The 1,153,433-nt window shown below is 50.7% G+C and overlaps 1 protein-coding gene across 2 annotated transcripts; it reads right to left on the bottom strand.

Moving 5' to 3' along the window:
• Positions 1-449,475: 449,475 nt before the first annotated feature.
• On the bottom strand, positions 449,476-991,255 carry MAN1A2 (mannosidase alpha class 1A member 2). 2 transcript variants are annotated; one of them, XM_085620701.1, is made up of 13 exons: positions 989,680-991,255; positions 834,786-835,038; positions 786,667-786,763; positions 738,589-738,707; positions 719,676-719,756; positions 660,519-660,613; positions 653,837-653,960; positions 606,832-606,925; positions 532,317-532,432; positions 502,394-502,613; positions 471,581-471,753; positions 458,117-458,232; positions 449,476-450,278 (listed from the first exon to the last, which is right to left on the bottom strand). In XM_085620701.1, exons 1-13 carry the CDS (start codon positions 989,985-989,987, stop codon positions 450,146-450,148), a joined length of 1,929 nt encoding a protein of 642 aa, XP_085476827.1. In that variant the 5' UTR covers positions 989,988-991,255; the 3' UTR covers positions 449,476-450,145. The 2 variants fall into 2 exon arrangements, with proteins under 2 accessions (XP_085476827.1, XP_085476826.1); XM_085620700.1 differs by lacking the exon at positions 989,680-991,255 and adding an exon at positions 890,281-890,600.
• Between the last annotated feature and the right edge of the window lie 162,178 nt (positions 991,256-1,153,433).

Here is a 1,153,433-nt window from a genome sequence, read left to right as displayed (position 1 = left end):
AGGTCTCAGTCGAGGACCGGCGCCACCCAGAAGGTCAGTTCGGAAGGGAAGGAAGAAACCTCGGGATGCCAGGACTAAAATGCCTCTGGCAGTGATCACATCCCCGGCCAAATTCCTCACCTTCGTCACGACCAGTCCTTCGAGCATCCGAGTCGCCGATGAGCCCCACGTGACGGGCGCCAATTGATGAATACAGGCCCCAGCTAGGCCCGCAGGACACAAGGGTTCGCTCTCCTGTAACGGAATCTACAAGGAAGTTGGCACGGAAACTGCAAAGTACAAAGACAAAGTTTATTAACCCTTAAGGGTGGTCCTACAATCCATACAACAGCCTTCAGTATTGCATAGAGTAGCACAAAGAACTTGCGTACACAGTCCCCTATTATACACAACAGAGGGGCTCATAAGTGGGTGGATGTAGGAGAGTAGGGTCTGCAATCCTATGATCACCCAGATTTTTTGCTTTTGCTTCATTGGTTTACGACTTTCCCTGGCTGTGGGCCTGCCAATCAGACCCACAGCCTAGCTGTTCTCTCTCGAAAATAACACACATGTACATTAGGTGCATCCACTAATTGGAACTGGGCCGCCTTGTCAGTCCCTGTCTCAGCATACCACAGGTATCCAGGGCAGCGGTGTACCCAGGGCCTACCAGGGGCTGCAGCATGTATTATGCCACCCCTGGATGGCCGCCCAAATCTGACACAACTGGCTGCACGACAGCTGGGGCAAAGTGGTGTAATCACCCGTTGCTGTAGGTGTAGTATTCCTATACCTAACCCTAAAATGGACACATGGATTCCTATCAGTCACTCCTATGGCAGGCCTTATCAATCCTGAAGGCAGAGTGCAGGGAATCATGTGGGACGGTGCTCTGGCGCGAGCTGAGCCCGTCGACGGCTTGCGGAACCAAGTCCTAATAGCCGTTCCATGGTGACGCGGGCCAACTACTTTAAAATGCATTATAATCCTTGCGCTTATTTGCTAACTTTGGCATCGCATCACCTACACATGTCGAGTAAGGTGTCATACGAATTGGAACACGAACCCCTCGCCAATTCTGGCGACGGGGTTAGCATTCCCCCCTTTTAGAGGGGCACGACATGGAAGTAACCTTGAACCCCGGTTAAAAGTTGACTCAAGCCTCAGCATCACAAAATGGATGCTGCCACCAGACACAAGTCTGACCTCCTGCTGCTGGGAGATCTTCCAGCGAGGGGAGCTTGGACAAAGGGTTTCCTGTCGAGGGCGGTGTTAGCACCATCCCAGACAGGAATTGTGTATCCCAGGTAGGCAGGGCTGAAAGGAAGGTGATTGCAAGTGGCACCCCGGTGCTCACTGTGCATAGCCCGGCTCAAACCAGTTTCGGGGGCAACCCTGCCCCTGGGCTGGAGCGAAGCCGGACAAAGGATAGGGGTGTAACCACCCCCCTCTTGGCCCCACCCATAGGTAGGACCTAGTCACGGGCCAGCCCCTTTTCTTAGAATAAAGGTAGGAGCGAGTCCCCTTCCCAAATTGGATAATTCTGAATCTTGAACTACTTTCCACGAAAGGAACTCTTGACTTTTCTGAAGACTCTCCCTTGTGGCTAAGGAGTAGCCACCCTGCACCAGCAGGCACCAACTAAGCGCTTGCGGTTTGCTGTACGTCTCTCCCACGGATCAAGACTGCCCAGCTCGACGAGACCCGGGTTCCCTGCCATCTCTGACCTCTACCTACATCATCAGCCCAGCTGAGATACGTAGGTGTGACGAGACCTGCGGGACCGGTCATCTTCAGAACCTGCACGACGCTTATCTAACACGCCCACCAAGGGACCCTCGAGTGAGTGTACCTAGGGTTTGAGAAGCCCTAACCCTGAGCGGCTCCAGCACCGAAGTCCGCCTCCCCAGCATCCACGAGATCTGCGTGGGGGCCCTTCTGCTCCTTGCTGTTCACCGCGTTGTCCGACCACTCGCCGACTGGCTTGTGGCCCTCTTCACGACGCACCACGATAGTTTGTTTTCATCACTGGTCTGGTTGCTCCAGACTGGCCCTTGCTCCCCTTCAACAGAGGAGTACCTCGGACCCTCCTGGTCCACTCCAGACGCCATCTTGACTCCACCGCGTGGGTTTGCCACTGCCAAGACCTGCTGCCCCACTCCTGGGCCCAGCATCATCGACAGCAGACACCTTCGTGGGACAGCTCGCCCTCCATCCTGGTCGCCGTCGCGCCTCCTGGTCCGAGGAACAGCCGAGTCCGACGTCATCCACTCACCTGGTCGAGGTGACTTCAGCCGGTACCTTCCTGGTACCCACACGATCGCTGGCTAGCAGTTGAGAACTGAGTCCCCTCTGCTTTCAGGTTTCCTTCAACACCGATCCAGGCTTGGATCTCGCTGAAACATCGACACTGGTCGCCTGCCAGCAACTTCTTCTTTCAGGCTCCTGAGACTACAACGAGGACTCCCGACATCTTGCCGAACCTCCCGCAGCCGCAGCCTCTGGGCTAGGTAACTCGAACATTTCGGTGCTCCATCGCAGGTCCGCTCTACAAGTGTCCAGTTCCTTTTTCGTTTAGTCCCACTGATCGGATCCCTCCGGAATCAGTAACTCCAGACTCAAACCACTCGCATTTCACTGTTAGCGTAGATGGTTTCTCGTGCCCTTCGGGCATTTGTGTAAATTGTGCAACTGAAGTATTTTCTAAGAGTTTTGTAGTGTGCTTAGCTCCCTGACTCATAAAGAGCCAGGGTAGTCTTGTTATAAATAAATATCCTTTATTTTCATAACAACTTGTGTGGTGTCCTTTCACTTGACGTTCAAGGGGTATATGTGATGGTAAACAGCTGGCTTAACACGCCCTCTAGAGTTTAGCCTAAAGACTGCTCGTATCCACGCTACTAGGATAGCTGGTCTAAAAGGTTGACTTACAACCAATCATCAATAAGGGTCGTTTGGAATGATACACAGTGATCACTAGAATAGTGAGCACTACATATCAGGCCAACTTCTCACAGTGGATACAACATGAAGCAAGGAGAATTACCTTTTATGGACATTTTCGATACAGAATCAATATGTGGGCGGAGTTAACACATCTCTAAGCCCGCGAAAACATGGTCAAGCGAGGACTAACTGATAACAGATGTGGTCAAGTCTGGGCATGCGCCAGACGGACAAAGGAGCTATTTATAGACTTTTACTAGGCAGATTACAAGAGCAACTAACGGGAGAGCGCGCGGCGCGGCGATTCAAGATGGCCGCCGGGTGAGGAGCTCCGCTCGAAATATGCCGACTCGAGTGTGAAGGCGCCTCATTAAGGCAACGGAGCTTCGCTCCAAGGATGGATTTGAGCATCGGAAACTGTGGAGACTATTTTGGCAGGTTTTTCTGATCAAAATGCTGTCTTTTTACCACTTTTATTGTGCAATTTCTGTTCTCCTCAGATGGCGGCCGCCATTTTGTTTTTCCTTCAACGTTTTTTTTCCTATTTTTGGATGCCACTGAGTTTACTGGTTAGTCCTATGCTGTTCTCTTATGGTATTACGGAGGTGGCTGCATTTGTATACCTTATGCCATCTTTTTGTGCCAGCAATTGCTAGTGGTTGGTCTCTTCTGCTGCTTTTGTGGTCCCTTCGGACTGCATCTCTTAGCAACCACATCAGAGGGAGCCAGCTGTGTTTCCGGAGACTCTGTACCTTTTGCTGTGTTGTTTTCGGTCACTTTCAATTTTTGCTACGCCTCCTCTTGTTCTTGCTACGCATTATCATCGCTGTCCTGCCTGCATTCTGCCACTGTGTTTTTCTGTCATACCTGTTTGCGACACCGTCAGCATGGAGGGCGCACATCCAACCAAACCTCATGGTGGCTCCGCTGGGGGAAGGAAGGACTCAAGTACTCCTTCTGTCAAACGCACCAAAAAAGATCCGCCTTCCCCATTTAAGTCTCCGCTGCCTCTCACCCTTGAGGATATTATGGAGGAGTTGCGCCTCATTCGTCCTTTTATGACAGACACTGCTGCCACGCTTCAGAGGTTAGACGACAAGTGGTCTAGTTTGGATACGAGACTTTCTGAGGTGGAGCAGAGGATCAGCGATGCACAGGATGTTGTTACTAAAGTTGACACTCTCACCAAGGAAGTCGACCAGCTTAAGAAGGTGGCGGAGGATTTGGAAAACCGCAATAGGCGCAACAACCTGCGCATTTATGGTATTCCGGAGGGTTCGGAGGGGTCTGATATGATTCAATTCCTTAAATCTCAAGTTCTTCAAATTGTTGGCCTCCCGAAATCCTCAGACTTTAACATACAGCGCGCTCATCGTTTGGGGCCTCGGAATGCATCTTCTGCATCTAAACCTCGTGGAATCATAGCATATTTCCTCCTCTACTCAGATCTTATGTCAATTCTCCAGGTCTCCAAGCAGCATAAGCAAATGATTTGGTCAGGGCACAAGATATTTTTCTCTCAGGATGTTTCCAAGCCTACGGCCTCTCGTCGAAAGGAATTTTTGGACCTTAGACCGGCCTTGAGATCTATGAATGCACGCTACGGTTTAATACACCCTTGTTTTTTCAAAGTGACCTATAAGGAGAGAACTTTTAGTTTTGATGATCCTGCTGACTTGCGGAAATTCATCCATACTCATAAGGGAGAGCTTATGGAACTGAGCAAACCCTAGTTGATTTTTTTTTTTCTCTTAAAGCCTAGAACTATTTTGTTCTTTGAAAATATTCTGTTCATTGCTGTATAATTCTTGTATTATTTTGTCTTTTCTTAGCTCACCCTTGTTTTTCCCTTGTTTTGCAGGATTCCCTTATGTGACGTTCTTGTCAAGGTCACCCTATGTCCCATCCTGCTGTTCTTGGTGTTTACCCTTTTCTGTTGCTGTGTCCTTCCCTAGATGTTTGGTAAGTTCCTTCACCTGTTATATTTGACTGTTATATTGTTCTAGTTTTCCAGTTTATAGTCTTTTGTCTTTTAGTTCTTTCGATCTCTGTGGTAGTCTGTTATCCTACATGCTCCTTTTAGTGCGGCTGTTTTGTTTTTCGTTGCCCCCCTCTCACAGTAATGTTTTTCGTTTATTTGCCTCCTGTGGCTAAAGCTTGTTGGCTTTTCGTCACCCTCCTTTGGATACCTTTTGGGCGTTTCTGTACCCCTGCATCCTCTTCTCTATTTTCCCCTTTCTCCTCTTCGCTTTTTCCCCCTTTTTGCTATGTGTCTTCCCCTTCCTCTTTCCTTTTCATCCCTGTCGTTTCTATGCTTTTGGCAACCTCTTTCGTATTTGACACACATCATATTTCCTTTTCTCTTTTTTCTGACTATGGTACCTCTCTGTTTTTATACTCTTTTACACTTTTACCACTGTATTTTTGGTGGTTGCCTACTTTATTCTCTCTGCCTTTTGCTATTTACTCTGTTTTCTACTTGGGTGTCTTCTATTTTCAGCTTATTTCTCCTTTTCTACGCTGTCTTAAACTTCATATCCCTTTCTGCTTATCTTTACCTCATTCTCGGGAATGAATGGTCTTCGTATTATCTCTTGGAATGTTAAGGGCGTTCGCAATCCTGTTAAAAAACAACGTGTTTTATCTCACTTAGCAAGGTTGAAATGTCATGTTGCACTGTTACAAGAAACTCACCTTAACTCTCAAGACTTGTCCTCGCTGCGTAGACAATGGGTGGGAGAGGCATTCTGTTCTCCAGCAGTAAATGGCAAAAATGGTGTTCTTATTTTGTTTCATAAGTCATTATCTGTTCAGCTGCACAATGAATTCCATGACACTTGTGGTAGGTGGCTATTTCTAGATGTCACTGTTAACAATTCACAATTTTCCTTCTGCAGTGTTTATGGCCCGAATGGTGTTGATTTATCTTTTTGGAGGGACTTTTCTAAGCTCCTTTCTTCTCATGCAAGTGATAATCTGGTGGTGGGTGGTGACTGCAACCAACTCATGGACCCATTTTTAGATCGTAAATCACATACCAGATATGTACCTAATAGAATGCAAAAGTCCTTTTTTAACGCCATCTCCTCTAGAGGTCTTATTGACTCATGGAGACTTTCTCATCCCGATACTTTAGAATTTTCTTTTTTCTCCCCAGTACACTCTTCACATTCCCGTATAGATTATATTTTTCTCACACAACACTCTTTCCAATTTATGACCAACTCAGAAATAGGCTCAATTCTCATATCTGACCATGCTCCGGTTATTACTGATCTAGACTTTCCCTCACCTGCCCCCACATCCAGGCGTTGGCGCTTTAATAATTCGCTCCTCCTTGACTCACAGTTTGTTGAGCAATTTATATCTTTTGCGCAGGAATTTTTTACAAATAATCTCCATTCTACCCCTCACTTTCACTCTATTTGGGATTCCTTCAAGGCTGCTGCCAGAGGCTTCATTATTGCTTTCGTCTCACGGAAAAGGAGAACTGCTCTATCAAAGTCGGCCCAAATTCTTAAGCAAATCAAGGACTTAGAGCACCTCTACTATACCACTAATTCTTCAGAAGTGCTCTCTTCCCTCATTAAGGCAAAGTTGCAATACAATAAACACTCTTGGGACTCTGCGAGTAATATTCTTCTCAATTTTCATTCTAAGATGCATGGGGGACGAAATAAGGCTGGTAAGTCTCTGGCTACTTATCTAAAAATTAAAAAACAAAAATCTAAAATAACAACTATTACTGATTCACACGGAAATCCTCAACATTCCGACGATAAAATTCTCGACTGTTTTGTCCAATATTACTCCACGCTTTACACGCCTGAATCCGTTCCCTCACCTTCTAAAATTGAATCCTTCTTTCAATCTCTCCCTAAGTCCTCGGATAGTCTTGTGGACCTCTCATTACTGGACGCCCCTCTCTCTGAAAAAGAATTACTTAGTGCTATTACTCTTCTTCCCAAAGACAAAACCCCGGGCCCTGATGGCTTCACGGTTCGGTTTTATCTCCACTTTAAAGATATTTTGTTACAACATTTATTGTCTTTGATTAACTCATTTGTTGCTCTAGGGAAGTCTCAAGGTTCTTTTACTCAGGCTATGCTATGCTTAATCCCTAAAAAAAATAAAGATCCCTCCCTCTGCAAAAATTATCGACCCATTTCTTTAATCAACACAGACTGTAAAATTTACGCTAAAGTTTTGGCATCTCGTATTAATAAAGTTATCCCTGATCTCACCAACATTTATCAATCTGGCTTTGTTAAAGGTAGATCCATTACTGATAACTCGAGAACCTTTCTTAATATTATTCATTTGGCCTCAAAGATGGACTCCCCTATCGCTGCTATTACCTTAGATGCTGAAAAGGCGTTTGACAGAGTTTGTTGGGACTTCATGGTGGCATGGATTTAGTCCCCCCTTCATCCATCTTGTTAAACTGTTATATTCTGCTCCCTCCACTTCTATTTGGGTTAATGGTTCTCAATCCTCTTATTTTTCTTTGCATAGAGGCACAAGACAAGGCTGCCCTCTCTCCCCTCTTCTTTTTATTCTTGCGTTAGAACCCTTTTTGGAAAAAATTCGTCGTTCATCATCCTATACTGGCTTCATATTTTGAAACATTGATATTAAGTTCACGGCCTATGCTGATGATATTCTGCTTTATATTTCTAGCCCGTCCACTTCTTTGCCCACGCTCTTTTCTCTGCTACAAGAATATTCTCTTGTTTCCGGGTACAAACTTAATATTGATAAATCTGAGGTTTTGCCACTTAACAAATTCTGCCTTCCTCATATGTTTCAGGGCTCAGGCTTTGAATGGAACTCAGGGAATATTAAATGTCTGGGTATCCTATATGCTAGCTCTATTAGAGAGACTGTTAAGCTTAATCAACAAGATATAGTTAAAAAGCTCTCTTCCCTTATAGAGCGTTGGTCCCCCCTTTTCCTATCCTGGTGGGGGAGGCTCGCCACTATTAAAATGATGCTTCTTCCGATTGTTAATTTTTATCTCTCAATGCTTCCAATCTCCCTTCCACTCCATTTCTTCAAAACTATAAACCGTATTTTCACTACTTTTTTATGGAATAAACGTAAGGCGAGGATTTCTCTTTCCCGTCTTCAACAACCTAAAGATCTAGGTGGTGTTAACTTTCCCAACATTGTTCGATTTCACTCGGCTTTTACACTAAAACAGATCTGGCCTTTCCTATCTGATCTGTCTGATCCCCCTTTGACAGCCTGGAGCGCTATAGAGCTTGCGCAGCTTTCGCCTTTCACATTTGCTACGGCTTCACGACTGTCTCATCCTCCACAACGCCTCCTTACTCCTATCTTTAGACACTCTAAGGCACTTGCTCTTTCTGTCTTTCGCTCTTCCCTCTCGCCGTTGAAGTTTCATTCCTCAATCCCAATTTGGTATAATAAATCCATTAAGATTAATCACAGAGCTCTTTTTTGGAAAGAATGGATAGATAAAGGTATTATCACCTTCGATTCCTTATTTAGCAATAATTCCTTGCGCGATTTCTCTGATATCCGTACCTCTTTCCATCTTTCCAATGCCCACTCCTCCCAATATCCCTTGCTCAAAAATTCTTTAGATCTCTTTATCTCTCAAGGCGCCTCACTCTCCAACACTGACTCAACCATTTTCCCGTTGCCGGACTTCTCTATCCCCCTTAAAGCTGCTGCTATTTACAAGCTACTTTCCTGTTCCCCTGTAGAGAGAACAAAGTCCAAACTTGAACTGTCCTGGGAAACGGATCTAGCCCAAGAGTTTCCCCTTCAAGTTTGGAATTCCTTATGGTCAAAGCTACACACTGCTTCACGTTCTGCTAGCACCACACAGACCTTGTATTTTTTTTATAATAAACTTTTTTTTACTCCCTCTGATCTTTATAGGTTCAAATTAATTGACTCTAAGAAATGTTGGTCTTGCCCCTCTGACAATAGCGACCTTTTTCATATGTTTTTCCACTGCCCGTTGGTTAAGTCCCTTTGGTCCCGTATTTGGTCTAAATTGAATGATATCTTAGCTACCGACCACACATTTGAGATTGTCCATATCTTTTTGGGTGGTATGGCTCCTATATGGAATGTTTCTACTAATGTACGTAAATTTATAGATTTGTATATAGCTATTTCTTTACAGATAATTACGTCCAACTGGAAAGATACCTCGAAGATCTCATATAATGCATGGTGGAATTTATTGTGCCACCACCATCGGCTGGATCGTGCTTTTGCTACCACTGTTCCTCTTCTGATCAAAAAAGATTTGTTATGGTTGCCATTAACTAATTTTCTTTCTCAACATGTCCCTTAATTTGCTGTTTTTATTGCTCTTTGTTCATGTTCTACATATAGTTCGATCGAATGTATTTGTTCATTTGCCAGCTTACGGTATTTATTTGATGCTTATTCTGTACAATGGTTGCATTTCCCCCTCCCTTCCCCCTCTTCTCCTCTTCTCTACCCTCCCTGCCCACTAATCAAAACCTTAAAATGCTTTTTCCCTAAGTATATGCCCTACCTTTTCATTGGCATCTTTTCAGAGTGTAATTGATTCTCCTCTATATATTGTTCCACCACATTGCCTTTGTCTTTTTTTTATATTCTCTGTACTGATGTTTTACTTTGATTATGCTATTTAATAAAGCTTTATAAACTGAAAAAAAAATGGGAAGGGGTTCCCAAGGGACCACTGCCTACTCTTAAAAAATGAAAAAAATGCTTTTAATTTTTCTTTTTGAAACACACCCTATTTCTGGGCTGCATTTAAAAAAAAAAAAAAAGATTGCTTTATTTAAAAGTAATCACAGACATGGTGGTCTGCTGACCCTGGCAGGCCACCATCCCTGTGATTTTTTTGATTTCCAGTGGGTCGCAAACAGAGACCTACCTCATTAATATACATGAGTTGGGTCTATTTGCGACCCACTAGGAATCACAAAATGTGTAAAACATATATTTGTTTATGGGTGTTTGCGATTGCCAAATAGCAAAAAACTAAATTTGCTATTTGAAAATTGCAAATGATTACCTACATACATCTGGCCCTTAGAGACTGACGTTTATGCAGGGATTGCAGAATCCCATGTATTACGGCTGAAGGGATGCCATGGAGGCGCACCACCTCCTGTACGAAGATCAGAGCCAGCTCCGCCGCCGTGGGTAACTTCGCCAAGGGCACGAAATGCGCCATTTTCGACAGGTGATCGACAATGGTGAGTACCGTGGTATGCCCTGTTTTGGTACGGGGTAGGTCCACCACGAAGTCCATAGAGATCGTGTGCCACGGGTATGGTGGCACAGGGATGGAACGCAGAAGACCAACCGGGGGTTCTGAACTATTTTTACTCAATAGACAAACGGTACAGTTCTTTACATGGTTCTTCGTGTCAGACACCATAGACGGCCACCAGAACTGCCGTCGCACAAGTTCAAGCGTTTTGTGGAAGCCGGGGTGGCCTGATAAGACATGATCGTGGCACAGGCTGACTGCCGTCCGCTGGCTGGTACACCCAGGAAGGTATAACCTGGCACCGTGGTACAGCAATCCGTCCACGCATGTTACCCCAGCGTTTTCCGCCACCAGAGCTCCCCGGTTTTCATGCTCCGTGTCCTTTTCCAATTGAGCCAGAAACTCCGAGGATGTCACAACTCCCTGGAAGCGATCCTCCGAGAGTATGGGACCCGGTTCGATGGGGTCGGGTTCCACGTCAGACTCCCCTAGGCGTGATAGGGCATCGGCCTTGGCGTTTTCCGTCCCGGGGCGAAACGTGATGACGAAGTCGTATTCGTTAAAGAATAAGGTCCACCGAAGCTGTCGGGCAGTGAGGGCACGTGCCGATCGTAGGAATTGAAGGTTCCTGTGGTCTGTGTAGATGGTAACCGTGTGCTTCGCGTCCTTCAGGAAATGGCGCCATTCTTCAAACGCGGTCTTGATAGCCAGAAGTTCCCGGTCGGACACCGTGTAGTTGCGTTCCGCTGGTTGGAGCTTCTTGGAATAAAAAGCCACCTGATGTAATAGTCCTGTGCTGGTCTTCCGTTGGGAGAGGACCCCTCCAAAGGCGTCTTTTGAGGCGTCAGCTTCCACCACGAAGGGCTGTTCGGTGTCGGGGTGCATCAGAACAGGGGCTAGGGTAAACCGTCTCTTCAGTTCCCGGAACGCGTGGTCCGCTTCCTGATTCCAACCAAACGGCACACCCTTGCGCAACAAGCGTGTAATCGGGGCTACCATCTCCGAGAAACCTGTGATAAACCTCCGGTAGTAGTTGGAGAAACCGAGGAACCGTTGAACCCCCTTTACGGATTCAGGAGGAGGCCACGATAGGATGGCGTCCACCTTCTTATCGTCCATCTGGATACCCGCAGGAGTGATGATGTGCCCCAGGAACTCAACAGAGGTGACATGAAAAGCGCTTTTTTCCAGTTTGACGTACAAACGGTGTTTCCTTAGTTGTTGAAGGACGGAACGGACATGCTGGACGTGTTCTGCGGAGGACTGGGAGAAAATCAGGATGTCGTCTATGTAGACAACACAGAAGATGTCTATGAATTTACTCAACACCTCGTCTATGAAGTACTGGAACGCTGCGGGGGCGTTACAGAGTCCGAAAGGCATGACCTGGTATTCGAACAGACCAAACTTCGTCCGAAAGGCGGTTTTCCATTAGTCACCCTTTCGGCCTCTGACAAGATGGTAAGCGCCCCGCAGGTCCAGCTTCGTGTAAATGGTGGCGTTTTTCACCTGTTCCAGTAGGTTGGTAATCAAGGGCAGCGGGTAACGGTTTTTCACAGTGATGGTGTTCATTGCCCGGAAGTCTATGCAGGTTCTTAAATCTCCCTCCTTCTTCGATACGAAGAAAAGAGGAGAGGAAACCGGGGACCTGGAATGGCGAATGAACCCGTTGTCCAGAAACTCGTCCAAGTACGACCTTAGGTGGAGATTCTCTTTCTCAGTAAGGGAATATATTCTGCTGCATGGCAGCGTAGAGCCGGGAATCAGGTCTATCCGGCAATCAAAGGACCGATGCGGTGGCAGAGTGTTGGCCCCTTTCTTGTCGAACACATCGGCTAGGTCCAGATATTCTTCTGGTATCGCTGCTTGGGACACCACCCCCATACCCTGAAACGGCAGTGAGCGTGCTTGTATGGAGCGATCTCCCAGGATGTTGTCCGTAGCGTAACAGGTTCCACAACAATGTTCGGAATCCAAACTTATCACTCTGGTCACCCAATCAATGCGGGGGTTGTGTTTCACCAACCATGGTAAACCCAATATCACCTTGAATTGAGGAGCATCAATGACGTCAAAGCTGATGAACTCAGCGTAGTGATTTGCAAAGGACATAGTCATGAGCTCGGTTTGATGTCTGATAGGGCCGGAGGTCAAGTCCGTTCCATCGACAGCCTTAACATTTTCGGGTTGGGCCTTCGACACCTTGTTCATGCCCAACGCCCTCGAGTAAACGGCATCAATGAAACAGCCCGTAGCACCGGAATCCACCATAGCAGTCACCTGCCAGGTTCTGCCCGCCTGATTCTGTAATGAAACTTCCACCCCTATGTGGTGGTTACCGTCGAAAACGGCAGGGATCGCTATGGAGCAATACCGAGAACCCAGAGGACGGATCCCTTTGTCTACTGGGTTACCTCGTTTCCCTTCTGGTCGACTTTGGTGATAGGCAGGGCAAAGGGCCTTCGACCCGAGGTTTTGATGGCTTTACGGGACATTCCCTGACGAAATGTCCGCTTTTGCCGCAGTATAGGCATTGGTCCTGCTTCCTCCTCCGTTCTCGTTCCTGACTGGTCAAGGGCCCTCTTACGCCCCCAATCTGCATGGGTTCCGCCACCTCTCCCTGGGGAATGGGCTCCTCTCTGGCTTTGTCTGTTCCTCTGTCTCCAAGGGCCAAAAACCGGTTGTCACCGCCCTTTCCTTTCTCGGATCTTCGTTCCTGGAGTCGGAAGTTCATTTTTACTACGAGATCGATGAAGGGGCCGATTTCGTCCGGTGAGTCGGGTAGTTGCGAGATGAGATCCTTCAGGTCATCGCGTAGTCCCCGATAAAACACCGATACCTTTTTGTCCTCAGGCCAGTGGGACTCAATCACTAGTCTACTGAACATGGTGATGTAGTGAAGCAAATCCTGGTTGCCTTGCTTTAGGTTCAGCAACTCATTGTCCGCTGCTTTCACGAAGGTGTGACGAGCGAACATGCGTCGCATGGCTTCCGTGAACGTTGGCAGATGGTGTAGCATGGGATCATCATGTTCAACCAGCGCTATGGACCATTGAGCAGCGTCTCCCCCATGTATGACAGGATGTAGGCTACCTTGGACGTGTCATCAGAAAAGGCTGAGTTTCTGACCATGAAATGCAGGTGGCATTGATGGATGAAGATACCATACTTGGTGCTGTCACCGTAGAAACGTTCGGGTGGTGCCAGCTGTACGGGATGAGGGGCGATGACTTGAATGGCATTGTTCGGGTTGGTGGTAGCGGTGGACCCCCCAAAGATGAATGTGGGCTGTCTTAACACGCCTTCTTGCACGGCCCTAGGACTAGGGGTAGTTCCCCACGGGTTGGTGGCCTCAGCTGCCACCTGGCTCTGTAGGGCTGTCATATCTTGACGTAAGGTATGGTTTTCTGCCTGCATAGCAGCTAGTATCACGGCTATGTCGTTTAACGTAACCTCCGGGTCGCCCATGTCATCCAGGCGGAATGGTAAACGTGGGCTTCGAATTCTGTCGTGTACCCCACAATGCTTACCTCGGCTTGTGGAGTGATTCCGCAGGGATGACAAGAGCGCCCGCCCCTGCACCCACCTACCCCTTAAGGACAGCAGAACCCAGCAGGGATGAGATGGAAGCAGGGAAGGGAGCCAGTGGGAAGGCAGGAGGCGGCGGGTTGGGTCGATGGACGGTGGCTGGAAGACAGGGAAAAAGACCTAGTTAGTAGGTAACCCCACTCTCTCTTGTTCCACCCCCGTAATCCACACACAAGAAGAACCTCGTTGTTTCCTCTAGCGAGGACTCACCAGTGTTGGACAGGCTACGGGCCTTAATCCTTATGCCGCTTCGGGCAAAGAAGGTGAGGGGCTGTAACGCTGATCAAATGCCCTCCAACTGTACCTCGCTTCTGAAGGCGCACGACGGCGCTTGGACAAAGTATGTACGGGCTCTTCCCCTTGGCTGATGGTGAAGCAAAATAAGTAAAACCCAGAAAGCGCTCCTGCGCGATGCTAACAAAATAACTACGAGGTGCTCCTGCGCGGTTCTAACAAAATAACTAAAAAGCGCTCCTGCGCGGTGAATAACAAAAACAAGCCCCGCAACACTCCTGTGTTTGCTAGGCTCCAGTTGTGGAGGAGAGGAATTACCTCGCCTCGATATTCGGCGTCGATTACCTCCCCTCGATGTTTGGCGTCGATCAGTCAGAAGGCTTCCCCAACGGTTCTTCAGATGAAAAGGGTCGGCTCTTGATCGGCGCGGCTGGGCTCCGGATACGATCTCCGCTCCTCGGGAATCAAGAAGGAATTCGAAGCGGTGAGTTGGCGGGAAGACGCGATGATATGCGTTCTTCCCGGAAGTGCTTCTCATGACCTCACGTCCGTGGTGAGGACTAGACCGGGAACCTGCTTTGGACCGGAAGTGAGTCTCCCGGTTCGTGTCTGTGTGTGTGGATGCGGGAGTGCCGGCAAATGCCGCGACCATGACAGCAATTAGCCTCACCATTCACGCACCGAGACTCTGAACAGAGCGTTTTTCCTTATCAGGTTAACTCTCTGTTAAGTCTTCTCCGCCGGCACTTTTGATGATATGTTCACATTGGGAAGCGCGTGTGCTACAATTTTACCCTGATCACGGCGCTTCACTACACAGCAGCATTGTTGTCCGACTTAAGCAATATTCTTTAACTTGGGGAGCGCCAGAGTAACGCTTTCATCTTTACCACGGCGCGACACATGCACCAAGATTCTGTTCACCCTGGACATAGATTCTTGTGTGCTTCGGGGTAGGCTCAGCCTTTAACCACCATGGGAACTTTCACCATTTACTTTTTAACTTGTTGCAGGGTCCGCAGCTTTGATTTTTAATCCTCCTCTTCTACGTTTAGATTCATTCCCCCACGAGGACTCAGCGGAGGCACAGCCCCGTTTTTTGTCCTGGCATAATTAATACCGACCACGGCTCCGCCAAGGCAGTTTTTGAATGACTTTGGGATTAAACGACAGAGGATTTGTTTCTCTTTGGCAGAGTAAGTTTTTTGCCATTTATTTATATTGGATTGATCTCTAAATTATGAGAGACTGTTTTCTAATGATTACCCTAATTTCTTTAGGTGGCCATCACTCTCTCCACTCGTACCGTGAGGAGGCTTTGCTACCCCTTTATCTTTGACGATATTCTGCGTCTTAGAACCCTGCCTTCTGGCAGATACGGTAATCTTTGGGCTTTTTTATTTTATTATTTCCCCAGATGAATTGAGATTAATTTAGCCTTACACTCGTTTTATTTGGGTTTTTCATAGGTGCCCTCCATCCTTCCACACGTACCCTAGTCCTGAGGAAGACCCCACTTTGTAAGGTCCTATTGAACACCTACACGAACCAAGGGGTCGAAACGTCGACATTACATCCTTGCCAGTATTATCACCAGTACATGATGCACTGTGATCTCCTTTATACATGGCTTTTTTCTAAATTGTTTGTACCGTACTTTATGATTGGATCTATGTATAACATGTGGCAGTAATTTAATAATGCCGATCAATTTGATTGTTGTTTAGTGTATTTACCTATGTCTTCACTTTCCCCTTAATTCCACACTCAATCACTGAACCCCCTCCCTTCCTTTTCCGGGGCACTTTCATTATTCAGTTGAAAAGATTTTGCCAAATCAGTTCAATCAAGTATATGTTTACTTTGGTTCAATGTGATTAAACAACACTTGAACTCTATTTCAGTTTGTTTCGCTTAAATGTTTATTGATGTTGTTTTGACATGATCTGTTTTTATGCTGGGACCAGTTTATCTATACTGGAGGACAGACAGGAAGCAAGGAAAGTAGCCACAGAACTATAAAAAATTAGATTAGCCATGGAAGAGAAGAGAATGGTATTAGATTACGAAATCAGAATGAAGGAGCTGGATCGAGAGAAAAGAATCAGCTCAGATGGTGGCAGCAACTCATCAAGATAGACAGACTGAATCGTACACATCCCTAAGAATGTGGGCAGAGAGTTCAAGAAGGGGGATGACATACAAAGGTGGTTTCAGGGTTACGAGGCAGCGATACACATGAATGGGGTCCCGGAGGAGAATTGGGGAGCAGGATTGTGGCCTCTGTTTCCAGAAGATGCAAGGGATACTTTAGTAACTTTGGGTAAGGGGTATAACCTCACCTATGCTGACATGAAGGAGGCCCTTCTCACTAGATATGGTCTCACTACTGAAAAATATAGGGATCAGTTCAGGTCCAGTAAGAAGTCTGATGCCAACACTTGGTTGGAGCGTGTAGATATGTTTTGCAGGTCACTGGATGGCTGGGTGAAGGGTAGTAATGTGACAGATTTTCAGGGGCTCTACAATTTGATTGGATGGGAGCACTTGTCTGGTCTATGTTTTGCAGATCTGTTCCAGCACCTTGTCGATAGTAAGCTGACTGACCCCAGGAAGCTTGGAATGGAGGCTGAGCGCTGGGTGCGTACCCAGGTCCACAAGAAAGCGTTTGGGGTAGACTCAGCCCAAGGTGGGCAGGGTCCCCAGCAGAAAAGTGGGGGGGACAAGGTTAAACCACAGGAGTTCTCTAAAGGGCCCCAAACTAACCCCAAGGTAAAGGTTCCTATCTCCCACGGAGATAAGAAGCAAGGGGTGTCTTCAGGAAAGCCTGCTGAGACCGGCCCCACAAGTGTTTTTCATGTGACCAGGTGGGCTACATGAAGGGGGACCAAGTGCCCTAAGGGGGCACAGCCACCCACCGGTGGGCAGTCCAAGGTGTTGGCTAGTGTAGCGCTTGGGGAGGAAGAGTACCCACAGGAGGGTGGGGATCCTGCAGAAATGACCCTTGTCTCACTAGGAGACAGTGAGATGGTCCCAGGAAACCAGGTGCCCCCTAACACAAAGAAATACAGCACCTGGGTGACCATCAATGGGAAAAGGGTAGAGGCTCTCAGAGATACTGAAGCCAGTGTGACCTCAGTCCGGTGTCACCTGGTCTCTGAGAAGCAGGTAGTCCCTGGGGCATTCCACCAAGTAATTGCTGTGGACAATTCAGAGCGCCAGTGTCTGGTGGCGCAGGTTCCCTTCGAGTGGGGGGGGAGTCTCAGGTCCCTTGAGGGTGGTTATGAGCCCTTCCATGCCTGTAGATTGTCTGCTCGGTAACGACCTGGAGCAGTCCTTGTGGAAGGATGTTGAGCTCAGGTCTCACTTGGAGATGCTTGGGTTGCCAGAGTGGGCATGCGTGTCTACTCGGTCAATGGCGGCCAGAGAGGATGATCAAGAGGACCTGGAGCCTGAAACAGTGGCCCAAGTCCCTGCCAAGAGAAAGGGCAGGGGGCGCGGGAAACCGGCCCCCGATGTTCCCACGGACCGGGAGTAGGCGGACCTCGAGGGGTACGCCCAGTGCCTACAGGGGAGCAGGTAGCCGAACAGGGAGACATCTCTGAGCTGACCCATTGGCAGCAAGAAGGGGGTCCCACCAGGGAGGAATTCTGAAAGGAGCAGAAAGGCTGCAGACCAGGCAGCTAGTGATCAGTCCGGATCACATTGGATGCTGGTGGTACCCCAGCGTTTCAGGACCTTCCTACTGAGTCTGGCTCATGACGTGCCTTTGGCAGGACATTTGGGGCAGGACAAGACCTTTGACAGGCTTGTTACCCACTTCTTCTGGCCCCAAATGCGAAGGCAGTCAGATGACATTGCAGGCAAGTGGTATGAGTGGGAGGAAGGTCAAAGCTCCAATCCAGCCTTTTCCAGTCGTTGGAACACCCTTTGAAAGGGTAGGGATGGACATTGTGGGGCCACTGGACAGCCATGGGCAACAGGTACATCCTGGTCTTGGTGGACCATGCCACCTGGTACCCAGAGGCAATCCCTCTCAGAACAACGACGACACCAGTGGTGGGTCGGGCGTTAATGGGGATATTTTCCTGCGTGGAGTTCCCCAGAGAGGTGGTTTCTAATAGAGAGACAAATTTCATATCCAAGTATATGTCATCTCTGTGGAAGGAGTGTGGTGTAACCTACAAGTTCACCACCCCTTACCACCCCCAAGGTAACGGTCTGGTTGAGAGATTCAACCAGACCTTGAAGGGCATGATTAAGGGTCTAACTGAACCCATGAGGCGTAAGTGGGACGTCCTCTTGCCATGCCTTCTCTTTGCATACAGGGAGGTGCCAAAGAAGTCTCTTGGGTTCAGTACCTCTGAGCTTCAGTATGGTCACCCTGTGAGAGATACTCTGAGTTTGGTGAAGGAAGGCTGGGAGGCAGCTCCCAGGAAAACTCCCCAGGATGTGATTAGTTACATGCTGGCCTTCAGAAACCAAACTGCCTGCTTCAGGAAACTCGCTCAGGTGAACCTAAAAGCCAGCCAGGAAGAAATGAAGAAGTGGTATGGCCTGTTTGATTTATGTGTCAGTCCCTAGTAAAGTGCACTGCATGTGCCAGGGCCTATGAATCAAATGCTGTTGGTGGGCTGCAGCACGGGATTGTGCCACCCACACGAATGGCCCGTAAAAGGTAATTCAGATCCACCATTGCGGAGTCTGCGCTCAATTTGTAACTGCCATGTCGACTTGGCCAGTGCACACACTTGCCAGTACCTCACCTTCCCTTTTCTTACGTGTCAGTCACCCCTAAGGTAAGCCCAAGGTACCCCTGTGGGTCGGGTGCAGTGTCTGTGAAAGGTAGGACATGCCCTTGTGTGTGTGGCATGTCATGATAGTGAACTACGGACAATTTTGTTTTTCGCTATTGGAAGGCTACCTGTTCATCATAGGAAAGAATGGAGAGTTTGTTTATAACATCTTATAAACATAACTGGCCTGGGGAATTAGGTAGGCAAATAAAGTTTAGAATGCCTGAATCTAAAGATGCATCTTTTAGGGATTTTTACATTCTGTGTTTGAAAATACCACTTTTAGAAAGTAGGTATTTTCTTGCTCAGTCATCCCGTGTGCCTCTGCTGGATTGTGAATTGCCTGTCTGGGTTTTGGATGACAGAAGTCTGGGGAGCAGGAGTGGCTCCAGATAGTCTAGGTGGGTCAGGAAAGGGCTGAATAGATCTGGGCTGCAATTGGGGAAGAGGGAGGAGATTTCCTTGTATCTCAAAGGGCCTAGTCTGCCTCTGACCACGCCGTCTCTACCTCCTGCCAGGAAGTCACACCAGAGAAGGCAGAACTGGTTCTGGCTTGGCACAGACACTCTCTGCTTAAGAGATCAAAGGATTTTGGGATATAAATATTGGGGCCCAGACCCCTGACTTTTAGAACTCTTTTGGATCAAGAAGACTGCCAAGAAGAAGAGCTGGAGAAGCTGTGAGGAGGAACCACCACTTTGCTGTGTGCATTGCTGCGTTGGCCTGCAGTGGCTGCTTCTGTCTGGGGCAGTGAAAGGACTGGACTGGACTTTCTGCAATCTACTTTTGTGAGTTTCTCCACGGGCTTGAGGTAGAGCTTGCCCCCTGTTCAAGAAGTCTCAGGAACAGCAAAGACTTCAAACTCTTCTGCCCTCAGCACTGGGGACTGTGTGTTTTGTGCTGCAACAGAGGGAAAAGTACCCCAACGCCGTCTACGATGCCGCTGCTGACTCAGTGTCCTGAAGGCACCGCAGAGGGCACCGCCGCAGTGTTGCACCGCGACCCTCGTCTCACTGATGACATGTGCTGATGCCACCACCGAGCCGCTGCTCACTCCGTGACCTGTGGGCACCACACTCCGCACCACCTTGCTTCACGAGGACGCCTTGGTATCCCCGATGACGATGCTCCACGCCGAAATCTATGCCGCTGCTTGCCCCGTGGTTCGAGGGCACCGCTCGTAAAGTTACGTGACGCACCGCCCTCATCCCGCACCGCAGCTGTGGCCTACCGATGCCGGCACCATCGACTCCAGTTCATCAGCCGACGACAGCACTTCAGCCACGACGACGCCGCTGCTTGCACCGTGACCTGCCAGCACCGCGACGAGCACCACCTTCCCCTCGCACTGCGACACTGGTCTCACTGACAACGCCATCTGATGCCGCCACCGTTCTGCTGCTCGCACCGCAACCTGAGGGCACCGCACGCCGCACCGTTGCACTTTGCACCGTAGCACCCGATGCCTGCCGACGCCAGTGCTCCTGACTTCAACAGAGGGGAGTTCGTCCTGCAACGCGTGTGACTTCAAGGGCCCCAATGGCTCCTGAACCGACTTCCGGAACCGATGCCTGCAGACGCCGTGCTCTCGGAAGCTCAACGAGAGGTCGCTGACGTCCTGCATTTCTATATGGTACTGTTTGTGGGTCTTTCCGACACAGTAGCTGGCCCACGACGCCGTGGTCAGCCAGAACTGTTTGGATTTGTTTGCTTACGACGCCGTGATAGCCCTGGATGGAGCTATTGACATCAAGAACAACTACATACAAACCTCGCACTCAACCCCCCGATGACAGAACAACTACATACAAACCTCGCACTCAACCCCCCGATGACCCCAACCAACCCAGATAAAGGGGCACTCGCCCTCGAACGCTGGATGAACGACTGCACCAACACCGTCGCTCCACTGAAAAACCCCACCAACACAGACACCAGCAGAAGAGTCAACTGGTTCACCCCGGAACTCCTCAACTCCAAACGCACATGCCGGAAACTAGAAAACATACGGCACAACGACAAGACGCCAGACAGCCGCACTGCCCACAGAGACGCCATCCGCAACCACCACCACCTCATCAGGACCGCCAAAAGAATCTCCTTCACAGACCGCCTTGACAACAATGCACACAACAGCAAGGAGCTCTTCACCATCGTGAAGAAACTCTTCAACCCCAGCTCCAACGCCAACGACATCCCATCCTCGCAAGCCCTGTGCGACTCCCTCGCCACCTTCTTTCACCGGAAAATCACCGACATCCATGACAGCTTCAAACCCCGGACGACCCCTGCCGACCACACCGCACCCATCCCACCGCACCCCACCGTCCACAACACCCTGACTTCCTGGGCCAACGTAAGCATCGAGGACACAATCAAGACCATGGGAACAATCCACTCCGGATCCCCATCCGACCCTCTCCCGCACCACATCTTCAACAAAGCCAGCAAGTCCACCGCTCCCCACCTGCACAGAATCATCGACCTGTCCTTCAAGACCGCCACCTTCCCTGAGATCTGGAAGCATGCAGAGATCAACGCCCTACTGAAGAAACCCAAGGCGGACCCAAGCGACCTCAAGAACTTCAGGCCCATCTCCTTGCTTCCATTCCCAGCTAAAGTCATCGAGAAGATAGTAATCACCCAGCTCACCCGACACCTCATAGACAACAACATCCTAGACCCGTCCCAATCAGGATTCCGCAGCAACCACAGCACCGAGACAGGCCTCATCGCCGCCACAGATGACATCAGGACTCTGCTGGACAAAGGCAAGACGGCTGCCCTCATCCTCCTGGACCTCTCCGCCGCCTTCGACACCGTCTGCCACCTCACACTACGCACACGCCTTCACGACGCAGGGATCCGTAACAAGGCCCTGGACTGGACCACCTCCTTCCTCTCCGGCAGAACGCAGAGAGTCCACCTCCCCCCGTTCCGATCAGAGGCATCCAAGATCATCTGTGGCATCCCTCAAGGATCCTCCCTCAGCCCAACCCTGTTCAACGTTTACATGGCACCACTAGCACGCATCGCCCGACAGCACAACCTCAACATAATCTCATACGCCGACGACACTCAGCTGATCCTCTCCCTCACAAAGGACCCCCACACCGCCAAATCCAACCTTCACCAGGGAATGAAGGCCGTCGCCGACTGGATGGAGGACAGCCGCCTCAAACTGAACACTGACAAGATGAAAATCCTCATCCTCGGACCCAACCCCTCCGCATGGAATGACTCCTGGTGGCCCACTTCACTGGGGTCCCCCCCGGCCCCCACCGACCACGCACGAAACCTGGGAGTTATCCTCGACTCGAAACTCTCCATGACCAAACAAGTCAACGCAGTCTCCTCCACCTGTTTCAACACCCTCCGCATGCTCCGCAAGATCTACAGATGGATTCCAACAAACACGAGGAAAACAGTCACCCAGGCCCTAGTCAGCAGCAGACTCGACTACGGAAACGCCCTCTACGCCGGAGCCCCGTCCAAGCTCATCAGCAGACTGCAGAGAATCCAGAATGCCTCCGCACGCCTGATCCTCGACGTCCCGCGCCGCGACCACATCACCCCCTACCTGAGGAACCTGCACTGGCTCCCCTGTCTTGTCATGGGTCATTAAGTGCATCGCTCGCGCCCATGTCACTTTACGGCCTATCTCAACAGTCGACTCTCCTTCTACGTACCCAACAGGAACCTCCGCTCCGCTGACCACGCCCTGGCCACGGTCCCACGCATCCGGAGAACCACTTCCAGAGGCAGGTCCTTCTCCCACCACGCCGCCAAGACCTGGAACACCCTCCCCCTCGACCTACGACAAACCGAAGACCTGCTGTCTTTCAGGCGACAACTCAAGATTTGGCTCTTCGACCAGTAACAGTAACTCTCCCCCCCCCCCTCCCCCTCCCAGCACCTTAAAACCCTCACGGGTATGTAGTGTGCTTTACAAATGATGTGATTGATTGATTGATTGATTTTTCAAGCATATTTTGATAACTGAAGGTTTTTAAGTACTGTTTTGTGAATTTTTATCGTTTTTGGTCTTGTCTTAAGGATATAAAAATATTGGATATTTTTCTAAACTGGTGTGGTGTCCTTTTGTAATGCTTGCACTGTGTTACTGTTGGTTATGTGCAAATGCTTTACACACTGCCTCTAAGATAAGCCTGACTACTCGTGCCAAGGTGGAGAGCAGGGGTGATTTTAGGAGTGTAACTCCCTTATCCTGACTAGAGTGGTGGTTTCTGTCTGGCTTTGGCACACGCCCTAGCCTACCAGAAATCCCATTTCTAACAGTGTGTATCTAGCCTACCCTGACTAGAAGGGTTGTTCCTACTAGGAGAGGTTGCATACCTCAGCCAACTAGAGACCCCATTTTTTAACAATCATGCACTTCATTAGCACATCTAGAAGCTTGTTGTATTAAATATTTCATTTCCTCTGTATTGTATGTAATAGCCTGTTCAAATCTACACTGCCCTGTAACATTTCACCAAATTCAGTCTTTAGAATTCCAACACTAAAGGCTTTAGGCGATAACTCAATTGACACAGGAGTGATTTGAGTCTGCATTTCTATTTGAACCTCTCCACTTGTGCCAGGAATCACTGGTGATACAGTCGCTTTTAGGGGTGCACTCGGTACAACTCCAGTAGTAGTCCTGCAGTAGCTGTCTCTGCAGGTCTGTCTGTATATAGTGGATGCCTTTAATTCTAAAGATCCCATATGAATTTCTCATCCTCATCGGTCTCCTCTGCTTGTCCATTATTTTGTTTTGCCTTATTTTTATTTTTATCCCCTTCGCCCTCCTTTGAAACAATAGCAGGGAACGTCTGTACACCTATCATCATATCCTCTATCCAACTCTTCTCTCTAGGATCTAGCGTATTCTTAAGCAAATGTCCAAATGAACTCTAGCGAAATCTTATTTCTCTCTTTAGGTCTCGCCTGAGCCAGTGCATGCGCTGCTCTGGCGAGACATTTCGTGAGTGGGCTTTAAAAAGCCGACCACAGCTTTTTGTGTGGCCTAGAGCGTTACGCGCACGGTTACGAGCACAGGCGCCATCTGGCTTTCCTGTCTTGTCATGGGTCATTAAGTGCATCGCTCGCGGGCACCCTTACAGCCCGCGATCGCGATCACTTTCACTTTCACTGCCACGCGCCTGTGTCACTTTTACGGCCGCGCGGCCAATGCTTGTTATTCATTTACTTTCATTTTTCACCCCATCATTGTAGGAGAGTAGGGTCTGCAATCCTATGATCACCCAGAATTTTGCTTTTGCTTCATTGGTTTACGACTTTCCCTGGCTGTGGGCCTGCCAATCAGACCCACAGCCTAGCTGTTCTCTCTCGAAATTAACACACATGTACGTTAGGTGCATCCACTAATTGGAACTGGGCCGCCTTGTCAGTCCCTGTCTCAGCATACCACAGGTATCCAGGGCATCGGTGTACCCAGGGCCTACCAGGGGCTGCAGCATGTATTATGCCACCCCTGGATGGCCGTCCAAATCTGACACAACTGGCTGCACGACAGCTGGGGCAAAGTGGTGTAATCACCCGTTGCTGTAGGTGTAGTATTCCTACACCTAACCCTAAAATGGGCACATGGATTCCTATCAGTCACTCCTATGGCAGGCCTTATCAATCCTGAAGGCAGAGTGCTGGGAATCATGTGGGACGGTGCTCTGGCGCGAGCTGAGCCCGTCGACGGCTTGCGGAACCAAGTCCTAATAGCCGTTCCATGGTGACGCGGGCCAACTACTTTAACATGCATTATAATCCTTGCGGTTATTTGCTAACTGTGGCATCGCATCACCCACACATGTCGAGTAAGGTGTCATACGAATTGGGATACGAACCCCTCGCCAATTCTGGCGACGAGGTTAGCATTCCCTCCTTTTAGAGGGGCACGACATGGACGTAACCTTGAACCCCGGTTAGAAGTTGACTCAAGCCTCAGCATCACAAAATGGATGCTGCCACCAGACACAAGTCTGACCTCCTGCTGCTGGGAGACCTTCCAGCGGAGGGAGCTTGGACAAAGGGTTTCCTGTCGGGGCGGTGTTAGCACCATCCCAGACAGGGTTTGTGTATCCCAGGTAGGCAGGGCTGAAAGGAAGGTGATTGCAAGTGGCACCCCGGTGCTCACTGTGCATAGCCCGGCTCAAACCAGTTTCGGGGGCAACCCTGTCCCTGAGCTGGGGCGAAGCCGGACAAAGGATAGGGGTGTAACCACCCCCCTCCTGGCCCCACCCATAGGTAGGACCTAGTCACGGGCCAGCCCCTTTTCTTAGAATAAAGGTAGGAGCGAGTCCCCTTCCCAAATTGGATAATTCTGAATCTTGAACTACTTTCCACAAAAGGAACTCTTGACTTTTCTGAAGACTCTCCCTTGTGGCTAAGGAGTAGCCACCCTGCACCAGCAGGCACCAACTAAGCGCTTGCGGTTTGCTGTACGTCTCTCCCACGGATCAAGACTGCCCAGCTCGACGAGACCCGGGTTCCCTGCCATCTCTGACCTCTACCTACATCATCAGCCCAGCTGAGATTCGTAGGTGTGACGAGACCTGCGGGACCGGCCATCTTCAGAACCTGCACGACGCTTATCTAGCACGCCCACCGAGGGACCCTCGAGTGAGTGCACCTAGGGTTTGAGAAGCCCTAACCCTGAGCAGCTCCAGCACCGAAGTCTGTCTCCCCAGCATCCACAGGATCTGCGTGGGGGCCCTTCTGCTCCTTACTGCTCACCGCGTTGTCCGACCACCCGCCGACCGGCTTGTGGCCCTCTTCACGACGCACCACGACAGACTTTCATCACTGGTCTGGTTGCTCCAGACTGGCTCTTGCTCCCCTTCAACAGAGGAGTACCCCGGACCCTCCTGGTCCACTCCAGACGTCATCTTGACTCCCCCACGTGGGCTTGCCACTGCCAAGACCTGCTGCCCCATTCCTGGGCCCAGCATCATCGACAGCAGACACCTTCGTGGGACAGCTCGCCCTCCCTCCGGGTCGCCGCCGCGCCTCCTGGTCCAAGGAACAGCCGAGTCCGACGTCATCCACCCACCTGGTCGAGGTGACTCCAGCCAGTACCTTCCTGGTACCCACACGATCGCTGGCTAGCGGTTGAGAACTGAGTCCCCTCTGCTTTCAGGTTTTCCTTCATCCCCGATCCAGGCTTGGATCTCGCTGAACATCGACACTGGTCGCCTGCCAGCAACTTCTTCTTTCAGGCTCCTGAGACTACAACGAGGACTCCCGACATCTTGCCGAACTTCACGCAGCCGCAGCCTCTGGGCTAGGTAACTCGAGCATTCCGGTGCTCCATCGCAGGTTCGCTCAACAAGTGTCCAGTTCCTTTTTCGTTTAGTCCCACTGATCGGATTCCTCCGGAATCAGTAACTTTAAACTATCCAACCTTTCCCATTCCACTTGCAGTGTAAATGGTTTCGTGCCCTTCGGGCCCTTGTGTAAATTGTGCAACCAGAAGTATTTTCCTAAGAGTTTTGTATTGTGCTTAGCTCCCTGACTCATAAAGAGCCAGGGTAGTCCTGTTATAAATAAATATCCTTTATTTTCATAACAACTTGTGTGGTGTCCTTTCACTCGGCGTTCAAGGGGTATAGGTGATGGTAAACAGCTGGCTTAACACGCCCTCTAGAGTTTAGCCTAAGACTGCTCGTATCCACGCTACTAGGATAGCTGGTCTATAAGGTTGACTTACAACCAATCATCAATAAGGGTCGTTTGGAATGATACACAGTGATCACTAGAATAGTGAGCACTACATATCAGGCCAACTTCTCACATTGGTGAGCAGCGGTTGGGATTTGAGCTTGCTGTTGTTTTACCACACACGTATCCTAAGAATATCGAAGTGAAAGATCACATAAGTACCCAGGTACATATAACTTAACTTAGAATACTCTGAGTTCTACTGAACCAGCTGTTGTAGTGTAACAGGGCTTAGCACACCCTGACTACAACTCTTAGCAAGGGATCAGTAGGTAAACAACTAGTGTAGGTAGGTGCATCACTTACACCTCACTAGAAGCATGTCGGTCCACGGAGAGTCTGCGGAGACTCCCTTAGTGGTCAGTGACCCTCCACAGGTCGTGTCACGATATGCAGCTCTTAGCTTCAAGGAGATGAGACAACTGTGTGCCTCCAGGAAGCTAAACCAGGGTTCTAACCCTACCATCGCATTTCTGATAGGTCTCTTAGAGACGTACGATGCTAGGAGGTCCTCTAACACAGGTCCCCCCAATGCTGATGGGGACATGCCTCCCTTAGAGGGAACCCTTGGTGACCCAGACCTCGACCTCCATACAGAGGAGGAGGACGAGGAGGAGTTATCAGGAGACGAGGCAAACAAAGGTCCAGTGGTAGTCGGCAGGCTTACGAGGACCAACTTAAGCAGGCATGAGAATGGAACCGGGGGAGCCCCGGCCCCACGCTCAAGCAGGCCTAACATTGGGAACGGACGAGCTAGGTCTCTCTCCAGAGGCTCTAACAGATCTGTTCGTACACATGTCTCTCAGGCATCTTCTCAGAGAGGAATGACGTCCCCTCAGAGAAGGGAGCATGAAGCGAGGATGAGGGAAGTCAATCTAAGGATCGAGCGGGAAGAACTTGCCCTCGCCAAAGAAAGACTTGCCTTAGCCCGAGAGCAGAAATTAAGTGGGTTAGATCCCACTGGTGGCAGCATTCTCATTAGAGAGAAAGACAGGGGTATAGATACTAGACACCTGAGTAAAATAGTGCCCCCCTTTAAACAAGGGGACGACATCCACAAGTGGATAACTGCCTTGGAGAGGGCCTGCACTGTCCAGTGCGTCCCCCCAAGTCAGTGGGCAGCTATACTGTGGCTCTCCTTTGAAGGTAAAGGGCGAGACAAGCTCCTCACTACTAGAGCTGAGGATGCGAACAACTACCAAGTCCTGAAGAACACCCTGATTGATGGGATCGGCTTAACCACGGAACAGTACAGGTTGCTGTTCCGGGACACCCAGAAAATTCAGTCTCAGGATTGGACTGACTTTGTCGATTGTGCCACTAAGGCTTTGGAAGGCTGGTTGCTGGGTAGCAAGGTTACTGATTACACAGGATTGTACAATCTTATCATGAGAGAACAGATTTTAAACAACTGTCAGAACCAATTGTTGCATCAGCACCTTGTCGACTCGGATCTGACCTCTCCCCAAGAATTGGGAAAGAAGGCAGACAGATGGGTCAGAACAAGGGTCAAGCAGAACCAGAATCAGAACCAGGGTGGTCAGAAGAAAGCAGACCAAAAGGGTAGTAACAAGAACGAACAAAATGACCAGAAGTCTTCGACAGGTCCCCAACAAACCAAAGAGGGTGGGGGTCAGGCTTCACAGAAGAAGAAGACTCAAGAAGGCCAGTCAAAAAGGTGGTGCCAATACTGTAAAAGTAAGACTCACTGGTTTAGTGAGTGCACCAAGAAAGGAGGGCAAACACCTGCCACTGCAGCCCCTAAGGCACCTGCACCCCCTAGTACAGTCAGCAGTGGTAGTGCGCCTCCCAAGGCATTAGTTGGGTTAACCTTGGGAACCGAGGGGAGTGACGACTTAGTCAGCACGCTCACTCAGGCCGTCCTTGTCTGTACAGGGGATATGGATATGTCCCCTGATGCCAGTCCCAATACTTTGGGCAAATACAGACAGACACCTTTGATCAATGGAAAAGTGGCTCAGGCCTACAGGGACACTTGTGCCAGTGTCACCATGGTGACGCCTAACTTTGTGGACCCTGGACAGATCATGCTAGGTACCGATTACCTAGTGACCAATGCCAGCAACGTCACTACCAATCACAGTATGGCAGTTGTTGATTTCTCCTGGGGAGGGGTAAGTGGCCCGAAAAAGGTTGTGGTTAGTTCAGACCTCCCCGTAGAATGTCTGTTGGGCAATGATTTGGAAACGTCACAATGGTCAGAAGTGGAGCAGAGGACTCACATGGAAATGTTAGGCTTGCCAGCACATGTCCTTGCTGTGACTAGGTCACAGGCCAAAAGATGCCCCACTGAACAGGTGCTGGATCCTGGAAGAACGGACCAGACACCTTCCAAGAAAAGGAGCAGTAAGGGTAAGGCTTCGCCTTCCCCCTTGCCCCAGGTCGTGGATCAAGTCTCTGAGGAGGCTGACCTTAAAGAACTGAGGGAAACTGAGCCGAAAGAGCTTGAACCTGGTCAAGTTGAGTTTCTGGGCTCAGGGGGACCCTCCAGGGAAGACCTGGGGAAGGCACAGTTAGACTGCCCCTCACTTGAACCCCTCAGACAGCAGTCTGCTGCTGAGGCTGCAGGGAACGCCACAGGTACCCACAAAGTGTACTGGGACGATGGACTCCTGTACTCCGAGGCAAGAGACCCCAAACCTGGCGCGACCAGGAGGCTGGTCATCCCCTTGTCTCTGAGAGGTTTCCTTCTTACCTTGGCCCACGAGATTCCCCTTGCAGGTCACTTAGGCCAGAATAAGACTTGGGACAGAATTGTTCCACACTTTCACTGGCCCCACATGTCCGAAGATACGAAGGAGTTTTGCCGCTCCTGTGTCACTTGCCAAGCCAGTGGTAAGTCAGGTGGCACGACAAAGGCCCCCCTCATACCACTACCGGTGGTGGGGGTACCCTTTGAACGAGTGGGGATCGACATTGTCGGACCAATGGAACCCCAGACAGCATCAGGGCACAAGTTTATACTGGTGGTGGTGGACCACGCCACCAGGTATCCTGAAGCTATTCCCCTTAGGACCACTACAGCACCTGTGGTGGCTCGGGCCCTAGTTGGAGTGTTCTCCAGAGTGGGCTTCCCTAAGGAGGTCGTCTCAGACAGAGGTGCAAACTTTATGTCGGGATATCTGACTGCAATGTGGAAGGAGTGTGGTGTCAACTACAAGTTCACCACACCCTATCACCCACAATGCAATGGGCTTGTTGAGAGACTCAACAGGACCCTAAAAGGGATGATTCACGGACTACCTGAAAAGCTTCGGCGGAGATGGGATGTCCTGATACCCTGCCTCTTGTTCGCCTACAGAGAAGTCCCGCAGAAAGGGGTTGGCTACAGCCCTTTTGAGCTTCTGTTCGGACATCCTGTAAGGGGACCCCTTTGTTTGGTAAAGGAAGGATGGGAGAGACCTCTCAGAAAGCCGGCATCAAACATTGTGGACTATGTGCTCGGTCTCCGCTCGCGGATGGCGGAGTACATGGAAAAGGCATCTAAAAACCTTGAGGCGAGCCAAGAATTACAAAAAGCTTGGCACGACCAAAAGGCTGTCCTGACTGTGTACCAGCCTGGACAGAAGGTGTGGGTGCTGGAGCCAGTGGCCCCAGCAGCACTCAAAGACAAATGGTCTGGGCCCCACACGATCATTGAGCAAAAGGGAGAGATCACCTACCTGGTAGACCTGGGAACTCCCCGGAGCCCCCACCGGGTGCTCCATGTAAACAGGCTCAAGGCATATGTCGACAGGGAGGGCATGGGCTTGCTCATGGCCACAGATGAGGGACAGGAGGAGGAGAGTGACCCTCTCCCAGACCTGCTCTCTCAGAACCCTGACGATGGGTCAGTAGATGGTGTTGTCTTTTGTGGCAGCCTCTCTGGACATCAACAAAAGGATTGTAAACAGGTTCTTCAATCCTTTCGACATATGTTCTCTCTGACACCCAGTCAGACCAATTGGTGTACCCATGAGGTCGACACTGGGGACAGTCTGCCCGTAAAGAGTAAAATCTATCGACAGCCTGATCATGTCAGAGACTGCATCAAGACAGAGGTGCAGAAAATGTTGGAGCTGGGAGTCATTGAACCCTCGCACAGCCCCTGGGCTAGTCCCGTAGTTCTCGTGCCGAAACCTCACACCCAGGGCGGTAAGAAAGAGATGAGGTTTTGCGTGGACTACAGAGGTCTCAATGCAGTCACTAAGACTGACGCCCACCCGATACCAAGAGCAGACGAACTTATCGACCGGTTGGCTTCGGCCAACAACTTAAGTACGTTTGACCTGACAGCTGGGTATTGGCAAATCAGGTTAGCTGAGGAGGCCAAGCCCAAAACAGCATTTTCTACCCCAGGTGGCCATTATCAGTTTGTGGAATGCCCTTTGGTTTGAAAAATGCACCTGCCACCTTCCAAAGGCTGGTGAATCGAGTTCTCACTGGGTTGGACGACTTCTGTGCGGCGTATCTGGACGATATCGCTGTCTTTAGCGCCACCTGGGAGGATCACCTGGTCCACCTGAGGAAAGTGTTAGAGGCCCTGCAAAAGGCAGGCCTCACTATCGAGGCCACTAAGTGCCAGATAGGGCAGACACAGGTTGTATACCTGGGCCACCTTGTAGGTGGAGGCCAGGTTCAGCCATTGGAGAGCAAAATACAGGCCATCCAGGACTGGACTCCTCCAACCACCCAGACTCAGGTTCGAGCTTTCTTGGGCCTGACTGGTTATTACCGGAAATTTGTCAGAAATTATGGATCCATTGTGACCCCGCTAAACGACCTGACAAGTAAAAAGATGCCAAAAAAAGTTCAGTGGACAGCAAGCTGTCAAAAGGCATTCGATGACCTAAAGCAGGCCATGTGCACAGCACCTATCCTAAAGAGTCCAGACTACTCCAAACCATTCATTGTCCAAACAGACGCTTCGGAGTTGGGTGTGGGAGCTGTTCTATCTCAACTGAATTTTGATGGTCATGACCAGCCCATAGCTTTTATTAGCAGGAGGCTGACCCCCAGAGAGAAGAATTGGTCAGCTCTTGAGAGGGAGGCCTTTGCTGTGGTTTGGGCCCTGAAGAAGTTGAGGCCATACTTGTTTGGCACTCACTTCAAGATTCAGACCGACCATAAGCCCCTCTTGTGGCTAAATCAAATGAAGGGTGAAAACCCCAAACTACTTAGGTGGTCCATTTCCCTACAGGGGATGGACTTCACAGTGGAGCATAGACCTGGCACTGATCATGGCAATGCAGATGGGCTCTCCAGGTATTTCCACTTAGAGCAAGAAGACTCACCTGGTCAAGGTTAGCTTATTGTCCCAAAGTTTGGGGGGGGGTCATGTAGGAGAGTAGGGTCTGCAATCCTATGATCACCCAGATTTTTGCTTTTGCTTCATTGGTTTACGACTTTCCCTGGCTGTGGGCCTGCCAATCAGACCCACAGCCTAGCTGTTCTCTCTCGAAATTAACACACATGTACGTTAGGTGCATCCACTAATTGGAACTGGGCCGCCTTGTCAGTCCCTGTCTCAGCATACCACAGGTATCCAGGGCATCGGTGTACCCAGGGCCTACCAGGGGCTGCAGCATGTATTATGCCACCCTTGGATGGCCGTCCAAATCTGACACAACTGGCTGCACGACAGCTGGGGCAAAGTGGTGTAATCACCCGTTGCTGTAGGTGTAGTATTCCTACACCTAACCCTAAAATGGGCACATGGATTCCTATCAGTCACTCCTATGGCAGGCCTTATCAATCCTGAAGGCAGAGTGCTGGGAATCATGTGGGACGGTGCTCTGGCGCGAGCTGAGCCCGTCGACGGCTTGCGGAACCAAGTCCTAATAGCCGTTCCATGGTGACGTGGGCCAACTACTTTAACATGCATTATAATCCTTGCGATTATTTGCTAACTTTGGCATCGCATCACCCACACATGTCGAGTAAGGTGTCATACGAATTGGGATACGAACCCCTCGCCAATTCTGGCGACGAGGTTAGCATTCCCTCCTTTTAGAGGGGCACGACATGGACGTAACCTTGAACCCCGGTTAGAAGTTGACTCAAGCCTCAGCATCACAAAATGGATGCTGCCACCAGACACAAGTCTGACCTCCTGCTGCTGGGAGACCTTCCAGCGGAGGGAGCTTGGACAAAGGGTTTCCTGTTGAGGGCGGTGTTAGCACCATCCCAGACAGGGTTTGTGTATCCCAGGTAGGCAGGGCTGAAAGGAAGGTGATTGCAAGTGGCACCCCGGTGCTCACTGTGCATAGCCCGGCTCAAACCAGTTTCGGGGGCAACCCTTCCCCTGAGCTGGGGCGAAGCCGGACAAAGGATAGGGGTGTAACCACCCCCCTCCTGGCCCCACCCATAGGTAGGACCTAGTCACGGGCCAGCCCCTTTTCTTAGAATAAAGGTAGGAGCGAGTCCCCTTCCCAAATTGGATAATTCTGAATCTTGAACTACTTTCCACGAAAGGAACTCTTGACTATTTCTGAAGACTCTCCCTTGTGGCTAAGGAGTAGCCACCCTGCACCAGCAGGCACCACCTAAGCGCTTGCGGTTTGCTGTACGTCTCTCCTACGAATCAAGACTGCCCAGCTCGACGAGACCCGAGTCCCTGCCATCTCTGACCTCTACCTACATCATCAGCCCAGCTGAGATTCGTAGGTGTGACGAGACCTGCGGGACCGGCCATCTTCAGAACCTGCACGACGCTTATCTAGCACGCCCACCAAGGGACCCTCGAGTGAGTGCACCTAGGGTTTGAGAAGCCCTAACCCTGAGCAGCTCCAGCACCGAAGTCTGTCTCCCCAGCATCCACAGGATCTGCGTGGGGGCCCTTCTGCTCCTTACTGCTCACCGTGTTGTCCGACCACTCGCCGACCGGCTTGTGGCCCTCTTCACGACGCACCACGACAGACTTTCATCACTGGTCTGGTTGCTCCAGACTGGCTCCTGCTCCCCTTCAACAGAGGAGTACCCCGGACCCTCCTGGTCCACTCCAGACGTCATCTTGACTCCCCCACGTGGGCTTGCCACTGCCAAGACCTGCTGCCCCATTCCTGGGCCCAGCATCATCGACAGCAGACACCTTCGTGGGACAGCTCGCCCTCCCTCCGGGTCGCCGCCGCGCCTCCTGGTCCAAGGAACAGCCGAGTCCGACGTCATCCACCCACCTGGTCAAGGTGACTCCAGCCGGTACCTTCCTGGTACCCACACGATCGCTGGCTAGCGGTTGAGAACTGAGTCCCCTCTGCTTTCAGGTTTTCCTTCATCCCCGATCCAGGCTTGGATCTCGCTGAACATCGACACTGGTCGCCTGCCAGCAACTTCTTCTTTCAGGCTCCTGAAACTACAACGAGGACTCCCAACATCTTGCCGAACTTCACGCAGCCGCAGCCTCTGGGCTAGGTAACTCGAGCATTCCGGTGCTCCATCGCAGGTTCGCTCAACAAGTGTCCAGTTCCTTTTTCGTTTAGTCCCACTGATCGGATTCCTCCGGAATCAGTAACTTTAAACTATCCAACCTTTCCCATTCCACTTGCAGTGTAAATGGTTTCGTGCCCTTCGGGCCCTTGTGTAAATTGTGCAACCAGAAGTATTTTCCTAAGAGTTTTGTATTGTGCTTAGCTCCCTGACTCATAAAGAGCCAGGGTAGTCTTGTTATAAATAAATATCCTTTATTTTCATAACAACTTGTGTGGTGTCCTTTCACGTGGTGTTCAAGGGGTAACTGTGGTGGTAAAACAGCTGGCTTAACACGCCCTCTAGAGTTTAGCCTAAGACTGCTCGTGTCCACGCTACTAGGATAGCTGGTCTATAAGGTTGACTTACAACCAATCATCAATAAGGGTCGTTTGGAATGATACACAGTGATCACTAGAATAGTGAGCACTACATATCAGGCCAACTTCTCACAATCATTTCCTGAGATTATTTCCAGCCAGCCTTCTTTAAAGCTTAGTTTACCATATCGCACACTAAAACGCTTAGAAGGGGCAATGCGGCAAGGTTTGGCATTATTTCAGTAAATACATATTAGCCATGGTTTAAGCGTCGTCCTTCATTTGCTCCCAGGCCGGTGCCTAGTTTCTAAATGAATAAGTGCCGGTGCTCAGTGGCGCACGGCCGGGGCTGTTGCTTGTGGGTACCAGACAGCCACTGCCCAGTTCCTATATCTCACTCTTGCAGGTTCCGAGTTTCTCCTCTTGTGACGGGTTTTCCATTGTTCTTTCCCCCCTGTTTGTTATTCCCTCTCTTGCTTTCCGGGAAATGTCGATGAGGGGAAAAAAGTGCCAGTCCTGAAAAATAGTCCCCACTGGCTCAAATTAAGCACCACTAGACCCAAAGAAAAGTTCTCTTGTCAACATTAAATGAGCGACGGGTGTATAAAAAAAAGCATTTGTGTAGCTCCTCGTCCTCAGATCTGCTGCCCAATCACTCGTATATGAGGGGAGCCCTGGTGTTCTAAATACTAGGGCTGTTAAAATAGTTATACCATTTTCCATAGTTTTTACAGCTTTGTTTTATAATAGTCCAAAAGGCTGTTAATTGAAATGTACCCACATAGTGATTGTTTTACCTTCTCCCCGTAAAACATTTCCACTATGTGCCTTTCTCGCTTCCTCGTCTCAGTACTATTGCAAGGTAAGAGAAGCCCGCTTCGAGTCATCAATCAATCAATCAATCAACAACATTTGTAAAGCGCGCTGCTCACCCGTGAGGGTCTCAAGGCGCTGGGTGGGTGCTGCTACTGCTCGAAGAGCCATGTCTTGAGCTGCTTCCTGAAGGAGAGATGGTCCTGGGTCATCCGTAGGTGGGTGGGGAGGGAGTTCCACGTCTTGGCCGCCAGGTAGGAGAAAGTCCTTCCCCCGGTGGTGGTTCTGCGAATCGATGGGACGGTGGCGAGGGCGAGACTGGCTGATCGGAGCTGGCAGGTGGGTGTGTAGAACGTGTGGCGGTTGTTGAGATACTTGGGGCCCATGTCGTGGAGGGCCTTGTGTGCGTGGGTAAGGAGCCTGAAGGTGATTCTCTTGCCGACGGGGAGCCAGTGAAGGCTTCTAAGGTGGGGAGTTATGTGGCTGTGGCGAGGGATGTCAAGGATGAGTCGTGCGGAGGCGTTCTGTATGCGCTGAAGTCGTTTCTGTAGTTTGGCTGTGGTTCCTGCGTAGAGGGCGTTCCCGTAGTCCAGTCGGCTGGTGACAAGGGCCTGGGTGACCGTCTTTCTGGTTTCAGCGGGGATCCACCGGAAGATCTTTCGTAGCATGTGTAGGGTGTTGAAGCATGAAGATGAGACGGCGTTGACTTGTTTGGTCATCGTGAGGGAGGAGTCCAGGATGAAGCCCAGGTTGTGTGTGTGGTCTGTGGGTATGGGGGCTGTGCCCAGTGCAGGGGGCCACCAGGAGTCGTCCCAGGCGGAGGGGGATGGTCCAAGGATGAGGACTTCCGTCTTGTCCGAGTTCAGCTTCAGGCGGCTGAGCTTCATTCATTCCGCAACGTCTTTCATTCCTTCCTGTAGGCTGGCTCTGGTGGTGGCGGGGTCATTGGTGAGGGAGAGGATCAGCTGGGTGTCTTCGGCGTAGGAGATGATGTTAAGGTTGTGTTGGCGCGGGATGGCTACGAGGGGGCTCATGTAGACGTTGAAGAGGGTGGGGCTGAGCGAGGAGCCTTGAGGAACACCGCAGATGATCTTGGTGGCTGCAGAGCGGAAGGGGGGGAGGCGGGCTCTCTGAGTTCTGTCTGAAAGGAAGGAGGTGATCCATTCCAGAGCTTTTCCTTGGATCCCGGCGTGGTGGAGGCAGGCTGTTAGGGTGCGGTGGCAGACTGTGTCAAAAGCTGCGGAGAGGTCGAGGAGGATGAGGGCGGCAGTTTCCCCATTGTCGAGTAGGGACCTGATGTCGTTGGTGGCTGCGATGAGGGCGGTCTCGGTGCTGTGGTTTGCTCGGAAGCCGGACTGTGATGAGTCGAGGGAGCCGTTTGTCTCGAGGAGGGTGGTCAGTTGTTTGTTGATGGTTTTCTCGATGACTTTGGCGGGAAACGGGAGGAGCTAGATGGGGCGGAAGTTCTTGAGGTCTGTGGGGTCCGCGGTGGGTTTCTTCAGGAGGGCGCTGATCTCCGCGTGCTTCCAGGTCTCTGGGAAGGTGGCAGGAGGCGAAGGAGTTGTTGATGATGTTCCGGAGTTGGGGTGCGATGATGGAGACGGCTTTGTTGAAAATGTGGTGTGGACAGGGGTCGGCTGGGGATCCGGAGTGAATGGTGTTCATCATGAGGGTGGTGTCTTCGGTGCTGACGGGGGTCCAGGTGCAGAGGGTGGTGGTGGGGAGTGTTGGATCTGTCGTCGTGTGCGTGGTTGGGTGTGTGGGGTGGGCGCCAAAGCTATTGTGTATGTCGGTGATCTTGTGGTGGAAGAACGATGGGATTGAGTCGCAGAGGTCTTGCGAGGGCGTGATGTCGTTGCTGCTGGCGCTGGGGTTGGCGAGCTCTTTGATGATGCTGAAGAGTTCCTTGCTGTTTTGGGTGTTGTGTCTAGGCGTTCTCTGAATGCTGTCCTTTTGGTGGAGCGGATTAGTTGGTGGTGTTTGCGGGTGGCGTTCTTGAGGGCTGTCATGTTTTCTGTTGACTGGTTGTGGGGCCAGGCTTTCTCGAGGGTGAGGCAGGATTTCTTGGAGTTTTTGAGGTCGTTGGTGAACCACGAGGCTTTCTTGCTGCCGGGTCTGTTTGGAGGATTCTTCAGTGGTATGAGGGTGTCTGCACAGTTGGTGAGCCACTGTGTGAGGTTGCGGGCTGCTTCATTGGGGTCCGTGGTGTTGGTGGGAGGGTTCTGGTTCAGTGAGATGGTGAGTTGGTCGGTGATGATCTTGCTCCAGCATCTTCGTGGTCCTTGTTGCGTGTGGTGGTAAGTCGTGGTTTTTCAGAAGTTGAAATGGACTCAGCTGTGATCTGTCCAGTGAAGTCCGGTGGAGTGGCTGAAGGCGATTTGGTCATGCGTGCAGGTGAGCACTGGAGGAAGAATGTTTGTGTGTCTATTGTAGTAAAGGGTCTCTGGCGATGGATTTGGGGCCCTTGGAAACTTTACACAACCCACTCAGGCTGGTTTTTTGTCACACGCTCCCTTTTGGCCTCCCGTCGCTTCCAGTTGGTTATTAAAGGCAGTCCCCTTTAAACAAGCAATGACTCCATCTGGGAGCCATACAGTAAACTCAGACACATTACTCTGCAGTCAAGTCTGCTCTGGTGGCGGCCCTAATGGAAGCGGCCGGGTGCTGATTGACAGGACATGGCGGGAGGAGATGGACTTGGTTCCTAATAGACAGCTTGTTCCATTACTGCCTCTTCACCGGCTCCCTAAGACTGCTGCCCATTGTCCTGGGGAGATATAGGGGTGATTGTACAGGCTCCAGTTTACCTTACCGGCCACTCACACGACTTTAAAGGATTAGTACACCCTGTGATGGAAGCCTTAGGAAGTTCATTCCAGTGTTGTAATGTTTCAAATATTAAGTGTATTTTGTCAGTCATCCAGTAGTAGTGTGGAATTCAAGCCAAATGAGCTAAGATCTCAGCACATTCCATGGGGCGACCCTTCATAAAGTAAATCGATTTAAGCAGTGAGTACGCATGTATTTGGTCGAAGACAAGAAATTAAGAAATGAAAATTTAGTTCAGAAAAATTAGCCATTGGTTTACCAAAAGGGTGAGTGGCATAGAAGTTTTTTAGTGGGCATAGCCAATAGGTCTCACCTTTGGGACTTTATAAGTGTTTTACCATGCAACAGTTGACGTTGTTGCACCAAGGATATTGTGCTGCATAACTAAATACTTATAAGGTCCCAAAGGCGTGACCTCTTGGCTATGCCAATGCTTGTTTTCTGTAGCTATTCAATCCCATTCACTGCACAGGCCTGGGCATGTTTTGCCTCTAGAAATCGAATTTCTGAACATTGAAGGTACCCGCCAATGCAAACTGTAAAACCTCCGCATGAGCTGTGTCTTTATTCCATTCAGAGATCCGGGTGCACTTATTATAGCAAATCTCAATCATCATGTCATATGGTGGCGCTCCTGTGGACGGTAATTTCACATGGTAGTTTCACATGGTGGCGTTCCTGCGGACGGTAATTTCACATGGCCGGACGGTAATTTCACATAGTGGCCTTCCTGCGGACGGTAATTTCACATGGTGGCATTCCTACGGATGGTAATTTCACATGGACGGACAGTAATTTCACATGGCGGCATTCCGGCGGATGGTAATTTCACATGGTGGCGTTCCTGCGGACAGTAATTTCACATGATGGCGTTCCTGCGGACGGTAATTTCACATGGTGGCCTTCCTGCAGACGGTAATTTCACATGGTGGCATTCCTTCGGACGGTAATTTCACATGGTGGCCTTTCTGCGGACGGTAATTTCACATGGTGGCGTTCCTGCAGATGGTAATTTCACATGGTGGCGTTCCTGCGGATGGTAATTTCACATGGTGGCGTTCCTTCGGACGGTAATTTCTGACCCTCTCTGAGCCCATCTACAGGTTTTGGTTTTGTCAGTAAACTTCACATTATCAACATTTCTGAATAGATTCTCTGAAGCTGAAAAATCTCATTGAAACCACAACAAACGAATTAGTGAACAGCAACTAATAGCAGCGCGGCTCTGTCAAGGGTCAACCTATGGCAGTGCATCTCAGTCAGTAATGAACCAATTGGAGCACTGCTTCGCAGTGACATCTCGCCAGTCCCAGCGCGGCTCCTGGCTAGACATATGCCAAGTGTGATAATTGCAACACATCTTTATTTTTTATATGTCACAAATTGTGTTTTCTTGTACTTTGCAAAATTATTTTTTTTATTATTTTATAATGGTCGTGTGAAAGGCAGCTATGTTTTATGTTGTGGCTGTAAGCAGTTTAGTAAATCAAATCCTGGCTAGACAACCAATCACAGCACAGCTTATCCCTGAATGGAAAACCATTACAAAACCATTTTCAAATCTCCAAAACGAAATAGACCTCTTGTCTATTCACCCTAGAAAGGAAAGAACAGCCAGAATGAAGCTGCCAGGGTGGGGAGTTCTTCCACCAGCAGCTCGGTGCAGAAGCAGAAATCCATTTCCCACCGTCTTGTCTCTACACACTGCGCACTTGGAACTCAATCCTCTCTCGTGGTTCATCCTTGCACTCCAGTCTTACTCAGGAATGTATGGCCAATCCGGCCAGCCACTCTTAGGCGAGTCCTGCACTGGGAAATCTGGCAAAAACCTAAACTCTACTGTACTCGGTCTTAGGAGGGAGGGCTCAATGTTCGCAGGAGATCTTTTTTAGGGCACCCCTTACAGAGGAGAAGCTCTAACTCTAACCACCCTCTGCTACAAAAATGTGTGGTGATGGACCCCAGTAATCAAGCGTACCCCAATTCTTTCGGACACTCCACATTTTACCTTGGCAGCTCGACGCTTTCACTTTTCCTGCTTGAGGTCTACCCTGTTCCAGGAAGATGGCGGTTTGCCACTGTGTTTACACCATTGCATGAAACAACGACGGTTGTATTTAATACACTTGCACAGCATGCCCTATGAACGCAGGACTGCCCCACAATATCTGATGAGTACCACACAATACTAAGGAAAGCGCCTGACCCTACAGGGACAAAGGTTGAGTGCTAGAACATGTTGTCAGACAAGAGAAGCAAGTTCTATTGGTCAATCCTCTTGTGGTACAGAAACACCAGTACACAACATTGTTAGTAAAACCCACAATTGTAAGTCTAACAGTTTGACAAAGGGAGAACATGAATGCCATTGTAAGGGACTTTACCTCACCCACGCTGGGGCGCCTGTGTCCAGGACACGGTACAATCAGTGAACGGGTGCACTTGGATGCTTCCCAGATGTGCAGTCTACAGATGAAGCGTACCACACACAATAGGTGAGGTTGCATCATCGTATTTGAGTAGATGACCATGATAGTTCCAAAAGAGGCTTGACTCCTTCATCCTGGAGTTTTGTACTTCTTATCTGTTCATGTACATTTGCAGAGGGCATACACGGCTCCTTTTACGACTCTCGCTCCTTTGATAGTGTGTTAGCTACCTTTGTGCTACATCTGCCCTGTACGTGCAAGAGAATGGTTCATTCAGACACCTCAGCCACATCCAACCGCCACTCCTTCTCTCCCCATCCTAAATTCCATTACCTCATTTACATTCTATACCTATTACCATGGTTACATATTACCACAATACACCACACTTCTCCCTTCCATCTGCAAAATCAAACGTAGCAATACCGCCCTCAAAGGTTACTTAAAGGGCCTTAAACAGACTTGGTTCCTTCTCCCCTCCTCCATCATGGATCTATCATGAAGAACTGCGTTTTATTCGGAATCCTGCCATCCTTTCTTTGGACAGTGTTGTTGAAATGTTTGGCAACTTTCAAATCCCTAGTGAGCTTGGACCAATCCGCTCGTCTAGTGCGTGCGTCTATTCTTGCGCAGTCACCCGCCTTAATTGCAACATTATTTACATTTTTCCACTGATCCTATTTCTCCTTCTTTGTTTTTTGTAAGTCAATCTCTTTCTGACTCCACTCACCGGTGACATTGCTAACACATCCATTACTCCATGTCACCCACCCTGGGCACATCTTTCTACATGGAATGCTTCCCATGAAGAGATCAAAAGACAATTTCCCTGTAGTGGAGTGAGGAGACATGTGATAGCTTACAATCCCTTGGGACAATTTGACTTTCAAATCTCAACTATTTACTCTGGCTAACTAAATGCTTTCCTTTAATGTCTTTATCACCCTCTCGATAGTACCGTTAGTTTGAGGATGATATAGAACTGATTTCTTGTGAATTATGCCACACCCCTTCAAATAACCTTCCATCTCCCTGCAGCAGACCTGCACTCCATTGTTCGTGAGTAAATACCTGGGATACCTTTCTCTCTTGACTAAGGGGCAGATTTATGTTTCCTGGCGCATCCCTGCAAATCAGCAGGGATGCGCCAGGAGAGATGTGTCACGCAAGTTTACCCTTGCGCCACCACAGATGCGCCGCATTTACAATGCAGCGCATCGTGGCGCAAGGATAAACAGATGCGTGACGCATCTGTTATGTTATGTTAGCCGGATTTATATAGCGCACAGCTGCCCCAGCAAAGGGGCGTCCCGGCGCTCCTTGAACAGGAAACCGGCACACAAGCAAACGAATGGACAAGCCATGACAGTTCTAGGCATCCAGGGGAAAAAGGAAGGTTTTAACAGCCTTCCCAAAAATCAGAAGTTCATCAATGGCGCGAATATGGGCAGGGAGTGAATTCCAGAGCTTGGCAGCAAGCACACTGAAAGAGCGGCCACCGACCCTAACCCTCTTAAAGCGAGGAACTGTAGCCAGATGAAGCCCTGAAGATCTTAAGGACCGCGATGGTACATGTGGCGAAATAAGATGTTCCAGAATCTGAGGGGAAGAGTGCTTGAGAATTTTAAACGAAAGGCAGAGAGACTTAAACTTAATCCTCTGAGAAACAGGGAGCCAGTGAAGTCCGTAGATGTTTTTTTTGGCCGAGCAAAATCTCGGCAGGCCCACTAGAGCCCTGGCGGCAGCGTTTTGAACGCGTTGGAGTCTAGAAAGTTCGGCCTGATTAGCTCCGAGCAAAAGAGAACTCGCATAATCCAACCGAGACAAGATAGTAGCTTGTACAATAAGCTGTCTGGTTGGGGCATCAAAGAATTTGAAAATAGGTCTAAGCCTACGAAGAATCCCAAAGCACATGGCAGCGATTTTCTTAGTATGAGAGACAACGCTAAGTTTGGAGTCTAGCCAAATCCCTAGATTTTTCACCTCGGTGGCAGGAAGAGGGGTAGGGCCAAGCTCAGGTGGCCACCAATGATCACCCCACAAACGGCTCTGCTTGCCAACAATAAGCACCTCGGTTTTTTTTGCATTCAGTTGCAAGCAATTATCTGTCATCCAACAGGCCACTGACCTGATTCCCTCACGGAACTTGGTGGCCTCTAGGTCAGACGCCCCACTTATTGCAACCGCCAGCTGCGTGTCGTCAGCATAAGACACCATAGTCAGATTACAGCGCTTGGCGACAGCAGCCAGCGGCTGCACATAGATATTGAAAAGTGTGGGGCTGAGAGCTGACCCCTGTGGAACACCCTGTGTGATAGAATAGGGTTTGGACTGGAAGGGAGGGGTGACAACCCTAAATGTACGGCCAGATAGGAACGATCGAAACTATTCGAGTGCCACGTGATCGACACCAGCCTCACCCAAACGCTGTAGTAAAATTGCGTGTGAGACGGTGTCGAACACGGCACTGAGATCTAGAAGCACTAAAGCCGCCGTTTGACCAGAGTCCACCAAAGTTCGTAGGTACTCAACCATAGAAAGAAGCGCGGTCTCAGTGCTATGGCCAGGTCGAAAACCATTCTGAGAAGGATCTAAGATATTGGCAGAGTGGAGATGCTTACATAGAATGGTATTAACATGGGCCTCGGTCAGTTTTGCCACCCAAGGAAGGAGGGAGATGGGACGATAGTTCTCAAATCTTAAAGGATCCAAAGCAGGTTTTTTTAAGATAGGCATCACCTGCGCTTATTTCCACCTGTCAGGAACAGAGCCTGACATCAGAGATAAATTGACAAGATTGCATAAAGGAGGAAAACAAAGTGTCTCAGATTCTCTGAATTGGGCAGGTCGTAGAGGATCCATAGGAGAACCTGATTTAACTTTTGCCGCGATTTTATTAAATTCTTCCATCGAAAGCTCAGGAAAAAAGCGCTAAGACATAGTTGTCTTCGGGCCGGAATCCAGCTCCTCCAAAGATGCAGATGGGCCAGGAAAAGAACGGTAAATGGCCTCCACCTTTTCCACAAAAAAGGCTGCCAGGCCGTCACAATGAGTGGCAGAGCAAATGTCAGCGACTGGAGCTCTACTGGCTGTGAGATCCTTAAGCACCTTAAATATTAATTTAGTAGGATTGGTGCTAATATTAATTTCACGAGAGAAGTAGGCGGCACAGGCTTTACAGACCGCTCTGTGATATGTTTTTATCCTGGCAAGATACAATAGTTTTTTATCAGATAAATATGACTTACGCCAGGCTCTTTCTGCTTGTTTACACGATTTCCTTAAGAGCCGAAGTGAGTCATCATACCAGGGACTGGGTCCAGCGCGACGGCGCTTACTCTTGGTCATTGGGATCAGGCAGTCCAAGGCTTTAGTCAGCCAGCTGCAGAAGAGATCATAGCCCGTCTCAGCATCGGTAAAGGGGCCCAGAGGATATGAACTAAGAAGCCGATGAAAGTCGGCTAACTTCAGTTTTTTCCATGGGCGTCTGAGGGACACAGGCGCGGCTGCTCTAAAAGGAGAGTCCTCGATCCAAAGGTGCAACTCTATGAGATGATGATCAGTCCAGGCCATAGGCCTGGGGAGGCAACACTTTCACCATAGTTAAATTGGTGAAAATAGGGTCTAGAATGTGCCCACCAATATGAGTGCAATGTTTAACCAGCTGGGGTAGCTGGAGAGCTTCCATATCGGCAAGGATGCTGCTTGCCGCAGGAGAAAGGGAAGCATCAAGGTGAAGATTTAAATCACCAATAATGCTAAAGTTAGCAGCCCTTAAAGCTAGAGCGCTGACAACTTCAGGAAGAGCAGATCTAAAAGCAGCATCCGGCCCCGGTGGCAGATAGATTAGTAGTCCAGAGAAGGTAAAATGCGGACTAACAGAGATACGAAAATGGGCACTTTCACAGCCAACTATATCCAAGACCGTCCATAGGCATGAGTAACAGGATTTGACAGCGGCAGCAATACCGCCACCTCGCGAGTTACGGTTATGTGTGTATATCGCATAGTCAGAGGGAAGAGCTAAGTTGACCGCAGACAAAGCTTCCTCATGCAGCCATGTCTCCTACATAAAAAGAATGTCAGGACTTTCCTCCATGAGTAGGGTGTGAATATCCAGATGATGTTTGACCAACGATCTCACATTAAGATGACACACCTTAAACTCATAAGGGGCCTGTAATTTTACTGGCGGTGGAACTAGACAGTCTAGGCACTCAGGAGGGGCTATCCTATGGGCAGGAATAAAAGCGGGAGATGTAAGCCCAAAAGCACACTCCTGGCATTGCAAAGGACCAGAGAGAGGGTGTAGCCGTGCCTGAGTACAGCGCGTAGACTCGCGATAGCTAAGCAGCTCCGTTCGCGAATACATTCATATTCACTCCTGTCACAGCACCAACGTAAACGAGTTCTGGGGCCCTGATCGAGCCCTGACTCGGCGCGGACGAGCGCAGACGGGCAGGACTCTGGCACGACTCAGGCGCAGGTAAGGCGCTCCCGCTGCGCGTCACCGCTGCGCGCTTGAGGGACTGGCTTAAATGGGGTGGCAGCGTATAGGCAGCACCGCTAGGACGCTAAAGATAGCGCCCAGAAAGCGTCACCACAGCTCCCAGTCCCAATATGGCCGCCAATTCTCCCCGGTTATCAAACCCCTAGGACAGGACCCGCTCTAACAGCGGTGAGACAACAGATTATAGTGCAGGTAAGAGGGCGACCCCCCAGCGATAAAAACAGGGGAAAATAAATAAAATAAACGCAAATGCAGAACGCGGGAAATTTAAAAATATAGTGTGGGCAGAGCGCGCCTTCAACAGCGCTAGACACGCAAGTCCAAATACGCGCTAATGAGCACAGAATACCTTGTCAAGGCTGACCCCCTTGAAGAACCGCCTTAAATAAGGTGGCAGTGTATAGACAGCACCGCTAGGACGCTAAAGATGGCGCCCAGAAGGCGTCACCACAGCTCCCAGTCCCAATATGGCCGCCAATTCTCCCCGGTTACCAAACCCCTAGGACAGGACCCGCTCTAACAGCGGCGAGACAACAGATTATAGTGCAGGTAAGAGGGCGTAAGGGCGGCGCATTGCTGGAGTCGTGTCGCAAGCACGACGCAATTCCAGCAATGTTTAGGGGCTGCCCATACCTAACATGCTGCGTCATGCCTTACGCCTGCTTCAAGCAGGCGCAGGGTTTTGACGCAGCAGCGTCGGAAAAGTGACTGAGTGAAATCTTGTAGATTTCACTGCATCACTTTTCCGAGGCTTTTTCCGATGGAACGCCCACCCTGCATACATTAAACCTGACGCAGGTTTAATGTAGCGCAAGTCTAACATAAATCTGCCCCTATGTTTTCTAGAAATCTAATCACAGCTGCTGAAGAAATATCCCTTATACAAGACACCTCTATCCATCTAAAGTACAAATCCATCAAGACAAGTACATATGGAGTTGCACGCTCCACTCTCAAATAGATCTCAAAGGATCAATTGTTTCTACCTCCCATGGGTAGGAAGGAAGTTTCCCACACACCATGGGTGTGTTTTTAACTTCCAAACCTTTATCACGTGTCATACATGCAGTACCGTCATGAATCATACACTCAACATCATGATCAAGTGCGGGCCACTAAAAATCCTAGCTGCCCTTTATGTGCTAACTGTTAGAACTGTGTCTGTTTGCCTTGTGGAGGTCCTAACCTTGTCATTTTCAAGAGAAAACCATTGTCAAACACAACTTCCTACCTCAACAGCCACCAATCTGTTCCACACTTCTTGAATTCTTTCTCATTCAAAGCTCCAGCAGAAAGCAGCTCTGGAACCTTCTTTAGTGCATCATCCTTATCTGTGTTTGTCTCCATTCTCCATTCTTTTATGGCTCCTTGAGTAACTTCTCAAACACTGATGTTTTCTTTTTCGCCCTCCTCATCACCCACCTCAAGTGCACAACGTGTGTCCACCAATCTTGTCAATCTGCAAAACAAAGTCCAGCATCAGGAATATAATGCACAATAAATTAATAATCTTGCAAACCTATCGTCCATCTACGTACGGGTGAAGAGATACAGTCCAGAACTGTTTCCCTTGAAAACCTCCATCAGTCAGTACTGTGCACTTCACACCCCACAAACGTGTTTCAAAAGTGTTACCGGCCCAGTACGCTGCTAGTGGCCCACATCCAATGACTGAGTAGCTGTATTCAGAATCTCTTCATTTCATTGACACACATGCAGTCAGTCTCGCCTCTCCATCCCTCTCTTGTATGAGAACTGCCCCCAAGCCCCTTGCACTGGGACCACAGAGAACCTTCTAGGATTAAATGCTTGAAGTCAGGATGCTGGACTTAGTTCTTTTTTATAACAATTCAACTCTTTCTCACAATCACTTCCCCAGACAAATCTTTCACAAATTTACTGTATGAATTGTACCAAGAAAGGACGACAGTTCCTCTTTCTTCATTGGTTCCTTCAAAGAAGTGATCATGTTAATTCTTTCTTAGGTGGTTTACCACCGCCTGATATTTCTTACCCCAAGTAGCTCACTTCGTTTGCCCCAAACACACATTTTCCACCTTTATGGTTAGACCTGACTTCTATCCTACCCAGTACCTCCGCTACTCTCTCATCATGTTATTCCCCAGTCGAGCCATGTATTAAATTATCATCCCGGTAACACTTGCCTCCATGAATGCCCTTCAATGTTGATAGACCTTTGAAGCACTGCTTCAGGTGAGAGTTTGGGTCTTTAGTGGTCTCCAGGACTCTCAGATAGGTGGGTTTGTGAATTTTGAGGGAGTGAGTGAGGAACTCCAAATTGGCTTTGGTTTGGTGGATAACCCTTGCAGTTTTTATTGTTAGGTGGGGGCAGCTCATCATAGTAACATAACCTGTATTTGTAAAGCGCACTTTCACCCGCAAAGGGGCATCTTGGTGCTGAATAACAGACCTCTATTGGTTACCCAACTCAATAGTACTCATTTTCTCGACCTCAGAAAGGCTGACTGAATATGACGGGATTTGGACTGATGACCATGAGGTCGGACACAGTCCCCTGGAGTGAGCACAAAAACACGTCAAACCCGAGATACATGGTGTGAGCTGAACAGAGTGCATGTGTGTACAGCACAGAGAAAGTGTACAACACAGAATATACACCACACATGGAGCACATGGCAATGTGTTGTAAAATATGTGCACAGCAGAGTTCACAGTAGGGCCCTGTTGTGGCAATACATACTTAGAGCTCAGTGCACGCAAAGCGCGGGGTAGAAAGGGTGCATGTAAAACACAGGTAAGAGGGCAGTAGATGTACAGCACCGAGACCACACAACAAGGCAGGCCACGAAACACAAGGTAGTAGTATATTGCACAGAAAACATGCCGAGCACAGAGCACGCGCACACAACAGCCACACAGCACAGAGTACACGCACAGCATGCAAGGTTGATATGGAAGTCATTCAGGGGGTGGTAGCACGGTTAAAAAGGGTGAAAAGACATAGAAATATCCGAGTACACGTAAATCAAGTACCAGTAGGAGAGAGTACGCATAGTACCCCCAGGGGCACCCCGCTTTCCCCCCTCCTCCAAATTAGGTTACCCAAAGAAGACACAAGAAACAGTTGTAACTGGGTAACAAATGCTGCAGGATTTATTACATAATTCCAGGATATGTAATAGGTGGGTTATCTTACGGGCGATCCAAGGGCAGGCGGCCATCTACTTCACCTGCCCCGCCTGATGAGCCGGGCAGCACGGGAACGACCCGCAAGTGCTGCCCCCCAAGTGATTCTTTTTTCGATCACGTGCCGTTGAGATTCTACTCACACCCCCCCTCTCGGGGCGGAGCGTCGCATAGCAAGCCCCCGGTTGTTCAGGCCCACAACCGCCCACAGGCCTAGCGGGGCGCCGACCGGCTTCCGGGACCTCTCTGGAGGCTCCTCGTTTTGGCTCAGGCACCACGTGGTGCCGCGCAGAGGTACCCTTTGTACCGGCCTGCTTCCAGATCGCCCTGTAACTCCGCCTGCAACGAAAAGAAAACATTAAAACGTTCAGCCAAAAACCCCACCCCACCACACCACGCCGGGTAAGCGGTAGGGAGGGTAAAAAGGCGAGGTGGGCGACAAAGAGGTCGCCAGTGAGGGTGGGGGAAGGCTAAATAGCCTTCCCCTCACACCTGGGCCCGGAAGTGACGCGCCTTTCGCGTCACTTCCGGCCCTCGACACGGAGGGGGGCAACAATCGGGATCCCCGCCCCCGCCCCCCCCCGAAGGAGGGAGTGGGGAGGGGTGACCGGGGCCCCGGGGCCACTAAGGCGCCGACCGCCGAGTGGCCCCCTGCGGGGGCCGCGGTCAGCGGCATAGTACCCCCAGGGGCACCCCGCTTTCCCCCCTCCCCCAAATTAGGTTACCCAAAGAAGACACAAGAAACAGTTGTAACTGGGTAACAAATGCTGCAGGATTTATTACATAATTCCAGGATATGTAATAGGTGGGTTATCTTACGGGCGATCCAAGGGCAGGCGGCCATCTACTTCACCTGCCCCGCCTGATGAGCCGGGCAGCACGGGAACGACCCGCAAGTGCTGCCCCCCAAGTGATTCTTTTTTCGATCACGTGCCGTTGAGATTCTACTCACACCCCCCCTCTCGGGGCGGAGCGTCGCATAGCAAGCCCCCGGTTGTTCAGGCCCACAACCGCCCACAGGCCTAGCGGGGCACCGACCGGCTTCCGGGACCTCTCTGGAGGCTCCTCGTTTTGGCTCAGGCACCACGTGGTGCCGCGCAGAGGTACCCTTTGTACCGGCCTGCTTCCAGATCGCCCTGTAACTCCGCCACAGCCCTGGAGGCGGCTAACCGTCGCAGCCAGGGCCCCCCACCAACCTAGCTCTTTACCTGCACCCTCTATTCACCAATGCTTCGCTTAAATCCAATAAAACAGGTCCATGCCTCTTTGGGAGAGGTGTACTCCATCCAAGTCGAAGTACCCCTTTACATTCCCCCGGATCATCTCATGGCGAATAAAGCCCAAACCCCTTTGGGCGGGACTCAAACCCTGTGAGATCCCTTATAACCACAGGCCCAAGACATACCAGTGAGCTATAGCTCCTGGATTGTAGATGGCCCCATCTATGTCCCCAATCCCTAGACGCTATCCCAATCGGATGGGGTCTGTTGAAATAGAGGGGCCTGTGAAGATGTGCGATAACTATTCGCCCCCCAGCGGGAAGGTTACACCTATTCACAATCCTGGGCCTGCCCGCTTTGACTATTATGACGAGAAGGGTTACTTAACATTTGTACAGTCCCCTCAGATAGTTAACCTGGGGCACAGGAGTGCACCTCACTGCCAGCGCGTGACCATGGGCAAGGGGCGACTCTTGCCCCTGCCCACCATCCCTTATACCTTATAGGAATTATGCCCCTACGGATCCCTCAGTGATGATCCCTTAGGCATACCAGCTTCGGGAATCTGTTTGGCTTAAGCGTTGCGCGCTGTCATAATGTCCCCTTGTATTTGCCCCGCTGACACCCCAGATATTGGGACAGCAGCACCAGTCTCCTGCAGCTGCCGTACGCGACCAGTGATTCCGGTGGGGGGTGCCACCAACCGCAATGGTCCTCCAAGCATTACGGAAAGCCCCTTTTACCTGGGCCTCTCTTCAATTGATGGTGATTACACCCAGCTGAAGGCCAGAGGCCCGCCTAAGGAGCCTATTCACTTGTTTTGCTACCCGGCTCCCTTGTGGGAGGGCCACAGAGTTAGGGCAACGCGTGTGCTCCCAGGGCACGGAGCTGCTGGAAAGCAGATATCTGATACTCACACGCTGGTATCTTATCTGTTGCTAAATGCCCTACTGCAGGAAGTTTCCCAAGAACCGTAGACTTCGCGGTCCCACCTAACTTGATCCCATCACCTGGGGGGAACCCAGTGGTGGCAGGACCTGCATGGTAACTCCATCCCGGCGTAGCTATCGCTTATTTGTGCCGCCGAAGCAGGCAATACCCCCTTAGTCTCAAGTTCTACCCCTAGAGGATAACCTTGGGAGCAGACAAGTCTGTGGGAACCAACCGGAGACTTTGGTGCAAATACCGGCCCTATTCTGAACGTAGCGAGTGCTGCACGGTCAATAATGCCCTGATGCCCTGGGGCTCTACGTGGTCTTTACCAAACTTTGAACGACCGCACACTTGCTATATAACAACCATACCACCCACCAGCCGGGTGGAAGGTCTTCATTGCGCAACCCGAAATCTGTCTTTGGTTGAAGGGGAATGCCCCCCAAAGTACATCTGGACCTATTCCTATATGGTTCCTTCAGCTAATCCTCCTGCAGGCCTAACTCTTGGTTATGGTGCCCAGCTCAGTGTTCTGCAGGCCAAACGGCTTAACCATGAACTATCGGTCGATTTGAGACAGAGGAAAACCACGGGTTGCAATCCGCTCGCGAGCGGCGCACCCGCAACCACTTGGACAATCACGCCGGTAACCTTGCCGTGATTTAGGCCCTAGTGATGCGCTATGTGGTGACCACTTATTCTTTTGCCGCTATGCCAGTGCGTCCCCGAATTCAATGGGATTGGGGCGCTGAGCTGCACCCATATCTACACCATCTAGTGGCTCAATCCAGACTTCCTTTAGCATTAGATAATAACTACCATTCTATCTCGGTTGCGTTGCCCTGCCCGACTAGGCACCCACCCGGGTGTCTAGGTTACAGTTAGATATGTGTGAGTTCCCCATATCAGTGACCGTTGAAGGCGGCCCACATAAGCAACCCGAACTCTGTCTTTGGTTGCAGTGGAATATGTGTCTGCATTATAGGAAATCAGCAATACATGCTGCATATTTATCTAGCGTGAACTCGACCCGAAGGTATCAGAGCAAAGACTTGTGAACGATGCCTGCACTTTTATCAAGTATCTGCCTTATAGCAAGCCAGCACATACCTGTTGCATATTGTATAGCGCGAACTCGCCGCCAAAGGTATTGCACCGCTTCACATGAGCACTGTATTTACGTTACACGTACAGGCACGGGGAGCGTGAGAAATTCGTACCACAGAACACGAAACCCATTCCAGGTCACGCGAACACCGCACCCGATTAACCCTTGCGGTGCGTGGAGGGATTAGTAAACCCGTAATCGCATGCTGTGAACAGTGCATGTACTGGTATCATGTATCTGCCTTATCGGAAGCCTGCAATTACATGGTGCATATTTATATAGTGCGAACTCGACCGGAAGGCATTTGGAGCACTTTACATGAGCACCGTATTTACAATACATCTTTACGCAAGGGGTGCTTAAGAAATTCGTACCATATTACCCGCTCCCCAACCGGATCACGCGAGCACCGCACCAGATTTTCATTGAGGTGCCGGGGGTTTATTAATGCCCATAATCGCGTATGTGAACAATGCACGCACTTGTGTCATTTAACTGCCCTATAGGAAATCAGCAATACATGTTGCAGAATTATATAGCGCGAACTCGACCTGAAGGTGTTGGAGCGCTTTACCTGAGCACCTTATTTACATTACACATTCAAGCGCGGGGGGCTTACCAGATTCGTGTCATACTAAACGATCCCCGAGCCAGGTCCATTACGCCTGCCGCACGCAGCCCACTGCATGCCCCCCCCACCCTCGACGGCAGCGTAGCCGACTGGAGGGGGGGCGATAACCTTAACCTTAACCAGGGAGAGCCACAGGGGTTGCACTTACCGCGATCAGCGGGGACCCAGGCAGCTCCCAGCCTTGCAGTGCTGGTGCCTTGGGGCTGTGAACCCACACTAGTCTCCTACCGGCTCCCACGGCACAGGGTATGCGGCTTCAAGCCGGCCGCACCCCCGTTAATTTACTTCGCTCGCGAGGGCGACCGCCATTGTGAAGTATGCCCCGCGGGCGATCACTAACCTGTGTGCTCTACCGGACCAAACGAAAGGTACGCCAACCGATACAGAATCAATGTAACCTGAACCTGTAACTTTGCGAGCAAGCGTCCCAAGGCAAAGGACCCACGCACGCTCATGCCCGCTCCCACCGTGCGCCGGGTGCGCGGGTTATTGGCTGTCCGCTCCCATACCAACTAACGTGCACGAGGTCCACCGCCAGCAAGCAATCTAGTCCCATTCCCTCATTCAAAACCGGCGATAAACACATCACAGGCAACGTGGGGAGAGCCCACCTAGTGTTCCAATTGTGCATGTTTCAACAGCGCAAGGTATCGGTAATTTGCCCCCTGCGCCACTTACACCCTTGTCCTGTCACCAGCGGGTTCCGTCGGTCAACCGGACACCAAGCACGATCTAGGAGAGAGAATTGAAAGGTGAGCGCAATTGAACAAGGTATAGGAGGCGCTCGACCAGGTTCTGTCAAGCATGTGACGTAATGTCCCGGGGACCAAATACGCCTTGTATGACAATGGCTATTTTGTACTTTTGCCCCCGCATCTTGGGGTCACTTGTATCATTGTCAGGGCCAAGCACCATTCAAGTGTTATTTATTTAATGTAGATTTATATAGCGCTAAGGTATTAGAGCGCTTTACATGAGCACCGCTTTCATTCAGGCACGGGGGGATTAAGTGATTCGCCCGGAATCCCAGGATGTGGCGTCGACCCCGAGACTCGAACCTTGCTTCCCTGCCCCTAAGTTGGAAATCTCTGCATATCTTCTTTATCCTGCGCGACTCGACCCGAAGGTATTGGAGCGTGAAGCACCGCATTTACATACATATTTAGGCACGGGGGCGTTAAGATTAAGTGATGTGCCCCGAATCACAGAATGCGGCCCCGAGACTCGAAACACCAACCAGATTGAGATTGATGACCTGAGCCTCGGTCCTTGTGTACGTTTCGCTCTTTATGCATATATCCCGTAGCACCGTATTTACATACACATTGAGGCACGGAGTGATTAAGTGATTAGCCCCGAATCACAGAATGTGGACGCGACCTCGCGGCTCGCCCCTGGTTAAGTACCCTGTATCGTTGTCAGGGCCAAGGGCCATTCGCTATTCAAATCACAACCCAACTATAGTTGTACATCGCGAAGGTCTGAAAGCGCTGTACCCGAGCACCGATGTAAAAGCCGACAAACGCATTTGCTCCCTACGAGTGGAATCAGGGAGGCCTATCGACTCGCGATGCGGACGCGGCTCCGAAGCTCTAAGACCTCGCACCCCCAGAGTCAGTGCGGCGGGGGTGAGGAGATGCCACGACAGGCGGACAAGGCCCCGTACAGGAGGACACACCATGGGACAGGGATGCTCCCACCGCTCCCGTCCATACGCCCGGCCTCAGAAACCGGCACCGCTCCCCACTCTCCCTTGGGCCATATCCGTTCGCTGGGGATGAAGGTGTCTGCCGAACCAGATTCGGACCTTGAAGCCATGAGGCGTGGTTCATGTCTCGATTATGCTTTTATGCATATTTTATGAATCGTCTCCGCATTCAATATAAAAGACAATACCGACTCTCGCACCCTGGTCCCCCGCTCCGAGGTTGCTTGTTTCTTGTTGGGCACGGGGAGATTAAGTGAATTGCCCCGAATCACGGGATGTTTTGCCGACGCCGAGGCTCGAACCTGGTTCCTATTTACAATGTCGGCAGCTCTGGCCGTTCCGCCACAACCTCTTTTCTCACGCTGATATTGGTGAAAAGACACCGTTTTAAAGATTAGGGTCCCGCACAGGAGGACACACCATGGGACTGGGATGCTCCCACCGCTCCCGTCCATTCTCCGAGCCTCAGTGAACTGGCACCGCTCCTAGCGGACCTTGAGGACATGAGCCTCGGTTCATGTATAGGTTACGCCTTTACGCGTATTGTAGATAGCGCGAGCTCGACCCGAAGGCATTGAAAATATTTGCCGAGTTTTATATAGCGCGAACTTGACCCGAAACCAATTAAGTATTACAGCGCCTTACATAGCCCCCGTTCCGTTACATGAGGACCCACATTCACGTTTTGTAAGGCACGGGGAGATCAAGTGTTTTGCCCCGAATCACAGGAAGTTCATCGGCATTACCGAGACTCGAACCTAGTTCTCGAGGTCCGAGGTCGAGCGCCCTGGCCGTTAGGCCACCTCATCGTAGCGAACGCTCTACATAGAACCATAATTAAATTCATGTTTACGTACATATAATTAGGCACGGGGAATTGAGTGAATTAGTGATTAAGTGACTCACAGAATGTGGATGCGACCTCGCGTCTCGCCCCCTCTGTATTACTGCACCAGAGGCGGCCGCGCAGCCGACGGACCACAACCCTTTCCCCTTTGTTTCCGGCAATACAGTCGTCGGTATCGCGAGCCTCAACAGCTCATTGGACGCCACCCCCACCGGTGGGCGGCGCCGCCCTCGCGAGGGCAGCCCTGCACTACTCGCCCCGTTTCCCCCGATGCAACGAAATGACGCGGCCCGAGGCCCGCCCCAGGCTCTTCAACGCCCGGGAGCAGGCAGGCTGCAGGGCACAACCATCGACACAAGGGGACGGGGCCGCAGCTCAATGGCATCAGCCATGCGTGGCCCGCACTCCCCAACTTCCGCAACGGTCACCTTTGCCCCAAGCTTTGAAAATCACAAGCACGCGCTCCACTTGAAGTCTATTCCACACGAGCTCATAAACAAACCAGATTTTACCAAGAATTGTATATGTCACTTTTACATAATTAATAGTATTACAGAAAACACGACCGGATCTCAGCATCACTTCCGGCTTCTATGTAAAACTTCTCTGGCTTGGAGGGGCCCTACGAAAGCCGAATTACTATTTAAATCACTAAACATGCTTAGAAAACAGTTCTCAAACAAGCTGCAGACATGTGTGTACCCTGGGTAAAACCAAGCTTACAAAATCTCGGCTGCGCCCCTCCTTTCACCCTTCCAAGTTTGATAAAAAATGAAAGCCACGGTGGTGGTTAATGGCGGAGCCTGTGATTTTAGAGCTACAAACACGCACTGCTGGGGCACTGGAAGCAAGCGCTACACACATCGCATCGGTATTCATAGCTCCATTTGACGGACTTTTCTGGCCCCACAGCTGAATTAAATCACCTTTATGGTAACTCCCTTACTCCTAGAGCGTAGACTTTCCCGTGATCAACACTGGGGGTATTCAGCCGACACGTGGATGGGCCGGAAGTGCTTCAAAAGCTAGTAAATCAGAGCTTAGTGGGCCGGATGCGGCCACCTGGCTTCGCACACCCATTTCTGCACTTCATCGCGCCTTCGGCACTTCCCTTCGGGCCACACAGGTTGTGGCCGTTACGCCACAACCTCTTTTCTCGCGCTGATATTGATGAAAAGACACCGTTTTAGAGATTAGGGTCGTTTTAATCTTTAATTAAAATAATGCTTACAATATGCAATATGAACGTCAGGAGAGCACAAGGTAAAGCCCCCTGACACAGCGGCCGCCCGGTATCAGAGGACCTGGACAAACAGGGCGAACTAGGCTGGCTCCCTCTCGCATACCTCTGCACGCATACCCGGTAAGCGCTGCCTGCCTCCCGGTTCTGTCGTGCACCACAATCACGCCCAGCGCGCTCAGCCCCCGTGGACCTCAGGCGAGCAGCCGAATTATGGCCGTGGAGGGAGGGGGGGGGGGATCTTGTTTTATGATGCAGGGTACCCCCAGAACGCCAACCCGTATCCGAGGTTCGAACCCGGTTCCCGAAGCTCCAAGGACGGGCGCAGATCCCCCACACCCCCCCCCCCCCACCAGCCGTGGGCACCAGGTGAGGCAGAGTGTCCGCGCGAAACCGCGCGTTAGCCGACAGCCTCCTAGATCCCACAATGGGCAGTGCAGCCATCCCGTCCACAGCGCATCGTGCGAGGGGTGGGGGGGGAGTTACGCGCACGCAACCGGACTTGCCACTCACACCGCATCCCTAACGACACCCCGCGCCCTCTTGGCCCAACTTGCGCCCTCCCCGCCCGTGGCCATCCGGGCCGCAGGGCCCCGTCACCCTGGTACTGCCCAGGGACGGGGCCGGGGCGGGAAGGGTAAAGCAAGACTCACCGTAGTGCAAACGCATGATGGCGATGGGGCCCGCGAGGCGATGACGACGGCAACGACCCCGAGACAGCGACCGAGAAAAAGGCGAGGTGGGCGACAAAGAGGTCGCCAGTGAGGGTGGGGGAAGGCTAAATAGCCTTCCCCTCACACCTGGGCCCGGAAGTGACGCGCCTTTCGCGTCACTTCCGGCCCTCGACACGGAGGGGGGCAACAATCGGGATCCCCGCCCCCGCCCCCCCCCGAAGGAGGGAGTGGGGAGGGGTGACCGGGGCCCCGGGGCCACTAAGGCGCCGACCGCCGAGTGGCCCCCTGCGGGGGCCGCGGTCAGCGGCAGAGTTAAGCACACAATACAAGGTAAACGTGGAGCACGTGCTACACGTACAACACCGAGGACACAGAATGGGTGAAGGAATGAGTGGGCGGGGAGTAAGTTAGTATGAGGGGGAGAAAGGGGAGTGGATCTTAGTGGAAGAGAGCTGGGGATGAACGAGGGCAAGAAGGGATGAGTGATGGCTGGTGGAACACGGAATAGAGAGTAAAGAGGGTGAAGGAATGGGCGTGGCTATGAAGGATGTGGGAGGTGGAAAAGGAGGAGATGAGGAACGAGGGGGCGAAGTAGGGCAGTGGGGGTAGTAAAAGGAGGGGGGTAAATGCATGAGGGGAGGGGCGTGGAAGTGAGATGGGGACCCAGTGAGGGTTGTAGAGGCAAGATAGGACTCAAGCAAAGAATTAGAGTGCCGGGGGCAAATGAGTACGGGAGGGCAGCGAAAGGAAGTGCGGCAGGGAATGTGTGGAAGGGAGTTAGAATACATTTTCAGTGGAAGGGGTAAAAGGGTAGTGCGGAGTGGTTCCGTAGAAGCAACGTGGGAGGGGAAGTTAGGGGATATGAAGTGGGCGAGGAAAGCATCTTTATTTATTTGTTTTATTTCTGTTTGTATAGCGCCAGAATCACCCCCGAAGGGGTATCTCTGCGCAGCGGAGCTGCGACATGAGCTGACACAATGTGACCCAGAATAGAATAGTTTTAAGAAGTTTTCTAAACTGACGGTGGTCAGAGCACTGCCTTATTGGTAGAGGGAGCTGATTCCAGTAGCAAGGGGCGAGATGAGAAAAGGCCTTCCCGCCCATCCTGGCTTTCCTGACCCGAGGGACCGTAAGCAAGGAATGGGTCCCTGAGCGCAGAACTCTGGTTGGAGTATACGAGATACATTTTTTAGCAAGGTATGAGGGACCATTCCCGAAGACAGCCTTATGAACGGTACAGCAGATTTTAAACCTAATGCGCTTGCGCACCGGAAGCCAATGTAGCTGATTTAAAAGTGGAAGAGATGCTGTTCTAAAAGGGGCATTCAACGTCAGCCAGGCTGCAGGGTTTTGAACAACCTGCAAGCAATTCAGAGAAGATTCAATTGCAGATAGTAGCAAAGCATTGCCAATAATCCAGTCTGTTCAGAACCAGAGCCTGGATTAAAGTTTTCCGTGTAAAATCCGGAAGGAAAGGAAAAACACTTCTAAGTAGACTGAGTATGTAAAGACAGGAGCTAGCGGTGTAGGTCAGATGTTCCTTCATAGTCAATGCCTGATCCAGGCGGACGCCTAGATTCTTGACTACAATCTTAGGTGCTGGGGGGACCCGAGATCCTCAGGCCACCAATCCGGAGACCACAATAGTGTAGTTTCTCCAAAGAGCATAATTTCTGTCTTGCCGACATTAAGTTGGAGAAAGTTAATCTGCATCCAGTTGGAGATTGCTATCCTGCCTGCGGCAAAAGTGGCGTGAGCAGAGAGGGATGATTTGGTGAATGAGAAGGTGAGCTGAGTGCCGTCAGCATATGAAATAGGAGTAAATCCTGATGACCTCAGAAGGCCGGCCAAAGGGGCGACAGAAATATTAAATGAGGTGGGACTTAGGCATGAGCCCTGCGGCGCACCCCTGGTCACCTCTATAGTTTTAGAACGGTAAGGCCCCAAGTGGACAGTCAGAGAATGATTGGAAAAAAATCTTTTCAGCCACTGCAAAGCAAGGCCTCCAATTCCGGCCTCCTCCAGTCTTCTAAGCAAAATCTGGTGGTCGACAGTGTTGAACGCGGCCGAGAGATCTAACAGCACAAGAAGAGTAGATTGGCCACTGTCTAGCCTCATCCTGATGTTATCGGTGACAGCCAGCAGGGCAGTCTCAGTGCTGTGCCTGGGCCGAAAGCCAGATTGTGAAATATCCAGACCACCTGACGATTCAATGTAGTCTGACATATGTTTGTTGATGTGTTTTTCCAGAATTTTGTTGAAAAGAGGTTACAGGGAGATGGGCCGTAAATTTGTGGGGGTGAGAGAGAACTTAGGGGGATAGAGGGATGCCAAGGGGGTGGCACGGCAAGGCCGAGATAGGAATTTGTGAGCGGAAGTAAAGACTGAGTTAACTTGAGTGGGCAGGTGGAATGAGGGTAAGGGGAAGGTGTATGAGGGGAAGGTGTATGGGGGCATTAATTGAAGATGTAAAGGGAAATGAAACCGAGAAAAGAGGTGGAAGTGAGAGAATGCGGATGTGAAACTGCTGGAGAAGGTCAAGTGGCTGCGGGGCAGAAGGAGAGGAGGGAAGCATGGTCAGAGAGGAGAGATGGGGAGTGACAAAAACAAGCGCGGCCGCTAAACTGAAAGCAACCACGCTGTGTTTAATGATCCATGACAAGGAATGCAGCTGGCACCCTACGCCCCGCTACTCGCTCCCGACAGCTGGAGGCTGTGGGAGTGAAAAAACAAGCGCGGCCACTAATCTGAAAGTGGCCAAGCTGTGTTTAATGATCCACGACAAGGAATGAAGCTGGCACTCTGCGCGCCGCCGCTCCCGACAGCTGGATGCCGTGAGAGTGAACATTTACAGAAAAGGTGGGACATGCACCTGCCTTTGGCCAATTGTGTGCTATCATTTTTTAAAGCTACACGCAAAGGCCAATAGAATGTGTGGAAGTTGGAAAACCAAGTGGACAAGTTTTGAGAAAGTCTGGAGTGATTCCAAGAGGCCTCCCCATAGGGCAGAGCATGCGCGCTGCACTAGGCTCGACCTAAAAATGGTCATGTGCACAGGCTTCTTTTTTCTGATGTACCTGTGTTTGAATCTATGTAAGGAAACATACGTAATCGTTCTCCTGTAATAAGAATAATAATTCTACATTTGTAAAGCACAAACTTATCACCCCTAGAGGTATCCAGGCGCTGAGAGGCCGTTAGGGAGATTAAGTGCATTATTGCCCAGAGTCACATGATGCAGAGCTAAGCTGCAGCCGGGGATCGAACTGTGAGCCCCATGCTCCGGAGTCAGACGATCTGGCCGCTCTGCCACACCTCTCCCCCACTTGTATGAAGTAGTAACTGCTTTCATGTAAAAATTATATAATTCTGCAAATAAATAAATGGTCTCCTTTGCTAAATCACCTTTGCAAAATCTAAATTGGTTCAATATACCTGTGCGCTTAAACAAACGGGAGATACTCAAAGGCTGAAGTAGCCTGACCCAAAGGCTGCTTGCGGTGTATTTTTTTTTGTGTTGATGAGAAGGTCTGGCAGACAAAACTGTGAGGAGCGACAGCTAAACATAGACTGCACCGACTCTTTCTTACACAACCATATTTTATAAGGCAGAATGTCAAATAAATGTAAGATGCTGTAACGGAATCCTGATTATATTATCTTATATGCACATTAAAGAGATGTGCTGTCTGAGGAGTCTGTGAAATCAAGTTTAAAGGTCCTCTTAAAACATTTCTTGATCAAATTGGGATGTATCTTGAAAATAGGCAAAGCATGCCGCAGCAAAGTCGGTCTGGCCGTAATGTGTTAACGCAGGTCAATAAATATAGCGCTTCACAAGTGTTGTTCGCAGATGTTGCCCAAGTGCACATTAAAGCCAGTTCTTTCAGCTTTGAAATGAATAGATTTCTACATACAGAATATAGAGGGCGATGTAAAATATCCCCTCATACGATAGAGGCACTTGCGAGAAAGAGGAAAGGTGCATGAAAACAGGAATAGGTTTGATGAGAAAGCAATACTCAGAGTGTAGCCAAAGTCAACTGTATATATATCATTTAATGATTTGGTAAAAAAAAGGATCGCAGACAGATGTGTTTTTAAGCATTTGCAAAGCCAGTAGGTCGCTCTGACATTTCAGTTTAGGCGACGCTTAATGCTGATGCCAATTACCATTATCAAGACATTTCGACACAAGTGTCACCGCCCAAGTATGTATAATGACTCTGCCGTGGACATATGGATTTATTTTTAATTTACTGAGCCAAGACGGCGGACACCAGTCATGGAGCAGTAAATTTGAAAATAAAATGTGTGCAAAAGCGTATAGTCAAGAAAGGAGCAGCCAATAGTAAAGTACAGGTTCCCGGCCCTCGCTAAAATCATAAATACAAACAAACTTAAAAAATGGACTTGAAGTAACTGAGCACCATGGAGCAGCAGTGAGAAGCTGGAGGGGCGGGGGGTGGACACTAAGAAGCAAGGAGAAAGCAGGGAAAACAGCAAGATGGGAGAGAGAGCAAGAAACACAAGGACTCTCATTGGGAGAAAGTCGTTTCCTGAATGTAAACCGTGGAATGCTAAACAAGTTATGTGCAGTGGAGGGGCATCAGAAGAAGTCAAACTATCAAAAAAGAAGCGAGCAAAGAAGATTGACAAGAAAGGCAAAGCGTGATAAACGACGGGCAAACGGAAAGCCCACCATAGTATTACTATTGCGCGCGGTTAGGAGTGAGAACATGCGCATGTCCTAGCAAAGGGTCAGATTCCTTAATATTTTTGCACACCCAGGTGCACATTTGAAGTTTAAACATACAAGATGCGATTTGAAATTTCGCATTATGAATCAAAAAGATCAGGGGGCAGATTTATGTTTCCTGGCGCATCCCTGCAAATCAGCAGGGATGCGCCAGGGAAGATGCGTCACGCAAGTTTACCCTTATGTGGTGCATTTACAATGCAGCGCATCATGGCGCAAGGATAAACAGATGTGTGACACATCTGATGGCATAAGGGCGGCGCATTGCTGGATTCGTGTCGCAAGCACGACGCAACTCCAGCAATGCTCAGGGGCTGCCCATATCGAACATGCTGCGTCATGCCTTACACCTGCTTCAAGCAGGCGCAGGGTTTTGACGCAGCAGCGTCGGAAAAGTGACTCAGTGAAATCTTGTAGATTTCACTGCGTCACTTTTCCGAGGCTTTTTCCGACAGAATGCCCTCCCTGCATACATTAAACCTGAACATAGGATGCCTATGCACACGTTAACAAGTGATGTTCATATAGGTATAAACAGTAGTGGAGAGAACACAAATTATCTAAAAACAGTCGATAATTCCAGTAGAGTGTATCTTTCTTGTTTTTAATGAGAATCCGTTGCCCAGCCAACACGTGTTTCGTCCGGGTATGAACCCACGACTTCTTCAGGGCTATCAGGCTAGCAGGGAAAGAACAAGTAATCTCTCCACCGGTTATACTTCCGTCCCGGCTGTACGGGAAAAGTGAGTAAATATACTCTGAATGTAGTTAACGAGTAATTACCCTTTGAGAAACGGGATCTCTACGGCGAGTGTGCCACGGAGCCAGTACGACGTGCATCACTGATACCCGTTAACTACATTCAGAGTATATTTACTCACTTTTCCCGTACAGCCGGGACAGAAGTATAACCGGTGGAGAGATTACTTGTTCTTTCCCTGCTAGCCTGATAGCCCAGAAGAAGTCGTGGGTTCATACCCGGACGAAACACGTGTTGGCTGGGCAACGGATTCTCATTAAAAACAAGAAAGATACACTCTACTGGAATTATCAACTGTTTTTATATAATTTGTGTTCTCTCCACTACTGTTTATACCTATATGAACATCACTTGTTAACGTGTGCATAGGCATCCTATGTTCAATTGTTTTAGACCTCGGTCTATGTAGGTGGTTGAGGGTTTCGTTCCCCCTGTCCTTTTGCACCGTTGGATATCAGAAATTTAGACTCCTACGCACACTCCAGTGGGCGCCATCACATACCGCAATCTTTAAACCCTTCTCTAGCATACATACATTAAACCTGACACAGGTTTAATGTAGCGCAGGGCTTTACAACGTGACGCATCTCCCTAGATGTGTCACGTTGTAAATAAGGCGCAACATGGCGCATGGTTTACGCCGCCGCTGCGTCACAGAAGTGATGCAACGGCGGCGTAAATGTCTCGCAAGGGGCTTGTAAATCTGCCCCCAGGAGTTTTGCACTTGCGATGCTACAGGATTTAGTTTACCATCGGCACACCAGCCTAAGACATACAACAATTACCCAGTGGCTACTGCACGACTTGTGCAACAGACCTAGCACAAATTTACTCAGCAGGATTAGTACGCCGTTCTGTGTGGAGGACGAAACCTTTCCGCCCTCTGCACTACCTCTACAATGCAGAGGACGTGAATGTCTCCTTCTTCCACTAAAGGGTGAGTACCGATCTAGTGCTTGCACCACATGAATTTCCTTTTTATCAATTTGAGCTGCAAGGCAAAAGCTTCAATCACAGCCTGAGATTTGTATTTTTTTTTTAAACAGTTACATGCAGCATGCCACGTGCACAGACACCACTGCTTTGAGTGTGATCAGCGCTTGGGGGCATAGTTCCGCCTCTCCCCAGCATCCTGGGCGACGCACTGCATTGGTATGAATCTCCGTTTGTAAAAGGTGGACCCTTGCTCAGAGATCACCATAGGAGGTAGTCCCCGAGAAGGTATTGTTTCAAAGAGTGGGAGCTCACCCCTCCCCCAGGAATCCCTGCCCACCACACCAAGGGTCCTAATAGTGTTCTTGCCTCATTGAGGACACACAGTGGGGGGTCTACCGCCAATATGTCCTCCCTGGTGGTGGAGGCAGGAATATCAGGTGGGTGGGAGGAGGGGGGGGAGAAAGCCCTCTACCTTTTGCTGATGCTATTTATCATTGTCGGAAGGGGCGGGGGACAACTACAAAAGGGACAATGATATGGCTACCATTGGTAGTCGGCGTGCCATTCTTTCTGTGCACGCATACGTAAGTAACCATGCTAACGCACACATACATAACCACACATGCGTGCTCCGGCAGAATGATGCATGCGCCATTTCATTTAACTTTTTATTGCCAAATTTAACATGGTGAATGCTGCTTAGATCAGTTATTTAAAAAATGCAACAAGGAGTACAGGGCCATGGAGAAGCACAAGAATGAGAACCAAATGAGGAAGAAAGCTGGAAAACACATGCACTCCTTTGGAGTGGTAAACCAGAAAGAAGTTCCAAAAAAGTTAGCAGTGTAAGAACATGAGTGAGGCTGTCAAAAGAATTGAAAAGAGGCTGTGCTCTAGGAGAGAGACAGGTGCAAGGAGAAGGAAAGCTTTTTGAATAAGAAGCAAGGAAATGAGAATGACAATCAGGAAAAACAACGGTAAGTGATGGCCAATCTCTATGTCCCGGTAAGATCTTGGTAAATTCATAAATGGTCTCCTGAAGCCAGACACCAGGTATAATTTGCAGTTTCTTTGTCAATGAACAAAAAGCCGGAAATCTACTGAAATATAGCTGGACATTTACAGAAGTAGATTGACTTGTGACTCGGGTTCCAGGAATTAATGCTCCCTGCGAGTTTACAACTGCAGAGATGAAGGGAAAGCTTCATGGGCACTTCTGCATTAACAATGGCTGCATGCCACGTGAACACTGAGCACAAAAAAAGTATTGTGGGATTATACATTTGAAGGCATCAAGTAAGCCTGGTCCACAACAGAGACATCCAAAGAAGGCGGGTGACATATGGCAAAACATGTCCTCTTCATGCTAAGAGTCTGTTTAAAACATAACCTGTCTTTGAACTCTGCCGCTCAGGAAGTTGAGTAACGAAGTCTAGACAAGACATTCATACAAGAATGGAAAAATAAAACAATGGCTGGGGCAGCGACAGACAAACGTGGGAAGTCGGATGTAAGGCTCTCCTAGGAGAAGTGAGGTTATCATAGGGTGCCAATGCTCCTTGTAAAGGAAAGGTGAGCAGATTTGTTAGAATCGCAGCGTTCAGTTGCTACTTATTTACTGTGCTCCTTGACATGTCACCTTGCAGTTCATTCACAGCGCTTGGTTACAGAGAAATAGAAGTCACACCAACTATCACGCCAAAACAACCCAACAAGGGCTACAGAAATGAAAGAGGACAAGGCTAAACCCCAATTAAGAAAAGTGTAACACAATAGAACTCTATGAAAACAACCCCTGTATTAGAAACCTAGGTCTTGAATGTACAGAGTAGGTACAGTACATTGGTGTCCAATGTTTTTTAACATAATTACTACACGACGTTGGATAATTGGTTGGAAGTTGTATTTATCCAAGTCAGTATTTCCAAAACTGCTTTAAAAGTAGTATGACCAAATGAATACTATGTGTACAGACACAAAAACAGATTCTGCTAGTTTCCCCAAATTAGTATAATATGTACCAATTTACAGTCGACTACCAACCAAAGTAATTCTTAATCGCAAAGAGAATTGCTGGTCTACTTAGTTTTCCAATGGTCTATAGATTTCGGTGTTAAAACTGTATTTAAAATTAAATCGCCATCTTGCCTTTCATCTTCTCCGACTGTCTTTTCCCTCAGCCCCTTTCCCGGCCACACACATTCACAATTATGGGAAGGCGAGCAGAAATTAAAAGTCTACACCACCGAAGAAGAGAAGGCAGAGTTCATGGCATTCACGTGGCTGCATGCGGCTCTTGCTCGGCTACTGGTGAGCATCTGAGGCAACAGTGAAGCTCACTGTGTACACGGACCTTCAAATTTCAGCATACAAAGACCTGCTCATTAGAACAAGCACAGTCCGCTTTCACTTTCGTCCGTTGTGAAAGCTTCCTTGTCTTTATGGGGCCATGTGTTTGAAACACATGGCCCCATAAAGATAAGAAAGCTTTCACGACGCTCGGAAGGCAGACGAGCCCGTCCAAATGGGACGGCTCAAAAAGCCAAACAAAAACATCACAAACAACTCTTTTCCAATGGCTGGCCACCGTTTACCATAAACGGTGACGCCAGCTAATGGAAAAGAGGGGTGGGGTTAATGCCCTTTACAGAAAATACCCACAATCATTAAATCTCGCCAGTGAGACTGCGCATGTGCGCAGCCCACGCCAGGCGATAACTAAAAACAAGCATTTGCAATGCAATAGGTCTCGCGTTTACGTGTGTTTGAAGTATTGGCATTGTCAATGACAATGGCTTTTAGTTTTGTTTTCATATTTATGTTTTAATAAGCAAAACAAAAATAAAAGGCATTGTTATTTGCAATGTCAATAGCTCAAACTCGCATAAATGCGAGACCTATTGCATTGCGTGCGGAAAGAAGGGGGGAATGGTGTGCTTTTGATGGAAGAGCTTTGTGCCGCAGCCCTGTTCATTTTGGGGACTTTTCTCGCAGCGCTGTTTGTTCTATTGAAGCAGATAATAAACAGACCAGTCGGCCGTCAGGTTCGCGGGGCTTCTCATCCAACATATATCTGTAGCAGGTTATGTGCTTCGTAAAGATTTCAACCTCATGCAGAGTTTAATGCGTCCCTGCTTTGACAATTTAAACAGTGTCTCAAACATTGTTTAACAAAATCAAGAGTGGTGCTTGGCAATTCATTTCTGCCGTCAATAGTGTTCTCAAACCGGCAACTCCCCTTGGAACCGGGGGGAGCCACAACAGAAGAAAAGGCGGCCTGTGCGCGCGAGTGAAAAGAGCAGAGACAATTCATTAGATGATTCTGCAGCAGCGAGAAGTGGCGGGGGATGTCAGGCCCTGCTCCCGCGCTTCAATACTTCCTTGCAATAAGACCCATGGCACACTGGCTACACCACTTAAGGAATGACAAAGCCGCCATTTATGTTTTCTTTGCAGTTCCAAGATGCTTCTTTGCCAATCTTGAAAGGGGTGAATAAAAAAATAGGTTAAATATGCGCGAATGATCCTTTTCAGAAATGAGTGACATAGCAGGAAATTGCAGTTGCTGGATAGGGACAATATTTTAAAAGGATATGATGGGAAAGGATGGGGAGCAATGTTAGTTTGGTCTGGGTGGGTGAAAGTAAACATTGCTGAGTGACGAGACTAACAGGTGGCAGGTGAGGTGATTTCAAGCGCTAGATCGAAGCGCTGTAGAAAAGTAATGTTGCCAGTTGTGGGTGTGCCGGCAGAGGAGGCTGGGTCTGCGCAGCAAAGCGGCCGAGCGGCCGCAAAAGTGAAAGTGATCGCGATCAAAGCGGCCATGCGGCCGCGAAAGTGAAAGTAAGTGCGGCGCGCGCGCCCGCGCACATGCACTGTAGCTCTAGGCTGGCCTGGTAGCACTTTTTGGAGCCCACATACATAATGTCTCTTCGAGCCAGCGCATGCGCTGGGCTCAGCGAGACTTAACAGTGAGGCACAGTGATTACAATAAAAGAAAAGAGGTGCAACCAGCGATAAAAGGTGCTGGAAAAGTGGGCAACAAGCAGGGCTAAGGACAGCAGGCAATCAGGGTGCAAAAAGGGGGAGGAAAAAAGGAGGAGAGTCACAGGAGGCAACCTGGGCTGGAATCCCGACCAGCCTGGCAGAGGCACAGCACAGGCAGACGGCAGACCGGAGCTACGGGGGGTGAGAGCAGGTCCCTGGCCGAGGTCAGAGGTCCTGCTCCCAACTCATACCTTTCAGAGAAGACTCCTGTGGCCAAGACTTACATCAACCCCTGCGTAACCTCAGTAGACACATTTATGAGGACAAACTGCTCAAGCTCAACACGGACTAAACCAAAGTGGTGATCTTCAGAAGAAAAACCTCCATGTGGGACTCCACCTGGTGACCAGCAGACCTCAGGCCCACCCCAATCATATAGAACACCACAGTAAGACTCATACACAACCTCCCTCAATACAATAACACCACTCCACACCTCAAGGAACTCCACTGGTTCCCCATACAGAACACACTCACTTCAAACTCTTCACACACGGCTCTACACAACAGAGGCCCCACCTACCTCAACACACGCATCCAGTTTGACCAACCCTCCAGGCTCATCCTGTCTCTCACTCGTACACATCCCCCGAAAAACACAAGAACAGAGCGGGAGGTTGCACCTTCTCACACATCGCCACAAATGCTTGAAACAAGCTCCCGCACCACAACAGGTCCACAAACTTTTAAAGAAACCCAGTAAAGGATACTCGATATATGATTTTTTAATGTTTAAAGTGAAAAGGGTGCTATAACGCATTAAGCTCCAATGCGGGTCAAATGATCATGGCAGACCAGGACCCAGGTGCGATTTCAAGCTGCTTTTGATGGAGCATGGTCCGGATACGCCAAACAGGTGTCACCCGGTCAGAGGTTTTACATTGGAACTTGGTCTCGAAATTGGAAGTCAAATTCATTCAGTGGGGCAAAGCAGAAGGATGTGTCCAAGGAGGGCTCCGCGACATTGGATTGGATTGGACAAGTTCTTGGTGAAGTCGTTGTTTTAGGCTAAAAACAATCAGAGAGGGAAAATGTTAAATTCCAACTCTCTCGCTGGATGAATGCTTTTGATGTCTTCATGCGGTCACAATTTATACGTTCAGAATTCATTTATTTTTCAGAAAGTGGGACAAGGTGCCGGGGTCCATCTGACGAGGGCTCCACTAGGTGGATACCTAGTTCTGCTGAATCAGATGTGCAGCTGCGGAGAAGCTTCAAGTGGGAGAAACCTGTTTCTTCAGCCCAGCAGCAATGCACCTTGAGTATATCATCTTAGCTGGTTGGTTCCGTTCCTCCGGAGGTCTTCAAGTCCAAAAGGTTTCTGTGTCTCAGGTTTTCCAGGTGGTAGGAGAAGTCCAGCCAGACACGGCCAAGGGTTCAAGGATCCGAACAACACAATTAAAGGGACAGGACACACTCAATCAGAGGCCACCAGTAGTGTCCAGGTCAAGTCCAGCTAGTACCAATCAGCTGGGAGTTGCAGGCAAAGGCTTCTTGCAGTTCTGTAGCTAAACAGGAGACCCGGCAGCTGACCCTTGGATTCCACTTCTTTGTCCTGGGTACAAGAGGGAGCAGGTTCCGTCCTTCAGGGCTTCTCTCAGGTCCAGTGTCTAGTGGTTCAGCCCTTTTCTGATCCTCGTCAGATCCAGAAAGTGCACAGTTACAGTCGAGCTACAATTGTTCGCCTTAAGCCATGTAGTGGATGGCACAGTAAGTACTGCAGTTCACAAGTGGCATTTCACTTCCAGGCCCTTACTACATTTTTTATCATATACTGTGGACTTATATAACAAGTTAAGTAGAGCAATGGGAGTTTGGCCGTTCAACCATGTTTAAATGGGGTGTACATAGCGGGTAATATGGTCCAATAATGCCATCAAGGAGTTCTGATGATATCTTCAACCATGAGGACAAAAGCTGGTTAGTTTGAAAGTGTCACCAAAACCATCAGATGGCGCTATGGGCTCATATTCCATCTGGCATTCATTATGGATTTTCATATTACATGTTTATTTGGCGGGGGGTGGAGGGGGGGGGGGAATAAAACATCAGTTTCTTCAAAGAGCAACTAACAATGGACCCTGAAGAAATGTGAATGTTTAGGCTTTGTTTACATTTCTTGAATACATTTCAATCCACAATGGTGAGAGTCTGTGCATTTAGGACAGTGTGTGGCACACTGTTTGCTGTATCATTATGAGTTTACTGCATGTGCCACATAAGTTGCAAAATGTGCAAAAATGAAACCAAAAGTGTTGTTTCTTTCTCAAATGGGTGCAATTAATATTGACAGAGAATGCGCCACATTCTTTGCATTTTTTGCTGCATATCTTAGCTAACCTTGTCACATAGTCCTGATAATGTTCAAGTTCTACAGAAGGGTTAGGGGCTGTCATTCTGATGTTGAAATCCGAATTTTACAGGTGTTAGAAGGCGACCTCAGAGGAGCCCGGAGGGGGCCCTGGCTATCCTGAGACCAACCCTCGGGCACTGGCGGGAGACTCCTCAGGGGAGGAATCTCGTATCTAGGATCGTACACTCGGCACCACACGACAAAGAGACACCACACGGGAGTTCTTAAGAGCAAATCTTTATCAGATCGGAGTTGTAAGATCTTTATGATCGGCAAGGCAAATATATACAAGTGGAGCGCGGGCTCACAGAGTCTTGGAGGGGGTAGGAGGTAGCGGGACAGGCTTTGGGGATATGGATCAAATGCAGGAGCGTACCCGGCGCACAGCTCACAATCCTCGAGCTGGGGGATACGCTGGTCGTCGTCGGGGTCCGGCGGGACCAAGAGAGTCTGTGGGAGCCGCGAGTCACTCAGCAGGGCTCAAGCACAAGTCGGAGGTCTTACGATCTTTCGGGGAGCCGCGAGTCACTCAGCAGGGCTCAAGCACAGGTTCGGAGGTCTTACGATCTTCGGGGAGCCGCGAGTCACTCAGCAGGGCTCAAGCACAAGTTCGGAGGTCTTACGATCTTCAGAGAGCCGCGAGTCACTCAGCAGGGCTCAGGTGGTTCCAAAGGCGAATCTGCCGAACAGTCCCAGAGCACCCCTTGTTATAGGACGACTCCTCTTTGATGTACGGAGTCTGTGCAGGCAGGGGTCTTGTCACCTGGGGGCCGCTTGTCGGGGTTTCCTGCCATTGTCTTTTGATCCTTTCAGGGCCGGGTCGGGAGGAGTCCCAGACACCCAGCAGGCGTGGAGCCAGCCCTCGGGGAGGCCGGCGGGCCGATCGAAACCCATCTTCCCAGGGGATCTCAGAGGTGCGATGGAAACTGCTCCTCCCTCTCTCATCCCAATGGGAGCGCGATGTCCCCCAGCCGGAGTGGCGCCTCTGGGCCAGGGTCGCGCTGGGGCCGGGCGGCCATCCTGGTGCATGAAGTGGGCACGCGGGCCCGGTGTGGCCGATAGGAGGAAGGCCACGGACGGGGGAGTCCGGGTCGGGTGTGTGTGTGTTCTGGTGGGAAGGATCGGCTAGGCCGTGGGCTCGGGGGCTGCGTGAGGTGCAGGGGTCAGGTTGTGTGGTGCGGGGATAGGGACGGCTATGTTCCGAGGGCCGGGTCTAACAACAGGCAACTGTGAAATATTTCCTTTATTCAAGGGTTCCCTGTGAAATACGGGGAGCGGGGAGGGGGGAGGTGTTCGCCCATACATATAAAATGTATAAACAGAACCAGGAGCGCCCACGTGGTCATGGTGGGTCAGACTTTACATTGAGACGGTATTTTTTGCTAATAACTTTGGGGTCGTTTAGCAACTTTGAATGAGACATCCCTCCGAAGAAAGTGCGTCCACATTGGGTTCTCCATGCAGATCTCTCTGGGGGGGCATGCTAAGGTCCATGCTGTCTGGGGGGGGCATACTAAGGTTCATGCAGATCTGTCTGGGGGGGCATGCTAAGGTTCATGCTGTCTGGTGGGGGGGCATACTAAGGTTCATGCAGATCTGTCTGGGGGAAGGGGGGGGGGCAATAAAGGAGGGTCCAAGGTGACATTTCACATTTTGACTCCCACACGATTCTCTGGTCCTCAAGTTCTCTCGATTTGTTTCCTGGATTCACGAAACATGAGGCAGGCACAGTATTCTCAAACTCTGCAATAAATATATTTCGATTCTATATTTATGGCCAGGGGACCCACTGGTCCCCTCCACATTGGTCTGAGGATCAGGGGAGGCTTGCCCTGCCACCTATGCCTTTTGTTTTTATTTTTCTCAGCACGATGTTCAATCCTCCTTGCCATGCTACGTTTCATGTCATTTTCTTCAGTTTTCTTTGCTGCAGCAACGAGTAAAGTTTCCTGTTGGAGTTAAAATGGAAAACGTAACTTTTGTTACCCGTTCTTCCCCCACCTTGACAGACCATTGAAGATCGCCATACTGAAGTAGAATTGGATAGACCGGTCCTAGGATGCTTGTTTCCAGTCCAGGGAGGACCTGGATTGGCAGTTCGGGCTGGACTGTTCCCATGAAGCACAGGGTCAAGACTGATTTGCATATGGCTGGATTCAAACTGGAATGGCATGGTGACCAAAAAAACGATGGATTTAGGCCCAGATCTTTGTACTGGGGTGAATGTATGACATTGTTCTGCATTCTGTCGATCAACTGTTGTTTTTGCATCTATGGTAAGTGTAGGCAGGATGGGCGTGATCAATTCACCCTCTTGTAGAGGTACTGTTCATGGGCAGTATCCTAGTTAATAGCAAGTCTACCGCACATGAAGAAGGGTACAGGGTTAACCCTTTGGTAGTGGAGTTCAGAATCAATCCCACTGCCCGCTGTCAATTGCTGGTGTAACTGTCAATGCAGCCAACCCGGTTGGTGTTCTTCGATCACGACCTTAGACTGAAAAATAAATGATCCTTGTAATTGGAAGATATGCATACTCGAACCCACGGCGTATATCCCTTGCCGATTAGAAACACGCCAAGATCAACCCTCTCCTGAAAAAACCCTTGGCGGACCCCGCCAACCTAAAACACATCAGACATATCTCCATGCTCCATTTGTGAGAAGTTGGCCTGATATGTAGTGCTCACTATTCTAGTGATCACTGTGTATCATTCCAAACGACCCTTATTGATGATTGGTTGTAAGTCAACCTTTTAGACCAGCTATCCTAGTAGCGTGGATACGAGCAGTCTTAGGCTAAACTCTAGAGGGCGTGTTAAGCCAGCTGTTTACCATCACATATACCCCTTGAACACCGAGTGAAAGGACACCACACAAGTTGTTATGAAAATAAAAGGATATTTATTTATAACAAGACTACCCTGGCTCTTTATGAGTCAGGGAGCTAAGCACACTACAAAACTCTTAGGAAAATACTTCAGTTGCACAATTTACACAAATGCCCGAGGGGCACGAGAAACCATCTACACTAACAATGAAATGCGAATGGTTAGAGTCTGGAGGTACTGATTCCGGAGTGATCCGATCAGTGGGACTAAACGAAAAAGGAACTGGACACTTGTAGAGCGAACCTGCGATGGAGCACCGAGATGCTCGAGTTACCTAGCCCGGAGGCTGCGGCTGCGTGAAGTTCGGCAAGATGTCGGGAGTCCTCGTGTAGTCTCAGGAGCCTGAAAGAAGAAGTTGCTGGCAGGCGACCAGTGACGATGTTCAGAGCGATCCAAGCCTGGATCGGTGATGAAGGAAACCTGAAAGCAGAGGGGACTCAGTTCCCAACCGCTAGCCAGCGATCGTGTGGGTACCAGGAGGGTACCGGCTGAAGTCACCTCGACCAGGTGAGTGGGTGACGTCGGACTCGGCTGTTCCTCGGACCAGGAGGCGCGGCGGCGACCAGGATGGAGGGCGAGCTGTCCCACGAAGGTGTCTGCTGTCGATGATGCTGGGCCCAGGAAGGGGCAGCGGATCTTGGCAGTGGCAACCCAAGCGGGGGAGTCAAGATGGCGTCGGGAGTGGACCAGGAGGGTCCGTGGTACTCCTCTGTTGAAGGGGAGCAAGAGCCAGTCTGGAGCAACCAGACTAGTGATGAAACAATCGTGGTGCGTCGTGAAGAGGGCCACAAGCCGGTCGGCAAGTGGTCGAACAACGCGGTGAACAACAAGGAGCGGAAGGGCCCCCACGCAGATCTCGTGGATGCTGGGGAGACAGACTTCGATGCTGGAGCTGCTCAGGGTTTAGGGCTTCTCAAACCCTAGGTGCACTCACTCGAGGGTCCCTCGGTGGGCGTGCTAGATAAGCGTCGTGCAGGTTCTGAAGATAGCCGGTCCCGCAGGTCTCGTCACACCTACGACTCTCAGCTGGGCTGATGAGGTAGGTAAAAGGTCAGAGATGGCAGGGAACTCGGGTCTCGTCGAGCTGGGCAGTCTTGATCCGTAGGAGACGTACAGCAAACCGCAAGCGCTTAGGTGGTGCCTGCTGGTGCAGGGTGGCTACTCCTTAGCCACAAGGGAGAGTCTTCAGAAGTAGTCAAGAGTTCCTTTCGTGGAAAGTGGTTCGTGATTCGGAGTTATCCGATTATCTGATTATCCAATTTGGGAAGGGGACTCGCTCCTACCTTTATTCTAAGAAAAAGGGGCTGGCCCGTGACTAGGTTCTACCTATGGGTGGAGCCAGGAGGGGGGTGGTTACACCCCTATCCTTTGTCCGGCTTCGCGCCAGCTCAGGGGCTGGTGTGCCCCCGAAACTGGTTTGAGCCGGGCTATGCACAGTGAGCACCGGGGTGCCACTTGCAATCACCTTCCTTTCAGCCCTGCCTACCTGGGATACACAAACCCTGTCTGGGATGGTGCTAACACCGCCCTCGACAGGAAACCCTTTGTCCAAGCTCCCCCTGCTGGAAGGTCCCCCAGCAGCAGGAGGTCAGACTGGTGTCTGGTGGCAGCATCCATTTTGTGATGCTGAGGCTTGAGTCAACTTTAACCGGGGTTCAAGGTTACTTCCATGTCGTGTCCCTCTAAAAGGGGGGAATGCTAACCCCGTCACCAGGGCTGGCGAGGGGTTCGTATTCCCATTCGTATGACACCTTACTCGACATGTATAGGTGAGGTGAGGCCAAAGTTAGCAATTGCATTAAAAGTAGTTGGCCCGCGTCACCATGGAACGGCTATTAGGACTTGGTTCCGCAAGCCGTCGACGGGCTCAGCTCGCGCCAGAGCACCGTCCCACATGATTCCCTGCACTCTGCCTTCAGGATTGATAAGGCCTGCTATAGGAGTGACTGATAGGAATCCATGTGTCCTTTTTAGGGTTTAGGTGTAGGAATACTACACCTACAGCAACGGGTGATTACACCACGTGGCCCCAGCTGTCGTGCAGCCAGTTGTGTCAGATTTGGGCGGCCATTCCAGGGGTGGCATAATACATGCTTCAGCCCCTGGTAGGCCCTGGGTACACCGATGCCCTGGATACCTGTGGTATGCTGAGACAGGGACTGACAAGGCGGCCCAGTTCCAATTAGTGGATGCACCTAATGTACATGTGTGTTAATTTCGAGAGAGAACAGCTAGGCTGTGGGTCTGATTGGCAGGCCCACAGCCGGAGAAAGTCGTAAACCAATGAAGCAAAAGCAAAAAATCTGGGTGATCATAGGATTGCAGACCCTACTCTCCTACATGACCCCCCCCCAAACTTTGGGACAATAAGCTAACCTTGACCAGGTGAGTCTTCTTGCTCTAAGTGGAAATACCTGGAGAGCCCATCTGCATTGCCATGATCAGTGCCAGGTCTATGCTCCACTGTGAAGTCCATCCCCTGTAGGGAAATGGACCACCTAAGTAGTTTGGGGTTTTCACCCTTCATTTGATTTAGCCACAAGAGGGGCTTATGGTCGGTCTGAATCTTGAAGTGAGTGCCAAACAAGTATGGCCTCAACTTCTTCAGGGCCCAAACCACAGCAAAGGCCTCCCTCTCAATAGCTGACCAATTCTTCTCTCTGGGGGTCAGCCTCCTGCTAATAAAAGCTATGGGCTGGTCATGACCATCAAAATTCAGTTGCGATAGAACAGCTCCCACACCCAGCTCCGAAGCGTCTGTTTGGACAATGAATGGTTTGGAGTAGTCTGGACTCTTTAGGATAGGTGCTGTGCACATGGCCTGCTTTAGGTCATCGAATGCCTTCTGACAGCTTGCTGTCCACTGAACTTTTTTTGGCATCTTTTTACTTGTCAGGTCGTTTAGCGGGGTCACAATGGATCCATAATTTCTGACAAATTTCCGGTAATAACCAGTCAGGCCCAAGAAAGCTCGAACCTGAGTCTGGGTGGTTGGAGGAGCCCAGTCCTGGATGGCCTGTATTTTGCTCTCCAATGGTTGAACCTGGCCTCCACCTACAAGGTGGCCCAGGTATACAACCTGTGTCTGCCCTATCTGGCACTTGGTGGCCTTGATAGTGAGGCCTGCCTTCTGCAGGGCCTCTAACACTTTCCTCAGGTGGACCAGGTGATCCTCCCAGGTGGAGCTAAAGACAGCGATATCGTCCAGATACGCCGCACAGAAGTCGTCCAACCCAGTGAGAACTCGATTCACCAGCCTTTGGAAGGTGGCAGGTGCATTTTTCAAACCAAAGGGCATTACCACGAACTGATAATGCCCACCCGGGGTAGAAAATGCTGTTTTGGGCTTGGCCTCCTCAGCTAACCTGATTTGCCAATACCCAGCTGTCAGGTCAAACGTACTTAAGTAGTTGGCCGAGGCCAACCGGTCGATAAGTTCGTCTGCTCTTGGTATCGGGTGGGCGTCAGTCTTAGTGACCGCATTGAGACCTCTGTAGTCCACGCAAAACCTCATCTCTTTCTTACCGCCCTGGGTGTGAGGTTTCGGCACGAGCACTACGGGACTAGCCCAGGGGCTGTCCGAGGGTTCAATGACTCCCAGCTCCAACATTTTCTGCACCTCCTTCTTGATGCAGTCTCTGACATGATCAGGTTGCCGATAGATTTTACTCTTTACGGGCAGACTGTCCCCAGTGTCGACCTCGTGGGTACACCACTTGGTCTGACTGGGTGTCAGAGAGAACATATGTCGAAAGGATTGAAGAACCTGTTTACAATCCTCTTGTTGATGTCCAGAGAGGCTGCCACAAAAGACAACACCATCTACTGATCCATCGTCAGGGTTCTGAGAGAGCAGGTCCGGGAGAGGGTCACTCTCCTCCTCCTGTCCCTCATCTGTGGCCATGAGCAAGCCCATGCCCTCCCTGTCGACATATGCCTTGAGCCTGTTTACATGGAGCACCCTGTGGGGGCTCCGGGGAGTTCCCAGGTCTACCAAGTAGGTGACCTCTCCCTTTTGCTCAATGATCGTGTGGGGCCCAGACCATTTGTCTTTGAGTGCTGCTGGGGCCACTGGCTCCAGCACCCACACCTTCTGTCCAGGCTGGTACACAGTCAGAACAGCCTTTTGGTCGTGCCAAGCTTTCTGTAATTCTTGGCTCGCCTCCAGGTTTTTAGACGCCTTTTCCATGTACTCCGCCATCCGCGAGCGGAGACCGAGCACATAGTCCACAATGTTTGATGCCGGCTTTCTGAGAGGTCTCTCCCATCCTTCCTTTACCAAACAAAGGGGTCCCCGTACAGGATGTCCGAACAGAAGCTCGAAAGGGCTGTAGCCAACCCCCTTCTGCGGGACCTCTCTGTAGGCGAACAAGAGGCAGGGTATCAGGACATCCCATCTCCGCCGAAGCTTTTCAGGTAGTCCGTGAATCATCCCTTTTAGGGTCCTGTTGAATCTCTCAACAAGCCCATTACATTGTGGGTGATAGGGTGTGGTGAACTTGTAGTTGACACCACATTCCTTCCACATAGCAGTCAGATATCCCGACATGAAGTTTGCACCTCTGTCTGAGACGACCTCCTTAGGGAAGCCCACTCTGGAGAACACTCCAAGTAGGGCCCGTGCCACCACAGGTGCTGTAGTGGTCCTAAGGGGAATAGCTTCAGGATACCTGGTGGCGTGGTCCACCACCACCAGTATAAACTTGTGCCCTGATGCTGTCAGGGGTTCCATTGGTCCGACAATGTCGATCCCCACTCGTTCAAAGGGTACCCCCACCACTGGTAGTGGTATGAGGGGGGCCTTTGTCGTGCCACCTGACTTACCACTGGCTTGGCAAGTGACACAGGAGCGGCAAAACTCCTTCGTATCTTCGGACATGTGGGGCCAGTGAAAGTGTGGAACAATTCTGTCCCAAGTCTTATTCTGGCCTAAGTGCCCTGCAAGGGGAATCTCGTGGGCCAAGGTGAGAAGGAAACCTCTCAGAGACAAGGGGATGACCAGCCTCCTGGTCGCACCAGGTTTGGGGTCTCTTGCCTCGGAGTACAGGAGTCCATCGTCCCAGTACACTTTGTGGGTACCTGTGGCGTTCCCTGCAGCCTCAGCAGCGGCCTGCTGTCTGAGGGGTTCAAGTGAGGGGCAGTCTAACTGTGCCTTCCCCAGGTCTTCCCTGGAGGGTCCCCCTGAGCCCAGAAACTCAACCTGACCAGGTTCAAGCTCTTGCGGCTCAGTTTCCCTCAGTTCTTTAAGGTCAGCCTCCTCGGAGACTTGATCCACGACCTGGGGCAAGGGGGAAGGCGAAGCCTTACCCTTACTGCTCCTTTTCTTGGAAGGTGTCTGGTCCGTTTTTCCAGGATCCAGCACCTGTTCAGTGGGGCATCTTTTGGCCTGTGACCTGGTCACAGCAAGGACATGTGCTGGCAAGCCTAACATCTCCATGTGAGTCCTCTGCTCCACTTCTGACCATTGTGACGTTTCCAAATCATTGCCCAACAGACATTCTACGGGGAGGTCTGAACTAACCACAACCTTTTTCGGGCCACTTACCCCTCCCCAGGAGAAATCAACAACTGCCATACTGTGATTGGTAGTGACGTTGCTGGCATTGGTCACTAGGTAACTGGTACCTAGCATGATCTGTCCCGGGTCCACGAAGTTAGGCGTCACCATGGTGACACTGGCACACGTGTCCCTGTAGGCCTGAGCCACTCTTCCATTTATCAAAGGTGTCTGCCTGTATTTGCCCAAAGTATTGGGACTGGCATCAGGGGACATACCCATATCCCCTGTACAGACAAGGACGGCCTGAGTGAGCGTGCCGACTAAGTCGTCATTCCCTTCGGTTCCCAAGGTTAACCCAACTAATGCCTTGGGAGGCGCACTACCACTGCTGACTGTACTAGGGGGCGCAGGTGCCTTAGGGGCTGCAGTGGTAGGAGTTTGCCCTCCTTTCTTGGTGCACTCACTAAACCAGTGAGTCTTACTTTTACAGTATTGGCACCACCTTTTTGACTGGCCTTCTTGAGTCTTCTTCTTCTGTGAAGCCTGACCCCCACCCTCTTTGGTTTGTTGGGGACCTGTCGAAGACTTCTGGTCATTTTGTTCGTTCTTGTTACCCTTTTGGTCTGCTTTCTTCTGACCACCCTGGTTCTGATTCTGGTTCTGCTTGACCCTTGTTCTGACCCATCTGTCTGCCTTCTTTCCCAATTCTTGGGGAGAGGTCAGATCCGAGTCGACAAGGTGCTGATGCAACAATTGGTTCTGACAGTTGTTTAAAATCTGTTCTCGCATGATAAGATTGTACAATCCTGTGTAATCAGTAACCTTGCTACCCAGCAACCAGCCTTCCAAAGCCTTAGTGGCACAATCGACAAAGTCAGCCCAATCCTGAGACTGAATTTTCTGGGTGTCCCGGAACAGCACCCGGTACTGTTCCGTGGTTAAGCCGAACCCATCAATCAGTGTGTTCTTCAGGACTTGGTAGTTGTTAGCATCCTCAGCTCTTGTAGTGAGGAGATTGTCCCTTCCTTTACCTTCAAAGGAAAGCCACAGTATAGCTGCCCACTGACTTGGGGGGACGCACTGGACAGTGCAGGCCCTCTCCAAGGCAGTTATCCACTTGTGGATGTCGTCCCCTTGTTTAAAGGGGGGCACTATTTTACTCAGGTGTCTAGTGTCTATACCCCTGTCTTTCTCTCTATGGAGAATGCTGCCACCAGTGGGATCTAACCCACTTAATTTCTGCTCTCGGGCCAAGGCAAGTCTTTCTTTGGCGAGGGCAAGTTCTTCCCGCTCGATCCTCAGATTGACCTCCCGCATCTTCGCTTCATGCTCCCTTCTCTGAGGGGACGTCATTCCTCTCTGAGAAGATGCCTGAGAGACATGTGTATGAACCGATCTGCCAGAGCCTCTGGAGAGAGACCTAGCTCGTCCGTTCCCAAGGTTAAGCCTGCTTGAGCGTGGGCCCGGGGCTCCCCCAGTTCCATTCTCATGCCTGCTTAAGTTGGTCCTTGTAAGCCTGCCGACTACCACTGGACCTTTGTCTGCCTCGTCTCCCGATAACTCGTCCTCGTCCTCCTCCTCTGTGTGGAGGTCGAGGTCCGGGTCACCGAGGGTTCCCTCTAAGGGCGGCATGTTCCCATCTGCACTGGGGGGACCTGTGTTAGAGGACCTCCTAGCATCGTACGCCTCTAAGAGACCTATCAGTATTGCGATGGTAGGGTTAGAACCCTGGTTTAGCTTCCTGGAGGCACACAGTTGTCTCATCTCCTTGAAGCTAAGAGTTGCATATCGTGACACGACCTGTGGAGGGTCACTGACCACTAAGGGAGTCTGCGAAGACTCTCCGTGGATCGACATGCTTTTCTAGTGAGGTGTAAGTGTTGCACCTACCTACACTATGGGTTTACCTACTGATCCCTTGCTAAGAGTTGTAGTCAGGGTGTGCTAAGCCCTGTTACACTACAACAGCCGGTTCAGTAGAACTCGGAGTATTCTAAGTTAAGTTATATGTACCTGGGTACTTATGTGATCTTTCACTGCGATATTCTTAGGATACGTGTGTGGTAAAACAACAGCAAGCTCAAATCCCAACCGCTGCTCACCAATGTGAGAAGTTGGCCTGATATGTAGTGCTCACTATTCTAGTGATCACTGTGTATCATTCCAAACGACCCTTATTGATGATTGGTTGTAAGTCAACCTTTTAGACCAGCTATCCTAGTAGCGTGGATACGAGCAGTCTTAGGCTAAACTCTAGAGGGCGTGTTAAGCCAGCTGTTTACCATCACATATACCCCTTGAACACCGAGTGAAAGGACACCACACAAGTTGTTATGAAAATAAAAGGATATTTATTTATAACAAGACTACCCTGGCTCTTTATGAGTCAGGGAGCTAAGCACACTACAAAACTCTTAGGAAAATACTTCAGTTGCACAATTTACACAAATGCCCGAGGGGCACGAGAAACCATCTACACTAACAATGAAATGCGAATGGTTAGAGTCTGGAGGTACTGATTCCGGAGTGATCCGATCAGTGGGACTAAACGAAAAAGGAACTGGACACTTGTAGAGCGAACCTGCGATGGAGCACCGAGATGCTCGAGTTACCTAGCCCGGAGGCTGCGGCTGCGTGAAGTTCGGCAAGATGTCGGGAGTCCTCGTGTAGTCTCAGGAGCCTGAAAGAAGAAGTTGCTGGCAGGCGACCAGTGACGATGTTCAGAGCGATCCAAGCCTGGATCGGTGATGAAGGAAACCTGAAAGCAGAGGGGACTCAGTTCCCAACCGCTAGCCAGCGATCGTGTGGGTACCAGGAGGGTACCGGCTGAAGTCACCTCGACCAGGTGAGTGGGTGACGTCGGACTCGGCTGTTCCTCGGACCAGGAGGCGCGGCGGCGACCAGGATGGAGGGCGAGCTGTCCCACGAAGGTGTCTGCTGTCGATGATGCTGGGCCCAGGAAGGGGCAGCGGATCTTGGCAGTGGCAACCCAAGCGGGGGAGTCAAGATGGCGTCGGGAGTGGACCAGGAGGGTCCGTGGTACTCCTCTGTTGAAGGGGAGCAAGAGCCAGTCTGGAGCAACCAGACTAGTGATGAAACAATCGTGGTGCGTCGTGAAGAGGGCCACAAGCCGGTCGGCAAGTGGTCGAACAACGCGGTGAACAACAAGGAGCGGAAGGGCCCCCACGCAGATCTCGTGGATGCTGGGGAGACAGACTTCGATGCTGGAGCTGCTCAGGGTTTAGGGCTTCTCAAACCCTAGGTGCACTCACTCGAGGGTCCCTCGGTGGGCGTGCTAGATAAGCGTCGTGCAGGTTCTGAAGATAGCCGGTCCCGCAGGTCTCGTCACACCTACAACTCTCAGCTGGGCTGATGAGGTAGGTAAAAGGTCAGAGATGGCAGGGAACTCGGGTCTCGTCGAGCTGGGCAGTCTTGATCCGTAGGAGACGTACAGCAAACCGCAAGCGCTTAGGTGGTGCCTGCTGGTGCAGGGTGGCTACTCCTTAGCCACAAGGGAGAGTCTTCAGAAGTAGTCAAGAGTTCCTTTCGTGGAAAGTGGTTCGTGATTCGGAGTTATCCGATTATCTGATTATCCAATTTGGGAAGGGGACTCGCTCCTACCTTTATTCTAAGAAAAAGGGGCTGGCCCGTGACTAGGTTCTACCTATGGGTGGAGCCAGGAGGGGGGTGGTTACACCCCTATCCTTTGTCCGGCTTCGCGCCAGCTCAGGGGCTGGTGTGCCCCCGAAACTGGTTTGAGCCGGGCTATGCACAGTGAGCACCGGGGTGCCACTTGCAATCACCTTCCTTTCAGCCCTGCCTACCTGGGATACACAAACCCTGTCTGGGATGGTGCTAACACCGCCCTCGACAGGAAACCCTTTGTCCAAGCTCCCCCTGCTGGAAGGTCCCCCAGCAGCAGGAGGTCAGACTGGTGTCTGGTGGCAGCATCCATTTTGTGATGCTGAGGCTTGAGTCAACTTTAACCGGGGTTCAAGGTTACTTCCATGTCGTGTCCCTCTAAAAGGGGGGAATGCTAACCCCGTCACCAGGGCTGGCGAGGGGTTCGTATTCCCATTCGTATGACACCTTACTCGACATGTATAGGTGAGGTGAGGCCAAAGTTAGCAATTGCATTAAAAGTAGTTGGCCCGCGTCACCATGGAACGGCTATTAGGACTTGGTTCCGCAAGCCGTCGACGGGCTCAGCTCGCGCCAGAGCACCGTCCCACATGATTCCCTGCACTCTGCCTTCAGGATTGATAAGGCCTGCTATAGGAGTGACTGATAGGAATCCATGTGTCCATTTTAGGGTTTAGGTGTAGGAATACTACACCTACAGCAACGGGTGATTACACCACGTGGCCCCAGCTGTCGTGCAGCCAGTTGTGTCAGATTTGGGCGGCCATTCCAGGGGTGGCATAATACATGCTTCAGCCCCTGGTAGGCCCTGGGTACACCGATGCCCTGGATACCTGTGGTATGCTGAGACAGGGACTGACAAGGCGGCCCAGTTCCAATTAGTGGATGCACCTAATGTACATGTGTGTTAATTTCGAGAGAGAACAGCTAGGCTGTGGGTCTGATTGGCAGGCCCACAGCCGGAGAAAGTCGTAAACCAATGAAGCAAAAGCAAAAAATCTGGGTGATCATAGGATTGCAGACCCTACTCTCCTACACCATTGTCCAGCGAAAATCGTGGAAAAGGCCACGAACAGTCAACTCGCCGCCTTCATAGAAGAAAACAACATCCTCGACTCCTCCCAATCAGGCTTCAGGAAGAACCACAGCGCTGAAACCTGTCTTCTTGCCACGACAGACGACTTCCACGCCCTCCTCGACAGAGGAGAAACTGTGGCCCTCATCTTTCAGTCTCTCATCACACCCTAGCCCGCATACTCCACGATGCGGGAATCCGGAACAAAGCCCTCGACTGGATCCACTCCTTCCTCTCCGGCAGAACATAATGGGTCAGGCTCCCTCCTTTCCTCTCGGAACCCACACCGAGCACCTGTGGAGTCCCCCAAGGTACCTCCATCAGTCTGACCCTGGTCAACGTCTACATGGCCCCCCTCGCATGTCAGATCACACAGACTCAACATCATATCGTACGAAGACGACACCCAACACATCCTCTCCCTGTCCAACGAACCCAACCTCTCCAAACGTAACCTTCAAGATGGAATGGATGCAGTCGGCAAGTGGATGAAGATTAGCTGCCTACACCTTCACATGGACAAGACCGAGGTGCTTATTATGGGCCCACACCCCGATGCCTGGAACAACACCTGGTGGCCCCTAGCCCTCGGGAACCCTCCCCCTCCCACAGACCACGCTCGCAACTTCGGGTTCATCCTGGACTCTGAACTCAAAATGGACCACCAGATCAACGCTGTCACCTCTTCCTGCTACCACACCCTCCGCCTACTTCGAAAGACCTTCAACTGGATTGCAATTGAACACAGGAAAACCATAACCCACGCACTCATCAGCAGCAAACTGGACTATGGAGACGCACTCTATGCCGGAATCAACAAGAATCTTACCCCCAAACTCCAGAACATCCAGAACCCCGCCCACCAGACTAGTCCTCAACCCACTGTGCTACTGCCACATCAGCCAACACCTTCAGACACTACACTGGCTCCCCGTCGAGAAGAGAATCACCTTCAAACTACTCACCCATACCCACAAAGCTCTCCACCGGACCTGCCTACATGAACCACCGCCTCACCACCACCTCACTTTCCATGCACCCCAAAAGTTCCTCCGCTCGGCCCAGCTCTCCTTTGCGATGGTACCACGCATCAAGAAGACCAGATCGGGAGGACGTTCCTTCTTCCTCCTCGCAGCCAAGGCATGGAACTACCTCCCCTCCACTTCCAACGGACACCAACACTCCCCAAATTCCTGAAGGACCTTAAGACCTGGCTCTTCGATGGAGCTCCGTGATCTTCCGGGAGCTGCACTGCCTCTTCTTCCCCCTCAGTGACTTGAGACCCCTCGGGTAAATATCTGCACTTTATAAACCTAATTGATTGATTGAGAGAATATTTCTTCAATGTCTTTCTAGGATTTGGATGCAAATCCCACAGTCATCTTATCACAACTATCTGTTTGTTTTAGCAAGAGTGCCACCCAAACCATTATTACTCACATCTACAGTGATAATATATTCCTTGGTGGGATCAAATGGTGCTAGTACCCCAGCTGACACAATTTCCTACTTTAGTGATACAAATTCATCTTGACAAATGTCATTCCATACAAACATTTTTTTCTTTTTGAGAAGCGTCCTCAAATTTACAGTCTTGGCTGAAATTGTTACAATAAACTTTGCATAGAACTCTATAATCCTAAGAAGGATGCAACCTGTTATTTGTTCTTTGGTACAGGAGCTTTTGTAATGGCTTCAACCAAACCTAGTTGAGGTTCAACCCCTTTTTCTGAGATGATATGATCTAAGTATTCTATACTGCTTTTCGCAAATTCACATTCTTTTAGATTAGCAACTATTCTAAATTTCTCTAACCTTTTCAGCATTATATGCATGAGTTTGTGGTGTCCCTCACCATCTTACCCTGTAACCAGGATGTGGTCCTGGAATGTCGCAACACCTTTGACACCTTAAAACACGTTTTCCAAAACACCCTGAAAAACTGAGGCGGCAGACGCCAATCCAAAAGGCATCCATCTCAATTGGAATGTGCCTAAAGGTGATACAAAGGCTGTCAGATTTTGGAGAATTTATTTAAATCGACTTGATGATAGGCAGATGCCTGATAAATCTTACTGAACATTCTGGCACCAGCAAACCTTGTAACCATGTTATCTCCACAGGGGAGCAGGGGAGCATCTACCCATATCACCTTGTTTAAACTCATACGGTCAACACAGACACTTAATTGTCCATTTTTTTTCTCACTATCACCAAAGGGCACAAACATAATGAAGAAACTATAGGTTCAATAACCCCATCTTCGCACATTTTCCTGAGAAAATCTGCCAGATCATCCCGAACACTTAATGGCACTTTACTTAACTTATGTTGGATGGGAGTCACTCCACTTTGCACTTTGATTTTATGTTTAAATCCCTTTTTCCTCCCTAATCCATCACTGAAAACAGACTTATACATTTTCATCAAGTTATTGTCTGGAATCTCCACCATTGGTGCTTGCCCGCAATCTGTAACTGACAACACCTGAATCTTCTTCCCTGGTCTTAAAGTCATACCAAACAGGCCTTGATGGTACCACCCTAGTCTAATCAAAACTTTCTTTTCTACATATACTTTTCCAAAAATCACTTTGGCTCTAAATTTCATGAGACACTTGAAATAACCCATCAACTCAATTTTCCTCCCATCATATGTCACTGGGTTTCTATCTGGCGGGAACATGAAACAACTCATCAGTGCTCATTGTCATCCTTGCTCCCAAATCAACTACAAGGTTCAACACTTCGCCATCAACCACAACATTTTCTTACAGGTCTATACAGTTGGAATCACCACAATGGACAACTAAAATAACCTCCCTTTCACAACTTTGTCCTCTGAGCCTGTCAGGCACTGTTTTCACTTTATCCTTTGTAGATTGACAAACCGTGACACAATGTCCCATCTTTCCACAAGTTCTATGTGAGAAGTTGGCCTGGTATTTGCTGTCCACTAGTTACAGTGGACACCTTGTACCAGTCCAAACAACCCTTATTGATGATAGGTTTAAAGACAACCTTTATTGAAAGCTATCCTAGTGGTAGCTATGGAGAGCAGCCTTCAGGCTAAGTCTTGAAGGAGTGTAAAGCAGCTTGGTTTACCAGATTATACCTCTTGAATAACTAAATGAAAGGAGAACCACACAAGGTATATATATAAAACATATGTATTTATTTCTAAACACTCTTTACTAACCTCTTTATGAAGTTAGAGAGCAAGGCACACAATATTACAGTTCTAAACCGAAAGTAAATAGCACAATATACAATGGGCCCCAGGGGGAGACCAAACCATATATTAACAAAGTGGTATAAGAACCACGACTTGACTAGCCAGCACCCACGTGAGCAATGGAGTACTCGTGTTACCTAACCAAGGGAAGCCGTGTGCATAGGTGTCAAATGGTATCTGGACTCTTCGGTGTCGTCAATGGAGAGTTGCTGCAAAGTGCTGCTGCCGTGGAAAGGAAAAGTGTCCGGTGTGATCCAAGCCTGCATTGAAGATGTGAAGAACCTGAAAGCAGAGGGGACAGTGAGGAACTTCGATTTTCGATTGTGATCGTATCGACCTGCCATTTTGTGCTCCGCCGCCATCTTGTGTTGCCCTCACTCAGGCAGCACGACGGTCCAAGTCTTTTTCTGCAAGCTTCGTGTCAAAATTAACCTTCTGCCTCTATTTGCAAAGCTGGTGTTAGGTTTGGCCGAGTACACTAATCCCTGTCTGGTTTTCCTAATCCCCGTCTCAACTATCTGTTGCTTCACACTATTCTCCTTTGACTTTATCTTATCGTCTGGCCTTCGCTGTCCTCTGCTAGCATTCTCTCGTTTCACAACTGTCCTCCAATACACACAAACGTATCTCGCCACCTGCAAGTTAGTTGTGGATCTGTTAATAAATTAGTTTGAATGAGGGGTGACAAACACAGTTGAAGGAAAGGCTTCTTCGAGTCATCTGATACTTTGTTTTTAACCTTTCCTATTGGTTCTGTCCTGTTTTCCAACTTTCCTTATTGGCTCTTTCTTATGTATTCTGGGTGTGTATTTGGCTAATGTATATCTTTCATATACGCTTTAAAAGGTTGTACGCCACGGAGTGAAGTGGCAGTCTCCTGAGAACCTACCTTGTGTACTTCTGGGACAACTGTACTAGCTGCAGCTAATAAATCTGATCTTTTACGCCGACAGAGTGTCCCCGTGTCTCTGTGTAGCTAAGCAGGAGAACCCAGGAGATTAAGGCGTACCCTGCACCGCCAGGTCCAAAAGGTTCTGGTTCTTCAACTGGCGCCCAACGTAGGGCGGCTTCAGTGGTACCGGTTCTGCCCGAAGGTCGTGAGAAACCCCGCAAGAAAATTCTGGAGGAATCGCGAGCCACATCAAGCGACCCCTGTATGTCGAAAGTGGTCCGAAGGTCTTTTGCAGCGCGGTTACTCCTTCCTGACGGCTACTAACGACTGCTGCCCTGACTGCCGCCCTGCCTTGGCCCTTCCTTTGATGATGTATGGTAAGGCGAGACGATAGACGGGCCTCTGTTGGTGTAAGAAGACGTCCTTAATTAAGTATTTCGTGGGTCGCGCCCACAATTTGTGTCCTTTGTTTCTTAGTATTTCTGGTTCTTAGATTCGACTATTGCAATAGCCGAAGCCGAGGGTAAGTGTATTTGTGCTGCGTAAACTGAGTTTTACCCCCTTGAAGTTTGTGAACAGTCAGGTGAAATCACGAGATGCCTGGTCTGACTAAGTTTGGAAAACTTTGTTGCTTAGGTTGTAATAGGGATTCCCGACTTGAGGACTCTTGTCCGATTCCTTCGGTTGGAACTCCCACATATGAGCTCTATTCAAAACATGGTGTTGGCCCCATTGCCTTATCGAGGCATGGACCCGATACACGAAGAAAGATGGTGTTTTAAAATGGCCAGAAAATGGTAGTTTCGATTCTGATGTGCTAGATAATTTGGAAGCAGTTCTATTCAAAAGAAAAGCCGGCCGGCAATGTTTGACTCTTTCCGCCTTTGGCGTAAGGAAGCCAAACAGAGACAAATTAAGCAAGCAAAACGAGATAGGAAAGCACAGGGTATGACAATTATACAGGCTGCCCAACAATTCAAAGATAATGAAATTAATAATGCGATGGAAATTTCAGAAAGACAGCATCGTATGGCGATAGATAAATGTTATCCGGTATTGCCTGTTTCCCCTTCCGATAACAAGAAAGATTTAGAAGAAGATCCCCTAATGTCCCATTTATTGAGGTTGCCTCCGCCCTATGTACAAGGTACTAATGCACCCCAGTTGTTACAGCCTGTTCAACTGCCAGTAGTACCTCCGCCTGTTCCGGCTGTTCCGCATTTGCCTCCTCCAATATTACCGCCTCTGCCAGTTTTGCCTTTAACTTCAACTTCTTTGCCCTCATCTTCCAATCTTCGATCTCCTTTGCCTTCTGCTCCTCCTGCAATTATCGGTTCTCCTTCCACTAGTTCGCCTAATACCTTGTCCCCTATTCTGATGTCTAATTCTCCGTCTGTGCGTAAACGTCTTGAGGAACTTCGATTTTCGATCACGATCGAATCGACCCGCCATTTTGTGACCCACCGCCATTTTGTGTTGCCATCACTCAGGCAGCACGGCGAACAAAGTCTATTCTGCTTTTTCTGTAGCCCGGTGTCAAAATACGTCCTCTGCCTTTATTTGCGAAGCTGGTGTTAGAACTAGCCGAGTACACTAATCCTTGTCTGGCTTTCCTAATCCCTGTTTCAACTATCTGTTGGCTCACACTATTCTTTCCTGATCATATCTTATCGACTGGCCTTCACTGTCTCCTGCTAGCATTCTCTCGTGTCACAACTGTACTCCAATACACACAAACGTATCTCACCACCTGCAAGTTAGTTATAATCTGTTAATGAATTAGTTTGAGGGTGGGGTGACAAACACAGTTGGAGGAGAGGTCTCTTCGAGTCATCTGATATTTCTGTTTTCGAACCTTTCTTATTGGTTCCGCTTTGTTTTCCAACCTTCCCTATTGGCTCTTTCCTTATATGCTTTGGGAGTGTATCTCGTTAATAATTATGTATTGTATAGTATTTAATCTGATGCGCCACAGAGTGAAGTGGCAGTCTCCTGAGAACCTACTTTGTGTACTTCTAGGATAACTGTACTAGCTGCAGCTAAATAAATCCAATCTTTTAACGCCGACAGAGTGTCCCGTGTCTCTGTGTAGCGAAGCAGGAGAACTCCGGAGACAGAGGGCGTACCCTGCGCCGCCAGGTCCAAAAGGTTCTGGTTCTTCAATTGGCGCCCAACGTTGGGCGGCTTCAGTGGTACCGGTTCTGCTCGAAGGTCGTAAGGAACACCGCAAGAAAATTCCGGAGGGTTCGCGAGCCACACTAAGCGACCCCTGTATGCTGAAAGTGGTCCGAAGGTCTTTTGCAGCGCGGTTACTCCTTCCTGACGGCTACTGACGACCGCTGCCCTGACTGCCGCCCTGCTTTGGCCCATTCCTTTGATGATGTATGGTAAGGCGAGACGATAGACGGGCCTCTGTTGGTGGAAGAAGACGCCCTTAGTTAAGTATTTTCGTGGGTCGTGCCCACAATTTGGTTCTTTGTTTGATGTCCTTAGGTTTCTTAGATTTAGCGTTTGCAAAGGCTAAAGCCGAGGGTAAGTGAATTTGTGCTGCGTAAACTGAGTTTTACTCCCTTGAAGTTTGTGAACAGTCCGGAGACATCTCGAGATGCCTGGTCTGATTAAGTTTGGAAGAATTTGTTGTCTTGGTTGTAATAGGGACTCCCGACTTGGGAACTCTTGTCCGATTCCTTCGGTTGGAACTCCCACATATGAGCTCTATTCGAAACATGGTATCGGCCCCATTGCCTTTAACGAGACATGGACTCGATACACGAAGAAAGATGGTGTTCTCAAATGGCCAGAAAACGGTAGTTTTGACCCTGATGTGCTAGACAATTTGGAGGCAGTTTTGTTCAAAAGAAAAGCCCGGCCGGCAATGTTTGACTCTTTCTGCCTTTGGCGTAAGGAAGCCAAACAGAAAGAAATTAAACAAGCAAAACGAGATAGGAAAGCACAGGGTATGACAATTATACAGGCTGCCCAACAGTTCAAAAATGATGAAATTGACAATGCCACTGAAATTTCAGAAAGACAACATCGTATGGCGATAGATTAATGCTATCCGGTGTTGCCTGTTTCTCCTTCTGATAATAAGAAAGATATAGAAGAGGATCCCCTAATGTCTCATTTATTAAGGTTGCCTCCACCCTATGCGCAAAATGCCAATGTACCTCAGCCGTTACAGCCTGCCCAGCTGCTAGTGGTACCTCCACTGATTCCGGCTCTTCAGCATTTGCCTCCTCCAGTATTACCGCCCTTGCCGGTTTTACCATTAGTCTCAACTTCTTTGCCTTCATCTCCTGATCTTAGCTCTCCTTTGCCTTCTGCTCCTCCTGCAATTTCCAGTTCTTCTCCTGTCAGTTCTCCTAATACTCTGTCTCCAGTCCTAATGTCTAATTCACCGTCTGTGCGTAAGCGTCTCACAGATTCTGTCACTAGTATTCTATCTCCTTTCTTTGGAGCTTTTAATGTGTCTCCGGCTTTTGCTCGAAGACAATCTCGTTGTCAGTTCCCAGATTTTGAGGAACGAGAGAAGCTAGACTCTCTTGCACGAAGATGGATCAAGAAGGGTCCACGATATAGTGTGCTCGATATTATGCCTACCTTTTTGCAATGGAATGCGCCTCTGTACTGAGGAAGAGACAAAAGGAAGAATTGATTTGAGAGACACACCGCTAGAGAATCCGGATGGGACTCTATGGGTAGATGGTTCTTGCTTTAAAATGCCTAATGGAGATACGGTTTCAGCCTATGCTGTAACTACCTTGCATACGATTGTGGAAACTGCACGTATTAGACACAATTCAGCGCAAGGAGCAGAGTTGATAGCACTGACGAGAGCTTGTGGATTATCGAAAGGGAAAAGAGTGAACGTGTACACTGACAGTCAGTATGCCTTTGGTGTGGCGTTCAGTTTTGGGCGTCTCTGGAAGGAAAGGGGATTCCTAACTTCACATGACACCAAAATACAGCATGGTCAGTTAGTGACTGATCTCCTTGAGTCACTTGCTTTGCCCATTCAAATAGCGATAGTGAAGTGTAGTGCACACAAGAAGATTACAGATGATGTTGGACGAGGAAATGCATTTGCTGATGAAATAGCAAAGAAAACAGCAAGAGATTCAACGAGTCGAATGTATGTGGCAGGTCCAGCGAATTGGGTCAGAGAGAGAGGAATGTGTGAGAATACAGTGGAAAGCGTGAAAGCGATTCAGAAAGAGGCTTCAGAAAGAGAGTTGAGCAAGTGGAAAGAAAGTACGGGAATGTTAGATGAGATGGGTTGTTGGGTAGAATTATCCGAACATCAACGTTGGTTGTTACCAGATGCTTATGTACTCCCAGTGGTTACTATGGCTCATGGTCCAGCTCACCTAAGTGCAAAAGGCATTTGTAAATTTTTGGCTCCAGTGTGGCAAAACGAAAATATCCCAAAATGTGCAGACAATGTAGTAAAGCATTGTATTGTTTGTCTGATGTACAATCCAGGAAAGGGAACCCCAACTCCAGCAGGTCACTTTGCTCCTCCGACATACCCATTTGAGGTGTTGCAAATCGATTACATTCATATGGATTGATGCAACAACCTCAAATGTGTTCTGGTGGTAATATGTGCTTTTTCGAGGTGGATAGAAGCATACCCTTTGAAAGATAATACAGCTTTATCTACAGCTAAAATCCTACTGAAAGAGTTCTTCCCCAGGTTTGGTTTGCCGCGCATTGTCTGGAGTGACAATGGGAGCGAATTTGTTGGCCAAGTCATGCAGAAAGTTTGTGCAGGTCTTGGAATCAAGCAAAAGTTCCACGCGGCAAATCATCCACAATCAGCGGGTTTAGTAGAATGTTACAATGGAACTTTGAAGTTGAAATTAGCAAAGGTTCAAGCAAGTACAGGACTCAATTGGCCTGATGCTTTGCCGTTAGCTCTGCTATCCACCAGAACTGCAGTACACTCTCATTTGGGACTTAGCCCTTACGAAGTGGTATTTGGCCGTCCGGCCAACGTATGGGGAATCCCTCGCCCTAAGAAATTCTCAGACTTGCCCTATCCAATGTTGATTGACTATCTGCATGAACTTACAACTAAATTGCGTGTTCTTCATCAACAGGTTCAGAGTGCTCTGCCGGAGGCCTCCACAGACCCAGGTCATTCCATCCGACCAGGTGACTGGGTCTGTGTGAAGAATTTTCAAAAGTCTAATAATCTGCAGCCCAGGTGGCGGGAGCCTCGAGTGGTGTTACTGACCACAGGAACAGCCGTCAAAGTTGAAGGAAAGAAGAATTGGATTCACGGTGTGCATTGCAAGAAAGTACCTTTGCCTTTGCCTTTTGATCAGTGGGTTCGTAGAGGGGTTGGTGACTGTGAAGGCGAAACAGTTCCACGATTTGTACCCTTTAGCGATGCACACCTGAATGGGACACTGTCTGAGAAAGAGGACGACGACATTTTACAAGAAGCAATTCCATCGCATCGTCGCTTAAATACGACTGAACCAAGAACATTGTTTCAGAATCAGAGTGTTCCGGGAAAGGATCACTATAATCTCAGGCCCAGACAAAAGAACATTTGAGACTTTCTTCTTCCTTGTGTAGTGTTCTGTTTCGGTTTCAGGGTCACGGTAGGAGTCTATATCACGACCTGAGTAGTGACAATAGGTCTGTAGGATCTCCAGTGTCATAGGACGGTAGAGCATCATGACTTCAGTGATTGAGGAAGATTGCCGTGAGCATCCACTAGTAAGATGGAAACTACACTAAATATTAAAGAAAGAAGAGATGGAGTGAAGAAAGCACCCTGTAATATAATGTACAGTCGTTTTAGTATAACTTTATGTGTTTTTATATCATTATGTATTGCTTTGGCGATTATTGGTTGGATAATTTATGTTTTGCAGCCAAGAAATACCTCCCCTTCTTCCTCTTTACCTTCTTCTACTATCTCTCCACACCTCTTTCATACTCTTCCTTCACATGAACTTGTCAGAAGAACCGAGTATTACAACAACTCCTTTATCCAACTATTACACCAGCATCAATTAGTGGTTAACACAACTGATTGTTGGGTATGTGGTCTTATGCCACATACCACCGAGAAAGGAATGCCATATCTAGTTCTCCCTTTTTCTTATGAGGGTTCTGCTTGGGCATTCTTCGTCATTTTCTCCAATGCTTATCAAAGCTAATTCAGACGGTCTGTTACTTCACAAATTAATTATCCGGATTTTAGTCATAGTTCCTTGATTAAGGGTATGGTAGTTATGGCTAAAATCATGGAGAACAGCAAAATTTCCATCGACAAAAGGAAAGCATACACCAATTGGAACGTCACCCAATATATGTCGAGTCTTAATAGTAAAGTGGGAAAGGGAAAGTCCTCGCCAATCTGGACTATACCGCATCAAGGTAACTTCTGTTTACAGATAAACGATCGCTCTTCTGACACTGCACAAAAGAGTAACTGCTCCTACACGTACATTTATTCCTCTCAAAACTCGCCTCCTCTAGTGCCGTCTCAAGGCACCTATTTCATTTTCTATGATAGAGCTTATACTTGGTTACCAACGGGTTTCTCTGGTACTTGCTATATAGCCTTTCTTCTTCCTCCTACTTACACTGCTTCTGACAATTATCACCGAACCCGTTTCGGCAGAGGAATTATTGATTCAAAAGACACAGCGGGACAAGAGGGGGGAGATTTCCTTAAAGGTTTTCTTCCCTTCTGGGGTCCAATGGCTAACAGCAGAAATATAAGGCAACTGGTCCGTGTCGTAGAGACTACAATAAACATCACTGTAGGAGCCTTAAGTAATATCACGGCAGAACTACAGGCGGATCGTCTTATGACCTTGCAAAATCGAGTTGCCTTAGACTTTATTCTTGCCGATCGTGGTGGAGTGTGTAAATTGATCGGGTCAAGCTGATGTATTTTCATTCCTAATGACGCTCCAACAGTATACCAAGCTATCTCCAAGTTGCACATAATCTCCGAGTCTATTCATCAGGACGAAGGAGATTGGTCTTTAACGGAATGGTTTTGGGGACTACTGTCCAAATGGGGTTGGAAAGCATTGACATTCCTTGGAATAATCTTGACCATTGTATTTTCTTGCTGCCTTTGTATGCACTGTGGTCTAAGGGTGGGCGTAGTTCACGAAGTAGCACTTCGCGAAGCTACGCAAAGTGAAGTTCGCACTACGCGAGCTACGCGTAGCACTTCGCGAACTGCGTAGTAACATGTTCGCACTGTGCAAGATGTTGTTTTCAATGATTGCACAGTGCGGACAAGCAACCGGCACTGTGCAATCATTGAAAATGGCATCTTGCACAGTGCGAGCTGTAGTTTTCTGCTGCTCGAGTAGATTTTTACTCGAGCGGCAGCTTTCTCAACGCGAACTGGTAGTTTCTCATCGCGAGCGGTCGCGAGCATACGCGACCCCTCGCAATGAGAAACCTGACCTCCTCGCGTTGGGAATCTCGCCGGGAGGTTTATTTTCCATGCTCGCGATCGCGAACAAGGAAAAAGTCTCGCCAGGATGTCATTTTGCTTGCTCGCGGTCGCCAACTTGACGTTGAGGACCGCGAGCAAGCAAAAAATGACCGCAGCACTACGCAAAACTACGCTACGCGTGTTCGCACTGTGCTACGTGCAGTTCGCGTAGTGCGAACTTCGCAAACTACGCGAGCGTAGCATAGTGCTTCGCCCAGGCCTACTGTGGTCCCGCTATCTGTGATCTTTGTGCTACTATGTGCATCCCAAAACCCAAGCCACAAGTAACGGAAAACATAAGAATGATGTTACAGCAACAGCTCGATGACCTCATGGCTATTGACGTGGACTCAGATTAACGTGAGTCTATCTTGCCTGAGTTCTGGCAAAAGGAGGGTCTGAGGAACTTCGATTTTCGATCACGATCGAATCAACCTGCCATTTTGTGACCCGCCGCCATTTTGTGTTGCCATCACTCAGGCAGCACAGCGAACAAAGTCTATTCTGCTTTTTCTGTAGCCCGGTGTCAAAATACGTCCTCGGCCTTTACTTGCGAAGCTGGTGTTAGAACTAGCCGAGTACACTAATCCTTGTCTGGCTTTCCTAATCCCTGTTTCAACTATCTGTTGGCTCACACTATTCTTTCCTGATCATATCTTATCGACTGGCCTTCACTGTCTCCTGCTAGCATTCTCTCGTGTCACAACTGTCCTCCAATACACACAAACGTATCTCACCACCTGCAAGTTAGTTATAATCTGTTAATGAATTAGTTTGAGGGTGGGGTGACAAACACAGTTGGAGGAGAGGTCTCTTCGAGTCATCTGATATTTCTGTTTTCGAACCTTTCTTATTGGTTCCGCTTTGTTTTCCAACCTTCCCTATTGGCTCTTTCCTTATATGCTTTGGGAGTGTATCTCGTTAATAATTATGTATTGTATAGTATTTAATCTGATGCGCCACAGAGTGAAGTAGCAGTCTCCTGAGAACCTACTTTGTGTACTTCTAGGATAACTGTACTAGCTGCAGCTAAATAAATCCAATCTTCTAACGCCGACAGAGTGTCCCGTGTCTCTGTGTAGCAAAGCAGACGAACTCCGGAGACAGAGGGCATACCCTGCGCCGCCAGGTCCAAAAGGTTCTGGTTCTACAGTATCACAGACACCGTCACTGGAATTCTATCTCCTTTCTTTGAAGCTTTAAATGTGTCTCCGGCTTTTGCTCGAAGACAATCTCGCAGTCAGTTCCCAGATTTTGAAGAACGAGAAAGGTTGGACTCTCTTGCACGTAAATGGATCAAGAAGGGTCCTCAGTATAGTGTACCTGACATTATGCCTACTTTCTCACAATGGAATGCGCCTACGCAAAGATATGTTTTTAATACAATGTGTGATACTCTCATTAAAGAATGGGAAGATGTGAATTCGAGTCCGATCCCACAAGATCTGTTAGATGTTCAGGCTGATTTTGATAAAGGACTTGTTGTGGGATCTAAGGTTGAGAAAGCTGTAAGGACACTTATTTCTTATAGATCCTTATTGTCCTCTCAGGCTTTCCTTGATTCCGATCCGTCGATTAGACTAACATTGAAAAACTATCCCATGAGAGAGGTTCCTCCAGTATGGAAGGAAGAGGTTGCGGGAGTAGGTGCTAATGCAGCTATTCCTGCTCATTTTCAGCGTATATGCGTATATGGGTACATGTTCCATGGAAACCATCTGAAGTTTTGGCTCTTAAGCAGACTCTACCAGATCCTCGTAAGAACCCTGCAGGTTATTATAAAGAATTATCACAGACAGTTGATGCTTGCATCATGAATCTAGCTAATATCGATATGTTGATGGGAAATGTAGTTCCATAGACAATATGGGCTAAGATTCGTAAAGAGAATCACGCACAGGAATTAGGTGCTAATTGGGATGTTATAACTGCCACAGATAGAGATCAAGTGGGTGCTGCAAAGCCTGACGCTTTGATTTCGGAACTCCCTGGTAGGATTATTACATTAATGAAAACGATGATGCCTGCATTGAGAGTTAACTGGGATAAATTAGCAGCATGCAAACAGAAGAAAGATGAGAGTGTCTCTGATTTTTTCACTCGTTTCGAGGAGACATTTATTGATCACAGTGGTCAAGATATGGCTACAGAGGGTGGTCAGCGATTATTTGTGGACAAATTTGTATTTAATTTACTTCCCGAGTTGTCACACAAATTGAAAGATTCTGAAAGTTCATGGGCTGTTTCTTCTTCTGCCCAGATATTGGCTACTGCACAATATTATGAAAACAGAGATAAAGAAGAAAAAGAAAAGCAAGAGAAAAAGACGAAAGAACTAAAAACAAAGGTTATGAAATAATTCTATGCTCTTTGAAATATCTATAGTCTCCATAAGGGTCGGTTTCTTCAGAGTCAGCAGTTTCTCTTGGACTTTCTTGTCCAAAGAATGCACCACTATCTGGTGTCGGAAGCGTTGAGAAGGGAAGTTTTCAAACCCACATTCTGTTGCAAGCCTGCGCAAAACTGCAACATAGCAATCAATTGATTCATCTTGATGTTGTTCCCTAGTAAAACAAGCATTTGCAATGCATTAGGTCTCACATTTAAAAAACTCTTGTAAATGTGACACCAATTGGATTGCAAATGCTTGTTTGTAAAAGCCCCCATGCTGCGGTTTCGCTGTAAGGAACAGAGTGCGGCCACCATTAAAGTGAAAGTGCCTCATGGGTATTTGGGTGCTGCAAATGAACCAGAGGCACGGCCTCCACTGTCGGAGCGTGCCATGCTATGAATGAATAAATATATAAGCAATGGAGAGAGAGAGAGTGTCCTGCCTGCAGTAGCAGGCTGGAGAAAACCATTTAAGCAAATAGTGCTTGGAGGCTGTATTTAAAGCCTACCGAGTAACAACACATGTAACCGATTAACAAGACATGTAACGGGGTTTCCTCATGGGAGGTTACAAAATGAGACAAGGCGGCACGAAGGAGGGACTATAAAGCCTATTGACCTGTAAAAATGCCAGTTTCCAAAGGACAGTGACACAAGCCAGTGAAAAATATGGGCGGAGAATGGGCAGAGCTTCAAGTTCATACCTTAATACAGCATGCCTTGCAGACCAGTGCATGCGCTGCCCAGGTGCGTCCTACAAAACAAAACAAGCATTGGCATAGCCAATAGGTCTCACCTTTGGAACCTTATACGTGTTTAGCCATGCAACAGCTGATGTTGTTGCACCAAGGATATTGTGCTGCATAACTAAATACTTATAAGGTCCCAAAAGCAAGACCTAGTGGCCTTGCCAATGCTTCTTTGTATTCTCACTGCAGCAGGCATTTTTATATGTTTAAAATCAGGACTCAATATGCAAGCCAGTCCTTTTGGCTTTGCCTGTGCTTGTTCGCTTTGGGAGTATATTCCACAGTTTGCTGAGAAGGAGCGCCCATCTGTTCAGTCTTTTTATAATGGGCACTTTTCAGGAGTGGAGCCATTCTCTATTTGAGTTTCTCTTTTGGCAGCTCGGTCTGAGTTTAGCATGCAGGGAGGCGGGTCTTGGACCTCCAGGTGTGCAGTGCATATCGCTCTGAGGGACGTTCTTCTTGGATGTTCTAACCAGTGCAGAGCTTTGCTAAAGAACTAAAGTTAAAGTTACCCCATCTACACAGGTTCATGGTAGCCGGTCTGAGGCACTCTGGACTTGTTAAAGTTGCCAATAAATTGTGTAAAGAGAGAAACGCAGCGCTCGTTGGCATAAACTAAGTATGACAGCACTAGAGTTTTTAATCCCTGAATCAAGTTAGAGAGGCCCAAGTAAGGGAAGGTATGGCACAGCCATCGTAGTGTGTAAATTAGTTTCTTGTCACCTTATTGATCAGGTTTTTGTATGAAAAAAATAGGCGCCATGGCACAAAGTGTTACTCCCTGGTTCACTACAGGTGGCACAATTCACATCACTTTAAACTGCAGGCTTGAGTTCGTTTTATCGTTTTTTTAAAGACACACTTTGGGGCATATTATCAAGGGGCGACGATAATATTATTGCATTATCATCAAAGGTACGCTAGCGCGTGATTCCTTGATGTATCGCCCCTTTTTCACACGCCTCGCCTCGCATCGATAATGAGATGCAAAAGAGGCGTGGCTGTGAAAAGCAACATGGGATAATATCGCGAAGGAAGCTTTGCGAGGTGGCATGTGACATGAATTATAGATGTGTTAGAGATAGGTTGTAGAATATGGAACACTTTCAGTGGGATGTGTAGAAATCTACATATTGCAAATTTTGTGTAAAAAGTATTTAATTTTTGACCTATTTACATTGTTTAATGGTGTGCCTTTTCACATTGATCCTGTGACAGCAATTATTCCCAATGATTTATTAATTCTGGAGTATTTAGAAAAACATTTTTAACTAATAAATGGAAGATTCCTAATGTTCTTGATCAATATGTATGCCTTTTATGTTTGTAATTTATTTCTAAATGTTATTTATTTTGTATTATATTTTGGTGTTAGGAATGCTCATTGACATATACCGAAGGAAGGATTATTATTACCAGTCCTGAAGAAGGTGGCTTTACCTTTTTTTTTTCACCGAAACGCGTCGACGCAAAGTCTTTGGTTGTATAATTTGTCTTGGGACTAGAATCATTAAAATCAGGGTGAATTGCTCCCGGTTTGTTCTGGTCCATAGGGGTTACAAATCAACATTGTTTAGGCACGATCTTGGTGCTCTTTTTCACATATTTTCCTTCCAATATGATGTTTACTCATTGTTTTTTATGAAATCTCGAATTAATGAAATTGTTTTACATTTGTATCTTATGTATGAACATTTACATGTTTTTTTTTGTTTTTTGTCCTCATTTGCCTGCCCCACAATCTCCAAGAGAAGCGCCACTCCCCTTAGATGTCGTCTGGAACTAGATACCATTCCATCCCAAACCCAGACATCAATAGAGTATAGACCGGCGAGAGACGTTCTCGAGAATGATGTTGTGGGAGGAGAGGGAAAAAGAATATGCGAGGGCTCACAACCCCTCAGAACTCCATCTCTAACCTGGAAGGCCTTTCGAAGGAAACCGCCGAGGCACCTGGAGTATGAAGGCATAATCATCGGACCCGGGGAAAAAGAAAAAAAAAAAAAAAAAACCCGGAGGCTCAACGGAGCCAATTATTTCCACTGGGCCAACAAGTTCCAAAAGGAGAGGTTGCGTTGCTGACATGTTCTGGCCATATCCACCTTTGATGTATCATATAAGGACTCTAGCCACCCTGCGTGTGACGGTGCCTTCTGATCTACCCAGAATTTACAAATCTGCCGTCTAGCCAGCAGAATTGCATAAAACAAAAAGCTCATTGCCTGGCCTGTGGTGTTGTCGTCCACCCCAAATATGATTAACGGCAGGGTAATAGGAATATTCTTCTTAAGGATAGAGTCCAAAGTAATCTTAACTTCCTCCCAAAAGGTGCTAATAAATGGACATTCCATGAACATGTGAACATCGGAGGCTGCAGGAAGATTACAGTTATTACATGATTTTCCGGGTTGGTATTTAGATAGCCTTTGAGGGGATAGGTAAGCTCGGTGGAGGGTAAACAGATGATTCCGCCTCAACCAGGCCGGCTTAACCAGTTTATACAGGAGAGTGAAAGATCGTATCCATATATCCTCACACTGCATCCCTGTGGGCCCTCCCCACTGTGCATCGGGTAGAGTGAAGTCCCCATCCACCTCCTCCAGAATGACCCAGTACCAAAAGGCTACCTCTTTCCCCCCCCCACTTGTCTCTCTACCAACTGTTCTTCCAGGAGGCAACTCCTCCCCAAGTGTGTCTCTTTCCTGATCAAATCCCGGGACCAGCTGGCTAACTGGATGTATTTAAATCTGGAAAGTGTTGGGCCAACCATCTCATATAGCTCGTCCCAACCCACCAAAGCCCCATCCACCAACAGCTGACCCCACCTTTCTATCCCAGCCTCTCTGATAGGTGTTGCAAGACTGTCCCTCAAACACAGAGGAAGCCCCGGTGAGTCCCAAATTGGAGCAAACCGAGAATAGTAAAGCAACCCCACCCTTTCTCTAATCGCTTTCCACACCTTGGCCAAGGATAATAGGATCTTTAACCTCACCTTCTTGAAAAATTTCCGGTCTCCAAATTTAAATAGAAAACCGTCAGGTGGCAAATCAGCCCCATTCAACATGGCCTTAAACATTTTACCAATCGGTGCACTTGATGGAGCCTTCAACAACATCCTAGAGTACGATAACTGAAAAGCCCAGGCGTAGTATTGTAAGTCTGGGAGTGGGAGCCCCCCCTTCTCCCTCCTCCTTCTCAATTTTTTCCAGCCTAGTCTGGAAGCTTTATAATTCCAAATGAAGGAATTTATGTCTTGTTGACATTTATAAATTTGTTTCTGATCAAAAGCTAGAGGGATGGTATTGAATATGAACGTGTACTTGGGAAGGATTTCCAAATGGTCTGTTCTCTCGCAGAGACCATCCACCTTCTTGCCGAGAGCCTCACAGACCGCCCTGATCTCATTCTGGCAAAACCGCATCTAATCTCCTCCCTCATAGTATTCAGGAGTGACTCCAAAGCACCACCGATCTCAACCCCTCTCCGGGGGGATCGCTGTTAGTTATATTAGTGGACCCTCCAACTTCCCCATTGTGGGCCGCGAGTGCTTTTTAATAAAGATATATATTTGGTCATTATATGTCCTTTTATGATTACTTATTGCTGTGAATTGGATCATTAATGTGATTTTACACTTTATTTTTTATGTAGTGTTAGGTTTCTCACATCTCATATTAAACTGTTCCCAGCATTTGATGCATTTGATTGAGTGATATACCTGAGTGTGTGGTGTCTCAGTATCGTTTCAAACAAAGTGTGTTTTCAGTACAAAGGGAATATTTCTAACTATACAGTTGATTTCGGTGCTCTGTCCCTTTGGGCTTTCATGAGCCCCTCTCCTTGCTTCAAGGTTACTGATATCAACACCGAGAAAGTTGCTTTCTGCGCAGTCGCTCAACAATTGTCAATTGATGGCACTTCCTATGATGTCACTTTCTGATCAAGAGCCTGCTGCTCTGTACTGTCCTCATCATGAGATCCATGGCTGTGGGACCCCGCAGTAGAGTGACTCAACAAGGGCTGAGAACATACAAGCCAGGAGCCCTCGGCTCTGTACTGTCCTGGTCATGAGATCCACGGTAGGGGCCCCCGCAGTAGGGTGACTCTACAAGGGCAGAGAACATTCAAGCCACAGCCCTCGGCTCTGTACTGTCCTCGTCATGGGGCCCATGGCTGGAGGCCCCGCAGTAGGGTGACTCTACCATTGATGAGAGCAGTGAAGCCAGGAGCCCTGGGCTCTGTGCTGTCCTCGTCATGGGGTCCATGGCTTGCTGCTGCGTGCTGTACCTTTGTCCTTGGCGGGGCGCCCACATCAGGGCTGAGGCTTAGTGGGGTCTCTGTTTGTCCCGACTCCACGGGACCTTCTGGGGTCGTTCTTGTCCCAGGCACGTGGTCTGTGTGGGGGTTCGGAAACTCCTGGTTGAGCCTCGTGCTCTGCGCTTTCTAGTTTCTGCCCCCCCCCCCCCAGTCCTGGTATCACTTCTACATCTCGGGGGAGCTGTGGTTTCACCCCCCAGGGGCCAGGACTCATCTCTCGCTCACAGAAGTGAGCATTTCCACACGTCATCCTCGACAGCTCGGTTTCCGCGGGGCCATCTGTGCAAAACAAATCCCTCCAGAGAGTTCTCTTTCGACTCGTGACAAAGAATTAGAATTGTTCTGTCTTCTTGTAAGTAACACAAACCATATAACATGAATAACAGAGACAAGACATAGGTACCAGATGCAGGAGAACCGTCAGATGTTTGTTGCATGCTGGGATTTAAGGGGCATCGGAAGTAGTGAAAAACAAAGCATCAAAAAGATGTAAAAATGCCAAAGTTTTTTAAGCATCAGAAGTGAAGAGTTGAAGGAAATGTTGACATCACTACGTCATCCATCCATTCATGCACCGCACAGAGGACAAGCCTGCGGCCTCTGATGAACAGCCGAGTGCCCCATGGCATGCCTCCGTGCCTCCCCGCCACCCTGCCTCCGTGCCTCCCCGCCACCCTGCCTCCGTGCCTCCCCGCCACCCTGCCTCCGTGCCTCCGTGCCTCCGTGCCTCCCTGCCTCCGTGCCTCAATGCCTCCCTGCCTTGTTGCCTCCCTACCTCCGTGCCTCCCTGCTTCTGTGCCTCCTTGTCTCCATGTCTCCCTGCCTCCGTACCTTTATGCATCCCTGTCTCCCTGCCATCGCACATTTTTGCATCCCTTTCTCTGCGCCTACCTGTCTCCATGCCTCTGTACCTCCCTGCCTCAGTTCCTCCCTTCCTCCGTGCCTCCCTCCTTCCGTGCCTCCCTGCCTCTCTGCCTCCATGTGCCTCCCTGTGCCCTGCCTCCATGTCTCTGTGTCTCCCTTCCTCCGTGCCTCCCTACCTCCGTGCCTCCCTCCTTCCGTGCCTCCCTGCCTCTCTGCCTCCATGTGCCTCCCTGTGCCCTGCCTCCATGTCTCTGTGTCTCCCTGCCTCGTGCCTCCCTGCCTCCCTGCCTCCCTCCCGCATCACCCAGGATAGCTTGACCCTGGTTGCCTGAGTGTCTGAATAGTCCATCATCTCCTTGTGTTTGCTTTGTTCGCCCTATGTTGGCAGGGTATGCCCAGAGGTGGGTCCCTTGCTCTCTTTGCCACTGGATTCAAGCAAGCCTGGCTGATGAGGGGTGAAACCCCGAAACCGGTCCTAGGAAGCTTGTTTCGAGTCCAGGGAGGGCCTAGCTTGGCAGTTTGGGCTGGACTGTTCCCATGAGGCACAGGGTCAGACGGATTTGCATATGGCTGTGTCCAACTGGGATGGGAAGTGGGCTAAAGAACAATAATGGATTCATCCCAGATCTGTGACTGGGGGTGAGTGTCTGAAAAGTCTCAGCCTCTGTCTATCATCTCCTTGTGTTTATTTTGTTCCAATAACTTCAAACTGGTCAGGGTGATACGGATCACACATCATGCCTAATTTGTATCAGTTCTTTCCAACCTGACAATAATCCTCCGCCAGGTAAATTTTTCCTGCAGCTGAATTTCCTTTAAACTCAATAGAAGCCTCACACCCCCCTATAGAGGTAGGTTCACTCCATGATAGCCTGCGGGGCTGACAGTGGACTGCAGTTTCATACCCGATCCTTTCCTGTAGGTACATTCATCAGCTAATGTGTGCGTGAACTTGAGCCGCCCACGCGTCAGCCCCCATTCCCACGATCTTGACTCTATATTGAGGAGAATTAATACAACTTATCAACGTTTGAAATACGGGCATCGTCCATACCAGCCTTCGAATAGGTTCAGTTTCCATCAGTTGAGATTCCCTCTCCACCAAAGGGTTCCATCATCTGAAGAATTCTCCGGAATCCTTTGTACAGTTTTTAATGTTTCCCATATTTCTTTTTCTCCGCCTCTGTACCAGATTTACATACTTTTGAAAAATGACCCAGCTTCAGGGACACTTAAGACATTTACTTTTAGGTTTTTTCATCTGATCCTCCAACTTTCTTTCCTTTTACAAACTCGTCCTATTTACATTTCCTTCGTGTGGTTTCGATGGATCACCCTCACTCTCTGATGGGGACCCTCCCTTTTTCTCAGGATTTAGAACTTTCCGAGCAGCCGCTCTTTCTGTTTTCTTCACAATAGGAATCTCTTCATCGAGTGTGCCCGGCACGCGCGGGTTCGAGTCCCATCCATGTCCCAGGTGAAGGGGCACCCCCAGAACTCTCCAAGTCGTTAATTGAAGTACATAACAAGGAGACAGTACAGGACCCCAAAAGAGCCTTCTTCCCCCAGGCACTCCTCCAAGGCATAACGCTCTGTTCCAGAATCCCCTCCTTCAATCTACTCTTGAAGGGACAGCGATTTCCATAGGATACAAGAAGGTCCCAGCCACCTGGCACTGGCCGAGGCTTGGGCCACTCTCTGCAGCCCCCTCCCCCCCAGAAGGAATCAAGACTGGCAGAGGAGGGGCACATCTGTCCAGGATCTCCACCGAGCGCTCTGTACACAACACGACAGTGAAGTGTGGCCACCTCGCCTGATTCTGTGGAAGGCCAGTGGAAGATTTAAGTTGCAGGAAGTGGCAGCCTGCGAGCATGGCAACCTCATCCCAGCCCCTCGCCTGGTGTGGGCACAGCCTGTATCAGAACCGGAGGTGCCCTCGCGTATCATCCAGCCGGGCCTTCTCCAGAGCACAAGGACCCCATGCATGCCCTGCTGTTCCAGAGTGTGTGGAACCCATGCATGCCCTGCTGTCCCGGACTGCAGGGACCCTATGCATGCCCCGCTGTTCGAGAGCGTGAGGACCCCATGCATACCTTGCAGTTCCAGAGCACGGGCACCCATGCATGCCCTGCAGTTCCACAGTGAGGGGACCCCATGAATGCCCTGCTGTTCCAGGGCATGGAGACCCCATGTGTGTCCTGCTATTCCAGAGCACGGGGACCCCATGCATGCCCTGCTGTTCCAGAGCCCGGCAACCCCATGCGTGCCCTGCTGTTCCAGAGCACAGGGACCCCATGAATGCCCTGCTGTTCCACAGTGAGGGGACCCCATGAATGCCTTGCTGTTCCAGGGCATGGAGACCCCATGTGTGTCCTGCTATTCCAGAGCACGGGGACCCCATGCATGCTCTGCTGTTCCAGAGCCCAGCGACCCCATGTGTGTCCTGCTATTCCAGAGCACGGGGACCCCATGCATGCCCTGTTGTTCCAGGGCACAGAGACCCCGAGCATGCCCTGCGGTTTCAGAGGGCGGGGACCCCATGCATGCCATGCTGTTCCAGAGCATGGTAACCCTATGTGTGCTCTGCTGTTCCAGAGCACGGGGAACCCATGCGTGTCGTGATGTTCCAGAGCATGGAGACCCCATGCATGCCCTGCTCTTCTAGAGCGTGGGGACAGCATGCATGCCCTGCTGTTCCAGAGCGCTGCTAACCCCAGCATGGCCTGCTGTTCCAAAGCGAGGGGACCCCATGCATACCTTGAAGTTGCAGAGCGCAAGGACCCCATGCATGACCTGCTGTTCCAGAGCGTGGGTACCCCGTCAATGACCCGCTGTTCCAGAGTGTGGGGAATGCCATGCATGCCCTGCTGTTCCAGAGCCCGGCAACCCGATGCATGCCCTGCTGTTCCACAGCATGGAGACCCCATGCATAACTGTTCCAGAACGCAGGGACCCCCATGCGTGTCCTGCTGTTCCAGATCGTGGGGACCCATGCACGCCCTGCTGTTCTACAGCAGGGGACCAAGTTCGAGACCCCATGCATGCCCTGCTGTTCTAGAGCGCGGGGACCCCAAGCATGCCCTGCTGTTCCAGATCGTGGGGACCCATGCACGCCCTGCTGTTCTACAGCAGGGGACCAAGTTCGAGACCCCATGCATGCCCTGCTGTTCCAGAGCACAGAGACCCCAAGCATGCCCTGCTGTTCCAGAGCACAGAGACCCCAAGCATTCCCTGCTGTTCTAGAGCGTGGGGACCCCAAGCATGCTGTGAGACCGGCCTTGTGGCGTGGACCCTCCCGACCAGCAAGCAACCCTGCAACCGCACCTGATCCCCGGTGTTACAGACTTCCGGCCACCATGACCCAACAAACCCGATGGCCGGCCGGGGCCCCAGCCGAACCCACGACACTACCACGCATGCCCGGCCGAGGGAGCGGGAAACCCCCAAGCAAGACCAGGAGACGCCGTCTCGGTCACACCTCTGATCTCCTCCCCAAGGAGGGTTTCGATCGGCCACCAGGCCCCCGGTGAGCGGGCACCTCGCATGCTGGGCGTCTGGAGTCCCTCCCAGACCCACCTGAATAGATCAAAGGGCCGAGAGCGGCCGGAAATCCCGACACACCGCCCCCAGGCACCAAGACCCCTCACCGCGAGGACTCCCGACTTCAAAGAGGAGGGGGTGCTGAAGGGACGGGAGGCAGAGAAGACCTGGACCTACGTGAGCCCTGCTGACGCTGTCGTGGCTCCCCGAACTCTGAACCATCTGAGCCCTGCTGACGCTGTCGCGGCTCCCCGAACTCTGAACCATCTGAGCCCTGCTGACGCTGTCGCGGCTCCCAGAACTCTGAACCATCTGAGCCCTGCTGACACTGTCGCGGCTGCCCGAACTCTGAACCATCTGAGCCCTGCTGACACTGTCGCGGCTCCCCGAACTCTGAACCATCTGAGCCCTGCTGACGACGTCGCGGCTCCCGAGAACCCGAAACCACCTGTGCCTGCTGAGAGACTCGCGGCGCTCCTATCCAGAAAGATCGGCGGAGATTGCTGAGTGAACCCAAATCCCCCAGCTCGAGGATTGAGAGCTGTGCGAAGGATACTCCGCAGAGACACTGAACTTAAAGACTGTCCCGCTACCCCAATACCTCCAGCCCGAGACCGCCGCCGCTTGCGGCATTGATCCAACGGCTGTATCACGGATCATAAAGATCCCTTGACCTTTCGATAAAGTATACTGTCTTACTAAGAACTACTGTGTGGTGTCCCGCTGTCAGAGAGTGTAAGTTCAGCGTGTACGATCCTAGGAACGAGACCCTTCCCGGAAGGGCCTCCCCGCAAGTGCTCGGCCTAACTCTGGGAGAGGTGGGTCAACGGGTGGTTAGGAACGTATTCCGAAGCCCCCCGGAGAACGCCCTTCCAACACATGCCCTGCTGTTCCAGAGCGCGGGGACCCCATGCATGTCCTGCTGTTCCAGAGCACAAAGACCCCAAGCATGCCCTGCTGTTCCAGAGCACAGAGACCCCAAGCATGCCCTGCTGTTCTAGAGCGCGGGGACCAAAAGCATGCCCTGCTGTTCCAGAGCACGGGGACCCCATGCATGTCCTGCTGTTCCAGAGCCCAAAGACCCCAAGCATGCCCTGCTGTTCCAGAGTGCGGGGACCCCATGCATGCCCTGCTGATCCAGAGCACAGAGCCCCATGCATGCCCTGCTGTTCCAGAGCACAGAGACCCCAAGCATGCCCTGCTGTTCCAGAGCGCGGGGACCCCATGCATGCCCTGCTGTTCCAGAGCACAGAGACCCCAAGCATGCCCTGCTGTTCCAGAGCACAGAGACCCCAAGCATGCCTTGCTGTTCCAGAGCGCGGGGACCCCATGCATGCCCTGCTGTTCCAGAGCGCGGGGACCCCATGCATGTCCTGCTGTTCCAGAGCACAAAGACCCCAAGCATGCCCTGCTGTTCCAGAGTGCAGGGACCCCATGCATGCCCTGCTGATCCAGAGCACAGAGCCCCATGCATTCCTGCCTGTTCCAGAGCGCAGGGACCCCATGCATTCCTGCCTGCTCCAGAGCGCAGGGACCCCATGCATGTCCTGCTGTACCAGATCGTGGGGACCCATGCAAGCTTTGCTGTTCCAGAGCAGGGGGACCGAGCATGGAGACCTCATGCTTGCCCTGCTGTAGCAGAGCACAGAGACCCCATGCATAACTATAATAAGCGTGTATAGCACCTCTAAGCAAAGTGTACTGCCTCAAGTCGCTTATGCTGTACTGAAAGAGTGGTTCACACCATTCGGAAAAGGGCATTTACCTGAGTTTCTCTGGAGGTGAGTTGGTGGAGATGTTGAGAGAGACATCGTCCCATGGCCAGGGGTCTTCCGGCTGCAAGATGCCTAAGTAGGTTGTGGGTAGCGCTGAGAAGCTCTCCATGGGTCCCAGAGCAGAACCCCATTCGCAAAATAACCAATCCAGGAGCTTAAATCATGACTCTTATATTAGAAAACAGCATGATGGATTGGCCGGAGCAGGTTCAGCGCTCCGAAAAGCACTGGAGGCCTGTGTCGCTCTCCAAGACAGCTGAGTTGGAGAGGTGAAACTTGTGCATGTCGGTTTGGCCTAGGCAAGGTCGCCGGCCAAACCGACATGTGCACTTCAAACTAAAGTGGGCACTCCCATTTGGTGCCAGTCAGCCGCAATGATGCACTGCCCCGCCCCCACATTCCTTTCGGCAGAGAGTAAAAAACAAGCATTTGCAATGCAATATGTCTCGCATATGCAAGATTTTGAGCTATTGACGTTGCAAGTGACAATGCCTTTTATTTATGTGTTTTGAAAACCTGCAAGCGTCGACTAGAAGTTCAAAGTGCACATAACTAAAAGGCATTGTCATTTACAATGCCAATAGGTCAAAGCTTAGAAAATGTGAGACCTATTGCATTGTGAAATGCTTGTTTATATCTTCTTGCACTGCAGAACCACAGACAAATCCCACTGCTGTCTCTACTGTGAAAGTGCTGGGCCATGTCTTGTTACAGCATGATCCATGTGAGGGCCTGACGGGCTGTTATTTACAATACCACAGGACACTGACAGGCAACGTGGTGCGCTGAAGAGAGAGGCCCGGGCTCCGCTTGATTGATGCCCCAGTCACGCTGGGGCCGATTCACAGAACTCACTTACGACAAAATCCTAAAATTATTACTTTTGGTATTCACAGAAGGCATTTGGTAGTCTTAAATTAGGATTTTGTCTTAAGTTAGGATTTTATCTTAAGTTAGGATTTTGTCTTAAATTAAACTTAAGTTTGTTTTAAGTTTAACTTAATACAAAATCCTAACTTAGTCCAAAATCCTAACTTAAGACAAAATCCTAATTTAGGACAAAACACTCACAATCGATTTCTTTGTGCCACCCATTCTGTATATAAAAATATTTTATTACCATATTTCTTTCTCTAAGAGTCTGAGAATGATCTCATATTTATTTATAAAAAGACCAGAAAAACTATACAGGCAAGTGTGCTAGACGCGTGATAAACGCGCTCTGCCCAAGTTGGTTTTTCAGAAACACCACAGGCCTGTTGGGAAACCGACAGATCTCCTGTACTGAGTCAGTCTGTCTTTGAACACAGCCTACCTTCACTCTGTACCCTGTGGGCCCTTCACTCTGTACCCTGTGGGCCCTTCACTCTGTACCCTGTGGGCCCTTCACTCTGTACCCTGTGTGCCCTTCACTCTGTCAGTCTGTCTTTGAACACAGCCTACCTTCACTCTGTGCCCTGTGTGCCCTTCACTCTGTACCCTGTGGGTCCTTCGCTCTGTACCCTGTGTGCCCTTCACTCTGTACCCTGTGTGCCCTTCACTCTGTACCCTGTGGGCCCTTCACTCTGTACCCTGTGTGCCCTTCACTCTGTCAGTCTGTCTTTGAACACAGCCTACCTTCACTCTGTGCCCTGTGTGCCCTTCACTCTGTACCCTGTGGGCCCTTCGCTCTGTACCCTGTGGGCCCTTCACTCTGTACCCTGTGTGCCCTTCACTCTGTCAGTCTGTCTGTGAACACAGCCTACCTTCACTCTGTACCCTGTGGGCCCTTCACTCTGTACCCTGTGGGCCCTTCACTCTGTACCCTGTGTGCCCTTCACTCTGTACCCGGTGTGCCCTTCACTCTGTACCCTGTGGGCCCTTCACTCTGTACCCTGTGGGCCCTTCACTCTGTACCCTGTGTGCCCTTCACTCTGTCAGTCTGTCTTTGAACACAGCCCACCTTTAAAAGGCTCGTCTGAGAAGATCCGGAGTGTTCACATTTTCTAAACCCCCTTTGGCTGAAGACAAAATAAGATGCCACAAAGTGACGGATTTTTGCCTTTTGACACTGGGCAACATGGGATAATATCCACGGACAGCTGTGAGACACCCTCTCGCCGTCTTCTGAGCAATCAATTGCTTTCTGCCACCAAAGAAGAAAACTAGGGAAGTGAAAGCGCACCATGCGCGTGTTGTGCTCCGCGAGCCGTACACGTGCACATCACCTGTCTGGGCGTGTGCACATCTCCTGTCCCTCTTCGCAAGCTAAATCGACAACAATAGATCTCGCAAGCGTGCAGCGCATGCGCTGCGTCGCAGGAGAGACCTAATAAAATGGCAATAAAACCATTGTATTACCGTTTTATTTTTCAAGTTTTCTGCAGCAGTGGGGGGCCGCGATCCTCTGCTCCTATGGAGGGACTGCCCCTGGATCAAAGACCACTCAATCACCTGGCCCCCACCCATGCCAATGCCCATCTCTCGCCCCCTCCGCGGCCTACCATGGCCACAGGGCGTTGGCCTGACAGGGGGTGAATGAAGCAAAGGGCATGCAAAGGGCCGGGTGAAAGAGCCCCTAAGAAAGGGTCCACAGTTCACCCTTAGGCACCAGCCCAATGCCCGACTGCCCCCAGATGAACATTCACTCTGTACCCTGTGTGCCCTTCACTCTGTACCCTGTGTGCCCCCAAATGAACATTCACTCTGTACCCTGTGTGCCCTTAAATGAACATTCACTCTGTATCCTGTGTGCCCTTAAATGAACATTCTCTCTGTACCCTGTGTGCCCTTCACTCTGTACCCTGTGTGCCCGCAAATGAACATTCACTCTGCACCCTGTGTGCCCTTCACTCTGTACCCTGTGTGCCATCAAATGAACATTCACTCTGTATCCTGTGTACCCTTCACTCTGTACCCTGTGTGCCCTTAAATGAACATTCACTCTGTACCCTGTGTGCCCTTAAATGAACATTCCCTCTGTACCCTGTGTGCCCTTCATTCTGTACCCTGTGTGCCCGCAAATGAACATTCACTATGCACCCTGTGTGCCCTTCACTCTGTACCCTGTGTGCCCTTCACTCTGTACCCTGTGAGCCCTCAAATGAACATTCACTCTGTACCCTGTGTGCCCTTCACTCTGTACCCTGTGTGCCCTCAAATGAACATTCACTCTGTACCCTGTGTGCCCTTAAATGAACATTCACTCTGTACCCTGTGTGCCCTTAAATAAACATTCTCTCTGTACCCTGTGTGCCCCCAAATGAATATTCACTCTGTACCCTGTGTGCCCTTAAATGAACATTCACTCTGTACCCTGTGTGCCCTTAAATGAACATTCACTCTGTACCCTGTGTGCCCGCAAATGAACATTCACTCTGCACCCTGTGTGCCCTTCACTCTGTACCCTGTGTGCCATCAAATGAACATTCACTCTGTATCCTGTGTGCCCTTCACTCTGTACCCTGTGTGCCCTTAAATGAACATTCACTCTGTACCCTGTGTGCCCTTCACTCTGTACCCTGTGTGCCCGCAAATGAACATTCACTCTGCACCCTGTGTGCCCTTCACTCTGTACCCTGTGTGCCCTTCACTCTGTACCCCGTGTGCCCTCAAATGAACATTCACTCTGTACCCTGTGTGCCCTTCACTCTGTACCCTGTGTGCCCTCAAATGAACATTCACTCTGTACCCTGTGTGCCCTTAAATGAACATTCTCTCTGTACCCTGTGTGCCCTTCACTCTGTACCATGTGTGCCCGCAAATGAACATTCACTCTGCACCCTGTGTGCCCTTCACTCTGTACCCTGTGTGCCCTTCACTCTGTACCCTGTGTGCCCTCAAATGAACATTCACTCTGTACCCTGTGTGCCCTTCACTCTGTACCCTGTGTGCCCTTAAATGAACGTTCACTCTGTACCCTGTGTGCCCTTAAATGAACATTCACTCTGTACCCTGTGTGCCCGCAAATGAACATTCACTCTGCACCCTGTGTGCCCTTCACTCTGTACCCTGTGTGCCATCAAATGAACATTCACTCTGTATCCTGTGTGCCCTTCACTCTGTACCCTGTGTGCCCTTAAATGAACGTTCACTCTGTACCCTGTGTGCCCTTAAATGAACATTCACTCTATACCCTGTGTGCCCGCAAATGAACATTCACTCTGCACCCTGTGTGCCCTTCACTCTGTACCCTGTGTGCCATCAAATGAACATTCACTCTGTATCCTGTGTGCCCTTCACTCTGTACCCTGTGTGCCCTAATTGAACATTCACTCTGTACCCTGTGTGCCCTTAAATGAACATTCTCTCTGTACCCTGTGTGCCCTTCACTCTGTACCCTGTGTGCCCGCAAATGAACATTCACTCTGCACCCTGTGTGCCCTTCACTCTGTACCCTGTGTGCCCTTCACTCTGTACCCTGTGTGCCCTCAAATGAACATTCACTCTGTACCCTGTGTGCCCTTCACTCTGTACCCTGTGTGCCCTCAAATGAACATTCACTCTGTACCCTGTGTGCCCTTAAATGAACATTCACTCTGTACCCTGTGTGCCCCCAAATGAACATTCACTCTGTACCCTGTGTGCCCTTCACTCTGTACCCTGTGTGCCCCCAAATGAACATTCACTCTGTACCCTGTGTGCCCTTAAATGAACATTCACTCTGTACCCTGTGTGCCCTTCACTCTGTACCCTGTGTGCCCGCAAATGAACATTCACTCTGCACCCTGTGTGCCCTTCACTCTGTACCCTGTGTGCCATCAAATGAACATTCACTCTGTATCCTGTGTGCCCTTCACTCTGTACCCTGTGTGCCCTTAAATGAACATTCACTCTGTACCCTGTGTGCCCTTAAATGAACATTCCCTCTGTACCCTGTGTGCCCTTCATTCTGTACCCTGTGTGCCCGCAAATGAACATTCACTATGCACCCTGTGTGCCCTTCACTCTGTACCCTGTGTGCCCTTCACTCTGTACCCTGTGAGCCCTCAAATGAACATTCACTCTGTACCCTGTGTGCCCTTCACTCTGTACCCTGTGTGCCCTCAAATGAACATTCACTCTGTACCCTGTGTGCCCTTAAATGAACATTCACTCTGTACCCTGTGTGCCCTTAAATAAACATTCTCTCTGTACCCTGTGTGCCCCCAAATGAATATTCACTCTGTACCCTGTGTGCCCTTAAATGAACATTCACTCTGTACCCTGTGTGCCCTTAAATGAACATTCACTCTGTACCCTGTGTGCCCGCAAATGAACATTCACTCTGCACCCTGTGTGCCCTTCACTCTGTACCCTGTGTGCCATCAAATGAACATTCACTCTGTATCCTGTGTGCCCTTCACTCTGTACCCTGTGTGCCCTTAAATGAACATTCACTCTGTACCCTGTGTGCCCTTCACTCTGTACCCTGTGTGCCCGCAAATGAACATTCACTCTGCACCCTGTGTGCCCTTCACTCTGTACCCTGTGTGCCCTTCACTCTGTACCCCGTGTGCCCTCAAATGAACATTCACTCTGTACCCTGTGTGCCCTTCACTCTGTACCCTGTGTGCCCTCAAATGAACATTCACTCTGTACCCTGTGTGCCCTTAAATGAACATTCTCTCTGTACCCTGTGTGCCCTTCACTCTGTACCATGTGTGCCCGCAAATGAACATTCACTCTGCACCCTGTGTGCCCTTCACTCTGTACCCTGTGTGCCCTTCACTCTGTACCCTGTGTGCCCTCAAATGAACATTCACTCTGTACCCTGTGTGCCCTTCACTCTGTACCCTGTGTGCCCTTAAATGAACGTTCACTCTGTACCCTGTGTGCCCTTAAATGAACATTCACTCTGTACCCTGTGTGCCCGCAAATGAACATTCACTCTGCACCCTGTGTGCCCTTCACTCTGTACCCTGTGTGCCATCAAATGAACATTCACTCTGTATCCTGTGTGCCCTTCACTCTGTACCCTGTGTGCCCTTAAATGAACGTTCACTCTGTACCCTGTGTGCCCTTAAATGAACATTCACTCTATACCCTGTGTGCCCGCAAATGAACATTCACTCTGCACCCTGTGTGCCCTTCACTCTGTACCCTGTGTGCCATCAAATGAACATTCACTCTGTATCCAGTGTGCCCTTCACTCTGTACCCTGTGTGCCCTAATTGAACATTCACTCTGTACCCTGTGTGCCCTTAAATGAACATTCTCTCTGTACCCTGTGTGCCCTTCACTCTGTACCCTGTGTGCCCGCAAATGAACATTCACTCTGCACCCTGTGTGCCCTTCACTCTGTACCCTGTGTGCCCTTCACTCTGTACCCTGTGTGCCCGCAAATGAACATTCACTCTGCACCCTGTGTGCCCTTCACTCTGTACCCTGTGTGCCCTTCACTCTGTACCCTGTGTGCCCTCAAATGAACATTCACTCTGTACCCTGTGTGCCCCCAAATGAACATTCACTCTGTACCCTGTGTGCCCTTCACTCTGTACCCTGTGTGCCCCCAAATGAACATTCACTCTGTACCCTGTGTGCCCTTAAATGAACATTCACTCTGTACCCTGTGTGCCCTTAAATGAACATTCTCTCTGTACCCTGTGTGCCCTTCATTCTGTACCCTGTGTGCCCGCAAATGAACATTCACTCTGCACCCTGTGTGCCCTTCACTCTGTACCCTGTGTGCCATCAAATGAACATTCACTCTGTATCCTGTATGCCCTTCACTCTGTACCCTGTGTGCCCTTAAATGAACATTCACTCTGTACCCTGTGTGCCCTTAAATGAACATTCTCTCTGTACCCTGTGTGCCCTTCACTCTGTACCCTGTGTGCCCGCAAATGAACATTCACTCTGCCCCCTGTGTGCCCTTCACTCTGTACCCTGTGTGCCATCAAATGAACATTCACTCTGTATCCTGTGTGCCCTTTACTCTGTACCCTGTGTGCTCTTAAATGAACATTCACTCTGTATCCTGTGTGCCCTCAAATGAACATTCACTCTGTACCCTGTGTGCCCTTCACTCTGTACCCTGTGTGCCCTTAAATGAACGTCCACTCTGTACCCTGTGTGCCCTTAAATGAACATTCACTCTGTACCCTGTGTGCCCGCAAATGAACATTCACTCTGCACCCTGTGTGCCCTTCACTCTGTACCCTGTGTGCCATCAAATGAACATTCACTCTGTATCCTGTGTGCCCTTCACTCTGTACCCTGTGTGCCCTTAAATGAACGTTCACTCTGTACCCTGTGTGCCCTTAAATGAACATTCACTCTATACCCTGTGTGCCCGCAAATGAACATTCACTCTGCACCCTGTGTGCCCTTCACTCTGTACCCTGTGTGCCATCAAATGAACATTCACTCTGTATCCTGTGTGCCCTTCACTCTGTACCCTGTGTGCCCTTAATTGAACATTCACTCTGTACCCTGTGTGCCCTTAAATGAACATTCTCTCTGTACCCTGTGTGCCCTTCACTCTGTACCCTGTGTGCCCGCAAATGAACATTCACTCTGCACCCTGTGTGCCCTTCACTCTGTACCCTGTGTGCCCTTCACTCTGTACCCTGTGTGACCTCAAATGAACATTCACTCTGTACCCTGTGTGCCCTTCACTCTGTACCCTGTGTGCCCTCAAATGAACATTCACTCTGTACCCTGTGTGCCCTTAAATGAACATTCACTCTGTACCCTGTGTGCCCTTAAATGAACATTCACTCTGTACCCTGTGTGCCCCCAAATGAACATTCACTCTGTACCCTGTGTGCCCTTCACTCTGTACCCTGTGTGCCCCCAAATGAACATTCACTCTGTACCCTGTGTGCCCTTAAATGAACATTCACTCTGTACCCTGTGTGCCCTTAAATGAACATTCTCTCTGTACCCTGTGTGCCCTTCATTCTGTACCCTGTGTGCCCGCAAATGAACATTCACTCTGCACCCTGTGTGCCCTTCACTCTGTACCCTGTGTGCCATCAAATGAACATTCACTCTGTATCCTGTATGCCCTTCACTCTGTACCCTGTGTGCCCTTAAATGAACATTCACTCTGTACCCTGTGTGCCCTTAAATGAACATTCTCTCTGTACCCTGTGTGCCCTTCACTCTGTACCCTGTGTGCCCGTAAATGAACATTCACTCTGCACCCTGTGTGCCCTTCACTCTGTACCCTGTGTGCCATCAAATGAACATTCACTCTGTATCCTGTGTGCCCTTTACTCTGTACCCTGTGTGCCCTTAAATGAACATTCACTCTGTATCCTGTGTGCCCTCAAATGAACATTCACTCTGTACCCTGTGTGCCCTTCACTCTGTACCCTGTGTGCCATCAAATGAACATTCACTCTGTACCCTGTGTGCCCTTCACTCTGTACCCTGTGTGCCCTTAAATGAACATTCACTCTGTACCCTGTGTGCCCTTAAATGAACATTCACTCTGTACCCTGTGTGCCCTTAAATGAACATTCCCTCTGTACCCTGTGAGCCCTCAAATGAACATTCTCTCTGTGCCCTGTGTGCCCTCATGTTGGAAGGCGTTCTCAGGGGGGACTTCGAAATACGTTCCTGACCACCCGTTGACCACCTCTCCCAGAGTTAGGCCGAGCAAGGGCAGGGAGGCCCTTCCTGGAAGGTTCTCGTACCTAGGATCGCACACACTGCGCTTGCACTCTCTGACAGAGGGACACCACACAGTAGTTCTTCGTAAGACAGTATACTTTATCGTAGACGTAAGGGACCTTTATGATCCGAAATGCAGGTACAGCGCCACAATCAGTGGCGATCTCGTCATGGGGGTATGGGGGTAGCGGGACAGTCTTTGGGTCAGTGTCTCTGCAGAGTATCCTGCGCACAGCTCTCAATCCTCGAGCTGGGGGGATGTTGCTTCTCTCGGCAATCTCTGCCGACTCCCTTGGAGGAGAGTGCCGCGAGTCACTCAGCAGGCACAGGTGGTTTGGAGTTCGGGGAGCCGCGACCGCGTCAGCAGGGCTCAGATGGTTCAGAGTTTGGGGAGCTGCGACAGCGTCAGCAGGGCTCAGGTGGTTCAGAGTTCGGGGAGCCGCGACAGCGTCAGCAGGGCTCAGATGGTTCAGAGTTCGGGGAGCCGCGACAGCGTCTGCAGGGCTCAGATGGTTCAGAGTTCGGGGAGCCGCGACAGCGTCAGCAGGGCTCAGGTGGTTCAGAGTTCGGGGAGCCGCGACAGCGTCAGCAGGGCTCAGGTGGTTCAGCGTTCGTGGAGCGTTCTTCGGTTTGGGGAGCGATCGAGCCGCGACCAGGTCAGCAGGCTCTCGTCAGTCCAGGTCTTCTCTGCCTCCCGTCCCTTCCGCACCCCTTGTTATACTCCCCCCTCCTCCTTGAAGCCCGGAGTCCTCGCCGAGAGGGGTCCTGGTGCCTGGGGGCGGTGTGTTGGGCCTTCCTGTCGCTCGGCCCTTTGATCTGTTCAGGTGGGTCCGGGAGGGACTCCAGACACCCAGCAGGCGAGGCGCCCGCTCACCGGGGGCCTGGTGGCCGATCGAAACCTTCCTTGGGGAAGAGACCAGAGGTGTGACAGGGACGGCGCCTCCCGGTCTGGCTTGGGGGGGTTCTCTCTCCCTCGGCCGGGCATGCATGTTGGGGTCTGGCCCGCCATCGGGATGTTGGGCCATGGTGGCCGGAAGTCTGTGACATCGGGGATGGGTGCGGTTGCAGGGTGGCTTGCTGGTCGGGAGGGCCCACGCCATGAGGCCGGTCTCACACGTGCCCCCCCCAGCTGAAAGGCGGGGAGAACTACCCATCCACTTGGAGGTTCTCCTTGCTGAAGCGGAAGAATCGGGACAGGCCGTCCGCGTTGGCGTGGTCCGTCCCAGGGCGATGCTCCACAGTGAAATCCATCCCCTGGAGGGAGATTGACCAGCGTAGCAGCTTGGGGTTTTCTCCTCGCATCTGCATCAACCACCGCAAGGGTCGGTGATCTGTTTGAACTCGGAAGTGTGTTCCGAACAAGTAGGGCCGTAGCTTTTTGAGGGCCCAGACTACTGCGAAGGTCTCTTTTCAATGGTGCTCCACCGCTGTTCTCGAGGTAGCAACCTTCGGCTGATGAAGGCTATGGGCTGATCCACGCCTTTGTCGTTGAACTGTGAGAGGACTGCCCCGATGCCGTGTTCCGAGGCGTCCGTCTGGACCACAAACTCCTGAGAGTAGTCGGGGGCTTTGAGTACCGGAGCAGTACATATAGCGGCTTTCAAGGCGTCGAACGCTTTTTGGCACGGGGGAGTCCATTGTATTTTCTTCGGGTGTTTCTTGGAGGTTAGCTCTGTGAGGGGGCCTGCGATGCTGCCATAGTTCTCAATAAACCTCCGGTAGTAACCGGTGAGGCCCAGGAAGGCCCGGACTTCCGTTTGGGTCGTTGGGGGTTCCCAGGACAGGATGGCGTCGATCTTCGGCTGGAGGGGGGTGACCTGCCCGCTTCCCACCTGGTGCCCCAGATAGATTACGGAGCCTTGTCCAATTTGACATTTGCTGGCTTTGATGGTGAGGCCGGCCTGGCGCAGAGCCAGCAGAACTTGTCGGAGGTGCTGGAGGTGCTCGGTCCGTTGGGAGCTGAATACTGCCATATCGTCGAGGTACGCTGCGCTGAACCCCTCTAGTCCGGACAGGACCCTGTTCACCAGTCGCTGGAAGGTGGCCGGGGCATTCTTCATTCCAAACGGCATCACCCTAAAGCGGTAGTGCCCATCCGGGGTGGAGAAGGCGGAGCGCTCCTTGGCTCCTCAGTGAGTGCAAACTGCCAGTATCCGCAGGTTAGGTCGAAGGTGCTGAGGTAGCGAGCGGCCCGAGGCGGTCGATGAGCTCGTCGGCGCGGGGGATGGGGTGAGCGTCCTCTCGGGTGACCGCATTGAGTCCCCGGTAGTCCACACAAAACCTCAGCTCGGGGGCGACACCAGGGGCAGCCGCTTTCGGGACCAGGACTACCGGGCTGGCCCAGGGGCTGTCGGAGGGTTCAATCACCCCGAGGGCCAACATCTTAGCTTCCTCGGTCTGGATGCAGGTTCGGACCCGATCAGGGAGCCAGTAGGCTCGGTGTCTCACTGGTGGGCTGTCGCCGGTGTTTACGTCGTGGACACACCAGTCGGTGACCCCAAGGGTTAGGGAGAAGAGGTCCGTGAACTGCCTTAGTAGCCGGCGGCAGTCGTCGGACTGTTGGGAGGTGAGGGCGGTTGACAGTCTCACCCCCTCCACGGAGCCATCGGTCTCTTTAGCCCCCAGGGGGTCTGGAAGGGGCTCGGTGTCTTCTTCAGTCCCATCGTCGGTGGCCAGGAGCAAACTCAACTCCGTCCTCACAAAGTGGGGTTTGAGGCGGTTCACGTGGAGGACCCGGAGGGGGTTCCGCGGGGACTGCACATCGACTAGATAGGTGACTTGGCTCTTCCGCTCGACCACCTTGAAGGGACCAGTCCATTTGTCTTGGAGGGCGCAGGGTTTCACCGGGGCCATGACCCAGACTTGTTGGCCCAGCTGAAACTCGACCAGCGTGGCATTCTGGTCATACCAGCGCTTCATCTCTTCCTGGCTAGCCTCGAGGTTTGTCTCTGCGAGTTCTCGGAATTTCCGGGTCTGGTTGCGGAGCGCCAGGATGTATCGGAACACATCCGGAGGGGTCCCTCGGAGAGTCGTTTCCCAACCCTCCTTGACCAGTCTCAGGGGTCCCCGGACGGGGTGCCCGTACAGTAGTTCGAACGGGCTGAACCCCAGAGATTTTTGGGGAACCTCTCGGTAGGCGAACAGGAGGCACGGGAGGAGGACGTCCCATCTCCGGCATAGGGGTTCTTCGAGGCCCATGATCATCCCTTTCAGGGTCCTGTTAAATCGCTCGACTAGGCCATTCCCTTGGGGGTGGTATGGGGTGGTGAACTTGTATGATACCCCGCACTGCTGCCATGGGGACCTCATGTATTTGGAGATAAAGTTCGTGCCACGATCACTCACGACTTCGCGAGGGAACCCCACGCGGGAGAAGATCCCCATCAAGGCCCGGCCTACCACAGGGGCAGTCACGGTGCGGAGGGGAATGGCTTCGGGGTAGCGGGTGGCATGGTCCACCAGGACGAGGATGAACCGGTGGCCCTGGGCGGTCTTGGGATCCAGGGGTCCCACAATGTCGATTCCCACCCGCTCAAAAGGGGTACTGACAACGGGGAAGGGTTGTAGCGGAGCCTTGCGCTTCCCCCCACTCTTTCCGCTGGCCTGGCACGTGAGGCATGACTTGCAGTGGGCCTCCACATTCGCTCGCCTCTTGGGCCAATAGAAGTGGGTAACGAGTCGCTGGTAGGTCTTATCTTGGCCTAAGTGTCCGGCCAGGGGTACATCATGGGCCAGGCCCAGGAGGAGACTTCGGAAGCGCAGGGGTACCACCAGTACTCGGGCCGATCCCAACTCGGCCGACTTCTGTTCGCTGTACAGGAGGCCGTTTTCCCAGTATACCCAGTGGGTTCCGGACTGGTCGCCGGCTGCTTGGGCCTCGGCCTGCTGTCGGGGTCCAATGAGAGAAGGGCAGGTGGCTTGTTCCTGGCAGAATTCTTCTCAGGAGGGACCTCCCTCGCAGTGCCACTGGGCCATCTCGGGCAGGTCCCCGAGCTCGGTCAGTGGTTCGGGATCTGGAGGCACCGACCCGTCATCGGGAATGGTTGCTTCTTCCGGAAGAGGGTCGTCGGGCTCGGGTAGTGCGTCCCGGACCTCGGGGACGGCGACTGTGTTCAGTGGAATGGCCTCACCTCCCTCGGAGGAAGGCAATCTGAGAGTCATAGAGCGCGTGGTGGCGCATACCCATTCGGGTAGGCCCATCATTTCTAGATGGGCTCTTCGTTCCACTTGTCCCCACGGGGAACTCTCAAGGTCGTTGCCCAGGAGGCAGTCTACGGGCTGGGAGGTTCGGACTGCCACCCTCAACTTGCCGGTGACTCCCCCCCATTCGAAGGGGACCAGGGCCATCCGGCATAGGCTCTCGGAATTGTCCGACGATATGACTGGACAAAAGGCGTCGGGCAGGATCTGGTCTTCGGAGACCAGGTGGCAGTGGACCGCTGTGACACTCGCCCCAGTGTCGCGGAGGCCCTCGACGCGGTGACTGTTGACCGTCACCTGCTGTCGGTACTTCTTCGTGTTGGCGGGCAGGGGTGTTCCGGGGACCATCTCTCGGTCCCCTAGGGAGACCAGGGCCATGGCGGCTGGCTCCCATTCTTCGGAGTCTTCCATCTCTTCTCCCAGAGCTACGGAGGCCATTTGTCGAGCCGGAGGGGTTGTCGTGGCGGGTCGTTGGTACATGGGACACTGAGGGTCACTGGCATAGTGTCCGGTCTGTTGGCAGCGGAAACAGGTGATCCTCACTCGGGGTCCCGACCTCCCCGGTGGCCCGGTGCTGGCCGGAGGTGGGGCTGGAAAGTGCGGAGGTTGTCCTCTGGGGGGACTGTGCTGGGAGCCCCCCGGGAATTCTCTTGGTCGGCCTTGATTCCCTCCGCCCCTCTGGCGGGGGGGGGTCCCTGACTGTGGCGACCGTAGTCTCCCACGGGACCACGTGAGGCCCGGGTGTTCACCCATCGGTCAGCCTCGACGGCCAGCTTTCGGGGGTCAGTGAGCTTGCTGTCCAGGAGGTGCTGGCGTAACTCCACAAAGCAATTGGCGGACAAGTGTTCCCACGTGATTAGGTCGAACAGCTCCTCAAAGGTGGAGACCTTGCTGCCCTTGATCCACCCATACAAGGCCCGGCTGTAAAAGTTCACGTACTCCACCCATGTGGTACCGGGTATCTTTTTGCAGTCTCGAAACCGTTGCCGGTACATTTCGGGGGTGAGCCCATATCTGGCTACTAGGGCTTCTTTCATGTGACTGTAGGAGTTCAGCACCGTGGAGGGTAGGTCTAGCAGGGTATCTCTCCCCTCGCTCAGGAACCGGCCCCACAACCCAGCCCCCCAGTCTTTCTGCGGGACTCGGTGGGAGGTCATGGCAACTTCGTAGGCCTTGAACCATTGCTGGATGTCGTCGTTCTTGTAATATTCTTTCACCACATCCTTGGGGATGTGGACCTTTGGTTCCACGACGGAGGAGAGGGGTTGAGTTCCCGAGGGTCGGGCCTCCTCACTTTTAGCCTTGAGCTCGATCTCTTTCAGGCTGCGTTCGTGTTCTAGTTGGAGTTTTCTTTCTCCGTGCTCTCTCTGTCGCTTCTTTTCCTCGAGTTCTCCTTGTAGGCGTAATTGCTCTACTGCCAGTTTTTTCTCGGCCAGTTTTAGCTCTCCCTCGATTTTCAGTTTCGATAGCTCTAGTTCGTGGTTGCGGACCCTTTCTCGGTCCGCTAGCTCCTCCGGGGATAGGCCCCCCTCTGGGGCGCTGCTCCTCCCCGGGATGCTTCGTGGTTCGTTTGGCGGCTCTCCTTCTGTTTGTGCCCGGGAAGCTCCTGCCTCGACCCAGGTTTTCAATGCTCCCTGGAAATCCTCTTTCGTGCTTAATCCGGTGGTAGCGATTCCAAGGTCTTTGCAGAATTGTTTTAGTTCTCGGTGCGTATAATATTCCAACTGGTCATCTCGGAATGTCGTGCTTGTGTTGGTACCTGCGGCACCTAGGGAGGTTTCTCCTTCCATTTCTTTCCGGTAGTGCATTAGTCGATTACTGCACGATCTCTAGGTGTCGGCTCGGATCCCGTCGTCTGCCACAAAATGTTGGAAGGCGTTCTCCGGGGGGACTTCGGAATACATTCCTGACCACCCGTTGACCCACCTCTCCCAGAGTTAGGCCGAGCAAGGGTGGGGAGGCTCTTCCTGGAAGGGTCTCGTACCTAGGATGGCACACACTTCGCTTGCACTCTCTGACAGAGGGACACCACACAGTAGTTCTTCGTAAGACAGTATACTTTACTGTAGACGTAAGGGACCTTTATGATCCGAAATGCAGGTACAGCGCCACAATCAGCGGCGATCTCGTGATGGGGGTATGGGGGTAGCGGGACAGTCTTTGAGTCAGTATCTCTGCGGAGTATCCTGCGCACAGCTCTCAATCCTCGAGCTGGGGGGATGTTGCTTCTCTCGGCAATCTCTGCCGACTCCCTTGGAGGAGAGTGCCGCGAGTCACTCAGCAGGCACAGGTGGTTCGGAGTTCGGGGAGCCGCGACCGCGTCAGCAGGCTCAGATGGTTCAGAGTTCGGGGAGCCGCGACAGCGTCAGCAGGGCGTCAGCAGGGCTCAGATGGTTCAGAGTTCGGGGAGCCGCGACAGCGTCAGCAGGGCTCAGAGGGTTCAGAGTTCGGGGAGCCGCGACAGCGTCAGCAGGGCTCAGATGGTTCAGGGTTCGGGGAGCCACGACGGCATCAGCAGGGCTCAGATGGTTCAGAGTTCGGGTAGCGTTCTTTGGTTCGGGGAGCGATCAAGCCGCGACCAGGTCAGCAGGCTCTCGTCAGTCCAGGTCTTCTCTGCCTCCCGTCCCTTCCGCACCCCTTGTTATACTCCCCCTCCTCCTTGAAGTCCGGAGTCCTCGCCGAGAGGGGTCCTGGTGCCTGGGGGCGGTGTGTCGGGCCTTCCTGTCGCTCGGCCCTTTGATCTGTTCAGGTGGGTCCAGGAGGGACTTCAGAGACCCAGCAGGCGAGGCGCCCGTTCACCGGGGGCCTGGTGGCCGATCGAAACCTTCCTTGGGGAAGAGACCAGAGGTGTGACAGGGACGGCGCCTCCCGGTCTGGCTTGGGGGGGTTCTCTCTCCCTCGGCCGGGCATGCGTGTTGGGGTCTGGCCGGCCATCGGGATGTTGGGCCACGGTGGCCGGAAGTCTGTGACATCGGGGATGGGTGCGGTTGCAGGGTGGCTTGCTGGTCGGGAGGGCCCACGCCACGAGGTCGGTCTCACACCTCAAATGAACATTCACTCTGTACCCTGTGTGCCCCCAAATGAACATTCACTCTGTACCCTGTGTGCCCTTCACTCTGTACCCTGTGTGCCCCCAAATGAACATTTTCTCTGTACGCTGTGTGCCCCCAAATGAACATTCACTCTGTACCCTGTGTGCCCTTCACTCTGTACCCTGTGTGCCCTCAAATGAACATTCACTCTGTACCCTGTGTGCCCTTCACTCTGTACCCTGTGTGCCCTCAAATGAACATTCACTCTGCACCCTGTGTGCCCTTCACTCTGTACCCTGTGTGCCCTCAAATGAACATTCTCTCTGTACCCTGTGTGCCCTCAAATGAACATTCACTCTGTACCCTGTGTGCCCTCAAATGAACATTCACTCTGTACCCTGTGTGCCCTCAAATGAACATTCACTCTGTACCCTGTGTGCCCTCAAATGAACATTCACTCTGTACCCTGTGTGCCCTTAAATGAACATTCACTCTGTACCCTGTGTGCCCTCAAATGAACATTCACTCTGTATCCTGTGTGCCCTCAAATGAACATTTACTCTGTACCCTGTGTGCCCTTCACTCTGTACCCTGTGTGCCCTCAAATGAACATTCACTCTGTACCCTGTGTGCCCTTCACTCTGTACCCTGTGTGCCCTTAAATGAACATTCACTCTTTACCCTGTGTGCCCTCAAATGAACATTCACTCTGTACCCTGTGTGCCCTTAAATGAACATTCACTCTGTACCCTGTGTGCCCTTAAACGAACATTCCCTCTGTACCCTGTGTGCCCTCAAATGAACATTCTCTCTGTGCCCTCAAATGAACATTCACTCTGTACCCTGTGTGCCCCCAAATGAACATTCACTCTGTACCCTGTGTGCCCTTCACTCTGTACCCTGTGTGCCATCAAATGAACATTCTCTCTGTACCCTGTGTGCCCTCAAATGAACATTCACTCTTTACTCTCTGTGCCCTCAAATGAACATTCACTCTGTACCCTGTGTGCCCTTCACTCTGCACCATGTGTGCCCTCAAATGAACATTCACCCTGTACCCTGTGTGCCATTCACTCTGTACCATGTGTTCCCTTCATTCTGTACCCTGTGTGCCCTCAAATGAACATTCACTCTGTACCCTGTGTGCCCTTCACTCTGTACCCTGTGGGCCCTTCACTCTGTGCCATGTGTGCCCTCAAATGAACATTCATTCTGTACCCTGTGTGCCCTTCACTCTGTACCCTGTGTGCCCTCAAATGAACATTCACTCTGTACCCCGTGTGCCCTTCACTCTGTACCCTGTGTGCCCCAAATGAACATTCACTCTGTACCCTGTGTGCCCATCACTCTGTACCCTGTGTGCCCTCAAATGAACATTCACTTGGTACCCTGTGTGCCCTTCACTCTGTACCCTGTGTGCCCTCAAATGAACATTCTCTCTGTACCCTGTGTGCCCCCAAATGCACATTCACTCTGTGCCCTGTGTGCCCTTCACTCTGTACCCTGTGTGCCCTTCACTCTGTACCCTGTGTGCCCTCAAATGAACATTCACTCTGTACCCTGTGTGCCCTTAAATGAATATTCACTCTGTACCCTGTGTGCCCTCAAATGAACATTTTTTCTGTACCCTATGTGCCCTTCACTCTGTACCCTGTGTGCCCTCAAATGAACATTCTCTCTGTACCCTGTGTGCCCTTCACTCTGTACCCTGTGTGCCCTCAAATGAACATTCACTCTGTATCCTGTGTACCCTTCACTCTGTACCCTGTGTGCCCTTAAATGAACATTCACTCTGTACCCTGTGTGCCCTTAAATGAACATTCACTCTGTACCCTCTGTGCCCTCAAATGAACATTCACTCTGTACCCTGTGTGCCCTCAAATGAACATTCACTCTGTACCCTGTGTGCCCTTAAATGAACATTCACTCTGTACCCTGTGTTCCCTCAAATGAACATTCACTCTGTACCCTGTGTGCCCTTAAATGAACATTCACTCTGTACCCTGTGTGCCCTCAAATGAACATTCTCTCTGTACCCTGTGTGCCCCCAAATGAACATTCACTCTGTACCCTGTGTGCCCTTCACTCTGTACCCTGTGTGCCAACAAATTAACATTCACTCTGTACCCTGTGTGCCCTTCACTCTGTACCCTGTGTGCCCTCAAATGAACATTCTCTCTGTACCCTGTGTGCCCCCAAATGAACATTCACTCTTGTTAGACGGACCGGGAGGGTCGGCCGAGGACAAGGGGAGAGGTCTCCGGGGAGAGCCGTCTCCAGCGATCGTACAGACGAGTAACTTCCCCCCCACAGATGTACACCACACAAAGATAAGGTTGAATGTTCTTTTTAAGCAATCTTTAGGTACGATAGAATGGTACAAGGAGGTCAGGACTCAGGGGTCCCCTCGATTCTAGTCTCTTGGTTGGGAAAGGGGGTAGCGGGACAGTCTTGTTACCAATCTGGTAGATGCGATGATATGATGGATAGCTCACAATCCTCGAGCTCGGTGTTCTAGCTGGACGGGCCGCGGCAGCGCCAGCAGGTCCCGGTGAAGGTGGTCGTTACACGGTCCGCGGCAGCGCCAGCAGGTCCCGATGGAGGTTGTGGTTACAACGGTCCGCGGCAGCGCCAGCAGGTCCCAATGAAGGTGGTAGTCACAACGGTCCGCGGCAGCGCCAGCAGGTCCCGACTAGGATGGAGGATGCAGAAGGCCGCGGCAGCGCCAGCAGGCAGGATGATAGTTCACAAGGCAGGGCTACGGCAGCGCCGGTAGTCCGTCAAGGAGGAGTTCTTCTCGGTGTCTCTCGACTCCAGGATACAACTGCCTTCCTGCTCTGGAGCTGCCCCAGTTATAGGTCTGGCGCCCTGTGATGCCCGGACCCTCGCACTTGGAGGTCGGGAGGTCCGGGATGAGGGAGTCCAGACACCCAGCAGGGGGGTGGAGCCAGCGCCCGGGGGTGCTGGGGGGCGATCGTCACCTGGCGGGGGAGAGCCATCGACACTTCTTTCTCCCATTGACCTGCCAAGTGGTCCGTTCACCTCCTGGGTGGATGGTGGTGCCGGGATGTCGGGGCCTGGCCAGGCCCAGGGTTAGGGTCGAGCTGAGGCCACGCGGCCTCGTGGTGCAGTGTCCAAGATGGCGGCCGGGCCGGGCGAGGGAGCCGGTAGTGGTTCGGCCCCATGATACAGAGATGTCCGGGGGCAGGAGTCCCGTCTGGAGACGGGGTGTGGGTTGTTTCCGTGGGTAACACCTGGAGGGCCGGGGCTCGGGCCCTGTCATGCGGGGAGGGAGCAAGCCCTTCATGTGGCCTGTCCAACATGCGTCCCCCCCAGCTGAAGGCGGGGAGAGTCACCCATCCTCTTGGGGACGCTCCTCGTCGAGGCGGAAAAAGCGTGACAGGCCATCTGCGTTGGCGTGGTCTTGGCCCGGTCGATGTTCCACCGTGAAGTCCATCCCCTGCAGGGAGATGGACCAACGCAATAGTTTGGGGTTTTCCCCCCGCATCTGCATTAGCCACTGCAGGGGTCGATGATCTGTTTGCACCCGGAAGTGGGTACCGAAGAGATAGGGCCGGAGCTTTTTGAGGGCCCACACCACTGCGAAGGCCTCCCTCTCGATGGTGCTCCAGCGCTGTTCTCGGGCCAGGAGGCGTCTGCTGATGAAGGCCACCGGTTGGTCAAGTCCCTCGGAGTTCAGCTGGGAGAGGACCGCCCCGATGCCGTGGTCGGAGGCATCTGTTTGTACGATGAATTCCCGACTGTAGTCGGGGGCCTGGAGCACAGGGGCAGTGCACATGGCGGCTTTCAGTTTCTCGAAGGCCGCTTGACAGTCTGGGGTCCAGTTGACCTTCTTCGGGTGGTTTTTGGATGTGAGTCCCGTGAGGGGCCCCACAATGCTGCCATAGTCCCTCACGAACCGCCGGTAGTAGCCGGTGAGCCCCAAGAAGGCTCGGACCTCGGTCTGCGTGACTGGAGGCTGCCAGGACTGGATGGCAGCGATTTTGAGTTGCAGAGGGGCCACCAGACCGCTTCCCACCTGGTGGCCGAGATAGGTCACGGACCCCTGACCAATTTGGCACTTGCTGGCCCTGATTGTGAGGCCGGCCCGTTGGAGGGCCTGCAGGACCTCTCGGAGGTGGTGGAGGTGGTCGGACCAGTGGCGGCTGTACACAGCGATATCGTCCAGGTAGGCGGCGCTGAACTCCTCGAGCCCCGCCAAGACCTGATTCACCAGTCGCTGAAAGGTAGCTGGGGCATTCTTCATGCCGAAGGGCATGACTTTGAAGTGGTAGTGGCCATCGGGGGTAGAAAAGGCGGATCGTTCTTGGGCCCGGGGTGTGAGACCGATCTGCCAGTAGCCCGCTGTCAGGTCGAAGATGCTGAGGTAGCGGGCAGCCCCCATGCAGTCGATCAGTTCATCCGCTCGGGGGATGGGATGAGCGTCGGTTCTGGTGACAGCATTCAAGCCCCGATAGTCGACGCAGAATCTGAGCTCAGGAGTGGTGCCGGGGGCAGCAGCTTTGGGGACCAGCACGACCGGGCTGGCCCAGGGGCTGGCTGAGGGCTCGATGACCCCGAGCGTGAGCATCTTTGATACCTCCTCTTGGATGCAGGCCCGTACCCGATCTGGTACGCGGTACGCCCGGTGTCTGATAGGGGGACTGTCCCCAGTGTCCACGTCGTGCAAGCACCAGGGGGTGACCCCTGGGGTGAGTGAAAACAAGGTGGCAAACTGCAGCAGGAGGTCCCGGCAGCCTTGGCGCTGTCCCGGGGTGAGGGCATCGGAGAGCCGGACCCCGTCCACTGAACCATCTTTCTCACGAGTCTTCAGGAGATCAGGGAGAGGCTCGGAGTCTTCTTCCGCTCCACTGTCTGTAGCCATCAGGAGGCTGAGCTCCGAGCGCACAAAGTGGGGTTTGAGTCTGTTGGTGTGGAGGACCCGGAGGGGGTTCCGGGGAGATTCCATATCGATGAGATAGGTGACGGGGCTCTTGCGTTCGACCACTTTGAAGTGCCCCGTCCACTTGTCCTGCAAGGCACATGGTTCGGTGGGGGACATCACCCACACTTGTTGGCCAGGTTCGAATTCGATGGAGGAGGCATTTTGATCGTACCATTTTTTCATGTCTTCCTGACTGGCCTCAAGGTTCGCTTTCGCCATTTCTCTGAATCGCCTGGTCTGATTGCGTAGGGTCAGGAGGTACTTGAAGACGTCTGGAGGGGTCTTTAGGGGGGCCATCTCCCAACCTTCTTTGACTAGGCTGAGGGGCCCTCGCACAGGGTGCCCGTACAAGAGTTCGAAAGGGCTAAAGCCGAGGGACTTCTGGGGAACCTCTCGATAGGCGAAGAGGAGGCACGGAAGCAGTACATCCCACTGGCGACGGAGGGGCTCTTCCAATCCCCCAATCATTCCCTTGAGCGTGCGGTTGAACCGCTCGACTAGTCCGTTTCCTTGACGGTGATAGGGGGTCGTGAACCGGTAGGTGACCCCGCACTGTTGCCAGAGGGACTTCATATATTTCGAAATAAAGTTTGTGCCTCTGTCGCTGACGACTTCTCGGGGGAAGCCCACCCGGGAGAAGATCCCCATTAAGGCCCGGCCGACCACCGGGGCTGTTACAGTTCGCAGGGGCACAGCCTCGGGGTAGCGGGTGGCGTGGTCCACCAGTACCAGGATGAACCGATGTCCTTGTGCTGTACGGGGGTCCAGGGGCCCCACAATGTCTATTCCCACCCTCTCGAACGGGGTGGTGACAACTGGGAAGGGTTGCAGAGGTGCTTTGAGTTTGCGGCCGCTCTTCCCGCTGGCCTGGCACGTGGGGCAGGACCGGCAGTGGTTGAGGACGTCGTTTCTCATCTTCGGCCAGAAAAAGTGGGTCACCAGGCGACTGTAGGTTTTGTCCTGGCCCAGGTGTCCAGCCAGAGGGACATCGTGGGCCAAATTTAACAGGAAGTCTCTAAAACGGAGGGGCACCACCAGCACTCGACTGGCCCCTAACTCCGCGATTCTCTGCTCACTGTACAATAGGTCGTTGTCCCAATAGATCCAATGGGCTCCGGTGGTGTCCCCTGCGCTCTGGGCGAGGGCTTGCTGGCGGAGTCCCTCGAGGGAGGGACAGGTCTTCTGTTCTTGACGGAACTGTTCCTGGGTGGGCCCCCCTTCTTGACGCCACTGAGCCAGGTTGGGAAGGTCCTGGGGCTGAGCGAGCCCTTCGGGGGTTTGCTCTGGGGGGTCGGTATGGTCGGTGTCCTCTACTGGAGCGATCGGGGGAGGAGGTGCTGGCCATTCTGGTTCTTCTGGTCGGGGGATGGCCCGGGCGGCCCTGGACCGGGTGGTTACGCACGCCCAGTCCGGGAGGCCCAACATCCCCAGGTGCTCTTTCCTTTCTACGGCGGCCCACGGGGAACTCTCAAGATCATTCCCCAGGAGACAGTCCACGGGGGCATCATCTCGGACCGTCACCTTCAACATGCCGGAGACTCCTCCCCATTCGAAGGGGACGCAGGCCATCCGACATAGACTCTCCGAATTGTCGGCTGAACGGACGGGGCAGAGAATGTTCGGCAGGATCTGCTCTGGTTTTACCAGGTGACAGCGCGAACGGCCGTCACACTGGCCCCCGTGTCACGTAGTGCTTCGGCCCGGCGTCCATTAATGTTCACCCACTGACTATATTTTCTGGTGTTGGCGGGTAGGGGAGCCCGCGGGACCATGTCTCTTCCCCCTAGGCACGCTAGAACCATGGCGGCCGGTTCCCACTCTTGTTGTTCCTGCTCATATTCTTCCTGTCCTTCGGAGATTTGTTCTCCCCCCAGGGCGGCGGCAGCTACCTGGCGGGGTCTCGGAGTTTGGTTCTGTGGACAGTTCGGGTCATTGGCATAGTGGCCGACTCGCTGGCATCGGTGACACGTGACATTGGCTCGGAACCCTGGCCGCATCGGGGGGTTGCCCCGGCTGGCCGGGGGCGGGGTGCTGGCAGCGGGAGCGGCCGGGACGGTGTCTCTTCCTCGTCCCTGGCCTCCTCCTCCTCCTCGGGGACGGTGCTGACCTTGGTTGTTCCGGTTCGGTTCGTGCGGCCCTCTCCGGCCCACTCGGGTGCTTTCCCACCGGTCAGCTTCGGCGGCGAGTTGCCGTGGGTCAGTCAATTTACTGTCGAGGAGGTGCTGCCTGAGTTCGACGAAGCAGTTGTTAGAGAGGTGCTCCCACACCATGAGATTAAAAAGTTGCTTGTAGGTCGTTACGTGGCTTCCCTTGATCCAACCCTCGAAGGCTCGGCTGAAATAGTTGACATATTCCACCCAAGTTGTACCCGGGATCCGGGTGCAGTCTCGGGACCTCTGGCGGTACATTTCGGGTGTGAGCCCATATCGGGTGAGGAGGGCAGCCTTCATGTGGTCATAGGATGACATCAGATGGTCTGGGAGCTGTAACAGGGCATCGCGGCCTTCATTGACGAACCTCCCCCATAGACCGGCTCCCCAGTCACTTCGATCGATCCGGTGGGAGGTCATGGCGATCTCGTAGGCCTTGAACCACTGTTGTATGTCGTCCTCTCGGACATACTCTCGAACGACATCCTTGGGGATGTGGACTTTTTTTTCTGTCGCTCCCGGGGTGCGCGGTCGCTCGGGCACCTCCAGTTCTTTGTTCTGCTTCCGTAGGTCTATTTCTGCCAGTTTGCGCTCGTGTTCGTACGCTAATCTCTTTTCTTCGAGCTCTCTCTGCCTCTGTTTTTCTTCCCGTTCTTCTCGGAGCCGCAGATGTTCTAGGTTCAGTTTTTGTTCGTCCATTTTGAGCCGTGCCATTTCTAGCTCATGTAGTCTGCTTTTTTCTCTCTCTTGGATCTCTTCCTGCGAGAGACCCGTTCTCCGATCCTCGGGAGCCGTGGTGTTCCTCTCTGATGCTGCAATGTTTTGGTCCGGGGATCTCGCGGCCCCGGTTTCTGCCCACGACTCAATGGCGTGCTTGAAATCGTCTTTGGTACTCAGGCCGGTGGTAGCAATGCCTAGTTCAATGCAGAATTGTTTCAATTCACGATGGCTGTACTCTTCCAATTTCTCCATCTGGAATTTCTCGGTGGATCCGCTCTCTTTGGTTGACATTGTGGTTTCGTTGTGGGGTGAGCTACTCTCTGTAAGATTACGCGTTGATTCGGATCGCGCCGCTGGCCACCAATGTTAGACGGACCGGGAGGGTCGGCCTAGGACAAGGGGAGAGGTCTCCGGGGAGAGCCGTCTCCAGCGATCGTACAGACGAGTAACTTCCCCCCCACAGATGTACACCACCAAAAGATAAGGTTGAATGTTCTTTATAAGCAATCTTTAGGTACGATAGAATGGTACAAGGAGGTCAGGACTCAGGGGTCCCCTCGATTCTAGTCTCTTGGTTGGGAAAGGGGGTAGCGGGACAGTCTTGTTACCAATCTGGTAGATGCGATGATATGATGGATAGCTCACAATCCTCGAGCTCGGTGTTCTAGCTGGACGGGCCGCGGCAGCGCCAGCAGGTCCCGGTGAAGGTGGTCGTTACACGGTCCGCGGCAGCGCCAGCAGGTCTCGATGGAGGTAGTGGTTACAACGGTCCGCGGCAGCGCCAGCAGGTCCCAATGAAGGTGGTAGTCACAACGGTCCGCGGCAGCGCCAGCAGGTCCCGACTAGGATGGAGGATGCAGAAGGCCGCGGCAGCGCCAGCAGGCAGGATGATAGTTCACAAGGCAGGGCTACGGCAGCGCCGGTAGTCCGTCAAGGAGGAGTTCTTCTCGGTGTCTCTCGACTCCAGGATACAACTGCCTTCCTGCTCTGGAGCTGCCCCAGTTATAGGTCTGGCACCCTGTGATGCCCGGACCCTCGCACTTGGAGGTCGGGAGGTCCGGGATGAGGGAGTCCAGACACCCAGCAGGGGGGTGGAGCCAGCACCCGGGGGAGCTGGGGGGCGATCGGCACCTGGCGGGGGAGAGCCATCGACACTTCTTTCTCCCATTGACCTGCCAAGTGGTCCGTTCACCTCCTGGGTGGATGGTGGTGCCGGTATGTCGGGGCCTGGCCAGGCCCAGGGTTAGGGTCGAGCTGAGGCCACGCGGCCTCGTGGTGCAGTGTCCAAGATGGCGGCCGGGCCGGGCGAGGGAGCCGGTAGTGGTTCGGCCCCATGATACAGAGATGTCCGGGGGCAGGAGTCCCATCTGGAGACGGGGTGTGGGTTGTTTCCGTGGGTAACACCTGGAGGGCCGGGGCTCGGGCCCTGTCATGCGGGGAGGGAGCAAGCCCTTCATGTGGCCTGTCCAACAACTCTGTACCCTGTGCCCTTCACACTGTACCCTGTGTGCCCTTCACTCTGTACCCTGTCTGCCCTCAAATGAACATTCTCTCTGTACGCTGTGTGCCCCCAAATGAACATTCACTCTGTACCCTGTGTGCCCTTCACTCTGTACCCTGTGTGCCATCAAATGAACATTCACTCTGTACCCTGTGTGCCCTTCACTCTGTACCCTGTGTGCCCTCAAATGAACATTCTCTCTGTACCCTGTGTGCCCCCAAATGAACATTCACTCTGTACCCTGTGTGCCCTTCACTCTGTACCATGTGTGCCCTCAAATGAACATTCACTCTGTACCCTGTGTGCCCTTCTCTCTGTACCCTGTGTGCCCCTAAATGACCTTTCACTCTGTACCCTGTGTGCCCTTCTCTCTGTACCCTGTGTGCCCTCAAATGAACATTCACTCTGTACCCTGCGTGCCCTTCACTCTGTACCCTGTGTGCCCCCAAATGAACATTCACTCTGTACCCTGTGTGCCCTTCTCTCTGTACCCTGTGTGCCCCCAAATGAACATTCACTCTGTACCCTGTGTGCCCTTCACTCTGTACCCTGTGTGCCCTCAAATGAACATTCTCTCTGTACCCTGTGTGCCCTTCTCTCTGTACCCTGTGTGCCCTCAAATGAACATTCACTCTGTACCCTGCGTGCCCTTCACTCTGTACCCTGTGTGCCCCCAAATGAACATTCACTCTGTACCCTGTGTGCCCTCATCGAACATTCACTCTGTACCCTGTGTGCCCTTCAGTCTGTACCCTGTGTGCCATCAAATGAACATTCACTCTGTAGCCTGCGTGCCCTTCACTCTGTACCCTGTGTGCCCCCAAATGAACATTATCTCTGTACCCTGTGTGCCATTATCGAACATTCACTCTGTACCCTGTGTGCCCTTCAGTCTGTACCCTGTGTGCCATCAAATGGACATTCACTCTGTACCCTGTGTGCCCTTCACTCTGTACCCTGTGTGCCAACAAATGAACATTCACTCTGTACCCTGTGTGCCCTTCACTCTGTACCCTGTGTGCCCTTGTTGGAGCCGGCCTCGTGGCGTGGTCCTGTTCCCCCTCGCTAAGCCGCACGAGGTCCCATGCACCTCGGGGCTCCTCCATTTTGGATTATACGTCACTCCACGTGACCACCTACGTGACCCCGCTCCACCCGGCCTCTGTCCCAGCGAGGCCCGACATCGAGGTGCCAACCCCTGGCCCGGGGGATACCACGTGAACCCTTCCCGCTCCCGGCGGAGGGCAGTATCGATGGGACCCCCAACCGTCCTTCCACACCTAGGTGCGATCGCCCCACAGCTCTCTGGGGCCTGGCACCTCTCCTGCTGGGCGTCTGGCCGCTCCCTACCCGGCCTCTCAGCCCCCTCCGGGCGCAAGGGTCCGGACATCAAAGGGCTCCAGTCCTATATCTGGGGCGACCCGACAACAGGACACCAGTTGTATCCTGGAGTCAAGAGCCCTGCTGATCGGATCGCGGCTGACCCTACGGAAGAAGACTCATACTGAACCCACACTCTGAGCCCTGCTGACGACGTCGCGGCTCCACCGTGCTTAAAGACCTTCACGAACCTCTGGGGCCCTGCTGATGCTGTCGCGGCCCGACCTTGTTGAACCTTACCATCAGAGCCCAGCTGACCTCGTCGCGGCTCGACCGAAGCGGACCTACCACCGGAGCCCTGCTGACTGTGTCGCGGCTCGACCCAAGCGGAACTACCACCCGAGCCCTGCAGACGCCGTCGCGGCTCCCCACGTCCGAGCCGCTCTGAGACCAGCACTCAAGGTCTGGCGCAGAGCCCTCCCGTACCTGGTTGGTACTAAGACTTAGAACTCACTCTACAGAGAAGAACTACCTAAACTAATTGATAACAGGTAACCATGATAGTGGAAAAGACACATATTGTTGTCCCTTACTATCGGAACCTAAAATGATTGTGAAAAGGAAAAAGCTATATTTTTATAATACTGCCCTCACACACTTTGCAGTGTCATGCTTCATCATTGGGCCGCGTCAAACGCCCCCGTGCAGACCAACACAGAGGTCGGAGCGCAATGTTTTTTTCAGAGATGAAGAAAGTAGTGGTGAGGTCACAGAAAGATGAAAGGTGATAACAAATACAAATCGTGACAACACACAAAATAAGGAACAGTATTCCCTCAAGAAGGGACCAGAAGGGTGCAGACATATATATTAAAACTACCTAGGAGGGGACTATTGCAATTTTATTCCTGTCACCTCCTGGCAGAATTTAAAAGTCAAAAGTTGGGATTCTTTGGGGAGGTAAAGGCCAGACACAAGAAAGCCAGAATGGGAGGAAAATCCTTTCGTATTTTGGCGGCACATAAATGGAACTCTCTCCCCCTGAGCTTAAGAGTGGAAACTTCGGAGCTCATCTTCCGGAGAAAGCTCAAAACATTCCTCTTCCCTAAAGACTAACCCGTCTTGTCTGACTGACGGAGTAGATGGCTCTTCTGACAGCGCGGGGACACACTGTAAGTGTAACCATGCGCTTTACAAATTCAGAAATAAATAAATAAATAAATCCCAGCTGCTTGTACCAACATGTTTCTGCCAACTCAAACGCTCACAAGAGTCGCACTGGCATTCATCAGGGTGTTGGTCCCTAAGGTTTTTTAGTCTAACCCCTATTTGAGGATTTTTTACCTTCAGACGACAGGCAGCCGCTTGTCGTTTTTTGTACTGTACTCTGAACAGTTTCCAAGAGTGAACAGTTTAAGGGTTTATTTAGAAAATCTCCAAACCCGGGACCGGCGAGGGACCGTGGTCCTGTAGTCACACTTACTCCAAGGACTCACGGGACTAGTCGCCCTCACCTCGGTCCTCCATCGATAGGTACTAAGACTGTCCCGCTACCCTATCCTTCTAAAAGACATTGAGACTCTTACTGGATCCCTCGATCCCACTGTAAATATTGAACGTACTACTGCTGATAAAGAACCAAGTCAAGCAACTGATATTGAGTCCTGTGTGGTGGTATTACTGGGCCTAGTACGATCATAGGAGAAAGACCTCCCCAAGGGGGCTTCTCAGCGGCGCTCGGCTATAACTTTGCGGTAGGAAGGCGCCCCGGAATAGTCTCCCCGACTCCCCGGTGGTCCTCCCTCCAACATTTGGTGGCCAGCGACGGGATCCGAGCCAGACGCAATCGTACAGGCAAGTAACGCACCCACTACCTAACCAGACGGAAGAAGAAAGGGAACCATGGATGGCCAAGAGGCAACCGTGGCCGCAGCCTTCCAGCCGGAAAGGTTGGAAGAATACACCCACAAAGAACTGAAACAATTCTGCAAGGACAAAGGGATCCCAACCACAGGATTGGGCACCAAGGAAGAAATGCAGAAAGCCCTGAAAGCCTGGGCAGAACCCGAGACCACTCCACCCCGAGCCGAAGGGACATCGGCCCGGGACGGAAACCTGCTGACCCCAACCCCGACAGATGGGGGGCGAAACGTCCCAGAAACCAGCCTTTCCCACGAAGAAATGCGAGAACGGGAGAGGGTCCGGACACACGAAATGGACCTCGCCCGACTCCGGCTGGACGGTGAGCTCCTACTGGCGGAGAAGAAAATAGCCTTGGAGCAACTATGGCTGCAAGAGGAAATCGAGGAAAAGAAACGTCATCGGGAACTAGAGGAGAGACGGCTAACCCTCGAGCACGAGAGGAGCCTCAAGGAACTTGAACTAAAATCTAAAACGGGGGAGACCAGCACCCCCGGAGCCCGGGACGCTCTGCCACTGACCGAGCCAAAGGTTCATATCCTCAAGGATGTCGTCAAGGAGTACTATAAAAATGACGACATCCAGCAATGGTTCCGAGCATACGAAGTGGCCATGACCTCCCATCGGGTACCCCGGAAGGATTGGGGTGCCGGCCTATGGGGGAGGTTCCTCAGCGAGGGCCGGGATACCGTGCTGCAACTCCCCAATGCGGTGATGACATCATACGACCACATGAAAGAAGCCCTACTCACACGCTACGGACTATCAGCCGAGATGTACCGGCAGCGCTTCCGGGACTGCAAGAAGCTCCCCGGTACCACGTGGGTCGAATACGTGGACTTCTTCAGCCGAGCCTTCGAAGGATGGATAAAAGGGAGCAAGGTCACCTCATACAATGAACTGTTCGACCTCATTGTCTGGGAGCACCTCGCCAACAACTGCTTTGTTGAATTAAGGCAACACCTCCTGGACAGTAAACTGACCGAGCCCCGGAAGCTCGCCGCCGAAGCAGACCAATGGGTCAACACCCGGGTCCCCCGGAACCCCGTGGGGGACTACCAACGGAGTACCACGGGACCTCCCCGCCAGCAAGGCGGAGGAGGGGGGTCCCACCGCAGTCGAGAATTCCCGGCCGGGCCGCCCAGAAGCCCGCCACGAGGCCAAGCCACCAACCACACGTCCCCGACCCTGGGCCGAAGGGGGACCCCTATCGCACGGCCTGGACCACGACCGACAGTGACCTGCTTCGGCTGCCAGCAGACCGGCCACTATGCGAGCGACCCGGCCTGCCCCGTGAACCGATGGAACGGGACCGCTGGGCCCCCTCCCCGGCAAATAGCCACCGCAGCCCTGGGGGAGGGAGAAGACGAGGAGGAAAACCACAACGGCGGGTCCCCCGAGTGGGAACCAGCTGCCATGTCGCTTGTATGCCTGGGCTCCCGAGAAATGGTGCCCCGAGCTGCCATCCCAAGCAACACCCAGAAGTACCAGCAGTGGGTCACCATCAATGGACGACGGGCCGAAGCCCTCCGGGACACTGGGGCCAGTGTGACCGCTGTCCGCTGCCACCTGGTGACCCCCGAACAAATCCTGCCACATGTCCTATGCCCTGTCTGGACCGCGGACAACACCGAGAGCATGTGCCGGATGGCCAGGATCCCCTTCGAGTGGGGAGGAGTGTCCGGCACCCTAAAAGTAACTGTCCGCGACGACGCCCCAGTGGACTGCCTCCTGGGGAATGACCTAGAGAGCTCCCCCTGGGCCCAGGTGGAACGCCGAGAGCATCTGGGGATGCTAGTACTGCCCGAGTGGGCCTGCGCCACCACCCGGTCCATGACCGACCAATCAGCCGCTGCCACGGCCCCCGACAAACCGACGGGCCCCGAACTACCACCCTCCTCCGGCACGGAGGAACCTGACGAGGAGGCCGGGCCATCCGAACTTTCTCCCGACGAGGCCGCCTTCCTCAGCGAGATCCCCGAGCTGGCCCAGTGGCGCCACGACGGGGGCCCCACCCGCGAACAATTCCAGCAAGAGCAGAAGGCCTGCCCGTCCCTCGAGGGGGCCCAACAGCAAGCGGCCACCCAGGCCGCGGGGGACCCCACGGGAACCCACTGTGTCTATTGGGACAATGACTTATTGTATAGCGAGCAGAAAGTCGCCGAACTAGGGGCAGGCCGGGTGTTGGTGGTCCCCCTCCGATTTCGAGAGTTCCTCCTGAACCTGGCGCATGACGTGCCCCTCGCCGGACACCTCGGGCGGGACAAAACTTACAGCCGCCTAGTGACCCATTTCTATTGGCCCCGAATGAGAAGAGACGTGGACCATCACTGCCGGTCCTGCCCGACCTGCCAGGCTAGTGGGAAGACTGGGGGTCAAGTGAAGGCCCCCCTACAACCATTTCCAGCCGTCCACACCCCGTTCGAACGAGTGGGGATCGACATCGTGGGGCCCCTCGACCCCCGAACCGCCCTGGGACACCGCTTTATCCTGGCACTGGTCGATGTTGGACAGGCCATATGAAGGGCTTGCTCCCTCCCCGCATGACAGGGCCCAAGCCCCGGACCCCCAGGTGTTACCCACAAAAGCAACCCGCACCCCGTCTCCCGACGGAACTCCTGCCCCCGGACATCCATGTATCATGGGGCCGAACCACTACCGGCTCCCCCGGCCGGATCGGCCGCCATCTTGGACACTGCACCACGAGGCCGCGTGGCCTCAGCTCGACCCTAACCCTGGGCCTGGCCAGGCCCCGACATCCCGGCACCACCATCCACCCAGGAGGTGAACGGACCACTTGGCAGGTCAAGGGGAGAAAGAACTGTCGATGGCTCTCCCCCGCCAGGTGCCGATCGCCCTCCAGCTCCCCCGGGCGCTGGCTCCACCCCCCTGCTGGGTGTCTGGACTCCCTCATCCCGGGCCTTCCGACCTCCAAGCGCGAGGGTCCGGACATCAAAGGGCGCCAGACCTATAACTAGGGCAGCTCCAGAGCAGGAAGGCAGTTGTATCCTGGAGTCGAGAGACACCGAGAGAACTCAGCCTTGACGGACTACCGGCGCTGCCGTAGCCCTGCCTTGTGAACTATCGTCCTGCCTGCTGGCGCTGCCGCGGCCTTCTACATCCTCCATCCTCGTCGGGACCTGCTGGCGCTGCCGCAGACCGTGTAACGACCACCTTCATCGGGACCTGCTGGCGCTGCCGCGGACCGCATAACGACCACCTTCATCGGGACCTGCTGGCGCTGCCGCGGACCGTGTAACGACCACCTTCACCGGGACCTGCTGGCGCTGCCGCGGCCCGTCCAAAGCCAGAACATCGAGCTCGAGGATTGTGAGCTATCCATCAGACCATCTCAGCTACCAGATTGGTAACCAGACTGTCCCGCTACCCCCCTTTCCCAAACCAAGAGACTAGAATCGAGGGGACCCCTGAGTCCAGACCTCCTTGTACCATTCCATCGTACCTTAAGAAATCGCTTATAAAGAACGTTAAATCCTATCCTTGTGTGGTGTATATCTGTGGGGGGGAAGTTACGCATCTGTACGATCGCTGGAGACGGCTCTCCCCGGAGACCTCTCCCCTTGTCCTCGGCTGACCCTCCCGGTCCGTCTAACATTGGTGGCCAGCGGCGCGATCCGAATCAACGCGTAATCGTACAGAGAGTAGCTCACCCCACGACAAAACCACGATGTCAACCAAAGAGAGCGGATCCACCGAGAAATTCCAGATGGATAAATTGGAAGAGTACAGCCATCGGGAATTGAAACAATTCTGCATGGAACTAGGCATGGCTACCACCGGCCTGAGTACCAAAGACGATTTTAAGCACGCCATTGAGTCGTGGGCAGAAACCGGGGTCGCCAGATCCCCAGACCGAAACGGTGCAGCATCGGAGAGGAACGCCACGGCTCCCGAGGAGCGAGGAACGGGCCTCTCGCAGGAAGAGATCCAAGAAAGAGAAAAAAACAGACTACATGAGTGTTGGAAGGCGGACCCCGAGGAGTCGGTGAGACCACCCAGGGGGGCCCTCGCACTGCACGAAGTAGCCGAGCGCTGCCGAGAAGTCTCCTGAGAGATCCTTCTCCTATCACGTACTAGCACAGTAACACCACCACACCGGACTCAAGGAGGTTGTCTCAAGACAAGCAATTCTTTATCATCAATAAAAGGTTACGAGTTCAATATTTACACGAAGGGATCGAGGGATCCACCAGAAGTCTCAATGTCTCTTTGGAAGGGTAGGGGTAGCGGGACAGTCTTTGGCAGGAATGTGGTACGAGGGTACCTGGGGCCCAGTTCTTATCCTCAAGCTGGAGGGCCTCCGATCTCGGAGGGGTCGAGCCGCGACGGCGTCAGCAGGGCTCTGGCGTACAGTTCGTGGAGAGCCGCGATTCAATCAGCAGGGCTCTCAAGATGGTTTCTGCTCAGCTCGAGCCGCGACGTCGTCAGCAGGGCTCCGAGGAAGGTCTCAGCGAGGTGGGGCCGCGACGGCGTCTGCAGGGCTCCGATGTTCCAGGTGGTTCAGGAAGGGTTCACAAGAGGGAGCCGCGACGCAGTCAGCAGGGCTCGTGATGGTTCCGACAAGAGTTCTTCTCCGTAGGGTCAGCCGCGATTCGGTCAGCAGGGCTCTTGACTCCGGGATACAACTGCCGAGCTGTGGTGGGGTCGCCCCAGATATAGGTCTGGAGCCCTTTGATGTCCGGACCCTTGCGCCCGAGGGGGCGGAGTGGCCGGGTGGAGGTGGCCAGACGCCCAGCAGGAGAGGCGCCAGGCCCATGGGAGTTTGCAGGGCGATCACACCTCGAGAGGGGAGGACAGTTGGGGGTCCCATCAATACCGTCCTCCGCCGGGGGCGATGAATGGTTCCTGCGGCACCCCCTGGCCAGTCCGTGGTGCCTCGAGGTCGGGGCTTCGCTGGGGTCGAGGCCGGGTCGAGCGGGGTCGCGCCGGCTGGTGCACGGGGTGACGTAGATGCCAACAAGATGGCGGAGCCATGAGGAGCATGCGACCACGTGCAGTTCCAGGTGAAGGGCCTTGGAGCAGTTCAGACGGGTGGCCCGTGAAGGCCGGGGCGGGGAACGGCCACAGTCCAGGGGGGTTAAGGACCACGCCACGAGGCCGGGTCCAACAGGCGTCCCCCCCAGCCGAAGGCATGGAGAGTCACCCATCTCCTTGGGGATTCTCCTCGTCAAGGCGGAAGAAGCGGGACAGGCCGTCGGCGTTGGCGTGGTCATTGCCGGGCCGGTGTTCGACGTCAAAGTCCATCCCTTGTAGCGAGATGGACCATCGCAGCAGTTTGGGGTTCTCGCCCCGCATTCGCATTAACCATTGCAAGGGCCGGTGGTCGGTCTGGACCCGGAAGTGGGCGCCAAAGAGGTAGGGCCGGAGCTTCTTGAGGGCCCACACCACAGCGAAGGCCTCGCGCTCAATAGTGCTCCAGCGTTGCTCCCGGGGCAGTAGTCGCCGGCTGATGAAGGCCACTGGTCGGTCGAGCCCCTTTTCGTCAGTTTGGGAGAGAACGGCCCCGATCCCATACTCGGAGGCGTCCGTCTGTACCACGAACTCCTTCTGGTAGTCCGGGGCCTGCAGCACCGGAGCAGTACACATGGCCGTTTTGAGGGTGTCGAAGGCTGTTTGGCAGCGGGGTGTCCAGTGTACCTTCTTGGGCTGCTTTTTGGACGTTAACTCTGTGAGGGGGCCGACAATGCTCCCATAGTCCCGGATAAACCGTCGGTAGTATCCGGTGAGGCCCAGGAAGGCCCGGACAGCGGTCTGGGTAGTGGGGGGTTCCCAGGTCTGGATGGCATCTATCTTTGCTTGGAGGGGGGCCACCTGCCCGCTCCCCACTTGATGGCCCAGGTAGGTCACGGATCCGTGGCCGATTTGGCATTTGCTGGCCTTGATTGTGAGCCCGGCCCGCTGGAGGGCGGCCAGGACGGCCTTTAGGTGGAGGAGGTGCTCGGCCCAGTGGTTGCTGTACACGGCAATGTCATCTAAGTAGGCCGCGCTGAAGGCCTCAAGCCCGGCCAAAACTTTGTTCACCAGTCGCTGGAAGGTGGCCGGGGCGTTCTTCATTCCGAAGGGCATCACCCGAAAGTGGTAATGCCCATCCGGAGTCGAAAAGGCGGATCTTTCTTGGGCGCCGGGGGTGAACTGGATTTGCCAGTACCCGGCGGTGAGGTCCAGCGTGCTCAGGTAGCGAGCGGCCCCTAGGCGGTCGATGAGTTCGTCGGCCCGGGGTATCGGGTGTGCGTCCGTCTTGGTTACTACATTCAGGGCTCGGTAGTCCACGCAGAATCGCAACTCCGGGGGGTGGCCGGGAGCTGCGGCCTTGGGCACCAGGACGACAGGGCTGGCCCACGGGCTGTCGGAAGGCTCGATGACCCCCAGGGCCAGCATCTTCGCTACTTCGGCCTGGATGCAGGCCCGCACTCGGTCAGGCACCCGGTAGGCTCTGTGTCGTATGGGGGGGTTCTCCCCGGTGTCGACGTCGTGGACGCACCAGTGGGTCACCCCCGGGGTGAGAGAGAAGAGGGCTGCGTAGTCCCGCAGTAATCGCTGGCAGTCGTTGCGCTGTTCCGGGGTCAGGGACGAGGCGAGTTGGACCCCTTCGATCGATCCATCGTGAATGTCGGATTGCAAGAGGTCGGGCAAGGGCTCGGAGTCGTCCTCGCCCCCCTCGTCGGTCGCCAGCAGCAGGCTCAGTTCGGTCCGGGCGAAGTGGGGTTTTAGCCTGTTAGCATGTAGGACCCGGAGGGGGTTCCGGGGGGACTCCAGATCGACCAAGTAGGTGACGGGACTTTTCTTCTCCACCACCTTGAAGGGCCCGGTCCACTTGTCCTGGAGGGCGCCGGGTTCGACCGGGGCCATGACCCATACTTTCTGACCTGGCTCGAATTCTACAGTAGAAGTGTTGCGATCGTACCACCGCTTCATGTCCTCCTGGCTGGCCTCGAGGTTGGCTTCGGCGATGGCTCGGAACTTGCGGGTCTGGTTTCGGAGGGTCAGGAGGTATCGGTAGACGTCAGGAGGGGCGCCTCGGGGCTTCATCTCCCAGCCCTCCTTGACCAGACTGAGCGGTCCGCGGACCGGGTGTCCATACAATAGTTCAAACGGGCTGAACCCCAGGGACTTCTGCGGGACCTCCCGATAGGCGAACAGGAGGCAGGGCAGCAGGACATCCCATTTCCGCCTGAGTGGTTCTTCCAGGCCCTGGATCATCCCTTTCAATGTTCGGTTGAATCGCTCAACCAGTCCGTTCCCCTGAGGGTGATATGGGGTCGTGAACTTGTATGTGACCCCGCACTGTTGCCACAGGGACCGCATGTACCTGGAGATAAAGTTTGTGCCGCGGTCGCTCACCACTTCGCTGGGGAATCCCACTCGGGAGAAGATCCCCATCAAGGCCCGGCCTACCACAGGGGCCGTTATGGTTCTGAGCGGGACCGCCTCCGGGTACCTGGTGGCGTGGTCCACGAGGACCAGGATGAAGCGGTGGCCCAGGGCGGTTTGGGGGTCCAGGGGTCCCACAATGTCGATTCCGACCCGTTCAAACGGGGTGCTGACGGCGGGAAAGGGCTGGAGGGGGGCCTTGACCCGACCCCCCGTCTTTCCGCTGGCTTGGCAGGTCTGGCAGGACCGGCAGTGGTTGTCCACATCTCTCCGCATCCGGGGCCAGTAGAAGTGGGTCACCAGACGACTGTACGTTTTGTCTTGCCCCAAGTGTCCGGCGAGGGGCACATCATGGGCCAGGTTGAGAAGAAACTCCCGGAAGCGGAGGGGGACCACCAACACGCGGCTGGCCCCGAGTTCTGCTACTTTCTGTTCACTGTACAACAGGCCCTCGGCCCAGTAGATCCAGTGGGTGCCGGTCTGGTCACCGTTGGCTTGCGCGGTCGCCTGCTGCCGGACCCCTTCGAGAGAGGGACAGGACTGTTGCTCTTGCTGGAACTGCTCTCGGGTGGGGCCCCCTTCGTGTTGCCATTGCGTCAGCTCTGGTAGGGCGCTCGGAGAAGTCATCTCTTCGGGGGAGGATTCGCTGGACCCAGGGTCGGTGTCCGCCTCCTCCTCGCTGCTGGCGGGAGGGGGTGTGAGCCCCTCGGGTCGGGCGGTCCCGGAGGTCGAGGATGAGCGGGGGGCCTGGGCGGTCATGGACCGGGTGATGGCGCAGGCCCAATCAGCCAGTCCCAACATTCGGAGGTGCTCTCGTCGTTCTACTTGAGCCCAGGGGGAACTCTCCAAGTCGTTCCCCAGGAGGCAGTCGACCGGGGCGTCGTCGCGCACTGTCACCTTCAGCAGGCCCGTCACCCCTCCCCACTCGAAGGGGACCAGGGCCATCTGGCATAGGCTTTCACTGTTGTCGGCCGTCCGTACAGGGCACAGCACATTCGGTAGAATCTGTTCAGGGGTCACCAGGTGGCAGCGGACAGCGGTGATACTGGCGCCGGTGTCGCGAAGGGCTTCGGCCCGTTGTCCGTTGACCGTGACCTGCTGCCGGTACTTCTGGGTGTTGGTTGGGATGGGGGTGCAGGGTACCATCTCCCGGCTACCCAGGCAGACCAGGGACATGGCTGTCGGCTCCCACTCAGTGTTTTCTCGGTCGAGGGCCTCTTCTTCCTCTTCTCCTCCCCCCAAGGCGGCGGCTGTCAGCTGCCGGGGCGGGGGCCCGCCGGCCCCGTTTCTTCGGTTCAGAGGGCAGGCCGGGTCGCTGGCAAAGTGTCCGGTTTGTTGGCAGCCATAGCAGGTCACTGGTGGCCGTGGTCCGGGTCGGGCCGGGCCCACCCTTCGTGCTAGGCTCGGGGAGAGATGTGGCTGCGGTGGCCCTCGAGGGGGGCTCCTGGGGGCCCCAGCGGGAGGGTCTCGGTTCCTGTTCGGCCCTCCCCCCCCACCGCGCTGGCGTGGGGGTCCGTTGGGGTTCCTCTGGTACTCCCCCATTGAGCTCCGGGGGACCCGGGAGTTGACCCATCGATCGGCCTCGACGGCCAGTTTCCGCGGGTCGGTCATTTTGCTGTCGAGGAGGTGCTGTCTCAGCTCCACGAAGCAATTGTTGGAAAGATGTTCCCACACGATGAGGTCGACCAGCTGCCCGTAGGTGGTTACTTTGCTGCCTTTGATCCACCCTTCTAGGGCCCGACTAAAAAAGTCCACATATTCCACCCATGTGGTACCCGGGATTTTCTTGCAGTCTCGGAACCGCTGGCGGTACATCTCCGCTGTTAGCCCGTAGCGGGTGAGCAGGGCCTCCTTCATGTGATCGTAGGAGGTCATCACTTCCTCCGGTAGCTGGAGCAGCGTGTCCCGCCCTTCACTCAGGAATCGCCCCCACAGGCCTGCGCCCCAGTCTTTTCGGGGCACTCGATGGGAGGTCATGGCCACCTCATAGGCCTTGAACCATTGTTGGATATCGTCATTCTTGTAATACTCCTTGACGACCTCCTTCGGGATATGTACTTTGGCCTCGGAAGGCGGTAGAGTGTCTCTAGTACTGGGGGTGTTGGTCCCTCCGTTCTTGGCCTTGATCTCGAGCTCCTTGAGGCTGCGCTCGTGCTCAAGGGTGAGCTTCTTTTCCTCCAACTCCCGGTGTCGTCTCTTCTCTTCTATCTCTTCTTGAAGGCGTAGCTGCTCGAGGGCCAGTTTCTTTTCTGCCAGCTGGAGTTCGCCGTCCAGTCGCAGTCGGGCGAGCTCTAGCTCGTGGCTCCGGACCTTTTCCCGCTCTCGTATTTCTTCTTCGGAGAGGCCGGTTTCTAGGCTCTTTCGTCCTCCGGTTGCCGGGGTCAGTGCGGTTGCTGTGGTCTCCGTCAGGGGCAAGGGCCCTTCTTCCTGGGAGGGGCCTGCCCCGGCCTCCAGCCATGTCCTCAGAGCTTTCTGCATCTCTTCCTTGGTACCGAGGCTGGTGGTTGCAATGCCTTTGTCTCTGCAGAACTGTTTTAATTCTTTGTGCGTATATTCTTCCAGCCGTTCGGGCTGGAACTCCATTGTCGCGTTGTTTTCCTGGCTGCTCATGATGCTATTCGTTTGGATGGGTAGCTAGTGGGTACTGGCTGGTACGTACTGCATTCGGCTCGGATCCCGTCGCTGGCCACCAAATGTTGGAAGGCGGACCCCGAGGAGTCGGTGAGACCACCCAGGGGGGCCCTCGCACTGCACGAAGTAGCCGAGCGCTGCCGAGAAGTCTCCTGAGAGATCCTTCTCCTATCACGTACTAGCACAGTAACACCACCACACCGGACTCAAGGAGGTTGTCTCAAGACAAGCAATTCTTTATCATCAATAAAAGGTTACGAGTTCAATATTTACACGAAGGGATCGAGGGATCCACCAGAAGTCTCAATGTCTCTTTGGAAGGGTAGGGGTAGCGGGACAGTCTTTGGCAGGAATGTGGTACGAGGGTACCTGGGGCCCAGTTCTTATCCTCAAGCTGGAGGGCCTCCGATCTCGGAGGGGTCGAGCCGCGACGGCGTCAGCAGGGCTCTGGCGTACAGTTCGTGGAGAGCCGCGATTCAATCAGCAGGGCTCTCAAGATGGTTTCTGCTCAGCTCGAGCCGCGACGTCGTCAGCAGGGCTCCGAGGAAGGTCTCAGCGAGGTGGGGCCGCGACGGCGTCTGCAGGGCTCCGATGTTCCAGGTGGTTCAGGAAGGGTTCACAAGAGGGAGCCGCGACGCAGTCAGCAGGGCTCGTGATGGTTCCGACAAGAGTTCTTCTCCGTAGGGTCAGCCGCGATTCGGTCAGCAGGGCTCTCGACTCCGGGATACAACTGCCGAGCTGTGGTGGGGTCGCCCCAGATATAGGTCTGGAGCCCTTTGATGTCCGGACCCTTGCGCCCGAGGGGGCGGAGTGGCCGGGTGGAGGTGGCCAGACGCCCAGCAGGAGAGGCGCCAGGCCCATGGGAGTTTGCAGGGCGATCACACCTCGAGAGGGGAGGACAGTTGGGGGTCCCATCGATACCGTCCTCCGCCGGGGGCGATGAATGGTTCCTGCGGCACCCCCTGGCCAGTCCGTGGTGCCTCGAGGTCGGGGCTTCGCTGGGGTCGAGGCCGGGTCGAGCGGGGTCGCGCCGGCTGGTGCACGGGGTGACGTAGATGCCAACAAGATGGCGGAGCCATGAGGAGCATGCGACCACGTGCAGTTCCAGGTGAAGGGCCTTGGAGCAGTTCAGACGGGTGGCCCGTGAAGGCCGGGGCGGGGAACGGCCACAGTCCAGGGGGGTTAAGGACCACGCCACGAGGCCGGGTCCAACAATGAGTTAGAAATGGCACGACTCAAAATGGACGGTGAACTAAAATTAGCCGAGCAAAAACTGAACCTAGAACATCTGCGGCTCCGAGAAGAACGGGAAGAAAAACAGAGGCAGAGAGAGCTCGAAGAAAAAAGATTAACATACGAACACGAGCGCAAACTGGCAGAAATAGAACTACGGAAGCAGAACAAAGAACCGGAGGTGCCCGAGCGACCGCGCACCCCGGGAGCGACAGAAAAGAAAGTCCACATCCCCAAGGATGTCGTCCGAGAGTATGTCCGAGAGGACGACATACAACAGTGGTTCAAGGCCTACGAGATCGCCATGACCTCCCACCGGATCGATCGAAGTGACTGGGGAGCCGGCCTATGGGGGAGGTTCGTCAACGAAGGCCGCGATGCCCTGCTACAGCTCCCAGACCATCAGATGTCATCCTATGACCACATGAAGGCTGCCCTCCTCACCCGATATGGGCTCACACCCGAAGTGTACCGCCAGAGGTTTCGGGACTGCACCCGGATCCCGGGTACAACTTGGGTGGAATATGTCAACTATTTCAGCCGAGCCTTCGAGGGTTGGATCAAGGGAAGCCACGTGACGACCTACGAGCAACTTTTTAATCTCATGGTGTGGGAGCACCTATCTAACAACTGCTTCGTCGAGCTCAGGCATCACCTCCTCGACAGTAAATTGACTGACCCACGGCAACTCGCCGCTGAAGCTGACCGGTGGGAAAGCACCCGAGTGGGCCGGAGAGGGCCACACGAGCAGAACCAGAACAACCAAGGTCAGCACCGTCCCCGAGGAGGAGGAGGAGGCCAGGGGCGAGGGAGAGACACCGTCCCGGCCGCTCCCACTGCCAGCACCCCGCCCCCGGCCAGCCGGGGGAACCCCCCGATGCGCCCGGGGTTCCGAGCCAACGTCACGTGTCACCGATGCCAGCGAGTCGGCCACTACGCCAATGACCCGAACTGTCCACAGAACCAAACTCCAAAACCCCGCCAGGTAGCGGCCGCCGCCCTGGGGGGAGAACAAATCTCCGAAGAACAAGAAGAATACGAGCAGGCACAACAAGAGTGGGAACCGGCCGCCATGGTTCTAGCGTGCCTAGGGGGAAAAGACATGGTCCCGCGGGCCCCCCTACCCGCCAACACCAGAAAATATAGCCAGTGGGTGAACATTAATGGGCGCCGGGCCGAAGCCCTATGTGACACAGGGGCCAGTGTGACGGCCGTCCGCTGTCACCTGGTAAAACCAGAACAGATCCTGCCGAACATTCTCTGCCCCGTCCGCTCAGCCGACAATTCCGAGAGTCTATGTCGGATGGCCTGCGTCCCCTTCGAATGGGGAGGGGTCTCCGGCATGTTGAAGGTGACGGTCCGGGATGATGCCCCCGTGGACTGTCTCCTGGGGAATGAACTTGAGAGTTCCCCATGGGCCGCCGTCGAAAGAAGAGAGCACCTGGGGATGTTGGGCCTCCCGGACTGGGCGTGCGTAACCACCCGGTCCATGGCCGCCCGTGCCATCCCCCAACCAGAAGAACCAGAATGGCCTGCACCTCCTCCCCCGATCGCTCCAGTAAAGGACACCGACTATACCGACCCCCCAGAGCAAACCCTCGAAGGGGTCGCCCAGCCCCAGGACCTTCCCGGCCTGGCTCAGTGGCGTCAAGAGGGGGGGCCCACCCAGGAACAGTTCCGCCAAGAGCAGAAGACCAGTCCCTCCCTCGAGGGACTCCACCAGCAAGCCGTCGCCCAGAGCGCAGGGGACACCACCGGAGCCCATTGGGTCTATTGGGATAACGACCTGCTATACAGTGAACAGAGAATCGCGGAGTTAGGGGCCAGTCGAGTGCTGGTGGTGCCCCTCCGTTTCAGAGACTTCCTGTTGAATTTGGCCCACGATGTCCCTCTGGCTGGACACCTGGGCCAGGACAAAACCTACAGTCGCCTGGTGACCCACTTTTTCTGGCCGAGGATGCGAAACGACGTCCTCAACCACTGCCGGTCCTGCCCCACGTGCCAGGCCAGCGGGAAGAGCGGCCGCAAGCTCAAAGCACCTCTGCAACCCTTCCCAGTTGTCACCACCCCGTTCGAGAGGGTGGGGATAGACATTGTGGGGCCCCTGGACCCCCGCACAGCACAAGGACATCGGTTCATCCTGGTGCTGGTGGACCACGCCACCCGCTACCCCGAGGCTGTGCCCCTGCGAACTGTAACAGCTCCGGTGGTCGGCCGGGCCTTAATGGGGATCTTCTCCCGGGTGGGCTTCCCCCGAGAAGTCGTCAGCGACCGAGGCACAAACTTTATTTCGAAATATATGAAGTCCCTCTGGCAACAGTGCGGGGTCACCTACCGATTCACGACCCCCTATCATCCTCAAGGAAACGGACTAGTTGAGCGATTCAACCGCACGCTCAAGGGAATGATTGGGGGATTGGAAGAGCCCCTCCGTCGCCAGTGGGATGTACTACTTCCGTGCCTCCTCTTCGCCTAGCGAGAAGTTCCCCAGAAGTCCCTCGGTTTTAGCCCTTTCGAACTCTTGTACGGGCACCCTGTGCGAGGGCCCCTCAGCCTAGTCAAAGAAGGTTGGGAGATGGCCCCCCTAAAGACCCCTCCAGACGTCTTCAAGTACCTCCTGGCACTACGCAATCAGACCCGGCGATTCAGGGAAATGGCAAAAGCGAATCTTGCGGCTAGTCAGGAGGACATGAAAAAATGGTACGATCAAAATGCCTCCTCCGTCGAATTCGAACCTGGTCAACAAGTGTGGGTGATGTCCCCCACCGAACCATGTGCCTTGCAGGACAAGTGGACGGGGCCCTTCAAAGTGGTCGAACGCAAGAGCCCCGTCACCTATCTCATCGATATGGAGTCTCCCCGGAACCCCCTCCGGGTCCTCCACACCAACAGACTCAAACCCCACTTTGTGCGCTCGGAACTCAGCCTCCTGATGGCTACAGACAGTGGGGCGGAAGAAGACTCCGAGCCTCTCCCTGATCTCCTGAAGACTCAGGAGAAAGATGGTTCCGTGGACGGGGTCCGGCTCTCCGAGGCCCTCACCCCAGAGCAGCGCCAAGGCTGCCGGGACCTCCTGCTGCAGTTTGCTACTTTGTTTTCCCTCACCCCAGGGGTCACCCCCTGGTGCTTGCACGACGTGGACACTGGGGACAGTCCCCCTATCAGACACCGGGCATACCGCGTACCAGATCGGGTGCGGGCCTGCATCCAAGAGGAAGTGTCCAAGATGCTCACGCTCGGGGACATCGAGCCCTCGGACAGCCCCTGGGCCAGCCCGGTCGTGCTGGTCCCAAAGCTGCTGCCCCCGGCACCACTCCTGAACTCCGATTCTGCGTCGACTATCGGGGCTTGAATGCTGTCACCAGGACCGACGCTCATCCCATCCCCCGGGCGGATGAATTGATCGACCGCATGGGGGCTGCCCGCTACCTCAGCATCTTCGACCTGACAGCGGGCTAATGGCAGATCGGTCTCACACCCCGAGCCCAAGAACGGTCCGCCTTTTCTACCCCCGATGGCCACTACCACTTCAAAGTCATGCCCTTCGGCATGAAGAATGCCCCAGCTACTTTTCAGCGACTAGTGAACCAGGTCTTGGCGGGGCTCGAAGAGTTCAGCGCCGCCTACCTGGACGATATCGCTGTGTACAGCCGCCACTGGTCCGACCACCTCCACCACCTCCGAAAGGTCCTGCAGGCCCTCCAGCGGGCCGGCCTCACCATCAAGGCCGGCAAGTGCCAAATTGGTCAGGGGTCCGTGACCTACCTCGGACACCAGGTGGGAAGCGGTCTGGTGGCCCCTCTGCAACTCAAAATCGCTGCCATCCAGTCCTGGCAACCCCCAGTCACGCAGACCGAGGTCCGAGCCTTCTTGGGACTCACCGGCTACTACCGGCGGTTCGTGAGGGACTATGGCAGCATTGTGGGGCCCCTCACGGGCCTCACGTCCAAAAACCACCCGAAGAGGATTAACTGGACCCCCGACTGTCAAGCGGCCTTCGAGAAGCTGAAAGCCGCCCTGTGCACTGCCCCTGTGCTCCAGGCCCCCGATTACAGTCGGGAATTCATTGTGCAAACGGACGCCTCCGACCACGGCATCGGGGCGGTTCTCTCCCAGCTGAACCCCGAGGGTCTTGACCAGCCGGTGGTCTTCATCAGCAGACGCCTCCTGGCCCGAGAAAAGCGCTGGAGCACAATCGAGAGGGAGGCCTTCGCAGTGGTGTGGGCCCTCAAAAAGCTCCGGCCCTATCTCTTCGGCACCCACTTCCGGGTGCAAACCGATCATCGACCCCTGCAGTGGCTAATGCAGATGCGGGGGGAAAACCCAAAACTATTGCGCTGGTCCATCTCCCTGCAGGGGATGGACTTCACTGTGGAACATCGACCGGGGCAAGACCACGCCAACGCAGATGGCCTGTCACGCTTTTTCCGCCTCGACGAGGAGAGTCCCCAAGAGGATGGGTGACTCTCCCCGCCTTCAGCTGGGGGGGACGCATGTTGGACAGGCCACATGAAGGGCTTGCTCCCTCCCCGCATGACAGGGCCCAAGCCCCGGACCCCCAGGTGTTACCCACAAAAGCAACCCGCACCCCGTCTCCCGACGAAACTCCTGCCCCCGGACATCCATGTATCATGGGGCCGAACCACTACCAGCTCCCCCGGCCGGATCGGCCGCCATCTTGGACACTGCACCACGAGGCCGCGTGGCTTCAGCTCGACCCTAACCCTGGGCCTGGCCAGGCCCCGACATCCTGGCACCACCATCCACCCAGGAGGTGAACGGACCACTTGGCAGGTCAAGGGGAGAAAGAACTGTCGATGGCTCTCCCCCGCCAGGTGCCGATCGCCCTCCAGCTCCCCCGGGCGCTGGCTCCACCCCCCTGCTGGGTGTCTGGACTCCCTCATCCCGGGCCTTCCGACCTCCAAGCGCGAGGGTCCGGACATCAAAGGGCGCCAGACCTATAACTAGGGCAGCTCCAGAGCAGGAAGGCAGTTGTATCCTGGAGTCGAGAGACACCGAGAGAACTCAGCCTTGACAGACTACCGGCGCTGCCGTAGCCCTGCCTTGTGAACTATCGTCCTGCCTGCTGGCGCTGCCGCGGCCTTCTACATCCTCCATCCTCGTCGGGACCTGCTGGCGCTGCCGCGGACCGTGTAACGACCACCTTCATCGGGACCTGCTGGCGCTGCCGCGGACCGTGTAACGACCACCTTCATCGGGACCTGCTGGCGCTGCCGCGGACCGTGTAACGACCACCTTCACCGGGACCTGCTGGCGCTGCCGCGGCCCATCCAAAGCTAGAACATCGAGCTCGAGGATTGTGAGCTATCCATCAGACCATCTCAGCTACCAGATTGGTAACCAGACTGTCCCGCTACCCCCCTTTCCCAAACCAAGAGACTAGAATCGAGGGGACCCCTGAGTCCAGACCTCCTTGTACCATTCCATCGTACCTTAAGAAATCGCTTATAAAGAACGTTAAATCCTATCCTTGTGTGGTTTATATCTGTGGGGGGGAAGTTACGCATCTGTACGATCGCTGGAGACGGCTCTCCCCGGAGACCTCTCCCCTTGTCCTCGGCCGACCCTCCCGGTCCGTCTAACAGTCGACCACGCCACCCGATACCCCGAGGCCATCCCACTCCGCACCGTGACAGCTCCAGTGGTGGGCCGGGCCCTGATGGACATCTTCTCCAGGGTGGGGTTCCCCCGAGAAGTGGTGAGCGACAGGGGTACGAACTTTATTTCAAAGTACATGAGATCCCTCTGGCAACAATGTGGGGTCACCTATAAATTCACCACCCCTTACCACCCCCAGGGGAACGGACTGGTCGAGCGGTTCAACAGAACCCTGAAGGGGATGATCAAGGGCCTGGAAGAGCCCCTGAGGAGGAGATGGGATGTCCTGCTGCCCTGCCTCCTGTTCGCCTATCGGGAGGTACCACAGAAAATCCCTGGGCTTCAGCCCCTTCGAACTATTGTATGGGCACCCCGTCCGAGGGCCCCTCAGCCTGGTCAAGGAGGGCTGGGAGGCGCAAGTCCAAGATGCCCCTCCCGACGTCTACCGGTACCTCCTGACCCTGCAGAACCAGACTCGGAAGTTCCGGGCCCTGGCAGAAGCCAACCTCGAAGCCAGCCAAGAAGACATGAAACGCTGGTATGACGAAAATGCCTCAACCATCGAGTTCGATCCGGGCCAGCAAGTCTGGGTCATGTCACCCGTGGACCCCTGCGCCCTGCAGGACAAGTGGACCGGGCCCTTCAAGGTAGTTGAGAGGAAGAGCCCCGTCACGTACCTGGTCGACATGGAGTCCCCGAGGAACCCCCTCCGGGTCCTGCACGCCAACCGGCTCAAGCCCCACTTTGCCCGAACTGAACTAAGCCTGCTGCTGGCTACCGACGATGGGGGCGAAAGTGACTCCGAGCCCCTACCAGACCTCCTGGGGTCCTCGGGCCAAGACGGCTCCTTGGAGGGCGTCCGCCTCTCCGCCACCCTGACACCAGAACAGCGCCATGACTGCCAGAAGCTGCTGCACCCCTTCGCTGCCCTCTTCTCTCTCACGCCCGGGGTGACCCCCTGGTGCATCCACGACGTGGATACTGGGGACAGCCCCCCGGTGCGACACCGCGCTTACAGAGTACCTGACCGAGTCCGAGCCTGCATACAGACCGAGGTCTCCAAGATGCTCGCCCTCGGAGTCATCGAGCCAGCCCGGTAGTCTTGGTACCGAAGGCCGCCGCCCCCGGCACTGCCCCGGAACTCAGATTTTGTGTCGACTACCGGGGCCTGAACGCAGTCACCAAGACCGATGCCCACCCCTTGCCACGAGCAGACGAGCTGATCGATCGCTTAGGGGCCACCCGCTACCTAAGCACCTTTGATCTCACCGCTGGGTACTGGCAGATCAAGCTCACTCCCGGCGCCCAAGAACAATCCGCCTTTTCCACCCCCGATGGGCACTACCACTTTCGGGTAATGCCCTTCGGTATGAAGAACGCCCCAGCGACCTTTCAGCGGCTAGTGAACAAGGTCCTGGCCGGACTAGAAGCCTTCAGCGCGGCCTACCTCGACGACATTGCAGTCTTCAGCGACCACTGGGCCGCGCACCTGGGACACCTCGGGGAAGTCCTGGCCGCTCTCCAAAGAGCCGGGCTCACAATTAAGGCCAGTAAATGCCAGATCGGTCAAGGATCTGTGACCTATCTGGGCCACCAGGTGGGGAGTGGCCAGGTGGCGCCCCTCCAGTTAAAGGTCGACGCCATCCAGGCATGGGAGCCCCCCGCACCCAAACCGCTGTCCGGGCCTTCTTAGGCCTCACAGGCTACTACCGACGATTCATTAAGGATTATGGCAGCATTGTGGGCCCCCTTACGGAGCTCACTTCCAAGAAACAGCCCAAGGCGGTGCACTGGACGCCCCGCTGTCAGACCGCTTTTGAGGCCCTCAAGGCGGCCATGTGCGCTGCCCCTGTGCTACAGGCCCCTGACTACAGCAAGGAATTTGTAGTCCAGACCGATGCCTCAGAGTACGGGGTCGGGCGGTCCTCTCCCAGATGGACGCCGAGGGCCTCGACCGACCTGTGGCCTTTATCAGCCTCCGACTGCTGCCCCGGGAACAGAGGTGGAGCACCATCGAGCGGGAGGCCTTCGCCGTGGTATGGGCTCACAAGAAGCTCCGGCCCTACCTTTTCGGCACCCACTTCAGGGTCCAAACTGACCACCAGCCCTTGCGGTGGCTCATGCAAATGCGGGGCGAGAACCCCAAGTTGTTGCGATGGTCCATCTCGCTGCAAGGGATGGACTTCACCGTGGAACACCGGCCCGGCAACGACCTCGCCAATGCTGACGGCCTGTCCAGATTCTTCCGCCTCGGCGAGGAGAACCCCCAAGGAGATGGGTGACTCTCCCTGCCATCAGCTGGGGGGGACGCGTGTTGGAGCCGGCCTCGTGGCGTGGTCCTGTTCCCCCTCGCTAAGCCGCACGAGGTCCCATGCACCTCGGGGCTCCTGCATTTTGGATTATACGTCAATCCACGTGACCACCTACGTGACCCCGCTCCACCCGGCCTCTGTCCCAGCGAGGCCCGACATCGAGGCGCCAACCCCTGGCCCGAGGGATACCACGTGAACCCTTCCCGCTCCCGGCGGAGGGCAGTATCGATGGGACCCCCAACCGTCCTTCCACACCTAGGTGCGATCGCCCCACAGCTCTCTGGGGCCTGGCGCCTCTCCTGCTGGGCGTCTGGCCGCTCCCTACCCGGCCTCTCCGCCCCCTCCGGGCGCAAGGGTCCGGACATCAAAGGGCTCCAGTCCTATATCTGGGGCGACCCGACAACAGGACAACAGTTGTATCCTGGAGTCAAGAGCCCTGCTGATCGGATTGCGGCTGACCCTACGGAAGAAGACTCATACTGAACCCACACTCTGAGCCCTGCTGACGACGTCGCGGCTCCACCATGCTTAAAGACCTTCACGAACCTTTGGGGCCCTGCTGACGCTGTCGCGGCCCGACCTTGTTGAACCTTACCATCAGAGCCCAGCTGACCTCGTCGCGGCTCGACCGAAGCGGACCTACCACCGGAGCCCTGCTGACTGTGTCGCGGCTCGACCCAAGCGGAACTACCACCCGAGCCCTGCAGACGCCGTCGCGGCTCCCCACGTCCGAGCCGCTCTGACACCAGCACTCAAGGTCTGGCGCAGAGCCCTCCCGTACCTGGTTGGTACTAAGACTGTCCCGCTACCCTATCCCTCTAAAAGACATTGAGACTCTTACTGGATCCCTTAATCCCACTGTAAATATTGAACGTACTACTGCTGATAAAGAACCAAGTCAAGCAACTGATATTGAGTCCTGTGTGGTGGTATTACTGGGCCTAGTACGATCATAGGAGAAAGACCTCCCCGAGGGGGCTTCTCAGCGGCGCTCGGCTATAACTTTGCGGTAGGAAGGCGCCCCGGAATAGTCTCCCCGACTCCCCGGTGGTCCTCCCTCCAACAGCCCTCAAATGAACATTCACTCTGTACCCTGTGTGCCCTTCACTCTGTACCCTGTGTGCCCTTCACTCTGTACCCTGTGTGACAACAAATGAACATTCACTCTGTACCCTGTGTGCCCTTCAGTCTGTACCCTGTGTGCCCCCAAATGAACATTCTCTCTGTACCCTGTGTTATTTATGCTTTAGCGCCTTAAGAGGGTAAGCGCTATACTTGTGTTTGAACGTAAGGATGTCCTTGCTTATTGTAACTGTCATCGTTTCCTACCTGTGAATAGAATATCTGTTCTGTTTTAAAGGTGTTTTTCGAACCTGTCATTATGTTTACTGAGCGCTGTCACTCTTGTCTCCCAAACCCTCGCCCCCCCGGAGTGAAGCGTGACTTCTGTCTCTCGCGACACTGTTCACACGTGCCCTCACTAGTGCTGCCCTCCCCGGAAAACCTGCCAACGGAAGAGACAACTCGGATTATGCTGGTTTGATGCGGCAGCCTTTCATTCACACAGCGCCGGCCAGGGATAAACTCACAGGCAAGCAGACATGGGTCCCACTAACAGAGGGCACGGTTTCAGGAACAGCGCCAAGATTGTACAAGCAAAATAACACGTCTCCCTTTCACCATCAGCACAGATCTCCGGAACCCACAGCGCCAGAGGCCCCCTTCCTTATATCACTCAGCCCCAGCCCCCTCCACCAAGGGCATCAGAGAGACTGAGAGATTATTGACAGCTCCCTCCTTCTCAGAGGGCTGGCAGTGCCCTGAATTCCATACCCAGGGCACCGCAGCGCGCTCCGTCCCTGGGGGCACCTATCACCAGGCGAAGCACATGTTCAACTCCAGGCATCATGGGTAGGGCAGGAAGGTCCGGGAGCACCAGCAGGTGCCACCCAGTGCCCACACCAACCCACGCCCCGCCAAGGGGGGAGTCAGTCCAGTAAATCAGTCCATATTTCTTGGGTACCCACCGTTTTTGCTGCTATAATTCCGCCACAGGGCGAGGAGTTCAATGACCCAGCCCTCTTCCCCTGCCCGGGCGCAACTGATGGCGCCACTTCCGCTATCTGCGGGGGGCGCCGGGCAAGGGCGCTGCGGAGCACAGGGCAGGACTGCTCCCATCAGGAAACTGTGCACGCACCTCTGAGTGGTGCACTAGTGCATCAATCACTGTACACAACCCCCTGTGCACACGTCACTGCCCTCTCTCTGCACACGTCACTGTCCTCTCTATGCACACGTCACTGCCCTCTCACTGCCCTCTCTCTGCACACGTTACAACAAACAAATGATGGACGGAATGCTGACAATGCAGACATTCTCCCCCAGTCAAGAGATCTGGGTTAAATCCATCGTTCTTTTGCCCACTACACCACCCCAGTTTAGACATGGCCATATGCAAATCAGTCTTGACCCTGTGCCTCATGGGAACAGTCCAGCCCGAACTGCCAAGCCATGTCTTCCCTGGACCGGAATCAAGCATCCTAGGACCGGTTTCTGGCTATCAGCCGTCATCAGCCAGGATAGCTTGACTCCAGTGGCGCAGTGAGCACGGGTCCCACGTCTGGGAATACCCATCCCACTTAGGGCGAAAAGCGTTACAACAAACAAATGATGGACGGAATGCTGACAATGCAGACATTCTCCCCCAGTCAAGAGATCTGGGTTAAATCCATCGTTCTTTTGCCCACTACACCACCCCAGTTTAGACATGGCCATATGCAAATCAGTCTTGACCCTGTGCCTCATGGGAACAGTCCAGCCCGAACTGCCAAGCCATGTCTTCCCTGGACCGGAATCAAGCATCCTAGGACCGGTTTCTGGCTATCAGCCGTCATCAGCCAGGATAGCTTGACTCCAGTGGCGTAGTGAGCACGGGTCCCACGTCTGGGAATACCCATCCCACTTAGGGCGAAAAGCGTTACAACAAACAAATGATGGACGGAATGCTGACAATGCAGACATTCTCCCCCAGTGGGACCCGTGCTCACAGGGCGCTGCGGAGCACAGGGCAGGACGGCTCCCATCAGGAAACTGCACGCACCTCTGAGTGGTGCACTAGTGCATCGATCACTGTACACAACCCCCTGTGCACACGTCACTGCCCTCTCTCTGCACACGTCACTGTCCTCTCTATGCACACGTCACTGCCCTCTCACTGCCCTCTCTCTGCACACGTCACTGCCCTCTCTCTGCACACGTCACTGTCCTCTCTATGCACACGTCACTGCCCTCTCACTGCCCTCTCTCTGCACACGTCACTGCCCTCTCTCTGCACACGTCACTGTCCTCTCTGTGCACCCGTCACTGCCCTCTCTCTGCACCCGTCACTGCCCTCTCTCTGCACACGTCACTGCCCTCTCTATGCGCGTCACTGCCATCTCTCTGCACACGTCACTCTCCTCAGTCTGCACACGTCACTGCCATCTCACTGGCCTCTCTCTGCACACGTCACTGTCCTCACTCTGCACACGTCACTCTCCTCACTCTGCACACGTCACTGCCCTCTCACTGCCCTCTCTCTGCACACGTCACTGCCCTCTCCCTGCACACGTCACTGCCCTCTCTCTGCACACGTCACCTGCCCTCTCTATGCTCGTCACTGCCCTCTCTCTCTACATTCACTGCCCTCTCTCTACAGTCACTGCCCTCTCGCTGCACAGATCACTGCCTTCTCTATGCTCGTTACTGCCCTATCTCTGAACATTTCACTGTCCTTTCTCTGCAGTCACTGACCGGTCTCTGCACACATCACTGCACTCTCTCTGCACACATCACTGACCTCTCTCTGCACACATCACTGACCTCTCTCTGCACACGTCACATACTTCTCTCTGCACACATCCCTGCTCTTTCTCTGTATGTCACTGCCCCCTCTGCATGTCACTGCCCTCTCTCTGCAGTCACTGCCCTCTCTCGGCACACGTCACTGCCCTCTCACTGCCCTCTCTCAGCACACATCACTGCCTTCTCTATGCTCATCACTGCCCTCTCACTGCCCTCTCTCTGTACACATCACTGCCTTCTCTTTGCAGTCACTGCCCTCTCTCTGCACATGTCACTGCCCTCTCTTTGCACACCCCACTGCCCACTTTCTGCACACGTCACTGCCTTCTCACTGTACCTGTCACTGCCTTCTCTCTGCACACATCACTGCCCTCTCTCTGCACATGTCACTGCCTTCTCTCTGCACACGTCACTGCTCTTTCTCTGGACATCACTGCACTCTCTCTGCAGTCACTGCCCTTTCTCAGCCCTCTCTCTGCACAGATCACTGCCTTCTCTATGCTCGTCACTGCCCTATCTCTGAACATTTCACTGTTCTTTCTCTGCACACATCACTGCACTCTCTCTGCACACATCACTGCCTTCTCACTGTACCCTTCACTGCCTTCTCTCTGCACACATCACTGCCCTCTCTCTGCACATGTCACTGCCCTATCTCTGCAGTCACTGCTCTCTCTCTCTGCACACGTCACATACTTCTCTCTGCACACGTCCCTGCTCTTTCTCTGGACGTCACAGCCCTCTCTCTGTATGTCACTGCCCCCTCTGCATGTCGCTGCCCTCTCTCTGCAGTCACTGCCCTCTCTCTGTACACATCACTGCCCTCTCTCTGCAGTCACTGCCTTCTCTTTGCAGTCACTGCCCTCTCTATGCACACGTCACTGCCCTCTCTCTGCACACATCACTGCCCTATCTCTGCAGTCACTGCTCTCTCTCTGCAGTCACTGCCCTCTCTCTGCACACATCACTGCCCTTTGCCTGCCCTCCCTCTGCACATGTCACTGCCCTCTCTTTGCACACGCTACTGCCCACTTTCTGCACACGTCACTGCCTTCTCACTGTACCTTTCACTGCCTTCTCTCTGCACACATCACTGCCATCTCTCTGCACATGTCACTGCCTTCTCTCTGCACACGTCACTGCTCTTTCTCTGCACGTCACTGCCCCCTCTGCATGTCACTGCACTCTCTCTGCAGTCACTGCCCTTTCTCAGCCTTCTCTCTGCACACGTCACTGCCCTCTCTATGCTCGTCACTGCCCTCTCACTGCCCTCTCTCTGTACACATCACTGCCCTCTCTCTGCAGTCACTGCCCCCTCTTTGCAGTCACTGCCCTCTCTATGCACACGTCACTGCCCTCTCTCTGCACACATCACTGCCCTATCTCTGCAGTCACTGCTCTCTCTCTCTGCAGTCACTGCCCTCTCTCTGCACACATCACTGCCCTTTGCCTGCCCTCCCTCTGCACACATTACTGAGCTTTTACTGCAGTCTCTTCACACGTCACTGCCCGATCCCTGCAGTCACTCCCCATCTTTGCCCTCTCACAGCCCTCTCACTGCCCTGCATGCCCTCTCACTTCCCTCTCGGCACACCTCACCGCCCTCTCACTGCCCTCCATGCCCTCTCACTGCCCTCTCTGTGAGTGCCCTGGTGTTGTGTCTACTCTGAGAGCGGCCAGAGGGCACACCAGCAGGGGCAGGGAGGAGACACCAATGGGCTCTGCACGTGTGGCATCATTGGCTGAGTAATACATCTTTCTAATCAACAGGCTGTCACCGTGTGTTACTGGGCAGGTGGGCATAGGGCTCGTGGAAACACCTGCCCTGATTACGCAACAAACGAGACTGTGAATATGCGTAAAAAGGAGATAAAAGCAGAAATGGAAAGATTGCGTCAGACGGCCCTTGAGGGAGGAGGGAAGCCCTCCCCTTGTGTGAGAGAGTCAGGTGCAGGACTGGAGATAGCAGAAGGGCGGGTTCATGGGGTGAGTGAGTGATTATGTCCTTGGCAGGAGGGTGAGATTCTGCCGGACTCTACCCTCCTGCACGTGCTGGAGGGTGAGATTCTGCAGGACTGTACCCCTACTGCACGTGCTGGAGGGTGAGATTCTGCACGACTGTACCCACCTGCCTGGTGCACGTGCTGGGGGCGGGGTCTCCTAAGGGGGCGTGGCTAAAGAAGCATATCTACCAATCCTTCATGAGCTCTCTGACTGGTGTAATTAAGGGCGTGGCCTAAAACAGACTACAATTCAGTATCAGGGTACTTCTATTAACATTTTCTTTTAGTCAATCGAAATCCATTGCGCTACAGCAAACACGTACACTGGCCACACACCAGACCTATTGTATTTGCCAGTGCTTGTTAGTAAGGATTTCTATTTAATGTAAGATAAACACCAGCTCCTGTTGTCCGGTTCATACCACTTTCTTCTGCATCAGCCATTACTCGCACTTTCTGCCCATTGCTTTGCAGTTCCTCCATCCATGTCCCACACTTGTTATGTTATGTTAAATGTTATGTTAAAAGTTTTTATAAAGCGCTCGCACACCAAAACGGTTTCATGGCGCTATAGGGAAAGATACAGCAGGAGGGAATTAACCAAGTAATTACAGATAAGCCTGTGTGAATAGAAGGGTTTTAAGAGAGGTTCTAAACTGAGAAAGAGAGGTTTCAAGTCTAAGCTGAAGGGGTAAAGAGTTCCAAAGCTGGGGAGCCAGGAAAGAAAAACTAAGACCACCGTGTGTTTTTCGTTTAAAGGGGGGAATGACGAGAAAGTTAGAATGAGAAGAACGGAGAGCACGTGAGGGTGTGTAGCGGAGAACCAAGGATGAAATAAAGGCAGGGCCAAGGCCAGCTAGAGCCTTGAAAATGGTGCAGCCGAGTTTGAAGATACAACGCTTGGCGACTGGGAGCCAATGAAGGCTCTTTAACAGGGGGCAGACGTGCTGATGTCTAGGTTGTTGGAAGATAAGTCTGGCTGCTTGGTTCTGGACCAATTGCAGGCGATGGAGCTGGTAGGCCGGGATGCCGGCATACAATGAGTTAGCGTAGTCTATACGGGAGATGACTAAAGCCGCGAGAACCAGAGTGAGAGCCTCGGTAGTTAAAAATCTCGAAATCTTACGAATTCTGCGAAGATGGAAAAAACAGGATGATACCACAGCGCTGATCTGAGCTTTCATGGTCAGGTCTTTACTGATTATAACTCCGAGGCTTTTCACAGAGTCAGCGGGTTGGGGAGGATTGCCTAACATAGGAGGCCAGAAATTGTTGTTCCAGGGATTGGAGGTGCCGCCAGTCAAAACCAACTCGGTTTTATCAGGATTGAGTTTAAGTTGACTGGCGTTCATCCAGTTACTGATAAAACATAAAGTAGCCTGGAACCTAGAAGCAGACGTGGTAGAAGAGTCAATTTTAAACACTAGTTGGAGATCATCCGCATAATTAAAAGTGGCCACTTCGAAATGATGAAGAGAGCGGATCAGAAGAAGCATATACAGATTAAAAAGAAGAGGGGAGAGAGAGGATCCTTGGGGAACTTCATCCCCCTCTCCATCACTCACCTTCACTTTCCCTTTCTGCCTTATTTACTTACTTACTTCCCGTAATGCCGACTTGCACGCAGGCCAGTAATGAAAGACCACCACATCTGTCTGTCTTGGCCAAGTTTCTGTGCGGTACCCCAGCTGTGGTTCATGGTCTTCATTTCTGTTTCCGCAGGTCGCCTCCAGATGTTCTTTGGCCTCTCTTCTGCTTGCCTTCTGGGGCACGTGGATAGCTGCTCTTGTGATGGAGTCTTGTACCCTTTCGATGGTGGGTCCTAGCCTCTGCCTCTCTTCCTTCTGGGGTCCAGTGGAGAGCTGCTCTTGTGATGGAGTCTTCTTCTCTTCTGATGGTGGGTCCTATCCTCTGCTTCTCTTCCTTCTGGGGTCCAGTGGAGAGCTGCTATTCTGATGGAGTCTTGTTCTCTTCCAATGGTGCCTCTCTTCCATCTGGGGTCTAGTGGAAAGCTTTTCTCCTCTGCCTCTCTTCCTTCTGGGGTCCAGCAGAGAGCTGCTCTTGCGATGGAGTCTTGTTCCCTTCCGATGGTGTGTCCTGTCCTCTGCCTCTCTTCCTTCCGGGGTCCGGTGGGGAGCTGCTCTTGCGATGGAGTCTTGTTAACCTCCGATGGTGCGTCCTGTCCTCTGCCTCTCTTTCTTCCGGGGTCCGGTGGAGAGCTGTTCTTGGGATGGAGTCTTGTTCTCTTCTGATGGTGCGTCCTGTCCTCTGCCTCTCTTTCTACTGTGGCCCAGTGGAGAGCTGCTCTTGCGATGGAGTCTTGTTCCCTTCCGATGGTGTGTCCTGTCCTCTGCCTCTCTTGCTTCCGGGGTCCGGTGGGGAGCTGCTCTTGCGATAGAGTCTTGTTCTCTTCCCATGATGCATCCTGTCCTCTGCCTCTCTTCCTTCCGGGGTCCGGTGGAGAGCTGCTCTTGCGATGGAGTCATGTTCCCATCCGATGGTGCGTCCTGTCCTCTCCCTCTCTCCCTTCCGGGGTCCGGTGGGGAGCTGCTCTTGCGATGGAGTCTTGTTACCCTCCGATGGTGCGTCCTGTCCTCTGCCTCTCTCCCTTCCGGGGTCCGGTGGGGAGCTGTTCTTGGGATGGAGTCTTGTTCTCTTCCGATGGTGCTTCCTATCCTCTGCCTCTCTTTCTTCTGGGGTCCAGTGGAGAGCTGTTCTTGTGATGGAGTCTTCTTCTCTTCCGATGGTGCATTCTATCCTCTGCCTCTCCTCCTTCTGGGGTCCAGCGAAGAGCTGCTCTTGTGATGGAGTCTTGTTCTTCTCTGATGGTGCGATCCTCTGCCTCTCTTCCTTCTGGGGTCCAACAAAGAGCTGCTCTTGTGATGGAGTCTTGTTCTTCTCCGATGGTGCTTCCTAGCCTCTGCCTCTCTTTCTTTCGGGGTCCCATTGAGAACTATTCTTGTGATGGGGTCTTTTTCTCTTCTGATGGTGTGTCCAATCCTCTGCCTCACTTCCTTCTGGTGTCCACTTGAGAGCTGTTCTTGTGATGGAATCTTGTTCTTCTCTGATGGTGTGTCCGAGCCTCTGCCTCTCTTCCTTCTGGGGTCCAACGAAGAGCTGCTCTTGCGAGGGAGTCTTGTCCCCCTCCGATGGTGCGTCCTGTCCTCTGCCTCTCTTCCTTCCGGGGTCCGGTGGGTAGCTGCTCTTGCGATGGAGTCTTGTTCTCTTCCCATGATGCGTCCTGTCCTCTGCCTCTCTTTCTACTGTGGCCCAGTGGAGAGCTGCTCTTGCGATGGAGTCTTGTTCCCTTCCGATGGTGTGTCCTGTCCTCTGCCTCTCTTGCTTCCGGGGTCCGGTGGGGAGCTGCTCTTGCGATAGAGTCTTGTTCTCTTCCCATGATGCATCCTGTCCTCTGCCTCTCTTCCTTCCGGGGTCCGGTGGAGAGCTGCTCTTGCGATGGAGTCATGTTCCCATCCGATGGTGCGTCCTGTCCTCTGCCTCTCTCCCTTCCGGGGTCCGGTGGGGAGCTGCTCTTGCGATGGAGTCTTGTTACCCTCCGATGGTGCGTCCTGTCCTCTGCCTCTCTTTCTTCCAGGGTCCGTGGAGAGCTGTTCTTGGGATGGAGTCTTGTTCTCTTCCGATGGTGCGTCCAGTCCTCTGCCTCTCTTTCTTCCGGGGATCCGGTGGAGAGCTGTTCTTGGGATGGAGTCTTGTTACCCTCCGATGGTGCGTCCTGTCCTCTGCCTCTCTTTCTTCCGGGGTCTGGTGGAGAGCTGTTCTTGGGATGGAGTCTTGTTCTCTTCCGATGGTGCTTCCTATCCTCTGCCTCTCTTTTTTCTGGGGTCCAGTGGAGAGCTGTTCTTGTGATGGAGTCTTCTTCTCTTCCGATGGTGCATTCTATCCTCTGCCTCTCCTCCTTCTGGGGTCCAGCGAAGAGCTGCTCTTGTGATGGAGTCTTGTTCTTCTCTGATGGTGTGTCCTAGCCTCTGCCTCTCTTCCATTTGGGATCAGGTGGATAGCTGCTCTTGTGATGGAGTCTTGTTCTTCTCTGATGGTGCGATCCTCTGCCTCTCTTCCTTCTGGGGTCCAGTGGAGAGCTGCTCCTGTGATGGAGTCTTGTTCTCTTCTGATGGTGTGTCCTGTCCTCTGCCTCTCTTCCTTCCGGGGTCCGGTGGGGAGCTGCTCTTGCGATGGAGTATTGTTCTCTTCCCATGATGCGTCCTGTCCTCTGCCTCTCTTCCTTCCGGGGCCCGGTGGAGAGCTGCTCTTGCGATGGAGTCTTCTTCCCTTCCGATGGTGCGTCCTGTCCTCTGCCTCTCTTCCTTCCGGGGTCCGGTGGGGAGCTGCTCTTGCGATGGAGTCTTGTTACCCTCCGATGGTGCGTCCTGTCCTCTGCCTCTCTTTCTTCCGGGGTCCGGTGGAGAGCTGTTCTTGGGATGGAATCTTGTTCTCTTCCGATGGTGCGTCCTGTCCTTTGCCTCTCTTCCTTCTGGGGTCAAGTGGAGAACTGTTCTTGGGATGGAGTCTTGTTCTCTTCCGATGGTGCTTCCTATCCTCTGCCTCTCTTCCTTCTGGGGTCCAGCGAAGAGCTGCTCTTGTGATGGAGTCTTGTTCTTCTCTGATGGTGCGATCCTCTGCCTCTCTTCCTTCAGGGGTCCAACAAAGAGCTGCTCTTGTGATGGAGTCTTGTTCTTCTCCGATGGTGCGTCCTATCCTCTGCCTCTCTTCCTTCCGGGGTCCAGTTGAGAACTATTCTTGTGATGGGGTCTTGTTCTCTTCTGATGGTGTGTCCAATCCTCTGCCTCACTTCCTTCTGGTGACCACTTTAGAGCTGTTCTTGTGATGGAGTCTTGTTCTTCTCTGATGGTGTGTCCTAGCCTCTGCCTCTCTTCCATTTGGGATCAGTTGGAGAGCTGCTCTTGTGATGGAGTCTTGTTCTTCTCTGATGGTGCGATCCTCTGCCTCTCTTCCTTCTGGGGTCCAGTGGAGAGCTGCTCCTGTGATGGAGTCTTGTTCTCTTCTGATGGTGCGTCCTGTCCTCTGCCTCTCTTCATTCTGGTGTCCAGTGGAGAGCTGCTCTTGCGATGGAGTCTTGTTCTCTTCCCATGATGCGTCCTGTCCTCTGCCTCTCTTCCTTCCGGGGTCCGGTGGAGAGCTGCTCTTGCGATGGAGTCTTGTTCCCTTCCGATGGTGCGTCCTGTCCTCTGCCTCTCTTCCTTCCGGGGTCCGGTGGGGAGCTGCTCTTGCGATGGAGTCTTGTTACCCTCCGATGGTGCGTCCTGTCCTCTGCCTCTCTTTCTTCCGGGGTCCGGTGGAGAGCTGTTCTTGGGATGGAGTCTTGTTCTCTTCCGATGGTGCTTCCTATCCTCTGCCTCTCTTCCTTCTGGGGTCCAGCGAAGAGCTGCTCTTGTGATGGAGTCTTGTTCTCTTCTGATGGTGTATCCTAGCCTCTGCCTCTCTTCCTTCTGGGGTCCAGCGGAGAGCTTTTCTTGTGATGGAGTCTTGTTCTTCTCTGATGGTGCTTCCTGTCCTCATCTTCTCTTCCATCAGGGGTCCAGTGGTGGGTCCTATCCTCTGCCTCTCTTCATTCTTGTGTCCAGTTGAGAGCTGCTCTTGTGATGGAGTCTTGTTCTTCTCCTATGGGGCATCCTATCCTCTGCCTCGCTTCCTTCCGAGGTCCAGTGTCGAACTATTCTTGTGATGGGGTCTTGTTCTCTTCTGATGGTGTGTCCTAGCCTCTGCCTCGCTTCCTTCGGGGGTCAAGTGGAGAGCTGCTCTTGCGATGGAGTCTTGTTCTCTTCCGATGGTGCCTCTCTTCCATCAGGGGTCTATTGGAAAGCTGTTCTCCTCTGCCTCTCTTCCTTCCGGGGTCCGGTGGGGAGCTGCTCTTGCGATGGAGTCTTGTTACCCTCCGATGGTGCGTCCTGTCCTCTGCCTCTCTTCCTTCTGGGGTCCAGCAGAGAGCTGTTATTGTGATGGAGTCTTGTTCTCCTCTGATGGTGCATACTATCCTCTGCCTCGCTTCCCTCTGCAGTCCAGTGGAGAACGGGTCTTGTGATGGAGTCTTGTTCTTCTCTGATGGTGGGTCCTAGCCTCTGCCTCGCTTCTTTCGGGGGTCAAGTGGAGAACTGATCTTGTGATGCAGTCTTGTTCTCTTCTAATGGTGCGTCCTGTCCTCTGCCTCTCTTTCTACTGGGGCCCAGTGGAGAGCTGCTCTTGTGATGAAGTCTTCTTCTCTTCCCATGGCGCGTCCTATCCTTCGCCTCGCTTCTTTCTGGGGTTCAGTGGGGAGCTGCTCTTGCGATGGAGTCTTGTTCCCTTCCGATGGTGTGTCCTGTCCTCTGCATCTCTTCCTTCCGGGGTCAGGTGGAGAGCTGCTCTTGCGATAGAGTCTTGTTCTCTTCCCATGGTGCGTCCTATACTCTGCCTCTCTTCCTTCTGGGGTCCGGTGGGGAGCTGCTCTTGTGATGAAGTCTTGTTCTCTTGCCATGATGTGTCCTGTCCTCTGCCTCTCTTCCTTCCTGGGTCCGGTGGAGAGCTGCTCTTGCGATAGAGTCTTGTTACCCTCCGATGGTGCGTCCTGTCCTCTGCCTCTCTTTCTTCCGGGGTCCGGTGGAGAACTGTTCTTGGGATGGAGTCTTGTTCTCTTCCGATGGTGCGTCCTGTCCTCTGCCTCTCTTCCTCTGGGGTCCGGTGGAGAGCTGTTCTTGGGATGGAGTCTTGTTCTCTTCCGATGGTGCTTCCTATCCTCTGCCTCTCTTTCTTCCGGGGTCCTGTGGAGAGCTGTTCTTGTGATGGAGTCTTGTTCTCTTCCGATGGAGCGTCCTGTCCTCTGCATCTCTTTCTTCCGGGGTCCGGTGGAGAACTATTCTTGTGATGGAGTCTTGTTCTCTTCTGATGGTGTATCCTAGCCTCTGCCTCTCTTCCTTCTGGGGTTCAGTGGAGAGCTGCTCTTGTGATGGAGTCTTGTTCTTCTCCGATGGTGCATCCTATCCTCTGCCTCTCTTCCTTTCGGGGTCCAGTGGAGAACTATTCTTGTGATGGGGTCTTGTTGTATTCTGATGGTGGGTCCTAGCCTCTGCCTCTCTTCCATCTGGGATCAGGTGGAGAGCTGCTCTTGTGATGGAGTCCTGTTCTTCTCTAATGGTGGGTCCTATTCTCTGCCTCTCTTCCATCTGGGATCCGGAGGAGAGCTGCTACAGCGATGGAGTCTTGTTCTCTTCCGATGGTGCCTCTCTTCCTTCTGAGGTCTAGTGGAGAGCTGGTCTCCTCTGCTTCTCTTCTTTCTAGGGTCCAACGGAGAGCTGTTCTTGTGATGGATTCTTGTTCTCCTCTGATGGTGGGTCCTATCCTCTACCTCTCTTCCATCTGGGATCCAGTGGAGAGCTGTTCTTGTGATGGAGTCTTGTTCTCTTCTGATGGTGGGTCCTATCCTCTGCCTCTCTTCCATCTGGGATCCGGTGGAGAGATGTTCTTGTGATGGAGTCTTGTTCTTTGCTGATGGTGGCTCCTGTCCTCTGCCTCCCATTCTTCTGGGGTCCTGTGGAGATCTGTTCTTGTGATGGAGTCTTGTTCTCTTCTGATGGTGCCTCTCTTCCTTCTAGGGCAGAGGTCTTCAATCTGTGGGGCACGACCCCCAGGGGGGCCCTGGAGTCCTGGCAAGGGGGTCGCGCATTCCCCAGCTTCACTTGGCCCTGCAATTCAAAACGTGTGCTTTCCTTTAGAAAAAAAGACAGCCCTTCTCCGACGGTTATTGAGCTTGTTATCAGCTGCTCTCTGAATGAAAGGCAAATGTAAAAGTGTAAAGGATGCTTGGGAGTAGTTCTGGCTTAATTCCTTTTTTTTTAATCTGTTACTTTATTTAAATCTATTTTCATTGATAAGCTCACATATCAGAGCACTAAGCGAAACATGAACAGTATACATAAGTTGACAACACTTACAGGATAAAAAGTACAATTACTTTAAATCGAAAAGAACGATTACATAAATTATAAACATCAATCATGAACCAAATTGCTCATCATAATATCACAGAGACATTCACATAGAAAAGTGTCTTTTTGGTGCCCAATGAAATGAAAACCACTCACATGGAAAAAGCAACATACAAAAGTGTCCAACACATACTATGCCCCTCAACAAACCGAAGACCTCCCTCCTCCAAGACGAAGAAATAAGCAGTTCATATGGGCTGGGGTATTCATCTGCAGCCCTCAAAAACGCCACCCGTATACAGCAGCCCACAGTCAGTGCGGGACCAGCCACCCCCAACTCACCCATCCACACCGACGCGCCTTGATCTCCCAAAAAGGGCTCTCTTTCATCAAGGTCCCCTCCAGGGCCAGCACCAGGATGTGTGAGACCACTACAGAAATACTATAAAATTACTATGGACACCATGGTGAAAGACACAGGGAAACAGGCCAATAGGCCTGAATGAGATGTCTGAAATGTGTAACATTTTGTCTGGCACAAGCCCAGAATAATGGAGAGTCATGAAATGTCCAAAAGAGACTGCCTTCCAGCCCAGCTGAATAACGCTACTGGGCAACGGTAGAGGAGAGAGTATTGGGAGTCCGTACTCCAGGACTAAAAAGGCAGGTTGAATCCTCCGAAAGGCCATAAAGAAGCTTACCAGGAGCCTGACTTCCAGTAACTAACAGGAAGATTGAATGCCCCACTACCGCATGTGCCTTCCAACTAACGCGGTACAGGAGCACGCTGAGACTCTTCCCCCCCCCCCCCCCCCCCCCCGGGCTAAAAGAGGAAGCCCTGCTGGCAATTAGACACAAGGACAGGCGGTGAGCCACACTAGATGGTAAGGAGTATATCAAATGAGTTGCCGCAAGAATTAATTCAGTAAGTTCTGGCTTTAATTAATCAAATCACTCCAAGCTTTGTGATAACAAAGATTTGGGTTTTTGAGTGGAAGTACAAAGCGTTAACAACTGGGCTGAGAAGTGCTTGCTTTTAATTTTAACTGCATTTAGACAGCCCTTAGTACCCCTAAAGAGGTGTTGAAGGGACAGCTATGGAAAAAAAATTGCATTACACACTCTGATATTACTAAAATCTAGGTTTTAAAAGCACCATTTTATCATAAAACTATTTCCACCTTTTGCAGCATTCTATCTTACACTGTGTAATGTAAGTATGAAATAATGACTTACATATTCAAGGTGCTTTCTGTCACAGGCACTAATAATACACATCACTAGTCACCACTGAACCAACCAAGATGTAATTCTGTGGCTCTCTGGTTACACGCAGTCCTCTGCAGTGCATTCACTAATAGAGGTTTCATAAAGTACTACAGTGCATTTCCCACTGAGTAACAACCTTTTAATTTATTTTTCATTCACGCTGCCCATTATTTTTTATGTAGATACCTGATGATAAAATACCTCAAAAACGTGCAGAGGGCCTCATTTATGAAAATTGCTGCGTCACTGCGACAAAACAGCGATGCAAAAGTTTTCACTGCGCCCTCCTTGTGACAATGGATGCGCAGCATTTAGTGTACGGCGCACCTGCATGGCTTTGCATGGCCTCTTAGATATGTAGTAAGACATAGCAGCACAAGTCACTGCTTTAAAATACTCTGCGTCAAGGAGGTGTTCCATGAGCTTTGTGTGGGGTTCCCATGCAACACTCATTGATTTTGATGCTCCCCAATATTTACAAAATCATGCAAACCTGGGGAGCTTAAAAACAGATGCCTCCCCAGTGGAGGTGTAACGTGGAGAGATGTTTTAATTTCTCCTAGTTCTTTCCTCTTTTCATGTGTGCCGCATTCTGCAGCTCACATAGAAAGAGAAAAACACCTCTCTAGATTGTTTTCGTGAAGGAAGGTGCCCCTTCTTGGTAAATTACAGCAGAGGGACCCTGAATATATTAATAAGTGAGGAAGAGCTCAGGGAAAGAGACTAATGAAAAACAAGACTTCCTACACTGTACCACTTAAATTGGAGGCAATATGTCCATGTAATAAAATAATACCCACAGTCAACGGTATATAAAACTATATTATTTCATTTATTAATTACTTTTGTCATTTTTTAAATCATTTTTTTAAACAATTTTCATACTGTGTTGTAATACATATAATATGATTCACATCAAACTATTGAAGCACAATTTATGATTAATTGTACAACCATAACAGAAATAGAAAAACATATATACCACATGTATGACACACAATTAAAGACAATAAATCTGCAACTCAAGAAAGCAACAATATATAGACAATTAAAATCATAGGTTGTATAGTTTAAACATAGGACCAACGCGGTGGAGAGCTGCTCTTGTGATGGAGTCTTGTTCCCTTCCGATGGTTTGTCCTGTCCTCTGTCTCTCTTCCTTTGGGGGTCCAGTGGAGAGCTGCTCTTGTGATGGAGTCTTGTTCTTCTCTGATGGTGGGTCCTATCCTCTGCCTCTCTTCCTTCTGGGGTCCAGAGGTGAGCTGCACTTGTGATGGAGTCTTGTTCTCTTCTGATGGTGCGTCCTATCCTCTGCCTCTCTTCCTTTTGGGGTCTGGTGGAGAGCTGCTCTTGTGATGGAGTCTTGTTATCTTTGGATGGTGCGTCCTATCCTCTGCCTCTCTTCCTTCTGGAGTCTGGTGGAGAGCTGCTCTTGTGATGGAGTCTTGTTATCTTCTGATGGTGCGTCCTATCCTCTGCCTCTCTTCCTTCTGGGGTCTGGTGGAGAGCTGCTCTTGTGATGGAGTCTTGTTATCTTTGGATGGTGCGTCCTATCCTCTGCCTCTCTTCCTTCTGGAGTCTGGTGGAGAGCTGCTCTTGTGATGGAGTCTTGTTCTCTTCTGATGGTGTGTCCTATCCTCTGCCTCTCTTCCTTCTGGGGTCTGGTGGAGAGCTGCTCTTGTGATGGAGTCTTGCTCTCTTCTGATGGTGTGTCCTATCCTCTGCCTCTCTTCCTTCTGGGGTCTGGTGGAGAGCTGCTCTTGTGATGGAGTCTTATTCTTTTCTGATGGTGCGTCCTATCCTCTGCCTCTAGTCCTTCTGGGATCCAGTGGAGAGCTGCTCTTGTGATGGAGTCTTGTTCTCTTCCGATGGTGTTCCCTGTCCTCTGCCTCTCTTCCATCTGGGGTCCAGCAGAGAGCTGCTCTTGTGATGGAGTCTTGTTCTCTTCCCATGGTGCGTCCTGTCCTCTGCCTCTCTTTCTTCTGGGGCCCAGTGTGAAGCTGTTCTTGTGATGGAGTCTTGTTCTCTTCTGACGGTGTGTCCTATCCTCTGCCTCTGTTCCTTCTGGTGTATTGTGAAAAGTTGTTCTTTTGATGGAGTCTTGTTCTCCTCCAACGGTGCGTCCTATTCTCTACCTCGCTTCACTCTGGGCTCCAGTGGAGAACTATTATTGTGATCAAGTCTTGTTCTTCTCTGATGGTGTTTCCTGTCCTCTGCCTCTCTTCTTTCTGGGGTCCAATGGGGAGCTGTTCATGTGATGGAGTCTTGTTCTCTTCCGATGGAGCGTCCTATTCTCTGCCTCTCTTCCTTCTGGGCTCCAGTGGAGAGCTGCTCTTGTGATGGAGTCTTGTTCCCTTCCGATGGTTTGTCCTGTCCTCTGTCTCTCTTCCTTTGGGGGTCCAGTGGAGAGCTGCTCTTGTGATGGAGTCTTGTTCTCTTCTGATGGTGCGTCCTATCCTCTGCCTCTCTTCCTTCTGGGGTCTGGTGGAGAGCTGCTCTTGTGATGGAGTCTTGTTCTCTTCTGATGGTACGTCCTGTCCTCTGCCTCTCTTTCTTCTGGGGTCCAGTGGAGAGCTGTTCTTGTGATGGAGTCTTATTCTCTTCTGATGGTGTTCCCTGTCCTCTGCCTCTCTTCCATCTGGGGTCCAGCAGAGAGCTGCTCTTGTGATGGAGTCTTGTTCTCTTCTGATGGTACGTCCTGTCCTCTGCCTCTCTTTCTTCTGGGGTCCAGTGGAGAGCTGTTCTTGTGATGGAGTCTTATTCTCTTCTGATGGTACGTCCTATCCTCTGCCTCTCTTCCTTCCGGGGTTCAGTGGGGAGCTGCTCTTGTGATGGAGTCTTGTTCTCTTCCCATGGTGCGTCCTGTCCTCTGCCTCTCTTCCTTCTGGGGTCTGGTGGAGAGCTGCTCTTGTGATGGAGTCTTGTTCTCCTCTGATGGTGTTCCCTGTCCTCTGCCTCTCTTCCATCTGGGATCCAGTGGAGAGCTGCTCTTGTGATGGAGTCTTGTTCTCTTCCGATGGTGTTCCCTGTCCTCTGCCTCTCTTCCATCTGGGGTCCAGCAGAGAGCTGCTCTTGTGATGGAGTCTTGTTCTCTTCTGATGGTACGTCCTGTCCTCTGCCTCTCTTTCTTCTGGGGTCCAGTGGAGAGCTGTTCTTGTGATGGAGTCTTATTCTCTTCTGATGGTACGTCCTATCCTCTGCCTCTCTTCCTTCCGGGGTTCAGTGGGGAGCTGCTCTTGTGATGGAGTCTTGTTCTCTTCCCATGGTGCGTCCTGTCCTCTGCCTCTCTTTCTTCTGGGGCCCAGTGTGAAGCTGTTCTTGTGATGGAGTCTTGTTCTCTTCTGACGGTGTGTCCTATCCTCTGCCTCTGTTCCTTCTGGTGTATTGTGAAAAGTTGTTCTTTTGATGGAGTCTTGTTCTCCTCCAACGGTGCGTCCTATTCTCTACCTCGCTTCACTCTGGGCTCCAGTGGAGAACTATTATTGTGATCAAGTCTTGTTCTTCTCTGATGGTGTTTCCTGTCCTCTGCCTCTCTTCTTTCTGGGGTCCAATGGGGAGCTGTTCATGTGATGGAGTCTTGTTCTCTTCCGATGGAGCGTCCTATTCTCTGCCTCTCTTCCTTCCGGGTCCAGTGGAGAGCTAATCTCCTCTGCCTCTCTTCCTTCTGGGCTCCAGTGAAGAGTTGATCTTGTGATGGAGTCTTGTTCTCTTCCGATGTTCTGCCTATGCTCTCCCTCTCTTCCTTCTAGTATCCTGTGGAGAGCTGTTCTTGCTAAGGAGTCTTGTTCTCTTCTGATGGTGCGTCCTAGCCTCTGCCTCGCTTCCTTCAGAGGTCAAGTGGAGAGCAGTTCTTATGATGGAGTCTTTGTGAGAAGTTGGCCTGGTATATGCTGGTCACTAGTTATAGTGGCCACCTTGCACCAGTACAATTCGACTCTTATGGTAGATAGGTTTAAGACAACCTTTTAAAGAAAGCTATCCTAGTGGTAGCTGTGGAGAGCAGCCTTCAGGCTAAGTCTTTAGAGGAATGTAAAGCAGCTTGTTTTACCTTATAATCTCTTGAAGTACTAAATGAAAGGACACCACACAGGTATATATATATAAAATATATATGTATTTATTACTAGCAACTCTCTTTATGAGATTAGAAGTCAGGAACATATGCACAAATCAACATTTCACAACAAGTTAAGCACAAATGTGGCTGGGGCCCTAGGGGCGTACCAGACCATATACTAAAAAAGAGACTTAAGAATAACGACTTGAGAAGGGACAAGGCCTAGGGCCTTCAGCAGTGCTGGGGCCTCACAAAACCACACAAGGCAGGTAAGTAAAGGACCCACGGGAGACGCATGCAGTGTGAGAACACAGCCGCGAATCCCTATTGACTTCAATTGAGCAAGTCGCAATTAGAAATGAAGAGTTTAAGGATACTTTGGGAGAGTCTATAAGCAAGTCACTTACAGGGTAAGTAGTTCTAGAGCGAACACCCACAGGAGCACCGTAGTGCTGGTTAACTCACCCAGGGAAGCCGGGTGCATAGGCGTCTTTTGGTGTCGGGTCGTGGCGTCGTTTTCAATGGGAGCCAATGAAGACTTGCTGCTTGTGAAGACAGGAGAAGTGTCTGGTGGAATCCAAGCCTGGATTCAGAAGAAGGAAGACCTGAAAGCAGAGGGGACAGTGTTCAAAGTCACTTGGCAGTGACCCGGGGCAAGGAAGATGGATGCCCACAGTCGTCGGGTGATTTCAGGCGATCCAGGGGTGTCTTGACTCTTCAGCCAAGAGGTCCAGGAGGCGTCGACGACAACCAGGAGCTGGATTCGGTGTGTGCCACAAAGTCTGCAGCTTACTGTGGTGTCACTGACCAGATTGGAGCCAACAAGCCTTGGTAACAGCAAGTCTTGTGGAAAGGATAAAAAGTCAGCGGTGCAGACCAGGAAGGTCTGAGGGACTCACCCAGCAAGGGTAAGTCAGGGCAGGCCTGGAGCAATCAGGGGAGCCCTTTGGAACTGTAGAAAAGTCTTCAGGGGACCCACAAGCCAACCGGCAAGGGATCGCAAAGACGCCTCAGGAGGATCCACTCAACAGGGGCCCACGGTCACTCGGGATGGGGTAGGCCTCTGATCTTCGGAGGGATTTGTGCTAGAGGCTTTGACCACACGTGGCCCTAAGCATAGGTTCGTAGAATGTCGTGAAGGGGTTGCACTTGAAAATAGTGCACGGTACCCAGGGATTGCGGTTCCTCGTCACTCGTGGGGTCCACTTGCCTCAGCGTCGCTGGGGACTCACAATGGCCTTGGAGAAGTCAGGAAATCCTCTTCCTGGGCTGCAGGGACTTCGGGCTCCGGCGGGAGCGATGGAGTTTGTGACCGTTGATTGCAAGATTTGGTGCCTGCCAAGCAGGGGAGTCACTCCTTGACACCAAGGGAGATTCTTCAGTCTTCCAGAGGTAGTGGAACGTCGAAGGTCCAGGATTCTTCTTCAGAGCATCGTCCAGGGATATCTAGTTTGCAAAGGGAAGGGTTCCCTAACTTATACTGCAAGGAAGGGCGGGACTAGCTCTATGACCCCACCTATGGGAGGGTCAGGGGAGTAGGTGGCTACACCCACTTCCCTTTGTCCAGTTTTGCGCCAGAGCAGGGGCAGGTAACCCCTGAGCCAGTTTGAACTGTTGTATGCACAGAGGAGCCTACTGCTCCCCCAGTGCAGGACTTCAAAGCACTCTAGGAGTGCACCCACCCAGCCCCAATACACTAAACCCTGTCTGGGAGGTGGTTACACCTCCCTGTGACAGGATGCCTATTGTTGGGCCTCCTCCACTGCGAGTTTCGGTCAGCAGCAGGAGGGCAGCCCAGTGTCTGTGACTGGTGGCATCCATTTTGTGATGCCAGGGCTCTTCAGGATTCTACAGTGTTTCCACAGTAGGTACATGTCTATCCCTCTAGAAGGGTGGGATCATACTCCCACACCAGTTATTGGTGTGGGGGTATGATTCCAAAGCGTTTGACACCAAACACGACATGTTTTGATACAGCCATTCCAAAGTTAGCATTTACCGCGAGGTTATAATGCATTTAAGAGTATATGGTTTGACCGCATTCACAAACAGCCCCAGAGAATGGATTCTGAGAGCTGCAGAGGGGCCCTGCTCAGGCAGAGGCACCCCCTTACATGGAAACCAAGCACCCTGCCCTCAGGATTGATAGAGCCTGCCTTAGGGGTGACTGATAGGTTTATATGTGTGTGCAGGTAGAGATATAGTGAACCTATATCTCAGTGAGGAGTGCTAACACTACCTCACCCAGGCTGCAGTAGCAGGCCTGTGGTGTCCGATTTAGTCTGCTTCCCAGGGGTGGCATAATACATGCTTCAGCCCCTGGTAGAACTGTGAAGTACCTATGCCCTTGGTACCTAAGGTACCATATACTATGGGCTCATAAGGTACCAAAGTATCCAATCACTAGTGCATCTAATATGCACTCCATGTTGTTTAGAGAGAACAGAGAGGCTGGGGCCCTGATTAGCAGTGTCCCAGCCAGACTATAGCCAGGAACCAGAACATCAGAAAAAAAGTGGGGGCAACATAAGAGGCAGATCCTACCCTCCTACACCCCCCCCCCAACCGCAGGGACACTAAACTAACCATGACCAGTTGAGTCTTCGTGTTCTAAGTGGAAATACCTTGAGAGTCCATCTGCATTGGCATGTTGGGTCCCAGGTCTATGTCCCACTGTATAGTCCATCCCCTGTAGGGAAATGGACCAACTTAAAAGTTTTGGGTTTTCACCTTTCATCTGTTTGAGCCATAGCAGGGGCTTGTGGTCAGTCTGAACTATGAAGTGAGTGCCAAACAAGTATGGCCTCAGCTTCTTCAGGGCCCACACCACAGCAAAGGCCTCTCTCTCTATAGCTGACAAACGTTTCTCTCTAGGGGTCAGCCTCCTGCTAATTAAAGCTACTGGCTGTTCATGAACTTCATCATTCAGTTGAGACAGTACAGCTCCCACACCCAGCTCAGAAGCATCTGTTTGGACAATGAACTTTTTGGTGTAGTCTGGACTCTGTAAGATGGGGGCAGTGCACATGGCCTGCTTTAGGTCTTCAAATGCCTTCTGACAGCTAGCTGTCCACTGAACCTTTTTTTGGCATTTTCTTTGAGGAAAGATCATTCAAGGGGGTCACTATAGATCCATATCCCTTCACAAACCTCCTATAATACCCAGTCAGGCCAAAAAAGGCTCTCACCTGTGTCTGGGTGGTTGGAGCAACCCATTCCATGATGGTTTGGATTTTGCTCTGTAAAGGCTGAACTTGTCCCCTACCTGCAAGGTGGCCCAGGTACACAACCTGACTCTGCCCTATCCGGCACTTAGTGGCCTTGATAGTGAGGCCTGCTTTTTGCAGGTCCTCCAAAACATTTCTGAGGTCGACCAGGTGATCCTGCCAGGAGGAACTAAAGACAGCAATATCATCTAGATAAGCTGAGCAATAAGTTTCCATCCCTGCCAGAACTTTGTTCACCAACCTCTGAAAAGTGGCAGGTGCATTTTTTAATCCAAAGGGCATCACCACAAAGTGGTAGTGCCCACTAGGGGTCGAAAATGCTGTTTTGGCTTTTGCATCATCAGCTAACCTGATCTGCCAGTAGCCAGCTGTTAGGTCAAATGTACTCAGATACTTGGCTGAGGCCAAAGTATCAATCAGCTCATCTGCCCTTGGTATTGGATAGGCATCAGTCCTGGTGACGTGACTGCATTGAGGCCTCTGTAGTCTACACAGAACCTCCTTTCTTTCTTACCACCCTGGGTATGAGGTGTGGGTACTAGGACTACTGGGCTAGCCCAAGGGCTATCTGAAGGCTCAATCACACCTAGCTCCAACATTTTCTGGACTTCAGTCCTGATACAGTCCCTGACATGGTCAGGTTGCCTGTAGATTTTACTCTTGACAGGCAGACTGTCCCCAGTGTCCACCTCATGGATGCACCAGGTAGTCTGACTAGGGGTCGGGCTAAACATTTGTCTATACTGTTGCAGAACTTGTCTGCATTCAGTTTGCTGATGGTCAGTGAGGCTGCTTGCCAATGCAACACCATCTACTGACCCAACATCAGGGTTCTGTGAGAGCAGGTCAGGGAGAGGGTCACTCTCCTCCTCCTGTTCCTCATCAGTTGCCATGAGCAAGCCCATGTCAGCCCTGTCAACATATGGTTTCAATCTGTTGACATGGAGCACCCTCAGGGGGCTCCTGGGATTTCCAAGATTCACCAGATAGGTGACTTCTCCCTTTTGCTCAACAATGGTATGGGGGCCACTCCACTTGTCTTGGAGGGCTGCTGGGGCCACAGGCTCCAGCAGCCACACTTTCTGTCCGGGCTGGTACACAGTCAGCACAGCCTTTTGGTCATGCCAAGTGTTTTGTAATTCTTGGCTGGCCTACAGGTTTTTAGTTGCCTTCTTCATGTATTCGGCCATCCTGGAGCGGAGAAAAAGTACATAGTCCATCGCATCCTGTTTAGGGGGTTTGAGAGGTAACTCCCAGCCCTCCTTCACCAAACATAATGGACCTCTTACAGGATGCCCAAACAGAAGTTCAAATGGGCTGTAACCAACCCCCTTCTGTGGAACCTCTCTGTATGCAAACAGAAGGCAGGGAAGAAGAAGAAGGTCCCATTTTCGCCTAAGCTTTTCTGGGAGGCCTTTAATCATTCCCTTTAGGGTTGTGTTGAAACGTTCAACCAACCCATTGCATTGTGGGTGATAGGGAGTAGTGAATTTATAAGCTACACTACACTCCTTCCACATTGCTTTCAGATATCCTGACATGAAGATGGGATCTCTGTCAGATATGACCTCCTTTTGGAAACCCACTCTGGAGAAAACTCCAATGAGGGCTCTTGTCACCACAGGGGCTGTGGTGGTCCTTAGGGGAATTGCCTCTGGGTACTGGGTGGCATGATCCACTACCACCAGGATAAATCTGTGCCCAGATGCAGTTGGAGGGTCAAGGGGTGTTAGGAAGTAACGTGCTCCTCAGGATCCGGGCGAAGACAATTAGGTCCACCTCCCGACCTCCCCGGACTCCAACCAAAGGTTACGGAGTCCAAAGGCGATCAGGCGGGGGGAAAAGGGAGATAGGGGAAGGGACAGCTGGGACAAGAACCTGAAAGACAAAACATGAGAGATTCATCAGTTTCTTTCACATATAACAGTCTACTCTCAAGAAGTCTCACTAGGAAATAGTAATACCCTTTGCACTGGTACGGCACAGCCACTCCACTATACAAGCGGTTCACCTTCCTTGGTAATCAGCAGTTTACGCCATACTAAGCAATGGTCCCTAGACTGTGAAGAAGAAAGACCCCTTCTCTTATTGTCAGAGTGAGGGCTGGTGATGAACAAGTGGATCCGGAGAGACAGTCTTCCCTCAGACTGTGTCTCCACTCCGTGGCGTGTATGCCACCAAGGAAAACAAAGGGAAACCAAGGTTAGGGGCTTCCACGGTGAGTACACCGCCACCCGCAGTCACCGAGATGTAGCGCTCCCTCACTCCTGTGAGTCTCAATAGCTAGTGTCCCCTATATGAGGAATCCCTGCTCCCCCTACTATGCGAGTCACGTGCTCCTCCGAGCACTGAAATCCAAAGGGCACCGCAGGTGCCGGGTTTCTTGCCTTGCTCGTCTGAGCCGTCTGAGGGGGTGCTCCGCCGAGCATCGAAGGTCGAAGGGCACCAAGACGTGCCGGAAATCCCAGCGCTGCTCCTTCGAGCAGGTTGGGGTGTGCTCCGCCGAGCATGGAAAGACAAAGGGCACCAAGACATGCCGGGATTCCCAGCTCTGCTCCTCCGAGGAGTCTGGGGTGTGCTTCGCCGAGCACGGAAAGGCAACGGGCACCAAGACGTGCCGGGATTCCCAGCGCTGCTCCTCCGTGCAGTCTGGGGTGTGCTCCGCTGAGTCCGGAAAGTCGAAAGGCACTCAGGCGTGCCGAGTGCGGAACGCTGCTCACTCGAGCAGTGAGGACGGGTCGTCTCACCTTCCCCGAGTCGTTCGTCCTCTCGGGTTTCCACCTAGGTTCTTTTACCCTCTGAAGAGAGTGACCCTCTGAGCTTCCTCGCCTCGTCTCCGGAACGAATAACGCACGCCCAAGCTTGGCGTGGCGACGTTAAGTAGGCGGTCACTTCCTGGTTCTGGGGCGGCTGGGAACGGTAGTTTCTAAGCGCTGGGTGGGCGCTTTGGGCCCTGGATCCTGACAAGGGGACCAACAATGTCAATACCTACCCTTTCAATGGGTATCCCCACCACAGGTAGTGGTATCAGGGGGGACTTTGTTGTGCCACCTGACTTGCCACTGGCTTGGCAAGTGACACAGGAGCGGCAAAACTCCTTGGTGTCCTCTGACATATGTGGCCAATGAAAATGTGGAACAAGCCTATCCCAGGTTTTGTTTTGGCCCAAGTGACCTGCTAAAGGGATGTCATGTGCTAGGGTCAAGAGGAACCCCCTAAACATCTGAGGTATTACCAACCTCTTGGTGGCTCCAGGGGTTGGATCTTTACCCTCAGAATATAGGAGTCCCTCATCCCAATACACTTTATGGGACCCACTAGCACTCCCAGCAGCCTCAGCAGCAGCCAGCTGTCTGAGGGGTTCAAGAGAGGGGCAGCACTGTTGCTCTTTACTCAGATCTTCCCTGGAAGGACCCCCTGCCCTCAAGAATTCAACCTGATCAGGCTCAAGTCCCTCTGGGGCAGTTCCTTCTTCAGGATCTGCTTCTCCTCCATCAAGAGGTGAATCTGTGATCTGAGACAGAGGGGAAGGCACTGCCTTAACCCTACTGCTCCTCTTCTTGGGAAGCACCTGGTCCATATTTTCAGGATCCAGAGCTGGTTCAGTGTTATGCATTTTGGCCTGTGACCTGGTCACAGCAAATACCTCTGCAGGGATGCCCAACATCTCAGCATGAGTCCATAACTCTACTTCAGACCAGGCTGAAGTCTCTAGATCATTGCCCAATAGACATTGTACAGGGAGGTCTGCACTGACTACTACCTTCCTGAGGCCAGTTACCCCTCCCCAGGGGAAATTCACAACTGCCAGACTATGGTTGGTCCTGACATTGCTTGCATTGGTCACCTAGTACATTTCACCCAGGATGATCTGCCCAGGGTCCACAAGATCCTCTGCCACCATGGTGACACTAGCACCTGTGTCCCTGAATGCCAAAGCCTGTTTGCCATTTATTACAGGCTGCTGTTTGTATTTGCCCAGATTACTGGGGCTCACTAGGAAGGACATATCCATGTCTCCATCACAAATCAGCAATGCCTGAGTGGGTACTCTGACTAGGCCAGAGTCCACTTCAGAACCCAGGGTCAACCCTACTACACCCTTATTCTGCGTACCACCTCCACCTGTAGCTGAACTAGGGGGAACAGTTGCCTTAGGGGCAGGAGTGGTGGTGGTTTGATCTTTGGACTTGTTACAATCAGAAGTCTAGTGCCCTTTCTGTTTACAGAATTTGCACCAGGGCTTCTTTTGGCCTTTTCCCTTGTTAGACTGTGAATCCCCACAAGATGCAGATTTTTGGGGCCCTTGTGAAGATTTCTGGTCTTTTGACTTATCCCCACCTTTCTCAGATCCCTTAGAATCCTGCTTCTTGGTGTCACCCCCTTGGTTCTAGGTTTTCTGCCTCACCCTGGTTCTGACCCATTTGTCTGCCTTCTTTCCCAATTCTTGGGGAGAGGTCAGATCAGAGTCCACCAGGTTTTGATGCAACAACTAGTTCTGGCAATTATTAAGGATCTGTTCTCTCATCATTAGATTATACAATCCCTTGAAATCAGTAACCCTACTGCCAACCAGCCAACCCTCCAGAGCCTTGGGTGCACAATCCAGTCCTGAGTGTGTGCCTTTTGGGTGTCTCTGAACTTCAACCTGTACTGCTCAGTGGTTAAGCCAAACCCATCTATCAGTGCACTATTCAGGACTTCATAGTCATCAGCATCCTCTTCTCTAACAGTGAGGAGCTTGTCTCTACCTTTATCTGAAAAGGAGAGCCACAAGATTGCTGCCCACTGCTTTTGGGGGACCTGTTGTACTCTACAGGCCCTTTCCACAGCAGTTATCCATTTATGGATATCATCCCCACTCTGGTAGGGAGGAACAACCTTGCTCAGGTTCCTATGGTCTGGAATATTTTCTCTACCTCTAGGGACACTGTTGCTGCCATCAGGGGTTTCTAACCCCTCTCTTCTAGAAGCTCTCTGGAGCTCAAAGGCTTCCCTATCTAATTCCAACTGCTTGGTTTTGAGGGCACATCTTGCTTCCTCATACTCCAGCAGTTTGTACATTCTTTCAGAGGAGGTCTGTCTTCTAGGAAAGTATGAGTTCCTCTGCTGGACAGATTACCTGCCAGAGTGATAGGAGTGGTCAGATTCCCTAGAAGGGGATCTAGGCCTTTCCTCCACTCTGTCAGTTCTCTTAGGGAGAATTCCTCTGTCCTTTTCAGACCATTGTGGGTCTGGCCCTTCAACCACAGAGTCCAGGTCATCTTGATTTTCATCATCTGACCCAGACACTGTAATTGACCCACCCCCTGATTCAGACCCATTAGCTCCTAGAGCTAATCTAAGATCATCTGCTGTCAGCAGATCTATCAGGTGTAGTGTGGAGGGACTCTGTCCTATCCTCAGGTGCCTTGCAGCACACATGGTTTTCAAGTCAAAGAAAGTCATGTCCTTATACTGAGGCTGGGTGGACCCACTGGTTCCAACCCTTAAGGACATTCTAGTGTTGTGCAGTGTTGTACTACCTACACTAGTTTGTGGTCTACTGATCCTAGCTTGAGCTGTAGCAAGGGTGTGCTATCCCTTCACAAACAGCTCTAAGTTCAGTAGAACTTGTTGATACTAAGCTTGACTTTATATGTACCTTGAGTACCTTTAGTGGTTTTCAGTTAGTAATTCAAATAGAGATTTTCTGGTAAAACAATGGCAAGCTGTAATCCCACACGCCGCCCACCAATGTGAGAAGTTGGGCTGGTATATGCTGGTCACTAGTTATAGTGGCCACCTTGCACCAGTCCAATTCGACTCTTATGGTAGATAGGTTTAAGACAACCTTTTAAAAAAAGCTATCCTAGTGGTAGCTTCAGGCTAAGTCTTTAGAGGAATGTAAGCAGCTTCTTTTACCTTATAATCTCTTGAATTACTAAATGAAAGGACACCACACAGGTATATATATAAAACATATATGTATTTATTACTAGACACACTCTACTAATCTCTTTATGAGATTAGGAGTCAGGAACATATACACAAATCAACATTTCACAACAAGTTAAGCACAAATATGGCTGGGGCCCTAGGAGCATACCAGACCATATACTAAAAAAGAGACTTAAGAATAACGACTTGAGAAGGGACAAGGCCTAGGGCCTTCAGAAGTGCTGGGGTCTCATGAAACCACCCAAGGCAGGTAAGTAAAGGACCCACTGGAGACGCATGCAGTGTGAGAACACAGCCGCGAATCCCTATTTACTTCAATGGAGCAAGTCGCGATTAGAAATTAAGAGTTTAAGGATACTTTGGGAGAGTCTAAATGCAAGTCACTTACAGGGTAAGTAGTTCTAGAGCCAACACCAACAGGAGCACCGTAGTGCTGGAGTTACCTCACCCAGGGAAGCCGGTGCATAGGTGTCTTTTGGTGTCGGGTCGCGGCGTCGTTTTCAATGGGAGCCAATGAAGACTTGCTGCTTGTGAAGACAGGAAAAGTGACCGGTGGAGTCCAAGCCTGGATTCAGAAGAAGGAAGACCTGAAAGCAGAGGGGACAGTGTTCAAAGTCACTTGGCTGTGAACCGGGGCAAGGAAGATGGATGCCCACAGTCGGCTGGTGATTTCAGGTGATCCACGGGTGTCTTGACTCTTCAGCCACGAGGTCCAGGAGGCGTCGACGATGACCAGGAGCTGGATTTGGTGTGTCCCACAAAGTCTGCAGCTTACTGCAGTGCCGCTGACCAGATTGGAACCAACAAGCCTTGGTAACAGCAAGTCTCATGGAAAGGATAAAAAGTCAGCGGTGCAGACCATCAAGGTCTGAGGGACTCACCCAGTGAGGGTAAGTCAGGGTAAGTCAGGGCAGGCCTGGAGCAATCAGGGGAGCCCTTTGGAACTGTAGAAAAGTCTTCAGTGGACCCACAAGCCAACCGGCAAGGGATCGCGAAGACGCCTCAGGAGGATCCACTCAACAGGGGCCCACGGTCACTCGGGATGGGGTAGGCCTCTGATCTTCGGAGGGATTTGTGCTAGAGGCTTTGACCACACGTGGCCCTAAGCATAGGTTCGTAGAATGTCGTGAAGGGGTTGCACTTGAAAATAGTGCACGGAACCCAGGGATTGCGGTTCCTCGTCACTCGTGGGGTCAATCAATCAATCAATCAATCAAGAAATTTGTATAGCGTGCTACTCACCCGGAGGGTCTCAAGGTGCTGGGGGGGGGGGGGGGGTCCGCTACTGCTCGAACAGCCAGGTCTTCAGTTGCCTCCTGAAGGAGAGGTGGTCTTGGGTGAGGCGGAGGTGGATGGGGAGGGAATTCCAGGTCTTGGCTGCCAGGTAGGAAAAGGATCTTCCTCCCATGGTGGTTCTTCGGATGCGTGGGACGGCGGCGAGGGAGTGGTTGGTCGATCGTAGTTGGCGGGTGGGAGTGTAGAAGGTCATGCGGTTGTTGAGGTACCTGGGGCCCAGGTCGTGGAGTGCTTTGTGTGCGTGGGTGAGGAGGCGGAACGTGATTCTTTTGCTGATGGGGAGCCAATGCAGGTCTCTCAGGTGTCTGGAGATGTGGTTGTGGTGGGGGATGTCCAGGATGAGTCGTGCGGAGGCGTTCTGGATGCGTTGGAGACTTTTCTGCAGTTTGGCTGTGGTTCCGGTGTAGAGGGTGTTTCCGTAGTCTAGTCGGCTGGTGACAAGTGCCTGGGTGACCGTCTTCCTGGTTTCGGTGGGGATCCATCTGAAGATCTTTCGGATCATGCGTAGGATGTTGAAGCATGAAGATGAGACGGCGTTGACTTGTCTGGTCATCGACAGGGAGGAGTCCAGGATGAAGCCCAAGTTGCGTGTCTGGTCCATTGGTTTGGGTGCGCAGCCTAGGGCCGGGGGCCACCAGGAGTCGTCCCAGGCAGATTATTGTTGACCCAAGGATGAGGACTTCCGTCTTGTCTGAGTTCAGTTTCAGGCGGCTGTTCTTCATCCACTCGGCTACTTCTTTCATCCCTTCGTGTAGGTTAGTTCTGGCGGTGGCGGGGTCGTTGGTGAGGGAGAGGATCAGCTGGGTGTTGTCGGAGTAGGAGATGATGTTGAGGCTGTGTCGGCGTGCGATGGCTGCGAGGGGGCTCATGTACACGTTGAAGAGGGTGGGGCTGAGTGATGAACCTTGTGGTACGCCGCAGATGACTTCAGTGGCCTCAGATCTGAACGGGGGGAGGCGGACTCTCTGGGTTCTTCCGGCGAGGAACGAGATGATCCACTCCAGAGCCTTCTCTTGGATTCCGACGTTGCTGAGGCGTTGAACTAGGGTGCGGTGGCAGACAGTATCGAACGCTGCGGATAGTGTCCAGGAGGATGAGGGCCGCTGTTTCCCCGTTGTCGAGCAGGGTTCGGATGTCGTCAGTGGCTGCGATGAGGGCGGTCTCGGTGCTGTGATTGGCCCGGAAGCCGGTCGAGGGATCCGTTCATCTCGAGGAAGGCGGCCAGCTGTTTGTTGACGGTCTTCTCGATGACTTTGGCGGGAAACGGGAGCAGCGAGATGGGGCGGTAGTTCTTGAGGTCGGTGGGGTCTGCCGATGGTTTCTTCAGGAGAGCGCTGAGCTCAACATGGGCCCACGGTCACTCTGGACGGGGTAGGCCTCTGATCTTCGGAGGGATTCCTGTTAGAGGCTTGGACTACACGTGGCCCAAACTACAGGTTCGTAGAACGTCGTGGAGGGGCTGCACTAAAAAATAGTGCACAGTACCCAGGGATTGCGGTTCCTCGTCACTCGTGGGGTCCACTTGCCTCAGAGTCGCTGGGGACTCACGATGGTCTTGGAGAAGTCAGGAAATCCTCTTCCTGGGCTGCAGGGACTTCGGGCTCCGGTGGAAGCGGTGGAGTTTGCGACCGTTGATTCAAAGATTTGGTGCCTGCCAAGCAGGGGAGTCACTCTTTGACTCCAAGGGAGATTCTTCAGTCTTCCAGAGGTAGTGGAACATCGAAGGTCCGGGATTCTTCTTCAGAACTTTGTCCAGGGATATCTCGTTTGCAATGGCAAGTCTTCAGTGGACCCACAAGCCAACCGGCAAGGGATCGCGAAGACGCCTCAGGAGGATCCACTCAATCAATCAATCAAGGATGAGGACTTCCGTCTTGTCTGAGTTCAGTTTCAGGCGGCTGTTCTTCATCCACTCGGCTACTTCTTTCATCCCTTCGTGTAGGTTAGTTCTGGCGGTGGCGGGGTCATTGGTGAGGGAGAGGATCAGCTGGGTGTTGTCGGCATAGGAGATGATGTTGAGGCTGTGTCGGCGTGCGATGGCTGCGAGGGGGCTCATGTACACGTTGAAGAGGGTGGGGCTGAGTGATGAACCTTGTGGTACGCCGCAGATGACTTCAGTGGCCTCAGATCTGAACGGGGGGAGGCGGACTCTCTGGGTTCTTCCGGCGAGGAACGAGATGATCCACTCCAGAGCCTTCTCTTGGATTCCGACGTTGCTGAGGCGTTGAACTAGGGTGCGGTGGCAGACAGTATCGAACGCTGCGGATAGTGTCCAGGAGGATGAGGGCCGCTGTTTCCCCGTTGTCGAGCAGGGTTCGGATGTCGTCAGTGGCTGCGATGAGGGCGGTCTCGGTGCTGTGATTGGCCCGGAAGCCGGTCGAGGGATCCGTTCATCTCGAGGAAGGCGGCCAGCTGTTTGTTGACGGTCTTCTCGATGACTTTGGCGGGAAACGGGAGCAGCGAGATGGGGCGGTAGTTCTTGAGGTCGGTGGGGTCTGCCGATGGTTTCTTCAGGAGAGCGCTGAGCTCAACATGGGCCCACGGTCACTCTGGACGGGGTAGGCCTCTGATCTTCGGAGGGATTCCTGTTAGAGGCTTGGACTACACGTGGCCCAAACTACAGGTTCGTAGAACGTCGTGGAGGGGCTGCACTAAAAAATAGTGCACAGTACCCAGGGATTGCGGTTCCTCGTCACTCGTGGGGTCCACTTGCCTCAGAGTCGCTGGGGACTCACGATGGTCTTGGAGAAGTCAGGAAATCCTCTTCCTGGGCTGCAGGGACTTCGGGCTCCGGTGGAAGCGGTGGAGTTTGCGACCGTTGATTGAAAGATTTGGTGCCTGCCAAGCAGGGGAGTCACTCTTTGACTCCAAGGGAGATTCTTCAGTCTTCCAGAGGTAGTGGAACATCGAAGGTCCAGGATTCTTCTTCAGAACTTCGTCCAGGGATATCTCGTTTGCAATGGCAAGGGTTCCCTAACTTATACTGCAAGGAAGGGAGGGACTAGCTCTATGACCCCACCTATGGGAGGGTCAGGGGAGTGGGTGGCTACACCCACTTCCCTTTGTCCAGTTTCACGCCAGAGCAGGGGCGCGTAGCCCCTGAGCCGGTTTGAACTGGTGTATGCACAGAGGAGCCTACTGCTCCCCCAAGTGCAGGACTTCAAAGCACTCTAGGAGTGCACCCACCCAGCCCCAATACACTAAACCCTGTCTGGGAGGTGGTTTCACCTCCCTGTGACAGGATGCCTATTGTTGGGCCTCCTCCACTGCGAGTTTCGGTCATCAGCAGGAGGGCAGCCCAGTGTCTGTGACTGGTGGCATCCATTTTGTGATGCCAGGGCTCTTCAGGATTCTACCGTGTTTCCACAGTAGGTACATGTCTATCCCTCTAGAAGGGTGGGATCATACTCCCACACCAGTTAGTGGGGGTATGATTCCAAAGCGTTTGACACCAAACACCACATGTTTTGATGCAGAGTGCAGCCATCCCAAAGTTAGCATTTACCCCGAGGTTATAATGCACTTAAGAGTATATGGTTTGACCGCATCCACAAACAGCCCCAGAGAATGGACTCTGAGAGCTGCAGAGTGGCCCTGCTCAGGCAGAGGCACCCCCTCACATGGAAACTGTGGGAGCCGGCCTCGTGGCGTGGTCCTATTCCCCCTCGCTAAGCCGCACGAGGTCCCATGCACCTCGGGGCTCCTCCATTTTGGATTATACGTCACTCCACGTGACCACCTGCGTGACCCTGATTAGCAGGGTCCCAGCCAGACTATAGACAGAAACCAGTGTTAACATCAGAAAACAAGCATTTGCAATGCAATAGGTCTGGCATTTACGCAAGTTTGAGCTATTGACATTGCAAATAACAAAGCCTTTTATTTTTGTTTTAGTTTTTAAAACAGAAATAAAAAGCATTGTCATTTACAATGCCAATAGCTTAAACTTGCGTAAATGCGAGACCTATTGCATTGCAAATGCTTGTTGTTATATGGGAGGGTGAAGGAGGTTGATGTGGCAGGGCACGGGGGCAGAAGTGCCTCCAACAACTATTAGCATAAAGCCTGGCTGCATCTCTCAGTGACTATGCACACTGTTGGGCAGTGAGGATGAGTGAGAGGTGAGCAAGTCAGTTAGCATGACTTCATTTTTCTATTTAATGTTTATTTAAGTGCTCTTTATTTATGTTTTAAAAACCCACACATAAATAAAAGGCATTGCCATTTACAGTGCCAATAGCTCAAACTCTTAACAACTGCGAGACCTATTGCATTGCAAATGCTTGTTTTATGTCTTCTTTTATCTGGACTGAGTTACCTCAAGACTGTATTGCAGTGAACTTGCAGGGTTTTGCTTTCATCAATACCTTCTGTAGTGTTATACCCTTAGCTTGACTAATCCTAACAAAAGGGGATCTAGGTGATACTTAAAAGCCTCCAGAGCATCTTGTTTGAGAATTGTATTTGGCTGTTGAGGACGCCTTGCTTGAGTGCGTTAATACTCTTGTTTATTTCTATCCCCTCAGTGCAACAGCAGTCAGGGTACCATATTAGGTCTTCGCTATGATTTCAAGGAATGAGATGACAGAATTAACCCATGCTTTCATCCAGCAGTGAATGAGCGAGAAAATCAGGTGTGATAAGTTAGGGGCATCCTATTTCAATCCCACCAGATCACATGCATAAATCACCTGTGCATCTCCTAGGCTACACAGCACTCAATAAAATCTACCTCAGACACAACCTCCAAAACCACGTTGAATCTACGCAAAACTCTATTTAATACAAATAAACGATGCCCAATACAATGCCCTAATAAGCTATTATCACTCTGTTAGAACGCAGAAGACTATGTGTTTCCTCAATGTCAATGGCTCTAAAGCAGCACGGATGTGCATCGAGTTAAAACAAAACATAGATCCACTCTCCTACCAGACACCCCCACACAGACTGCAACGGGATGGAATATGCTGTGTGCCGGGCACCTCCTTGCTGCACGTCAATGAAAGCCCTGTCAAATTAACCACTACAGATTGAACAAGGAGGGCTGGTTTCGAACCCATGACCTGCCGGCTGAACAGCGAGCGCAGCTGCAGAAGCTGAACGCACTGAGCGCTGCCAGCCTGTCCCCGGTATGAACTAGATGTTCAAGGCGCAACGCACAAAAAACACAAACGGCTGCAGAAAGAAAGCAAAACAAGCCCTTATGACGTAGCTCGTAAGGATCGAGTGCGCCCGCCGTAAGGCGTGCCTTGCTCAGCGTGCCTTGCTCAGCGTGTGGCGCATGCGTGGTATGGGTGTTTGGGTACGCAGCTGATAGCTGGGGCACGTTCAGAGACCCGACTATAGCGGACCTAACGCTAGGGTGCAGTCCGGAGCAGTGGAGAGGGCTTGGGAGCAGTACCGGGGCACGTCAGATCGCCGTATTGGATCGAAGGAGGTAGCACTTGGGAAGCCTTCACAGCAGCGAGAAAAAGCAGACGCACTACTGCCACCATGTACAGGCACTTGGGCCCGCAGCGCTCCCCGTCCCGAGATTTTAACAGCATCGTCCAGATCTGCAGCGCAAATGTTCAAAGGATCAGTGGCAACAGTGAGTATGATGGCACAAAATTGCTGACTTGCCTTGGAAGTGGAACACAAGATGTGCAGGTCGCGTGTCTGTCTGTACGTGCGTGAATTACAGGAGGCTGGTGAGGACGAAAGCGAAACTGCATGCTGGCTTGCGAGGGAAGGGGGACAGGAGATGTGCACGCCGCGTGGCTGTAGGCGCGTACACCAACTCAAATCCGCCAAAAGCCTGCGCGTGCACATCTCCTGTCCCCCTTCCAAGGCAAGTCAGCAACAGTAGATCTCGCCGAAAGCAGCGCTCCGCGCTGCGTTCGCAGGCGAGACCTGAAAAGTGGGGGCAACATAAGAGGCAGATCCTACTCTCCTACAGTCTTGTTCTTCTCTGATGGTGGGTCCTAGCCTCTGCCTCGCTTCTATAGGGGATCCGGTGGACAGCTGCTGTTGTGATGGAGTCTTGTTCTTCTCTGATGATGGGTCCTATTCTCTGCCACTCTTCCATCTGGGATCCGGTGGAGAGCTGCTCTTGTGATGGAGTCTTGTTCTCTTCCTTCTGGGGTCTAGTGTAAAGCTGTTCTCCTCTGCCTCTCTTCCTTCTGGGGTCCAGCGGAGAGCGGTTCTTGTGATGGAGTCTTGTTCTCCTCCGATGGTGCATCCTATCCTCTGCCTCTCTTCCTTCTGGGGTCACGTGGAGAACTATTCTTGTGATCAAGTCTTGTTCTCCTGTAATGGTGTTCCCTGTCCTCTGCCTTTCTTCCGTCTGGTGTCCGGTAGAAAGCCGTTCTTGTGATGGAGTCTTGTTCTCCTCCAATGGTGCATCCTATCCTCTGCCTTTCTTTCTCCTGGGGGCCAGTGGAGAGTTGTTCTTGCAATGGAGTCTTGTTCTCTTCCGATGGTATGTCCTATCCTCTGTCTCGCTTCCTTTGGGGGTCCAGTGGAGAGCTGCTCTTGTGATGGAGTTTTGTTCTTCTCTGACGGTGCGTCCTATCCCTCTTAATCTGTTTCTCATAATGATGGTGTCCATGCTCTCTTGCTTGCATCTGGAGAGCAGTTCCTGGTAGGAGATGGTTTGTAGTAAGAAAATGTGCAAGATTCTTCTCTGGTTACTGGTGTGGTTGATAGTTTGGTGATGTTAATGTTTCTCATCCACCAGCGTTCTGATCCATACAAGAGCGTTGACAGAATGCAGCTCTAGTAAAGCCTCACTGTGATGTTGCTGTTGTACTGACATGACCCACACTCACTGTTCAGCATCCTGAAGGTACTCCTGACCTGGTCTGCTCTTGATGTCACTGCCTGCCCCTCCATCATGGCTGACAGCACTGCCCCAGGAGGTGAGCACTTCAGTCATAGCCGGGTCCTCTCCACCTATCTTGATTGGTGAGGCTTTTGGGGTGTTGAGTGGCAGGAGTTCTAGTTTCTTCGAGTGATCTTCAGTCCCACTTGCTGTGCATGGATTCTGAGGCAGGCTGCCTTTTCCTGCACATGCTGGTGTGTATGAGAGAGCAAAGCCAGGTCATCTGAATCATCAGGATTCTCCACGGCAGAGAATAAGGTCTATCTGATGCCTCTGGCTTGGTCTTCAGTTGAGTGTCGCATCACCCAGTCGATGACTATGTTGAAGAGCACCACTGACATCACACATCATCATCTCACACTGCCCTTGACTTCGAAACTACACTCTATCTTCCATTTGCAGCAGAAAGTATCATAGAAGCTCTTGATGAAGCAAACTATCTGCTGTGGTATGCCAGAGGCTCTCAGTACAGGGCAGGGGCTCTCAGTACAGGGCAGGGGCTCTCAGTACACGCAAGAGGCTCTCATTACACACCAGAGGCTCTCAGTATATGCCAATGGCTCTCAGTACATACCAGAGGCTCTCAGTACAGAGCAGGGGCTCTCAGTACAGGGCAGGGGCCTGCAGGCCCATAGGAATGATTGGGAGATTGCATGCGCACTTTGCGAGTACCAATAGGTACTCGCAAATTACGCATGCAATTTCAAGGGTGCAAGGGTGTCAAAATGCCACCCTATTGCACCCCTGAAATAGTGATGTGCACCCATGTAGCGCACACACTTGCTCCAAGGCCAACATGAAACTTTGAAAAAGGCACTAAAGTGCATTATAAAAAGTTTTTGCAAATTACCATCAAGTTCAACTTCATGGTAATTTGCGCCCCCTATTAGCAAAATCACTATTTTAAAAGGCATCTTGCATTGCATTTAAGAAATCGCAATTTGCGATTCCTTAAATGCAATCACAATTTAAGAAATCGCAAATAATTCAGATTTTTTAAATTACGAGTGGGAAGTTGTTTCATGCATCGCAAAAGCTAATTGTGCGATCGCAAACAGCTGACTTTTGCGATTCGCACCGTTTGCGATCGCAAATTGCTTTGATGCATGTGCCTGATGATCCCTGCTCAAGTGGCACAATACCTGAGGCAAATTTTTGCTAACATGTTTGCAGAAGGGATTTTCCCCTTTCGCTGGAAACCTGCCGCGATTCTCCCCCTATTAAAATAAGACAATCTGAACACCCAGGACCCGAATAACCATCGTCCTATTTCAAGACTCCCTTTTGCCGCCAGGCTGGCAGAGAAAGTAATGAATCAGCAACTTTCAGAGTACTTAGAGGACACACAACACGGGTTCAGAAAAAACAACAGTACGGAGTATGCCCTGGTGGTAGAGACAGAGGACATATGAGAACTGCTTGCCAGGGGCAGGACGGCGGCTCTGATTCTGCTGGGTCTCTCTGCAGCCTTTGATACCTTTAGCCACGAGATCTTGCGCTGGATCTGCTGCAATCATTCATGGCAAAAAGACAACATAATGTGACGAGGGGCAAGTTTGTTTCTAGGTCTTTCTCCGTGCCCTGCGGAGTTCCCCAGGTCTTGGCATTGAGCCCAACTATGTTCAACCACTATGTTACGCAACTTGCGTCAATTATTAAAAATCTGGTGTCTCCTTTGCGTCTTACGCCGATGACACCCAATTGTGGTATCATGGGCAAATCCTGAAAGTTCTCTGGGTGCAGCCTCCAGCTCATGTACGAGTAAGGTGTGCAACTGGAGGGCCTGCCAAAAAAACTGAAGTCCTCATCTTTGGCAATAGTCCCTCTTTCTGGACACCGGACTGGTGGCCACCAGAGCTGGACTCACTGCCTGAACCCTCGAATAAAGTAAAACACCTAGGCTTCCTGGTAGATAGAGAACTGAAGTTGAAGGACTAAGTAAACAAAATCATATCTGCCTCTTTCTGCTCGTTAAGGCTTATAAAAAAGATCGAAAATGTTTTGCCCCCCGAACTTCTGAAAACAGTAACCATGGCATTAGTTCTCACAAGGATTGATTATTGGAATAGTCTCTATCTTACTCTTGCAACGGGTCTCGTGAAGAGGCTCCAGACACTGCAAAATGCGGCTGCTCGTTTCCTTTTTAAAATGACGAAATACGAGTCGGCCAGAGGAGCCAGGAAGTCACACTGGTTGCCAGTCAAGCAACGCGTATATTCAAGGCTCTCTGTCTGGCCTATAAATCACTGCATGGACTCGGGCCAGACCATTTTAAGAAGAAACTTAAATGGTACGTCCCATCAAGGACGCTTCGTTCAGGCTCTGCCAGGAACCTGAATGTCCCCCCATTTAGGAGGGCTACTTGGGGAGGAAAAAGGTTTTTTAGGACCACTGCTGTGCTTTGGAACAGTCTCCCATTGACACTAAAAGTTGCCCCCTCTTTACTTACCTTCAGAAAAGCTTAAAGACCTGGCTCTTCACAGAGGAGTAGAAGGTATTTGCGCACCTGCTTGATCCGTCACTGACATTGCTGCAGCCAAAATCAGGCTTCTATAGCGCCAAGACACCCTCTGGAATGAGTTTTGCACTTTATAAATCACATTTACATAACATTACACACCTGTGCCCTGCCCTATCTGGCACTTGACTTCCTTGCTAGTGAGGCCTGCACTCTAGAGAGCCCTCAAGACCTCTCAAAGGTGGATCAGGCGTTCCTTCCAGGTGGAACTAAAGACAGCAATGCTGTCAAGATAAGCTGCAAGGAAGGACTTCAGCCCCGCACGGACTTTGTTCACCAGCCGGTGGAAGCTAGCAGGGGCATTCATTCGCACAAAGGGCATCACTGTACACTGATAGTGCCTATTGGTGGTTGGGAATGCTGATTTTTCTTTGGCTCCAGGAGTCAGACCTACGTGCCAGTGCCCTGATGTGAGATCAATCAATCAATCAATCACTCAATCAGGGTTTGTAATGCGTGGCTACTCACCCATGAGGGTCTCAAGGCACTGTGGGTGGCACAGCGGATCAGACTAAGTGCTGATTTCATCCGAGAAGCCCGGTCTTGAGGTCCTTCCTGAATTGCGTCAGCGAGGGTGATTTGCTGATGTGCATGGGCAGGGTGTTCCATGTCTTGGAGGCGAGGTAGGAGAAAGACATTCCTCTGGTTTTGATCTTGTGGATTCGTGGGACGGTAGCCAGGGAAAGCTGGGTGGAGCGGAGGTGTCTGTTGGGTGTGTGGAATGTGAAGCGGTGATTCAGGTATGCGGGTCCAGCGTTGTAAAGGGCCTTGTATGCATGGCTGAGGAGTTTGAAAGTTTTCATTCTGTTTCTGAGACAGGTCGCAGAGGTGTTGAGTGGTGTGGCTGTGGCGGGTGATGTTGAGGATTAGTCTTGCGGACACGTTCTGGACATTCTGGAGTCTTTGGAGGAGTTTTTGGGTGACGCCGGCATAGAGTGTGTTGCCATAGTCGAGTCTGCTGCTGATGAGGGCATGGGTGACTATCTTCCTGGAGTTGGTGGGGATCCATCTGAAGGTCTTTCAAAGCAGGCAGAGTGTGTTGAAGTAGGCTGAAAAGACGGTGTTTATCTGGCGGTCCATTGTGAGCAAGGAGTCCAGTACGATGCTGAGGTTTTTTGCATGGTTCATGGGGGTAGGGGGACTTCCAAGAGCAGAGGGCCACCAGGAGTAATTCCAAGTGGAGGGGGAGGCTCCCAGGATGAGGACTTCTAACTGTCCAAGTTGAGTTCTGGCAGCTGTCCTTCATCCAGGAAGCGACGCCTTTCATTCCTTCATAGAAGTTGTCCCTGATGGCAGTGGGTTCTTTGGTGAGGGAGAGGATCAGCTGGGTATCGTCGGGGTAGTTGGAGATGTTGGGCCTGTGGATCCTGACGATGGCTGCGAGGGGACCATGTAGACGTTGAGGAGGGTATGACTGAGGGAGGAGCCCAGGGGTACTCCACGGCTGATCTCTGTCGCTTTCGAGAGGTGCAGTGGGAGTTTAACCCGTTGTGTTCTGCCAGTGAGGAAGAAGCAGATCCAGATGAGGGCCTTGTCTCGGATACCAGCGTTGTGGAGTCTTGTGGCTAGGGTGCGGTGGTAGACGGTGTCCCAGTCCTCCGAGAGCTCCAGTAGGATGAGGGCCATGGTTTCACCCTGGTCAAGGAGGGAGCGGATGTCATCGGTGGCAGCGAGGAGGGTGGTCTCGGTGCTATGATAGCTTTGGAATCCGGATTGGAAGCTGTCCAGGACTTGGATGGTTTCGATAAAGTAAGCAAGCTGGGCGTTGATGGCTTTTTCGATGACTTTGGTTGGGAAGAGTAGCAGTGCTAAGGTATGTGGCTGCCCCTAACCTGTCAATCAATTCATCGGCCATAGAAAATGGATGTGCATCAGTTTTTTTCACTGCATTGAGGCCCATGCAGCCCACACAAAACCTTTCTTTCTTGCCACCCAGGGAGTGAGGTTGGGGTACTAAAACAACAGGGCTGGCCCATGGACTCTCTGAGGGTTCAATGACACCCACATCTTGCTTACTTCAGCCTTGATGATCTCTATGACATGATCAGACTGCCTGTAGTTTTTATTTTTTGACAGAAAGGCTGCCACCAGTTAGTCTGACCAGGGGTCAAAGAGAAGAGCTGAGCAAACAGATTTAGGACTTGCCTGAAATCAGTCTGCTGGTAGGCAGTGAGGTTGTCTGACAAGACCAATCCGTCAACTGACCCATCTTTAGAGTTGTTTGAGAGAAGGTCAGGGAGAGGTTCACTCTCTACTTCCTGATCCTCATCTGTGACCATGGGAATGGTCAGTTCAGACATGTCATTATTGGGTTTGAGGCAGTTTACATGTATGACCCTCTTGGGGTTCATGTGTGTGCCAAGGTCCACTAAGTAAGGGACCCCGCCTTTTCTTTCAATAGGGTAGGACTCAGTCCATTTGCCCTGGAGGGCCCTAGAAGCCACAGGCTCCAAAATCCAAGGGGCATATTAACAAGCCCCTATCGCCACCACGTCACTTTTTTGTGACGTTGTGGTGGTGATAGGGTCAGCACCCTATTACCAAGGCAGCATTAAACCACATAACGTGGCTAAAAGCCACATTAAGTGGCTTAACGCTTCCTTGGTAATAGGGCACCTTTCACACTAATTTTAGCAAGAAAGGGGCATGCAGTGGGTGTTGCGGTGGGCGTTCCACCACAAAACCCATTCACTTCGACGCTGCCACCTATTATCAAGAGAGGGGAAAATAGGTGGCAGCGCCGAATTTAAGACCAGGAAAATCCTGTTTTTAAGGTGGCGAAACGAGGAGAAATGCTTAATTTCTCCTCGTTTTTGTTTTTTCCATGTGTGCTGCCTTGTGCAGCACACATGGAAAAAGCAAAATGCCAAGGTTTGTTTATGTACAGGAGGGTGTCCCTTCCTGTACATAAACAAACCTTTTTTTAAAATGCCATTTTGCAACTTACATGTGTGCTGCATGAAGCACCACACATGTACATTACAAAATGGCATTTTAGGTTTGTTTATGTACAGGAAGGCACACCTTCCTGGTGCGTTGGCGTTAGGTCGTGAGACTTAGCACCATTGCAGGGGGAAACTCCAGGCTTTACCATATCCTTTGTAATGTGGTGCAGCCTGGCGCCTCCGAAGTGGCGATGAGCGGAGCCTCTCACCGCCACTTCCTAGATAATATGCCCCCATATCTTCTGCCCGAGTTGGAACTCCACCATGGCAGCTTTTTGGTCATACCAGAGCTTCTGAAGCTCCTTGCTGGCCTCAAGGTATTTGCCTGCTCTTTACATGTACTGAGCCATCCTAGAACACAAGCTAAGCACATAGGGGCAGATTTACAAGCCCCCTGCGCCACCAGTACATCACTTTTTGTGACGTACTGGTGGCGTATCTTACTGCTGTATATTTACAAGGACAGGAAAAGCTACCCTGCTTGTAAATATGGCCCCTTTACACGCAGCCAAATGGCTTACGTTCCGCACTGAGTCACTTTCATTGTAAATCTGCCACATAATCCACAATATTCGGCTTTGGTTCTTTGAAAGGTCTCTCTCCTCCTTCCTTCACAAGACACAATGGTCCTCTTACAGGGTGTCCAAACAAAAGTTCAAAGGGGAAAAACATAACTCCCTTTCCTGACATCTCTGTAAGCAAAAAGCAGGCATGGTAGCAAGAATCCCATCTCCTTCTGAGCTTTTCAGGGCGTCCACTAATCATACCTTTTTAAATCTTTCAACAAGCCCATTTGTCTGTGGATGGCATTGGGTAGTGAACTCATAAGTCACTCCACACTCAGTCCCAATGTGTTTTAAGTATGTAGACCTGAAATTAGTATCTCTATCTGATATTACCTTATTTGGAAACCCAACCCAAGTAAAAATACCAAGGAGGGCTTTTGCCACTGCAGGAGTAGTGGAAGTTCTCAGGGGAATTGCCTCAGGATACCTTGTGGCACGATCCACTACCATCAGTATAAATTGGTTTTCTGATGCTGTTTGAGGGTCATGGAAACTAACAATGTCAATCTCAACCCTCTCAAAGGGTATCCCAACCACTGGAAGTGGTATTAATGGGGCCTTTCGGTGGCTACCTGTCTTGCCACTGGCTTGACAGGTAGGCACAGAAGTTACAAAACACCTTCACCTTCTGGGTCATTCCTGGCAAGGAGAAGTGGTTCACCAACTGACTCCAAGTTTTGGTCTGGCCAAGATGCCCGTCCAGGGAAATGTCATAGACCAATGTTAGGAGAAACTCTCTAAACTGTTGAGGCACTACTACTCAAATGGTGGCACCAGGTCTGGGGTCTCTGGCCTCAGTGTAAAGTAGTCCCTCCTCCTAATAGGTCCTGTGGGAAGCACTGACACTTCCCTTTTCTTGATCAGCAGCTTGATGCCTCAAGCTTCAGGATTGGGACAGATTCTCTGCCCCTGGCACAGATCTTCCCTAGAGGGTCTCCCTGGGCCCAAAAGCTCTACCGTGTAAGGCCCAAGCTCCAGGGGCTCAGTTCCCTCTGAGACTGAGTAGAGGGGACTTGATCTTGTGTCTGAATAGAAGTTGATTTCCCAAACGTCTTTCCATTTCTCTTGGTAGGTTGATCCGTAATTTCAGGTTCCAACACTTCCTTTTCACCCTGGGTTCTACACTGTAATCTTGTTTTTACACACACCCATGCAGGCCTTCCCAGCACTGCAGCGTGAGTTTGTTTTCGACCTCAGTTTATGCCAAGGACTCCATATCATTGCCAAGCAAACACTGGACAGGAATTGCAGAAGATACCACCACCCTTTTGTGACCAGTAACTCCACCCCTTTCTGTGGACACCACAGCCCTTGGATGTACCTTAGCTTGATCGTCAGCATTGAGGAACATGTAAGTCTCTCCAGGTAAGTACTGGCCTGATGACACCAGTTGCTCAGTCATCATGGGGACACTGGCACCAGTATCTCACAGAGCTTCAACCTTAACCATATTTATATGTGGCTGTTGTCTGTATTTTTCCAGATTACTGGGTCAGACAGACAGCGTTGCAATGTCCACTCCACCTTCTGTGACTAGTGTTGCCTCAGCAGGCTCTCTGACATAGTCATGGCCCACCTGTGATCCCATCTGCAGATTTAGCAATGCATTTTCTGCGGCTATACTAGTAACTTTCTTTTTGTTTTTACAGATAATGTATCAAGGTTGGCTTCCAAGAGCCTTAACCCCTTCCCTGCTCATGACGGAACCGTTCCGTCATGAGCCACGGTTGGCGTGTGCTCATGACGGAACGGTTCCGTCATGACAATCCTGTTGGCGGCCGCTCCGCCTGCGCGGCGCTGTTTCCCCGCCTGTGCGGGGGGACAACGCAAATGGGCGGAGTCATGACGGAACCGTTCCGTCATGAGCACAGCTCAACTGTGGCTCATGACGGAGCGGCTCCGTCATGAGCACAGGCCCACCGCGCTGCCCCCCTGCCCCCCCCAGCACTGCAGCAGAATGTCCGCAGCAGCGAAGGGGTTAAAGACCAAGGGGCAGATTTACAAGGCCCTTGCGCCACTTTTGCGTCATTTTTAACACTGGAAAAGTGGCGCAAATGTGGCGCAAGGGGCTTGTAAATCTGCCCCCAAGCATTTTTGGGATCCCAGTTTTTCTCCTGGTACCCACCTGGGCCCTCCCTCATGAGCGGGTTTTTGGAAGAGTCTTATTTTTTTTCTTTTTGGTCACTATATTTCCCTTAAGGGGTCTTTTTGGCCTCTTCCTTTTGGTCATCCCCACCAGTGGTAGTTTTGGTTAAACTTGTTTTTACCTAGTGATCTGCCTTCTTCCCCAACTCTTGAGGAGACAGTGGACCTGGGTCTTCCAGATGCTGATGTAACTTCTCATTGTAACAATTGCTCAAAAGGTTCTCTTTTATGAATAAATTGTATGGCCCAACATATTCATGCACATTGTTACCTGTTAACCAGCTCCCTCATTTGCCTGGACGCTACGCTGCCAAACGGGGGCAGGCTGCAGATTTCCATACCCACGGGACTGCGAGGACCACGGAGCACTGCGCTCCTTTGATTGTGCTCACCTGGCTCCTCTTCCCGCCTTGGTCTCCACCTCGCACGCAGCGCCTCGCGGCCCCCGCTGCGCGGGTGCCACTCGCCGGCCTCAACTCCATAAATCTTGGCTGGTGTATACTGTGTGTGCGACTCTTTGGTGCTCCCTCATTTGCCTGGACGCTACGCTGCTAAACGGGGGCAGGCTGCAGATTTCCATACCCACGGGACTGCGAGGACCACGGAGCACTGCGCTCCTTTGATTGTGCTCACCTGGCTCCTCTTCCTGCCTTGGTCTCCACCTCGCACGCAGCGCCTCACGGCCCCCGCTGCGCGGGAGCCGCTCGCCGGCCTCAACTCCATAAATCTTGGCTGGTGTATACTGTGTGTGCGACTCTTTGGTGCTCCCTCATTTGCCTGGACGCTACGCTGCTAAACGGGGGCAGGCTGCAGATTTCCATACCCACGGGACTGCGAGGACCACAGAGCACTGCGCTCCTTTGATTGTGCTCACCTGGCTCCTCTTCCCGCCTTGGTCTCCACCTCGCGCGCAGCGCCTCGTGGCCCCCGCTGCGCGGGTGCCACTCGCCGGCCTCAACTCCATAAATCTTGGCTGGTGTATACTGTGTGTGCGACTCTTTGGTGCTCCCTCATTTGCCTGGACGCTACGCTGCCAAACGGGGGCAGGCTGCAGATTTCCATACCCACGGGACTGCGAGGACCACGGAGCACTGTACTCCTTTGATTGTGCTCACCTGGCTCCTCTTCCCGCCTTGGTCTCCACCTCGCACGCAGCGCCTCGCGGCCCCCGCTGCGCGGGAGCCGCTCGCCGGCCTCAACTCCATAAATCTTGGCTGGTGTACACTGTGTGTGCGACTCTTTGGTGCTCCCTCATTTGCCTGGACGCTACGCTGCTAAACAGGGGCAGGCTGCAGATTTCCATACCCACGGGACTGCGAGGACCACGGAGCACTGCGCTCCTTTGATTGTGCTCACCTGGCTCCTCTTCCCGCCTTGGTCTCCACCTCGCACGCAGCACCTCGCGGCCCCCGCTGCACGGGGACCGCTCGCCGGCCTCAACTCCATAAATCTTGGCTGGTGTATACTGTGTGTGCGACTCTTTGGTGCTTCCTTATTTGCCTGGACGCTACGCTGCCAAACGGGGGCAGGCTGCAGATTTCCATACCCACGGGACTGCGAGGACCACGGAGCACTGCGCTCCATTGATTGTGCTGACCTGGCTCCTCTTCCCGCCTTGGTATCCACCTCGCACGCAGCTCCTCGCGGCCCCCGCTGCGCGGGAGCCGCGCGCCGGCCTCAACTCCATAAATCTTGGCTGGTGTATACTGTGTGTGCGACTCTTTGGTGCTCCCTCATTTGCCTGGACGCTATGCTGCCAAACGGGGGCAGGCTGCAGATTTCCATACCCACGGGACTGCGAGGACCACGGAGCACTGCGCTCCTTTGATTGTGCTCACCTGGCTCCTCTTCCCGCTCACGCCCCCGACTTCGCCCCGAGCTTAATGTTGCTCACGGCCAAGCGCGCTAGCGGTACGCGCGCGGTACGAAGCTCGGGGCGAAGACCGGGCTAAGAGCGGGCCGTTTGTGGCCGTTCGTGGACAGGCGAGGCCGGGATAGGCCAGTTTCCATATTGGAGCTACCGCCTGTGCAATACAAGTCTTAGTCCATTATTAGATCACCTTTCCCGGAATTGACATCCACATCTTGCTTCCTGAACTCAAGGATGTCGTCCCTGAGGTCAGGTAGGAAGATTGTGCGGGATAGTACTGGGGGTTGTGTTTCGGGGACTTTGGATAATTTTATTACTAGAGCAGCCCGGGTCCTTGAGCAGGAAATAGTTCTAACTGAAAAAAGATTGTCTATGGAACTTTCTGCCAAGAGATCATCTTTAGGCAATCTCATGACAATTTCGTCCCCTGATTTTAGGTTACCTCAATCGATTGCTACATACTCCTGAGGCGGAAGCCGGGAGGTTTTACTGCTAGATAAACAGAATAATTGTTATCTCTATCTTTTAAACGCACTGCACTTTATACCAGCACTAGCGCTTTTAAATTGTTATTATTACCGCTTTTACTGTGTACTTTTGTGAGCTGTGTTACCTTGTGGAATTCACCTGTCAAAAATCTCCCAAACGACCGCTTGTAAGCCGCTTTTACTGTACCTAAGAATTAAAAGGCACAAGCTATCTCGAGGCACCCGGTCTAACTAACAATCCCCTCGAGGCAAGGAATCCACGGCGCCATCTTGAATTGGGGCCTGGACAGCGCTCTAGTGGCTGGGCGATTTGGGCCCAATCCACTATAAAATGGAGCCTCCTCCCCGTCCGCGCAGCGGGCGGGCGCAGCGGGCGCGCCGATGGCGCGCCGGAGGCGCGCCAGAGGCAAGCCCGTCTGGGCCCGTCCGGGCCAGGCCGGGCACAGGGCCATCCACTATGCCCGTTTCACATAATCCCCGGGTCAGACACTCACGTGACTACCTCCTGCAATTCTGTACGACAGCTCCTTCCCCAGGATCCCAACTTGCTCCCAAGCCCCAAGAGGAGCCTGCAGGGAAATCCATCAACAAGTCCTCCAATGGTATTAGTCTAGCCCTGCTGAACTGCAGATCAGCCCCTAAACACGCCATAGAGATCAAAATACTGATCCAAGACTTAAAATTGGATATTCTTTTTCTCACAGAAACCTGGCTAACGTCCCACTCCGAAGCGGACATTGTCAACATGCTACCCCAGGACCACCTTATACAATATCAGAACAGAAGGGAGGGAAAAGGAGGTGGACTAGCGATTGTCTACAAAAATTCCTTTGTATGCAGGCTACAAGAAGGAGGTATCGAGGACTGCGAAAGCACCCACTTTTCCATTCAGATAACTCCTAATAAATCCCTTACGGGCACTCTAATATACCGTCCACCCAGCAGCCTAGGAAATTTTGTTAGCTCACTACTAGAGTCCACCATTTCCTCCTGCACCTCGACCCCTAACTTCATCGTACTCGGTGACTTAAACTTACATTTTGAGGACAAAACAGACAAAACTGCTGGGGACCTCACCTCAGAACTAAAAGCACTTGATCTTCATTTAATTAATTCAGAAGCCACTCACACAAAAGGCCATCTTTTGGACCCTCTCTTCACTAACCTGCCAAAACCGAGGTTCAACCTGTGATCCCTCTCCATTGGACTGATCACTTTCTCATCCCATTCACCTGGCAAACTCCAGTAAAAATGGCCCAAACACCAATCCCCAGAGTACACGATAGAATATGGTCTAGACTATCATTTGAGCGCTGGACACAGGAGCTAATCCGCTCCGCTCCTCAGCCACTCCCCGACCCGGTAAAAGCAGACGAGAACTTCACCAGTTGGGTCACTTCCACTCTGGATATAATCGCCCCTAAACAAGATCTAAAAAAGAAAAATAACTCCTTTAAATCTCCATGGTACTCACAAGAACTCAGGAACCTTCGAAAAATCTGCAAAATCCATGAGAGAAAGTGGAGGAAAAAGTGGGACCCCCTTATCAAGGAAGAGTATAAAACAGCAATGAGGACCTACAAAGCAGCGCGAAAATCAGCCCAAATCTCCTTCTTTGACAAAAAAATTAAAACTGCATCCAGCTCATCCCAAGAGACTTACAAAATAGTCAAAGAACTTTTCAAAATACCCAACCCCCCCTCTTTTCAACAACCCTCAGTTGCCAGATGCAACCAAACAGCGGGCTTTTTCCAGAACAAGATCACTAACATTCTGCAATCACTTCCGCCCAAAGCAGACAACAACCCCCCCTATTGCCCCCCCTCCCCCCACCCTGAGACCAACCCTGGACAGCTTCAATCAACTGTCCAATGAGGACTTCTTGAAAGCCCTCTCAGACCTGAAAAGTGGTTCCCCCAACGACCCTGCTCCTATTCGAATCCTAAAACAAGTTGGACCTACCATCTCTCACCTGGCCTCCAACCTTATTAACACATCGCTGCGCCAAGGAGTGGTCCCCCCCAGCTGGAAGCATGCCATGGTCAAGGCATTACAGAAAAAACCAGGCCACGACCCCTCAGATCTGGGGAACAACCTTTACAACGCAACTTTTACAACGCACTACCTTTACAACGCATTTTTTACAACGCATAATCCATTACAACGCATGACATTACAACGCATACCATTACAACGCATTTTTAAAAACTACCTTTACAACGCATTCCATTACAACGCATACTACCATTACAACGCATACCATTACAACGCATAATATTACACTACACTATCCAACACTTACCCTACTGTTGCACCCCCTGGAGTTAGAATAGTAATTTTTACCCCTATACTATCCAACACTTACCCTACTGATGCACCCCCTGGAGTTAGAATAGTAATTTTTACCCCTATACTATCCAACACTTACCCTACTGATGCACCCCCTGGAGTTAGAATAGTAATTTTTACCCCTATACTATCCAACACTTACCCTACTGATGCACCCCCTGGAGTTAGAATAGTAATTTTTACCCCTATACTATCCAACACTTACCCTACTGATGCACCCCCTGGAGTTAGAATAGTAATTTTTACCCCTATACTATCCAACACTTACCCTACTGATGCACCCCCTGGAGTTAGAATAGTAATTTTTACCCCTATACTATCCAACACTTACCCTACTGATGCACCCCCTGGAGTTAGAATAGTAATTTTTACCCCTATACTATCCAACACTTACCCTACTGATGCACCCCCTGGAGTTAGAATAGTAATTTTTACCCCTATACTATCCAACACTTACCCTACTGTTGCACCCCCTGGAGTTAGAATAGTAATTTTTACCCCTATACTATCCAACACTTACCCTACTGATGCACCCCCTGGAGTTAGAATAGTAATTTTTACCCCTATACTATCCAACACTTACCCTACTGTTGCACCCCCTGGAGTTAGAATAGTAATTTTTACCCCTATACTATCCAACACTTACCCTACTGTTGCACCCCCTGGAGTTAGAATAGTAATTTTTACCCCTACACTATCCAACACTTACCCTACTGTTGCACCCCCTGGAGTTAGAATAGTAATTTTTACCCCTATACTATCCAACACTTACCCTACTGATGCACCCCCTGGAGTTAGAATAGTAATTTTTACCCCTATACTATCCAACACTTAACCTACTGTTGCACCCCCTGGAGTTAGATTAGTAATTTTTACCCCTATACTATCTAATACTTACCTTAAATGTAATTTAATATTATGCGTTGTAATGGTATGCGTTGTAAAGGTAGTATGCGTTGTAATGGTAATGCGTTGTAAAGGTATTTTTTAAAAATGCGTTGTAGTGTCGTGCGTTGTAATGTCATGCGTTGTAATGGATTATGCGTTGTAAAAAATGCGTTGTAAGTGCATGCGTTGTAAAAGTGTGCGTTGTAACGTCATACATCCCTCAGATCTATCCAACCTCCGACCGATCTCCCTCTTGCCTGGCATGAGTAAGACCGCAGAGAAGGCAGTCAACCAGCAATTGTCAGCCTTCCTCGAATCCAATAATCTCCTTCGACCCTCACAAACAGGCTTCCGTCCAGGCCAGGGGACCGAGACAGCCCTCCTGAAAGTGGTAGAGGAGGCCAGATGCATCTTGGATTCAGGGGGATCGGTTTTACTGCTCCTCCTGGATCTAAGCGCTGCATTTGATACGGTGGACCACAAGATCCTTATCCAACGACTATCTGAGCTAGGAGTGAGAGGCACTGCACTCTGTTGGCTCTCATCTTTCCTAGAAAACCGTACCTTCCAGGTTTGTGAAGGGAACGTTCGATCAGATATTCTTTCCCTCCAGTGCGGGGTTCCACAGGGCTCTTCACTGAGCCCTACACTCTTTAACACATATATGGCCCCCCTGGAGGATGTGGTCACCCCATTTGGGATAAAAGCCGTCACGTACGCTGACGACACCCAAATGATCGTATCATTCTCACTTGAAGAAGAAAAAATCAAAAACCTCCATGACTGCCTAGAAGGCATATACGTTTGGATGTCCAATTCAAGGCTTAAGCTCAACGGCTCAAAGACCGAGCTTATGCTCCTGGGACAACAACTACCATCTCTCCCCATTGCGATGTGGCCTTCATGCCTAGGACCCCTCCCCCAGCCCAAGACTGAAATTAAAAGTCTAGGGTTCTGGCTGGAACAGAATCTCTCCATGACAACACAGTCAAAAAAAACAGCCGGCACCTGTGTTGGTCTACTTCGATCAACTAGGAAGATTCTTCCACTACTCCCCACAACCTCACAAAAAATGCTCATGCAAGGTCTAATACTGTCAAGATTAGACTACTGCAATGCCCTTTTTTTGGCCGCCCCTGAAGCTACGCTCAATGTCCTGCAGCGAACACAAAATGCCGCTGCAAGGATACTCACGGGAACATCCCGCAGAGTTTCAGCCAAACCTGCCCTAAAGGCATTGCACTGGCTGCCGATCCGAGAAAGGGTCAAATTTAAAACCTTATGTACCACCCACAGAGCCATGCAAAATCAAGGACCCCCAATGTTGAAATCTATGATCTGCCCATACTTACCTAATAGACCCTTACGATCAGCGCAGGGCAACTTGGCAAAGGTCCAACGAATCAAAAGAGCTCGAACCGGTGGACGCCGTTTTTCGGTGATCGCCGCAACCCTCTGGAATTCTCTTCCAATCCAACTCCGGTCTGAGCCTAATCACATGAGATTCCGAAAACTTCTCAAAACCCACCTCTTTCCGCAATAACCTCTCCCCGTCTGCTTCTACCCTCAGGTGTTTGTCTGCAATCTCAGCGCTGGGACGCTTCCGGGCAGCCATGCGCTATAGAAGTCCCAAAATTCATTCGTTCATTCAATCTATTCTTGACCAACCTGTCAGCACCGAGCTAGGTTCAGAGGTTTGCTTAGCACCTGGTTTACCGGATAATTCTCCAGTTACTACCAATAGCTCTGCTCTCCGTGGTTTGCCCTCAATTGTCATCGATACTCACCTACAGCCCCCCACTGATTTGACAGGTACTGTTAATTCGACACTGGGTGCCAAGTCACGGCTAACCCAGGGGAAGAACAAACGTAGGGGAGTGCACCCTAAGGGTGAACGAGTCAAAGATCCCAAAATGTCCAAAACCTTTAACCCCTGTCTAGCCTCCCATCCTCTTACGTTACATAGTGTCCCTGTTGTTGATGTGAGTCCCGTGTCAACCCCCTCCCCTGCTTCTTTGTCCATTCCATCTTCCCCGCCCGCTGATCACGTCGAGCCCTTGGAACAGTTTCTTAAGTCCTTTTTTCTACCATTATATGAGAGAGTCAACCGGCTCTCCCAATCACTCGAAAAATTAGAGGCTATGATGCATACCAACTTGGCTATAATAGAGAAGCACTCTGCGACTCTACCGACTTCCGGGATCACATTAATTCCTGATACAGCTGCAGAGGTGGAGGTCGCCCCCAATGGCACTACTTTAACGACTGGAGTTCCCTCTGATCAACCAGTCTCCAAAGCCCATACTACGAACACCCCTCACCAGCCACCTTGTTCCACCTCTCACCTTGCTTTAGACAGTAATGTAACTACCAATAGGAGTAATCCCACTATTAGATATTCCACCGTTGAGGGTGATGGTTCTCTACTAAAACTCCCTCGTATCAACCTCCCGCCAGAGTCTTATCCATATACTGTCATCCTGGTGGGTGTTCCAAGTCTTCCGCAGGACAAGACTGAGTCCCATAGTGAGCTAAAGAACAAGGTCATTTACTGGTTAAACCGTAATAGGCCACTGCCAGTCTCATCCTGCGTTGAAATATTGACCGTTCGCAGGGTGTGTTGGCTGGGTAACGGGGTTAAGAGAGTGGAAGGGGACTGTGTGCTTGTTAACTTCAGAGACCCTAGGGTGGTGAGTTACATATGTTCTCATCCCATTGAAGGCCACATCGGACGCCAATACACGTCCCATTGAGACTCTGTTGAGCTCGTATCCATTAACGGACAGCCATTGCAGCTGCCGTTCGCTGTTCCATTTGGACGTTCTCGCACTATCCCCCGCAGAGCCAACCCTAGCAGCTCTGTATACCTTAAACAAGACGCAGCAATTGTTGTTATCGCCAATTACTTACGCGGATGACCGCGTCCCATTAACTGCTCCATCGGAACATTATCCTTTTTGTTTAAACGCGTCCGCCTACTGCATTTGATCGCCCTGCCCAATCGAGCCCTGCTGCGAGGTCAGACTAACTTCTCTCGCCGATACTTTTAGGCATTGCCAATATATACCAGGCAACTCCTTCTCAAATTTTAGTCCTGATGATGATCCCACAGTATTAGGAGCTTGGGATCGAAACGTCGTCGACTTTCTATTACAGTACCACAATTTTATCCACTGTGAAAATGTTTTGTGGTTTCTGCTGGGTTGTGCTTACTTGAGTTGTTTATTGTTTTGTAAGCCCCTTTGTTTGCTCCAAAAAACCTTTTGCCTGTTATTTTCTTCTACTTAAATCTGACTTCCTTGTCTCCTCTTTTGAAAACTTGGTACAGGATTGTGCCCTTGTTTAATTACTCTTCATTTCCTTATCTCTATGAATACCTTAGAATAAATGTTCCTTTGTCCGGCTGGACTTAGGAAGAATACATATAGGTCTCATTGTAGTCTATGTTGCAACAGCTCTTTTCCAATTAAATTTAGGCTAAGGACCATTTTTCTCTAAATGATATGTTCTCATCCCAACACCTCGAGTGCCTCTGGAATTATTGCCACGGATTTGTCATACTTTTACCCCCCCGATCCAATTTCTTTGTTTAATACCTGGTCATCTGGTTGGGAGAGGGTAACTAGGGGACCTCGCAGAGTGCAGGGTTTGGACTTCCATCTTCCTCTATTTAATCCATACGCCCCACTGAGTAATTTGGATGGGGTTGATTGACCATTTTCCAATCCTCGTCGGGTGGGCCTCGTGTCAAGGGCCCTTGGTGGCCCTGTTCTTCACAGACCCACCGCTCGGGGTGAGCCTGGGAGTATTTACACGGACTTGGGTCCCTTACCCCCTAGCTTGTCTTGCGTCTCTCAACCTGTCCATCCTAATAAGCCCCACATCCCATCCGTAGTTTTGGAGAGTTTTCACACACCTCCGTTCTGTACTCCTACCAATACTAACCCTGTAAGCACTGTGTTGGTACTTGATGATGGTGAGTTGCCTATAGTTCCTCCTTTCTCCGCATGCATTGTCCCTTGCACCCCTGTGATTGAGACTGTGGTTCCTGATAGCGTTGAACCCTTTCCAGTGGTCTTGAGCCCTTTTTGTACTCTAACGCCCTTGGTTTCCCCATGTTCCCTTGTCCTTACTTTGGCTTCATGGAACATTGCTGGGCTCCGTAGTAAATTAACCAATGAGGATTGGTCAGCCTGGGTATCCTCCCATGATATCCTGGCTTTTCAGGAAACATGGGCTGTTGACCCTATTTACTATCCTGGGTATGTGAATTTTTACAAGGGGGCTACCAGTAACCAGAGGGGCCGCCCCTCCGGAGGTCTCTGCATTTGGGTAAGGCAAACTTTGAAGTATAGTTTAACAGAAACGGCCATTGATAACCCTGATCTTTTGATTATTTCCCTGCATTGTATTGACGAATCCTCAACTCTGATAATAAATGTATACAACAGGGGACTTCCTGGAGGTCGTGGAACTAATACTTTTCTACAACTGGATGAGTTTTTGGAGACCGTTGACCCCAGCACCAATGTCGTAATTGTAGGTGATTTTAATTGTTGTTTTGAGCCATTGTACCCCGAATGCGACTCCTTGACCATGGAAGTTGATATTATTTTGAATATTCCTCCCCTAGCCCTCCCACCTATCAAACGATGGAGCGAATCCGCTGTTCAGTGGACAAGTCTATGTATGGAACGTGGATTTAGGGCAGCTAATGGACGAACCCCTTCTGATATGTCTGGTAATGTGACATTCTCCGATGGTCGAGGCCGCAGCAGCAGAATTGATTACGCCCTAATAAAAGTGGAGTTTTGGCACACCTTGGGCGATATGATGGTCTGTGAGCGCACAGAGAGTGATCACAACCCTTTGGTTCTGACACTCCTGCTTTCTCCTCATCTCAGAAGCGCTCAATCTGAGATATCGACTGCTAATGTCCTCTTAACCAACAATCACCGGAGAGTGCGTTGGGAAAAGGTCGCCCTCGATAGTGCAACACTCTCCGTGATTAGTCTTAAAGTCTCCTCTGCGTTGGTAGACTTACAGTCCCTTTGGTTCGACAACGGTGACGTTGCCGAATCTACAAATATACACTTAAATCTATTCTCGGATCTTAAGTCCCTTTTTTCTAAACCTCTTAGGGCCATGACATCTATGATCCCCAAACAAAGCTTCTGGTATAATAAAAATTGCCGAGATTCTTATAACAATCTGAAAGTAGCTATTGTCACCAAGGATCAGGCCATTATTAGATCTGCGAGAAAAGTCTACACCAGGGCCAAAGTCCAGGCGAAGCGTGACTGGGATAACGACCACTGGAGTGACCTATTGGCAGCCAGCAAACTAAGGAATTTAACCTTGTTTTGGCACACCTTGAAGTGGGGTAACACTTCTTGTTCACAGGTCCCCTCTAATAATGTCTCTCCGGACAACTGGGTATCCCATTACGAATCCCAGTTTTCCGATGCTAACTTGGCTGTTATACCCACTTCCCCATCAAGTTGGGACCCGTCTACGCCTTCTAACCTCGAGTTTGACATCGATGAGGTTAAGATGGCATTATTGAAGGTACCTAGTGGTAAGGCACCAGGTATCGATTGTGTCCCCGCGGACCTCTTTAAATCCGATCCTGGTAACTGGGCCCCCTACATCGCCTTTTTGGCTAATGCCATAGTCAAAGGGGCTTCCATCCCCGACTCATGGAAGGGTGCCGAGATCCTGCCCATCTTTAAAAAAGGTGACCGCTCTTGCCCGGGCAATTATCGCCCCATTAGCCTTATTGACTCCGTCCAAAAAATTGTCGCAAGAATGATTTTGGCCAGGATCCAGTTATGGGCCGAACAGGATGATATTATCTCGCCTCTACAGGCAGGTTTTAGATCCTGCACTAGTACCATAGACCAGGCATTCAAATTCCAACTAATTGTCTGGAAAACGGTTAATCTTTGCGGTGGTACAATTTATGCAGCTTTCGTAGATCTTCGGTCTGCATTTGACCTAGTCAATAGGACTAAACTTTGGGGCGAATTAGCGGAGCTTGGGCTGCCCCCGGATCTCTTAAACATCATAATTAGTTTACATGAAAACAACTTCGCCCAAGTCCGATGGGGGAATCAAGGGCAGGTTACCGAAAAATTTAATGTTAACAGAGGTGTCAGACAAGGGTGCGTCCTCGCGCCTACTTTATTCCTATTATTTATCAATAGAGTTGTGCAATATTTCTCCAACACACCCACGGACGCCCCAATGTTGGGCGGTTCCAAAATACCGCTCCTTATGTTTGCGGATGACACCCTACTCCTTTCTCAAACTTTGTCCGGGTTGCAGTCGGCTCTGAATGTATTTTCTACTTTCTGTTCCGACTATGACCTGTTAGTTAACATCTCAAAAACCAAATATATGGTTTTTAACAAAGGGAAACCTGTGAAGGGCCAGGTGTCTATGAATAACGACATTTTGGAACGTACAAATGTTATGACCTACCTGGGGGTTGTATTCGAAAACAAGTTGAACTGGAGGCCTCAAATTGACGTTCTTTCTCTCAAATTTGCTCAACTTTCGGGCAGCTTGATCAAGGAACAAAAGCAATCCCAGACGAAAATGATAGGTCCCCCCATCAAAATCTTGATCACATCAGCGATCTTGTATGGCGCTGAACTCTGGGGTTTTGCTGATCTTTCCCCCTTGGTCAAAGCACAAAGCAAATTTCTTAGAAAGTTAACGGGACTTCCCTGCTCGACCCCAGTGAAACCGGAAACCGCTTTTGTTAGACCTTGGATGTCATTCTTTTGATGACATTGCTAGGTTTAAACCTCTGGCTTTCTGGAGGAGATTATGGACAGTACCAGAACTAGGTCCTTACGCCAAGGCATTTATGGATGTTCGCTGCATTATGGGGGCGGGTGACATCCCCTGGTGTAAGCATGTTAGATTACTACTGGAATCTATGGGTTTAGGTACACTGTGGACTGACCCAGTTAACAACTCTTTTCCACCCAAAAAGTACTTTAAAAACCTTTATTGGTCAACGATATCCCAAAAACATATCTCCTCTGTTTCCTCTGAGTCATTGTCTGGCAGGTTCTTTGGACATAAACTAGCCCCTGCATTAGAAGAATATTGGGACATCATTACCAGGCCTAGTGATAGGAAACTTTATCACCAATTCAGGGTCGGCTCCCTACCTACCAATTCATTTACAAAAAAATGGAAGGGTGGGTCATGCGACACCTGTAGTTGGTGTTCTGATTGTGTCGACTCAGTTGGACATATATTCTTTGTTTGCCCGGCTTACGCTGCACCTCGGGCCAAATGGCTTAAACCTTTATGTCGTAATATGGGCACCCGGCAGGGTTTTGTTGCCCTTAACATCTTGCGTTTTGACACTAGTGAAAGTGTTGTAATCGCTGCGGCTAAATTTCTAGGCTGGGTCTGGATCATTCGAAACAGGAATTAACAGTTTACTTGAGCGACGCTGTGATTGCCATCCCCACCTTTGTGTTTTAAAGTTTATGTTTCTTTTCTTCTGTTCTTTTTGAATTAGTATTATTATTATGGTTGTAAAACGTCTTTTATGATGAAATTTCAACGAAATGAAATGTTAACCAGCCACCAACTATGTTCACTGAAAAGTCTACAGGTTCAACACAGGACAGACTGTGTGTTTTTCATGTCTCCCTGAATTTAATCCTATATTCGTAAGTGGTGAGCCCAAAGCCCTTAATCAGAGTACCCTTCGTGAGGTCATAAGACTCATTCAATGTCAGGAGTCTGTCCCTGCATTTACCTGAGAAAAGTTCCCACAAGAGAGAGCCCAGTGTTTTTGGCTATCGTTCTGCTAATGCAGGCTCTCTCAAGAGTAGTAAACCATATATTGATGTCATCACCCTCTGCATATTTTGGGGAGTTAGGGTCAAAAGATTTCTCTCTCTCCCTAGTTATGATATTGCTGCCACCAGAGATAGGTCCTAGGGCCATCTCTTTTCTTTGCTTTTCTATGTTCAGAAGCTGAGCTTCTAAGTTCAACGTCCTGGCCAATCTTTCTAGGTCCAGCTCCTTCTCTGAGGGAGCTTCCTCTTCTGAGGCAAGGGTCTCCACCGCCGTCTCAGCATCTTTTTCTCCTGAGTTAAGAGTCTCTGGGGGCTGATCTTCATCTTCTGGATGATCTCTCTAATGTTCTTCCAAAAGCCTCACACACTTTTCTTTGATAGCTTGAGCTCCAGTTTTAACACCATGGCCCCTACAGAAGGACCATAGGTGGAAGTACGACAACTCCACGTCTGGTGTCAGGTTGAGCTCTTGAGCTTGCTCCTATGAGGTTTTCATTTTTAGGTCTCGCCTGAGCAGCACACATACGCTGCTCTGTGAGACTTATTGTAAGGGGCCATCAAAAAGCTGACCACACGCTTTTGCATGTGTGGCCTATTGCTTGCGGTTACACGCCTTGGTGCCATATGTTTTGAATTATTGTGCCCAGACACGGGCACGATAATTCAAAACATATGGCCTGGTGCTCGCTCTCACGCGCACCAGTTGCGGGACGCTGCAGCTGTTTTCACTTTTGCCGCCACGCGCGCCACTCGCAGGCTTGGGCAGGTTTAACTTAATTTTGCGCGGGCTTGAGCTTGTTTAAGTTAATTTTGCATGGGCTTGGGCTTGTTTAACTTAATTTTGACCGTAACATTAGCGCTTGTGTTTTAAGTCACTGCGTTCTTCACACGTGCGAGAGCATTTTTGCGTGCCTTGCATGCAGGAGCATAGACTATCTCAGGCAGCTCCTTCACGCTATTGCAAATTGATCAGCGCTGCATGCCATGATTCATTTTTTTTTAAATTTCCGTTTTGCTGTTTCTTGTAGGCACTTAATCCTTAACAATAGCTGCAACCTTTCTTTGGTTCATCAGAGCTCGGAAGCCCTCCTATTTACTTTGGCCACATACAAACGGACCACCGTTTTGCTCCCTCAACCAGGTCTTCTTGGGCTGCGGTACGTACAAGGGAAGGGGGCAGTGGACTGCATGTGAATTGATACTTCTGTCTTCGCAGATCGGTATTGTTTAATTCTATTTCTTCCGATCGCCATGTTTTTTGCTTGCATGCAGGACCATAGACCTTCTCAGGGGGCTCCTTCACTGCCATTGCAAAGGGATCAGCGCCGCACCGTAGAAGGGCATGGCTGCCCTGCCCCTTGCTATACTCGGCCAAAGCAAGCAGCTATATGTACAAGGTAACCACGTGGAAGATCCTTGTGACAAACATAGAAATTAATGAGCCGTTCTCAATTATATATGTATTTATAAGTGAGCTTTCGGCGCATCCTGTTGATTTAATGTGGAAATCGTTTTGGTTAGTCATCTAATTAAAATGCTTTAAAGTTCTAAGACGTTCTACAAATTGCAACTATGAAATAAAAAAGAAAACACGGCTCGGAGAAGCATGCGCAGGCCTCGTTTCATTTGCCAAGAGAGGAAAGTTAAACAATTAATCTATCAGAGAAAACGCTTTGCTCTGCCTCGCTCCGCCAATGCCACGCCGTTTGGTAAGACTGTTTTTAGTACGGACGCTAACATAGTCCTAATAATTTTAAGCATTTGGAAAGTGTGAATTTTTTAAACATCTAAAATGACCTCATGTATAAATAGCAGGAACGAGAGATTAACCCCTGCGTCACCTCTTCCTCCTCTCCGCTCCCCGTTCTGCACCACCGAGCGACCTTCCCACTTTTTTCTCAGCACTGCACTACCACTTGCTTTCCCTGCTGCCCACTCCAGTCCTGCCCATTGCCCCAGAACTCCTTCTCCGTCACGCTACTACTTAATTTCAGCTGCAGCGCTAACCAGCCATTAAGCAGAGACTACCTGGCCCTGCCTGTCCCACTTACCTGTGCAACATACTCCGACTATACCATGCAGACCCAGCTACAATACTGTTCCAGGCCCCCAGCCTCATGCACCTGCTTCCTACCTCCATTTAGCATATCTCTTTTACTCTCTTTAACTTCCTGTGACTCTTGCTCTCTCACTCTGCTCTACTTTTCGTTGTGCTCTGTGACTGCTTTTCTAACACTTTAGTATAACTTTTCAACATAGTGCACAGCAGCCACAATTCTCTACAACATAGTTTAAAAACATTGCTAAAGCCAATAGCTCTGGCTAAACACTTACAACGTCCCAAAGGCGAGACCTATTTGCTATGCTAATGCTTGTTTAACTAGCATTGGGACCCTTTTATAAAGTTAAAAAACCTTAACACTTCCCTTTTGCCCTAACTAAAGTAAGATTTTTAAATTCTAAAAACTGGGTACAAGGACTTAACCAAGGCCCTAACAGTGAATTAAAGAATTTAGCAAAACTAGATCAATCAACAAATTGAACTGGCTAAAGACAATTTTGGGATTTATTCGTGTGGTCACTTATTGGGAGAGTGGTATCAGCAGACCCAAAGTTGTGGACCCTACAGCGGAACCACCAATGTAAGACGCTGGAGCTCCATAGAGTGCGCTAAAATGAAGTTCACTGTGCAGAGTCCAGTGAGACCCAGATTGGAAGACAGGGCGAGGTTAGGCATGTCTCTGGTAGGTCTGGTGTCTCCACACTTAGAGGGGAGACAGATCTGACCGTCGGGTGCTGTGTCGAGGTCACCGGAAAACAACAAGTTGGTAAAACTGGATTCTGCGGTTCGGTGACTGTGGGCTGTAGGGGACGGTACCTCCACTCCAAGGGAGTTCCTTGGCGATTTGTAGAAGGCTGAAGGAGCTCCTGGGTTCTTGGAGGCCTCACAGTTGCAGGACAAGACAGCACACCTTGCAGACGTGTGGCGAGCAAACAACCCAACAGCTTCACAATTCACTTTCCATTCAGGGGCACACAGTAGCCAGTTACACATTGACAACATCTGACATTAGCAAACCAACTACAGCACTTTAGAGACATCCGGTATCTCGCTCGGGGAATATTAGATCACTCACCAATCTGGGTCACCAACACATGGGAAACAAAACCAATCCGGAAAACTATCACAATACACTGCGGGGGATTAAAACTTCCACACATACGCGATGACCTCATACAAACTACAGAGCATTATTTTAATGAAAAGGAAGGCTCCTTTACTTCCTCACGGGTCCTTCGGGAAGCATATAAAGTAGTAATTAAGGGTCAAGCACTCAACCTGATGACCCGACATAAAAAAGAGAGGAAAAGAGTGTTTACGGACTTAGAAAGTGAGATACTCGAGAAAGAAGCGCAGGTAATACAAACAGACAACGTAGCGGCTAAACATGTCCTAGATGACAAACGATAGGAGTATAAAAACTTAGCGATGGAAGAGGCACGAGGCATGGGACAATCGGTCCTTCACAAAATATACGAATCCAGAGACAAAGCGGGGAACCTCCTCGCATGGCTAGATAGGTGCGATCAGACAAAAAGATTTGTACCACATCTCAGAAATGACGAAGGGGAACTAATAAGAGAACTCCAGGAAATGGCGGAAATGTTCCCAATACATGTCAGGCACATATACACATCCTCCAACACAGCCACAGAGGAGGATTCGAGAGAATTACTGGCAGAATTGCACCTCCCCTCACTAACAAAAGATGACACCGATACACTAGACGGTGACAAAACAGACGAGGAAATAGTCTGTGCAATGAACAGTATACAATCCGGGAGAGCGATGGGACCCAACACTCTCCCAATCGAATTATATAAACTTGTAATTTCGAAAATGGCACCATATCTCCGGGCAAAGTACGAGGCGTGTAAACAGCTGGAATGCCTACCCCATGAGCAGAAACTGGTTTCCATTGTAGTCATTCATAAACAAGGTAAACCAATTGAACTCTGCGGCTCGTTTCATCCCATCTCACGCCTTAGCTCGGAGGTGAAAATATTTGCCAAACTACGAGCAAACAGGGTAATGACTGTATCACAGGCCTGGTACATCCAGACCAGTCTGGCTTCATGCCAGGTAGAAATACGGCCTTAAACCTACGATGCCGCCCTGGGGTACTGGGCAGGAGCGACACTATCAAAGAGGCAACAGCAATATTGTCCCCAGATGCCCGTATGGCATTCGAAACCATCGAATGACTGTATTTGTTCACAGTTCTGGAGCGTTTAGGATTTGGCCCAAAGTATATTGCGTGGATCAAGCTGCTATACGTGAGTCCAATGGCTCAGATAGTGGTAACCGGGCACACCTTGCGCCCCTTTTCCCTTAAATGAGGCACGCTCCAGGGGTGCCCACTTTCACCTCTGATCTTCGCACTAATGTTAGAACCACAGGCAACATGGATAAGAGGGGACCCATCGATCCGGAGATTACGATGGACAGAGGGATGGGAAGATAGAATCTCCCTATACGCGGATGATATCCTGCGATATATGACCTCACCTCGCTCCTCCATAGACAGGATCATGCAAGTATTCACTGACTTCCGGAAATATTCCGGATATGGCATCAACTGGACCAAGTCGGTCTTATTTATCCTCCAAGGAGCTAATCCTAAACTGCCAGCTGATTGCACCAGGACTATGACTGGGGAAGGATCCCGCTATCTAGGAGTCTATCCCACTTGGGACCCTCAACCTTTCTATACTAGAGCGCTTACAGAATGACATACAACACTGAAAACCTTACTGTTGTCTCTCCTGGGCAGAGCTGCCCTTTTCAACATGATGGCGCTGCCACAATTCCTGTATGCCCTACAAAATAGGCCCTTCCCCATCCAACAAACATACTTTTCGTGGGTGGAGAGCGAGCTGAGATCCTTGCTGTGGGACAATAAACCTCCACGGATCACTACAGAGAAACTGGTGAGGGGGTGGCACGGTGGTGGCATAGCCCCCCCAGACATAAGACTATATTATTGGGCAGCGCAGCTTGCAGTGAGTAACTAGTGGGTGTACGGCTCACAAACTGATCCAGCATATCAAAGGGATAGATTTCTCATGGGCCCCAGAGGTTACAAACAGGCCCTAGAGATGAGCAAACCACAGCAGCCATTGACATTCAGTACATCTCTGGCGTGCGGTGACAAAGTGGCTGGGATGGAGCAACAAAGTGACTCAGTCCACACAGTAATGGGATGCAGAAAGGTGGGGAACACTGATCAATCAGCCTGGGTTCGATAAGTGGGACGTGATCGGTAGCTCAAAAGTGGGCGCCTTGTGGGTGAAGGGTAGCAGGGCCGGACTGCCTACCGGGCGTTTTGGCATGCTGCCGAGCTGGGGGCTGATTTCGTGGATGTGGACCTGCGTGTGATGAACGAAATTCGTTTTGCTTTGTTTATTTCGAAGCACACGCAGGTCTCCATCAACGAAATTAGCCGCCATCGCAGTGACATCAGCCCCCAGCTCGGCAGCATGCCAAAACGCCCAGTAGCCAGTCCGGCCCAGAAGGGTAGGGTCAAAGCGTTCGAGGAGAAGAATATGAAATGGCAAATTCAGAGACGTATAGATCCCTACAAACCATACATGCTTTACAAGCGGCCATTCCATCTGGCTCAGACCTCCCAGAGTCGTCCCACTTACAGGACAGGCTTCTCAATGACCAAATAGATGCCAAACTGATATCTGTGACATATTAAAAGTTGCTCCATACTGTGCCCGGCCCGCCCATGCAGCTATGGGAATGGTAACAAAGTGACATGTGATGATAATAGTATATACAATATATTTCAAATGCGGTAAAAGTGAATAAGTAGAATAGAAAGGTACATTATTTCTTGATATGTCTTTCCACCAGACTGAGAGCTGACAAGACGTGCTGAACTACAGATCCCGTAAATGATGGGACTGGCTTAAAAGTAAAACCCCAAATTTAGTGAAGACATCATCCTTTTACCTCAAAAATCTTCAAGGCCTCCTCCTGTTTCACTAGGACTACAACTTTGACTGAGAAAACCTTCTCGCCCGCAGATATTAACCAAAATCTGCGCTTGGGCTGTATACCCATCTGCACTGTCCTGAGGAAAACCGCCGTGACGCTTATTATATTTTGCGCAGTACACGGGGTCGAAACGTCGACGCACCCTTATATGTCTACACAATGCTTCTGATCACAGATTAATTCACATAGGATCTTGTAGTATATGTGAAACACCATAAAGACATATCAAGAAATAATGTACCTTTCTATTCTACTTATTCACTTTTACCACATTTGAAATATATTGTATATACTATTTATCATCACATGTCACTTTATCACCACAAGTCACCAATATTTTGCTCTTTTGAACTTATGTATTACGACAGCCCATAATACTTATTCCCTTAAATTACCAAATTGCAAACTTTTCATTGGTGTGTGTTTTTTTTTTCCCCTCATTTATCTGATATCTGTTACATGTAATGAATATTTTTTGAACTTTCTAAAAGAAATTAGAAATTCCTGACAGAACCATTGTATTTATATAATACGCCCACCCAGGTTCTGAGGGACAACGGGTCACCCCTCGTGGGCTCTTCGTGTTTGGTGAGTGTGCTATGGTGTCCTCACCTGTGTACACGTGTATTCCATGTACAGGATCTGACCCTGTGCTCCTCGTGGGCTCTTCGTGTTTGGTGAGTGTGCTATGGTGTCCTCACCTGTGTATACGTGCATTCCTGGTACAGGGTCTGACCCTGTGCCCCTCGTGGGCTCTTCGTGTTTGGTGAGTGTGCTATGCTGTCCTCACCTGTGTACGTGTATTCCATGTACAGGATCTGACCCTCTGCTCCTCGTGGGCTCTTCGTGTTTGGTGAGTGTGCTATGCTGTCCTCACCTGTGTGTACGTGTATTCCATGTACAGGATCTGACCCTGTGCCCCTCGTGGGTTCTTCGTGTTTGGTGAGTGTGCTATGCTGTCCTCACCTGTGTGTACGTGTATTCCATGTACAGGATCTGACCCTGTGCCCCTCGTGGGTTCTTCGTGTTTGGTGAGTGTGCTATGTTGTCCTCACCTGTGTGTACGTGTATTCCATGTACAGGGTCTGGCCCTGTGCTCCTCGTGGGCTCTTCGTGTTTGGTGAGTGTGCTATGGTGTCCTCACCTGTGATACGTGTATTCCATGTACAGGATCTGACCCTGTGCCCCTCGTGGGCTCTTCGTGTTTGGTGAGTGTGCTATGGTGTCCTCACCTGTGTACGTGTATTCCATGTACAGGATCTGACCCTGTGCTCCTCGTGGGCTCTTCGTGTTTGGTGAGTGTGCTATGGTGTCCTCACCTGTGTACGTGTATTCCATGTACAGGATCTGACCCTGTGCCCCTCGTGGGCTCTTCGTGTTTGGTAAGTGTGCTATGGTGTCCTCACCTGTGATACGTGTATTCCATGTACAGGATCTGACCCTGTGCCCCTCGTGGGTTCTTCGTGTTTGGTGAGTGTGCTATGCTGTCCTCACCTGTGTACGTGTATTCCATGTACAGGATCTGACCCTGTGCCCCTCGTGGGCTCTTCGTGTTTGGTGAGTGTGCTATGGTGTCCTCACCTGTGATACGTGTATTCCATGTACAGGATCTGACCCTCTGCTCCTCTTGGGCTCTTCGTGTTTGGTGAGTGTGCTATGGTGTCCTCACCTGTGATACGTGTATTCCATGTACAGGATCTGACCCTCTGCTCTTCGTGGGCTCTTCGTGTTTGGTGAGTGTGCTATGCTGTCCTCACCTGTGTGTACGTGTATTCCATGTACAGAATCTGACCCTGTGCTCTTCGTGGGTTCTTCGTGTTTGGTGAGTGTGCTATGCTGTCCTCACCTGTGTGTACGTGTATTCCATGTACAGGATCTGACCCTGTGCCCCTCGTGGGTTCTTCGTGTTTGGTGAGTGTGCTATGCTGTCCTCACCTGTGTGTATGTGTATTCCATGTACAGGGTCTGGCCCTTTGCTCCTCGTGGGCTCTTCGTGTTTGGTGAGTGTGCTATGGTGTCCTCACCTGTGATACGTGTATTCCATGTACAGGATCTGACCCTGTGCCCCTCGTGGGCTCTTCGTGTTTGGTGAGTGTGCTATGGTGTCCTCACCTGTGTACGTGTATTCCATGTACAGGATCTGACCCTGTGCTCCTCGTGGGCTCTTCGTGTTTGGTGAGTGTGCTATGGTGTCCTCACCTGTGTACGTGTATTCCATGTACAGGATCTGACCCTGTGCCCCTCGTGGGCTCTTCGTGTTTGGTAAGTGTGCTATGGTGTCCTCACCTGTGATACGTGTATTCCATGTACAGGATCTGACCCTGTGCCCCTCGTGGGTTCTTCGTGTTTGGTGAGTGTGCTATGCTGTCCTCACCTGTGTACGTGTATTCCATGTACAGGATCTGACCCTGTGCCCCTCGTGGGCTCTTCATGTTTGGTGAGTGTGCTATGGTGTCCTCACCTGTGATACGTGTATTCCATGTACAGGATCTGACCCTCTGCTCCTCTTGGGCTCTTCGTGTTTGGTAAGTGTGCTATGGTGTCCTCACCTGTGATACGTGTATTCCATGTACAGGATCTGACCCTCTGCTCTTCGTGGGCTCTTCGTGTTTGGTGAGTGTGCTATGGTGTCCTCACCTGTGTGTACGTGTATTCCATGTACAGAATCTGACCCTGTGCTCTTCGTGGGTTCTTCGTGTTTGGTGAGTGTGCTATGCTGTCCTCACCTGTGTGTACGTGTATTCCATGTACAGGATCTGACCCTGTGCCCCTCGTGGGTTCTTCGTGTTTGGTGAGTGTGCTATGCTGTCCTCACCTGTATGTACGTGTATTCCATGTACAGGATCTGACCCTCTGCTCCTCTTGGGCTCTTCGTGTTTGGTGAGTGTGCTATGTTGTCCTCACCTGTGTGTACGTGTATTCCATGTACAGGGTCTGGCCCTGTGCTCCTCGTGGGCTCTTCTTGTTTGGTGAGTGTGCTATGGTGTCCTCACCTGTGATACGTGCATTCCATGTACAGGATCTGACCCTGTGCCCCTCGTGGGCTCTTCGTGTTTGGTGAGTGTGCTATGGTGTCCTCACCTGTGTACGTGTATTCCATGTACAGGATCTGACCCTGTGCTCCTCGTGGGCTCTTCGTGTTTGGTGAGTGTGCTATGGTGTCCTCACCTGTGTGTACGTGTATTCCATGTACAGGGTCTGACCCTCTGCTCCTCTTGGGCTCTTCGTGTTTGGTAAGTGTGCTATGGTGTCCTCACCTGTGTACGTGTATTCCATGTACAGGATCTGACCCTGTGCCCCTCGTGGGTTCTTCGTGTTTGGTGAGTGTGCTATGCTGTCCTCACCTGTGTACATGTATTCCATGTACAGGATCTGACCCTGTGCCCCTCGTGGGCTCTTCGTGTTTGGTGAGTGTGCTATGGTGTCCTCACCTGTGATACGTGTATTCCATGTACAGGATCTGACCCTCTTCTCCTCTTGGGCTCTTCGTGTTTGGTAAGTGTGCTATGGTGTCCTCACCTGTGATACGTGTATTCCATGTACAGGATCTGACCCTCTGCTCTTCGTGGGCTCTTCGTGTTTGGTGAGTGTACTATGGTGTCCTCACCTGTGTGTACGTGTATTCCATGTACAGGATCTGACCCTGTGCTCTTTGTGGGTTCTTCGTGTTTGGTGAGTGTGCTATGCTGTCCTCACCTGTGTGTACGTGTATTCCATGTACAGGATCTGACCCTCTGCTGTTCGTGGGGTCTTCGTGTTTGGTGAGTGTGCTATGCTGTCCTCACCTGTGTGTACGTGTATTCCATGTACAGGATCTGGCCCTCTGCTCCTCTTGGGCTCTTCGTGTTTGGTGAGTGTGCTATGGTGTCCTCACCTGTGTACGTGTATTCCATGTACAGGATCTGACCCTGTGCCCCTCGTGGGCTCTTCGTGTTTGGTGAGTGTGCTATGGTGTCCTCACCTGTGTACGTGTATTCCATGTACAGGATCTGACCCTGTGCTGTTCTTGGGCTCTTCGTGTTTGGTAAGTGTGCTATGGTGTTCTCACCTGTGTACGTGTATTCCATGTACAGGATCTGACCCTGTGCCCCTCGTGGGCTCTTCGTGTTTGGTAAGTGTGCTATGGTGTCCTCACCTGTGTACGTGTATTCCATGTACAGGATCTGACCATGTGCTCCTCGTGGGCTCTTCGTGTTTGGTGAGTGTGCTATGGTGTCCTCACCTGTGTACGTGTATTCCATGTACAGGATCTGACCCTGTGCCCCTCGTGGGCTCTTCGTGGTTGGTGAGTGTGCTATGGTGTCCTCACCTAAGTACACGTGTATTCCATGTACAGGATCTGACCCTCTGCTCCTCTTGGGCTCTTCGTGTTTGGTGAGTGTGCTATGTTGTCCTCACCTGTGTGTACGTGTATTCCATGTACAGGATCTGACCTTCTGCCCCTCGTGGGCTCTTCGTGTTTGGTGAGTGTGCTATGCTGTCCTCACCTGTGTGTACGTGTATTCCATGTACAGGATCTGACCCTGTGCTCCTCGTGGGCTCTTCGTGTTTGGTGAGTGTGCTATGGTGTCCTCACCTGTGTACGTGTATTCCATGTACAGGATCTGACCCTGTGCTCCTCGTGGGCTCTTCGTGTTTGGTGAGTGTGCTATGCTGTCCTCACCTGTGTGTACGTGTATTCCATGTACAGGATCTGGCCCTCTGCTCCTCTTGGGCTCTTCGTGTTTGGTGAGTGTGCTATGGTGTCCTTGATCCAGATCAGGGTATACAAATCCTCCTTACTTCCACAGATAGAGTGAATTCACAGTTACACGCACATACACTCACCATACACTTGGGCCCATTTCACTAACATACACTCACTTACTCTATTACCACTAAACCTGTTGAAAGAAACCCTTCTAAATACCCTGCATCTGCATCAAGGTCGAGAAGACCTAATTGGTACTGTCTTGAGTCATGATTTAGTCAACAATTTATACAACAATAATCAAATAGAGTACTCAATAATTGACAAGAAATAACCACCAACACTGTATTTTAAAATAATGGTACTTTATCTAAAAATTAGTTCAAATGGAAAATCAATTCAAAGTAAATCATTATTCTCATAATTACCTATTCTAGCTAAATGTCAAAATGGGTCAGGACAGGTCTCTCGATAGAAGTCTCTCAAGTCGCCGTCCTCACAGTATCGATCCTCACCAACGCAGGTTTGGGAAGAAGTGGCATAGATGGCAAAAATCCTCTCTAGGCTAACAATATTTATAATAAATCTAACAAAAGAAGGCAACATAAAAATGTTTAAAACGTTCGCTGAACCGCTGAGCAGAGCGAGAAGGAAAGGATGTAGCATCGCTACATTTGGAAAATCTCCGCTCAGAAAAATCACAAAAATAAAAAGACGGAAGAAGAGGACTCAAATTTGCAAATGTTTCTTTTTACATCCGCATTTCCTTGGAACCAGCATTGTGATCACAAAGTTCATTGTGGCTCCCTTGTCCTCCAAGGACACTCTGATGCACTTGGATGTTCGCCCAGAGCTGCTGTCCTCACGGAAAATTTCTAAACCAGGCAAAGACTGTGGTCAGATGACTCTCGACCAGGTTCAGCAAGGCCTTCTCATCAAAATGTCATCACTCGAATGTAGGCTTTAAACGGCAGCCATTTTTCAATAGGCCAAAACAGACCATCTTAATTAAAAGAGACAAAAACAACGTTACCACAGCATAGTGATTAAACAGTGTTCACCCCACTAATACCCTTATGTGTATGTAATTATCTAGCCTTTGCAACACAAGAAAAGCATTAATACACGACATTAAAAAACCGTTTTGTGCTTTAAAATAAACAGCACTCAGCAACATTTATTTAATAAACATGCACATTATTAATAAGCACACGAACGCATCCCCACGTGTAGTTTTCTCTTATTAGTACGTATTGGTTAATCAGAACATTTACACAAAACAAATAATTAGTAATTACAAATTAATAATTTTTAATTTTTTTCCGACAATAGGCAAACCAGAGCTTTAAAAACCCAATAGATTTTCAACAGAAAACTCTGCTCCAGCAATCCCCCCTTTGGTGATTTTATCACCAAATAAACAACCCAAAAAAAAAAATCTAGTCAAATTTAGTCCCAATTTTTAGGAGAAACTGGAAATGTCTTTTTCTTTTTCACAACACTAGACACCAGACTCCCTTTTATCATCCCTCTTTGTTTCCAAATAAACACTCGCCCTCAATTCTTCTAATTCTATTTCTTGTGGTTCTCTTTTCAACCTTTTATTTCTCTTTTCATTATTTCTTTTAATTAATTTCTTTTTCCCTCCCCTGTTTTTACAACACACACACACCAATCTTAGTATCAATAAAGCAACAATTATACAAGTCAAAGGAAACAATATCTTACCTATAATAGTACTACCTATTTTTGCAATAAAATTCTTAACAGCAACTATTTTATTAGCTATTTTAGTCCAAATACTCTCAGCTTCTAGTGGTACTAATTCTTCATGCAAATCAGTAATATTTTTGATATAGACCTTCAGGTCTTTGCTTTCATAAGGAATGTAAGTGCAACAATGTTGAACTTTCAGCATTCCACAAACTCCACCCTCCTTAGCTAATAGAATATCAAGGGCAAGTCGATTTTGCATAGACATGGCACGTACGGCAATCAATTCCGTATTCACCAAAAGAAACCCTCCAGCGGTATTTGTCGATAAGCGATCAACCACTGTTGACAGTTTCCGAATTCCATAAGCATTCAAAGAAATTCCCACTGCTGGAATTAAAGCTCCAAAAATGTCACCCACTATTTCTGACCAGGTTTCTCTCTTAAAACGTGTTAGTAAATTAATATGTTCTACATCCTCTATTCTATCTATATGAAAAATTTTTGGAAAGACCAGGCCCACATAACACGTGCCATACCAATGGTCAGGCAACTTGTAATAAGCCTTATTCCCACAAACATAATACACTCCTGGGAAAACTGGATCTTCTCCACCTCTGAAACCCCATCCTGTTGCAATGAAGTATGTATCATGACACTCACTAGTCCCAGCAAAATATGTATCATATTGAGATTTCCTTCTTGTAATGCACAGCTTACCCTTCTGTGGTGCATCTAAAGCTAAAGTTGGACTAGCTCCATTCCTCAATTCTTTCCCCATCTCAATGTCCCAAATTGTCTCACTCACTTTATATTTCCCTGCCTTTTCATGCATGCTCATTCTCCTTTCCTCTACCATGTTTAGGAAAGCCTTCTCCTCTTCTTTCAAACTGCAAGTCAAATTATTCTTAAAAATGTAATCTAATGTTAATTCTTCTTTCTCAATAAAAATCTCACCAAAAATGTTAGCTTCTTTAGCTGGATTCAGCTTTTTGTTCATAGGCAATTGCCCAAAAATACTATCTTTGTTAGACATCTCATAATCTATTTTCCCTAACAAGTAAAAAACACTACTCAATACACTACATGAAATTCCATACGTAGCTGGTAAATGGTGATAAGTAACACCCTCTGAAACGGATGCAGGTAACTGCATACATACGTAGCAATCCCTAACTTCCATTGTTTTCACATATTCATATAACAATTTTGAAAAAACATTACTAGAAAAATCATTAATTGACCTATCTTTATGTATGTAAGTATTACTAACTCTAGTTGGAACTACTTTTTGTGAAATTTTCCCTACATTAGTCTCATTCTCAGTATGTATTTCAAATGTACCTATTGTAACTCTAAAAGTAACTAATAAAGCTAATATACCCCATAACAGCATCAATAATGCAGTACAGCAACAGCACATTCTACACCATCTTTTCAAAAAGGCACATCTACTTTGGTTATTCTCTATGTTAGCCATTTTACTACTTTGACCTTGTCTTTTGACTTAGCCTCTACTACTCCACTACTGAAATTTCTTGAACTCTGGATTTTTCAACAATTAATTTTCAGGCTTTCTTCTTTTCACTTTTCTCCAAGTGAATTCTTCTGGTCACTCAATCCAAGTGAATTCTTCTGTTCACTCAATTTTGATACTTGTCATTCTTCACTTCAACTTCTTCAACATCAAATTGTATTAGATCTCCAACATCATCCTCAGTATCCGACTTTTCTCCAATGTCAGTCAAGATTACTTTCAGGATTTCACCTGTACCTTCCTCAACCACTTCACGTATGGCCTCCTCTGGATTTCCCTGACTTTCTGCCTCTTCACCTTCAGACAGTGCCACGTACGTCCATTCCGGCGACCTATACTTCTGGTTAGGTTTTCTTATCCTCTTGATCTCCTCTGGTTCTTTTGATTCTTTTCTCTTTTCACCTTTTGCTGGATTCTGACTCGATACCTCATTCACTTGTTCAGCTTTCGAGGTATTTGCTCTTATCAGTCTGTATCTCAGCTTCTTTATTCTGTTGTTAGGCCAAAGATCTCCTCTTATAACCTTTTTCGGCCTTAATTCTTTATTATTTCTTTCTCCAATCCAAGTTCTCTTTCTCAGAACTCGACCTTCTGATTTCTCATTTTCACTTTCATCTGATTCTGTTTCAAATGCCTCTTGTTCTTCAGCAGTTTTCTTTCGCTCCACAGTCTTTTTCACCACTATTTGAGACTTCCATATTTCTGTCCCTCCTCGGGTCTCCGACACGCAATCTTCTTGCTGTCTACTTGTCCCTTCACCTAACTTGTCAAGATTATGTTCCCTACACCTCCTCGGGGGTCTTCCGCAATCTGTCCCTCTCTATCTTCTTCTGACCCTACTTCTTCAGGTGTAATCTCAAGTGGTTCTTCAATCTCAATCTCCTCTTCTGATTCAGGAGTAGTCTCTGTGGAATTGCTCTTTTCTCTTCTTTTTCCTCCACTGCTTTTTGGAACTTCAGGCTCTCTTACAGAATCTGATCTCCCTTCTGAGACTCTCAATGGTTCTCTTGAAGCCTTTTCTGCTTCTTTTTCTGAACTCTGATTCTTTCTCACTGGTTCTGGGTCTTCATCATCACTGGAATCTGACTCTTCAAAATACTCTCTACCAGTCCCTTCTTTTGGGTTTGGAACTCTCAGAGTATGACTCGCATGTACCCAGTTTTTCACACCAGCACACTTCACTGCAGTTGTCGTAGTCAGAATGACTTGTCTCGGCCTTCCCCACCTTGGAACCAAGCAATTTCTTCTTCTGTGCACTTTAATCCTCACCCAGTCCCCTGGACTCAGATCATGAGCTTGCTTCTTCTCAAGTGTGGTAGCTTCTTCTCCAACCTGGTGAAACACAGAATGAACTGCGTCAGCCAGGCCTTTACAGTAATCCAAAATCATGTCATCAGTTATTGTCATCAACTTATTGACAGGTACAAATGCATGACGCATTGCACGTCCCATTAAGATTTCATGTGGACTTAAACCAGTAGTTCTATCTGGAGTAGATCTAATAGTCATTAGCACTAGAGGCAAGACATCGGGCCATTTCATTCCAGTGGCTAAACACATCTTACCAATCCTGTTCTTGATTGTGCCATTTATCTGCTCAACCACGCCAGAAGCCTCTGGCCTGTATGCACAATGTAGCTTTTGCTGTATGCCCAATGCTTCACAAATCAAACCCATGAGCTCATTATAGAAGTGTCCACCTCTATCAGACTCAATCGTTACTGGAAACCCGTACCTAGGAATCAGCTCCCTTAACAGTAACTTTGCCACTGTTATTCCATCATTTCTCCTAGTCGGATAAGCCTCCACCCATCTTGAAAACAAGCAGACTACCACTAGAACATACCTCAGTCTGTTCACTTGGGGCATTTCAATGAAATCAATCTGCATTCTCGTGAAAGGACCACCTTCTCTGCCTATCGTTCCCAGACTCACCACTGTCTTTCTCCCAGTGTTAAATTGCTGTCAAATCAAACATCTTTGACAGATGCTCTCTGCAATCAACCTGAACTTTGCATTATACCAGGTTTGTTTAAAAGACCTGATCATCGCATCCCTTCCCAAATGTCCCTGGCCATGATACATCCTTGCCATTGTCGACAGCATAGAGTTTGGCATGACTGGTCTACCATCTCTATAGACCCAAACATGGTCTGTTTCTCTTGGGGCACAACCTGCCTTGATCCAGTCTTTCTTTTCTTCCTATCCTGCCTCATCCTGCAACTGTTTCACTTCATCCCACGTTTCTAGGACATTAGTAAACATCACAGAACAAAAAGACATTTCCCCTTCTCGTTCCCGATTAATCGATTGGTTATTTTTCGCACAATACTGAGCAATGTCATTTGCATATCTGTTTCCAACAGTTACAAAATCATCTCCTTGTCCATGAGCAGCACATTTCACAACCGCTAATTCTTTAGGCAGCTGTATCGCCTCAAGTAATTTCTCAATCACTTCAGCATTCTTTATTGGAGTCCCACTCGACGTCAAGAAACCTCTCTGCAGCCAAAGCTGGCCAAAATCATGCACAACTCCAAATCCATACTGACTATCAGTTATCACAGTCACTCTCAAATCTTTCCCAATTTCACAAGCTTTTGTCAATGCCACCAATTCAGCAACTTATGCAGATTTCACTCCTTTCAATGATGAAGCTTCCATTACTTCTGAAACCTTGCACACTGCATATTCTGCACTCAGCACACCCTCATCATTCCTCAGACATGATCCATCCACAAACAACACATGATCACTCTCAAGCAAGGGAAGATCCCTTATGTCTGGTCTCGGTTTTGTACAGTAATCCAGCACATCTAAACAATTGTGATCATCTTCTGTCTTCACACCCACATTTTCAATATCTGGCAACAATGTCGCTGGATTCACATTCACACATCTCTCAAGAGTCACATTTGATGCTCCCAGAATGACTTTCTCATATTTAGTCTGCCGACTATGTGACATGTACTGAGTTCTGCTTCTTGTCAAAAGAATTGCCACATAATGAGGTACGAATACCCTTACAGGATATCCCATTATTATTCCCTCACTCTGTTCCAGACTCCTGCATGTTGCAGCCACAGATTTCAGACAACCTGGTAAACCCACAGCTACAGGGTCAAGTGTCGATGAGAAGTACGCAATAGGCCTTCTCAGTAGTCCATGTTTCTGGATTAACACTGAAAGTGCACAACCATTTCTCTCACTGCAGTACAACTCAAACTCTTTTTCATAGTCTGGCATACCCAAAGCAGGCGCTTCTGCTCTTCAGCTCCTCAAATGCTGCCATTTGTTCTCCATCTAGTTCCAATGGGTCTGTCATTTCACTTTTTGTCAGCTTAATCAGTGGCTTTGCTATCAGGGAGAAATTAATTATCCACTGACGACAATAACCCACCATACCCAGGAACATTCTCACTTCCCTCTGGGTCTTTGGGGCCTTCATTTTGTCTGATGATTTTGATCCTGTCATCAGTCACCTTTCTCAGACCTTTTTCAATATTGTGTCCAAGATAATGCACCTCTTTCTTGCAAAATTGCAATTTGGCTGGAGATACCTTTAACCCTCCATCTGCCAGATGATTCAGTAAAGCTATGGTATCTACTTCACAAGCTTCACGTGTCTTTGATGCCACAAGTAGGTCATCAATATACTGCACTAGTACTGAGTTTTCAGGCATGATCAAACTCTCCAATGACTTTTTCAATAACTGATTGAATATCGAAGGACTCTCTGTATACCCCTGTGGGATACGACACCATGCCAAAATCCGCTCTCCAAATCTAAAAGAAAATATTGGCTGGCTGTCATGATGCAATGGGATTGAAAATAAAGCATGACACAAATCAATCACTGTGTACCACTCAGCATCATGTGGAATCTGATACAAAATCACTGACGGATTTGGCACAATGGGACAACATGCCACCACAATTTTGTTAACTTTTCTCAAATCTTGTACAATCCTGAACTTCCGATTAGGCTTCTTTAGCCCCATTATCGGCGAATTACACGGACTACTCAGTAGTTCTCTCAAAACTCCTTGCTGAATCATTTTCTCAATAATAGGAGTTATTCCCTCAATTATTTCTGGTGTCATTTTGTACTGAGGAATGTTAGGATAAGTAATTCCCTCTTTCACTGAAATTTTCACAGGATCTACATTATTCATCAATCCCACATCCTCTCCAGTAAAATCCCAAACTGTTCTCTTTATTGTGTCTCTCAGCTCGTGAGGCAAATCCTCCGGATGAAACACAGCATATGCACCAACCATTTCACTCTCTCTATTTCCTAGAGTCATTCGTTACAAAACATCCTCATCTGGTGTTTCAAAAGCTATTCCATCCGGTGTACAAAAAATTGTACAGTTCATCTTACAAAGCAGATCCCTGCCTAACAAGTTCACTGGACTAGTGTCACAGACAATAAATCTGTGCATGTCTGAAAATTTCCCTATTTGTACTCTTACTGTTTCAGCAAGACGTGTCCTGATTTGTGTATTTGCTACACCAACTACTTGGATTGCTTCATCCGAGAGAGGAAGATTTCTAATATCTGCTGACCTGACAGTTGATCTTGTCGCACCTGTGTCTACTAAAAAAGTAACACTTTCTTCATTTATTTTCCCATCCACAAATGGTCCTGCCTGGTCTATTTCTAGAGTCGCACCAAGTATGCACTCTTCCTCCTCTCTTCGGCACCGTCAATAATCACCCTCAGACTCACTCCCTTCATTCTTTAACAAGTACTGTTGTACCTGGTTAGAACGTCTTTGTTTGTTAACCTGTTCATCATTGTAGAATCCTGAATCCTGATTGTACTTTTGTGACCCTCTATTCTGCGGCAAGGGCGGTTTTGGCTCTTGACTCTGCTGTCTCACAGCTTTCTGTTGTTGCTGCTGTTGATTATTTCCTTCGTTCTGCACCTGTTGATTTAAGGTTTTACCCTCATTATTCACTAATGGTGGATTTGTACATTCAGATCTCCAATGTCCCAGTTGGCCACAGTTGTGACAAGGGAACTTCTTTTTTGCTTCCTCAAGATTTCCCTTTCCTTTCCCTGCATACCTGGGCCTATTCCCTGTATTGTTTCCTGTATTATTTGCCTGTTCCACCAACTGTGCTTCTTGTCTTTCCGCAACTTTCACTTGTGCCCACATTGCTTTTTCTTTCAGCTTTCTCTGTTTTGCTTCAATTTCATCACTGAAGTATTTTGCATGTCTCAAAATCTCATCTATTTTCTTACTCTGCCAATCCACTGTATGCTCACGAATTCTCTCACCAATCTCAGGTCTCAGGCCATATACAAATCTGTATACAAAATGACTCAAATCTTTGTCACCCAGGTGTTCATCTCCACTGAATTGTTTAAAAGCCAGTATCAGCCTCTCATAAAAAGCATGAACTGATTCTTTTGCCTCCTGTTGTGTTCGATCTAGCTTTACCCAGTCTGTCTCTTTTGCAGGAACTTTACTCTTCAGGTATACCATCACCTGATCATACTTCCTCATCACTTCTGGATCTGGTGCCCCTGTTCTTGGGTCTCTTGGATATTCCTCAGTAGGCCAACTCACAACTATTTTACACTCAGTCCACAAGTCTGCTGGAACAATTATATCAAACAGACTATTCAGGTCAATCCACAGCACTTTTGACAATTTCACAAACCTGTCTACCTGCCTATACCACTCGACGGGCTTTTCTCTCAGTCGAGGGAAATCATTCGTAAATGATAAAATATCCTGTCTGGTCCATGGAACATGTACATATCCTCCTCCAGGTATTTCTCTCATAGGATAAGTATCCACTGTTTTCTCTTTTTCTCTCACAGGAAATGCTGAATAAGTCCTGTCTCCTGATTCTTCCCTTTTCTTGTACCACCTATCCTTCCACTTTTCTACATCACCCCATCTTCGCAACAATGCGACCATTTCCTTAATTTGTCCTGTTCTACCAGCACCATTCAGATTTTCAATGTCTTTATCCGTGAAATCCATCCTGTAAGACTTCTGCAAAGCTTTCACCTTATCAATGTCAACTCCCTGTTCATTCGCTGCTGCTCTTAACCTGTCATGTGTATTTCTAGCTGTCCAGGTGATATTCTTGCACATGAACAACAACTCACCATCATGATGATTTTTGAGAATTTCTGTAGGAATTGTCCCTACAACAAGTTCCTCTAATTCTACACGTAACCTAGCTACATCAATTGCCTGTGAATCTTTATCCCTCTTTTGAAGAACTTTCATCCATTCATTCAAATCTTCAGCTGTTATTTCAGTAGATTTTCTCACTGGAACCACTTTCTTCTGCGGTTCTAAAATCGGCATCCCTGAACAACTAGCTTCACTAGCATCCAATCTCAAATTAGACTGTACCTCTAATCCTTCATTACATGTGTCATGTCTGGATTGTCTCAAATCATCATTTTCTGTCATTTTCCCTGAATCTCCTGAGGGACCAGCCAAACTTGTTATTTTATTCCCAACATATGGAACCACCAAACCATTTTCACTCATCCTCTGCTTATCAAAAATAGGCATAACCGGACCTATGGTTACAGGTACCGTAACAGCTTCTAGATTCTTTGTCAGCTCTCTAATCTTTTCAGTCAGCTCAGATGTAGTTCTGGCTAATTCTCTCGTATTCTCGTCACCACATCTTTTCTCTCTCTCCTTTTCCCTGAAAGGATTACCACTTCTTAACTCAGGTGTCACAATTTCTGTCTCAATGATACGCAATGTATCTCTTATCGGAGAAACAACTGGTGTGCTCTCTTCTGGTTCTGGTCTATATGGAGGTGGTCTTTTGTAAATCATGTCATTCAAGACTTCATCCTCATACTCATTAACTCCATATCTTTTCACTTCTGCCTCAGGAACCCTTTCCTCAACTGTTCTCATAGGATATAATCCCTCTGACATACTAGCATCCCGCCATCTCTTCATTCGATCATGATGAGTTTCACGATCATGTCTCCTTCCAAACATGTATCTGTAGTTTCCCCCAGACCTCTGCTTTTCTCGCTCATGTACTTCCTCTTCCCATTCCACTAGAGCCTCAAACTGTGTCGGCCTTGGTCTTGGGTCAAGACACAACATCTTTTCCCGTAAATTTTTCAACACGGCCAGATTAAATGAACCATGTTCTGGGAATGCTAGGACACCATCTTCTTTAGTATACCTAACCCAATTCTCCAACCATATACAGGTATGATACCCATATTTCGCAGCCATGAAGGATGCAGGCGTTTTCGATGGAGGTAACAATTCACCCTCTCTTGTTTTAACATCTTTATCCTTGTCAAACCACTTTTTGATTTTTCCAAACAAGGATTTTTTCTTTTTCTCTTCTTGGTAATACATTTTAACGTTTACCAAAGCCTTCTAATCCCTTCCGTATTACAACTAACTAGTACGATGTTTTTTCCAATAACAGCGCGACTCACACTAACGCACCAATCCTGGAGCGTCTACGTCACCCTGTATCCCTTCCAATCCTTGCGCGGCTCACACTAACGCACCAATCCTAGCGCGAGCACTGTACTGATCCACTATCCAATCAGAGCGCGGTCTGTATGACGTCAGCAGTCGCTGCAGTCTCTCTTGCTCCTGTCTCCTGTCACTCGTCTACCCCTCCTTTACAAAACCTTCTCAGTAGACTTCGTGTCAAATTCTACAAAATCTATTAGTTACAACATATAAACATCTCCATTGTCTGTTTCGCTAACCATAGAATAGTAAAGAAAATCTATTTCTCAAGAATCCCGTCTTTCACTCACTTCTGTTTCAGTACGGAATTAATACTTTCGTTGACACAGTAGCACATCCCTCTACTCTGCCCTTCTAACATGTATTCATTAACTGTTTCCTCTAGGACTGCTCCAAAGAGTTTTACAGTCAACTAAATACTCATACATTCACGCACATTCATACAAGAAAATGTAGTACATACACACAGAATCCTGCTTTTTCCGAGAACAGCAAACAGTCTGCCCTACTACAGAATTATAACACACGTTAACCAAGCAGCTTACCTCTGCCCAGTCCTTCAAACAAGCTTAGAGAATACCTATTACTTCTCCCGCGATAAGCTTTAACAGTGAACCTTACGGATCCCTGGGACTTAAAACCAGAGTTTCACAGATAACCTTCGCTACCATACGCACTCCTTATATACCAGAAATATATCTAGCAGTAACACACAACGATGTCACTGATTCCGAACCAGACAATGTGACGCGCAACTTCAATTGTCACACGTTTTTCCTGCATACATACAGGACCAACAATCCCGTCTTTCCCGAGAGCAGTATATACTTCCCTCTGCCCTACTACGGAACTGCTACTAGCTCCCAAGTTCCAGAAGCACTACATAAAACTCAACATAACGACTCCAACATATAGTATTAGTACATATACCAACATCAATCAATAATCAATAATCAAAAAGCCAATATACAAGCAATCTAATCAAATCAAGACAATCTCCATAACCATCAAATTCTGCTACCAGGAAATTGATCCAGATCAGGGTATACAAATCCTCCTTACTTCCACAGATAGAGTAAATTCACAGTTACACGTACATACACTCACCATACACGTGGGCCCATGTCACTAACATACACTCAATTACTCTATTACCACTAAACCTGTTGAAAGAAACCCTTCTAAATACCCTGCATCTGCATCAAGGTCGATAAGACCTAATTGGTACTGTCTTGAGTCATGATTTAGTCAACAATTTATACAACAATAATCAAATAGAGTACTCAATAATTGACAAGAAATAGCCACCAACACTGTATTTTAAAATAATGGTACTTTATCTAAAAATCATTATTCTCATAATTACCTATTCTAGCTAAATGTCAAAATGGGTCAGGACAGGTCTCTCGATAGAAGTCTATCAAGTCGCCGTCCTCACAGTATCGATCCTCACCAACGCAGGTTTGGGAAGAAGTGGCATAGATGGCAAAAACCCTCCCAAGGCTAACAATATTTATAATAAATCTAACAAAAGAAGGCAACATAAAAATGTTTAAAACGTTCGCTGAACCGCTGAGCAGAGCGAGAAGGAAAGGATGTAGCATCGCTACATTTGGAAAATCTCCGCTCAGAAAAATCACAAAAATAAAAAGACGGAAGAAGAGGACTCAAATTTGCAAATGTTTCTTTTTACATCCGCATTTCCTTGGAACCAGCATTGTGATCACAAAGATCATTGTGGCTCCCTTGTCCTCCAAGGACACTCTGATGCACTTGGATGTTCGCCCAGAGCTGCTGTCCTCACGGAAAATTTCTAAACCAGGCAAAGACTGTGGTCAGATGACTCTCGACCAGGTTCAGCAAGGCCTTCTCATCAAAATTTCATCACTCGAATGTAGGCTTTAAACGGCAGCCATTTTTCAATAGGCCAAAACAGACCATCTTAATTAAAAGAGACAAAAACAACGTTACCACAGCATAGTGATTAAACAGTGTTAACCCCACTAATACCCTTATGTGTATGTAATTATCTAGCCTTTGCAACACAAGAAAAGCATTAATACACGACATTAAAAAAACGTTTTGTGCTTTAAAATAAACAGCACTCAGAAACATTTATTTAATAAACATGCACATTATTAATAAGCACACGAACGCATCCCCACGTGTAGTTTTCTCTTATTAGTACGTATTGGTTAATCAGAACATTTACACAAAACAAATAATTAGTAATTACAAATTAATAATTTTTTATTTTTTTCCGACAATAGACAAACCGGAGCTTTAAAAACCCAATAGATTTTCAACAGAAAACTCTGCTCCAGCATCCTCACCTGTGTACGTGTATTCCATGTACAGTATCTGACCCTGTGCCCCTCGTGGGCTCTTCGTGTTTGGTGAGTGTGCTATGGTGTCCTCACCTGTGTACGTGTATTCCATGTACAGGATCTGACCCTGTGCTCCTCGTGGGCTCTTCGTGTTTGGTGAGTGTGCTATTCTGTCCTCACCTGTGTACACGTGTATTCCATGTACAGGATCTGACCCTGTGCGCCTCGTGGGCTCTTCGTGTTTGGTGAGTGTGCTATGGTGTCCTCACCTGTGATACGTGTATTCCATGTACAGGATCTGACCCTGTGCTCCTCGTGGGCTCTTCGTGTTTGGTGAGTGTGCTATGGTGTCCTCACCTGTGTATACGTGCATTCCTGGTACAGGGTCTGACCCTGTGCCCCTCGTGGGCTCTTCGTGTTTGGTGAGTGTGCTATGCTGTCCTCACCTGTGTGTACGTGTATTCCATGTACAGGATCTGACCCTGTGCTCCTCGTGGGCTCTTCGTGTTTGGTGAGTGTGCTATGGTGTCCTCACCTGTGTACGTGCATTCCTGGTACAGGGTCTGCCCCTCGGTTTCTGGGGGGCACTTCCTGCCCCATCCCTTGTCGTGTGACGCATCTAGCCTTAAGTGCGGTAGTTGGGACAGTGTGACGTTGCTGGTTTCTCCAATGTGTTTCCAGCTGGACCCATGGGGGCTTGTCTCATGTATGTAATTAAGATCCATGTTTGTGTCCACGTGTTCAGATACAGAACCCCTTCTGCGGCCCCCTTTGGTTGTGGTTTTCAGTGTGACCAGCTGGAGGAACCATCTGCACCGGGTCCTGGAGCCTTACTACTGGTGTGCAAGTTCTGAGACTGCCCTGTGTACAGTCCTGGGGGTGTCTCGTTGTTTCTGTCTAGCTAGGGATTCCTTCTCTGGCTAGTAAACATTAAGGCTGCCTTGCCTCCTCTGTCCTTTTCCTGCCCCTACTCTTTCTGTGCCTCCTCTGTCCTTTTCCTACCCCCGCTCTGTTTGTGCCTCCTCTGTCCTTTTCCTGCCCCTACTCTTTCTGTGCCTCCTCTGTCCTTTTCCTGCCCCTTCTCTGTCTGTGCCTCCTCTGTCCTTTTCCTGCCCCCACTCTGTCTGTGCCTCCTCTGTCCTTTTCCTGCCCCTACTCTTTCTGTGCCTCCTCTGTCCTTTTCCTGCCCCTACTCTTTCTGTGCCTCCTCTGTCCTTTTCCTGCCCCTTCTCTGTCTGTGCCTCCTCTGTCCTTTTCCTGCCCCTTCTCTGTCTGTGCCTCCTCTGTCCTTTTCCTGCCCCTACTCTGTCTGTGCCTCCTCTGTCCTTTTCCTGCCCCTTCTCTGTCTGTGCCTCCTCTGTCCTTTTCCTGTCCCTTCTCTGGCTGTGCCTCCTCTGTCCTTTTCCTGCCCCTTCTCTGTCTGTGCCTCCTCTGTCCTTTTCCTGCCCCTTCTCTGTCTGTGCCTCCTCTGTCCTTTTCCTGCCCCTTCTCTGTCTGTGCCTCCTCTGTCCTTTTCCTGCCCCTTCTCTGTCTGTGCCTCCTCTGTCCTTTTCCTGCCCCCACTCTGTCTGTGCCTCCTCTGTCCTTTTCCTGCCCCTTCTCTGTCTGTGCCTCCTCTGTCCTTTTCCTGCCCCTTCTCTGTCTGTGCCTCCTCTGTCCTTTTCCTGCCCCTTCTCTGCCTGTGCCTCCTCTGTCCTTTTCCTGCCCCTTCTCTGTCTGTGCCTCCTCCGTCCTTTTCCTGCCCCCGCTCTGTCTGTGCCTCCTCTGTCCTTTTCCTGCCCCTTCTCTGTCTGTGCCTCCTCTGTCCTTTTCCTGCCCCTTCTCTGTCTGTGCCTCCTCTGTCCTTTTCCTGCCCCTTCTCTGCCTGTGCCTCCTCTGTCCTTTTCCTGCCCCTTCTCTGTCTGTGCCTCCTCCGTCCTTTTCCTGCCCCCGCTCTGTCTGTGCCTCCTCTGTCCTTTTCCTGCCCCTTCTCTGCCTGTGCCTCCTCTGTCCTTTTCCTGCCCCATCTCTGTCTGTGCCTCCTCTGTCCTTTTCCTGCCCCTTCTCTGCCTGTGCCTCCTCTGTCCTTTTCCTGCCCCATCTCTGTCTGTGCCTCCTCTGTCCTTTTCCTGCCCCTTCTCTGTCTGTGCCTCCTCTGTCCTTTTCCTGCCCCTTCTCTGTCTGTGCCTCCTCTGTCCTTTTCCTGCCCCTTCTCTGTCTGTGCCTCCTCTGTCCTTTTCCTGCCCCCACTCTGTCTGTGCCTCCTCTGTCCTTTTCCTGCCCCTTCTCTGTCTGTGCCTCCTCTGTCCTTTTCCTGCCCCTTCTCTGTCTGTGCCTCCTCTGTCCTTTTCCTGCCCCTTCTCTGCCTGTGCCTCCTCTGTCCTTTTCCTGCCCCTTCTCTGTCTGTGCCTCCTCCGTCCTTTTCCTGCCCCCGCTCTGTCTGTGCCTCCTCTGTCCTTTTCCTGCCCCTTCTCTGTCTGTGCCTCCTCTGTCCTTTTCCTGCCCCTTCTCTGTCTGTGCCTCCTCTGTCCTTTTCCTGCCCCTTCTCTGCCTGTGCCTCCTCTGTCCTTTTCCTGCCCCTTCTCTGTCTGTGCCTCCTCCGTCCTTTTCCTGCCCCCGCTCTGTCTGTGCCTCCTCTGTCCTTTTCCTGCCCCTTCTCTGCCTGTGCCTCCTCTGTCCTTTTCCTGCCCCATCTCTGTCTGTGCCTCCTCTGTCCTTTTCCTGCCCCTTCTCTGTCTGTGCCTCCTCTGTCCTTTTCCTGCCTGTTGGAAAGGCGTTCGCCGGAGGGGGGTTCGATGCCCGTCTTGCCCACCCCTTTGACCCACCTCTCCCACGTAGGCCGAACCAGGCGCGCACACCCTGAGCTAACACTACGAACAGAGTGACACCACACGTATTCTTTGTAGGACGATAGGTTCTTTTATCGATGATTTCAAGGGATCTTTATGATCCAAGGTGCAAGCAGTACAGCAGTGGCACAAGGTACCACAAATCGGTCGTGGGGAATGGGGGTAGCGGGACAGTCTTTCAAGATAGTGTCTCTGCGAAATACCCTGCGGATAGCTCACAATCCTCGAGCTGGAGGGTGTCGTGTCTCTGGGCGATCTCTTACCGAGTCGTCCTCAAGGGGAGCGCCGCGAGTCTCTCAGCAGGCATAGGTGGTCGGGGTTCGGGAGCCGCGATTCCGTCAGCAAGGCTCAGATGGTTCAATAGCGAGAGGCCGCGAGTCACTCAGCAGGCCCAGGTGGTTCAGTGTTCGGGAGCCGCGACCTCGTCAGCAGGGCTCAGATGGTTCAATAGCGAGAGGCCGCGAGTCACTCAGCAGGCCCAGGTGACTTCAGCGTTCAGGAGCCGCGACAGCGTCAGCAGGCTCGGATGGTTCCAGGTCTTCTCTGCATTTGTTCCTCCGGCACCCCTTGTTATACTCCGCTTGCTCTTTGAAGTCCGGAGTCCTCGCAGAGGGGGGACTGGGGTGACGGAGGGGGTTCGGCGGGATTTCCTGCCGCTCACTTCTTTGTTCTTTTCAGGTGGGTCTGGGAGGGACCCCAGACGCTCGGCAGGGGAGGCGCCTGCTCCCCAGGGGCCTGGTGGCCGATCGAGTCTTCCCGGGGAAGGCGACCCGAGGTGTGACTGGGCTGGCGCCTCTGGTTCTGGCTCGAGGGTTCCCGCTCCCTCGGTCGGACATGCGTGGTAGGGTGTCGAGTCTGTCAGGGCTCTGGCCGGCCCTCGGATCTGGGTGGCTGGGGCGGCCGGAGTCGGAGATGTCGTGTCTTGAGGGTGGTTGCAGGGTGGCTGGATGATTAGGAGGGCAACGCCGTGAGGCCGGTCTCACACGCCTACCCCCCAGCTGAAAGGCGTGGAGAACTACCCATCCGCTGGGGGGTTCTCCTCGCCGAAGCGGAAGAACCGGGACAGGCCGTCGGCGTTGGCATGATCCGTCCCGGGGCGATGTTCGACAGTGAAGTCCATCCCTTGGAGAGAGATGGACCATCGTAGTAGCTTGGGGTTCTCCCCCCTCATCTGCATTAGCCACCGCAAGGGCCGGTGGTCCGTCTGTACTCGGAAATGGGTTCCGAACAAGTAGGGCCATAGTTTCTTGAGGGCCCAGACTACGGCAAAGGTCTCTCGTTCTATGGTACTCCAACGCTGTTCTCGAGGCAGCAGCCTTCGGCTGATGAAGGCTATGGGCTGATCGATGCCCTTGTCGTCGAACTGCGAGAGGACGGCCCCGATGCCGTGTTCGGATGCGTCGGTCTGGACCACAAACTCTTGGGAGTAGTCGGGGGCCTTGAGTACGGGGGCGGTGCACATGGCGGTTTTCAAGGCGTCGAACGCCTGCTGGCACTGGGTGGTCCACTGCACCTTCTTCGGGAGCTTTTTGGAGGTCAACTCCGTGAGGGGCCCCGCGATACTACCATAGTTTTTAATGAACCTCCGGTAGTACCCTGTAAGGCCCAGGAAGGCCCGGACCTCCGTCTGCGTGTTGTGGGGCTCCCAAGACTTGATGGCGTCGATCTTCGGTTGGAGGGGGGCGACCTGGCCGCTGCCCACCTGATGCCCCAGGTAGACCACGGAGCCTTGCCCGAGCTGGCATTTGCTGGCCTTCACTGTTAGGCCGGCTTGGCGCAGGGCCATTAGTACTTGTCGGAGGTGCTGGAGATGCTCGTGCCATTGAGAGCTGAATACGGCGATGTCGTCAAGGTACGCTGCGCTGAACTCCTCGACTCCGGCCAGGACCTTGTTCACCAACCGCTGGAACGTGGCTGGGGCGTTCTTCATCCCGAACGGCATGACCCTGAAGCGGTAGTGTCCATCTGGTGTGGAGAAGGCAGAGCGTTCTTTCGCTCCCTCCGTGAGAGCAATCTGCCAGTATCCGCAGGTCAGGTCGAAAGTGCTGAGGAACCGGGCGGCCCCAAGGCGGTCGATGAGCTCGTCGGCGGGGGGAATAGGGTGTACGTCTGCTCGGGTGACCGCATTGAGCCCCCGGTAGTCCACACAGAATCTTAGTTCGGGGGCGACCCCAGGGGAAGCCGCCTTCGGGACCAGAACCACCGGGCTGGCCCAGGGGCTGTCGGAGGGTTCGATTACTCCAAGGGTGAGCATCTTCTGTACCTCGGTCTTGATGCAGGTGCGGACCCGGTCAGGCACCCGGTAGGCTCGGTGTCTCACAGGCGGGCTGTCGCCGGTATCCACGTCGTGGACACACCAGTCGGTGACCCTTGGAATGAGGGAGAAGAGGTCTGCGAATTGTCTGAGCAGCTGGCGGCAGTCGTCGGACTGTTGGGGAGTGAGGGTGGTTGAAAGTCTCACTCCCTCCACGGAACCATCCAGGTCTTTAGCGCACAGGGGGTCGGGCAGGGGTTCGGTGTCTTCTTCCGCCCCATCATCGGTGGCCAGTAGCAAACTTAATTCCGTTCTTACAAAGTGGGGCTTGAGACGGTTCACGTGGAGGACCCGGAGGGGGTTCTGTGGGGACTGTACATCGACCAGGTACGTGACCTGGCTCTTCCGCTCGATCACCTTGAAGGGACCAGTCCATTTGTCTTGTAGGGCGCAGGGCTTCACCGGGGCCATGACCCAAACCTGCTGGCCCAGCTGGAACTCGACCAGGGTTGCGTTCTGGTCATACCAGCGCTTCATTTCTTCTTGGCTGGCCTCGAGGTTAGCCTCTGCGAGTTCTCTGAACTTCCTCGTCTGGTTGCGGAGCGCCAGGATGTAGCGGAACACATCAGGGGGTGTCCCCCGGGGGCTTGTCTCCCAGCCCTCTTTGACCAGGCTCAGGGGCCCTCGGACGGGGTGTCCGTATAGCAGTTCGAAGGGGCTGAACCCCAGAGACTTTTGGGGAACTTCTCAGTACGCGAACAGGAGGCAAGGGAGGAGGACGTCCCATTTCCGGCGCAGGGGCTCTTCGAGGCCCAGGATCATTCCCTTCAGGGTTCGGTTGAAGCGTTCCACTAGGCCGTTGCCCTGGGGGTGGTAGGGGGTCGTGAACTTATATGTGACTCCGCACTGCTGCCACAGGGACTTCATGTAGCGGGATATGAAGTTAGTGCCGCGATCACTCACAACCTCGCGGGGAAATCCGACACGGGAGAAGATCCCCATGAGAGCCCGGCCCACCACGGGAGCCGTCACGGGGCGGAGGGGAATGGCCTCGGGGTAGCGGGTGGCATGGTCCACCAGGACAAGGATGAAGCGGTGGCCCTGGGCGGTCTTTGGATCCAGGGGTCCCACTATGTCGATGCCGACCCGCTCGAACGGGGTACTCACAACGGGGAACGGTTGTAAGGGAGCTTTGCGTTTTCCGCCACTCTTCCCACTGCCCTGGCACGTGAGGCAGGATTTGCAGTGTACTTCTACATTCGCTCGCATCTTGGGCCAATAGAAGTGGGTAACCAATTGCTGATATGTTTTGTCTTGGCCTAAGTGTCCTGCCAAGGGTACATCGTGGGCCAGGCCCAGGAGGAGGCTTCGGAAACGCAGGGGTACCACCAGTACTCGGGCTGCGCCTAGCTCGGCGGACTTTTGTTCACTGTATAGGAGGTCATTGTCCCAATAGATCCAATGGGTTCCGGTTCGGTCACCGGTGGCCTGGGCTTTGGCTTGTTGTCTGAGCCCCACGAGGGAGGGGCAGGTGGCCTGTTCCTGGCAGAACTCCTCACGGGAGGGCCCTCCCTCACAGCGCCATTGGGCCATCTCGGGCAGTTCTTCGAGCTCAGTCAGGGCCTCAGGGGCGGAAGGTTCCGGCCCTTCTCCCGGGTTAGTGTCTTCTTCTCCCGCCGAAGGAGGGTTGTCCGCTTCTGGTAGGGTGTCCCGGTTCTCGGGGACAGTGTTCGGTGGGAGGGCCTCACCGCCCTCGGAGAGAGGCAATCGCGCGGTCATGGAGCGCGTGGTGGCACAGACCCATTCGGGTAGACCCATCATCTCGAGATGGGCTCTTCGTTCTACTTGCCCCCACGGGGAACTCTCCAGGTCGTTGCCCAGGAGGCAGTCTACGAGCTGTGATGTTTGGACCACTACCTTCAATTCTCCGGAGACCCCTCCCCACTCGAAAGGCACCAGCGCCATCTGGCAGAGGCTCTCAGAATTGTCGGAGGATACGACCGGACAGAGGGCACCGGTCAGGATCTGGTCTTCTGAAATTAGGCTGCGGTGGACCGCGGTGACACTCGCCCCGGTGTCGCGGAGGCCCTCGACTCAGTGGCCGTTGATGGTCACCTGCTGTCGGTATTTCTTTGTGTTGGCGGGCAAGGGTGTCCCGGGGACCATTTCTCGATCACCAAGGGAGACCAGGGCCATGGCCGCTGGTTCCCATTCTTCGGAGTCCTCCATCTCTTCCCCCAGAGCCGCAGAGGCCATCTGCCGGGCCGGGGGATGGTCGTTGCGGTTCGCTGATACTGGGGACACTGGGGGTCATTGGCGTAGTGTCCGGGCTGTTGGCAGCGGAAGCAGGTGATCCTAGCTCGTGGACTTAGCCGTCCTGGGGCTCCGGTGCTTGCTGGGGACAGGGCTGAACCTGCCGCTGGTGGGCTGCTGGGGGGGCTGTTTGAGGACCCCCCGGGGAAGTCTCTTGGTCGGCCGTGGTTTCCTCCGCCCCTCTGGCAGGGGGGGGCCTTGACTGTGGCGGCCGTAGTCCCCCACGGGGCCCCGGGTGGCCCGGGTATTCACCCAACGTTCAGCCTCAGCGGCCAGCTTCCGAGGGTCGGTGAGTTTACTGTCCAGGAGATGTTGGCGCAGTTCTACAAAGCAATTGGCCGCTAAATGTTCCCAGGCAATCAGATCAAACAGTTCTTCGAAGGTGGAGACCTTGCTGCCCTTGATCCACCCGTCCAAGGCTCGGCTGTAAAAGTTCACGTATTCTACCCACGTGGTGCCCGGTATCTTCTTGCAATCTCGGAACCGTTGTCGGTACATTTCGGGGGTGAGTCCATACCGGCCCACGAGGGCTTCCTTCATGTGGCTGTAGGAGTTCATGACCGTGGAGGGCAGATCTAGCAGGGTGTCTCTTCCTTCGCTTAAGAACCGGCCCCATAGGCCAGCCCCCCAATCCTTCTGCGGGACTCGGTGAGAGGTCATGGCGACTTCGTAGGCCTTAAACCACTGCTGGATATTGTCGTTCTTGTAATACTCCTTTACCACATCCTTGGGGATGTGGACTTTGGTTTCCCCGGTGGGAGCGGACGGTGGATTCCCGGGCGGCTGTGACTTTTCGTTTTTAGCCCGCCACTCGATCTCCTTCAGGCTGCGTTCATGTTCTAGCTGGAGTTTTTTCTCGTCGTGCTCTCTTTGGCGTCTCTTCTCCTCGAGTTCCCCTTGTAGCCGTAACTGCTCGACGGCCAACTTTTTCTCTGCCAGTTTTATTTCTCCCTCGATTTTTAGCTTTGCCAGTTCAAGTTCGTGGTTGCGGCTTCTCTCTCGGTTCGCTAGCTCCTCGGGGGACAGGTTCCCCTCTGGCCCGTTGTTTCTCACCGGGATGCTTGGTGGTTCATGGGCAGAGTCTTCTTCCGTTTGGGTCGGCCCAGGTTTTCAGTACTTTCTGGAAGTCTTCCTTTGTGCTTAATCCGGTGGTAGCGATGCCAAGGTCCTTGCAAAACTGTTTTAATTCTCTATGCGTATAATAGTCCAATTGATCCTCTCGGAAAGGTGAGCTTATTTCGGTACCTGCGGTACCCAGGGAGGTTTCTCCTTCCATCTCTGTTTGGTAGTGTGTCAGTCGTTCACTGCACGCTCTCTTTCGGTGTCGGCTCGGATCCCGTCGTCTGCCACCAAATGTTGGAAAGGCGTTCGCCGGAGGGGGGTTCGATGCCCGTCTTGCCCACCCCTTTGACCCACCTCTCCCACGTAGGCCGAACCAGGCGCGCACACCACACATATTCTTTGTAGGACGATAGGTTCTTTTATCGATGATTTCAAGGGATCTTTATGATCCAAGGTGCAAGCAGTACAGCAGTGGCACAAGGTACCACAAATCGGTCGTGGGGAATGGGGGTAGCGGGACAGTCTTTCAAGATAGTGTCTCTGCGAAATACCCTGCGGATAGCTCACAATCCTCGAGCTGGAGGGTGTCGTGTTGTGGAAATTTAGCTTGTAACTGAACATTATCTGCGCCATCTTGCCTCTCCCCAGCGCCACGCACAGCGAACGCACGGCCGCCATTTTAGGCACCCCACTCTCTCTCCCCGCTCATTGTCGATCGCCAGCGCGTTTCCCTGGCGCTGCAAGCATCCCCCGCGCGCTGGCCACCCCCGCTCTCTCATACACGGGCCATAAACCCTCTTCTTCTGCGCGACCCTGCCATGGAACCGCATCCCACGCCTGACCAACCTCCCATACATGGTCATGCATCTCTTTGATAACCCCCTTCCTCTGCGCCCCATTGTCCGAACCGATCCCAGGCCATCACCTAGCCCTGCGGATGCAGTTTATTGTCCCTACTGTAAGGGAAACGCCCCACATCAAAGGGATTACAGTAGATCAAAGCCCCTACCCCCTGAGACCCGACCGGTTGCACACACCCACGGGAATTGGCGGAATGTCCAGCTGTGTGATAGCCATCTCCTACTGAGGGAGGGGTGGGGACTCCCACTGAAGATATGTGTGGGAACGAGCTCGAAGTGGGGATTCCAAGGAAGTTCTTTCTTGTATCAGGACAATCTCAAGAATGTGCCATGTGTGATAAACCTGCAATAAAGTCATAAACCTGTGTATAAGAGGCCAGGCCTCAGAGATGCAGTTAGAGCACCTCGTGACGATACCTTGCTGTCTGATCTGATGTGTTCTGCTCCGACGGAATAAAAACTTTGTTTCCTGCCTTCCAGTCTCCGGCGCCTGCCTCTTTCATTGGTAAATTATCGAATGGTATGAGAGGCGATTACCGCCGGGCAATACTTGAAAGGTTATCGACTGAAACTGCCGCTACCATTTAACAATTGGCGTCCCAAGCGTGGGGCCCATCAGCGACACGTGGATCCAGTGGGAGAGGTCCCGACGACAGAGTGAACGACTGCAACGATCGGGAGAGCTCCTGCCCGATAGACCCTCGTCTGGCAGCCGATCATCCGAACTTCACTGGTTCCGAGCAGACCTCTCTCGAGTGATCTACGGTCCTGACTGGGAACCATCAGGAGTGCCGCGGCAAATACGGAGAGTAGAGGACGATCGGGCGCTGGAGACGGAAGACGAGAAACTGTCCACGCGGTCTGGGTAAGGTCGTGAAACACGACAAATTGCGAAACGATTGATTGATTGATTGAAATACTAGTATTGCTTATTGATTGTTCTCTTTGAGATATTCGCTGTCTACAAACGGGGAGGAGTAGAAATACTCTCTCTCTCTCCCTTTGCAGATAGTGACGGGTAGGTAACGCAGACTTTTGTCCCCGTTGTAACCCGTTGTGCCTATCTTTATCTCCCCACTGATTGATTGTCCGAACATTGATTGTTTTGAAGAATAGTGCTCTTTGAGATATTCTCTGTTTGCAAATAACGTAGAATAGAAATATTCTGTCTAGTCTTTGCAAATAGTGAAGGGTAGGTAACGCAGACTTTTGTCCCCATTGTAACCCGTCGTGCCTATCTTTATCTCCCCATTGATTGATTGATTGTCCGAACACTAGTTGTTCGATATTGGTTCTTTGGAGGTATTCTCTGCTTACAAATAACGAGGAATAGAGATATTCTGTCTAGTCTTTGCAAGCAGTGAAAAGATAGGTAGTGCTGACTTTTGTCCCCGTTGTAACCCGTCATGCCTATCTTCTCCCCACTGATTGGTAGCTGGTTCTGCCCGGACCGCTTATTAGAGGTGAACCATCCGGCTCCTCTGGAAGGCACCCCTAATAAGGACATGTTCACTAAATATGGACTAATCGCCGTAGTTTATAGCAAGCTATGGCATAAAATATACAAAGGGGGACCCCGAGAGTCAGTGGCCACTGGTGGGATCCTTTTTGACCCTACAAAACTAAAGTAACGCTAGGAAATAGCCCTTTGTGGGATATATGGAACTAAGGGAAGGAGCCAAGCTCACGGTCGAGACGGCCACGAGGTAGCCCGGCTCCATCGCTCTCGCTGCCTAAACATGTCTGCCCTACCACCCACCCCGCCCAGTAAACACGACCGAAATCCCACACAACCGGAAGCCTGTTGATACCCACCATCGACGTCACCGAACTTGACTAGGATCACGCACAATTGGACAATGCCATTTTCCGATTACACTAACTAGATTGCAAATATATACAACACTCCAACAAAGTAGTATGATTAAACATTTTAATAACTTATAGGTATAACAAATACACCAACAGGGTAAACACATTAAAACACGTTTTAAAACAACTATTTACATGACAGTCCTCGCCCCTCCTTCTTCGAAATAGCAACATTGACCTGCTTTGGGCGGTCCTTTTAGTCGGCTTTGGGCTATAAAAGCCATGCAAAAATCCATTGACATCAGTGGCGGACAACTGTGCGAATAGTCCGGAAGCCACACGCGGCGCCAAGACCCTGGCAACGCCGAGGTGGGTCTGCCACGACGTGCGGATCTTCCCATTCTCTTCTTCTTCCTTCAATAACGGAGGGTGCCCTGGTGGGGGGAAGCGACGCGGACGGACCTCCCCCACCTCCCCAGGTGGAGGCTCGCCAGCAGACGAGGGCACCCCAACCGTCTCTTTCACCGACAAGCTGAGTAGGCGCCCCTGCACTCACCGACCAGCTGCAGCAAGACAGCCATTTACGTCTTGCCTGCCGGACAGCCGCCCAGGCGCGGGTTCCTTTCTGCACCAATATTGCCATTTACGTTCGACTCGAGAGGTGGGTCCCCGCAGCAGAATGATCGGGGGACCCACCCCGGTGGCTGTAACGAAGAGCTGCTGCTGCTGCTGCCTTTGGACTCTGGCGGTCGGTTCTTCGGATCCAGGCCTGGCCCACCGAAAGGCGGCTCTGGACTCGGAAGCTTGTCTGCTCGGGCGTGGGCCCCACCCTTGAAAAAACACCCTCTCAGCTTTGCAGATTCTGCGGGAGTCATTGACATTCGACTCCCGTGGGCTTCCGGTGGGGGCAACCACCGTTATTTGCTTGCTTATTCCACATTAACTTGTCTTTGCCCCGGGCGACAGCCATCTTGCCTCCGTTTGGTGCCGTAAAAGAAAGACTGATTCAAGGCGTAGGCGGAAGAACCCGCCTGCTGTCCCGCCCTGAGTATGGATCACGGCATCGCTGCGAGATCGTGGTGACGTCATGCTGACGCAAGCTGACGCTAACAAAAGTTCTCGAACTACCGAAAGGGATTCTGGTCCAGCAGCTAGTTAGTGGAAAGACTTAGACTGTGCACTGGACCCACCCGACCTCGCCCCAAAATGGCGCCAATGTAGGAGAGGCTTGCAGCTCCTTATGGCGTCCCGATTACTTGACATTTATGTTAAAAAAGAGATATGTATGCGATGTTTCCACACATGATGGTCGGGGGGACGGGGAGGGTACCGATTTTATGCTAAAGTAGTGTTGCTCATGATACTCGACGCCTCTCACGCCGTGGCCGGCCTATAGCGGTTGTAGGCCCGTATTTGTATACTGACATTGTTTTAAATAAAGGCCTTCTTAAAGGAATTACGGAATCAGTGTCATGACAAATCATCTAGGTTGGTAAAGGTTTTTCTTTTGAATAAATGATTGTTACTCCCAAGCAATAGAAAACAGATAATGCAGACCCCATTTGCCTGAATCTTTTTGATTAACGGAATTTGTACCCGTCACACCTGTCTTTTTCCAAGAGTTGTCAGAAAATGGTCAACTATAGCTTAAGGTATATGCCGAATGCAAGGTATGGTATCTTGCACCATAATACACGACCGATTGAGAAATGCATGTACGACCAGGGAACCCGAATTTAGGAGATGAATGAAATAGAGCATCTTTGTCTCGGAGGAAAAGAATAATAGGTCTGTGGTACTACCCACTCCTGCGGCTAGCCTGGTACGCGGTAAGTAGAACTTTTTCGTGTCTACGCGCGCTAATGTACTTTGAATACTGCACATCCCCTCCCCTCTTTTCCCTCTCTATAGGTCACGACGAAGTTCCGACTGAAGAATGGAGTGGACATGGACTGCACCGTGTTCAATATAGGGAAAAACATAGACAAACGTTGTGGGATAATGCGCAAAGTGCAGACCACCATTGGGAACATGAAAAACTGTATGGTATGATTGTGCGTGTGTGCTACGATTATGCGGTATGAATGTGTATGCATCTCATGCTTGGGTCGCTTGAAGAGAGCGTCATCGTATGATTGAAGTGCTCATCCATCGATCAAAGGAAGGGGAGTAAAAGGTCCGACACCCCCCCCCCAGATAAACTACAAAAATACTGAAAATACGCAGCATGCATAGGAAAGAGGACAGGAAAGGAGAGGTCCCCATACTCAACGTAGCCCTGAGTCTCCGTCTTTAGTTTCTGCGCTTGATGCATTTACTGTCACACCCTATCCGGTATTTGTGTATGCGTGATCACCGAATTTATGTCTTTCCCCCGCTTGTGTTTCCTTACATAGAACCGACCCATGCTACTCCATGTTGTGTGTGCACCAAGTAGCCTATTATCGTACACATGTCTCTCTCTCTCTCTCTCGTTTTGTGTCGTACATATGCCAAATAGCCTACTTGATGCGCACCTCTCTCTCTCTCTCTCTCTCTCTCTCTCTCTCTCTCTCTCTTTCTTTCTCTCTCTCTCTCTCTCTCTCTCTCTCTCTCTCTCTCTCCCTCGCTGAAGGCTTTCTAGCCCTCTTTCTTTTTGAATAAATTAACGACACATACCTCTTCGGTAAGTGTATAATTGGCCTGAAACACGGCGGTGTTCGAACAAATTGACAGAAACAAAAAACGACCGTACTTTACCACGTTACTACCTCTCCTTTCTGCAAATGTTGAACTTAATTGGCTGAGAAAGAAAGGACAGGTAAGACGACTGATGTCTCCCAATTTGGCCCTCATCACGGGGACTATATGTCAGTGGTTTTCGTTTCAGAGCTTTAACAACACCATCTACACCGCCCAGAATTGCCCCCGCCCAATTACCCCGAACTAGAATGTCTAAAGCACCCCGTTCTCCCAAAACAACTCCAGCCCTATACTAGCCGTCTCAGAGTATTTCGAACGAAACAGCTGATGACCTTATTCTCTAAAAATACATCGCCTAAACTGATAAGGGTTACCTATTGTCTCCAGCAAGAATAATGTTTGGCTTATGTCCCTCCCCGAAATAGATACCTGTGAACCCATGACAGTAGCACCTCGCACTTTTTCATAAACTTAGCAGTCCTCGGAGGAAAATGTGTATTAACAGAACCTGTGTTGAGATGAACGAGTCTCTACCGGAGAAGCCGGTTCGAATTTTTAATAGACCAGAAGGTTGACAGATGTCAGGCTTCCTGCAACGATTATAGGGCACAGGAATCGACACCTAGCAGGCCAGACGATGGACAGGAACACCCACAGAAACCTGCACCACCGCAATGATTAATAAACTAGTAACACACACTGACATAACAGTTAATAAACACCAATCATACAACAAACGATAAAAGCATTTCCCCAATTACTCGGTGGTTGGGAGAGAGGATGAAGTGTGTAAATGTCTTCCCTGCCAACTCTCTAAAATTTTGTTTCTTGTACCCGTTCAAAGATAACCTGCGGCCATCGGAAGAGAGGGGTCGGACGTGACGCACAGCCTGGCTGCGGACCATGGAACATCTATGGCATCGACCAAGGGGGAAGCAACGAAGCAAAAAGGGCGTGAGACGAGGCACCATTATCAGGATGATAAGCGATAGAACGAAGGGCTATATCGAGGCCCCCTGCTCACTGACCAGCGTGCCTGAAGTCCCATCCCGTCGGGCCCGATTGATGGGCCCAGTGCTGAAAGATTCTGCTCTCCTTGGTCCGCATTTTGATCCGATCCCACTCCACCCCCTCTTCCCTCGGCATCCCGAAGCACGTCACACCCTTCTCTCTCTCTCTCTCTCCCTCTTTTATATGGATTTTGAATTTGACTTAACTACAGAAGAACAAAAAGCGGGTACCCTGTCTCAAAGTACCTATGATGAACTGTGTTAGGGAACAGGACTGTGATCGGAGAACAGCGAATGGTCACACCCTGCCACGTGAGAAATTGGATTTGAGCTGGACCTTAGCTCCACCGCCGGTGCTCAACAGTGCCAACGAAAGAAGAACAACAATAAGAGCTTACCAGTGATGGCTCTTTATAATAGGACACTGGAAAGAAGAACTCATGTTAAGTCGAATTCATCTCCCAACCACCTTTTTATATTAACTATCTTCCTATTGAGTTTTCATGATGCTGCGTCAGTCACTTCCGACTGTACAATGAGAAGTTAAGAAAATCTAACTTTGTATAATGACATTCATACAACACCAGCCATGCACACGACTATACTGACTATTTTTGATCCACACGAAGTCTGGGCCTTAAGTAATGTACGAAATATCCCTTGTTTTGCCAGAAACATTTTTCTTTTTTTTGCTTTACAGTATCATGTTTGTGCTCAAACAAGCTCCCCTCCTCCTATCCCTGGGCCTGACATGCGGCACAGCTGATGTAATTTTGTATGTACTACCTCCTCGCCTACTTTATCAACTGTATGTAACTATGTACAAATGTGTCAGATTGCTCCTGCCTGTCCTAAAAACTCTGTATTTTTAAGGAATGCATGAAAAACATTCACGATATTATAGCTAAAGGCTTAACGAAGGTGAATGTCGGCCAGGCAAGCTGGCGAGATATGTTAAAAGGGAGGACTGTGGAAATTTAGCTTGTAACTGAACATTATCTGCGCCATCTTGCCTCTCCCCAGCGCCACGCACAGCGAACGCACGGCCGCCATTTTAGGCACCCCACTCTCTCTCCCCGCTCATTGTCGATCGCCAGCGCGTTCCCCTGGCGCTGCAAGCATCCCCCGCGCGCCGGCCACCCCCGCTCTCTCATACACGGGCCATAAACCCTCTCCTTCTGCGCGACCCTGCCATGGAACCGCATCCCACGCCTGACCGACATCCCATACATGGTCATGCATCTCTTTGATAACCCCCTTCCTCTGCGCCCCATTGTCCGAACCGATCCCAGGCCATCACCTAGCCCTGCGGATGCAGTTTATTGTCCCTACTGTAAGGGAAACGCCCCACATCAAAGGGATTACAGTAGATCAAAGCCCCTACCCCCTGAGACCCGACCGGTTGCACACACCCACGGGAATTGGCGGAATGTCCAGCTGTGTGATAGCCATCTCCTACTGTGGGAAGGGTGGGGACTCCCACTGAAGATATGTGTGGGAACGAGCTCGAAGTGGGGATTCCGAGGAAGTTCTTTCTTGTATCAAGACAATCTCAAGAATGTGCCATGTGTGATAAACCTGCAATAAAGTCATAAACCTGTGTATAAGAGGCCAGGCCTCAGAGATGCAGTTAGAGCACCTCGTGACGATACCTTGCTGTCTGATCTGATGTGTTCTGCTCCGACAGAATAAAAACTTTGTTTCCTGCCTTCCAGTCTACGGCGCATGCCTCTTTCATTGGTAAATTATCGAATGGTATGAGAGGCGATTACCGCCGGGCAATACTTGAAAGGTTATCGACTGAAACTGCCGCTACCATTTAACAGTGTCTCTGGGCGATCTCTTACCGAGTCGTCCTCAAGGGGAGCGCCGCGAGTCTCTCAGCAGGCACAGGTGGTCGGGGTTCGGGAGCCGCGATTCCGTCAGCAAGGCTCAGATGGTTCAATAGCTGGGGGCCGCGAGTCACTCAGCAGGCCCAGGTGGTTCAGTGTTCGGGAGCCGCGACCTCGTCAGCAGGGCTCAGATGGTTCAATAGCGAGAGGCCGCGAGTCACTCAGCAGGCCCAGGTGACTTCAGCGTTCAGGAGCCGCGACAGCGTCAGCAGGCTCGGATGGTTCCAGGTCTTCTCTGCATTCGTTCCTCCGGCACCCCTTGTTATACTCCGCTTGCTCTTTGAAGTCCGGAGTCCTCGCAGAGGGGGGACTGGGGTGACGGAGGGGGTTCGGCGGGATTTCCTGCCGCTCACTTCTTTGGTCTTTTCAGGTGGGTCTGGGAGGGACCCCAGACGCTCGGCAGGGGAGGCGCCTGCTCCCCAGGGGCCTGGTGGCCGATCGAGTCTTCCCGGGGAAGGCGACCCGAGGTGTGACTGGGCTGGCGCCTCTGGGTCTGGCTCGAGGGTTCCCGCTCCCTCGGTCGGACATGCGTGGTAGGGTTCGAGTCTGTCAGGGCTCTGGCCGGCCCTCGGATCTGGGTGGCTGGGGCGGCCGGAGTCGGAGATGTCGTGTCTTGAGGGTGGTTGCAGGGTGGCTGGATGATTGGGAGGGCAACGCCGTGAGGCCGGTCTCACACTGCCACTTCTCTGCCTGTGCCTCCTCTGTCCTTTTCCTGCCCCTTCTCTGTCTGTGCCTCCTCCGTCCTTTTCCTGCCCCCGCTCTGTCTGTGCCTCCTCTGTCCTTTTCCTGCCCCTTCTCTGTCTGTGCCTCCTCTGTCCTTTTCCTGCCCCTTCTCTGTCTGTGCCTCCTCTGTCCTTTCCTGCCCCTTCTCTGCCTGTGCCTCCTCTGTCCTTTTCCTGCCCCATCTCTGTCTGTGCCTCCTCCGTCCTTTTCCTGCCCCCGCTCTGTCTGTGCCTCCTCTGTCCTTTTCCTGCCCCTTCTCTGCCTGTGCCTCCTCTGTCCTTTTCCTGTCCCTTCTCTGTCTGTGCCTCCTCTGTCCTTTTCCTGCCCCTTCTCTGTCTGTGCCTCCTCTGTCCTTTTCCTGCCCCTTCTCTGCCTGTGCCTCCTCTGTCCTTTTCCTGCCCCTTCTCTGTCTGTGCCTCCTCTGTCCTTTTCCTGCCCCTTCTCTGTCTGTGCCTCCTCTGTCCTTTTCCTGCCCCTTCTCTGTCTGTGCCTCCTCTGTCCTTTTCCTGCCCCTTCTCTGTCTGTGCCTCCTCTGTCCTGTTCCTGCCCCTTCTCTGCCTGTGCCTCCTCTGTCCTTTTCCTGCCCCCGCTCTGTTTGTGCCTGCTCTGTCCTGGCGTGTGTCACTGCCCCCCCTCTGTATCTGTACACCAACTCCCTGTTCTGTAGTCTGATATTCAATGACCATCCCCCACCCTACTTAAAGCCCAGCATCAATATTCACCTTACATTCATTATTGAAATACCACACGTAGCCCATGATAGCTATAGTACGGCGGCAGAGAGAGTGTCACCAATAAACAGGGTGATGGCGGGTGTCTCTAACCCATCGTTTTCTTAGCGAGCCAAAGAGTGAAAGGGCTTCATGAGAGGCAAGGGCCGCACGTGACAACATCAACCAGAAAAGGATGTTGGCGTAAAAATATCCAGGAAAAAATATTCACAGGTAATAAAAGTCAATATTTTGGCTATTATATAAATGACAAATATATAAATTACAAACTTAACAGGGAAAAATATGGCAGGTATAAAAATATCTACAACACAATTATAATATTACAAAATAAAAAACGACTTTCACAAAATATCTACTTCAAAAATATAGAGTAGAAAACTCTTGAAATTAATTAGGTAAAAATACAAATATTACTTGTTTCTAAACCAACGTAAATATACTTATTTGTAACAAAAAGTTAACAATCAGAACGTTTTGTTAAAAAAGTAAATCCAGTTTGTTACTCAATTTTATGTTATCTTACAATCTATATTACATCTATTAATTTTTAGTAGATATAGCCTCAAATTCAAAAATATAATGGTATAAAACTGTATTCGTTTATTTTTAAATACAATTGCTCACAATGTTACAACATACAATTCATAATAAATATAATTATTCAAATTTCATATATAATTATATAAAAATTGAATATTCATTCACCCATTAAAATTAATCTAAACAGTAATTCAGTAAATAGCAAACCTACTTAGAATTATTTTAGAATTAACATAAACATCTATAAAAGAATTCTAAGATCCGAAGTACAACAACATAACCATTTCAATGAAATAAGATAAAGTGTTAAAATATACCTTATTAATTACAATACTATAAACATGAAAAATACATGCTTCTCCATGAGAGGTAAAATGTACTGTTATAACCACAGGGCAACAAACATTGGCAAAAACACATTATTCATGCAGGAGTCAAGTGTGTTATTCTAACTCTAATTTTACAATGCATACATTAAAGGGGTGAAATTAACTATTTTACCTCCAGCCTCACAAAATTGGGGGAAATGTATAAATGCATGGGGTGAAATGTACTATTTTATCTCTAATCTACCTAAACTTTGGCAATGTGCATAAATGAAAGAGGTGAGATTTATTATTCTAACCGCAGCCCAATAATAATTTAATAAAGTGCATACATTTAAGGTATGAGATTTACGGCTCTAACTCCAGTCTCGCAAGTCTAGGGAAAGTGCAGGAATCAGCGGGGAGAGAGTTAGGATTCTAGCTACAAAACAAGAAAGCTGTGGTAAGTGCATACATGACAGGAGGAGAGTTACTGTTCTAGTTCCAGCTCTACAAACATGGGTGAAAGGCATGCAAAGGGCGAGTGGGATTTAATATTCTAATTCCAATGCAAATCAACATGGAAAATGAATACATTAAAGATGGTGGGAAATACTAGCCTAACGCCAGCCTCAGAAACACTGGGGAACATTCGTGAACCACAGGGGTGGGATTCACTGCTCTGAATCCAAGCCAAATGAAATTGGGGAAAGTGCATAAGAAAAAGGGGTGAGATTTACTGTTCTAACTCCAGTCCAACAATAATTGGATAAAGTGCATACAGTGAAACGGTGAGGTTTACTATTCTGTCTCCAGCCCCACAAACATTCGGGAAGGTGCATAAATCAGAGGGTGAGATTTACTTCTCTTTCTCAAACCCACATAAAATTGTTGAAAGTGCGTAAATAAGGGACTGAGACCTTCTAACTTCAGTTGAACAATAATTAGAGAAAGTGCACATGCTAAAAGGGGTGATATTTACTATTGTTACCCTAGTCTCACAAACAGTGGGGAAAGTATATAAAACAATCAATCAATCCTTCACACATTTATAGAGCCTGGCAAATCACCCGAGAGGGTCTCACGGCGCTGGAGATGTTGACTGCTGCGTGATGGTTTGGTCATTCTAACAGCCAGATCTTGAGTTCTTTCCTGAACTGCTGAAGCAACGGTGCGGCCCGAGGTGCAGGCGGAGGTTGTTCCATGCTTGGCTGGTAAGTGCGAAAGGAGCAACATCCGCTATTGGTTCGGCGGATCCATGGTGTGTCTGCAAGGGAGGAGGTTCAAAAGTGTCTGGTCGGTTGGTGGAAGGTCAGGCGCCAGTTCATGTATGCTGGTCGCTCGTTGTACAGTGCCTTGAAGGCGTGGGTTAGCATCTTGAACTGTCTTCTCTTCAGATTTGGGGGCCAGTGTAGTGTTTGGGGATGGGGTGTGATGTGGGTCCTTCTGGGGAGGTCAAGGATAAGTCTTGCCGCTGAGGTTTGTATTATCTGGAGTCTCCTCAGGAGGTGTGCAGTGATTCCTACATAGCCTGTGTTTCCGTAGTCCAGTCTGCTGGTGATGAGTGCCTGCATGATGGTCCTTCTGTGGTTGACTGGTAGCCACCAGAAGATCCTGAGGAGCGGCGGATGAGTAAGCGAAGGGTGTGGAAGCAGGTGGATGAGACTGCGTTGACTTGTTTCTGCATGGAGAGCCATGTCGAGGTAGTGGATCTGGTCTGTCGGGCGGGTGAAGGGCGGAGTTCCGCAGGCCGCCAAGTGTCATTCCATGGCGAGGAGTTGTTCCAAAAGATAAGGACTTCCATCTTGTTTGTGCCGAGCTTGAGACAGTTGTCCTTCATCCAGTCCACGATGTTTATCATGCATCTGTGGAAGTAGGCTTAGGTAGTGATGGGGTCTTCGGACAGTGAGAGGATGAGTTGGGTGTTGAAACATATAGCCAAAGGTGGAAGGTGCACTCCTTGTGTTCGGACACATTAAATCAAATAGTCCAAACAGTATAAGTTCTCTCTTCTTTTAATTCTTGAGATTTTTTCACGCTCATTCAATCACGAACAAAGTACAGCCAACGCGTTTCGTTCCGTACAGGAACTTCATCAGGGCTGCAATAATTACAAACATAAAAAATAACACTTAAAAAACATCTATATACGACAAATATAAAAACAAACAAATACTGCTCGAATTTTAGAGAGGATGGCACACAAAAGGAAAAACGGGACATACATATAAACGACCCTAGGCATACAAATATCTACAAATACATAATATATGCACGTAAAAAGAATATTTTCATTGTAATGACACATACTAAAAAACTTATAATTTGAACAACACAACAATGTTCACCATTTGAGAACAAAATGAGTGTAAATAATGCACGTGACTTATATGACTTACAAAAAACGTATAATGAAGAAAAAGGCAGGAAGAGTAGAAGAAAGGTAAAAAGGAAGAAAGAAATTTAAATGCATTAAGGTATACAAATAAGATGAAACAAAGTAAATAAGAAATAACATTCAAATAATCCAAAGTAACAGAGTACAAACATATAATAGGAAAAGATATACATAGATTACTAAGTACTGTACCCATTAAATAGCAATTAATATTATGACCCTCATTGGAGCGCAATGAATAGTGCAGCGTCTCGGGTATCAAAGCGATAATTAATATCAAACCCAATCTACAACAAGTCGTCGTGGCATCTCACCTATTTCAAAAAGAGTAGAGTATAGATATGGTTGGATACTCCTAGGGCAGTATATGCTCCTGTGTGGCTCGTTACGTCGTAGACAGAATTAAAAGGACATATGAAAATTATTTCATTCCTATATAAAAATAAGACATATTATCAAAAGGTAGATAGATAAATAATCACAAGGCAATAGTAATCCCTAGATAAAAATATATACACAGACGCACAGATAAGCTCACCTTGTGTTTGGTCATCCCATGTATAAATTAATACAATTGGACCCTCATACGGTTTCAATAATGGGACGCATTCGGAGTAGGGAGATTCCTATAGGGAGTGCCATAAGAACCTATATCAACACAATCATTGGTATCAATATTCAAAAGATTATATAAATGATCACAGCATTAATAATGCCAATCATTCTATACCCCCAGTAATGCTCGTTAAGACACAAACAATCATAAGCCACATCGAATAATAAATTTATAAACAACTTTAAAAACCCCAACTTGGGTATGTGGGTCATATCTATAGTACCTTGATAATGGCAAATAATGCAAGAGGTTTGCGACGCTCCGTTAACCACAGTAAAAAACGGGCCCATATTCATAATTGCACAAATAAGTTAGACGAACCAACAAACGTAAAGAAGCTCTCCAAAGAAACACGCCCGTCCATAATTATATCTCCACCAACAATTAGTCCCCATATCAAGAAGCCACAGAGGAGCGTGAGCATATGCAGGGAACAAGACCTCCTACCTTGTCTCCAGCATTCCGAACCAGCAGGGTAGCTGTCAAGTATCAACTGGCCAAGTGGCAAGACTCGTAATTTAAAGTCCTCCTCCGGTCTCCCGCGTTCCAACTCCGAATACAATCACGTGATGAACGTGTCACGTGAATCGGCAAAATTGTGCTCATAATAAACGACGGGCATATGGTACTTAAATGGCGGCCATATTATAGTGGCTAATGGTCAATTGTTAAAGCCAGGGCTTATATATTATTAATAAGCCCGAGCAATCACCCGTACCTCAATTTATAAATAAAATCGATCATTATTAGAAAGTGTGCAGTCACAATAGGATTCCAGCTTTAACGATCGTTTTAAAAAACTGCCATATATCGCTGCTGATCAAAATCTAAAAAATGGACGAAGGGCATCTAATTTAACGGTGATACTGGGCATGTAAGATAATATTTGTAATTTAAGTCTAGACTGCGACGGATGGTTGAGTAATCCACCATAAATTACGAACACCTAAGATATAAGAAGTGCAGAAGGGGCGTAACTTATCTATGGCGGCCATCTTGTAGTGTTGATACTAACAAAGACGAGATAGTGATATCACAAACTCTACAAGCAATAATGGCCATTGTGATCCAAATACAATTAAGATAAAATAGTGGCGCATGAGGTCTCACCGGAATTGTAATATTGAGCATCACCACGTTATGTGGAACCCATTGGTGGCACTCAACCAGAGTGTTCCACATATTTTCCAATGGCGAAGTAGGATATGCGACCAGGGTACTCATGCGACGTATACACATATATTTCAGAGTAAAAGTCACATAGACATGAACCAGATAGTGTTATGTTTCATATTTTTTTGTTTCATATTTTTAGATAATAGATCAGAAAAAGAAGAGTGAGGAGATAAAAAGAGAAAGGTATGAAGATGTCAGAGAATGTTTATGACAGTATAAGAATGTTAGTAAATAGCATTTATCACACTGATTGAGTAACAACATGTCTTGTAATGACAGGCAAAATGATGGGGTGGGGAGACGATGACATCATATGTCTTTGGTCTGGAACCAAGGAACAGTTACAACAATATCTTCTCTATTTGAATTCTAACAACTTCAATGTTAAATTCACTATGGAATGTAACAAGGAGAAGATAAACTTTTTGGACATTCATTTTTATGTTCATGAACAGGTGGTGGAGAGTACCCTATACAGGAAAGAAACAGCCTGTAATGGGGTTCTTCATGCCACTAGTGCTCATTCCCGATCTGTCATTAATAACATCCCCTTTGGGGAAATGACCAGAATCCGTAGAAATTGCAGTCAAGATGATACATTCTACAGGAACCTTGATGAATGTGAGCAAAGGTTCCTCAAAAGGGGATATACACAGGGTGTTCTCTCTAAAGCCCTAAAGAAGGCTAATCGCCTAACGAGGGAAGAGACCTTAAAAGAGAGATTGGTGAAAAGGAAGGAAAATATCAGGGAAAGGCCAGTCAGCTTTATCACCAAATACAATATGAATAGTGGCAAAGTCAGAAACATCTAAAAAAAGAACTGGGACTTACTCTTGGAGGTACCTGGCTTAAGAAATAGCATTACTGACACTCCCGTGCTTACGTATCGCAAAGGAAGGACGTTACGGGAAGCATTATGTCCCAGCTATGTGAAGAATAAACAGGGAATTACAACCTGGCTGCCCTCAAGACCTATGGGCTTCTATACATGCGGCTCATGTAACATATGCCCCTTTGGACGAAATAAAACACGGACCTTCTCTTACAATGACTCCAAATCCTTTAAAATTGACCACTTTACAAACTGCAACACAACCCATGTTGTATATATTTTGGGGTGTGATTGTGGTCTAATTTATGTGGGCAGTACTGTCCGCCCCTTAAAGGTGCGATTGCAGGAACATAGGAGAGCCATTATCAATAATGATAGTCGTTATCCCCTCACCGATCATTACAGGGAGATACACCCAAAGAACAACGACTTCTGGTTCCATGGGATTGACCATGTTCCCTGTGGAGACAGGGGTGGGAATCGGGAGCTCTTGGTCAGACAACGTGAGGCTAAATGGATTTGTCGTCTCCAGGCAACTCTGAGGGGGCACAATACGGATAGGGAATTACACTATTTCCTATAACCATCCATGAGAGGTCTCCCCACCCCATCATTTTGCCTGTCATTACAAGACATGTTGTTACTCAATCAGTGTGATAAATGCTATTTACTAACATTCTTATACTGTCATAAACATTCTCTGACATCTTCATACCTTTCTCTTTTTATCTCCTCACTCTTCTTTTTCTGATCTATTATCTAAAAATATGAAACGAAAAAATATGAAACATAACACTATCTGGTTCATGTCTATGTGACTTTTACTCTGAAATATATGTGTATACGTCGCATGAGTACCCTGGTCGCATATCCTACTTCGCCATTGGAATATATGTGGAACACTCTGGTTGAGTGCCACCAATGGGTTCCACATAACGTGGTGATGCTCAATATTACAATTCCGGTGAGACCTCATGCGCCACTATTTTATCTTAATTGTATTTGGATCACAATGGCCATTATTGCTTGTAGAGTTTGTGATATCACTATCTCGTCTTTGTTAGTATCAACACTACAAGATGGCCGCCATAGTTAAGTTACGCCCCTTCTGCACTTCTTATATCTTAGGTGTTCGTAATTTATGGCGGATTACTCAACCATCCATCGCAGTCTAGACTTAAATTACAAATATTATCTTACATGCCCAGTATCACCGTTAAATTAGATGCCCTTCGTCCATTTTTTAGATTTTGATCAGCAGCGATATATGGCAGTTTTTTAAAACGATCGTTAAAGCTGGAATCCTATTGTGACTGCACACTTTCTAATAATGATCGATTTTATTTATAAATTGAGGTACGGGTGATTGCGCAGGCTTATTAATAATATATAAGCCCTGGCTTTAACAATTGACCATTAGCCACTATAATATGGCCGCCATTTAAGTACCATATGCCCGTCGTTTATTATGAGCACGATTTTGCCGATTCACGTGACACGTTCATCACGTGATTGTATTCGGAGTTGGAACGCGGGAGACCGGAGGAGGACTTTAAATTACGAGTCTTGCCACTTGGCCAGTTGATACTTGACAGCTACCCTGCTGGTTCGGAATGCTGGAGACAAGGTAGGAGGTCTTGTTCCCTGCATATGCTCACGCTCCTCTGTGGCTTCTTGATATGGGGACTAATTGTTGGTGGAGATATAATTATGGACGGGCGTGTTTCTTTGGAGAGCTTCTTTACGTTCGTTGGTTCGTCTAACTTATTTGTGCAATTATGAATATAGGCCCGTTTTTTACTGTGGTTAACGCAGCGTCGCAAACCTCTTGCATTATTTGCCATTATCAAGGTACTATAGATACGACCCACATACCCAAGTTGGGGTTTTTAAAGTTGTTTATAAATTTATTATTCGATGTGGCTTATGATTGTTTGTGTCTTAACGAGCATTACTGGGGGTATAGAATGATTGGCATTATTAATGCTGTGATCATTTATATAATCTTTTGAATATTGATACCAATGATTGTGTTGATATAGGTTCTTATGGCACTCCCTATAGGAATCTCCCTACTCCGAATGCGTCCCATTATTGAAACCGTATGAGGGTCCAATTGTATTAATTTATACATGGGATGACCAAACACAAGGTGAGCTTATCTGTGCGTCTGTGTATATATTTTTATCTAGGGATTACTATTGCCTTGTGATTATTTATCTATCTACCTTTTGATAATATGTCTTATTTTTATATAGGAATGAAATAATTTTCATATGTCCTTTTAATTCTGTCTACGACGTAACGAGCCACACAGGAGCATATACTGCCCTAGGAGTATCCAACCATATCTATACTCTACTCTTTTTGAAATAGGTGAGATGCCACGACGACTTGTTGTAGATTGGGTTTGATATTAATTATCGCTTTGATACCCGAGACGCTGCACTATTCATTGCGCTCCAATGAGGGTCATAATATTAATTGCTATTTAATGGGTACAGTACTTAGTAATCTATGTATATCTTTTCCTATTATATGTTTGTACTCTGTTACTTTGGATTATTTGAATGTTATTTCTTATTTACTTTGTTTCATCTTATTTGTATACCTTAATGCATTTAAATTTCTTTCTTCCTTTTTACCTTTCTTCTACTCTTCCTGCCTTTTTCTTCATTATACGTTTTTTGTAAGTCATATAAGTCACGTGCATTATTTACACTCATTTTGTTCTCAAAGGGTGAACATTGTTGTGTTGTTCAAATTATAAGTTTTTTAGTATGTGTCATTATAATGAAAATATTCTTTTTACGTGCATATATTATGTATTTGTAGATATTTGTATGCCTAGGGTCGTTTATATGTATGTCCCTTTTTTCCTTTTGTGTGCCATCCTCTCTAAAATTCGAGCAGTATTTGTTTGTTTTTATATTTGTCGTATATAGATGTTTTTTAAGTGTTATTTTTTATGTTTGTAATTATTGCAGCCCTGATGAAGTTCCTGTACGGAACGAAACGCGTTGGCTGTACTTTGTTCGTGATTGAATGAGCGTGAAAAAATCTCAAGAATTAAAAGAAGAGAGAACTTATACTGTTTGGACTATTTGATTTAATGTGTCCGAACACAAGGAGTGCACCTTCCACCTTTGGCTATATGTTTTGACTCATGTTACATCTCTGGATGACAGATGTAGGAAGTAGCTTTGCACCAATCTAACGGATTATCTTTACTTATTGTGTATTGGTTGAGCTGGACCTTGGTCGGTCATCCTTGTTGCTTCTGTTTTGTGAGTTGGGTGTTGAGTCTGTGTGTGTCAGCCGGGGGGCGGGGGGGGGGTCATGTAGGTTTGAAGAGGGTGGGGCTTGAAGAACCAGAACCTTTTGGGCCTGGCGGCGCAGGGTACGCCTTAATCTCCTGGGTTCTCCTGCTCAGCTACACAGAGACACGGGACACTCTGTTAGGCGTTAGAAGATCAGATTTATTAGCTGCAGCTAGTACAGTTATCCCAGAAGTACACAAGGTAGGTTCTTAGGAGACTGCCACTTCACTCCGTGGCGCACAAACTTTTATACCATATAGGTAACATATACATTAACCAAATACACACCCAGAATATACAAGAAAGAGCCAATAAGAAAAGTTGAAAAACAGGACAGAACCAATAGGAAAGGTTTGAAAACAAAGTGTCAGATGACTCGAAGAAACCTCTCCTCCAACTATGTTTGTCACCCCTCCCTCAAACTAATTCATTAACGGATTTGTAACTAACTTGCAGGTGGCGAGATACGTTTGTGTGTGTTGGAGGATAGTTGTGAAACGAGAGAATGCTAGCAGAGGACAGTGAAGGCCAGACGATAAGATAAAGTCAGAAAAGAATAGTGTGAACCAACAGATAGTTGAGACGGGGATTAGAAAAACCAGACAGGGATTAGTGTACTCGGCCAGTTCTAACACCAGCTTTGCAAATAGAGGCAGAAGGGTTATCCTGACACGAAGCTGCAGAAAAAACAGAATAGACCTTGTTCGCCGTGCTGCCTGAGTGATGGCAACACACAATGGCGGCGGAGCACAAAATGGCGAGTCGATTCGATTACGATCGGAAATCGAAGTTCCTCAGGCTGAGGGACGATCTTTGGTGGGCTCGCAGATGATCTTCTTGGGCTTTGAGGTGAATGGTGGGAGGCGGATCCTTTATGTTCTGCCAGCGACGTATGAGGCGATCCATTTGAGGGCGTCTCCCTGGATCCCAATGTGATGGAGCCTGTTCATCAGGATGGGATGGGAAACAGCGTCAAATGCGGCGGACAGGCACAAGAGGATTAAGGCTGCAGTTTCTCCATGGTCGAGGAGGGCTCTGATGTTGTCGGTGGCTGCAATCAGGGCTCTCTCAGTGCTGTGGTTAGCTTGAAATCCAGATAGGGAGGGGTCCAGGAGGTTGTGGTCTTCTAGGTATTGGGTGAGTTGCTGGTTGAGCGCTTTGTCTAGGACTTTAGCTGGATAGGGGAGCAGCGAGATGGGTGGGTAGTCCTGTGTCGACAGATTTGTTTTCTGGAGGGTCTCACTTCCGCATGTTTCCAGTCCTCTGGGAAGGAGGTGTTCAGGGCCTTCCTTAGCTTGTCACTGATTGTCTTGCATCAGAGGTTGAAGATGTGGTAGGGGCAGAGCCCATGGGGGCTCCCGAGTGCACTGAATTTATGACAGAGATGGTGCTTTGCATGGCGAGGAGGGCCCAGTGGGTGAGCAGGAGTTCGGGGTTTGTGTTCTTGGGTGTGAGATGGTTGATGCTGTCGGCGGTGGAGGGTTGGCATTGGAACATTTCATAGATGGCTGAAATCTTGTCGCGGAAATAGTCTGCAAGGTCGTTGCACAGTTCCTGGGAGGGTGTAATATCCTTCTTGGTGGCTGCAGGATTATAGTGGCAAAGAGTTCCTTGCTGTGGTTCGTGCTAGCTCTGATGCGGTCTTATAGGAGGCGGTGGTACTGGTTGAGAGCGATCCTGAAGGCGATGCGGTCTTCTGTCTGCTGATGCGACACTTCCTTTCTAGATCCCGGCAGTTGCTTTTGGTGGAGTGAAATTCCTCGGTGATCCAGCTTGCTCTTTTAATTGGTCCTTTGGCCTTGGCCAAAAACGTGAGACTTATTGTTCTGATTTCAATCAAAATAAAATTAGGGAAAGTTCATAAATATAAGGGTGATATTCACTGTCCTAACTCCAATTCAAAAATAATTGGTTAAAGTGCATACATTAAAGGGGATGAGATCTCATGTTGTAATGTTGTCTCACAAATATTAGGGAAAGCGCATCAGAGGCGTGAGGTTTACTCTTCTAACTCGAGGCCAAACAAAACTGGGGATATGCATACATGAAAGGGGTAAGCTCTACTATTCTAACTCTCGCTCGGCAAAGATATGGGGGTGGATGGGATTAAGTAATCCCAACCCGGTCCAAATCGAATGGTTTCTAAATGATAGAAAAGGTGGTGGGTGATGTTCGGATGAAGTAAATGTACTTTAAATCGTTTTTTAAAATATTTATGAGTCACATATAATATACCTTCAATTTAAAACAAACACCTTACCTATATTAAATAGTAAAGTAAATGAACCGCAAGCCAAAGTACACAGAATAATAGAAGGGGCGTATCTACAAGCCCCTTGGGCCTCCAGTGTGTCACTTTTTTTATGCACCGGCGACGCAATGGGCTGACTCATATTTACAAGGCCGCGTAAAGTCACCCCACGTGTTTTTTCATGGCCTTGTAAATATGGATCCCTTTCACGCATTACTCTGCGTGATAGGGGCGTTCCATGGGTGTTGCTGTGGGTGTTCATGCATCAGAATCCAACGCCTCACCATGGTAGGCGTAGGACTGGCGCAACGAGGAGAAATACTTTTATTTCTCCTTGTTTTTTCCTCTTTCTATGCGTGCTGCATTCTGAAAGAGGAAAATGCCATTAATGACTGTTTTTGTGCAGGAAGGTGTCCTTTCCTGCATAACAACAATCATCCCTGCAGCGCAGGCACCCGTGCAAAATGACGCAAGGTTGCCCGTGCTGGCGCATGGCAGTCACTTGTGCACCAGCGCAGGGAAAGCACATGGATGTGTTGCATTGCTGTTAATGCAACGTATCCCTGTGCTTTGAAATGACGCAGCACGGCGCAGCTAAATGGCCTGAGGCACCGCACTGCGTCAGTTTCTTGTAGATGAGGCACAAAATATTTAAGCAAATAAAATAATGTAGAAAATGTAAGTTATGATTACAAATAAAACCACAAAGACAATAACAAATTATATTGTAATAAAAATAAACAGTATCGCACTACTCCCCACTCCCTCGAAAGCCACTTAATCCATAGTTTAAATATGAAAAGAAAAATAAACAGCCCGACCTACACGCGCCCTTACATTTAAAGTCATACAAAGTTTTTTTTTAAATATCTCCAACTGCTGGCATCAATGGCGTCAGAGGTTTGCTGGGGCCTGGGGGCCAATTGAAGAGTTACTGTGATGACGGAGTGAGTGCATGAGCTCTGCAGCCAGCAGACATGCGCATTCTGTACTACATGCCCAACAGCTGTGCACACAGCAGAGAAGTGTCACTAGTTAACTAGCAGCGAGGTGAGTAACTAAGGGGCATATTATCAAGCAAGGCGTTAAAACTATCGCCACTTTAGCGGCAGAAAACTGCTGCTAAAACAGCGATAATGGACTTGATAATATGCCCGTAAGAATTCCAATAGAAGCCCATGTTGACACCAGGCGGTACAAAAGGGGGTGGTGATGGACGGAGCATCAGAACCAATCAAACACTCACACCCAGTCAACAGATCTGGGTTTGATCCTTCACCGTTCATTAGCCCACTCTGCCACCCCAGTTCAGACATGGCCATATGCAAATCAGTCTGACCCTGTGCCTCATGGGAACAGTCCAGTTGACACCAGAACATGGGTTTCTATTGGAATAGTCAAGGCCATATTATCAAGCCCATTATCGCCGTTTTAGCGGCAGTTTTCTGCCACTAAAGCGGCGATAATTTTAACGCCGTTTCTTGATAATATGCCCCTAAGAATCTGTAGTGTTTGCCCGTGAGCTGATAAGTAGCAGACATCTTGCACTGTCAAGCAAGTAGTGGATTCTACACAACTTAGCTACTACTGGTGGCTGAGTAAACACCAGAAACCTACACAATTTATCTGCTGGACCACAAAACAGCAGAGATTACGCACGCTGTCCACTGGCTAGAAACATAGGGCCTCATCTACAAGAAACTGTGTAAGCGCAGCGCCGCAAGCCATTTAGCTGCGCCGTGCTGCGTCATTTTCAAAGTACAGGAATGGGTGGTTTTAACAACAATATGACGCATCCGTGTGCTTTACCCTGCACTTGTGCACAACGGGCTACCATGCGCCAACGCAGGCACTCTTGCGCAAGGTGCAAGGGTGCCTGCGGTGCGGGGATGATTGTTGTTGTGCAGGAAGGGACATCTTCCTGCACAAAAACAATAATTAAAGGCATTTTCCTCTTTCTATGCATGCTGCAGAATGCATAAAAAGAGGAAAAACAAGGAGAAATAAGAGGATTTCTCCTCGTTGCGCCTCCCTATGCCTCCCCTGGGGAGGCGTAGGATTTCTCCTCGCTGCGCCTCCCTTATGCCTCCCCTAGGGAGGCGTAGGATTTCTCCTCGCGGCGCCACCCTTATGCCTCCTCTAGGGAGGCGTAGGATTTCTCCTCGTTGCGCCTCCCTATGCCTCCCCTGGGGAGGCGTAGGATTTCTCCTCGCTGCGCCTCCCTTATGCCTCCCCTAGGGAGGTGTAGGATTTCTCCTCGTTGCGCCTCCCTATGCCTCCCCTGGGGAGGCGCAGGATTCTGACGCATTCCCAGGTTTACAAACTGTTGTCAATCTGGGAATGCGTCAGGTTCCGTGGGTGTTATGTGGGAGCACCCACGGAATGCCCCTTCCACGTAGAGTAATGCATGAAAGGGGCCCATATTTACAAGGCCATGAAGAGTCACGCTGGTGACTGTAACCAGCCTGTAGATATGGGCACGTCCATTGCGCCGCGGTGCGTCAGTGATGCACTGGCAGCGCACGGGGCATTTAAATGAGCCCCTCAGTGGGCGCGTGGTGGATGGTTTATTGCTATGCAGTGTGTAATCTCTGCTCTTCGACTGGTCCAGTGACCAGATGACTAGCACAGAACCTGCTCCATTATTCGAGTATTTGGCTCAATGCAACCCCAGGTAAACAGTGTCTGCTTGCCTGGCTGCCAGCCAAAGAGTACACAATCTCTGTTTCTTCGTCGGTCATTGTGTAACTAGAGGCATTTCTCAGCTCTTTACCCAACTGCCAGCCAAACAGCACAAAATAGCTGCTTTTATGTTGGCTCCTGGATAGCCAGCAATACTTCTTTGCTATCTGCAGGGTCGTCAGTCGCATTGTGAACGATTTCTTCGACTTGCGCAGTGACCAGGTAACAGTAACGTTTCTTTGCTGTTGGCATCACCACCAGACACATCGTGCATAGTTTCTGCTATTTCGACAGCGGCCGGGTAAATAGTGAAGTTTCTTTGCTCTTTGCATTTCTGTGGCCAAATCCTACTTCATCTCTACTGTTTAGTTAGTGGATGGATAAATAGGTCATTTTCTTTGCTGTATGCACAGCTCTTGGCAAACAGTTCACAATCTACATTATTTAGATAGCTGTTGGGTAATTTGCCCCACCCACAGAGGTCAAAGGCCCTCCTATTTATCCCCGGCCAGGTACAAAGCAAGGAAATGTCACCATGTACCCAGAGGCTGGCTAAACAGCTAGCACCATTTAAAAAGTTAATATAGAGCCATGGACCACTGTCGACTGGACTCTGTGGCCTTTGCATCCCTGGGTTCTATTACCAGGGTTTTCACTGGACTCTGTGGCGTTTGCATCCCGGGGTTCTATTACGAGGGTTTTCACTGGACTCTGTGGCGTTTGCATCCCGGGGTTCTCTTACCAGGGTTTCCACTGGCCTCTGTGGCGTTTGCATCCCGGGGTTCTCTTACCAGGGTTTTCCACTGGCCTCTGTGGTGTTTGCATCCCGGGGTTCTCTTACCAGGGTTTCCACTGGACTCTGTGGCGTTTGCATCCCGGGGTTCTCTTACCAGGGTTTCCACTGGACTCTGTGGCGTTTGCATCCCTGGGTTCTCTTACCAGGGTTTCCACTGGCCTCTGTGGCGTTTGCATCCCGGGGTTCTCTTACCAGGGTTTTCCACTGGACTCTGTGGCGTTTGCATCCCGGGGTTCTCTTACCAGGGTTTCCACTGGCCTCTGTGGCGTTTGCATCCCTGGGTTCTATTACCAGGGTTTTCACTGGACTCTGTGGCGTTTGCATCCCTGGGTTCTCTTACCAGGTTTTCACTGGACTCTGTGGCGTTTGCATCCCGGGGTTCTCTTACCAGAGTTTTCCACTGGACTCTGTGGTGTTTGCATCCCGGGGTTCTCTTACCAGGGTTTTTCACTGGACTCTGTGGCGTTTGCATCCCTGGGTTCTCTTACTAGAGTTTTCCACTGGACTCTGTGGCGTTTGCATCCCGGGCTTCTCTTACCAGAGTTTTCCACTGGACTCTGTGGCGTTTGCATCCCTGGGTTCTATTACCAGGGTTTTCACTGGACTCTGTGGCGTTTGCATCCCGGGGTTCTCTTACCAGAGTTTTCCACTGGACTCTGTGGCGTTTGCATCCCGGGGTTCTCTTACCAGGGTTTTTCACTGGACTCTGTGGCGTTTGCATCCCGGGGTTCTCTTACCAGGGTTTCCACCGGCCTCTGTGGCGTTTGCATCCCGGGGTTCTATTACCAGGGTTTTCACTGGACTCTGTGGCGTTTGCATACCGGGGTTCTCTTACCAGGGTTTTTCACTGGACTCTGTGGCGTTTGCATCCCGGGGTTCTCTTACCAGGGTTTCCACTGGCCTCTGTGGCGTTTGCATCCCGGGGTTCTCTTACCAGGGTTTTCACTGGACTCTGTGGCGTTTGCATCCCTGGGTTCTATTACGAGGGTTTTCACTGGCTTCTGTGGCGTTTGCATCCCGGGGTTCTATTACAAGGGTTTTCACTGGCTTCTGTGGCGTTTGCATCCCTGGGTTCTATTACGAGGGTTTTCACTGGCTTCTGTGGCGTTTGCATCCCGGGGTTCTCTTACCAGGGTTTCCACCGGCCTCTGTGGCGTTTGCATCCCGGGGTTCTATTACCAGGGTTTTCACTGCACTCTGTGGCGTTTGCATCCCTGGGTTCTCTTACCAGGGTTTCACTGGACTCTGTGGCGTTTGCATCCCGGGTTTCTCTTACCAGAGTTTTCCACTGGACTCTGTGGCGTTTGCATCCCGGGGTTCTCTTACCAGGGTTTTCCACTGGACTCTGTGGCGTTTGCATCCCGGGGTTCTCTTACCAGAGTTTTCCACTGGACTCGGTGGCGTTTGCATCCCTGGGTTCTATTACCAGGGTTTTCCACTGGCCTCTGTGGCATTTGCATCCCGGGGTTCTCTTACCAGAGTTTTACACTGGATTCTGTGGCGTTTGCATCCCGGGGTTCTATTACCAGGGTTTTCACTGGACTCTGTGGCGTTTGCATCCCGGGGTTCTATTACCAGGGTTTCCACTGGACTCTGTGGCGTTTGCATCCCTGGGTTCTCTCACCAGGGTTCACTGGCCTCTGTGGCATTTGCATCCCGGGGTTCTCTTACCAGGGTTCACTGGCCTCTGTGGCGTTTGCATCCCGGGGTTCTATTACCAGGGTTTCACTGGCCTCTGTGGCGTTTGCATCTCTGGGTTCTATTACCGGGGTTTCCACTGGCCTCTGTGGCGTTTGCATCCCTGGGTTCTCTTACCAGGGTTTCCACTGGCCTCTGTGGCGTTTGCATACCGGGGTTCTCTTACCAGGGTTTTCCACTGGACTCTGTGGCGTTTGCATCCCTGGGTTCTATTACCGGGGTTTCCACTGGCCTCTGTGGCGTTTGCATCCCTGGGTTCTCTTACCAGGGTTTCCACTGGCCTCTGTGGCGTTTGCATACCGGGGTTCTCTTACCAGGGTTCACTGGCCTCTGTGGCATTTGCATCCCGGGGTTCTCTTACCAGAGTTTTACACTGGACTCTGTGGCGTTTGCATCCCGGGGTTCTCTTACCAGGGTTTCCACTGGCCTCCGTGGCGTTTGCATCCCGGGGTTCTCTTACCAGGGTTTCCACTGGCCTCTGTGGCGTTTGCATCCCGGGGTTCTCTTACCAGGGTTTTCCACTGGCCTCTGTGGCGTTTGCATCCCGGGGTTCTCTTACCAGGGTTTCCACTGGCCTCTGTGGCGTTTGCATCCCTGGGTTCTCTTACCAGGGTTTCCACTGGCCTCTGTGGCGTTTACATACCGGGGTTCTCTTACCAGGGTTTTCCACTGGACTCTGTGGCGTTTCCATCCTGGGGTTCTCTTACCAGAGTTTTCCACTGGACTCTGTGGCGTTTGCATCCCGGGGTTCTCTTACCAGGGTTTTCCACTGGCCTCTGTGGCGTTTGCATCCCGAGGTTCTCTTACCAGGGTTCACTGGCCTCTGTGGCATTTGCATCCCGGGGTTCTCTTACCAGGGTTTTTACTGAACACTGTGGCGTTTGCATCCCGGGGTTCTCTTACCAGGGTTTTCCACTGGACTCTGTGGCGTTTGCATCCCGGGGTTCTATTACCAGGGTTTTCACTGGACTCTGTGGCGTTTGCATCCCTGGGTTCTCTTACCAGGGTTTCACTGGACTCTGTGGCGTTTGCATCCCTGGGTTCTCTTACCAGGGTTTCACTGGACTCTGTGGCGTTTGCATCCCTGGGTTCTCTTACCAGGGTTTCACTGGACTCTGTGGCGTTTGCATCCCGGGGTTCTCTTACCAGAGTTTTCCACTGGACTCTGTGGCGTTTGCATCCTGGGGTTCTCTTACCAGAGTTTTCCACTGGCCTCTGTGGCGTTTGCATCCCGGGGTTCTCTTACCAGGGTTTCCACTGGACTCTGTGGCGTTTGCATCCCGGGGTTCTCTTACCAGGGTTTCCACTGGACTCTGTGGCATTTGCATCCCGGGGTTCTCTTACCAGGGTTTTTACTGAACACTGTGGCGTTTTCATCCCGGGGTTCTCTTACCAGGGTTTTCACTGGACTCTGTGGCGTTTGCATCCCTGGGTTCTCTTACCAGGGTTTTCACTGGCCTCTGTGGCGTTTGCATCCCGGGGTTCTCTTACCAGGGTTTTCACTGGACTCTGTGGCGTTTGCATCCCTGGGTTCTCTTACCAGGGTTTTCACTGGACTCTGTGGCGTTTGCATCCCGGGGTTCTCTTACCAGAGTTTTCCACTGGACTCGGTGGCGTTTGCATCCTGGGGTTCTATTAACAGGGTTTTCACTGGACTCTGTGGTGTTTGCATCCCGGGGTTCTATTACCAGGGTTTCCACTGGCCTCTGTGGCGTTTGCATCCCTGGGTTCTCTCACCAGGGTTCACTGGCCTCTGTGGCATTTGCATCCCGGGGTTCTCTTACCAGGGTTCACTGGCCTCTGTGGCGTTTGCATCCCTGGGTTCTATTACCAGGGTTTTTACTGAACACTGTGGCGTTTGCATCCCGGGGTTCTCTTACCAGGGTTTTCCACTGGACTCTGTGGCGTTTGCATCCCTGGGTTCTCTTACCAGAGTTTTCCACTGGACTCTGTGGCGTTTGCATCCCTGGGTTCTATTACCAGGGTTTTCACTGGACTCTGTGGCGTTTGCATCCCAGGGTTCTCTTACCAGAGTTTTCCACTGGACTCGGTGGCGTTTGCATCCTGGGGTTCTATTAACAGGGTTTTCACTGGACTCTGTGGCGTTTGCATCCCGGGGTTCTCTTACCAGAGTTTTCCACTGGCCTCTGTGGCGTTTGCATCCCGGGGTTCTCTTACCAGAGTTTTCCACTGGACTCTGTGGCGTTTGCATCCCGGGGTTCTCTTACCAGAGTTTTCCACTGGACTCTGTGGCGTTTGCATCCCGGGGTTCTCTTACCAGGGTTTTTCACTGGCCTCTGTGGCGTTTGCATCCCTGGGTTCTCTCACCAGGGTTCACTGGCCTCTGTGGCATTTGCATCCCGGGGTTCTCTTACCAGGGTTCACTGGCCTCTGTGGCATTTGCATCCCTGGGTTCTATTACCAGGGTTTTTACTGAACACTGTGGCGTTTGCATCCCGGGGTTCTCTTACCAGGGTTTCCCACTGGACTCTGTTGCGTTTGCATCCCTGGGTTCTCTTACCAGAGTTTTCCACTGGACTCTGTGGCGTTTGCATCCCTGGGTTCTATTACCAGGGTTTTCACTGGACTCTGTGGCGTTTGCATCCCGGGGTTCTCTTACCAGAGTTTTCCACTGGACTCTGTGGCGTTTGCATCCCGGGGTTCTCTTACCAGAGTTTTCCACTGGACTCGGTGGCGTTTGCATCCCTGGGTTCTATTACCAGAGTTTTCCACTGGACTCTGTGGCGTTTGCATCCTGGGGTTCTATTAACAGGGTTTTCACTGGACTCTGTGGCGTTTGCATCCCGGGGTTCTCTTACCAGAGTTTTCCACTGGACTCTGTGGCGTTTGCATCCCGGGGTTCTCTTACCAGAGTTTTCCACTGGACTCTGTGGCGTTTGCATCCTGGGGTTCTCTTACCAGAGTTTTCCACTGGACTCTGTGGCGTTTGCATCCCGGGGTTCTCTTACCAGAGTTTTCCACTGGACTCTGTGGCGTTTGCATCCCGGGGTTCTCTTACCAGAGTTTTCCACTGGACTCGGTGGCGTTTGCATCCCGGGGTTCTCTTACCAGGGTTTCCACTGGACTCTGTGGCGTTTGCATCCCGGGGTTCTCTTACCAGGGTTTTCCACTGGACTCGGTGGCGTTTGCATCCTGGGGTTCTATTAACAGGGTTTTCACTGGACTCTGTGGCGTTTGCATCCGGGTTTCTCTTACCAGAGTTTTCCACTGGCCTCTGTGGCGTTTGCATCCCGGGGTTCTCTTACCAGAGTTTTCCACTGGACTCTGTGGCGTTTGCATCCCGGGGTTCTCTTACCAGAGTTTTCCACTGGACTCTGTGGCGTTTGCATCCCGGGGTTCTCTTACCAGAGTTTTCCACTGGACTCTGTGGCGTTTGCATCCCGGGGTTCTCTTACCAGAGTTTTCCACTGGACTCTGTGGCGTTTGCATCCCGGGGTTCTCTTACCAGGGTTTCCACTGAACTCTGTGGCGTTTGCATCCCGGGGTTCTCTTACCAGAGTTTTCCACTGGACTCTGTGGCGTTTGCATCCCGGGGTTCTCTTACCAGAGTTTTCCACTGGACTCTGTGGCGTTTGCATCCCGGGGTTCTCTTACCAGAGTTTTCCACTGGACTCTGTGGCGTTTGCATCCCGGGGTTCTCTTACCAGAGTTTTACACTGGACTCGGTGGCGTTTGCATCCCGGGGTTCTCTTACCAGGGTTTTTCACTGGACTCGGTGGCGTTTGCATCCCGGGGTTCTCTTACCAGGGTTTTGCACTGGACTCTGTGGCGTTTGCATCCCGGGGTTCTCTTACCAGGGTTCACTGGCCTCTGTGGCATTTGCATCCCGGGGTTCTCTTACCAGGGTTTTTACTGAACACTGTGGCGTTTGCATCCCGGGGTTCTCTTACCAGAGTTTTACACTGGACTCGGTGGCGTTTGCATCCCGGGGTTCTCTTACCAGAGTTTTCCACTGGACTCTGTGGCGTTTGCATCCCGGGGTTCTCTTACCAGAGTTTTCCACTGGACTCTGTGGCGTTTGCATCCCGGGGTTCTCTTACCAGAGTTTTCCACTGGACTCGGTGGCGTTTGCATCCCGGGGTTCTCTTACCAGGGTTTTCCACTGGACTCGGTGGCGTTTGCATCCCGGGGTTCTCTTACCAGGGTTTTCCACTGGACTCGGTGGCGTTTGCATCCCGGGGTTCTCTTACCAGGGTTTTCCACTGGACTCTGTGGCGTTTGCATCCCGGGGTTCTCTTACCAGGGTTTTCCACTGGACTCTGTGGCGTTTGCATCCCGGGGTTCTCTTACCAGAGTTTTCCACTGGACTCTGTGGCGTTTGCATCCCGGGGTTCTCTTACCAGAGTTTTCCACTGGACTCGGTGGCGTTTGCATCCCGGGGTTCTCTTACCAGGGTTTTCCACTGGACTCGGTGGCGTTTGCATCCCGGGGTTCTCTTACCAGGGTTTTCCACTGGACTCGGTGGCGTTTGCATCCCGGGGTTCTCTTACCAGGGTTTTCCACTGGACTCTGTGGCGTTTGCATCCCGGGGTTCTCTTACCAGGGTTTTCCACTGGACTCTGTGGCGTTTGCATCCCGAGGTTCTCTTACCAGGGTTCACTGGCCTCTGTGGCATTTGCATCCCGGGGTTCTCTTACCAGGGTTTTTACTGAACACTGTGGCGTTTGCATCCCGGGGTTCTCTTACCAGGGTTTTACACTGGACTCGGTGGCGTTTGCATCCCGGGGTTCTCTTACCAGGGTTTCGTGTTTGCATCCCTGGGTTCTATTACCAGGGAGTTTACTGGACTCTGAGACATTTGCATCCGATTGTTCTCTTGTTTGTTTTTTTAAACATATTTGATCGGTTTTGTATGGTACCATCTGGGCTGCAGCCCTGCAGATACTTATTGAAACAAGGGGTAATTCAGGAGTTCCAGATGTATACATAAGTAGTAACAGTAACACGTATAACAATGAAAACTTTGCGCAGACAATCCCATTGCCCGTATGTGGCAGCAGGTAAAAGCAGCGCGGGACACCATATACCGTTAAAAGGGTGTTATTAACAGTCAGGATCTGAGGGCCGTCTTGTCTGGTTGTTCTTCGGTGAGGGGGAGGGTTTGAGGATAGCTTCGTCCTGACGTTCTGGGATCAAGCGTTCCTCAGGGAAGAAAAGAAAGAAGAGCCCCAGAAGAGCGTTGTCCTTTTTATCCGACAATCTAAGGGAATAGGGAGCGGAGGCAGGTATCACCCGAGCTCGCCAGCAGTGGTTGCCCACACGCTCTGCGCCCTAATACTCCTGACGCGCCCAACCAGTTACTCGGCCTGCTTGTGACCGTCAACCCCCCCTTCTCTGTCCGAGATGTACAACCATCCACGAATCCTTTCCCCCAAACACCCCTGGGGCGAGCACGTACCTCGGGAAGCCACGCTCCTCCGGGAGCATGGGGCCGCTTCATAGTCCCGGATGGGGTCCAGCGCCCTCTTTCTTCTGCTCCTGGAGGCTTCAATCTGGTTTCCGCTAGATCTGGGGATCTGGTCCTGGGCACCCGGTTTTCTTCTTCCTCGGTATCTGGGTTCTCCTGCTCCACAGCCGGCACTCCTCTCTCGAGTTCCGACTCGATGGCATTCTCAACAAGCATTGGCATAACCAATAGGTCTCGCTTTTGGGAGCTTATAAATATTTAGTTATGCAGCACAATATCCTTGGTACAACAACATCAACTGTTGCATGGCTAAATACTTATAAGGTCCCAAAGCCGAGACCTATTGGATAGGGGAATGGGTAGGTTTATAAAGGTTGAACTGGTGGTATAGCAGGGATGACCACATACATTTAAGACAGCGTGGAGTAGATGTATGGCCTTCTACAATCTACATGCGGAAGATTAAAGACAAATAGAGAAAGCCCCTAGGTGAACAATAAAAACATTGCACAAAGAGATTATTGTTCCAAATGGAAATATAGAAAATCTGAGAACTGTCAACACGCGAATGACTCTAGAACAAGAAAGACCGTAGACCAAAAACTTTGGCTGTAGCTTGTGAAGAGCAGAGAGCACTCACGTTCTTTCAGTCAGACTCGCTCTCACATTCGGGCCGGCGGTGACAGCAAACCACGGAAGCTATGCTGGAGCATGGCAAGACGGGCTCTTTCTCAACATGAAGCCCACATAGAATGAGGGAATTGAATGCTGTTGTATCATTGCCCACACCCACGCGTCAACGCATTCGTTCTCATCAAGCACCACTCTCAAAACTTAGTTTGTATTGTAGTCTAGTCTTGCCTGGTCTTGCCTCGAGACGGATTGAGCTATAGGGCCGTTCCATTCTTATGTGCCGCTCCATTCTTATACGGTACAAAAGGGGGTGGTGATGGACGGAGCATCAGAACCAATCAAACACTCACACCCAGTCAACAGATCTGGGTTTGATCCATCACCGTTCTTTAGCCCACTCTGCCACCCCAGTTCAGACATGGCCATATGCAAATCAGTCTGACCCTGTGCCTCATGGGAACAGTCCAGCCCGAACTGCCAAGCCATGCCTTCCCTGGACCGGAAACAAGCTTCTTAGGACCGGTTTCTGGCATTTCAGCCGTCTTCAGCCAGGCTTGCTTGAATCCAGTGGCAAACTGAGCAAGGGACTCACGTCTGAGCATACCCTTATGTGTCATTCCATTCTTATGTGCCATTCCATTCTTATAGTGCCATTCCATTCTTATGTGTCATTCCATTCTTATAGTGCCATTCCATTCTTATGTGCCATTCCATTCTTATAGTGCCATTCCATTCTTATGTGCCATTCCATTCTTATGTGTCATTCCATTCTTATAGTGCCATTCCATTCTTATAGTGCCATTCCATTCTTATGTGCCATTCCATTCTTATGTGCCATTCCATTCTTATGTGTCATTCCATTCTTATAGTGCCATTCCATTCTTATGTGCCATTCCATTCTTATAGTGCCGTTCCATTCTTATAGTGCCATTCCATTCTTATGTGCCATTCCATTCTTATGTGCCATTCCATTCTTATGTGCCATTCCATTCTTATGTGCCATTCCATTCTTATAGTGCCATTCCATTCTTATAGTGCCATTCCAGTCTTATGTGCCATTCCATTCTTATGTGTCATTCCATTCTTATAGTGCCATTCCATTCTTATGTGTCATTCCATTCTTATGTGCCATTCCATTCTTATGTGCCATTCCATTCTCATAGTGCCATTCCATTCTTATGTGTCATTCCATTCTTATGTGCCATTCCATTCTTATGTGTCATTCCATTCTTATGTGTCATTCCATTTGTATAGTGCCATTCCATACCTATAGTGCCATTCCATTCTTATGTGCCATTCCATTCTTATGTGTCATTCCATTCTTATGTGCCATTCCATTCTTATGTGCCATTCCATTCTTATAGTTCCATTCCATTCTTATAGTGCCATTCCATTCTTATGTGTCATTCCATTCTTATGTGCCATTCCATTCTTATAGTGCCATTCCATTCTTATGTGTCATTCCATTCTTATAGTGCCATTCCATTCTTATGTGTCATTCCATTCTTATGTGCCATTCCATTCTTATGTGCCATTCCATTCTTATGTGTCATTCCATTCTTATGTGCCATTCCATTCCTATAGTGCCATTCCATTCTCATAGTGCCATTCCATTCTCATAGTGCCATTCCATTCTTATAGTGCCATTCCATTCTTATGTGTCATTCCATTCTTATAGTGCCATTCCATTCTTATGTGCCATTCCATTCTTATAGTGCCATTCCATTCTTATGTGCCATTCCATTCTTATAGTGCCATTCCATTCTTATGTGCCATTCCATTCTTATGTGTCATTCCATTCTTATAGTGCCATTCCATTCTTATAGTGCCATTCCACTCTTATGTGCCATTCCATTCTTATGTGTCATTCCATTCTTATAGTGCCATTCCATTCTTATGTGCCATTCCATTCTTATAGTGCCGTTCCATTCTTATAGTGCCATTCCATTCTTATGTGCCATTCCATTCTTATGTGCCATTCCATTCTTATAGTGCCATTCCATTCTTATAGTGCCATTCCATTCTTATGTGCCATTCCATTCTTATGTGTCATTCCATTCTTATAGTGCCATTCCATTCTTATGTGTCATTCCATTCTTATGTGCCATTCCATTCTTATGTGTCATTCCATTCTCATAGTGCCATTCCATTCTTATGTGTCATTCCATTCTTATGTGTCATTCCATTCTTATGTGTCATTCCATTCTTATGTGCCATTCCATTCTTATGTGCCATTCCATTCTTATGTGTCATTCCATTCTTATGTGTCATTCCATTCTTATGTGCCATTCCATTCTTATAGTGCCATTCCATTCTTATGTGCCATTCCATTCTTATGTGCCATTCCATTCTTATGTGTCATTCCATTCTTATGTGCCATTCCATTCCTATAGTGCCATTCCATTCTCATAGTGCCATTCCATTCTCATAGTGCCATTCCATTCTTATAGTGCCATTCCATTCTTATGTGTCATTCCATTCTTATAGTGCCATTCCATTCTTATGTGCCATTCCATTCTTATAGTGCCATTCCATTCTTATGTGCCATTCCATTCTTATAGTGCCATTCCATTCTTATGTGCCATTCCATTCTTATGTGTCATTCCATTCTTATAGTGCCATTCCATTCTTATAGTGCCATTCCATTCTTATAGTGCCATTCCATTCTCATAGTGCCATTCCATTCTTATGTGTCATTCCATTCTTATAGTGCCATTCCATTCTTATGTGCCATTCCATTCTTATAGTGCCATTCCATTCTTATGTGCCATTCCATTCTTATGTGTCATTCCATTCTTATGTGCCATTCCATTCTTATGTGTCATTCCATTCTTATAGTGCCATTCCATTCTTATGTGCCATTCCATTCTTATAGTGCCATTCCATTCTTATAGTGCCATTCCATTCTTATGTGCCATTCCATTCTTATGTGTCATTCCATTCTTATGTGCCATTCCATTCTTATGTGTCATTCCATTCTTATAGTGCCATTCCATTCTTATGTGCCATTCCATTCTTATGTGCCATTCCATTCTTATGTGTCATTCCATTCTTATGTGCCATTCCATTCTTATGTGTCATTCCATTCTTATAGTGCCATTCCATTCTTATGTGCCATTCCATTCTTATAGTGCCATTCCATTCTTATAGTGCCATTCCATTCTTATGTGCCATTCCATTCTTATGTGCCATTCCATTCTTATAGTGCCATTCCATTCTTATAGTGCCATTCCATTCTTATGTGCCATTCCATTCTTATAGTGCCGTTCCATTCTTATAGTGCCATTCCATTCTTATGTGTCATTCCATTCTTATAGTGCCATTCCATTCTTATGTGCCATTCCATTCTTATGTGCCATTCCATTCTTATGTGCCATTCCATTCTTATAGTGCCATTCCATTCTTATAGTGCCATTCCATTCTTATGTGCCATTCCATTCTTATAGTGCCGTTCCATTCTTATAGTGCCATTCCATTCTTATGTGTCATTCCATTCTTATAGTGCCATTCCATTCTCATAGTGCCATTCCATTCTTATGTGTCATTCCATTCTTATAGTGCCATTCCATTCTTATGTGCCATTCCATTCTTATAGTGCCATTCCATTCTTATGTGCCATTCCATTCTTATGTGTCATTCCATTCTTATAGTGCCATTCCATTCTTATGTGCCATTCCATTCTTATGTGTCATTCCATTCTTATAGTGCCATTCCATTCTTATGTGCCATTCCATTCTTATGTGCCATTCCATTCTTATAGTGCCATTCCATTCTTATAGTGCCATTCCATTCTTATGTGCCATTCCATTCTTATGTGCCATTCCATTCTTATGTGTCATTCCATTCTTATAGTGCCATTCCATTCTTATGTGTCATTCCATTCCTATAGTGCCATTCCATTCTTATGTGTCATTCCATTCTTATGTGTCATTCCATTCTTATGTGTCATTCCATTCTTATAGTGCCATTCCATTCTTATGTGCCATTCCATTCTTATGTGTCATTCCATTCTTATGTGCCATTCCATTCTTATGTGCCATTCCATTCTTATGTGTCATTCCATTCTTGTGCCATTCCATTCCTATAGTGCCATTGCATTCTTATGTGCCATTCCATTCTTATATTTTACACAGAATGTATAATAAAAATCTGAACCAGTATACAGACATACGTACAGGAGCTTTTGATCATCCATTGGTCAATGCCGGCGTCACTCACATTTCGCTTCTTCCATCCACGCAGCATCACAAGACCTGGTGTCATGAGGGAAACAGCCGCACCCGGCTCGACAACTGCGGGTGAGGGTTGATAGGAAATGCAGAGAACTCAAAAACCTATACTAAACAGGTACAGCGAGCATTTATGTTCTTGGAATGTCTGAAGGTTTATTTCATGCCGTAAAAGCGAAAATAATTAAATCAAAAATAACTGTTAAATCTTTATTAAAATATGATGAAAATGAACTTCACTAGAAAGTTAAAAGATATAAATGATGGGTTAAATTTAAAGTCGGAATACAAGGAAAGAAGCCGGAGCCCACGAGAGTGATGGCACCACGGGTGGGAGACGGATGGAGCAGCCCCCCCCCAGAGAGGGTTCTCTGGAGTCATGGACAGAGGAAGGACAGTGCTGAGCCGTCGTGGCCGTCGTTTCTAAGCCCATGCTGCTCCCCTCTGGTTGGATCTGCGCCTGTCGGTTGCCCCGTGTGATTTCAGGTATCACAGAGCGTTGGCAGGAGTTTCCACGTGAGAGGTTCCGTGTGCGGCTCCTGTCCGCGCTGCACCGCACCCGGGGCACAGGGGGCAGCCGTGCTGTCCTAAGGGGTCATACGGAGTGGCTCCCGTCAGTGATCGCGCGGTCCGGCTGTCCTGAGACCTGTCCTTCTCTCCAGGCCGTGATGGGTAAATGCCAACTTTGGTCCATACATCACTCGAGGGTGCTGGTACCAACGAGCGGCTGGTTCCAGGTCCCCTCTCGGGGTGGATGGAGGGCAGCATGAACGTACAGTAAGCGTCTCGGTAACTCCTCAGCTCGGGGTTCTGATGAACAAATAGTTTATATTTGCAAACACATACTTTAGATGCGTATGTGCGCAAGTCCAAATGTGTTCAAACACACATGAAAGAGTCTAACTCACAAAGCGTTTCTATGGATGTGCGTCAGAGCTCCCTGGATGTGTCCTAGTGCGCCTTTGCCCTCGCAGGGCATTTTCCAAGTGTGTGGTGTGCTTTAATGCCAAGTCTAACAGAGTTACAACCATCGCACGACACACAGCCTCCTCTGTAAACTAGGCACACGCGCACAATATGTGATTTTGACGCAGGTAGTGTAAGGAAAGGCACTACACTTGTCTTGGTGCGTGGATAAGTGTATCAGTTAAACTGCATGAGTAAGCCTCACCCACATTTAGTGGCACGATCTCACCGCACCCTGTGGGGAACCTATCCAACCACCAAGATAGAATGTGTGCCTTTCCTGGGCCCTACGTGCATCACCGTCGCCTCCTGTGTGTCTGTGGTCTAACGACAGCCTATGTGCCATTCGTGTAAGGATGTGCCACCATTGTGCCCCTTTGTGCGGGCATTCCTCTGCACTGCCGATTGAGCAAGAACCTTTCTATGCTGTGCAGCCCGATGTAAACAGATGTGTGCGCTGCACGAGCGCTTCTGTTCCCTTTAACCCGGATAGAAGTCACATTCCTCTTTGTGGAGGATGCTGGGTAATGGAGTGCGTGGCGAGAGGCACCCAGCATATTAGGGAGTCAGAGAACAGGGTCTTTTTGCATCTCTCTCTTCAGTGGACAGCAGGGCTGCTAAGGGAAGTTGGGGCACAGTGGAGGAAGGTGGGTGCCCCCCACCCATAGCACCAAGACAGAGCTACCACAGACCCCACGTGTGCCCCGGCTTCTCCTCCTCAGACAATGGGGCAAGCAAGGCTCCCACAAACGCTCTGTTTCCGGGCCGCGCGATCTTCCCTTGTGCGGAACGACCTGGTACCTTAGTAGCCCCACCCAATCCCCGCGAGGAGCCGACACTTGGAAATACTGCGGCGGGTGCAGTCCAAACTGGGCTGAAGCGGCCCTTCATTATCCCCCCATCCTGCAAGGAGGCCAGGCTGTTTGTCAGCATTTGAAGAATAGCCGTTCCATTCCCCCTTCATTTATTTTTAAAGAAACGTTGTATTTCTCTCTGCTAAAGGCTGGCTGCATGTTGAGGCCGGCTGGCCCCTGATGGTATGTCGGTGCCGCTCCGGATCCATACATATGTACCTCTATCTGCCATCGGGGCAGCGCCCGCCCCGATGGCAGATAGTCATCAGAGGTACATATGTATGGATCAGGAGTGGCGCGGTTCGTTTACTCAGAGGTTGAGGTCCATAAACAAATAAGAATGGGAAATATGAGTGCATTTTGGGGGCACGTGGGGTTAAGCGAATTTGGGGGGAAGCCAACAAGAAGCATGGGAACTGTTAGTGTAAAATTAACCAAGCCCTCGAGTGGAGCGCGCGAGCAGCCCACCTCGCTAGTGTCGTCATTGGCATCCATTGTACACCCCTCCCAAATTATATATACATTTCCCAATAATAAGCACGCAACACAGTTTGTTAGATTGGGTACAAATGCCGCAGGTTTATTACATACCCCGTTATGTAATGGTGGGTTATCTTACGGGCGATCCAAGGGCAGGCAACCAACTGGGCCGCCTGCCCGCCTGATGAGCCGGGCAGCACTGGAGTGAAACCAGCCTCTGCTGCCATACCCATGATTCTCTTACAGGATCACGTGACCGTTGGTAACTTCTTACTCACGCCCCTTCCAGGGCGGAGTGTCGCATAGCAACTCCCAGGTTGTTCAGGCCCACAACCGCCCAAAGGACTAGCGGGGCGCCGACATGGCATCCAGGACCCTCCCATGAGGCTCCGCGGATTTGGCTCAGGCACCCCCTATGGTGCCGCGCAGAGGTACCCTTTGTAGATCCTTCCAGATCGCCCTGTAACTCCGCCTGCAACAAAAAAGGAAAACATTAAAATATTCACTACCACCCCCCCTGCCACCACCACGCCGGGTAAGCGGAAGGGAGGGATGCGGCGAGCGTGGCAAAGAGGGCGACCTCATGGCGGGGGAGGGCTATATAGCCTCACCTTGAGCCACGATGCACCCCGGAAGTGACGCCTATCGCGTCACACCCAGGGAGGAAGTGGGGGGACTCACCGGAGTCCCTGCCCCACCCCGAGGGGGGGCGGGGAGAGGCTCTGGTGCCCAGCCGACACTAGAGTGCCAACCGCTCTATTGGCCCCCTGCGGGAGCCGCGGTCAGCGGCATTTCCTTCTTTCATTGAGTTGCTTCCCTGTGAAATGGATCCAACAATGAGAGAAGCTGAGGAGGAGGGAGTGTGAGAAGGGAGGGGGTAGGGTAGGGGATTCACGCGCTGTAAGGCTCAATGAGCCATTACAGAAAGCTGATGGCCTGTGCACGTCCACCCGCTCCTGAACGCACGCTGGAGGCCACCAAAAGCCTTTGGGTAGGACTTTTCAAAGCCCACTACTAAATATCTCGCAGAGTGAACAGCGCATGCGCTGGCTTAGCGAGACCTAAAAAGCAAGGTAGTCTGTCTTTCATACCTGGACCTCAAATAGTGACACAAAGATGTGCACAACAGTGACAGCCATCAGTGACAATGAAAGTGTCACAAGGACCATTCCTTGGGATCAGGGGACAGAAACGAAGAGGGCTACCAAGAATTCAAAACCAGCCCTTTTCCAATAGAAAACCCACAAGATGTGACCCACGCACCATGAGAAGAGATGAGCGCTCAAAGAACGGCGTGGGGATCGCAGGAGGACTGGCGCTTTCAGCGGTATCTGCTTGTCTGCCAGCTTCATCAATGTAGAGTCGAGGAACCCTACATGTGCTTTGGCAAACTCAAGATAGCACTGCCATCTGCAAACTCACTCTCGGAAGGAAGGAGGAAGTCGAGAGGGGCGGATCAACCTTTTATTTATTTGTCCACCTCCTGTAAATAATGTATATGTAATCCTAGTAAATCCTTTTATTCTATGACCTTTTCCTTACCACGTTTGTAATACCTCCTGTAAACGACGTATATGTAATCCTTCTAAAGTGCTCTGATGCCCTCGGGTCAAGTGTACGCTATATACAAATCAAAAAATAAATAATTCAATAAAAGAAACAAATGTTTGTTCAGCACATGCAAAGAAATGCAGTTCTTGGGAGCGCATAACGTGTGCCTGACAGCCTCTGCACAGTGCTAGAAGAAACGGAAGTTCTCCATGCAAAGGATAGTGCTCACACCGGCACGGAGGTGGCCTAATCTTAATCGATGATATGCTTTGCACAATAAAATATTTTAGTGTGGCATATACAAGAGCACACCACATGTGTGTGACGGATAGGTAACAAATGGCTGGGTCAGAAATTGACAGGCTGGGTAGATCCACGGGCCCTGCTCTAGCCCCACACAGACGGTGGGTACATCGTGCCATGTTATCATGGATACTGGTTCCATTCCTGGGCTTTCAGGTAACAAACCAATGCATTCTGGGTGTTGTGGTCTTGCCTGCTTTCAATGAACTATTTAAAAGAACACACTTAATAACAAGCCTTGCGCGAGCAAGATGCCATATGTGGTGGGGGAGGGGGAGAAGCGGGAGTTGTGTGCGCGCACGGCCAAAGCTTAGAAAACAAGCACTGGCCGCGCGACGCGGGCAGAAAAAGTGAAAGCTCCAGATGGCGCCTCAGGCGCTGAAAGCTGCCGGCTGCGCGCGTGCACGCTCGCGTGAACGCAAGCAGTAGGCCGTGTGGCAGCACTTTCAAAACCCGTACACTAAATGTCTCGGCCAGCCCAGCGCATGCGCTGGATCAGGCGAGACCTAAAAAGGGGAGAGCCGTAGTTCAAGGCTTCCGCGTTGTCAATGACGGCCCTCATTGCTGCATGTGACCACGTCACCTGGGTAGGTAGAGTGTCCTGGATTTTGACAGTCTTGAAGGCGCTGTGTAGGTTTTGTGTGTGGGACTCCGTTGGGGACTGAAAACAGAGGAGAGGAGATATATAAGGGGGGGAACATGTCTACCTCATCCTCTTCATTCAGGGATTGATTCGACACTTCGTGACACCGTATAATTTAGTATGTTTGAGTATTCGCACCACCGGTGATATGGTATTGAGCTAGGCGTGTTGTGGTCCAAGACGTATGGGAAAACTCATGCATCAGGGGGTCTGGGAGGGAAGGGGGTAAGATCTATACATTGGTATGTTGTCCATCGGGACCATATTTTTTTGTGTTTCAGGGGACAACCTCTTGCCTGGAAGACTGCAATCTCTGCTCCCATGCATCTATCTAGCTATGTTCGCCATTTCCCTAACGTGGGGGGGAGTTCCCTTCCATAACTGTGTGATATCACGCTTAGCAATAGTGAGGGCCAGGAATAGCAGGTGTTGTTTATACTGATTTCCCCCTATCCCATCAGTGCTGTGTAATAAAAATAATTTGGAGTCGTATGGGAGATCCCAGGATAGAACCCTACCCAGACAGGCCGAGACCTTGCACCAGAAGGGCTCTATTGCAGTACAATCCCAGACCGTGTGCATAAATGTTCCCTCATCCCTACAGCAACGAAGACATTGCGGAGAATGAATAACCCCCATCTTCCAGAGTCGGGTATTGTACACTCGGTGTATGTATTTAAATTGGATGAGGCGAGATCGAGAGGACACGGCTGCACCCTAAGGACTAGCCACCGCCTTGGCCCAGTCTTCGTCAGTGAAGTCCAGAATATCTGCCTTATGTAGGGTCATTCTGACGTGTGCCATCAGGGTCTGGTATATCTGTCTGATTTTATGATATTCTAGATCCCCCCATTGGAAGGCGGCCCTCCAGGGGGTGAAACTCTGGAAGGGTGTCCTGGGTGAGAATTTTAGGAGAGAAAGTGTGGCGTAATTGAAGATACTTGTAGAATTGTGTATTATGTAATTGGAATTCCGTCTGTAACTGTTGGAAGGACTTCAGAGTGGTGCCCTTCATTACATTACCAAGGGTGGAAATACCTACCAGGTCCCATTTGTGAAATCCCGTTAAAGCCACTACCTGGTGCAGTTGGGTGCCGTGCCATAGGTGGGTCGCCTGAGTCAAGCGCCCTCACCACTCCATCTGCCCGACAGTATACCTCCAGAGCGGAATCGCTGTTCTGCTGCCATGTGGAGGGAAGTTGAGATTCTGATTACTGTATAATAATCGAAGAAGGGGGACCCCCTCCATCGCCGTTCGTTCCAGAGCGAACGCCGAATTTGATGTTGTACTGTACCACAATTTGTTAATGATTAAGGTGAGAGGCTGCGTAATAGGTGTAGACGTCCTCCACTGCAATGCCGCCGCAATACGTAGATTGTGCACAAGTTTGTAGCACCACCCGAACTGCCCCTCCGTTCCATAGGAACTTATTATGGAGAGCATTGATTTGCGCAAACCATGACCGCGCTATATGGTATGGAAAATTCTGTAACCGATATAATATTCTAGGGAGGGAGACCATCTTAAAGATCGCTGAGTGCCCAGATAACGCGAGAGGGGAAGGGATGACCATATAGTTGTCTCATCATGGAGGCCAGCCAAAAGTGGGTTTATGTTATGCATCCATGAGGTCTTTAGGCCTCGAGACATGAAAATACCCAGGTATTTAAAGCCCTCTGTCACGTGCGTCAACTGCGCCGCCCATGTACTTCTCTTCTGGTTACAGCAAACCGGGAACAATCAAGATTTGGAGGGGTTGGTATGGAACCCCGAGGTTTGGCCAAATACCCGGAGGATCTGTAGGATCCGTGGCCCCGAAATCCATGGGTCCATCATAAAGAAAAGGACGTCCTCCGCATATACTGTGATCCGATTAGGTTGCGACCGAGGCCACTCGAATCCCCGGAGCACAGGATCTCTACGTACTCAAACCGCCACGGGTTCGATTGCTAAGGCAAATAAAAGAGGATACAGGGGGCAGCCTTGTCTCTGGCCACGACAGACCGGAAAGGGGGCCGAACGATGCCCCGCAATGCGCACTGAAGCGGCTGGTTCTGTATATAGTAAGCGGGTATATGCTAGAAAACGTGGGCCGAGATTGACTGCCTCGAGGAGTTGAAAAAGACACTCTCAACTAAGGGAGTCAAATGCCTTGTCTATATCGGCAAGTAGTATGGCTGCGGGGCGTCCCAGCTTTGGGGCCAAAGCCATAGCGTTCTGGACCCGGCGAATGTTGTGGCGGGTAGCCCGGTATGGCATAAAACCAGATTGATCTAAATGGAACAGGTCTTGTATACAGGCTCATAGATGATTGGCTAAAACCTTGCCCAGAAGCTTGGGTTCAAAATTATTCAGAGAGATGGGGCGATAAGAGGAGTGGCCTTCTGGTGGGCGGCGCGGTTGTAAGAAGAGGACAATCACCACTCGCCGTCAATCCTGAGGCAGTATGTGCCATTCGAGCGCGTCCTGAATGGCCTCTAACAGGTACGGGCCCAATGGAACTTCTTCGATCACATATGACGAATATGTGACATTACAATGTGATGATTTACATCGCGGTACGTTACATCGCAGTTATTACAACACAAGTTGTTACAACGACTTGCGCTGGATGGCGCTCTACACTAAGGAATAGTATGATTTACTATTCCAACTCCAGCCTACGTAACAGTAGGGAAGGTGTTGGAATAGTAAATCATACTATTCCTTAGTGTAGAGCGCCATCCAGCGCAAGTCGTCGTAACAACTTATGTTGTAATGACTGCGATGTGAATGTATCGCGGTGTAACAAACGCTTTGTAAAGGTCGTTCACCCATATGACACATATGATATGTGATCGAAGAAATTCCATTGGGGAATCCATTAGGGCCCGGGGCCCTTCCCGAATGCATTGCTACCAGTGCTGCATTTAATTCGTCCAATGTGATGGGGGCATCGAGTTGGTCTCTCATCTGATCGGTTAGTCTAGGGGGGGGATTTCCCGAAGGAACTCTGCAATAAGAGTCTCCGAGAGTCGATCTTGCCGCACATATAAGGCGGAGAATTAGTGCGCAAATTTTTGCGGCCCCAGGAGAGCAGTGTAAAGCACCGTCTGACCCACGGATAATCGGAATAGCAGCCGGAGAGAGCTCACCCTGACAGAGCCTATGTAGCATTTTGATTGATTTGTCCCCCCATTGATAAATCCGGTGTTGTGACGCCAATCAGATTTCTTTAGCCCCATCCATGAAATGTTGCAGTATCTGCTGTTTGGCTTGAAGTAGGTTACGCCCAAGGGAAGGGCTGGGGTCGCTTATATATTGTGTCTCTAGGGATGTGTGATGGGCCTCTAGCTCAGCTCGGTGGGTGGAATGTTTGCGTTTCTTATTTGTACAACAGCTGATGTCGACCCCCCGGAGTGTGGGTTTCAAGGCTTCCCAGAGGGTTATTTTGGATGGGGCAGAGGCAACGTTTATATCTATGTATTCTTGGATTAGTCGAGCAAGTGTCTCTTGATAGTCAAAGTCCCGGAGATGCCATGGGGACATTTGCCACTTAAAGGGGGGCTTTTGAAAACGCATATGAAATTTAACACTGACTGGGGAGTGGTCCGACAGCCCCTTGGGGAGGTGAGAGGCCTGGGAAAATGTGTGAATGTACCTACGTGGTGCAAACACATAGTCCATCCACATAGTCCATCCGGGAGAGAGAGCCATGAACGGTGGACATATAGGTGTAGCCCCCCTCTGCTGGATGATATTCCCGCCATATTTCTGACCATGCCACTGTGCTAGCAAGCTGAGACAATTTTGAGGCATCTGTTATGGGTCCTGAGCCAGACGTGCGCCTTCTATCCAGTGGTGACATAACATCGTTCCAGTCATCACCCAGCAGGATTAAACCATCCGGAAGTTCACTCTACAGATGAGTGATTGTGTCAACGAAAGTAGAGCCGGGAGGGGGGGGGGGGTGAGGGGGGCATAGATACTACCGATGCTAATGTGTTTCCCGTATATTGTGACTGATATCATGATATATCCCCCCCAGGATCTGCCTAATGTTTCTTATTAATGAAAGGAACACGACGGTGAATAAGTATAGCTGTCCCCCGAGAGCCCCTCGTAAACCCAGCGTGATATATCAAATGGTATCCAAACCTCACCAGGCAGGGCGCCTTGGCGCACAACAGATGAGTCTCCTGCAGGAGGAGATGGCGGCCTCATATCGCTGGGCCTGGCGAAGAATGGCACCCCACTTGATTTTATTAAATAATCCCCTGACGTTCCATGACACCACTGTCAAGTCTCCCCAAGGGGGAGTATTAACTGGAATGGTCATCTATTGCGTGTGTATGTATAGCGAGTGTCTTGCAAACGGGGATTGGATTGTCTGTCTGCATGAGTGTAAGAACTAAGATTAATATAAACAAAAACCGTATAGCCCCCACCCACCCTCCACCCCCCCCCCCCCCAATACTGCCAAGAAAAATGAGTATCTGTCACGGCGGAGGGCACACCCAGCCTCCAACAGTGGAGCCGAGAGTCCCCCTTCTGATGGTTCCCAACCTTTCCCCTGAACTTGAACATGGGGTACACATGTCTGGGGCTGGACAGTCATGGAGCGTATTGTCCACGCTTACTCAGTGCACTAAATGAAACATGCTTAAATGTCAAACAGTTGGTGGGGACTGAAACCCAAAAAGTCCAGCAATAGCTCAGCTCAGGATGCCTGCTCCGGGCTGGAGGAGCATCGGTCGGATCCAGATCTATACCGCCTCTTCGATTTTGTCCTTCTAGATCGATTTTGCTGTGAACCACGGGATGAATCTGACTCCAGCGGCAACGGAGATCGAGGTTTCAGGTGAGTACGTTCATCAGTCCAAGCAATCATAGCTTCAGGCGTATCAAAAAAGTGAGACTTGGAATTACAGACAAAACGTAGCCTGGCGGGATACAGGAGCTTCTATTGAATGTGAAGATCTAGCAACTGTCGCTTTGCTGCCATGAATGATTGGCGCTGCTGCTGCACCAGGTGGGTATAGTCTGGAAATATCATTATTGATCTATATTCAAAGACGAGTTTGTCCTTATGTAGTCTGGCATATTGCAATACAGTGTCTCTGTCAGCATAGTTAAGCAATTTGGCCATGGCTGGCCGTGGGTTTTCCCCAGGGGGAGGTTTCTTCATAAGTGCCCAGTGGGCTCTCTCAACCACAATGCAAGAAGATATCATTTCACCTGATAGGAGATCTCCGAGCCACTGGGTGAGGAAACAGTTCATGGAGGTACCCTCACAGCCCTCCGGGAAGCCCACAAAGTGAAGATTGTTGCGGCTGGCGCGGCCTCAGTGTCCTCGACCCGGGATGCCAGTTCCTGCAAAATTACCGTCAGTTTATTGACACGCTGCTGCAAATTGGTCACAGTATCTTTGACTGACGGGACCCGTGTTTCCGCTTCAGTTATGTGATCCACTGCTTTCCTTAGATCGTGGCGGAAAAAGGAGACCTCAGAAACTACGGCACCAATTTTCGCATCTAGTGTGTCCCTGGCTTCTTTGATGGCTGCTAAAAGCGCTGCGTTATCGGGAATGGTGCCACTCGTGGTTCCCCCGCCCATCGTTGTGGTATATTGATCAAGGGTTCCCTGTTTTGTAACTGCTCCGCAAGGCTTGTCTTTCCCTATAATTGAACCAAAAGGTGGTTATCCCGGGTATCCAAGGGGGGCACAGCGGGGGCACTGTATATTCCAGCAAGAGTTACACAGGACCGTGGCGCGTCGTGGGTCTATTGTCCAGGGACCCGCAGGGGGAGGTGCCGCGGGCCGGTCTGGCTGTCCCTGAGCGGCAAGCCGCACCGAGTCTAGCTCGCCCGCTTCTGCAGCCCACGACGACCAGCCAAGTAGGCCTCCCTACTGGGACCAGATTCGCCGGACAACCAGCCCGCCGCGTGCCCCACCCCGCCGTACAGCCCCCAGGCTGTGTTCTTGAGTCCAATCACTGCATATGACACCCCCAGTGACCGCAGCACAATGCCGTGGTTCGTATGGGCTTCAAATGCGGCCTGTGGTAATGGCCTCTTGAGGGAACAAGGAACAGTTCTAAATTGGTTGTCATCCTTTCTACATGGCCGTAACCAACAGGTCCTGACTCACCCCTTTACCTCGCCCTCAAAACCTCTTAAATGGGGAGTACCTCAGAGTTCGGCCCTGAGCCCGCTCCTCTTTAATGTTTATTTAACACCTTTGGCGGAGCTTATCACCAAAATGGGGATTAAGGGAACATCATACGCTGACGAAACTCAGTTACTGTTCACTTTAAGTGGAGTGTCAGATTCCACCTTTGACCCGCTAAAAGAATGCCTCAAAAACTTGCCGACTGGATGAACCGCAATTTCTTAAAACTTAACGCGGACAAGACTGTGGTCCTGTTTTTTTACCAACCCACCCCTCTCCCGTCCAGTGTATGGTGGCCTTCAGAATTGGGCAATGCACCCACTCCTAAGGACTCGGTCAGAAATCTGGGTGTGAGGTGGGACAAAGATTTGGCCCTCTCGACCCATATTCAATCAGTCTCGGTGGTTTGTTTTGGCAAAATTAAAACTATTAGGAAATGTATAACTTCCTGCCTGATGCAACCCGCAAAACCGTGGTCCCTGCTCTAATCCCCTCCCACCTTGATTATGCGAATGGCCTGTATATGGGCCTGCCGCTAGGTTTGATCCATAGACTCCAGATCATTCAAAATGCTGCAGCCCGACTGGTCTGCGGTGTCCCGCTTCGACACCGCATCTCTCCTTACCTCAGGCAACTGCACTGGCTGCCAATAGCCAAATGGATTGAATTCAAGGCCCTGTGGTTTGCCTTTTGAGCAGACAAAGGGAGAGGGCCGAACTATCCGAGGAGGAGACTCCGCCCTTATCAACAAGCCAGACCTACAACAACAAACACTTTCTCTCCATACCACGTTTTGCGAAAGCTAGACTGCGAGGCAGAACATTTGAGGTGGGTACTACCAAATGCTGGAGCAACCTCCCCCCCCCATTTACGCATGATGCAGTCCGAACAGGAACTCAGATAGGCCTTGAAAATGTGGCTTTTTAGTCAGAATGGCTAGTTTTGTGCTGTCCTCTACCTTGTTCACTGTCTGTTATAGCGCCAGGACACCCCATTTGGGGTAGCTGTGCGCTCTACAAATGCCTTTTATTATTATTATTATTAGGAGACAAAAAGGAGGAGGGGAGCGGCCGCTGCCCGTGACACCCCTGCACGTGGCTCTGCAATGTGTGCTAGGGTCCAACAAGCATCGATCGGAGCGGAGGAGTGCCCGGCCTATTTAAAGGTCTTGTGGCCCATGAGACGCTGCATCCAACGGAAAGCGTGCTCTGTTGGGTCTGGCCAGGTTTGTACTATTCTGCCCTCAGTTCACGGATCCAACCCAGCTGTATCCCCCGGGCGAGGGGAATCCCTCGTAGAGATGATGGAAGGGGGGGGCGTCCCACGGGGCAGGCATATAGCGCAACCCGCTGTTCGGATGGCGCAGCAGGAGTCCAACACTATCAGGAACGCCCAACTATGAACAGGGATCACAACCAAAAACCAAGAGGCCGGCCCCGGCCAGGAGCTGACCCACACTCGCGGTCACCACCAGGCCCAGAGTTGGCCACCAAGCCACGAGTTTGCAGGGGGGCTCGGTGGGGGAACACCGTTGGCAATCGCGTCCAGTGACCCTGACGTCGGATATCGCTCCTCAGCTTTGGGGCCCAATCCGACCCCACGGCCCTCTGCTACGCTTCGTCCAGGGCCCGAGAGCAAGGTGGAAGTGGCCGGCCCGCCCACCTCAGGTACCGGGAGGCCCCGGCCACGATGCATGGCTCGCTGCCGGGGCCTCGGTCTCCCCACACCCAAAAAGCTGCACTGGGTAGGATATTTAGACAGGATTAGGCAGGATTTTGAGCGTGGACGCGGTGAGCTCGGTTAATCAGCCTCCGCCATGTTGGCTGTCCAAGCCACGCCCCCCCTCGAGTGCCTCCGATGGATCTCTTAACGGGGGTTTCACTTACTCTCTGGCATCTGCTTCCCAGGGTTCTCTTCCAAGGTTTTCCACTGAGCTCGGTGGTGTCGGCGTTCCTGGGTTCTCTTACCTTGATTTTCACTGGGCTCTGTGGTGTTTACTTTCTTCTCTTACCAGAGTTTTTACTGAGCTCTGTGGCGTTTGCTTCGTGGGGTTCCGTTACCCCGGTTTTAATTGACTCTGTGGTGTTGGCATCCCAGCGTTCTCCTATCAGGATTTTTACTGGACCCTGTGGATTTTTCACCCAAGTGTTCTCGTACCAGGGTTTTCACTGGGTTTGCACCCAATGGTTCACTTCCAAGTATTTTCACTGGACTCTGGCATTTCTTCCCAGGGTTCTCTTCCCAGAGTTTTCTCTGGCCTCTTCGGTGTTTCCATCCTGGGGTCTCTTATGGGGGTTTTCACTGAGCTCTGTGGGGTTTGCACCCCATGGTTTTCTTCCCAGGGTTTTTTTTTGTCTGGCCTCTTCGGTGTTTGCATCCTGGGGTTTTCGCTGAAGTCTGTGGTGTTTGCACCGCAGGGTCTCTTACCGGGGTTTTTATTTGCTTGCCTCAGATCTCTTTAAATGCCCATTTCTTCTGACCCTTCGGTCCTGCCGGATGCAGCTGAGGGCGAACAGGGCCTGGGGAGCGGTGGCATCCTGTGGGTACACACAGGTGGTGGCTCTGTGCCCTCTCTCGTCCCTGTAGAGGTGAGAGCCTCGCAGGCACATTTCCACCTGGCACCGCCTGCGTCCCCACACTGGATTCCTCGGTGGAAACGAGGACAGTGTTGGTGACACAGGCCGGATGTACAGGCCTCGCCAAGAGTAAGAAAGTAAACAGGTACCGGCAGTGCTTTAACTGGGAAAAAAAGTGCAGGCACTCATCAAATTGAGCTGTGACCTGGGGGCGTGACAAGAAGGCGGGACAATGGGCGGGGCTAATGACACTTTCAAGGGCGCAAGAATTTGGGGTGCGAATAATGACAAATTGCTTCAATCTGTAATATATTGTTGATACCCTTGCATGTATGAAAGATACTTTTAACATTCTTTCAAATGTTGCATATGAAGTTGCCGGTGCAGAAATGGCACCTGAATCACATTTATTATGCACAGATTCAGCGACAATCACCATTGAGTATCCAACTAAAAAGGAGAAGCGGTGGACAAAGGTATTAATTTAAAGGGCACACAGATGAAACCAGGGTGGAGTGGGGCGTGGCGGACTGGTCGAAGAGGCCAATCCCAATAAACCCCATTCCTTGCACTATAGCAAATGGTCTCTCTCTCTCTCTCTCTCTCTCTCTCTCTCTCTCTCTCTCACTCTCTCTTATTAGTAAAGTGTACATTTATCCCTTGAGGTATTTTGGTGCTTTCTGAAAAATGTATATTACCCAAGTTAATGTTACTCATTTATCGACTTCAGAAGGATGAAAGGCTGAGTGAACCTCCTATGATTTAAAGCTGAGACCAAGAGGTCAAACACACATTTTTTAAGTGGCTGCATTAGGCCACTGAGTAACCACAACACTAACTCCCGCCCTACTCCTTGAACATCTGCCAAGCACCAGCTAAACCTGGGGCAGGCCGGCTTCATTGCTCTGCCTTGCGTCTAACAGTGCTGCTCTAACAGCCACAGTTGCCCATTCGGGTGGTGGGGGCGGGTAGTAGAGGAGAATCAGTGTAGCTACGAAGCACATCTAACCCACTGGTTTGACCCTGACTGTCTCTGCCCCCATCAGTGTCTTTCCTGAGTCCCAACACGAGAAGCACCCCTGTGAAAAGAGTCTGCTGCCTGCACAGCTCCGACAGTGTGAGGAGAGGCAAGGGCCTACGGCACATGACTGACCGCAAACGAGTTTGCTGTAGGCTAAACATTCCGGGGCAGATTTATGAGCCCCTTGCGCCACTTTTGCGTCACTTTTAACATGGGAAAAGTGACGCAAAAGTGGCGCAAGGGGCTCATAAATCTGCCCCTCCATGTTTAGGGCCACCCGAATCACCGTCTTTAGTGTGCTTTATCTTTCCGGTTATGGGCTAACAGAATGCTGCACAGCACTGACCTTGACGTGCGGCCCCAGATCAACAGCAGCACTAGGCTGCACCCTACTCGACTAAGAACTGACATCAAGAAGAAGTCAAATAAACATGCAAGCATTTATTTAAAGGTTAAGTGAAGTTAAAGAAAGAAAGTAACTAGGGTGTCCTGTATTAACTTTACCAACACTCATTTTTAAACACATCTTGCAGCAAAAGTGTAAACAATATATAAAGTCTCTCCTCAATTTAAAAAGTGTTATTTTATCAACATGCAGAACCGATTATCCTTAGTACAGCAGATTATACCAGTGCGTCGATGAGCATTTTTTCGTTTAAAGTGATAGTTTTCAAACGTGAATTTAAAAACATGAATTCTTCCCTGCACCCTGACAACAGTGCCAATATTGAACTTATGTTCATCCTCTTGAGCGGCCTGGGTTCCTATTATACATGATCACTATAATTTATCCACCAAACAAAGGGGAGGATTTTGTAAAGTGCATATCCTGAAGTAATATTGCGAGGTTCTCCTATATGTGATAATGAAGTAAAAGGAGGGAAATTATAAACAGTTGCCTAAGATCACACAATTTGTTAAAGTGGGGAAGCCAGGATTAAGCCCAGATTTTCTGATTTCTGGTCAACTGCACAATGTGAAACCAGAAAACCTGGGATTAAGCCTGGCTTCCCCACTTTACCAAATTGTGTGATCCTAGGCAAACAAAAATGTTGGTGAGAACCCATGATATTCACTAATCCGCTTGTTAGGTACAAATCTAAATACCACTTCTGGTGTAAATTGGAGAGTTGTATAAAAGACAACAGCCATAAAAATGTCAAAATACTGAAGACCAAAACAGTGTATAGAACTCCAGGGACCACTGAAAAGGAACACTCCACGTCTGTGATTTTTATAAGGCCTGCTAGCCCAGATACCAGTCGCTGCTGCCCAAACATTTTAATTGTACTAACTAACTGGCCTAAATAAATGCCATAGAACCGCACCAACTACAAAGTATAATTGGGTTGGGGGGGTCACCCCAAACAAACCCACCTGAAGATCCGGCCTTAGAGAGAGGAGCCGGGCCAGCAGAGGCAGAAACAGCAGGAAAGGAAATTATTAGATTCCTTTCGCTTTGTTCCTGCCTCTGCTGGAGCGCAGGATTGGATGGGCCCCTTGGAGAGATGTAATGCAGGGCAGCGGGGTGAAGTGCAGCAGCCGCCCCTGCATTACACAGGCACACTTATTTGTTAGTGTGCTTGTGTAATGCAGGGGCGGCTGCTGCACTTCACCCCACTGCCCTGCATTACATCTCTCCAAGGGGCCCTTCCAATCCTGCGTTCCAGCAGAGGCAGGAGCAATACAAAAGGCGCGAAGAGTTGATGAAGAGGGTTCCTCGTTGGGTCTGACTGGTGATGGCAAATCCTTTCACGATAGTCCTTGGCAAGTGGCGATCCCGTGGCTCTGCTTTCCGTCTTGCGCTGGGAAACCGAAACGGGAAAACCAGCCTAAACGGGCCTTTTCAAAGGGCTTCCTAACCTTCCAGCCTAACAACTACCTGGCGGGCGAGGTCAGATGTTGCTTGGCTGTGCCACGTCACTACCAGTGTGAAACCGGTGTGAAATGGCCATCGTGTGAGCATGTGTCACCGTGTAAAAATGTGACGCATGCTCACTAGACCTGAAATGCCGGCCTGCTTGAATGAGTACCGGTACTCTCCTTTGTAAGGAAAAAGTGATGGTACTCTTGGAGGGAAAAAAAAGAAGTGCAAGTTCTCAGTACCGGTGAGTACCGGCCCATTTAAAGCACTGCACTGGGTACCGGAAGCCCTTCTTAGGGTCTCACCCAGGTGCGTGTGTGTGCGTGTGCGTGTGGTGGTATCTCACCTGCGTCTGGCTTCGCACCTCGGTTCGGCACCTGCACCCGAGCATCAGAGTCAGTCCCAGCAGCGTGCACTACAGCGCCTGGGGCGGAGCCCGCACCACCTGCAAGCTTTGTGTAACTTACGATATTTACATTGTTCATCTCACCTTTGACCTTTTTTAAGAAACTCTGGCCTCCAATAGAAGAGTATAGTAGTGGAAGAGGATACCATGGATGGATGGATGGGTGGATGGATGGATGGATGGATGGATGGATGGATGGGTGGGTGGGTGGGCGGGTGGATGGATGGGTAGAAGTAGGGATGGATAGATGGATGAGTGTATGGATGGGTGGGTGGGTGGATGGATGGAAGGGTGGGTGGATAGATGGATGGAGGGAGGAGGGATGGGTGGATGAACGTATAGGCAGATGGATGGAAGGGAGGAAGGAATAGATGGATGAATGGAATGATGGAACAATGGATGGATGGGTGGGTGATTGGATGGATGAATGGATGGATTCATGGGTGGGTGGATGGAAGGGATGGATGGGTGAATGGGTGGAACTGTGGAACAATGGATGGGTGGGTGGATGGGCAGGTGATTGGATGGATGGATGGATGGATGAATGAATGGATGGGACGGTGGCTGGATGGATGGATCATTGGATGGATGGATGGATGGAATGGATGGATGGATGGATGGGTGGATGGGATGGACGGGATGGATGGGTGGGTGAGCGGATGAATGAATGGATGGATGGGTGTATGGATGATGGGAGGTATGGATGGATGGATGGGAGAGAGGGAGGGATGGATGGATGGATGGATGGGCAGATGGATGGATGGATGGAACCATGGAACAATGGCTGGGTGGAGGGGTGGATGATTGGATGGATGAATGGATGGATGATGAGAGGGTGGATGGATTAATGGATGGGTCGTTGGGTGGATGGATGGGCGGATGGGTGGATGGATGGATTGATGGTTGGATGGAGGGGTGGAGAGATGGGGTGGGTGGATGGATGGGTGGATGGATGGATGAATGGATAGATGGGTGGATGGAGGGATGGGGTGATTGGGTGGGTGGATGGATGGGTGGGTGGATGGATGGGTGGGTGGATGGATGGGTGAGTGGATGGGTGGGTGGATGGATGGGTAGATGGGTGGGTGGATGGGTGGGTAGATGGATGAATGGATAGGTGGGTGGATGCATGGATGGATCGGTGGGTGGATGGATGGATGAATGGATAGATGGGTGGATGGAGGGATGGGGTGATTGGGTGGGTGGATGGATGGGTGGGTGGATGGATGGGTGGGTGGATGGATGGGTGAGTGGATGGGTGGGTGGATGGATGGGTAGATGGGTGGGTGGATGGGTGGGTAGATGGATGAATGGATAGGTGGGTGGATGCATGGATGGATCGGTGGGTGGATGAATGGATGGATGGATGGGGTGGATGGAGGGATGGATGGATCCATTCATGGATGGATGGAGGGAGGGAGGGATGAAGGGAGGGAGGGATGGGTTCATGGATGGATGGATTCGTGCATGGATGGATGTATGGATGGATGGAGGGATGGATCCATTCATGTATGGATGGGTGAAGGGATGGGTGAATGGATAGATTGACAGACGGACTGATGGATGTATGGAACAATGGATGAGTGGGTGGATGGATAGATGGGTGGATGGATGAGTTGTTAGTTTGGTGGGTGAGAAGATGGACGGATGGATGGGTGGGTGGGTGGATGGATGGAACGATGGATTTGTGGATGGGTGATTGGATGGGTGAATGGACAGACAGACCGACAGACTGGATGGATGGGTAGATGGGTGAATGGATGGGTGGGTAGATGGATGAATGGATAGGCAGGTGTATGCATGGATGGATCGGTGGGTGGATAGATGGATGGGGTGGATGGAGGGATGGATGGATCCATTCATGGATGGATGGAGGGAGGGAGGGATGAAGGGAGGGAGGGATGGGCTCATGAATGGATGGATTCATTCATGGATGGATGGGTGAAGGGATGGGTGAATGGATAGATTAACAGACGGACTGATGAATGGATGGATGTATGGAACAATGGATGAGTGGGTGGATGGATAGATGGGTGGATGGATGAGTTGTTAGTTTGGTGGGTGAGAAGATGGACGGATGGATGGGTGGGTGGATGGATGGGTGGGTGGGTGGGTGGATGGATGGGTGGGTGGATGGGTGGGTGGGTGGATGGATGGAGGGATGGATCCATTCATGGATGGATGGGTGAAGGGATGGGTGAATGGACAGACAGACCGACAGACTGGATGGATGGGTTGATGGGTCGGTGCATGAAGCGAAGGATAGGTGGTGAGAATAATATCTACCTCACACCTTTGGCTACTTTGGTTGAATCCTTAGGGGCGAAAATTGTGTCTTATGCAGACGACACGCAGCTGCTGTTCGCGTGGAAGAGCGAGCCCTGCCCAGGCAAGGTAATTAGTACTTGCCTCTCAGCGGTATTCGGGTGGCTGTCCGTAAACCAGCTGAAATGTAATGCGGGAAAGACGGAGCTGCTTTTCTTTGGGTCGGATGCAGGAACACCCTTGAAGTCCTTCTGGCCACCAGATGCTCCCACCCCCCTTATCAAAAATCAGGAGATGAAAAACTTTGGCTTTAAATTTGACAATCAGCTGCTCTTCCATACCCAAGTAAATTCGGAAGTGGGCTCTTGCTTTGCCCTCCTGCGTCTTTCCTCTGAAGTTTCTGTTCCTTTGGTCTTTGGCGGGAGGACAACAAGTGATCCAAGCCCGGATCATATCTCACCGTGATTATGGGAACGGCCTTTACTTAGGCATGCCTGAGTATCTGACGGACAGGCTTCAGCTTGTCCAGAATGCAGCGGCCTGAACTAGCTTCAAGCTCCCCCGTGGTGCTCACGTGTCAAGCTATTTAAGGACTCTTCGCTGGCTTCCAGTAAGGAAAAGAATTATCTTTAAGACACTACTTGGGACTCAGAAAGCCTTATATGGAATGGGCCCTGGCTACCTAAATTACAGGATCTCGTTCCGTGGCCCACAGAGAAATCGCCGCTCCGCAAATGTTTTCCTAGCCAGCACCCCACATATCAAAAAGGCCAGGTCAGGAGAAAAGTCCCTCTCCTTCCTGGGCCGGTCCTTTTGGAAGAAACTGCCTCGGACCCTTAGAAGCATTAAGTCAACGCCGTGTTCTGGAAGAAGCTGAAAGCATGGCTTTTCTCCCGCCCTTAATCTGCTTCCTACTCCCATCGCTACTCTTCGGCATCCGGCGCCAGGCCACTCCTCGGAGTAGCAGCCGCGCTTTACAAATACCCCCACAGAGACATAGAAGGATGGATAGAGAGCTTGCTGAACAGATGAGCTGAATGATGGAGAGAAAAATAGATGAAAGGAAGGTTGGAGAGGCTGGGGAAGAGGTGGATAGATAGAGAGAAAAACAGAGCCACAGTGGATAAATGGAGAAGAGGAAAGGAGGAGAAAACAGACAGAGGAATGGACGGGTAGACAGATGAAAAATATGAAGCTGAGTGGATATAAAAAAGCATGATGGGTTTGAAAAGTATGGATGGTTGGATGTAGAGTTGCATGATGGATAGATAAGACCAATAACGAAACGAGAAGAAAAGAACAAATGGTGGAAAAGGACAGAAATTAGGGCAGAGAGACAGAAAAAAACTAGAAAGGAAAAAGGAAAGAAAATATCAGAGAATTATGGAAGGAAGGGTGAAAACAGGAAGAAGAGAAATAAGGAAAATTAGACAATGAAATAAAGAAGGGATAAAGTACAACGGGAAGATGAGGTGGAAACAGAAACAGAAGAAATAACAATGGCAAGAAGAAAAGATGGAAAACAAGTAAGCAAGTAAGAAGCAAAGATGAACAGGAGTTAAGATGGAATGGAAGATTGAAAGGTGGAAATATAGACAGAAATATGGAAAGAAATAAAGATTTAAAGAAAGAAAAAAGAAATAATCTACGGAAAAAGAGGAAAGAAAATCCGAATAAAAAAAAGAAATACATATAAAAGAAAAAACGAGAGGAAGATAGAACCAGCTGAAGATGGATAACGCTTGTGTGGTGCGTGAATGCCCCCTCAGAGCTCCCTGTAACACTCATAACGTTTTAGTTAATTTAGATAAACATCTGTGACCGCCAGTGCTGGCCGTTTGTTCAGCATTTTGTTTGAAAGGAGGGATAACTTCAAACCCTATGAGGAAAGTCACCCAGAGTAGTCAGCCTGTGATGGGTTTCATCATTTCAAGAGGCGCCATTCAGAACTTTCTAGAAAACCTCCACCTTGCCTCAGACGCTTGCTCGGTGCCATTTCAGATGTGGTTCAAAGGGGCGGGTATTTGATTTCCCTGGCTTCTCCCTCGCCGCGAGAGTCTGTCCCATAAAACCTATAGGATCCCTGAAAATCAAACAAACGCATGAAGTCACAGAAAGAAAGGTTAGAGCTAGAAGGAGAGAGCACTCTTTCCTCGTCTAGGGATTCTGGAGGACAGCTGAGGCTCTTGAAGAAGGTGGTGCCACCCAAGATGATGGAGTAGAGTTGTGGTGCTTGAAGAAGGTGGTACAACTCAAGATGGCTGAGTAGATTTGTGGTGCTTGAAGAAGGTGGTACCACTCAAGATGGCTGAGTAGAGTTGTGATGCTTGAGGAAGGTAGTGCCACCCAAAGTGGCAGTTAAGTTGTGGTGCTTGAAGAAGGTGGTGCCACCCAAAGTGACAGAGTTACGTTGTGGTGCTTGAAGAAGGTGGTACCACCCAAGGTGGCAGAGTATACTTGTGGTGCTTGAAGAAGGTGGTGCCACCCAAGGTGGATGAGTAGAGTTGTGGTGCTTAAAGAAGGCAGTGTCATCCAAGGTGGCGGAGTAGAGTTGAGATGCTTGAAGGTGGTGGTGCCATCCAAGGTGGATGAGCAGAGTTGTGGTGCTTGAAGAAGGTGGTGTCATCCAAGGTGGCAGAGTAAAGTTGTGGTGCTTGAAGAAGGTGGTACTACTGAAGATGGCAGAGTAGAGTTGTGGTGCTTGAAGGTGGTGCCACCCAAGATGGTGGAGTAGAGTTGTGATGCTTGAAGAAGATGGTGCCTCCCAAGGTGGATGAGTAGGGTTGTGGTGTTTGAAGAAGGTGGTGTCATCCAAGGTGGAGGAGTAGAGTTGTGATGCTTGAAGAAGGTGGTGCCATCCAAGGTGGATGAGTAGAGTTGTGATGCTTGAAGATGGTGGTGTCATCCAAGGTGGCGGAGTAAAGTTGTGGTGCTTGAAGAAGGTGGTACCACTCAAGATGACTGAGTAGAGATGTAGTGCTTGAAGGTGGGGCCACCCAAGATGGTGGAGTAGAGTTGTGATGCTTGAAGAAGGTGGTACCACCCAAAGTGGCAGAGTTAAGTTGTGGTGCTTGAAGAAGGTGGTGCCACCCAATGTGGCAGAGTATACTTGTGGTGGTTGAAGAAGGTGGTGCCACCCAAGGTGAATGAGTAGAGTTGTGGTACTTGAAGAACGTGGTGTCATGCAACGTGGCGGAGTAGAGTTGTGATGCTTGAAGAAGGTGGTGCCATCCAATGTGGTGGAGTAGAGTTGTGGTGCTTGAAGAAGGTGGTGCCACCCAAGATGGTAGAATAGAGTTGTGATGCTTGAAGAAGGTAGTGCTACCCAAAGTGGCAGAGTTACGTTGTGGTGCTTGAAGAAGGTGGTACCACCCAAGGTGGCAGAGTATACTTGTGGTGCTTGAAGAAGGTGGTGCCACCCAAGGTGGATGAGTAGAGTTGTGGTGCTTAAAGAAGGCAGTGTCATCCAAGGTGGCGGAGTAGAGTTGAGATGCTTGAAGGTGGTGGTGCCATCCAAGGTGGATAAGCAGAGTTGTGGTGCTTGAAGAAGGTGGTGTCATCCAAGGTGGCAGAGTAAAGTTGTGGTGCTTGAAGAAGGTGGTACCACTGAAGATGGCAGAGTAGAGTTGTGGTGCTTGAAGGTGGTGCCACCCAAGATGGTGGAGTAGAGTTGTGATGCTTGAAGAAGATGGTGCCTCCCAAGGTGGATGAGTAGGGTTGTGGTGTTTGAAGAAGGTGGTGCCATCCAAGGTGGAGGAGTAGAGTTGTGATGCTTGAAGAAGGTGGTGCCATCCAAGGTGGATGAGTAGAGTTGTGATGCTTGAAGACGGTGGTGTCATCCAAGGTGGCGGAGTAAAGTTGTGGTGCTTGAAGAAGGTGGTACCACTCAAGATGACTGAGTAGAGATGTAGTGCTTGAAGGTGGTGCCACCCAAGATGGTGGAGTAGAGTTGTGATGCTTGAAGAAGGTGGTACCACCCAAAGTGGCAGAGTTAAGTTGTGGTGCTTGAAGAAGGTGGTGCCACCCAATGTGGCAGAGTATACTTGTGGTGGTTGAAGAAGGTGGTGCCACCCAAGGTGAATGAGTAGAGTTGTGGTACTTGAAGAACGTGGTGTCATGCAACGTGGCGGAGTAGAGTTGTGATGCTTGAAGAAGGTGGTGCCATCCAATGTGGTGGAGTAGAGTTGTGGTGCTTGAAGAAGGTTGTGCCACTCAAGATGGTGGAGTAAAGTTGTGGTGCTTGAAGAAGGTGGTGTCACACAAGGTGGCAATGTAGAGTTGTGGTGCTTGAGGAAGGTGGTGCCACTAAAGATGGCTTAGTAAATTTGTGGTGGTTGAAGTAGGCGGTGCCACCCAAGGTGGCAGAGTATACTTTAGGTGCTCGAAGAAGGTGGTGCCAACCAAGATGATGGAGTAAAGTTGTGGTGCTTGAAGAAGGTGGTGCCACCCAAGATGGCTGAGTAGAGATGTGGTGCTTGAAGAAGGTGGTGCCACACAAGGTGGCAGCGTATACTTGTGGTGCTTGAAGAAGGCACTGCAACCCAAGACGGCTGAGTAGAGCTGTGGTGCTTAAAGAAGGTGGTTCCACCCAAGTTGGTGGAGTAAAGTTGTGGTGCTTGAAGAGGGTGGTGTAATCCAAGGTGGAGGAGTAGAGTTGTGACGCTTGAAGAAGGTGGTGCCATTCAAGGTGGTGGAGTAGAGTTGTGGGGCCCAATTCACAGAACTAACTTAAGACAAAATCCTAAACTTACTACCATTTTGGTATTCACAGAAGGCACTTACTCATTTTGGTATTCACAGAAGGCACTTACCCATTTCGGTATTCACAGAAGTTAGGAGTCCTAACTTTAGGACTCCTAAATGCCTTCTGTGAATACCGAAAGTCTTCAAATTAGAATTTTTCTCAGTTTAGGAGTAGTAAAGTTAGGACTCCTAACTTTAGGACTCCTAAATGCCTTCTGTGAATACCGAAAGTCTTAAAATTAGGATTTTTCCCAGTTTAGTAGTAGTAAAGTTAGGACTGCTAACTTTAGGACTCCTAAATGCCTTCTGTGAATACCGAAATTCTTAAAGTTAGGATTTTTCTCAGTTTAGGAGTAGTAAAGTTAGGACTCCTAACTTTAGGACTCCTAAATGCCTTCTGTGAATACCGAAAGTCTTAAAATTAGGATTTTTCCCAGTTTAGTAGTAGTAAAGTTAGGACTACTAACTTTAGGACTCCTAAATGCCTACTGTGAATACCGAAAGTCTTAAAGTTAGGATTTTTCTCAGTTTAGGAGTAGTAAAGTTAGGACTCCTAATTTTACGACTCCTAAACTGAGAAAGATCCTAACTTTAAGACTTTCGGTATTCACAGAAGGCATTTAGGAGTCCTAAAGTTAGGACTCCTAACTTCTGTGAATACCGAAATGAGTAAGTGCCTTCTGTGAATACCAAAATGGTAGTAAGGGTAGGATTTTGTCTTAAGTTAGTTCTGTGAATCGGGCCCGTGGTGCTTGAAGAAGGTGGTGCCACCCAAGGTGGATGAGTAGAGTTCTGGTGCTTGAAGAAGATGGTGCCACCCAAGGTGGTGGAGTAAAGTTGTGGTGCTTGAAGAAGGAGTTGCCACCCCAGGTGGCGGAGTATACTTGTTGTCCTTGAAGAAGGTGGTGCCACCCAAGGTGGCAGAGTTAAGTTGTTGTGCTTGAAGATGGTGGTACCACTCAAGATGGCTGAGTAGAGTTGTGGTGCTTGAAGGTGGTGCCACCCAAGGTGGCGGAGTAGAGTTGTGCTGCTTGAAAAAGATTGTGCCATCCAAGGTGGCAGAGCAAAGTTGTGGTGCTTGAAGGTGGTGCTATCCAAGATGGCAGGGTGAAGTTCTGTTGCTTGAAGGTGGTGCCACCCACAGTGGCAGAGTAAAGTTGTAGTGCTTGAAGGTGGTGCCACCCAAGATGGCAGAGTAGAGTTGTGGTGCTTGAAGAAGGTGGTGCCATCCAAGGTGGCTGAGTAGAGTTCTGGTGCTTGAAGGTGGTGGTGTCATCCAAGGTGGATGAGTAGAGTTGTGGTGCTTGAAGAAGGTGGTGTCATCCAAGGTGGCGAAGTAAAGTTGTGGTGCTTGAAGAAGGTGGTACCACTCAAGATGGCAGAGTAGAGTTGTGGTGCTTGAAGGTGGTGCCACCCAAGATGATGGAGTAGAGTTGCGATGCTTGAAGAAGGTGGTGCCTCCCAAGGTGGATGAGTAGAGTTGTGGTGCTTGAAGAAGGTGGTGTCATCCATGGTGGCGGAGTAGAGTTGTAATGCTTGAAGAAGGCGGTGCCATCCAAGGAGGATGAATAGAGTTGTGGTGCTTGAAGAAGGTGGTGTCATCCAAGGTGGCAGAGTAAAGTTGTGGTGCTTGAAGAAGGTGGTACCACTCAAGATGGCTGAGTAGAGTTGTGGTGCGTGAAGGTGGTGCCACCCAAGGTGGCGGAGTAGAGTTGTGCTGCTTGAAAAAGATTGTGCCATCCAAGGTGGCAGAGCAAAGTTGTGGTGCTTGAAGGTGGTGCTATCCAAGATGGCAGGGTGAAGTTCTGTTGCTTGAAGGTGGTGCCACCCACAGTGGCGGAGTAAAGTTGTAGTGCTTGAAGGTGGTGCCACCCAAGATGGCAGAGTAGAGTTGTGGTGCTTGAAGAAGGTGGTGCCATCCAAGGTGGATGAGTAGAGTTCTGGTGCTTGAAGGTGGTGGTGTCATCCAAGGTGGATGAGTAGAGTTGTGGTGCTTGAAGAAGGTGGTGTCATCCAAGGTGGCGGAGTAAAGTTGTGGTGCTTGAAGAAGGTGGTACCACTCAAGATGGCAGAGTAGAATTGTGGTGCTTGAAGGTGGTGCCACCCAAGATGATGGAGTAGAGTTGCGATGCTTGAAGAAGGTGGTGCCTCCCAAGGTGGATGAGTAGAGTTGTGGTGCTTGAAGAAGGTGGTGTCATCCATGGTGGCGGAGTAGAGTTGTAATGCTTGAAGAAGGCGGTGCCATCCAAGGAGGATGAATAGAGTTGTGGTGCTTGAAGAAGGTGGTGTCATCCAAGGTGGCGGAGTAAAGTTGTGGTGCTTGAAGAAGGTGGTACCACTCAAGATGGCTGAGTAGAGTTGTGGTGCGTGAAGGTGGTGCCACCCAAGATGGTGGAGTAGAGTTGTGATGCTTGAAGAAGGTGGTGCCACCCCAAGTGGCAGAGTTAAATTGTGGTGCTTGAAGATGTTGGTACCACCCAAGGTGGCAGAGTATACTTGTGGTGCTTGAAGAAGGTGATGCCACCCAAGGTGCATGAATAGAGTTGTGGTACTTGAAGAAGGGGGTGTCATGCAACGTGGCAGAGTAGAGTTGTGATGCTTGAAGAAGGTGGCGCCATCCAATGTGGTGGAGTAGAGTTGTGGTGGTTGAAGAAGGCGGTGTCACCTTAGGTGGTGGAGTATACTTTTAGTGCTTGAAAAAGGTGGTGCCAACCAAGATGATGGAGTAAAGTTGTGGTGCTTGAAGAAGGTGGTGCCACCCAAGATGGCTGAGCAGTTGTGGTGCTTGAAGAAGGTGGTGCCACACAAGGTGGCAGCGTATACTTGTGGTCCTTGAAGAAGGCACTGCAACCCAAGATGGCTGAGTAGATCTGTGGTGCTTGAAGAAGGTGGTGCCACCCAAGGTGGTGGAGTAAAGTTGTGGTGCTTGAAGAAAGTGGTGTCGTCCAAGGTGGCGGAGTAGAGTGCTGATGCTTGAAGAAGGTGGTGCCATTCAAAGTGGTGGAGTAGAGTTGTGGTGCTTGAAGAAGTTTGTGCCACTCAAGGTGGTAGAGTTAAGTTGTGGTGCTTGAAAAAGGTGGTGCCACTCAAGGTGGCGGAGTAGAGTTGTGGTGCTTGAAGAAGGTGGTGCCACTCAATATGGCTTAGTAAAGTTGTGGTGGTTGAAGAAGGCGGTGCCACCTAAGGTGGCAGAGTATACATTTGTTGCTTGAATAAGGTGGTGCCAACCAAGATGACGGAGTAAAGTTGTGGTGCTTAAAGAAGGTGGTGCCACCCAAGATGGCTGAATATAGTTTTGGTGCTTGAAGAAGGTGGTTCCACACAAGGTGGCAGCGTACACTGGTGGTGCTAGAAGAAGGCACAGCAACCCTGGCTGAGTGGAGTTGTGGTGTTTGAAGAAGGTGGTGCCATTCAAAGTGGTGGAGTAAAGTTGTGGTGCTTGAAGAAGTTGGTGCCACCCAAGGTTGCGGAGTAAAGTTGTGGTGCTTGAAGAAGGTGGTGCCACCGAAGGTGGCAGAGTGAAGTTGTTGTGCTTAAAGAAGGTGGTACCACTCAAGATGGCTGAGTAGAGTTGTGGTTCTTGAAGGTGGTGCTGCCCAAGGTGGCCGAGTAGAGTTGTGGTGCTTGAAAGAGGTGGTGTCACCCAAGGTGGCAAAGTAAATTTGTGGTGCTTGAAGGTGGTGCCACCCAAGATGGCAGAGTAGAGTTGCGGTGCTTGATGAAGGTGGTGCAACCCAATATGGCATAGGAGAGTTGTGGTGCTTGAAGAAGGTGGTGCCACCCCAAGTGGCAGAGTGAAGTTGTGGTGCTTGAAGACGTTGGTACCACCCAAGGTGGCAGAGTATACTTGTGGTGCTTGAAGAAGGTGATGCCACCCAAGGTGCATGAATAGAGTTGTGGTACTTGAAGAAGGTGGTGTCATGCAACGTGGCGGAGTAGAGTTGTGATGCTTGAAGAAGGTGGTGCCATCCAATGTGGTGGAGTAGAGTTGTGGTGGTTGAAGAAGGCGGTGCCACCTTAGGTGGCGGAGTATACTTTTGGAGCTTGAAGAAGGTGGTGCCAACCAAGATGATGGAGTAAAGTTGTGGTGCTTGAAGAAGGTGGTGCCACCCAAGATGGCTGAGCAGAGTTGTGGTGCTTGAAGAAGGTGGTGCCACACAAGGTGGTGGAGTAAAGTTGTGGTGCTTGAAGAAAGTGGTGTCATCCAAGGTGGCGGAGTAGAGTGCTGACGCTTGAAGAAGGGGGTGCCATTCAAAGTGGTGGAGTAGAGTTGTGGTGCTTGAAGATGCTTCCACCCAAGATGGCAGAGTAGAGTTGTGGTGCTTGAAGAAGTTTGTGCCACTCAAGGTGGTAGAGTTAAGTTATTGTGCTTGAAGAAGGTGGTGCCACTCAATATGGCTTAGTAAAGTTGTGGTGGTTGAAGAAGGCGGTGCCACCTAAGGTGGCAGAGTATACTTTTGTTGCTTGAATAAGGTGGTGCCAACCAAGATGACGGAGTAAAGTTGTGGTGCTTAAAGAAGGTGGTGCCACCCAAGATGGCTGAATATAGTTTTGGTGCTTGAAGAAGGTGGTTCCACACAAGGTGGCAGCGTATACTTGTGGTGCTAGAAGAAGGCACTGCTACCCTGGCTGAGTGGAGTTGTGGTGTTTGAAGAAGGTGGTGCCACCCAAAGTGGTGGAGTAAAGTTGTGGTGCTTGAAGAAGGTGGTGCCACCCAAGGTTGCGGAGTACAGTTGTGGTGCTTGAAGAAGGTGGTGCCACCCAAGGTGGCAGAGTGAAGTTGTTGTGCTTAAAGAAGGTGGTACCACTCAAGATGGCTGAGTAGAGTTGTGGTGCTTGAAGGTGGTGCCGCCCAAGGTGGCCGAGTAGAGTTGTGGTGCTTGAAAGAGGTGGTGTCACCCAAGGTGGCAAAGTAAATTTGTGGTGCTTGAAGGTGGTGCCACCCAAGATGGCAGAGTAGAGTTGCGGTGCTTGATGAAGGTGGTGCCACCCAATATGGCATAGGAGAGTTGTGGTCCTTGAAGAAGGTGGTACCATCCATGGTGGCTGAGTAGAGTTGTGGTGCTTGAAGGTGGTGGTGCCATCCAAGGTTGATTAGCAGAGTTGTGGTGTTTGAAGAAGGTGGTGTCATCCAAGGTGGCAGAGTAAAGTTGTGGTGCTTGAAGAAGGTGGTACCACTCAAGATGGCTGAGTAGAGTTGTGGTGCATGAAGGTGGTGCCACCGAAGATGGTGGAGTAGAGTTGTGATGCTTGAAGAAGGTGGTGCCACCCAAATTGGCAGAGTTGAGTTGTGGTGCTTGAAGAAGGTGGTGCCACCCAAGGTGGCAGAGTATACTTGTGGTGCTTGAAGAAGGTGGTGCCACCCAAGGTGGATGAGTAGAGTTATGGTGCTTGAAGAAGGTGGTGCCATCCAAAGTGTCGGAGTACAGTTGTGCTGCTTGAATGTGCTGCCACCCAAGATGGCAGAGTAGAGTTGTGGTACTTGAAGAAGGTTGTGCCACGCAAGGTGGCAGAGTAGAGCTATGGTGCTTGAAGAAGGTGGGGCCACTTAAGATGGCTTAGTAAAGTTGTGGTGGTTGAAGATGGCGGTACCACCTAAGGTGGCGGAGTATACTTTTGATGCTTGAAGAAGGTGGTGCCAACCAAGTGTTTGGAGTAAAGTTGTGGTGCTTGAAAAAGGTGATGCCACCCAAGATGGCTGTATAGAGTTGTGGTGCTTGAAGAAGGTGGTGACACACAAGGTAGTAGCATATACTTGTGGTGCTTGAAGAGGGCACTGCAACCCAAGGTGGCTGAGTAGAGCTGTGGTGCTTGAAGAAGGTGGTGCCACCCAAGGTGGCAGGGTGAAGTTGTTGTGCTTGAAGAAGGCGGTGCCACCCAATTTGGCGGAATATACTTGTTGTGCTTGAAGAAGGTGGTGCCACCCAAGGTGGCAGAGTGAAGTTGTTGTGCTTGAAGAAGGTGGTACCACTTAAGATGGCTGAGTAGAATTGTGGTGCTTGAAGGTGGTGCCACCCAAGATGGCAGAGTAAAGTTGGGGTGCTTGAAGGTGGTGCCACCCAAGGTAGCAGAGTGAAGTTGTGGTGCTTGAAGGTGGATCCATCCAAGGTGGCAGGGTAAAGTTGTGGTGCTTGAAGGTGGTGCCGTCCAAGGTGGCAGGGTAAAGTTGTGGTGCTTGAAGGTGCTGCCACCCAAGATGGCAGAGTAGAGTTGTGGTGCTTGGTGAAGGTGGTGCCACCCAATATGACAGAGGAGAGTTGTGGTGCTTGAAGAAGGTGGTACCATTCAAGATGGCTGAGTAAAGTTGTGGTGCTTGAAGGTGGTCCCATCCAAGGTGGCGGAGTAAAGTTGTGATGCTTAAAGGTGGTGGTCAGAGGTGGGTACAGGGGAGGCTGAGTAGGAGGGACTTCAGGGTAACAAGCAGGTGTAAGGCCAATAAAAGATTGAGAAGAGCTGGACCTGTGCTTCCACGTTAACTTAAGTAGAGACAGCAGAGCAGATGAATGACCACACAACTGCATTGGTTGAACATCTCTCCGTAGTGTTAGTTCTTTCACCCTTGGGCTTTTGTTTGTTCTGAAGATTTGTCCTGGATTTTGGGGATCCCTGCTTACTGGTGTTTGGGGGTCTACATGCATGGGACTGGTGGTGCACCTAGGGTTCTGGAGGGGGCAGGGTCCTCTCTGGGGTTATAAACAACCCTTTAACTGGAGCAAGGGGCCCGGGGGTGAGGATCAGGGGTGCAACTAGATGGGAACTTTGGAGAGGGGGGCTGATACACCATGTAGCGAAGGCAGAGGTAATACCACAAGCAATAGGGAGTGGAAAAACTATGGGGCATATGTGCAAGAAAGTGGCGGAGCGTGGCATTAGCCTTCTTGGCTTAACACTGTGCTCTGCCACTTTTGAAACTCAGGGTTGCACGATATTTACAAGAATACGGGGCAGCCTTGCATTTCCCCCTGCACTGACGCTAATTTAGCTGCCTAGCGCCATCGCAGGCACCCACGTGTGTTGAGGGGTAGCATTATTTATGTGCAGGAAGGTGTCCCTCCTGCACATAAACAATCTGAAATGGCGTTTTGAAAGTTCTATATGCGCTGCTCACAAAGAAGTTGCAAAACGTCTTTTTTTTAATGATTGTTTATGTGCAAGAAGGGACACCTTCCGTCACATAAACAATCAACAGCATTTTGCTGTTTCTATGTGTCCCTCAGCAGCACACATGGAAACAGCAAAAACGAGAAGAAATTAAACATTTCTCCTCGTTGCGCCAGGGTAAGAACAGGTTTTCCCTGGTGTTAATTTTGGCGCTGCCCCATATTTTCGCTCCCCTTGTAAATTGGGGGCAGTGTGAAAATCAATGAGTGTTGCCGTGGAACGCCCACCACAAAACCCAGTGCCTGCCCCTTTCACGCTAATTCTAGAGTGAAGGGTGCCTTATTCAAAAGACGGCGTTAAGGGGCTTAACACTTCCTTGTAAATAAGGCAAAGGCCGTATCGCCACCACAAAGTCGAGAAAAGTGACGTTCCCATGGCAATAGGGGCTTTTAAATATTCCCCTTGTGTATTTTAAACATATTGGACAGACCCAATACTATTAGAACAAACATGGTTTTGTGGATTTGACAATATTTATAGACCACTCACACAGAACTTTAAAGGAGGGGTTGAGAGAAATGAAGGAACAAGAAGTTTGAACAGATTTCAGTACAAAGCACATTAAACACGTTTTCGTAAAGTTATTTCAAAATGTTGTCTCTTTTGCCAAAGCACAATTCCTTCCTGGCACGATAATGTGCTCATTAAGTATATATTATTGTCTAGAATGACGCTCTTGACCGATTGTTGGCCAAAGGCATGTCTTCAGTCTGCACATCAGGATGCTGCTACATATGCTTGTTTATGGCTGCACTCATGCAGGGGTTAAAAAGAAGTGAGCTTAGCGGGTTTACACACGTGGCTGGGGGGTATGGCTGGCAAGTGACAGGTATGTTCCTGAATCTTCCTTCCTCCTGACACAGACTGCATGCCACTCGACTGCCAATATTCCAACGTGTTCTTTGCCCTGCATGAATCTGCACTAAGGTAAACACAACAGAGGGGGTGTGAGTGCCCCTCACCGCGCTGTTCTCACATGCAGTGCATGATTGAGCCTCATTCATGTGGGAAGCCACCAAGCTGGTGCTTTGTCCTGTGACGACGTCACTCCGAAAGAAACTGGAATAGTGTCTCGTAGTAACATACATTATACCAAGCAGCTTTCAATGCTCTTCTAAACCCACAGCACATACATGTCAAAACCACTCACATGTGTTAGTGTTAAATCTTGGATGGGCGATGAGCCTGCCAAAGTGCATCATTTCTTACTAATATTGTCAGAAAGCGTGGGAGCGTGTTGTGCACAAAGACGTGGGTTTTCCTTGTGTGATGCTTTTGTATTGCTCGTGTGCTGTGCTCGGAGTAATGCTGCACTTGACAGGCCTTGGTTTAGTTTCACTGCAGAGTATGGTTTTACAAGTATTTTGCTGCCAAACTACACGCGTTACAAAGTCATGACACAGTAATGAAACACCAGCACAAGGGAAGTGCAGCTGTTACTCTCTACTGCCTCTCCACCGACACCATTCCGGCGACTGCCACATCTGTTTGCACTATGAGAAGCTGATCCTAGTGGTTCTTGCTTTAGGCAGCAGTGGTGTGCTTCATGTTACACATACATTTAATATTTAGCATTAATATAGACACGCTGTCTCTCAGTCTACCCCATAATACCGGACTCTTGCTAGTATCACATGGAGGTGGAAGATGTACGATCTACGTACTGGAGCATTTCATCATATTTTGCCCTGAAGAAGTCCCAATGTGTAAGGGACGAAACGCGTCGGCTGTGCCTATGTCCGTATTGCATTTTTCAAGACGGGAATAAAGAATTAACCTTTTAACATATTTGTACGTGGATTCTTGATCAACAAATTGGAAGGCTTGAGCAGCAGCAAACACAAAGCTCTTGGATGATTTGAATATATTCTCCTTATTGGCTTTTAAAGAAAAATTAGATTCATCTAGTTGCTATTAATTTTGTTTGCCAAAACTATTTTCTCATTGATTTGGATTTCTCTAAATTGTGTTTACTCGGTGTTATGCCACTTTAAGTTCTGATCTATCGAGTGCTTCTCCTCTGTTATTAAGTCTGGGGTCCTTTTGGGACGGTCAGCCCTGGGAGGAGGGCACCTGTTCTTTGGGAACGGTACAGTGTGCGGTGACTTATACCACAGCCTTTCTAGTGCCACTCCTGCAAATGACCATCTTCACGTCTTCTTCGACAAGAGTGGCGTGACGTCAGAAGCCTGCGCCTAGTGGAGCTGGGTGAGAAGTGACTGGATGGTGTGTGGAGCCTGTGGGGCCAGGCCCAGTCTCTGCCTCCCCCCCCCCCCAGCCACCAATGCCCCCTGAGGCGAGCACGGGTAGGGTTATCAAAACTCCTCCAATAAGCTGACAAGAATAACTCTGCTGGAGCCGCCTGGACTCTGTCTCCGCGCCTCTGAGTGGATAGGTGCTTACAGTAATATCAGGCAGCCCTTCCCATTGGGCTGAGGCGAGGCTGGTGCTCATATAGCTGTTCTCTGTCTACAGTGGAAAACGGGGCAAAAAATGATGGATTGGAATCCGATCGGAGTCATTACTAGCAGCTGAGGTTGATCCAAGCATTCTGCCCGTCGCCTTATTGTTTTTCTAAAAACAGCTACACCACGAAGGAAAGGAACCCTCTGTGCACAGGAAAAATAAACTATGAGGCATAATTGTTACGAGGCACCTCCAAAAAAGGCAGGCTTCTAAGAGCTTGAGGGGCAGGATGGAGTCGGTCAGCCTTCTAAGAGCTTTAGGGGCAGGATGGAGCCGGGCAGCCTTCTAGGAACTGGAGGGGCAGGATGGAGCGGGGCAGTCTTCTCAGAGCTTGAGGGGCAGGATGGAGCGGGGTAGCCTTCTAAGAGCTGGAGGGGCAGGATGGAGCAGGGCAGCCTTCTAGGAGCTGGAGGGGCAGGATGGAGCGGGGCAGCCTTCTAGGAGCTGGAGGGGCAGGATGGAGCAGGGCAGCCTTCTAGGAGCTGGAGGGGCAGGATGCAGCAGGGCAGCCTTCTAAGAGCTGTAGGGGAAGGATGGAGCAGGGCAGCCTTCTAAGAGCCGGAGGGGCAGGATGGAGCGGGGTAGCCTTCTAAGAGCTTGAGGGGCAGGATGGAGCAGGGCAGCCTTCTAAGAGCCGGAGGGGCAGGATGGAGCAGGGCAGCCTTCTAGGAGCTGGAGGGGCAGGATGGAGCAGGGCAGCCTTCTAAGAGCCGGAGGGGCAGGATGGAGCAGGGTAGCCTTCTAAGAGCTTGAGGGGCAGGGTGGAGCAGGGCAGCCTTCTAAGAGCCGGAGGGGCAGGATGGAGCCGGTCAGCCTTCTAGGAGCTGGAGGGGCAGGATGGAGCAGGGTAGCCTTCTCAGAGCTGGAGGGGCAGGATGGAGCGGGGTAGCCTTCTAAGAGCTGGAGGGGCCAGGATGGAGCCGGGCAGCCTTCTAAGAGCTGGAGGGGCAGGATGGAGCGGGGCAGTCTTCTCAGAGCTTGAGGGCCAGGATGGAGCAGGGCAGCCTTCTAGGAGCTTGAGGGCCAGGATGGAGCGGGGTAGCCTTCTCAGAGCTGGAGGGGCAGGATGGAGCAGGGCAGCCTTCTAAGAGCCAGAGGGGCAGGATGGAGCAGGGCAGCCTTCTAAGAGCTGTAGGGGAAGGATGGAGCAGGGCAGCCTTCTAAGAGCCGGAGGGGCAGGATGCAGCAGGGCAGCCTTCTAAGAGCTGTAGGGGAAGGATGGAGCAGGGCAGCCTTCTAAGAGCCGGAGGGGCAGGATGGAGCAGGGTAGCCTTCTAAGAGCTTGAGGGGCAGGATGGAGCAGGGCAGCCTTCTAAGAGCCGGAGGGGCAGGATGGAGCAGGGCAGCCTTCTAGGAGCTGGAGGGGCAGGATGGAGCAGGGCAGCCTTCTAAGAGCCGGAGGGGCAGGATGGAGCAGGGTAGCCTTCTAAGAGCTTGAGGGGCAGGGTGGAGCAGGGCAGCCTTCTAAGAGCCGGAGGGGCAGGATGGAGCCGGTCAGCCTTCTAGGAGCTGGAGGGGCAGGATGGAGCAGGGTAGCCTTCTCAGAGCTGGAGGGGCAGGATGGAGCGGGTCAGTCTTCTCAGAGCTGGAGGGGCCAGGATGGAGCAGGGCGGACTTCTAAGAGCAGAAGGGGCTGGATGGAGCAGGGCAGCCTTCTAGGAGCTTGAGGGCCAGGATGGAGCGGGGTAGCCTTCTAGGAGCTGGCGGGGGCAGGATGGAGCAGGGGCGCCTTCTAAGAGCTGGAGGAGCAGGATGGAGCCGGGCAGCCTTCTAAGAGCTTGAGGGGCAGGGTGGAGCAGGGCAGCCTTCTAAGAGCTGGAGGGGCAGGATGGAGCAGGGCAGCCTTCTAAGAGCCGGAGGGGCAGGATGGAGCAGGGCAGCCTTCTAAGAGCCGGAGGGGCAGGATGGAGCCGGTCAGCCTTCTAAGAGCTTGAGGGGCAGGGTGGAGCCGGTCAGTCTTCTCAGAGCTTGAGGGGCAGGGTGGAGCCGGTCAGTCTTCTCAGAGCTTGAGGGGCAGGATGGAGCAGGTCAGTCTTCTCAGAGCTTGAGGGGCAGGGTGGAGCCGGTCAGTCTTCTAAGAGCAGAAGGGGCTGGATGGAGCAGGGCAGCCTTCTCAGAGCTTGAGGGGCAGGATGGAGCAGGTGAGGCATCTGGATGGAAACCTCTGGAGCCAGAGTCTGTAGAAATAGCGGGGGAGCGCTGCCTCTACAATGCACTGACCCTTTGGGTAAGTGCACCACTTCTGCAGGCTCTGTTGGCTGAGGGTCCTTCTCAGGGCAGACGGCTCACCCCCTTCCCCATCAGTGAGAAGTTAAGGGTTCCCGCTGCGCTTCCCCCTCCAATCAGGCAGAAGAGAACCAGAGACTCCTTGCAGATAGAAGCTGAACTCGAACCGCACAAACATCTGTAGAACCTCTGGTGTGAGGATAGCGACAATCACCCCTTCATGCCCCGGCAGGATATCCTTCTGAATAAACTCCAGGCGTCGGGCTGGGGGTCTACAGGGGATACTCCCAGGAGCAGAGCCGCAGTTCTGCATAAATCCTGCCCCAGGGTGACTGGGCCCTGGGGCAGGGCTCTATGTGACCTCCTCTGCCCGACCCACAGCACTGACATCTCACTCCCCAGGGTGGGAGTCTCTTCAGACCTCTCTCTCCTTCGCTGATGTCAGGCAGAGCCCTCCTCTGCCCACGGTGACCCACAGCACTGACATCTCACTCCCCAGGGTGGGGTCTCTTCAGACCTCTCTCTCCTTCGCTGATGTCAGGCAGAGCCCTCCTCTGCCCACGGTGACCCACAGCACTGACATCTCACTCCCCAGGGTGGGAGTCTCTTCAGACCTCTCTCTCCTTCGCTGATGTCAGGCATAGCCCTCCTCTGCCCACGGTGACTGTTAGACCCGGCCCTCGTAACATAGTCAGACCTGACCCCTGCACCTCACACCAGCCCCGAGCCCCTGGCCTAGCCGATCCTTCCCACCAGAACACACACACCCGACCCGGACTTCCCCCATCCGTGGCCTATCTCCTTCGGCCACCCCGGGCCCGCGTGCCCACTTCATGCACCAAGATGGCCGCCCGGCCCCAGCGCGACCCTAGCCTACAGGCGCCACTCCGGCTGGAGGACATCGCGCTCCCCTTGGGATGAGAAAGGGAGGAGCAGTTTCCATCACACCTCTGCGCTTCCCTGGGAAGGTGGGTTTCGATCGACCCGCCGGCCTCCCCGAGGGCTGGCTCCACGCCTGCTGGGTGTCTGGGGCTCCTCCCGACCCGGCCCTGAAAGGATCAAAGGACAATGGCGGGAAACCCCCAACAAGCGACCCCCAGGTGACAAGACCCCTGCCTGCACAGACTCCGGACATCAAAGAGGAGTCGTCCTATAACAAGGGGTGCTCTGGGACTGTCCGGCAGATTCGCCTTGGAAACACCTGAGCCCTGCTGAGTGACTCGCGGCTCCCTGAAGATCGTAAGACCTCCGAACTTGTGCTTGAGCCCTGCTGAGTGACTCGCGGCTCCCTGAAGATCGTAATACCTCCGACTTTGTGCTTGAGCCCTGCTGAGTGACTCGCGGCTCCCTGAAGATCGTAAGACCTCCGAACTTGTGTTTGAGTCCTGCTGAGAGACTCGCGGCTCCCCGAAGATCGTAAGACCTCCGAACTTATACTCGAGCCTGCTGAGTGACCCGCAGCTCCCACAGACTTTCTTGGTCCCGCCGGACCCCACGACGACAAGCGTATCCCCCAGCTCGAGGATTGTGAGCTGTGCGCCGGGTACGCTCCTGCATTGGATTCTTATCCCCAAAGACTGTCCCGCTACCTCCTAACCCCCCTCCAAGACTTTGTGAGCCCGCGCTCTACTTGTATATATTTTGCCTTGCTGATCATAAAGATCCTATCACTCCGATCTGATAAAGATTTGCTCTTAAGAACTCCTCGTGTAGTGTCTCTCTGTCGTGTGGTGCCGAGTGTACGATCCTAGATACGAGGTTCCTCCCCCTGAGGAGTCTCCCGCCAGCGCCCGGCTACGATACCTCGAGGGTGGGTCTCAGGGCAGTCAGGGCCCCCTCCGGGCCCCTCTGAGGTCGCCTTCTAACATTGGTGGCAAGCGACGGGATTCGGGCCCATAATCTAGAGATCTTACTGTGAACGGCTGAGGCAGAAGGAAACGATGGCAGAAGGAAACGCCGTGGTTCTCGTAGAAGACGACGCCAGTACCGTGTTCCAGGTGGAACAGCTGGAAGAGTACACTCACAGAGAACTAAAACAATTCTGTAAGGAACTCAGAATCGCTACCACTGGTCTTAACACCAAAGAAGATATGCAAAAGGCACTGAAAGCTTGGGTGGATTCTGGAGCCTCCCGCCCAGAAGGAGCGGGGGAGCCCCACAACGAAGCTGGACCCTCCCAAGGAGAACGCAGCAGCAACCAGGTGCGAGGCTTCGTACCAGACGGGGGCCTATCCCCGGAGGAACTCGCAGACAGAGAAAAAAGTCGCCATCACGAGCTCGAATTAGCCAAACTCAAAATTGAGGGCGAGTTGAAATTAGCCGAGAAGAAGCTAGCAGTAGAACAGTTGCGAGTACAAGGAGAACTAGAAGAGAAGAAACTCCAACGTGAACACGAGGGAAGGAGACTTCAACTAGAACATGAACGCAGCTTGAAGGAAATAGAACTGAAAGCAAGAAGCGAAGAAGCGTGGCCCCCGGGGAACCGGGAGGCGGCCGCCCCGACGGAGCAGAAGGTCCACATCCCCAAGGATGTGGTCAAAGAATATTACAAAAATGATGACATTCAGCAGTGGTTCCGGGCCTACGAGGTCGCCATGACCTCCCATCGGGTCCCGCAGAAGGATTGGGGGGCTGGGTTATGGGGACGATTCCTGAGCGAAGGAAGAGATACCCTGCTCGACCTACCCACCTCCATGCAGACCTCCTATGAACACATGAAAGCGGCCCTCCTCACCAGGTACGGCCTCACCCCGGAGATGTACCGGCAGCGGTTCCGGGACTGCAGGAAGATCCCGGGTACCACCTGGGTGGAATATGTGAATTTCTTCAGCCGCACCTTCGATGGGTGGATCAAGGGCAGCAAGGTATCCACCCTGGAAGAACTAACCGACCTTATGTTGTGGGAACACCTGGCTGCCAACTGCTTTGTAGAACTACGCCAGCATCTGCTCGACAGCAAGCTCACGGACCCGAGAAAGCTGGCTGTCGAGGCGGATCGCTGGACCAACACCCGGGTCTCCCGGGGCCCTGTAGGAGAGTACCCCCGAGCCAGTCAGGGACCACCCCGCCAGAGAGGGGGGGGAAACCAGGGAGGGCAGAGAGAGCCCCAGGCTAGTCCCCCGAAGTCCCAACCTCCACCTTTCCCGGCACCCCCACCAGCTGTATCCGGCCCCCTCCTGAGACGGGGGCACCGGGTAACCATCACTTGTTTCCGTTGCCAGAAGCCCGGGCATTACGCCAACGACCCTGAATGCCCCATGGCCCCACGCACCACCCAGGCAGCACCCCCCGCTAGACAGATAGCCAATGTAGCCCTGGGGGAGGAGGTTTAGGAGGCCGAGGAGTGGGAACCCGCCGCTATGGCCCTAGTGTCCTTAGGAGATAGAGAGATGGTCCCTGGGAGCCTCCTGCCCTCTAACACCAAGAAATATGGGCAGCTCGTCACGATCAATGGCCACCAAGTAGAAGCCCTCCGTGACACCGGGGCCAGCATCACCGGTGTCCTCAGCCATTTAGTCCACGAGGACCAGGTCCTCCCCAACGTATTTTGCCCTGTCATTTCAGCCGACAACACAGAAAGCTTATGTAAGGTAGCCCTGGTGCCCTTTGAGTGGGGAGGGTTGGTCGGTAAACTGAAGGTCGCAGTGAGAACCTCCCAGCCCGTTGACTGTCTCCTGGGGAACGACCTGGAAAGTTCCCCCTGGGGACAAGTTGAGCGCAAGACCCACCTAGGGATGATGGGCCTCCCTGAGTGGGTGTGCGCCACCACTCGATCCATGGCGGCTCGACTGACCCCCCTGAGGGACGTCGACGACGCCCCGACCCCTGAAGATGGGATGATCCCGGCCGAGGGCCCCCACATCCCCCCACCAGAAGAGTCGATCGCCAGTGACGAACCCCCGCCTTCCGACTCCACCCCAGACACCGAGTTAGGCGATCTGCCCGAATTAGCCCAGTGGCGCCACGAGGGGGGCCCCTCCCGAGAGGAGTTCTGCCGAGAGCAGGCTACCTGTCCCTCCCTGGTCGGGCCCCGGCAACAGGCAGAGGCCCAGGCCGCAGGCGACCAGACGGGGATGCACCGGGTCTATTGGGAGAATGACCTTTTGTACAGCGAACAGAAGTCGGTGGAGCTAGGGTCCGGCCGGGTGCTGGTGGTACCCCTACGCTTCCGAAACCTCCTCCTGGGCTTGGCCCACGACGTTCCCCTCGCAGGCCACTTGGGTCAGGACAAAACATACAGTCGCCTCGTGACTCACTTCTACTGGCCCAGAATGAAAGCGGATGTAGAAGCCCACTGCAAGTCCTGTCCCACGGGCCAGGCCAGTGGGAAGAGTGGAGGGAAGCGCAAGGCTCCCCTCCAGCCCTTCCGTGTCGTCAGTACCCCTTTTGAGCGGGTCGGGATCGACATTGTAGGACCTCTGGACCCCCCAACTTCCCAGGGGCACCGGTTCATCCTCGTCCTGGTGGACCATGCCACTCGTTACCCCGAGGCCATCCCCCTGCGCACCGTCACGGCCCCCGTGGTGGGCCGGGCGCTGATGGGGATCTTCTCCCGCATGGGTTTTCCCCGCGAGGTCGTGAGCGATCGCGGTACCAACTTTATCTCCCGATACATGAGGTCCTTATGGCAACAGTGCGGGGTGTCCTACAAATTCACCACCCCGTACCACCCCCAAGGAAACGGCCTGGTAGAGCGGTTTAACCGGACTCTGAAGGGGATGATCGCGGGCCTGGAAGAGCCCCTCCGGCGTAAGTGGGACCTCCTGCTCCCCTGCCTCCTATTCGCATACCGAGAAGTTCCCCAGAAATCCTTGGGTTTCAGCCCCTTTGAGTTACTCTACGGGCACCCCGTCAGGGGGCCCCTCAGCCTGGTCAAGGAAGAGTGGGAGGCGGTGCCCCGAGGCACCCCCCGAGACGTGTTCCGTTACGTCCTGACCCTCCGCAATCAGACTAGGAGGTTCCGGGAAATGGCAGAGGCCAATCTGGAGGCGAGTCAGGAGGAGATGAAGTGCTGGTACGACCAGAACGCCGCGCTAGTCGAGTTTCAGCCGGGCCAGCTGGTGTGGGTCATGGCCCCCGTGAAACCCTGCGCTCTCCAGGATAAATGGACCGGGCCCTTCAAAGTAGTTGAGCGGAAGAGCCCGGTCACGTACTTGGTAGACGTCCAGTCACCCCGGGACCCCCTCCGGGTCCTCCACGTGAACCGCCTCAAGCCCCACTTTGTGCGGACAGAGCTGAGCCTCCTACTGGCCACTGACGACGGGTCCGAAGAAGAGTCAGATCCTCTCCCTGATCTTCTGTGCGCCAAGGAGAAGGACGGCTCCGTAGAGGGAGTGAACCTCTCCCCGTCTCGCACTCCCCAGCAACGTGAGGATTGCCGCCAGCTCCTAGGGCAGTTTCCAGACCTTTTCTCCCTGGTCCCCAAGGTCACCGACTGGTGTGTCCATGATGTGGATACCGGGGACAGCCCGCCAGTGAGACACCGAGCCTACCGAGTCCCTGATCGGGTCCGGTCCTGTATCCAAGCCGAAGTCTCGAAAATGCTGACCCTAGGTGTGATCGAACCCTCAGACAGCCCCTGGGCCAGCCCCGTGGTCCTGGTCCCAAAAGCAGCTGCCCCCGGGGTCGCCCCGGAACTCCGCTTTTGCGTGGACTACCGGGGACTCAATGAGGTCACCCGAGCCGATGCCCACCCCATTCCCCGAGCCGACGAGCTCATTGACCGGCTCGGAGCTGCTCGGTTCCTCAGCACCTTCGATCTCACCTGCGGCTACTGGCAAATTGCGCTCACAGAGGGAGCCAAGGAGCGGTCCGCCTTCTCCACCCCGGATGGGCACTATCGCTTTCGCGTAATGCCCTTCGGGATGAAAAATGCCCCGGCCACCTTCCAGCGACTGGTAAATAGAGTCCTGGCCGGGCTGGAAAAATTCAGCGCTGCATATCTCGACGATATCGCAGTTTTTAGTTCCGAATGGAGTGAGCACCTCCAGCACCTCCGGAGGGTGCTAACCGCCCTACGCCAGGCGGGCCTCACCGTGAAAGCCAGCAAATGCCAGATTGGGCAAGGTTCGGTCACCTACCTGGGGCACCAGGTCGGAAGCGGGCAGGTCGCCCCTCTACAGCCCAAAATCGACGCCATCCTAGCCTGGGAACCCCCCACTACCCAAACAGAGGTCCGAGCCTTTCTGGGCCTCACGGGCTACTATCGGAGATTCATCCGGAATTACGGCAGCCTGGTCGGTCCCCTCACGGGACTCACGTCCAAGAAGCAGCCCAAGAAGGTACAGTGGTCCCCTGCCTGCCAAGAGGCGTTCAATGCCCTGAAAGCGGCCATGTGTACGGCCCCCGTCCTCCAGGCCCCCGACTACTCCAAAGAGTTTGTGGTACAAACTGATGTTTCCGAGCATGGCATCGGGGCCGTCCTCTCCCAAGTAAATGACCAGGGTCTAGACCAGCCCGTGGCCTTCCTCAGCCGAAGGCTGTTGCCCCGGGAACAGAGATGGAGTACCATCGAGCGCGAGGCGTTCGCCGTAGTCTGGGCCCTCAAGAAACTACGCCCTTACCTGTTCGGCACCCATTTCAGGGTCCAGACCGACCATCGCCCCTTGCGATGGCTCATGCAGATGCGAGGAGAAAACCCCAAGCTTCTGCGGTGGTCAATCTCCCTCCAGGGGATGGATTTCACCGTGGAACACCGCCCTGGTACGAACCACGCCAACGCCGATGGCCTCTCCCGATTCTTCCGCCTCAGCGAAGAGAACCCCCAAGAAGATGGGTAGTTCTCTCCGGCTTTCAGCTGGGGGGGACGCGTGTTAGACCCGGCCCACGTAACATAGTCAGACCTGACCACTGCACCTCACACCAGCCCCGAGCCCCTGGCCTAGCCGATCCTTCCCACCAGAATACACACACCCGACCCGGACTTCCCCCGTCCGTGGCCTTCCTCCTTCGGCCACCCCGGGCCCGCGTGCCCACTTCATGCACCAAGATGGCCGCCCGGCCCCAGCGCGACCCTAGCCTACAGGCGCCACTCCGGCTGGAGGACATCCCGCTCCCCTTGGGATGAGAAAGGGAGGAGCAGTTTCCATCACACCTCTGCGCTTCCCTGGGAAGGTGGGTTTCGATCGACCCGCCAGCCTCCCCGAGGGCTGGCTCGACGCCTGCTGGGTGTCTGGGGCTCCTCCCGACCCGGCCCTGAAAGGATCAAAGGACAATGGCAGGAAACCCCCAACAAGCGACCCCCAGGTGACAAGACCCCTGCCTGCACAGACTCCGGACATCAAAGAGGAGTCGCCCTATGACAAGGGGTGCTCTGGGACTGTCCGGCAGATTCGCCTTGGAAACACCTGAGCCCTGCTGAGTGACTCGCGGCTCCCTGAAGATCGTAAGACCTCCGAACTTGTGCTTGAGCCCTGCTGAGTGACTCGCGGCTCCCTGAAGATCGTAAGACCTCCGACTTTGTGCTTGAGCCCTGCTGAGTGACTCGCGGCTCCCTGAAGATCGTAAGACCTCCGAACTTGTGCTTGAGCCCTGCTGAGAGACTCGCGGCTCCCCGAAGATCGTAAGACCTCCGAACTTATACTCGAGCCTGCTGAGTGACCCGCAGCTCCCACAGACTTTCTTGGTCCCGCCGGACCCCACGACGACAAGCGTATCCCCCAGCTCAAGGATTGTGAGCTGTGCGCCGGGTACGCTCCTGCATTGGATTCTTATCCCCAAAGACTGTCCCGCTACCTCCTAACCCCCCTCCAAGACTTTGTGACCCCGCGCTCTACTTGTATATATTTTGCCTTGCTGATCATAAAGATCCTATCACTCCGATCTGGTAAAGATTTGCTCTTAAGAACTCCTCGTGTAGTGTCTCTCTGTCGTGTGGTGCCGAGTGTACGATCCTAGATACGAGGTTCCTCCCCCTGAGGAGTCTCCCGCCAGCGCCCAGCTACGATACCTCGAGGGTGGGTCTCAGGGCAGTCAGGGCCCCCTCCAGGCCCCTCTGAGGTCGCCTTCTAACAGTGACCCACAGTACTGACATCTCACTCCCCAGGGTGGGGGTCTCTTCAGACCTCTCTCTCCTTCGCTGATGTCAGGCAGAGCCCTCCTCTGCCCACGGTGACCCACAGCACTGACATGTCACTCCCCCGGGTGGGGGTCTCTTCAGACCTCTTCCTTATGCGCTGACGTCAGGCAGAGCTCTCGTGTGCTCAGTGTGACCCACAGCACTGACATGTCACTCCCCAGGGTGGGAGTCTCTTCAGACCTCTCCCTCCACCGCTGATGTCAGGCAGAGCCCTCCTCTGCCCACGGTGACCCACAGCACTGACATCTCACTCCCCCGGGTGGGAGTCTCTTCAGACCTCTGCCTCCTTCGCTGACGTCAGGCAGAGCTCTCCTCTGCCCACGGTGACCCACAGCACTGACATCTCACTCCCCAGGGTGGGGGTCTCTTCAGACCTCTTCCTTATGCGCTGACGTCAGGCAGAGCTCTCGTGTGCTCAGTGTGACCCACAGCACTGACATCTCACTCCCCAGGGTGGGAGTCTCTTCAGACCTCTCCCTCCTGCACTAATGTCAGGCAGAGCTCTCGTGTGCTCAGTGTGATCCACAGCACTGACATCTCACTCCCCAGGGTGGGAGTCTCTTCAGACCTCTCCCTCCACCGCTGATGTCAGGCAGAGCTCTCATGTGCTCAGTTTGACCCACAGCACTGACATCTCACTACCCCGGGTGGGAGTCTCTTCAGACCTTTTCCTTATGCGCTGATGTCAGGCAGAGCTCTCGTGTGCTCAGTGTGATCCACAGCACTGACATCTCACTCCCCAGGGTGGGGGTCTCTGCAGACCTCTCCCTCCTGCACTGATGTCAGGCAGAGCCCTCCTCTGCCCAAGGTGACCCACAGCAGTGACATCTCACTCCCCAGGGTGGGAGTCTCTTCAGACCTCTCCCTCCTGCACTGATGTCAGGCAGAGCTCTCGTGTGCTCAGTGTGACCCACAGCACTGACATCTCACTCCCCAGGGTGGGAGTCTCTTCAGACCTCTCCCTCCTGCACTGATGTCAGGCAGAGCTCTTGTGTGCTCAGTGTGACCCACAGCACTGACATCTCACTCCCCAGGGTGGGAGTCTCTTCAGACCTCTCCCTCCTGCACTGATGTCAGGCAGAGCTCTTGTGTGCTCAGTGTGACCCACAGCACTGACATCTCACTCCCCAGGGTGGGAGTCTCTTCAGACCTCTCGCTCCGTCGCTGATGTCAGGCAGAGCTCTCGTGTGCTTAGTGTGACCCACAGCACTGACATGTCACTCCCCAGGGTGGGAGTCTCTTCAGACCTCTCCCTCCCACAGGGTGGATTGTTCCAGACCGGTGGTGGCAGCAGCGCCCTCCCCTCAGGGCCTCATTTATGGTTTTTGCCGCAGGGCAGCGCCGCAGGCCTTCCTGCAGCGCTGCCTTACGGCTAAAGAGAAGGACAGGAGTGCGCTGTATCTCTCAAACACGGCACATTCTTGTCCTCTTCCCCTGCGCCGGCGCACAATGGGCTGCTGTGCCGTAATGCAGCATCGTGCAAGGGGGCCTGCGTTGCGGGGATGATTATTTTCGATTATTATTTTATTATTTTTGTGCAGGAAGGGACACCTTCCTACACAAAATCAATTACAAAAGGCTTTTTCTACTGTCTTGTGTGCTGCAGAATGCAGCACACATAGAATGAGGAAAAACAAGGATAATAAAGATATTTCTCCTCGTTGTGCCTCTCTTACGCCTCCCCAGGGGAGGCGTAACTTTTGGTGCTGCCTCAGACTTACGATTTCTCGTCAATCAAGGGCAGTGTCAAAAAGCCATGGATGTTGCTGGGAATGCCCCCAGCAACACCCATGGGACGCCCCTTTCATGCAGTTTTCTGCATGAAAGGGGCACATATTTATAAGGCCACGTAAAGTCGCATAATGTGGCTTTACATGGCCTTCTAAATAGGCCAGTGGCACATTGCGTCACCATAAAGTAAAAAAAGTGACGTTCAGGTGGCACAATAGTGCCGGTAGGTCACTCCGGACTAGGTCCCGCGTCTCTTTTAACACGGCCTGTCAAGGATCTGGGGGGCTCTTTCCAGGGCAGGGTACAGGCACCATCCCTTACCTCTCTGAAAGCTGCCCCGGCCAGTGACCAGGGCCTCCCCCCCCCAAGGTGGCTGCACCTGTTCAAGAGAGGTGCAGGTAGGAGGAGGTCCAGGGCATTAGGTACCTCCTCGGGTGAGGTGCTCCCTACATAGTCATAGGATTTTATTAATCGCACATATCACCCGTGGGTCTCATAGCACTGGCCTAGAACCCTGAAGATGGGAAGAAGAGACAACGTCTGGCCTGAAAGAGAGAGATCAGAACAGCCAGGTTTTTAGATTTCTCCGAAACTGTCTGTGATCAGTTTCCGTACGTAGCTGCAGTGGAAGCGAATTCCACAGAGTGGGGGCAAGGTGAGAGAAGGATCTTCCGCCATTCCTGGCGGTGAAATCTTAAAGGGGGTAAGGAGGTGTTTGGTGGAGGACCTAAGGGTTCTTGTGGGTTGGTACCAGATTAGTTTTTTGGCAAGATAGCATGGCCCGTTCTCATGAATGATTTTATGGACAAGACAGTTAATCTTAAAACTGATGAATTTCCTGATGGGAAGCCAGTGGAGAGCTCTCAGACTTGGTACTGACGGAGACCGTGAAGGTAGATTTAATACAAGTCTGGCGGCCGTGTTCTGTAGCACTTGGAGTTTGATAAGAAGGTCCGCACTGATGGAAGCAATCAGGACGTTTCCGCAGTCGAGCCGACTGATAATTAGGCCTTGGAACAGCGGCATCCTGGATGCAACGGGGACCCATTGGAAGATCTTGCGAAGGCTTCGCACTAGACCATAGCAGATGCCCGTCACATGATCAACATGGTCTTTCATGGACAAGTTGTTGTTGATCTTCACTCCGAGATTTCGGACCACCTGTTTTGGGGAAGGACAGGGACCGAGATTGAGAGGCCACCTGTCACTGGACCATAAGGTTTGGGCTTTCCCAAAGAGGATGATCTCCGTCTTACTGGCATTTAGTTGCAAATGATTGGTTAGCATCCAGTCATTAATATCGGTCATGCACTTTATGAATCGGAGTTTGGCATCATTTAAATCTGGGCCGAGAGTGATCAGTAGTTGAGTGTCATCTGCGGATCTCGAACCCATGAGATCTGATCACTCTTGCTAGGGGTACCACTTATAAATTGAAGAGCATAGGACTTAAGATGGAACCCTGGGAACGCCCTTATCTATCAGTTGGCTACGAGGGTACCAATGTGTACCATCGATGAACGGTCGGTTAGGTAACTCCTGAACCAGTTGAAGGCAGTTCCCCTGACTCCCAACTCCCACAGTCGATTTACTAGAGTCCTGTGGGAGATGGTGTCAAAGGCCGCCGCTAGATCGAGTAGGACCAGCATGGCTGATTGTCCGGCATCCAGGGTGAGTCTAATGTTATCGACTACCTCCATCAGCGAAGTTTCCGTGCTATGAGCTACCCGGAACCCCGTTTGGGAGGGGTCCACCAATTTGTTACTCTCTAGAAAGGTTGAGACTTGCTTATTGATTAGGGACTCGATGAACGGCTTACATTTTTTGAGGTAGCTCAGATGGAAACGAGCGTTTTTTTGCCATTGGGTTGATGTGGGTTTGCATGTTTAGTTCTTTATCCAGAGATTTGGTTGAGTCTACTAGAATCGGGGAACCGTTTAGCGCAGTGATCATCTTGGTCCATTCCTTAATCCTGGCTGCGTTTTTAGGAGGGGAGATCAAGAGGAATTCATTTTTTTGCATTGAGCTTAAGATGATAGCCACCTCGCCATTCAACGGTTCTCAGTAGTGCTTGGTTCATTATGACGATCTCTTCTGGTGATGTGAGCTTCATATACAGTAGGTGTCGTCTGCATACATATGGAAGGAAATGTTAGCCTCGTGCAATACCTCTGTTAATGGTTCAATGTACAGGTTGAATAGTGACGGGGATAGAGTTGGACCTTGTGGAACCCCAGTCTGAATTAGAGGTGGGAGGGATAGCTCATTGTTCACTAGGAATCGTTGCGATCTATTCTCTAGGAAGGAACAGAACCATTTCAGGACTGTTCCTGATAAGCCCATCCTGTTTTTGAGACGGTCGAATAGTTTGGGATGGTTTACTGTGTCAAATGCGGATGATTGGTCAAGAAGGACCGAGAGACAGGTTTCATTGCGGTCTAGAGCAAGCAGAGCGTCATCTTCTATGTGCAGGATTGCTGTTTCCGTACTGTGGTCTGATCTGAACCCTGATTGGTAGTCGTTCAGTAGCTTAAATTCGGTAATATGTTGATTCAGTTGTTGTTGAGCACATTTTTTTAGTACTTTGGCTAGTAAGGGGATGGTTGCTACCGGCCTAAAGTTGTTTGGATCCGAAGGTTTCTCCGTAGGTTTTTGTAACAGAGGGATGACCTGCCCTGTTTTTAGACAGTGAGGGAAAGATCCCTGGGCTAGTGATTCATTCATTATCTTGGTCCAGCAGGGGATGTCCATGTGGTTGAATGAGGACCAGCATTTAGCAGGGAGAGGGTCATTGTAGTGGTTATTGGGTTTTGGTAATGTCATGTTGGTCGTATAGTTTGAAGTCTGGCCAGTGAGCATTGGTTTTGGGTGCTGCTTGTGCCGGTGTGTCTGTATTCTCCCCTTGATTATTCCTTATACTCGAGGCTTTGTCTGCGGCGTTCTTGAGCTCTGTCTGCAGTTCGCTGGCTTTGGTGGTAAAGAATGCTGAGAAGTCTTCACAGTTCGATTACGATTGAGAAGTAAGTACAGAGGATTTGGCTAATTTGTTCAATTGTTCTTTCAGAGGATCGAAGAGTTTTCTCGGCATGTTCTTTGTGATATCAAGCTCATTCCTCAAAAATAATTTTTTTGATTTAAGTATGCATTTATTGTAGGTTTTTCATGACTTTGTCTCCAAATCCGTTCTGTGAGTCTGAGTTTCCGTCTTTCTTCATAAAGTGAACTATTGAACCATGGGTTTTTATCCTTGACCAGAATTCTTTTCACTTTAAGAGGGGCTATATTGCCCAATATTTTAGAGGTCGTATGATTGTAATGATTCGTCAACTCGCGGACATCCGTCAGTTTGGGGGTGTTGAAGTTCATTCTCGCAGTGTAAAGCTAAGCTGTCAGGGTTCAGACATTTAGAGTCTCTAACCCAACGCTTGGGTTCGACTGGTTCTGAGCTTGATTTATTCTTAGTGGATGGAACTTGGAACGTGATGATGTGGTGATCAGACCAGTCACAAGGGACGATTGAGACAGAGTGGACGAGTTTTCTTTGGATATGATCCAGTCTAAAGCAGCCCCTTTGGAGTGGGTTGGCAGGGTACAGGCTGGCACTAGTGCGTGGTCAGTGAGGAATTCTTTAAGAATATTGACGCAATTATCATTGCTGTCGTTCCAGTGCAGGTTGAGGTCTCCTAGGAAAATATCATTGGGGTGGGGTTCTGAGTTTGCTGTAATAATTTCCATTAGTTGTCTATGAACATCAAGGGGCAGATTTACAAGCCCCTTGTGCCTCATTTGCGCCGCCGTTGCGTCACTTCTGTGATGCAGCTGCGGCGTAAACCTTGCGCCACGTTGCGCCCTATTTACAACGTGACGCATCTAGGGAGATGCGCCATGTTGTAAAGCCCTGCGCCACATGAAACCTGCGTCAGGTGTCATGTGGGCGTTACGGCGCAGCGTGGGCGTTCCCACGCAGGTACACCTCGTAAACGTGACGCAGTGAAATCTACAAGATTTCACAGAGTCACTTTTATGGCCATGCTGCAAAACCCTGTGCCTGCTTGAAGCAGGCGCAAGGAGTGACGCAGCATGATAGGCATAGGGTGCCCCCGAGCCTTGCTGGAGCCGCGTCGCACTTGCGACGCGACTCCAGCAATGCGCCGCCTTTACGACAGGGTATGCGACATGCATCTGCCCATCCGTGCGCCACGGCACGCCGCATTGTAAATGCGGCGCATCAGTGGTGGCGCACGGGTGGTTTTGCCTCTCGCAATTTTGGCGCATCCCTGCTGATTTGTAGAGATGCGCCAGACCTTATAAATATGCCCCCAAGTTTTTACCTGGGGGGGTAGTAGAATGCGTGAAATTTGTAAAGTTGGTTGTCTGTAAATCGTACAGAGAGCCCCAGGTATTCGCATGATTCAATGGGGTCTGTAATAACTTTGGAGATGGTGATGTCTGATTTGTGGATACAGGCCACACCTCCACCAGTTTTGTTTAACCTTTCTAATCTCATGATGTTGTAGTTTGGTGGAACAAGTAGGTCTAGGCATGGGGAGGATGATTCAGATAGCCACGATTCCTTTAGAATAGATATGTCAATATCTTGGTTCAGGATTAGGTCGGCAATGCCTGTGGCATGTTTTATTGCTGAGCGGCAGTTGATAAGTAGACATGTGATCCTGCCCTGAGGGAATTAGCATTACTTCCTTCAGGTTGTTGGGGACAGAAGAGTAGTGTGAGGTAGAGTGCATTGGCATAGAGTAGAGTGGTTTAGAGTAGAGAGTCGTTTAGTGGAGTGTCGTAGAGTTTGGTGGTGCAGAGTAGAGTGCAATGACGCAGTGTGGAGTGGAGTGGCGCAGTGTGGAATATGCACGTCCGTCACATACAACACTTCTTCAATTGAAATGACCAATACATTTACACAGACACACAGTTTTATTGATAAAAGTATACAGGGCACAAACGATAATATGTGGAAATGTAATTACCTAGTGTATTGATTTTGATCATTTTAAAATATTTGTTTCCACCACACTTCAGAATTACCAAATAATGTGCTTCATTTGGGCTTTTCCAATTCTGAAATGTTTAGACACTTTATTTACAGACATTTACATTTTTTTGTGTGTTTGAAATAAATAACATCTTGCAGCCTTTTTGTCTCACATGGGTGCCCAGCAGGATTGTTACATAAATCCACTAACTTTGAAGTCGGAGAAAGAAAAGTAAACACCAAGCTCCCTGGAAGACAGAGCCTGACATTTGACCCCTGTCTTTGAATGCACAGCAAATGTGACAAGATGCCACCAAGATTTAGAGTCCTGTTTAGAGAAACCGAGCACTGGTGGAGGAATACAGTAAACAAGGTTTGGGAAAGGAAAGGGACAAACTCAAGCTGGACAGCCTAATACAAATAGAGCCACAAAACAAAAAGCAAGGAAGTGTGAGTTACAACTCACAAGCCAATGGTAAGCAAAGGGAGGAATGCTTTCCCAGGCAAGCTTTCCGAATATCCCCAAGATGTCATTAGCAAATCAGACAGTTGCATTGTGCGGTAGACTTCAACCTAAACAAACATTGGCATAGCCAATAGGTCTCGCCTTTGGGACCTTATAAGTGTTTAGCCATGCAACAGTAGCATAACTAAATACTTATAAGGTCCCAAAAACGAGACCTATTGGCTATGCAAAGCGGCCGCGAAAGTGAAAGTGAAAGTGATCGCGATCACGATCACACATCAAAACGGCCGCGAAAGTTAAAGTAATCGCGGTAAAGCGCTGAACGCGCGCCCGCGCACATGCACTGTAGCTCTAGGCTGGCCTGGTAGCACTTTTTGGAGCCCTCTCAATAAGTCTCGCCAGACCAGCGCATGCGCTGGGTCAGGCGAGACCTAAAAAGGAATAGAAAAAAGAAGTGAGGAAAGGTAAACGAAAGCGGAAGAAGGAAATAAAAGAAAAGTGAAAGAAAGGACTGAGAGGAAAGGAGAGAAAGAGAACGGTGAAAGCATTTAGATAGAAAGCATATAAAAAAGGCGGATAAAAGCGGTGACATTTTCCAAACCAGATATTGCGATTTTCCGTGCGAAGGCCTTGCCAGCAGGTGAAGAAATGTATTTGTGTCTCAGTTAAGTGCCATCTGTGAGGGTGGAGAAGCCACCGCTTAGATCAATATTTGCTGTTCTGAGTGTGGGGAGTTCAAACAGAGGTGAGGTGCTCCTGGTAGGATAACTCTCGCTGTGTGGATCCGGCAGGACGCCGGGCAGATTCAAGACTGGGGTTCACAAGTCTGCTCTATGGCCTTTTTAGGGGTGACTGTGCCCATACTTTAGAGGATGACAGTGATGGGGAATAGGCCAGAACCTGCCCGGTCAGCCCTCCGTGCGATCACCCCACTTTATTTAGAGTCAAGGGAACCCCTGAGTTCCTGATGCTAAAACGTCAGCTGACTCCACTGTCAGAAACACCTCCCTTGTGGGCCGCCGCCTGCCCCCCACTGACAACCGCCTGCCCCCCACTGACAACGACCTGCCCCCCCACTGATAACTGCCTGCCCCTCCACTTACAACTACCTGCCCCTCCACTGACAACTGCCTGCTCCCCTACTGACAACCGCCTGCCCCTCCACTGACAACCGCCTGCACCCCCCACTGACTACTGCCTGCTCCCCCACTGACAACGGCCTGCCCCCCACTGACAACGACCTGCCCCCCCACTGACAACTGCCTGCCCCTCCACTGACAACTGCCTGCCCCCCACTGACAACTGCCTGCTCCCCACTGACAACTGCAACCACCTGCCCCCACTGACAAACCTCTGCCCCTCACTGAGAACCGCCTGCTCCCCCCACTGACTACTGCCTGCTCCCCCACTGACAACGGCCTGCCCCCCACTGACAACGACCTGCCCCCCCACTGACAACTGCCTGCCCCTCCACTTACAACCACCTGCCCCCCCCTGACAACTGCCTGCCCCTCACTGAAAAGCCACATTGGCCATCGCAACGCGCTCCCTTATCATATTAAAACCATAGATACCGTCTCCTTCCCCAACCTAGTTGTTGATATTTTGGGTTCTGCGGGGCCAAGCCCTTGAGTGGGCGGGTGCTCTAGTGTACCACCCTCCTGGAGGTAACAAGAGAGAGTTTTGCTCTACTCTGTTAGAAATGCTGGCCCAGTATACGCTCCAAACGGACAGATTCCTGCTGGTTGGGGACTTTAACCATCACCTGGAAGCTCTCTCCAGCACAGAATCTGCCTGTTTGGTGGCAGCGATGGAATCTTTTGATCTTTCCCCTAGAATCACTAGTCCCACTCACGTGGCGGGCCATGTGCTGGACACTATCTTTACCAACATCAGTGAGGTGGTGGTGGAACCCCCGCAGAAGATGGGCTGGACAGATAACTTAGCACTCAGCTTCTCGTGGGCGTGCACAAAACCATCCGGCCCCTCACACAGTCATAAAGACCTCCGTAGACCCTGGAAAGAGGTGACACCGGCTGCTTTCAGTCGGGCCTTTATTTCTCTCATATTTGAGGAGGGCGATGATGGTGATACGGCCTTAGATAGGTTCGAAGCCGCCATAACTAACGCCCTAGACTCTATTGCTCCATTTAAGAGGGTAAAGATTCAGGAGAGGGCGGCGCCCGCCCCTTGGTATTCAGACAGACTCAGAAGAGGAAAAGGGCCAAAGAGAGAAGATGAAGGAAGTCCAAGTTGGAGCAGGATGAATCGCTCTACCGAACCACGCATCGAGTAGTTGTAACTCAGCCAGGAGATCTTATTTAGGCTCCCGTCTCATGGAAGCTAAAAACTCATCTCGGGAACTTTTCACTATTTTAAAGGAGTTCACCAACCCCAGGCCCAATAATCTGCACCCGCCGCCTACTCAGGCACCATGTGAGAACTTAGGGAGCCACTTTACCAACAAAATCGATGTGATCTAACGTACCTTTGGCCCTGAAGAGGGCACTCATGGCAAAGCTCCCCTTCTGGAGAGTCGAAGTCCATCAAGCCTAGAACGCTTTCCTAATGTTACGGGGGAAGAAGTTAGTTCCCCACTAACCCTAGTGAAATCTGGTTCCCCATCAGATCCGGTGCCTCCTGCTGTTATGTCAGCGCTATCCCCAGTCCTTGCGGAGCTCTTGCGGATGTTTGTAACATCTCGCTTGCCACTTCCACTGTCCCTCGTAAATGAAACAATGCGCGCATTAAACCCCTTCTCAAGAAGGCTCTAGCTGACCCCACCGATCTTCAGAATTTTAGACCCATCTCTCTTCTTCCATGTTGCGCAAAAATCATGGAGGCATTAGTCAATCGGCATCTCTCTCACTACTTGGAGCAGAATAACATACTGGATACTTCCCAGTCGGGCTTCCGTGCTTCACACAGCACGGAGGCGGCACTATTGGAGGTTACGAACACTCTAAGGATGTCCCTGGATAGAGACACCCCTGTCATGTTTGTGCTGTTGGATCTGTTGGCTGCCTTTGACACCATCTCTCATCAGATCCTTTTGGACCGGTTGCGAGAGATTGGTGCCTGCAAATGGATACAGAGCTTCCAGGCGGACAGATCTCAATGTGTCCAGTTGGGGTCCTTTGTCTCTCAAACCACCAGTGTGGATAAGGGGGTTCCACAGGGCTCGGTTTTGAGCCCCACCTTGTTCAACATATATGTGGCCCCCCTAGCCTCAATTATTAGGAATTGTGGGTTTGAAACCATATCTTATGCTGATGACACCCAGGTGATAGTCCCTATTGAGAAGAGTCCTGCGGTCACCAAACTTAAATTTAGACACTGTATGACCAGCATAGCGAAGTGGATGAAGAAGAACTTTCTCCAGCTCAACTCCTCTAAGACTGAGATAGTTCTATTTGGTAAAGCGGAGGAGATGTGGACCCCTGATTGGTGGCCACCAGAGCTAGGAGACGCGCCCGCCCCTAGAGGATGGGCCAAGAACCTGGGCATAAAAACTGATAACAACTTATCAATGGAAAAGCAGGTAAAGTTGGTGGCAGGCACCTGCTTTGGAACCATGCGAATGCTCAGAAGGATCTTTCCGTGGATTCTGCTCATGGCCAGACAGACTCTTATCCAGTCGCTCTTGGTTAGTCGACTGGATTATGGCAACTCACTGCTGGTCGGGATGAGGGAGGATCTGGCTTGTAAATTACAAGTGGTCCAAAACACGGCAGCCCGTCTTGTCCTCAACATGTCGGCACGGACCCCCTCTTTACGCCTCCTGCGCCAATTTTTAAACTGCTAAGTCTGGTTTTTAAATCCCTTCATGGGATGGGGCCAGCCTACCCGATGAAGAAGATCGAACGGTATCAACCCACACGACGGCTGAGATCCAGCAGCCGTAATCTGCTCTGTGTACAGAGAATCAGGAAGGCTAGGGTGGGTGGACGGGCATTTTCGTACCTAGCCCCCACTCATTGGAACATCTTGCCGGATGAGATCCGCGCTTGTACCAATTTTCTGTATTTTAAAAAGCTTCTCAAGACCTGGCTATTCTAATGATTTCTCTTCAGGCGCCGAGAGATCCCTCTGGGGATGATTTGTTGCGCCCTACAAATGAGTAAATAAATAAATAAATAAATAAATAAAAGCCTCTGCCCATCACTGACAACCGCCTGCCCCCTACTGACAATCGCCTGATCCCCCACTGACAACCGCCTGCCCCCACTGACAAACCTTTGCCCCTCACTGAGAACCACCTGCTCCCCCCACTGACTATTGCCTGCTTCCCCACTGAAAACCGCCTGCCCCCACTGACAACCGCCCGCCCCCCACTGGCAAGCCTCTGCCCCTCACTGAGAACTGCCTGCTTCCTCCACTGACAACTGCCTGCTCCCCCACAGTCAACTGCCTGCCCCCCCACTGACAACCGCCCGCCCCCCACTGACAAGCCTCTGCCCCTCACTGAGAACTGCCTGCTCCCTCCACTGACAACTGCCTGCTCCCCCACGGACAACTGCCTGCCCCCCCACTGACAACCGCCTGCCCCCCACTGACAAACCTCTGCCCCTCACTGAGAACCGCCTGCTCCCCCCCACTACAACTGCCTGCTCTCTTATTGACAACCGCCTGCCCCCCACTGACAACTGCCTGCCCCTCACTGACAACCGCCTGCCCCCCACTGACAACTGCCTGCCCCTCACTGAGAACTGCCTGCCCCCACTGACAACTGCCTGCCCCCCACTGACAACCACCTGCCCCCCACTGACAACCACCTGCACCCCACTGACAAGCCTCTGCCCCTCACTGAGAACCGCCTGCCCCCCACTGACAAGCCTCTGCCCCTCACTGAGAACCGCCTGCTCACCCCACTGACACTGCCAGCTCCCCCACTGACAACCGCCTGCCCCCACTGACAACCGCCTGCTCCCCCACTGAGAACCGCCTGCTCCCCCCCACTGAAAACTGCCTGCCCCCCACTGACAAGCCTCTGCCCCCTACTGACAACCGCCTGCTCCCACTGACAACCGCCTGCCCCCACTGACAACCGCCTGCCCCCCACTGACATCCGCCTGCCCCACACTGACAACCACCTGCCTCCCCACTGACAACCGCCCGCCACCCACTGGCAACCGCCTGCCCCCCACAAACATCCGCCTGCCCCCACTGACAACCGCCTGCCCCCCACTGACAACCGCCTGCCCCCCAGTGACAACTGCCTGCCCCCCACTGACAATCCTCTGCCCCTCACTGAGAACCGCCTGCCCCTCACTGACAAGCCTCTGCCCCTCACTGAGAACCGCCTGCTCCCCCCACTGACAACTGCCTGCTCCCCCATTGACAACTGCCTGCGCCCCACTGACAACTGCCTGCCCCTCACTGTGAACCGCCTGCCCCTCACTGACAAACCTTTGCCCCTCACTGAGAACTGCCTGCTCCCTCCACTGACAAATGCCTGCCCCCCACTGACAAGTCTCTGCCCCTCACTGAGAACCGCCTGCTCCCCCTACTGACACTGCCAGCTCCCCCACTGACAACTGACTGCCCCACTGACAAGCCTCTGCCCTCCCACTGACAAGCCTCTGCCCTCCCACTGACAGCCGGCTGCTGCCCACTGACAACCGACTGCCCCCACTGACAACCGCCTGCTCCCCCACTGAGAACCGACTGCTTCCCCCACTGACAACTGCCTGCCCCCCACTGACAAGCCTCTGCCCCCTACTGACAACCGCTTGCCCCCACTGACAACCGTATGCCCCCCACTGACAACCACCTACCCCCACTGACAACCGCCTGCCCCCACTGACATCTGCCTGCCCCCCCCACTGACAACCGCCTGCCCCCACTGACAACCGCCTGCCCCCCACTGACATCCGCCTGCCCCACACTGACAACCACCTGCCTCCCCACTGACAACCTCCCGCCACCCACTGACAACCGCCTGCCCCCCACAAACATCCGCCTGCCCCCACTGACAACCGCCTGCCCCCGCTGACAACCGCCTGCCCCCCACTGACAACCGCCTACCCCCCAGTGACCACTGCCTGCCCCCCACTGACAATCCTCTGCGCCTCACTGAGAACCGCCTGCCCCTCACTGACAAGTCTCTGCCCCTCACTGAGAACCGCCTGCTCCCCCCACTGACAACTGCCTGCTCCCCCATTGACAACTGCCTGCGTCCCACTGACAACTGCCTGCCCCTCACTGTGAACCGCCTGCCCCTCACTGACAAACCTTTGCCCCTCACTGAGAACTGCCTGCTCCCTCCACTGACAAATGCCTGCTCCCCCACTAACAACCACCTGCCCCGACTGAAAACTGCCTGCCCCCCACTGACAAGTCTCTGCCCCTCACTGAGAACCGCCTGCTCCCCCCTCTGACACTGCCAGCTCCCCCACTTACAACTGACTGCCCCACTGACAAGCCTCTTTCCTCCCACTGAGAGCCGCCTACTGCCCACTGACAACCGACTGCCCCCACTGACAACCGCCTGCTCCCCCACTGAGAACCGACTGCTCCCCCCACTGACAACTGCCTGCCCCCCACTGACAAGCCTCTGCCCCCTACTGACAACCGCCTGCCCCCCCACTGACAACCACCTGCCCCCACTGACAACCGCCTGCCCCCACTGACAACCGCCTGCTCCCCCACGGTCCACCCACCCTCTCCACGCATCAGAAGAATTGACGTATCCAGGGCAGCGCTTTCACTGCTGTTTCTTCCTGCTCAACACCGCCGCCCTATGCAAGGAGAAGGAACCACGGCCGCTCGTACAAAGGGTTCGAGCATTCGTAAATCCTCTGAATCAGTAATTCAGAGGTTTGCAAACGCAAAAAAACGTTTTGAAAAGCACTAAACCCATTTAACGATTTGAAGAGTCTTCCTGCTCGTCAATGGGGTTTATCAAACCATTAGGAATCCCTCTTTGGAAGGGGAGGGTTAAGGGCGTCTCTTTCATAGACCAGTTCCTTATGGTAGGTATCAATGTTTAAAGACCGAAATACGGTCGCAAAACATTCATATTTTACTACAAACTCAAAGGAGATGGCAACCCCGTACAAAGGGAAGGGCTCCATGGAACCACTTCCCTTTTGCTAATGTTTTGAAAACCTTTTATTGGGGGCAGGCAGTAGACCCGCACTTACTAACAACAAATGTTTGCATATTTCTTTTTTAAACACATCACATTTTTCTTTTAGGAATACAGACTCAATTAAAATAGAAAAGACTCCTTTATTGAAAAGCAGTCCCAGACATGGTGGTCTGCTGACCCCAGCAGGCCACAGTCCCAGTGTTCATAGCAGTCTTAGTGGTTCGCAATATTAGGCCCACCTCATGCATATGAATGAGGCAGGTCAAATTGAGTCCCGCTGCGACTACAGTTTGCAAATTGGCCTCTTAGCACAGAGGTCCGTTCGCTAAATACAAATGCACTCAGTACAAGTTGGTGTGCAAAGTGAGACCCTTTTTACCAAATGCATTCTTCGCACATGGGGCTGGTACTCTTAATTGGTGAATCCCTAGCAACAGCTAATTAAGACACTGGACTCAGTACAAAGCCCGCGCTTCAATTGCAAAGGTGCTCAAAGCTCTGCTCAGAAGCCTGCAGCAGGTCAATCAAAAGTCGGCACACATAATACCAAGGCTGAAGCCTTAAACCACCGTCTGTCCCTCTCATCCACTACGGACGCTCCCTGCCCCTTTATCTCACTCTCGCAGGTTCCTGCTTTGTCTGGTTTTTGCCTCCTTTTGTTCATCGTCTTTCTGATTTGTGTGTTTTCTCCCTCTTGCTCTCGGTAGATATCTGATGCAGAAAAAAAAGTGCCAGTCCCAAAAAATGTGTGCCTGTGGCAACCACCAGCACAAATTAGGCACTGCACATAACATTTTGCAATTTCTAAATAGCAAATCGCTATTATTTGACATGTAGGAATCAGAAAAAGTAGCTTTTGTACTGGAGGCCCAATGTTCCCAGTAAGCTGGGTCAAAACTCCAATCATTTTTATTTGTTTATTTTTCAGGAGGAAATCCTGCTATGAGACTAAGGGGCCGATTCCGATCCGGGTCGGAAGGGCACCGAACGCAATCTGGCTGGATTAACTACACGCCGTACACGTGTTTTCTGCCCGACTCGTACAGCTGTACGAGCGAGCAAGTATGATGCGAGCTACATGACATTCACCGACCGACTCGTTTCCGGGTCCGAACCACTCCGTACGTCTCGGTCGGAAGCTAACTGTGGCGTGCAATGGATGCGATTCACGACCAAGCCAGTACGATGCACACATCGGACAGCCTGTGTGAGCCGGCTCGCAAATCGTCCAGGTGGTTGCCTTTGGGGGTCCGAGTCAGACCCCCTGTCACCCGCAGCCCTACGACTCGGACACAGGGGGAGACTCATTGGTCTCCCCAAAACAGGCATGTACGGTGCGGATGGCACTGACGCGTACTCACTGTAGGGGGCGCACTTGTCCGCGACGTACCCATTGAGTCAATGGGAGCCCATGTACGCGTCGTATGACCGGCTTCCATTGACTTCTATGGGAGTCCGACCGAACCGAGTCCGACAGCATACGGCCGAATCGTACTCGCTCGGTCAGACTACAGGACTCCGGCTCGGTCCGAAAACACTCCGGATCCGGCTCGGTCGGTGTGCTTTAGGACCCGGATCGGAATTGGCCCCTAAGTGTCTGAAAAGCCAGAACAAAAAAATTAGGAGCCGGCCGCCATCAGGGTCTCCAGGCATTGCGCACCAAAAGCGACCCCACTGTGTCTGCAGAAGGACTTACAGTGAAAATCAAGACATAAGTGCTTCGACTCCGGGCCCGGGGTCGTAAGTGCTACATAGATGGAATTACAATGTAGTCCATCAGGGAAGTCTTTCATTGTGCAGATGGGTCCCTTTAAGAGGGGGAGGCGGGGTCTCTGTCACACCTGCAGGTTGGTGGCCCGACCACCAGATGCAAAAGGTGCCCTATTTATCCAAAGTGGCCTCAGCCTAAGGTGGGAGGGCCCCACTCTGGGATCCCCCTTTCACTTTACCCTCATCCCTGGTCTGTGGACTCTCATTATGGGGTTCAGCGTAGTCCTGTGTCCAGTCTGAGGGGGACAGAAGTGGATGTCAAAGGCAGGCACACAGTGTGCCCAGCCTCTCTGGCACATTCGCACCTCTACGGAGACTGAGGGGCACTTTTGAGCTTCCTGCTTTTATCGGTGCTAGAGGTATGCAAAAGAGTTGTGTCAGCAACAAGTGTGGCCCTACTCCTCATTTCCTCGTTGTGGTCAGCGCAGCATGTTTTCCTTTTCAGATGATTTGTGTCACGAGTCCCCCAATAGTTATTCTACATCAGTGGTTCTTAACCTTTTAACTTCTGTGAACCCCCACATAATCAATACTGGGATCCGGGGACCCCCACTGAAGCATTACTCGAAACCGGGGACCCCCGCTGAATATTTACTAGAATCCTGGGAACCCCACTGAATCATTATTGGGATCTGGGGACCCCCACTGAATCATTACTGGGATCTGGGGACCCCCACTGACTCATTACTGGAATCCGGGGACCCCCACTGAAGCATTACTGGAATCTGGGGACACCCACTGACTCATTACTAGAATCCTGGGACCCCCACTGAATCATTATTGGAATTCTGGGACCCCCACTGTATCATTATTGGGATCTGGGGACCCCACTGAGTCATCACTGAAACAGTTAGTAAGTAAGTTTATTATGCATGATTAACTAAAACCGTTGCATACATATGATAATAAAAAATCCATATAGATAATTCAGTGGATAAAAACTGTGTTAAAAAGTCATCAATACGCATTATGTTAAAATTCACATTTAGACACTGCGTTCTTCAACAATTCTAAAGTGCATTGTGCGTCAAGGAGAGCTGAGCTAACGGGCGCTCTGCCAAGTCAAGCAGCCATCATTATACATCCTATCAAAATTCACGTTCTTGCGCTTACAATCTTCGTCAAGTCTGATGTGCCTATGTGTCCATAAGGGGCAGTAACAAAAGCTTGCCAAGACAAGCAACAGTAACAGCCCGGCCCAACTATTTTTATTTAACCGATGTCCACTTGCGATGCATGTTTGAGTCTAGGAGCTACTTTGTCAAAGACTTTTGTGAGCCGGCAGTTTACCTGTGTCTCGGCCGGGTTGAAGCACAGTTTTACCGCCTGCCTGCAAGTCCTAGTGCCGTTCTGCTTGAATATTGGTCAAAGTAAGGTGCCCCTTATGTCCTTTAGGTTGGGGCAAATGCAGATGGAGTGCACAAAATCATCGTTTCCTCTTTCGCATCGACGGCAGGACTGCGGTCCTGTTCTCCTCGCCCATGGTGGAAGGTGTGGGAGGATCGGCAGGATGCCCAGCTGCAACTTTGCAAATTTTTCTTTTATCCTCATTTTGACTCCCACTTTCAAATAGGATTGTGGTTTGAGAGCTCGTAATCGTTGAGTACTGTCCAACCATGAGCCCTTTTGGCTAGTGTTACCTAAAACGGATACCCTTTTTGTTACCTTTGTCACAGCCTTTTTGAAGCTCTGTTGGCCCGTGGATGTTCTCCAAAGGTAGGACAGTCCCAGTAGCTTTAGGGAGTCAAACAAGCACTCCCTGGCAGGTGATTTTTCATGGCAAGACAGCTCAATGCAAAGGTGCGAGTTTAACGATCCTGCCTCTGCGCTTCGTATCTTGTGCCAGCTTTTTATATATGCGCCCCTCCTTTCCACTGATTGTTTTTGAAGCCCAAACTCTAAGCGTATTTGGGCAGGTGAGACGTAATTTGGGGGATGAAAAATTACTCTATAAGTGTTGGCTATTACTTTGTCCAAGGCCAATGTGTCTTTCCCTTTTAGCGATTCACTCCTGTACGGTAGTGCTGGTTGTCGTTTTGCACATAACACCTGTAGTAAGGGGTGGAGAGTTAGATTGGGCAGCGTTTTTTTCTGGGGTTTCATTGCTAGGTAGATCATGGTGCCCTTCCTACATAGGGACTCCAGCTGAGGTTTGAATGAGCCTTTGTGGTCCAGCAGGATTCCTAGGTATTTATAACTTGTTGCCTGATCCAGACATTGCCCGTCTAAGTACCAGTTGATGTTTTTCCTTTTGTGATAGTTTACTGCCATGATTTTTATTTTCTTAAGTTTTTGTTTTAGAGCGTTGTGTTGGGAGAAGCTGTTGGTGGTGTTCAAGAGGTGTTGTAGGCCGATGGGGGTCAGACTAGGTCATCAGCGTATAGCAGATTAGACAACAAGGTTTTACCCAGTTTTGGGACGTGTGATGTGCTCGTGTCCAAGTCCCCTGGGAGGTCAGCTAGGAAGAGATTAAAAGGTAGAGGCGCTAGGACGCACCCTTGCTTTAGCCCTTTAGAGGTGGTAATTCGCCTTGAGAGGTGTGTCCCTGTTCCTAGTTCAATCCCGATCCAGGTATCAGTGTGCAACAATATCAGCTGGTCTAGAAGGGGTTTCGGTAGCCCCCAGCTGTTCAGTTTTTACCATAGTTTGGCGTGATCCACGTGGTCGAAGGCTGCGGTGTAATCTATAAAGCATAGAAACAACGGATACTTCGCCGCTTTGGCCGCGTTCATCAGCAGGGCTAGCGCCAAATTTCGGTGGCTGTTCCTTGTCCGCGGCAAAAACCAGTTTGATTTATTGGAATTATGGAATTTTCTGATACCCAAGACGTTAATTCTTCCAAGATTGTTCCCGCATAGTACTTTTCCTCAATATCGATTAGGGCAATTAATCAATAGTTGTTTGGAGCTTTCCTGTCTCCCTGTTTGAAGATTGGGCTAAGTATTGATCCTTTCCAGGTCTCCAGGATTGTGAGCCCGCCTTTAATATCCTTAAAAGCTGGTACGAATGCCTTACTCCAGGATTCCACATTGTGTTTATACAGCATTGGGGGAATTCCGTTTGGGCCTAGCTATTTTTCTCTTGATCTGCTTTGCGGTTATTTGATAGCACTCTTAATTGTTAAGTCATTGCTGGAATCCGGGGACCCCCACTGAAGCATTACTGGAATCCAGGAACCCCCACTGAATCAATATTGGAATCCGGGAACCCCCACTTAATCATTATTGGAATCCGGGAACCCCCACTGAATCATCACTGGAATCCGCGGAGACCCCCACATAATCATTACTGGAATCTGGAGACCTCCAGTGAATCATTACTGGAATCCGGGAACCACCACTGAATCATTATTGGGATCTGGGGACCACCACTGAGTCATTACTGGAACCTGGGGATTCCCATTGAATCGGTAGTGGGATCTGGGGACCCCCACTGAGTCTTTACTGGAAGCCGGAGACATCCTCTGAGTCATTACTGGAATCCGGAGACCCCCACTGAAACATCATTGGGATCTTGAGACCCCCACATAATCATTACTGGTATCTGGGTACCCCCATGGAGTCACTATTGGGATCTGGGGACCCCCCGCTGAGTCATTACCGGAAGCCGGAGATCCTGGCCTAACCAATTTCGATGATTTGAATTGCAAACAATACGCAAAGATACAGAAACAAACATTTGTCAAACAAATACACAAATGAAGAAACATTCTATTTAGTTCACAAGCAAGTATAAAAAAAACATTTTAATTTTAATGGGAAGATTGGACCTTTTCTAAATTCATTTCAGGCCACTCCTCGTCCATAATATATTCGGCATGAGAGACTTGCACTGCCCCCTTGAAGAAATCTGAGGATATCAACTCAGGGCCTCATTTACGACTTTTTGATGCAGGGCAGCGCAGCAAGTCACCTTGCTGCGCTGCCCTGCATCAACAGTAAAAGCAGGAATGTGCTGTATTTATGATATACGGCGCATTCCTATCCTTTCCCACTACGCTGGTGCCGTTTTGGAAGACTAGTGCCAAAGCATGCACCATGGTGCAAGGCTGCCTGTGTTGTAGGTAATATTGCTTTTGTGAAGGAAGGAACCCCTTCCTGCACAAAAACAATCCCGGGAGGCGTTTTCCTCGTTCTGTGAGTGCTGCAGAGTGCAGCGCACATGGAAAGAGGAAACAACGAGGAGAAGGGAAAGCATTTCTCCTTGTTACGCCTGTTGTGGGGAAACATAAGGTTTTGATGCATCCCCAAGTTTTGAAGTCCATGTAAATCTGGGAATGCGTCAAAACCCATGAGAGCTGCGTGGGAACGCCCACCGCAACACCCATGGAACGCCTCCTTGACACAGAGTAAGGCAACGCAGCGACTTGCACCGCTTTGCCTTAACAAAGTGGCTTTGCGTGGCCTCGTAATTATGATCTTCTGATTTGCGCCTCCGGAGCATCCCAAAGTGACGGACGCTCCTGCGGTGCAAATGTGCCGCAAGGGGCTTGTAAAGGAGCCTCTTAATTATTAGCTTCAAATTTCACATTTTTCCACAGTCCAAGAACTTTTCAAATATACACTTTATTAATCTGTTAATGATATATATATATATTCATTTTTTTAAACCTTTATTAAGGATAATCAATAGAGACACATTACATTGCGCTACATGGTGAATCGAAGGACACAGTGTTGTACAAGTCAGGACTTATGGAATCAAAATCAACTGCACTCTGCATCTGTTAATGATATTGAATTTCCTAAGCAGTAGCGGACCTCCCGAGCAGCTGTGGTGGACTCCCAGGGGTCCCCCAACCCCAAGAACCACGCGTTGCCCCTACGGTCATTCTCTGCTGGCCAGTTGGGGTCCATTGAAACTGGAGCACGTTTCATTATGGCTGGACACTATTTCCATGACCGACAAGGCGTGACAAACAGTTGGGGATGGCGAGTCTATACACTGGGGGGTCAAATACTTTGCACCTGCTCCCATAGTGGGCAGGCTGCCTACTGACTCACCCCAATATTGTTGGACAGGCCTCACAGACGGCTTGCTCCCTCCCCGCTCGACAGGGCCCGAACTCCGGCCCACCTGGCATATCCCCGCAACAAGCACCTGTACTCCGTCTCCCGACGGACCCTCTGCCCTCGGACCCCTACTCATCACGGGGTCCAGCCCCACCGGCTTTCCCGGCCGGGTCAAGCCGCCATCTTGGGCCCTGCACCACGCGGCCGCATGGCCTCCCCTCGACCCTAACCCCGGGCCTGGCCGGCCCCGACATCCCGGCACCACCATCCACCCAGGAGGTGAGCGGACCACTTGGCAGGTCAATGGGAGAACGAAGTGTCAAGGGCTCTCCCCCGCCAGGTGCCGATCGCCCCCAGCTCCCCCAGGCACTGGCTCCACCCCCTGCTGGGTGTCTGGACACCTTCATCCCGGACCCTCCGACCTCCAAGTGCGAGGGTCCGGACATCAAAGGGCACCAGCCCTATAACTGAGGCAGCTCCGGAGCAGGAAGGCAGTTGTATCCTGGAGTCGAGAGACACCGAGTGAACTCAACCCTGACGGTCTACTGGCGCTGCCGTAGCCCGCTCTTGTGAATCATCGTCCTGCCTGCTGGCGCTGCCGCGGCCTTCTGCAACCTTCATCTTCCTGGGACCTGCTGGCGCTGCCGCGGCCCGTTGTAACGACCATCCTCACCGGGACCTGCTGGCGCTGCCGCGGCCTTCTGCAACAGTCATCTTCCTGGGACCTGCTGGCGCTGCCGCGGCCCGTTGTAACGACCACCCTCACCGGGACCTGCTGGCGCTGCCGCGGACCGTATATCTTCCGGGGACCTGCTGGCGCTGCCGCGGCCCGTTGTATCGACCATCCACACCGGGACCTGCTGGCGCTGCCGCGGCCCATACCACCTAACCACCAAGCTCGAGGATTGTGAGCCCATCATCATCTCATCCGAACTACCTGATTGGTAAATAGACTGTCCCGCTACCCCCTTCCCTACCTTGCGAGACTCTAATCGAGGGGACCCCTGAGTCCAGACCTCCTTGTACCATTTAACCGTACCTTAAATAAGTGCTTATAAAGAACACTGAACCTTATCCGTGTGTGATATCTGTCTGTGGGGGGGAAGTTACTTGTCTGTACGATCGCTGGAGACGGCTCTCCCCGGAGACCTCTCCTCCTGACCCCGGCCGGCCCTCCCGGTCCATCTACCTTTTCTAACATTGGTGGCCAGCGGCGCGATCCGAATCAACGCGTAATCGTACAGAGAGTAGCTCACCCCACGACAAAGCACGATGTCGACCAAAGATAGCAGCTCCACCGAGAAGTTCCAAATGGAGAAATTAGAAGAGTACAACCACCGCGAACTGAGACAATTTTGCATAGAACTTGGCATTGCTACCACCGGCCTGAGTACCAAGGATGATCTAAAGCGCGCTCTTGAGTCATGGACAGAAACTGGGGTCGCAGGACCCTCCGACCAAAGCAGCGTCACACCAGACCAAAACAGCATCACACCAGAGGGGAACGCCACGACTCCCGAGGAGCGGGGAACGGGCCTCTCACAGGAGGAGATACGAGAAAGAGACAGAGTCAGATTACACGAATTAGAGATGGCACGACTCAAGATGGATGGGGAACTTAAGTTAGCTGAACAGAAAATCAACCTCGAGCATATGCGGCTTCGAGAGGAACGAGAAGAAAAGCAGAGACAAAGAGAGCTGGAAGAGAAAAAAATAACGCTCGAGCACGAGCGCCGACTGGCGGAAATAGAACTGCGCAAACAGAATAAGGAACTGGGGGTGCCTGAGCGACCACACACCCCGGGGCCTATTGAGAAAAAAGTTCACATCCCCAAGGATGTGGTCCGCGAGTATGTCCGAGAAGACGACATACAACAATGGTTTAAAGCCTATGAGATCGCAATGACCTCCCACCGGATCGACCGGAGTGATTGGGGAGCCGGACTGTGGGGGAGATTCATCAACGAGGGTCGCGATGCCCTGCTGCAGCTCCCCGATCACCAAATATCGTCCTACGACCACATGAAGGCTGCCCTCCTCACTCGCTACGGCCTCACGCCCGAGATGTACCGCCAGAGGTTCAGAGATTGCACCCGGATCCCAGGTACAACTTGGGTGGAATACGTGAACTATTTCAGCCGGGCCTTCGAGGGTTGGATCAAGGGAAATCAGGTCACCACCTACGAACAACTCTTCAACCTTATGGTATGGGAGCACCTGTCAAACAACTGTTTCGTCGAGCTCAGGCAGCACCTACTCGACAGTAAGCTGACTGACCCCCGGCAGCTCGCCGCCGAAGCTGACCGGTGGGAAAGCACCCGAGTGGGCCGGAAAGGGCCACACGACCAGAACAGAAGCAACCAAGGCCAGCACCGTCCTCGGGGAGGAGGAGGGGGCCAGGGGCGAGGGAGAGACGCCTTACCAGCAACCCCCGTGGCCAGCACCCCACCTCCGGCCGGCCGGGGCAACCCCCCGTTGCGGCCTGGGTACCGAGCCAACGTCACGTGCCACCGGTGCCAGCGACTAGGCCACTACGCCAACGATCCGAACTGCCCGCTAAACCAACCACCCAAGCCCCGCCAGGTAGCTGCCGCTGCCCTGGGGGAAGAACAATCATCGGAGGGACCCGAGGAGTATGAGCCGGACCAGCAAGGGTGGGAACCGGCCGCCATGGTCCTGGCATGCTTAGGGGGAAGGGACATGGTTCCGCGGGCTCCCCTACCCGCCAACACCAGAAAATACGGTCAGTGGGTGACCATTAATGGACAGAGAGCCGAGGCCTTGCGTGACACCGGCGCCAGCGTGACGGCCGTCCGCTGTCACCTGGTGAAGCCCGAGCAGATCCTGCCGAACATTCTCTGCCCCGTCCGCTCGGCAGATAACTCTGAGAGCATGTGTAAGATGGCCTGCGTCCCGTTTGAATGGGGAGGGGTCTCCGGACTACTGAAGGTGACGGTCCGGGACGATGCCCCCGTGGACTGCCTCCTGGGGAATGACCTCGAGAGTTCCCCGTGGGCCACCGTCGAGAGGAGAGAGCACTTGGGGATGCTGGGCCTCCCGGACTGGGCCTGCATAACCACCCGATCCATGGCCGCCCGTGCCGCCCCCCGATCAGAAGAAACCGAATGGCCAGCACCTCCGCCCCCGGTTGCCCCCGTAGAGGACAACGGCGAGTCCGACCTCCCGGACCCGACTACCGAAGAAGACGCGCAACACCAGGACCTTCCGGACCTGGCTCAGTGGCGGCAAGAAGGGGGGCCCACCCAAGAACAGTTCCGCCAGGAACAAAAGACCTGTCCCTCCCTCGAGGGACTCCGCCAACAAGCCAGCACCCAAACCGCCGGGGACACCACCGGAACCCACTGGGTCTACTGGGATAACGACCTGCTCTACAGCGAGCAAAGAATCGCCGAGCTGGGGGCCGGTCGAGTTCTGGTGGTACCGCTCCGCTTCCGAGACTTTCTGCTCAACCTAGCCCACGATGTCCCCCTGGCTGGACACCTGGGCCAGGACAAAACGTACAGTCGCCTGCTGACCCACTTTTTTTGGCCGAAAATGAGGAATGACGTCCTGAACCACTGCCGATCGTGCCCCACATGCCAAGCCAGCGGGAAGAGTGGCCGGAAGCTGAAGGCCCCTCTACAACCCTTCCCGGTGGTCACCACCCCGTTCGAGAGGGTGGGGATAGACATTGTGGGACCTCTGGACCCCCGCACGGCACAAGGACACAGGTTCATCTTGGTACTAGTGGACCATGCCACCCGCTACCCCGAGGCGGTGCCTCTACGGACAGTGACCGCTCCAGTGGTTGGCCGGGCCCTGATGGGGATCTTCTCCCGGGTAGGCTTCCCCCGAGAAGTCGTCAGCGACCGAGGCACGAATTTCATATCAAAATACATGAGGTCCCTCTGGCAACAATGCGGGGTCACCTACAGATTCACGACCCCCTATCACCCCCAAGGGAACGGACTAGTGGAGCGTTTTAACCGCACTCTCAAAGGGATGATTGGGGGATTGGAAGAACCTCTCCGTCGCCAGTGGGATGTACTGCTCCCGTGCCTCCTCTTCGCCTACCGGGAAGTTCCCCAGAAGTCCCTCGGTTTTAGCCCCTTTGAACTCCTATACGGACACCCTGTGCGAGGGCCCCTCAGCCTAGTCAAGGAAGGTTGGGAGATGGCCCCCCTAACGACCCCTCCCGACGTCTTCAAATACATCCTGGCCTTACGAAACCAGACCCGGCGCTTCCGGGAGATGGCCAAGGCGAACCTCGAGGCCAGCCAGGAGGACATGAAGAGGTGGTATGATCACAATGCCTCCTCCGTTGAATTCGAGCCTGGGCAGCAAGTATGGGTGATGTCCCCCACCGAACCATGTGCCCTGCAAGATAAGTGGACGGGGCCCTTCAAAGTGGTCGAGCGCAAAAGCCCCGTCACTTACCTCATCGACATGGGGTCCTCCCGGAACCCCCTTCGGGTCCTCCACACCAACCGGCTCAAACCGCACTTTGTGCGCTCCGAACTAAGCCTCTTGATGGCTACAGACAGTGGCACAGAAGAAGACTCCGAGCCCCTCCCGGATCTCCTGAAGACTCAGGAGAAGGACGGCTCCGTGGACGGGGTCCGGCTCTCTGACGCCCTCACTTCGGAGCAACGCCAGGACTGCCGGAACCTCCTGCTGCAGTTCGCTGCCCTGTTCTCCCTCACCCCCGGGGTCACCCCCTGGTGTTTGCACGACGTAGACACCGGGGACAGTCCCCCTGTCCGGCACCGGGCCTACCGCGTACCAGATCGGGTACGGGCCTGCATACAGGAGGAAGTGGCCAAGATGCTCACGATCGGGGTCATCGAGCCCTCGGACAGTCCCTGGGCCAGTCCGGTCGTATTAGTTCCCAAGGCCGCTGCCCCCGGCTCCGCCCCTGAACTGAGATTCTGCGTCGACTACCGGGGCTTGAACGCTGTCACCCGGACCGACGCTCATCCCATCCCCCGAGCAGACGAGCTGATCGACCGGCTGGGGGCCGCCCGCTACCTTAGTATCTTCGACCTAACGGCGGGCTACTGGCAGATCGGCCTCACACCCAGGGCTCAGGAACGGTCAGCCTTCTCTACCCCCGATGGCCACTATCAATTTAAGGTCATGCCCTTTGGCATGAAGAATGCCCCCGCCACATTCCAGCGCCTTGTGAACCAGGTCTTGGCAGGGCTTGAAGAATTCAGCGCTGCCTACCTGGACGATATCGCTGTATACAGCCGCCACTGGTCCGACCACCTCCGTCACCTCCAAGAGGTCCTACAAGCCCTCCAGCGGGCCGGCCTCACCATTAAGGCCGGCAAGTGCCAGATTGGCCAAGGGTCTGTAACCTACCTTGGGCACCAAGTGGGGAGCGGGCTGGTGGCCCCACTACAACTTAAGATTGCTGCCATCCAGTCCTGGCAGCCCCCCGTCACCCAGACCGAGGTCCGAGCCTTCTTGGGGCTCACCGGCTACTACCGGCGGTTCGTGAAGGACTACGGCAGCATCGTGGGGCCCCTCACGGGTCTCACATCCAAGAACCAGCCGAAGCGGGTCAACTGGACTCCTGATTGTCAAGCGGCCTTCGAGGAGCTGAAGGCCGCCCTGTGCACCGCCCCGGTGCTCCAGGCCCCCGATTACAGTCGGGAATTTGTGGTGCAGACCGACGCCTCCGACCACGGCATCGGGGCCGTCCTCTCTCAGTTGAACCCCGAAGGTCATGACCAGCCGGTGGCCTTCATCAGCCGACGTCTCCTGGCCCGAGAACAGCGTTGGAGCACCATCGAGAGGGAGGCATTTGCAGTAGTGTGGGCCCTCAAAAAGCTCCGACCCTATCTCTTCGGTACCCACTTCCGGGTACAAACCGACCATCGACCCCTGCAATGGCTGATGCAGATGCGGGGGGAGAACCCAAAACTCTTGCGCTGGTCCATTTCCCTGCAGGGAATGGACTTCACCGTGGAGCACCGACCAGGCCAAGACCACGCCAACGCAGATGGCCTGTCCCGCTTTTTCCGCCTCGACGAAGAGAGTCCCCAAGGAGATGGGTGACTCTCCCCGCCTTCAGCTGGGGGGGACGCATGTTGGACAGGCCTCACAGACGGCTTGCTCCCTCCCCGCTCGACAGGGCCCGAACTCCGGCCCACCTGGCATATCCCCGCAACAAGCACCTGTACTCCGTCTCCCGACGGACCCTCTGCCCTCGGACCCCTACTCATCACGGGGTCCAGCCCCACCGGCTTTCCCGGCCGGGTCAAGCCGCCATCTTGGGCCCTGCACCACGCGGCCGCATGGCCTCCCCTCGACCCTAACCCCGGGCCTGGCCGGCCCCGACATCCCGGCACCACCATCCACCCAGGAGGTGAGCGGACCACTTGGCAGGTCAATGGGAGAACGAAGTGTCAAGGGCTCTCCCCCGCCAGGTGCCGATCGCCCCCAGCTCCCCCAGGCACTGGCTCCACCCCCTGCTGGGTGTCTGGACACCTTCATCCCGGACCCTCCGACCTCCAAGTGCGAGGGTCCGGACATCAAAGGGCACCAGCCCTATAACTGAGGCAGCTCCGGAGCAGGAAGGCAGTTGTATCCTGGAGTCGAGAGACACCGAGTGAACTCAACCCTGACGGTCTACTGGCGCTGCCGTAGCCCGCTCTTGTGAATCATCGTCCTGCCTGCTGGCGCTGCCGCGGCCTTCTGCAACCTTCATCTTCCTGGGACCTGCTGGCGCTGCCGCGGCCCGTTGTAACGACCATCCTCACCGGGACCTGCTGGCGCTGCCGCGGCCTTCTGCAACAGTCATCTTCCTGGGACCTGCTGGCGCTGCCGCGGCCCGTTGTAACGACCACCCTCACCGGGACCTGCTGGCGCTGCCGCGGACCGTATATCTTCCGGGGACCTGCTGGCGCTGCCGCGGCCCGTTGTATCGACCATCCACACCGGGACCTGCTGGCGCTGCCGCGGCCCATACCACCTAACCACCAAGCTCGAGGATTGTGAGCCCATCATCATCTCATCCGAACTACCTGATTGGTAAATAGACTGTCCCGCTACCCCCTTCCCTACCTTGCGAGACTCTAATCGAGGGGACCCCTGAGTCCAGACCTCCTTGTACCATTTAACCGTACCTTAAATAAGTGCTTATAAAGAACACTGAACCTTATCCGTGTGTGATATCTGTCTGTGGGGGGGAAGTTACTTGTCTGTACGATCGCTGGAGACGGCTCTCCCCGGAGACCTCTCCTCCTGACCCCGGCCGGCCCTCCCGGTCCATCTACCTTTTCTAACAAATATAATTTATTTTATTTGTTGTACTTAAGGGGGTTTGCAAAGTGCTACAAACCCCCCTCTGCCACAGGGCTCACTGCGCTTGGATACCCTCTCGCCGGTGATTAGCTGCGCTTTACAAGTCCTGATTGATTGATTGAAGCACTTTCAGTGATCTCAGAGCACTTTGGGTGAGGTAGAAGGGGAGGGATTGAATCAGAATTTATAACGAGAAAAGAAGTAGGCAGTAGTGTGTGTCCACTGGTGGAATCCATCTTCCACACACGCTGATAGAAGAGGGCAAAGCCTTAGGGAGGAGCGAGTAATGACCCGCTTCGGGTGGGTATTAGATGGGTTGAGGCATCTAACAGGCAGGCCAGTCCAGTCCCAAAAGAAAGCTGAGGAGTTACCATAAAGGGGCTGGCTAACTATATGTTGACTTACATCATTGGGTTTTAGGGATCTCTTGAAATTAAGAAAGTCATTTTCAAGTCTTAGATGAGGTGGAAGTGAATTACAGAGGACGGACGCTGGCACATGTAAGGTCTCCCAACAGATTTATTTTAGTGATCAGCAAGGGTTGATTGGCAGAACCTAGTCTCCTAGTTGGCAGGTAAGGGGTGAAAAGCTTGACTACTCACCCGTGAGGGTCTCATGGCGCTGGCGCTCTGCTGTGAAGTGCTTTGGGATGACAGAGCAAATCCAGAACAGGCATTATATGGTTGTACAGATTTAAGCCACGTGAGAGATAAGACTCATGGGTCTAAACTTTTTGGAAGAAGTCTTATGGGTCTAAACTCCTTGGATTTTGGATATAAACCTCATGGGTCTGAACTCTTTGGAGTTTAGAGATAAGCCGCATGGGTCTAAGCTGCAGGGGTCTAAACCCTTTGGAGTGTGTAGATAACCCTCATGAGTCTAAACCGCTTGGGTCAAAACTCTTTGGAGTTTGAAAGAAGTCTGTAGTGATCACGCTGCAGACAGTTTAGATGTAGCAGATAGATTTAATGTCTTTCTGTCTCCACAGCCTCCAGGAAACAACTGAACAACCTGCACATTCAAAGTATAACATTTCATCACCATGGCACTGACATCACAGTGACCATGGAGTAGCACATGCAGGTAGTACAATAATCAATATACATATGGAAGATTACTACCAAGTCTTATGGGTCTAAACTCCTTGGAGTTTGGAGATAAACCTCATGGGTCTAAATTCTTTGGAGGTAAGAGATAAGCCACATGGGTCTAAGCTGCATGGGTCTAAACCCTTTGGAGTTTGGAGATAAGCCGCATGGGTCTAAACTGCATGGGTCTAAACTCTTTGGAGTTTGGAGATAAGCCACATGGGTCTAAGCTGAATGGGTCTAAACCCTTTGGAGTTTGGAGATAAGCCGCATGGGTCTAAACTCTTTGGAGTTTAGAGAAAACGCACATGGGTCTAAACTCTGTGGAGTTTGGAGATAAGCCACATGGGACTAAAGTGCATGGGTTTAAACTCTTTGGAGTGTCTAGATAACCTTCATGAGTCTAAGCCACTTGGGTAAAAACTCTTTGGAGTTTGGAGATAAGCATTATGGGTCTAAACTCTTTGGAGTTTAGAGATAACACACATGGGTCTAAACTCTTTGGAGTTTGTAATAAGCCACATGGGTCTAAACTCTTTCGAGTTTGGAGATAAGCCGCATGGGTCTAAGCCTCATGGGTCTAAACTCTTTGGAGTTTGGAGATAAGCCGCATGGGACTAAGGTGCATGGGTTTAAACTCTTTGGAGTGTCTAGATAACCTTCATGAGTCTAAGCCACTTGGGTAAAAACTCTTTGGAGTTTGGAGATAAGCCGCATGGGTCTAAACTCTTCGGGGCCACATTTACAAGAAAATTGCGCTGCGCCGCAAGCCATTTTCCTGCGCTGATCTGGTTCATTTTCAAAGCACACGGATGCGTGGTAATAATTAACAACAATACAACGCATCTGTGTGCTCTCCCATGTGCTGGCACATGATTGGCTGCCATGCACCAGTGCAGGCACCTTGCGCCATGTTGCAAGGGTGCCTGCATGGCGGGGATGATTGTTTTTGTGCAGGAAGGGACACATTTCTGCACAAAAACAATCATTGATTGCATTCTCCATGGAAAAAGGTATTTCTCCTCATTGCGCCACTTCTACGCCTTCCCTGGGGAGGCGAAGGATTCTGACGCATTCCCAGCTTTTCAAATCGTTGTAGATCTGGGAATGCGTCAGGTTCCACGGATGTTGCACGGGAAGACGCACAGCAACACCCATGGAACGCCCCTTTCACAAAATAAAAATAAGTGGCCGCCGGTCTGACCACCTCCTCTTCTTCTTTTTATTCCAGACACACCTGGTGCTCACACACCTGTCCTGAAGATGATCTCAACTGAATGGGATCGAAACGTGTCGACCTCACAACTACCCAACTCCTTGTTTAATGAAATAAAACTATCAGCAGGAGTTCAGAGTCTTGTTGTTTCAAAGAGTTGCAGGTTTTGACCTTTCTTCACTCACAAGACCACCTTTTTCTTCACTTATTTGTGAGCACTGGATCGTGATAACTTTACAACATCAAAAAGATATATATATATATAAAATGAGTTGGTATTTTGTAATGAATAAATTAATTGCATTATAAACTTTGGAGTTTGTCCTGCTTTATAATTGCCTTGCTTACTGGAGAGTGCATAAATCCGAGTCCCAAATGATAATGTATAGGACCTAATGTATACAGTCTTCATTTCTCCAAAAGGAACTCATACAGGACCAACTGACCCATTGAACCACTGTTCGCTCAATATTATTGTAAATATGGGACGGCAGACTGCTCCAGCGGAGCGTCAAAAGAAGTGATGCACTGGAAGCACAAGGGGCTTGTAAGCCTTGGAGGTTAGAGATAACCGCTGTGAGTCTAAGCCTGCCAGGGTCTAAACTCTTTGGAGTTTGGAGATAACCCTCGTGAGTATAAGCCTGCAGGGGTCTAAACTCTTGGGAATTCGGCGATAACCCTCGTGAGTCTAAACCTGCACGGGTCTGAACTCTTTGGAGTTCGGCGATAACCCTTGTGAGTCTAAACCTGCAGGGGTCTGAACTCTTTGGAGTTTGGCGATAACCCTCGTGAGTCTAAACCTGCAGGGATCTGAACTCTTTGGAGTTTGGAGATAACCCTCATGAGTCTGAGCCTATAAGGGTCTAAGGGGCATATTATCAAGCCAGGCGATAAAATTATCGCCGCTTTAGCGGCAGAAAACTGCCGCTAAAACGGCGATAATGGACTTGATAATATGCTCTAAGGAATTCCAATTGAAGCCCATGTTAGACCGGAAGGACATCTAAAATGGGCTTCAATTGGAATTCCATAGAGCATATTATCAAGCCCATTATCGCCGTTTTAGCGGCAGTTTTCTGCCGCTAAACCAGCGATAATTGTATCGCCTGGCTTGATAATATGCCCCCTAAGCTCTTTGGAGTTTGGCGATAACCCTCATGAGTCTCAGCCTGCAGGGTTCTAAACTCTTTGGAGTTTGGAGATAACCCTCATGAGTCTAAGCCTGCAGGGGTCTAAACTCTTTGGAGTTTGGAGATAACCCTCATGAGTCTAAGCCTGCAGGGGTCTAAACTCTTTGGAGTTTGGAGATAACCCTCGTGAGTCTAAGCCTCATGGGTCTGAACTCTTTGGAGTTGGAGACAACCCTCATGAGTCTAAGTCTGCATGGGTCTGAACTCTTTGGAGTTTGGAGATAACCCTCATGAGTCTAAGCCAATCAATCAATCAATCAGTGACACTTATAAAGCGCGCTACATACCCGTAGGGTCTCAAGGCGCTGGGGGGGGGGTGCAGCTACTGCTCGAACAGCCAGGTCTTCAGCTTCTTCCTGAAGGAGAGGTGGTCTTGGGTCAGGCGCAGGTCGGTCGGGAGGGAGTTCCAGGTCTTGGCGGCCAGGTAGGAGAAGGACCTTCCTCCTGTAGTCGCTCTTCGGATGCGGGGGACGGCGGCGAGGGTGTGGTTGGCTGATCGGAGGTGGCGTTTGGGAGCGTAGAAGTTGACTCGGCTGTTGAGGTAGCTCGGGCCTTGGTCGTGTAGGGCTTTGTGTGCGTGGGTGAGGAGGCGGAAGGTGATTCTTTTGTTGACGGGGAGCCAGTGAAGGTCTCTCAGATGTCCGGAGATGTGGCTGGTTCGTGGGATGTCGAGGATGAGTCTGGCTGAGGCGTTCTGGATCCGCTGGAGTCTCTTCTGGAGCTTGGCGGTGATACCGGCGTAGAGGGCGTTGCCGTAGTCCAGTCGGCTGGTGACGAGGGCCTGGGTGACGGTCTTCCTGGTCTCGGTGGGGATCCACCAGAAGATCTTCCGTAGCATGCGTAGGATGTTGAAGCACGCCGAGGAGACGTTGTTGACTTGCCTGGACATGGAGAGGGAGGGGTCCAGGATGAAGCCCAGGTTGCGTGCATGGTCTGTCGGTTTGGGTGCGGTGCCCAGGGCGGGAGGCCACCAGGAGTCGTCCCAGGCGGAGGGTGAGGAGCCCAGGATGAGGACCTCCGTCTTGTCCGAGTTCAGTTTCAGGCGGCTGGTCGTCATCCACTCGGCTACCTCTTTCATCCCTTCGTGCAGGTTGGCTCTGGCGGCGGCGGGGTCGTTGGTCAGGGAGAGGATCAGCTGGGTGTCGTCGGCGTAGGAGATTATGCTGAGGTTGTGTTTGCGTACGATGGCCGCGAGGGGGCTCATGTAGACGTTGAAGAGGGTGGGGCTCAGAGATGATCCTTGGGGGACGCCGCAGATGACTTCGGAGGCCTCTGACTTCTACGGTGGTAGGCGGACTCTCTGTGTTCTTCCGTCGAGGAAGGAGATGATCCATTCCAGCGCCTTGTCCTGGATTCCGATGTTGCTGAGGCGCCGTACTAGGGTGCGGTGGCAGACCGTGTCGAATGCCGCGGAGAGGTCTAGGAGGATGAGGGCCGCTGTTTCTCCATTGTCCATCAGGGCTCGGTTGTCATCGGTGGCGGCGATGAGGGCGGTCTCGGTGCTGTGGTTGGCTCGGAAGCCGGACTGTGAGGGGTCGAGGGATCCGTTCGTCTCGAGGAAGGCGGCCATCTGCTTGTTGACGGTCTTCTCGATGACTTTGGCTGGAAACGGGAGGAGCGAGATGGGGCGGTAATTCTTGAGGTCGGTGGGGTCCGCTGTTGGTTTCTTGAGTAGAGCGCTGAGTTCGGCGTGTTTCCAGCTCTCAAGGAAGATGGTGGTGTCGAAGGATGTGTTGATGATGTCTCGCAGGTGGGGTGCGATGACAGCGTCGGCCTTGTTGAAGACGTGGTGAGGGCAGGGGTCGGTCGGTGATCCGGAGTGGATGGAGTTCATCGTGCGGATGGTGTCTTCGGTGCTGATCGGGGTCCAGGCGTGGAGGGTGGTGGTGGGGGGTGGTTGCTCGGTCATGGTGTGCGTTGGTTGGTTGTTGAAGCTGTTGTGTATGTCCGCGATCTTGTTGTGGAAGTATGAAGCGAGGGAGTTGCAGAGGTCTTGCGATGGGGTGATGTCGTTGTTTCCTGCGCTGGGGTTGGAAAGCTCTTTCACGATGTTGAAGAGTTCCTTGCAGTTGTGTGCGTTGTTGTCCAACCGGTCCTTGAATGCTGTTTTCTTGGCGGCGCGGATCAGCTGGTGGTGTTTCCGGGTGGCAAGTTTGAAGGAGGTCCTGTTGTCCGGTGTCGGTTCCCTTCTCCAGACTTTCTCGAGGGCTCGGCAGTTCTTCTTGGAGCTCTTGAGTTCGTCGGTGAACCATGGGGCCTTCTTGCTGCCGGGTCTGCTAGGCGGGGTCCTCAGTGGGGCGAGTTCGTCCGCGCAGTTGCTGATCCACTTCGTGAGGTTGTCGGCGGCCTGGCTGGGGTTCGCTGAGCTGGCAGGAGGGTGCTGGCTCAGGGAGGTGGTGAGCTGGTCTGCTGTGATCTTGTTCCAGCTTCTGCGGGTGGCCTGTTGCTGGTGTTGGTGGGTCGTCGTTCTCTTGAAGGTGAAGTGGACGCAGCTGTGGTCCGTCCATTGAAGCTCTGTGGCGTGGCTGAAGTCGATGTCTGTGCTGGAAGAGAAGACTGCGTCGAGTGTGTGTCCGGCGAGGTGGGTGGGGGTGGACACCAGTTGCTTGAGTCCCAGGTTGGCGAGGTTGTCGAGCAGGGTGCTGGTGTTGCGGTCGTTGTTGTTCTCCAGATGGAAGTTGAGGTCTCCCAGGAGGATGTAGTCAGCGGAGGGGAGGGCATGCGGGCTGACGAAGTCGGCGATGTCCTCGCTGAATTGCGTGCGTGGTCCAGGGGGTCGGTAGATCAGGGTGCCTCTGAGGGTGGTGTTCGGGTTGGTGTGGATCTGGAAATGCAGGTGTTCGGCGCTGGTCAGGGTGTTGTCGGTGCTGGTCGTGAGACGGATGGTGCTCCTGTGGATGATGGCGATGCCTCCTCCCATCTGGTTGGCGTTTCGGTCCCTCCGGACGATCTTGTAGCCCTCTGGGATGGCGATGGCGATGTCGGGAGCTGAAGAGGCGTTCATCCAGGTCTCCGTGAGGAAGGCAACGTCAGGGGCTGTGGCGTCTAGGAGGTTCCAGAGTTCGATGGCGTGTCTGTGGACGGAGCGGGTGTTGAGCAGGATGCACTTGAGGTGGGTGCTGCTGGTGTTCGACTTGGCGGGTGCTGGTGCGAGGCTGGTCCGGATGCAGGTGAACTTGCAGGCGTGGCAGCTGAAAGGTCCGTGGGTACGTCGTGGAGTGGCTTGATGGCATTCTGGGAGTCGGCCGGTGTTGAGAGCGGTGAGGGTGGCGGCGGAGTACGTCAGGCGGGTCGGTCGGGGTCCTCGTGGGCCAGGGGTCCTGGCACTGGGCGCGGTCCAGGCGCGGACGGGCGCAGACGGGCTTGCCTTTGGCGCGCCTTCGGCGCACAATCGGCGCGCCCGCTGCGCGTGACCGCTGCGCGTTCGCACGGTCGCCATTTAAGGCGAAGTGCGCGGGTGGGCGAGCAGCTGGGAGGCGGGAGCGGGGAGGGTACAGAATCGAAAAAGGGGCGGGGAAAAGCGGCGGTGGCGGGAAGGGAGGGCGGAGGGCGGCGAGGTAGGCGGACAACAAGGAAGGAAAACCAAAACACGGGGAAAATGAAATAAAACAAAACAGGCACAAATTATCGACAAAACAAGGGCAAAATGAAATTAAAACAAAACAGGCACAAATTATCGACAAAACAAGAGCAAAAACAACCGCAGCGGAGGCAGCCGGCAACCGGCAAACGAGGCAGCAGCGAGGCAGAGGGCAGGCAAGGGGCACACGCAGCAGCTGGTGGCCGTGTGGCGCGGGGGTGTCCCACAAGTGGGTAACACTCACCTGCGTCGCACGGTCGCCATTTAAGGCCAAGTGCGCGGGTGGGCGGAGCAGCTGGGAGGCGGGAGCGGGGAGGGTACAGAATCAAAAAAGGGGCGGGGAAAAGCGGCGGTGGCGGGAAGGGAGGGCGGAGGGCGGCGAGGTAGGCGGACAACAAGGAAGGAAAACCAAAACACGGGGAAAATGAAATAAAACAAAACAGGCACAAATTATCGACAAAACAGGCACCAGGGGTCTAAACTCTTTGGAGTTTGGAGATAACCCCTGTGAGTCTGAGCCTGCAAGGATCTAAGCTCTTTGGAGTTTGGCGATAACCCTCATGAGTCTCAGCCTGCAGGGGTCTAAACTCTTTGGAGTTTGGAGATAACCCTCATGAGTCTAAGCCTGCAGGGGTCTAAACTCTTTGGAGTTTGGAGATAACCCTCGTGAGTCTAAGCCTCATGGGTCTGAACTCTTTGGAGTTTGGAGATAACCCTCATGAGTCTAAGCCTGCAGGGGTCTAAACTCTTTGGAGTTTGGAGATAACCCTTGTGAGTCTAAGCCTCATGGGTCTGAACTCTTTGGAGTTCGGAGATAACCCTCATGAGTCTAAACCTGCAGGGGTCTGAACTCTTTGGAGTTTGGAGATAACCCTTGTGAGTCTAAGCCTGCATGGGTTTAAACTCTTTGGAGTTTGGAGATACCCCTCGTGAGTCTAAGCCTGCAGGGATCTAAACTCTTTGGAGTTTGTAGATAACCCTCATGAGTCTAAGTCTGCATGGGTCTGAACTCTTTGGAGTTCGGAGATAACCCTCGTAAGTCTAAACCTGCAGGGGTCTGAACTCTTTGCAGTTCGGCGATAACCCTCGTGAGTCTAAACCTGCAGGGGTCTGAACTCTTTGGAGTTTGGAGATAACCCTCGTAAGTCTAAGCCTGAAGGGGTCTAAACTCTTTGGAGTTCGGCGATAACCCTCGTGAGTCTAAACCTGCAGGGGTCTGAACTCTTTGGAGTTCGGAGATAACCCTTGTAAGTCTAAGCCTGCAGGGGTCTAAACTCTTTGGAGTTCGGCGATAACCCTCGTGAGTCTAAACCTGCAGGGGTCTAAACTCTTTGGAGTTTGGCAATAACCCTTGTGAGTCTAAACCTGCAGGGGTCTGAACTCTTTGGAGTTTGGCGATAACCCTCATGAGTCTAAGCCTGCAGGGGTCTGAACTCTTTGGAGTTTGGCGATAAGCCTCGTGAGTCGAAGCCTGCAGGGGTCTGAACTCTTTGGAGTTTGGCGATAATCCTCGTGAGTCTAAACCTGCAGGGGTCTGAACTCTTTGGAGTTCGGCGATAACCCTCGTGAGTCTAAACCTGCAGGGGTCTGAACTCTTTGGAGTTCGGAGATAACCCTCGTAAGTCTAAGCCTGCAGGGGTCTAAACTCTTTGGAGTTCGGCGATAACCCTCGTGAGTCTAAACCTACAGGGGTCTGAACTCTTTGGAGTTCGGCGATAATCCTCGTGAGTCTAAACCTGCAGGGGTCTGAACTCTTTGGAGTTCGGCGATAACCCTCGTGAGTCTAAACCTGCAGGGGTCTGAACTCTTTGAAGTTCGGAGATAACCCTCGTAAGTCTAAGCCTGCAGGGGTCTAAACTCTTTGGAGTTCGGCGATAACCCTCGTGAGTCTAAACCTGCAGGGGTCTGAACTCTTTGGAGTTCGGAGATAACCCTCGTAAGTCTAAGCCTGTAGGGGTCTAAACTCTTTGGAGTTTGGAGATAACCCTTGTAAGTCTAAGCCTGCAGGGGTCTAAACTCTTTGGAGTTTGGCGATAACCCTCATGAGGCTAAACCTGCAGGGGTATAAACTCTTTGAAGTTTAGAGATAAGCCACATGGGTCTAATCCCCTTGGTCTAAACTCTTTGGAGTTTGGAGATAACCCTCGTAAGTCTAAGCCTCCAAGGGTCTAAACTCTTTGGAGTTTGGTGATAACCCCCATGAGTCTAAACCTGCAGGGGTCTAAACTCTTTGAAGTTTAGAGATAAGCCACATGGGTCTAAGCCCCTTGGTCTAAACTCTTTGGAGTTTGGCGATAACCCTCGTGAGTCTAAGCCTGAGGGGTCTAAACTCTTTGGAGTTTGGCGATAACCCTCGTGAGTCTAAGCCTGATGGGTCTAAACTCTTTGGAGTTTGGCGATAACCCTCGTGAGTCTAAGCCTGAGGGGTCTAAACTCTTTGGAGTTTGGCGATAACCCTCGTGAGTCTAAGCCTGAGGGGTCTAAACTCTTTGGAGTTTGGCGATAACCCTCGTGAGTCTAAGCCTGAGGGGTCTAAACTCTTTGGAGTTTGGCGATAACCCTCGTGAGTCTAAGCCTGAGGGGTCTAAACTCTTTGGAGTTTGGCGATAACCCTCGTGAGTCTAAGCCTGAGGGGTCTAAACTCTTTGGAGTTTGGCGATAACCCTTGTGAGTCTAAGCCTGCAGGGGTCTGAACTCTTTGACTCCGGGAGGGGAGACTAACACTGAAGAGCGTCTGCGTGAATGTATGTCAGCAGTTGCCTCAAATTAAACTCAGACAAAACTGAGGTCCTTCTCTTCGGTAACATCTCTAATTTTTGGACACCAGCTTGCTGGCCAGACTCTCTGGGCAAGCTTCCAATCCCGGTTGCAAAAGCAAAAAACCTCGGCATCATCCTGGACGACAGACTGACTTTGGAGTACCACATCAAGGAGGTCACTTCCAAAACCAGGTACACCATTAGGATGCTGAGTAAAGTGCTACTCCTGCTACCCCAAGACAGCAGACATATCGTGGTCAGGGGTCTGGTACTTGCTAGACTGGATTATTGCAATGGACTTTTTCTCAATGCTCAATGTAGGGCACTGAGTAAACTTCAGATCCTTCAGAATGCCGCAGTCCGTCTTCTCACGGGCAACTCCAGATTTGCATCTGCTTCCCAGGGAAGAAAAACACTGCACTGGCTACCGGTCAAGAGCCGAATCCGGTTTAAGGCCCTAACCTTGACCTTTAAAGCTCTGCATGGTTTAGGTCCAGAATTTCTTAAGAACAGGCTACACTGGTATGTGCCAGGGAGATGTCTTCGTTCGAAATCCGCCAACCTGGCTCATGTCCCACGTATTAGGAAAGCGCGTTGGGGAGGCAGGAGTTTCATCTACGGGGCTGCCAAAGCCTGGAATGATCTTCCATCGCACCTTAGGACTATGACGGATCTCCTACTATTCAGAAGGGAACTAAAGACCTGGCTGTTCCGGAATGAATAGGCACAGGTATTCATATTGTTGCTCCTTTCCCAAGTCCTCTCAGTTTTCATGACAGCGCCAGGACACCTCCGGGTATTTGTCGCGCTATACAAAATTCAATAACATAACATAACATTCGTACGTCTGCTTGAAAGTTGTCTCCTGACTGGATGTTCCTTGCACATTAATTTTGCTTCAGTGAACCTCTAGTGCCTTTTCATAGCCTTAGGACTCACTGTAATTAATCCTTGTTTAATAGGTGCTCTGAAAGCGAGCAGAACTGGTTGCTGGAATATGGCACTATACAAGAAACCTTAATTAAATATATTGTATTTTGTCTTTTGACAATGTGGTAAAGTGGACGAGTCTTTGGTTACCTGTAGGCTGTCTTCAGGATCAGTTAGTGACGTACTGAGACAGGTCTCTGTGTGCCATGATTTCAAGGTAGCTTACTCTCTTCCTGCTAAGGTCACTTCCCAAATAGATCATGAACTATTTTCCAGGCTCTACTGTTCTCAGTGGACTGAGAAAACAGACCTTGTATGCCAAGTCACATGATCTACCCTATAGTTTTATAACACTCTTCAAATAAACCTTCCATATGTGGCTAGTCCTCATAATGTGTCATACATGTAGTGGGAAGGGTAATTACTATCAATCAGTCAGGGTTTGTAAAGCTCAGCTGCTTCACACATAAGGGTCTCGAGGCGGTGTGGGATTCATGCTGCTGGATCATGCTGCTTGTTGGTTGAACAGCGAGGTCTTGTGGTCCTTCCTGAACTGCTGGATCGATGGTGAGGCTCTGAGGTGCAGGGGGAGGGTTTTCAGGTCTTCACTGCCAGGTGGGAGAAGTAGCGGCCTCCACTGTTTTATCAGCGGCTGCATTGGGTGGCTGCTAGGGAGATGGTTCTGGAACATATTTTCCTGGTAGGTTGGTGGAAATTCACTCGTTCATTAAGGTATGCTGGTCCTTCATTGTGTAGTCCAGGGAAGACATGGCTTGGCAGTTCGGGCTGGACTGTTCCCATGAGGCACAGGGTCAAGGCTGATTTGCATATGGCCATGTCTGAACTGGGGTGGTGTGGTGAGCAAAAAAACGATGGATTTAGGCCCAGATCTCTGTACTGGGGTGAATGTATGACATTGTTCTGCATTCTGTCCATCAACTGTTGTTTTTGCAAGAAAATAAAAATGACACATCAAAATCTTTCAGCAGCCGCCACTGCTGATTGTCTTCTTTTTTTCCCTACCCACTGCTTGCCTCGCCCGTTGCATTGCAAGCAAAATGAAGAGAATTCGAGTACACAAATCTTGTTATTCGAAACGAAAGAGAAAGGTGGCTCAGCAGGCTTTCGTAGTGTCACAGGAAGGAGCAATCCTGAACTTTATCACCCAAGGGAAACCTAAAGATGGAGAATCCTCTGGCCAGAGTACTGCTGATGCACTCGGTAAAACAGGCGCTGACGACCATAAAGAAGAACAAAAAAATGATGATATCCATGAGCAGAATGATACTCATGAGCAGACCAATGAAAATGAACAAGGTGACTCTGAAATTGATACAAACATGCAGCAATTACCAACTCAGGATGAGGATTATTACAAAAGACCCTCAGACAGAGAAACGGAAACATCATTCATCGGTCCATCAACATCTGGCATTCTGAAGGAGGTTCAGAGTTTACAGACGGATGATGCTGGTATTGAAAAGGAAGCCAAAGAGCAAGACCATGTTACAGACCCGTGTTCTGAATATGATTTATGTGATTGGAGGGATCCTACTTTGTGGCCGAACTCTCTTACGGACGCGCAACGTGTTTTTCTTGTTGAAAGGGGTCCCTCCAGAGACCCAGATTCTAAAATAAAGTATCCAAGTGATGAGCACTCAAAAAGTAAATGTTGTTTTTCTGTTACCATGTTACTGGTCATCTAACGCCTTTTCTGGACGTTTTATTAAAACACCTTCCTGAGCTCCGCCCCGCCCGGACCCCCTCTTCCGGGGCCCCCTACCTGCGCTCCCTGCACAGGGCCACCATGAGCCTAGAGCCGCCCCTGCCAATACCTTTGGGTCGAGTCGCGCTATATAAATATGCAAAAAAAAAATGGATGAGTTCTATCACTTCTGGGTTCGAAGTCCTGCAGATTCACTACTGGCTGCACTAGAGTGCCACCTAGTGCACGTGAACTGGGATTGCGTTTTGGTTCGCGCCTCGAGGTCGCTTCCTCACTCCCAGTTATTTCGGGCAATTCCCTTATTATCGCCGCGTCTGAATATGCCCAATCCCACGGTGTCTGTCTGTGTATTGCCGCTCCAGTGCCAGGCCAAGCGGGCCACTCCTGGGGCCAACTGCACGATGCCCATTAGTCTGAATGTATGATGGATTTGCGGGGTGCTGCACGGCACGATTATTCATCGCCAGGCTGCGTCTAGCGCTGCCTTCTTGCGCAGGCACAGGACGTCCCAACGTTGGTGTTACGGGGCGGGGGCTTCCGAATTGTGATCTCCACGCGTGCCAGTACCCACCCTCGGTTCCACCGGCAGGGGGTCTGAGGGGCCCTATAAGACCGCGGTAGGTGAGGCACTGAGAGGGGCTGCGGAACCTTGTTCAGAGCGCAGCTCGCAGGTTCGTGCTTTCCTGGCCCTCCTGCATGTCCCGCCGATCAGGGAGGTTGTTTTCAACGACAGAGGCGGTTGAGCAGCAGACTGGGAGGGGGGGTAGCTTTGTGAGAAGTTGCGGCCTAACGGCGTGGGCGGCCGACCTCGCAGGGGGTATCGGGTTAGAGCCTCAGCTGGGCGCGCGGAACATCTTGTGAACCTGGGCAATTCACTTAATCTCCACGTGGCTGTCATATAATGAATGTGTCCAGCTGTAGTGCACCTGATGCTCTTTATAAGCGGCTTATGTTCGCGCTAGATATACTCCAGGGAGTAAAATAAAAAAAATTTAAAAAGCACAAAAAAAAATAAGCTAACCCTCTCTATTTCCCACACAGATCCTGCCGGTGACCCACAGAGTTGCGTGATCCACTCGCTAGGGACCAGGAGTGTAAGTTGGGTCGGTGGGGGACACGGAGACGTTGACCAGCTCACATCGACTTTCAGTGATGTTGGGGATTCGGCCCCCCGCTGGCATTAGGTGAGGTCTTTTGAGGTGCTGGAGGGACGCATGTTGGCCCGTTGTGTGTGGCGCGCATCTGTCTCTAGTGGGGTGCCTGTGGTCATTTGAGACACATGGGGGTAGGTTCCGCCCTCTTGCACCTAAAATGCAGCCATATAGAGGCGAATGTACAGGAGTGTCTATAGAATGTGTTCACCCTCAACGGACGGCGTCACCGACTGGCGGGCAGTGAATATCTGCATTCCGGCCGTGATCGCAGCGGAGGGCTTAGTGGAGCATTGTGACTTCCAGCAGCGGGAAAGCCTTGTTGCTGCACCGGAGTGGTGGTCAGCAAGGGCAGATCATCCCCACAGGCGAGTGGCGGCGCGATTTCCCACGGCTGCCTGCACTGCTTAGCTGGACTGGGCTGGCAGGGTGCATAAGTCCCATTAATTACATTTATCTATGTATCCCATTACCAGTTTGATGTTTAGGCCTTGTAGGAGGGTGCTTTTCAGATCGTTTTTTTAGGGCTCGTAAAAAAAATAAGCCGTTATACCTTGTTTGTAACCACCACAGTGGTGACAAAGGATGTGTTCGGCAGAGATTATTATATTTGTCTGCGGAAACGTAGACCTACGGTGCATTGTTGTGCTGGTTTTATTTCCCTCCCCTTGCATGAATTGAAGCCAAGAGCCTCGCCGTAGTTGTGTTCACCGACCTCATTGCATGAGCTTATTGGCCGGACACAATGTTCTGTAGCCGAGCATGAAGGCGCGAATCATGTGGCCGGGGAGACGCAGGTTCAGGGCCAGCGGACTAGTTGATATCTGGTTAGGTTTACCGCGGCCATGGGCGCCCAACCCAAGTGATGTGGATACCTCCAACTTCTGCGCATTCTTGTGTTGCTGAGGTTCTCGTCAGAGGGGGCGAGTTAGGCCTGCCTGCGCTCTTGTTAGTCGGGTTTTATTAGCAGTTACATAGCACAATCTTTCTGCATTGAACTGTCATTCATTTCTGCATCTTTTCGCTTAAATCCACAAATGTGCGAAAGTCAACCTTGGACTTTCAGAAGTGCGGCTCCGTCACTTGATTTCATCTGTTGCAGAGTCTGATAGTAAAAAGGGGAGGGAGTTTATCGTACCATGGAGTACTTTCTGCGATCGATTGTACAGATGTAGCAGTGGTTGATGCATATTTACAAATGGCACATTTAACCCCATCACATGACACTACCATGCCAGTTGTAGCCATCCACCTGGTAAGGGTGTGGCAGCAGTTGCAGGATACTCGGGTAGACGCTCTCTTGTCCTGCACGGTCCCCTCCAGGAAACAAGAGGCTACGGTTCCTTGGACCTTCGCTCCACTGTGCATCTGCAGAGGTTTGCATTAGTAGTGTTCTTGGCCTACTCTCCTTCGTTGGGAATGTTGTCGGGAGCCGGATTGTATTTGCTGTGAGCCGTTTGGCTTTGGCGCGAATCTGCCCGTTGTGGGGAAATCAGCTAGTCGCTCTGGCCGTCACACGAGCCTTCGGACCATGGGGAGGTTTTGGCATTTGGAAAGTGAGAACCCTGGTTTGCAGATACAGAGGATGTCTTGCGAGGACACGATATACACAGAGTTTCTTAGGACACAAGCCGTTGTCATCGCAGGTTGCTTATGGCTGTGAATGGAAATGGATAGCTAGACGCCTAGAGGGCATCTCTGGCTTGGAATGTCATACGGCCTTGCGGAGACTGTCCCTTAGCACGTTTCCGTTCTGCATCTAGGCCGGTACCCCTAACCTTGAGTCAGAGGGGCTTTGTTACACAGTGTGCTCTGTTTCCTGTGAGGACACACGCGGCCTGCTTTGGGACCGTACACAATTTTAAGAGTAATGATTGCGAGGCGCTTGGTGACGGGAACAGAGGGGATGTGCATCCAGTGCCTGGTTTGGGTGCTCGACAACAGTGCTTAAAAGATGGTCACTGTGACGGCCTGCTGCGCTGTGGCCCTGTCTGCCACGTTTGGGACGTGAGCGCGACAACAGCTGTTGATTGGTTTAATATACCTGGAGCACCACTAGCGCAGGCCACCCAGGCCAAATCAGGCTTTGGTGTCTGGTATGGTATGAATTGTCACGCTTGTAGGAGTGCAATGGTTCGTAGTTATGTTGTTGCTGTCATTGGTGGCGCTCGCGGGGGGCATTGTATGGAGCATGTTCAGTCACTAAGACCGATCAGGGGTAGTGCACTACTCAACCTCGCTCGCAGGTCCGGTATGGTTTCTCATACCCCTACATGGCTGTGCGACGGTGCATATTTTGCTGAAGCGGTGGAATACAGTCAATTCTTGATATCATTATTACCTGGGGCCCAACTCTAACAGTCAGTAATGTGCACAAGGCATACAGCCCGGGGGGACCAGGGTCCCATCTTGATTTCAAGGGACCTGCTTTCCTGCGGTGTGCTTTCTAACGCTGATTGTGCAATTAGGGAAGCTGCTTGGCACCCTTCTATTGGTTTGCGTGCATTCCACAGTTTATGTACGATTTAGGCCACATCCCACGGGTGAAGGCTATTTACACAGATTAGTCGAGCATACTGACCCTTTAGGGGGTCCTGGTAGGTACACTTAGCAACTCATCGTTCAGAAGTCGTCTATTCAAGTGCCATTCAGTTGGGTGGCCTCGTTACCCTGCGCCAAGTTATCCAGCGAGGTAACATATTTACTTTCAGTCTGGGAGGAAAGTTAAAGGAACTTTGCAAAGAGCTGCGGGGCTGGTGGCCTGCCCTTATTTCTCTGAAGCAATAGTTGGGGGTGGAGGGGTATGCGAGCTAGTAGGCCAGAGCGATCCACCCCTTGCTATTTTCGGCGTAGGCTGATCCCAGTTTCGCGCTTCTGTGGCCATCTCTATGTATGGGTCGCCGCGAACAGTTTCAGGTCTGAGTTGTTTTCTCTTCCTTCAGTGGGTCTTGCGGTGCGTCTGCCGGGGCGGTAACCGGACAGGGTACCCAGGGTGGGGGCAAAACAGTATATCAGTCCGGGGTTGACGATCGGGCGTTTATTCAATTTGTACTGCCAGGGTGCCTTAAAGTGGGAAGGCCACTTGGGGGGGCAGAATTTCTGTCCTTGGGAGCATGAATGATTTCTTCATGCCACACACCGACAATGGGCATGGCTCCATCCTTCTCAGCGAGAAAGACCTACGTCGGAGGGAGGCTGCTGAGTTGCCCTAGCATGGTTTTTCTCGCTTCAGGGCCAGTTGGGGTTACGGTTCAGGGTAAGGTTAGACTTCTTGGTTGCGTCTGGATACTTTGTTGGGTTGCCCTTGCGCATGCAACCCGGCGATAAGTGGTATTTTTGTGAAGTGAACTTGGTGTCCTTCAAGAAACTCATTAGATCTTGCAGTCCCGCCATGGTTGATCATAAGATTGGTCTACATTCTTCAAGGAAACCATTATTAGCAGGAAGGTATTGAACCATGGAGAGCCAAGGGTTGTGGGTCATGCACAACAGTAGCAAGGGATTTTCACTCAGTTAACAGGCTATGTGCACCTTCAACAGCACCAGCAGCTGTAAAGCTTCTATTTTCGCCCGGGACTGGGGCTGGCAATTTCTTCAAACTGTGCAGCCAGACACGGAATAGGCAAAGGCATACCTGTGATGGTGCAACGTGCACTCAGCAGTAGAGTTAGCTGAGTGTCATCATACCTTGGTATACCATCAGGGATAAACGTAGGTTAGGGGCTAGACACGAACATGCACTTTCTGTCAGCTGGGGCGGGAGTGTGCCAGTGCCAAGAGGGTGCGGGTTGCCTGGTTAGGGCTGAGATGGATGGAAGGGAGCACTAATACGGACAACCACAAGAGCACATTTTGCAGTCAAAGAAGGTTAAATTGATAACTGGATGGCATAGAAGCAGTTTTCTCAGTTATGCGCATTTTCCTTGGCATTTGTCAGCGAACATTCAGAATACAATGTTGGTGGTTAGCCTGCTGTCATGCCTTTCAGATGTGTTTTAAGTCAGGCATGGGTTAGATTCCCGAGGTCTTCCCCGGGATACAGGTTCACAGGCAGGTGGAGCGGCAGAACTTAGTGGGGCCTGGGTCCGACCTCTGGTTCAGGTGCAGATCTTGGTAGGTCCACTTAGTATCCCGTCCTCGAGTTCGTTGATACAGGATCCTTTGATTTGAGTGACGATATTGTGTGCTGGCAGGGTTGAAGTTGCCTTCCAACCAGGGCGACACGGTACATAGGTTTGGGGGGGAAACGCAAGATGTAGATCCTGGTAGGTTCTCTTGGTTTCCCGTCCTTGAGTTCGATGAAACAAGTACCATTGATTTGAGTAACGGGTATTTTCTCCTGCCCTCCAGAACTGGCTGGCAGCTATGCAGGTTGTGGAAGTGGCCTTCCAACGGGGGCGATTTGGTCCATATGATTGGGGGAAACCCCTGGGTTAAACACATTTGGGCTACAAGGTATCAGGAGAACAATTGGCATTCCCAGTATTCAAAATTTAGAGGTAATTTATATGTTGGTTCCCCTCTGGGTCACCCGGTCCTGTCTGCTCCCTGGGAAACTAGCAGAAGTTTGGGAGGGTAAGGCTTCACATAGGGTGGTGACTGACGGAATGCGATGGACATACTCCGACTAGTGCTAGACTCAGACAACTGAGTGAAAGAAGAAGTAAGGCGGGCTTGTCAACTCTTACCTCCTCCCGCACTGGCACTTCCTGGCAGGAGTGGCTTGTCTAGGTATTGTTCTTCAGCCATACAAAGGTAACATTGGACCAACGCCTATTTTTAGGTCAGTTCACCTCAGTCATAAATCCACTGGGAGTTTAGAAAGGATGGGGGGCACTTGTCCTGAAGGGGCATGCTGGCCTCCAGTCCAGTATGGGCTAAGACTTGTTTTGGCTGGACCTGGGAGAAGCCCGGTATTCAGCATGTTGTTAGTAAAAAAACCTACCTTGGTGGGGGGGCCCTAGTAGTGACGGTGGCCACTCCCAAAGCTGTGGAGGAGTTACAGGGCGATCCAGAGTCTGCAAGTTACCAAGGGGTACTTCATGCAGCAGCACCGCGGGGTGCTAAGCCAAGGGTACCCATGGATGTCTTAGCGTTGTCCCCTGGAAGAACGACGGCGCCCCGTTAGTCCTATGGGCGGTTGTGGGTCTAAGCAACCGGGGGCTGCCATGAATGCTCCGCCCACCTCTTTCGGGGGGGGGGGTGCGTGAGTATGCAAGTGGACTGGTGATCCACGAGTGGGAGGGGGTGGCCCCTCCCAAGATTTGGTATGCACCAATTGGCGTCTGCCACGGTGTAATTTAGGCTTATCAGACGGGCAGGCGGCATAGGGGCCGCCTGCCCTGGGATCGCCCGTAAGATAACCCACCATGTTTGCATATTGGTTATGCTAATAAACCTGCAGCAATATTTCTCCACTTACAAAAGTGTTGTGTGGTTTATTGATGTTTGATATGTGTTATGTGACTACATTTGCCGATATTGGCACTATGCAAGGCTGCCCAGGGGGGTTGTGCAGCAGCCCCCTTTCAAAGGGCGGCCGCCTTAGTGCCACAGGAAGGCACTGGAGGCACCGGTCTAGTCCCTGGGCCACGACCAGGGAAGACGTCCGGCTAACCCACTTCCGGGAAAGGGGGAGGGGACAAGGGTATTTAGGCTGTCCCTGCGCGATGTTCGCCCTCTTGTCCCTCAACGTCTCGCCTTGCCCACCCCTCCGCTTACCCGGCAGCCGGAGGTACAAGGAGTGAGGGGGGGTTAGGTTTTCTAACATGTTATTTTGTGTTGCAGGAGGAGTTACAGGGCGATCCAGAGTCTGCAGATACCAAGGGGTACTTCATGCAGTAGCACCGCGGGGTGCTAAGCCAGGATACCCAGGGATGTCTTAGGTTGTCCCCTGGAAGAACTACGGCGCCCCGTTAGTCCTACGGGTGGTTGTGGGTCTGAGCAACCGGGGGCTGCCATAATACGATCCGCCCACCTCTTTCGGGGGGGGGGCGTGAGTAAGCAAGTGGACTGGTGGTCCACGGATGGGAGGGGTAGCCCCTCCCAAGTTATGGTATGCACCAATTGGCGTCTGCCACGGTGTAATCTAGGCTTATCAGACGGGCAGGCGGCATAGGGGCTGGCCTGCCCTGGGATCGCCCGTAAGATAACCCACCATGTTTGCATATTGGTTATGCTAATAAACCTGCAGCAATATTTCTCCACTTACAAAAGTGTCGTGTGGCTTATTGATGTGTGATATGTGTTATGTGACTACATTTGCCGATATTGGCACTATGAACAGGGCGCGGCGCTGGCACTAGAGCCACCTTCATACTAACTCACCAGGGCCACGCATCATTAAAAACACATACGTAAACCTGACGGGGAAACAGAAATCATATCATAGGTTTTTGCCAGCCTTCGGGTTGGAAGTGTATTTTGTCAGCAGCTTTTAGGAGTGCTCTGTAACACAGGCAGCTGGGAGCACGGTTTGAGCACATGACATGCTTGTCAGCAGAGAGCGAGCCTTTGTTTCACGGTGATTGGCGTCTGGGCAGTGTTTTCGGTCACAAGAGCAGACGGGACGACTCGTCAGCGAAGCGCTGCGAATCGCTGCGAAGTTTACAGCGCTTCTATGTGGCCCTTCTGCGGATTAAACAAGCATTTGCAATGCAATAGGTCTCGCAGTAACACGAGTTAAAGCTATTGGCATTGTAAATGACAATGCCAATAGGCATTGTTATTTGCAATGTCAATAGCTCAAACTCGCGTAAATGCGAGACCTAATGCATTGCAAATGCTTGTTTTTAACGCTAGAGAGTGGATGAAAACAGGAATACCTCGCTTCCTCGGAGTTAGGCATTTGTGTTACTTGATTAATTAGCAATCAAAGGTACAGATATTATCTATCTCCTGGTGAGTCCAAGCCCACAGACTAAGCACCTCAAACTGCCTTCAAAATATTCTTCGGAGCGCGCCGTTTGTGATGAGCATCATTAAGTCCGGAATCAATTATCCGATTACCCGGCGCCCAGCTAAATTCTTAGCAAAGTAATAATGGCAGCCGCAGACAATGACTGAATGATCTATCGCCGTTATCAAAGTGTGTTGATTCAGAGCATGGTCTCTCGGAGAAGGGAATGTATTTTCGGAGGAGCCTTGCGGCTTCGCGAGCGCTATCCAAGGCCAGGTGTTGCTCGCGAGGCGGAGTTATGACCAGTTGTCGGAGCCACACGTTTTGGAATCTCAAAACAGAATGACATTGGCTCGAGGGAAGCAGGGAAAATGGCCCGTGACTTTCCCATCTGCAGGAACAACTGCAGTAACCGCGGCTGGCAAAGGTTCAGCAGCAGCGGAGCCCACGCTCAGTGAACCGGGCCGAAATTACCATGGATGCTTTTCCAGGGGTGGCAAGGATCATTCTCATCTGTCATTAAAGGGTGCATTCCACAACTGGAAAAAAGTATTCAATATCATTTGAAATGAATTACAAAAGCGCAGAATTACATTTTAGTAAATGAGGGCCTAGTGAGACTAGCTAAATTGTATTTAAAATAAGAAATGTCTGAGCCTGCCGTATGGGATGACAAATCCCGGAAGGTTCGAAGCGGTCTGACGTGTCACGGAAGCACCTGGGGTCGGCTGTTTAAAGAGCACCTCCTGGCAGAGCTTACCTTGACGAATGGTGGAGGGAACGGCCATAAGCAGCCTCCCGCCTCCAGGCCTCAATGTGTCCAAGTGTTGGCTCGAGAACAAAAGCATAGCCACACATGAAAGGGTGATAAAAAAGAAAAGCCGAAATGAAAAATCATCAGATATCATCTATATAAATCCTGTACTGAGTGGCAAATCTATTTAGCACACTTATTATGTACTAGCAGTGTTCTGTAATGAAACGCACCACCGATTAACATTTACAAAACACAAATCGTGTGTTTGTGTGTTCAAGAGAAACGATTTATCTTTTCACTAAATAGTTTATATGGCTACATACTATTTGTCAACAAGCTTTGGCAACGCGGCCGCGTCAAGCCGCGAAAGTGAAAGTGATCGCAATCGCGATTACAATCGCGTGCAATGGAGGGCGCGCGTGAACGTTCACGTGCACTGTAGCTTTAGGCCACGGCAGCACTTTGAACAAGCATTTGCAATGCAATAGGTCTCACATTTACGTGAGTTTGAGCTATTGACATTGCAAATGACAATGCCTTTTATTTTTGTTTCCGTTTAAAAAAAAAAAAGGCATTTTTATTTACAATGCCAATAACTTAAACTCACGTAAATGCGAGACCTATTGCATTGCAAATGCTTGTTAACATTAAAAGTAAAGCGCCGGTGCCCGATTATAGCAAAAACGCCTTCCTGAAGTACCCGTGACGGAGACATATGGCGGCTGCGCGCGTTCACACGCACATGCACGCAGGCTTTAGGCCAGCGGCTGCAGCACTTTGAAAATCCCCTTACAAAAATTCGAGCAACAGCGCATGCGCTGTTCTAGGCTCGACCTAAAAACGACTGCTGATGCTCAGATGAGAAAAAGGGTTCGGAATTTTACTGGGTGACCTGACATTTCTGTCTGAGAAACATTATCTAATTTTGGGTAATTCTGCAGCTACTAGGTGCATTTAGAAATATTATATAGCTTATTATTCTTTAGTTTGAGAAAACAAAAATACGTATGCATTCGGTCCTAAAAGAAAATTCTAACCAACCTGAAGTCAATGTGTAGTTTTGGGAGCATGTTTTTTCTGTTTATTTGATGCAAGCAGATGGCACAGTGGGGGTCAGTCTAAGCCTGGTGTCTCAAAGAGGCGAGTTCCCTGTGTCTTCTAACTCCCCCTCAAATACCCCTTTTAAAAGGAGGTGCATTTTGTGTCACCTTCCTTTGAAGTGGAAGCTGCTGTCTCGCTCGCAGTGCTGAAGACAGCGGCTGCTATTCACAACATACAGAGCTAACGCCAATCACACTGCCAAGTGTGAAGAAGCAGGCTGGAGTCCATCAAAGCCACGTCATCAATCCCTTCAGACCAAAGCAACATGGCGCCAAGAGTGTGGACAGAGTCAAGAACTTGTCACTTCCATTAGAGCTGAAGCAATTCAAAGAGAAAGGCGCACTCTTCTCAACAAAGGCAGCAAGGCCTCGGGTTGCTATTTCATGGTGCGCCATGTTCAAACTGTGATATTCTCACCAGTCAAAGTACGTTTTGCATGCCACCCGTTTAGAATACTCAAGAAGTAGATTTGGCGGGAGAAAGTGAGATTGTGTTTTGTAATAACTTGGGAAATTCACCTTTCTAAATAGTGAAAGTGGAACGAGCACACTGCATAAACATTCAAAATGCCTCAAGCTATTTAAAAAAAAAAAACTAGTGTTGAGCAAACCCGGCATTTTATATCACAGCGTCCGTTGCGGCCCCAGCCCCCACAGCACTTGAGGCTTCCAATTCCCTACACCTGGACCAAACGGCTCCCACACGCACAGTGTGCACCATCGGCCCTGCTCAGTTTGGGGGATGGGGAAAGCGGGCGCCGTGTTTAGAACTTCATTGAAAAGCACCTGCTGCAGAGTTCCTTATGCGCCCTGCAGTTTTCGAGGCAAAAATAACAAGCATTGGCCGCACGCGCGCCTCGCGCTTTAAGTTTTAAAAAAAAACAAGCACAGTAAGGCTGAAAGAAAACCTTCTGCACCCACACTACCAAAAAAATATATATGATCATGAATTACTACATTATCATCGTTAGGTCAGAGCTTGGCAGGTATTTAACGGTGATTGTTTTTCTTTTCACACTGCCTTGTTAGTAATAAAAGATCCCCGGTGCTGGAAGCATTACATTCTGCCACTGGAACTCTCCGAAAAAGAGTAAGGCACGACGAGCGCAATTCTAACAGTTTGCTTAGTAAGTTTGTTTCAGTTAATTAAAACCATTTCGTTTTTCTGAAACAAAATATTGAAAACCATAGCAACTTAGAGAAGTTCCATACGTCATTATTAAAACTGAATTAATAAACAATATAAAATTCAGCGTTCTAACAGCAGGGGCTGAATAGCGTCGGATTGTCATTTAAGTAATCTCCGGAGACCGGAGGAAAGCTAAAATTGTACAAGACCTCGCTCCAACACGTTAAAATACTTGCAGCCACACTCTGGATAATACTTCATTATAAGGCAACTCCTTAAAGCTGAAATAAATGATATGGCTTATTGATCTTGGTGTCAGTTCCTGTTGCGAAAAACGTCAGAGCAAGAGGGAGATGTATACAAGGCCCTCTACTGATACTTAAAATTTAAGAATGTGGCTTAGTTTTCCTTGTATGGGTCGATTGTAACACTTTAAGCCAGGTTAAAAGAGAGCTGCGCACTATAGCATTTTTTCGGCAACATCCTACATGGGACGTGTGATCAACCATTCGCACCGAGAACAATTTATGTGTTAAGCCAATGTACGAGATAAGCGCTCAGCTGCTTGCAGCACTTCGGGACGGATAGCACACTGAAGATAGTGATCCAAATGAGAATAAAAGGGGCGGGTGAGCCACGGGAGTGGCTACGATGTGCCCCATGAATACTTTCTTTCACTTGTAGCTTTGTGACGGAGCAGTGGCACAGACTGACAACTACCACTGCAGGCGGCAGGGGGGCTATTCTACTTCCGTGGCCAGTGGTGGGAGCGAAGGTACAAGTGACAGCCCAACAGCTTCAGGACAGGAGTTAACAAGCACTCTAAAAAAAGTTAAATAAATAAACGGAGCGTGGTGACCCTAAATCTGGCGCTGCGCTCCGAAATAAAGTAAACCAGCACTGAAAAGGGGGCGGGTAGCGGTGAGGAGGACGACGGGGTGGGGGGGGGGGGAGTATAAGGGGAGAAATAAAAAGCACGTCCGCCATTGTTTAAGGCAAACGCGTAATACGAAAAACAAGGTTAAAATGAAAATGAAAAAAAAAAAAAAATAGTTAACCAAAAGGTACTTGCACCTCGGTCTGCACGTGTACCTACTGCTCGCTTACTGTAGTCCGTGGAAAAGCAAATACGATTGAAAGTAAAATGCAGGCGGAATAGAGAACTAGGAGAGGTGTGCCAGCAGGGTGCCACGCAGGGCACTGCACTCTCCAGGGCACTGCCTACTCGCAGAGCACAGCTATAAAGATAAAACACAAGGACAAACATCTAAAGATAAGCATCGCGATCACGATAAAACATCAAAGCGGCCGAGCGGCCGCGAAAGTGAAAGACAACGAGTGCTTTCAGGCTGCCAAATGGTGCGCGCGCCCGCCACACATGCACAGTAGTTGGCGGCCTGAAAGCACTCATTTGCACTTCCAAAAGTGCTTACTATAAGTCTCGCCAGAGCAGCGCTAAAGCGCTGTCTTAGGCGAGACCTAAAAAGCCCGGTTTACAAAATGTCTCGGCCAGATCAGCGCAAGCGCTGAATCAGGCGAGACCTAAAAACCTGCGTGAAGGCTGTTAATCATGGCACACGTCTTGACCTCTTGACCTCTTAGTCTTCACAAGGATTTCCCATTCTGGTAGATATGGAGACCTCTGCATAGGGGGTACAAAAGGGCGATGATATCTGCTCCAGATCACACAGTTCAGTGAAGCGAAGCGAGCGCATGTCTGTTAGGAAACCACGCGGATGGCTCGTCTGCCCTGGCTGTGTTCACACTATGGAGCCCTGAAGTTGGACGAGGAGGTGGAAGGGATATTTAGAACAAACGCCGATACTTCACCCGGATATTCCCGTGCGCTTTAATGAAATAGAAGCTTGCTGCGGAGGCTCGCCCGACATTGGCAGCTTTTGCCCAGCCCGGCCCCCCCAATCAAGAGCGCGTCAGGACTCCAGGGCCGGGCCCGGCCCAACAGGAAGGATGTGTGAGGCCCCAACATGAACATCTCAGCTGCTTACTGTGACACTCACACGCAGACAGGCACAGGGACATCCTAACGTTTTGGGGGCCCTGGGACAAACGTATTTTTGGGGCCCCTGTTCGGAACAGCTTTGAATTTATGATTCCATTTCAGCTCTTTCACGCCCCCTTTGGCTAGTTCCTGACAGTGCACAGGCACATTCATCCAAATTCTAAATGTATTTACATCTAATTTTCAGGAACAGTGATGGGTGTTTTCAAAATTGTAACACAGCAGCAGCTGACTAATATTACTGCAAATAATCTCTGTGACCCCCCTCCCATTTCTCATATGCGAAGTACTATTTTGATCTACAATAAACTTTTTTATGGATGTTGCATGAAACAAACACAACATTTCTCTGAAAAATATCTGTACTAGACTCTCATACATCATGTACATTACAAATAAATGAAAGAAAATCAGTATTTAAAACAATCAGTTGAAGAATTATTCAAGGTCATCAGGGCAAGACTCTACAGAACAGACTTGACTCTGTCAGGGGGCCCCCAGAAAGGCAGGGGGGCCCTGGGCCAGAGCCCACTTTGACCCTGCCCTAAAACGTCTCTGGACAGGCACCATCACCCCCTCATAGGACCTCCTCGTCCCAGTCCTTACATTACCCCCTCATGGGACCTCTATGGGACCTCCTCGTCCCAGTCCTTACATTACCCCCTCATAGGACCTCCTCGTCTCAGTCCTTACATTACCCCCTCATGGGTCCTCCTCGTCCCAGTCCTTACATTACCCCCTCATAGGACCTCCTCATCCCAGTCCTCACATTACCCCCTCATAGGAACTCCTCGTCCCAGTCCTCACATTACCCCCCTCATGGGACCTCTTCGTCCCAGTCCTTACATCACCCCCTCATAGGACCTCCTCGTCCCAGTCCTCACATTACCCCCTCATGGGACCTCCTCGTCCCAGTCCTCACATTATCCCCTCATAGGACCTCCTCGTCCCAGTCCACACATTACCCCCTCATAGGACTTCCTCGTCCCAGTCCTCACATTACCCCCTCATAGGACCTCCTCGTCCCAGTCCTTACATTACTCCCTCATAGGACCTCCTCGTCCCAGTCCTTACATTACCCCCTCATAGAACCTTCTCGTCCCAGTCCTCACATTACCCCCTCATAGGACCCCCTCATCCCAGTCCTTACATTATACCCTCATAGGACCTCCTCGTCCCAACCCTCACATTACCCCCTCATAGGACCTCCTCGTCCCAGTCCTTACATTACCCCATCATAGGACCTCCTCGTCCCAGTCCTTACATCACCCCCTCATAGGACCTCCTCGTCCCAGTCCTCACATTACCCCCCTCATAGAACCTCCTCGTCCCAGTCCTTACATCACCCCCTCATAGGACCTCCTAATCCCAGTCCTCACATCACCCCCTCATAGGACCTCCTCGTCCCAGTCCTTACATTACCCCCTCATAGGACCTCCTCGTCCCAGTCCATACATTACCTCTCTCATAGGACCTCCTCGTCTCAGTCCTTACATCACCCCCTCACAGGACCTCCTCGTCCCAGTCCTTACATTACCCCCTCATGGGTTCTCCTCGTCTCAGTCCATACATCACCCCCTTATAGGACCTCCTCGTCCCAGTCCTTACATTACCCCCTCATAGGACCTCCTCGTCCCAGTCCTTACATCACCCCCTCATAAGACCTCCTTGTCCCAGTCCTTACATTACCCCCTCATAGGACCTCCTCGTCCCAGCCCTCACATTACCCCCTCATGGGTCCTCCTCGTCCCAGTCCTTACATTACCCCCCTCATGGGACCTCCTCGTCCCAGTCCTTACATTACCCCCTTATGGGACCTTCTTGTCCCAGTCCTTACATCACCCCATCATAGGACCTCCTCATCCCAGTCCTCACATTACCCCCTCATAGAACCTCCACGTCTCAGTCCTTACATTACCCCCTCATAGGACCTCCCGTCCCAGTCCTTACATTACCCCCTCATGGGTCCATTACCCCCTCATGGGTCCTCCTCGTCACAGTCCTTACATTACCCCCTCATAGGACCTCCTCGTCTCAGTCCTCATATTACCCCCTCATGGGTCCTCCTCGTCCCAGTCCTTACATTACCCCCTCATGGGTCCTCCTCGTCCCAGTCCTTACATTACCCCCTCATAGGACCTCCTTGTCCCAGTCCTTACATTACCCCCTCATGGGACCTCCTCGTCCCAGTCCTCACATTACCCCCTCATAGGACCTCCTCATCCCAGTCCACACATTACCCCCTCATAGGACCTCCTCATCCCAGTCCTCACAATACCCCCTCATAGGACCTCCTCGTCCCAGTCCTAACATTACTCCCCTCATAGGACCTCCTCGTCCCAGTCCACACATTACCCCCTCATAGGACCTCCTCATCCCAGTCCTTACATTACCCCCTCATAGGACCTCCTCGTCCCAGTCCTTACAGTACCCCCTCATAGGACCTCCTCGTCCCAGTCCTTACATCACCCCCTCATAGGACCTCCTCGTCCCAGTCCTCACATTACCCCCCTCATGGGATCTCTTCGTCCCAGTCCTTACATCACCCCCTCATAGGACCTCCTCGTCCCAGTCCTCACATTACCCCCTCATGGGACCTCCTCGTCCCAGTCCTCACATTACCCCCTCATAGGACCTCCTTGTCCCAGTCCACACATTACCCCCTCATAGGACCTCCTCATCCCAGTCCTCACATTACCCACTCATAGGACCTACTCGTCCCAGTCCTTACATTACTCCCTCATAGGACCTCCTCGTCCCAGTCCTTACATTACCCCCTCATAGGACCTCCTCATCCCAGTCCTCACATTACCCCCTCATAGAACCTCCTCGTCCCAGTCCTTACATTACCCCCTCATAGGACCTTCTCGTCCCAGTCCTTACATCACCCCCTCATAGGACCTCCTCGTCCCAGTCCTTACATTACCCCCTCATAGGAACTCCTCGTCCCAGTCCTCACATTACCCCCCTCATGGGACCTCTTCGTCCCAGTCCTTACATCACCCCCTCATAGGACCTCCTCGTCCCAGTCCTCACATTACCCCCTCATGGGACCTCCTCGTCCCAGTCCTCACATTATCCCCTCATAGGACCTCCTCGTCCCAGTCCACACATTACCCCCTCATAGGACTTCCTCGTCCCAGTCCTCACATTACCCCCTCATAGGACCTCCTCGTCCCAGTCCTTACATTACTCCCTCATAGGACCTCCTCGTCCCAGTCCTTACATTACCCCCTCATAGAACCTTCTCGTCCCAGTCCTCACATTACCCCCTCATAGGACCCCCTCATCCCAGTCCTTACATTATACCCTCATAGGACCTCCTCGTCCCAACCCTCACATTACCCCCTCATAGGACCTCCTCGTCCCAGTCCTTACATTACCCCATCATAGGACCTCCTCGTCCCAGTCCTTACATCACCCCCTCATAGGACCTCCTCGTCCCAGTCCTCACATTACCCCCCTCATAGAACCTCCTCGTCCCAGTCCTTACATCACCCCCTCATAGGACCTCCTAATCCCAGTCCTCACATCACCCCCTCATAGGACCTCCTCGTCCCAGTCCTTACATTACCCCCTCATAGGACCTCCTCGTCCCAGTCCATACATTACCTCTCTCATAGGACCTCCTCGTCTCAGTCCTTACATCACCCCCTCACAGGACCTCCTCGTCCCAGTCCTTACATTACCCCCTCATGGGTTCTCCTCGTCTCAGTCCATACATCACCCCCTCATAGGACCTCCTCGTCCCAGTCCTTACATTACCCCCTCATAGGACCTCCTCGTCCCAGTCCTTACATCACCCCCTCATAAGACCTCCTTGTCCCAGTCCTTACATTACCCCCTCATAGGACCTCCTCGTCCCAGCCCTCACATTACCCCCTCATGGGTCCTCCTCGTCCCAGTCCTTACATTACCCCCCTCATGGGACCTCCTCGTCCCAGTCCTTACATTACCCCCTTATGGGACCTTCTTGTCCCAGTCCTTACATCACCCCATCATAGGACCTCCTCATCCCAGTCCTCACATTACCCCCTCATAGAACCTCCACGTCTCAGTCCTTACATTACCCCCTCATAGGACCTCCCGTCCCAGTCCTTACATTACCCCCTCATGGGTCCATTACCCCCTCATGGGTCCTCCTCGTCACAGTCCTTACATTACCCCCTCATAGGACCTCCTCGTCTCAGTCCTCATATTACCCCCTCATGGGTCCTCCTCGTCCCAGTCCTTACATTACCCCCTCATGGGTCCTCCTCGTCCCAGTCCTTACATTACCCCCTCATAGGACCTCCTTGTCCCAGTCCTTACATTACCCCCTCATGGGACCTCCTCGTCCCAGTCCTCACATTACCCCCTCATAGGACCTCCTCGTCCCAGTCCACACATTACCCCCTCATAGGACCTCCTCATCCCAGTCCCCACAATACCCCCTCATAGGACCTCCTCGTCCCAGTCCTCACATTACTCCCCTCATAGGACCTCCTCGTCCCAGTCCACACATTACCCCCTCATAGGACCTCCTCATCCCAGTCCTTACATTACCCCCTCATAGGACCTCCTCGTCCCAGTCCTTACAGTACCCCCTCATAGGACCTCCTCGTCCCAGTCCTTACATCACCCCCTCATAGGACCTCCTCGTCCCAGTCCTCACATTACCCCCCTCATGGGATCTCTTCGTCCCAGTCCTTACATCACCCCCTCATAGGACCTCCTCGTCCCAGTCCTCACATTACCCCCTCATGGGACCTCCTCGTCCCAGTCCTCACATTACCCCCTCATAGGACCTCCTTGTCCCAGTCCACACATTACCCCCTCATAGGACCTCCTCATCCCAGTCCTCACATTACCCACTCATAGGACCTCCTCTTCCCAGTCCTTACATTACTCCCTCATAGGACCTCCTCATCCCAGTCCTTACATTACCCCCTCATAGAACCTCCTCGTCCCAGTCCTCACATTACCCCTTCATAGGACCCCCTCATCCCAGTCCTTACATTATCCCCTCATAGGACCTCCTCGTCCCAGTCCTTACATTACCCCCTCATAGGACCTCCTCGTCCCAGTCCTCACATTACCCCCTCATGGGTCCTCCTCGTCCCAGTCCTTACATCACCCCCTCATAGGACCTCCTCGTCCCAGTCCTCACATTACCCCCTCATAGGACCTCCTCGTCCCAGGCCTTACATTACCCCCTCATAGGACCTCCTCGTCCCAGTCCACACATTACCCCCTCATAGGACCTCCTCCTCCCAGTCCTTACATTACCCCCTCATAGGAACTCCTCGTCCCAGTCCTTACATCACCCCCTCATGGACGTCCTCATCCCAGTCCTCACATTACCCCCTCATGGCACCTCTTCATCCCAGTCATTACATCACCCCCTCATAGGACCTCCTCGTCCCAGTCCTCACATTACCCCCTCATGGGACCTCCTCGTCCCAGTCCTCACATTATCCACTCATAGGACCTCCTCGTCCCAGTCCACACATTACCCCCTCATAGGACCTCCTCATCCCAGTCCTCACATTACCCCCTCATGGGACCTCCTCGTCCCAGTCCTTACATTACTCCCTCATAGGACCTCCTCGTCCCAGTCCTTACATTACCCCCTCATAGAACCTTCTACTCCCAGTCCTCACATTACCCCCTCATAGGACCCCCTCGTCCCAGTCCTTACATTATACCCTCATAGGACCTCCTTGTCCCAACCCTCTCATTACCCCCTCATAGGACCTCCTCGTCCCAGTCCTTACATTACCCCCTCATAGGACCTCCTCGTCCCAGTCCTTACATCACCCCCTCATAGGACCTCCTCATCCCAGTCCTCACATTACCCCCTCATAGAACCTCCTCATCCCAGTCCTTACATCACCCCCTCATAGGACCTCCTCATCCCAGTCCTCACATCACCCCCTCATAGGACCTCCTCGTCCTAGTCCTTACATTACCCCCTCATAGGACCTCCTCGTCCCAGTCCATACATTACCTCTCTCATAGGACCTCCTTGTCTCAGTCCTTACATCACCCCCTCACAGGACCTCCTCGTCCCAGTCCTTACATTACCCCCTCATGGGTTCTCCTAGTCCCAGTCCTTACATCACCCCCTCATAGGACCTCCTCGTCCCAGTCCTTACATTACCCCCTCATAGGACCTCCTCGTCCCAGTCCTTAGATCACCCCCTCATAAGACCTCCTCGTCCCAGTCCTTACATTACCCTCTCATAGGACCTCCTCGTCCCAGCCCTCACATTACCCCCTCATGGGTCCTCCTCGTCCCAGTCCTTACATTACCCCCCTCATGGGACCTCCTTGTCCCAGTCCTTACATTACCCCCTCATGGGACCTTCTTGTCCCAGTCCTTACATCACATCCTCATAGGACCTCCTCATCCCAGTCCTAACATTATCCCTCATAGAACCTCCTCGTCCCAGTCCTTACATTACCCCCTCATAGGACCTTCTCATCTCAGTCCTTACATTACCCCCTCATGGGACCTCCCGTCCCAGTCCTTACATTACCCCCTCATGGGTCCATTACCCCCTCATGGGTCCTCCTCGTCCCAGTCCTTACATTACCCCCTCATAGGACCTCCTCGTCTCAGTCCTTATATTACCCTCTCATGGGTCCTCCTCGTCCCAGTCCTTACATTACCCCCTCATAGGACCTCCTCGTCCCAGTCCTTACATTACCCCCTCATGGGTCCTCCTCGTCCCAGTCCTTACATTACCCCCTCATAGGACCTCCTCGTCCCAGTCCTTACATCACCCCCTCAGAGGACCTCCTCGTCCCAGTCCTCACATTACCCCCCTTATGGGACCTCTTTGTCCCAGTCCGTACATCACCCCTCTCATAGGACCTCCTCATCCCAGTCCTCACATTACCCCCTCATGGGACCTCCTCGTCCCAGTCCTAACATTACCCCCTCATAGGACCTCCTCGTCCCAGTCCACACATTACCCCCTCATAGGACCTCCTCATCCCAGTCCTCACATTACCCCCTCATAGGACCTCCGCGTCCCAGTCCTCACATTACCCCCTCATAGGACCTCCTCGTCCCAGTCCTTACATTACCCCCTCATAGGACCTCCTCCTCCCAGTCCTTACATTACCCCCTTATAGGACCTCCTCCTCCCAGTCCTTACATCACCCCCTCATAGGACCTCCTCGTCCCAGTCCTCACATTACCCCCCTCATGGGACCTCTTCGTCCCAGTCCTTACATCACCCCCTCATAGGACCTCCTCGTCCCAGTCCTCACATTACCCCCCTCATAGGACCTCCTCGTCCCAGTCCACACATTACCCCCTCATAGGACCTCCTCATCCCAGTCCTCACATTACCCACTCATAGGACCTCCTCGTCCCAGTCCTTACATTACTCCCTCATAGGACCTCCTCGTCCCAGTCCTTACATTACCCCCTCATAGAACCTCCTCGTCCCAGTCCTCACATTACCCCTTCACAGGACACCCTCATCCCAGTCCTTACATTATCCCCTCATAGGACCTCATGGTCCCAAATCTCACATTACCCCCTCATAGGACCTCCTCGTTCCATTCATTACATTACCCCCTCATAGGACCTTCTCGTCCCAGTCCTTACATTACCCCCTCATAGGACCTCCTCGTCCCAGTCCTCACATTACCCCCTCATGGGTCCTCCTCGTCCCAGTCCTTACATCACCCCCTCATAGGACCTCCTCGTCCCAGTCCTCACATTACCCCCTCATAGGACCTCCTCATCCCAGTCCTTACATTACCCCCTCATAGGACCTCCTCGTCCCAGTCCTCACATCACCCCCTCATTGGACCTCCTCGTCCCAGTCCTTACATTACCCCCTCACAGGACCTCCTCGTCCCAATCCTTACATTACCCCCCTCATGGGCCATCCTCATCCCAGTCCTCACATTACCCCCTCATAGGACCTCCTCGTCCCAGTCCTTACATCAACCCCTCATAGGACCTCCTCGTCACATTCCTCACATCACCCGCTCCTAAGACCTCCTCGTCCCAGTCCTTACATTACCCCCTCATGGGACCTCCTCGTCCCAGTCCTTACATTACCCCCTCATAGGACCTCCTCGTCCGAGTCCTTACATTACCCCCTCATAGGACCTCCTCGTCCCAGTCCTTACATTACCCCCTCGTAGGACCTTCTCGTCCCAGTCCTCACATTACACCCTCATAGGACCTCCTCGTCCCAGTCCTTACATTTCCTTCTCATAGGACCTCCTCGTCCCAGTCCTTACATTACCCCCTCACAGGATCTCCTCGTCCCAATCCTTATATTACCCCCCTCATTGGCCATCCTCGTCCCAGGCCTCACATTACCCCCTCATAGGACCTCCTCGTCCCAGTCCTTACATTACCCCCTCATGGGACCTCCTCGTCCCAGTCCTCCCATTAGTCCTTACATTACCCCCTCATGGGTCATCCTCGTCCCAGTCCTTACATCACCCCCTCATAGGACCTCCTCGTCCCAGTCCTTACATTACCCCCTCATGGGACCTCCTCGTCCCAGTCCTTACATTACCCCCTCATGGGACCTCCTCATCCCAGTCCTTACATTACCCCCTCATAGAACCTCCTCGTCCCAGTCCTCACATTACCCCTTCATAGGACCCCCTCGTCCCAGTCCTTACATTATCCCCTCATAGGACCTCCTCGTCCCAGTCCTTACATTACCCCCTCATAGGACCTCCTCGTCCCAGTCCTCACATTACCCCCTCATGGGTCTTCCTCGTCCCAGTCCTTACATCACCCCCTCATAGGACCTCCTCGTCCCAGTCCTTACATTACCCCCTCATAGGACCTCCTCGTCCCAGTCCTCACTTTACCCCCTCATGGGTCCTCCTCGTCCCAGTCCTTACATCACCCCCTCATAGGACCTCCTCGTCCCAGTCCTTACATTACCACCTCATAGGACCTCCTCGTCCCAGTCCTTACATTACCCCCTCATAGGACCTCCTCGTCCCAGTCCTCACATGACCCCCTCATGGGTCCTCCTCGTCCCAGTCCTTACATTACCCCCTCATAGGACCTCCTCGTCCCAGTCCTTACATTACCCCCTCATGGGTCCTCCTCGTCCCAGTCCTTACATTACCCTCATAGGACCTCCTCGTCCCAGTCCTTACATCACCCCCTCATAGGACCTCCTCGTCCCAGTCCTCACATTACCCCCCTTATGGGACCTCTTTGTCCCAGTCCTTACATCACCCCTCTCATAGGACCTCCTCGTCCCAGTCCTCACATTACCCCCTCATGGGACCTCCTCGTCCCAGTCCTAACATTACCCCCTCATAGGACCTCCTCGTCCAAGTCCACACATTACCCCCTCATAGGACCTCCTCATCCCAGTCCTCACATTACCCCCTCATAGGACCTCCTTGTCCCAGTCCTCACATTACCCCCCTCATAGGACCTCCTCGTCCCAGTCCACACATTACCCCCTCATAGGACCTCCTCATCCCAGTCCTTACATTACCCCCTCATAGGACCCCCTCGTCCCGGTCCTTACATTACCCCCTCATAGGACCTCCTCCTCCCAGTCCTTACATTACCCCCTCATAGGACCTCCTCCTCCCAGTCCTTACATCACCCCCTCATAGGACCTCCTCGTCCCAGTCCTCACATTACCCCCCTCATGGGACCTCTTCGTCCCAGTCCTTACATCACCCCCTCATAGGACCTCCTCGTCCCAGTCCTCACATTACCCCCTCATGGGACCTCCTCGTCCCAGTCCTCACATTACCCCCCTCATAGGACCTCCTCGTCCCAGTCCACACATTACCCCCTCATAGGACCTCCTCATCCCAGTCCTCACATTACCCACTCATAGGACCTACTCGTCCCAGTCCTTACATTACTCCCTCATAGGACCTCCTCGTCCCAGTCCTTACATTACCCACTCATAGAACCTCCTCGTCCCAGTCCTCACATTACCCCTTCTCAGGACACCCTCATCCCAGTCCTTACATTATCCCCTCATAGGACCTCATGGTCCCAAATCTCACATTACCCCCTCATAGGACCTCCTCGTCCCAGTCCTTACATTACCCCCTCATAGGACCTCCTCGTCCCAGTCCTTACATTACCCCCTCATAGGACCTCCTCGTCCCAGTCCTCACATTACCCCCTCATGGGTCCTCCTCGTCCCAGTCCTTACATCACCCCCTCATAGGACCTCCTCGTCCCAGTCCTCACATTACCCCCTCATAGGACCTCCTCGTCCCAGTCCTTACATTACCCCCTCATAGGACCTCCTCGTCCCAGTCCTCACATCACCCCCTCATAGGACCTCCTCGTCCCAGTCCTTACATTACCCCCTCACAGGACCTCCTCGTCCCAATCCTTACATTACCCCCCTCATGGGCGATCCTCATCCCAGTCCTCACATTACCCCCTCATAGGACCTCCTCGTCCCAGTCCTTGCATCAACCCCTCATAGGACCTTCCCGTCACAGTCCTCACATCACCCCCTCCTAAGACCTCCTCGTCCCAGTCCTTACATTACCCCCTCATGGGACCTCCTCGTCCCAGTCCTTACATTACCCCCTCATAGGACCTCCTTGTCCGAGTCCTTACATTACCCCCTCATAGGACCTCCTCGTCCCAGTCCTTACATTACCCCCTTGTAGGACCTCCTCGTCCCAGTCCTCACATTACCCCCTCATAGGACCTCCTCGTCCCAGTCCTTACATTTCCTCCTCATAGGACCTCCTCGTCCCAGTCCTTACATTACCCCCTCACAGGATCTCCTCGTCCCAATCCTTACATTACCCCCCTCATTGGCCATCCTCGTCCCAGTCTTCACATTACCCCCTCATAGGACCTCCTCGTCCCAGTCCTTACATTACCCCTTCATGGGACCTCCTCGTCCCAGTCCTCCCATTACCGCCTCATAGGTCCTCCTCATCCCAGTCCTTACATTACCCCCTCATGGGTCCTCCTCGTCCCAGTCCTTCCATCACCCCCTAATGGGTCCTCCTCGTCCCAGTCCTTACATCACCCCCTCATAGGACCTCCTCGTCCCAGTCCTTACATTACCCCCTCATGGGACCTCCTCGTCCCAGTCCTTACATTACCCCCTCATAGGACCTCCTCGTCCCAGTCTTTACATTACCCCCTCATAGAACCTCCTCGTCCCAGTCCTCACATTACCCCTTCATAGGACCCCCTCGTCCCAATCCTTACATTATCCCCTCATAGGACCTCCTCGTCCCAGTCCTTACATTACCCCCTCATAGGACCTCCTCGTCCCAGTCCTCACTTTACCCCCTCATGGGCCATCCTCGTCCCATTCCTCACATTACCCTCTCATAGGACCTCCTCGTCCCAGTCCTTACATCAACCCCTCATAGGACCTCCTCGTCACAGTCCTCACATCACCCCCTCATAGGACCTCCTCGTCCCAGTCCTTACATTACCCCCTCATGGGACCTCCTTGTCCCAGTCCTTACATTACCCACTCATAGGACCTCCTCGTCCCAGTCCTCACATCACCCCCTCATAGGACCTCCTCGTCCCAGTCCTTACATTACCCCCTCATAGGACCTCCTCGTCCCAGTCCTTACATTACCCCCTCACAGGACCTCCTCGTCCCAATCCTTACATTACCCCCCTCATGGGCCATCCTCGTCCCAGTCCTCACATTACCCCCTCATAGGACCTCCTCGTCCCAGTCCTTACATCACCCCCTCATGGGACCTCCTCGTCCCAGTCCTCACATTACCCCCTCATAGGTCCTCCTCGTCCCAGTCCTTACATTATCCCCCTCATGGGTCCTCCTCGTCCCAGTCCTTACATCACCCCCTAATGGGTCCTCCTCGTCCCAGTCCTTACATCACCCCCTCATAGGACCTCCTCGTCCCAGTCCTCACTTTACCCCCTCATGGGTCCTCCTCGTCCCAGTCCTTACATCACCCCCTCATAGGACCTCCTCGTCCCAGTCCTTACATTACCACCTCATAGGACCTCCTCGTCCCAGTCCTTACATTACCCCCTCATAGGACCTCCTCGTCCCAGTCCTCACATGACCCCCTCATGGGTCCTCCTCGTCCCAGCCCTCACATTACCCCCTCATGGGTCCTCCTCGTCCCAGTCCTTACATTACCCCCCTCATGGGACCTCCTTGTCCCAGTCCTTACATTACCCCCTCATGGGACCTTCTTGTCCCAGTCCTTACATCACATCCTCATAGGACCTCCTCATCCCAGTCCTAACATTATCCCTCATAGAACCTCCTCGTCCCAGTCCTTACATTACCCCCTCATAGGACCTCCTCATCTCAGTCCTTACATTACCCCCTCATAGGACCTCCCGTCCCAGTCCTTACATTACCCCCTCATGGGTCCATTACCCCCTCATGGGTCCTCCTCGTCCCAGTCCTTACATTACCCCCTCATAGGACCTCCTCGTCTCAGTCCTTATATTACCCTCTCATGGGTCCTCCTCGTCCCAGTCCTTACATTACCCCCTCATAGGACCTCCTCGTCCCAGTCCTTACATTACCCCCTCATGGGTCCTCCTCGTCCCAGTCCTTACATTACCCCCTCATAGGACCTCCTCGTCCCAGTCCTTACATCACCCCCTCAGAGGACCTCCTCGTCCCAGTCCTCACATTACCCCCCTTATGGGACCTCTTTGTCCCAGTCCGTACATCACCCCTCTCATAGGACCTCCTCATCCCAGTCCTCACATTACCCCCTCATGGGACCTCCTCGTCCCAGTCCTAACATTACCCCCTCATAGGACCTCCTCGTCCCAGTCCACACATTACCCCCTCATAGGACCTCCTCATCCCAGTCCTCACATTACCCCCTCATAGGACCTCCTCGTCCCAGTCCTCACATTACCCCCCTCATAGGACCTCCTCGTTCCAGTCCACACATTACCCCCTCATAGGACCTCCTCGTCCCAGTCCTTACATTACCCCCTCATAGGACCTCCTCCTCCCAGTCCTTACATTACCCCCTTATAGGACCTCCTCCTCCCAGTCCTTACATCACCCCCTCATAGGACCTCCTCGTCCCAGTCCTCACATTACCCCCCTCATGGGACCTCTTCGTCCCAGTCCTTACATCACCCCCTCATAGGACCTCCTCGTCCCAGTCCTCACATTACCCCCCTCATAGGACCTCCTCGTCCCAGTCCACACATTACCCCCTCATAGGACCTCCTCATCCCAGTCCTCACATTACCCACTCATAGGACCTCCTCGTCCCAGTCCTTACATTACTCCCTCATAGGACCTCCTCGTCCCAGTCCTTACATTACCCCCTCATAGAACCTCCTCGTCCCAGTCCTCACATTACCCCTTCACAGGACACCCTCATCCCAGTCCTTACATTATCCCCTCATAGGACCTCATGGTCCCAAATCTCACATTACCCCCTCATAGGACCTCCTCGTTCCATTCATTACATTACCCCCTCATAGGACCTTCTCGTCCCAGTCCTTACATTACCCCCTCATAGGACCTCCTCGTCCCAGTCCTCACATTACCCCCTCATAGGTCCTCCTCGTCCCAGTCCTTACATCACCCCCTCATAGGACCTCCTCGTCCCAGTCCTCACATTACCCCCTCATAGGACCTCCTCATCCCAGTCCTTACATTACCCCCTCATAGGACCTCCTCGTCCCAGTCCTCACATCACCCCCTCATAGGACCTCCTCGTCCCAGTCCTTACATTACCCCCTCACAGGACCTCCTCGTCCCAATCCTTACATTACCCCCCTCATGGGCCATCCTCATCCCAGTCCTCACATTACCCCCTCATAGGACCTCCTCGTCCCAGTCCTTACATCAACCCCTCATAGGACCTCCTCGTCACATTCCTCACATCACCCGCTCCTAAGACCTCCTCGTCCCAGTCCTTACATTACCCCCTCATGGGACCTCCTCGTCCCAGTCCTTACATTACCCCCTCATAGGACCTCCTCGTCCGAGTCCTTACATTACCCCCTCATAGGACCTCCTCGTCCCAGTCCTTATATTACCCCCTCGTAGGACCTTCTCGTCCCAGTCCTCACATTACACCCTCATAGGACCTCCTCGTCCCAGTCCTTACATTTCCTTCTCATAGGACCTCCTCGTCCCAGTCCTTACATTACCCCCTCACAGGATCTCCTCGTCCCAATCCTTATATTACCCCCCTCATTGGCCATCCTCGTCCCAGGCCTCACATTACCCCCTCATAGGACCTCCTCGTCCCAGTCCTTACATTACCCCCTCATGGGACCTCCTCGTCCCAGTCCTCCCATTAGTCCTTACATTACCCCCTCATGGGTCATCCTCGTCCCAGTCCTTACATCACCCCCTCATAGGACCTCCTCGTCCCAGTCCTTACATTACCCCCTCATGGGACCTCCTCGTCCCAGTCCTTACATTACCCCCTCATGGGACCTCCTCATCCCAGTCCTTACATTACCCCCTCATAGAACCTCCTCGTCCCAGTCCTCACATTACCCCTTCATAGGACCCCCTCGTCCCAGTCCTTACATTATCCCCTCATAGGACCTCCTCGTCCCAGTCCTTACATTACCCCCTCATAGGACCTCCTCGTCCCAGTCCTCACATTACCCCCTCATTGGTCTTCCTCGTCCCAGTCCTTACATCACCCCCTCATAGGACCTCCTCGTCCCAGTCCTTACATTACCCCCTCATAGGACCTCCTCGTCCCAGTCCTCACTTTACCCCCTCATGGGTCCTCCTCGTCCCAGTCCTTACATCACCCCCTCATAGGACCTCCTCGTCCCAGTCCTTACATTACCACCTCATAGGACCTCCTCGTCCCAGTCCTTACATTACCCCCTCATAGGACCTCCTCGTCCCAGTCCTCACATGACCCCCTCATGGGTCCTCCTCGTCCCAGTCCTTACATTACCCCCTCATAGGACCTCCTCGTCCCAGTCCTTACATTACCCCCTCATGGGTCCTCCTCGTCCCAGTCCTTACATTACCCTCATAGGACCTCCTCGTCCCAGTCCTTACATCACCCCCTCATAGGACCTCCTCGTCCCAGTCCTCACATTACCCCCCTTATGGGACCTCTTTGTCCCAGTCCTTACATCACCCCTCTCATAGGACCTCCTCGTCCCAGTCCTCACATTACCCCCTCATGGGACCTCCTCGTCCCAGTCCTAACATTACCCCCTCATAGGACCTCCTCGTCCAAGTCCACACATTACCCCCTCATAGGACCTCCTCATCCCAGTCCTCACATTACCCCCTCATAGGACCTCCTTGTCCCAGTCCTCACATTACCCCCCTCATAGGACCTCCTCGTCCCAGTCCACACATTACCCCCTCATAGGACCTCCTCATCCCAGTCCTTACATTACCCCCTCATAGGACCCCCTCGTCCCGGTCCTTACATTACCCCCTCATAGGACCTCCTCCTCCCAGTCCTTACATTACCCCCTCATAGGACCTCCTCCTCCCAGTCCTTACATCACCCCCTCATAGGACCTCCTCGTCCCAGTCCTCACATTACCCCCCTCATGGGACCTCTTCGTCCCAGTCCTTACATCACCCCCTCATAGGACCTCCTCGTCCCAGTCCTCACATTACCCCCTCATGGGACCTCCTCGTCCCAGTCCTCACATTACCCCCCTCATAGGACCTCCTCGTCCCAGTCCACACATTACCCCCTCATAGGACCTCCTCATCCCAGTCCTCACATTACCCACTCATAGGACCTACTCGTCCCAGTCCTTACATTACTCCCTCATAGGACCTCCTCGTCCCAGTCCTTACATTACCCACTCATAGAACCTCCTCGTCCCAGTCCTCACATTACCCCTTCACAGGACACCCTCATCCCAGTCCTTACATTATCCCCTCATAGGACCTCATGGTCCCAAATCTCACATTACCCCCTCATAGGACCTCCTCGTCCCAGTCCTTACATTACCCCCTCATAGGACCTCCTCGTCCCAGTCCTTACATTACCCCCTCATAGGACCTCCTCGTCCCAGTCCTCACATTACCCCCTCATGGGTCCTCCTCGTCCCAGTCCTTACATCACCCCATCATAGGACCTCCTCGTCCCAGTCCTCACATTACCCCCTCATAGGACCTCCTCGTCCCAGTCCTTACATTACCCCCTCATAGGACCTCCTCGTCCCAGTCCTCACATCACCCCCTCATAGGACCTCCTCGTCCCAGTCCTTACATTACCCCCTCACAGGACCTCCTCGTCCCAATCCTTACATTACCCCCCTCATGGGCGATCCTCATCCCAGTCCTCACATTACCCCCTCATAGGACCTCCTCGTCCCAGTCCTTGCATCAACCCCTCATAGGACCTTCCCGTCACAGTCCTCACATCACCCCCTCCTAAGACCTCCTCGTCCCAGTCCTTACATTACCCCCTCATGGGACCTCCTCGTCCCAGTCCTTACATTACCCCCTCATAGGACCTCCTTGTCCGAGTCCTTACATTACCCCCTCATAGGACCTCCTCGTCCCAGTCCTTACATTACCCCCTTGTAGGACCTCCTCGTCCCAGTCCTCACATTACCCCCTCATAGGACCTCCTCGTCCCAGTCCTTACATTTCCTCCTCATAGGACCTCCTCGTCCCAGTCCTTACATTACCCCCTCACAGGATCTCCTCGTCCCAATCCTTACATTACCCCCCTCATTGGCCATCCTCGTCCCAGTCTTCACATTACCCCCTCATAGGACCTCCTCGTCCCAGTCCTTACATTACCCCTTCATGGGACCTCCTCGTCCCAGTCCTCCCATTACCGCCTCATAGGTCCTCCTCATCCCAGTCCTTACATTACCCCCTCATGGGTCCTCCTCGTCCCAGTCCTTCCATCACCCCCTAATGGGTCCTCCTCGTCCCAGTCCTTACATCACCCCCTCATAGGACCTCCTCGTCCCAGTCCTTACATTACCCCCTCATGGGACCTCCTCGTCCCAGTCCTTACATTACCCCCTCATAGGACCTCCTCGTCCCAGTCTTTACATTACCCCCTCATAGAACCTCCTCGTCCCAGTCCTCACATTACCCCTTCATAGGACCCCCTCGTCCCAATCCTTACATTATCCCCTCATAGGACCTCCTCGTCCCAGTCCTTACATTACCCCCTCATAGGACCTCCTCGTCCCAGTCCTCACTTTACCCCCTCATGGGTCCTCCTCGTCCCAGTCCTTACATCACCCCCTCATAGGACCTCCTCGTCCCAGTCCTTACATTACCCCCTCATAGGACCTCCTCGTCCCAGTCCTCACTTTACCCCCTCATGGGTCCTCCTCGTCCCAGTCCTTACATCACCCCCTCATAGGACCTCCTCGTCCCAGTCCTCACATTACCCCCTCATAGGACCTCCTCGTCCCAGTCCTTACATTACCCCCTCATAGGACCTCCTCGTCCCAGTCCTCACATCACCCCCTCATAGGACCTCCTCGTCCCAGTCCTTACATTACCCCCCTCATGGGCCATCCTCGTCCCATTCCTCACATTACCCTCTCATAGGACCTCCTCGTCCCAGTCCTTACATCAACCCCTCATAGGACCTCCTCGTCACAGTCCTCACATCACCCCCTCATAGGACCTCCTCGTCCCAGTCCTTACATTACCCCCTCATGGGACCTCCTTGTCCCAGTCCTTACATTACCCACTCATAGGACCTCCTCGTCCCAGTCCTCACATCACCCCCTCATAGGACCTCCTCGTCCCAGTCCTTACATTACCCCCTCATAGGACCTCCTCGTCCCAGTCCTTACATTACCCCCTCACAGGACCTCCTCGTCCCAATCCTTACATTACCCCCCTCATGGGCCATCCTCGTCCCAGTCCTCACATTACCCCCTCATAGGACCTCCTCGTCCCAGTCCTTACATCACCCCCTCATGGGACCTCCTCGTCCCAGTCCTCACATTACCCCCTCATAGGTCCTCCTCGTCCCAGTCCTTACATCACCCCCTAATGGGTCCTCCTCGTCCCAGTCCTTACATCACCCCCTCATAGGACCTCCTCGTCCCAGTCCTCACTTTACCCCCTCATGGGTCCTCCTCGTCCCAGTCCTTACATCACCCCCTCATAGGACCTCCTCGTCCCAGTCCTTACATTACCACCTCATAGGACCTCCTCGTCCCAGTCCTTACATTACCCCCTCATAGGACCTCCTCGTCCCAGTCCTCACATGACCCCCTCATGGGTCCTCCTCGTCCCAGTCCTTACATTACCCCCTCATAGGACCTCCTCGTCCCAGTCCTTACATTACCCCCTCATGGGTCCTCCTCGTCCCAGTCCTTACATTACCCTCATAGGACCTCCTCGTCCCAGTCCTTACATCACCCCCTCATAGGACCTCCTCGTCCCAGTCCTCACATTACCCCCCTTATGGGACCTCTTTGTCCCAGTCCTTACATCACCCCTCTCATAGGACCTCCTCGTCCCAGTCCTCACATTACCCCCTCATGGGACCTCCTCGTCCCAGTCCTAACATTACCCCCTGTATGTATAGATTATGCAGTGGATATGCTAAATGGACCTGCACATCGTGTAGTTCAAGCCGTAATGCAATCAATTGTTATTCGCAGTGGTATTGGGTGCTAGCACGACGCCACATACTCATCCACCAAGAGTAATATTCATCTCAAAGAATATTAAATCCCCAAGATGTTAAACATATACAAAAAAGGCAATGCTGCACACCCCAAACGTAACCTGCACCCCTTGAGACAGTCTGTTTCCTGGGTGTAGTCCAAATACGTAAAATGTTCATATGAAAGACACAATAAATTTCCGATCTTGATGTAACAGGATATGTTATGTTTATTCTTTCATAATCATATGAGTATCCAGTTTTCACAACGCAGCCGACGCGCGTTTCGCCCAACGGGCTTTCTCAAGGCTGCATGCAAATAAGAAACAAAGAAAAAAGAAGAAAAAACAACGTATCTAATTTTCTGTATTTACAGAGACATACACACTATTTTTTCAGCTGTGTTATGCCTTACAATCTAATGTGAAACAGATCCATGAATAATCATCCAATTTGAAGGGATAGAGTTCCCCAAGGGATAGAAAGTAATCCGCTTCCTTGTGTGATTGATAGAGAGATAGATTCCGACAGGCTCCCCAAGTGGATAGAACGAAAGTCCAAAAAGAACCCCTGAATCACTACATGCTACTGTCAGAGATTATCAAAATACGTAATTAATCTTACACCGAGGAAGATAGTGCGTGTTAATGGATGTGCCCGTGTTAAATGTAAATATCCGAACAGTCATTGGTGCTAATGTACTCCAAGTCATATAAAATAAGGTGATGACGTCTCACCTTGTACGTTTCACAATTATTGTTCCTGTTAGGTATATGGGAAATTTCCAAACTTATACCTAAAAAGTAAAATTGTAATGTACTACAACCATTGACAATATGACTCGAATGATACTCGTCAAAACATCTATTGAAACAGTCTATATTGCTTACCTAGTTCCCACCAAAGGATCCAGTAAAACGTGACCCAAGTCGAGCACTGTCAGTATTTCTTCGTATTCGTGGTCAGTCACATGTATTCAAGGACCAGGATCCGTCCCCTCTAAATTCAAAGTGTAATGAAAAAGATGTTTTTATTTTATACTATTGTGTAGTGTCAGGGTCATCATTTGGTGATGACCACTTAAATAATGTGTGCATGAGCAATTAGAGTACTGAAAATGTTCGCTGTCATCCAATAATGGTCGTAGTATTTTACCGCACCTGTTGTATGCTAGGTATCTACATATCAAACCGACAGTTATGTAACTATTTCATTCCCCAAAGTAATTCAGCTTATATGTTAAAGTCCAAATACATATGTCAATGTCTGCGTGTTCATGACAACGCGCTACGTAACACTTCAAATGTTTCCGTGACACTGTTTGTAACGCGAGCGGAAATATATTAATGTTCCTGACACCGCGCTTCGTAATGTAATGAAAAAGATGTTTTTATTTTATACTATTGTATTGTGTCAGGGTCATCATTTAGTGATGACCACTTAAATATTGTGTGTATGAACAATTAGAGTACTGAAAATGTTCGCTATCATCCAATAATGGTCGTAATATTTTACCGCACCTGTTGTATGCTAAGTATCTACATATCAAACCAACAGTTATGTAACTATTTCATTCCCCAAAGTAATTCAGCTTATGTGTTAAAGTCCAAATGCATGCATGCATGTTTCCGTGACACTGTTTGTAACGCGAGCGGAAATATATTAATGTTCCTAACACCGCGCTTCGTATCACTTCAATTATTACCGTGGCACTAACCATAACGCACTCACCTCCTTCACATTATAGATTCTCCCGCATGTCCCTGGGCGTTCGTACCAAAAGCTTACCGCCATTGCACTGTTTAAATGGAAATTGTCAACACAAAAAACGGACTGACACCTAAAGCGACCAGGTTCAAAGTAAGCGAACTGGCGGCCATATTGCAACAATGTCGCAGTGTGTGTAATATGTCTAAAAACCGTCCTCTTGTTTAACGTCTCAGATTCCTTCAATGTGTTATTAATCGTGCATACCTGTTCATATATTAAATATTCAAGAAGGGACCCGACATCGTCACCATAGTGTCATTAAGAAAGGCGAGAAAGCATGGTATAACATGATAAGATAGCTAAATTCAGAAATGGAAAGGACAGGTAGCAGCAGGTCAAAAGAAATAGGAATCCTGGCTCCACAGCATGTCACAGAGATTATTTTGTTTTAAAAGTCCGTCACAACATAATTGTAGTTAACTATAATATTGTACATATTCCATTGTTATAATAATGATAGGTGTTGGTAAATAAAATACCAACCTATGAACTTATAATTATCATTTATAGTACATGACACATAGATCTACAGAAATTCAAAAAGTTCCTTATCGATGTTAATCCCATGTTCAACTGCTCTGAGGGAAACAATCCATTTACATTCTTTTTGTCTAAGCATACTAGTCCTGTTGCCACCTCTCGGGTGTGGCAGTACTACCTCAAGACCATGAAAGGTTATTCTGATCAATTCAGTGTGATTATGTGTAGTATTGAAATGTAAGGCTAACGGATATTGCAAATTATTATTTCTAATGGCTCTTAGGTGTTCCTGTATCCGTTCCTTTAGTGGTCGAATGGTGCTGCCAACGTAAATTTTTCCACAAATGCAAATAATACAATAAATAACGAATTTCGTGTTGCAATTAATGAAATCGTTAACTAGGTGTGTTCTTTCAGAATTGTATTTGAATGACGTGGTTTTATTCAGCGCGAAAGGGCAAACATTACAGGTACCGCATTTAAAAAACCCTTTCGGTTTTGCTGGTAACCATGTCCTTTGACGCGTTTTTGGAATAAAGCTGGGGCACAAGGATTGTCTCAAAGTGTTACCCCTAGCAAAGGTAATGTTGGGCCTTGGTCCCACCGCCTCCATAATTTTCTCATCATCTGTTAATAGATGCCAGTGTTTTCTGAGAATTTTAAAGATTTCTCCACTCACATTAGTGTATGGTGTGATAAACCTGATCATTTTGGTGCTATCTGACTTTCTGTTTCTTTTCATGCTGCCCTTCAGCATGTCCGTTCTAATCATATTGTTTACGGCTTTGCGTGCCTTTCGGATATCATATGTCTTATATCCTCTGGCCCTAAAACGTTGTTCTACTGTGTTGAGTTCATTTTCCAGTATTTGTAGATCACTGCAATTTCTTTTTGTGCGGATCATCTCCCCCAAAGGAATTGCTCTAATCTGTGAGGGTGGGTGTGCGCTGGTGGCATGCAGAACTGCATTGCATGCAGTATCTTTTCTGTATGGTCGTGATAACAGTTTATCCTTTGCCACTACAATTGTAATATCAAGAAAATTGATATGTGTAGTACTTTCTGTTTTTGTAAACCTTAAATTAAAGGGATTAGTATTGAGATACTGGAAAAATTCATCCAGCATTGTTTTTGTACCTGACCAAAACATCAGTATATCGTCTATATACCGACCTAGAAAGAGGATGTTTTCCGTTAGTGTATTGGGACACTTCTTCCAAATATGATGCAGTTCAAAATATCCCATATAGAGATTGGCAAACGAGGGCGAAATAAGACCTCATAAGACCTCATAAGACCTCCTTGTCCCAGTCCTTACATTACCCCCTCATAGGACCTCCTCGTCCCAGCCCTCACATTACCCCCTCATAGGACCTCCTCGTCCCAGTCCACACATTACCCCCTCATAGGACCTCCTCATCCCAGTCCTTACATTACCCCCTCATAGGACCCCCTCGTCCCGGTCCTTACATTACCCCCTCATAGGACCTCCTCCTCCCAGTCCTTACATTACCCCCTCATAGGACCTCCTCCTCCCAGTCCTTACATCACCCCCTCATAGGACCTCCTCGTCCCAGTCCTCACATTACCCCCCTCATGGGACCTCTTCGTCCCAGTCCTTACATCACCCCCTCATAGGACCTCCTCGTCCCAGTCCTCACATTACCCCCTCATGGGACCTCCTCGTCCCAGTCCTCACATTACCCCCCTCATAGGACCTCCTCGTCCCAGTCCACACATTACCCCCTCATAGGACCTCCTCATCCCAGTCCTCACATTACCCACTCATAGGACCTACTCGTCCCAGTCCTTACATTACTCCCTCATAGGACCTCCTCGTCCCAGTCCTTACATTACCCACTCATAGAACCTCCTCGTCCCAGTCCTCACATTACCCCTTCACAGGACACCCTCATCCCAGTCCTTACATTATCCCCTCATAGGACCTCATGGTCCCAAATCTCACATTACCCCCTCATAGGACCTCCTCGTCCCAGTCCTTACATTACCCCGTCATAGGACCTCCTCGTCCCAGTCCTTACATTACCCCCTCATAGGACCTCCTCGTCCCAGTCCTCACATTACCCCCTCATGGGTCCTCCTCGTCCCAGTCCTTACATCACCCCCTCATAGGACCTCCTCGTCCCAGTCCTCACATTACCCCCTCATAGGACCTCCTCGTCCCAGTCCTTACATTACCCCCTCATAGGACCTCCTCGTCCCAGTCCTCACATCACCCCCTCATAGGACCTCCTCGTCCCAGTCCTTACATTACCCCCTCACAGGACCTCCTCGTCCCAATCCTTACATTTCCCCCCTCATGGGCGATCCTCATCCCAGTCCTCACATTACCCCCTCATAGGACCTCCTCGTCCCAGTCCTTGCATCAACCCCTCATAGGACCTTCTCGTCACAGTCCTCACATCACCCCCTCCTAAGACCTCCTCGTCCCAGTCCTTACATTACCCCCTCATGGGACCTCCTCGTCCCAGTCCTTACATTACCCCCTCATAGGACCTCCTTGTCCGAGTCCTTACATTACCCCCTCATAGGACCTCCTCGTCCCAGTCCTTACATTACCCCCTCGTAGGACCTCCTCGTCCCAGTCCTCACATTACCCCCTCATAGGACCTCCTCGTCCCAGTCCTTACATTTCCTCCTCATAGGACCTCCTCGTCCCAGTCCTTACATTACCCCCTCACAGGATCTCCTCGTCCCAATCCTTACATTACCCCCCTCATTGGCCATCCTCGTCCCAGTCTTCACATTACCCCCTCATAGGACCTCCTCGTCCCAGTCCTTACATTACCCCTTCATGGGACCTCCTCGTCCCAGTCCTCCCATTACCGCCTCATAGGTCCTCCTCATCCCAGTCCTTACATTACCCCCTCATGGGTCCTCCTCGTCCCAGTCCTTCCATCACCCCCTAATGGGTCCTTCTCGTCCCAGTCCTTACATCACCCCCTCATAGGACCTCCTCGTCCCAGTCCTTACATTACCCCCTCATGGGACCTCCTCGTCCCAGTCCTTACATTACCCCCTCATAGGACCTCCTCGTCCCAGTCCTTACATTACCCCCTCATAGAACCTCCTCGTCCCAGTCCTCACATTACCCCTTCATAGGACCCCCTCGTCCCAATCCTTACATTATCCCCTCATAGGACCTCCTCGTCCCAGTCCTTACATTACCCCCTCATAGGACCTCCTCGTCCCAGTCCTCAAATTACCCCCTCATGGGTCTTCCTCGTCCCAGTCCTTACATCACCCCCTCATAGGACCTCCTCGTCCCAGTCCTTACATTACCCCCTCATAGGACCTCCTCGTCCCAGTCCTCACTTTACCCCCTCATGAGTCCTCCTCGTCCCAGTCCTTACATCACCCCCTCATAGGACCTCCTCGTCCCAGTCCTCACATTACCCCCTCATAGGACCTCCTCGTCCCAGTCCTTACATTACCCCCTCATAGGACCTCCTCGTCCCAGTCCTCACATCACCCCCTCATAGGACCTCCTCGTCCCAGTCCTTACATTACCCCCCTCATGGGCCATCCTCGTCCCATTCCTCACATTACCCTCTCATAGGACCTCCTCGTCCCAGTCCTTACATCAACCCCTCATAGGACCTCCTCGTCACAGTCCTCACATCACCCCCTCATAGGACCTCCTCGTCCCAGTCCTTACATTACCCCCTCATGGGACCTCCTTGTCCCAGTCCTTACATTACCCACTCATAGGACCTCCTCGTCCCAGTCCTCACATCACCCCCTCATAGGACCTCCTCGTCCCAGTCCTTACATTACCCCCTCATAGGACCTCCTCGTCCCAGTCCTTACATTACCCCCTCACAGGACCTCCTCGTCCCAATCCTTACATTACCCCCCTCATGGGCCATCCTCGTCCCAGTCCTCACATTACCCCCTCATAGGACCTCCTCGTCCCAGTCCTTACATCACCCCCTCATGGGACCTCCTCGTCCCAGTCCTCACATTACCCCCTCATAGGTCCTCCTCGTCCCAGTCCTTACATTATCGCCCTCATGGGTCCTCCTCGTCCCAGTCCTTACATCACCCCCTCATAGGACCTCCTCGTTCCAGTCCTTACATCACCCCCTCATGGGACCTCCTCGTCCCAGTCCTTACATTACCCCCTCATAGGACCCCCTCGTCCCAGTCCTTACATTACTCCCTCATAGGACCTCCTTGTCCCAGTCCTTACATTACTTCCTCATAGGACCCCCTCGTCCCAGTCCTTACATTACCCCCTCATAGGACCTCCTCGTCCCAGTCCTTACATTACCCCCTCATACAACCTCCTCATCCCAATCCTCACATTACCCCCTCATAGGACCTCCTTGTCCCAGTCCTTACATTACCCCCTCATAGGACCTCCTCGTCCCAGTCCTTACATTACCACCTCATAGGACCTCCTCGTCCCAGTCCTTCCATCACCCCCTCATGGGTCCTCCTCGTCCCAGTCCTAACAAAAGGAGGCAGGTCCTGCCTCCAACAGCCAATCAAAACCCTTTAAACATTCAGTGGAAAGGTCAAATAAGCCCCTCCCTTTCACCACCATGCCTGTTTCTTTTTGCTGTCTGACAGCATTCGGAATGCTGGTCTGCTCCTTATTGGTTCCTGTTTCGATTCTGGGAAGAGTGGGCTGTTTTTTCAGTGGCGTGAGTTCTTTACTTACTTTTTGTTGCATTTACTTTGTGTTTCTTGTGATTTTTGCGCGCGGCCACACCGGAGTTTCGGTGAGCTACGCTCCTGCTCCCTGGTCAGGACACGCTCCCCGCACATGTGCTGGGCTGGGGCAGGAGCTTTTCTTTGTGTTCTGGCCTCGGGTTGTTCCGGCGCTGGGGTCTTCCAGCAGCGTCCGGCTTCCGCGGCCATAGTGTTCATTCTGTGGCTGGGGGAGGTGCAGCCCCAACCACGGACCCGATCACAAAAGGGCTGAGAAGACAACGCCCCCTGATACCCCTGTTTATGGAAAAAGGATTTATTTTTAGGCACAGTCTGAAAAGGTTTCAACCTTTTCTTCACCTCCGCAGACCGCTGCACCATCGTGTTCAAATCGTCCCCAAAGAGACAGGGACCCTCAAAAGTCAGCTTATGGACCAGGGCCTTCTGAGCAGCATCAAGACACCAAGGCTTGGTCCAGAGAGACCTCCTACCAGCCACCACTGCCCCGGCAGCTGAGGAGAAGGCCCACAAAGAATCAAAAGTCATATCCAAGAAGAATTGTGCCAAGAACTCCATCTGTGCGAAGACAGGAGTAGCGTCCCCTTGGAACTGCAAACAGTCAAACAATGTCTCAAAATCCTTGAGAAGGACCTGCGAAGCAGAGGCCGCATAAGTGCTAGCACGCACCCCAAAATGAGAAGCAGCATAAGAACGATTGAGAGCGGACTCCACCTTCCGCTCCACCGGGTCCGCCAGGGAAGCCTCCTCCGAAGACAAAGAGGAAGATGAAGAAAAAGCCATAGAGGGCAAAACAGAACATACTTTGGGAACCGGAGGAAACTGGGTGTCAAAGTCCGCCAGGCTATACCACCTCCCCAGAAAGCGAGGAATACCCCGCTTGTCAACTTCAAGCCATTCCTTAGCCAGAATATCCTTCAGGACAGCATGAAAGGGCAGGGCATCCTCCACAGAGGAACTATACTGGGGGTAAAACCCCTCATCAGATAACGATTTGGGGTAAAAACTTAGCACTTCCCGAATATGAACCAGCACGATCGAGAAAACCTTGCTCCGAACATACTTCCCTTTAGGGGAATTGTCCATGTCCTCATCATCATCTTCAGATTTATTTCCCGTAGGCTCCAGCAGCACAGACTGGACAGCAGAATTAATGAAGTCCTGCTAACCAGCCCTAGAAATCAGCAAAACGTCATCCTCCTGCAGCTCCTGGACATTATGCTGCTTGGACAAGGATTTCGCCGGTACTGGAGAGGATGCCCAGACGTGGGTCCCGTGCTCTCCTTGCCACTGGAATCAAGCTATCCTGGCTGAAGAGGGGTGAAACCCCGAAACCGGTCCTAGGATGCTTGTTTAAAGTCCAGGGAGGACCTGGCCTGGCAATTCGGGCTGGACTGTTCCCATGAGGCACAGGGTCAAGACTGATTTGCATATGGCTGGGTTCATACTGGAACTGCATGGTGAGCAAAAAAACGATGGATTTAGGCCCAGATCTCTGTACTGAGGTGAATGTATGACACTGTTCTGCATTCTGTCCATCAACTGTTGTTTTTATACTGGAGAGGAAGCCCCATCCCTCATGGCCACCCGCTGGAAGAGCAAATGAACAGGAAGCCCAAAACACTCCAGGAAGTTCCCAGGAACTCCCATGAAATACTGCCCCCAATTAGTCCTGTGAAACACGAGACTTGGAAAATCACAAAGGAGAACCCTGCAGTCACCCTCCCGAGCCTGCAGGGGTCTAAACTCTTTGGAGTTTGGAGATAACCCTTGTGAGTCTAAGCCTGCAGGGGCCTGAATTCTTTGGAGTTTGGAGATAACTCTTGTGAGTCCGTTCGGAGATAACCCCTTTGAGTCTAGGCCTTCAGGGGTCTAAACTCTTTGAAGTTTAGAGATACGCCACATGGGTCTAAGCCCCTTGGTCTAAACTCTTTGGAGTTTGGCGATAACCCTCGTAAGTCTAAGCCTCCAAGGGTCTAAACTCTTTGGAGATTGGAGATAACCCTCGTAAGTCTAAGCCTCCAAGGGTCTAAACTCTTTGGAGTTTGGCGATAACCCTCGTGAGTCTAAGCCTGCAGGGGTCTAAACTCTTTGGAGTTTGGCGATAACCCTCATGAGTCTAAACCTGCAGGGGTATAAACTCTTTGAAGTTTAGAGATAAGCCACATGGGTCTAAGCCCCTTGGTCTAAACTCTTTGGAGTTTGGAGATAACCCTCGTAAGTCTAAGCCTCCAAGGGTCTAAACTCTTTGGAGTTTGGTGATAACCCCCATGAGTCTAAACCTGCAGGGGTCTAAACTCTTTGAAGTTTAGAGATAAGCCACATTGGTCTAAACTCTTTGGAGTTTGGCGATAACCCTCGTGAGTCTAAGCCTGCAGGGGTCTAAACTCTTTGGAGTTTGGAGATAACCCTTGTGAGTCTAAGCCTGCAGGGGTTTAAACTCTTTGGAGTTTGGCGATAACCCTCGTGAGTCTAAGCCTGCAGGGGTCTGAACTCTTTGGAGTTTGGAGATAACCCTCGTGAGTCTAAGCCTGCAGGGGTCTAAACTCTTTGGTGTTTGAAGATAACCCTCATGAGTCTAAGCCTGAAGGGGTCTAAACTCTTTGGAGTTTGGAGATAACCCTCGTGAGTCTAAGCCTCTTGGGTCTGAACTCTTTGGAGTTTGTAGATAACCGGCGTGAATCTAAGCCTCATGGGTCTGAACTCTTTGGAGTTTGGAGACAACCCTCATGAGTCTAAGCCTGCAGGGGTCTAAACTCTTTGGAGTTTGGAGATAACACTCGTGAGTCTAAGCCTGCAGGGGTCTTTGAGGCATATCAACAAGGGCTTTATCTCTGCTTTTTTGGCTTTAAAAGCCAAAGAAGCAGAGATAAAACTAGCACCCTATCAACAACAGGGTGCTAACATGCAAATTTGCATGTTAGCACCCTTTTACTCTACGCTTCCCCTTGCATCTCTAATGAGATGCAAAGGGGGCGTTCCAGAGTAAAATAATAGAAGAAATGTCACTAAGCGACATTTCTCCTATTATCAAGAATATCGCTAACCCTGTTAGAGACAAAAAAAAGCAGCGCTAACCGCGGTTAACGCTGCTTTTTTACGTCTGATATTTTTCTGACTTAGCCATGATATCCTATGGAAGGAGGATATCATGGCTAAGTTTGTGAGTCCCTATCAACAAGCTAACGTGAGATTATCGCTGGGTTTCCAGCGATAATCTCACGTTAGCCACTTAACACCAGGATTTTTATCGCTATTGAGATAAGCGTTGCTAATAGCACGCTATCTCAGCGATAAAAATCGGCGCTAGCCGGCGATAATTATCCGAGCACTAAGTGCGCTCAGCGATAATTATCGCCGGTTGTTGTTGATATGCCCCTAAGCTCTTTGGAGTTTGGAGATAACCCTCGTAAATCTAAAACTGCAGGGGTCTGAACTCTTTGGACTTTGGAGATAATCCTCATGAGTCTCAGCCTGCAGGGGTCTAAACTCTTTGGAGTTTGGCGATAACCCTTGTAAGTCTAAGCCTGCAGGGGTCTAAACTCTTTGGAGTTTGGAGATAACCCTCGTGAGTCTAAAACTGCAGGGGTGTAAACTCTTTGGAGTTTGGAGATAACCCTCATGAGTCTAAACCTGCAGGGGTCTGAACTCTTTGGAGTTTGGAGATAACCCTTGTAAATCTAAGCCTGCAGGGGTCTAAACTCTTTGGAGTTTGGCGATAACCCTCATGAGGCTAAACCTGCAGGGGACTAAACTCTTTGGAGTTTGGCGACAAGCCGCATGGGTCTAAGCTGCATTGGTCTAGACTCTTTGGAGTTTGGCGATGACCCTCGTGAGTCTAAACCTGCAGGGGTCTGAACTCTTTGGAGTTTGGCGATAAGCCGCATGGGTCTAAGCTGCATTGGTCTAGACTCTTTGGAGTTTGGCAATGACCCTCGTGAGTCTAAACCTGCAGGGGTCTGAACTCTTTGGAGTTTGGCGATAACCTTCATGAGGCTAAACCTGATTGGGTCTGAACTCTTTGGAGTTAGGCGACAACCCTCGTGAGTCTAAGCCTGCAGGGGTCTAAACTCTTTGGAGTTTGGAGATAAGCCACATGGGTCTAAGTCTGCATGGGTCTGAACTCTTTGGAGTTTGGTGATAACCCTCGTGAGTCTAAACCTGCAGGGGTCTGAACTCTTTGGAGTTAGGCGACAACCCTCGTGAGTCTAAGCCTGCAGGGGTCTAAACTCTTTGGAGTTTGGCAATAACCCTTGTAAGTCTAAGCCTGCAGGGGTCTGAACTCTTTGGAGTTTGGCGATAACACTCATGAGTCAAAACCTGCAGGGGTCTGAACTCTTTGGAGTTTGGCGATAACCCTCATGAGTCTAAGCCGCATGGGTCTGAACTCTTTGGAGTTTGGAGATAACCCTCGTGAGTCTAAGCCTGCAGGGGTCTGAACTCTTTGGAGTTTGGCGATAACCCTCGTGAGTCTAAACCTGCAGGGGTCTGAACTCTTTGGAGTTTGGCGATAAACCGCATGGGTCTAAGCTGCATTGGTCTAGACTCTTTGGAGATTAGAGATAATCGACATTAGAAGATAGATGGGGTGGGCTCGTTTTTCTGAACACTTGACTCCCCAGCGCGATAAAATGTTGTCAGCGTTGCTGGGCAGTGACGTGTAAGACGGTACATGGCGTTCTGTCTCTGTGTACCCCAAATCTATGTCCGTGAGGGTCTCCCCAGTGTGTGTACATTATTTCCTTGCAGAGGTCAGGATTCACAATTCTTTAAAATTCGTCTGGTCTGTGGGGAGCTTTTCCTTGGTGTTTTGCTGCCCTCTAGTGGAACCTGTGTGCAATCTGACACAAGCATTGGAAATGCCAATAGGTCTGGCTTTAAAAGAATGCTGTAGCTAGCATGGGAATGGATATGTTTCTGCATTCCTGCCAACTCACACGGCGCCACAGTGTGACACACGATATCGGCTCCCTTCACACGGTCATCCGGTGAGGAGCTGATATCACATGGTGGCAGGAATACGAGCTGGAAATCCACTGGAAATAGTGGTTTTCCCGCTTGTTTTCAGAGACTTTGAAGTGCTGACGTCCATTGAGAGGTGTGAAAACACCCCCGGACAACGGCACCAGGCTCAGAAGCTATTTCTGTGGTCTTGGAGGAGGGTGAGTGGTGACGGGGCAGGGGTAAAAGTGCCTCTCAGGTTATTCCATGGCACAAGGCCACGCCCCTCCAAGGGCAACCCCCCTCCTCAAACGGTGACATTTCTGTCTTAGTCTCAGGTATGTAGTTGTATGGAAGCACAGAACTGCAACATAAAACCTGTGCACCTTAAAAGGTCAGGGGACAGTGGCACTTTTAAGCCAGACCTTCCTTCTTACTCCCTCACTCTGCCTGGCCTGCGTTCCGCAGCGCACATAGAACGAGGATCGCGAATGCTAATCCCTCCTTCCTTCTTACTCCCTCACTCTGCCTGGCCTGCGTTCTGCAGCGCACATAGAACGAGGATCGCGAATGCTATTCCTTCCTTCCTTCTTACTCCCTCACTCTGCCTGGCCTGCGTTCCACAGCGCACATAGAACAAGGATCGCGAATGCTAATCCTTCCTTCCTTCTTACTCCCTCACTCTGCCTGGCCTGCGTTCCGCAGCGCACATAGAACGAGGATCGCGATGCTAATCCTTCCTTCCTTCTTACTCCCTCACTCTGCCTGGCCTGTGTTCCGCAGCGCAGATAGAACGAGGATCGCGATGCTAATCCTTCCTTCCTTCTTACTCCCTCACTCTGCCTGGCCTGCGTTCAGCAGCGCAGATAGAACGAGGATCGCGAATGCTAATCCTTCCTTCCTTCTTTCTCCCTCACTCTGCCTGGCCTGCGTTCTGCAGCGCACATAGAACTAGGATCGCGATGCTAATCCTTCCTTCTTACTCCCTCACTCTGCCTGGCCTGCGTTCTGCAGCGCACACAGAACGAGGATCGCGATGCTAATCCTTCCTTCCTTCTTACTCCCTCACTCTGCCTGGCCTGCGTTCTGCAGTGCACATAGAATGAGTATCGCAATGCTAATCCTTCCTTCTTACTCCCTCACTCTGCGTGGCCTGCGTTCTGCAGCGCACATAGAATGAGGATCGCGATGCTAATCCTTCCTTCTTACTCCCTCACTCTGCGTGGCCTGCGTTCTGCAGCACACACAGAACGAGGATCGCGATGCTAATCCTTCCTTCTTACTCCCTCACTCTGTGTGGCCTGCGTTCCGCAGCGCACATGGAACGAGGATCGCGAATGCTAATCCTTCCTTCCTTCTTACTCCCTCACTCTGCCTGGCCTGCGTTCTGCAGTGCAGATAGAACGAGGATCGCGAATGCTAATCCTTCCTTCCTTCTTACTCCCTCACTCTGCCTGGCCTGCGTTCCGCAGCGCACATAGAACGAGGATCGCGGATGCTAATCCTTCCTGCCTTCTTACTCCCTCACTCTGCCTGGCCTGCGTTCTGCAGCGCACACAGAACGAGGAGCGCGATGCTAATCCTTCCTTCTTACTCCCTCACTCTGCGTGGCCTGCGTTTTGCAGCGCACACAGAACGAGGATCGCGATGCTAATCCTTCCTTCCTTCTTACTCCCTCACTCTGCCTGGCCTGCGTTCTGCAGCGCACATAGAACGAGGATCGCGATGCTAATCCTTCCTTCTTACTCCCTCACTCTGCGTGGCCTGCGTTCTGCAGCGCAAACAGAACGAGGATCGCGATGCTAATCCTTCCTTCCTTATTACTCCCTCACTCTGCCTGGCCTGCGTTCCGCAGCGCACATAGAACGAGGATCGCGAATGCTAATCCCTCCTTCCTTCTTACTCCCTCACTCTGCCTGGCCTGCGTTCCGCAGCGCACATAGAACGAGGATCGCGAATGCTATTCCTTCCTTCCTTCTTACTCCCTCACTCTGCCTGGCCTGCGTTCCGCAGCGCACATAGAACGAGGATCCCGAATGCTAATCCTTCCTTCCTTCTTACTGCATCACTCTGCCTGGCCTGCGTTCCGCAGCGCTCATAGAACGAGGATCGCGAATGCTAATCCTTCCTTCCTTCTTACTCCCTCACTCTGCCTGGCCTGCGTTCCGCAGTGCACATAGAACGAGGATCGCGAATGCTAATCCTTCCTTCCTTCTTACTCCCTCACTCTGCCTGGCCTGCGTTCCGCAGCACAGATTGAACGAGGATCGCGAATGCTAATCCTTCCTTCCTTCTTACTCCCTCACTCTGCTTGGCCTGCGTTCTGCAGCGCACATAGAACGAGGATCGCGATGCTAATCCTTCCTTCTTACTCCCTCACTCTGCCTGGCCTGCGTTCTGCAGCGCACACAGAATGAGGATCGCGATGCTAATCCTTCCTTCTTACTCCCTCACTCTGCCTGGCCTGCGTTCTGCAGCGCACACAGAACGAGGATCGCAATGCTAATCCTTCCTTCTCACTCCCTCACTCTGCGTGGCCTACGTTCTGCAGCGCACACAGAACGAGGATCTCGATGCTAATCCTTCCTTCTTACTCCCTCACTCTGCGTGGCCTTCGTTCCGCAGCGCACATAGAACGAGGATCGAGATGCTAATCCTTCCTTCATTCTTACTCCCTCACTCTGCCTGGCCTGCGTTCCGCAGCGCACATAGAACGAGGATCGCGAATGCTAATCATTCCTTCCTTCTTACTCCCTCACTCTGCCTGGCGTGCGTTCTGCAGCGCACATAGAACGAGTATCGCGATGCTAATCCTTCCTTCTTACTCCCTCACTCTGCCTGGCCTGCGTTCTGCAGCGCACACAGAACGAGTATCGCGATGCTAATCCTTCCTTCTTACTCCCTCACTCTGCGTGGCCCGCGTTCTGCAGCGCACACAGAACGAGTATCGCGATGCTAATCCTTCCTTCTTACTCCCTCACTCTGCGTGGTCTGCGTTCTGCAGCGTACACAGAATGAGGATCGCAATGCTAACCTTCCTTCCTTATTACTCCCTCACTCTGCCTGGCCTGCGTTCTGCAGCGCACACAGAACGAGGATCGCGATGCTAATCCTTCCTTCTTACTCCCTCACTCTGCCTGGTCTGCGTTCTGCAGCGCACACAGAACGAGGATCGCGATGCTAATCCTTCCTTCCTTCTTACTCCCTCACTCTGCCTGGCCTGCGTTCCGCAGCGCACATAGAACCAGGATCGCGATGCTAATCCTTCCTTCTTACTCCCTCACTCTGCCTGGCCTGCGTTCTGCAGCGTACACAGAATGAGGATCGCAATGCTAATCCTTCCTTCCTTCTTACTCCCTCACTCTGCCTCGCCTGCGTTCTGCAGCGCACACAGAACGAGGATCGGATGCTAATCCTTCCTTCCTTCTTTCTCCCTCACTCTGCCTGCGTTCCGCAGCACAAATAGAATGAGGATCGCGATGCTAATCCTTCCTTCCTTCTTACTCCCTCACTCTGCCTGGCCTGCGTTCTGCAGCGCACACAGAACGAGGATCGCGAATGCTAATCCTTCCTTCCTTCTTACTCCCTCACTCTGCGTGGCCTGCGTTCTGCAGCGCACACAGAACAAGGATCGGATGCTAATCCTTCCTTATTACTCCCTCACTCTGCCTGGCCTGCGTTCCGCAGCGCACATAGAACGAGGATCGCGAATGCTAATCCTTCCTTCCTTCTTACTCCCTCACTCTGCCTGGCCTGCGTTCTGCAGCGCACATAGAACGAGGATCGCGAATGCTAATCCTTCCTTCCTTCTTTCTCCCTCACTCTGCCTGGCCTGCGTTCTGCAGCGCAAATAGAACGAGGATCGCGATGCTAATCCTTCCTTCCTTCTTACTCCCTCACTCTGCCTGGCCTGCGTTCTGCAGCGCACATAGAACGAGTATCGCGATGCTAATCCTTCCTTCTTACTCCCTCACTCTGCCTGTCCTGCGTTCCGCAGCGCACATAGAACGAGGATCGAGAATGCTAATCCTTCCTTCCTTCTTACTCCCTCACTCTGCCTGGCCTGCGTTCCGCAGCGCACATAGAACGAGGATCGCGATGCTAATCCTTCCTTCCTTCTTACTCCCTCACTCTGCCTGGCCTGTGTTCTGCAGCACAGATAGAACGAGGATCGCGATGCTAATCCTTCCTTCTTACTCCCTCACTCTGCCTGGCCTGCGTTCCGCAGTGCACATAGAACGAGGATCGCGAATGCTAATCCTTCCTTCCTTCTTACTCCCGCACTCTGCCTGGCCTGCGTTCTGCAGCGCACATAGAACGAGTATTGCGATGCTAATCCTTCCTTCCTTCTTACTCCCTCACTCTGCCTGGCCTGCGTTCTGCAGCGCACATAGAACGAGGATCGCGAATGCTAATCCTTCCTTCCTTCTTACTCCCTCACTCTGCCTGGCCTGCGTTCCGCAGCGCACATAGAACGAGTATCGCGATGCTAATCCTTCCTTCTTACTCCCTCACTCTGCCTGGCCTGCGTTCCGCAGCGCACACAGAACGAGGATCGCGATGCTAATCCTTCCTTCTTACTCCCTCACTCTGCCTGGCCTGCGTTCCGCAGTGCACATAGAACGAGGATCGCGAATGCTAATCCTTCCTTCCTTCTTACTCCCTCACTCTGCCTGGCATGCGTTCCGCAGCGCACATGGAAAGAGGATTATGCCTCAGTTTTTGTGCAGGGAGGTGTCCCTTTCTGCACAAAAACCATCCTAGCTGTAACACAGGTACACTTGCACCATTGTGCCAGGGTGCCTGCGTTGCCAATCGGCTGCACTCAGTCGGCTAGCGCAGGGACAGAGCAGGAATGAACCCTATATTAGTAGCTATGGTGCACTCCTGCACCCTCCTTGTGACGCAATGGCTGCAGCTGGGTGTCTTGCTGCTTTCTGTTGCGTCACTTTTTAAAAAATCTGGCCCAATGTACCCTAGCAGAGAGTACATCGACTGCGATCTCTCTAGTGTGGGCACATATAACAGTACACGACACATACAATTTGTCACATATGTTGTCGGATGTGTTTAATTAGCTGCAGATTGTGTGCAGGTTGAATACAAATAGGTCCTGTGTCACTAACATGTTTCTTAGGTCTAGAAGTCATGGCCTACATTCATGATATATTGAGTTGTGAAAGGGCCTTGCTTGAAACGTTTGTTAAATAATCCTTCTCAACACAGGGCAGCCGACAGACGCAGCGTGCACAAAACACACACAGCCACACAAAGGGTGTTAGCAAGTCCCAATGCACATAAACATGTATGTAGCGTTGGAATTCAGACACATTGGTGACTCAACAACTATGCTAATGATGGCGTGAGTGCATGCCCCTGTGAGTCCGGGGCTCATACTACATACGAAACATATTTTCTTACATTGACGAATGTAAGTAGATTCCTTATACCTATCACATTCTGTGAAGAACACAAGGTGTGTTGAGAAGTGTTGTTGAGACTCCACATATCTTCCAACACACATCACCTCTTCACATTCTGCATGGTTCCTGGAGTCGGGGGGGCTGGGGCAGTGTCACAGAACGCCCACTGCATCATCACACTGGGATGGAACACCTGCAGTACCACTCGGTGTGATGAGATTGGCTCTACCTATGTTGCATCTGATGTGACTCCACTCAGCAACCCTCATACATCCACAGATTACACATAGTAATCACAGAGTACCATTGAGTTGGGTAACAATAAACATCTGTTATTCAGCGCCAAGATACCCGTAGTGGTGAACGTGCGCTTTACAAATTCACGTGTTATGTTATGTTTATGTTATATGTACATGTATCTATGTTCTGCTCAAGCCTCAGACGTGTAACGGTGCAAATGAACTGCAACTCAAGCTATTGCTGCGCCGTTTACTGCTTTCAGTGGTGTGTGGATACCTGTGAGGGAACAACCAAGGCATGGTGACCCGCCGTTTGTGTGTCAGCGCTGGGTGTGCTCCAGGTCTTTGTATCGTGTGTTGTGCCGTTTGTGTGTCAGCGCTGGGTGTGCCCCAGGTCTTTGTATCGTGTGTTGTGCCGTTTGTGTGTCAGCGCTGGGTGTGCTTCAGGTCTTTGTATCGTGTGTTGTACCTGTGAGGTAACAACCAAGGCACGGTGACCCGCCGTTTGTGTGTCAGCGCTGGGTGTGCTCCAGGTCTTTGTATCGTGTGTTGTGCCGTTTGTGTGTCAGCGCTGGGTGTGCTCCAGGTCTTTGTACCGTGTGTTGTGCCGTTTGTGTGTCAGCGCTGGGTGTGCTCCAGGTCTTTGTATCGTGTGTTGTGCCGTTTGTGTGTCAGCGCTGGGTGTGCTCCAGGTCTTTGTATCGTGTGTTGTGCCGTTTGTGTGTCAGCGCTGGGTGTGCCCCAGGTCTTTGTACCGTGTGTTGTGCCGTTTGTGTGTCAGCGCTGGGTGTGCTCCAGGTCTTTGTATCGTGTGTTGTGCCGTTTGTGTGTCAGCGCTGGGTGTGCTCCAGGTCTTTGTATCGTGTGTTGTGCCGTTTGTGTGTCAGCGCTGGGTGTGCTCCAGGTCTTTGTATCGTGTGTTGTGCCCTTTGTGTGTCAGCGCTGGGTGTGCTCCAGGTCTTTGTATCGTGTGTTGTGCCGTTTGTGTGTCAGCGCTGGGTGTGCCCCAGGTCTTTGTATCGTGTGTTGTGCCGTTTGTGTGTCAGCGCTGGGTGTGCTCCAGGTCTTTGTATCGTGTGTTGTGCCGTTTGTGTGTCAGCGCTGGGTGTGCTCCAGGTCTTTGTATCGTGTGTTGTGCCGTTTGTGTGTCAGCGCTGGGTGTGCTCCAGGTCTTTGTATCTTGTGTTGTGCCGTTTGTGTGTCAGCGCTGGGTGTGCTCCAGGTCTTTGTATCGTGTGTTGTGCCGTTTGTGTGTCAGCGCTGGGTGTGCCCCAGGTCTTTGTACCGTGTGTTGTGCCGTTTGTGTGTCAGCGCTGGGTGTGCTCCAGGTCTTTGTACCGTGTGTTGTGCCGTTTGTGTGTCAGCGCTGGGTGTGCTCCAGGTCTTTGTACCGTGTGTTGTGCCGTTTGTGTGTCAGCGCTGGGTGTGCCCCAGGTCTTTGTACCGTGTGTTGTGCCGTTTGTGTGTCAGCGCTGGGTGTGCCCCAGGTCTTTGTATCGTGTGTTGTGCCGTTTGTGTGTCAGCGCTGGGTGTGCTCCAGGTCTTTGTATCGTGTGTTGTGCCGTTTGTGTGTCAGCGCTGGGTTCCACAGCCTGATACACATTTGGAATCTCATTTAATGCGCATAGTCCCAAAGTATTCAAAAAGTAATACATTTGATTCCGTTTTAATTCAAGTTCGTCAATCGCCATGTCTCGGATGTATTCTTCATAAAGGCAAAAGGGGCGGAGCCTTTCAAATGGGCGCCGCCGCCGACGTTGATTACATTGAAAAGGATATCGACCGCTTTAGAAGAGGGTGTGCAGGTCATTGTATCGTGGGTTGTACGTGTAAGGGAAGGCACGTCATGCTTTTAACTGACACAGAACAAATTGACGTAGAATTTCTTTTGAAAAAACATACCTGTTAATTGACTGTACACATGTGCAGAGTTTGTACCATTTTTATCAATTTAGTAGAAAAAATGAGTGCTCAAATAATTTCTCCTCGTGCGCCCTTCCAGTGAGTGCACAGTTTCGGATTCAGAAAATGTGTCCTCTTCCTCCTCAGATCGCGTTCGACATTCTGAGCTCTATCGAAGCTGTGTTTTACACACGTATTGCGCAGAACTGCACAAACTAGTATTTTACACACCTTTGGGGAATGAACCGGTGCCTCCCACCAGACTGGTCTAAACATTTAAACGTCATTTCCAGATGCCAAAAGTTCGCTGCACAACTTTGCAGCTGCCTCTTAAAGCCTAGTTACATTTTTTCTGCCCCTTAGTCATGGCTATCGCAGACTGGGGGCATATTTACAAGGGCATTGCACCACTGGTGCGTCATTTTTTGTGACTCTCTGGTGGCGCAATGCCCTGCTCCAAATTTGCAAGTTGGGCTCAACCACTTGACGTGGCTTAACACCGCCTTATTAATAGGACAACACTCGCACATACCTGGGCAGTACGTGGACCTGCTGGACGGCGTTTGGATCGCCATTGCCTTTGCCTCTGACCTCACGCCTCGCGGAAGCCGCTCCGCGGGTCCCGCTTCGCCAAGGGGCGCCTGGAACTTGGGAGCTGCCGTTGTTGGGACAGACCAGGGCTAAGGGCTGTGAGGGCTGCGAGCAGGAGGGGCTGGACTCAGTTTCCCAAGAGTCACAGCTCAGCTCCGCCCGCAACACCTGGGCCGCTCTCCCTCATCGCCCCGCCCTCAGCTGACCAGTGAAAGCTGCCGGATTCCGCCCTCTACGTGGGACAACACTCGCACATACCTGGGCAGTACGTGGACCTGCTGGACGGCGTTTGGATCGCCATTGCCTTTGCCTCAGACCTCACGCCTCGCGGAACCCGCTCCGCGGGTCCCGCTTCGCCAAGGGGCGCCTGGAACTTGGGAGCTGCCGTTGTTGGGACAGACCAGGGCTAAGGGCTGTGAGGGCTGCGAGCAGGAGGGGCTGGACTCAGTTTCCCAAGAGTCACAGCTCAGCTCCGCCCGCAACACCTGGGCCGCTCTCCCTCATCGCCCCGCCCTCAGCTGACCAGTGAAAGCTGCCGGATTCCTCCCTCTACGTGGGACAACACTCGCACATACCTGGGCAGTACGTGGACCTGCTGGACGGCGTTTGGATCGCCATTGCCTTTGCCTCTGACCTCACGCCTCGCGGAAGCCGCTCCGCGGGTCCCGCTTCGCCAAGGGGCGCCTGGAACTTGGGAGCTGCCGTTGTTGGGACAGACCAGGGCTAAGGGCTGTGAGGGCTGCGAGCAGGAGGGGCTGGACTCAGTTTCCCAAGAGTCACAGCTCAGCTCCGCCCGCAACACCTGGGCCGCTCTCCCTCATCGCCCCGCCCTCAGCTGACCAGTGAAAGCTGCCAGATTCCTCCCTCTACGTGGGACAACACTCGCACATACCTGGGCAGTACGTGGACCTGCTGGACGGTGTTTGGATCGCCATTGCCTTTGCCTCAGACCTCACGCCTCGCGGAACCCACTCCGCGGGTCCCGCTTCGCCAAGGGGCGCCTGGAACTTGGGAGCTGCCGTTGTTGGGACAGACCAGGGCTAAGGGCTGTGAGGGCTGCGAGCAGGAGGGGCTGGACTCAGTTTCCCAAGAGTCACAGCTCAGCTCCGCCCGCAACACCTGGGCCGCTCTCCCTCATCGCCCCGCCCTCAGCTGACCAGTGAAAGCTGCCGGATTCCTCCCTCTACGTGGGACAACACTCGCACATACCTGGGCAGTACGTGGACCTGCTGGACGGCGTTTGGATCGCCATTGCCTTTGCCTCTGACCTCACGCTTCGCGGAAGCCGCTCCGCGGGTCCCGCTTCGCCAAGGGGCGCCTGGAACTTGGGAGCTGCCGTTGTTGGGACAGACCAGGGCTAAGGGCTGTGAGGGCTGCGAGCAGGAGGGGCTGGACTCAGTTTCCCAAGAGTCACAGCTCAGCTCCGCCCGCAACACCTGGGCCGCTCTCCCTCATCGCCCCGCCCTCAGCTGACCAGTGAAAGCTGCCGGATTCCTCCCTCTACGTGGGACAACACTCGCACATACCTGGGCAGTACGTGGACCTGCTGGACGGCGTTTGGATCGCCATTGCCTTTGCCTCAGACCTCACGCCTCGCGGAACCCGCTCCGCGGGTCCCGCTTCGCCAAGGGGCGCCTGGAACTTGGGAGCTGCCGTTGTTGGGACAGACCAGGGCTAAGGGCTGTGAGGGCTGCGAGCAGGAGGGGCTGGACTCAGTTTCCCAAGAGTCACAGCTCAGCTCCGCCTGCAACACCTGGGCCGCTCTCCCTCATCGCCCCGCCCTCAGCTGACCAGTGAAAGCTGCCGGATTCCTCCCTCTACGTGGGACAACACTCGCACATACCTGGGCAGTACGTGGACCTGCTGGACGGCGTTTGGATCGCCATTGCCTTTGCCTCTGACCTCACGCCTCGCGGAAGCCGCTCCGCGGGTCCCGCTTCGCCAAGGGGCGCCTGGAACTTGGGAGCTGCCGTTGTTGGGACAGACCAGGGCTAAGGGCTGTGAGGGCTGCGAGCAGGAGGGGCTGGACTCAGTTTCCCAAGAGTCACAGCTCAGCTCCGCCCGCAACACCTGGGCCGCTCTCCCTCATCGCCACGCCCTTACCCATTACCCAATTATATCCTAGGCCATAAGTAAGAGCACGAACACCGCTGCGCGGGAGCGCGCGGGAGCGTCCCGGGAGAAGCCCGGGACAAGGGCGGGACCGTCTTTGGCCGTCAGTGGCCGAAGGAGGCTGGGCTGGGCCCACTCTCTTGATCCCCCTTTGTGTTACAATTAAGGCAATGCCTTCGCCCCCACCACGGGAAACCCCCTCAAGGGATGGCGCCTCCAGCTCTGGGACTTTGGATAATTACTTTAAACCCACTAAAGGAGAAGCGGACAAGGAAAGCTCGCTTGAGAAGCGTAGGGTGGAGCACAGGCGCTCCATTGAATCTATGAAAACCAGGCCCCTGACCGATATCATTCCTTATCCCACCACTCAAGAGGAAGGCACTCCACCCAGCAGTCTGATTAAATCGACACTCGAGGACTTCCCCGTCTTACTAAGGGAAATTCCTTCTACTCCAGGGATAGCGCTTGGAAAAAACACAGAGCCAGCCCCTCTCGAGTTCTCCCATACCCCTATTAACCTGGTAACTCAAACCCCACCTACGCAATTGGTTAATAAGAGCAAGTCCAAATTAAATGTAGTGGTGGAGTTACATAGGCCCCCACCCAGTAAACGTGCTCGGAAAACAGTGGGGGGGCGGGGGAAATCCAAAATATCACATCTTGACTTTGGCAAGAAACGCACTAACACCGCTCTATCGGGGAAGCCTACGGAGATAGTGCCTACCATTCCACCGCCCACGCCCCCAAACCCCAGTATAACGGCCACCACTAAAGAACCAGAGGTAATTTCTTCAAACCTAAACCTCCCACTCTCTGCCAAAGGGAGCATTGAATTCCTATTCCGCTCCCTTTTGCAGCCCATTACCGACAGCTTAAAAAAAGTCGAGATCAGGCTCACCCTACTAGAAACTTCTCTTACCACTTTGAACACTCTAGTAAGTAAATGTAAATGTAAATGTAAATGTCAAGGTACTTATAGAGCGCACTGTCACCAGACGGCCACCTTGCGGTGTCGCCTTTGCGGTTTCCTGGCGCTGATACTCATACCGCTGTGGAACCCCTCCTGGCTTTCCCTGTGAAGTGTCCACTCCTGGGCACCCCCAGGGTGAAGCCAGGCATCCTTAGCGCTGTTGGGGCCAGTGTGGAGGCTAAGCAAGCTATTGCCCAGAGTTGCAGCGTGGGACCCATGATTAGAATAGGCACCGAGGCGAGAATAGACAGGTCCGAGGAAATTGAGCCTGAGCCCCGCCGAGGCGGGAATCGAACCCTGGTCCCTGGCCAGAACTCTGCTTCAGGGTCTGCCACTCTAACCATTGAGCCACACTCCTCCACAAGTAAGCAGACAAAGCTAGTGGGAACCCATTCCTTTGCTGGGGATCCTTCCAAAGCAGAAGCTGCAACTAATGCCAATAAAGCCCCCCCCAGAAACCCACCGCCTGCCCCCCCTCTGCAACCCCTTATGGCCATCCAACTCCAGGCACGGCACAATAATCAAAGCAACAGACCTACCCACCCCGTGGACTTAGCCTCCCATAGCTCTCAAATAGAGTCCTCTGGAATACAGCAAGATCAGGTTAACGCCCCCCCACCCACGCCCATCTGCCCAACTCCCAGACCACGAAGGCCAGACCTCCCGCCTGAAGCTAATAGATTAATGGTGGTCTTAGCTGGTGCCCCCCACTTAAGATCAGGGGAAAATGAGGACTACCAATCCCTTAAGAAAAAGGTAATCAAATGGCTTAACTGGAACCGACCCTTGCCATCCCATTTTAATAACGAAATCATCATGGTGAGAAGGGTTCCATGGCTAGGGAAGACAAGGAAAACCATAGTGGGGGACTGTATTATGGTAACCTTTAAGGATCCGGGAACGGTACGACACATTTGTGGAGGAATGAACCGATCCCTTGATTCCACCATACAGACCCTCCCAGTATCTTTTTTCTTCCCCCCGATTTCCAGGCACCAGGTCCCAACACACGATGACTGGACAAGGGTGGAACACAGACGTAAACACAAAGGCTTTCGACAACGCCCGTACTTCCAACCGCCTGAAACACCTTTTTGCGATTTTAATCGCTTTAACTGCCTGAACGGTTTGGATGGGGTCGACTGACTTACCGTCTGTAAGACAGTGCCAGGGGTCTCGGGCTCCCCCGCTGTGTCCTCCGGTTCAATTTCTGGCCCCCTGAATGATCCAGCTGCTTCAGACCATGGCAGAACCGAATCTTTTCACCAAGCCACTGATGGGGTAGTTGTTGCTGAGGGGATAACTACGGTTCCTTTCCTTGTGGGCAATGGTGCGCCAAGACCACCGGTGCCACATGCATCTTCTGCTGCCCCTACTATAGGTCCCGCATTTGAAGTGGGGCATGGACTCACCTCCTCCAACCCTCATGGTATGGCATCTGCCACCTCCGAACATTTGAAGATAATTTCCTGGAACATCGCGGGATTAGCTAACAAACTGGAAGACCCGGCTTGGGCAAAGTACATAGAAACTGGTGACATATGCATGTTCCAGGAAACCTGGGCCAGAGAGGACTATGGACATCAAGGCTATTCGTCATTTTTCATCCCAGCAAGGTGGGAAGGCAAAGGCCGCCCATCAGGGGGCCTTACGACGTGGGTTGCTGCGCACCTGGGCTGTGTGGCCACACGGCTCCCATTCAACTCTGATGACATCCTTGCGGTCTTATTAACATGGCCAAACAAAGCTAACCTCCTGCTGGTCAACATCTATTCCAGGCCGATGGGAATGGCAAAAGAATCATCGACCTTTGATGAACTCTCGAACTTCTTATCTGAACTGACGATTGATTCATATTATGTGGTGGGTGGGGACTTTAACTCTCACTTTGAGCCACTCCCCGGCCTCCAGGAAGGGTTCTTATCAGAAGAAGAAGTTAGGTGGGCAGTACCATGGGTTGATGTGCCATCTCCGAAAGCTTGGACCCCACTGGCACTGCAAATCACTGCCCTTACGTTAAGGTTTGGACTCAGAGCGTGTAATGGGCGAATTAAATCCGATATACCAGGCAAAAATACTTACAATCGGCGGGGAAGAGAGTCTCATTTGGACTATGTCCTGGTCCAATTGGCGAGATGGTCAACAATACAGGACTTCAGGGTAATAGACAGGTTGGACAGTGACCACAATGCCCTCGAGTTAGACCTTGCTCATCCAGCACCTCAGGCCCCAGTGACCCATGAGGAAGGGAATCGCCCCACGCTCCTCATAGACAACAGTAGGAGAAGAATTAGGTGGGAGCATATGGTCACAAGCAAGGATAAACTCCCACTGCTTTATGCAGAGATTACTCCCATCCTGGAAACTGTTGGGGGTCTTGACAGTGTGGCAAATAAAATAGATATAAGGAGCAAACTGTTTGTTGCCCATGAGGAACTTATAAAAGTTGCGGCACCCCACTTTACTCGTAACATACGAAAGCCAAGGGAGAGGTGCCAAGGTAAAACACAATGGTATAATGTAGCCTGTAGACGGGCCAAAACAGAACTCCTTGGAGCAATTAAGGAGGGCACAGGAGGGGAACGCCTTAAGCAACGCAGGCAAGCTTACAAGAAGCTTCTTGCTCAGGCCAAAATAGAAAGGGAGGAAAATCTGTGGGAAGAACTTACAAAGGCCCTAGCAATTCAAGATCAACGCCTGTTCTGGAGAATTGTGAATGGGGGATCAGGGAGTCTACACTCGGCAGTGGAGCCTAACATAGCTCCTGGAGTGTGGCAGGCCCACTTCCAGTCCCTATATAGCGCTGAGTCTGGAGAACTCCCTGCGCCAATCGAACCGGAGAGGCTGGGCCCTCAGGCGGATCTAATAACACTGAGTGAGGTCACTGCTGCTATTTCAGGCCTGGCTTCGGGGAAGGCGCCTGGACTGGATGGGCTACCGGGAGACCTGTTCAAGCAGGAGCCCACCGTCTGGGCGCCTTACCTCGCTGCTCTTTTTAACGGTATCCTCGGTGGGATGGAAATCCCTAGTACTTGGCTGGGGGCTGAGGTGGTCCCGATTTTCAAAAAGGGATCCCCCCTCCTCCCAGCCAACTACAGACCGATTAGTCTGATAGACGTAGCGCAGAAGCTGTTCGGCAGGGTTCTCCTGAATAGGCTCCAGGACTGGATAGAGGAGGTGGGCGCCCTCAGTCCCTATCAGGCAGGATTTAGGAAAGGGGTATCGACTGTGGACCAGGTTTTTAGATTGAATCTGGTCTATTGGAGGACAGTGAGGTTCGAGGGCGGTAGTTTGTACACGATTTTCGTGGACCTACGGGCCGCCTTCGACCTCGTGCCCAGGGGAAAACTTTGGATTATCTTGGCAGGGATGGGCGTACCACCAGATATTTTATTGACCTTGCAGAGGTTGCATCATAACAATTATGCCCAGGTGAGGTGTGGGAGGTCGGGGGAACTGACTGACAGATTCCCCGTTGGCAGAGGGGTAAGACAGGGCTGTGTGCTGGCGCCGACCCTGTTTTGCCTCTTTGTCAATGGGGTAATCGCCCATCTTAACGCCACCGACTACACAGATGCCCCAAATTAAACGGCAACAGTGTGCCCGCAATAATGTTCGCGGACGACACATTGTTAATATCTAAAACACCCATGGGCATCCAAAGGATACTCGATGCCTTTGTGGCCTTCTGCCAGGATAGAGGGTTGGAAATCAACGCCACAAAAACCAAATATATGGTATTGAATCCGAGCCCCAAACAGCGCCCGAATCCCCAACTGGGAGCAGTGCGGCTGGAAAGAGTAGCCACGTTTGAATATCTCGGCGTGACGCTCAACGAAAATATGATCTGGGGGACCCATCAGAGCAGGGCTAACCTTAAATTAGTGCAAATTACCGGGGGTATATCCCGGATGATGATTGGTTCGTCCTACCGCCCACTGGGGGCCTTAATTCAGATATATAAAGCCCAGGCCAGGGGGGCGATCTTGTACGGGGCTGAATTGTGGGGCCACATTCCATGTCGGAACCTGTCTTCCACGGAAAATAGGTTTATAAGACAAATAACCGCACTTCCCCCTAGCACTCCACTTCTTCCTCTGAGGCTTGATCTAGGGCTACGGCCACTTGCCGACGAGATAAGTCTAAGACCCATTGCCTTCTGGCGCAGGCTATGGAGCAGCGATGATCTCGCCGACTATAGGGCGGAATTGGCCGAACTATTAAAGCACCCCAAGGCGCTCAGTATTCCCTGGGTCAAAAACATCCAGTCAATTTGCACCGATCTGGGGCTCCCTGAATTGTGGACCGAACCAGCGAATGTAGCACCAGGAATCTCTAAGAGATCCCTGGCGAATCTGTATCACGAACACAAAAGGGCAAGGGCCTTAGCTACCCAGATAGAGGGGTCCCTCTCTTCCATATTCCTGCAAACTAAGGATCTCTACAGTTTTGAGAAGGCCTTCGATCCCATATATCCCATACTCACCAGAAAGTTATTTCTCCAGTGGAGATACAGTACATTGCCTTTTCGGTCCTTTTCAAGCACCTGGCTACAAGTCCCTTCCACCAAATACTGTCCTCTTTGCGTTGATAAAGAGGAAAATGATTTGCATGTGATCTTTTTCTGCCCAGCCTACAAGGCAGCCAGAAAGCATTGGCTGCTTCCCTTGATTAAGAATTTGGGTGGCAGGGAATATACACCTATGTACAGGATTTTAAAATCCGATGTTTCTGGCCCAACCGTTTTTGCACTTTCCAAATTCTTTACGAATGTTTGGTATACGCGTATTCGTCTTTTAAAAAATGCTGGGTAGATTTTAGAATCACTTCAATTCTTAATAACTGTTTCTATTGTCTGTGTGGATCTTAAAATCATGTATTGATGTTTTAACAAATCTGACAGAATTCACGTGATTTTTTTGTATGTGCATCTTTTATGACCAAATGGTCGAAATAAAGATTGGAAAATGAAAAATGAATAGGACCTCCCCACCGCAGGTTTCTGTGACAAAGCGGCGAGCAGTGGGTGTTGCGGTAGGCGGGGTCGTGATTACCACCTTGTATCATATGCCTGCATCTATACACTGCATCTATCCACTGCATCTATCCACTGCATGTATCCACTGCATCTATCCACTGCATGTATCCACTGCATCTATCCACTGCATCTATCCAGGGTCTTGGCACCTCGGTGGAACTGTATTTACTCTCTACTCTCTCGGTGCTTGCGATCTCTTTCATCTGCTTGTGTCTCCTGATCATCGCCGCACATGTTTCTGTACAAGAATAACCCTGGTTCAATCCATATATTGAAACGTCCGCTGTGTGTTCTTTGTATATTTCTCTGAGAACAAAAGCGCGCGCGTGACGGAGCAGAAGGGGTCCTGATCTGTTACCAGGTCCCCGGGGGTCAGGGTTGTCATGTTCGGTGGTTGCCACAAACCATTCACTCCTCGTCTGGGTTAAGGGGGCTTATAGTGGCACTGTGTGGCTAGCTGGTCTCTAGGCCAACATCCTGCGGGCGTGCACGGAATGCGTCCAGGCGTCTCGCCTAAAGTTTGTGTCCTCCACATACTTGTAGCTCCTACGGATCAGTGGGAGTTACATGCCAGTCGCCACTGGCTTCACACTGATAGAATAGTTGTGTTTCCAACAGTAGAACATATGTGCGCGGCTGCAGGGGGCACCGATCCCACATGGGTGCAATCAAGCGCTCTAAGCACACGAGGAAATCCCACAATGTTGTAAAATCCTTGGTGGTGCTGAATTGGTGGTGGCTGGTTTTGTGAAATGCAGGCACTGCGGAGTGAACTTGGAGATGGCATCCAGAACAGGTGGCAGAAAAGCGGAACATGTATCCTGTCACTTAATTGCTAACACCAGCACTTGTAACAGTCTGCCACATGGTGGCGCTGTTTCTTTTATAGCAGAACAGCAGGTGTTTGTTCATTCTATACTTGCTGAAAAAAACGAACACCTCCCACCCCAGCCATCGCCGTCGCTCTGGGGGCCTGGAATGGTCTGAAATGTCACAGCTGGAGGAGTGCGGTGGTCAGCAGTTGTGTTTGTACTGTCAGTGGCAGCACGGTCAGGGGCAAGGGGGGGGGGGGTGCGAGCTGGAGGGGCCTCCTGATGAGGGTCCTAGCACTTACCCTTTTACAAATTAAGCGCTGCCAGCATGTGTAAGACTGCCATCAGATTGACGTGCGTTGGGACGGCATTGGACCGTCCTGTTGCTGGTTGAAGGCCCCTCCCACAAGTCCAAGACACTCCCCTTCTTGAGTCTGGACAGCTGGACCCCTCCACCTCCTGGAGACCAATGAGGGCGACCCTCTGTTGGACTATCTGCTCCTCCTGCCTTCGCTGTTGTAGTCTCGCACCAGCTGCAGAAAAGCGACCCCGATGGCATAGTACCCCCAGGGGCACCCCGCTGTCCCCCCTCCCCCATAGTAGGTTACCCAAATGACACACACAAGACAGTTGGTGTTGGGTAACAATGCTGCAGGTTTATTACATAATTCCAGAATATGTAATGGTGGGTTATCTTACGGGCGATCCAAAGGCAGGCAACCAACTGGGTCGCCTGCCCGCCTGATGAGCCGAGCAGCGCGGGAGCGATGCCCGCTGATGCTGCCATCCATGTGATTCTTTCTATGATCACGTGCCGTTGGTAACTTCTACTCACGCCCCCCTATCGGGGCGGAGCGTCGCTTAGCAAGCCCCCGGTTGTTCAGGCCCACAACCGCCCGCAGGACTAGCGGGGCGCCGACACGGCTTCCGGGACCTCCCCTGAGGCTCCTCGGTTTTGGCTCAGGCACCCCCCATGGTGCCGCGCAGAGGTACCCTTTGTACCGGCCTGCTTCTAGATCGCCCTGTAACTCCGCCTGCAACGAAAAAGAAAACATTACAACGCTCAGAAAAACCCCCCCACCCAACGCCTACGCCGGGTAAGCGGTAGGGAGGGAAATGGCGAGGTGGGCGACAAAGAGGTCGCCAGGAGGGTGGGGGAAGGCTAAATAGCCTCCCCCTCACACCAGGGCCAGGAAGTGACACGCATTGCGCATCACGGTCAGCGGCAGAGATGAACTCGCACGAGTGTTTTAGGTGGAAGGTTTCTTATACCGATGGCCTTGCGTCGCTGCGTGGGCTCGCGCTGACCATGCATAGCCTTCTGGAGCATTTCCATTGCTGTGTTACATTGCATGATGGTGCGTCACACAGTGATGCGTTAGTAAATCCCACTGTGTTACTACTGCGTTGGGATGTGCGCGGGAACATCCACCTTGCATACATTAATTGCTGCGGCGCGCAGGCCAACACAGTGCAGCACTCGCCCCTAGCAAGTCCTAACAAGCATTTGCAATGCAATAGGTCTCGCATTTACGCATGTTTGAGCTATTGGCATTGTAAATGACAATGCCTTTTTCGTTTTGGTTTTTAAAACATAAATAAAAGGCAGTGTCATTTACAATGCCAATAGCATAAATGTGCGTAAATGCGAGACCTATTGCATTGCAAATGCTTGTTTCACAGTGTCGTAATTACAGAACTGTAGCATTTTTAATGTTTTATACATCGAAGCCATAGTTGTTGCCTATTTATCTTATGCAACTAAACAACCATTCACAAAGCCAATAGCCCTGGCTTGTTGTAGGTGTAATGTTACTGGTCGTATTTTATATGTGGAGGCAATGACAGAAGTAGCCAAATACCAGTCGGGCGGCACACTATGCTAAGCACAGATTTTTAGCTTATGTGTTTTTGAGCCACGCCCTAATTACATTAGCCAGCCCCTTTAGAGAGACATCCCCCCCCCCGTTTTCTCATCACACTTAAAGCCCCACCATATGTAAATATTATTTGTGCACCTACTTCCAACTCATGCAGTGTAGATCAAATTAAATGTTTTCTCCCAGTCAAGCAACCAGGCAGAGTGCCACGGATGGCAGAGGCAAAATGCATGATGACAACATATTAATATGCGTGTGCTAGAAGCTGTCGGGCACTGGGGTTAAAATCAACAATGACATACCTCAGTGTGCCCCTTGGGAATTCTTTGCAGTGTTCTAGATACAGTGTGAAAAGCCACGCCACACATTCCGGCAGACCCTCTCTAGTGTATACTCCGGGCGGCCCGGCCATATTGAATAACAAGAGTGTGCGCGCCGTGGGCTCGGGGCTGGCCATGCGCTGCAGCCGGCTTCATATCTGGCATTGCAGGTCACAGCACAGGGAGCCGAGCACCAGGTGAAGGCCACGCTATTTGTCATCAGTGAAAACGGACATTAACCACAATAACAGCCATCAACTTCTTGAACGTTAATGAATCAGGCACTTGCATTGCAGTGGGGTATACGAAAGGGAGGTACAGTTAGCATGCATAATCAATGAAACACATACAGACCTGGGTCCATTTTGCTGTATTTAAAAGAACACCGGCAAAACAATGCACAAGTGTATCTGCAATTTAGCATATCGTGTGCATGCAAAGACACGCAAATGTGCATGAAATCATCACAGACTGTGACCTTTCACCTACGATTTCGGCTCCGACTGTTTATAAGAGGCTGGGACCGGACTATACGGACCGATTCACGCAGTGTGGAATTGTGCGCACAGTTAGTTAGGTGCACTGAAAGGGGGCTCCTTTCTCAATAAATGTAGGTGTGTAAACAGAGCAGGATGTGTATTGCCCAATGGAAGAGCACGCAGTGTATATAAAGCACCAATTTTTGTGAGGAAAGCAATATCTACGCTAGCAAGAACGTAAAACAGATCGAAACATACGTGTTACAAAGTATAACAGTTTGCTTTTGAAGAATTTACTACGAACAGTAAATGGTACAATAGGTTAGATACAGCAAGTTCCCCACCAGTCTAAAGAAAGTGGCATAAGCCATATGTTTACTACAGCGGAGACGATACGATATGGAAAGGAACAGAGCGCCGTAGGCTGTAAAAGCAAAAGCGAAAGTAAACGCCAAGAATGCTCCCTGCAACAATGCTCCCTGAAAAGCTTGTGCGCCGAGAATGCTGTACAGGAAACTGAACACCATCAAACGCCGAGAATGCCTCATGAAAAGCCAGAGCAAGGCGAGCAAAATATGCAGTCAGGGTGGGCAGGGCCAAATGCCGACAGGGCGGACTCCAACCCCGCTTCCACAGAACACGGACACAAAAGCAATTAACAACAAGCGAAGAACCACACCTGCACGCGTCCTCTAGAGCCGGGATAAGTAAAGCGCCTATGGCTGGGCACCTGTAGCACACGATCTTTCTCTCATTAGAAGCTTTGCGCCACCAATAAGCTAGCCCCGGTCACCAACCGTCTACCAGCCCGTCGATGCTGTTGCTCTACGCGGGCATTAGTTGGGCTACCTCCTCCCTGTGTCAGCAAACTGTGCAGTTGGTTTGGCTGTGACGCAGTAGACCCCCTCTGCTTTCCCGCGGATCCGGCACTGCGGGCAGGGATTTCAACCGCTCGGGCCGGGGGTGAGTGTACAGCGGTTCCGCCCCCATCCCAGCAAGTGGCGGATTGTAGGGAGGGTGCGCGTTGTCTACCGTTCCAGCCGCTTGGACCCCAACCGCCACATCACAAGAATCGCGTGAGTCCCGGCGCGTGGCCGCTCCTCCCCGCCTCAAGCCCCGCCCACGGAATCCCTGCTGCCGGGGCGTGTGAGCGCCTGCACCCGTGGGAGCAGCTATGGAGGAAGAAGAGTTGATGGAAGAGATGATGCTGGCCATGGCAGAGATCCCTGTGAGTACCGCGGCATCTTGGGGAGGTAGGGTTGGGTGCGCCTGGTATGGGTAGGAACTCAAACGTTTTTCATGCCATATTGTCCCTCAGCCTTCTTACAACCATTTGTCCCTCCCCCATAACTGCCTGTGATCTGCGGCATTGTGGACTGTGCCCTCAGGGAGCAGGGTCAGCCCTGCCTCCCCCCCAGTATTCCGCAGGATATTGTTTTCTTTGTGCCCCTGGGGGATGATTTTAAGCAGCGATAAGCGGTGGTAGATAAGCCTGTCAACTGTTTAGTTATCGGGTTGAAAACTGTAACGCGATGTGCATAAAATAGTTTATTTTGACGCATAGTTATTGCGCTTTGGCAAAACTTGGTATCTTCGAAATCACGGGAAATTAACTATTGGTCCCCCTTGCTGCCGGAAGTTCTTCTATCAGTCGTGGTCTTTCTGCACGTGTCCGCCTATTTAAAAAAAAAAAAAAGTGCAAACACAGCCTTCGTGCTTTAAAAAACCAAAGGTCATTATCACAGCATGCCGACAGGCGCCCCACGCTGCGGACCTATAATTAACTCAGCAGGCACTCAACGCGCAAGCGCGTTCACAGCGAGAGCGAGACCTAAAAAATTACATGAGGCTGGTGAGGACGAAAGTGAAACTGCTTGCTGGCTTGCGAGGGAAGGGGGACAGGAGATGTGCACGCCGCGTGGCTGTAAGCGCGTACACCAACTCAAATCCGCCAAAAGCCTGCGCGTGCACATCTCCTGTCCCACTTCCGAGGCAAGTCAGCAACAATAGATCTCGCCGAAAGCAGCGCTTCGCGCTGCGTTCGCCAGGCGAGACCTAAAAAACGATGCAGGACGGTGAGATGTTACTAGGTGAACCCTCTGTGTACCCATACATGAGGGGCGTTCCTGATTTGAGCCCTCCAACCATGGACCGGATAGTTTACACCATGGTGGGAAGGGACTGAGGGAACAAAGGTGCCGAGATGTGCTGTTCCAACTGAGGCCTATCGCGCCCCAAACACAACTGACAACGAGCGGGATCGATCCCTGGTGCCTCACCTCGTCACCTTGCCTGGTCTGCCTGGGGCCTTCCACTGCCCTCGTCACATTGTGGCATCTCCTGGAACGTTTCTTCTCTCCGGCATCTCGCCCAGGGGCCGGTCCACTCCCAGAGCGCCTGCGCTCCTCAGCGGCTGTCGTGGGCAGCCCACCAATGATGCCGCGCCCGTTCCCTCAGCAATTTGGCAAGCCGCCTCCTTTGCATTCTTTCCATCAGCTGTTGTTTTTCAATTTGTCACCCCGTGTGGGACGGGTATGCCCAGACATGGGTCCCGTGCTCTCCATGCCACTGGAGTCAAGCTATCCTGGCTGAAGAGCCTAGGATGCTTGTTTCCAGTCGAGGGAGGACCTGGCCTGGCAGTTCGGGCTGGACTGTTCCCATGAGGCACAGAGTCAAGACTGATTTGCATATGGCTGGGTTCAAACTGGAATTGCACGGTGAGCAAAAAAGCGATGGATTTAGGCCCAGATCTCTGTACGGGGGGAATGTATGACATTGTTCTGCATTCTGTCCATCAACTGTTTTTGCATTCTTCCTTTGCACTGTGGCACCACGCTCCCTCATCTTCCACCTGCTTCAGGCCCTGGTCTCCTGTGCGCCAGTGCACAAACAGCAGCCGTGCGCCAGCACAGACACCATTGCGTCATTTTTCAATGGTGCCTGTGCTGACGGCATGATTGTTTTTCTGCAGGTAGGGAAACCTTGCTGCTCAAAACCAATCATAAGGGGCATTTTCCTCTGCAGCACGCATAGAAAGAGGAAAAACTGAGGAGAAATTAAAGAATTTCTCCTCGTTGCGCCTCCCTTATGCCTTCCCTGGCGAGGCGTAGAATTCTGATGTATTCCCAGATTTACAAAGTGTTGTAAACCCGTGAATGCGTCAAGTTCCATGGATGTTGCGTGGGAACTCCCACAGTGACATTCATGGAACGCCCATTTCATGCAGTTATGCGTGAAAGGGAAACATATTTACAAGCCCATGAAAAGTCACGCAGTGTGACTTTACGTGGTCATGTAAATATGGGCCAGCACACCGCGGGGCAGATGTGTCAAAAAGTGACACACCAGCGGCGCAAGGGACTTGTGAATGAAGCCGTTGGCGAGCAGTGCTAGTGAATACAACCTGTACAGCTACATTCCCATTACTAGTGTGAACTACGCAGCTGTTTGCGTTTTCTAAAACCGTATCATACACTGCCAGGCCGTCCCATAAAATGACACGCCTTTGCATACCATACCACACAATTATATACCATATCATACATCGACATACCATACCTTACCATACAATGACAGGCCATACCATACCATACAATGACAGGCCATACCATATCATACCATACGACAGGCCATATCTTACCATACCATACAACGACAGGCCATACCATACCGTACCATACCATACCAAGTGTTGCCAACTTGCGGCTGCGACGGGAAGTCTCCGCAAGATCTGGCACACTTTTTATTTATCTGTCCTTATTATATAGTACCTCGGAGGCTATTTTTAAAACCATGCCTGAAAGAACTGAAATTTACACAGATCAAACCAGCACTTTATTACCTTCAACTCCTGAATAGTGACTGCACTTTATTTGTATGCAGCTTTCTGAAATTAGCAATTACCTTCAGGAAAAGTATGGAGGGTTAATTATGCTGTTATTGTTGTTATGTATTTTTAATCTTTTTTAACCATGTTATAATTATTTATATTCTTAAATATGTTTTGTTCTGCCTGTTATTTTTGTCTTATATTGATTATGTAAATTCCTGCCGTATAAATGAAATGGATGGTCTGATTTTAATTGTATGTCTATGAAATGTGCTTTTATGATTGTAAGGTTTACAATCGAATAAAGTTATTTGAACTTGAACCATATCTTACCATACCATACAATGACAGGCCATACCATATCATACCATACGACAGGCCATATCTTACCATACCATACAACGACAGGCCATACCTTACCGTACCATACCATACAATGACAGGCCATACCATATCATACCATACGACAGGCCATATCTTACCATACCATACAACGACAGGCCATACCTTACCGTACCATACCATACAATGACAGGCCATACTTTACCTTACCATAAAATATAATGACAGGCCATACCATACCATACCATCGACAGGCCATATCTTACCATACCATACAATGACAGGCCATACCGTAATGGGCGATTAGGGAAGATCAAAAATGACTTCATTTTCTTCACTCACGACATCGCTTCCTGGTCCTCCAGCTTCTTCAATTCCTTCAACGTCTCCTCCTCCTCTTCTTTCCCGCATGGGAAGCGGTTAGAAATGTCTCCCCCCACTTGCTTTAATGGCTCTCTCACCATTACACTTTATAATAATGGCACTGTCATGATCCAAGCTACAGACTCCTGTCTCTCTCCCTTTGACCACCTCTTCCACTCCCTTCGTCCCACCCCTGCGACTACGATCGCTCTCGATTCTTCTTCTTCTTGCTTGTCTTCTTTCTCCCTTTCTCCCCCCATGAGCCCCATACATTCCTTAAGACCACTCTCCCGGGAGTCACAGGTCTACCCTTTATTTCCCCCTTCTCTTGCTCCCTCCCCTCCCATTCTGCCCCCTTCCCAACTTGATCCCCCCCTTACTTCGTCTGCTTTACCTCCCGCTTCCCATCCCCACCCTGCATCTCCCCAATACTCCAATCCCATCTCACGCCCCTAACCCCCCTATTCCTACCCATTTCCCCCCTACTTAATCCACCTTTCTTACAACCTGAACTACCCATCAACTCGCCTTACCCTTCCCCTTTCCTCCCCCTTTCTCTTCATCCCTTTCCGCTCATCCCCTTCCCTCGTACCTTCAATTCTGTTCTTACACCTCCCATCTCTCTACAACCTCCACTCACCCCTCCTATGCCTCACATCCCTGCCTCCCCTCTTTGTAATTCCATCCTCTTCCCTCCCTCTGACCTTACAGTCCTTCCTCCTCCTATGCTTCACAACCCTGTTTCCCCTCTTGGTAATTCCGCCCTCTTCCCTCCCTTTGACCTCACAGTCCCTCACTCCTCCCACAACTTCTATTTAGCCCAAGCCCCCCCCACTCTGCCTGGTGCCTGTCCCCCTACATTCACCTTTCATAGCCCATGGTACCTGGCCTGCACCCTCTCTCTTCTCCCCATTCCTCTGGCCTTCCATTGACCTCCCTCCCTCCCCTCCCTGTACAGCCCCTTCTCCTCTCATCTTACCGTATCCCTGGCCTTCCCTTAACCCCCTCCTCTCCCCTTCCACCTCTCGCCCTCCCTTTCTACTTCTCAATTTTCTCCTCCTACTTATGATCTCTATTCTTCACCTCTGCTCAACACCAGTAAAAATATCACTGTAACTCCATCCACTCCTTTCTACCACCATCTCTCCCCACCTTCGACCCTTGCACCCCAACACTCTCCCCAGTCCCCCTCATCCCCGTCCTCCTTCACCTACTTCACTCTCTCCCCCACATTTGACCCTCGCACCCCAACACTCTCCCCAGTCCTCCATATCCCCCTGTCCTCCTTCACCTACTCCACTCCCTCCCTTAACCATTGAGCCACCCAACACTCCGTGCTCAGCCCACCTATCCCTGCAAACTAAACTTGATTCTCTCATCTCTTCCATTTCCCAGCTTGAAGCGTCCATCTCACTCTTAAGTGCTAAGTTATCCCCCTCCCCTAATAACCTCCCGAGGAGTTCCCTGCTCCCGCGCCCCAATAAAGACAACCACAGTCTGTCCTCCACAGACATCACCAACTTACTGGCTAGCTACAAGACTACCAACGTCAATCCCCCTCCACTCTCCTCTCATAACAATTCTACTCAATTCACCATTCAGACCATCTCTTCCGTCAGAACTTACCAGCCTCCCTCTCAAGGGGCACCCTCATTCAAGAATCTAATCCCTATCCCCCTTATCAGCCCAAACACTCCCATCACCAAAACAGTTGCGTCAGAGCTACATTGTATGCTCCACAACTGCAGATCTGCAACCAAACACAAACTGGAAATCTCGGACACTATCACCCACCACAATCTCGACATGCTCTTTCTCACTGAGACCTGGTTTAATGACTCCTCTCACACCTTTGATCTTCTGATACCTACCGACTACTCTATCCTCAGAAATGACAGAACAGACAAGATCGGGGAGGTGTTGCGATTATCTTCAGAAACTCCCTTCAAATTAAAGCTTTTCCCACCATCTTCTTCCGCACATTCGAATGCCTATCCCTAGAACTTCAAGTTCATTACGGCTCACCCTTCAGGTTCCATGCCATCTACCACCCGCCGGGTAACTGCTCTTCCTTCATGGAGGAACTCACCGGCCTCATTAGTGGCCAATATTCACAAAGCGACAGGCAGATCTTCCTAGGTGACTTTAATCTCCACTGGGGCTCCGTGGAAGACTCGGCTGCCAACTAGCTTGCAACCTTTCTCTCAGCTAACGATCTTGTCCAACACTGCTCGGAAATTACACACGCCAAGGGCTCAATTCTGGACCTTGTTCTTTCTAAACCAGACCTGCTTACCATTGCTCCCCCTATCCATGTAGACTGGTCACACCATTTCCTCATTCCCTTCCGTTTTCACCTCTCGCACATTATAACGCTCCGCCAACCTAAAAGGGCTTCTACTTGGTTCCACAACACTAAAAACATTGATCTTGAGACTCTGTGTGCTTCTGCTATGCGTTCACTTCCTAGACTAGACCCTAACGCGGATGTCAACGATCTCACCCCCATTGCCTCTCAATCCTAGCAGTCAAAATCAACATTGTCGCTCCACTCCAAAGCAAAAGGAAAAGACCCACCCCCTCAGCACCTTGGTTCAATAAAGCTCTCTATGACAAAAGGAAAAACCTTAGAATCTTGGAGAAACATTGGAGACAATCTCCATCCACCTCCAATCTCTCTCTTTTACGTTCAGCAAGATCCGAATACCACAAGCACATCTTCCATGAAAAAGCATCACATTTCAGATCCCTCCTCGACTCAGCTAAAAACAGACCCAAAAAACTTTTCGACCTCATCAAAAACCCAAACTGTTCTCCCCAAACCATCAAACCTGAGGATGCTTCAAAGAAAGCAACTGAATTCGCTATATTCTTTGATGAAGAGGTCAAATCACTGGTGGATCAGGTCACCCACCCCCATTGAGGAGCGAAAATCCTTAGTCACTTGGCAGAACTTTGCCGCCATCTCGGAAGATGACCTCCTCAAATGCATCCTCGAAACCAAACCCTTCAACCATTCTTCTGACCCCATACCTAGTGTCATCGCCATTGATTTCTATACCAATACTCTCTCTTATTGGACCAGGCTAGTTAATCTCTTCCTCAGTCAAGGATCCCTCCCAGCTGTCCTCAAAATAGGACAGGTTACCCCCCTTCTAAAAAAAACCTCCGCAGATGCGAACAACCTCAATAACTTCCGCCCCATCACCAATCTCCCTTTTCTTTCAAAGATCACAGAAAAATGTGTTGCAAAACAACTTTCCCAACACATTATGGACAATAATCTCCTTGACGTGTTCCAGTCTGGCTTTATTCAAAATTGCAGCACTGAAACAGCCCTGCTGCGAGTGATCGATGATGCGCTGCATATACTCGATTCGGGGGAATCGTGCCTTCTGATTCTTCGTGACCTATCTGCAGCCTTTGACACTGTTCATCACAACACCCTCCTTAACACTCTTCAACAGAGAATGGGCGTGGAAGGCACAGTGCTTAAATGGTTTGCCTCATTCCTCTCGGACAGATCCCAAATGATCAAGATTGCGAACAGTCTCTCGTCTCCACTGGTGATTGGTTAAGGCATCCCTCAAGGTTCCATCCTTGTACCCACTCAGTTCAATCTCTTTCTGGAACCATTAGGGAACCTCCTAAGCAAATCTGGGATCCTCTACCCTCTCTATGCAGATGACACCCAAATCTACCTCAAGGTGTCTTCCTCTCAAGATCTCTCACTACTCAACTCTACTCTCAACTCTATTCACAACTGGATGTTAGTTCACCAACTCATTCTCAATCCCTCCAAAACTGAATTCCTCCTCCTATCTACCTCTATCTCCCCGCCTCCTGTTCAATCCTGGATGGATCAGCTGAATTTACTCAACAGTAAACCCATCATTGTCGACTACGCTAAATCTCTAGGTGTCACACTTGACAAAAGACTCAACCTAATCTCATACATCAACTCCATTGCCAAGAACGCATGTTATCAGCTGCACTTTCTGTGGGGGATTCGTCGGTTCTTCCCGGAGAAAGACCTAAAAACCTTGGTCCAATCACTAGTTCTCTCTAGACTGGATTATTGTAATTCTCTTCTGACTGGCCTTCCCAAATCTCACCTCTCCCCCCTCAAATCAATCCTCCATTCTGCAGCTCGCTTCATTTCAGGGTCCAAACGAAGTGACCACATCACTCCTATCCTGTCTTCTCTCCGATGACTTCCCATCGAGGCTAGAGCTATTTACAAAACGGCTTGCATCACCCACAAAGCCTTGCACTCTTCCTCCCCTCGCTATCTGGCGAATAAACTGAAATTGTCCGGAGGCTTGAGACCCTCTTGGAATGCGGAAAAGTTCCTGCTTGAGCCCCCCTCCTTCAAAAGGGAAAAATTGATGGCTCAATCGTTTTCAGGTAATGCAGTGAGAATCTGGAACTCGCTTCCTCCTTTCCTCCGTGCCACCTCCTACATCCGGATCTTCAAAGCGGACCTCAAAACTCTTCTATTCCAAAGACACTTTCAGAACAAAATCCTTCATTCTCAGACCCCGCCAGGAAGTTCGTTAGTCATTGTAAATTTGTTATATTTATTTATTTTTTGTACATTCCTTGCTTGCTCTGTTTGATATTGTGTTCCTCTTGCCGCTGTGTTTGATTCTGTGTCCTCCTATTTTTGTACGTTCTATTTTGTAACATTTCTCTCATGTAACGTAACTGGTTCTATTGTACAGCGCTCTGACACCTTCGGGTAAAGTCCGTGCTTTATAAAAATGCATAAATAATAATAATACAATGGCAGGCCGTACCATACCATACAAGGACAGGCCATACCATACCATAAAATGACAGGCCATACCTTACCATACCATACAATGACAGGCTATACCATACCATACAATGACAGGCCATACCATACCATACCATACAATGACAGGCCATACCATACCATACAATGACAGGCCATACCATACAATGACAGGCCATACCATACCATATGACATGCCATACTCTACCTTACCATACAATGACAGGCCATACCATACCTTGCCATACAATGACAGGCCATACCATACCTTACCATACCATATGACAGGCCATGCTCTACCTTACCATACAATGACATACCATACCTCACCATACAATGACAGGTCATACCATACCATACAATATGACAGGCCATAATCTACCTTACCATACAATGACAGGCCATACCATACCTTACCATACAATGACAGGCCAGGCCATACCATACCATACCATATGACAGGCCATACTCTACCTTACCATACAATGATAGGCCATACCATATCATACCTTACAATGACAGGCCATATCATACCATACCATACAATGACAGACCATATCTTACCATACATTACCATACAATGACAGGCCAGGCCATACCATAACATACAATGACAGGCCACACCTTACCATACCATACCATACAATGACAGGCCATACCATACCATACCATACAATGACAGGCTATACCTTATCATACCATACAGTGACAGGCCATACCATACCATACCATACGACAGGCCATACCTTTCCATACCATACAATGACAGGCCATACCATATCATACCATACCATATGACAGGCCATACCATACCTTACCATACCATACAATGACAGGCCATACCATACCATACCATACAATGACAGGCCATACCATACATTACCATACAATGACAGGCCATACCATATCATACAATGACAGGCCATACCATACATTACCATACGATGACAGGCCATACCATAACATAACATACAACGACAGACCATACCATACCATACAACGACAGGCCATACCTTACCATACCATACAATGAAAGGCCATACCATACCATACATTACCATACAACTACAGGCCATACCATACCATACAACGACAGACCATACCATACCATACATTACCATACAACGATAGGCCATACCATACCATACAATGACAGGCCATACCATACCATACAATGAAAGGCCATACCTTACCATATCATACAATGACACACCATACCATACCATACAACGACAGGCCATACCATACCATACAATGACAGGCCATACCATACATTACCATACAATGACAGGCCATACCATACCATACAACAACTGGCCATACCTTACCATACCTTACAATGACAGGCCATACCTTCCCATACTATACAATGACAGGCCATATCTTACCATACATTACCATACAACGACAGGCCATACCATACCATAAAATGACAGGCCACACCTTACCATACCATACCATACAATGACAGACCATATCATACCATACCATACAACGACAGGCCATGCCATACCATACAAAGACAAGCTATATCATGCAATGCCAGCCCATACCATAGCATAGGGTGCCATCCCATACTATGCCATATCATACAATGAAAGCCCATACTAACCATGCAATGACAGGCCATACCATACAAAGACAAACCATATCAAACAATGACGACCCATACCATATCATATGACAGCCCATACCATACCATAACATTCTATACCATGCAATGAGAGGAGATACCATGCCATACCACAAGATGACAGTCCATAACATACCATACCTTACCAAACAAAGACAAGCCATATCATGCAATGCCATCCCATACCTTAGTATAGAATGACATCCCATACCATCCCATATCATAAAATGAAAGCCCATACAAACCACACATTGACAGGCCATACCATACGACAAGCCATATCATACAATAGACACAACGGAATGCAGAACAAATCAAAACATTCACCCCCAGTCAAGAGATCTGGGTTAAATCCATCATTCTTTTGCTCACCATGCCACCCCAGTTTAGACCTGGCTATACGCAAATCAGTCTTGACTCTGTGCCTCATGGGAACAGTCCAGCCCAAACTGCCAATCATACAATGTGCCCACAAGAGGCCTCCCGAGCTCAGAGCTTAGTGTTGAGGTGGGACCTCTCAGCAGCTGAGGCCAGGATAGCTTGATTCCAGGCCATAGTGAGCCCAGTATCCACATCTGGGCATACCTGGCGCACTTAGGGTGAGAAAGCAAAAGACACAATTGATCAACGGAATGCAGAACAAATCAAAACATTCACCCACAGTCTAGAGATCTGGGTTAAATCCATCATTCTTTTGCTCACCATGCCACCCCAGTTTAGACCTGGCCATATGCAAATCAGTCTTGACCCTGTGCCTCGTGGGAACAGTCCAGCCCAAACTGCCAATCATACAATGTGCCCACAAGAGGCCTCCTGAGCTCAGAGCTTAGTGTTGAGGTGGGACCTCTCAGCAGCTGAGGCACCATGAGCTGGCCGTCCGCCCACCCGCCATCTCAAGATCACTGGCGCATCCTGAGCTCAGACCTTGGACTTAAGGTGGGACCTCTCAGCAGCTGAGGCACCATGAGCTGGCCGTCCGCCCACCCGCCATCTCAAGATCACCGGCGCATCCTCAGCTCAGACCTTGCTGTTGCCATGGGATCTCCCAGCAGCTGAGGCGCCATCAGAATCCCGCCCTCCCAGCAGCCATCTGTAGAGCACCAGTGCCTCCTGGGAACGCGCTGCTCCAGGGTGCCGCCAGTCACCTGTAGACAGCAGCCGGAGGCCCTGAAGCCGCCATGCTTCCCGCGCCAGGAGCACCTCTCAGGATCAGACCACCTCCTGGATTCAATTGCTGCTGATTTGCTTACAAACAACAGAACAGATCTGATTAATTCTCTCCCCTCTTATGTTGAAGAGAGTGTATTCCATGTGGCTCTTTAATCAAGTGTCACAAACAGCATAAATTAGATAATTACATCGCCAAATGTGAATGGGAGACTGATATCCGTATCCTACATTCCCTGCGCCTCACAGGGAGGGCTCTGCAATGCTCTCCTCTGCTGAGGCGCGAGTGAGACATGGCTCAGCGATGGTTGATGACGCATTAAGGTGTTATTGACGTGTTGATGTGTCCTTGACGCGTTGGGGTGTCCTTGACGCGTTGGGGTGTCCTTGACGCGTTGGGGTGTCCTTGACGTGTTGGGGTGTCCTATCCCGGTCTAGGGTCACTTTGTCCAAGGCGTCCTTTGCTTGCTAGGGGCTACCCCACATGCTTCGCTTGCACTAGAGGGCGCTTGGTGGGCCTGGTGGGTCCAACACTTCTGACCCTCACAGGCCCACTCGCTTCCTTGCCCACCTCCTCAGAGGTTACTCAAAGAATTGATCAGATATTATGTTCCCCCAGCCCAAATATCAGATGTTGATGCCATGGTGTCACTGAGACCCCCACTTTCACTCGCCAGCTCCTTTGTACATGAATGTCTACATTTTGTGGCAAGAGGCACGCTCAAGCACCCCTTGTAGGAACTTTGCCGTGGGTGTTCCCATGGGTTTTGACATATTCCCAGATTTACAAGGATCTTTAAACCTTGGATGTGTCAAAACTGTACGCCGATCCAGGGCAGGCGCAACGAGAAGAAAAATGTTTATTTCTCCTCCATTTTTCGTCTTTCTATGTGTGCTGCATTCTGCGGCGCACAGAGAAAGAGGAAGGTGCCACTCCATGTACAAAAACAATCCTGCCAACAATGCAGACCCCTTACAGAATGGCGCACGGGTGCCTGCATTGGCGCAAGGCAACCAAAACAGCGCCCGCACTGTGGGAAAGGACAGGAAAGCGCCGTGTATCATAAATACAGCGCATTCCAGCCCGTTCCTTAAACGAGGGGCAGAGCAGCAAAGTAACTTGCTGCGCTGCGCTGCCCTGCGTCGAAAAAATCATAAATGAGGCCCCTAGCGTTATGAACTACATCTTCTAGAACAGCGGACAGGGCTTGGCACACATGGGGGCATTTGCACGAGATTAGTGGCGCAGGGCAGCACAGCAAGACACCCTGTTGCGCTGTCCTGCGTCCCAAGGAAAGGGCAGGAGTGCACCACATTTATCCAATACGGCCGCCTAGCCGCAACGCAGGCACCCTTGCATCATGGTGCAAGGGTGCCCACGTTGCATGCAGGATTGTTTTTGTGCAGGAGGGGACACCTTCCTGCACAAAACCAATCCTACGAGGCCTTTTCCTCTTTCAAGGCGTGGTGCACAAAGGAAGAGAAAAACAAGAAGAAATAAAGATATTTATCCTCGTTGCGTCAGCTCGGGAGCGGTAAGGTTTTGGTGCTTCCCCAGGTTTACGTGATTTTTTCAATCTGGGGCAGCATCAAAAGTCAAGGATGTAGCATGGGAACATCTACGCAATACGCCTACCCAGGGCAGGGTAAGACAACGCAGCAAAGTCTGCTGCGTCGCCTTACTCGTGATTTATGACGCAACACAGAGTGGCTCTGCGTGGCCTCAGAGCCTTACGTCACGCAGGTACCACTTTACGTGGTGCAATAGTGATGCAGGGTCACATAAATAACCCCCTCGAAAAACAAGGCTTGGCAAAGCATTCGGGTGAAGATTCAACCAAACAGCTGTTGTTAACTCATTAAAGTTCATGCCGCCCACCATCACTCCGCTTACTAACAGCAGAACGTCTGTAATTCGGCGCCAGAGGCAGAAAGTTCACAGCCGACAACCCTGAGTCCAGGCTGGAACTCGCTGAGGTGTGGACCAGTCGTGTTTTTATCCCTGTCCACTTTGTAAATTAAACGTTTCATCAAAGACGAACATCTGGATCTGGGGAGAGCTGTTGGAAGTCAAACATAGCATCCCTCATCTCCCAGAAGGCATCGCGGGACCCTTGTGTCATGTTTGATATCAAACACCACGCTTTTTCACTCCAGCAAGATTCTCATGTCAAGGGTGAACTGGCACGTACAGGGATGCCACCCTGCTTGGGTGCCCCCCTGAGATATTAAGCTCTAGTGCCTTTTAATGCTTCCCCAAGCCAGTTTGCCACCAAGACAAGAGTCTGCCCTCCTGATGGGATGAGCTCGCACTTCCCCAGGACAGAGACAAAGGCCTGAGCAGGAAGGAGGTCACACCGCCACCCTCCCAGGAAGGCAAGTGATTACAGCCATTAAGACGGTGATCCTCAAAGGCCTTCACTGCCCTTGATGTGTAGATACATAGTCCCCCACTCGAGGACCAAGCTCTTCCCGTCTGCAGCTCTGGTTCTGTTGTCTGGTAGATTTGTGAACCTTCAAAAACTAGGTAAATAATACCATCGGGCCCACCGTTGATGGCAAACCTCGAGACGCTGTGTTTAAATGCATAAATACACATACAATATATCTCACCCCTTAGTAAGGAGGGTAAGACCCCATGAGATCAGTGAGGGTCACTAGAGAGCTGTAATGGAAAGAAAAACAGAAAACACAAATTATATTTTTGGCTGGCTTCCTTGTGCTCTATGGCAGTGCCAGAGAAAGGTTTCCCAGGCATGGAGAGGAGCTCATGCCATGTGCTTGATCTGTCCTGGTCCGATCCTACAAATCAGTTATTCACGGTTCTCTCAGTGCATCTGGGCTGCATCACCTGTGTGCCGCTCGCTGTCTCCGCCAGTGGGGATGTTAAAAGCCCTGTCTCCTTTTATAGGAGTTTCTTGCTTCCGGGTGGGGCACTAATTGTTTAATTAATAGATTGATTGGCAAGTTCTTGGTGTTACTGCGGGCGCCATCTTAGAGTGGTGTGTTTTGCACTGAACTCGTATGTGAATGAATCACGCGCTGTACCATCCTATGGGGGATGTTAGTTGTAAGGTTGATGACAGTTTTAACTGTCACTATTATGATACTGATACTAAAAAGGGAGGCAGTGAATGATTTTTGCAGATGTAAAAATATGCGGTGTGCATGGGCAACATTTCCAGGCGCCATCTTGGAGTCGTTTTTTACAATTCTAGTTGGTGTAATTGTGGGCGCCATCTTAGAATGGTGTATTGGTGATGAGCCCGTATGGGAAAGAATCACGTGGTGTGGCATTCTATGAGGGATATTTGTTGTTCAGGTTGCCAACAGTTCTAATGTGTCACTGTTAGGATAACAGTTCTAAAATGGGAGGCGGTACATGTATTGTGCACATAGACATATATGCAGTGTGCATGGGAAAAATCCCGGGCACCATCTTGGAGTGGTTTATACTATGCTGGTAGATGAAGTACCCATGGTTATCTACTTAGTGGTTTGTAATAAGAGTGTATAGCCATTGAAGGTATTGTTTGGGTCACACCTGTGTCCTTTATATCAATCTTGGGGTGAGTCCCTTCATGGTATGTGATGCACTCTGACTGATTCTCATAGTGAACTTAGTTGTAGATAAGTATGGTCACAAAGTAATCACTATAATGTTTCTAGGATAAGAATTATGTAGGTGAAGTTGATGTCGTGGGTTTCTATAGTACCTCAATCCAAGGTATCTCATCGTTGAGACCCTGGGTGTTCGTTTGGAGGCGATGGATCCACCTTTGCTCTCTTTGAAAAAGGTCTTGGTTGTCCAGAGCGGATTGGACTCTATGACGGTCCAGTTGACTCGATCGGTGTGTGCCCTTTTCAGTGTCGTGCCTGTTCCTACTGCAGCGAATGATGCTCCTGTGCTCATTTATCCTCGTTTTTACAGCTCTAGGTGTCATCCTTAAACACAGCGTCTCGAGGTTTGCCATCAATGGTGTGGCCCGATGGTATTATATACCTAGTTTTTGAATGTTCACGAATCTACCAGACAACAGAACCTTTTTATATTTATTTTTATTTTTACCAATCACGTCCACTTGATAATACCGGGGCATGTTTATGGGCACCAATACAGAGGACAGCCCTGGCACTGCTTATTGGGCACTATTCAGCGATCTTCCTTTAGCATGTTTAAATGATCACAACACCCATAGCTCATGTGTACATACCGCGACCGTTAGCTATAATGATCACGTTACAGTCTATGAGCACCTGGCCCTACAATGGAGAACCCAGACCTGAGCTCAAACTACCCTTAGTATCATTATCCTAATGTCAAACTGTACCTTTGACTCTTGTCGTTTCAGAAGTTCTACTCCCTTCATTTATCCAGCGGCACTGAAACCTTCGGGCCACTGTAGATTTAACTTTCTTACTTGGTCCTGACGAAGCTCTCTGGATCTCCTCCTGAGACCACAAAAGCGGGAAACATGTTGACAAGAACATATGCCCATAAGGGACATATGGTTGACCCAGCTACCAAGGGACATAATACCCCTTAGAGCAGCACCACGCACTTTGTTTTAATAATGACAGAGGGATCACCTTAATAAAATGAATCACTCTCCCTCCAGCCATTTTTTAATACTCCCTTTAGGACTTCACTGCCACTTACACCCACACACCCATACGGCTTCATCAAAAGATCTCCGATAAAGAGACCCTTCAGGGGACCCGTAGGGCATTGCAGCGCCGTCCCGACGAGAAGCAGAGCCCGCTGATGAAGCATGACATCCTTCGTGTGTGTGAGGGCAACAAGAAGAGGACGCACTGTCCCCCACAGTTAGAGTAGCACACGACGAGAGTACCTCTTCTATTTCTTTCTTTCTCCACTAAGGAACAGTGACTCTCTTTTGGTATAAGTTTAATTTCAGCAGCACGAGTCACTGGACCTCTTAACTTGCTCCTAGAGTCCCCCCTTGGATAAATAGGACCTGTCAATTGCAACCTGCAGAAGAACTGACATGCTGCGTTGCAAGAATTGCAATCAACTGGGTCTGTTGAGAGTGAGCCTGAAGACAAGTGGTGTCCTGTGAGTCCGGAGTAGTAGCTAAGATCAAGCCAAGTTTTGAGCTGCTAGTCCCCTCCTGTCGACCTCCAGCCGCTGAAGAGTCCGAAGACTACATTTGCCGCAGCCAAGGCTTGGTGACCGCCAGTCGGGTGAGCAACCACTCCATCGACATGTTCAGTTCAAGAGCACCTCATAGCGACCGATGTCTGCAATGACCCCGCTACTGTGTTTCTGCATCTTGAAGGTGGTGTCTTTGAGCTTATGGTAAAGCATCTTTGGCACAACCTGCCACGGTGACTGCCAGCTGCCAGCTACCTCTGGGCCCGGAGTCGTCAAGAAAGGTAGAAGAAATCCAGCTGTTGAATCCAGGTCAAGGGTCCCCAAAGGCCTCTACTATCCGAGGGTAGAGTGTATCTTCACCGAGATGCGCAGTTTTGCTAAGCGCTGCATTTTGATAGGTACTGCGGATCCCATCAGCACCAAGGACAGGCAAACAACCTCTGCTCCGTACTCCCTGGGCAAGGTAACGGAAGAGTGACTGTTGAGCCTTGGCCTAGGGGTCTGCAGAACCTTAACTATGAGAGGACTCCGCTGAGCTCACCCTGTAAGTATCGTATTGCTAAGTGTGTTTTTCCCCCATTGACTTTTTATAAAGTGGTGTCAAGGTTTCTTTCAAAGTTGTGCCACTTGCTTATTGACAGTGCTGGTACTGTGAAAGGCTCAACACATGCTCCTCCGAGTGCCCCTCACTGCTCTGTGCCACAGTACCAGGACCGAGCTAAGGCTGCCAAAAGTAAACCCGAGGTCCACTTTTGTGGACTGCGTTAGTATTACGTGAGAAGGCCCACCTGCCATATCACATAACACTGCCACCTTGCAACAGGTGTGATTTCTTTTCAGGGTGAAGTGCCTCAAAGACTGTGAGCTGATGTGAGGCAAGTTTTGTTTCTTTAAAAGCCACATAACAAGCAGCAGCCCAACAGGGCTTATTTGAGGAGGGTGGGCTGCGTGTTGCATGCCTCCCACCCAAACTACTCCTATTTAGCTGTATTTTCATTTTCCAGTCTCCCCCGTCCCTCCCACATTTACTACGACAACTTAGGAGTACATGTGCGGAGACCTCGCGAATAAGATAGGCGAGGCGCAGGCGTGGACCTCCGCGCAGAGGTTTGTGAGCAGCATTTGTAGTACGTGAGCAGTACTCTGGTCGCACGACTAAACATACGTGACTAGGCCCAAAGAGGTTACGAGACCTTGCGTTGACGCTGTCACTTCTGGCCACTGAAGGGTGCGAAGTAAATCAGCCCCTTGAACTCTTCCGTGAAATATTTTGCCCTTGAAAGATCTTCGAGAGAAGAAGTTTTTCTTGTTTTCTTCAGACTTTAATGGTATTTTCCCTTTCCTTAATCTTTCAATTTCTTGGTTCTGGTTAAATATTCTCCAAAAACTGAATCTTCAATATTAGACTGTGTCCATCCTTCTAAATCTGATGGAGGAAAATTGGATACTGTGGCTTACAGTTGCCATCATTACTAGTTATATATAGTCTGCCTGTGGTTAATGCCCAAAAGAATTTATTTTTGTCAAAAAAAAATTAAGGACTCAGTTGCTGCATGGCAGAATAATGTGCAGCATGTGAATCTAGAATAATGCGCAGTATGTGAATCTAGAATAATGTGCAGTATGTGAATCTGAAATATTGTGCAGTATGTGAATCTAGAATAATCTGCAGTATGTGAATATGAAATATTGTGCAGTATGTGAATCTAGAATAATGCGCAGTATGTGAATCTAGAATAATGTGCAGTATGTGAATCTGAAATATTGTGCAGTATGTGAATCTAGAAAATGCGCTGTATGTGAATCTAGAATAATGCGCAGTATGTGAATCTGAAATATTGTCCAGTATGTGAATCTAGAATAATGTGCAGTATGTGAATCTGAAATATTTTGCAGTATGTGAATCTAGAATAATGCGCAGTATGTGAATCTGATATTGTCCAGTATGTGAATCTAGAATAATGTGCAGTATGTGAATCTGAAATATTGTGCAGTATGTGAATCTAGAATAATACGCAGTATGTGAATCTAGAATAATGCGCAGTATGTGAATCTAGAATAGGTTCAAGCAAAAACAGGAAACAACTTGCTTACCTGGAACAACAGGTCGACTCTTCTACGTTCACCTGGTGGGGTTTGCATAATGAACAGGACTACAGTATATTAATGAATATCCTAAAGACACACAATATAAGGCTCCAAGACCTCCACGCCTGTTTACTGGAATGAAGACTTTATTGAAACGCCGCTGTAGAAAAGAAAAAGAATCAAGCGCCTTGGACAGGAGAACGGTCATTTCTGCGCACATCCGAGCCCCTCCATCGCAGCCGGTGCCGGGTGGAACAGGGCTGCCCATTGTCTTCTTTCATTCTCGAAATTATGATTTGTTTCTGCCATTGTGGGTTTGCTCATGCCGCTAAGATTATCAAAGTGAAAGAGAAAGACATGTACGTGGACTCCACCTTGCCTGAAGCGGCACGGTTACCCAAAGCCACCCAGCATTCAGCCAACAGTAGAGGAATGAAACCGAAGTCCGCTGCGCCGGCAAGAGGTCCTTTGGAAAGTCTGCCTTAGTCCGCTTTGTGCCGTCTGTGAGAAGCAGAGGGTTCACCTGGCCACCTTGTGTTTCTCCTCCCAGGTCTCGCGAGCCAAACTCCTTGTACCAGGTTGGTCAAGTTAAAATCCATGGAATTGTTTTTGATGGCTTCTGCCAACACATGAGAACCTGGCCAAGCCTCCTATCTCTCTGCACTGGCACCTGTGGCCTGGCAGGTTGGTGAATGCCCTGGCGGATTCTCTCCAAGCCTCTGCTCCACTGGCCCACTGTGGTCCATGCCAACTAACAGGCCTGGAAAGCGTCAGTCCCAAGTCTGCCACCAAAGACCCCTACCGGGATGCGGGGTTCCCTGAAAGAGTGGTGTTGGCCAGATGCAGGACGGGCAGAGGGTGGGCTTCCGTGTTGAAGACCCAGCTATCCAACGGCAGGAGATCATCGCTGGAGAAGAGAAGGTACAAGTACCTAGAGGGAAGCAGAGGAGAGAAGGGTCAGGCCACCATCCTGGAGAGCACCTGGGTATCAATAACACTCTGCAGAGACATGTCCGCCACCAGTGTGGAGGCACAGCACACATGTACACAATGCCCTGCGCTTCACTGTGGCATTGGTACAAATACATCACTGACCGGCCCCACGCTGTCTCTAGTATACAAACCTCTGAGTTTATCACTCTTCACCCTAAAAGGAGCTGTTGTCCCCATAAGGTCCTTCACCAAAGGGGCTCTTTAGCTTCCAATAATCACAATCAATGATCAACTATGAGGGATATTTGATTAGCAATGCCCTTGTGGTGACCTAGTCTAGTTCCTCTCAGTCTGTCCCCAGGAGTGGTGTCATGCGTGATGTCAGAAGCACCCAGGAGTGATGTCATGCGTGATATCAGAAGCAATGTCATGCATGATGTCTGAAGCACCCAGGAGTGATGTCATGCGTGATATCAGAAGCAGTCGCTGGAGGGGATCACAGTCTGCCTGGGGAGGAGTGGGTGAGATCGTGACAAGAGTGGATATCTTGAGGGGGGGGGGGTCTATTCTAAGGGGAAAGAGATCTGTAGAGAAGAGGTGAACTCGTAATATTAAATACCACAAGTGGGAAAGGAAGGAAGGACGGAGGATGAGGAATGGAGGAGGTTGTGATCAAGAGCCTGAAATACTACATCAAATGGGGTGCACGGGACATCATAGACTGGCAATCATAAATGATAGTTTCTACGTTCTTTGGATTGTGGTCTCTCTGCGAGATAAAAACTATCTTACAAGAGGGCAAGGAGCAGATTCATGTCACGGAGTATGCGGAGACAGACACCCAGCAGCTCCTGTGGAGAAAGAGCACTGGGTGGCTCTCTCTGCAGAGGCCCCAGCCTCAGAATCCAACTGGTACCTCTTGGGAGCCATGAAAATCAAGAGTAAAATATAAATATACAAGAAGAAAGAGGGGAGCAGTGGAGGGAACACAGAAACAGGAACTGGGCTCAGGGAAAAGCAGGACTGGCACCAAGGCCAGGTCCAGGACTGGAATACACAGAACACAGGACAGAGTTTACACGGAACAGGACAGATCAGGAAGAGTTCAGACAAGAGATGGGGTGATCGTGGACACAGAGAGGCAGGAGAACAAGAGACAGAAACAGAATCAAATGGCAGCCTGGAAATACAGCAGTAAGGGCACGACAGTGCACGAGGAGGCTCGACAGACAAATCAGCTGCAGGCAGGCCAGTGCTTAATTTGTAAAAGAAAGAGTGCCGGTGCCCGAGATTCTGATCAGAAGCTCTCTGCTGGTGCAATTAGACATCGGTGCACGGAATAGCAAGGCTGCTCAGTCTTGAATCCACCTCAGGCCACTTTCGTCTACTACCAGCCTCTCCCTGCCCTTCATCTCATGCGTGTAGGTTGCTGCTTTCTCGCTTTGTGACTTTCTGTTCTTTCTCTTTCTACGTTGTTGTGATTTGTATGCTTTTTCTCACCTGCTCAGCTAAATATCTGATGCAGAAAAATAAGTGCCTGTCCCCAAAATAGGTGCCAGTGGCCCCCACCGGCTCAAATTAAGCTCTTGACTCACAGGGTTGAAATAAACCAGGAGCAATGAATCAAGGAACCACCGCATGAAGGGAAAGCTGAACTGGGGGCTTGTAAAAGGGAAGACCAGGAAAACCAGGAGACACAACGGAGGGAACAGGAAAGCCAAGAATGAAGTGTGGATTGGAGCCAAGAGAGAGAAAAGTTCAGAATGCCTTGACTGCTACAGAGAGTGGCCGTGCATTGGCTGCTCTTGAGAGTGGCCTTGCGTTGGCTGCTCTTGAGAGTGGTCTTGCCTTGGCTGCTGTTGAGAGTGGCCTTGCCTTGGCTGCTGTTGAGAGTGGCCGTGCATTGGCTGCTCTTGAGAGTGGCCGTGCATTGGCTGCTCTTGAGAGTGGCCTTGCCTTGGCTGCTCTTGAGAGTGGTCTTGCCTTGGCTGCTGTTGAGAGTGGCCGTGCATTGGCTGCTCTTGAGAGTGGCCTTGCGTTGGCTGCTCTTGAGAGTGGCCTTGCCTTGGCTGCTGTTGAGAGTGGCCTTGCCTAGGCTGCACTTGAGAGTGGTCTTGCCTTGGCTGCTGTTGAGAGTGGCCGTGCATTGGCTGCTCTTGAGAGTGGCCGTGCATTGGCTGCTCTTGAGAGTGGCCTTGCCTTGGCTGCTCTTGAGAGTGGTCTTGCCTTGGCTGCTGTTGAGAGTGGCCTTGCCTTGGCTGCTGTTGAAAGTGGCCTTGCCTTGGCTGCTGTTGAGAGTGGCCGTGCATTGGCTGCTCTTGAGAGTGGCCGTGCATTGGCTGCTCTTGAGAGTGGCCTTGCCTTGGCTGCTGTTGAGAGTGGCCTTGCCTTGGCTGCTGTTGAGAGTGGCCTTGCCTTGGCTGCTGTTGAGAGTGGTCTTGCCTTGGTTGCTCTTGAGAGTGGTCTTGGCTGCTCTTGCGAGTGGCCTTGCCTTGGCTGCTCTTGAGAGTGGTCTTGCCTTGGCTGCTGTTGAGAGTGGCCTTGCCTTGGCTGCTCTTGAGAGTGGTCTTGGCTGCTCTTGAGAGTGGCCTTGCCTTGGCTACTGTTGAGAGTGGCCTTGCCTTGGCTGCTCTTGTGAGTGGTCTTGCCTAGGCTGCTCTTGAGAGTGGTCTTGCCTTGGCTGCTCTTGAGAGTGGTCTTGGCTGCTCTTGCGAGTGGCCTTGCCTAGGCTGCTCTTGAGAGTGGTCTTGCCTAGGCTGCTCTTGAAAGTGGTCTTGCCTAGGCTGCTCTTGAAAGTGGTCTTGCCATGGCTGCTCTTGAGTGGTCTTGGCTGCTCTTGAGAGTAGCCTTGCTTTGGCTGCTCTTGGGAGTGGCCTTTCCTTGGCTGCTATTGAGAGTGGCCTTGCCTTGGCTGCTCTTGAGAGTGGCCTTACCTTGGCTGCTCTTGAGAGTGGCCTTACCTTGGCTGCTGCTGTGAGTGGCCTTGCCTTGGCTGCTGCTGTGAGTGGCCTTGCCTTGGCTGCTGCTGAGAGTGGCCTTGCTTTGGATGCTGTTGAGAGTGGCCTTGCCTTGACTGCTCTTGCGAGTGGCCTTGCCTTGGCTGCTGTTGAGAGTGGAGTGGCCTTGGCTGCTGTTGAGAGTGGCCTTGCCTTGGCTGCTGTTGAGAGCGGCCTTGGCTGCTGTTGAGAGTGCCTTTGCCTTGGCTGCTGTTGAGAGTGGCCTTGCCTTGGCTGCTGTTGAGAGTGGCCTTGCTTTAGCTGCTCTTGAGAGTGGCCTTGCCTTGGCTACTGTTGAGAGCGAGTGGCCTTGCCTTGGCTGCTGTTGAGAGTGGCCTCGCCTTGGCTGCTGTTGAGAGTGGCTTTGGCTGCTCTTGCGAGTGGCCTTGCCTTGGCTGCTGTTGAGAGCGGCCTTGGCTGCTGTTGAGAGTGCCTTTGCCTTGGCTGCTGTTGAGAGTGCCTTTGCCTTGGCTGCTCTTGAGAGTGGCCTTGCTTTAGCTGCTCTTGAGAGTGGCCTTGCCTTGGCTACTGTTGAGAGCGAGTGGCCTTGCCTTGGCTACTGTTGAGAGCGAGTGGCCTTGCCTTGGCTGCTGTTGAGAGTGGCTTTGGCTGCTGTTGAGAGTGGCTTCGCCTTGGCTGCTGTTCAGAGTGGCCTTGGCTGCTGTTGAATTTTCTTACCCGTATAATGTGATTGCCGAGTTCTAGAGACACCTGATGAAACGCACTCAAATGTTATAGAAAAGTGACAAGAACACGGACTGTAGAGAACGGCGGTTGAGACTCTGATAAAACCATCAGGACAAGAGAAGAACAAGGTTACGTTGTGCACCATGTTGATGGCAGCTCATCAAGTAGGCAGCCCTCCGTTGTAGATCCATTGTGCATAAGCACTGTCAGGCGTCCCTGCCCAGTGGAGGAAAGAGCTGTGTGAGGAAGAGAATGTGAATTCAGCTAAGTCGCGGATAGGAGAGGACATAACATTTGATGTGCTTCTTTGTTGAGTGAATGCTTTTCAGCGCAGACCAACAAGGAAGTGAGGTCGGCGACACTTATAAAGTTGTCTTTGCATAGGATGTTATGCAGCTTCCGCAATGGACAATCTCGGTTTTTGGACGGGTTGTATCTAGCTGGAAGGACATCTCAGGCTGTTAGTGATGCCTAGCATTAATCGGGTCTTGTGGAGTTGCAAAGGTAGAGCTCAAGGGGGTCAATCACGGGTATTCATATTTGAGGGACGAGCTTTCACTGAGAAGGGCATCCCATAGTGGGGAGAGGTAGCAGTCCCCTGTTGGAGGGGCTGAACAGTCAGTTATGTCCAGTTGCAGTCAGTAGTGATAGAATGGCTGAACTTTGAGGGTGTGGGGTCAGTGACGCTCCAGATTCTACTACAGTAGCATGGGGTGGATGATTCAACCATCCAACAAGGGCACAGCAGGAGCGCAACCATCTTAAGAGGTGCCATCTCTGCCAGAGCAGCTTTCATTCACCTGGCCATGATGCTTCTAATGGGAGCAGCCAACACGGCTTAAGGGCACCTCTGACCGAGAGAGGACTCGACAAGAACATGTGGGAAGGAGGGATAGAAGACTGCGGTGTGGTAGCACCCATGTGGTGGCACCTGGGGTAGGACTCCGAAGGAGAGGATGGAAGCGTAAATGAATGAAAACATTGCACCAAAGGCTGCCAGGCTGGCTTGGTTAGCTGGAATCATGAGCTTGTTGTGCGCTATATAGAACTCTAATAAATCAATACGTGAATGCTGTGGAAGGGGCTGCCACCTATCCGAGATACCCATTTGGCATTCTGTTAGAATGGCAGTGGAAAGGGCAGTGCAGATGATGTAGCCGTGATCGGGCAGGTCATTCACAAAGAAAGGGACATCCTTATCATTGTGCCACGTTTATCGGTCACGTGGAAGTCTGCGATCGGGTTTCAAAGTCGCCCATCCTTGAATTTGTTTCTTTCCCTTTTGGTGAGAACCAAAGCAATGTGTGAGAGCTCAAAGAGTGCACAGCTCACAGTGATGAGGCGAGATTCAGGTACTGGGGCAGACCATTGTGATGGATGGAACCAAGGACCACATCAGGGCACAACATGACCATTAGTAGGCACATACTTTGTGTGAGGGAAGCTTGACATTTGTGCAGCAAGAGTGTCTGTGCATGTGCATGGGAAAGCTTGCACTGCTGCTGAATGTAGCGTTTTCATTCATTTTCTGTGGCTCTGAGTGAAGCTTGCACTGCTTCTGAATGTAGCGTTTTCATTCATTTTCTGTGGCTCTGAGTGAAGCTTGCACTGCTGCTGAATGTAGCGTTTTCATTCATTTTCTGTGGCTCTGAGGGAAGCTTGCACTGCTGCTGAATGTAGTGTCTGTTCCTTCATTATCAGTGGGTCTGAGTGAAACTGGCACTGCATCTGCACTGTGGCGAAGCCTGCCCTCCAGCTGCCTGCAATAGGCTTGTTTCAGTTGTTCGTGTGAAGAAATCACATACGAGGACAACCGGTACTGTGCATGAGAGAAGCTTGCAATGCCACTATGTAGCGACGTCTGAAGGGAGGTTTTTAAAGAAAATGCAAGGGCTGTAGTTCCATGTTTATATGTGCAAAAGAAGCTAGCACTGCTGTTGAATGTCGCATCTTCATTCATTATCTGTGGCTCGGAGTGAAGCTTGCACTGTTAATATCCATACTGAAACTTTTCACTGAAGCATGATAGGACTGCTCACACTGCAAACATTTTGCGTACATACTTCTTGGGTGGAAGAGAAGCTGGTACCACCCACAAGTGTGTAGCACATAGTGTGAGGAATTGAACTCCTGCACTGTGTCTGCCCCTTCAGCACCTACTAGCATGTGTGGGAAGTTTGCACTTCTGCCGCCTGTCCTGTCTCTTATTTGCTGGAAAAGGAGAATTGCACTGTCTTTGACCTGTACACATTCTTTATGTGAGGGAAGCATGTCCCGATATGGTCCGTGCTGTAGAAGTCTGCACTGCTCTCGACCTACTGCGTGTGTGGGAGATGCTGGCACTGCTGTTAGCTCCTGTGTACCTTTACTGTGTGACTGTGTGTGAGGAAAGCCTGCATTGCTGCTACCTCTTGTGTACCTTTAATGTGTGTGAGGGAAGCTAGCACTACTGTTACCTCCCTCATACTTTTTCTGTGTGAGGGAAGCTTGCACTGCTGCTACCTCTTGCGTACCTTTAATGTGTGAGGAAAGCTAGCACTACTGCTACCTCCCTCATACTTTTTCTGTGGGTGAGGGAAGCTTGCCCTACTGCCTCCAGCAAACCTTTTGTGTTTGAGGGCAGCTTGCACTGCTGCTACCTCTTTCATTTCTTCTGTGTGCGAGGGAACCTTGCACTGCTGCTACCTCTTGCATACCTTTTCTGTGTGTGAGGGAAGCTAGCACTGCTGCTACCTCTCCTGTACCTTTTCTGTGTGTGAGGGAGACCTGCACTGCTGTTACCTCTCCAGTATCTTTTCTGTGTGTGAGGGAAGCTTTACTGCCCCTACCAATGCTAATCCCATGCTTTGTGTGTGAGGGATTGTTGCACTGATGCTTTGTGCTGTACTTTTTTTAGTGTGGGAGAGAAGCTTGCACAACTGCTATGTAACGTACATGTAGCTCTGATAAAAGATTACATTGCTGATGGCTGTGTTGTGTCTGCTACGGCTGCAAGTGAAATTGCTTCCCACTGAACCTGATCTGTACCTGTGGGTGAGGGAAGCTTGCACTGCTACTACCTCTCGCATACCTTTACTGTGTGTGAGGAAAGCTTGTACTGCTGCTACCTCTCACATACCTTTACTGTGTGTGAGGAAAGTTTGCACTGCACTGCACTCTTAAGTATCTTTATTGTGTGTGAGGGAAGCTTTCACTGCTACTACCTCTCACATACCTTTTGTGTGTGTGAGGGAGGCTTACACTGCTGCTAACTCGAGTACTTTTTCTGTGTGCAAGGGAACCTCACAATGCTGCTACCTCTTGCGTACCTTTCTGTGTGTGAGGGAAGCTTGCACTGCTGCTATCTCCCTCGTACCTTTTCTGTGTGAAGGAAGCTTACACAGCTGCTATCTCCAGCGTATCTTTTCTGTGTGTGAGGGAAGCTTGCACAGCTGCTGTGTAACATGCATGTAGATGTGAAAAAAGCATATATTGCTGCTGCCTGTGTTGTGTTTGCTATGGTTGAGAGTGAAACTTGCACTGCAGCTTCCCGCTGAACCTGATCTGTACCTGTGCATGAGGGAAGCTTGCACTGCTACTACCTCTTGCATACCTTTACTGTGTGTGAGGAAAGCTTGCACTGCTGTTACCTCAACTGTACATTATCTGTGTATGAGGGAAGTGTGCACTGCTACCTCTCGCATACTTTTACTGTGTGTGAGGAAAGCTTGCTCTGCTGTTACCTCAACTGTACATTATCTGTGTATGAGGGAAGTGTGCACTGCTACCTCTCGCATACCTTTAGTGTATGTGGGGAAAGCTTGCACTGCTGTTTCCTCAACTGTACATTATCTGTGTATGAGGGAAGTGTGCACTGCTACCTCTCGCATACCTTTACTGTGTGTGGGGAAAGCGTCCACTGCTGCTACCTCTCACGTACCTGTACTATGCATGAGGGAAGCTTGCACTGCTGCTACTTCCCTTATACCGTTTCTGTGTGTGAGGGAAGCTTGCACTGCTGCTACCTCCCTTATACCGATTTTGTGTGTGAGGGAAGTTTGCACTGCTGCTACCTCCCTCATACTGTTTCTGTGTGTGAGGGAAGCTTGCACTGCTGCTACTTCTCATGTACCTTCATGGCTGTTTTTGGAGGACAGGGGGAGCGACCACTTACTTTAACGTTTCTGCGAGGAAGAAGCTCTGCTGCACATCATCATAGGCGGGAGAGGAGGAGTAGACATCCTTGACCCCCGAAAAACCACCACTGACCCGGCAGTACTTGTCAATAGCCTACGAGAAAGGAGAGGATACATGGAGGTCAGAAGATGTAAACTTCAAGACTCAGGCTGTTCTTGTGGGGGTTCATGCGTGCCCTGGGGGGCTTGTTGACTATAAGAGACTCATCCTATTCCAGCCTCCTATAGCATCTGTCTAAGTGAGTGCACCTAAACCGACTCCACACTGAACTCAGGGAATTAAGCTGCCCCTGTCCAGCATCCTATGGTCTGTGAAGGAGTGCACACTCACACACGACACATTGAACACAGGAGCAGAGAAAATTAAGCCTCGCCCTTTCCAGCATCCTATGGTCTGTGAATGAGTACACACTCACACGCGAAACACTGAACACAAGATCTCGGAGAATCAAGCCTCGCCCTTCCCAGCATCCCTCGGTCTATGAATGAGCACAAACTCACACACGACACACCAACCACAGGATCTCAGAGGAACAAGCCTCGCTCTACCCAGCATTTTATGGTCTCTGAATGAGTGCACACTCACGCAATGACTCAAGACACATCAACACAGGAGCTCGGAGAATCAAGCCTCGCCCTTCCCAGAATCCCTTGCTCTATGAATGAGTGCACACTGACTCACTGAACACAGGAGCTCGGAGAATCAAGCCCCGTTCTTTACTGCAACCTGTGGTCTCTGAATGAGTGCACACTCACACACTGAACACGGGAGCTCGGAGATTCAAGCCTCACCCTTTCCAGCATCCCTTGGTCTATGAATAATTGTACACTCACACACTGACTCATTAAACACAGGAGCTCGGAGAATCAAGCCTCGCCCTTCACAGCATCCCTTGCACTATGAATGAGTGCACACTCACACAAGGACTCAAGACACATCGAACACAGGATCTCGGAGAATCAAGCCTCGCCCTTCCCAGCATCCTATGGTCTGTGAATGAGTGCACACTCACACACGACACATTGAACACAGGAGTTCGGAGAATCAAGTCTCCCCCTTTCAGGCATCCCATGGTCTGTGAATGAGTGCACACTGACTCACTGAACACAGGAGCTCGGAGAATCCAGCCCCGTTCTTTACCGCAACCTGTGGTCTCTGAATGAGTGCACACTCACACATTCAACACGGGAGCTCGGAGAATTAAGCCTCACCCTTTCCAGAATCCCTTGGTCTATGAATGAGTGCACACTCACACACTGACTCACTGAACACAGGAGCTCGGAGAATCAAGCCTCACCCTTCCCAGCATCCCTTGCACTATGAATGAGTGCACACTTACTCAGCGAACACAGGAGCTCGGAGAATCAAGCCCCGTTCTGTACCACAACCTGTGGTCTCTGAATGAGTGCACACTCACACATTCAACACGGGAGGTCGGAGAATCAAGCCTCACCCTTTCCAGCATCCCTTGGTCTATGAATGAGTGCACACTCACACACTGACTCACTGAACACAGGAGCTCGGAGAATCAAGCCTCGCCCTTCCCAGCATCCCTTGCACTATGAATGAGTGCACACTCACACAAGGACTCAAGACACATCGAACCCAGGATCTCAGAGAATCAAACCTCGCTCTTCCCAGCATCCTATGGTGTCTGAATGAGTGCACACTCACACATGACACATTGAACACAGGATCTTGGAGAATCAAGCCTCGCCCTTCCCAGCATCCCTTGGTCTATGAATGAGTGCACACTCACTCACTGAACACAGGAGCTCGGAGAATCAAGCTCCGTTGTTTACCGCATCCCATGGTCTGTGAATGAGTGCAAACTCACCAACGACACACTGACCACAGGAACTCAGAGGATCAAGCCTCGCTCTTCCCAGCATCCTATGGTGTTTGAATGAGTGCACACTCACACACGACACATTGAACACAGGAGTTTGGAGAATTAAGTCTCCCCCTTTCAGGCATCCATGGTCTGTGAATGAGTGCACACTGACTCACTGAACACAGGAGCTCGGAGAATCCAGCCCCGTTCTTTACCGCAACCTGTGGTCTCTGAATGAGTGCACACTCACACACTGAACACAGGAGCTCGGAGAATCAAGCCCCGTTCTTTACCGCAACCTGTGGTCTCTGAATGAGTGCACACTCACACATTCAACACGGGAGGTCGGAGGATCAAGCCTCACCCTTTTCAGCATCCCTTGGTCTATGAATGAGTGCACACTCACACACTGACTCACTGAATACAGGAGCTCGGAGAATCAAGCCTCACCCTTCCCAGCATCCCTTGCACTATGAATGAGTGCACACTCACACAAGGACTCAAGACACATCGAACACAGGATCTCAGAGAATCAAACCTCGCTCTTCCCAGCATCCTATGGTGTCTGAATGAGTGCACACTCACACATGACACATTGAACACAGGATCTTGGAGAATCAAGCCTCGCCCTTCCCAGCATCCCTTGGTCTATGAATGAGTGCACACTCACTCACTGAACACAGGAGCTCGGAGAATCAAGCTCCGTTGTTTACCGCATCCCATGGTCTGTGAATGAGTGCAAACTCACACACGACACACTGACCACAGGAACTCAGAGGATCAAGCCTCGCTCTTCCCAGCATCCTATGGTCTATGAATGAGTGCACACACTCACAGTGAACACAGGATCTCGGAGAATCAAGCCTCGCTCTTCCCAGTATCCTATGGTCTGTGAATGAGTGCACACTCACACACGACCCATTGAACACAGGAGTTCGGAGAATCAAGCCTCACCCTTTCCATCAAAATGTGGTCTCTAAATGAGTGCACACTCACACACTGACTCACTGAACACAGGATCTGTAACAGACAATATCTCACCAGCAGGTTTAAGAGGCTCAAGGTGCTTGGAAAAGCAGTAACAAACACATCTTTTCCGCTTGGCAGTGTAACAGGCTGGCATGCTTCTTCCAGTGGCCATGCATACTTGAGAGAGTTTGATATAACCAAACTCTAGCACCCCAAGAGCCAAACTGCTTACTTGAGCTGTCTGGGGTTGAGACACCTGATTGCGCCTTGATTCTGAGTGAGGAGGTCCGGCCTGCTGGGCAGCTTCCAGAGGGGACCACTGGCATCTCAAGGAGGGTCGAGAACCAGGGTTGTCTGGCCCTTGTCGGAGCCACCAGGATGAGCGAGAGGGGCGTTTGCCGAAGGCTCCGGACCACCTGTGGAAGAAGTGGGAAGCAGAGCATCCTTTCTCCGTCTCCTCTGACATATGGAAGCGACACGCAAGGTTCTGTGATGCTCGACCCTCTGAGCCTTAGATCACACTGCAAAGCCCGCATGTGCCATGGGGTGTAGCCCTCTAGCAGGATTCAGGGTACCAAGAGGCCAAGAAGCCTCAGAGTCACTTTCACTAGGACCCAGGACCGAGGCTAATACATCTCTATCACAGCTCGAATGTCCTAAACTTGTTGATCTAGAGGAAAGGCTCGAAATTGCACCGTATCCAGAATGGCCACAATTTACAGAAGCCTCTGGGATGGAGTGAGGTGTAACTTCGACACATTAATTGAAAGCCTCAGAGTTGGTAGGAGGGTCACCTTTGTATGGAGATGGTTTACGTCAGCCTGTGGCGAGCCCGCCTTCAACAGCCAGTGGTTGAGGTAGGGGAAGACCAGAATCCCCAACTCCAAAGACGTGCCGCAACCAACACCATCACTTTCACGGAGACCTGAGGGACAGTGGTAAGGCTGAAGGAGAGCACAGAACACTGAAAATGCTCCTGGCCCCCCTTGGACTGCAGGTAACACCCATGGAAGTGCAGGAAGGGAATGTAAAAACAGGAGTTCTGCAGGTCCAGCTCCGGCATCCAGTCGTCTGGATCCAGTACGGATAGAAATTGGGCCAATGTCAGCATCTTGAATTTGTCTTTTGTCTGGAAGAAATTGAGAGGCCGAAGGCCTAAAATAGGGAGAAGGCCTCCATGCGTCTTCGGCACCACAAAATGGTAGGGCATAACCGAGCCAGATGATTTCAAGCGCCCACCTGTTGGATGTGATGTACTGCCACCGGTGGAGATGAAATGTATCCTGATTCCAACCGATGTCCATGTGCCCCCAAGGACAAGCTGAAGATGTCAGGTGCTGTTGCCGGGAGTGGGCGGGGGTCTTAGTGCATTGACGGCTTGGACGTTGTCGGCTGGATACCTGAGTCCGGCTTCCAAAGGGCTAGGGGTGGGGTCTGATGCTGTGGAGGTGGACTTTAGCATTGTGAATGAATGAATGAAATAGGAACTTGTAAAGCGCACCACTGCTCAGATGAGCATCCTGGCACTAATCTCATACACATAACATGTTTGCGTAGTCCGATACAAGAGAGAGAGAGAAAAAAACGAATTAGATGAAACCATGACAGAAGTCATCAGGTGCCAGAAGCTGTCATTACTCCGATGCCGCTGCAAGCCACCATGCTGCCCGACTGCTGCTCGTCTCTGTTGCGATACTGTTAACGGGCCGTATTTATACCAGAGGGTCTTCTTAGTTAGAGACTTTTTGTTCCAATCTTGGGACTACAACTGGATATTGCCTTGTATTACTATTGAGATATCTACACTGGTATCCAACTGAAATCGGGTATATCTCTCTTTATAATTATATACGGATCTACATTATATCACTGGATTTTTGTGTGAATCCTTTAAGAATTACTTTGAGAAATACAGGAAGTACTGCTCGAATTGTTTGTGATTGTTTCCGAAATCCATTTCTTGACCCGGAGTAGGAACACGTGAATCAACTCTATGTCCACATCTGCTCTTGCATGATTGATTGCCAAATATTCCAGCTCGCCAGCCATTAAACTGATATATTTAGAAAGCCCTGACGAAGTTCACGTGGCACTAGGGAACGAAACGCGTTGGCCGTGTGCCTTTTTTTTAAAACAAGATAAAATAAAAAGAAGAACTTTTTGGATTATACAATTGTCGTCTGGTTGACTTCTATCAAGTGCACCTTCCTTTTTGTGTGGACGCCAGAAACAGTCATGTTTCGAGGCTTTCCTGAAAGCTCACCTCTTTGGTTACAAATTGAAGAGAGACCGAAGCTGGTTCCAGCCCTTAGCATCTAAGCACGCAGAGGATTTTCCCCCTATTGACTTTAATTTGAAGGGGGGGGGTAGCAGATTGGAGTTGGATTCTGAGAAACGATTGGATAGATATTTAGGGCCTGTGTCGTAAAAAGACCTAAACACCATGACCAGTGATTTGAGGAGAACTCTCTTGTCTGTGTGCCAAACCCCTTCTGGAGCCCTGAAAGGGGAGAAACTGTTAGGAAAACTGCCGCATGGTGCAGAAAGGCGAAGGGGGCGCTCTTCGAAGCACTCTAGGGTAAAGTCTGCCTTATCCAGAAAGAGACGGGTACCATCAAATGGCAACTATTAGTTATGCCCGAGTCACTCGAGTCGCTCGTGGCTCCCAACACCCTGCGCCGAAGCACCATGCCAGGTACGGACTGCCCTACCCAAGCAGTCAGGGGTGTTCAGCCCGGAGTGGATGACGTACCTCGTTGCGTATTGATCGTCCTGGTCAATCTAGGCAAGACTGGTGAAGGGTTCTCTGGGGACTGCCGGTAAGATTTCAATGAGCATCTCACACAGTGTATGAGAGTATTGCCGAAGGAAGCAACTGGTATATACTAAACGGAGGGTGTGGTTAGCTGAGAACGTTCTCTCCCTGAATGCCTCCACAGGATTGGATTCCCTCACGGGAGGCACAGTAGGGTACGAGTAGGATTCAGTCTACTTAATGACGCCGGGACCTCCAACTTTCAGGCATCGGGTGCGGCATCAGGAAGAAAAAATCACCAAGAAAAGGTAATTGCCTTCTGGCATCCTGTCTGTTAACTGGCGGGCAAGAGTCCGCCGATGGGCCAAGTACCCAGGAGTGTGCCCGCCAGGACTTCATTAAGAGGGAGAAGCAGTCCTGTGGACGTCTGTCCAGGCTGCAGGACGTCCATCAGGGCATCAGTCAATTCTACAGACAGAAGTTGCAGGTCTAGAACTTCTGCAGCCTGCCTGATCACTACAGTAAAAACAGGCTGATTCCTCTTTTATAGGGCCGGGGGAAGAGTTCACCCCAGGATCTGGGGAAGGGTTTAACCCACTGGCGTCTTGAAAGTCCATGAAAGATTGTTCTCATCATAAGAATGGGGTGCATCACCCCGTCCTCTCCATCACCATGTTGACTGTGTTTTGAATCTTAAGCAAAAGGCATGTGTCCAGGTAAAGGCAGAGTATGTGACTTCGGCCTATATTGTGTCGGGTTCGCTTCAGAATCTGATATGAAAAGAAGTTCTTCCTCCAACGACAGTGCTGGTATTGCAGCGCGAGGGACCAATGAAGATTGTGCTGTTCGATTCTAAATCGAGTTGGGCGTTGACGGCAACCACCCAGCGGAGACAAGTGGTGCAGACGGCATAGAGTACAGATCTGCTGACTGTAGCCCTCCATAGATCCTTCAATCAATCAATCAATCAATCAGGTGTTTATAAAGCGCGCTACTCACCCATGAGGGTCTCAAGGCGTGGGGGACGGTGCAGCTCCGGATCAGTCGAAGAGCCAGGTCTAGAGGCTCTTCCTGAAGGTGTGCAGGGTGGGGGAGCCTCTGATGTTGACTGGGAGCTCGTTCCAGGTCTTTGCTGCGACGTAGGAGAAGGCTCTGCCGCATGCTCTGGTTTTGCGGATGCGTAGGGTCTCTGCCTGGGCGAGTTCGGCAGAGCGGAGGTTCCTTTTGGGTACGTAGAAGGAGACTCTTTATTTGAGGTATTTGGGTCCGATGTTGTGAAGGGATTTGTAGGCGTGGGTGAGAAGTTTGAAGCTCACCTCTTCTCGACGGGGAGCCAACGGAGGTCTCGTAGGTGCTGGGTCATGTGCTCGTCTCGTGGGGTTCCAAGGACAAGTCTGGCGGTGTTCTGGATGGTTTGGAGATTGTGTAGTAGGGTTCTGTTGATTTCGGTGTAGAGGGTGTTGCCGTTGTCCAGTCTGCTGGTTATGAGTGCGTGGGTGACGGTCTTTCTGTGTTCTGGGGGATCCACTTGAAGGTCTTGCGGAGGATGTGGAGGGATTTGAAGCAGGTGGAGGCGACGGCGTTGACCTGGCGAGTCATGGTGAAGGGGGAGTCTAGAATGATGCAGAGGTTCCGGGCGTGGTCCATCGGGGTGGGTGGGTTTCCGAGGGCAGGGGGCCATCAGAAGCTGTCCCACGTAGTGGGGGAGGGTCAGAGGGCGAGGACCTCTATCTTCTCCGAGTTCAGTTTTAGGCAGCTGTCGCTCATCCAGGCTGCAACGTCTTTCATTCCTTCTTGGAAGCGGAGTCTGGTGTCTTCGGGGTTCGTCGTGAAAGAGAGGATGAGCTGGGAGTCGTCGGCGTAAGATACTGTGCTGAGCCAATTCTGTCAGACGATGGTGGCGAGGGGGGCCATGTAGATGTAGAAGAGCGTGGGGCTGAGCGAGGATCCTTGGGGTACTCCACAGTGGATCTCTGTAGGTTCGGAGAGGAAGGGAGTTTGATCCTTTGGGTTCTGCCGTAGAGAAAGGCACTGATCCAGTCGAGGGTGGTTCCTCGTATACAGATGTTGTGGAGTCTGGCTGGTAGAGTGCGGTGTGAGACGGTGTCGAAGTCTGCCGAGAGGTCTAGTAGGATGAGGGCCACAGTGTGGCCCTGGTCGAGTATCATACGGATGTCATTGGTGGCGGCGAGGAGGGCGGTCTTGGTGATGTGGTTGCTGCGCAATCTGGGCTGGGAGGAGTCCAGGATGGCGTTCTCTTTGATGAAGGTGGTCAGTTGGGCGTTGATGAATCTCCCGGTGACTTAGGCTGCGAAGGGAAGGATGGAGATGGGCCGGTAGTTTTTTAGGTCCGTCGGGTCAGCCGAGGGTTTCTTGAGGAGGGGTTTGACCTCTGCCTGCTTCCAGTCGTCGGCGAGGGTGCCAGATTCAAAGGAGGCGTTGATGGTCCGGCCAAGTTCGGGTGCTATGGCGGCGGTGGCTCTGTGGTAGATGTGCGGTGAGCAGGGGTCAGTCGGGGCTCCTGAGTGGGTGCTCTTCATGGTCGTGGCGACGTCTTCAGTGATGGCAGGTTTCCAAGTGGTGATGGTTGGCTGGTTGGCAGTGGTGGAGAGGGGGTTGGTGTCCGGACTCTGTTGGCTGAAGTTGTCGCAGAGAGCCTTGGTTTTCAGGTGGAAGTAGGAGCTGGGCTTGTTGTTGATCCTTGGGGCTGAAGGTGTGTCAGAGGAAGCAGGAAGAGTGTCAAAGATGAGAAAAGTTGCCTTCTTGAAGGGCTCAACTTGCTGTGGCAGTGTCCCCGCTGATGGACATGGGAATTTGGGTTGGTTAGGGATAACCTGTAGAACTGGTGCCTTGGCAGGGGACCAGAATTGGATTCGTAGGCATCTTGGCGTCCATGTGACTTCTGACAAGAGTGGTGGGAAGAGGGGAGTCATGCTTTGCTTTCTTAGGTTTCTTTTTTGATTCAGACTTACCTAACGACTTGGAGTGTGAATAGGACCTTTCGTGAGAATGGCCTCGGGAACTAGTCTACATCCTCACCTTTGTTCAGGACCTCTGACGGTGTTCAGCAATGTAGAGCTTGGCTTCAGGGTGCCGGATCGCCTTGGGATTCATCTGAGGTCGATAAAATGAGTACCATTGGGTTGGGTAACAATAAACATGTGTTATTCGGCACCAAGATGCCCTTTTGGGTGAATGTGTGCATTACAAATACTTCTATTATGTTGTGAGTTGTGCGGGATCCCTAGGCCTTGGTGGGATCTGTCACAGACATCTGTTTGGGACAGCCCTGCAAGTCTTAAACCAGTTGTCTTCGGAGGGGACATGTTCCCTTGCATACTGGAGAATCATTTGATAAAAAAGCTTGTCAGCAAGAAAAGAAAAAGTGGATGGGGCAAGAAAGGAAATAACATCAGCATTCAGAGGAGGCACATATATGTGGCTGTTGCATCACTTTGGGTCAAAGTCAAAGTGGCGTCGTATGATGCTGCCTACAGGTGTGCAGGGGCAGTGCTGAGAAAATGCTCTTGATTCAATCGGGCACATGGAGTATTCGCAAGTTGTGGAATCTGGGGTTAGAAGTATCCATCAGAAATACGATGACTAGTTGACTACTAAAGTCTAAGCCGTGCCCAAAACTCTTAAAGAGGTAGTTGTTGCCCAAGCCTTCACTTATCTCCACAAACAGCAAGAACATTTTTGGGAAGATTAGGGGTTATGCAGCTGGGTCGTCAGTGTTTCCTCTTTCGAAGATCGGTGTTATCAAAGAATCATGCAAAGTATCCAAGCTTCCAAGCAGATCGCCTTGCTAATTTCTCTGCAGAAAAAAGAAAACTGACCTGCGGGGGTCCGCAGGGCTCTTCCCTCTCACCCCTTCTTTTTAACCTGTAGATTTTACCCTTGATTCTGGCCCTGCGTAAGAGAGAGGTCGTATCTTTTAACTATGCTGATGACCTTCAGCTAGTGTCCAACATCCACTCATCTGCATCATCAGTTACGGGCTTTCAATCTACAATGAATTTTATCAGTGACTGGATGAATGTCAACCAGCTCAAATTAAACCCCGACAAAACAGAGCTGATTCTCACCGGTGGGCCAGCCAATCCGTGGAATTCTAATTTCTAGTCTCCACTACTGGGGAGCCCTCTACTCCCAGCCAGCTCCGTCAAAAGCCTGGGAATCGTGATCAGTAATGATCTAACCATGAAGGCCCAGATCAGCTCAGTGGTCTCCGCTTGTTTTTTCCATCTGTGAAGAATTCGGAAGTTCAGCAGATTCTTGACCACCGAGGCCCTGACCCAAGTCGTCCTCGCCCTGGTAATTTTGTGTATTGATTACGCAAATTCCCTGTATGCTGGTATTCCAGCATACCAATTACATCGGTTGCAATTGGTGCAGAACCAAGCGGCCAGGCTAACCCATGGTCAGCCTAAGCACCGTCATGTGAGATCACTGTTGAAGAGCCTCCATTGGCTTCCTTTGTCCCAACGCTGTCTCTTCAAGTTAGGCTGTAGCATCTATAAAGCCGTTTCAGGAAGCAGCCTTGCTTTTATCGCTTCAAAGATACAGCAGTATGCGCCCTCTCGTGACTTATGTTGTTCTAACAAGAACCTGTTGACCCCCAACTTCTTCAAACGTAAGAAACATGGGGGCCTCAGGTTCTCGATCCTGGCTCCTCAATTTTGGAAACTTCTTCCTCTCGAACTGCGTATGGCCACCTCTTATGCCCAGTTCAGAAAACTACTTAAAACGTGGTTATTCTCCCAGGCAAATAATTGAGCTCACTGTCTTGTGAATGCAACCGCCCCTGCTTAGCGCCAAGAAACCGCTCGGTGTACAGGCTCTTAATAAATTATTTTTAACATAAGATAACAGTATATAGAAGCGTCCAAGTTTTCTTTTTATTATTAAAATAGGGACATTTGGGCATGCTTCTGGGGCTTTCTGGTTCATCATGCTCAGAATCCCATCAGCACCTGCCTCCCTCCCTGCCTTGATCGCGCAAATAATCTCCTCCATCTCTTTGATGAACTCCTGGCTGACATCTGACTTCCTGACAATCCTCTGGCTTGTGGACACCCATAGTTCCCGCTCTCCAGAAAATTCAGGGTTGGAGGATAAGGTCACCAAGAAAGACTTGAAGCCGAGAGCCCTGATTCGAGTCACATGGAGCAAAATCACTGCATGGAATTCCACTCCGCCTGATTCAGAGTGGGCAGCTTTGCCACACTTATGCTTTCTGGGTGTGGGAGAACCGCCCGGGAAATCCACTGGAAAAACTACAAGATTTTGACGGCAGCAGCTGAGCCTCATTCCCTGAAAAGAAACTTCCACTTCTCTCTCCCCACCCCCAGTCCACAAGCCCTCGCTTACATTTATCACCTGCCCTTCTCCCTCAGCCCCCCTCCTCCCCATCCCACCTACAAGTCCCCACATACATTCACCTAAATGTGTTAAAAGTCCATGGATTTGAGAATGCTGTGTGATTTTACGACTGAAGACATCAGCCCCACATGGTAATTTTCCATTACATGGGGCTGTATTCGCAGTGGCCTGGTTCGGCTTCAGATTTACTGCCCAGGAACAGTAACATCGCATGAGATGTAAACGTTACCCCAGCAGCAAGCAACGTGTGATCAGGACCTCTGTAGATCAGGGCTTGTGTGGGTCTTGAAACATGGATATGTTCTAGATTGACATGCTGTGCAATTTCACACCATCAAGTGGTTGGAGGTAGAAATATTCTTCAAAATCCAAAGTTTTACTATTGTGCATCAACCTCAAGCAGAGCCAGTACGACATAGACGGTGCGCTTACAATCCCCCACTTTGGGACCACCATCTTCAGCATCGTTCTTCGGCTGGTGGGTTCAGAAGTGATGGACAGAGCTGTGTTTAATGTATCCACTTGACACTACCTGCTCGCTTCCGAATGAGGCTGATAGCGGATGTCTAAGGCCTTATTGGATGTCTAGAGAACCACTGATCACAAATCACAGATTTAAGACCTTATCTGATGTCTAGAGAACCAGTGATCCAGGTTTCAAGACCTTATTGGATATCTAGAGAGCCATTGATCACAAATCGCAGATTCAAGACCTAATCGGATATCTACAGAACCACTGATCACAAATCACAGATTTAAGACCTTATCTGATGTCTAGAGAACCATTGATCAAGGATTCAAGACCTTATCAGATATCTAGAGAGCCACTGATCACAAATCACGAATTCAAGACCTTATTGGATGACTAGAGAACCACTGATCACAAATCACAGAATTAAGACCTTATCTGATGTCTAGAGAACCATTGATCAAGGATTCAAGACCTTATCGGATATCTAGAGAGCCATTGATCACAAATCACAGATTCAAGACCTTATCGGATATCTAGAGAGCCATTGATCACAAATCACAGATTCAAGACCTTATCGAATATCTAGGGAACCACTGATCACAAATCACGGATTCAAGACCTTATCGGATATCTAAAGAGCCATTCATCACAAATCACAGATTCAAGACCTTATCAGGTATCTAGAGAGCCATTGATAACAAATCACAGATTCAAGACCTTATCGGATACCTACAGAGCCATTGATCACGAATCACAGATTCACAACCTTATCGGATATCTAGAGAGCCATTGATCACAAATCACAGATTTAAGACCTTATCAGATGTCTAGAGAACCATTGATCAAGGTTGATCAAGGATTCAAGACCTTATCGGATATCTCGAGAGCCATTGATCACAAATCACAGATTCAAGACCTTATCGGATATCTAGAGAGCCATTGATCACAAATCACAGATTTAAGACCTTATCTGATGTCTAGAGAACCATTGATCAAGGTTGATCAAGGATTCAAGACCTTATCGGATATCTAGAGAGCCATTGATCACAAATCACAGATTCAAGACCTTATCGGATATCTAGAGAGCCATTGATCACAAATCACAGATTCAAGACCTTATCGGATATCTAGAGAACCACTGATCACAAATCACAGATTTAAGACCTTATCTGATGTCTAGAGAACCATTGATCAAGGTTGATCAAGGATTCAAGACCTTATCGGGTATCTAGAGAGCCATTGATCACAAATCACAGATTCAAGACCTTATCGGATATCTAGAGAGCCATTGATCACGGATCACAGATTCACGACCTTATCGGATATCTAGAGAACCACTGATCACAAATCACAGATTTAAGACCTTATCTGATGTCTAGAGAACCATTGATCAAGGTTGATCAAGGATTCAAGACCTTATTGGATATCTAGAGAGCCATTGATCACAAATCACAGATTGAAGACCTTATCGGATATCTAGAGAGCCATTGATCACAAATCACAGATTCAAGACCTTATCGGATATCTAGAGAACCACTGATCAGAAATCACGGATTCAAGACCTATAAGGGCATTCAGCCTACAGCCTTGTACCTCTATATATTCACAAATCTCCTCAGTGAACTGCAACATCCTTATAATGTATGGCTGGGGTACTTTATTCCATACATAGTATTTCTTCAAAATACCTGTAGAGGTTCTTTGTTGCCTGAACCCATAAATCTGCCTCAATCTCTCCTCCTGGGCTCCCAAAGACTCAAGGGTAGTGGACACCTCTGTTTTGCAAAGAGGCATTTACGGTGTCACCCGTCAGTACAAGTACTTGCAGATATAATAAGCACCGTTAACACATTTAAAGTGAAAGAGTCATCTGCCGATACAGCATGGAGAAGATGGAGCCCAGAACGAGGGATGGGTCGTAGTCTGCCGTGGCAGGCAGCCCCGCCAGAGCCAGCAGTAGGCTATAGTGCCATCAGAATGAGACTGCCAGGACACAGTGCATGCCTCCTCCAGGTACATGACTTACCTGTGCAGCTTCCCAGCCCCACTGCCGATATTTGGGGTCGTGTGTGAACCTCCACATATACCAGTAGGTCTCGATCACCTCGGGGCGTAGAATGTAGTACTTTTCATTCTGTCGCACAGCCACGGCCTCGGCTCCACCATCAAACTTGAAGGCTTCTGGGCCCAGCTTTAACACTGGCAAGAGAGGGAGACAAGAAAAGCATCAGAAAGCTGCCAGAGACAACAAAACGCAAGCATTGGATACACCTCTTGTACTCTCATGAGCTCTCAATATCATGAACACGGCTCGTTAGGGTTCAAGTCTCGCCTCTTACCACCACCTCATGGCCTTTCCACTGCTGGCCAAGAAGAGGTACGCTAGACCCCTCAAGTTTCCTTCTGTGGGAGTGAGAGATAGCAAGGCTAGGAATAGAGAAAACAAGATGTGGGGAGGTGGGCAACGAGGGAGTAAAGAGCAATGGGGAGACTGGAAGTAGGAATAAGAGTCTAGGTGTTACAGAGGTAGGAAAGGAAGGAGAATGGAGGAGAGGGTGAAACTAGGAAGAGGGAGCGGGAAATTAGATGAAAAAAGGGGACAGTATTGAGCTAATAATGAAAGGCGGGGAGTGATAACCCATGAAGAGATGGAAAAGGGACAGTAAAGCTAGGAGGGCAGGGTGGAAAACAGAAAGAAGGCGGGAAGTAAGGCAGAAAAAGGGGTGATTTCAGAAAGGACAGAAACAAGGGATGAAGGGAAAGAGAGAAGACAATCAGGTCAGATAAGCAGGGAAGGGAGAGGGTGCAGGAAACACAAAACTGTTAAGGGGATGAGCTAAAGGTGGGGAGGAGAAGGTAAAGGCAGGGGAGAGACTAATGACAGATGGAGAAGGAGAGGAGGTTGCAAGCGAAGAGATGAGAAACATGATGCTGGTGAGGAAGGGCAGTGCTACCATCAACACCAGGAATGTGGAAAGAATATGGCAGCTGTCACTGGGGCTGACGGAACAACAGGCGCGGAGCAGCCACTCATCACTGTATCCCACCCGCAGGCCCGCTCAGGAGATCAGCGACAGGTGAACGGATGGACTTCAACTGGTCACCAATCGTGGAGTTTGATTCTAAATTCTAAAGTGCATCTTAATGGCAACTGGACTTTATTGCTCAAGAGAGCGGAGACTGTCCCTTCTATCGTCCAGCAGATGCCAGGACAGGCTTGTTCCTATGATCTGGTCCCTTTAAGCCGGGACGTGCTCAGCTGATTTCCAGCCTTTGATTTATGCATTTATTTATTAAGCAGAGATAACACTTGATACAAAAAGTCTCACACAAGTAATGTTGACAGTGCATGGATTTATGGGACTGGGGTGGCGAGCATATTGCACAGAGCTGCAGCTAAGAATGAATCGATTTTTGTTCTTATGCATGACAACACTTAGTTACACATGCAGGTACATGTAACATACATGTCTACAGCTGAAGGGTCACATCATTCGATTGTAAAGGATAACTATTCAGTACAGTTTGAAGAGGCGGTGGCGAATGGCTGGTGCCGGTGTTCCAGTGGAGCGGGCTCCTACGCCTGCCTGGTGATGGTGTGATGAGGTGGGAGTGTCCCTGAGTAGATTAAACAATGTTATGGTGGCAAAGTGCATGATGCTGTCATGCAGGGCAGAGGAGAAGTGGACTAGACCCTGTAGTGACCTAGTGATGTAGCGAAACATGTTGAATAGTAGTGAATTAACTGATCTTTCTGCTGTGCCTAGAAGGATGTGAAGGCGGATCTCACACCTGGGCCATAGCTGTTATCTCACTGTTGTTGGTTTGTTGGTTTTATAGGAATCCATTTCCAAGAAAACCACAGAGTTTCTGGACAAGGGGGTACATTTCAGCGTGTGAGTGGAGAACGCACGTTCACCCTAAAGGGTATCTTGGTGCCGAATAACAGATATTTATTGTTAACCAGCTCAACGGTACTCATTTTATCAACCTCAGATGGATTAATGAAAGGCTGAGTGGACCCGCCACGAGTTGAACCTGTGACCATGGGGTTAAACACAGGCTCCTACAGTGGATGGTTTAGTCCCCTGAGCCACCAGGGAGTGGTTTAGCACGAGTCATCCAATGATGGCTAGCAGCGAGACAGCCTGATGTACAGGACTGAAAAATCGGGGTGAAAACATAGGACGGAAATAAACAGATGTGGGTTATCATAATAAGGGTGGTGTGGGAGCCCCCTTAAGGAAACAATATCCAAAGGACGATGGAGCTCGACTGAAAGTGGGTGGATGTCGAGATCTTGGAGTCCCACGAGGGTGTGAAAGAGCGTTCAAACGGCGTCGCAGCAAGTCAGCAAGTGAGCCGGGCCTGGGAAGGATGGTCATAATGTGAAAACTTAAATCCTGCCTGCATCATGTGCTTATACTCCAATGTGGAGGCGAGACAAAATATTGAGCGAGAAATATCAACTGACATTAATATCGAGTGCATTGGAAATATTGAGTGCAAGTAATTTAATTTTAATTAATTGTTAGTTAATGTTAATTATTTAATTGATCATTAATTATGTTAATAGTGTAAGTTATTTTTTATTTTTTAATGAGTGGGGTGTGGGATTTATGGGTGTACAGGGTTGGAAGTTATTTAATTGTAATAAATTGTTTGTTAGTTAATATAAATAATGTAATTGATAATTAAGTTAACAGTTAGCAATTTATTTATTTTAGGTGTGGATTCTTGGGTTTATAGGGGTATATGGTAGGAGGAAATTTTAACTAAATTTATTTTATGAATTCAATTTATAAATAAATCGTTTTTAAGAGAATATTTTATACGTAATACTGCATTAAATTTTTTATATTCGTATTATTTTTATGATGTTTTATTTGTAATATTTAATTCTTACATTTTTATTTTGTTTTTGAAATTCATTTTCATATTTGTAGACATTTTGTTTGTTTGGAATGTAGTACTGACTGTAGTGGAAATAAAAAAGTAATTTATTTTAAAATCCAACACTTTTTTTTTACTGTTGCACTGACTGGAGTGGGAATAGTAAATCTTACCCCTCAGCAATCCAACACTTTTCCTACTGTTGCACTGTGAAGTGGGAATATATATATATATATATTTTTGTAATAAATTATAATTTTTATTGTTGTGTTAATTGTAGTGGGAATAGTAAATTATAGTATTTTGCAATCGTATATTTTATGTAATTTTATATTGATTGTAGTTCGAGTAGTACATTTTATTTGTGTGTGATATAAAACATCTTGTTACTGTTGTGTTAGGTGGGTGTACTTATTTTTAAATTTATTTAGAATAAAAATGTGTTTTTTTAAGAGTGGGAAATTTATATGTATTTATTTTAATTTTTAATAAGTTATTTTATGTTGATTTAATTTATATAATTATGTTTGATTTTTTATAATACTAATATATATAATTTTCAATATTTTTTGTTTATAAATTAATTTTTATTAAATGGTAAAAAATGTGTGTTCTTTAATTTTTATTTTAAATTAAATTGGTTTCCTTTTTAATATGTTATGCTTTTGGTACATTTAAATATGTATACATATATTTTTGATGATATATTTACAATTTTTTTAATTATATTAATTAAAATATTATATTATTTATTTTATATATATATATTATATATATATGTTCATATATATATATATGTGTGTTTGTTTACATTTTTAAAAGTAAGTTTATTAGTTATATTTGTTGAAATGTAAATTGAAATATATATTTGTTTATGAATTAAAGTTAGTATTTAATATATGTTAATTTTATAATTTATATATATATAAACATCGATATTTAATACAACTATATTATTGTAAACGTCTTTTTTTCTCAATATTTTTGTACTTACCTTTTTAAGTATAGGCAGTCTATATTTTTGTATTCTATATTTTTTCCTCAATATTTTTTTCCTCGATATTTTGGTGGTCGATACTCTGTTAGTGAACCTTTCAATGTAGTGCAATGCTAATCACCCCATATATCACCAAGAAAGCACCGATATTTTATAACCAATTATGGATGCCATTTTCTGGCAGTGTGAAGCTTCCGGTGGCACTGAATATCTTTGCTAATTTTCATGGCTTAAGTTGGCCCGGAAGACAGAAGGCTCAACGCTGTACATTTGCACATTTCCTAGACAAGCAACCTTGCTTCCGGACCTGCTAAGTGAAAGTGGGATCTACCAGAATAATGGGCCAGTATTGTATGTAGGAATGATGACGTCCAGCACTGACGTCTGCTCATTAAATACGTTTCCACTGACAGTAACAAGTTTCTGTCACATGATTAAGCTTCATTGACTTCTATTGGTAGAAAACCTACATGAACAGGATTAATGTTTTGTGTATTGTTTGCTCTAAGCTCCAACTGACCATTTTACAGAAATACCCTGGTCAGCTGTAATGACAATTCTCTCTGATCTTTAGCTGCGCTGCCTGCTATTTACGTTAGGTGCTAATTCGACTTTAGGCTTCTCGACATTTTGTTTTTAAGAGTAGCATATGATGGTCAGGAGTGTCTTCGGCAGTGCTGTATGAGGAGAGAGGAAAGCTGATTGTGGCGGGTGGTAGTGATGAAGTTACATATGTAAGAGAGTATAGTTTCCACAGAGTGCAGGGGGCTGAAACCAGAATGTAGGGTCACTCTCTGTCCTTAAACATGTATGGAGCGGCAGCATCGTTTAATGCGAGCAGTTGAACCTTCTGAGGTTTGGACAGACGATCAAAAACTCCGGTTTCTGCAGGGAACGCAGTGTAGAATTAGCAGACAAGCTTGTTGGACCTATTTCTTTTCACAATATGACTTTTTTGTAACTCACATCCTCGGCATTCGGGACTTTCTTGCTGGTGCCTTCTCTAGACTGGATATTGTGGGTGAGGGTTCTAACAGACTTGTCCTAATACTCTCTGACAAAGTTATCTGTCTTGCGGGGTCCTTCTTACAGCTCACACCGAAGTCTATCCAAAAGACCGTGATGCCCTGCAGAGTCATGTGCCCTTGCTATACCAGCAGAAGCTATATTTGTTCCAACAGGCCCTATTGGCTCCAAATAAGGGGCCGATTACCATCTTGTAAGGAAACCCTTCTGACCGTATCGGTTCGGGTTCTGCGAGTCCGACCAACCTATTACAATGCATCCGGATGCTTCTGTAATATGATTCGGTTGGACTCCCATTGACTTCAATGGGCGCCTGTGTTCCGAAGAGAACACAGGCTCCCATTGAAGAAAGGGGTGGCTGGGGAAAATCATGCACAATGTGGCAGGCACCCCATGATGCCTGCCACACTGTGCATGGTTGGAAAGGGGGGGGTCCCTTGGGTACCCCTATGGACCTGATTTGGAAAGCCATTTGTAAGGGGCCCCAAAGACAGATTATGACAGCCGTTTTGTTCCGGCCAGACCGAATCTGAAGTGCTGTCCGAATTGGTCATCGTAATCGCTCGGAAACCGTGTCCATAGAGATGTACGAATCGGCTCTGAAAGACTCAAATGGTCCAAATGCTGTTCAGAAACTTTTCTGACAGCTCGAACGGTTCCCGGGCATCGTAATCGGTGGTTGGGAACTGTGTACCATTCAGACGAAAAAAAGGGTTACAAATTGGATTCGGCAAACTCTAATCCGATTCGGAGCCCTCCTGAACGGCATCGTAATCGACCCCTAAGAGTCTTCAAACAAATGTTCTGGAAATGTGTCATGAGTAAGCAGTTGCAGGGAATTGTGAAGTTAAATCCACCTTAGAACTTGTCTTGTGTTCCTTCTGGTGGCCTGCTGTTCGCCAGGTTGTAACGTTCTATGTCAAGTCCTGTCCTATCTGCGCACAGTTCAAGGCAGTCCATGCTAAGCCCTTTGGTTTTCTTCAGCCTTTGCCCAATCTTCATTATCTTTGGCACACCATTTCCACCGACTTTATTGTGGGCGCTTACAATAAAGTTTGTTTTCAGAGGTTTCTAAATGGCAGCATGATTACTAGGACATTCCTGACTAATATATTTTACCTGCATAGGAACCTTGACACCATATTCTCTGACAGATCTCTCAATACATTTCTAGGTTCAGGCGCTGAATCTGCCCTACCCTGGGTAGCCATCAAGATTTATCCTCAGGTTACCATCCACAGTCAAACGGTCAAACGGAAAGGGACAATCAGAGTGCAGAGCAATGTCAGAGGTACTTCTGTAATGTCACTCAAAACAACTGGCAAGAATACCTATCTTTAGTGGTGTTCTTGTACAACAACTTGGTTAACTCTACTACTAAAGTCCCCCCACTCTAATGTATCTAGGACTTCCATCCTTGTTTCTTTCCCTCTTCTCTGCTTTAAACTACTCTTATGTACTTTACTTATGATTTTCTACAGAAATTTGTCTTGGAAACTTCAGGTTTCTTAGATGGCTATGAAAGTTAGGCTGAAATGTTAAGTAGATTGGTTGCAAACTTTAAGGTGGGAGAGAAGGTTTGTGTATCTACAAGGTTCTTGCCCGCTCAAAAGTTCCAGTCCGGTTTCTTCCTCGATTCTTTGAGCCCTTTGTTATAACCAAAAAATTCAATCCAGCCTTTAGGCTTTGTCTTCCTTACTCTTGGACGATTCACCCTACCTTTCATGTCTCTTAGTTAAAGCCTTTAGCACCTAATCCTTTTTGTCAGATCTCTCAATGGATCACACATCACGGCATCAATGGATCACACCTCAGGGCATCAATGGATCACACCTGATGGCATCAATGGATCACACCTGAGGGCATCAATGGCTCACACCTCACGGCATCAATGGCTCACACCTCAGGGCATCAATGGATCACACCTCAGGGCATCAATGGATCACACCTGACGGCATCAATGGATCACACCTCTGGGCATCAATGGCTCACACCTCACGGCATCAAGGGCTCACACCTCAGGGCATCAATGGATCACACCTGACGGCATCAATGGATCACACCTCAGGGCATCAATGGATCACACCTCATGGCATCAATGGATCACACCTCACGGCATCAATGGATCACACCTCACGGCATCAATGGCTCACACCTCAGGGCATCAATGGATCACACCTCACCGCATCAATGGATCACACCTCACGGCATCAATGGATCAAACCTCACAGCATCAATGGATCACACCTCAGGGCATCAATGGATCACACCTCACGGCATCAAAAGATCACATCTCACGGCATCAAAAGATCACATCTCACGGCATCAATGGATCACACCTCACGGCATCAGTAGATCACACCTCACGGCATCAATGGATCACACCTCACGGCATCAATGGATCACACCTCACAGCATCAATGGATCACACTTCACGGCATCAATGGATCAAATCTCAAAGCATCAATAGATCACACCTCAGGGCATCAATGGATCACACCTCACGGCATCAATGGATCACACCTCACGGCATCAATGGATCACACCTCACACCATCAATGGATCACACCTCACGGCATCAATGGATCAAACCTTAAAGCATCAATGGATCACACCTCACGGCATCAATGGATCACACCTCACGGCATCAAAAGATCACATCTCACGTACCTCACGGCATCAAAAGATCACATCTCACGGCATCAAAAGATCACATCTCACGGCATCAATGGATCACACCTCAGGGCATCAATGGATCACACCTCAGGGCATCAATGGATCGCACCTCAGGGCATCAATGGATCACACCTCAGGGCATCAATGGATCACACCTCACAGCATCAATGGAACGTAAACTCCTCCAACTCCTCTTAGTGGCAGTGGAGATCCAGGCTGGAGCTGGCCCTTACACATGTTTTTATCAGTGACTAAATCAGGTGAGCAAGCCTTCACTAGTGCCTTTTGTTTCAACTGGACAAGCACCACAGCTGAACAAGCACCACAGCTGGACAAGCACCACAGCTGAACAAGCACCACAGCTGGACAAGCAACACAGCTGAACAAGCACCACAGGTGAACAAGCACCACAGCTGAACAAGCACCACAGCTGGACAAGCAACACAGCTGGACAAGCAACACAGCTGAACAAGCACCACAGCTAGTCAAGCAACACAGCTGAACAAGCACCACAGCTGGACAAGCACCACAGCTAGTCGAGCACCACAGCTAGTCAAGCATCTCAGCTGGACAAGTACCACAGCTGGACAACTACCAGAGCAAGGCAACTACCACAGCTGCACAACTACCAGAGCAAGACAACTACCAGAGCAAGACAAATACCACAGCTGCACAACTACCAGAGCAAGACAACTACCACAGCTGGACAAGCACCACAGCTGGACAAGCACCACAGCTGGAAATGCACCAGAGCTAGACAACTACCAGAACAAAACTACCACAGTTGGACAAGCACCACAGCTAGTCAAGCACCACAGCTGGACAAGTACCACAGCTGGACAAGTACCACAGCTGGACAAGTACCACAGCTGGACAAGAACTACAGCTGGACAAGTTCCCACAGCTCTGCAAGTACCACAGCTGGACAAATTCAACAACTGATGTTGACCCAGCCTTTGAAAAAGCGATATATGAACCCTGCCGACATGGCTAACTTTAGCCGAGCAGCTACAGGGGAGTTGCAATAACAAACAGATCATCACCTTCTTGGCCCTGGGAGACACACCTCAGACGACTGGCCAAGGTTACCACTGAATAGCAGCACAGAACATCAGAAGACCAATGAAGAGGAAAGAGCTGACTTCCAAATACACACTGGCTGAACCTCAGACACGCAGAGCAATGGAAACGTGCGCAAGAGTCTTGTTAGTAAGTACGAAGGGGAAAATTGTGCAGCTCACACCCACCCAAAAGGTAGGAGAGCGCTGTACAGAGCCAGAGTTAAAGAGTGGAAGCAGAGTACTTTCACCTCATTGTCACTTGTGGTCTTTATAGGGGTCTTTATAGAGGTCTTTACAGAGGTCTTTATAGGGGTCTTTGTAGGGGTCTTTATAGGGGTCTTTAAAGGGGTCTTTAAAGGGGTCTTTATAGGGGTCTTTACAGTGGTCTTTATAGAGGTCTGTACGGGGGTCCTTACAAGGGTCTTTACAGAGGATTTTACTGGGGTCTTTAAAGGGGTCTTTACAGAGGATTTTATAGGGTTCTTTACAGGGGTCTTTATAGAGGTCTTCATAGGGATCTTTATAGGCGTCTTTAAAAGGGGCTTTACAAGGGTGTCTTTGGCTCCTTGGAGCAGGGCTGAAGCAGCCCTAATGGATAAAGGCATAAACCCAGGCAGCCTGATGCCTTGTTTTCTTTGTACTTCTTCATGTGAAGCATGATGGCCTCCTGGCTGCAGGTGTGCTGAAACCTACCGGGGATGCTGAGCCTGTCAGCCAGATACCAGGGATGCTGAGCCTGTCAGCCAGATACCGGGGATGCTGAGCCTGTCAGCCAGATACCAGGAATGCTGACCCTGTGAGCCAGATACCGGGGATGCTGAGCCTGTCAGCCAGATACCAGGGATGCTGGGCCGGTCAGCCAGATACCAGGAATGCTGACCCTGTGAGCCAGATACCGGGGATGCTGAGCCTGTCAGCCAGATACCAGGGATGCTGATCCGGTCAGCCAGATACCAGGAATGCTGACCCTGTGAGCCAGATACCGGGGATGCTGAGCCTGTCAGCCAGATACCAGGGATGCTGAGCCGGTCAGCCAGATACCAGGAATGCTGACCCTGTGAGCCAGATACCGGGGATGCTGAGCCTGTCAGCCAGATACCAGGGATGCTGAGCCTGTCAGCCAGATACCAGGGATGCTGAGCCTGTCAGCCAGATACCAGGGATGCTGAGCCTGTCAGCCAGATACCGGGGATGATGAGCCTGTTAAGCAGATACCAGGGATGCTGAGCCAGTCAGCCAGATACCAGGGATGCTGAGCCAGTCAGCCGGATACCAGGGATGCTGAGCCAGTCAGCCAGATACCAGGGATGCTGAGCCTGTCAGCCTGATACCGGGGATGCTGAGCCTGTCAGCCAGATACCGGAGATGCTGAGCCTGTTAAGCAGATACCAGGAATGCTGACCCTGTGAGCCAGATACCGGGGATGCTGAGCCTGTCAGCCAGATACCAGGGATGCTGGGCCTGTCAGGCAAATACCAGGGATGCTGAGCCTGTCAGCCAGATACCGGGGATGATGAGCCTGTCAGCCAGATACCAGGGATGCTGAGCCAGTCAGCCAGATACCAGGGATGCTGAGCCAGTCAGCCAGATACCAGGGATGCTGAGCCTGTCAGCCTGATACCAGGGATGCTGAGCCTGTCAGCCAGATACCGGGGATGCTTAGCCTGTTAAGCAGATACCAGGAATGCTGACCCTGTGAGCCAGATACCGGGGATGCTGAGCCTGTCAGCCAGATAGCAGGGATGCTGAGCCTGTCAGCCAGATACCAGGGATGCTGAGCCAGTCAGCCAGATACCAGGGATGCTGAGCCAGTCAGCCAGATACCGGGGATGCTGAGCCTGTCAGCCAGATACCGGGGATGCTGAGCCTGTAAGCCAGATACCAGGGATGCTGAGCCTGGCAGCCAGATCCGCGAGGGTGCTGAGCCTGACAGCCAGATGCCGGGGATGCGGAGCCTGGTAGCCAGATTCTCGAGGATGCTGAGCCTGTCCGCCAGATACCCGGGGATGCTGAGCCTGTGAGCCAGATACCGGGGATGCTAAGTCTGTGAGCTAGATCTGCGGGGATGCTCAGCCTCTTCACCAGATCCACGAGGATGCTGAGCCTGTAAGCCAGATACATGGGGATGCTGAGCCTGTCCGCTTGTTCCGTGGGGATGCTGAGCTACTTCGCCAGATTCCGGGGATGGTGAGCCTGTCAGCCAGATACCGGGGATGATGAGCCTGTCAGCCAGATACCGGGGATGGTGAGCCTGTCAGCCAGATACCGGGGATGATGAGCCTGTCAGCCAGATACCGGGGATGGTGAGCCTGTCAGTCAGATACCGGGGATGCTGAGCCTGTCAGCCAGATACCAGGGATGCTGAGCCTGTCAGCCAGACACCGAGGATGCTGAGCCTGTCAAGTAGATACCGGGTGTTGGACTTGGCCCTTTTTGCAGGGTCATCCCTGAACTTTTTACCTTCCTCCTAGCCTTTTTTCTGACATGGTGCTGGTGGTTTTAGGACTCTGGGCACTTTAGCACTGCTGTCCAGAGTAAAGTGTGTGCTCTCTGTGGTAAACATGGTAAGATTGGTCTACACCTGTTTGGCATATTTAATTTACCTGTCAGTCCCCAGTAATGTGGTATCTCATATACCCGGGTCAGTAAATTAAATGCTAATGGTGAGCTTATGCGCTGTTTGCGCCACCCACCAAAGTAGCCTTTCAAACCTGTCTCAGGCCTCTGCCATTGCAGGGCCTGTGTGCGCAGTGTTTCTGCTGCTGTGACGTAGCTCCTAAAGTATGTGCCACGTCTGTGACCCCCCCTTTTACTGCATGTCAGTCACCCCTAAGGTAGGCCTTAGCTAGCCCTATGCATTGCAGGTAGAAGGTAGGGCATGTACCTTAACTGTGTGACATGTCCTGTTAGTGACAAACAGACATTTTGGTTTCTCACTGCTGTGAGGCTGCCGTCTCATAGGAATGCATTGGGGATTCCCTGATAAGTGTTTCAGTGGTAATTCCTGATATGAGAGGAGCAGCGTGGTCAAGTTTGGTATGTTTGGAATAGTTAATAATAAATGCTGCATGATGGTGTGCACAGATTTATAATCACTATTTTAGAAATGACAAGAAGTTGGCATTTCTGTGTGCTATGTGTCTGCCTGCCTGATGTGTATTGCATATCTGGTTCTGGAGTGACAGGAGCTGATGAAGTGTGTGGCTCCAGGGAGGGCAGGGTCAGTCAGCGCTAGGCTGAATAGGAGATCTGCATTTGGATTAGTGGGAGGAGTAGTCCCCTGAATAGATCTGTGCCTGCCTAGATGAATGCTGGCTCCGCCCCCTGTGGTGTGTCTGAGGACCGAGCCCCACCTGACAAAGGAGGGTGGAATCCTGGTAAACAGAGTGCTTCAACAACCCCCCAGAACCAGTAGAGACTGGTTCCCCAAGCCCTGTACCAGGGCAGAACAAAGGAAGAACACTGTATAAATATTGGGGCTATGACCCCATGAATGTGAGCTTCCTTGTGCTACTTGGGGATACTTGCTGCTGCTGGGCCCCAGGAGGAACGGCCATGAGGGACTGCCTCCCTGCTGGAGGGCCCTGTGAGCTGGCCTGCCTGGGCCCAACCTTTTGCCCTGGAACTTTGGGATCCCAGCGGCTCGTGAGCGCTATATCTTTCTCCCAGGACAGGAGGAACTTTTGTGGCCTGCAGCGCTGGGCTGCAACGTGTTCAGAGGAAATCCCGGCGTAGGGATTCCCCCGTGTTGCTGGAGGGAAGCGGGAGCCCCCCCCCCCCCCCAGTACCCTGGTGATCCAAGAAGAACCGAAGCGGGAGTCCACCATGCATTTGTGGAGCGGTTTCAAAGCACTGCACCAGAGCAGCGCCCCCGGAAGTCAAGCAAGTTGCCTGGTGCAAGGCGGGGCCAGGTCCAGGAAGCTGACGACCAGCCAATTGCAGCGCGGCCGGAGAGGAAGTCAAGCAACACAGTGCCTGATGTAAGGCAGGGCTCCCGTATCAGTGAGGGAAGCCCTGCCTGCTCAAGCCGAGAGACCCCACCGCCGAGCCTGAAGCCCAGGCGGGAGCCTGCCCCGCGCTGGTGAATGCCAGAGGAGACCGGAGACTTCGCTCCGGGTCCAGTAAGGAGCGGAAGGTGGTGCGGCTGCCAGAAGATATCGGAAGAATCTAGAGTGGCCCCGGTGTGTGGGGGCCTGGAGGGAAGCACTGTCGGTGCCTACGGGCACCCACGAGATCCCCTTGCTAGAGGAGCCCCAGTGAGCATGATTGGTGCCTGACTCCGCCCTGAGGAAGAGAACAGAGTCCAAGAGGATCCCCGGTGAGTGGGGCCGGTTGGGCGCATGGTTGGTGCCGAGTGAAGTGCACCGGGAGGAGCCCAGTAAACGGGGCTCCCTGAGGCACTCTTAGTGCCAGTGCTGATTTCTTTTTGGGAGCAGTGTAGTGCCGTGACCGGCACCGGAAGGGTCCCAGTGAAGGGGACTCCTCAGGCACAGTTGGTGCATGGGCTCATTTTACATCAGCTGCACCACGAGAGTGCGGGCAGCTGCAACGACGGGGGCATGCTTATTTGAGTATCAAAGAAGGGGTGAGATACACTCCATGCCCCCAGCGCATTGCGCACAGTGTTTTCGCTGCATTGGCAGCCAAAGGGTCAGTGGAAGGCCCCAGTTAGAGCCCTGACATTTGGGACAAAGGGCATTTGGGCCCCAGAAAAAGGCCAGGGTCATTTTGAGTACCTTTGTGTACTGGTAGGGCGCAAGGCCCTAAAGGAATGCATAATGCGGTTATGCTAAAGGTGATGTATGCACCTGGGAGTGTTACTCAGGTGCCCTCCTAAATGTGATTTATGCCAAATGTCATTCTATGATATTTATGCCTAATGTGGTGCAGGCATAATGCGTTTATGTTGCTGGGGATAATGCGAAGTACAGCATTTTGCCAGTAGTTACTGGTTGTTTTACATTTGCTACTTGTGCTTTCTATAGGTTCTGACGGTGCCCGATTGGCCCGGTCATGTATATAATCCCCTGTACATTACTGGTGCCAGTTGGCACAGTGTATATGTGCGATTATGAGTCTAATGGGTTTTGGATAATACAAAGGCTATTTTTTATATAACCTTTTGTGTAGTTTCCTTTGTAGTGTGCCTAGTGTGGTGTTGTTGCTGTGTGTGTGTGTATAGGATGCTTGACTCTGCAGCCACGGGGACCAGGAGACGTCAACGATGACCAAAGTCCTGAGCTGAGCTGCAGAGTCAGCATCCTATCTTCACACCTGAAGCACCCGACATCGGTGGGCATTCATCTATCGAGCCCCTGGTCACCTTGAAGTGACCCAGACTCTGACCCCTCTGCTTTCAGGTTCTTCTCACCTTGGATCCAGGCTTGGATTCCACCTGACACTTTTCATCTTCGCGGCAGCAGCACTTCTTCACATCACGTCATAGAAAACGACAAGAGTTTCCGACACCACTTAACCCCTATGCACCCAGCTCCTCTGGGATAGGTAACATGGGTACCTCGGTTCCCACAAGGGTGCTGGCTTTAGAACCTTCTATGTTCCAAAGGGTTTGCTTGAAGTCCTCTCCGAAGTATCCTTAAACTGTAATTTTCCAACCGTGACTTTCCCATAGAGTTGTACGGAGCTCGCGTCTGTGTTCCTACACTGCATCCGTCCTCTGTGGGCTCCGTGTGTCAGTCCTTTGAGAGGTGCCTTGGGGTCCCAGCGATTCTATGTGCTCTAGGCACTGTGACTAGTGAAGTCGTTGTTGGTATACCATTTTTTTAGTATATGGTTCAGTCTCCCCCCTGGAGCCCGCTGTGTATTGTGCTATTTACTGTTGTTCTATTGATTAAGTATTGTGTGCCTTGTGCTCTAATCTCATAAAGAGGCTAGTAGTGAGTGTTTAGTAATAAATACATATATTTTATACAACACTTGTGTGGTTCTCCTTTCATTTGGTCATTCAGGAGGTTCTGATCTGGTAAAACAAGCTGCTATACATTTCTTCAAGACTTAGCTTGAAGGCTGCGCTCCATAGCTACCACTATGATAGCTTTCATAAAGGTTATTTTTCACCTAATCATCATAAGGGTAGTTTGGACTGGTAGAGGGTGCCCACTTTAATTAGTGGGCAGCATATACCAGGCCAACTTCTCACAAGCCTGACTGCTCGTCCCAAGCTATCAAGGGAGGTAAGCAGGGGATATCTTCAGCGTGTAACTCCCTTGCCCTGACTAGAGTGGTGGTTTCTGCCTGGCTTATGCACAATCCCTAGCCAACCAGAAATCCCATTTATAACACCGGTGATGCCGAGCCTGTCAGCCAGATCCGCGGAGATGCTGAGCCTGTCAGCCAGATCCACGGGGATGCTGAGCGTGTCCGCCAGATCCGCAGGGATACTGAGCCTGTCAGCCAGATGCCAGGGATACTGAGCCTGTCAGCCAAATACCGGGGATACTGAGCCTGTCAGCCTGATACCAGAGATGCTGAGCCTGTCAAGCAGATACCAGCGATGCTGAGCCTGTCAAGCTAGATCCGTGGAGATGCTCAGCCTGTCAAGCTAGATCTGTGGGGATGCGCAGCCTGTCAGTCAGATACGTGAGGATGCTGAGCCCATCAGACAAGTCTGTGAGGATGCTAAGCCTCTTAGCTAGATCCGTGGGGATGCTGAGCCTGTCAGCCAGATACGAGGGGATGCTGAGCCTGTCAGCTAGATTTGTGGGTATGCTGAGCCTGTCAGACAGATACGTGGGGATGCTGAGCCTGTCAGCTAGATTCGTGGGGATGCTGAGCCTGTAGGCTAGATACGTGGGGATGCTGAGCCTGTCAGCTAGATTCGTGGGGATGCTGAGCCTGTAAGCTAGATCCGTGGGGATGTTGAGCCTGTCAGTCAGATACGTGGGGATGCTGAGCCTGTCAGAAAAGTCTGTGAGGATGCTAAGCCTCTTAGCTAGATCCGTGGGGATGCTGAGCCTGTCAGCCAGATACGAGGGGATGCTGAGCCTGTCAGCTAGATTTGTGGGTATGCTGAACCTGTCAGACAGATACGTGGGGATGCTGAGCCCATCAGCGAGATTCGTGGGGATGCTGAGCCTGTAAGCTAGATATGTGGGGATGCTGAGCCCGTCAGCTAGATTCGTGGGGATGCTGAGCCTGTAAGCTAGATCCGTGGGGATGCTGAGCCGGTCAGCCAGATACGAGGGGATGCTGAGCCTGTCAGCTAGATTCGTGGGTATGCTGAGCCTGTCAGCCTAATACCGGGGATGCTGAGCCTGTCAGACAGATCTGCGAGGATGCTAAGCCTCTCAGCTAGATCCGTGGGGATGCTGTGCCTGTCAGTCAAATACCGGGGATGCTCAGCCTCTCAGCTAGATCAGTGAGGATGCTGAGCCTGTCAGCCAGAAACATGAGGATGCTGAGCCTGTCAGCCAGATACATGGGGATGCTGAGCCTGTCAGCCCCATACCGGGGATGCTGAGCCTCTCAGGCAGATACTGAAGATGCTGTGCCTGTCAGCCAGATACAAGGGCTGCTGTGCCTGTCAGTCAGATACCGGGGATGCTGGCTGTGATGATGCAGGTGATGCTGCCGGTGCTGAAGATGGTACGGGCTGGCAAGAGGAGCCAGTGGAGTTTTATTTGGGAATGATTCGACCATCTTCTTCAGGCTCCGGATAAGGTGTTTCAGGACGCAGAATGCCCTTAAGGAGGGTCAGGCTGGGAGTTTGTGAGGCTGTGTAGCAGGGTGAGAGGGCTCGCCCCTGAGCTCTGAAGTTGGAAGTAATGGTTTCATTTTCCGTAGCAAAGAGAGTTGGTGCCAATCTTTCTTAGTTTTCTTGGGGATATGTTCTTTGCGAGGTGAGTCCAAATGACTTGTCAGAGGTTGGGAACTGGGTGTTGAATCTGCTCAGGTTTATGAGGTTCAGCCAGGCTTGGAATAGCGTCGCTTGTTCTTGGCAAACGGTAGGATTTCAATCTCAAAGAGTCAGCATTTTTAGCAGAGAGCTTTGGGCCTAGAGCTGGGGATCTGTACGACCCCCTCCTCTGAGGAACCTCAGTGCACAGATGTTCACGCAGCCACTTGTTCTGATGCTCCAGATGTAGAAACCATCGCGGCCCAGAGTGCGAGAGTGAAGGAGCTTGGCTTATGGGGTTGGGGACAGTTGCAGTGAGTGGCTGGGGTGGGAAAAAGACAAACTGTGAGGGAAGCGCTTCCCAAGGCGACACGAGTGGTGCAGCAGGATGAATGGCTTGTTCTAACTATTGATCCATTCCCCACTTCTGTTGTGCCAAGCATCGCCTGCCCTCTCTGCCATCCTTTCCCGCCTCATTCCTCAGATGAACAGGAAGCGTCAGGCGCTCTAAAGTGAAGGGGACTTATCCCCACCAAACTGGGCACTGTATGCGGGGCAAATGGGGAGAAACGGAGCCAAGAGGCCTATATAAGCATTTTCATCTTTAAATTGTCCCCAGTACTTCAGCTGTGAAGAATCCAGTCAGTGGCCTCAAAACAAGCGATTAAAAGCAGATCAGAAGATGCTGATGAGCAAACCAAGCAAGCTTTGGACAAGGCAGTCAGGCATCAAAACCAACCAGGTTCAACCAGTCAACCCTTCCCCTCTAGACAAGGAAGGCCAGGCGCCACGACCAACCAAGTTCAGGAACTGCAGTACAACCAGCCAACCCTATCTATCCCGCTGGACAAGGCAGGCCAGGTGCCACAACCACACCGGTCCAGCCAGCCAACCCTATCCCACTGGCCAACGCAGGCCAGGTGCCACGACCACACAGGTCAAACCAGCCAACCCTATCCCGCTGGACAAGGCAGGCCGGGTGTCACAACCACACAGGTTCAAGAACTGCAGTACAACCAGCCAACCCTATCTATCCCGCTGGACAAGACAGGCCAGGTGTGATGACCACACAGGTTCAGGAACAACAGTGCAACCAGCCAACCCTCTCCCGCTGGACAAGGCAGGCCAGGTGCCTCAACCACACTGGTCCAGCCAGCCAACCCTATCCCACTGGCCAACGCAGGCCAGGTGCCACGACCACACAGGTCGAACCAGCCAACCCTATCCCGCTGGACAAGTCAGGCCGGGTGTCACAACCACACAGGTTCAAGAACTGCAGTCCAATCAGTCAACCCTATCCCGCAGGGACAGTTTAGTGGAAGTGTCAGGCAATATTGCCACAAAGATCTAACTGGTCAAGGTGGAAACATGGCTCAAAAGAAAGGGGCGAAGATCAGGGGACATGCACAGAAGAAACAATCTCAGACAAGTGAACACAGAATCTAGGCCTCGCTGAAGAAGCATCTCAAAAGGCTCCACTGGCACCCTGCTACCATCCTCTGCGATGCTGGTGAGACCAGTCACGCCCAGTGCCACGAGGCTTGCCACTCAGGCGCTATGTGCAAATGACACCCGTTGATGACCTATATGGCCCTCATTACACATCTGGAGGGAAATCACACTGGTAATACCACACTCTGTAGTAATTCCTACAAGTGTATTACTGAAGTATTCCTTCACTTGAAAAATGGGGAATAACTGTGGGGAAACAGTGTTTTGGAACCAATTCCTCCATATTCTTACCTCATTCCAGGCCTTTTCCCCCACACATTTTACCAGATCGGTTCTGGTGAAATTTGTGAGGGGAAAATAATTCTGAAGTGCTGCGTTCTCACACTGCTTGTAATCCTGATCTGGCCAGCAACAACCATCACAGGCAGAATCTAGATTACCAAGCACCTCGTAATACGGGGTCTACGCGCTAGGCCACTGACTTTAGCTTGATGCCAGGACATGTCGACACGAGAATCCAAGAGGATGCATGGATGAAGCCTACACGATAGGACCTGAGAACTGATCTGGAGCGACAGCAAAGTACACGTTTCTTGCGTTCCGTTAATGCCCTTTCTGGTAGACTCTCAAGCCACAGATTCCTCAACTTCTGAATATCCTCCAGGCAGAACCAGAGTGACTCCAAGTGCGTAGAATGCAGACTGGTTCCAAAAACCTTTAAGCAGTACCCCTGCGTGCCGGAATGTGGTGCCTTGCAGTTTTGCACTGACTCCGTCCCACTCCAAAAATGACATACGGGGTCTATATAGGCGACACTCCAGCGCTCTCATGTCAGTTGCTTCGGAGACTGTCCGTGTCCCTAGATGCAGAGCTCCTAAAGCAAAATGGTGGACAGTGCGCTGATTCCTAGACTTGGTGTCTTACTAATAGATTAAGTCAAATCACAGAACAGGGAGGATGGGAGGATCGATGAGGAATCTGCGCTAGATAAAGTATCTACCACAAAGAGCGTTACCAAAGGTAAGTAACTTGTTCTTCTGGTAGAGACTTCTAGCCGCAGGTTGCTCACTTCTAGAATAGATACCAAAGGAATACCTACTGGGAGGCGGGTCTGTGAATGGGCTCGAACCCGGAAGTCCTGCAGGACCGAGCTCCCAGTGAGCCAGACTGTCCAGGCATTAATGCTTCGTGAACGTATGGTGGGACACCCACGCAGCTGCCTGGCAGATATCGAGGACAGGAACTCCTGCCAACGCAGTGGGAGCAGCTTTGGCCATGGGAGGGTGAGCATGCAGTCCGTCTGGAGGCTGCTTTTTTCCCCAGTGTGAAGCAGATTGTAGTACAGAGCACGATCCAGCAGAAGATGCTTCTCTTCAGCACCGCCATCTCCTTTTCACTCGAGAGAACCACACAACGAGCTGATCGTCAACCTGGTGTTCTTTGGTACCAGCTATGTTGAAGCTCAGAGTTCTTTTGTGATCTAAGCAATGGAGTCTCTCCTCCTCCCTAGAGGGGTGAGGCGGAGCACAGAACGCCGGAAGGGTGATGGTTTGACAGACGTGGAATGGAGTCACAGCTTTTGGAAGGAAGGATGCCAGAGTCCGGAGAACCCATTTGTTTGGGAAGAAAGTAGTATATGGTGGAGTGACACCGAGTGCCTAAAGCTCACTCACGTGCTGAGCCGAGGTGCTGATGATGAGGAACACAGCCTTAATAGTAAACGTTGTAAAGTACAGCTGTGAAGCAGCTCGAACGGAAAGCAGATCTGAAAAGTGAGGACCAGATTAAGGTCCCACTGGGGCATTACACAGGGGAAAGGGGGAAAAGTGTTGAAGGCCTTTCAAAAATTGCATCACAACTGGGGAGTTAAACAATGAGGGCTGATCTGGCAACCATAAAAAGGCCCAAAGATAACCCTTAAGTTTGCCCAAAGCAAAGCATTGCCGGGCAAGAGACAGAAAAAACAAAAGAACATCAGATAGATGGGCCTGGATGTGGTCAATCTGGCATTTACTGCACCAAACCACAACACTGTTCCAGAGACCGGCACATACAGATTTTGTTGAGGGACACCTGACTGCCAAGAAGACATCAACAACCTTCGGAGGAAAGTCGAAGGTATTCAGCTGTCGCCGCTCAATCTCCAAGCATATCGGTGGAGATAGTGAAGGTCCGGGTGTAGAACTCTGGGCTGTTACTGCAACAGCAGGTCCTCCCAGATGGATGGCCTGATGGCAAACATGTGCTCAAGCCCAGGAGTTCTGGATACCATACTCTCTGTGCCCAATCCAGAGCAACTAGGATGACTTAGACCCGGTCGGTTCTGATCTTCTTTAGAAGTTGAGGCAGGAATAGTATCGGCAGAAATGCGTACCGGAGTCCTGAGTTAAACTCGAGGCAGAACGCATCTCCGAGAGACACCTTGGAAACTTCAACATGCAGAAGTGCCGGCATTTTGCGTTTTCGGGGGTGGCAGATAGGTCGAGACGCTGCACAGCTGTCCTTTAGCAGAAGAGACCTTGCACTACCTTCAGGTGTAACTGATATTTGTGATTTGCTAGGCACCGACGACTATTTGTGATTTGCTAGGCACCGACGACTAAACTTGTCGCTCTGGCATTCAATGATCCTCCCAGGTGGTTCACCACCAGGAACATTCCTTGGCAGTCCAGCCTTTTCAAGAGATGCAAGGCCTAATGGCACAGAGTCCAAAACCCCACCCCACCCTGTTTGTTGCAGAACCACATGGCAGTAGTGCTGTGCGTGAGCTCCTGTACCAGCCTCCCCTTGATGGATGGAAGGCAGAAAGGCTTTCAACGACAAACGGATGACCCGTACCTCCAGACAGTCGATTTGGGGCCAGGATTCTCCTGAAGACCAGAGGCCTCTGAACTCCACCTCTCACAGATAGCCACCCCAACCAGGAAGCGATGCATCGGTCACCACTGTCAGGTCTGGGTGGGGAAGGGAGAGAGGGTCTGCACTAAACCAATCACAGTCCAGCAACTACCACTGCAGACCTCTGCAATCTCTTTTTAAATATGGGCGTGTTTGGAGAGGTACCCTTGATGTTGGGTCAACTGGGACAACAGATCCTACTGCAGAGCCACATATACCACCTAGCGTGCCGGACTAGCAGGATGCAGGAGGCCATAAGTCCCAGTAGCCTAAGAGACCTCACTCAAATCCAGGACCGTGTCTAGATCGTAATCATAGCCTGAAAGTCCTCGACTCGCTTTCCTGGTGGAAAGGCATGAAACCAAACCATGTCCAAATAAGTTCCAATTAAAAGGCGCACTTGAGGTGTCCGGTGTGAATTCAGCAAGTTGATAGTGAACCCCAACGATGACAGGTAGGGGAAGACTGGCACCCCTGACCTCCGAAGGTGGGCCGCCACCATCAGCATCAGTTTTGTGAACATCTGAGGGGAGCTGGTGAGGCCAAAAGGGAGCACAACAAACTGAAAATACTCCTCTCCCTGTACGAACCACAGGTAGCACTGCTGGGCCAGCAGGACAGGTATATGACAATAGGTGTTGTACAGGTCCAAAGTCACCATCCAGTCTCAAGTGGCAAGGGCAGAAAAGACATGGGCCAGGCTGAGCAGTTTGAAGTTCTCCTTCTGGAGAAAGGTGTTGAGAGGGCACAGATCTAAAATAGGATGAAGCAGCCTTCAGTCCTTCGTGGGCACTAGAAAGAAATGGTGTGAGGAATGAGCTGTATTATTTGGATTGGTTGCACCACTTCACTATGTAATGCACTTACTAACCCCTTTAGGACATTTCGGGTTTGTTTGTGAAACCCTTAGCTCAACCATGCCACTATTATGTCCATGCCAAAGACTCCTTTGGAAGTGGTACTGATGCAAGGGATACAGGATGCTGACAATATCGAAGGATGCTGAGGATGTTGATCCATAGACGTCAGTGGAGTGCTCCTGATACAAAGGATGCTGAAGGATGCTGAGGATGTTGATCTATGGACTTCAATGGAGTGGTCCTGATGCAAGGGATACAGGATGCTGAGGATGCGGAGGATGATGATCCATAGACTTCAATGGAGAGGTCCTGATGCAAGGGATACAGGATGCTGAGGATGCGGATGATGTTGATCCATAGACTTCAATGGAGAGGTCCTGATGCAATGGATACAGGATGCTGTAGGATGCGGAGGATGATGATCCATAGACTTTAATGGATTGGTCCTGATACAAGGGATACAGGATGCTGAAGATGCTGAAGGATGATGAGGATGTTGACCCATAGACTTCAAAGGAGAGGTCCTGATACAAGGGATGCAGGATGCGGAGGATGATGATCCATAGACTTTAATGGAGTGGCCCTGCAAGGGGATACAGGATGGTGAAGATGCTCAAGGATGCTGAGCCGGTGTCGAGGGGAATAGGAATCATTGCAGTGGTCCTGATGCAAGGGATACAGGATGCTGAAGATGCTCAAGGATGCTGTGAATGCAATGCGGTCGACAGGGGTCTTCCTGCAGCTACTCCTCTGTCCATGGGTATGGGTAAGCAGTCCAGGCCACAGCGGTGGACGTCTCTCGAAGTCCTCTTGGTCCTGTCAGACATCCAGTCACTCTGTATCGCAGTCACAGCTGAATCCAAGGAGTCTCCTGGGTTAAGCAGACTCTGGGTAACTTTGAGCGTCGGGCCCTGGTCCCTAATGCTGCATGACAGCGAGGTTCGGCGGCTACAAGATTTGGAATACCAACTTACCCCTGCAGGCTTCTTCAGGTATTCAGGCCCTGTGCTGCAAACAGGAGGTCAGCCAACTGACCCTTGGAGTCTTATTGCTTCAGCTGGGCTCTGGAGTCGACTTCTCTATAGTGCCCACTCTCAAGATGGCAGAACTCCTCTCTTGGGGTGCAGAGCACTCTAGCCCAAACGAGAGGTGTGGGTACCAAGGGGCTACACACCCCTGAAAAACTGGTTTGGCAACTGCTTTCCCTTCTTCTTCCCGAGTGCCAACCTGTTCACCTAAACAACAGAGCAGCCCCTATCCCAAGTGTTCACCTATTTGCCCTTCAAAGGTGGCTTCTCCTTTGATGCTAGCCACTTGGGCTAACACCCTTGTGGCTAGCCTCTTTGGCTAACACGTGTGTAGCTTCCTGCAGGAGGGAGGTGTCACCTCCATCCAGAGCAGGCTTCTATAGTGTTCTTTACTGAGTCATTTGCACGTCTCCCCAGGAGTGCCGAAAGCGGTCTCAAGGACAAACCCCATGTGCAACCATGGACGGACACAGGGGATTAAGGGCAACAAAGAGGCAACTTTATAAAAGCTGCACACTGCAACAAGTTACATTAATTACAACTTGGGCATCAAGTGGGGCTTAATGTAACGAGTTGTTTCATAACTTTCAGAATCAACTTTAGGAATCCCAGTCAGCAGAAGGCAGCAAAGCTGAGGTGTCAGCGTGTAACTATGTACTTGCCAATGGGGCTACCAGCCTTTTCCCCCAGTAAAAACGACAATTGCGGTTTTTACTGTTGGAGCACGGAAAAGGACATGTTCCACAGTTTATTACATAGCACACTGCGCTAGGGCTCGGCAGGCCTGCCTTCTGGGCGACTAATATATATAAAAAAGGGAAGATTGGGCTGTGTCATTGCTTTCAAGCTAGCAGTTTAACACTTCCCTTCCAGTCTGCAGTGGCCGACTGGGAGCCAAGTTTTACAGTTGTCGCATCCAGGGTGGCACAACCAGTCCATGGAAGACACTTTAACTTGCATGCCCTGGGATTCCGGGGTACCATATATTAGGGACTTACAGATAAGTCCGCTTATGCCAATTGGGGGTAGCCAATTCAACATTCACCGTGTGATGAGTTAGAGCACCGGCACGGAGGTCTGGATAGCAAACCTCAGTGCCCTCTCAGGGAGGGAAAACCAGTTGCATCAGTCCAAAACTTTGGGGGTGATGATACCAAAAACAAAGCATTTCCTTACAAACGGGAGTAACAACCACATCCTATTTCTGATGCTGACAACCTCTCGACTGCCCTTTTGGACAAAAGGATATTCACTTCCTGACTCAGAATGGAGAAATGGTTCTCCATCAGTTGCTGGGGGCACGGTGGAAAGTGCAGCGGGCAAGAAAGGAAGGGTAAGGTATATCCCCTCCGGAGAACCTGCAGGACACACCTGTACGGTGTGATCGCCTGCCAGTCTGGGAAGAACGGGTGTATTCTGGCTCCCACCCTGTGGCTGAGTCCCTGCAATGGCACGCTGAAGACATTTGGCAGGTGGAGCCACGGCGGTGCAGCAGACTGGACGGCAGGCTGACTTCAATCGCAGAGGCGGTGGGCACCTCTGCCTCTATTATGAAACTGCAGGATTCCTTGTGGATAGGCTGACGGTAAGGGATACCGTGACCAAAGCTGCGAGAGGAATGATGGAACTGTTGGCAAGGTGGAACGGAAAGTCCCAGAAAGCAAGTGGTCGCCCTGCTCTTCTTAAAAAAGCTTTGTCTCCGAACAGATGAGTCTCACCAAAGGCGAAGTCCACCAGGGAGGACTGGACATCACCAAAGAACCCAATCGATCGCAGACACGCATGGCGGCAAATAAAAACGCTGCCACCTATGGCCTGCCTGATGAAATCAGTGGTGTCCAAGATACAACGAATCGTGAACTTGGCTGCATCACAACCATCCTAGACCTGCTGAGAGCGCACAGGGAGAAGGTCTTCAAGCACGCCAGAGAGGAATTGTGTAACCGGATCCCACAGAGTAGCAAACAGTTGGCGTTAATAGAATGGAGGGCCAAGAAGCCAGCAGATGAGAAGCCACATTTGACAAACGTTTCCCTATCCGTGGAAGTGGTGGGAAATGTTTTGGGATTACAGCAGCTGGTGGAAGCCTGCACCACTGGGTTTTCTGGTGAGGGGTGCTACAAAAGAATAGTGGGGTCACGTGGAGCAGGGTGATGGCAGCTATTAATTCGCTGATTTACTTGCGGGACAGAACACGGTTTGTATCTGGCAGAGCTTTATTTGTTTGATGTCTGCCTCGGTTGAAGGACCTCAGTCAAAACATTTGTCTTAACCTCCAAGGTGGGGAGCGGGAGAGCAAGAAATGTGGCAGCCCTACGCATCACCATGGTGTACGAAGCGGATTCCTTCGTCGCTCGACCAGGGGTAGAAAAAAGAGCTGTCTCTGGGAAGGTATCAAGGCCGCTAGCCTCCGGTAAGTGCTCGTAACAAGTGTCTTACTGATAGGGCTGAGTAAACTCGGCACCCAGGCCACAGCGGTTATCTATATCTGTCCCAAAAAGGGAATGCACAGAGTGTTGTTAACCCTGTGGCAAGTCAAGGGGGGGGGGGGGTAGTCCCACCTCGGGTGTATTAAGGCACAACTTCAGTCGAGGTTGGAGTGCCATCGACTTGGTGGGGGAGAGAACAATCGGGGCCACCTCCTCAGTCATCAGTGAGGTCAGCGTTGACGTGCGTGGGGAAGGCGTGGGTCATAGCATCAGAAGCGGGGTCAGAACAGGAGCCAAAGGGAAGACAGGCTCATAGGGTCCAGTTGGTAAAGAGGGTGAACCCAATGGTGGTATTCCAGGTGAAAGACTCCTTGGGGCCTGAAGGCGCACCAGAAGAAGTTGGCAGGGATCCAAAGAGTCGGGCCTGGCAGTGTGGAAGTCTTCGATCTGATGTGGCTTGGCTGAAGGCCTTCGAAACTCAGGGGTTGTGCTGCAACCAGTTGCGGGATCGGCTCAGAAGTTGGCCAACTTCGGGAATGTGACCGAGAAGGGTGGTGTCGGCACCACGTGCAGGCGAATGACAGTGGCACGAGAGAATAGAATTCCTCTTTGATCTATTGTGCTTCTTTTGCTTACCTGAGTACTTGGAGCACAATGAAGATCGGCCTCTGGAGTGTCTCTATCCAGGATCGGGACCGAGATCGGACCTTGGACGCGGAGTGTGACTTGGAACGGTCCCAATGAGGAGTCTTCTTATGCTTGGCAGTGAAGAGTTTCGTCTCACATTCCCTGATGGCCTCTGGGTTTATCTACGAGGAGCCACTGCAGGCCTTGGAGTAGTTGCTCAACCCCTGCCACAAATGATGGGGCTTCATCACAAACACTTGTTTGCAAAAGTCCCTGCAGAGCTTAAAATCTGCCATTTTTGGAGGTGACATTCCTTGCTCACGTAAAGAAATATGGTTGAGATAATGTCTCAGAGAAACAGCGTTTGGTGGTGCAGAAAGAAAGGAAATAAGTCTGAGCACGGGAGTGGTGCCTACATAGGCCAGTACCTTCCAGTGCGCAGAAGCACTACTGAAAAGTTCTGGATCTAGTCTGATACCTGGGGAATATTCCATAGGTGAGGAATCTATCGCTAGAAGTCTCCATCGGAAAGGAAATTGTCGGGCTTCAGTGGGAACTTTGTACAACTTTGTTTCAAAGTCCATCTGAGGATAGAGTGAGCAACAAGTGGTTCCACTCGAACCACTCTAGCAATCAAGTCAGGGTAGTCAACAACACCAAAGCAAACTAATTTGTAATCGAGACAACAAAGTAATAGCATCAATTAAACCTCAATGTGCCTCAAAACAACAGCCAAGAGCACTGGACCTAAACAGCCAACGAAGTCTACAAATAAAAGGTCGGTCAAAGCTGCAGACCCTGCTCTCCCTCTTTCTAGACAGGCAACCGTTAGCAAGTCCATAAGTAGGCTTTCCTTTTTTAGGTTTAACCCTATATTAACTGATAAAACCCCACGAAAGGGAAATAACCCTTATTAGAGTAAACATATAAACACTGATAAACAGCTGCATGCTCACAAACTAAAATGCCAAAGGATAAAAATAAGCGAGAATGTGCTCTTTTTAGATCTCGCCTATTTGTGCATGTGCTGTTTGTTGTGCAACATATCGTCAGCATCCAGTGGGCTTAGAGCCTACCTATTGCTTACTACTGGTTAACTTCACTCTAGGTTGCTTCTTATTCGTTAGCTTATATGAGATTTAATGACTCTTCATGATTTGTACATCTCCTGGAGTATGGACAATACTTATGTCCCTTTACTTCTTTTCAGGTGGTACGTTTGTCTTTTTAAGTCCTCCGTGAGAGTACATGTGTTTTCCATTTCTCACTCGTGTACTTCCCCATCCTCCAGGCTTCTGTTGCTCTTTCTATGTCTGTGTACTTCTCCCCCATGCTACACTCCCGTCCGTGTGCTTCACACCCCCTCCACTTTGCACTCTCTCGTCTGTTTGTTTTCCCCGCTCCACATTCCTTTATCTCAATTTACTTCCCAATGAGTGCCCTCCGTATTGCTTCCAATGTGCTACTTCCCCTTTCACTCCGGTTGCTTTCCCAACCCTACCCTCCATGATTCCTAGCCTGTGTTTCTTCCTCCCACCTGTGTTGCGTACCCCAACCCGCTGTGCTACTTTTTTTTCTGTTTACCGAACCAACTTGAGATGCTAAACAAAAAGAAAAAAAAAGTATCAGGGAGATGCTGAAACAATTCCTTGACCTCCTCCCATTGGCGGCTTTTGCAAGTGCCAGCACTCTCTCTACTACCTGCATTCCTGCAGTCTCAGTTCTTTTACCCTCCGTATCAGGGGTCGGGACGTCTCTATGCCCTGCTTTAGTGCCCTATTCATGGCCGTCTGCACCAGCGGGAGTCTGATGCAGGAAGGATCTTGGGGTGCATGCTTACATTTCTTATCTACCTGGAGTGTCACAACTTTCACTTCCAATGGGTCATTGAAGAACGAGTTACTTACCTTCAGTAACGGCAGGGAAAGTCCGGGACCCAAGACCTCGAAAGGTGAGCTACAACCACTGGTATCTCTTTCGTGAGCACTCAGGACGCACTGATGAGGCCGAAAGGGAGTACAGCGAACTAGAAATGCTTGTGGCCCTTTGTGATCTGCAGGTAACGCCTGTGTGCTTGCAGGACGGGGTTGTGGAAGTGATCATCTTGTAAGTCCAATTCTACCATCCAGTCTCTAGGGCAGACAAGAACTAAGTCAGGGTGAGCATCTTGAATTTCTCTTTCTTCAGGAAGGCGTTGATGGGGCGGTGGCTTCTGTCCTGTTTCAGCACCAGAAAATAGCAGAAATAGAAACCACAGCCTACTTCTGGCACTGGCACGCACTCAATTGTCCTTTGGCCAACAGAGCCTGGACCTCCTGCCGGAGCGAGAAGAGATGGTCCTTTGTCAGCCGCTTTGGGGATGGTGTCAAAGGCAGAGGGGTTTCTATGAAGGGAAGGGTGTAACCCCTCCGGACAATTTGAAGTACTCACTTGTCTGAGGTTATGGCTTGACATTGGGGCAGATGGTGCCTGATTCTGCCACCAACAACATAGCTGTGCTCTGTGGAGGGCATGCTTAAGTGTCTTAGAGTATGTGGCAGTTGGAGGGGCAGGGAATTAGACAAAACGCTGGCTTTGGTTCCCACATCCTTTGTGGAACGTATGTCTACAGTCACACACAGCTGGGAGGCCTGATGACCTTGGGGTATGGCTGGTACTGCGGATCCAGCTAGGAACCCTTATCCAACAGAAGGGGCAAAAGGAGAAGTGTGGGTGGCGCGATGCTAAGGAAGAACCCAAAGGTCTGGCGGTAGTTCGATTCTCCTTAAAGCGCTTAAGCGCTGAATCAGCCTTATCACCGAACGAGTGAGAGCTGTCCAAGGGCATGCCCATCAGAGCCAACTGGACATCCCCAGAGAAGCCAGTTGATTGAAGCCAGGCATAACAGTGTAGTGCTACCATGGAGGCATTATCCCTGCTCAGCCAATCACTGCTGTCAAATCCACACCGGATGGATAACTTTGCTGTGTCACTGCAATCAATAATGGCCTGGTTCAGTATGACTTGGGCTTCTTCTGACGCCATAGGCAGCACTTGTGCGACCGTATCCCACAAGGTGTGGCAGTATCAGCTCAAAAGACATGCGGTGTTTACTGACCACAATGCTAGGCTGGTTGAAGTGAAGATTCTCTCTCCGAAGATGTTCAACCTCTTGGATTCCCAGTCCAGCGGAGCGGTGGAGAACGAGCTGGTATTAAGTTTAGCGGTCGCGGCCTGTACCACCAGACTCTCTGGGGTTGGGTGCTGGGCAGACAAAAGCTGGGTCCCTAGGAGTGGGGCGGTAATGATAGGTAATCATCTTGTGCACTGGAACACTTGTGCAGGGCTTGGCCCAAATCCCCGGGAGAGTGTCCGTGAGGACGTGGTTGAAGGGAAGCAGTGGGTTTGAATGAAATAGCCCTTGCCGAAGCACCTTTGTAAAGAGGTTGGTCTTAACCTGGATGGAGGGAAGCTTCTGCTTGAGGACCTCCGCCAACCTCCTCACCACCATAGCGAAGGACGGTCAGTCCTCCGTGCCAACTCCTGGAGACGATACCAGGCCAGCATCTGGAGACGTGAGCTACTCGTATCAGTTGTCGTCTTGGTAGGGATGGGCCATCTAGTCTGAGGAGTCAAATAACTGGTTGGTGTCGTCATCACCCCACAAACGTCCAGTTCCGTACCAGCCCTGTCAAAGACTAGGGGCAGCGTGTCTGAGCTGGACGACTGACGTGGCCCACAAGGTGCTGGCGTCTATGTCAAGAGGCGCCATCTCAGAATCAGATAGGACAATGGGGTCCATGTCATTGAGTGATGGAGATGACGTCGGGTGTGGCGTCGCAAGAACACGCTCTGGTGCAGGCATCAGCGCCATAGTATGCCAGGATCTGAAGGGGGATCCAGAGGGCCCTGTTGGTGTCAAAAGCAGGCTCGCTGGCGGTACCCCGGCTGGGGCACCTTGCGGCTCTGTGGGGCCTGAAGGCACACAAAAGGGAACAGATGGGCTAAAAATGGGGTGCATTGCCACATAAAATTACTTAAGTTGGGCAGGAGTCGCGCCGGGGAAGTTAACGAGGCAGGGACCTGACCACTGGCACCACAGGAGGAGTGCAGGAGCAAGGCCTAGAAGTACGAGATCAAGTGTTTGGAGGCAAAGTACGCTTGGACGCTGGTTTCTTTGATTTACCTGACTTTGATGATGATGACTTAGACTTGTGAGACGACTGAATGCGAGATGGACTCCGTGACCAGGTCTTAGATTTTTCTCAGGATCGGGAGGGACGCTCCCGGATTACCTTCGGGTGCATTGACTGGATGGAGGGTTATATTCGGCACCAGGCAGCACCAAGCAAAGCAGATGGCGTTGAATAAACAGTTTTTTAGGAGGTGTCTTGGTCAAGGCATTCTTTTCAAGTCCATCACTTGTCTAGGGCTTTGGCCATCTCATATGTTTGGAAAGTGTCACCAGGGGATGTTGTGACCAGTTATTGATGTCGTGAGCTGTAACATCGTTGTGTATGTGATGTACTAAAGGAACTAACACACCAAAACAATATCTAGGAACTCTGTTTGTATTTTACAAATATCAGGCCCTCAGGGCCGAGGTCGTCCTTGACGGGGCAGTGCCACAAGGAGAGGTGCAGTAAAAGAGGCAAACATTCCCCGCCAGGAGTCAGATCCCGTGCCAGTCAGGGCAGGGTAAAGAGAATCCTGCAATCAGCAGCTCAATCAAGAGCTGCCCCTTTGGTGCCAGACGGCTCCTGCTTGGTCTCTGTATCGGTTCACAAGGATCACGAGTGCATTGCGATATCTGGGCATCCTTGCAATCTCAGAACTAGGTGCAATGACAAATGCAAACATGCCACCCAGAGGATCAGATGCGGCCATCTTCAATCTCTACTGATCCTCCCATGAGAAGCCCATTGAATGCCTGACACTGGCACTAAAAGAAACCAGAACTTGAAGAAAAAGAAGCTGCAGCAGGTCAGCCTCATACCTGGACCATGGGCGCAGCTTCTTACGACCCGTCCAGTGACGCACACCCTTGGAGACTCTCACCTGTCCTGTCATAGGATTCATGACAGGTGTGTGCGATCTCTGCTCCAAGCTGCAGGTAGTGTCCAGCTTTATCATCTCTAGACCCGTCAGCGCCCAGGGCCAGCATGCCCCCGGCGAAGCAGGTCAGATGCCCCATCTTCCGCTCAAGGTGCCCATTCTTCCACTCGCCGATGAACGTCAAACCACCGTTGGACTTCCGGATAAGGTGCCGCTCTATAGCCTGCAGGATGCAAAGGGATAAACACAGGTATATCGCAACACTTCAGGGCAGTTATTTCCAGGAGTTCAGAACCTTTAGACCTTGTTCCTTTTATGCAGGATGTCCTTGTGAGAACCACAAACCCATCGCTCAGTGCGCTGCCCCTTGTCTACCTGTCCATCAACCCCAACAAAACCCTCACTCCATTTCCTGAGAGCACCCTAGTCTTACTGCCTGTCAAACCCAACAAAACCCTCAGTCCTGCTGAGAGTGCCCTTGTCTTGCTGCCTGTCAAAGCCAACAAAACCCTCAGTCCTCCTGAGAGTGCCCTTGTCTTACTGCCTGTCAAACCCAACAAAACCCTCACTCCTGCTGAGAGTGCCCTTGTCTTACTGCCTGTCAAACCAAACAAAACCCTCAGTCCTGATGAGAGTGCCCTTGTCTTACTGCTTGTCAAACCCAACAAAACCGTCAGTCCTGCTGAGAGTGCCCTTGTCTTACTGCCTGTCAAACCCAACAAAACCCTCAGTCCTTCTGAGAGTGCCCTTGTCTTACTGCTCATCAAAGCTAACAAAACCCTCAGTCCATGTCCTGAGAGTGCCCTTGTCTTACTGCCTGTCAAACCCAACAAAACCCTCAGTCCTGCTGAGAGTGCCCTTGTCTTACTGCTCATCAAAGCCAACAAAACCCTCAGTCCTCCTGAGAGTGCCCTTGTCTTACTGCCTGTCAAACTCAACAAAACCCTCAGTCCTCCTGAGAGTGCCCTTGTCTTACTGCCTGTCAAACCCAACAAAACCCCCAGTCCTGCTGAGAGTGCCCTTGTCTTACTGCCTGTCAAACTCAACAAAACCCTCAGTCCTGCTGAGAGTGCCCTTGTCTTACTGCTCATCAAAGCCAACAAAACCCTCAGTCCTGCTGAGAGTGCCCTGGTCTTACTGCCTGTCAAACCCAACAAAACCCCCAGTCCTGCTGAGAGTGCCCTTGTCTTACTGCCTGTCAAACCCAACAAAACCCCCAGTCCTGCTGCGAGTGCCCTTGTCTTACTGCCTGTCAAACCCAACAAAACCCTCAGTCCTCCTGAGAGTGCCCTGGTCTTACTGCCTGTCAAACCCAACAAAACCCTCAGTCCTGCTGAGAGTGCCCTTGTCTTACTGCCTGTCAAACCCAACAAAACCCTCAGTCCTCCTGAGAGTGCCCTTGTCTTACCGCCTGTCAAACTCAACAAAACCCTCAGTCCCGCTGAGAGTGCCCTTGTCTTACCGCCTGTCAAACTCAACAAAACCCTCAGTCCCGCTGAGAGTGCCCTTGTCTTACTGCCTGTAAAACCCAACAAAACCCTCAGTCCTACTGAGAGTGCCCTTGTCTTACTGCCTTTCAAACCCAACAAAACCCCCAGTCCTGCTGAGAGTGCCCTTGTCTTACTGCCTGTCAAACCCAACAAAACCCCCAGTCCTGCTGAGAGTGCCCTTGTCTTACTGCCTGTCAAACCCAACAAAACCCTCAGTCCTCCTGAGTGCGCCCTGGTCTTACTGCCTGTCAAACCCAACAAAACCCTCAGTCCTGCTGAGAGTGCCCTTGTCTTACTGCCTGTCAAACCCAACAAAACCCTCAGTCCTCCTGAGAGTGCCCTGGTCTTACTGCTCATCAAACCCAACAAAACCCTCAGTCCTCCTGAGAGTGCCCTGGTCTTACTGCCTGTCAAACCCAACAAAACCCTCAGTCCTCCTGAGAGTGCCCTGGTCTTACTGCCTGTCAAACCCAACAAAACCCTCAGTCCTGCTGAGAGTGCCCTTGTCTTACTGCCTGTCAAACCCAACAAAACCCTCAGTCCTCCTGAGAGTGCCCTGGTCTTACTGCCTGTCAAACCCAACAAAACCCTCAGTCCTCCTGAGAGTGCCCTGGTCTTACTGCCTGTCAAACCCAACAAAACCCTCAGTCCTGCTGTGAGTGCCCTTGTCTTACTGCCTGTCAAACCCAACAAAACCCTCAGTCCTGCTGAGAGTGCCCTGGTCTTACTGCCTGTCAAACCCAACAAAACCCTCAGTCCTCCTGAGAGTGCCCTGGTCTTACTGCCTGTCAAACCCAACAAAACCCTCAGACCTGCTGAGAGTGCCATTGTCTTACTGCCTGTCAAACCCAACAAAACCCTCAGTCCTGCTGAGAGTGCCCTTGTCTTACTGCCTGTCAAACCCAACAAAACCCCCAGTCCTGCTGAGAGTGCCCTTGTCTTACTGCCTGTCAAACCCAACAACACCCTCAGTCCTCCTGAGAGTGCCCTGGTCTTACTGCCTGTCAAACCCAACAAAACCCTCAGTCCTTCTGAGAGTGCCCTGGTCTTACTGCCTGTCAAACCCAACAAAACCCTCAGTCCTGCTGAGAGTGCCCTTGTCTGACTGCCTGTCAAACCCAACAAAACCCCCAGTCCTGCTGAGAGTGCCCTTGTCTTACTGCCTGTCAAACCCAACAAAACCCTCAGTCCTCCTGAGAGTGCCCTGGTCTTACTGCCTGTCAAACCCAACAAAACCCTCAGTCCTCCTGAGAGTGCCCTGGTCTTACTGCCTGTCAAACCCAACACAACCCTCAGTCCTGCTGAGAGTGCCCTTGTCTTACTGCCTGTCTGTTAGAAAGGGTAGATGGACCGGGAGGGTCGGCCGGGGTCAGGAGGAGAGGTCTCCGGGGAGAGCCGTCTCCAGCGATCGTACAGACAAGTAACTTCCCCCCCCACAGACAGATACCACACACGGATAAGGTTCAGTGTTCTTTATAAGCACTTCTTAAGGTACGGTTGAATGGTACAAGGAGGTCTGGACTCAGGGGTCCCCTCGATTCAAGTCTCTCAAAGCAGGGTAAGGGGTAGCGGGACAGTCTGTCTACCAGTCAGGTAGCTCGGATGAGATGATGACTAGCTCACAATCCTCGAGCTTGGTGGCTTAGTTGGTAAGGGCCGCGGCAGCGCCAGCAGGTCCCGGTTGAGATGGTCGGTACACGGTCCGCGGCAGCGCCAGCAGGTCCCGGAAAGATGGTTGATGTACGGTCCGCGGCAGCGCCAGCAGGTCCCGGTGAGGATGGTCGTTACAACGGGCCGCGGCAGCGCCAGCAGGTCCCGACGAGGATGGTCGTTACAACGGGCCGCGGCAGCGCCAGCAGGTCCCGACGAGGATGGATGTTGCAGAAGGCCGCGGCAGCGCCAGCAGGCAGGACGATGGTTCACAAGAGCGGGCTATGGCAGCGCCAGTAGTCCGTCAAGGCTGAGTTCTCTCGGTGTCTCTCGACTCCAGGATACAACTGCCTTCCTGCTCCGGAGCTGCCCCAGTTATAGGGCTGGTGCCCTTTGATGTCCGGACCCTCGCACTTGGAGGTCGGAGGGTCCGGGATGAAGGTGTCCAGACACCCAGCAGGGGGTGGAGCCAGTGCCTGGGGGAGCTGGAGGCGATCGGCACCTGGCGGGGGAGAGCCCTTGACACTTCGTTCTCCCATTGACCTGCCAAGTGGTCCGCTCACCTCCTGGGTGGATGGTGGTGCCGGGATGTCGGGGCCGGCCAGGCCCGGGGTTAGGGTCGGGGTGAGGCCATGCGGCCTCGTGGTGCAGGGCCCAAGATGGCGGCTGGACCCGGCCGGGGACGCCGGTGGGGCTGGACCCCGTGATGAGTAGAGGTCCGAGGGCAGAAGATCCGTCGGGAGACGGGGTACAGGTGCTTTTCGTGGGGTATGCCTGGTGGGCCGGAGCTCGGGCCCTGTCGTGCGGGGAGGGAGCAAGCCCTCTGTGTGGCCTGTCCAACATGCGTCCCCCCCAGCTGAAGGCGGGGAGAGTCACCCATCTCCTTGGGGACTCTCTTCGTCGAGGCGGAAAAAGCGGGACAGGCCATCCGCGTTGGCGTGGTCTTGGCCTGGTCGGTGCTCCACGGTGAAGTCCATTCCCTGCAGGGAAATGGACCAGCGCAAGAGTTTTGGGTTCTCCCCCCGCATCTGCATCAGCCACTGCAGGGGTCGATGGTCGGTTTGTACCCGGAAGTGGGTACCGAAGAGATAGGGTCGGAGCTTTTTGAGGGCCCACACTACTGCGAATGCCTCGCTCTCGATGGTGCTCCAACGCTGTTCTCGGGCCAGGAGACGTCGACTGATGAAGGCCACCGGCTGGTCATGACCTTCGGGGTTTAACTGAGAAAGGACGGCTCCGATGCCGTGGTCGGAGGCGTCGGTCTGCACCACAAATTCCCGACTGTAATCGGGGGCCTGGAGCACAGGGGCGGTGCACAGGGCGGCCTTCAGCTTCTCGAAGGCCGCTTGACAATCAGGAGTCCAGTTAATCCGCTTCGGTTGGTTCTTGGACGTGAGACCCGTGAGGGGCCCCACGATGCTGCCGTAGTCCTTCACGAACCGCCGGTAGTAGCCGGTGAGCCCCAAGAAGGCTCGGACCTCGGTCTGAGTGACGGGGGGCTGCCAGGACTGGATGGCAGCAATCTTAAGTTGTAGCGGGGCCACCAGCCCGCTTCCCACTTGGTGCCCAAGGTAGGTCACAGACCCTTGGCCAATTTGGCACTTGCCGGCCTTAATGGTGAGGCCGGCCCGCTGGAGGGCTTGTAGGACCTCTTGGAGGTGACGGAGGTGGTCGGACCAGTGGCGGCTGTATACAGCGATATCGTCCAGGTAGGCAGCGCTGAACTCTTCGAGCCCCGCCAAGACCTGGTTCACAAGGCGTTGAAACGTGGCGGGGGCATTCTTCATGCCAAAGGGCATGACCTTGAATTGATAGTGGCCATCGGGGGTAGAGAAGGCTGACCGTTCCTGAGCCCTGGGTGTGAGGCCGATCTGCCAGTAGCCCGCTGTTAGGTCGAAGATACTAAGGTAGCGGGCGGCCCCCAGCCGGTCGATCAGCTCGTCTGCTCGGGGATAGGATGAGCGTCGGTCCGGGTGACAGCGTTCAAGCCCCGGTAGTCGACGCAGAATCTCAGTTCAGGTGCGGCGCCGGGGGCAGCGGCTTTGGGAACCAATACAACCGGACTGGCCCAGGGACTGTCCGAGGGCTCGATGACCCCGATCGTGAGCATCTTGGCCACTTCCTCCTGTATGCAGGCCCGTACCCGATCTGGTACGCGGTAGGCCCGGTGTCGGACAGGGGGACTGTCCCCGGTGTCTACGTCGTGCAAACACCAAGGGGTGACCCCGGGGGTGAGGGAGAACAGGGCAGCGAACTGCAGCAGGAGGTTCCGGCAGTCCTGGCGTTGCTCCGAAGTGAGGGCGTCAGAGAGCCGGACCCCGTCCACGGAGCCGTCATTCTCCTGAGTTTTCAGAAGATCCGGGAGGGGTTCGGAGTCTTCCTCTGCCCCACTGTCCGTAGCCATCAGGAGGCTGAGTTCTGAGCGCACAAAGTGTGGTTTGAGTCGGTTGGTGTGGAGGACCCGGAGGGGGTTCCGGGAGGTCCCCAGGTCGATGAGGTAAGTGACGGGGCTTTTGCGCTCGACCACTTTGAAGGGCCCCGTCCACTTATCTTGCAAGGCACATGGTTCGGTGGGGGACATCACCCATACTTGTTGTCCAGGCTCGAACTCAACGGAGGAGGCATTGTGATCATACCACCTCTTCATGTCCTCCTGGCTGGCCTCGAGGTTCGCCTTGGCCATCTGTCTGAAGCGCCGGGTCTGATTGCGTAGGGCCAGGATGTATTTGAAGACGTCTGGAGGGGTCTTTAGGGGGGCCATCTCCCAACCTTCTTTTACTAGGCTGAGGGGCCCTCGCACAGGGTGCCCGTACAGGAGTTCGAAAGGGCTAAAACCGAGGGACTTCTGGGGAACTTCTCGGTAAGCGAAGAGGAGGCACGGGAGTAGTACATCCCACTGGCGACGGAGGGGCTCTTCCAATCCCCCAATCATCCCCTTGAGAGTGCGGTTAAACCGCTCCACTAGTCCGTTCCCTTGGGGGTGATAGGGGGTCGTGAATCTGTAGGTGACCCCGCACTGTTGCCAGAGGGACTTCATGTATTTGGATATAAAGTTCGTGCCTCGGTCGCTGACGACTTCTCGGGGGAAGCCTACCCGGGAGAAGATCCCCATTAGGGCCCGGCCAACCACCGGAGCTGTCACGGTCCGTAGGGGCACCGCCTCGGGGTAGCGGGTGGCATGGTCCACCAGTACTAAGATGAACCTGTGTCCTTGTGCCGTGCGGGGGTCCAGAGGCCCCACAATGTCTATCCCCACCCTCTCGAACGGGGTGGTGACCACAGGGAAGGGTTGCAGAGGGGCTTTCAGCTTCCGACCACTCTTCCCGCTGGCTTGGCATGTGGGGCAAGATCGGCAGTGGTTCAGGACGTCGTTCCTCATCTTCGGCCAGAAAAAGTGGGTCACTAGGCGGCTGTACGTTTTGTCCTGGCCCAGGTGTCCAGCCAGGGGGACATCGTGCGCCAGGTTGAGCAGAAAGTCTCTGAAGCGGAGAGGTACCACCAGTACTCGACCGGCCCCCAGCTCGGCGATTCTTTGCTCGCTGTATAGCAGGTCGTTATCCCAGTAGACCCAGTGAGTTCCGGTGGAGTCCCCTGCGTTCTGGGCGCTGGCTTGTTGGCGGAGTCCCTCGAGGGAGGGACAGGTCTTTTGTTCCTGGCGGAACTGTTCTTGGGTGGGCCCCCCTTCTTGACGCCACTGAGCCAGGTCAGGAAGGTCCTGGGATTGCGCGTCCCCTTCGGTCGTCGGGTCTGGGAGGCTGGCCTTGTCGTTGTCTTCTACTGGGGCGACCGGGGGCGGAGGTGCCGGCCATTCCGGTTCTTCTGATCGAGGGACGGCACGGGCGGCCATGGACCGGGTGGTTATGCAGGCCCAGTCCGGGAGGCCCAGCATCCCCAGGTGCTCCCTTCTCTCAACGGTGGCCCACGGGGAACTCTCGAGGTCATTCCCCAGGAGGCAGTCCACGGGGGCATCGTCCCGGACCGTCACCTTCAACAGGCCGGAGACCCCTCCCCATTCGAATGGGACGCAGGCCATTTGACACATACTTTCAGAGTTGTCTGCCGAGCGGACGGGGCAGAGAATGTTCGGCAGGATCTGTTCGGGCTTCACCAGGTGACAGCGGATGGCCGTCACACTGGCGCCTGTGTCACGCAAGGCCTCGGCTCGCTGTCCTTTAATGGTCACCCACTGACCGTATTTCCTGGTGTTAGCGGGTAGGGGAGCCCGCGGGACCATGTCTCTTCCCCCTAAGCACGCCAGGACCATGGCGGCCGGCTCCCACTCTTGCTGGGCCGGCTCATACTCTTCTGGTTCCTCCGATGATCGCTCTTCCCCCAGGGCGGCGGCAGCTACCTGGCGGGGCTTGGGTGCTTGGTTCTGCGGGCAGCTCGGGTCATTGGCGTAGTGGCCGACTCGCTGGCATCGGTGGCACGTGACGTTGGCTCGGGCCCCAGGACGCCACGGGGGGTTGCCCCGGCCGGCCGGAGGCGGGGTGCTGGCCACGGGGGTTGTTGGCAAGGCGTCTCTCCCTCGCCCCTGGCCCCCTCCTCCTCCCCGAGGACGGTGCTGGCCTGGGTTGCTTCTGTTCTGTTCGTGTGGCCCCCTCCGGCCCACTCGGGTGCTTTCCCATCGGTCAGCTTCGGCGGCGAGCTGCCGGGGGTCAGTCAGCTTACTGTCGAGGAGGTGCTGCCGGAGCTCGACGAAACAGTTGTTCGACAGGTGCTCCCATACCATAAGGTTAAAGAGTTGTTCGTAAGTGGTGACATGGCTCCCCTTTATCCAACCCTCGAAGGCACGGCTGAAATAGTTCACGTATTCTACCCAAGTTGTACCTGGGATCCGGGTGCAATCTCTGAACCTCTGGCGGTACATCTCGGGTGTGAGGCCGTAGCGGGTGAGGAGGGCAGCCTTCATGTGGTCGTAGGACGACATTTGGTGATCTAGGAGCTGCAGTAGGGCATCGCGACCCTCGTTGATAAACCTCCCCCAAAGTCCGGCTCCCCAATCACTCCGGTCGATCCGGTGGGAGGTCATGGCGATCTCGTAGGCTTTAAACCACTGTTGTATGTCGTCTTCTCGGACATACTCGCGGACAACATCCTTGGGGATGTGGACTTTTTTCTCGATTGGCCCCGGGGTGTGTGGTCGCTCAGGCACCCCCAGTTCTTTATTTTGTTTCCGAAGTTCTATCTCCGCTAGTTGGCGCTCGTGCTCGAGCGTTATTTTTTTCTCCTCCAGCTCTCTCTGTCTCTGCTTCTCTTCTCGTTCATCTCGGAGCCGCATATGCTCGAGGTTGAGTTTCTGTTCAGCTAACTTGAGTTCCCCATCCATCTTGAGTCGTGCCATTTCCAACTCGTGCAATCTGGTTCTTTCTCTTTCTCGGATCTCCTCCTGCGAGAGGCCCGTTCCCCGCTCCTCGGGAGCCGTGGCGTTCCCCTCTGGTGTGATGCTGCTTTGGTCGGAGGGTCCGGCGACCCCAGTTTCTGTCCACGACTCTAGGGCGTGCTTTAGATCATCCTTGGTACTCAGCCCGGTGGTAGCAATGCCAAGTTCTATGCAGAATTGTCTCAGTTCGCGGTGGTTGTATTTATCCATTTGGAAATTCTCGGTGGAGCTGCTATCTTTGGCTGACATCGTGTTTTTGTCGTGGGGTGAGCTACTCTCTGTACGATTACGCGTTGATTCGGATCGCGCCGCTGGCCACCAATGTTAGAAAGGGTAGATGGACCGGGAGGGTCGGCCGGGGTCAGGAGGAGAGGTCTCCGGGGAGAGCCGTCTCCAGCGATCGTACAGACAAGTAACTTCCCCCCCCACAGACAGATACCACACACGGATAAGGTTCAGTGTTCTTTATAAGCACTTCTTAAGGTACGGTTGAATGGTACAAGGAGGTCTGGACTCAGGGGTCCCCTCGATTCAAGTCTCTCAAAGCAGGGTAAGGGGTAGCGGGACAGTCTGTCTACCAGTCAGGTAGCTCGGATGAGATGATGACTAGCTCACAATCCTCGAGCTTGGTGGCTTAGTTGGTAAGGGCCGCGGCAGCGCCAGCAGGTCCCGGTTGAGATGGTCGGTACACGGTCCGCGGCAGCGCCAGCAGGTCCCGGAAAGATGGTCGATGTACGGTCCGCGGCAGCGCCAGCAGGTCCCGGTGAGGATGGTCGTTACAACGGGCCGCGGCAGCGCCAGCAGGTCCCGACGAGGATGGTCGTTACAACGGGCCGCGGCAGCGCCAGCAGGTCCCGACGAGGATGGATGTTGCAGAAGGCCGCGGCAGCGCCAGCAGGCAGGACGATGGTTCACAAGAGCGGGCTATGGCAGCGCCAGTAGTCCGTCAAGGCTGAGTTCTCTCGGTGTCTCTCGACTCCAGGATACAACTGCCTTCCTGCTCCGGAGCTGCCCCAGTTATAGGGCTGGTGCCCTTTGATGTCCGGACCCTCGCACTTGGAGGTCGGAGGGTCCGGGATGAAGGTGTCCAGACACCCAGCAGGGGGTGGAGCCAGTGCCTGGGGGAGCTGGAGGCGATCGGCACCTGGCGGGGGAGAGCCCTTGACACTTCGTTCTCCCATTGACCTGCCAAGTGGTCCGCTCACCTCCTGGGTGGATGGTGGTGCCGGGATGTCGGGGCCGGCCAGGCCCGGGGTTAGGGTCGGGGTGAGGCCACGCGGCCTCGTGGTGCAGGGCCCAAGATGGCGGCTGGACCCGGCCGGGGACGCCGGTGGGGCTGGACCCCGTGATGAGTAGAGGTCCGAGGGCAGAAGATCCGTCGGGAGACGGGGTACAGGTGCTTTTCGTGGGGTATGCCTGGTGGGCCGGAGCTCGGGCCCTGTCGTGCAGGGAGGGAGCAAGCCCTCTGTGTGGCCTGTCCAACACTGTCAAACCCAACAAAACCCTCAGTCTTCCTGAGAGTGCCCTGGTCTTACTGCCTGTCAAAGCCAACAAAACCCTCAGTCCTGCTGAGAGTGCCCTTGTCTCACTGCCTGTCAAACCCAACAAAACCCTCAGTCCTGCTGAGAGTGCCCTTGTCTTACTGCCTGTCAAACTCAACAAAACCCTCAGTCCTGCTGAGTGTGCCCTTGTCTTACTGCCTGTCAAACCCAACAAAACCCTCAGTCCTGCTGAGAGTGCCCTTGTCTTACCGCCTGTCAAACCCAACAAAACCCTCAGTCCCGCTGAGAGTGCCCTTGTCTTACTGCCTCTCAAACCCAACAAAACCCCCAGTCCCGCTGAGAGTGCCCTTGTCTTACTGCCTGTCAAACCCAACAAAACCGCCAGTCCTGCTGAGAGTGCCCTTGTCTTACTGCCTGTCAAACCCAAAAAAAAACCCAGTCCTGCTGAGAGTGCCCTTGTCTTACTGCCTGTCAAACCCAACAAAACCCCCAGTCCTGCTGAGAGTGCCCTTGTCTTACTGCCTGTCAAACCCAACAAAACCCTCAGTCCCGCTGAGAGTGCCCTTGTCTTACTGCTCATCAAAGCCAACAAAACCCTCAGTCCTGCTGAGAGTGCCCTTGTCTTACTGCTCATCAAAGCCAACAAATCCCTCAGTCCTGCTGAGAGTGCCCTTGTCTTACTGCCTGTCAAACCCAACAAAACCCTCAGCCCTGCTGAGAGTGCCCTTGTCTTACTGCCTGTGAAACCCAACAAAACCCTCAGTCCTCCTGAGAGTGCCCTGGTCTTACTGCTCATCAAAGCCAACAAAACCCTCAGTCCTCCTGAGAGCGCCCTTGTCTTACTGCCTGTCAAACTCAACAAAACCCCCAGTCCTGCTGAGAGTGCCCTTGTCTTACTGCCTGTCAAACCCAACAAAACCCTCAGTCCCGCTGAGAGTGCCCTTGTCTTACTGCCTGTTAAACTCAACAAAACCCTCAGTCCTCCTGAGAGTGCCCTTGTCTTACTGCCTGCCAAACCCAACAAAACCCTCAGTCCTGCTGAGAGTGCCCTTGTCTTACCGCCTGTCAAACCCAACAAAACCCTCAGTCCTGCTGAGAGTGCCCTTGTCTTACTGCCTGTCAAACCCAACAAAACCCTCAGTCCTGCTGAGAGTGCCCTTGTCTTACCGCCTGTCAAACCCAACAAAACCCTCAGTCCCGCTGAGAGTGCCCTTGTTTTACTGCCTGTCAAACCCAACAAAACCCCCAGTCCTGCTGAGAGTGCCCTTGTCTTACTGCCTGTCAAACCCAACAAAACCCCCAGTCCTGCTGAGAGTGCCCTTGTCTTACCGCCTGTCAAACCCAACAAATCCCTCAGTCCCGCTGAGAGTACCCTTGTCTTACTGCCTGCCAAACCCAACAAAACCCTCAGTCCTGCTGAGAGTGCCCTTGTCTTACCGCCTGTCAAACCCAACAAAACCCTCAGTCCTGCTGAGAGTGCCCTTGTCTTACTGCCTGTCAAACCCAACAAAACCCTCAGTCCTGCTGAGAGTGCCCTTGTCTTACCGCCTGTCAAACCCAACAAAACCCTCAGTCCCGCTGAGAGTGCCCTTGTCTTACTGCCTGTCAAACCCAACAAAACCCCCAGTCCTGCTGAGAGTGCCCTTGTCTTACTGCCTGACAGAACCCAACAAAACCCCCAGTCCTGCTGAGAGTGCCCTTGTCTTACCGCCTGTCAAACCCAACAAATCCCTCAGTCCCGCTGAGAGTACCCTTGTCTTACTGCCTGTCAAACCCAACAAAACCCTCAGTCCCGCTGAGAGTGCCCTTGTCTTACTGCTCATCAAACCCAACAAAACCCTCAGTCCTCCTGAGAGTGCCCTGGTCTTACTGCTCATCAAAGCCAACAAAACCCTCAGTCCAGCTGAGAGTGCCCCTGTCTTACTGCCTGTCAAACCCAACAAAACCCTCAGTCCCGCTGAGAGTGCCCTTGTCTTACTGCCTGTTAAACTCAACAAAACCCTCAGTCCTCATGAGAGTGCCCTTGTCTTACTGCCTGTGAAACCCAACAAAACCCTCAGTCCTCCTGAGAGTGCCCTGGTCTTACTGCCTGTCAAACCCAACAAAACCCTCAGTCCTCCTGAGAGTGCCCTTGTCTTACTGCCTGTCAAACTCAACAAAACCCCCAGTCCTGCTGAGAGTGCCCTTGTCTTACTGCCTGTCAAACCCAACAAAACCCTCAGTCCCGCTGAGAGTGCCCTTGTCTTACTGCCTGTTAAACTCAACAAAATCCTCAGTCCTCCTGAGAGTGCCCTTGTCTTACTGCCTGCCAAACCCAACAAAACCCTCAGTCCTCCTGAGAGTGCTCTGGTCTTACTGCTCATCAAACCCAACAAAACCCTCAGTCCTCCTGAGAGTGCCCTGGTCTTACTGCCTGTCAAACCCAACAAAACCCTCAGTCCTCCTGAGGGTGCCCTGGTCTTACTGCCTGTCAAACCCAACAAAACCCTCAGTCCTGCTGAGAGTGCCCTTGTCTTACTGCCTGTCAAACCCAACAAAACCCTCAGTCCTCCTGAGAGTGCCCTGGTCTTACTGCCTGTCAAACCCAACAAAACCCTCAGTCCTCCTGAGAGTGCCCTGGTCTTACTGCCTGTCAAACCCAACAAAACCCTCAGTCCTGCTGAGAGTGCCCTGGTCTTACTGCCTGTCAAACCCAACAAAACCCTCAGTCCTCCTGAGAGTGCCCTGGTCTTACTGCCTGTCAAACCCAACAAAACCCTCAGTCCTGATGAGTGCCCTTGTCTTACTGCCTGTCAAACCCAACAAAACCCTCAGTCCTCCTGAGAGTGCCCTGGTCTTACTGCCTGTCAAACCCAACAAAACCCTCAGTCCTCCTGAGAGTGCCCTGGTCTTACTGCCTGTCAAACCCAACACAACCCTCAGTCCTGCTGAGAGTGCCCTTGTCTTACTGCCTGTCAAACCCAACAAAACCCTCAGTCTTCCTGAGAGTGCCCTGGTCTTACTGCCTGTCAAAGCCAACAAAACCCTCAGTCCTGCTGAGAGTGCCCTTGTCTCACTGCCTGTCAAACACAACAAAACCCTCAGTCCTGCTGAGAGTGCCCTTGTCTTACTGCCTGTCAAACTCAACAAAACCCTCAGTCCTGCTGAGAGTGCCCTTGTCTTACTGCCTGTCAAACCCAACAAAACCCTCAGTCCTGCTGAGAGTGCCCTTGTCTTACCGCCTGTCAAACCCAACAAAACCCTCAGTCCCGCTGAGAGTGCCCTTGTCTTACTGCCTCTCAAACCCAACAAAACCCCCAGTCCCGCTGAGAGTGCCCTTGTCTTACTGCCTGTCAAACCCAACAAAACCTTCAGTCCTGCTGAGAGTGCCCTTGTCTTACTGCCTGTCAAACCCAAAAAAAACCCAGTCCTGCTGAGAGTGCCCTTGTCTTACTGCCTGTCAAACCCAACAAAACCCCCAGTCCTGCTGAGAGTGCCCTTGTCTTACTGCCTGTCAAACCCAACAAAACCCTCAGTCCCGCTGAGAGTGCCCTTGTCTTACTGCTCATCAAAGCCAACAAAACCCTCAGTCCTGCTGAGAGTGCCCTTGTCTTACTGCTCATCAAAGCCAACAAATCCCTCAGTCCTGCTGAGAGTGCCCTTGTCTTACTGCCTGTCAAACCCAACAAAACCCTCAGCCCTGCTGAGAGTGCCCTTGTCTTACTGCCTGTGAAACCCAACAAAACCCTCAGTCCTCCTGAGAGTGCCCTGGTCTTACTGCTCATCAAAGCCAACAAAACCCTCAGTCCTCCTGAGAGCGCCCTTGTCTTACTGCCTGTCAAACTCAACAAAACCCCCAGCCCTGCTGAGAGTGCCCTTGTCTTACTGCCTGTCAAACCCAACAAAACCCTCAGTCCCGCTGAGAGTGCCCTTGTCTTACTGCCTGTTAAACTCAACAAAACCCTCAGTCCTCCTGAGAGTGCCCTTGTCTTACTGCCTGCCAAACCCAACAAAACCCTCAGTCCTGCTGAGAGTGCCCTTGTCTTACCGCCTGTCAAACCCAACAAAACCCTCAGTCCTGCTGAGAGTGCCCTTGTCTTACTGCCTGTCAAACCCAACAAAACCCTCAGTCCTGCTGAGAGTGCCCTTGTCTTACCGCCTGTCACACCCAACAAAACCCTCAGTCCCGCTGAGAGTGCCCTTGTCTTACTGCCTGTCAAACCCAACAAAACCCCCAGTCCTGCTGAGAGTGCCCTTGTCTTACTGCCTGTCAAACCCAACAAAACCCCCAGTCCTGCTGAGAGTGCCCTTGTCTTACTGCCTGTCAAACCCAACAAAACCCCCAGTCCTGCTGAGAGTGCCCTTGTCTTACCGCCTGTCAAACCCAACAAATCCCTCAGTCCCGCTGAGAGTGCCCTTGTCTTACTGCCTGTCAAACCCAACAAAACCCTCAGTCCCGCTGAGAGTGCCCTTGTCTTACTGCTCATCAAACCCAACAAAACCCTCAGTCCTCCTGAGAGTGCCCTGGTCTTACTGCTCATCAAAGCCAACAAAACCCTCAGTCCAGCTGAGAGTGCCCCTGTCTTACTGCCTGTCAAACCCAACAAAACCCTCAGTCCCGCTGAGAGTGCCCTTGTCTTACTGCCTGTTAAACTCAACAAAACCCTCAGTCCTCATGAGAGTGCCCTTGTCTTACTGCCTGTGAAACCCAACAAAACCCTCAGTCCTCCTGAGAGTGCCCTGGTCTTACTGCCTGTCAAACCCAACAAAACCCTCAGTCCTCCTGAGAGTGCCCTTGTCTTACTGCCTGTCAAACTCAACAAAACCCCCAGTCCTGCTGAGAGTGCCCTTGTCTTACTGCCTGTCAAACCCAACAAAACCCTCAGTCCCGCTGAGAGTGCCCTTGTCTTACTGCCTGCTAAACTCAACAAAACCCTCAGTCCTCCTGAGAGTGCCCTTGTCTTACTGCCTGCCAAACCCAACAAAACCCTCAGTCCTCCTGAGAGTGCCCTGGTCTTACTGCTCAGTCAGTCAGTCAAAAAAGTCTTTATTCGATTCACATCATAAAAGACATTCTACACATATAAAATTTCGACTACAGTACAATTCATATACAATACAAAACAGACTCTAAAACCTTTAAAATATTACATAAAATAATACATTAAAAATAATCACTGCAAGTTAAAAAAATCCAATAAAGTGCAAATAGGGACGCGCCTTTTAGCCCAGGGACCAAAGAGAATACTAGTTTATGACAGCTAACAACGCAGTTCACGATTTAAGTTTCCTAGCCCTAAGGATCCATGCCCAACTGATAAATTTTGCAACACCAATTACTATAGGTTTTGAGGTATCTGTTTTCAAGATTCTACTAGCAACCTGTGCAGAGCGGGTACTCATTAATCTGCAGGCAGGTCGAAGCCAGATACGTCTAGGGAGGTGGTAAATTGGGCAACAAAAAAGGAAGTGATCCATAGTTTCCGTCATGTCTGGACAAAAGGGGCATTTGTCACTACCAAGAGGACTCCAACTTTTGGTGAGTCCTCGCAGTGGTAGGGCACCCACTCTGAACTGGTGATACAGTTTGCGATCGAGAAACTTCAGGATAGTATCCCAGTAGTTTTCGTAGACAGGCTCGTCCTTAAAAACTAGGAAAGTAACAGTCATCGTGGGACCTAAAGAGGAAGCACATCTCCTGTTCTTAATATAGCTCCAGTACGCATCCTTAAGGACCTTTTTTGCCGGAAAAACTTCAGTATCGGGGTTAGCCCATAGGTTACGCATCCCGAGATCAGACAACAGAGTTTTGATGCTAGACAACCAGGGAATCCTATGCGACCCCTCTAACCCTTTGATCTCCAAGAGGGCTTTTGCATAGTTAGTTAGTTCTGGTGTCGTCCACAGACGGCGCCAAAACGCCAGGGGTCTATATCCTGCCCGGTCCTCTATAGGCTGAATTCCCAGATCATATAGTAGGGGGATACGCGGGGTGGATTGGGGAAGCCCGATAGCTGACCGGAGGAATTTATTCTGGGCGGTCATCAGCTTAGACAAGTTATTGAAACCCCAAATTTCGGCTCCATATAGAATTGCAGGTAAAATCTTGGAGTCATAGATCTTCATGAGAGGAGCTATTGGTTTTGTTAATGAGTGTTTGTGCTCTTTCAGCAAAGCTCCTCCCAATTGAGCATGCTTGAGAGCGAGGAGATCCAGCTGGTGAGACCAGCTGCATGTCTCGCTAAAAGTGACCCCAAGATAAGTAAACACTGCCGTTTGGGATAAGTTGACACCACCCAGACATACCTCCGCCTTAACCCGCCGGGGCCCACGAAACACCATAAACTTGGTCTTCCCAACGTTTATCTCCAGCTCATGCTCACGGCAAAAGGTCTCGAAGCGAGACAGGGCCAGCTGCAGACCCTGTCTCGTCTTCGAGACCAAAAGGGTGTCATCCGCGAACATGAGCAGGGGAATCTTCATTCCTGCCAAGGTAGGTGCATCAGTAGGGCTGTTTAAGAAGTAGTCTACAACCCCATTGATAAATAGTGAAAACAAGGTGGGAGCGAGTACGCACCCTTGTCGGACACCTTTGGAAACTTTGAATCTATCAGTCAGCTCCCCGGGTTTACCCCAACGGACACGGGCATACGTATTTTTGTGAATGGTGACAAGAAAAGAAACCAGTTCTTTTGGCATGCCCATATCCAAGAGTACTTTCCATAACTTGTCCCTCGGCACAAGGTCAAACGCAGACCTTAGGTCTACGAAAGCCGCATACAGCTTTCCTCCCCCCAGAAAAACAACCTTCCAGTACAGAAGTACTACCCTGAATACTTGGTCCAGGGTCCCAGTGTGTGATCGAAACCCTGCCTGAAGAGGTGACAACACATCCGAATCGGACATCCAGATTTGGATACGACCCAAAACGAGTCGAGCTATAATCTTTTGTACTGCGTCTATTAAACTAATAGGTCTATAATTGCCCGGGGCAGAGCGATCGCCTTTCTTATAGATCGGCAATATCTCTGCCCCGAGCCACGAATCAGGGACAGCAGCACCACCCGCAAGGGCATTAGCCAGCAGGGTCAGATAAGGGATCCATGCATCTTGCTCCTGAATAAATAAATCGGCAGGGATACAGTCTGGTCCTGGAGCTTTGGCACTCTTGATTGATCGTAAGACTAGCTTAACTTCACCAGGGGAGAATTTTAATGTGTTTTCAACACCTGGGGGACAGAAGGTCTGTTTGTCCAACGAATTACCAACCTTAAACTGTTCCTCAAAATACGCTACCCACTGCTGAGGTTCTACTTGATTAGAGGGGCGGATATCTGAGGGGGAATTACCCCATTTAAGGAGATGCCAAAAATGGACCATGTTACGATTGTGGCATGCTTGATATAAATCCCTCCAACGATCTTCATCCCAGTTTTGCTTGGCCTTAAATTGGGCGGTTTTGTAAGCAAGTCTACATTTTTGGATGGTAGAAAGAGAGCCAGATTTAATGGCCTCTTTCAGAGCACTTTGGGCCAGTCTACAATCCTTGTTGTACCACGTACATGGCTTCAACTCTTTACCCCTGCCAGTGGCAGGAGGACTTTTCACAAAAAAGGCTTTAAGCTCAGCAAAGAGTTTGTTATGGGTGTCCCGGATGTTATCCTTGATCAGATTTTGAGATTCCATTTGATTAAGTGAGGCCAGGGTACTGTTAATTAATTTTCTAATGGCCGCTCGTGAAAATTCACAAGTGGCAATTTTCGGCCATCTCACCCTTCTGAGATCATTGGTAAGGATGACATCTATAGGGGAACAACCATCCGAGGGGGAGGGGGAGACTGCAAAGCTGTTATCCTTGATACACAGTACAAGGGGGTTGTGGTCGCTCTCGACTCTACTTACTACCACCATGTCGTCTATGAGCGGCCACAAATCCAAACCGACTAATATGTAGTCAATTCGGCTCCCTGATCTCCCATTGTCAAATGTCATCTTCCCCATCCTATCGGATCTAGTTCGACCATTGACTGCTCTCATACCCTGATTTAAACATAAGCCCTTCATAAAGAGGGCAGCATGAGACCATTTGCTTACTGGTTCCAACTCCAACATGGGAACACCCCAAGTTGAGTCTTCTTCCTCGGTGAAGTCCCCATCGTCGACCCCCAAAGGCTCGAAACAAACATTAAAATCACCAGCCACAATCTTATTGGTGAGCATAGGAGCGGTCTCTAAATAATTTTCCAAAAGATGGCATGTGGGAGAGTATTTGCCTCCCGGGAGACCTCTTACATAGATATTAATAATAAGGAGGTTGAGGCCGCTACGGGATTTAACCCTGATAATCAGAATATCAGGACTATCAATTGGAACCTCTGTCACGGTGACACCTTCACATTGCCGGACCCAGGTGGTTAAGCCCCCCATGGGTCTGCCTCTGTGACTCTTACCAGCAGGTTTGTGAAAGTTCAGGAACCCTGTACGAAAGTGGGGAGACAATGCCCAGGTCTCCTGAAATGCCCATATTCCAAACTCATCAACAAAATCGGCCCAATCAGGAATATCAAGCCTTGACCCCAGCCCAGCAATGTTCCAGGAGCCCATTTTTAGTAAAGACTTTTCAGCCCTGGTTCCAGCTGTTTGACCTGGGACTGACTGGGGGACAATCGTTTCAACAGATGGTAACAAATTAAGACCAGATGAATTAATCAAACAGGAGCAATCTTTAGGGGAGGGTGACTTAATGATAATATCCTGGCTCAGATGACAAATCGAACCCATCAACCCTGGAGCAGGCACTGAGATGTGTAAGGAACCATCCATATGTCAATCATTATCCTCCAATGTAGAGAGGATTTCAAAGCGATTAAAGGACGCAATAGGCTTATCTAACCTAACGGGAAATGTTGGAAAATTACAGTTATCCCGTAAGGGTTGTATAAAGCCTGGCCTATAAAAAAAACCCAGTGGAAGGATCTTAATTGAGTTAGGAGCTGGGGGAAGGTGATGGGCTACTTCCAGTATGTATTTAACTAGAGCAGGAGACTTAAAACTTAACACAACACAATCCCCTGGAATAGACTTATAGGACTGACCAATCCATTTAATGCGCCTGACCATATTAAATTCGTCAAATAGGGCCTTGCTATTTCCAATTTTGGAGCTCAGATAATGAAGGGATTTGTTCTTAAGGTTGGACCAGTGTTCGTAAGACCCTTCCAAGAGGGGTGGAACGTTTGCCAAGATAATCGTATAAGGGGTGGCTTGGGGGGGAAGATGCAGGCTGATGGACTGTGGGGAAGGTCCTGCTCCCTCCCCCTCAGTACCATCCTTGTTAACTAGCGAAGGGCGTCTTTGTCGGCCATGATGAGAATTGATACCCCTATCTGTAACAACTTCATGGCCAAGGACGGTATCATTCTCTTCCCCTATAGATGGTAGCAAAGGCACAACCCCTACAGGCCTTGGTAATCTAGTACAAACGCCCGCATTAGGCACCTCCACTGGCGTCACTCCGTTCGACGATATAGGGGGCCCAGGGACTAAAAGCTTGTTGCCTGGGAATCTAGCTTCCAAATGGTCCAACCTATTAGCTACGAGGTCCAATTTTTGATGTACAGGGACAAGGAGACTAGTTAAATGATCTTTGAGGCCAACAAGGAGTAAATCCAGAAGAGGTTGTATCTGGGCCTGGCTGGAGGGAATAGTAATATGGTCCAAGTGGCGCCCTTCCACAATGGGCCCACTAGGCTTGGAGGGAAGCGGCTCTACTGTGGGGTTCCTTTTCCCTTGGCCTCTCTGTGATTTGTTCATAGCTTCCTTTTTATTGCCTTTAGCTTTGTGGGCTAACCTCCCTCTTGTTATAACCCTGGAAGGACTCTGGATGGAGACACAATCCTGAACAGGAACCAAAGTCTCCTGCACAGGGGGAGTGTGTGCGGGCGGGGAAATGTTACCATCTATTAGGCTTGAGTGAACAGAGGTAGGCGAGCCAGTCTGTAACTGGGCACATGGGAGGGAAGAGTTGGTAGGATCTAGGGAGAGTCTACGTTCCACCGCTAGAATCTCTAGGTTCAATGCTGACTCTGCTCTTATTAAATAATCGTCAAGTGTCCCCCCCGGCTTATCACCAGCCCTCCTTTTAGACATGCTGCTGGGGCGAATGGGGCCGAACCACTTTATGAGCACCCCGCCTTCCCTTGAATTAACACAGCAACTTGGTACAGTACACAACTAACAAGTGGTAGCAAATCTCTCTTGCAACTCACAGTTCTTGAATAGGGCCACTCAGACGCCAAACCCCTCACAGCAACATCGAAGGCAGTGTGGCTGAACAAGGTCCCACCACAAGTGTCAGGGGGTAGGCCCAGCCCAGCCTTATCCGGTCTTTGACGGGCAAGGACGGGCCCGCCCTTGGCCCGGGTTTGCCCGGGCGCTGCCCGCGCGCGTCCCGCGCTGCGGTGAGCGTCCTGGGTTTAAAAGGGATTCCCCTCAGCTGTTCACAATTGCGCTGAGTGCGCTAGGCCTTCTGGGGATTGTAGTCTGGGTAGAACAGCCGGCCACTGCTGTTGCCTTCGTGACCCCTGAGGCACCAGCACAACAAACCAAGAGCAAGGGCAGCAGCACAAGAAAGAACCGTTCCCCTCACGGTATGCCTGGAAACTCCTTCGCGGTCTTACTGCTCATCAAACCCAACAAAACCCTCAGTCCTCCTGAGAGTGCCCTGGTCTTACTGCCTGTCAAACCCAACAAAACCCCAGTCCTGCTGAGAGTGCCCTTGTCTTACTGCCTGTCAAACCCAACAAAACCCTCAGTCCTCCTGAGAGTGCCCTGGTCTTACTGCCTGTCAAACCCAACAAAACCCTCAGTCCTGCTGAGAGTGCCCTTGTCTTACTGCCTGTCAAACCCAACAAAACCCTCAGTCCTCCTGAGAGTGCCCTGGTCTTACTGCTCATCAAACCCAACAAAACCCTCAGTCCTCCTGAGAGTGCCCTGGTCTTACTGCCTGTCAAACCCAACAAAACCCTCAGTCCTCCTGAGAGTGCCCTGGTCTTACTGCCTGTCAAACCCAACAAAACCCTCAGTCCTGCTGAGAGTGCCCTTGTCTTACTGCCTGTCAAACCCAACAAAACCCTCAGTCCTCCTGAGAGTGCCCTGGTCTTACTGCCTGTCAAACCCAACAAAACCCTCAGTCCTCCTGAGAGTGCCCTGGTCTTACTGCCTGTCAAACCCAACAAAACCCTCAGTCCTGCTGAGAGTGCCCTTGTCTTACTGCCTGTCAAACCCAACAAAACCCTCAGTCCTGCTGAGAGTGCCCTGGTCTTACTGCCTGTCAAACCCAACAAAACCCTCAGTCCTCCTGAGAGTGCCCTGGTCTTACTGCCTGTCAAACCCAACAAAACCCTCAGTCCTGATGAGTGCCCTTGTCTTACTGCCTGTAAAACCCAACAAAACCCTCAGTCCATCTTAGAGTGCCCTGGTCTTACTGCCTGTCAAACCCAACAAAACCCTCAGTCCTGCTGAGAGTGCCATTGTCTTACTGCCTGTCAAACCCAACAAAACCCTCAGTCCTGCTGAGAGTGCCCTTGTCTTACTGCCTGTCAAAACCCAACAAAACCCCCAGTCCTGCTGAGAGTGTCCTTGTCTTACTGCCTGTCAAACCCAAAAAACCCTCAGTCCTCCTGAGAGTGCCCTGGTCTTACTGCCTGTCAAACCCAACAAAACCCTCAGTCCTTCTGAGAGTGCCCTTGTCTTACTGCCTGTCAAACCCAACAAAAACCTCAGTCCTCCTGAGAGTGCCCTGGTCTTACTGCCTGTCAAACCCAACAAAACCCTCAGTCCTCCTGAGAGTGCCCTGGTCTTACTGCCTGTCAAACCCAACACAACCCTCAGTCCTGCTGAGAGTGCCCTTGTCTTACTGCCTGTCAAACCCAACAAAACCCTCAGTCCTCATGAGAGTGCCCTGGTCTTACTGCCTGTCAAAGCCAACAAAACCCTCAGTCCTGCTGAGAGTGCCCTTGTCTTACTGCCTGTCAAACCCAACAAAACCCTCAGTCCTGCTGAGAGTGCCCTTGTCTTACTGCCTGTCAAACTCAACAAAACCCTCAGTCCTGCTGAGAGTGCCCTTGTCTTACTGCCTGTCAAACCCAACAAAACCCTCAGTCCTGCTGAGAGTGCCCTTGTCTTACCGCCTGTCAAACCCAACAAAACCCTCAGTCCCGCTGAGAGTGCCCTTGTCTTACTGCCTCTCAAACCCAACAAAACCCCCAGTCCTGCTGAGAGTGCCCTTGTCTTACTGCCTGTCAAACCCAACAAAACCCCCAGTCCTGCTGAGAGTGCCCTTGTCTTACTGCCTGTCAAACCCAACAAAACCCCCAGTCCTGCTGAGAGTGCCCTTGTCTTACTGCCTGTCAAACCCAACAAAACCCTCAGTCCTGCTGAGAGTGCCCTTATCTTACCGCCTGTCAAACCCAACAAAACCCTCAGTCCCGCTGAGAGTGCCCTTGTCTTACTGCCTGTCAAACCCAACAAAACCCTCAGTCCCGCTGAGAGTGCCCTTGTCTTACTGCTCATCAAAGCCAACAAAACCCTCAGTCCTGCTGAGAGTGCCCTTGTCTTACTGCTCATCAAAGCCAACAAATCCCTCAGTCCTGCTGAGAGTGCCCTTGTCTTACTGCCTGTCAAACCCAACAAAACCCTCAGCCCTGCTGAGAGTGCCCTTGTCTTACTGCCTGTGAAACCCAACAAAACCCTCAGTCCTGCTGAGAGTGCCCTTGTCTTACTGCTCATCAAAGCCAACACATCCCTCAGTCCTGCTGAGAGTGCCCTTGTCTTACTGCCTGTCAAACCGAACAAAACCCTCAGTCCTGCTGAGAGTGCCCTTGTCTTACTGCCTGTCAAACCCAACAAAACCCTCAGTCCTCCTGAGAGTGCCCTGGTCTTACTGCTCATCAAAGCCAACAAAACCCTCAGTCCAGCTGAGAGTGCCCCTGTCTTACTGCCTGTCAAACCCAACAAAACCCTCAGTCCCGCTGAGAGTGCCCTTGTCTTACTGCCTGTTAAACTCAACAAAACCCTCAGTCCTCCTGAGAGTGCCCTTGTCTTACTGCCTGTGAAACCCAACAAAACCCTCAGTCCTCCTGAGAGTGCCCTGGTCTTACTGCCTGTCAAACCCAACAAAACCCTCAGTCCTCCTGAGAGTGCCCTTGTCTTACTGCCTGTCAAACTCAACAAAACCCCCAGTCCTGCTGAGAGTGCCCTTGTCTTACTGCCTGGCAAACCCAACAAAACCCCCAGTCCTGCTGAGAGTGTCCTTGTCTTACTGCCTGTCAAACCCAACAAAACCCCCAGTCCTGCTGAGAGTGCCCTTGTCTTACTGCCTGTCAAACCCAACAAAACCCTCAGTCCTGCTGAGAGTGCCCTTGTCTTACCGCCTGTCAAACCCAACAAAACCCTCAGTCCCGCTGAGAGTGCCCTTGTCTTACTGCCTGTCAAACCCAACAAAACCCTCAGTCCCGCTGAGAGTGCCCTTGTCTTACTGCTCATCAAAGTCAACAAAACCCTCAGTCCTGCTGAGAGTGCCCTTGTCTTACTGCTCATCAAAGCCAACAAATCCCTCAGTCCTGCTGAGAGTGCCCTTGTCTTACTGCCTGTCAAACCCAACAAAACCCTCAGTCCTTCTGAGAGTGCCCTTGTCTTACTGCCTGTCAAACCCAACAAAACCCTCAGTCCTCCTGAGAGTGCCCTGGTCTTACTGCTCATCAAAGCCAACAAAACCCTCAGTCCTGCTGAGAGTGCCCTTGTCTTACTGCTCATCAAAGTCAACAAAACCCTCAGTCCTTCTGAGAGTGCCCTTGTCTTACTGCCTGTCAAACCCAACAAAACCCTCAGTCCTGCTGAGAGTGCCCTTGTCTTACTGCCTGTGAAACCCAACAATACCCTCAGTCCTCCTGAGAGTGCCCTTGTCTTACTGCTCATCAAAGCCAACAAAACCCTCAGTCCTGCTGAGAGTGCCCTTGTCTTACTGCCTGTCAAACCCAACAAAACCCTCAGTCCTGCTGAGAGTGCCCTTGTCTTACTGTCTGTCAAACCCAACAAAACCCTCAGTCCTCCTGAGAGTGCCCTGGTCTTACTGCTCATCAAATCCAACAAAACCCTCAGTCCTGCTGAGAGTGCCCTTGTCTTACTGCCTGTCAAACCCAACAAAACCCTCAGTCCTGCTGAGAGTGCCCTTGTCTTACTGCCTGTCAAACCCAACAAAACCCTCAGTCCTGCTGAGTGCGCCCTGGTCTTACTGCCTGTCAAACCCAACAAAACCCTCAGTCCTCCTGAGAGTGCCCTGGTCTTACTGCCTGTCAAACCCAACAAAACCCTCAGTCCTGATGAGTGCCCTTGTCTTACTGCCTGTAAAACCCAACAAAACCCTCAGTCCTCCTGAGAGTGCCCTGGTCTTACTGCCTGTCAAACCCAACAAAACCCTCAGTCCTGCTGAGAGTGCCATTGTCTTACTGCCTGTCAAACCCAACAAAACCCTCAGTCCTGCTGAGAGTGCCCTTGTCTTACTGCCTGTCAAAACCCAACAAAACCCCCAGTCCTGCTGAGAGTGTCCTTGTCTTACTGCCTGTCAAACCCAACAAAACCCTCAGTCCTCCTGAGAGTGCCCTGGTCTTACTGCCTGTCAAACCCAACAAAACCCTCAGTCCTTCTGAGAGTGCCCTTGTCTTACTGCCTGTCAAACCCAACAAAACCCTCAGTCCTCCTGAGAGTGCCCTGGTCTTACTGCCTGTCAAACCCAACAAAACCCTCAGTCCTCCTGAGAGTGCCCTGGTCTTACTGCCTGTCAAACCCAACACAACCCTCAGTCCTGCTGAGAGTGCCCTTGTCTTACTGCCTGTCAAACCCAACAAAACCCTCAGTCCTCATGAGAGTGCCCTGGTCTTACTGCCTGTCAAAGCCAACAAAACCCTCAGTCCTGCTGAGAGTGCCCTTGTCTTACTGCCTGTCAAACCCAACAAAACCCTCAGTCCTGCTGAGAGTGCCCTTGTCTTACTGCCTGTCAAACTCAACAAAACCCTCAGTCCTGCTGAGAGTGCCCTTGTCTTACTGCCTGTCAAACCCAACAAAACCCTCAGTCCTGCTGAGAGTGCCCTTGTCTTACCGCCTGTCAAACCCAACAAAACCCTCAGTCCCGCTGAGAGTGCCCTTGTCTTACTGCCTCTCAAACCCAACAAAACCCCCAGTCCCGCTGAGAGTGCCCTTGTCTTACTGCCTGTCAAACCCAACAAAACCCCCAGTCCTGCTGAGAGTGCCCTTGTCTTACTGCCTGTCAAACCCAACAAAACCCCCAGTCCTGCTGAGAGTGCCCTTGTCTTACTGCCTGTCAAACCCAACAAAACCCTCAGTCCTGCTGAGAGTGCCCTTATCTTACCGCCTGTCAAACCCAACAAAACCCTCAGTCCCGCTGAGAGTGCCCTTGTCTTACTGCCTGTCAAACCCAACAAAACCCTCAGTCCCGCTGAGAGTGCCCTTGTCTTACTGCTCATCAAAGCCAACAAAACCCTCAGTCCTGCTGAGAGTGCCCTTGTCTTACTGCTCATCAAAGCCAACAAATCCCTCAGTCCTGCTGAGAGTGCCCTTGTCTTACTGCCTGTCAAACCCAACAAAACCCTCAGCCCTGCTGAGAGTGCCCTTGTCTTACTGCCTGTGAAACCCAACAAAACCCTCAGTCCTGCTGAGAGTGCCCTTGTCTTACTGCTCATGAAAGCCAACACATCCCTCAGTCCTGCTGAGAGTGCCCTTGTCTTACTGCCTGTCAAACCGAACAAAACCCTCAGTCCTGCTGAGAGTGCCCTTGTCTTACTGCCTGTCAAACCCAACAAAACCCTCAGTCCTCCTGAGAGTGCCCTGGTCTTACTGCTCATCAAAGCCAACAAAACCCTCAGTCCAGCTGAGAGTGCCCCTGTCTTACTGCCTGTCAAACCCAACAAAACCCTCAGTCCCGCTGAGAGTGCCCTTGTCTTACTGCCTGTTAAACTCAACAAAACCCTCAGTCCTCCTGAGAGTGCCCTTGTCTTACTGCCTGTGAAACCCAACAAAACCCTCAGTCCTCCTGAGAGTGCCCTGGTCTTACTGCCTGTCAAACCCAACAAAACCCTCAGTCCTCCTGAGAGTGCCCTTGTCTTACTGCCTGTCAAACTCAACAAAACCCCCAGTCCTGCTGAGAGTGCCCTTGTCTTAGTGCCTGGCAAACCCAACAAAACCCCCAGTCATGCTGAGAGTGCCCTTGTCTTACTGCCTGTCAAACCCAACAAAACCCCCAGTCCTGCTGAGAGTGCCCTTGTCTTACTGCCTGTCAAACCCAACAAAACCCTCAGTCCTGCTGAGAGTGCCCTTGTCTTACCGCCTGTCAAACCCAACAAAACCCTCAGTCCCGCTGAGAGTGCCCTTGTCTTACTGCCTGTCAAACCCAACAAAACCCTCAGTCCCGCTGAGAGTGCCCTTGTCTTACTGCTCATCAAAGTCAACAAAACCCTCAGTCCTGCTGAGAGTGCCCTTGTCTTACTGCTCATCAAAGCCAACAAATCCCTCAGTCCTGCTGAGAGTGCCCTTGTCTTACTGCCTGTCAAACCCAACAAAACCCTCAGTCCTTCTGAGAGTGCCCTTGTCTTACTGCCTGTCAAACCCAACAAAACCCTCAGTCCTCCTGAGAGTGCCCTGGTCTTACTGCTCATCAAAGCCAACAAAACCCTCAGTCCTGCTGAGAGTGCCCTTGTCTTACTGCTCATCAAAGTCAACAAAACCCTCAGTCCTTCTGAGAGTGCCCTTGTCTTACTGCCTGTCAAACCCAACAAACCCCTCAGTCCTGCTGAGAGTGCCCTTGTCTTACTGCCTGTGAAACCCAGCAATACCCTCAGTCCTCCTGAGAGTGCCCTTGTCTTACTGCTCATCAAAGCCAACAAAACCCTCAGTCCTGCTGAGAGTGCCCTTGTCTTACTGCCTGTCAAACCCAACAAAACCCTCAGTCCTGCTGAGAGTGCCCTTGTCTTACTGTCTGTCAAACCCAACAAAACCCTCAGTCCTCCTGAGAGTGCCCTGGTCTTACTGCTCATCAAATCCAACAAAACCCTCAGTCCTGCTGAGAGTGCCCTTGTCTTACTGCCTGTCAAACCCAACAAAACCCTCAGTCCTGCTGAGAGTGCCCTTGTCTTACTGCCTGTCAAACCCAACAAAACCCTCAGTCCCGCTGAGAGTGCCCTTGTCTTACTGCTCATCAAAGCCAACAAAACCCTCAGTCCTGCTGAGAGTGCCCTTGTCTTACTGCTCATCAAAGCCAACAAATCCCTCAGTCCTGCTGAGAGTGCCCTTGTCTTACTGCCTGCCAAACCCAACAAAACCCTCAGTCCTGCTGAGAGTGCCCTTGTGTTACTGCCTGTCAAACCCAACAAAACCCTCAGTCCTGCTGAGAGTGCCCTTGTCTTACTGCTCATCAAAGCCAACAAAACCCTCAGTCCTGCTGAGAGTGCCCTTGTCTTACTGCTTGTCAAACCCAACAAAACCCTCAGTCCTGCTGAGAGTGCCCTTGTCTTACTGCTCATCAAAGCCAACAAAACCCTCAGTCCTGCTGAGAGTGCCCTTGTCTTACTGCCTGTCAAACCCAACAAAACCCTCAGTCCTGCTGAGAGTGCCTTTGTCTTACTGCCTGTCAAACCCAACAAAACCCTCAGTCCTGCTGAGAGTGCCCTTGTCTTACTGCCTGTCAAACCCAACAAAACCCCCAGTCCTGCTGAGAGTGCCCTTGTCTTACTGCCTGTCAAACCCAACAAAACCCTCAGTCCCGCTGAGAGTGCCCTTGTCTTACTGCCTGTCAAAACTAACAAAACCCTCAGTCCTGCTGAGAGTGCCCTTGTCTTACCGCCTGTCAAACCCAACAAAACCCTCAGTCCCGCTGAGAGAGCCCTTGTCTTACTGCTCATCAAAGCCAACAAAACCCTCAGTCCTGCTGAGAGTGCCCTTGTCTTACTGCCTGTCAAAGCCAACAAAACCCTCAGTCCTCCTGAGAGTGCCCTTGTCTTACTGCTCATCAAACCCAACAAAACCCTCAGTCCTCCTGAGAGTGCCCTTGTCTTACTGCTCATCAAAGCCAACAAAACCCTCAGTCCCGCTGAGAGTGCCCTTGTCTTACTGCCTGTCAAAACCAACAAAACCCTCAGTCCTGCTGAGAGTGCCCTTGTCTTACCGCCTGTCAAACCCAACAAAACCCTCAGTCCCGCTGAGAGTGCCCTTGTCTTACTGCTCATCAAAGCCAACAAAACCCTCAGTCCTGCTGAGAGTGCCCTGGTCTTACTGCCTGTCAAACCCAACAAAACCCTCAGTCCTGCTGAGAGTGCCCTTGTCTTACTGTCTGTCAAACCCAACAAAACCCTCAGTCCTGCTGAGAGTGCCCTTGTTTTACCACCTGTCAAACCCAACAAAACCCTCAGTCCCGCTGAGAGTGCCCTTGTCTTACTGCTCATCAAAGCCAACAAAACCCTCAGTCCTGCTGAGAGTGCCCTTGTCTTACTGCTCATCAAAGCCAACAAATCCCTCAGTCCTGCTGAGAGTGGCCTTGTCTTACTGCCTGTCAAACCCAACAAAACCCTCAGTCCTGCTGAGAGTGCCCTTGTGTTACTGCCTGTCAAACCCAACAAAACCCTCAGTCCTGCTGAGAGTGCCCTTGTCTTACTGCTCATCAAAGCCAACAAAACCCTCAGTCCTGCTGAGAGTGCCCTTGTCTTACTGCCTGTCAAACCCAACAAAACACTCAGTCCTGCTGAGAGTGCCCTTGTCTTACTGCTCATCAAAGCCAACAAGACCCTCAGTCCTGCTGAGAGTGCCCTTGTCTTACTGCCTGTCAAACCCAACAAAACCCTCAGTCCTGCTGAGAGTGCCCTTGTCTTACTGCCTGTCAAACCCAACAAAACCCTCAGTCCTGCTGAGAGTGCCCTTGTCTTACTGCCTGTCAAACCCAACAAAACCCCCAGTCCTGCTGAGAGTGCCCTTGTCTTACTGCCTGTCAAACCCAACAAAACCCTCAGTCCCACTGAGAGTGCCCTTGTCTTACTGCCTGTGAAACCGAACAAAACCCTCAGACCTCCTGAGAGTGCCCTTGTCTTACTGCCTGTCAAACCCAACCAAACCCTCAGTCCCGCTGAGAGTGCCCTTGTCTTACTGCTCATCAAAGCCAACAAAACCCTCAGTCCTGCTGAGAGTGCCCTTGTCTTACTGCCTGTCAAAGCCAACAAAACCCTCAGCCCTCCTGAGAGCACCCTTGTCTTACTGCCTGTCAAACCCAACAAAACCCTCAGTCCCGCTGAGAGTGCCCTTGTCTTACCGCCTGTCAAACCCAACAAAACCCTCAGTCTGGCTGAGAGTGCCCTTGTCTTACTGCCTGTGAAACCCAACAAAACCCTCAGTCCCGCTGAGAGTGCCCTTGTCTTACTGCCTGTCAAACCCAACAAAACGCTCAGTCCTCCTGAGAGTGCCCTTGTCTTACTGCTCATCAAAGCCAACAAAACCCTCAGTCCCGCTGAGAGTGCCCTTGTCTTACTGCCTGTCAAACCCAACAAAACCCTCAGTCCTGCTGAGAGTGCCCTTGTCTTACCGCCTGTCAAACCCAACAAAACCCTCAGTCCCGCTGAGAGTGCCCTTGTCTTACCGCCTGCTTTGCATTGATTAGCATCGCTTCATGTCAATATTTATTAGCATCCCTGCTTGTCACTGTTCAATAGCATCGATTCATGTCATTAAAACATCGATATGTGTCACTGTTAAAAAGCATCGATATGCTATTTATTAATGATATATTGATGCCATGTAATAGATGGTTATCGATGTTATCTAATAATGATCTTTGGGCTGGGCGTGCCAGGCTCGGGGGCTCTCACCTCAATGGCGTCATCGTACATCTTCCGTGCTTCCGTGTCCGTCTTCTCCGACATCAGCCAGGCCTTAAGCAGGTACTCGTAGAAGCTGTCCCCCAGGCCCCCCACCGAGGTGTGATCTGCAACAGGAAGCAGGAAGCGACATTGAGTCTTCACAACGCAGGTCATTACAGCCCTTGGCAAAGTCCAAACTGAAGCTGCAGAAGTGAAAACTAAAGATGGCGGACTCGAGAGAAAGGAGGAACTGACCCTATTTATTAATGAGAAGAGAAGATCTCACATGCCCGCCCGCCCGCTTCAGAAGTCCCCTGTGCTGGCAGAGCAAGAAGGCAGTTCAAGATGCCCAGCCTGAGATGTCAGGCTGCCCGCCTCCACACTCCCTGATCAGATGCAGGAGTTAACACTGCAGCCACTCCCCTGCTTTACTCTGACCTGAGAGCCGCTCCTCTAGCTTTACTGTGACCTGAGAATCCCTCCTCCAGCTTTATTCTGACCTGAGAGCTGCTCCTCCAGCTTTACTGTGACCTGAGAATAACTCCTCCAGCTTTATTCTGACCTGAGAGCTGCTCCTCCAGCTTTACTGTGACCTGAGAATCACTCCTCCAGCTTTATTCTGACCTGAGAGCCGCTCCTCCACCTTTATTCTGACATGAGAGCTGCTCCTCCAGCTTTACTCTGACCTGAGAATCATTCCTACAGCTTTATTCTGACCTGAGAGCTGCTCCTCCAGCTTTATTCTGACCTGAGAGCTGCTCCTCCAACTTTACTCTGACCTGAGAATCACTCCTCCAGCTTTATTCTGACCTGAGAGCTCCTCCTCCAGCTTTATTCTGACATGAGAGCTGCTCCTCCAGCTTTACTCTGACCTGAGAATCACTCCTACAGCTTTATTCTGACCTGAGAGCTGCTCCTCCAACTTTACTCTGACCTGAGAATCACTCCTCTAGCTTTATTCTGACCCGAGAGCTCCTCCTCCAGCTTTATTCTGACCTGAGAGCTGCTCCTCCAACTTTACTCTGACCTGAGAATCACTCCTCCAGCTTTATTCTGACCTGAGAGCTGCTCCTCCAGCTTTATTCTGACATGAGAGCTGCTCCTCCAGCTTTATTCTGACCTGAGAGCTGCTCCTCCAACTTTACTGTGAGCTGAGAATCACTCCTCCACCTTTACTCTGACCTGAGAGCTGCTCCTCCAGCTTTACTGTGACCTGAGAATCACTCCTACAGCTTTATTGTGACTTGAGAGCTGCTCCTCCAGCTTTAGCGGTACCTGAGACCTTCTCCTGTGGCTTTACTCTCACATGAGACCCTCTTGTTCAGCTCTACTCTCACGTGAGACCCTCTTGCCCGGATTTACTCTGACGTGAGACAGTCTCCTCCAACTTTACTCTCACATGAGACCCTCTTGTCAGTTTTACTCTCACGTGAGACTCATTTGTCAGTTTTATTCTCACGTGAAACCGTCTCCTCCAAATTTATGCTTGCATGAGACCCTCTCTTCCAGTTTTACTCTCATGTGAGAAACTCTCGTCCAGATTTACTGTCACACGAGACCCTCTTCTTCAGATTTACTCTGTGAGACCCCCTCTTCCAGTTTTACTCTCACGTGAGACCCCCTCTTCCAGTTTTACTCTCTTGTGAGACCCCCCTTCCAGTTTTACTCTCATGTGAGACCCCCTCTTCCTGTTTTACTCTCATGTGAGACCCTCCCTTCCAGCTTTACTCTCACGAGACCCTCTTCTTCAGCTTTACTCTGTGAGACCCTCTCTTCCAGCTTTACTCTCACGTGAGACCCTTTCATTCAGCTTTACTCTGAAAAAAGTATGTTGAACGTGTCAAAGTATTGCGAAAATTATTTCGACACACCTCGATTAATGCAGTTTCTTGAGAAATAATTTTCGCAATGTGTTGACACGTTCAACATCCTTTTTTCAGAGCGGTGCCTCTCCCCTGAGCCGTTGCCAGGTTGAGGTGAGGCTTCTTATCCGTAAGAAACGGGTAAGCAACTTTTTTACTTTACTCACTGTTTAATACAGGAGGCCAGTGATGAGGACACACACGGTCCTAAGAATGTTCTTACTAACCTGTTTAAGAGCCACATGCATTTTTTATTTCTCCTATTGTTATGTTTTCTACAGGTACGACCAGTAAATCAACTACACCAGGAGTGGGATTACTGGTGCTGTATTTACCTTTCATTTCTTATCACTTAGTACTTCTTTTTCCACAGTTGCACTTTTTTTAAGGTCCTGACAAAAGCTGCAACACCTTTTTGGGTCTATGAGGCTGTAGCATGTAGACCTGGTTTCGTCTGTCACATGAAGTTATTATTTCACACTGCAGGTGCACTGTTTTTAATCCTGGCACTAGGAACGAGTCAATAAAGTTTCTTTCGCTCTTGGTAGCTAGTTTTAGCATCACTATAATCACATTTCAAATTAGTTTGTTTGCACTGCACCCTTTACCCAACTAGTTCTGTGTCTTCTAATTTGCAGGATTCAGTATATCCTTTACAGAGTAGGAATAAAACATCCCTGCGCTCCTTCTTCACAGTGAAGGGGTTGGAGCCCTTGGCGGGACTAGGTGTCCCCGTCAAGAGGAGAATCCCAGATGATGAAGCATGCCACCTCGGTGGGTGATTGGATTTCGTCCTAATTAAGGGACTCCCCAATAAGTACCTGGAGATAATCTTTGGTTTCTCTTTTATTGTTTAGTTTGGCACTTTAGACCTGAGGATTTATTTTGTTTGTCTACTCTGAACCCAGCCGCGTTACTACCCCTCCCTTCTGAGTATGATGCAGTTGACAAACATGACTGTATTTTCCAAACTGAAGAAGAGACGAAAGGACGGGTAGACCTGAGTGATGTTCCCTTATCTGAACCCAAAGAAACTATATGTTGATGGCTCTTGTTTCAAATTACCAGACAGCACCACCACTGCAGATTATGCTATCACTACGTTGCGTACGGTGGTAGAGACATCCCAGGTCCCATATCAGTCGGCTCAAGCCGCTGAGCTTGCTGCCCTTCTACGAGCTAGTGAATTGAGTGAAGGATTGGTTGTTAATGTTTACACAGGTAGCCAGTACACATTTGGGTTTGCCCATAATTTTGGCTGATTGTGGGCGGAGAGAGGGTTCCTTACCTCTCATGGCACTAGAATACAAAATGGACTCCTCATATTGCGATTGTTATCTGCGCTAACACTTCCTAAGAAATTGGCAATAATTAAATGCAGCGCTCATAAAAAGGTTACTGATGACGTGGGTAGAGGAAATGCATTTGCGGATTAGGTAGCCAAGGAGACTGCCAAAAGTAAGAGTATTCTGAACAGCCTAGATATGCTGTAGAATTTATATTGGCCAAGTCCGGTGGTGTTTGCGCTTTAATTGGGGATCAGTGTGTTATGGGGATAGAAAACTTGGAAACAAACATCACACCACACATTCTGGACATCATCGAACATGTCCGGGGCATGGAAAGCGGAAACTGGAGTTGGTCCCTTGTTGGTAATTGGGGTTGGGTTCTCCAACAGCTGATTTATCTCGTAGTGGTGTTGGTATTACGATGCATCCTTATTCAGTGTCTTCCCCTTTGTTGTTCGTATTGTGTTTCTCTTTTCACGCCTAAACAGGAACTATCAGCCCTTGTTACCAACGCCGCCATGATGTTGCAGAATGACATTAATGATCTAATGCATATTGATGAAGGAATATTTGAGGATCCCCCTCTGCTTGCTGTGCCCCTCTCTAATGATGACTGTGACGGATGCCCATAATTCTGTCATATTACATCCTCCTTTGTATGCTTCATTGATTTTTTATATATTGTTTTTGTTTTAATATTCTTTCACAAATGTATTGGTCCTATTTCTTTCTGCTTATTAGAAAATGTTCGTAGCTCATGCTAACAGGAGGGTTTGTTAGATTAGGCCCACATACATAATGAATCTCTATGCTTGCTGCTTTTAGTTCCCTCTGTAGCGCTCCCAGTGATGGGGCTCCACTCTGAGTGTATATGAATAAACAGTTATTGGTTTCTATTCTCCACTGTCTGAAGGACTCTTCATTTGGTACGGATGGCTGAGAGGTGGTCTTGGTGACCCGGGTAGCCGTAGCGTGACACTTCCTTCATCCTTCAGTTTTACTCTCATGTGAGACCGTCTCCTCCAGCTATATTCCTATTTGAGTCTATCTCTCTTAGCTTTACTCACACGTGAGACCCCCTCCTCCAGCTTTACTCTCACGAGAGACCCTTTGGTTCAGCTTAACTCTCACGTGAGACTCTCTGGTTCAGCTTTACTCTCAAGTGAGACCCCCTTGCCCATCTTTACTCTCACGTGAGAGCCTCTTGTTCAGCTTTACACTCACGTGAGAGCCTCTCGTTCAGCTTTACTCTCACGTGAGACCCTCTCGCTCAGCTTTCTCTCACGAGACCCCCTTGTCCATCTTTACTCTCACGTGAGACCCTCTGGTTCAGCTTTACTCTCACGTGAGACCCTCTCGTCCAGCTTTACTCTCACATGAGACCCCCTTGTCCATCTTTACTCTCATGTGAGTCCCTCTCATCTTTACTCTCACGTCAGACCCTCCGGTTCAGCTTTACTTTCACGTGAGACCCTCTGGTTCAGCTTTACTCTCACGTGAGACCCTCTGGTTCCGCTTTACTCTCACGTGGGAGCCTCTCGTCCAGCTCTACTCTCACGTGAGACCCTCTCATTCAGCTTTACTCTCACATGAGACCCCCTTGTCCATCTTTACTCTCACGTGAGACCCTCTGGTTCAGCTTTACTCTCACATGAGACCCTCTCGTTCAGCTTTACTCTCACATGAGACCCCCTTGTCCATCTTTACTCTCACGTGAGACCCTCTGGTTCAGCTTTACTCTCACATGAGAACCTCTCGTTCAGATTTGCTCTCACGTGAGACACCATGTCCATCTTTACTCTCACGTGAGACCCTTTCGTTCAGCTTTACTCTCACGTGAGACCCTCTGGTTCCGCTTTACTCTCACGTGGGAGCCTCTCGTCCAGCTCTACTCTCACGTGAGACCCTCTCATTCAGCTTTACTCTCACATGAGACCCCCTTGTCCATCTTTACTCTCACGTGAGACCCTCTGGTTCAGCTTTACTCTCACATGAGACCCTCTCGTTCAGCTTTACTCTCACATGAGACCCCCTTGTCCATCTTTACTCTCACGTGAGACCCTCTGGTTCAGCTTTACTCTCACATGAGACCCTCTCGTTCAGCTTTGCTCTCACGTGAGACACCATGTCCATCTTTACTCTCACGTGAGACCCTCTCGTTCAGCTTTACTCTCACGTGAGACCCTCTCGTTCAGCTTTACTCTCACGAGACCCCCTTGTCCATCTTTACTCTCACGTGAGACCCTCTGGTTCAGCTTTACTCTCACATGAGACACTCTCATTCAGCTTTACTCTCACGTGAGACCCTCTAGTTCAGCTTTACTCTCACGTGAGACCCTCTGGTTCAGCTGTACTCTCACGTGAGACCCTCTGGTTCAGCTTTACTCTCACGTGAGACCCTCTGGATCAGCTTTACTCTCACATGAGACCCTCTGGTTCAGCTTTACTCTCACATGAGACCCTCTGGTTCAGCTCTACTCTCACATGAGACCCTCTGGTTCAGCTTTACTTTCACATGAGACCCTCTGGTTCAGCTTTACTCTCACGTGAGACCCTCTGGTTCAGCTTTACTCTCACATGAGACCCTCTCGTTCAGCTTTACTTTCACATGAGACCCTCTGGGTTCAGCTTTACTCTCACATGAGACCCTCTGGTTCAGCTTTACTCTCACACGAGACCCCCTTGTCCATCTTTACTCTCACGTGAGACCCTCTGGTCCAGCTTTACTCTCACGTGAGACCACCATGTCCATCTTTACTCTCACGTGAGAGCCTTTCGTTCAGCTTTACTCTCACGTGAGACCCTCTCATCTTTGGTCTCATTTGAGACCCCCTCCCTCCAGCGTGTGTGCCTCTGTGCCTGTTCCTAGGGCTGCAGGGCACTTTCATATTATTATTATTAGGAACACTGATCTAGCCACGTACACCAACAAGGCATCTTGGCGCTAAGAAACTGAAATAGGGAGAGATGACAAGTCTCAGAAAAGATGAGTTTTTAGAGCCATCTAAAGTTCAAGGAAGAATGCATATTTGTAATATGGGAGATCATATCGTTCCAAATCTGCGGGTCCAAGAGGAGCCGATGCACGCCCCCCAACTCTGAAGCCTCCCCGCCGTGCAGTGAACAGCGCTGGTTGTGGACTCTCTCCAGCTTTTCAAGAAACCTTCAGCTAAAAGCAGGCAGAGAATATTCCAATAGTCAAGTCTCGCGAGACTGCAGGTGGATGGACCTCCGGCTGCTGCTCAAGGGGTGGAAAGGGGAATATTAAAAGAAGCTATAAATAAAGGAAAGATTTAGATGAAATTGGCTCAATCTGAGCATGGAGAGAGATGGGGGAGGGAAGGGGGTACCCCCAGAGATGTGACCCCAGTAGTCGGTGAGGGGTCTCTCCCATAGAAGCCGTCTTTCTCGTTAGTGGTCAGTAGAATTTCTGAATAATTTGTATTTCTTTTGAGAATATTAATTTCCACCTGATGCTGAACCTCACTCTAGGCCTCTCAGCTCCAGCAACCCCCGCCCTACCCCTCCCAAACTCTCACCTGAGACATCTCCCCGAGGGTCCAGCTGTCCTGGAGCTCCTCTCTATGCCTGCCCCTGAGGCTCACAGTCCCATCCCTTCCAAGGCCTCTCATCTCCAGTAACCCCCTCCCCCTCTCTCAGCTGAGATCTCTTCCCGCGGGTCCAGCTGTCCCTGGGGCTCACAGTCCCATCCCTTCCAAGGCCTCTCATCTCCCGTAACCCCTTCCCCCTCTCTCAGCTGAGATCTCTCCCCGAGGGTCCAGCTGTCCCTGAGGCTCACAGTCCCATCCCTTCCAAGGCCTCTCATCTCCAGTAACCCCCTTCCCATCTCTCAGCTGAGATCTCTTCCCGCGGGTCCAGCTGTCCCTGAGGCTCACAGCCCCACCCCTTCCAAGGCCTCTCATCTCCAGTAACCCCCTCCCCCTCTCTCAGCTGAGATCTCTCCCCGAGGGTCCAGCTGTCCCTGAGGCTCACAGTCCCATCCCTTCCAAGGCCTCTCATCTCCAGTTACCCCCTCTCCCTCTCTCAGCTGAGATCTCTCCCCGAGGGTCCAGCTGTCCCTGAGGATCAGGGTCCCATCCCTTCCAAGGCCTCTCATCTCCAGTAACCCCCTCTCCCTCTCTCAGCTGAGATCTCTCCCCGAGGGTCGTGCTGTCCCTGAGGCTCACGGTCCCATCCCTTCCCAAGGCCTCTCAGTAGGGTCACCAACTGCCCGTAAATTTCACGGGCTGCCCGTAAATTTCACGGGCGGCCGGTAATTTGGACCTCTCGTCCGTAGCCCGTGAGGATCCCTTTTACCGACTCCTTTTGTCTGTAATTATGGCCATTACAGGGAGCAGCGCTGCTCCCCTGAGAGAAGCCTCAGCCCCCTGATGGGGCGCCTCGCACTCCTCCTCTGAGAACAAGAGCAGCCCCCCCCCCTCCCTCCCCCCGCCCATTGTCATTCTGTCTGCGGCTGACGACTGTCAGACAGAATGACGGTGGGCCAGTTTGGGCTGTTACAGCATGTGGGGGCCTCCTCCTGCCACGGTCTAGGGCAGGGCATTCTGTTGGGGTTAGAAGGAAGAAAAGTACAAGAAATGTACAAAACAAACGTACAAAGTTAAAAAGGAGAGGTTATAGTTCTTGCACAGTCTCATCATTTCAGAGCTGAAGCATTTTTAATATTATATACAACAAAGCCATAGTGGCTGCTTTTTAGGTCTCGGCTGCGAAAGGCTGCGCTTGCGCAGTCTCGCTCCGAGATTTAATGAGTTTGAGTGACTTTGAGAAGAGGGGCTTGCACCCGCCCCTCTTCTCTCCTGTTCTCCATTGGCTGGCCTCTTAAATGCTGGCCAGCCACTGGAGAAGAGGTCCAGTCACTCCGTTGAAGCCCCGTCCTTTTCGGATCGGGGGGGCGTGTTTTTTGCGAGAAGTCTCAGGGAGGAGACAACAGCAAAACACGCCCCCCAATCCGAAAAGGACACTCCCTTTCTCCGAGGCATTTTCTGCTGTGCCTCGGAGAAAGGCGGTGGTGTCCCGGCGTCCGGACGCATTTGTTAATTGCCAGGTCGCGATCTTCTCATTAGGTGCGTGCTTGTTCATCTTAATGGGGTTAGCTGCTTCTTAATTTAGTGTGCTAGTCTTTCTTCTTTGTCTCAGTGCGAGCATGGGAAGGCGGGTTTCCGTTCCAAAACGTGCTCTGACTGCCACTTCGTCTGGGTCTCGCAATGGTGAGGGTTTGATTGCACTCTTTGGTCTGTAAAGCCGATTAATAACTTGGGCGTGCTCTGATGATGGGTGTTTAATTTTGCTGACCCGAAGAACCGGCCTCCGTTAGCAGTGGTTTTTTTTTTTAACCGACCATCTCGGCCCCTTTCGCTACGGACGGCGCACTTTTTTTTGGCACAGGATGGGCTCGGTATTTTCTCCCGTTGGTTCTCGGACGGGTGGGAGTTATGTGAATACTAGATTTGAAACTGATGGGCGAGAAATTCGAATTTTAGGTAAGTTAGGGGTCCCGCCGTCGTTGTGCGCGTGGTACGTTATCCAGACAATTGATTAAGTTCACGTTCGTTCTTAAACCAAGCGATTTGCCCAACGTCACAAGATGTTTAACCGACGCTGAGACTCGAAACTGGTTCTCCAGCTCCATAGGCGACAGCTCTGGCCGTAACGCCAACTCTTCGCTTCAGTGCCTATTCTCACCATTATATTTTCTCAACCATTTTCATTTCTCAAAGGACGAGCAGTTCTCCCTCTTTCAATGCTTTATGAACTGTAAAAGAGGTATCTGTTTAAGGGTAGGCGCGAGGAGCTGCAGCACAGGTTATGTATGATTGTGCACAATGCACTCTCCGGAGCATGCTTAGGGGCTGAGTGACAAATTCAATCACCTTAAAAAATAGCCCTGAATGTGAACTTTTTTGTGGCCCGATCACGTAAGTATGATTCCCCATATCTTCAATTATGCCCTACTCTAAGTGCATATGTTAGATAAACAGGCAAAGTGATTTGCCTAGTTTCACTTAATGGGGTTAGCTGCTTCTTAATTTAGTGTGCTAGTCTTTCTTCTTTGTCTCAGTGCGAGCATGGGAAGGCGGGTTTCCGTTCCAAAACGTGCTCTGACTGCCACTTCGTCTGGGTCTCGCAATGGTGAGGGTTTGATTGCACTCTTTGGTCTGTAAAGCCGATTAATAACTTGGGCGTGCTCTGATGATGGGTGTTTAATTTTGCTGACCCGAAGAACCGGCCTCCGTTAGCAGTGGTTTTTTTTTTAACCGACCATCTCGGCCCCTTTCGCTACGGACGGCGCACTTTTTTTTGGCACAGGATGGGCTCGGTATTTTCTCCCGTTGGTTCTCGGACGGGTGGGAGTTATGTGAATACTAGATTTGAAACTGATGGGCGAGAAATTCGAATTTTAGGTAAGTTAGGGGTCCCGCCGTCGTTGTGCGCGTGGTACGTTATCCAGACAATTGATTAAGTTCACGTTCGTTCTTAAACCAAGCGATTTGCCCAACGTCACAAGATGTTTAACCGACGCTGAGACTCGAAACTGGTTCTCCAGCTCCATAGGCGACAGCTCTGGCCGTAACGCCAACTCTTCGCTTCAGTGCCTATTCTCACCATTATATTTTCTCAACCATTTTCATTTCTCAAAGGACGAGCAGTTCTCCCTCTTTCAATGCTTTATGAACTGTAAAAGAGGTATCTGTTTAAGGGTAGGCGCGAGGAGCTGCAGCACAGGTTATGTATGATTGTGCACAATGCACTCTCCGGAGCATGCTTAGGGGCTGAGTGACAAATTCAATCACCTTAAAAAATAGCCCTGAATGTGAACTTTTTTGTGGCCCGATCACGTAAGTATGATTCCCCATATCTTCAATTATGCCCTACTCTAAGTGCATATGTTAGATAAACAGGCAAAGTGATTTGCCTAGTTTCACTTAATGGGGTTAGCTGCTTCTTAATTTAGTGTGCTAGTCTTTCTTCTTTGTCTCAGTGCGAGCATGGGAAGGCGGGTTTCCGTTCCAAAACGTGCTCTGACTGCCACTTCGTCTGGGTCTCGCAATGGTGAGGGTTTGATTGCACTCTTTGGTCTGTAAAGCCGATTAATAACTTGGGCGTGCTCTGATGATGGGTGTTTAATTTTGCTGACCCGAAGAACCGGCCTCCGTTAGCAGTGTTTTTTTTTTTTAAACGACCATCTCGGCCCCTTTCGCTACGGACGGCGCACTTTTTTTTGGCACAGGATGGGCTCGGTATTTTCTCCCGTTGGTTCTCGGACGGGTGGGAGTTATGTGAATACTAGATTTGAAACTGATGGGCGAGAAATTCGAATTTTAGGTAAGTTAGGGGTCCCGCCGTCGTTGTGCGCGTGGTACGTTATCCAGACAATTGATTAAGTTCACGTTCGTTCTTAAACCAAGCGATTTGCCCAACGTCACAAGATGTTTAACCGACGCTGAGACTCGAAACTGGTTCTCCAGCTCCATAGGCGACAGCTCTGGCCGTAACGCCAACTCTTCGCTTCAGTGCCTATTCTCACCATTATATTTTCTCAACCATTTTCATTTCTCAAAGGACGAGCAGTTCTCCCTCTTTCAATGCTTTATGAACTGTAAAAGAGGTATCTGTTTAAGGGTAGGCGCGAGGAGCTGCAGCACAGGTTATGTATGATTGTGCACAATGCACTCTCCGGAGCATGCTTAGGGGCTGAGTGACAAATTCAATCACCTTAAAAAATAGCCCTGAATGTGAACTTTTTTGTGGCCCGATCACGTAAGTATGATTCCCCATATCTTCAATTATGCCCTACTCTAAGTGCATATGTTAGATAAACAGGCAAAGTGATTTGCCTAGTTTCACTTAATGGGGTTAGCTGCTTCTTAATTTAGTGTGCTAGTCTTTCTTCTTTGTCTCAGTGCGAGCATGGGAAGGCGGGTTTCCGTTCCAAAACGTGCTCTGACTGCCACTTCGTCTGGGTCTCGCAATGGTGAGGGTTTGATTGCACTCTTTGGTCTGTAAAGCCGATTAATAACTTGGGCGTGCTCTGATGATGGGTGTTTAATTTTGCTGACCCGAAGAACCGGCCTCCGTTAGCAGTGTTTTTTTTTTTTAACCGACCATCTCAGCCCCTTTCGCTACGGACGGCGCACTTTTTTTTGGCACAGGATGGGCTCGGTATTTTCTCCCGTTGGTTCTCGGATGGGTGGGAGTTATGTGAATACTAGATTTGAAACTGATGGGCGAGAAATTCGAATTTTAGGTAAGTTAGGGGTCCCGCCGTCGTTGTGCGCGTGGTACGTTATCCAGACAATTGATTAAGTTCACGTTCGTTCTTAAACCAAGCGATTTGCCCAACGTCACAAGATGTTTAACCGACGCTGAGACTCGAAACTGGTTCTCCAGCTCCATAGGCGACAGCTCTGGCCGTAACGCCAACTCTTCGCTTCAGTGCCTATTCTCACCATTATATTTTCTCAACCATTTTCATTTCTCAAAGGACGAGCAGTTCTCCCTCTTTCAATGCTTTATGAACTGTAAAAGAGGTATCTGTTTAAGGGTAGGCGCGAGGAGCTGCAGCACAGGTTATGTATGATTGTGCACAATGCACTCTCCGGAGCATGCTTAGGGGCTGAGTGACAAATTCAATCACCTTAAAAAATAGCCCTGAATGTGAACTTTTTTGTGGCCCGATCACGTAAGTATGATTCCCCATATCTTCAATTATGCCCTACTCTAAGTGCATATGTTAGATAAACAGGCAGAGTGATTTGCCTAGTTTCAAGTGGTTTGTTAAACTAGTAGACCTGAGAACGTGGCACAACTGCTTCTTGCTTCAAAGACTATGCATTTTACACCATATCGCGTTTTGCTTACAATACCACGTGGCTGGTCGCTTCTCTCCTTACGCAGGTTATATATCCAGACTTTTTTTCCTATTTTTAAGCACTAGCTTATTAGCAGCTTTTATATTGATGTAAATGCCCCCAATCTTGCCAGAAAAGTAGTAGAGGAATAAGTACAAAAGTGATTAGGTGTCGAGTATCGGGGATGCTGTGCAACGTGGCTAAAAAACATCAGCTTGTTTTGTTAATGACGTATATTTGTGTGCCTTTTTCACTTTATCTTATCAAATTGAGTCCCAACTGCTCTCCTTTGAGTTTCAGGTTCGGTTGTGTTTTGTGGCTCATTGTGAGTTTGCTTCACACTCCATAATGAAAATGCCATCCTATGTCCAGACATTGCCAATTACGGTGTGACTACAGTTGTGTAACTTTGTGATCTGAAGGTCTGAGGATTAGTGTTCCTTTTTAGGTCTCGGCTGCGCTTGCGCAGTCTCGCTCCGAGATTTTATGACTTGGAGAAGAGGGGCTTGAACCCGCCCCTCTTCTCCCCTGTTCTCCATTGGCTGGCCTCTTGAATGCTGGCCAGCCATTGGAGAAGAGGTCAGTCATTCAGATTAGGCCCCGTCCTTTTCGGATCGGGGGGCGTGTTTTTTGCAAGAAGTCTCAAGGAGGAGACAACAGCAAAACACGCCCCCGAATCCGAAAACGACGCTGCCTTTCTCCGAGGCATTTCTGCTCTGCCTCGGAGAAAGGCGGTGGTGTCTTCCGGTGCCCTCTTTACTTGTTTTTCACTCTACGAGTGCTGCCTTGTTTATACAGATTTGAATAGAACGGAGAACTGTAACAGTTAAATGTACCGGACTTTCTACATTACTGCCTTAATTAAACTGTTTATTGTTCTGGTGTTAAATTTCTAATGAGCATCCAGTGCATAATGCACATGACATTGGGTGGCGATACGGAATTATTTACATTTACGAAAATATTGCCGACTTGATTAGAAGTTTGTGCTTTCCTAATCAAAAGATCGAAGTTTCAAAAAGCCACAGGAATGACGCGAAGGCAAACAATACTGGCAGCAACAGTGACACCTAGTGGCCTTATTGCGTGTTACACTGTAATAATGATGCAGTAGCATTGAGGAAAAGTAGGTCGCACACCGCTCGTCACACCAGCAAGTTGCCCCAGAGGACTGTGGGAGATGTAGTGGCGACGGCGGGTACGCCTATGCCACGGAATGTAAATAGAACAGTATGTGTTGCGTTAGCCATCAGGGACCATTTTCATTGGGGGAACACGCCTGGTAGGTGTAGCAGTGTGCGACCAATCTGGTTTAACTTTATATTCAGGCTCCCTTGAGCCGGTGGAGTCGACGGACTCATGGTTACGCACCTGCGCGCTACGAGAGGTACTAGACCTGATACGATTTTAGCAGCTTACACAGCAACCCCACACATTTTCCTACTCCCTGCTGACGAGAGGCAACTACCTCGAAACACGTGTCCAGGGATGGCACACGCCACGCATACTTGCATTCACACTCGAGCATAGGTGTATCCGCCGACGCTGACCTTCAGGGACCATTTTCATTGGGGGAACACGCCTGGTAGGTGTAGCAGTGTGCGACCAATCTGGTTTAACTTATATTCAGGCTCCCTTGAGCCGGTGGAGTCGACGGACTCATGGTTACTGTTAGACCTGGCACCTTGGCGTGAGTTTCCCTTCCACTTTTTGATGATGTGCCTCGACTGTTTTGCTGGTGTTGTCCGCTCAGGGCACTGCGCCACGGCTAATCCGTGCCGCAGTGCAAGTGCTCCCTAGGTAAAGTGTACCTGTAATTGATGTCCATGATTGGTTTATTGGATTCACTGTCAGTCCCCAGTAAGGTGCACCAGGGGTGCCAGGGCTTGTGAATGCCAATGCTGCTGGTGGGCTTGCAGCGCTGGTTGCGCCACCCACGGAAGCGGCCTTGTAAAGTGTGTCTAGGGTCTGCCACCGCAGACCCTGTGCGCGGTCCGGGACCGTCGCGCTGACTGCGCAAGTGCCCCCACTTGCCAGTCCCTAAACCTTCCCTTACCTACATATTAGCCACCCCTCTGGTAGGCCCAAGGGCAGGGTGCATTGTAGGCATAAGGTAGGACATGCCCTAATGTGTGTGGCATGTCTTAGTAGTGAATTAACGCCATTTTCGTTCTTCACTATTGAAGGCTACCTGCTCTCCATAGGCCAGAATGGGCTGCCGGGATCACGCCAACGCTGTGACCCCAGTGGACTCAGAGAGCATGGTAGAAGTGTCAAGTTTAGTATGCCTGAACTCAGAATAATAAAATACTTCTTGTAGTCAAGTTTATTTTAATATCCTGGGTTTGTAAATGCTACTTTTAGAAAGTTAGTATTTACTGACCTGACCATCTCAGTCCGCCTCTGCTGTGTGTGTGTGTTCTGCCTGGCAACAGTAAGGAGCAGGGTGGGGGGGATCCCTCAGAGACAGGTTGGCTGCCAGGTGGTGGGTAGAGAGGTGACACCTGGATGGGTGGGAGGAGTACACCTTGACTCTTGAATAGCCCTGTGCTCTGCCACCACAAAGCCGGCGCCGCCCCCTGTGGGGCGGCTGATGTCTCTGCCCTGCTGCTGAAAGGAAAGAGCAGAGTCACCATAACAAAGTGCTCCAGAACTGGACTGAGCCAGGCCTAGGCCCCCTGGCGCTAAAGAACAAAAGAATCATGGTATAAAAGTAGGAGCATGGCTCCTAAGAAATCAGAATCCTGTTTACCACAAAGAACCTCTGCCCGACTAGAAGGAGAAGAAGACGCTGGAGGAGCTGGCCTGCTGCTTGCCTTGCTGAGAAAGGAGAGGAAGAGACTTACTGAAAAGACTTTGCTACTTTGTGCTTGAACATTCTCCAAGGGCTTGATCTGAGCTTGCCCCCTGAACTGAACCCCAGGAACAGTGGGTTCTCTGTGCTTTTGCTCGTCCTCCAATTCGAGCCGTGTGTGCATCCCGCTGGAAAGAGACTGCGCCCCTCATCGCCCCTCCTAGGGCCGTGACACTCAGAAGCTCGCCTGCCTCAAACCCGTGAGAGCCCCGCTCCGTCCCGAGCCGCTCTCTGTCCCCGGGCCAGGCCGCCTGCATCCCTGTCACCGCCTGCTACTGGAGCGCGCTGACCGCGCTATCACCCCTCCCGCCGGAAGCCGTCCGACGACTGTGATCTACGCCGGGTCATCCAGCTGCACTGACCGTGCCCTGCGACCCCGCTTCGCTATCCCCGGACATCTCAGGCCGCGCCGCCCCCGCTGTGGAGACCCTCCTGCACCGCCGTGCTAAAGGGTCGCTGGCCGCGCCTGCCTACGTGCCCACACCTGCTGATTGAGGACCCAAGAACACGTCTGAAGCCGAGAGTCGCACCGACCTGTGCCGACTCTCCACATCACTAAGGAAGTTCCAGCATCGGGCTCGGGGCCCGCAACGCCATATTTCCCCGTTCGCAGGAGTCGATCTCTGTGAGTACTGGAACCACAAGTAACATTTGCAAGAGAACTACAAAGTATCCATTTGAAGCTACGAACAACGAACATTTGCCCGCTTTACAACCTGGTGGCATAGCGAAAACGTTATTGGTCTTGTGATAAGTCTGCTGAGATATATATACCTTATTTTTACATAAAGAATCGTATTTTTATATATATCCAAGTCTGGTGTCCGTTTCTGGGGGGATTGATGTATTTACTGTGTGTATGATTGTAAGTGCTTAACCAACAACGCCTGAGGAATCGCCTTGGCTGCTCACGCCACGCACCTAGAGGGTGAGCAAGGGTCATTCGCGAGGGGTTATCCTGCGCCCTGATGTGGAGGAGAGGGTTCCTGCTTGACACAAGGGCAACCTTGCGCCAACCAGAGATCCCCGACTCTAACATTGGTGGCAGCGGTGGGATTTCGGATTTGCACTTGTAATCTGCATACAGTGAATTATTAATCACCAGATAGTGAGAGCAGACCAAATAACGCAGCCACAGGTGTTTAGTTGTTGAACTTTGTTGAGACATCTGCCATTACTGCAACCATGCCTGGCTCACTCTCTGCTGGAAGAGCGCTCTCCGTGATTTCTGGAATAGATGAGGTGGATTGGGAGAGACTGGAAGGTTACACAACGGAGCAATTGAAAGGCTACAGTGTAAAATTCAGAGTTCCCCATGCTGGATTCAGGAAGAAGAACCAGTACCTCAAGGCGCTGAGAGCCTGGAAGGAGTCACGAGACCCACGGAATGCGGGGGACATCGTTCCACCCGACAACCTTGAGGAACCCAGCAGAGTCCGGTCGCCAGAGGAGCTGGCAGACAGGGCAGCCGACAGAGCGCATGCAATGGAGATGGCAAAGTTGGCCGGACAAATGGAAATGGAAAAGCAGAAGTTGGCCCTGGAGGCACAACAACGCCAAATGGATCATGATATAAGATTGAAGGAGTTGGAGCTGAAGGCGAAAAGTTTGGACACCGCTCCTTCTGGTGGCAGCGCTCCACCAGCGCAGGTAGAGTCCAAGGTGTACATCCCCAAAGATGTAGTAAAGGAGTATTTTAGAAAAGATGACATAGGGCAGTGGTTTAGAGCCTACGAGGTGGCCATGTCCTCACACCGGGTCCCTGAGAAAGACTGGGGAGCGGGGTTGTGGGGAAGGTTCCTTGCGGAAGGGCGGGACACACTGTTAGATTTGCCCTTAGAAGTCCAGACCTCATACCCCCATATGAAGGAAGCTTTAATGACCAGGTATGGGTTAACTCCTGAGCTATATAGACAGAGGTTCAGGGAGACCAAGAAGATCCCTGAGAGTACGTATGTGGAATATGTGACCTTTTTCTGCAGAGCGCTGGATGGTTGGGTGAAGGGTAGCAAAGTGAATGATTATCAAGGGCTGCTTGATTTAATTGCATGGGAGCACTTGTCCAGTCAATGTTTTCCTGAGCTACGCCAGCACCTGATAGATAGCAAGCTGTCCAACCCGAGGAAGCTTGCTGAGGAGGCGGACCGCTGGCTCAGCACCAGGGTCCACAAGGGTCAAGTGGGAGACTCCGCCAAAGGTGGGCAGGGTCCCCAGCAGAAGAGTGGGGGGGACAAGGGTAAACAGAAGGGGTTCCAAAAAGGCCCCCAAAGTAATTCCCAAGGGAACCAGCAGAAGGGTTCTCAGCCTCCCCCACCCCCGCAGCAGAACGGGGCCCCGACAGGTAGACCTGTTCCAAAGGGGCCCTTCAATTGTTATAGGTGTGGTGACCCGGGTCACATTGCCTCTGATCCTAAGTGTCGCCTGTTTGGTAAGACCGCACCCACTGGTGCTCCACCCCGGCAAGTAGCTAGTGTTAACTTTGGGGAGGAGGTAGCAGTCCAGGAGGGTGGGGGTCCCGGGCAGATGACCCTAGTCTCGCTAGGAGACAGTGAGATGGTCCCTGTAACCTACCTGCCCTCTAACACTAAGAAATATGGGCAAGTAGTGACCATCAATGGAAAGAAGGTTGAGGCTCTTAGAGATACAGGAGTCAGCGTGACCTCGGTGAGGCAACACCTGGTGTCTCAAGAGCAAGTTGTACCCAATGCCTACTGTAGGGTTGTCAATGCTGACAACGTAGAGAGTCGTTGCCCAATGGCTCAAGTTCCCTTTGAGTGGGGGGAGGTCTCTGGTACTCTACAAGTCGCTGTGAGAACTGACATGCCTGTAGACTGTCTGCTAGGGAACGACCTGGAGAGTTCCCCTTGGGAAAAGGTGGAGAAGACCACGCATCTGAGGATGGTGGGTCTACCCGACTGGGCGTGCGTGACCACCCGGTCCATGGCAGCCAGTAGGGGTGTTGAGAGGGTCCTGGAGCCTGAGGGAGAGGTCCAGGAACCGGCCTTAGGGAGAAGGCGCAGGAGGCGCGGGAAACCGGCCCCCGAAGTTCCCACGGCCCAGGAGGAAGTAGACCCTGAGGGGGATGCTCTGGAGCCTACCGGGGAACAGATTGCCGAACTGGGAGATCTGCCTGAGCTGACCCATTGGCAGCAAGAAGGAGGTCCCTCCAGGGAGGAATTCTGCAGGGAGCAGAAAGAATGCCCTTCTCTCGTAGGTATGCGGCAGCAGGCTGCAGACCAGGCCAATGGTGTTCAGGCCAAAACACACTACGTGTACTGGGAGAGTGACCTCCTGTATTCCGAGCCTAAGGCTGCTGAACCTGGGTCAGCCCGTGTGCTGGTGGTACCCCAGAAGTTCAGAACCTTCCTACTGGGGCTGGCTCACGATGTGCCTTTAGCAGGACATTTGGGGATGGACAAGACCTATGACAGGCTTGTCACCCACTTTTACTGGCCCCAAATGCATAAGAATTCAGATTCCTACTGCAGAACCTGTCAGACTTGCCAGGCAAGTGGTAAGAGCGGAGGGAAGCACAAGGCTCCTCTGCAACCTTTCCCTGTGGTCGGTACGCCATTCCAACAAGTGGGTATTGATATTGTGGGGCCTCTGGACCCCAAGACAGCCCTGGGCAACAGGTTCATCCTGGTCTTGGTGGACCATGCCACCCGGTACCCTGAAGCCATCCCTCTGAGGACAGTGACGGCCCCCGTGGTGGGACGGGCACTGATGGGAATTTTCTCCCGAGTGGGATTCCCTCTAGAGGTGGTGAGCGACAGGGGGACCAATTTCATATCCACATATATGAAATCCCTGTGGAAGGAGTGTGGGGTAACTTACAAGTTCACCACTCCTTACCATCCCCAAGTAAATGGGTTGGTTGAGAGATTCAACCGAACCCTCAAAGGCATGATCATGGGCCTGGACGGTCCAATGAGGCGTAAGTGGGACGTCCTCTTGCCATGCCTGCTCTTCGCTTACCGAGAGGTGCCGCAGAAGTCTCTAGGGTTCAGCCCCTTTGAGCTTCTGTATGGTCACCCGGTAAGAGGACCTCTGAGTTTGGTAAAGGAAGGCTGGGAGCAATCTCCCAGGAAACCTCCCCAGAATGTATATAGTTACATGCTGGCCTTCCGAAACCAGACTCGGCGTTTCAGGCAACTTGCTGAGGCAAATCTGGAAGCCAGCCAGGAGGAGATGAAGCGGTGGTACGACCGGAATGCCACTCTGGTAGAGCTTCAACCTGGACAAAAGGTGTGGGTCTTGGCCCCAGTGGAGCCGTGTGCACTTCAGGATAAGTGGACAGGTCCATTTGAGGTTGTGGAGCGCAAAAGTCCTATCACCTACTTGGTGGACATGCAGACTCCCAGGAACCCTTTGAGGGTCCTACATGTTAACCGCCTTAAGCCCCACTTAGAGAGGACCGAAGTGGGCATGCTGCTGGCCACTGATGATGGAATGGAAGAGGAGACCGAGCCTCTTCCTGACCTCTTAGTGGCCTCTGAGAAAGATGGGTCAGTGGATGGAGTTAACCTCTCACCCACCCTGACGCCCGAACAACAGGAAGATTGCCGCCACTTGCTGGGACAGTTTTCCGACCGATTCTCCCTGGTTCCTGGTGTCACAGATTGGTGCGTCCATGATGTGGACACAGGAGACAGCTTACCTGTGAAGCACAAGGCTTACAGGGTAACTGACAGGGTCAGAGCTTGCATCAAGGAGGAGGTCTCCAAAATGCTTGCGCTAGGGGTGGTTGAGTCCTCCAGCAGTCCTTGGTCCAGCCCCGTGGTCTTGGTCCCCAAAGCTGCTGCGCCGGGAGCCACACCTGAACTCCGGTTCTGTGTGGACTACAGAGGACTCAATTCAGTAACGAAGACTGACGCGCACCCCATCCCCAGAGCTGATGAGCTCATTGATCGGCTGGGGGCTGCCCGGTTCCTCAGTATGTTTGATTTAACGTCTGGGTACTGGCAGATCGCCTTGACCGATGGGGCCAAAGAGAGGTCCGCATTCTCTACACCAGATGGGCACTTCCAGATCCGAGTCATGCCATTTGGGATGAAGAATGCCCCTGCCACCTTTCAGAGGTTGGTCAACCAGGTACTGGTTGGGCTGGATGCGTTCAGTGCCGCCTACCTGGATGACATCGCAGTGTTCAGCGCCACCTGGCCCGAACACCTGCGCCACCTCTGGGAAGTGTTGATGGCTCTGCGCCGAGCAGGCCTCACGATCAAGGCAAGCAAGTGCCAGATCGGGCAGGGTTCCGTGGTGTACTTGGGACACCAAGTGGGGAGTGGCAAGGTGGCACCCTTGCAACCCAAAATTGAGACCATCCTGGCTTGGGAACCCCCCAAGACGCAGACCGCAGTGAGGGCCTTCCTGGGGCTCACTGGGTACTACAGGAGGTTTGTCAAGGGCTATGGAACGATCGTTGCCCCCTTGACAGAGCTGACTTCCAAGAAGCAGCCCAGGAACGTGATTTGGACTGACACCTGTCAGAAAGCTTTCGACACCCTGAAGACTGCCATGTGCACGGCGCCCGTGCTCCTGGCCCCTGACTTCTCCAAGGAATTCCTAGTACAGACAGACGCTTCAGAGCATGGTGTAGGGGCTGTTCTCTCACAGATGACTGAGGAGGGCTGGGACCAACCCGTAGCCTTCATCAGTAGGAGGTTACTTCCACGGGAAAGTAGGTGGAGTGCAATTGAGCGAGAAGCATTTGCTGTGGTCTGGGCGCTGAAGAAGCTAAGACCCTACTTGTTTGGGTCTCACTTCCGGGTTCAGACGGACCACAGGCCCCTCAGATGGTTGATGCAAATGAGGGGTGAAAACCCGAAGCTGTTGAGGTGGTCCATCTCCCTACAGGGTATGGACTTTACGGTGGAACACCGTCCTGGTACAGATCACGCCAACGCTGACGGTCTGTCCAGGTATTTCCGCCTTAGTGACGAGGAACCCCCTGGGCAAGGGTAGTTCTCCCCACATTTCAGCTGGAGGGGACACGTGTTAGACCTGGCACCTTGGCGTGAGTTTCCCTTCCACTTTTTGATGATGTGCCTCGACTGTTTTGCTGGTGTTGTCCGCTCAGGGCACTGCGCCACGGCTAATCCGTGCCGCAGTGCAAGTGCTCCCTAGGTAAAGTGTACCTGTAATTGATGTCCATGATTGGTTTATTGGATTCACTGTCAGTCCCCAGTAAGGTGCACCAGGGGTGCCAGGGCTTGTGAATGCCAATGCTGCTGGTGGGCTTGCAGCGCTGGTTGCACCACCCACGGAAGCGGCCTTGTAAAGTGTGTCTAGGGTCTGCCACCGCAGACCCTGTGCGCGGTCCGGGACCGTCGCGCTGACTGCGCAAGTGCCCCCACTTGCCAGTCCCTAAACCTTCCCTTACCTACATATTAGCCACCCCTCTGGTAGGCCCAAGGGCAGGGTGCATTGTAGGCATAAGGTAGGACATGCCCTAATGTGTGTGGCATGTCTTAGTAGTGAATTACCGCCATTTTCGTTCTTCACTATTGAAGGCTACCTGCTCTCCATAGGCCAGAATGGGCTGCCGGGATCACGCCAACGCTGTGACCCCAGTGGACTCAGAGAGCATGGTAGAAGTGTCAAGTTTAGTATGCCTGAACTCAGAATAATAAAATACTTCTTGTAGTCAAGTTTATTTTGATATCCTGGGTTTGTAAATGCTACTTTTAGAAAGTTAGTATTTACTGACCTGACCATCTCAGTCCGCCTCTGCTGTGTGTGTGTGTTCTGCCTGGCAACAGTAAGGAGCAGGGTGGGGGGGATCCCCCAGAGACAGGTTGGCTGCCAGGTGGTGGGTAGAGAGGTGACACCTGGATGGGTGGGAGGAGTACACCTTGACTCTTGAATAGCCCTGTGCTCTGCCACCACAAAGCCGGCGCCGCCCCCTGTGGGGCGGCTGATGTCTCTGCCCTGCTGCTGAAAGGAAAGAGCAGAGTCACCATAACAAAGTGCTCCAGAACTGGACTGAGCCAGGCCTAGGCCCCCTGGCGCTAAAGAACAAAAGAATCATGGTATAAAAGTAGGAGCCTGGCTCCTAAGAAATCAGAATCCTGTTTACCACAAAGAACCTCTGCCCGACTAGAAGGAGAAGAAGACGCTGGAGGAGCTGGCCTGCTGCTTGCCTTGCTGAGAAAGGAGAGGAAGAGACTTACTGAAAAGACTTTGCTACTTTGTGCTTGAACATTCTCCAAGGGCTTGATCTGAGCTTGCCCCCTGAACTGAACCCCAGGAACAGTGGGTTCTCTGTGCTTTTGCTCGTCCTCCAATTCGAGCCGTGTGTGCATCCCGCTGGAAAGAGACAGCGCCCCTCATCGCCCCTCCTAGGGCCGTGACACTCAGAAGCTCGCCTGCCTCAAACCCGTGAGAGCCCCGCTCCGTCCCGAGCCGCTCTCTGTCCCCGGGCCAGGCCGCCTGCATCCCTGTCACCGCCTGCTACTGGAGCGCGCTGACCGCGCTATCACCCCTCCCGCCGGAAGCCGTCCGACGACTGTGATCTACGCCGGGTCATCCAGCTGCACTGACCGTGCCCTGCGACCCCGCTTCGCTATCCCCGGACATCTCAGGCCGCGCCGCCCCCGCTGTGGAGACCCTCCTGCACCGCCGTGCTAAAGGGTCGCTGGCCGCGCCTGCCTACGTGCCCACACCTGCTGATTGAGGACCCAAGAACACGTCTGAAGCCGAGAGTCGCACCGACCTGTGCCGACTCTCCACATCACTAAGGAAGTTCCAGCATCGGGCTCGGGGCCCGCAACGCCATATTTCCCCGTTCGCAGGAGTCGATCTCTGTGAGTACTGGAACCACAAGTAACATTTGCAAGAGAACTACAAAGTATCCATTTGAAGCTACGAACAACGAACATTTGCCCGCTTTACAACCTGGTGGCATAGCGAAAACGTTATTGGTCTTGTGATAAGTCTGCTGAGATATATATACCTTATTTTTACATAAAGAATCGTATTTTTATATATATCCAAGTCTGGTGTCCGTTTCTGGGGGGATTGATGTATTTACTGTGTGTATGATTGTAAGTGCTTAACCAACAACGCCTGAGGAATCGCCTTGGCTGCTCACGCCACGCACCTAGAGGGTGAGCAAGGGTCATTCGCGAGGGGTTATCCTGCGCCCTGACGTGGAGGAGAGGGTTCCTGCTTGACACAAGGGCAACCTTGCGCCAACCAGAGATCCCCGACTCTAACAGTTACGCACCTGCGCGCTACGAGAGGTACTAGACCTGATACGATTTTAGCAGCTTACACAGCAACCCCACACATTTTCCTACTCCCTGCTGACGAGAGGCAACTACCTCGAAACACGTGTCCAGGGATGGCACACGCCACGCATACTTGCATTCACACTCGAGCATAGGTGTATCCGCCGACGCTGACCTTCAGGGACCATTTTCATTGGGGGAACACGCCTGGTAGGTGTAGCAGTGTGCGACCAATCTGGTTTAACTTTATATTCAGGCTCCCTTGAGCCGGTGGAGTCGACGGACTCATGGTTACGCACCTGCGCGCTACGAGAGGTACTAGACCTGATACGATTTTAGCAGCTTACACAGCAACCCCACACATTTTCCTACTCCCTGCTGACGAGAGGCAACTACCTCGAAACACGTGTCCAGGGATGGCACACGCCACGCATACTTGCATTCACACTCGAGCATAGGTGTATCCGCCGACGCTGACCTTCAGGGACCATTTTCATTGGGGGAACACGCCTGGTAGGTGTAGCAGTGTGCGACCAATCTGGTTTAATGATGCAGTAGCAGTGTGCCTATAGAGACGGCTGCTAGTACCGTACGAATCCGCATGAATATTCATGAAGCGGAGGAGGCCGCGTGTGCGTGTATCTGCGCGCGAGGACTGGTGGTTTTGGCACACAGGAGAGACAGCTGCACCAGCCCCTACAACACAGACGCGCGGAGCGCGGGGGCCGCAGCTGTCGCACGGACGCGAGCTCTCGAGCCGGGGTAGGCAAACAGGCGGAGCGACAGACGGCCGCCATACCGGCCAGCCGGTTGCTTGAACATGCGCACGGCGCCACCGGAACTACTCTACGTTTTTATTAAAAAAAAGAAATACAGTTTACTCTTTTAGAAGAACTACGTTGACTCAGCCATTTTTTTTGCGTTTGAGGTGTCTAAAGGTAATATACACATACAACTTTAAATGTAACCTAATGAATGCAGACAGGACAAGTCGTAAACAGCAATTACCTCTGTTTTCCGACTTGTGCCGTCAAAAGTTCTTTCATGAGCCTGCTGGACTACTCTGTGTAACCCTGTATTCTCCAGAGTTGAAATTTAAGGGTTACAGGCAGGGCTTTAAGTGGGATGAAAGATTGGGCGTGGGGGGGGGTGGGTCTCAAAGGGGCGTAGTCAATGTAATTAGGGGTGTGGCTTAAAACGCGTAAACTAAACAGCTGTGCTTAGAGTAGTGTGCCGCCCAACTTGCATTTTGATGATTTATTGCTAATCTCGTCACAGGTGCTGGAAGGTTTGTGGAAGCCACTGTGTGTGTGGCTCTGTGTGTGTGGCTCGGTGTGTGTGGCTCTATGCGTGGTGGCTCTGTCTGTGTGTGGGTAACTGTGTAGGTGGCTCTGTGGGTTCTATTTGTGTGTGGGTTGCTTTATGTGGGTGGCTCTGTGTGTGGGTGGCTCTGTGTGTGTGGCTCTGTGTGTGAGTGCAAATGAAAAAGGTCTCGCATTTGAGAGTGATTAAGCTATTGACATTGTAAATAACAATGCCGTTCCTTTAAATGTTTTAAAAACATAAACAAAAATAATGTCATGAGCAATGCCAATAGCTCTAACTTTACCAATGCCGAGACCATTGCATTGTAAATGCTTGTTTATTTATTTTATGCAACGAACATCAATGGTCAAGGCTTGCAGGTCTAACGTCACTGGATGCACTGACAGAAACAGCAAAATACCAGTCGGGCGGCACATTATGCTCACGCCAGGGGCCCTCTGGAGAAGGGGCCGTGAAGGGTCAGTCCAGGGGCAGTGAAGGGTCAGTCCAGGGGCAGTGAAGGGTCACTCCAGGGGCACTCTGGAGAAGGGGCAGTGAAGGGTCAGTCCAGGGGCAGTGAAGGGTCAGTCCAGGGGCAGTGAAGGGTCAGTCCAGGGGCAGTGAAGGGTCACTCCAGGGGCACTCTGGAGAAGGGGCAGTGAAGGGTCAGTTCAGGGGCAGTGAAGGGTCAGTCCAGGGGCAGTGAAGGGTCAGTCCAGGGGCAGTGAAGGGTCACTCCAGGGGCACTCTGGAGAAGGTGCAGTGATAGAAACAGCAAAATGCCAGTCGGGCGGCACATTATGCTCAGCACATATTTTCAGCTTAGGTGTTTTAAGCCACGCTCTTAATTACATCAGACACGCCCCTTGCAGAGACCCCCATTTTGTCATCCCACTTAAAGCCCTGGAAACAACCCCATGTCACAGTCGCCTCACGTCTTGGCACTGTGCATCATGCATGACTTCCAAGTTTTCAGATTACCTTTGTGCAGGGGCATAGTGAACGGAGAAAAAACAGGGCACTGCCAGACCATATGATAGAAGTCCGCTGGGGCGTGGTTGCAGCGTTTGCAGGTCGGGGAAGGGCGCAGCTGGGCTTTGTATATGCGCGCTGGAGTGAGGTACGCGCTGTGTAAATAATAGAGTTGGACTAAACGCAGCTTGGAGGAGGTCGTCAGGGTCTTGGGGGCCATAAGGGCGTCCCTCCAATCCGCATCCTCCAAGGGGCCCACCCAGCCCTCCCAGCGGATTCGCAGCGCATCCAGGGTTGCGGGACCATTGTTCACAAGGGAGCGATAAATCTGAGAGACCCCACCCCTACCCAGATTCCCCATCGCCACCTGGGTCGCGAGGGGACTAAACTCGGGAAGGGAGGTGGAAGATGTCCCCAAGAAGCGAGATCCCTATGTGGTCCCATCGATGGAAGTCCCGGAGGCATGAGGTCTCCTGCAACCAAGTGCCACACCGCAGGGGTGTCTGCCTGGTAGGTTTCTGATCTCACCTTGTGTGATGCAAAGCAGTGCGCAAAGCCAAGAGGACCGACCGAGTGATGGGGGGTAGGTCCCTCGGTATGGGAGCGCCGTACAAGTAAGCCTGAAGTCGCGGCAAGTCCATCGTGCGGAGTTCTACCTGGTACGCCGGTTCAGACCAGCCGCCCGCGAACCAGTCATGGACCACGATAAGTTTCGTGGCGAGATAATAGAGGTGAAGGTTGGTTACTCCCATACCCCCATCATAAGGGGTATGCGGCAATGCGCCAGGGACATCCGCGGTCTCCTGCCCCCCCCCCCATAAAAAGCGGGTAAGGACACCGTCGAGCTCTCAAAACCAGCTCGCTGGGAGGTGAAAGGAAATATTCTGCAGAAAATATAAAAACCGGGGGAGAGCCATCATTTTAAACCAGGCACTTCTGCCAAGGGGGTTAAGAGGAAGAGATTGCCATTTCCTAAGGTCCGCCTTGCCCTTGGTGATTAGGGGCGTAATGTTCAGGGCCCATTCGAGATCTGGAAGCAGGGCCACCCAAATCCCCAGGTACTTGAAAGATTGCCTGCGCAAGGGGATGGTTGTCTGCCAATCGAAACAGGACTGGGACGGATGGAGGGGAGCCAGAGTGGACTTCGCCGGGTTGAGTCGAAGGCACGACACCCGCTCAAAAGCGGAGAGAACCTCCAAGCAGCGTGGGCCAGAGTTCTCAGGGTCCGCCAGGAAGAGGAGAACGTCGTCAGCATAAAGGGCGACCTTATCGGCCTGAGATAGATCCCACGCCCAGCCTCAAATGCAGGGATCTTGGCGTATAAGGGAGGCCAGGGGCTCCATCGCCAGCGCAAATAAGAGCGGCGAGAGTGGACAGCGCTGGCAGGTGCCTTTCTGGATGGGGAATGCCTCCGACAGCACGCCGTTGACTAGGACCCTCGCCTTAGGGCAGGAATATAGAACCTGGATGAGGCGCCGGAACGGCAGGCCGAACCCTATCACCTCTAGCACATCCTCTAAATAAGTCCAGTCCACCGTATTAAAAGCTTTTTCAAAATCAATGAAAAGCAGGGCTAAGTACGGAGTGAGATGGTGGTGATGCGCGAGTGCGAGATGGAGACGGTGAATGCAGTGCCGCGTACCCCGGGCAGGCATAAAACCGCATTGGTCTGGATGTACCAAATCGTGTAAGAGGGGGCGGAGGCGCTGGGCCAAAACAGTGGCAAAGATTTTCTCCTCTGTGGTAATGAGGGAAATAGGACGACAGTCCGCGCAAACGAGAGAGGGCGGCTGTGTCTTTGGGAGTACTACAATAGTGGCCACGTCTGTTTCAGGGGGAAAGGAACCCGTGTCCACCACATGGTGAAACAGTTCCACCAAGTTCGGGACCAGCAAGTCGCGGTAGGTCGCATAGTATTCTTGCGGATAGCCATCCGGATCCGGCGTCTTGCCGGATTGCAAGTGAGAGATAGCCTCATGAATTTCCTCCAAAGTGAGGGGGAGATCCAGAGTCTCCAAGACCGCTTGGGGAAGACGCAGCAGACGGGTTCCCGTCTCCAACAGCAGTGCAGTTAGGGAGGCCTGGGGGGGGGGGGGTTGGCCTGCATAGAGATAGGCATAGTAATCCGCAAAGGCTCGAGCGATATCCCAAGAGAGGAAATGGTGGGTACCAGCCCCAACACGGACCTCGGGAGTGATGCGAGTGGCTTCGGGATAAGAAATTAGGTAATGGAGTAATTTGCCATTTTTATCCCCCCAACCATATACTCGGCCCACCGAAGAGCGTCAGAGCATTTTAGCGGCGTCCAGGGAGATCTGGCAGATCTCCTCTCGGAGTAATGTGAGCTGCAGGCCTCCAACTGTACAAGGCGGGTGACCTGAGCCGTGCGCTTCGCGTGGATTAAGCCTCTGGCCACACCCCGTATGGGACCCAGCGAGGGGGACCGACCCTGCATTATTCACAAAGTAATGCCTCAGTTCCCGCCCGAGTGATTCAACGAATTCTGCGTCTTGCAGAAACCAGGTGTTCAGTCCCCAAGTCGTACGAATGCCATCGGGGGAGTTTCGAAGCCGGAGGGAGACAGGAGAGTGATCCGAGATGCCCCTGGGTAAAATAGTGGCCCAGGACACCAACGGACAAACGATGGCAGGCACTAGGAGCGGATCAATACGAGAGTGAGTATGATGGGCCGATGAAGTGTGGGTGTACTGCTCCCACTGGGGATTCCACACACTCCACACGTTGCAGAGACCCAGGGTGGAGGACCAATCAGAAAGGCGCTTAGCAGAAGCAAGACGGGACGCAGAGGGGACGCCTGTCGCATCACAAGAGGGGTGCATAACAGCGTTAAAATCCCCTCCGACGACCGTCAGGCCCGGAGTAAGGGTGGAAACTAACAGCGTGAGCCACTGGAGGGCAGAGAGCATTGTGGCAGGGGGAATATACAGAGATAAGAGGATGTCCCTCGATTCTGCCGGTCAGGGCCACATAACGGCCTAGTGTCAGTCTCAACCAGTGACAAAGTAAAGGGGAGACCTCTACAGAGCAGTAGGGCCACTCCCCCGGGAACCCCGTGTAAAACCCGAAAGCCAGACCCTGTCGAACCCATAATGGGCGAGAAAAGTGCATTGAGTGCCCAAGAGGTGCGTTTCTTGTAGAAAGGGGAGAAGAGTTGGCCTAACGGCTAGGGCGCTCGACCTCGGACCTGGGGAACTGGGTTTGAGTCTCGGTAATGATGCTAAACATCCTGTGATTCTGGGCAAATCACTTTATCTCCCCGTGCCTAACAAAAATGAATGTGTGTGTCCCCATGTAACGTAACTGGTGCTATGTAAAGCACTCTGATACCCGATTCGGATTCGGGTCAAGTTAGCGCTATATAAAACTCTGCACAAAAAAAAGAGGATGTCGGGTGCGTGGCATTGGGTGCTGCGGAGGACTGCAGTGCGATTTACGCGGGCTAACAGGCCGTTGACGTTCCATGACACAATGTGGATGGGTCTATGTAAGGTGGACAACATCAGGGCGGGCATCGTGTGTGGGATAGTAGTGCGAATATACCTGGGTCCCAGGGGAGGCATCCTCTCCCAGACGGGGCAGTGGGTCGCATGTCGCTTGGTCTGCTAAGGTTCATGTCATCAGCGGTGACGCGTGCACATTGACTGATGCCAATTAAAACAAAAAACGGCGGACCGTAGGCGGCCAAAAATAATAAACAATCGGGGGACAACGGTCTGCCCACCATCCCTTGCCCCCCAACATACCCCACCCTACACTTCTGAACTTGAAGCATCTGTCGCCCTGAAAAGGAAAACAACAAACCAGTAACACAGCTAAATCGGAACGGTCAGCGAATCATGAGCGTGGCAGAGATGGACCCCTCCATGTAGGCGGATGAGATAGTCGGTAATAGCTAGAGAACAAGTAAGAGCAATAAACGGCCAAAAGACTACAATTAAGACAAAGTACTCAGGTAATACAGGTAGTAGAACTCGGCAGGACGGTGGTGAACCCCTTCACGTGTACGGGCTTGGAAAGAGGGGGGCCGTTGCAGGGGTTGCCGAGAAAGCAGCTTCCGGATGTCCTGCCAGTGGGCTCCTCAGGTCAGTTCCCGCCGTCGTCCCCAGTTCCTTGGCGAGCAGGACTCCGTGATAAGTCAGAGTCAGAGATGGCCTGGCGCAGTGTCCCAGGGGGTTCCGGGATGCGGCTCAGCTCGATCAGGGAGCCAGTTGAGCTGGGAGATGCAGACCGTCTAGAGATGCCTGCGGGAGGGGCAGTTGAGGCACAACCCCCGGTGAGCAGGAGGCGGCCTCACGACAGCCATCCTTCTTGTGGGACCGAGTGCGGCGCCTCTGGGGCTTAGGCAGGGGCGGGCGAGGTTGCGTAGGCTCCTGCCGAGCAGGAGAGGAGACCAAGTGGGTCCATAAAGGGCGCTCCTCTGTGAGCCAGGGCCAAGCCCCCTGGGGGCTATCGAAGAAGAGCGCCTTGTCTTGAAAGATAACTCGAAGTCGGACCGGAAAGAGAAGGCCATAGCGGAGACCCAGGTTACGGAGCTTCTGCTTAACCTCATCGTAGGTTCGACGTTGGGCTTGCACCTCCCTGGTGTAGTCTGGGAGGACCATGATCTTATTGTTCTGGAAAGTCAGAGGACCCTGCACCCAAGCCTCTTTAAGGATAGCGTCCCTGTCCCGGAAATTAAGGATCCGCAGGATAATAGGCCGGGCAGGAGCTCCTGGCGGAGTTCGGGGAGCCAGGGAGCGATGGGCACGTTCAATAGCAAACCAGGGGGAGAGGGAGTCTTTAGGCATACAGGTGCATACCCAAGTCTCCACAAACGTGTCAGCATAGCCTTGTTCCGCCCCCTCGGGAAACCCTATGAGACGCAGGTTGTTTCTCCTCGACCTGTTTTCGGTGTCCTCAACCCGGCGGTGGAGTTCCGAGGTCTGAGTCTGGAGACGGGCCACTTGAGTCTTGAGTTGGCCTATATCATCCTCGGCCGTGGAGAGACACGATTCCGCCTCTGAGATCCGGGCTGTAGCGTTGTGTAGGTCCTGCCGAATAAGGGCCATATCTACCCCCACCTCCCTGATTTTGTTCTCCACCGAGGCCTGTAACGCGCCAATTGCTTGGAGGATAGTGGACAGATCCCCCCCCAGCGGGAGTGATGGGCGCTCCCCCCCGGGATCCCCATCGTTCGTGGTGTACTTGTCCATTTTTGTTTGGGTGGCAGGGGTCTGTAGGGTGCGGGTCCTGCCCATCGCCACCCAAGATGAGGTCCAGCCGTCGCACGGGCGGGGAAGGCAGTCAGCAATGTTGGAAGGAAGGGGGGCACCCGACACCCAGACCGTCGATACTCAGGCCCGGGCGTCTAGGCCACCCGTCGCAGGTCTCCGTCGACCTCCGGGAAGTGCCGACAATTAGTCAGGACCCCCCTCGCCCCCCGGACATGCGCCTCAGTCAAGGAAGGATGGTGCTCCCACGCAGATACAGGAGGTGCATCGAGTGGCCGATACCAAGGGGGCCCAGGGAGGTGAGCCACTAGTCCGTACCACGGTGGGTGAGAGGCAGTTGCCCGCAGGCAGTCGACTCCAGTTGGCGGTGGGGCCAGTGATGGAAAGAAGGGTCCTCTAGGGTGTAGAGAGGTCCAGGTGATCAAACAGTGGTAGCGGAACCCAGCATCGCGCCCCCAACCGCCCGCCAAGGACGGCCAGAGACAGGCCCGCAGCAATCAGGTGCCCTCAACCAGCGGAGGGGAGAAGTAAAGGGGGTCCGACCCCATCCCCCAGATAGTGGGTAAAGTAGATGTCCCCTTCGCTGCTACCCGACAATGGTAGCTGAGACCAGGAAGTCCCAAGCCGGTGCCCACGGGGGAGGCCCAAGCCCGCAACAACTGCAGGGAGGCCCAGAGGCGTGGAGCAAAGCAACGAGGGAGGGGACCAAAGCAGTTACAGCACCCCCGACACCACCCCCAACCCTCCAGCTGGCCACCGGCTCTCACCCAACTCACTGGAGGTTCGCCATCGAAGGGCCGACAGGGAGTCACCATCTCTCCAAGGGTAGGCAGCCCCCGAGGGCCGAGACCGGGCCGCAGCATTGCATCAAATCAGCGGGCAGGAGGCCAAGCCCGGACAGGAGGCACGCAGCACCGGGTGTAGAGAGGGGCCCCCCGCAGAGGCGTGCAGCCCTGGGTGGTCGCCGGTGGCCCGGCAGTCAAAATGGAGGGCGCAGAGAAGGACCAGGGATGGCTGGAGCCGCAGAAGGTAGGAGGGCCCAGGTGCGTCTTGCTGCTGCCCGACAAAGGCAGTTGATCCTGGCGGGGCACGGCTGGCCAGGCAGGGCAGGCCAGCAGAAGTCATGAGGGTGTACGGCAGCAATAGAGGGCCCCTCAGGGGTGCGGGGCCCTCAGCAGCCCTCGGCAGGGCCAGCGGGCCAGAGCATAGGATGCCGGACCACAGGCGTCCGCCGTCTTAGGCGAACCCCCGCCTCTGCCGCTCAGGGGGTTTGAAGAGGCCAGGCCCGCAGGTGGAAGGAAGCAGGCCCTGGGTCTCCACGTCACACCTCGCCTTTGCCCGACAATGGCAGCCGAGCCCAGCGGCAGCCCCGGGCACTGCGCAGTCGCCACCAGGAGTTAGGGCACCAGGCAGACACAGACAGTCCGGCAGAAACACTGTTAGACGGACCGGGAGGGTCGGCCGAGGACAAGGGGAGAGGTCTCCGGGGAGAGCCGTCTCCAGCGATCGTACAGATAAATAACTTCCCCCCCACAGACAGACACCACACAAGGAGAAGATTTAGCGTTCTTTATAGGCAATTTCTTACGGTACGATGGAAGGTACAAGGAGGTCTGGACTCAGGGGTCCCCTCGATTCAAGTCTCTCAAGATGGGGAAAGGGGGTAGCGGGACAGTCTGGTTACCAGTCTGGTAGTTGAGGTGGTACGGTGGATAGCTCACAATCCTCGAGCTCGGTGTTCTAGCTGGGACGGGCCACGGCAGCGCCAGCAGGTCCCGGTGGAGATGGTTGATACACGGTCCGCGGCAGCGCCAGCAGGTCCCGGAGAGATGGTCGATGCACGGTCCGCGGCAGCGCCAGCAGGTCCCGGTGAGGATGGTCGTTACAACGGGCCGCGGCAGCGCCAGCAGGTCCCGACGAGGATGGATGTTGCAGAAGGCCGCGGCAGCGCCAGCAGGCAGGACGATAGTTCACAAGATAGGGCTACGGCAGCGCCAGTAGTCCGTCAAGGCTGAGTTCTCTCGGTGTCTTTCGACTCCAGGATACAACTGCCGTCCTGCTCCGGAGCTGCCCTAGTTATAGGTCTGGCGCCCTTTGATGTCCGGACCCTCGCACTTGGAGGTCGGAGGGTCCGGGATGAAGGTGTCCAGACACCCAGCAGGGGGTGGAGCCAGCGCCTGGGGGAGCTGGAGGCGATCGGCACCTGGCGGGGGAGAGCCCTTGACGCTTCGTTCTCCCATTGACCTGCCAAGTGGTCCGCTCACCTCCTGGGTGGATGGTGGTGCCGGGATGTCGGGGCCGGCCGGGCCCAGGGTTAGGGTCGAGTGGAGGCCACGCGGCCTCGTGGCGCAGGGCCCAAGATGGCGGCTTGATCCGGCCGGGGGAGCCGGTGGTGGCTCGGTCCCGTGATACATGGAGGTCCGGGGGCAGGAGTTCCGTCGGGAGACGGAGTGCGGGTGATTCGTGTGGGTCACGCCTGGCGGGCCGGGGCTTAGGCCCTGTCATGCGGGGAGGGAGCAAGCCCTTCGTGTGGCCTGTCCAACATGCGTCCCCCCCAGCTGAAGGCGGGGAGAGTCACCCATCTTCCTGGGGACTCTCCTCGTCGAGGCGGAAGAAGCGTGACAGGCCATCTGCGTTGGCGTGGTCTTGGCCCGGTCGGTGTTCCACGGTGAAGTCCATTCCCTGCAGGGAGATGGACCAGCGCAATAGTTTTGGGTTCTCCCCCCGCATCTGCATCAGCCACTGCAGGGGTCGATGGTCGGTTTGTACCCGGAAGTGGGTACCGAAGAGATAGGGCCGGAGCTTTTTGAGGGCCCACACCACTGCGAAGGCCTCCCTCTCGATTGTGCTCCAGCGCTGTTCTCGGGCCAGGAGACGTCTGCTGATGAAGGCCACCGGCTGGTCATGGCCCTCGGGGTTCAGTTGGGAAAGAACCGCTCCGATGCCGTGGTCGGAGGCGTCTGTCTGTACAATGAATTCCCGACTGTAATCGGGGGCCTGGAGCACAGGGGCGGTGCACAGGGCGGCCTTCAGCTTTTCGAAGGCCGCTTGACAGTCGGTGGTCCAGTTAATCCGCTTCGGCTGGTTTTTGGACGTGAGACCCGTGAGGGGCCCCACAATGCTGCCGTAGTCCCTCACGAACCGCCGGTAGTAGCCGGTGAGTCCCAAGAAGGCTCGGACCTCGGTCTGGGTGACGGGGGGCTGCCAGGACTGGATGGCAGCAATTTTAGGTTGCAGCGGGGCCACCAGCCCGCTTCCTACCTGGTGCCCGAGGTAGGTCACGGACCCTTGACCAATTTGGCATTTGCCAGCCTTAATCGTGAGGCCGGCCCGCTGGAGGGCCTGCAGGACCTCTTGGAGGTGGAGGAGGTGGTCGGACCAGTGGCGGCTGTACACCGCGATATCGTCCAGGTAGGCAGCGCTGAACTCCTCGAGCCCCGCCAAGACCTGGTTCACTAGACGTTGAAAAGTAGCGGGGGCATTCTTCATGCCGAAGGGCATGACCTTGAAGTGGTAGTGGCCATCGGGGGTAGAGAAGGCAGACCGCTCCTGAGCCCGGGGTGTGAGACCGATCTGCCAGTAGCCCGCTGTTAGGTCGAAGATGCTGAGATAGCGGGCGGCCCCCAGCCGGTCGATCAATTCATCTGCTCGGGGGATAGGATGAGCGTCGGTCCGGGTGACAGCGTTCAAGCCCCGGTAGTCGACGCAGAATCTCAGTTCAGGCGTGGTGCCGGGGGCAGCGGCTTTGGGGACCAGTACAACTGGGCTGGCCCAGGGGCTGTCCGAGGGCTCGATGACCCCGATCGTGAGCATTTTGGCCACTTCCCCTTGGATGCAGGCCCGTACCCGATCTGGCACGCGGTAGGCCCGGTGTCGGACAGGGGGACTGTCCCCGGTGTCCACGTCGTGCAAGCACCAAGGGGTGATCCCGGGGGTGAGGGAGAACAGTGTAGCGAACCGCAGTAGGAGGTCCCGGCAGCCCTGGCGTTGCTCTGGGGTGAGGGCATCGGAGAGCCGGACCCCGTCCACGGAACCGTCGTTCTCCTGAGTCTTCAGGAGATCCGGGAGGGGTTCGGAGTCTTCCTCCGCCCCACTGTCCATAGCCATCAGGAGGCTGAGTTCTGAGCGCACAAAGTGTGGTTTGAGTCTGTTGGTGTGGAGGACCCGAAGGGGGTTCCGGGGGGTCCCCATGTCGATGAGGTAAGTGACGGGGCTTTTGCGCTCGACCACTTTGAAGGGCCCCGTCCACTTATCTTGCAAGGCACATGGTTCGGTGGGGGACATCACCCACACTTGTTGACCAGGTTCGAACTCGACGGAGGAGGCATTGTGATCATACCATTTTTTCATGTCCTCCTGACTGGCCTCGAGGTTCGCTTTTGCCATCTCCCTGAAGCGTCGGGTCTGATTGCGGAGGGCCAGGAGGTACTTGAAGACGTCTGGAGGGGTCTTTAGGGGGGCCATCTCCCAACCTTCTTTGACTAGGCTGAGGGGCCCTCGCACAGGGTGCCCGTACAGGAGTTCGAAAGGGCTAAAGCCGAGGGACTTCTGGGGAACTTCTCGATAGGCGAAAAGGAGGCACGGGAGTAGTACATCCCACTGGCGACGGAGGGGCTCTTCCAATCCCCCAATCATCCCCTTGAGGGTGCGGTTGAATCGCTCCACTAGTCCGTTCCCTTGGGGGTGATAGGGGGTCGTGAATCGGTAGGTGACCCCGCACTGTTGCCAGAGGGACTTCATATATTTCGAGATAAAGTTCGTGCCTCGGTCGCTGACGACTTCTCGGGGGAAGCCCACTCGGGAGAAGATCCCCATTAGGGCCCGGCCAACCACCGGGGCTGTTACAGTTCGTAGGGGCACCGCCTCGGGGTAGCGGGTGGCGTGGTCCACCAGTACCAGGATGAACCTATGTCCTTGTGCCGTGCGGGGGTCCAGGGGCCCCACAATGTCTATTCCTACCCTCTCGAACGGGGTGGTGACCACTGGGAAGGGTTGCAGAGGGGCTTTCAGCTTACGGCCGCTCTTCCCACTGGCTTGACACGTGGGGCAGGACCGGCAGTGGTTAAGGACGTCGTTCCGCATCTTCGGCCAGAAAAAGTGAGTCACTAGGCGACTGTAGATTTTGTCCTGGCCCAGGTGTCCAGCCAGGGGGACATCGTGGGCCAGAGTTAGTAGGAAGTCTCTGAAGCGGAGAGACACCACCAGCACTCGACTGGCCCCTAGTTCTGCGATTCTTTGTTCGCTGTATAGCAGGTCATTATCCCAATAGACCCAATGAGTTCCGGTGGAGTCCCCTGCGCTCTGGGCGCTGGCTTGCTGGCGGAGCCCCTCGAGGGAGGGGCAGGTCTTTTGCTCCTGGCGGAACTGCTCTTGGGTGGGCCCCCCTTCTTGACGCCACTGAGCCAGGCCGGGGAGGTCCTGAGGTTGCGCGACCCCTTCGGCCGTTGGTTCTGGGGGGTTGGTCTCGTCGTGGTCCTCTACTGGGGCGACCGGGGGCGGAGGTGCTGGCCATTCTGGATCTTCTGATCGGGGGACGGCACGGGCGGCCATGGACCGGGTGGTTACGCAGGCCCAGTCCGGGAGGCCCAGCATCCCCAGGTGCTCTCTTCTTTCGACGGTGGCCCACGGGGAACTCTCAAGGTCATTCCCCAGGAGGCAGTCCACGGGTGCATCATCCTGGACCGTCACCTTCAACAGGCCGGAGACCCCTCCCCATTCGAAGGGGACGCAGGCCATTTGACACAGACTCTCGGAATTGTCGGCTGAGCGGACGGGGCAGAGAATGTTCGGCAGGATCTGCTCGGGCTTCACCAGGTGACAGCGGACGGCCGTCACACTGGCGCCTGTGTCACGTAAGGCCTCGGCCCGACGTCCATTAATTGTTACCCATTGGCCATATTTCCGGGTGTTGGCGGGCAGGGGGGCCCGCGGAACCATGTCCTTTCCCCCTAGGCATGCTAGAACCATGGCGGCCGGTTCCCACTCTTGCTGGGCCGGCTCATATTCTTCCTGTTCCTCTGATAGTCGTTCTTCCCCCAGGGCGGCGGCCGCTACCTGGCGGGGCTTTGGTGTTTGGTTCTGCGGGCAGCTCGGGTCATTGGCGTAGTGGCCGACTCGCTGGCATCGGTGGCACGTGACGTTGGCTCGGAACCCCGGGTGCATCGGGGGGTTGCCCCGCCCGGCCGGGGGCGGGGTGCTGGCCACGGGTGTTGCCGGGATGGTGTCTCTCCCTCGCCCCTGGCCTCCTCCTCCTCCCCGGGGACGGTGCTGGCCTTGGTTGTTTCGGTTTTGCTCGTGCGGTCCTCTCCGGCCCACTCGGGTGCTTTCCCATCGGTCAGCTTCGGCGGCGAGTTGCCGGGGGTCAGTCAATTTACTGTCGAGGAGGTGCTGCCTGAGCTCGACGAAACAGTTGTTCGACAGGTGCTCCCATACCATAAGGTTAAAGAGTTGCTCGTAGGTCGTTACATGGCTCCCCTTGATCCAACCCTCGAAGGCTCGGCTGAAATAGTTGACGTACTCCACCCAAGTTGTACCCGGGATCCGGGTGCAGTCTCTGAACCTCTGGCGGTACATCTCGGGCGTGAGGCCGTAGCGGGTGAGGAGGGCAGCCTTCATGTGGTCGTAGGACGACATCTGGTGATCTGGGAGCTGCAATAGGGCATCGCGGCCTTCGTTGATGAACCTCCCCCATAGTCCGGCTCCCCAATCACTCCGGTCGATCCGGTGGGAGGTCATGGCGATCTCGTAGGCTTTGAACCACTGTTGTATGTCGTCCTCTCGGACATATTCTCGGACAACATCCTTGGGGATGTGGACTTTCCTCTCGGTTGCTCCCGGGGTGTGCGGTCGCTCAGGCACCCCCGGTTCTTTATTCTGTTTCCGGAGTTTTATTTCCGCCAGTTTGCGCTCGTGTTCGAGTGTTATTCTTTTTTCCTCGAGCTCTCTCTGTCTCTGTTTTTCTTCTCGCTCTTCTCGGAGCCGCAGATGTTCTAGATTTAGTTTCTGCTCGGCTAACTTTAGTTCACCGTCCATCTTGAGTCGTGCCATTTCCAACTCATGTAATCTGGTTCTTTCTCTTTCTTGGATCTCCTCCTGCGAGAGGCCCGTTCCCCGCTCCTCGGCAGCCGTTGCGTTCCCCTCTGGTGCGACACTGTTTTGGTCGGGGGATCCGGTAACCCCAGTTTCCGCCCACGACTCAAGGGCGCGTTTTAAATCGTCTTTGGTACTCAGGCCGGTGGTAGCAATGCCTAGTTCCATGCAGAATTGTTTAAGTTCGCGGTGGCTATATTCTTCCAACTTATCCATTTGGAACTTTTCAGTGGAACCGCTATCTTTGGCTGACATCGTGGTTTTGTCGTGGGGTGAGCTACTCTCTGTACGATTACGCGTTGATTCGGATCGCGCCGCTGGCCACCAATGTTAGACGGACCGGGAGGGTCGGCCGAGGACAAGGGGAGAGGTCTCCGGGGAGAGCCGTCTCCAGCGATCGTACAGATAAATAACTTCCCCCCCACAGACAGACACCACACAAGGAGAAGATTTAGCGTTCTTTATAGGCAATTTCTTACGGTACGATGGAAGGTACAAGGAGGTCTGGACTCAGGGGTCCCCTCGATTCAAGTCTCTCAAGATGGGGAAAGGGGGTAGCGGGACAGTCTGGTTACCAGTCTGGTAGTTGAGGTGGTACGGTGGATAGCTCACAATCCTCGAGCTCGGTGTTCTAGCTGGGACGGGCCGCGGCAGCGCCAGCAGGTCCCGGTGGAGATGGTTGATACACGGTCCGCGGCAGCGCCAGCAGGTCCCGGAGAGATGGTCGATGCACGGTCCGCGGCAGCGCCAGCAGGTCCCAGTGAGGATGGTCGTTACAACGGGCCGCGGCAGCGCCAGCAGGTCCCGACGAGGATGGATGTTGCAGAAGGCCGCGGCAGCGCCAGCAGGCAGGACGATAGTTCACAAGATAGGGCTACGGCAGCGCCAGTAGTCCGTCAAGGCTGAGTTCTCTCGGTGTCTCTCGACTCCAGGATACAACTGCCGTCCTGCTCCGGAGCTGCCCTAGTTATAGGTCTGGCGCCCTTTGATGTCCGGACCCTCGCACTTGGAGGTCGGAGGGTCCGGGATGAAGGTGTCCAGACACCCAGCAGGGGGTGGAGCCAGTGCCTGGGGGAGCTGGAGGCGATCGGCACCTGGCGGGGGAGAGCCCTTGACGCTTCGTTCTCCCATTGACCTGCCAAGTGGTCCGCTCACCTCCTGGGTGGATGGTGGTGCCGGGATGTCGGGGCCGGCCGGGCCCAGGGTTAGGGTCGAGTGGAGGCCACGCGGCCTCGTGGCGCAGGGCCCAAGATGGCGGCTTGATCCGGCCGGGGGAGCCGGTGGTGGCTCGGTCCCGTGATACATGGAGGTCCGGGGGCAGGAGTTCCGTCGGGAGACGGAGTGCGGGTGATTCGTGTGGGTCACGCCTGGCGGGCCGGGGCTTAGGCCCTGTCATGCGGGGAGGGAGCAAGCCCTTCGTGTGGCCTGTCCAACAAACACCTATGTGGCCGGGCCGCGCCCATCCCCTCAATTCCCCGACAGCCGCCCGCACCAGGAAGACAGGCCTCACAATGTGGCCCCGCTCTCACCCCACAGGTACCTGAGACGCGGCCCGGCTCCAGCCAGCACCGGAAAGCAGGTAGGCACAGCTGCCATCCCCGGAGCGGCAAACAGGGGCCCTGGGGGGCGGATCGCGAAGGTCCAGGGTGCCCGGCTCAGGAATGGGCCATCGAGGGGGCCGCCATGTTGCAGAGTGTGGCCTCGGAGAGCAGGGGGTCCGATCAGGGCAGCAAGAGCTCAAAACTGCCTGAGAACGGGACCGGAGGGCAGCCAGAGAAACAGCGGACCACAGCAGGCAGTATGAAGGGTCGATGTCAGCTATCAACGGGCGGATGACGGAGGGGGTCCGGAGCACTCTCAGAGTGCGACCGCCGTCTTCACGCCTCAAGCCACGCCCCTCTGCTACTTGAATGTTACACTAGTAATTGTACATGTTTGCATGCTTTGTTTTAGGTGTAAGGTTTTAGGGAGCGCCTCATAGTGCCATGAGCTGTGCTTGAGATGTATATTGTGTTTGTAGCAATAAGCAAGGCGTCAAAAATAAACTATGTAATAGTGTATTGACAGTGCCTTCTTCAAGGAAGCTGCAGGGAAAAGCACCTTTGTGACTTTCGGCAGCTAATGCAACTCTCTGCGAAGCCGCCGTAAGCAAAGTCAGATTCCATATTTTAATTTCCACTCGCTGAAACTCCCATAATGCGTTCCCTATAGTGGGTTCATCACAGCACTCCTCCCTTTAGATCACCTATGCGCGCCGCGTTACATCTCACAATGGCAGGCAGATATGAGATGCTACTAACAAAGTCTATCGAGCAGATCTTCCTGAGCACTTCTCACACCAAACATGCCTGCTCAGGACCGTGAGTTGTAAACAAAATATCAGACTGGACAACCCAGTGCAGTGACCCTATAAATAGATCATTATCATATGAATACCACAAAAAGACCTGCACAGTTGCTCAAAGCCTCACCTTCAAGCTCCTCACCCACGCACACAAGGCACTCCACGACACCGGACCAGCATACCTCAACAGACAACTCACCTTCTACACCCCGAACCACCAGCTCCGCTCCGCCGACCGCGCACTCGCCACCATCTCCCGCATCCGAAGAGCGACCTCCGGCGGCAGATCAATCTCCCACCTCGCCGCCAAGACCTGGAACACCCTCCCCACCCACCTACGGCAGACCCAAGACCTGCTGACCTTCAAAAGACTCAAGACCTGGAACACCCTCCCCATCCTCCTACGGCAGACCCAGGACCTGCTGACCTTCAGAAGACTCCTCAAGACCTGGAACACCCTCCCCATCCTCCTACGGCAGACCCGAGACCTGCTGACCTTCAGAAGACTCCTCAAGACCTGGAACACCCTCCCCACCCACCTACGGCAGACCCAAGACCTGCTGACCTTCAGGAGGCTACTCAAGACCTGGAACACCCTCCCCACCCACCTACGGCAGACCCGAGACCTGCTGACCTTCAGAACACACAAGACCTGGAACACCCTCCCCATCCTCCTACGGCAGACCCAAGACCTGCTGGCCTTCAGAAGACTCCGCAAGACCTGGAACACCCTCCCCATCCTCCTACGGCAGACCCGAGACCTGCTGACCTTCAGAAGACTCCGCAAGACCTGGAACACCCTCCCCATCCACCTATGGCAGACCCAAGACCTGCTGACCTTCAGGAGGCTACTCAAGACCTGGAACACCCTCCCCATCCTCCTACGGCAGACCCAAGACCTGCTGACCTTCAGAAGACTCCTCAAGACCTGGCTGTTCGAGCAGTAGCAGCACCCCTCCCCACCCCCCCACCCCCTAGCGCCTTGAGACCCTCACGGGTGAGTAGTGCGCTTTACAAATTCCCTGATTGGTTGATTGAAAGCTGCACGCATACCAAAAAACAAGAAGTGCATGATTGTCTCAACCTAATATAAACTTCGTTTGACTTGTACTTAAGCGGTTGTCAATTTACTCACTTTTATTCTATCGCGCAACTTCCTCTGATGTGTCTGTAAAACTAACCTTTTGTCCCGAAGTTTTGTCCTGAATTTTGACCTTCTGTACTGAGTTTTTACACTGACCGTCCTGAGTTTGAACCCGTGCCCGTTGGTCACTCTACCTCTCAGCTCCATTAACACCCCTTCCCCCCTCCCCCCACCTTTGCAGCCTCCCCCCCTCCATTAGAGAGCGCTCCGCCGCCTCATCTCACCACAGCCCCCTCCCAGGTGCAGCGTCCCGGATGTAATTACATCTTGGGGTTCTGCCACGCGCCGTAAATTACCGTTGGGTTTGTCTCTGTCAAGGGCAATCTATTAGTGCTAAGAAACGATGATATGCAGCTCGTGGCGCTGTGCCAGGCGGAGGGCCCGCTGCTCCTCAAGCCGGAGGCGGGGGTGGGGGGGGGGGGGGGGTGCTTCTGGCGCTCCCTGCCAGAACCATGTGATAACAACGGCGTCCATGTAGCGTCTAGTGTGGAGCTGAGGGCTTCATGGCACTACACGGGCACCATGGGCAACCCACGAGACTTGCCAGAGAGATCTGTAACTCAGGGACCACATTAAGACCCCCCCCCCCCCCCCCAGGGCCTCACTCACCCTAGACGGCGAGGGCAACAGTCGCCGCCGTCACTACAGGCACAACAAGCACTGGCAAAGCCAACAGGTCTCACCTTGGACACCCACGGCTGGCTCTGTCGCTGCCATTTGTTCAGGGTGTGCGGGGCAAGGGAGGGGCGGGTCAGGGTAAAGTGTGGGAGGGAGAGAAAAGAAGTAGACAAGGCGAGAAGCAACAACGAGGTGGGAACATGCACAGAGGGCGAAGGGATACGCATCCAGGGGTGAGAGAAACATGGAGCGTGCGGGGGAGAGAAGCACGTGGAAGAGAAAGAACCACACGGAGCGTGAGGGGTGAGAAGCACACGAGGGAGACAGCTGGAAAACTCACACACTCCCACTGAAAGCTTAACCACAAAAAAAAATACTTCCTTACAAGTGAGAAGGACGTGAGTAAAGAGGCGATGCTCCAGGGGAGGGACAAACACAAGATGGACGAAGCAAGTGATCTGATAAGAGGCAAGGAAACGAGAGTGATAATGAAGCCAGCCAATGGTAAGCGCTGGGTGGGCTTTATGCCCACAGTCAGTACTCGGTAGGCTGACAAGAGGTCTTTTGCAAGCAGGAAGCTCGCGCTGTCCGATAGGCTCGACCTGGACACCAGAAGCAGGAGGGCAGAGTTAACCCAACAGCTGAAAACAATTCAACTGGACATCCAGACACACCAGGAGCCCCCAGAGCACCGCCCAGAGGGCATTATCAGCCGTTAATGGCACGCTAGGAAAGCTGTGCGCCGAGAACCCAAGGGGAAGTGCAGAACGGGTGTGAAGGGCGATTACCAGATGCTCACAGGGAGTTCATTCATGCCACGCTCTCTAGGCGCGCCCTCACACACCTGTAAGCACCGTAATGTGTCGGGCACTGCGGTGTGAAATCAAGACAAGGACCTTGGGATGAGTTAAGCAGCAGCCCCAAAGCTGCAACACAAGTTCTGATTGGCTGTTCTAGCGTGTTTACATTATATGACTCGGAATAGTGGGAAGCGGGCCTTTGCTGCCAGTTAATGCCCTCTTTGCTTGTCAAGCTGATAGGCCCGTACAAATGAATTCTGGCAGAGCCACAAACAGCTACATCTACAACATCCAGAATGGTAGTGCTATTTTAAAAACTCACTAGTAAATTACACCAAAGTGACCCCTCTGCCAAAACGAGGGCCTGTGAGGGACAGGGCACATGCGAGTGACCCCTCTGTCATGTGTGAGGCATAGTTTCTTGTGCATTAAGTGACACAGCGGGGCATGAACTTGTTGTGCATGAAGTCGCACCGCGAGGCATGGGTTTGTTGTGCATAATGTGGCACAGTAAGGCATAGATTGTTGTGAGAAGGTGCACTGAAGGGTCACTGCCAGTGGACTCTAGAGAATGTGGGACGAAGGGTCAGTCCAGGGGCACTCTGGAGAAGGTGCAGTGAAGGGTCACTCCAGGGGAGCTCTGGAGAAGGTGCAGTGAAGGGTCAGTCCAGGGGCGCAATGGAGAAGGTGCAGTGAAGGGTAAGTCCAGGGGTACTCTGGAGAAGGTGCAGTGAAGGGTCACTCCAGGGGCGCTCTGGAGAAGGTGCAGTGAAGGGTCACTCCAGGGGAGCTCTGGAGAAGGTGCAGTGAAGGGTCAGTCCAGGGGTGTTCTGGAGAAGGTGAAGTGAAGGGTCACTCCAGGGGCGCTCTGGAGAAGGTGCAGTGAAGGGTCAGTCCAGGGGCGCTCTGGAGAAGGTGCAGTGAAGGGTCAGTCCAGGGGCACTCTGGAGAAGCTGCAGTGAAGGGTCAGTCCAGGGGCGCTCTGGAGAAGGTGCAGTGAAGGGCCACTACAGGGGCACTCTGGAGAAGGTGCAGTGAAGTGTCACTCTGGAGAAGGTGCAGTGAAGGGTCAGTCCAGGGGCACTCTGGAGAAGGTGCAGTGAAGGGTCAGTCCAGGGGCACTCTGGAGAAGATGCAGTGAAGGCTCACTCCAGGGGCACTCTGGAGAAGGTGCAGTTGTTGGAAAGGCGTCCGCCGGAAGGGGGTTCGAACACGTCTTGCCCACCCCTTTGACCCACCTCTCCCAAGTAAGCCGAACCAGGCGCGCACACTCTGAGCTGCACTGTGAACAGAGGGACACCACACGTATTCTTTGTAGGACGATAAGTTCTTTTATCGATGATTTCAGGGATCTTTATGACCCAAAAGGCAAATAGTACAGCAGTGGCACAACGTACCACAAATCAGTCGTGGGGAATGGGGGTAGCGGGACAGTCTTTCAAGATAGTGTCTCTGCGAAATACCCTGCGGAAGCTCACAATCCTCGAGCTGGAGGGTGTCGTGTCTCTGGGCGATCTCTTATCGAGTCGTCTTCAAGGGGAGCGCCGCGAGTCTCTCAGCAGGCACAGGTGGTCGGAGTTCAGGAGCCGCGATTCCGTCCGCAGGCTCAGATGGTTCAATGCTGGGGGCCGCGAGTCGCTCAGCAGGCCCAGATGGTTCAATGCTGGGGGCCGCGAGTCGCTCAGCAGGCCTAGGTGGTTCAGTGTTCGGGAGCCGCGACCTCGCCCGCAGGGCTCAGATGGTTCAATAGCAAGAGGCCGCGAGTCACTCAGCAGGCCCAGGTGACTTCAGCGTTCAGGAGCCGCGACAGCGTCAGCAGGCTCAGATGGTTCCAGGTCTTCTTCGTCCTTGTTCCTCCGGCACCCCTTGTTATACTCCGCTGGTTCTTTGAAGTCCGGAGTGCTCGCAGAGGGGGGACTGGGATGACGGAGGGGGTTCGGCGGGATTTCCTGCCGCTCACTTCTTTGGTCTTTTCAGGTGGGTCTGGGAGGGACCCCAGACGCTCGGTAGGGGAGGCGCCTGCTCCCCAGGGGCCTGGTGGCCGATTGAGTCCTCCCGGGGAAGGCGACCCGAGGTGTGACTGGGCTGGCGCCTCTGGGTCTGGCTCGAGGGTTCCCGCTCCCTCGGTTGGGCATGCGTGGTAGGGTGTTGAGTCTGTCAGGTCTCTGGCCGGCCCGTGGATCGGGGGTGGCTGGGGCGGCCGGAGTCGGGGATGTCGTGTCTTGAGGGTGGTTGCAGGTTGGCGGGATGATGGAGAGGGCAACGCCGTGAGGCCGGTCTCACACGCGTCCCCCCCAGCTGAAAGGCGTGGAGAACTACCCATCCACTGGGGGGTTCTCTTCGCCGAAGCGGAAGAACCGGGACAGGCCGTCGGCGTTGGCATGATCCGTCCCGGGGCGATGTTCGACAGTGAAATCCATCCCTTGGAGAGAGATGGACCATCGTAGTAGCTTGGGGTTCTCCCCCCTCATCCGCATTAGCCACTGCAAGGGCCGGTGGTCCGTCTGTACTCGAAAATGGGTTCCGAACAAGTAGGGCCGCAGTTTCTTGAGGGCCCAGACTACGGCAAAGGCCTCTCGCTCTATAGTGCTCCAACGCTGCTCTCTCGGCAGCAGCCTTCGGCTGATGAAGGCTATGGGCTGATCAATGCCCTTGTCGTCGAACTGCGAGAGCACGGCCCCGATGCCATGTTCGGATGCATCGGTCTGGACCACGAACTCTCGGGAGTAGTCGGGGGCCTTGAGTACGGGAGCGGTGCACATGGCGGTTTTCAAGGCGTCGAACGCCTGCTGGCACTGGGGGGTCCACTGCACCTTCTGCGGAAGCTTTTTGGAGGTCAACTCTGTGAGGGGCCCTGCGATACTACCATAATTTTTAATGAACCTCCGGTAGTACCCCGTAAGGCCCAGGAAGGCCCGAACCTCTGTCTGCGTGGTGGGGGGCTCCCAGGACTTGATGGCATCGATTTTCGGCTGGAGAGGGGCGACCTGGCCGCTGCCCACCTGATGCCCCAGGTAGACCACGGAGCCTTGTCCGAGCTGGCATTTGCTGGCTTTCACTGTCAGGCCCGCTTGGCGCAGGGCCATTAGTACTTGTCGGAGGTGCTGGAGATGCTCGTGCCATTGAGAGCTGAATACGGCGATGTCGTCAAGGTACGCTGCGCTGAACTCCTCGAGTCCGGCCAGGACCTTGTTCACCAACCGCTGGAACGTGGCTGGGGCGTTTTTCATCCCGAACGGCATGACCCTGAAGCGGTAGTGGCCATCTGGCGTGGAGAAGGCAGAGCGCTCTCTCGCCCCTTCCGTGAGAGCGATCTGCCAGTACCCGCAGGTCAGGTCGAAAGTGCTGAGGAACTGGGCGGCCCCCAGGCGGTCGATGAGCTCGTCGGCTCGGGGAATAGGGTGAGCGTCTGCGCGGGTGACCGCAATGAGCCCCCGATAGTCTACACAGAATTTTAGTTCGGGGGCGACCCCTGGGGAGGCAGCCTTCGGGACCAGGACCACCGGGCTGGCCCAGGGGCTGTCGGAGGGCTCGATGACCCCTAGGTTGAGCATTTTCTGTACCTCGGTCTTGATGCAGGTGCGGACCCGGTCAGGCACCCGGTAGGCTCGGTGTCTCACAGGCGGGCAGTCGCCGGTGTCTACGTCGTGGACACACCAGTCGGTCACCCTTGGAATGAGGGAGAAAAGGTCTGCGAATTGTCCGAGCAGCTGGCGGCAGTCGTCGGCCTGCTGGGGAGTGAGGGTGTCCGACAGTTTCACACCCTCCACGGAACCGTCCAGTTCTTTTGTGCACAGGAGATCGGGCAGGGGTTCAGTGTCCTCTTCTGCCCCCTCATCGGTGGCCAGTAGCAAACTCAGTTCTGTCCTTACGAAGTGGGGCTTGAGACGGTTTACGTGGAGGACCCGGAGGGGGTTCCGTGGGGATTGTACGTCGACCAGATACGTGACCTGGCTCTTCCGTTCGACCACCTTGAATGGACCAGTCCATTTGTCTTGTAGGGCGCAGGGTCTCACCGGAGCCAAGACCCAAACCTGCTGGCCCGGCTGGAACTCGACCAAGGTTGCGTTCTGGTCATACCAGCGCTTCATTTCTTCTTGGCTGGCCTCGAGGTTAGCCTCTGCAAGTTCCCTAAACTTCCTCGTCTGGTTGCGGAGCGCCAGGATGTAGCGGAACACATCTGGGGGTGTCCCCCGGGGGCTTGTCTCCCAGCCCTCTTTGACCAGGCTTAGGGGCCCTCGAACGGGATGTCCGTACAGCAGTTCGAAGGGGCTGAACCCCAGAGATTTTTGGGGAACCTCCCGGTACGCGAACAGGAGGCAAGGGAGGAGGACGTCCCATTTCCGGCGCAGGGGTTCTTCGAGGCCCAGGATCATTCCCTTCAGAGTTCGGTTGAAGCGTTCCACCAGGCCGTTGTCCTGGGGGTGGTAGGGGGTCGTGAATTTATACGTGACTCCGCACTGCTGCCACAGGGACTTCATGTAGCGGGATATAAAGTTCGTGCCGCGATCACTCACAACCTCGCGGGGAAATCCGACCCGGGAGAAGATCCCCATGAGAGCCCGGCCCACCACGGGAGCCGTCACGGTGCGGAGGGGGATGGCCTCGGGGTAGCGGGTGGCATGGTCCACCAGGACGAGGATGAATCTGTGGCCCTGGGCGGTCTTCGGATCCAGGGGTCCCACGATGTCGATGCCGACCCGCTCGAACGGGGTACTTACAACGGGGAATGGTTGTAAGGGAGCTTTGCGTTTTCCGCCACTCTTCCCACTGCCCTGGCACGTGAGGCAGGACTTGCAGTGTGTTTCTACATTCGCTCGCATCTTGGGCCAATAGAAGTGGGTCACCAATCGCTGGTATGTCTTGTCTTGGCCTAAGTGTCCTGCCAAGGGTACATCGTGGGCCAGGCCCAGGAGGAGGCTCCGGAACCGCAGGGGTACCACCAGTACTCGTGCTGCGCCTAGCTCGGCGGACTTTTGCTCGCTGTAGAGGAGGCCATTGTCCCAATAAACCCAATGGGTTCCGGTTTGATCACCGGCGACCTGGGCTTCGGCTTGTTGTCTAAGTCCCTCGAGGGAGGGGCAAGTGGTCTGTTCCTGGCAGAACTCTTCGCGGGAGGGCCCCCCTTCGCAGTGCCACTGGGCCAACTCGGGCAGTTCTTCGGGTTCCATCGGGGCCTCTGGGGTGGAAGGTTCCGGTCCTTCCCCTGGGTTAGTGTCTCCTACTTCCTCGGAAGGAGGGTTGTCTGCTTCTGGTAGGGGGTCCCTGTTCTCGGGGAAAGTGTTCGGTAAGAGGGCTTCACCGCCCTTGGAGGGGGCCACTCGTGCGGTCATGGAGCGCGTGGTGGCGCAGACCCATTCCGGTAGGCCCATCATCTCTAGGTGGGCTCTTCGTTCTACCTGCCCCCACGGGGAATTTTCCAGGTCGTTGCCCAGGAGGCAGTCTACGGGCTGCGAGGTCCGGACCGCTACCTTCAGTTCTCCGGAGACCCCTCCCCACTCGAAGGGCACCAGGGCCATCTGGCAGAGGCTCTCAGAATTGTCGGAGGATACGACCGGACAGAGGGCCCCGGCTAGGATCTGGTCTTCGGAAATTAGGCTGCGGTGGACCGCGGTGACACTCGCCCCGGTGTCGCGAAGGCCCTCGACTCGGTGGCCGTTGATAGTCACCCGCTGTCGGTATTTCTCTGTGTTGGCGGGCAAGGGTGTCCCGGGGACCATTTCTCGATCCCCAAGGGAGACCAGGGCCATGGCCGCCGGTTCCCATTCCTCGGAGTCTTCCATTTCTTCCCCCAGAGCCACGGAGGCCATCTGCCGGGTCGTGGGGTTGGTCGTTGTGGTTCGCTGATACTGGGGACACTGGGGGTCATTGGCGTAGTGTCCGGGCTGCTGGCAGCGGAAGCAGGTGATCCTAGCTCGTGGACCTGGTCGTCCTGGGGCTCCGGTGCTGGCTGGAGACTGGGCCGAACCCGCCGCTGGTGGGCTGCTGGGGGGGCTGGTGGAGGACCCCCCGGCAAAGTCTCTTGGTCGGCCGTGGTTCCCTCCGCCCCTCTGGCGGGGGGGACCCTGACTGTTGCGGCCGTAGTCCCCCACGGGGCCCCGGGTGGCCCGGGTGTTCACCCAACGATCAGCCTCAGCGGCCAGCTTCCGAGGGTCGGTGAGTTTACTGTCTAGGAGATGCTGGCGCAGTTCTATAAAGCAATTGGCCGCTAAATGTTCCCAAGCGATCAGATCGAACAGTTCTTCGAAGGTGGAGACCTTGCTGCCCTTGATCCACCCGTCCAGAGCTCGGCTGTAAAAGTTCACGTATTCGACCCACGTGGTGCCCGGTATTTTTTTGCAATCTCGGAACCGTTGTCGGTACATTTCGGGGGTGAGTCCGTACCGGCCCACGAGGGCTTCCTTCATGTGGCTGTAGGAGTTCATGACCACGGAGGGTAGATCGAGCAGAGTGTCCCTTCCTTCGCTTAAGAACCGGCCCCATAGGAAAGCCCCCCAATCCTTCTGCGGGACTCGGTGAGAGGTCATGGCGACTTCGTAGGCTTTAAACCACTGCTGGATATCATCGTTCTTATAATACTCCTTGACCACATCCTTGGGGATGTGAACTTTGGTTTCCCCGGCGGGAGCGGGCTGGGGATTCCCGGGCGGCTGTGACTTTTCGTGTCTAGCCCGCCATTCAATTTCCTTCAGGCCGCGTTCATGTTCTAGCTGGAGTTTCTTTTCGTCGTGCTCCCTTTGGAGTCTCTTCTCTTCGAGTTCCCCTTGTAGCCGTAACTGCTCGACGGCTAACTTCTTCTCTGCCAGTTTTATCTCTCCCTCGATTTTTAGTTTTGCCAGTTCCAGTTCGTGGTTGCGGCTTCGCTCTCGGTCCGCTAGTTCCTCGGAGGACAGGTTCCCCTCTGGCCCGTTGTTTCTCGCCGGGGTGCTTGTTTGTTCATGGGTAGAGTCTCTTTCCGTTTGGGTCGGGGGCGCCCCCGTCTCGACCCAGGCTTTCAGTACTTTCTGGTAGTCTTCCTTTGTGCTCAGTCCGGTGGTAGCGATGCCAAGGTCTTTGCAAAACTGTTTTAGTTCTCTATGCGTGTAATAGTCCAATTGATCTTCTCGGAACGGTGAGCTTATTTCGGTACCTGTGGCTTCCAGGGAGGTTTCTCCTTCCATCTCTGTTTGGTAGTGCGTCAGTCGTTTACTGCACGCTCTCCTTCGGTGTCGGCTCGGATCCCGTCGTCTGCCACCAAATGTTGGAAAGGCGTCCGCCGGAAGGGGGTTCGAACACGTCTTGCCCACCCCTTTGACCCACCTCTCCCAAGTAAGCCGAACCAGGCGCGCACACTCTGAGCTGCACTGTGAACAGAGGGACACCACACGTATTCTTTGTAGGACGATAAGTTCTTTTATCGATGATTTCAGGGATCTTTATGACCCAAAAGGCAAATAGTACAGCAGTGGCACAACGTACCACAAATCAGTCGTGGGGAATGGGGGTAGCGTGACAGTCTTTCAAGATAGTGTCTCTGCGAAATACCCTGCGGAAGCTCACAATCCTCAAGCTGGAGGGTGTCGTGTCTCTGGGCGATCTCTTATCGAGTCGTCCTCAAGGGGAGCGCCGCGAGTCTCTCAGCAGGCACAGGTGGTCGGAGTTCAGGAGCCGCGATTCCGTCCGCAGGCTCAGATGGTTCAATGCTGGGGGCCGCGAGTCGCTCAGCAGGCCCAGATGGTTCAATGCTGGGGGCCGCGAGTCGCTCAGCAGGCCTAGGTGGTTCAGTGTTCGGGAGCCGCGACCTCGTCCGCAGGGCTCAGATGGTTCAATAGCAAGAGGCCGCGAGTCACTCAGCAGGCCCAGGTGACTTCAGCGTTCAGGAGCCGCGACAGCGTCAGCAGGCTCAGATGGTTCCAGGTCTTCTTCGTCCTTGTTCCTCCGGCACCCCTTGTTATACTCCGCTGGTTCTTTGAAGTCCGGAGTGCTCGCAGAGGGGGGACTGGGATGACGGAGGGGGTTCGGCGGGATTTCCTGCCGCTCACTTCTTTGGTCTTTTCAGGTGGGTCTGGGAGGGACCCCAGACGCTCGGTAGGGGAGGCGCCTGCTCCCCAGGGGCCTGGTGGCCGATTGAGTCCTCCCGGGGAAGGCGACCCGAGGTGTGACTGGGCTGGCGCCTCTGGGTCTGGCTCGAGGGTTCCCGCTCCCTCGGTTGGGCATGCGTGGTAGGGTGTTGAGTCTGTCAGGTCTCTGGCCGGCCCGTGGATCGGGGGTGGCTGGGGCGGCCGGAGTCGGGGATGTCGTGTCTTGAGGGTGGTTGCAGGTTGGCGGGATGATGGAGAGGGCAACGCCGTGAGACCGGTCTCACAGCAGTGAAGAGTCAGTCCAGGGGCACTCTGGAGAAGGTGCAGTGAAGGGTCACTCCAGGGGCACTCTGGAGAAAGTGCAGTGAAGGGTCAGTCCAGGGGCGCTCTGGAGAAGGTGCAGTGAAGGGTCAGTCCAGGGGCACTCTGGAGAAGGTGCAGTGAAGAGTCAGTCCAGGGGCGCTCTGGAAAAGGTGCAGTGAAGGGTCAGTCCAGGGGTGCTCTGGAGAAGGTGCAGTGAAGGGTAAGTCCAGGGGTACTCTGGAGAAGGTGCAGTGAAGGGTCAGTCCAGGGGCACTCTGGAGAAGGTGCAGTGAAGGGTCAGTCCAGGGGTACTCTGGAGAAGGTGCAGTGAAGGGTCAGTCCAGGGGCGCTCTGGAGAAGGTGCAGTGAAGGGTCACTTGAGGGGAGCTCTGGAGAAGGTGCAGTGAAGGGTCAGTCCAGGGGCACTCTGGAGAAGGTGTAGTGAAGGGTCACTTGAGGGGAGCTCTGGAGAAGGTACAGTGAAGGGTAACTCCAGGGACACCATGGTGAAAGTGCAGTGAAGGGTCACTCCAGGGGCACTCTGGAGAAGGTGCAGTGAAGGGTCACTCCAGGGGCACTCTGGAGAAGGTGCAGTGAAGGGTCACTCGAGGGGAGCTCTGAAGAAGGTACAGTGAAGGGTCAGTCCAGGGGCACTCTGGAGAAGGTGCAGTGAAGGAACACTGTCAGGGGACTCTAAAGCATGTGGGAAGAATGGTCACTCCAGGGGCACTTTGGAGAAGGTGCAGTGAAGGGTCACTCCAGGGGCACTCTGGAGAAGGTGCAGTGAAGGGTCAGTCCAGGGGCACTCTGGAGAAGATGCAGTGAAGGGTCACTCCAGGGGCACTCTGGAGAAGGTGCAGTGAAGATTCAGTCCAGGGGCACTCTGGAGAAGGTGCAGTGAAGGGTCACTCCAGGGGCACTCTGGAGAAGGTGCAGTGAAGGGTCAGTCCAGGGGCGCTCTGGAGAAGGTGCAGTGAAGTGTCAGTCCAGGGGCACTCTGGAGAAGGTGCAGTGAAGCGTCAGTCCAGGGGTACTCTGGAGAAGGTGCAGTGAAGGGTCAGTCCAGGGGCACTCTGGAGAAGGTGCAGTGAAGGGTCAGTCCAGGGGTACTCTGGAGAAGGTGCAGTGAAGGGTCAGTCCAGGGGCGCTCTGGAGAAGGTGCAGTGAAGGGTCACTTGAGGGGAGCTCTGGAGAAGGTGCAGTGAAGGGTCAGTCCAGGGGCACTCTGGAGAAGGTGTAGTGAAGGGTCACTTGAGGGGAGCTCTGGAGAAGGTACAGTGAAGGGTAACTCCAGGGACACCATGGTGAAAGTGCAGTGAAGGGTCACTCCAGGGGCACTCTGGAGAAGGTGCAGTGAAGGGTCACTCCAGGGGCACTCTGGAGAAGGTGCAGTGAAGGGTCACTCGAGGGGAGCTCTGAAGAAGGTACAGTGAAGGGTCAGTCCAGGGGCACTCTGGAGAAGGTGCAGTGAAGGAACACTGTCAGGGGCACTCTGGAGAAGGTACAGTGGAGGGTCACTCCAGGGGCACTCTGGAGAAAGTGCAGTGAAGGGTCACTCCAGGGGCACTCTGGAGAAGGTGCAGTGAAGGGTCAGACCAGGGGCACTCTGGAGAAGGTGCAGTGAAGGGTTAGACCAGGGGCACTCTGGAGAAGGTGCAGTGAAGGGTCAGTCCAGGGGCACTCTGGAGAAGTTGTTGTGAAGGGTCACTCCAGGGGCACTCTGTATAAGGTGCAGTGAAGGGTCAGTCCAGGGGTACTCTGGAGAAGGTGCAGTGAAGGGTCACTCGAGGGGAGCTCTGGAGAAGGTACAGTGAAGGGTCAGTCCAGGGGCACTCTGGAGAAGGTGCAGTGAAGGGCCACAGCCAGGGGACTCTGGAGAAGGTGCAGTGAAGGGTCACTGCAAGGGCACTCTGGAGAAGGTGCAGTGAAGGGTCACTCCAGGGGCACTCTGGAGAAGGTGCAGTGAAGGGTCACTGCAAGGGCACTCTGGAGAAGGTACAATGAAGGGTCACTCCCAGGGCACTCTGGAGAAGGTGCAGTGAAGGGTCAGTCCAGGGGCACTCTAGAGAAGGTGCAGTGAAGGGTCAGTCCAGGGGCACTCTGGAGAAGGTGCAGTGAAGGGTCACTCCAGGGGCACTCTGGAGAAGGTACAATGAAGGGTCAGTCCAGGGGCACTCTGGAGAAGGTGCAGTGAAGGGTCACTCCAGGGGCACTCTGGAGAAGGTGCAGTGAAGGAACACTGTCAGGGGACTCTAAAGCATGTGGGAAGAATGGTCACTCTAGTGGCACTCTGGAGAAGGTGCAGTGAAGGGTCACTCCAGGGGCACTCTGGAGAAGGTGCATTGAAGGGTCACTCGAGGGGAGCTCTGAAGAAGGTACAGTGAAGGGTCAGTCCAGGGGCACTCTGGAGAAGGTGCAGTGAAGGAACACTGTCAGGGGACTCTAAAGCATGTGGGAAGAATGGTCACTCCAGGGGCACTCTGGAGAAGGTGCAGTGAAGGGTCACTCCAGGGGCACTCTGGAGAAGGTGCAGTGGAGGGTCAGTCCAGGGGCACTCTGGAGAAGGTGCAGTGGAGGGTCACTTGAGGGGAGCTCTGGAGAAGGTACAGTGAAGGGTCACTCCAGGGGCACTCTGGAGAAAGTGCAGTGAAGGGTCACTCCAGGGGCACTCTGGAGAAGGTGCAGTGAAGGGTCAGACCAGGGGCACTCTGGAGAAGGTGCAGTGAAGGGTCAGTCCAGGGGCACTCTGGAGAAGTTGTGGTGAAGGGTCACTCCAGGGGCACTCTGTATAAGGTGCAGTGAAGGGTCAGTCCAGGGGTGCTCTGGAGAAGGTGCAGTGAAGGGTCACTCGAGGGGAGCTCTGGAGAAGGTACAGTGAAGGGTCAGTCCAGGGGCACTCTGGAGAAGGTGCAGTGAAGGGCCACTCCAGGGGCACTCTGGAGAAGGTACAATGAAGGGTCACTCCCAGGGCACTCTGGAGAAGGTGCAGTGAAGGGTCAGTCCAGGGGCGCTCTGGAGAAGGTGCAGTGAAGGGCCACTACAGGGGCACTCTGGAGAAGGTGCAGTGAAGTGTCAGTCCAGGGGCACTCTGGAGAAGGTGCAGTGAAGGGTCAGTCCAGGGGCGCTCTGGAGAAGGTGCAGTGAAGGGTCACTTGAGGGGAGCTCTGGAGAAGGTGCAGTGAAGGGTCAGTCCAGGGGCACTCTGGAGAAGGTGCAGTGAAGGGTCACTCCAGGGGAGCTCTGGAGAAGGTGCAGTGAAGGGTCAGTCCAGGGGCGCTCTGGAGAAGGTACAGTGAAGGGTCAGTCCAGGGGCACTCTGGAGAAGGTGCAGTAAAGAGTCACTCCAGGGGCACTCTGGAGAAGGTGCAGTGAAGGGTCACTCCAGGGGCACTCTGGAGAAGGTACAATGAAGGGTCACTCCCAGGGCACTCTGGAGAAGGTGCAGTGAAGGGTCACTCCAGGGGCACTCTGGAGAAGGTGCAGTGGAGGGTCACTCCAGGGGCACTCTGGAGAAGGTGCAGTGGAGGGTCACTCCAGGGGCACTCTGGAGAAGGTACAATGAAGGGTCACTCCCAGGGCACTCTGGAGAAGGTGCAGTGAAGGGTCACTCCAGGGGCACTCTGGGGAAGATGGGACAAAGGGTCACTATAGGGGCACTCTGGAGTAGGTACGGTGCAGTATTACTCAAAAGGGACTTTGGGAACTCCAGAGAGGGCGGGAAGAAGGGTCACTCTAGAAGCACTCTGGAGAGGGTGGGGCAAAGGGTCATGTCACTGGTACCCATGAGGTGCACACGGATTCATATGGCAGGTGAGGTGCATGATCGGTGTAGAAGTGAGGGTGCACTTCCTCACCCTGTGTGCTGGGAGGGAGTGTAAGATGTTGCAGGAGGGCTCTGAGGACAGAGAGTCTAGACCCTCACACACAGCGTCCATAGCCCCAGCAGGCACACCAGGACTGGAGCAGACAGCAACCCCCACCCTCGGCCCGGTGCCACTGAAGCAGCAGTCGCGGCACACGGTCTGGCGGAAGAGCTTCTCTGCTGATGGTGTTTTTAAATATTAATTAGCCAGTTTCTAATATCCCCATCTGCTCAGCCTCCCGAGCCCTTTAGCAGTTGGCAGGAGTGATGCTTTGCAATGTCATACAACAGTTCTGTGTTTTTAAGTGTGCTTTTCCTTTAAAGTCGGAGGACTGCTATCTCCCAAAGAAAGGACTTCCAGTACTTTGGGTCCATGCGTCCCTGTTCTGATCATTAAATAGGACGCGCTGCCTCCTCCCAGACAGGCTTTAACCCCAGCACTCAACGGGTAACTTAAACCCAAACTTCTCCTTCTGCCCGGTGGATATAACACCCCAATTACTTGCCTTCTCCTGGATGATTTAGCAACAAAAGGGGCAGCCCTACTGACCTAGAACCAGGGGTAGCTCTACTGACCTATAACCAGGGGCAGTCAAACCATATAGAAGCCACAGACGGTCCTGGAGACAAAGGTTATCTGTACTAAAATCATACACTAGATTAACATCGCCCACATGAAGAATTCAAAGAAATTGATGTTAAAAGAAATTCCACAAAATTATATCACAATACAATATACAAACAATTTGTGCTCAACATATTACACAAAACAATAACATACAAACAATATGCAGTGTAAACATAAACAAAAACAATGGATGGGGGATTTATAAATTGATTAAATGGTCCAAACAAGATGGAACCTATTGCAGCCAATGCTTCTTCCCCAATTAGCCAATGATGTGTCTACGACGTTTCGATCCTTACAATTTACTGGGTCATCATCAGGACAGGAAATGTTTTCAGCAGAAAGAACTTGCATGTTGACGACCACTGAACAAAACAACTAAGCATCAGATTAAGCGTCACAAGAGATTCCTCCATGCAAATTACGATTGAATCACTTGTAGCGCATGCATCCCCTAAGAGTGGAAGACCAATAGGTTCAAGGGACCAGTGTCACTTTTATTCCTCTCTAGGCAAGTTCAGTAACCAAGATTTTGAATCAAGTCCAATCAGACAAAAATGAAAGTTCTGGGCAATAATGGTTACCAAACTACATAATTCAATTCTCCTCGGGAAGACCGCTGTCGGAATCACTATCGGCATGCAGGGAGCAAGAATCATAAAAAAAAATCCAAAAGAGATGAAGGGGAGATGAATGATCAGAACAAGGAAGCATGTACTCAGAGTAATGGAAATACTGGTAAGTAATTTAAGCATTACGTCTTCACCCCCTTTCTCTTATTACATACAAGGCATGCCAAAACGATCATTCACACACTTCTATTGGAACAAATATGAAACTTTGACCCCAATTTATTCGGTCCTCCCAAAATATAGAAATGCATTAATCTAGCATTTACTTCATAGCAGAAAAACATTTATGCCAAACATATTTTCTTGTTGGCTGACATCAAATCTGCAATGATGAACAAAGTAGAGGGGCTCGTACATGTGGCCGCTCTGCAAAGCTCACGCCAAGAAGCCCCTTGGTATTCAGGTCATGAAGACGAAGTTCTGGTTGTGGATCTCCCAGAGGAGAGGGACCTGCCTGTACCTGGAAGGCAGCTCACCGAATGACTGCAGCCACCAGCTTAAGGCCTGCAGTGATGCTGCTATTAGATTCCAGACTGCAACCCCATGAAGGGGCGCCGCTGCCAGGCTCTTGACGGGACGCTCTGCTCATGGGAAGATCTGGGCAGCGCAATGTAGAAGAGAAGCAGAGCCTGGGCCTCCCTACCTCACCGCAGATGCATCTGCAGAGACACTGTCCGTTTCTATGAGAAGTGGCTTGTTTTCTAGGCAGGGAGCAGAATGAAGGACCAGAGAGACTGCTTCCAGCTCAGTCCTTCTGGATGATTCCTTCTTCTACTGGAAAGACCCCTCCACCTGCACCGTCTCTTCTCCACCCAGGGTCCCATCCTGTATTGCCGGCAGCCGCTGTGATATATCCTAAATATCACCTAGGAGAGACTTGAGAAGTTCGTCTTTGATTCAAAGCGTGCTCATAGTCAAAGTTAATTCATAATGAAATAAATGGAAACCAAGCAAAGGCTTTTGTGAATCTTTCAACTAGACACGTTTCGGGACCAGGAACGTTCCTTGATTAGAAGAATAATGATTTGTAAACCACAAAACACAACCGGTTTCCAATGCTCTGTTGCTTACCATGATACTTCCATGGGTCACATCAAACAGTTCTCTGCTAAACCTTAAAAGACGGCAAAAGTTTATTTTCTGCTTGTAAGGGGATGAGGTCTCTAAACATAGTCATGAAACTCTTTCTACTATTTCCACAATCACATTCATCCTGCTTCAAAACTCTGAAACAACCACTGGATAGAATAATATTGTATCAAAAGAAAGGCCTAAAGATGTCATTTAAACCCGGTGAAGATGATGACCAACACAAATCACATCAGTGAGATGCCAGTCTTTCTACCGTTTTCATGATCAGGTTCGCAACAGTGAGATGCCAGTCTTTCTACCGTTTTCATGATCAGGTTCTCATCAGTGAGATGCCAGTCTTTCTACCATTTTCATGGTCGGGTTCGCATCAGTGAGATGCCAGTCTTTCTACTGTTTTCATGATCAGGTTCACATCAGTGAGATGCCAGTTTTTCTAGCGTTTTCATCATCAGGTTCACATCAGTGAGATGCTAGTTTAAATAGATATTACCAAACACCAAGGTTACAGAACACAAGCATACTGGAATCAAGCTATCCTGGCTGAAGAGGGGTGAAACCCCGAAACCGGTCTTAGGATTCTTGTTTCCAGTCCAGGGAGGACCTGGCTTGGCAGTTCGGGCTGGACTGTACCCATGAGGCACAGGGTCGAGACTGATTTGCATATGGCTGGGTTCAAACTGGAACGGCATGGTGAGCAAAAAAACGATGAATTTAGGCCCAGATCTCTGTACTGGGGTGAATGTATGACATTGTTCTGCATTCTGTCCATCAACTGTTGTTTTTGCATTTGTCACCCCGAATGGGAAGGGTATGCCCAGACGTGGGTCCCGTGCTCTCCATGCCACTGGAATCAAGTTATCCTGGCTGAAAAGGGGTGAAACCCCGAAACCGGTCCTAGGATGCTTGTTTCCAATACAGGGAGGACCTGGCTTGGCAGTTCAGGCTGGACTGTACCCATGAGGCACAGGGTCAAGACTGACTTGCATATGGCTGGGTTCAAACTGGAACGGCATGGTGAGCAAAAAAAACGACGGATTTAGGCCCAGATCTCTGTACTGGGGTGAATGTATGACATTGTTGTGCATTCTGTCCATCAACTGTTGTTTTTTTGTTGTTTTTGCAGTTTTCATGATCAGGTTCACATCAGTGAGATGCCAGTCTTTCAACTGTTTTCAATATCAGTTTCGCATCAGTGAGATGCCAGTCTTTCTACTGTTTTCATGATCAGGTTCACATCAGTGAGATGCCAGTCTTTCTACTGTTTACATGATCAGGTTTGCATCAGTGAGATGCCAGTCTTTCAACTGTTTTCAATATCAGGTTTGCATCAGTGAGATGCCAGTCTTTCAACTGTTTTCAATATCAGGTTTGCATCAGTGAGACGTCCGTCTTTCTACTGTTTTCATGATCAGGTGCGCATCAGTGAGATGCCAGTCTTTCTACTGTTTACATGATCAGGTTCGCATCAGTGAGATGCCAGTCTTTTTACTGTTTTCATGATCAGGTTCGCATCAGTGAGATGCCAGTCTTTCTACTGTTTTCATGATCAGGTTCGCATCAGTGAGATGACAGTCTTTCTACTGTTTTCATGATCAGGTTCGCATCAGTGAGATGCTAGTCTTTCTACTGTTTTCATGATCAGGTTCGCATCAGTGAGATGCCAGTCTTTCTACTGTTTTCATGATCAGGTTCACATCAGTGAGATGCCAGTCTTTCTACTGTTTTCATGATCAGGTTCACATCAGTGAGATGCCAGTCTTCCTACTGTTTTCATGATCAGGATCACATCAGTGAGATGCCAGTCTTTCTACTGTTTTCATTATCAGGGTCATGTAACATCTAGTGCCTTCAAATAGATATTACCAAACACCATAAGGTTACAGAACACAAGCATAATGCTGTGATTCGCTGACAACATGGAGTTGTAACATATGGCAGAAACCAATCCCCCAACATCCTGTGGTAGTATGAATGCTCTGCTGTCGCCTCCTCTGCCGGGTGACCGGGCACATTCACAGTCCTGGCACCGCGGTTGCACATAGAACTGACAAGCAGCCAATGGAGGCAAAAACTCAAAAATCTAGCGACAATGGCTCAAACATTCACAACACAGCGCCTAGAGGATAGAGAACAGTGAATATAAAACAACAGCGCGCTGAACATCGCAGAGGAGAGAGAGGAGAAAAGGAACTGAAGAGAGAAGGTTTAGGAGATTCGGCATACGGGAGAACTATAAAGGAGACAGAGAAAACCTACGGTGGCGAAACGTCGGTGAAAGTGATCCACTGCAGGAGATCCTCTCATGATACACTGCTGGAGATTCTCAGTGAAAGTGATCCACTGTTGAAAGACAGCATCATCAAACCTGATCTTTTAAAGGGAGATCCTCCCTGAAAGTGATCTACTATTGAAGGAGATTTTCATAAAAAAGAATCCATTTTAAAAAGGAGATTCCCATTAAACATGATCTATTATTAAAGGGGATCCTCACTGAAAGGGATCCACTGTTGGACATTGTTATCAAATGTGATCCATTATTAAAGAAGATCTTCACTGAAAGTGATCCACTGGTGAAAGAGATTCTCATCACACAAGACCTTAACAGTCGTGAGTGGGGTCTCAACTAAGGTGTAGCGAGCTTACAATCCCTCTTCCCGCTCTCCATGGCATAGAAATGTTGGTGAGGGAGTCGCGCACGGGGGGGGGGGTTACTTTTAAATACATTTTTTTAAATGTAACTTACCATCGTGGCCCGCTCTGGTCTGGTCCTGTGTCCTTTCCACACAGGAAGCAGCCAAGCAGGCAGCATCCCTCCCCTCCTCTAAGCCAATCACAACGCTGCAATGGCAGTGTTGTGATTGGCTGGGACGCCGACCGCACAGGCGTCTAAGGGGAGGCAGTTTTCTCCATGCAGGCTGCATGCAGCCTACATGGCGAAAACGGGAGAGAGTGCATGACTGTTTTGGTCGGACCCAGAGGGCTGACCAAACAGTCAGCGTCCACAACAATGGGCAAGCCACTCTTCCCTTGCCTGGAGCAGGACCGTCCACCCGCCTGCCCCCAACATAACCTTTCTGCTTTCTCGCAGTGTAAGAAGCAGAAACATAAAATGGTCTTCATAATACCATTGTATGTTTCTGCTTCTCGTACTGCAAGAATGCAGTGGGGCGACGCTCCTCCGCCCCTGTGGAGGAGCCACTCCTGTCTGAGGGAAGGTATTATCCCACTGCTCTACCAGCACATTGTTCATTCACCATGCTCTGTATAGGACTGCTTCTAGGCACGTGATATTCAAGGGGTGCACTATGTCTTTGTTCAATAGCAAAGTGATGCCCTTGGGCACAAGGACATCTCCCTAGCAGAATCCATCCAGTCTTTCTTAGGGAGAAAGTAACAGAACACATTTAACTATGTTTCTTAAACATTTTAAAACCGATGGCAAGGATTAAGGGAAGTGACTTGTTCACTTTCTGCTGGTTAAGAAAAGTTGAACAAGACCTCTGGCTCACCTCGCCCTCCACTGGACATCAAACCTAAAAAACATAATGAGAGATAGAAGAGGAGCACAAGCAACCATTTGAAAAATCCTAAGAGTACTCATTGAGCAGCACCCCAGGGATGTGCTGCACAGTGCACCGCCACCATTACCCAGCATGCCCCACCAACGGCATAGAGCATCACCATATACAGCGCGGTGCACCACCACCATTACCCAGCATGCCCCACCAATGGCATAGAGCATCACCACACACAGCACGGTGCACCACCACCATTACCCAGCATGCCCCACCAACGGCATAGAGCATTACCACACACAGCAAGTGCACTGCCATCATTACCCAGCGTGCCCCACCAATGGCATAGAGCATCACCACACACAGCACGGTGCACCACCACCATTACCCAGCATGCCCCACCAACGGCATAGAGCATCACCATATACAGCGCGGTGCACCACCACCATTACCCAGCATGCCCCACCAATGGCATAGAGCATCACCACACACAGCACGGTGCACCACCACCATTACCCAGCATGCCCCACCAACGGCATAGAGCATTACCACACACAGCAAGTGCACCGCCATCATTACCCAGCGTGCCCCACCAATGGCATAGAGCATCACCACACACAGCACGGTGCACCGCCACCATTACCCAGCATGCCCCACCAACGGCATAGAGCATCACCATATACAGCGCGGTGCACCACCACCATTACCCAGCATGCCCCACCAACGGCATAGAGCATCACCATACACACAGCACGGTACACTGCCACCATTACCCAGCATGGTCCACCAACGGCATGGTGCTTCACCATAAACAGCGCGGTGCACCGCCACCATTACCCAGCATGCCCCACCAACGGCATAGAGCATCACCATACACGGCGCGGTGCACCGCCACCATTACCCAGCATGCCCCACCAACGGCATAGAGCATCACCATACACACAGCACGGTACACTGCCACCATTACCCAGCATGGTCCACCAACGGCATGGTGCTTCACCATAAACAGCGCGGTGCACCGCCACCATTACCCAGCATGCCCCACCAACGGCATAGAGCATCACCATACACGGCGCGGTGCACCGCCACCATTACCCAGCATGCCCCACCAACGGCATAGAGCATCACCATATACAGCGCGGTGCACCGCCACCATTGCCTAGCGTGCCCCACCAATGGCATAGTGCATCACCACACACAGCACGGTGCACTGCCACCATTACCCAGCATGACCCACCAATGGCATAGAGCATCACCATACACACATCACGGTACACCGCCACCATTACCCAGCATGGCCCACCAACGGCATGGTGCATCACCATAAACAGCGTGGTGCACCGCCACCATTACCCAGCATGCCCCACCAACGGCATAGAGCATCACCATACAGAGCGCGGTGCACCGCCACCATTACCCAGTGTGCCCCACCAACTGCATGGCGCACCACCACATACAGCAAGTGCACCGCTACCATTACCCAACATGTCCCACCAACAGCATAGAGCATCACCACACAGCACGGTGCACCACCACCATTACCTAGCATGCCCCACCAACGGCATAGAGCATTACCACACACAGCAAGTGCACCGCCACCATTACCCAGCGTGCCCCACCAATGGCATAGTGCATCACCACACACAGCACGGTGCAACGCCATCATTACCCAGCATGCCCCACCAACAGCATGGAGCATTAACACACACAGCAAGTGCACCGCCACCATTACCCAGCGTGCCCAACCAACGGCATAGAGCATCACCATACACAGCGTGGTGCACCGCCACCATTACCCAGAGTGCCCCACCAATGGCATAGTGCATCACCACACACTGTACGGTACACTGCCACCATTACCCAGCATGCCCCACCAACAGCATAGAGCATCACCATACACAGAACAGTGCACCACCACCATTACCCAGCATGCCTCACCAATGGCATAGTGCATCACCACACACTGTACGGTACACTGCCACCATTACCCAGCATGCCCCACCAACAGCATAGAGCATCACCACACACAGCACGGTGCACCGTCACCATTACCCAGCATGCCCCACCAATGGCATAGAGCATGACCATACACAGCATGGTGCACCGCCACCATTACCCAGCATGCCCCACCAACAGCATAGTGCATCACCACACACAGCACGGTACACCGCCACCATTACACAGCATGCCCCACCAATGGCATAGAGCATCACCACACACAGCACGGTGCACCACCACCATTACCCAGCGTGCGCCACCAACGGCATAGAGCATCACCACACACAGCACGGTGCACCACCACCATTACCCAGCATGCCCCACCAAATGCATAGAGCATCACCATACACAGCGTGGTGCACCGCCACCATTACCCAGTGTGCCCCACCAATGGCATAGTGCACCACCACTCACAGCACAGTACACCACCACCATTACCCAGCGTGCCTCACCAACGGCATAGAGCATCACCACACACAGCATGGTGCACCAGCACCATTACCCAGCGTGCACCACCAACGGCATAGAGCATCACCACACACAGCACAGTGCACCACCACCATTACCTAGCATGCCTCACCAATGGCATAGTACATCACCACACACAGTACGGTACACCGCCACCATTACCCAGCATGCCCCACCAACAGCATAGAGCATCACCACACACAGCACGGTGCACCGTCACCATTACCCAGCATGCCCCACCAATGACATAGAGCATCACCATACATGGGGTGGTGAACCGCCACCATTACCCAGCGTGCCCCACCAACAGCATAGTGCATCACCACACAGCATGGTACACCGTCACCATTACCCAGCATGCCCCACCAATGACATAGAGCATCACCATACACGGGGTGGTGAACCGCCACCATTACCCAGCGTGCCCCACCAACAGCATAGTGCATCACCACACATAGCATGGTACACCGCCACCATTACACAGCATGCCCCACCAATGGCATAGAGCATCACCACACACAGCACGGTGCACCGCCAACATTACCCGCCGTGCCTCCACAATGGCATAGATCATCACCACACACAGCACGGTGCACCACCACCATTACCTAGCGTGCCCCAACAATGGCATAGAGCATCACCACACACAGCAAGTGCACCACCACCATTACCCAGCGTGCCCCACCAACTGCACAGAGCATCACCACACACAGCAAGTGTACCACCACCATTACCCAACGTGCCCCACCGACGGCATAGAGCATCACCGCACACAGCATGGTGCACCACCACCATTACCTAGCATGCCACACCAACCGTATAGTGCATCACCACACACAGCACGGTGCATCGCCACCATTACCCAGCGTGCCCCACCAACAGAACAGGAAGGGGTATGTTTGTAAATGGTCTGGTCTTAGCAGTTAGTGTACCTCAACGTGAACTCACAAGGAAGGGGTACGTTTGTAAATGGTCCTACCAGTCAATGCCCCCTACGGGAACTCACAAGGAAGGGGTACGTTTGAGAATGGTCTTACCAGTGCCATATGACACTATCTGTGCAAGAATGACTGAAGCAAGAAGGAAGTCGTGCAGACTTGCACCCCTCATTGCACACTGAACTGGTCGCTCATGCCCGTCCTGTCATTACAGGGGCCATCCCTGTCCTAAGAGACATAGGTCTCGAGGCTCCTGGGTGGGTTGTTACCAATGCCTGTTGAGACTCAGAGACACAGAGCAAGCAGAGAATGACAGCCTCACTGTAGTGTGGGCTGCAAACACTTTCACATGTTCATATATGGACAACCTTTGACCTTGGTAACTGACCATCAGACGCTACCCTCCATCTTTGAACATCTTAAAGTGACGACATCATCCTAGATGGAGCGATGGTGGCTTTGTCTGAAGGATTATAAATTCAAACTTGTACACCATCTGGCAAAGACAAAGACCCTTCTGATTTTGTCTCCCACCTCATCACAGGCACCAGCCGCTGAGGGATACCTTTGCTACGTTTTCAGACAGACACAACTATGTGCCGCATTCTGATCCTGAGGTTCTTGACTTTCCGCTTAGGGCCAGGTAGTGGCCCTCGTGAATCTAGCCACCAAGCAGAGGGCCGGAGAGATGGCTGCTTCCCCACGATGAGAACCTGAGTTTTCCCAACATTAAGCTTGAGACAGCTATGGCCCATCCACTCAGCCAGTTCAGATAGACAGGATATTAACAGAGCCGGTGTGTCTCTTTCACCCTGGCACAGGGTGACGATAAGCTGTGTATCATCGGCGTACGACACGACGTTAAAGCCGTAAGGCTCGATGATGCCGGATAGGGCCTGCACGTGAAGGTTGATTAATGTGGGGCTCAATGCTGAGCCCGGGGGCACTCCCTGCTGTAGTGGAAAAACCTCAGACAGAAAAGGCTTTTGAGGCACCTGAAAGGCGCAGCTCTGTAAGAAAGATGCTAACCACCGTTGGTGGCGCACGCTGGGTAATGGTGGCGGTGCACTGTGCTGTGTGTGGTGATGCACTATGCCATTGGTGGGGCACACTGGGTAATGGTGGCGGTGCACCGCGCTCTGTATGGTGATGCTCTATGCCGAGCATCCAGAGCCGTTCGAGCAGAAGGCCAAGGGACACGGTATCAAAGGCTGCACTGAGATCCAGCATTAACAGTGCTGCAGTGTTACCCCTGTCAACAATCTGCCCGAGAGACTCTGAGGCTGGCAGTAACACTGATTCTGTACTAAACTGTGGGTGAAATCCCAACAGAGTCTCATGAAATGTTCCGGCTTCAAGGGGTCCAGTTGAGTTTTTTTAGGAGTGGAACCATGGTTACATGTTTCCAACACCTGGGTACCGCACCTATGAAGTAGGTCACAGAGCACTAGCAATATTGCCTCCATCCCTCCTTCTAAGATTCCAGGTGAGGTAGGATCCCATGGTGACCCTGGTTTAACCTCGGAAAGTAGGGGACAGAGTTCCCCCGAAGTCAGAGACTCCAGTGGCGGAGGAAACGAGCCAGACAGCAAGGCATGGAGCATCTCTGCCTCTGGGAACTCAGCATAGAGGAAACGTTGTCATAAAAAACTGAGCAATCAGATTGCAGCCAAGCGCCTTGAGACCCTCACGGGTGAGTAGCGCGCTTTATAAACCACTGATTGATTGATTGAACCTTCTGCAGAGGGGCTAGCAGACGCGAAACCTGGTCCACCGGGAACAGTAACTTTACAATGGTAAACAATTCCCGGGAGGAATTCTGAACTTGCTCAATTGGCAACGTGTAGCCCTGATCTGTTTATGATACTCCTTCCAGACCCCGCGATGATTATCCTTATCACCAGATGTAAAATGTTTGTGCCACAACCGTTCTAGGCCTTTGCAGGACTTTTTGAACATAAGTAACTCCTTATAGAACCGTTCTCCAAAGATTTCCTGCATCTGACCGTATGGTCTGTCAGAAGCGCCATCGGGCCAAGAGCCCTTTAGTCCATCCCCCCAGGTGCGCACTAGCTGTATCTACAGTTACTCAGGGTGGGGAAGTGTAAAAGACGCAGGGGTGACTTTAGCTCCCGTCTGGATCTTCACCCGCTTGTCCACATTTGATGTTTGCATAGTCATGGTCAGAGTGACCTTCTAAGGTATGGCGTAGTGGTCAGACCATATAAGAAAAATGGGTAGGCTACAGCCAACCTGGTAGAATTACAAACAAGCATTTGCAATGCAATAGGTCTCGCATTTCGAGAATTTGAGCTAATGCCATCGTAAATGACAATGTCTTTTATTTAAGTGTTTTAAAAACCTGCAAGCGGCGCCGAAACACGCACTTTGTGCTTATTGTAGTTGCTTATGAACAACAAGGCTGGCAGTAAAAGAGGCGCAGTTACTGCCAGCCTGGCTTCTCAATAGCAACGACTATAAGTACAAAGTACAAATACAATTAGTCGCTTTGAAATGTGACAAAACAATTATTATAATAATTCCAGATTAGGATGTACTCTATGTGGAGCTGATGAAGGGAAATTTATAGAAAGTCTAATATAAATGAGATTTGGTAGGTGCAGTACCGCAAGCTGCGCCTAGATGTCCCTAGTGAGCAAAGCACCAGCACTGCTTGTCTAGGTGCAGTACCGCAAGCTGCGCCTAGATGTCCCTAGTGAGCAAAGCACCAGCACTGCTTGTCTAGGTGCAGTACCGCAAGCTGCGCCTAGATGTCCCTGGTGAGCATGATAAACTTTGAAGATATGGTAAATCCACCCTACCCATAATGCATTGCATGCAAGACAGTACCACGAGAACATTGAAATAGCTATGTTCATGTATACAATTAGCAGCTTTGAAATGTGACAAAATAATTATTATATTGATTACAGATTAGGCTGTACTCTATGTGGAGCTGATGAAGGGAAATTTATAGACAGTCTACTATAAATGTGAGATGTGCTCGCGAGTAAAGTAATCACTGCTGATCTACTTCAGGACTAAGTGTGTGTTCTGTCTGAAGGCCTTCAAGAAAGTAGTGCCTTGAGGCTGTAATTAAAACCTAGGGCGTAACAACACATGTAGCAGGGGATGTCCTCATGGGAGGTTACAACAAGAGACAAGGCGGTACTAAAGAGGGACTACAAAGCCTAATGGACAATGAAAAGCCACCATTTACAAAGGACAGGAGCCAATTAAAAAGATGAGTGGGAAATGAGTGGGGCTTTATCCACAAATCCTGAATACAGCATGTCTTGAAGAGACAGTGCAAGTGCTGCCTAGGCGAGACCTAAAAATGTGTGCCAGCGGTATGTCCCTGCATATGTGTGGGAGCTGCACCAGCTGGGGATCTGAAGAGCGTCGAGGTGGTCAGAAACAAGCGCTGCAGCCGCCCGGCATGTTCTGTCCTCAAAATGGAAGTTAAGATCGACAACTGCTACAAGGTCCCCATAACGCATGGGGAATGTGTGGTTGTAAAAGAGGCAGCTGCACCCGGAGGGCAATAGATCAGCAGCCCTGCTAGTGTGACATTGTTAGGCAGCGCCAGACTTAACAAGGCTGACTCACTACTTACAAGTGTGAGGGGTAGTCAGTTTAAAGGTAATATCTACCCCTCCTCTTTGTGTCAGTCTAGCTCGGCTAAGCAGCACATACCCATGGTGGATCGCAGTGAGTACATCCAGTGCCGCCTCCGTGAGCCATGTCCCTATCACAAAAACGTAATCAGGCTGATAGTCGATCATAAAGTCCACCAACTCCAATATGTGTTTGACTAGTGAGCGGCAGGTAAGTGAGAAGCACCATGCCACCCCGGGGATGGCACAGTCCCCCTCCCACTGCTCACATCTGGTCCATAAACAAGATCCCACACTCACCACAACCCGCTGTCTCTTGAGATTGGCCGAGTGAACGAGTGCAGTGTTTCGGCGAGGCAGAATCCACCTGCACCAGCTTCAGGGAGGTACAGCGCCTGACGGATACCCCAAACAGGTAGGGGTTCTGACCCCTGGCATCATCCAGGCGAGGATGGGTGCAGACGGGCGCAGACAGGCACAGACAGGCTTGCCTTAGGCGTGCCTTCACCGAGTCCGCATCGGTAATCTGAATGGGCTGTTTGGGTAGTGACTAAATGGTTAACTCAACAAAGGTGACAATCAATCAGGAAGTATGTCAGTAAACAAGGCTTTCTCTGCACAAACAGGCCCGCGGCACTGCAGCGGACCAGAAAGCATGCGGCGCAGTACTGGGTAATGAGCCTTTTAGATTAAAACAAACAGAAAGGAATATGCTACTTACCAGTATCATATGAGCTGCAGATCACACACTTAGGATAGACTATATAGCAGTATCTCCCCTAGCGGTGGTCACCTGTATCGGTTGCAGAATTTGAAATAGAATTTTAAGGACAGCCTGACCCACAGAAGCTTGTTGCTTTGCTTGCACGTCAACACAATAGTGTTTAGTGAAGGTGTGTGTTGTAGACCATGTGGCTGCCTTACAAATATCTTCTAGGGGAATGTTTCCTAAGAATGCCATGGAAGCCCCTATTTTGCGTGTGGAATGCGCTCTAGGGGGAACTGTTAGTGTGCGTTTAGCCTTGTGGTAGCATATTTGGATACATTTAACTATCCACCTGGCTATCCCAGATTTGGAAATGGGGTTGCCTTTATGTGGTGGAGAGAAAGCAACAAACAATTGTTTTGTTTTGCAGAATGATTTGGTTCTGTCACTGTAGTAAAGCAGGGCTCTTTTGACGTCTAAGGTATGAAGAGCTCTTTCAGCTACCGAGTCGGGATTTGGGAAGAACACTGGTAACTCTACTGATTGGTTAAGATGGAACGGAGATATGACTTTTGGAAGGAATTTCGGATTTGTCCTAAGAACCACTTTGTTACGGTGTAATTGTAAGAATGGTTCTTGTATGGTTAAAGCCTGGATCTCACTTACCCTTCTGAGGGATGTGATAGCGATAAGGAAAGCCACTTTCCATGTGAGGAACTGTAGTTCGCATTTATGCAGAGGTTCAAATGGGGGTGCCATGAGCCTTGTAAGAACAATGTTTAGATTCCACACTGGAGAGGGTGGTAATCTGGGAGGAATAATTCTTTTTAGTCCTTCCATGAAGGCTTTGATCGCAGGTACTCTAAAGAGTGACAAGTGTTGTCGATTTTGTAAGTAGGCTGCTAGTGCTGCTAGGTGGAGACGTATGGATGAGTATGCCAGATTAAATCTTTGCCAGTGCAGTAAGTAGCAAATGATGTCCGGGGTGGATGCATCCAGTGGGTTTATATGATTGTTAGTGCAGTAAATGGCAAATCCTTTCCATTTTGCAGCGTAGCAGGCTCTAGTGGTAGGTCGTCTGGCCTCCCTTATAATATTCATGCAGTCTGGAGGTAGGTTGGGATAACCAAACTCTAGGACTTCAGGAGCCAGATTGCCAGGTTCAGTTGACCTGGATCTGGGTGTCTGCTTTCTCCATGGTTCTGGGTTAATAAGGACGGGGAGAGATGCAGTTTTTGGTGGGGCACTAGCGAGAGTTCCAGTAGTGTTGTGAACCAAGGTTGGCGTGCCCATGTGGGAGCTACTAAGATCAGTTTGAGAGACTGTTGCCTGAGCTTGCGTACCACTAATGGAATGAGTGGAAGAGGCGGAAAAGCGTACGCAAATCTGCCTGACCAGTTCATCCATATCGCATTGCCCTTTGACTCCGGGTGGGGGAACCTGGAGGCGAAGGTTGGGTTTGGCGTTTTCGTGTGTGGCGAACAGATCTATGCCTGGTTGGCCCCATTGTTGGAAAAAGGGTATTAGGACTTGGGGATGTAGTTCCCATTCGTGGATTTGTTGAGTCTGTCGACTTAACAGATCGTCAATCTGATTGTGAACTCCTGGAAGGTGTTCTGCTAGCAGGTATATGTTCTGGGGAATGGCCCATCTCCAAATGTTCTGTGCGAGCTGGGACAGCTGGAGAGAATGTGTGCCTCCTTGTTTTTGTATGTAATACATGGCTGTCATGTTGTCTGTCCGAATGAGGACAGTTTTGTTCTGGAGATGTATTTGGAATGATTTTAGTGCTAGGAACACTGCTAGCAGTTCCAGGTAATTGATATGGAGCATTTTTTGTTGAGTGGTCCATGTGCCCTGAGTGGTGTGGCCGAGGAGGTGGGCTCCCCATCCTGTGAGCGATGCGTCTGTTGTCAGCACTATCTGTGGAAGAGGCTCTAGGAACGGCCGCCCTCTAGACAGGTCCGTTATGTTCCACCATTTGAGAGAGCGATGTGTGCGGCTGTCCACCAACACCAGATCCGTTAGTTCTCCGTGAGCCTGGTTCCACTGACGTGCTAGACATTCTTGCAAGGGGCGCATTTGAAGTCTGGCATAAGGCACAATTAAGATGCATGACGCCATCATGCCTATGAGTTGCATGAACACTCTCGCTGGAAGAGTGTGTTGGATTTGCAATTTTGCGATAAGAGCTTGTATATTGGCTATCCTGGCTGGATTGGGATATGCTCGGGCTGTGGAGGTGTTTATGGTGGTTCCCAGATACTGATGTATGTGAGCAGGTTGGAGGTGAGATTTGGTAAAGTTTATTGTGAATCCCAAGTTGTGTAAAATTTGGATAGTTTGGTGAGTGTGTAGGACACACTTGTTGAATGACTTGGCTTTTATTAGCCAGTCGTCTAGATACGGGAAGACATGAATTTGTTGCCATCTGAGATGTGCTGCTACTACTGCTAGACATTTTGTGAATACTCTGGGTGCGGTTGTTACCCCGAATGGGAGGACTGCAAACTGGTAGTGTTGTCCGTCCACCACAAACCTTAAATACTTTCTGTGGGTAGGATGTATGGGAATGTGGAAGTAGGTGTCCTTGAGATCTAGTGTGGTAAGGAAATCGCCTTGTTGCAGCAGTGGGAGCACTTGTTGAAGAGTGATCATATGGAAATGATCTGAGTTGATATACAGATTTAGGGGTCTGAGGTCGAGCATTGGTCCTAGAGTCCCGTCCTTTTTGGGTAATAAGGAAGTAGAGTGAGTATACCCCTGTACCCTGATGTTCTAAGGGAACTGGTTCTATTGCGGGCTTTTGAAGCAATGAGAGAACCTCTTGTTTGAGGAGTGTAAGATGATCTTGCGACATGGAACGCTGTTTGGGTGGTACATGCGGGGGGTAGTTATGAGTTCCAGGCAGTAACCATACTGGATAATTTGTCTTACCCACCTGTCTGTTGTGATGGAGTTCCAGACAGGTAGGAACTGTGTTAGTCTTCCCCCGACCGGAGTGGAATGGTCTGGGGGAGTGGAGGAAAGTCACTGTTTTGTGGCAGGGGAGGTACGAGTGTTATTACCTCGCCCCTTGTTGTTGTTTCCTCTGTATCCGCCTCTAAAATATCCACTACTGGGGGATGTGTGTGTGGCGGTTTTGAATGTAGAGGAGGTGTCCGTTCCAATATTTTTGGAGGCTCCTCTATAGAAGGAGCGCCGAAAGGACCCACGTGGTTGGGGAAATTGTAATGCTCCCATGGACTTAGCCGTTTCTGTGTCTTTTTTCATTTTTTGCAGTGCAGCGTCTACTGCTGGCCCAAAGAGCGGCTCCTGATTGAATGGCTGACTAAGTATGGTAGTTTGTACCTCTGGCTTAAAGCCTGAGATGCATAGCCAGGCATGTCGTCGAAGGAGCACACTTGTGTTAATTGCTCTAGAGGCGGTATCTGCGGTGTCAAGTGCACATTTAATTGCTGCATTTGAAATGAGCTTTCCCTCCTGAATGAGGTCATTTGCCTGGGTTTTGTATTGGTCTGGCAGATGTTGTAAGAGAGTCTCTAATTGATCGTAGTGGGCCCTATTGTAGCTTGCTAGTAGGGCTTGGGTGTTGGCAATTCGCCAGTAATTAGCGGCTTGTGCTGCTACTCTTTTGCCAGAGGCTTCTAAGAGTTTGGATTCTTTGTCTGGGGGTGGTGTATCTCCTGTGGTTTGGGAGTTGGCGTGTTTCCGCGCATTGGAAACGACCAAAGAATCCAAAGGGAGTTGGCCCTTGATGTAGTTAGGGTCTTCAGGAGCAGGCCTATATTTCTTTTCGATTTGTGGGTTGAGAACCCTAGCACGAACGGGGTCTTTAAAGACTTCGGAGGCGTGTTTTATGACTCCCTTAATCATGGGCAGGATTTGTACAGACTTTTGAGACTGTTCGAAAGTGTCTAATAAGAAGTCCTTCTCTGGTGCGTCTGAGTGCATTGTGACGCCGTGGTATATTGCTGCTCTATTTAATAATTGTCCAAACCCCAGGTGATCGTCAGGAGGCGATGGTTTTGAGGGATATGGCTGAGGGTCAGGCATGTCTGGTAAGGGGAATGCCCAATCATCAAACGGCGTGGTGTCTGGATCCGTAAACGAATCATTAGGATCACCCCCACCCCCTAGGTCATCATAATCATCCTGTGGTGGTGGTGGTGTATGAGATGGAGAGGGTATAGGTAATGGTGGTGTAGGCAGAGGGGGCGGGATAGGAGGAAGTATAGGAGAGGAAGGAGGGATAGGGGAAGTAGAAGAGTCCTTCCTATTTACAGGAACTGGGGCAGGTGGTGTGTCCTGTTTCCGTTTTTTGCATGGCACCGCGGTGACATGTTCAGTCTTGGGGTTGATATAGATCTTCTTCTGCCTTGGGTCTGGATGAAAAAGTTCTTGTTCTTCAGGAACAGTCTTTGGTACCGATTTTTTTCGGTTCCGATCGAGGTTTTGGTTGATCGGTAGCGTGTTTGGCTTTAGGAGGCGTATGAGAGTCCTTAGCCGGTGGTTTCGGTACCGACGATGGTTTCGGGGCCGATGTGGTTTTCGGAGCCGAAGGTGTATCTGTGGGCTTGGGAACGTTCGGTGCCGGTGTCTCTATTGGCCTTGGTGTTTTCGGTGCCGAGGGCTTCGGAGCCGATTTCGGTGCCGAGTGGTCTTTTGTCTTCGGTGCCGATGGTGCCGGTTGGACAATTACATGCAGTTTGCTCGGTCCCGAGCTACCGGAAGGCTTATGTTTCTTCGGAGCCGAGCCCGGAGGCGGGGCTTCTGAAGGATGTTTTCGGTCTCGACTGGGGCCAGCAGGCGAAGTCTTGACCAATGCCTTTGGTTTTGGTGGGGTTGGGGCAGGGGCAGTGGTACTCACACGTTGCCCAGGAGTGATGGGGTCGTCTGAGTCGTCTGCTTCGGAAATTATTTGCAGATCCTTGGAATCTTCTTCCGGGACATCTGGGCCTTCATCAAAGATGTCCTCTGGTTCCGGTGCTGGTCTCTGTGCCATGATGTGGCGTCGAGCCCTTCGATCCCGAATGGTCTTTTTGGATCGAAAGGATGCGCAGGCTGGACAGCTGGACTCGTCGTGTTCCGGTGATAGGCACAGGTTGCAGACTTTGTGGTGGTCACTGTGCGGAAATTTTGCTCCACACTGGGGGCATTTTTTGAACGGCGTCCTTTCCATGAGCCGTAGGCCTCATGGCGTGGATAGGCCCAGCGGCCCGCGTCGACGTCCGGAATCGAGCCGATGTAATCGATGTCGAGGATGAAGGTGTTTTGATGTTTTGTTGTGAAGTTTTTCGCCTCGAGAAGCTTGGAACTGATATTTCCAACCGGAGTGGAAAAGTTGCATCCGAACCCAATGGCGGAAAAAAAACAATCTGACGATGGAGTTGATGCCCATGCGCACTGTCGTCCAAGGGAGCAGTCACCTACCGCGTGAACAAAGACTTCTTCCGAAGACAACAACCACCTGCAAGCATCCGAGCCCAACACCAGATGACGATCTACTATCCTAAGTGTGTGATCTGCAGTTCATATGCCTCGAACATATAGTTTAAAAAAAATCAACTATAAAAAGTGATGAGCTTACCAGAAATAAACCATGCGTCTTCATGTCTAATACTGGAGGCCCTGTGCTTGTCTGACCTTGAAGAACTCACAAGGGAGACCCCACCCTCCCCCTCCCCCCACATAACTCACAGCCTATATCATCACCGTATCAAAGGGGCAGCCATCTCCGCCTGGAGACACACGCCATTCCTCAAAGCGTTTCTGATCTTAGAGCTCGGCACCGTAACCCCTGTGGTCTGTCATCTGACGACCATACGTCCCTTTTCAGTGACCACTGTGAGGAGGACAATGCCTCTGATTTTAATATAAGGACACAGCAAAACACCAACCACATGCCTGGGAGAGGGGGAAGAAAGGCCACGCGAGACAGCTCCCCTCACACCTCTCCAACACCACCCTCACACCTCTCCAACCCCACCCTCACACCTCTCCAACCCCACTCTCCCCAGAGCAAGAAACACACCACATACAACTGGCCTGACAAGACCGTGCAAGCAGAGCGGGCAGTGCCACACTTACGTTGCCCCCAGCGCCCCGTCCGTGGGTTCAGGTAGTTGGGGTACAAGCCGTTGGGGCGGTCCATCTTCTGGAGAAGCTTCCGGATGTGCATGACCTGGAAGTGAAGAGAACCAGGGCTGTCAATCACAAGCAGTTGTCAAGAGACACATGACTCTACTACATGCCAGACTTCAGACTGCTGTCACTTACCATTAGGAAAGTCGAGGATAGAGTCTGTACCACACACCTCTCTCATACAGCACTGCTGTGTGCCTGGTCTGTGAGAGCTTAGACTGTAGATGGACACATCTCACACCACAGTCCTCTCTCATACAGCACTGCTGTGTGTCTGGTCTGTGAGAGCTCAGAATTCAGATACATCTCACACCACAATCCTCTCATACAGCACAGCGGTGTGCCTGGTCGGTAAGAGGTTAGACTACAGATACAACTCACGCCACTCTCCTCTCCCATACAGCACTGCTGTGTGCCTGGTCTGTGAGAGGTTAGACTACAGACATCTCACATCACACTCCTCTCTCGTACAGCACTGCTGTGTGTCTGGTCTGTGAGACCATAGATTACAGAGACACATCTCATACCACAGCCCTCTCTCATACAGCATTACTGTAAATCTGGTCTGTGAGAGGTTAGACTGTAGATGGACACATCTCATGATACAGTCCTCTCATGCAGCACTGCTGCGTGACTGATCGAACAAGTTACTTACCTTCAGTAACGTCTTATCTGGTAGAGACTCTATCAAGCCACAGATTCCTTACCTTAGAATTATCCCCAGGCCTCAAATTAGATCTGGAAATTTTTCGTGAGCAGAACCCTCACTTGCCGGTAGGTGGCATCATTCGGCTCTGCATGGCATCGTGCGCGCCGGAAGTGACGTTTGCGGTTGCTATACACACACCACTCAGGTGTGCTGACGTCAGTTACTTTTCACGACTTTCCGTGCCAGAAGAGCAGAGCCAAGAAGTACACTGACCACTAGTGTGGAAAACTAGGCTCTGGAAGGGGAAAGCCCTGTCCCTAGAAATCCGTTTGCAGAGCAAGGAGGATGGGTGAGTCCGTAAGGAATCTGCGGGTAGATAAGAGTCTCTACCAGATAAGGTGTTACTGAAGGTAAGTAACTTGTTCATCTGATAGAGACTTCTAGCAGCAGATTGATAACCTTAGAATAGATATCCAAGCAACACCTGCCCGGAGGTCGGTCTGCCGACCAATTTCACATGAGGAAGTCCTGCAGGACGAACGGGCAAAGTGTCCATCTATCCAGGCAGTAATGCATGATGAACATGTGCAGGGAATCCCACATTGCTGCCTGGCAGATGCCCAGGACCGGAACTCCGCGAGCTAACGCAGTAGTTGCAGCTTTAGCTCTGGTGGAATGAGCACGCAAACCCTCAGGGGTTGCTTCTTAGCCAATGTGTAGCAGATTTTGATGCAGAGCACGATCCATCGTGAGATGGTCATCTTCGGCACCACCCGCCCTTTCTTTGCTCTGACATACCCCCCGAAGAGTTGGTCTTCCACGCTGAACTTTTGTGTGCGGTCTGGGTAGAACTACAACGCTCTTTTTGGGTCCAGATGGTGAAGTATCTCCTCTTCCTTACAGGGATGAGGCGGAGCGAAAAAAAAGTAGGCAGAGTGATGGAATGGCCCACGTGAAATGGAGTGACCGCTTTCTGGAGAAAGGCAGCTCTCGTACGAAGCACCAGTTTGTCTGGGGAGATGTTAAGAGAAGGAGGCTTGGATGACAAGGCCGAAGCTCACGGACCCTCCGAGCAGATGTTATTGCCATCAGGAAGGCCGTCTAGATGTAAGGAGCCTGAGAGAGCAGTTATGGAAGGGCTCAAACCGAGCCCCGTCAGGACCAGATTAAGGCCCCACTGAGACATAACAAAAGGAGTGGGAGGAAACATATGTTGCAAACCTTTCAAAAACCTAAGTATGATAGGGGATTAGAAAAGGAAAGGCTTGTCAGGCAATTGAAGAAAAGCAGAAATTGCTGAAAGATATCCCTTAAGAGTGCAGAGAGCCGAGCCCTGCTGGGCAAAATAAAGAACGAACAGGAGAACCTGAGAAACGGGGGCAGAAAAAGGATTGTCTCTTTCTGTACACCGTGACAAATTTTGCCCAATGACAGACGTAAAACATCTTGGTAGAGGGATGCCTGGCCGCTAAGGTAACGTTACAGGCTTCGGGAGGAAGGTCAAAAGCTGTGAACTGTCGCCGCTCAATCTCTATGCCAGAAGGCAGAGCGTTGACAGGTTCGGGTGAAGAACCCTCCCCTGCTGCTGCGACAGAAGATCCTCCTGAAGGGCCAGCCTGATCGGAGGACCGATGTCCATGCTCAACAGCTCGGGATACCAGACTCTCCGCACCCAGTCCGGCCCTACAAGGATGACTTGGTCCCAGTTGTTCCCGATCTTCTGGAGAACTCGGGACAGGAGTGGCATGGGCAGAAAGGCGTACAGAAGGCGTGAACTCCACTCGAGACAAAAAGCGTCTCTGGGTGAGAGCCACCTTGGAAAATCCATTGCACAGCACTGTTGACATTGCACATTCTTACCAGTGGAGAACAAATCTAACCATGAATCTCTCCACTGCTGAAAGAGACTTTGCGCCATCTCCATATGGAGGCGCCATTCGTGATCGGCTTAGCATCATCAGCTGAGTTTGTCCGCTCTGGAGTTCAGCGAACCCACCAGATGTTGAACCAACAGAGTTACGCCCTGCCGTTCCAGCCAAGTCCAGATACGCAGGGCCTCTTAACAAAGGGTTCACAACCCCACGCCATCCCGCCATGCTTGTTGCAGTGCTACATAGCGGTGATGCTGTCTGTGAACACTTGCTCTAGCTTTTCCTGGATGGAGGGTAGAAAGGCTTTCGGGGACAATCAGATTGCTCGGAGCTCCAACAAGTTGATGTGGAGTCCGGATTCCACCGTAGTGAGGAAATATGAATTTTGTGATCAGTTATGTCCCCTATCGTAGACCCCAACGGCTCCATGTGCATGCTATAAGTACATGTATGTTCCCTCCAGTTCCAGTTATGAAGACGCAAATACATGTGCGTCCACCGTTAACATGTCCTCTTTCAGATCCGCCATGAATGGGTCAGATATTCCCTTCCTAAGTATGAAAGGCCACCGACTTTATGTGGTTCACTCTCCACATTTTACAGATTCAGGCGAGTAGGCCCTGAATTCTGCCATCAAACCTTTTCCTGCCTTCTGCCTCTGAAAGCTCCAGTCTGAGCCTGTATCTGTATTCATGAACTTTGTCCTACTCCCTGCGCGGCTAACGGTGCCTGATCCAGCCTGTTGCCTGCCAAAAACTGTATTTCACCTTCAAGATTATCTGCTCCGCTCCTCATCCGATGCATTCCTGTCTAGTAGTTTAGGTAAACATTCTTCCAGCTACCATGCAAAGGGCCAGGCCTCGCTGTCCTCATGCAAGTAATTCATAGCCCCTGTTACCATGGAAGATTCCTGCCCCCTCGCATCTCATGTAGACACTTAGACGCTTGTACACGCACTAACAGTCAGTATAGAATAGATTCTATCCTAGAGACCTTTCCTTTTGGATAACACAGTTCTTTAAACATAGGATATTAGATATGGTTTGGGATTAGGTTGACATGACCCCCCAGACTTCTGTCTCCACATGTAGAGCTAAATGTCAAGTCCCCTTCACCCTCTAGTTGCACGTCAATCACACGTCATGCGGCTGCGCGCGCACCTCTGCCAAATATTTCTGCTGACATTGCAGGATTCTCTTATGGATCCACCCACTTGTGACATCATGTATAATGACGTTTTATAAGTTACGCCTATATGTCCGCCTTTTTTAGCTACGTATGCCTATTTTATCTGTATTATCAGCTGTTACGCCTCTTGCATCTGTCTTAATGTAATGCTTTCCATATAAATACCATTACCTGTCAATAATGTATGCCCTTCCTTCCTGAACTTTCGTGGTGATGGAATTTGAAGCCTGCAATTCGAATTGTATTTCCTTTGTCAAGGAATAAAGCCTTTAGAACCTCTAATACCACGGATTCTGCCTCTTATATTTACTGAGTTATTCTTACTAGATTTTACCGCATAAAAAATAGTACCGGTAATGAAATATTTACCACAGAAATTGGCGCCCGAACAGGGACACTTTCTCATCTCACGCGCCGGAGGTGCGTTGCAGGCCCGGTCTCCTGCCACAGCTGAACGGACAAAAACGCGTATCTGCAGGATTTCCTGTATCTCCCTCCGGCCAAGCGGGGGTGACTGAGGCTGCGATCAACACCCAGACGAGGCGGTGAGAAGTGCGAAGTATCCCGACCAGAGCCTAGCTGAGAGAGCAAGATCCGAGGTATACAGAGGCCCACCAGGTTCCGAAGTTCCGAGTCCAGTCGAGTCGAGTCCAGTCCGGTCCAGTTTCAGTTCCGTTCCGAGGCCTTCCGTTCCGAGCTACCCGGTGAGTACCATTGCCGGGGAGGCATTTAACGTGCACATAGTCTGTGCCGGTCAAGACGGGTTTGGGTACACAAATCCGGTCTGCACTGTTTCAGCAGTGTATCTGTACTGTTTAGCAGTATATCTAGTATGTCTTGCATATAATTAAATATTATTTAGTGTTAGTATTATGTCAGTAACTAGTTTTCTATTAGTTATCATTATTCGTTAAATGTTAAATGTTAAATGTTTTAAATACGTTCTACATATTGTGGTGTGAATGACTGTTCATTATTGTGTTTACTGTATTAAGTGTGTTTAAGATTAAGTAACCAGATCTAAAAATGCCGCTCTTTTCGAAATTAAGACAGATCAAAACTAGAAAAGGGGTACTCGAAGAAGCTGTTCCCATTCCACCTAGGGATACCCCAGGATACTTTATGTATCATAAACATGGCCTAGATGCCGTATTGTTTCTTGATTTATGGGTGGACTACACCAAGGATTTGCCAGAAAGTCAGAGATGGCCCGCAGCGGGGACCTGGGATGCAGATTGCATCATGAGAGTAGAAGAAGAATTATGGAAAAAGAAAGCCAGACAGTCACAGAAAGATGCCATTGAATTATGGCGTAAAGAATCATATAGACGTACAGAAAAAGCGCTCAGACAGGAAGAGAAAGGTAGAGAGAATTCAAATAAAGCCCGAGAAAATCTATTAATTGAGGAAGGTACCCGAGTAAAATCAGAACAAGTAGATAGACAAAGAAATACTCTTATGAATGGTATGTATCCTCTTCTGGCCGAAGGGTTACCTAAGGCTACCCCGGAAATACCAAAAGACTTGACTCCTCCATTGCTCCCGATAAAAGCACATCCCAAAACACATCCCAAAACAGCAAAGGACGTTTTCCTTTCCTCCTATTTAGACGACGTAGCTCCCGAGTATGCTAATACCATACCACACACACCGCTTGCCGATGGTGTTCAACACCAAGAGCATCCGTCTGTATCCCCGCAACAACAAACTCCTACGCCCATTCCCACAGGTCCATCCGTTTCTACTGTTTTTCCCGCATCTACAATTTCTATCTTACGTCCAACGAATCCTTTCTTGCCCAGCACCTCAGATGGTGCTACAGGAGGTACGACAGACATGTTTGCCACACCGCCGCGAAATAAACAGACCCTTAGAGATTTAGCACTCCAGCGTACACCCCAACTAGCGGCATCCGACAAGTTTAAAGAACAGCTTGTGGATTGTAGATACGATCCAGTACCAGGTAAACAGGACAGATTGCTCATATCATCACTACGTATACGACGAGCTACATTGTATTTAATGACGATACCAGGAATGGTTGAACACCTAGACAATATATATCACTTTGTCCAAACAGGGCGAGGCCCAGAAAGTATTAACGAAGCTATGGAATACCAGAAAGTGGATGTCCAAAGACAACTACTACGTTTCCTCATAAACTGCGTGATTAGGAACCAAGACAGGCCTGGGGCAGATCATGATACCATGCAAAAACTTGCCAAATGGGGTCAGAACATATCAGAAGAGAAACATGATAAACAGGCGTGTATAATCGCCATGTATCGAAAGATCCGCAAGGAAGTAGAACGAATACATAAAGAAAGACGAGAAGCAGACAGAATTGAATCAGAGGAAGAGGAGGAGCAAGAATCAGAACAATTAGAAACGATAGCTTACGTAGGTAGAGGAAGACCCCATAATAATGCTAGAAGCTGTAATGATCCGATACGTTCGATACGTCCAGAATGTAACAGACATTTTCAAACCCCTATGTTAAATACAAGATCCCCTGAACACCTATTCCAAGCCGCTGATAAATTACTCCGAGATCGAAGGGGGTACCATATGTTCGATTCCATGGACGAACAAGAAATAGCCAGGTCAGCAGTACAATGGGCTGACAGTCCCAGTAAATACAGTGATGATGCGCTAGCACACACGTTTCTGAATCTTGCCCCATACGAACAACGTTTAGCTAGTATATACATGATTCAACACCTCCTTATATTATATAAAAGCCAACACTCCGATCCAGGATCCTTACCTAACATATTGACAGAACTACTCACGAATACATGGAGAGGGTCAAGTACTGATTTGATTAAAGAAATTCTAGAATTTCGAAACCAGTATATAACTTTTGTATGCCCAGAACACGTTCCGGTTCCCATTATGGGAAGAAAAATGTATCACATAGATAGACAGAATCCCTTACGCGAAGTACACCCAATCAGAGGTGAAGGTAATAACTTTACACGCGTGTTTGTGTACACGCCTATAACTAAAATTGAATTATTAGAAATGAAGAAAGTAGTACCCAGCCATGACAAGGATCCAGCAGGTTTCCACCGTGAGATAAAAGACATGTTACTCATGGGAGAGTATACCTACCCCGATATTATGAAAATATTAAAAGTATTAATGCCTGCCGGTATTTACGAGAAACTCAAAGAAAAGGAATGGGAGGTGGGAGACCAAAAGATAGAGTGGACAGCATTAGAAAACGAAGAAAAGGCCCGAGCTGCAGGTTCAGGGCTTGGGGAAAAGACTACAGCATTACCAGGATTATTAGTGCAGGTACTACCACGTTTATTAACGACGAAAAAGGAGGACTGGGGTGCAATCTCAGCCTGTAAACAAAAGCAAGATGAAGACACTAGTGATTTCTATTCCCGATTTGAAAAATGTTTTGGTATTAATAGTGGCATAAAAGCAAGTAGCGAGTCATATCCACATCTGTTTGTGACAAAATTAGTTGAAAATTCCCTACCACAAGTTAAGAATAGAGTATTGAAATTCGAGAGTACCTGGCAAGGTAACACCCCGTCACAGATGTTACAGATGTTGCAATATCACCACAATAGAATTAGAGAAGAACAAGAACATGAACAAAGACGTATGAAAGATACAAAAATGAAAATGCTTGTTGCTCAGTCAGTTCCAGCTGATGGTCATCAAAAGGGTGATTCCGCAGGTCCAACAAAAGGGACATGCAACTATTGTAAACAACAAGGTCATTATATACACGATTGTCCATTCCTGAAACATAATATTGCCACAGGTAGAACCCAGGAAAGACCACGTCCACCTAGACAGGATCAGAATCAACAACAAATTCCTCAGCATGTACAACCTAGGTCAGCTCCGCAACAACTAGCTCCGCAACAGGCAGCTCCACAACAGACCGTAGAACCACCACAAGCGCAGCCTATTGCTGCCACACAAGCAACAACGCAACAGATGTATCAGTATGCACAAGCAGATTATCCCGATTATCAGCGATACACATGAAATAGCCTAGAGAGGGAAGTTGGCTTACCCCTTATTGAGGTTCCTGTAGATCAAGAGGGACCTTATGTACATAGTGAACTATTAGGGGAAGACAGAAAGTTTTTACTTGATACAGGGGCAAGCAGAACAACTATACGACGCAGTGAAGTTCCAGGGGCACCCCTCTCAGGCTCACAGAATATTTCCCTTGGATTCTCAGGAAAACCTATAATTAATGACGTAACACAACCTCTTCCACTCACGGTTGGTCCATTGACACGTACTACAGATTTATTGCTTACTAAATCATGTCCAGAGAACTTGTTAGGTATAAAAACATTGAAAGCTCTAGGAGCTATAATATGTTGTTCTCCGGAAGGAGTACGACTATTTCTACGTGACTTTAAAGGTCACTACGTGTCCAGAGACATGGATCACCGGCTGCAGAATTTACCTACACATTTATGGGCACAAGGCCCCACTGATGTTGGTTGCATGAACATTACACCATATCGAGTCACACTGAAAACAGGAGTAGTACTACCACGAATGCGACAATACAAATTACCACCAGATGCTGTTGTGGCTTTGCTGCAAATCATTGACGAGCTCATTGCACAAGGAGTGGTTGTAGAAACCGACTCCAATATATGCAATTCCCCAATAATTCCGATTCTTAAAAGAACGGATCCAAATACACCACCAGTATATCGATTGGTTATTGATCTGCGCGAACTAAATAAATGTATTGTACCACAATACCCTGTGGTCCCAGATATCTCTTCATTATTAACAGCTATTGACTCAGAAGCAACGTTCTTCACTGTAATTGATCTCAAGAATGCTTTCTTTAGCGTCCCAATAGATCCGGAAAGTCAATATCTGTTCGGATTCAGTTTAAATGGACGAAGTTTTAAATTCACACGCGCACCTCAAGGATTTACAGAAAGCCCCAGCATCTATAGCCAAGCACTGAAACGAGAACTTGACAGTATCCACATGCCAGTTAACACTGCCTTGCTTCAATATGTCGATGATCTGCTGATCACCGCCCGAAGCGAACATGAATGTGAAACAGCGTCACTGACGGTTTTAAAATTTTTGGCTGACAAGGGGCACAAGGTGTCCCCTTCTAAGCTGCAATTCTGTGTCCAGCGAGTTGTTTACCTTGGGCACTCGCTGTCCAAGGAGGGAAGACAGCTTACACCTGATCGCATCCAGTTAATCGCTAACATGCCACCACCCAAGACACAAAAGGAGGTGCAGGCTTTTATAGGTCTCACTTCATACTGTAGGCAGTGGATCCCTCAATATGCATTTCTAGCTAAACCTCTCATCCAGTTGACAACACAGGAGGCAGCCACATCGACTGTCCTCCCTTGGACTCAAGAACACACATATGCCTTTGAAAGCTTAAAGAAAGCTTTATGCCAAGCACCTGTTTTAGCAACACCATGTTACAGTAAACAGTTTACACTCTTTGTTACAGAACGCGAAGGTACTGCCTTGTCAGTACTCACTCAGGAACAAGCAGGATCACACAAACCATGTGCTTATTTCTCTAGTACATTAGATCCAGTAGCTCAGGCTCTTCCTGCGTGCCTGAAATCAGTGGCAGCAACAGCTTTAGCAATCAGACAAAGCGATGCCATAGTGTTAGGACATCAATTGACAGTACAAGTACCACACGCAGTAGAGGTTCTTTTGAACCGCACACAAACACAACACTTGACTATAGCGAGACTCACCGGTTACGAATTGACATTGTTTCAGCCACACATAGAAATCAGACGTTGTAATACGTTAAATCCTGCCACACTGTTACCAGTAGGCGGAACAGATCCATTGGCACATGATTGTGTCGAAGTCATTACTATCACGACGAAACCCAGACAAGACTTGACAGATATCCCTTTATCAGATCCAGACCTGACATTGTATGTAGATGGTTCATGTATGAGAACAAGTACAGGAGAGTTAGTGGCCGCTTACGCAGTCACAACAGACACTGAAGTCATTGAAACAAATTGTATTAACACTTTGTCAGCTCAAGCAGCAGAGCTCATCGCTCTGACACAAGCCTGTATTCAAGCCAAAGATAAGAAAGTCAACATATACACAGATTCACGTTATGCATTCGGAGTCGTCCATGACTTCGGCGTACTGTGGCGAGAGAGAGGTTATTTAACTTCTCACGGTGCCCACATCCAACACGGACCCCTCATTCAAGCCCTATTAGACGCGATTCATCTACCTACTGCAATATCGATTATGAAATGCAAAGCCCATACAAAAGTTACCGATATCATTTCTCAGGGTAATGACCTAGCTGACAGAACAGCTAAACAGACTGCTCAGAATCAGACTCACACAACTGACACGACAAAGACAATAGTTCCGACACCAACACATTGCATGACAGTTAAGGATCCCGCCCTTGATGTAATTGACATACAGACACATGCTACACCAGAAGAAATAAAGAAATGGACTGAATTAGGAGGGATCCAAACGGATCAAGGATGGATGACGAAGGAAAAATCTATATGGTTTCTTCCCGACTCCATGGTTCAAGTCATCATTAACACAATACATAGTCCAGCGCACCTAGGAGAAAAAGCTATGCTAGACAGTATTCAACACATTTGGTTCAACAAACACTTACGAGCAGCAGCCAAACAGAAAGTACGTACCTGTATGATATGTTGTCAGTTTAATCCAGGTAAAAGCATCCCCGTAGAACAGGGTGGATTTCAATCTCCCGATCATGCTTTTGAAGTCCTCCAGATGGATTATATCCAGATGGAACGATGTCGAGGATTCAAATATGTTCTCGTAGTTGTCTGTGCTCTTTCCCGTTGGACAGAAGCCTACCCGGTTTCAGATTACACTGCCCCGACTACTGCCAAACAGCTAGTTCGAGAATTCTTCCCACGATTCGGTTTACCACGTGTTGTCTACTCAGATAACGGTCAGCCGTTCTCATCCGAACTAATGAAACATGTTTCCCTTTTGTTAGGCTACCAATGGAAATTCCACTGTGTCCGACATCCCGAGGCAGCAGGTCTCGTGGAACGCCATAATCAAACTCTGAAAATTAGATTGTCCAAAATATGTAGAGAAAAAGGTGTCGATTGGATAGTAGCCTTACCAGTTGCACTCTTTTACATGAGAATGGTAGCACATTCTCGAACAGGGCTATCCCCGTACGAGGTGATCTTCGGTAGACCACCAAATATGTGGGGGACGCCTATACCTCGCAAAATCACTGATGTTGACTGTAATATGCTGACAGATTACCTGGCTTCCTTGATGTCTGCACTACAATCTTGTCGTTCACAGGTAGCTGCAGCTTTTCCCGATAACACTGAGGTGAAGCCCCATGACGTGGTTCCAGGTGATCTGGTTCTGGTACGGAATTTCGACCGGAAGACCCAACTGGAGCCTAGGTGGAAATCGCCAAAACTTGTTCTACTAGCAACAAGGACAGCCGTGAAAATCGAGGGACGTAAAGGGTGGTTGCACTCGAGTCATATCAAGAAATTTTATGGACTACCATCCAGTGTGAACACTCAGTCCTGCATTCCCTCACAGACAGACTCAAAGCTCCCCTTGGTTGAACCCACGAAAACGGAACTTTATAAACTGAAATTAAGGTCTAGCAAGTCAGACAATTTGATTGTTTAAGTCCTCTCCAAGGTGAATCGGTTGAATTTGTCTCTGACATGTATCCTCTAGACCGGAATAGAGAAAGAAATCGACAGATGCAACTTAAAAAGCATGCGTATTGTAAATCACTTCGTAGTCACTGCACAGTAACATTATTAATTTTGTTTTTTCTAAGTCTTCTGATCATTATTTCTAGTGTATTGCTGCATATGTATTACCCTATGTCTAAACGTGCTTACAATGTTACTGCTGAACATTCTTTTAGTGAATTACCTCCGCATGAGTTGTCCTATAGATTTGCGCTGCGCAACAACACATTCATTAGTATGTTACATCATTCCCATCAGACCAGCAATGCTACAAATTGTTGGATATGTGGCCGACTCCCTCCCTATCAGAACTATAAGGGAGTTCTGCCCCTCTTTCCATATCCATTCACACACAATGGCTCCTGTGGAGCATGGTTTAGTTTGATCAATTCCCTAGATTCAAATTCCGTAGTTTATCAAGACAACTGGGTATGGGGAAACCTGAACCTAGTTTTGCTTAAAGTCTGCTACCCTAACAAGGAGGGACTTCCCAAAAGAACAGGAACTGATCTAGAAAATGAAGTATATGGATTAGGTAATTTTACACTTAACCTCATGATCCTGAACGTTGAATCTGAAGCTACACCAATCTTGCCCGCCATGTCAGTATTCCCAGTTAAAGGGGAATTATGTGTAAGAAAGAATGGTTCCATACACATGGGCCATAGTAAATGCACCACTGTAATAAAATTCAGTGATCAAGGCAAGTCTACATTTAGAGCTTCCCGTCATTCCTACTTCATATGTGGCCAGACCGCATATATACGTCTACCTCTAGATTGGGATGGTACCTGTTACATAGCATTCCTTCTGCCACCTGTTTTCCTAGCTCCTCCCGATTATCATAGAAATACCCATTTAGTACACAATAGACAGCAGAGAGATCTCCCAATTGTCGATTACACTGAAACGGCATGGGAGCAATACACAGATTTCAATAAAGGTTTCTTTCCCTATATAGGTACAGTCACTAATAGTAAACTGATACGTAGATTAACTAGAACCCTTGAAGCAGTAGTGAACGAGACTACTTCCGCCTTAGGCAATTTAACAGAAGAGCAGTCTGCTATGCGGATTGTTGTGCTTCAAAATCGTCTTGTCCTTGACGTCATCCTGGCCGATAGGGGCGGAGCTTGTAGGGTCATCGGATCAAGTTGCTGCATTTTCATACCAGAAAATTCGCCGTCAGTATATAAAGCCATAACCCGCCTTCATAAGATTATAAGCCAGATACACCAGAGTCCAGGCACCTGGACTTGGTCCAGTTGGTTCTGGGGCGTGTTGTCAGCCTGGGGATGGAGGATCCTATCCTTCCTAGGTATTGGCTTTCTCATACTATTCAGTTGCTGTTTATGTCTACAATGTGGGCCAGCGATTTGTGGCCTGTGTGCCACATCGTGTATCCCACATCCAAGTTTTCGTTCAAGATCCCGGAAGAAGAAAGAAGAACAAATGATGCTATATGAACAGATCGATGGATTAATGAAGATTGATATCTCCTGAGGGTCCGTAGGGGACAAGGAGGGAATGAGGAAATATGAATTTTGTGATCAGTTATATCCCCTATCGTAGACCCCAACGGCTCCATGTGCATGCTATAAGTACATGTATGTTCCCTCCAGTTCCAGTTATGAAGACGCAAATACATGTGCGTCCACCGTTAACATGTCCTCTTTCAGATCCGCCATGAATGGGTCAGATATTCCCTTCCTAAGTATGAAAGGCCACCGACTTTATGTGGTTCACTCTCCACATTTTACAGATTCAGGCGAGTAGGCCCTGAATTCTGCCATCAAACCTTTTCCTGCCTTCTGCCTCTGAAAGCTCCAGTCTGAGCCTGTATCTGTATTCATGAACTTTGTCCTACTCCCTGCGCGGCTAACGGTGCCTGATCCAGCCTGTTGCCTGCCAAAAACTGTATTTCACCTTCAAGATTATCTGCTCCGCTCCTCATCCGATGCATTCCTGTCTAGTAGTTTAGGTAAACATTCTTCCAGCTACCATGCAAAGGGCCAGGCCTCGCTGTCCTCATGCAAGTAATTCATAGCCCCTGTTACCATGGAAGATTCCTGCCCCCTCGCATCTCATGTAGACACTTAGACGCTTGTACACGCACTAACAGTCAGTATAGAATAGATTCTATCCTAGAGACCTTTCCTTTTGGATAACACAGTTCTTTAAACATAGGATATTAGATATGGTTTGGGATTAGGTTGACATGACCCCCCAGACTTCTGTCTCCACATGTAGAGCTAAATGTCAAGTCCCCTTCACCCTCTAGTTGCACGTCAATCACACGTCATGCGGCTGCGCGCGCACCTCTGCCAAATATTTCTGCTGACATTGCAGGATTCTCTTATGGATCCACCCACTTGTGACATCATGTATAATGACGTTTTATAAGTTACGCCTATATGTCCGCCTTTTTTAGCTACGTATGCCTATTTTATCTGTATTATCAGCTGTTACGCCTCTTGCATCTGTCTTAATGTAATGCTTTCCATATAAATACCATTACCTGTCAATAATGTATGCCCTTCCTTCCTGAACTTTCGTGGTGATGGAATTTGAAGCCTGCAATTCGAATTGTATTTCCTTTGTCAAGGAATAAAGCCTTTAGAACCTCTAATACCACGGATTCTGCCTCTTATATTTACTGAGTTATTCTTACTAGATTTTACCGCATAAAAAATAGTACCGGTAATGAAATATTTACCACAGTAGACCAGAGTCCTCCGATTGCCACTTCTCTCAGATGGCCGCCCCATCCCAGGAATGACGCATCTGTCACCACTGTCAGATATGGGTGGGGAAGGGAGAGGGTTCTGCCACTGACCCAATCACAGTTTGAAAGCCTCCACTGCAGGTCCCTTTGAGATCTGGACCATGTGGGAAAGCTTCCCTTGATGCTGCGCCCACTGGAGCTTCAGGTCCCACCTCAGAGCCCGCATATGCCAATGTGTTATAAGCAGGATGCAGGAGGCCATGAGGCCCAGCAGCCTCAGAGTCAGTCTCACTGAAATCCAGGCTAGAGGCTGAAACATCAGTATCATAGCCTGAATATCCAAGGCTCGCTGCTCGGGAGGATAGGCACGAAACTGCCCTGTGTCCAGAACAGCTCCTATGAAAGGGAGCGACTGAGAAGGAGTCAGGTGTGACTTTGGCGTGTAGATAGTGAACCCCCGCGAATGCAGGAGGTCTGCTGTAGTCCGGAGGTGGGAGACGACAACAGACAGTTGGCGAGATAGTGGAAGACTGGCGCCCCCGATGTCCTGGAGATGAGCTGCAGCCTCCGCCACCACCTTGGTGAACACCCGAGGGATGCCGGTGAAGCCAAAAGAGAGCACAGTGACCTGAAAATGCTCATGGCCCACCGTGAACCACAGGTAATGCCTGTGGGCAGGCAGGACGGGAATGTAGAAGTATGCGTCCTGCAAGTCCAACGCCGCCCTTCATTCTCCAGGGCCCCGGGCTCTTGAATCTCTCCTTCATTGGGAGTGCGCAGGCCTAGGATTGGACGAAGGCCTCTGTCCTTTTTGGGCACCAGAAAATAGCAGGAATAACAACCACAACCTACTTCTGGCGTCGGCACTCTCTCTATGGCTCCTTTGACCAAAGAGCTGTGACTTCCTGGTGGGGAAGAGATAGGTGGTCCTCCGTCAGCCTAAGTAGGTGGCGTGGAGAGAGGGGTAGTTTTGAAGGGGAGGGAGTAGCCCATTCAGACAATCTGCAAAACCCTCCTGTACAATGTTATGGACCGCCAGTGGAGCAAGTGATGGGGAACCCTGCTGCCCGCTGGGTGCCCATGATGGTAAACAGGAAGACAAGGAGGCTGCGGCTGCTGGCCGGTTGGTGAACTGACCTGACCACAGACCACCCAACCCACTGGGGCAGTAGGTACCACGTCCACGGCCATGCAGGGGCTGGAAAGCTTGTGTGCCACAGTGGACGGGTGGGTAAAGGCGCAGCTTTCCAACTTTCCGTAGCCACCACAGGAGTGAAAGGTGGATTGAGGGTGACGAGAAGCCATAGAAAGGCTGAAGGACGCGGCCGCAGCCCCGCTGCCTTTGACGTGCTCCAGCGCCAAATGTGCCTCGTCTCCAACTATACAGGAGCCATCAAAGGGCATGTCCATGAGTGCGGCCTGGACATCCCCCAAAAAAGCCAGTAGTCCTCAACCAGGCGTGACGTCGCAGGGCCACAGTCGACTAAACCGCTCTGCCTAGTCAGTCGCTGGTGTCTAGTCCACAGCAAATGGTGAACATAGGTGCTGCCCTCTGTAGGAAAGCGCCCCTTTTGTCAAGGTCCCTGCTAACCAAGCCCCAGTGCCAGTGCTCTCCCTGAAACAAGGTAACTGTTCAATTGTACACCAATCGGCTAGGACTTTGGTACCCCTGTAAGTAATTACTAAACAGTACCCCTGGTACCTAGGGCATGGGCACTGAAGGGGGTCCCTGAGGTCAGAAGCTTGTATTTTGCCACCCTAAGGAACCCACACCCAAAGCAATGCATCTTGACATTGCAGGCTGCGTGACATGGTGCAAACCATGGTAAGAACACAACATGGCTATCAGAAACTGGGTGTCGGTTGCAGTACCACCCCCCCCCCCACACTTTCTGCTGGGTTTTTGATGCAACTTTGAGGTGTACGTGGTTCTGCTACCACAAATGGCACAACTTCAGCAACCCCTACAAATCCCTAGTGAATGGTACCCCTGGTACCCAGGGCATTGGGACTGAAGAGGGTCCCCTAGGGCTGCAGCACGAATTGTGCCACCCCAGAGACCCTTCACCAAGATCATGCACACTACCATTGCCGGCAGCGTCTCTTGGTGCCAAGAAAACTGAAGATTCGACATGGCACACAACCCTGTGTGCCATGGCCTCATACATTGCATGAGGTATATCACCCCTAATGCAGGCCTTAAAGCCCTAAGGCAGGGTGCACTGTATTCCATGTGACCCTGCAATATCTAAGTCTATTCTTGGATATTGTAAGTGCACAGGGAAGCCACGGAGAGTACATGGGCTGGATCCTTGTCATTAGGAGTTTCCTAGCTCCATGATGGATTGAATATGCTACTTACCAGTATGCATCTGTTCTTGGCATGTAGGGCTGCTGACATTGATATCTGTGCATAGATGGCCGCCTAGTTGTTGTCCTGGAAGAGTCTTCGAAGTATCCTGAGATAGGTGACTCCTCCCCTGGACCACAGTGCGCATGGGCATCCTCTCCATCCTCAGATTGTTTTTCGCCATTGTGGCAGTGATGGAGTAGATACAGAAAGTGATGACCATGCTATACAGTAATTCTGAGAGCTGCAGCTGCTACAGGCGCCGGGGAGGAGGGAGGGCGATATGAATGTCAGCAGCCCTACATGCCAAGAACAGATGCATACTGGTAAGTAGCATATTCAGTTCGAGGCATGTGGGCTGCTGAATTCATATCTGTGCATAGAATATATAGCAGTGCCCTCTATTAGCGGCGGCTACCAGTGCCAGCTGCAGCGGTCTGAAAAAGAGTTTTGAGAACAGCCTGTCCTACAGCCGCCTGCTGTTTTGATTGCACATCTACACAATAGTGTTTGGTAAATGTGTGTGTAGTGGACCAGGTGGCTGCTCTACATATATCATGCAAAGGGATGTTTCCTAGGAAAGCCATGGAGGCCCCTAACTTGCGTGTTGAGTGGGCTCGTGGGGGAATCGTTAATGTGCGTTTAGCCTTTTGATAGCAAATTTGAATACATTTAACGATCCATCTGGCTATACCTGCTTTGGAAATGGCGTTACCTTTGTGGTGTGGGGCAAAGGCAACGAAAAGTTGTTTTGTTTTCCTAAAGACTTTAGTCCTGTCTATATAGTACATGAGGGCTCTCTTTACATCCAGTGTATGGAGTGCCCTTTCTGCGACAGTTTGTGGGTTTTGAAAGAAAACAGGCAGTTCAATAGTTTGATTCATGTGGAACTGCGATACCACCTTGGGCATGAATTTGGGGTTGGTACGTAGTACGACCCTGTTGGCGTGAACCTGTATAAATGGCTCTTGAACAGTTAGTGCCTGGAGTTCACTAACTCTTCGTAAAGAAGTTATCGCTACTAGGAAAGCTACTTTCCAGGTAAGGAATTGAATCTCGCATGAGTGTAGAGGTTCAAAGGGTGGACCCATCAGGCGTGTGAGGACCAAGTTGAGGTTCCACATTGGGGCTGGTGGGTGGCTAGGTGGAATGACTCGTTTGAGTCCTTCCAAGAATGCTTTGATGGCGGGCACTCTGAATAGAGAGAGGTGCTGCCTGGTTTGTAGATAGGCTGATATTGCGGTCAAATGGACACGTATAGAGGTGTACGCCAGATTGCATCAGTATAGGTGTAATAGGTAACAAATAATGTTTTGGATGGATGCGTCTAGCGGGTTAATGTCATTATTATTGCAGTAAATGACGAACCTTTTCCATTTGGCTGCATAGCAAGCTCTGGTAGTGGGTCTCCTGGCCTCCTTAATGATGTCCATACAGTCAGGTGGCAGGTTTAGGACTTCAGGAGCCAGATCGCCAGGTTCAGCTGTTGCGGATCTGGGTGCTGAATCTCTCCATGGTTCTGCGTCAAATGCTCGGGTTTGATCCGCAGCCTTTGATGCGGCACCACGGAAAGTTCGAGAAAGGTGGTGTACCACGGCTGGCGCGCCCACGTTGGAGCAACCAGGACGAGTGTCAGTGAGTGTTGTCTGAGTTTGCGTGCCACCAGCGGTATCAGTGGTGCTGGGGGAAAAGCGTACGCAAATCTGCCGGACCAGTTCATCCATATCGCATTGCCCTGCGACTGCGGATGTGGGAACCTGGCGGCAAAGCTTTGGCATTTTGCGTTTTCGCTTGTGGCGAATAGGTCTATCTCTGGATGACCCCACTGCTGAAAGTACGGTTGGAGTACTGATGGGTGTAACTCCCACTCGTGCATCTGGTGGCTGTGTCTGCTGAGCAGATCCGCCATCTGGTTGTCCTTGCCGGGGAGGTGTTCTGCCATGAGGAACATGTTCCTCTGAATGGCCCACTTCCACATGCTCTGAGCCAGATGAGACAACTGTGGAGAGTGTGTTCCACCCTGCTTCTGTATGTAGTACATGGCAGTCATGTTGTCCGTCCGGATCAACACGACTTTGTTGCACAGGTGTACTTTGAATGCTTTCATAGCCAGGAAGATTGCCATCAGTTCTAGAAGGTTGATGTGCATCTTCTTTTGTTGTGTTGTCCATAGTCCCTGCACTGTGTAATGGAGTACATGAGCTCCCCATCCTTGGAGAGACGCGTCCGCTGTCAGTATTATTTGTGGAACAGGCTCTTGGAACGGTCGGCCCTTGCAAAGGTTTTGTGGATTCCACCAATGCAGAGAGTTGTATGCCCGACCGCTCACCAACACTAGGTCTTTCAACTGTCCTTGAGCCTGATTCCACTGACGCGCTAAGCACTCCTGAAGCGGGCGCATATGTAGTCTCGCGTGTGGGACTATGAAAATGCAGGAGGCCATCATGCCTATCAACTGCATGAACACTCGCGCGGGAAGGGAGTGTTGTGGTTTGAACTTGGAAATCAGCATTTGCATGCTGTTGATTCTCACTAAATTTGGCTGAGCTGTGGCCGCCAGAGTGTCTATAGTCGCACCTAGGTACTGTTGTACGTGTGCGGGCTGGAGATGGGATTTTGGGTAATTTAGTGAGAACCCCAGACTGTGAAGGAGGTGAATGGTGCGGGACATGTGGCTGGCACATTGCTGGGCTGACTTCGCTTGAACGAGCCAGTCGTCCAGGTAAGGGTAGACGTGTATGTGCTGCCTCCGTAGATGTGCCGCCACAGTAGCTAGGCACTTTGTGAACACCCTGGGTGCTGTTGTCACGCCGAAGGGAAGGACTTTGAATTGGTAGTGCTGCCCCTGAACAGTGAACCTGAGGTATTTTTTGTGTGAGGGGTGGATGGGTATGTGGAAATACGCATCTTTGAGGTCCAGTGTGGCCAGGAAGTCTCCCTGCTTGAGCAGCGGGAGGACTTGCTGTAAAGTGAGCATGTGAAAATGCTCGGAAAGAATGTACTGGTTCAGGGGTCTCAGGTCTAATATAGGTCTGAGTGACCCGTCCTTTTTCGGTATTAAAAAGTACAGGGAGTACACCCCCGTACCTTGCTCGTGGACGGGTACGACCTCTATTGCGCCTTTTAGTAGCATACTTTGCACCTCCTGCTGTAAGAACGTTAAGTGCTCTGAGGACATAGGACGGTTTTTTGGAAGTATTGTGGGTGGAGTTGAGGTTAATTCTAGGCAGTAACCGTATTTGACAATATCTTTGACCCACCTGTCCGTGGTGATGGAGTTCCACGTGGACAGGAACCTTTGTAGCCTTCCCCCGACAGGTGTTATGTGGTCGGGAGGAAGGGAGAGGGCGTCACTGCTTGTTCTTGGGGGAGGACCTGGTGTTGCCGTAGCCGCGTCCTCTGCCCTTTGTGCTGGAGCCACGATATCCACCCCGGGTGTTTTTATCGTAGGTGTTTTGTGTGTTGCCCTTGTTGTATGTTTGCTGTGACCCCTGTCCTCTACCTGCTCCTCTATTTCCGGGGCGACGAAAGGAGCCGCTCCGAAAGGACCGCGTTTGTAGGGCCCCCATGGACTTTGCAGTGTCTGTGTCCTTTTTTATTTTCTCTAGGGTGGTGTCAACCTCCGGCCCGAATAAGTAGTCGGGGTTGACAGGTTGGTTGAGGATGTTATTTTGTACCTCCGGTTTGAATCCGGAGATTCGCAACCAGGCGTGTCGTCGCAACATGACGCTAGTGTTTATGGCTCTGGCAGCTGTATCCGCGGCATCCAGTGCACACTTAATGGATGCATTTGTGAGCAATTGTCCCTCCCTGATGAGGATCTCTGCACCTTCTTGGAATTGGTCAGGGAGATGTTGGAGTAGTTGCTCTAATGTGTCGTAGTGCGCTCGATCGTAGCGAGCGAGGAGCGCTTGAGTATTGGCAATGCGCCATATGTTAGCTGCCTGGGCGGCAACCCGTTTGCCAGAGGTCTCTAGCACCTTGGACTCTTTGTCCGGGGGAGGAGCATCACCTGTTGTTTGCGAGTGTGCCCTCTTGCGAGCATTCGCAACGACAATGGAATCCAGAGGTAACTGGCCTCTAATGTAAGTAGGGTCCCCAGGCGCTGATCTGTATTTCTTGTCGATCCTGGGGTTTATCACTCTTGCCCTGGTGGGTTCCTTGAAGATGTCCTTTGCTGGTTTGAGGACACCCTTTAACATGGGCAGAGTCTTTATATTCCTTTCTGAGGATGCGAAAGTATCCATGAGAAAGTCGTCCTCAACAGTGTCAGAGTGAAGTTGCACCCCATGATTGGCCGCAGCACGTTCAATTAGAGCGTTGAACGCGGCAGTGTCCTCTGTGGGAGATGTTTTTGCTCCATAGAGTTGCGGGTCCTGTGCATCCATAGGTGCACCTGGGTCTACAGGGTCATCCCAAGCTTGATCAGGGTCCTGTTGGCCTTCAGGGTCTATCTCTCCGGGGTAGGGGACTTGGTCACCCATGTAGTCCTCCAACGCATCCGTGTCGGAGTGTGTGGGAGAGAAGGACTGTGGATCCTGGTAGGGTGAATGGAAAGGTTCGTAAAGAACTGGTTCCGAAGCCACTGGCAGCTTTCTCTTAAGCGGGATCCGGAAGGAGTCCAAAGCTGGCTCAGAAGTTATTTTCCTTTTGTGGATAATCATCCTGCCAGTGTCGGCGTCGATGAGATGTGATGGAGACGTCTCCGCAGAGCGTTCGGCAGGCGTGATCGTGGTGTGGGTGACCCGTGTCCTGATTTGGAACAGTTTCGGGGCCGTGGATGGTGGCAGGCCAAAAGTAATGTTGGCCGGTGCCAAAGAGGCTGTTGGAGCTTTTATCGGCTCGGAGCCCGACGTGTCCTGGAGGACCGTTTTGTTTTTGGTGCGTTGCGCAGCAACGGGTCGCACCTGGAGCGCCATTGATTCCTTTGCACCGACCGGCTCTGTAGAGGCGGGCGTGGACTTCTTCGGCGCCGGTGAGGCATCGAGTCGAGGGGCGGTAATGGCCGTCGACGTCTTCGATGAGTGTGGCTTTGGTGGTGCCGTCGAAGCGGTGGGAGACGCAGCAGGCAGTTTGACCTTTGGGGTCGGAGCCGACTGCGTCGGTGCCGGGAGCCGAGTAGGTTTGGTGGCACCGAAGGTCTTTTTCCGTATGTCGACTCCGACGTCGGCCGCTTCAAGCTCGGCACCGAAGTCTCGTTGGTTGCGCTCGGTGCAGACGGGTTTTGCTGGCGTCGAAGGTGTGGTGGGCCTCGATCCGACCAGCGCCACTTTCGGTTTCGGTTTCAATTGAACCAATACAGCTTTCGGTTTCGGTTTCGAAGAAGGGAAACCAGCCGGTTTGGGCATTAATGGCTGCCGCTGAATGTCCGAGGCCGGGCCAGAGGGCGGGGCAGAAGAACTGCGGGATAGGTCTTGGTTAAGGCCCGAAGGCGATCCCTCGACCGGAGCCATAGACTCAGTCTGTACGGGTAGGCCTTGCTCGTCACCGGAGCTACTCTCTTCGGCCCCTAAGGCCTCATTGTAGTCTCCTACCTCGGTGTCGTCTTCATCTCTGCGAAAGAGTCTTTCTTCGACGTCTTCCGACCCGGAGTCATGTTCGGAAGCGGGACTGGAGGGTAGGTTCTCCACCTCTTCGACATCTTCGGTCTCGGCGCTGAAGATGTCGGCCGGGGCCGGTGCCGCTTGCTGCGCCTCGAGTCTCGCTGCTCGTCGATTCTGGAGAGTCTTCTTGGATCGAAATCGGGCACAGGCCATACATGTAGATTCGTTGTGATCCGGTGAAAGGCATTTGTTGCACACCGGATGGACGTCGATGTGGGGATATTTCGCATTACATACAGGACACCGCTTGAATGGTGTCCTCGATTCCATCGTCGATGACGGGTCGATGGTCGGGTAAGATGCGAAAAAGTTGGTTCTGGAAGTTAGTAAACTAACAAGATAATATCGATACCGATCGGGAACAGTACCGGCGCGAACTAAAGGCCTTTTGGCCTAGAAAAAGTTTTTCCTAACTTGAGTCAAGATAAGCACATCCGAACCCAATGGCGGAAAAAAACAATCTGAGGATGGAGAGGATGCCCATGCGCACTGTAGTCCAGGGGAGGAGTCACCTATCCCAGGATACTTCGAAGACTCTTCCAGGACAACAACGTGCAAACATCCGGACCCAACACTAGGCGGCGATCTATGCACAGATATGAATTCAGCAGCCCACATGCCTCGAACTCTCTGTACCCCGTTTTGGTACCAAACATCTCATCTTTATAAATCCTCACTGATGCCAGTGTTGGATTTATTAAGTGAAAACTTACCAAGCACTAATGTGGTTTCTGTCTAGTTGCAGCCAGCCTGCCACCACCAGACATGTTTCTGACCTCATGGGGTGAGAGCCAGCACTCTCAGAGGCCAGGAACAAAGCTTGCTCTGGGCAGAGGTGCTTCACAGTCTTCCAGGCCGGGAGGGCCTGCCAGGACGGGAAGCTTCAAAGGCAAAGCCACCTTTAAAATGTTACCCGGGCATCTCCAGATAGTTGAGGATGCCAACCCCCCTTTACTGCTCCACTTTTGGAGGGAGGAAAGCTACATGAGGAGGTGTGCCCACACTCAGCCAGCACCACCCCTAAGATGGGGTAGGTGATGTGGACCCTACTTTTGAAAATCCTCCATCTTTAGATGGTAGGAAAACAATCTATCAGGGCTAGGATAGTGCCCCCTCCTACAGGAAGTTGTCACTTAGAGGGTGTAGATACCCTAAAGGTAGGAGGCCCATTGGCTACTACCTATCTTCCCCTTTAACGCCCCTAAATTAAGTATTTAGGTGGCATCCCTGGACCTTGAACCATATTCGATGGACACAAAGGAGAAAAGGCCCAAGAAGAGCTGCCACCCGACAACTGAAGACCTGCTGCAGAGAAATTGGCGCCTGCTGACTTAAGGACTCAACAATCTAGGTATGCTGCCTCACCTTGCCACTGTGAGGACTCTAAGAACCCCAGAGCACCTCCAGTTTGGGGCAAATTGTCAAAGAACCTCCCTTGGAGCAGAGGCTCTGGTCTCACCGACTTGCTGCTCCCCGGTGATTCTGACGCAGCACCCGGACCAAAAGTGGTACTCAAGTTCCAAAGTATCAAATCTGTCCCCCCACCAAGTTTGGGTCAACCAGGACCTACCAGAGCCGTGCCGCCCCAATACCCGGGATAGGATACCGGGCCCCCTCAACCTGCACCAGACGAAGAATCCTCCCTGGAATCCAACTGCCCAGGAAGCAAGTACCTGTTGAAGAATGTGGAGACCCCTGGGACCCACTTCATGAGTGGCCTAGCTGTCCCAAAATCACCTCTCCAAGCTGCCTGCTCCTTACCATGAGCACATCCTGACACACGCTGCCTGGCTGACTTATCTGCTCTGCACCCAGCCAGACCCGCCCCGGTAACGACAATCCAGCTGTGCTCCCGTGGCCCTGAGGCCCTCGCGACTTGCTCCCTCAAATGGGCCCCCTTGGTCTTACCTGTACGTTCCCTTGTGGAGTGCATTTTCAAGTGTCCACCTCTCCTGCAGCACACCAGCTAACAACGACCTCAGAGCCCTGCTACAGGTCGAGGCCGGAATGCTCACGAGAATCCTCTGGTGCAATACTGGACCTGGCCGAGCTCACTACCGAAATCCAACAGTTGAACCTTTAAAGTCAACTGGACGATTTTATATGCATCTTTGACTTTTTCTCTATTGACTTCAACGGTGCGTAATTGGGTACAAAAGTGATCTTTTTTGAAAACTATAAATAATGATAACTTTTAAAGTATTTACTGTAGAACAAAGTTCTTGGTCTGAAAAATTATATAAAAATCTATGTTATTTTTACAACTTGGTCTCGGATTTATTTTTGCGTGTGTGTGTCATTGTAGGAGAGTAGGATCTGCACTTATGTTGCCCCCACTTTTTTTTTTTATGTATACACTGGTTTCTGGCTATAGTCTGACTGGGTCCCTGCTAATCAGGGCCCCAGTCTCACTGATCTCTCTAAACAACTTGGTGTGCATATTAGATGCACTAGTGATGGGATACTGTGGTACCTTATGAGCCCCTAGTATATGGTACCCTTAGGTACCTAGGGCATTGGTACTTCACAGACCTACCAGGGGCTGCAGCATGTATTATGCCACCCTAGGGAAGCATTCACAATCTGACACCACAGGCCTGCTACTGCAGCCTGTGTGAGGTAGTGTTAGCACTCCTCACTGAGGTATAGGTTCCTATATCTCACCATACACACACATATAAACCTATCAGTCACCCCTATGGGAGGCCCTATCAATCCTAAGGGCAGGGTGCTTGGTTTACTATGTGAGGTGGTGCCTCTGCATGAGCAGGACCCCTCTGCAGCTGGCAGAGTCTATTCTCTGCTGCTGTTTGTGGATGCGGTTAAACCATATACTCTTAAGTGCATTATAACCTTGCGGTAAATGCTAACTTTGGAATGACTGCATCAAAACATGTCATGTTTGGTGTCAAACAACTTGGAATCATACCCCCACACCAGTAACTGGTGTGGGAGTATGATCCCACCCTTCTAGAGGGGATGACATGTACCCACTGTTCTAAACAGTAGAAATCTCATAGAGCCCTGGCATCACAAAATGGATGCCACCAGCACAGACACTGGGCTGCCCTCCTGCTGCTGACCGAAACTCGCAGTGGAGGAAGCCCAACAAAAGGTATCCTGTCACAGGGAGGTGTCACCACCTCCCAGACAGGATTTAGTGTATTGGAGCTGGGTGGGTGCACTCTTAGATTGCTTTGAAGTCCTGCATTGGGGGAGCAGTAGGCTCCTCGGTGCATATGCCAGCTCAAACCGGTTCAGGGGCTACCTGCCCCTGCTCTGGCGTGAAACTGGACAAAGGGTAGTGGGTGTAACCACCCACTACCCTGACCCTCCTAGAGGAGTGGTCATAGAGCTAGTCCCTCCCCTATCTTCACTATAAGATACCAAGCATTGCCAATGCAATTCAGATTACCCCGGACGACGCTCTACAAAGAAGAATCCTGGACCTTCGACGTTCCACTATCTCTGGAAGACTGAAGAATCTCCCTTGGAGTCAAGGAGTGACTCCCCTGCTTGGCAGGCACCAGTAACTTTAATCGACCGTTGCAAACTTCACCGCTCCCGCCGGAGTCCGAAGTCCCAGCGTCCCCTGAAGCAGATTTCCTGACCTCTCGACGGCCATTTTGAGTCCCCAGCGAAGCTGTGGCGTCTGGACCCCACGAGTGATGAGGAACAGCAATACCAGGGAACCGTGCACTGATTTCGAGTGCAAACCCTAAACAACGTTCTACGAACTTGTGCTTTGGACCATCTGTAGTCCAAGTCCCTAGCAGGTCTGGTACCGAAAATCAGCTGCCTACCCCGTCCCGAGTGACCGTGGGCTCCTGTGGAACTTTTCCTGCAAAGGCTTCTTCGCGGTTGCTTGCCCGTTGGCTAGTGACTCACCCGAAGACTTTCTCATCGACTTCAAGGGCTCTCCTGGTTGCTCCGGGCCTGCCCTCACTTACCCTCGCTGGGTAAGTCCATCAGACCTTGCTGGTCTGCATCATCTTCAATCTTCAGTCCACACGAGACTTGCAGTTGCCAAGGCTTGTTGGCTCCAATCCGGTTGCCGACACCGTCATCAGCTGCAGACATCATGGGACACTCCGAATCCAGCTGCTGGTCATCGTCGATCCCTCCTGGACCTCGTGAGCGAAGAGACAAACCACCATCGACGACCTGAAACGACGCGACATCAGTGGTCATCCATCCTGCTGGCCACCTGTCACTGGCAAGTGACTTTGAACTCTGTCCCCTCAATTTTCAGGTCCTCTCCAACTTCAATCCATCTTCGGATTCCAGCGGACACCTCTCCAGTCGTCACAAGCAGCAAGTCTTCAGTGATCTCCATTGAAAACAGCGTCTCGACCCGACACCATAAGACACCAATGCACCCGGCTTCCCTGGGTGAGGTAACTTGTGCACTCCGGTGCCCAAGTGTGTGTTGGCCCTCGAAATACTTACCCTGTAAGTGGCTTGCTTGTCGACTTCTCCGAAGTGCCCTAAAACCTTAAAATACAAACCGCGACTTACGCCATTGAAACCAATAGGAAACCCGCGGCTGTGTTTAGACACTGCACGCATCTCCCGTGGGCTGATTACTTACCTGCTAACACTGCAGAAGTGAAGCCCCAACGATTCCCAAGGCCCTAGGCCTTTTCATTTTGCAAGTCGAGTTTGTTAACCCATTTGTTTAGTATATGGTCTGGTACGCCCCTAGGGCTACAGCCATATTTGTGCTTAATTTATTGAGAAGTGTTGACATTTGAATGTGTATCTGGGTTCTCATCTCATAAATAGATTAGTAGAGTGTATCTAGAAATAAATACATATATATTTGATATATATACCTGTGTGGTGTCCTTTTCATTTAGTAATTCAAGAGATTATAAGGTAAACAAGCTGCTTTACATTCCTCTGAGGCTTAGCCTGAAGGCTGCTCTCCACAGCTACCACTAGGATAGCTTTCTTTAAAAGGTTGTCTTAAACCTATCTACCAAGAGTCGAATTGGACTGGTGCAAGGTGCCACTATAACTAGTGACCAGCATATGCCAGGCCAACTTCTCACAGTCATTTATTGCCTCTGTGAGAACAACAAATGCTCAGCACTACCCTCTGATAAGCCAAACTGCTCGCACACACTAACTTCAAATAGAGTGTCAGTATTATCTACTTTTGCCTGTGTTTACATATCTGTGTAGCAGTGGACTCTGCACAGTGTACTATGTTTTAGTGCACTATGTGGAGAGCCAGCATTCTACAGTGGTACACATCATGTGTGCCATGCCCACTGACACTGCATGCAATACATGTACGTCCGGCCTACAGCCCTAATGCAGAGTGCATTATACTACATCTGAGGGCATACCTGAGGGGGCAGATATGCCCCTGTGCTGCATAGTTCAATTACTAGATATTACAAGTGCACAGGTAATCCATCTTGAGTATATGTACTGGCACTGGTCATTACGAGTTCACCAGATACATTATGGCTTCACTGACACCTGTGATGTTTGGCATCCAACACCGTGTCTTAATAAATCTGTACTGTTGCCAGTACTAGATTTAATATGACGCACCCACAGGGCACCTAAGAGGCGCCTCCTGAAAACCTACCAGTATCTAGTGTCCTGGCTGACTGGTATCATCCAGCCTGCCACCACAGATGAGTTTCTGACACCCTGCAGGCGAGAGTCTGCGCTCTCAGAGATCAGAAACAATGCCTGCTGCGGAGGAAGGTGTTCACACCTCCTCCAGCAGAATGGCTAGTGATTTAGCATATCAACGCGAGGGGCTCTAAAGCCCCTGTCGCCTTTGGTATGCAACCCCGGCTCACTCCAGACATGGGAATGCCATCCTCTACCCCGAGGCCCATTTGGCACCAGGACAGGCAGGGAATTTAACTAGTCAGAAGGTGTGTTCACCTGTCAGGCTAGCTACAACCCTAAGGTGGGCTACCTGAGGAGAACAACAAAAAAGAACAGATGCATACTGGTAAGTAGCATATTCCGTTCGAGGCATATGAGCTGCAGATTACACACTTTTGCATAGACTATATAGCAGTTCCCAACCTTAGCGGCGACCACCGGTATCTGTTGCAGTGGTTTGAAATAATGTTTTGAGTACAGCCTGGCCCACACTAGCTTGTTGCTTAGTTTGCACATCTACACAATAGTGTTTGGTGAAAGTGTGCGGTGTTGACCATGTAGCTGCTTTGCAGATATCATCTAATGGGATGTTCCCTAAAAATGCCATGGAAGCCCCTATCTTTCGTGTAGAATGGGCTTTAGGGGGAACGGATAGCGTTCGTTTTGCTTTGTGGTAGCAAATCTGGATGCATTTTACAATCCACCTAGCTATCCCCGACTTGGAGATGGGGTTGCCCTTGAGTGGTGGAGAGAAAGAGACAAACAGTTGTTTGGTCTTGCGGAAAGGTTGTGTTCTCTCGATGTAGTAGAGTAAGGCTCATTTGACATCTAGCGTGTGCAGAGCCCTTTCTGCAACTGTCTGTGGTTGCAAGAAAATACTGGTAGTTCTACAGATTGGTTTAGGTGAAAAGGGGAAATGACTTTAGGTCGGAATTTTGAGTTGGTACGGAGAACCACCTTGTAATGGTGCATTTGAAGAAAAGGTTCTTGTATGGTAAGTGCTTGTATCTCACTGACCCTTCTAAGGGAAGTGATGGCTACAAGGAAAGCTGTTTTTCATGTTAGGAATTGTAGTTCGCATTTGTCCAAAGGTTCGATGGGAGGCCCCATTAGACTTGTGAGAACGATATTTAAGTTCCACACAGGTGAGGGTGGTACTCTGGGGGGAATTATTCTTTTCAGGCCTTCCATGAAGGCTTTAATGGCAGGTACTCTAAAGAGTGATAGATGTTACCTGTTTTGTAAGTAAGCTGCAATTGGGCCAAATGGACGTATAGGCTAGATTACACCTTTGTAGGTGGAGTAAGTAGCCTATGATGTGTTGAATGGACACATCTAGGGGATCGATGGTGTTGTTATGGCAATAAACAACAAAACGTTTCCACTTGGCGGCGTAGCACGCTCTAGTGATAGGTCGTCTAGCTTCTTTAATGACGTTCATGCAGTCAGGGGGAAGATTTAGATAACCGAATTCTAGGATTTCAAGAGCCAGATCGCAAGGTTGAGCTGAGCTGGGTCCGGGTGCCTGATCTCTCCATGGTTCTGGGTTAAGAGGTGTGGAGAGAGGTGTAATTTTTGATGCGGTACTACCGAGAGTTCCAGCAGCGTGGTGTACCACGGTTGTCTGGCCCACATTGGAGCTACTAGGATTAGTGTGAGGGAGTGCTGTTGTAGCTTTCGCACCACTGGTGGAATGATTGGGAGAGGCGGAAAAGCGTACGCAAATTTGCCTGACCAGTTCATCCATATCGCATTGCCTTTGGACAATGGGTGTGGATATCTGGCGGCGAAGCTTGGGCATTTTGTGTTTTCGTGGGTGGCAAAGAGGTCTATCTGTGGATGCCCCCACATTTGAAAGAACGGATGAAGAACCTGTGGGTGAAGTTCCCACTCGTGGATTTGTTGCGTCTGTCTGCTGAGCAGATCTGCCACGGTGTTTTGGACTCCTGGGACATGTTGAGCTAGGAGAAAGATTTTGTGGAGAATTGCCCATCTCCATATGCTCTGTGCTAGTTGAGAGAGCTGTGGAGAGTGTGTGCCGCCTTGTTTTTTAATGTAATACATGGCCGTCATGTTGTCTGTGCGAATGAGGACTGCCTTGCCTGAAATCTGTGTTTGAAAAGATTTTAGGGCTAGAGAGATTGCTAGTAACTCCAGATGGTTGATATGGAGTAACTTTTGTTGCGGCGTCCATGTGCCCTGCACTGTGAGGTGTAATAGATGCTCCCCAGCCGGAGAGCGATGCGTCCGTTGTTAGTATTATCTGGGGAACCGGGTCCAGGAACGGTCGACCTTTGGAAAGGTTTGTGGTGTTCCACCACTGCAGAGAGCGATGGATGCGACCGTCCACCAACACCAGATCTGTCAGTTGCCCCTGGGCCTGGTTCCACTGGAGCGCTAAGCACTCTTGGAGGGGACGCATCTGGAGTCTTGCGTGGGGCACTATGAAAATGCAAGAGGCCATCATCCCTATTAGTTGCATGAACACTCGTGCTGGAAGGGAGTGTTGATGTATGAATTTTTGTCGTAAAGCCTGAATGCTTGCAATCCTGGCCAGATTGGGGTAGGCTATCGCTTTTGAGGTGTCTATGGTGGCACCGAGGTATTGTTTTATGTGGGATGGTTGTAGCTGGGACTTTTGGTGGTTCACCGTGATGCCTAGTTGGTGAAGTAGTTCGATTGTGGTGGAGGTGTGTTGTACACACTGATTGTATAAAGTGGCTTTTATCAGCCAATCGTCTAAATATGGGAAGACGTGAATGTGCTGTCTTCTCAAGTGTGACGCCACCACTGCCAGGCACTTGGTGAATACCCGTGGTGCTGTTGTGACTCCGAACGGGAGCACTTTGAATTGGTAGTGTTGTCCGTCCACTACAAATCTGAGGTACTTTCTGTGAGCATGGTGCACTGGAATGTGGAAGTATGCGTCTTTCAAGTCTAGAGTGGTGAGGAAGTCGTTTTGGGAGAGGAGCGGAAGTACCTGCTGAAGCGTTACCATATGAAAATGGTCTGAGTGTATGTATGTGTTTAGGGGCCGGAGATCTAGAATAGGTCGTAGAGTCTCGTCCCTTTTTGGTATGAGAAAATATAGGGAGTAGACCCCCATATTTTGTTGATTGACAGGAACGTGTTCTATTGCCTGTTTTTGTAGGAGGGAGATTACCTCCTGCTTTAGTAATTTTGAATGTTCTTGTGACATTGGGAGATGCCTGGGTGGAATGTTTGGGGGGGTAGATGTTAGTTCTAGGCAGTAGCCTGACCGAATTATTTGGGTCACCCATTTGTCTGAGGTGATGGTCGCCCAGACACGAAGGAAATTTTGGAGTCTGCCCCCGACCGGAGTGGAATGGTCTGGGGGGAGCGGGGGGAAGTCATTGGGTAGGAGGTGTGGCAGAACGGGCGTTGTTTGTTTTGCCTCTGCCCTTGTTGTTGTTACCCCTGTAGCCGCCTCCTTGGTAACCTTTTGTAAAGGTGGTCTGAGTAGGGGATTTATATGATGTGGACGCTGTGTCTGAGGAGTAGCCTCTGGATGTACTACGAAAGGAGGAGCGGCGAAAGGAGCGTCTGGGCGGGTGTGACTGTATGGCCCCCATTGATTTTGCGGTATCCGTGTCTTTTTTCATTTTTTCTAAGGCCTCATCCACCTTTGGCCCAAATAGATGTTCCTGGTCAAAGGGATGGTTAAGGATGGAGGCTTGTACTTCTGGTTTAAACCGGAGAAGGACGTTGGTGTTGATGGCCCTGTGTCTGCTGCATCTAGGGCACAACGTATGGAGGTATTTGTGATTGTTTTCCCCTCCTGAATTAACTCGTTGGCCCTAGCTTTATATTTTTCAGGGAGATGGTGCATTATGCTTTCTAACTCGTCATAATGAGCCCTGTCAAATCTGGCCAGTAGTGCCTGAGTGTTTGCTATACGCCATATGTTGGCTGCCTGGGATGCTGTGCGTTTGCCTGATGCATCTAGTAGTTTTGATTCTTTGTCAGGTGGTGGTGCATCACCTGACGCTTGTGAATTTGCCATTTTACGTGCAGTAGATACTACTAAAGAATCTAGTGGCGCTGGTCCTCTGATGTAGGAGGGATCTGAGGGAGCAGGTTTGTATTTTTTTTTCAATACGTGGGTTAATGACCCTGGCTCTAACTGGGTCCTTAAAAACGTCTGGCGCATGCTTTACCACTCCTTTGAGCATGGGCAGTATGGAGGTGGACCTATGTGCGGTATCAAATGTGTCTAGAAGGAAATCTTCCTCCACGGGGTCGGTATGCAAGGCCACCCTGTGATAATGTGCCGCCCTTTGCAGAAGATGGTTGAACCCTAATGAATCTTCTGGTGGAGATGACCTAGAAGGGTAAAGATCACCTTGTGGGACGTTGGGGATATCTGGAATATTGTAATTGTCCCATGGGTCTGGGGATCCTGTAGGGGTGGGGTTCTGTGGCACATCCCCTATATCATGATATGGGTCCCCCTGATCATCATCGTCTGGAGACGGGGTCGAAGAACGATGAGGTGGGGGTGGAGAGGGCGGAGGGGGTGGAGGTGGGGAAGGAGGAGGAGGTGGAGGGGGAGGGGAAGGTTTTCTGAACGGAGAGGTAGCAGAGTCCTTCCTCTTTGGAGCTGGAGGCGGAGCAGGCTTCTCCAAACGTCTCTTTTTGGTAGAGAGTGTTAAATGTTCAGTTTTTGGATCCTTGGTGAGAGTTTTTTGCAAGGGATCCGGTGTAAATAGTTCTGGTGAGGTTATTTGATCCTTCGGCGCCGAAGGCGTCGGGGCCGATGTCTTTTTAGGTTTTTCTGTGCCGGTTTGTTGCTTAGAACCCGGCTTGGGAACCTCCGGTCTCATGGTCAGCGCTGTGATGGGCTTCGGCTTGGAAGTGTCGGTGCCGGTGGCCTTGTGTCGTTTGGTCGGTACCGAAGATGACGTCGGTACCAAAGAGCTGGATTTCGACCCCGAGGGCTTCGGTGCGGAGCTCGGTGTCGAGGCCGGTTCCTCTTTCGGTGCCGAAGTGTGTTTCTCGGCACCGCTGGTAGGCTGGCTCGAGCCCGAGCCGCCGGAAGGCTTACTTGGCTTCTTCACCGGGCCCGAAGGTGGGGTGTGTGAAGCAGTGTCTCTGGTCTTGCTTAGGCCCGGAGGCGAAGGCGTGACCGAAGCCTTTTTGGGTGTCGGCGTGGGTGTGGGGGGGGGGGGGGGGGTAAAACATAGTTTTACCATTTTGGTTTTAGTGATCTTAGAAACTGTGGGAAAGTTTTATGCCCACCTAGCAGGAAGTGGTCATACAGACGGTGTAGTCACCCCATAGGTAAGTAGCCCATTGGCTACTGACTTACACTCCTCTAAGCACTCCTAAATTCAGTATTTAGGGGTCCCCCTGAAACCAGGAACTCAGATTTGTCTACTGGTAACAGAAGAACGACCAAGAAGAGCCAAAAACGCAAGAACTGTGGACGAGCTCCGGAACTGGCTCCAAACCCTGCCTGCCTGCTGCTGTTCCGACAAGTGCAAATACCCCACTCTTCCATCAGCTGTGCTTCCTCCTACAGCCTTGGGAGGGCTTCCAGCACTCCTTCAACCAGCCAGCATCTCTCTTGGAGTGGAAGAGCCCCTTCCCTGCAGCCTGCGGGCAGTGACGCCATCTGTTCGGTAAACTGATCTGCTGACCATCGGGTCCACCGAGGTAGAAGCAGCCAAGGAGAAGGTTTCCAAGGCACACAGAGGTCAGCGGGGGATTTTACAGACCATGGCACATAATTTGGGTCCCCTGGAGCGGGGCGGTGGTGGCAGGCAATCCTCCTATTCACAGGAGCCCCTGTGTTGGCCTTCGACAAGATCCCAAGTAGGAAGTCTGTGAGGGCTTTGCTGAATGGGAGTAGTGGTTCTGAGGGGGGGACACTCCCGGATGAAGCACCTCCATCAAGACATTCATCTTGACTGCCACTGAGGGTAGACTAAGATCAAGGACCCCAGCCGCCCCCGCAACACCAGAGCGAAGGACGCTCCCTTTTCCATACCCATGGTAGGGGGAGAAAGCATGCCAGCATCTCCACACCAGTCCATATTTCCTTCATCATAAAGCTGTTTTTACTCAGGGTTCAGTGACCCCTCCCATTCCTCCCTGAGTCCTAATCCATAAGAATAGGGCTCAGGCTCCAGCCTGGATGGCATGGCTCCAGTCAGCGCCAGAGCCAATGTCAGATGACGACCCTTCGGCTCAGTGTCGGAGCTGAGGATGGGGATGGCGGCGTCAGGAGCGTCAGACTTGGGACCAGTGCTGGGGAAGGTCGGGTTGGCACAAGCCGCGCCAGTCCAGATCCATCTGTGTATCCCTGATGCTCTACTGGTGCCAGAGCCACCGGCGTGAATCCAGAAGGGATGCCTCGCGATCCTACAGACCCGAAGGCATGCTGGTGGGAAAGGCCTGCCCAAATATGAGGTGAATGGCCTCATAACATTCTCTAAGTTGGGCGGGGTCACATTGGCTCCCATAAGCTCGCGGAGGTGCTCAGTCGGCCCTGGAGCTTGCTCTCCGCTGGGCCAGGCCTCCAGTGGTGATGCTTCCTTTTTCATCAGCTGACGGACGAGGTGAAGTTGAAGCACGCTTCGACTTCTTCTTCTTGTGGGACTTCAACTTACCTGAATGGCTCGTCCACTTGGAGTGCGATGACGACCTTGGGTTCCACGACTACTCCCAAGTCCCTCCTCTCGACCGTGACCTCGACTGTCGAGGCATCACACGCTGAGCCACCAGAAGGCTGAGGGATCACTACCTCAAGGCCTTCGGGAGAATAGCGCGGCAGTCGGAGCAGGCCTTCGGTCATGGTCCCGTCCGAGGCACCAGAGGCAAACAAGAGGGGGGTCTGTCACCGACATTTGTTGGTGGCAGGCACCAAAGTGCTTGAAGCCAGTCTTCCTAGATGACATTTCTGACACACCAGGAGGTAAGACCGTAAAACTTCGTCAAAACGTCGAAAAAACCTATTAAAAAAATTACTAAGGGGTAGCTCATCCGGGATCTGTACTGGCTGGCACGGAAACAAAAGAAACAACATCAGCGTGCCTGGGGGGCGCCTGCAAATGTCACTTTTGGCACAGCTGATGCCAAGGATGGCACACGGAGCAAAGTGATGCTGCCTACTGGTGCGCAGGGGGACACCTCTCACACCACAGGCCTCCCTCATACAGCACAGCTGCTTGCCTGGTCTGTGACAGCTTAGGCTACAGACACCGCAGTCCTCTCTCATACATCAGTGCTGTGTATGGTCTGTGAGACCTTAGACTACAGACACCGCAGTCCTCTCTCATACAGCAGTGCTGTGTCTGATCTGTGAGACCTTAGACTACAGCCACCGCAGTCCTCTCTCATACAGCAGTGCTGTGTCTGATCTGTGAGACCTTAGACTACAGACACCGCAGTCCTCTCTCATACAGCAGTGCTGTGTCTGATCTGTGAGACCTTAGACTACAGACACCGCAGCCCTCTCTCATACAGCAGTGCTGTGTCTGATCTGTGAGACCTTAGACTACAGACACCGCAGTCCTCTCTCATACAGCAGTGCTGTGTCTGATCTGTGAGACCTTAGACTACAGACACCGCAGTCCTCTCTCATTCAGCAGTGCTGTGTCATATCTGTGAGACCTTAGACTACAGACACCGCAGTCCTCTCCCATACAGCAGTGCTGTGTCATATCTGTGAGAGCTTAAACTGCAGACACCGCAGTCCTCTCATACAGCAGTGCTGTGTATGATCTGTGAGACCTTAGACTACAGACACCGCAGTCCTCTCTCATACAGCAGTGCTGTGTCTGATCTGTGAGAGCTTAGACTACAGACACCACAGTTCTCTCTCATACAGCAGTGCTGTGTCTGATCTGTGAGACCTTAGACTACAGACACTGTTGGACAGGCCTCACAGACGGCTTGCTCCCTCCCCGCTCGACAGGGCCCGAACTCCGGCCCACCTGGCATATCCCCGCGACAAGCACCTGTACTCCGTCTCCCGACGGACCCTCTGCCCTCGGACCCCTACTCATCACGGGGTCCAGCCCCACCGGCTTCCCCGGCCGGGTCAAGCCGCCATCTTGGGCCCTGCACCACGCGGCCGCATGGCCTCCCCTCGACCCTAACCCCGGGCCTGGCCGGCCCCGACATCCCGGCACCACTATCCACCCAGGAGGTGAGCGGACCACTTGGCAGGTCAATGGGAGAACGAAGTGTCAAGGGCTCTCCCCCGCCAGGTGCCGATCGCCCCCAGCCCCCCAGGCACTGGCTCCACCCCCTGCTGGGTGTCTGGACACCTTCATCCCGGACCCCCCGACCTCCAAGTGCGAGGGTCCGGACATCAAAGGGCACCAGCCCTATAACTGAGGCAGCTCCGGAGCAGGAAGGCAGTTGTATCCTGGAGTCGAGAGACACCGAGTGAACTCAACCCTGACGGTCTACTGGCGCTGCCGTAGCCCGCTCTTGTGAACCATCGTCCTGCCTGCTGGCGCTGCCGCGGCCTTCTGCAACCTTCATCTTCCTGGGACCTGCTGGCGCTGCCGCGGCCCGTTGTAACGACCATCCTCACCGGGACCTGCTGGCGCTGCCGCGGACCGTACACCTTCCGGGGACCTGCTGGCGCTGCCGCGGCCCGCTGTATCGACCATCCTCACCGGGACCTGCTGGCGCTGCCGCGGACCGTACCACCTAACCACCAAGCTCGAGGATTGTGAGCTCATCATCATCTCATCCGAACTACCTGATTGGTAAATAGACTGACCCGCTACCCCCTTCCCTACCTTACGAGACTCTAATCGAGGGGACCCCTGAGTCCAGACCTCCTTGTACCATTCTACCGTATCTTAAATAAGTGCCTATAAAGAACACTGAACCTTATCCGTGTGTGATATCTGTCTGTGGGGGGGAAGTTACTTGTCTGTACGATCGCTGGAGACGGCTCTCCCCGGAGACCTCTCCCCCTGACCCCGGCCGGCCCTCCCGGTCCATCTACCTTTTCTAACAGACACCGCAGTCCTCTCTCATACAGCAGTGCTGTGTCATATCTGTGAGAGCTGAGACTACAGACACCGCAGTACTCTCTCATACAGCAGTGCTGTGTCTGATCTGTGAGAGCTTAGACTACAGACACCGCAGTCCTCTCTCATACAGCAGTGCTGTGTCATATCTGTGACAGCTTAGACTACAGACACCGCAGTCCTCTCTCATACAGCAGTGCTGTGTCTGATCTGTGAGACCTTAGACTACAGACACTGCAGTCCTCTCTCATACAGCAGTGCTGTGTCATATCTGTGAGAGCTTAGACTACAGACACCGCAGTCCTCTCTCATACAGCAGTGCTGTGTCTGATCTGTGAGACCTTAGACTACAGACACCGCAGTCCTCTCTCATACAGCAGTGCGGTGTCATATCTGTGAGAGCTTAGACTACAGACACCGCAGTCCTCTCTCATACAGCAGTGCTGTGTCTGATCTGTGAGACCTTAGACTACAGACACCGCAGTCCTCTCTCATACAGCAGTGCTGTGTATGATCTGTGAGACCTTAGACTACAGACACCGCAGTCCTCTCTCATACAGCAGTGCTGTGTCTGATCTGTGAGAGCTTAGACTACAGACACCACAGTCCTCTCTCATACAGCAGTGCTGTGTCTGATCTGTGAGACCTTAGACTACAGACACCGCAGTCCTCTCTCATACAGCAGTGCTGTGTCTGATCTGTGAGACCTTAGACTACAGACACCGCAGTCCTCTCTCATTCAGCAGTGCTGTGTCTGATCTGTGAGAGCTTAGACTACAGACACCGCAGTTCTCTCTCATACAGCAGTGCTGTGTCTGATCTGTGAGACATTAGACTACAGACACCGCAGTCCTATCTCATACGGCAGTGCTGTGTCATATCTGTGAGACCTTAGACTACAGACACCGCAGTCCTCTCTCAGACAGCAGTGCTGTGTCATATCTGTGAGAGCTTAGACTACAGACACCGCAGTCCTCTCTCATACAGCAGTGATGTGTCTGATCTGTGACACCTTAGACTACAGACACCGCAGTCCTCTCTCATACAGCAGTGCTGTGTCTGATCTGTGAGACCTTAGACTACAGACACCGCAGTCCTCTCTCATACAGCAGTGCTGTGTCATATCTGTGAGAGCTTAGACTACTGACACCGCAGACCTCTCTCAAACAGCAGTGCTGTGTCATATCTGTGAGAGCTTATACTACAGACACCGCAGTCCTCCCTCATACAGCAGTGCTGTGTCTGATCTGTGAGAGCTTATACTACAGACACCTCAGTTCTCTCTCATACGGCAGTGCTGTGTCTGATCTGTGAGACCTTAGACTACAGACACCACAGTCCTCTCTCATACAGCAGTGCTCTGTCTGATCTGTGAGACCTTAGACTACAGACACCGCAGTCCTCTCTCATACAGCAGTGCTGTGTCTGATCTGTGAGAGATTAGACTACAGACACCGCAGTCCTCTCTCATACAGCAGTGCTGTGTCTGATCCGTGAGAGCTTAGACTACAGACACCGCAGTCCTCTCTCATACAGCAGTGCTGTGTCTGATCTGTGAGACCTTAGACTACAGACACCGCAGTCCTCTCTCATACAGCAGTGCTGTGTCTGATCTGTGAGACCTTAGACTACAGACACCGCAGTCCTCTCTCATACAGCAGCGCTGTGTCTGATCTGTGAGACCTTAGACTACAGACACCGCAGTCCTCTCTCATACAGCAGTGCTGTGTCATATCTGTGAGAGCTTAGACTACTGACACCGCAGACCTCTCTCAAACAGCAGTGCTGTGTCATATCTGTGAGAGCTTATACTACAGACACCGCAGTCCTCCCTCATACAGCAGTGCTGTGTCTGATCTGTGAGAGCTTATACTACAGACACCTCAGTTCTCTCTCATACGGCAGTGCTGTGTCTGATCTGTGAGACCTTAGACTACAGACACCACAGTCCTCTCTCATACAGCAGTGCTGTGTCTGATCTGTGAGACCTTAGACTACAGACACCGCAGTCCTCTCTCATACAGCAGTGCTGTGTCTGATCTGTGAGAGATTAGACTACAGACACCGCAGTCCTCTCTCATACAGCAGTGCTGTGTCTGATCTGTGAGAGCTTAGACTACAGACACCGCAGTCCTCTCTCATACAGCAGTGCTGTGTCTGATCTGTGAGACCTTAGACTACAGACACCGCAGTCCTCTCTCATACAGCAGTGCTGTGTCTGATCTGTGAGACCTTAGACTACAGACACCGCAGTCCTCTCTCATACAGCAGCGCTGTGTCTGATCTGTGAGACCTTAGACTACAGACACCGCAGTCCTCTCTCATACAGCAGTGCTGTGTCATATCTGTGAGAGCTTAGACTACAGACACCGCAGTCCTCTCTCATACAGCAGTGCTGTGTCTGATCTGTGAGACATTAGACTACAGACACCGCAGTCCTCTCTCATACAGCAGTGCATTGTCTGATCTGTGAGACCTTAGACTACAGACACCGCAGTCCTCTCTCATACAGCAGTGCTGTGTCTGATCTGTGAGAGGTTAGACTACAGACACCGCAGTCCTCTCTCATACAGCAGTGCTGTGTCTGATCTGTGAGACATTAGACTACAGACACCGCAGTCCTCTCTCATACGGCAGTGCTGTGTCATATCTGTGAGAGCTTAGACTACAGACACCGCAGTCCTCTCTCATACAGCAGTGCTGTGTCATATCTGTGAGAGCTTAGACTACAGACACCGCAGTACTCTCTCATACAGCAGTGCTGTGACTGATCTGTGAGAGCTTAGACTACAGACACCGCAGTCCTCTCTCATACAGCAGTGCTGTGTCATATCTGTGACAGCTTAGACTACAGACACCGCAGTCCTCTCTCATACAGCAGTGCTGTGTCTGATCTGTGAGACCTTAGACTACAGACACTGCAGTCCTCTCTCATACAGCAGTGCGGTGTCATATCTGTGAGACCTTAGACTACAGACACCGCAGTCCTCTCTCATACAGCAGTGCTGTGTCTGATCTGTGAGACCTTAGACTACAGACACCGCAGTCCTCTCTCATACAGCAGTGCTGTGTCTGATCTGTGAGAGCTTAGACTACAGACACCACAGTCCTCTCTCATACAGCAGTGCTGTGTCTGATCTGTGAGACCTTAGACTACAGACACCGCAGTCCTCTCTCATACAGCAGTGCTGTGTCTGATCTGTGAGACCTTAGACTACAGACACCGCAGTCCTCTCTCATTCAGCAGTGCTGTGTCTGATCTGTGAGAGCTTAGACTACAGACACCGCAGTCCTCTCTCATACAGCAGTGCTGTGTCTGATCTGTGAGACATTAGACTACAGGCACCGCAGTCCTATCTCATATGGCAGTGCTGTGTCATATCTGTGAGACCTTAGACTACAGACACCGCAGTCCTCTCTCAGACAGCAGTGCTGTGTCTGATCTGTGACACCTTAGACTACAGACACCGCAGTCCTCTCTCATACAGCAGTGCTGTGTCTGATCTGTGAGACCTTAGACTACAGACACCGCAGTCCTCTCTCATACAGCAGTGCTGTGTCATATCTGTGAGAGCTTAGACTACTGACACCGCAGTCCTCTCTCAAACAGCAGTGCTGTGTCATATCTGTGAGAGCTTATACTACAGACACCGCAGTCCTCCCTCATACAGCAGTGCTGTGTCTGATCTGTGAGAGCTTATACTACAAACACCTCAGTTCTCTCTCATACGGCAGTGCTGTGTCTGATCTGTGAGACCTTAGACTACAGACACCGCAGTCCTCTCTCATACAGCAGTGCTGTGTCTGATCTGTGAGACCTTAGACTACAGACACCGCAGTCCTCTCTCATACAGCAGTGCTGTGTCTGATCTGTGAGACCTTAGACTACAGACACCGCAGTCCTCTCTCATACAGCAGTGCTGTGTCTGATCTGTGAGACCTTAGACTACAGACACCGCAGTCCTCTCTCATACAGCAGTGCTGTGTCTGATCTGTGAGACCTTAGACTACAGACACCGCAGTCCTCTCTCATACAGCAGTGCTGTGTCTGATCTGTGAGAGCTTAGACTACAGACACCGCAGTCCTCTCTCATACAGCAGTGCTGTGTCTGATCTGTGAGACCTTAGACTACAGACACCGCAGTCCTCTCTCATACAGCAGTGCTGTGTCTGATCTGTGAGACCTTAGACTACAGACACCGCAGTCCTCTCTCATACAGCAGTGCTGTGTCTGATCTGTGAGACCTTAGACTACAGACACCGCAGTCCTCTCTCATACAGCAGTGCTGTGTCATATCTGTAAGAGCTTAGACTACAGACACCGCAGTCCTCTCTGATACAGCAGTGCTGTGTCTGATCTGTGAGAGCTTAGACTACAGACATCGCAGTCCTCTCTGATACAGCAGTGCTGTGTCTGATCTGTGAGACCTTAGACTACAGACACCACAGTCCTCTCTCATACAGCAGTGCTGTGTCTGATCTGTGAGACCTTAAGACTACAGACACCGTAGTCCTCTCTCATACAGCAGTGCTGTGTCTAATCTGTGAGACCTTAGACTACAGACACCGCAGTCCTCTCTCATACAGCAGTGCTGTGTCTAATCTGTGAGAGCTTAGACTACAGACACCGCAGTCCTCTCTCATACAGCAGTGCTGTGTCATATCTGTGAGAGCTTAGACTACAGACACCGCAGTCATCTCTCATACAGCAGTGCTGTGTCATATCTGTGAGAGCTTAGACTACAGACACCGCAGTCCTCTCATATACATCAGTGCTGTGTATGGTCTGTGAGGCCTTAGACTACAGACACCGCAGTCCTCTCTCATACAGCAGTGCTGTGTCATATCTGTGAGAGCTTATACTACAGACACCGCAGTCCTCTCTCATACAGCAGTGCTGTGTCTGATCTGTGAGAGCTTATACTACAGACACCACAGTTCTCTCTCATACGGCAGTGCTGTGTCTGATCTGTGAGACCTTAGACTACAGACACCGCAGTCCTCTCTCATACAGCAGTGCTGTGTCATATCTGTGAGAGCTTAGACTACTGACACCGCAGTCCTCTCTCAAACAGCAGTGCTGTGTCATATCTGTGAGAGCTTATACTACAGACACCGCAGTCCTCCCTCATACAGCAGTGCTGTGTCTGATCTGTGAGAGCTTATACTACAAACACCTCAGTTCTCTCTCATACGGCAGTGCTGTGTCTGATCTGTGAGACCTTAGACTACAGACACCGCAGTCCTCTCTCATACAGCAGTGCTGTGTCTGATCTGTGAGACCTTAGACTACAGACACCGCAGTCCTCTCTCATTCAGCAGAACTGTGTCTGATCTGTGAGACCTTAGACTACAGACACCGCAGTCCTCTCTCATACAGCAGTGCTGTGTCATATCTGTGAGAGCTTAGACTACTGACACCGCAGTCCTCTCTCATACAGCAGTGCCGTGTCATATCTGTGAGAGCTTATACTACAGACACCGCAGTCCGCCCTCATACAGCAGTGCTGTGTCTGATCTGTGAGAGCTTATACTACAGACACCACAGTTCTCTCTCATACGGCAGTGCTGTGTCTGATCTGTGAGAGCTTAGACTACAGACACCACAGTTCTCTCTCATACAGCAGTGCTGTGTCTGATCTGTGAGACCTTAGACTAGACACCGCAGTCCTCTGTCATACAGCAGTGCTGTGTCTGATCTGTGAGAGCTTAGACTACAGACACCACAGTCCTCTCTCATACAGCTGTGATGTGTCATATCTGTGAGAGCTTAGACTACAGACACCGCAGTCCTCTCTCATACAGCAGTGCTGTGTCTGATCTGTGAGACCTTAGACTACAGACACATCTCACACCAAAGCCTAACCTCTTTAGCACTGTTGAGTGTCTGGTCTGTGAGAGCTTAGACTGCAGACAGCCACATCTCACACCACAGCCCTCACACACACTGATACATGCTGTCAGTCAGACACAATGTACAGATGTATAGATCTCACTCCACAGCCCTTCCTCTGCTACATGCCTGAGCTGGAAGATCTGCATGAGTGGGGAATGGCCAGTATCCTATAGCTGTACATGGCATGTGGATCGATCGGGTTCAAAAGTGTATGGCACGTGCAGTCTACCCGGGCGAGACAGTGGGCCCACCCACCTGGAGGTGGGTACATGAGTAGAGTGCAAGGGTCTCGGAGGCCTCCAGGGTCAGGCTTGCAGAGCCTGGGGATGTCTCCGGAGCTGGCCTGTGGGGTGCAGGCACTTCAGCAGATCTCCACCTTAGAATCATTGGAGCATCAGTCTTGGTGCCTGGGCAGTAGCATCCCTGGTGGGATAATGATGCATAACATCTCCTCCAGTCCTATTAGACTGTCTTTGCTTGGTTGCTGCCCCCTGGTGGGTTCAGTGAGCTGCCTTTCATGTCTGTCTGGTGGTGCACCGGGGTCCCTCCAGACTTGAGCCTGGTAGGGGTATGCCTGACGGGATAATGATCTATTCCCTCTCCTCCGGTCTTATTAGGCTGTTGTTGGCCGGCTGCCTCCTCGTGGGAGGTTCAGAGAGGTGGGTTATGTCTTCCAGGTATAGTCTTGTGTTGCAGGACACTTCTTCCAAGCTAAGGTGATGAACTGTTCTCTTTCCATGGGCCTCGCACCTTCCATCTAGAAGCATGCGGAGATCCTTCCGCTCCTTAGAAAGCCTTCTGCTGATCCGAAGGTGCTTGGTAATTACAGGCCCATCTCTCTTCTACCTTCTCTTTCTAAGGCGCTGGAGAAGCTTGTGAATAGAGTAATTTCAGACTATGCTGAGCGTCATAATCTCCTACACATCAATCAATCTGGCTTCAGGGCTAATTATAGTACGGAGACGGCTCTGTTGGAGGTTACCACGCACATCGAGGACAAGCTTGACCAGGGCGGCAGAGCTATTATCAGAGGTCTTCGATACGGTCCCACATGACAGGCTCCTGGAGCGGTTATGAGATATTGGCATCGGTGGATCCGCGCTCTCATGGCTAGCCGCCTTTCTTGAGGACAGAAGCCAGGAAATGTAGGTGCCCCCTTCAGCTTCCCCAATGCCCACTCTGAAAGTGGTGGTCCCTCAGGGCTCTCTTCGAAGCCCTACTCTCTTCAACCTTTACATGTGGCCCCTCGCATCTCTCGCGGAAGCTTGTGGGGCCAAAATAATCTCATATGCCGATGATACACCGCTGATTTTGACCTTTGAGAAGGGAGGAGTTTGACGGTGTTTCACTGGCTCAATAGGAATCAACTCAAATGTAATTACGAGAAATCTGAAATTGTCTTTTTTGGCTCTTCATCTGTGGTCGACTGGAGACAATGGTGGCCGGAGGAGATGCCCCCGCCCCTCTCAGCCCAATCTACGGTTAAGAACCTCAGCATCAACCCTCAGCATCTACATTGACAATATGCTCTCTCTATGAGACCCCAAATCCAGTCCCTAGTGCGCATCTGCTGTGGCATGGTATGTATGTTCAGAATGTTTCTACCTCTTCTCTCACTCGACACCAGGAAAACCCTGGTCCAGGCTCTGGTTAGTTCCAGACTGGACTACACTAACATCCTCTACCTGGCCTTCCAGGCTATCTCCTCCAGCGCCTTCAAGTGGTTCAGAATGCCGCGGTCAGACTGGTCCTTAGGCTGAAGCCCAGGACTAACAGGACCCCACATCTGAAGGCATTGCACTGGCTTCCTATGAGTAAAAGGATCAACTTTAAGGCCCTGGTAATGTTCTCCGAAGCCCTCCACAGTAAGGGCGCTCGCTACCTCAGGGCAAGAGTCAGCCCCTACTTGACTGCCAGATCCCGGAGGTCGTCCTTCATGGGCCCGGCCTGCGCCCCCACAGTACGCCTTGCCCGGGTGGGGGCAGATCTTTTGGGTGGCTGGGAGCTCAACGGTGGAACCAACTCCCGGCTTCTCTCAGATCTACGGCTGACCTGGCGGCATTTAAGAAGCTTCTCAAAACAAGGCTCTTTCGGTGCCAGGCGTGTGTGTCAGGTTTGTTAGTTTGATACCATTCGCACCGGGACACTCTTGCTGAGTAGCCGTGCGCTCTATAAACGTGTTTCATTCATTCATTCATTTATTCTGCAGGGCTCAAAGTCTTCGCCTTTAGTATATTCAGCTCCACCAAAGGCTTCCTTTGAGCCTTTGTGTGAGGTGTGTCTCAGACTTTACCCATTCTGGATCAGCCATAGCCCAGAGTGTATATGGCCGGCCAGAATATTATTGGGGGCCACACCTAGTTTTGTAATTAAGCATTATGCTTTTATAAAGTGTGCGAACACTCGGTACTTAGGGACATTTTGTCGAGGATGGCGCATTTGTATGACGTGAACAGAGAACCAAGCAGCTCCGTATGAAGGTTGAAGGTGACCGGAGACATTATGGACCCCTGGGGGACTCCACATGCGATGGAATCTTTTATGACCTGGAGGTGCCAATGAGAACAGACTGAAGCCGGCTGGAAAGGTAGAATGAGAACAGATGAAGGACATAATCTATGTATCCCATACACTGCTCAAGGGTGTGTATAAAGGTTCGATGGTCACTGTGTCCAAGGCACCGGAGAGGTCCACCAATACCAGGAGGCACAGGTCATCTTAATCTGCGATCAAGAGTGCACAGTCTACGATGCGCAAGGTAGAGGTCTCTGCGCTGCAGCATCATCTGAAGCCAGACTGGGGGTCGTGCAGGAGTTGGTTGGAACTGATGTGTTGAATATACACTGCGTTTCCAATGCTCTTGCCGATGAATGGTAGATGATCGATCGTCCGGAAGCTTGCGAGGTCATCAGGGTCTGGTGCAGGTCTCCTTAAAAGTGGGATGAACTCACCTCTTGAGAGCTTCTGGGGAGATGCCCTGAGTGAGAGGCGTGAACAATGAAAAGCAGGGGTTCGAGAGCGTCCCCAGAGGGAGCCCTGATGAAGGGCGATGGTAAGACATCTTCAAAAGAAGTGGCGCTGAGGGACTCCAGTGTCTCAGCCAGATCAGAGACCGAGGAGGCTGACTATCGGGAGATTGCATGGGAGGGGAGGGCACAAGAAGTGACGGACGTTTGGTATCGTCGATGTGCTATCGAATCTCCTGTATCTTTTCAGTGAAAAAGAGGGTGATGGCTTTGCACACTTCTGTAGAGTAAGGAATAGCTGGGTCTGGCGAGGGGGTTGATCCAGCGCTTGACTGTCCTGAGAAGCGTTCTGCTTCTGCTGGCAGCTTCATGACGGTGCTAGTAAGTGTCTTGCGTTGGTCGATGTGATGAGCTGTCTGAGCAGTGGAACTCCACAATCAAGAGGTCCTCCGAGTTCTGTTTCTTTCATTTTCGGACCCGTCTGTGAATGGATCGCTTATTGTCATCAAGGTCCTTAGAGTACTAGGGCACTCAAGGCTTTGTAACTGGCGGGTACACCATCGCCTCGCTTTCCCAAAGCATCGCTGAAGGTGTTTAGAAGGGTGAGATCAAAACACAGGTGTCCCCTTCATTTGTAATCCAGAAAGGAGGTCTCCCTCTACGTGGAGGTCATCTTTCCTGGCAGTGGGGGCTTCTCTAGGTCTCGCTGACTAATGGAGAAAGCTGCTCTCCCATCTCTTCTCGCTGACCCATGACACTCCAGCCTCCCCTAAGAGAAGCATACGTCAGTCACTCAACACCAGGCAGCACACGCTGAACGAGACAGGGGAAGTATCTTGAGACATCACTGAGAGGTGCCAGACATGGACAGGCATGTGGACGGGCACACGCGGGGACACACACATACCCTGCATCCTCCACCCTGAGCCTTGACCCTCCAGCCTCCCCTAAGAGAAGCATACCTCAGTCACTCAACACCAGGCAGCAGTCACCGAACCAGGACTGGGGAAGCATCTCGTGACATCACTGAGAGGTGGCACACATGGACAGGCATGTGGACAGGCACACACGGGGACACACACATACCCTGCATCCTCCACCCTGAGCCATGACCATCCAGCCTCCCCTAAGAGAAGCATACCTCAGTCACTCCTCACCACCAGGCAGCAGACACCGAACCAGGACTGGGAAAGTATCTCGAGACATCACTGAGTGGTGGCACACATGGACACGCATGTGGACTGGCACACACGGGGGCACACTTGCCCGTACTCTCCACCCCGGTGCGACCACGCTGCCCTTACCTTATTGTAGTACACAGGGTCTCCGCTCAGGTAGCTAAGGTGTACAAACTCCATGTGCAGGGTACCGAACTCAGCCAGGATGCTGCTGCCCGCCGAGGCCCAGCCCCAGTTCCGCCCGACACCACTGCGGAGAAACACAGAAGGCCATGAGAGAAGGCTTGGTGGGACAAGGCGAGCTGAGGGTACTGGGGGGAGGAGACTGTATAGAGAGAGCAGAGTGAAGAAGTAGTATTTTATTCATCTTTAGCCATTAAAATGAATACCAAAATATACTTAAACAGAAAGAGGCCCCATAACGCACACTTACACCCCCTTCTGATCCTTTCTACCAGATCTAGTAAATATGAACATTTATCCACACCCGATGAATCTCCAGATCTCCCCCCCCTTACCAAGACCCCCTCATAGTAACCAAAGCACCTTCTGTGAAGAAATATCATGGCAAGGAATGCTAGATCCTGCGACACTGGCCGGTTCCATGAGACGCCAGAGGCCCAGGGCACTGCCGCAGGACAGGGCACTCTCCACTACAACAGCAGAGCTCGTGGGGTACCAAAGGCATCAACGTGGGCTACCAGGGGCATTACTGTGGGTGGCCACAGGCATCACTGTGGGCTACCACAGGAATCACAGTGGGCTACCAGGGGCATTACCATGGGCGACCACAGGCATCACCATGGGCGACCACAGGCATCACTATGGGTGACCACAGGCATAACCATGGGCTACCACAGACATCCTCATTGGCTACCACAGACATCACTGTGGGCTACCGAAGGTGTCACTGTGGGCGACCACAGGCTGGGCTAGCACAGGCATCACCGTGGGCGGCCACAGGCATCACCATGGGCTACCACAGGCATCCTCGTTGGCTACCACAGGCATCACTGTGGGCTACAGAAGGTGTCACCGTGAGCGACCACAGGCTGGGTTACCACAGGCGTCACCGTGGGCAACCACAGGCATTACCATGGGCTACCGTGGGTGTCCGCCTGAGCAGGTATCGGATAGTGTCTGTGGTAAGGTCTGGCAGAGGGACTGGGATTTGGCCTGGCAGACCGGACGTGCGTGTCCGCCTGAGCAGGTATCGGATAGTGTCTGGGTGAAGGCCAGACAAAGAGGCTGAGCCTGGCAGACCTGAAGCGCGTGCCCGCCTGTGCAGGCATCGGATAGCGTCTGGGCGAACGCCAGGCAGAGGTGCTACGCTTGGCAGACTGGACATTTGTGTTTGGCTTAGCAGGCATCGGATAGTGTCTGTGTTAAGGCCAGGCCGAGGGACTGGGTCTGGCAGACCGGACGCGCATGTCCACCTGTGCTGGCATTGGACAGTGTCTGGATGAAAGCCAGGCAGAGGGGCTGGGATTGGGCCTGGCAAACCGGGCGCGCGTGTCCGCCTGAGCAGGCATCGGATAGTATCTGGATGAAGGCCAGGCAGAGAGGCTGGGCCTGGCAGACCCAACGTGCGTGTCTGCCTGAGCAGGCATTGGATAGTGTCTGGGTGAATGCCAGGCAGATGGGCTGGGCGTGGCAGACCGGACGCGCGTGCCTGTCTGAGCAGGTATCGGATAGTGTCTGGGTGAAGGCCAGGCACAGCGGATGGGCCTGGCAGACCAGGCATGCTTGTCCACCTGAGCAGGCATCGGCTAGTGTCTGGGTGAAGGCCAGGCAGATGGGCTGGGCCTGACAGACCGGATGCGCGTGTCCGCCTGAGCAGGATCGGATAGTGTCTAGGTGAAGGCCAAGCAGAGGGGCTGGTCCTGTCAGATTGGACGTACGTGTCCGCCTGAGCAGGCATCAGATAGTGTCTGGGTGAAGGCTCGGCTGAGGGGTTGGGATTGGGCCTGACAAACCGGACACGCGTGTCCGCCTGAGCAGGCATTGGATAGAGTCTGGTTGAAGGCCAGGCAGAGGGGCTGGGCCTGGCCGACCTGAAGCACGTGCCTGTCTGAGCAGGCATCGGATAGTGTCTGGGTGAAGGTCAGGCAGAGGGGCTGGGCCTGGCAGATGGGACGTATGTCGCCGAAGCAGGCATCTGATAGTGCCTGGGTGAAGGCGAGGCAGATAGGATGGGCCTGGCAGACCGGACGTGCATGTCCGCCTGAGCAGGCATTGGCTAGTGTCTGGGTGAAGGCCAGGCAGAGGGGCTGGGCCTGGCAGACCGGACGCGCGTGTCTGCCTGAGCAGGCATCGGATAGTGTCTAGGGGCAGAGGGGCTGGGACTGGCAGACGGACGCATGTGTCCACCTGAGCAGGCATCGGCTAGTGTCTGGATGAAAGCCAGGCAGAGGGGCTGGGTTTGGGCCTGGCAAACCAGTTGCGTGTGTCCGTCTAAGCAGGTATCGGCTAGTTTCTGGGTGAAGGCCAGGCAGAGGGGCTGGGCCTGGCAGACAGGGCATGCGTGTCCAGCTGAGCAGTCATCGGATAGTGTCTGGGAGAAGGCCAGGCAGAGGGGCTGGGCTTGGCAGACAGGGCGTGCGTGTCCGTCTGAGCAGTCATCGGATAGCGTCTGGGTGAAGGCCAGGCAGAGGGCCTGGCAGACCGGGCGTGCGTGTTCATCTGAGCAGGCATCGGATAGTGTCTGGGTGAAGGCCAGACAGAGAGGCTGGGCCTGGCAGACCGGACACGTGTCCACCTGAGCAGGCATCGGATAGTGTCTGGGTGAAGGCCAGGCAGAGGGGCTGGGCCTGCCAGACCGGACGAGCGTGTCCGCCTGAGCAGACATCGGATAGTGTCTGGGTGAAGGCCAGGCCGAGCGGATGGGCCTGGCAGACCAGACGTACGTGTCCGCAGACCAGACATACGTGTCCACCTGAGCAGGCATTGGATAGTATGTGTGTTAATGCCAGGCAGAGGGGCTGGGCCTGGCAGACCGGACATCGGTGCCCGCCTGAGCAGGCATCGGATAGTGTATGGGTGAAGGACAGGCAGAGCGGATGGGTCTGGCGACCAGACGTACGTGCCTGCCTAAGCAGGTATCGAATAGTGTCTGTGATAAGGCAAGGCAGAGAGGATGGGCCTGGCAGACCAGTTGTGCTTGTCCGCCTGAGCAGGCATCGGAAAGTGTCTGGGTGAAGGCCAGGCAGAGGGGCCGAGCGGGCAGACCGGACGCGCGTGCCCGCCGGAGAAGGCACCAGATAGTGTCTGGGTGAAGGCCAGGCAGAGCGGCTGGGCCTGGCAGACCAGACATACGTGTCTGCAGACCAGACATACGTGCCCACCTGAGCAGGCATTGGATAGTATGTGCGTTAAGGCCAGGCAGAGCAGCTGGGCCTGGCACACCGGACGCGCGTGTCGTCCTGTGCAGGCATCGGATAGTGACTGGGTGAAGGCGAGGCAGAGGGGATGGGTCTGGCGACCAGATGTACGTGTCCGCCTGAGCAGGCATCGGATAGTGTCTGGGTGAAGGCGAGGCATAGGGGATGGGTCTGGCGACCAGATGTACGTGTCCGCCTGAGCAGGCATCGGATAGTGACTGGGTGAAGACGAGGCAGAGGCAGAGGGGATGGGTCTGGCGACCAGACGTACGTGTCCACCTGAGCAGCTTTCGAGTGACCCTGAGACACAGTGGACCTGATTGTTCTATACGGAGAGATCTTCTGAAGGTCGTGGAGATGGGGCAAGATATGAGATTAGTAAAGAGACAGACAAGACTTAAACCTAGTGCACTGAAGCTACTTTGTGCAGCACTTTGATGCAGCGCTAGGATACCCTCAAAGGCGCTTTATAAATACACATAACTTCTAGGGGTTGTGATCGCTCTGGTGGTCGGAAGGAGCCATCCAACAGGCCACCCAAAGACACGGCCAAGTGAAGTCATTGAAGGAGATCAAAGGACCCACTGGTTGGGCTACAGACCATCAGGGGACAGTGGCCATGAATAGAAAAGTGCAGGACCAGGAAGAGACTGGCTTCTGAAGGGCCCACACGGCGCAGTAATGTCTACTCCACACCGGGTACAGTTGCTGAAGCGCCTCGTTGAGAAGCTCAGAGCATCGCTAATCACATGAAAATGAGCAACAGAAGAAAAACAGCCAAAGGCAAACATCACCTGCTCAGTAATTAAAGCCACCTGGATGTGAACAACATGTTCACATGGCATAGCGCCCACATGGCACTGCACGGAAGGGCGGTGCCTGCTGCCAGCCTAACTGTGGCACAACCAGCCACAGGGCCAGTGGCAGCTGGTGCTTCCCCATGGGTGGTGTTTGCATCACACCACAACTGTTGTCCTGCCAGGGGACGACTGCATGCAACAATCAACACAAGATGCAAGCAGAGCAAGGATAAATCACTCATCTCTATAGACAGCCTGACTGAGCAACTCAGGAAGTACGAAGCAGGGGCACACACACACCTCAGAAACAACAAATCATGCCTATCTTTAGATAGTGCAAACAGCCTCTGTCAGATCAGATGAACACTCTCTGCAACTCAAGAAGTATCATTCAAACACAAACACACAACAGGCACTTCCAACACCCACTGTGTACTGGACATTGACTCCCAACACTTAACTACGCGCTAGAGTATGTCGTAAAACACTTACTGCGCGCTGGACGGTGCCTTCCAACACTTACTGCTTGGTGGACATTGCCTTCCAACACTTATTACATGCTGGACGGTGCCTTCAAACACTTAGTACGTGGTGGCGGTGCCGTCCTACACTTACTGCGCACTGGCAGTGTCTTCCAACACTTACTGTGCACTGACGGTGCCTTCCAAGACTTTCTGCGCGGTGGGCGGTGCCTTCCTACACTCACTGTGTACTGGGCGGTGCCTTCTTACAATTACTGCGCACTGGGCGGAGCCTTTCTGCACTCACTGTGTACTGGGTGGTGCCTTTCTGCACTCACTCCGTACTGGGCTGTGCCTTCCTACAATTACTGAGCACTGGGAGGTGCCTTCCAGCACTCACTGTGCACTGGGCGGTGCATTCCTACACTTACTGAGCACTGCCTTCATACACTCACTGTGCACTGGGCGGTGCCTTCCAACACTCACTGCTTGGTGGACATTGCCTTCCAACACTTACTACATGCTGGACGGTGCCTTCCTACACTTACTGCACACTGACAGTGCCTTCCAAGACTTCCTGCACGGTGGGCGGTGCCTTCCTACACTCACTGTGTACTGAGCGCTGCCTTCCTACACTCACTGTGTACTGAGCGCTGCCTACCTACAATTACTGCGCACTGGGCAGTGCCTTTCTGCACTCACTGTGTACTGGGCGGTGTCTTCCTACAATTACTGAGTGCTGCCTTCATACACTTACTGAGCACTGGGCGGTGCCTACCAGCACTCACTGTGCACTGGGCGGTGCCTTCCAACACTCACTGAGTGCTGGGCGGTGCCTTCCAGCACTCACTGTGCACTGGGCGGTGCCTTCCAACACTTACTGCGCACTGGCAGTACCTTCCTACACTTAATGCGCACTGGGCGGTGCCTTCCAACACTTACTAAACGCTGGACGGTGCCTTCAAACACTTAGTACGCGCTGGATGGTGCCTTCCAACACTCACTGAGCGCTGGGCGGAGCCTTCAATAACTTTCTGAACACTGGGCGGTGTCTTCCAACACTTACTGCACACTGGGCGGTGCCTTCCAACACTTACTGCGCACTGGGCGGTACTTTCCAGCACTCACTGTGCACTGGTGGTGCCTTCCAACACTTACTGTGCACTGGCGATGCCTTCCAACGCTTACTGCACACTGGCCATGCCTTCCAGAACTCACTGTGCACTGGGCGGTGCCTTCCAACACTCACTGAGCACTGAGCGACGCCTTCTAACACTTACTGCGCACTGGGCAGTGCCTTCCAACACTTACTGAGCGCTGGGCAGTGCCTTCCAGCACTCACTGTGTACTGGGCGGTAACTTCAAACACTCACTGTGTACCGGGCGGTGCCTTCCAACACTCACTGTGTACTGGACGGTGCCTTCCAACACTCACTGTGTACTGGGCAGTGCCTTCAAACACTCACTGTGTACTGGGCGGTGCCTTCCAACACTCACTGTGTACTGGGCGGTGCCTTCAAACACTCACTGTGTACCGGGCGGTGCCTTCCAACACTCACTGTGTAGTCGGCGGTGCCTTCCAACACTTACTGCGTGCTGAGCGGTGCCTTCCAACACTCACTGTGTACTGGGCGGTGCCTTCCAACACTCACTGTGTACTGGGCGGTGCCTTCCAACACTCACTGTGTACTGGACAGTGCCTTCAAACACTCACTGCGTACTGGGCGGTGCCTTCCAACACTCACTGTGTACTGGGCGGTGCCTTCAAACACTCATTGTGTACCGGGCGGTGCCTTCCAACACTCACTGTCTACTGGGCGGTGCCTTCCAACACTTACTGCGCGCTGCCTTCCAACACTCACTGTGTACTGGGCGGTGCCTTCCAACACTCACTGTGTACTGGGCGGTGCCTTCCAACACTTACTGTGCGCTGGCCGGTGCCTTCCAACTCTCACTGTGTACCGGGCGGTGCCTTCCAACACTTACTGTGTACTGGGCGGTGCCTTAAAACACTCACTGTGTACCGGGCGGTGGCTTCCAACACTCAATGTGTACTGGGCGGTGCCTTCCAACACTTACTGCGCGCCGGACGGTGCCGGTCAGTTTCTACCTTCTGAGGGATGGGGGGGTCCAACAGTGACATGTGCAGGTCAATGCACACACTTACCTCTTCAGGTTCACCATCGCCCAGGGGATGCCGGTCGGTGTGTTGAATGCTGGGAGGAGTTTTCCTGCAAGCTGCACCGCCTTATCCTTGAACACCTAAAGCCAAACAAAGAAGGATCAACATTACTAGGGAGGCCGAGCAGCGGGCCCCAAATATGCTTATGTAAACAAAGCAAAGGAGAGTATATTTAAATCACTGAGGAATGACAGACATCCCCAGTGCCTTTTCCGCAGAGAAAGGCTGACCACACACAGACATCCTTTCTGACATACTGTGGGGGCACTGCTATGACCCCAGCTCGCCCTCAGTGGGGGGGGGGGCGCTGTGGTGCCAGGCTTTGACCCCGCCCACTTCCCACTCTCTCACCACATGCTGGACATTGTAGCTTTAAGAAGCACTACTGAGAAAGGGGCTTTGGCTCCACCCACATGCTGCCGCCTTGAGTACAGATTGTGATTGGTTAGAAGTCCTGTGCTTCCGCTTCCACAGCACTTTTTGCCTTGTGCGAAGGGTTATGCTTAATGCAGCAGGTCGGAGCTGGGTTTGATGACAAGCCAATGATTACGGCTACAGGCCTGATTATGTCAGGTGCCATTGGTCCAATCTGTTTATTATTAAAAGTTATGACAAAGGCAGTAGGTCTCACGTATTTATTGTAAAAAGTATGTGCTTAAGAAGAGAGGCATTTAAGGGGGGGTTGTTGGTACAGTATGCCACATCTGTAGAGGGGTCTTTTGTTACATGGAAACTCAAAGATGACTGCAGTAGGCAAGGGTTTTGGCGCTGGCTACCCCTCTGACAAACCATGGAGTTGAAGTTGCGTACCCCGATAACCCTTCTTAGGCGCCTTGGGTGTGGGTGCGTATTGTTTTGCAAACTGGAATTGTGGATATATCTTTAATTTTATGCCTGAATGCCCAATGACTCGGAGGGAAGAAATGACCGGGCGGGCTGAGAGTGTCTCTAGCCTATCCGTGGACATCTGAAGGTGAGGTGAGGATCAGGGAAGCAGGTGCGCCGCTGAGGGGCTCAGACATTCTCAGGGTTTTGAGAGCCTACTACAAGTGCCTACTGACACCTGAGGATTTCTAAGGGCCAGCAAAGGGAGAGCAAGGGCCAGCTAAGAGCGTGCAAGGGCAGCTAAGAGAGTGTAAGACCAGCTAAGAGAGTGTAAGGGTCAGCTAAGGGAGTGTTTAATTGCCAGCTAAGGGAGTGTAAGGACCAGTTAAGGAAGTGTAAGCTAACAGCTAACAGAATGCAAGGGCCAGCTAAGAGAATGCAAGGGCCACCTAAGAGAGTGGAAGGCCACCTAAGGGAGTGTAAGGCCAGCTAAGGGAGTGTAAGGGTTAGCTAAGGGAGTGTTTAATTGCCAGCTAAGGGAGTGTAAGGACCAGTTAAGGAAGTGTAAGCTAACAGCTAACAGAATGCAAGGGCCAGCTAAGAGAAAGCAAGGGCCAGCTAAGAGAGTGTAAGGACCAGTTAAGGGAGTGTAAGCTAACAGCTAACAGAATGCAAGGGCCAGCTAAGAGAAAGCAAGGGCCAGCTAAGAGAGTGTAAGGCCACCTAAGGGAGTGTAAGGCCAGCTAAGGGAGTGTAAGCTAACAGCTAACAGAATGCAAGGGCCTGCTAAGAGAATGCAAGGGCCACCTAAGAGAGTGTAAGGCCACCTAAGGGAGTGTAAGGCCAGCTAAGGGAGTGTAAGGGTTAGCTAAGGGAGTGTTTAATTGCCAGCTAAGGGAGTGTAAGGACCAGTTAAGGAAGTGTAAGCTAACAGCTAACAGAATGCAAGGGCCAGCTAAGAGAAAGCAAGGGCCAGCTAAGAGAGTGTAAGGCCACCTAAGGGAGTGTAAGGCCAGCTAAGGGAGTGTAAGGACCAGATAAGGGAGTGCAAGGACCAGGCAAGGGAGGGTTTGGGCCGGCTAAGAAAGTGCAAGGGCCAGCTAAGAGAATGCAAGGGCCAGCTAAGAGAATGCAAGGGCCAGCTAAGAGAGTGTAAGGTCACCTAAGGGAGTCTAAGGGTCAGCTAAGGGAGTGCTTAATTGCCAGCTAAGGGAGTGTAAGGACCAGTTAAGGAAGTATAAGTGCCACCTAAGGGTGTGTAAAGAGCAGCTATGGGAGTGTAAGGAGCAGCTAAGGGAGTGCAAGGGCCAGCTAAGAGAGTGTAAGGACCAGGTAAGGGAGTGCAAGGACCAGGCGAGGGAGGGTTTGGACCAGCTAAGAAAGTGCAAGGGCCAGCTAAGAGAATGCAAGGGCCAGCTAAGAGAATGCAAGGGCCAGCTAAGAGAGTGTAAGGCCACCTAAGGGAGTATAAGGGTCAGCTAAGGGAGTGTTTAATTGCCAGCTAAGGGAGTGTAAGGACCAGTTAAGGAAGTGTAAGCTAACAGCTAAGAGAATGCAAGGGCCAGCTAAGAGAATGCAAGGGCCAGCTAAGAGAATGCAAGGGCCAGCTAAGAGAATGCAAGGGCCAGCTAAGAGAGTGTAAGGCCACCTAAGGGAATGTAAGGGTCAGCTAAGGGAGTCTTTAATTGCCAGCTAAGGGAGTGTAAGGACCAGCTAAGGAAGTGTAAGTGCCACCTAAGGGTGTGTAAGGAGCAGCTATGGGAGTGTAAGGAGCAGCTATGGGAGTGTAAGGAGCAGCTAAGGGAGTGCAAGGGCCAGCTAAGGGAGTGTAAGGACCAGGCAAGGGAGTGCAAGGACCAGGCAAGGGAGTTCAAGAGCCAGCTAAGGGTGTGTAAGACCAGCTGAGGGGGTGCAAGGGCAAGCTAAGGTAGTGCCTGACCAGCTAAGAGGGTGCAAGGGGCAGTTAATGGAAAGCAAGGCCAGCTAAGGGAGTGTTTATTTGCAAGCTAAGGGAGTGTGTAAGTGCCACCTAAGGGAGGCTCCCACAAAGACTTCAGGGCCATGGTTCAGCAGTCGGAGCACGACTTGGGGTCATGGTCGCGCTCCAGGCAGTGGAGGCACATGCGGCATGGATCCGTCAGGCCTTGAAACCGGGCACCCCTCGTGCACCAGGAGTCGACGTAGAACTCAAAAAGAAGTTGACAAAAGTCGCAAAAACTCAGTCAAAAATTGACTGGGGGTACCGCTCTCCCTAGATCTGCGCTTGCTGGTGCGGAAAAAGAAAGAACTGACGTCAGCTCGCGAGGGCGGCATTTATGTAACTTCCGTGACGTCATCCCGGCGACCACGGTGCCGACAACGGAAGCGGAGTCGACCAATGCCACCTACTGACGTGCAGGGCTACTGCTGACGAAAAACTTTCCGGATCCAGTCTGACACCTGGGGGTAATTCTAAGGTAAGGAATCTATAACTAACTATTTCTTTCAGATAACAGATTGTTTATTGTTACCCAACTCAATAGTACTCATTTTATCGACCTCGGAAGGATGGAAGGCTGAGTGGCCCCACCGAGATTTGAACCTGCGGTCGAACACAGACCCCTGAAGTGGATGTTTTAGTCCAGTAAGCCACAAGACCTGGCTTGACACAGATTCAGTAAGCGAGTCTGTGATTTGAGCTGGGTCTGGGTCACAGTTGGCTTTTTGGCACTCACCTCTGGGCTCGGCCATCAGCTGGGGATATTCTGCTGGAGGTTGGCCCTGGCCCAGGTGGGTCTGGCATGCACACAGCTGGTATATCTTATAATTGAAGATAACATGTACATCACAGATCACAGGTTCCCTAGAGGATGACGCAGCATCAACACTGCAGGCACTTCGGTCAGTTATTGTCTTTTGTTGTTTAAGGATAAATGCAGCCAGTGCCACCCACAGTGCCCTCAGGGAGACAATGCCACCCGCAGTGCCCTCAGGGAAGATAATCCCATCAGCGGTGCCCTCAGGAAAGGCGATGCCACCCGCGGTGCCCTCAGGGTAGGCCTGGGCGGTAAATTCCGTTCTGCTCGCGGAATTTGGGTAATTTCACGTTCTGCGGAGAACGCGAATTGCCAAAAATGCCGCGATCCGCGGCTTCGCAGAATTTTTTGCTTGTTTGCACTTTTAAAATGCGTGTTTGCTAGATATTTCCCCCCGAGCACGCAAACAGAGTTCGCGAACAGGAAAAAAGCATCGCGAACGGGCGGAACAAGCAATTCCGCGTGTTTGCGGAACTCTGCGTGCTCGTGGAGATTTTTACAGTTTCGCGGAACTTTGCGTAGCACGGCTACGCACATTCTGCCTGCCCCTACCTCAGGGATGACAATGCCACCAACGGTCCCCTCAGGGAAGGTGATGCCACCCGCGGTGCCCGAATGGAAGACTATGCCACCAGCGGTGCCCTCAGGGAAGGTGATGCCACCTGTGATGCCCTAATGGAAGACTATGCCACCAGCGGTGCCCTCGGGGAAGGCGGTGCCGGTGCCCTCAGGGAAGGCGATGCCAGCAGCGGTGCCCTCAGGGAAGGCGACCACAGCGTCTTCGGGATGTTGCTGCTTCCTTCATGGAGGAGCTAGAGAGGAAAATTAACACTGCCAGATCTTTTGTGATGTCTTGCAGTTACAGGAAGGCCCGGTTCTAGTGGGGGAACCGGGTGGGCCAGGCCCACATAAACAGGAGCCTGGCCCACCCAAACATGAGCCTGACCCACCCAAACATGAGCCTGACCCACCCAAACATGAGCCTGGAACACCCAAACATGAGCCTGACCCACCCAAACATGAGCCTGACCCACCCAAACATGAGCCGTGGCCCACCCAAACATGAGCCGTGGCCCACCCAAACATGAGCCTTGGCCCTCCCTGTGACGGCGCAAAGGCCAATACAAAATGGTTCTTTAAAACGTTACTCCTAACGTTGCTTCCCTTCTTGCTCTGGGAGTTGCGTGATTGGGCCCGGGCTCTTTCTCACCGCCATCCCCAATCACGCATCTCCTTTTAGAAGGGTGGGCTGTGTCCTGCAGGTGCAATAGAGGCACGGGGACACATTCTTTATTTGGCACCGATGTCCTGTCCTGCTGTCTGGATATTCCCTTTTCGATTCGGCGCTGGAGAAAATAAGTTTGTTTATTCCTACTCCCCTTCCCTGATCCCTGCAGCTGCTTATCAGATCAGGCTGTGACACAAGGAGTAGGTAAGAGGATGTGTTACTACTTGTTCTTATTTTTAAAATCTGCACAGGCCCAGCAAGGCACATACTTTGTGTGGGCTTCATTTAAATGGTTTTTATCATTATCATGGCCATGGATGCAAGACAACAATAAAAATGTCCAAATAACTGGTGATTAATGATCCTCCTGGAGAGTAATCCTTTGCCTGTTGGTAGTTTTGAAATGCAGATAGGCTGTATTTAATGTGGATAGCTCAGTGGGTGACTGCCTTTGTCCCAGAGATCCTTGTGTTACTTGCAGTTCAGAAGTTACAATCCTAACCAATGAACTGTCATCAAAGAGCTGCAGACAAACATGAATGGTATAGATAGAACTTCCCCAGTCTTTCATTATTGGAATGTTGCTAAAAAGAGTTAGTTTGGGCAGATATACATTTTTATCAGTAACGCCAACCCCCAACCACTGGGGCATGCTTTAAATCCCGAGTTTGTGCCTCCCCAGCCCAAACCCTCTTAAAATATACTGCCCACCAGCATGGATGACATGTGATTCCTCCACCTTGAAATCCTCATTGGCTTATGTGACATTCCCTGTAGGCTGAATTACATACTTGTGTGATTTATTGTCTCTCTATAATGTGTGCGTGGTGTAAAGTATTGTGACACCCTACACTGATATGAGCAGCGCTATACAACAAATGAAATGCATATGAGAGAGGGGCTACGGAGAGAAGAGAGGCGCTGGAGGAGGGTGGAGTCTGAAGAGGAGATAATGAGGGGGAGGGGCTACGGAGAGAGGAGAGGCGCTGGAGGAGGGTGGTAGTGAGGGTGGAGTCTGAAGAGGACATAATGAGGGGGAGGGGCTACGGAGAGATGACGTGCACTGTTGGAGGGTGGTAGTGAGGGTGGAGTCTGAAGAGGAGATAATGAGGGGGAGGGGCTACGGAGAGATGACGTACACTGTTGGAGGGTGGTAGTAATTGTATTACGGAGAAAGAGGTCATTGGTGCGGCGCCAAAAAAGACTTCCACACTAGCGCCAAATCCGGCCCTGTCATGGCCTTTCTGGTTTTGTTTATTTAATTAGCAGTCGGGTCATAAGGGCTACTGTGTAACATATTTTAAAGTGTGTGCTAATTATATTTACTGCTATATTCAATATTTTAAGTTTGAAGGTGATTTTGCTAATGTTTTTTACGAGAATAATGAAAGTGGAGCTGGATGGTGGCTGATATGGGGCTGGGGCCCAAGGTCAGCTGTGAGATAAGGTGCACAGGAGAGGGATGGTCGAAAAGTGGATAATGGGGACTGGAAGTACTTGTTTTGAAGGCTGGCCTGTTGGAATTTGAGGGTTTGCACTTAGGTCCAGACATGGCTCTCGCTTTCAAATAACTCTCCTCATGTTCTGTATACACACAGAATGGATCCGTTGTATCATGGTGACTGTTTGCGAGTAGATATGATGTAATCTAGGGCTTGTAGGCTACCACAAGAAGCGACAAATTGGACCCGCAGTGGCCCACCCAAATGCACCCTTGGCCCACCCAAAAAAGAAAATCCGGGTTCAGGGGTTCCTGGCCCCACAGACGGATAACAGAAACAAGCCTTCAGCTGCAGGGGGTCCTGGCCCCACAGACGGATAACAGAAACAAGCCTTCAGCTGCAGGGGGTCCTGGCTCCACAGACGGATAACAGAAACAAGCCTCGGGCTGCAGGGGGTCCTGGCCCCACAGACAAATAACAGGGAATCCTTGCCCCACAGACGGCTAACAGAAACAAGCCTCGGGCTGCAGGGAGTCCTGGCACCACAGACAGATAACAGAAACAAGCCTTCAGCTGCAGGGGGTCCTGGCCCCACAGACAAATATCAGGGGGTCCTAGCCCCACAGACAGATAACAGAAACAAGCCTTAAGCTGCAGGGGGTCGTGGCCCCACAGACGGATAACAGAAACAAGCCTTCAGCTGCAGGAGGTCCTGGCCCCACAGGCGTATAACAGAAACAAGCCTTCAGCTGCAGGGGGTACTGGCACCACAGACAGATAACAGAAACAAGCCTTCAGCTGCAGGGGGTCCTGGCACCACAGACAGATAACAGAAACAAGCCTTCAGCTGCAGGGGGTCCTGGCCCCACAGACGGATAACAGAAACAAGCCTTCAGCTGCAGGGGGTCCTGGCCCCACAGATAAATAACAGGGGGTCCTAGCCCCACAGACGGATAACAGAAACAAGCCTCGGGCTGCCGGGGGTCCTGGCCCCACAGACAAATAACAGAAACAAGCCTTCAGCTGCAGGGGGTCCTGGCCCCACAGACAAATAACACAAACAAGCCTTCAGCTGCAGGGGGTCCTGGCCCCACAGACGGATAACAGAAACAAGCCTTCAGCTACAGGGGTCCTGGCCCCACAGACGGATAACAGAAACAAGCCTTCAGCTGCAGGGGGTCCTGGCCCCACAGACAAATAACAGGGAGTCCTAGCCCCACGGACGGCTAACAGAAACAAGCTTCGGGCTGCAGGGGGTCCTGGCCCCACAGACGGATAAGAGAAACAAGCCTTGGGCTGCAGGGGGTCCTGGCCCCACAGACGGATAACAGAAACAAGCCTTCAGCTGCAGGGGGTCCTGGCCCCACAGACGGATAACAGAAACAAGCCTTCAGCTGCAGGAGGTCCTGGCCCCACAGACGGATAACAAAAACAAGCCTTCAGCTGCAGGAGGTCCTGGCCCCACAGACGGATAACAGAAACAAGCCTTCAGCTGCAGGGGGTCCTGGCACCACAGATAGATAACAGAAACAAGCCTTCAGCTGCAGGGGGTCCTGGCACCACAGACAGATAACAGAAACAAGCCTTCAGCTGCAGGGGGTCCTGGCCCCAGAGACGGATAACAGGGGGTCCTGGCCCCACAGACGGATAACAGAAACAAGCCTTCAGCTGCAGGGGGTCCTGGCCCCACAGACAAATAACAGGGGGTCCTAGCCCCACAGACGGATAACAGAAACAAGCCTCGGGCTGCCGGGGCTCCTGGCTCCACAGACAGAGAACAGAAACAAGCCTTCAGCTGCAGGGGGTCCTGGCCCCACAGACGGATAACAGAAACAAGCCTTCAGCTGCAGGAGGTCCTGGCCCCACAGACGGATAACAGAAACAATCAGCTCCCAGTGGGGTATTAACGCAGTTTGTTCCTTCGCTGACAAATTGGGCAAAAGATCACGCAACCATATGTTGGTCATTTATCGTGCGGAATGTGTTGGACTGGCTTTGGGGCTCTTAGGCGCTATGGCCGCTACAGACTACTGAAAATAAACTCAAATGGCAAGTATTGGGGTTACCTCCGTCTACCACCTCTACTATCACACACAGGGAGTTAGGGCTTACCCCCTTGAGGATGAGTTTAGGACTCGCCCACTGTTACCATGGCGCAGGATGTGGGTTAGTGAGGCTCTCTCCGTAAGAGACTGCTAACGAAGGACTGTCTGTCCCTCTCACGCCCCTAGATATTCCCTGGCTGAGGGCGTTAGGGACTTGACAGTGGCCCAGGGTAGGAGGCACTTATTTGATGAACCTATGGATCCTCGCCCACAACACCCAGAAAGACACGGAGGGATACGCGCCATACGTTCTGGGAGGAAGAAAGACGTGCCGGGGTGCTGCACCCCCCTCTGTCACTTGGTACTGGCATCTTGAGCCCCCGTGGCGCCTGCAGCCTGTTCCACTATACGACGCACAGCGCGGCAATTACAAGCTCTGCTCAGGTTTCCTCTTAATATATTCTATAGATTGGTCACCTTTACCCAGTGCAAGGTCTGGTCGTGTAGCCTCGTGCCCTGCGCATGCGATCAGGGGTCAGTTCAAGGCACTTTACATATAGTGCTTTATTGCACCTTTTACTCTGTTCACAGCCGCCCCCTGGCTCTTAAACCTTTTTAATTAAGCACTCCTTGCGTCGTTGCACAGAAGCTTTGCAGTTTTACAATCTTTGGGATCAGAGGGATTGCTTTCTCTATTTCTTTTTAGGTCTCGCCTAGGGTTGCAGCGCATGCACTGCTCGCTCGGCGAGACTAATTGTGGGAGGAGATTTTAGAAGGGGACTTGAAGCCCCGCCCCTACGCGCAGTGAAGAAATGGAAGAGCTACTTCCAGTTTAATGTCTGCTTAATACACGTAGATGTATTTGCAGTCTGAGAATGCGGAATAGAATGGAATCACAATTATGGAAAATGAAATAAAATAAAAGAATTAACTGTATGTACCATTAACACAGTGTTTTCAGGGGGCAATCTAACATAATCTAGAGTGACATCAACCAGGTATGGGAAAATACCTGAAGAAAATCACTGGAGATGCAGCTGACTATAAGTTAAGCACTTCAATCTTAATGTCCAAAAAGAGTATCGTAAGTCCTGTGCCATTGGCCTTCCGAGACCTGCTGCAAGAGGTGGTCTCACTGATGATTCAGAAACACGATTTGAAGACAAAAATGGAGACAGCACCAGGGATGAAGTCACATTAGAATCAAATTAGTCTTTTTCCAAATTCCTTTATTCTTCTTTTTTAGATTAAAATAGCAGGACAACAGCCAACGCATTTCGTTCCTTAAATAGGAATTTCCATCAGTCCAAAATATTCGTTATGTGCATAGACCGCGTATTATTCGAAGGATCAAGACACTAGTCAGCCATTCAAAGTAACAATTATAAAACCAGTCAACCGTAGTATCAATGATCCTTCAGAACGAGTGACGTTATGCTAGACCTCAGTCGTTGTCATCCAAAGCGTCTTCTATAACGAGCGGCAATGCGTGCGTACGGATGCGGTGTTGGAAATAGCAACCTGGGAAAATACCTGGTTGATGTCACTCCACATTATGGTAGATTGCCCCCTGGAAGTAGCTCATCCATTTCTTCACTGCGTGTAGCTCATGTCTGATAAGCGTCCTAGACCACCCACCCCTAACAACGGCCAACCCGGATGCGGTCACGTGACCGACTGACGCGCTTCTCCGGAAGCTCAGTATTCATTTAGATGATCCTTTCACCTCACACATACGCGACACCGGAGGGCTCCGCACACGATCATGGCGGCCCGGAGATACTCGTAATACCAAATGTAAATGTAAATGTTGTAGACTTGTAAAGCGCACAGCTGCCCCAGCAAAAGGGTGTCCCGGCGCTGTAGACCGCTGGGGAACCCGTCCTGGCTATCCCTGTGAGATGGTCCCTTTCTGGGTATCTCCAAGGTGAAACCAGGCATCCCCGGCATCTGTGGGGGGCCGTTGTAGAGATGAGGCAAGCTTAATGCCCAGAGTTGCCGAGTGTGTTCCTGTTTTAGAGTAGGTACCGAGGCGAGAATTATCAAGTCCGTTTTGACCCTGGTCCACGACCCTGCCGAGTTGGGAATTGAACCCTGGTCTCTGGCCGATTCTCTGCTTACGGATCTGCCACCTCTAACCAGTGAGCCACACCTCTCCACAAGCTCAATCGGATTTAATCGACCTCGCCTCCTCCACAATCACGGTAAGCCGCTGCAGCCATTGAGCCCTGCTACCATTGATTTTTCCACATTCCCGTACTTACCCTCAGGCCCCTTCTACCTCCCCAGGAAATTGCACATGTTGCCGTCGGGGTAGATCGGGGACCCAACCCTGCACCTCGCCTTTTCGATTACCTCGTTGAGGTCCCAGTGGGTGAGTTAACTGTCTCACCTTTACCAGCGCTTGCACCCACCAACAGAATTGTTAGTTTATTCTGGCTTCTTTATCCCCAGACTGCCCTCACTGCTTCCTTGTCCACACGCAAATGTTCCTCCACGCTGCCCCACATATAAGAACCTGATTCAGCCGCCTGTTCTTTGATCCACTCTTGAACTTTCCAGTCCACCTCTTCTCATGATCTACAGGTAGGCAGCTATGCCCCGATCCCACCAGACCTACCCCTTCTCCCTCGTTCTCATCTCCCCGTGCACCCCCTGCCCTATGTCCCCCTGACCTCAACCTTTCCTTTTCTATACAGCACCCCTAAATCCTGGTCCTGAAGATGATCCTGAATTACTAGGATCGAAACGCCGTCGACCAATTTGCCAGTGCAACTTATGGCTCACACTCAACTTTGGTTCACAGAATGGCTTTAAACCCTTATCAATCATTCAAAATATTCCTTGTGTTGAACCAATTATTCTGTACATATTCTATATCACTTCATCACTTCGCGTTTATCGCTGTGTTCCCTCACTTGTCACTTGCGCCGTCACTTTTTTGTTGCGCGCACAACGTGCACCAAGGTCCTTAGGGTTGCCTCTGCATTTATGCCTACAGTGCTGATATAACTGTCGTGTATAATTTGCATTTCTAATATATGATGCCATGAGCACATTCAAAACAAACTACTTGGAGACTCCCTTTTTTGTTTCCTTTATGTAATGTCTTGTACATACATGTGTATTAGCCTTTATTAAATCCGGTTGAGACATTCTTGCTAGCTTTCTCTGCCTGATCCACCAGGCATGCATGCACTTAAGCATGGCGGTCACCGGCCCCCTGACAGACGCAGCACCCACACCAGCTTCAAAGAGCATTTCATGGTGGGTTCAAGGGATGCTCTGCAAGTCCTCCAGCTCCAGCTTCTGTCAAAGTCATAGGGAAGTGCCAACGCCTTCCTACAAAGGTTACGAAGTGCCGCTGACGCACGGTTCTGGAACATGGGCTGGTCTGCCCTGATGCTGTTTCAGATATGTATCACGCTGGCCATGGCAGGCTGAAGGATGCGCCCTGGAACCTATGGCATGTTGGATAGGTGCCCGGCCTGCCATCGCGGGCTGACAAATGTATACCTGCACCCCCAGGGTTCTAACCTACGGGTCAGGCTTGCTGCTGCAGGCCCGATCTGCACGCTTGCATCCATGCTGCTAGCTGCAAGGTGCCCGGTCCACCGTCGCTGGCCAGAAGTGCGCAACTGTACGTGTGAGTGAGTCCACCCATGTCCGGCTGGGCCGAGCAAGGTGGTGTGTGCACACTGGCACCAAATGTGCTAGGGCCTGGGTAAGCCATGTGCCTGTCCTTTCCTTGCCATGTGAAAGTGCGTGCGCCCTTCCTATCCATGTTGGGGAGTGGCACTGATTCACTGTTCTGAAACATGCGCCGATCTGTCACTGCAGACCGGTGGGCGTGCACTGGCATCGATCGTGAGTAAACTCATGAACAGCTTGTCGTTGTAGGTCGCATCTGATGCCTATGACTGCGTGTGCCGCCTGCCAACACAGGCTAGTACGTTTGCACAGACACACATATTAGTTAAACCCATGTTCAGTCTGCTGTGCATGCTCGGGCGGGTGCCATGGCACCACTGGTGCTGGGAACTATGTGTCCCGCCTGCCAGTGAAAGTCAGGGTGTGCAATAGTGCATGTGCACCCAGGTAGTGAGGAACACCTTTGTGTGTTTTCACTACCTATGAGGCCTGCTCTGCCCATAAATCAATAATCGGAAATGGTTGACAATACTTGGCACTCAATAGTGGATTGCAGCGGAGCAGCTTCATGATGTTTCATATCAATGGACGAGCAGTGCCAAACCCTTTGCATTGGCAAAGCTTATTTTTACATAACTTGCTTAGAAAATGTCTCTTGGAGGTATTTCTATGCTTCAAGAGTCTTGGGAACTGAGGTGTCTGCTCCAGTGGACACCAGGAGTCGGGGAAAGCACACCCGGATCATCGTGTGGCGATTGGGGCACCTCATCCTCCCGCAAGGCTACCCTGTGTTACTTCCCATTCATCGGCTGTTGACCTTCATCATAGCGGACCAACTGCCCTCTCCACACCTGGCCCCTCCTGAAGATATCTTGTTCGTAGCGAGAGAGATTTACTGGTTTGAAGAAACGCTCCTGTGACAGTTTGGAAGTGGGTCAAGAGACGGCTTGACTATATTGTTTTGAGACCTGCGGGTAAACTTCTCAAGTGGCTGCTAACTTCTCCCTTGTTTACGTCTAACTTCTAATTAAAACTGTTACATATTCCCACCTGCTTCCAAAGGACCCAGACTAAGTGTGACTTCGGCCGCGTGTGGGCCAGTGTCCGGGAGGCGGGGATGGTTATCAACCATCGAGGGGGTATAGGACAATCGGGGTGAACCAGAGGGTGGAGGGAGGCTCGGGCCATGGAGTCTGCAGATGGTGAACCATGTACCCGCGGGTACCAGTGGCACCGCATTAGGGTGCTGAGTGCATGTGTGTGCGTAACTGTGTACCATATGGACAGGCTTATACCTGTCGCACTGCGTATTGGTGCGGAGTGAGTGTGTGTGTGAGTGGGCGTGATCATCGCAGACCGTCTGTGATTCGCGACACTGGCCGGTGGTGCCTCCTTATATAGTGATTGCTGTCAAAAGCACAAAACCTTGGACACTGGGCTTTTCCCACGTGGCTTCGGCCCGAGGTGCTGATAGGAAGTCTTCTATTACTGTGTATCTGCAGGATTTTGATTTCGTGCACCACATAAGGGTGCTCTCTCTCGATTGGGGGGTTAGATTAGGAATTATCCACAGTGTGCATATTGTTAGCATAACAATACGAGGGCCTAGTACTGCTGATTATATTTCCAAATGTGTTTTCCGGCCACAGGTATATGATGGTCATGTGATAATGAGTGAGTACGTGTGCTGAATATAGACGTTTTTACGTACATCCTGTGTGAAGTCTCTTTTGCGACGCTCAGTGTATTTATCGCGAGTGAGTGCCGTGCCTTTGCTTTACGCACGGCCTCTGAGGAAAGCCTGACGGCTCTGTGCCGAGCGACCCAAGGGTGAGCGCGGGTTATACAGCGAGTGTAATCACCCGCCCCTGACGGGAGTGGTAGTTTTCCCTGGCTGGGGGCATCCCTTCAGCCAACCAGACACTGCCGGTTCCAACAGCGGTAAATTGATGTTAAGGGATCCCTCGGGGAAAACGTTTTATTGTAACACATCAGAAGTTGCTCCCGCACTGGCGGGGCTCCCGGCACACTGTGGCACTTCTCTCTCTGTGGGTGACACTGCTATCCTGCGTCATGCCCAGCACTCTGGGGGCCTTAAGAGCAGAAGAAAGAAAGAAAGGGCACTGGCCCAGGAGAAAGAAGACTCAAGAACTGGGTGACAGCCGGGTTTGTTCCCATGAACATCTCTCCACTGCCTATGCCCAGACCTTTCTCCACTACCTACGCCCACAGCTTCTCTTCACTGCCTACGCCCGGAGCTTCTCTGCACTGCCTACGCCCGGCGCTTCACTCCACTGCCTACGCCCGGAGCTTCTCTCCACTACCTACGCCCGGAGCTACTCTCCACTACCTATGCCCGGAGCTTCTCTCCACAAACTACGCCCGGAGCTTCTCTCCACAAGCTACGCCCGGAGCTTCTCTCCACAAGCTACGCCCGGAGCTTCTCTCCGCTGCCTACGCCTGCAGCTTCCCTTCGCTGCCTACACCTACAGTTTCTCTTCACTGCCTACGCCCACAGCTTCTCTTCACTGCCTATGTCCACAGCTTCTCTTCACTGCCTACGCCCACAGATTCTCTTCGCTGCCTACGCCCACAGCCTCTCTTCACTACGCTCGGAGCTTCTCTCCACCGCCTGCGCCCAGAGATTCTCTCCACTGTCTACGCCCAGTGTTAGAAATGGGGGTTTCTAGTTGGCAATGGCTGGCCACTGTCCAAGTTGGGACCCTTCTTCCTAAGTCAGAGTAAGCGGGCTACACCCTTTGATAACCCCTGCTCAACCCTGTAGTAACGCAGCACGAGCAGCTAGGCTTATCTCAGAGGCAGTGTGTGAAGCATTTATGACCATACACATGTTAGAGGGGCGCCCTCCGGGAGCCCGATGGTGTCGGACTGACCACCCCGGGGACCACCGCTCCGTAGGCAAGTAGCCGAGCGCCGCTGAGAAGCCTCCTGGGCGAGGTCCTTCTCCTATGATTGTATCAACCAAGCAACCCCACCACCACAAAGGGACACAGCTAGGGTATTTATTCTTATAAAATTTTTTCGGTTATCAAGGCAGGTTTCTGTGGCAATATTTACAGGTGGATCAAGGGATCCAAGAGAGTCGCAAAGTCTGGTTTGGGATGGGGTAGCGGGACAGTCTCAGTCTTAGCCTGGTACTGGACACCCTGCGCCTAGCTCTCAATCCTCGAGCCGGGGGGTTCCAAGAGCCGGGACACCGACCGCACGGTTCGGGGGATTGCTGCGGTGAGGTCGAGCCGCGACGAGGTCAGCAGGGCTCCGATGGTTTACTTCTGCAAGGTCGAGCCGCGACCAGGTCAGCAGGGCTCCAATGTTCCGTGAGGGTCTTCTTCTCAGCAAGGGGGGGAGCCGCGATGCAGTCAGCAGGGCTCAGAGGTCCAAGTTCCCAGTAATGAGTCTTTCTCCGTAGGGTCAGCCGCGATCCGATTAGCAGGGCTCTTGACTCCAGAATACAACTGCCGTCCTGGTTTGAGGCTGCCCCAGATATAGGTCTGGACCCCTTGCGCCTGGGGGGCGGAGGGGCCGGGATGGGAGAGGCCAGACACCCAGCGAGAGAGGCGCCAGCGCCCAGGAAGGCCGGAGGGCGATCGAAACCAAGCGTTGCGGACCGGTTGGGGGTCCCATCGAAACTCCCCTCCTCCGGGATCGATGGAGTGGCCACTTGGTGCCCCCTGGCCGGATCTTGGTGCCTCGATGTCGGGGCTTCGCTGGGGCCGAGGCCGGGGCGAGCCGTGTCGCGTAGGCTGGTGCAGGTAGCAAGGTACAATCCGGAGGGACCCCAAAGGGTGGGGGCTGCCCTCGTCGGGTCGGGTAGGAGGGTTCGGGACTACGCCACGAGGCCGGGTCCAACAACACAGTAACACAGTGAAGAACACTACAAAGGGACGCCACACAAGTAGTTAAAAATAAGTATCTTTATATATAGACTTAACACAAGACCGATAACAGTAAAAATACACAATACTAGAAAATAGGGTTACTCTTGAAAGGCTGCAAAAATAGTTCTAAATGTGCAAAGAGGAGTTCAGCTCAAGGCAGTGGTCTCTGCGACCCTTTTACTCACAAGATACCTGGATTCTGTAACAAAGAACCAAAATGTCGCTAAGGAGCTGTAGCGATGATTTTCCTTACGCTAACCAGCGATGCGTTGAATCCTTGCCACAAGGGAGGATAATGCGCTGATTTGTGTCTGGGACAAAGCGACAAACTTCTACACGCTAAGCCGGCGATGCGATGAAATCCTTGCTGCGAAGGGAGGATGATGCACCGAGCCTGTTGCGTGTGCGATCTTGTTGCGATGAAAAGAAATGGCGCTCCGCGAGGGAGCGACGATCCTGATGCGATGCGATGAAAATGGCGAACGCTCGGAGTCTGCGCTGCGATGTCGTGCAGCGATGAACTCGATGCGATGATCTTTGGTTAGCGAGCGCTTTGAGGCCCGCAAACATGCAATGCGATAATCTTTGGGTTAGCGAGCATTTGGCAGCCCGCAAACAGGTGATGCGATGATCTCCGGTAGCGAGCACTCAGCGGCAGCAGCGCGATGATTTTCCTTACGCTCTTCAGCTGCGACGGCTCGCTAACGGGCGTTAGGGACGATTTTCAGCACTCTCTTCTCCACAGTAGAACTAGAGGTCCTGGAACTCAGAGGAGCCTCACCTGCAGATAGAAATCCTTGCTGGGAGGAAACAGGAGGCTGGTGGTGGAGTCTGATGTGCCTGAGACTCCACCAGGAGGCTAGCTCTCTTCTAGCCCTTGGGTGATTGCTGTAGCAAAAATAAAAGTTCCTTCAAAGTCCTTTTCCTCTTCCAAGTCCAGTAGTAACCACTGCAGGCCAGTCCAAGGAACAGCACACAAGCACAAGGACAGTCCTCTCCTGCAGATTCCTTCAGTTACACGGACAGAGGTTCTTCTTGTTGTCCAGGAGCAATACACATTGTAGGGATTTCAGCACAGATATTTATACCCCAAAAGCCTTTGTTCTAAAGAGTCACAAGTCACTGAACCCAGCCAGAACCAGTTCTGCCCAGCCCTGGAGCACGTTGTTTACCAGGCTGCATCCTTCCTTTCAGAAAGAGGGGGTCTGCCATCAGGCGCACAGTGGGAGGTGGAGCCAGAATTCCCCTTGCCAGGCACAGCCCTATTCAGGTCCAGGAGCTACCCCTCCCCATACTCCAATGCAGATCTCTCTATTCAACCCAGGTCTGACTCAGCCTGCCCTGTCCCTCCAAAACCAGACAGCCAATACACATAACAGCAGAGCACACTGGAAGGCTTAGGCAAGAAAATACCTACTTTCTAAAAGCGGTATTTTCAAACACAGAATATAAAAATAAACTTCACTAAAAGATGTATTTTAATATTCTGAGCTCAGGCATACTAAATTCGTTTTTCTACCATGTTCCGTGGGTCAGTTAGGACTATAGAATGTAATAGCCAAACCTCCCATTCTGGCCTATGGAGAACAGGTAGCCTTACAGTAGTGAGAAACTAAATTGGGTGTAATTCACTACCAGGACATGCTACACACATCAGAGCATGTCCTACCTTACACATACAATGCACCCTACCATAGGGGTGGCTTACATGATGCCAAGGGAAGGTTCAGGGGCTGGGAAGTGGGTGCACTTCACGGCCAAGATGCCAGTTCTAGACTGCACACAGACTCTGCAGTGGCAGGTCTGAGACACACTTTACAAGCTGCTTCTGTGGGTGGCGCAAGTCAGCGCTGCAGGCCCACCAGCAGCATTTGGTTTACCAGCCCTGGGCACACAGGCCACGCTACTGGGGACTAACAGGTAAACCAAATAAGCCAATCATGGATATACCAATTCACATGTCATCTTTACACAGGGAGCATTCGCGCTGTGGCACTGAATGGCAGTGGCACAGCGCCCAGAGCATCTATAACCAGAAAAAACAGAGGAGACAACAGCTAAAAATGGAAGGGAGACCCACGCCAATGGTGCCAGGTCTAACACCCAGAGATTCTTCCCACTACCAACGCCCACAGCTTCTCTCCACTACCAATGCCCAGAGCTTCTCTCCCCTGCCTACGCCGATATCTTCTCTCCACTGCCTACGCCGTGATCTTCTCTCCACTGCCTACCCCCACAGCTTCTCTGCACTGCCTACTCCCAGATCTTCTCTCCACTGCCTACGCCCACAGCTTCTCTCCACTACCTACGCCCGCAGCTTCTCTCCACTACCAATGTACAGAGCTGATCACCACTACCTACGCCCACAGCTTCTCTCCACTACCAATGCCCACAGCTTCTCTCCACTGCCTACGCCCACAGCTTCTCTCCACTACCTACGCTCGGAGCTTCTCTCCACAACCTATGCCCACAGCTTCTCTCCACTACCTACGCCCACATCTTCTCTCCACTACCAATGCCCAGAGCTTCTCTCCACTGCCTATGCCACAGCTTCTCTCCACTACCTACGCCCGGAGCTTCTTTACACTGCCTACGCCCGGAGCTTCTCTCCATGCCTACGCCCACAGCTTCTCTCCACTGCCTATGCCCAGATCTTCTCTCCACTGCCTACGTCCACAGCTTCTCTCCACTACCTACGCCTAGAGATTCTCTCCACTACCTACGCCTGGAGCTTCTCTCCACTGCCTACGGCCACAGCTTCTCTCCACTACCTACTCCCACAGCTTCTCTCCACCACCTATGCCCACAGCTTCTCTCCACTACCAATGCCCAGAGCTTCTCTCCACTAACTATGCCCAGAGCTTCTCTCCACTGCCTATTCCACAGCGTCTCTCCACTACCTACGCTCGCAGCTTCTCTCCACAACATACGCCCAGAGCTTCTCTCCACTACCTACGCCCAGAGCTTCTCTCCACTGCCTATTCCACAGCGTATCTCCACTACCCACGCTTGCAGCTTCTCTCCACAACTTACGCCCAGAGCTTCTCTCCACTACCTACGCCCAGAGCTTCTCTCCACTGCATATTCCACAGCGTCTCTCCACTACCTACGCTCACAGCTTCTCTCCACAACCTACGCCCAGAGCTTCTCTCTACTGCCTATGCCCAGACCTTCTCTCCCCTACCTACGCCGGGAGCTTCTCCACTACCTCAGCCTACAGCTTCTCTCCACTGCCTACGCCTACAGCTTCTCTCCACTGCCTACGCCCACAGCTTTTCTCCACTGCCTAATCCAGAGTTCATCTCCACTACCTACACCCAGAGCATCTCTCCTTCCAGGGCCCCTGTGCCTACAGACCAACCAGGGTCTCTTCCCAGGGCCCCTGTGACTACAGGCCAACCAGGGTCTCTTTCCAGGGCCTGTGTGCCTACAGACCAACCAGGGTCTCTTCCCAGGGCCCTGTGCCTACAGACCAACCAGGGTCTCTTTCCAGGGCCCAGTGCCTACAGACCAAACAGAGTCGCTTTCCAGGGCCCTGTGCCTACAGACCCACCAGAGAGAGTCTCTTTCCAGGGCCCTGTGTCTACAGACCCACCAGCGTCTCTTCCAGGGCCCTGTGTCTACAGACCCACTAGAGTCTTATCTAGGGCCCTGTGTCTACAGACCAACCAGGGTCTCATCTTAGGGTTGCTGTGCCTAAAGACCAACCAGGGTCTCTTCCTAGAACCACTGTGCCTACAGACCAACCAGGGTCTCATCGTAGAGCCGCTGTGCCTACAGACCAACCAGGGTTTCATCTTAGGGCCACTGTGCCCACAGACCAACCAGGGTCTAATCCCAGGGCCCCCACCAGAGTCCCTTCCCATGGCCCCTGTGCCTACAGACCAACCAGGGTCTCTTTCCAGGGCCCCTATGGCTATAGACCAACCAGAGTCTCTTTCCAGGGCCCCTGTTTCTACAGACCATCCAGAGTCTCTTTCCAGGGCCCAGTGCCTACAGACCAACCAGAGACTCTTCCCAGGACGCCTGTGCCTACAGACCAGCCTGAGTCCCTTTCCAGGGCCCCTGTGCCTACATACCAACCAGGGTCTCTTTCCAGGCTCCCTGTGCCTACAGACCAACCAGAGTCTCATCCCAGGGCCCCTGTGCTTACAGACCAACCAGAGTCTCTTTGCAGGGCCGCTGTGCCTACAGACCAACCAGAGTCTCTTCCCAGCGCCCCTGTGCCTACAGACCAGCCAGAATCCCTTTCCAGGGCCTTGGGCTTAAAGACCAACCAGGGTCTCTTTCCAAGCCCCCTGTGCCTACAGACCAACCAGGGTCTCATCTTAGGGCTGCAGCGCCTACAGACCAACCAGGGTCTCTTCCCAGGGCCGCTGTGCCTACAGACCAACCAGAGTCTCTTTCCAGGGCCCCTGTGTCTACAAACCCACCAGAGTCTCTTTCCAGGACCCCTGCATTCTACAGACCAACCAGAGTCACTTTCCAGGGCCCAGTACCTACAGACCAACCAGGGTCTCTTTCCAGGGCCCAGTGCCTACAGACCCACCAAAGTCTCTTACCAGGACCCCTGTATTCTATAGACCAACCAGGGTCTCTTTCCAGGGCCCAGTGCCTACAGACCCACCAGAGTCTCTTACCAGGGCCCCTGTGCCTACAGACCAACCAGGGTCTCTTCCCAGGGCCCCTGTGCCTACAGATCAACCAGGGTCTCTTTCCAGGGCCCCTGTGCCTACAAACCAACCAGAGAGAGTCTCTTTCCATGGCCCCTGTGCCTACAGACCAACCAGGGTCTCATCCCAGGGCGCCGGTGCCTACAGACCAACCAGAATCTCTTTCCTGGGCCCCTGTGCCTAAATACCCACCTATGAAGTCCTAGTGAAACAGACTCACCATCAACATCCCCTATAAAGCCCTTGGGCCCTGGAACCGATTCTAAGGGGCACATGCATCAAGGTAGGATTTTGCGAGTCCTTAATAGCCATTATTAAGGAATCGCAATTATGGACTCGCAAAATCCTATGCATGAAGGAATCGCTATAAAAACAGCGATTCCTAAACATTCCTTAATTGCCACTCGCAAACTGCAAGTCTCAATTAAGGAATTGCTTCCCATTCATAGGAATGAATGGGAAAATGCATGCGCAATTTGCGAGTACCAATAGGTACTCCCAAATTGCGCATGCAATTTCAAGGGTGCAAGGGTGTCAAAAGGACACCCTGTTGCACCCCTGAAATTGTGATATGCACACGTTGCGCACACATTTGCAATTTACCAAACAGTTTATTTGATCGGTAATTTGCGGCCCCAAATAGCGAAATCGCTATTTCCAAGTGCTTCTTGCATTGCATTTAAGGAATCACAAATTGTGATTCCTTAAATGCAATCACAATTTAGGAAATCACAAAAAATTGTCCCCAACACTTTCATGCATCGCAAAAGGCCATTTTGCGATCGCAAACGGCCGAAATTTGCGAATCGCACCGTTTGCGCTCGCAAAAACCTTTGATGCATGTGCCCCAAAGTGTTAAAAGGTGGAGCTACAGAGCGAGGGACACATCTCAAAAAGAATCAACACCAACAACTTAGAGAAGGAGATGGGGGGAGAGGAACAAATCTAGAACAGAAGTGACCCTTGTTATTAAAGAGGGATTATGTGGAGTGAGAGAAGGCTAGGAAAGGATGGATGTAAGTGATTTCAGGACGGAGATACAGAGTGAGAGAAGACCCTAGAAAGAACCTGTGATAAGGGTGGGGATACGGAGTGAGGGACGAGCCTAGAAGAGTCAGGAGTGACATGCAGCGCTCGACTAAAGGCGGCACGTGCCTCTCCAGGCTACATGGTCACGCGCAGACAGCTCTCGCGCATACAGGAGAAAGGGAAGGTCCCCTCTGCTCCCAAGAGATGTCCCGTATATAAGTGAATGAAGCTCATTGGGGCCCTCTCTGGCAGCGCAGGAGCATCTTCAGGTTATCAAGCGTTAGCCTAACATCGGGCTGCCGAAGCACTATCAAGCGCTAGCCAGACATCAGGATGCCGAAGCACTATCAAGCGCTAGCGAGACATCGGGCTGCTGAAGCACTATCAAGCGCTAGCGAGACATCAGGCTGCCGAAGCACTATCAAGCGCTAGTGAGACATCAGGCTGCCGAAGCACTATCAAGCGCTAGTGAGACATCAGGCTGCCGAAGCACTATCAAGCGCTAGCGAGACATCAGGCTGCCAAAGCACTATCAAGTGCTAGCCAGATATCAGGCTGCCGAAGCACTATCAAGCGCTAGCGAGACATCAGGCTGCCGAAGCACTATCAAGCGCTAGCGAGACATCGGGCTGCTGAAGCACTATCAAGCGCTAGCGAGACATCAGGCTGCCGAAGCACTATCAAGCGCTAGTGAGACATCAGGCTGCCGAAGCACTATCAAGCGCTAGTGAGACATCAGGCTGCCGAAGCACTATCAAGCGCTAGCGAGACATCAGGCTGCCAAAGCACTATCAAGTGCTAGCCAGATATCAGGCTGCCGAAGCACTATCAAGCGCTAGCGAGACATCAGGCTGCCGAAGCACTATCAAGCGCTAGCGAGACATCAGGCTGCCGAAGCACTATCAAGCGCTAGTGAGACATCAGGCTGCCGAAGCACTATCAAGCGCTAGTGAGACATCAGGCTGCCGAAGCACTATCAAGCGCTAGCGAGACATCAGGCTGCCAAAGCACTATCAAGTGCTAGCCAGATATCAGGCTGCCGAAGCACTATCAAGCGCTAGCGAGACATCAGGCTGCCGAAGCACTATCAAGTGCTAGCCAGATATCAGGCTGCCGAAGCACTATCAAGCGCTAGCGAGACATCGGGCAGCCGAAGCACTATCAAGCGCTAGTGAGACATCGGGCTGCCGAAGAGCTATCAAGTGCTAGCGAGACATCGGGCTCTCAAAGCGCTATCAAGCGCTAGCGAGACATCGGTCTCCTGAATCGCTTTCAAGTGCTAGCTAGACATCGGGCTTCCAAACAGCTATCAAGCGCTAGCTAGAAATCGGGCTCCTGAAGCGCTGTCAAGAGCTAGCTAGACATATGGCTCCTGAAGAGCTATCAAGCACTAGCCAGACATCAGTCTACCAAAGAGGTAACAAGCGCTAGCCAGACATCAGGCTCCCGAAGAGCTATCAAGCAATAGCTAGCCAAGGGCTCACGAAGTGCTACAAAGCGCTAGCTAGACATCGGGCTCCCAAAGAGCTATCTAGCGCTAGCCAGACATCAGGCTCCCAAAGCGCTATCAGGCACTGGCCAGACATCAGGCTAACAAAGAGCTATCAAGCGCTAGCCAGACATCAGGCTCCCGAAGAGCTATCAAACACTATCCAGACATCAGGCTCCTGAAGCGTTATCAAGCGCTAGCCATGCATTGGGCTCCCGAAGCGCTATCAAGGGCTAGCCCGACATCAGGCTGCCGAAGCACATTCAAGCGCTAGCGAGACATCGGGCTGCCGAAGCACTATCAAGAGATGTTATGTTATGTTATGTTATTGAGTTTTGTATAGCGCGACAAATACCCGGAGGTGTCCTGGCGCTGTCATGAAAACTGAGAGGGCTTAGGAAGGGAGCTTCAATGCGGAAACGTGAGTCTATTCATTCCGGAACAGCCAGGTCTTTAGTTCCCTTCTGAATAGTAGAAGATCAGTCGTAGCCCTGAGGTACGGCGGAAGTTCATTCCAAACTTTGGCAGCCCCATAGATGAAACTCCTGCCTCCCCAGCGCGCCTTCCTAACGCGTGGGACATGTGCCAGGTTGGCGGATTTTGAACGAAGACATCTCCCTGGCACATACCAGTGTAGTCTGTTTTTAAGAAAATCTGGACCTAGCCCATGCAGAGCCTTGAAGGTCAAGGTCAGGGCCTTAAACCGGATTCGGCTCTTGACCGGGAGCCAGTGCAGTGTTTTTCTTCCCTGGGAAGCGGAGGCAAATCTGGAGTTGCCCATGAGAAGACAGACTGCGGCATTCTGAAGAATCTGAAGTTTACTCAATGCTCTGCATTGAGCATTGAGAAATAGTCCATTACAGTAGTCCAGTCTGGCGAGTACCAAACCCCTGACCACGATATGCCTGCTGTCTTGGGGTAGCAGGGGTAGCACTTTGCTCAGCATCCTAATGGTGTACATGGTTTTGGATGTAACCTCCTTAATGTGGTAATCCAAAGTCAGTCTATCATCCAGGATAACGCCGAGGTTTTTTGCTTTAGCAACCGGAATTGGGAGCTTGCCCAAAGAGTCTGGCCAGCAGGCTGGTGTCCAAAAATTAGAGATGTTACCAAAGAGAAGGACCTCAGTTTTGTCTGAGTTTAATTTGAGGCAGTTCTCAGCCATCCAATTCCCAACTGCTAACATACATTCACGCAGACGCTCTTCCGTGTCAATCTCCCCTCCGGGAGTCAGAGAGACCACAATTTGGGTGTCGCCTGCGTATGACGTGATCCCGAATCCACATCCAGACATCAAGCTGTCGAAGCACTATCAAGCGCTAGCGAGACATCGGGCTCTCAAAGCGCTATCAAGCGCTAGCTAGACATCAGGCTCACGAAGCGCTGTCAAGAGCTAGCTAGACATAGGGCTCCTGAAGAGCTATCAAGTGCTAGCCGGACATCAGTCTACCAAAGAGGTAACAAGCGCTAGCCAGACATCAGGCTCCCGAAGAGCTATCAAGCACTAGCTAGACATAGGGCTCCCGAAGCACTATCAAGCGCTAACTAGACATCGGGCTCCCAAAGCACTATATAATGCAAGCTAGACTTCGGGCTACCGAAGAACTGTCAAGCGCTAGCCAGACATCAGGCTCCCAAAGAGCTATCAAGCACTATCCAGACATCGGGCTCCCGAAGCGTTATCAAGCGCTAGCCAGACATCAGGCTGCCGAAGCACAATCAAGCGCTAGCCAGACATCAGGCTGCCGAAGCACTATCAAGCGCTAGCGAGACATCGGGCTGCCGAAGAGCTATCAAGCGCTAGCGAGACATCAGGGTGCCGAAGCACTATCAAGCGCTAGCGAGACATCGGGCTGCCGAAGCACTATCAAGCACTAGCCAGACATCAGGCTGCCGAAGCACTATCAAGCGCTAGCGAGACATCGGGCTGCCGAAGAGCTATCAAGCGCTAGCGAGACATCAGGCTGCCAAAGCACTATCAAGCGCTAGCCAGACATCAGGCTGCCGAAGCACTATCAAGCGCTAGTGAGACATTGGGCTGCGGAAGCACTATCAAGCGCTAGCGAGACATCAGGCTGCCGAAGCACTATCAAGCGCTAGCCAGACATCAGGCTGCCGAAGCACTATCAAGCGCTAGCGAGACATCGGGCTGCCGAAGAGCTATCAAGCGCTAGTGAGACATCAGGGTGCCGAAGCACTATCAAGCGCTAGCGAGACATCAGGCTGCCGAAGCACTATCAAGCGCTAGCGAGACATCGGGCTGCCGAAGCACTATCAAGCGCTAGCCAGACATCAGGCTGCCCAAGCACTATCAAGCGCTAGCGAGACATCGGGCTCTCAAAGCGCTATCATGCGCTAGCGAGACATCGGTCTCCTGAAGCGCTATCTAGTGCTAGCTAGACATCGGGCTTCCGAAGAGCTATCAAGCGCTAGCTAGACATAGGGCTCCCGAAGAGCCATCAAGCGCTAGCCAGACATCAGTCTATCAAAGAGGTAACAAGCACTAGCCAGACATCAGGCTCCCGAAGAGCTATCAAGCACTAGCTAGACATCGGGCTCCCGAAGTGCTATCAAGCGCTAACTAGACATCGGGCTACCGAAGAGCTGTCAAGCGCTAGCCAGACATCAGGCTCCCAAAGCGCTATCAGGCACTGGCCAGACATCAAGCTACCAAAGAGCTATCAAGCGCCAGCCAGACATCCGGCTCCCAAAGAGCTATCAAGCACTATCCAGACATAGGGCTCCCAAAATGTTATCAAGCGCTAGCCATGCATCCGACTCCCGAAGCGCTATCAAGGGCTAGCCAGACATCGGGTTTCCGAAGCGCAATTAAGATCTAGCGAGACATCGAGCTTCCGAAGCGCTATCAAGCGCTAGCCAGACATCGGGCTCCCGAAGCGCTGTCAAGCGCTAGACATTGGGCTACCGAAGAGCTGTCAAGCGCTAGCCAGACATCAGGCTCCCAAAGCGCTATCAGGCACTGGCCAGACATTAGACTACCAAAGAGCTATCAAGCGCTAGCCAGAGATCAGGCTACCAAAGAGCTATCAAGTGCTAGCCAGACATCAGGTTTCTGAAGCGCTATCAGGCGCTAGCCAGACATCGGGCTCCCGAAGCGCTATAAAGCGCTAGCAAGACATCGGGCTCCCGAAGCGCTATCAAGCGGTAGCCAGACATCTGGCCCCTGAAGCGCTAACAAGCGCTAGCCGAGACATCGGGCTCCCGAAGCGCTATTGGTGGAGCAGGTAAAGCAAAATTTTGTATACCTTCTCTATTTTGCATGAAAATACTAATTACGTAATCATTCTAAATATTTACATATATTAATCGTTTGGAGTGTTATGACTAACCAAATTTTGCACCTTTATAAACACAAGATACACGTGGGACTAAAATGCTAAGTGCATGGCTAATAATTTTAATGATTAACTGTGGTACGCAAACTAACTATCGGATGTGTTGGAATAGAGAATTGCATGATTCATGTTGCTTCTGTGATGGTTTGTGCTCCTGGTATTGCGGAATGGTGAGTATTATTGCTTTAAATGTTGCTATAAGCTAGGCAAATACTAATATATAAATACTAATATATATTGCGATTAGTGTGGGTTTAACATTAGAAGCATCATTTCCATATATTAATTACGTTTATGTTTGTTTTTGCTTAAGTTGGCATTCGGGCCTACTAGGCCGCGGTATTCAAAATGCTACTGAGCAGACTCGGATGGCTCTGAAGATCTCCAGGCGACCTCCGAAGCAAGACGATGCGTTCCTTGTCAAGGATAGGAACGTGGAGGATTGCCAGGACCCAGCTAGTGTGAATGACTGGAAGACAATAGAGACCTGTTGTTACTTCGGAACTTTTAGCCTGTGAACCAGTGAAAAGAATACAATTCTGAGAGATGTCATACTCTGTCCCATGGGAAGCAAGCGAACCTGGGAATATCCCCACTTCTTGCAAATTCAGAGGGTTTAGCCAATCAGAACACTTCTGCTTTAAAAAATGGTTGCACATTGTTCTAGAAGGAAGGGGAAAAAGAATATATAAAGGGGATATTTAGTAGAAGAAAAAAAAGTCTGTACCATTTTCCCGCTGGTGACTGTTGTTGTGGAGGATCGATTTGCCAGTTCGATCGCCTGGTCCTTTGGCTGAATTTTGGGACTGTGTCGTGCTGAGAGAGATTTCCCTGGACTTATTTGGGTTCCTATTCGAGTCTAACAGGCCGATTCCATCTGAAGGGATTTGAGTTATGCTGTGGGTTGACGGGCTCTTCTGGAAATGGTCGCCAATATTCAAATTTAGGTACATATAATTGTTATGTCAATTTGTGTTCAAGATTAAAGTGTTAGATATCATTCATTAGAATTCTGATTGGATTGTAATTTTGAATATGCTAACGAAGTGAGTTAATTAGATAAACTAAACATTGAATAATAAAAGATGAGTCTGTGATTTTTTTTTGGATAAGGTATTTATTAACTGAAAGGTTCCGAAACTTTAATGTGTTTTAGCTGGTTCTAAATCACCATCAACCAGTCCAACTAATTGGTCCATCGACCAAGTGGTGGAGTGCCTTGATGTTAAAGTTAGGTCTCTATAGGTACTGATGTATATAATATATATAATGTAAAGAAATTTGCTCCCATAGGTAACAAGGTACCCCACATGTCCAGCGCTTCTTTTCCTCCTGTGTGCAGACTCGAGAGAGACGTATGAGTGTTGGTGTTATAGGCCCCACCAATGAATGCGTGTGTGAATGAGTACGTTTGATGACGGGTCTGTGACGCAGGGAGGATATGTAAACTTGCCCTTTTCCGCTGGAGCAGTTTTACTGGTAGCAGATTGATGGTTTTATTGCATTGGTTTGGTGATTATTATTATTGATGATTGATTATTGATTTATGTACTAACATTCTATGTTGAGTCGTGTTGCGTTTTATGTTGTTTTGAAGACTTTCGGGATGTAGGAAGTTGGATGCCCTATAGGTACACAGGGAAAACGTGTGGCAAGTGAAGTCGCACAGTGTATTGTCTGGTTACCCTGTAGGTACACGGTGAAATGTGTGGCAAGTGAAGTCACACAACGCATTGTCTAGTTTCGAGCTGGTAACATCGTCGTATGTTACTGTTAGGGACATTTCTGTGTGAATGTGCGGGAGTGCAATAGCAACGGGTTCTCTCGTGAAACTCTGGCCTTAATTCTCAGGAGCAGTGTAGTCTCCACATGTGTTTTATCCCCAGAGAAATGGTTAGCCTTTTTGCTTGTTAGAAGGGTAAGGTAGAGGAAAGTGCTACTTTATCGGCGAAACTGAATAATTCTGTGGTAGGGTAAAGGTAAGCGCTGCCTATTGGAAATACAGAATGCTTGTGTAAATGAACAAAACTATCTCTTTGGTTTAGCGAAACACGCAATGGTGGTGTTTTTATGTCGTTACTAACAGATTTTGATTGAAGAAAAACGTAAGACGAGTTTGCTGATAAAATTTGTAAAGGAGGGATCAGCAGAAGCAGGAGTAGCGAGGCAAGCTGACGTCAGAGAAACCGCGCTGGGATTAGCCAGCCTTAGAGAAACAAAGCTTTCACTGATTGGTGCGTTAGTGTGAACCGCGCTGGGATTGGAGAATTTCAGTGTGACGTAGACACACAGGATTGGTGCGTTGGTGTGAGTCGCGCTGGGATTGGACAGCAATCGGAATAGTCGTAGAGAAGTGATTTGAGAAGTCTAGTGATTCAGGACTAAGGATAAGTAAAAATTATGTATTACGTCCACCGGACAAGGAGAAAAGGTCATGGTTTGGGAAAATCAAAAATGTATTTAAGAAGGATAAGCCAATTGTGACTAGGGAAGGCCAGATACTTCCTCCACCGAAATCGCCTGCATCCTTTATGGTAGCGAAATATGGGTACCATACATGTATTTAGCAAGATAATTGGGCAAAGTATACATAAGAAGATGGAGTCTTAGCGTTTCCAGAAAGTGGTTCGTTTAGTTTAGCTGTATTAAGAAACTTAAGAGAAAGAATGATGAGGTAAGAACCGAGACCTAGACCTACTCAGTTTGAGGCTTTGACGGAATGGGAAGAAGAGATGTATGAAAGGGAACGGCATCGGAGTGGAAGAAGGTATAATTACATGTTCGGTAGACCGTGTGGGAGGGAAAGTCATGATGACAGAATGAGGAGATGGCGGAGTGCAAACATGACTGACGGGATGTTTCCATTGAGAAATACTGAAGAGACAAGTGGCAGAAAGTGTACAGAGAAGAGAAACAATACAGGGTCAGAAGGTTATAAGTCTGGTGTGAATGAGTAGGAGGATGATGTGCTAGAGGACATGTTCTATAAAAGCCCTCCCCCGTATCAACCAAATTCTACGTTGCTGGCGGCGAGTGCGCCAGAAAAAGAAACACTGCGAAATAAAAAAATTTAGCAAACGCCACCTGATTTAGGGAAAAATAATCCATTTAGAGACATTGAAATAGCAAAGCCTGTCAGGACTGATAATGAAAACTCAGCCGAACTGGCTAGAACTACTCTGGAATTAACTGAGACAATTAGGGAATTAACCAAAAATGTGGAAGCCATAACTGTACCTGTAACTATAGGACCGGTGATGCCTGTCTTTGATAAACAGAAAGATAGCGAGCATTGTTTAACAGTTCCCTACAATAGTAATAAACAAATCGAGACAGAAAGAAGAGGATCCAGAGAAAATGCATGGGGGAAATTGGTAGGAACATCAGGTTTAAGTACACCTAAAAATTTGACGATGAATCAGAGTCTCGCAAGTAAGACGCTGATGACAACAGAATCAGCACCAGAGACCCCAGAAAGAAATACGGAGCGAATGAGAAATGAAACAATCCCTGTAGGTCCCACTTCTGATGAATTAAGCGATTGGTTAAGGAGTTTACAGCGAAAAGATACAGAACCTCAACCTTTAGATGTGGCAAAATTAAAAGTGACATTGGAGGAATTAATAGTAGGGGCTATTCCAACTGAAAAATTAAAAGCATATCAGGACGAGGAGCTAATGTTTCTCTGCAAGAGCATAACTTGGAGAGCGAGGAGTTTGCATGAGAAACTTGAAGAAACAGCAAGTGAAATGGGCATTGATTTTGAGAAAATAAGATCATTGCAGAAGCCATATAGAGTAGATTTCTCTGAAAAGGATATTGAAAATTTGAACACTGCAGGAAGATTGACTCAAATTAAAGATTTGGTTTCCATGTTAAGAAAATGGGGTGACGTAGACAGATGGAAAAGTAGGTGGTTTCGAAAGAGAGAGGACACGACAGATAAAACCTTTTCGACATTTCCAGTAAGAGAAAAAGAGACAGTAGTAACAGAATGTCCCATGAGGGAGATCCCAGGAGGATATTATGTGCATGTTCCCTGGACAAGACAGGACATTTTGTCATTTACCAATGATTTTCCAAGGCTAAGAGAAAAGCCTGTGGAGTGGTATCGACGGGTAGAAAGGTTTGTTAAATTATCAAAAGTACTGTGGATAGATTTGAATGGTCTTTTCGAAACAATTGTACCTGCAGATTTATGGGCGGAATGTAAAATTACAGTAGGTTGGCCCACTCAAGAGTATCCTAGGGATCCTAAGACGGGAGCCCCTGATCCGGAGGTAATGAGAAAGTATGAACAGGTAATTACTTTTTTGAAAAATAAAGTGCCACCAAAAGAAACTGATTGGGTAAAAATTGATAGAACTCACCAAGAAGTTAAGGAATCTGTCCATGCCTACTATGAAAGGTTGCTGTTAGCTTTTAAGCAATACAGTGGTGATGAGAAATTGAGTGAGCAGGATTTAAGTCATTTTGTATATCGATTTGTTTATGGTTTAAGACCTGAAGTAAGCGAAATGATTAAACAGCATACAGTGGATTGGCAAAATAAAAAGATAGATGAAGTATTGAGACATGCAAAGTATTTCAGTGACGAAATCGAAGCAAAACAAAGCAAGCTGAAAGAGAAGGCCATGTGGGCAAAGGTTAAGGTAGCGGAGAGACAAGAAGCCCAGCTGATTGAACAAGCAAATGGCATGGGCCAAGTGAGACAAAAACTTAATATTGGAAAAGGAAAGGGACAAATTAGCTTAGAGGAAGCAAAAAAGAAATGGCCATGTCATAATTGCGGAAAATTCGGGCATTGGAAATCCGAGTGTAAATTGCCCCCAAGGGCTAATGGAGATAATGCATCATTGAATCCACAGGTGCAGAATGAGGTGAGATGTCAACCGCCACGACAACAGCAGGTTGTTGCCCAACAGTGTCAGGTGCCAAAGCCACCTGTTCCACAGAGAGTAAATCCTCAAAGATAAAGTAATGAGACAGAATTCTACAACGAAGAACAGGTAACAAAGCTACTGCGTGCTAGGGCTGTTTCGCAGTATTGGCTGCAGCGCGATGAGAGTGAGTCAGAAGAGAGTTATTGACGGTGCCGAGGAGAGGAAGAGGAGTGCGTACTTGGTGCAACTCTAGAGGTAGACCAGACAGGACCCTTTGTGGATTGAAAGGTAAATGACGAAAAACATTACTTTCCTAGTGGATACTGGGGCTACTCGTTCAACTGTTAGATCAGCTGACGTTAAAAATCTTCCTCTCTCTGGTGACACAATCCAAGTAGTTGGAGTCTCAAATAGACAGATAAAAACTTATCTTACTGAACCTGTTAAAGTTAAAATAGGGAAATTTACCGACATGCATCGATTTTTCGTGCGTGACACTAGCCGTGTGAATTTGTAGGAAGAGATTTGTTATGTAAAATGAATTGCACTATTTTTACCCCCGATGGTAGGCATTCGTTGTATTTGGCCCAGAGTACCTGCCTCAGGAATTAAAGAAAATAGTGAAACCCGAGGTGTGGGATTTCACGGTAGAAGATATGGGATTGATAAAAAGAGTAGACCCTGTGAAAATAACAGTAAAAGAAGGAGTAAACTACCCGAATATTCCCCAGTATAAATTGGCACCAGAAATAATTGCAGGAGTGACAAAATGATTGAACAGGGAATTTTGAGAGAGATAATGAGTAGTCCGTGTAATTCACCAATCATGGGTTTGAAAAAGGCTAACGGAACTTTCAGGATAGTGCAAGATTTGAGAAAAGTGAATAAAACCGTTGTTCCATGCTGTCCCATTGTACCGAACCCTTCGGTAATCCTATATCAGATTCCCCATGATGCAGAATGGTACACAGTCATTAACTTGTGTCATGCTTTCTTTTCTATTGCATTGCACCCTGACAGCCAACAGGGTGTTTCGGTTCGGCAAACGTACCTTGGCATGGTGCCGAATCCCACAGGGGTATACAGAAAGTCCATTGATATTTAATCAGATTCTAAAGAAATCCCTGGAAGATTTAAAAATGCCGAAAAGGTCAGTACTAGTGCAATACATTGATGACGTATTAGTGGCATCGAGGACACGAGGCATGTGTGGTGGACACAGTTGCATTGTTGAATCATTTGGCGGATGGAGGACTCAAAGTATTCCCATCGAAATTACAATTCTGTGAAAAGGAAGTACAATATTTAGGTCATAAGATTGAGAAAGGCCTGAGAAAGGTGACTGCAGATAGGATCAGGATAATCAAGGGAACAAGAGCACCAATGACTCAAAGACAGGTGAGAATGTTTCATGGAATGGTGGGATATTGCCGTCAGTGGATCAGCAACTTTTCGCTGATTGCAAAACCTTTGGTACGTTTAACAAAAAGTGATGTGAAAGATCCCCTTGAACTAAATAAAGAGGAGATGAAGGCTTTTAGACGACTGAGAGACAGCTTGTGTGAAGCACCGGCTCTTGGAACGTCTGATTATGAAAAGGAGTTTGAGCTCTATTGCAGTGAGAGGGATGGGTGTGCACTTTCTGTGTTAGTACAGAAGCATGGAAAACGGAGACGACCGGTTGCATACTTTTCAGCTGTACTAGATCCTGTAGCCGTAGCTTTGCCTGGTTGTTTGAAAGCAGTGGCTGCCACGTGTAAGAGTTTGGAGCAGAGTGAAGGAATTGTGATGGGATATCCTGTGAGACTGTTTGTACCCCATGATGTTGCGATCCTTTTGACAAGAAGCCGCACACAATTTATGACGCATAGTCGGCTGACGAAATATGAAAAGGTTATTCTGGGTGCTACGAATGTGAGCCTTGTGAGGTGTCTTAATGTAAATCCCTCGACACTGCTACCTGATGCTGTAAATGTGGAAGTGAAGGATGACGTGGATCATGACTGTTTGGAAGTGCTTGATTTTTGCACTAAGCCCCGACCGGACATAAAATATGTGCCTCTGAAAGAAAGTGACTATGCGATGTTTGTGGATGGGTCATGCCTGCGAACTGGAGAAGGAATTTTGAGTGCAGCATATGCTGTATGTACTGTAGCGGCTGTGTTGGAAGCGTCTTGTCTGAAAGGAGTCAGATCTGCTGAGTTGTTTGCACTGATTAGAGCATGCAAGTTGGGAAAGAATCTGCGAGTCACTGCGATTACCGATAGTCAGTATGGATTTGGAGTGGTGCATGATTTTGGACAGATTTGGTCCCAAAGGGTGTTCTTGACGTCGAGTGGGACTCCTATAAGGAATGCTGGAGTGGTTGGGAAATTGCTTGAGGCGATACAGCTGCCTAGGCAAATAGCAGTTGTAAAGTGCGCAGCCCACTCCAAGGGTACTGAGTATGTGTCAGCGGGTAACGAATTTGCGAACGACATAGCGCAGTATTGTGCGTGAAACGAAAACTCTGTGAATCGGAATCGGGAAAAGGAAATGAACTCATGTCCCTTACTTTTTACTAACACTGTGAGTACCCGGGAGGAGGTGAGGCAGTTACAGGAAGAGGCAGGAGAAGAGGAAAAGAAACAGTGGATAAAATCAGGATGTGCACCACGCGAAATAGACAAGGTTTGGGTTTACCGCGATGGAAGACCAGTAATGCCTGTTAGCATGATCTCTACCATGGCACGGATGTACCATGGACAAGCACATGTAGGCAGGGATGCCATGATCAGACTTTTCAAACAGACTTGGTATAATGCCAAGTTCCAGCTTGTAGCTGAGAGCCTTTGTCAAAGATGCCTTATATGTCAGCAATACAATCCAGGAAGGAAAACAGCCTTTACTGCGCGGCTGCTACTGCGCATACCATTACTTCGCAAGCGTTACTACGCTTGCGATGTTACAACGCGTACCATTAGTACGCAAGTTGTTACATCGCAAGCGTTGTTACTACGCATGCGTTGTAATGGTATGCTTGGAAAAGAAAACGATCCATTTTGTTGTAAGGAAACTGAGGCTGTTTCCCCACAACGACGCGCACCGCCCCTCGGAGACGACGTGAGGAAGGTCCCAGGAGGAGAGAGGAACTACGAGGAGAGGGAGGTAAGGGGGATGTAGTGTGTTTTTGTAGAGTAGGGGGTCGTGCTGGGGGTACAGTTTAAGGGTTGAGGGTAGTGTTAAGGGGTATGTGTAGTTTTTAAGGTTTGAGTGTAGTGTTGTGGTGTAGTGTAGGGGGTCGTGCTGGGGTAGTGTTTAAGGGTTTAGGGTAGTGTTGTGGTGTATGTGTAGTGTAGGGTAGTGTTTTAGGGTTAAGGGTAGTGTAGGTGGGTCGTGCAGGGTAGTGTGGGAATGTTGGGAGTAGCATATTAGGGTTCAGGGTAGTATTGTGTTTTTTGTAGTGTAGGGAGTTGTGCTGGGGGTAGTGAGTTAGGGTTTAGGGAAGAGTGGTGGTGTGTAGTGGTAAAGGTGTTAGTGTAGTGTTGTCATGTATGTGTAGTGTAGGGGCATGTACACATAGTAGTGGAATGAGAAGTAATGGTCTGAATTCAAGAGTATTAAAAAAAATAGTCGGGTATTAATTTTAATGCCCGAGTATTGATGTATTAGGTATTAATTTATTACTCAATTTTTAAATTACTTCCCCACCCAAAACCCCTGATTTCCTGGCATCCCGCTCCAGGGTTTAGGTTACTTTTTGTTAAGAATTAAACTTTAAATAACTTAATTTACAAAGTAGTGATATGCGAAGTAATTTCACTCAAAGTAATTGCATTTTGAAGTGATTTACAAGCAGATGCAAACTAAAAGCATACAATGTAGAAAAATGCGTAGAAATGCCATATGCGAAGTAAAATCAGCGCACTAATGGTATGTGCACTAATGGCATGCGAAATAACAACACCTATTCGGAAAACAGTGGTGAGTTTGGGAACATTAGGACGGGAGGGAGGTCCTTTTACCAGAATGCAGATTGATTTAATTGAAATGCCCCCTTGTAATCGGCTAAGGTATGTTCTAGTAGTTGTTTGTCTGTTTTCACGCTGAGTGGAAGCGTACCCGACTAGAAGGAGTGATGGGGTTACAGTAGCGAAACTCCTATTGAGAGGATTCATTCCTAGGTTTGGTTTGCCAGTTACGATTGAGTCAGATAGAGGAAAGCATTTTCAGAATGAAATCATAAAATTGATTTGTGAAGCATTGAATGTACAACAGAAACTACACTGTGCCTATCGTCCTGAGAAAATAAAATAATAAATAGATCACGTTCCCGGTTCTGTCCCCTCGCACACTTCCCTTTTCTTTGCTGCTCTAAAACAGTTCTATACAGCATCCATTTTAGCATATACACCGATGTTCTGTCCAGCCCGCTCCTTTGAGCCCATCCACGTTTTAACAAATAAATTCTTTTCTCATGGTGAGGCCAACAGCCCGAGAATATCAAGCCTCTAGGCCTTGGGAGGAGAATAAACAGACCTTCGAGGGTAGTGTTAAGGGGTATGTGTAGTGTTAAGGGGTATGTGTAGGCTTCTGGAGTAGTGGAACAGATGAATGGCACCATTAAAAACAGATTGGGAAAAATGTGTTTGGCCACAGGTTTCAAACGGCCTGATGTCTTGCCTCTTGTGCTCATGACTATTAGATCGATTCCCGATAGGAAAACTGGCCTGAGCCCCCATGAAATTGTTATGGGTAGAGCGATGAGACATGTTTTCATTCCTGTCAACAAACTACTGCCTATATCTGATGACTTTGTGTTGGATTATTGCAAGGGGTTGGCTGATTCCGTCATTCTGTGTTTCATCAGGTTGGATCGCATGCAACCACCCTTGAAAAGAAGCCAGCTCATGATTTGAGTTCTGGAGACTGGGTGCGGATCAAAGTGCATAGAAGGAGAAATTGTCTGGTTCCACGTTGGGGGAAACTACGTCAAGTGATTCTGACCACGACGACGGCTGTGAAATGTGCCAGGGTAAAGAATTGGATTCATGCGAGTCATACTCTTTGAATCCCTAGTCCCATAAATAGACCTGAGGAAGAGTATTTGGGAGAGTCTGATACCAGCCCTGAGTCAGAATCAGAAGAAACAAGAACGAGAGAAACTCCAAGAAGAGGAGAATTGGATCCGAGTCAAGTGGCGGAGCCAGAAAATTTACCATTAAGGAGACGACTGGAAGTTTCTGATACTAGCTCCGAATCAGACACTGAACAGTTGGGAATACAAGGAAAGATAAAAGAAACCCTTGAGGAAACTGACCAAGAAATTCTTGATAAAGAAACCCCACGTGCAAGCACAAGAGAAATTCCACCCGAGGTCCTAGAACTAGAAGGTGAGGAATTAGATACAGAGAGTGAGGGTAAGGTTGTTGCGGAAGACCCCCGAAGAGGTGTAGGGACAAAACACACTCGGGTAGAAGAAGGGACAGTTAGTCAGCAGGAAGATTGCGTGGAAGAAACACAAGGAGGGAAAACTGTAGATAGGGAACCTGAGGTCTTGAAGGCAAAATCCAAAGAAGGCAAAGGTCACACCGATACAGAATCCGAAGGAAGTGAAGGAGAAGACCAAGGACGGGTCTTGAGGAAGAGAGCTTGGAAAACTGAGCGAGGTGAGAAGGGAAATAGGTTGAAATGACCGTCAAAAGCGGAAATTTGGCCAAATAAAATAAAAAGGTTGAGATACCGACTGACGAAAGTAAAATCATCTAAAGCTGAACAAGTGAATGAAGTGTCTAGTCAAGAGAAATCAGAAGACACTGATCAGACACACTTGAAGAAAGAAAAGAGAATCAAGAAACTCAACCAGAAGTATAAGTCACCGGAATGGACGTATGTGGCACTTCCTGATATACAAGAGGAGGCAGACAGCCAAGAAAGTCTAGGAGTGACCGTACCGGAAGTGGTTGAAGAAGAAGATTCGGAAATCCTGAGAGTTATCTTGTCTGATATCAGAGAAGAGACGGATGATCAGGAAGTTCTGAACCAAGACTGTGGAAACAAGGGAAAGACGATCAAATGCCAGATTGAAGTAACAAAGAAAAAGATGCAAAGAGATTGAAATACTGGACGAGACACATAACCGAAAGAACCAAGTAGGCGCGTAGAGCCTTGGGTTTAGATAAAAGTTAGTTGTGAATAAAAGAGACTAAGTCAAAAGACACTGATCATTTACGAAATGGCAAACACAGAAGGTAGAAAACCTACATGTGGGTTTCTCCGAAGATGGTGCGAGGTGTGCTTTTGTTGTACAGGATTACTAATGCTTCTATGGATCATATTAGCAATAACGATTTTGTTTAGAGTAACTTTCGAAAGAATAGAAAACCACACTGAGAATAAGACTAATAGAGAAGAGGTTCATGACCCTCACGCGACTAAACTGGTAGATAGACCTGAGTTACAGAAGGACAAGTCTATAACTGATTTTTCTAATAATGTTTTTTCAAAGTTACTGTACGAATATGTAAAGACTATGGACATTAGAGATTGCTATGTTTGTATGCAGTTACCTGCATCGGTGTCTATGGGTGTTACCTATCATCAGCTTCCTGTGAGATATGGAATAACATGTAGGGCCCGATTCACAGAACAAACTTAAGACAAAATCCTAAACTTAGTACCATTTTGGTATTCACAGAATGCACTTACTACTTCTGGTATTCACAGAATGAACTTACTACTTTTGCGATTCACAGAATAAACTTACTACTTTTGCTATTCACAGAATGGATTTAAGACTACTAACTTTATGTCCGCACTCGGGACGGAAATTCCGGCCCGGAGGCGGAGCTTCCGGCCCGGAGGCGGTGCTTCCGGGCCGGAGGCGGAGCTTCCGGCCCGGAGGTGGGGATTCCGGCCCAGAGGTGGAGCTCCGCCACTGGCCGGAATCCCCACCTCCGGCCTGGAAGCCCCGCCTCTGGGCCGGAAGCTCCGCCTCCGGGCCGGAAGCTCCGCCTCCGGGCCGGAATTTCCGGCCCGAGTGCGGACGTAAAGTTAGTAGTCTTAAATCCATTCTGTGAATAGCAAAAGTAGTAAGTTTATTCTGTGAATCGCAAAAGTAGTAAGTTCATTCTGTGAATACCAGAAGTAGTAAGTGCATTCTGTGAATACCAAAATGGTACTAAGTTTAGGATTTTGTCTTAAGTGTGTTCTGTGAATCGGGCCCGTAGTGTATTAGCAAGCTTGTTCTCTAAAACAGGGAAATTAGAATATTACTATTCTGATGTAGATAATGTTTTCTCACAGGTACCTGTAACTCCCGAATTAAATAAGGTGATTCCGGGTAAAACTTTAGGTGAATTTTTCTTACAAACTAGAGAGAAGTGTTTAAGAACAATCTTACTTGTAGTCTGAGAAAAGAAGAGAAGACTTTCTTGGACATGGTAGAAGAGAGGAGAATTAAGATGCAAAGAAAGGTACCTGGGGAAAAGAGGGAAACAACAGTTTGGGATGTGGAGAAAGAAAACCATTTAAAGGGAGAAATGAATCCCGCAATGGCTTTGGATTGGCCTCAGAGAGGGAAATTGTGCATCAGAAGAAATAAAACTGTTTATGATCATTATTTTGTGGGTGCAAGTGAATCCCATGATTTATATAAAATCATGGGAGGATGGGGATTTAAAGGAGGAAAGGATCCGGTGTTCACTGGAATATATTTCATCTGTGGGAACAGGGCTTATTATCGATTATCGGACCATTGGTATGGTACATGCTACCTAGGCCTGGTATTCCCAAAAATATTTCATGTGGGAAGGGGATAAAACGGTGTGCACGAGATAAGTAGACAACTAATACGTAGAAGGAGGGAAGGTTGGTCAGAAATTGTAGGGGATATTTTTGGAGCACTGATACCAGCAGTTGGAATATCTCTGAATGCACATAAAATTAGAAAATTGTCCACAGTTGTAGATCGCTTATCGACAAGCACTGCTGGAGGGTTCTTACTGGTAAATACCAAAATGGTTGCTATGAGAGCCATGATTATGCAAAATCGACTTGCCCTTGATATTATTTTAGCAAAAGAGGGAGGAGTCTGTGGAATGCTGAAGGTACAACACTGTTGTACTTACATTCCTGACGAGAGCCAAAATTTAAAGAGATATATTAAGAATATAACTGATTTGCATGAGGAAATCGTTCCATTGGAGGTTGAAAGTGTTTGGGAAAGGCTTGGTAAAGGGTTTTCTACTATAAAAAGTTTATTAACAAAATTAGGTAGTTCATTTATAGGTAAGATTTTAATGCCAGTAACTTGTGTGGTGATACTAATATTGATTTTGAGATTAGGATGTATATGCATAAAAAGAAGAAAATTACAAAATAGAATAAAAAGAGAAGTTGTGAAAAGAAAAGGAAAGGAGATGAGAGAAAGAGAAGTAGAAGATATAGAATTGGAAGAATGGAAAGAAAGTATGTATAAGAAAACAAGAGAGGATGAAATAGGGGAAACCATGATGTAACGGAGTAAGAGGACTGAGAAATCATTTCCATAAAAATATTATGAAATTTAGTGGGATTTAAAAATCACCAAAGGGGGGATTGGTGGAGCAGGGAAAGCAAAATTTTCTATACCTTCTCTATTTTGCATGAAAATACTAATTACGTAATCATTCTAAATATTTACATATATTAATTGTTTGGAGTGTTATGACTAACCACATTTTCCACCTTAATAAACACAAGATACACGCGGGATTTAAATGCTAATTGCATGGCTTATAAATTTAATGAATAACTATGGTACGCAAACTAACTATAGAAGGTGTTGAAATAGAAAATTGCACGATTTATGTTGCTTCTGTGATGGTTTGTGCTTCTGGTATTGCGGAATGGTGAGTATTATTGCTTTAAATGTTGCTATGAGCTAGGCATATACTAATATATATGGGGATTAGTGTGGGTTTAAACATTAGAATCTTCATTTCCATATATTAATTACGTTTATGTTTGTTATTGCTTAGGTTGGAATTCGGGCCTACTAGGCCGCAGTACTTAAAATGGAGTTCGGAAATGGCCACCGTCATTTGTGTGCGATGCCTACTGCGGATGGCTCTTAAGATCTCCAGGCGACCTCTAACAACAAGACATCAGGCTACCAAAGAGCTATCAAGCGCTAGCCAGACATCAGACTCCCGATGCGCTATCAAGCGCTAGCTAGACATCAGGCTACCAAAGAGCTATCAAGCGCTAGCCAGACATCAGGCTCCCGAAGCGCTATCAAGTGCTACCTAGACATCAGGCTACCAAAGAGCTATCAAGCACTAGCCAGACATCAGGCTCCCGAAGCGCTATCAAGCGCTAGCTAGACATCAGGCTACCAACGAGCTATGAAGGGCTAGCAAGACATTGGCCTCCCGAAGCGCTATCAAGTGCTAGCCAGACATATGGCTCCTGAAGTGCTAGCTAGACATCAGGCTACCAAAGGGCTATCAAGCGCTAGCCAGACATTGGGCTCTCAAAGCGCTATCAAGCGCTAGCCAGACATAGGGCTCCCGAAGCGCTCGCCAGACATCAGGCTCCCAAAGCACTATTAAGCACTAGCCAGACATTGGGCTCCCGAAGCGCTATCAGGCGCTATCCAGACATCAGGCTCCCGAAGCGCTATCAGGCACTAGCCAGACATCAGGCTCCTGAAGCGCTATCAAGCGCTAGCCAGACATCAGGCTACCAAAGAGCTATCAAGCGCTAGCGAGACATCGGACTATCAAGCGCTAGCCAGACATCAGCCTACCAAAGAGCAATGAAGGGCTAGCAAGACATTGGGCTCCCGAAGCGCTATCCGGTGCTAGCGAGACATCAGGCTACCAAAGTGCTATCAAGCGCTAGCCAGACATCAGCCTACCAAAGAGCTATGAAGGGCTAGCGAGACATCGGGCTCCCAAAGCGCTATCAAGCACTAGCCAGACATCAGCCTACCAAAGAGCAATGAAGGGCTAGCAAGACATTGGGCTCCCGAAGCGCTACCTCGGTGCTCGGCTTCATCTGACACCGTTCAGGGAGAATTTATCCCATGAATAATGGGATTATCCTGCTGCCCAGGAAGGGCTGGCACTTTGATGTGAGTTATAAAAATGAGATGAGACAATCTGGAGAAAACAATGTTTTAGATCCGAGGCCAGCCTAGGTAAACACCATCAATCGCTTGGGATTTAATGCTGTGAATATTTAATATAAAAAGGATATCTGGGAGCAGCCGCGCTCGCGCGCTCAGCTCACCAAACACTCAATCAACAGCTGCGTCCAGGAGAAGGCTCTGTGCGGAGCGTGAGATGCCGGGCGGTAGTGTCAGGAGCGTGAGATGTCAGAGGTGTCAGGAGCGTGAGATGTCGGGGGTGTCAGGAGCGTGAGATGTCGGTGATGTCAGGAGCGTGAGATGCTGGGGGTATGAGGAGCGTGAGATGCAGGGGGGTTCCAGGAGCGTGAGATGCAGGGGGGTTCCAGGAGCGTGAGATGCAGGGGGGGCAGGAGCGTGAGATGCAGAGGTGGTGCCAGGAGCGTGAGATGCTGGAGGGAGCGTGAGATGCCGGGGGTGTCAGGAGCGTGAGATGCGGGGGGTGGTGTCAGGAGCGTGAGATGCGGGGGGTGGTGTCAGGAGCGTGAGATGCGGGGGGTGGTGTCAGGAGCGTGAGATGCGGGGGGTGGTGTCAGGAGCGTGAGATGCCAGGGGTGTCAGGAGAGTGAGATGTCAGAGGTGTCAGGAACGTGAGATGCTGGTGGTTCAGGATCGTGAGATGCCGGGGGTGTGAGGAGCGTGAGATGCCGGGGTGTGAGGAGCGTAAGATGCAGGGGGTGTCAGGAGCATGAGATGCAGGGGGTGTCAGGAGCGTGAGATGCATGGGGGGGGAGTGCCAGGAGCGTGAGATGCCGGAGGTGCCAGGAGCGTGAGATGCCGGGGGTGCCAGCAGCGTGAGATGCCGGGTGTGCCAGGAGCGTAGGATGCCGGGTGTGTCAGGAGCGTGAGATGCGGGGGGTGGTTGGGGTGTCAGGAGCGTGAGAGGTCAGGGGTGTCAGGAGCGTGAGATGCGGGGGGGTTGGGGTTGTCCGGAGCGTGAGAGGTCAGGGGTGTCAGGATCATGAGATGCGGGGGATGGTACCAGGAGCGTGAGATGCGGGGCGATGGTGCAATGGGCGTGAGATGTAAGGGGTGTCAGGAGCGTGAGATGTGGGGCATTGGTGTCAGGACCGTGAGATGCGGGGCGGTGTGTCAGGAGCGTGAGATGCAGGGTGGTGTGTCAGGAGCGTGAGATGTCAGGGGTGTCAGAAGCGTGAGATGTCAGGAGCATGAGATGCGACGGGAGGTGTCAGGAGCGTGAGATGTCAGGGGTGTCAGGAGCGTGAGATGCAGGGGGGTGTCAGGAGCGTGAGATACGGGGCGATTATTGATATGTCAGAGGTGTCAGGAGCGTGAGATGCGAGGGTGTCAGGAGCGTGAGATGCGGGGGGTGCCAGGAGCGTGAGATGGGGGGTGCCAGGAGAGTGAGATGCCGCCGGTGCCAGGAGCATGAGATGTCAGGGGTGTCAGGAGCGTGAGATGTCAGGGGTGTTGTTGAACTTGGCCCTTTTTGCAGGGTCATCCCTAAACTTTTTGCCTTCCTCCTGTATTTTTTCTGACCTGTTGTTGGCTGTTTTATGACTCTGGGCACCATACCACTACTGATCAGTGCTAAGGTGCATATGCTCTCCCTATGGTAAAGTGTATACATTGATTGGTGTCCATGTTTGGCTTATTTGGTTTACTATCAGCCCCTAGTAGAGTGCACCAGGAGTGCCAGGGCTTGTAAATACAAATGCTGCTGGTGGGCTTGCAGCACTGGTTGTGCCACCCACAGACGCGGCCTTGTAAAATGTGTCTAGGGTCTGCCATTGCAGGACCTGCGTGCAGTCTGGTACTGTCGCGCTGACTGCGCAAGTGCACCTACTTGCCAGTCCCCAAACCTTCACTTAACTACATATTAGTCACCCCTCTGGTAGGCCCAAGGGCAGGGTGCATTGTAGGTATAAGGTAGGACATGCCCTGATGTGTGTGGCATGTCCTAATAGTGAATTACAGCCATTTTCGTTTTTCACTATTGAAGGCTACCTGCTCTCTTTAGGCCAGAATGGGCTGCTGGAATTACTACACGCTATAATCCCAGCGGACTCAGAGAGCATGGTAGAATGTCAAGTTTAGTATGCCTGAACTCAGAATAATAAAATACTTCTTTTAGTAAAGTTTATTTTAATATCCTGTGTTTGTAAATACTACTTTTAGAAAGTTAGTATTTACTAACCTGGCCATTTCAGTCCGCCTCTGCTGTGGGTGTGTGTTCTGCCTAGCAACAGTAAGGAGCAGGGCTGGGGAATTCCAGGAGACAGGCCGGCTGCCAGGTGGTGGGTAGAGAGATTACACCAGGATGGGTGGGAGGAGTACACCTTGACTCTGAATAGACCTGTGCTCTGCCACCACAAAGCCGGCTCCGCCCCCTGTGGAGCGGCTGATGTCTCTGCCCTGCTGCTGAAAGGAAAGAGCAGAGTCACCACAACAAAGTGCTCCAAACCCGGACTAAGCCAGGCCCAGGCCCCCTGGCGACAAAGAACAAAAGAATTGTGCTATAAAAGAAGGAGCCTCGCTCCTAAGAAATCAGATCCTGTTTGCACCAAGAAGAAACTCTGCCTGAAGAGAAGGACCTGGAAATGCTGCATGGAGGAGTACTGTCTCTAAGCCTGAGAGACTGGCCTGCGGTGGGTGCCTGACTGCTGGAAGGAGAGGAAGAAAAGACTAAAGGAAAAGACTTTTATTCAACTTGTGCTTTTAAACAATCTCCAAGGGCTTGCTGGTGAACTTGCCCCCTGAACTGCGCCCCAGGAACAGTGGGCGCTACCTTTCCCCAAGAAGAAGAGAAGCTGCAGGAGGCGATCCTGTAACGCTGACCCCAGAGGACCTGTGTGCCCCTCATCTGAGCACCGCGACGTCTGCCACTGGGGCTACTGTGAGCACAGCAAAGGATTGCCTTCCTGGCCCGAGCACCGCAAGCAACTGTCCCCCCGAGCCGTAGCTCGCACAGCAAAGAAGAGACTGATCCGGCTCCGAGCGCCGAGCCTCTGCGACCTCCCTGGCCGTGGAAGCCCCTGTAAGGACCTACGAGGCCCTGTGCATCCTCTGGGCGAAGCCGACAGCGAGACGCGCTGAAGGAATTGCCCCCGAGCTGCCCCTCCTGCTTCTGAACTCTGGTGCGAGCCTAGGACGCCTGGAAGTGCCCCACGAAGCATCGCCATCCACTGACCTCAAGGGACGGCAACGCGACGCGGGACACCCCTCGACGGACGTCTGGAGCCGCCAAGAACTTTGTCCCCCAAGAGAAGGTACTGTGCATTGCAAGCGCACCTGTACGAAGCTTCCCGTGCTTTGTATGGTGCTGGCGCCGCGCTACGCGACTCACGCGTGAAGTGGGAGCCTTGGTACGGTCCGTACTGCATCGAATAGATAGACGGCGCTCACGCGAGAAGCGTGAGGTTTGGAAAGAGGTGAACCGAACGTGTACGACACGTACCTACGAGGGTACGGTCCGTACGGTTCTCGTCCCGAGTACGCGTACTCACGCGAGAAGCGTGAGAAATGGCAAGACACGTCTAAAACCTTGTACGAAGCGTACCGAAGGCACTACGAAGCGCACAGACACCCAAAGAAGCCTATTTGAAGTAGAACATTGCCATTTCAACATCTGTGGACTGCCTAAAAGCATTGAAAGTAACTGGAACCTCATTTAAGTAGAGAACTGTATTTTTGAAAGCCTGCGTAAAGAAATCTGATATATAAAGAACTTTATTTTTACATAAATACAGCCTTGTGTCTCTGTGTGGTGGGTTGGTGGTTATTGTGTGGGAGACTTTGAATGCTTAACCTAATGCCCTCTGGAATCTAGCCTGACTGCTTGCGCCACGTTACCTAGCGGGTGAGCAGGGGTTATTTTTAAAGAGGTGATCCTACGCCCTGACTTAGAGGAAAGGGTCCCTGCTTGTCGCAAGTGCATACCTGCGCCAACCAGAGACCCCGGATTCGAACAGGTGTCAGGAGCGTGAGATGCGGGGGTGGTGTCAGGAGCGTGTGATGTCAGGGGTGTCAGAAGCGTGAGATGCAGGGGGTGCAAGGAGCGTGAGATGCCGGAGGCGTTAGGAGCGTGACATGCCGAGGGTGTCAGGAGCGTGAGATGTTGGGGGGTAGGAGCGTGAGGTGCAGGGGGGTTCAGGAGCGTGAGATGCAGGGGGTTCAGGAGAGTGAGATGCGGTGGTGTCAGGAGCGTGAGATATCAGGGGTGTCAGGAGCGTGAGATGCGGGACGATGGTGTAAGGAGCGTGAGATTTAAGGGTTGTCAGGAGCGTGAGATGAAAGGGGTGTCAGAAGCGTGGGGTGTCAGGAGCGTGAGGTGCAGGGGATGTCAGGAGCGTGAGATGCAGGGGGTGTCAGGAGCGTGAGATGTTGAGGGCAGGAGCGTGAGATGCAGGGGGGTTCAGGAGCATGAGATGCAGGGGGGTTCAGGAGCGTGAGATGCGGGGCGATGGTGTAAGGAGCGTGAGATGTTGAGGGTGTCAGGAACGTGAGATGGGGGGTGGGGGGTGCCAGGAGCGTGAGATGTCAGCGGTGTCAGGAGCGTGAGTTGTCAGGGGTGTCATGAGCGTGAGATGTGGGGCGGTGGTGTCAGGAGCGTGAGATGCAGGGGTATGAGAAGCGTGAGATGTCAGGGGTGTCAGGAGCGTGAAACACGGGTGCGTGAGATGTCGCTGGTGCCAGGAGTGTGAGATGCTGGAGGTGTCAGGAGCGTGAGATGCGGGGGTGTCAGGGGCGTGAGATGCGGGGGTGTCAGGGGCGTGAGATGCGGGGGGCGTCAGGGGCGTGAGATGCTGAGGTGTCAGGAGTGTGAGATGCACGGGGTATCAGGAGTGTGAGATGCAGGGGTATCAGGAGCGTGAGATGCAGGGGTATCAGGAGTGTGAGATGGGGGTTCAGGAGTGTGAGATGGGGGTTCAGGAGTGTGAGATGGGGGTTCAGGAGTGTGAGAGGGGGTTCAGGAGCGTGAGATGCGGGGTGTGTCAGAAGCATGAGATGCAGGGGGTTATCAGGAGCGTGAGATGCAGGGGGGTATCAGGAGCGTGAGATGCAGGGGGGGTATCAGGAGCGTGAGATGCAGGGGGATATCACGAGCGTGAGGTGTGTCCGGAGAGTGAGGTGCGGGGGGAGGTGTCCGGAGAGTGAGGTGCGGGGGGGATGTCAGGAGTGTGAGATGCGGGGAGGGTTCAGGAGCGTGAGATGCCGGGGGTGTCAGGAGTGTGAGAGGCCGGGGGGGTCAGGAGCGTGAGATGCCGGGGGTGTCAGGAGCGTGAGATGCCGGGGGTGTCAGGAATTGCAGATGGGGGGGTATGTCAGGAGCGTGAGATGAGGTGGGTTCTGAGAGGGACAGCTGGCACAGGTAAGTTCTGAGAGAGACGGCTAGCGCAGGTGGGTACTGGGAGGACTGGCTGGCACAGGTAGGTTCCGAGAGGGACGGCTGGCACAGGTAGGTTCTGAGACAGACGGCTGGCACAGGTAGGTTCTGAGACGGACGGCTGGCGCAGGTAGGTTCTGAGAGGGACGGCTGGCACAGGTAGGTACTGAGAGAGACGGCTGGCGCAGGTAGGTTCTGAGAGGGACGGCTGGCACAGGTAGGTTGCGAGAGGGACGGCTAGCGCAGGTAGGTTCTGAGAGGGACGGCTGGCACAGGTAGGTCCTGAGAGGGATGTCTAGCACAGGTAGGTTCCGAGAAGGACGGCTAGCGCAGGAAGGTTCCGAGAGGGACGGCTGGCACAGGTAGGTTCTGAGAGGGACGGCTGGCACAGGTAGGTTCTGAGAGGGACGGCTGGCACAGGTAGGTTCCGAGAGAGACGGCTGGCACAGGTAGGTTCCGAGAAGGAGAGCTAGCGCAGGTAGGTTCTGAGAGGGATGGCTGGCACAGGTAGGTTCTGAGATGGATGGCTGGCACAGGTAGGTTCTGAGAGGGATGGCTGGCACAGGTAGGTTCCGAGAGGGACGGCTGGCACAGGTGGGAAGAGGGACTGTTGGCGCAGGTAGGTTCTGAGAGGGACAGCTGGCACACGTAGGTTCTGAGAGGGATGGTTGGCACAGGTGGGTTCTGAGAGGGACGGTTGGCGCTGGTAGGTTCTGAGAGGGACTGTTGGTGGAGGTAGGTTCTGAGAGGGATGGTTGGCACAGGTAGGTTCTGAGAGGAATGGCTGGCACAGGTGGGTTCTGAGAGGCACAGCTGGTGCAGGTGGGTTCTGAGAGGGACGGCTGGCACAGGCGGGTTCCGAGAGGGATGGTTGGCACAGGTAGGTTCTGAGAGGGATGGCTGGCACAGGTAGGTTCTGAGAGGGACGGCTGGCACAGGTAGATTAAGAGAGGGACTGTTGGTGCAGACAGGTTCCGAGAGGGACAGCTGGCGCAGGTAGATTAAGAGAGGGAGGGCTGGTGCAGGTGGGTTCTGAGAGGGACGGCTGGCACAGGTGGGTTCTGAGAGGGGCCCAGAGCGAGGGTAGGACACCGGCAAAGTTGCTCGTCTACCGCTACTCCGGAGCAACTATAGTGCTCTGTACCTCCCCGTCAGCCGGAATTAGGCCATTGGGGGTCTTGGTACATCCCAGTACCAGTTCTCCATCAACTTCCTCCTGCCGTAATCAGCAACCAGTGCGATACGGCGGTGCACTTAATTCTCACTTAATTGGTCCTGACGAAGTGCCATTGACCCCTTCTGGGGCAGATGGGGCACGAAACATGTTGACCACACTCACTTAAGATTAGCCCTTAGGGAACATTATTTCCTATACAGGGCTTCTTCACAATTTTAATAAGGTTGGAGCTACCTCATTAATTAAAACTGAAATTAGTAGGACTGCTCTTACAACCTTTTTTATCCATCTCACCCCTAGTGCACCACCCTGCCCTCACACCCACACGCACCCATACGGCTTCTTCAAAAGATCCCCGATAAAGAGCCCCGGTTTCGGGAGCCCGTCAGGCATTGCAGCGCTGGCCAGACGAGGGGAAAATGCCCAAATGATGAAGCATGACATCCCTTGGGGTGTGTGAGGGCATTTCGAAGAAAGACCTGTGCTTCCCCTTCCCCCCCTTCCCCCGGTCTTAGACAGCACCCCTAGGAACTGCTCATTCCTTATCTACTGTTGGTGCAGACAGGTTCCGAGAGGGAGAGCTGGCACAGGTGGGTTCTGAGAGGGATGGTTGGCGCAGCTGGGTTCTGAGAGGGATGGCTGGCACAGGTAGGTTCTGAGTGGGACGGCTGGCACAGGTAGATTAAGAGAGGGACTGTTGGTGCAGACAGGTTCCGAGAGGGACAGCTGGCGCAGGTAGATTAAGAGAGGGAGGGCTGGCGCAGGTGGGTTCTGAGAGGGACAGGTGGGTTCTGAGAGGGATGGTTGGCGCAGCTGGGTTCCGAGAGGGACGTCTGGCGCAGGTAGATTAAGAGAGGGATGGCTGGCGCAGGTGGGTTCTGAGAGGGACAGCTGGGTCTGGCAGATGGGATGAGTCTCTCATTGGCTGCAGACGTGTTCCCCGTCACTTACCTCTCGAGTGCAGGCTCGAATGAGTGACACTCACACTGAGGTTGAGTCCGCCCCGGTGGTATCATTTTAGCAGGGTGGGTTGAGGGTGAGGAAGACGATGACGAAGCCCGCCACATACCGTGGGCGAGGCTTAAACTTCGAGCACAGCTGGTGCGCGCCGCTCATCTACCCTTTGAGGGTGGCTGGTCCCCCATGCTCTTCCTAGGGAATACCCTGATCGCGAGCACATCCTGTGTGGTACCCATGACTGACTGACTGCTGCACGGTTACCCGTGACTGAGTGCTGCACAGTTACCCGTGACTGAGTGCTGCACGGTTACCCATGACTGACTGCTGCGCGGTTACCCATGACTGACTGCTGCGTGGTTCCCTATGACTGACTGCTGCGTGGGCAGTGTGGTTACCTATGACTGACTGCTGCGTGGTTACCTATGACTGACTGCTGCGTGGTTACCCATGACTGACTGCTGCGCGGTTACCTAAGACTGACTGCTGCGCGGTTACCCATGACTGACTGTTGCGCGGTTACCCATGACTGACTGTTGCGCGGTTACCCATGACTGACTGCTGCGCGGTTACCAATGAATGACTGCTGCGCGGTTACCCATGAATGACTGCTGCGCGGTTACCCATGACTGACTGCTGCGTGGTTACCCATGACTGACTGCTGCGTGGTTACCCATGACTGACTGCTGCGCGGTTACCCATGACTGACTGCTGCGCGGTTACCCATGACTGACTGTTGCGCGGTTACCCATGACTGACTGCTGCGTGGTTACCCATGAATGACTGCTGAGCAGTTACCCATGACTGACTGCTGCGCGGTTACCTAAGACTGACTGCTGCGCGGTTACCTAAGACTGACTGCTGCGCGGTTACCTAAGACTGACTGCTGCGCGGTTACCCATGACTGACTGCTCCGCGGTGACCCATGACTGACTGCTGCGCGGTTACCCATGACTGACTGCTGCGTGGTTACCCATGACGGACTGCTGCGTGACTGCTACGTGGTTACCTATGACTGACTGCTGTGTGGTGCCCCCCTCTCCCTTCTCATCTGAGATCTTAGAGATTTTCGCCATCTGTGATGTCAGTCTCTCTGGAGACAGCACCCGAGGCAAGGGACGGAGACCCCCTGCGGGGACCCGGGAGGGGCCACACAGGTCGCAGGGTTGAAGCTTAGATTATTGTCAGGTAAAGCACACTGCCCCACACGAACCACTGCACCCTGCGACCCCTGCTCACACTCAGACCCACACAGCAGCCGTCAGGGGGGCAGACTCCAAGGAAGACCGGAAGCCCGAGCAGAGGAGGCCACATGACGTAGGAACATTTTCCTTCCAAGCCCTGACATCATCAGAGAATAAGATGAACACAAGACCTGGGTGAAAGGTTTACAGAAAACAAACAGTGAAGGGAAAGTCTAGAATACTAAAGTCACCGGTCTTGGGGCACCCGTTTGGGACGGGCACTCCCAGGGGGCAGACACCACCTTTCATGACTTCCCTCCCGGGATGTACCACATCCGACTGAGACCCTGAGACCCACCAACCACGCTCCCCAGATCCCATCGATGACGCCGACACTCGGACATTTCCACACACAGAACAAGGGATACCGAAGCACCCGCTTCATGCTGCCCAAATATAGGAGGTCGTAGAAGGTTTATTTTAAAAAGTTGCAGATGTGTTTATTCCACAACAATGTAAAGTTTCACACGGTCCTAGATTGTGAACTTGTAGACAACAGATGGCGGTTGACACGTGTTTGGTCACAAAGGAACTTTTTCACGGCTGCAATAGTTTCAAACAAGATGAAACGATGTTTTAGAAACCTTGTGTGTGTAGCACGACAGTGTGTCAAAAGAAAAGGAAAGAGAAACCCAGACGCGCGGGAGCGCAGGTTTCTAGGAACAACCACCACAGAAACCAACAGAAAAGAAGGAGCCAATGTAACTAAAGCAGGAACAGCCATAGTGTGTGAGCTCGTGTTTCTCTAACTATTGCAGCCTTGACAAAGTCGCTTTGTGACGAAACACGTGTCAGAGGGGATCACAGAAAGCAGCCACCCCTGGAAGGACGGGAGTCAGCAAGCCCTCAGTACCCTCTTCACAGTGCCTATGCAAAGCCGCCGCACAGTCACAAGAAGAGAGAAAGGCCATCCTGTCCAGGGGTAGACATCTTAGTGAAATGGCAGTTGTAGGAAGGTGGAATCTGACTATATGGTTGCCCCCACTTTTTTCCTGGTGTTTGAATGGTTTTTGACTAGTCTGGCTGGGATCCTGCTATCCAGGACCCCAGCCTGTCTGCTTACTCCCTTAAATGACTTGGAGTGCATACTAGATACACTAGTGATTGGATACAGTGGTACCTTATGAGCCCCTAGTATATGGTACCTTAGGTACCTAGGGCATGGGTACTTCACAGGCCTACCAGGGGCTGCAGCATGTATTATGCCACCCCCTGGGAAGCATTCACAATCTGACACCACAGGCCTGCTACTGCAGCCTGTGTGAGGTAGTGTTAGCACTCCTCACTGAGGTATAGGTTCCTATATCTCTCCCTGCACACACATATAAACCTATCAGTCACCCCTATGGTAGGCCCTGTCAATCCCAAGGGCAGGGTGCTTGGTTTACTATGTGAGGGGGTGCTTCCGCCTGAGCAGGACCCCTCTGCAGCTGGCAGAGTCTATTCTCTGCTGCTGTTTGTGGATGCGGTTAAACCATATACTCTTAAGTGCATTATAACCTCGCGGTAAATGCTAACTTTGGAATGACTGCATCAAAACATGTCGTGTTTGGTGTCAAACAACTTGGAATCCTACCCACACACCAGTAACTGGTGTGGGAGTATGATCCCACCCTTCTAGAGGGGATGACATGTACCCACTGTACTAAACGGTAGAAATCTCCTAGAGCCCTGGCATCACAAAATGGATGCCACCAGCACAGACACTACGCTGCCCTCCTGCTGCTGACCGAAACTCACAGTGGAGGAAGCCCAACAAAAGGTATCCTGTCACAGGGAGGTGTCACCACCTCCCAGACAGGATTTAGTGTATTGGAGCTGGGTGGGTGCACTCTTAGAGTGCTTTGAAGTCCTGCACTGGGGGAGCAGTAGGCTCATCTGTGCATATGCCAGCTCAAACCGGTTCAGGGGCTACCTGCCCCTGCTCTGGCGTGAAACTGGACAAAGGGAAGTGGGTGTAACCACCCCCTACCCTGACCCTCCTAGAGGAGTGGTCATAGAGCTAGTCCCTCCCTATCTTCACTATAAGATACCAAGCATTGCCAATGCAATCCAGATTACCCCGGACGACGCTCTACAAAGAAGAATCCTGGCCCTTCGACGTTCCACTATCTCTGGAGTACTGAAGAATCTCCCTTGGAGTCAAGGAGTGACTCTCCTGCTTGGCAGGCACCAAAACTCTTCATCGACGGTTGCAAACTTCACCGCTCCCGCCGGAGTCCGAAGTCCCTGCGTCCCCTGAAGCGGATTTCCTGACCTCTCGACTGCTATTTTGAGTCCCCAGCAAAGCTGTGGCATCTGGACCCCACGAGTGACGAGGAACAGCAATACCAGGGAACCGTGCACTGATTTCGAGTGCAAACCCTAAACAACGTTCTACGAACTTGTGCTTTGGACCATCTGTAGTCCAAGTCCCTAGCAGGTCTTGTTCCAAAAATCAGCGGCCTACCCCGTCTCGAGTGACCGTGGGCTCCTGTGAAACTTTTCCTGTGAAGGCGTCTTCGCGGTTACTTGCCCGTTGGCTAGTGACTCACCCGAAGACTTTCTAACCAACTTCAAGGGCTCTCCTGGTTGCTCCGGGCCGCTCTCCTGGTTGCTCCGGGCCTGCCCTTACTTACCCTCGCTGGGTAAGTCCATCAGACCTTGCTGGTCTGCACCATCGTCAATCTTCAGTTCAAACGAGACTTGCAGTTGCCAAGGCTTGTTGGCTCCAATCCGGTTGCCGACACCGTCATCAGCTGCAGACGTCGTGGGACACTCCGAATCCAGCTGCTGGTCATCGTCGATCACCCCTGGACCTAGTGAGCGAAGAGACAAAACTCCATCAACAGCCTGAATCGACGTGACATCGGTGGTCATCCATCTTGCTGGCCACCGGTCACTGGCAAGTGACCTTGAACACTGTCCCCTCAATTTTCAGGTCCTCTTCATCTTCAATCCACCTTCGGATTCCAGCGGACACCTCTTCAATCGTCGCAAGCAGCAAGTCTTCAATGATCTCCATTGAAAAGAGCATCTCGACCCGACACCAAAAGACACCTATGCACCCGGCTTCCGTGGGTGAGGTAACTCGTGCACTCCGGTGCCCAAGTGTGTGTTGGCCCTCGAAATACTTACCCTGTAAGTGGCTTGCTTGCTGACTTCTTCGAAGTGCCCTAAAACTTTAAAATACAAACCGTGACTTGCTCCATTGTAACCTATAGGCTGTGTTTAGACACTGCACGCGTCTCCCGTGGGCTTGTTACTTACCTTCTAACACTGCAGTAGTGAAGCCCCAGCGATTCCCAAGGCCCTAGGCTTTGTCATTTTGCAAGTCGACTTTGTTAAACCATTTTCTTAGTATATGGTCGGTACGCCCCTAGGGCTACAGCCATATTTGTGCTTAATTTATTGAGAACTGTTGACATTTTGAATGTTTACCTGGGTCTAATCTCATAAAGAGATTAGTAGAGTGTATCTAGAAATAAATACATATATATTTGATATATATACCTGTGTGGTGTCCTTTTCATTTGGTAATTCAAGAGATAATAAGGTAAAACAAGCTGCTTTACATTCCTCAGAGACTTAGCCTGAAGGCTGCTCTCCACAGCTACCACTAGGATAGCTTTCTTTAAAAGGTTGTCTTAAACCTATCACCATAAGAGTCGAATTGGACTGGTGCAAGGTGGCCACTATAACTAGTGACCAGCATATGCCAGGCCAACTTCTCACAGCAGTGCGTTGATGTGAAAAGGTAAATGCTGTAATGTGACGGGTTATTGCATTAACACGCAGAGGTGAAAGTCTGAATTGATAAATTTGAACATGAAGAGGTAAACGTCTGAAAGGGAAAGAGTAAACAATTGAAGGGGAAGAGCTAAAGTCAGAACACGAGGAGGGGTGAAGGTCAAAGCAAGAAGGGGTGGAGGTCAGAGCATGGACGAGTGGAGAACAGAGAATGGAGGTGTGGAGGTCAGAACATAAGGAGGTGAAGGTCAAATCAAGGAGGGGTGAAGGTGAGAGCATGGAGGGGTGAAGGTGAGAGCATGGAGGGGTGAAGGTGAGAGCATGGAGGGGTGAAGGTGAGAGCATGGAGGGGTGAAGGTCAGAGCATGGAGAGGTGAAGGTCAGAGCATGGAGGGGTGAAGGTCAGAGCACGGAAGGGTGGAGGTTAGAACCTGAGGTGATGAAGGTCAGAACATGAGGAGGTGAAGGTCAGAGCCTGGAGGGGTGAAGGTCGGAGCATGGAGGTGTGAAGGTCAGAGCCTGGAGAGGTGAAGGTCAGAGCCTGGAGGGGTGAAGGTCAGAACATGAGGTGACGAAGGTCAGAACATGAGGAGGTGAAGGTCAGAGCCTGGAGGGGTGAAGGTCAGAACATGAGGAGGTGAAGGTCAAAGCATGGAGAGGTGAAGGTGTGAGGCTGGAGGGGTGAAGGTCAGAGCATGTAGGGTTGAAGGTCCGAGCATGGAGGGGTGAAGGTCCGAGCATGGAGGGGTGAAAGACAGAGCATGGATGGGTGAAGGTTAGAGCCTGGAGAGGTGAAGGTCAGAGCATGGAGGGGCGAAGGTCAGAGCATGGAGGAGCGAAGGTCAGAGCATGGAGGGGCAAAGGTCAGAGCATGGAGGGGCAAAGGTCAGAGCATGGAGGGGCAAAGGTCAGAGCATGGAGGGCCGAAGGTCAGAGCATGGAGGGCCGAAGGTCAGAGCATGGAGGGGCGAAGGTCAGAGCATGGAGGGGCGAAGATCAGAGCATGGAGGGGCGAAGGTCAGAGCATGGAGGGGCAAAGGTCAGAGCATGGAGGGGCGAAGGTCAGAGCATGGAGGGGCGAAGGTCAGAGCATGGAGGGGCGAAGGTTAGAGCATGGAGGGGCGAAGGTCAGAGCATGGAGGGGCGAAGGTCAGAGCATGGAGGGGCGAAGGTCAGAGCATGGAGGGCCGAAGGTCAGAGCATGGAGGGGCGAAGGTCAGAGCATGGAGGGGCGAAGGTCAGAGCATGGAGGGGCGAAGGTCAGAGCATGGAGGGGCGAAGGTCAGAGCATGGAGGGGCAAAGGTCAGAGCATGGAGGGGCAAAGGTCAGAGCATGGAGGGGCAAAGGTCAGAGCATGGAGGGGCGGAGGTCAGAGCATGGAGGGGCGGAGGTCAGAGCATGGAGGGGTGAAGGTCAGAGCATGGAGGGGTGAAGGTCAGAACATGAGGTGATGAAGGTCAGAACATGAGGAGGTGGAGGTCAGAGCATGGAGGAGTGAAGGTCAGAGCATGGAGGAGTGAAGGTCAGAGCATGGAGGGGTGAAGGTCAGAACATGAGGTGATGAAGGTCAGAACATGAGGAGGTGAAGGTCAAAGCAAAGAGGGTGGAGGTCAGAGCATGGAGGGGTGGAGGTCAGAGCATGGAGGGGCAGAGGTCAGAGCATGGAGGGGCAGAGGTCAGAGTATGGAGGGATGAAGGTCAGAGCATGGAGGGGTGAAGGTCAGAGCATGGAGGGGTGAATGTCAGAGCATGGAGGGGTGAAGGTCAGAGCATGGAGGGGTGAAGGCCGGAGTCTGGAGGAGTGAAGGCCAGAGCCTGGAGGGGTGATGGCCAGAACATGAGGAGGTGAAGGTCAAAGCATGGAGAGGTGAAGGTCAGAACATGAGGAGGTAAAGGTCAGAGCCTGGAGGGGTAAAGGTCAGAGCATTGAGTGGTGACGGTCAGAGCATGGAGGGGTAAAGGTCAGAGCATTGAGTGGTGACGGTCAGAGCATGGAGGGGTGAAGGTCAGAGCATGGAGGGGTGAAGGTCAGAGCATTGAGTGGTGTAGGTCAGGGCATGGAGGTGTGAAGGTCAGAGCATGGAGGTGTGAAGGTCAGAGCATGGAGGGGTGAAGGTCAGAGTATGGAGAGGTGAAGGTTAGAGGATGGAGTGGTGAAGTTCAGAGGATGGAGTGGTGAAGTTCAGAGCCTGGAGGGGTGAAGGTCAGAGCCTGGAGGGGTGAAGGTGAGAGCCTGGAGGGGTGAAGGTCAGAGCCTGGAGGGGTGAAGGTCAGAACATGAGGAGGTGAAGGTCAAATCAAGGACGGGTGAAGGTCAGAGCATGGAGGGGTGAAGGTCAGAGCCTGGAGAGGTGAAGATCAGAGCATGGAGGGGTGAAGGCCAGAGTCTGGAGGGGTGATAGTCGGAACATGAGGAGGTGAAGGTCAAAGCATGGAGAGGTGAAGGTGTGAGGCTGGAGGGGTGAAGGTCAGAACATGTAGGGTTGAAGGTCAGAGCATGGAGGTGTGAAAGTCAGAACATGGTGAAGTGAAGGTAAGAGCACGGAGAGGTGAATGTCAGAGCATGGAGAGGTGAATGTCAGAGCATGGAGAGGTGACGGTCAGAGCATGGAGTGGTGAAGGTCAGAGCATGGAAGGGTGAAGGTCAGAGCATGGAGGGGTGAAGGTCAGAGCATGGAGGGGTGAAGGTCAGAGCATGGGGATGGTCAGAGCATGGATGGGTGAAGGTCAGAGCATTGAGTTGTGAAGGTCAGAGCATTGAGTGGTGAAGGTCAGGGCATGAAGGGATGAAATACATAGCATGGAGGGGTGAAGGTCAGAGCATTAAGTTGTGAAGGTCAGAGCATGGAGGGGTGAAGGTCAGAGCATGGTGATGGTCAGTGCATGGTGGGGTGAAGGTCAGAGCATGGAGGGGTGAAGGACAGAGCATGGAGTGGTGAAGGACAGAGCATGGAGTGGTGAAGGACAGAGCATGGAGTTGTGAAGGACAGAGCATGGTGATGGTCAGAGCATGGAGGGGTGAAGGTCAGAGCATGGAGGGGTGAAGGACAGAGCATGGAGTGGTGAAGGTCAGAGCATGGTGAAGGTCAGAGCATGGTGGGGTGAAGGTCAGAGCATGGATGGGTGAAGGACAGTGCATGAAGTGGTGAAGGACAGAGCATGGAGTGGTGAGGGTCAGAGCATGGTGATGGTCAGAGCATGGAGAGGTGAAGGTCAGAGCATGGAGAGGTGAAGGTCAGAGCATGGAGTGGTGAAGGACAGAGCATGGAGTGGTGAAGGACAGTGCATGGAGTGGTGAAGGACAGAGCATGGAGTGGTGAAGGTCAGAGCATGGTGATGGTCAGAGCATGGTGGGGTGAAGGTCAGAGCATGGAGGGGTGAAGGACTGTGAGGACTGTGCTAGTCTCAGAACAGAGTAGGCCAGAGTCCTCGGGAGCGAAGATGATGTCTCCCCTTTCCCCAGAGACCACGCACCCCAGCTGAGGTAACAGCTAAAGAGGTACGCAATATCAGAGAAAATGGGAAGACCGGAATGAGCCACCAGGAAGGCTCGAGTGGTGTCTGTGGTGAATGGTCAAGGGAACGTGATACCTGTAGTAGGAAATAAACAGATACAAAGTATGGATTAACAATTTTTAACTTAACGGGTGATATCTCTAATTAAGCAAGCGTGTGTACTTTGTCACTTACATATAGGTTCAATAAGGAGCTTCGAGTAATAGGATTGTCACATAATATCTTGATTCCCTTAGACCAATAGGTAGTTTGTTCAGGAAGTATTCAAGCTGTAACTGAAATGACGGGGGTATAAATCCTTCTATTCAGGAACCCTGGACACCCAAAAAGAATAATCCAAATGTCACAGTTCCAATGGTTCACCTACTAGAGTCTGAACGAACGGGGTTCTAATGCAAATACAATCGATTCCCAAACCCCTGAGGTATACTTGCGATTAGTTGGAATCAGCTGCGGGCGCTACCAGCGCGATGGGAATACTTCGTTCACTTTGTTCGTATTGTTCTCCTTAGGTAAACAAAACTCCGGACTTCCCCAAGTGATCTTTGTCGTGAATGCGCTGCCTAGCGCGAATCGCCCAACAACCCGGTTCCAGTGTCTCGGCGTCCGAGGGTCGGTCTTACAGGCAGGAAACAGACAGCCCCTGGGGTCCTGGTGTCCGAAAGCAGGCACAAAAGGGGGCACCTAAAGTTCAGCGCAGACTTCGCGCTGGTGGTACGAATAAAGTTCAAAACAAAAAAAAAATGAAGTAGCAGGAAAACAAACGAAGCAAAACAGCGCGACGAGCGCTTCCAAGCAGTCTCTATAGTCGGGTTCCAAGGATTTAACACAAAGGGTTTTACTCTTGAAGCTCTGAATCCTTCAGGTCCAAAACAAGGATCACGGAGAAGTGTAACGCACGTCCACTTCAACGGCTACCAGATCTAGGCGTGGCTCAAGCACCAAACAACAAAGCCAAGCACCTGGGAGTTGTTACAGCTTGCTTATAAGCTGGTTCCAACCAGCTGCTGCTTCCCAATGTATTGTGGGAAAGTACACACTCTCGCTGTTTTATTGCATTATGGGACCTGTAGTACGTGGTGAAAGCTAACAAGGACAGAGCATGGAGTGGTGAAGGACAGAGCATGGAGTGGTGAAGGACAGAGCATGGAGTGGTGAAGGACAGAGCATGGAGTGGTGAAGGTCAGAGCATGGAGTGGTGAAGGTCAGAGCATGGTGATGGTCAGAGGATGGTGGGGTGAAGGTCAGAGCATGGAGGGGTGAAGGACAGAGCATGGAAGGGTGAAGGTCAGAGCATGGTGGGGTGATGGTCAGAGCATGGTGGGGTGAAGGTCAGAGCATGGAGTGGTGAAGGACAGAGCATGGAGTGGTGAAGGACAGAGCATGGTGATGGTCAGAGCATGGAGTGGTGAGGGTCAGAGCATTGAGTGGTGATGGTCAGAGCATGGAGCGGTGATGGTCAGAGCATGGAGCGGTGATGGTCAGAGCATGGAGCGGTGATGGTCAGAGCATGGAGCGGTGATGGTCAGAGCATGGAGGGGTGAAGGTCAGAGCATGGAGTGGAGCGTGCAGCGGCTAACATCTGATGGGGAAGAGGTAAAGGTGTGAATGTGATGTGTCGAAGCTCACACCACGCAAAGATAAACATCTGAACGTTACGTTTTGAACAATATGGCATGAGGTGTTGGTCAGTGCTGGGCGCTTACCTCCTGTCCGGAGAGGTAGTATGCAGCCAGAAGGCCTCCAATGAACCGGATGTTCACTTCAAACACAGACACCTCCGAGTTCTGTAACAAAAAGAGAGGCAGGAGGGTCACTCAAGCTATCGACCAAGATGGAGGCCTCTTGTGTGCACACTTGTGCAAGCGATGCTCAGGCAGCCCTGGCGTCAGGGCCTGGCTCTGTCCTGGTGCCGGTCCATATAACACGAGCCTTACTCCAGTAACCCATAGGTTTAAATATCAGAGCCATAAAGTGCGGCTGAGGGGTGTCCAGCGAGAGCCCAGAGGACAGGAAATAGGACACTCTACATCACATGCGTTTACAATGCAGTCGTTACAACAACCGCGTTGTTACATCGCAGTACATTACAACACAAGTCATTATATCTACTTGCTGTAGGGGGCGCACTTGACTTAGGAATAGTATAATTTACAATTCTAACTCCAGTGCGCCCAACACTAGGGAAGGTGCTGGAACAGTAAAAAATTGAAGAAAAATCACATTTGCCGCAGTAAAATTGCAATTGTTCATAAAACCATACGTTTCCATAGGCAGACGCAGAGTGTTACTACTGTTCAGTACCACTACTGAAAACTGGGAGGGGTCATGACACGAGAGTGGCAGAACTACGACTGGAAAACCCCACCGCTGATAAGTTGTAATCTATATAGATAAGTAACATATTACACCCAGCAGATCTGCACATGTGGTTTATTCCGCGCTGCATTTTCATAAGCCATAGTTAGAAACAAAGATATGTAAATGACTGGAGTGTAAGGAGTTAAACCCAGTGGAGAGAGATAGAATCCCAGTGTCTTGTGAGTATCACCCAGTTATCTACCTTTGTAAAGTGACCAGAATGGAACCTCTGGGTAATAAACATTGCTGAGTGAGGGGGGGCAGCGACTCACAGGAGGCGGAGCCTCGACTTTCGGTGCTTCTGCACATGTGCTGTATGACAAGGAGCTGCATCATAGGTATGGGTTTAAAAATAAGGTATTTAACCAAAACCAGAATGCAAATGTGACTATTAGCAGAGTTGTAATCCACTGTGCAGTTTTAAAAAGTTGTTTTCATCAAAATACTAAGCTTCATAAAAAAGAGACTATTGGAAAATATGTTTTTAAGTAGCTGTAGAAAACATATGTTTTGGAAAATGACTTCATGTAGAAAAACAAAGGAGGATGGGATGCATGCTTAAATTAATCTCAGCCACCGGTGAATACTTGGGGCCACACTCCAGCCCATGCTGCTGCTGTGCAGAGAGACCGGCCTTATGCAAACCAGTTTTAGGGTCTGATTTACAGTTTGGTGGACAGGTTACTCTGTGACAACGTGACATATCCTGTAGGCCTTCTTACAAGAACATTACACCTGATGACCCTTGTAGGAGAGTTGGATCTGCTTCTTATAGTTACCCCCACTTTTTGCTGGTGTTTCACTGTTTTTCGACTTTAGTCTGGCTGGGACCCTGCCATCCAGGGCCCCAGCCTAGCTGCTTCCTCTCTAAATTGATTGCATGTACTTTAGGTACACTCCAGATTGGATTCTGGGATAGCCTTATAAGTCCCTAGTATATGGTACCCTATATACCCAGGGCATAGGTACCCCAGGGGCCTCTCAGGGGCTACAGCATGCATTATGCCACCCCTGGGAGACCATGCAAAATGACACGACAGGTCTGCAACAGCAGCCTGTGTAAGGTGGTGCAGGCCTCCCTTACTTAGATATAGGTTCACTATATCTATCCATCACTGCACATATAAACCTATAAGTCACCCCTATGGCAGGCCTTACCAATCCTGAAGGCAGTGTGCTGGATTTTATGTGAGAGGGTGCCCATGCATGAGCAGAGCCCCTCTGCAGCCTTCGAAAACTCTATTCCGGGGTTGTTTGTGATGCAGCCAAACCATATACTCGTAAGTGCATTATAACCTTGCGGTAAATGCTAACTTTGGAATGGCTGCATAAAACATGTTGTGTTTGGTGTCAAACACCTTAGAATTAAACCTCCACACTAGTAACTGGTGTGGGAGGTATGATTTCACCCTACTAGAAGGAGAAACATGACTACACCCGGTACCAGCTTCACAGAACCCTGGCATCACAAAATGGATGCTGCCAGCCACAGACACGAGTCTGCCCTCCTGCTGCTGGACGAAACTCTGGCAGGGTAGGCCTGGACAATAGGTTTCCTGTCACAGGGAGGTGTGACCACCTCCCATACAGGCTTTAGTGTATTGGGGCTGGGTGGGTGCACTCCAAGAATGCTTTGAAGTCTGCACCGGGGGCACATTTGGTGTCCCTGTGCATAGTCCAGCTCAAACCGGTTGCAGGGGCTACCAGCCCCTGCTCTGGCGCGAAACTGGACAAAGGACATGGGTATAGCCACCCCTCTGTCCTGACCCTCCCATAGGTGGGTCCCCAGAGTTTGTCCCACCCCCTCCTTGGGTATAAAGTAGAAACCACTGGCTACAGGACTTTAGATTACCCTGGACGAAACTCTGCTACAGAATTCTAGAACTTCAACTATCTACACGACGTTGGATGACCGAAGAATCTCCCTTGGAGTAAAGAAGTTACTCCCCTGCAAGGCAGGCACCAAAGATGCATCTGTCCGGTTTTCAACTACGCATTTTCTGAAGGACTCCGAAGATTTTGCAACACAGGAGGTGGGTTTCTAAGGTTCCCTGAGGCTGATCTGTGCTCTCAGCAAACTTGGATCCAAACCCTTGTGGGAACCGTGCAATCAGAACCCCTGGACATCGTGCACATTTGCAGCAGCATATGCTTTTTGGCGATCACTGAGGCTGTGCTTTGGGCTACTTGTAGTCCAGACCCCGAGCAGTGATTCCACCGAAGATTACTGGCCTACACTCCTCGAGTGTCCCTTGGGCTGGTATTTAGTGATTCCTCTCGAGGTCCCTACGCGATCCCTTGTCCGTCGACATGTGGGTCCCTAAGAAGGGTACTTTGAATTTCAACAGGCTTACCTAGTTGCTCCAGACTTGCCCTGACTCTCCATCGCTTGGGGAGTCCACAGGACCTTGCTTGTCCACACCAAAGCCGTTTTACTCTCACCGCGTGGGTTGCAGTTGCCAAGGCTTGTTGGTCTCCAATCGGGACACCGACCCCCCAGCACTCGACGTCCTTCGTGGGACAGCTCGCCTGCGGACTCTGGTCGTCATCGACGTCTCCTGGTCCCCATGGCAGCGGAGTCAAGCTTCACCTCTTCGCACCTGAAACACCCGACATTGGTGGGCATTGGTCTACCGTGCCCCTCGTCACCCTAAAGTGACCCAGACTCTGTCCCCTCTGCTTTCAGGTACTTCACATCTCCGATCCAGGCTTGGATCACACCGGACACTTTTCCTCTTCATGGCAGCAGCACATTGCAGCATCTATCCATTGGAAAAGACGAAGATTCCCAACACCATTTGACACCTATGCACCCACTTCCCTTGGTTAGGTAACACGAGTACTCCGGTGCTCCCGTGGGTGCTGACATTAGAACCTTCCAAGTTTGAAAGGGTTTGCTCCAAGTCCTCTCCTAAGTGTCCTTAAACTTTAAAACTCCAACTGCGACTTTCCTATAGGCTTGTACGGAGCTCGTGGCTGTGTTCTCACACTGCACGCTTCCCCCGTGGGTCCCATGTGTCACTGCCTTGGGTGGTTCCTTGGGGTCCCAGCGATTCTACGTGCTCTAGGAACTGTGTCTAGTCAAGTATACCACTTTCTTAATATATGGTTTGGTCTCCCCCTGGGGCCCATTGTATATTGTGCTATTTATAGTCGTTTGAAAACTGTAATATTGTCTATCTTGTGCTCTAATATCATAAAGAGATTAGTAGTGAGTGTTTAGAAATAAATACATATATTTTATATGTACCTTGTGTGGTTCTCCCTTCATTTGGTGATTCAAGAGGTTATAATCTGGTAAAACAAGCTGCTTTACACTCCTTCAAGACTTAGCCTGAAGGCTGGTCTCCATAGCTACCACTAGGATAGCTTTCAATAAAGGTTGTCTTTAACTTAATCATCAATAAGGGTTGTTTGGACTGGTACAAGGGGCCTACTATAACTAGTGGACAGCATATACCAGACCAACTTCTCACAACCCTTATTATGGCGGCCGCCGCGCGGTCGCGCTTCTGGCGTGCCGAAGGTGCGCCTAAGGCAAGCTTGTCTGCGCCCGTCCGCGATCTGACTGCGAACAGCACCAGAAAGCCTGGATCCACGAGCTTCCACCGCTATGACTACGACGCCCTCCTCGCACTCAACCCCGGAAGGCACAGAGACTGCCAACAGGCCTCGCCAACCACGACCCACGGCCAGTTCACCTGCCTCCACTACCGTCAGACCTTCACCACCCGACCTCCGGCACCACTGGCACCGACTATGCCCTAAGATGCATCCTCCACAACGTGCGCTCCGTACACAAACACACCATAGAAATCCGGGACCTACTCGACTCTCTCTCTCTCCCGACATCGCCTTCCTCACGGAGACATGGACCAACACCGCCTCCGCCCCTGACATCAACACCGCCATCCCAGATGGATACAAGATCCAGAGAAAGGACCGCCTCAACCACCCTAGAGGGGGGCCTCGCCATCACACACAAGAGTACCCTCCGCCTCACCACCTCCAGCGAAACCTTCCCCTCCGCAGAACACCTTCACTTCCAGATCCAGAGCAGCCCGAACACCACTCTCTGAGGAACCCTCGTCTACAGGCCCCCTGGGCCATGGACACCCTTCACCACTGCCATCACAGACTTCGTTGCACTCCACGCCATCGCATCAATGAACTACATACTCATCGGAGACCTGAACTTCCACCTCGACATCCCTAGTGAACCCAATTCAAGCATCCTCTGGGACAACCTCACCAGCATAGGACTCAACCAACCCATCACCGCACCCACACACAGACCAGGACACGCACTTGGCCCCATCTTCGCAGCAGGTAGCAGCGTTCATTTCAGCCATACAACGCAACCACCTCGGACCGACGACCACTGCATCCATTTCACTGTCGACAAACCCAAGACACCAAAACCACCCCCCACCGACGAGCAACTGAACTCCGCCGTCTCCCTAGTCACACCCACCTGGACTCCCGATGCACACCCACCTGGACTCCCGATGCAAACATAGCAGCCACAGGACTCCACACCTGGATCTCTGGCTGCACGGGCAAGCTTGCCCAGCTACGCAGCGTCCCAGGAAAGCCGATTGGTTCACCTCCGATCTCCAAGAAATCAGGCGCACCTGCAGACGTTTAGAGAAGAACTAGAGGAACACCAAAACCACTGACAACTACTCCTCCTACAAGCATGCCATCACAGACCACCACAACCAAATCAGAACAACCAAAAGGAACTTCCTCCACAACAAAATTCTCGCCAACGCCGCCAACTCCAAGGAACTCTTCAGTGTCATCTGGGATTTCACCAACACGCGCAGCGAAGCCACAGACATCACACCGTCACAAGCCCTTTGCGCAGGCTTGGAACCTTCTTTCACCTCAAGACACTCTACGACAACTTTGCCGACCACCCACAAGACACCACAGCCGCCCCCCCCCCAGAGACGCCAGCCCACCATATCCAACTGGACACCAATCACGACAGAGGACACCGCCACGACCATGAAAGGCATCCAATCGGGGGCCCCCACCAACCCCTGCCCTCCGCACATCTACCACAAGGCCGCAAACGCCATCGCACCTGAACATCAATGGACCATCAACACCACGTTCACAACAGGCACCTTCCCTGATGACTGAAAGCGCGCAGAGGTCATACCCCTGCTGAAGAAGACCAAAGGCCAACCCCTTCGACCTCAAGAACTACCGGCCCATCTCGCTCCTCCCTTTTGCAGCCAAGGTGGCAAAGAAAGCAGTCAACAGGGAACTGACACGTTTCATCGAAGAGAACGTCATCCTCGACCCGTCCCAATCTGGACTCCGTAGCAACCACAGCACGGAGACCGCCCTACTCGCCGCCACAGACGACATCGGTGCCCTCCTGGATCAAGGCCACTCTGCAGCCCTCATCCTCCTCGACCTATCCGCAGCCTTCGACACCGTCTCTCACCACACACTAACCGACAGGCTACACTACGCCTATATACAAGGAACTGCCCTGAACTGGATCCGACCATTCCTCACCAGAAGAAGCCAAAGAGTCAGACTACCACCCTTCCTCTCCGACCCCACTGAATTCACCTGGGGAGTCCCACGGAGATCATCACTGAGCCCGACCCTCTTCAAAATCTACATGGCCCCCCACGCAGCCATCGTCAGACGTCACAGCCTCAACATCATTTCCTACGCCGATGACACCCAGCTCATCCTCTCCCTCACCAGGGACCCCGTCACCGCAAAACTCAACTTCCAGAGAGCAATGCAAGAAGTCGCAGTCTGGATGACCAACAGCTGCCTAAAAAAACTCAGCGCCGAAAAGACTGAAGTCCTCGTCACCACCCCATCAGCATGGGGCAACACCTGGTGGCCCATCGCCTTCGGAAGCCCGCCTATCCCCTCAGACCACGCCAAAAACCTCAGCATCGTACTCGATTCATCACTCGCCATGACCCGACAGGTCAACGCCGTCACCTCCACCTGCTTCAACACCCTCCGCATCCTTCGAAAGACCTTCAAGTGGATCCCACCTGAGTCAAGGAAGACTGTCACCCACGCACTCATCACCACCAAACTCAACTATGGTAACGCTCTCTAAGCCGGCATCAACAAATCCCTCCTCCGCAAACTCCAGACGATACAGAACACCGCGGCACAAACACATCAGCAAACAACTGCAGAGACTCCGCTGGCTCCCCGTGGAGCAGAGAGTCACCTTCAAAATCCTCACCCACGCCTACAAATGCCTTCACAACAGCAGGCCCAAATACCTCAACGACAGAATAAACTTCCACGTATCCAAAAGGAACCTCCGATCTGCCAACCTCGCACTGGCCGAAACCCCGCGCATCCACAGAGCCAGAGCAGGTGGAAGATCGTTCTCCCACATTGCAGCCAAGACCTGGAACGAGCTACCAACAGACATCAGACGCGCCCCTCCCTGAACACCTTCAAAAAGACCCTCAAGACCTGGCTCTTCGGTTGAAACAACCCCCCCCCCCCCCCGTGCCTTGAGACCCTCACGGATGAGTAGCGCGCTTAAAAAATCCCTGATTGATTGATGTTACAAGTGTGTTATACCCCATGACCCTTTTTACAAGTGTGTTATATCCTACGGCTCTTATTACAAGTGTGTTATATCCTACGGCTCTTATTACAAGTGTGTTATATCTTACGGCTCTTATTACAAGTGTATTATATCCTACGGTTCTTAATACAAGTGTGTTAGAATCCGGGGTCTCTGGTTGGCGCAGGTATGCACTTGCGACAAGCAGGGACCCTTTCCTCTAAGTCAGGGCAAAGGATTACTCTTTGACAATAACCCCTGCTCACCCTCTAGGTGGTGTGGCGCGAGCAGTCAGGCTAAACTCCAGAGTACATAAGGTTAAGCATTTAGGATGTCCCACAACAATCACCAACCCACCACACAGAGACACCAGACTGTATTTATAAAAATAAAGCTTCTTTATATAAACTTCTCAAGCAGGCTTTAAACACAGTCTTCACTTTTCAGGAGAGTTCCAGTTACTTGTTATGGTGTTCAAATTAGATCTTGGGGTGCCACAGTTTTTTCCAATGCACAATTTGGGTGCAATACACACCTTCTGGGGGCCTGTGCGCGAGGAAGCGCCGTCCGTACGGGTCGTACAGGTGTTGGTACGCGTCGTACCGCTCTTAGTCCGGGCCGTACACTCCTCGGGACACTTCCCCCCCTACGTCTCACGCTTCCCGCGTGAGCAGGTGTACAGGGACGACGGCGTGAAGACAGTACGGTCCGTATGGGTGAAGGTACGCGTCGTACCGGGGTGTACGCTATTCCGGACGCTCCCCTCAAAGACTCACGCTTCCCGCGTAGGTCAGCGTACGGGGACGTTGGTGTACGGGTCAGTACGGGCCGTACCGTGGCTGGTATGCGTCGTACCGGGGTGTTCGGAGCGCACAGTACCTTGGATCTTGATGAGGAGTTCGGGGTGGCCTCGGCAGTCACAGGAGGGGCGTCCCACGGCGCGTTGCAGTCCCTCTTGGCAGAGGACAACAGTGCTTGGTGGGGTGCCTCAGGACTTCACGGCTCGCCTCGAGGTGGGAGGAAGGAGGGGCGGCTCGGGGGTGCATTCAGCGCGAGGCGCTGCAACGTCGTTCAGAGCGGCAAACCTGGGTGTCGTCGGTCCTTGCGGTGGGCTCTACGGCTCGGGAGCCACGGAGGCTCGGTGCTCAGAGGGAGACAGTCCTTTCTCACGATGCGAGCTCTGGCTCGAGGGGGCAGCAGCTTACTTTGCTCAGGCCAGTCGGGGCAGGCCGTCACGGTGCTCACAGCAGCACAGTCGTGCAGGGGTCGCGGTGCTCGGCAGGATGGGGCACACAGGTTCTCTGGAGTCAGAAGGGCAATTCACCAGCAGCAGCTTCCTTTTCCTCTTGGGAGGGGTAGCGCCCACTGTTCCTGGGGCGCAGTTCAGGGGGCAAGTTCACAAGCAAGCCCTTGGAGATTGTTTACAAAGCACAAGTTGATTTAAAGTCTTTTCTCAGTCTTTTCCTCTCCTTCTTGCAGCAAGGCACCCACCACAGACCAGTCTCTCAGGCTTAGAGACAGTACTCCTCCATGCAGCTTTCCCAGGTCCTCCTCTTCAGGCAGAGTTTCTTCTTGGCACAAACAGGATCTGATTTCTTAGGAGCCGGGCTCCTTCTTTTATACACAGTTTATTTTGTTCTTTGTCGCCAGGGGGCCTGTGCCTGGCTCAGTCCGGTTTTGGAGCACTTTGTTGTGGTGACTCTGCTCTTTCCTTTCAGTGCACAGGGCAGAGACATCAGCCGCTCCACAGGGGGCGGAGCCGGCATTGTGGTGGCAGAGCACAGGTCTATTCAGAGTCAAGGTGTACTCCTCCCACCCATCCTGGTGTAATCTCTCTACCCACCACCTGGCATCCAGCCTGTCTCCTGGAATTCCCCAGCCCTGCCCCTCACTGAAACTAGGCAGCACACACACACAAAGCAGAGGCGGGCTGAAATGGCTAAGCAAGTAAATACTAACTTTCTAAAAGTAGTATTTACAAACACAGGATATTAAAATAAACTTTACTAAAAGAAGTATTTTATTATTCTGAGTTCAGGCATACTAAACTTGACTTTCTACCATGCTCTCTGAGTCCGCTGGGATTATAGAGGGTAAAAATTCCAGCAGCCCATTCTGGCCTATGGAGAGCAGGTAGCCTTCAATAGTGAAAAACGAAAATGGCTGTAATTCACTATTAGGACATGCCACACACATCAGGGCATGTCCTACCTTATGCCTACAATGCACCCTGCCCTTGGGCCTACCATAGGGGTGACTAATATGTAGTTAAGGGAAGGTTTAGGGACTGGCAAGTAGGTGCACTTGCGCAGTCAGCATGCCAGTACCAGACTGCACGCAGGCTCTGCAATGGCAGACCTTAGACACATTTTACTAGGCCTCTTCTGTGGGTGGCACAACCAGTGCTGCAAGCCCACCAGCAGCATTTGTATTTAAAAGCCCTGGCACCCCTGGTGCACTTTACTAGGGGCTGATAGTAAACCAAATAAGCCAAACATGGACACCAATCAATGTATACACTTTTCATAGGGAGCACTTGCACTGTGGCACTGGTTGGCAGTGGCACAGTGCCGTGAGCAGCTAACACCAACAAAACACATGAGGCACATCAGCAGAAAGTGGAAGGGAGACTCACGCCAAGGTGCCAGGTCTAACAAAGTGTGTTACACCCCATGACCCTTATTACAATTGTGCTATATCCTACAGCTCTTATAACAAAGTGTGTTATATCCTACGGTCCTTAGTACAAGTGTGTTATATCCTACGGCTCTTATTACAAGTGTGTTATATCCTCTGGCTCTTATTACAAGTGTGTTATATCCTACGGCTCTTATTACAAGTGTGTTATATCCTACGGCTCTTATTACAAGTGTGTTATATCCTCTGGCTCTTATTACAAGTGTGTTATATCCTACGGCTCTTATTACAAGTGTGTTATATCCTCTGGCTCTTATTACAAGTGTGTTATATCCTACAGCTCTTATAACAAAGTGTGTTATATCCTACGGTCCTTAGTACAAGTGTGTTATATCCTACGGCTCTTATTACAAGTGTGTTATATCCTCTGGCTCTTATTACAAGTGTGTTATATCCTACAGCTCTTATAACAAAGTGTGTTATATCCTACGGTCCTTAGTACAAGTGTGTTATATCCTACGGCTCTTATTACAAGTGTGTTATATCCTCTGGCTCTTATTACAAGTGTGTTATATCCTACATCTCTTATTACAAGTGTGTTATATCCTCTGGCTCTTATTACAAGTGTGTTATATCCTACGGCTCTTATTACAAGTGTGTTATAACCTCTGGCTCTTATTACAAGTGTGTTATATCCTACAGCTCTTATAACAAAGTGTGTTATATCCTACGGTCCTTAGTACAAGTGTGTTATAGCCTAAGGCTCTTATTATTTATTTATTTAGCATTTGTATAGCGCGACACAGGGATCTCTCGGCGCTTTTGGCTACACAGTGACCCTTACTACAATTGTGCTATATCCTACGGCTCTTATTACAATTGTGCTATATCCTACTGCTTTTATTACAAGTGTGCTATATCCTACAGCTCTTATTACAAGTGTGTTATATCCTATGGCACTTATTACAAACTGTGTTATACTCTACAGCTCTTATTACAGGTGTGTGATATCCTACGGCTCTTATTACAAGTCTGTTATATCCTACGGCTCTTATTTCAAGTGTGTTACACCCCATGACCCTTATTACAAGTCTGTTATATCCTACGGCTCTTATTACCAGTGTCTTATATTCTATCCCCTTATTACAAATGCATTATATCCTTTGGCTCTTATTACAAGTCTGTAATATGCTATGACCCTTATTACACATGCATCATATCCCTCAACACTTGTAATAAGGCTGGCGAGATTTTCATCCTGTTTGTGACGGAGTAACCTGTCCACCCAGCTGTGCATCAGCCCCTTAGCCCTGCTCCAATAGGATCAGTTCACTATAACAGCGGCACATCGAACCCCAGATCACGGGGGGATGGGATCCCCCAAGAGTTGCTTCAGCCTCTTGTATTTATCACACGAGTCCAGCACCCTTGAACACCCCCAGGCTGGGTGAGTCTGCTTGGCAAGCGCTTCAGGGCGCTGGAGGGACACCCTTCAACACCCCCAGGCTGGGTGAGTCCCCTTGACAAGCGCTTCAGGGCGCTGGAGGGACACCCTTCAACACCCCCAGGCTGGGTGAAGACACCAGCCGCAGACACAGGGAGCACTGGAGCAGAGACAGGGTGAACACACCAGCCCCAGACACAGGGGGCACTGGAGCAGAGACAGGGTGAACACACCAGCCCCAGACACAGGGGGCACAGGATCAGAGACAGGGTGAACACACCAGCCCCAGACACAGGGAGCACTGGAGGAGAAACAAGATGGAGACACCAGTCCCAGACACAGAGGACACTGGAAGAGAGACAGGGTGCACACACCAGTCCCTGACACAGGGGGCAGTGGAGGAGAGATGGGGTGCACACACCAGTCCCAGACACAGGGGGCACTGAAGGAGAGACAGGGTGAACACGCCAGCCCCAGACACGGGGGCACTAAAGGAGTGACAGGGTGAACACGCCAGCCCCAGACACAGGGGGCACAGGATCAGAGACAGGGTGCACACACCAGTCCCAGACACAGGGGCACAGGATCAGAGACAGGGTGAACACACCAGCCCCAGACACAGGGAGCACTGGAGCAGAGACAGGGTGAACACACCAGCCCCAGACACAGGGGGCACTGGAGGAGAGATGGGGTGCACACACCAGTCCCAGACACAGGGGGCACTGAAGGAGAGACAGGGTGAACACACCAGCCCCAGACACGGGGGCACTAAAGGAGTGACAGGGTGAACACGCCAGCCCCAGACACAGGGAGCACAGGATCAGAGACAGGGTGCACACACCAGTCCCAGACACAGGGGCACAGGATCAGAGACAGGGTGAACACACCAGCCCCAGACACAGGGAGCACTGGAGCAGACTGTTCCTACAGTAGGATGCAATAAGTCACCCATACTTAAGGGTGCAAAAAGTCACCCGTGCATTTTACAAGAAAAATTGTGAGCAAGAAAACAAAAACAAAACAAAAGAACCTTAGGTATGAAGGGCCCATAAGTGAGGGGAAAAAAACTTTTTTGTCCTCTGATGCCCTCACACACCCCAAGGGGTGTCATGCTTCATCATCGGGCAGTTGCTCCTCGTAGGGCCGGCGCTGCAATTCCCTACGGGTCCCTCGAAGGGTCGCTTTGTCGGAGATCTTTTTAGGACTGCCGGATGGTGCATGCGGGTGTGTGGGGAGTGGGTTCAAAAAGAGGGTAAATCAACGGAGAATTGTGCGTGCAAAATAATCAATGAATTAAAAAGGGTCAACATGCAGCGACAGTGTAACTGTTGTACCCTTCGCAGTCCGAAAACCGCTCAATAAAAAACACTACACTGGATCTGTCTCTGCTATAGCGTATGCGCTTAGAGTCAGAATTCCGGAGGCGTGGCCGGAAATGGAATAAAACCACCCATACCTTTCTCCATTACTTTAACAACCAGTGCCGGCACCTCATTACCGGTGAACGCAATGGAGGGGTAGGTGTGGAGGAAGTAGCCCGCGCTTTAACGCCCCGGCTTTGTGTGGGGACCCATTGCTTTTGCCTTTAGAGGGATTGTCTCATCAGGGCCAGGTATTAATCATGAGCGGCATCCATCATACAGCTGTTGCCATACTGTGGGTATATAAGTTGCTGTTCCGCCCTGTTTGAGATAGAGGGTATTTTTATCTTATTTACACTGTTCACGTGCACTTCACTGAATCGTTTTATGGTCCTGAAGAAGCGCAAATGACCCTGGTTGGGCAAGAGTAGCGCGAAACATGTCGACCTATGACCTATGACACCCAGGCATAGTGAGCCTTTGGGGCATTGTTTTTTATTGAGCGGTTTTCGGACCTGTCTGTAGAGCAGCCTCGCTTGCCTGACTTCACCTGGGTTGTTGGATTTAATAGCGAAAACTTTGGTGTGGCCAGCCATGTCCTTGGATGCTATGGAGAGCCTGGCGGTATAATCGGCGAGAATTTTCTCCAGGGCAGCAAGTTTTGTGTTACACAGGATAAATTTAGGCCATTTGAGGCATCTATTACAATTAGAGGGCAGGAGTGTCTTGGTTGTCATTTGCATTCCGTGTGGGGGGGTTCGCTCTTGCCTGTGCCACGTCTCCCGCATGCTGAGGGACAGAGGGTTGTGGTCGCTATTGATTGATGGAGTTACAATCATATCGACAACAAATTTCCATCCCCTCCTGTCGACCAATATGTAATCAATTCTGCTTTGGCAGGCGACCCTGTTGAAAGTGTTTGCACCCACTGAGTCAGAGATAGTACGCCCGTTTGCAGCTCTTATGCCAAATTCTAAAACTAGAGCATTTATTTGAATAACAACTGGGGACCATCTTTTTACGGGGTTGAGAGATAGTAAAGGAATACCCCATCTGGTGTCCTCATCGTGTGTTCCCAAGATATCATCTGTGGCAAGCGGTTCAAATGAGCAGTTAAGATCACCAGTGACAAGTAAGAGGGAATCGGGAGGGCAAGTGGAAAGCATGCCTGAACGGGCTGTGATAGTAGAAGATTTAGCTCCCCCTTGGGCTCCTCGAGCATAGACATTAAAGAGGTATATATTCAAAATATATGTATTTAAGATAAATCACACCCCTCTAGTCTCTTTATGAGACTGGAGTTCGAAGTACTTCAGTTACAAGTGTTTAAGCATGAGTAAAAGCACAAATATACGTTCGGGCCCTAGGGGCGTACCAAACCATATACTAAAATAGTGGTATAAGAACCACGACTGAAATAGGCAAGGTACCTATTACTTCTAGAATCGCTAGGACCCCAAGGAACCACCCAAGGTAGGGACGTCGGGGACCCACGGGAGCCGTATGCAGTGTGGAAACACAACCGCGGGTTCCTATTACTTTCTATGGGGAATGTCGCGGTTGGAATTTTAAAGATTAGGGACACCTCAAATCGAACTATGACCAAACCCTTTTGGACTTAGACAGTTCTAGGGCTAGCACCCTTGAGAGTACCAGAGTACTTGAGTTACCTCACCCAGGGAAGCCGGGTGCATAGGTGTCTTTTGGTGTCGGGTCGCGTTGTAGATTCCAATGGAAGCCTGCAAAGAACTGCTGCTGCCGCCGTGGAGAGGAGAAGTGTCCGGAGAGATCCAAGCCTGGATCTAGGATGGAAGGAACCTGAAAGCAGAGGAGACAGAGTCTGGGTCACTGGCCAGTGACCTAGGGCAGGATGGACCAATGCCCACAGATGTCGGGTGCTTCCGATGAGTTGTTGAGTGTCTTGACTCTTCAGCCACGAGGTCCAGGAGGCGTCGACGAATTCCGCGAGCCGGATTCGAGCTGTCCCACGAAGTCTGTTGAGTGCGGCGGTGTAGGCGACCAGGAAGGACCCAACAAGCCTTGGCAACGGCAAGTCTCAGGAAATCAGAGAAAGGACTGCGGTGCAGACCAGCAAGGTCTGATGGACTCACCCAGCAAGGGGAAGAAGCACAAGTCTGGAGCAGCCAGAAAAGCACAAGTAGAAGTGGAGTTACCTTCGTGGGGACCTGATAGCCAACGGGCTAGTGATCGCAAAGGAGCCTCGAGCGGCCGCACTTGGAGCTGGCCCTCGGGTCACTCGTGGAGTGGAGGCCAACAATCTTCGGTGCAGGAGGTGCTCAAGGCTGGGGCTACTCGGAGCCCACAGCACAACTTCAAGGAAGACCAGGAAGATGATGGATCAGCAAAAGTTCACGGTGTCCAGGGGTCACGGTTCCACGTCACTCACAATAGCCACGGGCCTCAACTTTGCTGTGGACTCAGGGTCGCCTCGGGGAAGTCAGGAAATTCACCTCTGGTGATGCAAAGACTTCGGCGTCCGGCGGGAGCTTCCGCGATGCAGACCGGTCAGTTGCTTCTCTGGTGCCTGCCAAGCAGGGGAGCCATTCCTTGACCCCAATGGAGATTTCTTCCGTCTTCTAGTCGTGATAGAAAGTCGAAGGTCCAGGATATATGTTTCAGAAGTTCGTCCAGGGTAATCTAAAGTCCTAGGGACTCGGTTCCTATACTTATACTAAGTTTAGGGGATGGACTAACTCTAAGGCTCCGCCTATGGGTGGGCCTGGGGTGGGGTGGTTACACCCCTTCCCCTTTGTCCAGTTTCGCGCCAGAGCAGGGGCTGAGTGCCCCTGCAACCAGTTTGAACCGGGCTATGCACAGGGACACCTTGTGTGCCCCAGGCAGTGTCTCAAAAGCATTCTCTGAATGCACCCGCCCAGCCCCAATACACATCAGCCTGTCTGGGGAGGTGGTTACACCTTCCTGTGACAGGAAACCTATTGTCCAGGCCTCCCCTGCCGGAGTTACGGTCAGCAGCAGGAGGCCAGACCCGGGTCTGTGGCAATGGCATCCATTTTGAGATGCCAGGGCTTTGAAAGGATTTAACCGGGTTAAGCCAGTGTGAACATGTCTCTCCCTCTAGAAGGGTGGAATGGCTACCGCCGCTGCCAGAACTGGCGGGGGGGGAGGGGGAAGGGGGGGGGGTAGTATTCCAAAGCGTTTGACACCAAACACAACATGTTTTGATGCAGCCATCCCAAAGTTAGCATTTACCGCGAGGTTATAATGCACTTAAGAGTATATTGTATGGCTGTATCACAGAACAGCCATAAGGAAGTATTTCCAAAAGCTGCAGAGGGGCTCAGCTCATGCTTGGGCACCCTCTCACATATAACCAAGCACTCGGCCTTCAGGATTGTCAAGGCCTGCCATAGGAGTGGCTTATAGGTTTATATCGGTCTGTATATATATGTGGATATAGGTAGCCTATACCACTGTAAGGGGTGCAAGCACACCCTTACCCAGGCTGCTGTAGCAGACCTGTGGTGCCATTTTGGAGTGCTTCCCAGGAGTGGCATAATACATGCTGCAGCCCCTGGTAGGCCTCTGAGGTACCTATGCCCTAGGTACATAGTATACCATATACTAGAGGCTTATAAAGCACTCCAGAATCCAATTAGATATGTACCTAATGTACATGGAAACCATTTTACAGAGAAAGCAGATAGACTGGGGCCCTGGATAGCAGGATCCCAGTCCAACTAAGTCATAAACCAGCAAAACACCAGGAAAAAAGTGGGGGCAAGCATATAGTCAGATTCCACCTTCCTACACTGCATCACGGTCTGTGCAGTCTGTTTCCCTCTGTGGATCCAGTCACAGTGGCGGTGCTCGCCTCCAGCACTACTGACGTCACGGTCTGTGCAGTCTGTGGACCCTGTTACATTGGGGGTGCTCGCCTCCTACACTACTGACGTCACGCTCAGTGCAGTCTGTTTCACTCTGTGGATCCAGGGGGGTTACCTGCTTCATGCAGATTTCATGCGTGCACCTGCCCACAGGCTCACCGCAGTGGCTCGCGCGAGCTCCCAGAGGTCCTCTCTAGGCGCATGCCTCTACACCCTACAATCGGATCCCTAGAAGCCCCACATCACATCATGAAAGCCGTGCGCCGCCTGGACACTGCATCGCTCAGCAGCTCTCATGCATAATCAGGGCTCATGCATAAACATTTCCATTCATGCATAATCAATGAGTGAGTCCAGGCCAACGCCAGGTGCTTGTGAATCCGAAACATATGCGCTTCATCTGGGGCGTTGCTAAGAGCATCTCTCAGGGAGGCAGGCTCGGGGCGTCTCTCAGGGAGGCAGGCTCGGGGCGTCTCTCAGGGAGGCAGGCTTGGGACATGTCTCTCAGGGAGGCAGGCTCGGGCATCTCTCAGGGAGGCAGGCTTGGGACATGTCTCTCAGGGAGGCAGGCTCAGGGCATGTATCACAGAGGCAGGCTCGGTGCGTCTCTCAGGGAGGAAGGCCCGGGGCGTCTCTCAAGAAGGCAGGCTCGGGGCGTCTCTCAGGGAGGCAGGCTTGGGACATGTCTCTCAGGGAGGCAGGCTCAGGGCATGTATCACAGAGGCAGGCTCGGTGCGTCTCTCAGGGAGGAAGGCCGGGGCGTCTCTCAAGAAGGCAGGCTCGGGGCGTCACTCAGGGTGGAAGGCTCGGGCGTATCTCAGGGAGCAAGGCTCAGGCGTCTCTCAGGGAGGAAGGCTTGGAGTGTCTCTCAAGGAGGCAGACTCGGGGCATGCATCTCTTGGAGGCAGGCTCAGGCTATCTCTACGTGAGACAGACTTGGGCGTCTCTCAGGGAGGAAGACTCGGGGCGTCTCTCAGAGAGGAAAGCTCGGGCGTCTCTCAGGGAGGCAGGCTCGGTGCGTCTCTCAGGGAGGAAGGCCCGGGGCGTCTCTCAAGAAGGCAGGCTCGAGGCGTCATTCAGGGTGGAAGGCTCGGGCATCTCTCAGGAGAGAAGGCTCGGGCGTACCTCAGGGAGCAAGGCTCAGGCGTCTCTCAGGGAGGCAGGCTTGGAGTGTCTCTCAAGGAGGCAGCCTCGGGGCATGCATCTCTTGGAGGCAGGCTCAGGCTATCTCTACGTGAGACAGACTTTGGCGTCTCTCAGGGAGGAAGACTCGGAGCGTCTCTCAGAGAGGAAAGCTCGGGCGTCTCTCAGGGAGGCAGGCTCGGGGCGTCTCTCAGGGAGGCAGGCTCAGGCGTCTCTCAGGGAGGCAGGCTTGGAGTGTCTCTCAAGGATGCAGCCTCCGGCGTCTCTCAGGGAGGCAGGCTCGGGGCATCTCTCAGGGAGGCAGGCTCGGGCATCTCTCAGGGAGGCAGGCTTGGGGCGTCTCTCAGGGAGGCAGGCTCGGGCATCTCTCAGGGAGGCAGGCTCGGGGCGACTCTCAGGGAGGCAGGCTCGGGGCGTCTCTCAGGGAGGCAGGCTCGGGGCGTCTCTCAGGGAGGCAGGCTCAGGCGCCCCTCAGAGAGGCAGGCTCAGGCGTCTCTCAGGGAGGAAGGCTTGGTGCGTCTCTCAGGGAGGCAGACTCGGGGCGTCTCTCAGGGAGGCAGGCTCGGGGCGTCTCTCAGGGAGGCAGGCTCGGGGCGTCTCTCAGGGAGGCAGGCTTGGAGTGTCTCTCAAGGAGGAAGGCTCGGGCGTCTGTCAGGGGGCAGTCTCAGGGCGTCTCTCAGGGAGGAAGGCTCAGGGTTTTTCTAAGGGAGGCAAGCTCTCCACCACTGCATCTTGTGAATCCCCGCCCTCTTCTACAACTTGTGTGAAGCCCCGCCCTCCTCCTCTGCATCGTGTGAAGCCCCGCCCTCCTCCTCTGCATCTGTGAAGCCCCGCCCTCCTCCTCTGCATCTTGTGTGTGAAGCCCCGCCCTCCTTTGCACCTTGTGAAGCCCTACCCTCCTCCGCTGCACCTTGTAAAGCCCTGCCCCTCCTCCCGCCCCCTCCGCTGCACCTTGGGAAGCCTCGCCCTCCTCTGCACCTGAAGCCCCGCCCTCCTCCTCTGCACCTTGTGAAGCCCCGCCCCCTCATTTGCAACTTGTGTGTAAAGCCCCTCCCTCATCCCCACACTGAAGTCCAACAGATCAGCTGAAGAGGTTTGTGCAGCATCTACTCACCACACTGAAGACCAACAGACCAGTTGTGTCTAGAGGCCAGGTCACTCCACACCTACTCACCACACTGAAGTCCAACAGACCAGTTGTGCCTAGAGGCAGGTCACTCCACACCTACTCACCACACTGAAGTCCAGGTTGTTCTGCACCCAGTCCTGGCCCTCTCTGAACTCTTCCAGCAGCCCCATGATGTAGAGGGTGTCTAGCGCGTCCACTATGGTGGCGCCCATCTGTGTGCTCCCTGATGGGAAGAGAAAGAGGTGCCATTAGCTGGAGCCCCGGGACCACCACGAAACACGACAAACTGACATCTCTGCATTTCCTGTGGAGCTCAGTCCGGCAGGGGAAAATTACTTTATCATTTGGCTGAATGCAGCAGACTGCACTCACCTACGACACAGCAAGGCTGTACAGAAGCAGGGAGTGACAGAGCGTAGGTCCCTTCACAAGAAGTGGCGAGGATCACTGTAGAGTCCGGAGGGGGGCTGTTTACATTTGACATGTTCAATCTGGTAAAATTAGTCATGTGCATAAGTCTTTGCCAAGCAACTCTCTACTCAAGGAACTAGACTGGGCACAACCATCACAAGGCCCCTGCCTTAAGCAAGAGATTCTCTGAACTCCGACATGTGGCAGCTCTTGCGGTGGTAAGAAGAGTCTGGGCAGGAAACGTTGTACTGGTTTGAGGGGTGTTCAAACATCACTGGAAGACAGAAGAGGTTTGCCGGCCCTTATGAAGGAAGGCCGCTGGATGTCTTACCCGATCAAATTTGTATTATATATATATTACCTACTGGCGATAGCCAGTAGGTAGTTATAGTTAGGACCACGTTTCCATAGGAAAACCTCAACATTCTATTTTGAATAACTTTGGCGCCGGTCGACGAATCCTCGCAAATTTTTCAAAATAGGTGGGGCGCTACGCTCCGCTCCTACCCTGAAAGTCTCGGGGGGATCCGTCAAGCGGGGGCTGAGATAAAAGGGGGGTCCCAAAACGCGTTTTTCCCATGCATTTTTCCATAGGACCTTTAGAACGAGCTACAGCCCGAACGGCTGAACAGAATTACTCAAAATTTGGCAGAGAGGTAGTCCCTAGGTCAAGGAAGTGCCTTTTGTAGGTTTGGTGTAAATCTGTTCAGTAGATTCTGAGAAAATAGCCTTTAAATCAATATATATATCTGAGCCAGCTTACGGTACGCTTACCGTACGCTTACGGTAAGCGTACGGTGGCGTGCGCGAGCGCGATTCTGATTGGCTCTTAGATCTTAGTAAACATTCGAATCGGCCGAAACCAGGAAGCGGCGGCCGCCATTTTGTCTCTCGCACTGAGAGTGATTTTTAAAATATCAAGCCCAAAAACATGTAAAGGGGCTGTTTTGACAACTCCCTCCCACATAGTCATGTTGAGGGAGTCCCCAAACATCCCCCAAGTGCAAAAACGGTTTTATTTTTTTTTCGGCAATTTCGCGGGGTACGCTTACCGTACGCTTACCGTAAGCGTACGGTAAAAAAATAAAAATAAAAAAAACACTATCCACACTTACCCCACCCCCTGTGCTTTTGGTGGCCGAAGGCCACCAAAAGCACAGGGCTTATGTTAAGGGCAAAAAACACTATCCACACTTACCCCACCCCCTGTGCTTTTGGTGGCCGAAGGCCACCAAATGTACAGGGCTTATTATAAGGGAAAAAAACTTAGCATTTAAAAAACCGTACTAATTCACTGAAAAAACCATAGGTTTCACACACGTTATAGTTAGGAATTAGCATTTAAAAAACCTTGCAAATTCACTGAAAAAACCATAGGTTTCACACATGTTATAGTTAGCGGAAATTTTACTGATAAAAAACCAGTGAAATTCCCCCGTTATAGTTAGCGCAGGCAACTATAACTCACGCGACTGCAATCTTCTGCTGATGACATATGTGTCTTTATGAAAAAAATATATTTGTAATATATGTATAGCTAAAAATGTATGGAAGAAGACATGGGCAAATAAGTGTCTAAATACAGTATTAGCATCAGCAGAGGATTGCGGTCGCGTGAGTTATAGTTGCCTGCGCTAACTATAACGGGGGAATTTCACTGGTTTTTTATCAGTAAAATTTCCGCTAACTATAACATGTGTGAAACCTATGGTTTTTTCAGTGAATTTGCAAGGTTTTTTAAATGCTAATTCCTAACTATAACGTGTGTGAAACCTATGGTTTTTTCAGTGAATATACATATATACACATATATACACATATATATACACATACATATATATATTCATACATGTATATATGCACATTTATGTTTAGTTTTGTAACTAAGTACTGAACTGAGAACTGTGCCCACTAGTGAATTAAAGAGGAAACAGCCAGGTTGTGAGTTTTTTCCTAAAGGAAAGGTAATTTTGCAGTTCCTGTAACCTATGGTTTTTTCAGTGAATTTCAAAGGTTTTTCAATTTCTAATTTCTAACTATAACGTCCCTATTAAATCCCCTTGAATCCTGAGAGTCCGTGAGGGCCAACTAGCCCACCAGGTACCTCCAGTAAGCGCCACAGAGCTGTGTTGCAGAGAGGTGGTCCGAGGCCACGCCCATTTTTACACCACGCTGCAAACGCGGCTTGTGGCGCACTGCTGCTCGGAGGGTGAAGTCCACTTGTATCCTGAGGTCCTCAGGACACAAGAGGACCTCATCGCCCCACCAGCAGTGCACCAGAAGCCGCTTTTGCAACGCAGCTCCGTGGCGCTTACGGGAGGTACTTGGTGGGCTAGTTGGTCCCCAGGGACCCTCAAAATTGAAGGGCACTAAATCCCCCAATTTACAACACGCCAGGGGGCACGTTTGCACACTTGTTGTTTCAGGCCCCGCCCCCTTGCTGCACCACTGTGCACACGCGCCCCCTGGCGCATTGTAAGTTGGGGATTAAGTCCCCTTCAATTCTGCGGGTCCCTGGGGGCCAACTAGCCCACCAGGTACCTCCAGAAACCGCCACAGAGCTGCACTGCAGAAAGGTGTAAAAAGGGGTGTGGCCTCGGACCACCACTCTGCAACGCAGCTCTGTGGCGCTTACAGGAGGTACCTGGTGGGCTAGTTGGCCCCCAGGGACCCTCAGGATTGAAGGGGACATAATCCCCAATCTTCCAATGCGCCAGGGGGTGCGTTTGCACACTTGTTGTTTCAGGGCCCGCCCCCTCGCTGCACCACTGTGCAAACGCGCCCCCTGGTGCATTGTAAGTTGGGGAATTAAGTCCCCTTCAATCCTGAGGGTCCCTGGGGCCAACTAGCCCACCAGGTACCTCCAGTAAGCACCACAGAGCTGCGTTGCAGAGAGGTGTAAAAAGGGGCGTGGCCTTGGACCACCTCTCTACAACGGATCTCATTGTGGCGCAAACTGGAGGTACCTGGTGGGCTAGTTGGCCCCCAGGGACCCTCAGTATTCAAGGGGAATTAATTCCCCAACTAACAACGTGCCAGGGAGCACGTTTGCAGTGTGGTGGAAAAAGGGGGCGTGGCATCCGGCTAGATGCCAGCTTTTTTTTATATTACTTTTTACAAGGGGGGCTGTGTGGCCCCCCTTCTTTTACATTTCTTGGGCCCTGGGGACCCCATCCCCCAGGGCCTGGCCCCTTTTTATTTTTTCCCCAAAAAATCGGGAAGGGGGTCCCTCTTCCGAGGCCAATTTTGCCCTGGGGAACCCATCACCCGGAGCATGGCCAGTTGTTTGTTCTTTTTTGAAAAAATGTATGTCTTTGGAGGGGGGTCCCCCTCCTCAGGCCAATCATTACTTATTTTTTTTTAAATGTTTTTTTTTCTTCACAGGGAAGGGGGCCATGTTGCCCCCCCTCCCGGGGCACTTCCGGCCCGGGGACCCCATCCCACAGGGCCTGGCCGCTACGTTGGGGACTGTGGGGGGAGCCTCAATACCTGAGTTGTAGAGAGTAAGTAGTAGAGAGTAAGTAGTAGAGTGACTAGTAGTGAGTAGTAGAGAGTAGTAGACAGAGTGAGTAGTAGAGAGCGAGTAGTAGAGAGAGTAGTAGAGAGTGAGTAGTAGAGAGTGAGTAGTGGAGAGTGAGTAGTAGAGAGTAGCAGAGAGTGAGTAGTAGAGAGTGAGTAGTAGAGAGTGAGTAGTAGAGAGTAGTAGAGTGAGTAGTAGAGACTGAGTAGTAGTGAGTAGTAGAGACTGAGTAGTAGAGAGTAGAGGGTAGAGTAGTAGAGAGTGAGTAGAGAGTAGTAGAGAGAGAGTAGTAGAGAGTAGTAGAGAGAGTGAGTAGTAGAGAGTGAGTAGAGAGTAGTGGAGAGAGTGAGTGGAGAGAGTGAGTAGTAGAGAGTGAGTAGAGTAGAAGAGCGTAGTAGAGAGTGCGTAGTAGAGAGTGAGTAGTAGAGAGTGAGTTGTAGTGAGTGAGTAGTGAGTGAGTAGTAGAGAGAGGGAGTAGTTAGTAGAGTGAGTAGTAGAATGAGTAGTAGAGAGAGAGTAGTAGAGAGTGAGTAGTAGAGAGAGTAGTAGAGTGAGTAGTAGAGAGTGAGTAGTAGAGAGTAGAGGGTAGAGTAGTAGAGAGTGAGCAGAGAGTAGTAGAGAGAGTAGTAGAGAGAAAGTAGTAGAGAGTGAGTAGTAGAGAGTGAGTAGAGAGTAGTAGAGAGTAGAAGAGAGGGTGAGTAATAGAGAGTTAGTAGAGAGTAGTAGAGAGTGAGTAGTAGAGAGTGAGTTGTAGAGATTGAGTAGTAGAGAGTAAGTAGTAGAGAGTAAGTAGTAGAGAGTGACTAGTAGTGAGTAGTAGAGAGTAGAAGACAGTGAGTAGTAGAGAGAGTAGTAGAGAGAGAGTAGTAGAGAGTGAGTAGTAGAGAGTGAGTAGTGGAGAGTGAGTAGTAGAGAGTAGTGGAGAGTGAGTAGTAGAGAGTAGTAGAGTAGAAGAGAGTAGTAGAGAGTAGTAGAGTGTGAGTAGTAGAGAGTAGAGTAGTAGAGAGTGAGTAGTAGAGAGTAGAGAGTAGTAGAGTGAGTAGTAGAGCATGAGTAGTAGAGAGTGACTAGTAGAGAGTAGAGGGTAGAGTAGTAGAGAGTGAGTAGAGAGTAGTAGAGAGTGAGTAGAAGAGAGTGAGTAGTAGAGAGTGAGTTGTAGAGAGTGAGTAGTAGAGAGTGAGTAGTAGAGAATGAGTAGTAGAGAGTGAGTAGTAGAGAGTGAGTAGTAGAGAGTAGTAGAGTGAGTAGTAGAGAGTGAGTAGTAGAGAGAGTAGTAGAGTAGAGAGTAGTAGACAGTTGTAGAGAGTGAGTAGTAGAGAGTGAGTAGTAGTGAGTAGTAGAGAGAGTAGTAGAGAGAGAGTAGTAGAGAGAGTAGTAGAGAGTGAGTTGTAGAGAGTGAGTAGTGAGTGAGTAGTAGAGAGAGGGAGTAGTTAGTAGAGTGGGTAGTAGAATGAGTAGTAGAGAGAGAGTAGTAGAGAGTGAGTAGTAGAGAGTGAGTAGAGTAGTAGTAGAGAGTGAGTAGTAGAGAGTGAGTTGTAGAGATTGAGTAGTAGAGAGTAAGTAGTAGAGAGTAAGTAGTAGAGAGTGACGTAGTGAGTAGTAGAGAGTAGAAGACAGTGAGTAGTAGAGAGTGAGTAGTGGAGAGAGAGTAGTAGAGAGTAGTAGAGAGTGAGTAGTAGAGAGTGAGTAGTGGAGAGTGAGTAGTAGAGAGTAGTGGAGAGTGAGTAGTAGAGAGTAGTAGAGAGTAGTAGAGTGAGTAGTAGAGAGTAGTAGAGTGAGTAGAAGAGAGTAGTAGAGAGTAGTAGAGAGTAGTAGAGAGCGAGTAGTAGAGAGTAGAGTAGTAGAGAGTGAGTAGTAGAGAGTAGTAGAGCGTGAGTAGTAGAGAGTGACTAGTAGAGAGTAGAGGGTAGAGTAGTAGAGAGTGAGTAGAGAATAGTAGAGAGTAGTAGAGAGTGAGTAGAAGAGAGTGAGTAGTAGAGAGTGAGTTGTAGAGAGTGAGTAGTAGAGAGTGAGTAGTAGAGAGTGAGTAGTAGAGAATGAGTAGTAGAGAGTGAGTAGTAGAGAGTAGTAGAGTGAGTAGTAGAGAGTGAGTAGTAGAGAGAGGAGTAGAGAGTAGTAGACAGTTGTAGAGAGTGAGTAGTAGTGAGTGAGTAGTAGAGAGTAGAGGGTAGAGTAGTAGAGAGTAGTAGAGAGAGAATAGAGAGAGTAGTAGAGAGAGTAGTAGAGAGAGAGTAGTAGAGAGAGAGTAGAGAGTGAGTAGAAGAGAGTGAATAGTAGAGAGTAGTAGAGAGTGAGTTGTAGAGAGTGAGTAGTAAAGAATGAGTAGTAGAGCGTGAGTAGTAGAGTGAGTATTAGAGAGTAGTAGAGAAAGTGAGTAGTAGAGAGTGAGTAGTAGAGAGTGAGTAAAGAGAGTGAGTAGTAGAGAGTGGTTAGTAGAGAGTGAGTAGTAGGAGAGAGTGAGTAGTTAGTAGAGAGTGAGTAGTAGAGAGTGAGTAGTAGAGAGTACTAGAGAGTGAGAAGTAGAGAGTACTAGAGAGTGAGAAGTAGAGAGTAGTAGAGAGAGTGAGTAGTAGAGAGTGAGTAGTAGAGAGTGAGTAGTAGAGAGTGAGTAGTAGAGAGTGAGTAGTAGAATGAGTAGTAGAGAGTGAGTAGTAGAGAATAGTGGAGAGTGAGTAGTAGAGAGTGAGTAGAGAGTAGTAGAGTGAGTAGTAGAGTGAGTAGAGAAAGGGTAGTAGAGAGTAGTAGAGAGAGTGAGTAGTAGCGAGTAGTAGAGAGTACTAGAGAGTGAGAAGTAGAGAGTAGTAGAGAGTACTAGAGAGTTAGTAGAGAGTAGTAGAGAGTGAGTAGTAGAGAGTAGTAGAGAGTGAGTAGAAGAGAGTAGTAGAGAGTAGTAGAGAGTAGTAGAGTAGTAGAGTGAGTAGTAGAGAGTGAGTAGTAGAGAGTAGAGTAGTAGAGAGTGTGTAGTAGAGAGTAGTAGAGTGAGTAGTAGTGAGTAGTAAAGAGTAGTAGAGAGTGAGTAATAGTGAGTAGTAGAGACTGAGTAGTAGAGAGTAGAGGGTAGAGTAGTAGAGAGTGAGTAGAGAGTAGTAGAGAGAGAGTAGTAGAGAGAGTGAGTAGTAGAGAGTGAGTAGAGAGTAGTAGAGAGTAGTAGAGCGAGTGAGTAGTAGAGAGTGAGTAGAGTAGTAGAGCGTAGTAGAGAGTGAGTAGTAGAGAGTGAGTAGTAGAGAGTGAGTTGTAGAGAGTGAGTAGTGGGTGAGTAGTAGGGAGAGGGAGTAGTTAGTAGAGTGGGTAGTAGAATGAGTAGTAGAGAGAGAGTAGTAGAGAGTGAGTAGTAGAGAGTGAGTAGTAGAGAGTAGTAGAGAGAGAGTAGTAGAGTGTGAGTAGTAGAGAGTGAGTAGAGAGTAGTAGAGAGTAGTAGAGAGTAGTAGAGAGGGTGAGTAATAGAGAGTTAGTAGAGAGTGAGTAGTAGAGAGTGAATTGTAGAGATTGAGTAGTAGAGAGTAAGTAGTAGAGAGTAAGTAGTAGAGAGTGACTAGTAGTGAGTAGTAGAAGACAGTGAGTAGTAGAGAGTGAGTTGTAGAGAGTGAGTAGTGGGTGAGTAGTAGGGAGAGGGAGTAGTTAGTAGAGTGGGTAGTAGAATGAGTAGTAGAGAGAGAGTAGTAGAGTGAGTAGTAGAGAGTAGTAGAGAGTGAGTAGTAGAGAGTGAGTAGTGGGGAGTGAGTAGTAGAGAGTAGTGGAGAGTGAGTAGTAGAGAGTAGTAGAGAGTGAGTAGTAGAGAGTAGTAGAGTGAGTAGAAGAGAGTAGTAGAGAGTAGTAGAGAGTGAGTAGTAGAGAGTGAGTAGTAGAGAGAGAGTAGTAGAGTGAGTAGTAGAGTGAGTAGTAGAGTGAGTAGTAGAGTGAGTAGTAGAGCGTGAGTAGTAGAGAGTGGCTAGTAGAGAGTAGAGGGTAGAGTAGTAGAGAGTGAGTAGAGAGTAGTAGAGAGTAGTAGAGAGTGAGTAGAAGAGAGTGAGTAGTAGAGAGTGAGTTGTAGAGACTGAGTAGTAGAGAGTGAGTAGTAGAGAATGAGTAGTAGAGAGTGAGTAGTAGTGAGTAGTAGAGAGTAGTAGAGTGAGTAGTAGAGAGTGAGTAGTAGAGAGAGTAGTAGAGTAGTAGAGTAGAGAGTAGTAGACAGTTGTAGAGAGTGAGTAGTAGAGAGTGAGTTGAGTAGTAGAGAGTGAGTAGTAGAGAGTAGAGGGTAGAGCAGTAGAGAGAGAATAGAGAGAGTAGTAGAGAGTAGTAGAGAGAGAGTAGAGAGTGAGTAGAAGAGAGTGAGTAGTAGAGAGTAGTAGAGAGTGAGTTGTAGAGAGTAGTAGCGTGAGTAGAAGAGAGTAGTAGAGAGTAGTAGAGAGTAGTAGAGAGTGAGTAGTAGAGAGAGAGTAGTAGAGTGAGTAGTAGAGTGAGTAGTAGAGCGTGAGTAGTAGAGAGTGGCTAGTAGAGAGTAGAGGGTAGAGTAGTAGAGAGTGAGTAGAGAGTAGTAGAGAGTGAGTAGAAGAGAGTGAGTAGTAGAGAGTGAGTTGTAGAGACTGAGTAGTAGAGAGTGAGTAGTGGAGAATGAGTAGTAGAGAGTGAGTAGTAGTGAGTAGTAGAGAGTAGTAGAGTGAGTAGTAGAGAGTGAGTAGTAGAGAGAGTAGTAGAGTAGTAGAGTAGAGAGTAGTAGACAGTTGTAGAGAGTGAGTAGTAGAGAGTGAGTAGTAGTGAGTAGTAGAGAGTGAGTAGTAGAGAGTAGAGGGTAGAGCAGTAGAGAGAGAATAGAGAGAGTAGTAGAGAGAGAGTAGTAGAGAGTAGTAGAGAGAGAGTAGAGAGTGAGTAGAAGAGAGTGAGTAGTAGAGAGTAGTAGAGAGTGAGTTGTAGAGAGTGAGTAGTAGAGAATGAGTAGTAGAGAGTGAGTAGTAGAGAGTGAGTAGTAGAGAGTAGTAGAGAAAGTGAGTAGTAGAGAGTGAGTAGTAGGAGAGAGTAGGAGAGAGTGAGTAGTTAGTAGAGAGTGAGTAGTAGAGAGTGAGTAGTAGAGAGTACTAGAGAGTGAGAAGTAGAGAGTAGTAGAGAGTACTAGAGAGTGAGAGGTAGAGAGTAGTAGAGAGAGTGAGTAGTAGAGAGTGTGAGTAGTAGAGAGTGAGTAGTAGAGAGTAGCTAGTACAGAGTGAGTAGTAGAGAGTAAGTAGTAGAGTGAGTAGTAGAGAGTGAGTAGTAGAGAATAGTGGAGAGTGAGTAGTAGAGAGTGAGTAGAGAGTAGTAGAGAGTGAGTAGTAGAGAGTAGTAGAGAGTGAGTAGAAGAGAGTAGTAGAGAGTAGTAGAGAGTAGTAGAGAGTAGTAGAGTAGTAGAGTGAGTAGTAGAGAGTGAGTAGTAGAGAGTAGAGTAGTAGAGAGTGAGTAGAGAGTAGTAGAGAGTAGTAGAGAGTAGTAGAGAGGGTGAGTAATAGAGAGTTAGTAGAGAGTAGTAGAGAGTGAGTAGTAGAGAGTGAATTGTAGAGATTGAGTAGTAGAGAGTAAGTAGTAGAGAGTAAGTAGTAGAGAGTGAGAAGTAGAGAGTAGTAGAGAGTGAGTAGTAGAGAGTAGTAGAGAGTGTGAGTAGTAGAGAGTGAGTAGTAGAGAGTAGTAGAGAGTGAGTAGTAGAGAGAAGTAGAGAGTGAGTAGTAGAGTGTGAGTAGTAGAGAGTGAGTAGTAGAGTGTGAGTAGTAGAGAGTGAGTAGTAGAGAGTGAGTAGTAGAGAGTAGTAGAGAGTAAGTAGTAGAGAGTAGTAGAGAGTGAGTAGTAGAGAGTGAGTAGTAGAGAGTGAGTAGTAGAGAGTAGGTAGTAGAGAGTGAGTAGTAGAGAGTAGTAGAGAGTAAGTAGTAGAGTGAGTAGTAGAGAGTGAGTAGTAGAGAATAGTGGAGAGTGAGTAGTAGAGAGTGAGTAGAGAGTAGTAGAGAGAGTAGTAGAGTGAGTAGTAGTAGAGAGAGTGAGTACTAGAGAGTAGTAGAGAGTGAGTAGAGAGAGTAGTAGAGAGAGTAGTAGAGAGAGTAGTAGAGTGAGTAGAAAGTAGTAGAGAGAGTGAGTAGGAGAGTGAGTAGTAGAGAGTGAGTAGGAGAGTGAGTAGTAGAGAGTGAGTAGTAGAGAGCAGTAGAGAGTAAGTAGTAGTGAGTAGTAGAGAGTGAGTAGTAGAGAATAGTGGAGAGAGAGAGTAGTAGAGAGTGAGTAGTAGAGAGTGTGTAGAGAGTAGTAGAGAGTGAGTAGTAGAGTGAGTAGAGAGAGGGTAATAGAGAGTAGTAGAGAGAGTGAGTAGTAGAGAGTACTAGAGAGTGAGTAGTAGAGAGTAGTAGAGAGTGTGAGTAGTAGAGAGTAGTAGAGAGTGAGTAGTAGAGAGTAGTAGAGAGTGAGTAGTAGAGTGTGAGTAGTAGAGTGTGAGTAGTAGAGAGTGAGTAGTAGAGTGAGTAGTAGAGAGTAGTAGAGAGTAGTAGAGAGAGTAGTAGAGAGTAAGTAGTAGTGAGTAGTAGAGAGTGAGTAGTAGAGAATAGTGGAGAGAGAGAGTAGTAGAGAGTGAGTAGTAGAGAGTGTGTAGAGAGTAGTAGAGAGTGAGTAGTAGAGTGAGTAGAGAGAGGGTAGTAGAGAGAGGGTAGTAGAGAGTAGTAGAGAGAGTGAGTAGTAGAGTACTAGAGAGTGAGTAGTAGAGAGTAGTAGAGAGTGTGAGTAGTAGAGAGTAGTAGAGAGTGAGTAGTAGAGAGTAGTAGAGAGTGAGTAGTAGAGTGTGAGTAGTAGAGAGTGAGTAGTAGAGAGTGAGTAGTAGAGTGTGAGTGGTAGAGAGTGAGTAGTAGAGTGAGTAGTAGAGAGTAGTAGAGAGAGTAGTAGAGTGAGTAGTAGAGAGAGTGAGTAGTAGAGAGTAGTAGAGAGCGTGAGTAATAGAGAGTGAGTAGTAGAGAGTAGTAGAGAGTTAGTAGTAGAGTGTGAGTAGTAGAGAGTGAGTAGTAGAGTGGTAGAGAGTGAGTAGTAGAGTGTGAGTAGTAGAGAGTGAGTAGTAGAGAGTGAGTAGTAGAGTAGTAGAGAGAGTAGTAGAGTGAGTAGTAGAGAGTGACTAGTAGTAGAGAGAGTCAGTACTAGAGAGTAGTAGAGAGTGAGTAGTAGAGAGTGAGTAGAGAGTAGTAGAGTGAGTAGTAGAGTGGGTAGTAGAGAGAGTGAGTAGTAGTAGAGAGAGTGAGTACTAGAGAGTAGTAGAGAGTGCCTTTTCTGCCTTACGCTTGAAAGGTGTACATTTTGCTGTAGAATTCGATTTTACTAGTGTCCTGTGTGGTGGGTGCCCTAATTAGATCTCTTTGTTCCAGATGCAAGCTCCCACGTTAAAATAACTGCCTATGACGGGATGCTAATATAGATAATACACAGAGACGCCCCCTTTAAGAATTCTGCCACTAAAACGGGTGAAAGGCGTTTGCAGCACATTTGAGGTGTTTTCGGGGAGTCACAGGGGCGGGTTGCACCGCGCTAGCCTCAGACGTGCGCCTGGCGGGTTCCGGGACACTGGTTCCCATCTGAGCGGAGGTCGAGAGGCTTCCGGTCCTGGGAGTTAGTGACATAAGCCTTCTCTCTGGCCTCAAGAGAAAAGATGGCCCTTCAAACAGTTCGCAAAATGTGTCCGGAGAGATACCGCTAGGGTTATCACATCCCATAACTCCTGGAAGACGCAAGCTAGTAAGCGCTATAGACCGTGTCTTATGACCAGATATCCAACGCATCAAACGTGTGCAGGTAAGGCGGTCCCGTGATATTGCACAGAGCCAGGCAAGGAAATGCCTGATCACTTCTTTAACCGGAGAGCTGCAGCTCAGTGGGTTAAACCACCTGCGCCATACATCTATTTTTGCGAACCTTGCAGCCACACGTTCCAATCCCACCCAGTATGACAGTAGCAGGTGGCTTGCCCCCGCGAGCTGAGTTTGCCACTGTAACCTGCAGGCCACACATGTGAACCTAAGGTCGCTCACAAGACCAACGCACTTCCGCTTACCTCAGGCAGATCAGAGAGTCGTATCCCTGTCAAAGAGCTCGACACTTTTACGCATCTACTATTGTTTCCACTGCGGGTCACGACTGGACCCTCCCATTCAGCCATTCATTGTGCCAGCTAACCAAACACCTCAATCGAAGAGCCAAGAAGCAACGCGGATTCTGGGTGTGCGCTAGAGAAATTGTAACTATTCCACAAAAACACACTTCATCTTACTGACACGACAGGACAATAAATGACTGCAGACCTGACCACATTCCCACAATAAACTGTTTCACGTATAACAACCCTCTTAACTTGAAAAGAGCTCCGCCTCTTAAACAGAAACGAGAGCGAGAAAGGATTTCACTAAAGTGCGCTAAGGCCGTCGCGACATTCCAGAAGGCTGCGGGGGTATTTATATCGGGGGTCAAGAGAGGAATTAGGCCGAGCGGTACCCTAGAGGTGTGAGTAAAGAAAGAGCGGGGGCACAGGTATCAGACGGGGTCTGGAGTGGGACCCCAAGTCCGAGCAGACACTGCGGGGGCGCGGGATGGGAGCGGCGAGTGTTCCTTCATTAAAGTTCTGGAAATGCCCTCCGTGATAAAACTAGTTGGGCTAGACCAGAAAAAACGTACAAAGCAAAAAAATGCCGCAATACCTGTTAACCAAAGTATATATGAACACCAAGTAACCACAAGAAAGATACAGAAATGACAAAAAAAAAAAAGGAAAAACAGATCCAGCCCAGGCGAGTTTGTCACGACCGTAGAGAACTCGCTAACGAATGCAAAGAAAACGAGTGGTGCGCGCGCCACTGCGACCCATGTTCTTTCAATTATCGCACCCGTGTCTGGACACGATCATTGAAACCACATGACGGCCTATGGTGTCTATTACGCGCACCAAGCGCGTAATATAGACACCAATAGGCCATGGGCGGAGCAATGCGCCCGCCTTTGGCCCACTGTGTGCTGCTTTCAAAAAAGCACGCACGAAAGGCCAATAAGTGCAACAGAAGGAAAGGCAAACGCTGGTGCGTGTGCCATTCCTAGGTCAGCTCCAAATCCCCGTTTTTCATCTACTAAATCTCTCGCGCTGCGCGAGCACTTCTGCGCAGTGCAACGCTAGGCGCGAGACCTAAAAATGAATAGGCAAAAAAAGTTGTGTACAAGAAACAAAATCCGAGCGGAGGATCAACAATGGGATCAACAAGTGAGTGGAAACACTAAAGCAAACATCAATCTATCGGTTATTTAATTTGACCAAAGCTGAGGAACACATTTTAAATTCAGCAGCGCCTCGACAGATAGAGAGCGACAAGCTCCGCATTTAAGGAATAGGCACCAATTGGAGTCGGTCCGGAGAGAAAAGGAAAAAGTGGTAGGGAAAAGGAAGCGACGGTGCGAGAGTCAGTAGTCGTATCCCCTGTAAAAAAGGCATCCAAAGGGCAGGGTAAACATAGAGGTGCGGGCCTAAGGAAGTGCGATTACCACCTAAACCTCCTCCGTCCCTCAGGTCATACTTCAGAATTACGGAGCAGGTTGCTGGGTCTACGCAGGGGAAGGGAGTACTGCAACTCAGATACAGTCCCAGGTAGAGGTGCTCCCGCTTACACATCGTTTCTCCCCACTGGCAAATGCTGCAGGAGACCCCCAAGATGCCCAAGACACTCTAAATGACCAATAAGGAGGGGCTTTGGGTCAGAGTCCGAGACTGTTCCAGAACAGTAATGGGTCATCTGGTCAGATAACTCAAATCAAGTGGAGCCTTGCTCTCGGGTGAAAGGTGCGTCGGGGAACCAAGTGGAAAAGTTGTTATTTAACCTGAGGCAAGACATTGTCACGAAGTTTGAGATCTCCGAAGGTAACCAAAAGGGTATCCAAGAAAAGTGTGGGATACTTGAAGAAACAGTAGATGGCATAGCACAACGCACCACAACTTTGGAAGGTGAGGTAAAGTCTCTGTCAGTAGCTCTGTCCGAGAACGTAAGAGATACAGCGGTTTTAAAATCACAAAATAAGCTGCTACAGGAAGACTTGGAAAGGCTCGAAACACAGACCAGGCGTAATAATGTGAGACTTCTCAACACTCCGGAAGGCTCTTAAAAGAGTGACATCAAGAGTTCTATATGTAAACTCCTTGGTGAAGGATGACTTCCGGAGAGGCCAGATATTGATCTTGAAAAGAGATCCCAAGACCACACAGGGACCCTTTCAAGCTACGCCCTGCTAGGAAACGCCCAGAAAAATGTTGGTAAATTACTTACGCTGTTAAAGAGCTGGTGCTGGCAAGTGCTTTGAAGGAACGTTTTGTGAAATTTGGGGGTTTTAGCAATCAAGTAAGGTCAGATATTGGCACGCGAACCGCACAGAGACAATGGGAACTTGGTTCAAGGATGAATGACTTACGAAGTAAGGATGTCCAGGTCCAGATAAGGTTCCCTGCAATGCTGAAAATAATGTGGCGTAACAGGATGCACAATATTAGTAGCCCGGAAGAGGTAGAGTCTTTTTTGGCTCAGGTGGAGCGATCAGCCTCTAGCTCAGGCTAGTAGAGGCCTGGAGCGTCTCGTCTGAGTCCCGTAATAAAAATCCTATTATGTGCTGAGGCTTTATTTTGCACTTTTCTTTTGAGTATGCACTGGACTTCCTCTCTTCGCCCGGGAGGGTCGCGAAGGGCGGATACTATCACCCAGGGATAGGAAAGGGGGCTTCCCGAGGTGGGTGGGTGGTGGGAGCACAGGGTGTTGGGATCTTGCCTCGTTCTGCCATATTCCTGTCTTAGGGGTGTATCATGCAGGAGTTCTCAATATGATCGGATGTTGAAGGAGGTATGTGAGAGTAAAGGGGGGAGACCTGAAGAGGAGTAAATCGAATCTTTTTCAATTTATGTCTTGGAATCTTCATGGTCTGAGGTCCAGGAGGAAGCTGGCTCGAGTGATCGACTTCCAGTCATGTTGCTTCAGGAGACTCACCTGGAATGGGAGGAGGGTAGGTCATCTTTCAGTCAGTCGGGTTGGGTTCAGGAGGTAGTGTGTTCAGAACAGAGAGGCAGTACTAGAGGAGTGGCCTTAATTATTAGAAATAACCCAGGTATAAGGTTGGTAAAATAGGAGTCTGACCTGTCCGGCAGATAGAGGTTAATGTGAGGATTCAGGGCATGCCTGTAGAGTGTGACACTTACTGTGGCCCAATGCAGTTGGAATTGTGTCTTTTAGAGTCTACCGCCCAGTAATGCTTGGAGGGGATTTTAATATAGTCCAAAATAAGGATCTAGATAGAATGTCAAAAGTTAAATACGTTAGTCCCCCAAGAATATCTGGAACCTTGAAAAATGTGATGGCCGAGTTTCATCTGGTTAATTTTTGGAGCAATAAGATGGGGGGGCGGGGGGCAAGGGATTTTACTTTCTACAGTAAAAAGTATGGGCGTCATTCCCATATGGATTACTTTTTGGTAGATCAGGAATTAAATGCAGAGGTGGAAGAGATTAAACATGCTCCTGCCATTTTATCAGACCATTCGACAGCCTTCCTGTCCTTAAGACATCATCAAAAAACGGTAATGAGAAGGTGGACTCTAGACAGGACCATTTTGCTAGATGAGAGGATGGTATTAAATTTACTGGATAAGACAGTTGAGTTTGTTCTTGCTAATAGCGAATCAGCCAAAATACAAACAGTGGGGGATATTTAAGGGCAATTTTGAGCTCCATAATGGTGGGTAAGAGGCGTACGCTGAAGCAGGAAGATGAGGATCGAATTAAAAAGATTAAGGTCAGAGAATGCGATCTTCAGAAAGCATCATTGGAGGGTTTCGGCAGAGTCTCGGTGCTTAGCAAAGAATTGGAGCGACTACAGGCTGAATATCAAGGGCAACTGGATAAAAGATTACGTGACAGGTGGAAAGTGAGTAAGTTGCAGCATTCTGCATATGGAGATAGGTGTAGTTCGCTTTTGGCCTGGAAAGCTAAAATAGGCAAAGCTAGAAACTCAATTCGAAACCTGATAGATGCTGAATCGGGAGCTTTGCTGAATACTAATCTGTAAATTAGTGAAGAGGCCCGGAAATATATGAGTAGTATATATAGAGAGGATATATCCCCCAGGAAAGAGTGTATAGAGGCCTGGTTAAAAAAGATTGAGCTTCCGCGATTAACAATCGAGTATAGGAGGGTCTTAGAGGCGGAGATTACGGAGAAAGAGATTAGGGCACAAATTAGGAAGATGGCAGGGTGGGGGAAGGAAGCCGGGCCAGATGGCCTTCCAGTTGAGATCTACTCCCAAATTATTGATGAAGTAGCCCCGGTCTTAAAAGCCCTATTTAACGCTATTTATATAGTAGGTGAACTGGTCCCTCGGTCTTGGGCAGAAGCCACTGTAACCTTAATTCTGAAACCGAACAAAGATCCGTTGAAAGTAGACTCATAGAGGCCAATATTGAACTCTTGAACTCTGACTACAAGATCTTCTCTGGGATAGTGGCCACGAGGGTAGCGCAGGTCACGGAGGGGGTTATCCACCAAGACTGAAGAGGATTTATCCCCGGGGGGCAGCTCAATGAGCTCGCCTCTCTGATGTTGGGGGTCATAGATTTGGCGGAAGCTCAGCAGTTGCCTGTGACTGCAGTGGCTGTAGCTGCAGCTAAGGCTTTCGACCAAGTACACTGGGCCTATCTTTGGCAAGTTCTAAAGAACTTTGGGTTTCCGCAGAATATGGTGAGGGCTGTCCAAAATGTATATTATATTATTTACCCAGAGTTAAGGTGCTGTTGATTGGGGAGTTGTCAAACTGGTTTGACATCACTAGCGGCACTAGACGGGGGTGTCCCCTGTCCACGCTCTTGTTTAATCTGTATATAGAGCCTTTTGCAAGCCTGATTAGAGCGGATCCCTCAATTTTTCCTTTTAATCTGCTGGTTTGGTGGTGAAACGAGCTCTGAATGCGGATTACCTGATCGTTTATACTACTAATCCACCGGAGGCAATTCCCAACTTAATGGCGAAGGTGCAAAGCTTTGGTATGATATCGGGCTAAAAGGTGAAGTCGAAAAATGGAAATGTTGGAGAGAAATCAGGTCAAGAACAGTTTGGGGGCGAAGTCTCAAATGCGGTATTTGGGCATTTTAATAACACAGACGCTGGAAGACGTTCCTAGAACAAACTCGAAAAAAGTTAGTCAAGAGAAAGGGAGTCTATTGGTCAGGTGGGCTAATTTACCCCTAAACATTTATGGTCGTGTCAATCTCATCAAAATGGTTGTCCTCCCAAAGATTACTTTTCTCGTTAATTCAATTCCTTTAACCTTTTATAAAGAAGATATAGCTAAGCTCCAGGGAAAGATGGGCAGCTTTATATGGGCTTCGAATGGGCCCAGGATATCCTGGACAAAGTTGAGGAGGAGGCTGGAGCTCGGAGGGTTGGCTTTACCAGATCTCCTTGCATACTGTTAGGCATTTCACTTTAAGAATTTTCGCATGCTGGCTAACAAAGTTATCGGTCTCCCTTGGGGCTACCTTTTGAGGCAATGTTAAGGGATGCGAGCCAAGGTCAGAGTCACTTCCTTTTTAAATATGGAGACCTGAATGTTCTTTAAAAAGGTGAGATTAAAGATTTTGAAGGAGGCCTTAAGAACCTGGATGTACTTTCGGAAAAAACTAGGAGCCACATACTACTCGTCCTGGGCGCCAATTTGGGATTCTCAGGAAACCCCCGAGTGCTTGAGTGACCAGCTCAGTCAGACATTAAAATCTGCGGGGTTACTTTATTGGTCTGTTCTTAAAACAGCATCAAGCCTAGAGAGTTGGGAAGTGCTGAAACTGTACCATGGGACAGCTGACAAGGTTCAAATATTACCAACTTCGTTCCTGGCGGGCCACTCAAGCATGGGTAACGGAGGAAGAGGACTCTTGAGTCGACCAGGTGATGAGAACAGGTCCCTGAAAAAGTCAACTTCCCGGTAGTATTGGGCCTTCTTGGAGGGTGACGATAACACTCTTTCTGAAATTTCTAAGTTGTGGGCTAAAGAACTTGAGGGTGGAAATGCTAAGCAGGTTTGGTATGACACTATTGCTATTTTACGAGTGGTAGTGAAATCTGCTTCGCTTAAGCGTAACCATCTTTTTACTACCCATAGAGTGTATTGGTCTCCAGCTAGGTTGTCAAGAGTTACAGGAAACCCGTACGCCTGCCCAAGATGTATGTTGTCATCGGCAGATGATATGCACATGTTCCTGACGTGTCCGAAGATTGTATTTTACCGGACAGAGGTGTGTAAATTCCTTGCGGAGGTAACGGGGGACCAAATAAAGGTAAGATCTCAACTTATATTTTTTGGGCTTTATCAAGATGGCCCTGCACGAATAAACACTGTCAATACCAAGTTTATTTTCTATGAGATTCTCCTCGTAAGGCAGGAGGTCTGCAAGGTGTGGAAATCTGGAAGCCCACCATGCTTCTCTGAGTGCCTCAAAAGTATAGTTTGCACAAGTCAGTCAGACAAGGCCTGCAACCCTGGCAGTATGGAGGAAGTTTGGACACTGATGGTGGAGTGGAGTCAGCGCTCCTGTAGGTCCGATCATTAAGCCATTTATGCTGTCGGTCCTGGCCCTCTCTGCTTCAGGTTTACCTGTGAAGGAGATGGAAGTGGAACAGCAGTATTCTTGTGTGGGAATGCTCTTCTCTCCGTCCGGGTAATTGGGACGAGAGTAATACCAGCAAGAGAGTTGGCAGAATGAGGAAAAAAAAAAGATTTAAAAAAAACAAAAAAAAGAAGCATAGTAGCTTTATTTTGTAGCTATTGCGGTAGACAACAAACCTTTTCCACTTTGCTGCGTAGCAAGCTCTGGTTGTAGGCTTTCTCGCTTGTTTTAGAATATTCATACAGTCTGGTGGTAAATTTAAATAACCAAACTCTATGACTTCAGGAGCCAGATTGCTAAATTCAGTTCTTTGGGCTTTGGATGTCTGAAGTCTCCATGGTTCTGTGTGAGGAGACTGGATGTTAGGTGCAGCTTTTCATGTGGAACCAGAGACAGCTCCAACAGGGGGGTGAACCATGGTTGACGGGCCCATGTGGGAGCTACTACAATTAGTGTGAGGAATGTTTGCCCGAGAGTCCGAACCAAATACAAAACGAGAGCGAGAGGTGGAAACGCGTCGGCAAATATCCCTGACCAGTTCATCCATAGGGCACTGCCCTGTGAGAGCGGGTGTGGGAACCTGGAGCCGAAGTTTGGGCATTTTGCGTTTTTGGCTGTGGCGCATAAGTCTATTGTTGAAAGTACGGAAGGAGACCTTGGGGGAAGTTCCCACTCATGAATTTGGTGTCTCTCTCTGCTGAGGAGGTCGGCAATCTGATTGTTTACCCCGGAAAGGTGTTCTGCCAGAAGATAAATCCTGTGATGGATCGCCCATCTTCAAATGGTCTGAGCAAGTCGTGACAGTTGGAGAGAGTGCGCCCCCTCCCTGCTTTTGTACATAATACATTGCTGTCCAGTTGTCTGTTCGGACCAGGGCAGATTTGGTTATGAGGTGAGTTTGAAAAGCTTTGAGGGCTAGGAAAACTGCTCGAAGCTCTAGATAGTTGACGTGGAGGCTTTCGTGCTTGTTGCTGCCCAGGCCTTGTATATGTGACCCTGGAGATGGGCACCCCGACCTGTAAGAGATGCGTCTGCTGCGAGCACCATCTGTGGAAGAGGGTCGATGAAAGGACGTCTTTTGATAAGTTTTGTGGGTTCCACCACTGCAGAGAGCGATGGGTGCGGCCGTCTACCAACACTACATCAGTTAATTGACCCTGCGACTGATTCCACTGACGTGCCAAGCACTCTTGTAGGGGGCGCACGTGAAGCCTTGCATGGGGTACAATTTTGATGCAAGACGCCATCATTCCCAGCAGTTGCATGAACACTCTGGCTGGTACGGCTTGGTTGGGTCGAAACTGTAGAATCATAGACTGAATGTTGTGAATACTGGCTGGATTGGGAGAGGCTAGAGCTTTGAGAGCGGCGATAGTGGCTCCTAGATAAGACTGCATCTGTGAAGGACGCAGGTGAGATTTCTGTGCATTGACTAAAGCCCAGTTGATGAAGTGGGTCTATTGTCATTTGAGTATGTCGCAGACGCTTTTGGTAAGTGCTCACTTTGATGAGCCAGTTGTCTAGATAGGGGAAGACGTGTACATGTTGCCTCCTTAGATGAGCCGCGACTGCTGCCAGACATTTGGTAAATACTCTGGGTGCTGTAGTCACTCCAAAGGGAAGTACTTTGAACCGGTAACGCTTGCCGCTATCACAAATCGGAGGTATTTGCGATGAGCTGGGTGAATTGGAAAATGAAAATATGTGTCTTTTAAGTCTAGAGTAGACATAAACTCTGCCTTTTGTAAAAGCGGAAGTATGTGTTGAAGGGTCACCATGTGAAAGTGTTCTGACCGTATAGATCGGTTTCACTCTCCGAGATCCAGAATAGGTCTTAAGGATCCGTCCTTTTTGGGAATTAGAAAATACAGAGAGTAGACCCCTGAACCTTGGTATTGTCCTGGAACAGGTTCTATTGCTCCTCTCAGTAAGAGGGATTGCACTTCCTGTTCGAGCAACTGCACATGTTGTGGAGACAATTCGTGAGAGCGAGGCAGAATGTTTAGAGAACTGCTGGTAAGCTCCAGGCAATAACCATGTTGGATAATTCCAATCACCCATTTGTGGGTTGGTATAGATTGCCAAATGGGAATAAATTGTTGAAGTCTTCCCCTGACAGGTGTGGTATGGTCATGGGGAAGCGTGGGTAAGTCACTGCTTATTAGAGGAAGGGGGGTTACGGGGTGTGTTAACCTTACCCCTACCTTTAGAGTTGTTCCCTCTATAACCTCCTAGAAAAAAGCCTCTTGAGGGAGAGGACTGATTATTACCCTTGTACGTGGAGGTATTTTGGTCTGAGGGTGTGGACCCCGCTCGGTAAAAGGATCCTCTGTTCGAAGGAGACTGCATCGCTCCCATGGATTTGGCCACTTCAGGGTCGTTTTTCATTTTTTCTAGTGCCTGATCGACCTCAGGGCCAAAAAGATGTTTATCATCAAATGGCGTGTTTGGAAGAAATTGTTGAACCTCAGGTATAAACCCAGAGATCCTTAACCATGCGTGTCTCCTAAGCAAAATGCTAGTGTTGACCTCTCTAGCGGAAGTGTCAGCAGCATCTAGAGCACACCTTATGGAAGAGATGGAAATGAGTTCTACGTCATTTACCAAATCTTGTGCCCTTGTTTCATGCTCACCTGGAAGCTATTGGAACAACTGCTCCATTTCATCCCAGCGTGCCCGGTCGTACCTGGCTAAAAGTCCCTGCGTATTTGCGATGCGCCAGTGGTTGGCAGCTTGAGCAGCCGAGCGCTTGCCAGAAGCGTCTATTAGCTTGGACTCTTTATCTGGTGGAGGAGCGTCCCCAGATGTTTGAGAGTTAGCTCGCTTACGAGCACTAGACACTACGAGAGAACCTAGTGGCAGCTGGCCTATGATAAATACTGGATCTGTCGGGGAGGCTTTATACTTTTTGTCAACTCTAGGAGTCAAGATGCAGGCACGCACAGGGTCCTTAATTATTTCATCAGCGTGTCTCATCATGCTCTTGTGGTGGTGGATGAAAAGGACTGGTAGCAACAACTTCCTTTTAAAGGAATCTTATAATGAATGTCCTCATCAGGAAGCTTGTGTTTCTGAGGTAGTTTAGTATGCGTATGGCCTGTTTCGGCATTGATATACAGTCTCTTTTGTTTGGGATTTTTTTTTGGTGGAACAATGTCTAGATTCGGATCCGAAGGGGCATAATTTAGTTTAGGCACCAGTGTTTTTGGTGCCGGCATGGGCTGGCCTTTTGGTACGGAAGATTTCGGCTCCGAAGGCTGTTTCATTTTCGGCAAGGGCTTCAGCTCCAAGCCGGATTTGTGTTTGGAACCGGAAGGCTTTGGTTCCAACATGGATTTTTGCCGACTCGGTACCTAGCAGGAAGGCTTGACTGGGTGTTTTGGAGGCGGGGTATCGGAAACGGCATCTCGGTGCCAACCTTGGCCTAGAAGTGGTGCCAAAGCATTATGTTTTTTGTGGGTGAGTTGGCGGAGCGGGTAGTACAACATTTTGTATACCCCCCCCCCCCATTCTGCATGTTTAGATTAATAAGAATAATCAACTAATAGTAATATTATTAATTCGTTTGAAGTGGAGACTTATCAATTATATTAACAAAATAATTACACGTGGGATTTGCATTTTGCATGGCTAAACTAATTGTATACTATTATATGTACGCATACTAATGGTAGAAAATTAGAATATTGCATGATATATGTTGCTTTTGTGATGTAATTGTAAGTTGCGCATTACTGGGTGAGTATAAGCGCTTTGAATGTTGCTATTCTGCTAGATAATTACTTACACATAGGGGAATTAGTGAGGGTTTAACATTTTATTAGCCATTTCTATGTTTTAATTACGTTTTTGCGTTTGTTTTGCTTAAGTTGACCATTTGGGCCTTCGTAAAGATGGCTGACTGAGACGTACAACGTGACTGCTGCTGTCTCACGAGGTTGGAGTTAATAAAAGTATTCAATGCGCATTAAGGTTTAGATGAAAAGATATTCCTTTCATGTCAGCGTTTGGAAAACTTATCCCTCCAGGGAAGCAGATCAATGAAAGGTGTGAGTGTTGGTGTTATGGGCCCCACCAATGAATGTATTTGAATGAATGTGTTATTGCGGTATTTGGTCTGTGACAAAGGGGGAGTTTGACTTTCCACGCTGCAACAGTTTTACTGGCAGCAGAATGATGGTTGTTATTGTTTCGGTGATTATTGCTTGTACATTGCTTATTGATTATCGATTGATATTGGTATATGTATTAACACTCAATGTTGAGTCGCGTCGAGTTTTATGTTGTTTGCAAGGCTTCTGGGATGTAGGAAGTCGGAAGTTTGTAACGGTTCCGTAGTAGAGCAGAGGTAAGCGCTGCTCTCGGGAAAGACAGAATTGTTGTTGCCCTGTATGTACACAGGGAGAAACGTGTAACGATTGAAGTTGCACGACGCATTGTCTGGGTTCGATTCGATGACATCGTCGTGTGTTGCCATTAGAGACATTTTCTGTGTGAGAGAAGTGTGTATGATAGCGAAGGTCACCGATGAAATTTTGTTCTTAGGTACCAGGAGTCCAAATGGCATTCCGATAACGCTTATCACTGGAAAGGTAACAGGTGATTCTGTGTGAATGTACTACATTTTCTCGTATGAAAGTGCGTGAATGTAAAGGCATTCGGGTTAATTGTGAAACTCTAGTTTTATTTCTCAGGAGCATTGGGTCTCCAACTATGTGTCTTAATTCTGGAGAAACGGTTAGCTAATGCTTGTTAGAAGGGTAAGGTAGAGGGATGTGCTACTTTATCAACGGAAGTAACGGTTCCGTAGTAGGGCAGAGGTAAGCGCTGCTCTCGGGAAAGACGGCATTCTCGTGAGAAAGATCTATTGCTATTCTTTGGTAAGCGAAGCGGACAATGGTGGTGTTTTTGTGTTGTTACTAACAGAATTGTAAATTTGAAACAAAACTTACTGAGTGGATTTTGTGAAGGAGGGGTAGACAGGAGCAGGAGCTGCGGCAGCTGAAGTCAGAACGACCGCGCTGGAATTGGACAATCGGTCAGAAACGTAGAACGCTCCGGATTGGTGCGTTGGTGTACGCCACGCTAGGAGTGGAGAAGCACAGGGTGACGTAGACGCTCTGTATTGGTGCGTTAGTGTGAGTCGTGCTGGGATTGGAGAATTGTAAAGGTGACGTAGATGTTCCGTATTGGTGCGTTAGTGTGAGTCGTGCTACAATTGGACAGAATAGCGGCACAGTTGTAAGGAGAGACTAGCGATACACGGAAGACAGGAAATGAATATGCTACTTACCAGTATGCATCTGTTCTTGGCATGTAGGGCTGCTGACATTCATATCTGTGCATAGATCGCCGCCTAGTGTTGGGTCCGGATGATTGCACATTGTTGTCCTGGAAGAGTCTTCGAAGTATCCTGAGATGGGTGACTCCTCCCCTGGACCACAGTGCGCATGGGCATCCTCTCCATCCCCAGATTGTTTTTCGCCATTGTGGCAGTGATGGAGTAGATACAGGAAGTGATGACCATGCTATACAGTAATTCTGAGAGCTGCAGCTGCGACAGGCGCCGGGGAGGAGGGTGGGCGATATGAATGTCAGCAGCCCTACATGCCAAGAACAGATGCATACTGGTAAGTAGCATATTCAGTTCGAGGCATGTGGGCTGCTGAATTCATATCTGTGCATAGAATACACAGCAGTACCTCCTATTAGCGGCGGCTACCCGTGCCAGCTGCAGCAGTCTGAAAAAGAGTTTTGAGAACAGCCTGTCCTACAGCTGCCTGCTGTTTTGAGTGTACATCTACACAGTAGTGTTTTGTAAATGTATGTATAGTGGACCATGTGGCTGCTCTACATATTTCTTGTAAAGGAATGTTTCCCAGGAAAGCCATGGAGGCCCCTAACTTCCATGTTGAGTTGGCTCGTGGTGGAATCGTTAATGTGCGTTTAGCTTTTTGATAACAAATTTGGATACATTTAACGATCCATCTGGCTATACATGCTTTGGAAATGGCGTTGCCTTTGTGTTGTGGAGAGAAGGCAACGAAGAGTTGTTTAGTCTTCCTAAAGTTTTTAGTTCTGTCAAAATAGTACATGAGGGCCCTCTTTACATCTAGTGTGTGGAGCATCCTCTCAGCGACATTTTGTGGGTTTTGAAAGAAAACAGGCAGTTCGATGGTTTGGTTCATGTGGAACTGCGATATTACTTTAGGCATGAATTTGGGGTTGGTACGTAGTACGACCCTGTTTGCGTGAACTTGTATAAATGGCTCTTGAATGGTTAGTGCCAGGAGTTCACTAACTCTTCTTAAGGAAGTGATGGCAACCAGGAAAGCCACTTTCCAGGTGAGGAATTGAATCTCACATGAATGGAGAGGTTCAAAGGGTGGACCCATTAGTCTGGTGAGGACCAAGTTGAGGTTCCACACCGGTGCTGGGGGGTGCCTTGGGGGAATCACCCGTTTAAGTCCTTCCAAGAAGGCTTTGATGGCAGGCACTCTGAACAAAGAGAGGTGCTGCCTGTTTTGGAGATAGGCTGCTATTGCGGTTAAATGGACACGTATTGAGGTGTATGCCAGATTGCATCGGTATAGGTGTAATAGATAGCAGATTATGTTCTGAATAGATGCGTCTAGCGGGTTAATGTCATTGTTGTTGCAATAAATGACAAACCTCTTCCATTTGGCTGCATAGCAATCTCTGGTAGTGGGTCTCCTAGCTTCCTTAATGATTTCCATACAGTCAGGTGGCAGGTTTAGGTAGCCAAACTCTAGGACTTCAGGAGCCAGATCGCCAGGTTCAGCTGTTGCGGATCTGGGTGTTGAATTTCTCCATGGTTCTGCGTCAAAAGGGCGGGTTTGATCCGCAGCCTTTGATGCGGCACCACAGAAAGTTCCAGAAAGGTGGTGTACCATGGCTGGCGTGCCCATGTTGGAGCAACCAGGATGAGTGTCAGTGAGTGCTGTCGCAGTTTGCGTGCCACCAGCGGTATCAACGGCGCTGGGGGAAAAGCGTACGCAAATCTGCCGGACCAGTTCATCCATATCGCATTGCCCTGCGACTGTGGATGTGGGAACCTGGCGGCAAAGCTTTGGCATTTTGCGTTTTCCCTTGTGGCGAATAGGTCTATCTCTGGATGACCCCACTGCTGGAAGTACGGTTGGAGTACTGATGGGTGTAACTCCCACTCGTGCATCTGGTGGCTGTGTCTGCTGAGCAGATCCGCCATCTGGTTGTCCTTGCCTGGGAGGTGTTCCGCCATGAGGAATATGTTCCTCTGAATGGCCCACTTCCACATGCTCTGAGCCAGATGAGACAACTGTGGAGAGTGTGTTCCTCCCTGCTTCTGTATGTAGTACATGGCAGTCATGTTGTCCGTCCGGATCAACACGACCTTGTTGCACAGGTGTACTTTGAATGCTTTCATTGCCAGGAAGATTGCCATCAGTTCCAGAAGGTTGATGTGCATCTTCTTTTGTTGTGTAGTCCATAGTCCCTGCACTGTGTAATTGAGTACATGAGCTCCCCATCCCTGGAGAGACGCGTCCGCTGTCAGTATTATTTGTGGGACAGGCTCTTGGAACGGTCGGCCCTTGCAAAGGTTTTGTGGATTCCACCAATGCAGAGAGTTGTATGCCCGACCGCTCACCAACACTAGGTCTTTCAACTGTCCTTGAGCCTGATTCCACTGACGTGCTAAGCACTCCTGAAGCGGGCGCATATGTAGTCTCGTGTGTGGGACTATGAAGATGCAGGAGGCCATCATGCCTATCAACTGCATGAACACTCGCGCCGGAAGGGAGTGTTGAGGTTTGAATTTTGAGATCAGCAGTTGCATACTGTTGATTCTCACTAAAGTTGGCTGAGCTGTGGCAGCCAGAGTGTTGATTGTCGCGCCTAAGTACTGTTGTACGTGCGCAGGTTGGAGACTTGATTTTGGGTAATTTAGTGAGAATCCCAGATCGTGAAGAAGGTGAATGGTGTGGGACATGCGGGTGGCACATTGTTGTGCTGATTTGGCCTGAACTAGCCAGTCGTCTAAATAAGGGAAGACGTGAATATTTTGTCTTCGCAGATGCGCGGCCACTGTCGCCAGGCACTTGGTAAAGACCCTGGGTGCTGTTGTTACTCCGAAGGGGAGAACTTTGAACTGATAGTGATTCCCTTGAATGGTGAATCTGAGGTATTTCCTGTGTGAAGGGTGTATTGGTATGCATCCTTCAGGTCTAGTGTAGCTAGGAAATCCCCCTGAGTGAGTAGTGGGAGAACCTGTTGGAGGGTGAGCATATGGAAATGCTCCGACAGTATATATAGGTTTAGGGGTCGCAGGTCTAGGATAGGTTGGAGCGAGCCGTCCTTTTTTGGGATCAAGAAGTACAGAGAGTACACTCCTGTGCCGTGCTGGGCGGTGGGCACTACTTCTATGGCCCCTTTTGCGAGCATAGCAAGCACTTCTTGCTGGAGTAAATCTAAGTGTTCGGCTGACATAGGACGGTGCTTTGGTGGTATATTGGGTGGAGTGGAAGTTAGTTCCAGACAGTACCCATGTTGGATGATGTCCCTGACCCACCTGTCCGTGGTGATGTTCTTCCATGTGGGCAGGAACAGCTGGAGTCGTCCCCCGACAGGTGTTAAGTGGTCGGGGGGTAGGGAGAGGGCGTCACTGTTTGTTTTTTGGGGAGGACCTGGTGTTGCCATATCCACGTCCCCTGCCCTTGGCGCTGGATCCACGATATCCACCCCTGTTGTTTTTGTCGTAGGTGGGTTGTGTGCCACCTTTGGCATACTGTTGTTGTGACCCCTGGCCCCTTGACGTTCCCCTATTTCCAGTGCGACGAAAGGAGCCACTACGAAATTGTTGGGTTTGTAGCGCCCCCATAGATTTGGCAGTATCTGTGTCTTTTTTTATTTTCTCCAGGGTAGTGTCAACGTCTGGGCCAAATAAAAATTCCGTGTTAACCAGTAAGTTGAGGATATTGTTTTGGATCTCGGGTTTGAAGCCTGAGATGCGTAACCAGGCATGGCGTCGCAGCATGACACTAGTGTTTATTGCCCTGGCCGCTGTGTCAGCTGCGTCTAGGGCGCATTTTATGGACGCATTAGTGAGTAGTTGTCCTTCTCTAATGAGGAGCTCCGCTGACTCTTTATACTCCTCTGGTAGGTGTTGGAGCAGTGACTCTAGCGTGTCATAATGTGACCTGTAATAACGTGCCAGGAGTGCTTGTGTATTGGCAATGCGCAGGATATTGGCTGCTTGCGCTGCCACACGTTTGCCAGATGTTTCAAGGACCTTTGACTCTTTGTCTGGGGGAGGAGCATCACCAGTCGTCTGTGAGTGGGCTCTTTTGCGAGCGTTGGCAACCACCATAGAGTCTAATGGCAACTGACCCCTAATGTATTTAGGGTCACCAGGTGCAGGCTTATATTTCTTTTCAATCCTGGGGTTTAACACTCGGGCTCTTGTGGTGTCCTTGAAAATGTCTTTGGCAGGCTTCAGAACCCCTTTAAGCATGGGCAGAGTCTTGACACTTCTTTCCGAAGATGCGAAAGTGTCAAGCAGGAAGTCCTCCTCAATGGCGTCAGAGTGCAGTTCCACCCCATGATGAGCAGCAGCCCGTTCGATAAGGGCATTAAATGCGGCCGTGTCCTCTGTAGGAGAAGTTTTAATATTGTAGAGTTGCGCATCCTGAGCATGTGGCGTGACACTTGGGTCTGTGGGGTCATCCCATGCCTGATCAGGATCCTGTGTGTCATCGGGATCTGCGTCCCCGGGGTAGATGGTATCGTCCCCACCATATTCCTGCATTGGGTCCGATTCAGAAGCGGAGCTAGTTGGAGGGGATGGAAGTGTTCTTGTAGCACTGGTTCCTGCTCCGCCGGTAGCTTGCGTTTAAGAGGAATTTTGTATGGCACCTCTTCCCTGACTGGCGTGATCTTGCGCTTGTGGAGCATGAGCCTGCCAGTGTCGGCGTCGATAAACTGTGGCCCTGAAGGGTCGTGTTCTGTTAGGCCGGAGGTGGACTGTGTGTGGAGGACACGTGTCCGAATTTGAAAGAGTTTTGGTGCCGATGTTGGTGGCAGCCCAAAGGTAATGTTGGTGGGCTCCGAGTGCACTGTCCCGGGTGAGGTAGGGTGGGGACCCGAGGTAGAGTGGAGGGCTACCTGGTCCCGGATACGTTGGAGAGATGCAGAGACCTGCTGCACAGCAAACTGAGATGGTGGTTTGGTGGGCATCTTGGTAGTAGGTGTGGAGGCCGACCCAGACTTTTTTGTCGGAAGGGGGTCACTGGCTTGAAGGGATGCATCGATAGTCGACGTGGTCGAGGACTTCTTTGGCATCGGTGCTTTAGGCGTCGACGTTGCCGAGGCGGCCATTTTGACTGCGGAGGCGACGGGCTTCGGTGTCGGCGCCGAAGGTGTCGGTGCCTTGTGGTGCACGAGGGCGCGCCTCTTCTGTGCGTCGACCGCGTCTGCTGCGGTGAGCTCGGCGCCGAAGTCTTTCTGTACGCGTTCGGAGCCGACGACTTTTTTCGGCGTCGGCGCCGGGGCAGTGGACTGTTTCGACGCCCTTGATCCGACCACCACCAGTTTCGCTTTCGATTTTGAAGGGACTGGAGCGATGGATGTGATTGGGTTTAACAACCCGGTCGTCTTGGGTAATATTGGCTCTTGCATAGTGTTCAGTGCCGGGCCGGAAGGCGGGGCCGAGGAACCATGGATTACGTCTTGGGTAAGGCCCGAAGGCGATCCCTCGACCGGAGCCTGACGACTAATTTCGGCCTCCGTTTCGACGGATGGGCCTAACTCCTCGGGAGAGCTGTCTTCTTCAGCCCCATAGGCTTCGTCGATGTCCCCTACCTCGTCGACGGCTTCTTCACGTCGAAAGAGCTCTTCGTCATCGTCGTCCGATCGGGAACCATGCTCCGAAGCGGGGCTAGATAGTATTTCTTCCACGCTCTCGGCGTCCTCGTCCGCGGTGCTGAATATGTTGGTGGGTGCGGGCGCTGCCTGCTGCGCCTCGAGCCTCGCTGCCCGTCGGTTCCGTAGAGTTTTCTTGGATCGGAACCGCGCGCAGGCCATGCATTTTGATTCGTCGTGATCCGGCGAGAGACATTTGTTACAGACCGGGTGGACGTCGATGTGAGGGGACTTGGCGTGGCACAACGGACACCTCTTGAACGGAGTTCTGGATTCCATCGTCGATGGAGCGTCGAAGTTTGGACCAATTCGACTCGAAATTTTGTAAAGGGTGTGGAGCACTAGGACTAGTAGTCGACACCGAACGGTAACTGTACCAACGAAAACTATAGGCCTTTTGGCCTAAACTAAGTATTCCGAAGTTGAGCTAAGATAGTTGCATCCGAACCCAATGGCGGAAAAAAACAATCTGGGGATGGAGAGGATGCCCATGCGCACTGTGGTCCAGGGGAGGAGTCACCCATCTCAGGATACTTCGAAGACTCTTCCAGGACAACAATGTGCAATCATCCGGACCCAACACTAGGCGGCGATCTATGCACAGATATGAATTCAGCAGCCCACATGCCTCGAACATGTAGTACGATCCACCAGAAAAGGTAGAATTAAAAAAGGTTTAAAAAGGACAAACTGATTGTAATTAGGGAAGGACAGTTACTTCCTCCACCGAAAACCTCCGCATCCTTTATGGTTGCGAAATATGGATATCACACCTGTATTTGGTTAGACAATTGGGTCAAGTATACTGAAAAGACGGAGTGTTGGCTTTTCCAGAACATGGTTCATTTAATTTGGCAGTTTTGATCAATTTAAGAGAGAAAATGATGAATTTAGAACCAAGACCTAGACCGACACAATTTGAAGCATTGACAGAGAGAGTGGGAAGATGAGATGCATGACCGAGAAAGACAGAGAAGTGGCAGAGGGTATAGGTACATGTTTGGTAGGTCATACGGGCATGAGACTCATGATGATCGAATGAGAAGGTGGCGGAATGCGAGTATGACTGAGGGTTTGTTTCCTGTAAGAGCTGCAGGAGAGAATGAAGGAAGAAAGTGCGTAGAAAAGAGACATAATGTGGAATAGAGAGGGTATGGAGTGAATGAATCAGAGGATGATGTTCTTGATGACATGTTCTATAAAAATCCACCCCCATATCGGCCAGAACCAGAAATATTAACCCCAAGTGCCCCAATGAAAGAAACAGTACGAATCATAAAATCGGAACCAGAGTTCCAAGATTTGGGAAAAAACAATTCCATTAGAGAGGTAGAGAAGAAGTCCAGAGGTAAATAAACGATGAAAGTTCAGCAGAACTAGCAAAGACGACCCTAGAATTAACAGAGAAAATAAGAGAATTGACCAAAAATCTGGAAGCTGTAACAGTCCCAGTAACGATAGGTCGCAGTATTGGCTGCAACGCGATTAAAGCGATTCAGAAGAGGGTTATTGACGGTGCCGAAGGGAGGAAGAAGAGTGCGTGCTTGGCGCAACTCTAGAAGTAGACCAGACAGCCCCATTTGTAGATGGAAAAGTTAATAATGAAAATATTACTTTCCTCTTTGATACTGGTGCTACTCAATCAACTGTCAGATCAGCTGATGTTAAGAATCTTCCTCTCTCAGATGAAACGATCCAAGTAGTTGGGGTCTCCAACAGACAGATTAAAACGTACCTTACAGGACCAGTGAAAGTTAGCATAGGGAAATTTTCTGAAATGCACCGTTTTGTCGTGTGCGACACCAGTCCTGTGAACTTGTTAGGTTGAGATTTATTGTGCAAGATGAACTGCACTATATTTTGTACCCCAGATGGAATAGCATTTGAAACACCAGATGAGGCTGTATAAAATGACAGTGGTAAACAGGGAGAAGGAGGTTACTGGAACCTATGCTGTATTTAACCCTGACGAACTACCTAAAGAATTAAAACAATCTGTTAAAGCAGAAGTCTGGGATTTCACCGGAGAAGACATAGGATTAATGAGAAATGTAGACCCAGTAAAAATAACAGTAAAAGAAGGAGTAAGTTATCCAAATGTCCCTCAATATAAATTGACACCTGAAATAATCGAAGGAGTTACTCCTGTGATTGAGAAAATAATAAAACAAGGAATTTTGAGAAAAATAACGAGTAGTCCATGTAATTCACCAATAATGGGATTGAAAAAGCCTAGTGGGAAGTTCAGGATAGTACAAGATCTGAGAAAGATAAACAAAATTGTTGTACCGTGCTGTCCCATTGTACCGAATCCATCTGTGATTTTATATCAGATTTCCCATGACGCAGAATGGTATACAGTGATTGATCTATGCCATGCTTTCTTTTCCATGCCATTGCACCATGACAGTCAGCAAATTTTTGCATTTCGTTTTGGTGAGCGTATTTTGGCATGGTGCCGAATCCCACAGGGGTACACAGAAAGCCCCTCAATATTTAATCAGCTATTGAAGAAGTGTTTGGAAAGTCTAAAAATGCCCGAAAATTCTCTACTAGTTCAATACATCGATGACCTGCTTGTGGCATCGAAAAGCCGTGAAGCTTGTGAGCTTGACACGGTAGCCTTGCTAAATCATTTGGCAGATGGAGGACTAAAAGTGTCCCCATCGAAATTACAATTTTGTAAGAAGGAAGTACAATATTTAGGACATAACATTGAGAAAGGACTGAGAAGAATAACAATAGACAGAATCAGGATCATAAAAAGAATGAGTCCACCTATGACCCAAAGAGAAGTGAGAATGTTTCTGGGAATGGTTGGATATTGTCGTCAATGGATCAGCAATTTTTCGTTGATCGCAAAACCTTTGGTACGACTGACAAGAAGTGATGTGAGAGATCCTATTGATTTGAACAAAGAGGAATTGACAGCATTAAAAAGATTGAGAGAAGGATTGTGTGAAGCACCTGCATTAGTTATGCCTGACTATGAAAAGGAATTTGAGTTTTATTGCAGTGAGAGTAATGGAAGTGCACTCTCTGTTCTAGTACAGAAGCATGGAAAACTGAGGAGACCAATTGCATATTTTTCATCAGTTTTGGACCCAGTAGCTGTAGCCCTACCTGGGTGTTTGAAAGCAGTAGCTGCTACATGTCGAAGTTTGGAACAGAGTGAGGGAATTGTGATGGGATATCCTGTGAAAGTGTTTGTACCTCATGATGTGGCGATCCTTTTAACAAGGAGTCGTACTCAGTATATGACACATAGTCGGCTAAGTATGAAAAGGTCATATTAGGTGCAACAAATGTGAGTCTTGTAAGATGCGTGAATGTGAATCCTTCAACATTGTTGCCTGACGTAGAGCATGTGGAAGTAAGAGATGAAGCAGATCATGACTGTTTGGATGTACTTGATTTCTGTACAAAACCACGATCTGACATAAAAGATGAACCCTTTCCAGAAAGTGATTTTGTTATGTTTGTCGATGGATCTTGTTTGAGGACAGATGATGGAGTGTTGAGTGCAGCATATGCGGTATGTACAGTTGCAGCAGTAATGGAAGCATCCTATTTGAAAGGAGTAAAATCGGCCCAAGTAGCTGAACTTGTTGCCTTGACGAGAGCATGCAAGATTGGGAAAGGCATGAGAGTGACTGTGATAACAGATAGCCAGTATGGCTATGGAGTCGTCCACGACTTCGGCCAGATATGGCTGCAGAGAGGTTTCCTAACCTAAAGTGGAACTTCCATTAAGAATGCTGAAGTGGTTGGAAAGTTGCTTGAGGCGATACAGCTGCCCAGGCAATTGGCTGTTGTAAAATGTGCTGCCCATAGTCGCAGTGGTGATTATATTGCCACTGGAAACAAATTTGCAAACGACATGGAGCAATACTGTGCACGGAATCAGAATTCAATCAATCGGGCTAAGGAAAAGGAGGTGATTTCTTGATTTTCAATGTTTACTAACACTGTGGGAACATGAGGAGAAGTAAGACAATTGCAGGAAGAAGCAGGAGAGGAGAAAATAAAACAGTGGGTAAAAGCAGGATGTGCACCAAGAGAGAAGGATCATGTGTGGGTCTATCGAGATGGAAGACCAGTCATGCCTGATAGCATGATGTCTGCCATGTCACGGATGTATCATGGACAGGGACACATAGGGAGAGACGCTCTCATCAGGTGCTTTAAGCAAACCTGGTATAATGCAAAGTTCAGACTTGTAGCAGAAAGTCTTTGTCAGAGATGTCTAATATGTCAACAATACAACCCAGGAAGAAAGACAATAGTGAGTCTAGGAACAATAGGTCGAGAAGGAGGGCCTTTTACCAGAATGCAAGTGGATTTCATTGAAATGCCTCCCTGTAACAGGTTGAGGTATGTCTTGGTTATGGTCTGTCTATTTTCCAGATGGGTAGAGGCATTTCCAACAAGAAGAAATGATGGGATGACAGTGGCAAAATTACTTTTGAGGGAATTCATCCCTAGATTTGGGTTCCCAGTGACAATTGAATCAGACCGAAGAGGACATTTTCATAATGAGATCATAAAATTAATTTGTGAAGCATTGAATGTACGACAAAAACTACATTGTGCCTACCGACAGAGGCTTCTGGTGTGGTGGAACAGATGAATGGTACTATCAAAAACAGAATAAGGAAAATGTGTTTAGCAACAGGTATGAAATGGCCTGATGTCTTGCCTCTAGTACTCATGACTATTAGATCAATTCCAGACAGAACTACAGGGATGAGTCCACATGAAATCATCATGGGACGAGCCATGCGCCACGTGTTTATACCAGTCAACAAGCTGATGACTATAACTGATGACATGGTGTTGGAATACTGTAAAGGCCTGGCTGACACAGTTCATTCTGTGTTTCATCAGGTTGGAGCGGATGCCACCACCCTTGAAAAGAAGCCAGCCCATGATCTAAGCCCTGGGGACTGGGTAAGGATAAAAGTCCACAGAAGAAGAAACTGTTTGGTTCCCAGGTGGGGAAAACCAAGACAAGTCATCTTGACCACAACAACAGCTGTGAAATGTGCTGGATTGAAGAACTGGATCCATGCAAGTCATACTTTGAGAATTCCAAATCCAGTAGACAGCACAGAAAAGGAGTATTTTAACGAATCAGAATCCAGTACTGAGTCAGATGACGGAGAGCCAAAAGACAAAGAAAACCCTGAAAGGGGGAAAACAGAACCGAGTTTAACTTTTGTCCCCAGAAGTAGTTCCCTGAGGAGAAGGTTACAGATTTCTGATACCAGTTCAGACTCAGAAACAGAACAAAGAGCACAATCTTCCAGGAAAGAACAAAGAAAGAATAAAGAAAAGGACAGTGAAGAGACGATAAAAGAGATTCATGAGAAGGAAGTGCCAGATGAAAGATTGAGAGAAATTCCACCTGAAACAACACCTTTAGATGGACAGGTGCCAGATACAGAGAAAGAGGGAAAGATTATTGCGGAAGACCCCCAAGGAGGTGTAGGGAACTCCAACATCCAGTTAGAAGCAGGGACAAGTAGTCAGCAGGAAGATTGCGTGTCGGAGATTCGAGGAGGGACAGAAATAGGGAAAACAAAAGAAGTGGTGGAAAAAGAAACTGTTGAGAGTAAAAAGCAAGTTGAAACAGAGTCAGAGGAAAGCGAAGATGAAGTACCTGAAGGTCGAGTTCTAAGAAAGAGAGCTTGGAAGACTGAAAAGAACGATAAAGGGAGTAAATTGAAAAGAGCTGCAAAAGACGACGTTTGGCCGAATAAAATAAAAAGATTGAGATATCGACTGATACGAGTAAATTCAACAAGGGCTGAACAGGTGAATGAAGTGACGAGTCAGGAGAAATCAAAAGAAGAAGAAACAATTGTAGTTAAAGAAAGCAAAAGAACAAGGAAACCTAACCAGAAGTATAAATCACCAGAATGGATGTATGTGGCCCTGCCTGAAGTGAAAGAAGAGGCGGATAGCCAAGGAAATCCAGAGGTGGTTGTACCGGAAGTGGTTGAGGAAGACGAAGAATCTGAAATCCTGAGAGTTATCTTGTCCGATATTGGAGAAGAAGCGGATGTTCAGGACATTCTATATACCGAAAACGAAGGGAAAGTGAAAGATGATGAAATGCCAAACTGAATGAGACAAGAAAACTATTGATGGAAAGACAATAAAATTCTGAAAAAGACAAAAACTGGTAGAACCAAATAGGTGCTTAGAGCCTTGGGTTAGAAAACTAGTTATGAAGTAGAAGAGGCTAAGTCAAAAGACACGGTCCATTTTAGCTAAGATGGCAAACATAGATAGTAGCAAACGTAGATGTACATTCTTAAGGAGATGGTGCAAAATGTGTTGTTGTACAGGATTATTAATGCTTCTATGAAGTATACTTGCTCTACTAATCTCATTTAAAGTTACTATAGATACATTAGAAGGACATAGTGAAAACATAACTAATATAGGGAAGATTCAAAAGGTAGTTCCGACTAGAATAGATAAAAATTATTTACATAAAGACAGGTCTATAACAGATTTTTCTAATAATGTGTTTTCAAAATTGTTGTATGAATATGTAAAGACAATGGACGTAAGGGACTGCTACGTGTGTATGCAGTCACCTGCCTCTGTATCAGAGGGAGTGACTTATCATCACCTTCCAGTATCTTATGGAATAACATGTAGTGTAATAGCTAGTTTATTTTATCAAACAGGTAAATTAGAGTATTATTTCTCAGATGTAGATACTATATTTTCACAAGTACCGTCAATTAACAAAATAAACAAGGTAAAACCTGCAAAGGTATTCGGTGAATTTTTATTAGAGACTAAAGAACTAACATTAGAATACATATTTAGAAATAATTTGACTTGCAGTTTAAAGAAAGAAGAAAAGACATTTTTAGATATGGTTGAAGAAAGGAGATTGAAAATGCAAAGAAAGGCTTCAGAAGGAAAGGTGGAGAAAACAGTCTGTGATGTAGAAATGGAAAAACACTTGAAAGGGGAAACAAGTCCAACTATGGCTTTAGATTGGCCTCAGAAAGGGAAATTGTGTATTAGAAGGATTCAAACAGCATATGATAATTATTTTGTAGGGAATAGTGAGTGCCATGATACATACCGAATCATGGGTGGATGGGGATTTAAAGGTGGAAAAGATCCAGTTTTTCCAGGGCTGTATTTCATTTGTGGGAACAGGGCATATTACCGTTTGCCAGACCATTGGTATGGCACATGTTATTGGTATGGCACATGTTATGTTGGCCTGGTTTTTCCAAAGATATTTCATATGGATGGAGGAGAAGATGGTGTACATAGTTTAGGTAGTTATTTAGCACGTAGTAAGAGAGAATCTTGGACAGAAATTGTGGGTGACATTTTTGGAGCATTGATACACGCAGTGGGAATATCTCTGAATGCAAACAAAATTAGAAGACTTTCAACAGTAGTGGATCGCTTATCAACAAGCACCGCTGGAGGTTTCTTATTGGTAAATACTGAAATGGTTGCCATGCGTGCTATGGTAATGCAAAATCGACTTGCCCTTGATATATTATTGGCAAAAGAGGGTGGTGTCTGTGGAATGCTGAAAGTTCAACATTGTTGTACTTACATTCCCGACGAAAGTAAAGATTTGAAAATTTATACTAAAAATATTACAGAATTGCATGACGAAATTGCACCACTGGAGGTTGAAGGTGTTTGGGAAAAGATTGGAAGGAAATTATCAGCTATTAAAGATTTTGTAGTAAAACTAGGTAGTACATTTTTAGGTAAGATATTATTTCCATTAACATGTGTGATTTTCTTAGTATTAATAATTAGATTAGGATGTATTTGTCGTAAAAAGGATACAAATCAGAAAAGGTTAAAAAGAGAAAATTTAAGGAGAAGAGATAAGAAACAAGAAAGAGAAATTGAAGAGATAGAATTGGAGGAAATCAAGGAGAGCATGTATAAAACAGCAAAAAGAGAAGAAACTGAAATATGAATAAAAACAAGAAATCACTGATATTCCGTAAAAGGGATACAACATTTTGTTGGTGTGGTGATATAATCACCAAAGGGGGGATTGCTGGAGCGGGTAGTACAAAATTATGTATACCCCCCCATTGTGCATGTTTAGATTAATCAGAATAATCGACTAATAGTAATATTATTAATTCGTTTCAAGTGGAGACTTATCAATTATATTAACAAAAGAATTACACGTGGGATTTGCATTTTGCATGGCTAAACTAATGGTATACTAATATATGTACGCATACTAATGGTAGAAAATTAGAATATTGCATGATAAATGTTGCTTTTGTGATGTAATTGTAAGTTGCGCATCACTGGGTGAGTATAAACGCTTTGAATGTTGCTATTCTGCTAGATAATTACTTACACATAGGGGGAATTAGTGAGGGTTTAACATTTTATTAGCCATTTCTATGTTTTAATTATGTTTTTGTGTTTGTTTTGCTTAAGTTGACCATTTGGGCCTTCATTAAGATGGCTGACTGAGACGTACAACGTGACTGCTGCAGTCTCACGAGGTTCTGGGTGAAGTGCGCATGCGCCACCGCCAGCTACAATGGCTCGTCCTGACCCCAGGAGAAGATGTTCCCACCAAGGACACCCTGGGAGCCTCGCCAGGACCACAACAATAGACTGTCTTTAAAAACCGAAACCAGCAAGTGCGATGACTTAATCTTGCAGACTATGTGAGAACTTTACCGAGTGACCCCAAATCCACCAATGAGGACTGTCTAAAAACTCAATCTTGATACATTTTGACATTAGTTTCATTATAAAAGTAGGTAGACAAAGCGAATTAGAAATCTCCTTCTTTGAACGAACTTTCATTTCCTGACGTTATGCTGACGGAGAGGACGGTGACACTGCTGGACAGCTGTTATCCTGAATCTTTGAGAGACTGAATTACGGCCTGACTTTGATGAATTTAAAGATTTTTCCACGACTTGACTGACAGAGGACGACTAATAGCCAGATTACGTAATATGCTACTTACCAGTATGCATCTGTTCTTGGCATGTAGAGCTGCAGATCTACACACTTGTGCATAGATCGCCATCTGGTGTTGGGCCCAGATGTTTGCAGTTTGTTTTTCCTCTTGGAAAGTCTTTGGAAGTCACGAGGTCGGTGATTCCTCCTTTGGATCGTATTGCGCATGGGCTTCGGCTCCATCCTCAGTTTGTTTTTCGCCAGCAGGGAAAGATGGAGCGTAGTAATAACAGTGAAGATGCCCATGTGTGTGTTATCTAAATAAGATAAACTGGAACAGATAAAGGTAGCCGGGGAGGTGGGTGGGCGTGTGTAGATCTGCAGCTCTACATGCCAAGAACAGATGCATACTGGCAAGTAGCATATTCCGTTCGAGGCATATGAGCTGCAGATTACACACTTGTGCATAGATTATATGGCAGTACCTACGGTTAGCGGCGACCACCCGTATCTGTTGCAGTGGTTTGAAATAATGTTTTGAGTACAGCCTGGCCCACAATAGCTTGTTGCTTAGTTTGCACATCTACACAATAGTGTTTGGTGAAAATGTGCGGTGTTGACCATGTAGCTGCTTTGCAGATATCATCTAATGGGATGTTTCCTAGAAAAGCCATCGAAGCCCCTATCTTCCGTGTAGAATGGGCTTTAGGGGGAACGGATAGCGTTCGTTTTGCTTTATGGTAGCAAATCTGAATGCATTTGACAATCCACCTAGCTATCCCCGACTTGGAGACGGGGTTGCCCTTGTGTGGTGGAGAGAAAGAGACAAACAGTTGTTTGGTCTTACGGAAAGGTTGTGTTCTCTCGATGTAGTAGAGTAAGGCTCGTTTGACATCTAGTGTGTGAAGAGCTCTTTCTGCAACAGTTTGCGGTTGCGAGAAGAATGCTGGTAGTTCTACAGATTGGTTTAGGTGAAAAGGAGAAATAACTTTGGGGAGGAATTTTGGGTTGGTACGGGGAACCACCTTATTATGGTGCATTTGTAGAAAAGGTTCTTGAATAGTAAATGCTTGTATCTCACTGACCCTTCTGAGGGAAGTGATGGCTACAAGAAAAGCGGTGTTCCATGTTAAGAATTGAAGTTCACATTTGTGTAGAGGCTCAAAGGGAGGCCCCATTAGTCTGGTGAGAACGATATTTAGGTTCCACACAGGTGAGGGTGGCACTCTGGGGGGAATTATTCTTTTAAGGCCTTCCATGAAAGCTTTAATGGCAGGTACTCTAAAGAGTGAGAGATGTTGCCTGTTTTGTAGGTAAGCTGCTATGGCTGCGAGGTGTAGTCGAATGGACGTAAAGGCTAGATTGCACCTTTGTAGGTGAAGTAAGTAGCCTATGATGTGTTGAATGGACACATCTAGGGGATCGATGGTGTTGTTATGACAATAGACAACAAAACATTTCCACTTGGCGGCGTAGCACACTCTAGTGGTAGGGCGCCTAGCTTCTTTGATGGCGTTCATACAGTCAGGGGGAAGATTTAGGTACCCGAATTCTAGGATTTCAGGAGCCAGATCGCAAGGTTGAGCTGAGCTGGGTCCGGGTGCCTGATCTCTCCATGGTTCTGGGTTAAGAGGTGTGGAGAGAGGTGTAATTTTTGATGCGGTAATACCGATAGTTCCAGCAGTGTGGTGTACCACGGTTGTCTGGCCCAAGTCGGTGCTACTAGGATTAGTGTGAGGGAGTGCTATTGTAGTTTGCGCACCACTAGTGGAATGAGTGGGAGAGGCAGAAAAGCGTACGCAAATCTGCCTGACCAGTTCATCCATATCGCATTGCCTTTGGACAATGGGTGTGGATATCTGGCGGTGAAGCTTGGGTATTTGGCGTTTTCGTGGGTGGTGAAGAGGTCTATATGTGGATGCCCCCACATTTGAATGTATGGGTGAAGATCTTTCGGGTGAAGTTCCCACTCGTGGAGTTGTTGTGTTTGTCTGCTGAGTAGATCTGCCATAGTGTTTGACTCCTGGGACATGTTGGGCTAGGAGAAAGATTTTCTGGGGTACGGCCCATCTCCATATGCTCTGTGCTAATTGAGAGAGCTGTGGAGAGTGTGTGCCTCCTTGTTTTTTAATATAATACATGGCAGTCATGTTGTCTGTGCGGATTAGGACTGCCTTGCCTGAAATCTGTGTTTGAAAGGATTTTAGGGCTAGGAAGATTGCTAGTAACTCCAGATGATTGATATGGAGTAGCTTCTGTTGAGGTGCCCATTTGCCCTGCACTGTGAGATGTAATAGATTAGCTCCCCAGCCGGAGAGCAATGCTTCTGTTGTTAGTACTATTTGGGGAACCGGGTCCAGGAACGGTCGACCTTTGGAAAGGTTTGTGGTGGTCCACCACTGCAGAGAGCGATGGGTACGACCGTCTACCAACACCAGATCTGTTAATTGACCCTGGGCCTGGTTCCATTGGTGCGCTAAGCACTCTTGGAGAGGACGCATCTGGAGTCTTGCATGAGGTACTATGAAGATGCAAGAGGCCATCATCCCTATTAGTTGCATGAACACCCGAGCTGGAAGGGAGTGTTGTGCTATGAATTTTGCACGTAGAGCCTGAATGCTTGCAATCCTGGCAGGATTGGGGTAGGTGAGCGCTTTTGAGGTGTCTATAGTGGCACCTAGAGATTGCTTTATGTGGGATGGTTGTAGATGGGACGTTTCGTGGTTTACCGTGAAGCCCAGCTGGTGAAGTAGCTTGATCGGGGTGTGTGTGTGTTGTACACACTGATTGTATGAACTGGCTTTTATCAACCAGTCGTCTAGGTATGGGAAGACATGAATGTGTTGTCTTCGCAGATATGCTGCCACCACTGCCAGGCACTTGGTGAATACTCGTGGTGCGGTTGTGACTCCGAACGGGAGCACTTTGAATTGGTAGTGTTGGCCGTCCACTACGAATCTGAGGTACTTCCTGTGGGCCTTGTGCACTGGAATGTGGAAATAAGCGTCTTTTAGGTCCAAAGTGGTGAGGAAGTCGTTTTGGCAAAGTAGCGGAAGTACCTGCTGAAGCGTCACCATATGAAAGTGGTCTGAGTGTATGTATTTGTTTAGGGGCCAAAGGTCTAGGATGGGCCGTAGAGTCTCGTCCCTTTTTGGTATATAAAATATAGGGAGTAGACCCCCATATTTTGTTGGTTCGTAGGAACGTGTTCTATTGCCTTTTTGTCTAGGAGGGAGATTAACTCCTGCTTGAGTAGCATTAGATGTTCTGGTGACATTGGGCGTTGTCTGGGTGGAATGTTTGGAGGGGTAGATATTAGTTCTAGGCAGTAGCCTGACCGAATTATTTGTGTTACCCATTTGTCTGAGGAGATGGTAGTCCAGACCTGAAGAAAATGTTGGAGTCTGCCCCCGACCGGAGTGGGATGGTCTGGGGGAAGTGGAGGGAAGTCATTGGGTAGGCGCGGTGGCAGAGCGGGCGGTGTTTGTTTTGCCTCTGCCTTTGTTATTGTTGCCCCTGTAGCCGCCTCTTTGGTAACCCCTTGTAAAGGTGGACTGAGTAGGGGATTTGTGTGAAGTGGAAGCGGTGTCTGAGGAGTAGCCTCTGGATGTGCTACGAAAGGAAGAGCGGCGAAAGGAGCGTCTGGGTGGGTGAGATTGTAAGGCTCCCATGGATTTTGCTGTGTCAGTGTCCTTTTTCATTTTCTCTAGGGCGTCATCCACTTTGGGGCCTAACAAATGTTCCTGGTCAAAGGGATGGTTGAGGATGGAGGCTTGTACCTCCGGTTTAAAACCTGATATCCTTAGCCAGGCATGGCGACGGAGGAGGACACTAGTATTGATAGTGTCATGATCTCGTCCGCTTCCTCGCTCCCGACGGCCGGAAGCGAGGCCTTCCACGGGACGAGACTCCTCCCCTCTACTGGCTTCTCACGGAGTAGCGGTCTAGTGGCTGTGATCGACTCGGCCACTGTCATTGGCCGTCCCCCACTTCCGGCGGATTGTGTACTTAAAGCCGACGGACGCCCACGCCGGTGCTTCGGATTCATTCCACGGAGCTTCGCCGGATACGCAGGAGCGTAGCGAAGGCTCTACCAGCAACCAGACCTTCCGTTTGGACCGCGCATGGGCGCCTACAGCTGCTGTTCACCGAGACTCGGGTAGAGTCTCCATCGCCTTTTCAGTTCCTTCTCGTAGCGCAGGAGCGCTATCTTCCTTGCTTCTCCACGGCTCGTGCGACGGCACGGAGTCGCCCTTACTTTGCCCCTCCTTCACGAGCGCTGGCGCGCTTCCCCCTTGAGCACCCACGACTTGTGCGACGGCACGGAGTCACCCTTACTTTGCCCCTCCTTCACTAGCGCAGGAGCGCTGCCACGCCAGGGTACCCACGAGCTTCCCGCCTTGGACCGATTCCTGGTACCCATCAGCACTCAGCGCATGAGCGTATGCTTCCACCACGCTGACAGCCTCTCTTGCGAAGCGCTTGCCGACTTGTCACATCTTTCCTGCGCAGGAGCGCCACCTTCAGGTAACACTTGCAGTGAGCGATAACCAGGGGGTTAGTGTTTGCGTACCTGTGCCTCTGTTTTCCTTTCCTGGAAACCGCGCTTACCACTCTCCTCTCTGTCATGATTAGGTGGGATTCGCGTCCGACCCAAGACCCCGGTTGTTCACGAGAGACGCCCCATCCCGACACACCACCCTCACCTGCTTCGTGGCAGCCTCCCCCAGCTCCCTCTCTGTCCTGGTTAGTGCACTTGGTCCTTCCAGGGGGAAAAGGGTCCAGGAGGGGGTTGTCCTTGTCATCCCTGTGGGATCTCTCCACAACAGTAAGGTAAGAATTGTGGGGACCTGTCAGATAGCCCTAGAGGCTGTGTCTGCTGCGTCTAAGGCACAACGTATGGAGGTGTTGGTAATTGTTTTGCCCTCCTGAATTAGCTCATTGGCCCTAGCTTTGTATTTATCAGGGAGATGGTGCATTATGGCTTCTAGCTCGTCATAATGGGCGCTGTCATACCTCGCAAGTAGTGCTTGTGTATTGGCGATACGCCATATATTGGCCGCTTGAGATGCAGTACGCTTGCCTGATGCGTCCCAAGAGTTTAGACTCTTTGCCAGGTGGTGGTGCGTCACCTGACGCCTGGGAGTTGGCCCTTTTCCGTGCTGTGGATACTACCAAGGAATCTAGTGGCGCTGGCCGTCTGATGTAGGAGGGATCTGTTGGGGCGGCTTTATATTTCTTCTCAATGTGCGGGTTAATGACCCTGACCCTGACTGGATCCTTAAAGACCTCCGCTGCATGTTTTATAACACCTTTAAGCATAGGCAGTATGGAGGTGGTCCTATGTGTGGTGTCAAATGTGTCTAGGAGGAAATCCTCCTCCACTGGGTCGGCATGTAAATCTACCCCGTGGTAGTGTGCCGCCCTTTGCAATAAATGATTGAACCCCAAGGAGCCTTCTGGTGGAGAAGGTCTGGAAGGGTAAAGATCGTCTTGTGGGACATTAGGGATATCAGGGATATTATAATCGTCCCATGGGTCTGGGGATCCTGTGGGAGTGGGGTCCCCTGTAGGTATATCTTGGGGCACATCCCCTATGTCATCGTATGAATCCCCTTGATCATCATTATCCGGGGATGGGGTCGGGGAATGATATGGTGGGGGTGGAGGAGGTGGAGGAGGGGAAGGTGGAGGAGGTGGTGGAGGTAGGGAAGGTAGTCTGAAAGGGGAGGTAGCAGAGTCCTTCCTTTTTGGAGGTGGAGGCGGAACAGGTTTCTCTAACTGTCTCTTTTTGATAGAGAGCATCAAATGTCCAGTTTTGGGATCCTTAGTTAACAGTTTTTGTAAGGGATCCGGTGCGAATAGTTCTGGAGAGGTTGGTTGGTCCGTCGGCGCCGAAGGCGTCGGGCCGTTGGTTTCTTAGGCTTGTCGGTGCTGGTTCGTTGTTTGGAACCATGCTTGGAAAGCTCTGATTGTTTAGTAGGCGCCGAGATGGATTTCGGCTTCGAAGTGACGGTGCCGGTGGTCTTGTGGGCTTTTGTCGGTACCGAAGATGGGGTCGGTGCCGAGGAGCTGGGTCTCGACCCCGAGTGTTTTGGTGTGGGGCCTCGGTGTCGAGATGGAGGCTGGTTTCTTTTTCGGTACCGAAGAGTGTTTATCGGCTCCGACGGTGGGCTTGCTCGAGCCCGAGCCGCCTGAAGGCTCAATTGGCTTCTTTACCGGTCCCGAAGGTGCGGTGTGGGAAGCAGTGTCTTTGGTCTAGCTTAGGCCCGAAGGCGTGACCGAAGCCTTTTTCGGTGCCGGTGAGGGTGTGGGGGGGGGGGGGGTAGAGTAGTACTCACGAGCCTCTGTGCCGGAGTGATGTCTTCCACATCTGAATCGTCGGCTTCGGATACGCTGACGAGTCCCTCGTCTGTGTGTTGTTCTGGAGCGTCAACGCTTTCCCCGAAGATGTCGTCCGGGATCGCCGTCGAAGCGTGTGCCATGGTTCTTCTGGCTCTTCGGTCCCGAATCGTTATCTTGGACCGGAAGGATTTGAACGCCGGGCAGTCTCGAGCCTCGTGTTCAGGGGAGAGGCAGATGTTGCACACCTCGTGGAGATCGGTGTGGGGGAATTTGGACCCACATCGAGGGCACTTTTTAAATGGAGTCCTTTCCATTAGCCAGGACCGGAGCTTGGGTAGGCCCGAAGGCCGACGTCGACGACTGGAACCGAAGGTCTTGCCGATGAGAGGCGCGTTGAGTGGGGAGATCGCGATCGAAACAATACCGCGAATTGGGGTGAGGATTGCGCGTCGATCGTCGAACTGGAAGTTGTTCGGAACCGGAGCGCAAAGATTACATCTGAGCTCGATGGCGGAAAAAAACAATCTGAGGATGGAGAGGAAGCCCATGCGCAATACGATCCAAAGGAGGAGTCACCGACCTCGTGACTTCCAAAGACTTTTCAAGAGGAAAAACAAACTGCAAAAATCAGGGCCCAACACCAGATGGCGATCTATCCACAAGTGTGTAATCTGCAGCTCATATGCCTCGAACAGAGTATTTCATGTCGAGGGGCACCGAAGAACGGTTTCAAACCAGAGCGCAGTAATACACGTCCGAACCCAATGGCAGAAAAAACAATCTAACAATGGAGTCGATGACCATGCGCACTATCATCAAAAGGAGGAGTCACCTTATCTCATGACCAGGAAAGACTTTGTCGAAAAAAAACAACTCGCAAACATCCGGGCCAAACACTAGATGGCAGGAGTATGCAAAGCATGTGTGTTAGACCGGTCAGTCCTAGGGTGGTCTTACCCCGCATTTTTTTCCCCCTTTCTGCCTCCATTTTTACCACCATCTTTTGTCGGACATAGGACTCTAGGCGCCTTACCGCTGCTGAACAGTGCGGAGGTGCAGGTGCTCTCTCCTAACAATATGGTTGCCAAAGGCCCCTGCTACTGCGGAGCGGCCACTGTCCTGCCTGCGCACTAGTAGTTGGGATCAGACTTCGACATAATGTTACTGTAACCCTGAGCGTCCCAACCCTGTCACCAGAGAAGCCACCACAGAGTCCCCAGAGCCTTCTGGAATCCTCCAACCCCCCAGGCTGGCGCCAGAACTTGCCGCCGTTTTGTAGGGTCACCTGACCTAGGGGTAAAAGGTAAGGGAGGGAAAACCTGACAGGCAGTTAGGACACTACTGGACCTGGGGACCCTCTCCGCCGGAGTACAGGCTGCTGGGTCAGGGGGAAGCTACACTAATGACTGACCTTAGGCCTTCTGCCACAAGATAGCTGAGTGATCCTGCCAGCCTGCTGACCTTGCCCAGTGTGAGGGGAGCCCGGGGTGCCAACTCCAGTGTGCCTGCTCAAGCCTTCCATCCTCCCAACCACTGCAGCTGACTACTGCCACTAATGTCTGTCACCTACTGCCAGTGCTGTGAGAAGAAGCGCTGGCTGCCTAACATCTAGATCACCCCAACTGGCGCTGTGAACCCTAAGCGCTGAAGGGCCTGTGAGCGCTGCGGCTGCAGGGAAACCACGAGGTAAGCGCTGTGTCATCTAAGCGTTTTACTGTAAGGACTTGCCCCCTCCTGCTAGCGCTGTATCCTCCAAGCGCTACATTTCAGATTTTGCCACCTGCTGCCCGTGCTGTCCCCCAAGAAACTGCTACTGCCTGCTGGGGCGCTGCCGTGGGCCCAGGACTGGCCTGTGCCCTAAGGAATAAGCTCTGTGCCTGAGAAGCGTTGTATGCCCCCCGATCACCGCCGCAGCCTGGGTACCTCTGAGAAGCGCTGTGCCTGAGAAGCGCTGTATGCCCTCCGATCACCGCCACAGTCCGGGTATCCACCAGCCCATGCCGAGTCTGCTGGAGCGCTGTGCCCATTGAGCACAGGAGGCCAACGATCACCGCCGCTGGCCCCGACGACGTGAGGAGAGCTGCACGGGCTTCCCCTGTGACGTCGGGGAGCCGCGCTGACATCGCTGCACCGGGAGAAGAAGAAGCGCTGCACCGAGGGACTCTGCCGCGGCCCCCGAGGCCTAGGGAGGGCCGCTGCGGTGTCTGTGTAGGCTGCGCTGGCTTAGGCCGCGTGAACGCGCGTTGCCCAGCAAACAGGGTGCCGGCCGCGTCATCGGCCGCACCCCCTTGGAGCCGCGCTGGGATTGGGTCCCGGGCCTCGAGGACGATAGAGGCCCGGAGCCGATCCTGAACTTCACCGAGGGGCCTCCACTGTGTGTGGGAGCCCCCAGGCCAGCTCCCCAGCCTCAGAGAGCCCCGCCTACATCAGGGAATCTTGCCACCCCCCCTCCAGGAGAGAGAGAGCCTCGTGAGGAGGGAGAGGGGGCGTCTCCCCGTAACGAGGCCTGGTACTGCCTGGCTTCTGCTGCACCACCCCTCTCCATCAAACCGGTGAGTGCGAGGGAAAGTTGGGGCCTACACCCCGCCAAGAGTCTACCCATTGTCCTGCTGGCCAGACTATTAGTAGTGCACCCCCTCTTCTACCTGCCAGGGAGCCCAGGCCCCAAAAGTCCAGCAGAGACGGCTCTGGTGCCCGAGTACTTCGCAAGCCAAGCCCCCCACGAATGATAACTGCCCGGGGCCTGTCCCTAGCGGGAGTGACTGCCTTGAGCCTGCATAGAGCGGAGACCAGCCGTAGATTGGTTACCTGTATTTCCCAGATATGAAAGAATGTTCAATTGCATGAATATGAGCATCGGTAAGAGATGCTGCCTTCACTGATGGTTGCATAAGGAATGTTGCATATGTTGACCCTGAATATGAGAAGTGTTACTGTGAGTGAAGCCGTGCACCAGGAATGTTATCTGTAATACCCTGCAGTTGGAGGAACCGTCTATTCTGCACCCTGTGCGGGTTTTGTGATTTCTAATGCTGACCAAAGAGAGATACAGATTCTTGTTTTTTGCCAATCAACCTGGAGTGGTGTCTTTTCATTGCGTGTACATTATTGAGTCAGTGTGAGTGTGTGCTGCACAACTACTTCACAAATAGCTTCCGGAGTGCCTTCCCGCCTCGTACCAAGCTACCGCGTCGGAGTCGGTGGTCCCTGGGACCTTCCGGGTCTAATAATGTGTATCTACAGCACACAAGCCTCAAACATATACATTCTGTGGTAGAATAATCCGATGACCAGGGTCACACCACGTGACTGACAGTAGCAGAGAGTCATTCCTAACACAGTCATGTCAGGAGAGTACAGCAGTAATCAGTGGAGTGAGTGATGACACAGTCATCATGGGCGGGTGAACACCTACCGAAGATGTTGGTGGAATGGCCCTTCCTGGCGATGGGCTTCAGCTCGTTGTGGCCCCAGCCGTACTGCTTGTAGTTGTCCCAGGCGTGCTTCATCATCTGCAGGGAAGGAGACAAGACAAGTGTGTCGATTAGTCACCACAGACACCAGGGAGTGGTTCACTTCACATCCAAGGCCTTCAGTCCTCAGCAGTGAGTGTGGGGAGGCAGAGGGACTGACACACCGGGGCTAGTGCTGCATCAGGCCGGGCACCGTGATGTAACGAGGAGCTGGCCTATGACATGGTTCCCTTAAGGGACCCAGATTAAAGTGCTGCGACATGCCGAGCACCACCCTGCAGTGAGGAGCTAAGGTAAAGCTCACTGAAGCGACACACAGCGCCTAGGGTGCAACAGGCCCAGCACAATCCACAACAAACACCAGCGCTGCCGTAGGAAGCACGATTCTGCAGTGATCAGTTAAGGGGATATGGCCCCTAAGTGCTGCAGGAGGTTGAACACCACCCTGCAATGAGGAGCTAAGGTAGAGCTCGTTGAGGTGGCACACAGAGGGTAGTGTTGCAACAGGCCAACCACCGTCCCCACAGGACCTAGCGCTGCGACTGCCAAGCGTCATTCTCCAACGAGGAGCTAAGGTAGTGCTCGTTGAAGTTGGCACACAGATGGTAGTGTTGCAACAGGCTGACTACCGTCCCCACAGGACCTAGCGCTGCGACTGCCAAGCGCCAGTCTCCAACGACGAGCTAAAACAGACAAGGGCTTGCCGACAGCATCAATGGAGGGCACAGAGAGACTTCTAGAGTGGGGAGGGCCTAAGGAGTGGCATAGGACTTCTGACAGGACTAAAGGAGAGAGCAGAAGGGCTAGTGCCAGCGGAGAGGACCAAAGAAGAGGGCAGAAGGGCCACTGAGGGGACAGATGGACCAATGAAGGGGGCAGAAGGGCTACTGAGGAGACAGATGGACCAATGAATGGGGTAGATAGATCAATGGAGGGGTAGAGGGACCAATGAAGGGGACAGGTGGACCAACAGAGGGAGCAGAGGGACCAACAGAGGGGGCAGAGGGACCAACAGAGGGGGCAGAGGGACCAACAGAGGGGGCAGAGGGACCAACAGAGGGGGCAGAGGGACCAACATAGGGGGCAGAGGGACCAACAGAGGGGCAGAGGGACCAACAGAGGGGGCAAGGGACCAACAGAGGGGGAAAAGGGACCAACAGAGGGGGCAGAAGGACCAACAGAGGGGGCAGAAGGACCAACAGAGGGGGCAGAAGGACCAACAGAGGGGGCAGATGGACCAACAGAGGGGGCAGAGGGGGCAGAGGGACCAACAGAGGGGGCAGAGGGACCAACAGAGGGGGCAAGGGACCAACAGAGGGGGAAAAGGGACCAACAGAGGGGGCAGAAGGACCAACAGAGGGGGCAGAGGGACTAACAGAGGGGGTAGAGGGACTAACAGAGGGGCAGACGGACCAACAGAGGGGGCAGAGGGACTAACAGAGGGGGTAGAGGGACCAACAGGGGGGGGGAAGAGGACCCAACAGAGGAACCAACAGAGGGGGCAGAGGGACTAATAGAGGAGCAGAGGGACCAACAGAGGGGCAGAGGGACCAACAGAGGGAGCAGATGGACAAATGAAGGGCAGAAGGACCATTGAAGGGGCAGAGGGATTAACGGGCATATGGACCAATAAAGGGGGGCAGAGGTGCCGATCAAGGGGGGAGAGGGACCAACTGAGGGGACAGAGGGACCAATGAAGGGGGGAGAAGGATCAATGGAGGGGTAGAGGGACCAATGAAGGGGACAGATGAACCAACAGAGAGGGCAGAGGGACCAACAGAGGGGGCAGAGGGACCAACAGAGGAACCAACAGAGGGAGCAGAGGGACCAACAGAGGGGGCAGAGGGACCAACAGAGGGGGAAAAGGGACCAACAGAGGGGGGAAAGGGACCAACAGAGGGGACAGATGGACAAATGAAGGGCAGAAGAACCATTGATGGGGCAGAGGGATTAACGGGCATATGGACCAATAAAGGGGGGAAGAGGTGCCAATCAAGGGGGGAGAGGGGCCAACTGAGGGGGCAGAAGAACCAATCAAGGGGGTAGAAGGGCCAGTAAGAGGACAGATGGACCAATGATGGGGGGAGATGGATCAATGTAGAGGTAGAGCGACCAATGAAGGGGTAGAGGGACCAATGGAGGGTAGAGGGACTAATGGAGGGACAGAGGGACCAATGGAGGGGTAGAGGGACCAATGGAGGGACAGAAGGACCAATGGAGGGGTAGAGGGACCAATGGAGGGTAGAGGGACCAATGGAGGGATAGAGTGACCAATGGAGGGTAGAGGGACCAATGGAGGGGTAGAGGGACCAATGGAGGGTAGAGGGACCAATGGAGGGGTGGAGGGACCAATGGAGGGGTAGAGGTACCAATGGAGGGGTAGAGGGACCAATGGAGGGACAGAAGGACCAATGGAGCGGTAGAGGGACCAATGGAGGGACAGCTGGACAAACAGAGGGACCAACAGAGGGGGCAGAGGGACCAGCAGAGGGAGCAACGGAGGGGCCAGAGGGACCAATAGGAGAGGCAGAAGGACCATTGAGGGGGCAGAGGGACCAAGGAAGGGGGAGATGGATCAATGTAGAGGTAGAGGGACCAATGAAGGGGTAGTGGGACCAATGGAGGGGTAGAGGGACCAACTGAGGCAGGGGGTACAATGGAGGGACAGAGAGACCAATGGAGGGGTAGAGGGACCAGCAGAGGGGGAAGAGGGACCAACAGAGGGGGCAGAGGGACCAACAGAGGGGGCAGAGGGCCCAACAGAGGGGGCAGAGGGACCAACAGAGGGACTGTGAGAAGTTGGCCTGGCATATGCTGTCCACTAGTTATAGTGGGCACCTTGCACCAGTCCAAACAACCCTTATTGATGATAGGTTTAAAGACAATATTTATTGAAAGCTATCCTAGTGGTAGCTATGGAGAGCAGCCTTCAGGCTAAGTCTTGAAGGAGTGTAAAGCAGCTTGTTTTACCAGTCTATAATCTCTTGAATGATCAAATGAAAGGACAACCACACCAGGTATATATTTAAAATATATGTATTTAAGATAAAACACAACCCTCTAGTCTCTTTATGAGACTGGAGTTCGAAGTACTTAAGTTACAATTTAGCAATCAACAGTAATAGCACAAATACACGTTTGGGCCCTAGGGGCGAGCCAATCATATACTAAAATAGTGGTATAAGAATCACGTCTTGACTAGACACAAGGCCTAGAGCTTGTAGGATCGCTGGGACCCCAAAGAACCACCCAAGGTAGTGACACAGGGGACCTACGGGGGACGTGTGCAGTGAGAACACAGCCGTGAGCTCCATTAGCTTCTATGGGGAAAGTCGCAGTTGGAATTTTAAAGTTTAAGGAAACTTAGGAGAGGACTTTGAGCAAACCCCTTTAGACTTAGGGGGTTCTAGGGCCTACACCCATGGGAGCACCGGAGTACTCGAGTTACATCACCCAGGGAAGCCGGGTGAATAGGTCTCAAATGGTGTTGGGTCGCGTCGTCGTTTTCAATGGCGACCAGCTGCAAAGTGCTACTGCCGGGAAGGAGAAGAGTGTCCGGTGTGATCCAAGCCTGGATCGAAGATCGGACGAACCTGAAAGCAGAGGGGACAGAGTCTGGGTCACTTGCCAGTGACCAGGGGCACGATAGACGAATGCCCACCGATGTCGGATGCTTCAGGTGAGAAGAGGGGAAGCTTGACTCTTCAGCCACGAGGACCAGGAGGCGTCGACGACGACCACAAGCTGGATTCAAGCTGTCCCACGAAGGATGTCGAGTGCTGCAGTGTTGGTGCCCGGATTGGACCCAACAAGCCTTGGCAACAGCAACCCACGCAGGAAGAGAAAAGATGCTTCGTGTGAACCAGCAAGGTCTTGGGGACTCCCCAAGCGATGGAGAGTCAGGGCACGTCTGGAGCAACCAGGTAAGCCCAATTAGAAGTAAAGTTGCCTTCCCAGAGACCCACCAGTTGACTGACTAGGGATCGCGAAGTGACCTCGAGAGAAAACACAAAGGGCCAGCTCACGGAACACTAGTGGAGTGTATGCGGGCAATCTTCGGTGCAAATGCTGCTCGGGGTCTGGGCTACATGTAACCCAAAGTTTAGCTGCAGGAGTCGCTCGAAAGCTGATGCTTCTTCAAATGGTCGCAGTGTCCAGGGGTTCGGGTTGCATGGTCTTCAACGAGGGATACAGGCCTCAGAATTGCTGAGTGAACAGATCGACCTCAGAAAACCATGAAAACCCAAATCCTGTGTTGCAAAACTCTTCGGAGTCTGGCGGGGAGCTTCGGAGATGCAAAGCGGACATATACATCTTTGGTGCCCGCCAAGCAGGGGAGTAACTCCTCTACTCCAATGGAGATTCTTCAGTCATCTAGTTCAATGTAGATCGTCGAAGTTCCGGGATTCAGTATCAGAGTTTCGTCCAGGTGTAATCCAAAGTCATGTAGCCAGGGTTTACTTTTTTTTACCCAAGGTAGGGGTTGGACATACTCTGGGGACTCACCTATGGGAGGGTCAGGAAAGAGGGGTGGCTACACCCATTTCCTTTGTCCAGTTTCGCGCCAGAGCAGGGGCTGGTAGCCCCTGCAACCGGTTTAAACTGGGCTATGCACAGGGACACCAAATGTGCCCCCAGTGCTGAACTTCAAAGCACTCGTGGAGTGCACCCACCCAGCCCTAATACACTAAAGCCTGTCAGGGAGGTGGTGACACCTCCCTGTGACAGGAAACCTATTGTCCAGGCCTCCTCAGCCGGAGCTTCATCCAGCAGCAGGAGGGCCAACTCGTGTCTGTGGCTGGCAGCACCCATTTTGTTCTACCAGGGCTCTGTTAGCTGGTACTGGGTATACCAGTGTGGGGGTATGATTTAAAGGTGTTTGACACCAAACACGACATGTTTCCGTGCAGACATTCCAAAGTTAGCATTTACCGTTTGGTTATAATGCACTTAAGAGTATATGGTTCGGATGTATCACAAACAACCCCGGAATAAAGGTTCCGAAGGCTGCAGAGGGGCTCTGCTCATGCATGGGCAGCCTCTCAGATACAACCCAGCACCCTGCCTTTAGGATTAGTAAGGCCTGCCACAGGGGTGACTTTATATGTGCAGTGATATGGAGAGATATAGTGAACTCATATCTCAGTAAGGGGTGCATGCACCACCTTACCCAGGCTGCAGTAGCCGTCCTGTGGTGTCATTTTGGAAGGCTTCCCAGGGGTGGCATAATACATGCTGCAGCCCCTGGTAGGCCTCTGGCGTACCTATGCCCTGGGTACATAGTATACCATATACTAGGGACTTATAAGGGAACCCCAGAATCCAATCTGGAGTGTACCTAAAGTACTGGTAATCAATTTAGAGAGGAAACAGCTAGGCTGGGGTCCTGGTTAGCAGGGCCCCAGCCAGACTAAAGTCGAAAAACAGTGAAACATCAGCATAAAGTGGGGGTAACTATAAGAAGCAGATCCTACTCTCCTACACAACGCCCCACCCCCAAACGTAAGGACATTAAAATAACCTTGACCAGTTGAGTCTTCCTGTTCTAAGCGGAATATCTGGAGAGTCCATCTGCATTGGCATGGTTACTCCCAGGTCTATGTTCCACTGTATAGTCCATCCCCTGTATGGATCTGTTTTAGCCATAAGAGGGGCTTATGGTCTGTCTGAACAATCAAGTGAGTGCCAAACAAGTCCAAACCACACCAAAGGCCTCCATCTAAATGGCTGACCAACGTTTCTCTCTGGGGTCAGCCTTCTGCTAATGAAAGCTACTGGCTGATCCGGACCTTCATCATTCAATTGAGATAACACAGCCCCAACACAGATGCATCGGTTTGAACAATGAATTCTTTGGAGTAGTTAGGATTTTGCAAAATGGGAGCAGTGCACATGGCCTACTTTAGGTCATCAAATGCCTTTTGGCAACTGACTGTCCACTAAACTTTCTTGGGCATTTTCTAAGAAGTAAGGTCATTCAATGGGGACACTATGGATCCATACCCTTTGACAATCCTCCTGTAGTACCCAGTCAGGCCCAAGAAAGCTCTGACCTAAGTCTGGGTGGTTGGAGCAACCCAGTCCATTATGGTCTGGATTTTGCTCTGGTTGAACTTGGCCTCCACCCACAAGGTGGCCCAGGTACACAACCTGACTCTGCCCCATCTGGCACTTAGTGGCCTTGATAGTTAGGCATGCTTTTTGCAGGGCCTCCAAAACACTCCTCAGGTGGACCAGGTGATCCTCCCAGGTGGAGCTAAAGATAGCAATATCATCTAGATAAGCTGCACTAAAGGCTTCCAGGCCTGTGAGAACTGTATTCATCAACCTTTGGAAAGTGGCAGGTGCATTCTTCAAACCAAAGGGCATTACCACAAACTGATAGTGCCCACTAGGGGTAGAAAATGCTGTCTTTGGCTTTGCATCATCAGCTAGTCTGATCTGCCAGTAGCCAGCTGTTAAGTCAAATGTGCTCAGAAACTTGGCTGAGGCCAAAGTATCTATTAGCTCATCTGCCCTGGGGATGGGATGGGCATCAGTCCCAGTGGCTGCATTGAGAGCCCTGTAGTCTACACAAAACCTCATCTCTCTCTTGCCATCGTTGGTGGGAGCTTTGGGCACTAAGACCACTGGACTAGCCCAAGAGCTATCTGAGGGTTCAATGACTCCCAATTCCAACATTTTCTGGACATCAGCCCTGATACAGTCCCTGACATGATCAGGTTGCCTGTAAATCTTATTTTTAACAGGGAGACTGTCCCCAGTGTCCACTTCATGAGCGCACCAGGTAGTCTGACTTGGAATCAGTGAGAACATATGTCTAAACTGGCTGAGAACTTTTCTGCAATCAGTTTATTGCTGGACAGTGAGGCTGCCTGCCAAGGCTACACTATCTACTGATCCATCATCAGGGTTCTGAGAGAGCAGGTCAGGGAGTGGGTCACTCTCTTCCTCCTGTCCCTCATCAGTTGCCATGAGCAAGCCCATGTCATCCCTGTTGACATATGTTTCGAGCCTGTTAACATGGAGCACCCTATGGGGGCTTCTGGGAGTTCCTAGGTCCACCAGGTAAGTAACCTCTCCCTTCTGCTCAAGTATTGTATGGGGGCCACTCCACTTGTCTTGGAGGGTAGCTGGGGCCACAGGCTCCAACACCCATACCTTCTGCCCTGGCTGGTAAACAGTCAGCACAGCCTTTTGTAATTCCTGGGTAGCCTCAAGGTTTTTAGTTGCCTTCTTCATGTACTCAGCGATCCTGGAGCAGAGACCAAGTAAATAGTCCACAATACCCTGTTTAGGGGGTTTGAGAGGTAACCCCCATCCCTCCTTCACCAGACACAATGGACCCCTAACTGGATGTCCAAACAGAAGCTCAAATGGGCTGTAACCAACCCCCTTCTGCGGGACCTCCCTGTAGGCAAATAGAAGGCAGGGCAAAAGTATGTCCCATCTACACCTAAGCTTTTCTGGGAGACCTTTAATCATGCCCTTTAGGGTTTTGTTGAACCTTTCAACTAACCCATTGCATTGTGGGTGATAAGGGGTGGTAAATTTGGAATTTACTGCACACTCCTTCCACATTGCAGTTAAGTAACTAGACATGACGTTTTCACCCCTGTCTGATACTACCTCCTTAGGGAAACCCACGCTGGAAAAGATTCCAAGTAGGGCCCTTGCCACCACAGGAGCTGTAGTGGTCCTAAGGGTAATGGCTTCTGGATACCTAGTGGCATGATCCACCACCTATTATATTTATAATATCTCGAAAACGAGTGGGGGTCTAAGGGATAAAGTTTAAAGACTCAAATAGTTGTAATCCCCAAATCCACAAATTAATAAACATAAACAACTATGAGTCTCACATAATTGAAAACCTTGACACAATCGTAAGGGTGATGCTAGAGGTAGTGAAGCTGTGAATTCATGTATGCATATATGTGTATACGCATAAGTGTAAAATTCCCATCATCCACCCGAAGTGGTTTGCTTCATCATTTGGGAACCGGGGACTAATTAGAGAACCATCTTCTACTTGGCAAATCGTAGATCTTGGTCTCTTTTATGTCCCAAACTGTTAACTAGTATGGTATTTTTTGTTAGATGATGGTTGGGTGTGATGGTCGCAGTGCTAGTGAAAAGTGATAGTGTGTAAGTGCTGTATAAAATTTGTCTAGCAAGGCACTGAGAACACTTTATTAGATCGCTACCTTGTTGACAAAGTCTAAAAACAGTGCTATAACAGTTTCAAAATATAATAACTGTGTTGGAAAACGGTCTACATGTTTCTGCTATCGGATGAAAATCATCTAAGCTTTCATCAGGATTTCCACCCTCCAATTTTAATCCGCCAGCACATCTGGTGCCAGACAACGTCAAAGTCTTTGAACAAGCTGTAACTAATGATGTTACATCTCTCTGCTCTAGAAGTGAAAGCGGCTACTGTAACTTTCCTCTCTTGGAGAAACAAGCCATGACGACACTATCAAATGACGATACTATCACCATCAAGCCCGCTGACAAGGGTGGTGCCATTGTCATTATGGACTCAGCAATCTATCGGAACGAATGTCTAAGACAACTAAACGACGGAAAATCCTATCGGGTTTTGCCCGAAGATCCAACCGCAAGATTGTCCAAAGAGATAAATGACATGGTTTATGAAGCTAAAGAATCAGGCTGGATCACACAGCAAGAGTCTGAATTCCTAATCACCAAGTACCCGGTCATGCCCTACTTCTACGTCCTCCCAAAAATACATAAAGCCACTAGACCACCACCAGGACGTCCCATTATTTCAGGGATAGGGTCATTATTAGAACCCTTGTCCACTTTTGTGGACTTTTTTCTACGGCCCTTGGTCAAAGAAATGCCAACATTTCTCCAGGACACTAAAGACGTCCTAAGATTGTTACCTGAGACCCCATTTGACATCGAAACGGACCTGTTGGTAAGTTTCGATGTCGAATCACTTTATACCTGCATTCCCCAAGATGAAAAATTAGAAGCCATCAGGGGCTTACTTGATACGAAAGATCTGGTCACAATTACCCCGATTAATTTCATCATGGAATGTGCAAGGCTGGCAATGAAGGAGAATTTCTTCAGGTATGAAGAAACTATCTACCTCCAAACCTCAGGCACTTCGATGGGCAGCATTTTTGCTCCCAGCCTGGCGAATCTCTATGTTCATTTATTTGAACAGAATAATGTGTTGACCAATACCAATCCCTTCCGTGACAAAATTGTCATTTGGAAGAGGTATATCGACGACATCTTGGTAATCTGGCGTGGTAACGTTACTACCTTGCTTGATTTTCATGCGTGGTTAAACACCCAAAACAACTTTCTGAGATTCACAGTGACACACGATAAATGCAGATTGCCTTTCTTAGACATTGTCATTTACCCCACACAAGGGACTCTGGGGGGTGAACTATACAAGAAACCCCAAGCGAAGAACTCTCTGTTGAACTTCCAGAGCCACCATCCCAAGTCTTTAAGACGGAAAGTGGACTTCTTGGGGTTTGTGATCTTCCCTGAAGGCATACACATGGACCCTGCTAAAACATCGGCCATTACACAATGGGCCAGTCCTGCTTCCGTTAAGGAAGTGCAATCCTTCCTGGGTTTCGCCAATTTTTATAGGCGCTTTATAGATCACTTATCAGACCTCATCACACCCATTACCAGACTGTTGAAGAAAGGAGTGTGGTTCAAGTGGGAGGACACAGCGGAAGGCGCCTTCCAGGCATTGAAAGACAAATTTGTGTCAGCGCCTATATTGAGACACGTAGACGAAACTCAGCCCTATTATGTCGAAGCCGATGCTTCTCAGTATGCGGTGGGAGGAGTGTTGTTGCAAAGAGACCTCTTGACGGGAACTCTCCATCCAGTAGCTTACTTCTTAAAAACCCTTGCCCCCGCGGAACAAAATTATACTATAGGGGAGAGAGAACTTCTCGCTATTAAGTTGGCCTTCCGGGAATGGAGGCACTATTTACTGGGGTCTCCTCATGTCATCACTATATATTCGGACCACAGGAATCTTCAGTTTTAAAGATCTGCAAAGGCTCTCACGTCCCGCCAGATGAGATGGGTGTCTTTCTTTTGTGAATACGACTTTGTCATTAATTTTAGACCTGGAGCTAAACATAGCAGAGCAGATGCCCTATCTCGAATAGGCAAGGAAAATAGACTCACGATAGAGACACCGTTGCCTATAATCCCTGCCAACAAGATAGTGGCGGTTGGGGAAGGTCAGATAGAAGCAGACAATCCTTTCCTCAAAAAACTGCTTAACGCATACACCACACTCAGTGCCGAAGAATGGTTAGCAGATCCTACGAATAAGATAGAAAACAATCTGTTCTTCCATGGGGAGTTGCTGTATGTTCCTTCTAAGGAGTTACAGACGGAAATAATCAAGTGGTGTCACACGCTTCCCTTTGCAGGCCACCCCGGGGGCGATAGAACTCTACAGCTATGCACAAGGTGGTTTTGGTGGCAAAACAGGTCTCCGCTCATCCATGAATTCGTTAAGGCCTGTCCTGTGTGCGCTAGACAGAAATCCCTTCAATGTGCACCCGCAGGGTTCTTGCACCCCTTGCCCATCCCCCATATCCCTTGGTCTTCCATTAGTATGGATTTTATCACTGAGTTACCACGGTCTCATGGGTTCACTACCATACTTGTCATAGTAGATATGCTTACAAAGATGGCGCATTTTATACCCCTCAAGAAACTACCCTCAGCTAAAGAATTGGTAGATACATTCGTGTCGCATATCATACGTTTGCATGGACTGCCCTCGGTCATAGTTTCCGATAGAGACCCACAATTCATATCCAAGTTTTGGCAGGGCATATGTACAGCTCTTCACTTGGACCATCGCCTGTCTTCTGCGTATCACCCGCAAACAGACGGGCAAATAGAACGCACTAATCAGACTTTGGAGCAGTACCTTAGATGCCTCTTAAGCGCCGTCACAGGGGATTGGGTACAAGCGCTCCCTTTGGCAGAATTTGCGTGCAACAACACAAATCACTCTGCCTCTAAGATATCTCCCTTTTTTTTTTCCTATGGATATCATCGTCGGTTCTTGCCCCTGTATCTACCCCCTTCTGTCTCCCAATTCCCTGCCGTAGCAGAACATCATACTCTTCTTACACAGATCTGGAAACAAGCCCTACATAAACTCACTGAGGCGAAAGACAGAATGAAAAGACAAGCAGACACACATAGAAAACCCGCTCCTGAATATTAGAAAGGCGATCAGGTCTGGTTAGCCACAAAAAATCTGAGGTTGCCTGGACCCCGAAAGCTTCAACCCAGATACGTAGGACCTTATGCTGTAACACAAGTGATCACTCCTGAGGCCCTTAAGTTAGACCTTCCTTTGGAAATGAGAGTTCACCCGGTGTTTCACACTTCATTGCTTAAACCTTATTTATCGCCCTCATGTGCTGAGCCTCCACCCCCTCCTCTTCTCATTAATGGCGAATAAGAGTATGAAGTCAGGCGCATTCTAGACTCTAGAAGGTTTCGTGGAAGGCTGAAATACTTAGTCGATTGGGTAGGATATGGCCCTGAAGACAGGACATGGGAACCAGCTGCACATGTACATGCCCCTGCCCTAGTAAGGAGATTTCATGCATTGAATCCCGACAAACCCAGACCTGTGGGAAGACCTTTAGGGGGGAGAACTGTTACACTTTAGAACCAGTACAAGGTCCCTTTTAGTAAGCACACTACATGACCCAGAAGGCAGCAGGAAGGGGAGGTGGTTGTGTGCACTCACAGGTATCACATGTCCTGGGAGGTGTTTATAAGCGTCACTCTACCATGCACATGTGCTTGACAACCTTCCTTTGGATGGACCACGCCTCCCTCAGCTGTGAATCATTAGTTTGCCTGCAGTTGGGAATCTCGGTGTAGCGCGTTGCTACCTCGCTACTTTGTTCCTTCTTTTCCCTGCCCGTGATATCCCATTCCCCGCTTTCTCCCTGACTCACTTTTGTGTTTGACGCACTCCCGCGGCTTCCGGGTTTGGCCCGCTTTCACCTTATGGACTTGTGATTGCCGCACGTCAGCGGCTTCCGGGTTTTACCCGCATCCTCGGTGAAGAATATTCTTGTTTGCCGCGCGCCCACAGCTTTCTGGATTTCTTCCTGATTCTTACGGACTTCCGTGATTACCGCTCCCCTGCGGTTGCCTGGTTTTGCTTGCAATTCTACAAGACTGTCCTCCTCGCGTCCATTACGTGACGCGCCCGTGCATTTTCCTTTTTCCCTGCACTAGAGAAGATTCAGATCGTAGTGCTGCCGGGTGCATATTGCTCCCTCTAGAGCCTCATATTGTTTGGACTTGGGGATTACCTTCTCCCTTCGTAGTGCGTGTGAAGCACTAGTAGAACTATCCGTGGGGAGCATTCTTCACCCTATGAATAAACTGCCTATTGATTTGGCTTTACAGAACATGCTAAAGACTTCCTGGATTGTGCACCCTCGAATCCAGGCCACTTTCCTGCCCTGCTTTATCACATCTTCTTAAAGAACCCGACGGTGAGTCTGAGAGAGCACACAACCAGGGAAAGGTATTTAGTCTAGGGGATATAAATGTAGTGAGGTTGGTATGACTAGCGGGGGGCACACATCCTTGTCATAGGGTCTTATCTTACTTACCTGATATTCCTTTCTCTCTTTATTTAGGAAAGCCTCACTCCTGAAAGTCTTGAAAACTTACCGTGCCTCGTCTAAGCTTGGTGGTCCTACGCTGTCTCTTCTCTCCCATCAGGGTAGTTGACCGGGTTTCGGGTTGCATTCGAGTCTGGTGGTACCCTGGGGGGAGATTGGAGACACATCTTCGATCCCGAGGATTTGGACATCTCCCGCTTGGAGGTTGCGCCTTGACAGCCAGAGTCCATCTCAGATACCAGGGTTAACCCTACTACACCCTTATTCTGAGTACTGCCACTTGGAGCTGAACTAGGGGGAACAGTTGCCTTAGGAGCAATGGTAGCTGGAGTTGAGTCTTTGGACTTGGTACAATCCCTTGTCCAACTGGTTTTCTGTTTACTGATTTTACACCATGGTTTCTTTGGGTCTTTTCCTTTATTAGATTGGGACTCCCCACCAGATGCAGATTTTTGGGGCCCTTGAGAAGACTTCTGGTCGTTCTGTTCTTTACCCTTGTCCCCACCCTTGTCAGAGTTTTTGAAATCCCTCTTCGTGGAGTCACCACCTTGGTTCTGAACCTTGTGCCTCACCCTGGTTCTGACCCATTTGTTTGCCTTCTGACCCAATTCTTGGGGAGAGGTCAGATCAGAGTCCACCAGATACTGATGCAACAGATGATTTTGACAATTATTAAGGATCTGCTCCCTCATAATCAAATGGTATAATCTTTTAAAATCACACACTTTACTGCCAAGTAACCAGTCCTCCAGAGCCTTAATAGCACACTCTACAAAGTAAACCCTGTCTTGAGTCTGTGACTTTTGGGTATCTCTGAACTTCAACCTGTACTGTTCAGTTGTTAGGCCAAACCCATCTATCAATTCAAGACTTTGTAATTGTCAGCATCCTCTTCTCTAACAGTGAGGAGCTTGTCTCTACCTTTGTCTGCAAAGGAGAGCCACAAGATTGCTGCCCACTGCTCCTGAGGGACCCTCTGTACTTTACAGGCCCTTTCCAGTGCAGTTATCCATTTGTGGATGTCATCCCCACTCTGGTAGGGAGAGACAATCTTGTTCAGGTTCCTATAGTCATTAGTATGATGTCTACCTCTAGGGACACTGTTGCTGCCACCATGGGGTTCTAGCCCCAATCTATGTGAAGCTCTCTGGAGCTCCAGGGATTCCCTGTCTAATGCTAACTGTTCCCTCTTTATCCTAAGCTTAGCTTCCTCAAACTGGATCGATTTGCATTTCCTCTCATAAGAGGACTCCCTCTTCTGGGGGAAAATGGTCCTATGAGAGACCGAGGTCCCTCCAGATGCACCAGAATGATTAGACTCCAGAGACGGAGATCTTGATCTTCTTGGCACACCACCAACCCTTCCAGGTGGGGTATAGGGAGGGCCACTGAGGCCTTCTTCCTCACCTTCAGGATGGATTGGATTGTCCAGGTTAGAATCATCTTGATCCTCCTGGTCAGCGTCAGAGTCCTGGTCATAGATGTGGTCACCTCTTGGCCTTTCCTCTTCTGCTGCCCCACCCATCTTGCCTACTTCATCAGACCCTGGGGTCTTCCTAACGTCATCTGCAGGCAACATCTGTATGAGATGTTGTGCTGTTGGGCTTTCCCCTGTCTTCAATTTCCTTGAGGAACACGTTGTCCTCAACTCTTGGTATGTCATATGACCATACTTAGAGGGGAGAGACCCACTGGGTTCTGCCCTTGAAGACATGACTAGTGTGGTGTGGTGTATGCACTACCTACTCTAGGGAGGCCTACTAAACTCTCGAGTTGTAGAAAGGGTGTGCTAAGCCCTTGACACACAACTCTTAAGTTCAGCAGAACTTACTGTATTCTAAACTTGATTTATATATACCTATGTACCTATAGTGGTTTTCAGTTAGTCACTCAAAGAGATTTTCTGGTAAAGCAATAGCAAGCTTGAATCCAACCGCTGCACACCAATGTGAAAAGTTGGTCTGGCATATGCTGTCTCTCCACTAGTTATAGTGGGCACCTTGCACCAGTCCAAACAACCCCTATTGATGATAGGTTAAAGACAACCTTTATTGAAAGCTATCCTAGTGGTAGCTATGGAGAGCAGCCTACAGGCTAAGTCTTGAAGGAGTGTAAAGCAGTTTGGTTTACCAGATTATAACCTCTTGAATTACTAAATGAAAGGAGAACCACACAAGGTATATATATATATATAAAATATATGTATTTAGTTCTAAACAATCTCTACTAACCCCTTTATGAAGTTAGAGAGCAAGGCACACAATAATACAGTTCTAAAACGACAGTAAATAGCACAATATACAATAAGCCCTAGGGGCGGACCAAATCATATATTAAGAAAGTGGTATAAGAACCACGACTTCACTAGCCACAAGGCCTAGAGCCTGTAGAATCGCTGGGACCCCAAGGAACCACCCAAGGTAGTGACACAGGGGACCCACGGGGGAGGTGTGCAGTGTGAGAACACAGTCGCGAGCTCTGTTAGCTTCTATGGGGGAAGTCACGGTTGGAGTTTTAAAGTTTAAGGACACTTAGGAGAGGACTTTGAGCAAACCCCTTTAGACTTAGGGGGTTCTAGGGCCAACACCCATGGGAGCACCGGAGTAGTCTAGTTACCTCACCCAGGGAAGCCGGGTGCATAGGTGTCAAATGGTGTTGGGTCGCGTCATCGTTTTCAATGGCGACCTGCTGCAAAGTGCTGCTGCCGGGAAGGAGAAGAGTATCCCGTGTGATCCAAGCCTGGATCGAAGATCAGAAGAACCTGAAAGCAGAGGGGACAGAGTCTGGGTCACTTGCCAGTGACCAGGGCCACGATAGACGAATGCCCACCGACACCGATGTCAGGTGTTTCAGGTGCGAAGGGGTCAAGCTCGACTCTGCAGCCACGAGGACCAGGAGGCGTCGAGGACAACCAGGAGCTGGATTCGAGCTGTCCCACGAAGGATGTCGAGTACTGCGGTGTCGGTGCCCGGATTGGAACCAACAAGCCTTGGCAACAGCAACCCACGCAGGAAAAGAAAAGATGCTTCGGTGTGGACCAGCAAGGTCCTGGGGACTCCCCAAGCGATGGAGAGTCAGGGCACGTCTGGATCAACCATATAAGGCCAATTAGAAGTAAAGTTGCCTTCACAGAGACCCACCAGTCGACGGACTAGTTATCGCAAATGGACCTCGAGAGAAAACACAAACGGCCAGCTCACGGAACACTCATAGAGTGTAAGCGCGCAATGTTAGGTGCAAATGCTGCTCGGGGTCAGGGCTACAAGTAACCCAAAGCTCAGCTTCAGGAGTCGCTGGAAAACTGATGCTTCTGCAAATGGTCGCGGTTTCCAGGGGTTCGGGTTGCAGTGTCTTCAGCGAGGGATACAGGCCATCTAGTTCAATGTAGATCGTCGAAGTTCCAGGATTCAGTTTCGTCCAGGTGTAATCTAAAGGCGTGTAGCCAGGGGTTCGTTCTTCATACCCAAGGTGGAGGTTGGACATACTCTGGGGACCCACCTATGGGAGGGTCAGGAAAGAGGAGTGGCTACACCCATTGCCTTTGTCCAGTTTCGCGCCAGCGCAGGGGCTGGTAGCCGTTGCAACTGGTTAGAACTGGACTATGCACAGGGACACCAAATGTGCCCCCAGTGCTGAACTTCAAAGCACTCTTAGAGTGCACCTACCCAGCCCTAATACACTAAAGCCTGTCTGAGAGGTAGTGACACCTCCCTGTGACAGGAAACCTATTGTCCAGGCCTCCCTTGCTGGAGTTTCATCCAACAGCAGGAGGGCCGACTCGTGTCTGTGGCTGGCAGCATCCATTTTGTGATGCCAAGGCTCTGTTAGCTGGTACCGGGTATACCAGTGCTGTCATGTCTCTCCCTCTAGAAGGGTGGGATCATACTTCATACTGGGGGTATGATTCCAAGGTGTTTGACACCAAACACAACATGTTTCCGTGCAGCCATCCCAAAGTTAGCATTTACCGTTTGGTTATAATGCACTTAAGAGTATATGGTCAGGCTGCATCACAGACAACCCCGGAGAAGAGATTCCGAAGGTTGCAGAGGGGCTCTGCTCATGCATGGGCACCCTCTCACACAAAACCAAGCACCCTGCCTTCAGGATTGATAAGGCCTGCCATAGGGGTGAATAATAGGCTTATATGTGCAGTGATAGGTGAGATATAGTGAACCTATATCTCTGTAAGGGGTGCATGCACCACTTTACACAGGCTGCCGTAGCAGACCTGTGGTGTCATTTTGGAGGGCTTCCCAGGGGTGGCATAATACATGCTGCAGCCCCTGGTAGGCCTCCGGGGTACCTATGCCCTGGGTACATAGTATACCATATACTAGGGACATATAAGGGTACCCCAGAATCCAATCTGGAGTATACCTAAAGTACTGGGAATCAATTTAGAGAGGAAGCAGCTAGGCTGGGGTCCTGGTTAGCAGGGCTCCAGGCAGACTCAAGTCAAAAAACAGTGAAACATCAGCAACATCAGTAACTGGTGCGGGAGTATGATCCCACCCTTCTAGAGGAAGAGACATGACAGCACCGGTATACCCGGTACCAGCTAACATAGCCCTGACATCACAAAATGGATGCTGCCAGATACAGACACAAGTCTGCCCTCCTGCTGCTGGACGAAACTCCGGCAGGGGAGGCCTGGACAATAGGTTTCCTGTCACAGGGAGGTGAAACCACCTCCCAGACAGGCTTTAGTGTATTGGGGGTGGGTGCACTCCAAGAGTGCTTTGAAGTTCCCGCCAGACTCCGAAGAATTTTGCAACACAGGAGGTAGGTTTCCGTGGTCTTAGAGGTCGATCTGAGCACTCAGAAATTCTGAGGCCTGTATCCCTCGTGGAAGACCGTGCAACCCGTACCCCTGGACACCGCGAACATTTGCAGAAGCATCAGCTTTCCAGCGACTCCTGCAGCTGAGCTTTGGGTTACTTGTAGACCTGACACCGAGCAGCATTTGCACCGAAGATTGCCCGCTTACACTCCACAAGTGTTCCGTGAGCTGGCCCTTTGTGTTTTCTCTCGAGGTCCCTTCGCAATCCCTAGTCCGTTGAGTGGTGGATCCCTGCGAAGGCAACATTACTTCTAATTGGGCTTACCTGGTTGCTCCAGATGTGCCCTGACTCTCCATCGCTTGTGGAGTTCCCAGGACCTTGCTAGTCTGCAACGAAGCATCTTTTCTCTTCCTGCGTGTGTTGCTATTGCCAAGGCTTGTTGGGTCCAATACGGGCACTGACACCGCAGCACTCGACATCCTTCGTGGGACAGCTCGAAACCAGCTCCTGGTCGTCGTCGATGCCTCCTGGTCCTCGTGGCTGCAGAGTCAAGCTTCACCTCTTCGCACCTGAAACACCCGACATCGGTGGGCATTCGTCCATCGTGCCCCTGGTCACTGGCAAGTGACTCAGACTCTATCCTCTCTGCTTTCAGGTTCTTCTGATCTTCGATCCAGGCTTGGATCACACCGGATACGTTTCTCCTTCCCGGCAGCAGCACTTTGCAGCAGATCGCCATTGAAATCAGCGACGATTCCCAACACCATTTGACACCTATGCAGCCGGCTTCCCTGGACGAGGTAACTTGAGTCTTCCGGTGCTCCCGTGGGTGCTGGCCGTAGAACCTCTAAAGTCTAAAGGGGTTTGCTCAAAGTCCTCTCCTAAGTATCCTTAACTTCTAAAATTCCAACCGCGACTTTCCCATAGAATAGTACGGGGCTCGCAGCTGTGTTCTCACACTGCACCCGTCCCCCGTGGGTCTCCTGTGTCACTACCTTGGGTGGTTCCTTGGGGTCCCAGCGATTCTACGTGCTCTAGGCACTGTGTCTAGTCAAGTCGTGGTTCTTATACCACTTTCTTAGTATATGGTTTGGTTCCCCCCCTGGAGCCCATTGTATATTGTGCTATTTACTGTTGTTTTAGAACTGTATTACTGTGTATCTTGGACTCTAATCTCATAAAGAGATTAGTAGTGAGTGTTTAGAAATAAATACATATATTTGATATATACCTTGTGTGGTTCTCCTTTCATTTAGTAATTCAAGAGGTTATAATCTGGTAAAACAAGCTGTTTTACATTCCTTCAAGATTTAGCCTGTAGGCTGCTCTCCATAGCTACCTCTAGGATAGCTTTCAAAAAAGGTTGTCATTAACCTATCATCAATAGGGGTTGTTTGGACTGGTGCAAGGTGCCCACTATAACTAGTGGACAGACAGCATATGCCAGGCCAACTTTTCACATTGGTGTGCAGCGGTTGGATTCAAGCTTGCTATTGCTTTACCAGATAATCTCTTTGAGTGACTAACTGAAAACCACTATAGGTACATAGGTATATATAAATCAAGTTTAGAATACAGTAAGTTCTGCTGAACTTAGAGTTGTGTGTCAAGGGCTTAGCACACCCTTTCTACAACTCAAGAGAGTTTAGTAGGCCTCCCTAGAGTAGGTAGTGCATACACCACACCACACTAGTCATGTCTTCAAGGGCAGAACCCAGTGGGTCTCTCCCCTCTAAGTATGGTCATATGACATACCAAGAGTTGAGGACAACGTGTTCCTCAAGGAAATTGAAGACAGGAGAAAGCCCAACAGCACAACATCTCATACAGATGTTGCCTGCAGATGACCTTAGGAAGACCCCAGGGTCTGATGAGGTAGGCAAGATGGGTGGGGCAGCAGAAGAGGAAAGGCCAAGAGGTGACCACACCTATGACCAGGACTCTGACGCTGACCAGGAGGATCAAGATGATTCTAACCTGGACAATCCAATCCATCCTGAAGGTGAGGAAGAAGGCCTCAGTGGCCCTCCCTATACCCCACCTGGAAGGGTTGGTGGTGTGCCAAGAAGATCAAGATCTCCTTCTCTGGAGTCTAATCATTATCATTCTAGGGCATCTGGAGGGACCTCTGTCTCTCATAGGACCATTTTCCCCCACAAGCTGCTTTACCCTCCTTCAAGACTACCACTAGGATAGCTTTCAATAAAAATTGTCTTTAAACCCATCATCAATAAGGGTTGTTTGGACTGGTGCATAGTGCCCACTATAACTAGTGGACAGCATATACGAGGCCAACATCTCACAAGAGGGACCAACAGAGGGGGCAGAGGGACCAACAGAGGGGGCATAGGGACCAACGGAGGGGCCAGAGGGACCAATAGGAGAGGCAGCAGGACTATTGAGGGGGCAGAGGGACCAAGGAAGGGGGGAGATGGATCAATGTAGAGGTAGAGGGACCAATGAAGAGGTAGAGGGACCAATGGAGGGGTAGAGGGACCAACAGAGGGGGCAGAGGGACCAACAGAGGGAGAAGAGGGACCAACAGAGGGAGAAGAGGGACCAACAGAGTGGAAAGATGGACCAACAGAGGGGGCAGAGGGACCAACAGAGGGGGCAGGGGGACCAACAGAGGGGGCAGGGGGACCAACGGATGGTGCAGAGGGACTAACAGAGGGGGAGAGGGACCAACGGATGGTGCAGAGGGGGAGAGGGACCAACGGATGGTGCAGAGGGACTAACAGAGGGGGCAGGGGGACCAACAGAGGGTGCAGGGGGACCAACAGAGGGGGCAGGGGGACCAACAGAGGGGGCAGGGGGACCAACAGAGGGGGCAGGGGGACCAACAGAGGGGGCAGGGGGACCAACAGAGGGGGCAGGGGGACCAACAGAGGGGGCAGGGGGACCAACAGAGGGGGCAGATGGACCAACAGAGGGGGCAGATGGACCAACAGAGGGGGCAGAGGGACCAACAGAGGGGGCAGAGGGACCAACAGAGGGGGCAGATGGACCAACGGAGGGGGTAGATGGACCAACAGAGGGGGAAGAGGGATCAACAGAGGGTGCAGAGGGACTAACGGAGTGGGCAGGGGGACCAACGAAGGGGGAAGAGGGACCAACAGAGCAGACAGATAGACAAATGAAGGGCAGAAGGTCCATTGAAGGGGCAGAGGGACTAATGGGCATATGGACCAATAAAGGGGGACAGAGGGGCCAATCAAGGAGGCAGAGGGACCAACTGAGGGGGCAGAGGGACCAAGAGAAGGGGCAGAAGGACTAACAGAAGGGGCAGAAGGACTAACAGAAGGGGCAGAGGGACCAACAGAGGGGGCAGAGGGACCAGCAGAGGGGTAGAGGAACCAACGGAGGGGGCAGAGGGACCAACAGATGGGGCAGAGGGACCAACAGAGGGGGCAACGGGACCAGCAGAAGGGGCAGAGGGACCAACAGAGGGGGCAGAGGGACCAACAGAGGGACCACCAAAGGGGGCAGGGGGACCAACAAAGGGGGCAGGGGGACCAACAGAGGGGGCAGAGGGACCACCAGAGGGTTCAACGGGACCAACTGAGAGGGAAGAGGGTTTAATGAGGGGGCAGAGGGACCAACGGAGGGGGCAGAGGGAACAACAGAGGGGTCAAAGGGACCAACGGAGGGGGCAGAGGGACCAACGGAGGGGTCAGAGGGACCAACAGAGGGGGCAGAGGGACCAACAGAGGGGGCAGAGGGACCAACAGAGGGGGCAGAGGGACCAACAGAGGGGGCAGAGGGACCAACAGAGGGGGCAGAGGGACCAACAGAGGGGGCAGAGGGACCAACAGAGGGGTCAGAGGGACCAACAGAGGGGGAAGAGGGTCTAATGAGGGGGCAGAGGGCCCAAGGAGGGGGCAGTTGACCCAATGAGGGGGCAGAGGGTCCAAAGAGGGGGCAGAGGGCCCAAAGAGGGGGCAGAGGGCCCAAAGAGGGGGCAGAGGGCCCAAAGAGGGGGCAGAGGGCCCAATGAGGGGGCAGAGGGCCCAATGAGGGGGCAGAGGGCCCAATGAGGGGGCAGAGGGCCCAATGAGCAGCTTGATCGTACTCTAGGGAGCCAGCGAGACCAGGGCATGTTGACAGGACCAATGGAGGCGCAGGGGGCTCACTGGAGGCCAGAGGGACCCACAGACTCACCAGGACCTGCTATCAGAAGCCAGGGGCGACACAGATGGAGGCAACACACCTTGTTGGCCTATTGACTATGCTGCTGCTTTGCGCCCATGTTGTAAAAAAAAAAAAAACACAACCCAATGCTGTGGCTGCATCATTCTGTATTTGTAAGCGCACACAATGAGGGTTTAACAAGAGCCACAGGCCCCTCATGCAGAAAGTTCCACAAGACCCCTCTGGCCCTCAAGGTGAAGATTATACAAGTGGCAGAAGGCCCTCACAGTGAGGGTTTACAAGACCTATTACGCCCTCGAGGTCAAGGTTATACAAGATTCATTGTGCCCTCAAAATCAAAGTTTCACAGGACCCTGGGACCCTTAAGGAGAGTTTTTTAACACATTTAAAATGTCAAACGTACCTCATGGAATGGGCTTGAAAAGACCGCTTTGGTCATTACAGTGAGGGCTTCAGAAGACCCACTGGGCCCTCACGCTGAGAGGTGTACAAGACCCCATATGACCTCAATGTTGAGGTTAAACAAGATCCATTGGACCCTCACGGTGAAGTTTCACAAGACTCCTCAGAACATTATAGTGGGGGCGTTGCAAGACATCCGCCCTGATGGTCAGTGGTTCACAAGATCATGGGTCCCCTCTACTTGGCCCTCCCTTGTGCTTGGCCAAGCAATTACTGCTCACTGACCTCGACCACCAGTCCCAGCTCTCCGACACACGCCTCAACGAGTAGTTCCTGCTCACCGGCATAAACACCTTGACGACCAGTCCCTGCTCACTGACATACACACATCAACGACCAGTCCCTGCTCACCAACATACACAACTGAACAACCAGTCCCCGCTCACCAACATACACACATCAACGAACAGTCCCTGCTCACCAACATACACACCTCGATGACCAGTCCCAGCTCACCGACATACACACCTCAACAACCAGTCCCTGCTCACCAACATACACACCTCGATGACCAGTCCCAGCTCACCAACATACACACCTCGACGACCAGTCCCTGCTCACCAACATACACACCTCGACGACCAGTCCCTACTCACTGACATACACACCTCGATGACCAGTCCCTGCTCACTGACATACACACCTCGACGCCCAGTCCCTGCTCACCGACATAAACACCTCGACGACCAGTCCCTACCTACCGACATACACACCTCGACGACCAGTCCCTGCTCTCGGCATAAACACCTGGACGACCAGTCCCTGCTCACCAACAAACACACCTCAACGACCAGTCCCTACTCACCAACATACACACCTCAACAACCAGTCCCTCCTCACCAACATACACACCTCGACGACCAGTCCCTGCTCACCAACATACACACCTAGATGACCAGTCCCAGCTCACCAACATACACACCTCGACGACCAGTCCCTGCTCACTGACATACACACCTTGACGACTAGTCCCTGCTCACCGACATACACACCTCAACGACCAGTCCCTGCTTTCAGCATAAACACCTGGACGACCAGTCCCTGCTCACCAACATACACACCTCGACGACCTGTCCCTGCTCACCAACATACACACCTCGAGTACGCGTCCCTGCTCACTGACATACATACCTCAACTACTAGTACATGCTCACGGATAAACACGCCTCGACTACGCGTCCCTGCCTACTGACATACACACCACAACAACCAGTGCCTCCTCACTAACATACAAACCTCGAGTACTCGTCCCTGCTCATGGACATACACACCTCCACGACCAGTCCCAGCTCACCGACGTACACATCTTGATGACCAGTCCCTGCACACAGACATGCACTGTCATATACAGCCTCCCCCCTTACCCGCTGCCGAGGTCCTGGGATGCCGTTGGCTTGAAGGTACGTTCCGCTGTATCTGCCCTGCTGCTGCAGGTTAAAATGCCTTCCACCATTGTCATCAGGGGCTCTGGGAATGAACACTGCCGGCTTATAGCCCAGCTTTTAGCCCGGAGCGCTGCGCACGTTTCTATGATCTTGGGCCCGATGCCTCTGTGATCCTGGCCCGATCCGCCCTGCGATGCTGCCTCGTTGTTGGCGCCAGGTGCCGGGCGCCGGAGGGGCTGTGTGCTGAGCCCTGGGGAATCTTTAACCGCAGCTTTATTTGTTAGGAAAGAACATGGCGCCCAGGGGTCCCCAGAGGCTCGCTGGAGGATGAAGTCCCGCTGGAGGTGCGGCGACTTTTACTTTTATTTGACTCAGAATCTTTGTGCCCGTTGGTCCCGAGAGGCTCGTGGGAAAGTTAAGAAGCTGGAGGTGCAGCGATTAATATTTTTTATATTTGTTTCAGAACTTCAGAGTCTCTGCAAGACTGGTGCTAGATTTAATATACCAGGGACTACATTTCTCTTACAGGGATCATCTTGCACGGGCTACCTTGGAAGGAGTGTCTCATTGTTATACAACTGTCTCGAAGGTCCTCACTAAGAATCAAAATGGCCGAACCAGCTAGTCCGATCTATTGAAGCGAAATTAGGTCAAAATGGCCGCCCTCTGGGGACATCTGACACACCAATTTTCTAATAATGGGCCCTTTTCCAAAGCACTCCTTCTCCCCTTGTTGGGGAGGGATCCAGCATTTATACCCTGGAGTCTCAGAGACCCCTCTGAGTGAGTCCACAGCGACAAGGGAGTCTCACTCAGCGGAGGCCTGGGTTTTTACCCCATTACCGCTGAGAGCACAGCACTGTACACCGTGACCGGTGCACTTGATGGAACTTTTTGGACTATGCCCCCCTCGGCGGAAACTAGAACCTATCTGTATGTACTGCGGTGCCCGAGCAACCTTTGGCCGATGACCGTGGAGCTGTCCCACGCAGCTATAGAGGAGTTTGGCTCAGGTTCACCCCTCGGCTGTCACCTGCCCAGCTGGACGTCGGACACTGTTTTTCCTCGTCTCCCCGTTGTGCCTCCTATACCCTCCCCCTCCTCTTCATTGCATTAGTCTCCCCTACCTTCCCTATTCCTCCCCTCTCTCCCCTATTCTTCTATCCCCTTGCCTGTTTTTTCCTCATGTGTATGCTCCCCTTTAGTTCCTGTAACTAAGCTCCAGAAACTGATGTAACTTTGTAACCATGTTCCTCATGAAAAGCGCTCGGATACCTCTGGGTGTAGCCAGCGCTATATAAAACTCAATAAATAAATAAATACACTGTAGATGTGATTTAAAATAGTCAATGACACGTCAGATCGTTTACATGAAGCAGCCAGGGTATCGCAGTACGTGCCGCCATGTTGATCCAGCCATGCTTCTGCTGACCATGCAGCAGGAAACACTGTTTTCAGCGGGGCTAATTAAACAAATTGCAGTAATCAATACAGATGTTTGTTTGATGGAAATTAGAGAAAAGTAGATATAACATTAATATAAGTCCAGTGCAGTCGATGGCACGCATCACTGCCATGCACTGCGATAGACTATCTAAGAAGCAGAGTAACACGGCTGATGACGTAACAAACAGCTGTGCAGAGGAGGCTACGGTGCTCCTTGAAGCTCTTTTGGCGATTGTATGAGCTCCGGCAGAGAGCACAACTGCGGCGTCTCCTAAAAGATCTCCGACAAAGAGCCCTCTCAAGGGCCCGTGGAGGACAGCAGCGCCACCCCAACGAGGAGCAACGCCCGATGATGAAGCTTGACACCCGCAAGAGTGTGTGAGGGCACCATTTTCAAAAGAAGAAATTCCCCATCTTCATCAGACTCGCACCACATGCATAGCGACTACTATCAATTTATTTTCTATCTACGTAACCAAATACGTTATTGCTTGCCTTATAGGAACAGTTACACCAATCAAATCACCCACAGTGATTGTCAGGTACAGCCCCTCCCCAAAGGAACAGACCCCGCCTCCAATCGCACACGGTGATGAAGACATGTCAGATGCAGCCCCTCCCCAAAGGAACAGACCCCGCCTCCAATCACACACGGTGATGGAGCGGTGTCGGGTACAGCCCCTCCCCAAAGGAACAGACCCTGCCTCCAATCACACAGTGATGGACAGGTGTCAGGTGCAGCCCCTCCCCAAAGGAACAGACCCCGCCTCCAATTACACACAGTGATAACCAGGTGTCAGGTGCAGCCCCTCCCCAAAGGAACAGACCCCGCCTCCAATCAAATCACTCACAGTGATTGTCAGGTACAGCCCCTCCCCAAAGGAACAGACGCCACCTCAATCACACACGGTGATGGAGAGGTGTCAGGTGCAGCCCCTCCCCAAAGGAACAGACCCTGCTTCCAATCACACAGTGATGGACAGGTGTCAGGTGCAGCCCCTCCCCAAAGGAACAGACCCCGCCTCCAATTACACACAGTGATAACCAGGTGTCAGGTGCAGCCCCTCCCCAAAGGAACAGACCCCGCCTCCAATCAAATCACTCACAGTGATTGTCAGGTACAGCCCCTCCCCAAAGGAACAGACGCCACCTCAATCACACACGGTGATGGAGAGGTGTCAGATGCAGCCCCTCCCCAAAGGAACACCCCCTCACTCCAATCAATTCACCCACAGTGACTGTCAGGTACAGCCCTTCCCCAAAGAAACAGACCCCACCTCCAATCACACACAGTGATTGACAGATGTTGGGTGCAGCCCCTCCCCAAAGGAACAGTCCCGCCTCCAATCAAATCACCCACAGTGGTAGTCAGATGCAGCCCCTCCCCAAAGGAACAGACCACGCCTTCAATCACACACGCTGATGGAGAGGTGTCAGGTACAGCCCCTCCCCAAAGGGACAGACCCCGCCTCTATTCACCCACGGTGATTGACAGGTGTGGGGTGCAGGTCCACCCCTAATGAAGCATGCTTTCCCTGTGCTGTGCGGGCCTCAGGGCGCTTCCAGTTACCATCTGTAGCTGGTACAAAAGTGCCCTGTTTAAGAAGTTACCATTTGAACCCTTGGTCCCTGCCCCGGACCTGCGTAGCCTCCAGCTTTGTCCTTGCTTGCCCTGCAGTGGTAGCACGTAGCACTCTCGCCGAGGGGTGTCTTGTTATTAGAATATGCAGACTGTGGCCAGAGGCGACTGTGGTACAGCCCCCCCCCCTCCTTCTGTGTCTTCTGGGGGTATCGGGCGGACAGGCATCACCCTCCTACTGCTAGCCCAGTGGCTTCTTGACCAGTGGAACTTCAGTAGGTGTGCCAAGACACCAGGCACTGCTATCCTGCCCCCTGGCACTCCCAGAGCGGTGTCCTCTCCAAGGAAGGGTGGGCACTTGTGGTGCTTTGGGTGGTGGGCAGCGGGTGGACAAGGGGCATTCACCATCATATCTACTGCTGTAATCACATCCCTGCAAGAGTAACTCTGTGCAACGTGGTCTGCACAATGCAAAGTTAACTGTGTTTTTATAGTACGTGGCGTCTAGGCGCTAGGTACTGTTTGGGGTCAGAACTCTGGCCCAGAGGGTGGTAGAGACTTCTGGTTTTCACTGAGTGTTTTAGTTTTATGTGTAGTATACTTTTCTTGGGTGTATTAAGGTTCTTTTCTCTTATAAAGTAAAGCACAGACGAGACGCTGTTCTCATTGGCTGGTGTATCATGTAAACTGTGTTCTGAATGTCTAACCCACCTCACCTCCTTGAGTAAGCCGTGGACTCTGTCTTGCCACCCTTGGAGTCAGGCCTGCAGAGGAGTGCTCGGTTATCCAGTTTGGGGTGCAGGAGTACTGCGCCCCAGGACACCAGTGGGTCTTCTCAGCTTGCAATTAATCAACAGCTGTTTATTAATAACACCAATTGTGTAACACAGCTCCAAACATGATTAATGACCGCTCGAAAGGCCACGTTTGTTTAACTTGCAATAACTGGTTTATTAAATACAACTTACAGGCCATGTTTATTTGACTCTCGGATTTGCCAATTAAACGTCATCCCCTAAACAGCCTGAGGGGCTGGTAGGTGCCGCATGAGTGTGCACAAGAACACACCAAGCACACACCTCTCCCTTCCTGCAAACAGACGCACCAGGGTGAGGGACGCGCCCGCCAGCGATGGATGGACGGGCACCTAATGGAATGTACTGTACGCCTGGGCGTCCCTGGCAAGGGGCCGGTCCCAGCCCATCTGTCAGCGGCCGTCGCTCTCTGAGAGGAGCCGTCTCTTGCTGGGTGCTTAGTTTGCAAACCACAGAACAGGCAAGCAAGTTTGCGGCAGAAGGTTTATAAAGCTTGTAAATAAAACAGGGTTCCACGATTAATTTAATACCTTGAAGTACCCATTATAGTAGTCCCGATCAGTAGTTAGCAGGACTGAGAAGTCAGCCTGGAACTCTGTTTTAGCCAAACTGGCTACTAACCTTTCCACAGTAAAAACAAGAATTTGGAAGTTTTACTGCTAGGATACATTAAAGTATATGTCCCACTTAATAATATACAGCTCCCAGCCTCGGAACTCCATGGGGCTTCCCTGAGGGAATATCGTCAAATGAAGTGGGGGTCTTGCCAGTGGCTTAAATGGCAGAGTTGACCTAGCGGTTTTAAAACTGCTCTTCCAGGGTAAGTGGCCAGCTGGGAGACACTTTGTACTTTGTCACACACAAGGTGGCACAACCAGGGCTCCAGCCGTGGGGGAACACTGTCTTACATGCCCTGGTACCCTTGGTACCATACACTAGGGACTTATAAGTCAGCATATGCCTGCTGGCAGCCAACTCAGCATATATTTTGTGAGGGGTCAGAACACTGGCTCCCCGGTCTGGTCAGCAGCCTCGGCGCACTCTCAGAGTCGAAACACCAGCAGCATGAGTCCAGACCTGTGGGGGGGGGGGGGGGGGGATCATGGGAAAAGAAACATTTCCATTGCAGGGGTCTGCATGCACCGATGCCTCACCCAAGATGCCCGCTGCCCTGGATACGGAAGCGTGAAAGTGAAAGTGAAACTCAAATGAAATATCAAGAGACTTGGAAATGTCCTCTCGTGAGAGTTTGTGGTAGCCGGCATCCAAAGGAGAAGGGGAAGTGAATCAAACCGGTTCCCAAACTTAATGCCGGATTCTTGGAACCCTGGAGGTTTGGAGGCAGCCGCTGCTGTTCACGCTGCTGTGAACGTCTCCTTCTCTTGAGGCCTCTACTGGTCTTGGGAGCCCGGGAGGAGGGTGCACTTTCACCAATGACTGTCATTTCCTGAACTTTAATAATCTACTGCAAGGATGTGCTTGGGACGCTCTTCACCTTATGGGGTGAACATTGTTGAACCGAACTTCCCGCGTATTTTGCGAGCGCTAATAGGTTGCGGGCGCTGTGAACTGGCCTCCTCTGATACTGTGGCATTTATGTGTTTTCCCAGAGGGTGTTAGATGAGAGAGTTCTTGAACACACATCTGTTGATGATTTTCTCTATAGAGGATGTCAGTACAAAAAGTAACCATCTTTTTTATTCTCAGACACACTTACATGTTATCAGATAATTAAGGACAGTAGCTAAGACAGGTGTTTGTAAACCAGGTATTAGTTTACTTTAGAATGTAGCTTATGATAGTAGTCGAAAGAAAACTTATAAGTTACATTTTCCTTTGTGGACCAAAGTGCAGAACTTGCTGTTACCTAAATTTATACCCCACCCTTCGGTTTCTCGATCCACAGTACATTTGTGTGGGTCTGGGGCACCTTTAGGAAGGGCTGAGGCGAGCCTAGGTGGCGTCACGGTACTTCCGCGGAACGAAAACGTCTGGTAAGTCTCCAGAGTTTATACCAACAAGGGGCAGACACCATCAGCACCAGTGTTCCATCACTCCCTCGAGATGGGAGGGTCACTCGCTCGAGACGGGAGGGGCTCAAGACGGGAGAGTCACTCGCTCGAGACGGGAGGGTCACTCGCTCGAGACGGGAGGGTCACTCGCTCGAGACGGGAGGGGATCAAGACGGGAGGGTCACTCGCTCAAGAATGGAGGGTCACTTGCTCAAGAATGGAGGGTCACTTGCTCGAGACGGGAGGGGCTCAAGACGGGAGGGTCACTCTCCCGAGACGGGAGGGGCTCAAGACGGGAGGGTCACTCGCTCGAGACGGGAGGGGCTCAAGACGGGAGAGTCACTCGCTCGAGACGGGAGGGTCACTCGCTCGAGACGGGAGGGTCACTCGCTCGAGACGGGAGGGGATCAAGACGGGAGGGTCACTCGCTCGAGACGGGAGGGGCTCAAGACGGGAGAGTCACTCGCTCGAGACGGGAGGGTCACTCGCTCGAGACGGGAGGGTCACTCGCTCGAGACGGGAGGGGATCAAGACGGGAGGGTCACTCGCTCAAGAATGGAGGGTCACTTGCTCAAGAATGGAGGGTCACTTGCTCGAGACGGGAGGGGCTCAAGACGGGAGGGTCACTCGCCCGAGACGGGAGGGGCTCAAGACGGGAGGGTCACTCGCTCGAGACGGGAGGGGCTCAAGACGGGAGAGTCACTCGCTCGAGACGGGAGGGTCACTCGCTCGAGACGGGAGGGTCACTCGCTCGAGACGGGAGGGGCTCAAGACGAGAGGGTCACTCGCTCAAGAATGGAGGGTCACTCGCCCCGAGACAGGAGGGTCACTCGCTCGAGACGGGGCTCACTCGCTCGAGACAGGAGGGTCACCTGTAGACCCCCATCACAGAAGCAGGCGGGGTGGTTGCTGCGGACAGTCACCCTACGGCTTCTAAGCACACAGATTCTGAAGTCGCTTCTTCCGGAGCACGACCTTAAAACCCTGGTCCAATCGCTGGTTCTCTCCAGATTGGACGACTGCAATTCTCTTCTTACTGGCCTCCCCAAATCCCACCTGTCCCCCCTGAAGTCTGTTCTCCATTCAGCAGCTCGTTTCATTTGTGGGGCCAAAAGAAGCGACCGCATCACACCCATTTTATCCACCCTCCGTTGGCTTCCCATAAAGGCACGATCTATCTACAAGACTGCCTGTATCACCCACAAAGCCTTGCACCCCTCCTCCCCTCGCTACCTGGCGAAGAAACTGAAACTCTCTGGAGGCTCCAGACCATCACGTAATGCGGAAAATGTATTGCTTGAACCTCCCACTTTCAAGAAGGAAAGCTCGATGGCCCAATCCTTTTCAGGCAACGCGGTGAGATCTGGAACTCACTTCCGCCTCAGCTCCGGACCACCACCTCTTCCCAGGCCTTCAAAACTGACCTCAAAGCTCTCCTCCTTCAAAGACACTTCCAAATTTAATTTACGCCCTCTCTATTTTCTGAAGGAAGTCCTTCCATTATGGGAAATTCTGTTCTCCCTGCCTATAGAAGCGCCTTCCCAGTGTGTTCTTGTGGTTTGAGTGTCTACCATTTATTGCAGTATTTTACCTCTACGTGTACTTTGTATGCTTTTGTAACCTGCACGCGTCACTTTTCTCTTGTAACGTATCGTTTGCTACCTCTTGTATTTTGTTTGCTCTTGATTCTTGCACAATTGTCACTATTGCCTCATGTGACTTAACGTTTGCTTTTGTAACTTGCTCACATGTAATTTTCTCCTCATGTATCATTACTGCTCCTATTGTGAAGCGCTCTGACACCTTCAGGTAAAGGCCGCGCTATATAAAAACGCATTAAATAAATAGAATAAATAAAAAAACAGAGGCAAGCGGTTGTGGGTGAAGGGGTGTTCTGTGCCCCATGAAGAGTGGGTTATAAGAAGAGCCTCCTGTGCATGGGGGGGGGGGGGGCAGGGCACAGAGTCCCTGCAGCTTCAGTGGCGGAGCCCCCAAGAGTCGACGAGACTCGGTGCTGTTTACAGAAGCAGGAAGAGCGTCAATGAATCAGATGACGACTCACCCGCAGGGGTCTCAAGGCGCTGGTGGGGGGCAGAGGGTGCAAGCAGAGGAGCAAACGCGGGCAGAGCAAGAAGCTGGGGGGGGGGGGTGAAACGCGGATAGAGGAAGAAGATGTAAAAGTGTGGGGGGGGGCGGGGAGGGGTTAAACGCGGGCAGAGCAGGAAGCTGTACTGGGGACGGGACGGGGGCGCTGGTAAGAAGTTCCCACCACAGGAGGCTCTGCACCTGCTCTTGCTATTATGTGTTGATTCTAAATGGCCACAGGACACTATTAGCTTTGCCAATGCTTAGGACTCAAATCAACAAGCACTGGCAAGGTCACAACCATCAGCAATGGCTAGACCACATTCTAAATAGAGGAGGGGGCACACAGGGACAGCGAGGAGCTTAGTGGAGGCAACGGGAGAGGTTACCACAGGGGACTACTTTACCCTGAATTCAAGCAGATCCAAGCACCAGAGCACAGACGAATCTGTCACCACTGTGACCTGAGGCGGATCACAGCACACCCTGATCTGTCACCACTGTGACCTGAGGTGGATCACAGCACGGCCTGATCTGTCACCACTGTGATCTGAGGCGGATCACAGCACGGCCTGATCTGCCACCACTGTGACCTGAGGCGGATCACAGCACACCCTGATCTGTCACCACTGTGACCTGAGGCGGATCACAGCACGGCCTGATCTGCCACCACTGTGACCTGAGGCGGATCACAGCACACCCTGATCTGCCACCACTGTGACCTGAGGTGGATCACAAAGGTCCCTAGGTAAAAACAGGATAGAGAAGAGAGTAAATAAGGACCCAGTCAGTGCTTATTTTCCAAAGACTTGTCCAGCCGGACAGTGGTCATAATTTTTACTAATACAATAGTTAGAACACCAATTTACAAAGGGATTCTCAAAGTTGGACACAATCCTGTGTACCGTACAGTTGATAGAGGAGAAAATATTTACAAAAGACAAGGTTCAGGCAAGGAAATGTTTGTAGCAATTGACAAGAAATAGAGAATGGATTTAACAAACATAGAGCACCCTTATGTATATAACATAATGTCGTTAGGACCATATAGGGTGTGTACACATGTCGACGACGTTTCGATCCTCACACGTAATATTGGGATCATCATCAGGACAACATAAATAAGGCCTGTACAGTTTAAACCTGAATAACTAATTGAAGGAAGGGAGGAGAAAGGAGACAAAAGAGTAATTACAATTGAGAAGGCAGATAAACAAAAATAACCAAAACAGGAGTACTGACTTAGCACACTGTGACTCTGCTATTGTGAAGAAATAATTAACGTCGTTTTGAAGCCAGAGTGAAGGTGAGAGGGAATGATTTTGACTGGAGGTGGAGTGAGACTATCGAAATTTACAAGGAATAGGATGTTTCAACATTGCAGATGAGCTGGCAAAACAATAGAGAGAAGGCAATGCGGAAATAAGCATGCCCGTTATTGTTGCATGCAAAGTGTTGAGAATTAAAACGGCGAGTGACAAGGTGGTGCGGCGAATAATATTCCAGGTGGATTTGATCTGTGATGAATCGTTGTCAATAAATAGCGTGACGAAAAGTTAAGGTGCAACAGTGAGCCGACGAAAAATATGTAATTGGAACCGTCATGAGCAGGGGAATGATGCAGTAACGTCAAGAAACTAACCGGTAACCTGATCCGCGCGGATTTGGGCAAAACAAATGAACGAGTTAAAACCCTGGACCTCAAGACCACGGGCCTCGCCGATGACGTCTCGGAACTACAGATCGAGGTCCGTAAGCTGCGGACCGAGAGTGATCTTGCCGCCCGTCGGCTGGAGGACTTTGAGAGCCGGGCCAGGCGCAACAACGTGCGCGTTATCGGGGTCCCGGAGTCCTCGGATGGGGCTTCGGTAGACCTGCTCGTGGAGGACTTGGTGCTTAACCATCTGAAGCCTAAGGGTCTTGGGAAGTTTTTCGCAGTTGAAAGGGCCCATAGAGTGCCGGGTGGGAGGCCCAAGGTGGGAGCCCCACCGAGGCCGATTGTCGCCCGGCTCTTTCATTTTCGAGATCGGGACGCCATCCTGCAAGCATCGAGGGTGACGGGCCGGGTCCCCTTCCAGAACGCGTCGGTGAATTTTTATCCTGATTTCACCCAGCAGGTGCAGAGGCAGAGGCAGGGCTTCCTGGGGGTGAAGAGGCGACTTCGGGAGAGGGATTTGAAGTATGCCATGCTCTTCCCTGCCAGATTACGTGTGGTGTACGAAGACCGGTCATTCTTCTTTGAGTCGCCTGCCATGGCCGATGAATGGCTGGACGCTTTGCCTCGGCGACGGGCGGGAGAGGACATTGCCGCGGATGGGGACAGTGGCCGGGATGGGCAAGGTTGATTTTTTCGGAGCCGGTCTGACTCGATTTGACTTTCTCTAATGACTTGAATAGAGTGCAGTTAATGCGGAGGGTTGCGGGAGGATGAGGGGAGCTCTTTCCTCCCTTAGGGTGCTTTTTGTAGATGTTGGGATTGGTAGGGCGACAGGCACACTGCAAGTTGGGGGGGCTTTGTAAGCTGCAGCAGGGGTGCAGGGTGGGGGGGATAGTTGGGATTTCGGGTTTGTTGTTGGGGGGTCTGTTTTTGCAAGGCGTAGTGATCATTTTCAGGATTGTTCCATGGTGGCTCTTCGGGTGTGGGGAGGGCCTCTTTGTGTTTGGGGATGGGGGGTAGGGGTTTAAGTGTTATTAGCTGGAATGTTAATGGTTTGGGGGATCGCATTAAGCGCGGGATAGTCTTGCAATTCTTGAAACGGTCATTGCCGGATGTTGCCCTACTGCAGGAGCCACACCTTATAGGTAACACGTGCTATGCTCTTAATAAGAAGGGTTATAAATTCATAGCTCATTCGGGATTTTCCTCCGGGTCCAGGGGTGTGGGCATCCTAGTCAGAGCCTCGCTACCATTTGAGGTGGACTCCACCATTGTTGACGATAGGGGGAGGTTTGTGGCGGTGGCGGGGAGGTGGGAAGGAAGAACTTTGGTTTTAGTTTCGGTTTATGTCCCTCCAGCCCTGCAGGCCTCCACGTTTACAGATCTGGGTAGGGCCTTGCTGGACCTCCCGGGGGGTATGCTTGTGGTGGGGGGTGATTTCAATGCTGTCGGCTCTGGGCTGCTGGATAGATACCCGCCCAGAGACACAGGGGGGGCTCAGAAGTGGCTTCCAGACTTTCTAGACACACTCGGCCTGATAGACTGCTGGAGGCTCCGGCACCCCACACAGCGTCAATACACCTTCCACTCCGGGGCGCATGGTAGCCTTTCTAGGATTGACTACCTGCTCACTTTGGCTGCGCACGCCCCATTGGTGTCTGAGGCCAGGCACATGGCGCGTGGCATATCGGACCATTCGGAAGTGTGGATCAGGCTGGATATCGGCCGCGAGGGAGGGGGAAGGGTGGCTCCTATTAACCCCTGGTACTTTCGAGATTCCAAGATGCGCAGCGCACTGGTGAAGGCAGTTGATAATTTTTTCAAGGACAATCAGGAGTCCGTGGACTCGGCAGTGTCGTTGTGGGAAGCATTTAAGACCGTGCTGCGAGGGGAGGCCCTCTCCCTTGTAGTGGCGGCCAAGCGGCGGAGAGATGGTGAGGTTATGCAGGTGGAGGAGGAGATCGTGGCCTTGGAGGGAGCGCTAGAGGAGGAGGTTACAGAGTCCTCGCTGCATGAGCTGAGCTTGAAGCAGGCCGAGTATAAGGATCTTGTGACGAATGCCGCTAAGACCCTCAGTAGGGAACAGCAGGGCCGCATGTATGATGTTGGCGACAAGGCCGGGAAACTCCTAGCTTGGCTGGATAAAAAAGAACGGGTTAATAGAGTAGTGCCGGAGCTGACGGGAGAGGGGGGAGAGGTGATTGTGGAACCTGAGAGGATTGTACAGTGTTTCTCGGACTATTTCCGTACGGTTTATGCCTCAGTGTCGGATAGGCCGCCCGAGGACTCGCGTGACCTCTTGCGTGATATCGCTTTGCCCTGTCTTTCTGACGTAGATAGGGATGATCTTGATGGCGATATAACGGTCGATGAGGTGGCGGGCGCTATCCGCGCGCTGAACTCGGGCAAGGCCTCGGGCCCGAATGGCTTGCCGATTGACCTGTATAAGCTGTTCCCGGACAGGGTTGCCCCTCACCTGCGCGCCATGTTCGTGGAGGCGCGGGGGAGTGGGACCCTCCCGTTGGACCAGAGACTGGCGACAATTGTTGTGATACACAAAGATGGTAAACCCCGAGATAAGTGTGCCTCATATAGGCCTATATCACTCCTTAACGCCGAGCCGAAGATTCTGGCTAAAATCCTGGCGGGCCGATTGGTCAGGGTACTTGGAGACTTGATTCACCCGGATCAATCCGGTTTCATTCCGCATCGTAATACCGCGTTGAACCTTCGGCGCCTTCATGGTGTGATCGCCAGGGCTGACACGCTGCGGGAACCGGATATTGTGGCGTCTCTTGATGCCACGATGGCCTTTGATACGGTGGAATGGTCATATTTGTGGGCTGTGCTAGCCAAGTTCGGCTTTGGCCCTGGTTTTGTGGGCTGGGTGAGGTTGCTGTATGAGGGACCCCTTGCGAGTGTGGTGGTAAATGGCCGGGCATCGACCCCGTTCCAGCTTGGGAGGGGGACTCGGCAGGGTTGCCCCCTGTCGCCCCTGCTGTTCGCCCTTGCCCTTGAACCGCTGGCGGCGTGGATACGCTGGCACCCGGAAATACGTGGCCTTAGATGGTCGCCCGAACACGAGGACCGCATTTCGCTATATGCGGATGACATCCTGTTGTATCTTGCCTCGCCCAAGAACTCACTTATAGTGGTCTGTGACGTTCTTACATCTTTCGGTAGGAATTCTGGTCTCGTCATCAACTGGAGTAAATCGTATTTATACGTCCTGAGTGGCGAGGTTCCACCAGTCCCGCAAACTTGTTCGATCCAGATCGCTCAGCAGGGCTTCGTGTATCTGGGGATCTTTATCTCCATGGACCCCGCTTTGCGGTATGAGAGAAACCTGCTCCCCCCCGGCGCGCCTGCGGCGGGATGTTGAGGGCTGGCGGAGGCTGCCGCTCTCCCTCGTCGGGCGCGCTGCCTTGTTCAAAATGATGTCCCTTCCCCGGTTCCTCTACGCATTGCAGAATACTCTGGATTGGGTGCCGGCCAAGTACTTTCGAGAGGTCGAAAGCCTCCAACGAACGTTGTTGTGGGATGGGCGGCCGCGGATAGCGATTGCTAAATTGACGCTTCCATGGTATGACGGGGGTATCGCGCTTCTAGACATCCGACGCTATTATTGGGCCACCCAGTTGTCCGCGATTAACCATGGTTTCTATGGCCCGGCCCTCAGCCCTGGTTATGCCATGGACAGATGGTTGCTGCGCGGTGGGAACTATCATAGGGCGTTGTACTCGCGGTCCCTCGACTCGTCCCTCACGGGGCCCACTGGGGTGGCGGTGCGTGTATGGAAGATGGCGACTGACTCTTTGGGCTGGAAGGATAGGCTCACCCTTGCTACCCCGTTGTTTGAATCTGAGAGATTGGGTAGGCTTTGGCATACGAAAGGGTTTGATAAATGGGACTTGATCGGCATCTCCAGGGTTGGAGATGTGCTGATTAAGGGGAGGGTGAAGTCCTTTGAAGAGTTGCAGAAGGAGTATGAGTTGGGGGCGTCCGAGTTTTTCCGCTATGTTCAGGTGCGTCATGCCCTGCGGTCTGTCCTTGTGGAGGGTGAGAAGGTGCCTGAGTCTTCTCCTTTGGAGGACCGGATCCTTGATGGCCATATGCCAGAGAGCACGATCTCGCTCATCTACAAGAAACTGATAAATGTTCGGGCGGATCTGCTTCTGGGGCTGCGGGACCAGTGGACTAGGGACGGACTCGAGTTGGATGATGAGGATTGGCAGTCCGCTGTTTCCTCTCCTAAGGAGGTTGCAATCCCGTCGCGTCTGAGGCTGGTGCAGCTCAAGATACTGCATCGAGTGTATGTGACGGGGCTACGGCTGGTTCATATGGGATTCTCTGAGGAAGGCCTATGTAGGAGGGGATGTGGTATGGTGGGTACTTTCCTGCATATCATCTGGGAATGTGGTGTCATCACGGAATTTTGGAGGCGAGTCCATGCGGTGATGGGGGAGGTGACGGGCATTGCTATGCAGCCGGAAGCGCGGTGTTGTCTCCTGAATGTCTGGGGGCCCACTGATCACGATGAGGCACAGACCCAGTGGGTGACTCTGGGTAACATGGTCACTAAGAGGGATATCGCGCGCTTGTGGGGTTCCGTGGGGCCCCCCACGTTAACCGCGTGGAAAGAAAATATGGACTGGAGTATGCTCAGGGAGAAGACAGTATATTGCGCTAGAGGCCGCCCTCGGAAGTGGCATGCCATCTGGGGGCGGTGGAATCAATACAGGGGGGGAATATGTCTTGCCCCTGATCTGGATCCCCCCGAGAAACAGCTTTCTTCTTGATCTTCTTTCCAGCTCAGTATGCTTTTCCCCCTTTTTCCTCTTATCATAGTACTGTGACTGTTAGACGATTGGGGTCCGGCTCTCCCGGAGGGGCTATCACCGTGGGCATTCAGTGTTGTTGCCTTGCTGGGGTTTGCTGTGTGTTTGTAATTATTTAAAAATGGAACCTTTTCACTGCTCCTTCATTGCACTGTGGACGTTTCTTTGTCCTCTTCTATCGAAGCTGCCGAACCTCCGGGTTGTCGGCTGAATAGCTGTGTCCAGACTCTTACAGAAATAAAGGTTTTTAAAAAAAAAAAAAAAAAAAAGAAACTAACCGGTTGCGGGAGTAAGAGGGGGAGAGCCGGGGGCCGTATTGCAGGACCGATGGTTGAGTGGCGCCAAGGAAAAAATGTAAGGCGAAGGCATCCGCTGGCGTTTGGATAAAGCGATGAATTGCTGTGGAGGAAGGGTGAACAATTTTAGAAGGTGGGGGTGACAGAACCTAGGGAGTTACCAAGGGGCAGCATTGCCGTGTGGCGGTAAAACTTACCAGACTAGGGCTTATTTGATTTAATTAATTTACCGCCACACGGCAATGCTGCCCCTTGGTAACTCCCTAGGTTCTGTCACCCCCACCTTCTAAAATTGTTCACCCTTCCTCCACAGCAATTAATCACTTTATCCAAACGCCAGCGGATGCCTTCGCCTTACATTTTTTCCTTGGCGCCACTCAACCATCGGTCCTGCAATACGGCCCCCGGCCCTCCCCCTCTTACTCCCGCAACCGGTTAGTTTCTTGACGTTACTGCATCATTCCCCTGCTCATGACGGTTCCAATTACATATTTTTCGTCGGCTCACTGTTGCACCTTAACATTTCGTCACGCTATTTATTGACAACGATTCATCACAGGTCAAATCCACCTGGAATATTATTCGCCGCACCACCTTGTCACTCGCCGTTTTAATTCTCAACACTTTGCATGCAACAATAACGGGCATGCTTATGTCCGCATTGCCTTCTCTCTATTGTTTTGCCAGCTCATCTGCAATGTTGAAACATCCTATTCCTTGTAAATTTCGATAGTCTCACTCCACCTCCAGTCAAAATCATTCCCTCTCACCTTCACTCTGGCTTCAAAACGACGTTAATTATTTCTTCACAATAGCAGAGTCAGAGTGTGCTAAGTCAGTACTCCTGTTTTGGTTATTTTTGTTTATCTGCCTTCTCAATTGTAATTACTCTTTTGTCTCCTTTCTCCTCCCTTCCTTCAATTAGTTATTCAGGTTTAAACTGTACAGGCCTTATTTAGGTTGTCCTGATGATGATCCCAATATTACGTGTGAGGATCGAAACGTCGTCGACATGTGTACACACCCTATATGGTCCTAACGACATTATGTTATATACATAAGGGTGCTCTATGTAATGTTTGTTAAATTCATTCTCTATTTCTTGTCAATTGCTACAAACATTTCCTTGCCTGAACCTTGTCTTTTGTAAATATTTTCTCCTCTATCAACTGTACGGTACACAGGATTGTGTCCAACTTTGAGAATCCCTTTGTAAATTGGTGTTCTAACTATTGTATTAGTAAAAATTTATGACCACTGTCCGGCTGGACAAGTCTTTGGAAAATAAGCACTGATTGGGTCCTTATTTACTCTCTTCTCTATCCTATTTTTGCCTAGGGACCTTTGTTGTTTATAACTACATGATTCCCATGGTCCCAGTTCGACCTTATATGGGTGCTCTTGTTGTCATTTATATACTGAGGTGGATCACAGCACATCCTGATCTGTCACCACTGTGACCTGAGGCGGATCACAGCAAGGCCTGATCTGTGACCACTGTGACCTGAGGCGGATCACAGCAAGGCCTGATCTGTGACCACTGTGACCTGAGGCGGATCACAGCACACCCTGATCTGTCACCACTGTGACCTGAGGCTTGTGGAAACCAAGTAACCGGTTGACTTCCTCACAAGACACAAGAGACCCGAAAATGTTATAGGAGGCATCACCCCCGCAGGATCTGTGACTTCACCAGTCTTAGGGACGAGCACAAGGGCCACAGAATGCAGGGGGGTCCCGGAAGCACCTGTCAGCTCGTACCGTCACCAGAGACACATACACCTTTGTTATAAGGTTGCCACAACAGGTTTAGCAGGAAGTGTAAACCCGCAGGCCAGGATGTCCACAAAGCATCAGAGCTGAGACAAACCGAGAAAGTGGGAGTGAAACGAGAGAGAAAGAGGGAGGAGAGAATCGAGAGAAAGAGAGGAGGAGAGAAGCGAGAGAGAGAGGAGAGAAGCGAGAGCGAAAGAGAGGGAGGGAGGAGAGAAGCGAGAGAGAAAGAAAGGGAGGAGAGAAGCGAGAGAGAAAGAGAGGGAGGAGAGAAGCGAGAGAGAGAAAGAGAGGGAGGAGAAAAGCGAGAAAGAAATGGCGGAGAGAAGCAACAGAGACAAAGAGAGGGAGGAGAAAAGCGAGAAAGAGAGGGAGGAGAGAAGCGACAGAGAGAAAGAGAGGGAGGAGAGAAGCGACAGAGAGAAAGAGAGGGAGGAGAGAAGCCAGTGGTGAAGAGAGCCCCAGACAGGAGAAAAACTGTGCCCGAGTTCACAACCAGGGACGTCAAGCAGGCCCCTGCGCTGCAGAGGGGCCCCAACCCTCCCTGGGGGCCCCAACCCTCCACGGGACACCAACCCTCCATGGGACACCAACCCTCCACGGGACACCAACCCTCCAAGGGACACCACCCCTCCGCTGGTGCCCCAACCCTCCACGAGACACCAACCCTCCACGGGACACCTACCCTCCGCGGGGTCCCTTCTCCTCCGTGGGGACCTCAACCATCTGCGGGGCCCCACAACACTCCACAGAGCCCCACAACACTCCACAGGGCCCCCAACCCTGCATAAGGCCCCCAACCCTCCATGAGACACCACCCCTCCACAGGACCCCAACCCTCCACGGGACCCTAACCCTCCGCAGGCCCCGCAAGCCTCCACGGGACCCACAACATTCCACAGGACCCCCAACCCTGCATAATGCCCCCAACCCTCCATGGGCCCCAACCCTCCACGAGACACCAACTCTTCACGGGACCCTAACCCTCCGCGGGGCCCCAATACTCCACGGGCCCCAAATCCTCCACAGGACCCCAACCCTTCACGGGCACCCAACCCACCGCAGGCCCCCCAAGCCTCCACGGGACCCACAACACTCCACAGGGCCCCCAACCCTCCACGGCTCCCCAACCCTCCATGAGGCCCCCAAGTCTACACGGGGCTCCCAACCCTCCATGAGGCCCCCAACCATCCATGGGGCCCCAGCCCTCTACGGGGACCCATCCCTCCTCAGGGCCCTCTCAACCCTCCACGGGGCCTCCAACCATTCACTGCCCCCAACCCTCCTCCCCAGTCCTCCACGGACCACCAAACCTCCATGGGGCCCCCAACCCACCACGGGGCCTTAAATCTTTCACGGGCCATAATCCCTCAATGGGGGCGTCAAGCATCCACGGGGCTCCCAACCACCGCCCCAACCCTCAATGCGCCCCCCCAGCCCTACTGATCCATAAACCCTCAATGGGCCCCCCAACCCTCCATGGTCCCGCAACCCTCCAAGGGGCCACAACCTTCAGCAGGGCCCCCAAGCCTCCAAGGGCCCCACAACACGGTAACTCGTTCCTTGCGGCCCCGTGTCTCATGACTTACAGCCTGCTGGCTGACATCAACTGAATAACGTTTCACAACCCCGCATTTAGACCAGGATTTCTATACATCTTATATACATCGAGGCAGTGTTCTGACACCTAACACACCCTTCAGGGTTCTGTTAACGTACTTTACGTTTCATTTGCCCAGACAATAATAGCGGCTGTTGCTCCACAGCACCTGTCTTTAATTATAATTTACCAAACCGCTTTTTCAACCCTACCTTCGAGGCAGTTCTCTGGCACCAAACACGCCTTCCAGGGTTCTGTTCTCGTATTTTATGTTTATTTTGCCCAGACAGAAACAGCGGTTGTTCTTCACAGCACTGCTCTGTAATTATATTTTACCAAACCGCTTTTGCAGCCCTACCTTCCCCTGTACAAGGTGTAGCCCTGCCACTGGCTCATGTCCACTTATGTCCTTTTAGGTAAATCTTCAGCATTGTCCACATCGAAATTACTGTTTAAAAGAGACTGTCTTACTTTTTACTTTTTACTCTTCACCGTTTATATATTTTGTATCTGCTTAGTCCTAAAATCTTTAGGCATCAGGCGTTATGCAAAAACCACCGGGCACTGTTGAAGCCTGGGGTTCTACTGATTCGGGTGAGTACCTGACTGAGCTTCTGCTGCATCACTGCATTCTATAGGGGCTTATAGGCACAATAGCTCCCTATGGAATACCACCACTCGCTGTTTTATCATTTTTAAACCTCTAAAGTTATGACGTTCACTTCACAAGTTTCCTGATTAGAAGTCAGAGTCACCGCTAGACTGTGCGGATGGTTATTGTACCACTTTAACATGATTGACATCTGTATGTTTTTTGTCTCCTCCAATAGGTAGATCCAGGTACTTTAACCATTTTGACACCATTTTCGTGAGTAGATAATTTCACCACACATTTTGAGGTGTAGAACATCGTTATTGTTTAGGTCCTGACGAATCGCAAGGATAGATATCCTACAGCGAGAGACATGTTGACCCACACCGAGTAAAACAAGGAACCAGACTCAACGAGACATTATTCTCGGGTTAGTGCCTTGTTTTTGTTCTTCTTTTAATTAGGGTAGGAGACCCCCAGAATAAAACTTGCTTACTTCAGGTACTCCTTTCCCTATCTTAATCCACTACACTACTCTACACCATTCTGCCCCCATACTCGCACTTCACCATACGGCATTCGGATAAAAAGATCTCCGACAAAGAGCCCCTATTATAGGGAGCCCGTCGGGTATTGCACCCCCGACCCGACGAGGAGCAGCCCATATGATGAAGCATGACACCTGCAAGGGTGTGTGAGGGCATTACTATCCGGAATATGGATTTCCCACACGGACCCCACTCTTCGGGTTTGTGAGACTCCCTGTCTTCCCTGACTCTGTTCTTCTAGATACTTTTACACGAGAGGAACGGCATAAATTATTTTTGTATAGCGTCATTTGGGCCCCTTTTATCCTGGACCTCCCACTCTTTTGAGAGTGGATAAAGGTCCCTTGTCCCCCTCCTTTGTTTACAACCCCACATCACTCCACAGGGCGCCCAACCCTCCACGGCCCACAACCCTGCATAAGGCCCCCAAGCCTTCACTGGGCCCCAACCCTCCACGGGGCCCCAGCCTTCCATGGGGGCCCCAACAATTTAATTCAAGGGAGCCCCATCCATATCTATGAGATATGGGCGACCTAGTGGCCCCTAATCACATTCGCCGATGGGGGTGGCATTATTTTGTATTTAGCAGCTGTTCACAGCCTTCCGAGCGCTAGGGTCCTGGGGCATCCCTGGTGGAACCAGAGACCTATTACAGAGGCAGGGATGGAGGGGCCGGTGGAGGAGGCAGAGAGAGAGAGAGAGAGAGGGGGAGAGAGAGAGAGAGAGAGAGAGAGGGAGAGACAGGGAGAGACAGAGGGAGAGACAGGGAGAGACAGCTAGAGAGGCAGCCAGAGAGAGAGGGAGAGACAGCTAGAGAGAGAGAGTGAAAGAGGGACAGCCAGAGAGAGGGAAAGAGAGAGGGAGAGAGCTAGAGAGAGAGAGAGGGCTAGAGAGAGAGAGAGGGAGAGACATTGAGAGAGACAGAGACAGAAACAGAGCAAGAGAGAGGGAGAGACAGCCACAAAGAGAGAGAGAGGGAGAGACAGCCAGAGAGAGGGAGAGACAGCCAGAGAGAGAGCGCGAGAGTGAGGGGGAGGCAGCCAGAAAGAGACAGCTAGAGAGAGAGAAAGGGAGACAGCCTGCATCTTGGGGTGCCTTTGAGCCTCACTGTCTGCTGGGCCGGGACTTGGGGTGCCTTTAATGCTGACTGTCTGCTGGGTTCGGGTCTAGGGGTGCCTTTGAGCCTCACTGTTTGCTGGCCTGGGTCTTGGGGTACCTTTGATGCTCACTGTCTGTTGGCCTGGATCTTGGGGTGCCTTTGATGCTCACTGTCTGCTGGCCTGGATCTTGGGGTGCCTTTGAGCATCACTGTTTGCTGGCCTGGATCTTGGGCGGTCTTTGATGCTACTGTCTGCTTGGCCCGGGTCTTGGGGTGACTTTGACGGTCACTGTCTGCTGGCCCGGGTCTTGGGGTACCACTGAAAGTCCCTGTCTGCTGAGCCTGGTTCTTGGAGTGCCTTTGAAGCTCACTGTCTGCTGGGCCCAGGTCTTGGGGAGTCTTTGTCACTGGCTGTTTGCTGGCCCGGGTCTTGGGGTGCCTTTGATGCTCAGTGTCTACTGGACTTGGATCTTGGGGTGCCTTTGAGCTTCACTGTTTGCTGGCTCGGGTTTTGGGGTCCCTCTGACACTGTTGTCTGCTGGCCTAGGTCTTGGGGTGCCTTTGAAGCTCACTGTCTGCTGGGCCCAGGTCTTGGGGAGTCTGTCGCTGGCTGTTTGCTGGCCGGGTCTTGGGGTGCCTTTAACACTACTGTCTGCTGGGCCCAGGTCTTGGGGTGCCTTTGAAGCTCACTGTCCGCTGGGCCCAGGTCTTGGGGAGTCTTTGTCACTGGCTGTTTGCTGTCCCGGGTCTTGGGGTGCCTTTGATGCTCAGTGTCTACTGGACTTGGATCTTGGGGTGCCTTTGAGCTTCACTGTTTGCTGGCTCAGGTTTTGGAGTGCCTCTGACACTTGTCTGCTGGCCTGGGTCTTGGGGTGCCTTTGAAGCTCACTGTCTGCTGGGCCCAGGTCTTGGGGAGTCCGTTGCTGGCTGTTTGCTGGCCGGGTCTTGGGGTGCCTTTGACACTACTGTCTGCTGGGCCCAGGTCTTGGGGTGCCTTTGAAGCTCACTATCCGCTGGGCCCAGGTCTTGGGAAGTCTTTGTCACTGGCTGTTTGCTGGCCCGGGTCTTGGGGTGCCTTGATGCTCAGTGTCTACTGGACTTGGATCTTGGGGTGCCTTTGAGCTTCACTGTTTGCTGGCTCGGGTTTTGGGGTGCCTCTGACACTTGTCTGCTGGCCTGGGTCTTGGGGTACCTTTGACACTACTGTCTGCTGGGCCCGGATCTTGGGGTGCCTTTGACGCTACTGTCCGCTGGGCCTGGGTGTTGGGGTACCCTTAAAGCTCACTGTGTGCTAGTCTGGGTCTTGGGGTGCCTTTGATGCTCAAGGTCTGCTGGGCCAGGACTTGGGGTGCCTTTGACTCTCACTGTCAGCTGGCCTCTGGATCTTGGGGTGCCTTTGATGCTCACTGTCTGCTGGCCTGGATTATGGGGTGCCTTTGAGAATCACTGTTTGCTGGCCCTGGTCTTGGGGTGCTTTGACGCTACTGTCTGCTGGGCCTGGGTCTTAGGGTGCCTTTGATGCTACTGTCTGCTTGGCCCGGGTCTTGGGGTGCCTTTGACTCTATGCTGGGCCTGGGTCTTAGGGTGCGGGGTGCCTTTGACGCTACTGTCCGTTGGGCCCGGGTTTTGGGGTACCCTTAATGCTCACCGTTTGCTAGCCCGGGTCTCGGGGTGCTTTGGAAGCTCACTGTTTGCTGAGCCAGGTCCTGGGGTGCCTTCGACGATACTGTCTTTTAGGCCAGGATTTTGGGGTGCCTCACTGTTTGCTGTCCTGTGTCTTACGGTGCTTTTGAAGCTCACTGTTTGATGGCCCGGGTCTTGGGGCACCTTTGACGCTACTGTGTGCTGGGTCGGGTCCTGGGCTGCCTTTGACGCTCACTGTCTGCTAGCCCAGATCTTGGGGTGCCTTTGACGCTACTGTCTGCTAGGCCAGCGTCTTGGGGTGCCTTTGATGCTCACTGTCTGCTGGGCTGGGACTTGGGGTGCCGTTGACAGTCACTGTCTGCTGGGCCGGGACTTGGGGTGCCTTTAATGCTGACTGTCTGCTGGGCTCGGGTCTAGGGGTGCCTTTGAGCCTCACTGTTTGTTGGTCCGGGTCTTGGGGTACCTTTGACAGTACTGTCTGCTGCGTCCAGGTCTTGGGGTGCATTTGAAGCTACTGTCTGCTGGCCCGGGTCTTGGGGTACCCTTAAAGCTCACCGTTTGCTAGCCCGGGTCTTGGGGTGCTTTGGAAGCTCAATGTTTGCTGATCCGGGTCCTGGGGTGCCTTCGACGCTGCTGTGTTTTAGGCCAGGATTTTGGGGTGCCTCACTGTTTGCTGTCCTGTGTCTTGGGGTGCTTTTGAAGCTCACTGTTTGTTGGCCCGGGTCTTGGGGCCCCTTTGACGCTACTGTCTGCCGGGCCCGGGTCTTGGGGTGCCTTTGAGCATCACTGTTTGTTGGCCCGGGACTTGGGGCACCTTTGACGCTACTGTCTGCTGGGCCCGGGTCTTGGGGTGCCTTTGAGCATCACTGTCTCCTGGCCCGGGTCTTGGGGTGCCTTTGAAGCTACTGTCTGCTAGCTAAGGTATTGGGGTGCCTTTGACGCTACTGCCTGCTGGCCAGGAAAGCCTGAACAAGAAATATACCGTTGCACCGTAATGCTTGGACGGGCCAATACACAGAATACTAGATCACCTACCAGGGGGTACATCTCCCATTTAGGGTATCCTGATTAATTATGTTTTCCCCCTTCCTTTGTGTGTCTTTCCCCACAGTGTGTGACTACGAAGGACACCACCCCTCCCTTGAACGATCCCCCGGCGTCCCCTAAAACATAGGGTAAGGAGTAGGTTTAGAAATTTAGGAATACAAATATGAAATAGCATCTGGTGCTTCCTTTTAAATGTTTAAAATTGACCATTCAAGCACGTTTCGTCTTGGTGTAAGGATATCTTAGCATTGAGTGTGCGAAGCTCGCCGCTCGTACTTTCCCTGTGGGACCTTCTACACGAACTACCCTTGTTCACGAACCACTGCCTCACGACGAGCTGCTCGCGCTGGGTGAAGTGTTTGGGGTTCATTAATCAGAGGTTGCCAATGAACGCGCCCTGATGCTTCCCATCGAATGCTTGTTGGCTTTTCTCCCTCTTGTGTAAGTGCACAGATGGATACATGCTGTCCTGTTCATTTATTCTTTTATGTTGTGATTGTCCTGAATCAGGTTAACGACGGAATCAGCAGTTAGTATCCCAGGCAGGACTCGCTTGGGTTAACTTGTAGGGTTCTTTCTCACAGTAGTATCTAGAATAGTTTGGACACCTGCTTCTTTCTGATAGGAATCCACTAGCCCTGATGAATGCCCCAGACTTGCTAGGCTAACTATTATGGGCAGAAACATGTTGGCAATTTAGGGATGGAATAGAGTCATTATACTCTACGGACTCCATCACTTGATCGTTTTTTAGTGCACCTCGGGTGCTCATTAATAAACGTGATAACCGAGGAACCTGGAGGTAATTTTAATTTAACTGGATCGCGCTTTTAGTCCCGTAAGCTTTATATAGGAACTCCCTCTTACTGCCACGTTTTCGCGGAGGTTGAGTCCGCCCTGGTAGTACCATCTTACCAGGGTGGGGAGAGGATGCCGATGATGAAGCGTGACACTATAATGTGTGTGAGGCCTCCTCTTCGATTAAGGATGGCCGCCCTGGTTTGAAGGGTCGTACGTGACCTGTAATAGGTAGCATTCATACCCGATCCCGGGTTTACTCACTTTTATTTCCATCGGCAACCCACTCTTGTTGTTGTTAGGTGATATAACAAGTACATGAAAAAAGACCCTGTCTGCTCCCACCGTTGAATAACCAAACAGTCTCCTGATACCCTACATCTCTGGTGTGCCGGAAAACACTCAGGATGACCTCACTGCAGGACGATAACACTAGAACCTTGCCTGCTCCACGCACTGATGTGATGAGAAGTCTTTGTACATTTTGGGTCCCCAGGGGGAGCCCAGGAGGTTCCTTGTTATTGTGACCCTCCGTTTCTGGGGGCGAGACCATGCAGTTTAGAAGTTTACATCAAGAGGTTCCTGGAGACCTGGCCTAGCGCTCACTAGACCTAGATCAACCTTCACATTTAATGAAAGTTGACAAAATACCTCACAATTAAGCGTGTCACCGCACAACCTTCTATGAATCATTCACCATTAGAAAGCGTTCGCCAAAGACAGCACATTTCAGGTGCTGGCGGCGCCCTCTTCATACCTCTTTAATCTTGCCCCGCTTCTCCCGGGTGTCTGGATCTCCAGGGTCCCCGGTCTTGATCCCCACCAGGTTGGGGGCGGGAGGCAGCAGGACTTTGCTCTCCTTGTTCTTCAGATCCTGTATGACTTTGTTCTTCTCCGTCTGGATCTCCACACGGATCTCCTCCCGAGATTTCTTCAGCTTCTCCTTGGCCTCCTCGAGAACCCTCTCGTGATCTGCCCGGATCTTGTTCCGCAGGCGCTCCTCTTCCTCCCTGAAAGGAAAATAAAACATGGTCAGTCACTTTTCATCACACAAAGAACCCTTGTGCTACGCAAACTCTACACAATATGAAGGATTAAAGACTCAGTGGAAGGAAACACCAATCAACTCCGCGTCAAGAGACCGTGGCCTCCACCTCTGTACGTCAGTGTCCAGAGACCTTGGCCTCCTTCGCTGTACGTCAATATCCGGAGACCATGGCCTCCACCTCTGTACGTCAGCGTCCAGAGACCTTGGCCTCCTCCTCTGTGCATCCAGAGACCGTGGCCTCCTCAGTGCGTCAGCGTCCAGAGACCGTGGCCGCCTCCTCTGTGCGTCAGCATCCAGAGACCGTGGCCTCCACCTCTGTACGTCAGTGTCCAGAGACCGTGGGCTCCTCCTCTGTACATCAGCGTCCAGAGACCGTGGCCTCCAGCTCTGTACGTCAGCATCCAGAGACCGTGGCCTCCTCCTCTGTACGTCAGTGTCCAGAGACCGTGGCCTCCACCTCTGTACATCAGAGTCCAGAGACCGTGGCCTCCACCTCTGTACATCAGCATACAGAGACCGTGGCCTCCTCCGCTGTGTGTCAGCATCCAGAGAACGTGGCCTCCTCTTCTGTGCGTCAGCATCCAGAGTCCTTTGCCTCCTTCTCTGTACGTCGATATCAAGATACCGTGGCCTCCACCTCTGTACGTCAGTGTCCAGAGACCTTGGCCTCCTTCGCTGTACGTCAATATCCAGAGACCATGGCCTCCACCTCTGTACATCAGCGTCCAGAGACCTTGGCCTCCTCCCCTGTGCATCCAGGGACCGTGGCCTCCTCGGTGCGTCAGCGTCCAGAGACCGTGGCCTCCTCGGTGCGCCAGCGTCCAGAGACCGTGGCCGCCTCCTCTGTGCGTCAGCATCCAGAGACCGTGGCCTCCACCTCTGTACGTCAGTGTCCAGAGACCGTGGCCTCCACCTCTGTACATCAGAGTCCAGAGACCGTGGCCTCCACCTCTGTACATCAGCATCCAGAGACCGTCGCCTTCTCCTCTGTACGTCAGTGTCCAGAGACCGTGGCCTCCACCTCTGTACATCAGAGTCCAGAGACCGTGGCCTCCACCTCTGTACATCAGCATACAGAGACCGTGGCCTCCTCCGCTGTACGTCAGCGTCCAGAGGCCTTGGCCTCCTTCTCTGTACGTCGATATCAAGAGACCATGGCCTCCACCTCTGTACATCAGTGTCCAGAGACCTTGGCCTCCTTCTCTGTACGTCGATATCCAGAGACCGTGGCCGCCTCCTCTGTACGTCAGCGTCCAGAGACCGTGGCCGCCTCCTCTGTACGTCAGCATCTAGAGACCTTGGCCTCCAGCTCTGTACATCAGCGTCCAGAGACCGTGGCCTCCTCCTCTATACGTCAGCGTCCAGAGACCTTGGCCTCCTCCTCTGTGTGTCCAGAGACCGTGGCCTCCTCCTTTGTGCATCAGCATCCAGAGACCGTGGCCTCCTCCTCTGTGCGTCAACGTCCAGAGACCATGGCCTCCACCTCTGTACGTCAGCGTCCAGAGACCGTAGCCTCCTTCTCTGTACGTCAGTGTCCAGAGACCGTGGCCTCCAGCTCTGTACGTCAGTGTCCAGAGACCGTGGCCTCCTCCTCTGTATGTCAGTGTCCAGAGACCGTAGTATCCTCCTCTGTACGTCAGGGTCCAGAGACTGTGGTCTCCTCGTCTGTGCGGCCTCCTCTGTATGTACATGGACATGCCTTAAGAGCTACCATCGAGGCGAGCTCTACACAAGTCTGAGCTGCTTTGAGGCACTGTTCAACCTCCTACCTTGAGCACCATCATTGTTGCACAGCTGGCGAGAGTCCAGTGTGAGCCTCTGATATTGACAACTACTAATAGCTACAAATACTGCAGCCTACACCACCACAACAGGTCCTACAATTACTGCTTCTACACCATCACTACAGGTGCTACAAACACTGCTGTCTCCACCATCACAACAGGTGCTACAAAGACTGCTAACAATAACTATCAAACCTGATCATCAACGGGCACTTGATTCTATCAACTTTATGAATGGGATTGGGGATTCATTTCATATACCTCAACAAAAACGCTTCATAATACACAGGTATTGCCCCACCTCATTCAGGCCCTATGTTTTAGAAAACAACCTTCAATATATACGTCACTGTGTTATAAACAAGTGCCCTCCACGACTGTTGTATGTGAAACAAAAAATTGTGAAAAAGCGAGATAGCACCTCACGTGCGCAACACAATAGGAGCTTAATGGTTGGTTCTCACCAGTCGTGCCCACGTCTCTCATCATCGGTGACTATCTCGCTCCAAAAATATATATATGTGTGATGGTGTCCAGAAAACCAGTGAAAAATATGTTTCACTAACAACAAAGAAAAAAGAAGAAACCCAGTGAAATTAAAATTGAGATAGGCCACACATCCACCAAGTGTCAACTTTATTCGCAACTCGTGGGTCTATTCAAAATAAAAACAAACTGCATGCTTGCAGACCATTCAATGATGGGCCAACATGTTTCATTGCCTATATCGCTTGATGGCAATTTCGTCAGGGCATGAGGTCTTAATCCACTTTTCTGGACCCTTGTTTTTAAAAAACACAGTGACGTGAAGTAGCTAAGGCCCCTCGTACCAGCTATCCACCTCGTCAAATAGGTACTCAATTGTGCTGTGAGATCTATTTTATTTGCAAGACACTTGTGTTGTCCCAACTCGCATTCACGTCCAGACAAGCGTTTCCTCGTTGAAGGAAGTTTTCTAAAAAAATAGGGACTGAATGAGTAGGGACAATACCTGTATATTATGATGGGTTGTTGTTGAGGTATATAAAATAAATCCTCAATCCCACTCATAAAGTTGATAGAATCAAGTGCCCGTTGAGGATCAGGTTTGATGGTTATTGTTGGTTGCTTTGAGTGATGGCGACCTGATCACTTTTCCCTCTGTAGCTCCTTAGTGTGAGAGCTACAAATACTGCTGTCTACACCATCATGACACGTGCTACAAATACTGCTGTCTGCACCATCATGACAGGTGCTACAAATACTGTTGTCTCCAACATCACGGCAGGTGCTACAATACTGTTGTCTCCACAATCATGACAGGTGCTACAAATACTGTCTCCGCCATCACGATGGGTGCTACAAATAATGCTGTCCCCACCATCACGACAGGTGCTATAAATACTGCTGTCCCCACCATCACAACAGGTGCTACAAATACTGCAGTCGCCACGATCACAACAGGTGCTACAAATACTGCTGTCTACATCATCACGACAGGTGCTACAAATACTGCTGTCTACACCATCACAACAGGTGCTACACATACTGCTATCTCCAGCATCACGACAGGTGCTACAAATATTGCTTCTACACCATCACAACAGGTGCTATAAATACTGATGCCTACACCATCATGACAGGTGCTACAAATACTGCTGTCTAGACCATCTCAAAAGGTGCTACAAATACTGCTGTCTACACCATCACAACAGTTGGTACTAATACTGCTGTCTAGACAATCACAACAGGTGCTACAAATACTGCTGTCTCCACCATCACAACAGGTGGAACAAATACTGTTGTCTCCACCATCAGAACAGGTGCTACAAATACTGCTGTCTCCACCATCACAACAGATGCTACATATACTGTTATGTTTCATATAGGTACCCTAATATAGGCCCGGGTAACCTCATACCCGTTCACCTACATTACCTCCCCTAAACTACACTGTAACAAGCCTTTTAGGAATGAACCTTTACCTAGTTCTAGTCCGGGGGGGGCAGAAGGAGGGTTTCTCCTAAACAATAGAGTCCTATAACTCCATCAATAGACTCACACAGCATGAATGAATATTCATAAGGGTTCTTAGAAACCAGGCTGGGGCTACACCACCTTCCTCCCCATATCTACATACACGGTGCATCCCATACGTCATCCTCAAATCCAACAATGGCTAATACAAGCAACAAGGAACAATGGAGCCCTAGATGCTTTCTGTATAAATACAGCACCTCTTGCTAGTGTTAGAGGGAACCGAGACTTCCAGGCCAACACACTGACCAAGAGACGCTGACGCTCCTGCATGCAGACGCTCCAGCTGACAGTGGTCTGAACATCCCTTGCGGGGTGTCCAACTCGAGACCAAGAAGGGCTTCTTCATTCTCACAATTCAGGTAACGGGGTTTGACTAAATCCTAGAGGGATTCTTAGCTTTACACCTACTCACATGCTAGGTACACTTAGGTACATCTAGATAGGCATTGTAGGAGTACGCGCACTTTTATCATGCATGTTATATTCATGTATTTATTCATGCTAATTGCAAGATGGTAGAACTGTACTATCCTTTTATATTCACTGTACTGCTAATCATATCTCTGATACTGTCTAATGGTTGTTGCAGCTCATATATGTTACACGACAATGTTCAATAAACCCTTATTGAAACAGCCAGAATGTTTATTCTGTGCATCTCTGAGATAAACAAAATGAGCATGAGTGACTGAGCGAAAAGTAGTACATTGTTTCCACGATCCTGGGGGATCAGGGTTGTCATGTTCTAAAGGTTGCCAGAATAGATAAGAGGAGACACTAGTGGCACTGTGAGCTCGCTAAATGCAAACAGGCTAACATTTCTCGGTGGGTTTGTATGGAACCAATCTGCCACCAATCCCACAGTTTATGTTATCCAAATGCGCAGGTCTTGCATGGGTACTATAGGAACTACACAACATGGCGCCCAACATGGGTTTGGTATTTATTTAACAGTAGAATCTGAGTAGTTCAGACGTGCTAATTCTCAGAGACCCCTACTCACAAACACCAGAGACGTCTGAAGTGGATGGGCACAAACTCTGCCAAAGCTGAATAGACGAAATATCCTATTTATTGGCAACTGGTTAATCAAGCTTGAAGGACATAGTGTTCCTAAATTGTGCATAACACCTTATCTCAGTTCCCTTGAACAAACTTCTTTGTTTCAAAATGACAAAGGGCAAAAATAACGCAGTATTGGAGCGTCGCCTCTCAGCAGAAGATGAAGAGGTGGATGGAATTCTCATTCCACCTAAATCCAGACGTACTATCACCCTGAAACTACTAGAACATGGTTTATCAGCAAGGGGTGGCTTAGTAACTTTTGTAATTGAGGCACACAAATCAAACAAAACAGAGGTATTCTATTCGTGGGTTACATTCCCAGAAGCAGATGCTAGACCACACACATTTCACTCTTACACAGTGGGAAATGCACCAGCGGTATATGGTCCTTGCGAGGACATAAAAGTTCCACTCACGTACCAGGAACATTTTACTGGTTTAAAGGCGCCCTACCCCACTTAAGACACAGAGTACGATTATGCCCGCTCGGAGGAAATGGGGCAACATCGCCAATATTAGCGGCCTACACACCACATCCTGACATTGATACAATGCCACTACCAGACTTACTCATGCAACACAAAGATTTAAATTTGAATGTACAGAAACCAGACGCAATTCGTCATGAGGACTTTCACAGTCCAACCAACAACAGTTGCAGAAATGGTACTCAATCTCAGGGTACAGCAACTAAAATCACACCACAAACACTGCACACGGTAATGGGCAAAATGCCCACAAAATGTGAACAAATACCATTCCGGGTAGCTCAGAAAATAACTCAGTTCGAGGCAGTATTCCCAAATACTACTACCTTTGAAAAACACAGAATATTAACAATCCGCTTGCCCATGGAGATAACACCACAGTTAGAGGATTGTAGCACATGGGGGTACAGTCTTTGCTGCCATATATACCAGGACTCATGGTATTCCTTCATTAGCAGTAATACCATATGTATTAAGACAAATACAAAACGAGTATGGAGCAGAGCTTGCTCTGAACCTAGGGTTGAAGTTATTAAATAACTACGAACAGGTATTAGCCATAATACTTGCTAATATTAAAGGGGAAGCAGCGTCAGTGGCAATCCGCCAACGCCTAAGGGAGTTCGGTCCATTGATTCAACAACATGAACTACCCACATGTGGGAGGGCAGGTCGGATAAACAGACGCGGAGGCTGTATGTAAGATGATAATGGTCGAGTTTTATTCGGGCTGCGCTTAACGGGGTTGGGGATACGGAAAAGTGTTCAGTATCTTCTGCTTTCTCTCCTTTTTCTGCCCAGGCGTCTCTGTCGGTAAATTCCCCTCGGGATGGTTCTTCTTCTTTAACTGTGGTGTTTCCCCGGAGGCTCATGAGCATGGAAAGAAAAAGGAGCCAGTCAGTGTTCTGATATATGTCGAATTATGCTAGGATAGTTCCTTCACCAAACCCAGGAGTGATACGGTGTCTTTCAGGCCGGGAGGTGCAATTTGTGAGGTCAATCAACCATGCAATCTATGTACAAGGAAGGAAGGGGACTTCAATATGCATAGGGTTATCTAGGTCTTTTCTGGTCTCAGGGTTAACGCTATTACGCTATGGCACAAAGGGGGGGGGTCCGTGCACAAGAAGTAGACGTTTCGGACGTGCCCTCGGTTTCCCTTGTCACCCCAACACTTCCCACCTCCCTTACCTTTAACCACCCACTTTCTCCCCTCCCCGGTCCCGCACCACTCACCGGCTCCGCCGCAACTCTTCTCCCGAGTTGCGGCCGCTCTCCAGCCTCCTCCTGAGGTGTCCACCACTCCTCACACCACGTCTCGTCTTCTTCGTCCTCCTCGCCTTGGTTGTCTTCGGTTTCACCGTCTTCTTCGTTCTCCACGCTTCTTTCTCTCGTCGCCTCGTTTTCTGTATTCTTCCTTTCTCCGTCTTCTTCGCGCCTTCTGTTCCGTGATTGGTTCCTTTTCTTCTCGTTCTCGGGAGTACTTCCGGGTTCGTTCCCACCTCCTCTCGGGAACTGATGGAGTGCTTCCTGTAAGGGCGGCATACGGAAGGGATTGTTTATTTGACCAGGTACGGCTTGCCTGTTCTCCGGATTCTGGGTCCTAGTGCCGGTAGGTGAACGTTTAGGGTTGCGGATTACGGGCCATGGTGGAGAGTCGGTCAGTCCTTCCTGACATCCCCTTTCCCTTGCTGTCTTTCTAGTAAGGGGGTTCCCTTGAGGATACCGGGAAAAAAAATCTGCATTTATCTGTTCGGTACCTTTCCGATGTTTGGTTTGGAAGTTGTAGGGCTGTAATGCTAAAAACCACCGCAATACCCTTTCGTTGTTCCCTTTATTGCGAGCCATCCATTCCAAGGGCGCATGATCTGTGTATAGGGTAAATTCACGTCCCTCTAAATAGTACTTCAAAGAGTCAATGGCCCATTTGATGGCAAGGGCTTCCTTTTCAATGACGGCGTAATTCCGTTCTCTAGGAAACAGTTTCCTACTGATATACAACAGCGGCCTTTCCTCACCCTGTGTATTCCTCTGGGATAGGACGGCCCCCAACCCATGATCGGAAGAGTCTGTTTGTAGAATAAAGGGTAAGGTGTAGTCAGGACTAGCCAGTACTGTATCCGAAGTAAGGGACGCTTTTAATTTCTCAAACGCTTGTACCGTCTCTGGGGAAGGGTTTCGGAATTTGTGTTCTGTGTTTATTGCCTTCTGTAATAGGTCTGTGAGGGGGGCAGCTATTTGTGAGAACTGAGGAATAAACCTACGATAATACCCCAGCAACCCTAAAAAGGCACGGAGGTCTTTTGCTGTCTGTGGGAACGGTATTTGGGATATCGCTGCTAACTTTTGGCTTTGGGGTCGTATGACACCTTCTCCCAATAGGTAACCCAAATATCTTACTGTTTGGGCAGCCAAATGGCTTTTGGCAGGGTTGATGTTTAAGCCATAGTTTCCCAGGGACCTTACTACCTGAGACAGGTGAACAAAATGTTCATTCCATGAGTCGCTAAAAATAATGATGTCGTCAATATAAGCCTCGGCATACTGTTCATGGGGCCGTAAGATTATATTCATGGCCCTTTGAAAAGTAACGGGTGCTCCATGTAAGCCAAAAGGCAATACTCTGAATTGAAAAAGGCCGTCCGGTGTGGAAAAGGCCGTCTTTTCCCGGTCTTCGGCTCTCAGGGGGATCTGCCAGTACCCTTTACACAGATCAAGGGTACTGATGTACTTCGCTTTCCCTATACGTTCGATCATTTCGTCTACTCTCGGCAGGGGGTACGTATCGAACTCGGAGATTTTGTTTACTTCTCTGAAATTGATACAGAAACGGACAGAGCCGTCCGGTTTAGGTACCAGTACGATAGGGAAATTCCATTCACTGGTAGAGGGCTCTTTTATGTCCATCTGGATCATCTTCTGTACCTCTTCTCGTATGGTGTTTCGACGAGCCTCCGGAATCCTATATGGTCGGAGACGCACTCTCTTGCCGGGACGGGTTTTAATGGAGTGTTCCAACAGGGTGGTTCTCCCTGGGGTCTGAGAAAAGATTCCTTGTAAGGGTGTTAAGACCTCGACTAGGGTGGTTTTTTGGGAGTTTGGCAAATCAGAATCGATGCATTGAACGAATAGGGGTGGGATAACCTCTGTGTTTCCTACGAGGGCTGGAAGGGGTCCCTCCCATTTCTTGAGGAGGTTAACATGGTATATTTGGGATGTCCCTCTGTTTTTGACAAGTTCTATTCGATACGTAACAGGAGTTACTTGTTCAAGTATGATATAGGGACCCTGCCATTGTCCTAGGAGTTTGTGGTCAGATGACGCCATCATTAACAATACCGCGTCTCCTATGGCGAAGACTCGGTTCTTCGCCGTCCTATCATACTGGGCTTTTTGGGCATCTTGGCCTCTCTCCATATTTTCCCTGACTATGGCACGTATCTGGTGAAGACGTGTCTTCAGTTGGCTCACGTATTCGATGAGGGGTGTGGAGTTATTTGGTTCTGATTCCCATTTCTCCCGTGTCATATCTAACAGAGAGCGGGGTTGATGACCATAAAGCAGCTCAAATGGGGAATACCCCGTGCTTTTTTGTTGTTTACAACGAATCGCATATAAAGCTAAGGGTAAAAGGTCTTCCCATCGTCTCGATTCTAGGGCTAGGAGTTTTTTTAGCGTGAGTTTGAGGGTGGCGTTAGAACGCTCAACCAAACCGTCCGTCTGGGGGTGATAAGCCGCCGTTCGTATCTGTTTGATGCCCAATTGAGCACACACCTGCTTCATCAATTTAGATACGAACGGGGTTCCCTGATCGGTTATAATCTCTTTTGGGAAACCAACCCTAGCAAAGACTGTGATCATGGCTTTGGCTATACTAGATGTATTAGGGTGTCTCAGGGCGATGGCTTCCGGGAATCGCGTAGCGTAGTTTACCATAACTAGAACGTAGCGACAGCCGCTACGAGAGGGCAAAAGAGGGCCTATAATGTCCATCCCTATTCTATGGAAGGGTTCGTCTAGAATGGGCAGAGGATGGAGCGGGGCCTTAGGGGGACGATAACGGCTATTCTTCTGGCAAACGGGACATTCCCTGCAATATTGTTTCCCCTGACTGTATATCCCGGGCCAATAAAATTGCTCTGTGATGGAGCTCTCAGTTTTCTCATTGCTGAAGTGTCCCCCTAATAGATGACTATGGGCCATATATAGGACTTTTCCCCGAAAAGGGCCTGGAACCAATAACTGGGGTGTCGAGTGAGTCTCAGCCTTTCTATACAACAACTCCCTGTTAATAAAAAAATAAGGACATACATGTGAAGGGTCTTCGCTTGGTAAGGCCTGATTCCACGCTTCTTGAAGAACGGGGGTCTTCTCTTTGTGCTGCATGGAAGTTTCGGTCGTCTTCCCATGGGTTGTTCTCTATTTGCACTGGTAGGACTATGGCGGGTTTCTTCCTTTCCTTACGTCTCTGAGTTTTTGATTTTCTCATTTTCAATGGTGGCCATTCCGGGTTGTCGTCTCGGGAGAAAGGAGCATCAACCCACCAGTCCCTGTCTTCTGGTTTGGCCTCGTCCAGTAGTTGAGACAAGTGCGGATAGTCATTTCCTAATATGATCTGTTCGGGAAGTTGTGGGATAAGACCGACTTTTAGTTGTGAACCGGGATCGGTGGGGTGTTGTATATGCACCTAGGTGGTAGGATACGGCTTGGTGTCCCCATGTACACATCGGATGTTCACGATCTCTCCGGACGTCTTGAGTTCAGGTCCCACTTCTTGGGGCCGTATTACGCTCTGTCGACATCCCGTGTCAGCTAAAGCTGTCATGTGTCGTCCATTCCCTCGTACGTCACAACGATAGGTTGGGGCAGAACCGTCTTGTGACATACAACAATAATTTCTTGCTACCCCTATTTCCATGGGTTCCTCTTTTTGGGGACAAAATCGAGCTATGTGTCCCAGTGCTCCGCAATGAAAACATTGAGGGCCGGTTGAGATGTTCTTATGACCGGGGGACCAGGAATCCTGAATACCGGGGTTCCAGGAACAAGAACTGCCGGTTCCGGCTTTCTATTCAGGGGCGGTCTAGGGGTACGATGGGGTCCGCTGGCCCCCAGTCTCCATGAGAGGTCCTCACGCCCTTTTTGTACGTCTTGGGCTCTACTGTAGGCACTTGCTATCTCCACTGCTGTTTCCAGAGTAAAATTGGCGTGTTGTCTTACCCATTTCTGAATGGGTGGGTGGAGCGAGGACAGATACTGTTCCAAATAAACTTTCGCCATGATCTCGTCCTTGGTGGCAGTGGCCGGCTTTAGCCATCGATCGGCCATGTCTTTCACCCGGAAATACAATGCTCTGGGGGTTTTCCTGGGGTCCCTCTTTTAGTTGTCTGAAACGCAACCTATAGGTATCATCGTCTATCCCCAATCTTTCCAGGATGCACCGTTTAATATCGGCGTAGGGAGTGGTTCCTTGAATATTAGCAGCTTGGTAGGAGGCTTGTAATTCTCCTGATAGCAAAGGCCCTAGATATTGTCCCCATTTATCAACTGGCCACGCCGCTGCCATGGCCATTCTCTCAAAATTGTTGAAAAAATAGTCCGGATCTTCTCCTGTCACGTATTTTTGTAAAATGACCGACGGCAAGGTGCTTGGGGCCCGCTGTTGTCCAAGAGCATCCGCAAGTTTCCCCATGGCGGTATCGTGTGATTGTCCTTGGTCGGACAGCACTTGTTGGAACTTTCCTCTGTCTTGTTCAACTACCGACAGAAACTTTTCCATAGCCTTACCCAGGCTCTCTTGGTTATCGGCCATCTTGGCGAGTACAGCTTCCATGTCTTTGGATGATCCCACTTCTGACACCACCTGTGGGAGGGCAGGTCGGATAAACAGACGCGGAGGCTGTATGTAAGATGATAATGGTCGAGTTTTATTCGGGCTGCGCTTAACGGGGTTGGGGATACGGAAAAGTGTTCAGTATCTTCTGCTTTCTCTCCTTTTTCTGCCCAGGCGTCTCTGTCGGTAAATTCCCCTCGGGATGGTTCTTCTTCTTTAACTGTGGTGTTTCCCCGGAGGCTCATGAGCATGGAAAGAAAAAGGAGCCAGTCAGTGTTCTGATATATGTCGAATTATGCTAGGATAGTTCCTTCACCAAACCCAGGAGTGATACGGTGTCTTTCAGGCCGGGAGGTGCAATTTGTGAGGTCAATCAACCATGCAATCTATGTACAAGGAAGGAAGGGGACTTCAATATGCATAGGGTTATCTAGGTCTTTTCTGGTCTCAGGGTTAACGCTATTACGCTATGGCACAAAGGGGGGGGGGGTCCGTGCACAAGAAGTAGACGTTTCGGACGTGCCCTCGGTTTCCCTTGTCACCCCAACACCTCCCACCTCCCTTATCTTTAACCGCCCACTTTCTCCCCTCCCCGGTCCCGCACCACTCACCGGCTCCGCCGCAACTCTTCTCCCGAGTTGCGGCCGCTCTCCAGCCTCCTCCTGAGGTGTCCACCACTCCTCACACCACGTCTCGTCTTCTTCGTCCTCCTCGCCTTGGTTGTCTTCGGTTTCACCGTCTTCTTCGTTCTCCACGCTTCTTTCTCTCGTCGCCTCGTTCTCTGTATTCTTCCTTTCTCCGTCTTCTTCGCGCCTTCTGTTCCGTGATTGGTTCCTTTTCTTCTCGTTCTCTGGAGTACTTCCGGGTTCGTTCCCACCTCCTCTCGGGAACTGACGGAGTGCTTCCTGTAAGGGCGGCATACGGAAGGGATTGTTTATTTGACCAGGTACGGCTTGCCTGTTCTCCGGATTCTGGGTCCTAGTGCCGGTAGGTGAACGTTTAGGGTTGCGGATTACGGGCCATGGTGGAGAGTCGGTCAGTCCTTCCTGACACCACAATAATCGAAACTGCATATGCAGAATTAGGCAGAGACAGTTTGGGTGGGAAAGCTTTAAAACCACAACTGATGGGCAGTCCTGAAAAGGACATTTCTAAGCAGACACCTGTTTCTTCTAAAAAGAAGTGGGATAATAAAAAACAACAAAACTATACAGAAAAGAGATCTCAATCCCGAGGTAGATCTCCTCCACAGGAGCCCTCTGAAAAGAGGTATAATTTCAGGAATAGGGATAATATTAGGAAACCTGACAGGTATCAGGATACTGATACACGTTCCTCTCGTTCCTTTCAGGGTTCATCGAAAACCTCAGAGAGAGAAGGACAGTCGGAACACAAAGAAGAGCGTACAAAGTCCAGAGACAAGCAGCACGCTCAAGACAATACTTCCAAAAAAGAAGACAAGCCAAAATCAAAACCTCAATTTAAGAAAAAGAAAGTTGCAGTTCTGAAGATCAGACATGCTCAGAATACTGAGGACGCAGCTTCTGAACGGGGAATGGGCTAAGACAATGCCAGACAGTGCGGCAGAAGTAACTATAGCTCGCCAGAACCTGAAGGAATTTCTGGTGACAGCGGACTTGAATGATTACATCACGGTGGAAATAACAGACACAAGGGTGAGCGTCCCACATAAGTTACATTTAATAACACTCCAAATGGAGGGGACAAGCCCAGGAAAGTTAAGGGTCTCTTTTGGGACAATCTGTCATCTGGGTATGACATCCTATTAGCAGAACAAGATTGGCCGCCAGCATTTGTTAGGAAGTGCCCTAGGGGGGAAAACGTAATTTTTCCAGCATTCTCCGACCTCGTTCCCATACATCTTAAATATGCATATGCACAGGAGTGGGCAGTAGCCCAGCTACAGCATTGTATACAAATCATGCAGGGTGGGATGAGGAGGCAAACCACCATATAATCCCATTAAAAGTTTCACCAAATGCTCAGAGGCAATATCCAATAAAGCAAGAAGCTAAAAAACAGGTCAGGGAGATCTTAGATCAACTTGAATATCAGGGGGTGATTGAAAATTGCACCTCACCAATGACCAATCCTTTGTTTTCCCTATCAAAACCGGACAACTCATATCGTCTAGTTTTAAATTACAGACATTTCAACACTTGCACAAAGACATTCGCTGTCCAAAACGCACACAGGGACGCATTGATGAATAACATTGTGCGGAAATACAAAACAACACTTGATATCAAATGGAATTTTCTGCCAAAATATAGCACCTGAACGCAGGTATTTGACCACATTCTCAGCGTTAGGGTCCCAGCGACAATTTTGTCGTCTCCCCCAGGAGTATAACAACAGCCTGGCGGTATTCTCAGCAAGAGTAACTGAGTTACTCAAAAATTTTGATGAGGAAGCATTGTCCTATGTGGATGATATTTATCTAACGGATGATGATTTAAAGAGGCACTTGACCAGGGTAAGCACCATTATTATGGGATTCGCCTCTGAGGTCTACAAATGTAACTTTAAAAAATAAAAAATTGCTCACCTCAGCGTCCTGTTCTTAGGATATGAGCTTTCAAGTGAAGGAAAAAGCCTGGCAGCTAACTTTTTAGAAAAGTGTGCACTGCTCCAACCTCCAAAAACATTTAAAAACTTACAAAGAATACTGGGATTCCTAAAGTTCGGCAGAACTTACATTTTGGATTACGCAGAAAGAGTAAAACCTTTCTATAACTTAATAAAACCTGAATTTTCGAGGAGGAGCCAAGATGGCGACCGGGACGGCAGCGTAGACTCCCGGCTCCGTGAACCTCCGTATCCCGCACGGATATCCTGCCTGAGATCCTCAACCTGTGCTACGTGGTCGTGTTTCTGAAGGAGAGAGGCTCCCGACTGTGTGACTCCGAGGTTTCTAGCTGCGGTATCACCGGAGAAAACTGCATCTGAACTTTGCGGCCGGTGCGGCCCTGGAGCCGGGACGTCGAGTGGACGCAGTGGCCGGGTGGCAGTGCGACAACAGCGGCTAGTGGTGACCGGGTGGAGTCGGCCCACCGGAGCGGTGCCAAACTCGGCCTACATTTCGGCATGATCACTTCTACTGCCCAGCGTAGCGGACCGAGTGCATGACCGGGGGTGCAAATCTTAGATCCTCCGGTGACTGCCCCTGCCTTGCTGGTGAGCTGCCCGGCCGCCGTCCGTATCCTGCCCCGATCATTGCAGGCCGCCCCCGGATTTCTACGGGAGCTGGTCCGTGGTGGGGACGACTGTTGCCTGTGACCGCGGATAGTTTTTTGCTTGCCCCCGGAACCCGGTCACCCGCGACGTGGACATCGCGACGCTTGTCCCGGCCCCGGTGAGGGTCGGGCATACTTGGCGGCCATCTTTGGGCGATGAAGCCTACCATCCTGTCCGCTGGGCCGCAGCGGGCCTGTGAGCGTACGACTTCTGGGAGTGTGGCGGCGAGATCGCAGAGAGCTGAGCTGGGGTACGGCGACCTCCTCGAGGCTCTTGGTACTCTCCACTCCTCCTTGGTTCATGGTTTCGTGATCTTGGGGAGTAGGCTCGATGGTGTGGCGTCGGAGTTGGGGCAGTGGCGGCCCGCCTGTCCGCACGAACTCGGAGACTACCCACGCTACGCGCAGGAGGACGCTGTGGCGGCCACCCCTGAGGTTAGTACACACCTGGACGCCCCGGCCAGTATGCTACAGTGTGTTCGGCCTTCTGAGGGCCTGATCTGTCCCGGAGGCGTTGGACCTGAGTGGGATGTGGTGGCCTCATCCCGTACATGCCCTCCTGCGACCCAGGGACAACTCCAGCAACTAATGTCTGCTTTGGCTGCTTCTGCCTTCCTGAACCTTGCATGCAGTGCAGATCCTAGGGCAGCACTGGGAAGCCTGTTTCTTCACGCGGCGGACTGTGTTGATGCTCCTAGACCTCCACCCCACCTGTGTGCGTCGCTTCTCTGTCGTTGTTGGACATTCCTCTGCCTAGGAACATTGGGTATGGTGCTGGGTCGAGGGGTTGGCATGGGCAGAATTCCAAAGAGTGGTCAGGGATGAGGCTGGCCCCTCGGGGGTGGTCGGCTAGTGGACGGGCGGGCTTAGGGGTGGCGTGCTCTCCTGACATGGCTACTGGCACAATAGGTGCATAATGCTCCCCATCGTGGTTTGAGAAGATTGTCTTTGTGCTGTTCCTTGTTCACTTTAGGGGAACCTTACCGTGCGGGAGGGAGAAGCCGGGGGTCTGTTATGAAGGCCCTCCTCCAGTTTATAAATGCTTTCTCTACCCCCCCGCCTGGTGGGGGTCCTTTCCTACTTCTTTTTCCCTATTCTCCTATATTTCGGGTCTGGTTCCAGGGCGACAGGCACACTGCTGGGGGGGGGGGCCGTACTCATCTGCAGAGGTGCAGGGTGGGGGGTTGGGGGAGGGGATTCTGTATTCTTTCATCTCTTTTTCCATGGCCTCCTTTTTCTGCTCTGATTCTTTTTGTTTTTCTTTTTCTGGGATCAGCGTGATACACCTCCTTTTGCTATGCCTCGTTGCATAACTTCCGGGGTGTTCTTGGGGAGTTCTGGCGGGGGACTGCGGGCGCAACTGTATATTATGTTCTTCCCCATCCTGATCTTCTTGTGTTTGCGCCATTGACCTAATAGATTGCTGTAAATCGCTAACGTTCATTACTCTGCAGATCCGTGATCGCTGTTTTAAAATTGCTTGTCACCTGATCCTTCTGCCTTGTCTCATCATAAAATGAAAACCTCTTTCTCCTGGTGCCCTACTTACGCTGTTCACAGTATTGACAGTACGATTTTGCTCCCCGAAGTGCTGCCTGTGTTTATACTTGTCGTTATTGCTCTGATTGCTTAGCGGCCGGCCCTGGGGGGTTGTAGGCCCATACTTGTTCTTATTGAACTGTCAATAAAGGTTTTCAAAAAAAAAAAAAAAAAAAAAAAAAACCTGAATTTTCAGTTAGACATTGGACACAGGAACAATCTAATATCCTACATTCATTACAAGAAGACATGATAGCTTCCAAACACTTACAGACACGCGTAAACGTACGCCACTTGTTGATCCGTGTAATAGCGGGTCAATGCGGGTACACTTACTTAACCTTCAATGAAGGCAAAACAGTACCAATCGCATACAAATCACACCTGTACACAAACGCAGAAATGCGTTTCACTTCAACAGAGAAAATCCTGACAGCAGTTCAGACCGCTGTAGCAAGAGAAAGAGCACTGGCTCAGGGGAAGCTCATAATTGTCGGAACCCCTGTACAAGCGTTAGAAGCTGTTACAAAGGCTAGCATTCCAAATGCAAAAGCCTTACATCTGAAATGGATACAATGGGCTAATTATCTTACTGCAACGGATGTTGAATATAGGTTTGATCCAAGTCTAAAAACACAAGCATTTCTGCAATACAAACAAGAATATCCTCTACCGAATGAACTCTTGCCTGTAGTTCAGGATGAATATATTATTTACACTGACGGATCTGCTCAACCGGCCATAAGGAGTAAGCAACAATACAGCGCGGCATGTGCTATCATTAAAGGTTGCATGCAGGATGGGAAGTTCCATCCAAGTTACACTAAAACGCAATCTCTAGGAGACTGCACGGCTCAGTTGGCAGAACTAAAAGCACTAACACTTGCAAATATGGATCACAAATTCCCCACACTAATTGTGTGTGATTCCTTTTACTGTGTACAGTCGTACAATGAGTACTTACATCATTGGGAACTAAACGGGTTTAAAGATACGAAAGGTGGCACAATTAAGCATAAAATGCTATGGGAAGAGGTAGTAGAGTTGAAAAGTGAACTACCACGGGCTCACGTGATACACACATTGAGTCATCAGCATGATGGCGTTCACGTTGAAGGGAATTCATTGGCTGATGAAGCCGCAAAGGAGGATGTACACACGGCTTCCGTAGCTGCAATAATTCGCTCTAAAACGAGAATAGATGGTGATATAATGGTGGCTGTCATTGCTTCTCGCAAAGGCAGCTCAGCAGTACCTAAAAATGCCCACTCAAGTACTCCTACAAGTTAGATGCACACAACATTCCATATGCTCAAATTTTTGGAGTGGGGGATAGAGTAATACCAAATATGGATCGTAGGCAAGGGTTAATACTAGCAGCACACGAGGGTTTGGGCTCTGCGTGCACATGCGTTGCGCAACTATTTCTTTATTGAAACAGCGCTATTGGTGGCCAGGTCTGACCAAACAAACTAAAGACTACGTCTTGAAATGTGACATCTGCCAACAGATGAAAGGCTCAACCATAGCACACCCGGCACAGACACCATTATTAAAATCAGACAAACCTCTTGCTTGTGTATATTCGGACCACTGCGGCCCCTTACAATCTGATGGGGCTTACAAGTATATCTTGGTGGCAGTGGATTCATGCTCCAGATTCCTATGGGTTTGGCCTCAGCGCTCGGCTGACGCTCGAACTGTTATAAAAGATTTGTGAGTCTTTATAGGGACATACGCAGTTGGCACATTACATTCTGACCGTGGCCCGGCGTTTAGGTCTCAGGCTTACAAAGAGGCCATGGAAAGCATGGGCGTAGCATTGCGGTAATCCTCTCCGTACCATCCTGAGGGAAATTCGGTTGTGGAGAGGAAAAACCGGGACTTAAAGCAATCTTTAACAGCTAGGGTATTAGGCAAGGGCAGTAGTTGGGACAATCACTTATATGGGGTACAGAGAGCCCTCAATAACCAGCCAAGAAGTTCTCTAGGGAGTGTCACTCCTTATGAGGTCCTATTTGAGATGAGAATGTAAGTACATGATCTTGATTGTGAAGGCGCAGTGGTGGATGAGAAACCATTTGATATCCATGATCGTTTGGCTGTTTTACAGGATCTAAATGAATCCAGGACAAAACAAAGCAATGTCCACCTAAAGCAGACCGCCACTGGGGAAGTCAAGGCAGACACAGCAAGAACTGTCTGGATTCCAAAAGTCGGGGATCTGATCAGTGAAAAAATAGCGGACAAGAAAGAATTCGGGCCATCCTATAGAAAGCCTGTACCGGTCCTAGCTGTACAAGGAACAGGAACTGGGCTGCTCCCGCCTCTTGCCGGAAAAAAGGAGAAAAGATTTGTCTCAAATGACTTAATCAAACCAAACTATGTGGCCAATACTGAACAGTCGGCCTCGTGGACTCCACAGTAGCAGGCACCCTCCTCTAGCTACAATCCAAGAAGTTCAAACAGAAAGACTCATCACGTTTGAAGAGCAACCTATAAGGAATGAAGGACTATGCAACAATGCTATGGAACTCGTTCCTCTTGAATCCGAAAATCAAAATCAAAATAATACCCAGGTTGCAACTAGACCTAATACAGATGTCTACATCAACATGCCTCAACGAGAGCAAAATGCAATTTCAACGAATCCCAATGCAATTCCAACAATTGATCAAACTGCTTCTGGCTACTTCATGAACTTTGATACCTTTTCCTTGGATCCAAGTGAACCGGAAAAGACGCCACCCAACAATCACACAAGCAATGGATAAACAACTTTCTGCACTTTCTTCAAAAGACATACCTGGTATCGCCTTGGGTAGAACTCTGGGTAATCACTGGGATACAGTTTTTTCTTTTCTGGTTAGGCTTAGTTATAACTTTTGCATGCTTATTAATAGAAGATACCTTCAGCAAAGCTCTACAGTCCGAAAGGTTAACCTGATTTTGAAGCCACATCAGTCATCACATTGTGAACAAAGAGACTTGTCATCAGTGAACATTACAGCAGTTCCTATACCAGACGGTATAGTTTGGGACAAGGTTAATTTCGATGTATTCGGCCCGGCCGAACCTTTTAAAAAAATCTTGTGTATTTTAAATTTCATTAAGTGATATCATTACCTCCAGTACTTTCCTGATGATTGGGACACTGAAACTGTTAATAACATGTCTGATTTAGGAAAAAATTGCTGCATTTCCGAATACTGAAATGTTAGAAGGTGATTCAGACTATGAGACTGCACGGTTACCAACATTATGGTCATCACTTCTTGCACAAATCTATTTCACCTAGAAATGTTTTTGAGTACCATCAATGAGAACATTGCCCTACACCACCAAAAAGCAGTTTGCAAACGTTTGCACAGAAATGTTCATATTTTTCAGGGTTTAACACCACTGACCCGACCTCACATTATTATAAGGTTACACCGACATCGGCACTGAAAATGATGCTGACTTAACACCAAACAGATTTACTCTGCTTCCTTTATTTTACAATTGTCTGCACAGGGGTTTGAACTATGGAAGGACACAATAGACTTAAAATCAGTCTGGGGATCTAAGGACTGGCAAGTCCAGGGAACAGAAGTGCTATTTAGAGCATGCCTCATTCCACAGCAGATGATCTTTTTTAAATGACACTGTGCAACAGACATCCTGCCTTGGATTAGCCAAGATAAAGGACCTTAACATACCTCAGTTTCCAACACCGTCACAGGGGTGGCAAAGTTCAACTACAAAGGAAGGGCCTACAGTAGATGACTTTTTACAGTACAATAGAACAGACCCAAATTAGAAAGAATGGGCGGTTTGGCCCTTAGACACGAACATATGTCATACTAGATTCTTGGGTATCACCGAAGGGTTCAGTATGCACAGGCCAGACCCACGCTATGTAGAGAACACCGAGAGGTAGTAACATACTATAGTGTTGGGAAGTTGTGCCATGATTGGCTAGAAACCTCAACACTCACAGAAGTGAAACAACACTTAACCAAGATATGGATCTTAGGGATTTTTTACTAGGCCCCAGAAAGACACGTCAGAAACGTTTCATATATGCTGGCATTTACGCTGCCTACAAAGAAATCTGGAAAATATCCCAACAAGAGGCCGCAGAGAGAATACGGGAAATAGACCGTATTAACTTAGAAAAATCGTTCGCTGTGGTAGACAATGGGTTAACAACTTTGTCCTCTAGGAACCATTTCTTAGGCAACATTGTAACTTCTGCGATAGACATACTAGAACACGATTTGGCCATATTTCAACACAGTCAATCTCAGTTATGTTCTATTATGTTATTGAGCTGGACGCTGCAATCTTTGCGTGCAGGCTTTGTGCCTTGGCGTTTTATAAACAGTACCTCTCTAATTTCTGAATATTATCTAACAGATAAACAGGTTAAAATGGCATAAAGGGAAGCTAAATATACAATGCTGCACATTGAAAAACTGGACCGACTCCATTTACAGTAGCGGAAGCTCCGTCTACTGAGTGGCAAATACATGGCCACATAACTCTAACGGTCACTACTTTTCAGTTTCGATATTGCCTTGAGCAAAGGCAGGCGGGCGAATATGAAAAAATGGGTAAGGAATACATTGAGGAATCTTGGGATTTACCATATAGATTTTGATGCTGAAGTGGGGATCGAGAAGAGTTTCTAAGTGGTACAAACTGCAGGAACTCTTTGAGCGGTTCTCTCATGTGCCAGGACATTACATTGCACGGGGCTTGTAATGGGTCGGTAGCAAACTTGGCCTGCCACATGAAAGGGACTCCAGCTGCCGTGATTAAACCGGTGTGCGAGCTGCTCTTGAATGGGAGTTACTTGATGCTGAATGATCGAGGTTGCTGTGGTATGCTTCCGGGCATTGCCTATCTGGTCACTGTGAACTCTAGGGTTACTTGCTGTATGCAAGTACTGTTTCCCCCAACAAGTACAGTCAGGGAGGCACCATTATGGGCTTCGTTGAGTGTTTCTTTTATACAATTTGATACTTTGAGCAAACTGAAAGCCATGCTTTTACAGCAAACTGTACCCTTAATCTCCGCTCGAGAGACCTTTGATCTTCAAATCGCAAGGACCTCGACTGAGATACAGGCACTTATACGTACAAGCTGCACCTTCCATTTCGCAGATACGAGTGGTATTGTACTCCTATTCAAGACCATAGGGTCATGATTTCTTAGCACCTTTCAGACAATCCTTGGAGTTATTCCAAACTTTATACACTCCATATTGGGAAGTATTTTTGGTGGTCTACCTCTGATCCTGCTGTCAATAGCGGCAATCCTAATTGTCATTTATCTGCTACGCAATGGACGGCCCAATCACCAACGAGAGGGCAAAAAAGCACCTGGAGCGGAGATACCATGAAAGCATGGTACAGCCTATGGGTACACCTCACCTACGGGAACTGAGCACCTCCTGGTTCCTATTGTTTAGAACAGTCTGGATGGACTGCATCTTACCAGTTCTTCGATGCCTGTTTTGCAGTGATGAATGCGTGCTGGAGCTCTGTCTGACACTTGCAACGGACACGCCTGCGGACTTGAATACCAGGTTGGAACCCTTGAGGTCTCATGCTCAGCAATGTCCCCAGCGTACTCCTATACGGATGACTGCATTCCTCGAGAACCCGCAACTTCAGCTCCACCACTAGCACCACTAGCACCGAGGTATCGACTACAGCACCGGCTGCCTCTACACCAGCTATTGGCAGCACTGAATATCATCTATGCTCCATTGACATACTCTGCGAGGAGTTACAAGGACCGTCCCCTGCAGCAGCAAGCAACAATAATGTTGCGTCTCCCAGTCAGGACATTTAATATATAAATGGCTCATCGTGTGCTGGGAAAGAATTTGGATTGTCCTTTTTTCTAAACTTAACTAAATTTGGAACATTTCCTAAAAATTGACACTTTCTCGTTGAAAAGCATGGCCTTTTTACGCTTGTAGGAATTCAACTTACATAAACAAACTTAATTAGGACTGTGGCTTCAGGGACAATTCTAAACAACTGATTTGAAAATATTTGTTTCTCCTCTTTCTCCCCCTTTTAAACTGTTTTAAAAATGATTTTAAAACAAGGTTTTTACAAAGCTCATTGATAAATGTTTTATGCACTACCATCTATTAAAGAGAATAGTTCACTAGCATTGTTATCATTGTTGACTATTCGGAAGAGGAGTGGGTGTTGTGTTCCATATAGGTACCCTAATATAGGCCTGGGTAACATCATACCCCTTCACCTACATTACCTCCGCTACACTACACTGTAACGAACCTTTTAGGAATGAACCTTTATCTAGTTCTAGTCCTGGGCGCAGAAGTAGGGATTTCCCTAAACAATAGAGTCCTATAACTCCATCAATAGACTCACACAGCATGAATAAATATTCATAAGGGTTCTTAGAAACCAGGCTGGGGCTACACCACCTTCCTCCCCTCATCTACATACACGGTTCATCCCATACGTCATCCTCAAATCCAACAATTGCTGATACAAGCAACAAGGGACAAAGTAGCCTTAGATACTTTGTGTATAAATACAGTACCTCTTGCTAGTGTTAGAGAGAACCGAGACTTCCAGGCCGACACACTGACCAGAGACGCTGAGGCTCCTGCATGCAGATGCTCCAGCTGACAGTGGTCTAAACATCCCTCGCAGGGTGTCCAACTCGAGACCAAGAAGGGTTTCTACATTCTCAAACTTCAGTTAACGGGCTTTGACAAAATCCTAGAAGGATTCTTGGCTTCACACCTACTCACATGTTAGGTACACTTAGGTACATCTAGATAGGCATCGTAGGAGTACGAGCACTTTTATCATGCATTTTATATTCATGTATTTATTCATGTTTATTGAAAGATGGTAGAACTGTACTATTCTTTTACATTCACTGTACTGCTAATCATTTATATCTGCTATTATCTGATGGTTGTTGCAGCTCATATATTTTACACTAGAGTAACGACTGTTCAATAAACCCTTATTGAAGTGCCCAGACTGTTTAGTCTGTTTATCTCTGAGATAAACTAAATGAGCACGAGAGACAGAGCGAAAAGTAGTAAACTGTTTCCATGACCCTGAGGGATCAAGCCAAGCTTGTAATGTTCTAAAGGTTGCCAGAAACTCTTCTCTCCCCGATAAGAGGAGACACTAGTGGCACTGTGAGCTTGCTAAATGCAAACAGGTTAACATTTCGAGGTGGGGGTGTACGGAACCAGTCTGCCACCAATCCCACAGTTTGTTATCCAAACCCGCAGGTCCTGCATAGGTACTAAAGGAACTACACAACAGTACTGCTGTTCCCACCATCACAACAGGTGCTGCTACAAAAATTGCTGTCTACACCATCACAACAGATGCTACAAAATACTGCTGCCTACAGAACCACAACAGGTGCTACAAAAACTGGGTCTACACCATCCCGACAGGTGGATTACATACTGTTATCTAGACCATCACAACAGGTGCTACAAATACTGCTGTCTTCACCAACACAACAGGTGCTACAAATACTGCTGTCTCCACAATCACAACAGGTGCTAAGATTAATGCTGTCTCTACCATCACGGCAGATGCTACAAATACTGCTGTCTCAACTATCACAAGAGGTGCTACAATTACTGCTCTCTCCACCATCACGACAAGTGCTACAAACACTGCTTTTACACCATCACAAAAGCTGCTAGAAAAACTGCTGTCCACACCATAACAGGTGCTACAAATACTGTTGTCTCTACGATCATAACAGGTGCCTCAAGTACTGCTGTTTACACCATCACAACAGGTGCTACAAATACTGCTTCTACACCATCACAACTGTTGCTACAAATACTTATATCTACAGCATCACGACAGGTGCTCAGGAATACTGCTGTCTCCAACAACACGATAGGTCCTACAAGTACTGCTGTCTCCACCATCACAACAGGTGCTACAAATACTGCCGTCTCCACCATCACGACAGGTGCTCAGAAATACTGTCTCCCCAATCACAACAGGTGCTACAAAAACTGCTGTCTCCACCATCACAAACAGGAGCTACAAATACTGCTGTCTCCATCATCAGAACAGGAGCTACAAATACTGCTGTCTCCACCATCAAGACACGTGCTATAAATACTACTGTCTCCACCATCACGACAGGTGCTACAAATACTGTTGTCTCCACCATCACGGCAGGTGCTACAAATACTGCTATCTCCACCATCACGATAGGTCCTACAAATACTGCTTCTACACCATCACAAAAGGTGCTACAAATACTGATGTCTCCACCATCAGGACAGGTGCTACAAATATTGCTGTCTACACCATCCCGACAGGTGCTACAAAAACTGCTGTCTCCATCATGACAGGTGCTACAAATACTGCGGTCTCCACAATCATGACAGGTGCTACAAATACTGCTATCTCCACCATCACGACAGGTGCTACAAATACTGCTGTCTATACCATCATGACAAGTGCTACAAATACTGTTGTCTCCACTATCACGACAGGTGCTACAAATATTGCTTTTACATCTTAACAACAGGTGCTACAAATACAGCTATCTCCACCATCACGACAGGAGCTACAAAGACTGCTGTCTCCACCATCACAACAGGTGCTACAAATATTGCCGTCTACACCATCACTACAGATGCTACAAATACTGCTGTCTCCAGCATCACGGCAGGTGCTACAAATACTTTTGTCTACACCATCACAACAGGTGCAACAACTACAGCTGTCTCCACCATCAAGACAGGTGCTACAAATACTGCTTTTACACCATCACAACAGGTGCTACAAATACTGCTGTCTCCACCATCATGACAGGTGTTACAAATACTGCTTTTACACCATCACAACAGGTGCTAAATATACTGCTGTTTACACCATCACGACAGGCGCTACAACTACTGCTGTCCACACCAAAACAGGTGCTACAAATACTGCCGTCTACACCATCAAGACAAGTGCTACAAATATTGCTTTTACATCATCACAACAGGTGCTACAAATACTGTTATCTCAGCCATCACAACAGGTGCTACAAAGACTGCTGTCTCCAGCATCACAACAAGTGCTCAGAAATACTGCTGTCTCCACAATAACAACTGGTGCTATAAATACTGCTCTGTCCAGCATCAGGCCAGGTGCTACAAATACTTTTGTCAACACCATCACAGCAGGGGCTACAAATACTCCTGTCTCCACCATCAAGACAGGTGCTACAAATATTGATTTTACATCATCACAATAGGTGCTACAAATACTGTTATCTCAGCCATCACGACAGGTGCTACAAAGACTGCTGTCTCCACCATCACAACAAGTGCTCAGAAACACTGCTGTCTCCACAATCACAAAAGGTGCTACAAATACTGCTGTCTCCACCATCAGAACAGGAGCTACAAATACTGCTGACTCCGCCATCAAGACAGGTGCTATAAATACTGCTGTCTCCACCATCACGACAGGTGCTACAAATACTGCTTCTACATCATCACAACAGGTGCTACAAATATGCTATCTCCACCTGAACGACAGGTGCTATAAATACAGCTGTCTCCACCATCACAACAGGTGCTATAAATACTGCTGCCTCCAACATCACAACAGGTGCAACAATTACTGCTGTCTACACCATCACAACAGGTGCTACAATTACTGCTCTCTCCACCATCATGACAAATGCTACAAACACTGCTTTTACACCATCACAACAGGTGCTACAAATACTGCTGTCTCTACGATCATAACAGGTGCCTCAAGTACTGTTGTTTACACCATCAAAACAGGTGCTACAAATACTGCTGTCTACACCATCACAACAGGTGCTACAAATACTGCTGTCTACGCCATCACAACAGGTGCTACAAATACTGCTTCTACAACATCACAACAGTTGCTACAAATACTGGTATCAACACCATCACGACAGGTGTTACAAATACTGCTTTTACACCATCACAACAGGTGCGACAAATACTGCTGTCTCCACCATCATGACAGGTACTACAAATACTGCTGTTTACACCATCATGACAGGCGCTACAGCTACTGCTGTCCACACCATAACAGGTGCTACAAATACTGCTGTCTACACCATCAAGACAAGTGCTACACATATTGCTTTTACATCATCACTACAGGTGCTACAAATACTGCTGTCTCCACCATCACAAACAGAGAGACAAATACTGCTGTCTCCACCATCAAGACAGATGCTATAAATACTGCTGTCTCCACCATCACGACAGGTGCTACAAATACTGCTTCTACACCATCACAAAAGGTGATACAAATACTGCTGTCTCCAACATCAGGACAGGTGGTACAAATACTGCGGTCTCCACCATCACGGCAGGTGCTACAAATACTGCTGTCTCCACCATCACAATAGGTGCTACAAATACTGCTTCTACACCATCACAAAAGGTGCTACAAATACTGCTGTTTCCACCATCAGGACAGGTGCTAGAAATACTGCTGGTTACACCATCACGAAAGGTGCTACAAATACTGCTGTCTACACCATCGCAACAGGTGCTACAAATACTGCTGTTTACACCATCACAACAGGTGCTACAAATATTGCTGTCTAGACTATCACAAAAGGTGCTACAAATACTGCTGCAGGGACACAGAGCTATAGCGTGCTAATGCATTACAAGAGCACAGAGCTATAGTCTACTTATGTGGTAACAAGGGCACAAAGCTAGTGTGCTAATGTGGTTACAAGGGCACAGAGCTATAGTGTGCTAATGCGTTCCAAGAGCACAGAGCTATAGTGTGCTAATGCGTTACAAGAGCACAGAGCTATAGTCTACTTATGTGGTTACAAGGGCACAAAGCTATAGTGTGCTAATGTGGTTACAGGGGCACAGAGCTATAGTGTGTTAAGGTGGTTACACAGGCGTAGAGCTACAATGTTGTAATGCGGTTACACGGGCGCAGAGCTATAGCGTGCTAATGCGTTACAAGAGCACAGAACTATAGCGTGCTAATGCGGTTACACGGGCGCAGAGCTAGAGTTTGCTAATGCGTTACCAGAGCACAGAACTATAGCGTGCTAATGTGGTTACAAGGGAACAGAGCTATAGTGTTGTAATGTGGTTACACGGGTGTAGAGCTATAGTGTGCTAATGTGGTTACACAGACACAGAGCTATAGTGTTGTAATGCAGTTACAGTGGCACAGAGCTATAGTGTTGTAATGCAGTTACAGTGGCACAGAGCTATAGCGTGCTAATGTGGTTACACAGACGCAGAGCTATAGTGTTGTAATGCGGTTACACGGACACAGAGCTATAGCGTGCTAATGTGGTTACACAGACACAGAGCTATAGTGTTGTAATGTGGTTACACAGACACAGAGCTATAGTGTTGTAATGTGGTTACACAGATGCAGAGCTATAGTGTGCTAATGTGGTTACACAGAGGCAGAAATAAAGTGTGCTAATGTGGTTGCAAGTGCAAAAACAACAGTTGATGGACAGAATGCAGAACAATGTCATACATTCACCCCAGTACAGAGATCTGGGCCTAAATCCATCGTTGTTTTGCTCACCATGCCATTCCAGTTTCAACCCAGCCATATGCAAATAATATGGAATCAAGCTATCCTGTTTGAAGAGGGGTGAAACCCCGAAACCGGCCCTAGGATGCTTGTTTCCGACCGAGGGAACACCTGGCTTGGTAGTTCGGGCTGGACTGTTCCCATGAGGCACAGGGTCAAGACTGATTTGCATATGGCCGGGTCTAAACTGGGGTGGCATGGTGAGCAAAAGAATTATGGATTTAAGCCAAATTTCTTGACTGGGGGTGCATGTTTTGATTTGTTCTGCATTCCGTCCATCAATTGTGTGTCTTTTGCTTTCTCGTCCAAAGTGCGCCAGGTATGCCCAGACCGGGTCCTGGGCTCACTGTGCCACTGGAATCAAGCTATCCTGGCTGAAGAGGGTTGAAACCCCGAAACCGGTCCTAGGATGCTTGTTTCCGGTCCAGGGAGGACCTGGCTTGGCAGTTCGGGCTGGACTGTTCCCATGAGGCACAGGGTCAAGACTGATCTGCATATGGCCAGGTCTAAACTGGGGTGGCATGGTGAGTAAAAGAATGATGGATTTAACCCAGAACTCTTGACTCTTGACTAGGGGTGAATGTTTTGATTTGCTCTGCATTCCGTCCATCAATTGTGTGTCTTTTGCTTTCGCGCCCAATGGGGTTGCAAGGGCGCAAAACTATTGGATGCTGTGTTACAAGGGTACAGAGCTATTGTGTGCTAATGTGGTTACATGGACGCAGAGCTATAGTGTTGTAATGCGGTTACAGTGGCACAGAGCTATAGCGTGCTAATGTGGATACACAGACACAGAGCTATAGTGTTGTAATGCGGTAAAACGGACACAGAGCTATAGTGTGCTAATGTGGTTACACAGATGCAGAGCTATAGTGTTGTAATGTGGTGACACAGGTGCAGAGCTATAATGTTGTAATGTGGTGACACGGGCGCAGAGCAATAGCGTGCTAATGCTGTTACACAGACGCAGAGCTATAGCGCGCTAATGCGGTTACACAGGCGTAGAGGTCTAATGTGGTTACACGGGCGCAGAGCTATAGTGTTAATGCGGTTACACAGGCGTAGAGCTCTAGTGTGCTAATGTTGTTACAAGAGCACTGAGCTAGAGCGTGCTAATGCGGTTACACAGCCACAGAGCTATACAAAGCTAATGTGGTTACAAGAGATAAGAGCTAAAGTATACTAATGCGGTTACACGGGTGCAGCGCTCTAGTGTGCGAATGAGGTTACACGGACGCAGATGTATAGCGTGCTAATGCGGCTACACGGCCACAGAGCTATAGCGTGATAATGCGGTTACGCGGCCACAGAGCTATAGTGTGCTAATGTGTTACAAGAGCACAGAGCTATAGCGTGCTAATGCGGTTACACGGGCGCAGAGCTCTGCATTCCGTCCATCAATTGTGTGTCTTTTGCTTTCTCGCCCAATGTGGTTGCAAGGGCGCAAAACTATTGCATGCTGTGTTACAAAGGCACAGAGCTATAGTGTGCTAATGTAGTTACACGGGTGCAGAGCTATTGTGTGCTAATGTGGTTACATGGACGCAGAGCTCTAGTGTGCCAATGCGGTTACAGTGGCACAGATAGCGTGCTAATTTGGTTACACAGAGCTATAGCGTGCTGATGTGGTTACACAGACACAGAGCTATAGTGTTGTAATGCGGTTACACGGACACAGAGCTATAGTGTGCTAATGTGGTTACACAGACACAGAGCTATAGTGTTGTAATGTGGTTACACAGACACAGAGCTATAGTGTTGTAATGTGGTTACACAGACACAGAGCTATAGTGTTGTAATGTGGTTACACAGATGCAGAGCTATAGTGTGCTAATGTGGTTACACAGAGGCAGAAATAAAGTGTGCTAATGTGGTTGCAAGTGCAAAAACAACAGTTGATGGACAGAATGCAGAACAATGTCATACATTCACCCCAGTACAGAGATCTGGGCCTAAATCCATCGTTGTTTTGCTCACCATGCCATTCCAGTTTCAACCCAGCCATATGCAAATAATATGGAATCAAGCTATCCTGTTTGAAGAGGGGTGAAACCCCGAAACCGGCCCTAGGATGCTTGTTTCCGACCGAGGGAACACCTGGCTTGGCAGTTCGGGCTGGACTGTTCCCATGAGGCACAGGGTCAAGACTGATTTGCATATGGACGGGTCTAAACTGGGGTGGCATGGTGAGCAAAAGAATTATGGATTTAAGCCAAATTTCTTGACTGGGGGTGAATGTTTTGATTTGTTCTGCATTCCGTCCATCAATTGTGTGTCTTTTGCTTTCTCGTCCAAAGTGCGCCAGGTATGCCCAGACCGGGTCCTGGGCTCACTGTGCCACTGGAATCAAGCTATCCTGGCTGAAGAGGGTTGAAACCCCGAAACCGGTCCTAGGATGCTTGTTTCCGGTCCAGGGAGGACCTGGCTTGGCAGTTCGGGCTGGACTGTTCCCATGAGGCACAGGGTCAAGACTGATCTGCATATGGCCAGGTCTAAACTGGGGTGGCATGGTGAGTAAAAGAATGATGGATTTAACCCAGAACTCTTGACTCTTGACTAGGGGTGAATGTTTTGATTTGCTCTGCATTCCGTCCATCAATTGTGTGTCTTTTGCTTTCGCGCCCAATGGGGTTGCAAGGGCGCAAAACTATTGGATGCTGTGTTACAAGGGTACAGAGCTATTGTGTGCTAATGTGGTTACATGGACGCAGAGCTATAGTGTTGTAATGCGGTTACAGTGGCACAGAGCTATAGCATGCTAATGTGGATACACAGACACAGAGCTATAGTGTTGTAATGCGGTAAAACGGACACAGAGCTATAGTGTGCTAATGTGGTTACACAGATGCAGAGCTATAGTGTTGTAATGTGGTGACACAGGTGCAGAGCTATAATGTTGTAATGTGGTGACACGGGCGCAGAGCAATAGCGTGCTAATGCGGTTACACAGACGCAGAGCTATAGCGCGCTAATGCGGTTACACAGGCGTAGAGGTCTAATGTGGTTACACGGGCGCAGAGCTATAGTGTTAATGCGGTTACACAGGCGTAGAGCTCTAGTGTGCTAATGTTGTTACAAGAGCACTGAGCTAGAGCGTGCTAATGCGGTTACACAGCCACAGAGCTATACAAAGCTAATGTGGTTACAAGAGATAAGAGCTAAAGTATACTAATGCGGTTACACGGGTGCAGCGCTCTAGTGTGCGAATGAGGTTACACGGACGCAGATGTATAGCGTGCTAATGCGGCTACACGGCCACAGAGCTATAGCGTGATAATGCGGTTACGCGGCCACAGAGCTATAGTGTGCTAATGTGTTACAAGAGCACAGAGCTATAGCGTGCTAATGCGGTTACACGGGCGCAGAGCTCTGCATTCCGTCCATCAATTGTGTGTCTTTTGCTTTCTCGCCCAATATGGTTGCAAGGGCGCAAAACTATTGCATGCTGTGTTACAAGGGCACAGAGCTATAGTGTGCTAATGTAGTTACACGGGTGCAGAGCTATTGTGTGCTAATGTGGTTACATGGACGCAGAGCTATAGTGTGCCAATGCGGTTACAGTGGCACAGATAGCGTGCTAATTTGGTTACACAGAGCTATAGCGTGCTGATGTGGTTACACAGACACAGAGCTATAGTGTTGTAATGCAGTTACAGTGGCGCAGAGCTATAGCGTGCTAATGTGGTTACACAGACACAGAGCTATAGTGTTGTAATGCGGTTACACGGACACAGAGCTATAGTGTGCTAATGTGGTTACACAGATGCAGAGCTATAGTGTTGTAATGTGGTGACACCGGTGCAGAGCTATAGTGTTGTAATGTGGTGACACGGGCGCAGAGCTATAGCGTGCTAATGCGGTTACACAGATGCAGAGCTATAGCGTGCTAATGCGGTTACAAAGGCGTTGAGCTCTAGTGTGCTGATGTGGTTACAAGAGCACTGAGCTAGAGCGTGCTAATGCGGGTACACAGCCACAGAGCTATACAAAGCTAATGTGGTTACAAGAGATCAGAGCTAAAGCACGCTAATGCGGTTACACGGGTGCAGAGCTCTAGTGTGCGAATGGGGTAACACGGACGAAGAGGTATAGCATGCTAATGTGGCTACATGGCCACAGAGCTAAAGCGAGATAATGCGGTTACACGGCCACAGACCTATAGCGTGCTAATGCGCTACAAGAACACAGAGCTATAGCGTGCTAATGCGGTTACACGGCCACAGAGCTATAGTGTGCTAATGTAGTCACACAGAGCTATAGTGTTGTAATGCGGTTACAGTGGCACAGAGCTATAGCGTGCTAATGTGGTTACACAGACACAGAGCTATAGTGTTGTAATCCGGTTACATGGACACAGAGCTATAGTGTGCTAATGTGGTTACACAGACGCAGAGGTATATTGTTTTAATGTGGTGACACGGGCGCAGAGCTATAGCGTGCTAATGTGGTTACACAGATGCAAAGCTAAAGAGTTGTAATGTGGTGACACGGCCTTAGAGCTATAGCGTGCTAATGCAGTTACACAGGCGCAGAGCTATATCGTGTTAATGCGGTTATACCGGCGTAGAGCTCTAGTGTGCTAATGTGGTTACAAGAGCACAGAGCTCGAGCGTGCTAATGCGGTTACACTGCCACAGAGCTATACAATGCTAATATGGTTACAAGAGATCAGAGCTAAAGCATGCTAATGCGGTAACACGGGTGCAGCGCTCTAGTGTGCGAATGAGGTTACACGGACGCAGATGTATAGCGTGCTAATGCGGCTACACGGCCACAGAGCTATAGCGTGATAATGCGGTTACGCGGCCACAGAGCTATAGTGTGCTAATGCGTTACAAGAGCACAGAGCTATAGCGTGCTAATGCGGTTACACGGACGTAGAGCTATAGAGTGCTACTGTGGTTACACAGGCACAGAGCTATAGTACTAATGCGGTTACACGGGCGTAGAGCTCCAGTGTTCTAATGCGGATACACGGGCGCTTAGCTATAGTGCTAATGTGGTTACACGGGCATAGCTCTATAGCATGCTAATGTGGTGACACGGGCGCAGAGCTACAGAGTGCCACTGCGGTTACACGGGTGCAGAACTATAGTGTTAATGCGGTTACATGGGCGTAGAGCTCTAGTTTTCTAATGCCACTACGCGGGTGCTTAGCTATAGTGCTAATGCGGTTACACGGGCGTAGAGCTATAGTCTGCAAATGTGGTTACATGGTAGCAGAGCTATAGCGTGCTAATACAGTGATACAGCGCAGAACTCCAGTGTGCTAATGTGGTTAATCAGCCATAGAGCTCTTGTCTGCTAATGTGGTTACAAGAGCACAGAGCTATAGCGTGCTAAAGCGGTTACACGGGTGCAGAGCTATAGCGTGCTAATGCGGTTACACTGCCACAGAGCTATACAATGCTAACGTGGTTACAAGACAACAGAGCTATAGCGTGCTAATGCGGTTACACAGCCACAGAACTATACAATGCTAATGTGGTTACAAGTGAACAGAGCTATAGCGTGCTAATGTGATTACACGACCACAGAGCTATAGTGTGCAAATGCGTTACAAGAGCACAGAGCTAGAGCGTGCTAATGCGGTTACACGGCCACAGAGCTATACAATGCTAATGTGGTTACAAGAAATCAGACCTAAAGCATGCTAATGCGGTTACACGGGTGCAGAGTTCTAATGTGCGAATGGGGTTATACGCTCGCAGAGGTATTGCGTGCTAATGCGGCTACTCGGCCACAGTGCTATAGTTTGATAATGCGGTTACACAGCCACAGAGCTATAGCGTGCTAATGCCCTACACGGCCACAGAGCTATAGCGTGCTAATGCAGTTACACGGCCACAGAGCTATAGCATGCTAATGCGGTTACACGAGCGCAGAGCTATAGAGTGCTACTGCTATTACACGGGAGCAGAGCTATAGTGCTAATGTGGTGACACGGGCGCAGAGCTACAGAGTGTTACTGCGGTTACACGGGCGCAGAGCTATAGCGTGCTAATGCGGTTACACGGGCGCAGAGCAATAGCGTGCTAATGCGGTTACACGGGCGCAGAGCTATATTGCTAATGCGATTACACGGGCGTAGAGCTCTAGTGTTCTAATGTGGCTACACGGTCAATTAGCTTTAGTGTTAATGCGGTTACACGGACATAGAGCCATAGTGTGCAAATGTGGTTACATGGCCGCAGAGCTAAAGCGTGTTAATACGGTGACACAGCGCAGAGCTCTAGTGTGCTAATGTGGTTACAAGAGCACAGAGCTAGACGCCATAACAGGGAGATGGCTAAGATGCAACTAGAAGTTCAGAGGGAGAGAGACCGTGAGATCAAGAAGCTAGAGTTTGAAATGATGAAAATGAAACTTGAGCATGAGAGAGCATTGAGGGAGCTGGAGATTAAGGCAAATAATGGAGATACCTCCAGTCTCTCTGGTGGCAGCATACCAGTAGTGCGGACAGAGAGCAGAGTATACATTCCTAAAGAGGTTATTAGGGATTTCCACAAGAGAGCGCAGATAGCAGTAGAGGAGAAGTTATCTTGGGAGGGTAGATTGTTCCCTGAACGCAGTTTTAATTGTCTGAACTCACCAGTGAGGGTGAGGTCCAGTGGTGGCAGCCAAATTGAGTTATGTAATGATGACAGTGTAGTACGGCCACCCAGAGATGTGGCACCTGACTCGAAGAAGGGGGTTGATCTACACCAGGGGATTCAAGGATATGAGGTGGGCCCATTGGTGTGCAGTGTCCCTGAGATGGATTGGGGAACTAGCGCAGAGGCCTAGTGAGGGGAAGGACACCCTACCGGCTCTAGATGTGAGGTGCAGGGAGAGGGGTTCCCCCGTGGTTGAAGTCCTGGTGTATGAGTGTGAGAATCGCCCAGAAGAGTGTGGGTTAAGTAATAGAGACAGTCATGTAATGTCTCGCCCATTTCAGGAGAATGGTGTGGGGTACGTATGTGAGGCACTGGATTGTGAGGCGAAGGTTAGCACCTGCGTGGAACTGTTTAATCCAATTGTGGGAGAGCATATTGTGAGTTCCTGTTTTCCAGAACTAAACCAACACCTGTTAGAGGGCGAGTTCCCTGATCCTTGGTAGATGGCACAGGAGGCAGACCTCTGGGTGAGTACCAGAGGCTCCGTAGAGGCTTTAGGGAATGACCCTAATAGGAGTGGTTCAGAGGTCTTCCAACCCAGAGTGGTGGGAGAGGTCCGGAGTGATGCAGCTAGGTCCCTTTGTTGTGAGGAGGTTGTAGGGCCTCACATCCTGTCACATGGGAGCAGGAGTGAGACTGGGATAGGTCCCGAAGTGCCCCCACCTCAGTCTCCAGTACTGGATGGTTCCACGAGGGAACACCAGGTAGAGAATATAGTCTGTCCGGATGGACCGTCAGTTGTGGGGAGTCTCCCCGTGTTAGGTGAGCTGGGAATGCCCGTAGACAGGCCTCCATCAGATCTTGTGTCTGGCCGTTCCACTCCTAGGGGAAGGGAGCAGAAGTCCAGCTTGAGGGGTGAGAGGGGGAAGGAGCCCCCAGTGGGAGAACCAGTGGGTCAGGGGCCAGTCAGGAGGGCTGAGCCCCAGAGGAATGACCATGGTGACACCACTTCTGTCCTGGGAGATCTTCGCGCCCTGTCAGGTGGGCAGGGACCGGGAGATCTGCGCCAGGCAGACTGTCACGCAACACAGGAGTTCTGTGTTACCCTTGGGAAGGGTGTTTGTACTCCCCAGCAAGTCCTGGTTCGCCAGGCAGTTGTTCAACCGTGGGGGTTGGTCCCTGAGTTGGGAAGTCAGGTCCAGGTGTTGTTTGACCTGGAGGGAGGGACAACTGTAAGCAATGTCCCGACCATTTTTTTCTAAGAGCACCACTCCAGGTGGGAGGGTGCAGTATGCTGGAAGGGGGTGCAGAGGGAGGGAGTCCTAGCCTCTGACCCCGGTGCCACCTGAGGGGTTTTCCAGGTTGGTAGATCGTTTGCAAGGTCAAGGCCCTGAACTGGTGGAGGGGTATGTTTCCCTCGAGGGGGGCCTGTGTGCTCCCCAGGAAGTCCTGGTGTGCCAGGCAGTCTGTTGCCCAACTCTAGAGGAGTGTGTTGTCCATGGGGGGAATTGGTGTACTCCCCCAAAAGTCCTAGGTTGCCAGGCACAGGGCCAGCCTAAGGGTGCAGACCCTGGGTTGGAGGGCCAGGTTCAGGGTGTCCCCTCTGACCTGGAGGAAGGGGCCACTGCTAACAGTGCCCCTACCGGTTTGTGTCATGGGGGTACTTCTCCAGGTGGGAGGGTGCAGGGCCCCAGTAAAGGGGGCGGGGAGAGGGCAGCCTCACCCCTGACCTCGGCCCAGTCTAAGGGTACAGACCCTAGGCTAGGATGCCCTTTGCAGGTTAGAACCCCTGAACTGGTGGGCGAATTGTGCAGGACACCTGCCACAGATACCCTGACAATTCTGGAAGGGGGTACCACTCCAGGTGGGAGGGTACCGAGACCCAAGGAGGAGGACCGGGTGTGGGAAAGCCCACCCCAGTCTCTCGCCCAGCCGCTGGGTACAGGCCCGGGGCTGGTGGGTCAGTGTCAGGGTGTCTTGCCTGACCTGGTGAGAGGGAGAGTGGACAAAAGGTGCCAGGCACCTGGGGTTACTGCCCCCTACTCTCTGATGCCGCAGAGGGTTGAGAACCCTGAGAGGAATAAGGCCTGGGTCTCATCGCTGACTACTGTCAGTGGCCACTGTGGCTTGTTGTTTGACTGTAGGGACACCCCTGTGCGCCAGTTAAGGTTAAGTGCTGCACAGGTGGTGTCCACAGGTGAGGAGGAGGACCGGGTGTGGGAAATCCCACCCCAGTCTCCAGTCCAGCCGCTGGATACAGGCCCAGGGCTGGCGGGTCCGAGTCAGAGTGGTGTGCCTGACCTGACAGAAGGACGAGTGGACAAAACGTGCTGGGCACCCGGGGCTACTGCCCACCGATCTCTGATGCCCCAGAGGTTTGAGAGCCCTGAGAGGTACGGGGCCTGGGTCTCATCGCTGACTACTATCCGTGGGAACTGTGGCTTGCTGTCTCTCTGGTGGGACACACCTGTGAGCAAGCTAGGGTTAGGTGCTGTATAGGTGGTGTCCACAGGTGAGGGGAAGAGTTCCCCATTGGTTGTCGTAGTGGGCCCTGAGGGTGTGGACAGAGGGATCCACCAGGGCTCAGACTAGCGTAGAACTGGAATATGCCCCTGCAGTCAAGGGCCAGTTCCGTGTTATACCGCCCAAAGCAGGGAAGCCCATCGAGGTGGTGATTGGTCTCCCCTGCGTTTTGGCTGGAAGGGGGTTGTATTGGAAATGTCCCTTTTTGCAGGGTCATCCCTAAGCTTTTTGCCTTCCTCCTGGATTTGTTCTAACCTGTTTTTGTTGGCTTTATGACTCTGGGCACTTTACAACTGCTGATCAGTGCTAAAGTGCATATGCTCTCCCTGTGTAAATATGACATGTGAATTGGTATATCCATGATTGGCTTATTTGGTTTGCCTGTCAGTCCCTAGTAGCGTGGCCTGTGTGTGCCCAGGGCTGGTAAACCAAATTCTGCTGGTGGGCCTGCAGCGCTGGTTTGCGCCACCCACAGAAGCAGCTTGTAAAGTGTGTCTTAGACCTGCCATTGCAGAGTCTGTGTGCAGTCCAAAACTGCCATCTTGGCTGTAAAGTGCACCCTCTTCCCAGCCCCTGAACCTTCCCTTGGCATCATGTAAGTCACCCCTATGGTAGGGTGCATTGTATGTGTGAGGCAGGACATGCCTTGGTGTGTGTAGCATGTACTGGTAATGAATTACACCCAATTTCGTTTTTCACTACTGTAAGGCTACCTGTTCTCCATAGGCCAGAATGGGCCGTTTGACTATTACATTCTATAGTCCTAACTGACCCACAGAACATGGTAGAAAAACGAATTTAGTATGCCTGAGCTCAGAATATTAAAATACATCTTTTAGTAACGTTTATTTTTATATTCTGTGTTTGAAAATACCACTTTTAGAAAGTAGGTATTTTCTTGCCTAAGCCTTCCAGTGTGCTCTGCTGTTATGTGTATTGGCTGTCTGGTTCTGGAGTGACAGGGCTGGGGAATTCCAGGAGACAGGGTGAGGTGTCCCAGTGGTGAATAGACAGATCTGCATCTAGATGGGTGGGAGGAGTTGCACCTGGGACCTGAATAGGGCTGTGCCTTCCCTCCAGAATGCTGGCTCCACCTCCTGTGGTGCGTCTGATGTCTCTGCCCTGCACTCTGAAAGGAAGGATGCAACCTGGTAAACAAAGTGCTCCAGGACTGGGCAGAACTGGTTCTGGCTGGGTTGAGTGACTTGTAGCTTCTGAGAACAAAGTATTTTGGGGTATAAATATCTGTGCTGAAACCCACACAATTTGTATTGCCCCTGGATCTCAAGACCAACCTCTGTCCGTGGAACTGAAGGAAGCTGCAGGAGAGGACTGTCCTGGTGTTGTGTGCTGTTCCCTGGATTGGCCTGCAGTAGTTTTCATTGGACTGGAAAAAGGAGGGAAAAGGAGCTGTAGTAGAACTTTTAATCTTGAACCGGCAATCACCCAAGGGCTAGAGAGAGAACTTGCCCCCTGACTGAAGTCTCAGGACCAGTAGACTTTATTTTCGTCGCTAAGGCCTGTTAGCGAGCCGCCGCAGCCGAGGAGCGTCAAGAAAATCATCGCATCACTGCCGTTGAGAGCTCGCTGGCCTGACCATCGCCCCGCACGTTTGCGAGCCTAAAAATTATCGCTACAGCTGCGGAGCGTCGGGAAAATCGGTGCATCGCCGCCGCTGAGGGCTCGCTGGCCTGATCATTGCCATGCCCGGTTGTTGGGCCCCAAAATTGTCGCTAACCCCCGTTAGCGAGCGGCCGCAACCAAGAGTGTGAGGAAAAACATCGCTAACCCGCCGGAGCGGCATTTTTTGTGGATTATTTGACAACATCTCAGAACTGAGTAAAAAGGGTCACAGAGACCATTGCCCTGAACTGAGCTTTGCATTCCCCATTGGAACTATTTTTGCAGCATCCAGAGAGAATTGTTTTTGTACAGTATTGTGGTTTCCTCATTATTTGGTCTTGTAATAAGCCTGTATATAAAGATAACTATTTTTTGATAACTACCTGTGTTGTGTCCCTTTGTAGTGTTCCTCACTGTATTTACTGTGTATGATCATCAACGCTTTACACACTGCCTCTGAGATTAGCCTAACTGCTCGTGCTACGTTTCCATAGGGTGGAGCAGGGGTTGTCAAAGGGGTGCATCCCTTCACTCTGACTTAGAAAGAAGGGTCCCTGCTTGGACAGTGGCCATCCACTGCCAACCAGAGACCCCCATTTCTAACATGTGCTAATGTGGTTACACAGACACAGAGCTATAGTGTTGTAATGCGGTTAAAGTGGCACAGAGCTATAGCTTGCTAATGTGGTTACACAGACACAGAGCTATAGTGGTGTAATGCGGTTACACAGACAGAGCTATAGTGTGCTAATGTGGTTACACAGACACAGAGCTATAGTGTGCTCATGTGGTTACACAGACGCAGAGCTATAGTGTTGTAAAGTGGTGACATGGGCGCAGAGCTATGGCGTGCAAATGCGGTTACACAGACACAGAGCTAAAGTGTTGTAATGTGGTAACACGGCCTTAGAGCTATAGCGTGCTAATGCAGTTACACAGGCGCAGAGCTATAGCGTGTTAATGCGGTTACACCGGCGTAGAGCTCTAGTGTGCTAATGTGGTTACAAGAGCACAGAGCTCGAGCGTGCTAATGCGGTTACACTGCCACAGAGCTATAGCATGATAATGCGGTTACGCGGCCACAGAGCTATAGTGTGCTAATGCGTTACTAGAGCACAGAGCTATAGCGTGCTACTGTGGTTACACAGGCACAGAGCTATAGTACTAATGCGGTTACACGGGCGTAGAGCTCCAGTGTTCTAATGCGGATACACGGGCGCTTAGCTATAGTGCTAATGTGGTTACACAGGCGTAGCTCTATAGCGTGCTAATGTGGTGACACGGGCGCAGAGCCACAGAGTGCTACTGCGGTTACACGGGCGCAGAGCTATAGTGTTAATGCGGTTACACGGGCGTAGAGCTCTAGTTTTCTAATGCCACTACGCGGGTGCTTAGCTATAGTGCTAATGCGGTTACACAGGCGTAGAGCTATAGTCTGCAAATGTGGTTACATGGCAGCAGAGCTATAGCGTGCTAATACAGTGACACAGCGCAGAAATCCAGTGTGCTAATGTGGTTAATCAGCCACAGAGCTCTTGTCTGCTAATGTGGTTACAAGAGCACAGAGCTATAGCGTGCTAAAGCGGTTACACGGGTGCAGATCTATAGCGTGCTAATGCGGTTACACGGCCACAGAACTATACAATGCTAATGTGGTTACAAGTGAACAGAGCTATAGCGTGCTAATGCGATTACACGGCCACAGAGCTATAGTGTGCGAATGCGTTACAAGAGCCCAGAGCTATAGCGTGCTAATGTGGTTACAGGGCCATAGCGCTCTACCGTGCTAATGCGGTAACACGGCCACAGAGCTATAGCATGGTAATGCGTAACAAGAGCACAGAGCTATAGTGCTAATGCAGTTTCACGGGCGCAGAGCTATAGTGTTTTAATGTGGTGATGCGGGCACAGAGCTATAGTGTTGTAATGTGGTGACACGGGCGCAGAGCTATAGTGCTAATGTGGCTACACAGACGCAGAGCTATAGTGCTGTAATGTGGTTACACGGGCACAGAGCAAAAGTATTGTAATGTGGTGACACGGGCGCAGAGCTATAGTGCTCTTGTGGCTACACAGACTCAGAGCTAAAGTGTTGTAATGTGGTGATATGAGCACAGAGCTATAGTGCTGTAATGTGGTGACACAGGTGCAGAGCTATAGTGTGCTAATGTGGTTACAAGGGCACAGAGCTATAGTGCTAATGCGGTTACACTGGCGCACAGCTATAGTGTGCTAATGTGGTTACATGGGCACAGAGCTTTAGTGCTAATGCGGTTACATGGGCGGAGAGCTATAGCGTGCTAATGCGGTTACACGGCCACAGAGCTATAGCGTGTTAATGTGGTTACAAAGACGCAGAGCTATAGTGTTGTAATGCGGTTCCAGTGGCACAGAGCTATAGTTCTAATGCGGTTACACGGGCACAGAGCTATAGTGTGCTAATGTGGTTACAAGGGCACAGAGCTTTAGTGCTAATGCGGTTACACGGGCGCAGAGCTATAGCGTGCTAATGTGGTTACACAGACGCAGAGCTATAGTGTTGTAATGCGGTTACACGGGCACAGAGCTATAGTGTGCTAATGTGGTTACAAGGGCACAGAGCTTTAGTGCTAATGCGGTTACATGGGCGCAGAGCTATAGCGTGCTAATGCGCTTAGATGGCCACACAGCTATAGCGTGCTAATGTGGTTACACAGATGCAGAGCTATAGTGTTGTAATGCGGTTACAGTGGCAGAGAGCTATAGCGTGCTAATGTGGTTACACAGACGCAGAGCTATAGTTAGTGTTGTAATGTGGTTACACGGATACAGAGCTATAGCGTGCTAATGTGGTTACACAGACGCAGAGCTATAGTGTTGTAATGTGGTGACACGGGTGCAGAGCTATAGTGTGCTAATGTGGTTACAAGGGCACAGAGCTTTAGTGCTAATGCGGTTACATGGGCGCAGAGCTATAGCGTGCTAATGCGCTTAGATGGCCACACAGCTATAGCGTGCTAATGTGGTTACACAGATGCAGAGCTATAGTGTTGTAATGCGGTTACAGTGGCAGAGAGCTATAGCGTGCTAATGTGGTTACACAGACACAGAGCTATAGTGTTGTAATACGGTTACAGTGGCACAGAGCTATAGCATGCTAATGTGGTTACACAGCCACAGAGCTATAGTGTTGTAATGTGGTTACACGGATACAGAGCTATAGTGCAAATGTGGTTACACAGATGCAGAGCTATAGTGTTGTAATATGGTGACACCGGCGCACAGCTATAGTGTGGTAATGTGGTGACACGGGCGCAGCGCTATGGTGTTGCAATGTGGTGACACGGGCGCAGAGCTATAGTGTTGTAATGTGGTGACACGGCCTTAGAGCTATAGCGTGCTAATGTGGTTAAACAGGCACAGAGCTATAGCGTGTTAATGCGGTTACACAGGCGTAGAGCTCTTCTATTCTGCTAATGTGGTTACAAGAGCACAGAGCTCGAGCGTGCTAATGCGGTTACACGGCCACAGAGCTATACAATGCTAATATAGTTACAAGAGATCAGAGCTAAAGCATGCTAACGCGGTTACACGGGTGCAGCGCTCTAGTGTGCGAATTAGGTTACACGGACGCAGATGTATAGCGTGCGAATGCGGCTACACGGCCACAGAGCTATAGCGTGATAATGCGGTTACGCGGCCACAGAGCCATAGCGTGCTAATGCCGTTACACGGCAACAGAGCTATAGTGTGCTAATGTGTTACAAGAGCACAGAGCTATAGCGTGCTAATGCGGTTACACGAGCACTGAGCTATAGAGTGCTACTGTGGTTACAGGGGCGCAGATCTATAGTGCTAATGTGGTTACACGGTCGTAGAGCTCCAGTGTTCTAATGCGGATACATGGGCGCATTGCTTTAGTACTAATGTGGTTACACGGGTGCAGAGCTACAGAGTGCTACTGCGGTTACACGAGCGCAGAGCTATAGTGTTAATGCGGTTACACGGGCATAGAGCTCTAGTGTTCTAATGCCACTACGCGGGTGCTTAGCTATAGTGCTAATGCGGTTTCACGGGTGTAGAGCTATAGTGTGCAAATGTGGTTACATGCCCGCGTGCTAATACGGTGACACAGCGCAGAACACCTGTGCGCTAATTCGGTTACTCAGCCACAGAGCTCTTGTCTGCTAATGTGGTTACAAGAGCACAGAGCTATAGCGTGCTAATGCGGTTACACGGGTGCAGAACTATAGCCTGCTAATGCGGTTACATGGCCACAGAGCTATACAATGCTAATGTGGTTACAAGACAACAGAGCTATAGTTTGCTATGCGGTTACACAGCCACAGAGCTATACAATGCTAAGGTGGTTACAAGGGAACAGAGCTATAGCGTGCTAATGCGGTTACACGGCCACAGAGCTATAGTGTGCTAATGCATTACAAGAGCACAAAGTTATAGCGTGCTAATGCGGTTACAGGGCCATAGCGCTCTACCGTGATAATGCGGTTACACGGCCACAGAGCTATAGCATGGTAATGTGTAACAAGAGCACAGAGATATAGTGCTAATGCGGTTTCACGGGCGCAGAGCTATAGTGTTGTAATGTGCCGACACAGGCGCGGAGCTATAGTGCTAATGTGGTTACACAGACGCAGAGCTATAGTGTTCTAATGTGGTTACACGGGCGCAAAGCTATAGTATTGTAATGTGGTGACACGGGCACAGAGCTATAGTGTTTTAATGCGGTTACACAGGCGCAGCGCTATAGTGTTGTAATGTGGTGAAACGGGTGCAGAGCTATAGTGCTCATGTGGCTACACAGACGCATAACTATAGTGTTGTAATGTGATGACATGGGCGCAGAGCTATAGTGTTGTAATGTGGTGACACGGGTGCAGAGCTATATGGTGCTAATGTGGTTACAAGGGCACAGAGCTATAGTGCTAATGCGGTTACACCGGCGCAGAGCTATAGTGTGCTAATGTGGTGACAAGGGCACAGAGCTTTAGTGCTAATGCGGTTAAATGGGCGCAGAGCTATAGCGTGCTAATGCGGTTACACGGCCACAGAGCTATAGCGTGCTAATGTGGTTACACAGACGCAGAGCTATAGTGTTGTAATGCGTTACAGTGGCACAGAGCTATAGCGTTCTAATGTGGTTACACAGACACAGAGCTATAGTGTTGTAATGCAGTTACAGTGGCACAGAGCTATAGTGCTAATGCGGTTACACTAGCACATAGCTATAGTGCGCTAATGTGGTTACAAGGGCACAGAGCTTTAGTGATAATGCGGTTACACGGGCGCAGAGCTATAGCATGCTAATGTGGTTACAGAGACGCAGAGCTATAGTGTTGTAATGCGGTTACAGTGGCACAGAGCTATAGCGTGCTAATGTGGTTACACAGACGCAGAGGTATGGTGTTGTAATGTGGTGACACGGGTGCAGAGCTATAGTGTTGTAATGTGGTGACACGGGCGCAGAGCTATAGTGTTGTAATGTGGTGACACGGGCACAGAGCTATAGTGTTGTAATGTGATGATATGGGTGCAGAGCTATACTGTTGTAATGTGGTGACACGGACGCAGAGCTATAGTGTTGTAATATGGTGACACTGGTGCAGAGCTATAGTGTTGTAATGTGGTGAAACGGGCGCAGAGCTATAGTGCTCATGTGGCTACACAGACGGAGAGCTATAGTGTTGTAATGTGGTGACACGGGCACAGAGCTATAGTGTGCTAATGTGGTTACAAGGGCACAGAGCTATAGTGCTAATGCGGTTACATGGGCGGAGAGCTATAGCGTGCTAATGTGCTTAGACGGCCACAGACCTATAGCATGCTAATGTGGTTACACAGACAGAGTTATAATTTTGTAATGCGGTTACAGTGGCACAGAGCCATAGCGTGCTAATGTGGTTGCACAGACACAGAGCTATAGTGTTGTAATGCGGTTACAGTGGCACAGAGCTACAGTGTGCTAATGTGGTTACACAGACGCAGAGCTATAGTGCTGTAATGTGGTTACACAGATGCAGAGCTATAGTGTTGTAATATGGTGACACGGGCGCAGAGCTATAGTGTTGTAATGTGGTGACACGGGCGCAGAGCTATAGTACTAATGCGGTTACACCGGCGTAGAGCTAAAGTGTGCTAGTGTGGTTACAAGGGCACAGAACTTTAGTGCTAATGCGGTTACACGAGCACAGAGATATAGCGTGGTAATGTGGTTACACAGACGCAGAGCTATGGTGTTGTAATGCGGTTACAGTGGCACGGAGCTATAGCGTGCTAATGTGGTTACACAGACACAGAGCTTTAGTGTTGGAATGCGGTTACACCGACACAAAGCTATAGTGTGCTAATGTGGTTACAAGGGCACAGAGCTTTAGTGCTAATGCGGTTACATGGGCGCAGAGCTAAAGTGTTGTAATGCAGTTACAGTGGCACAGAGCTATAGCGTGCTAATGTGGTTACACAGATGCAGAGCTATAGTGTTGGAATGCAGTTACATGGACACAGAGCTATAGTGTGCTAATGTGGTTACAAGGGCACAGAGCTATACAATGCTAATGTGGTTAAAAGACAACAGAGCTATAGTTTGCTATGCGGTTACACGGCCACAGAGCTATACAATGCTAATGTGGTTACAAGGGAACAGAGCTATAGCGTGCTAATGCGGTTAAACGGCCACAGAGCTATAGTGTGCTAATGCATTACAAGAGCACAGAGTTATAGCGTGCTAATGCGGTTACAGGGCCATAGCGCTCTACCGTGCTAATGCGGTTACACGGCCACAGAGCGATAGCATGGTAATGTGTAACAAGAGCACAGAGATATAGTGCTAATGCGGTTTCACGGGCGCAGAGCTATAGTGTTGTAATGTGCTGACACGGGCGCAGAGCTATAGTGCTAATGTGGTTACACAGACGCAGAGCTATAGTGTTGTAATGTGGTTACACGGGCGCAAAGCTATAGTATTGTAATGTCGTGACACGGGCGCAGAGCTATAGTGTTTTAATGCGGTTACACAGGCGCAGAGCTATAGTGTTGTAATGTGGTGAAACGGGTGCAGAGCTATAGTGCTCATGTGGCTACACAGACGCATAACTATAGTGTTGTAATGTGGTGACATGGGCACAGACTTATAGTGTTGTAATGTGGTGACACGGGAGCAGAGCTATAGTGTGCTAATGCGGTTACACCGGCGCAGAGCTATAGTGTGCTAGTGTGGTTACAAGGGCACAGAGCTTTAGTGCTAATGCGGTTAAATGGGTGCAGAGCTATAGCGTGCTAATGCGGTTACACGGCCACAGGGCTATAGTGTGCTAATGTGGTTACACAGACGCAGAGCTATAGTGTTGTAATGCGGTTACAGTGGCACAGAGCTATAGTGCTAATGCGGTTACACTAGCACAGAGCTATAGTGCGCTAATGTGGTTACAAGGGCACAGAGCTTTAGTGATAATGTGGTTACACGGGCGCAGAGCATTAGCATGCTAATGTGTTTACACAGACGCAGAGCTATAGTGTTGTAATGCGGTTACACGGCCACAGAGCGATAGCATGGTAATGTGTAACAAGAGCACAGAGATATAGTGCTAATGCGGTTTCACGGGCGCAGAGCTATAGTGTTGTAATGTGCTGACACGGGCGCAGAGCTATAGTGCTAATGTGGTTACACAGACGCAGAGCTATAGTGTGTTAATGTGGTTACACGGGCGCAAAGCTATAGTATTGTAATGTCGTGACACGGGCGCAGAGCTATAGTGTTTTAATGCGGCTACACAGACTCAGAGCTATAGTGTTGTAATGTGGTGATATGAGCACAGAGCTATAGTGTTGTAATGTGGTGACACGGGCACAGAGCTATAGTGTGCTAATGTGGTTACAAGGGCACAAAGCTATAGTGTTAATGCGGTTACACCGGCGCAGAGCGATAGTGTGCTAATGTGGTTACAAGGGCACAGAGCTTTAGTGCTAATGCGCTTAGACGGCCACAGAGCTATAGCATGCTAATGTGGTTACACAGACGCAGAGCTATAGTGTTGTAATGCGGTTACAGTGACACAGAGCCATAGCGTGCTAATGTGGTTACACAGGCACAGAGCTATAGTGTTGTAATGCAGTTACAGTGGCACAGAGCTATAGTGTGCTAATGTGGTTACACAGACGCAGAGCTATAGTGCTGTAATGTGGTTACACAGATGCAGAGTTATAGTGTTATAGTGTGGTGACACCGGCGCAGAGCTATAGTGTTGTAATGTGGTGACACGGGCGCAGAGCTATAGTGCTAATGCGGTTACACCGGCGTAGAGCTAAAGTGTGCTAATGTGGTTACAAGGGCACAGAACTTTAGAACTAATGCGGTTACACGAGCACAGAGATATAGCGTGGTAATGTGGTTACACAGACGCAGAGCTATGGTGTTGTAATGCGGTTACAGTGCCACGAAGCTATAGCGTGCTAATGTGGTTACACAGACACAGAGCTTTAGTGTTGGACTGCGGTTACACCGATACAAAGCTATAGTGTGCTAATGTGGTTACAAGGGCACAGAGCTTTAGTGCTAATGCGGTTACATGGGCGCAGAGCTATAGTGTTGTAATGCAGTTACAGTGGCACAGAGCTATAGTGCTAATGCGGTAACACTAGCACAGAGCTATAGTGCGCTAATGTGGTTACAAGGGCACAGAGATTTAGTGATAATGCGGTTACACGGGCGCAGAGCTATAGCATGCTGATGTGTTTACACAGACCCAGAGCTATAGTGTTGTAATGTGGTTACACGGACTCAGAGCTATAGTGTTGGAATGCGGTTACATGGGCGCAGAGCTATAGTGTTGTAATGCAGTTACAGTGGCACAGAGCTATAGCGTGCTAATGTGGTTACACAGATGCAGAGCTATAGTGTTGGAATGCGGTTACACGGACACAGAGCTATAGTGTGCTAATGTGGTTACAAGGGCACAGAGCTTTAGTGCTAATGTGGTGACACGGGCGCAGAGCTATAGTGTTGTAATGCGGTTACAGTGGCACAGAGCTATAGCGTGCTAATGCAGTTACACAGATGCAGAGCTATAGTGTTGTAATGCGGTTACCGTGGCACAGAGCTATAGCGTGCTAATGTGGTGACACGGGCACAGAGCTATAGTGTTGTAATGTGGTGACACAGGTGCAGAGCTATAGTGTGCTAATGTGGTTACAAGGGCACAGAGCTTTAGTGCTAATGCGGTTCCATGGGCGCAGAGCTATAGCGTGCGAATGCGGTTACATGGCCACAGAGCTATAGCATGCTAAAGTGGTTACACAGACGCAGAGCTATAGTGTTGTAATGCGGTTACAGCGGCACAGAGCTATAGCGTGCAAATGTGGTTACACAGACACGGAGCTATAGTGTTGTAATGCGGTCACAGTGACACAGAGCTATAGCGTGCTAATGCGGTTACACAGATACAGAGCTATAGTGTTGTAATGCGGTTACAGTGGCACAGAGCTATAGCGTGCTAATGTGGTTACACAGACACAGAGCTATAGTGTTGTAATGCGTTTACACGAGCGCAGAGCTATAGCGTGCTAATGTGGTTACACAGACACAGAACTAGAGTGTGCTAATGCGGTTACACAGACACAGAGCTATAGTGTTGTAATGTGGTTACAGTGGCACAGAGCTTGGTGCACACAACAGCTTGGAGGCGTTGGCCCGATCTACAGTGTGAGGACAGCTCTGGCACTGCAAGGCCTGCTTGGTCTTTAAACTCCAGGTCCACATCACCTATGGCAGAGGTGATGGTGCAAGGAGGAAAGGGGTGCCCCCCACCACCACCACTGTAGCCAAGGGTACAGCACCACCCACCAGCCCCAGCAGCAGGTCACACGGACACAGAGCTATAGTGTGCTAATGTGGTTACAAGGGCACAGAGCTTTAGTGCTAATGTGGTAACACGGGCGCAGAGCTATAGTGTTGTAATGCGGTTACAGTGGCACAGAGCAATAGCGTGCTAATGCGGTTACACAGATGCAGAGCTATAGTGTTGTAATGCGGTTACCGTGGCACAGAGCTATAGCGTGCTAATGTGGTGACATGGGCACAGAGCTATAGTGTTGTAATGTGGTGACACGGGTGCAGAGCTATAGTGTGCTAATGTGGTTACAAGGGCACAGAGCTTTAGTGCTAATGCGGTTACATGGGCGCAGAGCTATAGCGTGCGAATGCGGTTACATGGCCGAAGAGCTATAGCATGCTAAAGTGGTTACACAGACGCAGAGCTATAGTTTTGTAATGCGGTTACAGCGGCACAGAGCTATAGCGTGCAAATGTGGTTACACAGACACAGAGCTATAGTGTTGTAATGCGGTCACAGTGGCACAGAGCTATAGCGTGCTAATGCGGTTACACAGATGCAGAGCTATAGTGTTGTAATGCGGTTACAGTGGCACAGAGCTATAGCGTGCTAATGTGGTTACACAGACACAGAGCTATAGTGTTGTAATGCGGTTACACGAGCGCAGAGCTATAGCGTGCTAATGTGGTTACACAGAGCTAGAGCGTGCTAATGCGGTTACACAGACACAGAGCTATAGTGCTGTAATGCGGTTACAGTGGCACAGAGCTTGGTGCACACAGCAGCTTGGAAGCGTTGGCCCCATCTACAGTGTGAGGACAGCTCTGGCACTGCAAGGCCTGCTTGGTCTTTAAACTCCAGGTCCACATCACCAATGGCAGAGGTGATGGTGCAAGGAGGAAAGGGATGCCCCCCCCCCCACCACCACTGTAGCCGAGGGTACAGCACCACCCACCAGCCCCAGCAGCAGGTCGACGTCTGAGGCACACAAAGACGATATCCCATACGGTCCTCTGGGAGCATCGACTCAAACATTCCGCCTCGGCCGGACTGACCACACAGCATTCATTTTTAAAAGGGTTTGTTCAGTGGTGTTGTGTTGCAGGTACTAACATTGTGAATAATTGATAGTAAGGACAAGAGAGCAGGAGAGAAGCCAGCCACTAAGGAGCAAGGCAAAGAAGGCGCCTCGTGACGGGCAGCAAGGCGCTGCTTCAAAGCCTTGTGTTGGACCCTCTCCAGGCTTCATCATTCCTCTGCCGATAGCACAAGTTATTCTGTTCGAACTGCTTGCATCTCAGTGCTTCCAATGAGAGAGTCCTTTGTTTAATCATCGCAGAACACAGACACCTCTTCTTAATAGGACAGAAGAGGGACCCCAGATATACCCTGCTCTAATGACCTACTCAGGACCTTGTTAGAAGCATGGTGTAGGACTCGTGGCTCTAGATGATGGTGTCCTACAAAGCAAAAAAGGACGCTGAAGCGACACTAGGCGCTACAACCCTCACCAAAGACACCTGAAGCAACTTCAGGCACTACAACCCTCACCGATGACACCTGAAGCGACTCCAGGAGCTACAACACTTACCAATGACACCTGAAGCGACTCTAGCAGCTACAACCCTCACTAATGACACCTGAAGCGACTCTAGGCACTGCAACCCTCACCGATAATACCAGAAGCTACTTCAGGAGCTACAAAACTCACCAATGACACCAATAATTAGACCCTGGAGCACCTGACCAACCAGCTGTACCGCACAGGCTGCGCAGGGGTCTGGCCACGCAAGGGCTAGGCATGCCCAGGGAACAATGGTCCCAGTCTGCCGGGACAGCCTGTCCTCTTCCCTGGCTGTCAGATACCGTCTGACAGTGATGTGTTTTGGATGTCGGAGGAAGAAGCCTCATTACTCCACATTCTTTTTAGGTCTCGCGCCTAGCGTTGCACTGCGCAGCAGTGCTCGCGCAGCGCAAGACATTTTGTAAGGGAAAAATGCGGTTTGGTAGCTGACCTAGGAATTGCACACGCTTGTGCGTGTGCATTTCCTTTTCTGCTACCCGATTGGCCTTTGTATGTGTCTTTTTATTAAAGACTGCACGCAATTGGCCAAAGGCGGGCGCATTGCTCCGCCCATGGCCTATTGGTGTCTATTATGCGCTTGGTGCGCGTAATAGACACCATAGGCCGTCATGTGGTTTCAATTATCGTGCCCAGACACGGGTGCGATAATTGAAAGCACATGGCTCACAGTGGCGCGCGCGCGCACCATTCGCGGGCTTCAAGCCATGAGATAAATGCGTGAGCATAGTATCTTTGCTCCTCCACTGAGTGTCATGATCCTCCACTCTTCAGCCATAAGCGTGCATGCAGTACACTTGCACCATCTGGTGAAGCTGTCCCGATCCTCCATTTTGTTCCAGCCCAAACCAGGGACATCCATAATGGATCCCATTGGCTTCAGTTCTCCTACACACACACAGTTTTATCATGCATGTGCTGCACAACTGCAGCATACACACTGTGTGTCAGTACTATCAGAACTTTAAACAGGTGCAGTCTGTACGCAACCCCCTCGCAGATGACAAATCTCAAAACGTGGTACAGCGTTAGCACCACTTTACTTGCTAAATCCAGTACAGGGATGCGTGCACACTTGCTACACTTTCCATGTCGCAGAACGGTCCGAGATCTTGCATTATCAGGGACAGGTTGATGCTTCTTTGCTAGATTAGCATGATATCAGGGCAGAAGTAAGTATAGACACCAGATTTACAAGCAAGTGGCTGCTCGGGCATGGATACATGCTTGTGCAAAACGCAGGGGACATTCCGGTCACAGCAGAGATCTTTGTGACAACGTTGTTTATTTAAACTCTCTTATGGGAGCTTATGACTTAAAGTCGTGTAGTATTTTTAAGCGCAGATCATAAGGGAATGTTGCGGATAAAGGTTCCCTTTCAAGTGCAGGTTGAAATCACAGCTTATTTTGTTATTACTCAGCTCAGTTATACAGAGTTCGTGTGCTTGATAAAAGGCCCCGCTTTAGGAATGATGCTTACTTACTTCAGCAACCAAGCTCCCGCTAAAAGCGCAACTACCGCTGTTTGTGGAGTCTCACTTAAAGGAAGGCAGGCGCCCTATAGAATTCCTCTGTGCACCTAATGTGTAACCTGAGGGCGGTAGCTTCCCCCCACTCCCTGGTTCTGAAGGGTTGTAGGCGGGCAGTCTGCCGGTCATGCGCTGCGTGGAATATGGGACAAAGGTCGCAGCTCACCGACTTCAGAGGCGGCTGATAATGTTGGCCAAAGGTGACCGAGCCCTGGGCTCGCCGCATGTCTCATTGTCTCACATGCGTCGTCCCAGGGAGCGGTCATCACTGACTTGATTCTGTTATCCGCCCCCTCACCCAGTCTCGTCATGCTGCTCCCAGGGCACAAGTCCTAAACAAGCATTTGCAATGCAATAGGTCTCGCATTTGCGAGAGTTTGAGCTATTTTTATAGTAAATGACATTGCCTTTTATTTATGTTTTGGTTTTTGAAACATATAAATAAAAACCATTGTCATTTACAATGCCAATAGGTCAAACTCGTTTTATTTTGTTTTGTTTTCTTATTGATCTGTGACACTTTGTTAGAGGTGAAGTTGGTTCGAGCGGTCAGCGCTGTGATGGGACTGCAGGCACAGGCGCAGTACGGCCCATTTATAGTCAGCGGGGTGGCACACTTGGGGTATACCATGTGCGTGCTGGCGGGGGGGTGTCCTTGCCACAGGACATACACAGACCCAGAACTCCTCCTGTGCATGTGCGTTTGGCCTGAACCCTGCGCGTGCAGTGAGTGTCTGCAGGACAAGATGGGAGAAGACAAGGAGGTATCCTCAGAGCTGGGGAGGGCATGCTCAGGGCACCAGCTGCTCCTCCCACACACACAGGCACAGTGCCCGTCACAACCCACCCCCCTGGAACACACCAAATCTCTCTCCACAGTGACCTCCCAAAACAAAAGCTCTCAGCTCTGCGAGGCACAACTATCGCTCTTGCCAAGGATTGTGGCAAAGGCATCTGAGCCCGAGTGTAAAGCCACACGTGCAGGCACCACCGACGCACACACATGCGCAGTGAAGCTCCACAAACGTGGGTTGAGACCTCCAAGTGTGCATGTACGGAGACGCGTGGAGGCCATTTTTAATTTACAATTCTAACACAGCGGATGATCATGTTACAAGAGTACTTTTTTGTATGTGAAAAGTAAGCACCATCAGTACAAAAATGCAAGCAAGCGTCACAGCCGCAATTTGCAGCTGCTCATCTGGTAAAATATATTTCAAACGGAGACCATCAGTGGTGGTGGAGACAGAGTGCACAAAGGATGGGGAAGGCACATGAAGAAACAGAGTAGAGAGAGCACACTACAGTGGAGTGCTGTAGAGTCAAAAAAGTTCCCTCGAGTCGGCAGTGGAAGGATACAACCTGGGAGGAACAAGCACGACAACAGAAAGCAAAGTGACCAATCACGAGCTGGCATCTGACAGCGTCCAATCACGAGCAAGGGGCTGACCTGAGCCCTCAAGTATATATTCTGCATTGGTAACAATAGGTCTGACTGAGAAGGGGTTGATGCGGGCACACTGAGTGGGGGGGGGGGGTAGAGAGGGTGGAGAGGGTGGAGGGTTGGGGGCTTAGGGGGGCAGCGGGGGACGCACAGATTTCTCCTGATATGTGCATTGAGGATTGAGTCCTATTTATTCTTCTCTGTAGTTGATTTCACTGCGCTGATGGAAAACTTTAATAAAATTTTTTTTTTAAAAACACAATAGGTCTGACTACAGGCAACTAATGTGGTCTGTAGACAAGACCTAAAAAAAGTCTGGTTTCCGAACGAGGAACTATCTCCCACGTAGGTTAGGCATGCTTAACAAATTCTAAGGAGACCTCGGAGCAATGAATACATTATTCAAAAAATCTTTAGTGCCAAAAATGAGACCACAGTCATTAAAGAAACAGAGTGAGGCGCTTATGAGCAAGATTCGAGTTTCACAAGCCCTGAGGGCCATTGATAGATAATGATTACTGGCCGCAGCAAAGAGAGGCAACGAGAGAGCAAAATTCTAATCGCCCCAGCCTCCTACCCAGGAACAGATGTGTAGACCCGGGATTAAAGGACAGATGTCAGTCGCTTCAAGGAAGCGTGTGAAGGGAGCCGGGTGCCAGCCCCAGCCCCTCTGGACCAGCATCAGAGGGTGTCTCCCTCCCATCAAGGAGGCGTGTGAAGGGAGCCGGGTGCCAGTCCCAGCCCCTCTGGACCAGCATCAGAGGGTGTCTCCCTCCCATCAAGGAGGCGTGTGAAGGGAGCCGGGTGCCAGCCCCTCTGGACCAGCATCAGAGGGTGTCTCCCTCCCATCAAGGAGGCGTGTGAAGGGAGCCGGGTGCCAGCCCCAGCCCCTCTGGACCAGCATCAGAGGGTGTCTCCCTCCCATCAAGGAGGCGTGTGAAGGGAGCCGGGTGCCAGTCCCAGCCCCTCTGGACCAGCATCAGAGGGTGTCTCCCTCCCATCAAGGAGGCGTGTGAAGGGAGCCGGGTGCCAGCCCCTCTGGACCAGCATCAGAGGGTGTCTCCCTCCCATCAAGGAGGCGTGTGAAGGGAGCCGGGTGCCAGCCCCAGCCCCTCTGGACCAGCATCAGAGGGTGTCTCCCTCCCATCAAGGAGGCGTGTGAAGGGAGCCGGGTGCCAGCCCCAGCCCCTCTGGACCAGCATCAGAGGGTGTCTCCCTCCCATCAAGGAGGCGTGTGAAGGGAGCCGGGTGCCAGCCCCAGCCCCTCTGGACCAGCATCAGAGGGTGTCTACCTCCCATCAAGGAGGCGTGTGAAGGGAGCCGGGTGCCAGCCCCAGCCCCTCTGGACCAGCGAATCAAGAATTCATGTTGCAACTACAGCTCCCAATAAATGTACATCAAAAACCCTCGCTCCAACCACAGCATTACGATGATTTAAGTGACGAAAATATTTGGAGGGGGTAGGGGCTCGTAAACACCTCGCCCCCACAATGACAACTCCACAAAGCATCCCCCATGAAGCCAAGCGCTGCCCCCCAAGACGGCAAATCCCCGCAACTGGAAATGAGTAAGGGCACCCGAAGATGCCACCAGCAACCACCGGACAGATCGACAGACAGCAGAGACCCCCGGAGACGGTGATGACATTCAAACTGGGTGTTGTCGACTTCTAGGGCAGCTTGTGTTCAGTTAGGGCGGCGCTTTTGAGAGGTTTCAATCACTTTGCTGGAGTCAGAGTCTTACGTGACCCACACGAAGTTCCGGCTGGGCCGCTGATGCCGCCGTGATCCTGGGCAGGGCTTCATTTTACAGACCGAGGTGCTGATCCTTCACAAAGGAGACACTTGTGCCTCGGTGACACCCCGAACCCCAAGCCGGGGGCGCAGCCCCCCCGCGGGGCTTCCACAGAGGCGCTGAGGTACACGGGGGTGGGGGCTCTGCCATCAGTAATCAGACCCCGCCCTTGCAGCTATGAACGCCAATCTGGGGGGAAACGAACCGAAGAAATAGGAAAAGTTAAACCCGCCGGGTGTTTAAAAATTGTAAATCATGTTTTAACATCAACTCAATATTCCGGGAAAAGTAAACTTCCTTCTGTGACGACGCCTGCTTCGTGGAGGACAGGCGTCGAGGCGCTACATAATCCACACACAGACACTCTGTACAACAGTGTGGGCAGGAAGTCAGGCGCGGGCTGCGCCCGTTCATTTATACCCTCTGGCCACGCCTGGCCAGGGTCCATACAAAGTGTGAATGCCCTTCCGAGCCAGGGGTCTGTGTCCTTCGATTGACAACTAGACCATTACATCCCATCCCAAGTCAGTATTCAAAACAAACACCCAAAGGTTAACACAAAATCTGCGAGTCTCTGGCTCGGCCTTGGGGTGGGTCTCAGTGCCTTTGGGACCGGACTCCACATTCGCCTGAGGGCTGGTGGCAGCCGGGTGACTGTCGGTCGAGGTGATCCCAGCTCCCGCAGGCATCGGGGATGGTAAGCTTACCGCAGACCGGTATCCTCGGGACTCGGTGACTGGCTCCCAGGGGCGTTTTCTCCATCTTCAGTAAGGCCAGGGAACATCCCGCCGGTGCTAGCCTCATGGACTTGTTTGAACCAGGATATGTTCCGGGTGATGACTTGGTCTCCTCTCTGGGCTGTGGTGGTGGTTCCGTTCGCTTTCAGCGCGTCCATGCTGCGGGCTTTGAAGTGGTAGAAGCTTTCCTCGGCTGCGGAGATTCCTAACCAGGGCGGTGCATCCTGGCCGGATGCTCCTTGGTTTGGCAGTTCTCTTCCTGCTAGCTCACGCATTGGTTGCGGTCCTCTGTGCTTGTGTTTTGGTGGGGTCACAGGGTTCCGGGGCCCAGCCATCAGCAGCCGGGATTGTATCTCGCCGTGGTCCTGCCAGCATCAGTGCGGGGTGCTGCAGTATGCCCTTAGGAATCTAAGCATGGCCACTTCCGGGTCAGTCTGGAGACGGCGATCTGCAAAATCTTATTGAAGGTTCTCATGAAGCGTTCGGCTTCTCCGTTGGCTTGGGGCCATTGAGGGGTGGTTCGGTGATGGTTGATTCCTGGCTCTGCCAACATGTCCCAGAGTTCAACATGTCCTTGAACTCTGTCCCCTGAAAAGGGGGTCTGTTGTCGGACTTGATCTGTTGCGGAAGTTCAAACAGTGAGAATGTTCTCTCTAGTACAGGTTGTGAGCGCGCGAACGATGTGGACGCAATGACTTCCACTATAGGATACTTTGCAAAGCTGTTGATTATTACTGAAGCTACTCGGCCGTCTGGAAAACTCCCAAAGTCTATACTTATTCTCGCCCACGGAGCAGTGGCTGGGTCTTCCCTTATCACGGGGGCAGGATGCGCTTGGCTGCTTGTGAGTTGGCACGGTCGGCAGTTGCTTACGAGCGCCTCAAGTCCAGGGAACCACGCCTCTCTCATGCGAGACTTCATTTGCATTGTTCTTTGGTGCCCTTCATGGGCTAAGGTCGTAGCTCGCTCTTGTAGGCTAGCAGGGATGACTATTCGAGATCATCGTAGTACTATTCCATCTGCTGTGGCGCTTAGTTCATCACACACCCTCAAGATTTTGCTCAGCCTGTCTGTCGGATCCGTTTGCTCTATGTAGGAAGTCTTCCAAGGATCCTCTCCGGAGTGAATGCAGCACTCGGATTAGTACAGTGTCTGTTCCTGTTTCCGTCTTGATCTCATCTAGGGTGATGGCTCGCGGGCAGTCCCATTGAGACACCATGTCTACATACTCTTCGGTCTTTATTTCTTGCTCGCCACCATCTCCGGCTGTCTCTGGCAGGTGTCTTGATAAAAAGTCTGCCGGGATCATTGCTCTGGGTCGGTATACCACCTGCATCTGGTAATGCTGCAGCTGTATGGCCCATTGTTCGATCCTTGGAGGAGGATGCGGTGCCGTGCCTCGAAATAACAGGATTAGTGGCTGGTGGTCGGTCACTACCCGGAATGGATGGCCGCTGACATATAGGTGGAAGTGGTTGCAGGCCCACTTGATGGCTAGTGCTTCTCTCTCGATCTGAGAGTACCTGGACTCTGTCGGCATGAGTGTCTTGCTTGCGAAGGCGAGTGGAGTCCAATTTCCAGGTTCTATTGATGGAGCAGGGTTTTTACTCTAAAACGGAATACCTGTTTCATTTTCGCATGTTATAATTAAAAGTACTACTGAATAATTATTAATAATTAATAGTTTGTCGAATGTTGACTAATCAATCTTATTAACAAGAGAATTACACGTGGGAAAGCTATTGCATGGCTAAATAACAAGTGAACTAAGTTGGTGACCAAACTGACAGAAAACGATGTCGCTTATGTGATGTTATGGTGTTTGCGCTTATAATTAATATGCATTTAAGGCTTCTGATGTCGCAAATGGCTAGATAAATACACACACATAAGGGTATTAGTAGGGGAATAACACTGTTCAGTCATTTCTATGCAGTAATTCTGTTTTATGTTTACTTTGCTTTAAGTTGTCCATTGTGGCCTGCCACAATATGGCCGCCACCCGCAGCCTGCATTGGAGTTGCTGGAAATTTACAAAAAGGCTTCGCTCTGCCTGTGACCTTGCACCTCTGATGAACCAAAAAGCCCTGACCATGACGACAAATCTGGGAGGACTGCCAGAAAAGCCCCTGATTGAGAAAATGTTTCAAAAAGAAGAATATCGAACTCTTTAACTGTCAGTCCCACAACTGGGATACATTTAATCTGAGAAAACATCCGTAAAAGTAACGAATAAATTATGGACATTATATTTTCTATTCATCATTTAAGACAGACAATATCTGAGAACTTTTGCTCATGTTGCAAGATGACATTATTTCCGCCATTCATCCGTTCTGAATGAAGAAATGATACTTTTAGAATGTAAATTTCAGTATAAAAATAAGTAGACTAGAGAGGTCTAGCGCCACTTCTTCCCGAGCTGATGATGCGTGGTCCCTATGCTGACGGAGAGGACGATGACTCTACATGACGGCAGAAAACTATAATTCTTCTACAGAGGACCGGTTCTGACTTAGGATCTGACATTTAGACAGAATAGGTAAATATGAGAGAAATGAAATTGCATTTAATTGGCTTTTCTTGAAATATTAGATAAATGGACAATCTGTTTGAATCTCTGTCTCGGGTGATTATTTCTGGTCAATTTTATTTGATTTATTGTGTATTCTTTGAAATGTATTCCTCTAGATCCTCTGCAACTAGCGGGTCACATTGACCTCAAAGTACAGGCAGATCAGGTAGAGCAGATGTGTAAGGTGGTTTCTCCTCTACAGAGCACGGAGAGTGTGATTTAGGGTGAATGTTGGTGTAATGGGCCCCACCAGCGTGTGATGTGTGTATGCGTGTGTGACTGTGAAATCATTCCGTCCGTGGAAGTAGAGGGGATTCGGAAGCTCTGATCTGCACCACTATCTCCTGGGTCAGGAGAGCTCCTAGCCCGACGGGCCTGGCGTCTATAAGAAGTTCCGTCATACGAGTGGTGTCAAAGTATGTCATATTGGTTCTACCCAGTAGTGCCTCTTTAATTCTCTGGAATGCGTTTTCTTCTTCCTGGCCCCACCTCCAGGTCACATCTTTCTTAGTCAGGGCGCGTAGGGATTCAGCTAGTGTGTGGCCAGGTTCGGTATGAACCGCCCGCAGTAGGTGGCCATCCCAAGGAAGCTTCTCACTTACGATGTTGACATCAGTGCGGGGCCTGTTGCATCGCATGTGATTTTCTGGGGTCCACTCTGACTCCCTCTTGGCTGAATACGTAGCCAAAGAATTCAATAGATTTCTGGAAAAACAAATACTTGTCTCGGTGGAGGGTAACTCCGTATTCGGCAAGACGTTGGAGTGTGACCCGGAGATGGCATTCTTCTATGGTTGAGGAGTGTATCAGGATGTCATCGTTGACATTGAGTACTCTGTGGAGTCCTGACAGTACTTCCCGGATAGTGTTCTGGAAAATCTCTGCCGCTGATATGCTGAAATTAAGCCTCTTGTTTCAGCGTAGGCCTATGTGGGTTGAGAACGTTGTTATGTACCGGCTCTCTTCGGCTAGCCTCAACTGGTGGTATCCTGCGGTGAGGTCAAGCTTGGAGAACCAGCATGGCCCGTTGAGATCGGCCAGGATATCGTCTACGGTGGGCGTCAGGTGTCTTTCGCAATTGATTAGGTAGGCGCATGTCAATGCATAGCTGGATTTCTCCAGGCTTCTTTGGCTTTTCCGCAATCACCATGGGGGATACCCATGGTGTCGGCCATGTAACCTTCTCGATGACAACTTGCTGTTTTAGTTCTTGTAGCACCTTCTCTACTAGTGGCCTGAGGCGGAACGGTACTCGCATGTGTCTCAGGGCTATTGGCTTAATGGCTTTGTCGATATGCAGTTTGATCGGGGCTGCCTTTATGCATCCGAGTCCTCTGAATAGTTGCGGAAAGAGGTTTAGGACGTCTTCGGTTTGTAGTGTCTTAATCGAGTTGGCAAATGTAACTAGGCCAAGGTCTCCGGCTGTGTGGCTGCCCACCAGAATGTTCGCCTCTTGATCAACCACGTGGAAGGTGGTTGTAACTTCACGCCCTTCCGCCTTAACTGGAATGGTCATTTTCCCTTTTAGCGGTACTGGGGTCTGGCTTCCATACGGGAGGATCCTAACGTGTGATGGGGACAGTGTGGGTTGTGGATTGCGGCATTTATAATGTTGGCACCCCATCACATTCACCGAAGCTCCCATGTCGATCAGCGCAGTGATCTGGGATCCGGCGATTTCGTTGGCGCACGTGGGTTGCGGCAATCTCTTCCGTTTAAGATCGCTCGCAAATGAAAGTAGATAGCACTCGATCTCTTCGTCAGTTGATGAATCCTCGAGGTATTGCCTCTGTCTAGTGGGCGTCCGGGTCACTCTTAGGTTTTTAGGCTCTTCTAGTGACAATTGTTTGACTGCCCTCGATGGCGGCCATCGTCCTCGGATCCTCGAGTACGCAGGCCTCCTCTACACACCACTGCGAAGTGGTTGGTTGTGCCACACTTGGAGCATGTCCGCCCTTGTGCTGGGCATTCTTCCTACGGATGCTCCTCTCTGCCACAGTATCCACAGTGGGATCTTTGTGCGCTTCTTCCGGGCCATCTTCCCCGGGCACCTCTGTTTTGGGACTTGACTGCGTCCACCCTCTCAGTTTTGATCGTGGCTGGTTTTTCCGCTTGTTGCGTGATCGCCATGTCCATTGTAGTCGCCCTGGCATCGGATAAATCATGCAACCTGGCCATTATGAGGATGTCCTCCAGGGTAATGCCTGGCTGGTGGAGGATGAGGGTCCTGAGGTTCTTGTTCCGTCAACCTTGGATCACCTGGGCCCATACCTCCTTGTTCTGGTCGTCGTCAGTGCAAGTGCTTGCCAGCTCACGTAGATGTGCGTGGAACGCGTCCATCGAGTCCCCTTCCCTCTGACTTGCCTAGCACAGCTTAAACCTCTCATAATCCGGGTTTAGTTGGGGGTCAAAATGTGCGTTCAAGACTCTGACCGCTGCATTGTAGTCGTTCGGCGCTCCAGTGTTAGGGAGATGGGCAAACAGTTTGTATATCTCATCGCCCGCGAAATGTAGCAACAGGGATCGTTTGACTGCTCTGTCTGTGTCTCGCGTCGCTGTGAAGTAGTTGTTTAGTCTGCTGATCCAAAGTGTCCATCTGGGAGACGCAGTGGCTGGGTCAATGAGCTCGCTGAATGGGGGCAGTGCATTGATCTGCAAGTGTTGCGAAGGTGGTTGATTGGCTAAGGGCCAGGCTTGTTGGGCGAGTTTCAGGGGTGGTGGCGCCTGTGCTTGTGGATCCATCATTACTGCGCGTGTGTCGTACACCTTGTTCTTTGCTGGCTTCCTCACTTCAGGCGGGGCTTGAAACTAGACACTGCCGAGTTGAGGTGCTTGATCATGCAGGTGCAAACTGACATGAAGAATACGGCTACTGCAGAGCGCTTGAGATGTGCTCCCCTTCCTGTTGCCTGGAGAGGTGATGTTCAGAGTCTTCTACCCTATGCTGGGTACTCTCACTGAGTTTCAGGCTCCCCTTTGTGATTGACAGTAGTGGGCTAGAAAGGCAGAGGGGCTTTCACTGTGCCATCTGCTCCCAGCGTGTGTCACAGGTCTTTTTCTCCCCCAACATGTGGCACAGATGAGGAGGCACAAATCCTGGGGTGCGCTGCGGCGTGGCTCTAGACTCAGGACTTTGTTCTGCGCATGCATGAACACTGGATCTCGGCACGGGCTTCGACAGGGACACTCCCGGGAGCACCAGCGACACTGGAGCACTCTGGATGCTGTTCGAGGATACAGCAGGGTGCCAGGCTAGCGCGTACCTGCGCAGATGTGTAGAGGAATGTTCCAGGTAGGTGGGCTCTGCCACACGGAGTCAGGCACGGTCCTGTCATGCAGTCACTAGGCCGTCGCTTCACAAGGTGAGGTCTCGCTGTGCCAGGGACAACAGCGTGAGTGTGTTCCGTGACGCTGCCGTGGCATTCAGCTCTCCGCTGGGCCGGGAGCATGCACAGCAGTGTGGTCGTGGGGCACAGGTCGTCGTGGAGAACAGGCCTTGAGCGTCGCAGTGCTAAATAATCCACACACACAGACTCTCTGTATAACAGTGTGGGCAGGAAGTCACAAGCGACCTCCACCCATTTATTTATACCCTCTGGCCACGCCTGGCCAGGGGTCGATACAAAGTGTGAATGCCCTTCCGGGCCAGGGGTCTCGGGGTGTCCTTGAATTGACAACTAGACCATTAAACCTTCCAACTTTAGTCATCAGGAAAAAACTCTTTCCACAGACTTTCCCTGGGCTCCTAGCGCTCTCCTGAGTAAGCGTTTTGTCTTACGTTCAGGAGTACGCCCGGTGTTTAGTTTCACCAGGAGCTCTTTACGGGGTGCGCGCCTTGCACCCGTGCACCCTGGCGCACTGACCGACTTCACAATCCTGAGCATCGGTCGATAGTGCAGCATAGACGGAGCTCAGAGAGGGACAGAAGGGTGAGAAATTCAAAAGTCTGCATGTTCCAGGCAAGGACCGCATAGAAACTATGTTACCCCATTTATAAGGGATTTCAGGTACGCTCGCCACTGCATCCGGCCCATTACCGCTAGTAAGGGGAAGAGTTCCCAGCTCGTTATGATAGATTAACAGTTGGTCTAGGACTCGTTCTTCCAAGCTGGAGGGCAGACAAAATGGAGTTCAAAATCTAGACAAAAGAATTAATTGAATGCACTGCTTGTCTAACAGCTGTTCTCCTCCAGAACCCTAAATCACAAACATTTGCAATGCAAACTACCGCAAGTGCGAGACCTTTGTGCCACTCGCACTTTAGCTGTAAACATTGTTTTACATCGAAAGCGCAGATGCCGCCATTGTAACAAAAGTAAGCAAATAAAAAAAAATAGCGGCTGCACACTTTTTTTCTATTTGTTAACTTTTGTTGCAATGGCGGCTCCCGCGCTTAGGCTTTGAATATCTTAAGCTGAAGTGCAGGTGCCGCGATTGCTGGAAAAGTAAAGAAGTAGAAAAAAAAATTAATATTTTTTTAAATTTCCTTCCTTTTGAAGTAATCGCGGCACCCATGTTTCAGCTTAAGCTTTTGAAGCTAAAATGCAGGTGAAGGCATGGTAAAAAAATGGAAATAAAGAATTTAAAAAAAGGCATGCGGGCACAATTATTCGTGCTGGCCATGCTAGTTATATAAAAATAAATACTTTGCGGGAGACCGTGCCCTGCCTGTAAAAGCCGGCAGGATAAAGACCATTAACAAAAGAGTGCTTGGAGGCTGGAATTGAAAGCTGGCAAGTAACAACACATGTAACATGGCGTGTCCTGATGGGAGGTAACAACAGAAGACAGGGATGTAATACCGAGGGACTAATAAGCGTATTAACAAATCAAAGGCCAACCTTTCCAAAGGACAGTGACAGGAGCCAATTAAAAAGATGGGCAGAGAGTGGGCAGAGCTTGCAGTCCATACCTGATAACAGCATGTCTCGAAGAAACAGCACAAGCGCTGCCTAGGCGAGACTTAAAAAGGAAGGAAAGCACTATAGTAATGAAGAAATTCAATGTGCTAGAACTGTGGGAGTGTAAAGAACCGGAAGTAGGTACCGCTAGCAGATTCCGCAAAGGTAAAGTGCGTCACAGGTGTACGCATGACATAGCACCAGACTCTAACTACTCTGACTCCTGTGAACACCAAATGCATCATTAATAGGGTGCGCAAAACAGAGCAGCAATGCCACTTTAAGTACTAAATGCATAGTAAGTACCAGGGGCAGAGCAGTGGTGCCAGTAACAGGTGCGGAGAGGGCTCCAGTCAAGGGCCCTCCAATTACAACATTCTTGTGTTCGAGCCAGGGGTGGCATCTGTCCAGTTGGCCAAGTGCCATCGACAGCAGGTGGCACCAGTCAGGCCTGCCGCCGGGACAGATGGGCTGAGGGCAGATTCCCAAGTATGTTCCCAGAGCCAAGTGCAACACCTGTAAAGGCACATTACATCCTCCCCCTCAGATGAACACACCAGGGCATGTGGGGCACGCAGCCACCATTCCTGCAGTACCATCTCCCCTCAGGTGCCAGGTTGGTAAAGGTATATCTGGTGCCTCCCTCGCCAGTTTGGGTACTTGCAGCAATCCATATGGAAGTGCACACAGTATGACATCTTACAAGGCCCTGGTAAGGAAGGCGGGACTTCCTTGTACAATGCTAGACTTTTAATGACGACCCATCAGTCAGGTGGTAATGTACTGCGGCCTTCTGTCGTGTGCCCACCACCCAACAACCACAGGACCCTGGACACAGTCCTGCAGTGATGGAGAGCAGGAAGTACCACAGTTAAACAGGAAGTCATGCCATGGGCAACACAGCACGTGACCTTTGAGCAGAAGGCGCGGCCACGCAATCTGGCGCCCTGCTGAGGCGCATTGACGTCTGGCTGGCATATCACAATGACCTGGCACGTAGCAGAAGTCCCGGAACTCTCACCAGGTGCCTGGACCCCTCGGGAAGGAAGGTCTGCGGGAAGAAGGAACTCTCGCCACGTGCTGGACCTCTCAGGAAGGAAGGTCTGCGGGAAGGGGGAACTCTCGCCTCGTGCTGGACCTCTCAGGAAGGAAGGTCTGAGGGAAGGGGGAACTCTCGCCTCATGCCTGGCCCTCTGCGGGAAGGGGGAACTCTCACCTCATGCCTGGCCCTCTCAGGAAGGAAGGTCTGCGGGAAGGGAAAACTCTCGCCTCATGCCTGGCCCTCTCAGGAAGGAAGGTCTGCGGGAAGGGAAAACTCTCGCAACATGTCTGGACCTCTCGGGAATGAAGGTCGACGGGAAGGGGGAACTCTCGCCACATGCCTGGACCCCTCGGGAAGGAAGGTCGACGGGAAGGGGGAACTCCCGCCATGTGCCTGGCCCTCTCGGGAAGGAAGGTCTTCGGGAAGGGGAACTCTAGCCATGTGCCTGGCCCTCTCGGGAAGGAAGGTCGATGCGAAGGGGGAACTCTCGCCTCATGCCTGGCCCTCTCGGGAAGGAAGGTCGGCGGGAAGGAGGAACTCTCGCCTCATGCCTGGCCCTCTCGGGAAGGAAGGTTGGCGGGAAGGGGGAACTCTCGCCTCATGCCTGGCCCTCTCGGGAAGGAAGGTCTGCGGGAAGGGAGAACTCTCGCCTCATGCCTGGTCCTTTCGGGAATGAAGGTCGACGGGAAGGGGGAACTCTCACAACATGCCTGGACCTCTCGGGAATGAAGGTCGACGGAAGAAGGAACTCTCGCCACGTGCTGGACCCCTCGAGAAGGAAGGTCTGCAGGAAGGGGGAACTCTCGCCATGTGCTGAACCCCTTGGGAAGGAAGGTCTGCGGGACGGGAGAACTCTTGCCTCATGCCTGGACCTCTCAGGAAGGAAGGTCGACGGAAAGGGGGAACTCTCGCCATGTGCCCGGACCCCTCGGGAAGGAAGGTCTGCAGGAAGGGAGAACTTTCGCCACGTGCCTGGGCCTCTCGGGAAGGAAGGTCTGTGGGAACAGGGAAACTCTCGCCATGTGACTGGAACCACTTGGGAAGGAAGGTCTTTCGCCACATGCCTAGTACACGAAGTAAGAAAAGGAACAACCGCCTCATGGATTGTCTGGCTTCGGTATCAAAGTCCGACCATGGGACAGAAACTCCAGGTGCATCAAAGGAAGTTCTCCTAAATAACAAAAAGTTGTGCCGAATGACAAGAAGCCACGTCAAATAACAGGAAGTCCCACCTTCCTGACAGTAATTAGCTACTCTGCTATCCAAGCTTTTGAACACAGACAAGTCTTATTTCCTTATTTGAAGTCTACAAAACGTTAGGGAGGGTCAGGGTGGTACGTGGGGTTTCCCTTTGAGGTAATCTTCTGGGTGAGGTAAGTGAAACAGCTGTAACAAGGTGCGTCAAGTCCTCGACTCTCGCTTCTGAGCAGTACCGTGTGCCTAACCCAGAGTGTCATTAGTTGTAAATTCCAAATCGTCAAACAGAAGGGAAGAGAAGGCATTATCTAGCCTTGGACCCAAAGAACCCAGAGAACGTACAAACCTTTACTGTAGGATACAGGATCCATAGGAGTACATAGGGACCCCTGTCTCACAGCATACAAAGTGGCCCCAGGATCAAATCAAGGCAGGCTCCAGACGGACATGCATTCAGCCTCCAACAGCCAATCGAGACGCAATCCAGCACCAGTTCGATGGCCCGACAGTAGTCCAGTGACCTGGATGTAGGATAGTCAATAACTGCCTAGAGTGATGCAATAAGTTCCATAAATATAGGAGTAAAGAGGCCGCTTAGAGGCTAGTGACTCTCACTAGTCATCTTCCTACACTTGGGACGGCCCAGGAGCCAACAGTGATGCAGACCATGACTCACCAGCGATGCAAACCATGACTCACCAGCGATGCAAACCATGACTCACCAGCGATGCAGACCATGACACACCAGCGATGCAGACCATGACACACCAGCGATGCAAACCATGACTCACCAGCGATGCAGACCATGACTCACCAGCGATGCAGACCATGACTCACCAGCGATGCAGACCATGACTCACCAGCGATGCAAACCATGACTCACCAGTGATGCAAACCATGACTCACCAGCAATGCAGACCATGACTCACCAGCGATGCAGACCATGACACACCAGCGATGCAGACCATGACACACCAGCGATGCAAACCATGATTCACCAGCGATGCTGACCATGACTCACCAGCGATGAAGACCATGACTCACCAGCGATGCAAACCATGACTCACCAGCGATGCAGACCATGACTCACCAGCGATGCAGATCATGACTCACCAGCGATGCAGACCATGACTCACCAGCGATTCAGACCATGACTCACCAGCGAAGCAGACTATGACTCACCAGCGATGCAAACCATGACTCACCGGCGATGCAAACCATGACTCACCGGCGATGCAGACCATGACACACCAGCGATGCAAACCATGATTCACCAGCGATGCTGACCATGACTCACCAGCGATGCAGACCATGACTCACCAGCGATGCAAACCATGACTCACCAGCGATGCAGACCATGACTCACCAGCGATGCAAACCATGACTCACCGGCGATGCAGACCATGACTCACCGGTGATGCAGACCATGACTCACCTGCAATGCAGACCATGACTCACCGGCGATGCAGACCATGACTCACCGGCGATGCAGACCATGACTCACCGGCGATGCAGACCATGACTCACCAGCGATGCAGACCATGACTCAGCAGTGATGCAGACCATGACTCAGCAGTGATGCAGACCATGACTCGGCAGTGATGTAGAGCATGACACACCAGCGATGCAGACCATGACTCAGTAGAGATGCACACTATGACTCAGCAGCGATGCAAACCATGACTCACCAGTGATGCAGACCATGACTCACCGGCGATGCAGATCATGGCTCACCATCGATGCAGACCATGACTCACCGGCGATGCAGACCATGACTTACCAGCGATGCAGACCATGACACTCCAGCGATGCAGACCATGACACACCAGCGATAAGACCATGAACTCAGCAGTGATGCAGACCATGACTCAGCAGTGATGCAGACCATGACTCGGCAGTGATGTAGAGCATGACACACCAGCGATGCAGACCATGACTCAGCAGAGATGCACACCATGACTCAACAGCGATGCACACCATGACTCAACAGCGATGCACACCATGACTCAACAGCGATGCACACCATGACTCAACAGCGATGCACACCATGACTCAGCAGCGATGCACACCATGACTTGGCAGCGATGCATACCATGACTCAGTAGCGATGCAGACCATGACACACTAGCGGGAATTCCTCTTGCATCAGTGCTTCAGGACGTGTTTGGCTACCATAAAGACAGAGAAATGAGGATCAATGGTAACAGGAAAGCAAGATCCTTCTTTGTCTCAACAAGGAATCCACAATGTCTGCCAGATACAAGATGCAGCAGCTCGAACAGATCAACAAGCATTGATCTAGAGAGATTCTCTATGAGAGGAGACAGTGCACCAATCTAGCGAGATCACCTAGGGGAGGAGACAGTGCACCGATCTAGACAGATCACCTAGGGGAGGAGACAGTGCACCGATCTAGAGAGATCACCTAGGGGAGGAGACAGTGCACCAAGCCGGAGTGATCCTCTAGGGGAGGAGACAGCGCACCGAGCCGGAGTGATCCTCTAGGGGAGGAGACAGTGCACTGATCTAGAGTGATCCTTTAGGGGAGGAGACAGTGCACAGATCTAGTGTGATCCTCCAGGGGAGAAGACAGTGCACCAATCTAGAGTGAGCCTCTAGGGTGGAGACAGTGTACAGATCTAGAGGGATCCTCCAGGGGAGGAGACAGTTCATCGATCTAGAGAGTCCTATGGGAGAGGACACAGCGCACGTACCTAAAGTGATCCTGTAGGGGAGGACACAGTGCACCGATCTAGACTGCTCCTGTAGGGGAGAAGATAGTGCACAGATTCAGAGTGATCCTGTAGGGCAGGACACAGTGCCCCGATCTACAGTGATGCTCTGGGGAGGAGACAGTGCAATGATCTAGAGCACAGGTACTCATAGTACGGCCCGCGGGCCGCCACCAGCCCGGCAAGCCTTCCTTGGCGGCCCGTGGACCTTGCAGACATCCTACCTGTGTTTTAAAAAAAAATAATTAAATAGTGTTAGCAAACACTGCCGGTTGCAGCAGCCCGGACTCTGCTCTGTGGGGGCCAGGGGATTCCAGTGATTGTCAAAGTGGAGATGCAGGGGCCTAAGAGGTGAAATACAACAAAGCTTTATTAACAAGTAAATGGTCTTTTAAAGACCTGTGAAGTACTCGGGTGCGGCTGTGTGTGTGCGCTGGGAAGCTGTCTCAGCCCGGGCTAAGGGCTGACACACACACGGTGTGAGATGACAGAGGGTGACAGAGGGAGGGAGAGGGAGACAGAGGTTGACAGAGGGTGACAGAGAGAGGGAGACAGAGGGAGGAGGGCAACAGAGGGAGACAGAGGGAGGAGGGCAACAGAGGGGGACAGACAGAGGGAGGAAGGTGACAGAGGAGGGAGGGAGACAGAGGGAGAGAGAGAGAGGGAGGGAGACAGAGGGACGGAGACAGAGAGAGAAAGAGACAGAGGGAGGAGGGCGACAGAGAGGGCGTCGGAGGGAGGGCGACGGAGGGAGACAGACAGAGGGAGACAGACGGAGGGAGACAGACAGAGGGAGACAGACAGAGGGAGACAGACGGAGGAAGAGATAGGGAGACAGACGGAGAGAGGGGGAGAGAGAGGGGGGTTGAGAGAGAGAGAGAGATGTGTGTATGCTGGGTCTGGTGGCTGAGTGGACGAAGGCGTCTGTTGCAGGGACCTGTGTTCAACAACATGGTCACAATTTTTTTTGCTTTAGCCCCGCCCCCTCTCCCTCTGACCCCGCCCCCACCGGTGCGGCCCTCGGCCACAAACCACACTGTAAATTTGGCCCTCAAGAGAAAGTTTGTGAGTACCCATGATCTAGAGTGGTCCTCTGGGGAGGAGACAGTGCAACGATTTACAGTGATCCTCTGGGGAAGAGACAGTGCACTTAGAGAGATAGTCAGGCATCGCGGCCCGAGCCACGCGGCTCATGCAGCCCTCGGAATCCCGCCGCTGCAGTTGCAGAAGGCCCCGCCTGCCTTCTCCCGCCAGCTGGTGGAGGCGGTGCATGAGGCCTTTAAAAGGAGAGGCCGTCATTGGAAATGTGCTTCGTGTTCCTGATCGGACCCCGCCGGCCTCCTACGCACTACCCCCTTCCCTGTCCTTACCAGCTGATACTCTGGCTCCACTTCATAGTGGAGTTCTCGTCTTCGTGTTTTTCTCCTGGCTTCCCTCTCGGCTGCAGGCATCTTGGCTTGTGGTTCTCCGGGTCAAGAGAATTCTGGGAGCTGCTGTGACAGCTCGCTTCTTTGTTGCTCTCTCAGCAGTGCAGGACGGTTAACTCTTTCCTGCCTTATTGTAGTCCTTTTAGAAAAAGTTATCTTTGTTTTGGTATTGGTAGGTTACGCTGTATTCCTTGTTTCTGGGCATTTCTGAACTGATTGCTTGGCTCCTTTGTTGCCTTGAGGTGTGTTTGTTTTCGCCCGGTTGTGGCTTCTTGTTTGTTTTTCTTATTGGGCGTCATATGCAAACTTGTGATATTTGTACAAAGACCACGAGTATTAGGTGCATTACAGACCCGCCTTATTTTTTTTCTTTTTCTTCTGCATATTTTTATATTCTGTTTTCTCCTGATCAAGAAAATGTGTTGTTTTGTTTTTTCCTGGTTCAGTCAAATCAGAATACCAGGTTTTGGGTCTATCTACAGTTGATGACGCTTTACTGAAGGTTGGTAAGCTTTAGTTTTATAACTTTTTGTTCGCTAAACCCCGCAGTCCTTGCGAATAATTAGTGTGTCCTTAATTTCCTAGGTACCCTATGTGAATCCTATGTCCTATTGCCTAATACGATTTGTATATGTTCACGACAAATCCTTCTCCAGGTACAAAAAGCAGAAATAGTAATAGTCAGACAACAGCTTGCTAGCTGTGTGTTATATACTTACCCTTGTGTCTTCTTCTTAGGGTGCCCTGGTGATACAGCATCGGACGAGCCAGTGGATCCAACCCCTTCTCCCTTTCCTTGTTTTGTCTCCCCTTCTTCCCCACCTTCCCTCTTTTGCTTTGACTGTGACTGTGTTGGTTTGGGTGAGGGAAGTTGGGATCTAGCATCCGTTCCTACCATTCCACTCCTGCGGAATACCCAGGTGAGCCTCACAGAACGCAAAGTCCATGTTTTATATTCCGCCCGGGTGTAATGGAGGAACATCAAATAACATTAGCTGATGTGGCACACAGATAGGGAACCTACAAAAGAAAACCCAGGCCTTGACGCTGAGAGTAGATGCCCTCCAACACGCCATTCACGTTCTCCCTCTCACCAGATCCTGTGCCAGGAACCCAAGGTACATCCTTCACCTCACACACTCCTTCCTCAAGTAGTGCGTCCCCTGTATACCATATTACGAGCCCCTCCTCAATACCTTTAGTGCCCCCAGAAAAGGGTTTTAGGTGACCCAGCTAAATTCGCCACATTTATTAACCAGTGCCAATTGCATTTCACGTGCAAAGCCTCTTGCTTCCCCACGGAACAATCCAAAGTGGTATTTGTTTTGTCCTATGTGGGTGGTACAGCAGCTACATGGTCAATCCCTTTAGTTGATAGGAACGACCCTTTAGGGCCTTTAAGGAGGAGTTGCGTCGTTTGCTTGACAGACATTCGTTCATGCAGTCCGTGGACGCCGATCTCTTCAGTCTTAAGCAAGGGTCAAAGGATCTTCTGACATATGTTTCATGTTTCAACCGGTTAGTGGCTGAAGCTGGATGGCCTGAAGCTAAACAAAGTGCTCTCTTCTAAAGGGGTCTAAGAGATGAATTGAAAGACCTATTAGCACAAGTTGTAGATCTTCCAGAGTCATGTCACTAATCGATTTAGGGATTAAGTTAGATCACCGGTTGCATGAGAGGAAATGTGAAAAGAGACGAACAGAAACTAAATACTTCATGAGTAAAGAAAAGAAGCCAAAGACTGATAAATCTGTTCAAGAGTCCGAGCCAATGCAAATAGGCAGTATCAAAGGACACTTGAGCAAAGAAGAGAGGCAGAGACGTAGGGATAATAAGCTATGCCTATACTGTGGTAAATCAGGACACTTTTTGAATGACTGCTCTAGTAAACCAAAACGACGTGCAGAGTTGGGAAACTAACCAGCCTGAGCAAGGCGGAGACAGATTGCTCAGGTTAGACAGGTTTAATAGTCTCCTAACTTATAGGTCTTGATCGTATACTGTACCCCATACACCACTTCTTCATCAGAGCTCGGCTGAGCTGGGGGAGTGCTGTTGTAGAAATCCAAGTCATGCTCGATTTCGGGGCAACTGGGAAATTTATAGATTCCTCATGGATGGAGAGGATGGAAATCTCCATAGAAGAGAAAAAGACAGTGGAAGTAGTGAAGACAATAGACGGCAGTCATATGAAATCAGGTCTGTCACATACTCCGCCATGAAATTAGGGCTTCATATACAAGACGGGCATTATGAAACCATCCAGTTTGATGTGATCTCTTCCCCTCAGTTTCATGCAATTACAGGCCTCCCTTGGTTGATGAAGCATGATCCTGATATCCAATGGAGAGACCATTCCCTGAAATTCACTTCCACTTATTGTAGAACTCATTGTCTGGAAAACAAGGCCTCATTGCAACACAAAGCTGGAGTTAGTGATTCCAGCCTCCCAGTATTACTTTCATGTTATGACTCCTTACTGGAAGTGTTTGATAAAGAAAAGGCTTCTATCCTGTCCCCCCCCCCATCGCCCCTACGACTGTCGCATCAACTTGATCCCAGGTGCAAAGATCCCATGTAGTTGCATTTATGCCCTGACAGAAAAGGAGCATATTTATCTACGGGAATATTTGGATAATATGTTACAAAAAGGATTCATTCAGCCCTCTAGATCGGCTGCATCTTCCCTCTTTTTTTTATACCAAAGAGGGAAGAAGGTCTTCGGTGCTGCATAGACTACAGAGTGTTGCATAAACTACAGAGCACTTAACGGTGTAACTATAAAGAACAAATACACCATGCCATTGATTCAGTCTATGCTCGATCAAGTAAAAAGGCTACCATCTTCACAAAACTCGATTTAAGAGGCGCCTACCACTTGGTTAGGCTAAGAGAGGGGGACGAATGGAAGACCACTTTTCATACGAAATATGGGCTCTTTGAGTATCTGGTGATGCCTTTTGGGCTGTGTAATGCCCCTTCAGCGTTCCAGATTTTAATTGATAATGTACTAAGAGAGACCCTGGACGTGAACACCATAGCGTACCTAGACTATATCCTAATCTATTCTTCTTCCATTGAAAAACATATTGGACACATGAGGAGTGTGCTGACATGCCTGAAATAGAACAACCTGTATGTGAAACTGAATAAATGCGAGTTTCACGTGCCTGAAGTCACCTTCTTGGGTTTTGTGTTGTTAGCAAAAGGTGTGACCATGGATCCCCAAAAGGTTACTGCAATCACCAAGGGGCCATCTCCTCGCTCTGTAAAAGAAGTGTAGAGTTTTCTGGGGTTTGCTAATTTTTACAGACGATTTATAGACAGGTTTGCATCTCTGGCCTCTCCTATCACCAAACTACTCAAAAAGTGTACCCCTTTTGTGTGGACACAGGCCGCTGAAAAAGCCTTTTCCAGACTAAAGAACTCTTTTATCACTGCCCCTGTTTTAAGACACCCCGATTCCTCTCAACCCTTCCTAGTAGAAGAAGATGCATCCCAAGTGGCTTTTGGAGGAGTCTTGTCTCAAAGAGAGAAACAAACAGTACACCTACACCCAGAGGCCTTTTATCAATCAATCAATCAAATCAATCAAAGCATTTGTATAGCGCGCTACTCACCCAGAGGGTCTCAAGGACCTAGGGGAGAGGGGTCCGCTACTGCTCGAACAGCCAGGTCTTGAGCAGCTTCCTGAAGGCGAGGTGGTCCTGGGTAAGGCGGAGGTGGGTCGGGAGGGAGTTCCAGGTCCTGTCGGCGAGGTAGGAGAAGGACCTTCCTCCTGAGGTGGCTCTTCGGATGCGGGGGATGGCGGTGAGGGCGTGGCTGGTCGATCGAAGCTGGCGTTTGGGAGCGTAGAAGTTGAGGCGGTTGTTGAGGTATCCTGGGCCTTGGTTGTGTAGGGCTTTGTGTGCGTGGGTGAGGAGACGGAAGGTGATTCTCTTGTTGACCGGGAGCCAGTGCAGGTCTCTCAGATGTCCGGAGATGTGGTTGCGGCGGGGGATGTCCAGGATGAGTCGTGCTGAGGCGTTCTGGATCCGCTGGAGTCTCTTCTGGAGTTTGGCGGTGGTTCCGGCGTAGAGGGAGTTGCCGTAGTCCAGACGGCTGGTGACGAGGGCCTGAGTGACCGTTTTCCTGGTCTCGGTGGGGATCCACCGGAAGATCTTACGTAGCATGCGCAGGATGTTGAAGCACGACGAGGAGACGGCGTTGACTTGTCTGGTCATGGAGAGGGAGGAGTCCAGGATGAAGCCCAGGTTGCGTGCACGGTCTGTTGGTTTGGGTGCGCTGCCTAGGGCGGGGGGCCACCAGGAGTCGTCCCAGGCGGAGGGTGAGGATCCCAGGATGAGGACTTCCGTCTTGTCCGAGTTCAGTTTCAGGCGGCTGTTCTTCATCCATTCGGCTACCTCTTTCATCCCTTCGTGTTGGTTGGCTCTGGCGGTGTCGGGGTCGTTGGTGAGGGAGAGGATCAGCGGGGTGTCGTCGGCGTAGGAGATGATGTTGAGGTTGTGCTGGCGTGCGATGGCTGCGAGGGGGCTCATGTAGACGTTGAAGAGGGTTGGGTTAAGCGAAGAGCCTTGAGGAACGCCGCAGATGACTTTGGTGGCTTCTGATCTGAACGGGGGAGGCGGACTCTCTGTGTCCTTCCAGCGAGGAAGGAGATGATCCACTCCAGGGCCTTCTTCTGGATTCCGACATTGCTGAGGCGCTGCACTAGGGTACGGTGGCAGACCGTGTCGAAGGCCGCGGAGAGGTCTAGGAGGATGAGGGCCGCTGTTTCTCCGTTGTCGAGCAGGGTTCGGATGTCATCGGTGGCTGCGATCAGGGCGGTCTCGGTGCTGTGGTTGGCCTGGAAGCCAGACTGCGAGAGGTCGAGGGAACCGTTCGTCTCGAGGAAGGCGGCCAGCTGCTTGTTGACGGTCTTCTCGATGACTTTTGCTGGAAACGGGAGCCCACTCCATCTGAAATCAATTATTCTGTGAGAGATAGAGAACTACTGGCAAAAATAAAAGCATTCGAAGAATGGCGACAATATCTGTTGGGAGCCCTACACACGGTTACTGTTATCACTGTTCACCGTAATCTACAGTTTCTGAAGACAGCCAGAATCCTATCTATGAGGCAGCAACGGTGGGCCCATTATTTTAGTAATAATGACTACATAATACAATTCCAGGCAGCCAACAAACACGGCAAAGCAGATGCACTATCTAGATATGGTTATGATCTTCCTGAAGACGTAAATTGCACTTGCATTAACCTTTCTCCAACATGTGGTGCGCCTTCATGGTCTTCCTTCTGTTATAGTGTCAGACAGAGACCCCAATTTGTATCTAAATTTTGGAAAGGGCTGAACACCTTGTTACAAATAGATGTGAGGCTCTCTTCTGCTCATCACCTCCAAACAGACTGTCAAACTGAAAGGGTCAATCAATGCCTAGAACAATACCTCAGGTGTCAGCTATTACAGGCAGACAAAGATTGGGACACTTTCCTTTGGAATGCGGAGTTTGCTTATAACAACGCTGATCATGTTTCCATAGTGGTTTCTTCTTTTTTCTGTAACTACGGATTTCACCCCTGTTGTGGCCTTCTGTCTCTGCAGTGTCCAACAGACACCCCTGCTGCTGTGGATCTTGTTACTCGACTCCATGACATTCATGTTGAGGCTAAACGATCTTTGGAGGAGGCCAAACGTAGTTATAAGGAGGGAGCCGATCAGCATAGAAGACACCACCTGCTTATCAGGGGTGGGAAATTCCTATCTCCTGACGCCCGAGGCATCTACATTTCTTACAAGGGCAAGAGGTTTTAATTTCTAACTTGTCCAAAGGACAAGTAGACAGTCTTATGGTAATCGGATACACAGCTGTTCAACCCTTTTGGTCACAGCCAGTTAATAAGGAGCTCTGAGCAGTTCATTGGCAGTGAAAGGGTCAATGCGAAAGCTGGGGCCTGCACTTTAATTTCCTCAGAGCAGAACAACAACATGATGGAGCTGGGTTCAAAGTTGCAACTCCATATAAAACATCAACAGCACTGTCAGGTATGAGTCTTTTTGCTTTCTCCCGAGGCACTTGTGTGGCTTCCAGGCCCTCCTCTGGTCCTTTCATTTTCTTCCAACACGAGACGAACATGGGGGTTCTGCAGATCCAGAACACTCACATCACTGGAATGTAAGAGTCTGCCTTAGGGGCCCCTTGACTCCTGCTCTGACTTTAACCTTGTGATCCCCTGCCTTTTATTCTGTGCTGCACCGTTCTGCCTCACATCTGCCCCAAGATCCCTCCTCACCCTCGCCTCCGGGGGCCTACAGTAAAGCCCATGCTTTCCCTTCACTTGCAGCCCCTGCACAACCCTCCTTTGCACTTCGCTTTTCCTGTACACCTTCTGTTTCAACCGGTGCCTGTACTTGCTAACCCCACCCCACCCCCCTCTGACTGTCCTGACACGCTCCCCTTGGCCTCTCATATCTTACCTCATCCAGTGCTTACATTAAAGCTCATGAGTTTCCCCAAGGGGAATTCATGCAATCCTCAGGCGCACCCTCATTTCTCTCCTTGCACTGGGCCTCTTGTCTCACTTTGTGCCTGCACCTGGGGCATCTGAACACGCCACTGTAGCAGCTACAGCAGCTGTGGAGTTCCTAATGGGCCTCTTCTTTCTGCAGGTCCAGACAAATGTTCATAATTGACATGAAAGGGTGGAAGGATATGTACATGGATGAATGAGTGATAGGATGGATGAGTAAATGAATGGATTGATGAGTACAAGGGTGAATGGATGGAGGGGTGAAAGTGGATAGATGAGTGAAAGGATGGATGTAAGGATGGATGAGTGAAAGGATGGATGGATGGGGTGAAAGTGGATGGATGAGTGAAAGGATGGATGGTTGAATGAAAGGTGGATTGATGGATGAGAGAAAGAGTGGATGAATGGCTGATGGGGTGGGTGGATGGGTGGGAGGGTGGATGGATGGCTGGGTGGAAGGATGGATGGATGGGTGGAAGGATGGATAGAAGGATGAATAGATTGATGGGTGGATAGTTCAGTGAAACGGTGGATGGAGGGATGAGTGAATGGGTGAATTAATGGATGGGGTGAAAGTGGATGGATGAGTGAAAGGATGGATGGTTGAATGAAAGGGTGGATTGATAGATCAGAGAAAGAGTGGATGAATGGCTGATGGACTGGATGGATGGGTGGGTGGATGGATGGCTGGGTGGGTGGATGGCTGGGTGGGTGGGTGGAAGGATGGATGGATAGATGGGTGGAAGGATGGATAGATTGATAGGTGGATAGTTGAGTGAAACGGTTGATGGATATGAGTGAAAAGGAGGATGGAGGGGTGAAAGTTGGAATAGCAAAAGGATGGCTAGAACTGTGGGAGTGTAAAGAACCGGAAGTAGGTACCGCTAGCAGATTCCGCAAAGGTAAAGTGCGTCACAGGTGTACGCATGACATAGCACCAGACTCTAACTACTCTGACTCCTGTGAACACCAAATGCATCATTAATAGGGTGCGCAAAACAGAGCAGCAATGCCACTTTAAGTACTAAATGCATAGTAAGTACCAGGGGCAGAGCAGTGGTGCCAGTAACAGGTGCGGAGAGGGCTCCAGTCAAGGGCCCTCCAATTACAACATTCTTGTGTTCGAGCCAGGGGTGGCATCTGTCCAGTTGGCCAAGTGCCATCGACAGCAGGTGGCACCAGTCAGGCCTGCCGCCGGGACAGATGGGCTGAGGGCAGATTCCCAAGTATGTTCCCAGAGACAAGTGCAACACCTGTAAAGGCACATTACATCCTCCCCCTCAGATGAACACACCAGGGCATGTGGGGCACGCAGCCACCATTCCTGCAGTACCATCTCCCCTCAGGTGCCAGGTTGGTAAAGGTATATCTGGTGCCTCCCTCGCCAGTTTGGGTACTTGCAGCAATCCATATGGAAGTGCACACAGTATGACATCTTACAAGGCCCTGGTAAGGAAGGCGGGACTTCCTTGTACAATGCTAGACTTTTAATGACGACCCATCAGTCAGGTGGTAATGTACTGCGGCCTTCTGTCGTGTGCCCACCACCCAACAACCACAGGACCCTGGACACAGTCCTGCAGTGATGGAGAGCAGGAAGTACCACAGTTAAACAGGAAGTCATGCCATGGGCAACACAGCACGTGACCTTTGAGCAGAAGGCGCGGCCACGCAACCTGGCGCCCTGCTGAGGCGCATTGACGTCTGGCTGGCATATCACAATGACCTGGCACGTAGCAGAAGTCCCGGAACTCTCACCAGGTGCCTGGACCCCTCGGGAAGGAAGGTCTGCGGGAAGAAGGAACTCTCGCCACGTGCTGGACCTCTCAGGAAGGAAGGTCTGCGGGAAGGGGGAACTCTCGCCTCGTGCTGGACCTCTCAGGAAGGAAGGTCTGAGGGAAGGGGGAACTCTCGCCTCATGCCTGGCCCTCTGCGGGAAGGGGGAACTCTCGCCTCATGCCTGGCCCTCTCAGGAAGGAAGGTCTGCGGGAAGGGAAAACTCTCGCCTCATGCCTGGCCCTCTCAGGAAGGAAGGTCTGCGGGAAGGGAAAACTCTCGCAACATATCTGGACCTCTCGGGAATGAAGGTCGACGGGAAGGGGGAACTCTCGCCACATGCCTGGACCCCTCGGGAAGGAAGGTCGACGGGAAGGGGGAACTTCCGCCATGTGCCTGGCCCTCTCGGGAAGGAAGGTCTTCGGGAAGGGGAACTCTAGCCATGTGCCTGGCCCTCTCGGGAAGGAAGGTCGATGCGAAGGGGGAACTCTCGCCTCATGCCTGGCCCTCTCGGGAAGGAAGGTCGGCGGGAAGGAGGAACTCTCGCCTCATGCCTGGCCCTCTCGGGAAGGAAGGTTGGCGGGAAGGGGGAACTCTCGCCTCATGCCTGGCCCTCTCGGGAAGGAAGGTCTGCGGGAAGGGAGAACTCTCGCCTCATGCCTGGCCCTCTCGGGAATGAAGGTCGACGGGAAGGGGGAACTCTCACAACATGCCTGGACCTCTCGGGAATGAAGGTCGACGGAAGAAGGAACTCTCGCCACGTGCTGGACCCCTCGAGAAGGAAGGTCTGCAGGAAGGGGGAACTCTCGCCATGTGCTGGACCCCTTGGGAAGGAAGGTCTGCGGGACGGGAGAACTCTTGCCTCATGCCTGGACCTCTCAGGAAGGAAGGTCGACGGAAAGGGGGAACTCTCGCCATGTGCCCGGACCCCTCGGGAAGGAAGGTCTGCAGGAAGGGAGAACTTTCGCCACGTGCCTGGGCCTCTCGGGAAGGAAGGTCTGTGGGAACAGGGAAACTCTCGCCATGTGACTGGAACCACTTGGGAAGGAAGGTCTTTCGCCACATGCCTAGTACACGAAGTAAGAAAAGGAACAACCGCCTCATGGATTGTCTGGCTTCGGTATCAAAGTCCGACCATGGGACAGAAACTCCAGGTGCATCAAAGGAAGTTCTCCTAAATAACAAAAAGTTGTGCCGAATGACAAGAAGCCACGTCAAATAACAGGAAGTCCCACCTTCCTGACAGTAATTAGCTACTCTGCTATCCAAGCTTTTGAACACAGACAAGTCTTATTTCCTTATTTGAAGTCTACAAAACGTTAGGGAGGGTCAGGGTGGTACGTGGGGTTTCCCTTTGAGGTAATCTTCTGGGTGAGGTAAGTGAAACAGCTGTAACAAGGTGCGTCAAGTCCTCGACTCTCGCTTCTGAGCAGTACCGTGTGCCTAACCCAGAGTGTCATTAGTTGTAAATTCCAAATCGTCAAACAGAAGGGAAGAGAAGGCATTATCTAGCCTTGGACCCAAAGAACCCAGAGAACGTACAAACCTTTACTGTAGGATACAGGATCCATAGGAGTACATAGGGACCCCTGTCTCACAGCATACAAAGTGGCCCCAGGATCAAATCAAGGCAGGCTCCAGACGGACATGCATTCAGCCTCCAACAGCCAATCGAGACGCAATCCAGCACCAGTTCGATGGCCCGACAGTAGTCCAGTGACCTGGATGTAGGATAGTCAATAACTGCCTAGAGTGATGCAATAAGTTCCATAAATATAGGAGTAAAGAGGCCGCTTAGAGGCTAGTGACTCTCACTAGTCATCTTCCTACACTTGGGACGGCCCAGGAGCCAACAGTGATGCAGACCATGACTCACCAGCGATGCAAACCATGACTCACCAGCGATGCAAACCATGACTCACCAGCGATGCAGACCATGACACACCAGCGATGCAGACCATGACACACCAGCGATGCAAACCATGACTCACCAGCGATGCAGACCATGACTCACCAGCGATGCAGACCATGACTCACCAGCGATGCAGACCATGACTCACCAGCGATGCAAACCATGACTCACCAGTGATGCAAACCATGACTCACCAGCAATGCAGACCATGACTCACCAGCGATGCAGACCATGACACACCAGCGATGCAAACCATGACTCACCAGCGATGCTGACCATGACTCACCAGCGATGAAGACCATGACTCACCAGCGATGCAAACCATGACTCACCAGCGATGCAGACCATGACTCACCAGCGATGCAGATCATGACTCACCAGCGATGCAGACCATGACTCACCAGCGATGCAGACCATGACTCACCAGCGATTCAGACCATGACTCACCAGCGAAGCAGACCATGACTCACCAGCGATGCAAACCATGACTCACCGGCGATGCAAACCATGACTCACCGGCGATGCAGACCATGACACACCAGCGATGCAAACCATGACTCACCAGCGATGCTGACCATGACTCACCAGCGATGAAGACCATGACTCACCAGCGATGCAGACCATGACTCACCAGCGATGCAGACCATGACTCACCAGCGATGCAGATCATGACTCACCAGCGATGCAGACCATGACTCACCAGCGATGCAGACCATGACTCACCAGCGATTCAGACCATGACTCACCAGCGATGCAGACCATGACTCACCAGCGATGCAAACCATGACTCACCGGCGATGCAGACCATGACTCACCGGCGATGCAGACCATGACTCACCGGCGATGCAGACCATGACTCACCGGCGATGCAGACCATGACTCACCAGCGATGCAGACCATGACTCAGCAGTGATGCAGACCATGACTCAGCAGTGATGCAGACCATGACTCGGCAGTGATGTAGAGCATGACACACCAGCGATGCAGACCATGACTCAGTAGAGATGCACACTATGACTCAGCAGCGATGCAAACCATGACTCACCAGTGATGCAGACCATGACTCACCGGCGATGCAGATCATGGCTCACCATCGATGCAGACCATGACTCACCGGCGATGCAGACCATGACTTACCAGCGATGCAGACCATGACACTCCAGCGATGCAGACCATGACACACCAGCGATAAGACCATGAACTCAGCAGTGATGCAGACCATGACTCAGCAGTGATGCAGACCATGACTCGGCAGTGATGTAGAGCATGACACACCAGCGATGCAGACCATGACTCAGCAGAGATGCACACCATGACTCAACAGCGATGCACACCATGACTCAACAGCGATGCACACCATGACTCAACAGCGATGCACACCATGACTCAACAGCGATGCACACCATGACTCAACAGCGATGCACACCATGACTCAGCAGCGATGCACACCATGACTTGGCAGCGATGCATACCATGACTCAGTAGCGATGCAGACCATGACACACTAGCGGGAATTCCTCTTGCATCAGTGCTTCAGGACGTGTTTGGCTACCATAAAGACAGAGAAATGAGGATCAATGGTAACAGGAAAGCAAGATCCTTCTTTGTCTCAACAAGGAATCCACAATGTCTGCCGGATACAAGATGCAGCAGCTCGAACAGATCAACAAGCATTGATCTAGAGAGATTCTCTATGAGAGGAGACAGTGCACCAATCTAGCGAGATCACCTAGGGGAGGAGACAGTGCACCGATCTAGACAGATCACCTAGGGGAGGAGACAGTGCACCGATCTAGAGAGATCACCTAGGGGAGGAGACAGTGCACCAAGCCGGAGTGATCCTCTAGGGGAGGAGACAGCGCACCGAGCCGGAGTGATCCTCTAGGGGAGGAGACAGTGCACTGATCTAGAGTGATCCTTTAGGGGAGGAGACAGTGCACAGATCTAGTGTGATCCTCCAGGGGAGAAGACAGTGCACCAATCTAGAGTGAGCCTCTAGGGTGGAGACAGTGTACAGATCTAGAGGGATCCTCCAGGGGAGGAGACAGTTCATCGATCTAGAGAGTCCTATGGGAGAGGACACAGCGCACGTACCTAAAGTGATCCTGTAGGGGAGGACACAGTGCACCGATCTAGACTGCTCCTGTAGGGGAGAAGATAGTGCACAGATTCAGAGTGATCCTGTAGGGCAGGACACAGTGCCCCGATCTACAGTGATGCTCTGGGGAGGAGACAGTGCAATGATCTAGAGCACAGGTACTCATAGTACGGCCCGCGGGCCGCCACCAGCCCGGCAAGCCTTCCTTGGCGGCCCGTGGACCTTGCAGACATCCTACCTGTGTTTTAAAAAAAAAAAATTAAATAGTGTTAGCAAACACTGCCGGTTGCAGCAGCCCGGACTCTGCTCTGTGGGGGCCAGGGGATTCCAGTGATTGTCAAAGTGGAGATGCAGGGGCCTAAGAGGTGAAATACAACAAAGCTTTATTAACAAGTAAATGGTCTTTTAAAGACCTGTGAAGTACTCGGGTGCGGCTGTGTGTGTGCGCTGGGAAGCTGTCTCAGCCCGGGCTAAGGGCTGACACACACACGGTGTGAGATGACAGAGGGTGACAGAGGGAGGGAGAGGGAGACAGAGGTTGACAGAGGGTGACAGAGAGAGGGAGACAGAGGGAGGAGGGCAACAGAGAGAGACAGAGGGAGGAGGGCAACAGAGGGGGACAGACAGAGGGAGGAAGGTGACAGAGGAGGGAGGGAGACAGAGGGAGAGAGAGAGAGGGAGGGAGACAGAGGGACGGAGACAGAGAGAGAAAGAGACAGAGGGAGGAGGGCGACAGAGAGGGCGTCGGAGGGAGGGCGACGGAGGGAGACAGACAGAGGGAGACAGATGGAGGGAGACAGACAGAGGGAGACAGACGGAGGGAGACAGACGGAGGAAGAGATAGGGAGACAGACGGAGAGAGGGGGAGAGAGAGGGGGGTTGAGAGAGAGAGAGAGATGTGTTTATGCTGGGTCTGGTGGCTGAGTGGACGAAGGCGTCTGTTGCAGGGACCTGTGTTCAACAACATGGTCACAATTTTTTTTGCTTTAGCCCCGCCCCCTCTCCCTCTGACCCCGCCCCCACCGGTGCGGCCCTCGGCCACAAACCACACTGTAAATTTGGCCCTCAAGAGAAAGTTTGTGAGTACCCATGATCTAGAGTGGTCCTCTGGGGAGGAGACAGTGCAACGATTTACAGTGATCCTCTGGGGAAGAGACAGTGCACTTAGAGAGATAGTCAGGCATCGCGGCCCGAGCCACGCGGCTCATGCAGCCCTCGGAATCCCGCCGCTGCAGTTGCAGAAGGCCCCGCCTGCCTTCTCCCGCCAGCTGGTGGAGGCGGTGCATGAGGCCTTTAAAAGGAGAGGCCGTCATTGGAAATGTGCTTCGTGTTCCTGATCGGACCCCGCCGGCCTCCTACGCACTACCCCCTTCCCTGTCCTTACCAGCTGATACTCTGGCTCCACTTCATAGTGGAGTTCTCGTCTTCGTGTTTTTCTCCTGGCTTCCCTCTCGGCTGCAGGCATCTTGGCTTGTGGTTCTCCGGGTCAAGAGAATTCTGGGAGCTGCTGTGACAGCTCGCTTCTTTGTTGCTCTCTCAGCAGTGCAGGACGGTTAACTCTTTCCTGCCTTATTGTAGTCCTTTTAGAAAAAGTTATCTTTGTTTTGGTATTGGTAGGTTACGCTGTATTCCTTGTTTCTGGGCATTTCTGAACTGATTGCTTGGCTCCTTTGTTGCCTTGAGGTGTGTTTGTTTTCGCCCGGTTGTGGCTTCTTGTTTGTTTTTCTTATTGGGCGTCATATGCAAACTTGTGATATTTGTACAAAGACCACGAGTATTAGGTGCATTACAGACCCGCCTTATTTTTTTTCTTTTTCTTCTGCATATTTTTATATTCTGTTTTCTCCTGATCAAGAAAATGTGTTGTTTTGTTTTTTCCTGGTTCAGTCAAATCAGAATACCAGGTTTTGGGTCTATCTACAGTTGATGACGCTTTACTGAAGGTTGGTAAGCTTTAGTTTTATAACTTTTTGTTCGCTAAACCCCGCAGTCCTTGCGAATAATTAGTGTGTCCTTAATTTCCTAGGTACCCTATGTGAATCCTATGTCCTATTGCCTAATACGATTTGTATATGTTCACGACAAATCCTTCTCCAGGTACAAAAAGCAGAAATAGTAATAGTCAGACAACAGCTTGCTAGCTGTGTGTTATATACTTACCCTTGTGTCTTCTTCTTAGGGTGCCCTGGTGATACAGCATCGGACGAGCCAGTGGATCCAACCCCTTCTCCCTTTCCTTGTTTTGTCTCCCCTTCTTCCCCACCTTCCCTCTTTTGCTTTGACTGTGACTGTGTTGGTTTGGGTGAGGGAAGTTGGGATCTAGCATCCGTTCCTACCATTCCACTCCTGCGGAATACCCAGGTGAGCCTCACAGAACGCAAAGCCCATGTTTTATATTCCGCCCGGGTGTAATGGAGGAACATCAAATAACGTTAGCTGATGTGGCACACAGATAGGGAACCTACAAAAGAAAACCCAGGCCTTGACGCTGAGAGTAGATGCCCTCCAACACGCCATTCACGTTCTCCCTCTCACCAGATCCTGTGCCAGGAACCCAAGGTACATCCTTCACCTCACACACTCCTTCCTCAAGTAGTGCGTCCCCTGTATACCATATTACGAGCCCCTCCTCAATACCTTTAGTGCCCCCAGAAAAGGGTTTTAGGTGACCCAGCTAAATTCGCCACATTTATTAACCAGTGCCAATTGCATTTCACGTGCAAAGCCTCTTGCTTCCCCACGGAACAATCCAAAGTGGCATTTGTTTTGTCCTATGTGGGTGGTACAGCAGCTACATGGTCAATCCCTTTAGTTGATAGGACCGACCCTTTAGGGCCTTTAAGGAGGAGTTGCGTCGTTTGCTTGACAGACATTCGTTCATGCAGTCCGTGGACGCCGATCTCTTCAGTCTTAAGCAAGGGTCAAAGGATCTTCTGACATATGTTTCATGTTTCAACCGGTTAGTGGCTGAAGCTGGATGGCCTGAAGCTAAACAAAGTGCTCTCTTCTAAAGGGGTCTAAGAGATGAATTGAAAGACCTATTAGCACAAGTTGTAGATCTTCCAGAGTCATGTCACTAATCGATTTAGGGATTAAGTTAGATCACCGGTTGCATGAGAGGAAATGTGAAAAGAGACGAACAGAAACTAAATACTTCATGAGTAAAGAAAAGAAGCCAAAGACTGATAAATCTGTTCAAGAGTCCGAGCCAATGCAAATAGGCAGTATCAAAGGACACTTGAGCAAAGAAGAGAGGCAGAGACGTAGGGATAATAAGCTATGCCTATACTGTGGTAAATCAGGACACTTTTTGAATGACTGCTCTAGTAAACCAAAACGACGTGCAGAGTTGGGAAACTAACCAGCCTGAGCAAGGCGGAGACAGATTGCTCAGGTTAGACAGGTTTAATAGTCTCCTAACTTATAGGTCTTGATCGTATACTGTACCCCATACACCACTTCTTCATCAGAGCTCGGCTGAGCTGGGGGAGTGCTGTTGTAGAAATCCAAGTCATGCTCGATTTCGGGGCAACTGGGAACTTTATAGATTCCTCATGGATGGAGAGGATGGAAATCTCCATAGAAGAGAAAAAGACAGTGGAAGTAGTGAAGACAATAGACGGCAGTCATATGAAATCAGGTCTGTCACATACTCCGCCATGAAATTAGGGCTTCATATACAAGACGGGCATTATGAAACCATCCAGTTTGATGTGATCTCTTCCCCTCAGTTTCATGCAATTACAGGCCTCCCTTGGTTGATGAAGCATGATCCTGATATCCAATGGAGAGACCATTCCCTGAAATTCACTTCCACTTATTGTAGAACTCATTGTCTGGAAAACAAGGCCTCAATGCAACACAAAGCTGGAGTTAGTGATTCCAGCCTCCCAGTATTACTTTCATGTTATGACTCCTTACTGGAAGTGTTTGATAAAGAAAAGGCTTCTATCCTGTCCCCCCCCCATCGCCCCTACGACTGTCGCATCAACTTGATCCCAGGTGCAAAGATCCCATGTAGTTGCATTTATGCCCTGACAGAAAAGGAGCATATTTATCTACGGGAATATTTGGATAATATGTTACAAAAAGGATTCATTCAGCCCTCTAGATCGGCTGCATCTTCCCTCTTTTTTTTATACCAAAGAGGGAAGAAGGTCTTCGGTGCTGCATAGACTACAGAGTGTTGCATAAACTACAGAGCACTTAACGGTGTAACTATAAAGAACAAATACACCATGCCATTGATTCAGTCTATGCTCGATCAAGTAAAAAGGCTACCATCTTCACAAAACTCGATTTAAGAGGCGCCTACCACTTGGTTAGGCTAAGAGAGGGGGACGAATGGAAGACCACTTTTCATACGAAATATGGGCTCTTTGAGTATCTGGTGATGCCTTTTGGGCTGTGTAATGCCCCTTCAGCGTTCCAGATTTTAATTGATAATGTACTAAGAGAGACCCTGGACGTGAACACCATAGCGTACCTAGACTATATCCTAATCTATTCTTCTTCCATTGAAAAACATATTGGACACGTGAGGAGTGTGCTGACATGCCTGAAATAGAACAACCTGTATGTGAAACTGAATAAATGCGAGTTTCACGTGCCTGAAGTCACCTTCTTGGGTTTTGTGTTGTTAGCAAAAGGTGTGACCATGGATCCCCAAAAGGTTACTGCAATCACCAAGGGGCCATCTCCTCGCTCTGTAAAAGAAGTGTAGAGTTTTCTGGGGTTTGCTAATTTTTACAGACGATTTATAGACAGGTTTGCATCTCTGGCCTCTCCTATCACCAAACTACTCAAAAAGTGTACCCCTTTTGTGTGGACACAGGCCGCTGAAAAAGCCTTTTCCAGACTAAAGAACTCTTTTATCACTGCCCCTGTTTTAAGACACCCCGATTCCTCTCAACCCTTCCTAGTAGAAGCAGATGCATCCCAAGTGGCTGTTGGAGGAGTCTTGTCTCAAAGAGAGAAACAAACAGTACACCTACACCCAGAGGCCTTTTATCAATCAATCAATCAAATCAATCAAAGCATTTGTATAGCGCGCTACTCACCCAGAGGGTCTCAAGGACCTAGGGGAGAGGGGTCCGCTACTGCTCGAACAGCCAGGTCTTGAGCAGCTTCCTGAAGGCGAGGTGGTCCTGGGTAAGGCGGAGGTGGGTCGGGAGGGAGTTCCAGGTCCTGTCGGCGAGGTAGGAGAAGGACCTTCCTCCTGAGGTGGCTCTTCGGATGCGGGGGATGGCGGTGAGGGCGTGGCTGGTCGATCGAAGCTGGCGTTTGGGAGCGTAGAAGTTGAGGCGGTTGTTGAGGTATCCTGGGCCTTGGTTGTGTAGGGCTTTGTGTGCGTGGGTGAGGAGACGGAAGGTGATTCTCTTGTTGACCGGGAGCCAGTGCAGGTCTCTCAGATGTCCGGAGATGTGGTTGCGGCGGGGGATGTCCAGGATGAGTCGTGCTGAGGCGTTCTGGATCCGCTGGAGTCTCTTCTGGAGTTTGGCGGTGGTTCCGGCGTAGAGGGAGTTGCCGTAGTCCAGACGGCTGGTGACGAGGGCCTGAGTGACCGTTTTCCTGGTCTCGGTGGGGATCCACCGGAAGATCTTACGTAGCATGCGCAGGATGTTGAAGCACGACGAGGAGACGGCGTTGACTTGTCTGGTCATGGAGAGGGAGGAGTCCAGGATGAAGCCCAGGTTGCGTGCACGGTCTGTTGGTTTGGGTGCGCTGCCTAGGGCGGGGGGCCACCAGGAGTCGTCCCAGGCGGAGGGTGAGGATCCCAGGATGAGGACTTCCGTCTTGTCCGAGTTCAGTTTCAGGCGGCTGTTCTTCATCCATTCGGCTACCTCTTTCATCCCTTCGTGTTGGTTGGCTCTGGCGGTGTCGGGGTCGTTGGTGAGGGAGAGGATCAGCGGGGTGTCGTCGGCGTAGGAGATGATGTTGAGGTTGTGCTGGCGTGCGATGGCTGCGAGGGGGCTCATGTAGACGTTGAAGAGGGTTGGGCTAAGCGAAGAGCCTTGAGGAACGCCGCAGATGACTTTGGTGGCTTCTGATCTGAACGGGGGGAGGCGGACTCTCTGTGTCCTTCCAGCGAGGAAGGAGATGATCCACTCCAGGGCCTTCTTCTGGATTCCGACATTGCTGAGGCGCTGCACTAGGGTACGGTGGCAGACCGTGTCGAAGGCCGCGGAGAGGTCTAGGAGGATGAGGGCCGCTGTTTCTCCGTTGTCGAGCAGGGTTCGGATGTCATCGGTGGCTGCGATCAGGGCGGTCTCGGTGCTGTGGTTGGCCCGGAAGCCAGACTGCGAGAGGTCGAGGGAACCGTTCGTCTCGAGGAAGGCGGCCAGCTGCTTGTTGACGGTCTTCTCGATGACTTTTGCTGGAAACGGGAGCCCACTCCATCTGAAATCAATTATTCTGTGAGAGATAGAGAACTACTGGCAAAAATAAAAGCATTCGAAGAATGGCGACAATATCTGTTGGGAGCCCTACACACGGTTACTGTTATCACTGTTCACCGTAATCTACAGTTTCTGAAGACAGCCAGAATCCTATCTATGAGGCAGCAACGGTGGGCCCATTATTTTAGTAATAATGACTACATAATACAATTCCAGGCAGCCAACAAACACGGCAAAGCAGATGCACTATCTAGATATGGTTATGATCTTCCTGAAGACGTAAATTGCACTTGCATTAACCTTTCTCCAACATGTGGTGCGCCTTCATGGTCTTCCTTCTGTTATAGTGTCAGACAGAGACCCCAATTTGTATCTAAATTTTGGAAAGGGCTGAACACCTTGTTACAAATAGATGTGAGGCTCTCTTCTGCTCATCACCTCCAAACAGACTGTCAAACTAAAAGGGTCAATCAATGCCTAGAACAATACCTCAGGTGTCAGCTATTACAGGCAGACAAAGATTGGGACACTTTCCTTTGGAATGCGGAGTTTGCTTATAACAACGCTGATCATGTTTCCATAGTGGTTTCTTCTTTTTTCTGTAACTACGGATTTCACCCCTGTTGTGGCCTTCTGTCTCTGCAGTGTCCAACAGACACCCCTGCTGCTGTGGATCTTGTTACTCGACTCCATGACATTCATGTTGAGGCTAAACGATCTTTGGAGGAGGCCAAACGTAGTTATAAGGAGGGAGCCGATCAGCATAGAAGACACCACCTGCTTATCAGGGGTGGGAAATTCCTATCTCCTGACGCCCGAGGCATCTACATTTCTTACAAGGGCAAGAGGTTTTAATTTCTAACTTGTCCAAAGGACAAGTAGACAGTCTTATGGTAATCGGATACACAGCTGTTCAACCCTTTTGGTCACAGCCAGTTAATAAGGAGCTCTGAGCAGTTCATTGGCAGTGAAAGGGTCAATGCGAAAGCTGGGGCCTGCACTTTAATTTCCTCAGAGCAGAACAACAACATGATGGAGCTGGGTTCAAAGTTGCAACTCCATATAAAACATCAACAGCACTGTCAGGTATGAGTCTTTTTGCTTTCCCCCGAGGCACTTGTGTGGCTTCCAGGCCCTCCTCTGGTCCTTTCATTTTCTTCCAACACGAGACGAACATGGGGGTTCTGCAGATCCAGAACACTCACATCACTGGAATGTAAGAGTCTGCCTTAGGGGCCCCTTGACTCCTGCTCTGACTTTAACCTTGTGATCCCCTGCCTTTTATTCTGTGCTGCACCGTTCTGCCTCACATCTGCCCCAAGATCCCTCCTCACCCTCGCCTCCGGGGGCCTACAGTAAAGCCCATGCTTTCCCTTCACTTGCAGCCCCTGCACAACCCTCCTTTGCACTTCGCTTTTCCTGTACACCTTCTGTTTCAACCGGTGCCTGTACTTGCTAACCCCACCCCACCCCCCTCTGACTGTCCTGACACGCTCCCCTTGGCCTCTCATATCTTACCTCATCCAGTGCTTACATTAAAGCTCATGAGTTTCCCCAAGGGGAATTCATGCAATCCTCAGGCGCACCCTCATTTCTCTCCTTGCACTGGGCCTCTTGTCTCACTTTGTGCCTGCACCTGGGGCATCTGAACACGCCACTGTAGCAGCTACAGCAGCTGTGGAGTTCCTAATGGGCCTCTTCTTTCTGCAGGTCCAGACAAATGTTCATAATTGACATGAAAGGGTGGAAGGATATGTACATGGATGAATGAGTGATAGGATGGATGAGTAAATGAATGGATTGATGAGTACAAGGGTGAATGGATGGAGGGGTGAAAGTGGATAGATGAGTGAAAGGATGGATGTAAGGATGGATGAGTGAAAGGATGGATGGATGGGGTGAAAGTGGATGGATGAGTGAAAGGATGGATGGTTGAATGAAAGGTGGATTGATGGATGAGAGAAAGAGTGGATGAATGGCTGATGGGGTGGGTGGATGGGTGGGAGGGTGGATGGATGGCTGGGTGGAAGGATGGATGGATGGGTGGAAGGATGGATAGAAGGATGAATAGATTGATGGGTGGATAGTTCAGTGAAACGGTGGATGGAGGGATGAGTGAATGGGTGAATTAATGGATGGGGTGAAAGTGGATGGATGAGTGAAAGGATGGATGGTTGAATGAAAGGGCGGATTGATAGATCAGAGAAAGAGTGGATGAATGGCTGATGGACTGGATGGATGGGTGGGTGGATGGATGGCTGGGTGGGTGGGTGGAAGGATGGATGGATAGATGGGTGGAAGGATGGATAGATTGATAGGTGGATAGTTGAGTGAAACGGTTGATGGATATGAGTGAAAAGGAGGATGGAGGGGTGAAAGTTGGAATAGCAAAAGGATGGCTGGATGGAGAGATGAGTGAAAGAGTGGATGGATATGAGTGAAAGAGTTGATGGATATGAGTGAAAGGAATATATGACGTTACAACGCATACATTTACAATGCATGCCTTTACAACACAGTTTTTACATCGCAACATCCTTTACAACACATACATTTACATCGCATACCACTACAACGATTTTTTTAAAACTACACTTACAACGCATTCCATTACATCACATTATACCTTTACAATGCATACCATTACAACGTATAACATTACATTGCATTTAAGGTAAGTGTTGGATAGTGTAGGGGTAAAAATTACTATTCTACCTCCAGGGGGTGCAACAGTAGGGTAAGTGTTGGATAGTGTAGGGGTACTATGCGTTGTAATGGTATGCATTGTAATGACATGCGATGTTATGCCTGCGTTGTAGTGACATGCGATGTAGTGTCATGCGTTGTAGTAACATGCAATGTAATGGATGTGTTGTAGTGACATACGTTGTAAAGGATGTTGCAATGTAATGGCTGCATTGTAGAGGTTGTTTCCCGAGTGAAAGGGTGGATGGAGGGGGTGAAAGTGGATGGATGGATGAGCGAAAGGATGGATGGATGAGTGGAAGGAAGGAGAGATGGATGAGTTTGAATGATAGATTTGGAGCTGGAAGGATAGGTTTGGTCAGGGGCGTCGTGAACCACTCGCTTTAGCAGCTACAGCGGGGGTGGAGCTCTTGATGAGCGTCTTTCGTCTGCAGCTTGGAAGACAAAGGCCCATAATTAACGTGTAAAGGTGAGTGAGTAAAAGGATGGATGAGTGGGTGAAAGGGTGGATAGATGAGTGGGTGAAAGGGTGGATAGATGAGTGAGTATATGAGTGTAAGTGTGGCTTGCTAAATGGATGAATGTGTGAAAGGATGGATGAGTGACAGGGATGGTGGATGGACGATGGATGTGTTGATGAAGGAAAGGGTGAAACGATAGATGGGTTGCAGGGTGGATGGATCAGTAAGCAAAAGAATGGATGAGTAAAAGGGTAAATTGATGGATGAGCGGAAGGATGGATAAGTGAAAGGGTAAATTGATGGATGAGCGGAAGAATGGGTGAGCGAAAGGATGGACAGATGGCTGAGATGGATTAATGGATATGTGTGGGGATGGATGGGTAGATTTGGATATGGATGGGCGGATGGATGGATTCACAAACAGAATGGTGAAAGGCTGATTAAAGAATGACTGGAAGCTAATGTAAAGGTGAAATGTTAGATATCAGTGGGTGAATGAAAGGATGAATGGGTAGATCTGCAGAAAAGAGGCAAAATAAGGAAATCACTAGTATTCAAATCCTTCTATACTATGAGCCTGACATAACCAGAGAGGCTATTATCTGAGCTCTTCTATGAGTGCTGCCATTATTTGACGGTGCACTACATGGCACCAAAGGGACAAGTGGAATTTGTACAGGACAAGTAGATTTATGAAGCTACCTGTCCCATGGACAAGTAGATATTTTATTGAATTCCACACCCCTGCTTATGTAGTGGGAGACAAGGTTTGGTTGTCTACTTGAAACATTGTTAAGGGGACGAATAAATGTAAGTCTCGCTCTATCGGTCCCAACGTTGTAAAAATTAACACTCAGAAACTTTTTCAGCAAAAAGCAGGCAATGATATCCTATGGAAGGAAATTCAAGTTACTGGTAAGTACGGTGAGAATTACTTTTCAGGATCAGTACTGGGCTCAAAGATGCAGCACTGAGGTGACTAAGGTGGTAAGCCCTGTTGCGTTGAAACTTGACCTGCCTGATTCCTTACGAATCCACCCTGTGTTTTACGTGTCCTTGTTGAAGCCTGTTACTCCTGGTACTGTTGAAGTGGCATATATCATGGATTCTCACAGGGCATGTGGTAAGCTCCAGTATTTGCTTTACTGGAAAGGTTATGGTGCCAAAGAGCGGTCCTGGGAACCTCCGCTAATGTTCATGCTCCCCAGTTGGTGCGATTGTTTCATCAGCGTTACCCTTCTAAACCGTGGCCAGTTAGAAGGGGGGTTCTTGAGGGGGGCGGGTGGTGTACTGTCGTGGCCGCCCTCGGAGTCCCACCAGCTGCAGTTGCAGAAGGCCCCGCCTGCCTTCTCCCGCCAGCTGGTGGAGGCGGTGCATGAGGCCTTTAAAAGGAGGGGCCGTCATTGGAAATGTGCTTCGTGTTCCTGATCGGACCCCGCCGGCCTCCTACGCACTACCCCCTTCCCTGTCCTTACCTGCTGATACTCTGGCTCCACTTCATAGTGGAGTTCTCGTCTTCGTGTTTTTCTCCTGGCTTCCCTCTCGGCTGCAGGCATCTTGGCTTGTGGTTCTCCGGGTCAAGAGAATTCTGGGAGCTGCTGTGACAGCTCGCTTCTTTGTTGCTCTCTCAGCAGTGCAGGACGGTTAACTCTTTCCTGCCTTATTGTAGTCCTTTTAGAAAAAGTTATCTTTGTTTTGGTATTGGTAGGTTACGCTGTATTCCTTGTTTCTGGGCATTTCTGAACTGATTGCTTGGCTCCTTTGTTGCCTTGAGGTGTGTTTGTTTTCGCCCGGTTGTGGCTTCTTGCTTGTTTTTCTTATTGGGTGTCATATGCAAACTTGTGGTATTTGTACAAATACCACGAGTATTAGGTGCATTACAGACCCGACATCATTTTTTTTCTTTTTCTTCTGCATATTTTTATATTATGTTTTCTCCTGATCAAGAAAATTTGTTGTTTTGTTTTTTCCTGGTTCAGTCAAATCAGAATACCAGGTTTTGGGTCTATCTACAGTTGACGACGCTTTACTGCAGGTTGGTAAGCTTTATTTTTATAACTTTTTGTTCGGTAAACCCCGCAGTCCTTACGAATAATTAGAGTGTCCTTAATTTCTTAGGTACCCTATGTGAATCCTATGTCCTATTGCCTTACACGATTTGTATATGTTCACGACAAATCCTTCCCCAGGTACAAAAAGCAGAAATCGTAATAGTCAGACAACAGCTTGCTAGCTGTGTGTTATATACTTACCCTTGTGTCTTCTTCTTAGGGTGCCCTGGTGATAGAGCATCGGACGAGCCAGTGGATCCAACCCCTTCTCCCTTTCCTTGTTTTGTCTCCCCTTCTTCCCCACCTTCCCTCTTTTGCTTTGACTGTGTTGGGCGAAGGAGGTGGGTGAGGGAAGTTGGGATCTAGCATCCGTTCCTTCCATTCCACTCATGCGGAATACCCAGGTGAGCCCCACAGAGATCCTCCAGGGGAAGACACAGTGCACTGATCTAGAATGATCCTCCAGGGGAGGAGACAGAGCACCGATCTAGAATGATCCTCTAGGGAGGAGACAGTGCACTGATCTAGAGTGATCCTCTAGGGGAGGAGACAGGGCACAGATCTAGAGTGATCCTCTAGGGAAGGAGACAGGGCACAGATCTAGAGTGATACTCTAGGGGAGGAGACAGAGCACCGATCTAGAATGATCCTCTAGGGAGGAGACAGTGCACTGATCTAGAGTGATCCTCTAGGGGAGGAGACAGGGCACAGATCTAGAGTGATCCTCTAGGGAAGGAGACAGGGCACAGATCTAGAGTGATACTCTAGGGGAGGAGACAGTGCACTGATCTAGTGATCCTCTGGGGAGGAGACAGGACACCGATCTAGAGAGATCCTCTAGGGAAGGAGACAGTGCACTGATCTACAGTAATCCTCTGGGGAGAAGACAGTGCACTGATCTAGTGATCCTCTGGGGAGGAGACAGGGCACTGATCTAGAGAGATCCTCTAGTGTAGGAGACAGCACACTGATCTAGAGAGATCCTCTAGGGAGGAGACAGTGCACTGATCTAGTGATCCTGTAGGGGAGGAGACAGTACACAGATCTAGAGAGATCCTCCAGGGGAGAAGACAGTGCACTGATCTAGAGTGATCCCGGAGAGACAGTGCACTAGGTCTAAAGTGATCCTATGGTGGAGGAGACAGCACACCCCTCAGAGAGATCCTCCAGGGGAGAAGATAGCCACCCATCATATGTGACAGTGCACTGATCTAGAGAGATCAGGGAAGATATAGCATCATAGATCTAGAGTGATCCTCTAGGGGACGAGACAGTAAACTGATCTAGAGAGATCCTCTGGGGGAGGAGACAGTGCACCGATCTGGAGTGATCCCCAAGGGGAGGACACAGGGCACTGATCTGGAGAGATCAGGGGGGAGAGACAGCGTCACAGGTCACTATGGTGGAGGAGTGTCGCTCCCCCTTCCAGCAGTGAAAAAGAAAAGAAAAGAAAACTAAAACGATAATAAACCGTGGTTCATTACCATTTTATCATGTGTCCTGGGGTCTTGGGGTCAGGGCCAGGGGGGATAGCAGGCACCCACGAGGAGTGGTATGCACTGTTATCAGTGTGCATGACTGTTTGTTTGGCTGGCTCCAGAGGGCCGGCCAGTCATGCGCTCTTTGCATGTTCTCCACCCAGGCTCCATTAAATTGTGGGTGGAGAACAAGCCCAGGCCCCCAGTCTCTGGCTGAGCACCAAAAAATGGCACTCAGACCAATCACAACGGTGCACGGCTCAGGGGAGCCTCGGTGCTTACCAATCACAACGCTACATTGCATTGTTGTGATTGGCTATGGGGAGCCTGGGTGCTTCCTGACAGAGCAGAGGGACGACGAGAGATGCGGTGATAAGTTTTAAACAAAAATGTTTTACTGGAGCACTGTGTCCAGCTCAGAAGACCTTATCTGGAGGCCTCATCTGGAGCTCTGTGCCCCATTCTGGAGGCCTCATCTTGAGCTCTGTGCCCCGGTCTGGAGGCCTCATCTGGAAAACTGTGTCCGGTTCAGGAGGCCTCATCTTGAGCTCTGTGCCCGGTTCTGGAGGCCTCATTGTAGGAGAGTAGGATCTGCTTCACATGGGTACCCCCACTTTTTGATGGTGTTTCACTGTTTTTCAACCTTAGTCTGGCTGTGGCCCTGCTAATCAGGACCACAGCCTAGCTGCTTCCTCTCTAAAATGGTTTCCATGTACATTAGGTACATATCTAATTGGATTCTGGAGTGCCTTATGAGCCCCTAGTATATGGTATACTATGTACCTAGGGCATAGGTACATCAGAGGCCTACCTGGGGCTGTAGCATGTATTATGCCACCCCTGGGAAGCACTCCAAAATGGCACCACAGGTCTGCTACTGCGACCTGGGTAAGGGTGTGCTTGCACCCCTTACTGTGGTATAGGCTACCTATATCACTACCCTATACAGACACATATAAACCTATAAGCCACTCCTATGGCAAGCCTTGACAATCCTGAAGGCAGAGTGCTTGGTGTTATGTGAGAGGGTGCCCAAGCATGAGCTGAGCCCCTCGGCAGCTTTCGGAAATACTTCCTTATGGCTGTTCTGTGATACAGCCATGCCATATACTCTTAAGTGCATTATAACCTCGCTGTAAATGCTAACTTTGGAATGACTGCATCAAAACATGCCGTGTTTGGTGTCAAATGCTTTGGAATACTACCCACCCCCCGCCAGTTCTGGCGGCGGGGGTAGCATTCCACCCTTCTAGAGGGAGAGACATGTTCACACTGGTCTAACCCAGTAGGACTTTCCTAAGCCCTGGCATCACAAAATGGATGCCTCTGACACAGACACGGGTCTGGCCTCCTGCTGCTGACCGAAACTCCGGCAGGAGAGGCCTGGACAATAGGTTTCTTGTCGAGAGGAGGTGTCCCCGCCTCCCCAGACAGGCTGATGTGTATTGGGGCTGGGCGGGAGCACTCTCTGGTGCTTTGAAGTCCTGCACTGGAGGCACGTTTGATGTCCCTGTGCATAGCCCAGTTAAAACCGGTTGCAGGGGCTACCTGCCCCTGCTCTGGCGCGAAACTGGACAAAGGAAATAGGTGTAACCACCCCTATTTCCAAGCCCACCCATAGGTGGGGCCTTAAGAGTTAGTCCATCCCCTAAACTTACTATAAGTATAGGAATCCAGTCCCTAGGACTTTAGATGACCATGGACAAAACTCTGCAACATATATCCTGGACCTTCGACGTTCTACTTTAACTAGAAGACTGAAAAAATCTCCCTTGGGGTCAAGGAGTGACTCCCCTGCTTGGCAGACACCAAAGAAGCAACTGACTGGTCTGCTTCGCTGAAGCTCCCACCGGAAGCCGAAGTCTTTGCATCGCCAGAGGTGGATTTCCAGACTTCCCCGAGGCTACCCTGAGTCCACAGCAAAGCTGAGGCCCGTGGCTATCGTGGGTGACGTGGAACCGTGCCCCCTGGACACCGTGAACTTTTGCAGCAACACTATCTTCCTGGTCCTCCTCGAAGTTGTGCTTTAGGCTCAGAGTAGCCCCAGCCTTGAGCACCTCCTGCCCCGAAGATTGTTGGCCTCCACTCCACGAGTGACACGTGGGCCTGCTTCAAGTGCGACCGCTCGAGGCTCCTTCACGATCACTAGCCCGTTGGCTAGCAGGTCCCCACGAAGGCAACTCCTTTTCTGCTTGGGCTTTCCTGGTTGCTCCAGACGTACCCTTACTTACCCTCGCTGGGTGAGTCCCTCAGACCTTGCTGGTCTCCACTGCAGTCCTTTCTCTAAATTCCAGTGACTTGCCGTTGCCAAGCGCTTGTTGGGTCCTTTCTGGTCGCCGACACCTCAGCACTCGACAGACTTTGTGGGAAAGCTCGAATCCGGCTCGTGGACTTCGTCGATGCCTCCTGGAGCTCGTGGCTGAAGAGTCAAGACACCCATCAACTCACCTGAAGCACCCGACATCTGTGGGCATTGGTCCATCCTGCCCTTGGTCACTGGCTAGTGACCCAGACTAAGTCCCCTGTGCTTTCAGGTTCCTTACATCCCAGATCGAGGCTTGGATCTCTCCGGACACTTCTCCTCTTCACAGCAGCAGCAGTTCCTTGCAGGCTCCCATTGAAATCGAGACGCGACCCGACACCAAAGACACCAATGCACCCGGCTTCCCTTGGTGAGGTAACTCGAGTACTCCGGTGCTCTCGTAGGTGCTAGCCCTAGAACTTCCTAAGTCCAAGAGGGTTTGGTCCTGACTCGATTAGAAGTGTCCCTAATCTTTAAATTTCCAACCGCGACATTGCCCATAGGAGATAACGGGAACCTGCGGTTGTGTTCTCACACTGCATGCAGTCCCCGTGGGTCCCCTGTGTCACTTTTGTGGGTGGTTCCTTGGGGTCCCAGCGATTCTACAGGCTCTAGGCCTTGTGTCTAGTTCAGTCGTGGTTCTTATACCACTTTTTTGGTATATGGTTTGGTACGCCCCTAGGGCCCAAACGTGTATTTGTGCTAATACTGATGATTGCTATCTTGTAAACTAAGTACTTCGAACTCCAGTCTCATAGAGAGACTAGAGGGGTGTGTGTTAACCTAAATATATATATTTTAAATATATACCTGGTGTGGTTGTCCTTTCATTTAATCATTCAAGAGATTATAGACTGGTAAAACAATCTGCTTTACATTCCTTCAAGACTTAGCATGAAGGCTGCTCTCCATAGCTACCACTAGGATAGCTTTCAATAAAGGTTGTCTTTAACCTATCACCATAAGGGGTTGTTTGGACTGATACAAGGTGCCCACTAGAACTAGTGGACAGCATATATCAGGCCACCTTCTCACACTCATCTGGAGGTCTGTGCCCGGTTCTGGAGGCCTCATCTGCAGCTCTGTGCCCGGTTCTGGAGGCCTCATCTGGAGCTCTGTGCCCAGTTCTGGAGGCCTCATCTGGAGCTCTATGCCCAGTTCTGGAGGCCTCATCTGGAGCTCTGTGCCCGGTTCTGGAGGCCTCATCTGGAGCTCGGTGCCCGGTTCTGGAGGCCACACCTGAAGCATACTTGTGCATACTGAGCGTGCAGTGTTTACACCCACCTCTCGAAGCAGCTCAACAGGCCTCTGGCACCGCACCCTCACCCCACCACTAACAGGCCTCTGGTACAGCGCCCACACCCCACCACCACCCCAGTCTCATGTGTCTTCGAAAACCTTATGAGGTTTGAGTCAGCAGCCAGAGCGCCAGGAGCTTCATTAGCAGACATCAAAGGTGGCCTACCTCTGACGGGGGCTGAAGTGGCAGCGCGCAGCCTTTGCTCGCTCGGTAGGTAAATGGCCCAATCATCATTAAGAGCTGGAACGCAAAGGTCAGGCAGAAACTGAATCACATGCCCATTGGTTTCATCAGCGAGGTGTCCACGTGCTCTAATGAATGTGATCTAAGCTACCGGGCAGAACTTTCCCTCTTCACATCCTACAGGCCATCTTTCTAGCCAGATCCATTGTCCTTCGAGCATTATCCGCCATGCTTTTAGCAGGATGCACCATCGCTTTAGCTGGATAAACCATCCTTCCTGCAGGGTCCACCATCATTCTCGCAAAAACAAACATGCTTCTCGTGGGGACTGTCTATTCTCCCCACTTCCCCATGCCCCTGGCCCCTGCTGCGCAAGGTGGCCCGCCATTCCCCCGCAACATGCACGTGGTGGCCCACCATTGACACGTGCACACGCTGGCTCACCATTACAATGCGTGTGCAGTGGCATGCCATTTCCCTCCCCACACGTATAGTGATCCAACATTTCCCGAGCCACGCACAGTGACCCCCATTTCCCTCCTAATGCACGTAATGACCCCCATTTCCCACCCGCGTACTGAACCCCCATTTTCCACCCCACCCGCATAATTACCCCATTTCCCTCCCAACACGCGTAATGACCCCCCATTTCCATGCGCGTAGTGACCCCCCATTTCCCTCCCCATGAGCGAAGTGACCCTGCCATTTCCCTCCCCAAGCACAGTGACCCCCATTTCCCTCCCCACGTGCATTGTGACCCCCCATATCCCTCCCCAAGGGCATAGTGACCCCCCATTTCCCTCCACTCGCACATAGTGACCCCCATATCCCTCCCCGAGCGCATAGTGACCCCCCATTTCCCTCCCCCAGGTGCGTAGTGACCCCATTTCCTTCCCCACGTGCGTAGTGACCCCCTCATTTCCCTCCGCACGTAATGACCTCCCATTCCCCACCCCACCCGCATAATGACCCCATTTCCCTCCCCACACGCATAATGACACCCCATTTCCCGCCCAAACACACGTAGTGACCCTCCCCACGCACGTAGTGACCTCCCCATGCACATAGTGACCCCCCATTTCCCTCCCCCACACGCGTAGTGAGTTCCCCATTGACTTCCCCCACGCTCGTAGTGACGCTCCCCCACATGCTCGGTGACTCATTTTCCTCCCCAATGCGCATGGTGACCCACCATTTCCCTCCACCTCCCCGCTCACACGGTGACCCACCACTTCCCCCATGCTCACATGGTGACCTGCCAGTTACCCCCATGCAAGTGCTGTGACCAGCCATTGCCTCCCCCGGCATGGGGACCCAGCGTTCCTTCCCTGCGTGGGGACCCATTATTCCCCCACGTAGGTACCTGTACCCCTCATTTATTCTATCACCCTTCCTACAGGATTCACCATACTTCTAGAGCGCCCCAAATAACAAATGCTCCTGATGTGATACCGAGAAACCGTTCTGGAAGCAGCCAAGCTACCAGTTCCAGGGCGGTTCCACCATCGCTCTTGCAGGATCTATCATTTTATTTCGCACTCTGAAGGTATCAGAGTGATTTACAAGTTAGGTGAATACGTTTACTCGGACTACAGGTTACCAGCTCCGGTCCCTAAGGTTAAGAACTTGGGTTTTACCATTGACAGCGAGCTTTCTCTTGTCGCCCAAGTGTGAGGAGTCACCTCAGCCTGCTTTGCGATCCTCACGTGGCTAAAGAAAATCCTCTGGCTAATCCCACCAGCTACTCAGAGGGCTGTCCTGCAGGTCTTGGTGATCTCCAGACTTGATCATGTTAATATTCTGTATCTGGGTGCGGACAAGACCTCTGTCCGTCGTCTCCAGCTCATTCCTATTGCGTTAGACCGCCTGCTTTTTCGGTTGCCTTGGCACGCTTCTATCTCCCCTTTGCTTCATCAACTCCACTGGCTCAAGGTTAACAAGCGCATAGAGTTCAAGGCCCTTTGCTACATGTTTCGAGCTCAGCACGGCTTGGGTCCCTTGTACATACGAAACCTTGTTAAGCCTTATCTACCCTCTCGCACACTGAGATCAGCCAACCTTTTCCTCTTTCCAGTCCCCAGAGTGTGGCTGACCCGCATGGGTGGCCGCTCGTTCTCTTTCCGAGGACCCAAATTGTGGAATGCCCGTCTGTTGGAACTCAGGACCTGCCAATCTCTCCTTGCTTTTTGAAAAAAGCTAAAGACCTTTCTTTTTAGTCCAGCCTAATGCTAACTTACTTTTAACCTCGCTTGTCTCGCTTTTCAGTGCCGGGAAACCCTGATGGATAGCTGCGCACTTTATATATCTTGTAAAATAAATAAAAATAAATAAAATACAGGTGGAGATTGGTATCGGTAAAAACAGTCAATGAAAAAGTAACGAACAATACAGCATTAAAGTAACAGCATTAGTGACAGATTAGACATTGAACGTTTCAGGCAACTGCCTGAAAGGATCCCGCCAATGGAGGTTGGATCTTTGGGAAACGTGGGTGTTTAGCAGTAGAGATTTGAGGTGTTGTTTGAAGCAAAAAAAGGAATGTTGCCTCAGAGATCTTTAGGGGGTGAGTTCCAAACCCTAGGAGCATTTCCTGAGAAGGAGCGCACCTGGGAGGATTTCTTCTTCGGGTTTGGAGGTTTGAGAAGAGGAGAGTTAGAGCTTCTCAGTGCCTGGCTTCCTCCTTCACTCGATAGTTTGGTTTCCGGTATTTGGGGCTTTCTGTGTGAAAGGCATAAAGAGTGATTCAAACGGTCTTGTAGAGGCAACTTCCTTCATGGGAAGCCAAGCGACTCTTGAGGGCAAGAGAGATGTGATCGAACCGTTTGATTCCTGTGAGGAGTCTGGCAGCCGCACTGAGAGCTGCTCTTAGGGGCGCACACTGATGAGCTCCAGTGATGACGGCGTTGCCAGAGTCCAGTTGGAACACTGACTGCACAGTAGTCTTACGACTGTCGTGGGGAACGAATGGTTTGATTTTCTTGAGTTGTTGATGTGCTCCTTCATTGACACGTTTTTGTCCAGAGTGATCCCTAGGACTTTACGGAGTCAGAAAGTGAGAGGGAACAGTTCAGTGCAGCCACATTCTTGAGCCATTCCTGGATTGGTAAAGGTTTATTTTTACGGGAGAAGTTTAGTAGTTCAGTCTTGTTGGGTCTCAGCTTTAGGTGGTCAGTGTTTAACCAGGTTTGAATCCTATGGAGTGTGTTATTCAGATGCTGAAGGTCCCTCAGTGATGTTATTTTGTAGTAGAGTTCTGCGTCGTCAGCTTATTTGACCCCCTGCTTGCTTCAGAATAGTGGTGAGGGGTTCGATGAAGTGATTAAATAGGGCTACAGAGAGGATTGAACCTTGAGGTACCCCTTGTGGAACTGGTGCAGGCTTCGAGAGACCTCTGTTGATTTTAGGTCAAGCCTGAACAGTGCATGCGTTGCTGCGAGGCATGCAGTAGTGGAGTATGGCTTTGAAGCCCCACCCACTCTCTGGTCATATTTTTAATTGGCTTGCGTCATTGTCCTTGGTAAACACTGGCTTCCAAGTCGTTATTAGGCTTGTTAGTCCCTCCTTGGTACCGCCTTGTCTGCATTTGTTACCTCCCATAACGACTGGACCTTTTAATGGTGTTGTTACATGGTCTGCTTTATAAGTCTGTGAGCACTATTTTATTTAATGCTCTTACCCTATTCCACCCACTACCGCGCAGCACGCCACAGGCTTTTATTTACATTTACTAATGGCAGTCTGCTTTAACTATAGCGGCCGCGTTTTTTAATTTAGTTATTGTAACAGCCCGTCCGCATTTAACGGCCGCGCTTACTTTTTTATTTTTTTACTAGCGCCCATTAGGTGCTTTCAAATTCATAGAGGCCGCACCCCTTTCTTTACACAAACCGCATCTAAAGAAAGGTAGACGGCCAACATTAAAGTGAAAGCGGCATGGGCACTTTTACCGAAAAAATCATCTGTTTGTCAACTTGACAAACAGATGCTTTTTTTGTCAAAACCCCTATGCCGCAGTTTCACTTTAATGTTGGCCACGCCCCTTTCTTTAGACAGCTTGTTTAAGAAAGGAGCGCGGCCTTCATGAATGTGAAAGCGCCGAACGGGTGCTAGTATAAAAAACAAATATTTGCAAAGCAATAAGTCTCGCATTTGCGAGAGTTTAAGCGTTTAAGCTATTGCATTGCCAATAGCTTAAACTCTCATTAATGCGAGACCTTTTGCATTACAAATGCTTGTTATTTGTTGAGAGCAATGTTGCAGAAAGGGCGTGAACCATCTCAGGACTGTACCACTGATACAAGTGTGGTTCTTGAGTGACTCAAGTAAAGCAGGATGATTTACTGTATCGACTGCAGCCGATAAGTCGAATAGGTTTAGGAGGCAGGCCTCACCTTCATCTAAGGATCTGTGAATATGATCTGATATATTGAGCACAGCAGTTTATGTGCTACAGCCTTTCCTGAATCCTGATTGAAAAGTGTTGTGGAGGATGAATTAATCTATGTGTTGGTTGAGTTGTAGCAGGACACACGTCTCCATTGTTTTAACTAGGAAAGGGAGGCTGGTGGCTGGTCTGAGGTTTTTGAGGTCATTGGGGTCCGCCCCTGGTTTTTAGGTCTCGCCTAGCCAGCGCGCATGCGTTGCTTAGTAGAGGGCCTTTAGCAATTGGTCTTCACTTTTCAAGCACTGCACTCGTGCTTGTGGGTGGTGTGGGGGGGTTCGCAGGTTCCAGTCCATCAAGGAGGGGGTCTGTCGAAGAGCCAGGTTTTGAGGTTTCTTGCGAAGATGGGGAGCGATGTGATCTGTCTGAGGTGGAGCGGAAGGTCGTTCCAGGCTCTGGCCGCGCGGAAGGAGAAGGAGCGGCCTCCCAATCTTATCTTTCTGGTGCGGGGGACCATGGCGTAGGAGAGCTGGGCTGATCGTAGGGTCCTTTGGGGTGCGTGGAATTTGAGACGGCTATTCAGGTATGTTGGTCCGGTGTCGTGGAGGGCCTTGTGAGCATGGTATAGCACCTTGAAGGTGACTCTAGCTTTGATGGGGGGCCAGTGGAGTGTGCGCAGGTGCTGGGAGATGTGGCAGTGTCTTGGCAGGTTGAGGATCAGTCTTGCGATGGCGTTTTGAATGTTCTGTAGCTTGCGGGTGAGGTTTTTGTTTATTCCGGCATAGAGTGTGTTGCCGTTATCGAGCCTTCTGGTGACCAGGGCGTGAGTGGCGGTCTTTCTGTGTTCGAGGGGGATCCATGTGAAGGTCTTACGTAGGAGGCAGAGGGTGTGGAAACAGGAGGACGAGACGGAGTTGATCTGGTGGTCCATTTTGAGCTCTGAGTCCAGGATGATTCCAGGTTGCGTGCGTGGGCGGGTTTCCGAGGGCGGGGGGCCACCAGGTGTCGTTCCAGCCATCTGGGTTTGGGCCCATGATGAGTACTTCCGTTTTGTTGGTGTTTAGTTGTAGGCAGCTGTTTTTGGCGACGGCTTCCATGCCTTCTTGAAAGTTGTGTCTAGCGGTGTTGGGTTCGTTGGATAGGGAGAGTTGGGTGTCGTCTGCGTATGACACAATGTTGAGTCTGTAGGTTCTGACGATGAGGGCGAGCGGAGCAATGTAGACGTTGAAGAGCGTTGGGCTGAGGGAGGACCCCTGGGGGACTCCGCAGGTGGTAGGTGTAGGTTCCGAGAGGAAAGGGGGGAGTCTGACCCGCTGCGTTCTGCCAGAGAGGAAGGAGCAGATCCAGTCGAGGGCCTGGTCTTGGATCCCTGCGTCATGGAGTCTGCGTATTAAGGTGCGGTGAGAGACTGTGTCGAACGCCGCTGAGAGGTTGAGGAGGATGAGGGCTGCTGTTTCTCCTTTGTCCAGAAAGGTACGGATGTCATCTGTTGCGGTGAGGAGGGCGGTTTCCGTACTGTGGTTTTTTCTGAAGCTGGATTGGGAGGAGTCGAGGATGTTGTGCTCTTCGATGAATGTGGCGAGTTGGCTGTTGATGGCTTTCTCGATGACTTTCGCTGAGAACAGGAGCAGGAAGATGGGTCTGTAGTTTTTGAGGTCGGTGGGGTCCGCCGAGGGTTTCTTCAGGAGGGGGTTGATGTCAGCGTGTTTCCAGTCAGGGAATGAGACGGTTGCCAGGGAGAGGTTGTTGGTGTGGCAGAGCATGGGTGCGATGGTGTCGGCGGCTCTGTTGAAAATGTGGTGAGGGCAGGGGTCCATGGGGGCCCCGGAGTGGATTGACTTCATCGTCTTCAGTGTGTCTTCGGTGGTGGGGGCTGTCCAGTTGTCGATCGCTGGCTTCAGGGTGTCAGGGTGGTTGGTGAGGGTTCAGTGTGTTGGTTGTCTTCGTCGAAGTTGTCGTAGATGCTCTTGATTTTGTGGTGGAAAAAGGTGCTGAGTTTGGTCGCAGAGGACTTGTGAGGGAGGGATGTCGGTGGACTCGCTGGTGGGTTGGGCGAACTCTTGATGTTGTTGAAGAGTTCTTTGCTGTTGTGTGCTGAGTGGAGATTCTGTCTTCAATCGCTTTTTTCCTCGTTTTTCTGATGAGTTGGTGGTGGGTGTTGGTGGAGGCTCTGAAGTTGTTGCGGGCTTCTGTGGATTTGGTGTTCCTCCAGGCCTTTTCGAGGCGGTGGCAAGTGCGTCTGGACTCTCGAAGTTCGGTGGTGAACCATCTAGCTTTCTTGGCATGGGTGCTGTTGTTTTTCTTGAGGGGGGCTATGGTGTTGGCGCTGCCGGAGATCCATCTGTGCATGGTTCGGGCTGCGGTGTTAGCGTCGTTATTTTCCGCAATGGTTAGGGTGGAGTTGCTGAGTGATGAGGATAGCTGGTCGTCGGTGATTCTGGTCCAGTTTCTTCGTGGGAGCAGGTGCTGGTGTCTGTGGATGGTGGGTGTTCTGAAGGTGAAGTGGATGCATCAATGGTCAGTCCATGGTAGTTCAGTGGTGTGGCTGAAGGTGATGGAGTTTCCTGTTGTGAAGAGGGGGTCGAGGGTGTGTCCTGCTGAGTGGGTAGGTTCGGTCACGATCTGGCGGAGTTCAATGTTGTGGAGATTGTCCAGGAGGGATGTCGTGCTGGGGTCCAGTTGGTTGTCGAGGTGGAAGTTGAGGTCTCTCAGTAAGGTGTAGTTGGTGGACGCGATGGCATGCGGGGAGATGATGTCCCTTATGAAGTTGGCGACGAGTCCGCGGAGTCCAGGCAGTCGGTAGATGAGGGTTCCTCGGAGGGTGGAGTTAGTGCTGGCCAGTATCTTGAAGTGAAGGTGTTCCATCAGGTCTATGGGCTCGTCGGGAGTGTGCTCAGGCGGAGGGTGGATTTGTGGACGATGGTGATTCCTCCTCCCGGGAGGGTGGGGTGGTCCTTTCTGGAGATCTTGTATCCTTGGGGAATGGCAATGGCAATGTCCAGTCCCGAGGTGGTGTTGGTCCAGGTTTCGGTAAAGAATGCTACGTCCGGGGTAGTGCTGTCGAGGAGGTCCCAGATTTCAGTGGCGTGTTTGTGGAGGGATCGGACATTGAGGAGGATGCATTGCAGGGTCTTCGGTTCGGTTGTGTTCTTGCGGGCGGATTGCTCTGGGTCAGTGGTCTTGGCAGTGCTGCAGGTGTGCTGGCAGCGGTGACAGCTGAAGGGTCCGTGGGTGTCGGCTGGTGATGCTAGCTTGCAGTTGTTGTTGCGGCCTGGGTTGAGAGCGTGGAGTGCCGCTGGGTGGTAGCGATGGCGGTGCAGAGATCCAGGGTTCCTGGCGCTGGTCGCAGTCGGGTCGCGAATGGGCGCAGATGAACTTGCTTTGGCGCCCCGGCAGCACGCCCGCCCAGTGGCCGCCATTAAGTAGGGGTCGGGGAGGGCTGGACAGCTGGGAGGCGGGAGCGGGGAGCTGGATTGGGCTGGTTGCACTGGGGGGGGGAGGGGCCGCGGGGCAGCAGCGACGGGGAAAAACGGGCTGAAAAAGGCAAAAAGAGAGAGAAAAGTGCAAATAAGGCAGCAAAAGTGCAAAAAAGAGTGGTAGAAAGACACAGAGGACACAGGAGAGAAAAAGGGGGAGATTGAGATTACGTTAAAAAACGAGTGACAAACGGAGGAAAGACACAGAAGGAGAGTGAAGGGGGGGCTTGAAATGAGGGGAAAATTACAGAAAAAGTGCAAGAAAGAGTGGAGGAAAGACAGAGAGAAAACAGGAGAGTGAAAGGGGGAGATTGAGAGGAGGGTAAAAAGCAAGTGAAAAATGGAGGAAAGACTCAGAAGGAGAGTGAAGGGGGAGATAGAAGTGAGGGAAAAAACAAGTGAAAAAGGAGAGGAAAAGCGGAGCAAGAGAATGAAGACAGAAGTCCACTGGACCACCAGGGATGAGGCACAGGGAAACCTGCAGGTGGAGGAGGGCCTCGAACACCAACATTCAAGAGTGCAGGGGCTCGGGGGCAGGCCTCACTCAATAGTGGAGCTGTGAGGGAGGGAGAGCTGATTTGATTTGATTTGGCGGCATCCACCTTGCGGGAGCGAGCAGCGGCGCGGCCATGTTAATTACAAACATATGGCCCCTGCGCGCCGTTGCTCGCTCCCGCAAGGTGGACGCCGCCACAAGCACGAGTGCTTGAAAAGTGAAGACCGCTTGTTTCTATTACAGGGCGTGTTGTTTTGCTGTCTCTCTCATGTGCTGCTTCCCGCCTCAAGCACCGCTCCTGTGCGCTCCTCGTGTTGGTCCTTCTTTCCCCAGTGCACCCATTGCTTCCTCATGAGATCTTTTTTTGTTTTATATATTTTTTTTTTCTATACCTGCCTTGAGCTCCTGAGTTAGTCCCAACACAACCCCCGTTGTGCCCCCTCGTGACTGCTCCCTGTGCACTTCTCATCTGATCCTCCGTTTCTTCCCACCTCTCCTGGCGCTGTCCTTGAAAAAAAAATGTTTTACATTTTATCGAGGGCCAGCAGCTGTCATCATTTGCTGCCAGGCCGCTCAATTTCTGAAAATCACATTTGCACGTTGAATTTTTTAATTTTTTTATTTACCGCTCCATATGCAGTCTGCCATTTTGGAACCATATGCTTACGCACAGATGCTCATGTTCTCCGTATATACGATTATTTATTACTTGAGGATTTGCTGTCAGAAACTCCATGCAAGAATCTCTGACCAAGAATGTTCACCAGGTCCAAGATTTCTACCTTTGGTATCTTGATTAACACAGTGGTGTTTCCTCAAGTTTCACTATATCCAGTAGGGAGCAAAATGGGCAACTCAACGTATATATATGTTCAGTTATACAGCCTAGGTAGCCCGGGACGGGGTCAGTTGGAGGCGGCAAAAAATACACGGCATGGTAGAATTTTTAAATAACTTTTGCCACCGACAGAAATCGCGGATGACATAAACACGCAATTATCATTCTTAATTTTGCAGTTTCTTTTCACACGCACACAGGGAATAAATGTTTCCATTTCAGAAGCCATTGTCAGTCAGAAACACACCAGAGACAATTATGCGAAGCCCTTCCGCCATTCCTGTATTGTACCCAATTAGTATCAACCAACTTGCAGCGGAAGAAAGCCTGTCAGTCAAAATGAAAGGCTTCAAACGAAGAGCCAGATGCTGAAAGAATGAGGCCCCGCCCAGGCTGTTAGCCTCACCTTCCTCTTGTGCTCGCCCTTGAGAGAGTTCTCGCAGCCGTGTTGGGAGGTTGCTGCCAACCGCGCGAGGCCAAGCCAGGCAATCAAACATCACGGTTTGAAGGCAGGCGGGAGCCGGGCATGTGCAGGGCCTTTCACGTGCACGGGAGCACTGCCTTGATGCGTGCGGAACAAAGGCGAGGATGGAGGTTTGGAAATAGCTCACAGACTCGCACCGCCGTACCCTGAATATTTTGAGAGTGCTGTGCACATCTATTAGCTTGAATCTGTTCTTTATCCGTTACACGATAATGGATATTTCTTTAATGCGCACCATGGTCACAGAATAGAGGCAGAGTGATGGATCCTGAAGGGGGTCTTTGTGGTTGACACAAATCTTATATAGAATGTGATTACCGGCACTGTATTAAAATAGTTTTTATTTACTACTCTGTAAACTTCCTCAAGAACCCTCCGATGGTGTTCAGTTCACCAAAGACCAAAACCTGCACTATGAAGTGCACTGCCCCCAGGGTCCGTTGCTGATGCCGACAGATCACCACGGACTTTCGCAGTTCTTTCACGCCGCACGACAAGTAAGTGTCAACTTGTGCCACCCACTCAGGGGGACTGATCCTGACCCCCATAGAGATTTGTTCGGTACAGAGTCCGGGACCGCTCTGTAACCCCCAGCGCTTCCCCATGAAGCTAACCTGACTGCTTCTTCTCTCTCTTTTTTTCCCCTCCTCCCCCACCTCCACCCTCTAGTTCAGCCGCATTCCAACCGACTGGGAAAGGACCTATCCCTGTTGCTATCTGTAAAATGGTAAGCGGATATCTAGGGAGGCAAGAACAAGAATACTAGAAGACATTTTTTAAGTTAATTCTTTTTAGGTCAAGCCTAGAGCAGTGCATGCGCTGCTTGCTCGACTTTTAGTAAAGGGGTTTTCAAAGTGCTACCAACAAGCTTTTCCTGGCCTAAAGCTTGCGTGCATGTGCGAGTGAACGCGTGCAGCCGCCATCTGCCTTTCTTATCTCATTAAGCCTTGTGTTACTGTTACGAGCCGTCATGGCTGATTAAGTGCTTTTGCGCGCAGCGCGCGCACACATAACTCCCTCCGCCTCTCTCCCCCGCTGCAGCCCCCATCTATGCATTCGCCGGCCAATGCTTGTTTATTTATTATCAACAGCAGTGTAAGAAACGCTTTGTGTGCTCTCCCTCCCACTTTTAGCGGGAGGGGTCTGCCTCAGGCATGTGTGTTGGCGCCCATTTCACAGAGCCGTGCTAAATGTCCCGTCTTGCACGCCCTCCCACAACATTGCTTACCTGCCCCACCAACACTCCGAGGTCACCGCCCATCCCTGCTTGTAAGCAGGTCGTTCTGGCTCTCTATCGAAATCGCACTCTACACTCAAACGGAGGCAGTGGTATCCCTAGCCTAAGTTCAGGGGACCGGGAGGCGCTGCAGCCCAGTAGGAGGCATGTTAAATGGCTCCCTCTGCTCTGTTTTCTCTTTAATCCTCGGGTCAGGCTCCTTTGTGCTTTCACTTTAAGTGGCTGAATGGGAGCGCCAAGCTGTGTTAACCTGTGCCTCTTAGCGCTGCCTCTCCACCTGGCGTTAAAGACAGCCAGTGTCTGTTGGCACTGAGCGCCCCAGCGCCAGCGTGCAGGGGGTTAATGAAGCCTCAGGTCCAGACCCCACTGCTGACTTTCTTTGTGTAAAGCGGAGCCTTGGGATTCCCCGGGTTTTGACACACCAAGGCATCTTTACTGCCCAGTGACAATGCTTTGCCTTTCTAGAAATATTTGGACTTGTATCATACTCCGCTTTTCTCCCACCTTTCAGAGTCTGGGTTTCCGATGTAACTTTGGATCTTAGAATGCTCACCTCAATTGTAAACGACATGCAATGGTGTGTCTTTTGCTTTCTCGCATCTAAATTGTGGCTGCTCTTTTTTTTATGCACAAACCTTTAGATGCGCTGCCACTGCTTGTATATAAAGGTATTCTGGCAGCAGCGGCTGCAGTATACAAAATAGATGGATTGATGTAGGAAGGGGTAATGATGCGAGACTGGCAGATAAAGGGAAGACTAAGGTGCACAGTGAGAGACTGATGAATAGGTGATGCATGTAAATTAATAGAAAGAAATGTAGAAACATTCAGTTCTGGGCGTGGCGTGTGTTTTCATCTCTTGTATCTCCATGTGTGTCACTTTCCATGTCCCTCTCTGTTGGATACCTTCCTCTGCCTCTTCCTGCTCACACTGCCTCTTCAGGTTTTTCTTTTTCGGTCTCTTCCTTTTTGTTTCTTTCACTGTTGCTCTCTTTTCATCTTACAGTCTGTTTCTCCCAAATTAACCTGCATTTCTCTGCTTCTGCTGTGTTTCTTACTATTCCTTCTTGTCTTTCCCTCTCATCTGGTCTTTCTGGCCGATTTAATTTCTCTCTTTGTCAGCCTTTCTATGTCTCTCCCTTTCTTTTGCCTCTAAGTCACACTTGAGTGTGTCTATTTATCTAATGCTGTTTCACTTTGCAATGCACATCAAGGGCAGCTTTGAAGTGATACATCGGAGCTGCCAGGGCAATGGAATAGGGCAGTGGTATGTTCACGGTGGTATCATGCACAAAATCTTATCGTTTTTGTATAACACACGGGCTGCACTCTCAATCGCACTCTCTTCCTCCATAAAACAAGCATTGACATAGCCAATAGGTCTCGCTTTTGGGACCTTATAAGTAGTTCGTTATGCAGCACAATATCCTTGGTGCAACAACATCAAATGTTGCATGGCTAAACATTTATAAGGTCCCAAATGCGAGACCTATTGGCTATGCCAGTGCTTGTTTTAATAGGGTTGTGCAGTTCTATATAATGTCTTATTGGTTGCATATAAGGTAACATAAATACTTCTAACACTTTTTATTATAACTTTTCAACACGCTGCACAGCAGCCATGCGGCTTTACAGCATAGCTTAAATACATTGGCAAAGCCAATAGCTCTGGCTAAACACTTATAAGGTCCCAAAGGCGAGACCTATTGGCTATGCCAATGCTTGTTTGAGAATGGGTGTGACTTGACCTAGTTGGAGGGAGTCAGGTACACCGCCTGATGAGAGAGAGGCTTTGAGGTTTTTGTTCCAAAACGGGGAGATGATGTGGTTGACGTTCTGTACTAGGGTGGAGGGGAGGGGATCTGTAGTGTGGGAGCATTGTTTTTCAGTTGTAGATCATCATTATTGTCACTCACTTCTGACCCTACCCACTCACACTCCTACACCACACATAGTATTGTTTCATAACCAGTGCTCCCACATAGTCGTAGCACGCCCCGTCCCGCAGCGGGGCAGGAAGACCCCGATGATGAAGCATGCCATCAAGGGTCCTTTTGGTGGGTGAGGGGTATTTCAACAAAGCTGTGTGCTTTCAATCAGTGTAGGAGACACACAAAGTCTGGAGGAACACTTCTTCCATTCCTATACGGGTGGATTCCTTTGTTTGATACATATTGACTAGAGGAGGACGTATCCACCTCTTACGCACTGTAAGCATTACCTCTTCACTCCCCTTTGGTTATTTGATTGTAACGACAGTGCACAGCTGTGGGAGTAATTCCAGTAATTCTGGTTACCAAGTATCAGGATTGCTACTGATATTTCCTAAAGTGGTCAATAACCACACAAGAATCTCAGGTATAACTACACCACACACATACTATTGACTTTAACCCTACAACACAGACGCCTAGGATATTGGAAATGGCGGAATCAACAGGCCTCACTTTTTCAGAGGGAGAAGTGAATAGAATTTTGTCCTCCATCAATCCCTTTGAGGGGTTGAATACCCCAGAACCCTGTCCAAACAATGATGATTGGAATGAGTTGGCAACACTTAGGAGAACACAAATTAAGACAGCACTGCATGGTCTACTGAGGACAGAGTATCTCAGGGCGATGCAGCACCACAGGGCCTTTTCGTCCGCAACAAACCTTTAATATTCCAGCATGACAAGTGGTTAAAAAAAGACTGGTCGCTGATTTTGTGACATTGCACCCGTGGCTGGCTCATCTTAATTATCAAGACAGCCACACGGCTAAGAGCAGGAACTTAAGATCAAGATTCAATCATTGGAGGTGCAACTAAGAAGCTACCAAACCCCGAGCGTCCTGAAGAGACGCCTGGAAGAATTAACTCAACAAATTGAATTGGAAATAACACTCAAACAGAGTAAATACAACAAACTGAAAAAAGATACAACACGGTTCAGTCACGATAAAGCATATCCGTACATACATGATGATTACGTGTCCCAGAACTCCAACCATGACCATAGCTCGGATGGTGACACATCGGACACAGGATCAAACAGTTCCAACTCTAGCAGAGGCAGCGGCCCGAGATACCAACGAGGGGGCGGCCAATACCAGAGACCCCACTACAGAGGACAGAGAGGATGTGGGAACTACCAAGGACCACCGACATATCCACCTTATCCCTATGGCCTACAACCCACGGGAGGACCCTACCAACATTGGTTACGTCCACCACAGGATTATGACTACAACTACTATGAACCACCACCTTTTTTCGGGGTACGCCCTGGAACACGAGGAGGCAGGAACAGGAGAGGCAAGAACGTCTACTGGTCAGCAACAGAAGACGAGATGACACGCGTCTCTACCAGGAGCATGACAGGCACCCTAACAAACCCACCATGACAAGCAGGAGGATAACCTAGTAGTTAAACTGACGGAATATGTACTAACACCAACACAGAAGAATGTTTTGGAAAAAGGTTTGGGATTTGTCCCTACAGGAAATCTTGACAGATTCAAACACTGTGCAGAAATAAAAGAGTTTATTCGCAAACTCAAATTACGAGCCTTCTTCAATGCCAAAGGGCCACCAGAGGAAGGAAGGGAAGATACAGGATTGAGGGTTAAGTCCACCTTCACTCCCACTGTTTCCACACTCCCAATTGAACTGTTAACATTTGGAAAGGCAGTGATGAAGGAGGTAGAGAATGTCAACACCCAGGAAAACCATACCTTCCACAATACATCTAAAGAAGAGAGAGAAGCAATAAAACAGCTGTCAAGCAACAGTGACATCATAATAAAGCCTGCGGACAAAGGCGGGCCATTGTCATTCAAACCACCATGGCATAGGACAATGAATGCAGAAGACTATTGGAGGACCGTAGAAACTACACGGTACTACAAGAAGATCCTACGGAATCCATCAGGATTCGGGCTGCCTCCATAGTTGAAGAAGCAGTCTTACATAACTGGATCTCCAAGAAAGAGGCAGAGTTCCTCACAACAAAATCACAGAGGACCCCCTACTTTTACACCATTCCCAAGATCCACAAAGATCTTGGGAAACCACCAGGCCGCTCCATAGTGTCCAGCATTGGCTCAATTCTAGAGCCTCTATCCAAATCTGCAGACGCCTTCCTTCGTCCACTGGTCCAGAAAACCGAGACATATCTAAAGGATACGATGGAAGTCCTACAGCTACTACAAGGGATGGAGTTTGACCCCACCAAACATCTCCTTATGGGACTAGACGTGGAGAGTCTTTACACCAGCGTCCCACGTGATGAGACCCTGACCATTTTTGAGGATGTACTATTTACCACTGACTGGGAGTACCAAACACCACGCAATGGGGTCATGGAGTGTGTTTCTCTAGCACTCACCAAACATTATTTGCCTATGAGGATACCCTTTACCTCCAGAGAACCAGGACAAGCATGGGGAGCACATTTGCTCCTAGCATAGCTGGTCTTTATGTCTACCACTTGGAGACTAAGAAAATCCTGCGCCAAAGCAACCCGTTCATCAACCACATAAGAAATTGGAAACGCTACATCGGCGATGTGCTGGTCATATAAGAAGGGGACATTGCGTCAACAGAAGCGTTTATGGACTGGCTGAATCAACAAAACGCCTGCCTAAAATTCCATCCATTCCATTTATAAACTTTATTTCGGCCGCAAAGGCCATAAAAGTACACATAAAATATAGCAACATACAATTCATCATTACACAATAAAAAAGAAAAGATGAAGAGCGATAAAATCAGAATTATACTTCTGATACAATAAAAGTACATGGAATTCATTAATGCCGACACTCAGTTACAGTAATTTCTGCGTTCAATCCACATGGCACTTAAAAAACGGGAGACTGCAAAGACAATCGGAGGGTGGGTGTCATATTTCAAAACTCTTAAGGCATTTCCACACTTTCTAAATTCCATAAACCACCAACAAATGGGTTTTACCCATCTATTTCGTAGCTGGTGGTACACTGGGCAAAAAAAGAAAACATGTTTATCATCTTCCATTTGAAAACCACAGGCCGGGCAATCAGTGTTTTTGATTGGTTCCCACTTAGAAGTAAAAGACCTGAGCGGTAAACTGCCCGTCCTCAGCTGGAAGTACAACTTCCTAGCAACAGCAGGAAAAATCAGGTCAAGAAATTCCTCCCTCCTATAGTCAACTTTAATTTCGAGAAACTGTGCAGTCAGTCTGCCGACACCAGAATTCATACGGAGGCTCATAAGATGATGGTGCCTGAACCGATCTACCAGATTTGTTCTTGGGATGGCCAAGCATGAGACCTCCGGGGAAGCCCATTATTCTGGGAGGCCAATCTTATCACAAGTATCCCTAATGTGAGTTAACCAGGGGATTTTCATGTTATTGATTAGAGGCCAGACCCCCTTGAATTCTTCACGAAAAGAACCCAACTCCGGGGTAGACCAAAGTCTCTTCCAGTGGTCGCATCGCCACCTCCTCCTCCACGGGAATCAACCCTAGGTCGAGCCTGATTGGGACCAACAGAGTGCTTGGGGGCAAGCCCAGCAAGTTTCTCATAAAAGAATGTTCAGTCCTGGTTAGGCTAGCAGGCTTGCTATGTCCCCAAAATTCTGCTCCATAAATGGATGCCGCTCTAGCTTGTGTCTTGTAAATTTCTACAGGTGGCGCTACAGGCTTGAAAGCTGAACCTCTAAAAAGTTTTGATATTCCTCCTGCAATTTGTGTCAGCTTTAATGCTGAATTTGCGACTTGAGCCCCCCACCCAAGGTGTTCTTGAAGAGTAATCCCAAGGTATACAAACGTCTTTACTCGCTCAAGCGGTATACCATTCATAACTGGATTCGGGCGTGTGCGATTTGGGGGATTGAGGATCATGAACTTGGTCTTTGCTATATTAATCTCCAGACCTCTCTCCCCACAAAAGTCCAGGAAACCGTCCAGAATACGCTGAATACCTGTAGATGTTCGTGTCAGCAACAAAGTGTTGTCAGCGAACATCAAAGCCGGTACTCTGCCCGTAGCGAGTCTTGGTGCATCAGTGTCCTTGATACCTTCGAGGTGGTTAATGAGCCCATTGATATACAAACAGAAAAGGGTAGGTGCTAGCACGCATCCTTGGCGAACTCCTCTGTTCACTGGGAAACGTGCAGACAACTCTCCATATGTCCCACATCTGACCTGGGCAAAATTTTCAGAGTGGAGTCTTCTCAAGACATTCAAAAGATATGGAGGGACGTCGAGTTCCTGGAGAACCCTCCACAGCTTTCCTCGAGGCACCAGGTCAAAAGCAGACCTCAGATCAACAAAAATGAGGTAGAGGCTGCCACCTTCCACACTCACGGTTTTCCAGTAGAGGACCTAGAGTCGAAATAGCTGAGCGATAGTTGAGGTACCCTTTCTAAAACCCGCCTGCAGGATGCTCAATATATTGTTGTCTTTTTCCCACGTCTGGATTCTGTCCAGGACTATACGTCCAAACAGCTTTTGGGTAATATCAATCAAGCTTATAGGCCTGTAGTTTGAGGGTTGTAAAGGGCATCCCTTTTTATGAATAGGCACGATCTCTGCACCACGCCAGGTCTCTGGTAGATCTGCACCTATTAGTATAAAATTAAACAAGACACAGAGATAGGGAGCCCAAACTTTGGGTTCGGACCGATAGAGGTCACCTGGGACCTTATCTAATCCTGGCGCTTTGTTGGGTTAGAGTTTATGAATAGCGGTTTCCACCTCCATAATCGAGATCACCGAAGCGACCTCTGCTCGACACTCCAAAGGGGGATATGAAGGAGTTGAAGCTGATTCATTGGGGTCTGTACATAAGTATAGACTCCCAAAGTGGTCTTCCCAAGCTGCTGGGGCTATGTTAGAAAATATTGTAGTATCAGTTTCTTTTCTTCCATTACTAACAATAGCCCAAAAAGATTTAAAATCCTTTTGCTGCAGGGCTAATCTTAATTCCTCCCACTTATCATCCTCCCAAGTCTTTCTTGCAGTTTCGATCTTCTTTCTATACTGTGCTCGGAGTATTTTGATCCTTTCTTTATCCTTAGCCTTAATTGCTTGGATCAAGTCACTTTTCAACTTCCGGCACTCAGCATTGTACCAGGGGTTGGTTTTAACCACTTTATCCTTGAGGCTCCCGACCGGAAAGAACACCTCCGACAGTTTAGAGGCCAGCTGACTATGAATTTCGGCCGCCCTGGTACCCCACCCAGTGGTATAACAATTCAACCCTTCACTGGCCATTTCACTTACGTGGGGCAGGGCCAGTCTATATATTTCTGCCGTCTTGTTCGAGCCAGCAAGTATATGTGGCCATTTTACTCTCCGTCTGTTATTATGCAGAATGAGAGGTTGAAGTACCACTTTGTGCTCAATTTCGTAGCTGGACAGACCCCAACTTCCTGGTTTTAGAGACATGACCAGGGCATTGTGATCGCTGTCGTCTCGGTCAACGATCCTAAAGTCAGAAACCTTGTCCCAGGATCTTGTTTCTATCAGAATGTAATCTAGAATGGCGGTTTGCCCCACTCTATTAAAAGTGGCATGACCAGGTCTATCAGAGTTAAATCTACCATTGCAAGACCTCAAGGAAAAGGACAGAGAAAGAGCAAAAATCTGCAAGACCAATGGAGTCCAGGCTTTGACCAATGGGATCAGAGGCTCAGAAATATTCCAGTGTATGTTTTCCGCGATCGGATCATCTAAATCCAACATACTTAATGGCTCACACTGGCAATTAAAATCACCACCTACTATCACAGAGTACTCCGGGTCTAGGGTCAGAATATAATCATTCAACTGTGTAATAACCTTAGACTCCTGCCCGCTCGGAGAAGGCCTAGAATAGACATTCAGTAAAGCTAAATGTTTATCCCCTGGGAGGCCAAGTAGGACACATTGGATATCATGTGAACTAGTTTGGAGCTGTCTAGCTGTGACTCCAAAGTGCAGAGCCACCCAAATACTTAGACCCCCTGAGGGTCTTCCCCTGCCTCTAGCTATTGCATGTATGTTATAAGACACAAAGCCAATCCGCTGGAGATTAATCGTAGCCCATGTCTCTTGCATTATGCAGATATCAAAAGTATCTATGAACTTGCCCCATTCTTCACAGATCAATTTATTTTTTAATCCTGCCACATTCCAGGAGAGTATATTGATATTCGCATTAGGCTTCCCTGTGGTAGAAGTCAGAACACTGGCATACCTGTTGACATCAGATGGAATGATTACCCTACCAGTACTTCCCCAGACACTCCCCTTCTCCAACCCGCCCAACGCTGGTATTATTGGTGGTTCTGTGATCCTACTCCTTGGGCTTTTCCTGGATGGACACGCTATATCATTTATATTTGCCAGTACTTCTGTTAGCCCCTGTTTAGGAGGATTTTGACTCAGCTTATTAGTACCTTCCTTGATGTGCTGTAGGCCTATATGATCCCCAACCGTAGGGAATAATTTATTAGGTTCTAGGCGTCAATCGACTAGATCCAGAACACTGAATCTGTTAGTATGGTGGAAGGCTTCGAGTGGGAGCAGACAGAATTGCTTGTTGATTTGATTATTGTTTCCATAGTGAGGGATACAACCCTCCAAATCATTTTGTGGTCGAGCCACCCAACCTCTCAAGGAAGTTTCAAACCCATAACTAGGAGCCCCTGGATCGAAATAAGTGAGAGGGAGGGCCTGTATGGCTGATTCGAATCTTCCTGGCTCCATTGTGCAAATGTGCTTCACTGTTCTAGAATCCCTGAAATTAATTACGACACAGTCACCCTGTTTATCCTTAGCTCTTGGGCCCACCCAATCTACATGTCTTGCAAATTAAAGTTCACTTCTACTCTGGGCAGGGAGGGGTTTGTTGCAATTTACCCAGTGAATACACTTGTTTTTGAGTTCACTAAATGATTCCCTTTTTCCATAATTCAAGATAGGAACCCCTACAAGAACCACTACATAGGGAATGGACTCTGGGGGCAGATCCAAGCAAGGCAGCACAGGCTTGGATACAGACACAGACTTTAGTGGGGTTATTTTAGGGAGAATGGAATTAAGGCTTTCAGTCGTCTCAGATGGTAATTTAGCAGGAACATAGTCCGCCTTTCCCCTTGGATCCCCCAATGGTACCGATGGAATTGGCACATTATGTATCAACTGGTCAGCAAGTCCCACTCTACTTCCCTGTGGGATTGGTTGAGCAGTCAGATCTATCACTTTATTTACTATTTCAGAGTTGGGACATTGAAAACCATCTAATTCTTTAGCCAATGACCCTGTGCCCTCCGTATAGCCCCTTCCAGCCGCTATCCCCTTCCCCCCGATCAATGAAGCGTACATCAGTTCTGTTGGAGGGAGGACCACCGGGGAGTCGGGGGGTCTACTCCGGGCACCCTCCTACCGCCAAGTTATAGCCGAGCGCTGCTGAGAAGCCTCCGAGGAGAGGTCCTTCTCCTATAATCGTACTAGGCCCAGTAACACCACCACACAGGACTCCGTATCAGTTGCTTATCTTGGTTCTTTATATAAAAAGGAGCACGGTTCAATATTTACAATGGGATCGAGTGATCCGGTAAGAGTCTCAATGTTCTTGGAGGGATAGGGTAGCGGGACAGTCTTAGTACCAGCCAGGTACGGGAAGGCTCTGCGCCAGACCTTGGGTGCTGGCCTCAGAGCGGCTCGGACGTGGAGAGCCGCGACGGCGTCTGCAGGCTCAGGTGGTAGTTCCGCTTGGGTCGAGCCGCGACACAGTCAGCAGGGCTCCGGTGGTAGGTCCGCTTCGGTCGAGCCGCGACGAGGTCAGCTGGGCTCTGGTGGTACGTTTCAACAAGGTCGGGCCGCGACAGCGTCAGCAGGGCCCCAAAGGTTCGTGAAGGTCTTGTAAGCACGATGGAGCCGCGACGTCGTCAGCAGGGCTCAGAGTGTCATTTCAGGAAGAGTCTTTCTCCGTAGGGTCAGCCGCGATCCGATCAGCAGGGCTCTTGACTCCGGGATACAACTGTCGTCTTGTTGCCGGGTCGCCCTAGATTTAGGTATGGAGCCCTTTGATGTCCGGACCCTTGCGCCCAGGAGGGCGGAGAGGCCGGGTAGGGCGCGGCCAGACGCCCAGCAGGAGAGGCGCCAGGCCCCAGAGAGCTGTGGGGCGATCGCACCTAGGTGTGGAAGGACGGTTGGGGGTCCCATCGATACTGCCCTCCGCCGGGAGTGGGAAGGGCTCACGTGGTATCCCCCAGGCCAGGGGTTGGCGCCTCGATGTCGGGCCTCGCTGGGACCGAGGCCGGGTAGAGCAGGGTCATGTAGGTGGTCACGTGGAGTGACGTATAATCCAAAATGGAGGAGCCCCGAGGTGCATGGGACCTCGTGCGGCTTAGCGAGGGGGAACAGGACCACGCCACGAGGCCGGCTCCAATACGTTCCAATTTGGAGAGTCTCTTTTCAATAGAGTCCAATCTATCATGAATCGGGAGGCAGGTCGCTGTGAATAACTGCTCCATTTTAGCCTAAAAGTCTCTTCTATACTCCTGCGGGATCGGATTCTCTATACCATGGGCTGTAGAATGAGCAGTGGACACTCTGCGTTGATTATCTGAACTGGCCACAGGGTCAATTTTCCCCTCAATTGCCCGTTTTTGGATTTTCATTTTCTTGTTGATCATAGCCGTGCCACCTCGTTTTCGTCTAACAACCTGTTCTATCGAGCGCCCATTTGCCTCCACATTTTTATCCGGTATCAATCGTATTGGCAACCCGGATCTCGTAGTTCCCACATTGTGGACTAAAGTGGAAGAATCTGTAGTGGGGAAGTCCCCCTGCTCCATTGGGCTGGGCGGGCTATAATCAGTGGCTGGACGTGAATTTGCTTCCCCTTCACGGGCAACAAGAATAAGGTCTAAAGATAAATTGGCTTGGCTGTTAATTGAAAGAAGAACAGGGGACTTTGCCCGTGCGATAGCTCCCAATGAAGAGCGTTTTTCCAACTCTTGTTCGATGGAGAGCCTTTTTTCAGTCAGCTCAATTTCTCTCTGTAACACTGACGAAGCCCTAATTAAAAAATTGTCCAGAGTCCCTACCACTCCCGCCCCGTTAAGTGACTTTCGCCCCTTCCCCGGTCCTGTTGCGGCCATTACCTTAGACCGGTAGATCGGAAACAGTGAGTAGTAAATACAAGAGTGGCTGCCCGTACCCTTACGGGCTAGCACACAATGTCGCTAGAAATAGAAATGGTAACACCTCAACTCACAGTATATTGACCACAGGATGAACGATGGTGGCCCCGTCCCGTCCTCAGCCGCACTCGGACGGGCTCAGACGGGCCCGTCCTTGGCCCGGGCTTCGCCTGGGGCGCGCCCGCGCGCGTCCCGCGAAGCGGTGGCCGTGAGGAGTTTTGTAGCTTCAGGGAGGAAAGCGGGAAGAGGACACAGCTGTTGTCAATCACGGGGCTGCTGGTCCTCGCAGTCCCGTCTTCAGCGCCCTCCCTCTAACAGCAGGCAGGCAACAAATCCAAGGGTCAGCTCCAGGGAATGGACCTAAAATTCACCAGCAGTCTCACGAACCAACTTGGTTTTCCTAGACCTCAATATCTACCCTGAGGACGGTATACTGAAGACCACCACTCCCTTTAAAGTTACAGCAAAGAACTGCCTGCTGTTATGCAACATCTTTCATCCTCGGCACATCCAGGACAATCTCTCTTAAGGACAGTTCCTCCGTTTGCGGAGGAATTGAACAGAGGTCAGTGACTTCAAGAGTCAGGCAACGGATCTCCAAGAGAAGTTAAATGAAACGGAAATACCCAGCACAAATCCTAGATAAAGCTATGAAGAGGGCACGCAACAACAATAGGGAAGCCCTACTGGAACCAAGAATCCCGAAGGAACCGGAGCGGAGACCTATATGCGTCTCCACCTATAACACGAACTCGAATCAGGTGACAAAAATCGTGAATAAGCATTGGAGGTTATTGAACTGTGGCAACCTTCACCTCCCAAAACCAATGTTTGCACACAAACGAGGAAGGAGTCGGAGAGACTTGTCGGTCCACACGAGACCACGGCATATCTCACCAAGGGAAACAGACAACTCGCTTCTACCCCCAGTGAAGGGCCACCTCCCATGTGGAAATTGTAGCACTTGTCACTTAACGAAAAGAACCAAGCACATTAAATTCAAAAACGTAACTGAATGGGCACAACGACGATTCACAAACTGCAACAGTAAAAATGTGGTATACATCATTACCTGGTATGGAATATATTGGAATGACAAGACCAGTCCAAACCCGGATAGGAGATCACAGGAGCAATGTACGTTGAAAGGAAAGTACTACAAAAATGGCCACACACTACTTGACGACCCAACACACTATGGAAGACCTACAGTGGACTGTCATTCAACAATTGAATAATGAAAATGGCCTGTTCGAGAAAGAACAGCGGTGGGTGTTCCGCCTGGGTACTCACTTCACGGGACTGAATGATGACATACCCTGGGGACAATTTAGCTAAGGGTTATTAACTATATGACAATACATGCCAGCAGCAACAACCTCTCTTGTTAGAAAACACACAACCTTTGTTTGCTCACACCGGGGTGTAGATCACCCACGATGGGCGATACATAAATCCAGGACTACCAATTAGAATATACAAGGTGCCATTTCTTTAAGCATGCATGACGGAGACGAGACATTGCAAAAAGGATAGGATTTATATCCATTTCAGACTTGCTTTGGAGACAACCATGTACCTAGTCTCCTTAAGGGTAGACATTCCACTATGCTTTCATCCTAGACATCTGGGGATTTTTTTTATTTTATTCTTTTGCATGAGCTGTAACCGATTGCACGAACCTGCATCACCCGAAAAAGAAAGCAGCCACGCGGAGGGCCCCTTTTTTACAACTCCACACTTACAACATTGCCTATACGAGGTATGCTTTCCTTTTTTTAACCCCTTCAACGCGGCGCGGATTTCCGCGCCGTGCTGAAGGTTCCGTGCGCGGGCGGGGCCGTGACGGAGCGGTTCCGTCATGCGCACAGCGCGACCGTAGTGCATGACGGAACCGCTCCGTCACAAGCATCGAAGGGGTTAAAAAACCTTATTTTGACAACAATGCCAACATGAGAGGCCGCTCTCAAGCCTCACACTTACAACAATGCAAACGTGAGAAACAGAAGGGCATGGTTTATGACATCTTTTCTCCACTTATGTGAAGGTAGGAAGCCGAACAGCACGCGGTACTAGGCCCAACATAGAAGCCGTTTAATATACGGACTCGCACAGAGCAGACAGCGAACGGACAACAGGGAACGGCTGACATTTAACCGGTCTGGGTTTTTCATACATCAGAAGCCTTACCGGAGGTCTTTAAATTTGGATAAACTTTTGTAGCATTTTGAATAATGGTCACACCTATATACACAACACCCTTCCTCCAAAATGAATTTCTTGGGTATCAGTGAACTCACTTATTTCACAGGAGACGAGGAAGTAGATCATTCCCCCAACGGGGATGATCCATTCCCAGTGGCCATTGGGTAATACGCGCATCAGTCTTTACACAATAGACGGGTCATAACAGGAAGTGAGGATAGAGATCATCCCCACTACGGGTTCATTTCAGGGAACCATTTTTGAATTTGTAGCAGACTAGTGTTGTCAACCAACTAGTGTGTGTTTCCCACAAAAACCGCCAATTGAACTGAGCACAAAACAGGACTCGTCACATAGGCCTAGTGTTCCACGGAGCTGCGGTGAGTTAGTATCCAGGCAAGGTAGCAACCTCGAGGACGTGAGTACGGCTTAGCCGCATACGAGCAGTGAAGTGCTGCTGATACAGGATGGTACAGTGCAAAACCAAAGGCGTTTTTTTTGTCATTTATTTTTCAGTGTCTGACTACAGGTGCTCCTTCCCTCCCGTTTTTGCAGGCTCATGGGGCAGTAGATGGGCTAATTATAAGTACGTAAATAGCCTTCTGAACAGTTGTCTTTCCCTGGCAAATGGCACCTATTTTTGATGCATGGATACATGCAAAGTGGACTCGCAAATTACGAAGTCCCCTATTATAGTGTGTGGTTTATGTTCATTGTTTGTTTTTGTCTTGTCCTATTTTGCCAGCATAACAGCATCGGTTACAATACGTAATGTACAGGAATAAGAAAAATATATCACACAAAAATATATCACTTTTCCTTGCAGGTCACCACCACAAATGGTGCAGGGTGTATGTGTTGTGTAATTATCACTCATGTTCTTGTTCTTCCAGACCCATACCAGCGAAATACCCAGTGGGGTAAAGTATACAGCGCATGCAGCTTGTATTGTGCACCACATAGTGTTTATCTTAATTAGAAATCACGTTTTATCTTTAATATTTTGAGCGTAGAAGGGATCTTTCTAGGTCCTGATGAGAAGCCAGGGGAGGGCTTCGAAACATGTTGACACAGGAAGTACCGGCCATTGAAGCATAGTACCTCAGTCTCATTCCCCATTTTGAACAATACCTGCCCAAAGGAATATTAAAATGTATTTTTCCACGGAGCCAGGTATTTTTTAACTATACACCACTTTCACTCACTTCTGACCCTTCCACTCCCACTCCTATACCACATAGTATTGTTGCATAACCAGTGCTCCCACGTAGTCGTAGGTCGTAGCACGCCCCGTCCCGCAGCGGGAAGACCCCCGATGATGAAGCATGCCACCAAGGGTCCTTTTGGTGGGTGAGGGGTATTTTAACAATGCTGTGTGCTTTCAATCAGTGTAGGAGACACACGAAGTCTGGATCCCTTTGTTTGATACATGTCGACTAGAGGAGGACGTATCCACCTCTTACGCTCTTTAAGCATTACCTCTTCACTCCCCCCTTTGGTTATTTGATCACCTGTAAAGTGCTCTGCTGCTGCTATAAGGCTCTTTCTTTTCAATGCCCTCACTATCGTCAGTCAATGGTAAAACTTTATGTACAGTCTAGGACCCGAAGATCGACTGAAGCAAAATGGGCCATTATTCCAAGATTGGAAAGAACCAGAATAGGAGGCTGCCCCTTCGGCCTCTTACACCCAAAATATGGAACTTCGGCTAGCCCCACTTGAAACCCTTTACAGGAAAAAACGAAAAGGCTGGCTTTTTGTTTCTGGTTGAGCTATACCGTTGGGATGGGCGACTTTACTCCCCGAAGTCAGTATCCTAGCGCTGGGACACTACATAAGAAGTAGCAATGCGCTCTATGAATCACACTATTATTATTAACATACAGCTGTCCCACTCTCCTTACTGTAGAGAGGGAACCTTAAAAATCCGATGGCTGCCCCTTGTTAGTCCTATTTTTAAGTCACTCATCTTCATTGAGTGAGCCTCTGGGTAGTCCTCTTTTTATTTTCATTATGTCCTCTTTTGCATGCACTCACGTTGACAGGAGTCAGCACTGAGCAGATGCAGTCCGAGGGGTGGTCATCAGCTCATGGAGTCCAGGGGGTGCACATCGGCTCATGGAGTCCGGGGGGGGGGGGGGGCATCAACCCATTGGCGTCCGGGGAGTGGGCATTGGCTCGTGGAGCCCGTTGGTGGGCATCAGCTCATGGAGTCCAGCGGGGTGCGCATCGGCTCATGGAGTCTGGGGGGGTGCGCATCGGCTCATGGAGTCTGGGGGGGTGCGAATCGGCTCATGAAGTCTGGGGGGTGCACATCGGCTCATGAAGTCTGGGGGGTGCACATCGGCTCATGGAGTCTGGGGGGGTGCGCATCAGCTCATGGAGTCCAGGGGGTGAGCATCAGCTCATGGAGTCCGGGGGGGTGAGCATCAGCTCATGGAGTCCGGGGGGGTGGCCATCGGCTCATGGAGTCCGGATGTGTGACCATCGGTTTAATGAGTCCGGGGGTGGTCATCGGGCTCATGAAGTCCAAGAGGTGGGCATCGGCTCATGGAGTCCAAGGGGTGCGCATCGGTTTATGGAGTCCGGGGGGTGTGCATCGGCTCATGGAGTCCGGGGGGGTGAGCATCGGCTCATGGAGTCCGGGGGGGTGAGCATCGGCTCATGGAGTTCGGGGGTTGGGCATCGGCTCATGGAGTCTGGGGGTTGGGCATCGGCTCATGGAGTCCGGGGGTTGGGCATCGGCTCATGGAGTCCGGGGGTTGGGCATCGGCTCATGGAGTCCGGGGGTTGGGCATCGGCTCATGGAGTCTGGGGGTTGGGCATCGGCTCATGGAGTCCGGGGGTTGGGCATCAGCTCATGGAGTCCAGAGGTTGGGCATCAGCTCATAGAGTCCGAGGGTGGGCATTGGCTCATGGAGTCCGGGGGGGTGCGAAACAGCTCATGGAGTCCGGGGGGTGTGCATCAGCTCATGGAGTCTGGGGGGTGGGCATTGGCTCATGGAGTCCGGGGGTGGGCATCGGCTCATAGTGTCCAATGGGTGCGCATCGGCTCATGGAGTCCAGGGGTTTGCATCGGCTCATGGAGTCCAGGGGGGTGCGCATCGGCTAATAGAGTCCATGCGGTGCGCATCGGCTCATAGAGTCCGGTGGTGCGAATCAGCTCATGGAGTCCGAGGGGGTGAGCATCATCTCATAGAGTCCGGGGGATGGATTCCGAGGGGTGGGCATCGGTTCATGGAGTCCGGGGTGGGCATCGATTCATGGAGTTCGGGAGTGGGCATCAGCTCATGGAGTCCAAGGGGTGCGGATCGGCTCATGGAGTCCAGGGGAGTGTGCATCGGCTCATGGACTCTGGGGGGGTGCGTATCGGCTCATGGAGTCCGGGGGTGCGCATCAGCTCATGGAGTCCGGGGGGGGGAGCATCAGCTCATGGAGTCGGGGGGAGTGGCCATCGGCTCATGGATTCCGGGGGGAGTGGGCATCGGCTCATGGAGTCCAAGGGGTGAGCATCGGCTCATGGAGTCCAGGGGGGTGTGCATCGGCTCATGGAGTCCAAGGGGTGCGAATCAGCTCATGGAGTCCAGGTGGTGCGAAACAGTTCATGGAGTCCAGGGGGTGCGCATTGGCTCATTGAGTCTGGGAGGTGGGCATTGGCTCATGAAATCTGGGGGGCTTCGGCTCATGGAGTCCAGGGGGTGGGCATCGGTCATTGAGTTCAGGGGGTGGGCATTGGTCATTGAGTCGGGGGTGGGCATCGGCTCATAGAGTCCAGGGGTAGGCATCGGCTCATTGAGTCCGGGGAGTGGGCATCGGCTCATGGAGTCCGGGGAGTGGGCATCGGCTCATGGAGTCCGGGGCTGGGCATCGGCTCATGGAGTCCGGGGCTGGGCATCGGCTCATGGAGTCCGGGGCTGGGCATCGGCTCATGGAGTCCGGGGCTGGGCATCAGCTCATGGATTTCGGGGCTGGGCATCAGCTCATGGAGTCTGTGGGGTTGGGCATCAGCTCATGGAGTCCAGGGGTTGGGCATCGGCTCATGGAGTCCGGGGGTTGGGCATCAGCTCATGGAGTCCAGGGGTTGGGCATCAGCTCATGGTGTCCGGGGGTGGGAAACCGGCTCATGGAGTCCGGGGGTTGGGCATCAGCTCATGGAGTCCGGGGGTTGGGCATCGGCTCATGGAGTCTGGGGGTTGGGCATCGGCTCATGGAGTCCGGGGGTTGGGCATCAGCTCATGGAGTCCAGAGGTTGGGAATCAGCTCATAGAGTCCGAGGGTGGGCATTGGCTCATGGAGTCCGGGGGGGGTGCGAAACAGCTCATGGAGTCCGGGGGGTGTGCATCAGCTCATGGAGTCTGGGGGGTGGGCATTGGCTCATGGAGTCCCGGGTGGGCATCGGCTCATAGTGTCCAAGGGGTGCGCATCGGCTCATGGAGTCCAGGGGTTTGCATCGGCTCATGGAGTCCAGGGGGGTGCGCATCGGCTAATGGAGTTCATGCGGTGCGCATCGGCTCATAGAGTCCGGTGGTGCGAATCAGCTCATGGAGTCCGAGGGGGTGAGCATCAGCTCATAGAGTCCGGGGGATGGATTCCGAGGGGTGGGCATCAGTTCATGGAGTCCGGGGTGGGCATCGATTCATGGAGTTCGGGAGTGGGCATCAGCTGATGGAGTCCAAGGGGTGCGGATCGGCTCATGGAGTCCAGGGGAGTGTGCATCGGCTCATGGACTCGGGGGGGGTGCATATCGGCTCATGGAGTCCGGGGGTGCGCATCAGCTCATGGAGTCCGGGGGCGTGAGCATCAGCTCATGGAGTCGGGGGGGGGGAGTGGCCATCGGCTCATGGAGTCCGGGGGCAGTGGGCATCGGCTCATGGAGTCCAAGGGGTGGGCATCGGCTCATGGAGTCCAGGGGGGTGTGCATCGGCTCATGGAGTCCAAGGGGTGCGAATCAGCTCATGGAGTCCAGGTGGTGCGAAACAGTTCATGGAGTCCAGGGGGTGCTCATTGGCTCATTGAGTCTGGGAGGTGGGCATTGGCTCATGAAATCCGGGGGGCATCGGCTCATGGAGTCCAGGGGTGGGCATCGGCTCATGGAGTCCAGGTGGTGGGCATCGGTCATTGAGTTCAGGGGGTGGGCATTGGTCATTGAGTCGGGGGTGGGCATCGGCTCATAGAGTCCAGGGGTAGGCATCGGCTCATTGAGTCCGGGGAGTGGGCATCGGCTCATGGAGTCCGGGGAGTGGGCATCGGCTCATGGAGTCCGGGGAGTGGGCATCGGCTCATGGAGTCCGGGGCTGGGCATCGGCTCATGGAGTCCGGGGCTGGGCATCGGCTCATGGAGTCCGGGGCTGGGCATCGGCTCATGGAGTCCGGGGCTAGGCATCAGCTCATGGATTTCGGGGCTGGGCATCAGCTCATGGAGTCTGTGGGGTTGGGCATCAGCTCATGGAGTCCAGGGGTTGGGCATCAGCTCATGGAGTCCGGGGCTAGGCATCAGCTCATGGATTTCGGGGCTGGGCATCAGCTCATGGAGTCTGTGGGGTTGGGCATCAGCTCATGGAGTCCAGGGGTTGGGCATCGGCGCATGGAGTCCGGGGGTTGGGCATCAGCTCATGGAGTCCGGGGGTGGGAAACCGGCTCATGGAGTCCGGGGGTTGGGCATCAGCTCATGGAGTCCGGGGGTTGGGCATCGGCTCATGGAGTCCAAGGGGTGCGCATCGGCTCATGGAGTCCAAGGGGTGCGCATTGGCTCATGGAGTCCAGGGGGTGTGCATCTGCTCATGGAGTCTGGGGGGTGTGAATCAGATCATGGAGTCCGGGGGGGGGGGCATCGGCTCATGTAACACGGGGGTGCAAATTAGCTCATGGAGTCCGGGGGGTGCGCATCGGTTCATTGAGTCGGGGGTGCGCATCGGCTCATGAAGTCCGTGGGGGGGCATCGGCTCATGAAGTCCGGGGGGGCATCGGCTCATGGAGTCCAGGGGGGGGAATCGGCTCATGGAGTCCGGGGGGGGCATCGGTCATGGAGTCCGGGGGGGGTGGCCATTGGCTCATGGAGTCTGGGGGTTGTGCATACGCTCTCCTTCCATGTGCATTCCGGGTGATCCGCCTCCCATGCACCTGTTCTGCACACCATAACTGCCACCAGGAGGCAACCGGGTGCCTCGTTACACACGGCTGAATCGGGGGCAGCAGGTAGCAAGCAGCCAGCACTGCCAACGTGAAGAGGACCCAAGCATTGGGGGGTGGGGGCTCACCTGTCTTCCACAGTCACTGGGAGCATGGACTGCAGGGCCAGCCCCACCATCACTGGGAACTGGACTGCCAGCCCCAACATCACTGGGAGCATGGACTACAGGGCCTGCCCCACCGTCACTGTAAGCATGGACTGCAGGGCCATCCCCTCCCCACCATCCCTGAGAGCATTGTCAGCAGAGCCAGCCCCACCGACACTGGGAGCATGGACTGCAGGTCCATCCCCACCCCACCGTCACTAAGATGATGAACCGCAGGGCTAGCACCACCGTCATTGGGAGCATGGACCACCGGGCTAGCCCCACCGTCTCTGGGAGCTACAGGGCTCCAGTGACCAGGATCCAGCAGGGAGGTGACCTGGGAGACCTGATGCCTCGTCAGATCCCGAAGCTACAGGGCTCCAGTGACCAGGATCCAGCAGGGAGTTGACCCGGAAGAGCCTTCTGATGCCTCATCAGATCCCGAAGCTACAGGGCTCCGGTGGCCAGGATCCAGCAGGGAGGTGACCTGGGAGACCTGATGCCTCATCAGATCCCAAAGCTACAGGGGTCCGGTGGCCAGGATCCAGCAGGGAGGTGACCCGGGAGACCCTCCTGATGCCTCATCAGATCCCGAGGCTACAGGGTTCCAGTGCCCAGGATCCAGCAGGGAGGTGACCCGGGAGACCCTTCTGATGTCTCATCAGATCCCGAAGCTACAGGGCTCTAGTGGACAGGATCCAGCAGGGAGGTGACCTGGGAGACCTGATGCCTCACCAGATCCCGAAGCTACAGGACTCCGGTGACCAGGATCCAGCAGGGAGGTGACCCGGGAGACCCTTCTGATGTCTCATCAGATCCCGAAGCTACAGGGCTCTAGTGACCAGGATCCAGCAGGGAAGTGACACGGGAGACCCTTCTGATGTCTCATCAGATCCCGAAGCTACAGGGCTCTAGTGACCAGGATCCAGCAGGGAGGTGACCCGGGAGACCCTTCTGATGTCTCATCAGATCCCGAAGCTACAGGGCTCTAGTGACCAGGATCCAGCAGGGAGGTGACCAGGGAGACCCTTTTGATGCCTCATCAGATCCAAGAGGCTACAGGGCTCCAGTGACCAGGATCCAGCAGGGAGGTGACCCGGGAGACCCTTCTGATGCCTCATCAGATCCCGAAGCTACAGGGGTCCGGTGACCAGGATCCAGCAGGGAGGTGACCCAGAGACCCTTCTGATGCCTCATCAGATCCAGAAGCTACAGGGCTCCAGTGACCAGGATCCAGTAGGGAGGTGACCCGGGAGACCCTTCTGATGCCTCATCAGATCCCGAAGCAACAGGGGTCCGGTGACCAGGATCCAGCAGGGAGGTGACCCGGAGACCCTCCTGATGCCTCATCAGATCCAGAAGCTACAGGGCTCCGTGACCAGGATCCAGCATGGAGGTGACACAGGAGACCCTTCTGATGCCTCATCAGATCCCGAAGCTACAGGGCTCTGGTGACCAGGATCCAGCAGGGAGGTGACCCGGGAGAGCCTTCCGACGCCTCATCAGATCCAGAAGCTACAGGGCTCCGATGACCAGGCTCCAGTAGGGAGGTGACCCGGGAGACCCTTCGGATGCCTCAATCTGGCCCAGTGATGGTGCTTGGGCAGGGCAGACTCAGCCACAAGGGAAAGAAAGTCCTGCACATTTGAATCTAAAGAAAGGAGTAATCCCTAGATAAGTCCTACGGCTGACCTGAAGACCAGAATCTCAACAGTCACTCGAAGCGAGGTTTACCCTCAGGGTAGGACAAGGCGGGTCAGACCCAGAGCCCCCTCAGAGGGTCTAACCCATTGCCCTGCTGGACGGGTAACCACATGCGCTGTGGCTGGTGGAGGACACTGAACCTCCACGGGAGAACCCCTCTGTTCTAGACTTCCAAACGTACGTTAAGCTCCCCTGGCACACATGGATCAGAGTTTGGCACCAGGAGCAGCCGCTCTCCGGGAAGATCTGGTGGTGTTAAGGGAACTACCAAAACCTCACCTACAGCAGCTGCAGGAATGGGGGTTGTATTACTGGCAGCCACAATGAGTGCCAAGGGCACACTTGTGGGTGTTTCTGTAGTTCTTTAGTATTTACTTGGAGCTCTCGGTGCCAAGAGCCAGGTTTGAAGCATCGCTATCTAGAAAACATTAAAGGGGCGTGAGGGGTGGCGGAGGCAGGCATGTCCTCAAGAGGTAACACCTTCTGCTACCACCCAACAGCACCATGAACTCTCCAAAATAAATACACACAGTCAACATCCACAAAACACACACACGGACGGCAGGGCTGGTGCACTGAAGGGGGAATGCCAAGAACAGAGGAAAAGCATGCGCAAAGGTCCACTTCTAGGTAGGGGTTGGCTCTTGGCACCTAGTGTTGATGACAAGAGCAGGGAACCACTGCTCAGAGCACGGGGCAGCTTCAGACCGTCCTCTGAGCATCCCCCGCAGAGGGGCAGATGAACGAAGGGGCAGGAGGGCTCCTCAGCAAAGAAGGAACAGGGAACCCGCAGGGAATGGGTTGGAGAATGAAGGCTGAGTGATGCTGCCCAGCTGTGGAGCCGAGAGAGGGGTGAGCCTATCACAGAGCTTTGATGTGAGTGGCAGCAGTGCGAGTGACCACTGATGGGGGCGGGCCCTCATCTGAGGGTCATGGAGAGAGGGGTGAGCCTATCACGGAGCAGGGGCGGGGCTTTGAAGTGAGTGGCAGCAGTGCGAGTGACGACTGATGGGGGAAGGCCCTCATCTGAGGGTCATGGAGAGAGGGGTGAGCCTATCACGGACCAGGGGCGGGGCTTTGAAGTGAGTGGCAGCAGTGCGAGTGACCACTGATGGGGGCGGGCCCTCATCGGAGGGTCATGGAGAGAGGGGTGAGCATATCACGGACCAGGGGCGGGGCTTTGAAGTGAGTGGCAGCAGTGCGAGTGACCACTGATGGGGCGAACCCTCATCGGAGTGTCATGGAGAGAAGGAAAGGTGAAGGCAGCTGCCTTCTCCATCACTGCAGGGCCACTTGATGTGGATCCTGTGAGGCAAGGAGCGGCGTCCAGGGGCATCTCACTTCCAGACACACTGCGAGGTGGAGGGGGCGACGCAGTCACCAAAACCACAAAGAAGCAGAAGTCCTCGCACCCCTTGGGCTAGAGACATGTATGTATGCGTGTTTGGAGAGCTATTTATAGTCGGCAGACCTAGCTAGAAAGCAATGCTCACGTGCAGGCGGGGAGGAGTGCAGACCTCCACCACCCATATAGAACAAGCATCTGCAATGCAATAGGTCTCGCATTTAGCAGAGATTGAGCAATTGGCATTGTAAATGGCAGTGCATGCATTTATGTGTTGTTTTTAATACATATAAATAAAAGGCATTGCCATTTACAATGCCAATCGCTTTAAACTCTCGCAAATGTGAGAGCTACTGCATTGCAAATGCGTTCGGTGCCCGTGCTATAAAGATTTATTTTAAAGCATTAGGAGAGAGCGTGTCCTGCCACAGGCAGGACAAAGCTATTTGAGAAAATAGTGCCCGGAGACTGTAGTTAAAGCCTACCGAGTAACAACTCAAGTAACTGGGTATCGCCATGGGAGGTTATAAAATGAGACAAAGCGGTACTAAGGGAGGGACTACAAAGCCTATTGACCAATTAAAAAACACAGTTTACAGTTGACAATAACACAAGCCAATGAAAAATATGAGCAGAGAGTGGGCGGAGCTTCAAGTCCATACCTGAATACAGCATGCCTCGCAGAGCAGCGCATGTGTGCCCGGGCTCGACCTAAAAACAGAATTTGATGCCCAAATGCCTCAGCTAAGAAGCTTATAGGAGCAATTGGCTCTCCACTTGCTTACAATTGACAGTACCGATTATAAACTTTTAGAACAGGCTTATCTTGCACAGAGGCACCACATAAGAAATGACCCATCATTATTCTGATCAGCAAGCAATATTACTGGCACCCCACCAAAACCAATTTGAAGATGAGAAGCCAACAGGTGGAGATCACTTCACTTCCCATCATCCATCTGCACAGGAAGTGACATCACTTCCTGCCTTCTCCTTACATCAGTAAACTCTCTAGGGCACCCCAGCAACGTGCGGACTCAGACAAAAGCTCTGACTGTTTGTGCCAGAAACCCCTGTGCATCACCCAGCCCCGCATACCATCAACCCCCACACCCACGCCGTGATGCAGACAAGCCAGACACTCCCATACATTGGCACTACACATACACAACCTTGTACACGCCCCATTAACTACCACACTCACCTCTGTAACTACAGAACACACATTCCAACTCATGCTCATCAACGCTCACTCAGCATACTCCATGCACCAGACGTCGCAGACCGCATCACCTATGACAAGCTTGATACCCTACTCATTACAAAAACACGGCTCACACCCACATCGTCACACATCCTAGACGTCCTTCGTCCCACAGACTACAGCAGCCATCATGTGGACTGTGCACAAAAGAAGGGAGGAGGCTTCACTATCATCCGTAAATCATCCTGGTCCTGCACCCTATGCAAGTAACACTCAACGCCAGAGGCTCCTTGGGCGTACAAGAACATAATTGATGAATTCTCGGGTGGTCTCACCACCTCATCTTTCAGACACACCCACACCACCTTCTTGGGTAACTTCACCTGTCCAGAAAACAAAAGCTCAAAAAACACAAGAGACACCCTCACCTACCTCATCGACACAGTCAACACATTGCTCAACCAATACGCTTCAAAACGCCACAACTAGGACCTCGTCTTCTCAGGAGCACCAGCAATCTAACGCAAACCACACATGCTCAGGACCAGACCGACCACCTCACCATCTCCCTTCTCAGCATCCTATCAACAAAACAAAGTCAACCCAGAGGAGAAAAACGAAACCTGCAGATCCTTCAAAGACTTTTCCATCGGCAACCTAAAGCATTAACTCATCTCCCCACTGCCAGCTCCACGTCCGATGACAACACCCTCTTAGGTGTCTTCAATGCTGCTTTTGGCTCCACTGAAAACAAGCAAGTGGAAGCCAAACTTTCAGCTCCCTGTTACTCTAAACACACCACCGACAATAAACACTCCATCCTCAGACAGGAAAGGAAATGGAAGAAAAACAGAACTCCTGATGACGTCATGAAACGAAGTCCCAGCACTCAACACGCAGACAGTTCATCTCGACAGCCAAAACAAGGCGGTACCAACACCATCAATGACGCGCCCAACAGATGCCGAACACTCTTCATGACAATTGAGCACTGCGTCCACCCCTGCCGGACCCTCCACTCCCTCCACCCCTGCCGGACCCTCCTCTCCCTCCACCCCTGCCAGACCCTCCACTCCCTCCACCCCTGCCGGACGCTCCTCTCCCTCCACCCCTGCCGGACCCTCCTCTCCCTCCACCCCTGCCGGACCCTCCACTCCCTCCACCCCTGTTGGACCCTCCACTCCCTCCACCCCTGCAGGACCCTCCACTCCCTCCACCCCTGCTGTACCCTCCACTCCCTCCACCCCTGCTGGACCCTCCTCTTCCTCACTCCACAGAATGGTGCAGTGCAATCAATCTCTTCTTCAGTTGGAAAATACAGGAGGATCTGACATGACATCGACGAGACCACGCCTGATTCGCATTTATGGCCACGCCTTCTCGTAGAATCCCATCATGGTTGCCTTTCAAAGCCCCGCCTCCGACAGATCTCGCCAGGATACTCAACTCTGTCAAAGGTCAGAGAAGCGAAGCGGGTAGCCACACATCCGGCATTCCCAGCCAGATCAGGGGAGGTAACAAGCCTTTGCAAATGTAAGAGCGTGGAAGATGGGACTAGCCCTTATGATGCAGCAACACAACCAGATCAGAGACGATAACAAGCATTTACAAATCCATAATACATCAGGGTATTCCTTTGTTGGTGCTTTGGCATGGTTGACAGCTTTACACTCGTGGTCTTTCCGGAGCTGTATGAAGGCGAGGAGGTGCAGTGCGACAACTACTGGCGTCACTGTGAATGTTTCTAATAACAGCATTCGAGGACAGATGGCGTCCGTAGTGTTACAGTTAGCGCTCTAGCCGAAGGCTGGAGCGCAATGTGGAATGCGTAGTTTGCGCTCACGTCGACGGACGTGAGCGCGTGTATAAAATAAAGGGGCGGGCGAACGAGGTCAGTTCGCGCCCGACTAAGGATCCGAGTCAGTGTGAGTCCTGCGCGCTGCTTGCGCTAGGCCCCACGCACGTGGCGCACCCCCACCCGGTATGCCTTATGACCCTGCTACACGGCAGAACTCTCAATCATAACACTGGCGACGAGGTGGGCCCCCACCCCACCCCCACCTTCCAACACTGATCTCCGAGGCTACAGGCAGCCCAGCAGCTCCCCCACAGAACAGCTGCTGTTCCTGGAGACGTGCACAGGACCTGCCTGGAGGTCACGAGGCCACATCACCAGCTGACGGAGCAGCAGTAGGCCTGCAGGCCTGAAGAGTGCATCGCCCAGCAAGGCAGCGCGGCGCGCGCCGGAATAAAGGTGGACAAGTTTGCGGAGGAGGTCAGTGGTCACTGCACTGGTGCACCGAGCACGTGGTTCTTGCGCCACGATGAGCGACACGGAGCAACAGGACCAAGCCAGAGCGCTACCCCATCACCCCCCGACAGGGGTCCTGCCCCCATTCAGCGAAGCCGCTGACCCCACGACGGCTGCCCCGCGCTGGCAAACCTGGCTGGGCAGACTGGAGAACTATTTCATTGGTTCGAGGGAGACGGTTGGGGCGGTGAAGAGGTCCCTCCTGCTCCACTACGCAGGGGAAGAAGTATACCTCCTTTTCAAACACCTGCCTAACACGGGGAACCAGGATGACTACGCAGCGGCGGTGGCAGTTTTAAATGTGCACTTCGACCCGCAGGTCAACCCGGACTATGAACACTTTAAACTCCGCCAAGCGAGACAGCGCGAAGGGGAGTCGGTGGACGCCTTCCATGCACGGTTAAGAGCCCTCGCGGACACGCACCTTGTAGGTGACAGGGCCAAAGAGGAAATTAGGGCGCAATTGATACTTGGGATCCGGAGCAAGACGCTTCGCGGACTGATACTTCGAAGGCCCAACATCCCGATGAACGACATCCTGGCCAGGACGCATGATCTGTCGGCGGCACGGGCAGAGGAAATGGACCAGGCCCTAGTGAAGGGGATAGAAAAACAAGTGGAGGTGAAAACAGAAAAGGCGGATGCGGTGCGGACACGAGAAAGACCACAGAGGCCCCGAGACCGGCAGCCCAAAGCCCAAACCCGGCTATGTGGGTACTGCGGGTACGAAGATCACCCGCTCAAAACATGCCCAGCCAGAGGGAAGGTGTGCACAAACTGTGGGATCGAAAATCATTTTGCGTCAGTCTGCCGGAGGAAGACACAGAAGGGCGGAGGCAAGTGGGATAAGCCGCAGAGAAAGCTGGTAAGACAGCTCTCGCACACATCACTGTCATCCCAACCGCCGCCCAGGTATGAGAAAGCCTGGGGCCACCAGGACTCGAGCACCAAGTCTGAAGACGGCAAAGAAACGTACTTCATATCCTTCACGAAAGCCCTGAAAAGTACCAGGCGACTGCAGCCGCGATGCGACCTACTGATAGCAGGAACGGAAGTCAACGCGGTGATAGACACCGGTGCGTCCGTGACAGTGATGGACGTACAGCAGTCCAACCGTCCCAGGCCGAGATCGGAGCTCCGACAGTCCAAGGCCAAGATCTATGCCTATGGGAGTGACACGCCGTTACCGCTAAGAGGGAAGATGACGGTGGCGGTGAGTGCAGAAAACTCAGAGATAGTGATTGACATTCACGTCATTGACCAGGAGGTGGACACCCTACTCAGCGGTCATGCAGCCGAGAACCTCGGGCTGATCGCGTTCCTCAGGAAGATCCAGGACAAGCAAGCCGAAGACCTGCTGGATACTTTCAAGGGCCTCTTCTCAGGACTAGGGAAGATCAAGAGGCCACCGCTACATCTGGCACCGACGGCCCTCAGGCACAGGCGGATACCGTTCCACCTACGGCCGCTGGTGGAGGAGGAACTCCAAAGGTTGGAAGAGCAAGGAGTGATCGAGAAGGTGACCGGACCCACGCCGTGGGTATCACCCATGGTGATCGCAGAGAAGCCTCGCCAACCGGGGAAAATCCGTTTATGCATAGATATGCGGTTGCCAAACAAAGCTATCAAGCGCGAGAGACACATCACACCGACTATGGATGACATTGTGTCTGATTTAAACGGAGCTCGTGGTTCTCCAAACTAGACTTGAACGCAGGATACCACCAGCTCACCTTGGCAAAGGAAAGCCGATACATTACTACGTTCAGCACGCACCTAGGACTGAGGAGATACAAACGCCTGAATTTTGGGATCTCCTCGGCAGCAGAGATTTTCCAAAATACCATCAAAGATATCCTGCTCGGACTACCTGGTGTCTTAAACATGAGTGACGACATCCTCATCTACTCCAAGACGATGGAAGAACACTATCGGCATGTCCGCGCCACACTGTCACGGCTGCAAGAACATGGTGTCACCCTGCACCCAGAGAAGTGCCAACTATTTCGACAAACCATCGAATTCTTCGGTTACGTCTTCACCAAAGAAGGCATCCAAGTGGATCCCCGGAAGTCCCACACCATCAAAGCGGCCACAGCTCCGGCATCAGTAGCTGAAGTCCGCAGCTTCCTGGGGATGGCCACTTACTGTGGGCGGTTCATCCCGAATTTGGCCACTCTAGCCGAACCTCTCAGACACCTCACCAAGACCGAGGTAATGTGGCGATGGACAGATGCCGAAGAGGCAGCATTTAAGGCAATCAAGACAGCCCTCTTGGACCAGACCACACTGGTCTACTTTGACCCGAGCAAGAAGACCGAAGTCCTAGTGGACGCAAGCCCGGTAGGACAAGGCGCAGTCCTAATGCAAGAGCAAGAACCTGGGCAGTGGGCAGCCCTGGCGTACGCCAGCAAGGCCCTCAAGGACACGGAAAAGCGCTATTCCCAAATCGAACGCGAAGCCCTAGCCAATCGGTGGAGCTGCCGTTACTTTCATCTATACGTGTGCGGACACCCATTCACGGTGGTGATGGACCACCAGCCGCTAGTGCCACTGTTCCGAGGGACGGCACCACATCCGCCCCCACGAATAGAACGGTGGGCCATCAACCTTCAACAGTACCACCTCACTGTGGTATACAGGCCAGGGGCCAAAAACCCAGCAGACTTTCTATCCCGACACCCCGAGACCCACAGCGAACCGACACCGATGGATGGGGAAGAGGATGCTGAAGGTCATCTCGGCATGGTGGCTGCCCTGGCGTGCCCCCGGGCCTTAACGCTAGAAGAAATCATGGAGGCGGCCGAACAAGACCCAGTGCTCATCAAGGTCAAGGACACCATACTCAGGGGAACCTGGCAGCATTTTCTTCAGGCAGCGAACTCATGGTCTCATGAAGGGAGAGATGATCTCCAACACATGTGGAGAGTGTGTCAAGAGCTAAGCGTAACTAGAGGAGGGCTCGTCATCCGAGGATCCAGAATCGTCATCCCGGCTGCCCTCAGGACCCGGGCTACGCAACTGGCCCCGTCTTGCCGGACCATCCAAGGGCCGGTCCAGATAATGCCGAACGCCCGGACAGCGGACCAGAGCAAGAGGCCGCACCAACGACCCAAGCCCCGACCCCTCGAGGTACGGGCTAAGAGAAAACCCCAGGCCCAGCAGCCGATTGCGGGACTTTGCATGTCAAGTAGTGCCACAGGACGCGAAGAAAGGGCCCCCCTCCTCGCGCCATCCTCCACATATAGGAACATATGGAGGTGGATTAAAAACCGCCCCATGCCCCAGCAAGAATAAAATAACAGTGCGAAAAAGTGACCCACTTTTTCTAAGTGGACTTGAGCAGTTATTTTTTCCGAAACAGCTCTCGCACTGGTATTTTATTCTTGTCACGAGGACAGCAATAATAAAGTACTGGCTTTGTCCCAGTAGATGATTTTAATGTTTTTTCACTTCACATTGCGCTGCTTTTTACCATCAGCATTAATTACAGCGCGTCATTGAAAGCTCTGGTTGATAGCACATGTTATACTGCAGCTGTCTATGGGTGTTGTTGCCCCGATTGTCATGGGGCGTACATCAGGGGACACCTAATCCCAAATGATGATGGTTACCATCGAGGTAGCTGATGGCATTCCTTTTTATGATTCCCATATTCCATTTGCCTAGGAAGTCACTAGTTTTATCACGAGCTCGTAGTCCTGGCCCTAGGTTTCACTGTTTTGCTGTTAGATATAGTGAATTAGGGGATAAGAAACCTAGTGGTCAATAAATATTTCTCCCTTTGACCCCTGTTTGATGTACCTGACAAAATTGTTGGTTTACCTAAGTGATTGAGAAGGGTAAACGTGGCTGCCGCGCGCTTGCAATAAAAATATGTACATTATAAAACATTCGCCGAGGCGCCTGCTTCACTAGTGTTTTGTTCAATACCAAGCGCTTCGGTTGCACGGTGCACTGCACGATTATTGAGAAGGAGACGAGAATAAATGAACACCAGACCCTCCAATCACAAGCCTTCTAATCACAGGGACCTCCGACGTGTCACTCACGCGACTTATTACAGCAGCTTTAAGAAAAGACAGAAAACAAGCCAGAATCTCACCGGCCACCAAAACACGGGTACGAATGTAAAGTGGGAGAGAGGAGAGGCAAGCTGCGCAAGGATGAAAGGCCGAGCTGAGGGGGTGGGAATCATGTCTTTCTAAAGATGATGGGCGGAGAGGATGAGAAGATGCGGAGAAGGGCTAAGGAGGAGGGGACAAGTGGTGGGTGCAGAGAGGAGAACGGTTGGGTGGTGGAGGAAAGACAGCGGATGTTGGATGTCTGGCAACCAATCCCCGCTGAAGCAGAAAACCAAGCCACATAAACGCATCGCCAAGGGCTTCTAAGCGCTTCCGGACACCGAGAACAAACGACACAATTCACATGGAAAGAAACTTGCAAACGGCGCGTCAACTCGGCAATGCGTTTAGACAAGCGGCGCCACATTTCATCACACTTTGCTGACTCCATTCTTATCTACAGCTCACAATCCTGACTGGTTTCTAGGCACTACAGTCACTATTTATGTTAAATTAGAGCCAGATAGAAATGTCAGGCACAGAATCACGACCCCACAGAGCACATCATACGAGTGATGGATGAAGGGTCCAATGACGGGCGAATGCTTTGCAGGATTAAACGTCACGACTCCATGTACTGAGGGTGGCATGTTCTTTTTGGAGTTGTACATTTTAATCTAGTTGAACGTTATCCCTTCCTGTGATGCCTCCGCCTAGTAGGTCTGTTCCTATAATGTGATGTCATCGCTCTGTAAGGGTCAGGGGTCGTGACACCTTTGCTATGATGCTGGCAGTGCAGTGTGCACACGTGTCTGTGCACTGACAGGCACAGCTGGGGCCCACCAGAGGGGAGGGGGCAGGACCCCCCCTGGTACCAGACTGAGGTCCGCATCACATGTGCCCTCAACCGCTCCCCAGCAGTGAGGGACATTCAGCCAATAAACACCTGTGTGTTCACTAACAAACAACTCAACACATGTCCAATGAGGCAGCCACCAATGGCCCGGGTCCGAGCACACGTCAGCGCCCGGGTTTACTCGCTCGCTGCCTCTGGCTGCTTCAGTTTGAGCCTCCTTCTTCACTCTGACGTCACCTGCACTCATTCACTGCACACTCTGACGTCGCCTGCACTCATTCACTGCACACTCACGTGGCCGTGATTTATGCTGCAATACATCACTCTCAGGCATTAGAACCTGGATTTGCCACGGTGACGTCACCGTCTGTACTTATGTCTGACGACATCCGTGAGAAAGAGTGCCCTTCATCCAACACTGTAAGGGACATCAATAAACCTCACGAGGTGGAGGGGTGCGCACGAGGTGGAGGGGTGCGCACGAGGTGGAAGGGTTGGAGGGCAGTGCATTGGGTTGGAGGGCAGTGCTTGGGGTTGGAGGGCAGTGCACGAGATGGAGGCCAGTGCACGAGGTGGAGGGCAGTGCATGAGGTGGAGGGGTGGGCACAATGTGACGGGCAGTGCACGAGGCGGAGGGCAGTGTACGAGGCGGAGGGCAGTGCACGAGGTGGAGGGCAGTGCACGAGGTGGAGGGCAGTGCACGAGGTGGAGGGCAGTGCAAGAGGCGGGGGGCAGTGTACGAGGCGGGGGGCAGTGTACGAGGCGGGGGACAGTGTACGAGGTGGAGGGCAGTGCACGAGGCGGAGGCCAGAGCACCCCCTCCAACACCTGTGGGCCCCCTCTCCATGCATCCAAATAGAAGCTGAAGTTATCTGGGCTCCGGGGACAGAAGCGCCATCTTTAAAATCCTACAGGCGCTGCCCGGATCCCACTGCGTTTACAGTGAAATATAAGAAGCTCCGTGCACACGGGCCCTGGGCACGCTGCACACATCCTCGACCTGTGGCACAAAACCATCGGGACGCACAGTCTGGTGAAAAGGGTTCATGTCCACACGTCTGGGACTCCTCAGCTGACAGTTCTCAGACTTCACGACTAGTCGACTTGGGGCTACACTCACACCTGAGGTGTTCTCGAGTGCTGCTTCACGCACCAGGATTGGCACCAGTGCCCACGGTGCACACAACTACGAGGTGACAACGGCTGGATGTCCCAGCTGACAGTTCACACATTTCAGTTCAGTTTGGAGGTAACATTATATCCACGGACATAACTGGCACAAACCGGGTGCCAGTTCAGGGGCTCTGAGCTGAATGATGGGCCTGGGTACCCGTGGCACACACCTGGCGCCAGTTCAAGGGCTCAGAGCTGAATGGTGGGCCTCGGTGCCTCATGGGAACAGTCCAGCCCGAACTGCCAAGCCATGTTTTCCCTGGACCGGAATCAAGCATCCTAGGATCGGTTTCGGGGTTTCACCCCTCTTCAGCCAGGATAGCTTGACTCCAGTGGCGTAGTGAGCACGGGACCCACGTAGGGCGAACAGCGAAACACACAAGATGCTTGTTTCCAGTCCAGTGAGGACCTGGCAGTTCGGGCTGGACTGTTCCCATTGGGCACCGGGTCAAGACTGATTTGCAAATGGCTGGGTCCAAACTGGAATGGCATGGTGAGCAAAAAAACTATTGATTTAGGCCCAGATCTCTGTACTGGGGTGAATGTATGACATTGTTCTGCATTCTGTCCATCAATTGTTGTTTTTGCATTTGTCTCCCCGAGTGGGACGGGTATGCTCAGACGTGAGTCCCATGCTCTCCATGCCACTGGAATCAAGCTATCCTGGCTGAAGAGGGGTGAAACCCCAAAACCAGTCCTAGGATGCTTGTTTCCAGTCCAGGGAGGACCTGGCCTGGCAGTTCGGGCTGGACTGTTCTCATTGGGCACAGGGTCAAGACTGATGGCTGGGTCCAAACTGGAATGGCATGGTGAGCAAAAAAAGATGGATTTAGGCCCAGATCTCTGTACTGGGGTGAATGTATGACATTGTTCTGCATTCTGTCCATCAATAGTTCTTTTTACCTCTGTACCTGTGGCACACACCGGGTGCCAGTTCAAGTTCAAGGGTTCAGAGCTGAATGATGCACCTCGGTACCCGTGGCACACACCGGGTGCCAGTTCAAGGGCTCAGGGATGAATGATGGGCCTCTGTACCCATCGCATACAGCGGGTGCCAGTTCAAGGGATCAGGGCTGAATGATGGGCCTCGGTACCCGTGGCACACACCTGGCGCCAGTTCAAGGGCTCAGAGCTGAATCATGGGCCTCTGTACCAGTGGCACACACCGGGTGCCAGTTCCAGGGCTCAGGGCTGAATTATGGGCCTAGGTACCCGTGGCACACACCGGGTGCCAGTTCAGGGGCTCAGGGCTGGGGCCCAGGGCTGAATGATGCGCCTCGGTAACCGTGGCACACACCGGGTGCCAGTTCAGGGGCTCAGAGCTGAATGATGCACCTCAGTACCCGTGGCACACACCAGGAGCCACTTCAAGGGCTCAGAGCTGAATGGTGGACCTCGATACCCATCGCACACACCGGGTGCCAGTTCAAGGGATCAGGGCTGAATGATGGGCCTCGGTACCCATGGCACACACCGGGTGCCAGTTCAAGGACTCCGAGCTGAATGATGGACCTCGGTGCCCATGGCACACACCCGGCGCCAGTTCAAGGGCTCAGAGCTGAATGATGGACCTCAGTACCCGTGGCTCAAACCGGGTGCCAGTTCAAGGGCTCAGGGCTGAATGATGGGCCTCAGTACCCGTGGCTGATGACGGCTGATAGCCAGAAACCGGTCCTAGGATGCTTGATTCCGGTCCAGGGAAGACATGGCTTGACAGTTCGGGCTGGACTGTGCCCATGAGGCACAGGGTCAAGACTGATTTGCATATGGCCATGTCTAAACTGGGGTGGTGTAGTGGGCAAAAGAACGATGGATTTAACCCAGATCTCTTGACTGGGGGAGAATGTATGCAGTGTCAGCATTCCGTCCATCATTTGTTTGTTGTAACGCCTCAGTACCCGTGGCACACACCGGGTGCCAGTTCAAGGGCTCAGGGCTGAATCATGCGCCTCGGTACCCGTGGCACACACCGGGGGCCAGTTCAAGGGCTCAAGAGCTGAATGATGGACCTCGGTACCCGTGGCACACACCGGGTGCCAGTTCAGGGGCTCAGAGCTGAATGATGCGCCTCGGTACCCGTGACACACCAGGCGTCAGTTCAAGGGCTCAGAGCTGAATGATGGACCACAGTACCCATGGCACACACCGGGCGTCAGTTCAAGGGCTCAGGGCTGAATGATGCGCCTCGGTACCCGTGGCACACACCAGGCGTCAGTTCGAGGGCTCAGAGCTGAATGATGGACCTCAGTACCCATGGCACACACCGGGCGTCAGTTCAAGGGCTCAGGGCTGAATGATGCGCCTCGGTACCCGTGGCACACACCAGGTGCCAGTTCACAAAGGTTCAAGAATTGGTAGGAGAGGTAGCGCCTGCTACACTTGTGTATGTGGTAGAAATGAGGGGCCCACTCACACATTAGGATTCAAACCGAGGTGCAACAGATTCTGCATATGTACCTGAAGCAGACATGTGAGGCCAGCTGACACAGATGGATCATGCACAAGTGAAACAGGCTCTGCCCTGTACCACACGCATGGCACCAGCTGGCACAGATGGATCATTCACAAGTGAAACCAGCTCTGCCCTGTACCTGTGGCACACGCGTGTCACCAGCTGACACAGATGGATCATACACAAGTGAAACAGGCTGTTTACTGAACCTGTGGCACCAGCTGACACAGATGGATCATACACTTGTGAAACAGACTCTGCCCCATACCTATGGCACACACCTGGCACCAGCTGACACAGATGGATCATACACAAGTGAAACAGGCAATGCCCTGTCCCACACGCGTGGCACCAGCTGGCACAGATGGATCATACACAAGTGAAACCGGCTCTGCCCTGTATCTGTGGCACACGCGTGTCACCAGCTGACAGAGATGAATCATACACAAGTGAAACGAGCTCTGCCCTGTACCACACGCGTGGCACCAGCTGGCACAGATGGATCATACAGAAGTAAAACAGGCTCTGCTCTGTGCCTGTGGCACACGTGTGGCACCAGCTGGCACAGATGGATCATACACAAGTGAAACCGGCTCTGCCCTGTACCTGTGGCACACGCGTGTCACCAGCAGACACAGATGAATCATACACAAGTGAAACAAGCTCTGCCTTGTACGACACGCGTGGCACAGATGGATCGTATAGAAGTGAAACAGGCTCTTCCCCGTGGCACACGCATGGTGCCAGCTGACACACATGCATTCATAGTCATGAAATAGGCTCTGCTCAGCACCTTTGGCACAAGTGTGATGCAAGTTGACACAGATGGATCATACACACGTGAAACAGGCTCTGTCCCATACCAGTGGCAAACGTATGGTGCTAGCTGACACAGATGCACTCATACAATCCTGAAACAGGCTCTGCCCTGTACCTGTGGCACAAGTGTGGTGCCGGCTGACACAGATGGATCATACACAAGTGAAACAGGCTCTGCCCTGTGCCTGTGGCACATGCGTGGCACCATCTGACACAGATGGATCATACACAAGTGAAACAGGCTCTGCCCTGTACTTGTGGCGTCAGCTGACAAAGATGGAACAGACAATCGTAAAACAGGCTCTGCCCTGTACCTGTGGCACATGCGTGGCAGCAGCTGACACAGATGGATCATACACAAGTGAAAGAGGCTCTGCTCTGTACCTGTGGCACACACATTGCACCAGCTGACACAGATAGATCATACAGAAGTTAAACTGGCTATTCCCTGTACCTGTGGCACACACGTGGCACCAGCTGACACAGATGGATCATACACAAGTGAAACAGGCTCTGCCCTGTACCACACGCATGGCACCAGCTGGCACAGATGGATCATACACAAGTGAAACCGGCTCTGCCCTGTACCTGTGGCACACGCGTGTCACCAGCTGACACAGATGGATCATACACAAGTGAAAGAGGCTCTGCTACTCCTGAGGCACAGCCGGGAGCGCTTTTTTAGACACTTGTAACTCGTTGATTTTAAAAACTTGTGTGGTGTATACTGTGTCACTGCCCCTCCCCTTCCTTCACCTGATCGTGCCTTTGCTGGGCTGATCGCCTCTCATTGCCCCAAGCAACAGAGCTAATCGCTGCGGCGGGAACGCCCAGATCCACCGGCAACAGCCAGTGAGCCGGTCTTGTGGCCACGCCCACTCGCTCGAGGCCACGCCCCCTTTGCCTACTTATACAGAGCTGAATACGAGCTCTGGTCAGATCACTACTCCTGAGGCACAGCCGGGAGCGCTTTTTTAGACACTTGTAACTCGTTGATTTTAAAAACTTGTGTGGTGTATACTGTGTCACTGCCCCTCCCCTTCCTTCACCTGATCGTGCCTTTGCTGGGCTGATCGCCTCTCATTGCCCCAAGCAACAGAGCTAATCGCTGCGGCGGGAACGCCCAGATCCACCGGCAACAGCCAGTGAGCCGGTCTTGTGGCCACGCCCACTCGCTCGAGGCCACGCCCCCTTTGCCTACTTATACAGAGCTGAATACGAGCTCTGGTCAGATCACTACTCCTGAGGCACAGCCGGGAGCGCTTTTTTAGACACTTGTAACTCGTTGATTTTAAAAACTTGTGTGGTGTATACTGTGTCACTGCCCCTCCCCTTCCTTCACCTGATCGTGCCTTTGCTGGGCTGATCGCCTCTCATTGCCCCAAGCAACAGAGCTAATCGCTGCGGCGGGAACGCCCAGATCCACCGGCAACAGCCAGTGAGCCGGTCTTGTGGCCACGCCCACTCGCTCGAGGCCACGCCCTCTTTGCCTACTTAAACATGTGCAGCTCACGTACGCGCAGCGGACGGGCGCAGCGGGCGCGCCGTCAGCGCGCCGAAGGTGCGCCAAAGGCAAGCCCGTCTGGGCCCGTCCGGGCCCGGACGGACCCAGGATCAGGGTCTCTGCCAGATCCACCCTCCAGTCGTCTGAAGTACCTAGCAGACACGCTACTGAAGCTCCGACCCGGAAAAAACCTCGGCTGTCGATACATTCACGATGCAGGTAAACCTTTTACAAGCTGCACGCGTTGTTACCCATCCACTCAGACCACAGCCAACCCCAGACTACAGCTTGGTCTCCTCAACTGCCGTTCTCTCCCCAAGCATGCTCTTGAAATTAATGAGATGATCCAAGACCAAGGCCTGGATGCATTATTTCTAACAGAAACCTGGCTTTCGGACAGCACCGACGTGGATGCTGTCTCCGCCCTCCCCCCAGGCTGCCTCATCCAAACCCTCCATAGACCAAGAGGAAGAGGAGGCGGGTTGGCCATAATCTACCGGGAACATTTCACCTGCAGAACTAGTGACGCCCAAATTGATGACTCCGAAAGCTGTCAATTTTCCCTTCAATCCTCCCCAACGCACTCCCTTTCGGGTCTCCTAATCTACCGGCCCCCAGGTACTCTTGGGAAATTTCTCAATGCAGTCACCGAAACAGCTTCTCAACTAGCCGCCTCCGTTTCTAACTTTCTCATCATTGGCGACCTGAACCTCCACTTTACAGATCCCACTGACCGGTCTGCATCTGACCTGCTAGCGGACCTTTTGTCACTCAATATTAGGCTGGTCAATAACGAGCCCACCCACGATAAAGGACACCTGCTATATCCCGTCCTCACCAATGGCAATATCACCACCAGTCGACCTGTGCCACTGCCATGGACGGATCACCTTTTAGTCCCTATCTTATGGGAGGCCCCTACGGTCACCACCCAGCCTACGAAAATCAAGGTCTTTGACAGACGATGGCATAAACTCATACCATCAGAATGGTCGGACATCCTCTCCAACACTACTCCGGTGCTTTCCTCCGACGCCATAAAGGCCGATGAACAGTTTCGCTCCTGGATCACTTCCTCTCTGGACACCCTTATCCCCAAAGCCGCCACCCTCAGACACAACAAACGCATACCCTCAGCCCCATGGTATACTCCAGAGCTCAAGTCGCTACGGCAGGACTGCAAAAGAGCTGAGCGATCATGGAGGAAGGAAAAATCCAACGCTAATAAGGACGCCTACTCCACCTCCTTATCAGCCTACAAATCGTTGATCGACAAGACAAAGAGTCGATTCTTTCAGGAACGAATCGAAAAAGCAGCGTGTTCAAGCAAAGAATCCTATACCATCCTAAAAGAACTTCTTAAGGTCCCCGACCCCGCACCTAGAAATCCCCCAGATCCAAAGGCAGACCAGGAAAAATGTCATCAGCTAGCCAGCTTCTTTCAAGAAAAAATCCGAAAAATTCTTGACTCCATTCCTTCGACTAATTCGAACGACACTGACGATCCCCCCGACACTGCGATCGGCCCCCGCCTAACCACATGGGGACAAATAACCAACGGAGAAGTAGAGAACACGCTCAAAGCCATCAAAAGCGGATCCCCTAGGGACCCCGCACCGCTACGAACCCTCAAAGAAGTCGCTCCCATCATCATCCCCCCCCTCACCCATCTGATTAACGCTTCTTTTCAACAGGGAGTCGTCCCCCCTAGTTGGAAAGCGGCAGTCGTTAGGGCGCTGCTAAAAAAACCCTCCCTGGACCCAGCTGAACTGGCCAACTATCGACCAATATCCCTCCTCCCCGGGACCAGCAAAGTCGCCGAGAAACTGGTGAATAAGAAACTCTCCCAGTTTCTTGAAACCAATAATCTACTAAAAAATTCGCAGACAGGCTTCCGCCCAGGACAGGGCACCGACATCGCCCTCCTGACAGCAGTGGAGGAGGCCAGAGCACTCTTGGACGAGGGAGGATCAGTGGCAGTGATCCTCCTCGACCTGAGCGCGGCCTTCGACACCGTCAACCACCGACTCCTGGTCAAACGGCTCAAGAAGGTAGGAGTAGAAGGCACCGCTCTATCCTGGCTTTCCTCCTTTCTGGCCCAACGTTCCTTCCAGATTTGGGAGAATAACACCTGCTCCTCCGACACACCCCTCCAATGTGGCGTGCCTCAGGGCTCCTCCCTGAGCCCCACATTGTTTAACATCTATATGTCCCCATTGGAGGAGGTTGTCACCCCTTTCGGAGTGAGCATTGTCAGTTATGCGGATGACACACAACTAGTTGTCTCCCTTTCCCACCCTAGTCAACAGCCTGCGGACCTTTTTAACTGCTTGACGCAGATCCAAGGATGGATGAATAACTCAGCCTTAAAGCTGAATGGTTCTAAAACTGACATCCTCCTTCTGGGTCAGAAAGGACTCACCCTCCCTTTGAACATCTGGCCACCCTGTTTGGGACCCCCCCCTGCCCCCAAACAGGAAGTAAAAAGCCTGGGAGTATGGATTGAATCAGACCTTTCATTCTCCACGCAGGCCAAAAAAGTAGCAGGCACCTGCTTCGGGCTACTCAAATCGATGAGAAAGATCCTGCCCCTTCTTCCACCCATATCGCAAAGACTTCTCATCCAAGGCCTCATACTGTCCAGGCTTGACTATAGCAATGCGATATACCTGGGCGCACCCGAAGCAACCCTAAACAAATTACAGAAAATTCAGAATGCTGCCGCCCGGATCCTCACGCACACCCCTGCCAGAGCTTCAGCCAAACCTGCTCTGAAGCTCCTTCACTGGCTTCCAGTGAGGGAACGAGTAATATTCAAAGCCTTAAGCCTGGCCCATAGACTACTGCAGAATCAGGGCCCCCCCATTCTGAGGAAATTTATACAACCGTATAAAGCCCCTAGATCCCTCCGATCGGACAAGGAGTCCCTCATCATCTTGCCGAGATTCAAGAAAGCCCGCACGGGTGGAAGACGCTTCTCGATCCACACAGCTCGCCTATGGAATGCTCTCCCCGAGACCTGAGGAAAGAACTGAACTACCTGCGATTTAGGAAACGACTCAAAACACACTTGTTCCCTCAAAATTCTGTTTAAAATTGCTGTCCCCCCCCCCCCCCTTTTTTCTCTCACTCCCGACCCCACAGGTGTAGGGATCCTTAGCGCTGGGATACCTCAGGGTGACTACGCGCTCTATAAAAATGTTTAATAATAATAATAATCATACACAAGTGAAACAGGCTGTTTACTGTACCTGTGGCACCAGCTGACACAGATGGATCATACACTTGTGAAACAGACTCTGCCCCGTACCTGTGGCACACACCTGGCACCAGCTGACACAGATGGATCATACACAAGAGAAACAGGCTCTGCCCTGTGGCACACGCGTAGCACCAGCTGACACAGATTGATCATACAGAAGTGAAAAAGGTTCTGCCCTGTACCTGTGGCACACACGTGGCACACGTGTGGCGCCGGCTGACACATATGGATCAGACACCTGTGAAACAGGCTCTGCCCTGTACCTGTGGCACACATGGTGCACCAGCTGACACAGATGGAGCAGACAATTGTGAAACAGGCTCTGCCCTATACCTGTGACACACACGTGGCACCAGCTGACACAGATGGATCATTCACAAGTGAAACAGGTTCTGCCCTGTACCTGTGGCACACGAGTGCTACCAGCTGACACAGATGGATCATACACTCGTGAAACAGACTCTGCCCCGTACCTGTGGCACACGCCTGGAACCAGCTGACACAGCTGGATCATACACAAGTGAAACAGACTCTGTCCTGTACCTGTGGCACACGCATGGCGCAAGCTGACACAGATGGATTATGCACAAGTGAAACAGGCTCTGCCCTGTACCTGTGGCACACACCTGGTGCTGCTGACACAGATGGATCATACACTCGTGAAACAGGCTCTGCCCCGTATCTGTGGTACACACGTCTTACCAGCTGACACAGACGGAACATACACAAGTGAAACAGGCTATTTACTGTACCTGTGGCACATGCTGACACAGATGGATCATACACTCGTGAAACAGACTGTGCACACGTGTGTTCCCAGCTGACACAGATGGATCATACACAAGTGAAACAGGCTCTGCCCTATACCTGTCGCACACGTGTGGCACCAGCTGACACAGATGGATCGTACACAAGTGAAACAGGCTCTGTCCTGTACCTGTGGCACACGCATGGTGCCAGCTGACACAGATGGATTATGCGATGGATTATGCACTAGTGAAACAGGCTCTGCCCTGTACCTGTGGCACACACCCAGCACTGCTGACACAGATAGATAATACACTCGTGAAACAGGCGCTGCCCCGTTCCTGTGGCACACACGTGTTACCGGCTGACACAGACGGAACATACAAAAGTGAAACAGGCTGTTTCCTGTACCTGTGGCACATGTTGACACAGATGGATCATACACTCGTGAAACAGACTGTGCACACGTGTGTTACCAGCTGACACAGATGGATCATACACTTGTGAAACAGACTGTGCACACGTGTGTTACCAGCTGACACAGATGGATCATACACAAGTGAAACCGGCTCTGCCCTGTACCTGTGGCACACGCGTGTCACCAGCTGACACAGATGGATCATACACAAGTGAAACAAGCTCTGTCTTGTACGACACGCGTGGCACAGATGGATCATATAGAAGTGAAACAGGCTCTTCCCCGTGGCACACACATGGTGCCAGCTGACACACATGCATTCATAGTCATGAAATAGGCTCTGCTCAGCATCTTTGGCACAAGTGTGATACAGGTTGACACAGATGGTTCATACACACGTGAAACAGGCTCTGTCCCATACCAGTGGCAAACGTATGGTGCTAGCTGACACAGATGCACTCATACAATCCTGAAACAGGCTCTGCCCTGTACCTGTGGCACAAGTGTGGTGCCGGCTGACACAGATGGATCATACACAAGTGAAACAGGCTCTGCCCTGTGCCTGTGGCACATGCGTTACACCATCTGACACAGATGGATCATACACAAGTGAAACAGGCTCTGCCCTGTACCTGTGGCGTCAGCTGACAAAGATGGAGCAGACAATCGTAAAACAGGCTCTGCCCTGTACCTGTGGCACATGCGTGGCAGAAGCTGACACAGATGGATCATACACAAGTGAAAGAGGCTCTGCCCTGTACCTGTGGCACACACATTGCACCAGCTGACACAGATAGATCATACAGAAGTTAAACTGGCTATTCCCTGTACCTGTGGCACACACGTGGCACCAGCTGACACAGATGGATCATACACAAGAGAAACAGGCTCTGCCCTGTGCCTGTGGCACACGCGTAGCACCAGCTGACACAGATGGATCATACAGAAGTGAAAAAGGCTCTGCCCTGTACCTGTGGCACACGTGTGGCGCCGGCTGACACATATGGATCAGACACCTGTGAAACAGGCTCTGCCCTGTACCTGTGGCACACATGGTGCACCAGCTGACACAGATGGAGCAGACAATTGTGAAACAGGCTCTGCCCTATACCTGTGACACACACGTGGCACCAGCTGACACAGATGGATCATTCACAAGTGAAACAGGTTCTGCCCTGTACCTGTGGCACACACATGGCACTGCTGACACATATGGATCATACACTTGTGAAACAGGCTCTGCCCCGTACCTGTGGCACACGAGTGTTACCAGCTGACACAGATGGATCATACACTCGTGAAACAGACTCTGCCCCGTACCTGTGGCACACGCCTGGAACCAGCTGACACAGCTGGATTATGCACTAGTGAAACAGGCTCTGCCCTGTACCTGCGGCACACGCATGACGCAAGCTGACACAGATGGATTATGCACAAGTGAAACAGGCTCTGCCCTGTACCTGGGGCACACACCTGGTGCTGCTGACACAGATGGATTATGCACAAGTGAAACAGGCTCTGCCCCGTATCTGTGGTACACATGTCTTACCAGACTGTGCACACGTGTGTTACCAGCTGACACAGATGGATCATACACAAGTGAAACAGGCTCTGCCCTGTACCTGTCACACACGTGTGGCACCAGCTGACACAGATGGATCATACAGAAGTGAAAAAGGCTCTGCCCTGTACCTGTGGCACACGTGTGGCGCCGACTGACACATATGGATCAGACACCTGTGAAACAGGCTCTGCCCTGTACCTGTGGCACACATGGTGCACCAGCTGACACAGATGGAGCAGACAATTGTGAAACAGGCTCTGCCCTATACCTGTGACACACACGTGGCACCAGCTGACACAGATGGATCATTCACAAGTGAAACAGGTTCTGCCCTGTACCTGTGGCACACACATGGCACTGCTGACACATATGGATCATACACTTGTGAAACAGGCTCTGCCCCGTACCTGTGGCACACGAGTGTTACCAGCTGACACAGATGGATCATACACTCGTGAAACAGACTCTGCCCCGTACCTGTGGCACACGCCTGGAACCAGCTGACACAGCTGGATTATGCACTAGTGAAACAGGCTCTGCCCTGTACCTGCGGCACACGCATGACGCAAGCTGACACAGATGGATTATGCACAAGTGAAACAGGCTCTGCCCTGTACCTGGGGCACACACCTGGTGCTGCTGACACAGATGGATTATGCACAAGTGAAACAGGCTCTGCCCCGTATCTGTGGTACACATGTCTTACCAGACTGTGCACACGTGTTACCAGCTGACACAGATGGATCATACACAAGTGAAACAGGCTCTGCCCTGTACCTGTCACACACTCGTGGCACCAGCTGACACAGATGGATCGTACACAAGTGAAACAGACTCTGCCCCGTACCTGTGGCACACGCCTGGCACCAGCTGACACAGATGGATCATACACAAGTGAAACAGGCTCTGTCCTGTACCTGTGGCACACGCGTGGTGCCAGCTGACACAGATGGATTATGCGATGGATTATGCACTAGTGAAACAGGCTCTGCCCTGTACATGTGGCACACACCCAGCACTGCTGACACAGATGGATCATACACTCGTGAAACAGGCTCTGCCCCGTTCCTGTGGCACACGCGTGTTACCAGCTGACACAGACGGAACATACACAAGTGAAACAGGCTGTTTCCTGTACCTGTGGCACATGCTGACACAGATGGATCATACACTCGTGAAACAGACTGTGCACACGTGTGTTACCAGCTGACACAGATGGATCATACACTCGTGAAACAGACTGTGCACACGTGTGTTACCAGCTGACACAGATGGATCATACACTCGTGAAACAGACTGTGCACGTGTGTTACCAGCTGACACAGATGGATCATACACTCGTGAAACAGACTGTGCACACGTGTGTTACCAGCTGACACAGATGGATCATACACTTGTGAAACAGGCTCTGCCCTGTACCTGTGGCACACGTGTGGCACTAGCTGACACAGATGGATCGTACACAAATGAAAGAGACTCTGCCCCGTACCCGTGGCACACGCCTGGCACCAGCTGACACAGATGGATCATACACAAGTGAAACAAGCTCTGTCCTGTACCTGGGGAAAACACACGCGTGGTGCAAGCTGTCACAGATAGATTATGCACAAGTGAAACAGGCTCTGCCCTGTACCTGTGGCACACAGCCAGCGCTGCTGACACAGATGGATCATACACTCCTGAAACAGGCTCTGCACTGTACCTTTGGCACACGCGTGGCATCAGCTGACACAGATAGATCATACACTCGTGAAACAGACTGTGCACACGTGTGTTTACCAGCTGACACAGACGGATCATACACTTGTGAAACAGGCTCTGCCCTGTACCACACGCGTGGCACCAGCTGACACAGATGGATCGTACGCAAGTGAAACTGGCTCTGCCCTGTACCACACGTGTGTTACCAGCTGACACAGACGGATCATGCACTAGTGAAACTGGCTCTGCCCTGTACCTGTGGCACATGCGTGGCACCAGCTGACACAGACGGATCATGCACTTGTGAAACATGCTCTGCCCTGTACCTGTGGCACACGTGTGTTACCAGCTGACACAGATGGATCATACACTTGTGAAACATGCTCTGCCCTGTACCTGTGGCACACGTGTGGCACCAGCTGACACAGACGGATCATACACTTGTGAAACAGGCTCTGCCCTGTACCTTTGGCACATGCGTGGCACCAGCTGACACAGATGGATCATACACTCGTGAAACAGACAGTGTACACGTGTGTTACCAGCTGACACAGATGGATCATACACTTGTGAAACTGGCTCTGTCCTGTACCTGTGGCACACGCGTGGCGCTACTGACACGTACCTGTGCCGGTGCTCATCGTGGCCTTGCCCATGGATCAGGAACCCGCCAGAGCTCTTGTCCCCCTTGTTGGCATCGATGTGTGGGATTAACACGTCCTCCAGCCCCAGGTCGAAGCGTTTGTGTTTGGAGGAGTCGGGCAGAAAGAAGAAGGCCCCGAAGCAGAGGGTGATGAAGGCACTGAGGATGAGCAGGAGGATGAACTTCTCCGAGAGCCGCAGGGTGGCCCTGTGGTGCGGGAAGGAGGCGGCCCCGAGGCTCAAGGTGGGAATTCTGCGCCCAGACAGGGGCAACAAGGCGGGGGTGGCCATGCCCCTTGCAGCGGAGCCTGGAGACGTGGCAAGTGTCAGTGGGCTCCACCAACACCATTGATTGATTAAAAAACAGAGTTAAATCGATGAGAGGGCACCCCTGCAGATGGAAACCTGCTGTGCCAAGATTAATAAAATTGTAAAAATGGTCTCTAAGAGCAAGAAATGGTGCAACATCTTCAAAAGCGATTCAATCTGAGCTGCTCCAGCAGTAGAAGCCGCGCAGGGCCAGCAGGAGCTGAGAGGCCACCTACGGACGGGGCATCCTCACTCCACGTGATGAGCAGAGCGTGTCCCCGTCCCCAGGGAAGGCAGAGAGAGTTTGTAAACCCAGGGAGGAGGAGTGCCCACGGCTCACTTCAAAAGCCTTCTTCCTACGGGTCCTTTGTGATGAGAACACTGCTGGCTTTGGAACCCCTTCCTGGTCACAAGAAGGACATGTAAGAAGCTCCGGCGGCCGGTCTAATCCGTGCAGATTACAGTGCGGAGAGAAACTCGATCCCAGATCCGCAGGTAGATGAATGCGGCCCACGACTCCTTCCGGTAAAGGTCGGGCTGTCCCTGTCTCTGCGCCAAGGAGCGGACTCCACGACCCTACAGATGGCTCCAGGACCCAGACCTGGTCCCATGCGGCCTGTCCCAGCAGAGGGGCCCGCACAGGAGCTGGAACCACGATGGGTCCGGGCACATGTCCCCCCCAGGGAGAGGCAGAGGGGCCCAGGCGCCTGTCCCTGAACCCTTCACCCAGGAAAGAGCTGGCACCCGAAGCTGCGCCTCCTTACACCCCAGGAGTGCCTTCTGTGGCACAGGGGGGCACAGGCGCCGCCCCTGATTACCCTTCACCCAGGCAAGAGCTGGCACCCGAAGCTGCGCCTCCTTACACCCCAGGAGTGCTTCTGTGGCACAGGGGGGTCCAGGCACCCGCCCCTGAACCCTTCACCCAGGCACTCAGCTGGCACCCGATGCCAACGCCTCCTTACACCCCAGGAGTGCTTCTGTGGCACAGGGGGGCCCAGGCGCCTGCCCCTGAACGCTTCACCCAGGCACGCAGCTGGCACCCGATGCCAGCGCCTCCTTACACCCAGGAGTGTGAGCTCTACCGTCTGCCTCCAGGGAGCGGCCTTCTCATTTTGGGTTTCTCTTGCGGGCCTCGTAGTGGCGTGGGGAGGGTCCTGGGGTAAGGAAGGACAGCTGGAGCGGATCCCTTGGTGATCTGTTGCTTCTGATAGTAGATCCCGAGGCCGGGAGGCCAACTCTCAAGCTGGAGTGAGGTGGTGCTGCCCGGTAGTGAAACTCGAGGCCCGCTTCTGACACTGAACTTGGCTGAGTGGTGCTGGCAGTCAGTTACGGATGAGGACTGAGGTCTACAGACGATGCTCCAGCTGGTTCAGTGGTGCTGATGCTGGCAGTCAGTTACCACTGGGGCGGCTGCTGTGCCAGGGACTGGAGAAGGATGCTGAGGAGCACACTGGGGCACCTGCCGTGCCAGGGACAGCAGAAGGATGCTGAGGAGCACACTGGGGCAACTGCCGTGCCAGGGACTGGAGAAGGATGCTGAGGAGCACACTGTGGGGCTGCTGTGCCAGGGATTGGAGAAAGATGCTGAGGAGCACACTGGGGCACCTGCCGTGCCAGGGACAGCAGAAGGATGCTGAGGAGCACACTGGGGCACCTGCCGTGCCAGGGACTGGAGAAGGATGCTGAGCAGCACACTGGGGCACCTGCCGTGCCAGGGACTGGAGAAGGATGCTGAGGAGCACTGCACTGGGGCACCTGCCGTGCCAGGGACTGGAGAAGGATGCTGAGCAGCACACTGGGGCGGCTGCTGTGCCAGGGACTGGAGAAGGATGCTGAGGAGCACACTGTGGGGCTGCTGTGCCAGGGATTGGAGAAGGATGCTGAGGAGCACACTGTGGGGCTGCTGTGCCAGGGATTGGAGAAGGATGCTGAGGAGCACACTGGGGCGGCTGCTGTGCCAGGGACTGGAGAAGGATGCTGAGGAGCACACTGTGGGGCTGCTGTGCCAGGGATTGGAGAAAGATGCTGAGGAGCACTGCACTGGGGCACCTGTCGTGCCAGGGACTGGAGAAGGATGCTGAGGAGCACTGCACTGGGGCACCTGCCGTGCCAGAGACTGGAGAAGGATGCTGAGGAGCACTGCACTGGGGCACCTGTCGTGCCAGGGACTGGAGAAGGATGCTGAGGAGCACTGCACTGGGGCGGCTGCCGTGCCAGGGATTGGAGAAGGATGCTGAGGAGCACTGCACTGGGGCTGCTGCTGTGCCAGGGATTGGAGAAGGATGCTGTGGAGCAGCTTTTGCAGAAGGTGCTGATGTTCCCAGTGATGATGAGCAAGGGGTGACGAAGGGGGCTCCTGTGCCAGGCGGTGTAGGGATGCTCCTGGCGGGGGGAGCGCAGGCCTGCTCCTGAGCAGCAAGAGCAGAAGGGCTTGATGTTCCGGTTATGCTGCAGGAATACACCTGGGCAAGGGATGAAGGATGTGCGGAAGAATGCTCCTGAGCAGGAGGTGCACAAGGATGCTTTTGAGCCGGGAAGGAGGTGGCCTTCTTCCAGATGAAGGAAAGGATGCTCCCTGGTAGTGGATGAAAGGCCCACGTGCCGGGGAATGCTGTGGGTATCCCTGTGCTCTTCCGTTGGCCTGGTGATGCTTCTGGGAAATGGATGCAGGGAGTCGGTACCAATGCTCCTGTGCAATGGATGCAGGGGGTCTGTGCCGATGCTCCAGGCGATGCTCCTGTGCAATGGATGCAGGGGGTCTGTGCCGATGCTCCAGGCGATGCTCCTGTGCAATGGATGCAGGGGGTCTGTGCCGATGCTCCAGGCGATGCTCCTGTGCAATGGATGCAGGGGGTCTGTGCCGATGCTCCAGGCGATGCTCCTGTGCAATGGATGCAGGGGGTCTGTGCCGATGCTCCAGGCGATGCTTCTGTGCAATGGATGCAGGGTGTCGGTGCCGATGCTCCTGTGCACTTGATGCAGGGAGTCGGTGCCGATGCTCCTGTGCACTGGATGCAGGGGGTCGGTGCTCGTGTGCCAGGCGGTGCCGATGCTCCAGGCGATGCTTCTGTGCACTGGATGCAGGGGGTTGGTACCGATGCTCCAGAGCAGTAAATGCAGAGCTCTGGTGGCCCTCGTCAGGGGGTGCCAAGAATGGACTCCTATGGCACCGATGCCCAGGCTGGAGCAGGTGATGCTGGGGATGACGATGCCAAGCAGCGCCCCTCTCTGCTACAGGCTGCCCTCGCCAGAGGGTGTCCCCTGGCAGCGCTGCAGGGGCTGGAGGTGGGCACTGGTGCTGCGGGCTGTCCGTCACCGCCCCCCTGAGCCGGGTCCGATTTGGGTGCAGAGTCACCAGGAGCCGCCGGACCCGATACTACGGCTCCCCAAGAAAGCAGCTGGCACTGCCACTGCGCACACCCGACTGCGCATGGGCGGAGCCACGTCATGGCGGACGCCATCGTACAGCCAGGCAACCGCAAGGGCCTCACAGAGGCATGTACAGGAGCTTGGGCGTGGCCAAGCCTGGACACGCCTTCCTGCGATAGGAGCTGTCTCGTAATGACGCCACGCCTGACACTATGATGGCCACGTGCCAGGACATTTTCACCCCACATGAATTGGCACACACCCAGCATCCTTAACTCAACAATAAGAGAGAACAAACATAAGCACACTACACGTAGCACTCATATTCGGGTCTCGTCAAATAAGGATATGATATCAACGTTTCACTGACAGCTGTCGGATGGCAATATTTATAAACTCAAGTCATCCGACGTCTGTGACGCACGCACTGGCGTCTTTAACAACTGAAAGTAAGTTATCGCGCCCCCGCGCCAATCAGAGCGCTGTAAGCAATCAATGTCCAGCCGGCTGGCAGAGGCCCCGCCTTCTGACGTCACCTTCCGCTCTTTGGCCCTCGCCGACGCTCCTCTACAGATCCGACTGGGGGGGGGGGGGCACTCTGCGTGGCATTGACATCGAGAAAGGACTGTGTGACGTCACCATGCGCCCTGCGCCTCGAACCAGAGCACGCGGCCTCATTTATTTGATTGTGATTTGATATAGCGCCAGCATGGCATGTGGACATCAGGACGCTTTACAATAAAGCAGAACGTCTCCGCAACGGATAGAAAATAAATATACATGTAACACGTATGTGCCAACAATTTAGAAGAAGAAAGTGGGAAATAAAAAAAAAAACAAGCATTTGCAAAGCAATCGTTCTCGCCTTAGGGACCTTATATGTATTTATCTGTGCAGCACATTAGCCTGGGTGCTGAAACATCTACTGTTCTTTAACATGGAGGGAAAGTAAGCACCAAACTGCGTGACATGCCAGGTATGGTAACACATGAAGAGAAATATTGCCTTTCACAGGCCTGCCAAGTATCACGCATCAGGCGTGACTCTAATGCATTTCAGTGTGGTGTTCCTCATTACCGCACTGAAATGCATTGTCACGCATGTTAATGCCACTGTCTCTCTGCTGTACCAGGGCTGAAGTAACTGGCTAGCCAGGCTGTTACCGCGCGCCAGCGCCTATGACACCTGCGTGACGCCGGCGCTGCTGCTCCCCGCAGACTTGCCGGCCCGGGCGGTGCCATCAGTGTGGATTTGGTCGTACCGGCCAGGCCGCCCGGTGGCTCAGCTGCGTTCACTAGTTGCAGCATTTACATCGGCTGCTGCATTCACCTGAGATGGTGTCATGTGACTGCAACAATATACATTGTGTCAATAAATGTATCGATAGTGGAGACAGGAAGTAGTCACTTGTGAGGCGGGCCACGGCGCATAAGAACGGCAGTTATGCTTCTTTCGTTTGCGTGCGTGCACTGCTCACATTGCTGCCTGTGCCGCCCGTTAATTGGTGCCTCATCATGCTGCAGCGACTGGACAAAGAGACTGCCGGAGACTCGTCATGGCCGTGGCTCACTCAGGTCTGTATTACTTTTTGAAAATATCATTTAAATGTACAGCCTGACTGAGCCTGTAGAAGCTCTGCTTACTGGCTGCTCACGTCAGGCTGTGCCGCGGCGGGCCGAGCTATGCCATTTAAATAGCACTGGGCTTGAAAATATAATTTATTTTACAGCCCTGAGACCAGGGCCGGCTCTGGGCGGTGCGATCGGTGTCACCGCACCGGGCGCTGACATGGGGCGGGGATGCCATGTTTATTGTTTAAGAAGCACCAGATGCCACGTTCCTTGCCCCAGCAATTTTTAAGCATCAATAAAAATGCCACAATAACTGCGGTGATTAATGTTTTTCCTGTAGACAGGCCGGAACTCTGTCTGGTAGAGAACGTTTTGACTCATCATAGCGCAGAGGGTTAATATGCCTGCGTTAAAGAACGTGTCCCATTTAGATCACAAACTACATACACTATAATAGGTCAATGGGTTATCGCTTTATCAGAGAGATCCTTTTGTTACCTGCAGTTTAAAAGTTAAAATCCTAATATAGAGTGAGCTGTTAATTGTGTTAAAGAGCTGCATGCACACTGCAAGGAATATATTACAGCTACATGTTTTTTTTGCCCAGTCTTTCCTTAGCCTATTATTGCGAAAAGGGTTCATTTGGGTAGAAATCAATTCTTATTATTAAAGAAAACCCCTAACAATGGTGTTACGTTTTAAATCCTGAATTTGTGCTTTTCCAGACCAAGGACTCTTAAACTATACCACCTACCAGTTTGGATGACATGTGACTCCTACACCTAGTAGGCCTCTGTCTTATGTAACAGTTCCTATACACTGATTTACACACGTATGATTGTCTCCGTGCAAAGTATGTGTGATGTAAAGTGTTCTGACACATTGCACTGGTATGAGTGGCGCTATAAAACTAAATTAATTAAGAGACAGTGGTTATGGAGACTTGGGAGGCATTCTCAAATGGTGGTAGTGAGGGAATCCGTGGCAAGGTGGTCATGTGGGGGGAGGGGCGCTAACAAACATTGTCGCACAGGACGCCACCAGTACTAAAGCCGGCTCTGTCTGAGACTGATCCTGTATACCTCGCTGTTCTTGGTCTCCTAAGGCTCGTAAGGAACCCTAAAATGTCATGTTTTAAATGTAAATTGTATTGACAATGGTTATGCATCAGAGGGGGCACAGCAGAAAGAGTCACACTGGAGCCGACATGTTAAAGCCTTGGTATGATCATGTGAGGTGTAGCCCGGTGCTGCCTTGGTTCTGCCCCAGGTCTCTGTTGCTAGCACGTCTTTCTCACTTCTTAGTATAATTCGTGCTCAGTTGTGTTTGGATTTGGCCCCCCCTTCTACTAGGATGTCACTTAGGTCCACAAATGTTAGTTGCTCCTCGGTCCAAGTGATGCAGTCTCTCAAAAGGTGTGTGGGGTGATTTTTTGGGCTGCCCTACCAATTTTAGTTATAGTATACTGACAACCAGAGTTATGTTCTTTCAAATTTCATTATATTTTCAGGTGTGCTGGTTTTTAAAATTCACTCAGTAACTTTAACACTGTATAGATTCACAATAGATGTTTTGTCAGGCTAAGCATCGGCCCTCTGCGAACTTCCTCATGATGTGCCTAAATTCGGATGAATAATGGTGCTGTAAATGTTTTCTGCAGTAGAGACATCTTAGAAAGAGATTGTAGGTCAGTGACCTTCCATTACAGGGGTATTGCTTTAGTTTCAGGAGATTTTAGAGCTTCCTATTGCTCAAAAGTTTGTAATTTCTGCTATTTAGCTCTTTTCAAAGCACTTCATTGCTTGGTCTTCCTTGTGAGAAAGCGTCACTCTAAGTGTCGTACATTTGGCAATTCTTACAGTTTCTCATTGCTCAAATGGGTGTATTTTCTGATAGTTATATGTTCCGTTTGTCTTCATTGCTTGATTTTTCTCGTGAAAAATTGTCACTCAGAGTCATTAAATGTTACTCATAATTAGACTTAAATTATGAAAATGTCACACATAAGCAATCTGAAACCTTGGCAGCTTTGCTTTCAGCGGGAAATGGTATAGTCCAAAGTTCTGTTTTTAATATAAATTCAGGGTCTTCAGTGGTCATATCACTGAAAATACAAGATTTGGAAAAAATGTTATTGTCTACGGGTGCTCGTGGAAGACAATTTCTATGGACTGGAATCTAGAGAATGCTAAAGTGATTCTGGTATTTTACTGACCTCTGCTGGTCATTTTCTATCAAGAAAGTCAATAGAGGCAGTTGCCAGAAAAATAAAAAAAGAAAGTCCCTCAGCAGGAGTTCCGGGCGGCAGCAAGACAAGCTGGCCGCTCGCTGAAGTCCCAAGAAACCTTTGTTCGTCAGGGGACATTGTTTTGTCACTACGCGGCCGCACAGCATGGGACTCAATGTGGGAGGCTCCTGGGAGCGGCGAGGTAGGTTATTAGACCTTAATTTGGTCTAACTGATACATTTTTCCCCATTGCCTTGCCGCTCCTGGTTGGCATTTTGAGGGCTCGTGATTCTGAGTCTCCTCAGGAGCCGGGGCACCTGAGATTCCTCCTTTCCTTCCTGCATCAGAGACATTGATTAACAGGCAAAAATAAGAGCACATGAATTTATAAGCATATATTGCTCACTCTCTTGTTCTCCTCAAGGATTTGAATGTGTAGGAAGGTGGAATCTGACTGCATTGTTACCCCCACTTTTTTCCTGGTGTTTTGCTGGTTTTCGACTTAGTTTGACTGGGATCCTGCTAATCAAGACCCCAGTCTATCTGCTTTCTCCCTAAATTGATTGCATGTACTGTAGGTACACTCCAGATTGGATTCTGAGGTACCCTTATCAGTCCCCAGTATATGGTATACTATGTACCCAGGGCATATGTACCCCAGAGGCCTCCCAGGGGCTGCAGTATGTTATATTAATCCAACCCTGGGAGACCATTCAAAATGACACCACAGGTCTGCTACAGCAGCCTGTGTAAGGTGGTGCGTGCACCCCTTACTTAGATATAGGTTCATCTATCCTTATCACTGCACATATATAAAGTGGAACATAGTCCTGGGAGTAACCATGCAAATGCAGATGGACTCTCCAGATATTTCCACTTAGAACATGAAGACTCAACTGGTCAAGGTTAGTTTAATGTCCTTAACCTTTTGGGGGGCGGGGGGTGTAGGAGAGTAGGATCTGCCTCATATGGTTACCCCCACTTTTTTCTGCTGTAACACTCTTTTTCAACTTTAGTCTGGCTAGGGCCCTGCTATTCAGGACCCCAGCTTAGCTGCTTCCTCTCTAAATTGATTCCTAATACCTTAGGTACACCACATATTGGATTCTGGGGTGCCCTTATAAGTCCCTAGTATATGGTATACTATGTACCCAGGGCATAGGTACCCCAGAGGCTTACCAGGGGCTGAAGCATGTATTATGCCACCCCTGGGAAGCCCTCCAAAATGACACCGCAGGTCTGCTACTGCAGCCTGGGTAAGGTGGTGCATGCACCCCTCACGGAGATATAGGTTCACTATATCTCACCTATCACTGCACATAGAAACCTATCAGTCACCCCTATGGCAGACCTTATCAATCCTGAAGGCAGGGTGCTCGGTTTTATGTGAGAGGGTGCCCATGCATGAGCAGAGCCCCTCTGCAGCCTTCGGAACCTCTATTCTGGGGTTGTTTGTGATGCAGCCAACCATATACTCTTAAGTGCATTTTAACCACACGGTAAATGCTAACTTTAAAACGGCTGCATGGAAACATGTCGTGTTTGGTGTCAAACATCTTGGAATCATACCTCCACACCAGTAACTGGTGTGGGAGGTATGCTTCCACCCTACTAGAGGGAGAAATATGAGAGCACCGGTACACCCGGTACCAACTTCACAGACACGAGTCTGCCCTCCTGTTGCTGGACGAAACTCCTGCAGGGGAGGCTGGACAATAGGTTTCCTGTCACAGGGAGGTGTGACCACCTCCCAGACAGGCTTTAGTGTATTGGGGCTGGGTGGGTGCACTCTGAGAGTGCTTTGATGTCTGCTTTGGGGGCACATTTAGTGTCCCTGTGCATAGTCCAGCTCAAACCGGTTACAGGGGCTATCAGCCCCTGCTCTGGCGTGTAACTGGACAAAGGGCATGGGTGTAGCCACCCCTCTGTCTTGACCCTCCCAGAGGTGGGTCCCCAGAGTTTGTCCCACCCCTTCTTTGGGTATAAAGTAGGAACCCCTGGCTACAGGACTTTAGATTTACCTGGACAAAGCTCTGCTACAGAAACCAAGTACTTCAACTATCTACACTACGTTGTATGACCGAAGAATCTCCCTTGGAGTAAAGGAGTTACTCCTCTGCAATGTAGGCACCTGAAATGCATCTGACCGGTTTGCATCTAAGCAGCTCCTGAAGGGCTCTGAAGATTTTTGCAACACAGAAGGTGTGTTCCCGTGGTCTCTGAGGTTGATCCGTGCTCTCAGCAATTCTGAGATCCACATCCCTCGTGGGGACCGTGCAACCCGAACCCCTGTGCTTTTTGGCGATCCCTGAGGCTGTGCTTTGGGCTACTTGTAGTCCAGACCCAAAGCAGTGATTCCACTGAAGATTACCGGCCTACACTCCACGAGTTTTCCATGGACTGCTATTTTGTGATTCCTCTCGAGGTCCCTTTGCGATCCCTGGTCTGTCGACCTGTAGGTCCCTGAGAAGGGAACTTTAACTTTCAGAGGGCTTTCCCGGTTGCCTTAGACGTGCCCTGACTCTCCATCGCTTGAGGAATCCCCAGGACCTTGCTGGTCCACACCAAAGCATCTTTTCTCTGACTGCGTGGGTTGCAGTTACCAAGGCTTGTTGGTTTCCAATCTGGACACTGACCCCCCCAGCACTCAACATCCTTTGTGGGACATTTCGCCTGTGGACTTTGGTCATTGTTGACGTCTCCTGGTCCCCGTGGCTGCAGAGTCAAGCTTCATCTCATCTCACCTGAAACACCCGACATTGGTGGGCATTCGTCTATCGTGCTTACAAAAGGTAGCAGTGGTCCGATTGGGAGCACATTACTCCATATGTGCATTAAATGTCAATATATAGTATTGGTACCCCTCAAGGTTAAAGATTACACCCTACTACCCAAGGTGTAGTTCACTGTGGTTGAAAACCAAGTGAAAATGTCAGAAACTAAAGATAAACCTCGGCACTCAATTTTGTTCAATTTTAAGTTGTGCAAAACAAGTTTTTTTATTATGTTCAACAAGTATACATCACACATTACGTTTCGTTCAATGTACTAAACGTATCATTCAAATACATTGAGATGCTATATTTGAAAACAAACAATATATGTTTCAAAGTTGGTAAGCTTGGTATAATGATTTTTTCACTTCAGCGATGGACCGGCAGCCAACACGTGTTTCGTTTCCAATGAAACTTTTTCAAGGCTTAGCAAAGTACTCTGCGAGCTCTTAAGATTTATTGTTCTTTCTACAATTTCAGTCTTCTGGCAACAGTGTGTACTCTCTTTCAAAGAGGATTAGTATCTCCATATTAAGAGTAATTCCCCATAATCACAAATAGGCGTTAAAAATTAAGAAATTCTGACAGCAGCACTTGGGCTTTCATGTGCCCCTGTTCTTTTCAAGTTTTTACGTATTATCGACCCTTCCTGGAAAAACAGTAATTCGTCTATCGTGCCCCTGGTCACTGTGAAGTGACCCAGACTCTGTCCCCTCTGCTTTCAGGTTCTTCTCAGCTCTCATCCAGGCTTGGATCACACCCGACACTTCTCATCTTCCCGGCAGCAGCACTTCTTCGCATCATGCCATTGAAATTAACAAGCGTTTCCGACACCAATTGACCCCTATGCACCCGGCTCTCCTGGGATAGGTAACACGGATACCTCGGTACTCTCAAGGGTACTGGCCTTAGAACCTTGTAAGTTCCAAAGGGTTTGTTTGAAGTCCACTCCTAAGTGTCCTTAATCTTTAAAATACCAACCAAGACTTTCCCATAGGATTGTATGGAGCTTGCAGCTGTGTTCTCACACTGCACGCGTCCCCCGTGGGTCCCCTGTGTCATTATCCTGGGTGGTTCCCTGGGGTTACATCGATTCTACGTGCTCTAGGCACTGTGTCTAGTCAAGTCGTGGTTGTTATACCACTTTCTTAGTATATGGTTTGGTCTCCCCCTGGGGCCCATTGTATATTGTGCTATTTACTGTCGTTTTAGGGCTGTAATATTGTGTGCCTTGCTCTCTAATCTCATAAAGAGGTTAGTAGAGAGTGTTTAGTAATAAATACATATATTTTACATATACGTTGTGTGGTTCTCCTTTCATTTGGTCATTCAGGAGGTTATAACCTGGTAAAACAAGCTGCTTTACACTCCTTCAAGACTTAGCCTGAAGGCTGGTCTCCATAGCTACCACTAGGATCGCTTTCAATAAAGGTTGTCTTTAACCTAATCATCAATGAGGGTCATTTGGACTGTTGCAAGGTGCTCACAATCACTAGTGGACAGCATATACCAGGCCAACTTCTCACAGAATGGTTCTTGACAATATTTAAGGAAACACCACAACAGTGTTCAGCCTCATATTGATTCCTACTGATTTCACACACACACATGATGACTTTTTCTTTATTAGTATCTACATAATAAGACTAATTCCAATGGATCATTGAGTCATCTGCTGTGCATTTAGTTCCAATTGAGCCTTGGTGGCTACTTAGTGACTAGGAGAAAAGCTGTTGCTCTGGCGTTTCCCGTTATGGAGCATACGTATTCAAGTAAAGTTCAGGCTTCTACTACTTCTCATGCCGACGGACGCAAGGAGTCTGGTACCAATGCCAATAAATCACCTCTGCCTCTGACACTAGATGGATATTATGGACGAATTGCGAAATATACAACTTTTTATGGCAGATACTGCTGCAACGCTTCAAAGAATTGAAGATAAATAGTCGGGATTGGATTCAAGACTTACTGAGGTTGAACAAAGAATCAGTGACGCTCAGGATGTTGCTGCTAAGGTGGAGACTCTGTCTAAGTAGGTTCTTCAACTAAAAAAGTTATCAGAAGATTTGGAGAACCGTAATAGACGCAATAACTTAAGAATGGATGGTATACCGGAGTCTTCGGAAGGTCCTGATATAATCAATTTTTTGAAGTTAAATAGCAGGCTTACCGAAATCTACAGTCCTCAACATCCAAAGGGCACACAGGATTGGTCCCCTCAATGCCTCAAACTCGAACAGACCATGAGGAATTATTGCCTACTTTCTTTAATACTCAGGTCTAATGATGATTCTTACTGTAGCTGAACAACGAAAACGAATACTGTGGTCAGGTCAGAAGATATTTTTCAGTCAAGATGTCTCAAGACCTACCGCAAATCATTGAAAATAATTTCTGGATCTCAGACCTACGCTTCGATCCATGAACGCTCGTTATGGTCTTATACATCCCTACTTCTTCAAAGTGACATATAAAGACAGGACAATTACTTTTGAGGATCCTGCGGAGCTCAAGACATTTATTCACATGCACAAAGGATAAGACATGGAACTTTTTCTAAATCTTAGTTGTTACATATCTCTCATTTAACATGTGTTATTCGCCTTTTCTCATGCACGTCCCTACCCTCCTCTTGTTCTGTTAGAATTGTTTCTGTTCAACATTATTAATTTATTCAAATGTCCACGTTTTATTCAGCTGCTGTGTCGTCTTAATGTATGATAAGTCTTGGTGGTGCCGTATTGGTTACGTTTTCTTCACTCTCATATTGTTCTTCCAATGTTTGTTGTTACCAAATGTACTTTTTCACGCCGTTCCTTCCAGAGCTCTGCCTATTCCACTTGTTCCCCCCTTCTCATATCTCTCATTAAACATGTGTTTTTCTCCTTTTCTCATGCAGGTCCCTTCCCTCCCGTTGTTCTGATGGAATTGTCTCTGTTCAACATTGTTTATTTATCCAAATGTCCACGTTTTGTTCGGCTGCGCAGTCATCTTAATGTATGCCATGTTGGTTACGTTTTCTTCATTCTCATATTGTTCTTCCTATGTTTGTTGTTACCAAATGTATTATTTCTCGGTGTTTCTTCCAGAGCGCTGTCTACTCCTCTCGTTCCCCCCTTCTCATTATTATTGTCTTTTTTGTTTGTCATGGCTAAAGCCCTTTGGCTTTTTGTCATCCCTCTACTCGGTATAACACCAGTGGAGGCTGTGTTTTCTCCTTGCTCTACTTGTCCTTTCATTAATCTTTTTCTTATCTTTCTTTTCCACTTTTTTCTATTCTATATTTTATTACTATTCAGCAAACCTTTTTATTTTCACAAAAGTTATTCCTTTTTTCCACTCAGTCTTAAGTGACGTGGATGATTATGTTTACCCTTTCCACTTCTTTCCATTTTTTCTCTGGCATTTTTCTTCTTCTTTGTCTTTTTGTTATATTCTGTTGTATATTGGTAGTCATGCATACTCAAACATCTACTGCTTTTTTCATATTTGTTATGGTGAGTTGTGATACCTACCTTTTACAGTTTCACAATGAACTTCGTATTAGATTATTATATACTGCTTCGATGAATGGTTTGCGTATTGTCTCTTGGAATGTTAAGGGTCTTCGTAACCCAGTCAAGAAGCAAAGAGTGTTGTCACATTTATCAAAGTTAAAATGTCATGTGGCCTTATTACAAGAGACACACCTTAGAGAGCGAGATATATCCTCTTTACGCAGACATTGGGATGGGAGTGTTTTTGCCTCTCCAGCCATGAATAATAAGAATGGTGTTATAATATTATTTCATAAATCGTTAAGTACACAATTGTTAACTGAAGTTAAGGATGATAACAGGAGATGGCTCATGTTAAACCATAAGATCCATGAAACCCAATTCTCGATCTGCAATGTTTATGGTCCTAATGGTATAGATTAAAAGTGTTGGAATGTATTTTCTATTCTCCTTTCTTCCCATGCAACAGAAAATCTTATAGTGGGTGGTGACTGTAATCAACTGATGGACCCTTTTCTCGATCGTAAATCTCAAACTAGGTTTGTTCCAAATAAAATGCACAGGACATTTCATAAAGCTATATCTTCTAGAGGGCTGGTGGACGTTTGGAGAATTTCACACCCAGATGTTTTAGAGTTCTCCTTTTTCTCCCCAGTGCTTAATTCCCACTCTAGATTAGATTACATATTTCTCACACAACCCATTCTTCAATTCTTGACACATGCTGATATAGATTTAATACTTATTTCTTACCACGCCCCTATAATAATAGATTTGGACTATCTCACTCCTATATCCACTTCAAGCAGATGGAGATTTAATAATGCTCTTCTACTTGACAACCAATTTACTGAGCAGTGTGCATTGTTTGTACAGGAAGTTTTCAAGAAAAATCTTACCTCGGACTCACAGATGAATTTTATTTGGAATGCATTTAAGGCCATGGCTAGGGGGTTTATAATAAACTTTGTTGCAAATAAAAAGAGGAAGGCACTTAGAGATTCAACGCTACTCTTAAAACAAATAAAGTCCCTAGAACATGATTATTTTTCCTCAAATCACTCAGATACCCTGTCTAATCTCATTAAAGATAAATTGCAATATAATACACAGTCCTGGGATAGTGCTTGCAGCAGTTTGCTTAAGTTTAATGCGAAATTGTATGGCGGTCGTAATAAGGCTGGTAAATCTTTGGCCAACTACCTTAAAATTAAAATACAAAAATCCAAGATTGTGGCTAAAATGGACTGCTATGGGGTCATGCATGTTAATGACTCTAGGATACTAGAATGCTTCGCAGAATACTATACTAAGCAGTATACTCCTGAATTCTCACCTTCAAGTGATCGAATTGATGCCTATTTCCAATCCATTCCCAAACCCCCAGAGAAGTTGGTTGACTTGTCTTCTCTCGATTGTCAAATTACGGAGCAAGAAATGTCTAATGCCATTCTACACCTTCCAAAAGACAAAACCTCCTGGGCCTGATGGTTTTTCTGTACTTTTTTTCTTCACTTCAAACATCTGTTAGTTCCTAAGTTATTGCTTCTTATCAACCAATTTTCTAATCTGGGAAAGACTCAAGGCTCGTTTACTCAGGCCATGCTTTGTCTCATCAATAAGACGGATAAGGAGCTCTCTCAATGTGGTAATTACAGACCTATCTCACTTATTAAGACGTATTGTAAGATCTTTGTTAAATTACTGGCTCTTAGCATCAATCAGTCCATCCCCGAATTGGTTGAAAAACATCAGTCATGGTTTGTAAAGGGTCGTTCCATTGCGGACAACTCTAGAACTTTTCTTGACACAATTCATCTGGCTTCCAGGTTGAACTCACCAGTTGCTGCCATAACTCTGGATGCAGTGAAAGCATTCAATAGAGTTTATTGGGGGTTCATCTTCGGAGCACTGAAATGGCACTGCTTCAGCCCCCTCATTATTTATTATATCCAGCCATTACATTCTGCCCCCTCCACTTCTATTTGGGTTAATGGTCATCAATCTAACTATTTTTCCCTCCAAAGAGGTACTAGACAAGGTTGCCCTTTGTCTTCACTTCTATTTATTAAAATTTTAGAACCCTTCTTGGAAAAAAATTGTCGTTCTCCACTGTTTACCGGTTTTCAATTTAAAAATATTGACATCAGATTTACAGCATATGCGGATGACATTCTATTATATATCTCTAATCCAAACATGCCTGTACCGGCGTTTCTCTCTTTAAACTAATACTCTACAGTTTCCGGATATAAACTAAATAGAAATAAATCAGACGTCCTGTCCCTAAATAAATATTGCCTCCCAGATATGTTTAAAGACACGGGATTTACATGGAACTCAAAATATATTAAGTGGTTAGGTGTCTTATATACTAATAACATTAAAGAAACCATTTGATTGAACCTCAATGAGATCATCACGAAAATCACCTTGTTAACGGCAGGCTGGTCTCCATTAGTTCTGTCCTGGTGGGTTAGATCAGCAACGATTAAAATTATGCTGCTACCAATTATCAATTTCTACTTATCCATGCTCTCGGTTACCCTCCCACTATCTTTCTTTAAAATCATTAACCGTTCCTTAATCAACTTCCTGTGTAATAAACGCAAGCCTAGAATTTAGCTATATCGTCTCCAGCAATCCACGGATTCGGGTGGGGTAAATTTTCCTAACCTTCGATGCTTTTACTCTGAAACAGATCTGGACGTCTCTTTTGACCAACCCTGACACAACGCTAACCACCTGGGGTCATTTGGAACAGGCTCAACGTACTCCTTTTTCTTTGAAAGAGGCCGTTCATATTTGTCAACCTCCCCAGGACCTTTTTCTCTCTTATACCTGCCCATTCTGTGGCAGTTGCGAAACCTTTAATTGCGTCTTCTAATTCAAATATAGATATTATTTCACAATCACCTATCTGGTACAATAAACACTTAAAGCTAAACAATAGAGCTCTTTTTTGGAAAGAAAGGATCGACAAACGTATTATACCCATCGGCCATATACTGACAGACGGCTCGCTATTAGATTTTTCAGAGATTCAAAGAAAATATCATATTTCCTCTCAACACGCCACACAATTTCTGCACCTTAAAACGTCCCTTCTCCTCCTCCTCACTCAGGACTCTTCTGCGGGGCCACAAAATCAGCCCCCCCTCTCACAATTTAGATCTCTTCTCTCAAATAAAGGCATCTGGCATCTATAAAATTTTGTCCCATCCTTCAGAATTGAGATCAAAATCCCAGGTGGAACTCTTGTGGGAAAGGAACCTTCACCAGGAGTTTCCCTCCCAGACCTGGAGCTCCACATGGGCTGAGATCCACACGTCCTCTCCTTCCGCAAGCACAACACAAATGCTGTATTATTTTTATAACAGGCTCTTCTTGACCCCTGAGGACCTCCATAAGTTCCAACTCACTATCAGTGCAGATTGCTGGTCTTGTTCTCACAACAATAGTGATTTTCTACACATGTTTTTTCATTGTCCTTTGGTTGATAGGCTCTGGCGGCTCATTTGGAAGAAACTTAATGAAATTCTGTCCACGTCGTTCTCTTTTGATATTTCACATATTTTTTAGGCAGCTCTTCCTCCCTGTGGCGTTCTCAAGGGAATATAGGAAAGTTTATTGATTTGGCTATAGCTATTGCCATGCAGGCTATCACTACGAATTGTAAAGATACCACTAAAATGACTTCTATTACCTGGTGGAATCTTGTATGTCATCAGCACAGAATCAATCGTGCATATGCCACTTCCACCCCTTTACTGATTAAAAAAGATTTATTATTGTTGCCACTCACAACATTCCTATCCAGGCAAGCGGTCACTAGTTATAAACCTCCAAAAATGTTGGTAAATCTTCATTAAGTTAACATGGTTATTATTGCAATGCTGATATTGCTTATCATTACCTTTTCCTCTCTTCTCCTTTTCTCTTTTTATTTCCTTCTCCCTCTTCTCTCTCCTGAAAATGCATATTGTTTTGTAAATAGTTTATATTTTTCAATTCGAGCTCAAGTATATTGTACTGTTAATCTTGCATATATTTATTTTATTCACTGTATTTGAATGGTACCGTTTTGAATATTGTGTTTACTTTATATTTGTCTATCCATATAAGTTTAATAAAATATTTTAAACTTAAAAAAAAGAAAGTCCCTCAGCAGAAAGCAATTCTGGTATTTTACTGACCTCTATTGGTCGTTTTCTATCAAGACAGTTAATTAGAGGCAGTTGAAAAGAAAAAAGTCCCTAAGCAGAAGCAGACACGTCCATGGGCTGACCTGCAGAGCCCACAAAGTACATTCACATAGAAGTATATACTAAAGTATATAGAAGAGGTCTCGAATGCTCGACCTAAAAATTATAATAGGGAGAATGTATTTCTGTTGAATGGGATGCAGTTCAGTCGGGATCCTGCCAAAATAACGTAATTTTGGGTAAAAATAATCCCAAAGCAAGAGTAGATCTGGCTAAAGACAGCTGCACAGCTGCTAGTTCCACAAGGTAATAATGGTCTGCACTCACCCTATAATGGTCATACTATCCCAAAACCAAAAATATGTAAAACCCGAAAAAACACGCAAAAGGGAGTGCCTCAAGAATCCATCAAATGTGTTACTGATCATGACCATTACAACAAATTACTTATTTAGGTCACATGAAAACTCTGAAGATGCCATAATTAATAAAACAAAGTAATATAATACCATGACGTCCTGATGGTAATTTTATTGAGACAATGGACTGCGATGGTAGAAAGTGAACGAGGAATAACTTATTGGAAACTTTGGCAGAAGTTGTGTTACACTGTTTAAAGCATTTCTTAGCTGAAAGGCACTGATCGGAAAAGGAGTTTTACAATCTTTTCATTATTAGTTTCAAACAGAGCATGACGATTATAATGGCAACAATTTGCAGAGCACTTAGAATTGAAACAGAATTGTGGGGAAGCAAGTGTTAACGATTAGCCAACCCCTCCGGAACCCCCATCCTCTCTGCTCTGGGCATGGCGCCCCGGCTGCTCTGGCATGTGCTCAAACAAAACTTCCACCCCCTCGCGCCGCCCACTTTATGACTTAATGTTCTGTCACAGGCGGCAAATGGACAATGTTACGAAGGCCAACATGATGGCCCAGTATACCATAACCTACTAGAGCCCCCGACAGAGTGGAGCAAACAGACGGGTATTTCTCTTCAAGAACTTTAAAGTGCTTGGAAGCACATCTTTCAACAGTTGACTGAGAGGTGAAGCGCTGAGATTCTTATGCGACAGATGTATAGCACTGGTAGCTAAGAGCAGTGTGGCCTACTTGGGTGGTGAGAGGGCAGAAGAGTGCAATACAAAACCAAACTTGCGAACATAACTAACGCCCGCTTTGTGGAAATATACCTTTTTAGGGGTACACTGGTGCAGGGTCACCCTTTTGTCCACGGGTTCAAAAACCAACAAAGTAGAGATCAGCACTGGAGTAGGAATAAATAACAAGTTTATTAATCACTCATGAGTGGGACCACGTTCACACAGCACTCTCAAATGCTGGAGGAGGTAGTACACTAAAGTCACAGAACACAGGGCTTTTATACAGGTTTTTTTTACAGTGTAAGCATGTGAACAGAAATAGGAAGGACAAGTTTTTGAAATAGTTTTCAGCAAACAAGGGCAGATGAATAACCACTTGAACAGCAAAGTGGGAGGGGGAGCAGGAGTGCTTATGGCAGCAATACATGATTGACAGTTAACAGGTGTACTGGCAGCTACAAACTCTCAGCACGTACATTACTTTTAGGAAAGGAAATGGACACCACAGCCAAAATGGCCGTAGCTTATGCCAAGTAAAATATTACATGTTTTCCACAGATGGCCCTTTTGGCATAAGCTAAGACATTTTCTTATGCTTTATAAGGGGTACGATAAATATCATGTATATCGATCAGCATCATAAAGCTGACGTCTCGGTCTATTGCTAAACGAGTATTTACATTTTGAACATTTGTAAGCGCCTGATTTCCCGGTTATTCAAAGCTGCACCCACAAAGAAAAAGAGTCCCAAATTAAAGTCAACATATTGCTGTAATGCAGTGTCAGTTTGATCCACTCCGTCCTTATTTATAGTTCTTTTGAAGCGGTTCAAGGAAATATTATTAAACAGTTTTTGATCTTTATGATAAGATAAAGGCGCTAGGAACACAGGAAGAAGCAAGAAGGACACGTAGCATGTTCCAGACCAACCAATTGGTAGTTGATAGTAGCCTTTACTCCCACAAATGAAATAAGTGTTGTGCGAGGATAGAAAACTGCTATTGTTCATTCCAGTAATGTTCAATACTGTGGTGCAGTCACTTTTTCCCTCTGGGTTACTACCAAAACTGCTCACACAAAGATTTGCTCGGGCTCTAGTAACAGCGATGACAGGAGGCCCGTTACGCTTGCCCGTTCGAGTGTTGTGGAAAACATAACGAGTGGAGGAATTTCTCTGTGATACTCCTCCATTTCCCATACAGTTCCTTTGGCTTGTGGGTCACATTCCTCATCGGGGTAACAGACTTTGTTCATTAGAGGCATATAGAAGTTTGAACCAAGCTGGGCATGAGCCATTGTGAGAGAATGGCAGCGGTTGTAGTAAGGTGGAATCTGACTGCATGGTTGCCTCCACTTTTTTCCTGGTGTTTTGCTGGTTTTCGACTTAGTCTGGCTGGGATCCTGATAATCAGGACCCCAGCCTATCTGCTTTCTCCCTTAAATTGATCCATGTACCGTAGATTGGATTCTGGGGTACCCTTATAAGTCCCTAGTATATGGGATACTATGTACCCAGGGCATAGGTACCCCAGAGGCCTACCAGGGGCTGCAGCATGTATTATGCCACCCCTGGGAAGCCTTCCAAAATGACACCACAGGAATGCTACTGCAGCCTGAGTGAGGTGGTGCATGCACCCCTTACTGAGATGTAGGTTCACTATATCTCTCCATATCACTGCACATATAAACAGTCTCCCCTATGGCAGGCCTTACTAATCCTGAAGGCAGGGTGCTTGGTTTTATGTGATAGGGTGCCCATGCCTGAGCAGAGCCCCTCTGCAGCCTTTGGAATCTCTTCTCCGGGGTTGTCTGTGATGCAGCCTGACCATATACTCTTAAGTGCATTATAACCTCGCGGTAAATACTAACTTTCGGATGGCTGCACGGAAACATGTCGTGTTTGGTGTCAAACAACTTGGAATCATACCCCCACACAAGTAACTGGTGTGGGAGTATGATCCCACCCTTCTAGAGGGAGTGACATGACAGCACAGGTATTGCCGGTACCAGCTAAGAGAGCCCTGGCATCACAAAATGGATGCTGCCAGCTACAGACACAAGTCTGGCCTCCTGCTGCTGACCAAAACTCTGGAAGGGGAGGCCTGGACAATAGGTTTCCTGTCACAGGGAGGTGTGACCACCTTTTTTTCACAAAAGAGAGTGAGAGAAGAGCAGCACAGTTGCAATCTCCCAAATACTATATTGTCACTAAAGGCAACTGCTGTTTACTGTTATCCCTTGTGGGTATACAGTTTTTTTTTAAAAACAGATATCATATCAAGTAATCCTTGGACAATTCGTATGTCCTATAACCACTTACTAAGGTGGAATATCCAAAGATATTGGAGAAGACGCCTCACTCACTAATATTGACATGCTTCATCATAGGCGTCTTTCCACACCCAGGTAAGATGGTACTACCTAGGCGGACTCAACCAAAGATGTTCTGGGAGTTCTTATATAAAATAACAATTGGTTAAGCAGGGAACCAGGTAGGTGATAAATTAAAAATACCTACAGGTATACCCAAATGTAATACTTTATTCTTTAGGGTACCCGTGGTATATTTAAAATCGTGAAGTGGGGTTCTTTTAAATACAATTTTTTCAAATATACCCTCTCTATAATGCCAACATGTTTCGGCCCTCGGTACTAGCCCTACCGGGTCTGGGGCCTTTGTCAGAGCTGTGGTATCTACTCTTTATAAACTCCCTGCCTTGTGTTAGGCAAATATTCCACGCACAACATTAATGAGGCCTTTTGCACTCACCTAAATTTCTGAAACAATATCCAGTAGATTTTCTACAAGACATATACAGACAATTTAGCCAGTGGTTATTGATACTGTAATGTCACTGTGATATTCCCTTTGTCATTCACATTTCCAAAATATATACATCCACCCAGGCTAAGTGATTTTTACCCGTGCTACTAACTCACTGTTTATCTATTCCTCTGTGATTTCCGTCAATACGCTGTATGTGAATAAAAACCAAACAGTGTGGGTCATAGTGATCTTTCACATTACCAACAGAACTGTGTGAAACCTGCTGAACTCGCACGCGTGTATATTTATCTTATCTCGAGCATGCTTAGTGGTACACACATTCGTGGTCTGGATATATCCCACTCCCATACTAATGGTGTCGCTCTTGTGTCATGCAGGCGGAGATGGTACTTTCATTTTTTCTTTTTATTTCTGCTCTCACCTACTGTATGGTGCTATTGGGCACCATGCGGATCTTGTGTGTCACGGTGTCGTCTTGTAGTCACACACTGGAAAAAAGGGGGGAATCAAGGAGTAAGAAGTGGGTACTTCTTAGTTTGGAAGCTTGGTGTAATTATCTTATTTTGATTTATTGTTTTTTTTATATATTAATACATGCTACTTATTCTCATATTCCGAAAAACACATTATGGTTCTGTTTTAGTATTATTATACTCCAGGTTCTCACTATGTGTCCCCAATTGGAACACTCACCCATCTAAATCAATTGAATGCATCGTTTTTTCTATTGTAATGTACATCGTTTGTGCCGGTTTTTCTGCATATGGAAAGTTTTGCAAAAAGACCTATCTTCGCACATCTCGTTCCGTGACATCCATTCCATTCTGTACTCAGGATATGATTTTGAGAGTTTTTATACTGGCTGTTACAATTTTTGTACGTCTCGGTAGCCGAGTATGTCTTCTATACCATCATATTATATTACGGGTTATTGCCCCTGTAGCATTCCTCGCAAAGGACTGACTCCTCTCTAACTCCGTTTCTTTCAGTGGGAGACCTTTCTCTCTTTTGTAATTTAGGGTGTATAACATCTTAGTTATTTTTTAGGTAATGCGATATGATGTATATCGCTGTATGCGTAGTTTACAAAACTCCGTTCATATTCTATTACGGGGATCCCGACTTTAAAGCCCCTGCAATTTCCTGCAGTTACATGGTATAGAAAATGCAAGCTGATAATTGTGTCAAGCTAGTATTGCGTGTTTCCTATTACTACTTTTTTTCATACCGCACAATGTCACTCTGAAAATGTTAATACAGCGCGTATCTTACTATATCGATATTATATTCATATACTTGTTACTGCCCCACTCTTATGTCACGGAGTCAAAAAATGGAGTTATTAACATAGTCTAAACGTATCAATATCAAACTCGTTTCATCTTTCACCCATGTCTTACTTACTTTGTCAAAGATCGACCACTGTATCAGTACCTAGTTTTACACACCGCCCGCCGTCGAGGATCTATAATGGCGTTGCGGCATTTTAAATATTTTCTTGTGTTTCTATATGCTCGTACGTTACAGAGGGCGTCATTCAGAGCTTACTTTCCGTCCCCTTACGTCACATGTCCATTTCCGGTGCTTCCTGTGCGTAAAGACGCTTGGGAAGTGCAGTATTCCGAAGTGCAAGAGTTTTTTTCAATACTTCGGTGTAATAAAGATCGCATACAATATTTGTCCTTTTTATTTAATCTTGTATCCCCTGTTCTTTTTGCTTATCTGGCATCGTATCTTATTGTGATCAATCCGATTTCTACATATTGTTATGTTTTGAAAAACCGCCACCGTTACAGTATTGAACTTTTCTACACTGCAGGTAGACCAAATTATAACGTGAAGTCTTAGTGTCAGATTTCCGTACATCTAGGGCGCATAAATAAGATCGTATTTTCATTAATTCTTGTAAAATGATTCTTTGAACGCCACTTAGATTTTTTCCTACTATTTCTTCACCCTATTTAGGTGCCGATTACGATCCTGTAAAAAAATTCCCCGTACGACTCGTATCCGGTCTTTTTACCGTACGAATCGTACAAGTGCCGTACAAACTGCCAAGTACGATTCGCATGGGAAAAAGTCCATACGAATCGCATTGGGAATAATTCCCCACACGTCCTCGGGTCGGAAAATGTGTCCGACACATCCTCGGACGATTTACCGTACAAATGTGAAAAGTGAAGTCCGACCGCGCTAGTACGATCCATCCCGTGCGTCCGATGTTACAACCGGATGGAAAAAACACCGTCTGCACCGAACTCCCATAGCAACCATGGAGACATGTGCCCGCATACGCGCCCAACACTCCCCCCAGCCCTCCTATGTACGAGTCAAATCCCCACCCGTGTATGTACACCCGTGTATGTACGGGACGTACCCCCACCCGTGAATGTACACCCGTGTATGTACACCCGTGTATGTACACCTGTGTATGTATGACCCGTACCCTCACCCGCGTACGTATGGAGCATACCCCCACCCCAACCGTGTATGTACGACCCGTACCCTCACCCGCGTATGTATGGAGCGTACCCCCACCCCAACCGTGTATGTACGGCCCGTACCCTCACCCGCGTATGTATGGAGCGTACCCCCACCCCAACCGTGTATGTACGACCCGTACCCTCACCCGCGTATGTATGGAGCGTACCCCCACCCCAACCCTGTATGTACGACCCGTACCCTCACCCGCATACGTATGGAGCGTACCCCCACCCCAACCGTGTATGTACGGACCGTACCCCCACCCCAACCGTGTATGTACGACCCGTACCCTCACCCGCGTACGTATGGAGCATACCCCCACCCCAACAGTGTATGTACGACCCGTACCCACACCCGCGTATGTATGGAGCATACCCCCACCCCAACCGTGTATGTACGACCCGTACCCTCACCCACGTACGTATGGAGCGTACCCCCACCCCAACCGTGTATGTACGACCCGTACCCTCACCCGCGTACGTATGAAGCGTACCCCCACCCCAACCGTGTATGTACGACCCGTACCCTCACCCGCGTACGTATGGAGTGTACCCCCACCCCAACCGTGTATGTACGGACCGTACCCCCACCCCAACCATGTATGTACGGCCCGTACCCACACCCGCGTATGTATGGAGCGAACCCCGACCCCAACATTCTAAGTACGGAGCGCACCCCAGGCCCCAACACCAGCACCTTCACCCAACATCGCGCATGTACGAGTCGTACCAAGCCAGACACAAGGACAGCACTGTACAACAAAATTGCCGATGTACACACCGTACAGACGCTAAAAACACACGTACACAACCAGGACAAAGCAAAACAACACAAGAATACACTATTCGAATGGCACAAAGCCACAAAACATGTCCAACAAGCACAAATACAACACATTCACTGACCTGCAACTGCCAAAATCCCAAACAGAGGCCCAAAACACAACCACTCCTTATAACACACCCACCCAAAGTTCAAACACAGCCACACCCACCAATGGACCAATAAAAAGGGCCCACAGACACAAACCATGAGCCTTTGCAACAGACTCACTGCTGCCAGACCCCACAGACAACCTACAGCACCATACTTGAACCTTTACTACACCTTACACTTGCACACCTTCACACACCCACCTTCACAAACACCCCCTCATCACATTCACACACACACCTGCACAACCACACCCACACACCCACAACCATCCACACCCACACCCCCCACAACCATCCACACCCACACCCCTCACCATGCCCACTAACAAGAATCCAAAGTTCACTAGCCAAGAGTTGGGGGTCCTTGTCGACGAAATCCTCAGAGTCGAGCCACACCTCTTTGGAACATTGGTCAGACAGACCAGCATTTCCGAAAAAACAGCCATGTGGCAGAGGATTGTCGATGCTGTGAATGCTGTTGCGTCCACCAGAAGGACCAGGCATGAATGCCAAGCCAGGTGGTACGATCTGCGGAGGAGGGTCCGAGCCAAAATGACCGACGACCACAACCAGGCCAAAATCACTGGAGGAGGGCCGCCCCGCAGACGCGTACAATACCATCCCTGGGAGGAGAGGGTGATGGCCATACTGCCGGTGGTGTCAGTGGACGGAGTAGATGGACTCCGAGAGCCGGGTGAGTACACAAACAACTCACCTCACATGGGGGGAACGTCATCCACAACCAAACTCACAATCAGGCACGCAACCACCCCAAGCTATTGCATGACTCAACCACACTCCATGAACACGCACATGCCACTAGCGCCACCATGCCCCATGCACCCAGCTGGACAATGCCAAGTCACAGGCCACAGAAAACACCAACACAAGACACGGTAAGCCGGATGGCGGGAGTGTGGGCCCCAAAAATCACATAGTGCAACTCAGAAGCAGACAACAATGCCCTCTGCCCATATGGCCTAGGTCACAGCCAGACAAACAGTGTGTCCCCACACAGGAAAGACTTGCCAGCAAATGGCGGACTCCTTGCATTAAGACATGGGGGTGAAGGCACGTTTTTGCACATGACAGCACCTAATGAACAGCCAACACTGTGAAAGAGTGGCAGCACACACCACCACAGCAGCAGTGCAGACACAGACACTACACCCAATGGGTGCCTGGAGATCAGAAACAAACTCACATCAACAATCCAAGGGCCATTCAAAGATCTGCTAACAGTGTGTGCCCAGGAAGCTGGGCTGAGGTGACAGAGGGTGACACACAGAGGGAGGGAGAGGGGGACAGAGAGGGAGGGAGACACAGGGAGACGGACAGAGGGAGGAGGCTGACACACAGAGGGAGGGAGAGGGGGACAGAGAGGGAGGGAGACACAGGGAGACGGACAGAAGGAGGAGGGTGACACACAGAGGGAGGGAGAGGGGGACAGAGAGGGAGCGAGAAAGGGACACACAGGGAGAGCAAATCAGCCTTGTGGGGTGTGGGAATGTCTGCTCGTCAGCAGGTGGACTGCGTGCATGTAGACAAGGGTGGCCAGTGCCTGAATCCCCCCCTCTTCTCCATGGCAAAACAATGGGCCATGTCTCAACCTGTGCACGAGCACAACGCCAGCTACCTGCATTATATAAGTGTGTGGAACAACTCCATGTGCCCACGTACAGTGCAACACGGAAGGCGCCAATGCATGGCTCGCCACACCTGCTCACTCCACTGCTGACTGCAGTCACAATTGACGCAGCAAGTAAGACTGTGCCACACATAGGTACAGTCTCAAAAGCTGTGGCCAAGGGACAAACCCATGCACAAGTGCACTGTGAGTGGAATGCAAGACATATCCAAATACCCAGAGGAAATGTGCCAACTTTGAAACGAATGAAACATGGATGTTGCATGGAACAAAATTAACATTGTCTCTCTCACACACAGGTCAACGTCGTGGATCACCCCCCAACACTGGGGGGGAAGACTCACAGGACCCGGCTCGGCGGGATGACGGACCCACCAGCAGCGACGACTCTCACCACTCTGTGGACGACCCCGACCAACCTGGCCCCTTTGGTGTCCAACCACCTGCAGCACCTGCGTCAGGTACAACTGGGCCAACCACCACCCCCACGGCATGTGCAGGTACCTGGGGAAGAGAGACACACAAGAAGTCAGCCACAAAAAGCACAGCCACTTGCATGTGCATGTACTCGACACATGTAAGGATGACAACATGCTAGGTCACAATTATGACTGGGGAAATACACTCATCACTGGCACCATCACTCCAGTGACACATCCACACACACCTCTGACTCACGTGGCATACATGCAGATGGACACACACATCGCAACACATTCCACACGGGGACCAATGCGTGCACACTCAGACACTGGTACTCACCACTAAGCAAAGAAGTCGCGTATGAGCCGACTCCGAATGTCCTCTTGTGGAACCACATCCTCCACATCACTAGCCCCATTGCCAAGCCCTTCGTCCTCCACTGGTGGATGGTCCTCGTCATCTTGATCCAGGATGAGTGGCACAGCTTTCTCAACTGCCATGTTGTGCAGCATGCAGCAGACCATGAAGATTTTGCAGACCTTCGCCGGGGCATATGGGAGTGCGCCGCCGGTCTTGTGGAGGCATCTGAATCGGCTCTTCAGGAGGCCAAATGTCCTCTCTATCACTCGCCTTGTCCGGCCATGGGCGGTGTTGTAGCGGAGCTGGGCCGGCGTGCTGGGGTTGCGGAGAGGTGTGATCAGCCATGGCATGTTGGGATAGCCAGCGTCCCCTACATGGAAACCACATGGACATAAGTAGGACAGGAGAAGCGGTCGTGCTGGAAGTCTACGCAAAATACAGGACAGACAGAGTGTACCCACCAACAACACATGCTCGTTCGTTGCGCAGCTGCGTCATCATTTCAGGCACCCTGCTACGCCTCATGATGTAGGCATCGTGTGCTGATCCTGGAAAACGAGCACAGACCTGTGAAATCACCATGTTGGACAGACACACCACAAGGGCATTGATGGAGTGGTAGTGTTTGCGATTCCTGTACGCTACCTCCTGTGCCTGTGGTGGTACCAAAGCCACATGTGTCCCATCTATGGACCCAATGACATGGGGCATCCCTCCCAGGGCACAGAATCCACGCTTGACCCCAGTCAACAGTTCAGGAGTTGGGAAATGGATGAACTCATCCAGGTGAAGCAACATGGCCTCTAAGAAATCATGCAGCACACGGCTGAACATGCTCTGGGACATGCCACCAACATGAGCTATGGTATATTGAAAGGTACCCGTGGCAAGAAAATGTAGGGCTGCCATTACCTTCAGCTTGGGTGTCAGTGCCGTAGGATACCTGTGCAGCGGTTGCAGGTGTGGTGCCAGCCTTGCCGCCAACTCCTCAATCAACGGTTGGGGGAAGCGGTAGCAGCGTATACAGTCATTCTCCCGCATGTCAGCCAAGTCCGGAATTGGTCGGGGAAGAGGCGGCGCTCTGCAGTAATTTGGAAGTGACAAGGAAGAGTGAGTGCACTACAACAACAATTTATTTGTACTGAGCACATGTTAATCTGTCAATACACATATGCTACATACGGAGTCAGGTATGTGCCACATGCCCTGGACACGTATGGCTGCCAGGTGACACTCCTACCAAGACCCAGCTACACACGGAGATTGTGCACCTCCACATGCCATGGCATGGGATTAGCTGTGTCCCAGTGTAAGTGAACAGCCAGACGCAACACAGGAGTGACATACATCAACACATCAGCAGAAGTAGGATGTCGATTGCAGAGACAGGTAGCGGAACACTAGAGCCACAGGTCACATGACATTACACTAGAACAGCCCACACACCTTGCCATTAAGGTGTACATGTAATGACTCACCACACATACATTGAGAGGATGCAGACAGGTCCTTGTTACGCTACTCCGTGTCCCATGCATACATACGCACCTCACATCCGATACCACATGTGGCCTGGTGTGCGTAACAGTGTGCCATGTCCATCTACACACAGACACATATTGGTTGCTGCAACAGCTGATGCTTTTGAGGGAACACCAACATCAAGCTAATGAGAACACACCACACATACATGACATAGACACATCGTGCACTGTGGGTTGTCACATGTCTGGTGTGGTAACCCCTGTAGCGGGCATCAGGGGACACTTGCGTGTGTTGTTGACTGTGCCATGCCAGTGACGCTCATCCCAAGTGTGCAGTACGACATGCACACATGTCAAAGGAGTTAAGGGCATGCCTGGCACATATTGCACCGTCACACATAACATCTGTACACATCTCATCATACATCTATTGCCTTCTCGACTCAGGAGTTATGTGCCACATCACAGACTTTCACACCTGTGCCCCACACATGTAGTACTGCCCAGACAATGCCTTGATGTCCATCCATGGACAAGTATGTCAGCTCTATTCCTTCCTGTGTGCTGCCTGTCACCACTGTGATGTGTGAAAGGCACCGTACATTCGCTCTGAGGGCCTGTGTACGTTCCCTATCACTATGGGAGTGCTGCCGTAGGCATACCCATAGTGATAGTGAGCGTACAGGCGTGTGTACGGTCCGTATCACTATGGGTGTGCTTGCGTATGCGTACCCATAGTGATAGTGAGCGTACAGGCGTGTGTACGGTCCGTATCACTATGGGTGTGCTCGCGTATGCGTACCCATAGTGATAGTAAGCGTACAGGCGTGTGTACGGTCCGTATCACTATGGGTACGCATACGCCAGCACACCCATAGTGATAGTGAGCGTACAGGCGTGTGTACGGTCCGTATCACTATGGGTGTGCTCGCGTATGCGTACCCATAGTGATACGAACCGTACACATGCCTGTAGGTTCACTATCACTATGGGTACGCATACGCGAGCACACCCATAGTGATACGGACTGGACCGTACACACGCGCGTACGCTCACTATCACTATGGGTGTGCTCGCGTATGCGTACCCATAGTGATACGGACCGTACACACGCCTGTACGGGCCGTTGCTATGCATTTTGGGTGCCCTAGGGCCCCGGAACGCACCGTACCTGTGTGTGAATCTCCAAATTACATAGGGGACACATGAGGGACAAGTATAAAGGCCTACATGCATTCTGGTTGTCATGGAGACCAAGTTTAAAGTATGAATTTTTTTCTGCAGGTGCACAGCAAAAATCAGTTTGAATTATTCTACTTTGTTGCAATGTGGTTCTGGAGTTGACACCATGCTCAAGAAAAAAAACAATAAAAACCCACTGACTGTGCTAGGTTTGAAGGGATTGGAGGAAACGTAGGATGCAAATGTGAGTGACCAATCACTCTGTACTCCTGTGCATGTAACAGGCCAGCAAGGCCGATATAAGGCAGCCAGGTCCCATGAGAGAGCACTAGCCTGCACATCTTTGGATTCTACGACCCAGCTGCTGATCCTGAGTCCCTGGAACCATGTCAAGGTCTGTGGAGAGGGCCCAGCCTTTCACCCTGTATGGGCGACCAGGGTATCAGGTGAGTGCAGAGTCCACTAGCACAGACTGTGTCCCTTTTTTGTGACTGTGGCTTCTGGCATTGTGTCCAGGTGTGACACACATGCAATGTACTGTAGGGGGGGTCCCAGGGGGGGGAATGCCTGATGTCTCCCAGCCAGAGCATGCTGTGGTGCATGTCTGCCGTCTTCACTTGCATTGTGTTTACTGTGACAATCACTGCATGGTGCATGCCACATTCTGCCTGTCTTATCCTCCTGGGAATGTAGCCTCTACAGTCCTCATGTGATTATGTGGTCAGCCCAGTGTGACAGGTGACTGTACCCACAGATGTGTGTTAGTTCTGTGTACCTGTGCTGAGAGTGTCCACATGATGTGTTCGTACCCTGGACATCGGTGTGTGTGTAAGTCCCCTGTCATGTGGGTGGGTGCATATATGGAGTGTAGCACCTGGGCTGCATGAGGGATGGATATACCCTGCCCATCTGATGTGAGCAGGGAGCAGTGCTGTGTGTCTGACGTGCAGAGCCAGCCCCACACCTGTGAGCCCCCCCCCCCGTCTAGTGGCACATGTGCAGAGTGAGGTTTGTCGCTGCATTTGGCAATGGCAGGTGAATGTCCTGTGCCTGTGTGTGTCTGTGTACTCTGCTGAGGTAGCGTCAGTGGCCTGTGGCATGTGACTGCTTTGAGGTGCTGCACATAATCCTGGTGTAGCTTGTGATGCACAGTGTGAGCCTGGATCATTGATTGTGTCGTTGCCCTCATTCCACCTGTGTACTTTCAATGGCACGTACTGCTTTTGCCCTTCCCCAGAGGATCATGTCCCTATGACAAAGGTGCAATGCGTTGGATGCATACTATGCCTTGTTGTAAACAGCAAATTTGTTCTAATATGTGTCTCTGTGACATGTGCCAGGTGTATTGATGTAGTGTCACTTGTTCATCCTCACAGGTAGGCGCCTCTGCCAAGAAGCAGATCTGGATGAACGCCGTCAGTGCCGTGAGGAGGACGGAGGGTCGCAAGCGGCGACTGGCCCAGGTGAGAAAACGCTGGCAGGATATCCGGTGCTGGACGCGGAGGATCGCACGGGTCCTGCTGGGGGACTCACCTGAGACCCATAAGAACCGCGGGCGCCGCCGTCTGACCCACATCCACAAGCGTGTGCTGGCGGTGGTCTTTCCAGACTTGGACAGGCGCTTACAGGAGAAGCAGCAGCAGGAAGGGGGTAGGTACATGTGTGTTTGTTGTGTGTCACCAGCATTTGTAAGTGCACAGTTGCATGGATACACTGCCAGGGTTTAAAGGTGCTGTGCAGATCCTGTTACCCACAGTATAGCGGTGCTCTCTTGCCTCCCTTCCCCTCCTTGCAATGTGTTCCCTGGTCTGTGTGTAGTCACTCCTTCACAAGGTTATCTAGGCTGGCACTTTATCCACCTGACCAATGCCTGTAGCATCATGTGTGGGGGTGGTGTGTAACAGGTTTTGGGACCTTGCCTGTGCCCTGTCCAGTTCAGTACTTGTGGGTTCCATGTCAGTTGGCACTGATGCTGAGTCCAGACATGGGAGTTAGTCTCTCAAGTGTCATGCCTTACAGCACGCATGTCCTATGTTGTGGTCTGTGACATGATGTGCATGAGTGTGCGATACGCATGGTGCAGGGATGGTGGCGTGTGTTGCAGTCATTCCCATTCAGGACCATGGAGTTGTGTGGCCACTACTGTCCCCTGGGGCATATTTTCCTAGGTGTCATGTGTGTCATCACAAAATGTGGACACTCTCAGTGTCTACAGCATAGGTTGTGCTCTGTGCCATTGTCCCCTGGCACCATGTATATTGACGTAAAATGTAGTACAAGTGTCCACTGGACAGCCTGACCTGATTTTCCTTGTTCATACTCACGGTGGCCAGTGCCTGTGTGTCTTGTTACAATCATCTGATGATGACCATTTGTACATGATTATTTGGACAGGCGCACCTTGGGTATTTTGTGTACAATCTTGCATTTATCCAGCCCATGTGTATTTCACCCAGACTAAGAGATGTAAGTGCTTCCTGTGTCTCAACAAATTGTCTCACGTAGGGGGTGGTTGGTGCGGGCAAAGCCTACATGTCAAAACCTGATATCTCCTTGCTAGGTCTGGCCAGTGTGTGATGTTTGTCTGGACATACACTCAAGGTGCACTGAGCCAGTCATGGTGGGCATGTTTTCAGTATTACCTATGCAGCATGTGCCTCAAGTTCATGGATATGGTCCCTGCTCATCCCTATTTTCGGCAACGCTGTGTGGTGCAGATGCAGTGCTGGATTGTCCCCAGAGCCTGGCTCCTCTGTCAAAATCCATTTAATGTCATTTGCTATTGTGTCATGCTCTCCATAGTTTTTCAGTGGCATGGTGGGTCAACCAACTGTGTGTTGCATGCCCTACATATGTACCTTGTTTTGTAGATGTTACTCATCTTTCTTTTCAGGCTATGCACTGTAACCTATGTAGATTGGACCCATGTGACATATGTATACAGGTGTAGGATTAATTGCTGTCTCTTCACCTTGCCCACAGCATCGTCGGGGGACACGGAGGGAGACATCAGCACAGACGGAGCGGAGGGACCGAGCACCAGTGCCAGCGGTGACATCTTGGCTGGCACATCGAGTGGAACTGAGGCGGAGGAGAGTGAGGCCGAGGACCTGTCCAGTGTGCCACCACAGAATATGAAGCTGACGGGTCCGAGGATGAGCTCTCCGAGTGGGCGGAGGCTGCACCAGCAGCTGACAGCGGCACAACATCTCTCCCCGCCCCCTCCCTTGCCATCAGCCGCCTCCCACTTGCTCGTGTCCCTTCCCAGCGTGCCCAGTCAGCACATGTCTCCTTCCTGCCAGGCACCGCACCCCCTGCCCCTGTCTCCACTGCTGCCGCCAATGCCGAGTCTGTGAACATCCAGCGGCAGTTGCAGGTTGGTCAGGCTGCGATGCTTAATGTCCTCCATGGCCACAGCCAAGAGCTGAACAACATGGAGGCATACTTCGAGGGCATTTTCTCATCGCAGGCTGACCAACGCAACTTGCTGAGGTCCATTGACTCGACACTGACTGCAGCAGTGGGTCTCCTGCAGTGCCTCGTCCAACCCCCTACCCCTGACCCATCCACACTTCCCACTCCCATGCCTGTCCCACGTACACCCAGACGTCAGCATGCACCCACCACAACAGACACAGGCACCACACCAGCAGGGAAGGTCAAACACACACCTCCTGGCACGCACACACAGGGTGAAGTAGGCACACCCACTGGGTCGGGGGGCAAACGTAAGACACGCAGCCAGAGTGGGAGTCCGCATTCCACCAAATCCACTCCCTCCAAATCCCCTCCCCTCAGCTCTCCTGGCCACAAATCCAGCAAAGACTCCTTCATGGCCGCTCTGTCCCTGAGCCCCACAGTGACACCACCCCGCAAGCGGTCAAGGGAGTCCCCGGTCAGGGTGGTTGAGTCCCCCCCCCCCCGTCCACACCCTCCCCCAGTGGCGCTGCGACCCATCCCTCTGACCCACCCCCCCTCCTTGGGGCCTGTGGTGCCTTCGGGTGCAGGGGAGTCGCTGGAGGACCTTGCTAAGGTGTGCAGCGCCATCCTGGCCTCCGCCTTTGGCGCTGCCCCACCCCCTGTGGTGGAGTCCTCCGTCCCTGCACCCACGACGCCTACCCTTCACCCTCATGTCCCTGCGGTGCCTGGTCCTTCCCCCCCCACATGATGCCCCCCCCCCTCCTCTGGAAGACGAAGGAGTCTGAGTGTGCAGGCAAGCTAGGGGACACGCGTCCCACTGTGTCCCCCACCTGGATTTGAACTTTGGATTGCCCTATGGGCATTGTACATTTTGAACTTTCAAGGGACAAACAGATTTTTGGATGCTGAATAAAGCAATTTCTTTTTCCTTAGTACACTACTGTCTGTCTGGTATTGCTGTTGGTGGACCTGCCCCATTATTTTGGGTGGTGATAATGTGTTGGGTGTGTGGGAAATGTAGTCTTGTGCTGGTCATAGGGTGGACCCTGGTATCTGTGTGCCATCACAAGCTGTTGGCTACATAACTTTGTTCATGTAAGCAGTTACAGCATGGTGACATCGTCCCAAGGTGTGTTCCTTCCTCTGTGTAACCTGACATCTTCCCTGCAGGGTCATTCCAATATGTGGTGCTGAGCTGTGTCTACATTGGCTGGGTGTGTGACGGACTCGTTAGACTTGGGCCATGCATGCTGAGCGATGTCTCCACCTGCATCATTCGTGGCGTCCTTGGTGGTCACTGTACTTGTGTGTGTAGACTGTTGTCATGACTTCATGTGGACATGTTTTCTTTTCGGCGCTATGCATATTTATACTCCCAGCCTCGCACACATGTGGTACATGTACAGCAGGATCTTTGTGCACCTGACTGACATTTGTGGGCATTGGATCTGTGGGTACTCCACCCTTTTCTTTGCAGGGGCACTGCTGTGAGTGTTAGGCACCCACCCCTCCTGTGTCTGGGCACTGCTGGGAGGACTCTGCACACACCCCTCCTGTGTCTGGGCACTGCTGGGAGGACTCTGCACACACCCCTCCTGTGTCTGGGCACTGCTGGGAGGACTCTGCACACACCCCTCCTGTGTCTGGGCACTGCTGGGAGGACTCTGCACACACCCCTCTTATGACTGGGCACTGCTGGGAGGACTATGCACACACCCCTCCTGTGTCTGGGCACTGCTGGGAGGACTCTGCACACACCCCTCTTATGACTGGGCACTGCTGGGAGGACGCTGCACACACCCCTCCTTTGTCTGGGCACTGCTGGGAGGACTCTGCACACACCCCTCCTGTGTCTGGGCACTGCTGGGAGGACTCTGCACACACCCCTCCTGTGTCTGGGCACTGCTGGGAGGACTCTGCACACACCCCTCCTGTGTCTGGGCACTGCTGGGAGGACTCTGCACACACCCCTCTTATGACTGGGCACTGCTGGGAGGACTATGCACACACCCCTCCTGTGTCTGGGCACTGCTGGGAGGACTCTGCACACACCCCTCTTATGACTGGGCACTGCTGGGAGGACTCTGCACACACCCCTCCTTTGTCTGGGCACTGCTGGGAGGACTCTGCACACACCCCTCTTATGACTGGGCACTGCTGGGAGGACTCTGCACACACCCCTCCTGTGTCTGGGCACTGCTGGGAGGACTCTGCACACACCCCTCTTATGACTGGGCACTGCTGGGAGGACTCTGCACACACCCCTCCTGTGTCTGGGCACTGCTGGGAGGGCTCTGCACACACCCCTCTTATGACTGGGCACTGCTGTGAGTGTTAGGCACCCACCTCTCCTGTGTCTGGGCACTGCTGGGAGGACTCTGCACACACCCCTCCTGTGTCTGGGCACTGCCGGGAGTGTTAGGCACCCACCCCTCCTGTGTATGGGCACTGCTGGGAGGACTCTGCACACACCCCTCTTATGACTGGGCACTGCTGGGAGGACTCTGCACACACCCCACTTATGACTGGGCACTGCTGGGAGGACTCTGCACACACCCCTCCTGTGTCTGGGCACTGCTGGGAGGACTCTGCACACACCCCTCTTATGGCTGGGCACTGCTGTGTGTGTTAGGCACCCACCCCTCCTGTGTCTGGGCACTGCTGGGAGGACTCTGCACACACCCCTCTTATGACTGGGCACTGCTGGGAGGACTCTGCACACACCCCTCCTGTGTCTGGGCACTGCTGGGAGGACTCTGCACACACCCCTCCTGTGTCTGGGCACTGCCGGGAGTGTTAGGCACCCACCCCTCCTGTGTCTGGGCACTGCTGGGAGGACTCTGCACACACCCCTCTTATGACTGGGCACTGCTGGGAGGACTCTGTACACACCCCTCCTGTGTCTGGGCACTGCTGGGAGGACTCTGCACACACCCCTCTTATGACTGGGCACTGCTGGGAGGACTCTGCACACACCCCTCCTGTGTCTGGGCACTGCTGGGAGGACTCTGCACACACCCCTCTTATGACTGGGCACTGCTGTGTGTGTTAGGCACCCACCCCTCCTGTGTCTGGGCACTGCTGGGAGGACTCTGCACAAACCCCTCTTATGACTGGGCACTGCTGGGAGGACTCTGCACACACCCCTCCTGTGTCTGGGCACTGCTGGGAGGACTCTGCACACACCCCTCTTATGACTGGGCACTGCTGGGAGGACTCTGCACCCAACCCTCCTATTTCAGGATATGTACGCTTAGAACATACACGGGTGTGGGTTCGCTCCATGCATACGCGGGTGGGGGTACGGTCCGTATGTACACTGTTGGCATGGGGGGTACGCTCCATGCATACGCGGGTGAGGGTACGGGTCGTACATACACGGTTGGGGTGGGGGTACGCTCCATACATACGCGGGTGAGGGTACGGGTCGTACATACACGGTTGGGGTGGGGGTACGCTCCATACATACGCAGGTGAGGGTACGGGTCATACATACACGGTTGGGGTGGGGGTACGCTCCATACATACGCGGGTGAGGGTACGGGTCGTACATACACGGTTGGGGTGGGGGTACGCTCCATGCATACGGGGTGGGGGTACGGTCCGTACGTACACTGTTGGCATGGGGGTATGCTCCATGCATACGCGAGTGAGGGTACGGGTCGTACATACACGGTTGGGGTGGAGGTACGCTCCATACATACGCGGGTGAGGGTACAGGTCGTACATACACAGTTGGGGTGGGGGTACGCTCCATACATACGCGGGTGAGGGTACGGGTCGTACATACACGGTTGGGGTCGGGGTACGCTCCATGCATACGCGGGTGAGGGTACGGGTCGTACATACACGGTTGGGGTGGGGGTATGCTCCATGCATACGGGGTGGGGGTACGGTCCGTACGTACACTGTTGGCATGGGGGGTACGCTCCATGCATACGCGGGTGAGGGTACGGGTCATACATACACGGTTGGGGTGGGGGTACGCTCCATGCATACGGGGTGGGGGTACGGTCCGTACGTACACTGTTGGCATGGGGGTACACTCCATGCATACGCGGGTGAGGGTATGGGTCGTACATACACGGTTGGGGTGGGGGTACGCTCCATGCATACGGGGTGGGAGTACGGTCTGTATGTACACTGTTGGCATGCGGGGTACGCTCCATGCATACGGGGGTGGGGGTACAGTCCGTACATATCCGTACCCACGCTGTGGAATGCTTGTGCGGGCCGTACCCAGGCCTTTGCCACGTGGGTAAAGCCGTCCCGCCATTGTTGGGGTGACGTAGGTGTGGGCGTGGTACGACTCGTACCCACGCTCTTAAGGCGTGGGTACGGGACGTACCTGTATTGTTGTGTTACCGGTTCGCGTCGTCAACCACTTCCGTTGTGGCGGACGCCCCCACCCCCTCGTAGTGACCAGGGCCTGGGGGTCAGGTATGTCCAGGGCATGTGTGCTGTGTGACTTGAGTGGGGGTTTTGTGGCCTGCCCCTGCTCCTGCCCCCCCCTTCCCCCTCCCTTGTTGTTCTGACTTTCTGCGGCGTCTGCGTCGTAACCTGTAGAAGAGGTCGACTGCTATGAGGGCCGGGATGACACGTAGGTTCGGGTCCATGTCTGTCCGTCGCGTGCAGGTACTCCTTGTTCGCGTCGTCCTGATTTCCCGGCAGTTTTTGGCTGCCGGAAAATATTCTCCGTGCGGGATGACGTCGGTGCGAATCGTACTTCCTGGTTCGTGAATGGCAGGCTGCGTGCGTCCCGACGTCACGTCGGCGCTTTCCCGGATCACATTTGTATGAATATTTTCGGCGGTCGGTGTTTTGTACGAATCGTACGGAAATAGTATTTCCGTGCGAATCGTACTTCCATGTTTGTATCTTGTTACGACCGGGTACGCGTCGGACGGGGAATATGCTCCATCCGACGGTTCGTACCCGGTTTTTACAGGATCGTAATCGGCACCTTAGTATGGCCTAGAGACCTCAGCAGTAGTGATGACTTTCTCCCCATTTTCTTATGGCCACTCTATCAGTTACATGCTGGTTTGTGTGTTGTCATACATGCCCAACTGATTGTAGATATGTTGTTATCGTAATTTTGGGGTACAATAAAAAGTCCTTCTTTTGTTTTTCTGGTGGTTATCCAGTCAAAAACATAATAAAATGGCCGTGTTGATAATGTTCTCATCATCTTATGACAGCGAGCACGGAATTTCCTCATTTAAACCCTGTGTTACACTTGAGAAACGGTAAATTCCTCTCTGTTCAAGTTTCAGGAGTTGTTTTTCAATGCATGTGTTTGGTAATCTTTCAATCACTGTCCATTTCAAATCATTTTCCGTGTGGCTTGTTGTTTGAAAATGACGCATCATTTTAGTGACTGTTTTTCCACATCTGAAAATGCTCCAATGTTCATTTATTCTTATCTTCACTTTCCGAGTGGTCATTCCAATGTATGTCAGATTACATATACAAGTCATTATGTATACAACATTGTGGCTATTAAAATTTGTGAAATTCCTCTGTTCCCAGGGAGGTTTTAAACCCAAATTGATCTCTTTGCTGGCTTTGGTTCGACAACAAATGTTGCATGTACGACATGGGAAATGTCCCACCACTTCGGGGAGGTTCCATAGAGTGTTAGTCTGTTGTCTTATGCTCGCTTTATTCTTTTTTGGGCGAGTATGCACAAGCGAATTCCGTAGGGATTTTCCTCTTTTGAAAGCAAACATTGTTTTTTCCATTTTTAGAGGCCCTGAATTTAGGGTTTTCCAATGTCGCAGGATTATTCTTTTCACCTTGTTGGATTCTGTTCCATAGGTGGTTACACATACTAATCTTTTATTTTCAGGTTTTTGGTATGTTTCTAATAAACCATCCCGTGGGTTATTTTTGGCCCTTTTATATGCTTGTTTTACCAATTTCTTGGGATAGAATTTTGTTGTTAATTTTTGTGTGAGCTTTTCCGCATGGACTTCATAGGTTTCTTTATCTGAACAGTTCCTTCGTAATCTTAGGAACTGTCCTACAGGCAGATTGTCTTTGAGGGTCTTTGGATGGAAACTATCATATCTCAAAAGGTTGTTCACATCAGTTGGTTTGTAAAATACTTCCATTTTTAATGTGCCATTAACTGGCCAGATTTTTAAATCCAAGAAAGTAATGGAGTCTTTTTCCACTGTCATTGTGAACTTGAGATACTTGTCCCTCGAGTTGAGCCACATTAGGAAATCGTTCGCTTTGGTTTCATCACCCTTCCAGATGAGAAAAATATCATCTATAAATCTCTTCCAAACCACCATGTTTTTGTCGTAGGGGTTTGTGTTCGTATAGATGAATTTTGTCTCAAAATCATGGACGTATAGATAGGCTATGCTAGGAGCACAAGTCATGCCCATCGAAGTTCTGTGGGTTTGTAGAAAGTATTCTCCTTCAAATTCAAAATAGTTCTTAGTTAGAGCCCCCACACCCTACCCCGGAGCCCTAAACCCTAGAAGCAGAGCCCTGAACCCTAGTGCCCAGCCCTGATGAATTTAATGGGGTGATAGATGTCCATGTTTCAGCTTCCAACAAACTCTCTATCACTTTAAGCGATGCTTCTTGAGGAATGCTGGTACACATCGCTTCTACATCTAAAGTGATAAAGTAATCAGTTGTTGAGTCAAATGACAGAGATTGAAATTTTACCAGAATATCTTGTGTGTCTTTGAGATATGAAGGCATTTTCTGCACCATGGGTCTGAGAAAATGATCTGTAAACTTCGATAAAGGCTCCAAGATTGACCCGATCCCGGATACAATCGGCCTTCCCGGTGGTGGGTTTATATTCTTGTGCACCTTCGGCAAGATGTAAAAGTAAGGTGTTTTGGGGTCAGTTTCTTTTTAAAAACCTGCCTCTGCAGCTGTTATCCATCCTTCTTCGGCTGCTCCATTCACCATATCATGTATGTTTCATTTAAATCCTCAGTGGGATCCCTCTGTGATCGTAGATAATTACGGGGGTCGTTCTAAAGTTTCCAACATTATTTTTGGTACATGTCTATTGGAAATACCACAGTTGCTCCTCCCTTATCTGCAGGTTTTATTATGATATCATGCATTCTGTCAATTTCCAAAATCGCCTTGCGTTCAATAGTTGATAGATTGTTGAAGGCTCTGGTTTCATTATCTTTCAGTTTGTTCACCTCCAAAGTTACTGCTTTTTCGAAAGCCAGCAAAGCTGGTGGCATCGTATGGTTCGGTGGAACAAACTTGGACTTTTTTCTTAGGCCTGTATTTTTATCTTCGTTATTCTCTTGTGATGGTTCTGTTTCTGCAAAAAACACTGCTAGACGTAGTCTGCGGAAGAATTCTGCTAATTCTATTCTTACATCAAAAAGATTTGATCTGGTTGTGGGAACAAAACCCAAGCCCTTATTTAAAACCTCTTTCTGGGCTGTTGAGAGGATTTTTGTACTCAAGTTTATTATTCCCGAGGATTCTTGCTGGTGCTTGGTCTGGCATCCTGTGTCATAAGATCCTCTTTGTCCAGTTGCTATTGTACTCTCGGACCTCTCCGGTTGCCTCCTTCTCGGGTATGGCCTCTCCCTAAAAAAGGAGGTTGGAAAGGTTGCCATTGGTAACCGTACTGTGGAGGTTGGAAAGGTAGTTGCATATAAGGGCCCCATCCGAATGGGGGTTGTTGTTGGTGTGGGCTTGCTGGTTGATAGTTACCCCTATTTCTACGTGACCGGCCTCCCCTTTTCCTGCTGTTCCATTTCTGATTTTGACCATCAGATGGGGAGTCACTTGAGTTTTTTCCGGATCCTGTACTATCTGTATCAGAGAAGTCAGACCTGTCCCTGTCTGTCAGATTGTAATCTTCCTTTGAGTATGGAAAGGTGTTTTCGTCAACCACCTCCCAGACAGGCTTAAGAGTATCAGCCCCTGCTCTGGCGCAAAACTGGACAAAGGAAATCGGTGTAGCCACCCCTCTTTCCAAACCCTCCCATAGGTGGGTCCCCTGAGTTAGTCCAACCTTCCTTGGGCATAAAGAAGGAACCCCTGACTACAGGATTTTAGATATCCCCGGATGAAACTCTGAAACTGAATCCTGGAACTTTGACGATCTACACAACGCTAGATGACTGAAGAATATCCCTTGGAGTAAAGGAGTTACTCCCCTGCTTGGCAGGCACCAAAGATGCATCTGACCGTTTTGCATCTCAGAAGTATTTGCAACACAGGAGGTGGGTTTCCAGACTTCCCCAAAGCTGACCAGAGTCCCCAGCAAAGCTAAGACCCGTAGCCCTCGTGGGTACCGTGGAACCGGAACCCCTGGACACCGTGCACATTTGCAAGTGCATTAGCTTCTCGAAGACCCTTGAGGCTGTGCATTGGGTTACTTGTAGCCCAGACCCCGAGCACCTTTTCCACCGAAGACTGCTGCCCTACACTCCACGAGTATTCCGTGAGCCGGCCCTTTGTGTTTTCGCTCGAGGTACCTTCGTGATCCCTGGTACGTTGACTGGTGGGTCTCTGTGAAGGCAACTCTAACTTTTATTGGGCTTCCCAGGTTGCTCCAGACATGCCCTGACTCTCCGTCACACTCTCCGTCGCTTGGGGAGTCCCCTGGACCTTGCTGGTCCGCACTGAAGCATCTTTCCTCTTCCTGCGTGGGTTGCTGTTGCCAAGGCTTGTTGTATCCAATCCGCGCACCGATGCTGCAGCACTCGACATTCTTTGTGGAACAGCTCGAATCCAGCTCCTGGTCATCGTCGACACCTCCTGGTCCTCGTAACTGAAGAGTCACGATTCCCCTCCTCGCAACTGAAGCACCCAACATTGATGGGCATTCGACTATCGTGCCCCTGGTCACTGGCAAGTGACCCAGACTCTGTCCCCTCTGCTTGCAGGTTCTTCACATCTTTGATCCAGGCTTGGATCTCTCCTGACAATTCTCCTCTTCCCGGCAGCAGCGGCATGCGACCCGACACCATTTGACACCTATGCACCCGGCTTCCCTGGGTGAGGTAACACGAGCACTGCAGTATTGCCGTGGGTGCTGACCCTAGAGCCATCTAAGTCCAAAAGGGTTTGTTCCTAGTCCACCTCTAAGTGTCCTTAAACTTTAAAATTCCAACCGCGACTTGCACCATAGAAGCTAACGGAGCTCGCGGCTGCGTTCTCACACTGCACACGTCCCCCGTGGGTCCCCTATGTCACTACTTTGGGTGGTTCCTTGGGGTCCCAGCGATTCTACAGGCTCTAGGTGTTGTGTCTAGTCAAGTCGTGGTTCTTATACCACTTTCTTAATATATGGTTTGGTCCGCCCCTAGGGCCTATCGTGTATTGTGCTAATTTACTGTGATATATTAAGTGAAACATATGTGCTTTGACCTCTAGCCTCATAAAGAGACTAGTAGGGTGTGTTTAGTAATAAATACATATATTTTATATATATACCTGGTGTGGTTCACTTTAAATAAGCCATTCAAGAGATTATAGACTGGTAAAATAAGCTGCTTTACATTCTGTCAAGACTTAGCCTGAAGGCTGCTCTCCATAGCTACCACTAGGATAGCTTTCAAATAAGATTGTCTTTAACCTATCATCAATAAGGTGTTGTTTGGACTGATACAAGGTGCCCACTAGAACTAGTGGACAGCATATACCAGGCCAACTTCTCACAGCGGTGACAACCGGATTTCTTTTATGTTCTGATGAGGATGAATGTTGCCACAAACCCAACAGTTAGTAGCATTGCTTAGCTGGTGTGTCTGATGCAACATTTGAAGAAATGAATTTTTTCTCATATTTTGCCGGTATCCCTGTTCATCTTGCGGCAAATTAAATTAATGGTGCTCTTCTGCAGCAAGTGCTGTAACAGTGATGTTAGGTAAGGAGGCTCCAGGCATTACTTCCTCCACTACCCACATTACAGCAGCGATGATGGCAGCAGTCAAAGTCAGACCAAGGGTGCAGATTGTACAACCGTCGCACATTGTCGCAGCGATCTCCTTCTTCTTAGGTGAGCTCATTTTCATCGGCAAAACAACAAAATAGTTGATGCCCTAAGGTCCTGGGCAGGCGTTTCTTCACTAACGTTGAGACGAGTAGTCACTAAAAGGCTTCCCCCCTTTGTAGTCAGTCTTTAACCACCCAGGACAGTGGCTCAAACAGTCTCTTTCTGCGCAGAAGTGACTTTCTTCCTGGATCGAAGCAGATATCTAGATGTACCAGGGATCGTGTGGTCTGGAAAGACTTCCTCAGGTCCTTCAGGTGATGCAACTCATCCTCTCACGGGGACCAGGATGTTGCAGTGGTCTGTCTACACAGCAGGGCTCACGAAGGAAGAGCTTCCCGCACATGCTGATAACTAGAAGACAAGCTGTCAGTTAACTGGAACAAATAGTCACTCATCAACATATCTGGGGTACCTAATACTGGTGCAGAACAAAGGGCTTGTCGTAACTGTTGGAAGGCGCTCTGGCACTCAGCAGTCCATGGGAGGAGCAAAAAAAGGCCAACAAAGGATTAATAAAGTGTGAAAAACCGCCTTCAAAAAAAGGTGAGGCCAATCAGTGCACGAACATCCTTCAGAGTGCGGGGTACAGGAGTGTCTAGAATGGTCTGAATGTGGTTTCGTGTGAGTTCACGTCCCCCCTTAGGCAGTAGGTGACCTAAATAGGTAACCTGCTGTCTACAAAATTGCAATTTCTTCCGAGAGACTTTGTGATGATGAGAGGCAAGAAATGATAACAATAACAGTGTTCCTTCTTCACGCTAGGTAAGGACGCCAGAGCGGCTTCCTCATTGATAAGACAGGATCGCTCAACCATTGGATAATTGTTATTCAAAATAACACGCACACCTTCTGGAGAACAACGTACTGTGGCACAAAAATATTTAAGCATATCCATACCCACAATGTTGTCCGGTGTGGTAGGGGAAAGCAAAAACAGACATGCTGCAGTGAATTTATCAAGCCTGAATTCAAGTGGCTGTGAAAGTGGGCTAGGTGTCCCATCGAATCCTATCGACGTTATCATTGTGCCGGACAGGAGAGCCCTAAGAACTAGATTTTTAGACAGAGCACTACGAGTAGCCCCAGTTTCAACCAGAAACCGATCAGTAGATCCCAAGACGCTTGCATCAACATAAGGACCCATTTGATCTACTGGCACCGGTCCCTCACCCCATCCGAGGCATCCCTAAGCATAATCGGAATCTGCAAGAGCATCAGCAGAATAATCAGACATTTGATATTGATTTCGTCTATCAAAAGTATTGGGACTTAGGGTTCCTGCATAGGGTTTAAGGCTCGGAATTAGGGCTTAGGGCTAGGGCTGAGGGCTGGGCATTAGGGTTGAGGGCTTGGATGTAGGGCTTAGGGATCCTGCATAGGGTTTAAGGCTCGGAATTAGGGCTTAGGGCTAGGGCTGGGACGAGCTCCTGTACCGCCCCTGTTTCCAGAATTCCCTGGTCGTCCTCTCATACCTCCCCTTCCCCGCTGATACTGCTGACATCGCAAAAGGGGGCACTCCAGTTGTATACATTGCACGTCCGCCTCTTCCAACTCCCCTAAATGGTGGACCATATACTTGAGCCAACATAACTTTTGTCTCTAATTCTTTAACCTTCTTATCCTCCCTGCCTTTTGCTTCCTGTTCCTGTCGCTCATATTATTGGGCCATGGTCAAAAGGGAAACTGGGGAAGACATGGTCCAAAAACTGTCGCTGGCCTTTAAGCGACTAGCTATTTCTGGGAACATATTAGCGACAAATGTATCAACAAACAAATGTTTACCTGTATCATCGGCCAATGACTGACCACTAAAATCATGGAATGTCTCCTCAAATCTTGAAAAGAGATCAGAAATTGACTCATCCTTTTTCTGTTTACAGGACGCTAACGTAGTCCAATCTTTTTTCTTAGCGGGTATAAGAGTTTTTAACTTAGTCACAATAGCTTTAGGAAGATCTAATATCTCCTTCTGAGGTTTCTGCGCAGGCTCCCTTTCCACATCTCGCATAAGTATAAGTCTAAAGAAGTTTCAAAAGCGCTCTAATACCGGAGGTGTCTTGGCGCTGTGGTGTGTGTAGTGAGGCAGGAGAGCAAATCAAATTATGGTTGGGTTTTGAATATGTGATGTTTTAGCATTTTCCTGAAGAGGGCATAATCAGGTTGAAGCCGTAGTTCCAGAGGCTGAAGGTTCCACAAACTGGCTGCACGCCTACCAAATGCGCGACCACCCCATCTAGCCAATTTAAACCTGGAGATACAGATAAAACCCTGATTGGCAACCGCAGGGCACGGGACGGGAGATAAGGTTTAAATCTCTCTCTTCCATCATTGGCACCACCCCCAAAAAAAGCCCGGTGAACCAGACAGAGGGCCTTAAACTCTATCCTCTGCTGGACCGGAAGCCAGTGCAGGGATTTCCTCCCTTCAGAGGTAGGGCAGCCCCTAGGTAAATTAAGGATGACTCGAACAGCGGCGTTCTGTAGGGACTGGATCTTTCCCACCTGAAACTTATCTATCCCCAGGAACATGGCATTGCAGTAGTCCAGTTTAGACATAAACAAAGCAGCCATCACAGTCTTCTGGAGCGTCTGAGGGATGTAAGGGAGAATTTTCCGGAGCGTTTTTAGCAAATAAAAACATGATGATGTTAGGCTGTTAATCTGGGCAGACATATCCAGTTTTTCGTCCAAAATCACACCCAGATTCCTTACCTTCGTGACTGGAAGGGGGCATTGCCCAGCCGCCGCTGGCCACCAAAGGGAGTTCCAGATAGAGGGACCCTTTCCAAACTCCATCACTTCCGTCTTTTCGGTATTAATTTTTAGGAAACTCCGGCGCATCCAATCCATCACGTCAATCAGGCAAGCATGAAACTTGGCTGCTGTTTGGTCGGGGTGATCAACAGTTGATATTACTAACTGCGAATCATCCGCATAAGATACCAGCATGAAGCCGTGACGTCGGACCAGACTAGCCAGAGGTCTAACATAAATATTAAAAAGGGTCGGGGACAACGCTGACCCCTGCGGAACACAGCACGGAAGGGAAAAATTGGTCGAGCGTAACCCTGACCATTGTAGGCTTTGTGTCCGATTGTCTAAGAAGGACGCCAAAAGGGCCCACACACGATCCCCAATCCCAACTCCCTTCAGACGCTGGAGCAACACCTCATGATTGACGGTATCGAATGCAGCGGACAGGTCTAGGAGGACGAGCACCGCTCGTCCCCCTGCATCCACTGCATCCCTAATCCCCTTGGCTGTGGTAATAAGAGCCGATTCCGTAGAATGTCTAGGACGGAAGCCATGCTTGGACCTATCCAGTATATCGTTCTTATTGAGGTATTGCATCAGACTCTGATTTATAGCCTTCTCAGCGATTTTTGCCACAAAAGGAAGGCCGGAAATGGGACGGTAACTAGAAAATTTCGCAGGATCAAGTGAGGATTTCTTCAAAAGGGGTTTTACGCTCGCCGTTTTCCACATGCTAGGGTAGTGTCCAGCGGCTAATACTTGATTGATCAGAACCGTAAGAGTAGGTATGATCTTATCAGCGGCCAGGAGTAGGATATGAGGCGGACAGGGGTCTGATGCGGCTCCCGATTTTATGGAGGCCAAAAAGGTCTCAGCCTGAACACAGGACAAGGGAGGGATAGTTGACAGACTGCAACTGGATATCTCATGAGGGGGAGATGGGGGACCTACAGTGTTAAGTAGATCGGCATAGATGTTAGTAACCTTGTTTTTGAAGAAATCGGCTAGCTGATCACAAAACAACTGATCCGGTCTGAACTGGCTCGTCTGCTGGGAAAGCGCCAAGAAAGATACTGTTTTAAACAGTTCCTTGGACGAGTTGCCTGCCTCCGAGATTTTCCGAGAGAAGTACTCCCTCTTAGCATTCTGAATGGCAAGTTTGTAATTAGTCAATGCCAGACCATAGGCCTGCTTACAGATCCTGTCATAGCTTACTCTCCACAACCGTTCCTGCCGCCTACATTCCACCTTGAGTCGTTTCAGCTCAGGGCCGTACCAAGGGGCAGCCGAGGGACGTCTGTTCTGAGTGGCTACCTGAAAAGGGGCGACCTGATTAACAGCGTTCGTGATCCAATCAGTAAACTGCGCAGCGGCTGTGTCATTGTCAGTGTCCAGGGTAGGGGGAGGAGTACCTAAAGTCTCAAGAAGGGAAGAGTGTGTAATTCTACTCCATCTCCTGAACATAATTTTGGCAGGTCTCTGCGGACCTCCTCCAGATCTGACCTTAACTCCAACACTAAAAAGCACAGCCCTATGGTCGGTCCACGGAATTACTTCAGTTCCTAGATATAAAAGATCAGGATGGCTGGAAAAAAGACCATCCAACGTATGTCCCCCAATATGGGTCGGATCAGAGACCAACTGCCTGAGACCATATCCCTCCATACTATCCACAAGTCTAGCAGTATCCGAGAGATTCTTAGCCTCCAAATGAAAATTGAAGTCCCCAAGAATAATGTACGACCCGAACTTAGTGCAGGACTCCAAATGTTTTTGGAGGGCCCCAAAAAGACGGCCCTTGGTCTAGGTGGTCTGTAGACTAATAGCCCATGGGAGACAGTAATATCTTTGAAAAAAATACTAAATTGTAGTGCTTCCGCGTCCAAATTTTCAACCACCTCAACCTGTAACTTCAGGTGGTCCCTATAGATAATAGCTAAACCGCCCCCTCTGCCATCCTTCCTATCCTGGCAATGTAGCGCATAGCCTGGGGGTAGGGCCGAGTTCCAATCTGGGCAGGAGGCCACATTGGTCCACGTTTCTGTGATAAACACCAGGTCAGGGGAGAGAGCCGTTAGCCTATTCTTTCTAATTCCACCCAGGTATCACCACATGCTACATTATCATCTATTTTACGTGTCATTCTCCACATATCAGTGGGCAAAATAAGCCCGAAGAACATATCAATATCTGGCAAGGTCATAGTGCAGGAGCTGATGGCTCCTTCCACCTCCTCATAGAAGGCGGCGGGATTTTACCGGGGGTCGGGCAAAGCAGCTTTAAGAGCCACGTCAGCTCTACTCCAAGGAGTGTAAACCCAATTATATATAAAATATCCCTTTGCATCATCCGAAGTTTTATCATTATTGGTTCCCGCACCCTTCGGAGGAACAAACAGGCGTGCAGCTTCACGCATAGGTTTCATCGCAGACTCACTACTACTAGGTTTATTTCCACAAAAGCATCTACTTTCTTTGCCTGAGATTGAACTGCTTCTGCAACTTTGTTTTTCCTAGCTCATTCCTTCTCCTTTCGCAAACAAACTGTGTCCTCTCGTAATTTGACCACCCGTCTAATCATATCAGGTAGGTTAAAAAAAAAGGAAAGTCTCATCTCTTAACTGTTTATAATCAGTACTTGTATCTTCTGGTTCTGTTGCATTAGAAATATGCCGCCAACCATATATTACCTCCCAAGTGAATTTTTCTACAAAAATAAGACTGTTTGGCGTCTTCCCAAGTCTGATCTGTAACTGTGAGGGCCGTTGCTGTAGTAGTCCGACATGCTTCCTTTCTAACAACATCCCGCAAGTTATCTTTCTCTTCCCTGGATAAAGGAGAGCGCGTCTGCCGCACAAATTTGCTTATCTTTATCTTTTTCTTCTGAAGACAAATGCTCCTTGTGAGAAGTTGGCCTGATATGTAGTGCTCACTATTCTAGTGATCACTGTGTATCATTCCAAACGACCCTTATTGATGATTGGTTGTAAGTCAACCTTATAGACCAGCTATCCTAGTAGCGTGGATACGAGCAGTCTTAGGCTAAACTCTAGAGGGCGTGTTAAGCCAGCTGTTTACCATCACATATACCCCTTGAACACCAAGTGAAAGGACACCACACAAGTTGTTATGAAAATAAAAGGGTATTTATTTATAACAAGACTACCCTGGCTCTTTATGAGTCAGGGAGCTAAGCACACTACAAAACTCTTAGGAAAATACTTCAGTTGCACAATTTACACAAATGCCCGAGGGGCACGAGAAACCATCTACACTAACAGTGAAATGCGAATGGTTAGAGTCTGGAGGTACTGATTCCGGAGTGTTCCGATCAGTGGGACTAAACGAAAAAGGAACTGGACACTTGTAGAGCGAACCTGCGATGGAGCACCGAGATGCTCGAGTTACCTAGCCCGGAGGCTGCGGCTGCGTGAAGTTCGGCAAGATGTCGGGAGTCCTCGTGTAGTCTCAGGAGCCTGAAAGAAGAAGTTGCTGGCAGGCGACCAGTGACGATGTTCAGGGCGATCCAAGCCTGGATCGGTGATGAAGGAAACCTGAAAGCAGAGGGGACTCAGTTCTCAACCGCTAGCCAGCGATCGTGTGGGTACCAGGGGGGTACCGGCTGAAGTCACCTCGACCAGGTGAGTGGGTGACGTCGGACTCGGCTGTTCCTCGGACCAGGAGGCGCGGCGGCGACCAGGATGGAGGGCGAGCTGTCCCACGAAGGTGTCTGCTGTCGATGATGCTGGGCCCAGGAAGGGGCAGCGGATCTTGGCAGTGGCAACCCAAGCGGGGGAGTCAAGATGGCGTCGGGAGTGGACCAGGAGGGTCCGTGGTACTCCTCTGTTGAAGGGGAGCAAGAGCCAGTCTGGGGCAACCAGACCGGTTATGCAAATAATCTTGGAGCGTCGTGAAGAGGGCCACAAGCCGGTCGGCAAGTGGTCGGACAACGCTGGGAACAGCAAGAAGCGGAAGGGCCCCCACGCAGATCTCGTGGATGCTGGGGAGACAGACTTCGATGCTGGAGCTGCTCAGGGTTTAGGGCTTCTCAACCCTAGGTGCACTCACTCGAGGGTCCCTCGGTGGGCGTGCTAGATAAGCGTCGTGCAGGTTCTGAAGATAGCAGGTCCCGCAGGTCTCGTCACACCTACGACTCTCAGCTGGGCTGATGAGGTAGGTAAAAGGTCAGAGATGGCAGGGAACTCGGGTCTCGTCGAGCTGGGCAGTCTTGATCCGTAGGAGACGTACAGCAAACCGCAAGCGCTTAGGTGGTGCCTGCTGGTGCAGGGTGGCTACTCCTTAGCCACAAGGGAGAGTCTTCAGAAATAGTCAAGAGTTCCTTTCGTGGAAAGTGGTTTGTGATTCGGAGTTATCCGATTATCTGATTATCCAATTTGGGAAGGGGACTCGCTCCTACCTTTATTCTAAGAAAAGGGGCTGGCCCGTGACTAGGTTCTACCTATGGGTGGAGCCAGGAGGGGGGTGGTTACACCCCTATCCTTTGTCCGGCTTCGCGCCAGCTCAGGGGCTGGTGTGCCCCCGAAACTGGTTTGAGCCGGGCTATGCACAGTGAGCACCGGGGTGCCACTTGCAATCACCTTCCTTTCAGCCCTGCCTACCTGGGATACACAAACCCTGTCTGGGATGGTGCTAACACCGCCCTCGACAGGAAACCCTTTGTCCAAGCTCCCCTTGCTGGAAGGTCCCCCAGCAGCAGGAGGTCAGACTTGTGTCTGGTGGCAGCATCCATTTTGTGATGCTGAGGCTTGAGTCAACTTTAACCGGGGTTCAAGGTTACTTCCATGTCGTGTCCCTCTAAAAGGGGGTAATGCTAACCCTGTCGCCAGGACTGGCGAGGGGTTCGTATTCCCATTCGTATGACACCTTACTCGACATGTGTAGGTGATGTGATGCCAAAGTTAGCAAATAACTGCAAGGATTATAATGCATTAAAAGTAGTTGGCCCGCGTCACCATGGAACGGCTATTAGGACTTGGTTCCGCAAGCCGTCGACGGGCTCAGCTCGCGCCAGAGCACCGTCCCACCTGATTCCCTGCACTCTGCCTTCAGGATTGATAAGGCCTGCTATAGGAGTGACTGATAGGAATCCATGTGTCCATTTTAGGGTTTAGGTGTAGGAATACTACACCTACAGCAACGGGTGATTATACCACGTGGCCCCAGCTGTCGTGCAGCCAGTTGTGTCAGATTTGGGCGGCCATTCCAGGGGTGGCATAATACATGCTTCAGCCCCTGGTAGGCCCTGGGTACACCGGTGCCCTGGATACCTGTGGTATGCTGAGACAGGGACTGACAAGGCGGCCCCGTTCCAATTAGTGGATGCACCTAATGTACATGTGTGTTAATTTCGAGAGAGAACAGCTAGGCTGTGGGTCTGATTGGCAGGCCCACAGCCGGAGAAAGTCGTAAACCAATGAAGCAAAAGCAAAAAATCTGGGTGATCATAGGATTGCAGACCCTACTCTCCTACATGACCCCCCCCCCAAACTTTGGGACAATAAGCTAACCTTGACCAGGTGAGTCTTCTTGCTCTAAGTGGAAATACCTGGAGAGCCCATCTGCATTGCCATGATCAGTGCCAGGTCTATGCTCCACTGTGAAGTCCATCCCCTGTAGGGAAATGGACCACCTAAGTAGTTTGGGGTTTTCACCCTTCATTTGATTTAGCCACAAGAGGGGCTTATGGTCGGTCTGAATCTTGAAGTGAGTGCCAAACAAGTATGGCCTCAACTTCTTCAGGGCCCAAACCACAGCAAAGGCCTCCCTCTCAATAGCTGACCAATTCTTCTCTCTGGGGGTCAGCCTCCTGCTAATAAAAGCTATGGGCTGGTCATGACCATCAAAATTCAGTTGCGATAGAACAGCTCCCACACCCAGCTCCGAAGCGTCTGTTTGGACAATGAATGGTTTGGAGTAGTCTGGACTCTTTAGGATAGGTGCTGTGCACATGGCCTGCTTTAGGTCATCGAATGCCTTCTGACAGCTTGCTGTCCACTGAACTTTTTTTGGCATCTTTTTACTTGTCAGGTCGTTTAGCGGGGTCACAATGGATCCATAATTTCTGACAAATTTCCGGTAATAACCAGTCAGGCCCAAGAAAGCTCGAACCTGAGTCTGGGTGGTTGGAGGAGCCCAGTCCTGGATGGCCTGTATTTTGCTCTCCAATGGTTGAACCTGGCCTCCACCTACAAGGTGGCCCAGGTATACAACCTGTGTCTGCCCTATCTGGCACTTGGTGGCCTTGATAGTGAGGCCTGCCTTCTGCAGGGCCCCCAACACTTTCCTCAGGTGGACCAGGTGATCCTCCCAGGTGGAGCTAAAGACAGCGATATCGTCCAGATACGCCGCACAGAAGTCGTCCAACCCAGTGAGAACTCGATTCACCAGCCTTTGGAAGGTGGCAGGTGCATTTTTCAAACCAAAGGGCATTACCACGAACTGGCAATGCCCACCCGGGGTAGAAAATGCTGTTTTGGGCTTGGCCTCCTCAGCTAACCTGATTTGCCAATACCCAGCTGTCAGGTCAAACGTACTTAAGTAGTTGGCCGAGGCCAACCGGTCGATAAGTTCGTCTGCTCTTGGTATCGGGTGGGCGTCAGTCTTAGTGACCGCATTGAGACCTCTGTAGTCCACGCAAAACCTCATCTCTTTCTTACCGCCCTGGGTGTGAGGTTTCGGCACGAGCACTACGGGACTAGCCCAGGGGCTGTCCGAGGGTTCAATGACTCCCAGCTCCAACATTTTCTGCACCTCGGTCTTGATGCAGTCTCTGACATGATCAGGTTGCCGATAGATTTTACTCTTTACGGGCAGACTGTCCCCAGTGTCGACCTCATGGGTACACCACTTGGTCTGACTGGGTGTCAGAGAGAACATATGTCGAAAGGATTGAAGAACCTGTTTACAATCCTCTTGTTGATGTCCAGAGAGGCTGCCACAAAAGACAACACCATCTACTGATCCATCGTCAGGGTTCTGAGAGAGCAGGTCTGGGAGAGGGTCACTCTCCTCCTCCTGTCCCTCATCTGTGGCCATGAGCAAGCCCATGCCCTCCCTGTCGACATATGCCTTGAGCCTGTTTACATGGAGCACCCTGTGGGGGCTCCGGGGAGTTCCCAGGTCTACCAAGTAGGTGACCTCTCCCTTTTGCTCAATGATCGTGTGGGGCCCAGACCATTTGTCTTTGAGTGCTGCTGGGGCCACTGGCTCCAGCACCCACACCTTCTGTCCAGGCTGGTACACATTCAGGACAGCCTTTTGGTCGTGCCAAGCTTTCTGTAATTCTTGGCTTGCCTCCAGGTTTTTAGACGCCTTTTCCATGTACTCCGCCATCCGCGAGCGGAGACCGAGCACATAGTCCACAATGTTTGATGCCGGCTTTCTGAGAGGTCTCTCCCATCCTTCCTTCACCAAACAAAGGGGTCCCCTTACAGGATGTCCGAACAGAAGCTCGAAAGGGCTGTAGCCAACCCCCTTCTGCGGGACCTCTCTGTAGGCGAACAAGAGGCAGGGTATCAGGACATCCCATCTCCGCCGAAGCTTTTCAGGTAGTCCGTGAATCATCCCTTTTAGGGTCCTGTTGAATCTCTCAACAAGCCCATTGCATTGTGGGTGATAGGGTGTGGTGAACTTGTAGTTGACACCACATTCCTTCCACATAGCAGTCAGATATCCCGACATGAAGTTTGCACCTCTGTCTGAGACGACCTCCTTAGGGAAGCCCACTCTGGAGAACACTCCAAGTAGGGCCCGTGCCACCACAGGTGCTGTAGTGGTCCTAAGGGGAATAGCTTCAGGATACCTGGTGGCGTGGTCCACCACCACCAGTATAAACTTGTGCCCTGATGCTGTCTGGGGTTCCATTGGTCCGACAATGTCGATCCCCACTCGTTCAAAGGGTACCCCCACCACTGGTAGTGGTATGAGGGGGGCCTTTGTTGTGCCACCTGACTTACCACTGGCTTGGCAAGTGACACAGGAGCGGCAAAACTCCTTCGTATCTTCGGACATGTGGGGCCAGTGAAAGTGTGGAACAATTCTGTCCCAAGTCTTATTCTGGCCTAAGTGACCTGCAAGGGGAATCTCGTGGGCCAAGGTGAGAAGGAAACCTCTCAGAGACAAGGGGATGACCAGCCTCCTGGTCGCACCAGGTTTGGGGTCTCTTGCCTCGGAGTACAGGAGTCCATCGTCCCAGTACACTTTGTGGGTACCTGTGGCGTTCCCTGCAGCCTCAGCAGCGGCCTGCTGTCTGAGGGGTTCAAGTGAGGGGCAGTCTAATTGTGCCTTCCCCAGGTCTTCCCTGGAGGGTCCCCCTGAGCCCAGAAACTCAACCTGACCAGGTTCAAGCTCTTGCGGCTCAGTTTCCCTCAGTTCTTTAAGGTCAGCCTCCTCGGAGACTTGATCCACGACCTGGGGCAAGGGGGAAGGCGAAGCCTTACCCTTACTGCTCCTTTTCTTGGAAGGTGTCTGGTCCGTTCTTCCAGGATCCAGCACCTGTTCAGTGGGGCATCTTTTGGCCTGTGACCTGGTCACAGCAAGGACATGTGCTGGCAAGCCTAACATCTCCATGTGAGTCCTCTGCTCCACTTCTGACCATTGTGACGTTTCCAAATCATTGCCCAACAGACATTCTACGGGGAGGTCTGAACTAACCACAACCTTTTTCGGGCCACTTACCCCTCCCCAGGAGAAATCAACAACTGCCATACTGTGATTGGTAGTGACGTTGCTGGCATTGGTCACTAGGTAACTGGTACCTAGCATGATCTGTCCAGGGTCCACGAAGTTAGGCGTCACCATGGTGACACTGGCACACGTGTCCCTGTAGGCCTGAGCCACTTTTCCATTTATCAAAGGTGTCTGTCTGTATTTGCCCAAAGTATTGGGACTGGCATCAGGGGACATATCCATATCCCCTGTACAGACAAGGACGGCCTGAGTGAGCGTGCCGACTAAGTCGTCACTCCCCTCGGTTCCCAAGGTTAACCCAACTAATGCCTTGGGAGGCGCACTACCACTGCTGACTGTACTAGGGGGCGCAGGTGCCTTAGGGGCTGCAGTGGCAGGAGTTTGCCCTCCTTTCTTGGTGCACTCACTAAACCAGTGAGTCTTACTTTTACAGTATTGGCACCACCTTTTTGACTGGCCTTCTTGAGTCTTCTTCTTCTGCGAAGCCTGACCCCCACCCTCTTTGGTTTGTTGGGGACCTGTCGAAGACTTCTGGTCATTTTGTTCGTTCTTGTTACCCTTTTGGTCTGCTTTCTTCTGACCACCCTGGTTCTGATTCTGGTTCTGCTTGACCCTTGTTCTGACCCATCTGTCTGCCTTCTTTCCCAATTCTTGGGGAGAGGTCAGATCCGAGTCGACAAGGTGCTGATGCAACAATTGGTTCTGACAGTTGTTTAAAATCTGTTCTCGCATGATAAGATTGTACAATCCTGTGTAATCAGTAACCTTGCTACCCAGCAACCAGCCTTCCAAAGCCTTAGTGGCACAATCGACAAAGTCAGCCCAATCCTGAGACTGAATTTTCTGGGTGTCCCGGAACAGCACCCGGTACTGTTCCGTGGTTAAGCCGAACCCATCAATCAGTGTGTTCTTCAGGACTTGGTAGTTGTTAGCATCCTCAGCTCTTGTAGTGAGGAGCTTGTCCCTTCCTTTACCTTCAAAGGAAAGCCACAGTATAGCTGCCCACTGACTTGGGGGGACGCACTGGACAGTGCAGGCCCTCTCCAAGGCAGTTATCCACTTGTGGATGTCGTCCCCTTGTTTAAAGGGGGGCACTATTTTACTCAGGTGTCTAGTGTCTATACCCCTGTCTTTCTCTCTATTGAGAATGCTGCCACCAGTGGGATCTAACCCACTTAATTTCTGCTCTCGGGCCAAGGCAAGTCTTTCTTTGGCGAGGGCAAGTTCTTCCCGCTCGATCCTCAGATTGACCTCCCGCATCTTCGCTTCATGCTCCCTCCTCTGAGGGGAAGTCATTCCTCTCTGAGAAGATGCCTGAGAGACATGTGTATGAACCGATCTGCCAGAGCCTCTGGAGAGAGACCTAGCTCGTCCGTTCCCAAGGTTAAGCCTGCTTGAGCGTGGGCCCGGGGCTCCCCCAGTTCCATTCTCATGCCTGCTTAAGTTGGTCCTTGTAAGCCTGCCGACTACCACTGGACCTTTGTCTGCCTCGTCTCCCGATAACTCGTCCTCGTCCTCCTCCTCTGTGTGGAGGTCGAGGTCTGGGTCACCGAGGGTTCCCTCTAAGGGAGGCATGTTCCCATCTGCACTGGGGGGACCTGGGTTAGAGGACCTCCTAGCATCGTACGCCTCTAAGAGACCTATCAGTATTGCGATGGTAGGGTTAGAACCCTGGTTTAGCTTCCTGGAGGCACACAGTTGTCTCATCTCCTTGAAGCTAAGAGTTGCATATCGTGACACGACCTGTGGAGGGTCACTGACCACTAAGGGAGTCTGCGAAGACTCTCCGTGGACCGACATGCTTTTCTAGTGAGGTGTAAGTGTTGCACCTACCTACACTATGGGTTTACCTACTGATCCCTTGCTAAGAGTTGTAGTCAGGGTGTGCTAAGCCCTGTTACACTACAACAGCCGGTTCAGTAGAACTCGGAGTATTCTAAGTTAAGTTATATGTACCTGGGTACTTATGTGATCTTTCACTGCGATATTCTTAGGATACGTGTGTGGTAAAACAACAGCAAGCTCAAATCCCAACCGCTGCTCACCAATGTGAGAAGTTGGCCTGATATGTAGTGCTCACTATTCTAGTGATCACTGTGTATCATTCCAAACGACCCTTATTGATGATTGGTTGTAAGTCAACCTTATAGACCAGCTATCCTAGTAGCGTGGATACGAGCAGTCTTAGGCTAAACTCTAGAGGGCGTGTTAAGCCAGCTGTTTACCATCACATATACCCCTTGAACACCAAGTGAAAGGACACCACACAAGTTGTTATGAAAATAAAAGGGTATTTATTTATAACAAGACTACCCTGGCTCTTTATGAGTCAGGGAGCTAAGCACACTACAAAACTCTTAGGAAAATACTTCAGTTGCACAATTTACACAAATGCCCGAGGGGCACGAGAAACCATCTACACTAACAGTGAAATGCGAATGGTTAGAGTCTGGAGGTACTGATTCCGGAGTGTTCCGATCAGTGGGACTAAACGAAAAAGGAACTGGACACTTGTAGAGCGAACCTGCGATGGAGCACCGAGATGCTCGAGTTACCTAGCCCGGAGGCTGCGGCTGCGTGAAGTTCGGCAAGATGTCGGGAGTCCTCGTGTAGTCTCAGGAGCCTGAAAGAAGAAGTTGCTGGCAGGCGACCAGTGACGATGTTCAGGGCGATCCAAGCCTGGATCGGTGATGAAGGAAACCTGAAAGCAGAGGGGACTCAGTTCTCAACCGCTAGCCAGCGATCGTGTGGGTACCAGGGGGGTACCGGCTGAAGTCACCTCGACCAGGTGAGTGGGTGACGTCGGACTCGGCTGTTCCTCGGACCAGGAGGCGCGGCGGCGACCAGGATGGAGGGCGAGCTGTCCCACGAAGGTGTCTGCTGTCGATGATGCTGGGCCCAGGAAGGGGCAGCGGATCTTGGCAGTGGCAACCCAAGCGGGGGAGTCATGATGGCGTCGGGAGTGGACCAGGAGGGTCCGTGGTACTCCTCTGTTGAAGGGGAGCAAGAGCCAGTCTGGGGCAACCAGACCGGTGATGCAAATAATCTTGGAGCGTCGTGAAGAGGGCCACAAGCCGGTCGGCAAGTGGTCGGACAACGCTGGGAACAGCAAGAAGCGGAAGGGCCCCCACGCAGATCTCGTGGATGCTGGGGAGACAGACTTCGATGCTGGAGCTGCTCAGGGTTTAGGGCTTCTCAACCCTAGGTGCACTCACTCGAGGGTCCCTCGGTGGGCGTGCTAGATAAGCGTCGTGCAGGTTCTGAAGATAGCCGGTCCCGCAGGTCTCGTCACACCTACGACTCTCAGCTGGGCTGATGAGGTAGGTAAAAGGTCAGAGATGGCAGGGAACTCGGGTCTCGTCGAGCTGGGCAGTCTTGATCCGTAGGAGACGTACAGCAAACCGCAAGCGCTTAGGTGGTGCCTGCTGGTGCAGGGTGGCTACTCCTTAGCCACAAGGGAGAGTCTTCAGAAATAGTCAAGAGTTCCTTTCGTGGAAAGTGGTTCGTGATTCGGAGTTATCCGATTATCTGATTATCCAATTTGGGAAGGGGACTCGCTCCTACCTTTATTCTAAGAAAAGGGGCTGGCCCGTGACTAGGTTCTACCTATGGGTGGAGCCAGGAGGGGGGTGGTTACACCCCTATCCTTTGTCCGGCTTCGTGCCAGCTCAGGGGCTGGTGTGCCCCCGAAACTGGTTTGAGCCGGGCTATGCACAGTGAGCACCGGGGTGCCACTTGCAATCACCTTCCTTTCAGCCCTGCCTACCTGGGATACACAAACCCTGTCTGGGATGGTGCTAACACCGCCCTCGACAGGAAACCCTTTGTCCAAGCTCCCCTTGCTGGAAGGTCCCCCAGCAGCAGGAGGTCAGACTTGTGTCTGGTGGCAGCATCCATTTTGTGATGCTGAGGCTTGAGTCAACTTTAACTGGGGTTCAAGGTTACTTCCATGTCGTGTCCCTCTAAAAGGGGGGAATGCTAACCCCGTCGCCAGGACTGGCGAGGGGTTCGTATTCCCATTCGTATGACACCTTACTCGACATGTGTAGGTGATGTGATGCCAAAGTTAGCAAATAACCGCAAGGATTATAATGCATTAAAAGTAGTTGGCCCGCGTCACCATGGAACGGCTATTAGGACTTGGTTCCGCAAGCCGTCGACGGGCTCAGCTCGCGCCAGAGCACCGTCCCACCTGATTCCCTGCACTCTGCCTTCAGGATTGATAAGGCCTGCTATAGGAGTGACTGATAGGAATCCATGTGTCCATTTTAGGGTTTAGGTGTAGGAATACTACACCTACAGCAACGGGTGATTACACCACGTGGCCCCAGCTGTCGTGCAGCCAGTTGTGTCAGATTTGGGAGGCCATTCCAGGGGTGGCATAATACATGCTTCAGCCCCTGGTAGGCCCTGGGTACACCGATGCCCTGGATACCTGTGGTATGCTGAGACAGGGACTGACAAGGCGGCCCCGTTCCAATTAGTGGATGCACCTAATGTACATGTGTGTTAATTTCGAGAGAGAACAGCTAGGCTGTGGGTCTGATTGGCAGGCCCACAGCCGGAGAAAGTCGTAAACCAATGAAGCAAAAGCAAAAAATCTGGGTGATCATAGGATTGCAGACCCTACTCTCCTACACTCCTTATCAAAAACCTCATCCTCAGGGGCACTTGGAGTGGGGAGTTTATACAGGGTGGGGGTTGATCTAATAGGATGCAGTCATCCTGAGGTTTATTAAGTATGGGATAAATAGGGCGCCTGATAGGGTACTGGCCATTTACCTCTAATCGATGTTCCCTATCTTCTTTTTTTCTATTTTTTCCTTCTTTTCTTTATTTTTTTTAATTCTAGCGCTTTTTGATATATTGTTTTAAATTGTTCTTTTTTTTTGCTCTCTCTCGCACTTCTTTCTCCCACATACGCACACAATCAAACATATCCTGTCTACTTTTTCCTTCAAAGAAACGCTACTCTACATATTGAACCTTTTTAGAATCAAATTACCCATTCACAGGCCATTGTAGATCAGAATCTTTCTTTGTGTATTCGTTCCACAGTGTACTGTACATTATGGAAGAAATACCATATCTGACACATATGTCTTTATTAGGTGTCCCCTCTGGGGGAGCCGGCTGACTTTTTTCGAAACTTTGTTTGGTAACACCAAAGCAGCAACACCACCTACAGGGTGTGCTGAGAACAGGCATGCTTCATCAAAAATGTGTAAAATATTACTACTTCAAAATATTTCAAAAGGAGAAAAATCTCCACATTACCTGCCTTCAATTTTTGCAAAAAGTGAATTACAAATGCAAACAAAAAGCCCAGACTTAACAAATCAAGAGTGCCGCTTTATCGACCTTACCAGACAGAAGTCTCCAACTCCCACCTGCCGATCTCCCGTCGACCTAATGGTCTCTACAACAGTACGCCAAAGAAAACCCCGGCTGAGACCGGCACCACCTGGAGGATCAAATCGGGAAAACCGGAAATGTCAGGTCGGCCGGCAAAGACAAAGGTCCCCTCGTGCACTGCGCTTCCTCAGTGAAATTTCAATCTTTCGTCAAGACCACTCCTTTGGGAGGCCGCGTCTCCGATGGGATCCCACGACGGGCGCCAACTGTGGAAATATACCTTTTTAGGGGTACACTGAGGATGGGTCACCCTTTTGTCCACAGGTTCAAAAACCAACAAAGTAGAGATCAGCACTGGAGTCGGAATAAATAACAAGTTTGTTAATCACGCATGAGTGGGACCACGTCCACACAGCACTCTCAAGTGCTGGAGGAGGTAGTACACTAAAGTCACAGAACACAGGGCTTTTATACAGTGTAAGTATGTGAACAGAAATAGGAAGGACAAGTTTTTGAAATACTTTTCAGCAAACAAGGGCAGATGAATAACCACTTGGTCAGCAAAGTGGGAGGGGAAGCAGGAGTGTTTATGGCAGCAATACATGATTGACAGTTAACATGTGTACTGGCAGCTACAAACTCTCAGCACGTACATTGCTTTTAGCTGAGTCAGGAAGTCAACTAAAATAGATAGCACAGGCAGAAAAAGACGAGCAACAGAGGACGGGAGGATTACGAAGGAAAGGAAATGGACACCACAGCCAAAATGGCCACAGCTTATGCCAAGTAAAATATTATATGTTTTCCACAGCTTGCGCCGCCCACTTAATGACCTAAGTTCTGACTCAGGCGGGAAATTGAAAAAAGTTGAGAATGCCGCGCGGTTCTGAGCCAGCCCGGCCGGCGCGACCAGAACTACCTCCTGCCAGATGAAGATACACCGGAGCAGAACAGTGCAGTAGATGCACTGCACGGAGTAGTGCAGTCTGTAACACACTGTGGGCTGCCGGAGCAGCGCTCTCCTGCGGTCCGGTCTATGCTTTGTTCAATGAGCTCCATAGCGCCGCTCCCATCTTGTTGTGTCAGCAACTTCAGGAGGTGCTATAAATGCGTGACTTATTATTCTGCTGCAGGGATGCGGACCACAAACGCCTGATGTGTGGTACTTGGCGGGACTGAGAATAATAAAGAGAATTCTTCTGAGACTTCATACCTCTGCTCCCATCTTATTTTGATATTGTTGAAGCGTACATTGATATTGACACCAATGAACTATGTGCACTTTGTGAAAGAAGGGGAGAAGAAACGAAGAGAACAAACTCTGCGATACAATTGTTGGATTCCTGAGGCACTCCCTTTTGTGTGTTTTTTAAAGTTATTTTTGGCTTAATAAATGGGGTGTCTCCTGCCTAAACCAGGTCTATTGGCCAGAGGCGGCTCCTCCTAAAGAGCAGAGGAGCGCCGCCCCACCAGCTGTAAGCCCGCAGGCAAGCACAAGTAAATAACAGGGAATGCTAATGCAGCCCGACCAAGTGTCACACATCCGGTGTTAGACCAACGCATTTTAAGGGTATTTCCCACATTACTGCAAGTGCACAAAGTTATCACGCATTATTAATTTGAAACGCATCCTGTCTCCCTCTACCTCGCCGCCGGGTAGTTCATGTCCAGTAGCTGGAAGGCGCCTCTCTCCACTGACCAGTGACAGGTGAAGCTGAGGATCTCTGCAGCCAATAAGATTGCAAAGTTATGTCTACAATCTTCATTGGCCTGGGCTGTTGTGCACCACGAGGCTTTATGGCTACAATCTAGGAAATGTACACATTGGAGAAGGGCCCGACCTCCTCGGGATCTGTGGCCCTCGATTGGCATGACGATTGTAAACGTCGGAGCAGTGAGTGTGCAGGGAGAGGCCCAGACCAACGCTCCAACACAAAGTATGGGGAGGTTTATGTTTGTTTGACTTCAAGGTAGGAATCGCTTTTCTGTAAATATCAAAGGCGTGCTGTTTGTTTGCAGTTGTGGTGCAGTGGCCCGCGTGTTGTGTGTGCCAGGTGACCCTCTCCTGACGGTGTCTGAGTTTACCCTCATGCTGTGTAGAGGCCTGTGTGTTCTGGGTACTTGTAAGCAGCTGCAGCCAGTGCTGAGCCCACATTCTTTTGTTTCAAGTGAGAGGGCACTGCTTGGCTCGTGTTCGCCCTTCTCGTTGCTCTGCACAGATACAGAAGGTAACAGTGCGTTGGCCCATTTCTGTCTCTGTTAGCGGTCGGGCCGCTTGGGAATCCGCCCTTCTAACTACAAGGACGTGGGAACCTCTCTCCCCCTCAGGTGCGTTGTATTCAGAAATAAAACCACCTTCTGCCAAATTCCTTGTGTATCCAGGAGTTCTCAGGCAACAATAAAAATGTCAAAATGACTCTCGTGAATAATGTTCGTGCTGGAGCGAGATCAGCGTTTTGTCTACTGGCAGTTTTCACCCATCATGGAGTAGCGCTGTGGGTTAAAGTGCCTGCTGCAAAGAGCGCACCAGGCAGATCACTAACGGAACTGCATTTTATGTGGCTAGCTCAGTGGGTTACTGCGTTTGTCACAGAGATCCTTTTGTTACTTGCAGTTCATAAGTTACAATCCTAAAATAACCCAGTTACATATGAACTGCAGTCAAGGAGCTGCATTCAACTGGTGTAGGTTAGAACATTATTCCCTCCACCTAGTCTTTCATTATCCTAATGTTGCTAAAAAGTTTAATTTGGGTAGAAAAGATTGTTTTTAGTAAAACCGTCCGCTGGGGTATGTTTTAAATCCTGATTTTCTGCTTCTCCAGACCAACGACTCTTACAATATACCGTCCACCACTGCGGATGACGGGTGAGTCTACACCTTGTAATCCTCGCTGTCTTAAGTAACATTTCCTTTAGACTGATTGACATACGTGTGATTCATTGACTCTCTATAAGGTGTGTATGGTGTAAAGTGCTCTGACACCCTACCCTAGTACGAGGAGTAAAATAAATGAGACTCACGAAAGAGAGAGATTAATGCGCTTCCATTCCAGGTGCTTTGCGGCAGTTTCAAGATCCTCTTACAGTTTCTCGTGGCGGATATGGGTGAACCTTCTGGCATTTATCTGTTTCCATGGACTTCATTGCTTGATTTTACTCGTGAGAAAATGTCACTCTTAAGGGTCACACATTGGTCGCTGAATGTCACTCATAAGTACACTGAAACTATGACAATGTCAAACATAAGCAATCTCAAACCTAGGCAGCGATGTTAATGCCATTTTATTTTGCCGCCGCTCAGGCTGCGTGCAGCGCGAGGGTGGGGGCGGGGCTGAATCCTGCAAATGCAGGATGATTGCATTGGTGTACTGATGACATGTCGGATTCCCCGGCCGGTTACAGCCATCCTATTCGACATGCGCACTGTAGACCCAGCAATCCAAGGGCTGTGAAACAGACTGGGAATTGCTGGCACAGCGCCCCAGCCTCAAAATGAGCTCTGGGTTAGCCTGCTTCGACCAATCCTGGTGCTGCTCTCATGCCAAAAACAGCATGAGAGCAACTCCAGGATTGGTTGGATTTGTGTTGCACTGAGCAGGAAGAAAGTCCTTCCCTTTCCTGTATGTTGACAGACAACCAGCATTTAATCTTTAGCAGTACAATAACAGAGCACAAACAAAAACAGAGTTCTTATCTATGTTTTTGTTTGCACTATGTAAAACAGCCAGAAATAAAATGTTGAGGCCTGTCACATGCTCTAATCTGCCCTGCCACAAATTAAGACAAAGTGTTAACCTTTGGTGTCAGAGGTAACTCTTGGAGGGGGACATTGGAGCGTGCTTGACAGGCATGAAAATATTATTTTTGGCAGTTTTACAAAACTTCGAATCGGGTTTCTGCATGCAGGAATCGGGAGCCGGGAGGATAGCCTTGAAATCAGTGGTCTCCCGCCTGAATCGGAATGTACAGCTACCCTCCCGAGAAGACCTCCTTTGTCTCTGGCATCTATCCTTTTAACCATCCACCGCTGATATCCACTGTTTCAACTTCACACTCTGCCATCCATGTATTCTTTCACCCATCATTCAATATTTCCCCACTCCATCCATCCATCCACTCTGACATTCATCGATCCATCCACTCACTTTGCCATCCCTTCATCCCTTCCCTCTGCCCTCCAACCAGCATCCATTCTTACACCCACCCACTCTGCAATCCATCCTTCATTCCCTTCAGTCTTCCATCCATCTATCCACTCTGCCACCCTCCACCCACTTAGTCTGCCATCCATCCATCATCCATCTATCCACTTTGCCACTCATCCATTTACTCTGCCATTTATTCCCTCATCTTTTCACCCACTCATCCATGTATCCATTTCTTTACCCTGCCATACACGCCTGTTCATTCACCTATCCATCTCTCCCTTTACTCTGCCACCCTTTCCCTTGTCCATCCAACTATTCATTCACTTACCCTTTCACCCACCCATCCATCTACTCACTTATTTATCCAGCCACTCACTCTTCCATTCATCCATCTATCCTTCTTTCCTTTCAACATTCCTTCCATTCAATATTCCTTCCTGCTTTCCCTTTTCTATTTACCCGTCTTTTGATCTTTAGTGGTTGCGCTTTCTCTTCTGATGACGCTGCATCCTTTATGGAATTAATTCTGATCTTTTATTTGCCGAGTTGCAGAAAGAAGAGGCCTTTATGAGCCTCACCCCTGCTGTAGCTGCTAAAGAGAGGGGTTCACAATGCCCCTGGGTACAAGGGTAAGGGGGTGAAGAGCTTTATGAATGATGCGGCAAGTTTTAAAAAGAGCTCTCGCTTCTGTGGGAAGCTACTACTGAAGGGAGCGTAGAATGGGGAAGATGTGTTCCTGTCACAAGCATTCGAATACGATCCGCAGCGCCTTGGCTGCTCTTAAAAAGAGATCATTTAACAAAACGACTCTCAGATCTTAATGGTTTGCCACTAATGCAGTCCAGTCTTGTTTATTGGATTGTTCTGGTGTGAACATGGGCTTCTATTGGAATTCTCTGCGGCATATTATCAAGCCCATTATCGCCGCTTTAGCGGCAGTTTTCTGCTGCTAAAGCGGCGATAATTTTAACGCCGTTCTTGATAATATGCCCTACATTCTTTGGAGGTTTTGCACACCTTGCCTTTCCTCCTCCAGAAGGGGTTCCTTTTCCAGGGCATCCACTAACTTGGGATACTCTCCACGTCGGCAGGGCGGCTTCTGGCAAGGATTGCCTGCAGCCAGCCGGCCACACTGCGTCTTTTGGGGGAGGGGTCTGTCGGAAATTTGGTATTGGAAGAGTGGAAACGTGATGAGCCATGCCTCTGACACCATCGGAGTGACCCAAGCATCCGCCACTAGGAGCCACCATTCACTGAAGCAACGGAGACGTCCCACCACAGGAAGGGGTGGATAGTATGCCTTTGGGGAGCAGGATTAGATGTGGACGGAACCTGATGCAGGGATTTGCTGGCCACAGGGGCTCCTAACTATGACTCCTGCACTGAAAGGACTGACTATTTCTTCTGAATGGGTTAGGACAAAATGCCCTCTGATAGCAAACCCTCTGCCCCTCGAAGACTGGAGAACTGGAGTGATCAACTTTCTATTTTAAACAGATTTATTCACCAGTTCCTCCAACTGTTGACGAAAAATCTTAGAACCTTGAAAGGGCTGCTTTATTATTATAGATTCTTGAGAAGTGTGAGACACAGCGCAATAGTCAGTTGTGCTAAACTTCCACCCATTTTCGCTTGAGACCGGGGGCCAGGTTGTTAATGGAGACGCGCCCCCCTTCTTTTTAAAGGTTTTTAGATGGTGTAAACTGTGCATTTTGAAGTGCATTTGCCATCTATTTTGGAGAATAAAAATATGTATTATGCTTTCACAGAAGAGAACTCTAGCATGAATATACTGCCAAACATTCGAAGACACACCTCCCTCCCAGTGCTTAATTTGTAAAATATGAAGTGCAGGTGCTCAAATGTTTGTCGGAGGCCACACCTACTTTTCTCCAGCTCCACCCACATCCTCAGCTGGTTAAAAGTCAAATGTAATAATACCCCATACCCGATCTGAATTTCAGCAAGGGAGCCTTCCTCATAGTAAGGTGTTGATAGGGGGTTCCCCTGCCCTGTGAACATTTTGAAAAAAGATTAAATCAAAAGTGCATTCAAAGCACAATTTAGGAATAAATTAGCTAGAATCGCTAATGCATTGAAAAGGGACGATTCCAGTGCTCTATGTGCTGATTTGGGTAAAGGACAATACCGGGGGATGCCATTTAACAGAGTCTATGGGGCAGATTTATGTTTCCTGGCGCATCCCTGCAAAACAGCAGGGATGCGCCAGGAAAGATGCGTCACGCAAGTTTACCCTTGCGCCACCACAGATGCGCCGCATTTACAATGCAGCGCATCATGGCGCAAGGATAAACAGATGCGAGACGCATCTGATGGCATAAGGGCGGCGCAGTGCTTGAGTCGTGGCGCAAGCACGACGCAACTCCAGCAATGCTCAGGGGCTGCCCATACCGAACATGCTGCGTCATGCCTTACGCCTGCTTCAAGCAGGTGCAGGGTTTTGACGCAGCAGCGTCGGAAAAGCGACTCAGTGAAATCTTGTAGATTTCACTACGTCACTTTTCCGAGGCTTTTTCCAACGGAACGCCCACCCTGCATACATTAAACCTGACGCAGGTTTAATGTAGCGCAGGGCTTTACAACGTGACGCATCTCCCTAGATGCATCACGTTGTAAATAAGGTGCAACATGGCGCATGGTTTACGCCGCCGCTGCGTCACAGAAGTGACGCAACGGCGGCGTAAATGTCTCGTAAGGGGCTTGTAAATCTGCCCCATTAAAGATACAACTTTACATCGCTTATGTGACAAAATGAACCAAAATGTTGTGAAAACACACTAGTAACATTATTACGATCTTTCAAGGCCTGTAAGTGGTGAAACAGGTAGGCGCAATGATAAACAGATGCGTGACGCATCTGATGGCGTAAGGGCGGCGCATTGCTGGTAGATATTTATTCCAGATAAGCATCCACTAGAAGAGGAGGCGAGCTCGACACGTCCAGGAATGGAGCTGCCACTAAACAACTGCCGCTGCTAACCGCTCTTGCTGAGGATTCTCCCACGTTTCACATTCTAACCCACCAACATTCCACCTGAATAATATCAGGAAGTAAGGAACGGAGCTTCAAAGCAAAACCGCCATCTTGGTGAGCTCATGCTCCGAATCCTCCACATGTCTCATTTATATGGGTGAAAAAACATCTTTAAAGTGACCATTGGGGAATTTAACATCTTCCATGCTGAATGTTAGCTGATTAACCATTTATCAAGGTAAGAATCAACATGCATTACCTGTATTCCGAAAGTTGGAACACCCACTGTAAACATGTTCCTGCGTGGACGGGCGCATACCTGCAGCAGCCAAGATGGAGAAGCAGCGATTCTCTCTCGCCGCTAACTATGAATAGAAAAACTGACTTGACGATGCGACCTATCGTATTGCCACTAAACACCCTACTTCAAGGTGACTTAACTGGGGACAGAGAGACACAGATAAATAATACACTTAATACATGCCATATACAAATAAAATACAGGAAGACAGAGTACCACACCATACATCTGATAGGTGTTAAAGAGTGTTGCAGGTAAGCAACCCCGATACACGCGGTTCTCATAATTATGGTAAACTGTGTTACTGGACACACAAAGCTTGGACCCATCTGTAAAAGAGAGGTTACTTAAATGCTACTGGAAAAGGAATAGTTTACCCTATTTTTGAATGCTTACGTCTATATATAGAGTGTCTGCATTTACTTGTTAAAATTCAGCTGTAGTAAATCTTACCTAGCACATAAGGGTGAATTCATTTCTCTGCTCTAATATCCTACAAGCTGTGCCTGCTGTTAGTGCTGAGTTTGTAATATATTATGTAAAGACTTTGTAGGAGTGTGCATAGGCAGACTACTTATGCTTTCTGAGCAATTAAATATATTATGCAGAGAGCCAAGGGGAAGATTCAGTGGGAGAGTTTCTGTTTTTCTGTTTTCCTGAGGCCTAGTGATAGTTTAACCGCAATGTTTTGTGAGTCACAGTTTGATTTTTCAGAAACATAAGCCAGTGGCGCTACCGTACTCTATTTAGGGTTTGGGGTTTAAACAGAATGCACTTGTACTAGGAAGTAAAAAGGACGCGCCCCTTCCCTGCTTTAAGCAATTAAAAATAAATCCATTCATGACTTTCTCTAGCAGCATTTAGAACAACTTTGAAACAAATAGGCCCCTAAATGTATAGACTTTCATGTCCCACAAGGTTTCTGTATGTTTACATGTAAAGCAGTTGTGTGGCTGCGTTGTCTGTTCTGTGGAAGCTTTCCAAAACTAACCTTATACACCATCCCTTCTGGATCATACCTTATATATACCATATCTAAATTTAGATACCATAACTAACATTACATACCATATCAAACTTTAATTACATACCATACACTTACCAATCCTTCCTAATCTACCACACCTACCATACTGACCTTCCACACCTATCATATCTAAACGAACCTGCCATACGGTTACTAACGCATATGTGCCCGTAGTACAGTGTTGTGGGTACTTTTATTAAACCAAGCACTGACAAAATCCATATGTCTAGTTCAGCATCGGGGATAAAAAATGCATTTACTAATGCTGTGCAGCATAGGCGTAAAAATGCAGTGAACGGTAAAGCTGAGTAGCTGGGTGACTAAGAGCATAATGCCTCTGACAAATAAAAAGCTATGCAAATTTGCCAATGTCCTTTTTAATTGCCGGTGTACTAAGAGAGTTGTTGCCTTTTGCAGGCCATTCGTGAGCCTGTCCCTGATCCCTGTTTGTGGTATTATTGCCAGGTTGGTGAAATGGGATCGGGCTGGAGCGGCAGACAGAAGACACTAACTCAGTCGCCTGGAGTGGACACGATATTAATCTGTCCATGTACGGCAGACTGGTGCTCGGCAGACTGGTGCCCGGCAGACTGGTGCCCGGCAGACTGGTGCCGGGCAGACTGGTGCTCGGCAGACTGGTGCCCGGCAGACTGGTGCCCGGCAGACTGGTGCTCGGCAGACTGGTGCCGGGCAGACTGGTGCCCGGCAGACTGGTGCCCGGCAGACTGGTGCTCGTTTCCTCTCTCACTGCCTGCTTCTTATGCTGTTCTTTAGATAGAAAAGGTCAAAAGAAATGTGTGTTCACATAGAAATCGCCGACGCCCAATATGGAAATACGCCCAAGAGTCGAATCTCTGATTTAGTCAATGTTGACTAACACAAATCATTCAAAACCTAATGTCTTCTCCGTTGATCTGATCCGAGACCGAGGAAGACCCCTCTGCCTACCCCAGCGAACTTCTAAGAGCCAAAACCTTCGGGTCGAGTTCGTGCTATATAAGAGATGCAAAAAAAAATAAGGGGCATATCAACAAGGGCTTTATCTCTGCTTTTTTGGCTTTAAAAGTTAAAAAAGCAGAGATAAAACTAGCACCCTATCAACAACAGGGTGCTAACACGCAAATTTGCATGTTAGCACCCTTTTACTCTACGCTTCCCCTTGCATCTCTAATGAGATGCAAAGGGGGCGTTCCAGAGTAAAATAATAGGAGAAATGTCGCTAAGCGACATTTCTCCTATTATCAAGAATGTCGCTAACCCTGTTAGAGACAAAAAAAACAACGCTAACCGCGGTTAACGGTGCTTTTTTACGTCTGGTATTTTTCTGACTTAGCCATGATATCCTATGGAAGGAGGATATCATGGCTAAATTTGTCTGTCCCTATCAACAAGCTAACGTGAGATTATCGCTGGGTTTCCAGCGATAATCTCACATTAGCCACTTAGCACCAGGATTTTTATCGCTAATGAGATAAGCGTTGCTAATAGCACGCTATCTCAGCGATAAAAATCGGCGCTAGCCGGACATAATTATCCGAGCGCTAAGTGCGCTGAGCGATAATTATCGCCGGTTGTTGTTGATATGCCCCCTTATTCCTCGCAGTCGAAGCCACAGCCACCCGACCTGCGTTGCAAGTTTAGGTGGTCTTTCCCTCAGCCTCTCCCGAAGTGTAAAAAATTATAAGAAAAGCAAATAATGTTTGTGGACCGGGCCCGCACAAGAAAGAAAATCTTAATTTAAACACTGACGGCGCTGCTGGTGCAGTGCCACACACCAAGAAGCTCATTAGGCGGGCTAAACTACGCAATAGGCTGGGGGCGGGTGGACACTAACGACGGTGCGTTTATGGCTACTGCTAGCCTATTTATGATAGTCTATAGTAGTGCTGTAGTACCTACTTGCAGTTACATTGCTGGCTGGGCCGGGTCACACTGCCTCTTAGTTCCTTTATTAACTGATTAACTGATCAATAAATAAACTGGGCCTGGTGCTGCTGCCTGCCCACAACGTCGTCGCCTTGAATGCTTAGGACTCGGTGCCGGTGAGCGCCAATCTGAATAAAATCTGCACGCGCTGGTGCACAACCCCTCCCCCTGAAGAACTAAATCCAGCCCAATCTCAGTGTCCCGCGCACCGGCAACACTGAACTAAGGGCCTGCAATGAATGCTGCATATCGGAAATAAATCTTCTTGGCTGAATCTTGACTCAGGCTCTCACTGCTGCGGCGCAACACCAGTACTGCGCAAATTTCCAACACTCTTCTTCACCGTGACTCGAGTCCGGAGCAGTCGAGATTCGAGAGCAACACTACTCTGTGATGAGAACAGTAATCAACTGTATTATCTATTAGCGTAATCATAACATGTGAATAATGCTGCTTCAGACGCGTAGACCCGGCCCTGATAAGTATGTGCCGGTGCTAAGCACCGGAAAGCACCGGCACAAATTAAGCTCTGCTCCCTCCCTCCCCCCTGGACCCCCCAAGGTCTCACAAGGCTTCAGTGCACTGCACAGTTGTGCAGACAGGGTCCCAAGGGACTATGGGGCATATCAGCAACAACCGGCGATAATTCTCGCTAAGCGCACTTAGCACTAGGATAATTATCTCCGGCTAGCGTGGATTTTTATCGCTGAGATAGCGTGCTATTAGCAACACTTATCTCAAAAGCGATAAAAATCCTAGCGCTGACTGCCTAACGTGAGATTATCGCTAGAATCCCAGCGATAATCTCACGCAATGTGGCGTTAGCTTGATGATAGGGACTCTCAAACTTAGCCATGATATCCTTCTTCCATAGGATATCATGGCTAAGTCAGTCCTGAAGCAGGTGTAAGGAAAGTAGCAATAACAGGGGTTATCGCTACTTTTCTTGCCGCTATGCTTCATAGCGTGGGACTTAGCGACATTTCTCCTGTCATGTCAGGAACGCCCACTTTGCATCTCATTAGAGATGCAAAGTTGGGCGTTAGGAATTCCTACGCTAACACAAAATTATCGCCGCTTTTTGGCCGAAAACGGCCGCCAAAGTGGCGATAATTCTATTGCCTCGCCTTGCTGATATGCCCCTTTGTACCTGAAACTGCCCCTCATTTCTCCGACAGCACCGACTTCAGGTGTGCTCGAACATTTACAGTGAATGGACCGCCCTATTTGTGAGGCATCGAACAGACCTTTGGGATGTTGTTAGAATATGGAAGTAAAACAGGACAACCACTGCTGTTGCCAAACTCCTCTAGAGCTGACAAATTGAGGTGAAATATCCTCAGTAATATGTCAACTAAAGCACCCCATCCTATCATTGACGGATCCCCGAGCCCTTCACAGGCTCCTGACTTGTCAAGACTGATACAGACAAGAGGTCACGGGTCAGGGCAGCCACTTAATATTTCTTAGTAGATGCCCCACGGAGAGGCCATCAGGCGTCTGGAGCTTCCAGAAATGGCCCTAAAATACAGGTGAGGGATATGAGAGCTGTGAGCGGAACCAAAGGAAGAAGGAAGGAGCGCTCAGTGTAGGAACTGGGGCGCGGGAGAGGGGCAATTGCGCAGGTGGAGACAGCATAGACCCCATGTACTTACATGCAGATAAAGACCACTGTAGACTCACCTGTAGATAAAGACCACCACAGACTTACCTGTAGGTAAAGACCACTATAGACTCACCTGTGAATAAAGACTGCCATGGAGTCACCTGTAGATAAAGATCGCTGCTGACTTACCTGTAGATAAAGACTGCCATGGACTCACCCATAGATAAAGACCACCACATACTTACCTGTACATAATGAACACCACGCACTCTCCTGTAGATAAAGCCCGCCATGGACTCACCTGTATATAAACACTGCAGTGAACTCACCTACAGATAAAGACCACCACAGGCTCACCTGTAGATAAAGACCGCCATAGACTCACCCATAGATAAAGACCACCACAGACTTACCTGTAGATAAAGCCCTCCACGGACTCACCTGTAGATAAAGACCGCCATGGACTACCCTGTAGGTATAGACCGCCATGGACTCACCCATAGATAAAGACCGCCACAGACTCACCTGTATATAAAGACCACCATAGACTCACCCATAGATAAAGTCTGTCACAGACTCACCTGTAGATAAAGATTACCATGGACTTACCTGTAGATAAAGCCATCCACGTACTCACCTGTAGATACAGACCGCCATGGACTCACCCATAGATAAAGCCCTCCATGGACTCACCTGTAGATAAAGACCGCCATGGACTCACCTGCAGATAAAGACCGCCATAGACTCACCCATAGATAAAGACCACCACAGGCTCACCTGTAGATAAAGACCGCCATAGACTCACCCATAGATAAAGACCACCACAGACTTACCTGTAGATAAAGCCCTCCACAGACTCACCTGTAGATAAAGCCCTCCACGGACTCACCTGTAGATAAAGACCGCCATGGACTCACCTGTAGGTATAGACCGCCATGGACTCACCCATAGATAAAGACCGCCACAGACTCACCTGTATATAAAGACCACCATAGACTCACCCATAGATAAAGTCCGTCACAGACTCACCTGTGGATAAAGATTACCATGGACTTACCTGCAGATAAAGCCATCCACGGACTCACCTGTAGATACAGACCGCCATGGACTCACCCATAGATAAAGCCCTCCATGGACTCACCTGTAGATAAAGACCGCCATGGACTCACCTGTAGATAAAGACCGCCATAGACTCACCCATAGATAAAGACCACCACAGGCTCACCTGTAGATAAAGACCGCCATAGACTCACCCATAGATAAAGACCACCACAGACTTACCTGTAGATAAAGCCCTCCACGGACTCACCTGTAGATAAAGACCGCCACAGACTCACCTGTATATAAAGACCACCATAGACTCACCCATAGATAAAGTCCGTCACAGACTCACCTGCAGATAAAGATTACCATGGACTTACCTGTAGATAAAGCCATCCACGGACTCACCTGTAGATACAGACCGCCCATGGACTTACCTGTAGATATAGACCGCCATGGACTCACCCATAGATAAAGCCCTCCATGGACTCACCTGTAGATAAAGACCGCCATGGACTCCCCTGTAGATATAGACCGCCATGGACTCACCCATCAATAAAGACCGCTACGGACTCACCTGTAGATAAAGACCGCCATAAATGTACCTGTAGATAAAGACCGCCATGGACTCACCTGTAGATAAACACTGCCATGGACTCACCTGTAGATATAGACCACCATGGACTCAACTGTAGATAAAGACCACCATGGGCTTACCAGTAGGTAAACCCCCCACGGACTCACCAGTAGATAAAGACTGCCATGGACTCAGCAGTAGATAAAGCTTGCCATGGGCTTACCTGTAGATAAAGACAGCCACGGACTAACCTGTAGATAAAGACCGCCATGGAGTCACCTGTAGATAAAAATCGCTGCTGACGTACCTGTTGATAAAGACTGCCATGGACTCACCCATAGATAGAGCCATGGACTTACCTGTAGATAAAGACCGCTATGGGCTTACCTGTAAATAAAGACAGTCACAGACTCACCTGTAGATAAAGACCGTCACAGTGTGGAAATATGGATTTTTATGATCAATTATGTCCCCTATCTTGGACCCCAACGGTTTCATGTATAAATCACAAGTACATGTATGTTTCCTCCAGTTCCAGTTTTGAAGACGCAAACACATGTGCGTCCACCGTCAACATGTCCTCTTTCAGATCCGCCATGAATGGGCCGGATATCCTATTCCTAAGTATGAAAGGCCACCGGCTTTATATGGTTCATTTATGCCATTTTACAGTCCAGGCGAGTAGGCCCTGATTCTGCCATTAAGCCTTTTCCTGCCTTCTGCCTCTGAAAGCTCCAGTCTGAGCTCGCATCTGTATCCATGAACTTTGTCCTACTCCCTGCGCGGCTAACGGTGCCTGACTCGGCCTGTCGGCCTATCTGCCTGCCAAAAACTGTATTTCACCTTCAAGATTATCTACTCTGCTCCGCTCCTCATCCAATGCGTTCCTGTCTAGCAGTTTAAGTAAACATTCCTCTAGCTACCGTGCAAAAGGGCCCGGCTTCTCTGTCTTTATGCAAGTAATTCATAGCCCTGTTACTATGGAAGATTTCTGCCCTCGCATCTAGTGTAGACACTTAGACGCTTGTACACGCACTAACACCAGTATAGTCAGTATAGAATAAGATTCTATCCTAAGAGACCTCTCTCTTTGGATAACACAGTTCTTTAAACATAGGATATTAGATATGATTTGGGATTAGGTTGACTTGACCCCCAGACTTTTGTCTCCACATGTAGAGCTAAATGTCAAGTCCCCTTCACCCTCTAGTTGCACGTCAATCACACGTCATGCTGCTGCGCGCGCATCTCTGCCAAGTATTTTTGCTGACATTGCGAAATTCTTTCATGGAACCACCCATTTGTGACATCATACCTAATGATGTTCTTTAGTTACGCCTAGTTACACCCATTTTAGTTACGCATGTATGCCTTTATCTCTGTTATCAACTGTTACGCCTCCTGCATCTGTTTCACTGTAATGCCTCTTCTATAAAAATGATTACCTGTCAATAAAGTATTGTCCCTTCCTTCCTGAACTTTCGTGGTGATGGAATAGAAGGCCCATAATTCGAATTATGTTCCTTTGTATAGGAATAAAGCCCGTTCCAAACCTCTAATACCACGGATTCTGCCTCTTATTTTATTGAGCTATTCTTATTAATTTTCCGCATCAAATTAAGTACCGGTAATTAAATTATTTACCACATATATGGCGCCCGAACAGGGACACTTTCTCATCTCACGCGCCGGAGGTGCGTTGCAGGCCCGGTCTCCTGCCACAGCTGGACGGACAACAACGCGTACCCACAGGATTTCCTGTATCTCCCTCCTGCCGAGCGGGGGTAACTGAGGCTGCGATCAACACCCAGACGAGGCGGTGAGAAGTGCGAAGTATCCCGACCAGAGCCTAGCTGAGAGAGCAAGATCCGAGGTATACAGAGGCCCACCAGGTTCCGAAGTTCCGAAGTTTCGAGTCGAGTCCAGTCCGGTCCAAGTCCAGTTCAGTTCAGTTCCGAGGCCTTCCGTTCCGAGCTACCCGGTGAGTACCATTGCCGGGGAGGCGTTCTGACGTGCACATAGGTTGTGCCGGTCAAGACGGGTTTGGGTACACAAATCCGGTCTGCACTGTTTCAGCAGTGTATCTGTACTGTTTAGCAGTATATCAAGTATGTCTAGTATGTAATTCAGAATTACCTAGTTAGTGCCGAGTATTATGCTTAGTGACTAGTTCCCTAAATGCATGATTGAGTGGAGCATTCTCTTGCCCCAGACCGACCGCACAGCTGCATTGCGCCGCATTGGCAAATAGTTCATTTTTTCTCCATTATGATCCATTTTTAAACATCTATTCAATTCTTCTTATATCTCCATATTTTGCGACTGATACTCCGAATCCACACACGGGATGTTATGCCATTTTCAAGTTTCTAATGTTAAAGCTGTGCCCATCCGGACCTCTGGCTAAAACACGACAAAAGCAGAAGTTCGTCCAAAGCAGCGTTTATTTAAAACCCAATGCATTTCGGGCTAAGAGCGCCCTTCATCAGGGGACACTGTAAATAGCAATAAAACAAATATCAGTCATTACAATAACCATAGATCAACATCTTATGTAATCACCAAAACAATCAAAACATGTCAAAAAATGTCTGAACCCCTTATACCCATTCACCCCGTCCTCATTATGAGCAATATGTATTACCACAAGTACCCCTCTGTTCTCATGGTGAACCAAGTTCTCTGTTCAGCCAATTTCCTTTGTTTCACCCCCTATATTCTGCAAAACAAACATCCGCCCTTTCTCTATGTAAATTTAGCTTTATATCACATCCTTGTTCACCCCTCACTTATCTACCCCTCCACTTACATACTACTTTCTCCTCATCCATTAATTAAATTCACCCCCCTTGAACCTCTTGCTTCTCACACTTTCACACTACATACTCCTCCATACGTTAAACCCACCCTCTCGTAAACCCTTTCATCTTTCCCACTTCACATTCATCCCACTCCTTCCAATCAGTTTCCATCTCTACTAATATACTCAACGTTGCTCTTTGAAACAATACCCGTTTTTATGCTCACCTCTACCTGCTGACAACTTCCATCCGCTCAATCATTCACACTTTTAACCAAAACACGCACTCCACATGCACCTTTAACCAAAAAGACACGAAGACCGAAAGTTACACATACCTGCTTGAAACTTTCAAACTAATCCATCAGCGTCTCCGTTTCAGCAAATGTTTGTACCACTCACAATCACACACTTATTTGTGGAGTACGTTGAGTATATTAGTAGAGATGGAAACTGATTGGAAGGAGTGGGATGAATGTGAAGTGGGAAAGATGAAAGGGTTTACGAGAGGGTGGGTTTAACGTATGGAGGAGTATGTAGTGTGAAAGTGTGAGAAGCAAGAGGTTCAAGGGGGGTGAATTTAATTAATGGATGAGGAGAAAGTAGTATGTAAGTGGAGGGGTAGATAAGTGAGGGGTGAACAAGGATGTGATATAAAGCTAAATTTACATAGAGAAAGGGCGGATGTTTGTTTTGCAGAATATAGGGGGTGAAACAAAGGAAATTGGCTGAACAGAGAACTTGGTTCACCATGAGAACAGAGGGGTACTTGTGGTAATACATATTGCTCATAATGAGGACGGGGTGAATGGGTATAAGGGGTTCAGACATTTTTTGACATGTTTTGATTGTTTTGGTGATTACATAAGATGTTGATCTATGGTTATTGTAATGACTGATATTTGTTTTATTGCTATTTACAGTGTCCCCTGATGAAGGGCGCTCTTAGCCCGAAATGCATTGGGTTTTAAATAAACGCTGCTTTGGACGAACTTCTGCTTTTGTCGTGTTTTAGCCAGAGGTCCGGATGGGCACAGCTTTAACATTAGAAACTTGAAAATGGCATAACATCCCGTGTGTGGATTCGGAGTATCAGTCGCAAAATATGGAGATATAAGAAGAATTGAATAGATGTTTAAAAATGGATCATAATGGAGAAAAAATGAACTATTTGCCAATGCGGCGCAATGCAGCTGTGCGGTCGGTCTGGGGCAAGAGAATGCTCCACTCAATCATGCTGTTAGTAACTTAGGTACCTACTGGGCATGGTACCTCACCGACGAGCACGCATTCTTGGACAATTATGGACAAGTATAGAGAAATTCGAAAATAAAAGGTGTGCACCCCACCACTCCACTTGTAGTTCCCTAAATGGCCATCATTGTTGTTCATTAAATGTTAAATGTTAAAATGTTTTAAATACGTTCTGTATATTGTGGTGTGAATGACTGTTCATTATTGTGTTTTGTTGTATTAAACGTGTTCAAAATTAGGTATCAGATCAGTTCTCAATATGCCGCTCTTTTCGAGATTAAGACAGATCAGAACTAGAAAAGGGGTACTCGAAGAAGCTGTTCCCATTCCTCCTAGGGACACTCCAGGGTACTTCATGTATCATAAACATGGCCTAGACGCCATATTATTTCTTGATTTATGGGTAGACTACACCAAGGAATTACCAGAAAGTCAGAGGTGGCCCGCAGCTGGGACCTGGGATGCAGATTGCATCATGAAAGTAGAGGAAGAATTATGGAAAAAGAAAGCTAGACAATCACAGAAAGATGCCATTGAATTATGGCGTAAAGAATCATATAGACGTACAGAAAAGGCACTCAGACAGGAAGAGAAAAGTAAGGAGAATTCAAATAAAGTCCGAGAAAACCTATTAATTGAAGAAGGTACCCGAGTAAAATCAGAACAAGTAGACAGACAAAGGAATGCCCTTATGAATGGTATGTATCCTCTTCTGGCCGAAGGGTTACCTGAGGCTACTCCGGAGATACCAAAAGACTTGCCACCGCCATTGTTTCCGATAAAAGCACATCCCAAAGGGCATCCCAGAACCGCAGAAGATGTTTTCCTTTCCTCTTATTTAGACGACGCAGCTCCCGAGTATGCTAATACTGCACCACATAGACCGCCTGCCGAGGGGGTTCAACGCCAAGACCCTCCGTCTGTACCTCCGCAACAACAAACTCCGACACAAGTTCCGGCAAGCACACCTGTTTCTACAGCTGTACCCACACCTATGGTTGCTATATCACGTTCAACGAATCCTTTCACATCCAGCACCCCAGGCGGTGCTACAGGAGGTACAGCAAACATTTTTTCCACGCCACCCAGAGTAAATAAACTTTCCTTTCAAGAATTAGCCCACCAACGTACGCCCAAACTAGTAACTCCCGACATGCTTAAGGAACTTCTAGTAGATTGTAGATATGACCCTGTGCCCGGCAAAGAGGACGAAATGCTGCTGGCATCATTACGTATCCGACGAGCTGCAATATATTTAGGGAGGCTACCAGGAATGACTACACATTTAGAAAACATATATCACTTTGTCCAGTCAGGACGAGATTCTGAGAGTATTAATAGAGCCATGGAGTACCAGAAAGTGGAGATACAGGGGGAACTGTTACGTTTCCTCATAAATTGTGTGATCAGAAATCAAGACCGACCAGGGGTAAATCCGGAAGAAATGCGAATTCTTACCACATGGAGTCGGAATATATCAGAGGGGAGACATGATAAACGATTAAGTATAGTAGCTATGTGCCGAAAGATCCGCAAAGAAGTAGAACGAATACACGAAGAAAGATTAGCAGTAGACCAGCCTGAACAAACCGAGGAGGAGGAAGAATTAGAACTGCCCACAGGACAGTTAGAAACTATGGCCTATGTAGGTAGAGGGAGATCTTGTAATAATACTAGATGCTTTACTGATCCGATACGTCCGATACGTCCAGATAATAACAGAAATTTCCAAACACCTATAATAAATATAAGGTCCCCCGAACATTCGTTCCAAGCCGCTGACAAATTACTCCGAGAACGAAGGGGTTATCATATACTCGATTCTATGGACGAACAAGAATTAGCAAGGTCAGCCGTTCACTGGGTTGACAGTCCCGGAAAATATAGTGATGATACACTAGCGCACACATTTTTGAACCTCACCCCAGATGAACAGCGTTTAGCTGGTATCTACATGATTCAACAACTCCTTATATTATATAAAAGCCAACACTCCGATCCTGGTCCCTTACCTGATATATTGACTGAATTACTCACGAATAAATGGAGAGGTTCAGGTACTGAGTTAATTAGAGAAATACTAGAATCCAGAAAGCAGTACATTCTTTTTGTATGCCCCGAACATGTCTCACTGCCCATCAAGGAAAGAACGACGTATTATATGGATAGACAGAATCCCTTACGCGAAGTGCACCCGATAAAAGGTGATGACAATCAGTTTAAACGTGTGTTTGTATACACACCCATATCTAAAATGGAACTATTAGAAATGAAGAAAGTGGTACCCAGTCATGACAAAGACCCAGCGGGTTTCCACCGTGAAATTAAAGACATGTTGCTCATGGGAGAGTATACCTATCCCGACATTATGAAAATATTAAAGGTATTAATGCCTGCGGGCATTTACGAAAAACTCAAGGAAAAGGATTGGGAGGTGGGAGACCAAAAGATAGATTGGACAGCATTAGAAAACGAAGAAACAGCTCGAGGCCCAGGTTTAGGGCTTGGGGAAAAGACCAAAACACTACCAGGTTTATTAGTACAGGTACTGCCACGTTTATTAACTACGAAAAAGGAAGACTGGGGTGCAATATCAGCCTGTAAACAAAAGCAAGATGAAGACACTAGTGATTTCTATGCCCGATTCGAAAAATGTTTTGGTATAAATAGTGGAATAAAAGCAAGTAGCGAATCGTATCCACATCTGTTCGTGACAAAATTAGTTGAAAATGCCTTGCCCCAAGTTAAGAATAGAGTATTGAAATTCGAGAGTACCTGGCAAGGTAACACTCCGTCACAAATGTTACAAATGTTACAGTACCATCACAATAGAATTAGAGAGGAACAAGAACATGAACAAAGACGCATGAAAGACACGAAAATGAAAATGCTAGTTTCCCAGACAGTTCCAGCTGACGGTCATAAAAAGGGTATGACACAGTCCAGTGTTTCAGCAGGTCCTGTAAAAGGGACATGCAACTATTGTAAACAACCAGGTCATTATGTACACGATTGTCCAGTTTTAAAACATAATATCGCCATAGGTAATACAAAAGAAAGACCACGGCCACTTAGACAGGATCAGAACCAACAAGGAGCCCCGCAGCATGCACAGTCCATGCCGGCTCCGCAACAATCTATGCCAGCTCCACCACCGCAGCCTATTGCTGCCACTCAGACAACGACACAACAGATGTACCAGACCGCACAGTATGACTATCCTGATTATCAACGATACTCATGAAACAGCCTAGAGAGGGAAGTTGGCTTACCCCTTATCGAGGTCCCTGTAGATCAAGAAGGACCTTATGTACACAGTGAATTATTAGGCCAAGATAGAAAATTTTTACTTGATACAGGGGCAAGCCGAACAACCATAAAACGTAGTGAAGTTCCAGGGGCACCCCTCTCAGGCTCACAGAATATTTCCCTTGGTTTTTCAGGAAAACCTATCATTAACGAAGTATCACAGCCTCTTCCCCTTACGATTGGTCCCTTGACACGAACTACAGATTTATTGCTTACTAAATCATGTCCAGAAAACCTGTTAGGTATAAAAACATTGAAAGCTCTAGGAGCTATAATATGTTGTTCTCCGGAAGGAGTAAGATTGTTTTTACGTGATTTCAAAGGGCACTATGTGTCCCGAGACATGGATCACCGACTGCAGACTTTACCCACACATTTATGGGCACAAGGCCCTACAGATGTTGGTTGCATGAACATTACACCATATCGAGTCACACTAAAGACAGGAGTGGTACTACCACGAATGTGACAATACAAGTTACCCCCAGATGCTGTAGTGGCTTTACTGCAAATCATTGACGAGCTTATTACCCAAGGAGTGGTTGTGGAAACCGACTCCAATGTATGTAATTCCCCGATAATTCCGATTCTTAAACGAACTGACCCAAAAGCCCCGCCAGTATATCGATTGGTTATTGATCTGCGCGAATTAAATAAATGCATTGTACCACAATACCCCGTAGTCCCAGACATTTCTTCATTACTGACAGCCATTGATTCCGAAGCAACATTCTTTACTGTAATTGATCTCAAGAATGCCTTTTTCAGCGTCCCAATAGATCCGGAAAGCCAATACTTGTTCGGATTTAGTTTAAATGGACGAAGCTTTAAATTCACACGCGCACCTCAAGGATTCACAGAAAGCCCCAGCATCTATAGCCAAGCACTGAAACGAGAACTTGACAGTGTCCACATGCCAGTCAACACTGCCCTGCTTCAATATGTCGATGATCTGCTGATCACCGCTAGAAGCGAACCTGAATGTGAAAAAGCCTCACTGACGGTTTTACAATTTTTGGCCGAAAAGGGGCACAAGGTGTCCCCTTCTAAGCTGCAATTCTGTGTCCAGCGAGTTGTTTACCTTGGGCACTCGCTGTCCAAGGAGGGAAGGCAGCGTACACCCGATCGCATCCAGTTAATTGCTAACATGCCAATACCCAAGACACAAAAGGAGGTGCGGGCTTTTATAGGCCTCACTTCATATTGTAGGCAGTGGATCCCTCAGTATGCATTTCTAGCAAAACCACTCATTCAGTTGACAACACAGGAGGCAGCCACATCGACTGTCCTCCCTTGGACCCTGGAACATACACAAGCTTTTGAAAGCCTAAAGAAAGCTTTATGTCAAGCACCTGTTTTAGCAACACCATGTTACAATAAACAGTTTACACTCTTTGTTACAGAACGCGAAGGTACTGCCTTGTCAGTACTCACTCAGGAACAAGCAGGATCACACAAACCATGTGCTTATTTTTCTAGTACATTAGATCCCGTAGCTCAGGCTCTGCCTGCGTGCCTGAAATCAGTGGCAGCGACAGCTTTAGCAATCAGACAAAGCGATGCCATAGTGTTAGGACATCCATTGACAGTACAAGTACCACACGCAGTAGAGGTTCTCTTGAACCGAACACAAACACAACACTTGACTATAGCAAGACTCACCGGTTACGAATTAACATTGTTTCAGCCACACATAGAAATCAGACGTTGTAGTACGTTAAATCCTGCCACACTGTTACCAGTAAACGGAACAGACCCACTAGCTCATGATTGTATTGAAGTTATTACTATCACGACGAAACCTAGACAAGACTTGACAGACGTCCCATTGTCAGACCCAGACCTGACGTTGTATGTAGATGGTTCATGTATGAGAACAAGTACAGGAGAGTTAGTGGCCGCGTATGCCGTCACAACAGACACTAAAGTCATTGAAACAAATTGCATAAATACCTTGTCAGCTCAAGCAGCAGAGCTCATCGCTCTGACACAAGCCTGTATTCAAGCCACAAATAAGAAAGTCAACATATACACTGATTCACGTTATGCATTCGGAGTTGTACATGACTTCGGCGTGCTGTGGCGAGAGAGAGGTTATTTAACTTCTCACGGTGCTCACATTCAGCACGGACCCCTAATTCATGCCTTATTAGATGCAATACATCTACCCACTGCAATATCAATTATGAAATGTAAAGCTCATACGAAAGTTACTGATATCATTTCCCAAGGCAATGATCTAGCTGACAGAACAGCTAAACAGACTGCTCAAACTCACACATCTGACATGACAAAGACAATAGTTCCGACACCAACACATTGTATGATGGTTAAGGATCCCGCTCTTGACGTAATTGACATACAGACACATGCTACACCAGATGAAATAAAGAAATGGACTGAATTAGGAGGGATCCAAACGGATCAAGGATGGATGACGAAGGAAAAATCTGTATGGTTCCTTCCTGATTCTATGGTTCAAGTTATCATTAATACAATACATAGTCCAGCGCACCTAGGAGAAAAAGCTATGCTAGACAGCATTCAACACATTTGGTTTAACAAACATTTACGAGCAGCAGCTAAACAAAAAGTTCGTACCTGTATGATATGTTGTCAGTTTAACCCAGGTAAAAGCATTCCCGTAGAACAGGGTGGATTTCAGCCTCCTGATCACCCTTTTGAAGTCCTCCAGATGGATTATATCCAGATGGAACGATGTCGAGGATTCAAATATGTTCTCGTAGTTGTCTGTGCTCTTTCCCGTTGGACAGAGGCATACCCGGTTTCAGATTACACTGCCCCGACTACTGCCAAACAGTTGGTTCGAGAATTCTTCCCACGGTACGGTTTACCACGTGTTGTCTACTCAGATAACGGCCAGCCGTTCTCATCCGAACTAATGAAACACGTTTCACTTTTGTTAGGCTATCAATGGAGATTTCACTGTGTCCGACACCCCGAGGCAGCAGGTCTCGTGGAACGACATAATCAAACTCTGAAAATTAGATTGTCCAAAATATGTAGGGAGAAAGGTGTCGATTGGGTAGTAGCCTTACCAGTCGCACTCTTTTACATGAGAATGGTAGCGCACTCTCGAACAGGGCTATCCCCTTATGAGGTGATCTTCGGTAGACCACCAAATATGTGGGGGACGCCTATACCACGCAAAATAACTGATGTTGACTGTAATATGCTGACAGATTACCTGGCTTCCTTGATGTCTGCACTACAATCTTGTCGTTCACAGGTAGCTGCAGCCTTTCCCGACAACACCGAGGTGAAACCCCATGACGTAGTTCCCGGGGACCTGGTGTTAGTGCGAAATTTCGACCGGAAGACTCAGCTGGATCCTAGGTGGAAATCGCCTCAACTTGTACTGCTCACCACAAGGACAGCCGTGAAGATCGAAGGTCGCAAAGGTTGGATACATTCAAGTCATATCAAGAAATTTCATGGACTACCGTCTGATGTAAACGACACACCTCGCGTGTCTTCACCGATTGACTCAAAGCTTCCTTTGGTTGAACTAAGCGATAAGGAACTATACAAACTAAAATTGCGGTCTAAAAAGTCAGACAATTTGATTGTTTAAGTCCTCTCCAAGGTGAATCGGTCGAATTTGTCTCTGACATGTATCCCCTAGACCTGAATAGAGAAAGAAACGGAAAAATGCAGATGAAAAAACATGCGTACTGTAAATCACTGCGTAGTCATTGCACAGTGACGTTATTAATTTTGGTTTTCTTAAGTCTTTTAATAATCGCTGCAAGTATATTGTTGCACATATATTATCCTATTTCTAAACATGTTTACAATGTTACTGCTGAACATTCTTTTAGTGAATTACCCCCACATGAGTTGTCCTATAGATTTGCGCTGCGCAATAACACTTTTATTAGTATGTTACATCATTCCCATCAGACTAGCAATGCTACAAATTGTTGGATATGTGGCCGACTCCCTCCCTATCAGAACTATAAGGGAATTCTGCCTCTCTTTCCATATCCGTTCACACACAATGGCTCCTGTGGAGCATGGTTTAGTTTAATTAATTCCCTAGATTCGAATTCCGCAGTTTATCAAGACAACTGGGTATGGGGAAACCTGAACTTAGTTTTGCTTAAAGTCTGCTACCCTAACAAGGAGGGACTTCCCAAAAGAACAGGAACTGATCTAGAAAATGAAGTATATGGATTAGGTAATTTCACGCTTAATCTCATGATCCTGAATGTTGAATCCGAAGCTGCACCAATTTTGCCTGCTATGTCAGTATTTCCAGTTAAAGGTGAATTGTGTGTAAGAAAGAATGGTTCCATACATATGGGCCATAGTAAGTGCACCACTGTAATAGAATTCAGTGATCAAGGCAAGTCTACATTTAGAGCTTCTCGCCATTCCTACTTTATATGTGGTCAGACTGCATATATACGTTTGCCTCTAGATTGGGATGGTACCTGTTACATCGGATTCCTTTTGCCACCTGTTTTCCTAGCTCCTCCTGATTATCATAGAAATACTCATTTAGTACACAATAGACAGCAGAGAGATCTCCCAATCGTCGATTACACTGAAACAGCATGGGAAAAATACACAGATTTCAATAAAGGTTTCTTCCCCTATATAGGTACAGTCACTAATAGTAAGCTGATACGTAGATTAACCAGAACCCTTGAAGCAGTAGTGAACGAAACTATTTCCGCCTTAGGCAATTTAACAGAAGAGCAGTCTGCTATGCGGATTGTTGTGCTTCAAAATCGTCTTGTCCTTGACGTCATCCTGGCCGATAGGGGCGGAGCTTGTAGGGTCATCGGATCAAGTTGTTGCATTTTCATACCAGAAAATTCGCCGTCAGTATATAAAGCCATAACTCGTCTTCATAAGATTGTAAGCCAGATACACCAGAGTCCAGGCACCTGGACTTGGTCCGGTTGGTTCTGGGGCGTGTTGTCAGCCTGGGGATGGAGGGTCCTATCCTTCCTAGGTATTGGCTTTCTCATATTATTCAGTTGCTGCTTATGCCTACAATGTGGACCAGCGATTTGTGGTCTGTGTGCCACATCGTGTATTCCACCACCAAGTTTTCATTCATCCCAGAAGAAAAAAGAAGAACAAATGATGTTATATGAACAGATCAACGGATTGATGAAGATTGATATCTCTTAAGGGCAAGTAGGGGACAAGGAGGGAATGTGGAAATATGGATTTTTATGATCAATTATGTCCCCTATCTTGGACCCCAACGGTTTCATGTATAAATCACAAGTACATGTATGTTTCCTCCAGTTCCAGTTTTGAAGACGCAAACACATGTGCGTCCACCGTCAACATGTCCTCTTTCAGATCCGCCATGAATGGGCCGGATATCCTATTCCTAAGTATGAAAGGCCACCGGCTTTATATGGTTCATTTATGCCATTTTACAGTCCAGGCGAGTAGGCCCTGATTCTGCCATTAAGCCTTTTCCTGCCTTCTGCCTCTGAAAGCTCCAGTCTGAGCTCGCATCTGTATCCATGAACTTTGTCCTACTCCCTGCGCGGCTAACGGTGCCTGACTCGGCCTGTCGGCCTATCTGCCTGCCAAAAACTGTATTTCACCTTCAAGATTATCTACTCTGCTCCGCTCCTCATCCAATGCGTTCCTGTCTAGCAGTTTAAGTAAACATTCCTCTAGCTACCGTGCAAAAGGGCCCGGCTTCTCTGTCTTTATGCAAGTAATTCATAGCCCTGTTACTATGGAAGATTTCTGCCCTCGCATCTAGTGTAGACACTTAGACGCTTGTACACGCACTAACACCAGTATAGTCAGTATAGAATAAGATTCTATCCTAAGAGACCTCTCTCTTTGGATAACACAGTTCTTTAAACATAGGATATTAGATATGATTTGGGATTAGGTTGACTTGACCCCCAGACTTTTGTCTCCACATGTAGAGCTAAATGTCAAGTCCCCTTCACCCTCTAGTTGCACGTCAATCACACGTCATGCTGCTGCGCGCGCATCTCTACCAAGTATTTTTGCTGACATTGCGAAATTCTTTCATGGAACCACCCATTTGTGACATCATACCTAATGATGTTCTTTAGTTACGCCTAGTTACACCCATTTTAGTTACGCATGTATGCCTTTATCTCTGTTATCAACTGTTACGCCTCCTGCATCTGTTTCACTGTAATGCCTCTTCTATAAAAATGATTACCTGTCAATAAAGTATTGTCCCTTCCTTCCTGAACTTTCGTGGTGATGGAATAGAAGGCCCATAATTCGAATTATGTTCCTTTGTATAGGAATAAAGCCCGTTCCAAACCTCTAATACCACGGATTCTGCCTCTTATTTTATTGAGCTATTCTTATTAATTTTCCGCATCAAATTAAGTACCGGTAATTAAATTATTTACCACAACAGACTCACCTGCAGATAAAGACCGCCATGGATTCACCTGTTGATAAAGACTGCCATGGACTCATCCATAGATAAAGACAGCCACGGACTTACTTGTGGATAAAGACTGCCACGGACCCACCTGTAGATTAAGACTACCACGGACTCACCTGTGGATGGACTTGCTGTAAAGCCCCTAAGAATCGACTCTATCTTTTGTAGGCCTGACTCCATCTTAGCTAAGGGAGCTCTCCATCTTCTTATTCTTAAACAATGGAAGTCGCCATCTTTTACAATTTACACAGAATCATTGTCATGTCCGCCATTAAACGCAGAGGTCATCTGACCTTATCTTTCTAAGAACTATGAAAGCGTCAAGCCATCCAATTGATCACACAGATACAACACTTGATGCGACATTGGTCTGGGTCAAATGTCTTCATTCCACCATGTCAAGGTTAAATAAGAACGTATACAGACATATACCCAAAATAATAGAGTCTGAATTGATGTCCTTTTGCCTTATATGTTCATAAGGAAACGTCTGGAAGGCACTCCCCGATGCAATGCCAGACATTCCTAAACTTATGTCAGAAATTGCAATTTCTGATAAGATTTGAATATTAGGACTTCCACTTGACCGCTTGTCAGGAGGGGTCCTTCGTCCCGATTACTGACAGATTCTGCCAGAGACGCTGTCCCCTATTGCCAGCAGACTTCGCACTTCACAGATGCTTCATCTCGCCTGAAGCTGATAAACCCGAGTCCCGGAGGAAGACCTACTGACTGCTAACACAGCGTGTTTACCTCTCACGGGGAGCAGTGTTCACGCCTTTGCTGTCAGTAAGGTTTGCAGTACAACCCTTCCCCTAAGAAGCTCCGCACTGCTAGCGGCTCTGCCTTCCGTGCTCTTTTAGCGTAGCACAGAGAAGTAGGCACTAGGTTGTTAGGTTCTAGATAACATTTTAAAACATGCTAGAAATGTTATTCTTGTTATTTATAACGTGCCTTCTTGCTGTTTTTTAATATTCTGTGTAGTTGTTTTAGATGTCCTGAGAAACGGATTGTTCCCGTAGTAATAGATACTCTCACTCAGAGGTGTTCATTCATCTCCGTACAGTGTTTGTGTGAAACTATGAAGAATGACAATAAGGTTTGTCGCTGTTTCCACGGTGCCCCTGATCCCTTCATGGGATTCTTAGAAACACAAACGCAGTGCCTCGATCTCATTTACACACTGAATAGTGTTTTGAGGGCCTACGATAATCTGTCCTTCACATTAATCGCTGGTGCGTTGAACCAGGTTCACCAGTGTCACCTGTAGGTGGGAAAGCACAGCTTATAGAGTTACGCCAAAGTTGTAACCTACGCAGCAGACTCACCTGCAGATAAAGACCGCCATGGACTCACCTGTACATACAGACCACCATGGACTCATCTGTAGATACAGACCACCATGGACTCATCTATAGATGCAGACCACCATGGACTCATCTGTACATACAGACCACCATGGACTCATCTGTAGATACAGACCACCATGGACTCATCTGTAGATGCAGACAACCATGGACTCACCTGTAGATAAAGACCACCATGGACTCACCTGTACATACAGACCACCATGGACTCATCTGTAGATACAGACCACCATGGACTCATCTGTAGATGCAGACAACCATGGACTCACCTGTAAATAAAGAGCACCATGGACTCATCTGTAGATACAGACCACCATGTACTTACCTGTATATATGGACCACCATGGACTCACCTGTAGATAAAGACCACCTTATACTCATCTGTAGATAAAAACCACAATGGACTTATCTGTAGATACAGATCACCATGGACTCACCCATAGATAAAGACTGCCATGGACTCATCTGTAGATACAGATCACCTTGGACTCACCTGAAGATAAAGACTGCCATGGACTCACCTGAAGATAAAGACTGCCATGGACTAATCTGTAGATACAGACCATCATGGACTCACCTGAAGATAAAGACTGCCACGGACTCACCTGTAGATACAGACCACCATGGACTTACCTGTAGATATAGACCACCATGGATTAATCTGTAGATACAGACAACCGTGGAATCACCTGTAGATAAAGACCACCATGAACTCATCTGTAGATACAGACCACCATGCACTTATCTGTAGATACAGACCACCATGGACTTACCTGTAGATATAGATCACCATGGACTTACCTGTAGATAAAGAACGCCACATACTCACCTGTAAATATAGACCAGCATGGACTCACCTGGAGATACAGACCACCATGGACTCATCTGTAGATACAGACCACCATGGACTCATCTGTAGATACAGACCACCATGGACATGGACACACCTGGAGATAAAGACCACCATCGACTCATCTGTAGATACAGACCACCATGGACTCACCTGTAGATAATGGCCTCCATGCACTCATCTGTAGATACAGACCACCATGGACTTCCCTGTAGATACAGACCACCATGGACTTACCTGTAGCTAAAGAACACCACAGACTCACCTGTAAATATAGACCACCATGGACTCACCTGGAGGTAAAGACCACCATGGACTCATCTGTAGATACAGACCACCATGGACTTGGACTCACCTGTAGATAAAGACTACCATGCACTCATTTGTAGATACGGACCACCATGGACTCACCTGTAGATAAAGACCACCATGGACTCACTTGCAGATAAAGACCGCCATGGACTCACCTGTAGGTATAGACCACCATGGACTCACCTGTAGATGCAGACCACCATGGACTCACCTTTAGATAAAGAACACCATGGACTCACCTGGAGATAAAGACCACCATGGACTCATCTGTAGATACAGACCACCATGGACTCACCTGTAGATAAAGAATGCCACAGACTCACCTGTAAATATAGACCACTATGGACTCACCTGGGGATAAAGACCACCATGGACTCATCTGTAGATAAAGACCACCATGCACTCATGTCACTGGCCTGCTCTCTCCCCAGCAGCTTCGCGCTATCTGCACCACTGCTGAGCCCCCTGCCTGGGTGTTCAAGGCTGCTGTCGGCCCCGTTGGGTGCCCTTGGCTGCCTCTGCCGTTCCCTGCTCTCTGCATCCTTCTGTGGCTTTGCTTGGCATTCTGTAAAACTGCAAATTAGGTAATTGTATTGGATTGAGTACTTGTACTGCTTTTTTTTCCTGTACTGTCCTTATACTGTGCTCCCCTTGTTTTCCTCTTGTAAATTGTTGTGGCTTTTCTGAGCCCGCGTTTTCCCGCTTCCCTTTTCCTGCCCCTGCCGCTCCCTCCTGTCCCCGCCCGTTCCCGCCTCCCAGCTGATCGTCCCTCCCCCTTCCCCTACATAATGATGGCCGCTGTGCGATTGTGGCGCCTAAGGCAAGTCCATCTGCGCCCATCCGCTACCCTGGATCTACACCCTTCCATTGCTACGACTCCGTCGCCCTCCTCGCTCTCAACCCCGCAAGACTTAAGGAATGCCAACAGGCCTCACTGAACACGACCCACAGCCAGTTCGTCTACCTCCACTGCCGTCAGACCTTCACCAACACTCCGGCCTCCAACACCGCCGATGCCAGCAACGGCGACACCCTAAGATGCATCCTCCTCAACGTACGCTCCGTACACAAGCACGCCATGGAAATCTGGAATCTACTTGACTCCCTCTCGCCCGACATCGCCTTCTTCATGGAGACCTGGACCAACGCCTCCTCCGCCCGACATCTAAATCGCCATCCCGGACGGATACAGGTTCCAGAGGAAGGACCACCCCAACCACTCTGGAGGGGGCCTTGCCATCGCCCACAAGAGCACCCTCCGCCTTACCACCTCCAGCGAAACCTTCCCCTCAGTCGACCACCTGCACTTCCAGACCCAGATTACCCCCAGCGACACACTTTGAGGAACACTCTTCTACAGAACCCCCGGCCCTCGGACACCCTTCGATACCACCATCACTGACTTCATCAAACCCCACGCCATCACATCAATGAACTACATACTCATTGGAGACCTGAACTTCCACCTCGACATCCCCAGAGACCCCAGCTCCACCACCCTTAGTGACAACCTCATCAACATTGGACTTAAACAACTCATCACCACACCGACCCATCGAGCAGGACACACCCTTGACCCTATCTTCTCTACAGGAAACAATGTCCACTTCAGCCACACAATGCAACCACCATGGACTGACCACCACTGCATACACTTTACCGTCAACAAACCCAAGGCACCCAAACCAATCCCATGCCCACCACTAAGGAACTGGAACAAAGTCACCAACGAGCAACTGAACTCCACCCTCACCCGTGACAGCCACACCTGGAATTCCGACGCAAACAGCGCAGCCAGAGAACTCCACACCTGGATCTCCAACTGCGCAGACGACCTTGCCCCGCTACGCAACCCCGACAAACAGTGCCCCAGAAAAGCCGCCTGGTTCACCACCACTCTCCAAGAAGCCAGGCGCACCTGCAGACACCTGGAGAAGAATTGGAGAAACACCAAGACAAACTAAAACTACTCCACCTACAAGGACGCCATGATGGACTACCACACCCAAATCAGAACCACCAAGAGGAATTTCATCCACAACAAAATCCTCACCAACTCCACAAACTCCAAGGAACTCTTCAGTGTCATTCAGGAATTCACCAACCCGCGCAGCAAAGCCAAAGACATCTCCTCTGTCGCAAGACCTCTGCAACAAGCTTGGAACCTACTTCCACCTCAAGACTCCAGCCAATCCACTATCTCCAACTGGACACCGATCACGACCGAAGATACCATCTCGACCATGAAAGGCATCTACTCGGGGGCCCCCACGATCCCTGCCCTCCTCACATCTACCACGTAGCCGCAGCCGCCATCGCACCCGAACGGCAACGCACCATCAACACCTTCAAATCAGGCACCTTCCCAGACAACTGGAAGCGTGCAGAAGTCAGGCCCCTGCTCAAGAAGCCCACAGCGGACCTCACTGACCTCAAGAACTACCGGCCCATCTCGCTCCTTCCCTTCGCAGCCAAAGTTGCAGAGAAAACGGTCAACAGGGAACTGACATGATTCATCGAAGAGAACGCCATCCTCGACCCATCCCAATCTGGTTTCCGAAGCAACCACGGCACCGAGACCGCACTACTCGCCACCACAGACGACATCCGCACCCACCTGGACCACGGCCACTCCGCAGCCCTCATCCTACTCGACCTGTCAGCGGCCTTTGACATTGTCTCTCACCGCACACTAGTCACCAAACTGCATGCCGCCAGCATACAAGGAACAGCCCTGGACTGGATCCGATTATTCTTCACCGGAAGAAGCTAGAGAATCAGACTACCACCCTTCCTCTCTGATCCTACAAAAATCACCTGCATAGGCCCACAGGGACCATCACTGAACCCGACCCTCTTCAACATCTACTTGGCCCCTCTTGCAGCCATCGTCCGACAACACGGCCTCAACATCATATCCTACGCCGACGACACCCAGCTCATCTTCTCCCTCACCCGAGACCCCACCACCGCCAAACTCAACTTCCAGAAAGGAATGCAAGACGTCGCAAGTCTGGATGACCAACAGCTGTCTGAAACTCGACGCCGAAAAGACAGAAGTCCTCGTCCTTGGAACCGCCCCTTCAGCATGGGAAAAAACCTGGTGGCTGACCGACCTTGGAAGCCCACCTACCCCCTCAGACCACGCCAAGTACCTAGGCATCATACTCGACCCCTCACTCACCATGAACCGACTGGTCAACGCCGTCACATCCAGCTGCTTCAACACCCTCTGTATACTTCTCAAGACCTTCAAATGGATGCCCCCCGAGTCAAGGAAGACAGTCACCCACGCCCTCATCACCAGCAGACTGGACTATGGAAACACACACTACGCCGGCATCAACAAGTCCCTACTCTGCAAACTCAAGACCATACAGAACACCGTCGCCAGACTCGTCCTCGGCATCCCCCAGCAAGAACACATCTGCCAACACCTACGAAGACGCCACTGGCTCCCCATGGAGAAAAGAGCCACCTTCAAAATTCTCACTCACGCCTACAAATGTCTACACAACAACGGACCCAAATACCTCAATGACAGAATCAACTTCCATGTACCCAAAAGAAACCTCCAATCTTCCAACCTCGCACTGGCCGAAACCCCACACACCCATAGAGCCAGAGCAGGTGGAAGATCCTTCTTTCACATTTATTTATTTATTTATTTGCTGGTTTATATAGCGCTGGAATCGACTCCAATTGGAGTATCTCTGCGCATTGCAGCCAAGACCTGGAACGACCAGCAGAGCTACCAGCAGACATCAGATGCACCCCCTCCCTGAACACCTTCAAGAAGACTCTAAAGACCTGGCTCTTTGGCTAAACAGTCCTGTGGACCCCCCTCCCCTCAGCGCCTTGAAATTCACACGGGTGAGTAGCGCGCTTACAATTCCCTGATTGATTGATTGATTTAAGTTACGTCGGAAACCGCCATAGACCACAATGGAGGACTTCGGAAAAGATGTCACTGGAGAAGAAGGTGAAAGTGTCCGGTGGAATCCAAGGGTGGATTCAGGAAGAGAGGTACCTGCAAGCAGAGGGAACAGAGTCTGTGCATCTCAGGAGGGACCAGGAGGCAAGGAAGACGAATGCCCACCGATGTCAGAGATGCAGGAGAGTTGACGGTGCCCTTGAAGTTGCAGTTGTACGGACCAGGCGATGCACATGAGGACCAGGAGCCATGCACAAGCTGTCCCACATTGGATGTCAAGAGCCAAGGGGTGAGTGTCTGGCAGGGGCACCAACAAGCCTTGGCAATGGCAACCAACGTAGGCGAAGAAAAAGGTGCAATGTCGGGTCCAGCAAAGTTCAAGTGACTCACCACAAGTAGGTAAGTCAGAGCAGGCCCCAAGCAAGCAGGGGAGCCCACTGCAGCCAAAGAAGACCCTCGGGAGGACCCATGAGACGCAGGCACAGGAGTCGCAAGAGGACCTCGAGCAGCTCACCAAAGGATGTAGGCCCACGGTGCAAAGGATGCGATGCAGACGAAGATCTTAGGAGATGCTTGAGGTTGGAGCTTCTTGGAGTTCGAAAATCGCTGGAGGAGTCAACAACACTTGGCAAAGGCAAGTCAACGCAGTGCACAGGGTTTCTGTTCCAGTGGTTCCGACGAGGGATACTGACCTCAAACTAGAGGAGAAGACAGTGCAGGCCTTGAGGGAATTGCAGAACCACGGCCTGTGTTGCTAAGCCTTTTGGAGTCTTTGGGAGCCCAGGAACAGCAGACCCGTCAGTTGCGTTGTGGTGCCTGCAGATGCAGGGGGGTGACTCCTTCACTCCAAGTGAGATTCCTTCAGGTGACTTGGATGTCCACAGATCTTGTGAAGATCCTGTATGGAGCACAGGCACAGACGTTGTAGCACACGTGCAGGACAACAAGACCAGGAGCAGCAGGAGGCTTCCCAGTTGCTGTCTTGGTTCCCAACCCGAAGTCCAGCGAAGTCCAGAGTGCCCAGAAAGTCGAAGATGAAGTGGAGTTGGATTTGAATCTTGTCCCATGACGAATCTAGGGACCTACACACATGTAAGCCCTTAACTACCCTCAGGAGAAGGTTGGAGTGATTCAGGGGTCCCTCCCAGAGGAGGGGCTGGACAGAGGGGAGGATACTCCCATATCATCAGTCCAGTTTCGCACTAGAGGGAGAGTCAACGGCTCTTTGCACTGGGGTGAGCTGGGGTATGCAAGGAGGGCACCAAATGTGACCTTCAGTGTAGTTTGAGTGGCGCTGGCCCAATACACTGGTCACACCTCCCTGTGACAGGATATCTTTGCTCTGCCTTTCTCTGCTCGAGCTTGGCTCAGCAGCAGGAGGGTACAATCATGTCTCTGGTCGGCAGCAACCATTTGGGGCTGTCCGGGTCGAGAGGGCTGGTACCGGGAGCACTGAGGGCCTCTTGGAGGAGCTTTACAGTGCATGGAATCATACCTCCCACAGCGATACCAAACACAACAGGGTTCGTTGCAGCCAGTTTAGAGATGGTCATCGTGTAATGATGCATGGCCACTTTATGTTTCTTAATGGCTAATGCACTTACAACCCAGAAGAATGGACTCTGTAGGCTGCAGGGGTGTCCTGCTCATGCAGGGGCACCCTCACACTTAGAACCGAGCACCCTGTCTTCAGGATTGAAAGACCTGCCTTAGGGGTGACTTATAGGTTTTAAGTGCAGGGACCCCAGATATAAGGAAATGTATATCTGTCGTAAGTGGTGCTGGCACAAGCTTATACAGGCTGCAATGGCACGCCTGGAGTCACAAATTGAGTGGCCTCTCATGGGTGGCATAATACATGCTTCAGCCCATGGGAGAACCCCGGTCTACCTATGCCCTGGGTACTTTAGTACCGTATACTAGGGACTTATAAGGATTCACCAGAAGCCAATCTGGAGTGTACCTAAGTACTCACCATAGCCAATTTAGGGAAGAAGCACAGAGACTGGGGTCCTGATTAGCAGGATCCCAGTCAGACTAGTCAGAGAAACATAATGACACCAGCAAAAAGTGCGGGTGACAATGGAGCAGATCCTACTTTCCTACATGTGCTATTCACCTTTAGTGCAACAACATCAATACCATATTCAAGCCAAGGATAACCGCTGCATAACGGCTCTGAACTATTCAAATAGATTATGGAAGGCATTACCGGGATGGCTGTTGGAAAGGCGTTCTCCGGGGGGCTTCGAAATTCGTTCCTGACCACCCTTTGACCCACCTCTCCCAGAGTTAGGTCGAGCAAGGGCGGGGACGCCCTTCCTGGAAGGGTCTCGTACCTAGGATCGCACACGCTGAGCTTGCACTATCTGACAGAGGGACACCACACAGTAGTTCTTCGTAAGACAGTAGACTTTACCGATAAGTTCAAGGGATCTTTATGATCCGAGATGCAGGTATTAAATCAATGCCACAAGCGGCGGCGGTCTCGTGATGGGGGTATGGGGGTAGCGGGACAGTCTTTGAATTCAGTGTCTCTGCGGAGTATCCTTCGCACAGCTCCCAATCCTCGAGCTGGGGGATGTTGTTTCTCTCGGCAGTCTCTGCCGATTCTCCTGGAGCGGAGTGCAGCGAGTCACTCAGCAGGCACAGGTGGTCTCGGAGTCGGGGAGCCGCGACAGCGTCAGCAGGGCTCAGATGGTTCAGAGTTCGGGGAGCCGCGACAGCGTCAGCAGGGCTCAGATGGTTCAGAGTTCGGGGAGCCGCGACAGCGTCAGCAGGGCTCAGATGGTTCAGAGTTCGGGGAGCCGCAACAGCGTCAGCAGGGCTCAGATGGTTCAGAGTTCGGGGAGCAGCGACAGCGTCAGAAGGGCTCAGATGGTTCAGAGTTCGGGGAGCGTTCTTCGGTTCAGGGGTCGATCGAGCCGCGACCAGGTCAGCAGGGCTCTCGTAGGTCCAGGTCTTCTCTGCCTCCCGTCCCTTCAGCACCCCCTGTTATACTCCACCTCCTCTTTGAAGTCCGGAGTCTTCGCTGAGAGGGGTCTTGCTGCCTGGGGGCGGTGTGTCGGGATTTCCTGTCGCTCGGCCCTTTGATCTGTTCAGGCGGGTCTGGGAAGGACTCCAGACGCCCAGCAGGCGAGGCGCCCGCTCACCGGGGGCCTGGTGGCCGATCGAAACCCTCCTTGGGGAGGAGACCAGAGGTGTGACAGGGACGGTGTCTCCTGTTCTGGCTCGGGGGCTTCTCTCTCTCTCGGCCGGGCATGCGTGGTAGGGTCTTGGGCGTTGCTGGGGGCCCCGGCCGGCCATCGGGTTGTTGGGCCATGGTGGCCGGAAGTCTGTGACATCAGGGATCAGGTGCGGTTGCAGGGTGGCTTGCTGGTCGGGAGGGCCCACGCCACGAGGCCGGTCTCACACGTGCCCCCCCCAGCTGAATGGCAGGGAGAACTACCCATCCACTTGGGGATTCTCCTCGCTGAAGCGGAAGAATCGGGACAGGCCGTCCGCGTTGGCGTGGTCAGTCCCGGGGCGATGCTCCACAGTGAAGTCCATCCCCTGGAGGGAGATTGACCATCGTAGCAGCTTGGGGTTTTCTCCTCTCATTTGCATCAACCACCGCAAGGGTCGATGATCCGTTTGAACTCGGAAGTGGGTTCCGAACAAGTAGGGCCGTAGCTTTTTGAGGGCCCAGACTACTGCGAAGGTCTCTCTTTCAATAGTGCTCCACCGCTGTTCTCGAGGTAGCAACCTTCGGCTGATGAAGGCTATGGGCTGATCTATGCCCTTGTCGTTGAACTGTGAGAGGACTGCCCCGATGCCGTGTTCCGAGGCGTCCGTCTGGACCACAAACTCCTGAGAGTAGTCGGGGGCTTTGAGTACCGGAGCAGTACATATAGCGGCTTTCAAGGCGTCAAACGCTTTTTGGCACGGGGGAGTCCATTGTATTCTCTTCGGGTGCTTTTTGGAGGTTAACTCTGTGAGGGGGCCTGCGATGCTGCCATAGTTCTTAATAACTTCCGTTTGGGTCATTGGGGGTTCCCAGGACAAGATGGCGTCGATCTTCGGCTGGAGGGGGGCGACCTGCCCGCTGCCCACCTGGTGCCCCAGATAGATCACTGAGCCTTGTCCAATTTGACATTTGCTGGCTTTGATGGTTAGGCCGGCCTGGCGTAGGGCCAGCAGTACTTGCCGGAGGTGCTGGAGGTGCTCGGTCCATTGGGAGCTGAATACTGCTATATCGTCTAGGTAAGCTGCGCTGAACCTCTCTAGTCCGGACAGGACCCTGTTCACCAGTCGCTGGAAGGTGGCCGGGGCATTTTTCATTCCAAACGGCATCACCCTGAAGCGGTAGTGCCCATCCGGGGTGGAGAAGGCTGAGCGCTCCTTGGCTCCCTCAGTGAGCGCAATCTGCCAGTATCCGCAGGTTAGGTCGAAGGTGCTGAGGTAGCGTGCGTCCCCGAGGCGGTCGATGAGCTCGTCTGCTCGGGGGATAGGGTGAGCGTCCGTTCGGGTGACCGCATTGAGTCCCCGGTAGTCCACACAGAATCTCAGCTCGGGGGCGACACCAGGGGCAGCCGCTTTCGGGACCAGGGCTACCGGGCTGGCCCAGGGGCTGTCAGAGGGTTCAATCACCCCGAGGGCCAACATCTTGGTTACTTCGGTCTGGATGCAGGTTCGGACCCGATCAGGGACCCGGTAGGCTCGGTGTCTAGCTGGCGAGCTGTCGCAGGTGTCTACGTCGTGGACACACCAGTCGGTGACCCTAGGGGTTAGGGAGAAGAGGTCTGTGAATTGTCTTAGTAGCCGGCGACAGTCGTCGGACTATTGGGGGGTGAGGGTGGTTGACAGTCTCACCCCCTCCACGGAGCCATCGGTCTCTTTAGCACCCAGGGGGTCTGGAAGGGGCTCTGTGTCTAGAAGCATTGATTAAGCCAACAGATGGACTTGTCGCTTAGTGCCCCAATCATATTGAATACAGGGATGCAATGACATAGCAGGAAAATACTAAGTGGCCACTACACAGCGCCCACTAAGGCTAAATTACAGCATAAAGTTTACCTGTGGAATGTGACCAAGTGGTTGCTGGTGCGCCGCACGTGAGTTAATTGCACACTGGCTCTTGGGAAGGTCTGCCACGAGTTGGCGCTGTCTGTCTATTGTAGAGATGACCCAACAGGCATGGATCAATGCAATTGGCATTAATATCACTGTTGCCAGCTGACCAAGCCAGTCGTATAGTTTTGGAGGGCTTGGAATAGGCAGAAGTATCACGCTTGCACGAGTATCAGGGTTGGTTGTGGTGTTACTATGATGGGCAGCACGGCAGGAGCAAGGTGTGGTGCAATAGGAAGCGGCCGCTTGACATGTGTCAGACTCTAATTACGGTACTCAAACTTACACAGGAACAGAGATGCTAGTTCCCAAATCCACCCCGACAGCAATCCAGAGCTTAGTGTGACAAGTCTCTAGAGTGGCTATCTAGGGGGAAGGGGGAAAGTGGATAAAATAACAAAAGAGAGAAGAGACTGTTCTGCGGCTTCCTTCAGGAGTCCGTCCAGCAGACTTCTTTTGCTGAAGAGACAACCTGTAGATAAGAGTTATTGTTATAATAAACTTTAGTCCTTAACCTCTCTTATCTCTCAACCCCAATTGCCTTATTTCCTTACCATGCCAATTTCAGAACTCTGCTTCTCTTCTATTTCTTTTCTGTGTGTGCTTTTATTTCATTAACTATATTCTTCGTCTGCAATTAAAAAGGAAATAGCTAGAACCCAAGGTTTATCTGCCTCATATAAATCTTTCTCTCTGAGCTTCTCACTTACTTTCCTATTTTTCTTTTTACTCTCCTATGTCTTATCTTCCTTGGTATCTGCCTTAATTCACAGCTTCTTTTTCTTTTTGCACACTTGTAATATAGTTACATTTATCTGTTAAGAACTTCTGCTTTCTTTTAAACCTGACGTTATCTATTTTAATTTGGTATACTACTTACTGTGTTTGAGGTCTGTCTTTTCCTATTGGTAATTATTCATCTGTGTGTTTAATGCTTTCTCCTCTTTTCGTGGTGGTAGTTCACTCTCAGTACTTAGCTATTGTTCGACGACTTATTTCTGTGGTAAGTATGGTTTTATCTTATTCTATTATTTGTAGTTGCTCAAGAGTTCTAATCTATGTTGCAATTCTCTCTTTGACTTTTTCAGGACTTGTAGTTACTATTCGTTACCTCTGTGAAGAATTACAGTAAAGCCACTTCCCTCACAGTAAGTTCTATGACTCTATTGCTTTCGGTAATTTACTTCAGTTCTCTGACGTGACAAATATTTACTTCAGTTCTCTGACATGACAAATATACATTCGTTAACTTAGCTTCATTTTTTCTTGTGCTTCCTTCAGATGCTCCTGTTGACGCTGCTTCCTCTCCCTGACGACTCGGTGTGAAATCTCCACAACTAAGATTTGCTGTTCTCGTCAAAAGTCACTTACTTCATGGAACTCAGATTTCGAACTTGTATCTACTGACTTCTGAAAACTCTTCAGGGTAGATTCTGAAAAGCCTTCGAGCGAGAACTAAAACACTTTTAGTCAGAGCGCACTGGAATGCGCACCTGACTCTCTAGAATTCTTGGTGAAGTGCGCAGTTCCTAGGCAGCGCGAGCCTCACCTAGGATTCCAGCGCGTTCTCTGCCAAACACTAGAACGCTAACAGCTACTCAGTTCTGGTGGCCTTTTCTGGCGCCATTTCCGAGTCAGCTCCACCCATGAACCTTCCATTGCTCGGGGTGTACAAACTTTGAGTCTTTGATGCGCAATTAAACCTATCTGTAATCTTGGGTTCCTGACAGTACCCTCCAACAAGGTAGGTTCTCTCCTCTGGGGTTTAGTTGGTGATCGTAGGTGAAAGGCCTTGACTAATCTTGGAGCATGGACATCTTCCTCTCGTTCCCAAGACCTTTCCTCGGGCCCATAACCCTTCCAGTCCACCAAATAGTATAACTTCCCTTTTTGTATTTTGGAGTCTAGAATTTCCTTGACTTCAAATTCAGTACCAGTCTCTAACTGAAGAGGCAGGTTTTTTCGCAGATCTTCTGGAGCCTTCTTCAACAGGGATATGTGGAAAACTGGATGTATCTTCAACTTTGGTGGCAATTGAACTCGGTAAGTCACCGGATTTATTTTCTCCTCTACCAGATATGGACCAATAAATCTCGGTTGAAACTTCCGATTACCTTTCAATCTCAAATTCTTAGTACTTAACCAAACCTTGTCTCCTATTTCCAATGAGGGGCCTACTCGTCTCTTTCTGTCTGCATAACTCTTATATTTTTCTTTAGCTAATTCAAGATTTTCAATTGCCCTCTTATGTACCTGATCTAACTGTGTTACAATCTCCTCCACCGCCGGAACTGAGATCTCGGTTTGCCTGAGGGTCGAGTTGGGATGTCTTCCATAATTCATAAAGAAAGGGGAATACCCAGTGGAAACAATCTTTGCATTATTATGGGCGAACTCTGCTGCCCACAAATAATCCGACCAATTTCCTTCTTGTTTCAAAAGAAACAATCTCAGATACTGTTCAAGTTCCTGGTTCACCCTCTCGGTTTGACCGTCAGTTTCTGGGTGGTAACTGGTGGAATAACGGACTTCTGTACCCAACCCTTCTATGAAAGATTTCCAAAAGTGGGAAATGAACTGTGGACCCCTATCTGTGATTACTATTTTAGGGATTCCATGTATTTTCACTATTTGAGCACTAAAATGAGTCGCCAACTGCTTAGCTGTTGGCACTCCTTTTAAAGCTGTAAAATGAGCCATTTTAGAAAGGGAATCTACTACTACTAAGATGGTATTGTAGCCCTGACTAAGGGGTAAGTCAGTTATGAGGTCTAATGTAACAGTGTGCCAAGGATAAGGTGGAGTGGGTAAGGGCATAAGTAAACCTTTTGGGGCCTGCCTTTCGGAGTTTCCCTGAGCACAGATCTCACAAGTCTTAACATATTGCTCAATACTCTTCGACATTTCAGGCCACCAGTAGTGTCGCTGGATCAGTTCTCTGGTCTTTGCCTCTCCCTTATGTCCTCCCAACTTTGCATCGTGGCATTCCTTGATAATCTGTTGCTGCAACTCTTTAGTGGGAATATACAGAGCTCCTTGGAAGTAGGGCAACTGATTACGAACCTCTCTTCCTTCCTCCTTCGCCCACTCTTTCAAGGTCTTTTCATCCATTGCGTCAGTGATACCCTGTTCAAGATCAACTGAAGTGATTGCTCCAATAATCTTCTCACTTGGGATAATGGATTGATTTCCTACAGGTGTCTTTTGATTTTCTGTGTCTATCCTAGACAAGGCATAAGCTTTTCCGTTCTGGGCCCCTGGTCGATAAGTAATGACGAAATCGTAATCAGCAAAGTACAGCGACCATCGCAATTGTCTTGGTGTTAAGGTTCTGGCTGTTTTTAGAAATTTTAAGTTTCTATGGTCTGTATATACCGTGACTTGATGCTGTGCCCCCATTAAATGATGTCTCCAATCTTTGAATGCGTCTTTTATGGCCAATAGCTCCTTCTCTGTGATGGTATAATTTATTTCTGCCGAAGTTAATTTTCTTGACCTATAGGCGACTGGATGCAGCTGCCCCGTTTGCTTGCTTCGTTGGGACAAAATTCCTCCCACCGCCTGGTCAGAGGCATCGGTCTCCACATAAAATGGTTCAGTCGGATCTGCATGTTGTAGGATTGGGGCTGACGTAAAACTTCTCTTTAGGGATTGGAAGGCTTCTTCCGCTTCAGTTGTCCATTCAAATTTGACCCCTTTTTTCAATAGACGGGTGAGTGGCAAAATCTTATGCGAAAATTCTCCGATGAATCTCCGGTAAAAATTGGCAAAACCAATAAAGCTTTGTACTTCTTTGACGCTCTCGGGGGACTTCCAATTTATCACCGCTTCGATCTTCTTGCGGTCCATAAGAATGCCTGTTGGTGAAATTACAAAGCCCAAAAATTCAACCTGAGAGACACTGAAGGCACACTTCTCTAGCTTTACAAACAGTCTGTTTTCTCTCAGCTTCTGTTAGACCCTTCTAACCTGATCCTGATGTTTTTCCTTGTTCTCAGAGTAGATAAGGATGTCATCGATGTACACCAGTGCACACTGGTCGATGAATTCCTTCAGTACATCGTTAATGAAGTGTTGAAAGGCTGCGGGAGCGTTACATAGCCCATAGGGCATAACCTGATATTCAAATAGGCCGAACCTCGTTCTGAAAGCTGTCTTCCACTCATCGCCCTCCTTCATTCTCACCAGATGATACGCTCCCCTCAGGTCCAATTTCGTGTAAATTGTTGCTCCTTTCACTTGATCTAGCAAAACAGATATTAGCGGCAATGGATAACGGTTCTTTTTTGTAATCTTATTGATGGCTCTGTAGTCAATGCAAGGCCTCAAATCTCCTTCTTTTTTTGGCACAAAAAATAGGGGCGAGGAGACTGGGGACTGCGAGGGACGAATGAAGCCGTTTGCTAGATACTTGTCCAAATACTCTTTTAGGTGATGGTGTTCTTTTTCCGTAAGGGCATACACACGGCTGCAAGGTAGATTTGAACCGGGTTCGATCTCAATTTTACAATCATAAGGTCTGTGGGGTGGTAATTGTTCTGCCTCCACTTCATTGAATACGTCTTCAAAATCTCGATATTCCTCTGGTATGTCTTGCACATGAATTACACAAATTGATTCTCCCGTCTGACACAACGAATGTGCAGGATTCACCTCTTGCTCCTGCAGCTGGCCCCTGAAACAATTTCCCAAACAATAATCTGATTCCATCTTAATGGCTCTGGTACTCCAGTTGATTGTTGGATTATGTTCAGTAAGCCAGGGAAGCCCAAGGATCAACTGGAATTGGGGGGCATCGATTAAGTTAAACTGGATCTTCTCCTCATGTCCGTCATTCGAGATCAGATGAATTAATTCCGTGTGACTGACTATTGGACCAGAGGACAGGTTGGTTCCATCCACTGCCCTAACGGGCTCTGCTTTTAACTTTTTGATGGCTTCGATTCCCACCTTGCTCGCAAACTTTAGATCGCAAAAGTTTCCGGTGGCTCCTGAGTCGATCATCACTGAGACTTCCCTCAGCGTCACGTGTCGAAACCTGATTTCCATGGATAAAGTTAGATGTGGCGCTGCAGACTGTAGAGTATTGGCCACCCTATGTTCTTTTGGAGTCTGATCGAAAATCGCATCCACCTGTTCAACTCCTCCAACAGATGGTGCCTTTAGTTTTCCTTCGGCTTGAAACTTCCCTTGGGTTTCTTCGGACACGCACGTACAAAATGACCTCCCGATCCACAGTACATGCATAGGTTGTTGGTTCTTCTCTTTTCCTTCTCTTCTTTGGAAAGAGGACCCCGTATTGTACCAATCTGCATTGGTTCGATGCCCTGCTGACCTTCATTGCTTCGTCCTCCTTCCGACCTTACTCGATCAAATCGTGGAATTACTGACTTGAAATCCTTCCTTTTTTCACCTTTTCTTTCCCCATGACGGAAATCGATTTCCAGCACTAAATCCACCAACGCGGAGATTTCTGTGGGTCTATTGGGTATTCCGGCCAATGCATCCTTTAGCTCATCTCTTAAACCTCGATAAAAAAACACTGCTCTCTTACTCTCAGGCCAGTTGGTTTCCACCACTAGTTTATTAAATTGAGCCAAATAAGAGACCACATCGCGGTTGCCCTGTTTCAGGTCGAGTAGTTCGTTGTCTACGGCTTGGGATATCCGCCTTCTGTCAAATATTCGAAGGAACTCTTCTTTGAAGTTCTCATAATTCCGCAATATGGGATCGTCTTTTGAAATCAGAGGCAAAGACCAGGATGCTGCATCCCCACTTAAGTATGACAACACAAAGGCCACTCGAGACTGAGCATCTGGAAAAATGGAAGGGCGGCACATGAAATGTAATGAGCACTGCGTAATGAATATTTGAGCCTTCTGCGGATCCCCACTAAAACGCTCGGGTGCCGCTAATGGAATGACAGGTGAGAGGGAGTGAATCACCTGAGTTGTCATCCTATTAGTCCCTTCTGTCAACGTAGCTTGAGCGTCCGACCCTGAACCAAAAGGTTGTCTAAGTCTTTGCGCCAATTCTGCGGTTTCTTTTCTAGAATTAACTACTTCTAATCTGAGGTTCTGGTTTTCCTCTCGGACTGCACTTAACTCTTTTTGTATGGTATCTAATATTGTTCCTAAACCTTGTACGTCTATTCCCTCAGCCATCTCTGTTCGGGTGTAAAATGCAACGTGGGCACTTCACTCTGTCAGACTCTAATTACGGTACTCAAACTTACACAGGAACAGAGATGCTAGTTCCCAATCCACCCCGACAGCAATCCAGAGCTTAGTGTGACAAGTCTCTAGAGTGGCTATCTAGGGGGAAGGGGGAAAGTGGATAAAATGGGGAACAACCTTTACAACGCAACTTTTACAACGCACTACACTTACAACGCATTTTTTACAACGCAAAATCCATTACAACGCATTCCATTACAACGCATGACACTACAACGCATTTTTAAAAACTACCTTTACAACGCATTCCATTACAACGCATACTACCTTTACAACGCATAATATTACACTATACTATCCAACACTTACCCTACTGTTGCACCCCCTGGAGTTAGAATAGTAATTTTTACCCCTATACTATCCAACACTTACCCTACTGTTGCACCCCCTGGAGTTAGAATAGTAATTTTTACCCCTATACTATCCAACACTTACCCTACTGTTGCACCCCCTGGAGTTAGAATAGTAATTTTTACCCCTATACTATCCAACACTTACCCTACTGTTGCACCCCCTGGAGTTAGAATAGTAATTTTTACCCCTATACTATCCAACACTTACCCTACTGTTGCACCCCCTGGAGTTAGAATAGCAATTTTTACCCCTATACTATCCAACACTTACCCTACTGTTGCACCCCCTGGAGTTAGAATAGTAATTTTTACCCCTATACTATCCAACACTTACCCTACTGTTGCACCCCCTGGAGTTAGAATAGTAATTTTTACCTCTATACTATCCAACACTTACCCTACTGTTGCACCCCCTGGAGTTAGAATAGCAATTTTTACCCCTATACTATCCAACACTTACCCTACTGTTGCACCCCCTGGAGTTAGAATAGTAATTTTTACCCCTATACTATCCAACAATTACCCTACTGTTGCACCCCCTGGAGTTAGAATAGCAATTTTTACCCCTATACTATCCAACACTTACCCTACTGTTGCACGCCCTGGAGTTAGAATAGTAATTTTTACCCCTATACTATCCAACACTTACCCTACTGTTGCACCCCCTGGAGTTAGAATAGTAATTTTTACCCCTATACTATCCAACACTTACCCTACTGTTGCACCCCCTGGAGTTAGAATAGTAATTTTTACCCCTATACTATCTAATACTTACCTTAAATGCAATTTAATATTATGCGTTGTAATGGTATGCGTTGTAAAGGTAGTAGGCGTTGTAATGGAATGCGTTGTAAAGGTAGTTTTTAGAAATGCGTTGTAGTGTCATGCGTTGTAATGCAATGCGTTGTAATGGATTTTGCGTTGTAAAAAATGCGTTGTAAATGCATGCGTTGTAAAAGTGTGCGTTGTAACGACATACATCCGGATAAAATAACAAAAGAGAGAAGATACTGTTCTGCGGCTTCCTTCAGGAGTCCGTCCAGCAGACTTCTTTTGCTGAAGAGACAACCTGTAGATAAGAGTTATTGTTATAATAAACTGTAGTCCTTAACCTCTCTTATCTCTCAACCCCAATTGCCTTATTTCCTTACCATGCCAATTTCAGAACTCTGCTTCTCTTCTATTTCTTTCCTGTGTGTGCTTTTATTTCATTAACTATATTCTTCGTCTGCAATTAAAAAGGAAATAGCTAGAACCCAAGGTTTATCTGTCTCATATAAATCTTTCTCTCTGAGCTTCTCACTTACTTTCCTATTTTTCTTTTTACTCTCCTATGTCTTATCTTCCTTGGTATCTGCCTTAATTCACAGCTTCTTTTTCTTTTTGCACACCTGTAATATAGTTACATTTATCTGTTAAGAATTCTGCTTTCTTTTAAACCTGACGTTATCTATTTTAATTTAGTATACTACTTACTGTGTTTGAGGTCTTTTCCTATTGGTAATTATTCATCTGTGTGTTTAATGCTTTCTCCTCTTTTCGTGGTGGTAGTTCACTCTCAGTACTTAGCTATTGTTCGACGACTTATTTCTGTGGTAAGTATGGTTTTATCTTATTCTATTATGTGTAGTTGCTCAAGAGTTCTAATCTATGTTGCAATTCTCTCTTTGACTTTTTCAGGACTTGTAGTTACTATTCGTTACCTCTGTGAAGAATTACAGTAAAGCCACTTCCCTCACAGTAAGTTCTATGACTCTATTGCTTTCGGTAATTTACTTCAGTTCTCTGACGTGACAAATAATTACTTCAGTTCTCTAACGTGACAAATATACATTTGTTAACTTAGCTTCATTTTTTCTTGTGCTTCCTTCAGATGCTCCTGTTGACGCTGCTTCCTCTCCCTGACGACTCGGTGCGAAATCTCCACAACTAAGATTTGCTGTTCTCCTCAAAAGTCACTTACTTCATGGAACTCAGATTTCGAACTTGTATCTACTGACTTCCGAAAACTCTTCAGGGTAGATTCTGAAAAGCCTTCGAGCGAGAACTAAAACACTTTTAGTCAGAGCGCACTGGAATGCGCACCTGACTCTCTAGAATTCTTGGTGAAGTGCGCAGTTCCTAGGCAGCGCGAGCCTCACCTAGGATTCCAGCGCGTTCTCTGCCAAACACTAGAACGCCAACAGCTACTCGGTTCTGGTGGCCTTTTCTGGCGCCATTTCCGAGTCAGCTCCACCCATGAACCTTTCATTGCTCGGGGTGTACAAACTTTGAGTCTTTGATGCGCAATTAAACCTATCTGTAATCTTGGGTTCCTGACAACATGAGTCCGGCATGTAGTCGCACAATTGTCAGGTGTTCTGTAGAACTGGCTTGGGGTATGAAGCGCGCGCGTATGCTGATTCTAGTTTTGCGCAATTTGGGTTCTCTCTGTAGGTTTCGCCGTGAATAGCTCTGGATCAGAGATTGTGTGTTACTCTGCCTCCAGTTGGCATTGCGGTACGTCTGCCTTGGTGGTAACCGGACAGGGTATTTGTCCTTTGACTTTGAGGAGCGATTCATTCAATGCTTTTCTTCATAGAACTATTCTCGCCTACGTTAGTTCAGTGGTTTGGATGGTGCCTTTGTCTCCAACCCATCAATAGTTTATTGACAATCTGATGACTTGCTATCCACCGGTCCTTGTTCAAGACCGCCTCATGGCGTCCGAGTTAAATCATGGACCATGTAAGGTTTCAATTGTTTCAATACCAGTTCTGTCTGGGCAATCAACCCGATCGGGTCGCGAGTGACCACTCAGTTGGTCATTGTTTCCCTGAACCTCCGCCCCAGCATCTGTGCAGGTCAGTGGGAACAAGGGGAGGCCTCCAGAGAGGTCCACCTTCTCTTTAGTTGTGTGGGTTTCGAAGTAGGTAGGAACTGTACATCTCCCCTCAGGGGGCTTTAAACCATAGCGGGTTCTCCTTGGATGTAGCACGGCTGTGTCCGTCTGTCCGTTTGTTTGGAATATATCGATGTGTGCATTTAAACAAAATGTGCTCGCTCGCAGTAATGGCGGCCGTCGCACACGTGATGTGCGTGTGAGGCTAACCAACCACGGCTTGGCGGCAACCCACAAATGTATTTGGCTTGGTGGTTTGTCCAAGCAATGCAGCGTGAAGCAGGGAGGGGCCTGTGCTCGGGCCCGCGCAGGCCTGATGTTGCGGGACGGGGAGGGACGCCCGCCCCATCCCCTCCTACCACGTTTATTTCTGTGGAACTGGCCGCGCCACCGGGGCAGGTGGCACTGCACTACCCGTGCTTTGCTGACCCGATTGGCCTTACGATTACCCTGCGACGCTCCATCACTGGGGAATATGTTTCCTGGCAGACGGTTCTTGCGCGAGCAAAATTTGCCTACAGCCTCGTCATCATAGGAGGGCCCCCATTCCCACACTTTGTTAGTGTAAGCGGAATCGACCGGACGCTAGATTAACCTAGGATTCAAGTATCACTGCGTGCGAGGAGGGGTCTCGCGGTGAGGAGCAGTGGGCACTGCATGACTACCCTCGGCCTAGGATGCGGCCTGGAATTTTAGAAGGCACAACATTGCACGGTGTAGACTGTTCTCACAGCGCTCTGTGGGGTGTCAGGCAGAGAACATTAACATGGCACTACCTACATGCCACGTTATTTAGGATAACTTCAGGTGCATGGCGACGCAGTGCCTACTGCACAAGCCATGGGCAAGCTTGCTATTCATTGAAGGGAGACACTTAATGCTTGTGCAACACAGAAAGGTGACAGTCCCACCATTCCAGAATGGAAGCTTTTTCGAAATGCTAAGCGGCGAAGCCAGAATTGTGGCTTCAGTCATCTTCGACAACTAACAAGCTTTGTTAAGCCATTGGTACTGGCGTCTTGTAGGTGTAGTGTGGTCTTGCATTATATATCTGGAGGCCATGTAAGAAGCCGCAAAATACCAGCCGGCAGCACACTGAGCTTAGCACCAAACCAAGGGTTAGGCCCTGATGAGGAACATCTGTAGGCACCATATAGAAACAGGTCCAGATATACACTGGGGGGGCATTCCCCTGCAACCAAAGGCAGGTTTCGGGTTGCTTCAGTTAAGACCTATCCACCCGCGCTTTGGCCAGGGTGGCATGTGGGTGGTGTAATTGTCATCTAACAAGTGTGCGGCGGTTCAAAAAAGTTTGGTAAACACTACGTTAGAGCCTTATGGCGACAGGGCATTATTGACCATTCAGCATTCTCAACATTCAGGAAAGGGCCGATATTTGCACTGAAGGTTCCAGTCTGGTTCCCACAGACTTGTCTGCCCCCAGGGTTATCCTTCTATGGGTTAGAACCTGAGACTTGAGGGGGCATCTCCTGCTCCGGTGTTCCAAATATGTTGATAGTCTACGCTGGGGTGGAGGTACCGCGAAGGGCCTGACTACTACTTTGGTTTCCCCTAAGCTATGGGGTCAAACTAGGTGGGACCATGAAGTCTACAGTTCTTAGGAGGCATCCAGCATTCCTTCAATCCAACTAAGGGCAGTTAGCGATTGATAAGTATCAGCGAGTGGGTAACAGACACCAGCTCTTCACTGTTAGACTTGGCACCTTGGCGTGAGTCTCCCTTCCACTTTTTGTCGCTGTGCGTCATATGTTTTTATGGTGTTGGCCGCTCAGCGCACTGTGCCACTGCCAACCAGTGTCACGGTGCAAGTGCTCCCTATGTAAAATGTATATGTTGGTTGGATTCCATGATTGGATTATTTGGTTTACTATCAGACCCTAGTAAAGTGCACCAGGAGTGCCAGGGCGTGTAAATGCAAATGCCGCTGGTGGGCTCGCAGCACTGGTTGTGCCACCCACAGAAGCGGCCTGGTAAAATATGTCTAAGGTCTGCCATTGCAGAACCTGCGTGCAGTCTGGTACTGACATGCTGACTGGCAAGTGCCCACACTTGCCAGTCCCTAAACCTTCCCTTAACTTCATGTTAGTCACCCCTCTGGTAGGTCCACGGGCAGGGTGCGTTGTAAGCATAAGGTAGGACAAGCCTGTATGCGTGGCATGTCCTAATAGTGAATTACCGACATCTTGTTGTTCACTATTGTAAGGCTACCCTGTTCTCATAGGCCAGCATGGGCGGTTAGGATTGTTACATCCTATGATCCTAACCGACCCAGGGAACATGGTAGAAGATCGAGTTTAGTATGCCTGAGGTCGGAATGATAAGGTACATCTTCTCGTAAGGTTTATTTTAATATTCCGCGTTTGCAAATGCCACTTTTAGAAAGTTGGCCTTTGCTTGCCTAAACATTTCAGCCCGCCTCTGCGTGATGTGTATCTGCTGTCTGGCTTATGTGAGTGACAGGGCTGGGGGAACCCAGATGGGCAGGGCTAGGTAGCCTGGTGGTGAATAGGAAGATCGACAGGTAGATGGGTGGGAGGAGTACACCTAGACTCTGAATAGGACTGTGCTCTGCCACCTCAATGCCGGCTCCGCCCCCTGTGGAGCGTCTGATGACTCTGCCCTGCACTCTGAAAGAGGAAGCCTGCATCGCGTAAACAAAGTGCTCAGAAACCGGACTGGACTAGGCAAGGGCCCCCCTGGCCTGGGAGAACAAAAGAATTGCTGTATAAATGTAGGAGCCCTGCCCCTAAGAAACTAGATCTGCTTTTGACCAAGAAGAATCTCTGCCTGAGGAGGAGGCACCGGGAAAGCTGTAAGGAGGAAGACTGTCCCTATCCTGGGGTCTGGCCTGCAGTGGTGACCTTGCTGCCAAAGGAGAGAAGAGGAACCTTTTGCTGAAGACTTTGCTTTATTTTTACTTATCCAGAACTTGTGCTTTTCAAAACGATCTCCAAGGGCTTGGAACCGAGCTTGCCCCCTGAACTGAGCCCCAGGACCATTGGGCTCATCCTGACCTTCACTCGCCTGCCGCTGGACTGTGGTGTCCTTTCCCTCGCCGGAGCTGTGACCCTCGTGCCCCAGCCCCTCCTTGAGCCGTGACCAGGACTGCTTAGCCGCCCTCGCCTTGGGAAGAGCCTCGCTCGATCTGAGCCGCTCCCCCTACGCTGTGCTGGGCTGCCCCTGTCACCTGCGCGCCTAAGGCCCGCTGCGCACCTTCACCCTCCCGCCGGAATCAGCGTTGTGAGCATTCCCAAGCCTCGGACGGCCCGGACGTAACCTGCGTGCCCGGCTGCCCCGCTTTGTTCACTCGCCACCTGCAACACCCCGCTCTTGCCGTGAGCCTGAAGATCAGACCCCCATCGTGAAGTGTGGGAGCCCCGGACGTCGCCTCGTCCTTCTGACGAAGAGCCGCTGAAATCCCGCACCCACTTTCGCGTCAAGAAACAAGGTACTGTACTTACGAACTCGACCGCGAGCTCGCATCGGATCCAGGGTCCGCAACGTTCTGATTTCCCTGTCGTCTGCCGTGTGCTTCCCGGACGCCGCCTCAGCACGAAGTGCGCTGAGGCCTACAGTCACCTTGGGCCCGCCTAAGAACTTTCCGTGACAAAGAGAACTTTACCGAATTTATGAGAATTGTGGCCCCACCAGTTTAACGTTACTGGGCCTTGTATTGAATCTGCTGAATCTACATAAAAGCGTATTTTTATATACATCCTGGTTGGTGTCCGTTTGTGGTGCATGCAAGGGGTTTACTGTATGTGTAATTGCCAGTGCTTAACCGTGAACGCCTGAGACTTAGCCTAGACTGCTCGCGCCACGCACCTAGAGGGTGAGCAGGGGTTATTCTGGGGAATCCTCCTTCGCCCTGACTGGAAGTGAAGGGTCCCTGCTTGTCGCTGGTACATACCTGCGCCAACCAGAGCCCCCTCATTTCTAACATTCACCAACATCGTGCCCTGGGGGCACGCGCGCTGCGCAAACACAGAGCTCCAACCATAGGGGTGCCGAGTATGCAAAAACCAGTAAATAGGTTTAAGAGGCGTGTCTCTGGCCTTACAGCTGTGGGAAACCACTATCATTTATAGGTACGCCCAGGTGAGAATGGGGCGCTTCTTAATGTCCGGAGGACCATTGCCGTTTGTGGTATCTCCCAGCGGAGGCACTGGTCGTGTACTGCAGCTGCAGGAAACTGGGAGCCTGGTATACCAACACTTGTACCTCGCCTGGTGGGGATGCGGCCAGCCAACATAGTGTGCTGCCGTCCCAATAATTGGGGTAGCAGCGTGTCAAACACAATGGGACACCATGTCAATAGAACATTTGGCACGCCCAGTGTGTAGCTAAAACTAAACTTCAACGGAGCAGGTAATTTGCCACCGCTGGGGATGCTCCGGGTTGGCGGTGGGTACCCCCCTGCCACCCTCCTACCTGGGAGTATTCTATGATGTGGTAAAGTAGTTCTTAGTCAATCCTTAATGTTTGGACCATACTGCAGACAGTGCGCACTGCTTAAATCAGACAGATCCTCTAAACTGGTATGCCTAGGGGGTTTCACCACAGAGGGAACTGAACGGGCATAATTCCCATAAGGAATATGGGATACACGGCAAGGGCAAGAGGGTCCCTTGCCCATGGCCACACACTTTCAGTCATGAACACTCCTGTGCGTCAGGATTTAGCAAACAAATGGACTGTTTAAAGGTTAAATATAATCCCTCTCACCAAAATAGCCAAAGCAGACAGGCGGGTGGGGGAGTGGTCACCTAGCAAGTGGGCTGCTGTCCCATAGATGGGCATGCAGGTGTTCAGACACACTTGGTGCTAGAAGGACGGCAGCTAGGTGAGATCAGCAAATAGATGGGGCTCGGTGAGCCTGGGTGTTGGCACCCACCCCACCCAGAGTGGCTCGGGGCTGAGGCAAGTAAAGCGGTGGAACTTTCCCGCATGGGGGTGAATAGTTCTTGGCACAACCTCTCAGGCCTAACGGGCCTTTTGTTTCATCAGACACTATCTGACCCAGGCTAGCGTCAAGGCCTTTGGGATATAGATGGGGCCATCTATAACCAGCAGGGATGGTTCTCTTTCATCTAGATTTTCAGGAAGCTCTAGACAGGAGAGGTTGCGGGTAAGACTATAGCTGTTTTGGTGGGGGGCTCTGACGGCGACGGTGGCCGCCTCCAGAGCTGTGGCGGAGTTACAGGGCGATCTGGAAGCAGGCCGGTACCAAGGGTACCTCTGCGCGGCACCGTAGGGGGTGCCAGAGCCAAATCCGAGGAGCCTCATGGGAGGGTCCTGGAAGCCATGTCGGCGGCCCGCTAGTCCCTCAGGCGGTTGTGGGCCTGAACAACCGGGCGTTTGCTATGCGACGCTCCGCCCCGGGAGGGGGCGTGAGTAGAAGTTACCAACGGTCACGTGAACCTGTAAGAGAATCACTTGGACGGCAGCAAAGGCGGGGTTCGCCCCAGTGCTGCCCGGCTCATCATGTGGGCAGGCGGCCCAGTTGGTTGCCTGCCCTTGGATCGCCCGTAAGATAACCTACCTATTACATAACGGGGTATGTAATAAACCTGCAGCATTTTGTACCCAATCCATCAGTCTGTGTTATGTGATTATTATTGAGTAATGTATTTTAGAGGCCGTTGAGGGACTTATATTAAATGGGAGATTCCCGTCCGATGTGCCTGCCAAATTTACACATAAGTCTCCCTTTGGGTCTTCTATCTTGGATTATGCAATCTCGGATTATGGCTTGTTTCCGTGTATTCAGGATTTTAAGATTATTCCTACATCTCTGAGCGACCATAGTGTAATGCTCATAACTATTTCTTTAAATCCCATGCCCACTGCGCCATGGTCCCTTAACGGCAGTGACGCTGCTTTCCACGCTTCCACGGGAAGGTGCTTTTGGAATCCTTCTGCCATTAATGGGGTCCAGGATATATTATGTGAAACTTTAATAGAATTAAATGAGTGGCGTGGTCTAGAAATAGTTAATTTTGAAAAACTCATGCGAAACATTATTTTACATGTAAAAAAGACTTCCCGCCCTAGAAAAGGGGTAGTGGTGCCTAGTATACTACGTATCCTGAACAAGGAAATAAATAAACTAGTCCGTGAGCAATATCTAGATAGAGTTATGGAACGAGAAAAATAAATTTCTAGACTAAAAAGAAAGAGATGCAGACTAAAGGCAAAAATAAAAAAGGAGAAGGAAGATACAGTTTGGATCAACTTGAGGGAATCAGTTGTTCATGGTAGGATTAGAGAATTTTGGGCAATAATTGGGAAGGAATGTGGTACTAGAATAAGCCCTTGCCCCATCCCTATAGCTGAAGAGGTATGGAACACTTATATTCGGGACCTCTATGCAGGGAATGGTATTACAGGTGAAGATATTGTCCTAGATGCAACGCCCGAAGGACTCATTAATTATCCCACAGAGGAAGCAATTGAGATGGCTATAAAAAATATGCGTGCCTCTGGGGCAATGGGTCCTGACGAACTCCCTATGACATTCCTGAAGCAGGATCCTTTAAGGTGGAGTAAAATCCTGTATCCATTGTTTAAAGCCTGTTTCTTGTCTAAAACGGTACCTGCCTCCTGGAGGGGAAGTATCTTGGTCCCTATTTTTAAGAAGGGAACCAGGGATAGCCCCAGCAATTATCGTTTGATAGCCCTCCTCGACTCTATCGGAAAGGTCTTTGCGAAATGTCTTTTAAATTTCCTCTCCGACTGGGTCGAGGAGAATAATATCTTGCCTCTTGAACAAACTGGCTTCCGTAGGGGGCATGGTACTTTAGATAACCTCACCGCTCTCCATGTGGTTACTGATAAATACGTGCAGGTGAGAGGGGGGGTGGTGTATACGGCTTTTATTGATTTCTCCACAGCATTCGATAAAGTAGATCGTAGAACGCTGTGGAGAAAATTGGCAGCTCTTGGTGTTCCAGCTTATCTATTGGAGCTTGTTCGGACTCTCCATACAGAGACTTGGTGTAGTGTCTTGCAAGGGGGCGAAAGGGGGCTCTCCCACCAAATTTCGTCCTTGAATGGCCTTAAACAAGGCTGTTTATTGGCTCCCCTTTTGTTCTCCTTATATACTGTAGACCTACCCGCCGCCTTGTCTGCCAGTGAGGGTATTGCTCCGGTGATGGGGGGGACCCCAATATCCTGCTTGATGTATGCCGATGACGTCCTTATTCTAGACTTGACTCCTAAAGGACTTACAAATCGGCTACATGCCCTTCATGGTTTTGCTGCTGCCCATTGCATGAAGATTAATATATCTAAAAGTAAAGTTATGTGCATAGCCGGTAAGAAGAAGTGCCGATCTGTAAATTTTGGATGGTATATCGGCGGCCAAAAACTGGAGGTTGTTAATTCCTATACCTTCCTGGGGAAAATTATCACGGCTAACTTGAGTGAGAGGCCCCATATTGAGCATAGTTCACGCAAAGCCCTCGCCCATGGCAAAGGTTTAAACTCCCTCTATCAGGCTACGGGGAAAAGGCACTTTTCGTGTTTACTGGAGGTGTACAGGTCTAAAATCCCCGCAACGATACTGTATGGTATAGAACTTATAGAGGTGAAATATTGGGACTTTTGCCATAAGATTGAGGGGAAACTCTTAAGATCCCTATCTTCTCTAAATACTGCGTGCTCTTTGGCCGCTTGTAGGCTCGATTTCGGTCTCAGGAGCAGTTGGGTACAGGGACTATGTGCCCTAGTAAAATGGGTGGCCTGCCTGGCTAGAGCTGAACTAGGGACGATGAGAGCTCTCCTCAGAAGTGAATTACTGGGTAATTTTAAAGAGTTTTCACAACTTGTAAGGAATTTTAGAAAAGCCGTAACCCTTCTAAAATTAGATGAAAACACCTTGTTTTTGTATTCTCCCTTACAGTTAAAACTCGTATTAAAACAGGCCTCGTGGGAACTATGTTTTCAGTCTGATAAGAAGTTAATCTGTGAAAAAAGGGATGTAGACCTTCTCCTTAATTCTTATGTGATGAAGTTGGCCCAACCCTATGTCACATGGAACTTGCCGCATGGTATTCGTAGATTCTGGTTTCTTTTACGTTACGACCTAGTACCTTTAAATCTACTTTTATCCAAATGGTACGGTTCTTCTCCTATGTGCAATTTATGTAAATTGAGTACCCAGGATTGTATGCATGTTTTATTGACCTGCCCTGCGCTCCGTATATTGCGTCTCAGATGGTTAAAACCTATTTGTATCCGTCTGGGCATTTCCACTTTGAACGGCTTTCTCCAAGCACTTTATTGGCCTCCTAATGAAATGTTCTGTTTCTATATTTTTAACTTTTTTAAAGGTTTTTTAGCTATTTATTAACATGCCTCTGGAGATGTTTGACATTGCTTCCTGCTGTAGATCTGTCATTGTATGTTATTTTTGTACTTAAATATGTTTCTTAAATGTCATAATCTTGATATGTACTTGTCTTCTGCTTTTATCATTGTAAACTTCTATGTGGCCCTCTTTTGAGAGCCAAAACCTAATAAATAAAATTGAATTGAGTAATGTATTTTGGTTGGAGGGGGGACTGAGGGGTGCCAATGGCGATACTATGCCGCTGACCGCAGCCCTCACAGAGCGGTTGGCACCCTAGTGTCACCTGGGCACCGGTCAGCCCTCCCCGCCCCCCCCTCCTGGGGGCAGAGACCCGGCCGGTGTCCCCCTCCTCTTCCTGCCCGGAAGTGACACGAGGGGCGTCACTTCCGGGGCTTCTTTGTGCAGGGGGGAGGCTATATAGCCCTCCCCCATCATGCTGGCGACCTCTTGTTTGCCTCGCACTCCGCATCCCTCCCTACCGCTTACCCGGCGTGGTGATGGCAGGTGGGGGTGAGAATATTGTAATGGTTCCTTTTTTTGTTGCAGGCGGAGTTACAGGGCGATCTGGATGCAGGCCAGTACCAAGGGTACCTCTGCGCGGTACCATAGGGGGTGCCAGACCAAATCCGAGGAGCCTCATGGGAGGGTCCTGGAAGCCGTGTCGGCGCCCCGCTAGTCCTTCGGGTGGTTGTGGGCCTGAAGAACCGGGGGTTTGCTATGCGACGCTCCGCCCCGGGAAGGGGCGTGAGTAGAAGTTACCAACGGTCACGTGATCCTGTAAGAGAATCACTTGGACGGCAGCAAAGGAGGGGTTCGCCCTAGTGCTGCCCGGCTCATCAGGCGGGCAGGCGGCCCAGTTGGTTGCCTGCCCTTGGATCGCCCATAAGATAACCCACCTATTACATAACGGTGTATGTAATAAACCTGCAGCATTTTGTACCTAATCAAACAGTCTGTGTTGTGTGATTATTATTGGGTAATGTATTTTGGTTGGAGGGGGGACTGAGGGGTGCCATTGGCAATACTATGCCGCTGACCGCGGCCTTCACAGGGGGCCACTAGAGCGGTCGGCACCCTAGTGTCGCATGGGCACCGGTCACCCCTCCCCGCCCCCCCCTCCTGGGGGCAGAGACCCCGGCCGGTGTCCCCCTCCTCTTCCTGCCCGGAAGTGACGCGAGGGGCGTCACTTCCGGGGGTTCTTTGTGCGGGGGGAGGCTATATAGCCCTCCCCCACCATGCTTGCGACCTCTTGTTTGCCTCGCACTCCGCATCCCTCCCTACCGCTTACCCGGCGTGGTGATGGCAGGTGGGGGTGAGAATATTGTAATGTTTCCTTTTTTCGTTGCAGGCGGAGTTACAGGGCGATCTGGAAGCAGGCCAGTACCAAGGGTACCTCTGCGCTGCACCATAGGGGGTGCCAGAGCCAAATCCGAGAAGCCTCATGGGAGGGTCCTGGAAGCCGTGTCGGCGCCACGCTAGTCCTTTGGGCGGTTGTGGGCCTGAACAACCAGGGGTTTGCTATGCGACACTCCGCCCAGGGAAGGGGCGTGAGTAGAAGTTACCAACGGTCACGTGATCCTGTAAGAGAATCACTTGGACGGCAGCAAAGGCGGGGTTCGCCCCAGTGCTGCCCGGCTCATCAGGCGGGCAGGCGGCCCAGTTGGTTGCCTGCCCTTGGTTCGCCCGTAAGATAACCCACCTATTTCATAACGGTGTATGTAATAAACCTGCAGCATTTTGTACCCAATCAAACAGTCTGTGTTGTGGGATTATTATTGGGAAATGTATTTTGGTTGGGGGGGGGGGACTGAGGGGTGCCAATGGCGATACTATGCTGTCCCTTATATCATGCTACTGTTGTAAAGCGCCCAGATGCCTTCGGCCATGTCCGCGCTATATACAATTGAAAAAATAAATAAAAAAAATAAAATAAATAACACCGTATAATCAATCGTCCCCCATCTGCTCAAAGGCTGAGTGATACGTCCCCTCTGTGGTTTTAGGATTGGTTCTGAAGCGTGTGACGTCACTTCTAATACGTCTAGGACGTTTGTAAATTGGGAGCAAAGGCTATGAAGTCCGGAGACTGGAGAGCTAATCCCAGCCTCTCCTGAGCAACCAGTGTGATCCTGCGGCAGTTGTACTTTCGCTCATTGATGGAGTTGTTTTTTCGTTTGTGGAGCCCTTCCTCCACCTCGTGGCTTCTTTGAGTACTGCAGTAGGGACTGTATTATGCAAAGAGCTCAGAGGCACAGGCGCTTCAAGAACAGCAAGAGAAGAGGATGGAGGCTTTCTTTCAAATCCCGTCTCTGTCTTCAAGCACTCTGTGCCTCCTGCCTCTTTATCTCTCTTGCATGTTCCTTTTCATTTATCTCTTTCCTACTGTGATCTCATCTTTCTCCCTTTTTCTCCCTTTTCTGCCTTTCTCTCTCTTGCTCAAGATCAAAGTCTGATAATAAAAACAGGCGCTGGTCCCTAACAATGTGTGCGGTGACCCCACCTGCAAGCACTGGCCCAAATTAAGCACTGGCTGTAGACAGCTCTGTGTCTGAGGCACAACACCTAAAGTCGCCATGTTGTTTTACCCTAAGCCGGTACAAAGTCATCAGAACGTGACTGAAATGATCCAGGGGGCAATAATCAAGGACCGGCGATAACTAATGCTGACCTAGCTTAGCGCTAGTTTTTCTATCGCCTGTTTCTTCCGCCCTGTTATCGCTCTAGCTAACAGGCAATAGCTTCCGCAAAAACTGCTGCAAACCGCTGCGAGATGGCGATAGGAGAATCAGCAATAGCGGACAGAAACAAGCGATAAGCTCTTACCGATAAAAAAACGCACGCTAACCCGGAAGTGTGGACTTTGAAAAAATTGCCTATCAGTCCACCTACCATAGAAAAGATGTACAAATACAGTTAAATGTAGATTTGACGCCCAGGGCCAAGTGCAGCACACATCAACAACCCCCTTCAAGCCCCCCAACATTCAGGATTACCATGATGAGATCCTGGTTGCCCCGCTGGACTTGCCCCCGTGACATCTGCACAGTACCCCCTGTCTTCTTCGTCGCTGCCTCGGGGGTGGTCCTGGGGGGGTGGCATTGGCAGTGGTTGTTGTTGCCTCCGTGGGACCCCTAAACTGCATGATCACCACCTCCATGGCGTCTGTGGCTCTTCTGATGGGGCTCGGGCCTAGCCTTACCTATGTAGCTCCATTCATCACCAGTTTAAGTCATGTTTTTATCTGGTGTTAAATTCCTGGTGTTAACGGGGCTTAGCGCGACTTTTCTTGTCGCTTCCCGTGTCCGGGGCATCATTGATAATAGTGCAATGTTGTGTTAGCGTGAAGTTTTGGGAAGGAATGCCTACTTTGCATGTCATTAGCGATAAATATCGCTGGCATGCAAGGTGTTAAAAAATCCGGCTGCTATCGCCGGAAAGCTGTCGCTAATGCCTGTTAGCGCCAGCTTGATAATAGCGCAATAAAAAGAAAAATGAGTGCTAAAGCGGCAATAACTCTCTTGATAAAAGGCCTCCAAGTGTTTTAGGAAGATGATCAGCTGGTCGCCTGGCTCTGAACCGGCTTTGGATCTTTCAGGCTTTGGCTGACACGCCAGCGCAGCTTCTATCCCAGTGGTGAAGTCACGGCTACCACTTCTGGCGTTGTTATCTTTTCGTGCTTCGGCTGACACGCCAGCGCAGCTTCTGTCCCAGTGGTGAAGTCACAACACCCACTTGTGGCGATGTTATCCTTTCAGGCTTTGGCTGACACGCCAGTGCAGCTTCTGTCCCAGTAATGAAGTCACGGCTACCACTTCTGGTGATGTTATCTTTTCAGGCTTCGGCTGACACGCCAGCGCAGCTTCTGTCCCAGTGGTGAAGTCACAACTACCACTTCTGGCGATGTTATCTTTTCAGGCTTCGGCTGACACGCCAGTGCAGCTTCTATCCCAGTGGTGAAGTCACGACTACCACTTCTGGCGATGTTATCCTTTCAGGCTTTGACTGACACGCCAGCGTAGCTTCTGTACCAGTGGTGAAGTCACGACTACCACTTCTGGCGATGTTATACTTTCAGGCTTCGACTGACACGCCAGCGCAGCTTCTATGCCGCGGAGAAGTCACGACTACCACTTCTGGCGATGTTATCCTTTCAGGCTTCGACTGACACGCCAGCGCAGCTTCTATGCCGCGGAGAAGTCATGACTACCACTTCTGGCGATGTTATCCTTTCAGGCTTTGGCTGACACGCCAGTGCAGCTTCTGTCCCAGTGGTGAAGTCACGACTACCACTTCTGGCGATGTTATCTTTTCAGGCTTCGGCTGACACGCCAGTGCAGCTTCTATCCCAGTGGTGAAGTCACGACTACCACTTCTGGTGATGTTATCCTTTCAGGCTTCGGTTGACACGCCAGCGCAGCTTCTGTCCCAGTAATGAAGTCACGGCTACCACTTGTGGCGATGTTATCCTTTTCGTGCTTCGGCTGACACGCCAGCGCAGCTTCTGTCCCAGTGGTGAAGTCACGGCTACCACTTCTGGCGATGTTATCCTTTCAGGCTTTGACTGACACGCCAGTGCAGCTTCTGTACCAGTGGTGAAGTCACGGCTACCACTTCTGGTGATGTTATCCTTTCAGGCTTTGACTGACACGCCAGCGCAGCTTCTGTACCAGTGGTGAAGTCACGACTACCACTTCTGGCGATGTTATACTTTCAGGCTTCGACTGACACGCCAGCGCAGCTTCTATGCCGCGGAGATGTCATGACTACCACTTCTGGCGATGTTATCTTTTTGTGCTTCGGCTGACACGCCAGTGCAGCTTCTGTCCCAGTGGTGAAGTCACGACTACCACTTCAGGCGATGTTATCTTTTCAGGCTTCGGCTGACACGCCAGCGCAGCTTCTGTACCAGTGGTGAAGTCACGACTACCACTTCTGGCGATGTTATACTTTCAGGCTTCGACTGACACGCCACTACAGCTTCTGTGCCAGTGGTGAAGTCACGACTACCACTTCTGGCGATGTTATCTTTTCGTGCTTCGGCTGACACGCCAGCGCAGCTTCTGTCCCAGTGGTGAAGTCACAACACCCACTTGTGGCGATGTTATCCTTTCAGGCTTCGGCTGACACGCCAGTGCAGCTTCTGTCCCAGTAATGAAGTCACGGCTACCACTTCTGGCGATGTTATCTTTTCAGGCTTCGGCTGACACGCCAGCGCAGCTTCTGTCCCAGTGGTGAAGTCACGACTACTACTTGTGGCGATGTTATACTTTCAGGCTTTGACTGATACGCCAGTGCAGCTTCTATACCATTGGTGAAGTCACAACTACCACTTCTGGCGATGTTATCTTTTCAGGCTTCGGCTGAAACGCCAGTGCAGCTTCTATCCCAGTGGTGAAGTCACGACTACCACTTCTGGCGATGTTATCCTTTCAGGCTTCGGCTGACACACAAGTGCAGCTTCTATCCCAGTGGTGAAGTCATGACTACCACTTCTGGCGATGTTATCCTTTCAGGCTTTGGCTGACACGCCAGTGCAGCTTCTGTCCCAGTGGTGAAGTCACGACTACCACTTCTGGCGATGTTATCTTTTCAGGCTTCGGCTGACACGCCAGTGCAGCTTCTATCCCAGTGGTGAAGTCACGACTACCACTTCTGGCGATGTTATCCTTTCAGGCTTCGGTTGACACGCCAGCGCAGCTTCTGTCCCAGTAATGAAGTCACGGCTACCACTTGTGGCGATGTTATCCTTTTCGTGCTTCGGCTGACACGCCAGCGCAGCTTCTGTCCCAGTGGTGAAGTCACGGCTACCACTTCTGGCGATGTTATCCTTTCAGGCTTTGACTGACACGCCAGTGCAGCTTCTGTACCAGTGGTGAAGTCACGGCTACCACTTCTGGCGATGTTATCCTTTCAGGCTTTGACTGACATGCCAGCGCAGCTTCTGTACCAGTGGTGAAGTCACGACTACCACTTCTGGCGATGTTATACTTTCAGGCTTCGACTGACACACCAGCGCAGCTTCTATGCCGCGGAGAAGTCATGACTACCAATTCTGGCGATGTTATCTTTTCGTGCTTCGGCTGACACGCCAGTGCAGCTTCTGTCCCAGTGGTGAAGTCACGACTACCACTTCTGGCGATGTTATCTTTTCAGGCTTCGGCTGACACGCCAGTGCAGCTTCTATCCCAGTGGTGAAGTCACGACTACCACTTGTGGCGATGTTATCATTTTCGTGCTTCGGCTGACACGCCAGCGCAGCTTCTGTCCCAGTGGTGAAGTCACGGCTACCACTTCTGGCGATGTTATCCTTTCAGGCTTTGACTGACACGCCAGTGCAGCTTCTGTACCAGTGGTGAAGTCACGGCTACCACTTCTGGCGATGTTATCCTTTCAGGCTTTGACTGACACGCCAGTGCAGCTTCTGTACCAGTGGTGAAGTCACGGCTACCACTTCTGGCAATGTTATCCTTTCAGGCTTCGGCTGGCACACCAGTGCAGCTTCTATCCCAGTGGTGAAGTCACGGCTACCACTTCTGGCGATGTTATCCTTTCAGGCTTCGGCTGACACACCAGTGCAGCTTCTATCCCAGTGGTGAAGTCACGGCTACCACTTCTGGCGATGTTATCCTTTCAGGCTTTGACTGACACGCCAGCGCAGCTTCTGTCCCAGTGGTGAAGTCACGGCTACCACTTGTGGCGATGTTATCCTTTCAGGCTTCGGCTGACACACCAGCGCAGCTTCTATCCCAGTGGTGAAGTCACGGCTACCACTTGTGGCGATGTTATCCTTTCAGGCTTCGGCTGACACACCAGTGCAGCTTCTATCCCAGTGGTGAAGTCACGGCTACCACTTGTGGCGATGTTATCCTTTCAGGCTTCGGCTGACACGCCAGCGCAGCTTCTGTACCAGTGGTGAAGTCACACTACCACTTCTGGCGATGTTATCCTTTCAGGCTTCAGCTGACACGCCAGTGCAGCTTCTGTCCCAGTGGTGAAGTCACGATTACCACTTCTGGCGATGTTATCCTTTCAGGCTTCGGTTGACACGCCAGCGCAGCTTCTGTACCAGTGGTGAAGTCACGACTACCACTTCTGGCGATGTTATCCTTTCAGGCTTCGGCTGACACGCCAGTGCAGCTTCTGTCCCAGTGGTGAAGTCACGGCTACCACTTGTGGCGATGTTATCCTTTCAGGCTTCGGTTGACACGCCAGCGCAGCTTCTGTGCCGCGGAGAAGTCACGACTACCACTTGACAAGATCTACAGGAGCCCCTTGCTCCCTCAATGATAGACGAGCGCTACAGGAGGGCCCCCCTGCCTCAATGATAGACGAGTGCTACAGGAGGCCCTCGCTCCCTCAATGATAGACGAGCGCTACAGGAGGCCCCTCCTGCCTCAATGATAACCGAGCGCTACAGGAGGCCGCCCCTGCCTCAATGATAGATGAGTGCTACAGGAGGCCCTCGCTCCCTCAATGATAGACGAGCGCTACAGGAGGCCCTCGCTGCCTCAATGGTAGGCGAGCGCTATAGGAGCCCCTCGCTCCCTCAATGATAGACGAGCGCTACAGGAGGCCCCCCCTGCCTCAATGATAGACGAGTGCTACAGGAGGCCCTCACTCCCTCAATGATAGACGAGCGCTACAGGAGGCCCTCGCTGCTTCAATGGTAGGCGAGCGCTATAGGAGCTCCTCGCTCCCTCAATGATAGGCGAGCACTACAGGAGGCCCTTGCTGCTTCAATCATATATGAACGCTACAGGAGGTGCTCGCTGCCTCAATGATAGAAGAGTTTTACAGGAGGCCCTTGCTGCCTCAATGATAGACGAGCGTTACAGGAGGCCTTCACTCCATCAATGATAGACGGGTTTTACTGGAGGCCCTCGCTTCCTCAATGATAGACGAGCACTACAGGAGGCCCTCACAGCCTCAATGCGTTACAAGGGGGCCACGCTCCCTCAATTATAGACGAGCGCTACAGGAGGCCCTCACTACCTCAATGATAGACGAGCGTTACAGGAGGCCCTTGCTGCCTCAATGATAGCTGAGCACTACAGGAGGCCCCCACCGCCTCAATGATAGAAGAACGTTACCAGAGACACTGACTCTCCCAATGATAGGGGAGCGCTACGGGAGGCCCTCACTGCCTCAATGATAGAGGAGCACTACAGGGGGCCCTCACTGCCTCAATGATAACCGAGCGCTACAGGAGGCCCCCCCTGCCTCAATGATAGACGAGTGCTACAGGAGGCCCACGCTCCCTCAATGATATACGAGCACTACAGGAGGCCCTCGCTGACTCAATGATAGACGAGCACTAAAGGAGGCCCTCGCTGCCTCAATGATAGAGGAGGAGCACTACAGGAGGCCCTCACTGCCTCAATGATAGATGAGCGCTACTGGAGGCCCTCACTGCCTCAATGATAACCGAGCGCTACAGGAGGCCCTCACTCCCTCAAAGATAGACAAGCGTTACCAGAGGCCCTCACTGCCTCAATGATAGACAAGCGTTACCAGAGGCCCTCACTCCCTCAATGATAGACGAGCGTTACCAGAGGCCCTCACTGCCTCAATGATAGACAAGCGCTACTGGAGGCCCTCACTGCCTCAATGATAACCGAGCGCTACAGGAGGCCCTCACTCCCTCAATGATAGACAAGCGTTACCAGAGGCCCTCACTGCCTCAATGATAGACAAGCGTTACCAGAGGCCCTCACTCCCTCAATGATAGACGAGCGTTACCAGAGGCCCTCACTGCCTCAATGATAGACAAGCGTTACCAGAGGCCCTCACTCCCTCAATGATAGACGAGCGTTACCAGAGGCCCTCACTGCCTCAATGATAGACGAGCACAACTGGAGGCCATGGAAGTGGTGAAGCATCCCTTAGTTCAGTACAGAGGGTCACGGCATCAGTACAGGGTGGCATGGCATCAGTACAGGGTGGCAAGGAATCAGTGCAGGGTGGCATGAATTTGGCACAGCGTAGCATGGCGACAGCTGAGCTGCTCCCCTGGCATGGACACCTGAGTGGGACAGGGTGGGTTGTTCCTTTCCAGGAATTGAAAAGTCTTCATTGCCTTTGGGTCTTTTGTCAGCAGGGGAGGTGAAGAGGTTCCTGTTGCATGTAGGAATCCAGCAGGGAGATCTGACTCTTTCTTGCAGACGAGAGGCAAGCAAGGGCAGACCTTCCATATGTGCAGCAGGTGCAGTGGCACCAGGGCCCAGAGGGGCCCACTGAACTTTGATTACTGCTGTATTTTATCATTAAACCAGCAGACAGGGGGTAGTTTTCATCCTTAAAAAAGTGTCCATAACACATTGCTTTCGCCAATGGAAGCTGATAGAGCCTCTGCCTAGCGCCAGTACCCATTCCAGTGCCACATCCGGGAGCGAGATCCGTGCACGCCTTGCAAAGGGGCTCATCTTTACTCTGCGATTAGTGGCACATTTACACACACAGGAGATGCGCTTATAGTCAGTCCTGCTCTGTCCCCGGGGTGCTATTTTTTCTTTTTCTCTCTCTTCTCTCTCCCTCTCTCTCCCCTTCAGGTCAGTGCTGCTCGCTTTCTACTGAGATAAGTGCTGCTCGCTCTCCCATGGGGTCAGTGCTGCTCGCTCTCCCTTGGGGTCAGTGCTTCTCCCTCTCTCCTGGGGCCAGCGCTGCTCCCTCTCTCCTGGGGCCAGCGCTGCTCTCTCCTCCCTGGGGTCAGTGCAACTCTCTCTACTGGGGTCAGTGCTGTTCTGTCTCTCTCTCTCTCTCTGAGATCAGTGTTTCTCTCTCCCCTGAGGTCAGTGCTACTCTCTTTCCCCTGGGGTCAGTGCTGTTTCTCTCTCCTAAGGTCAGTGCTGCTCTCTCTCCTAAGGTCAATGCTGCTCTCTCTGCCCTGGGGGTCAGTGCTGCTCTCTCTCCTGGGGTCAATGCTGCTCTCTCTCTCCTGAGATCAGTGCTGCTCACTGCCTCCTGGGTGCAGTGCTGCTCTCTCTCCCCTGGGTTCAGTGCTGTTTCTCTCTCCTAAGGTCAGTGCTGCCCTCTCTCTTAAGGTCAAGGCTGCTCTCTCTCCCCTGGTGTCATTGCTGCTCTCTCTCCCTTGGGGTCAGTGCAACTCTCTTTCCTGGGGTCCGTGCTGCGCTCTCTCTCTCTCTGAGATCAGTGCCTCTCTCTCCCCTGGGGGTCAGTGCTGCTCTCTTTCCTCTTGGGTCAGCGCTGTTCCTTCTTCCCTGGGATCAGTGCAGCTCTCTCTCCCCTGGGGGTCAGTGCTGCTCTCTCTTTCTAAGGTGAGTGCTGATCAGTCTCTTTCTCTCCTGGGTGTGGTGCTGGCCACTCTCTCTCTCTGGGTCACTGCTGCTCTCTCCCCTGGGGTCAGTGCAACTCTCTCTCCTGAGGTCAGTGTTGATCTCTCTCTGAGATCAGTGTTTCTCTCTCCCCTGAGGTCAGTGCTGCTCTCTCTCTTAAGGTCAAGGCTGCTCTCTCTCCCCTGGTGTCATTGCTGCTCTCTCTCCCTTGGGGTCAGTGCAACTCTCTTTCCTGGGGTCCGTGCTGCGCTCTCTCTCTCTCTGAGATCAGTGCCTCTCTCTCCCCTGAGGTCAGTGCTGCTCTCTTTCCTCTTGGGTCAGCGCTGTTCCCTCTTCCCTGGGATCAGTGCAGCTCTCACTCCCCCCTGGGGGTCAGTGCTGCTCTCTCTTTCTAAGGTGAGTGCTGATCAGTCGCTTTCTCTCCAGGGTGTGGTGCTGGCCTCTCTCTCTCTCTGGGTCACTGCTGCTCTCTCCACTGGGGTCACTGCTGCTCTCTCTCCCTTGGGGTCAGTGCTGCGCTCTCTCCCCTGGGGTCAGTGCTGCTCTCTCTCCCCTGGGGTCAGTGCAACTCTCTCTCCTGGGGTCAGTGCTGCTCTCTCTCTACTGAGATCAGTGCTGCTCTCTCTCCCTTGGGGTCAGTGCTGCTCGCTCTCCCCTGGGGCCAGTGCTGCTCTCTGTTGGACCTGGCACCTTGGCGTGAGTCTCCCTTCCTCTTTGTGTCGCTGTGCCTCATGTGTTTTTATGGGGTTGGCCGCTCAGCGCACTGTGCCACTGCCAACCAGTGTCATGGTGCAAGTACTCCCTATGTAAAATGTATATGTTGGTTGGATTCCATGATTGGATTATTTGGTTTATTGTCAGACCCCAGTAAAGTGCACCAGGAGTGCCAGGGCGTGTAAATGCAAACACCGCTGGTGGGCTCGCAGCACTGGTTGTGCCACCCACAGAAGCGGGCTGGTAAAATATGTCTAAGGTCTGCCATTGGAGAACCTGCGTGCAGTCTGGTACTGACATGCTGACTGGCAAGTGCCCACACTTGCCAGTCCCTAACCCTTCCCTTAACTTCATGTTAGTCACCCCTCTGGTAGGCCCACGGGCAGGGTGCGTTGTAAGCATAAGGTAGGACTAGCCTGTATGCGTGGCATATCCTAGTAGTGAATTACCGCTATCTTGTTGTTCACTATTGAAAGGCTACCCTGTTCTCATAGGCCAGCATGGGTGGTTAGGATTGTTACATCCTATGATTCTAACCGACCCCGGGAACATGGTAGAAGATCGAGTTTAGTATGCCTGAACTCGGAATAATAAGGTACATCTTTTCGTAAGGTTTATTTTAATAATCCGCGTTTGCAGATGCCGCTTTTAGAAAGCTGGCCTTTGCTTGTCTAAACATTTCAGCCCGCCTCTGTGTGATGTGTATCTGCTGTCTGGCTTATGTGAGTGACAGGGCTGGGGGAACCCAGATGGGCAGGGCTAGGTAGCGTGGTGGTGAATAGGAAGATCGACTGGTAGATGGGTGGGAGGAGTACACCTAGACACTGAATAGGACTGTGCTCTGCCACCACAATGCCGGCTCCGCCCCCTGTGGAGCGTCTGATGACTCTGCCCTGCACTCTGAAAGAAGAAGCCTGCATCGCGTAAACAAAGTGCTCAGAAACCGGACTGGACTAGGCAAGGGCCCCCCTGGCCTGGGAGAACAAAAGAATTGCTGTATAAATGTAGGAGCCCTGCTCCTAAGAAACTAGATCCGCTTTTGACCAAGAAGAATCTCTGCCTGAGGAGGAGGCACCGGGAAAGCTGTAGGAGGAAGACTGTCCCTATCCTGGGGGATTGGCCTGCAGTGGTGACCTTGCTGCGAAAGGAGAGAAGAGGAACCTTTTGCTGAGGACTTTGCTTTATTTTTACTTATCCAGAACTTGTGCTTTTCAAAACGATTTCCAAGGGCTTGGAACCGAGCTTGCCCCCTGAACTGAGCCCCAGGACCATTGGGCTCATCCTGACCTTCACTCGCCTGCCGCTGGACTGTGGTGTCCTTTCCCTCGCCGGAGCTGTGACCCTCGTGCCCCAGCCCCTCCTTGAGCCGTGACCAGGACTGCTTACCCGCCCCCGCCTTGGGAAGAGCCTCGCTCGATCTGAGCCGCTCCCCCTACGCTGTGCTGGGCTGCCCTATCACCTCGCTCGCCTAAGGCCCGCTGCGCACCTTCACCCTCCCGCCGGAATCAGCGTTGTGAGCATTCCCAAGCCTCAGACGGCCCGGACGTAACCTGCGTGCCCGGCTGCCCCGCTTTGTTCACTCGCCACCTGCAACACCCCGCTCTTGCCGTGAGCCTGAAGATCAGACCCCCATCGTGAAGAGTGGGAGCCCCGGACGCCGCCTCGCCCTTCTGACGAAGAGCCGCTGAAATCCCGCACCTGCCTTTGCGTCAAGAAACAAGGTACTGTACTTACGAACTCGACCGCGAGCTCGCATCGGATCCAGGGTCCGCAACGTTCTGATTTCTGCCGTGTGCTTCCCGGTCGCCGCCTCAGCACGAAGTGCACTGAGGCCTACAGTCACCTTGGGCCCGCCTAAGAACTTTCCGTAACAAAGAGAACTTTACCGTATTTATGAGAATTGTGGCCCCACAAGTCTAACGTTACTGGGCCTTGTGTTGAATCTGCTGAATCTACATAAAAGCGTATTTTTATATACATCCTGATTGGTGTCCATTTGTGGTGCATGCAAGGGGTTTACTGTATGTCTAATTACGATTGCTTAACCGTGTACGCCTGAGACTTAGCCTAGACTGCTCGCGCCACGCACCTAGAGGGTAAGCAGGGGTTATTCTGGGGAATCATCCTTCGCCCTGACTGGAAGTGAAGGGTCCCTGCTTGTCGCTGGTACATACCTGCGCCAACCAGAGTCCCCTCATTTCCAACATTGGTGGCAGCGGTGAGGATTTTTGGATTTGCATTTGTGGTTTGCATATAGTGAATCACTGATCACCACGTAGTGAGAGCAGACCAGTAACACAGCCACAGGACTAGTAAATTGTTTTTGCTTTGCCAAGAATCTCCATTGTGTGAACCATGCCTGGTTCACTTCCCGCAGGGAGGGCAGCCTCTATAATCTCTGGATTAGATGCGAAGATTGGGGAGAAGGCGCACTTGAGAGCCATACAAATGAAGAATTGAAAGGTTTTTGCTCCAAGTTCAGAATTGCCCAAACTGGATTAAAAAACAAGGCCCAACTCGTGAAGGCGCTGAGGGCCTGGTATGAGTCAAAGGCACCAGAGAATCAGGTGGAAGTGGTTCCACCAGAAAGCGTCCATGAGTTTGGCAGAGGCCTGTCCCCAGAAGAGTTGGCAGACAGGGCAGCAACCAGGCCACATAAAGTGGAGATGGCAAGGCTTCATGGGCAGATGGATATGGATAAACAAAGATTGGCCATGGAAGAGAAGAAACTCCAATTAGAGCATGAAATGAAGCTGAGGGAGCTGGAGCTGAAAGCAAAAAGTTTAGAGCTTAATCCCTCTGGTGGCAGCACACCGCCAGTACCGGCGGAACCAAGAGTTTACATTCCCAAAGATGTAGTTAAGGAGTTCTTTAAGAATGGCGACATCGGGCAGTGGTTCAGAGCCTACGAGGTAGCCATGTCTTCCCACCGGGTCCCTGAGAGAGATTGGGGAGCGGGGTTGTGGGGACGGTTCCTGAGTGAGGGGCGGGACACACTGTTAGATTTACCTGCTGATGTTCATAATTCTTACCCCCATATGAAAGAAGCATTGATGGCTAGGTATGGGTTAACTCCTGAGTTATATAGACAGAGGTTCAGGGGTTGCACTAAGATTCCCAATAGTACGTATGTGGAGTATGTGACTTTTTTTTGCAGAGCGCTGGATGGTTGGGTAAAGGGTAGCAAGGTAAATGATTATCAAGGGCTTCTTGATTTAATGGCATGGGGGCACTTGTCCAGTAATTGTTTTCCTGAGCTACGCCAGCACCTGATAGATAGTAGGCTGACTAACCCTAGGAAGCTTGCTGAGGAGGCGGACCGCTGGGTCAGTACCAGGGTCCACAAGGGTCCCGTGGGAGATTCCGCCAAAGGTGGGCAGGGTCCCCAGCAGAAGAGTGGGGAAGACAGGGGTAAACAGAAGGAGTTCCCAAAAAGGCCCCAAAGTAATCCCCAAGGGAACCAAGGGAAAGGTTCTCAGCCTCCCCCACCCCCGAGACCGACCGGGGCCCCGACAGGTCCTCCTGTTCAGAAGGGGCCCATAAGATGTTACAGGTGTAATAATGTGGGGCATTTTGCCTCTGATGTAAAGTGTCCGTTGTTTGGTAAACCAGCACCCACTGGTGCTCCACCCCGGCAGGTGACTAGTGTAGCCTTGGGGGAGGAGAGGGGTATCCAAGGTGGGTGGGGTCCCGCAGAGATGTCCCTCGTCTCATTAGGAGACCGTGAAGTGATCCCTCCAACCCAACTGTCTGAGAACACTAAGAAATACAGGCAGTGGGTGACCATAAATGGCCATAGAGTGGAAGCTCTCAGAGATACAGGAGCCAGTGTGACAGCTGTCAGGTGTCACCTGGTGTCTCAAGAGCAGGTGGTCCCCAATGCATTATATCCCGTTGTTGCCGCTGACAACACAGAGAGGCACTGCAAGGTGGCTCAGGTTCCCTTTGAGTGGGGGGGGGGGTCTCTGGTACTCTTCAGGTAGCTGTGAGGCCCGCCATGCCTGTAGACTGTTTGTTAGGGAACGATTTGGAGAGCTCACCTTGGGCTAAGGTGGAGCGGAGTGCTCACCTGGAGATGTTGGGTATGCCGGATTGGGCGTGTGTCACCACACGGTCCATGGCAGCCAGTAGAGGTACTCAAGAGGTCATGGAGCCTGAGAGGGAGGCACAGGAACCGGACTTAGAGAGAAGGAACAGGGGGCGCGGGAAACCGGCCCCTGACGTGCCCGCGGTCCAGGAGGAAGCAGACCTTGAGGGGGATGCCCTGGAGCCTACAGGGGAACAGATAGCTGAACTGGGGGACCTACCGGAGCTGACCCATTGGCAGCAGGAAGGAGGTCCACCCAGGGAGAACTTTTGTAAGGCGCAAAAATAATGCCCTGCTCTCGTGGGTATGCGGCAGCAGGCTGCAGACCAGGCCGCAGGTGATCAGTCAGGATCACATTTCATTTACTGGGAGAACGACCTCCTATATACAGAGCCTAAGGTTGCTGAGCCTGGGTCAGCCCGTGCGCTGGTGGTACCCCAGGACTTCAGAGCCTTCCTACTGGGGCTGGCTCACGATGTGCCATTGGCAGGGCATTTAGGGCAGGACAAGACCTTTGAAAGGCTTGTCACCCACTTTTATTGGCCTCAAATGCGCAGTTCAGACACTCACTGCAGGACATGCCAGACTTGCCAGGCAAGTGGAAAGAGTGGAAGGAAGCAGAAGGCTCCACTCCAACCATTCCCTGTGGTCAGTACCCCATTCCAGCGAGTGGGGATTGACATTGTAGGGCCACTGAACCCCAGGACAGCGATGGACAATAGGTTCATCCTGGTCCTGGTGGACTATGCCACCCGGTACCCGGAAGCCATCCCTCTGAGGACAGTGACGGCCCCCGTGGTGGGACGTGCACTGATGGGAATTTTCTCCCAAGTGTGATTCCCTCTAGAGGTGGTGTCTGACCGAGGTACCAATTTCATGTCCAAATACATGAAATCCCTTTGGCAAGAGTGTGGTGTAACCTACAAGTTCACCACACCTTACCACCCCCAAGGAAACGGGTTGGTTGAAAGGTTCAACCGTACCCTCAAAGGCATGATAATGGGCCTAGAAGGACCCATGAGGCGTAAGTGGGACGTCCTCTTACCATGCCTTCTCTTTGCTTACCGTGAGGTGCCACAGAAGTCTCTAGGGTTCAGCCCCTTTGAGCTCCTGAACGGCCACCCCGTGAGAGGACCTCTAAGTCTGGTCAAGGAAGGCTGGGAGCAATCTCCCAGGAAACCTCCCCAGAATGTATACAGTTACATGCTGGCCTTCAGGAATCAGACTAGGCGATTCAGGCAACTTGCTGAGGCAAATCTGGAAGCCAGCCAGGAGGAGATGAAGCGGTGGTACGACCAGAATGCCACTCTGGTAGAGCTTCAGCCTGGACAGAAGGTATGGGTCTTGGCCCCCGTGGAGCCGTGTGCCCTCCAGGATAAGTGGACCGGTCCCTTTGAGGTGGTGGAGCGCAAGAGTCCTGTTACCTACGTGGTGGACCTGAAGTCTCCTAGGAACCCCTTAAGGGTCCTACATGTCAACCGCCTCAAGCCCCACTTGGAGAGGTCCCAAGTGGGCATGCTCTTGGCAACAGATGCTGAGATGGAAGAGGAGACAGAACCTCTTCCTGACCTCCTGTCAGCCAAGGAGCAAGATGGGTCAGTGGATGGTGTCATCCTCTCTTCCGCCCTGACCCCTGAGCAACAGAATGATTGTCGCCAATTGCAGGGACAATTTTCTGACCTGTTTTCCCTGGTTCCCGGTGTCACTGATTGGTGCGTCCATGATGTGGACACTGGGGATAGTACACCTGTGCGGCACAAGGCCTACAGGGTGACTGACAGGGTAAGGGCCTGCATCAAGGAAGAGGTCTCCAAGATGTTTGCACTCGGGGTAATTGAGTCCTCCAGCAGTCCTTGGGCCAGCCCAGTGGTCTTGGTCCCAAAGGCTGCAGCACCGGGAGCCACACCCGAACTCCGGTTCTGTGTGGACTACAGAGGACTCAATTCAGTCACTAGGACTGACGCACACCCCATCCCCAGAGCTGAAGAGCTCATAGATCGGCTAGGGGCTGCCAACTACCTCAGCACATTTGATTTAACGTCTGGGTATTGGCAGATCACCTTGACCGAGGGGGCCAAAGAGAGGTCAGCATTTTCCACCCCAGATGGGCACTACCAGTTCCGGGTTATGCCCTTTGGGATGAAGAATGCCCCTGCCACCTTCCAGAGATTGGTCAACCAGGTGTTGGTTGGGCTGGATTCGTTCAGTGCAGCCTACCTGGATGACATCGCAGTGTTCAGCTCCATTTGGGAAGAACACCTGCGCCACCTCTGGGAAGTGTTGATGGCGCTGCGCAAGGCAGGCCTCACGATCAAGGCGAGTAAGTGCCAGATCGGGCAGGGTTCCGTGGTGTACTTGGGGGACCAAGTTGGGAGTGGCCAGGCGGCACCCCTTCAGCCCAAGATAGAAACCATCCTGAATTGGGAGTCGCCCAAAACCCAGGCAGAGGTGAGAGCCTTCCTAGGTCTCACCGGGTACTACTGGAGGTTTGTCAAGGGGTATGGCAACATGGTTGCCCCCTTGACAGCGCTGACTTAAAGCTTTTGAGGCCCTGAAAACTGCTATGTGCACGGCGCCCGTGCTCTTGGCTCCCAACTTCTCCAAAGAGTTTATCATTCAGACAGACGCTTCAGAGCATGGTGTGGGGGCTGTTCTTTCACAGATTAATAAGGAGGGCCTAGATCAACCTGTAGCCTTTCTTAGCAGGAGGTTACTTCCACGGGAACAGAGGTGGAGTGCTATTGAGCGTGAGGCATTTGCTGTGGTCTGGGCGCTGAAGAAGCTAAGACCCTACCTGTTTGGGTCTCACTTCTGGGTTCAGACGGACCACAGGCCCCTCAGATGGTTGATGCATATGAGGGGTGAGAATCCAAAGCTGTTGAGGTGGTCCATTTCCCTACAGGGTATGGATTTCACGGTGGAACATCGCCCTGGTACAGATCACGCCAATGCTGATGGTCTGTCCAGATTTTTCCGCCTTAGTGATGAGGAACTCCCTGGGGTAGGGTAGTTCTCCCCACTTTTCAGCTGGAGGGGACACGTGTTAGACCTGGCACCTTGGCGTGAGTCTCCCTTCCTCTTTTTGTCGCTGTGCCTCATGTGTTTTTATGGTGTTGGCCGCTCAGCGCACTGTGCCACTGCCAACCAGTGCCACAGTGCAAGTGCTCCCTATGTAAAATGTATATGTTGGTTGGATTCCATGATTGGATTATTTGGTTTACTGTCAGACCCCAGTAAAGTGCACCAGGAGTGCCAGGGCACGTAAATGCAAATGCCGCTGGTGGGCTTGCAGCACTGGTTGTGCCACCCACAGAAGCGGCCTGGTAAAATATGTCTAAGGTCTGCCATTGCAGAACATGCGTGCAGTCTGGTACTGACATGCTGACTGGCAAGTGCCCACACTTGCCAGTCCCTAACCCTTCCCTTAACTTCATGTTAGTCACCCCTCTGGTAGGCCCACGGGCAGGGTGCGTTGTAAGCATAAGGTAGGACTAGCCTGTATGCGTGGCATGTCCTAGTAGTGAATTACCGCCATCTTGTTGTTCACTATTGTAAGTCTACCCTGTTCTCATAGGCCAGCATGGCCGGTTAGGATTGTTACATCCTATGATTCTAACCGACCCAGGGAACATGGTAGAAGATCGAGTTTAGTATGCCTGAACTCGGAATAATAAGGTACATCTTTTCGTAAGGTTTATTTTAATATTCCGCGTTTGCAAATGCCGCTTTTTAGAAAGCTGGCCTTTGCTTGCCTAAACATTTCAGCCCGCCTCTGCGTGATGTGTATCTGCTGTCTGGCTTATGTGAGTGACAGGGCTGGAGGAACCCAGATGGGCAGGGCTAGGTAGCCTGGTGGTGAATAGGAAGATTGACAGGTAGATGGGTGGGAGGAGTGCTCCTAGGCTCTGAATAGGACAGTGCTCTGCCCCCTCAATGCCGGCTCCGCCCCCTGTGGAGCGTCTGAGGACTCTGCCCTGCACTCTGAAAGAAGAAGCCTGCATCGCGTAAACAAAGTGCTCAGAAACCGGACTGGACTAGGCAAGGGCCCCCCTGGCCTGGGAGAACAAAATAATTGCTGTATAAATGTAGGAGCCCTGCTCCTAAGAAACTAGATCCGCTTTTGACCAAGAAGAATCTCTGCCTGAGGAGGAGGCACCGGGAAAGCTGTAAGAAGGAAGACTGTCCCTATCCTGGGGGACTGGCCTGCAGTGGTGACCTTGCTGCCAAAGGAGAGAAGAGGAACCTTTTGCTGAAGACTTTGCTTTATTTTTACTTATCCAGAACTTGTGCTTTTCAAAACAATCTCCAAGGGCTTGGAACCGAGCTTGCCCCCTGAACTGAGCCCCAGGACCATTGGGCTCATCCTGACCTTCACTCGCCTGCCGCTGGACTGTGGTGTCCTTTCCCCCGCCGGAGCTGTGACCCTCGTGCCCCAGTCCCTCCCTGAGCCGTGACCAGGACTGCTTAGCCGCCCCGCCTTGGGAAGAGCCTCGCTCGATCGGAGCCGCTCCCCCTACGCTGTGCTGGGCTGCCCCTGTCACCTCGCTCGCCGGAGGCCCGCTGCGCACCTTCACCCTCCCGCCGGAATCGACGTTGTGAGCATTCCCAAGCCTCGGACGGCCCGGACGTAACCTGCGTGCCCGGCTGCCCCGCTTTGTTCACTCGCCACCTGCAACATCCCGCTCTTGCCGTGAGCCTGAAGATCAGACCCCTATCGTGAAGAGTGGGAGCCCCGGACGCCGCCTCGCCCTTCTGACGAAGAGACGCTGAAGAAACAAGGTACTGTACTTACGAACTCGACCGCGAGCTCGCATCGGATCCAGGGTCCGCAACGTTCTGATTTCCCTGTCGTCTGCCGTGTGCTTCCCGGTCGCCGCCCCAGCACGAAGTGCGCTGAGGCCTACAGTCACCTTGGGCCCGCCTAAGAACTTTGCGTAACAAAGAGAACTTTACCGTATTTATGAGAATTGTGGCCCCACCAGTCTAACCTTACTGGGCCTTGTGTTGAATCCGCTGAATCTACATAAAAGCGTATTTTTATATAGATCCTGATTGGTGTCCGTTTGTGGAGCATGCAAGGGGTTTACTGTATGTCTAATTACGATTGCTTAACCGTGTACGCCTGAGACTTAGCCTAGACTGCTCGCGCCACGCACCTAGAAGGTGAGCAGGGGTTATTCTGGGGAATCATCCTTCGCCCTGACTGGAAGTGAACTGTCCCTGCTTGTCGCTGGTACATACCTGCGCCAACCAGAGTCCCCTCATTTCTAACATTGGTGGCAGCGGTGAGGATTTTCGGATTTGCATTTGTGGTTTGCATATAGTGAATCACTGATCACCACGTACTGAGAGCAGACCAGTAACACAGCCACAGGACTAGTAAAAAGTGAAGGGTCCCTGCTTGTCGCTGGTACATACCTGCGCCACAAAAGGGGGTGGTGATGGACGGAGCATCAGAACCAATCAAACACTCACACCCAGTCAACAGATCTGGGTTTGATCCATCACCGCTCTTTAGCCCACTCTGCCACCCCAGTTCAGACATGGCCATATGCAAATCAGTCTGACCCTGTGCCTCATGGGAACAGTCCAGCCCGAACTGCCAAGCCTGAGCCAACCAGAGCCCCCTCATTTCTAATACTCTCTCTCCCCTGGGGTCAGTGCAACTCTCTCTCCTGAGGTCAGTGTTGCTCTCTCTCTGAGATCAGTGTTTCTCTCTCCCCTGAGGTCAGTGATGCTCTCTTTCCTCTTGGGTCAGCGCTGTTCCCTCTTCCCTGGGATCAGTGCAGCTCTCACTCCCCTGGGGGTCAGTGCTGCTCTCTCTCTTTCTGAGATCGGTGCTTCTCTCTCCCTTGAGGTCAGTGCTGCTCTCTCTCCTAAGGTCAATGCTGCTCTCTCTCCCCTGGGGTCAGTGCTGCTCTCTCTCCTGGGGGTCAATGCTGCTCTCTCTCTCCTGAGATCAGTGCTGCTCACTGTCTCCTGGGTGCAGTGCTGCTCTCTCTCCCCTGGGGTCAGTGCTGTTTCTCTCTCCTAAGGTCAGTGCTGCTCTCTCTCTTAAGGTCAATGCTGCTCTCTCTCCCCTGGGGTCAGTGCTGCTCTCTCTCTCTCCCCTGAGGTCAGTGCTGCTCTCTTTCCTCTTGGGTCAGCGCTGTTCCCTTTTCCCTGGGATCAGTGCAGCTCTCTCTCCCCTGGGGGTCAGTGCTGCTCTCTCTTTCTAAGGTGAGTGCTGCTCTGTCTCTTTCTCTCCTGGGTGTGGTGCTGGCCTCTCTCTCTCTCGGGGTCACTGCTTGTGAGAAGTTGGCCTGGCATATGCTGGTCACTAGTTATAGTGGCCAGCTTGCACCAGTCCAATTCGACTCTTAATGCTGCTCTGTCTCTCTCTGAGATCAGTGCTTCTCTCTCTTCTGAGGTCAGTGCAGCTCTCCCCTGGGGGTCAGTGCTGCTCTCTCTTTCTAAGGTGAGTGCTGCTCTGTCTCTTTCTCTCCTGGGTGTGGTGCTGGTCTCTCTCTCTCTCTCTCTCTGGGTCACTGCTTGTGAGAAGTTGGCCTGGCATATGCTGGTCACTAGTTATAGTGGCCACCTTGCACCAGTCCAATTCGACTCTTATGGTAAATAGGTTTAAGACAACCTTTTAAAGAAAGCTATCCTAGTGGTAGCTCTGGAGAGCAGCCTTCAGGCTAAGTCTCTGAGGAATGTAAAGCAGCTTGTTTTACCTTATAATCTCTTGAATTACCAAATGAAAAGGACACCACACTGGTATATATATCAAATATATATGTATTTATTACTAGACACACTCTACTAATCTCTTTATGAGATTAGAAGTCAGGAACATATGCACATATCAATGTTTCACAATAAATTAAGCACAAATATGGCTGAAGCCCTAGGGGCGTACCAGACCATATACTAAAAAAGAGGTTTAGGAATGTCGACTTGCAAGGGGACAAGGCCTAGGGCCTGTAGAATCGCTGGGGTTCACTAATCCACCCAAGGCAGGTAAGTAAAAGACCCACGGCAGACGCGTGCAGTGTGAGAACACAGCCACGGGTTCCCGATTGATTTCAATGGAGCAAGTCGCGGTTGGATTTTGAAAGTTTAAGGTTACTTCTAGGAGGTCTACAAGCAAGTCACTTACAAGGTAAGTAGTTTGAGGGCCAACACCTACAGGAGCACCAGAGTGCACGAGTTACCTCACTCAGGGAAGCCGGGTGCATAGGTGTCTTTTGGTGTCGGGTCGCGTCGTCATTTTCTATGGAAGCCGAAGAAGTTTTGCTGCTTGTGAAGACTGTAGAAGTGTCCGGTGGAATCCAAGGCTGGATTCAAGATGAAGAAGACCTGAAAGCAGAAGGGACAGTGTTCACAGTAACTTGCCAGTGACTCGGGGCCAGGAAGATGGATGCCCACGGAAGTCGGGTGATTTCAGGTGATAAAGGGTGTTTTGACTCTTCAGCCACGAGGTCCAGGAGGCGTCGAGGATGACCAGGAGCTGGATTCGGCGTGTCCCATCATGTCTGCAGCTTACTGATGTGTCGGCGTCCGGAGTGGAGCCAACAAGCCTTGGCAACAATAAGTCTCGTGGAAATTGAAGAAAGTCAGTGGTGGAGACCAGCAAGGTCTGAGCAACTCACCCAGCAAGGGTAAGTGAGGGCACACCTGGAGCAACCAGGGGAGCCCTTTGGTTTGATGAGAAAGTCTTCAGGGGACCCACAAGCCAACAGGCAAGGGATCACAAAGATGCCTCGTGAGGATTCACCTCACAGGAGCCCACGGTCACTCAGGATGAGGTAGGCCTCTGATTTTCAAGGGAAATATTGCTGGAGGATTGGACCATACGTGGTCCAATGCACAAGTTCGTAGATTGTCGTGAAGGGGTTGCACTTGACAATAGTGCACAGTACCCAGGTATTGCTGTTCCTCGTTACTCGTGGGGTCCACTCACTTCAGCTCCGCTGGGGACTCACAATGGCTGTCGAAAAATCAGGAAATCAACTTTTGGGGCTGCAGGGACTTCGGACTCTAGCGGGAGCGGGAAAGTTTGCGACTAATGATTCAAGTTTTTGGTGCCTGCCAAGCAGGGGAGTCACTCCTTGACTCCAAGGGAGATTCTTCTGTCTTCCAAAGGTAGTGGAACGTCGAAGGGCCAGGATTCTTCCTGTAAAGCGTCGTCCTGGGATATCTAGTTTGCAGTGGCAAGGGTTCCCTAACTTATACTAGAAGGAAGGGAGGGACTAGCTCTATGACCCCACCTATGGGGGGGTCAGGGGAGTGGGTGGCTACACCCACTTCCCTTTGTCCAGTTTCACGCCAGAGCAGGGACAGGTAGCCCCTGAACCAGTTTGAGCTGGCCTATGCACAGAGGAGCCTACTGCTCCCCCAGTGCAGGACTTCAAAGCACTCTAGGAGTGCACCCACCCAGCCCCAATACACTAAATCCTGTCTGGAAGGTGGTGACACCTCCCTGTGACAGGATGCCTTTTGTTGGGCTTCCTCCACTGCGAGTTTCGGTCAGCAGCAGGAGGGCAGCCCAGTGTCTGTGCTGGTGGCATCCATTTTGTGATGCCAGGGCTCCTTTAGATTTCTACCGTTTAGGACAGTGGGTACATGTCATCCCCTCTAGAAGGGTGGGATCATACTCCCACACCAGTTACTGGTGTGGGGGTATGATTCCAAGTTGTTTGACACCAAACACAACATGTTTTGATGCAGTCATTCCAAAGTTAGCATTTACCACAAGGTTATAATGCACTTAAGAGTATATGGTTTAACCGCATCCACAAACAGCAGCAGAGAATAGACTCTGCCAGCTACAGAGGGGTCCTGCTCAGGCAGAAGCACCCCCTCACATAGTAAACCAAGCACCCTGCCCTTGGGATTGATAGGGCCTGCCTTAGGGGTGACCGATAGGTTTATATGTGTGTGTATGGTGAGATATAGTAACCTATACCTCAGTGAGGAGTGCTAACACTACCTCACACAGGCTGCAGTAGCAGGCCTGTGGTGTCAGATGTAGTCTGCTTCCCAGGGGTGGCATAATACATGCTTCAGCCCCTGGTAGGCCTGTGAAGTACCAATGCCCTAGGTACCTAGGGTACCATATACTAGGGGCTGATAAGGTACCACAGTATCCAATCACTAGTGCATCTAATATGCACACCAAGTTGTTTAGAGAGATCAGGTAGACTGGGGCCCTAGTTAGCAGGGTCCCAGCCAGACTATAGCCAGAAACCAGTGTATACATCAGAAAAAAAGTGGGGGCAACACAAGTGCAGATCCTACTCTCCTACACTGCTGCTCTCTCCACTGGAGTCACTGCTGCTCTCTCTCCCTTGGGGTCAGTGCTGCTCTCTCTCCCTTGGGGTCAGTGTTGTGCTCTCTCCCTTGGGGTCAGTGCTGCTCTTTATATCCTGGGGTCAGTGCTGCTCACTCTCTCCTGGGGTAAATGCTGCTCTGTCTTCCCTAGGGTCAGTGTTGCTCTCTCTCCCCTGAGGCCACTGCTGCTGCTCTCTCCCCTGAGGTCTGCGCTGCACTCTCTCCCCTGGGATCAGTACCTCTCTCTCCCTCTCCTGGGTGCAGTGCTGCTCTCTTCCCCTGAGGTCAGTGCTGCTCTCTCTCCTAAGGTAAATTCTGCTCTCTCTTTCCTGGGGTCAGTGCTGCTCTCTCTCTCCTGGGGTCAGTGCTGCTCTCTCTTTTTAAGCGGAGTGCTTCTCTGTCTCTCTTTCTCCTGGGTGCGGTACTGGTCTATCTCTCTCAGGGTCACTGCTGCTCTCTCCACTGGGGTCACTCCTGCTCTCTCTCCTCTGAGGTCAGTTCAGCTCTCTCTCCCCTGTGGGTCAGTGCTGCTCTCTCTTTTTAAGCGGAGTGCTTCTCTGTCTCTCTTTCTCCTGGGTGCGGTACTGGTGTATCTCTCTCAGGGTCACTGCTGCTCTCTTTCTTGGGGTCAGTATTGGTCTCTCTATCCTGGGGTCTGCTGCTTACTCTCTCCTGGGGTCAATGCTGCGCGGTCTTCCCTAGGGTCAGTGCTACGCTCTCTCTTCTATGGCCAGTGTTGCTGCTCTCCCTCCTGAGATCTGTGCTGCACTCTCTCCCCTGGGATCAGTGCCTCTCTCTCTCTCCTGAGGTCAATGTTGCTCTCTCTCACCTGGGGTTGCGGCTGCTCGCTCCCCTGGGGTCAGTGCCAGTGATTAATTTGTGCCGGTGATTTTCGGGGCTCGGCACCAGCACTTAATTGTCAACACCAGCACTTATGACATAGTGGCACTGTTTGACTTAGCAATTAGCACAACAACAGCTGTTTATTAATGCACTATACTTAAAAAATGACTGACACCTGCCACCCAAGCCATCTTTGTAGCTTTGGGGGCCTGGAATCGCCTGCATTGTCACACCAGCAAGTGTGTGAGGGCAGTAATTGTGTTCATACTGTCATTGGGAGCACTGGAAAAGGTAATGGGTGGTGCAAGCTGCAGTGGCCTCCTGATGAGAGCCCGGCACTTATTTGTTTTACAAATTAAGTACTGACCAGTGCTGCTCTCTTCCCCTGTGGTTAGTGCTGCTCTCTTTCCTGAGGTCAGTGCTAATCTCTCTCCTGGGGTCAGTGCTGCTCTCTCTCCCTTGGGGTCAATGCAACCCTCTCTCCTGGGGTCAGTGCTGCTCTCTCCTGGGGCCAGTGCTGCTCTCTCTCCCCTGTGGGTCAGTGCTGCTCTCTCTCCTGGGGTCAGTGCTGCTCTCTCTCTCTCCTGAGATCAGTGCTGCTCACTATTTTCTGGGTGCAGTGCTGCTCTTTCTCCCCTGGTGTCAGTACTGTTTTCTTCCCCTAGGGTCAGTGCTGTTTCTCTCTCCTAAGATCAGTGCTGCTCTCTCTCCTAAGGTCAATGCTGTTCTCTCTCTCCTGGGCTCAGTGCTGCTCTCTCTCCCCTGGGGTCAGTGCAACTCTCTCCCCTCAGGTCAGTGCTGCTCTCTTTCCTCGTGGGTCAGCACTGTTCCCTCCTCCCTGCGATTAGTGCAGCTCTCTCTCCCCTGGGGGTCAGTGCTGCTCTCTCTCGCTCTGAGATCAGTGCTTCTCTCTCTCGCTCTGAGATCAGTGCTTCTCTCTCTCCTGGGGTCAGTGCTGCTCTCTCCACTGGGGTCACTGCTGCTCTCTCTCCCTTGGGGAGAGTGCTGCGCTCTCTCTTCTGGGGTCAGTGCTGGTCTCTCTTTCTAGGGGTCAGTGCTGCTCACTCTTTCCTGGGGTCAATGCTGCTCTGTCTCTCTCTGAGATCAGTGCTTCTCTCTCATCTGACGTCAGTGCAGCTCTCTCTCCCCTGGGGGTCAGTGCAGCTCTCTCTTTCTAAGGTGAATGCTGCTCTGTCTCTCTCTCTCCTGGGAGCGGTGCTGGTCTCTCTCTCTCTCGGGGTCACTGCTGCTCTCTCCACTGGGGTCACTGCTGCTCTCTCTCCCTTGGGGTCAGTGCTGCGCTCTCTCCCTTGGGGTCAGTACTGCTCTCTCTATCCTGGGATCAGTGCTGATCACTCTCTCCGGGGGTCAATGCTGCTCTCTCTCCCATGGGGCCACTGCTGCTGCTCTCTCCCCTGAGATCTGTGCTGCACTCGCTCCTGGGATCAGTGCCTCTCTCTCTCCTGGGTGCAGTGCTGCTCTCTCTCCCCCGGGGCCAGTACTGCTCTCTTCCCCTGGGGTCATTGCTGCTCTCTCTCCCCTGGGGTCAGTGCAACTCTCTCTCCTGGGGTCAGTGCTGCTCTCTCTCTCTTTCTGAGATCAGTGCTTCTCTCACCTCTGAGGTCAGTGCAGCTCTCTCTCCCCTGGGGGTCAGTGCTGCTCTCTCTTTCTAAGGTGAGTGCTGCAATGTCTCTCTTTCTCCTGGGTGCGGTGCCGGTCTCTCTCTCTCGGGGTCACGGCTGCACTCTCCACTGGGATCACTGCTGCTCTCTCTCCCCTGGGGTCAGTGCTGCTCTCTCGCTCCTGGGGTCAGTGCTGCGCTCTCCACTGGGGTCACTGGTGCTCTCTCTCCCTTGGGGAGAGTGCTGCGCTCTCTCTCCTGGGGTCAATACTGGTCTCTCTATCCTGGGGTCAGTGCTGCTCACTCTCTCCTGGGGTCAATGCTGCTCCGTCTTCCCTAGGGTCAGTGCTGCTGCTCTCTTTCTTGGGGTCAGTATTGGTCTCTCTATCCTGGGGTCTGCTGCTTACTCTCTCCTGGGGTCAATGCTGCGCGGTCTTCCCTAGGGTCAGTGCTACGCTCTCTCTTCTATGGCCAGTGTTGCTGCTCTCCCTCCTGAGATCTGTGCTGCACTCTCTCCCCTGGGATCAGTGCCTCTCTCTCTCTCCTGCGTTCAATGCTGCTCTCTCTCACCTGGGGTTGCGGCTGCTCTCTCCCCTGGGGTCAGTGCCAGTGATTAATTTGTGCCGGTGATTTTCGGGGCTCGGCACCAGCACTTAATTGTCAACACCAGCACTTATGACAGTCTGCCACATGGTGGCACTGTTTGACTTAGCAATTAGCACAACAACAGCTGTTTATTAATGCACTATACTTAAAAAATTACTGACACCTGCCGCCCAAGCCATCTTTGTAGCTTTGGGGGCCTGGAATCGCCTGCATTGTCACACCAGCAAGTGTGTGAGGGCAGTAATTGTGTTCATACTGTCATTGGGAGCACTGGAAAAGGTAATGGGTGGTGCAAGCTGCAGTGGCCTCCTGACGAGAGCCCGGCACTTATTTGTTTTACAAATTAAGTACTGACCAGTGCTGCTCTCTTCCCCTGTGGTCAGTGCTTCTCTCTTTCCTATGGTCAGTGCTACTCTCTCCCCTGGGGGTCAGTGCTGCTCTCTCTCCCCTGGGGTCAATGCAACCCTCTCTCCTGGGGTCAGTGCTGCTTTCTCCTGGGGCCAGTGCTGCTCTCTCTCCCCTGTGGGTCAGTGCTGCTCTCTCTCCTGGGGTCAGTGCTGCTCTCTCTCTCTCCTGAGATCAGTGCTGCTCACTATTTTCTGGGTGCAGTGCTGCTCTTTCTCCCCTGGTGTCAGTACTGTTCTCTTCCCCAAGGGTCAGTGCTGTTTCTCTCTCCTAAGATCAGTGCTGCTCTCTCTCCTAAGGTCAATGCTGTTCTCTCTCTCCTGGGGTCTGAGATACTCTCTCCCCTCTGTGGTCAGTAATGCTCTCTGCCCGGAGTGCAGTGCTGCTCTATCCCAAGGTGCAGTGCTGTGCTCTTGCTGGAGTGCCAGGGATGCTCTCTCCCCTGGGGTTAGTGCTGCTCTCTCCCCTGGGGGTCAGTGCTTCTCTCTCATCTAGGGTCAGTGCTGCTCTCTCCCCTGGGGTCAGTGCTGCTCTCTCTCCTAAGGTCAATGCTGTTCTCTCTCTCCTGGGGTCTGAGATACTCTCTCCTCTCTGTGGTCAGTAATGCTCTCTGCCTGGAGTGCAGTGCTGCTCTATCCCAAGGTGCAGTGCTGTACTCTCGCTGGAGTGCAGTGATGCTCTCTACCCTGGGGTCACTGCTGCTCTCTCCTGAGGTCAGTGCTGCTCTCTCTCTCTCTCTCCAGGTGTCAGTGCTGCTCCCTCTCCCCTGGGTAAGTGCTGCTCTCTCCCCTGGGTCAGTGTTGCTCTCCCCCCTGTGGTCAGTGCTGCTCTCTCCCCTGGGTCAGTGTTGCTCTCTCCCCTGTGGTCAGTGCTGCTCTCTCCCTTGTTTTCAGTACTGGCCTTTGCCGGGAGGGTAGTGCTGCTTTATCCCGAGGTGCAGTGCTGTACCCTCGCTGGAGTGCAGTGCTGCTCTCTCCACTGGGGCAGTGCTGATCGCTCTCCCCTGGGGTCACTTCTGCTCTCTCCTGGGGGAAAAAAAAAAAGAACAATTGATGGACAGAATGCAGAACAATGTCATACATTCACCCCAGTACAGAGGTCTGGGTCTAAATCCATCGATTTTTTGCTCACCATGCCTTTCCAGTTTGGACCCAGCCATATGCAAATCAGTCTTGACCCTGTGCCCCATGGGAACAGTCCAGCCCGAACTGCCAAGCCAGGTCCTGCCTGGACTGGAAACAAGCATCCTAGGACCTGTTTCGGGGTTTCACCCCTCTTCAGCCAGGATAGCTTGATTCCAGTGGCATGGAGAGCACGGGACTCACGTCTGAGCATACCCATCCCACTCGGGGTGACAAATGCAAAAAGAACTATTGATGGACAGAATGCAGAACAGTGTCATACATTCACCCCAGTACAGAGATCTGGGCCTAAATCCATCGTTTTTTTGGCTCACCATGCCATTCCAGTTTGGACCCAGCCATTTGCCTATCAGTCTTGACCCTGTGCCCAAAGGGAAGAGTCCAGCCCGAACTGCCAGGCCAGGTCCTGCCTGGACTAGAAACAAGTATCCTAGGACCGGTTTCGGGGTTTCACCCCTCTTCAGCCAGGATAGCTTGATTCCAGTGGCATGGAGAGCACGGGACTCACGTCTGAGCATACCCGTCCCACTCGGGTTGACAAATGCCTGGGGGTGAATGTTTTGATTTGTTCTGCATTCCGTCCATCAATTGTGTGTCTTTTGCTTTCTCGCCCTAAGTGCGCCAGGTATGCTGAGACGTGAGTCCTGGGCACACTGCGCCACTGGAATCAAGCTATCCTGGCTGAAGAGGGGTGAAACCCTGAAACCGGTCCTAGGATGCTTGTTTCTGGTCCAGGGAGGACTGTTCCCATGAGTCACAGGGTCAAGACTGATTTGCATATGGCCAGGTCCTAACTGGGGTGGCGGAGTGAGCAAAAGAATGATGGATTTAACCCAGATCTCTTGACTGGGGGTGAATGTTTTGATTTGTTCTGCATTCTGTCCATCAATTGTGTGTCTTTTGCTCTCTCTCCTGGGGCAGTGCTGCTCTCTCTATACCTGAGGTGCAGTGATGCTCTCTCTTTCCTGGAGTCAGTGCTGCTCTCTCTCCTGTGGTTAGTGCTGCTCTCCCTGCCTGGGGTGCAGTGATGCTCTCTCCCCTGTGATCAATACTGCTCTCTGCCCGGAGTGCAGTGCTGCTCTCTCTGCTGCAGTCAGTGCTGATCTTGCTCTCTCCTGGGGTCAGTGTTGCGCTCTCCCCCCTGGGGTCACTGCTGTTCTCTCCTATGGTCAGTGCTGCTTTCTCTCTCCTGGAGTCAGTGCTGGTCTCTCTCCTGGGGTCAGTGCTGCTCTCTCTGCTCGAGGTGCTATGCTGCCCCCCTCCCTCTCTCTTTCCTGGGGTCAGTGCTGCTCTCTCCCCCCTGGGGTCAGTGCTGCTCTCTTTCCTGAGGTCAGTGCTGCTCTCTCTCTCCTGGGATCAGTGCTGCTCTCTACCCCCTGGGGTCAGTGCTGCTCTCTCTCTCTCTCTTTCCTGGGGTCAGTGCTGCTCTCTCCCCCCTGGTGTCAGTGCTGCTCTCTTTCCTGGGGTCAGTGCTGCTCTCTCTCCTGTGGTTAGTGCTGCTCTCCCTGCCTGGGGTGCAGTGATGCTCTCTCCCCTGTGATCAATACTGCTCTCTGCCCGGAGTGCAGTGCTGCTCTCTCTGCTGCAGTCAGTGCTGATCTTGCTCTCTCCTGGGGTCAGTGTTGCGCTCTCCCCCCTGGGGTCACTGCTGTTCTCTCCTATGGTCAGTGCTGCTTTCTCTCTCCTGGAGTCAGTGCTGGTCTCTCTCCTGGGGTCAGTGCTGCTCTCTCTGCTCGAGGTGCTATGCTGCCCCCCTCCCTCTCTCTTTCCTGGGGTCAGTGCTGCTCTCTCCCCCCTGGGGCCAGTGCTGCTCTCTTTCCTGGGGTCAGTGCTGCTCTCTCTCTCCTGGGATCAGTGCTGCTCTCTACCCCCTGGGGTCAGTGCTGCTCTCTCTCTCTCTCTTTCCTGGGGTCAGTGCTGCTCTCTCCCCCCTGGTGTCAGTGCTGCTCTCTTTCCTGGGGTCAGTGCTGCTCTCTCTCTCTCTCTCTCTCTCTCTCTCTCTCTTTCCTGGGGTCAGTGCTGCTCTCTCTCTCTCTCTCTCTTTCCTGGGGTCAGTGTTGCTCTCTCCCCCCTGGGGTCAGTGCTGCTCTCTTTCCTGGGGTCAGTGCTGCTCTCTCTCTCTCTCTCTCTCTCTTTCCTGGGGTCAGTGCTGCTCTCTCTCTCTCTCTCTCTCTCTCTCTCTTTCCTGGGGTCAGTGCTGCTCTCTCTCTCTCTCTCTCTCTTTCCTGGGGTCAGTGCTGCTCTCTCTCTCCTGCGATCAGTGCTGCTCTCTACCCCCTGGGGTCAGTGCTGCTCTCTCCCCTGGGGTCAGTGCTTCTCTCTTTCCTGGGGTCAGTGCTTCTCTCTTTCCTGGGGTCAGTGCTGCTTTCTCTCTCTCTCTCCTGGGGTCAGTGCTGCTCTCTCCGCTGGGGTCAGTGCTGCTCTCTCTGTTGGGGTCAGTGATGTTCTCTGCCTGGGGTCTAGTGCAGCTCTCTGCCCTGAACCTCATTGGGGGCTCACTCCTGACTCAGGCTTATAAATCTATGTGAGGTGGTTGAAACTCGACCTCTTCATTCCCCTGAGGATATTTTTAATGTAAATGTGAGTACCTGAGAACGTGCCATGGGATGTCTAGGGTGGGGCACCTTGAATGTAGGTGCTCCATGACATAAGTGGTCAGCAGAGGTTGCTGTCTCCTCCTTTCATCATGTTTCTCCTCCTTTCAGCATATTTCTTCTCCGGCTGCTTAGGACGGCCAAGTACACAGTTTGGCTTTCAGGAAGGACCTTTCTGCGCCATGTCTGAAACTCTGAACCAGTTCTACCAGGTAAAGGTGTGACCTGAGACACCACAGCAGCAGCAGCGCAAAGACTTTGGGTAAGGCAGAGGGGTGGGGGGTGGAATGGCGCGCACGTCAGAGAAAGGACTGGGCAGGTGTCTCAGTTTCACAGGGCTCAGCTTTCTGCTGGGAACATATCCTGTCTACCTGCAATAGACACGTGGGAGGGAGGCAGCTTCACCTCTGGGGTGGGGTCAGGAGGCGGGGGGTGGACGTGTCAGGGGGGCGGGGGAGGTGTCAGGGGGGCGGTGGGCATGGAGAAGATGTGGCTGCATGGAAAGGAAATTAACTCTGCAAAGTTTCGGGCGAACATCGAATTTGCTTGGACATGTGGGGACAGCGACTCTTCCCAAGACTGAATAGCAAGCATTGACAATGCAACGGTCTCGGCGTTGTTAAAGCTAGAGCTATTGGCATTGCTCATGACATTATTTTTGTTTATGTTTTTGTTTTTAAAACATTTAAAGAAACGTCATTGTTATTTACAATGTCAATAGCTTAATCACTCTCAAATGCGAGACCTATTGCATTTGCACCCACACACAGAGCCACACACCCAAAGCCACCCACACACACAGACCTACCCACACAGAGCCACTCACATAGAGCAACCCACACACAAATAGAGCCACCCACAGAGCCACCTACACACACACAGAGTTACCCACACACAGACAGACCCACCACGCATAGAGCCACCTACAAAAAAAGCCACCCACACACACAGAGCCACCCACACACACACAGACCCTCCCCCACACATACAGAGCCAACCACACATACAGAGCCACCCACACACAGAGCCACCCCCACACACACACAGAGCCACCCACACACACAGAGCCACACAGAGCAACCCCCACACAGAGCCACCCCCACACACGCACAGAGCCACACACACAGAGTCACACAGTAACCTCAAAATTTGACACATATTTACTTTTTGCTGGATCAACTGACAAACCCTTCAACAGGCTCTATGAAGATTAAGAGAAACCTTCCACCATCAAGGAGCCTTGTTTCCAGTGAGCAGCAGTCAGTTTTCAAAGAAATCCACTGACTGGACAATGATTTCATCAGTAATTATTTTTTTTACAACAGGAAGTGAAGTATAATTTGAAGGGAGCCAGATCCTAAATCTGAGAGCAAAATATATCCTGTTTTTTATTAGAATAACTGGGCAGACGCTGCTCTTAACATGGTTTGGTAAATAGAGTTAACCATATTTGAATTTAAAATTAGAAATGCTAATTGCGGACTGCTCAGGTTTTATTACTGCAGTTGCAGAGTGAAGTTCAAAGCATCAACGCAATATGTTTTCGTATTGCTACAGGAGCCCTGGTAGACATTGTGACACCAGCAATGCGGATAAAGCGAAAAAGATTGCTTTACATAAAGAAACAACACCAACATAGCTTCCTATGAAGGACACGGGTATAGATAGATGTACCTGGCCTATGGCGATACAATACCATCTGCAGCCAAAAAAAGATCCTTGCAGAATTAAACCGTTCACGTGTTGTTCGGATGCTAGCTGCACAGCCGTATCTGCAGGCCGATGGATGGTGCTTTCGTAAAGAGAGAGGTTCCTGTCTGACTCCGGCACGGACGTGTTTTTCTCAGCCGCCGGGCTTAGCTGGTCCAATCTCTGCCCAGGCTGACGCTCCTCGCCCTCGGCCGGTATATCATAATATTTTCGGAGAACCTGTCTTCCCTCGCGGGCCGCCGCGCGCTCCCACCCCACATGATGCGTGGCCTAAACATTTCCTTCCTGACTGACGGGTCACAGGCTGTCCCCGCTGGTTTGTAAACACGGCCTCACGAGCAATGGAAGCGGGCATTCTGAGCCCTCCTAAGTATAAGTAATCAACGAGAGGCTGGCTCCCAAACGACCCTTTCAATCTCAGAGTGTCCGGATGATTCGATGTTAGACGGAGAATGTTAACGGCTCGTCCCCAAGGCGCTTTTCGTTTTAGCCGCTCGTTTGTGGTTGATGCTGTTCTCGCACGCCTTCTTAATAGCGTCCAGACTCTCTCGAAGAGAATAAAACCAACCGATGCTGCCCAGGTACATGAGTAAAGCACGTGAACATTGTCCCTGCCTGCGAGGGATGTGCCTGGAAGTGCCCAAGCAATCAGAGGCACTTGGGGCACGGTGCTGCTAGACCCAAAATACATTTTGTCCCATTGACTTTCATCGGCACATGTGACCTTTTAGGAACTATTATATAAAATGCTAGTTAACTTACTCGCGGATTTAGCTGAAAAAAAGAGGTTGGGTTTAATCATAGTACCGAGAGCGCCTTTATGAAAACTCTCCAATAGTGTTTCAGCGTCTTAAAGAACAAAATGGACTTTGGGTTGTCGTTGTGTCACATCTGCTTGGATAATATCACGATATGGGACACAGATAAACTGACGGCAAAGAAACACAGATAGATTTCTGTTTAACGTGTATTGTGCACAACAGCACGCTTGTTACATAGTAACACAGTAAGATGCGAAACGTGAACTCCTCTGCCGAAGGAGCGTGACGGCTTTGCTACTTTGCCTGTATTGAGCTCTTCAGGTGCACTGTGGTGCCAGACTTATGCCTCCCGAGAGCTGCACTGGAAGAAGAAAACAAAAGAAAATTTGACGCTTTTGGACGATGATCCTGGAATCGCAATGGAAACATAGGAGCAGGCAGGATATTTCTGTCGGCCTTACCCTCCGCGGTCGCGTCCGCCTCTTTCTCGATCTGCGCAGCTTCCCCTCATCTTGTTGGTGCAGGAATACAGGGAGAGACGCGGAGATGTTATTTGTGCCACAAAGCGAATCTTCTCTACAGAGCCACTTACAAGAATCTTCCGGCGATAAAAAAAAACAAAACACGCCCACCACATGTAAAAAGGGCGGAAAGGGGCGTTCGCCTCACAGCAACAGACACAGAAAGAAACCTGAGAAAGTTGAATGGAAAAAAAAAACCACACCCCCCAAAGAATCGAAGAAAGACGCCCACGAATCCAAAAAAGACGGGGCTTGTTTGGAGAGACAATGCTCTTCACCAATGGCTGACCAGTATTTCAGAGTCCAGCCAATGGAGAAGAGGTAAAAAAAAGGGGCGGGTTAAAGCCCCACTCCTAAAACATTGAATCTCGCAAGCGAGACTGCGCAAGCGCAGCCTTTGCTAGCCGAGACCTAAAAATGAGCAGAGGATAAAATACAAAACAAGAGTGAAAGCAAGCGATCTTCAGCACACATGGGTGCAAATTTACAGAGATTTAACGCCGCCGTAGCATCATTTTTTTGACACTACAACAGCAGATTGTAGCCATTACAGGTTTGAGAGGGGTCCACTGTCCGCCTCCTGACGCAGAGAGCGCCTGGGCAGCAGCTCACATCCCAGCACAGCACCAACATCCCTACGCAGACCGAGCTACTCACTGTCCTCCGCATGCTGGAGTCAGGACGTTTTCAACCTACCACCGCCAGAGTGGCAGGAGTATCCCAGGCATCCTCTCTATTTGATCATGTGCAGAGCGGGTGTTCTGCAGGGCGTCAGGCATCTTATGTATTTCTTCCACACACGCGTGTGTGTGCATTGATCCCTCTGTGCATTGAAGACAAAGGTCCGGACAACCAACTTACTGCCACACAGTTATGTGACCATGATGAGGAGTGGCTTATCCCGTACCTGCTACTCTTGCTTCATTCGTGGTATCCACAACAGACTAATTATGCAAGCTGCTACGGGGTGACGTGTCATGCAGCACCCAAGATGACAGTGAGATTTCACAACGGAGGGTCCTTTTGACAAGATTTTGACTAGACATAGTGTGGCAAGCACTTTATCTATGCAACCCAGCATATTTCCACAATCACAGGACTGCCCCAGACTGAGGTTGTGCGTGCCCTCCCCTTGTGATTTCCCCTGCACTGGCAATTATGACAACAGGCAAGCTGCAAGACAGACAACTTTGAGGCAGAGTTCAGGGATGACTGCACTGGTGCACAGCAGACCTTTTTACAGCAGCACAGGGGTGTGCACATGGATGAGACGTACTCCAGTGTGTTGTGTCCTTTCTTGCATTAGTGAACGGATGCATGTTGACATGTATTCATGTGCAACCAGCCAGGTTTGACATTACCTAGGGCTCATGTTTCAACACAATACCCATCGCCATTACTACTATGTCATATCGCCAACAGAACTTCACTTTTAGCGACGTTCTGGAGGATATGTGCACTTCTCATATTTGCAGTGCAGCGTGCAGCCCGTTATGGTTGATTGATGCCACCTTGTGAGTGAGGCCCCTTCCCACCCTTCACTTACCAAGAAAGGGACACGCAGTGCGTGTTTCTATGAGCATTCCACCAGGATGTATGACGTTACAACGCATACATTTACATCGCGGTACATTACATCGCGGTTTTGACAACGCAAGTCGTTACAACGACTTGCGCTAGATGGCGCTCTAGGACAAGGAATAGGACTTAGGAGTAGTATAATTTACTATTCCAACTCCAGTCTACGTACAGTAGGGAAGGTGTTGGATAGTAAATTATACTATTCCTTGTCCTAGAGCGCCATCTAGCGCAAGTCGTTGTAACGACTTGCGTTGTAAAAACCGCGATGTAATGGCATCGCGATGTAATCCCCGCTTTGTAAACGATGTTTCCCTTCCACCACAACAGGCATGTACATGTTTGATTATCACATATCTAGAAGGCTGGGGCAGAAGCAACAACTAAGGACAGGTGAACACTAGGACCTTATTTACAAGCCCCTCGTGCCACCAGTATGTCACTGTAGTAGAGTAGGCTCTGCTTCACATGGTTACCCCCACTTTTTGCTGATGTTTCACTTTTTTTCGACTTTAGTCTGGCTGGGGCCCTGCTAACCAGGACCCCAGCCTCACTGCTTCCTCTCTAAAATGATTACCAGTACTTTTGGTACACTCCATACTGGATTCTGGGGTACCCTTATAAGTCCCTACTATATGGTATACTATGTACCCAGGGCATAGGTACCCCAGAGGTGTCTCAGGGGCTGCAGCATGTATTATGCCACCCCTGGGAAGCCCTCCAAAATGGCACCACAGGTCTGCTACTGCAGCCTGTGTAAGGTGGTGCATTCACCCCTTACTGAGATATAGGTTACCTATATCTCTCCATATCACTGCACATATAAACCTATCAGTCACTCCTATGGCAGGCCTTAACAATCCTGAACGCAGGGTGCTGGGTTTCATGTGAGAGGATACCCATGCATGAGCAGAGCCCCTCTGCAGCTTTCAGAACCTTTATTCCGGGGTTGTTTGTGATGCAGCCAAACCATATACTCTTACGTGCATTATAACCTCACGGTAAATGCTAACTTTGGAATGGCTGCATGGAAAAATGTCGTGTTTGGTGTCAAACACCTTGGAATCATACCCCCACACCAGTAACTGGTGTGGGAGGTATAATTCCACCCTACTAGAGGGAGAAACATGACAGCACCGGTATACCCGGTACCAGCTTAACAAACCCTGGCATCACAAAATGAGTTCTGCACTGGGGGCACATTTGGTGTCCCTGTGCATAGTTCAGCTCAAATTGGTTGCAGGGGCTACCTGCCCCTGCTCTGGTGCGAAACTGGACAAAGGAAATGGGTGTAGCCACCCCTCTTTCCTGACCCTCCCATAGGTGGGTCCCTACAGTTTGTCCCAACCCTTCCTTGGGTATAAGATAAGAACCTCTGGCTACAGGACTTTAGATTTACCTGGACGAAACTCTGATACATAATTGTTAGACCTGGCACCTTGGCGTGAGTTTCCCTTCCACTTTTTGATGGTGTGCCTCGATTGTTTTGCTGGTGTTGTCCGCTCAGGGCACTGCGCCACGGCTAATCCGTGCCGCAGTGCAAGTGCTCCCTAGGTAAAGTGTACCTGTAATTGATGTTCATGATTGGTCTATTGGATTCACTGTCAGTCCCCAGTAAAGTGCACCAGGAGTGCCAGGGCTTGTGAATGCCAATGCTGCTGGTGGGCTTGCAGCGCTGGTTGCGCCACCCACAGAAAGCGGCCTTGTAAAATGTGTCTAGGGTCTGCCACCGCAGACCCTGTGCGCGGTCTGGGACCGTCACGCTGACTGCGCAAGTGCCCCCACTTGCCAGTCCCTAAACCTTCCCTTACCTACATATTAGCCACCCCTCTGGTAGGCCCAAGGGCAGCGTGCATTGTAGGCATAAGGTAGGACATGCCCTGATGTGTGTGGCATGTCTTAGTAGTGAATTACAGCCATTTTCGTTTTTCACTATTGAAGGCTACCTGCTCTCCATAGGCCAGAATGGGCTGCTGGAATTACTACACGCTGTGACCCCAGTGGACTCAGAGAGCATGGTAGAATGTCAAGTTTAGTATGCCTGAACTCAGAATAATAAAATACTTCTTGTAGTCAAGTTTATTTTAATATCCTGGGTTTGTAAATACTACTTTTAGAAAGTTAGTATTTACTGACCTGGCCATTTCAGTCCGCCTCTGCTGTGTGTGTGTGTTCCGCCTAGCAACAGTAAGGAGCAGGGTTGGGGAATCCCCAGAGACAGGTTGGCTGCCAGGTGGTGGGTAGAGAGGTGACACCAGGATGGGTGGGAGGAGTCTTGAATAGACCTGTGCTCTGCCACCACAATGCCGGCTCCGCCCTCTGTGGAGCGGCTGATGTCTCTGCCCTGCTGCTGAAAGGAAAGAGCAGAGTCACCATAACAAAGTGCTCCAGAACTGGACTGAGCAAGGCCCAGGCCCCCTGGCGCTAAAGAACAAAAGAATCATGGTATAAAAGTAGGAGCCTGGCTCCTAAGAAATTAGAATCCTGTTTTACCACAAAGAACCTCTGCCCGACTAGAAGGAGAAGAAGACGCTGGAGGAGCTGGCCTGCTGCTTGCCTTGCTGAGAAAGGAGAGGAAGAGACTGCTGAAAAGACTTTGCTACTTTGTGCTTTAAACATTCTCCAAGGGCTTGATCTGAGCTTGCCCCCTGAACTGAACCCCAGGACCAGTGGGTTCTCTGTGCTTTTGCTCATCCTCCGATTCGAGCCGTGTGTGCATCCCGCTGGAAAGAGACTGCGCCCCTCATCGCCCCTCCTAGGGCCGTGACACTCAGGAGCTTGCCTGCCTCAACCCCGTGAGAGCCTCGCTCCGTCCGGAGCCGCTCTCTGTCCCCGGGCCAGGTTGCCTGCACCCCTGTCACCGCCTGCCACTGGAGCGCGCTGAACGCGCTATCACCCCTCCCGCCGGAAACCGTCCGACGACTGTGATCTACGCCGGGTCATCCAGCTGCACTGACCGTGCCCTGTGACCCCGCTTCGCTATCCCCGGACATCTCAGGCCGCGCCGCCCCCGCTGTGGAGACCCCCCTGCACCGCCGTGCTGAGGGTCGCTGGCCGCGCCTGCCTACCTGCCCACACCCGCTGATCGAGGACCCAAGACACTTCCCAAGCTGAGAGTCGCACCGACCGGTGCCGACTCTCCACGTCACGAAAGAAGTTCCAGTATCGGGCTCGGGGCCCGCAACGCCTTATTTCCCCGTTCGCAGGAGCCGATCTCTGTGAGTACTGGATCCACAAGTAACATTTGCAAGAGACTACAAAGTATCCATTTGAAGCTACGAACAATGAACATTTGCCTGCTTTACAACCTGGTGGCATAGCGAAAACGTTATTGGTCTTGTGATAAATCTGCTGAGATATATATACCTATTTTTACATAAAGAAGCGTATTTTTCTACATATCCAAGTCTGGTGTCCGTTTCTGGGGGGATTGATGTATTTACTGTGTGTGTGATTGTAAGTGCTTAACCAACAACGCCTGAGGAATCGCCTTGGCTGCTCACGCCACGCACCTAGAGGGTGAGCAAGGGTCATTCACAAGGGGTTATCCTGCGCCCTGACGTAGAGGAGAGGGTTTCTGCTTGACACAAGGGCAACCTTGCGCCAACCAGAGACCCCCAAGTCTAACATTGTTGGCAGCGGCTGGGATTTCGGATTTGCACTTGTAATTTGCATACAGTGAATTATTAATCACCAGATAGTGAGAGCAGACCAAGTAACACAGCCACAGGTTTTCATTTTTGAACTTTGTTGAGACATCTGCCATTATTGCAACCATGCCTGGCTCACTCTCTGCTGGAAGAGCACTCTCTGTGATTTCTGGAATGGATGAGGTGGATTGGGAGAGACTGGAAGGTTACACAGCGGAGCAATTGAAAGGCTACAGTGTAAAATTCAGAGTTCCCCATGCTGGATTCAGGAAGAAGAACCAGTACCTCAAGGCGCTGAGAGCCTGGAAGGAGTCACGAGACCCACGGAATGCGGGGGACATCGTTCCACCCGACAACCTTGAGGAGCCCAGCAGAGTCCGGTCGCCAGAGGAGCTGGCAGACAGGGCAGCAGACAGGGCGCATGCAATGGAGATGGCAAAGTTGGCAGGACAAATGGAAATGGAAAAGCAGAAGTTGGCCCTTGAGGCGCAACAACACCAAATGGATCATGATATAAGATTGAAGGAGTTGGAGCTGAAGGCGAAAGGTTTGGACACCGCTCCTTCTGGTGGCAGCACTCCGCCGGTGCAGGTAGAGTCCAAGGTGTACATCCCCAAAGATGTAGTAAAGGAGTATTTTAGAAAGGATGACATAGGGCAGTGGTTTAGAGCCTATGAGGTGGCCATGTCTTCACACCGGGTCCCTGAGAAAGACTGGGGAGCGGGGTTGTGGGGAAGGTTCCTTGCTGAAGGGCGTGACACACTGTTAGATTTACCCTTAGATCTCCAAGCCTCATACCCCCATATGAAGGAAGCTTTAATGACCAGGTATGGGTTAACTCCTGAGCTATATAGACAGAGGTTCAGGGAGACTAAGAAGATCCCTGAGAGTACGTATGTGGAGTATGTAACTTTTTTCTGCAGAGCACTGGATGGTTGGGTGAAGGGTAGCAAGGTGAATGATTATCAAGGGCTGCTTGATTTAATTGCATGGGAGCACTTGTCCAGTCAATGTTTTCCTGAGCTACGCCAGCACCTGATTGATAGCAAGCTGTCCAACCCGAGGAAGCTTGCTGAGGAGGCGGACCGCTGGCTCAGCACCAGGGTTCACAAGGGTCAAGTGGGAGACTCCGCCAAAGGTGGGCAGGGTCCCCAGCAGAAGAGTGGGGGGGACAGGGGTAAACAGAAAGGGTTCCAAAAAGGCCCCCAAAGTAATCCCCAAGGGAACCAACAGAAGGGTTCTCAGCCTCCCCCACCCCCGCAGCAGAACGGGGCCCCGACAGGTAGGCCTGTTCCAAAGGGGCCCTTCAATTGTTACAGGTGTGGTGACCCGGGTCACATTGCCTCTGATCCTAAGTGTCGCCTGTTTGGTAAGACCGCACCCACTGGTGCTCCACCCCGGCAAGTAGCTAATATTAACTTGGGGGAGGAGGTAGCAGTCCAGGGGGGTGGGGGTCCCGGGCAGATGACCCTAGTCTCGCTAGGAGACAGTGAGATGGTCCCTGAAACCTACTTACCCTCTAACACTAAGAAATATGGGCAAGTAGTGACCATCAATGGAAAGAAGGTTGAGGCTCTTAGAGATACAGGAGCCAGCGTGACCTCGGTGAGGCAACACCTGGTGTCTCAAGAGCAGATTGTACCCAATGCCTACTGTAGGGTTGTCAATGCTGACAACATAGAGAGTCGTTGTCCAATAGCTCAAGTTCCCTTTGAGTGGGGGGAGGTCTCTGGTACTCTACAAGTCGCTGTGAGAACTGACATGCCTGTAGACTGTCTGCTAGGGAACGACCTGGAGAGCTCCCCTTGGGAAAAGGTGGAGAAGACCACGCATCTGAGGATGGTGGGTCTACCCGACTGGGCGTGCGTGACCACCCGGTCCATGGCAGCCAGTAGGGGTGTTAAGAGGCTCCTGGAGCCTGAGGGAGAGGTCCAGGAACCGGCCTTAGGGAGAAGGTGCAGGAGGCGTGGGAAACCGGCCCCCGAAGTTCCCACGGCCCAGGAGGAAGTAGACCCTGAGGGGGATGCTCTGGAGCCTACCGGGGAATAGATTGCCGAACTGGGAGACCTGCCTGAGCTGACCCATTGGCAGCAAGAAGGAGGTCCCTCCAGGGAGGAATTCTGCAGGGAGCAGAAAGAATGCCCTTCTCTCGTGGGTATGCGGCAGCAGGCTGCAGACCAGGCCAATGGTGTTCAGGCCAAAACACACTACGTGTACTGGGAGAGTGACCTCCTGTATTCCGAGCCTAAGGCTGCTGAACCTGGGTCAGCCCGTGTGCTGGTGGTACCCCAGAAGTTCAGAACCTTCCTACTGGGGCTGGCTCATGATGTGCCTTTAGCAGGACATTTGGGGATGGACAAGACCTATGACAGGCTTGTCACCCACTTTTACTGGCCCCAAATGCACAAGAATTCGGATTCCTACTGCAGAACCTGTCAGACTTGCCAGGCAAGTGGTAAGAGCGGAGGGAAGCACAAGGCTCCTCTGCAGCCCTTCCCCGTGGTCGGTACGCCATTCCAGCGAGTGGGTATTGACATTGTGGGGCCTCTGGACCCCAGGACAGCCCTGGGCAACAGGTTCATCCTGGTCTTGGTGGACCATGCCACCCGGTACCCTGAAGCCATCCCTCTGAGGACAGTGACGGCCCCCGTGGTGGGACGAGCACTGATGGGAATTTTCTCCCGAGTAGGATTCCCTCTAGAGGTGGTGAGCGACAGGGGGACCAATTTCATATCCACATATATGAAATCCCTGTGGAAGGAGTGTGGGGTAACTTACAAGTTCACCACTCCTTACCACCCCCAAGGAAATGGGTTGGTTGAGAGGTTCAACCGAACCCTCAAAGGCATGATCATGGGCCTGGACGGTCCAATGAGGCGTAAGTGGGACGTCCTCTTGCCATGCCTGCTCTTCGCTTACCGAGAGGTGCCACAGAAGTCTCTAGGGTTCAGCCCCTTTGAGCTTCTGTATGGTCACCCGGTAAGAGGACCTCTGAGTTTGGTAAAGGAAGGCTGGGAGCAATCTCCCAGGAAACCTCCCCAGAATGTATGCAGTTACATGCTGGCCTTCCGAAACCAGACTAGGCGTTTCAGGCAACTTGCTGAGGCAAATCTGGAAGCCAGCCAGGAGGAGATGAAGCGGTGGTACGACCGGAATGCCACTCTGGTAGAGCTTCAACCTGGACAAAAGGTGTGGGTCTTGGCCCCAGTGGAGCCTTGTGCACTTCAGGATAAGTGGACAGGTCAATTTGAGGTTGTGGAGCGCAAAAGTCCTATCACCTACTTGGTGGACATGCAGTCTCCCAGGAACCCTTTGAGGGTCCTACATGTTAACCGCCTTAAGCCCCACTTAGAGAGGACCGAAGTGGGCATGCTGCTGGCCACTGATGATGGAATGGAAGAGGAGACCGAGCCTCTTCCTGACCTCTTAGTAGCCTCTGAGAAAGATGGGTCAGTGGATGGAGTTAACCTCTCACCCACTGTAGGAGAGTAGGGTCTGCTATCCTATGGTCACCCCAAATTTTTGCTTTTTGCTTCACTGGTTTTCGACATATTGAGGCTGTGGGCCTGCCAATCAGACCCCCAGCCTGCTGTTCTCTCTACTAAATTGACACTGTGCACCCTAGGTGCATAACCTATTGGAATTGGATCACCCTGTGAGCCCCTGTACCAGTGTACACTAGGTACCCAGGGCATTGGTGTATCTAAGGCCTACCTGGGGCTGAAGCATGTGTTATGCCACCCCTGGCCTGGCCTAACAAATTTGACACAACTGGCTGATCACTCAGCTGGGGTAAGTTGGTGTAACCACCTCTTACTTAGGTGTAGTATACCTATACCTAACCTTAAATGGGACACCTGGTAACCTATAAGTCACTCCTATGGCAGGCCTTAACAATCCTGAAGGCAGAGTGCTTGGTTCCATGTGAGATGGTGCTCTGGCATGAGCTGAGCCTGTCTGCAGTGGTCGGAACAACTTCCTTCTACTGTTTCCAGATATCGTCATACCATATACTCTTAAGTGCATTATGAACCTCGCGGTTAAATGCTAACTTTGGTTTGGCTTTATCAAAACATGTCGAGTAAGGTGTCATACGAATTGGAATACTAACCCCTCGCCAATTCTGGCGACGGGGTTAGCATTCCACCCTTCTAGAGGGACACGACATGTACAGTACCTGAAACCCGGGTAAAATCAGACATAGCCTCAGCTCCACAAAATGGATGCTGCCACCACAGACACAAGTCTGCCCTCCTGCTGCTGGGAGTCCTTCCAGCTTGGGAGGTGTGGACAAAGGGTTTCCTGCCAGGGGAGGTGCGTGCACCACCCCAGACAGGATTTTGTGTATTGGTCAGGTAGGGCTTGAATAGAATCAGACATGCCTGAGGCTCACAAGGAGCCTCGGTGCATATGCCAGTTCAAACCGGTCCTGGGGCACACCAGTCCCGGGCCTGGGGCGAGCTGGACAAAGGATTGGGGGTGTAACCACCCCCCTTCCTGGTCCCACCCTTAGGGAGGGACCTAGCAGGTAGTCCGGCCCCTAGAATCCGCTTAAAGGTAGGAGCTGTGTCCTAAGACTTCAGACATCCTGGAATCAACTTGAAACTAAGAAGAAGACGGGAACTTCGACGCTCTGCCGCACAGAGGACTGAAGCCAATCTCCCCTGTGGTCAGGGAGTGACCACCTTGCTAACGCAAGCACCATCCAGCGAATCAACGTCTGCTTTGCCGCCGCCTCCCGCCGGAGCCCGAGCCCAGAGACTGACAAGACCTGGACCTCCAGACCTCTCACCGCCCGATCCACAGTCCCTGAAAAGAGGAGACCCGTGGAGGCACCGAGACACGTGGAGCCAGCCATCTTGGAACGACTACGACAAGCTGACAAGTGCAGCAACCGAGGCTCCCTCCAAGTTGTGCTTTGGGATCTGAGAAGCCCAACACCCGAGCAGCATCTGCACCAAAGGTGAGCCCTCCAGCATCTCCACGATCTGCGTGGAGCCCTTCTGCATTTTCCACTCGACGCGCCTAACTAGTTGCTGGCCCGCTGGCTAGTGGCCATCTTGGCGACGAACTTCACAAAATACACCGCTGGTCTGGTTGCTTCAGACTGGCCCTTGCACCCCTCCAAAGGAGCAGTCCCTCTGACCTTGCTGGTCAGAACCATCAGCTTATTTCCTTTCCTACAACAATTGCTTTTGCCAAGGCTTGTTTGCTTCGATCAAGTCGCCGACACCGCCGACAGCGAGAGCCTGCGTGGGACAGCTCGTGACTCGACTCCTGGACGTCGTCGACCTTCAGGGACCACGTGGCTGCAGAGACAAGCTACACCTTTCTTCCTGTTTGCACCCGACATCGCCTGGTACCCACCTGGTGCCACGCTGGTCACTGGCTAGTGACTGTGAACACTGTCCCCTCTGCTTACAGGTCTTCAACATCCCCGATCCACTCTTGGATCCACCGCATCTCTTCCAGACCGACCGCCTGCAGCATCTTTGTCCACAGGCTCCACGGAACAGATAGAAGAAACCCGACGCACTTCGACGCCTATGCACCCGCTTCCTGTGGGTGAGGTAAAGCTGGCACTCCGGTGCCCAAGTGTAGAGAATCATCTCTAGTGTCTGTGTTTCCAATCTTAAGTTCCTAGTCCATCCGGAAGATCCTCTTTGCAGTAACTTTGTACTTTTTACGCACCCATTGAAACCTATGGGAGCACGCGTGTGACTATTTGCTCTGCACACGCAACCCGTGGACCTCCTGGTCACTAACTGAAGTTAGCTCCTTGTAGGCCCAGCGATTCTAGAGGCCCTAGGCCTTTTCCCTTTTCTGTTTGTGGTACTTATACCACTATTTTAGTATATGGTTCGAGTGGCCACCAGGGCCTATCCATATAAAGTGCAACTTCTGTGTATTCTACTGTAATCTTGTTTGACGATTTGTGCTCCTGTGCTCATAAAGAGACTAGGGGTTACTTTGAGAAATAAATACATATATATTTTGAATATATATCTGTGTGGTGTCCTTTCATTGGTATAAAAGGGGGTTACTTTTGGTAAAACAGCTGGCTTAACACGCTTCACGAGTTTAGCCTCAAAGACTGCTTAGCCTACGCTACCACTAGGGCAGCTAGTCCGAAAAGGTTGACTTACAACCACACCATAAGGGTTGCTTGGCATGGTACAAGGTGGTCACTTTAACTAGTGAACATCATATACCAGGCCAACTTCTCACATTGGTGAGCAGCGGTTGGATTTGAGCTTGCTGTGTTTTACCATTGTAATCTCTTGGTTACCAATTGAAAGATCACATAGGTACCTGTAGGTACATATAAAACAAGATTAGATATACATAAGTTCTACTGAACTTAGTTGTTGTAGAGCAAAGGGAGTAGCACACCCTGACTACAACTACTAGATAGGTTTAGTAGGTAAACCCAAGTGTAGGTAGATTGCAACACATCCACCCA

This window comes from Triturus cristatus, chromosome 8, assembly GCF_964204655.1.
Source record: "Triturus cristatus chromosome 8, aTriCri1.1, whole genome shotgun sequence".
Lineage (NCBI taxonomy): Eukaryota > Metazoa > Chordata > Amphibia > Caudata > Salamandridae > Triturus > Triturus cristatus.
Note: the sequence above shows the minus strand (reverse complement) of the source record. Positions and strands in the feature narration are given on the sequence as shown.

Excerpts from the sequence above, each read along its gene's own strand:
- MAN1A2 (XM_085620701.1), bottom strand. The coding sequence starts at position 989,987 with ATGGCCACCCCCGCCTTGTTGCCCCTGTCTGGGCGCAGAATTCCCACC. Across the intron at positions 738,708-786,666 it reads CCATTCCACCAACATCTTCG|GGAGCACACAGATGGGCGCC; the intron begins GTAGGTGTTCAC and ends TCTTCCCATCAG. Across the intron at positions 660,614-719,675 it reads ACTACCTCTCCGGACAGGAG|GTGTTCAAGGATAAGGCGGT; the intron begins GTAAGCGCCCAG and ends GTTTGGCTTTAG.